This window comes from Chiloscyllium punctatum, chromosome 13, assembly GCF_047496795.1.
Source record: "Chiloscyllium punctatum isolate Juve2018m chromosome 13, sChiPun1.3, whole genome shotgun sequence".
Taxonomy (NCBI): domain Eukaryota; kingdom Metazoa; phylum Chordata; class Chondrichthyes; order Orectolobiformes; family Hemiscylliidae; genus Chiloscyllium; species Chiloscyllium punctatum.
The window spans coordinates 84517019-85612505 of NC_092751.1; the positions used below are offsets into that span (position 1 = coordinate 84517019).

The 1095487-nt window shown below is 41.8% G+C and overlaps 9 protein-coding genes and 1 pseudogene across 37 annotated transcripts; 7 read left to right on the forward strand and 3 right to left on the reverse strand.

Moving 5' to 3' along the window:
* Positions 1-718: 718 nt before the first annotated feature.
* On the reverse strand, positions 719-63092 carry washc2c (WASH complex subunit 2C). Of its 10 annotated transcripts, none has more exons than XM_072583041.1 (32): positions 62996-63092; positions 58649-58780; positions 56586-56750; positions 55462-55527; positions 54165-54338; positions 51142-51235; positions 47129-47181; positions 46420-46485; positions 45072-45167; positions 44452-44539; positions 44230-44304; positions 40234-40346; positions 38947-39019; positions 33721-33780; positions 32681-32821; positions 31842-31954; positions 29804-29902; positions 28640-28741; positions 27146-27271; positions 24911-25077; positions 20326-20422; positions 19103-19279; positions 14911-15087; positions 14714-14833; positions 14412-14531; positions 13783-13887; positions 13347-13460; positions 11735-11800; positions 9972-10181; positions 7429-7974; positions 5879-6053; positions 719-1698 (listed from the first exon to the last, which is right to left on the reverse strand). In XM_072583041.1, exons 2-32 carry the CDS (start codon positions 58778-58780, stop codon positions 1547-1549), a joined length of 4062 nt encoding a protein of 1353 aa, XP_072439142.1. In that variant the 5' UTR covers positions 62996-63092; the 3' UTR covers positions 719-1546. The 10 variants fall into 10 exon arrangements, with proteins under 10 accessions (XP_072439142.1, XP_072439139.1, XP_072439138.1 ...); XM_072583038.1 differs by lacking the exon at positions 62996-63092 and adding an exon at positions 62763-62867 and having other exon boundaries at positions 19106-19279; XM_072583037.1 differs by lacking the exon at positions 62996-63092 and adding an exon at positions 62763-62867.
* Positions 63093-63126: 34 nt separating this feature from the next.
* On the forward strand, positions 63127-182962 carry opn4a (opsin 4a (melanopsin)). Of its 6 annotated transcripts, none has more exons than XM_072583052.1 (12): positions 63127-63246; positions 69773-69919; positions 124154-124302; positions 126505-126638; positions 137856-138059; positions 146444-146615; positions 158109-158270; positions 158418-158525; positions 159935-160112; positions 173624-173776; positions 175497-175568; positions 181682-182962. In XM_072583052.1, exons 3-12 carry the CDS (start codon positions 124265-124267, stop codon positions 181871-181873), a joined length of 1413 nt encoding a protein of 470 aa, XP_072439153.1. In that variant the 5' UTR covers positions 63127-63246; positions 69773-69919; positions 124154-124264; the 3' UTR covers positions 181874-182962. The 6 variants fall into 6 exon arrangements, with proteins under 6 accessions (XP_072439153.1, XP_072439155.1, XP_072439154.1 ...); XM_072583053.1 differs by lacking the exon at positions 63127-63246 and adding an exon at positions 67371-67599; XM_072583054.1 differs by lacking the exon at positions 69773-69919 and having other exon boundaries at positions 63199-63246.
* Positions 182963-246709: 63747 nt separating this feature from the next.
* On the forward strand, positions 246710-456478 carry LOC140484474 (LIM domain-binding protein 3-like). The gene is made up of 22 exons (XM_072582883.1): positions 246710-246793; positions 248103-248231; positions 312796-312947; positions 325680-325755; positions 335403-335857; positions 337177-337312; positions 341584-341603; positions 348294-348494; positions 356088-356269; positions 358809-358845; positions 359575-359670; positions 373368-373403; positions 381610-381786; positions 389522-389632; positions 396583-396711; positions 400912-400977; positions 403468-403604; positions 415317-415677; positions 423070-423250; positions 433027-433147; positions 440383-440498; positions 441236-456478. Exons 2-22 carry the CDS (start codon positions 248136-248138, stop codon positions 441323-441325), a joined length of 2976 nt encoding a protein of 991 aa, XP_072438984.1. The 5' UTR covers positions 246710-246793; positions 248103-248135; the 3' UTR covers positions 441326-456478.
* LOC140484778 (5S ribosomal RNA) lies at positions 255337-255455 on the forward strand (annotated as a pseudogene).
* Positions 456479-474685: 18207 nt separating the features above from the next.
* On the forward strand, positions 474686-736306 carry bmpr1aa (bone morphogenetic protein receptor, type IAa). 6 transcript variants are annotated; one of them, XM_072583060.1, is made up of 16 exons: positions 474686-474851; positions 494872-494948; positions 500816-500951; positions 553693-553775; positions 603668-603786; positions 671060-671245; positions 697349-697487; positions 699636-699738; positions 705962-706061; positions 708542-708641; positions 717927-718065; positions 722429-722621; positions 727111-727408; positions 729354-729529; positions 731585-731715; positions 733249-736306. In XM_072583060.1, the coding sequence occupies exons 6-16, from the start codon at positions 671140-671142 to the stop codon at positions 733372-733374; spliced, it is 1611 nt and encodes a 536-aa protein (XP_072439161.1). In that variant the 5' UTR covers positions 474686-474851; positions 494872-494948; positions 500816-500951; positions 553693-553775; positions 603668-603786; positions 671060-671139; the 3' UTR covers positions 733375-736306. The 6 variants fall into 6 exon arrangements, with proteins under 6 accessions (XP_072439161.1, XP_072439160.1, XP_072439163.1 ...); XM_072583059.1 differs by lacking the exon at positions 500816-500951; XM_072583062.1 differs by lacking the exon at positions 494872-494948.
* On the reverse strand, positions 736152-785343 carry mmrn2a (multimerin 2a). Of its 2 annotated transcripts, none has more exons than XM_072583057.1 (7): positions 784888-785343; positions 769968-770090; positions 768606-768712; positions 759357-759434; positions 751279-751440; positions 747698-749725; positions 736152-743072 (listed from the first exon to the last, which is right to left on the reverse strand). In XM_072583057.1, exons 1-7 carry the CDS (start codon positions 785247-785249, stop codon positions 742681-742683), a joined length of 3252 nt encoding a protein of 1083 aa, XP_072439158.1. In that variant the 5' UTR covers positions 785250-785343; the 3' UTR covers positions 736152-742680. The 2 variants fall into 2 exon arrangements, with proteins under 2 accessions (XP_072439158.1, XP_072439157.1); XM_072583056.1 differs by having other exon boundaries at positions 751279-751443.
* Positions 785344-835644: 50301 nt separating this feature from the next.
* Positions 835645-848963, forward strand: sncga (synuclein, gamma a). The gene is made up of 5 exons (XM_072583065.1): positions 835645-836001; positions 840015-840056; positions 840154-840281; positions 845500-845595; positions 848495-848963. Exons 1-5 carry the CDS (start codon positions 835881-835883, stop codon positions 848504-848506), a joined length of 399 nt encoding a protein of 132 aa, XP_072439166.1. The 5' UTR covers positions 835645-835880; the 3' UTR covers positions 848507-848963.
* Positions 848964-887856: 38893 nt separating this feature from the next.
* Positions 887857-968327, reverse strand: LOC140484587 (glutamate dehydrogenase, mitochondrial). Its single transcript, XM_072583066.1, has 13 exons — positions 967734-968327; positions 944517-944597; positions 939057-939112; positions 935171-935234; positions 931314-931408; positions 919229-919408; positions 918249-918386; positions 917376-917513; positions 911588-911668; positions 904785-904908; positions 901000-901091; positions 894603-894665; positions 887857-890905 (listed from the first exon to the last, which is right to left on the reverse strand). The coding sequence occupies exons 1-13, from the start codon at positions 968143-968145 to the stop codon at positions 890786-890788; spliced, it is 1644 nt and encodes a 547-aa protein (XP_072439167.1). The 5' UTR covers positions 968146-968327; the 3' UTR covers positions 887857-890785.
* A 339-nt stretch (positions 968328-968666) lies between these two features.
* shld2 (shieldin complex subunit 2) lies at positions 968667-1067240 on the forward strand. 9 transcript variants are annotated; one of them, XM_072583068.1, is made up of 11 exons: positions 968709-968826; positions 980924-981070; positions 1018505-1018726; positions 1027909-1029560; positions 1047602-1047709; positions 1050177-1050371; positions 1051930-1052064; positions 1053050-1053256; positions 1057294-1057528; positions 1061675-1061811; positions 1066261-1067240. In XM_072583068.1, the coding sequence occupies exons 4-11, from the start codon at positions 1027967-1027969 to the stop codon at positions 1066461-1066463; spliced, it is 2814 nt and encodes a 937-aa protein (XP_072439169.1). In that variant the 5' UTR covers positions 968709-968826; positions 980924-981070; positions 1018505-1018726; positions 1027909-1027966; the 3' UTR covers positions 1066464-1067240. The 9 variants fall into 9 exon arrangements, with proteins under 9 accessions (XP_072439170.1, XP_072439168.1, XP_072439175.1 ...); XM_072583070.1 differs by lacking the exon at positions 980924-981070 and adding an exon at positions 1011485-1011570 and having other exon boundaries at positions 968718-968826; XM_072583067.1 differs by lacking the exon at positions 980924-981070 and having other exon boundaries at positions 968692-968826.
* A 14070-nt stretch (positions 1067241-1081310) lies between these two features.
* Positions 1081311-1089850, forward strand: LOC140484590 (uncharacterized). The gene is made up of 2 exons (XM_072583076.1): positions 1081311-1081931; positions 1086038-1089850. The coding sequence occupies exons 1-2, from the start codon at positions 1081769-1081771 to the stop codon at positions 1087885-1087887; spliced, it is 2013 nt and encodes a 670-aa protein (XP_072439177.1). The 5' UTR covers positions 1081311-1081768; the 3' UTR covers positions 1087888-1089850.
* The last annotated feature ends 5637 nt before the right edge of the window (positions 1089851-1095487 follow it).

Sequence of the window (1095487 nt, forward strand, 5' to 3'; positions counted from 1 at the left end):
AACATGGAAAAAAAAACAAGAAATCTTGGACTTAAATCAGCCTTTAGCCCCATTACTTTCCCTCTAGCAATTATCTCCCCTTTATTATCTGGTATTTGTAAACACTATTAATGTTCTTTACTGTGAAGAGTGATGCCAGGTATTCAACTCCTCTGCCACTTCCTGGTTTCCTATTATTCCTCCAGCTATACTGAGGAAGCTGTGTTCACTTTCGGCTCTCTCTTTAAATATAAAGTCCTCACTGTGTTTTTACACTACCTGCTAGCTTGCCCTTTTTTGTCTCTATTATGTTAATTTTTAAATTTTCCCAATCTTCTGGTTCACCACATTCTAGGTATGTTTTCTTTCAATTTGATACCATCCTTAACTTCCTTGGTTAACGATAGTTGGTTTCTCCAAGTCCTAGAATCCTTCTTTCCCAATGGGATCTCTCTGCTGTCTAAACATTTGCCAATGTTCCCCAGCTGCCTGTTCTGTTAAATCTCTTTCCCAGTCCACTTCAGCTAATCCACTCTATCCTTGTTTAAGTTTAGCACAATTATTTCCAAACAAACTTTCTCACTCTCAAACTAAATGTTAAGAGCTACAATGATAGATACGTGCATAGGGAGCCAGTTGTTTCTCTGCTCATATACAAAAAACTAAATCCTCAAAAAATATATTCCATAGATCTAACAAACAATTCCAATATGAACAATAAACACACTTATTACAAAGCTTTTTCACTGTGCAATTTTATTTTTCAGCAATTTAAACTCAAAACATGACAGATAATCAAAGACATCAGCCTGAAGTGAACAGATACAACAGTAATTTACTGGTCTCAACACAAGGTAAAACCTCGAATGTATATTGTCCAGTGGTTTTTGTAAGCTTGCAATGAATGTATTTACGAAGCATATCTTTCATTTCAGAAGTATTTACATTATCTTACACAGATCTAACTGACATTTCCATTCTAGAAAAATGAAACATAGATCACAAGATTACTGCTAAATCTGAATCTCTCAAAAATGTACAGGTGAATTAAAAAAAAAAATCAGTGAACAAGGACCATTAAGGGTGAGAAGTCCAATGCATAGCTCTATGAGGTAAAGTGTTTAAAGCTCAAATTAAAAGTCTTTTCATGGTAAATAGATTAGAGAAAAAGTTCATTTACAAAAAATAGAGAATTATTAGAACTTGGTTAAAGGATACTGTGATTTAATGACTAAGGAGCGAATGATAGAGTGAAGAAAGACAGAAAAAATGCTAATCACAGGTCCAGTGCACAAAGCAAATTAGTGTGAAGTGTTCATAACTACTGTAAGCATATCAAATCTTCTAAGGTAGCTGTCATTGTTCACCAAGGCAAGTGCCAAAGTCCACGTCAGCAGTGAATACTGCTTGTGATTTTTTGAAACAAACTTCTCTCTGATGTAGACACGTCATCATTCAGGCAAATTATTTTCCTATTCAGTGCAATTCAATACTTTCAATGTCAAACAGTAAATATAAAATTCTCTCTCATTCCCATAATTTTATGAATGATGCTCTTCACCAAATCTCATGGTCCAAAGGCATTCAGAGGATCATCAAAAATGTCCACAGTTTTGCTGTCTGCTGTGCTGACAGGAACTGCAGCCTGCTTTGAACTGGACTTGGGTTTGGATTGTTTCTTGCTATTGGAGGAGGGTGTGGCAGAAGCGAAAATATCATCTAAAACAAAAAAAAGCAATTTAAGCAAAAGGCCCCAAAATAAAAACAGTTTACTATTCAATACTGAGAAGCAAAGTTGATTGCAGGAGAAATGAAAGTGCACTCATTGTGCAACTCCTACTGGCCGACTGTGTTAAACAGCCCAGGTTGGTACTACCCTCAAAGCCTCATTGAGGGAATGCAGCAATCCCACAGACAGCTGGGAATCACTGGCTCATGTCTTTCCAAAGTGGAGCAGCAGCATCTGGGAAGGCATCGAGCACCTCGAGACTTACCGTCAGGAAAAGGTGGAAGCCAGGGAAAAACAGCGAAAGCTGTGGGCTGTGCTTTTCCAGCACCACTCTATTCTAGATCCTGCCACGCCAATGCCCCACCCACCTTCTGCCCCAAGTGCAACAGAGCCTGTGGTAGCCCCACCAGTCTGTACAGCCACCCACAGACTGTCAGAGTGGAAGAGTCATCCTGGTCTGCAAAGGACTGCCAATGAATGAATGAATGATGTTAAACAGTGATCTGCAACACATGCCCCATACCTGACCTTCAAAGACAGCGACATAAACAAGAATAAAATCCTGAACAAAAGAGTACCCCTTAGCAAAGCTACTTAAAATTAGATGAAACATTTGATTTATTCATACAACCATGAACTGAGGGGTAGAGAACACTCATTCTTCCCACTAACTAGCTAGGGTTCAAAGGAACAAAAGTAATTTAAATAGTCCCTCAAAATATAAAAGGGCATCATTATGGAGACTAGGTAAGATCAGCAGTTTCCTTTCCCCAGAGGACATGAGTGAACCAGATAGATTTTTTCTTGATAAGTGACAATGGTTTCATGGTCATTATTAAAGCTTTAATTCTGGATTCTTTATTGACTTGGGTCCCCATAATATTAACCGAGTTTCTGGATTAACAGTCTAGCAATTGTACCATTCGGTCATTGCCTCCCCATTGTGGATTCAAACCCACTCAGTGAATTCAAAAGGCTCGGAGAGAAAGTGGGGATTAAAGCGGACAGCGAATGAGCAGAACATGATTGAATGGGGCTTTGGAACCAATGGTCTTTCACTACTCCTAAACTACGTAGTTGTCACATGAAAATACAAGGTAGCGCCTCAGCCAACTCGAGGTGGTAGTCAGTAGGACACCATTTGTCCTTGGCGTTTCTGTTCACTACAGGAAGTAGAGTGTGATGGGGCAGAGGGCCTGTGGGTCTAGCTTAATGCGCATCATGGAACTTTTATCATCCTTAACTTCTTTTTTTAAAAAAACAACTTTTTACCTGAGGAAAGATGTAAGCTCAGAGGACAAATTAAATGCTGTTACATGCAGGAGTTGGCAACATTGTGGTAGTGTCACTGACTCGTAATCCTTAAGGGATCTTCCCCCAGGGAAATGGGTTTAAATCCACCCACAGCAGCTGTTAGAATTTGAATTCAATTGATAAATCTGGAATTGAAAGTTAGTCTGAAGAGTCAAAAAACTAAAAAGGAGGAAACCTGCTGACAATACCCAGTCCAGCTGGCCTATACGTGACGATGTGGGTACATCTGAACATCTCTCTGAAATGAAGCACAAGCCACTCAATTCATATAATTAGAGATTGGCAGTAAATGTTGGGCTTCCCATTAAAGAATAAAGTGTAACGCTACCCAGCTGCAAGGTGTTGCACTCAGGAGATGTGTACAGGAGCTTGTGTTATCATAGAATCTATACAGGGTGGAAACAGGCCCTTCCACCCAACAAGTCCACACTGACCCGAAGAGTGACCCATTCCCCTATTACTTCACATTTACCCAACCTAATGCACCTAACCTACACATCCCTAAACACTATGGGCAATTTAGCATGACCAATCTACCTAACCTGCACATTTTGTGGGAGGAAACCGGAGCACCCGGAGGAAACCCACGCAGACAAGGGGAGAATGTGCAAACTCCATACAGACAGTCGCTCGAGGTGAGAATTGAACCCAGGGAAGCTTGAGATTCATGAAGGCAGATTCATAAAAAAAAATGATTTATTTTTAAAAGTCACATTTACTACCCACCACTAGTAAAGGTAAAAGACTTCAGTTATCAATGAAGAACAAAGGGAGCGGTCATTTTACTTGAAGGGAAAATGTCCTATATCTTTTAAATTATGAGAAGTCCTGATAAAATAAATAGAATAAACCTATTTCCATGAGTCAGTATTTATTAATAGGGCTGTTGGAATATGGTATCCTCTTTCAGTAACTGATGGGAGTAGGGCCTATAAACGTTTTGAAAAGAAGTGGATGAATATTCAAGATCGAACATTTTTAGTGTATGAGGAAACAACCAACTGGAAAAGCTCAAACAGCCAGAATAAGCACGATGGGCTGAATTGCCTCTTTCTGAGCTGCAAAACCTTAACACTTCTAGAGTGATGAACCACTGTTTTTCAGATAGGAGGGAAGTTGGCAGTGGTTTTTAAAAGTTATTTGTGGGATATGGATGTTGCCAGCTGGCCAACATTTTTTGCCCATTCCTAGTTGCCCTTGTGAAGGTGGTGGTGAGCTTCCTTCTTGAACTGCTGCAGTCTGTGTTGTAGGTTGTCCCACAATGCCTTCAGAGAGGGAACTCCCGGTGTCCTCTCGGATTCAATATAAGGGCTATTGCTCAAAGACTTGGTCTTGGATATTGGAGCAAAAGTTTCCAAGATGATAGATATTAAACTCAAAAACTCAGCAAACAAAGATGATAACAGATTTCAGAAGAAAATAGGTTGTTTTAAATTTCATCTGCCATATTTTACCAAAGTGAGTGAAGTGATACATTTTGTTATGAAGCCGGAGGAGGGGAATGTAAGAAAAGTTGGACACTTTCGGGGGGGGGCAGTAAAACGCAGCAGTAGATAGACTTACACAGGTACTTGAAACCTGTTATAGGACAACTTGAGAAGACTAATGGAATTTACATTACAAGTAGAGGAATAGATCACAAAAGCAAGAGTCAAGATTAGGGACAATTGACGTGGAGCTGGAGAAGTACAGAAGGTCCTGAAGAAGGGTCCCGACCCGCAGCATGAACTTTCCTGTTCCTCGGATGCTGTCTGACCTCCTGTGCTCCTCCAGCTCTACATCAATTGACTCTGGCTTCCAGCATCTGCAGTCCTTACTGTCTCCTAATCAAGACTAAGACAGTGTTTAGTTCTGAGCACTATAAGAAGCACCCTAAGATCTTGGAGATGGTACAGGGGAGAGAGTTACTAGATTTGAACCAGTGATGAAGAAATTTGGTTACATAGAGAGTTTGGAGCTCTCAGAACAGAGATGGTTAAGGGGAGATTTAAGTCGCACCTAAAACCAAGAACAGTTTTGAGAACACATAAGGACAATCTGTTCCCAATGGTAGAAAGGTTAGTAATCAAGGAAAGTACATTCAGGTCAATTGATAAAAGAACCAGAGACAACATCAAGGAAGCATCTTTTACACAGTAAGTCATGATAATCCAGTATACATGAAGTGAGATGGAAGTAGATTCAGTATTAATATTAGAAAGAGAGAATTGGACTTGAAAGCACAACAGGAGAAAGGAAATAGAAACCAGAGAGTCAATTGGACTTATTGGCTTGTCACACCTGAGATGGGCCAATCGTTCTGGGCCACAATCATTCCATCACCTTTAATATAACAGAACATCCTAAAAGAATCAGAATCCCCACAGCATGGAAACAGGCCATTTGACCCAAGAAGTCCACACCGACTCTCCGAAGAGTATCCCACCCAGACCTATCCCCCCACACTATTACTCTACATTTCTCCTGACGAATGCACCTAACCTACACACACCCCTACACAGTGGGAAATTTAGCTTGGGTAATTCTCTAACTTGCACTTTGGACTGCGGGAGGAGCTGGAGCGCCCGGAGAAAACTCACACAGACACAGTCGCCCAAGGCTGGAATCGAACCGGACTCCCTGGCACTGTGAGGCAGCAGTGCTAACCACTGAGCCACTGTGTCGCCTACATCCTAAGGCAGTTTTCCCGTGTCATTCTTGAACAAATATACACAGAAACACACAAGGAGGTATTAGAACAAGTGACCAAAACTTTGGTCAGAGAATTCGGGATTTAAAGAGTTTAAAAGAAAGAAGAGGAAAGATTGAGTGTTGTAAGGCAAGAATTACACCATTCCCAATCTTGGATTTACGTACCCATATCATCATCAAATATAGACTTTGTTTCTACTTTCTTTCGGCTCTTCTTCTCCTTCGGAGTGACTTTTAAATCAGCGAATATGTCTACGTGATCACTGAAGAGGTCGATGCTCGCACTTCCCTCATTACTTTTCTTGGTCAATGTAACAGATTCCGTGGAAAACAAATCATCCTGGTAAAGTATCAGTTCAGGAGGTAATTATTTGAAAGACTTATTTAAAAAAGTAGGTAGCATTACCTGGACTCAGCTCCCTTACTCAGTGCAAAATATTGAAAGCATTCAGACCAATTTAGACCCAAGAGGCAGCTCTCTATAGAACACACACATATTCACCGACTAGTTGTCTGGTGAAACCCAGAATTATAATATTCAAACATATAAGGAGTCACTCCCAAAATTACTATGAAACCCACTACAAAGGCATGACCAGGGCACATAGCATGGTTACAGGTACATGATGGAGAAAGTGAGGACTGCAGATGCTGGAGACTAGAGTTGAAAAACATGCTGGAAAAACACAGGCCAGGCAACATCTGAGGAGCACGAGAATCGACGTTTTGTGCATAAGCCCTTCTTCAGGAATGAGGCTGGTGTGCCAAGCGGGCTGAGATAAAAGGTAGGGGGAGGGGCGCTGGGAATATGATAGGTGGAAGGAGGTGAGGGTGAGGTTGATAGGCCGGAGAGGTCAGGAAGAAGATTGCAGGTCAAGAGGGCGGTGCTAAATCCAGGGGTTGGGATGGAGATAAGGTGGAGGGAGGGAGGGGAAATGAGGAAGCTGGAGAAATCTACATTCATCCCGTGTGGCTGGAGGGTTCCTAGGCAGAAGGGTTCCTAGGCAGAAGATGAGGCGCTCCTCCTCCAGGTGACATGTGGTCAGGGTCTGGCGATGGAGGTGGCGAAGGACTTGCATGTCCTTGGCAGAGTGGGAGGGGGAGTTAAAGTGTTCAGCCACGGGGCAGTTGGGTTGGTTGGTTGGTGCGGGTGTCCCAGGGGTGTTCCCTGAAACGTTCTGCAAGTAGGCGGTCTGTCTCCCCAATGTAGAGGGGACCACGTCGGCTGCAACGGATACAGTAAATGATGTGTGTGGAGGTGCAGGTGAATTTGCAATGGATATGGAAGGATCCATTGGGGCCTTGGAGGGAGGTGTGAGCGCAAGTTTTGCATTTCTTGCAGTTGCAAGGGAAGGTGCCAGGAGTGGAGGTTGGGTTGGTGGGGGGGTGTGGACCTGATGAGGGAGTATGATCATTAGGTTTAGCCATGGTCATTTGGAGGTTAAGGAAAAGTGTGGAAAAGACCAAGGGCAGAGTTCAGCTCCTATGGAAGAAATGGCAATGTGCCACCCAGAATCTAAATAAAAGAAATTGACACTTGGCTGAAACAAAGCAGGAACCAGCTCTTCAGGACTTGTGAACAACTTGATTTATCACTTTTCAAAAAAGAAGAAAATGGGTAATAAATCTTAGTATAGAGACAGCACCATCTGGCATTTCTAACTTCATACAAGGCTTCGCTAGTCATCTATTTTCCAAATAAGGAAAAAGATTACCTCAAAGATATCTGGTGTTTTTGAATTCTCCTGTGCTGAGTGTTTAGTTTTCCCTAATTTTGGCGTACCAAAAAGGTCATCATCTTCCTCCTGAAGAAATGCCACTGGTTTGGGTTTCTTTACAGTCCGTTTACTGGATTGGAAAAGGTCATCCTCGCTTGGTGTGAAGATTGATTGGACTGGGTCCTCCTTGGGTAACAAGCCCTCCAGTGTCTTGACTGCAGGAGTTGACTCCTGTGTCACATTTGGTTTGAACAGATCACCTGAATCAAACAGATCTCTCGAAGAGCGTACTGGCAGTTTTGTGGAGGTGGCAGTGGGAGGACTAGCATCACTACTGGGTTGCTGTGAAGTTGGTGTCTTGGCCAAATGTGGCTTTTGGACGATGACTGTTGGTGAAATGTCTGCAATACCACTTGCTTCCAAAAGAACGCCATCAACTTCAGTTCTCTGGTCCAAATCTTCTTTCTCATTGGATTGCTGAGCTGCCAGTCTCCGTGCCACCCTGGTTGGAGGTCGACGTTTCTGCCCTACTCTTGCACGGCTCTAGGAGGTAAATAACAAATGACTTGGTAAATGTTGCTAAAAGAGGCGTTGCAAGATACCTGTCACAGCCCTTAGTTCAGAAGGCTCCATCTCCCATCATTCTCCCAGCCCACACAACTCCACTTCTCACAAAACTTTGCATGCTACTAATTCTACCAAACCCTTTAAATCATCTGCAACACTTCAAACAGATCACCCACCAACATCTAAGTTGATACTCTATGCACAATTGAGTGCTTCCTGTCACTAATCGCCACTCAATGAAATATTAATTTATATAAATTATTTGGATGCGAACATATAGTTAGCAAGTTTGCAGGTGATATCAAAATTGGAGACATAGTGGACAGCGAATGTTATCTCAGAGTACAATGGGACCTTGATCAGATGGGCTAATGGGCTGAGGGTGGCAGATGGAGTTTAATCTAGATAAATGAGGTTCTGCATTTTGGAAAGGCAAATCAGAACAGGACTAACACACTTAATTGGTGAGGTCCTGGGGAGTGTTGCTGAACAAGAGACCTTGGAATGCAGGTTCATAGTTCCTTGAAAGTGGAGTTGCAGATAGACAGGATAGTGAAGGCGGTGTTTGGTATGCTTTCCTTTATTGGTCAGTGCAGAGAGTACAGGAGTTAGGAGGTCATGTTGCAGCTGTACAGGACATTGGTTAGACCCCTTTCTGAATTCTGGTCTCCCTTGTATCGAAAGGATAAGGGTTCAGAAAAGATTTACAAGGATGTTACCAAGGTTGAAGGATTTGAACAAGGTTGGAGTCCAGAACTAGAGCGCATTGGTTTAGAGTGAGAGGGGAAAGATTTAAAAGGGACCCAACTGGCAACATCTTCCCAGAGTGGGTGGTGGGTGTATGGAATGAGCTGCCAGACGAAGTGGTGGAGGCTGGTAACAATGACAATATTTAAAAGGCATCTGGATGCATATATGAATAGGAAGAGTTTAGAGGGATTTGGGTCCAGTGCTGGCAAATGGGACTAGATTAATTTAGGATATCTGGTCAGCATGGACAAATCTGTTTCCATGTACATCTCTATGACTCTAAACAGAGACCGTGTCATCCCTCTTATAGATCCCATGATTACTATGCTGAAGAACAGGGGATAAAAACTGGTATCCTGGCTAATATTCACCTCCAAAGTAAAATTACAAAAGCATTAGCGATTCTTCATCAGATTGGTATTCCTGGGAACTTGCTATGTGAAACTTGACTGCCACCTTTGCTACATTACAACGGTGTCTGAATTTTGAAGTGATTAATTGGCTGTAAAGCAATTCTACATTTAAAACGAATATATGGTTAGTCTACACAACCTGTCCTCATAATTCAATCCTTTTAGCTCAGGTATCATTCTGGTAAATCTGTGTTGTACTTTTATTCATTTCACTGGGCACCATTAGTTGAGTCAGCACTTACTGCCCGTCCCTAATTGCCACTTGAACGAGTGCATGCTTAAGCATTTTAGCAGGACAGTTAAGAGTCAACAGCATTGCTGCAGGTCTGGAGTTATGTGGAGGCCAGACCAATTAAGCACAATAGACTTCCTTGTCTCTATGACAATATGTCCTTCCTAAGGTCTGGTGTCTAGAATTGAACAGTATTCTAAAGACAGCAAACCAAACGAGATCATGTTTTAGGTTTAATAACCAAACTCATCTAATTGTTAAAGAACAAATGCTGGCAGCTGTATGGCTTTTGTTTTGTTAACCCCTTTGGTTTAAATGTAATTAAAATTTAGAGAGAAACTAGATTATAATAAAGCATTGTTCAGTTTTATCTTAGCGCTTCAGGTATTCAAATGTATTTCAGAAAGCTGCCAAACACGACTGAACAAATCTTTGTTCTTTATTGTGTTCAGGTCTTGGCTCCTGCTTCAGTATATAACAAAGTTACAATTTAAGTTCGCTATTAAACCCATGGGGAGAAAATTTAAAAATTACAATGCAAAATCACAAAGTTTAACTAAATGCTCAACTTTTGCTACCTTATTAACACTGGGCAAAACGTCCACTTGTACTGGTTGGTCTAAACTCGCAGTGATGCCCTCGCCTGCAACTGATCCTGATGCTGAAGGTGTGGCTGCTCTCAAAGAGGAATCAGGTGAAGAAGGTGGGGTTGTTGATCCAGACGGAACAGCAGCTATCTTAGGTGCAGCTCCAGGTAGGAGGCTGGCTGGGTTAATTGCCAGGCTTGCCTAGAAGAGAGATAAATAGAGGACATGGGACATTAACGGACATGAAGTTACAGAACAGTCAAAATAGAAAGGCAAGTAAGTGGAAATAAGAGAAGCTTGTGCATATAGCTACCGTTGTATAGGTGAAAGTTGAAGTGTTGTTAGTTTTTAAGCAATGAAGATTTGACAGTTGTTTAATATTCAACAACTGTTCTTCGAAGAACTGCTTTCAAAGACGGCCCTCCCAACACTGAAGCATGCAGTTATATCGAACCAGGAAGGATTTTACAAAATTCAGTGTTTGCTGCTCCTTTTTATAAGCTGATGGAACATTAATGTAAAAATAGTAGGCTGCAGAAGAGAAGCAAAGTAATACTCAAACTGTCAAGCCACAATCTGCTGACTAGGTACAATATATCTCTGCTATTTACAGACTCTGCATTTCACTAATAATCCATCTTCAACCTGTTTCCTCGTCATAATCAATGCTAAACAATGGCTGCTCGAGGGTCAAAAAAACCACAAAGTTAACAGAGTACCAGATTCTATGCCATACTCTCCAGTTGGTCAGGGCATCAAGTTTAAGCCACATAGATAAGAGGACCCTTCATCTAATTCCTAATTATAATGAGATAGATGGGTTTTATTTCTGTGGCAATTCAAGTGCTGCAATTAGTTTTAATACCCCTGCAATAAGAAAGATGGGAAAGTAAATCAATAGGTGCCCTCAAACACCAAAAATTGCCTGTGTGAGAATGAGATCAGTCTTGGCTGGAACACCCAACACCCTCACACCATCCCGAGCAAGATATCAGAGCAAACATAAAATGGCACCCCAATACTTTGGAAAGGCCACAAGTTTTTAAAAATCCCACAATTTCTAATGTCCAGTTATAGGGAGTCAGCCATGGCACAGAGTACCTCAGAGCTTAAATACTCCTGATTTGAGTCCCACTCCAGGGCTCAAGTGCAAAAAATCTAGTGACACCTAGTTCAGGACTGAGGAATCACTGCACCCTGCCACAGTATGGTTACTGACCAATGAGGTTTTAAACTGAGGGAAGGTGTGAAAGATCACGTAGCAACATTTTGAAGACAGTGGAGTTCTCACTAGTGTAGTGGCCAATATTTATTGCTCAGAAGCAGATTATCTGGCCAGTTTTACAGGCTTTGGGCTGTTGTTGGCCCTATATTACACCAGTGACTGCAGTTCAAAAGCAACCTGTGGCTGTAAAGCACTGTTTAAAAAAAAATCTAGTGATCATGGTGAAATAAATGCAATTTGTTTTCCAGAAGTTGGTGGACCAGTATGATTAATTCTCAAAAGAAATTTCAAACTTTATATTTTCAGTCCCTTCCTTGACACAACTTTCCTTGACTTGACAGTTGTGAGCTGCTGATACAAACAGTGACAGCAGATGGAACGCAGCTGAAAAGAGTATCCTGTTTGATGCTGCTCAGCATCACAGGACACCATGCAGAGGGCGGATTTCCAAAGTTGCATAACAGCAGGTGGTGTGAAAGTGAAAAACAAGAATTTTATTAATTCAGAAATAAAATTACAAAACAGTTACTTGGAGTTTTCCAATCCGAGAGGAAGGCCCTTTTGTTTTAATGGGACCAGTGTTGGCGGTGAGTCGCTGTGGATGGATGGGGCAGAAGCAGGAAAGGTCAGTCAGTTTCAGCAGTGAACATTAAATACTGGTCATAAGTGTAAGGTGATTAAAATGTTCAATACCACTGTAATGCACTAAATAATTATATTAATACCTTTGTGATCACAGCCTTGCCCCGACAATGCCAAGGTCATTTACCATGAACTAGAACAGTACAGCACAGTACAGGCCCTTCAACCCCGATGTTGTGCCAGCCTTTTATCCTACTCTAAAGATCAGACTAATCTATATTCCCTTCATTGTACTAACTTCCAGGTGCCTACCTGAGAGTCGCTTAAATGTCCGCAATGTAATTGACTTGACCTCCGTTTCACGCACCCACCACCTCTGACATTACCACAAAACCTTCCACCAACCACCTTAAAATTATGCGCCCTTGTGATAAGACATTTCTGCCATGGGAAAAAGAGTCTCCAGCTATTCACTCTACCTATGCCTCCCAAATCCTGTACACCGCTGTCAAGTCACTTCTCACCCTTCTTTGCTCCAATGAAAAAAGCCCAAGCCTTCTCCACTTTTCTTCATAAGACATGCTCGTCAGTCCAAGCAGCATCCTGGTAAATCTCCTCTGTGCCCTCTCTAAAGCTTCCACATCCTTACTATAATGAGGCAACCAGTTCTTGGAGGTGGTAATTAAGATTTGAAAGGGGAAAAATTGTGGGAAATAGGCAATGAGCAGGGGAAAGCTGACCTGTTCAATATTATAATCTAGGCAATGTCTTCAGCTGTCATCCTGCAAATGCAAGCAGTAAAATGACCATTTTAAAGAGCAAGCAAAGTCCATTAATAATGGCAAGGTAATGGACTGAGTTATTTAAAGTTTATTTTGTAGAATGAGAGCATCTGTCGCACACCCTAACACCCCTCAAGAAGATGGTGGTGAGTCATCAACCCAAACTGCTAGACATTGGTGCACCTGCAGCACTGTTAGGAAAGGACTTCCAGATTTTTGATCCAGTGACAGTGAAGTTACAGCAATATAGTTTGGAGTCAAAATGGTACGCGCTTTAAGGGGAACTTCGAGGTGGTGGCATCTGATGCCACTGTGTTTCAGGATAGTAGAGGTATTAGGCTGTGTGCAGATTTCAACACAAATGTTGCCTCTGAGACAAGGAGGCATTTCTTCCTTCAGAGGGTGGTTAACCTGTGGAATTCTCTACTGTGGAGGCTGGGTAGCTGAATATATTCAAGAAAGGAACTGAAGTTTTTAAATATTAAAGGAATCAAAAGATGCGACGAGAAATCAGGAATTATGGTCTGAGATAAAGGATCTACCATGATCATACTGTGGCAGGCTCAAAGAGCTGAATTCTCTACTCCTGCTTAAACTTCCTATTTCTCTCTTATGCTTCTCATACAATTTGCACAGTTGGCTGCGTGTTGCATGGAAGTGTAAATCCAAAGCACCAGGAATGGCAGCTAATGCAAAACATTTATGTTGCTTCACACGAAAACAGAAGTGACACACTGTCTGGGCTCAAAACTTAAAAGAAACATAATTCTTCCTTACTTCCTTATCCCCTGGTCTCTGTTTTTCCAGAACTTCACCACATGCTTCCTTAGGATGCTCATGGGTTTTGGTGGAGGCACCCCACGACATTCCTGTTCCCCTAAACTTTGGCTTCTTTCAAACAAAGGGAAAAAAGGAGTCATTACAGGTGCCCTTTGCCATCACTTTCCACATGGCTGGCTGAGGCTAACAGATCGATCACTGGGTTATCGGTCTCTCAAAATTTGCATGATTGCCTCAGAAGACGAGGACATTCTCCCCATGAAATAGCACAGTTCAATCACCTTCCACAGCCTATGTTATCCTGCAACTCCTCTTGGTACATGGTACAGTTACAGGTTGGTTTCTTAGTGCAGGTGGCTGCCTAGTCATGTGAGTAAGTGGTAGCCTTATAGAAAAACCCTCCTTTTGTACGTTTGCAAAAGTCAAGAATTACCGTTTGCGGCACAGACGGCTTCTTCGGAACAGTCCTGAAGAGATCCTCATCTACACTGTCTCCAAAAATACTCTCTTTGGTTGAAGGCACTTTTGCAGACCGTGGCTTGGCATAGAAATTAAAAAGTAAGTAAGTGTTAGCATTAAAGCTAGTGATTTGCAGAAATTTAAACATGCAGTCTTTAACTCTTTGCTGTTTAAGTGGACTCACATGACAGGATGCACAGTTTTAAACTTTCCACCTAACACTGAAAAAAACCCAATGGTACTCAGTCATCCATAACTCAGACTGGCTTTCTTCCCAACAGCCTGATTGGAGTGGAATCTGGACAGGACTGTGCTGTGCACTAACATGTCACACACACTGCCATCAGTGAAAAGTTAACCCCTGGGCTATTGAACTTATTTTATTCTAATTGCACAAGTTAGATAACAATTATCCATTTTGCAGTGACAGAGCAAAACATCAGTTTTCAAAAGCTGATTAAAGCGAGTAGCTGGATCGGAATACAACTGAAAAGAATTTTGTTGCACCTAAAAGAATTTTGCTCCAATTACAGGTTTTTACTCACTTCGCTAACTACTGTCAGTGATAAGTTGGAGATTTCCAGCAGCTATGTTTTTTATTACCTTTGAAGTGCTGAACAGGTCATCAGTTCCATCGAAAAGGTCACTGCTTGGAAGTTCTGGGGGCCTTGCCTGTTCTGTGGGCGGAGGGCTAACAGGGGGCTTTTTACCCAGCGTTTTAACCTGCAATAGAATCTCAGGGTCAGGAGGTATCAACAGAGATTTTATTTGCATCATTTTAAGACAGAGTTTCAGGTTTTCAAAGCTGACTGTTTAAATAGCTGGACAAGTGAACTGGTGGCTAGAGGCTGTCATAATGGACATAGAAATACACAAACAACGAGCAGAGTAAGCCTAGAACTAACCTCTGATTTTAAAGCATCAGCAAAGAGGTCGACATCAGGGTCATTGTCTTTCTGTTGCTGCTGACTGAATAGCAGCTCCTCATCCTGGAACACCCTGGTGCTAACACCACCCTCAGGAAGCTGAAGGAGAAGAAATTGATTCAAGTGGCTGCTTGTTAAGTGCCAAGTGTCAAGAAGACTTCCACTCTGCTGTTTACCTTTTCATTTTTCATGAGCTTACACTGGTTGTGCACATCCTCCAGATTCTCATCTTCGTCTTCATCAAACAGGCTCACAACAGAGTTCAAATTGCTGTGTAATTCTCCCTGCAAACCAGCAACACTCGGTTTGGCTAGATCATCACATTCCTGGGCAACGACAGCCTCAGAGACCAGCTGAAAACATGAGGACAAAGACAATGTGATTATTACACATCACCTTTTGCTAATGGCAAGGTCCTTAAAATCCAAGATGCTAATTTACAAAAAAATTCCATTCCATACACGCATCGCCCTCATTCCAAACAATTGAATAAATTGCAAAATTTCCGATTTATAACAGCCACTAAACTTTAAGTTGATAGGTGAGCCTTTGGAGCTTGGTTGGTCATTCAGTTACATCACAGCTGATCTGTGTCTTAACTTCAAGCAACCGCTTTTGTTCTAAAAACCCTTACTACTCTTGTCTCAAAATCTATCAACTTCAATTTGCAAAAATATTATTTCTCCTCCTCCACAATAGCTCTTTTTTTCAAAAAGAATGATCCAGATTTCTTTTTCTCCCTTTGTGGGAAGCTATGATTCCAGACATCACTCACTGAGATTGTTGTAATTTTAAGCTTCTACCTCCTTGTCCTGATCTCATCCACCAGAGAAAATTAGCTGTTTTCCACCTACACTGTTGACTTCTTAATTGGATCACTTAACTCTGCCAGCAGCTACATCTTCTAAACTTGAAGACCTGGAAATTAGGCTATTTGAAAACACTCAACATTCAAACTTGGACAGACTTTAGAAATAAATATAAAACTGCATAGAACGTTAAATCATTCACAGGATGTGGGAGTGACTGGCTGGGCTAGGCATTTATTTCCATTCCCAGTTACCTTAAAGGAGATGGTTCAAGGCTTTCTTGAACTACTGCAGTCTGTGTCATGCAGGTAGACCAAGAATGTTATTATGCGTTTCATGATTTTGACTCAGACACTGAGGAAATGGTGAAGTCAGGATATTGAGTGGCTTGGAGGGGCACTTGCTGGTGTTGTTCCCATTTATCTGCTGCCCTTGTCCTTCCAGATGACAGTGCTCATGGTTTTGGAAGGTACTGTCAAAAGAAAGTTTACATATTTCTGCACTGCATCTTGCAGATGACAAACTGTTGCTACTGAGCATTGGTGGTAGGGAGTGAATACTTGAGGATGTGTGGCTAATCAAACAGGCTGCTTTGTCCTGGGTAGTATCAAGCTAGAATGCTGTTGGAGCGATAATCATCCTGGCAAGTGGAGAGTATTCCATCACACTGACATTTGCTTTGTAGTTGGCAAGCACACATTTGGAAGTCAGGTGGGAAGTTACACACTGCAGGATTCCAAAGCTTTTGATTTGCTCTTGTAGTCATACTATTCATGTGGCTAATTCAATAATATGCTGAATGGAGTAATAATTTAAAAAAATTTACATACTGCACAGTTCTGCCCTGCCTGCATCATTCTATCCTGTGCTCCATGAACCCACCTAACTAGCTTGACCCAAACTACACAGGGCCTGATGCTCTTTTGACCGGAATGTGGAGATAACACAAATCCAGCATGGCCTTGTCCCAAAGGGTGCTGGATTTAAGCTTTGCATCGGTATTGAAAAGTCTATTATATATATATATTAAAAAAAGAGTCTACATAATTTGCCTTTCTAATCTAACCCATTTAATCCTTGAGTGACAGTGAGCAAAACTGTATCCCTTTCCTCCCAGTATCTGACTGCTCCCAACCTTGACTCCCCAATTTCAAATATTCACAGTACAGACTGCTGAGAACTCAGTCACAACTCAATGCAAGTAATGAGGGTCAAGGGACCTGAGCAGTTTCAGGTTTGCGGATTCTAATAGAATCATGTGCTTTTCCATCCAAATGATTCCAAATGACTATGCTCTCAGTTCGATTAGGCTACTTGTATTCACACCTGCATTTGTAGCAAATGTTGCCCAGTTGAACAATTAGTAAAAATGAAACTGGCTCAACGTTGCAAGAGTGGGGAAAACAAATAATGACATCTTGAAAAATGTTCATATTACAGTGGCGGCTGTGCTGGACATCTTAAAACACAAAAAGGTCCATAAATCCTGGGACCTGATGAGGTGAACCCTGTGGGCAGCTAGATAGGATATTGCTGGTCCCATACGGAGATATTTGTCTCATCAATAGCCACAGGGAAGGTGCTATCTGGAGGTTGGCTAACATGGTGCCACTATTTAAAAAAGGTGGTAAGGAAAAGCTAGGGAACTATAGACTAATGAGCCTGACATTGGAGGTGGGCAAGTTGTTGGAGGTAAATCCTGTCCTCAGGTTTCCATGTATTTGGAAAGGCAAGGACTAATTAGGGGTAGTCAACGTGGCTTTGTGCGTGGGAAATCTTATCTCACTAACTTGATTAAGATTTTGAAGAAATAACAGAGGATTGATAAGGGCAGAGTTGTAGACTTGATTTATGGACTTCAGTAAGGTGTTCAACAAGGTTCCTCATGGTAGACTGGTTAGCAAGGTTAGATCACATGGGAGAGAAGAAGATTTGGATACAGAACTGGCTTGAAGGTAGAAGACACAGGGTGGTGGAGAGTTGCTTTTCAGACTTGAGGCCTGTGACCAGCAGTGTGCCACAAAACTGTTGGGTCCACTGCTTTTAGTCATTTACATAAATTATTTGGACGTGAACATAGGAGGTATAGTTAGCAAGTTTGCAAATGACACTAAAATTGGAGGTGTCATGGACAATGAAGACGGTTACCTCAGAGTACAATGGATGGGCCAATGGGCCGCGGAGAGGCAGCTGGAGTTTAATTTAGATAAATGTGGTGTGCTGCATTTGGGAAAGGTAAATCCGGGCATGACTTATACACTTAATGGTAAGGTCCTGGCAAGTGTTGCTGAACAGAGACCTGGGAGTGCAGGTTCATATTTCCTTGAAAGTGGAGTTGCAGGTAGATAAGGTAGTGAACGCAGTATTTGGTATGCTTGCCTTTACTGGTCAGCGTGTGGAGTATAACAGTTCAGAGGTCATGTTGTGGCTGTACAGGGCATTGGTGAGGGCACTATTGGAATACTGTGTTCAATTCTGATCTCCTTGCTCTAGGAAAGATGTTGTGAAACTTGTAAGGATTCAAAAAGGATTGACAAGAATGTTGCCAATGTTGCAGAGTTTGAGCTATAGGGAGAGGCTGATAGACTGGGCCTAATTTCCCTGGAGCGTCAGAAGCTGAGGGGTGACTTAGAGGTCTATAAAATCATAAGGGGCATGGACAGGGTAAATAGACAAAACTTTTTCCCCCAGGGTGGGGGAGTCCAAAACTAGAGGGCATAGGTTTAAGGTGAGACAGGAAACATTTATAAGGGACCCAAGGGGCAACTTTTCATGCAGAGGGTGGTGCATGTATGGAATGAGCTGCCAGAGGAAGTGGTGGATGCTCATACAATTGCAACATTTAAAAGGTATCTTGATGGGTATAAGAAGAAGGGTTTACAGGAATACGGGCCAAATGGAACTAGATCTATTAAGAATATCTGGTTGGCATGGACGAGTTGAACTGAAGGGTCCATTTCTATGCTGTCCACCTCTATGATTATGTTTTACAGGGAAGGAAATACATCACTCTTCTAGCATCTGAAACTTCATTCATATCGTGTTGCTCACGAGTACCAAGTGTCCTACAGTATTTTATAACCAGTGAAGCACTCTGGAAGACTAGTCACTGTTCTAACACAGAAAACAGGTGACCAACATAGACGTATGATTCCACCAACAGCAATTTGATAATGATTGGATTATCCTTTATTTTTGTGATGTTGACTGGCCAGGGCTCATGGGATACTTCCTCTGGTCTTCCTCAAGAGGGTGCTACGGATCTTACATATCCATCCAAGAGGATAGACAGGGCTTTGGTTTAACATCTGATCCAAAAGCCAGTTCCTTAGACAATGCAGCACTGAGTACAGCACTGGAACATCAACTTTATTTTGATGTTGAAGTCCCAGAGTGGGACTTAAAATCATTACTTCTAAACAAAAGCATTACCACTGAACTGGTGAATGCTAGCAGTTTATAGGTAATTAACTGTTGTACAATAAATACCTGCCATACCAGTGATGCTCACATCAATAAAGCTATCTACAGAAAAAAAATTCTTTTGTCTTTGACATACCACCTTTGTGTCACTTTGCTCAAGAATATCAGATCCAGCAAATAGGTGTGTTGTTCCCACTGACACTGGTTTACCACCAGCTCCCTGTTCCACTTGTCTCTTCCCATCAAACTCTGTGACAGAGTGATTGCTCTCAATTTCGCCAAAGAGGGATGAGCTCTGCGGAGGGGAAGGCTTCTGTAAAAACAGAAATTAACAACCATTGAATGATGGGACAAGCTTGATGGGTCTGGTATATTTCTGCTCCTAATTTGTATACTTGTGAAATAGCCTCAAGCTCCACGAGAAAATCACTGTCCAGAACCAAGCACACTACACACAGTAATCACGACCTCATCCACAATATCAGAAATTATATCAAATCCCAATAATGCCCACTGACTGACAAGGATTCCCGAACTGTTTAAAACTGTCACTGGTTTACTTACAATCGATCATGCCACTATTGGAGTACTGCATGCAACTCTGACCCCCACCCACCTCTAATCTCCTCCAGCTTTACCATCCTCAGATCCCTGCACTCTTTCAGTTCTCACCTCTTGTGCATTTGGTTTCTGTCCCTGCATCATTGGCTGTCTCTAGAATACCTCCCGAAACCTCTGCTCTTTTGTGTCACATCTTAAAACCCACCTTTATAGCCAAAGCGCCTTACGTGGCAGGTCATCTTTGAAAACATTCCAGGTGAAGCTCCTTGAAACATTTATATTCTGTTGAAGATGCTGCATTTCCAAAGGCTCATTCCTTCTGTATAAACCTGGGCACTGAATACTGTAGACTACTCAATACAAAGAGAGGAAAACTTTTATTTCTGTGGAATCATGTGCAACCACATGATGTCCCAAAATTTTCTCCCAGCCAATTAATTACTGTTTGAAGTGTATTCACTATTGTAGCGCAAGGAAATTGTGGCAAGAAGGCAGCACAGATCCCATTCCTGCTCTTCTCGAACATTCACATGCGTACACTTGACAATGCTTTTCTAGCATTAAGTTGTTTTGTCTTGCCACTCATCTGGAAGTCACCTACAGGAGGTTTTAAAGAACCCTTGGTGGGGATGAGCTAGGTTCATGGTCCACTCTGACTCTCATGGTCTATACATTTGAGCTTCACAAAAAAACAACAGTGAGCAGATTTTTTTTTTGTTTTAAAAATGGTTAGTGAACAGGAATGCAAAGATGGTATTTTGCTACCAATGACATCATTAAGAACTTCAATCTCAATACCTGAGAAGGAGATGGTTTGTTAGCTGCTGGTTTAGATGCAAACAGATCATCTTCATCATCTTCAAACAAAAGGGACACTTTATGGGATTTCTTCTGACTAGACAGAAAAGACAAGAGAGAGATTACAACATACTGAAAACATACAGAAACTTGCAATTGACAATGGGCTGAGAAATGTTGGCTTAACAGAAATGTCACTGCACTACTAATTGAGGCACCTAGGTAAAATACTTAAATTCTACCATGGAAGATGGTATACTTTAAATTCAATTAATTAATCTGGGCACAAAGGTTACTTTTAGTAATGTAATGGCGACCATGAAATCAATATTGTAAAAAAACCATGATTACAGATATCTATTTAGGGAAAAATAGATGCCATCCTTAGCTAGTATAGCCTAAATGCGAATTTAAACCTATAACTGTGTGAATGACTCTTAATTGATCAAAGATTAAAGAAAATAACTATTTAATGCATTCAAAACCTCAGGTTACACTTTCTCACCACAACCTCAGGAACACAGATTAAGAGAAGGGGATTAAAATAGAGGACAATGGAGGACTGTGGAAGTGATAATAATGCACCTTTCAACATTAAAATGGGCATGCATTTTCAACATTTTATACCCATGTCTCATTAGAAAACCCAGTTTGTGAAATGGAGCTACAGACAAATGAGCTCAATGAGTAGGCTGCAAAATACATGCTTTTACATGCTTAATACTTGCAAACAACAAAGGGTTAATTTGACCTATTCACATCAATTTCCTGAAGTCTACAGCTATAATTTACAATGTGGCTTGTTTAATGTTACACTTGAAGATAACTTCCAAGATGCAGAATGAACAAGCACTCTGTCTGAATGCAACCTGGCAGATCACTGATGTTCTGTTGAAAAACCTAAAATTTATCTTAGGCTTAACTGAGTTGACAATCATCTGTAAAGAGTCATTCTGGGAGCAATATGTGAAACTTCAGCTACAAGAATAGATTGGAGAAGATGGAACTGTACCAGTTGGGTTTCCTGAATTATTACACAAGGGTATATGGGAAATAGGCAGGAGTCTTGCACCAAGTCACAATGCTCAGACAGTGCTGGTGCAGACACAATGTGCTGAATGGCTTCATTCTGTATGATAACACATGTAAGATTATTTATTCAGTTGGTGGACAATTAGGGATAGACAACAAATGCTGGCCCTACAGGTGACACCTACATCACACCAAAAAACCCCAGAGCAAATACCACAATAAATCAGATACACATCTCCTATACAGACGTAAATCACCACTCTTTTATCCTTTCAAAATGCTTCTTAAAAGTGACCTCTCTGACCAAGTTTTGGATATCTGTCCTCACATTATGGGGTTTAGTTCAATTTTGTTACTTAATAGGGGAAAGCAATGGATTATTAATCCAGAAACTCAGCTAATGTTTACCACTGCCCTTCGAAATGGTTGTATCAATTGCTATGAACTCTTAACAAGAAAGGAGATCAGATGAACCACCTGGCATCAACGTAGGCACCGGAAAAGACAGGTAGAAACAGCCCTGCCGACCCTGCGAAGTCCTGCTTCCTCATCTGGGGGGTGCTAGTGCCACAGTTGGGAGAGCTGTCTCAGACTAGTCAAGCAATTGCCTGACAGACATACTTAACAGAATTACCATCTCTAAATATGTCCTCTCCCAGCTGCAGAACGCACAGCGGTAGTGGGCAACTCCATCCCAATTGTACAAGGAGTCCTCAACATAGGATCTGGACCCAATAAAGACTCATGGCTCCAGGTTAAACATGGGCCAGGAAACTGTCCTCCCTGCATGAATGAATCAATAGTCCTCAATGTTGACCAACTAGGAGGAAACACTGATGGTGGCAAAGGTGCAAAATGTACTCTGGGTAGAGGATTTCCATGCCCCTCACCAAGAGCGCTCAGCAGCAGCACTACGGATTGAGCTGGACAGGTCCTAAAAGACTATAGCTGCGAGACTGGGTCTGTGGCAGGCGGTGAGGGAATCAAGAGAAAAGTAGGCTTGATCTCGTCCTTACTAATCTGCCAGTTTCAGATGCATTTGTCCATGACAGTATCTGAAACAGTGACCACTGCAGTCCTGGAGGAGACAAAGTCCGGCCTTCATATTGAGAATAACCTCTTGTGTTGCGTGGCACTAACAACGTGCTAAATGGGATAGATTTCAAACTGATCTAGGAACTCAAGACTGGGCATCTATAAAAAGGTGCTGTGGACCATCAGCAGAATTGTACATCAGCACAATCTGCAACATATGCACAGCATATCCCCAGCTCAACCATTACCATGATGCCAGGGAATCAATCTTGATTCAGTGGAGAGTACCGGAGGACTTACCAGAAGTAGCACCGGGCATTTTTAAAAAAACAGCAGTGTCAACTTGAAGCAGGACTACAAGTATGCCAAGCAGCACAACTAGCAAGTGATAGACAGAGCTAAGCAACTCCACAACCAACAGATCAGATTTAAACACTGCAGTTCTGTCACATGCAGTTGTGAACGGTGGAAGGCAATTAAACCTCATCATCGAAAGAGATCGCTCCACAAAAATGCCCGTCCTCAATGATGGAAGAACCCAACACATCAATGCAAAAGATAAAGCTGAAGCATATGCAGTAATCTTCAGCCAGATCCATCTCGCTTCCTCCAGTTGTCCACAACCTCAGATACCAGCGTTCAGCCAATTTAATTCACTCCACATGTTAAGAAATGGTTGAAGGCACTGGATACTACAAAGACTATGGGCCTAGACAACATCCCATCAACAGTACTGAAGACTTATAGTCCAGAACTCACTGCTCCATCAGCCAAGCTAGTCCAGTGCAGTTACAACACTGGCATCTACCCAATGTGGAAAATTCCCCAAGTATGTCCTTTATACAGGCAGACAGCTCCAGTCCGGCCAATTACAATCCCATCAGTCTACTTTCAACCATTAGGAAAATGACGGAAGGTATCATCGACAGTGCTATCAAGCAGCACCTGCTCAGCAAGCCTAATTTGATTTCCACCACAGCCACTCAGCTATTGACCTCATTAACAGCCTTGGTTCAAAAACAGACAGAGCTGAATTCCAGGGGTGTGGTGAGACTGACAGCCCTCGATATCAAGCCCACATCTGATGGTGTGTGGCATCAAGGAGCCCTAGCAAAACTGCAATCAATGGGTATTGGGATACATAGGAAGATGGTTGTGGTTGTTGGAGGTCAGTCATCTCAGCTCTGCAGGAGTTGTCAGGGTAGTGCACTGGGTCCAACAGTCTTCAGTTGCTTCATTTATGATCTTCTCTCCATCACAATATCAGAAGTGGGGATGATTGCACAATGTTCAGCACCATTCTCAACTCCTCAAATATTCAAATGCAAGAGGATCTGGACAATATCCAGGCTTGGATCAGTGGCAAGTAACATTTAAACCACAAAAGCACCAGGCAATGACCATCTCCAACGTGAGACAATATAACCACTATCCCTTGACATTCAATGGTTATCATCCCTGAATCCCCTATTAAACTCCTAGCAATTACCATTGACCAGAAACTCAACTGGTCTCACCTCAAATAGTAGCTACAAGAGCAGGTCAGATGGAAGGAATACTGTGGTGAGTAACTGACTTCCTGACTCCCAAAGCTTGTCCACAAGACATAAGTCAGGAGTGTGGTGGAATATTCCCCACTTACCTGGATGGGTCCAGCTCCAACAACATTCATGAAACTTGACACCATCCAGAACAAGGTCCACATTCACAAGCATTCACTCCCTGCACCACCGATGTTCAGTAGCAACAGTGTGAACCATCTTCAAGGTGGTCTGCAGAAATTCACCAAAGCACCCAGACATCACCTTCCAAACCACGACTACTTCCATTTAGAAGGACAAGGGCAGCAGATAAATGGGAAAACTGCCACCAGCAAGATTCCTTCCAAGACACTCAACATCCTGACTTGGAAATATATTGTCATTCATTCACTGTGACTCGGAATCCCCTCCCCAAAGGGATCATGGTTCAGCCTACAGCAGATGGAGTGAAGCAGTTCAGGATGGCCACTCACCATCACCAAAGGTATCTAGGGATAGGCAACAAATACTGGCTAGCCAGCAACACCCATGTCCCATGAATGAATTAAAAAACATTAATACTTCTATCTTTAGGTTGTTTATATAGTGCCTTTATTGTAATTAACTTAGTGTTTGTAAACCACACCCTCCAAGCACCTTTCACATAATGAAGATTGGAACTCTTTCTGTAATCCTCCATAAAGTCTGTTCCCAAGTATTTTCGATCCAGTGAGCCAGATCCTAGCCTGTTCTAGCAGTGGCATGTCCTCTTGTAGCCTTAGATCTTTAAATTGAAAAGAAGGATAAACACAATGGCATCTCAAGTAGATCAGATGACTATAGATGACTTCTTGGTCTGTACAGGGTTCCTTATGGTTTTAGTACTTTAAGAATTCTCTTTCTGCACTTGAGAAAACACTATCTCTACAAGCTGCAACTTCTCTCATTCCTGGAGCTCCCCGCATGCTTTTAGAATACTGCTTTCCTTTAGCTCTTACCTTTCCTTCTGAGTCACACCAAATAAGTCATCCTCTTCAGGATAGTCAAACAGACTGGTCTTCTTTGGTGCTCTTGAGGTTGCAGCAGCCTTGGGCACCTCTTGTTTCTTCTCACCCACAGACTGTGAGGCAGAAATGGTCTGTTGTCCCAAACTTTGCCATTCGTCCTGCAAAAAGGAAATGCACAATGAAGCAGCAGTTTTGCACAGGATGACGTGAGATTTGTGAAGTGAGATAGATATTGAAGGGTCATAAAAAGGTTTGAGCTATTTAGAATAGGCCAGGATTTCAGGTTACTTTTGTTTGATGGACTACTGCTTGAAACAAATGGAAATGGGGCCAAAGTAATTAGCATTATTACGGTCTTTAACAGAGGAAGTTCAACTGAAGAGTTTCAAATTCTTATAGGAACATACCAAGGATGGAGGACTTCAGTTGTTTGGAGAGAGAAGAGATCTTGGGATTGTTCTCCAAAGAGCAGAGAGTCAATGGGAGATTTGAGAGTGTTATTTGAAATCAGAGGAGTTTGGATAAAGTTATTAGGGAGAAATTATTTCATTGCAATCAGTACACAGAGGACACAGATTTCAAATAACTGGCAAACATCTAGGAGAAGGTTGTAAAGTGGAAAAATGGCTTTCAATGTCGCAAATTATTATACTCTGGAAATACGGCCCAAAACAGTCGACGATGATGATATAATGATATTTGAAAAGGAAATTGGATTATTGCTGAAAATTGGAAAACATACAAGGTGAGGGAAAAGGTTAAGCAGTTCAACAGTGCACAGAAGCGGCACAGGCATGATAGTATCAGACAGCACAGAAGGCCTCTTGGCCTATTATAACAGTTTGAGCTGGAGACTGCAGCAGGTAGTGAGCACTATTTATAGGTAAGAGGAATATGACCAGGTGAACAGGTTCAGGGAAATACTTCAGAATGTGTGTGAAATAGATTCATCGAGTCTCACAGCATGGAGACAGACCCTTCGGTCCAATTCATCTACACTGACCAGACATCCCAATCGAAGTCCCATTTGCCAGCATCTGGCTCAAAGCCTTCCTAAAGCATATACCCATTCAGATGCCTTTTAAAATGTTGTAATTGTGGATTTATGGGAAAACAGTGGCATAGTGATAACATCACTGGACTAGTGACTCAGAGTACCTGGTGGAATTTGAGTTCAACTAAATCTGGAATTGAAAGCTAGTTTCAGTCACAGAGACCATGATATTATCACTGCTTGTTGTAAAACTCTTCTGGCTCATGAAAGCCATTTAGAGAATAAATGCTGCATGCTTATCAAGACTGGCCTACAAGTGACTCCTGGCCCATAGTATTGAGGCCGACTCTGAACATTCTCTGACATGGTGTGGCAACTACCCAGTCCAAAAAGCAATTAGATATGGGCAACCAATGCGAGACTACATCGAAGGCAAGAATAACTTTAGAAATCTGACATGTTGGAGAGATTAGAGAATGCTTATCACACCAGAGCTGGAAGAGCAACCCAGAATGCAGCTAGAGAAATTGCGGAGAGAAACTGCGAAGGAATTAAAGGATCAAGGTCGTAAAGAAGCTGCAAACAAAAAAGGCATAAACATCACTAAATATAAAAAAAAATCAAGCAAACTGCCAGAGCTTTTTGTTTTTTGATCATCAGGACAGAATTGCAAGGATAAAACATTTCAAAGGGAATAATTATTTATGCTGCATGAGAAGAGTATGCTGATTAGATGGTAAACGGATTCAAATTGGCTGGAGGGATTGACATGGAAGATACACCAAGAAAAAGTTAACCTCTAGACTTTTGTTTAAATCCAAACCAAGTAAGTCGACAATGATTGGTCAAGGAATGCCATGAGCTAATGCATCAGGGAATGGCTGTCCCTAAAGCTTTTCCTCAGCTAGAAAAAGTGGTATGATGATAGGGACATTGGTTTTAGAAGTAGCTCTGGGTGAATGGGTTAAGACGGATAAAAAATTTGGGGAACAGCAAAAAAAGACACTGGAGAGAGGAGGATTCAGGAGAGAGGAGGATTCAGGATGCAAAAGTACAATGAAAGCTTCAGCAGCAGTTGGTAGAGGATGGGTAAAATTCAATGTGGAAGTAGGCAGTCTCAGTAACGGATGTGATGAGGAGGAATTTTGATGCTTCGCCCTGATGAGTGAGTAAAGCTTTCAGAAATAAACGGAATCTTGAAAAGTGCACATAGCATTTCTAAACCTCCTTACCTTGTCATCACCATCAAACAGAGCAGCAGATTTTGATCCAGTAGCTGCAGTTTTAGGCTCATGCGGTTGCTGCGATTTCTTTATGGCAGAAACATCCTTTGATGGAGCAGAACTGAAGAGATCACCCTATAAAATTCAGTACAAATGGGAACTAGCACCAGATTCAGAGTGGGAGGAGCCACAATCCTTCAACAATCCCAGACATAAGCCAATTGTTTACACACACAAGTTAAGTGTTGACTGAATATATTGAAGGGAATTAATTGTGACAGAAATCCTAGCCTCTGATCTGCACTTGCAGCCATAGTATTAGTATGGCTGGTCCAGTTCAGTTTCTGGTCAATGCTAATCCCAGATTGACAATGTTAGGGCATTCAGGAACAGTAATATCGTTGAAGGTCAAGGACAGACAATTCAATTCTGTCTTGCTGGAGATGGCCATTGCCTGGCATTTACATGGCTAAGTACTCACTGCTTATCAGCCCAGGCCTGAATGTTGCCCAGGTATTGAAAAATATGAAATCTTGAGGGTCTTGACAGTGTAGATATGGAGGGGATGTTTCACCTTATGGGCAAATCTAGAACTTATTGGTGACTGTCTAAAAGCCAGGGTAAAAAGAGATTAGATGTTTCTTTTATTTCCCAGAGGGTCACAAGGCATTGGAATTCTCTTCCTTAAAAGGAGATGGAAACTAAGTTCTGGATTAAATAACTTTAAGGCAGATGTAGATAAGTTCTTATTATGCAGGGAGATGAAAGGTCAGAAGTAGGCAGGAATGCAGATTGGAGGTTGCAATCAGATTAATTATGATCCTATTGAATGGCAAAGTTAGAATGAGATGCTACTCTTCCTCCTGATTAGTTTGTTTGAATTCTCGAAAGTATTAAGTGAGTTAAACTCAAGAGAGTAGAAGAAAAGAACAATTCTGGTCACGACTGACAGCCAGGATCGTTCCATTCAGTAGAGTGTCCAATGAGTTTAAAAATCGACAGCATACAAATCATAGGAAAATCTGACTGAGGTAGCTGAGTTAAGTGTGATAAATAACTTCTTTCTCCCTTGGTCAATCTTGGTTGCAAAAAAATCCTACATAATTATCTTCCCAACAGTTCAGAAAATATGCCATAATGAGAGGAAGGTCAGAAAGAGAAAAAGATAGGCAGAAAGTGAGAGCTGTGAAAAAACAACAGGTCAGGAAAATGCCAGTGAGTTAGTGACAAAGCAAATCAAAAATATAGACAACCACCACCTTGCTCCCTTCTTATGTGATTAAAGTAGAGTCAGATTTGTAGATGACGGGTCTTGCTCTTAGGATTCAAAACGACAGTTAACTCAAGGTCATTCCTGTAACTCTCTTCCCAGCAGCTCCAGAGATTACTTGATTAAATAAGTGCTACTTAGGTTTATAGCATTGCTCAAGAGGAGAGGAAGGATTATTGGTAAATTAGTTATTTTAAGAATATTTTTAATATTAGATTTAAAAATTACTTTACCTCATCATCGAAGAACGAGACTGGAATCTGGCTGGACGTGTTCTGGACTAAGGATTGCTTTGATTGGTGCCTTTTTGCGGCGTTGTTTGAAGAGAATAAGTCCTGTTATTGTCAAGAAGGAGTTTGAGGCAAGTGAGGATCCTATTAAGAAGTGGTGCCTGCACAATAACAATTCTTGGGGGACTTTTCAATTGTAATTTCATCCAAAGAATGAATGGAAAACATTATGACACAAAGAATAGATACTTTATTGCACCAAAATTTGATCCCTATACGATTTCAGGTTAGTTGGTCTCAGTTGCAGTTAATATAATAATCATAGGGAAAATTCAGGCAGAGGTTTCATGTCTGACTGCAACCCAGTAACCACTGGAGAGTCTTCAGGGGAAATAGAGTCAGAGTTGCACAGCATGGTAACAGACCCCTCAGTCCAAATTGTCCATGCCAGATATCCTAAATTAATCTACTCACATTTGATAGCATTTGGCCCATTTCCCTCTAAATCCTTCCTATTCATATACTCATCCAGATCAGGGCAGTGTCTGCCATTCTTGAAATACTGTTGGAGAGGTGGGGGGGGATTAGGATGAAAAAAAAAACAGGTTGCTGACACTTACCACCAAGAGCTCAATAATTTGGTCAGATGGATAACCAGATTTTCAGGAACCATACACTGACAAATGGGGTAATTGGTGGTGTTGGGCAGGTCAGGAGTGAAAACCGTTACCAAATCCCAAATTTCATTCATCCCAAGATAACAACACTCATTAAGAAACAAAAAGAGAATTGAATGGATTATTCTTGATACACTGTAATCTTCAATATCTAGCTTATGGTAGTTATAGGTCACACAATAGGGTGACTTAGAACACTTTTCATTTCGCTTGTAAAAATACATCCGACAAACTCTAAATTTTAATTTTAATTTATACAACACAGTCTTTGCTGTTGCAGTATTTAGAATTTCATCTCATGGCATAAACGATCTGATTTATACGAAACTTTGTTTCAGGGAAAGTGGGAATAAAAAAACTTTCAGCAAACAGAAACACATAGGTGTAAGCAGAGTTTTCCTGGAATGATTAGAAACTGCTTGGGTCTACAGATCTGTACAGTTGGCACCATGTAAAGGATACTGTAATCTTTGGAAGTCAGTTCCCTTACCTGAGAGTCATCATCATCAGAGAAGAGACCAGAACTGGTTTGGGACTTTTCAACAAGTGGGGGAGAGGATTCTACTAATTCAGAGTGCAGCTGCGCATTCTTGGAAACAAAAAGATATTCAGTTGTAGAATTTAGTTTGTTTTCATACTTTTTTTTGCATAATGTTGTAAACTCATTTGATATGAAATTGCAACAGTAAAACCAAGTAGCAAAACTAAATTGTTAATCTTGTTTAAAGGAGCACCAATAAGTAACTGTTTAGGCCAATAAGCATGTATTTCTGTCCTTTGCTGAAATGTTGGAAAAACATTTTTATGCATCAAATCAGGAAAGTGAACAGAAGCAAAGACAAGTCCACAAAGTTGCAAAATCTTGGCCCAGATCTTCCTATCAGATTGGAAACCCTATTTCTGTCAGAAAAGGGAAACAGAATATATACACTTAACTTCCTTTGATTTTTGAGCAATTTTCAAATTAAGGAACTTTTCTAACTGACTCAGTGCAGGAACCTTCAGGGAGAGCTGCGCCAAATGACACTTCCTTTTAAGGCAGTAGCCAGTATATTTCAACAAGAGTTGCAATATCTCAAAGTTTCTTTGAAAACCTGCAGAGCAATAGTACAGCTGGCATGAGGAGGTGGTCGATCAGGAAAGTAGACAGGTCAGGGTGGAGAAAAGTTGGGGGTTGGGGGGGGGGGGGGGGGGGGGTTTGTCACTTGTATCATTACTCATAAGTTATATCAGCATTTTTCTTTCCAGCATTTTCTCCACAAGTTTACAAGTAAGTTGAAACTGTTGAAGTCTCCAACTCGAACTCAGTCAGAAACATTATCAGATGGTCCCCCTCTGAAATTATTCAATCTTCTCTGGCAATTCCCATTACCTGTAGTGCATCAGAGGTACCGCCCATTTCCAACTATCCAAAAACTGCAAGACTTGCCTCAATATAACTCCACAAATTGGGTTAGCTTGCTCAGCCAGCTGGTGGTTATGGGGAAGAAATGATGCAACTGAATCGAATTACATCAGCCAGGGCAAGCCATGGCCTTGCATGGCAAGACATTAGCACCAGAGAAGGATAAGAGGGCAAGAAAGTCAGAAATCATTGTGACAGTAGGTAAGTAGTGAAACAATATGCAGTAAAGTCACTTTTGAGATTTTAAGACAAGGATCAGAGTTTTCTGTTACATTACAGCCATTGAGAAGTATCAATTTTACGCAAAATAAATTTGAGCTGAACAAATGTGTTGATAACTGGAGCATTCAGTGTCTCTATCTCTTTCATCAAGATCCAATAATATGAGGGGTAGGGACATAGTGGCAACATAGTGGCAACATCACTGATTGGTTTTCCAGAAGCCCAAACTAACGTTCTAGGAACAAAAGTTTGAATCCCTCTGTGGGAGATGTTGAAATTTAAATTTAATTCATAAATAAGAATAAAAAGCCAGTCCAACTGTGACCATAAAACAAGTGCCAATTGTTGTCAACATCCTTTAATGAAGAAGGGAAACTAACATCATTACCTGGTCTGGCCTGTATGGGACTCCATACCCACTGTCATGTGGCTGACCCTTAACTGCCCCCGAAACAGCATCGAGAGCCAATTAGTTCAAGTTCATTTAGAGATGGCCAAAATACCAGACTTGCCAGTGATGACAACATTTGATGTAATATTAAAGAAATTATTCCAAAACATTTTACAGTAACCCAAACTCCATTGCCATTCTCTACAGATCTCTACAGTCTACTCCACTTCCCATTACCTTTCTCCATCCTCTACTGAAAAGATGCATTCATGGATTATTCCACATCAATCAATCATTTTCAGCAAGTTTTTAAAAAAAAAATCATTCATTATACATAGTTCATGATATAGGATACTTTGTTGGTTAGTAGAGACATGGTGGGCCAAAGGGCCTGTTTCTATTTTGAATGACTAAGATAAAAATGGAACGGTTACATTATTGAAGTACTTACTTTATAAACCAGTATTTACAGTTCACAAATGATCCTATCATTCTAAAACAGTAACTCACCTGCTGTGTCCCTGATTTCCCTTTGATAGGTTTTGGCGTTACACTTGTTTCAAAGAGCCCACTGTCCTCACTTTCATCAAAGAGACTTGTGGCCAGCTTGCTTTCAGTTTTATCTAAATAGAAATTACAAAGGTGGAAACGTTGATGCAAAACGATTGAATAGTGAAATAAACAGCAGTTATCACAGAATAAAATAGCAAGATCGAGTATGAAAGCAAGCACAAATTGATTAAAGCAAAAAGTCTTCTTTCCATAAGACACTGATTTCAAATTCCACCATTCGTCATAGCAGGGACTGCATGAATCCCTTGTACTTTCCTCTTTCTTGTTGAGGATCCCTTGCATTTCAAATTACAAGACATGGTTATTGGTGGAGATCACTTAATGTTCATATGCAATGTTCAAAATGTCCAAACACAGGGTTTCTTCACAACAGTATCAAAAGCTAATGAGTGTCATCTTCGCATGCTGAGTGACCATAACTCATTCTCGCTTTGATTCCCTTCCTAAATCTGTGACCTCTGCCACTTAGCTTTATTTAGAAGAATAATTTGTTTAGATGGTGTTTTTCAAGAAATGTAACGTCGTGAAGTGCAACACGACGAGATACTAGGTGACTTATAGCTCAGTGAACAGATAGATTTCAAGGAACATCTTAAAAGATGGAGAGAATTAGACACACTGTTTTCCCAAATCACCCAAGGTTGCATGAAGCACAATACATTGATACTGCTGCAGATCTGTGATAGCAGAGTGTGAAATAGGGACTGTTTCACTCTAAATTCAGCTTCAATGAAATGGCTACAAATGTTGGAGTCTGGATAACGAACTGGATTTACCTGCTCCCGAGGTTTTCACATTTGATCCAAATAAATCATCTTCCTCATCATCGAACAGCCCTCCAGTGTTTACTGGCTCTCGTTTTGCTTTCTTGCTGTGTGCTGTCTCAGAAATCACGTTGGGAGCAAATAAATCTCCACCTAAAAGGGGAATCAAAATAGTCTCAAAAGTGCCTCTGAACAGACAGAAATTAAAAATTGAGTGGCAGAAATACTCAGCAGTTTTGAGTCAGTCACAGAGAGGATTAGGAAGAGGATTTCCCCCCCCCCCCCTCAAAATATGAAGTCTTCTGGAACCAGGAGACCCCTTACAAAATAAAGACGTGACAACATCTTTTCCTTGCAGAAGGTGGCAAGTCCATAGAATTCTCTACTCAAACAGCAGAAGGGATGGATACATTGAAAACTCAAGGTAGAGTTAGACACATTTTTGACAGAGAGGGGAGTCAAGTGTTCGTCAGGGAAGTAGAAAAGTGGAGCTAAAGGTCATAATCAGATCAGCTGTGATCTTAATGATTAAGACTGAGCAGGCCAGAGGGCTTACTGCTGCACACATCTACATACTGCTTTTTCATCATCTTCAGTTTCTTTCAGACTTCAGACCTCTGTCATTTCTTATTTGCCTCAACAGGAAGACTGTTTGATCAGGTGCAGGAACATTTTATAATCCCAGTTACTAAGATGCAAAAGTCACAGGGACCTTGGTTGTGCAATGGCCCTCTGATCTCCAGAGCCATCTCTCCTAGTGTATTAAGCTGTACCAGAGGTGCAAATGAATAAAATTTGCCCTCTAATCCAAGGGTAATCATGGGGATAAGAAACCTAGCCAGAAACTAGTCAAAACAAGTATTCAGTTAATTCTTTTTTCTCTTGTTCCTTTCACTTCAAAGCCCCTCGTTTAAAAAGATCCCATATTATTATAGTCAAGGTAATTTGCACAAACCTCAGAGCAATAAAGGCTAACACAGACACAGAAGGTTAGACACAATACAAGACTGTTACTTTGTTTTTTTTAAAAACACTGATTACAGTAAACCTACCCGGATAAATAGAAACTGCTCCAACTGGTACTTTTTTCCCAGATTTTCTTGCAACAGGTTCTGATTATGAAATTAAAAGGAGGAAATTTAAAATGGGAAAAGCCATCAAGACTCCAGACACCAAATACCTTTGCTGTTTTCTGACAGGTGATTGGATACAACGAGATAACAATCCAAGAAATATTAATGAAACTGGACTCTCTTGGACTAAGAGTCATAGACATACAACATGGAAACAGACACTTCAGTCCAATTTATCCATAACAACCAAGTTTCCCAAACTTAAACTAAATACCAGTCACCTGTGTCTGGCCCGTAACCATCTAAACCTTTCCTACTCATCTACCAATCCAATGTCTTTTGGATGTTATAATTGTACCTGCATCCACTTCCTCTGGTAGTTCATTCCACATACCAACCACCCTGTGGGTGAAAAGTGTGCACCTCAGGTCGTTTTTAAGTCTTTCTCCTCTCACCTTAAAAATATGTCCCCTAAGTTTGAACTTGAGTTCAAAGAACTTTGCTATTCACCTTATCCAGCCTCTCCTTATAACTCAAATCCTCCAGTCTTGGCAATATCTTGGTAAATCTCTTTTGAACCCCCTCCAGCTTAATATCTACTTAAACCCCGAGGTCTCTTTGTTTGACAACACTCTGCACTACCATTAACTGTACAAGTCCTTCCCTTGTTTGTTTTACCAAAATGCAACACGTTGCCCAAATTAAACTCCATCTGCCAATCCTCAGGCCATTGGTCCAGCTGATCAAGATCTCTGATCTTAGATAACCTTCTACACTGTCTAGTATACCACCAATTTGTGTCATCCACAACATCACTAACCATGCCTCCAACATTCTCATCCAAATTGATTATATAAATGACAACAAAAATGGACTCAGCACCAACCCCATGGAACACAGCTGATCACAGGCCTCTAAACTGAAAAACGTCACCCCACCACCATCCTCTGTCTCCTACCGTCAAGCTAATTTTGTATCCAATTGGCAAGCTATCCCCGAATTCAATGTGACCTAACTTTACTAATTAGTCTACCATGCGGAATCTCGCCAAAGGCTTTCTTAAAGTCCATGTAGACAATGTCTCCCACTCCACCCTCAACCTTTTTGATTATGCCCTCAAAAAACACTCAAATTTGTGAAAGACTGTCTCTAGGACAATGACATGTTCTTGGAGAATAGGGCTCTGCAGTGGTAGCACAAAGCATATTGAAAGCATCAGTGTCAACCCATTTTCAATGCAGCTTTTCTATCATCTTTAAATCCACAAAGAAATGCACAACTTGAAATTGGTGTCAACATGGTGGAGTTTACTCAAGCATACAACGTAAGTAGAGGGAATGAATAAGTTTAAAATACAAGTAGAGCCACACCAGTGTTATTGCCTGGTTATGGCAGACAACTATCTATGGCAAGAAATTAGCACTATTTATATTGTCATCACCGATGTTAACACAAATGCACCACTTAAGTCTAAAAGCACCAGCTATTTTGGGCATACTACTATTCAAATTGCAGGTCATACTTCATTAAAATGAATTTACCTTCAGTACCAAACACCTCTAGCCCCAACCCCATCTAATTAGTGCCAGGTTGTGTTAGTGAGCAAATGATTATCAGAGCCATTCTGAGGGGCTCTCTAATGAGGCAACGGCAGTGTCCCTGGACAGGGAGGCCTAACCTGCTCCAGTGGTGCATATTGCAGAGCAGGTTGATTATCAAATAAGATCACAGCCATCCTGAATGAGGCGATGTTGTTTGAGAAACACTTAACATTTAGTTCATATGGTGGGTGAAACAGGCCAGGGCCAACAGGTGCCCTATAAATGGTGTGCACTGTACTCCTAGAAACAGGACATGATACAAGCATTAGCGCAGAGCTCTAGAGACCAGGTCAGTAAGCAACCCTTTCATGAAATTCACACTTTTAGACCTTAAGACATGGAGAAGGCGGCCATTTGGCCCATCACGTCTGCTCTGTCACTCAATGAGATCATTGCTGATCCTCAACTCCACTTTCCTGTCCCTTGATTCCTTTACTAAAAATTGGTCCATGTTAGCCTTGAATATACTTAATGATTCGGCCTTGAAAGCTCTCTATGATACAAGAATTCCACAGATTCACCACCCTCAGAAGAAATTCTGCATCTCTATCCTAATTGAACTACCCCTTACTTTGAGATTATGCTTTTTGGTCCTAGACTAGGGGAAACAAGCACTCCACATCTACCCTCCAAGCCTCCTAAGGACCTGAAAAGAGGAGGGGAGGTGGTCTGAAATGCATGTGTTTCAATGCGAGAAGTATAATAAGCAAGTTAGATAAACTCAGAGCTTTGGTTAATACTTGCAACTATGACATGACTGTGATTAGAGACTTGGCAGAACAAGGGACGGGACTGACAGCTGAATTTAAATGATGCAGGTGTGAGAGAAAGAGGTAGAGAGGTTGGGGGGAGTTGCATTACTGGTAAATGAGTGTCTCACAGCTGTACTGAAGGAAGACACATTAAAGGACTTGTGCAGTGAGAGAATAGGAGTAGAATTCAGGAATAGGAAAAGTGAAATCACAATGCTGGGGTACACTACAGGCCTCTCCTCTATCTCCCGCTAGATATTGGGAGAACATGTGGACAGATTTTGGGAAGATGTAAAAACAACAGCATTGTTCTGGTGGGTGATTTTAACTTCCTTTATAACGACTGGGACTCATTACATGTTAAGGGCTTGGATGGGGCAGAATTTGTAAGGATGATTCAGGAGGGATTTTTGACAATATGTAAACAATCCAACCAGGGAAGGTGTTAATATGGTTTTGGGGAAGGAGCCCAACCAGGTTTCAATGGGGGAGCATTTTGGAAGTAGTGCCCGTATTATCATGAGTTTTAAGATATTCACAGATAGGGATAACAGCAGTCCTTGGGTGAAGGTGTTAAACTGGGCAGGGAGGGGGGGGAAGAAAAGAGATGAACTACAACAATATTAGGCAGGAACTAGAGAATTTTGATTGGCAGCAGCTGTTTGAGGGCAAATCTACATCAGATACATGGGAGTATTTCAAAGTAGCGCAGTTGTAATGAGTTCAGGAGCGACACATTCCTGTCAATTCCAAAGACCGGTATGGCAAGTTACATGAACCTTGGATGACCAGGGATGTCAGAAAGAAAAAGGAAGCATACACAAGGTCCACGAGAATGGGAACTGATGAAGCCCTTCAAGTATAAGGCAAGTAGAAAAGAAATGGTTCGCACTGCTACCTCACAGCACCAGGGACCCAGGTACAATTCCAGCCTCAGTGCAGTTTGCACATTCTCCACGTGTCTATGTGGGTTTCCTTCAGGTGCTCCGGTTTACTCCCGCAGTTCAAAGATGTGCAGATCAGGTGAATTGGCCATTCTAAATTGCCCATAGTGTTAGGTGCATTAGTCAGAGGGAAATGGGTCTGGGAGGGGCAGTGTGGACTTGTTGGGCCGAAGTGCCTGTTTCCACACTGTAGGGAATCTAATCTAAACTAATATAATCTAATTCAATTTAAACAAGGAATTAGAAGGACTAACAAAGGTCAGGTAAAGTAGTTCGCAAAAAGGATTAAAAGGAGAATCCCAAGGCTTTTCATAAGTATACAAAAACCAAGAGGGTAGCCAGGGACAGGGTTGGCCCACTCAAGGACAAAGGAGGGAATCTACATATGGGGCCAGACTAGGTCCTAAACAGATACTGTGTTGATATTCACCAAAGAGAAGGAATTGGCAGAGGATGATCTCAGGGAAGGGAGTATCGAATCTCTAAACCAAGTTGTCATTAAAAAGGAAGAGGTGTTATGCATCTTAAAAAAGTATGAAGGTAGTTAAGCCCCCAGATCCCGATAAGATCCATCCCAAAATACTGAGGTAGGCAAGAAACTGCTGGAGCATTGACGGCCATGCTTGCATTCTCATTGGCCACAGGTGAGGTCACAGAGGACTACAGAATAGCCAATGCTGTCTCATCATTTAAGAAGGATAGCAGGATAATCCTGGAAATTACAGGCCTGTGAGTCTCATGTCAGTAGTAGAGAAACTATTGGAAAAGATTCTCAGGGTCAAGATCTATATTCATTTAGAAGCAAATTGATTTATTAGACAGATTATAGATTAGATTCCCTACAAGTACGGAAACAGGCCCTTTCAGCCCAACAAATGCACACTAACCCTCCAAGGAGTAGCCCACCCAGACCCATTCCCTTACCCTATATTTACCACTGACTAATGCACCTAACAGTATGGGCAACTTAGCATTGTCAATTGACCTGAATTGCACATCTTTGGACCGTGGGAGGAAACCAGTGCACCCGGTGGAAACACACGCAGACACTGGGAGAAGGCGCAAACTCCACACAGACAGACAGTCACCCGAGGCGGGAATGCATGTTTGCCTTCTTTGGAAGGTGCATAATTATAAGGATAGACAAGTTATGCTGTAACTTTATAGAATTTTAGTTAGACCACACTTCAAATATTGCATACAGTTGCGGTCACCACACTACCAGAAGAATGTGGATGCTTTGGAGGGGGTACAGAAGAGGTTTACCAGGATGTTGCCTGGTAAGGGGGATCTTTTGGCTATGAAGGAAGGTTGGATAGACTGGGTTTGTTTTCACTGGAATGCAGGAGGTTAAGGGACGACCTGATAGAAGTCTAAAAGGCAGCAAATGGAATGAATGAAGAGTGTGAGAAGCTTCTTCCCATGGTGGAGGGGTCAATTACTAGAGGAGACCGGTTCAAAGTGGGAGAGGGGAAGTTTAAAAGAGATGTACAAGGTGTGTTTTTCACGTAAAAGGAGGTATGTGCGCAGAAAACATTACCAGAGGTGTGGTGGTGGAAGCAGGCACAATAGCAGCATTCAAGCAGCAACTGAACAAATATGTGAATAGGAAGGGAATAGAGGGATATGGAATCCATAAGCGAAGACAGCTTTAGTATGGAGGGACAAAATATGGCGGCGCAGGCTTGGAGGGCCGAAGGGCCTGCTCCTGTGCTATTTTGTTCTATGTGCTTTAAGACTGACTTAGACCTGCACCACCACACAATGTGATGCTGGACACATTGTCTTAACCAAGCTCCAGGAAAATTACATATGTATCATTTCTGAATATTAATTTCTTTTTGGAAAATCATCGCACTAACTTGTTGCAAGTGATAGATATTGTTTTTCACTACTCAATGCTCTCACCATCAAAAACAGCTGGTTTGACTTCCTTCCCTTTGTTGAGTTCCTCTTTTGGTGCCTCAGCAAAAAGGTCACCCTAGAAAAGCAAGAAACATTCCTGTAATCAAAATGTAGTATTGTCATTGACGTGTTATATCTGGGATCTAGGCTTCAATTAAGCCTTTAACCTCTACCGCACTTGATGCGAGCTTAGTTGAAGTGAGGCAGAACAGTTGATCATGGCATCATAGAATAGTTACAGCACAGCATGTGGTCATTCTGCCCATCTTCTATTTTGTTTCTTTCCAAGAGTTCAGTCTCATTACAGGAACGATGTGGAAGCTTTAGAGAGGGTGCAGAGGCGATTTACCAGGATGCAGCCTGGACTGAAGGGTATGTCCTATGATGAAAGATTGAGGAAGCTCAGGCTTTTCTCATTGGAGCAAAGGATGATGAGAGGTGACTTGATAAAGGTGTACAAGATATAGAGAGGCATAGGTACAGTGGATAGCCAAAGGCTTTTCCCCATGGAGGAAATCTCTATCACGAGGGGGGCATAACTTTAAGGTGATTGGAGGGAGATTTAGGGGAGTTGTCAGATGTAGGTTCTTTACAGAGTGTGCTGGGTGCATGGAATGCACTGCCAGCAGTGGTAATACAGTCAGTTACACTGCTGACATTTAAGCAAGTCTTGGATAGGCACATGGAAGTTTGTACAATGTAGGTTCATCTGATCTTAAAGGATAAAAGGCTGGCGCAACATCAAGGGCCGAAAGGCCTGCACTGTGCTGTACTGTTCTATGTTCTAAGTCTCACCAGCCCCGTTCCTTTTCTCTGCAACCCTACAATTTTCTCTCTTCTCCTAATTACCCATTTCTTTATTGAAACTATAAATTTAACTGCCTTCACTATGCCAGGTTCCAGATTTAGTTTCTCAGTTAGAACATTTTCCTCCTGCAGTTCTTCTTAGAAAACTAATTTGCTGGAATTGGGTCCCAGCATGTCAGGAGAACAACAGGACACTGAGAACATAGAAGCTCAGCAGCTGAAGAAACAAGTCTCTACCATTTCTAGCAGGAATAAGCTTACACTAAAACATCCCCACATCTGTAGCAAGCATACACACAGCCACAAAGATTCTGCATTGTTCTCAAAGTGGGAGGGCATGCTGAACAAGTTAAATTAGAAAGTCCTTTTCAGATTTAAGAGGCATACAAGCATTTGTCGGTCAATTTGTATCACAAACATCATTTTCCATTATTTCAGAATTCAGAATTTTAAATTTCTGCACAGCAATACCATTGTACCTACCTCATCATCAAAGAGACCTTTACCCCCACTGAAGAGGCCACTTTTGCTGCGAAATGGAGAAAAATCATCTTCTTCATCAGCAATCTCAGACGTGAATAAGTTCTCTTCATCTTCTGAAACATGAAATAAAAAACGTTGTATGATAATTCATAAACAACCCAGCTCTATCCAAACTGTGGTTAACACCCAATACAATGACAGATTCCACCATGGATCATGTATGGAGAGGGTATTTTCTGTTGTTCAGAGGCTACAAACCTGCAACATGGGAACAACTTTATCAATTAAGAGCAGTGCACAAGAAGCATCATGAGATTGAAATTTCAGAGGTGCAAAATCTTTGCATTCACTTCCAGCTAATGTAACAATGCTACATATGCATGTTAATGGTAATACAAATGGCTGGAAAAATCCTAATATGGCAGGAACAAGCCAACTCCACTATATTCTACTGAGACTTCTTACAATGTAGGCCACCCTGCATAGGAATCATTGTTTCCCATGCCTCTATTATTTATATTTTACCAGTACTTGGATCTCAAAAAATTCCAACCAGATTCTCTAACTTCCCTTCATAGTCTGACTTCAGTTTCCTGGATCCATGCTGAGAACAGAGATCCTTTTTCTCAAAAAGTAGACCACTATGACTAAATGACAAGTAACTTACCTCCTGACTCCCCAAAGCCTGTCCACCAACTAAAACATGAAAGTCAAGAATGTGATGGAACACTCCTATTTGCCTGGATGAGTGCAGCTCCAACAACACAAGCAGCTCAGCATTATCTGGGACAAAGCAACACACCCATCCAGCACCTTCAACATTTACTCCCTCTCCCAACAACACAGTGGGAGCACAGACAATCAACTAGAAGATGCACAGCTTTGACAGCACTTTACAAATCCAATGACCTCCACCACCTGGAAGGATTTAGATAGAGCTATACCTCTATATACAAGTTACCTTCAGAAATTTCACAAAATCCTAGCATGGAATTATATCTCCATTTATTCTTGGTCAGATTCAAAACTAAATCACAATGAGAGAAGTTTCATCCAAATAGACTACAGCCATGGACTATAGGGCATTAACTCAGCACTATCTTCAAAAGACAATTAGGAATGAGCAAAAGATGCTGGTCTAGATAGCTTTGTTCACATCCCATGATCATCTTCTCATTAAAAATTTTATCCTGTACTTTCCTGGTCAGGATAGTGAATTGAAGTGACCTCATTGCAAGTCCTGAGTCGAATCTGTTTTGTAGCCTGGAGCAACAGACTTCACTCTTTCAAAAGTGCAGGCTCTCACTTGCCAATTGTAATTTGTATGCTGCAAAAACATTCAGCAGTATTTTTGTTAATTCGGTTAATAAATACAGTAGCGCCTCGCCATACGAACGACCCCGGTCACGTACAAATCGGTTTCCGAACAGGAATGTATGTAAAATTTTGCTTCAACGTACGTACGAAATTCAATGTACAAACGAAGGTATGAATGCAAAAAGCCCGTGTGCGACCACGTGGTTTCATTGTTCTGCTTTGCTATACACTTGTTGAACGCAAAAGCTTTGGGCCCCGCGTGATCTCATTCAGTTAGTCTTTGGCACGTGCGCTGTGAACAGCCGTCCAAGCGTTCTAACACTATTCGAACAATGGGAAAAATTGATTCAGTTCGCGAACTTTTCGGTTTCCAAACCGGGTCCCGGAATGGATTAAGTTTGTAAGTCAAGGGGCTACTGTAAATTTTATGTTTTTACATTTCAAAAATGTAAAAGCATTTCCAATATTTCATGTCCCCACAAGAAGTGTACAGGAAGATATTTTGACTGTTACATGCTCTGCCCCAATTACATTTTATATTTAAACAAACGCATCCACATTAATTAAAAATTGTAAGCTTCACGACTAGTCTTGGTTCTCTTTTGCTAAAATCACTGCTAGTTTCCACTTGTACAATGACGGCAGCCACCTCTAAACAAAAATAGAAATCGTTGGAAAAGCTCAGCAGATCTGGAAATACCTGTGGAGAGAAATCAGAGTTTGGGCTGAGTTCTGAGGAGTGTCACTCTATCCAGAATGTTAACTGATTTCCCTCCACAGATGGTGCAAGACCTGCTCAGCCTTCCCAGCAATTCCTATTTTTATCTGATTTACAGCATCCACAGTTCTTCAGGTGTTTATTCTCCATCTCTCATCCAACACACACTCAACTGTTTCACTGCTTGCACACATGCAGTACTAGATGAACAAAAATGTCTTCCAAATGAAACAAACATTCAGGATAACAAAGTTACTGTCTTTGGTCCCATCAGTAACTGCAATCCCTGAGCAGCAATCCCATTCTGCTTTGTGGCAAATGTCTGAAGCTGTATCAGACAATTTGCAACCTTTATGTTGTACGTGACCCTGACGTGCTCCCGACAACATGTTAAGATCAGGAATAAGCCATCAGCACCTCACACTTGCTCTGCCGTTCACCTAGATCAGGGATGGTCATCTTTCTCAAAGTAAATTTGTCCACACTTTCCCTGGTGGTTTCAATAACTTGAAATCTATCAATATCCTTATATGGCTCTGACATTTTTATTAATAACACTCAGATGAAAAGTTGAGACGATTTGCATTACAAGTGCTATTTTTACTTATTATCAAAAGACAATGAATGCAGAAACTTCCTCTTTCCTGTATTCCTCCAAGTAGTATTTATAGTTCCGATGACAGGCTAATAGTGTAACCCTAATGCACACATTGTTTATTTTTGTTTAATCATTTTATGTGGGTCTCGCTGGCTAAGTCAATGTTTATTACCTGTGCCTGGATAATGGGGGTGAGCCTCTTTTTAGAACTACTAAGTGTTGTGGTGTTGATATACATCTTCAAAACTTGGTAGCAACTAGGTTTGATACAACGGAGTGATACATACAGTCATTTCATAGGGTGGTAAGCAGCTAACCACAGTGCTGTAGATTTGGAGTCACATGTAGGCCCGGGTCAGGTAGGAACAGCTGATTTCTTGCCCTAACTAGTATTAGTGATCCAGACGTTTTTGAAAAAAAAAAGACAACTACTTCAGTTTCCATTATTAGCTTTTAATTCCAGTCTGAATAACTCAATTTAAATTCCACCAGTTGGGGTGGAACCTACTCCCCATAGGATTAGCCTGGGCTTAGTGATTACCATTACAGTGAATTTACCATACCACAACCTTTTCCCTAGTCTAAAAAGGAACTATTAGATAGTAAGGAGGTGAAACAACACCAACTCAACATCACCCCCTTGCTCTTGAACCATCCAGACAGTGGCATTTCTAGCGTCACCACCATTGTAGTGACTGGACTCAGCCAACTCAGCACAGGTCAGTAATCTAAGGGGGAATAATTCCTGAAAGCATTCACTTGATATGGGAGCCCCCAGATATAAACAGTCAGCATGAATACAGTTGATGCTTACATATGAATTAGAACTCAGCAGTCATGCATCCCATAAACCTACACTGCTCATTCAATAAGATAACGGCTGGTCTGACTGCAGCCTAAGCTCCGTTTTCCTCCCTATCCAAGTTACCCTTTCACTCCTTTGTAGTCAAAATCTCGGTCTCTCAGAGGGTGTTGCCAGATCAATCATGCTCACCATATTGAGGCTCAGTGGGGATGGCGGCTTGGGGGGGGGGGGGGGGGGGGGGGGAAGGGGGGGGCGCGGTGTGGTGGTGGTAGTGGAGTTTGTACATCCTCCCTATGTCTACATGGGTTTCCTTCAGGCACTTCAGCTTCCTCCACAGTCCAAAGATGTGCAGGTCAGGTGAATTGGCCAAGCGAAATACCCATGTAGTTAGGTGCATTAGTCAGAGGGAAATGGGACTGGATGGGTTGCTCTTCAAAGATTCAGTGTGGACTTGTTGGGCCGAAGGGCCTGTTTCCACACTGTAGGTAATGTAATTTAATATCAACATTTAGCCCAAGTCTTCCAGTTAGAATAATCTATCCAGAGTTTATTTTTTACCTTGATGTTTAGCATTTTGAATTTCTGTTTTGGTCTTTACTCGATTCTTCCGTGCTGAAACACCAGAGGTCAAAGCTGTAGAAAAATGATTACAAAGAAATTCAGACAAGATTCAAACAGTGTGAGGTTCATGATAAACCGACCATAAGTAAAGAAATCTATTGCCTCACAGGGCCTATAGCTTCTTCACTTTCCCCCTCACCCAAAATGGGTAATAATTACATGCACTCTGTTCATGTTGTTTCTCTGTGCTTTCTCCTTGAATTCGTGCAGCTAACTCTTCTGCAAAGGAAGTCTGTCCCAACTTTTTCTGTAAAGCAAAGGAAAATGATGTTGTGGTCAATGAAAGGAGTCCTTTAAAATTACTCCCAACTGTACAATATCATCAGATTGTTGCTTGGCAGTATAGAACATGGGTGCTCCTGAACAAAATGCTGTCATAGCTTTTTCACCTTGCACCGATCAGGGCGGATGCAAGAATGCCTAATTTTGAAGGGAACAACAAATTATGGTGCACAACCAATTTAACATTATTAGTTAGACATGCAAATTGACAACTCAAGTTTGCTAGAAGCTACCTATGAATACATGTTGAGGTTCTGTCCTCTGTAGGACAAAGGAACATGACCAGACATTGCACTTTTTTGAACAAAAAAAATGGGAGACACAGCTTCCTGATGCATTCAGCATGGCAATCAACATCTTTTCCTCAGTGTAAACTGTTGTTCCCTTGGAAATTTTGCATTCTTGCACCTTTTCTGATGAGTGCAATACGAACAGTTCCAACAATGCACCACTCTTCAGCAATATTCAATTTCATCAGGCCGTAAAAAGCTCCTCACCGAGAGGGTCAAGTCTTCTTCTTCCTCCTCTTTTCCAGACTCTTGAAATAAATCAGAATCATCATCTTCATCCTCTTCACTGATCTGCTGCTGTTTCTAAGACAACAACAACTTTCATTTGTATAGCACTGTTAATCATCATGGATTAACAACCCAAAATACACTATAAAAACATTGTTGGACAGAATTTGACACTAAGCCATATAAGATGATATTAGGATGTGAGAGAAAGAATAAAGCAGTAGGTTTAAGAGAGCCGCTTGAAGGAGGGGAGAAGGATAGAGAATATTAAGATGAAAATCCTAAGACCTTAGGACTAGGCACCTGAGGACATGACTAAAGTAAGTATTGAAATTCAGAGTTGTACAAAAGGTAACAATAATTGGAGAAGTGCAGATATAGTGGAGGTATATGGGGTAGGAGGTTGGATAGAAAGGTAGCACAAAATCAAGGCAGGCTTTGAAGACAAGGATGAGAATTAAGTTGAGGCTTTTACAGAGTAAAGTTATTCCAAAACTTCAAGGGTTGACTAGCTATTTCAGAAGCATGCAAATATTTTAAAACAGCATTCTGTGACTGCATGATTCATCTGTATAAACTGCTTACTTGCTCACTCGCTATTGGCAAAAGTGAAGTTTTTAGATATTATTCTGTAATGATCTTACGGTTTCCTGTTTCCTTACCCATCTCCAGACAGCAAAGCAAATACACACAGGCCACTCTCCAGGAACAGTAAAGCTTATTAGTTATGTCATTAGCTTATTAGCACTGGTGACAATACACCTGCCTCCAGACTCTCTTTTGTATTTTCACACAACTAGGCAGAGAGTCATGTAGTGTGCATTGTCACTCATTCAGTATCACGTCACCCAACCGGATGGTGATTTTTGTAAAAAAAAACACTTCAAAATGCAAATGCTCACTGTCTTCCAGCAGCTGCTGACGCATCGAAAAGGAGTGAGCTCACAACTGGTGAGTGATTTCAAACTGGATTCAGCATAATGGAATCAAGAACACAATCTGACCCTATTTCCCCATTCCAGCTCAGGAACAGAGGCCAAAGGATGTTGTCGCAGGGATGGGATTACAGAGACTGAGCATTCAACCTGAACTTCTACAGTTTGGTTTTCACATTAACAGTGAGCTGTTGAGGGAACGTAAACTATAAAAACTCTTACGATCATAATGTAGTTGAAACACACAAATGAAGCTAAACTGCAACTTTAAAGAAATTGCCTGATCTTGAAACAGGTTATACAGGTTAGTGGCTAGACACAACAACAGAAGTCACAAAATTAATAAGTTCCATAATTCACACACGACATGAGCATTCAAAATGAATACTTACTTGGACTGACTTGGACAGTTTCTGCTCTTCATCTTCACTTTCTTCTGCAGAATCAACCCCAGACTCCTGAATCAGTTGCACAGAACAAGCCAAAACAGTCCGGTGATTCAATTTTTTTTAGTGTGTTGCACACTCTCTCTCTCACTCCAATCAGCAAATACACTAGGTTTTGTGTTAAGACATTTTGTAGGAAATAACTTGATCTAACATGGAGTTAGAATTATACAGAAAACCATTCACCCCTGTCTCATCTGTGGCGATAGTAAGGACAAATTCTACAGCTGCCTGTATTTTGCAAATTACTGTACATGTAGCAAGTTGATTACAAAAGTATGAAGTAAAAATACAGCATACAGATGAAACACAGCTGAACAGCACCAATTTTGCTCAATGTCAACCGTCCTGACCACAGAGAATGAGATAGGGAAGGTTGCATGAAGATGCCAAAATGTCTCATCTCAACAGAGTCAGAACTTTAGGACTAACAGCTTAAGTAAACAAAGCTAAGCTGGGATGGTTCTACAACTTAACTCGGAAGTTAGATGAAAGCTTCAAGCAAACATCATTTTGAGCAACCACTTTTGGCAGCCCAAAATATGGAACAGGAAAACAATGATAGAATGATGCTAACTGGTCAACTCCAAGATAGCCCCCCACAGCACATTAGTGGTTGGGAAACTGATCTCAATAAACCACTGTTTCTGCTCACCTCTTTTTCCTCCTCACTTTCAATAACACTGCCATGTTCACTGTCCACAGACTCTGTACAAAGATAGAATAAATGATTAAATCACACAGCAAGGATGTCAGAAACATGGAAGGCTTGAAGTCATAGGATTGTACAAAGTCGGGAAGAATATTTTAATATTTTTAAGAGGAATTGAGCATAAGGCGGCTAGTAACCTAGTGAAAAATGGGCTCCTAGCAAAATCTATTGCTCATTTGGCCAACTTTCACCCCACCTTCCATTTGCCAAAAGTAGAACCTGTTTTTCTCAGGCCATTTGATGTAATGTAAGCAATTGGGGCATGTGGGGAAGGTGTATGATAGGGAAGGCTTGATAATTGAGCCTAAATCTGTCACAGAAATTTTGGACAGCGAAGCCCCACTGAGCCAACACGGCAGTTGTAGTAGCTGCAATCCTAGTCCAAATTTCAACCTGTGCCATCCCTAGTCTTGGCAGGTCTGACATGATAGTGGAGTCAGCACTGCCAATCAGCCACTGCTTGATGGGACCAACTGTTACATGAAGAGCATCACAGTTGAGGTCAGACACAAAATTGGAAATAGTAGAAGAACTACCTGCATCAAGAATGACTTCTTGATTTAAATCTTGCTCCATCAAGACAATGTGGGTTTGACGCTGGAGAAAGGAATCCATGCCCTATGTAGCAATATTCAGGTCAGGATTAGTAAAGGTGAAATTGGTTGCCACTCTACCCCACTGTGTGCAGGTTTGACAAACCATATCATTGACTCCCAGCTGTATTTCTCATGTTCCTGTATTACAGAGGGTAAAGCCTAGTGGCAGAAAATGTGCGATCTGAGATCCATCAAATCTTCAAGTTGACTTTACATTAACTACCTGTTACTTCATATTCAACTACAGGGTATTATCAAGAATATTAGTGCATGTGGCTTAATGCCAAAGCACCAATTACCCTTCTGGGAACAGTTGTGGGGTTTAAAGGATTGATAACAGGTTCAAACAAACAGATCTTCTCAGATAGATTTTAGTACAGAACACATCTACATAAAAAAGGAGACTCACACAGAGACTGTGTACTCTCCAGAATCCTGCTAGTGCAATCACCTCTATCTTTCAGTAACCTGTGATACTATGAACCAGACCTCAGGGAGCAGTGACTGTCATTCTGATAATTCATTGATTAAAAATGATTAACTCTTGAATGCGTCAAAGTGATACATTGGGAATCATTTGACACTCACCTTAATTGTTTCTGCATCTGTTGTTTCACAACACTTCAATATTGCCCATTAGCTTAATGCTCACAAAACAATTCAGCTCCTTGTCCGTGCAATGCAGTTAGAGTCATAGAGATGTACAGCATGGAAACAGACCCTTCGGTCCAACTCGTCTATGCAGACCAGATATCCCAACCCAATCTAGTCCCACCTGCCAACACGTGGCCCATATCCCTCCAAACCCTTCCTATTCATATACCCACCCAAATGCCTCTTAAATGTTGCAATTGTACCAGCCTCCACCACTTCCTCTGGCAACTCATTCCATACACGTACCACCCTCTGCGTGAAAAAGTTGCCCCGTAGGTCTCTTTTATATCTTTCCCCTCTCACCCTAAAACTATGCCCTCTACTTCTGGACTCTCTGATCCCAGGAAAAAGACTTTGCCTATTTATCCTATCCATGCCCCTCAATTTTGTAAACCTCTATAAGGTCACCCCTCAGCCTCCAACGCTCCAGGGAAAACAGCCCCAGCCTGTTCAGCCTCTCCCTGTAGCTCAAATCCTCCAACTCTCACAACATCTTTGTAAATCTTTTCTGAACCCTTTAAAGGGTCACAACATCTTTCCGATAAGAAGGAGACCAGAACTGCACGCAATATTCCAACAGTGGCCTAACCAATGTCCTTTACAGTTGCAACATGACCTCCCAACTCCTGTATTCATCACTCTGACCAATAAAGGAAAGCATACCAAACACCTTCTTCATTATCCTACCTACCTGCGACTCCACTTTCAAGGAGCTATGAACCTGCACTCCAAGGTCTCTTTGTTCAGCAACACTCCAGAGGACCTTCACATTTAGTGCACAAGTCCTGATAAGATTTGCTTTCCCAAAATGCAGCACCTCGCATTTATCTGAATTAAACTCCATCTGCCACTTCTCAGCCCATTGGCCCATCTAGTCAAGATCCTATTGTAATCTGAAGTAACCCTCTTCGCTGTCCACTACACCTTCAATTTTGGTGTCATCTGCAAACTTTCTAACTGTACCTCTTATGCTCGCATCCAAATCATTTATGTAAATTACAAAAAGTAGAGGATCCAGCACCGATCCTTGTAGCACTCCACTGGTCACAGGCCTCCAGTCTGAAAAACAACCCTCCATCACCACCCTCTGTCTTCTACCTTTGAGCCAGTTCTGTATCCAAATTTTGGGCTACCTGATTTTAAATAGGATTGCAATGTCAAGTTTCGGGGGTGGGGGACACTGCTCCACAGACACTGGAGTATTAAAAGTTTGATCACTTTGGAAATACAGTCAATACAAAAACATATTTTCTCTGAAATAATAGCATCACAATTTTTGATTTAAAGAACATTCATTTTCTTGTAAAATGAAAGATAGGCTGAAAACACCAAACTATAATCTCTGCTTCAAAGCCACAAATCACCTCCTCAAATGGTCATCCTGCATTTGAACCATCCAATTTAGTCCACAAGCATTAACACTGAACTTCAAAGCATTTAGTTTGACTGCATTTTAGATTAAGAAAGCATTTCTGCATGGAGGTTTAATTATTTATCTAATTTGGAAAGATGATTTAATAATCATAATGCAGGTCTAGACCATTTTAAAAGTTGCTAAATTCATTGAACTCAGGTGCTGATTCATCTTTGTTACAGACAGGAGGAAAGCAATAATTTTGATAGCAATTCTTTGTTGAATTCTATTTTTTCCTGTAGTAAAATATTTCTTTCATGATACAAGGGGTCCCTGGATTTTATTTTATATAAAGGCAGGAGGGACTCAAAAGAAAAAAAAATTGAGAAAACTCGGTATATGAGATAATCCTTTGCTTCCACCACCTATTCCCTGCTGAACTTGGCCTACATCTGTTAATTAAACCAAATTTCTCATGTGCTTTCCCACCAGGTTCCATGTCTCACTGCAAGCCAGAAAAAAACTCAGCACATTTGCTGCTCCAGTACCAATTTCAGCAACTGGTGCCACCAGCCTTGGAAGGCTTGCCAGTTATACATGGAGAAAGTGAGGACTGCAGATGCTGGAGATCAGAGCTGAAAATGTGTTGCTGGAAAAGCGCAGCAGGTCAGGCAGCATCCAAGGAGCAGGAGAATCGACATTTCGGGCATGAGCCCTTCTTCAGGAATGGCTCATTCCTGAAGAAGGGCTCATGCCCAAAACGTCGATTCTCCTGCTCCTTGGATGCTGCCTGACCTGCTGTGCTTTTCCAGCAAAACATTTTCTTGCCAGTTATACATACCAGGAAGTCAATTTGAAAAGGCCCTCCATCCCCATGAGAACTCATACTGCTCTGGGCAAATGCCAGCAATTGCATATCCTCTTGACACTTCCCTCAAGCTTAAAGCTTGCTCCGAGCTCCAGAGACCAAACTTTCAATTGCTGTGTCCCAGCCTCGAGAGTTCTGTTCCAAAATGCAATCAGTAACCCCACCCTCCCCCACTGTTTCTTAGATGACCTCTCTCCAACCCTACCTTTTGCCTCCCCCTTTCTTCCTCCTCAGCACGCATCACCCCTCTCGTAAACCTGTCCAATGCTCTTATATCAATAAATATAGAATGGCTAGTTGTTTATTATTTCCAAAACAACAAATTATGTAATTGTCTCATTCCTGTGAAATGAGGTGCAACTCTCTAAATCCTTGAAGGGAGATTCAAAGATTACAACACTTTGAACAGAACACTATCAGAGACTATCCGATGGGTATGTTTCAGTGAGTCACATGGCCACCCTTTCACCTGCAATGTAAATACCTTCACTGGAGAGATCACCTAAGCCAACATCCTCTTCCTCCATAAACTGCTGAGAGCCAATGATGTAGGGCAACGGCCTGTCAATGTATAGGTCCTGGAATGGACAATAACAGAGTACATATATTCATTACTTAATACATTTCAATAGATTATCACCAATTTAATTCATCCTTTCAGTACAATTAGGCTCAACTGTCATGGTGAAAATCAACCTAATTCAATGGCAGAAGGAACTTTAGATATGGAAGTCCAGGCTGGAAGTCCAACGCAGTACTGAGGGAGTGCTGCATCATCAGAAAGAGAGAGAGTCAGAAGGAATGTGGAACCAACCTGTCACCATAAGCAGATGTAAAAGATCCCATAGGCAATACAACACAATCAATCAATATCAGTTAAGCAAATCACCAAGTTAACATGGTGTCACTTGGGAGAGCTTGGTATGTGCAACTTAATTACTATATTCCTAAATTATTATACCACACTGCAAAACTTATTTATTGGTTTTGAAGAATGCTAGAGAAAGCAAGTTATTTCCTTCTTTTTGTTGAAAGGAGATAAAGTGATGGCAGAAACCCAGGCCTACCTGTTTGTATGGGAATAGTAAATGATGGAACAAGGACATTTTCACAGCAAGGGAAGAGGTTAGGTCTGAAATAGGCCAGCAAGCAAAAGGGTTCAAGTCATTGTAGGTCAGAGGTAAAACAACATGAATCAGAATACAGGAGGGAGATAGAGTGCTTGGTGTCAGGGTGCAATGATAACAATCTCACTCTCGATGCCAGCAAAGCAAAAGAATCAATCACCAACTTCAGTAAGCAAGGAGGAGGACACACTCTTTCTACATCAACGGACCAGAGGCGGAGAGGGTCAAGAGCATCAAATTCCTATGAATAACAATCGGCCCTGCTTTTCCCTATAGCCGCGGAAGCATTTCTGTTTAAATTATATATCCATTTCCCTTTAATCAAGTAAGTGCTACTGCTTTAAAAAGTTTTAATGCAGACACTGACGTATTGCTCATTAGAATGCCACAGTCATCCCTCACAAAATAAGGCACACAAAAAGGCATTGAGTAACTAACACCAATAATCAGTAAACTAAGCAAAAATCAGGGATTACACTTGAATAACTTTTATACTTTTGAGGTGCTGCATGGATGCAAAACAACTTCCAAGCTCTGAGCCTCACCATTCTAATATTTTATTATGTTAGTTTACCACCAGTATCTGGCTGAACTTCATCTTTTTAGGTGCCTCTTTTTATTGAGGTCCAGAGAGGGATCAGCACCCTGGAAGTGTTCCTCTCCAAGTGAAAGGGCAATTTTATAAATTTGTTCTGAGAGCACGCAACAATGAAAAAGTTGTATTTGTTGACCGTTCTTCATTACCCTTGGAAGGGGAGGCTGGTAATACTCAAACAAAGCTGTTTGAACACCAAGTTGTTGCCCAAGTGATTATTTTACTAAATTATGCTGTGTCCAAATCCTTTGGATCATCTGTACAGCAGCTTCAGCAGTGAAGACGGAGAATGGTGGTCGGGGCAATGACTGACTGATCCTTGCCGTCAAAAAAAAAATCAATCTACCTCGATCCTAAAACATTAATTGACCCTGCCTCCATAGTTCTGGAGAAGGTGGGTTCCACACTATCTTCAGAAAAAGAAATTCTCATCTGTCTTGAATAAGAGACCACTTATCTTGAAACTGTGTTCCCTAGTTCTAGTCTCTTCCACAAGGAGAGTTTTCATCAAGTCCCTGCAGAATTGTGCCAAGTTGGAGGCTTGGGACTGGGATAAGGTGGGGGGAGAGGAAATGAGGAAACTGGTGAAATCTAAATTAATCCTGTGGGGTTGCAGGGTCCCAAGAGTTCCACAATTGACCCTAGTGTTCTTTTGAGAGGGGTGCGCATTGGAAAAGCTAAATCACTCAATGGTTCTATTTGAAAAGGGACTCCTGTTGAAAACCAGATGCAGAACATTATGTAGAAGCAGCATCAGGTGTCTCCTCACTACTGCTAATGTGAACTGTGTGGTAGGGTTTGGTTACAATCACACCAGTAATGCTCTGCTAATGACAATAGAACCCATAACTCCAGTGCAACTTCCAAAGGCGACTAAATTCTAAAGTACTTAGTTGCCTGAAGTGTTTTGAGACGTCATGAGTTCATTAAAGATGCTATTAGTGCAAGTCTTCCTTTATAAAATTTTTTTTTGTTATATACTTTTGGGCATCACTGGCTAAACCAGTGTTTATTGCCCGAGAAGCTGGTGGTGAGTAACCTTCTTGAACCACTCATTGGTGCTCTTTCCCTTTATACCAGACCATTTTCATACCAGCCATCTAGTAACCACTGTTTGCAACTTTTATGAATGTTTATACTTAGTTTACTCCCACTAGAAACTGCTGAAACACAGTTTGATACATTCATAGGGTTTTGGGGGGGGGGGGGGGGGGGGAATTCTTGGGTTTTACCTGGTGATAGCAAGGGAATAGAAATACAATTCCATATCTGAATTAAAAACAAAATGGCAGAGTAACCCAGCGGGTCTGTTAACATCAGTTTTCCTTTCACAGGTGCAATCAGGCCTGCAGAGTTTCTCCAGCTCTTGCTGTTTTTACTTTAGATCAGCATCATCCACAGTATTTTGCATTATTTTAGTTCCACTTTAGGATGGCTTTGGGGGGGGGGGGGGGGGGAGGAAACTCCAGGTATTCCCTTGCCGTTGTCCTTGCACTTTTGAGTGGTAGAAGTCACAGGTTTGGGACGCACTGTCGGAGGAGGTTTGGCAAGTTATTGCAGTACATCATGCGAATGGTGCACATTACTGCCATTATTCATCAACATCAGGAAAGGAGAGAAAGCAGCAGAGATTCAAAGGAAAACCATGGGTGTGTTAAGCTAGTTTATGGCCATAATTAACAATTTCCACTTGGATAGACGGACAGGATGACTGGAGGCTGAACTAAGTGAAGACAAAATCATTCTCCTTCCACCTCAATCACCCTACCAGCTGTCTCCATTCACCTTGGGTTCCAACAGATGTTCAACTCGCTCATTTGTTTCTTCATCTTCAGAGTCAGAGTCTCCAGCTTTTATGTCCAGCTGCTCGAAGGCAGAGTCCAGCACACTCAGGCCATGGTGCACAGCTTCTTGAATCTTGGGGATCAGCTCAGCTTCCTTCTGCTCTCTTGTTTTCTCCTGCACAAAACAAACATAATAACCAAAATTTTAGGAGTGCAGTGAGCACGTGCTGCTTCACCAAAAATCACCATTCTAAAGCATGGAACTACCCAACTATACAGCAGTTTAATATCTCGCGTTACCATATGACAAACAAACTCAACTGGGCTCGCCACAAACAGTGGCTACAAGAGTATGTGCGAGGCTTGAATTACTGCGACGAGTAATTCACCACCTCACTCCAAAGAGCTTGTCCACAAGGCATAGGTCAGGAGTGTGATAGAATATTCCCCGCTTGCCTGGATGGGTACAGGATAAAGCAGACCACTTGATTGGCACCACATGCATAAGCATCCATTCTGCCCACATTCAGTAGCAGCAAGTGTGTACTATCTACAAGGTGCACTCCAGAAATTCACCAAAAATCTTTAGACAGCACCTTACAAACCCACATCCATTTCTACCTCGAAAGGCAAGTGCAGCAGATACATGGGAACACCACCACATGCAAGTTCCCCTTCAAGGCACTTACCATCCTGCCTTGGAAATATATTGTCATTTTTTTCGCTGGGTCAAAATCCTGGAATTCTGTTCTAAATGGCATTCTGGGGCAACCCACAGCAGATGGACTATAGCAGATCGAGAAGGCAGTTCACCACCACCTTCTCAAGGCAACTAGACACGGGCAATAAATGCTAGCCAGCCAAAGCCACCCACATCCCAGGAATGAATAAAAAATTGCAAACAATAACACCTAAACTTTGCCCGCATTTCAGTATAAACAATTCTCAAATTTACCTTTTTGCATGTCAAATGCAGGTTTGGTATATTTCAGAGTTAAAAAGAACCATACCTGCAACTATTCCAGTAAGAAGGTCACAACACTCAGCCAACCAGAATAGGAACCCTGAATGATTGATCTCAACTACCCCTAGGCTAGGTGCAACAGTGGATAACTGCAGTAGTTTATGACTGTGTTGGCTCAGGTCAGACAATCTAATACACAGCGAACACTATGAGCTAATAGCCCAAAACTAAAAATTGAAAACAGTTAGAACAATTTATTCAAAAAGTCTTAAATTATTCAGTACTCGCGCAAAGTATGAAGATCCCAGCCTGGTTAAATCATCCAGTTACGTACCGGCTCAACTGGTTTCCCTCCACTCTCTGGTTTAGCTGCTTCTTCCACTTCTTCATCATATACTCTCTGAAACAGCAAACAACCACAGCATTTGCTTCTATATTTCAGTGCAAGCAATGAAAAAGGAACAAAATGGAGAGCACCTAAAAAAATCAAATGATGCTCATTAACCATCAGCTAATGCTGCCAAGGGGATATGCTAACTGCTGATTCAATTCCTGAGAGGCTGTACAGCACAAACAAGCATGGACAGTGTTATCCAGATTCGGTTAAAAGCTTCCTGTTTGTCTGCAGACAGACTTGAAGTCTCTGCACCACAATTAATGTAGGCAGTTTCTAATGGGAGTAGCCTAAACATAAAGCTTTGCATAATGTGCAAACAGTGGATGCTAGATAGCTGGTATGAAAATGGCTGGCATTTCCCTGACAACACCAGTGGTCCAATGAGAATTTGAAAGTGAAGAAAATTGCAGAGGCATAGTAGAGGGGGCTTTGCTCAGCCTCTTACTGAGCTGCAAGCACTTAAGTGATCAACAATGACCAAGGCTGCTCCAGGGAGTTATCAAACCATCAATGAGTTAAGTACAAAATAGTTAGCAATTTCTCCCAGGATGTGCTTTATCAATTAATCAAACAATTTAGGCTGACATGGAGTCTCTAACAAGCTGAGGTGACAAACATTTATTCCTGACCGTGACCATAACCAATTAAGAACTTCTGAAATAAAAACAGAAAATGCTAAAAATACTCAGGTCAGCCAGCATCTGTGGAGCAAGACAGAATTAACATTTCAGGTTATTACTGTTCAATCAGATCTCCTGGATCATCTTATAATGTTGCCATTTATTTCTGAGCCCAATCATTTACATTGCACAAATAAACTGGTGCTGTGTCACTCCAGTAGAGTGCCCGAGCATTGCTGTTTATGCTAACAATGGCAAGCTTTGTTTTTAAGCTATTCTCCCAGCTCTTCCATCAAAACACTATTATAGAACAGCGAACTGTCATGTGCCTATTGCAAATGACTGCCTGATTTTGAAATTTATTAGTGCCTGCAGTAATGAGTGGTGGTTATTTTAGTGCTCGTAAAGTAAAGGAAACCTGAAAGTGCCCCCTATACTCACATTTTCAATGAACTGAATGTTTGAGAGCATCAGGAAATCATTGAAAACATTGTGCAGGCGGGAATCTGTGGCCTTCGTGCGCTGGATCAAGCTGTCGAGCTGTTTCTCAATCTCATGCGTGCGGGATAACATCTGCTGAGAGAAATCTTGCAGAAACAGAAGCAACTGTTGGCAGAAAACAGTCACCATTTACCTGGATGAATTAATGCCGAGTCACCAAGACAGTGTAAAGTATTAAAATGGCTCATACCAGAAAATAACTTCATGAAGTTAATCTGTTCAACTAACTGGTTACTGTTTACAGCCAAACTGTGGGCTTGGAACGCAGCAGTCTGCTTCCCCTCCCCAAAACTAGAGTTGTAGCTCCCTTTGTTTAACCACAATTCAATGGCGTCCAGTGAGGGACAAAACAGCAACAGTAGTTTGGGCCAAATGATCAAATGGCACCCACTAATAGCCTGCCCAACACAGTAATTATGTAGTGTGGTTCTTTGCCTCCCTACATCATGAGTCAATGCTTGCTGCATTCCGTTGCACTGCAGCCAATAGTTGGACGGCATCTCATCCCAAAAACTTTTTGTCATGCAAAAACTAAGACAATCGATCGGACACCAATTTTGGAAAGCATCACGCTAATTCAAATCTAAGGGCCTCATTGGTTCTCCAGGAGCTGTCATAGCTGCTAATCAATTCTAACCAACAGTTACCCTTCTTGTGGATTAATAAAAGGCTTCATTCTTGAATTTTCAGTAAAAATGCTGAACAAAGACTAGCCAAGCCAGCTAACTATGCACTAGGAATCAGCTTAGGGTTAGTGTCAAATGTATGGAACAAATGACCCTTTAGATCACTGAATTCAGAGGTACAATTCTCAGATGTGCAAAACGGAGACAGACTTTACCAAGAAAATTAGGATACCAGGAACTATTTCATGGGTTGGTTTGTAAATGGTACACTGAATGTTAGATTATATTCCGATAGTGGGACATCTGGGGATTCCCTTGTGCTCCTTCCCATGAACAGAAACAGACAAATTGTGGTTGGAGATACTTCTATTTTATCTGTTCATAGAATGCTGGCAAAGATGCTGGCCCACCCAGCAGTGCCACCATTCTTTGCCAATTCCTAACTGCCTTTGTGGTGGCAAGGTACCTTCTCAAACTACTGCAGTCCATGTGGTGCAGGGACACCCAGAATGCTGTCAGAGATGGAACTCCAGCATTTTTGACCTAGTGACCATGAAAGAACTGAGACATTTTTCAAAGTCAGGATGTTGAGTGACTTGAAGAGAAACTTGTGGATGGTGGAGTTCCTATCATCCCGCTGTCCTTGTCTTTCTAAGTGAGCTTGCAATACATATCTCAGCACACTTTTAATTTGCAAAGATTAGGCTTCAATTCTTTCCACGTGAACAAAAGTTCATTCTAACATCAGCCTAGACTATAGCAAGCCACATCAAAATAAACAAACCAGAATGCCAGTTTACCAAACTGGGACAACTGCTGCTTAATTTTACTGATTGATAACACTGTTGAGAAAGAGGTGCATTTTCAGACAGTGTGTCAAGCTGGCAAGGATCAGCACAAGACAACCGCAATCATGAATTCTCAACTTCTCAGAAGAGGCTGGATCACGGTTAGCTTGCACTACTTGTCGAACTAGGAAGCACATCCGCCTGTCCTGACAAAACAGTAAGGCATCGCACCACATGGCTCCATAAAGTACTAAGGCACAAGAACGATATTACCTTGAAACTGTAAGGCTGTACAACAAGTGGCAATGTACAGTGCAGGGGAAGACAGGCTGCAGGGGGAAGCATCTACACACAAGCTGCAGTCCTTCAAAAATGCAGACGTGTGTAGCAATTTTAAAGAGATAAGGACAGATATTAAGCCAAGATGTTCACTCAAACATTCCCTTCGAAGAAGCAAAAAAAAAATCACTGAAGGAAAATGAAAGAAAACAAACAGTCGATGATTGTTGCAACATTATAGGACTAATGCAGCCAAAAAAAAGACACAGGAGCTATGCTCACTTTACAACTAACTTAAGATTATACTTACTCCAGCATCTGCACCAAGGGACCAGCTCCCACTGGCTTTATGGATTTCTTCGAGTGTCCATGGCCGCTCCCAGACAAGCTCAGTCTCCCAACCGTCCTGTCTAAGAGCCCCGTTAACGGAGGGCCCGTTCATCTATCATAGGAGAACAAGTTGTTAACAGAATGTGCGCACACAGAAACAGTTAGAAGGCAATAACATAAAACAGCATGTGACAGGGTAAAACTAAACCATTACTGTCTCCTAAATTAAAAATCACGCTGCTCTTATATCTTTTATGAAGTAGATCAGTACCACTATTTACTTTAACCACACTGAAAAATCTACTCCTAGTTAAACCATCAGTGACACCATACAAGAGGACATATTTGCAACAGAATTTTGTAACAGTTGTTCAGAGCTTTTAAAAATGTTGTCAGACGTAAATCATTAACCATCTTCTGACTGGCTGCAATTGTAACTTTTCAGTCTCTGATATTAACGTTGTTTTCCAATGAGCTTGCAAATAAAGCGATCCCTCCTTGAGGTTAAAGCAGACAGTAGCCTTAAATGAAGGAAAGGATAAAGGTAGAGCCACATGAACGCAGGAAAGACAGAATAGACACTTAACCAGAAATGAGGAGTTTAATCTAAGGTGCCATTTCTATTTTATATTCACAAGTTCTCATGAACATTGAGAGATGGTTTAGCCAACTGTATCTAGAGTATTTGTGAATTAAAATCAGTTGGCAATAACCTATTACTTGAGACAGTAAAAAAGCATTGTAGATCTACCAGCAGCAATTCACCACCACCTTAAGGGCAACTGGGGACAGGCAATAATCACTAGATCAGTCAATGATGCCCACATCCTCTGATTGAATAAATCAAATCATGAGATGCTTTTACTGCATCTAACCAGTAGATTAGATTTAAGCCCTGTAGCCCTGCCACATCCAGTTGTGGACGGTAACAACTCACTGGAGGAGGAGGAGGACGTTCCACAAGTATCTGGTTAGCACTGCTGCCTCAACTCCAGGGACCCAGGTTCAATTCCCACCTCAGGCAACTGTCTGTGTGGAGATTGTACATTCTCCTCGTGTCTGCGTGGGTTTCCTCGGGGTGCTCCGGTTTCCTCCCACAGTACAAAGATGTGCAGGTCAGGTGAATTGGCTATGCTAAATTGCCTGAAGTGTTAGGTGCATTAGTCAGGGGTAAATGTAGGGGAATGGGTCTGGGTGGGTTGCTCTTCGGAGGGTCGGTGTGAACTTGTTGGGTCGAAAGGCCTGTTTCCACACTGTAGGAAATCTAATCTAATCTAATCTAATCTCAGTCCTCCATGATGGTGGAGCCTAGTACATCAGTACAAAAGATTAGACTGAATCATTTGCAACATGTGTAGAAAATTACCTAGCTAAGTCCTGCAGGGAGACAGCAGGACAAATCCAACCCTGCCATTCCCACCCCACCAGTCTACTCTTGATCATCAGTAAAGTGATGGAAAGCATCATCAACCGCACCATCGAGCAGCATTTACTTGGTAATAACCCACTTAGGACTGCTCAGTTTGGGCCATTCAGGTTCTGACATCACAGCCTTAGTTCAAACATGGACAAAAGGACTGAATTTCAGAGCTGCAGTGAGACTGACTGTCTGTGACATCAAGGCTGCATTCGATCAAGTCTGACATCAAAGTGTCACTGGGAATGATGGAGAAAATTCTCTCCTGAATCCTTCCTATTGGAAAGATGTTGTGAAACTTGAAAGGGTTCAGAAAAGATTTACAAGGATGTTGCCAGGGTTGGAGGATTTGAGCGATAGGGAGAGGCTGAACATACTGGGGTTGTTTTCACTGGAGCGTCAGAGGCTGAGGGATGACTTTATAGAGGTTTACAAAATTATGAGGAGCATGGCTAGGATAAATAGACAAAAACTTTTCCCTGGGTTGGGGGAGTCCAGAACTAGAGGGCACAGGTTTAGGATGAGAGGGGGGGGAAAAAAAGGACCTAATGGGCAACTTTTTCACACAGAGGGTGGTACGTGTATGGAATGAACTGCCAGAGGAAGTGGTGGAGGCTGGTATAGCTGCAACTTTTAAAAGGCATTTGGATGGGTATAGGAATAGGAAGTGTTTGGAGGGATATGGGGTGCTGGCAAGTGGGACTAGATTGGGTTGGGATAACTGGCCGGCGTGGACGAGTTGGACCAAAGGGTCTGTTTCCATGCTGTACATCTCTATGACTCTAAGACTACATCGGGAGCACCTAACGCAGTAAACTAGGTTGGAAGAGAGGCAGGTGAACCTTTGTCACACCTGGAAGAACTGTCCAGCAAGGAAATATTGAAACAGGAGACTCAAAAGTCACAATTTTAGGGAGAAGAGAGAGCTAGAGAAATGGAGAGGTTTATGGATGGGATTGAGTGGTCCTCTGACCTAGGCAGCTGGAGGCAAATCACTGGTGTTGATAAAAGAATCAGATGTAATAAAAGGCCAGAACTGGAGAAGCACAGAATTTTAAAATAGGTATACAGAAACTTACAGAGGAAGGTCAAAGTAATGGGTGTGGAGTACATTGTAAAAAAGAGTGCGAGTTTTAAAATCTAGACATTGCTGTAACAGGAGCCAGTGTCAGACAGTGGGATGCTGACTGAACAGGACATGGACAGAGTTTTGAAAAAGCTCAAGTTTACAGAGAAAGTGGGATGAGGGCCAATGAAAGTTGAGTCAGTCAAGCTGATGGCAGCAACACTGAATAAACATATCAGCCAACATATCAGCCAACATATGCCCAATAATTCTGAAACCTGAGACAACAAATACTTTTTACATTGAAGATCTCAATCAATTTCAAAGATGGCTTGAACAACCTTCTCTCTCATCTCTTAATTTCAGTGTTTTTAACCTTTCCCTGTACCCACATGGACTAACACCAAAGGCACGGTCAATGTTCGCCTACCGCTCAATAGCCAGCCAATCATTCCAGGGGGGATTAGTGGTGCTGGAAGAGCACAGCAGTTCAGGCAGCATCCAAATAGCTTCGAAATCGACGTTTCAGGAAAAAGCCCTACAGGGGTCCTACCAGTCAGTGTGCCCATAGCAACCTAAAATGTGTTGGAGTGGTGGATGTTTTTACCACTGAACAGAAGTTAAGGGATAGAACTTTACTGATCAGTAATAGGTGCTCAAAACCTCCAACTCTGAAATGTCAAACTGTGAAATTAATAGCAGTGGGAAATGAAAGAGTTACTGAAGTGCCAACATCAAATACTCCTGAATCAAATCTAACAACAGCTAAATTCTGAATAAGTCACTCTACATCATCATAGAAGAATATCATCACACCAGCATATACCCCTTTCTCCCATTCACCAACCACATTTGTTGCTGGAAGGAAATGGAGAATGCTTTGGGGCCAATTATTCCATACCCACTTTTGTAATCAAAGCTCAGAGCCCATGTGTGAATTCATACTGGGCCTGAATGCCAGAGTCTCTCTTGTACCACTGCACAGGAACACTCACTGATTTACCTTGAAAATTTAATTGCTGTTTATCCCCATTTCAGGTTAATTGCTAAAACTTGAATCTAATAGAACTGGGAAATCACTTGTGGATCAGAAGTTACCAAAATTCCAGTTAAAGACAAAAAACATTTATTCCTACCAAGACTACTTTCAGGTCTGCCTCACAACACCACAACGTAATTACCACAACAATGTCTACCTGTATACTGGCTGCATCCAAAATAAACAACATTATCCAACTGTTGTTACAAACCAGATCAATCCTTATTGAGCAGACACCCAGGAAAACAATATTTTCCAATCAAATTTGGACATCCACCCAATCTTAACTTGGTGAATAAGGTGAGCGGACTGGCAACTTAAAGGTAACCCCAAGTTGGAGACACAAATATCCAAAACCCGACAGATATGACAAACAAATTGGGGGAGGGGGGAGATCATGTGGTGAAACAAAAAGGAGTCGGGGTCAAACAGAGGCCATCGATCCTCAAATCTGAATGGGATGCAAACAGATCCCCTATCGTTCACTAATCTCCCAAAGGGGGGGAAAAGAGGCAATCAGAGAGACCCAACTGAAAAATGACAACAATGGGTGTAAACAGGAGCTTCCTTACCATTCTCCTTAAATCACTGAAATTGATTGGGGATGGAGAAAAAAAAAGAGCCCCCGCTTCCTCAACCGCCCAGGCCGGTCGCTTCCCCATCCCAGAACCTCCAGGCCCCTCACCTCGCTCACTTCCTTACTTCCCAGAGGCACAGGCCCCCCCAGCTCGCTCACCAGTCCTCTACTCCCTCACCCCTAAAGGCCCTCCTATCTTTACCCCCTCAACCCCCGAGGCCCTCCTACCTTCACTCCCTCACCTCGCCCCCCCCGGCGAGGCTGAGCTCCCGGTTCCCGTCGGTCTCCCGGCCACTGCGCAGCCGCATCTGAAGCGTCACATGACCCCTGGCGCACGTGATCCCCGGAGGTGGGCGGGAATTGGGGTCCGGCCCGGCACGGCCCCGCCCCTCGCATGATGACGGCCAATCCGGGAGCGCGAGGTGCATTGGCGGGGTCAACGACAACTGGCGGCGCGAGGCGATGGCGCAGCGGGGAAGGTGAGTGAGTTTGAAATGTGGTCTCGAGCGCGCGAGGGCAGCTTCACTGCTGTTGACCATGGGGCTGCTACTGGTTGTAATAAACCTTGTTGGACAATTTAAAACGTCCACAAAAGGGAATTGAATGGGCTGTCTGACTTATTAAGCAAACAAACTGCACATTACAATCTTATTCTCCACAACCACACGATGAAGGAGCAGCGCTCCGAAAGCTAGTGCTTCCAAATAAACCTGGTGGACTATAATCTGGTGTTGTGTGATTTTTAACTTAGTCTACCCCCCAGTACAACACCGGCGTCTCTAAATCAAAACTGCAGATGCTGGAATCCAAAGTAGACCAGCAGGAGGCTGGAAGAACATGGCAAGCCAGGCAAATCCCAGATGTGCACCTATTTTGAACATTCCACTCACAAGCATCCCAGATGTCCATCTATTTTTGAACAATGTCCCTCCGTCATCCAGACAGTCCTCCACCGCACCACCTTCATTCCCCATTCCACTGCTCTTAACCTCCACTCCCCAAACACAATAAAAATAAGGTCCCCTTTGTCCTCACCTACCACTCCACCAGCCTCTGCATCCAACGCATCATCCTCAAACACTTCTGCCAAGTCCAACTAGACACCACCACCAAGAACATCTTCCCCCCCCGCCTTCCGCAAGGACCATTCCCTCCAACAGTCATTGGTTCACACTACCCCTGCAACCAGAAAACATGCAACACCTGCTGATACAGCACACCCCTTCACCTCCAGCCAGGGCCCCAACAGTTCTTCCGGGTGAGACAGAGGTTCACCTGCCTCTCTTCCAACCTAGTTTACTGCGTTAGGTGCTCCCGATGTGGTCTTAGAGTCATAGAGATGCACAGCATGGAAACAGACCCTTTGGTCCAACTCGTCCATGACGGCCAGATATCCCAACCCAATCTAGTCCCACTTGCCAGCACCTGGCCCATATCCTTCCAAACCCTTCCTATTCATATACCCATCCGAATGCCTTTTAAAAGTTGCAGCTATACCAGCCTCCACCACTTCCTCTGGCAGTTCATTCCATACACGTACCACCCTCTGTGTGAAAAAGTTGCCCATTAGGTCCCTTTTTCCCCCCCTCTCATCCTAAACCTGTGCCCTCTAGTTCTGGACTCTCCCAACCCAGGGAAAAGTTTTTGTCTATTTATCCTCACCATGCTCCTCATAATTTTGTAAACCTCTATAAAGTCATCCCTCAGCCTCTGACGCTCCAGTGAAAACAACCTCAGTATGTTCAGCCTCTCCCTATCGTTCAAATCCTCCAACCCTGGCAACATCCTTGTAAATCTTTTCTGAACCCTTTCAAGTTTCACAACATCTTTCCGATAGGAAGGATTCAGCAGAGAATTTTCTCCATCATTCCCAGTGACACTTTGATGTCATACTTGATCGAATGCAGCCTTGATGTCACAGACAGTCAGTCTCACTGCAGCTCTGAAATTCAGTCCTTTTGTCCATGTTTGAACTAAGGCTGTGATGTCAGAACCTGAATGGCCCAAACTGAGCAGTCCTAAGTGGGTTATTACCAAGTAAATGCTGCTCGATGGTGCGGTTGATGATGCTTTCCATCACTTTACTGATGATCAAGAGTAGACTGGTGGGGCGGGAATGGCAGGGTTGGATTTGTCCTGCTGTCTCCCTGCAGGACTGAGCTAGGTAATTTTCTACACATGTTGCAAATGATTCAGTCTAATCTTTTGTACTGATGTACTAGGCTCCACCATCATGGAGGACTGAGATTAGATTAGATTTCCTACAGTGTGGAAACAGGCCTTTTGACCCAACAAGTTCACACCGACCCTCCGAAGAGCAACCCACCCAGACCCATTCCCCTACATTTACCCCTGACTAATGCACCTAACACTTCAGGCAATTTAGCATAGCCAATTCACCTAACCTGCACATCTTTGTACTGTGGGAGGAAACCGGAGCACCCCGAGGAAACCCACGCAGACACAAGGATAATGTACAATCTCCACACAGAGATTGAGGCCTGAGGCGGGAATTGAACCTGGGTCCCTGGAGTTGTGAGGTAGCAGTGCTAACCAGATACTCATGGAACGTCCTCCTCCTCCTCCTCCAGTGAGTTGTTATCCTCCACAACTGGATGTGGCAGGGCTACAGGCCTTAAATCTAATCTATTGGTTGTGGAATTACTTAACATTGCCCCTTGCTGCTCCTGCTGTTTGACATAAACATGGTACAGTGCAGTTATTTATCTATCTAATCTTAGCCAGAGCATCACTTGCCATGGCTTCTCCTGCACCGTTATCTCTGGTGTTTCTGAAGGTTTTTTCTTAGCCTTTTTCCTATTTCTAACATGTTGCCCCTTTTGAAATAATCTGAACATGCAACTTTAATTTTTGCATGTACATTGACATCAACCTCTCCTTCATCACCCACTTTCTTGGCTGTCCATTGTTGCAAAATTATCAGACTGCTTATCTGATATCTAGCACTGGATGAGCAAGAGATTTCCTCCAATTGAATATTGTAAAGACTGAAACTGTTGCCTTTGACTCCTGCTCCAAATCCATTCCCTGATACAGACCCCATTCAAGTTGGTGTCATAATAGATCTCAAGATGAGTTTGTGACTGCACATTCACGCCATTACTAAGATCACCTTTTTGCAACATCGTCCAACTCCACGCCTGCCAACTCATCTACTGCTGAAATATTTTCCCAAGGCTTTAATGCTACTAGGCTTGTCTATTCTAATACATTCCTATAATGAAAACAGAAAGTGCTGTTCAGGCTTAGATGCATCTATGGAGAGAGAAAAAGAGTTAATATTTTGATTCCGGCATGACTTCTTAAGAACTGAAGGATTAGCTGAAAAGTGAAATGGTAGAAAAGAGGGGAAGAGAAGTAAGTGGAACAGATGGTCAAGCAAAAGGCAAAGCAAGTGCTGGTGATGGTGGAGAAGAGACCTGCTGACTTTCTCCATCTCTTGCTGTTTTGATTTCAGATCTCCAGCATCCTCAGTAGTTTGTTATTATTCTAATACATTCCTAGCTGGACTACAACATTCTAGCCTTGATACCTAAAACATGAGAATATAAGAAGTAGGAGCTGGAGTACCATTTTTCCCTTTGTAACTGCTCTGCCATGCAATAAGGTCATGCTTGATCTTTTACCTTAGTCTACCTCCCTGCACATGTCATATTCCTCAATTCCCTTAATAATCAAAAATTGCAGTATCTCTTGAATATACTCAACAGCTGACTTGCCACAGCTCTCTAGGGTGGAGAACTCCAAAGATTTACAACGCTTAAGATGGAGTAAAGAAATTTCTCCCTAATTCAGTCATGGCCAACCCCTTATTCTGGAACTGTGATTCCATGTTTTTTTTATTCCCCTACCAATAGAATTGTGTTCTTATCATCTTTGTTTTCAAGTTAATTAAGATTTTACGTATTTCAGTGGATTACCTCGCATTCTTCCAGACTCTGGGGAATACAGGAAAGATTTGCGAATCAGAACAAGAACTTCAAAGCAGAGGCACCACCCAATTGAGAGTCAACTGCTACCACAAAGCACGAGGAATAGGCAACCCGATGTGAGAAAAGAGAACCCCCCCCCCCCCCCCGACACGAAACACGGACAGACAAAATGCAAGTAAAGCAAGCAACCAAGAAGGCCATCGCCCTGACAAGCATGCAGGAACAGGAGGAGAACACCCACCCCAAGCCCCACACCACCACCCAACACCACCATGACCGATGGAACACCACAACACACCCCCCCTCCCCCCCCCAACCCACACCATCCCACGATCTGGCTATCGTTAGTAATAGTACATCACTAATTGCCCTGGAACTAAAGGGCCATCAAGACCAGAGAGCAATTAAGAGTCAGCCGCCCTTTGCTATGGGTTTGGAGTCCAAGTGAGCAGGCCAGATTTCTTTACTAAAGGGCATTGATGAAACCAAGTGGGTGTAATGCAGTGATAGTGTCCCTATCTCTGAGCTAGGAGGCTTGTGTTCAAGATGCACCTGCTCCAGTAGGTGTGTAATGACATCTCTGAACAGGATTTTAAAAGAAAAAAGACATTTCATACCAAAATACAAAAATTGCTGGAGAAACTCAGCAAGTCTGTGGAGAGAAAACATTATCAATGTTTCAGGTCCAAGTCACATTATTTCAGATACGCAGCATCTGCAGTTCTTTGATTTTTGTTTACACTTTTTACATCTGTTGTTACTTTGTCACCCACAGACTAGCTTTCATAACTTCAAAAACTTAGAAAGCTCACAGCACTGAAAAAACTGTAAAGAGGCCGATGTCCCATCACCAAGTCACCCTGTGTTTACACATGCATAGTAAGTGGTATCTGACTAGTAAGCTCAAAGCCAGTCCCTAGACTGAGGAGACCTCTGAATCTCCTGTTTATATCTGTCAGCCAGGGCTTCCTGATTGACCTAGGTTAAAAGGGCAATCAAGGATCTCATAGACAGTGGCCCTGGTACCAATCATTACATCCATCACCCCCCAAGTCTGGGGATGTAAGCCTATTCTTTCTCTTGTCAATAAGGATAGTAGTGGGAAGTTGTGTGAGGAGATAGGGCAAGTGCTAAATGAATATTTTTCATAAGTATTCACACTGGAAAAAGATAATGTTGTTGAGAAGAATACTGAGAAAGAAGCTCCTAGACAAGACGAGATTGAGGTTCTCAAGGAGGAGGTGTTAACAATTCAGGAAAGTGTGAAAATACATAAGTCCTCTAGGCCGGATGGGATTTATCCTAGGATTCTCTCGGAAGCCAGAAAGGAGATCACAGAGCCTTTGGCTTTGATCTTTATGCCGTCGTTTTCTACAGGAATATGACTGGAGATAGCAAATGTTGTCCTCTTGTTCAAAATGGGGAGTAGAGACAACCTTGGTAATTACAGACCAGTGAGCCTTACTTCGGTTGTGGGTAAAGTGTTATAAGAGATAGGATTTATAATCATCTAAAGAGGAATAAGTTGATTAGGGATAATCAACACGGTTTTGCAAAGGGTAGGTCGTGCCACACAAACCTTATTGTGTTCTTTGAGATGGTGACCAAACAAGTGGATGAGGGTAAAGCAGTTGATGTGGTGTAGATGGACTCCAGTAAGGAGTTTGATAAGGTTCTCCACTGTAGGCTATTGCACAAAATACCGAGGCATGGGATTGAGGGTGATTTAACAGTTTAGAAATTGGTTGGCTGAAAGAAGGCAGAGGGTGGTGGTGATGGAAAATGTTCATTGTGGAGTTCAGTTACTGGTTTTGTACCACAAGGATTTGTTTTGGGGCCACTACTGTTTGTAATTTTTATAAATGACTTAGATGAGGGCGTAGAAGGATGGGTTAGTAAATTTGCGGGTGACACTAAGATTGGTGGAGTTGTAGATAGTCCCGAAGGATGTTGCAGGTTACAGAGGGACATAGATAAGCTGCAGAGCTGGGCTGAGAGGTGGCAAATGGAGTTTATTAGATTAGATTAGATTACTTACAGTGTGGAAAATGTGGAAAAGTGTGAGGTGATTCACTTTGGAAGGAGCAACAGGAATACAGAGTATTGGGTTAATGGTAAGATTCTTGCTAGTGTGGTTGAGCAGAGAGATCTCGGTGTCCATGTGCATTGTTCCTGAAAGTTGCTGCCCAGATTAATAACGCTGTTAAGAAGGCATACAGTTTGTTAGTTTTTATCGGTAGAGGGATTGAGTTTTAGAGCCATGTGATCATGTTGTACAAATCTCTGATGTGGCCTCACTTGGAGTATTGCGTACAGTTCTGGTCACTGCATTATAGGAAGGATACAGAAGCTTTGGAAAGGATGCACAGAGAAGATTTACTAGGATGTTGCCTGGTATGGAGGGAACGTCTTATGAGGAAAGGCTGAGGGATTGAGGCTGTATTTGTTAGAGAGAAAGTTGAGAGGTGACTTAATTGAGAAATATAAGATAATCAGACGGTTAGATCGGATGGACACTGAGAACCTTTTTCCTCGGATGATGATGGCTAGCACGAGGGGACATAGAATTAAATTGAGGGGTGATAGATATAGGACAGATGTCAGAGGTAGTTTCTTTATGCAGAGAGTAGTAGGGGTGTGGAACGCCCTACCAGCAAAAGTAGTAAACTCGCCAACTTTTAAGGGCATTTAAATGGTCATTTGATAAACATATGGATGAAAATAGAATAGTGTAGGATTGATAGGCTTCAGATTGGTCCCACAGGTTGGAGAAAGTAAGGACTGCAGATGCTGGAGATCAGAGCTTAAAAATGTGTTGCTGGAAAAGCGCAGCAGGTCAGGCAGCACCAAAGGAACAGGAGAATTGACGTTTCAGGCATAAGCCCTTCCACAGGTTGGCACAACAGCGTGGGGCCAAAGGGCCTATACTGCGCTGTAACGTTCTATGTTCTATTGTAGTTTCTCCTTGAACATTTTCATCCCAGGTCTGGTTAATTTGACTTGGACACAAACATGAGCAGCGTGTAGACTGTATCCTGTCTCTTGTGCCTAGAACATCTCGGGAGAGTTTCCTTCATTTCTTCCGGCGGTAACAGGATCGGGACTGTGTCTATCTTGGACTCTGAGGTTTCCTCGACATTCGACGGAGGGAAAGAACTCACGGTTCCTGACTGCCTTTCTGGCTGTTCTGACAGGCCAGGTATGTTTTACTCCTGCCATGTTTGCATAGTAGCAGCTTTCAGGTGATCCACATGTTTGTTCAGCACCACCTCATTTACCCAAACTTTGTATGTCAAAAGATCTCACCACGTACCCATGCTGGGCCATTTCCGTAGTTCAGGCACTAAACTTTGTCCTCTGAAGTAAACTGTTTCTCTCACCTAGAGGAGGCATTCCTGCTGCTATTTCAAGCACAGAAAAAGGCCATTCAGTTCATCAGTGTCTCCTTCAGATGAATAAACTAGCTGCTCTGAAGAAGGTGTTATGGAATATTGGGAGTATCCCCATCTTTAGGCAAGAAGGAGAAAGTTCAACCCCCATCTGCCCTGGAGGTGTTTCATAATCAGTGTCCCTTCCAATTTTCTTTCTGGCTGCCTGGGCCTCCACGTTCCATATGTGGCAATATCTGGAACCAAAGGTCAATGCTGTGATCTGAGGGAGTACTCTATGCTTGCCTGGTTGAGTATAGTTCCAACAACACTCAAGAAACTCAATATTGTTCACAACTTTCTTCACAACTTGTCTACCTGCGACTCCACTTTCAAGGAGCTAAGAGCCTGTACCCCAACATCTCTTTTTTTCCTTTCCCTCTGATTTATCCCTGGTAAATATTCAGGTAAATCAGCCCAAATCCTCCCCAAATCTCTGACCGTAATCCCGCATGGTCCCAAATTACAACTCCTGGCTTTGCTCCTGACAATATCTATTCAACACATTTTAAACAGATAGAAAAGGTTACATTTATATGGTGCCTTTCACAACCTCAGTACATCCCAGGGTGTTTCACAGCCAATGAAATACTTTTGAAGTGCACTCAAAGCTGCTATGCAGTAAGTGCAGGGGCCAATGTAAGCACAGCAAGCTCAAGTAAATGTAGAAGCTTTCTGACTGGAAAGAAGGTTGGGAAGTGACAGGATTGTTGTATTTTAGATTCTGAAGGAACTAAACAAAGCAGGTGGAGGCACTGGCTCAACCTCTCTTTGAATCACAAGGCTGTAAGTTCAAGTCCCAGGTCAGGATCTTGGGCTGAAAATCCAAGCTGACACTCCAAATGTATTGCTGTGTGAATGCTGCACAGTTGGAAGATGATGTCTTCCACTGGAGTATGAAAGATCAAAGTCGAAATCCCTGAGATAGATATGAAGTACAGCATAATATGATTTTGAAGAAAATGTGGGGAATTCATGGCCAACACATGACTCTCAACCAACTCTCTGAAAAGATGCTCAGTTTGTGAACTCAATGTCATTTCCAGAATCTTGCTGTTGTATAAACTCATTGCCGTGATTTCTACATTAGTTCAGTGACAAAATTATTTGCCGATTGGCTGCACAGTGCTTTGGGATGTCTTGCAGTTACAAAAGGTGCTAAATAAATGCACATTTTTATTTCTAGATAGTTGTGATTATGATAAGCAATTTCACCTTGTCCTGAATAAAGTATCTCTTTGCCCTTGAAGGAGCATAAATTCAAAACTAACCCAGGGGAACAATTTATTCAGTGAGTGAGTGCTCAATCTGTGGAGGATTCTGGAATCTGTTAAACGAAAACGTCTATCTAATTTTAATTTCAGTGTATTTCAGAAAATACCATTTTGGGATTGGGGAGTAATTTGGCATGTTGTGAGTATCGCATCTTTGTGTCTATAAACCTTTGTCTCCTGACAGTTTCCATATTGAGGATTTCCTAATGTTTCACCTGGGTTTATTCTGGACAATTGATTGCAATCATCAACTCAATTATGGTTGAATCATGTGACTCTCCAGACGGCAGTGGATTTTTTGCGTACCTATGAATCTCCTAGTTACTGATGATTGCAGTCTTTTGGCACACTCCCAGGTTGATATACAAACAATTATGAATGTCTATCAAACAGCTTGCCTGCAGGTTGGCATGACTATCAGCCTTAAACAGATATTGGCACTCTTCCAACCCTTCCCAAAGTGGGAAGATGTTCCACCTAGCACCACTATCAATAGTCACACACCACAGCCGGTGCACATATTCATGCAATGAGTACCTCTGGGACAAAAGAGGCTTTGATTTACAAATCACACTCAAGTTACAGAGGGGCAACTGATGCATTTGTGAAAGTTAGGGCAATGTTGTGCAATGCAGATATTACAAACATTCGAACATATGAGTCAAGAGCAAGAAGAGCCATTTAGCCACTTGGTTCAATAAAATCATAATAATAACCTCAAATTTGCATTTCCACCTCCCTTGATGACCTTTCACCCTCTTGATTAACAAGAACCCATTTACCTCTGCCTTGAAAATACTCAAGGACTCTATTTCTATTGCCTTTTCAGGGAGTGCGTTCCAAAGACTTAGAATAATCTGAGAGAAAAGAGTTTTGCCATTGTTTTAAATGGGCAATTTCTGATTTTTAAACAGTGGTCTCTACTTTTAGATTCTCCCATAGAGGAAATATCCTCTCTACATCAACCCTGTCATGAACAGCTCAGAATTTTACATTTACAATCAAGTCACCTTACCCCCCTCCACTGCTTGAGCAAAGCAGCAGTGCAAATACCACACATAATGAGTTTCAGTGATATGCTTTTGGAAAATACAGCAATTCCTTCCTTAGTCCTTTGCTGTAAATCAATCCTTTTCACAGTCTAGTCAGCAAGCCAAATAAAGAAAAATAAAAAGGTTCAGACTTTGCACAAAGAATACTGCAATAATCTCTCTCCAGGGATACTTGGGTAAGGACAATGCTGAGGGAGTTCAAATTCACTGTTTTTGCCAAGCCTGGAGCAGACCCATGAGACAGTGCTCTGATCTGTCCCCTCACTTGCCATACCAGGTCCGCAGCAATAAGGGATATGGGACTGAAGTTGAATGAAAAGTTGATGGGCAGTCCCTGAAAGAGAGTCATAGAGTTATATAGCACAGAGTCAGACCCTTCAGTCCAATTCACCCAGTCTGACCAGATATTCTACATAAATCTAGTCCCATTTGCAAGCATTTTACCCATATCCCTGTAAACCCTTCCTATTCATGTACCAATCCAGATACCATTTAAACATTGTAATTGTACCAGCCCCCAACACTTCCTCTGGCAACTCATTCCATGCATGTACCACCCTTTGTGTGGAAAAAAGTTACCCCTTAGGTCCTTTTTAAATTTTTCCCCTCTCACATTAAGCCTATGCCCTCTCCCATCCTAGGAAAAAGACCTTGGCTATTCACCCTATCCATGCCCCTCATGATTTTATCAACCTCTAAAAGGTAAGCCCTTAGCCTCCGACACTCCAGAGAAAAGAAACCCTAACCTATTCAGCCTCTCCCTGTAGCACAAAAGCATCTCTCCTGAAGAAGGGCGACCAGAATTGAACGCAGTATTCTTAAAGTGGCTTCATCAATGTCCTATCCAGCTGCAACATGATATCCCAACTCCGATACTCAATATTCTGACCAGTGAATGCAGACGTACCACTCAAGTGAATCCTTTAATCATTTTAAGCACGTGGACCACCCCTCATCTTTCAATATCGATTGAATATAAGCCATGTTTGAGCAACCTGATTTAACACTTCAGCTCCTAGTATGATTTGCCATCTATGGAGTTGTACTGCTATGGCACATTGCCCTCTTGTGGCAGAACATATGTATAGTCCAAAAGGCCGAATGCAGAATCTGTTTGCAGCTGGGATCGTCTATCCAAGGGAGTCAGCCCTGTGACGGTCTGCATCACATAGGATTGTACTGGGTCTCATACCTCACAAAAAACCATTTTTGCCTGTGGCAAAGTAATTTCTCTCAACTGTAGCTCTGTACCATTTTTAGGAGAGAGAGAAAAAGAAAGAAACAGGATGATCCTGAATGACTCTTGCTGTAAAATTATTAGATTCCCTACAGTGTGGAAACAGGCCCTTCGGCTCAACCAGCCCATGCTGACCCTCCGAAGAGTAACCCACCCAGACCCATCTCCCTCTGACTAATGCACCTAACACTATGGGCAATTTGGCATGACCAATTCACCTGACCTGCACATCTTTGGACTGTGGGAGGAAACCGGAGCACCCAGAGGAAATCCATGCAGACACGGGGAGAATGTGCAAACTCCACACAGACAGTTGCCCGAGGCTGGAATCAAACCCGGGAACCTGGTGCTGTGAGGCAGCAGTGCTAACCACTGAGCCACCGTGCCGCCCAATTATTATCATAAAAAATTAAAAGGCAAAAGTTCCTGACTGAGGAACTGAGCATCTGACAAAGCCGTGAACAAAGAGGGAACTTGAAAGAAGCAAAGGGGAAAGTAAGGTGAAGAGAATGTGTCTCAATGGATTTCTTAGTGGTTGCTGGCACAACAAAGTGCTGTTAGTTGGATGACAATAACTCCGTTCATGCATGAACAGCTTTCAAATTACAGTTTTATTACGAAGACTAATGACAGCCTTGGATTTGATATTATTCTACAGAGTTACATAAAATCACAAGGTGACATGTAAAAATACAATACCAGACCAGGAATAATTCTTCTCCAAGCCAGTACTTCCCAAGCATCTTCCCACATTTTAATGTATGACAATTGTGGAATGTGAAAAGGAGGGAATAGGTAGGGAGAAGTGTTGAGGGGAAGGGAGAGGGAGGAGAGTTTTGAAGCAGGTAAAGGGTAGAATTGTTGAGCCAGGGAAGAACAGAAAAAAGAATTTTAAAGTTTCAAATCATTGAGAATAGTGAAATGTCATTGACCTGAAATGTTAACTTTCCCCACAGATGCTGCCTAATCTTCTGGGATTTTCCTGCAATTTTTTATTTTTATTTGGCCTTTCCAAGAGTTGACCTGAAATATACACTCTGGCCTTCCTCTCTCTCTCTATGTGCGTTACAAATAAACCTTTGTTATAGTGTAATAAGTGTCTAATTTATTTCTTACTGCAGTTTATGTTGTCTTAGAATAAACACTTGCTCCCCATTGCAATAATACAAACCTAAGTGTAAGGATGTTGAAATAGTTTCACTAACTAAATCACGGAGTACTCAAACATTCTGGCATTTCAGCGACACTCTGGGTCAATTAAAATCTTAATAGCCTTACTTTGTATCATCTGAAAGATTACAATCAATTACTGTTCTAACTACAGGTATGCACCAAACATTTTAATATTGTTCCAACCACTTCCTTTGGTCTCACCTTTTTTATGGATGATTATCTCTGAATTCCCTTGTATACCACATATTTGGGAAGGATCAGTCTGACGTAGCCAAAACACAAGAAATAGGAGGAAGAGTAGACCACTCTGTGTGTCAAGACTGCCCTGCAATTCAATACAAACATGGTTGATCTTGAACTTCCATTCCATTTCCTGCCCACTCCCCAGATTTCTCGATTCCTTGAGAGATCAAAAATATGTTTGTTTTGGTCTTGAATACATTCGCATGAATGGCTGAATTTCCTGGGATTGCATTCATTAGAGTTTAGAAGGTTGAGGGAAGATCTAATCAAAACTTACAAGATAATGCATGGCTTAGAAAGGGTGGCACTGGGAAATTGTTTCCATTAGGTGGGGAGACTAGGCACAGCCTTAGAATTAGAGAGGGTCAATTTAAAACGGAACTGAGGAGACATTTCTTTAGCCAAAGTGGTGGGCCTGTGGAGACGTTAAATGTCTTCAAGGCAGAGATTGATAAATTCTTGATCTCGCAAGGAATTAAGGGCTACAGGGACAGTGAGAGTAAGCGGAGTTAAGATGTCCATCAGCTATGATTAAATGGCGGAGTGGACTCGATGGACCGAATGGCCTTACTTCCACTCCTCTGTCTTATAGTCTTATTCCAGGGCTGAAATATCCACAGTCCCCATGAGTAGAGAATTCCAAAGATTCTCAACCTGCTAACTGAAGTTATTTCTCCTCATCTCGGTCCTAAAGCACATGCTTTAGGAGGTGGTAGGGTCTCAGAATGAGTTAACAGACAAGAAACAGAGAACAAGATGAAATAAGTCTTGTACTGAGTGAAGGCAGTGACTAGATGGATTCCTCAGGGATCCATGCTTGGGCCCTAGCTATTCACAATATATAGCATTTGGATGAGGGGTTAGATGTAATATTTCCACCTGTATTGATACATAGTACTAGGCTGGATTACAAGTTGTGAGAGGGTGGAATGAGGCCTTCAAGATGATTTAGACAGGCAGAGCGAGTAAGCAAGTAAATGGAGTGCATCGTGGAAAAGTGTAGAGTTGTCAACACCTATTGTAAAAGTAGCATGGCAAAGTATCACTGAAAATGTGATAAATTAGGAAACGTTAGTGTACAAAGGGACCTGGTGGTATCCTCATGTACAGTTACTGGAAGTAAGCAAGCAAATGCAGCAAACAGCTAGGAAGGCACGTTGGGAGGCAATGTTGGCTTTCACTACTAGGGGGCTTGACCACAGGAATGAGGACATCTTATTGCAACTGCAGAAGTCACACAACATCTGGTTATAGTCCAACAGGTTGATTTGAAATTAAAAGCTTTCAGAGTGCTGTTTCAATTGATGAAGAAGCAGCATACTGAAAGGTTGAGATTTCAAATAAATCTGGTGACCTCTAACCTGTAACTTTTGAATTTGTCCACCTCAGTCCAACAGTACACCTCCATGTTATTACAACGGTACTGTGCCTTTTGATACTTCACTTGGAATACTCTATTAAGTTTTCATTTCCTCACCTATGAACAGAGATGCAAGATGTGTGATTATTTTGGACTTTGAACTTGTGGAAATGAGTTTTCTTTGTGTCTAGAGGGGTTTAATGACTTAACTCATAAATATTTCTGAAGTTATTTAGGATTGAGAGGAGGAGAAATGTCTTCAGTCAGAGGATGGTGAACCTGTGGAGCTGCTAAAAAGGGCAAGAAGGTCATCATTGCAGATGGTCAAGAAAGAAATAGATTGACTTCAAGACACAAAAGGGAGGGAGAGACTTTCAGATAGAGGATCAGCTGTGATCATACTGAGTGGCAGAGCAGCCTCAATGGGCTGAGAGGTCGATTTCTATTTCTATTTTCTATGTTTCTAAATAGTCAGCTCCTATCCTGAGACTGTATCTGTAGTTCATTTTCGCCGATCAGCAGAAATAGTCTAACCTGTTGATTCCATTCAATTTTGGATCCAATTTGCCAAATTGCTGAGAATCTCATAGGCTCTTAGCTTCTATACTAATCTCCCATGTGACACCTTGTCAGAAGCTTTACTGGAGTCCATGTAAATTATATCACCTACACTACTCTTATCTGTGCATGTAGTTATCCCTGCAAAATATTTGATCAATTTATCCCTCACGTCTTCCGGCACCTCCCCTCTGCCCAGAGAGGATTTCAAAGTTAATGACACAGCCTTTGCAATCTCCTCCCTTGCCTCACACAACAGTCTGGGATATATCTCACCTGTGCTGGGGGATTTATCCACTTTCAAGCTGCTTTAACCTCATTCTCAATTCTGATGTGTTCCAGTATTTCACAGTCCTCCTTCCTGGTTTCTAATCCTACCTCGTTCTTCTGTATTGAGAATAGAGATGCAAAATACCATTTGCACCTCACATACATTTTCAGGCTCCACTTTGACCCCTAGTGGGTCTTACTCTTTTCTTAGTTATTCTCTTGAGCCCAATGTATTTTATAAAATAATTTTCTTTCATTTTAATCCCCAGGGTTTTTACGTACTGACACTTCACTCTCCTAATTTCTTCCTTAAGTAACCCCCTAAATTTTTCTAGATCTCCTTTTATTTTGACTTCTTAGCATTTGCCAGATGGCTTCCCTTTCTCTCCTTATCCATCCAACCTGTATATCCTTGGTGTCCATGGTTTGCTTTGCACTGCCACTACTTTCTTTGCCTATCTTTGATCTGATGCCATAAGGATTCACAGGCTCTGGAGTCACTGATGAGAATTCCCAGGGTAACTACCATCCAACTATAAATCACTGTGCTGCACAAGTGCCAAGATGTTAGTGAGGAGGACTTTATGGGGTTAACAGGACTGTGCTCAACCTTTTTAGTTCAGAGTGAATCACATTGCTGTGGGTTTGGATTCACATGTAGATGACACCAGGTAAGTTTGGAAGATTTCCTTCTTTAAAGGACATAAGAGCTGGATGGGATTTTACAATAACTGTTTCACGATTAAGTTTTAGAAATTTCTACTGTCTGCCATGGTCATAGAGTCATACAGCAGGGCAACACAGCCTTCAGTCTAACCAGTCCATGCCGAACATAATCCCAAACTAAACTACTCTCACCTTCCTGCTTCTGGCCCATATCCCTCCAAACCTTTCCTATTTGTGTGCTTAGCTAAGTGTATGTTAAACATTATAACTGCCCACATCCACCACTTGATATTCAAACCTGACTTCTCAGGGCATTATCTGAGTTTCTAGATCAATCATCCAGTAACAATATTAGTGACCATGTTTCAGTAAATGACTACTGTATTTACGAATTTTTAAAAAAAATTGATCTAGCAAGCTAGACTTAATTTTGGGCTCTGATGTACAGAGTAGTAGAGTCATAAAGGTATACAACACAGAAACAAACACTTCAATCCGACCAGTCCATGCTGAACATAATCCCAAACTAAACTAGTCCCACCTGCCTAGTCCTGGAACATATCCCTCCAAACCTTTCATTTTCTTATACTTATCCAAATGTTTTTTAAATGTTGTAAATGTACCCACATCCACCACTTCCTCAGGAAGTTCATTCCATACATGAATCACTCTGTGTAAAAAGTCTGCCCTCATGCATTTTTAAAATCTCTCTCCTCTCACCTTAAAAATGTCCCCCAGTTTTGAAAACCCCATCCTAGGAAAAAGACAACGGCCATTAACTCTATCTGTACCTCTCATTATTTTATAAACTTCTGTCAGGTCGCCTCACAACTGCCCACATTCCAATGAAAAAAGTCCAAGCCTATCCAGTCTTTCTTTATAATCAAACCTTCTATTCCCGGCAACATCTTGGTAAATCTCTTCTGAACCCTCTGCAGCTTAATAAAATCCTTCCTATAACTGGGCGACCAGAACTGGACACAGTATTCCAGAAGAGTACTCACCAATGTCCTGTGTGATAATGCTGCTCCTTTAGCAAGGTCATGTTGTCCTTGGGTATTTTTTCAGGAGGTCGTAAACGCAGCGATTCCGAAAAGTCTGGCTTGGATGGGTTTTAGGGCCAGTTTGATTATAGCTAACAGACACTACCTCAGGAAAAGGGTTTTCAAGTTTTAAAAGCAACACTTGTACAATGAAAGGGGAGTGGCCAGATCTCCCAGCTCAGCTTTTCTCTGGTTTGATTTGGTTTTTGGCAGGCTAGCTAGTCACTGAAATCAGTCAGGCTGTTTTGGAGGCTACTGAACCAAGAAACATTGACAAGGAAGAGGCTGTTTCATGCTGCCAACTCTCTTTCCCCTACAAGACCTTGTTATTGATCTTACCTTTTGTGCCAAAGAGTGTTTATGGGGTTGTTGCAAGTATTTGGAACAGCATCATTAAGTTGGGATAATCTGTTGGGTTTTTGGATAGATTAAGTTATTTGGTATTCTGTTCTCTTTTGCTTGTATTTCATTTGGGTAATCTTGTAAATAAATTCTGTTTTGTTTAAAATGAAGTGATTTGACCAGCTGCATCTCTCCTGGAATAAATACTTTACACCTGTTTAAAACAATGAGCAAGATTAAGGTCTGGCTACATTCTTGAAATGTTTTGACGGGGTCTGGCCTTGTCCATAACACCTGTACAACATCAACATGACTTCCCAACTCCTATACTCAAAGGACTGAACAATGAGGGCAAGGCCATTTGTTGGGATCATAACACCTCCTCTGGATGAAATAAAGAGGGGCTATTTACACTTCCAATAAATACCATTATTTGCCAGAGGTCTCCAAAGATTATGGAAATCCAGTAAGTGGCTATAATGCAAATTTAATTTCAAACTAATCGATTTTTCTTCGCCAAAAAGTGCCATTGCTTCAAGCACAAAATAGATGCTATTTTGATACATGAACAGTATTTTACAACGATCCCAGAAAATCATAAATTATCTTTCCACATAGCACATCTTTGTAACAATAGGTTTAGGACATAGGTATCATTCATCCCTGGTGTCCAGCACAATGGAACAATGCTGTTCCACCTGTTGTATTAGAGCATTGTTTCCAGACCAGTAGCTTCTTGACATGTGATGTTATGGTTCATAAGTACCTGCCCTGCCATTAGTCACTGTCTCAGTGTAATTGAGTCAGTGTTGTCAAAGGAACAGGAGAATCGACGTTTCGGGCATAAGCCCTTCTGCTGCGCTTTTCCAGCAACACATTTTTAAGCTCTGATCTCCAGCATCTGCAGTCCTCACTTTCTGCAGTTAGTCAGTCAGTCATGTACGTATCGTGTGCAGTAACATCAGTAATCAGAACCTAGGCAATGTGTGTAAGTCTGTGATATTGTAGCCATGTATAAATAGTTAGCTTTGTAAGTTAACTTCAGTGTAACTGGCTCAACAGAACTGAAGTTTTCTGGTGCATGTTACATGGGTTAAAAACAGAAAACCACAAGCAAGTGGGCAGTAAAGCTAGTTGTGGCTGCTAGTTGTTAAAGGCTGAAAAGCTGACAGCAGCTTGGCAATTGTGAAAAGTCTTTTCCCAACTGTCATCCATCAGCCTGACTGTGTTCAGCACTGATATTACAAAGACATGCAAGGCTAAAGAGCTGTGCCCTAACTAAAGGGATACAACCTGTGTACTGAGGCATAGTGAATATTTTACGTCTCTCTCTCTCTCTCTCTCTCTCTTTGATTAAAAAGCAGCAATTTACTGGAGTCTCAAGACAACTCTGATTTAAAGTAAAGGCAGTTAAAAAGTGCTGAAGGACAGCTCTGATCTAAGAATGTGCTCCTTGTAAAAATGCACATAAATATTTTCTACCTGTTATCTGGACACCAGTCAATTCCACTATTTTCATATTCTGAAAGGATGTGCAAATAAAAAAAAGCCCATGTGGGCACCATTAGTTTCCAGGCACCAAATATGTCTACAGGTAAAAACATAGTACTACAATTTTCAAAGGTACAGCAAAAAAAAACAAACCGCTACTTTTAAAGCCAACTACAAGAAATATAAGAGAGAAAAAGTACTATCCTGTTTTATTCTGATGTTTTAAAGAGCACAATAAAAATAGAAAGCAAACACACAGCAATGGATTGACATTTTGTCAGAAGATCGGTTCTTAAAGAAAGACTCAATCTTATTTTTTGGATCACCTGACAAAGAATGACAGGCAGTGAAACCCTCTCTCACTTTGGCACTGATTGATTAAGAAGAATACATTTGGTCGATATTTCTCATGATGACTGTAAGGATCCTGACAACATTTTTCGGATTTCAGAAGATCAACTTAAAGTTTGAGTCAATATCAGGGTACACAGGCTTGCGTTTATGTCATACCACCAACAACCAGGTGAAATAATCGAGCAATTCATGGTGCGTGTCCGTGCAAAAGTATAGAAGGTGGTTTCACCAAAGTTAGCTTTGTTGAAAGGCTGTTGCAAGTGGTCATTGCCTCCACATACATTAAGTCCTTTGGAAGACACTTCTGGTCAAACACAAAGGAATACTATTGATGTACTCGAAGTAGGGCAAAAGTTTGAAGTAATTTACTGGGTCAGCAGCATCTGGAAGTGGTTGACTCTTGAACAACTATTGCGGCCGTCAACAGGCTCAGTGGAACATTCAAATCTTGCATGAGATGTGATTCACTCACTCATCAAGACAGTGTCCAACATTTTACAACAGATTAAACTTATGTCCGATAGTATGCTATTGAGCTGCAAAGTGTAGGAAGCCTAATTGCTCAAAGAAACCCAAAAGTGCAGTTCAAAAGAAAACTGAAGCTTTTACTTCCATCCAGGTGGTATGAGTTATAGAGGTGTACAGCACGGAAACAGACCCTTCAGTCCAACCCGTCCATGCCAACCAGATATCCCAACCCAATCGAGTCCCACCTGCCAGCACCCGGCCCATATCCCTCCAAACCCTTCCTATTCATATACCCATCTAAATGTCTTTTAAATGTTGCAATTGTATCAGTCTCCACCGCTTCCTCTGGCAGCTCATTCCATACACGTACCACCCTCTGCGTGAAAAGGTTGCCCCTTAGGTCTCTTTTATATCTTTCCCCTCTCACCCTAAACCTCTGCCCATTGGTTCTGAACACCCCCACCCCCAGGGAAGAGACTTTGTTTATTTATCCTATCCATGCCCCTCATGATTTTATAAACCTCTATAAGGTCACCCCTTACCCTCCGATGCTCCAGACAAAACAGCCCTAGCCTATTCATCCTCTCCCTATAGCCCAAATCCTCCAAACCTGGCAACATCCTTGTAAATCTTTTCTGAACCCTTTCAAGTTTCACAACATCCTTCCGATATGAAGGAGACCAGAATTGCGTGCAATATTCAAAAAGTGGCCTAACCAATGTCCTGTACAGCCGTAACATGACCTCCCAACACTTGTACTCAATACTCTGACCAATAAAGGAAAACATACCAAATGCCTTCTTCACTATCCTATTTACCTGCAACTCCACTTTCAAGGAGCTATGAACCTGCACTCCAAGGTCTCTTTGTTCAGCAACACTCCCTAGGACCTTTACCATTAAGTGCATAAATCCTGCTAAGATTTGCTTTCCCAAAATGCAGCACCTCACATTTATCTAAATTAAACTCCATCTACCACTTCTCAGCCCATTGGCCCATCTGATCAAGATCACGTTGTAATCTGAGGTAACCTTCTTCACTGTCCACTACACCTCCAATTTTGGTGTCATCTGCAAACTTACTAACCGTACCTCTTACGCTCACGTCCAAATCATTTATATAAATGGCGAAAAGTAATGGACACAGCACCATTACTTGTGACACTCCACTGGTCACAGGCCTTCAGTCTGAAAAACAACCCTCCACCACCACCCTCTGTCTTCTACCTTTGAGCCAGTTCTGTATCCAAATGGCTAGTTCTCCCTGTATTCCGTGAGATCTAACTTTGCTAACCAGTCTCCCTCCCATGGGGAACCTTGTCGAATGCCTTACTGAAGTCCATATAGATCTCATCTATCACTCTGCCCTCATCAATCCTCTTTGTTACTTCTTCAAAAAAACTCAATCAAGTTTGTGAGACATGATTTCTCATACACAAAGCCATGTTGACTATCCTTACTCAGTCCTTGCCTTTCCAAATACATGTACATCCTGTCCCTCAGGATTCCCTCCAACAGCTTGTCCATCACCAACGTCAGGCGGCACGGTGGCACAGTGGTTAGCACTGCTGTCTCACAGCGCCAGAGACCCGGGTTCAACTCCCGACTAGTGGGCGGCACGGTGGCACAGTGGTTAGCACTGCTGTCTCACAGCGCCAGAGACCTGGGTTCAATTCCCGACTCAGGCGACTGACTGTGTGGAGTTTGCACATTCTCCCTGTGTCTGCGTGGGTTTCCTCCGGGTGCTCCGGTTTCCTCCCACAGTCCAAAGATGTGCAGGTCAGGTGAATTGGCCATGCTAAATTGCCCGTAGTGTTAGGTAAAAAGGGGTACATGTAGGGGTATGGGTGGGTTGCGCTTTGGCGGGTCGGTGTGGACTTGTTGGGCTGAAGGGCCTGTTTCCACAATGTAAGTAATCTCTCCATGGCTCACTGGTCTATAGTTCCCTGGCTTGTACTTACCACTTTTCTTAAACAGTCGCACCATTTTAGCCAACCTCCAGTCTTCCTGCACCTCACCTGTGACTATTGATGATACAAATATCTCAGCAAGAGGCCCAGCAATCACTTCCCTAGTTTCCCACAGAATTCTAGGGTACACCTGATCAGGTCCTGGGGATTTATCCACTTTTGTATGTTTCAGGCATCCAGCACTTCCTCCTCTGTTACATGGACATTTTTCAAGATGTCACCTTCTATATTCCTACATTCTATAACTTCCATGTCCTTTTCCACAGTAAACACTGATGTTACAGATGATATGTTACAGAGGAATACGGAACATGCTGTTTCTGCCAAATTCTGACACTGGTACAAGTGCAAATATCATCCCTTTACATATTTTACACAAGGTTCGCTCAGGAAACTAGCGGTGAGTCCACATAAAATATGTTAACTGTTTAGCAAAGGTTCAGCGTCATATGGATTGGCACTATCCATGTTAATTGTCAATATGGATCCTCAAGATAGACACCTGAAACTTTTCCATAACTGAAAGAGATGGATCATCTATTGATGAGGTGATTGGTTCAAAGGAGGCGGCGGCCCCAGGTGAACCCACCTGGGTTCAAATCCTGCCATGGCAGATGGAATTTGAATTCAATAGAAATCTGGAACCATGAGTCTAATGATGACTATGGAATTTTTAAAAATTCATTCACAGAATGAGGGTATCACAAGCCAGGCTTGCATTTTTTATCATCCCTAATTACCCAGAGGGTAGGTAAGAGTCAACCACATTGCTGTGGGTCTGGAGTCACATGTAGGCCAGACCAGGTAAGGACAGCAGATTTCCTTCCCTAAAGGAAGTTAGTGACTCAGATGGGTTTTTCCCAACAATTCACGATGGATTCATGGTCATTATTAGACTCTTAATTCCAGATTTTTATTGAATTTAACTTTCACCATCTGCCGTAGAAGAATTTGAACCTGGGTCCTCAGATCATTACCTGAATTTCTGGATTAACAGTCCAGAGATAATACAACTAGGCCATTACCTCCCATTGTTAATTATTGGGAAAAACTCTTCTGGTTCACTAAAATTAATGTCATTTTCGGGAAGGAACCTGCCATCCTTACTGGCCTATATATATGACCCCAAATCCACAGCTATATGATTAATTTCTAACTGCCCGTTGGCCAATTAGGGATGAGCAATAAATGGACTGCGACGCCCTCATCCAATGAATGAATAACAAAATGTTAATAAAACTCAGTTGGCCGAACCAGGATAGAGTCATAGAGATGATCCCTCCAAACCCTTCCTATTCGTATACCCATCCAAATGCCACTTAAATGTTGCAATTGTACCAGCCTCCACCACACCCTCTGGCAGCTCATTCCATACACGTACCACCCTCTGCATGAAAAAGTTGCCCCTTAAGTCTCTTTTATATCTTTCCCCTCTCGCCCTAAGATGGCTTAAGGTTTGGAGTGGATGTCCCCTATGGGCGAGGGGGGGAGATCTCTCGTGATTTGTGATTTAAGAGTAGTGGTTAGTTTTTTAGTTTTAGTAGTGTTTGTAGGGATATATTTTAGAATTTATAAAGTCTGTGTCTTTTCCACTCACCGCACATTGAATGGGCTCCTTCCTCTCGGGGGACTACGGCTGCAGTGTGTGGTCATGGCTAGCCACCTGGTCAGGTGGATCACCTGGAATATAAAAGGGAGACATTCCCCCATTAAAAGAAAAAAGATGCTGTCAAACCTTAAAAGAAGGAAAAGGTTGACATCGCGTTGCTGCAGGAGACAATGTAACTGTTAGGGAACATTTGAAGTTACAGCAGGGAGGGATACGATAGGGTATTCTACTCCTCCTTCGACTCTAAAAGCAGTGGCCATACTGGTATGAAGGAGCCTCCCATTTCAGGTAATAGATTATGGGTATGGACTGTTCATCATTCTCAAGGCTCTGGTACACGCAGAAGAGTATGGCATCCTGAACATTTATTGTCCCCCAGCGCAAATTTTATTGTCCCCCTCTCAAATTTTCAGTTGGTACAGTTTCTAAACTAATGGCTCTTGAGGTGTGGTGTATGATTATAGGAAGAGACTTTAATCCTCTCGTGGACCCTGGGGTAGACAGGATGCTAACGGATCTATCGGGTGCACCCCTACAAGCGCGACAGCTAGTGGACTTGTGTAAGGAGTTGAGGTTCGTGGATGTATAGAGGTGTCTCCACCCTAATGGGAAGGACTTTACCTTCTACTCCAACCCGCACAAATGCCACATGAGAATTGATACATTCTCTACTCCGTTGGTTTGTTTGGACTCGGTATTGGCCTGCAGGATTGGGAACATAGCTATTTCGGGCATGTACTTGGATGTCAAGATTAAGGGGAGTGGGATAGACACATGGCACTGGCGTATGGATCCGTTTCTGTTGAAGAATGGCAAATTTGTAGAGTACATTACAAGAGAGTTCAGGGCCTTCTGTGACATCAATTGAAGTACAGCCAGTAATCCATGGGTACTTTGGGAGACCACCAAGGTGTACTTAAGGGTTCTAATTATCTCATATTCAACAACTGGAAAGAGACAGAGAGGGGAGCAGCAGCGGATGCTTGAGGCCCAGTTGAAAGCAGCTGAGTCAGCGTATAGTAACAGGCCATTTGTGGTGCAGTTACAGTGGGTCACGGCTCTCCAGGCTGCTCTGGACTCAGCGCTCATGCAGGCTGCGGAGACAGGGGTCTCCTTTGCAAAGCAAAGGTTGTTCGAATATGGGGATGAGCCAGGTATCTGGCTAGGAAGAAAAGTGCTCCGCAGAACATTGTATCTATTAGGGAGAGAGATGGTGCCATCACCCGCGAGTTGAAAAAGATTAATGCTGGATTTCAGGAATTCTATGCAGTTATACCGGTCTGAGGGCTGCAAGGAAGAAGTAGCGAGATTGGAATCCTTTTTGAAAACCTGGACCTTCCCGGTATAAATGCAGAGTAGACTTCTCTTTTAAATGCACCCCTGACGACACAAGAAATACAAGAGATGGTACGGCAGCTCCAAAGTGGCAAAGCACCTGGCCCATCCAGGTTTTACAAGGTGTTTATAAACATGTTGGCTGAGCCACTTCTGGGGATGTATAGTCACTCGTATACTGCCTTCTGCCCTCCCTTATGGAAGCCAATATCTCCCTTATTTTAAAGAAAGGGAAAGACCTCAAGGATTGTGACTTGTACAGACCTATCTCGTGATTGAATGTAGACTTCAAAATGTTCTCAAAGGTCCTGGCCCTGATGTTGGAAAAGGTACTGCCTGTTATTATAAAAGAAGACCAGAGGGGTTTTAGGAAGGGCAATAGCCCTTCCAACAATATCAGGAGGGTACTGAATATAGTACAAGTATGTCAGCAGAGATTGATTCCGAGCTTGGTGGTCTCCCTGGATGCAGAAAAGGCATTTGATTGGGTGGGGTGGTCATATCTCTTTGGTGTTCTAGATTGTGTTGGTCTTGGGAGGGCCTCCACTCAGTGGGTGGCAGTGCTATATAATGACCCGAAGGCAGCGGTCTTCACGAATGGTGTAAAAGCGGATAATTTTAGTCTTGGGAGAGGCAGCCAACAGGAATGTCCTCTCTTGCCGCTGCTATTTGCTTTGGTAATTGAGCTGCTGGCAGAGGCCATCCAGAAGGACCCTAAAATGGCGGCACCAAAAGTAGGAATAGGGGAGCACAAAATTACTCTTTATGCAGATGATGTCCTTCTGTTTCTGGCTAACCCGGAAAAATCCGTATCCCGGCTCACACAAAAAATTAAATTATTCGGCAGTTTTTCGGGATCCAGGATAAATTTTACGAAGTCAGAAGTCATGCCGGTGGGAGGATTGGTGGAAGTGCCTGAGTTGGAGGATGGAACGCAGTTTCCTTCTCGGTGTTCGCAAAAAGGTTTTCTCTACCTGGGAATTTTTATTACCCCCATCTTCCATCAGCTGTATAGAGCTAACTTTGTGCAGTTGTTGGATAGGATAAAGCAGGACTTGCAGCGGTGGGAGGGGCTACCAATATTGTGGCTGGGCCGCATAGCCCTGATTAAAATGAATGTTCTTCCTCAGTTATTATACCCTATGAGGATGCTTCCGTTGTTGCTGTCCTGACAGGTGCTGTGGAGGTTTACCAGCAGGCTTGGGTCCTTTATTTGGTGCCATAGGTACCCCCTAATTAAATTTACTAAACTGCAACTCCCACGGGGTATTGGGAGGTGGGGGGGGGGGGGTTGATCTTCGGGATCTGAAGAGATATCAAATAGGCGCCCTGTTGTCATACGTGGGTGACTGGGTGCGTAATGACTCGAGGTCAATATGGCTTGATGTTGAGGCCTCGCGGGCAATGTGTCCCCTTGTTAATTTATTGTTTTTGGACAAGATGAGATCTGTGGCTGAGCATTGTGAGAGCCCAATTATCTTAAATACAGTGAAAGCATGGAGAATAATGCAGCAGGGCGAGGGAAACTTGCTTAAGATCTCACCGTTCACCCCATGAGTCATAGAGTCATGGAGATGTACAGCACAGAAACTGACCCTTCGGTCCAACTCATCCATGCCAACCAGATATCCCAACCCAATCTAGTCCCACTTGCCAGCACCCGGCCCATATCTCTCCAAACCCTTCCTATTCATATACCCATCCAGATGCCTTTTAAATGTTGCAATTGTACTAGCCTCCATCACTTCCTCTGGCAGCTCATTCCAAGATCAGTTGTGAATTTCACTGTTTTTCCCAGATGCACTCCAGTGTCCAGCGATACATGAATTCAACAGCAAAGGCAGTAACTGCTTCTATAACACAAATCACTAACTTATAAAAATAGAAGGCAGATTGCAACATTACAAAAATGCCTGGGTGACAGAGGCTGAATTGTTTTTGGGCATTGTTAATTTTAATTATTTGTAATACCATAAATATTCCTTCAGCTATCTGTGCCAACTAAGAAATCAAGCACTTTAACAAATAGGCCAAGTTCTCCTTTTTTTAAAACAAAATCAAGAAGTCAAATTTAAAACATCAAAATTTAAGAGCGAAAAGTTAAGATTTTTTAAAAAAATTAATGCTTCTAGGTACTTTTTCCCAACATCCCTTGTTATTCTAGTCTCCTTCCCTTTCCTCTATATTTTCTGCCTCCACTTTCAGTTGTCCCTCCACTCCTCAAACCTTGTTTATCTGTGTGCAGTCCAAACCAAAAAAAACATGCAAGTAGTGCCCTTGATTTCCCATGAACATGTAAATAGCGATAACTCCACCATTCAAAATAAACTTTATCTCAGATTTCATTGGAATAAATTGCAGAACCTCAGTAGAGCAGTGTGCTTAAAATGTACGGGATATGATTTTGTATTTAAATGTTTGCTCCAGTCAGATTAAACAGTGCCTCAAAAATCTTAATCAGCAGGGAATACTTCTATTTAATTCACTTACTTGTCACTAGCTACCTGATAGAAGGACTTGCAGACACAGCCTACACACAACAAGGATCATATAACCAAGTAGGAAAAGATTTGCTGTCGAACTTGCCATGGTAAGCTCTCAATGGTGATCAGTGTGAACCCCAGGATTTAGGCCGGGGACAATAGACTCCAGCTTCAAAACATGAGAGGATAGGAGAATCTCCTGTTTAGGAGATTTATTTGAGGGAGAGGTCGTGATGTCTTTTAACCAGTTAAGTCAGAAATACGGGATTCCTAGTAGGCACCTCTTCCGGTATTTTCAGGTGAGGGATTATATACAGAAGAAGACAACGCTCTTGGCTCAGCCCTACAAGTCAGACATAGAGAGAAGAGTGCTCTCTGTCAATATATCATTTGCAGAGAGGGAGTGCCTTGGGAGATATGGAGAGACTTCATGCAATCTGGAATCAGGAATTAGGAGAACAAATCTCATCAGAAACATGGGAGGAGAATGTGAAGAAAAATTCAATATGCAATAAAGTACAAGCTATGCAATTGAAGATCCTTCACAGGTCCCATATGCCACCAGTGAAGTTAGCAAAGTTTAAGAAAGGATCTTCTCCAGGATGTAAAATTAGCACAGATAACCCTTATACAATGCTTTTGGTCCTGCCACAAGATTCGTGGATACTGGGATGCCAGAGTGAATGAGCTGGGAGGATCCTGGGAATTGAAGTTAAGGCGGATCCAGTGTCCCTTCATTTGGGAATACTGAATCTGCCGTCTCTGGGTGAACCCAGGAAGGGGTTATGTAACATTCTTACGCAGTCTGCCATGAAGAACATTCTAATGAACTGGATATCAGAAAAACCCCCAGGTCTTACGGGATGACGTAGACTTGTGATGGAGCACGTCCCCCAAGATTATCTTACAAATATGGTACACCATTGAACAGACCAATTTTATAAGATGTGGCAGTCCTTTCTAATTTACATAAACACGGATCTATTGGCGATACTGATTCGGGCTTTTATTAGCCGTGAGGGCCAGGTTTGACTGTCCGGGGACCACTGGGAGGATAGACTTAGTAAATATGGGTATAACAATTGTTGGTCCTGTGGACAGGAGCTTCAGTGGAGTTGCGGCGAGTGGAGTAATGTTATGTAATTAATTTAATTCTAATTTAATTTCATTTCATTTCATTTTATTTAATTTGTCTTAATTTAACATAAGCTAAGTTAAGTATGAGACAATGGTACCCTGTAGAGTAGTAGGTAAGTTATTGTTAATACTAATGTTAAACAATAATGTTGTATTATCTCTATTCTTATGTATCTTTGTATTTTTATAATTTTTTTTGTAAAAGAGTAAGAAATTTTTTTTCAATTAAAACAAACTCAGTTGGGTAGGCAGTTGGTTTGCAATGCAGAGTGATACTAACAGCGTGGGTTCAATTCCCACACTAGCTGAGGTTATCATGAAAGATTCTCCTTCTCAGCAACTCCTTTGCCTGAGGTGTGGTGACCCTCAAGTTAAACCTCCACCAGTGATCTCTCTCTCAGAGAGCAGCCCAATGACAACTTTACCTTTACTGGGATACTTGGAGCAACACATTTTTACAGGCCAAAATACCCAAGCAAGTGTTAGTCCAGCAATCATAAAACTAATTTATGATTCATAAGTGAGTGTTTCTCTAATTATAATTTTATTATTATATTGACCAATAATAGTATTAGATTTTATGACATACAAACAATACAAGCTAGTTTCCCAACCAGAAGTGGCTATGTGACTGTTTATTTTCACCTGCTTCTATCTGCCTTTCTGACTAATCAAGGAGCTATGCCTCATCCTAATAAGATTTGGAGTTACCTTCTGCCCTCAAAATAAAAGCACAGTTCCTACATTTGAGATGCGTACCCAGTGTTACTTTTCAGCCATTGTCGCTGTTCTACAAGATTTATTTGCAATAAAGTAGGTGAACAGTTTATCTCTTAATGTAATACGTGCTATCTTGGAAGGGAGACAAAATTAAATATTCTCTTTCTCTCATTTTTTATAATAACCGAACCCTAAGTGAAAGCATGCAGGATCAATTTGATGAACTAAATCATCTGAATGCCTTTAACAATAAGAAAGAAAATCAGATGAAGATAACTGAGGAACAGCAGGGGATAGGAGATTGATCAATAAAAGCTTATTGTTGAACTCTGAGAAGAAGCAGGAAAGGAAAGCAGAGACAGTAATGCATAAGAGCTTCATAAATCATCAAAAGTTCATACATTCAGCAAAAGCAAAAGAAATTTAACCATCAAAATAAGGTTAAAACTTATGAACTTTAGGAGCTTCAAAGGGAAAGGGCAGACTGCAAATTACTAATTGTACAAATCTCAGGGGCAGAGCTCAAACTGATATGGACGTGAAATCTTTATGGCTGTTTTTAATATTTAACGTTGACCATGCATCCTGGTAGCAGCCAAGTCTAACAAAGCACTTGCTGCTGTGGGTGATCAGCTTCACCGTCATACTCAAAATGTGCTGGAGGAGATGTGTGGGGGAGGGTGGTCAAATTAGAGAGGATGAGACTGGTGGTTTAACCTGAGGATCACCATACCTCAGGCAAGGGTGGAAAGATGTGACGTTCTTAATGATGTGATCTTCTTAATGATGTCAGCCAATGCAGGAATTGAATCGCATTGTTGTTGTCATTCTGCATTGTGAACCAGCCACGAAGAGCGTGGTGCTGGAAAAGCACAGCTGGTCAGGCAGCATCCGAGGATTCCTGATGAAGGGCTTATGCCCGAAATGCAACTTCCCTGCTCCTTGGATGCTGCCTGACCAGCTGTACTTTTCCAGCACCATGCTCTTTGACTCTTATCACTAGCATCTGCAGTCCTCACTTTCTCTTCCATTGTGAACCAGCTATCCAAGCAAACTGACCCCTTTGTCCATATCCCCTTTCACTCTCTCTACCTCTTGACACTTTCATTTCCTACCCATCTTAGTTTCACTGGCAAATTTAGCCACTGTGCCTTCAGTCCCTTCATCCAAGTCATTGTAAATAGTAAATATTTGAGGAACCAGCACTGATGCTTGTGAGGAGATTAATATAGCTTGCAAATCTGAAAAGATTCATTTATCCCAACTCATAGCTTCCATTATCGTTTATCTACACTTAAATGTTACTGCCTAAAGCATAAATCTTTGATGTGGAACCTTATCATTGGAAATCTAAGTACACCATAGCTACTGGTTCCCTTTAACCATCCTGCTTATTACTTTCTTCAAAACTCAAATGGATTGGTGAAATAGGATTTCCTTTTCACGAATCCAAGGCTCTGTATTCAAATTTGGGTAGTGTTTGTAACAAATTAGATGAATTATCAGTGCATATAAAAATAAATATTTATGACCTGATACCTCTTATAGAGACATCGTTGCAGGGTTGCAAGGCTGTTACCAGAATATTGTAGGGTATTTAACATCTCCATTAGAAAACTAAGAAAAGCTGGTGTGGTAGGTCTGTTAGTTAAGCAAATCATTAGTACAGTATTAACAGATCATGTTAGCGAGATATAGAAACAGTTTTGTCCACCTAAGAAATAAGAAAGGTAAGAGGTCACTTTTATACGTAGTTTATGGGCACTTTAACAGTAGCTATACATATATACATTCAGAAATAGTTGTGTGTAAGATGCAATTATGTGGTTTTTACCCTTAATGTAGATTGAGTGAATCAGAATGGCAAATGTAGCTTGGAAAATAAGTTCATAGAGAATATCTGGGAAGATGTCTTAAAGCAAGACCAAGGAGCAGGCTATTCTCGACTCGGTAATGAGCAATGAGACAGGATGAACCAATAAACTCAGGGTAAAGGTGACAGTGATCATAAAGTAGAATTTCTTGTTCAGTTTCAAGGAGAGAAGTGTAAGTATAAAATTAAAAACTAAATTAAGATTATAAAGATTCCATTTTAAACTTTAATCAAGGTAATTATAAATGTGTGAAGGCAGAGCTAACTAAAGTAATGTGGAAAACTAGGTTAAAAGTAGTGATGTAGCGGTAGTCTTTTCAGGACACAGAGACATAGAGATGGACAACACAGAAACAGACCCTTTGGTCCAATTTGTCCATTCTGACCAGATATCCTAAACTGATCTAGTCCCACTTGCCAGCATTTTGCCCATATCCCTCTAAATCTTTACTATTCATATACCCATCCAGATGCCTTTTAGTTGTTGTAATTGTACCAGCCTCCACCACTTCCTCTGGCAGCTCATTCCGTATGCACATCACCCTCTGTGTGAAAAAGTTGCCCCTTAAATCTTTAAATCTTTCCCCTTTCACTGTAAATTTATGTCCTTTAGCTTTGGACTCCCCTACCATGGGGAAAAGAACTTGGCTATTCACCCTATCCATGCCCCTCATGATTTTATAAATCTCTATAAGCCTCCCCATCAGCCATATCCCCATCAGCCTCCAACACTGCAGGGAAAATAGCTCCTGCCTAGTTAGCCTCTGCCTATAGTTCAAATACTCCAACCCCAACAACATCCTTGCAAATCTTTTCTGAACCCTTTCAAATTTCACATCTTTCCTATAGCAGGGAGAAACTCTCAGCAAAGATTTATTCCAATGAGAAATAAAAACCGTTCGTTAAGTAGGTAACACCGTGACTAAATAAGGCAGTTGAGAAACACTGTACAAATCTGTAAAGCTTAGTGGCAGGTCAGAAGATTGGTTGGATTTTAGGAATCCAAAGAATGACTAAAAAAAAGAGAAAATAGTCCATTTCAGAGTATTGGAGAACTAGATAGTAATACACAGATGGAGGGTAATAGATTCTGCAGCATTTAAATCGGAGAAGAATAACTTAAAATAGCGTTTGTCTTCCAGAAAGTGAGACTGAGGAATTGACCATTGAATATCAGGAAATGGCAGAGGCAGTGAACAAGCATTTTGTGTCTGTCTACATCACAAAATACTTAGAAAACTTTCCAAAGATTGAAATCAAATTAAAAAGGAGAGGGAGGAACTTAATATAACCAAAGGTCATTAGGGAAGAAGTGCTAGGAGAACCATTTAATGTAAAGATTGACGGGCCCCAGGAACAGATTGCTTGCCTATAGAACCTAGAACAATGACAGCAGGGATAATAGACGCATTGGTTATAATCTTCCAAAGTCTCTTTGATTGTGGAAGGGTTACAGTGAATTTGAAAATCAGAATTGAGAAAGGAGGGCAACAGAAAGCAGAAAACAATAAACAACTGAGTCCATCATAGGAAAATTGGTAGAATTCATTATTAAGGAAGTTATAGCAGGATACTTAGAAAATCATAATGTGATTAGACAGAGGCACCATTTTATCAAAATTATACCCACTCAATTCTCTTATTATAGCAGTGAAGTGTTATGACCGGTTCCAGGTGAATCTTCCTAATTTGTTATATTTCCAGATGGGATACCTCAAGCTTCCAGGTGAGGAGGAGTGAACTGGCTCCCCTTATTGATGCACCCACTCTCTGGTTGGTCACAACAAGGTTAATTTTAAATGGATCCCTTTCCAGATCCAAATTAACTTCCATTTCAAAAGATCATAAGACTATAGAAAATAGGAACGGGCTGTTCAGCTTCTCAAGCCTGTTCTGCCATTCAATAGAATCATGACAGGCTGATCTGACAGTCCTCACAGTCTGCCCTTTTCCCCATAACCTTTGGTTCCCTGACTGATCAAGAATCTATCCATCTCAGACTTAAATATACACAAGGACTCCTGAAACCACAGTTGTCAGTGGCAAGGAGTTCCAAAGACTCACAATCCTGAGAGAAGAAATTCCTCCTCAATTAGTCTCAAATTGACACTTTTTAATTCTGAGACAATGCCCTCTGGTCCTAGACGCTCCTGTGAGAGGTAAACATCCTCTCAGTATTTACCCTATCAAGCCCTTTCTGATTACCTGCTGCAGCTGTGTGCTCGCTTTTGGTGTTTCGTACACAAGTATCCCAAGTCCCTTTTTACAAATTTTCTTCATTTAAGTAATACTCTGTTCGTCTGTTCTCCCTTCCAAAATGAAAAACTTCACATTTGCCAACTTTTTGCCCACTTACTTAACCTATCAATATCTCTCTGTAAACTTTTGAATCCCACTCACAACTAGCCTTCTACCTAGTCTTGTGTTGTCTGCAAACTTGGCTACAGTATATTCACTTGCCAGCCACACTCTCTGTTTCCCCCTCATTAGCCAATTCTCAATTCATGCGATTATACCAACTCCAACACTGTTGGCTCTTATTTTATGACTTAATCTTTTGTTGAAAGCCTTCTGGGAGTCCAAATACAACACATCTATTGGTGCCTCTTTTTATACACAGTTTCCCTTTCATGAAGCCAGTTTATCCAGGCTTTCTTGAATTCACAAAAAGAGTGAGTTTATTAATTACTAAACGCGAGAAGAAACAGTAACATAACTCATCTACACAGATTAGAAGCAAGAGGTGAGTCCAAATAGATTATTTCTTTTTTTAAGAATGGATCAGTCTTTGAATTGTTTGTGAAGTGTAGATGGTTGAATGTTGTAGCTATTGTAGTAAATGTTATTGGTAGCATTGATGGTTGTTGAAAGCTTATCTGGTGTTTATTGATTTGTAAGTTGATTGAAGCTATTTTGTCCTAATTCTTTTTAGTAGTAGCTGACAGGCAGTACTCAGAGAAAAATAAATGTCCTCTCTTTTTGCCTGCAGTGTAGGGGTGTTTAAATGCCTGTTCTCAGATCTTTGCCCTTCACAACCCAAGGATGTCTACCTAATACAAGTAGACTGGCTTCAAAGTTCAGTTTTAACTCCATCCTTATATATTCTTGAAAATGGGAAAACACAATTATGTCTTTCAACCAGACTTTTCTTTACCATCATGTTACAGTATGAGATACTTTCAGGTGATTCAAAATTCATTTTCTTTTCAGGTCATAGAGCCATATAACATGGAACTAAACCCTTCAGTCCAACCAGTCCATGCCAAACATAGTGCTAAATTAAACTAGTCCCACCTGGCTACTCCTAGCCCATATCCCTGTAAATCTTTCCTCTTCATGTATTTATCCAAGTGTCTTTTAAACATTGTAACTGTGCCCACATCCACCACTTCCTCAGGAAGTTCATTCCACACACAAACCACCATCTGTGTAAATCATTTACACCACGTCTTTTTTAAAATCTTTTTTCTTTTTCTTTTCACCCTAAAAATATGCCCTTTAGTCTTGAAATCCCCCATCATTGTCACATTCCAGTCTCTCTCTTTTCAGGCAACCATTGAATTTACATATGCAGTCAATTGGCTGTATGACCTTTTTTTAATCAAAAAACACATATTGTATTTAAAGTTGAAGACGTTCCAAAGTGATCCAATGTCATAATAGAACCATGAACCTTCTAACTCCAAACAAAGGGTCTAATACTGAACCACATCAGAATGGCTGGACCGATGAACAGATGGACAGATAGCTCCCAAAGAATTGTGAATAGCTGAGCAGTAATTTCTACCCTGATTATTCTTCATTTACTGTCCATTTACAGAAAGTTACCAATTGAAATTGTTTAAGTGCCACAGCACTGAAAACCTGCAATACAATCATTTACATTGTTATTATCAGTATTCCAGCTTGTTAAAATCACAATCACACTGCAGGATAAACGTTGCGTTTAACTCCACTGATTGAGCAGGTGCAAAATTACTGCACACTTAATGACTCAACCTCATTAAAACTGCAGAATTCACATTAAATATTTAAATTAAAGACATAAACAAAACTTTCCAGAGTCTGAACCAGAATTGTATTTTTTTCATTACAAGCCCATTTTCAACTGTTTTAAAGGATTCTCCACATGTGGCGAAGTTTTTAAAGGGAAACACACTGGTTATTGCTAGGAACATGGGACTTATGAGCAGGAGTATGCCATCCATCCAAATAAAATCAAAGTATTGTGGATGCTGGAAATCTGAAATAAAAATAAAAAGTGCTGGATAATCTCAGCATGTTTGGAGAGAGAGAGAAACAGAGTTAACGTTCTGAGACTGTCTAATTCTGAATAAACATTCATTGGACTCAAAGTGTTAGTTCTGTTTCTCTCTTCATTGATGCTGCCAAACCTGCTGAGTTTCTACAACATTCTCTGTTTTTGCATCATTCATTCCTCTGAGCCTGCCTCACCATTCAAAATAACCTGGCTGGTCTGTTTGGGGATCTCAATGCCATACTACAGTCTACCTCCTGTAACTCCTGACTTCCTTGTCTGTCAAAGATCCATCTCATGCAGCCTTGATAAAATTTAAATACCCAACTCCAGTACATTCTCAGCAAGGGAATTCTACACTCTGGTGACATTCTGAGAGAAACAAAATATTCCTTCTGTCTGCCTTAAATAAATCTTAACTTTAATGAAAAAAAAGACATCCTTACCTTCAATGATTTCCCTGGTTTTAGTCTCCCTACAAGAGGAAACATCCTCCTGGTATTCACTCTCAAATCCCCTCAGGATCTTATATGTTTCAATAAGGTCACCTCTCATTCTTCTAAACTCCAACAGATAAATGTTTAACTTGTGCATCTTTTCTTCATAAGATAAGCCATTCTTCCCAGCAACAAGTCAAGTTAATCTTCTATCAACGGCTTTTTTTTCAAAAAAGAAAACTAAAACTATACATTGTCAAGATATGGTGTACACATCTGTAGTCCAGCTGTTGTCTCATCAGCCTGTGTAGCTGCGATAGAATTTCTCTATTTTTATATTCCATTCCCCTTACAATAAACACCAACATTACATTCACCTTCCTAATGACTTGCTGCACCAGCATACTAATTTTATGCCATTCATGTATGAAATAACTGCACACAGGCTGGTATCCCATCACCAAGTCACCTTTTATTTACACGTGCACAACACATGGGCTCTGACTAGCCAGCTTAGAGCCAGTCTCTCAAAACAGGAAACTGTCTGAATCTCTTTTTTATATCTGTCAGCCTGGGATCCCTGACAGCCCCAAACAAGGATCTCATAGTCAATGGGATTCACCTGGTCCTTTTTTTCAATCATTACAATGTACCAGAGCCCAGATCCCTCTTTCCCACTGAGTTCTGTAATCTCTCTCCATTTAAATAGTATACTGCTTTTCTACTCTTTGTGCCAAAATTGAAAGGTTCACATTTACTCATACTAAATCTCACACACTCACATAACCTGTCCATATCCATATGCAGACCCTCTCCTTGACAACTCCTTTCATACACATATTTGTGATATTGGTAAATTTAACTGCAATACAGTTGGTCCCCTTATCTAGACAATTGATTTGGATTGTAAATAATTGATAATCCAGCACTGATCCCTGTGGCATTCCACTAGTTGTAACAACCAACTTAAAAATAACCTATTTATCTCTATTTTTTGCCTTCTATTAGCCAAGCAATCCTCTCTCCATGCCAATATGTCAATCACTATATTAAATGCTCTTATCTTGTGCAATCATTTTTGATGTGGCATCTAATGAACCGCTTACATAAATCTTAAGCACATCACATTTACTGGCTCCCCCATTCACTGTGCATGTTATTTCATGAAAATAAATTGAAATAGATTGGTTCAAAACCAACTTTCTTTTCACAAATCCATGTTGGCACTATCTGATTTTCTCAATATCCTGCTATTGCCCACTTAAGAATGGAATCCAGTACCTTTCTCCATGATAGGTACTGGTGTAATATGACTGTATTGTTCATATGAGAGATATGTATTAGGTATTTCAAATATTGCTAAAATGTTGTCAATGTGCATGTTCAGAATATTTTTATTTGCTCACGAAGTTAACACCCAAAAATAGAGTTTATTATTGCCTGGCTGCTATGGCTGACTTTCATCTCTGAGTCAGAAGTCTTGAGTTGAAGCTCCCCTCCAGAAATTTTGCCACATAATCTGGTGTGACATCTCAGTACTGAGGGAGTTGCTGTTTTTCAGACGACCATTTATAGAACCTTAAGGAACTGAAAGATGCAGCAACGTAGGAGCAGGAATAGGTCATTCAGCTTCTGCAGTCTGTTCTGCCATTCAACTCAATTAAAACTGATCCACTTCAACTTCACGTTGCTGCTTTTCTTCAGTATCCTTAGGTGGCCTGACATAATGAACGTCTATCAACCTGAGTCTTGAAAACCCCAGTTCTCTCAATATCCACAACTTTTTTGGGAAGAAATTCAAGATGTGTGAAGATGCGTTTCCTAAGTTTGCTGTCGAGCAGTCCAGCTTTAATTTAAGATGATGGCCCCTTGTTCTTGATTTCCACCACAACCAAAATAGTTTCATGTGTTTACCCTCTTTTTCTAAAATAAAGTTTTACATTTCCTAATCCGATCACTCCTCAATCTCCTATATACGAGCTTAACCCATGCAATTTAGCCTTGCAATTTAACTCAAGAACTCTCAGTCTAATTCTGGTTTATCTGTGCTGGACCTACTTGAAGGCAAGTATATCCTTCCTGACATTCAAAATTAAATGCAGTACTCCATACAACTAGATGAGGAAAGTGAATGTACTATGGCCAAGTTTACAGATGACACAAAAACAGGTGGCAAGTCAAGTAGTGAGGATGATACAAAGAGTCCTCAACACATGGAAACAAGTAGAGAAGGTCCCCAATAAACATAATTCTCTTCTATTCCAGTTTACAAACATCTGATTTATGAATGCTTGTACTTATGAATGCAATCCCATTCAGAAGTGTAATTTTAAAGAACCAACATAAAAACATTTCCTGTACTTACAACTGACTGTTTTACATTGTCCTGCACTGTGTTTTGACTTGTGTATAAACCAACTTGCAAGTAGACTCCAGAACAAAACCCACCCTCAACCCAGGGACTGCCTGTACACTGAGTATTTGATAAATCAATGATTGGTGCAAGTGTGTTTAAAAAGGCCCTGAAACAAGGGCAATTGATGAGAATGGTTCCAGAGATGAGGGATTGGAGAAGTTGAGAATCTTTTCCTTTGAAAGAAATTACTGAGAGGAGATCTGTTTGAAGTCTTCAAACTCATGAGAGACAAGGGCAATATAAATAGGGAGAAATGGTTTCCACTTGTGAAAGTATCAACAATGACGGGGCACAGGTTAAAAGTAATTAATAAGAAAAGGAGTAGTGATACAAGGAAAATACAGTGCGTGATTAAGGTTTGCAGTGCTCCTGAGAGTGTAGTGAAGCAGATTCAAGTGAGTTTTTCAAAAAGGAATCCAAGAAGTACAGGGTTTCTAGGAGAATGTGGGAGAATGGTAGTTGCTCTTTGAGATAGCCAGTGCAGACACAATGGGCCGAATGGCCTCCTACTGGGCTGTAACAATTCTGTGAACCTATGATTCTGTAAACGATCAAAATATATGCATGGAAAAATGCATAAGAAATTAATGCATTATTCACATAACAAAACTAACTATTCTGTAATTAAATCAAATTAATGGCAAGCTTGGTCTAATCTGCTTTTATAGCTTTTAATGCTGAGTTAAAACAAGATTGTCAGCCCATTAAACATGTTTGCTGATGTGTAGAAATGAAAGAATCATTGGTTCACAACTGATAATTCCCAGAAGGAGACCATTTGGCCCATCAGACTTGTCCTTGTTCATTGGTAGGACTAGCCAATCAGTTCCACTGAGGCATGATGCAATCAACATTGAGTTTAGAAAGGATTTTGACAAGGTCCAAAAAAAAACTAACAGTGCACGGAGTCCAAGTGACACCGGCAAAAAGATCGTAAATTGACACAGTAGCTGGAAGTTTAATGGTTAATGCATGTTTTTAGACTGGAAGGCCATTTCCGTTGGGATTCCACAGGACTCGTTCTTTATAATATATAGTAATTGTTTAGATTTACATACAGGAGACATGATAAGAATTTTGTAGACAATGTGAAGAATTGCCTTGCAGCTGCAAGTGAGAAAAATTACTGTAGATGGCAAGAGGATATCAACACACTGAGAAGATGGGGAAACAAGTGTTCAATGGAATTCATCTGAGAGGAGTGTGAGGTCATGTACTTGCAAAGGCCAACAAGACAAAGAAATATACAATAAATAGTAGGATACAAAGAAATTGAGAAAGTAGGGAATCTTGGAGTTTGCATGTACAGATTTCTGAAGGCAGCACGACAAGCAGTTAAGGTGATCAAGAAAGCATATGAGATGCTTTCTTTTATTGGCTGAGTGGTTGAAGAGAAAATGGAAACAGAAGTGTGGCACAGTGGCTCAGTGGTTAGCACTGTTGCCTCACAGTGCCAGGGATCTAGGTTTGACTCCACCCTCAGGTGACTCTGTGTGGAGTTTGCACATTCTCCCTGCAACTGCGTGGGTTTCCTCTTGTGCTCCAGTTTTCTCCCACAGTCCAAAAATGTGTAGGTTAGGTGGTTTGGACATGCTAAATTGCCCATAGTGTCCATGGATGTGCAGGCTAGGTGGATTAGCCATAGGAAATGCAGAGTTACAGGTCTGGAGAGGGAGGTCCGGGTGGGATGCTCTTTGGAGGGTTAGAGTGGACTCACTGGGCCAAGTGGCCTGCTTCCACTCTGTAAGGATTCTATGATTCTAAGTGCATGGTGTTTAAAAAGGATTTGGATGTACTTGAGACAGAATCACGCACAGGACTAGAAAGCAAGAGCTCAAAAAGCTACCAGTACACTTTGCTGTAGAATATTCTCCTGAATCACACAGTTGTTACAATACAGAAATAGGCTATTTGGCCTGGCTCTTTGAATGAACGTTTCATTTGTGCCATTATCCTGTCTTATCCCCACAACCTGCACATTCTTCTTTTTCAGGTATCTAATTCCCCTTTGAAAGCCTCAGTTGAACCTGCCTCCAGCCTCTGTCAGGGAGTGCATAACAGACCACTCACTGTCCGAAAAAAACTTTTTCCTCAAGTCATTTATGCTTCTTTTCACCTTAGAGAAGAAATCTTGCTGTAAATCTTGCTATGTTTCTTCCACATACAGATCTTGCTGTTCCCAAATTCCTTTACAATTACATAAATCAATTTTTATTGCCTCATTTCATGCTTTTTCACCAAAGCGTCTCCCTTCGCACATACCTGTGTTCAATTTCATGGGTGCCGTGCATGCCCATTCCACCTGCCCATCAGTGTCCCCCTAAAGTCTCCTCCCCAGCATCTTTCATTCAGTATCATCTGCAAAACTGTGCCATGGGCCGGGAAGGTTGTCCCCAGCTGCACAGGTTCCCCCTGACAATATCAGGAAGGGTGAAGAGACCACTTTGTGAAATTCAGCAGAACAGTGGTCGTGTAATTATTTTGATAAAATAGAGCTGGGAAAGGGAGAGTGAAACACATCCAAGTCAATGTTATTATGATGAATAGGAGCAATGATTCAAATATAAATCTGTAGAAGGTTATTTTCTACCTGCCATTCTGAACAGTAACTATCCTCCACTACTTTTTGACTCTTAACCATCTATATTTCCTGTCTTGCATTGACGTCGGGAGACCTGCACATTACCATCCACGTGCATCCAAATATTGTTTTTCTTGTAGCTCTCTAAAGAGCTACACCACCCCCCCCCCTCTCAGATTTGAGTCAATGTGACTCTTCTTTCCCTCCCACAATTTTGTTCAAAATAGCCAGGGACCAGTTTGCCAACGCCGCAACACCCTTTTACTTGCAGTCGCCAGCTTTCTCGAGCACTGTCCAAGCTGGTGAGACAGGGTAAGTGGTGAAGGATGAATGGCCTCGGCGTCCGGAGACTGGAACAATGTCAGGAAGCTGGAAACTGCACCAGGACTGTCTCGAATGAATCTGCAGGAGCCCTGGAAATGGTCGACCTGCCCCAAGCCGGAGTGACGGTAGGGAGCTGTCCCTGCGCCCTTTTTGTCCATCTCTCTCTCTCCCTCTGTCCCTTGTGTACCGTACACAATATGTATCTCTGCAGCATTTCACACACTGTGCTGTCTGCCTGGAATCTCTGCGCTGTCACTGATTCAGACTAGATTTAACTTTCCATTCTCTTTCAGCCTGGTGGCTAACCTTGTGGACACTTTGTTCACGTCGGAATGTGATACTTTTCTCTGTAGCTCAGCCCCTGCCCAAAGCGACAGCAAATTGCAAGCTCCAGACAAATTGAAAACAGAAGTTTTCTTTCCTTTAAAAAACTGTCAATTCCGGGTATTTCACATATCGCAGATGCCGAGGGATTTGGTCTGAACTTCCAGCTTGTCATCTTCACGCAGCTCCCACAACTTTCTCACCTGGTACACTCTGAATCCGCTTGGTTGAGACAATTTATTTACTTAGTTCGCCTCGTTTCTATCTTTCATTTCAGACGATTTTCTGATCCAGGAATCATTTTGCCTCTCTGTTTGTTCACAAGTCTTTCTCTCTGTCAATTTTCACTCACTATAATCTCTCCCCTCGTCGCTTTTCTCTCCACATTCGTTGTAAACCAATGATGATTCCCCCACAGTGACTGACCCTTCTTTATTTATCCCTTCGGACAGCAGCTCAGACAAACTGAAACCTGCAAAGTCGGCATTCTCACAATGCCTCAAGTATCAATGAATAGGTTCCAGGCAGAACACACTTTTCGTTCAAGTTAAAAACCATGAATTCAGGATCAGAAAGTAAACATTTCAAGTTGGAAGTTTAATAAATCGAAATCGATCGCAGAAAGGACTTTTTTTCTGGATTGAAGGAAGAAGGAAATGCTGGGAATAATTGCCCCGAATAGCAAACTTAGTGAGATAGAGATAGAGTGAGATTTACCATTGGAACAGCTGGGGATTATGTACAGCTCACACACAGCATTAGCTGCAAAAAGAGAACTGTAGAGATAGACTTCGGTCTCGATCTGAGGGCAGAAACTATCAGCTACATTGGGAGACTTTACAACTTCAGTGGGAGAGTTTACAGTCTTAGTGGGAGAGTTTACAGTATGAGGCTGGTTTCAGTGGGAGAGTTACAGTATTAGAGAGGCTGGTTTTGGTGGGAGAGTTACAGTATTGGAGAGGCTGGTTTCAGTGGGAGAGTTTACAGTATGAGGTTGAATGGGAGAGTTTACAGTATTAGAGAGGCTGGTTTCAGTGAGAGAGTTTACAGTATTGGAGAGGCTGGTTTCAGTGGGAGAGTTTACAGTATTAGAGAGGCTGGTTTCAGTGGGAGAGTTACAGTATTGGAGAGGCTGTTTTCAGTGGGAGAGTTATAGTATTGGAGAGGCAGGTTTCAGTGGGGGAGTTTACAGTATTAGAGAGGCTGTTTTCAGTGGGAGAGTTTACAGTATTGGAGAGGCTGTTTTCAGTGGGAGAGTTTACAGTATTGGAGAGGCTGGTTTCAGTGGGAGATGTACAGTATTAGGTTGGTTTCAGTGGGAGAGGTTACTGTATTAGGCTCGTTTCAGTGGGAGAGTTACAATATTAGACAGGCTGGTTTCAGTTGGAGAGTTTACAGTATTGGATCAGCTAGTTTCAGTGGGAGAGTTCCAGGCTTAGGGAGGCTGGTTTCAGTGGGAGAGTTACAGTGTTGGATAGGCTGGTTTCAGTGGGACAGTTTACAGTATTATGTTGGTTTCAGTGTTAAGCGTTTACAGTATTAGAGAGGCTGGTTTCAGTAGGAGAGCTGCAGTATTAGAGAGGCAGGTTTCAGTGGGTGAGTTACAGTATTGAAGAGGCTGGTTTCAGTGGGAGAGTTACAGTATTGGGGAAGAGGGTTTCATTGGGTGAGTTACAGTATTGAAGGTGCTGGTTTCAGTGGGAGAGTTACAGTGTTAGGGAGGCTGGTTTCAGTGAGAGAGTTCTTATAGAGGCTGGTTTAGTGCAAGACTTACAGCATTTGAGAGGTTGGTATCAATGGGAGAGTTTACAGTATGGGGTTGAGTGGGAGAGTTTGCAGTATCAGAGAGGCTGGTTTCAGTGGGAGAGTTACAGTATTAGAGAGGCTGGTTTCAGTGAGAGTGTTACAGTATTGGAGAGGCTGGTTTCAGTGGGAGAGTTACAGTATTAGGGAGGCTGGTTTCAGTGGGAGAGTTCAGTATTAGAGAGGCTGGTTTCAGTGAGAGAGTTCTTACAGAGGCTGGTTTAGTGCAAGACTTACAGCATTTGAGAGGTTGGTATCAATGGGAGAGTTTACAGTATGGGGTTGAGTGGGAGAGTTTACAGTATTGGAGAGGCTGGTTTCAGTGGGAGACTTACAGTATTAGAGTGGCAGGTTTCAGTGGGGGAGTTTACAGTATTAGAGAGCCTGGTTTCTGCGGGAGATGTACAGTATTAGGTTGGTTTCAGTGGGAGAGTTACAGTAATAGAGAGGTTAGTTTGAGTGGCAGAGTTACAGTATTAGAGAGGCTGGTTTCAGTGGGAGAGTTACAGTATTCGGGAGGCTGGTTTCAGTGGGAGAGTTTACAGCATTAGAGAGGCTGGTTTCAGTGGGAGAGTTACAGTATTGGAGAGGCTGGTTTCAGTGGGAGAGTTACAGTATTGGAGAGGCTGGTTTCAGTGGGAGATGTACAGTATTAGGTTGGTTTCAGTGGGGGATTTTACAGTATTAGAGAGTCTGGTGTCTTTGGGAGATGTACAGGCTTAAATTGGTTTCATTGGGAGAGTTACAGTAATAGAGAGGTTGGTTTCAGTGGGAGAGTTACTGTATTAGAGAGGCAGGTTTCATTGGGTGAGTTACAGTATTGAAGAGGCTGGTTTCAGTGGGAGAGTTACAGTATTGGAGCGGCTGTTTTCAGTGGGAGAGTTACATTATTACAGACGCTGGTTTCAGTGGGAGAGTTACAGCATTGGAGGGGCTGGTTTCAGTGGGAGATGTACAGAATTAGGTTGGTTTCAGTGGGAGCGTTACAGTATTAGAGAAGCTGGTTTCTGTGGGAGTTTACAGTATTAGAGAGGCTGGTTTCAGTAGGGGAGTTGACAGTATTGGAGAGGCTGGTTTGAGTGTGAGAGTTACAGTATTACAGAGACTGCATTCAGTGGGAGAGTTATAGTATTAGTCTGGTTTCAGTGGGATGGTTTACAATATTGGGGAGGCTGGTTTCGGTGGGAGAGTTACAGTCTTAGGCTGGTTTCATTTGCAGAGCTTACAGTGTTAGACTGTTTTCAGTGGGAGAGTTTACAGTATTAGGCTGGTTTCAGTTGGCGCGTGTACACTGTTAGACTGGTTTCAGTAGGAGAGTTACAGTATTAGAGAGGCTGTTTTCAGTGGGAGAGTTACAGTATTAGAGAGGCTGGTTTCAGTGGGAGAGCTTACACAGTTGGAGAGGTTGCAGTGTTGGCTGGTTTCGGTGGGAGAGTTACAGTATTAGGGAGGCTGGTTTCAGTGGGATGGTTACAGTATTGGTGAGGCTGGTTTCAGTGGGAGAGTTACAGTATTTGTGAGGCTGGTTTCAGTGGGAGAGTTGCAGTATTAGGCTGGTTTCAGTTGGTGAGTTCACAGTGTTAGACTGGTTTCAGTGGGAGAGTTACAGTATTAAGGAGACTGGTTTCAGTGGGAGAGTTTTCAGTATTAGTCTGCTTTTAGTGAGAGAGTTCCAAATTTAGAGAGGCTGGTTTCAGTGGGAGAGCTTACACAGTCGGAGAGGTTGCTGTGTTGGCTGGTTCCAGTTGGAGAATTACAGTATTAGGGAGGCTGGTTTCAGTGGGAGAGTTACAGTATTGGAGAGGCTGGTTTCAGTGAGAGAGTTTTTAGGCTTAGAGAGGTCGATTTACGTGGGAGAGTTACAGAATTAGAGAGGCTGGTTTCAGTGGAAGAGTTTACAGTATGAGTTTGAGTGGGAGAGTTTACAGTATCAGAGAGGCTGGTTTCAGTGGGAGAGTTACAGTGTTGGAGAGGCTGGTTTCAGTGGGAGAGTTTACAGTATTGGAGAGGCTGGTTTCAGTGGGAGAGATACAGTAATAGAGAGGTTGGTTTCAGTGGGAGAGTTTCAGTATTAGAGATGCAGGTTTCATTGGGTGAGTTACAGTATTGAAGAGGCTGGTTTCAGTGGGAGAGTTACAGTGTTGGAGAGGCTGGTTTCAGTGGGAGAGCTTACACAGTCAGAGAGGTTGCAGTGTTGGCTGGTTTCAGTTGGAAAATTAGAGACTGGTTTGAGTGGGAGAGTTACACTATTAGAGAGGCTGGTTTCAGTGGTAGAGTTACAGTATTAGAGATGCTGGTTTGAGTGGGAGTGTTACAGTATTAGAGAGGCTGGTTTTAGTGAGAGAGTTTATAGTCTTAGAAAGACTGGTTTAAGTGGAAGAGTTATAGCATTAGAGAGGTTGGTTTCAATGGGAGAGTTTACAGTTTGGGGCTGAGTGGGAGAGTTTATAATATTGGAGAGGCTGGTTTCAGTGGGAGAGTTTACAGTATGAGATTGAGTGGGAGAGATTGCAGTATAAGAGAGGCTGGTTTCACTAGGAGTGTATACAGTATTGGAGAGGCTGGTTTCAGTGGGAGAGTTTATAGTCTTAGAGAGGCTGTTTTCAGTGGGAGAGTTACAGCATTAAAGAGGTTGGTTTCAATGGTAGAGTTTACAGTATAGGGTTGAGTGGGAGAGTTTACAGTATTAGAGAGGCAGGTTTCAGTGGGAGAGTTTACAGTATGAGTTTGAGTGGGAGAGTTTACAGTATTAGAGAGGCTACTTTCAGTGGGAGAGTTACAGTATTACAGAAGCTGGTTTCAGCGGGAGAGTTACAGTATTAGAGAAGTTGTTTTCAGTGGGAGAGTTACAGTATTAGGCTGGTTTCAGTTGGAGAGTTTATCGTGTTGGATTGGCTGGTTTCAGTGGGAGACTTTACAGTATTGCAGAAACTGGTTTCAGTTGGAGAGTTACAGTATTAGAGAGGCTGGTTTCAGTGGGAGATTTACAGTATTAGTCTGGATCCAGTTGCAGTGTTTACAGTGTTAGACTGGTTTCAGTGGGAGAGTTTACAGTATTATGTTGGTTTCAGTGTTGAGCATTTACAGTATTAGAGAGGCTGGTTTCAGTGGGAGAGTTGCAGTATTAGGTTGGTTTCAGTTGGCGAGTTTACAGTGTTAGACTGGTTTCAGTGGGAGGGTTACAGTATTAGAGAGGCTGATTTCAGTGGGAAAGTTACAGTATTAGAGAGTCTGGTTTCAGTGAGAGTGTTTTCAGTATTAGTCTGCTTTCAGTGGGAGAGTTACAGTATTGGAGAGGTTGGTTTCAATGGGAGAGTTACAGTATTAGAGAGGCTGGTTTCAGTGCGAGAGCTACAGTATTGAAGAGGCTGGTTTTAGTGGGAGAGTTACAGTATTGGAGAGGTTGGTTTCAGTGGGAGAGTTACAGTGTTGGAGAGGTTGGTTTCAGTGGGAGAGTTACATTGTTAGAGACGCTGGTTTCAGTTGGGGAGTTACAGTATTAGCGAGGTTGGTTTCAATGAGAGAGTTTACAGTATGGGTTTGAGTGGGAAAGTTTACAGTATTAGAGAGGCTGGTTTCAGTGGGAGATTTTACAGTATTGGAGAGGCTGGTTTCAGTGGGAGAGTTACAGCTTTAGAGAGGTTGGTTTCAATGAGAGAGTTTACAGTATGGGTTTGAGTGGGAGAGTTTACAGTATTAGAGAGGCTGGTTTCAGTGGGAGATTTTACAGTATTGGAGAGGCTGGTTTCAGTGGGAGAGTTACAGTAATAGAGAGATTGGTTTCAGTGGGAGAGATACAGTATTAGAGAGGCTGGTTTCAGTGAGAGAGTTACAGTATTAGGTGGGCTGGTTTCAGTGGGAGATTAGATTCGATTCCCTACACTGTCCTCACCGACCCTCTGAAGAGCAACCCACCCAGCCTCATTCCCCATATTTACCCATGGCTGATGCAGCTCACAGTATGGGCAATTTAGCATGGGCAATTCACCTAACCTGCACATCTTTGGACTGTGGGAGAAAACCGGAGCACCCGGAGGAAACCCACGCAGACACAGGGAGAACGTGCAAACTCCACACATACAGTCGCCCAAGGCTGGAATTGAACCCGGGTCTCTGGTGTTGTGAGGCACCAGAGCTGATCACTGAGCCACTGTGCCGCCCCACTGAGCCACCGCGCAGTATTAGAGAGGCTGGATTCAGTGGGAGAGTTACAGCATTGGAGAGGCTGGTTTCAGTGGGAGAGTTACAGTGTTGGATAGGCTGGTTTCAGTGGGAGAGTTACAGTATTAGAGAGGCTGGTTTCAGTGGGAGAGCTTACACAGTCAGAGAGGTTGCAGTGTTGGCTGGTTTCAGTTGGAGAATTAGAGACTTTGGTTTGAGTGGGAGAGTTACACTATTAGAGAGGCTGGTTTCATTGGGAGAGTTACAGTATTAGAGATGCTGGTTTGAGTGGGAGTGTTAAAGTATTAGAGAGGCTGGTTTTAGTGAGAGAGTTTATAGTCTTAGAAAGACTGGTTTAAGTGGAAGAGTTATAGCATTAGAGAGGTTGGTTTCAATGGGAGTGTTTACAGTATGGGGCTGAGTGGGAGAGTTTACAGTATTGGAGAGGCTGGTTTCAGTGGGAGAGTTTACAGTATGAGATTGAGTGGGAGAGATTGCAGTATAAGAGAGGCTGGTTTCACTAGGAGTGTATACAGTATTGGAGAGGCTGGTTTCAGTGGGAGAGTTTATCGTCTTAGAGAGGCTGGTTTCAGTGGGAGAGTTACAGCATTAGAGAGGTTGGTTTCAATGGTAGAGTTTACAGTATAGGGTTGAGTGGGAGAGTTTACAGTATTAGAGAGGCAGGTTTCAGTGGGAGAGTTACAGTATTACAGAAGCTGGTTACAGTGGGAGAGTTACAGTATTAGAGAGGTTGTTTTCAGTGGGAGAGTTACAGTATTAGGCTGGTTTCAGTTGGAGAGTTTATCGTGTTGGATTGGCTGGTTTCAGTGGGAGACTTTACAGTATTGCAGAAGCTGGTTTCAGTTGGAGAGTTACAGTATTAGAGAGGCTGGTTTCAGTGGGAGAGTTTACAGTATTATGTTGGTTTCAGTGTTTAGCATTTACAGTATTAGAGAGGCTGGTTTCAGTGGGAGAGTTGCAGTATTAGGTTGGTTTCGGTTGGCGGGTTTACAGTGTTAGACTGGTTTCAGTGGTAGGGTTACAGTATTAGAGAGGCTGGTTTCAGTGGGAAAGTTACAGTATTAGAGAGTCTGGTTTCAGTGAGAGAGTTTTCAGTATTAGAGAGACTGGTTTCAGTGGGAGAGTTACAGTATTAGGGAGGCTGTTTTCAGTGAGAGAGTTTTCAGTATTAGTCTGCTTTCAGTGGGAAAGTTACAGTATTGGAGACGCTGGTTTCAGGTGGGGAGTTACAGTATTAGCGAGGCTGGTTTCACTGACAGAGGTTATAGTCTTAGTGAGGCTGGTTTAAGTGGGAGAGTTTACAGTATTAGGTTGAGTGGGAGAGTTTACAGTATCTGAGGCTGGTTTCAGTGGGAGAGTTTACAGTATTAGGTTGAGTGGGAGAGTTTACAGTATTAGAGAGGCTGGTTTCAGTGGGAGAGTGACAGTATTGGAGATACTGATTTCAGTGGGAGAGTTTACAATATTGGAGAGGCTGGTTTCAGTGGGAGAGTTACAGTATTGGAGAGGCTGGTTTCAGTGGGAGAGTGACAGTATTAGAGAGGCTGGTTTCTGCGGGAGATGTACAGTATTAGGTTGGATTCAGTGGGAGAGTTACAGAAATAGAGAGGTTGGTTTCAGTGGGAGAGTTACAGTATTAGAGAGGCTGGTTTCAGTGGGAGAGTTTTCAGTACTAGTCTGCTTTCAGTGAGAGAGTTACGGTATTAGAGAGGCTGGTTTCAGTGGGAGAGCTTACACAGTTGGAGAGGTTGCAGTGTTGGCTGGTTTCAGTGGGAGATGTACAGTATTGGAGAGGCTGGTTTCAGTGGGTGAGTTACAGTATTGGAGAGGCTGGTTTCAGTGAGAGAGTTTATAGTCTTAGGGAGGCTGGTTTAAGTGGGAGAGTTACAGTATGGGGTTGAGTGAGAGAGTTTACAATATTAGAGATGCTGGTTTCAGTGGGAGAGTTTACAGTATTAGAGAGGCTGGTTTCAGTGGGAGAGCTTACAGTATTAGGGAGGCTGGTTTCAGTGGGAGAGTTACAGTATTAGGGAGGCTGGTTTCAGTGGGAGAGTTTACAATATTAGAGATGCTGGTTTCAGTGGGAGAGTTTACAGTATTAGAGAGGCTGGTTTCAGTGGGAGAGTTACAGTATTAGGGAGGCTGGTTTCAGTGGGAGAGTTACAGTATTAGGGAGGCTGGTTCCAGTTGGAGAGTTTACAGTATTAGAGAGGCTGGTTTCAGTGGGAGAGTTACAGTATTGGAGAGGCTGGTTTCAGTGGGAGAGTTACAGTATTGGAGAGGCTGGTTTCAGTGGGAGAGTTACAGTATTGGAGAGGCTGGTTTCAGTGGGAGAGTTACAGTATTGGAGAGGCTGGTTTCAGTGGGAGAGTTACAGTATTGGAGAGGCTGGTTTCAGTGGGAGAGTTACAGTATTGGAGAGGCTGGTTTCAGTGGGAGAGTTACAGTATTGGAGAGGCTGGTTTCAGTGGGAGAGTTACAGTATTGGAGAGGCTGGTTTCAGTGGGAGAGTTACAGTATTGGAGAGGCTGGTTTCAGTGGGAGAGTTACAGTATTGGAGAGGCTGGTTTCAGTGGGAGAGTTACAGTATTGGAGAGGCTGGTTTCAGTGGGAGAGTTACAGTATTGGAGAGGCTGGTTTCAGTGGGAGAGCTTACAGTATTGGAGAGGCTGGTTTCAGTGGGAGAGTTACAGTATTGGAGAGGCTGGTTTCAGTGGGAGAGTTACAGTATTGGAGAGGCTGGTTTCAGTGAGAGAGTGTACAATATTAGCGAAGCAGGTTTCAGTGGGAGAGTTACAGTATTGGAGAGGCTGGTTTCAGTGGGAGAGTTACAGTATTGGAGAGGCTGGTTTCAGTGGGAGAGTTACAGTATTGGAGAGGCTGGTTTCAGTGGGCGCGTTTGCAGTATTAGAGAGGCTGGTTTCGTTAGGAGAGTTTACAGTATTTGGCTGATTTCAGTGGGAGAGTTACAGTATTAGGTTGGTTTCAGTGGGAGAGTTACAATAATAGAGGTCGGTATCAATTTGAAAGTTACAGTAGTAGAGAAGCTGGTTTCAGTGGGTGAGTTGCAGTATTAGAGAGGCTGGTTTCAGTGGGAGAATTACATTATTAGGCTGGCTTCAGTGGGAGAGTTACAGTTTTTGAGAGGCTGGTTTAAGTGGGAGAGTTACAGTATTAGAGAGGTTGGTTTCAGTGGGAGCGTGGCAATATTGGAGTGTCTGGTTTCAGTGGGTGAGTTATAGTATGGGGTTGAGTGAGAGAGTTTACAATATTAGAGAGGCTGGTTTCAGTTGGAGAGTTTACAGTATTAGATTGCTTTCAGTGGGAGAATTTACAGAATTGGAGAGGCTGGTTTCAGTGGGAGAGTTACAGTTTTAGAGAGATTGGTTTCAGTGGGGGAGTTTACAGTGTGGGGTTGAGTGTGAGAGTTTACAGTATTAGAGAGGCTGGTTTCAGTAGGAGAGTTCACAGAATTGGAGAGGCTGGTTTCAGTGGGAGAGTTACAGTATTAGGCTGGTTTCAGTGGGAGAGTTTACAATACTGGAGAGGTTGGTACATTGGGAGAGTTTACAGTATTAGAGAGGCTGGTTTCAGTGGGAGAGTTACAGTATTAGGGAGGCTGGTTTCAGTGTGAGTGTTACAATATTAGGCTGGTTTCAGTGGGAGAGTTACAGTATTAGAGAGGCTGGTTTAAGTGGGAGAGTTACAGTATTAGAGAGGCTGGTTTCAGTGGGAGAGTTTACAATACTGGAGAGGTTGGTTCATTGGGAGAGTTTACAATACTGGAGAGGCTGTTTTCAGTGGGAGAGTTACAGTATTAGGGAGGCTGGTTTCAGTGTGAGTGTTACAATATTAGGCTGGTTTAAGTGGGAGTGTTACAGTATTAGGGAGGCTGGTTTCAGTGGGAGAGTTTACAGTATTAGAGAGGTTGGTTTCAATGGGAGAGTTTACAGTATTAGAGAGGCTGGTTTCAGTGGGAGAGTTACAGTATTAGAGAGGTTGGTTTCAGTGGGAGAGTTACAGTATTAGAGAGGTTGGTTTCAGTGGGAGAGTTTACAGTATTAGAGAGGCTGGTTTCACTGGGAGGTTTACAGTATTAACGAAAAAAAAGCAAAGCAAAACGGGGGAAACTCAGGAGGTCTTGGCAGCAGCTGTGGAGAATTTGAGTTAACGTTTCGAGTCCAAAGACCCTTCCTTAGAACTCAGCTCAAAACCGCAAATTCTGCTTCTCTCACCAGACAAACTGCCAAATCTGATGAGTTTCTCCAGCTCTTTGTGTTTTTATTTCAGAATTCTTGCTTCTGCCAGTCTTTCTGTTTATTACAGTGTGAAAGAGACTCATTTGAACAAGACAGTTACAGATTAGTGAGTTTGGATTCACTGGTAACAGTATTAGAAAGACCAGTCTCAATGAATGTTACAGGGACGGGTTTCACTGGGAGAGTTGCATTCTTCATCAACGGGGTTTAGCAGGATTGTTCCTGTATTACAGAGATTGGTTTTAAAGGGAGAATTGCAGTAATGTGGTGTAACAGGAAATTTACATTATTAGAGTGTTTTCAGTGGTAGAGTCAGTACCTGAGAGATGGATTTCAATGTGAGAGTTACAGTAGTAGCAATAGACTTCGGTGAATGAGTTCTGAATGATAATTGGAGAGTTACAGAGAGTTGCACTGTGGGAAAGAAGGATGATAGTCGGAGAGCTGCAACATTAAAGAGAATGTTTCATTGGTGCAATTAATACAGTCGGGTAAGATATAATGCTATAGCTCCCCCGCGACCTAGTGTTATAAATATCAGTGCCATTTTAACGAATGGAGTTGGAATCACGTTATAGCCAATATTGGTAAGGAAAGCTCGCGTTCTGTAAACAACGGTCTAAATGCTTCAAACATGTTGAAGTCAACCAGTGTTTTAGAAACACGCATTATAGCAGAACTATCTGTAAAGAATTGGAGAAGCAGATATTTATAAGAATAGTTACAGTCTTAGAGAGACAAGTTTCAATAGGACAGTTGCAGAAACAGCTTTTAATGGCAGATTTTCAGTATTAGAAAGACAAGTTTAGGAAGTATTAGAATGACAGTTGGAAAAGTAACAGCATTGCGGTCATGGGTTTTAAAAGGAGAGCAGCCACAGTATTAGCCCTGAAGAAAGGTCAGACCTGACTCGAAACGTTAACTCAGTTTCTCTCTCCACAGATGTTGCCAGACCTGCTGAGTTTCTCAGCATTCTCTGTGTTCATTACAGTATTAGATTAGATTAGATTCCCTACAGTGTGGAAACAGGCCCTTCAGCCCAACAAGTCCACACCGATACTCTGAAGAGCAACCCACCCAGACCCATTCCCCTACATTCACCCCTGACTAATGCACCTAACATAACAGGCAATTTAGCATGGCCAATTCACCTGACTGTAGGAGGAAACCAGAGCACCCGGAGGGTGCCCACACAGACACAGGGGGGAATGTGCAAACTCCACACAGACAGTTGCCCGAGGCAGGAATTGAACCCAGGTCCCCGATGCTGAGGCAGCAGTGCTAACCACTGAGCCACTGTGCCGCCCTCAGGCATTTCAATGGATGAGCGATAGTTTTAGAGAGACAGATTATAGTGAGACAGTTAAAGTATTAAAGAGAGTCAAGTTTAAATGGGAGTGTTACAGTATTAGTGAGTGAAGTTTCAGTGGAACAGTTACAGGATTTCAGAAATAACTTCAGTGGGAGAATTCAGTAACAGAGCAATGGTTTTCAATGTGAGGGTTACACTATTAAAATTATTATATTACAATGGCAGACGCACCTTTTAGAGAGATAAGTTTTTATTGGGAGAATTACACATCAGAGAGACAGGTTTCAATGTGAGGCTTACAATATTAAAAAAGACAGTTTTCAGTGGGAGATTTGCAGTTTTAGAGTGATGGATTTCAATGAAGGGTCAGTCTTAGTATGACGATGCTTGTTATGGTGATTGCTTCCTATACATCTTTAACGTAATGACTGTTGGGGCTGCTGACCCACCCTGCCAAGGCCGCTGCTCATGTCTACATGATCATCTTGGGTGAGTGTAACATTTCAGCCGAGCTCTTTTGTCGAGTGAGTAAAGGGCAACATGGCTCCTGCGGGGTTGGGGAATGCAGAAGATCCCGAAGTAGTAACGACTGGGCCTCAATCCAGATGATATTTTAGAGGCCCCACAACTGCTATAATTTCCCCCCGCCAGGAGCACAAATAGCAGAAAAAGCACGTGCTCCAACATGTTTGTTTCAGAGGCCTGGTGCTTCACTTTACAAACGTACATGTGTTTCTGATGGGACTTGAGCAGACGAGCTTCTTCAAAGAAGTGTCTACTCTTCTTAGCTCTATTGGGGAGGGTGAATTCACCCTCCTCAGGATCTTGTAATTACACCCTGGAGAGGGAGGAGCTTCAATAGTCTGAACAAACATTCTTTGCATTTTCATATTCCCATTTATGACCTTTATTTGAGTTCAGGCTTGAATTGTATTTGTTTATTTCTATTTCTACATCTATTTAACATCTGCTTTCCATTGTGAATTTGTCAGCTCTTTGTATTCATTTTTTAAATTTAACAGCTAATTCCAATCTTGTGTGTAAGTCCCTTCTCAGTTATTTAGACTTTAAATTCCCAGACCAAGAACCTTAATCTTAATTCAACATGACAGATTTTTCACCACAAAGGCTTATTAGCCCATGCAAACTCATAGAAAGGTGTGATTTCTGTGCACTTTGTTCAGTTGCTTGCATTCTCGCCTCTGATTCAGTCCCAGTTGTGAAAAGAGTACTGACTCAAGGTGTTGAGTCACAGCGACTGGATTGGAAGTTCATTATGGGTTGCATTTTTCTTCAAAAATAAATATCTATGTAACGTCCTTTATGACTTCAAATTGTTCCAAAAACTATTGTTTCCAAGGCAAAGTATCAAAAATCTTTCTTTTCAAGGACAATCCATCTTGACAAATGGTGTGAAGGAAATAGTCACAGATTCATCACTTGAATTCTTCAAGACCTAGCCTGAGATCATTTTATTATCAAGAGTTCCATCTCTGCAAGTCAGACTTGTATTTTTTTTACCCATATGAATTTGGCATAATATAGACATTAGTCATTGATGCCAACACAAGCCAAACAGAGGCAGAAGAGGTTAGAATTGGGACAGTGCAAACACCATGAAAGGTTTGAATTCAGGTATAGACAGCTGGGATTGAGTGAATCCCTAGAGGAGTGTAAGGGCTGTGGGAGTATACTTAAGTAACTAGGGAGAGGATAGGGCCTCTTAAAGATCAATGAGGCCATCTATGTGTTGAAGGTCAGGAGATGGGTGAGATACAAAACAACTATTTTGCATCAGTATTTACTGTGGAGAAGAACATGGAAGCTAGGGGAAATAAATATCGATGTCTTGAAAAGTGTCCATAACATAGAAGAGGAGGTGTTGGAGGTCTTAAAACGCATTAAGGTAGATAAATCCCCAGCACCTGTCTCAGAACTTTGTGAGAAGCTAGGAAGTGATTGCTGGGCCCCTTGCTGAGATATTTGTATCATCAACAGCCATCCATGGTAAGGTGCCAGAAGACTGGCCATTATTGAACAAGGGTGGTAAGGAAAAGCCAAGGAACTACAGATCAGTGAGCCTGACATCAGTGGTGGGTAAGTTGTTGGAGGAGATTTGGAGAGACAAGATTTACATACATTTGAAAAGGCAAGGACTGATTAGAGATACACAGCATGGCTTTGTGTGAGGGAAATTGTGTCTGCTAACTTGAAGTTTTTTGAAGAGGTGACAAAGAAGATTGATGAAGGCAGAGTGGTAGACATTGTCTATATGGACATCAGCAAAGTGTTTAAGAAGGTTTGGCGTGGTAGTAAGAAAAGATCACATGGGATCTGGGGAATAGAGCCAATTGGATACAAAATTGGCTTCAAGGTGAGAGACAGGGAGTGGTGGTAGAGGGTTGCTCCTTGTAGAGGGTAGTGGATTGGGAAGTGGTACCCTGCTGCTGCATCTGTTGGAGATTGGAGAGTGAAATGGGAACACCTGCTGTGCCTAGGAGGAGCTACTGCTGAGTGAGGCCTAGAGCCTGGGGCCTTGGTTGCTACAACCTGCCTGTCTGGAGGGGCTCATGCCTGGGACTCTCGGTTGCTGCTGCTTTTGGACTGGAGGTGACCGCTATTGTTTCCCACACCCTGCACCCCTCCCTCCACCAGGAGCATCACTACCATCTCTCACACAAATTACAGAAAAAGGAAACAAAAACAGTCTTGTTAGGCCCCACCAGCCCTCAGGGAGCTGTGTTCTGACCTGGGACCCATGGATTCCAAACAACAGTCCCCAATGCCCAAAGACAGCTGACACTGGCAGCACATGGTGATTGTGTAGACCACAGTCAGGAAAGAAAGAATAAGTAGAGGGCCAGGCTCCAACCACAATCACCTACAGGTCCCAAGCTGCTAAATTCCAGAGCTGAATCCCCTGACTGAAGAAAAAGCCCAGACTCCAGGAATCAATCCACTCAAACACCAGCTGGGAAGAAGATGTGCACAGACTCCAAACTCCAGTCTTCCAGGCACTGACCAAGGACAGAAATAGGCCACCAGGCTTCCAAAAGCAGCAGCAACAACAGAGAGTCCCAGGCATGAGCCCCTCCAGACAGGCAGGTTGTAGCAACCAAGGCCGCAGGCTCTAGGCCTCACTCAGCAGCAGCTCTTCCGAGGCACAGCAGGTCTTCTTCCAGGAATTGCCTTTCTTCTAGCTGGACTTGATCACAGTCTGGGACTTGGGTGGCTCACGCTGAAGCTCACCCTCTATGAGAGTGGCAGCTTTCGTCAGGGAGCTGCTGCTCAAAAACAGATTACTCCTTGGGTATGGTTTGCTCTGAGCCAGGGAGGAGAAAGCTCGGGATGCAGGGCTGACAAGAGTCAGGGACACACTGAATGGCAGAGACGTGGGCTGGATAATGCCAGCACAATCAGTTGTGAGGGTGTCGATCCACGTCCGATTCGTGACCTGAGCCATCCAAAACCTGATGGCCGAGGCACTCGGTTCCAACACTTTGCGTGCACTCAAGGTGCTCAGGCATGCGGTCAGCTTCCAGACAAACTTACTCCTGTCCATCTGAAGCTTGACACTGCCCCCACGCTATAGACTCTCCCCTGTGACTTGGTACTGTTTTGAACGGCATGGAAATGTATTTGTACGGGGTTGGTGCACCACACTCTGCACTGTCATGTCTTGGTGAAATGGGCAGACAAGAGGCAAACGTGGTTTAATGGTTTAGTGCAGACAGCTTTGAAGTAATGAACTTCGGGAGAAATAACATGGGGAGGCAAGTCCAAAGTAAACAATGCTACTTTGAGTGAGGTGTTTATTAATAAATTCTTTACAGATTGCAGAGAAGGTTGAGAAGGCAGTTAAGAAAGAATGCTCGACTTTGTAACTAGAGCGACTGGACACAAAAACTAAAAAGTGTAGTTATCTTTTGTGAATCACTATTTAGGCCTCTGCTGGAATATTGTTCACAATTCTGGCACCACACTTTAGGACTGATGCCAAAGCCTTAGAGCGATCTCAGGTGAGGTATTAACTGGATGATAGGACTGCAGTGGTTATGAGGAGAACCCATTGCAGGATTCAAAACCATAAGGGCCTGTTAGATTAATTAAGGAGAAATTGTTTGCTCTGCCAGGAGTATTGGTAACTAGAGATCATAGATTTTTTAAAAAATAACAAAATAACTGGAGTCAATGTGAGAATGTTTCCACACACAGGATTGTCATCATCTGGAATGCATAATCTGATAGGGTTATGGTTAACCCCAGTGCTGTTGTAATCAAATTCCACAAGAGCTTTTAAAGGGCAGTGTATTTGAATAGGATTGATTCAGAACAAACTGGGTGTGGGACTAACTTAAATGGTATTTTCAAAGAGTAAATACAGACATGACATGGCCATCCAAAATTCTATGATTTAGTTATTAAAGAACTTCAGAAACAGCAGCAGGGGTAGAACATGCAACTTCTCAAACCCATTCCATCAGGACTTTATCTGTAGATCCTGTCTAAACTCGCAGCAATTATAGCCCGTTGTGGATCATAAATTTCTTTTATTCTAGCTTTAATGCACTGCCTAGGACTTAAGTGCTGACATTCTCAGGTTTTTGTTATTATCCCTCTTTATATTTTCTATTTAACCTGTTTAGTGATGTTATTACACCCCTGTGGAGCAGGTGCAACTTGAACCTGGACCTCCTGGCTCAGAGGTCTGGATACCACCCACTGTGCCACATGAACCCTTACATCACTCTTTAGTTATTTTAATCAAACTGTTATGACACACTCCAGGTCAGATGGGATTCAAACCTGGGTCTTTTCTCCTTAAAACCTGAACCAACTACCCTTAATGTCACTGGGCCAAGACTCCGTGTCATATTTTATTTGGCAACTGTTGTCTGACGTGCTGTGAGATTCTTTGCTCTATTAAAGGCACTGTACGAATGCAGCATTCTGTTGCTGTGGTGAAAGCATGCATGAGGGTTTCAGCAGTAGGTGAACTGAGGAGGGTGACTGACAATATTGAGGTCGATAGTCCTGATGATAAGACAGCTTGGATCGCAGTAAAACAAGTTCAGGTCAGCATTAAGCAGGGGTCAGGGAGGGAGATCAAGATCGCCGTGCGGGATGCAGTTTGTGGCAGAAACAAAGTCCCCAGGCTCTACCTGCTGAGTGTTTCATTGGAGGAGATTAAGACCCATCCAAAACCGATGTCGTACAGTCTGTGTGACAAGCCTGCAGCAGTGGGAAGGTTCGCGTAAAATAGCAGCAAGGTAGGGCTGGGTTTGGAATCCAATGCTTTATGAAAATGTCACTAAGAGGTTGTATGTAGTTGAGGAATAACACGGCCTTGTTACTTGGCAGAGCAGAAAAAGAAGCCATTGCAGGAAACTCACTGGCTAGAATTGGATCAGTCGGGGTTGAATCAGGTGAAAGCAGTCCCATATAGAAGGAAGGGCAAGAGAGGAGTTGGAGAAAGAAGGTGGAGCTAGGGTAACTGTAAAAAGGCTGTAGAGGTATCATGAAAAATGAAGACTGTTATGAAGACAGTCACATCAAGTTTCTTTCACGAATTCAACAAGGCCAATTGTGGTATTAAAAAAGGAGAAGACCTTTTGGTTCTGTTGTGGTTTTGTTGTGGTTCTGTTCGCCAAGTTGGGAATTTGTGTTGCAGACGTTTCGTCCCCTGTCCCACTACAAATGCCGGAGGAAAGATCACAGAAGCGCTTCACAGGAGGCTCCCAAGCACTGAGGATGTCACCTAGACAGGGGACGAAACGTCTGCAACACAAATTCCCAGCTCAGCGAACAGAACCACAACAATGAGCACCCGCGCTACAAATCTTCTCACAAACTTTGAGAAGACATTTTATTGGAGTGATTCAGTCAGAACCCAATAATTCTTCCTGCTGTAAGGATAGAAGGTACTGTAGCCAAATCTACAGATGACACTAAAATAGGTGGGAAAATAAGTTGAAATGAAGAAATAGGAAATTCACAAGTGGATTTGGATAGGTATAGGACTTAACTTGGCAGATGGAGTAGGTGTGAGGTTATCCATTTTCGTGAGAAGAATAGAAAGACAACTTGTTAATTAAACTGAGAGAAACTTCAGAATGCTTCAGTGCAGAGGGATCTGGGTGTCCTCACGCATGAATCACAGAAAACGATGTGCAGGTACAGCAGGTAATGATGAGGACATATAGAATTTTGGCGTTTAGTGCAGAAGGAATAGAATATAAAAATAGGGAAGTATTGCTGCAACTGTACAAGGCATGAGTGAGATCACACCTACGGTATCAGGTCCAATTCTTGTAGTTGCTTTGGAGGCAATACATAGAAGATTCACTTGATTTGAAAGTTGAGGGGCTTGTCTTCTGGAGAGAGATTGAGCAGTTTAACTTTATGCTCTCTGGAGTTTACAAGAGTGAGAGAAGACCTAACTGAGATATATAAGATGGTGAAGGGGATGACAAAGTAGACCAGAGAGGAAGTTTCCTCACATGGGGCAATCTAGAATGACGTTTTTAAAAAGGGGCAGCAGATTTAAACAGATGAAGAGAAATTACTTCCCTAAAAAGGGTCATGAATCTGTTGAATTCACAAACCCAAGATTATGGGGAGTGGGCAAGAAAATGGAGTTGAGGCAAAAATAAAATCAGCCATGATCATATCAAATGGTGGAGCAGGTACGAAGGAGTGAATTGCCTGCTCTTATTCCTGGTTCTCATGTGCTCATGTTCTTATGTTCTAAAAGTGGCAGGAACAGTTACATGTGCTTTCAACCCATACCCTGGCCACTGAATGTCAGAGACATCCTAACCTGATACAGAACACCAATTAACGTGCCACTTTGAAGACAGTGGTGTAATGGTAATCTCAATGCAGTCAAAACTCAGAGGCCCAGGCCAATGCTCTGGGACAAGGGTTTCAAATCCCACCACAGCAGCTGGTAGAATTAAAGTGCAGTAAATTCTGAAATTAAAAGCTAGCCTCAGTAAAAATGAATAATAATTTTTCGTGGAAACCTATCTGGTTTACTCTCGTCCTTTAAGGGAGGAAATCTGCCATCTTTACCTGGTCTGACTTACGTGTGATTCCAGACCCACAACGATGTGATTGACTCTTAACTACTCTCTGAAATGGTCAGTCAAGGCATTCAGTTTAAGGGCAATTAGGGAAGTCAACAAGTGTTGTCTTTGCCAACGACACTCACATCCCACCAAACAATAAAGTAGGAAGAAAGCATTGTTAGGCCCTATTCACTTCTGTCAAAACTGTCCATCACCCTTGAATCTTTCAAGGATGCAACAATAATACTCATTTCTTCACAATGCCCTCACTCCAGAACCCATAGATTTCTTTATTACAATGAGTGAGACCATCTATTCAGCTATTTTTTTTCATTTAATTTCCCTTCCCCTAGCTCACTGACCCAAAGCTACCTCCCCATTTTATTCCTGCATTCAGAGCTTTTGCCAATTTTTTTCTACTATCTCATCATGCCCTCTCAGAGCTCATCTTTTTCATGAGACCCACAACCTACTACCTTGACTCTCAGCCTGTATAGCGCTGATCGGCCAACCATCCCTTGCTGACTCCCACACTGGTAGATTTTATTAAAAGTTTCCACCCCTCTGATAGTGTCTTCCTCCTTTACAAATTTGCCATTGTCATCCAAATCCACCAAACTCACCAGTTTCTCTCTTACCCCTGCAAACTGCCATCCCACCTCCAACCTTGTTTTTCACTCCAAAATCCTTGACTATGTTGTGACTCAGTTTGTCACCATTCTTCCAGGAAGGTTGTATTTACTTGTGCTGCAACACAAGGGGGGCACATACTTAGTGTTAGAGTGTTTAACTGCTGTATTGAAACAAACAAGTTGGCTTGACACAGACAAGCAATACTGTAGAGTTCTGAACCAATTTCAACTTCCTATACGCACTTTAACTATCAACTGTTCCCTCTAAAATGTATTTCTGACAATTCAATGAATATTGAAGCATATAATTGCTTGATTGTGTTCAGATGATATTAATACAAGCTGAAACTAGATATCTTAGTAAATATTCATCTGTGTTTATTGTCACACAATAGATGATAACGCTGCAGAACAGCATGTTCTGAGCTGGCAAGACTCCAACACTTGACTATAGAATATTAACAGATAACCATTGAGATCACAGTGCTATTACTACTTGTCTCAGAGACCTATCTACTTTGTTATCAAATGTTGACTACTACAGTAGTCAGTTCATTTCAGTAAATGTGATGCTGAACATCCAATTAACTAAGAGACTGTGGGTGGTAATTTTTTCGATAAAAATCCATATTCATACACTCAAAGACGTTCACAGAATGAGGCCATTCAGCCCATTGTTACTCACTAGTCAACAAAGATCTAACTACACTAATCCTATTTTTTCAGCTTTTGGTTGAGATCCTGGAGGCTATGGCAAATAAGTGAACATCTAAATGTTGCTTAAGTGTTACAAGAGTTTCTGATTCAATCACTCTTTCAGGCAGTGAGTTTCAGACTTCCATTGCATTCTGGTTCAAAAGGTTTCTCACCGCCTCTTAAACTTCTCCCTCTTGCCTTAAATCTATGCCCTTGGTCATTGATCCCTCTACTGATGAAAAAGTCTCTTCTCATCCACCTATCTATGCCCTTCATAGTCTTATAGACTCCATCAAGTCTCTACGTTGGTTCAAAGATATTTGGACTATATGTCTTTATTAGCTGAGGCATAGAATATAAGATCAAGGAGGCTATTGCTGGACAAACTTCCTCTCTTGCTATGTTTATTTCTTCTACTATTCCACCCTGAGATCTATACCTGTGTTGGCCTTTTCCAATGTGAAGACTATCACAAAGCATTCACTCAGAACTGTGCCCATGTCTTCTGGGCTCCCACACACATTACCTCAAAGGTCACTAATGGCTTTTATTCTTTCCAGGTATTTCCCTTGCTCTTATTTTAGAAACCCCCATGGGTTTTCCTTTATTCTATCCAGCAATACTATCCCTTGTATTCTTTTTTAAGCTCCCCGGCTGCACTTTCTATACTCCTCTATTGGCCTCTACCACATTGAGACCTCAATATCTGCTGTAAGGTATACTAGCATTAAAATAAGGTTTACAATATCTGTCTGCAAGGTAACATTGAAGTAGTAAAGTATGTTTAGAAAGAACTATAAAAGAGAAAAATATAAACCCAGTGGCTGGGTTCCTTTGTGATGAATTTACTTGCACAAAGAGAATTTTTAAAAAATTTGATTTAAAATAGAAAATGGCAAGTTATAGACTGAAGATGTAGAATCACCTTTGTACATTTAGATGATGTCTGTAAGGAATTCTCTGTTTGCCCGGACCTTCCTCCATCAGAGTCTTGAGCTCTCTATATTTTGGGGGTGGTGTCTGCATGATTCATTCTTTCTTTCTCCAATTACAGGAGGAGTCGGTGACTGATGCCAATTACCATCGCACCTTTCCTACAGTGAATGTACCAGATCATGCCCACTACACAATCGGGGCAGTAATTCTAGCAGTGGGCATCACTGGCATGGTGGGCAATTTCCTGGTCATCTATGCATTTTGCAGGTACAAGCGCGCACCTCCTGCAGGCCTCATGTTCCGTTATGCACTCGCAATCTCCCCAGTACAATACAGTAATACCGTACAACACAGGAACAGGCCATTCAGCCCACCAGAGTCCTTGGTCCACAAGTGGGATTTTCCCTTTCCTGGATGATCTAAAAAAAATGATGGGTGGCATTTATATAGGAGTGATGAGGGTGTTGCCCACCAGTGGCAGAACCAGTGAGGCTCCTGTGGCACCTCATTTAAGGAAGGCCCCCAAAAATGAAGTGCCATTCAGGTTTTTGGCTGGACAATGATGGATCTTCCCAGGAACAAAGACTATGCAGGCGGAAGTCTTATCTACAAGAATTGCCGGCCAGTCAGAGGTTGCATCATGACTGGATTCCAGGAAACATAAAAAATAGAAACAGGAGGAGACCATCATTTTCAGTATGATCCTGGCTGATCGTCCGACTCAGTACCTTGTTGCTGCTTCCTCCCCATACCCTTTGATCCTTTCATCTGTAAGAACAACATCTAACACTTTCTTGCAAATATTCAATGTTTTGGCCACAATCGCTTTTTATGGCACAGAATTCCATAGGCTCCCCGCTCGCTGGGTGAAGAAATTTCTCTTAGTCTCAGTCCTAAATGGTCTACCCCATAGTCTTAAGCTATCTCCAATCAAAATGAAGCAGGTGAAGATGGATGGAAAGAGGTCAGAGGGTGGGTAATGTGAGGGACCGGGGTCAATGTATGGGCAGGGGCCTAGTTTTCAATGGGCCTCCTCAGCCCCAATGACAGGTCTATCAATCACTCACCGAGTGCATTTAAACAGAGGACTCAGGATCCTATAAGCAATGCCACACTGGTCCTACTTGTCTGACTCCATTCCCAAACAGCCTTCTTGTCCAATGCCAAGGTTAGTACCCAACGCCAACAGGATGATGCCCTCAATTGCCATGGGAATGTGTTGACCATGCATGGACTTTCCCACAATGTGGATTTAATTGGTGTGGAGGCCCTTGGATAGTGAACAGGGAGAAGATGAAAGTGCAGGTTTTGCACCTTCTATGTTTACGTGGGAAGGTGCGTTGGGACAGGAGTTTGTGTTAGTGGTTGATGAATGGACTAGGGTGTCCTGGAGGGAACGATCCCTGTGAAATGCAGACGGTGAGTAATGGGAAGATGTCTTTGGTGGTGGCATTCTGTTGGAGTTGTCAGAAACAGTGCCCTGCTCGCATGTCCACGTGTCCTCGCCATGCTGTAGTGTTCCAGTGAATCGCAGCGCAAACTGGAGGAACAGCATCTCAACTTCAGACTGGGCACTTTACAATCTTCTGGACTTGATATTGAGTTCAACACTTTCAAATTATGAACCAACTGCCATTCCTTCCGTTTCTATTAACTTTATTTGTTACATTCTCTGTCACCATGTCCTCTCTCCCCTTCCCCCACCCCAGTGGGAGTGTCTGTCCTTTCTAGTCTGGCAGTTAGACACACCTTTGTTCTGCTATTCTCGCATTCCGATCACTTCATCGGAACTATCAGCATCTTTTCTCCCTCAGCATTCAACTTCACCCCCTCCCCCCCACCTCCAACTCTCCAGTATTTCATAAATGCTGCCCCCTCCACACTTGAAGAGTCATCTAAACTCGAAAGGTTAGCTTGCTTTCTTTCCATGGGTGCTGCCTGACCCACTGTGATCACCGGCATTTTTTGGTTTCAGTACAGATTTCAGTATCTGCAGTAATTTGCTCCTAAATGAAGCACAAGGCTTTATTTCTGAAGCGACAGAATGGAAAAGTAGGAATGTTTTGCTAATGTGTAAGAAAACAAGGGGAAGGAAATAGAGAGTTATGTTAGAGTTGGATAAAGGTGGAAAGAGGCTCCAGTAGAGAATGAACAGGGACTGGTTGAATTGAAAAGTCTGTTTCTATGTTGTATATCCCTCATGTACTCCGATATGTAATCTTATGATATATCAAACATCTGAATAAATGCTCAAAAAGCAATGTTAAACTTTGGACAGTGACTGATAATTAGAGAAAGGAATGGAGTTGTAAATGTGTGGAATAAGATCCTCCCAGTCCTTGTAAAATGCTGTTTCTTTTCCTCGCCTCTGCGTTTAGCTAAATCAATAATAAAAAAGAAACAAGGCTGCTTTGAAAAGTGATATCGTTCCATTTAAAATTACAACTTTCCCTCTCTCTCTCCCCACAGAAGCAAGAGTCTGCGGAGTCCATCTAATACGTTCATTATCAATCTGGCCATCAGCGATTTCCTTATGTCAATCACACAGGCTCCAATCTTCTTCACTACAAGTCTGCACAAACGTTGGATTTTTGGCGAGAAAGGTGAATTTCCTCTCTCTTTCAGTCTTGTGATTCATGGTGTCATAGAGTCATAGGGGAAATAGACCCTTCAGTCCAACCAATCCATGCCTCCTTGGGGACCTACTTACTTTCCAATCTCTGCTGCATAGACACTCAGGGGTTTACTGTACAATAAAGACTGAGAGCTATGGACTCAAGCTCATTCTGAGGATGTGTTTGCTATTGACGCACCTTGATGTCTGTCCAGCTGTTTGAGTGGGTTAACCAGTGCAGTGTCCAGAATCTTGTTCAAGCACATTCACATTTATATTTTGCCTTGTCATATTTAGAACATAACACAGTACAGCACAGTACAGGCCCTTTGGCCCACGATATTGCACTGAGCATTTACCTTAATCTAAGATCAAACTAACCTACACATCCCTCAATTTATTGCTGTCCATGTGCTTGTCCAGCAGTCGCTTAAATGTCCCTAATGTCTCTGACTCTACTACCACCTCTGGCAGTGCATTCCATGCACCCACCCTCTCTGTGTAAAGCTCCTACCTCTGACATCTCCCCTATACCTTCCTCCAACCACCTTAAAATTATGACCCCCTCATCGCAGCCAGTTCTGCCCAGGGAAACAGTCTCTGGCTACTCACTCTATCTATGCCTCTCATTACCTTGTACACCTCTATCAAGTCACCTCCCTTCCTTCTGCTCTCCAGTGTGAAAAGCTCGAGCTCACTGAATTGCTCTTCATAATACAAGCCCTCCAATCGAGGCAGCATCCTGTTAAATCTCCTCTGCACTCTCTCTAAAGCATCTACAGCCTTGCTATAATGAGGTGCCCAGAACTGGACACACCTAGTGTGGTCTAACTAGGGTTTTAAAGAGCTGCAGAAAAACCTTCTGGCTCTTAAACTCAACCCCCCTGTTAATGAAAGCCAAAACACCATATGTCTTCTTAACAACCCTATCAATTTAGGTTGCAAATTCGAGGGATCTATGCACGTAGACTCCAAGAACCACTGTTCTTCTACACTGAGGAATCTTGTCTACAATCCTGTATTCAGTATTCAAAATGAATCACTTTGCATTTATCCAGGTTGAACTCCATCTGCTACTCTCAGCCAAGCTCGCATTCTGTCAATGTCCTGTTTTACCCACAACAGCCCTTGACACTATCTACAACACCACCAACCTTTGTGTTATTTGCAAATATACTAACCCATCCATCTCCTTCTTCATCCAAGTCATTTATGAAAACTACAAAGAGCAGAGGCCCAAGAACAATCCCTGCAGGACATCACTGGTCACCGGCTCCAGGCAGAATACTTTCCATCCACTACCACTTGCTGTCTTCTTTTGGCCAGCCAATTCTTTATCCAGACAGTCAGATTTTCCTGTATCCCATACCTCCTAACTCTCTGAATGAACATACAGTGCAGAAGCTTATCAAATGCCTTGATGGAATCCATATACACCACATCTGCTGCTCAACCTTCGTCAACTTGTCTCATCACATTCTCAAAGAACCTGCCCCTCACAAAGCCATGCTGACTATCTTTAATCAAACTATGTTTTTCCCAATAGTCATAAATCCTATCTCTCAGAATCCTTTCCAGAACCTTGCTTACACACTTATGGAAACATAATAATTCTGCTAATTTGTACCATGCTCCTCTTAAACAAAGGAGAAATTGAGGACTGCAGATGGTGGAGATCAGAGCTGAAAATGTGTTGCTGGAAAAGCGCAGCAGGTCAGACAGCATCCAAGGAACAGGAGAATCGACGTTTCGGGCATGAGTTCTTCTTCAGGAATGAGGAAGGTGTGTCAAGCAGGCTAAGATAAAAGGTAGGGAGGAGGGACTTGGGGCAAGGGGCACGTTGAAAATGTGATAGGTGGAAGGAGGTAAAGGTGAGGGTGATAGGCCGGAGTGGTGGAGGTGGAGAGGTCAGGAAGAAGATTGCTGATGAGGAAGGTGGTGCTGAGTTCAAGGGTTGGGACTGAGACACAGTGGAGGGAGGGGAAATGAGGAAACTGGAGAAATCTGAGTTCATCCCTTGTCGTTGGAGGGTTCCCACGACGGCTGGAGGAAGAGCGCCTTATCTTCGGCCTAGGAACCCTCCAACCACAAGGGATGAACTCAGATTTCTCCAGTTTCCTCATTTCCCCTTCCCCCACCTTGTCTCAGTCCCAACCCTCGAACTCAGCACCACCTTCCTAACCTGCAATCTTCTTCCTGACCTCTCCGCCCCCACCCCCACTTCGGCCTATCACCCTCACCTTTACCTCCTTCCACCAACGCCCCTCCCCCAAGTCCCTCCTCCCTACCTTTTATCTTAGCCTGCTTGGCACACCTTCCTCATTCCTGAAGAAGGGCTCATGCCCAAAACGTCGATTCTCCTGCTCCTTGGATGCTGCCTGACCTGCTGCACTTTTCCAGCAACACATTTTCAGCTCCTCTTAAACAAAGCTTTCCAATGGAGGGTTGGATGGATAAGTTTGACCCTATTATGACTTTGACTACTCACAGAGTGTGGCCCCTTGCATTAAGTTGCAGGAATGAAGAATTTGGTACAGGCATGAAGTGTCTAGTTTCTGACATGGACTTGTCCTTGGTATCTGTGCAGCACAATTGAGATCAGAACATGCTGTATTTGTACTTGTGTGACCTCATGGCTCACCACACTGTGCAGGGTTTCTTTTGCGTTGATGATATCATAGAATCTCTACAGTGTGGAAATAGGTCCTTCAACCCAACAGGTCCACACTGACTCTCTGAAGAGTAATCCATCCAGACCCATTCCCCAACATTGACTAATGCATCTAACCCATATATCCCTGAACACTATAGGCAATTTAGCATGACCAATTCACCTAACCTGCACATCTTTGGATTGTAGGAGGAAACTGGAGCACCCAGAAGAAACCCATACAGACAAGGGGAGAATTTGTGACCTCCTCACAGACAGCCACCCGAAGCTGGAATTGAACCCGGGTCCCTGGTGCTGTGAGGCAGCAGTGCTAACCACTGAGCCAGTGTGCTGCCCCAGGGATTCCATTCTGCCCTCACAGCTTCTTAAATTGCTTTCAAAACACCCCAAAGCAAATCACCTTCTTGACAGCTGCATAACTTGTTTCAGTTATTGACAGAGGCTGTTGAGGAGACATTAGTAGCAGATGTGGTTGATAGCTCTTTGTGGTGTTCCTTTTGATAGATTTATATATGTTTTTTATACATATATAAAAATCTATTCAATTCTCCCTACCACGTCCACCGTGACTTGTTCTTTAACCTCTAGCTCTCTGTGGGGCATCTTACTGGATCACGAATGCTGTCATGATCTCATCCTCTTGACCATTCACATGCTAGCATTGATGGTAGCTCCTGATAGGCCAATCAGTCAAGCCTATCCCAGCATCAGCTCCTCAGCACAGCTGAGAAACTAGAGTGAACAGGAATCTTAGGCCGATCTTTGCTGCCCTACCCAGAAGAGTTAGGGCTAATGACACTCCCTTGACTGTTTATCCAGCAAATTCTTACTTAGAGTCATAGAGTCATAGAGATGTACAGCATGGAAACAGATCCTTCGGTCCAACCCGTCCATGCCCACCAGATATCCCAACCCAATCTAGTCCCACTTGCCAGCACCCGGCCCATATCCCTCCAAACCCTTCCTATTTATATACCCGTCCAAATGCCTCTTAACTGTTGCAATTGTACCAGCCTCCACCACATCCTCTGGTAGCTCATTCCATACACGTACCACCCTCTGCATGAAAAGGTTGCCCCTTAGGTCTCCTTTATATCTTTCCCCTCTCACCCTAACACTATGCCCTCTAGTTCTGGACTCCCTGATTCCAGGGAAAAGACTTTGTCACTTTATCCTATCCATGCCCCTCATAATTTTGTTAACCTCTATGAGGTCACCCCTCAACCTCCGATGCTCCAGGGAAAATAGCCCCAGCCTGTTCAGCATCTCCCTATAGCTCAAATCTTCCAACCCTGGCAACATCCTTGTAAATCTTTTCTGAACCCTTTCAAGTTTGACAACATCTTTCTGATAGGAAGGAGACCAGAATTGCATGCAATATTGCAACAATGGCCTAACCAATGTCCTGTACAGCTGCAATATGACCTCCCAACTCCTGTACTCAATACTCTAACCAATAAAGGAAAGCATACCAAACGCCTTCTTCACTATCCTATCTACCTGCGACTCCACTTTCAAGGAGCTATGAACCTGCCCTTCAAGGTCTCTTTGTTCAGCAACATTCCCTAGGACTTTACCATTACTGCTAAGATTTGCTTTCCCAAAATGCAGCACCTCGCATTTATCTGAATTAAACTCCATCTGCCACTTCTCAGCCCATTGGCCCATCTGGTCTAGATCCTGTTGTAATCTGAGGAAACCCTCTTCACTGTCCACTCCACCTCCAATTTTGGTGTCATCTGTAAATTTACTAACTATACCTCTTATGCTCACGTCCAAATCATTTATGTAAATGATAAAAAGTAGAGGACCCAGCACCGATCCTTGTGGCACACCATTGGTCACAGGCCTCCAGTCTGAAAAACAACCCTCCACCACCACCCTCTGTCCTCTCCCTTTGAGCCTGTTCTGTATCCAAATAGCTAGTTCTCCCTGTATTCCATGAGATCTAACCTTGCTAATCAGTCTCCCATGGGGAACCTTGTCGAACGCCTTATTGAAGTCCATATAGATCACACCTACTGCTCTGCCCTCATCAATCTTCTTTGTTACTTCTTCAAAAAACTCAATCAAGTTTGTGAGACATGATGTCCCACGCACAAAGTCATCTTGACTATCCCTAATCAGTCCTTGCCTTTCCAAATACATGTACATCCTGTCCCTCAGGATTCCCTCCAACAACTTGCCCACCACTAAAGTCAGGCTCACCGGTCTATAGTTCCCTGGCTTGTCTTTACCGCCCTTCTTAGACATTGGAACCACGTTAGCCAACCTCCAGTCTTCTGGCACCTCACCTGTGACTATTGATGATACAAATATCTCAGCAAGAGGCCCAGCAATCACTTCTCTACCTTCCCATAGAGTTCTCAGGTACACCTTCTCAAACATTTCAAAGGCAAAGTTACAAATCACACAACACCAGGTTACAGACCAATAGGTTTAATTGGAAGCACCGGCTTTCGGAGCACTGCTCCTTCATCATTAGTTGACATAAGCGTGGAAGATGTATTGGGTATGCTAGAGGTTATTAAGGTGGACAAATCCCCAAGACTGGATGGGATCTATCCCAGGTGAGAGAGGAAATAGCTGGGGCCCTGACATATATCTTTACAGCGTCCTTAAATACAGGTGAGATGCCGGAGGACTGGAAGGTTGCTTATGTTGTCCCCCTGTACAAGAAGGGTAGTAGGGATATTCTGGGTAACTACAGACCAGTGAGCCTGGCGTCAGTGGTGGGAAAGTTGTTGGAGAAGGTACTAATGGATAGAATCTATATATATTTAGAAAAAAATGGGCTTATCAGTAGTAAGCAACATGGTTTTGTGCAGGGGAGATCGTGCCTTACCAACTTAATAGAGTTCTTTGAGGAAGTGACCAAGTTGATCGATGAAGGAAGGGCTGTTGATGTCATATACATGGACTTTAGTAAGGCGATTGATAAGGTTCCCCATGGTAAACTAATAGAGAAAGTGAAGTCACATGGTGCGCAGGGTGTTCTAGCTGGGTGGATAAAGAGCTGGTTGAGCAACAGGAGACAGAGAGTAGTAGTTGAAGGGAGTTTCTCGAAATGGAGAAAGGTGACCATTGATGTCCCATAGGGGTCAGTATTGGGGCCACTGTTGTTTGTGGTATACATAAATGATCAAAAAGGGCACTGTTGGTATGATCAGCAAGTTTGCAGATGACACGAAGATTAGTGGAGTAGCAGAAAGCATAAGGGACTATCAAAGAATACAAGAGAATATATATAGACTAGAGAGTTGGGTGGAAAAGTGGTAGATGGAGTTCAATCCAGACAAATGTGAGGCGATGCATTTAGGCAAATCTAATTCTTGAGCGAATTATACAATGAACGGAAGAGCCTTTGGAAAAGTTCATGGGCAGAGAGATCTGAGAGTGCAGGCCCATTGTACTCTGAAGGTTGCTGCACAGGTGGATAGTGTGGTCAAGAAGGCATATAGTATGCTTGCCTTCATTGGATGGGGTATTGAGTGTAAGAGCCGGCAAGTCATGTTAAAATTGTACAAGACATTGGTTTGGCCACATTTAGAATACTGTGTACAGTTCTGGGCGCCACATTACCAAAAGGATGGAGAGGGTGCAGAGAAGGTTTACGAGGACGTTGCCTGGTATGGAAGGTGCTAGCTATGAAGAGAGGTTTGGTAAGTTTTCATTAGAAAAAAGGAGATTGAGAGGGGACCTGATTGAGGTTTACAAAATCATGAAGGGTATAGACACGGTGGATAGAGACAAACTTTTCCCCAGGGAGAAAGATTCAGTAATGAGAGGTCATGCTTTCAAGGTGAGAGGTGAAAAGTGTAAGGGGCATACACATGGCAAGTACTTCACACAGAGGGTGGTGGGCGTCTGGAACGCATTGCCAGCAGAGGTGGTAGATGCAGGCACGATAGACCCATTTAAGATGCGTCTGGACAGATGCGTGAGTAGATGGGGAGCAGAGGGATACAGATGCTTAGGAATTGGCGACAGGTTTAGATAGTAGGTTTGGATTGGCTGAGGCTTGGCGGGCCGAAGGGCCTGTTCCTGGCTGTACACTTTCTTTGTTCTTTAGGTACTCCATAAACACCTGATGAAGGAGCAGTGCTCCGAAAGCTAGTGTTTCCAAATAAACTTGCTGGACTATAACCTGGTGTTGTGTCATTTTTAACTTTGTACACCCCAGTCCAACACCGGCATCTCCAAATCATTTCAAAGGCAGTTTCTCTTTGTCGTCAGAAGTCAGACTACACCAGTTTATTGCCCAACAGGTTTATTTGAAATCACAAGCTTTCACAGCGTTGCCCCTTCATCAGGTGAAGTGAACAGTGTGATCCCACAATGAGAGAATGACGTAATTGAGGGAGAATTGTTAATCAGGAGACTGGAAGAATTCCCCTGTCTCTATCGTAAGATCGTGGCTAGTTTGTCGATATGACAGCCTGTCAGTGAACATTAATAACCCTTATTAAGTACGTACAGGAAATGGTAAAACAGCACATCTGTTCACATCCTCTACACTCAGCTCCCAGGTCCATGTGCTTTGACATTATTGAGACCACTCCTCATGCACATACTCTATAGCTATTATTGGAGTAAAGGTCAAGTTAACTCCCTTACTCCACAAACGCTTTGATATTTTTTAGAAACTGCCTCAATCATCACCAGCACCGAGATATCTCGGTTTAATATCTCAGTGGAACAATCGTCCAACGATTTGATGCCATTGCAGTGAGGCCACGATGGGAGATTCCAGGGAATCGGTGCAGCCGACTGCAAACATTCCCCAGCCCCTGAGCTGATGCTCAGACAGAGATAGAGAACCGACCTGATTGATTATTTTGTTGAAACTTTCTGTGGAATGAAAACATTGTGAGTCTCAGGGAGTCGATCCTGTTGATCTCTTTTACTGTTCAACTCAGTACAGCAGGATCTGTATTTCCATGGGTACTTATAGATCTTCTGATTTTTCCCCTCTTTGACTATTCAGCCTCTCTCAGCTGATATCTATCGTTTTCACTGTAGTTCAGGGTTAGTACACCCTTGAGGTAGGAGCTATGGGTTCAAGATTCAAACTGGTCAGTGTACCAGAGCGGTACTAATGGAGTGCTGCACTGCCAAAGGTCTCAACCTGGATGAGATGTTAAACTGAAGCCCCGCTTGCCCCTTCAGGTAAACACTAAAGTTTCTACGGCCCCTTCTGTCACTGCTGGGATGGGTGAGGACTTCCCTATAAATAAGAAGTAACACCAACTACTGAGTCCCAGACCTGCATTATTCACATTGAAGGCTGTATCTTGCATGTGTCTCAGACCGCATAGCCTTTGAAGGCCCATTATTAAGAGATAATGAAGTGTTTCCATAAAATTCAAAGTGAAAAATCACACAGAATAACAAAGAATTTGGAGCACGTATGATTAGAGTAGATCTTTGCTGGTGTTTATGTTTGCTGGTACCTCCATCTGAAGATTCACAGCCATTTAAGTAAGGCAGTTCTTCCTCATCTCAGTGCTAAACAGCTGAGCTCTTACTGAGAGTGTGACCTCTAATCTTTAACACCCCAGCCCAAGAATATTTCCTCCCAGCTACTGCTCCAGCAAAACTCCACTGAATTTTCCATGTTTAGGTGAGATTATTGTACATTCTTCTTAAACTGCAGAGCAAATAAAATTAATGTAATCTTCCCAATATCACCTTATCCAACAGTCCCTCTATCCTAATGTCTTTATTGCACCCCCACCATCAAGCATATCTTTCTCTAGGTAAGGAGACCAAACTGTATGCAATACTTCAGGTATTTCACATTGGTCTCTCTTCAGTCCTATGCAATTACATTAAGAATGCTCTTATTTTATAGTCCCTTTGTAATAAAGGCCTTTAATTTACTGCAGTCCTTGTACAGGATACTAAGGTTCCTCTGACGTTACCTAGACTCTCTCCATTAAAAGAAATCTCTTTTTCAGAGAATCCCTACAGTGTGGAAACAGGCCCTTTGGCCCAACAAGTCCACACCAATCCTCCGAAGAGTAGCCCACTCAAAACCATTCCCCATGACTCTACATTTACCCCTGACTAATGCACCTAACCTACACATCGTTGAATTCTATGGGCAATTTAGCATTCTGTTTCAGATAGTAGCATGAGATCTTTTATTTCCACCCAAACAGACACCAGTGCCTATGTTTAACATCACAGTTGTGAAAAAGCACTGCCAACCATGCGGCACTCCCTCAGTGGGTCCAGGATGCCAGCACTGATGCCTGGGTAATGTATAACAGAGGACAGACTTTGACTAGAGTCATAGAATCATGTTGCATATCATTCTGATTTCAGATCCAATGACAGTTTGGTGCTCCCAATTATACAGTCAGACATTCTCCTTTTGGTTTTATTTATCTTTTCATGGGATGTGTGCAATGCCAACATTTGTTGCACATCCTGAATTGTCCTTGAATTGGCTGGGAATTTTGTAGCCATTCCAGAGGGCAGTTAAGAGTCAATGACTTTGCTGCAGGTCTAGAGTCACATTTAGGCCAGACTGGGTAAGGATGGCAGATTTCCTAAAGGGAAGGAAATGAGATATGTTCTATGATTCCTTATGTCTGAAACATCAACTCTCCTGTTCCTTGGATGCTGCCTGTCCTGCTGTGCTTTTCGACTGTGATCTCCAGCGTAGTCAGTCCTCACTTTCTCCAGGTTCTACGGTTGGTTTGCTTTCTCTAGGGAAGAAACCTCAGTGTGACTCAGATATAAGGGATCAGGAGTTTAAGAAGCAACAAGCCCAGGGAAAATCTTGCACTATAATATAACGCTCTTTGGGCTGGATTTTATATTGGACATCCAATTAGCAGCCGTCTCTTGGCAAGCCAGCCAATTAGAGGTGCAACCAGGAGGGCTCTGTTTTCAATCAGGAATTGAGACTGAGATGTCATGAGGTGAAGGGGTTTGGCCTCAAACAGGAATTTGGTCATGGATTGCAAATTTAAATGGCTCCTGCCCTGAGAAACTCTCTTCATTTTTTTATTGAAGGGTCACAAAAGTCAAACGATGAACTCAAAACTCATACACCTTCACCGGCACCATCTGCTGCTACCTGCAGTCATTCTGCCTTTGTACCACCTCATAATATGCACCTAAAATACTTCCACTTTCCTGCATCAATGCAGCCTTCCAAGGTAATGCCACTAGTTCTTACATTTGTGTGGGAGTGGTGCTGGACCAATCGATTTACAGCTAAACTCCAGCCGACAGAATGATACAACATACAAATCAGAAGCAGGAATAGGCCACTCAGCCCCTCTACTCTGCATTGCCATTCAAGAAGATCACGACTGACCTGAGTATTTCCTAATCCTGCTGATCCCTCTGCTTATTTAGAATGTATATTCCTCTGCCTTAACAATATTCAAAAACTCTGCATCCACCAAATTTTAAAGAAAAACATTCCAAATACTCATGACTGTGTCAGAAAACAAATCTGCATCCTGTATTAAAAGGTGAGCCCTAGTTCTAGGTTCACTCCAAAGAGGAAAATCCTTTCCACACCTACCCTGTCAAGACCCTTCAAGATTCAAGGTGTTTCAGACAATTCTCCTCTTACGACTCTAAGCTTCTGCAGACACAGGTCCCTAGCCTGTCCAGCCTTTGCTCTAGGATAACACACCAAGTTTTGTGTATTCTCTGAACTGCCTCCAAAGTATTTCTATCCTTCCTTAAGTGAAGAGGCCAAGACTGTGCGCAGTACTTTAGATATGGTCTCACCAGTGCCCTGAGGAACTGATGCATAATCTCCTGACTGCTGTGTTGTTTCCCCCCCCCCCCCCCCACCGCCATGATAAATTATAACATTCTATTAGAACTTGTACTTGCATTTTAGCTTTTCGAGATTTATGCACAAGGATACCCAGATTCCTCTGCATCACAGAGTTCAACAATCTCTTACAAAATAACATTTTAACAACATAGAAACAGGTTATTTGGCTTAACTGGTTGATGCTGCTGTTGATGGTTCCACATGCGTCTCCTTTTTCTTTCATAGATTTATTTGGCATCTCTTTAAATGCATCTATGCTACAACTACTCTGTAGGGCAGGGGTTCCACATTCTAATCACTCTCTGAATAAAGATTTTTTTTCTTTTCTTATATCCATATCTTATAACTTTGGACTCTTGGAAATATCTTACAGTTGTGAAATCCCACTGGACAAAAGGAGGCCATTTGGCCCACAGGTCTGTAGAGTTCTTTGAAGAGTGAATTTCTCTACATCTACTTATCAAATTGCTTCATAAATATAAAACCTCAATCACAGAATATCCACAGTATTCTGTTTTCATTATTGTTACAGTGGTAACCTACACTTACTGCCAATTCAAAGATCTTTGTACAAGAAATTCATTCAAAGTTCAATTGGAGTCACATTTATAATATTCCAAACAATCATTAAATCAACCCAATGTTAATCAGGCTGGAAGCTAGACATTAACCCTTTAACCAATGGCAATTCTTGCTGATGCTGTCCTTTTCCCCTTTCCCTTCAGGCTGTGAGCTATATGCTTTCTGTGGGGCTCTATTTGGAATCACCTCGATGATCACACTGGTTGTAATTGCAGCTGACAGATATTTAGTGATCACCCGGCCCCTGGCCTCCATTGGAATGTTGTCGAAGAAGAGAGCTATCTACATCCTGCTGGGTGTCTGGCTGTATTCACTGGGCTGGAGCCTCCCTCCTTTCTTTGGATGGAGTAAGTATCGTTGAGTAATGAAGTTATGGCAGGAATTGCTGACAATAGAATTTTTTAGAGCCTAAGTATTGAAATTCCTCACTCTTGGTTATTTGACATGTCTACCTTCTTCACTGGGCAGATAACTTGGTGGTCATTTTTGCTTAACCATTAGAGGGACCATGATTCTGCAGTGTTTGATTAAGCTTGTCTGATCACTAATCCATGTGCTGTTCTTGATTGCTTCAGCCTGTGGTTTCAGCTAGTCAGTCAAGTGACTTCTGACTGAGAAAAAATTTTAGAAAGGCACAACATGCGACTCCTCGCTATGAAGGCAAATCCATTGAAAATGGTGTATAGTTCTAAGAAGTTTCAATGATGTAAATAAACTGTTTGAATTTCAAACTATCCTTATACTACTCTAAGATAAACTCTGAGGTATGTTAGAGATACAGCAACTCCAAACATAGCAACTTCCATTCTGGAGACCCACTCACAAGAAAGCTAGGCTGTCTCTCTAACAAGATACCCTATCCACAATATAATTAGTACAATCCATGATCAGTGAAAACTAACATTCTAACAATCTAACAATCGAGCAGGATCAAATAGACTCATTTTCCTTTTCCCTGGACTGGCTTATCACTCTGGGGGAGTCAGGAAGAGCTGGGACTATTTCTGGGGCATGAACAAACTTGGAACAAGATGCTGCTGAGTTGACCTGGAGACAAGTTCCCTGATCATTTCAGTGGACAGGCTCTGAAGCTTGTAGGTCAATCTGAGGTCTTCTAGCTGTTGGGGAGTAACACCAAACCTGACCCTGACACTAACCCTGCTGACCCTGACCCAGACTCTCATGCTAACCCTAATTTTAATGCTAACCCTAACACTAGCCCTAGCCCTAACCCTAATCCAAACTCATCACTTTAACCAACTGGATTCCATCACAAGATTTCATTTTTTAAATCAAAATTAAACTTTATTGTATTTAAAGACTTTTAAAAAGCAAGCACTATTAACTCAACAATATGACTTACAACTGCCTATATTATTCTGTTATAAGATTAGATTAGATTAGATTACTTACAGTATGGAAACAGGCCCTTCGGCCCAACAAGTCCACACCGCCCCACCGAAGCGTAACCCACCCATACCCCTACATTTACCCCTTACCTAACACTACAGGCAATTTAGCATGGCCAATTCACCTGGCCTGCACATCTTTGGACTGTGGGAGGAAACCAGAGCACCTGGAGGAAACCCACGCAGACACGGGGAGGATGTGCAAACTCCACACAGTCAGTTGCCTGAGGCGGGAATTGAACCCGGGTCTCTGGTGCTGTGAGGCAGCAGTGCTAACCACTGTGCCAACGTGCCGCCCACTAATAATTAATGATTACTTAGAACATAGAACATTACAGCGCATTGCAGGCTCTTCAGCCCTTGATGTGGCATCGACCTGTGAAACCAATCTGAAGCCTATCCAACCTAAACTATTCCATTTTCACCCATATGTTTATCCAAAGACCATTTAAGTGTCCTTAAAGTTGGCGAGTCTACTACTATGGTCGGTAGGGCATTCCACGCCTCTGAGTAAAGAAACTACCTCTGACATCTGCCCTGTATTTATCACCCTTCGACTTAAAGCTATGTCCCCTTGTGCTGGTCATCACCATCCAAGGAAAAAGGCTCTCACTATCCACCCTATAGGCATTCACGGTCAAATGGTAGTAAATGAAAGTCTTACCTCTGAGAACTGAGGAGAATTAAGATTGTTTCTTGAGGTACACTTCTGCATGATCCTGACAGATGTAAGTCACTCTAAGTTACAGGAACAGTGCCAGAAGACTGGAGGACAGCAAATGTTGTCCCCTTGTTCAAGAACGGGAGTAGAGGCAACTCTGGTAATTACAGACCAGTCAGCCTTACTTTGGTTGTAGGTAAAGTGTTAGAAAGGGTTATAAGATTTCTAATCATCTAACAAGGAATAATGGGATAATCATCATGGTTTTGTCAAGGGTAGGTTATGCCTCACAAACATTATTGAATTCTTTGAGATGATGACCAAACAGGTGGATATGGGTAAAGTGGTTGATGTGGTGGATATGGATTTCAGTAAGGCATTTGATAAGGATCCCCATGGTAGACTATTGCACAAAATACGAAGGCATGGGATTGAGGGTGATTTCGCAGTTTGGATCAGAATTTGGCTGACTGAAAGAAGACAGAGGCAGGTGGTTGAAGGGAGATGCTCATCTTGGAGTTTAGTTACCAGTGGTGTACTGCAAAGTACAGAGCTAATGGTAAGATTCTTGGTAGTGTAAATGAGCATAGAGATCTCGGTGTCCATATACATCGATCCCTGAAAGTTGCCATCCAGGCTGATAGGGTTGTTCAGAATGCGTATGATGTGTTAGTTTTTATTGGTCGAGGGATTGAGTTTTATGCTGCAGCTGTACAAAACTCTGGTGCGGCCACATTTGGAGTATTGCGAGCAGTTTTGGTCATCACATTATTGGAAGGATGTTGAAGCTTTGGAAATAGTTCAGAGGAGATTTACTCGGATGTTGCCTGGTATGGAGGGAAGGTCTTATGATGAAAGACTGAGGGACTTGAGGCTGTTTTCATTAGAGAGAAGAAGGTTGAGAGGTGACTTAATTGAGACATATAAGATAATTAGAGGGTTAAATAGGGTGGATAGTGAGAGCCTTTTTCCTTGGATGGTGATGACCAGCACAAGGGGACATAGCTTTAAGTTGAAGGGTGATAGATACAGGGCAGATGTCGGAGGTAGTTTCTTTACTCAGAGGCGTGGAATGCCCTACCGACCATAGTAGTAAACTCGCCAACTTTAAGGACACTTAAATGGCCTTTAGTCTGGACACCCATCTCAATACCTCCTCGCTTACCTTCTGGTGCTTGTTTTTGGCACAAAACTCCAAGAGGATCGCCAAGGATTTTTCCACTAGCTGTAAGCGAGACAACCTTCTAGCTTCCTTCCCCTCAAGAAACTGAAACTTAGATTAAACCCTGCCCACAGTTCACGCAGGCGATGGTGATGCTAGCTTTTTCTTTGCTTATGGTGTAGGCCTAATAAACTTTCATTTACTTTGCCTACTGTTTTCAGTGAGCGGCACCACATGTAAATGCAAGCTGCACTTCATCCTCTCAGCAAATACCCACATAAATCCTTCAAATCTCCACCCTTCTCCATGAGGATGTGGCATGTTCTGAGATCTTTAGGTTAAGTACTTAAAACTAATTTTAGAAATATTTAAATATTTTTAAAAATTTAAAATTCCTTCAATGACATTTAAAAAAAGAAAGAAGCAGATTTTGCAATCCTTTAAATTCGTTTTGTTTTAATTCCCGCAAAACAAGATCCCTCTTTGGACTCCACTTCTGTAAGAATTACAAGTGTCTTTTCTCCTGTTCTTTAGCTAAGTAAGCTAACCTGCTGTTTTATTGCCTTTCCTTTAGGACAACATTGTTTAAATGTTTTAAGCATCCTAGAGTTACATCCAATCCAGGTTACTCATCTGTTTCCCAACCAGAAGCTCCATTTCTCTGCAGTCAAAACTTAAATTATCAAAATTACACTGAAGTATAATAAAGTCCCACTGTTTGTGTGTCTGCCTTTCACAAATCCATGCAGGGCATACACTTTTTCACCTTCTGCAAATCTAATCTTTATTTTTCCACCCTTTTTTAAAAAAAGCACATCCTGGATTATAAGTGCATTCCGTACTGTGCACAGTCTGCCATGTTTGTCATTTGCGAAAATTTCCAATTGTGACATACTTTGCCTGCATATTCCTTGCAAACAATAGGGCACTACTATATTCAAGAACTTATGAATCATGAAGCATGGACATTTGCAACACAGTAGCAGATAAATGAGCAGTTAATTTGTTCTGATGATGTTAATTGAAGGCTATCTATTTTGGCCTTGACCATTCTCTTCCCTGAAGAGTCATTTGTAATTGAACAGGCAGATGGGACCTCAGTTTCACAGTTCACCTATCGACAGAGCCTTTACTTATATAGCATTCCTGCAGAATCGCACTGAGATATCAGTCTAGATTGTACATTCTGGTCTCTGGAATCAGGGTTGGAACAAACATCCTTTGGACTTAGAGGCAGGTTGTGGCTGTGGAGAGAATGAGGGTAGAGTTTTTGCCCCAATATTTACCCCAGGATAGGTGCCAATGGCACCACTGCCCGCAAGCAGTGACCCGCCAGCTGTGGAAAAACCAATTAAGGCTAGTTGTTAGAAGCTAACTAGAATTTTCCAACTGTCTCCAAACCACCAGAGGTATCTGGAACTGGACCACATCTTGGACACTGCCACCCCGCAGCAGTCTGGGGCAGCCAGCAGTTGTGAGCACCTTGAAGCCATCTCCACCTCCCTGGCCATAGCTATCGCTGCAGGGCACCCTTTGGAGAGACACCTCCTCCACAATGGTGGCTTGGTTCTGGAGGTCGTCTTTTAATTTCGATCTTCTGACAGCTAGCAGAGGGCACCTCAAAATGGAGGCACTCCATCGATCTATTACCCAGACTGCCAGCTACAGTGCCTTCAAGGCTGAAGGCCCTCCTATTGGACGGTGAGATGAGCCTAACCACAGGACATCAACCAATTCAAGAAAAATTGCTCCCCTCACAGTTTGTGGTCACAAAACGTCTTTGACCCCAAACATCAGGTTCCTAGTTCAAAACCTGAAATCTTTATTTCAAGTATAAAGATAGAAAGTTCTGGAGAAACACAATCAGTCTGGCAGCATCTTTGGAGAGAGAAACTGTTAACATTTTGAGTTTGATATAACAATTCTTCAGACATAACAGACTCAAAATGCTGTGAATTGCTGGGAAACCAAGTATAGATTTGGCCCATTGAAACACTGTAGTACAGAGTTTGAGGCTTGGACGGGCAACAATTATGAATACAGGAATTATGGAGAAAAATGTCATGTCTACTTAGATAAATGTGTTATGTCCCTATTTTGACGTACTTCAATAGATATGAGCAATCTTTTCTAATGCAGCAAGTGATCAGGGTTCGGAATGTTCCACGTGGAAACAGGTTCAGTTGTGGCTTTAATAAAGGAATTGGATCATTATCTGAAGAGAAAAGATCCTGCCACAGGAAAAGTCAAAGGGAAGTTTGTGGGGGTGGGGAGGAGGGTGTGAACTGGCACGAGCTGGGTACTGACAGAGAGCTAGCACTTACTAAACGGATAGAATGATTCTAGTGAACCATGCCCAAGTTCCCAAAATAATTTTAATCAAATTAATGAAGGGGTCTAGAGCAACCCCACCCCATCCCACCCGGACAACAGCCAGGCTTAGGATGATAAGTGGCAAGTAACATTTGTGTCACACAGGTGACAGGCAATGACAAGGAAGAAACTGACCATTGTTCCTTGACATTCAACAGCATTACCATCACTGAACCCCGTGCTATCAACATTTTGGGGGCTACTATTGACCAAAAACGGGTATTAGGGAAATGGCTGGTCCTGCCACTGGTGTCAACTTCCTATGAGTTAATCAAAAGAAATCCTCACCCCTACCATGCCATCCATTGCACATACACAAACACAAACACAAACACAAACACGCACACGCAAGCACACACACACAAGCACACACACACAAACACACACACAAACACACACACACACAAACACAAAAACACACAAACAAACACACACCACTTGCCACCTTCACTTCCCATTGATGGACAATCAATGCAATCCTGCAAGGTATTCATCAGGACAAAATTAAATTGAACCCTCTCACTCCGGCCTCCATAGCTGCTCATTTTTCAAAGACTGTGAGAGTTGCCAGGTTACAAAATCACAGGGTCAAGACTGGTCTCGCCCTTGATCTTCAACTCAGTGCAGTAGTCCAGTGGCTACTGCAATGTATGCGCATCTGAAAACGGTTCCTGTGAAAATGGGCGAAAAATAACATTGTGGTTATTCAGTTGAAGTGGGGGCCATCGCTATTTCAACTGGCATCTGGTTTTGACAATGCTGCCTGTGGCGAAATAATTACACATTGTATCTCTGCAAAACTCAAATAGACAACTGCTCGCTGCTCAATCATCAAGTTCAGTGTTTAAGGTCAGGACAAGTATAAAAGGCACAAAGTGTTCTTTAAACAGAGGTGCCCTGTCACTGATTGAAGAACTGCAGGCAATCACCCCCCTGTAGGCTGACCACATGCAATCATGCTTATGAGTAAGTTCCCAGGGTTGAAAACACACAGAATGATTATAATCTGACCTGCCTGTGCTGCAATCACATGGCTGTGACCTTGAAGTGCACTTTGATGCTGTTAGTTGAGATCACGTCTCAAAATGTAGGTTGATCACTCACATTGTTGGGCATTCTGTGGTTCAGTTAACAGTACCACCTCTCTCAGTACCTGAAGGTTTTGGGTTCATGTCCCACTTCAGGACTTGTAGATGTGCACAAAAGTTGTGTTTATATCGTCACTCATCATGTGAGCCTTTCCTATGCTCCACAATATTCTCCAAGCGTGAAAGCATGTGAAGATGAAAAGCAAACTCATGTTGTGGATCTATTGAAGAAGAGTCGTACTGAACTTGAAACGTTCACTCTGTTTCTCTCTCCACAGATGCTACCAGACCTGCTGAGTTTCTCTTACATGTGTTTGTTGAGGATCTACTCGTTCCATTCAACTGACTCAGTTACTAATACTTTTCAGTCCAAAATCCATATTTGCTACATGGCAGGAGGAGCAGAGAAAATGAATTGGTCTCAAAGTTCAAACAAATCAATACCAAGTCATCAAACTTCAGACATATACCACTGTCATAAAGGAGGAAAATACAGAGAGGAACCAGAGTGAGAAACTCAGAAACTAATTGGCACAGCTTTATTAAAGCAATAAATTACAGGAATAGTTAAAGCAGTAATCTTTCTCCTTCAGATTTAAATCCAACTGCAATAAGAAGATCAATTCTCCAATTGTCAAGCAATTTTTCAATAGAATGAAGTCTGTCAGGAGCTGAGGACTTGTCAGCTTTTAGTTCTGATAGCTTTCTCAGTGTCCTTTCCCTGGAGATTGTATTGTTTTAAGTTCTTACCTACTTTTATTCTCTTGATTGACAATTATTTATGGGATGTTATTTGTATCTTCTACAATGAAGACAGATGCACTCTGTTCACATTGTCCACTATTTCCAATTTTCCATTCTTACTTCGACAGGCTCACTTTCTTAGGGGAGCGGCGTTCACTTCACTTACTCTTCTCCTTCTTGACTGTGATGTCATTGATTTGAACTGATGTGCCTTCTGAACAAGGCAGATCCCAGAATGGACTCTGGCTTGATAGATTATATGTTTCTTTTTGTTTAATATGGCAACCATTCACTGAAACAGGAGCACACAATGCTGAATTTTAATAATAAAATAGAAGTTTATTATGCAAAATGAAACAAAGTAAATCAAACCATCTAAATGTATTCACTGAATAGTTTGACATACACTTCACCATTTTGCATAGACTCAATGGGCCAAAGGGCCTCTTCTGTGCTGTCTGACTCTATGATCACTCCAGGTTTCCTAAGTGAAAATTAATTCTTGATTATCCGAAAGCAAAAACATGCAAATGACCATCAAAGTTCACAGTCCTGGCCGTAAACCACATAATATGAAACAATCTTCCATTAACACACCAGAGGTTCCCTGCTCTCTTCCACAAACTGGATTGGGTCATCGTTCAAGAATGACTGATTGATCTACCTATTTTTTCTAACCGTTCAAAGACGTAACCCACACCCATAAGCGGCTAGTTTGAAATTCTAACTGTAAAAATGACAAATGTACAATCACAATGTAGAAGCCAAGACTATCTGTTTTTAGAGTTCTAACCAGTATTCTCTTTACTCTAATTTCTCCTGTTTAAATTTACTCTTGTTTTTTTTAAAATAAGATCTCTTAATCCTCATACCACTAGTCTTCATGGAATTGTGGATGAGTGCCACTCTCCTCGAGTCTTTCTTTCCCACTGAAATTAGTACTGACTGTTACAAAATATTTCCTTAAATGTATGGCCAATGCATCTCTACTAAGCTACCCTTAACCTAAATTCTCAGTTCGTGCTGGCCAACTCTGTCTTCATGCCCTCATAATTGCACATATTTAAGTTTACAACACTAGTCTTGACCAACCTTTTTCACCCTCAGATTGACCCAGACTGATTCTACATCTTGATCATTAGGATAAAGGTCATCTCTCACTCAGTTCTACAGAAATCATTGTTCTATTAGGGATGGACAATAAATGCTGACCAGTATACCAGAAATGAATAATAGAAAGTTATCTGCAAGTTGATTTACAGCATCTACATGTTGTTCCTGTTGTTGTATCTAGGTGCCTATGTGCCTGAAGGATTGATGACCTCCTGTACCTGGGACTACACAACATTCACCCCATCTGTCCGGGCTTATACCATGCTTCTCTTCTGCTTTGTCTTCTTCATTCCTTTGGGCATCATCATCTACTGCTACGTCTTCATTTTCCGGGCTATTCTGGCTACTAACAGGTCAGGCCTGCATGCTTTATAATGAGTGACTGCTAAATGTCTTTTGAATCCATGGTGGGGAGATTTTTAAGTAATACTAGGTGCCACTCTTCATCATTTGTCAGTTTTACTGTATCATTCTGGGAAGCTGGGCTCTGTGCTCTCAATCAATTGCAACTGCCCTGTCCACGTTGGCCACACTCTTTACAAATTTTGAGTTAAATTCGCAGTTGGACTTAAGAATTTCCAGACAAATTTATGACTGTATCTAAGAGTATGAGAAATGTGTAAGAAATCGGAGCCGGATTTGATTCCTTGATCCCTCCAGCTAATTCTTCCATTCAATGAGATTGTGTCTGATCTGTTTGTGGCCTTAATTGCACTTTCTCATCTGCTCCCCTAACCCACAACTCCCTTATCGATCAGATTTTGAACACAGATTCAAGCATATTCAATGACTCAGTTTCCATTGCTCTGTGGGATATAGAATCCTAATGATTCATACTTTGTAGTTTACATCATTTAGACATAGGATCTTGCCAGGAATTGGGTACAGAGAGGATATTCCCTCTTGTGGGGAAGAATAGAGTGAAGGGGAGTAGTTTCAAAATAACAGCTCTCCATCTTAAATTAGGGATGAGAATATTTTTTTTCTCTCTGAGGGTAATTAGACTATGAAATTCTTTTTCCTTGAGAGCTGTGAAGGCTGAATCATTGAATTTAGTCAAGGTTGAGTTAGGCAGCTTTTGATAATGAGAGAGGCAAGGGTTACTGTGGACAGCCAGGAAATTGGAGCTGAGATCACAGTCAAATTGGCCAGAATCTCAATGAATAGTGAAGCAGGCCCAAAGGGCTGAATGGCCTTCTGGCTTCCATGTCCCACGTTTCCATATTCAGATGCCCCTCAGGGAGAAGAAATCACTTCTTATCAACAACAAAATGGGAGACCCCTTATTTTGAAACTATGCCCCTAGTTCTAGATTCGCTAGAGGAATCATCTTCCCAGCATCTACCTTGTCAAACATAACCCCCACAGAACATTAGAACATTACTCATTCTTATAAACTCCTATGGGTATCGACTCACCCTGCTCAATGTTTCTTCATCAGGTAATCTCTTCATCCCAGGAAACATACTAATCAACATTCTCTTGACTACTTTCATAATAAGTATATCCCTACTTAAAAAGAGACACTAAAACTTTAAACTGTATTCTCGGTGTGGTCTCAACAATGCATTGAACAATTGTACTGACTTTTATACTCTGTTTTCCTTACAATAAAGGTCAACATTCCATTTATCTTCCTACTATGAGATTCATGTTCTAAGACACCCACATCCTTCTGTCCCTAACTTAAGTAAACCAAAACTTTGACATTCCAGAAACGTTCACTAACTCTCGGTAACTGAACCTGCAGCATCATGTTTCACCTTTAAATTATTGAAACTTAATTTACTTGTTTGAATTTCAACCTCAAGCTCATTCGATCTTTTCCCCCTACTTTATCGCAGTTAACAGCATAGTTAGTCTCTCAAGTCCAGGGTGTTGGAGAACACCCTGGATTTCAAATATCTGATTGTTCAGATTTCAAAAAACAAGGTTCTGTGAACTACAAACTGAACCAGTCACATAACATTGTTCATACTTGAAATATGTTGTCATCTCCCTCAAGTCTGTGACCAATAAAACTTGTAACAATGTACTCAGATTGATTTAATGATTTAATGTTGAAGACACAGTACACAATAAGTAGATTTTGAAGAGCAGCCACCAAGCCAAAGCATAAGCAAGGAATATAATTTTGCCACAATAGAATTCTAGCATTAAATTTAAGAAGGGGCAAGAAAGGCTCTGGGAATACAGGAACCCTAGCCTGAAGTCTCCATTTTCAACACAATCAGAGATCCTGGTACACACTGCATTCAAAATTGCTGAGATTTTTTTGAGATCTTTTTCATTTTGAGTTTCTAGTTTGCTGAAGATAATATTGGCCCAAACAACCTTAAAGTAATTTAAAAGAATGTTTATGGATGTTGTTTGTAAAAAAAACCTTGACACATTGAAGAGTGGCATCTCAGTTTTATGGAAGCAACTCAAATTGGGTTAGAGTCATAGAGATGCAAAGCATGGAAACAGACCCTTCGGTCCAATCCGTCCATGCCGACCAGTTATCCCAACCCAATCTAGTCCCACCTGCCAGTACTCAGCCCATATCCCTCCAAGCCCTTCCTATTCATATACCCATCCAAGTGTCTTTTAAATGTTGCAATTGTATCAGCCTCCACCACTTCCTCTGGCAGCTCATTCCATGTGTGAAAAGGTTGCCCCTTAGGTCTCTTTTGTATCTTTCCCCTCTCACCCTAAACCTATGCCCTCTAGTTCTGGACTCCCCCACCCCTCTATTTATCTTATCCATGCCTCTCATAATTTTTTAAACCTCTATAAGATCACCCCTCAGCCTCCGATGCTCCAGGGAAAACAGCCCCAGCCAGTTCAGCCTTTCCCTGTAGCGCAAATCCTCCAACCCTGCAACATCCTTGTAAATATTTTCTGAACCCTTTCAAGTTTGACAACATCTTTCCGATAGGAAGGAGACCAGAATTGAACGCAATATTCCAACAGTGGCCTAACCAATGTCCTGTACAGCCGCAATATGACCTCCCAACTCCTGTACTCAATACTCTGACCAATAAAAGAAAGCACATCAAATGCCTTCTTCACTATCCTATCTACCTGCGACTCCACTTTCAAGGAGCTGTGAACCTGCACGCCAAGGTCTCTTTGGTCAGTAACATTCCCTAGGACCTTGCCATGAACTGTATAAGTCTTGCTAAGATTTGCTTTTCCAAAATGCAGCACCTCGCATTTATCTGAATTAAACTCCAGCTGCCACTTCTCAGCCCATTGGTCTATCTGGTCAAGATCCTGTTGTAATCTGAGGTAATCTTCTTCGCTGTCCACTACACCTCCAATTTTGGTGTCATCTGCAAACTTACTAACTGTACCTCTTATGCTCACATCCAAATCATTTATGAGGAGAAAGTGAGGACTGCAGATGCTGGAGATCAGAGCTGAAAAATGTGTTGCTGGAAAAGCACAGCAGGTCAGGAAGCATCCAAGGAGCAGGATGCTCCTTGGATGCTTCCTGACCTGCTGCGCTTTTCCAGCAACACATTTTTCAGCTCTGATCTCCAACATCTGCAGTCCTCACTTTCTCCTAGCTGATTTTAACCTATTGCGAATCCTCTTGCAAGGGTGCCTTCCTTGAAGAAGCTCTCTTCCAAGAAGGGCTTATGCTCGAAATGCGATTCTCCTGCTCTCCAAATCATTTATGTAAATGATAAATAGTCAAGGACCCAGCGCCGATCCTTGTGGCACTCCACTGGTCACAGGCCTTCAGTCTGAAAAACAACCCTCCACCACCACCCTCTGTCTTCTACCTTTGAGCCAGTTCTGTATCCAAATGGCTAGTTCTCCCTGAATTCCGTGAGATCTAACCTTGTAAACCAGTCTCCCATGGGGAACCTTGTCGAACACCTTACTGCGGTCCATATAGATCACGTCTACTGCTCTGCCCTCATCAATCCTCTTTATTACTTCCTCAAAAAACTCAATCAAGTTTGTGAGACATGATTTCCCATGCACAAAGCCATGTTGACTATCCCTAATCAGTCCTTGCCTTTCTAAATACATGTACATCCTGTCCCTCAGGATTCCCTCCAAAAACATGCCTACCTCCAACATCAGGCTCACTGGTCGAAAGTTCCCTGGCTTGTCCTTACCACCCTTCTTAAAGAGTGGCACCATGTTAGCCAACCTCCAGTCTTCCAGCACCTCACCTGCCACTATCGGTGATACAAATATCTTAGCAAGGGGCCCGGCAATCACTTCTCTAGCTTCCCACAGAGTTCTAGGGTACACCTGATCAGGTCCTGGGGATTTAGCCACCAAAAAAAAGCATTTTAAATTGGTGCCGAGTTGCTTTATATAACTCAATTTTAGGTAACTGTGAAAATGACTTCGGCAAAATTGCCTTGAATCATTTACTGGTTACTCTGGTAAGACAGCAGTCCGTTTCTTACTAAATTGAATAAAGTGTATATATTCAAAAATGTTTAAAATATAGCTATTAATATTTTTGCATGCAAAAGAACCGTAATTGTTTGCAGCCTCCTCAAGCAAGATCACACATTTGACATTGACTCACTGTGGTTATTAATGCAATAAACGGGGAACATGGCTAGTGTTGTGAATAGAACCCGCTTCCAACAAATTTCATGCTGTATATAAAAGCTCTTTCCTGCTGGTTTCGTTAAGTTTTGCTAAAGGTATACACTGAAAGAGAAGCTTCACAAAGTGGAAACCGAGTAGGGAGAAGGTGATGTAACGGTCATGTTGTTGGACTAGTAATCCAGGACAATGTTCAGGGGGCATGGGTACATTAGTACAGCTGGAGAAATTTTAATTCAAATGAATAAATCTGGAAAATGATGCCAGTCTAAGTGATTGTTGTACATGAACCCACCTGATTCACCAACATCTTTCAGGAAAATAAATTTGCTGCCCCTTACCAGGTCTGGTCTATACATGACAGCCATGTGGATGATTCTTAACTGCCATCTGAAATGATCCAGTAAGACACACAGTTCAACAACAATTAAGGTTGGACAACAAATGCTGAACTCGCCAATGATGCCCAGACATCCCATGTAAGAATAGATTACTAAGTATAAAACCGCAGTGTTATACCAGGGCAAGGCTCCCACCTTGGGAGAAGTTTAAAAATCACTATCTCCTATAGTCGAGATATGTGAAAGAGTTATAAGGACTGTTCCAGAGAATCAGGGTCCTTAACCCCAACCCTATCTTCATGTAAAACATCAGGGGGTAACATCCGAATGCCTGCAAGACTTAGCATGAGGAGCCACATTAATTGCATTGAGGCAAGACTTCAACACAGTTCTTGGGAACAAGTCCCACCACAATGTTTTGTGGACCAAACAGCACCTGTTGGGAATGGTGGTCAGTACTAGGATGAGAAGCTGTTTCCAGAAGGGAGGAACCAGTTTTGACAGATCAGTAAAACTAAAATATTGCGGATTCTGGAAATCAAAAACAAACAGAGAATCCTGTAGAAACTCAGCAGGTCTGGTAGAGAGAGAAACAGAGTTAATGTATTGAGTCAAAAAGTGTGGTGCTAGAAAAACATAGCAAGTCAGGCAGCATCCGAGGAGCAGGATGCTGCCTGACCAGTTATGCTTTTCCAATGCCACACTTTTTGACTGCAATCTCCAGCATCTGCTGTCCTCACTTTCTCCTTAATGTTTTGAGTCCAGTATGGCTGATCTTCAGACTGATAGTGTCAATGTTCAGGAATCTCAGTAATGGGGCTGTGAGGGCAGGTAGGGGGTACAATTCCCCTTTTCTACCACTTATGTGGGGTTAGTTAAATCTGCCAATCCTGTCCAAATGACATTAACCAAGATGGGTAAAACTTGGCACTGGTGAAACAAGGGCCTGAAGTACCTACTAAATAACCTCTTAAGAGCCTCAAAAGGCACAAGTGGAGATGAGCTTTCCCTTGGCACCCCCCACATCCTTTACTGTAAAATGCTGCTGTATGATTTAATGACTTTTTGCCAGGGATAGGCAGGTAGATGGTAGGTGGTAGCAAAGACACCTTCTGGATATTACATACTGCCCCACCATGAAATCCACCAGCATTGAGGCATCAAATCCAGCCCATTAGCTGGTATAACTCTGGTGGGAAGTACTGTGTCCAGCAATAGAAATCCCACACCACTTTTCAAACCTTTATTTTGCCCTCTTTTCAGATTCATCATGTTTCCTGTTGATCTCATTGTTTTTAATAGTTAACTAGCAAGAGGCTTACAGAAAACCATGTACCAGACACTGTAACTTCACTTTTAATTAGGCTAGATGACACCAAAGTTTAGATACTTTTTCCTTATAATTATGATTGGATTTAAAATGCTTATTTTATTCCATGTGAAAATGAATCAAACCCTTTAAATCTTTCATGCTTGGACCATTTTTCACAACTCTTTGTTTTCAATGTCTACCTTATTAATTTAATTTGCATACCCTTAATCCTCATTGACTTCATTTCCAGCTCATTAACCACTCAGTCTCCAAAGTCCATGTCATGATTGTAATGAAGTCAGCCAGGTGGAGCTCATAGAAAATGAGTTCCCTGATTGGGGCTGTCAATCTGGTCCAATCAAGGAGCTCTGGCTGACAGAGGAGAACAAGAGTGTGAGGGATTCTGTTCATTCTAGTTATTATCAACATTATTGTCCCCTTGAGACTGATTACAAAACTTAGTGATATTGGACTAAGCCCCATTTTCTGCAACTGGATCCTCAGTTTCCTGAACCACAGGCCACAATCAGTGAAGACTGGGGACAATATTTCATCCTCACTAACACTCAACACTTGAGCCCCCAGGGGTGTGTACTCAGCCCCCTACTGCACTCACTGTATACACATGACTGCGCTGCCAAATACTAGATGAATACCATTTAAAAGTTCACTAATGACACCACCATAGTCAGTCTAATCTCAGATAGCAACGAAACAGACAATAGATGGGAGGTGGAAAACCTGGAAAAATGGGTGCACTGAGAATAACCTAACTCTCAATGCTGGCAAAACCAAGGAACTCATTATTGACTTTTGGTGGGATGTTACTCATGCCCCCCCTTACACATTAACAGCACAGTGGTGGAACGAGTGGAGAGTGTCAAGCTCCTGGGAGTGGTCATCCACGACAAGCTTTCTTGGACTCTTCATATGGACGCACTGGTTGCAAACGCCCAACAACGTCCCTTCTTCCTCAGGCAGCTGAGGAAATTTAGCATGACGGCGAATACCCTTGCCAAATTTTGTAGGTGCATTCTGTCTGGATATATCACTACCTGGTATGGCAACTGTACCATTCAAGATTGGAGATGGTTACAGAGAGTGGTGAACTTGGCCTGGACAATCACAAAGGCCAACCTCCCATCTATAGAATCAATCTACCAGGCCCACTGTCAAGGAAAGGCCGCCAGCATTCTCAAAGATCCATCCCACCCTGGCAATGTTTTTCTACAATGTCTATCATCAGGGAGAAGGTACAGAAGCCTGAACACATGCACCAGCCAGTTTCGTAACAGTTTCTACTCTACTGTCGCTAGAATACTGAATGGACTCACAAACTCTTAACATTTGCCTGTACCTGTGTTTTTGTTTTTGCTGCTGTTTACCTATTATTTACTATCTAGGCTACTTAACTCTGTGATCTGCCTGTATTGCTCGCAAGACAAAGCTTTTCACTGTGCCCTAGTACACCTGACAATAAGTTCAATTCAATCAGTGTCAAGGATACTCCGTGTGTAAGTAAAGGGTGACTTGATGACGGGATACTGGCCTCTGTGGAGTTATTTCATTGGCATTGAGAGAAAAGCACACTCCTAAAGACATTCGCTTGTAGTAGTCTTTTTTGAGATTGGGAGTAAGCATTTCTGGCATTATGCCATTATTTGGGAAGCTTGTTTTGTTTGATTCTGTTTTGAAGATTGGGCCCAGTATGTGGAAAGAATGCGTTATTTTTTCTGGGCAAATGACATTGGAGCAGATGAAAAGCAACAAGTCATTCTCCTGACAGCTTGTGGACCTGCAGCCTTTTCAGTTACTAGGAACCTAACTTTCCCTGAGGCACCTTTCAAGAGTTGACAGATTTAGTTAAGGAATATTACAACCCCAAGGCTCCTCTAATTCTGAGGTACTATTTGTTTTGCTCGATGATTTAGGGAAATCCATGTCAGGATTTTTGACTTGGTTCAGGTGATTGGCAGATCTATGTGATTTTGGTTTAACCCTTGATGAGCTGCTGAAAGACTGTTTGGTATGTGGTATTAATAGTGCAAAAGTGCGTACTAGCTGAAGCCCAATTGGGCTTCAAACAGGCACTACAACTGGCTTTGTCAAAAGAAAATGCAGCAAATGGGGCATATGTATTTCAGGGTAATCTGATGGAAGTAAACAACATCGCCAGTCTGACTGAGCTTGGGGAACACCACTTGAGTGAAGGCAATTGTGTGGCCTCATTCATGACAGATCCTGACCAGAGTGACTCTGGGTCAGCCCACAACAAAACAAGGCCAAGCCTCAGCCAAATGGTTAAAATTTTCTTCAAGGTGTGGCTGGTAAGCCATTGCAGTTATTGCCAGTTTGTGGACTTGTGACGGCAAAGAGTCCCACTTGACCTAAATTGAATAAGAGAACATATGGGCTGTTTTCCAGGAGAGTGCACACCCTGGAAAGTCCACCTCCATCTGTTTTGGAACAATTAAATTTCTTAGCAACATGCAAATCAGAACCAAAGAAAATAAACATCTGGTCACCCAGTTATAAAGGAGGTCAATACCGCCATTTCAATGATCGCAGGATTCCAACCCTTAGGATTACCCAAGATCCCCGCTTCTAGACTGAGAACCTATACCAGGGAACCTTTACAGATTAGGGGTGCAACTTCTGTTCTGGTCTCTTATGAGAAGCAACTGGTTCAGTTCAGTTGCCACTAATTGTAATAAAAGGCTCAGGCCTCAGGCTTGTGGGGTGGAATTGATTGAGAAAGATTCACCTTGATTTTTCAATTAGAAAGTGACTGCCAGAGCGAAGAACAGTTTGTGGAATGGGCAGCACTAGTCTTACCAATTGTGAAGCGCAACGGGTCGCTTTACCTTTGTGGGGATTTTAAGCAGGCAGGTTTTTGCAGCTGGATAAATACCCAATCCCTCACATAGAGGATTTATACACAAAACTGGCTGGGAGTAGTGGGGGGTGGGGGGGGGGGGGGGGGAGCTCTTTCCTTCATGAAGCCGGACTTGAGCAAGTTGTGGTTAGATGAGGATTCCCAGAAATATGTATAATTAATACCTATAAGGGTTTGTACCAATATATGAGAATGTCTTTGAGGTATCATCACCCTATGCAATTCTTCAGCAGATGATTTCTAAAGGTCTACCCAAGGTTGCAATTTATCTAGATGACATGCCAATAAGAGGGAAGACCAATGCCGGACACAAGACATTGTTAAATGAGAGAGACAGTTTACTTCAGGGGATGAAGTTTGGTGTCAGAAACACAGGAATAGCCCTCCATGGCAAGAGACATGGTGGACATGAGGTCTGGTCCAGTAATATATAAAATTCGGGTAGATGAGATGGTCCTTAACAAGCATGTGGACCATATGATAACTACAAACTCTCAAAAGATGAGGAGCAAAACATGCCCAGCTCATTGACAGCCTTTCCGACTGTTCTGGAACCTGTGGGTTCTCCCTCTCCATCAAATATTGAAGATACCTCAGAATCTGAGGTGGACACAGTGGATGTTGCCTTTGCCTCAATGCCTTTGCTGTCTGAAGAACACAATAAATTTCTTCCAAGCTACTGCAGGCACAAGAGGCAAACTACTGAGTATTATAAGCCGCTTGTATCAGAGGCAGAGTTGGGGTAACCTGACCCAGTGCAAAAACACCGCAAGAATAGCTACAAAAAAAGAGAACCAGCCTATGTCCTAGGACTCAGAGGGGGAGGGATGTAGTGATTGTAATGAGGTCAGCCAGGTGGACCTCCTCACACATGAGTTCCCTGATGAAGGCTGTTAATCTGGGACAATCAGGGAGCCCTGGCTGACAGATGAGAACAGGAATGTCAGACATCGTGTTCAGATTAGATTAGATTAGATTAGATTACTTACGGTGTGGAAACAGGCCCTTCGGCCCAACAAGTCCACACCGCCCCGCTGAAGCGCAACCCACCCATACCCCTACATTTAACCCTTACCTAACACTACGGGCAATTTAGCATGGCCAATTCACCTGACCTGCACATCTTTGGACTGTGGGAGGAAACCAGAGCACCCGGAGGAAACCCACGCAGACATGGGGAGAACGTGCAAACTCCACACAGTCAGTTGCCTGAGGCGGGAATTGAACCCAGGTCTCTGGCGCTGTGAGGCAGCAGTGCTAACCACTGTTGGATCAGTATCAAGGACTGTATACATGTAAATAAAGGGTGACTTGGCGATGGGACACCAGCCTCTCTGGAGTTATTTCAGCTAATTTTGTTTATTTTTCATTTCTTTCAAGGGAACTGGATTCTTTTCAGCATGAATAATCTGGATCATTCATTCATGCTGACATTTACTGCACATTATCATGTTCTACTTCCACCTCATTGGAGAGTACAGATGTCAGAGGGAACATGTTACCACCATAAACATAGTGCAGCAATTTCGGGATCTCTCATTTCATTAGTCCTTATATATGGCTCTGCAACTGAAACACGCAATGGTAGATTGATTCAAAGCTCAGTTCACAGCAGGCTTAATTTTGGATGGTTAACTCTACAGAAACTTAAAACATTTGCCTTGTGATGTCTATAATGATGATTAATCTGCACTTTAGGAATGATCAGGCTCACATCCTTTCTTTGACACGTGAATAAGTACATGCCAAAATAAGAGGAAGCTTTGGAGGTCCTCATATCTGTTCTATTCTTCAATGAGATCTAAGCTGAAGAGCAACAATTCTACAGAGCTGCCTTCTCCCCATATTCTACAATACTTTTGCATTACAGAAGTCTAATCACCTCAGCTTTAAAATAAAATTTCTACCACCGCTTGAAGAGAATTGCAAGCTTCTAGCACCTATTGTGGGTTGAGATGTTTCCTTATTTTACTTCTGAGAGGTCTGATTCTAAATTTGAGGCTATATTCTTAGTTCTAGACCTCCTGACCACTGGAAATAGGCTCTATCAACTCTTTCTGTTCCATTGAGCATCTTATGAATTTTAATCAAATCAATCCTTAACTTCCATATTCTAGGAAATGCAACCCATGTTTATGTAATGAATCCTCTTAATTTAACCCTTTTGAAACTTACATTACAGTCCCACCAAGCCCCATATTGCCTTCCTGTGCTGTGATACACTGAGCTCTTCCTAACAATTCCAGTTGTGATGTAACCAGGGCTTTATATAGTTGAAGCATGACTTCTACCCTTTTATATTCCATTCCTATCAATATAAAGATGAGCATTTTCTGTACTTGTTCATGACTCTTACACTTAATGCAGGTTACTCTGAGCATTCGTCTCATTTTTCCCAATCTTCCCTATATTTTCCTCTTAATATCTTGGAAACTGATAAAAATCATATCTCAACTTTTCCAAACTTTTGGGGAACACAAACAACCCTTATTTTTTAATCTGTCCCAGAATTTATTCCTTAAGAGTCTAGCTATTAGTCTGGCTATGCTGAACTCTCTCCATGGCTAATACATCCTTCCTCAGATGTGGTGGCTGGAACTGCTCACAGTGACTCCAGGGTAGTCTAACCAGGGTTTTGTTCATTATGACAGCATGTCTTCTACCTTACACTATGCCGTTAATGTTCCCATTTTGGATCGTTGACTTAAACCAAGCAAACCCTTATTTTGAACAGGGATGTTGAGAAAATTGGAGGAAACACCAACAAGGAATCCCGAAGACGATTTCAGAGGATAAAGAATGAATGGAAAATGGCCAAAATTGCTTTGATAGTCATCCTCCTTTACGTCATCTCCTGGTCCCCATATTCCACGGTAGCCCTCACTGCTTTTGCTGGGTATGTACACGTACTGTTGAGTTGTATTCCTGCCAATGTCTGGAACTCCTGGGGTGAATTTATCCTCCAATCTTCGTATCTATCTTAAGTGATCGCATGTTCCACGTTGATATTTAACTGGCACCTGATTGCTTTCTCTATTTGTAGGTATGCCGATGTCCTTACACCCTATATGAACTCTGTTCCAGCTGTAATTGCTAAAGCCTCAGCTATTCACAATCCAATCATCTATGCTATCACTCATCCCAAGTACAGGTACGTTTTTTCAAAATACACTTCTTGTATTCCAATAGGGATGATGGTACAGAGAGCAATAGGATCCCATAATGGCCTTGTTAGTAGATTCGTAAATCTCCACTAGTGATTGATTGGAAAGAGTTTTAATCTGACAACTGAAGTTTAAAGATTCAAATTTAGATTTACAAAATGCAATAATCTAGAAATAGAAAGGAAGGTTCTTTAAAAACCAACTAGTTTACTCATGTCCTTTTGAAATGGAAGCATGTCACCCTTACCTTCTCTATATGTAACTCCAATCACCACTCCAGTGTACAGCGAAACCTCGATTATCCGAATTTTGGATTATCTGAACAAGATCGCAAGGTCCCATTGCTTGGCTAAACTTATCCGAACATTCGATTATCCGAACATTTGATTATCCGAACAAAATACTCCCCATCTGTGTCGTTCAGATAATTGAGGTTCTTCTGTAAATGACTCTTAATTTGATTTGAACATATAAGATCCTGAAGAGTCTTGACAGGATGGATGTGGGAAGAATGTTTCCTCTTGTGGGTGAATCGAGAACAAGGGGTCACTGTATAAAAGTAAAGGGTTACCCATTTGAGACAGATAAGGAGAAATTCTTTCCCATAAAGAGTTGTGAATTAGATTAGATTAGATTACTTACAGTGTGGAAACAGGCCCTTCAGCCCAACAAGTCCAAACCGCCCCGCCGAAGCGCAACCCACCCATACCCCTACATCTACCCCTTACCTAACACTACGGGCAATTTAGCACAGCCAATTCACCTGACCTGCACATCTTTGGACTGTGGGAGGAAACCGGAGCACCCGGAGGAAACCCACGCAGACACGGGGAGAATGTGCAAACTCCACACAGTCAGTCGCCTGAGGCAGGAATCGAACCCAGGTCTCTGGCGCTGTGAGGCAGCAGTGCTAACCACTGTGCCACCGTGCCGCCCGAACTGTCTTCCTGTAAAGGCAGTGGAATATGTTTTAGGGCGGGGATGGGATAGATTCTCAATAAGAAAGAGACTGAAGGTTATCGTGAGTGGATGTGAATATGGAGTGATCAGATCATGACCCTAACGAACAGAATAGGCTCAAGAGGCCAAGTGGCCAACTTCTGTTCCTAATTCATATTTTCATTTGTAACTCCTCCAAAATGTCCTGGGAAGCCATATAGTTGCAGGAAAGCCTTATACACTAACCATGCAGGAGGTTAAAAAGGCGGGGTGAGTAGGGATAGGCAACAAACGCTGGTCCGTCCAGAGATGCCCATAGAATTGCATTTTAAAAATATAGCAAATGTGTTCCAATAAGATTCCAACCAATATAAAGGCTCAGAGGTTTGGTAACTTAGTTCACCATTTTCAATTTCAGTTCAATTAACTTGTTACCCTTATTGTTCTTCACCTTCAGAGCTGCCATCGTGAAATACATTCCTTTCCTTGGATGTTTATTGCGATTGTCTCGTAAGGATTACAGGTTAGCGAGCAGCTACTTTTCCACCAGGCAATCCACCATGACCAGCCAAACCTCTAACTCAAGTGGAAATCTTCGGCCCAAGAGTCGCATGTCTGCTTCTGATAGTGAGTCGGTAAGGAAATACAGTTTAGTCAACACTAGTTCTTGAGAGCCATACGAACAAGAGTAGGCCATTCAGCCTTCAGGCCTCCTCTGACATTCAAGTAGATCATGGTTAATCTGTGCTTTAACTCCATTTATTTGACTTAGGTCAGTATCACTTTAAAACCAACCCTTCAAAAATAAATTAATTGAACTTTTTTGAACCAATTGATAATGGGTGTTGTGCGTCTGTTTAATTTGCATTATTAGAGTCATAAACCTAGGTGTCAGCTTTGGTTCAGGTTCATGAGTTAAAGGATTGAGCCAATAATCTAGGCTGATATTTTCCTGATAGAGTTATGTACTGTTGGAGGTACTGCCTTTCAGATAATACATTAAACTGAGATGTCGTTTGGTGTCTTTGGTAAACGCAAACGATTCCATGACACCATTTCAAGACATGGGCAGGAGACAGTTCCCCAATGTATCAACAATATTTATCCATTAATCAACATCCTTTAGACAGGTTACCTGGTAAATTGTCTCATTATTCACAACAGGGCCTTGAGTGTTTTTTGTAACATAAATACAACTGTGACTGCATTTAAATAGAAAATCTACTTAATTGTGTGTGAGGAAATTTGTAATGGCTGAGGCTGTAAAAATGCACTTTGTTGGGGGGGTGGGGGATCCAAGATGGCGGCGACCCAGGAAGTCTGAGTCTCTAGTGCTCCTCCCAAGACTTGAGCAAAGTGGGTCACCCACCCCCACCACACTCACCAAATCATTTATAATAGTTGTTTGATTTAATTAGTTGTTTAATATTAAATTTAAACAATCTAATATTTAGTAAAAATAACCAAAGGGAAGGGAGCCCGCAGCTCTCAGCAAGCAGGACCCCCTCCCCCACCCTCTCTAGCTGCAGCAGAGGCGTCCACAGCCACCCCGGGGGACTTACCTACAGTGACAAGCCTTGTAGAGATGATCTCCAAACTGGATGCGAAGATCGACGCTTTTATTGAAGAATCCCGAAATCGATGGGACTCACTCTCGGCCGCGCTGCAGAAGCACGACCAAGACATCCAGGAAATCGAGCGCCGAGTCAGAGGGGCGGAGTTAAAGGCCGCGACCTCCAAAACTACAGCTCAATCGGCCGTGGACCAGGTCCGGACTCTCGAACAGCAAGTCCGGACCTTAGAGAATCATATTGATGACCTCGATAATCGAGGTCATCAAAAAAATATTCGTTTGCTGGGCCTTCCCGAATGGGAAGAGAAGGCCAGCTTACAGCGTTTCTCGAGCAGTGGCTGCCACAGCTTTTAAATCTGGAGGCTGGATCAGGCCAGGTAAGGGTAGAATGGGCCTACCGGGTCGCAATACGCGGGCCCGGCTCGAACCAGCGTCCCCGCCCGGTCCTGTTCCGGCTGCAGAGCTATAGGGAGAGGCAGATACTCCTAGAAGCTTCTAGAAATCTTGGGAAAGACCCCCAAGCTATGATCTATAAAGGATCCAAGATCATGTTATTCCAGGACTTTTCTCCAGTTCTGGTCCGAAAGAGGAAGGCATTCAATGAGGCGAAGAAGCGTTTAAGGGACTTAAATATTCAGTACTCCTTACGCTACCCAGCGACGCTATGCTTTAACCATGAAGGATCCGTGTATAACTTCGAAAAGGCTAAGAAATTCTTGGACTCTCTTAGATAAACTGTAAGAGATAATGGATGTTGGTTTGCCTTCCCCCCTGCTTTGGTTTATATCCCCCCCTTTTTTTTTCTTTTTTCTTACCTTACTGTTTAATATTATCATGGGGGGTGGGGAGAGGGATTTGATTTTCTCACCCCCTTGGGGTTGTTTTCTTTTATTATTTTATGTATATATGTGGGTTTGTATGTTTGTGTGTATGTGTATATACATATATATAAGCTGGGGGGTTTGGTTGGTGTTGGTGGGGGGAGGTGGTTACCTTATTCTATTTTACCTCTGACTTTAGGAGCGGGGTTGTTTCCCCTTTATTATTTTGTATTATTATATTTAATTATTATTTGTTGAGGTTGTAATTTTATAGTTATATGTTTATATATGGTATTAACATTACCAAATATATCCAGGTGTTGGTATGGGTGGGGGTAGGGTGCTCACTGTTAACTCGAGCTTTGTATTATATCTGAATTCTCCTCATTCTATTGAAGAGCGCCTGGGTCAAGGGTGGGGCATTGGTTGGGAGAGGATATGATGGACTTTTGGAGAGGAAGTGACACCCCCTGGGAACAAGGGGGAAAATCTCCACTTAGATACGTTTTATATTTTTTTTATTTAGAAATAGTTTTTTATTATACTGTTGTGAGTGTATTAGAGAGCCTTTATTTTTGTAAATTTTATATACGCTATGCTCGGGATGTTCTGGATAGGGTTTCCCCTCCCAAGGGGTTTCGGATTTGCCCAGATGATTATGGTTGATCAGTCGGTTAAGTGGTGCACCTGGAATGTCAAGGGCAGTAGTTCGCCAGTCAAAAGGAAAAAAATGTTATCAAATCTTAAGAAAGAAAGAGTTGATATAGCTCTCCTACAGGAGACACACCTGTCGGATAAAGAACACTTGAAATTACGATAGGGTGGATTTGATCAGGCCTTTTTTTCTTCTTTTAGCTCAAAAAGCAGGGGAGTTGTTATTCTTGTTTGGAAGAATTTCCCTTTCAAAATCCTAAATCAGATAAAAGACGAATCTGGGTGATATATTTTGATTAAAGCCCTCATAAATGGAGAGGAATATGGGATTTTAAATTTGTACTGCCCCCCGGCACACCCCTTTAAATTTATAACGGAAGCCTTTTCAAAATTGATGGCTTTTGGTGCCCGTCATACAATTATAGGGGGAGACTTTAATTGTATTATGGATCTGGAAATAGATAGGATTCCCAAGAGTACTGCAGGAGTATCTCCCAGATCTAGACAATTGGTGGATTTGAACAAAGAATTGGGATGAGTAGATGTATGGAGATGTCTTCATCCACAGGGCAGAGATTTTTCTTTCTACTCCAATCCACATAAATGTCATACCAGAATTGATATGTTTTTTGCCCCCTCGATTTTTTAAAATTCCATATCATCCTGTAAAATAGGTAGTATAGCAATTTCTGACCACGCTGCTGTATATATGGAAACTAAGGCGAGGAACAATGGGACATCCCCTCGGCATTGGCATATGGACCCCTTCCTAATGAAAGATAGTAAATTTGTAAAGTACTTCTCTCAAGAATTTAAAACTTTTTTAGAACTTAATTCAGGTACGGCTAGCAACCCATCAATGATGTGGGAGACCATCAAAGCTTACACGCGAGGTTTGATCATCTCCTACTCAGCGACCCAGAAAAAATTGAAGGGAGAACAACAGCGTCTGCTTGAAGCTCGCTTAAAAGCAGCTGAAACAGCATACACTGATAGACCTTCTATTATTAAATTGCAAAGGATTACGGCTCTTAGGACAACTCTAAACACTACGCTTACTCAAATGGCTAAGAGGGAAATATTATTTGCAAACCAAAGGTTATATGAATATGGCGACAAACCGGGTAGATACTTAGCATTTCTTGAAAAGAAAAAAAAGGCCCCTCAGACTATTACGTCTATCAAGGAAAGTATGGGTATTTTGACTCATGATCATAAAAAGATTAATGCGATCTTTAGAGAATTTTATTCTGAGTTATATAAATCGCAGGATTGTGAAGATAGGACTAGGAGGATGCATTTGACCTTTCCGGGCCAAACTCTGGAACAGGTATTGGTCCGAAATGCTCCTCCAACAGTCTAAGAAGTACTTGATGCAATTAGGCAACTTCAGAGCAGTAAGGCACCGGGCCCAGATAGTTTTCAAGCTAAATTCTATCAAGAATTTACAGAAATATTGGCTGGTCCACTTATGGACATGCATAACTATGCATATAGTCAGGGCTGTCTCCCGCCTTCGCTGAAAGAGGCAAATATCTCTCTTATCCTTAAAAAAGGAAAGGATCCAGAAGATTGTACGTCATACAGACCAATATCCTTGCTAAATGTAGATTTTAAAATCCTTTCTAAAACGTTAGCACTGAGACTAGAAAGGGTACTGCCACATATTATAAAGGAGGATCAGATGGGGTTTATTAAGGGCCGTAGATCATCCAATAATATTAGAAGGGTTTTGAATATGATTCAAGCCTGTCATCAGGGAAAGATACCAGGAGTAGTAGTTTCATTAGACGCGGAAAATGCATTTGAAAGGGTTGAATGGTCATATTTGTTTTACATATTGGAAAGGTTTGGCGTTGGACAGGTGTTTACCAAATGGGTCTCAACATTGTATAGTGATCCCAAAGCAGTTGTGGTTACCAATGGATTAGGTTCGGATAGCTTCAGTGTGGATAGGGGCTGCCGTCAGGGATGTCCTCTCTCGCCATTGTTATTTACGCTAATAATTGAGCCACTAACAGAAGCTATACGGGCTGATCCTAATATAACGGCCCCGAGGATTGGTACAGGTAAACATAAAATTACCCTTTATGCAGATGATGTTCTTCTGTTCCTCAGTAATCCTCTGAAGTCCATACCTCGCCTAATCCAAGTTATTAATACATTTAGCGCATTCTCAGGCTATAAAATTAATTTTTCAAAATCAGAGGCTGTGCCAATGGGTGGCCTTGCTATGACACCCCATTTAGTGGACGGATCCCTTTTTCCCTTTCGTTGGTCCCTGGAGGGCTTCTTATATTTAGGCATTTTTATTACCCCAGTATTTGGTCAGTTGTATAAGGCTAATTTTGTGCATTTACTGGAAAGGATAAGGCAGGACCTCCAGCGATGGGGAGACCTTCCAATTTCCTGGTTGGGTAGAATAGCATTAATTAAAATGAATGTCCTGCCCCGTCTCCTATATCCTATGAGAATGCTTCCGGTGATGCTGCCGAGGATGGCTCTACGTAAATTATATGGCTGGCTGGGTTCCTTTATCTGGAATCATAGACGGTCCCTCATTAAGCTGAAGAAGCTACAGCTTCCACAGACAAAGGGAGGATTGGACTTCCCAGATTTTAGGAAATATCAGTTAAGTTCCCTATTAAGTTACATAGCTGATTGGGTCTTGTCTGATCCACAATCAATCTGGTTGGACATCGAGGCCTCTCAAGTAAAATACCCACTTATTAACCTTTTATTTTCAGACAAGAGGAAAATCATTACAGGTCATTGTAAAAACTCTATAATACTAAACACAATTAAGGCTTGGAATATAATGCGGCAAAATGAGGTTAATTCACATAAAACATCCCCCTATGCACCGATAGTGGGAGCATAGGGATTCCAACCAGGGTTTACAGATGCCACTTTTAAACTCTGGAGATCCAGGGGTATGTCATGTCTAGGGGACCTATTTAAGGATGGGGTCCTGATGTCTTTTGATCAGCTGCATCAGAAATTCGGATTACCTAATGGAGACCTCTTTCGATACTTCCAAATTCGAGATTATATACAGAAGAAGACTACGTTATTAGATAGTCTCTATAAATCAGATGAGAATGTAGTGTCCTACGACCAGTGGGGGTATCTTCTGTCAGTACTATTTATCATTTACTATATGATGAAGTATTGGGAGATATGGACAATCTGCTTAAACATGGGATCAGGATTTGGGACTAGAAATCTCTATTGAAACGTGGAATGATATTTGGGAAAACTATCTGTAGAAGATAGAAGAATTACTATCTGTAATAGAACTCAGTCTATCCAGCTGAAGATACTTCATAGGGCCCATATAGCACCGGTTCGATTGGCAAAATTTAAGGCAGGAGCATCTCCAATGTGTCCCAAATGCAAAATAGAGGTGGGCGCTCTTGTACATTGCCTATGGACCTGTCATAAGATCTGTAGATATTGGACTAAAGTAGCAAGTACCCTGACAGAAATTCTAGGAACGGAAATTAAAGTGGACCCTGCATCTCTCCTTTTGGGCTTTTCAAACCTTCCCTCCCTGGACATGTACGGGAAGAGACTATTTTCTATTCTCTCTTTCTGTGCAAGGAAAAATATTTTGGTTAACTGGGTGGCTGAGGGCCCCTCTGGACTTTCAAATTGGCACAGATTAATTATGGAATATATTCCCCTTGACTTCCTTACAAATATGGTGCACCGAAAGACCAAATTATTTTATAAAATATGGCAGCCCTTCTTGAATTACATAAATACAGATATTTCGGCTATCCTAACAAGGGCTTTTATTTAATTGAGATTACAAACCTGGCTGGTCCGGGGCCCCTTAGGAGAGGAATCCCGCACGAATACGGGTTTTATTACATCTAATGTTAACACATTCCGAGCATGTAAGAGATTTAAATATACACTCTGGTTAGTTGTAGGTTAGATTAGTAGACAGTTGAGTTTTGTTTCTTTTTCTTTTTCTGTATTTTTTTCTTTTGTTAAATTTTGGCTATTGTATATTTGATTTAATTGTATATCAATGTTTGTATATGAGAGTTTATTTTTGTAAACTTGTAAAAATGTGAAATTTCTAATAAAAATATCTATAAAAAAATGCACTTTGTAATCTAAGAAATAAAACTCATCACTTTGTGGTGCTAAACTTGAACACAGCAGAAAAGAGATGTTGCTGAAACTTTGCACCTTGCTGACATCAGGACAAATACAAAGATGCTAAATTTCAAATTATCATAACAATTTATACTGCAGTAGAGAAGGGAGCTGAGGGCTATTAAGTGGAATCTGCTTAAACAAAAATTTGTTATGGAGAAGGCAACAGAAAGCAATAGATTCCCCAAGTTCTGATTCAAAAAAGATGGAAGGGCCTGAGTATTGAAGGTCTTGAATGTTCCTTTCATTTGCAGAGAATGGGTTCCTATAGTATGTGGCAAAATAACTAAAAGAAATAGGAATCAATGAAGATGTAAATTGAGCTGTCAGTTGTCTCCTGGTTTACGCATGAAATAAAAATTAACCAAAGCATTGTTTTAAAAACAGTGGGATAAATTGAGTTTTTTGTTTGGAATATACTTAGTCCCTCAATAGGGGAAATCAAATGTGGAAAAGAAAGCTCAAATCCTGAATAGAAAAACCTTCAATTTTTATAGACTGACAGATTTGGGCTGGTGCTAAAGCAAGCTGCATCAAATATAATATTGATGTTTAATGAGATTGTACAGGAATTTTAACCAGCCATGACCTTTTTATTAGATTTAAAGAGACAGTTGCACTTCCAAATAACATGACTGCTTCAACACACAGCATCCACAGTAACCTGGAATTCTCAACACCAACAGGGAAAGGTCAATGAGTTACATAACGCACATCAAAGCAGTACATAACAAAGAGTAAAACTTGAAAATAGCCTCCCTTCAAGAGAGGGTAAAGTGTAGTCAAGTAAAGCCTCTCACCAAACAGTGTGAGCAGATGCAGGTTGGAAATACACGACATACTGATAATAGCAGAGAGACATTTTAAAATCCAGGTTAAACACACACTTCGTGAATTTACATGAAAAATGCTGTTTTCATGAACCGATTTCAAATGATTTAAACAAGTCTGTGACATGGGCCATGACCAATATCTTTACCGACACCTACCCTTTACAAACACATTTGCCCACACTGATTGCTTATGTATCATCATGATCAGCTCATTATAAGCAATTTTAAACCACAACATCACTTTAAAAAGCATCGATTTGCGTTTATTCCTTGCTCAGCCAAAAGATCTCTTCCAACGAATGTAGCCAACCCAGTTATCTTTTAAAAATCATTCACAATGTATTAGTTTATGCAAGGATATTTTTATTCTTAACACTCCCAGTGCATAGCTACATATTATAGAGATTGGATTTACACTCCTGTGGTCCTCTGTTCAATAACATTAATGGATGAAAGTAATGGAAGCATGAAACTGAATTTCTAATATACATTCTCAATGTGTGAAGCACATCACCAGGTAAAGTTAAACATTTGCCCAGAAAATCTCATTCAAAATTCATGGTTTGCAATCATGGAGCATTATCCCCCCCCCCCCCCCCCCCACCCCCCACCCCACTCCCCTCAACCACAATGTTTGCAAAGAGTTTGACACAGTCAACATTACTATAAGTACCTTGCGAGGAGGTTGATATCTATGGAATTAATTTTTTTTAATCATACATAGGATGTAGGTGATGGTGGCTGGACCAACATTATTTGTACATGTCTGGTTGATCTTGAGAAGGTGGTAGTGACTTTTTTGAATCTTTGGAGTGTATTTACAAACCCCTCCCCCCACTCTCCCTTTTATGCCCACAGTATAGGCGCTATCTAAGGAGCCTTGGCTCTGCAGCTTGTAGATGGTACACTCTGGTATTACTGTTCATCAGAGTTAGAGGGAGTGATTGTTTGTGGATGTGGTGCCATCAAGCAGGCTGTTTTGTCTGGACAGTGTCAAGCTTTTTCAGTGTTGTGGGAACTACACTCATCCAGGCAAGTGGGGAGTGCCTGATTTGTACCTAGTAGGCTTTGCAGTGTCAGGAAGTGAGTTACTCCCTCCAAGATTCCTAGTCTCTGACCTGCTTTTGTCGCCATAGTCTTTATAGGGCTGATCTAGTACCATTTCTGGTGAGTTATATGTTGATAATGGTGATGCTTTGAACATCAATGGATGATGGTTTGATTCTGTGTTGGAGATGGTTATTACCTGGCACTGTGTGGCATGAATGTTACTTGCCACTTGTCAGCCTGATTATTGTCCAGATCTTACTGCATTTGGCAATGGACTGTTTCAGTATCTGAGGGGTCATAAATGATGCTGAATATTGTGCCATTAACAGTGAGTTTCCTCACTTCTGACCTTATGATAGTGAGAGGATCACTGATTCAGCAACTGAAGATTGTTGGGCCTAGGACACTGCCCTGAGGAACTCCTACTGTGATGTCCTGGAGCTGAGATGACTGACCTCCATCTTCCTATTTGCCAAGAATGACTCCAACCACCAGAGAGTTTTCCCTGATTCCTATTGATTCTAGTTTCGCTGGGAATCCTTGAAGCCACTATTGATTGAATGCAGCTTTGATCTCAAGGACAATCACTCTCCAGGACTGGCCTCTCTTCACTCTCCTACCAAGGATAACCAATTTGGAGCTCTTCCCCTTCCGTATCGACATTCTAGAACTTGATAGAGTTCATCAGCAGATAGCTAGCTTCTCCAGTGTGGTCTGGGTCTTCACCTCATCCCCATTCATTCTACTACTCTTACATAGTTAGACTCCTTGTTTGATATCCTGACCTGGATAAGACCTGATGTCTTCCAGCTCAAGATTAGGAAGAGCAAAACCAATGTCTTAGCCCCAACCTCCAATGCATAGCCTTCCAGTATCTTTCATAGACATCCAACATTGTGTCAGTTTGAACATATTCAACATGACTTTGGAATTGTATTTGTCCCAGAGGGGAATTTCAGAGCCCAGAGTCTTTTCAGCACAATGATAATCCCCTTGCACCATTGCCCTGTGTCATGTTCTCTGTTGCTGAAGCCCTTATATATTCCTTCAACTCCTCCAGCTTCTGTAACTTACAAATGTGCATTGTGCCCCATCCCACTATAGAACATAGAACATAGAACAATACAGTCCAGAAGAGGCCCTTCGGCCCACGATGTTGTGCCGAACATTTGTCGTAACTTAAGCACTCATCCATGTACCTATCCAATTGCCACTTAAAGGTCGCCAATGATTCTGACTCTGCCACTCCCACAGGCAGCACATTCCATGCCCCCACCACTCTCTGGGTAAAGAACCTACCCCTGACATCTCCCCTATACCTTCCACCCTTCACCTTAAATTTATGTCCCCTTGTAACACTCTGTTGTACTCTATCTATTCCTCTGATCATCTTATAAATCTCTATCAAGTCACCCCTCATCCTTCGCCGTTCCAATGAGAAAAGGCCTAGCACTCTCAACCTATCCTCATACGACTATTCTCCATTCCAGGCAACATCCTGGTAAATCTTCTCTGCACCCTCTGCAAAGCTTCCACATCTTTCCTAAAATGAAGCGACCAGAACTGCACACAGTACTCCAAATGTGGCCTTACCAAGGTCCTGTACAGCTGCAACATCACCTCATGACTCTTGAATTCAATCCCTCTGCTAATGAACGCTAATACACCATAGGCCTTCTTACAAGCTCTATCCACCTGAGTGGCAACTTTCAAAGATCTATGAACATAAACCCCAAGATCCCTCTGCTCCTCCACCTTACTGTCTAATCCTCATTAGCTTTCATTCTCCAACATGTTCGTTGTTAGATCCTACCTTTGCTTCTACTCAAATGATCTCAGTCATTTCCTCTGGGTTTGTAACTTTCTCCAACCTCCCAAACAGTAAGCTGGTGCAGTCTCCTTTTCTTCAATCTTGAATTTAGGACTGTCACTCCTGTTGATCTTACCCACTGCACATTCCCTCCTTAAATGTTTTCATCTCTATCTCTTCCTTAGGAACCTCCTTCAGCCAAGAACCAACCTTTAGCTGAGCACTTCCCAGAAGGAAAAAGTATTAAAATTGGTATTGATCTTGGTCGGACCTCTTTTGTACTTTTTTATGGAGCTTCAGTTTGATCGGAACATTCATGTCCAAGCATTACTGTTCTTTAATGGTTTTTCCCTCTGGGTTTGTCACTTCTCTTTTGCTGTCTCAGCATCTGTTGTCCTTGCATCAATTCTGTAAAGCACCTTGGGATTCTTTTTACATTAAAGTCGTACACAAATGGAAAATGTTGATGTGTGAGTGAGTTGTCCTTCTTTTGCCCTCTGAGAAACTATTTAATTTCAACTGGCTGTTTTTCCTTGATGATACAAGTACAATTGAGTGCGATGATGCCAGTCTATCTTGCTCCTGATTGCTTCTCTTAAGGAGATTCCTTCAGAAAGATTGAAGGCTAAAAATTGGTCTGTGCCCATTTTTGCAATTTGCAACCAGCTGCTTCCAGTGAGGCAGACAGTGCCTGATCAAGGCATGCAGCTGCATTGCTGGCTGCCCCCAAACTCAAAGTCATGGGGAGGAGTGGGACTGGCAGTGGGAGCTTGTGTTGTGGAAAGACTGTTCTAGCCTACCCTCCAGCTCTTAATACCGTCTGTCCCTCTTGAAAGAAGCTTGCACTGAATAAATAGAGGCTATTCCTGGCTGCTGGTACTGCAATTGTCAACAATTAGGAACAAAGAAAATGGACCTCCAGGGCAGAGAGAAAAACTTCCTTAGCTCATGGATGTTGAACTAGAGTTCTTGATCATGGAGGAAGAGAGACGGAGAGCGGTCATGTTTCTGTGCCGTTGTAGAGACAAGTAAGGACACTATTAAAAGATGCTCTCCAAAAGGTATAGAACTAGTTGGCCAGGGAAGTTAAACCATGGTGTCTGCTTCAAAGATCTGGTTGCAGTGCTGGAAACAGTTTAGTGGCCTCACGTGGGTGGTCAAGGTCACTGAGTATGTCTTCAGAGGACATTGATTATCCATTTCACCACCAACTCCTCGTGGTGCACCAGAAACATCTCACTCACCCAACAACAAGCATTTCCAATTATTCTGTTACTCCACCTCACCCTTGTATATCTTCCAAACATGCCAACTTCACAGCCACCATTCCCAGTCTCCAGCTATCTCAAGCAATTCCTCGATAGCAGGCCCATTACTCAGACACAGCATCATAGAATCACCATTATGCTTTTCCTTCTCTTGCAGGACAAGCGGGCATGAAATGGAAGCGATCAGACAGAAGCAATAGGGGACATAACTATCTGAGGTCCATACTTCATACTTGTCAACAGCATGCAATAAACTTTAGATCCAGTTTTCACTTCATGTGCTAGCCTTTTATTAACTTGCTAAGCAATCACACATTGACATAACACCAGTTGCTTTGTGAGATCTCACGATCAAGAGCTCACTGCTATCTGATGACTCTGGTAATGAATTGTCTGCACATCATCCCATGACCAGCCAGCTCATATCTCCTAACTGCAGTCATGATATCCTTGAGGGTGATGGCTTCCTACCATCTATGACCCCAGGTTTTGGCAACACCTTAAATTGGGTCATTCAGGTGGGTTATCAATCTCAGCCTGGCTCGGCCATATTCCTTGTGTGGTCCTGTCATGCCTTCAGCAAGAAGTGGCTCGAGGTGCATGCCAGCAGTAGATGTGATTGCTGTGTTGAGGTACAAAGCCATTCATGACCACCAGGCAGTCTTGTGTCTGGGTCAGCAGTCCTAAACAGGGTCTCTGGGGGTCAACCAGGGCCTCAATGACCTCCATGGAAATGGCTGATGGTGGCTTCAGTCAGAATTCTCCTTTTCAGATCTGAGCTTGCATGTAGTCTTCCTGAATATAGTTTAAAGCAAGGATACATACATGACCACCTCCTTGTTGAATCACCTCAAGCGTTGCTCCTTTGTGAGGGATGATGTGTGCACATTCTAAAGAGCTGTGTGTGTAGTCTAAGAAACTGTGAACAGTCTAAAAATTTGTGTGTACCATCTATAAACTTGTGAACAGTCTAAAAACCCATGTGTACTCTCTATAAACCTGAGAACAACCTAAAAACCCGTGTGTTCTGTCTGAAAACCTGTGGTGGCCAGGGCTTTCTGTGGACACTCAGAGGTATTGACAAAACACTGAGCTTACCTCTTGAACAATTGTGTGACCAAATTGTCTGTCTTTGCTGTTTGCCAAGAGACGTCCAAAACCAAGCTGCTGTACCTTCATGACCTTCGCCACATCAGTAGCTAAAGCTAGCTCTTTAAATGGTGTGGGAATCCTCATGCAGCCTGGAGCACATTTGGTCCTGGTTGATTAGGGCAAAACAGAGCACTCCATGCTTGAAAAATGTGTGTCTAATTTATCTCCCAACTGATTGATGTTACAATCTGCCATCTCCTAAAACCATTCAAGTACATACACTCTCCCCAACACCAGATATAACCAGCAGTACAAACTGAATAATTTTATGCCTTTGGGGATTTCATTGCAATTGCACCAATCGCGCCTTGAAGCCTAATTTACTGTTCTTTATTTTTTCATGGGATGCGGACATCACTGGTAAGGCCTACATTTGATGTCCTTACCTAATTACTTTGAACTGAGTGGTTTCATTGGCCATTTCAAGGGGGCAATTAAGAGTCACCTACATTGCTGTGGGTCTGGAGTCATGTGTAGGCCAGACCAGGTAAGGATGGCCGATTTCCCTCCCTAAAGGTCATTAGTTTTCCTAAAAAAACAAAAATCAGTGACAGCTTCCTGGTCATCACTGCTGGGACTAGCTTCATATTCCAGATTTATTGATTGAATATAAACTCCACCACATACCACAGGGGATCTGCACCCCTATCCACAGGATGTGGGTTGCTGGGTTATCGGTCGAGTAATATTACCTCTACAAAATCAATATTTGTCGCTTTAAGTGATGCGAAGAGAAAACTGGTTCAAAGATTATCAGTGTCTCTGTATTCAGGGTATTAAACAATCCTTAACTTTTATCTACCTTCCCATTCTAGGGCTGGACTGACAATGAGGTTGACATTTCCATTGTAAACTCGAGACCTGTCAGCAGAACCGTTTCCTGTGAATTCAGCAAAGATACAACTGAACAAAGTGACACCAAGGAGAAATCGAAATTGAAAAACAATGACTCGGGTATCTTTGAGAAGGTAATTGCTCACTTCAAATAGCGGCAACTAAGCAAAATGACGTAAGCTATGAGATCTTTGGGAAAGGTTCCGACATGGACTTACTGAGTGAAATTGGTGTCTGTCAGAAGCATCAGCCAGACAGAGTGAATCAACAGTAGATCTTTGACCATACCCTCTTCTTTCCACCAAAGATTATAAAATGAGGATATATTTCAACTATTTTTTTTATGGACTTCAGTCCTCTTCTCCCTGACACTTATATTGGTTTGAATTTTTAAAAATTCTGTTCTTTTATTATTCATTCATGGAATGTGAGTGTTGCCGGCTGGGCCAGTATTTATTGTCCATCCCTTAAGATAGTGGTGGTGGTGAGCTGCCTTCTTGAATCACTGCAGTCCATATGATGCAGGGACATACACAGTCAGGCTGGGAAGGGACTTCCAGGATCTTGAGCCAGCAATGCAGAAGGAACAACAAAATGTTTCCAAGTCAGAGGGGAGTTCACAGTGGGTGGTTTTCCCATGTATCTGCTGCCCTCTCTCTTCTAGATGATAGGGGTCAGGGATTTGGAAGGTGCTGTTGAATGTTCAGTGTTGACAATATTTTCATATCAATGAAAAACAGATGTGGGTGTGATGAGTAGTTGAATCAGCTATTGATTAGTTGCAAGCCTGTCTTGTGCTATTGCCAAAGACCAATTCCACCCCTGTTGCGTGGCGCATAACTGGGCAATTTAGACTTTCCCGAGTGGTGTGACACAGACAATATCCAATCAGCCAACCATTCCACATCACTCCCAATTTTCAGGAGCAGTGCACAATAGGCAGCTGATCCTATGGATTACTTCACACTATTGGTCAAGGCCTAAATGATGTCCTAAGCATGAAACCTGAAATGAAGCATCTTGTAGAGATTTAGAATCTCAATAAACAGTGCAAGAAGCTGGAATACTAGGTGTAGGAATTACCTCTGTGGAAAAGTACATTTTATCTTTGGACCTGTGCCAAAAGCTTAGCGAGCCCTGAAATTTCACAGGGATTCTGCCAGTTTTCTGCCTTATTTCTGGCAGTGAGTATCATGGGAAACAGGAGAACGTAACGTTTATACCAGAGCCAGGTGGCTTTGATGTGGGGTCTCACATTCCATCCTAAATCAGTCAGTCTGTCAGTCAGGCAAACTGGACTGTTCACATAGATGTCATGGAAGTTTCACTAACTGAGTTCACTTCTCTGGATCATGCTGTATGTCTTCAAGAAGAAATGGAGACACATCCTGTGAATCGACTGGGAGAGTTTCTTATTGTCAAGTAAATAACTGGGAACTAGAAGGAAAGGTGAAAGGGGAAGATTTTGCATCTTAAACAGAACCCCAGCGCATTTACCATCAGGCTTTTTCTGCTTTTTTGGAACATATGAAATAAAGGTCTCAGAATAAATTGCCAGATGACTAGTTTCAACTGCTGAGTGCCATGACAGCTCAAGATAGAACAGAGGAAAGCAAAAGCCAAGATGAGACTGGGATATACAGTGCAGAAGCAATGATTGCTAACAACATAAGTTTAGCAGAAAAAAATAAGGTGTTGGACTGAAAGAAAGATATAGCATGGAATGCTATTTATAGCATTCCATGGAATGGAAGATTTATAGTAGTCTCTTAGAGAAGAAAGGATCTGGAATTTCTTATGATTCATGAAGCCAATATTTGCTCATTTCCACAATCTGAATTGCTTTCATTTCAGACATCGTTTAACATGACAAACATCTCGATGATTGAAGGGAGTCCTAGGAGTGATGGGGGACTCACTGCCAAGGTAGATACCAGCATATTCCATTAGCCAAGTGAGCAAAACATGAGTGTTCCAACTACAAAGGAGTTCCATTGCTTGGTTAGACTTAAGTATATATGTTAGTCAGGCTTCACTATATATGTTGGTTAGATGTCAGCATATATGTTGGTTAGATGTCAATATATATGTTGCTTTAACTTTGTGGTCGTTTATTTCAAAATTGGACTGAAAGTCTTACTTTCACTCTACAAAATGCAATCTACACAATAGATACACACCCTGTGACATCTCGGTGTGCCAAATGAGGGGAAATTACTGTTCTGCACAAGCTGGTTTCTTTAAATATCCCTCTAATTTTCACTGATTGAGACAAAGATCATTGTGTATGTATCACTGCTGTGTTCAAACCATTGATATACTTGCTATAACCAATATCGTGAATTTTGTATGATATTAAAGTGTTTGCATCACATAAACTCAGTCACTAACACACATGGACACATGCACATGTAGATACGTACAAAGACACAGACTTGCACACAAATCCACACAAGACACATGAACACATGGATCACGGAATCACCAAAATGTTAGGGCGAAGGTGAGGTCATTCAGGCCAACATGCTTGCACCAGCTTGCTAAATGAGCAACATGACCCAGTGCCAATCTGCTTTCTCCCCAGGCCAGTTCATATTATCTTTATCCAAATAATTATCCAGTATCCTCTTGAATGATGCATACAAATACACAGACACACATACACAGAGACATAGACCACATACCCAGATGCACAAAACACACAAACATATAGACACTTCTCGACATTGATACACACTATCACCCAGGCATGCAAATACACAAAAACCCAATTAAAAAGACATAGATGCAAACAGATACACATACAGACAAAAAATGGAAACAAATGCAGATAGCGACACACACTGATACACATACACATTGACATATACATAGACATACACAGTAGTAGACACATACACACACTCCTGCATACAGGGACACGCACATATAAACGTACCATTACAGGTACATGATGTAACATTTCAAGTCTGACATCTCGTATGTCCACTATAGTTAAATAGCTTTTGTATACTACTGCACACTTTGCTACATTTACAAGTACAGGTTAAAATTATAACAGCAAGCTACATTTTATGTCAGAGATTCTCTGGCATATAATCTTTGAGAGATTTTGCACAGGTTCCAGCCTCTGAGAGTCTGAGATAAAGAACAACAGAGAAGGGTAGAAGAGAGGGCAAGGGATTAAATTACAGAAATGTTGGTGGTGCAATCTACACAATGAATACACACCCTGTGACATCTCAGTGTGCCAACTGAGGGGGCATTACTGTTCTGCACACGCTGGTTTCTTTAAATATCCCTCTAACACTGATGGTGAAAATAAAATATTTACAACTGCATTGTTTATTCTTCTGTTGAATGCTTTGGAACTTTTAAATCACAACATGCTCAAATGGGAGACGGTACTAAAATGGTACTTTGAGTCATTAACAGCTGGTGTCATGGGATTTGTGCAAATGTTACTAGTTGATTATTCATAAGAAAACCACAGGTGGTAATTCTTCATTAATACCAACAGAGACATATAACACACATAATGGCAAGTTATTAATCCAGAAACTTGTGTTTTGGATATTCACTGATAAATATTATCTGGGTGACATTCCTCTGATCAATATCTTACATTGAACTGAGTCCAATTATTTATATCGATTCGCCACTGCAGAGCATGTTCAGGGGCTTGTGCATCTATGATGTAGGAGTGATAATACAGACCACTTTGAAGTGCACCAAGCCGTCCAATGAAACTTACTGTGTCTTGGAAAATCCCAGGCAATGACATAAAACGGAGCTATACTACTTGCTGCTGTTCTTTAAGATTTTGGTGCTTGTCTCTGTCCTAGTGTTGTGATCAAACTGGTACAGTGAAGATTACAGGCAGACTTTTTAACTACATTCAATTTGATATTGACATCTAGAGATTTGCAATGTGACTTTCAGAATTTGGAACAGAAACAAAGAACTGGGAATTTGGGAATCAGCAGCAGTTTTGGATGTCACTATTTTAAAATGATGGCATTTTTTAACATTTCAGTTTTGGAATATGAGCATCAGTGGTATATTATTGCCCTCAAGAAGGCAATAATGGAGTCCCCTCTTCAATTTCTGCAGCCAGATTGGTGAATCAGTTAGACACAAATTCCAAAACTATTGACTCAACAATATTGAAGGAACAGTGAAACCTCTCCAAGTAGTTGTAGGTGGGGTGACTTGGAGGGATGCCTCAGGGGTGTTCCTGCTGTCCCTGTCCTTGTAGGTGTAGATATTGAGAAGTTGTTGTCTCTGCTTGAGAAAATTAGATCACAGGCTCAACCTCAGGATGAGGTGCTCAGTCATTTAGAACCAAAATGAGGATAAAATAGTCATCATTTCAGAGTTTGTGAATCTTTGGAATGCTCTATCCCAAAGCTGTGAATGTTCTATCCTTTTGTGAATGCCCTATTACTGAGCATATTTAAGATATACAGATTTTTGGTCTCTTGGTGAACCAAGAAATAGTGGAAGTGGTGAGAAAGTGATTACAAAAAGATTAGCCATGTATTGAATATTGAAAGCAGGCATCTGGGGCCAAATGGCATACTCTTGCACCTCCTAGGCAATGATCCAAGTGGGTATTATTGCCAAACTATTCATCCAGAAATGCAGGAAATTTTCTGGGGACCAGCAGACAGTGGAATTTGAATTCCGTAATAATCTTGGAAACAAGAGTCTGATGATGATCAGGTAGCCTTGCCAATTGTCAGGAAAAACCCATCTGGTTCATTAGTGACCTTTTGGAATGAAAATCTGCCATTCTCACCTACTCTGCCCTTCACCTAACTCCAGACTACAGCAATGTAGTTGACTCTTAAACCTCCTTCTAGGCAATTAGGGATGGCAATAAATGCTGGCCTAGCCAATGACACTCACATCCCATCAATTAGTAAAATAATTAAGTTATCTTAGGTTCTCACGATGGAGGTTTTGCTGAAAATCCTTGGAGAGTTGCTGCAGTGTGGCACAGTGGCTCAGTGGTTAGCACTGCTGCCTCACAGCACCAGGTCTCCAGGTTTGATTACAGCCTTGGGCGACTGTCTGTGAGGAGTTTGTACATTCTCCCCGTGTCTGCATGGGTTTCCTTTAGGAGTGCCAGTTTCCTCCTGCAATCCAAAGATGTGCAGGTTAGATGAATTGGCCATGCTAAATTGCATGTAGTTTTCAGGGATGTGTGGGTTAGGTGCATTAGTCATAATATCCTAGAATCACTACAGTGTGGAAACAGACCATTTGGCCCAACAAGCCCACAGCGACCCTCCAAAGAGTAACCCGCCCAGACCCAATCCCCTAATGCTCCACATTTACCTCTAACTAATGCACCTAACCTACACATCCCTGGGGTACAAATCTCTAGTCAGGGGTAAAAGTAGAGTAATAGGGTAGAGAAATGGGTCTGGGTGGGTTACTCTTCGGAGGGTGGGTATGGACATGTTGGGTCAAATGGCCTGCTTCCACACTGTAGGGATTCTGTGATGATTCAACTTTTAATCCACATTCAAGCACTCCGACAATATTACAGAAGCTTTGCTCTCCACAGTATGATGTGCCCTGTAGCAAAGTTGTTCATGTACAGCTACCTGACAATGTGGAAATTCACCACAGGTATGTCCTGTACACAAAAAACTGGACAAATCCAACCGGGCCAATTACTGCCCCATCAGTCTACTCTTGATCATTAGTAGAGTGATGGAAGGAATCATCAATAATGTGATCCAGCAGCACCTGGTCAGTAATAATCTGCTCAGTGACACCCAGTTTGGTTTCTGGCAGGGCTACCCAGCTCCTGTCCTCATTATAGTCTTGGTTCAAGCATGGAGCTGAAAACCAGAGGTGAGGCAAAACTGATAGCCTTGACATCAAAGTTGTTTTTGACCATGTGTAGTATAAGAACCTCATAGCAACTCTAGAATCAATAGGAATCGGGGGAACCTGTCTGCTGGCGAGTGTAGCATCTGGCATATAGGAAAATGGTTGTAGTTGTTGAAGGCCAGTCATCTCAGCTCCAGGATATCGCTGCTGGAGCTCCTCAGGGTAGTGTCATCTTCAGCTATTTCATCAATGACCTTCCCTCCATTAGGTCAAATGTGGAGTTGTTTGCCAACGTTTGCACAATGTTCAGCACCATTCACGGCTCCTCAAATACCGAAGCAGTCCATATCTAAATGCAAAAGGACTTGGACAATATCCAGGTTTGATCTAATAAGTGGCAATTAATGTTTGGTCACATAAGTGCCAGGCAATACCTTTTTCCAACAAGAAAGAATCTAACCATTGTCCCTTGGAATTCAAAGCTTTCTCCATCACTGAATCCCTCACTATCAACATTCTGGGTGTAACAATTGACTAAAAATTGAATGGATTAGTTATAAATACTGTATACTTGCCTCTGACTTGCTCTTATAGCAAGGAAGCCTGTAGTGAGTAACTCACCTCCTGCCTCCCCAAAAATGTCTGTCCACAGGATGCATGTCAGGAGTGGGATGGAATACTCCCCACTTGCCTGAATGATTGCAGCTACAATAATGCTCAAGAAGCTTGACACCACAGAGGACAAAGCAGCCCACTTGATTTGCACCACACTCACAAACATTCACTCCCTCCAACACTGACTGTCAGTAGTCGTAACGTTCACTTTTCACTGTATATGTAATAGGATTCTGTTACGACATGGGGTAAACCCCTCTGCGAATTTAAAACCAGCAACATGGAAAAGATTTATCCCGTTGCAGTAATCTGTGAGAATTCAATAGGCCAAGAATTAGTTAAAGTAAAAATTAACAACTTTATTTCTTAAAGTATAACAGAGAATAATTAACTAACAACTATTTACAACCCCTTCCTCTAACCTATCTTTTACCTTCCCTTCTATAATACTAGTCCGTTAAACTCCCAATTAAGATTTACAAAACAAAACTTCTTATCTCAAAATCAATACAGCTTTTGGTTCGTCTCTGAATTCCTTTCTTCTTTTTTTCTTCTTGGGGATTCTGCTTCACAGGTTACTGATCGATAAAAGTACCTTTAAGAGAGCTATTTTTCAGGCAGTCTTTACATGCTGGTAGCTCAGCAGTTCTCCTCTCAACTATTCAATTTTCCCCAGTCTTATACCCCCAAAGCATCGGATTGTGTCATTGGCTTTTAAGATTGTCAATATACTTAATTCAAACTTGATTGGAATTTGGTGCTTTCAGGGTATAATTTAATTGATTGACCAAATTTGAATTTGTTTTTGTCTCATAGCAACTCAGCCAGTGTTATCTGTTCTGAACCAAATGTTACTTTGTAAATTCTCCAGCACTGAGTGTGCTTGCCAAGTCCTTCACTCTCTTAAAGGTACAGTACACTTCTACACCTTCATAACAATACACATGACAATAAATAAATCAAATAAGTACTGTCTACAAGATGCACAATTTACTCAGGTTCCTTCGGCAGCACCTTCCAAACCCATGACCACTGCCATCTAGAAGGACAAGGGGAGCAACACCACCTGCAATTTTCCCTCCAAGCCGCTTACCATCCTGCCTTGGAAATACTGTACATTGTCATTACTTCAGTGTCACTGAGCCAAAGCCCTAGAACTTTCTTCCGAACAGTATTGTAGGTGTACCAACTTCAAAAGGTCTGCAGCGGTTCAAGAAGGCAGCTCACCACATTTTTTGTCAAGAGCAATTAGAGATTAAATTAGGCAATAAATGCTGCCCTAGCCAGTGATGCCCATGTCCCAAGAGTGAATAAAAATAAATCCATGGCGTGGCAGTTGTGGAATTAGTATGTATTTGGGCTCTCCTAGAGTAACTTGGAAAGGGTTTCTATCAAATAACATTGTCTCTTTAACACCTATTACACTTTCGAATTGTTCATATGAAGGAATAGGCATCGAATGAAGAATGTATCGCACCTCTTCAAGGCAGAGAATTTTTACTGTTTGAATCGGATCATTCTTGACCAGCAACGAAACGCTGACCAAATTCTCTTGCTTGATTCATTGTCTTGTCCAGGTGGTCGGAAATCTGGATGGTGTTGGACTGAAGAAGGTGGATATTGCATTGGTGCAAGCTGCCCAGATCCCCAGCATCGTCATCACCCACACCAGCAGCCCTGGCAGCAGCCAATCTTCAGAAGCCAGCTTCAATCCCATGTATGAAATGGGTATTCATGGGAACCAGCAATCCATGCTTCCAAGCCAATGACAGCCAAGTTAGAGTCACATAGCCCAACAGCACTGAAACAGTTCGGTCCAACCAGTCCATGCCAAACATAATCCCAAACTAAACTAGTTTTACCTGCCTACGCCTGGTCCATATCCCTCCAAACCTCTCCTATTCATGTATCTATCCAAATGTCTTTTTGTTGCAGTTGCCAATGGAATTGTTAACCCATTCAAGTTACCAGTACAAAAAGCCACCAGAATCTTTACAAAAGACATAAAATCAGGACAGTTTCTGTAGGATAGTGTACTCGATGTTCAGTGTATAGCTTTGAGCCTATTAGTTACATAACTCAAAGCTAAACAGTTCATCTCCTAAAATATGAACAAAAAGTGAGGTGCCTACATAGGCTACTCTGTCCTGAACCAATAAGTTTATGATTTACTTGAGAACCCAAGTGAAGTGGTAGGTGAAAGGCAGGACTAAGATCGGGGAGAAAAATTGGATAAATCGAAAGGTTATACCATAAGTCAAGGCCAAGTTTGGGTTTCATAGATTGTAGGAGGAAGGTCAAACTTCGGGAACTATGAACTTCCAGTTTCTTTGGAGAGGAGTAAAATAGGAGATGGTGTGGTTAGTGTTGACTTGAATATAGTGAGGTTGCAGGATGGAGAGAAAGCACATAAAATGGTGCATTCAGAAAGTCAGGCAATGCTGGCAGCACCCTGCTCCCAATCCACTCAAGCCTAATGACGAATCCTTAGATCTCCTGAGCCAATTATAAATGGATCATGTGGAATCATTCATCCAGCAAGTAAACAATAAGTTACTGTACTAATGCAATAACAGTGAGGATCCTAATCTCCGAATGCTTGGCAACGCATTCGAACAAGCAATTCATCAGCTCGCAGACATTTTAAAATATTGTGGAAAAATAAGATTGGTCCATTTAGAAAGTAAAAACATCCATAACCTGATTTGCATATTTTAAAATCATAAATAACTCAATTTAAACAGCAGCGTATTTCTCGTTATTCCAATGTTTAATTTATTGGGTCCTGTGTCAGTTGAAATGCTCATTAGGATGACTGTAATACGATGCTACAACACATTAAAGTGGTATTCGTGGAACATTTCCCTTGCTCTGTGTGTTTTTGACATCAGTTTGTAGAATCCTTACAGTGTGGAAGCAGGCTGTTCAGCCCATCAAGTCTCCACACTGATCATCCTACCAGACCCACATCCCGTGTTAGCCCCACATTTCCCATGGCTAACCTACTCATCCCCAGACACAATTGGGCAACTTAACATGGCCAATTCACCTATCCTGCACATCTTTGTTCTGTAGGAAGAAACCAGAGCACCTGAAAAAAGCCCATGCAGACACAGGGAGATTATGCAAATTCCACACAGTCACCCGAGGGTGGAATTGAACCCAGATGCCTAGTACTGTGAGGCAGCAGCGCTGACCACTGAGCCACCATGACATCCATTCTGGGGGCTAAACAAAGATGATATGAGCCATGAGGCATATAGGCAGGGCTCTGGCCACCATAAATTGTCCCTTTTCTTTTAGCTTTCGGCGCTGCAGCATGTGTTCATGAATGATAGAGTTTGGACATTCATGCTCACTCAAACCTATGTGTGGAAACAGAAGCTTTAAAGCTTATTTTATTTTTAAGACTGGTCCTGAGCAATCTGTACTTGCTAAGTTTCTGCTTTCAATCACAGGAAAGAGCAAATTCCTTTCATTTGTTCTTCTCCTCATTTAAAAGTTCAGCTCCAATTGAGCACCAGCAAGTGTTAGTGAGCCCAGATAGCTGGTGAGATGTTACAGGTTTTTTAGATAATGGGATGTGTCTGTTGACACTGTTCATGTTGGGACATGCTCTTTGGTGGGTTGGTGCAGACTTAATGGCCTCTTTCAGCGCTGTCTGGATTCTGTGACAAGTGGGACTATTAGACAATGCTTGCTGCAACAGATGGGAACTGTGGTAAAAACAATGACTGCAGATGCTGGAAACCAAATTCTGGATTAGTGGTGCTGGAAGAGCACAGCAGTTCAGGCAGCATCCGGGGAGCTTCGAAATCGACGTTTCGGGCAAAAGCCCTTCATCAGGAATAAAGGCAGTGAGCCTGAAGCGTGGAGAGATAAGCTAGAGGAGGGTGGGGGTGGGGAGAGAGTAGTATAGAGTACAATGGGTGAGTGGGGGAGGAGATGAAGGTGATAGGTCAGGGAGGGGAGGGGAGGGTGGAGTGGATAGGTGGAAAAGGAGATAGGCAGGTAGGACAAGTCCGGACAAGTCAAGGGGACAGTGCTGAGCTGGAAGTTTGAAACTAGGATGAGGTGGGGGAAGGGGAAATGAGGAAGCTGTGGAACTGTGATTGAGCCGACAACATCCGGAAAACAGGTACACATGTTGTCAAGTTAGAATTTCAACACTCCATTAGTCTTACCTTCAAGCCTTTCACTTAGCACCTCATTGAGTCACTGTATTGGATTATTTCTTTATTCCCTTGTGGGATGTGGGCTTTGCTGGCAAGGCCAGCATTTATTGCCCATCCTGAATTGCTGTTATGAAGGGGATGGTGAGCTACCTTCCTGAGCCACTGCAGTCCATGTGCTGTAGGTAGACCCACAATACCCTTAGGGAAGGAATTCCAAGGTATTGACCAAGTGACACTGAAGGAACAGCAATATATTTCCAAGTCAGGAAGTGAGTGGCTTGGAGGGCAATTTGCAGATGGTGGTTTTCCCATGCCCTTCTAGATGGAAGTGCTCTTGTGAGTTTAGAAGGTGCTGTCTAAGGTGCTGGTGAATTTCTGCAGTGTGTATTATAGCTAGTACACGCTGCCACTAAGCATCTGTAGTGGAGGCAGTAGATGTTTCTGGATGTGGTGCCAATCAAGTGGGCTGCATTGTCCTGGATGATGCCAACTTCTTGACTGCTGTTGGAGCAGCACTGATCCAGACAAGTGGGGAATATTCCATCATATTCCTGACTTGTGCCTTTCAGGTGGTGGGGAGTCAGGAGGTGAGTTAGTCTCCACAGTATTCATAGCTTATGACCTGATTTTGTAGCTACAGTATTTATATAGCAACTCTAGTTCAGTTTCTGGTCAATGGTAACCCTTAGGATGTTGATAGTGGGGGATTCAGTGTTGAAACACCATTGAATGTCAAGGGGTAGATTGTCTCTTGGAGATGGTCATTGTCTGGCATTTGTGTGGCACAAATGTCAGTTGATGACGAAGTGTGTTAAGTCCAGGCAGAAATTAAATAGAAACTAGAGTAATTAGTTGTATTTTGTGGCATTTTGAAAGCCAGCAGATGGTCATTATAAAAAGGAGGCTTTCACCTATCAGCTTATAAATCAAGTAAGTTTGGATTCTGTGGTTTACTCTGTGCCAGGTGTCATTGTTTCTTTCTGTCTAGCACTGATTCCATCTGCCCTCATTACATGCTGTCAAGGTTAGTGGGTATCCCTTCATGCTATATCCTTTGTGTCTATTCTAAACAAGATCTATTGAATTCCTAGTTCAATATACATTCCCGATGAAGGGCTTATGCCCGAAACGTTGACTCTCCTGCTCCTTGGATGCTACCTTTCCTCAGCTGTGCTTTTCCAGCACCACACTCTTCAACTCTGATCTCCAGCATCTGCAGTCCTCACTTTCTCCTCATCCAATATCTGTCCATTTATTTTAACATGCATCTATTCTTTGCCAAGATTGTATCCAATTCAACCACAATTCCTATCTGTGTGTAGCAAGCATTGTCTAATAGTCCCACTTGGCATAGAATCCAGACTGTGGAAAGAGGCTGTTTGGGCCATCAAGTTTACTCTGTGCCTCCAAAAAGCAACCCATCCAGACCTTATCTGCATAATCTCACATTTACTATGGTTAATCCACCTCGCCTGCACATATTTGGTCACTACAATCAATTTAGCATGGCTAATCCAGCTAACCTGCTTATCCTTGAACTGTGGGAAGAAAGCAGAGCACCCAAAGAAAAAACGCGCAGACACAAGGGAGAATGTGCAAACTCCACTCCAACGGTCACATGAAGGTGGAATTGAACCCAGCTCTCTGGTGCCGTGAGGCAGCAGTACCGCTATGCCAGCCATAAATCCTGATCAAGTACTGCAGTTCAACTTCTAACTGTTAAGATTGCCATTTAAGGACTGATTGGAAGATTTTTGCATATTATTGCAAGCTTTGGTCTGCCAGTATTTGGGCTGACACTAAATTGGATAATTGTGCAATAAATTGCCAGTAGCACATTCCTAGAATTTATTATTGCTGTCACATTGAAGTCTGAGACGTTGGATGAATTCACAAATGGGATTTTAGATACATCAAAGTGGATGTCAGACAGTCTGAATGCTCCTTCATTGATACCTGGACCTTATCCACAAATGACATGATCTCCAGTTGACTAATTTTGTAGAGGCAACCACTACTATTTTGTACTATGTAGGATTGATCTTTTTGAAGATTTAAGTTGTATCTTGGCAGCAATAAGGGAAATATCTTTGACTGTATGTAAGTTGTCAATAACCAGGAATCCAAGTTTATAGAAAATGGCTTATGTTGTATGCAATGCTGAGAGTAACATTGACAAACACCTCATGGACTCGACTAATATTATATCATGTAGAAACTCTGCAAATAGGAGCCAGGGAAGGCCATTCTCTGGTGCCTATTCCACCATTCAATATGATCATGGCTGATCATCTAAACCTCATCCCACTTTCTCCCCACACTCTTTGGATCCCTTTAGCCCGAAGAGTCATAGAGACATAGAGGTGTACAGCATGGAAACCGACCCTTCAGTCCAACTCGGCTGCGGATGGGGATAAGGATAGTGGGAAAGGGGGCAGGGGGAACAGCTTCAGTTGCATGGGAAATTATGGAAAAATTAAAGGTGGGGGGGGGAGGGGGAGGTGCTCAGCAGAGGCTATTAAACTTTCCCAAACAAGTGAAAGAACTGGGAGTATGGAAAGGTCAGGCGCAGCAGACGAGAGGAGAACAATGGGAAGGAGGCAGTCAATACAGAATTGGAGTTGGGATGTCATGTTGAAGTTATACATTGATGAGGCCTCTTCTGGAGTATTGTGTCCAGTAATGATTGTCCTGTTATAGGAGGGTGTTATTACACTAGAGAAGGGATTTACCAAGATGTTGCTGAGAAAGGAGGCTTTGAGTTGTAAGGAGAGTCTGGATCGTTTCGGACTTTTTTTTACTGGATCGTAGGAGGCTGAGGGTTGGCCTTGTAGAGGTTTATAAAATTATGAGGGGTATAGTTAAGCTGAATGACAGGTGTCTTTTCCCTAGGGTAAGGATTTCAAGACTCGGGGGTATATTTTTAAGGTAAGAGGAGAAAGATTTTAAAAAGATGTGAGGGGCATTTTTTTTACGTAGCAAGTAGTTCATGTGTGGAATGAGCTTGAATTGAATTGAATGAATTAGCTTTATTGTCACGCATTCAAATGAATACAGTAAAAGGTTTTGTAACTTGCCATTTACACCACTTCCACAGGAAGTGGGGAATGAAGGTACAGCTACAACATTTAAAAGACATTTGGAGTAGTACATGAATAAGAATGTTTGGACAGATATGTGACAAGCGCAGGCAGGTGGGGCTATTTTAGTTTGGGATTATGGTCGACATGGACTGGTTAGACTCAAGGATCTGTTTCCGTGCTGTATGACTGAGGGTACTGTACTTAAATGCACAAAATATATGAAACAAGGTAAATTAGCTTGTAGTACAGATTGAAAATGGCAGGTACAATATTGTGGGTATCCCAGAGATGTGGCTGCAAGAAATTCAGAGCTCGGAACTAAATATCTGAGGAGACACATCTTATCGCAAGGGCAGGCAGATAGGCAGAGAAATGTGGTTATCTTGTTCGTAAGAAATGAAATTAAATCATTGGCAGAAAGTGATTACAATCAGAAGGTGTAAAATCTTGTGGTAGAATTAAAGAGCTGCAAAGGAAATAAGATCCTGATAGGAGTTTTGTACTGGCCTCCCAGCAATAGTCAGGAGGTGGGGAAGAAAATAAATCAGGAGATAGAAAAGACATGTAAGAAAGGTCACTATTGCAATAATCATCGGGGACTTCAATATGCAGGTGGACTGTGCAAATCAGATTGGTGTGGGATCTCATGAAAAGGAATGCTTGGAATGTGCACACCAGCAGCACACCAGAACTTGAAGAGAGTCAGCGAGTGAACATCACTAAGGAGAAGATGCTGGGGGAAGCTTAAAGGTCTGAAGGTGGATAAATCACCTGGACTGGATGGACTGTACTCCAGTGTTCTGAAGGAGATAGCTGAGGAGATTGTAGAGGTATTGGTGGTGATCTTTCAGGAATCACTGGAGCCAGAGACCATCCCAGCCTACTGGAAAATGACTAAATATAACACATTTGTTTAAGAAGGGAGGAGGAGAATACAGGAAACTGTAGTCCTGTTAGCCTGACCTTCAATATTGGTATCCAATAGTAAGGTGAAGATTGATGAGCAATTGGAAGTGCAAGGTAAAATAGGCCTGAGTCAGCACAGCTTCGTCCAGGGGAGGTTTTGCCTGACAACTCTGTTAAAATTCTTTGAGGAGGTAACAATTGACTGAGACAAAGGAGAGCCAGTGGATTTGCAATTCCAGAAGGCCTTTGACAAAGTGCTAAATAAGGTAAGGCCCATGCTGTTAGGGGCAAGGTACTGGTGTGGATAGAGGATTGGCTGACTGGCAGAAGACAAAAAGAAGGGATAAAGGAGTCTTTTTCAAAATGGGAGCCAGTGACTAGTGGAATTCCGCATTAGTCCATGTTGGGACCACAACTATTCGCGTTATACATTAATTATCTGGATGAAGGAACAAAGGGCATTCTTGCTAAGTTTGCAGAGAGACCAGGACTTGACGGCACAGGCTCAGAGTGAAGGGATGACTTCATCCAGAGGGTGGTTAATCTGTGGGACCCATTGCTGTGGAAGCCAAGCCATTGAGTACATTGAGACAGAGAGAGAGATAGGTTCTTGATTAGTAAGGGGATTCAAGGGCTATAGGGAGAAGGCAAGAGAACTGGGTTGAGAAACATTTCGGCCATGATTGAATGGCAAAGCAGACTTAATGGGTTGAATGGTCTAATTCTGCTCCTATGTTTTATGGTCTAATATGTACTATCCAATTGTATTTGAGCAGCATAATGAGTGTGAATCCAGAAAGTGAAGTTGTTGAGTTTATGGGACAACGTTGCTGCAATATCCCACTGATGGTTCTCCTTTTCATGTAGATGATGTCAGCAAGAGCAGCAAGTTTTAAGCATCCATTGTTGCCCTGATAAGGTGGTTTGGAAGTGGAAGTGATTTGGATGGCTTGTTGCACTTTTCACAATGTTGGCACTTCCCCCAGTGGTGTTGGGGTTGTATTTTCAGGACGCCAGTAAGGGAATGTTAATAGATGCCCAAGTTAGGCTGATGCATTGCTGAGAGGGGAATTTGGGGGTGATGCACTTCCATCGTATTGCTGCTTTTGCACTTCTCAATGGCAGAGGTTGCAAGAGAGGAAGTGCTGTTGAAGTAAGTTTAATGAACTATTAGATTGAGTCTTGTAGATTACATATACCATGGCCAGGTTGCATTGGTGATAGTTAATGTGACTTTTGACTTCGGGGAGCACAGATCGAGCAAATTATTGTGTCCAGATACTGAGTTTCATGAGTATCTTTGAGGCTCCACCCCATTCAGGTAAGAAATGAGTATTCACCCAAGGCCTTGATTTCAGCTTTGTAGAATAGAAAATGGAGGGGCTATCGTGAATATAAAGTCAAGCTGCACTGTAGAATACCCAGTTTATGCCCTGTTCCTGTGGCCATGGTTTTTAATATGACTGGTCCAGCAAAGCCTCTTGTCAATGATGAGGCACACAATTTGGGTAATGGGGAATTAAGTTGACAGTTAGGGGCTTTCATTCAACTAGCGTGGAACTGAACACTGTCCAGGGTGAAATACCTCACGCAGTAAATTAAATGTCCCCTCCCTTCACAACTAATAGACCTTGCTTGAGTTTGTACTTTCCACACGATGCACTGCAGCAACACACCAAAGCTTCTTCAGTGATACCAACTTCGATTGATACGATATCTTTAAATGAAATGAAATATCCCAAGGCACTTCACACAAGTCTTGTCATCAAAGGGTAGAATGTGGAAGGTCACCCAAGTTTGCATATGAATGTGTAGAGAGAACAAAGGCATGAATGATGGTCATCAGAACTGAGCTGAAGAAAGGGTGCAGTCAGAAAGTGTTCAGGAAGTGGATATAGTCTGGGTGATGGTGTGGACATAAGATCAGAAGTTCAGGGTCAAATATGGCACAAAGGTTGCCAACTGTCTGATTTAGATTTCTGTTCCCAGTAAAGGGAATGCACAGGAGCTACAGAATTGAGCACATGACAAAAACACTAAGCAGCACAACAACTTTGACATATTTCTCCATTTCTTCATTGTATTGGGTTAAAGTTCTGAAACACTCTATCTAACACTTAAATTGCATGGGCAGTTGCAGTTCAGCAGGATCCAGTCACAGACTTCTCAAGGGCAACTGATGGCAAACAATAAATACTGGCCTTACCAGCAATGTTCACATCCAAAAATGCTCACTCCTGTTCTTTTCCTATCTCCATCTCTTAGACTTTCTCTCTAATTCACACTCTCATTATTCCCCTGCCCACCTTATCAGCTCTAACCCCTTCCACCATTATCTGTGCCTCACTCTCTGTAATCTTCATTTCTCTCTTTGTCTTGTTCTTTTTCTCTCCCCCTCTTGTCCACTTCTTCTTTATCCTTTTGTCACCTCCCCTCCTTTTCTCCACCTGTCCTAGGTGGTGAAGAAGGCATTTTGCACACTTCTCTTCATTGGTCAGAACATTGACTATAAGAGTTAGGATGTCAAGTTGCAGCTGTACAGAACGTTGGTTAGGCCACTTTTGGAATACTGAATCCAATTCTGATCTTCCTGCTACAGGAAAGATATTGTTAAACTTAAAAGGGTCCAGAAAAGATTTGCAAGGACGTTGCCAGGAATGGAGGGTTTGAACTTTAAGGAGAGGCTGAATAGGTTGGGGCTATTTTCCCTGGGGTGTTCGAGGTTGAGGGTGAACTTATAAAGGTTTATAAAATGATGACAGGCATGGACAGGGTGAATATCCAAGGTCTTTTTGCCAGGGTGGAGGAGTCCAAAACTAGAGAGCATAGCTTTAAGGTGAGAGGGGAAAGATTTAAAATGAGCCTGAGGGGTAACCTTTTCACATTGAGGGTAGTGTGTGTATGGAATGAGCTGTCAGAGGATGTGGTGGAGCCTGGGACAATTACAACATTTAAAAGACATCTGGATGGATAGAAAGGGTCTAGAGGGATTCGGGCCAAATGCTGACAAACAGGACTACATCAGTTTAGGATATCTGGCCAGCATGGATGCATTGGACCGAAGAGTCTCTTTCTGTGCAGTATAATTCTATACTCTATCGCCCTCCCTCCTTACCTGGCACCACTCGTGGGCACATCAGGGTTCAGGAAAGTGGATGGAATTTATTGATTTATTTAAGAACATTCTTTACAAAAAAACTGATCTGTTTTTCTCACTTGTGGTGGAGGCTGGTACAATTACAACGTTACCTGGATGGATACATGAATAGGATGGGTTTAGAGGGATAAGGGCTAAATGCTGCCAAATGGGACTAGATTAATTTAGGATATCTGGTCTGCATGGATAAGCTGGACCGAATGGTCTGTTTTCATCCTGTACATCTCTATGACATCCAACTGAAGAAACGATATCACAGCTCTGGACTTAGCATTCTATTATCAATCAGATACAACAATCTTGTAGTCTCTTTATTTTGTAAAAATAAAGAGTAGCTTACATAGAGCACCTTTCACAATCTCAGGATCTTCTAACACACTTTGCAATCATTTAAGTTCTTTTTGAGATGTATTCGCTGCAGTAATGTAGGAACATCAATGTTTTACTTTTGCTTTTTAAATGAGCCTTTGTTGGGAGGATGAAAGTGCATTCATCACCCAGCCTTGAGATAGACTATTCATTATGGATACAGTGAAAACCAGCTAAGTAGTAGTAGTTAAAATACCTCCAAGTCAGATCAGTTTGTTTGGTAAATGTAATTGCAGATGGAGAACAGACAGTAAAGTTCCCTTATTGCTGTAGTCTTTTGTGAATGATGTTGATATAGTGGTTATGTCTGTAGACTAGGAACCAGGCCAATACTGGTGATATATGTTCAAATCTCCATCATGGAAGCTAGTGTTGCTAAAATTCAGTCAATTAATCTGGAATGTATCGGAAGCTGTATATCTCACTTAATGCCCTCTAGAGCATCACCTTGGTCTGTCTGACCTATATGTGAGGAGAAAGTGAGGACTGCAGATGCTGGAGATCAGAGCTGAAAATGTGTTGCTGGAAAAGCGCAGCAGGTCAGGCAGCGTCCAAGGAACAGGAGAATCGACGTTTCGGGCATCAGCCCTTCCTGAAGAAGGGCTGATGCCCGAAATGTCGATTCTCCTGTTCCTTGGACACTGCCTGACCTGCTGTGCTTTTCCAGCAACACATTTTCAGCTCTGACCTATATGTGACTCAAGATTTATTTTAATGTGGTTGATTCTTAACTGTGCAAGCTTGTTTAGCAATCATAGGCAACTGAGGCTAACTAATAATTGCTAGCCTTACCAATTATACCTTCATCCCATTAAAGGATAACTCAGCTATCTGAAGGAGCTCTGGGAAATTGGAGAGTGTAACTCAGCAGGAGACTGCTGCAAAAAATAATTCTTTAGAATTAAAATTGAGAAGGAACAAGAGAAAATGATACAGGGAACAATCGGTCATGTAGCACAGAAATGGGGAGAAAGGGATCAGTATTGGGACACATGCTTTGGAATTCAAAGGCCTGATCAAACAGATTGAGCTCAGAACGGTAATGTGTTTACATTTCCCATACAAAAAATGGCGAGATTTTGTTGTAAGTGCTGCTAAGTGTATGATTAACTCTTGTCAATAATGGTTGTTACTCTATGCCTAATAAATCTGTGAACGTCCAATACTCACTGCTGGGGTGCCTAATTATTTTGAAAAGTAACCTATAAGTGAGAATGCTCATCATCTCACAGAAGGTTGTATCAGAATATCATCTTGTAAAGCTGTTACCTGGTACATCCGGAAACCATGTTGATTTTCTGATATGGATGGTGTCAGGTGAGGTGTCCTGCATATTAATATATTCTGATAATAGTCATTTGCTCTTTGTTTAACATTTGGTTCAGTCCACATCAGTACAATGGGTGTAAAATCAGGGATAAAGGTTGTTTAGTATTGAGAAACAGCAACAACTGGCTTTTATGTAATGCTTTTAATGGTGGAAAAAGCCAAGAGTATTTAATGGACAGCATTAATACTGACTCAAAGAAGGATGCATTAAACCAAGTGACTAAAAGGCTAGTCAAAGAGGTGGATTTTGTGAGGAACCCTTAAAGGAAGAGGGATACTAAGGTTTAGGAAGGAAATGTCAGCGTTTTAGACAATTAGGGATGCAGCTGCAGTAAATGAAAATAGCGCGAAAGCAGGCTGTGCACAGAGAGGCATTTGAATTGTGTGTATGAGTGCTGTTGGCATTTATAGAACTCAAGGACCAGAGAGAAAGCTCTTTATTTCTGTGAATGTTAGATAATGGAGTGCAACAGAACCATTGAGGGGAGCATCTGTAAGGTTTCAGAAGAAAGGCCATGGGATACTTGTGTTAGCCATGGCAGAATGGTAACACACTACTTGCCTGAGTCAGAAGGCTTGCATGTTCAAGTCTTACCCCAAACATAAGAATATGATGCTAACACTTCAGCATGGTGCTGAGCATCTTCCATCTGAGATATTAAATTCAGGGGCCACCTGTCCTCTTAGATAGATGTAAACTATCAAGTACTGCTCAAAGAAAAGAAAGAAAACCTCACACTGTATCCTGGATAACAGTTAACTCTTACCCAATAATGTTAAAAAATAAATTACCCCATCATTATTACAGTGCTGCTTATGGTACATTACTGTGTGTATGTCAGTTGCAGACTCCCACATAACAGTGAGGATTGTACTTGAATATACAGGTGTCTCCCTGTATCCGCAGGTAATGCATTCCAAGACCTACCGTGGATGCCCAAAACTGCGGATAGTAGCAAACCCTATCATTTAAATGGGAAACTTACCTCCTCAAAAGTCCCCTGGAATTATTTCTGGAATGTTTCATGTAATATATTTGGGCCACAGTAAACCGCAGATATCTGAAACTGCGGAAACCGAATCCACAGATACGGGGGTTCTGCTGTACTTTATCGATGGGATGTCCTGAGCTTGGGAAAGTCTGTATATAAATGAAAGTCTTTCATGCACTGAGGAGGTTGTGGGAGAAGGGGAATTCTAACCAGCCCACTCTTTTCACGCTCATTTATCGACTTTACACCTAGAGCTATGTTCAGTCAATTTTTCCAGCTAATTCCACTGATAGCTCGATAATAGGCACTAATGTAACTGCATAAACTCATTCGCGTTAATTTTAGGACTAATTGAAAATAAGCCACTGTTTGCACTTAGTGACTGAGGTTGCTTGATGGTAATTGCAGATTCATGAATGTAATTGTAGCAAATCCACTTAAAAACACATTTGAGCAACAAATCAATAAAACTTGAAACATTAATAGTTTGGTTAATAAAAGTTGACATATTAAAACAAGATTTCACTCTAAACTGATAGTATAAAGGCCTCTTTCCAGATTGTGATGCCACAGAGAAATAAAAGTATTGAGAAATAACATGTGCGTTCTGTCAATTCCCACTCAATAGATGGAAAGTCATAGTCCATGAACATGCAATTCTCTCATATATATCTGTCTGTGGGGCATGTTGCCTAGTGATGGTGCGGACTCAGATAATAATCTCTCCAAATAAATCTCTATAATTTATCTAATTTAAATGGACACCCTGCTTTAAATATATGAATCATACATTAATTGTATCTGCAATTGGAAACATCACCTGTTAGTTCTGTAAGCAGCAAGGAATTAACCAAGAGGTAGGAAGCATTGTACATTGATGGAGTTGCAGGATGGGGCTGATGGGGAGAAACAAAAATGAACAGCATTGGGATCCCTGTCTGATTTCAAATTTTCATCAGCTAGTCAGATTTGGAGGCCCAATACCAGTTGGTCAGACATGTAGCTGACACTAAACCACCAGGGAATGAGTCTGGTATGTTACATCAATGCTTAGCCAACTGAGATGTGATTGCACATAATGGATGGCATAATAGCATCACACATTGTGTCAAAATATGTAACTGTAAAGTTTAAAGAAATCAAGAGAGTTACATATCTTTCTCTGAGCATTTTCAATCACACCACATCAGCAAAACAACTGGGCAACAAGTAAATTGAACAGCTTCAATAAGGCAAACTGAGCTGTACAGTGGTCTATAGAGAGTACTGTGTCTATTTCTAAACACTGAGATACAAAGTATATACTAAATAAAAAATGGATTTTACAGTGAGGAATGTGAAATATATTATAATGTATTGCAGTGAGGAGTGTGGAGTATGTCAATGTCTTGCCAGCTGTGGGTTTGGAGCATATCAGGGAGGATTGGGGGTAAAAAGGGTCGTATGCATCAAGAGTGAAACAATGATGTGTGTGGGAGCTATTAAACAGTCACAGTATTATGTGTGGGGTATATCAGAGAATGTTACAGTGAAGGATAACTGGCATGTTCAAGTGTTACATCGAGAGGGTATGGTAAACCAAAATGCAAGAATGAGGAGAATAGGTCTATCAAAGTAATACAGTGAGGTGAGTGTGGTGTCTTCCAGCATGACAGTGAGGATAATGGGTTATCTGAATGTTACAGTGAGGGGAATGGGATAAGTCCAAGTGAGGTGTGAGGTATAGGGAATTACAGTGAAGTGTATGGGGCTTATCCATCAGCCACAGTGAAGGGTATATGTAATATTACTGAGTTACAGTGTAGGGTGTTCTTTATATCAGTGTACTATAGTAACATGTATGAGATGCATGGGATATATCAGTGTTCCTGTGTAGAATGTGAGTATATCAGGGTGTTGCTGTAGGAGGTGTCAGGTATATCAAAGTGTTGCACTGTGATGCATTTTAGTGAAAGTTAGAATAAAATAATACAGGTAAATCTATAAAAAAAGATATTTTTGGAAAGTATTTGAATTAATTCGGCTTTTAATTCTGATGCCGGTTATTGTGAATCACTAGTTAATTTAATTATTCATGTGAATAGTTTTAGAAAGCGTAGATTCAATTTACTCTTTGAAAGTTTACAGATAATTGAACTTGTACATTCTTGCAAATGAGCTTTAGATTTAGTTCATTATCCAATCCCCAATATGTTTTTGAACTGTAGTAACTTGCCTTGTTTCAGTGGGTAGCATTCTCATCTCTGAGTCAGAAGGTTCTGAATTCCTGTCTTGCTTTAGTGACTTGAGCACCAAATCAAGGCTGACATTTCAGCACTGTACTGAGGGGTGCTGCACTGTCAAAGGTAGAATGGCAATGAGTCTTGGTGTCCTCATCACTCTTCATATCTCAACCAACAACAAAATCAGATTGTCTGGCCTTTCATTTTATTGCTGCTTGGGGAACCTCATTGCTGCCAGGTTTGCTTGGATGGTTTGGGGAGGCAGTGGTGACTGAGTTACACTAGAATCCAGACATCTCAAACCGCATTGCAGCAGCTGGTCATATTTATATTTGAAAATTTTTTAAAATGGATCTGAAATATAAATCTACCCTGAGTACTGGTGAATATAATTACCAACTGAAGTTTGCAAAAATTCACTGGGGTTACTAATGCAAGTTAGGGAAGGATATCTACTGTCCTTACTCAGGTCTAGCCTACATCTGACTTCAGATTCAGAGCAGCGTAGTTACTCTTAATAAAATAACACATTTTCTCAAATCTTTTTATCTTGCATTCATCATGACAATTTACCAATAGCATGAGCAGCATGGTGACTCAGTGGTTAGCACTGCTGCTTCAAAGTGCTAGGGACCTGGATTTGATTCCAGTCTCGTGTGACTGTCTGTGTGGAGTTTGCACATTCTCGTAGGAATCCTATGAGTGTGGAAACAGGCCCTTTGGCCCATCAAGTCCACACTGACAAGCATACCACCCAGACCCAATCCCCTACCCTATTGCCCTACATTTCCCCTGACTAATATACCTAACCTGCATATCTTTGGACTGTGGGACACACAGACAGAAGAAACTTTTCTTTTTAGCATCTCTCCTCTCAAGTCTCCTGAAAATCATTATGCTTTGATAAGATTACTGTCCATTCTCCTAAACTCCAATGAGGTTCAACCCAACCTGCATAACCTTCCTATGTAAACAAATCCTTCTTCTGAGGTATCTGTTTTCTTATTGAGGCTTCTCTGAGCATCCATGGTAAAAGTATTCCTCTTTGAGTAAGAAGGCCGAAACTCTACTCAGTTGTCCAGATTTGGAACAAGACCTCTCCACATTTATAATCCAACCCCATACAATAAAGACAAGTATTTCATTAGTTTTCCTACTTGCTTTTTGCATCTGCAGTTAACATTTTTTACTGTACTTCAGCCAGCTAGACCTCATAGAAAATTACTTATCTGATTGCTGCTGTTAATTTGATCCAATCAGGGAGCTCTGACTGACACATTAAAAAGAAAGTGTCAGAGATGCTGATACTGTGATAACTGACTCTGAAGAGGCAGTTCTGAAGTCAAGAATTGTTCATGTGTAGATAAACGGTGATTGGTGACGACAGACCAGCCTCTATGGAGTTATTTCACATCTGCAAGGACACCCAGATCCCCTTGTACTGATGCATTCTGTTGCCTCTCTCCATTTAAGTAACATTCTGCTTTACTATTCTTTCTCAAACAGTGGAAGACCTTACATTTTCTGGCAATATGCTCAATCTGCCAAACTTTTACCCAATTGATTAACCAACCCCTATCCTTCAGCAAGCCCTTTGGGCCAGTTTTTTTTAACCACTGGTGGAAATTCTTCAACGTGACAGATATAACTCAATTTGAAGGCCTCACTAGACCCAGATTTTCACTCCAAGGCAATAGAGATGGATAGATCCAGGTCACCACCTCAACGATGTGGCAAGTAAGTGCCTAGGTAAACTGAGTAGAATTCCATATCCCTTCTGTGAAGCTTTGTCCCACTTATTTTACAGGCTGTTAGGCCCTTATTCCCTTACACTTCCTTGCCTTTCCACACAGCCTGTGATCCTCAATGCTAACTCATGCCCCCTAAACATACTTTTTCAGATAACCATGACATTTTCATCCAGTCTAGCAAGAATGGAAAGACCTCACACGCCATGTGGAAATAAAAAAGGGCTTCTGACAATCTAGTACAGCTCTTATCCATACACATTTAATAGTAAAAAATAACTCCCATTAATGAAAGGAATTCAATTCTCCTCAAGTGGTCATCGAGTCACAGAGTCATAGAGATGCACAGCACAGAAACACACCCTCCAACTTGTCCATGCTGACCAGATATGCTAACCTAATCTAGTCCCATTTGCCAGCACTTGGCCCATATCTCTCTAAGCACTTCTTATTCATCTACCCATCCAAATGCTTTTTAAATGCTATAATTGTACCAGCCTCCACCACTTCCTCTGGCAGTTCATTCCATACACGCAACCACCCTCTGTGTGAAAGAGTTGCCCCTTAGATCCTTTTTAAATCTTTCCCCTCTCTCTAAGCTTATGCCCTCTAGTTCTGGACTCCCCCACTCCAGGGAAAGGGCCTTGTCTATTTACCCTGTACATGCCCCTCTTGATTTTATAAAACACATATCTGTCCAGAACCCACATTAAAGATAGTTTTAGTAGTCTATTCAAGCTGTCTATCAAGCTGTGAAATCAGAACTCCCAGAATATTAACAGCTTTTGAAACACAGCCAAGCATTCATAATGCTACAATGAAACTAGAGGTAAACTTTGTTCTAATCCACATCAGGTGGTCAGTTAATCAAAGTTGTCCATGAGCGAATATTTTAAGTACACCTTGACAATTGCAGCCAGTTTTATTTCTTATATACAGAGCAGTATATTTAATAAAACTTTATATCATAGCATATAAACATACTTTATTCACTCTTCAAGTTTGTTCACATCTACTCCATCAAATCATGACTCTCAAAGTACAAGGGAAGGCACTTGCACCAACCAAGTGGGTCTGTTTGAACGCAGTGCTACTTTCACATGAATTCAGGTTTCCTTCCTATGTGAATCATGCCTCAGCCTCTTCCCCTGATAGTAAATATTGGACTCATTGGAAACGGGGGTGGACATTCACCGAGCCATGTTAAGTCTATCCAACTATATTTTTATTTCCAAATATACCATTGCTACCTTGAGGATTACTAGGATCCTAGTATTTTTCTGATTACAGATACTAAGCTGGCTAGCCTTAAATTTCCTGCCTACTGTCTCTCTCCTTTCTTGAATAAAGTCATCTGAGACATTTTCCGCACCCAGGAATTTTGAAGATGACAACCAATGCATTCATTACCTCTGCAACCAGTTCTTCTACCAGCCTAGGATGCAAACCAGCGGATCCATGGAACTTGTCAACCTTTAGTTTATCTAATTTTTGAATGATTGTCCTGATTATGTGAAACCTAGTAGATTTCATGGAATATTTAATTATTATGAAAAGCGACTGGAAGTGATGGAGTTGGCGGAAAAAAAATGATCTTGGGATAAAAATTATGGAGAGCAGCTGCCTCTAAAGAGATGTTAGAAACGTGAAAACAAGACATTACTGATTCTTCCGATACACATGCTGCCAGGAATGTGGGACTGCTGATTGGTCAACAGTTAAGGGTCAACAGTTTGCATTGAAGTGACTATGGAATTCAAGAAATGCAATTAGAAAATGCTGCAAATTTACAGGGGGTTAGTTAAAAGGAGAAGGTCGAAGAGAAGGTACGGCTCAGTGGCAGGGCAGTGTCATTTACACCAGAGGTTCAGTTCCGATCTTGCTCAGGACCAATACAATGAAGGCGAACCGCTGAGGAATCTTGTGGTGCAACAGTAACCTTGTGAGAGAGACTTTCCTGGAAGGTTGGATTTGGAGCAACTTAGATCGGGGAGCTCAGCTGTTACAATCAGCGTGTATCTGTTGCTACCATGTGCGGCTTTAAGAAATACCTGGTGGTCTCACTTGAGCTTCTATGAAGAACACAAAAGCCTAGACTAAATTTTATGGGCATACGGTTTGTATAATGCAGAGCCTTAAATCGACCAAACCTTCTCAGTAGCAGTGACTTTCGAACATGTAAGGAGATTTAAGCTGACCAAAAATAGGCATCAAAAACAGGGTTAAGAATTACTTTTTGAGGAGAAGAGGTGGAGAGGCAGGGAATTCCTGGGCTCAGGGCAAAACAACCAACATTCAAAATGTCTGATTTGTTAAAACATTTGCATTTCCAGAGTTTTATTCCCATCTCCACATCGCTAATTAAAGCTGTTTTTCAAATGAACTGGTAATTGGCTTGCCCCACTTTTCAAGAACTTATGTATTATTACATCAGGCATGTCCAATGGGCAGGGGAGTGGGCATTGGAAACCACTGAAGGTTTCACTGGAACTTATTTACCTGCGCAGTTTGAAGCTGTCAGTGAGCTGTGAAATTTATGCTGCTTTTGTCATTTGTTAAATTCAGAAGTTCAAAAGAATCAAATGCATGGAGGCTGATCACACAGACTGATAAGTGATCCATAAATGAACAGTACTCAAACTCAGGAAACAGCAAAGCAGGCTTTGTTGGCAGAATGTGTGAAGAGCCTCACTGAGCAGATCATCTGTGCATTGAGTGGAAGATCTAGGTACCACAGCTGGTGTTTATTGTGCATATGTTTGCTAGTGTGCATACACATATGTGGATAGCATGTGTGTCTTATATATGTGTGTATGTGTGCGTGTATGTGCAGGTATGTGTGCATGTCTGTCTGTGTCTGTGTGTATCTGTGTGGCTGGGTGTGGCTGTGTGTATCTGTGTGTTTGCGTGTGTTTAGCCGCTTTTGAAGCTGTTTGTTGAGAGATCATCCTCAATTAATTGTTTGTTTCCATCTCCACAAACAGCCTGAGTCTTAGCTCGATTTCTCACGTGAGAGTTTTACAAGAACTAGTGCAGACTTGCCAAATGGTTGCAGATTTTTCAGTTTATGAATGTGCAACTAATTTAATTCAGTCTCTCAATAAAAATTTATGAGGCCCCCGAGCCATATATGAGTGCATTTCTTTGCATTCTTTTCATCATCTTTACTTGTATTTTGCTTTATCTTATACTGTATATCAGTAAACATTCCAGGGTGGGGTTATTTAGCTGCTCATGTTTATAAATTCCACTCTCCTGATGCCTGGATAAGTACAACATCAATGACCCTCAGTTGGCACTACCCAACACAAAACAGACAATAGCTTTTCCTTCCATTACCAGCTGCCTTGGTGGAAATATGCACCATTTATAGGATGTGCCAAAGCAACTTGCCAAGGTTCCCTCAACAGCACCTTCTGGGGTGGCTCAGTGGTTAGCACTGCTGCCTCACACAGCACTAGGGACCCAGGTTTGATTCTAGCCTTGGGTGACTGCCTGTGTGGAGTTTACATGTTCTCCCCTTGCGTGGGTTTTCTCCCAAGGCCCAAAGATATGCAGGTTAGGTGAATTGGCCATGCTAAATTGCCCATAGTGTTCAGGGATGTGTAGGTTAGGTGCATTAGTCAAGGGAGAATGTAGAGTAATTGGGTGGGTTACTCTTCAGAGGGTAGGTGTGGACTTGTTGGGCCTAATGGTTTGTTCCACACTGTATGGATTCTATGATTCAACAACAGTTTCTCCCATTAGAAGGAAAAGCAAGACAGTGGTAAACCTATCTTTTTCAAATTTCACAGTCATGCATGCACCGCCAACTCCTGTTGCTGTATCCTAATCCTGGAACTCCCACTCAAAGAGAACTGTAAAAGTACCTTCACCATCTGAATTGTTATAATTCAGGAATGAGCCCCAATATCACCTTCTCAAGGATTACAGATGGGCAGTAAATGTTGATCTGGGCAGTGACTCCTATATCCCAAGAGTGAATGTTATCTTTGTGTAGAAAAGAGCACCATCTCTTAATATCTTCTGTTTAAAAATGACTCTTAATCAACTTGCTTGGACTTGTTGTGACACACCTCCAGGGACTTGAACCAGGAACCTCTGACCCAGAGGTAGGGACACTACCACTGTGCCACAACGCCCTCTATCTTTATACTTTTATGTGTACTCAGCTCAAAAACTCAATATTCTTCATATGTCATTCGAGCTAGAATCTGTCTCCAATCTGAATTAAACAGATGTAGCTCAAAACCAGAACTAATTTATCACTGCTTAAAGTTCATGTAAAATTTAACACTTCGCCTATTTCACTGTGTAAACTAGCCCCATCAATTCCATTCTCCTGTCAATGGTGGAACTGCTGAACTTCATCTGGGGGTGTAATTAAAGCCTGACATGTTTACACAGAAAATTTCCATTGTAAATGTAGATATATCACTTTTAATGCAAACATTAGTATAAAGTACTATTAATAGTTATATCAAATACATTTTGCCTTTTGTTTAACTTCAATATCTTAATAGGTTGTACAGTACAGGGTTTTATGATGGTGTTTGAGGGTGACATATGGGATAGAGCCTCTTGTTTACTTGAGGCAGTGACATTCTGTGACATTGTTGCTCCAGTGACTCAAGTAAGGATTAGAAACATTGATCTGTATTCGTCAGCTTCAATCAATGCCAGTGGAGTCTAACTGGGTTAAAAGCTTTCAACGTGAATGTGTCACTGACCTACATCGACAGATGGAAAACTGATAGAGCTGAACTCCTGTTTTCATAGTAGCTGCTAAATGTGGTTCCCAACAAAGTCTGAAACCTTCAAGGACTGTAGACTTCTTTTAACATCAAACAAAGGACTGTTTTTTTAAAATTGACTGAATGTCTTGAATGAGAGAAACTGAAAACTCTGCAGCTATATATTCTCAAGGTTAGCCAGACAGAGCTGTCCTAATAGTTATTATAATTAGTGTCCCATTAGCTAGTTAGACCTCATTTCATGAGTATTTACATCCTCACAGACCTGAACAAACTTGCTGTTCCACATTGGGTCCTTACACTTGGACAAAAACATGATTCAGAAGGTGAAGGTCCAGTCTTTTCTGATAAAAAAAACCTCATTCTTGCTTACCATTGGGGCATGGGAAATATGAATATTGAAATAGAGGATCAGACATTGATGTTATTGAATAGGAGAAATTAAAAGGCCTGCTCCAGGTCCAAGTTTCTACAATGTTTGCTGCTGGTAACATTCCTGATTAATTGCTTGACTGATCTGACAGTTTTAAATGGAAGACTACAAAATAACTTATTAAAAATCAACATAGATTAAATACAACTTAATTCAAAATCAAAAGCAAAGCAGAAATAAAATACAAGTTGCAAAGATGTAGTGGTGGTAGGCCTCAGATTGTAGTTTGTTGCCTCTAGATTTGTTACAGGCTCAGGCCAATTATTCCATCATGGGCCAGGGCACATTGTCCAGCGAGTTTTGTGGGCTTCCTCAACGTCCTCAAAATTGCACCCACAACTAACTACCACCTCGTTGCATTTCACATAAACACAGAGTTTACTAGACGCGGTTTTGAATTCATCGCCTTCCAATAAGCTGCTGGATATGTTCAAAGTTGGGAATCTGTCCAAGAAGCCTGTTTTATCTGAAGGAATGCACTGATTTCAGTCACAGCATCATTGATTTAAGTTGATGCTAAAACCTAATGAATCCAGCAATCAAACTAATTAGCCGGCAGGTTTTGAAATTTGCAATGTGGCCATTAAAATAGTCAGTCAATTAATTACAATTAGCCTGATGAGAGGATACATAAATACCAACAATCCAAATATATATTTCCAGTTATTTATCTCAATTCGTAAGTTTGCATTCCTGTTCATTTGTGTTGTGAGACTACATTCACAATGAAACAAGTAATTAATAACTTTCTGATCTATTGATGTGATGTTCTCCTCCTCAAATTTCAATCACTGTAACTGCAGCACTTCTTTTAAACATTATTCATACACATGAAGGTTACAATTAAACCCATTTTCCATCTTTTTACAGTGCATCAAATTGTTGCATTGGGGTTTCTTCTAGTCATGTTCATCCATTGTGAACCAATGCCTGGTATAACATGCCCAGTCAATGTGGTTCTTATGATTAGATTAGATTCCCTACAGTTTGGAAACAGGCCCTTCAGCCCAACAAGTTCTCACCGACCATCTGAAGAGTAACCCACCCAGACCTATTCTCCTACCCTATATTTAACCCTAACTAATGCACCTAACACTATGGGCAACTTAGCATAGCTAATTCATCTAACCCGCATATCTTTGAATTGTGGGAGGAAACCCACGCAGAGAATATGCAAACTCAACATAGACAGTCGCCCAAGGTGGGACTTGAACCCGGGTCCCTGGCACTGTGAGGCAGCAGTGCTAACCACTGAGCCACCGTGTCGCCCATACGTATTCACACGTATGAAGAATTTAACAGAAATAAAATTACACTTATTTAACACATTTCACAACTTCAGAGCATGTGTTACAGTCAGCAATGTTCATTTGAAGTTATTTCTGCTGTAATGCAGGAAATATAGCAGGCTCTAAATACAATGTTGCCTCACAAGAAACAATGAAACAAAATCGCCAGATAAGGTATTTTATGTGATGGTTGGAGGATAAGTAACAGCCAGAATTGGGAGAGATTCTTCAAATAGTGTCATATGAGCGGTCACCTGAGTCCAACTATCTTCATCAATGACCTTTCCTGATTGCAAGGTCTGATCTTTGCTGATGGTTGTACAATGTTCAGTTCCATTCACACCTTAGATTATAAACCAGTTTGTTCCCACACACAGAAAGACCCGGACAACATTCAGGCCTGGGCTGGTAATGGGCAAGTGAAATTCCTATTTTGTTATTCTGTCAATGGGATCAGAGTGTGGCTGGCTGGTCCAGTATGTAATGCCCATCCATAAGAGCCCTGGAAAAAGTTGTGGTGAGCTACCTTTGTAAACCACTGCAGGCCATGTGCATAGACCCACACTGTTGCTAGGGAGAAACTTCCTGGATTTTGACCCAGTGACAGCGAAGAAATAAAGGTACAGTTCCAAGTCAGGATGGTGAACGACTTGAAGGGAACTTACACACAAGTGTCAGGCAATGACCATCTTCGACATGAGAAAATATAACTAGTTTTAATTGTTATGCAATGGTATTACTACCAATCATATATCATCATTCACCAGAAACTGAACTGGGCTGGTCACATAAATATTGTTCTCCAAAAGCAGGTTAGAGGTCAGGAATTCTTCAGTGGGTAATTTACCTCCTGATTCCCCAGTGCATGTCATTGATATACAAAGCACAAATCAGGAGTGCGATGGAATATCCTCCACTTGCCTGGAAGAGTGCAGCTCCGACAACACTGAAGAAGCTTGATACCATCACGGATAAAACAGCCCGATTGATTGGTTTCCATGGTTTCAATGTTCTGTCTCCTAGCAAAGGAGAGATTCCATTTCATGGGACATTGGCATCAGTTTTGGAACCGGAGGGATCTGTACCAATGGGACGGTCTCCACCTGAACCGATCTGGAACCAGTGTTCTGGAGAAAAGGATAAATAGGATGGTCACTAGGACTTTAAACTTGTGAGTTGGCGGGTGGGGGGGTGGGGGGGGGGGGGGGGGGCGGGAAGAGAAAGGGAAAGCAACAGGGAGTATGGTGTTAAGTAGAAAGATAAGCAGCAAATTAGCATGTGTGCAGGGTTTATGTTCAAGGCAGACCGATAATGAAGCAAAAAGGAAGGATAATTTAGGACATATTACTAGAAAGGATGGAATTCATGAGGATAAGGAAATTAGCATTAAGGCGCTTTATCGAAATGCTCGTAGTATTTGTAACAAAGTAGATGAATTAACAGCACAAATCATCATGAATGATTATGATGTGGTAGGCATCACAGAGACATGGTTGCAGGGGGTTCAGGACGGGCAGTTAAACATCCAAGGATTTACAACTTATTGAAAAGACAGGGAGGTGGGCAGAGGGGGGCGGGGGGGGGGGGGGGGGGTTGCCTTGTTGTTTAAGAATGAAATTAACTCTATGGCACTGAATGACGTAGGGTCATATGATGCAGACTCTGTGGCTGGAGTTGAGGAACCACCATGGAACAAAATCCATAAATGGGAGTTATGGACAGACCTCCTAGCAGTGGTCAGGACCAGGGGCGCAAGATGTACCAGGAAATAGATAGGGCATGTCAGAAAGGCAAGGTCACGGTGATCATGGGGGACTTCAATATGCAGACAGACTGGGTGAATAATGTTGCCAGTGGATCCAAAGAAAGGGAATTCATGGAATGCTGACAGGATGGTTTTTTGCAACAGCTTGTGATGGAGCCCACAAGAGAGCAGGTTATTCTGGACTTATTGCTATGTAATGAGTCAGACTTTATAAAAGATCTTAAAGTAAGGGAACACTTAGGAGGCAGTGATTGTAATATGGTAGAGTTCAATCTGCAGTTTGAAAGAGAGAAGGCAAAATCGGATGTAATGGTCTTACAGTTAAATAAAGGTAACTACAGGGGCATGAGAGAAGAACTGACGAAAATCGACTGGAAGCAGAGCCTGGTGGGGAAGACAGTCGAGCAACAATGGCAGGAGTTTCTGGGTGTAATTGAGGACACAGTACAGAGGTTCATCCCAAAGAAAAGAAAGATAATGCGGGGTAGGGGGGTGAATTAGACAGCCATGGCTGACAAAGGAAGTCAGGAAATGTATCAAAGAAAAAGAAAGAGCCTATAAAGTGGCCAAGAGCTCTGGGAAATCAAAAAATTGGGAAGACTACAAAACAATCAGAAGATAACAAAGTGAGAAATAAGGAAGGAGAGGATCAAATATGAAGGTAAGCTAGGCAGTAATATTAGAAATAATAGTAAAAGTTTCTTTCGATATATAAGAAACAAATGAGAGGCAAAAGTAGAAGTTGGGCCGCTCCAAATTGATGCAGGAAGGCTACTGATGGAAGATGAGGAAATAGCTGAAGAACTTAATAAGTACTTTGTGTCAGTCTTCACAGTGGAAGACAGGAGTAATATCCCAACAAGGAGAATCGGGGGCAGTGTTAAGTACAGTAGCCATTACAAAAAAGAAAGTGCTAGAAAAGCTAAAAGGTCTAAAAATTGATGAATCTCCTGGTCCTGAGGGGCTACATCCTCGAGTTCTGAGGGAGGGGACTGAGGAAATAACGGAGGCATTGGTTGTGATCTTTCAAAAATCACTGGAGTCAGGGAAAGTCCCAGATGAGTGGAATATCGCTGTTGTAACCCTTTTGTTCAAGAAAGACTCAAGACAAAAGATGGAAAATTATAGGCCGATTAGCTTAACCTCAGTTGTAGGTAACATTCTAGAATCCATTGTTAAGGATGAGATTTCTAAATTCTTGGAAATGCAGGGTGGGATTAGAACAAGTCAGCATGGATTTAGCAAGGGGAGGTTGTGCCTGACAAACCTGTTAGAATTCTTTGAAGAGATAACAAGTAGGTTAGACCAGGGAAATCAAGTGAATGTTATCTGTCTAGACTTCCAAAAGGCCTTTGTTAAAGTGCCTTATGGGAGGCTGCTGAGTAAGGTGTTGAAGGTGAGCTACTGGCATGGTTTGAGGATTGGCTGACTGATAGAGAGTTGGGATAAAAGGTTCTTTCTCTGAAAGGCAGCTAGTGACAAGAGGTGTTCCGCAGGTTCAGTGTTGGGGCCGCAGCTGTTCACTTTATATATTAATGATCTGGATGAAAGGACTGGTGAAGTTTGCCAATGATACGAAATTAGACAGACAGTGAGGGAGTACTGAGGAGGTAGGGAGGCTGCAGAAAGATTTAGACAGTTTAGGAGAGTGGTCCAGGAAATGGCTGATGAAATTCAACGTGAGTAAATGAAAGGCCTTGCACTTTGGAAAAAAGAATACAAGCATGAATTATTTCTTAAATGGTTAGAAAATTCATAAAGCCAAAGTACAAAAGGATCTGTGAGTGCTAGTCCAGGATTCTCTAAAGGTTGACTTGCAGGTTGAGTCTGCAGTTAAGAAAGCAAATGTAATGTTGTCATTTATCTCAAGAGGGTTGAAATATAAAAGCAATGATGTGCTGCTGAGACTTTATAAAGTTCTAGTTAGGCCCCATTTAGAATACTGTGTCCAAGTTTGGGCCCCACACCTCAGAAAAGACATACTGGCACTGCAGCATGTCCAGTGGAGATTCACATGGATGGTCCCTGGAATGGTAGGCCTAACATATGATGAATGGCTGAGGATCCTCGGATTGTATTCTTTAGAGTTTAGAAGGCTGAGGGGAGATCTAATAGAAACTTACAAGATAATGCATGGCTTAGAAAGGGTGGGCACGAGGAATTTGTTTCCATTAGGCGGGGAGACTAGGACCCATGGGCACAGCCTTAGAATTAGAGGGGGTCAATTTAGAATGGAAATGAGGAGACATTTCTTCAGCCAGAGAGTGGTGGGCCTGTGGAATTCATTGCCACAGAGCGCAGTGGAGGCCAGTTGGATGTCTTCAAGGCAGAGGTTGATAAATTCTTGATCTCACAAGGAATTAAGGGCTATGGGGAGAGTGCGGATAAGTGGAGTTGAAACATTCACTTAGCTATGAGTGAATGGCGGAGTGGACTCAATGGGCCGAACTACCTTACTTCCACTCCTCTATCTTATGGTCTTATAGCCTTATGAACACAGACTGGTTGAATTTACATGATGCACAGCAATAACTCTCCAAGGCTCCTTCCACAGTTCTTTCCAAACTTATGACATCAACCCATCCAGGAGGACAAAGGCTGGAAACATCACCAACTACAAGTTCCCCTCCAATCCTGACCTAGCACTACACCATTGTTCCTTCACTGTTGCTGGGTCGAAATCCTGGAACCCTTTCTCTAACAGCATTTGGGTATCAACATGCAATTGGAACTTCAGTTCAGGCAGGAATTCAACACTATCTTGTCAAGAGAAAGTGGAAATGGAAATAAGTGCTGGCCTTGCCCATGGTGCCCACCTCCCATAAATGAATGATAAAAGCAAATTAAAAGGAAAGATGGGACCTTGGTTTAGCATTTCCTCTGAAAGCCAGCACCTGTCATGATGAGACTACACTCTCTCAGCACTGCATTACATTCTGCAATCTCTGAAGTGGGACTTAACCTGTCAATCTCATAGACTCTGATTTTCCTGAGATACATCAACTTTGGCATCGGCACGGTGGCACCGTGGTTAGCGCTGCTGCCTCACATTGCCAGAGACCTGGGTTCAATTCCCACCTCAGGCAACTGTCTGTGTCGAGTTTGCACATTCTCCCCATGTCTGTGTGGGTTTTCTCCCACAGTCCAAAAATGTGCAGGTTAGGTGAATTGGCCATGCTAAATTGCCCATAGTGTGGGGTGAATGTAGGGGAATGGGTCTGGGTGGTTTGCTCTTCAGAGGGTCTGTGTGGGCTTATTGGGCTGAAGGGCCTGTTTCCACACTGTAGGGAATCTAATCTAATTTTCTGAGTTGGTTAATCCTAATTTCTTCTGAACAAACACACTGAGAAAATCAAAGTGCTTGAGTTATGTCTCCTGACCTTCTGTGGGACCTGTCAACCAGTTCCTGATGCTGTCTCCGAGGATGTGGATTGGCCAGAATGTGAGTGCTAGTGGAAGACCACCTCATCTTCCTCCTTGCGACCCTCTAACCACACGGGATCAATGTGGATTTCACCAGTTTCCCCAGTTCCCCTCCCCCCACCTTATCCCAGATCCAACCTTCCAACTCAGCACCACCTTCTTGAACTGTCCTACCTGTCCATCTTCCTTCCCACCTATCCGCTCCACCCTCTTCTCCGACCTATCACCATCACCCCCACCTTCATCTATCCATTGCATTCCCAGCTACCTTCCCCCAGCCTCAGCCCCCTCCCATTTACCTCTCAGTGCCCTTGGGCCACCCCCCATTCTTGATGAAGAGCTAATGCTCAAAATGTTGACTGTCCTGCTCCTCGGATGCTGCCTGACCGGCTGTGCTTTTCCAGCACCACACTCTTTGACTCTGATCTCCATCACTTTCTCCTATCTGGACAGAGTGCCCAATAGCTATTGGCATCACTTAGAACAGCACTGGGAAATAAGCTACAACTTTCTGGATTGGATGGAGAATAACCCTAGCAGCTACTAAGCTAAAGCTTGGATGGTAGCACTCTTAACTCTAGATCTGAAAGCTGCGTGACTCAAAACTCCCATAAGAAATATAAGCTCCAAGAAATGAGTTTAGGCTTGTCAGTATCACATTGAGGGAGTCCTGTATTGCTATCTTCCTGTTAAACAGAGAGCCTTCCTGTTCACATACTCTCTATTTTCAAGTAAAGCATGAGGAAACTTTCAGCTTGACTGACAGTGGTCACTCACGCGTTGGGACTGAAAAGTCAGATTATCTAGTCATTATTTACACTTCTCTTTGAGAATTTAATGATTGTTGTATTTCCTATGTTACGAGTGTGACAACATTTCATTCGCTGTAAAGTGCTTTAGATGTCATGAGGTTGTGAAAGCTGCTATATAAATGCAAATGTATTATTCTTTATGAGCACGGGGGAGGGTGTAAATTGCTGTGACTTTGCAGTGTGTTCTGGAAATTTAAATTTTGGTTCAATTTAACTCCTTAAATTCAACTGTTTATGTTCAGTTAGGAACAAAATTGTCTTCAGAAACATCTGCTTTTAATATAATTTGATATTTGCATACAAAACATATTTTTATAAGGAAAAGTTCTGAAGCTGGGCATGAGATCAAAGCTACATTATAAAATCCACACTGATTAATAGGAATTGGCTCTTGTTACTCAATTCTAAAAAAGGACTATTTAAACTATTTGTCAGTTGATTGGCTGGCTGGGGCATACTTGGCAAATTATATTTCCTTATTGTCTGTGTAAGATTTTATATTAATATTAAAACTGCACTAAGGCTTCAATTTATTTTGAACATTTCCTAACTCATCGCTTATACAAACATGCAAATGAGGAACAGGAATCAGCCCAAGCCTGCTCCAACCTACAATAAGATCATGCCTGATCGAATTGCTCCACATTCCCATCTACCCTCAATAACAGTTCAACCTCTTTCTTATCACAAATCTATCCAACACTGCCTTAATAATATTCAAAGATTCTGTTCCTACTTGTTGAGGAAGGATGTTCTGAAAATCAACAAAGTTAGACGATAAGACATTGGAGCATAAATAGGCCATTCGGCCCATTGAGTCTGCTCTGTCATTCAATGATTATGGCTGATCTGATGATCTTCAACTCCACTTTATTGCCTGTTCCTCATAACCATATTCCCTTACTGATTAAAAACCTGCCTATCTCAGCTGTGAGTATACTTAACGAATCAATCTCCACAGCTCTGTCTGGTAAAGAACTGCACAGATTCACCACCCTCTGAGAGACCAAATTCCTCCTCATCTCTATCTTAAGTGTGACCCCTTGCATTCAGATTATGCCCTCTGGTCCGAGATTTACCCATAAGGGGAAACAACCTCTCCACATCAATAAGGTATTCTCTCATTTTTCTAAACTCCAATGAGTACAAGCCCAACTGATACAACCTCTCCGCATAATAAAACCTCTCCATGCCTGGAATTAACCGAATGAATCTTCCTTGTACTGCGTCCAATGCCGGCATATTTTTCTTGATTAAGGGGCCCAGAACTGTTTGCAGTATTCCAGGTGTAATCTGACTAGCGTTGTATGTAGTTGGCTTACTTATTTAGTTATAATGGCTCACTTCTGCTCCTATGTCTGTTCTGAGTATTGAAACAAGCTCTTAAATATCTATCTGGCACAGCGTCTCTATTGATTTATCCCCTAAGACCAGTAGATCAGTTTACCTCAGCTCGTTGATTGTTTCCCTTATGTAAGTTTAAAATACTAGTCATCTTAGACTCAACCTCCTCACCATCAAACTGAATGAAAAATTTGATCATAGTTTGGTCACTGCTACTTCAGGGTGCCTCTACTCTGAGATCCTGAATAAATCTTGTCACATTACACAAAATAAAGCCAAACATACTACTCTAAGAATCTATCTCGAAAGCATTCTATGAACTCTTCATTCAGGCTATTACTTCCTATCTTTTTCTTCAGGTTTATTTGTAGGTTAAAATCACACATGATTATTGCATCCTTTTAATATAGCTCCCAAAATTTCTTCTAGTATATTTTGTTTCCACATCATGGTTACTGTTAGAGAGTTGTAGACAATTCCCACCAATGCTTTCTTTCCCCACTGTTCCTCATCTCCACAAAAACAAATTCTACATCCAGTTATTCTGAATCAGGATCACAATTGCACAAATGTTATCCTTAATTAACAATAGTAGCCCTTCACTTTTACCTCTTCTTCTTGAATGTAATATACCCCTCAATATTCAGGATCTATGCTTTGCCAACTGGCAGCCCCATCTCTATAATGGCTATCAAATCATTTTTATTCACTTCAATGTGTGCTATCTATTTTTTTACATTGTCATAAATGCTACATGTATTCAGATACAAGGCCTTTACGTTTGTCTTTTGATTGCTTTGTAACATCTAACCTTTATGTTGCTGTTTTTTCTCTGTCCATCTCTTCTCTTCACTGACCCTTATTTTCCATATTTCTATTTTCCTCACATACCTTGTTTCTATCTTTCATATGCCACGTCTTCCCACATTTAAATCCTTGCTCCCATTATTTAGTATAAAATATTTTCTACTTGGCAGTTTGCAAGGACATTGGCCCTGATATATCTTGTTGCAGACCATGGAGACTCACACATAGCACTTCTATTTCTCACCCCTTACTATATTCTTCAGTCATCTGCATACTGTTGGTAGACTTCATTGGCACATTTGCATAATTAATATGCCTTAAATTATCACATTTTACCATACATACGGTTATTCATAAAAAATCATAATGTTTATGTATCATTGAACTCATATCTATGTATTATTTGGAGGTTGTTAAGAAAGTTTTTAAGTTGGCTTTTCTTTAAGTGTCAAATGTGGCTTTAAGAATGAATACATAGAGTTATAACCAAGTCACATTTGGGCTCCAGTGAGTCTAGAACTAGTAATGAATAAATAATTAAACAAATAGAATCCTGAGAGCAACCTCTGCTCTCTCTGTCCAAAGAGCTGTAGCTCCAGAATTAGCCTGCCAGGTCACCTGTGGACATATTAGACTCTAAATGTTAACTTTGTTCCTCTCTCCACTGATGCTGTCAGACTTGCTGAGTTTCTCCAGGATTAGGAAGCCTGGGTGAATTCAGCCTTGTTTTGAGATATTGACAATACAGTGTACATTCCACTGTTGTCACCACCACTCTATATGGAAGTGAGACTTGGGTCACCTACCAAAGGCAACTTTGGGTGCGGGTGAATTTCCCAACGGCATGTTTTTTTTCTTTATTAAGTCATGGGATGAGGGTGTCACTGGCTAGGTCAACATTTATTGCCCACCTCGAAACGCCCAGGGGATAGTTAAGGGTCAATCACATTGCTGTGGGACTGGAGTCACAGGTAAGGATGGCACTTTCCTTTCCTAAAGGACATTAGTGACTCAGATGGGTTTTCTCAACAATCGATAATAGTTACCATTAGACTCTTAATTCCAGATTTTGTTTTTGATTGAATTAAAAATCCACCATCTGCCATGGTGGGTTTCAAATCTGGGTTCCCAGAATGTCATCTAGGTCTCTGGATTATCAGTCCAGTGGTAATACCACTAAGTCACCACCTCCTTTAAACATGTACAACATTTACTTTCTGTAACCCTGATCACATCACTGTGCTAAGACCGTATAAAACTGTACTAATTGGAGGGTTGATCATGCCCTGACTTTCTAGTGTTGAGGCTGAGGTTGAAAGAAGAAACTAGATTCCAGATCTCTAAAATAAATTTGTTTTCTGAGGCAGAGAGGTTGTCCATCAATGATTGCAACTCACTTATTTTTCAATGCGTTTGTTCACTGAATGAGAGCAATGTTGATTAGGTCAGCATTTAGTGCCCACACCGAATAAGTTGAGAAGAAGGTATTCTTGAATTGTTGAAGTCCATGTGATATAGGTACACCCACAATTCTGTTGGGCAGGCAATTCCAGATTTTGAAATAGCAACAGTAAAGAATGGTGGCATTGTTCTAACTATGGCATTTGGCTTGGTGAGAAATCTACAGTTGTTAGTCTTCCATATTCGAGGTGGTAGAAGTTAATAATTTGGAAGATACTGTTTGGTAGGAACTTTAGTGAGCTGCTGGTATAGATGGTACACACTGCTACCATTGTACTTTGAAATTGGAGGGAGTGAATGTTTGTGGATGTGGTGCTTCTTTGTCCTAGATGATGTTGAGCTTCTTGAGTGTTGACAGGCTGCACCTGTCCAGACAAGTGAGGAGTATTTCATCATACCCCTAATTTATGGCATGTAAATATGGACAAGTTTTGGAAAGTTATGAGGCCAATTATTTACTGTATAATTCCCAGCTTTTAAAAAAAAGTGAAAAGTTAGTTTAAAAATAAAGTTTAAAAAGTTAATCAATCTTTCTTTGGCTTGTCTGGTGGAGTAAATGATGAAACACCACTGCTATCAAGTTGGGTGACTTCAGTAGTATTGACTTTGGCAGTTGAGCAGTTAGTTTGAGTCCTGCAGATTAGCTGAAAGGAGTTGGCTGGTTTGCTGTTTGACTGTCACTTTTGACTGGTGACAGGGCTCCAGTCCACTCAGGGTCTTATTATTGCAAAAGAAACACCTATTTTCTTCAAAACTCCAAAGGATACAGGCCCAGTCTGCCCAATATAAAACATGCAACACAGGAACAGGGCTTTCAGCTCACCGTGTCTGTGCCAACCATGATGCCATTCTAAACTAATGCCTTCTGCCTTTCCTCTTAAGATAAGACCTCTAACCCTATCCCAGGCTGAGTCAACTTTCTCTGTGCTATTTTTAAGACACTTGTATCCTTTCTTAAATTAGAAAACTATAACCAGTACTCCAGATGGGACCTCACCATGCTGGTACAACTGCAGCAAAGCATCCCTATTTTATTATTCCATTCCCCCTTACAATAAATACCAATATTCCATTTGCCTTCCTGGATATTTGCTGTGCCTGTCTACTGACATTTTGTGACTCGTATACCAAGACACCCAGATCCTTCTGCATATCTGCCTTTAAATAATATGCTGCTTTTCTATTCGTATTGCTAAAATGGACACATTCACATTTTCCTAGATTATTTTCCATCTGCTAAATCCTACCTTTGCTAAATCAAATTTAGCAATCATTTGGACATTTGGTCCCTTCGTCCAAGTCATTGATTTAAGTTGGAAGTAGTTAAGGGCCACGCGCTGATCCCATGACACTCCTCTTCTCATACCTTGCGAAACTGAAAAAGAGTACTCTCTGTTTCCTGTTAACCATTTGAGTAGGTTACCCCTACACCCTAAGCTGTTATTTTCCATAATAACCTTGAGGCTAAAAATGTGAGGAAAGAAAGGTAAGGAAACTTTTGTCTAGTTTAGAGACAATGTCATATGAAAACAGACAAGACCACCTATCCTTTCCAGTTCCCTTTGGCTTCTTAGATTTCTGAATGGCAAAATGAAGACACCTCTACAATGAAAGTTCTACAATCTAACAGTTCGATTGGACTTTTGATCCATCTTTCTGCATCGTTAGCATCAGCAGTTAACCTTCCAATGTGTCTTTCTGCAGCAAATAGAAATGAAGAGTGATCTTTGTGCTACATTGTATTACAATCATCATCATTCTCTATTCCATGGTAAACTGGCTTTGGGCAAAAACAAGACAAGACACATTCCAACGGGAAAGAACTTTTGCCCTGGCAGAATGAATTGTTGGAAAAGTGTTATCCCTCGCCATGATCCGTGAGGTTGCAGTCCTAAACAAATGTAACATTGTCAAATCTGCTGTCTTTCAGATAAAATTTCAGTTTATTTAAGGAGTTTTTGCAACTTCAGGCTGTCTAAATACACTTTGCAGTTATCAAGGTTTGTTTTAAACTCTTTCATAGGATCTGTGCGTCACTGGCCAGGCCAGTGTTTATTTGTGGATGGAAAATCAATCAGTTGAGTTGCTTAGTCCTGTTGATTGTCTTGACAGTTGTCAGAACTGGATTCATCCTGGCAAGTGGGGAGTATCCACCACACTCCTGAGCTTTGTAAACACTGGACAGTCTTCCAGGAGCCAGGGACTGAACTAATCACTGCCAGATTCTCAATCTCTGACCTGCTCTTGTAACAACAGGATTATATGACGAGTCCAGTCAGTTTCTGATCAATAGAAATCCACAAGATAGGGTAGGGTATTCAGCAAATTGAAAGTCAAGGTGGCACAGTGGTTAGCACTGCTGCCTCACAGCGCCTGAGACCCGGGTTCAATTCCCGCCTCAGGCGACTGACTGTGTGGAGTTTGCACGTTCTCCCCGTGTCTGCGTGGGTTTCCTCCGGGTGCTCCGGTTTCCTCCCACAGTCCAAAGATGTGCAGGCCAGGTGAATTGGCCATGCTAAATTGCCCATAGTGTTAGGTAAGGGGTAAATGTAGATGTAGGGGTATGGGTGGGTTACGCTTCAGTGGGGCGGTGTGGACTTGTTGGGCCGAAGGGCCTGTTTCCACACTGTAAGTAATCTAATCAATGTTTAGATTCTGTCTTTTTGGAGATGGCCATTGCCTGGCAATCTCTGGCATGAGTGTTACTTGCTAATTATCAGCCTAAGCCTGGATATTAACCAGATCTTACTACATTTGGATAAGGACCATTTCAGTATCTGAGTCGTGAATGGTGCTAAACATTGTGCAATTATTGATTGATATCTCCACTTGATTCTGATGGCTCTGCCATAACTTTGCAAGAAATCTGGTTGTCTGTTTCTCTGGGATTTCTGCAGGTTGTACACCAGCCACCCAAGAAAAACCCATGGAAATTTCCCAGACAGTGTTGGTTGAATTCATGCCTGTGTTCTGATCTGCTCTTGTTAAGAGGTGGTGACCCCTATTGGCTGGGAGTAAGAAAATGCTTTCAATCAACATGGTCCCCCAGTTCTCGAAAGGGTAACATTACAATGAAGTCTCAGTCACTCCAATACACTCATTTGTTGTCCCATTGGAAGCTGTGAGATTGGTATCAATTGTTGGAGTTAGTTAGCAGACAACTGCACAATGAAATGAAGGAGGGAATAGCCTCACAGTTAGTCTGTGGCCGTCCATCATTCTCAACCTCAGTGACCAATCCAGACTTTTCTCAGTAAGGAAAATCAGGAGCCATCACCCTCGTTCTGGCAATGACCTAAAATGGCAAACTCGCAAAGCTGCACCTCGGCAGACGGAAAAAATACAGAGACACTGGAGATTGCACCAATTTAAAAAAATTACAGGAGGATTCCCAGATCTGTGAGGTTGTAACCTAGGAAAGACTGATAGGCAGTAACCCTTATAAAGAGAAAACTGATCGAAGTCTTTCAAATTCTGGAGGCATTAGGTAGGGTACATATAGAAATGGTGTTTCCATTTGCAGGAATTATAAATAAAATAAATGAGGACTTCAGGAGAAACCTCTTGCCAAACAGGATGATTAGAACAGGAATCTCCTTACCCCAAGGAGTGGCTGAGGAGAAAATAGATAAACACATGAAGGCAAAAGGATATATTGATGGGCAGGACAAAGCTCTTGTGAAGTGTAAACACTGGTGTGGCATGTTTGTGCCAAATAACTGGTTTCTGTCATATACATTCCATGTAATCTTATGTCTTAAAGAGCTGATTTGGTGTGTATAGATCTTAAACAAACTCCAGTTTAACACTTCCTTTTTAACTTTGATTTTAAAAGTTCACACTTGGAGGTTGGTGTCCCTGACAAGACCAGAGCCTGTTATCAATGCTTGAGAGGTTGATAATAGACTGGCTTCCCATGCTGCTGCAGTCCGTACAGAGATGCGCCGTTTACAGGGAGTTCCACGATTGATGTCAGGCTGAGGCACAGAAGATTCAGTAACTAACTGTATTGATGTGTGCTGCCATCTTGTGTGGGTTATGAGAGACTACACCTTAGCTCACTGCCCTAAACAGTGAAAGTCAGTCTCACACATCATCTCCTCCATGCCCTCAGGGCATTTCAATGTCTGAGTTCCTTTCAAAATGCAGTCATCATTGTTACAAGCAAATATCTCATGGATTAGAGTTGTCACCAAATTTATATCATTACATCTAATGGATTAACTTTGAACACTGTGACAAAATGTAATGTGATTTAGGGTCACGATGTTTAACTCCAAATACACTTTTTGGTCTCTGATAATTAAATTTACACAGCCTCAGGTAAATACTCACTTTCTGAACTACAGTAACATGGTGAGGATGGTGAAGTAGTGGTTCATCTATGATAGTAACAGGCAGAATACAGATTCCATTGATAAATTTAGTGTATAATATTGGTATCAATAAATGTCACCTTCACAATGATCATCAATTGTTATGAAAAACCACCTGGTTCACTAATGTCCTTTAGAGAAGGAAATCTGCCATGTGACCCATGTCTGACCGCAGGTGACTCCAAACCCACAGCAATGTGACTGACATTGAAATGGCCTGAGTCCTTGGTGATTCAAGGGTAATTAGGAATGAGCAACAAATCATAGCCTCACCAGTGACACCCCATCTCCCAAAAAGACTAGATTAAAGAATGATAGGGAATCAGTCAACCTACTTCACATCTCTACTATTTAACCTTGGTGTCAACCAGAGGTTTGAAGTATCAATCTTGCTTCCATGTCAGAAGATCATGGGCATGGGTCCCTATGAAGGCTTGAGCCATTATCTAAGCAGATAACTAAGTGCAGTACCAAAAGTGTGCTACACGGACAGAGATGCTACCTATAAAGTGAGGTACTAAACTAAGCCTCACATACCCTCTTGAGTTGATGTCAATGACCTGATGATGCTTTTGAAAGAAGAGCAGGGGGAGTTATCCCCCAAATTGAAGCCAATATTTATTTCATAAAATAACATCACTAAAATACGAATTATCTGCTAATTTTCTTTTTGTTATTGTGGGATCTTGAAGTGCACAAAATGGCTGCCATGCTTCTTTGATTGCATCACAGACTATATTTCAGAGTGATCTCATTGGCTATATAACGCTCTGAGATTGTAACAACTTCCACAATACAAATCCCTATTTCTTTCAAATAAATACACCAGATGCTGGAAATCTGAAATAAAACAAGAGTGCTGAAAAAAACTCTCTCCACAGATGTTCCCACACTTGCTGAGTTTCTCCAACACTTGCCGTTTTTATTTCTTACATTTTTAAAATTACATTTCAGGTATTATTGAATCATGGGATGATTCTGCAGCAAAGGAGGTCATTCTGCTCTTTGTGCCCATACTAACTCATTGAAAAAGTTACCCAAATTGTCTCAGATCATTTCTCTCCCTCAACATGCTGCAATATTTTCCTATTCAAGTATTGTTACAATTGTCTTTTGAAAGTTATTATTGAACCTGCCACTACCTACCATCTTCTCCTCTGGTACTTTCAAGGTCAGAACAAATCACTCTAGAAACTTGTTTCCAATTGCTAATTTCTATAGTCTTTCCTCTGGTTGTCAACCCTCCTAACTGCTGAAGCAGCTTCTCATTTACTCCATCAGTACTCTTTATGATTTTGAGCATCTCCATTAAATTTTGTTCTAACCTTCTTGACTCTCAAGAGAACAACCTCAGCTTCTCCAGTCTCCCCACGTAACTGAAGTCTCAATTCCCTGGAATCATCCCTGTAACTCTCTTCCAGACCCTTTCTGAGACATCTTTTGTAAGATCTGAGGTCCAGAGTTCACACAAAACTCTAGCTTCGGATGAAGCAACATTTTTGCACAACTTCCTTGTCTTAGTGCATTGTGAACAGAGTATTCCATGATGGTCATTGGGTGTATCATTCTCTTGCTGAGGATGGCCCGCTGTATCTTCCTGCAATCAGGCAGTTTGGAGCAACTGGAGCGTCTCTGAACTCAAGGTCTTGTGCAGCAAAAACTAGCAGACAATCAGAAACTGCCGACCATTTACCGCATGGAAGTGCCACTTGGAAGGCTGTGACTGCTGCCAGGAGGACAAACGACATCACGACGTCAGAGACCTTGTGTTTGGGGAGAGTGGGGAATGTTCCGGGTGCTGGAACTGTGGAAACGGGGGGGCAGGCAGTCAGATGGAAAGGCAAGACGGAGAGTCTTTTAGGGACCAGACCACATTGAATTGAATTGAATTTATTATCACGTGTACTGAGGCACAGTGAAAAGCTTTGTCTTGTGAGCAATACAGGCAGATCACAGAGTTAAGTAGCACAGATAGTAAATAATAGGTAAACAGCGGCAAAAACAAAAACACAGGTACAGGCGAATGCTAAGAGTTTGAGAGTCCATTCAGTATTCTAACAGCAGTAGGGTAGAAACCATTTCAAAACCTGCTAGTGCATGTGTTCAGGCTTCTGTACCTTCTCCCCGATGGTAGAGGTTGTAGAAAAACATTGCCAGGGTGGGATGGATTTTTAAGAATGCTGATGGCCTTTCCTTGACAGCGGGCCTGGTAGATGGATTCTATAGATGGGAGGTTGGCCTTTGTGATTGTCCGGGCTGAGTTCACCACTCTCTGTAACTATCTCCAAACTTGAATGGTACAGTTGCCATACCAGGTAGTGACACATCCAGACAGTATGCTTTCAATGGCACACCTATAAAAGTTGGCAAGGGTATTCACCGTCATGCCAAATGTCCTCAGCTGCCTGAGGAAGTGTGTCCACATGAAAAGTTCAAGAAAGCTTGTTGTTGATGACCACTCCCAGGAACTTGACACTCTCCATTCGTTCCACCTCTGTGCTGTTCATGTGTAGGGGGGCATGATTTCCTTTCCCTTGATCCTACACAAATTAGGTGCCCCACCCCCAGGGAGTGAGTTGGCTCTTACTTGTCCCATTGGAGCTGAGATTGTTGCAGAACATTGACTAGCCACTAATGTGCCTTAGTTAGAAGTGGAGCTGGACCAACAGATGTGGCCCTTTCCTTTTCATTAGTTCAGCATCGCTAGTTGGTCCAGCATTTATTATCCATCCCTAAGTCCCCTGGGGAAGGTGTTGGTGAGCTGCCCTTTTGAACTGCTGCAGTCCTTAGGGTGCAGGGCCACCCACAGTGCTGTTAGTGGGGGGAGTTCCAGGAGTTTGACTGGGCAACATTGAAGGAACGGTGAAATATTTCCGAATCTGGATGTTGATTGGTTTGTAGGAGAACTTGCAGGTGGTGTTCCCATCTGCTGCCTTTATCCTTCTATTTGGCAGAGGTCATAGATTTGGATAGATTAGGAGAGTAGGCAAAGAGGTGGCAGATGAGTACAACATGGGAAAGTATGAGGTCATGGACTTTGATAGGAAAAACAGAGCAATACTATTTTCTAAGTGGGGAGAAAATTTTACAAGTCTGAAGCACAAAGAGACTTAAGAGTTTTAGTTCAGGATTCTCTCAAGGTAAACTTGCAGGTTGAGTCAATAGTTAGGAAGGCAAATGCAATGATGGCATTTATTTTGAGAGGACTTGAATATAAAAGCAGGGATGTACTTCTGAGGTTCTATAAGGCTCTGGTCAGACCACATTTGGAGAATTGTGCACGGTTTTGAGCACCATATCTCAGGAAGGATGTACTGGTCCTGGAGCATGTTCAGAGGAGATTCACAAAAATCTCCATGGCGGCATGGTGGCACAGTGGTTAGCACTGCTGCCTCACAGCGCTGGAGGCCCGGGTTCAATTCCTGCCTCAGGCGACTGACTGTGTGGAGTTTGCATGTTCTCCCCGTGTCCTCCCACAGTCCAAAGATGTGCAGGTCAGGGGAATTGGCCATGCTAAATTGCCCGTAGTGTTAGGTTAGGGGTATGGGTGGGTTGCGCTTCGGCGGGTCGGTGTGGACTTGTTGGGCCGAAGGGCCCGTTTCCACACTGTAATGTAATCTAACCTAATCTAATCTAATGGTCCCAGTAATGAAAAGCATAACATATGAGGAACATTTGTGGACTCTGGGTTTGTACTCAGTGAAGTTTAGAAGGATGAAGGGGGGAATCTAATTGAAACATACAGAGTACTGAATGGCCTGGACAGAGTAGATGTTGGGAAGATGTTTCCATTGGTAGGAGAGACAAGGGCAAATCAAGGGCATAGCCTTAGATTAAAAGGAAGACCATTTGGCCCATTGAGCCTACTCTGCCGTTTATTAGGATCATGGTCGATCTATCCATGTCTCAGCTCCTCCTACCTGTATTATCCCCATAACCCTAAATTCCCCAACCATCCAAAAACCCATCCAACTGTGTCTTGAATATATTTAATGAAGCTGCTTCTACTGCTTCCATAGATTCACTACTCTCTTGGAAAAGCCATTTCTCCTCAGCTCTGTCCTAAATCTACTCCTCCTAATCTTCAGGCCCTATCCCCTAGACTTAGTCTCAGCCACCAGCAGAAACAACTTGCCTGCCTCTATTGTCTCTATTTATTTTTATAAGATCCTTCTCATTCTTCTAAATTCTAGCGAGTACAGTCCCAGGCAGCTCAACTTCTCCTCGCAGGGTAACTCCCTCATCTCCGGAATCAACCTGGCGAACCTCCTCTGCACCACCTCCAAAGCCAGTATATCCTTTCTCAGGTAAAGAGACCAGAACCGCGCACAATACTCTCAGTGTGGTCTCACCAACACCTTGTACAATTGCAGCAGAGCCTCCCTGCTTTTAAATACAATCCTTTTAGCAATAGAGTCATAGAGATGTACAGCATGGAAACAGACCCTTCGGCCCAACCTGGATATGGTAAATAGACAAAATCTTTTCCCTGGGTGGGGAGTCTAGAACTAGACGGCATAGGTTTAGGGTGAGAGGGGAAAGATATAAAAGAGACCTACGGAGCAACTTTTTCACACAGAGGGTGGGACGTGTATGGAATGAGCTGCCAGAGGGTGTGGTGGAGGCTGGTACAATTGGAACATTTAAGAGGCATTTGGATGGGTATATGAATAGGAAGGGTTTGGAGGGATATGGGCCGTGTGCTGGCAGGTGGGACTAGATTAGATTGGGATATCTGAAAGCCGATATTCAGTTTGCCTTCCTGATTCCCTGTTGCACCTGCAAATCAACTTTTCGCAATTCGTGTCGGAGCACTCCCAAATCCCTCTGCACAACAGCACGATACAATCTTTCACCATTTAAATAATACTCTGACCTACTATTTTTAATTCCAAAGTGGATAACCTCACATTTACCAACATTGTATTACATTTGCCAGACCCTTGCCCACTCCCTTAACCTATCTAAATCTCTCTGCAGACCCTCCACATCCTCTGCACAGTTTGCCTTTCCACTCAGTTTAGTGTCAGCAGCAAACTTGGATATGTTACACTCAGCCTCCTCTTCCAAATCATTTATATATATCATGACCAGTTGCGAGCCTGACACTGATCCCTGTGGTACCCCACTCACCACTGATCTCCCAGAGAAACACCTATTTATCCCAACTCTCTACTTTCCACTGATTAACCAGTCCTGCATCCATGCTAGTACACTCGCTGCAACACCATGCACTCTTATCTTATGGATGAGTCAATTGTGCGGCACCTTATTGAATGCCTTCTGGAAATCCAAGTATACAACATCCACCTGTTTCCCTCCATTCACCACTTTTGTTACATCCTCAAACAACTCCAGTAAGTTTGTTAAACATGACCTTCCCATCCTGAAACCATGTTGCATCTGCTTGATGAAACCCTTTGCATCCAGATGTCTCACCATTTCTTCTTTAATGATAGCCTCTAGCTTTTTCCTGAATACAGATGTTAAGCTAACTGATCTGCAGTTATCTGCCTTTTTCCTAAACCCTTTTTTAAACAGCGGCATGACATTCGCTGTCTTCCAGTCAGCCAGTATCTGCCCAAAGTCCCGTGAATTTATCTACTATAACCTTTAGAACAGAGATAAGGACAAACGTCTTCAGCCAGAGAGGGGTGAATCTGTGGAGTTCATTGCCACTGAAGGCTGTAGAGGCCAGGTTATTGAGTATATCTAAGACTGAGATGGATAGGTTCTTGAGTATCAAGGAGATCAAGGGTTAGGGGGAGAAAGCAGGAGAATAGGATTGAGAAACTTTCCAGACATGATTGAATGGTGGAACAGACTTGAAGGGCTGAATGGCCTAATTTCTGCTCCTGTGTCTTATGGTCTGACTTGAAAGGTGTTGTCCAGAAAGTAATTTACACAGGGGCAGGAAAATGGTGGAGTTCTGGTACACTATCATGCAACTGAATTAATTTGGCTGCCTGTCATCCCCATGGAGCATGCATTATATTTTTTAAGAGACACTTGACAAGGAATTCAAAGATATTGCCCATTTGTCATGAAGCTTGATGACATTACTGGGTCGAATAGTTGAAATCTCTGAACGGTTTTCTTTCATGTCACTGTTGATCACTGATGGGGTGCCACGGCAGAGCCAGTTATTCCTCATTCCTACTGTGAGAAATCAGACTTTGGAAATATGCTGAAGATTTCATAACACAGTCCTGCATTCTTGACCTGCACCTGAAATGTCGACTTCTCTACCTCCTGATGTTGTCCGGCTTCTGTGTTCTCACAGCCCCCCTGTTTGTCCATCCTGCATTCTTGAGGCAATTAACTTATGGCAGCGCAATGATGAACAAATAAACAAAAGACGGGTTCATCCCCAGGGCATTTTCACAAAGACATTTAATTTACAACAAAAGTTATGTGAGAGATCAATTGTCATTGTGGAATAATGTTCCTCTGTCATTGATGGCAAAGTTATTAAATAGCTCTTCAACTGAAGTATGTGTAGGTTAATGGGAATTTACTGTATATTAGCCAACAGTGTAGATTGATTATTTCACAAAAGAAAATGACATCTAAATCGATTAGTCTTTTCAGTTCTAATTGAAAACAAATATCAGCAACTTGCTTGACCTTTAAAACAATTTTGTTAAAGTTACTTGTTATCTGTCACATTCTGCAGTCAGTAATGGTGTTCCTAAAGCTATCGTTCAACTCATAGAATCTACAGCGCACTTATGGAAAGTTCAGAAATTGATTTTTCTTCTGAGCATTCCTTCTTATAAGGTGGGTAACCAGATTTCTTGTCCCTGCCTAATTGTTCTCAGGCAATGAACAGCCCTCTGGCCTCTGAAAGTGCTTGTGGCAATGGTGTTTCTCAAGGAGGTGATAGATTAGATTCCCTACAATATGGAAACAAGCCCTTTGGCCCAACAAGTCCACACCGACCATCTGAAGAGTAACCCACCCAGATCCATTCCCCTAACCTAAATATACCCATGACTAACACTAAGGGCAATTTAGCATGGCCAAATCACCTGACCTGTACATCTTTGGACTGTGGGAGGAAACCAGAGTACCCAGAGGAAGCCCACGCAGACACGGGGAGAATGTGCAAACTCCACACACAGTCGCCCAAGGCAGGAATTGAACCTGGGTCCCTGCTGCTGTGAGGCTGCACTGCTAACCACTGCGCCATGCATCTGTAAGATTTCCATTTTAAGACAAAGATTTTTATTCCCTCTCGGGGGAGTCAATAGTCTGTGGAAGTCTCTCCTAAATGGCAGTGGAGGTTTTGTCTTTAAATAGAGCCAAGGCTCAGTTGGATGGAGATTTCGCAGAGGACAATGTGATTGGTTATGGAAATAGTCAGGAATTTGTAGCTGAGGTCACTACCACATCAGCCATAGAATGGTGGAACAGGCTCAAAGGGCCAAATGGCCTTCTCCTTTTTCTATCATCCTATGTTCCTAGTGACATGTTGCTACTCAATCCTGGTGCCAATATAATAGGAAGGGCACTTGCTATGGAGTTCTACAAAGACCTTGGGCTCTCCATTCTCTACAGTCTCATTGCCCTTGCATCTATTCTTCATTGAGCATACATCCCCAGCCTGCAATCCACCTCTTGTGAAATGATGACTGCACAACAACAACTTGTATTTAAATAAGACCTTTACAGAATTAAACATCTCAGGGTGCCTCACAGAGATATATCAATCAAAGTTAACATGGAGACACAAAAAGTAGCAAAACAAGTGAACAAACGTTTAGAGTCATAGAGCCATAGAGATGTACAGCATGGAACAGACCCTTCGGTCCAACCCGTCCATTTTAAGGGGTGATTTAAAGGAGGAATTAGAAGGTGAGGGGCTGAGTGGTTTAGGATCAGAATTCCAGAACTTAGGGCCTTGGTATCTGAAGGTACATCATCATGGCATTTCTTGCATTTGCCTATACTACAAATAAAAAACAGTACGTGTTTGTGAAACGGACAAAAGGTTATTTTACATAAAGCATAAACTCTGTTTTTCTCTCCACAGATGCTGTCAGATCTGCTGAGTTTTCTCCAGTCCTTTCTGTTTTTGTTGCAGATTTCCAGCATCCACGATTCTTCTTTTTTAACCTTGTGTTCCAATGCTGCATGACAGACAGCCACCCATTTCTCACAGTGCCAAAGCCTTATCTCTGGCTGACCTCCGGCACTCACCATTTTCCAACACCAATAAATGATCTGCAAGTGATTTGCACTTGTGGAATTCACTCACTACCTACCCTATCCCTCCTTGTGTCTGGCAGTCACCTGCTCCCTCTTTAGCCACAGGTTTTTAAAAAATTCATTGACAGGATGTGGGTGTCACTGGTTACACCAACATTTATTGCCCATCTCTATTTACTCAGAGGGCAGTTAAGAGTTAACCACATTGCTGTGGTCTGGAGCCACATGTAGCCAGACCGGGTAAAGATGACAGGTTCCTTCCTTAAAGAACATTAATGGATGTTTTCTTTCTCTCACTGAGGTGGATGAATGGTGATCTTAGATTTTTCATTCCAAATTTATGCCAAATTTAAATTCCACCCAGGTCCCCAGAACATTAATTGCCTGATTCTGTGCTTGAAATATGGACTGAATTTTCTCAGTAACTGGCAAATCATCAGTTTCAGTGAAGCTCAAAGACAGTTTCAGTTTGTCCAGTCTGTAAGGCGTAGGGTGACCACACACTGAAAGGTGCTGTCTATGAATCTTCTGCTTCATAGATACGTTGCAGTGCCCCCTGACTATTAGAGATAGTCAGCATGGCTTTGTGAGGGGCAGGTCATACCTCACAAGCCTTACTGAATTCTTTGAGGGTGTGACAGAACACTGATGAAGATAGACCAGTAGATGTGTTGTATATGGATTTTAGCAAGGCGTTTAATAAGATTCCCCCTGGTAAGCTCATTCAGAAAGTAAGGAGTCATCGATTACGAGAACATTTGGCCGTCTGGATACGGAAATGGCTGGCTCATAGAGGACAGAGGGTGGTAGTTGATGGAAAGTATTCAGCCTGGAGCTTGGTGACCTGTGATGTTCCACAGAGATCTGTTCTGGGACCTCTGCTCTTCGTAATTTTTATAAATGACTTGGATGAGGAAGTGGAAGGGTGAGTTAGTAAGTTTTCCAATGTCATGAAGGTTGGTGGAGTTGTGGATTGTGTGGAGCATAGTTGTTGGTTGCAATGGGGTATTGACAAGATGCAGAGCTGGTCTGAGAAGTGGCAGATGGAGTTCAATCTGGAAAAGTGTGAAGTGATTCATTTTGGAATTTGAATGCAGATTACAGGGTTAAAGGCAAGATTCTTGGCAGAGTAGAGGAACAGAGGGATCTTGGGGTCCAAGGCCATAGATTCCTCAAAGTTGCCACCCAAGTTGATAGGTTTGTTAAGAAGGCGTATGGTGTTATGGCTTTCATTAGCAAGGAGATTGAGTTTAAGAGCTACAAGGTTATGCTGTAGCTCTATAGAGCCCTGGTTTGACCACACTTGGAATATTGTCTTCAGATCTAGTGGCCTCATTATAGGAAAGATGCGGAAATTTTAGAGACGGTGCAGAAGAGATTTACCAGAATGTTGCCTGGACTAGAGGACATGTCTTATGAAGCAAGGTTGAGGGAGCTGGGGCTTTTCTCATGGGAGCAAAGAAGGATGCGAGGTGACCTGATAAAGGTGTACAAGATATAGTGGGGCATGGATAGAAAGGGTAGCCAGAGATGTTTTCCCAAGGCAGAAAAGGCTATCACGAAGGGGCATACGTTAAGGTGATTGGAAGAATGTTTAGGGTAGATGTCAGAGGCAGGTTCTTTTACAGAGGGTGGTGGATGCATGGAATGCACTGTCAGCAGTGGTAGTAGAGTCAGATACATGAGGGACATATAAGCGACTTTTGGATAGGTACATGGATGATAGTAAAAGTAAGGCTATGCAGGTCAGTTTGATCTTCGCGTAGGATAAAACATCAGCACAACATCGAGGGCTGAAGGGCCTGTACTGAGCTGTACTTGTTCTATGTTCTTTGTTCAAGCTCCAAATCTGAGAGCTTGAGTTCCTCCAGGCACAGGCCCACCCCCCCCCCCTACACATGGTTATCCAGACCACCAGGGTTCATCTCAGATTTACCAGTGGCAGGAAACCCGGAAAGTTCTAGCAGCAGGCAAACACTTCCACCACCAATGAATGCAAGATAGGATGGGACTGACTCCATGACATATAGTTAATGAAGGGAACAGCAGAGAGGTATGCAAGAAAACTTGGTGGAGCTTGCAAACCGAAACCCTCTTTGAGCTTCACTGAAATTGATGCTTTGCCAGTTACTGAGAAAATTCAGTCCATATTTCAGACACAGAATCAGACAGTTAAGCTTGGTGTGTCTGTAGCAGTATCTTTGCTCCACCCAGTCTTTCTCATCAAGTACATCAACATACCCCTTTCATTCCTTTTTGTCCAGCTTCCCCTTAACTGGATCAATGTTAACCTCCTCAAACAACTCTATGTAGTAGCAAATTCCACGTTCTGATCACTGTCTGCAGATTCCACTGAACTCCAGATTGGATGGATCAGTAATTATTAATTCCCCCCTGGTATTGGTCTCAGGCTTTCCACTTCCACCCAGGTAAACACTTTATTAATCTTAACAACCTCCATCTAATTATTGCTCAGTTTTCTCTTTTCTAAAAAAAAATCCACTGTTGAACCTTTCTTTGTAGATATAATCTCTCAGTTTTCCAGTGTGCCCATATCTTTTTTTCTGAGGTGGAAACTAATGGAATTCTGGCCCTAATTTCAAGGGGATTGGAGTTTCAGAGCAGGGAAATCTTACTGCAACTGTACAAGATGCTGGTGAGATCACATCTGTTGTACTATGAGCAATTTTGGTCCCCTTATTTAAGGAAAAGATATCATTTTATTGGAGGAAGTTCAGAAAAGATTCACCAGCATGATCCCTGATATGAAGAGGACAAAAATAGAAATTGCTGGAAAAACTCAGCAGGTCTGGCAGCATCCATGATAGATGCTGCCAGACCTGCTGAGTTTTTCCAACAATTTCTGTTTTGGTTTTGGTTTCCAGCATCTGCAGTTCTTTCAGCTTGTTGTTTAGTGTTTAATTCACTGCCACATTTCTTCCAGGTATGCCCACCTTGAAGAAGTTCTGCTCCTCTCTCCAGCAGGATTTCCACTTCAATCTTTTCCCTTGTTCACCGTCATTAATTGTGCTGTCACTCCTAGTGTTTCATAAAGTATTTGCCAAGCTGTTCTGAAGGTCAGAACTCTGCTTTCTCTTCACAGATGCTACCAGATCTGCGTTTTCCAGCAATTTCCGTTTTTGTTTCTGATTTCCAGCACCCATAGTTCTTTGTTTTTTTTTGCCTGGTATGGAGGGATTATCTTATGACCAAAAGCTAAACAGGATGGGATTCTAGTCACTGGCATTTAGAAGAATGACTGGTGATCACATTGAAACATAGAGAGTGCTTAAGGGGCTTAACAGTGTAAATGCTGAATGTTTCCTCATGGGTATAGTCCTCAGAATTAAGAACGGGCAAATTAAGAGTGAGGTGAAGGAGAATTTCTTCTCTTGGAAGATTGTGTGGCTTTGGAACTCCTTGCCACAGAGAGCTGCGTGGCAGAGTCCTTGTATATTTGTAAGGCTGAGACAGAGAAATTCTTGAACAGTTGGGGAATCAAGGGTTAAGGGGGAAATGCAGGAAAGTGGACGTAAGAAATGTTGGACCAGCCATGGTCCTAATGAATGGTAGAGCAGGCTCGAGGGGCCAAACAGACTTCTCCTGTTCCTATTTCCTATGGTCTTACAGAGACTAGAACTGTTCACACTATGATCTAGCTAAGCTTTGAGCTGTACAAGTTTGGCTTAACTTATCTACTTTTCAGTTCTACGCCACTTGAATTTTTGTTTGGAGGAAATTAGATGTTCAGGCAGTTTAATGCTTCATAAAGTGCAATGGTATCAAAAACCATGATTGTGGCACAGTGGGGACAAAATTAACTTCAGATAGCTTTAATAAGGATTCCAGTATGTATGGATGGGAAAGTACTAATCAGGCTACATTCTTAACCTTTGCAATGCTGAGTGATCTTAATCAACATGGGAAACTCTCAGATGGGAAACACCATCAAGTTAGCCATGTCCACTTTACTCATTGTTATGTTAAGAAAATGAATTCTGACTTGTACATTTATAACTTATTCCATGAGATAAAATGATTCAAAGATATTTATCTGTTTGCATGCAGGATAAGAATAATCACCAACAATAATCACATACAAATGATATTTATTAACAATCATTATATATACGCCTTTAATGATTTAAATACAATACTCTTAGAATCACACAATGCAAGTGGGGAATTGCAGGTAACGGATTGTGTGGTGACAATGTCAAAGAACAAGTAACTTTGGGGACATGGACTCAAACCCCACCATAACAGCGAGTGGGATTTGAATTCAACTAATAAATCTGGGGTTGAAAGTTAGTCTCAGTAATGATAACCATTAATTGACTATTGTCAATTCTTATGAAGACATGAAACATCCTAATTCAACATAAGAAAGAGTGTTCCCAAGAGATACATATGAGGAGGTGATGGTGTAGTGGTATTGTTGCTGGATTAGTAAACTAGAGACCGGGGTAATCTGATGAAGGGCTTTTGCCTGAAACGTCGATTTCGAAGCTACTTGGATGCTACCTGAATTGATGTGCTCTTCCAGCACCACTAATCCAGAACCGGGGTAATCTTCCAGGTTTGAATCCCACTATAGCAAAATGGTGGAAGTTGAATTCAAAACAACATAAATCTGGAATTGAAAAATTAATGATGAACATGAGATCATTGTCCCAAATTGTAAAAATTCATCTGGTTCACTAATGCCCTTTAGGGAAGGAAATCTGCCATTCTTCCATGTGGATCCAGAGCTAGAGTGACATGGTTGACTTTTAACTGTCCTTTGAAATGGTTGAGCAAATCTGTCTGGTTTCATTCATAGATTGATAGAAATGCACAGTATGGAAACAGACCCTTCGGTCCAACTCATCCATGCCAACCAGATATCCTAAATAAATCTTGTCCAATTTGCCAGCATTTGGCTCATATCCCTCTAAACCCTTCCTATTCATATACCTACCTAGATGCCCTATAAATGTTGTAATTGTACCAGCCTCCACCACTTCCTCTGGCAGCTCATTCCATGCACGTACCACCCTCTGCGTGAAAAAGTTGGCCCTTAGGTCCCTTTTATACCTGTCCCTTCTCATCTTAATCTATGCCATCTAGTTTTTAACTCCCCTACCCTGGGGAAACGACCTTGACCATTGACCCTGTCTATGCCCCTCAAGATCTTATAAAGCTCTATAAGGTCCCCCCTCAGCCTCTGACAAGCCAGGGAAAATTCAGCCTCTCCCTAAAGCTCAAACCCTCTAATCCTGGCAACAGCCTTGAAATTCTTTTCGGAATCCTTTCAAGTTTAACAACGTCTTTCCTAAAGCAAGGAGACCAGAATTGAACGCAGTATTCTAAAAATAGCCTAACCAATGTACTGTACAGCTGCAACATGACCTCCCAACTCCTTATTCAGTGCACTGACCAATATAGGCAAGCATACCAAACACCTTCTTCACTATCCTGTCTACTTGCGACTCCACTTCCAAGGAATTATGAACCTACACTCTAAGGTCTCTTTGTTCGGCAACACTCCCCAGGATTTTGCCTGACCAAAATGTAGCACCTCACATTTACCTACATTAAACTCCATCTGCCACTCCTCACCCCTTTAGCCCATCTGATCCAGGTCCCATTGTACTCTGAGATAACCTTTTCGCTATCCACTACACCAAACATTTTGATGTTATTTGCAAATTTACTAACTGTACCTCCTACATTCACATCAAAATTATTCATATAAATGACAAAAAACCACTGTACCCAACACCAATCCCTGTGGTACAATGCTGGTCACAGGCCTCTAGTCTGTAAAGCAACTCTTCACTTCCACCCTCTCTCCTACTGTCCAACCAATTTTGTATCCAAATGCTATTTATCCCTGTATGCCATGTGGGCTAATCATGTTAACCAGTCTACCCTGTGGAACATTGTCAACATCTTACTGAAGTCCATATAAACAACACCCACCACTCTGCCCACATGAATCCTCTTTGTCACTTTTTCAGAACACTCAAGTTAATGAGACATGATTTCCCATGTACAAAACCATGTTGACTATCTCTAATCAGTCCTTGCCTTTCCAAATGCATGTAAATCCTGTTCCTCAGAATCCTGTCCAACAACTTGCTCACCACTGATGTCATGCTCACTGGTCTATAGTTCCCTGGCTTTTTGTTACCACCTTTCTTAAAGAGTGGCACCACATTAGCCAACCTCAAGTCTTCCGGCACCTCACCTGTGGTTATCGATGATACAAATAACTCAGTAAGGGGCCCAGCAAGAACTTCCCTAGCTTCCCACAAAGTTGTAGGGTAAACCTGTTCCAGTCTTGGGGATTTATCCATCTTTGTGTGTTTTAAGACATCCAGCACCTCCTCTTCTGTGATATGGACACTTTTCAAGATATCACTATTTATTTTCCAAGTTCTCTAGCTCCCATGTCCTTCTCCACAGTAAACACTGATGCAAAATATTCAGTTAGTATTTCACCCATCTCTGTGGTTACACACATAGGCGGTCTTGCTGATCTCTGGGGGCCCTGTTCTCTCTTTCGTTACTCTTTTGTAGTTAATGTATTTGAAGAAACCCAAAGCTACCTCATGTCCCCTTTTTGCCCTCCTGACTTCTTTTTAAGTATACTCTTATTGCCCTTACACACCTCTAGGGATTCACTCAATACCTGCTGTCTGAACATTCTTTTTCTTGACCAGAACCTCAATTTCTCTAGTCATCCAGCATTCCCTTCATCTATCTACCTTCACCCTTCTCTCATTTTTGAAGGCTTCCCACTTTCCAGCTGTCCCTTTACATGCAAATATTTGCCCCCAATCAACTTTTGAAAATTCTTGCTGAAACCCATCAAAATTGGCCATCCTCCAATTTAGAACTCTGACTTTTATATCAGGTCTATCCTTTTCCATAACTATTTTAAAACAAATAGAATTGTGATTATTTGCCTCAAAGTGCTCTCCCACAGACACCTCAATCACATGCCCTACCTTATTTCCGAAGAGTAGGTCAAGTTTTGCACCATCTCTAGTAGATATATTCACATACAGAAACATAAACTGTTCTTGTACGCACTTAACAAATCCCTCTCCATCTGATCCCTGAACACTATGGCTGTTCCAGTCTATGTCTGGAAAGTTAAAATCCTCTACCATTAACACCTTATTATTCTGATAGATAACTGAGATCTCCTTACAAATTTTATTCTGAATTTCCCACTGACTTTTGGGGGGTCTATAGTACAATCCCAATAAGGTGATCATCCCTTTCTTATTTCTCAGTTCCAACGAAATAGCTTCACTAGACATATTCCCTCGAATATCTTCCCGAAGGACAGCTGTAATGGTATATCTAATCAAAAACGCCAGTTCCCCTCTTCTCTTGGTCCCCCTTTCTATCCTTTATATGCCCTTCTATCTATGCCCTGGAACATTAAGCTGCTAGTCTTGTTCATCCCTGAGACACGTCTCTGTAATAGCTTATGATACCCCAATTCCATGTTCCCAATCATCCCCTGAGTTCATCTGCCTTACCTTTCAGGCCTCTTGCATTGAAATAAATGCAGTCAAGATTAGAGTGGTGCTGGAAAAGCACAGCAGGTCAGGCAGCATCCAAGAAGCAGGAAAATTGACGTTTCCGGCAGGAGCCCTTCATCATGAATGAGGCTGGAAGCCTCGGGGATGGAGAGATAAATGCAGTTTAATTTATCAGTCCTATCCCGTCCTCTGCTGTGCTCCGACCTTCCTTGACTATTTGACTTGCTCCTTTTCTCAACTGTACCAGTCTCAGACTGATCCTATTTCTCACTATCGCTCTGGATCCATCCTCCCTGCCCCCCCTGCCACTCCCCCAATCATCCTCTAGCAAATCTTCTCACCAGTATATTAGTTCCCTTCCAAATCAGGTGCAACCCGTCCTTCACATACAAATCACTTCTACCCCAAAAGAGATTCCAATGATCCAAAAATGTGTATCCTTCCCTCCTGCACCAGTCTCTCAGGCACGCATTCACCTGTTCTCTCCTCCTATTCCTACTCTCACTAGCACATGACACCAGCAGTAATCCCTGTTATTACTATCCTCGAGAACCTCCTTTTTAATTTCCTTTATTTTCTCCACAGAACATTGTCCTTTTCTCTTCCTTTGTCATTAGTTCCAACGTGTACAACAACCTCCTGCTGGTCCCCTCCACTTTGAGAATATTCTGCACCCTCTCTGAGAGACATCCTTTGACCCTGGCACCCGGAAGGTACACGACTTGGATATCTCATTGTCAGCCACAGAAATGTCTGTCTGTGCCTGTGTTTAGAGAGTCCCCTGGCACAATTGATCTCTTGGAATCTTGCATACCCTTTGTTACAGTAGAGCCACTTTCAGAAACTTGCCTGTCAGTGAGAGTATATCACCCCTACATTTTCCAAAATGGTATACTTGTTTGAGATGGGGATAGCCACAGGAGACTCCTGCGTAACCTGCCTTCCTCTCCTACCTTTCCTAGAGGTAACCCGACTGTATCTGTAGTTTTTCTATCTTCCTGAAACTACCATCCATCACACCCCCAGATCCTGTAAATTCCTCATTGTCTCTAACTGCTGCTCTAACCTATCCATGTGATCCAATAGGATTTGCAACCAAACATACCTTTTGCAGACATAATCATGAGTAACATTGAAATTTTCACTAATCTCCTCATCACTCTACTAAAGGCTATCTTTACACCTTAACAATCTACAGATCCAGAAAAGACCACAGTCTTACTGCTCTAAACACCCACTCAAGAGTAACTTGGTACATATGTTTTATATTTAAAAAAACAGTTTGATCTAGACACAGATTAATAAAACATTTTTTTTTAATTACCTGGCTCACTATTATAGTTTTACACACAAACAGAGTCTGGTTAGCCTCAGGCGACTGACTGTGTGGAGTTTGCACATTCTCCCCGTGTCTACGTGGGTTTCCTCCGGGTGCTCCGGTTTCCTCCCACAGTCCAAAGATGTGCAGGGCAGGTGAATTGGCCATGCTAAATTGTCCATAGTGTTAGGTAAGGGGTAGATGTAGGGGTATGGGTGGGTTGCGCTTCGGCGGGGCGGTGTGGACTTGTTGGGCCGAAGGGCCTGTTTCCACACTGTAAGTAATCTAATCTAATCTAATCTTAATAAACCACTTGGCTGTTCCCTTGCTGTGAGGAGCACCTGATACTGAGTTTCTCCAAGATCTGCTGTCAATTTCGCTGTTTGTTTATTTTTCTTGACCCAACTCCAATATCCAGAGGTACTTGAATCTACAGAGTCAGTCAGCTATGAAAGTTCACTGCCTCCTTTGAGACTTTTTATCAGTTTGATACTAGTGCAGAATGAAAGCTTGAAAACAAGGGGAAGGCACCAGAAAGGACAATGGTAGAAGCAACCCTCTCCACCCTGCAAAGTCCTCCTTTTTAACATCTGAGGGTTAATGCCAAAATTGGGAGAGCTGTCTCACAGACTCATTAAACAGCAGCCTGACATTGTCACTCTGACAAAATTGCACCTTGTTCAGGTGTTCCAGATAACACCATTATCATCCTTGAGTATGTCCTGTCCACTGATATGATAGACCCATTATTGATGGTACCATAGTGCTATATAGTCAAAAGGGAGTTGCCCCAGAAGTCCTCAACATTGACTCCAGACCCCAAGCAGTCTCAAAATATTAGGTTAAACAAGGACAAGGAAACCTCCTGCTGGTTACTACGTACTGCTTCACCCTCACCCTTCCACATTTCTTAGATGAATCAGTACTCCTCCATGTGGAACAACACTGAGGGCGGAAAGGCACAGAATGTACTCTGGGTGTGGGACTTTAATGGCCATCACCAAGTATAGTTTGGAAGGACCACTGCTTGTCAACTTTCAAAGGACATAGCTATTAGATTGAGTCTCCAGTAGATGGTGAAGGAACCTACAAGTGGGAAAAAATATAATTGACCTCACCGTCACTAATCTTCCTGCTGCTGAATGCATCTGCACAATACACTATTGGGAGGAGTGACCATTGTACAGTCCTTGTGGAGATAAAATCCTATCTTCACATTAAGGATACCCTCCATCTTCCATAAAAATGACCTGATGCCTGTCATTCAACACACCACTGTGTTCCCTGGCCAACAATTCTGTCTCGGGACTGTTGCACTGTTCCAGAGACCCTCAGCGTGAGCTCGAAGAACAACATTTTATTTTGTTGGGGTGGCACGGTGGCTCAGTGGTTAGCACTGCTGCCTCACAGCACCAGGGTCCCAGGTTCGATTCTACCCTTGGGCAAGCGTGTGTGTGGAGTTTGCACATTCTCCCTGTGTCTGCATGGGTTTCCTCCCGCAGTACAAAGATGTGCAGGTTAGGTAAATTGGCCATGCTAAATTGTCAGAGGGAAGTGGGTCTGGGTGGGTTACTCTTCGGAAGGTCGGTGAGGACAGGTTGGGCCGAAGGGCCTGTTTCTGCACTGTAGGGAATCAAATAGAATAGAACATCTCATTTTCCACTTGGGGACCTTGCAGCCTCAGGGACTCAACATTGAGTTCAATAACTTTAGAGCTGATTCCATCCTTCCATGTGTTTTACCCACCCCACCCCCTGGTCCATTAAACCATGGGTTAGTTACAACACAGTCATCCATTGCCATATACTCCTAGGTCCATTATCATATTATACAGCTCACCCATTTTGTCCTGCACTTAGCTCTTATCATCTATTATTCAGCTTTTCTTCTGGTCTGGCCTGCTATCCATTATCTTGTTATTTGCCTTTCACATTTCTCTTTTCTAGGCTCTGTCTTACCTCTCTCTTTCCTTCTGTCCACCACTTCGGTTTCAGCATAAATACCAGTTTTTTTTTGTGGCTGCTAACAGTTCTGTTAAAGAATCACTGGACTCTGCTTTCTTCCCACAGATGCTGACAGGCCTACTGAGATTCTCCAGCAATTTTTGTTTTTGTTTCTATCCTCCATTGTGTTGTGTTGTGTGGCATTACTACTGTACTAAATGGGACAGACATCAAACACATCTAGAACTCAAGCCTGGGCATCCAGTAGACACCATGGGCCATCCATGACATCAGAATTGTAACCAAAAGAGAAAATGCTGAAAAATCTCAGCAGGTCTGGCAGCATCTGTAAGGAGAGAAAAGAGCTGACATTTCAAGTCTAACTGACCCTTTGTTAAAGTTAAAGAAAGGGGAGAAATAGGGAGGTGTTTATATTAGGCTGAGAGAAGGTGAGTCATGGCTCCAGAAGCAAAGGTAGCAACAAAGAGTGACAGTGCATAGAGAGATTATAGGGAGATTAGGAGCTGTGAATGACTAAAACTGAAGCCAGTGCTATGTGACAAAATATGTGGGGGATGGTGGGGGGGAGTTGGGTTAGAAGGGTAGCAAAGGGGGAAGAGGAGAGGAAAAAGGTGATGAGGGAGTGGGGGGGGGGGGGCGAGAGAAAGAGAGATAATCAAGAAATAAGAAGTACAGAACAGTGAAAAAAAATTTTTTAAAAATAAATAAAATAAATGAAATAAAATTATCGGAAGCTGTTGAATTCAGTTTTGAGACCGGCAGGCTGTAACGTGCCTAGTTGGAAGATAGAATATAGAACATTACAGTGCAGTACAGGCCCCTTTGGCCCTCGATGTTGCGCCGACCTGCCATATGAATCTGAAGCCCATCTAACCTACACTATTCCATGTACGTCCATATGCTTGTCCAATGACGACAAGATGAGATGCTGTTCCTCCAGTTTGCGTTGAGCTTCACTGGAACATTGCAGCAGGCCAAGGACAGACATGTGGGTATGGGAGCAGGGTTGTGTGTTGAAGTGGCAAGCCTCGGGGAGGTATAGCAATGGGTACCTACTTGGGTCCTAGCTGTGCCTGCCTTTTCATGGGGTATGTGGAACATTTCTTCTTCCAGCCTACCCGGGTCCCCTCCCACAACTGCTTTATCGGTACATCGATGACTATTTCGGTGTGGCTTCATGCTCTCGTCCTGACCTGGAAAAATTCATAAACTTCGCTTCCAGGTTCTATCCCTCCATCACCTTCACCTGGTCCATCTCCGACACTTGCCTTCCTTTCCTTGACCTTTCTGTCTCCATTTCCGGCAATAGTCTATCCACTAATATCCATTACAAGCCCACTGACTCCCACAGCTATCTGGACTACAACTCTTCTCACCCAACGTCTTGTAAGGACTCTATCCCTTTCTCTCAGCTCCTTCGCCTCTGCCGCATTTGTTCCGATAAGGCTACTTTCCAAAGTGGTGCTCTTAATATGTGCTCCTTCTTCTCCAACTGTATAATCCTCCGCCATTTTCTCCAACTCCAACACGACGTCACCACTAAACACATCTTCCCTTCCCTCCCCCTGTCTGCATTCCGCAGAGATCGTACCCTCTGGGACAATCTAGTCCACTCCTCCATCACACCTGACACCTCTCCCATCACACATGGCACCTTTCCATGCAATCGCAGAAGGTGCAACACTTGCCCCTTTACCTCTTCCATTCTCACCATCCAAGTCCCCAAACACTCATTTCAGATTAAGCAGAGTTTCACTTCTACCTCTTTCAATTTGGTCTATTGCATTTGTTGCTCCCAATGTGGTCTCCTCTATATTGGAGAGACAAAACGCCGACTGGGTGATCGCTTTCCTGAGCACCTTCGGTCTGTACGCAATCAGGCCCCGGACCTCCCCGAGGCTTGCCACTTCAACACACAACCCTGCTCCCATGCCCACATGTCTGTCCTTTGCCTGCTGCAATGTTCCAGTGAAGCTCAATGCAAACTGGAGGAACAGCATCTCATCTTCCGACGAGGCACATTACAGCCTGCCGGTCTCAACATTGAATTCAACAACTTCAGATAATTTTATTTCATTAATTTAATTTATTTTTTTATATTTTTTTTTCACTGTCCTGTACCTCTTATTTCTTGATTGTCTCTCTTTTTCTCACTCTCTACTCTCTCATCACCTTTTTCCTCTCCTCTTCCCCTTTTGCTACCCTTCTCCCCTGTTTTCCATTTTGCCACTGCTTCACCCCTCCCCCCCATCCCCCACATATTTTGTCACATAGCACTGGCTTCAGCCTTGGTCATTCACAGCTCCTAATCTCCCTATAATCTCTCTATGCACTGTCAGTATCACCTCCTTATTGCTACCTTTGCTTCTGGAGCCATGACTCACCTTCTCCAGCATCTGCAGTCCTCACTTTCTCCTCGAAATGACCTGCTGCGCTTTTCCAGCAACACATTTTCAGCTCTGATCGCCAGCATTCAGCAGTCCTCACTTTCTCCTCGAAACCCCACCTTGTCTCAGTCCCAACCCTTGAACTCAGCATCACCTTCCTAACCTGCAATCTTCTTCCTGACCTCTCCGCCCCCACCCCCACTCTGGCCTATTACCCTCACCTTAACCTCTTTCCACCTATCGCATTTCCAATGCCTCCTCCCCCAAGTCCCTCCTCCCTACCTTTTATCTTAGCCTGCTGGACACACTTTCCTCATTCCTGAAGAAGGGCTCATGCCCGAAATGTCGATTCTCCTGCTCCTTGGATGCTGCCTGAGCTGCTGCGCTTTTCCAGCAACACATTTTTCAGCTCTGATCTCCAGCATCTGCAGTCCTCACTTTCTCCTCACCTTCTCTCAGTCTATTATAAATACCTCCCTATTTCTCCCCTTTTTGTAACTTTGACAAAGGGTCAGTTAGCCTTGAAATGTCAGCTCTTTTCTCTCCTTACAGATGCTGCTAGACCTGCTGAGATTTTCCAGCATTTTCTCTTTTGTTTTCAGATTCCAGCATCCACAGTAATTTGCTTTTTTACATCAGAATCGTAGTCCAGTACAATCTGAAAACTCATGATCCAGCGTATGCCCCACCATGACCCTTGTTCAATGGAGAGTGCAGGAGGACATGCCAGGAGCAGCACCAGGCATACCCAAAAATGAGGTGTCAACCTGGTGAAGATACAAAATATTACCACTCGCATGTGGTAGACTGAACTAAGTAATTCCACAACCAACAAATCAAATCTAAGCTCTGCAATCCAGCCACATTCATTTATAAATGGCGATGGACAAGTCACTGGAGAAGCAAGTTTGAAAAATAGCCCAACACATCAGTGCAAAAAGATAAGACTGAACCATTTAAAACAATCTCTAGCCAAAAGTGCCATGTAGATGATCCATCTTAGCCTCTCCTCGAGGTTCCCAGCATCACAGATTCCAGTATTCAGACAATTCAATTACTTCTACGTAATGGATGGAGGCATGGGATATTGCAAAGGCTATGGGTCCTGAATAATCTGACAATACTAGTCCAGACTATTGCTTGAAGACTTTTACTTCACAAATTGTCATGCCCTCGGTTATGCTGTTCCAGCACAGCTACAACACTGGCATCTACCCAACTATGTGGAAAATTGCTCAGGTATATTCTGTACGTAAAAGCAGGACAAATCTAACCTGATCAATTACTGCCCCATCAAACTACTCTTGATCATCAGAAAAGTGATGGAGGGTGTCATCAACAGGATTATTAAGCAGCACCTGCTCATCAATAACTTATTCATTGATACCCAGTTTGGGTTCTGCGAGGGCCACTGGAAAACATTTAAAATTTGAATGTGGTTGGCTGATTTAACCAGAAACACCCTCATCCCATGAGCTAATATTTAAAAACTCAGCCCCCGACCTCATTAATGCCTTGATCCAAACTTGGACAAAAGAAGTGAACTCCAGAGATGAGGTGTGGGTGACAATCTTTGACATCATTTTTGAAAGAGTGTGGCATCAATGAGCCCTAGCAAAGATGGCATCAATAGAAACCAGGGACAAACTCTCCACTGGATGGAATTATTCCCAGCACAAAGGAGGAAGGTTGTGGTTGTTGGAAGTCAGTCATTTGAGCTCTAGAACATTTCTGCAGGTGTTCCTCAGGAGAGTGTTCTATACCCAACCATTTTCAGTCACGATATCATGATGACTTTTCTCCCATCATAAAGTCAGAAATGGGGATGTTTGCTCATGATGGCATAATGTTCAGCTCCATTTGTGACTCCTCAGATACTGAAGCAGTCCACGTTCAAATGCAGTAAGACCTAAACAATATCCAGGCTTAGGTTGACAAATAACATGTAATAAGTACACAAGTTAGCTCAGTGAACTTGAAGGTTTGTTTTCAGACAATGAGCTACATTGCACTGCAAAACCCAAGAACTACAAAAAGCAGAAGAAAAATATCTATACAATGTTTTCAAGAAGAACGGGTACTCAATAATCACAATTCACCGATTCCTCAGAATCAAACCCAAACAAGCAGACACAATGCAACCAAAAACTGTTGCCACATTACCTTACATCAAAGATATATCAGAAATGACTGCCAGACCATTCAGACCCTTGGCATCATGGTAGCTCACAAACCTACCAACACATTTAAACAGTGACTAATGAACCTAAAGGTTCGATTAAATACCACCAGCAAAACTAATGTCATTTACAAGATACCATGCAAGAACTATAAAAAACACTACATCAGACAAACTGGCTGGAAACTTGCCACCAGGATACATCAATACCAACTGTCCACCAAAAGACACAATCCACTATCACTAGTTTCTATACATACAGACAAAGAAGAACACCACTTTGATTGGGATAACACACACATCCGAGGACAGGTGAAACAAAGACATGCACGAGAATTCTTAGAGGTATGGTATTCTAACCAGAACTTCATCAATAAACAAGTCAATTTAGACCCTATCTACCTTTCCCTGAAAAAAAGAACGGGAAATGACATTACCCACCTTAAGAAACCAAGACCTATAAATAGAGAGCAGGTCATACCACCAGCGCTTCACTGGAGACTCTCACTGTTGATGTTACCTAGTATAGTGATGAAATATCTGAAAACAAATCTTCAAGCTCAGTTAGCTAACTTACATACTTGTCATCAACCTGAGCTACAAACCTTCTCAAAAATCAGTAACAAGTAATAATCTGAAAGCGCCGGTAATAACCATCTCCAAAAAGAAAGAATATACGATAGTATAAAGAAAAATCTGTGTCAGAGCAGTGTGGTACAGTCAAGAAGGAAATAAGGAGAGTACATGTTTCAGTAATGATCAAGAATATCACCAACAAATCCAGGATATCTGAGATATCAAGGGATATAGAGGACCAGGTAAAGAGCAGGGAGACTTATAACAGGCACAAAGAGCTCAGAACAGCAAAGGCCCAAGAGGAGTATACAATGTACAAAAGGGAGTTTAAAAAGAAAATTAACAGAGCAAAAAAAGACATGAAAGGATAATGGCACGGAAAATAAATGAAATCCTAAGTTATTTCAAAAAATACAAAAAGATTACTAGGAAACAAGTAGGGTTCATTAAGGATCTTAGTGGCATTTCGTGGGTATTCACTAATGAGAGGGATGATGTAGATGTAGAAATCAGGGAGAAGGACTGTGACATAATTAAAGAAATTTGCAGGTGGTCTGAGTGGTCTGGCATCTTTAATGGAGATAACTATCCATGGCCAGATGAAATGCATTCCTGGTTGTTGAGTATGGCAAGGGGACACTGGCAATAATTTTTGATTCCTATCTGGCCATGGGAGAGGTGCCAAAGAACTGGAGGATAGCCAATGTGGTACCATATTTCAAAAAGAGAGCAAGAGATAAATCAGGAAATTACAGGCTAGTCAGTCTCACATAAACGGTGGGGAAACTATTGGAAGCAATTCTGAAGGGCAGAATTAATCTGTGTTTGGAGATGCAGGGATTAATCAAGGACAGTCAGCATGGTTTTCTTAAGGGAAGATCATGTCTGACCAACTTGATTGAACTTTTCAAAGAAGTGACCAGGGATGTAGATGATAGCGATGCATTTGATATAATCTATTTGAATTTCAGCAAGGCTTTTGATAAAGTCTCGCATGGGAGACTATAGTGAATGTAAGAGCTCGTGGGGTCAAGGAAAACTGGGCTAATTGGATCCTGAATTGATTGAATGGCAGGAAGCAGAGGGTGATGGTCAAGGGGTATTTTTGTCACTGGAAGTCTGTGTCCAGTGGAGGCCCATGGGGGTCAGTTTTAGAGCACTTGCTGTTTGCGATACATATAAACAATGTAGACTTGAATTCAAGGGTTGTGAACAGTGAGGAGGATAGCCTTAGATTACAGGAAGGTATAGATGGGCTGATCAATGGCAAATGGAATTCAGTCCAGATGGTGATGTGATGCACCTGGACAGGACAAACAAGGCAAGGGAATACACAATGAACAGTTGGACCCTGGGAAGCACCGAAGATCAGAGGGACCTTGGTGTGCACGTATACCAGTCCGTTAATGTAGTGGGAGAGGCAGATAGTGGTGAAGAAGGCGTATGAGATATTTGCTTTTATTAGCTGAGGCATTGGGTTTAAGAGCAGGGAGGTTATGCTGGAATTGTACAAAATGTTTGTTAGGTCACAGCTAGAGTATTGTGTGCAGTTCTGGAATCCACATTAAAGAAAAGCTGTGATTACACAGGAAAGGGTGCAGAGGAGATTTATCAGGATGTAGCCTGGGCTGGATAATCTCAGTTATGAAGAGAGATTGGATAGACTGGAGCAGAGGAGACAAAGGGGGTATATGATTGAGATGTTTAAATTACAATGGGCATAGATAGGGGAAACAGGAAGGAATTTCTTTTCCCTGATGGAGGGATCAATGACTTGGGGCACAGATTTAAAGTAAGGGGCAGTACACTTAGAGAGGATGTGAGGAAAGACTTTTCACCCAGAGGGTGATGGGAATATAGAACTCACCACCTGTAAGGGTGGAAGGGCAGAAACACTCATAACCTTTAAGTAGTATTTAGATGTGCATTTGCAGTGCCAAGTCATACAAGGCTATGGGCTAAGTGTTGAAAAATGTGATTAGAATAATTAGGTGCTTATTTTGGACTGGCATAGACTCACTTTTTCTGTGCTGTAGACCTCTATAATTCCATGACTAACCATGGTCCCTTGACATTCATTGGCATTACAATTGTTGAGACCCCACTGTCAACATCTGGGAGTTACCATTGATCACAAACTGAACTGGGCTAGCCATATAAATACAGTGGCTCAAAAAGCAGGTAAGACTTTAGGAATCCTGCAGTGAGTAACTCATCTCTTGACTCCCAAAGCCTCTCCACTCTTTACAAGGTACAAGTCAGGAATGCTCTCTACTTGCCTTGATCGGTGCAACTCCAACAAAACTGAAGAAATGTAGCACTATCCGGGACAAAGCTTGATTGATTGGTGTTACATCCACAAACATTCACTCCTTCCACCACTGACAGAACATAGCAGCAGTGTATACTGCCTACAAGACGAAGTGCTGAAATCCACCAAGCTCCTTAGAGAACTCCTTACACCCTTACAGCTGGTGATTTCCATATTTCCACCACCCTCTGGGTGAAAAATCTTTCCGCACATCCCCTCGAAATCTCCTGCCCTTTACTTTAAATCTGTGCTCCAAGTCATTGATCCCTCTATGAGGGAAAATGTTCCTTCCAGTCTCCCCTATCTATGTCCATCGTAATTTTAAATAAGAAGTTAGGTAACAAATGCATTTCGATGTGGACAAGTGTGAGGTAACACAGTTTGGTACAGAGAACAGTGTAACATAAAGTGTACTTTTCAAAAGTGTGTAAAGGAGCAGACAGATTTGAGTGCATATATGTATAAGTCATTAAATGTGGCGAGACAGGTAGAGAGAGCTGTTAGTAAAGCATGCAGTGCTAGCTTCATTAATGGGGGACGGAGTACAAGAGCAGGGAGATTCTGCAGAATATATATAGGACACTGGTTCTATCTCAGCTGGAATATTGTGTACAGTTCTTGGGTGCCACACCAGAGGAAGGATGTGTATGCATTGGAGAAAGTTGTGAAGAGATTTACAATGGTTGCAGGGCTGACTCATGGTTACCAGGATAGATTGGGACTGTTCCTTCTGGCAGGAGAAAGCTGAGGGGACACTTAATAGTTTTCAAAATCACAAGGGATTTGGACAGAGAAACTGTTCCTGCTAGTAAATGGATCAAGAACTACTGGTTGTGGTTTTCAATCGTTTTGCAAAAGAAATGGAGAGAAAGAAACCTTTTCACCATAAGTAGTTAGGGTGTGGGATGCTCTGCCTGGAAATGTGGAGGCAGGTTCCATTGAGGCATTCAAGAGGATTATTGGATGGTTATTGAAATAGAATCAACATACAGGGTCAAGGCGGGAGTTTGGCACAAAGTCAAAATGAGCCGGTGCTAACATTATGGCCGAATGACCTGCGATTCTATAATGTGTTTAAGAAATCTCCATGCTGAAGTTCAAGCCTTTCAACATATCAGGGGACTCCTATCACGTGTAGTCCAAGTTGAAAGCAGACCTTGACTGTAACAAACCAATCTGAGGGTGAGTCTTGTTTCATAGCAAACGACCAGTCCCAAACAATCTCCTCCCAGCATGGAAAACAGACTGTCGTTCCAGGAATGTTGATAAATAGGACAGGACTTTCTGCTTCCCTGTTTTAAATTTCAATCCAACTTATTACCAGATAAAAATATCATTCACAACGCCAACCCCTAAATATTTCATAACTAACACACCTTTCAACATGTGATCCTTAAAATACATCATTATTTAAGAATCGAGAGAAGGGATTTAGTAAAAGATTTGGCACAATATTTGCAACGATCCACGTGTAGAAATAAAGGTTGAAAATGATTGCAGAACGGAAAATAAAGGTGCCAACGCTCCCTGTGTGTTTCATTGTTCCCGGGGATATGTGCCAGAGGAATTCTGGACATTGTCCCAATCCCAAACTCTTTGTTAAATGTCTCCCTCCCTATTCCCCACCCTCAGCAGCTCGTTGACCGGCTGTCCAGACCCATCAGTTCACGTCATGCCCGGGGCTGGCAGCTGATAAATGTGCTTCCTGATACTGCGCTGCTTCGATTCAGAGGACCGTGGGCAGCAGCAGCGACCAGGTATACCCAAAGATCGCTTTCTCCTTTCATCTCACCCAATGCAGTTTGTTTTGTTTGCAGCCTCGGCTACGCGTGGTTAAGAAAGGAGGGCGCCGTATCTTGCTGCATTTAATAGGTGTTTGACTCGTAGCAGGTCAAAAAGTTGGTTGAAGAGAAGAGGGAGAAAGACAGGTCAGAAAGTGGTCAAAATCGACAGGCTTTATTGCATACACGGCCCTCCCCTCCCGTGGTTTGGACTGAGCGTGTCTCCAGCTATTTAGTATTTGAAAAGCTACCGACTTCTCATTACTTGTTAACGCTAGCAAGTGATAACGCTCCCAAACTAACCCCCTTCCTGCAGACTGGGGGGGGGGGGAGGTGAAATGATCCCCTCTTGACTTGTAAAGGTTTGCCCTTTTTAAAAGTTATTGCTTGTGATATTGAATCCCCCGAAGGGATTAAACTGGTGGCTCTCGAGAATGACTCGAAATGTGGAGAAAATTTGAAGATTAAAAAAATAATTAGAGGGATGTTTCCGAACAGTGTGTTGCAAGGCATGAAATGGAGGGAAATTCCCCTGCAGCCGCTGAAAATTGATTGCAACACTTGGCTGTTGAATTCTGAAATGGTGCTAGAACAGCGTGGTTGGGGGTTGGTGGTGGTGGTTGTGGTGGGGGCGTGGGGGAGTTGGTGGTGGTGGGAGGCGGGGGCGTGCTGCATCTCATATATTGAATCCATTCTACAATTCATAGTACTCTGTCGAGATTTTCAAGTTCTTAACACCTGTTGCATCGTTTTACTTACTAAGTATGTTACTAAACATCTACCGTAAGCAGAAATGTATTTATTGATATTCAAAAAATGTTACACCAGATATCATTTTTAACAGTAGAATTATGTTAAATCAATGCTACAGTCTAGTATTGAAAGTATTGGGTGCCTGTTAAAATACTTATCATAAACGAAATTCTGGTTGCTAAGATTAAGTGAACCATCTTTTGAATGGTCTGTGGTTATCCACTTTTTAGTTTGTAAGAGTTTTGAATCGATTTGAGAAGTTGAAGGAATCTGGAAAAATCGATGTGACTGAGTCCTATATTGGTGCTGTGAGTCACACAATCCTGGCATTTTGGGTGTTCTGTTACAGTCCATATATGGCTCAGATTGAGCTGTGACCTGTCCCTGTATGACCACTTGTTACTATTCTTGGAGGCACTCCAGTCCCTCTTCTCAATGGGCAAAAGTTTTTGATGCTTTGTTTCAATTGTTACTCTTTATTCACAGACTTTTCTTGTCTCTTCTCTTCCCCCATTGCTGACTCTTTCTCAAGTAGCGGCTCGAGCAGCTGCTGGGAGAGTGAAGGATGTCAACCTATAATGTGTCTCTCAATGGCCCCGCACCTTGGGGCTTCAGGCTGCAGGGAGGAAAGGATTTCAACATGCCCCTGACTATATCCAGAGTAAGTTCATGTGTGTTCCTGCTGTTCAAAAAGTACCTTAATTTTTCAGCAACAGTCAAACGTTTGTGCATTGTGAACATTCTAATTCCCTGTGATCCTCTCCATTTCTACTTATCTCCAATGGTTCCAGGTATTTTGAGCCACGCTATTACACAGCAAAGGCTCAGCCAATCCTTTGTACTTTTAGATGTCTAGCATCCATAGTATTTTGCCTTTGTGTTTGGTTGCTGGAATCAATCTATTATTGATATGTGCACTGTATTACTTAGCTGGAGCTGCTTCCAAAGCAGACAAGTGTGGTGGTAGTGGGTGGAGAAGACAGGAATAAATTTCCCCAACTTGAGGCAGTGGTGTGGTTTTCCAACTGAATCACTTTGAAGCTTCCCTCTCACCCAGTAATATTCCAATGGATCTCCAGAACCAGCCAGAATAACTGAGCAGAAATGTTCTCATTACTCATTGACAGTCTTACATTCTTACATTGACATTCTACAATTTTCTAAGTTAAATTCGAAGCCTAAATACTTCCATCATGAATCAGTCAAGAGCGGCACTTTCATAAACTGCTGTTGTATTCTTTGATTCAGATGCCACGGCTTGATCCCAGGATTTACTCTGCTAAATCTGTGAGTGAAGCCCAGATTCTGACTCACATGGCCCCAGCTCAAATTGGGTCTACAAGTAGGTTGCCAGGCCATAGAATCCAAGCTGTTGATCCACACTGACTCTCTCTTGGCTGTGAGTAGCTCATGGGCTGAAGTTTAAGTAGACATAAGGTTGGTATAGAGACCCTAATGCCTCCAGTGATTATTCTGAAGGAACATCTCCTTCACCTATTGACGAAATGCTCATTAAGAACGTAAAATTTCAAAACCCTGAGATTTTATTTATTCTGATGACTTCCACCTGGTCATTCAACTGTGAACCAAACTCTGTCTCTGTTCTGTTACTTTTTAGGGTTCAACTCATGCCCCAATCCATTCTAGCCATGATCTTTTGTATCATTACCCCATTCCCTCTTCTTGACTTTTTCAAACATGAACTATTACAGTGCACAGAATTTTGAACCTTTGTCATTTTGTGTACTCCAAACCTCACATCAAAAAACCCACCTTTCTACCATGACATTATCAACCATTTTGGCTATTTAAGGTGAGAATATTGTTTCTTGTCATAAAGCTTTTTTGTAAAAAAAAAAGCATTTATTTTGTATTGTTGAAATACAGATATGTTTTTAAAGCTTTCAGTTCTGCAGGTCAGATTCCCTGTTGTGCTATGAATCATGTTAATAAGTGATTTAAGATTATCCGTCAGGCTGACAGTGTGGTTTACTTCAATGAATTAGAAGTCACAACCAAAAAGGTAAATGCCCACCCATTGTGCCATTTCAATTAAACAAATGTTTATGGTTTCCTGATGCATTCCATATGCCAAATCAGAGTTGACTTGCTCAATTTGAATTTGAACATAAGCTTGACAATAATTGTTTCCTGGTGCATTATTTCTGGCAATGCCTCTACCAATTGGAGTCTACTTACTCACCAATCAGCATCCTCTTCTCATTCAGTTGTTGTTTAGTTGTAGGTGGAAAGGCAAGTTGCAAGATGGATACAGACAGTTTACAGAGAGATTGGTTAAGTTAGTGGCAAAATGTGAAGTTATTGGAATGGAGAACAAAAGAACATATTATTTAAATGGAGATAAACTGCCGAAAGCTACAAAGGGATACTTGTACATGAAACACAGAAAGTCAACACATAGGCGAGTAGGTAATCAGACTAATGGAATGTTGTCTCTTATTTCAAGGCAGCTGAAGTTTAAGAGTAGGGAAGTCTTGCTGTAACTGTACTAGGTACTGGTGAGACCACATCTAGAGCACTATGATCAGCTAAACAGCTGAGACTCTACACACTGGTGTTTAGAAGAATGAGAAGTGATCTCATTGAAACATACAGGATTCTTAAGGGACTTGACAAGGTGAATGCTGAAAGGATGTTTCTCCTTATGGGAGAGCTTCGGACCAGAGGGTGTAGTCTCAGAATAAAGCAATGCCAATTTAAAACTGAGTTGAGGAGGAATTTCTTCTCTCAGAAGGTTGTGAGTTTTGGGCAGCAGTTTGGGCAGAGTCCTTATGTATATTTAAAGTTGAGATAGGTTCTTGATAGGAAATCAAGAGTTATGGGGATAGGGCAGGTAATGCCCAAGGAATGTCAGATTAGCCATGATCCTATTGAATGATGGAGCAGCCTTGAGGGGCTGAGTGGCCTTGTTCTGTTCCTGTTTCTTCTGGTCATATCGTTCCCTTTGACATTAGTATTTTTGCGATTCCATTCTGCAAGATGTAAACCTTCAATTAAGATTTTTTTCAGAAATACCGAAATTTATTTTGTTATCAAATGCTGTTATTTTGTGTTATAGACTAGACCAAATATATCAGGAGATATGCTATTTAAAGGCAAGTGTAAGGTGCTGTGTTCCAGATGTAATTCGATTGGTCACACTACTCAGCTTTGAACAAAACACACCTTATTCTTACTTCCAGTTAAAACACAAACAAAGGAAAGAAGAATTGGTGTAACTTTAACTCTATTGGAAAAGTGAACAGAATAATTGATCATTTAATGACTAAACAGCAGTTGTTTCAGTATAGTAACAACCCATAAACATAACCTTGGCAATTCAGAAAAATAGATAGTCTCACATGTGGCATGGTGGTTCAGTGGTTCACACTACTGCCTCACAGCACTAGGGACCCAGGTTTAATTCTAGCCTTGGGCAACTGTCTGTGTAGCGTTTGCACATTATCCTTGAGTCTGCATGGGGTTGCTCTGGATGTTCCCGTTTCCTTCCACAATCCAAAGGTTAGGTGGATCGGACATGCTAAATTGCCCCTAGTGTCTAGGGATGTGTCGAGTAGATGGGTTAGCCATTGGAAATGTAGGGTAACAGGGATAGGGTAGGGGGCTGAGTTTGAATGGATGGTTGGTGGGACTTGTTGAGCCAAATGGCCTGTTTCCACAATAAAGTGATTCTATGATCAATGTTTCACAGGAGGAAAGAATATCAAGAGAGAATTCTGGCAGAGAGAGAGAGAGCTCAAACATTTTGCTGTAGCAAGAACAGATGTGTGGAGCTTCAAAACACCAACAACTACTGAAAGTTAAACTAAAAACTAAACTGGCTCCACCCATGCATGCTGCTTCTATTGTTCCAACTTTTAAAATAAAATCCAAAGGTCTTACAACCTGTTTACTGGCTTGGAGGAGACAGCTCGGTGCCATAGCTCAAAACCTCAACAAAGCAGGACAAAATACACCTCTAAAAGCTATACTATTGTCACAGTTGTCTATGTTATTTGATAATGTCCAGAATATTTTTAAGATGCCATGTGATCTTGTAGATTAGAGAGCTGTTTAATGACTAAGTTTGTTAGATGTTGACGATGTCTTGAAAAAAACAAGATAAATTTCTAACTGACTGTAGGAACAATGTATTTAATGAATCTATCAATCATGTTTAACTAATACCAATTCTTGCCAGCTCTTTGAAAACTATTCAAAAGTGCAAATGCCAAATCAGAACCTTGGAACTCCCACCAACATTGTAGGCCTATCTACATCGAATGGACTGCAATGGTTCAAGAAGGCAGCTCACCGCTACCTTCTCAGGGCAACTAGGCATGGCAATGAATCCTCAGTGATGGCCACTCCTGTGAATGAATTAAAACAGGAAGGTGAAATACTTGATTTTATTGTACCCCCAAAGGCTAATTAACTGTTTTCTAATCAAAGTGGGCATGGAGTAATTGATAATAACAGAGATAATAAAGCAGACTTCTGAAACAGCCACCAAAGAAACTGTTGAGCTCATTCACTTGTCAGCTAATCTTACTTCACTTGCACCTGATGGCAATGCATAGAGGTATTTACTTGGCCATTTCTGTTGTAAGTGAGATAACCTCTCCCTGACTACATGGTTACACTGTTTGGAAGATTGTGGCCTGAAATTTCACTACTGAGGTGAGTGCACCAAGCTGAGAAATCCATAAGACCATAAGACATAGGAGCAGAAATATGTATTTCAACCCATTGAGTCTGCTTCACCATTCAATGAGATCATGGCTGATCTGAGAATCCATTTTCCTACCTTTTCTCTGTACTCTTAATTAAAAATCTGTCTATCTCAGCTTTGAATGTTCTTACCGATCTAGCCTTGCAAAAGAATTCCACAGATTCATTACCCTTTGAGGGAAGAAATTCCTCCTCATCTTTGTCATAAATAGGCAACCCTTTACTCTGAAGTCATGGTCTGAGAATTTCTCAATAGGAGAAACAACCTCTGCACATCCAGCCTGTCAAGCCTCCTGAGAATTCTATTTGTTTCAATAATGTTGTCTTTCATTCTTTGAAACTTCAGTGAGTACAGGCCTAAGTTATTCAGGTTTTTCTCATAAGTATATCCCTCCATAGCTAGGTGTACCTTCTCTGACCTGCCTTCAATGTTTCCTTATAGAAGGGCAACAAAACTATTCATATAATACAAGGCCTGACTACTGCATTGTATATTTTTAAAAAGACTTGTCTATTTTTATAATCCATTCCCTTTAAAATATCTTCCAGCTCAGTGCACCCAGCACAAGAAAAACTACTGGTGGATCTGGGGATTTGGGGTCTCAGGCAGATGGAGGATAAACGCAAGAATGACGACTCTGGGTGTTAGAAGCAGCCATAGAGGCTGTTGGGCGGTCTGTTTAAAAGGCCCAGTTGTTCCCTTAAATATTAGGTGATGTAGTCCTCACTCCTTAACACTACCATCTCCATTCCCCACCGTTGTCTACTCCACATCACCACACATGTCAACTCCCCAATTATCGCCCAATACATCTCATGACTTTTATTGTCAACTTTTGCCATCCCCTGTCTTTGATAACCTCAATGCCAACTTGAAGGGAATTCTTTCCCCTACTTGCCAACCTTTGTTCTTACACTCTCCAGAGTCTCTCCATACCAACTCACCCATTATCCATCGTGGGCAGGCCTCAGGCATCATCCCAAGATGAAATAAATTAAAGTTCTAAATATCTATAGCAGATATTTAGCAGACTTCGCCATTTTTTAAAACCATGATTTCATCAAGGCTCAGTCAATACATTTAAATCCCCTCAGGGACTTGATCCCCAATAAAAGCAAATACTTGTTTTCATAATCCCAAATCAAAGACAGCTACTCCTGTAATAACCTCTTTGAGCTGCTAATAAAGTTATGAACATACAGCTTTCCATGTGATAATAAGTTGTAGAAAGCAGCCAAGGATTCATAGATTTTTTTTAACTCACACAGAAACAGACTGATTTTAAAAAAAATTTAAGGGGATATTCGAGTCAATAACTTGACATTTAAAATTCTCCAGGCTTTATCTGGACTTCAATAGTCTTTGTAACCTCTCTACAAGTTTGTAATTGCCAAAGTGCAGGAGAAATTAGATCTGTTTGAACTCAGTAATGAGTTGTTTTAAAATTCATTTACAGAATGTGGGCATTGCTGGCAAGGCCTTTATTTATTGCTCCCGTTTGAGAAGGTGGTACAGACCTGCTTTGTTGATCCAATGCTGTCCATGACAAACCGTCAATGCTGTGGGCGGCACAGTGGCACAGTGGTTAGCACTGCTGCCATGCAGCGCCAGAGACCCAGGTTCAATTCCCGCCTCAGGCGACTCTCTGTGTGGAGTTTGCACGTTCTCCCCGTGTCTGCGTGGGTTTCCTCTGGGTGCTCCGGTTTCCTCCCACAGTCCAAGATGTGTAGGTCAGGTGAATTGGCCATGCTAAATTGCCCATAGTGTTAGGTAAGGGGTAGATGTAGGGGTATGGGTGGGTTGCGCTTCGGCGGGGCGGTGTGGACTTGTTGGGCCGAAGGGCCTGTTTCCACACTGTAAGTAATCTAATCTAAAAGAGGGCACCAATCCTTTGACCCAATGACAATAAAACAAGAACTCACAAGCGCTTGTATCTGCCTGCCTTTTTGGATGGTAGAAGTCAAAGGTTTGTAAGCTGCTGTGGAAGAAGTTTATATGATCGCGGCTGAGTTGACGGCTAGTTTATCTCTTCCTACTCAGTCACCCTCCCAACCCATTCCCCCCTCCCTCCCCAACATATCTCCCCATCTCCCCGTCCCTCGCCTTCACCACCCCACTATCTCTGACAAAAATGATTTCAGGTGGATATTCTACAGTATCTGCACAACTCTGTGAAAATTCCAGTCATAGAGTCATAGAGATGTACAGCATGGAAACAGACCATTCGGTCCAACTCATCCATGTCGACCAGATATCTCAACCCAATCTAGTCCCACCTGCCAGCACCTGGCCCATATCCCTCAAACCCTTCTTATTCATATACCCATCCAGATGCCTTTTAAATATTGCAATTGTACCAGCCTCCATCACTTCCTCTGGCAGCTCATTCCATACACATACCACCCTCTGTGTGAAAACGTTGCCCCTTAGGTCTCTTTTATATCTTTTCCCTCTCACCTTAAAACTATGCTCTCTAGTTCTCAGGGAAAAGACATTGTCTATTTATCCTATCCATGCCCCTCATGATTTTATAAACCTCTATAATGTCACCCCTCAGCCTCCGACACTCCAGGGAAAACAGCCCCAGCCTGTTCAGCCTCTCCCTGTAGCTTAGATCCTCCAACCCTGGCAACATCCTTGGAAATCTTTTCTGAACCCTTTCAAGTTTCACAACATCTTTCCGATAGGAAGGAGACCTGAATTGCACGCAATATTCCAAAAGTGGCCTAACCAATGTCCTGCGCAGCCACAACATGGCCTCCCAACTCCTGTACTCAATACTCTGACCAATAAAAGAAAACATACCAAATGCCTTCTTCACTATCCTATCTACCTGCAATTCCACTTTCAAGAAACTATGAACCTGCACTCCAAGGTCTCTTTGTTCAGCAACACACCCTAAGTGTATAAGTCCTGCTAAGATTTGCTTTCCCAAGATACAGCACCTCACATTTATCTAAATTAAACTCCATCTACCACTTCTCAGCCCATTGGCCCATCTGATCAAGATCCTGTTGTAATCTGAGGTAACCTTGCCTACGGCCGTACTAGTCTGAAAACACCCGATCTCATCTGATCTCGGAAGCTAAGCAGACTCAGGCCTGGTTAGTACTTGCATAGGAGACTGTCTAGTAATATGAGGTGTCTGAGGTAACCTTCTTCGCTGTCCACTACACCTTTAATTTTGGTGTCATCTGCAAACTTACTAACTATACCTCTTATGCTCACATCCCTATCATTTATATAAATGATAAAATGTAGTGGACCCAGTACCGATCCTTGTGGCACTCCACTGGTCACAGGCCTCCAAACTGAAAAACAACCCTCCACCACCACCCTCTGTCTTCTACCTTTGAGCCAGTTCTCTATCCAAATGGCTAGTTCTCCCTGTATTCCATGAGATCTAACCTTGCTAACCAGTCTCCCTTGTCGAACGCCTTACTGAAGTCCATGTAGATCACATCTACTGCTCTGCCCTCCTCTTTGTTACTTCTTCAAAAAGCTCAATCAAGTTTGTGAGAGGTGATTTCCCACGCACAAAGCCATATTAACTATCTCTAATCAGTCCTTGCCTTTCCAAATACATGTACATCCTGTCCCTCAGGATTCCCTCCAACAACTTGCCCATCACCGAGGTCAGACTCACTGGTCTATAGTTCCCTGGCTTGTCCTTACCACCCTTCTTAAACAGTGGCACCATGTTAGCCAACCTCCAGTCTTCCGGCACCTCACCTGTGACTATCGATGATACAAATATCTCAGTAAGAGGCCCAGCAATCACTTCCCTAGCTTCCCACAGAGTTCAAGAGTACACCTGATTAGGTCCTGGGATTTATTGACTTATATGCATTTCAAGACATCCAGCACTTCCTCCTCTGTAATATGGACATTTTTCAAAATGTCACCATTTATTTCCCTACATTCTGTATCTTCCATGTCTTTTTCCACTGTAAATACTGATGCAAAATATTCATTTAGTATCTCCCCCATCTTCTGCGGCTCCACACAAAGGCCGCCTTGCTGATCTTTGAGGGACTCTATTCTCTCCCTAATGTATTTGTAAAAACCTTTTGGATTCTCCTTAATTGTATTTGCCAAAGTTATCTCATGTCCCCTTTTTGCCCTCCTGATTTTTCTCTAAATGTATACTCCTACTGCCTTTATACTCTTTTAAGGATTCACTCAATCTATTCTGTCTATACCTGACATATGCTTCCTTCTGTTTCTTAACCAAACTCTCAATTTCTTTAGTCATCCAGCATTCCCTATACATACCAGTCTTTCCTTTCACTTTCTCTGGACTCTTGTTGTCTCATTTCTGAAGGCTTCCCATTTTCCATCCAGCCGTTTACCTGTGAACATTTGCCCCCAATCAGCTTTCGAAAGTTCTTGCTTAATACTGTCAAAATTGTCCTTTCTCCAATTTAGAATTTCAACTTTTAGATCTGGTTTATCCTTTTCCATCACTATTTAAATCTAATAGAATTATGGTCGCTGGCCCCAAAGTGCTCCCCCACTGACACCTCAGTCACCTGCCCTGCCTTATTTCCCAAGAGTAGATCAAGTTTTGCACCTTCTCTAGTAGGAACATCCACATACTGACTCAGAAAATTTTCTTGTACATACTTAACAAATTCCTCTCCATCTAAACCCTTAACACCATGGCAGTCCCAGTCTATGTTTGGAAAGTTAAAATCCCCTACCAGAATCACCCTATTATTCTTGCAGATAACTGAGATCTCCTTACAAATTTGTTTCTCAATTACCCTCTGACTATTAGTGGGTCTATAATACAATCCCAACCCTGTGTTTGTGGATTGATCCACAAAGAGCCATGTGGACTTGATAGGCTGAATGTCCCCTTTTAGCACCCTGGTGATGCAAGGAGCTAAATTTTCAGATCAGGAAGGGGATTGAGATATCAGGATCATTTCTAGACCTCAACCTAGCACCACATCAGCATCAGTTAGCAACACAATTTTCTTTGAGAAAGGTCCGAATTGGCCCGGAGGGGAACCTGGTACTACAGTGGGGCCAGCTGGTGTGGGAAGGAGGCAGGAACTAGATCTGCTGGGCAAATTTTAAAAGACCTACTGCAGCTATTCCAATGCTTGCCCATTGTCTGAATGGAATAGAGCGAAGAGGAGTTCAGAGGGTGAGCAGCCTCACAGCCCACAACAGTGCTCAAAGATGCCTCTTAACTATTACTCGAGCTGCTCTGCTCAAATGATGGTAACTCACTGCCCCTGCATCAGACTCTCGGTTTAACAACTCTGTTTCATTCAAGATCAATCAGCAGTAGATACATCCCAGATAAATGAGACAATGCATAACAGTCAGAAGAACAAGGTGGTTAGTTATTACCTGAAATATGTGAATTGGGTTGGGTAGAGGAACAAATGAATCCTGAAGCGTAGACTTGCTAAAATGTTGCAGCACAGGTAGGCAAGGCCATGAAAAAAGCAAACTAAGAACTAAACTGAATTCTCGAGGGATAAGGTTGGGCCTATGACATTGTCCTGGAGAACTGCAGAACATCACTGAATTTCCTACTGGCATTGAGGGTTACCAGTGACCAGAGACTGAACTGGACCAACTCTCTTAAAAACTATTGCTGCAAGTGCAGACCAAAGGCTTGAAATCCTGCAGCAAATAATTTACCTCCCGACTCCCCAAAAAAAGCTACAAGGCACAAGTCACTTTGTACCTTGTACAAGATGGACTGCTGAAATTCATTAAGGCTCTTTGGACAACACTTTCTAAACCTGCTACTACTATCATCTAGAAGGACAAGGCCAGCAAATACATGGGAACACTGCCATCTGCAAGTTCCCCTCCAAGTCACTCACCATCCTGACTTGGAAATATATCACCACTCCTTCAATGTTGTTGGATCAAAATCCTGGAACTCTGTTCCTAAAAGTATTGTGGGTTGACTTACAGCAAATAGACTGCAGTGTTCAAGAAGGCAACTCACCATCACCTTCTCAAAGTAATAAAATCAAGAGTATAGAAGTGAAAAGTATGGCAGTTACGCTAAATCTGTATTGAACCTTTGATACAACAACATGTGGAGTGTGGCGTGCAGTTCTGGTCACTGTTATAAAGCTGGTTTTGAGGCACTGGAGAGAGTGCAGATAAGGTTTACAAGGATGATATCAGAAATATGTTGCATTTGTGGGTTGGAAAGGATTGTCAAAATGGGTCCCTTTTGAAAATAGAAAGAGAAGGGGTGTTTTCTCAATCTTGAAAGATTTTGACAGTGGATACAGAGAGAATATTTCCTTTTATGGGGAAGAGCACAACTAGAGGTCATCAATATAAGACAGTCACCAAGAAATCCAATAGGAATTCAGAAGAAATTTTGTTACCCAGAGAGTGGTGAGAATGTTGAACTCCCTACCACAGGGCTGGTTGACGTGAGTTGTATTGATACATTAAATGGGAGGATTGATATGCAAGTGGGGGAGAAGGGACTCCACAGGTAAGATGGTTCATTTAAATGAGGGAAAATGGAAAGAGACTTGACTGAAGCGTAAGTACTAAAATGGACTGGTTGTGCTGAATGGCCTGTTGCTGTGCCTTATAGTCTTCTGTATTCCAACTCTCTGTTTGCCTCCCATCTTTCATTAATAACAAATTGTCCAAAACTTCAGGTAAGTGCTTGCTCCTGCGCTAAGTTCTGCTTGTCCATCACTTAAGTTCTTACTGACCGCTGGTTCCCTGTCAGCAATGAGGGACTGGCTATTTCCCTTTCCCTATGTCTTTGATCAACTCCAATCTCATATCCACCTTTCCCACCCAAAATATACCTAATTGCCGTGTTATGAGGGTCCTCCCCTCTACCATTAGCAAAACAGTTTTAATCTGCCTGCATCCCAAAATCTGGAGGCAGAATCTTTGAATGATAGGAAACCTTTTGTCGTCATCAGTCTGGAAGATAAGTCAAACCACATGGACTTGGCGAGAGTGAGAAAGCTGCTGTCGCACTGAGTAAAAACTGCAGACTACAAACTCCCTCACTCCATAGCTGCTAGATGCCATTTCCAGATTCTTTCATTGATAGCAGTGAGTTAAGGCATGAGCCCAGAGCCTGGTGCTCTGTGTGATTGTGTGCTGGTAAACGGAGATGCCCTGCCAGCTGTTGGATCCACATCACTGTCAAGAACAAAGGGAAATTTGTGGATGCCTGATGTCATGATATGTTCCACTGACTGCACAAATGGGATTCCTCACCCCTCATCGGGAATCACAGAGCTTCATGCTTTGTGTTACGAATGGCCATTCTCTTCCTGAAAACCTGTCTAATAATACATTCTGATGTGTTTCTTATTCAGCAGTGAGTCATCGCTCATTGATTTATGGCTTAAGTGATCAGACCAGGAAGGTTGCAAGGTCACCCTGTCTGTACTTCAGTGGCACCGCAGTAGTGGCAACTGGTAACATTTTAAATCGCCTTCGTCTGTCATGCAACTTTCAATGTAATGGAACACCCAGAAGCACTTACCACAAAAGGGTTGAAACTGACGACTTGACTGAATGTTGGGAGTGTGGGGGTGGCCAGTCACATAGCCTTGGTGCTAGTAAAAGTCAGGGGAGTGGGAAGCAGCTGGCAAAAACTTTTGAGGGAAGAGTTGTAGGAGAATACCACCTCAGGAGGAAACTAATCCAGAGTCAGGCTTTTGAAATACCTGTCCTGGAGACTGGAAGCAAGTGGAGATCAGAAACTTTGGGGGAATGCATTATTACAGCAGGACATTCAGAATTAGGAGTGAATGGGAATACGCCCAAATTGGATTGTTCAGTTGAACCAGCTGGATTATTTATCCAATCTGCTGTTGAGTTTTATTTGTGATTAGGTGTTGGGTCTGTTTTCCTTGGAACAATGGAGATGATGGTGAGATTTGTTGGGGAAGTCAAGACGATGGAAGCTTTAGATAAGGAAGACATGTTACAAACATGAAAAGTGTTGGAAATGTTCAGAAGGTCAAACTTGGGATAGAGAAAAACAGAGTTAATCTTTCAGGTCATGACTTTTCATCAGAATCCTTTTATCAGAAAAGCTTTTCCCATGAGCTCGGGAGTAGATTTACAGTTTTGGAGTGAGATATACAATAGGCAAATATGAGGCAAAACTTCACACTCAGAGGGATTGGCATTGGCCTGAAAGTAGGTGGAGGTGGGTACTGGTGGCCTGAAACTGTCTGCCCATGAGAGCACTAAAGATGATGAATGCATTCAAAGATCGGACGGGAATTTGTGGGATTTTGCTTCAATAGACGGAGTGATCCAGATGGTATGATGATGGTAGCACCAACATGCCTGGGGAAAATTCCTCACTGGATTTAGAGCGTGCACATGTCAGACAAGTGATTTAATACCTGAGTCAACCACCGATATGTTCGGGTGTTGTAATTGGTTGGAGTGGGATAGCATTAGGTTGAGTCTGTACATTTTCATTGGTGTGTATGAAGGGTCATAGTGGAGCATTCTGACACATCTTGACCTCAAATGATTTTGGAGCATGTCCCATCAGAGAAAGTAGCATCGAGAGATGAAGAGACACATCTGCTTTTCATGTGAGGTTTAAAAACAAATGTCTGTTTCACTGAACATAAACAGTGATTGGAGCACAACAGGGCAACAATGTAAAATTAATGTTCACCTTAATGGGGTTGGTAATCAAATGGTTATTGGCCCAGCACAGGAGATGTGAAAATTAGATTCTCAGTTGAGGCAATTAATGTCATGTAAATTCATTCCTTTCCTAAGCAGCAGCTGGATGGTATGTGATTGAGAAGAGATTGAAGGTTATTAAGATATGAAAACAGAAAGGTCATCACATGCTCCATTGAGTTTGCAGCTGGGCACATTAAACTGTGTTGACTGGAATGTCATTGGTCTGCTCAACTTCAAGTTGTGATAGTGGATGAAGCTCCCAGAGAGATTACTTGGATAACTTTAGATACGGAGCTGGTGATGAGAGGTCTGTGTTGTAATTTCAGCTTCCTGTATATGGAAGTATATAGAAGTCAGTTGCCTTTTTGAGCAAATTGGTTTGAGTATGTCAGTGTTAGTGGAACATCATGCTAAGAATGGGCTTCATGAACTGAATGACCTTTGCTTATTATCTGTCCTCAACTGAAGTACTAGAATTCTAACTTGCTTTGCAGGTCAAACAGTGTTTAGTGCTCAGGACAGAGCTAATTATGGAAGGAAGAGCAGGGGAACTCCTGAACTGATTAAATCTCAGCTGATTTTTGTCATACCTTTCAGTTTGGTTTGTTTTCATTAGGATATTTTTGTTGCAAGATTACAATCTGGAAGTCGCTTATTGCCAGGGAAGTGCTTTGGGACAGTTTGAGAATACACAGATTCATTGATTGATTTGAAAATAAAGAAACTGGTTTCTTCCAGAGTGAGATTTATGTTGCCTTCAGGAAATAGAGTTGGGTCTTTGATTTGTTGCGTTATGTCTCATGGTCAGTGTATAAATATACCTTTTAAGAGTCATGCTTATGAGATCATCTTTGTAGTTGAGAGTGTGGTGCTGGAAAAGCACAGCAGGTCAGGCAGCATCTGAGGAGCAGGAGAATCGACATTTTGGGCATAAGCCCTTCGTCAGGAATTCCAGTACCATACTCTTGACTCTGATCTCCAGCATCTGCAGTCCTCAGTTTATCCTAGATCATCACTGTATCAAAGCATGTGACTTAAAGGTATAAAGATCTCCGATGCCATCTTAACAGTGGTCACTGGGAGCAGACATTTATATCTGTTGGTTGAATGTATATAATAGTGAGTTGCAATAAATGTTTGTTGAATCTTTCAAATCCATGTTGAGTTTATTCTGTTATGAGGGATAACATACTGCAACGGGTAAAATTCTCCACTGGAGATAAAACTCACATTGTTTCTCAGTTTGTTTTCTGTTTCCTGCTTGAGGTATTATTGATTTTGCTTGGGCCTTTACATTGGAGAAATAGTTGCATTATCCAGTACCTGGTCAAAAGGAGGAATTTACATAGTGCTTTCTAAACCTGATGTTTTTGGTGAATGTGATCACTTGATCCCAGCTTGAAGGAAACACCTCATGTCGGAGACATGCAGGAGTTGGAGTTGCAACTCCTGCTTCACTTGTTGACTTTACTGAGACCTTGGGGATCTAATGGCCTATGGTATTGTTCTATCAGGTCTGTTCTATTTTATTGTAGCCACAAATGTGTAAGAATAGCTTATCATTTCTCAAAGGAAAACTGGCTTATTATAAATTTCTTTTATAGCTTTCTTGCAGTGCTTTTAATTATTTGCTGGTTAGTGTAAGAGAGGGTAGAGCAAATAAGATTTTTGGAAGAGACCAAAGGTAATGGATTTGATCTAGAAAATGTTTAGTTTTAGATAATTTCTGCTAATCCAGTACTGCATGGTGGATAAGCTATGTAACAAACCCAAGATAATGGAGGTATGAAGAGAGGTAATGGTGAAGTGGGCAAGGATATTGTTATCATATTTAACTTTACAGTTTTGGATGATATTGTCAAGGGGCAGAATGTTGATGAGAAATGGGAGACAACCGTGGATATTTCCTTGGGAGATTTTAGAGTTGATATTACAGAAATGGGAACAAGAAGCTATTGCTGGTGATTCTCTCCCAATGACAGGATAGGGAAAAATGGCGTTGTATCACCTCCAGTAAAGGCAGATCAAACCTGATAATAGGCTCTCTGGGCAGGCAGTGGCTTAGCTGTAATATTATTTGGCTAGTACTCTAGGCTAAATTCTGGGGACCTGGGTTCAAATTGTACCATAATGATGGTGAAATTGGAATTCAGTAAAATTCTGGAATGGAGAGTTGGCTTAATGGCAACGATGTAACCACTGTTGCTTTTTGTAAAAGCCCATCAGGTTTGATGATGTCTGGCAACATGTAACAGCGGACCCACAGTAATGTATTTAACTGTTAACCGTCCTCTAGGTAATTAGGGTGAGATAATTAATACTGGGCCTTGCCAGTGACACCCACACCCTGTTAGCAAAATAAAAAGACTGATAATTCTGATATTTAATTGAAGCAATTCAAAATCTTCACTAAGTATTTTTGACTGATAGCATATTAATCAGGACTAAGCTATTGACAACTGAGATGTAATAAAATTTTATTTATAGATAAATATTTTCCTTAAATCCAGCTAATTTCCATTTGCATTCTCCTTCTCTCTTGTATTTCCCCTTATTTTCTTATTCTTCTTTGTCTTTTGCTGTTTCTTCACTCACTGTGTACTTTGCTGTGCTCTTTTTATCATGGGACTCTGATCTGTCTGTTTCTTACATTTGTTTGTTTCTCTCACTCTCATTTTCTGATTTCTCTCTCCTGTCTCGCATGCATTCTTTGTCTCTCTCAAACTGTCGCAGATTGTCTCATTCCCTCTCCCCTCTTACATTTGGTTTTTCTCTCTGATATTCTCATTTTCTCTCATTTTCCCTCGCATTCTTTCTCTTTCATTCTCTCTCATTCTGTTTCACTATCTCACCCAGATTCTTTCTCTCACATTCTGACCCTGTGGCAGTTGAACAACAGCTGCCTTTCATGTGAGCAACATTAGATCACTAAGTGTGAAACTGAATGCATTGCATTCTGCCAAGTGGATACTGAATTTTTCATGACATTAATACAATTAAAAGGGATAAAACAGTCCAACCTAATTTTAAAATGGTAGTGTGAGTCTCGTTCATCTGCTGGTTCTTATTGTGGTTTTTTTCTTCAAACACGTTATTAAAACAGCTCAAAATTGTACCAAACTTGGAATCACAGAAATGAACAAATTGGAAGCATTTAGTTTTAAGCTGATAATTGGACCAGTGGGATTCTTTGCCTAATGGATTTCAATGCAGCTGCTTCTGTGTTGCCAGTGGTTATTACAGTACAAACGCGTATGTTTACTATTTGTAATTGATGCTGGTTGAAAGAATCATTAAGTAAGAAGGACATTGCTTACTTTTGTGTGGTCAATATTTCACCAAGCAACACCACTTTCTTCTTTTCTAGTAATATAAAAGAAAAAGTACTGCAGATTCTGGAGATCAGAATTAAAACAGAAAGACCTGTTAGGAGAAAGAAACAGTTAATGTTTTGAGCCCGATATGACTCGTTCTGAATGCAGGAAGAGTCATACCAGACTCAATATTAACTCTCTCTGCACTGATGCTGCTAGACCTGCTGAGTTTCTCCAGCACTTTCTGCTTTTATTTCCTGTTCTCTACCCCAACTTTCTTTCCAATTCTGCAGAGCTTTTGACTTGAACTGATGTTAATGTGGCAGGTGGTGGGATAGGGTTATACCACTGGGTCTGGAATCTCAGACTAATGTTCAGGGGTTATGGGTTCAAATCCCACCCTGGCAGGTGGTAACACTTAAATTCACTAATGTCCCTTTTTAGGGAAGGAAATTGTCATCCTTACCTGGTCTAGACTCACATCTAGTAGTGTGATTGATTGACTAGTCGAAAACCTCTGGGCAGTTAAAGGTGGGAAAGAAATGCTGGTCTCGCCTCCATATCAGAAATAAATGGCAAAGAGACAATGGTAATGTGATACAACTAGCCTTTATAGAGAACAGTTATTTATCCAGCCTTTGGTTTCTCATCTGAGTTTGGAGAAATGCACTTGTAATTTCCATAATAGCCATGAAAGCCAGTGCAGGGAACTGGTCCCAGAAGCACACAGCTGAAATACGGTGGGTTTTGAGAGCTGTAGCAGAGTGAGCTATTGTAAAAAAGACTAGCGGACAGTCTTTAAAATCTTTGCTCTGCAACCTTTGCTCTTCTGGATGAGCTAGCTAGTTTTCTATTCCATACTTCTGTGGAGTTGAAGGGCTGAATAATTTAGAATTGGAATTGCATGTCTCAATGGCAACATCATGAGGGAGTCACATAGCTCAGTTTTTGCCAGTAAGTGAGTCTTTTTAATAGATTATGTAGTTGCAATAAAATGCATGCAGTTTTGCTTTACAAAAACAAGGCTATGCATGGAGAAATGCTTTTTGTACATTCAAGCAATGTTGACTTGCTGTATCTGATGAGTGGCTTTCTATATTGAGGAATGAAAGCACAAGTCATTAAAACCAACAAATGGAACACATGTTCCTGCTGGTTCTGGCCCTTTGGAAGCACCTGTTTGTAAATCTAATCCTGGTGTTTCACCTAAATGACCAAGAAGGAACCTGAAACCCAGTATTTGTGAAGTAATGCAGTTGGATGATCAAGTGAATCTTGTTGCATGGTTTTGCACAGTGGCATAAAATTATGTTCTAGGAACTGTCAAGTTGCTCATAGTTGATGTCTTCACTTTTTCATGGGATGTGGGTGATGCTGGGGGTTGCCAGTTCCTAATTACCCTTAGACTGAGAAGCTTGTCAGATCATTTCAGAATGAAACTAAAAGATCATGTTCTCTCACTGGCCTTATTCTAAGGTAAAATACTTACAGAAAAGACTGATTTTCCATCTGGTCTGGTGGTGACTAACTGGAGAATGACTGCTGAAGAGAATCAGATAATTTTATGAAAGGCCAAGACGGTTGTTTTGTCCCCATACTTTCCTGGCACAGCTACAGTTTGTCTGCTATTGATGTTGTGCAGTCAGTGTTGCACCTCCATTAAGATCTTAAAGCACACAAAAATATTTCTTCTAATTTTTGCCTACAAAGCCTGTTTTTGAAGGGATATTTGTAAGTTCCCCTTGCAATTATTCTGGTCCCATTTTCGTATTGTGCTGTTTGTCTGTGAATTGTTATGTTTGGCTGTTTGTATTTGGAATCAGTCTTTTGGACAGCTCTCCTTCATTTGTTTATATATAGATGGTGGACAGCCTGAAAAATAGTCCACTATTGCTGACTCAGTTAGAGAAAAGCCAAAGAAATTATGGATTTTCAAGGCTTTCCATGAGCAGGAAACAAAGTATAATTGTGGGGGTTTGGTTTGAATGTGTCCAAATTGTGGAATATTGCAGCTGAATGTGTAAATTGAAATAGATTAACAGGTATCTGTGCAATTCAGCTACTTAGCATACCAACAGGCCTGGGCACACCTGTCTACCCAGCTCCTTAAGCCTTTAAGGTCTCTGGGTTAATGGGGAACAAGCTGCAAAGCTTCACCATTTGCTGCAAGAACATCCATGACGTATGTTTGCAAAGGTGCTGTGCTAGCAGCAGTCAAACTGGAAGTGAGCACAGCCCGTCTAGTGTTTAGCCAAGATTATGACCGGATCAATGTTTCTGCTTCAGGCCATTTCCAGGTTGACAATTCTCTCTCAGGCAATGTGATGACATCAGAAGTGTCAAGCACGTGATTGATGTCTTGGTTAACGTAGCCAGCCTTTCCCACTGCAAGCAGAGGTCCATGCACTGCCTGGGTACAATGCACTGCTGCCCATGGGAGAGCAGAGGAATCATTAGCTGCCACTGGGTCACCTGGCCAGCCAGTTTCTGCTCCATCAACATTCACATTTGTCCATATGTCACTGTGTGCCTTGCACAATTCTGCCTTCTCTAATTCACTAACTACATCCAGTGTTAATGTTGGCTGTCGCTTGATTCCAGGATGATGTACTCAGCATCACGCGTTTCTAAAGTAGGTCTTCTTGCGACTGAACAAGCCAAATCCTGACACAGATCTTATCCTAAGGGCAGTGGGATCTGGAGAATGGGATTTGCTTTCTTTTCTTCCCTGCTGTTGCTCTGCCTCATTAGGACTCAAACTGTGAACCAACTTAATGGATAAATTGTTGCCATTTTGAATGGAAGCAAGCTCATCCAGTCATTAATGCCAAATCTGTTGTGCCTTCAAGGAGGTTTGTGTCTTGGTTGTGTTTGTTTTGTCTTGCACCCAGAACCCTGGCCATTTGAGTGTTGTGAAAATGGGACTTTGCTGCTATCCGTAAATAATGATGAAGGATGAGGGGTTCTGTGTGGGCAGATCCGTCTGAGATACTGGTAACTAATACTTCAGGATCAATAATGACACTATCCAAGGGGTACATTGCAAACAGAGCTCACCCTGCAACATCCTGTACGTCTGCATTGCAGAGAATGTTGAAGGGTAAGACTAAAGAATAGGAATTGTTTAGGAGAAACGTTCCCTTCCTCTCTCATAGGTAGAAATAGTGTATGTCAAAGAAACTCATTCAAAATGTTAAACATGCCCAGCCATTAATCAATTCTAAGTCCCAAAGTAAGTGCATGTCAGATTGTATCGATAATTGGATTTTTGAAACCCTTTCTGAATATGTGGACATCCAATACCAAGAGTGCCCAAAGAACCTGTCCTCCATCTAAGGCAGACGTTGAGTGTGATGGAACTTGCCTGGATGTGTGCAGCCCAACAGTACTCACGAAACTCAACAATATCAAAGAAAAGCAGCGTCATTTGATTGGCATCATATCTGCACCTGCAACATTCATTCCCTCTACCACAGTGACGGCAGTGTGTTTCATCTACAAGATTCACTGTAGCAACCCACCAAGGCTTCCTCAACAGCACCTTCCAAACCCAAGTTCTGTACCATCTAAAGAGTTAGGGTAGCAGATACATAGGAACGCTACGACCTACATGTTATCCCTGACACCATCCTGACTTGAAATGATATCCCCGTTGCTTCTGTGTAACTGGTTCCACGTCCTGGAACTCCCTTCTTGACAGCATTATGAGCGTCCTTATGCGTCAAGGACTGCAGTGGCTAATAAATAGCAAGTAAAATTTGTGCCACACAAATTCCAGGCAATACAGTGTTAAACAAAAGAGAATTAAACCATTACTGCTTGGCATTCAATGGTATTACCATGACTGAATCCCCCACTATCAACATCCTGGGGGTTTCCATTCACCAGAAACTGAACTGGACCATCCATATATAAATAGTGGCTAAAAGAGCAGGTCAGAGACTGGGAATCCTGCAGTGAGTAACTCGCTTCCTGACTCCCCAAAGCGTGTCCACCATCTAAAAGACGCAAGTCAGGAATGTGATGGAATGCTCCCCACTTACCTGGATGGGTGCAGCTCCAAAATCAGTCAAGAAGCTTGGCAACATCCAGGACAAAGTGGCCTGCTTGATTGGAAACAGATCCACAAACATTCATTTCCTCCAGCGCTGCTCAGAAGCAACAGTGTGTACCATCTGTAAGGTGCACTGCATAATTCACCAAGCTCTGTAGAAAGCACCTTCCAAACCCATGACTACATCAGGAGCAACAGAAACATGGGAACAACCCCACCTGCAAGTTCCCCTCCAGGCCACTCACCATCCTGACTTGGAAAGATATCGCTGTTCTTTCAGTGCCACTGGGTAAAAATCCTGGAACTCTGTCCTTCTCTATTTGCATTGTGGGTCAACCTACAGCACATGGACTGCAGAGTTTCTCGAGGGCAGCTCACCACCATCTTCTAAGGGGCAAATAGGGAAAGACAATAAATTTTGGCCCAGCATCCACATCCTCTGAGTAATGCAGATTGAAACGGCTTTGCTGAGGTTGATGGTGCTGAAGATGCTTTGAATGGAGCTGGGAGAAAGTGAGGACTGCAGATGCTGGAGAGTCAGAGTTGAAAAGTGTGGCGCTGGAAAAGCACAGCAGGTCAGGCAGCAGCCGAGGAGCAGGAGTGCCGACATTTCGGGCATAAGCCATTCATCAGGAATGGAGCTGACTCAGTGTGTAGTAAACGTGAAGTAATCTGACTGGCCGTGCATGTAGTCTGTAACTTTGCCCACCTACTTGGATCATGGTATTGGTGGCATGTTGAGTATATCATCGTATCCTACAATTGTACTAAGAATCTGTGCACAACATTGAGATTGCCTGACAGTTCATATAATTTAAATAGATAGTGAAATGATGTATTTTAAATAGTGTACAGAAGAAATATCTTGACATCAATACCTGGAAGAAAAGTTGCTAGTGTAATACATAGCAAAGTTCCTGGCTTCATTGTAAATATTGTAGATAATGTTTCACTGATCATTGTTGTTACACAGACACCAAGGCAACTGGCAGGTACAGTTTTAAGAGAGGTAATCAGCTTGAATAAACAGCAAGATTGTGGTCTCCAACTCACTTGCTTGATAAAATGATGAGGGAAAGCCTGAGAGATCTGCCATCAAAATCAAGTAGCTGTCCAGTACCATGGCACCCATTGGTTACAGTTTCTGTGGCAAGGTCTGTAGGGAGATTTGCTTTGCTGGAGCAGGGACTGGAGACTTGGGATGTTGCCAAGGATTGGCTTCAAGGCCTGGCAAGGGGGCTTGTGTTGATGGACTAGGTAGATTAGAGTCTGCGGGTGGTGCTGAATGTTGAGGGGTTGGGAAGGGAATGATAATCCCACACACCCCACCCATCATCAATGCTCTTGGGGAAAACTGTTGGCCGATGGTTGGGGTGGGCCTTTCTTGTCATTGTTTAAATCACAGTGGAGGATCTTACATAGGCATTGGTTCACCAATCAAGGGTTTCAGTTGGATCATAGGTAAGCTGCCAAGGTGACTCCAGACCTACTGCAATGTAGTTGATTCCTAACTGCTCTCTGAGATGGCCTAGCAAACCACTCCATTCGAGGGCAATTAGAGATGGTTAGTAAATGTTGGCATTGCCAGCCTTGTCTGGATCCCATGAAAGAATTTTTAAAAATACCACGGGGTCTAATGTTTATCTGAGAGGTCAGAAAGCCCATTAATTTGCTATCTTATCCGAAAGATAACCTGCTGGCCTTGTTACTCTCCTTTAGCTCTGTGTTAAAAATTGCATCTGGGTCAAGTTGACCAGTAGGCTTGAACACCTGATCTAGTGTCTCAGAGTTCATAACCATTGAGTCATATCTGACAGTGGAACAATAGGTGAGATGTTGAATGAGTTGGTCTGTTTCTGGTGATGGTGGTTGAGACAGAAGTGTTGGCCAGGACATTGGTAGACCTATCTGTTATTCAAATGGTTCCATAGGTTCTCTTCCATATAATTTAATCAATGCTAAAGTCAGGGCTTAATCTTTTATCTGAGAGATGACCTTTTCAACATTGTAGACTCCGTCAGTGCAGGTCAGAAGAGTTAACCTTGATTATACATTTTGGGCTTTGAAACAGGTTTCAACTCTGTATCTTTGTCAAGACTTTGCATAACTTCATTAGACTTCAATTTGTTCCACTGGCTACATATCCCAGTGGTTTGTTAGTTTTAAATTGCCTTGTGCCCATTGTATGAGCATTGCAAGTTATAAGTCCATTATTACGACTAATTTCATTAAAGTCACTTTGTATTATTCATTTACTTTATCTTACATTCATGAGTAACTGTTATTGCACCTTATAGTGTTTCTGTCTCTGGGTTAGAAGGTTCAAGTTCAAGTCACCTACTTCAAGATGTATCATGTCATGTCTGAATAAATTGGTTTAAAAAGATCTATATTACATTTGTGTTAAGTCCAGTTACAATTCTATACATTTATTCATACTATATTTTATTTCCCATTTATATAAACAGCCCAACTGTTAATTTCCTTTCTATATATACATATATTTTGAAAACTCTTATTGTGATATTGAAGTGGAGCTGTATCACATTTCATTTCCACAGCCCCTTTGATACCAGAAGTAAATAATTGTAAATTACTTTTGTACCTTCACTGTGCTGTTTCAGAAATTCAAGCCTATTTATTTGCCATTTCCTTTTGCACTGTTTTTAACTTTTCCATTTAATTTGTTCATTTTCATGGTGGCCATGTTTCAAAGATATTCTGCATATTCAGCATAGTTTGACTTAGAACGTGGAGAGTAATCAGAGTTAAAGTTTCGAGTTGAGTGACCCTTCCTCAGACCGGTTCTGAGGAAGAGACATTCGATCTGAAACATTAACTCTGATTTCTCTCCATAATGCTGCCAGACCTGCTGAGCTTTTCCAGCAAACTTTGTTTTTGTCTCTGATTTACAGCATCCATGGTTATTTTGGTTTTGATTTAAAATGTCTTCTCTTTTTCTTACAATGGGATGTATTTTAAATTTCTTTCCCAGTTATTTAGATTAGATTACATTACAGTGTGGAAACAGGCCCTTAAGCCCAACAAGTTCACACCAATCTGCCAAAGCACAACCCACCCATACCCCTACATTTACCCCTGTACCTAATACTACGGGCAATTTAGCATGGCCAATTCACTTGACCTTTGGACTGTGGGAGGAAACCAGAGCACCCGGAGGAAACCCACGCAGACATGGGGAGAACGTGCAAACTCCACACAGTCAGTCGCCTAAGGCGGGAATTGAACCCGGGTTTCTGGCGCTGTGAGGCAACAGTGCTAACCACTGTGCCACCGTACCGCCCACAATTTTCTTGCTGATTTATTCTATGATTTGTAAAATTATGAGCCTGACGATGGCTTGTTCTAGATTATTTCATGTTAGTGGTCTTAAGCTTCCAAACATTGCATAGCTCAACTTTAAGTATTGTCTTCGTGACCTCATTCCAGCAATGAAGTAAGTTATCACAATGAAGTTCACAATGAGTTGAGTCACTCCTGTATTGTATTGATTCATTCTATTCAGCTTCTTCATAGACATTTGGTTGCTTTGCCATTGCATTGTTTGATTGAAGTTGCTCATCAGTAAAACCTTCAACTGTTCTTTAAAAAAATTGCACAGGATTTTGGTTTTGCTGAAAAGGAGGCACAATGTTAATCCTTGTTAGAAGGTATCATCCATTAGGTGAATATTTAGCCTAACCATCGATACTTGTTGAGATTTGCCCCAGACATGGCAGACAGGGTGAAATCGGCACTCTGCTGTATTTACAGGGACCTGGAGATCCTGTCAGATGGGGTTCTACCGACATTGAACTACCTCCTCCCCCAGGACTGGCAGAGAAGGGCAAAACATCCGGGCATGTCAGCCTGGTCCAAGGTTGCCACCCATGTCAGTGAAGTCACAACCAAGAATTTGTAACTCTGTGCCCAGCCTTGGGATCGAACCACTTGCCTCAGTAGGCTGCTGGCACATATCTACTTGCCAGTGGTAGCACTTCCAGTCAAGTCAAAGTTGTGGTTTCAACTCTCACCAAAGGACTTCAGTATGTGACCTCAGCTGGCTCTTCAGTGCTGCAATGAAAGAGTGCAGCACTGTCAGAGGTGCAAATAATTCTGTAGATTCTGGAACAGTTCCAGAAGATTGTTCGTTAGCAAACGTAGCTTCTGTATTCAAAAAAGGTAGGAGAAAGAAGCAGTCATCTACAGATCTGTTATCCTGACATTGAGAAAGTGCTGAATCTATTAAGAAATAAAATTTATCTGTACATTTAGAAAGTCCATAGTATGAGCAGACCAACTTCACATGGTTTTGCAAAAGGGAAATCATGTTTGACAATGTTATTTAGGTTTTTTTGAGGATGTAACTAGTTAGGTAGATAAAAGGGAACCAGTTGATATGGTATACTTAGATTTTCATTTCATATAGTGCTGCACAAAAGTTTTATTTGCAAAATATGAGCTTGTAGAGTGAGAATAATAAATTGGCATGGACCGAAGGTTGGTTAATGGATAGGAGTTGAAGAGTAGGGCAAAATGGGGCATTTTTCAAGTTGGCAAACTGTGACTAGTGGAGAGTTACAAGCTTCAGTGCTGAGGCCTCAGCTACTAACAATCTATTCAAAGCTATATCAATGACCTAGACAAAGAGACCTAGACGAATATTTCTCAGTTTGTTGAAAATACAAAAGTAAGCTGTTTGGAGGATACAGAATCTGCAAAGGGAAGTAGACAGGTTTAGATTAGATTACTTACAGTGTGGAAACAGGCCCTTCGGCCCAACAAGTCCACACCGCCCTGCCGAAGCGCAACCCACCCATACCCCTACATCTACCCCTTACCTAACACTATGGGCAATTTAGCCTGGCCAATTCACCTGACCTGCACATCTTTGGACTGTGGGAGGAAACCGGAGCACCCGGAGGAAACCCACGCAGACACGGAGAGAATGTGCAAACTCCACACAGTCAGTTGCCTGAGGTGGGAATTGAACCCAGGTCTCTGGCGCTGTGAGGCAGCAGTGCTAACCACTGTGCCACCGTGCCGCCCAACAAGTCAACACCGACCCTCCGAAGAGCAACCCACCCAAACCCATTCCCCTACATTTACCCCTTCACCTAACACTACGGGCAATTTAGCATGGCCAATTCACCTGACCTGCACGTTTGGACTGTGGGAGGAAACTGGAGCACCCGGAGGAAACCCTGTTAGTGAGCAAACCTGGTTAATTTCAACAAGGTGGAAATTGGAGTATATTGTAGTTGTAAGCATAGAAAAGCAGATGTTTTTAACACGGTATAAAAGTTGTAAATATTGCTAATTAGAGAAACTTGGGTATATTATTGCAAGGTACACAAAATTAGCATGTGGGTACATCAAGAAATTAGGAAGTCAAAAGGCATGTTGCTCTTTATTTCAGGGGACTGGAGTACAAGAATAAGGAAGTCTTGCTGCAATTGTACAGAGCTTTGATGAGGCCACACGTGGAATATTTTGCATTGTTTTGGTTTCCATATTTAAGGAAGGATATACTTTCATAGGATGCAGGCCAATAAAAACTCAACATATTAGTTCACCGGGCTGTTCCTGTGAGGGAGAGGCTGTGTAACTTGGTTCTGTTTTCTCTGGAGTTTAAAAGAGGAGAGGGCATCTTATCGAAACACATGTGATGGTGAAGAGGGCTGAAAGGTTGTTTCCTCCATGATCTCTTCCTGCTCCTCTTTCTTTTGTTTTTAAGACTTTTTGATGTTTATCTGAAGTTCTGCCTGTCTGCTCAGTTGAACATGAGAGATGTACTAACCAACAATACTCCCTCAAACAACCCAAACAATGCAGTCCACATTCATAGAGGCATACAGCATGAAAACAGACCTTTCGGTCCAACTAGTCTACGCCAACTGTTTTCCTAAACTAAACCAGTCTCACTTTGGCCCATATCCCTCAAGCCTTTCCTTTTCATGTATTTATCCAAATGTCTTTTAAATGTTGTAACTGTATCTGCACCACCACTTCCTCTGGGCAGTTCATTTCATCCATGAACACACTGTAAATAAGAAAGTTGCCTCTTCTCTCACCTTAAAAATATGACTCTCTAAAAACCTCTAATGTCATCCTTCAACCTCTTATACTCCAGGGAAAACAGTCCCAGCCGATTTGTATAACTCAAACCACTTCCATTTCAAGCAACATCCTGGTAAATCTTTTCTAAACCCTCTCCAATTTAATAATATCCTTCCTATAGCACTGTTGTTTGTAGGTGTTTGCTTCAAGTAAAATTGGCCGCAATATCAATTGTCAAAACAACACGGTGCTGTCACTTCAGAAGTGACCCATTTGGCTGTAAAATGTTTTGGGCTTTAATGATGTTTCCCATGTATTGGAGCGGGGTGGGGGTGGAGCACACTCAGTCAATCAGTCCCAGCTGTGCCCTGTTCTTTCCCATTTTCTCATTTACATTTAGGAACACATTTGACTTGGGAGTGCATTACGTCAAGCTCTTTTGAGGCCTAGAGGGGCTATCTCTTCAGAAGTTCCAGTTGGTATGAAACTGAAGACTGATACAGAGTAGATTTGGCATTGTATCCTGAAACGAGGAGGCTGAGGCTGAGTTTTGGGGACGGAGAGGAAAGGTGGGATGGTGGTGGAAACAGGAAATGTATTGTGGAGCATTATGTGATGGTTCAACATAGTCCCACACACCAAACAAGCTGAATGACAGCACCCAGCATGGTCAGGGATGTCCTGACTGACTAGATTTACAAATGTTCCTTAGCTTTTGAATAAAAGCCAGTGCGCTCCATGCACGAGTTTGGGACTTCAGGTTTATTTCTGCTGTCAGCTGTTAGAGGTGACAGACAGGAGCTTTTAATAGCTAAGAGCTGAAGGTCAGGGAACAGTGACAGATAGCTGAGGCTATAGATACTGCTGTGTCTGTAAGTGTTGTCAGCTTTAAAGGAGACCTCTGGCACAACCAAACATTTATAGCAATACCCTACTGTATTTTTAAATCATGTCTCATTTCCATTGAACTATTTGCATTTCATGGAAGTTGCATTACATTGTATCTGAAAGTTGTTTGAAAAGAATGTTTACAATTTAAACTCATCTCCTCACCTGCCATCTCCCACCGCCATTATTCTTATAGCTCTTGCAATTATTTCATGGGGAAATGTGTACCAGTGACCTATAGAGATCAACAAGGTTGACACTTGATCTTTAGTGTGTGTTAGCTGATCCTGCAGTGGCCCAGGGGTCTGGTCACTGTCTTTGATTACAGTATACCTGGTCTAGGAATGGGATAGACTCTGCTCCTGCTTCATGCTGAATGACCCGCATGGGTCGTGCTTGCATCATAGGTTGAAAAGATCATGCTAAAACAGCATGGAGAAACTCCCAAGGCCAGAATGCTCAAAATGAAGAATGCATTTCTGATCAAAGTACTCTGTGTTCCTGCAGTGTGCTTGTCTGTTTCTGCACCTCCAAACCATCAGAAGCACAGCCTTCAGTCAACAAACTCCAACTCTAGATTTCTCACTAAACGTAAGATCATAAGAAAGAGGAACAATTATAGGCCAAGTGCCATGCAATGACCAGCTCCAATAAGAGAGAATCTAACTCATCACCCCATGACATTCAATAGCATTACCATCAGTGAATTCCCCCACTATTAACATCCAAGGTGGGGGTGGTTACTATTGATCAGCAACTGAATTAATCCAAATGCAGCTGCAAAAGCAGGCCAGAGACTATGAAAATGGCAGCAAGTAACTCGCCTCCTGACTCCCAAAGTCTGTCCATTATCTCCAAGGTACAAATTAGGAATGTGATTGAATACAGGTCGGAGCAAGTTACTGCAGATGCTGGAATCTGTACTGAAAACAACAAATGCTAGAAATCACAACAGGTCAGGCAGCATCCATGGAGAGATAGCAAGCTAATGTTTGAATCTAGATGACTCTTCCTCAGAGCTGCATGTGATGGAACACTCCTGACATACCTGGACGAGTGCAGCTGTAATAACACTCAACAAGTTTGACACCATCTAGTACAAATCAGCTCAGTTAACTGGTATCACATCAACACACATTCATTTCCTGTACTGCCAATGCTCAATGGCAGCAGTTGTATCATCTACAAAGATGTGCTGCAGAAATTCACCAACAATCCTTAGGCAGCCCCTTCCAAACCTATGATCACTAGCATCTATCAGACCTCAAAGTGGAGGTGCTGGTATTGGACTGGGGTGGACAAAGTTAGAAGTCACATGATACCAGGTTATAGTCCCAACTGGTTTATTTAAAATAACAAGCTTTCAGAGCACTGCTGCTTTGTCAAGTAACTTCGCCTGCTGAAGGACCAGCACTCCAAAAGTAACCTGGCGTTGTGTGCCTTCTGACGTTATCCATGAGACCATGGTAAGACAAAGGAACAGGAATAGGCCATTCGGCTTCTTGAACCTGCTCTGTCATTCAGTAGGATCATAGTTGATCCAACATTCCTCACTTTACACTTCCCTGCCCTTTTGACACTTTGCATCTTGACCAAATTTGGATTCATTACATTTGAGACCCTCAGACTGATTCTTGTGGCACTCCACCAGTTATACATTTTCAACTTTAAAAAGACCCATTTTCCTGACTATCTGTCTTCTGTGTTAACCAACCCTGGATCCATTTTAATACATTATCTCCAATACACTGAGCTCCTATCTTGTTTGCAAAACCTTTTATGTGGCACCTTATCATGTGCCTCTTGAAACCAAAATCCCCTCTGTGTTTACTGATTCCTCCTTATACACTCTGCTTTGTTTGCTCAAAGAAAGCTACCAAATTGGTCAAAAATGATTTCGCTTTAACAAAACCATGTTGACTCAGTTTGACTACATTCCGCTTTTCTAAATGTCTCTTATTTCTTCCTTATTAATAGATTTAAAAGGCATTTGGATGGCTATATGAATAGGAAGGGATTAGAGGCTTATGGGCCAAGTGCTGGCAAATGGGACTAGATTAGGTTTGGATATATGGTTGGCATGGACAAATTGGACCAAAGGGTCTGTTTCTGTGCTGTACATCTCTATGACTCTAATATTTTCCAAATGAAAGACATTAGGCTATGCTTTTCTGCTTTCTGTCTCCCCCCGTTTCTTGAACAGCGGCATCAAATTAGCAGTTTTTCATCCACTGGAGTCCTTGTGAAATCCAGTGACTGCTGGAATATTTTGATCAATGCCTCCACTATCTCTGCAGCCACTTCCTGGATGAGGGTGCCTTTAGAACCTAAAGACTCATCTGGCTCTTTGTTTGTCACATATTTTGTGCCACGTGATAGACACTATTACAATATAATTTCTCCTATTAGCACTTTGTTTATCAGGATGTTTATAATGTCCTCCACTGAGAAGACCAGCCAAAATGTTGGCTTAAATTACTTGACATTTCTCTGTTCCCACTATCATTTCCCCAGTCATACCCTAAAAAGGTCCCAACTTACAGCTACTCTCTTTTTTGTTGTTTGTTTTTAAATTTCTTGCCAATTCTCTTTTGTAATCAATTTTCTCCTCTGTTGGCTTTTCAGTCATCCACTCATAGTTCCTAAAATATTCCTAATCTTCTGGCCTATCACTAGTTTTTGCCCAATTGTATGTCTCTGTTTTAGATTTGATTCTCTCCTCAACTACCTTTGTTAACCACAGTTGGTTCATCCTTCTCATTGAGTCCTTCCTTTTGAGCTGAATAAATTTTGGTGAGCATTATGAAATACCTACTTGAATGTCTTTCACTACTCACCCACTGACTTTCTCCTTAGTCTATTTTCCCAACTCATTTTAGACGACTCTTCTCGTCCTCTGTAATTACGTTAATTAAATTTATTTATTTTAAGGATATGGTTTGAGACCTGAGTTACTCTCCCTCAAAATGAACTTGAAATTCAGTTATGTTGTGCTCGCTATCCCCTAGATGCTCCCTTAACTACCAGATCTCAAATTAACCCTGCTTTATCACACATTAGTAAAGCTAAAATAGCTCATTCCCAGGTAGGTTCTGCAATGTACAGCTGTAAGAAAGATTCCCTGATGCACTCAAAATTTTTTTTTTGTAAATTTGTCTTCAAATAAATACTTTCAGGGTGCTCTATAGTTGTAGGCTCTTGTTGAATATGCATATGTTATTAGGATACAATACAGACACTGGTGATATTCTGTGTGACTGATGTGTTTTCTTTAAAAAAAACAAATGTGTAAATGAAGTTGAGGAACAACGAGACCTTGGACCACAGGTTAATAGCAAATAAAACACTGTTGATCATTAGTTTAGACAAAACCTGAACAGCCTGGGGCTCTATTCTCAAGGAAATTGCAAGCTGAGAAGTAACTTGATCGAGGCCTTTCAAGATGATGGCTGGGTTTGCTGTAGAGAGGATGCTTCCAATTGCAGGCTTGTCTTGACTAGGGACCATAGATATAAAATAGTTAGCAATAAATTCAACAGGGAATTCAGAAGAAACCTTTTTTTAACAGAAAGAATGGTTAAAATGTGGAATATGTTGCTACAGGTTTTAGAGACAAATACCACAATTTAATGGAAACTAGATAAGTACATGGGTGAGAAAGGATGAGAAGAATATCTTGTTGGGCTTGAACAAAGTAGGATAGGAGGGAAATCATGTAGAGCACATACAGTGCCAAAGATCTGCTGGCTCAATGGCTTGTTCCTATGTGGTAAATGAGGGTTTGTGATGTTAGAGTACATGATGTATACCAGAAAAACCTTGGTCCCTGTCAAGGCTAGTATCTGGAAGTCTATGAACAACAAACCCCAAACTATGTACATTAATATACTATCTCAGATTGCATATACAGCCTGCATTATAGGTGTTTTTAATCAACCTGTTCAGAGGTGTTATGATACGCTTTGGGAGTAAGTGGGATTTCAACCCAGGCCTCCATGAGGTAGGGGTATTACAACTGAGCCACAAAAGGCCTTTTTAAAATATTAGTTACAAATGAAACTGTTTCATGAAGTTGCTCCTTTAAATCAACCTGTTTGGAGATGCAGTGACAGTTTTTCAGAAGCAGGTGGGACTTGAACTTGGATCTTCTGGCTCAGAAATAGAAACACCACCACTGTGCCACAAGATCCCTGGGTTATGTGCTTAAGTTTATTATTGTATCATATACATAGTTGACCAGCTGACTGACTGGCTGCTTGCTACCAAGCTAATTGACTGTACAGACGGCAAGATGGAGACCTCTTTTATACTAGAATGTCACTTGTCACAGTGTCATTTTGCTTTAAATTTTTTGTCATCTTTCTGAGATCTGTGCAATATAACAACTGTAAATATTTTGAGATGCAAGGCCATGAGGTGAAAGAAAACAAAATTGTCACTGACATTGCATTGCGCCTTCTGTTTAAGTTCCCAAATTCTACCGTACATTATTCAGTGGTAATGAATCAAGACCAACAAATCTGTCAGGGGAAGGCCTGTGTCACAGGTCACCCATTGGTCCTCTATCCCTTAGCTTTCTGTAATAGTCTTTCAGACTTACTTGTGTATTAACTGGTTAAGAGATAGCTCCTCCCTGTCGTGGAGGTCAGTGTATAGTATGGAGAAAGCCATGGGCTTTACGGATTTAACTGGATGCTGTTGTTCTCATTTCTTCCCACCTCCAACTTTTGATGAAAAATTTGGGGATGATCCCTCTCACCCCTGACAACTTGCTCTAGAGTCATTGATTAATTGGAGAGTCTTAATGACTTCAGAGCAAGACTTGCACCCCTGCTCTTGGTAAGGTACCTCATCTCTGAAAGCTGTTAGATAATGCAGTGTTAGACAGGCGGGACAGGGAGAACTGCAGGGAGACTTCCAAAAGAAGAATCAATGAAAGTTACCGGGCTAGTCACTTGCAGTGGGCCTGCTGGTTAATTCCCAATGGTAGCATCGTGAAATCTTGAATGTACACTAATTGGCCACGAGTAGGTGGCCTCCAATTGCCTACTTTGACATTCACAGAATTGTAGCAGGGCAGGGAGAGTAGACAAAGGCATGGCACCCACAATATTATATGACCCACCCCTGCCTGAGAAACCCACTGCCAGAAGACTATAAATTCCAGTCCAGGGTGAAGGAGAGGGGTGAGAATTAAATCTTAAAATAATTTCAAATTTTCTGTCAATTTTGACTGCACACACCTTTGCACCATTAGTAGAGAGACAAAGAACATCTTGCATCATACACTTCCTTTTTTTGGAGGGTGCTTTGAAGTACCTTGCATGTACTTTTGAGATTTAGAAGTAACGAAAGCTGAACATGGCAGCACAAACAGCAAAGGGAAAGCCTACAAAAACATTGCCCAATAAAATAATGACATATAATGGAGATTATTTGCATGTAGAAGACGACATCAGGGCTTAATTTTGCAGTAAAAAATAATTGTTGAGGTTAGTAGTGCTCATCTGTACACCAAATTGGACCGGACTTCCGAAGAGCATCCATTTGGAGTTAAGTGCAGAAATTGGAAAGTTGCTTCTCAAGATGCATTGTTTTGATTTTGCTTTTAAAAATAGAGTGAGAACTCATCAACTTTCTATGTCTAATCTATCCTTTTTTGTCTCTTATTTTGCTTTCTGTGTCTGATTTGACATTGAATTCAATATTCCACCTTGTACTTCCTGGTTCACACTCTCTGCACTTCTCATTAACTCTTCAGTCTTATCCATCAAAAGATACACAAATCTCAAGTTTGGGGAGCTGTGCTCTCTAGAAGGTTTTGCTGACAGAAAATTGTGGACGACAATATGCCGAAGGACCATAAGCAAAATGGAGTCCGACAAGCAGCTACCAGATTGACTTATCAATGCAAGTTAACCTGATTTATTTTAATGTTCTTATGTTCGAGCACAGATTGTTTGAGAGAAATATTTCAAATTCTTGCCCTCAATAATTTGCAAGAAGTATCTCCTGACCATATATGATGTTTAGTGGCAGATAACATTGCAACTACATTAGTCTGTGCACACTTTAAGTAAAACATGAAGCTTCCTTCTCTGTGTTCCAGTAGCAATCTCAAAAATGCTACTTTGATTATTTAAACCCTTTGCAGGCAAAGATCCAATGTACTGTGACATCCAAAGGCTATTCAAGTAAGATAGAAGACAATAGTGGAGACAATTGCATCCACTTGGCCTGGATTTCAGTGATTAAAAGGGGACAGGATTTTGAACCAGTGGACTGCGTTGTCTTTTTCTCAAGGGTTCACCACACTTGGTGCAGAGTTTCATAACTCTTCATCTTACTGGAATGGGAATTGGATTCTTTGAAAACCCAGTGGTTGGTGCAATTTGCCAAGTTTTTTTTAGTCCCGACCAAAGGTCAATGTATCACTGACACCAAAGTATCAATTTGCCTCACAGGAGAACCTCTTGATAGGTCAAAAGCAGAATGTGCAATCTGATAGGTTGTAGAACTGCTTGGGCTCTCAATCTGATTCAAATTCATTCTCCATGTGGCATTCCCACAAGGAAAAGGAGACTAGAATGGAGGCGATTTGGACACTTCATTGGGAGTTTGTCCTTCTGTCATCCTTTTATTGGGAAGATTAAGGCAGCAAGCCGTGAGCTAGAGACTTCTAAAGAAATGAAGCCTTTTTACCTCTAGATTCTAGTCAGATTCTCACACAGCAAATCACCCAACAATGATTGATGTGACTGACCAACCTCTTCAAGCTCCTGAGGAGACCTTTTAGATATTTTCTAATCAACCTGATCAGAGATGCTATTGCACACCTTTGCAGCAGATGGTACTATGAACCTGGGTCTCCTGATGCAGGGTAGGGGACAATAGCACTGCATCACAAAGGAGAAAGTGAGGACAGCAGATGCTGGAGATCAGAATTGAAAAGTGTGGCACTAGAAAAGCGCAGCAGGTCAGGCAGCATCCGAGGAGCAGGAGAATCAATGCTTTGGGTATAAGCCCTTCAGCAGGAATGTTTGGAGAGGGGGGAGGAGAAGAAGGAGTTGAGAGATAAATATGAGGATGGGGCTGGGGGGAAGGTAGTTGGGACCACACGGAGTTTCAACCACACAGGAATCAACATTGATTTCACCAGTTTCCTCATCTCCCCTTTGCCCCATCTCATCCCAGATCCAACCTTCCAACTCGGCACCACCCTCTTGAACGGTCCCACCTGTCCATCTTCCTTCCCACCTATCTGCTCCACCCTCTGCTCTGACCTATCACCATCACCTCCCCACCTGCACCTTCCCCCCCCCAACCCCATCTCTCTTCTATTTATCTCTCAGCCCTCTTCCCCAACCCCACCCCACCCCACATTCCTGATGAAGGGCTTCTCCGCGAAACATCAACTCTCCTGCTCCTCAGCTGCTGCCTGGCCTGCTGTGCTTTTCCAGAGCCATACTTTTCAACTCTGCACTACAAAGCCCCCATGTGATATGTTAACATGCTCCAATTGTGCTGCTTCTTCGTATCAACTGAAAGCAGTTTGCCGAGCTTGGAGGTGAGTTTACACCTTCCTGATAAAGCCTGGTGTCCTGCTAAATATCACCTCCTCCCCCGATGCCATTCAGATCATGAAGTCCAACTTTCTTCTCTGTCGCTGTGGTGTATACTTGAAGTGAAAGTATTGGTCACAACAAATAATCCTTCCTTAACATTTACCTAAAATTAAGTATCAAAGGTTTTATGAGCCTGTAACATTGAAGATGTCATTTACAAGGGGATTTCTTTTCAAGAGCAGGAATGTTATTCCTTATAGAAAGCCGATTGTAACTGCTTGTCTGTGGAGCAAACATGTTGAGGCTGGGTTGTTAAATATACTCAAGTCTGAAATAGATATATTTTTAATCAGTAAGGGAATCTTTGGGAAAAATGCAGGAAAATGGAGTTGAGAATTATTAGCACAGTGTTGATCTCAATGAATGGTGTAGTAGATGTGATGGGTAGAATAATTCTGCTTCTGTGTCTTTATGATTAGGCCAACTCCAGTAGGAGAACCTCCTGATTGGCAGCTCTGCCTCAGTGATTTGGTCTGTTTCAGTGCCCTCCTTCATATATTTTTATCAGTGCATTACAACTCCACGAGAAAGAGTCATCAGCTCAGGAATTATGCCAAGGAGAAAGTTGATTGCTGAGTACTATAAAACTGATAGCTGTTGGACATTTCTGTTTCCCATTCGATCTTCTCAACCCTTCCTATTCCTCTTCAGGGTATCTTGACTTAAGTTTGGGTGAGGTTTAAGCAACATGCAGTCCTGTGTTGCAAGTAGGTTTTATTCCTGAGTTCGATTTGAATGCAAGTTAGAACACAATGCAGGACAATATAAAGCAGCTCATCATAAGTACGGGAAATGTTCATATGCCAGGTCTTTAAAAGTACACTCCAAAAATGGGATTGCGTTCATAAGTATGAGCGTTTGTAAATTGGCTGTTCGTAAATCGGGCACTCTTTGAAATTGATTGGAGAGGCATAATAACTGAATCTGAACCACCAGGGGAAAGGCGCTGAACCACTCCCCATTTCTGAGTTTCCGACTGGTGGAGCAGAGCCTATAGAGAAGTAAAGTAAGTCTAAAAGCGACATCTCATTTCCACCTATATCTGTGTATATATAGCTACTGACGTTTCCACCTGATTTATACTATAATAATAGTGTTATTAGCCTCACCATTATTATTATTTCAGCCCACTCCCTCCACGGATCGCCACTTTGACATGGTGGAGATGCTTGTATGCTCCACTGATCCCTTGAGCATCACCATTAGTACAGCTTTCCTCTTGGCAACAAGGCTGAGGATTCTGTAAGGGATCACAATCTCAGGAAAAGGGGCAGGCCACTTAGGACTGAAATGGGGAGAAATTTCATCACTCAGAGAGTGGTAAACCTGAGGAATTCTCTACTACAAAAGGCAATGGAGATCACCTCTCTGAATACATTTCAGGAATAAACAGATGTCTAGACACTAAAGATATCAAGGGCATGAAAGAGTGCGAGTATGACACTGAAACAGAAAATCAACCATGATTATGCTGAATTGACAGGACTCTGCCTCCTATTTTCTATGTTTATAGAGGTAGACCAACACCCACAAGATTCCCCCTCCAAGTTACATATCATCCTGATTTGGAACTTAATACCACTGAACCTCCACTGTCAATGGCCACCTCCTTTCATCACTGTGGTGCACTCTCATTATGTCAACTGTAACAATTCATAAACCAGTTCACCAACACCTTCTCCAGAATAGGCAACAAATGCTGGTCTTGCCAACGGTACCCATATCTCAAACATCTGTTGACTGTATGTCAATGAGAACTGGACTCTACATATGTGTCTGAGTATGCCAGAGCAAATATTTCCCTCTCAGGTTTAAAGTAATCTGCATTTGTAAAGCATCTTTCCTAGCTCCTGGATGTCTTAAAGTGCTCAACGGCCATTGAAGTCCTTTTTGAAGCATAGTTGCCACTTTATGTATGAAATGCGAGAGTGAATGTGCTGTTTGTGGGAGTTTGCTATACATAATGTGACAAAAGACAGATAATCAGTTTTCAGACTTTATCGAACATTAACCATGAATAGAGCAACAGTGGAACTACTCTGTTCCTCTTCAAAGTAGAGCCATGGGCTCTTTTCACAGCCACATGTGAGGATAGACAGGGCTTCAGTTTAATATAAAACAAGAAAAACTGCAGATGTTGAAGATCTGAAACAAAAACAGAAATTGTTAGAAAAACTCAGTATGTTTGCCAACATCTGTGGATAGAAAATATGGTTAAAGTTTCAAGTGCAGTCACCCTTCCTCAGAACTGCAAAACCACCAGTTCTGAGGAAGGGGCACTGGACACAAAATGTTAACTATGGTTTAATAGATGGCCCCTCAGGCAATAGAGCGCTCCTGTGCAGTATTGCACAGGACAGTTCTGGCAATGCAACACTCCCTCAGTACTGTACAGGGCAGCTGTGGTAGTGTTGCACTCCCTCAGTACTGCACAGGGCAGCTGTGGCAATGCAGCACTCCCTCAGTACTGTACAGGACAGCTCTAGCAATACAGCACTCCTTCAGTACTGCGTGGGACAGCTCTAGTAGTGCAGCACTCCCTAGGCATTGTGTGGGAAAGCTCTATCAATGCAGCACTCCCTTGATACTGCATGGGACAGCTCTGGCAATGCTGCACTCCCTCGATACTGTACGGGACAGCTCTGGCAATGCAGCTTTCCCTCAGTAATGCATGGGACAGCTCTGGCAATGCAGCACTCCCTCAGTACAGTACAGGACAGCTCTGGCAATACAACACTCCCTCAGTACTGCATGAGACAGCTCTGGCAATGCAGCATTCCCTCAGTACTGCACAGGACAGATCTGGTAGTGAGCACTTCCTCAGTACTGTACAGGGACAGCTCTGGCAATGCAGCATTTCCTCAGTACTGCATGGGACTGCTCTGGCAATATAGCACGACCTCAATACTGTACAGGACAACTCTGGCAATGCAGCAGTCCCTCAGTATTGCATGGGACAGCTCTAGCAATGCAGTAGTCCCTCAGTACTGTACAGGTCAGCTCTAGTAGTGTTGCACTCCCTCAGTACTGCACAGGGACAGCTCTGGCAATGCAGCAGTCCCTCAGTACTGCACAGGGACAGCTCTGGCAATGCAGCAGTCCCTCAGTACTGTACAGGGACAGCTCTGGTAGTGTTGCACTCCCTCAGTACTGTACAAGACTGCTCTGGTAGTGTTGCACTCCCTCAGTACTGTACAGGCCAGCTCTGGCAATGCAGCAGTCCCTCAGTACTGCACAGGGACAACTCTGGCAATGTAGCACTCCCTCAGTACTGCACAGGGACAGCTCTGGCAATGTAGCAGTCCCTCAGTACTGCACAGGGACAGCTCTGGCAATGCAGCACTCCCTCAGTACTGCACAGGGACAGCTCTGGCAATGCAGCAGTCCCTCAGTACTGCACAGGGACAGCTCTGGCAATGCAGCAGTCCCTCAGTACCGCACAGGGACAGCTCTGGCAATGCAGCACTCCCTCAGTACTGCACAGGACAGCTCTGATAGTGTTGCACTCCCTCAGTACTGTACAGGACTGCTCTGGTAGTGTTGCACTCCCTCAGTACTGTACAGGACAGCTCTGGCAATGCAGCAGTCCCTCAGTACAGCACAGGGACAGCTCTGGCAATGCAGCAGTCCCTCAGTACAGCACAGGGACAGCTCTGGCAATGCAGCAGTCCCTCAGTACAGCACAGGGACAGCTCTGGCAATGCAGCAGTCCCTCAGTACTGTACAGGGACAGTTCTGGCAATGCAGCATACTCTCTGCACTGCACGGGATTGCTTTGGCAATGTAGTACTCCTTTAATTATGCATGAGACTGCTCAGACAACCCAGCACTCCTTCAGTGTTGCATAGACGGTCAGACTAAACGTTTTGCTTGAGTCTGTACAGTGAAACTTTAATTTTTATTTGTTCATGCTATATGGCCATCACTGGTATCATTGGCTGATTCTTAATTGCTGAGAGGGCAGATCAGAGTCAGTCACATTGCTGTAGGTCTGGTGTTACATGTAGAGCACCAGGTAAGAACAGCAGATTTCCTTCCCTAAAAGGCACTAGTGAAACGAATGGTGTTTTTTTGCAACAAGAAACAGTAGTTAATTGGTTGTCATTAGGCTAGTATTCTCCTTTAAATTCCAGATTTGATTGAATTACAATTTCTCCGTCTACCATTGAAGAATTCTAATCGGATATCCTTAGGACATTAGCCTGCGAATCTGGATTAACAGTTCACTAAGACATGATTCCCCAAACGTCACAACCTTCTGACTTGGGACACCAATAAACTTAATGCTGTATTTGATTCGATCAAACATAAAATGTAAACATTTTAATTCTGGTGAAGATGCAGATATAGGTTTTATCAATCATGGGAGCTGCTACCATCAATGATTTAAATTATTAACTCTGATTTCGATCTTTCAGTTGAAGACTAGTCCAGCATATTTTAGAAATATTTCATACTGTAGAGATTCTGCTTCACAAGCAAATGTTACATGTTGCCAACGTTCGGGAGAAAAGTGATTTGAAGATGAAATGTACTTAGTCAGAAGCGAGAGGTTTCCATTGTCAGTATCTGGTAATTGTGCATGACAAACCAAGGTCCGTGCTATGTGCTTGTCAGCTTTGCCCTGACTCATTGATTTGAGTGTGATGGACAGGGGATATTTTGGTTGCAACAGACAGGGTCAACAATTACATTCTGTACGGAACAGCATCTTACGGAGGAGAATGGATACCAAAGGGTGAGTTATAGGCTGGATTTCCTTCTGAAGGTGTTTGTGAATTTATCAACGATAAATACTGGGCAGGGGAGGTGGTGAGTTATAGGTTGCATTACAGTTGGGTTCTCTCACAGTCTCTCCAATGTGAGGAGGGATTCCTGTGTTCCTCTGTTTTGACCCTGATCGACACAGATGAAATGTTTGTAGTTGGTTATTGGTCTTACAGTACATTAAAGAAATGTTCCACCATTACAGGTAGAAAACTCATTAAAATCTGATCTTCCCAGAACTTATTTAATGGTAATTAAACATTGTGGATTTTTTAGATGGAACTGTATTTCCTTAACAGTTAGATGACCTGATACTCATGTGGTTGGTGAACAGCACACCATTTGACTCACTATTCATAATCTGTGAAATTCCACCAGAATCATATAAAAGTTTTAATGGGAACAACAAGTCCTGTAAATTTCCACATTTCTTGCTGACATAAGTCAGTCATAAAACACAGTGAGCTGTTCCTGTGGGTTCTGGAACAGCAAGGGAACATTCTGATCTTCCAAATCCCCAAAGGAAATAGCAACATTAAATTCTGAACAGGTTGGTTAGAAAAATAGGTTAAACCTGGGAGTCAGGCAATGTTACCTGCAGGCATTTTTTATCCTGTGGTCATTTTGGATTTCTTGCCAAATGGACAAATCATTTCTGCTCTCGCACCAATCCATTGTATGATGCAATGCAGCCTGTAGGAAATCTGAAATTTTAACATCAGAGATACACTCCTAAAATGATACATCCTAGGAAATCTGATTAAAATTTTTGAACATCTTCTGCGTCTTCCCTAAGATGTAGCTTACTATCTAACCGAGAGGCTAAAAGTGTCTCAATTGCTGTGTCACAACCTGGATGTTGTAACTGCATATGTGTTTGAGTAAAGCTCTTCAACCCATTGGTTAGGCCAATGTTGGAATATTGCATGCAGGGATTTCCCAACAGGCTGACCTTTAGGTGTGAATCAGAAATTGTTACAATTCCCATAGAGACCTAACATTTGTCAAAAATAAATTTGTATTTCCAGTGATTGAAAGGATCATAGCATAAGATTATGGACAGCACAGAATAAAGCAACATTGACTGAACACAATGTATTGTTAACAACGTATGCTTTGAATTATAGAAAATCATCCATATAACTTTTAACATTATTCGATATTCTCTTGCCATGGCTAAACATTATGGTTTCACTTAAATGGTCACTTTATTCTCCACTAGCTGGTTAGAAGCTATTTTCTGCCTCTAGTTGTCTGATTCCTTTTCCTTTCCCAGCTGAGTAATCTCTATTTTCAGAACTGACTTCCACTGTGAGTTAAAAATCACACAACACCAGTTATAGTCCAACAGATTTATTTAGAAGCACTAGCTTTTATAGCTAGTGAAGGAACAGTGCTCCAAAAGCTACTGCTTCCAAATAAACCTGTTGGACTATACCCTGGCATTGTGTGATTTTTAACTAGGCAAAAGTGAGAACATCAGATGCTGGAGATTAGAGTCGAGAGTGTGGTGCTAGAAAAGCACAGCAGGTCAGGCAGCATCCAAGGAGCAGGAGAATCGATATTTTGGGCAAAAGCCCTTCATCAGGGCTTTTGATGAAGGACTTATGCCCAAAACATCAATTCCCCTGCTTTTTGGATGCTGCCTGACCTGCTGTGCTTTTCCAGCACCACACTCTCGACTCTAATCTCCAGCATCTGAAGTTCTCACTTGTGCCTAGTTGATTTTTAACTTTGTCCACCCCAGTTCAACACTGGCACCTCCACACCATTCCACTCCACTATGAGTGTTATAGTGGACGATTCTTCCCTCTCACAGAGGTTAGGTAAAGTACACAGTCTCCTTTAAATCCTTATGACTCGGTCTCATCAATCTGAGCACAAGCTTGCACCCAGGTACAGTGGGTGAACAACAGAGTTGGCTATCTCTTTGCTTCAGGTGCAAGACTGGCTGTCTACATCTCCTGTCCTATACCTCTCAGATGGCTGTAGACTCTCCTGGTTTATGAGATTCAGTAATATCTTACAATCCACATTCATACCCAGTGCCTTGTAATGCACTCTTTCCTTTCTAAAACTCATCTCCATGGCAACAAGAATCTCATGGGCCTCATATCCAAGTAGAAATGCAAATTAACTATCCTAAGATTCTCACTACACTTAGACTTACATACAAAGTTTAAAATATAATTATTTATAAAACCTGACTCATAACCTCTTATGAGATTTGGAAATTATCAGTCTACACATAAATAGAACAACTGGTTTTCCCATTGTCCACAAGAAGAAGAACATTGAGCACCTTTGTAACAAGTATCTTGATTTAGTCTCCTCTTGTCCCCATAGCAACCAAGATATTTAGGCTTGTTGTCAGGTAGAATTCAGAGTACTCATATGACTGTCTACATTCTTGCAATTTACCTTCAGTTACAGGGAGTTCTAAAACATTTGTCTTACAAACTTTCAAAATAAAATAAATAGACCTTGTACAGCCTTTGCAAACAGTACCCCTGGGTGTTAAGAAGATACACTGTTTGAAACAAATCACTACAGGGTGCTGATCTCTTCTGGAGCAGATTCAAAGTGGCACAATATGAAGTTTACAAGATGGTTTAATCTGTAATCTTGCTGCTGGCTTTGCGTGGTGCATGAGTACCTTGTACGTTGACATAGTGCAGAAGTGGAGGCCAATCAGCTCATTGTGTTGTTGCCAGCTCTTTGATGGAACTGTCCAATTAGTCCCACTTTTGTCTGTCCCCGTGGCCTTGCAAATATTTGCTTTATGAGTTATTCAAGAGGCTCCAAGTTCACAGGAAGTTTCAGCAAAGAAATAACTGCAAGATGCCAGAATTCAAAAACACCATTTTATGCTGCTGTATACTGGATAACTATCAGCAGCGTATTGACACACCATTTGAGTGGATGGCTAGGTTTGGGTACGGGAGGCTTCAAGAAACCACTCCAGACCCTGCAGATCTGGCCCATGCCACAGCTCCCTACCCACAAATGGACACTGCAGTAAGTTCTGAGTTATCAGCAACTTCCGAGTGCACATAAGTCTTTGAGGCCTCCATGATTTTCCTCCAATATCCACGTTGTAGCACTCTGTTCATGTGGAAGAGACATCTTGAAGTCTATGAAATAGGTGAAGTTCTAGGCACTGTTACTCCAGCTGAAGGATAGCTGCTGGTCTTGCATAGAGTTAGGGCTTCCTGCTTGCTAGTGGAATGCTTTTGCAAAATTACTATGCAATTAAGACTTTGAATTTAACAGCATAAGGAATGGCAGCAGGCACAGGCTATTCCGTTCTTCAAATCTGCTCTGCCATTCTATGAGATCACCTACTATAAGTCCATCTTCTCATGATATCCTATAATCTTTATATATCCGTAATATCCAAAATGCTGTTAATTTGCTACCCATGACTCTCTTGGTTGGGCATGTCAAAAACTTCTGTGCACTTTGACTGTCTCTTCTATATTCTAAATGGCTAACCACTTATTCTGAAACAGTAAGGTAGTGTTCTAGATTCCTCACCTGGGGAAACAGTTTCTGTGCTTTTTTTTCTTTTTTTTTCTTTGTTCTTACCTTCCATCCTCGGGTGGCAATGGGAATGTCCGGTGTGAAGCCAGTGTGGATTCCCGGCTTTGAGAGCCTGAAGGTGAAGCCAGTGCGGACTCCCAGCCTCAACGTGGATTCCCAGCCTCAAGATGAAGCCACCATGGATTCTCGGCCTTGAGGTGAAGCCAGTGTGGACACCCGGCCTCATCGTAGATTCCTGGCCTCAAGGTGAAACCAGCGGGGATTCCTGGTCTCGAGGTGAAGCCACTGGGGATTCCCAGCCTCAGTGTGGGTTCCGGCCTTGAGGTGAAGCCTCAACGTGTATTTCCAACATCAGCGTGGGCTCCAGGCCTTCATTGTGTCAAGTGAAGCCACTGCAGAATTCTGGCATTGAAGTGAATCCAGAGTAGGCTCCTGTCCTCGACAGCCTTGGGATCTGATGTGGTCTGGTGGCGAGGCCCAGTGCAGACAGGAGTCGAGCACAGACTCATCTGTTCTATCTTCTGTGCTTGGAATTCTGAATTTCTTATTTCTTTATTCTAATTTATTCCTAATATTTTATACCTGGATACCTTTTGTATCTAAGATGGCGTAAAGGTCTGCAATGCTGGACTTTTATTTATTTATTTTTCTAATTTATTCCTAAGAATGTGTACCTAGATACCTTTGAGCCTAAGATGGTGCCGTAAACAGTGATTTTGTAAACTTTTCACTGTACTCACATGTGACAGTAAAGCTGATTCTAATTCCTTCCATGAGATGTAGGTTGACCAACAGTTCAGTCAGTCCTGTTATGCCCTTTAAGAATTGTACTGGTTTACTGAATGTTTTCCAGGACGTGTTGTAGGTAAAGGTCTGTCCTTGCTTGCTTTCCTTCTCCCTGACATTCAAGTTTATTTAACAAATCTTTCCTCTTATTTTCCTTCTGGAGTATACAATGGTTGAAAACCGATTCAAACGTTGTCTTCCCCTACTCTTGGATGTCCACATTCCCAGTGCTTTACTAATATTAGTTGTTACTGTCTTCATTTCCTGAAGAAGGGCTGATGCCCAAAACGTCGATTCTCCTGTTCCTTGGATGCTGCCTGACCTGCTGTGCTTTTCCAGCAACACATTTTCAGCTCTGATCTCCAGCATCTGCAGTCCTCACTTTCTCCTTGTTACTGTTTTCACCGATGTTTTTCAATGAAGCAATAGTCCAGTGAAGTAAGAGGTAGAATTGATGCATACATAGGGTGAATTGTATAATTTGCAATGGTTCTAGGATGAGGATAATCTAATTCTGCATTTTCCCAACTTTTGAAGCACTTCCAAGGATTGATGCACTTGGTACAGGTTTTCCAGTGATGAGGCCAGCTCCAATGCACATTTTACCTACAACTTTTTGCACTGTGTGAGCAATGAGCAGAAGCTTGGGTTGGTGTTGTCAGTGGGCTATCTCCCACAATTCAATCATATTTGATTGAGGTGGGAAGTTTTGATACTTTGCCTTAGAATATGTTAAAATCGAATAGGAATGCAAGAAGGGAAGACAGAACATGTAAGAGGCACATTGATCTTTACCAACAAATATTGAATTTCTCAATCTATGCCTATTGTGTGTTGGCTTAATCACTAAAATATGTTGAATTCATATTTCTCACTGTTAAAAAAATTCTCCCCTTGACATTTCTGGACCCACCTATTATTTCTCAATAAGTCCAGGATAATTCAACTGTTCCTTGATTAACATCACAGTTATTTTGAAGGAAATTGTTCGGAAATCTTTGAAACTGATCCTTGATGGCATAATTTTTCGCTTCTCCTGACTACAGTTTGGTACCTTAAGCCTTCCTGTTTTAAACTAGATGGCTCTGCTCTTAATATCGACCTGAATTGCTAACTCTGTAAATACTTAGGCCATAAGACCATAAGAGCAGAACTTGGCCATTTAGCCCATCAAATCTTCTCTGCCATTCAGTTCTCCCACTTTCTCCCCGTAACCCTTGATCTCCTTGACAATCAAGAACCTATCGATCTCAGTCTTAAATACCCTCAATGACCTGGCCTCCACAGTTTTCTGTGGCAGTGAATTCCAAAGATAATACATTGTCTTTGAAGGATGTTTTGGTTCAGAAAGGGCTTTAAGGCCAAGGCTTAACTCTTTTAATAGCCCAGCAGGGTGGAAGAATACCCAAGATGACATTTGAACATTTCTTTCTGATTCCTCACCTCATTTGAGTTCAAAACTAAATTGGATGGTGCTTTGAAGGGAATAAATTTGTAGGGACAGAGCTGGGGGTGGGGGTGAGGGAAGTGGCAGTGGGCTATCTGTTTTTGTTGACTTATGCATTTGGAATCTGCAGCTGTCTCTTCACCCTAAATGTGTCTGCTTCATAAAATAAGGAAGGTGCTGGAGCTGGGAGTTTGGAACAAGACGTGCTAAATTCTCTTAATGGCCAAATGGCGTTTCCTTTCGAGAACAGCTGAAATAGAAGACAGCGCCGTTCCCCCCCCCTCCCCCACCGACAATCATCTTACCACTGAGAGATGTTCCACAATAAAGTCAAACATTGACCAACTTATAAAGTATCACTCTTCATACAGATACTCCTGGTGTCTGGCAATGTGCAACAGAGTCTTTGGGCATGACTTTCCACTTTCTGCGCCTAACTGTGAGAGCGCAAATTAGATGAAAACTGACATGCCATCCCCCAGTGCTGAGATAACGTACCCAATGGTGACACAATAAACTCATTAAAAGGGGCATAAGCAAGTTGCTTGGCCCATCACAGGCCTTGACACTGGCATCCCAGATCCCAAAGCTGTGGCCAATTAGAGGCTGGCAATTCCTGGATCCTAAGGATCTTCAGTTGAAACCAACAGCAGCGATCAGCAGGGTTGTGGAGAGAAGCAAATTGAAAGAGTCCTGACTTCACCATTGTCCCTTATTTACCAGGGCAGCAATAGGGTGGTGTGATCTCCATTACAGAACACACCCCTGAAAGTGCTGTAAGCAATCCTGTAGAGAAATCAGAAGATTTGAATAAACATTGTGATTTTCTTCACTTTTATCAACATTTTCCAATTATTAATCATAAATATATTGGCAATAGTAAATGGAATATTTGACTTTTAAGTTAGATCCAATTGTATGTTGAAGAATCTGTGTTTGCTTTTGATAGGCTTGGGGAACAGTCCAACATGATAATGCATCTGTCACACAGCCAATGATAGGAGTACAGGGGTGCGGTTGTTGGGATAGATGACAAAACCTTCAGGATTACATCCAAGCTGAGTTATCATCTCCCAGATGAAGTGTATGTTTTGGGGATTGCTGGATTTGTCCTTCTACTTATTCACTGGCATCTACGTGTGACACATTAGTCAACATACCCAAGTGAGAGAATAGTGGTCTTTGTGCAGCATTATGTTTGTACTACAGGCATAGATTAGTGAGTGTCAGCAACAGCTCATTTGGTTCTCTGATTAAGAAGCCTCTGGGTCCAAGTCCTGTGCAAGGGACTGAGCACTGAAATTCAATGGAGTACTGGGTGAGTGCTGCATTGTTGAAAGTGCCTCCTTTTGGATGAAATGTTGCAGAGGAGGTGTCATAGTTGTAATGTTTCTAGACAAGTAATTTAGAATTCTCATCTAACAACAAGGGTCTAAATCCCATCATGGCAGATGGTTAACATTTAAATCCAAAAAAAACTAGAAGATCAAAATGTCCAAATGGCAACCACATACCCACCATCACTTGTCATTAAAAATCCCTCTAGTTTACTCATGTTCTTCACAGAAGGAAACCTGGCATCCTTATCTGGTCTGTTGTACGTACCAGACCACAATAATGTTGTTGACTCTTAACTACCCTCTGGACAATTAGGGATGGGCAAAAAATGCTGAGTAGACAGCAACAACCTCATCCCATGAATTAATAATTTTAAAAAACACAAGCTTTTCTTTCTTTAATGATTCTGGGAAAACTGATAATATTGAGAAAATTGTAAATGTGTGACTTTCAACTCTTGTCAAATTCTAAACTGAAAAGTTACAACTATGCACAATGAGAGTGAATTAATTTAAGTGGTTTTCAAGACTTGAGCTTCATATGCCTCTTCCTAATTAACATCGTCAGAGCATTCTCATTGATGGTGGGATGGCCCCCACAATGTAAATCTTATTCTCCTTTAGAACAATAAAGGAGGCAAACATCCCAAGACATGAAGGAGGTCATTATAGCCATGAAATCGGTCTTGGCTGAAAAACCAAGAGTCTAATCCCACCTTCCAATTCCTTGTCCACAGGGTTTTTTCACTTCAGATATAAATCCTAGCCTTTTTAAACGCACCTCAACTATCTGCCTTTTCCACCATTTCAGATCCCATTGGGGAAAATGTTTTTCATCTGCCCTCAAATCCTACTATCAATCACTGTAAGTCTATGTGACCTGCTTATTTTGCACTTGAATCCGAATAGATTTTATATTAATGATCAACATTCCATATGTCTCTTTCTTAAAAAACTTCCTAAAATCCATATAGACAACATCAGACCTCCTGGTTAGTTGCTCAGAAAATTCAGTCAATTTTGAAATGACTTTAGAAATGACCAAGCTATACTGTCCACCAAATGATTTTCAGCAGTCTGCTGGTCACCAAGGTTCAGATGACTGAGCAGTAATTCCAGGTTAATGCCCCATGTTTCAAATGATTTTTAAGCATCAGTAGTCCTCCAATCCTCTGGCACCTTGTCTGTAACCAAGGATGAATGGGAAATGATGTTCAGAACCCCCATTATTGTTTTTCTGGCTACTCTTATTGTCCTGGTGTCTTATCTACTTTCAATGATGCTAAAACACACTATGTTTATAGCATCCAGTATTCACACTGCTACTTAGGTATAGAGTCTGTATTTCCCCTTCTTTCGCAAAGATGGATGCAAGGTTTCACAAGAAATCATGTCTTCCACCTCCACATACATTACAAGGTCTCTAAACACTGTTTTCTCAGTTTTCTTTTTGCTGTGAATGTGATCGTGTAGTGCTGGAAAATGGAGATTGGCTAATGTGGTATCATTATTTAAGAAAAACTGTAAGGAAAACCCTGGGAATTATAGACTGGTGAGGTTTATGTCAGTAGTGGGTAAGTTGTTGGAGGGATTTTGAGGGGCAGGATTTACATGCATCTGGTAAGGCAAAGACTGATTAGAGATGGTTAACATGGCTTTGCGCGTGCGAAGTCCTGTCTCACTAACTTGATTGAGTTTTTTTGATGACGTGACCAAGAAGATTGATGAAGGCAGAGTGGTGGACGTCAGCAAAACGTTTGACAAGATTTTACATGGTAGACTGGTTAGCAAGGTTAGATCACATGGGATCCAGGGAAAGCCAGCCAATTGGATACAAGATTGGCTTGAATGTAGGAGGCTGTGGGTGGTAGTGGAGGGTTGCTTTTTGGACTGGAAGCCTGTGACCCGCGGTGTTCCAGAAGATTTTAAAAAGGACCTTAAGGGGTAATGTTTTCACGCAGAGGGTGGAATGAACTGCCAGAGGAAGTGGTGGAGGTGAGTACAAGTACAACATTTAAAAGGCATCTGGATGGGTTCATGAATTGGAAGCGTTTAAAAGGATATGGGTCAAATGTTGGCAAATGGGACAAAATCAGATTGGGTTGTCTGGTTGGCAGGGATGAGTTGGACCGAAGGATCTCTTTCATGCGATATAAAATGCTATAAAACATCATTAGGTCTCCTTTTGTTTTACTTGCTCACATTTTCTCATTCCCTCTTTTTATCCTTATTTCCCCTTTGCACTTTTTCTACCACTGTTGACTTTGAATAATCAAATGTTCTTGATATCTTATATATTATTGAGCTTCCCTTTCTTTTATTGCCTTATCCTGCTTCGCAGGAATCAGGATTTGTAGTCTCACCCTTTATTTATCTCCTCAAAGGCCTGCCACTTGGCACAGATTCTCCTTCCAGTAGTTTTAATATCCACTTTGCTGTGTCATATCTCTACTCAGTATAATTTGGCTTTCCCTGATTTTAAAAAAAAATGACTCTTGGTTCATCTTTATCCTTTTCCATTTCGAAGTGAACTCTGATACCACTTCTACCTCCACCCAGATTTTTATCTGAAATGCATGAAAACTCCTTGTTGGATTTGATATGGACAGTCTTTTAAAAACATCTTTTATGCTGATTTTATTTCAGTTAACATTGAGGTAATTAATATCCATTTCAGTAATTGTTCTGTTATTTCTGTACTGTTCATATTTGTTCTTCTGTTTCTTTGCCTGTTTGTTTGGGTCTATTGTGCACACCTAGAATGGTGAATGCCTTTTTTTTAGTCTTCGATTGAAACCATATGGGCTCATTTGATCATCTTTCTTGCACGTTATCCCTCCCCACAATTGTGATTGTTTCTATAACTCATGTTATGACTCTCCACACTGCCTTTTAACACTCTGAAAATCCTATAACCAGGAACGTTGAACTGCTTTCCCCTCAACCATTTTGCAGTAATTACTATGAGATATTATTTCCAAGTGTCTGTCTGTGCCTTTTCCTTATCTCTCTTATTCGTCAGGGTCCTCACATTGAAGTCTTTATCACTGTTGTTTATTTCCTAGACTTTGTTCCCTTTGCATTCCATATTCACATACTCATTTCTTACCTTCCATTTCTAGTTTAGTTTCTCCTGCTTCTGAATTTACTCTCAGGATCTCCTCCATCTGATAAACTGGTGTAAGCCTTCCATTACCCTCCCAATCACCACCACCACCACCAACAACAGAATCAGCCACTGCCCCATCATAGGATTGGTCCTAGCTGTGCCCACTTTGCCTAGGTCCCCCCTCCTGCAGAACCAATCCCAATATGCAGGAATGTAAAGCCCTCCCCCTTTCACCATTTCTCTTGGCACACATTCATCTGCATTATCTTTCTCTACTCACGAGCATGTGGTGCCAGGAGTAATCCAGGTGAGATTATTATAATGCAAAACTTGACACTGAGCCACATAAAGAGATATTATTACAGATGTATTTTAAAGAAGGAGAGAGGGACCCAGAGAGATTTAGGGAGGAAATTCAAGATAATAGCAGATTTGTATCTGGAGCTATGTGATTATGGATTATAAAATGACATCCCAATGCTGTCATGAGAGCTCAGTCAGGTTAGTTGGTGCTCAACATGAAAAAAAAGTGGTAACAAGCTCCTTAACAGCCTAAATCAGTGTCCATGTTGAAGACCCAGCTTTTAGCACGTTCAAATGACCCATTTAATTCAACTTGATGCATCCTTGCATTTTAACTACATTTGCTATTGGTTTGCATGCACTTTATTTGGGCAAGCCATTGGACAAGTATATGTGTGATGGTAAGTTTCACTCAAATGACAAACACATGATCTTTCCTGACACTTCAGTATTAAAGGGCAGCTCATTCCCCAGAATCTGCACTTTGTCAGTGGAACTATCTTTCAGATAGTATGTTAAACCAATTCTTATGGATGCAAAAGATTCTATAGTGATATTTAAAAATGGGCGGGACTATACCTCAAGTGTCCTGTGCACATCTTTCTCTCCATCACAAATAAGTTGCTGGATGGGTCAGCGTCAGACTGACCAGTGCGTAGTTACCTGCTTACATAGTCATAGAGATGTACAGCATGGAAACAGGCCCTTCACTCCAACTCTTCCATGCTGACTAGATATCCTAATCTAATCTAGTCCCATTTGCCAGCACTTAGCCCATATCCCTCTAAACTCTTCCTATTCATATACCCATCCAGATGCCTTTTAAATGCTGTAATTGTATCAGCCTCCACCACTTCCTCTGGCAGCTCATTCCATACACACACCACCCTCTACGTGAAAACGTTGCCCGTTATGTGCCTTTTAAATTTTTCCCCATTCACCCTTAACCTATGCCCTCTAGTTCAGCACTCCCCCACCCCTGGGTAAAGACCTTGTTTATTTATCCTTTCCATGCCCCTCATGATTTTATTTACCTCTATAAGGTCACCCCTCAGTCTCTGATATTCCAGGGAAAAACAGCTCCAGCCTGTTCAGCCTCTCCCTACAGCTGAAACCCTCCAACCCTGACAACATCCTTGTAAATCTTTTCCGAACCCTTTCAAGTTTCACAGCATCCTTCCAATCAGAAGGAGACCAGAATTGCATGTTATATTCCAAAAGTGGCCTAAGCAATGTCCTGTACAGCCACAACATTTCCTCCCAACTGCTATACTAAATGGTCTGACTAATAAAGGAAAGCCTTCTTCATTATCCTATTTACCTGCAACTCCACTTTCAAGGAATTATGAAACTCTACTCCAAGGTCTCTGTTCAGCAGCACTCCCCAGGACCTTACCAAAGTGTAAATCCTGCTTGATTCCTGATGAAGGGTTTTTGCCCGAAATGTTGATTTTTCCTGCTCCTCGGATGCTGCCTGACCTGCTGTGCTTGTCCAGCACTACTCTAATCTTGACTCTGATCTCCAGCATCTGCAGTACCCACTTCTGTCTGTACAAGTCCTGCTCTGATTTGCTTTTCCAAAATGCAGCACCTCACATTTATCTAAATTAAAGTCCATCTGCCACTCCTCAACCCCTTGGTCCATCTGATTAAGATCCTGTTGTACTCTAAGGTAACCTTCTTCGCTGTCCACTACACCTCCAATTTTGGTGTCATCTGCAAACTTACTAACTATACCTCCAATGTTCACATCCAAATTGTTTATATAAATGATGAAAAGCAGGGGACCCAGCACCAACCCTGTGGCACACCACTGGTCACAGGCCTCCAGTTTGAAAAGCAACCCTCCACCACCACCCTCTGTTTCTACTTTTGAGCCAGCTCCTTATCCAAATGGCTAGTTCCCCCTGTATTCCATGACATCTAACCTTGCTAACCCATGTCTCCCATGAGGAACCTTGTCGAACACCTCACTGAAGTCCATATAGATCATGTCCACTGCTGTGCCCTCATCATTCCTCTTTGTTACTTCTTCAAAAAACTCAATCTAGTTCATGAGACATGATTTCCCACCCACACAGCCTGAGTTAATGGGAGCTTTTGGGCAGTCTGTCTGTTTAAAATAGCCCCTCTCACTGAGGTAACATTACTATTCTGCATACCATCTCCATCCCATGCAACACCAATATTAAACCCCTAGCTCTCCCACTTAACAAGTAGTACATGTATTAAAAAATATAATTGATTGGCCATGGAACTCTTTTGACATCTACATGTGTAAAAGACATCAAACAAAAGAAAGTTCTTACTTTTGCAAAGCGCAAAGCAAATTGTAAGATCATTGTGTTATAATGCTGTCATGGCTTCTATCTACCACCTTTGGTCCTGAGTGGTGCCCAATCTTCTCAGGTTACCCCAGAAGGGAATGGTGCTCAAAATGTGAATAGCAAGTGAAGCTAATCTGTCTCACACTGCCATTCTTTAGTTGATCCACAACTTGTTTTACTCCACTAACAGAATGTAGCTGTCATGCCAAAATGACATCTTACCTACTGCACAAATGAATAATTGTAGTACCATTTATGCAGGCAAAAAAGACCCAACTATGGGCAGACCATATCAAACAGCACATGCCATTGACCACTCACATACCAGTTATACACCACCAAGAACAATCATGCTTGCAAGCCTCAGAAAGGTATATCCACCATTTGATGTGATCTGCTATTGGAAATCATTTATTAAATAATTCATAGTTCCTTGAAAGTGGAGGCGCAGGTAGACAGAATAGTGAAGAAGGTGAATTGGTATGCTTTCCTTTATTGGACAGAATATTGAGTATAGGAGTTGGGACATCATGTTGCGACTGTACAGGACATCGGTTCAGCCACTCTTGGAATATTATGAGCAATTCTGGTCTCCTTTCTATTGGAAGAATGTTGTGAAACTTGCAAGGGTTCAAAAAAGATTTACAAGGATGTTGCCAGGGTTGGAGGGTTTCAGCTATAGGGAGAGGCTGAATAGGCTGGGCTGTTTTCTCTGGAGCGTCTGAGGCTGAGGGTGACCTTATAGAAGTTTAGAAAATCATGAGGGGCACAGATAGGTTAAATAGACAAAGTCTTTTTTCCTGGGGTCGGGGAGTCCAGAACAAGAGGGCAAATGTTGAGGATGAGAGGGGAAAAATTTAAAAGGGACCTAAGAGGCAACTTTTTCACGCCAAGTGTGGCGCAGGTATGGAATGAGTTGCCAGAGGAAGTGGTGTAGGCTGGTACAATTGCAACATTTAAAAGATATTTGGCTGGGTACATGAATAGGAAGAGTTTAGGGGGATATGGGCCAAATGCTCGCAAATGGGACTAGATTGGGTTAGGGTATCTGGTCGGCATGGACGAGCTGGACTGAAGTGTCTGTTTGTGTGCTGTACATTTCTATGACTCTATGCTAAGAGTCACACAGGATATCAATTTACAATTATCAGTCAGGCTCACAATGGGCATATGTGAATAGCTACATATATAAACAAACAGAGCCCTGTTTTATGAAACTAAAACGAATTTGTATATACATTGCACCTTTTTCGTAACAAAAAAGGGTGATGGATACAGCTAATCTTTAATGCTTTCCAAACCCTGACCAAGCAGAATCTACCTGCCTGCTCTGAGAATTAAGGTTGACAATTAATGGTTCTTGTTGCATCTCCAGACCAATGATGGGCCAACCAATCAGCACCCTCTTTTCACATTGTAAAACATGGTGTGTTTTTTCTCATCTCTGTTTCTTGCATCCTAGTTCTGATGAATGCAAGATAAAAAGCTTTGATTCCTTTTAATAATGCTTAACTCATGTCAACTGTTTAATGAATTCCCTTGTGTTTGACTTTATGACATTACTATGAATTTCTATAATCCCACACAATGCCTGCTTACGTTCTAATTAAACTCCCACTCAGCCAGCTTCATCATTTTGATTTCTAATGGAAATATTAGAGTCAGTATAATAGATCACAACTCATTTAAACCGACACAGAGTCATAGAGATGTACAGCATGGAAACAGACCCTTTGGTCCAACCCGTCCATGCCGACCAGATATCCCAACCCAGTCTAGTCCCACCTGCCAGTACCTGGCCCATATCCCTCCAAACCCTTCCTATTCATATACCCATCCAAATGCCTCTTAAATGTTGTAATTGTACCAGCCTCTATCACATCCTCTGGCAGCTCATTCCTTACACGTACCACCCTCTGCGTGAAAAAATTGTCCCTTAGGTCTCTTTTATATCTTTCCCCTCTCACCCTAAACTTACGCCCTCTAGTTCTGGAATCCCCGACCCCAGGGAAAAGACTTTGTCTATTTATCCTATCCATGCACCTCATAATTTTGTAAACCTCTATAAGGTCACCCCTCAGCCTCCGATGCTCCAGGGAAAACAGCCCCAGCCTGTTCAGCCTCTCCCTGTAGCTCAGATCCTCCAACCCTGGCAACGTCCTTGTAAATCTTTTCAGAACCCTTTCAAGTTTCACAATATCTTTCCCATAGGAAGGAGACCAGAATTGCACGCAATATTCCAACAGTGGCCTGAGCAATGTCCTGTACAGCCGCAACATGACCTCCAAACTCCTGTACTCAATACTCTGACCAATAAAGGAAAGCATACCAAATGCCTTTTTCACTATCTTATCTACCTGTGACTCCACTTTCAAGGAGCTATGAACGTGCACTCCAAGGTCTCTTTGTTCAGCAACACTCCCTAGGACCTTACCATTAAATGTATAAGTCCTGCTAAGATTTGCTTTCCCAAAATGTAGCACCTTGCATTTATCTGAATTAAACACCATCTGCTACTTCTCAGCCCATTGGCCCATCTGGTCCAGATCCTGTTGTAATCTGAAGTAACCCTCTTCGCTGTCCACAACACCTCCAATTTTTGTGTCATCTGTAAACTTACTAACTGTACCTCTTATGCTCGCATCCAAATCATTTATGTAAATGACAAAAAGAAGAGGGCCCAGCACCGATCCTTTTGGCATTCCACTGGTCACAGGCCTACAGTCTGAAAAATAACCCTCCACCACCACCCTCTGTCTTCTCCCTTTGAGCCAGTTCTGTATCCAAATGGCTAGTTCTCCCTGTATTCCATGAAATCTAACCTTGCTAATCAGTATCCCATGGGGAACCTTGTCTAATGCCTTATTGAAGTCCATATAGATCTACTACTCCGCCCTCATCAATCTTCTTTGTTACTTCTTTGAAAAACTCAATCAAGTTTGTGAGACATGATTTCCCATGCACAAAGCCATGTTGACTATCCCGAATCAGTCCTTGCCTTTCCAAATACATGTACATCCTGTCCCTCAGGATTCCCTCCAACAACTTGCCCACCACCGAGGTCAGGCTCACCGGTCTATAGTTCTCTGGCTTGTCTTCACCGCCCTTCTTAAACAGTGGCACCATGTTTGCCAACCTCCAGTCTTCCGGCACCTCACCTGTGACTATCGATGATACAAATATCTCAGCAAGAGGCCCAGCAATCACTTCTCTACCTTCCCACAGAGTTCTCGGGTACACCTGATCAGGTCCTGGGGATTTATCCACCTTTAACCATTTCAAGACATCCAGCACTTCCTCCCCTGTAATCTGAACATTTTGCAAGATGTCACCATCTATTTCCCTACAGTCTATATCTTCCATATCCCTTTCCACAGTAAATACTGATGCAAAATATCTCCCCCATTTTCTGTGGCTCCACACAAAGGCTGCCTTGCTGATCTTTGAGGGGCCCTATTCTCTCCCTCGTTACCCTTTTGTCCTTAATATATTTGTAAAAACCCTTTGGATTCTCCTTAATTGTATTTGCCAAATCCATCTCATGTCCCCGTTTTGCCCTCCTGATTTCCCTCTTAAGTATACTCCTACTTCCTTTATACTCTTCTAATGATTCACTCGATCTATCCTGTCTAGACCTGACATATGCTTCCTTCTTTTTCTTTACCAAACCCTCAATTTCTTTAGTCATCCAACATTCCCTATATTTACCAGCCTTCCCTTTCACCCTGACAGGAATATACTTTCTTTGGATTCTTATTATCTCATTTCTGAAGGCTTCCCATTTTGCAGCCGTCCCTTTACCTGCGAACATCTGCCTCCAGTCAGCTTTTGAAAGTTCTTGCCTAATACCGTCAAAATTGGCCTTTCTCGAATTTAGAACTTCAACTTTTAGATCTGGTCTATCCTTTTCCATCACTGTTTTAATTCAAAGGGTTTAAATCAAATTGATCTTTAAAATGTTGCAGTGGATTTTTCACTATAATCACGTAGTTGATAATCTGCTGAAGAGGACTACCTTCTAAGTGGAAAACCTAACTAACGTTTATACCATTCATTTCAATGAATATAGTCGGGGATGAATGATCTGCTCAGTAAAGTGAATGACCAACAATGACAATCAAAATGACATTCTCAGAGGTTCTGAAGATTGTTCAGACCATGGACCTCTGATTAAATCACATGTTTAAAAAAACAAAAGTGAGTACTGACCCTCGGCACTTTCAGCAAATGAGACAAAGGCAGGATGGCACTTATGGAAATGATTTAACAGCCAGTCTCTATAATCTACAGGAAACAATGGTCATAATTGAAACCACAGTAACCTCTCCTGATAACAGCTGGATTATTTCTCCAGTGAAATAAAATGGGTGAAGGATAGTTGTACAATATAAATCAATAGGCTTAAAATCAATCCATCAGTCCTCACTGCTCATAGCAGTGACTGGGTGATTTCCCTTCAATCGTCATCTTTATTCTGGCCACTTGTAGTGGTGTCACTGTATACACCCACAATGACACAGTTTACCCTGCAGGGGCATGCTGTTTACTTCCAAGAGATTTGAAAAGAATCTGAAGGAACAGGTGGCTTCTTCGATAGCTATCCCAACTGTTGCTACTCATTACCCATTTGTGAACTATTTAAATATAAATAACTTTGGTTTTCCTTTTTAGTTTGTGGCTAGCTCAAAGCGGGCAATTAGACATAAGCTATGACATCTGCAAGATTTAGAAAAATACCCTCTGCTTTCAGACTGCACCGGCTGAAATTTATTTCAAGTGGCTGTTGGGCTGAATTGCTGAAGGCGAAATACGACATGAAAAGCCCACAGTGGCACAGTGGTTAGCACTGCTGCCTCACCGCCCCAGAGACCCTGGTTCAATTCCTGCCTCGGGTGACTCTCTGTGTCCATGTTATGTCTAGGGTTCAGTCTCTCCAGATTTGCAAGCATCAGACCATTGTCAACTGGCCCATACAGGCTACAATTTTTAACTTGCTGCAGACATCTGTCTTACTGCTTTATTCCTTCCTTTGTGTTTTCTGTTGGGGACAGGGGATGAGTAGACATTCTTCTGTGTTCCTACACAATGGCTACTTCTATACAGATTTACAATTTGCATCTGATTTTCCACTTTAAACTAAAATGTCTGGGCACAACAGATGTACTGCCAAAATCCCTGCACACTGAACTGTACTGCCAAAATCCCTGCACACTGAACTGTACTGCCAAAATCTTTGCACACTGAACTGTACTGCCAAAATCCCTGCACGCTGAACTGTACTGCCAAAATCCCTGCACACTGAACTGTACTGCCAAAATCCCTGCACACTGAACTGTACTGCCAAAATCCCTGCACACTGAACTGTACTGCCAAAATCCCTGCACACTGAACTGTACTGCCAAAATCTTTGCACACTGAACTGTACTGCCAAAATCCCTGCACACTGAACTGTACTGCCAAAATCCCTGCACACTGAACTGTACTGCCAAAATCCCTGCACGCTGAACTGTACTGCCAAAATCCCTGCACACTGAACTGTACTGTCAAAATCCCTGCACACTGAACTGTACTGCCAAAATCCCTGCACACTGAACTGTACTGCCAAAATCCCTGCACACTGAACTGTTACCGAATACAATATAAATACCTAGAATAAGAGGTGACTTCTCATTACACAAAACGGTGACGATGTTGAAATAGTGTGTCGGAATTTCTTTTTAGTGTGAAGAAAAGTTTCCATATTTCTGATGGGAAATTCCAATCAAGGCTCCTTCAGAAATGTGCACTTCAAATCTGAAATGTCCCTCATCGTGCAGGATAATCATACTCCCCTTCCATAGTAGCAGTTCATGTATACCGTGATTTAACAAACAAAGCAAGCGTAATGCGAGAAAAAACTTTCTCACACAGCGAGTAATTAGGGTATGGAATGCACTGCCTAGAAATTGGTGTAGGTAGGTTGATATGAAGCATTCATGAGGACATTGAATGTTTGTTTTGGATAGTTATAGTGTTCAGGGATATGGCTAAAAGGCAGGAGATTGGGACAAAGGAATAGAGAAGGCAAGATGGTCTAAATGGCCCCCTTTGTATCATAATAGTTTTGTGATTCTATGAAATATCCTGCAATCTATCCAAAAAACTGAAGTTCCTCATCCCTAGAATGAAGCTAATCAAATGTTTATTTTGCTGTCTGATGTTTTCACAAGTGTGACACCCAGAACTGCATTCAATACTCCATTTAATGGCTACCAGTGTTTTGTACAACTTTGATGTGGAGGTGCCGGTGTTGGACTGGGGTTTACAAAGGTAAAAATCACACAACATCAGGTTTATTTAGAAGTACAAGCTTTTGGCACGCTGCTCCTTGTGATGAAGGAGCTGTGGTTCGAAAGTTTGTAGTTCCAAACAAATCTGTTGGACTATAACCTGGTGTTGTGTAATTTTTAACTTCATACAGTTTTAATATAACCTCCTTGCTTTAATATTCTATAGCCCTATTAATGAAGCAGGTGGTATTCTAGGCTTTATTAACCACATTCTCAACCTGCCTTCCACCATCATGGATTATTACACATATATGCTCAGGTCACTGCTGGATGTCGCCCCATGTTCTGTTAACCAGGTCGAATTTTCACATTTCTCTGCAAAGAAAAATTACCCTGCTACTGGTCTTTCCATTCCACCACCCCTTTATGTCCTTTTGAAGTTTTGTGCAATGTTCCTTACAGCTTACAACACCTCCAAATTTTGCATCATCCTCAATAATTGGAAGTATTTGTATCATCATTCGTGTCTCATAAATGTTTCCTCTAACTCTTTTCTGCCTTACACAATCTGGGGAAGATGGGAACCTATGGAGTTAATAGTAACACCTAACAGGGAGAGGGTTAAGAAATTAAACATTGCAGCATGTCCCTAAGCCATCGCTTGCGCATCTATTGTCATGGTTAAGGCAGCAGGTTGCATAGCCTGTTTGCATGCATCTTCAAATTACAACTCATTATAATCTTTAAATTGGGTTTCTTTAATTCAGTTGAGAGCTGAGTTTAAATTTACTGCTCCCAGGGCTCAGGAAACCTAGCTGCTAAATGATGGTGGGAGCTACGGTAGTTGCTGGAAATTGGAAATGAAAAACAAAGTGTTGGAGATGCTCAACAGGTCTGTGCAGAGTTTACGGAAGAGTTAGCATTTTGAGTCAAATGTGACTATTTTTAGGAGTTTGTTTCAGCACTTCCTTTTAAAGTGTAGAAGGGTTTTTTGAGAGCTCGGGGTCAGGAAGAGCTGAATGTTTCTCCACAGCCTTTTGTTTTATTTCCCATTCAAGTCTGATCCTGAGCCTCCTCACCTGTAATTTGCTAAACCCCCTGCACCCATTGGCATTCTCTGTCTCTCTTCTGCTCTGAATCTTTGGCCAAATCTACGGTCTTCTTCCAACATAGTGATCTTTCCCAATTGCCAGAAAACATCCTAGATTAATCTGGTTAGCTCCTGGTGGGAACTTGAATAAATATTTTTATTTTCCAAAATTATACCTACATAAAATTTGCAAATTAAGTTCAAAACAGTTCACATTTGATATTATATAAAGTGTATTACACATTTGTGTTACACTTCAACTTCCTTCCCAACAGTACATAAGATACCTTACAAACTTACAATTACAGGTTATATTTGCAATTCATGTCAACAATTCATGTCAAGTACTCTTTGATGCATATTATAGAGTCATAGAGATGTGCTCAACAAGCCCTTTGGTCCAACTCATCCATGCCAAACAAATATCCTAACCTAATCTACTTCCATTTGCCAGCACTTGGCTCTTCTCCATCTGAACCTCACCTATTCGTATAGCCATCCAGATTACCTTTTAAATGTTGTATTGGACCAGCCTCCACCACTTCCTCTGGCAGCTCATTTCACACACGCACCACCCTCTGTATGAAAACGTCCACCCTTAGGTCTTGGACCCTGAAATGGTAGCAACACTTGCTAATCAACAACTCTTTGCACTGGAAGACCAATAGGCTTCCCAGAGATCATAGGTGTCCTTCTTCGAATTGTCGGCCCTCTAGTAGCAGTTGAGGCTTGTTGAAATAACTCCACAGTTATTTCATCACCATGTCACCCTTTACTTACACATGGAGAGTCCTTGACACTGATCCAGCTTCCTCAGAGCCAGCTCTCAGGGTGAACAGAACCTCTGAGACTCCCTTTGTTTTTTTTTTCTTTCCTTTTTTCCTTTTTTTTCTTTTTTTTTCTTTTCCTTACCCCCACACTGCCGCCTAACTGAGGTAGTGCTTATTTTTTCCCCAGCACCCATGGTGTGTGTGTGTGTGTGTGTGTGTGTGTGTGTGTGTGTAGGTGTGAGACACAGTGCGAGACACAAAGTGCATGAATCTTTATTCAATTTCCACCAGCAGGAAGATAGGAAAACACCCGAGTGGCCAGTGACAAGCACTGCCCTTCACATCAAAGGGCAATGCTTTGTGATCAAAACAGTGAAGGGGAGGGTAGGGACTAAATCAAAATAGAGTTGGACGGGGAAATAATGCACTCCACTCCCTGCGGCGCCCACCTCTCCCTGAACAATTCCAGGGTGTTGGTGGACACCGCGTGCTCCTTCTCCAAGGACACCCGGGCTCTGAGACTCCTTTGTACCTGTCAGCCAGGGCTTCCTGATTGGACCAGATTAAAAGCTCCAATCATGGAACTCATTTTCTGTGAGGTCCACCTGGCTGACCTCATTACAAACACTACACTTATGTTGGTGTATGTCCCTCAGTACACAGTTTTATATTACAAATCTGCTCAGAATGTACCTTGACAAAAACTACAATGGTGTCTTGAGTATCCCCAGTGTTTTCCCATTCCCTCTTTTCAAACATTGGGTCTGACGTTATTATAATATACACACTTTATTGCATCAGTGACTACACTGGTCATTGTTACAATCTCAAAAATCGACATTCAAATTCAAACACTGAAGACCATAATCTATTCATGTGAACATGCTAAAAAGAGATAGTATGTTGATGCTTTTCATCTAGCACTCATCAGGACTACAATGCAAGAAAGCCACTTTAGAATGGAGATAGCAATTTACACAGCAGGAGGAGGTGGTTCTGATTATTTGGATTATGGTTGGCTAAACAAATGGAACCCCAGTTCCAAACGATGTGCATGAATGTAAAATATACAACATTAATAATAATAGTACATGCCCATATTATTGAATCCAATTGAGTGACGTGCCAAGAGCCAAGAAATCTACAATTTCTTTCCAGGAATCTATGATTTTCTAGTCTTGTGTTTGTATTGCCCATTCTCTCATTATGACCTTACTGACTGAGCATTAGATTCTCTTTTGCTTTATTGATGCTACTTCAAAGAATTTTGAACATACATAGAAACATATGAATCAAAGAGTAGGCCATTTCAGCCCCTCTAGCCCCCTCAGTCATTCAATAAGGTCATGGCTAATCTGATTGTAACCCTGCATCTACATCCCTGTCTAACACTTGATAACCTTCCAACCCCGTATGTAACATGAATGCCTTTTAAATGCCATTTGGATGGGTATATGAATAGGAAGGGTTTGGAGGGATATGGGCTGGGTGCTGGCAGGTGGGACTAGATTGGGTTGGGATATCTGGTTGAACGGGTCTGTTTCTGTGCTGTACATCTCTATGAAGCTACCTCCATCTGCTTACTTTTGATTACTCTGCTTCTACTACGTTTTCAAGAAGAGTGTTTCAAAGATTCACAACTGTCTAAAAGAAATAATTTTATCTAATCTATGTTTTAAATGGGTGACTCCTGATTTTTAAACAGTGGTCCCTGGCCCCTCTAGCATAGGCTAAGATGTTTCATGGTTCCTCCACGTTGGGTGGCTGTGAATCTTCAGAAGTAGAAGGATCCAGCAGCTGGGGCTGCTGTTTGATGGATGTACGCCAGGTGCAAAGAGCTCTGGATTCTCACTGCCTCATATTGCTTGTATTACACATTAGCTGAGTCAGCAACACAGATATATTTATCTCTTAATAAGACTCGAGGGTCAGTTTTCTTCATAAAACGATCAGTGGCAGTGATGGATGTGAATGCTAGAAATGGTTTGGATCTCCATGGCTATCATTAGATATCTGGTGGTCATGGTTTTTATGGCCAATGGAGACACAGCCTCATTCAGAGAAAGAGGGTATGCCATCTTTGGTATTTTCACAAGGCTTCCTCAGATTCCTTTGCTTCTGTTCCTCCACCACACTCTGGAAAGGTTGAAGAATTCCTGCAGGAGTAGAGTACAAGAGTTGCCAGAAGATCCTCTTGGCAAGTGATTGAACTGTTGGCTTATTTTTCAATTGTGTTAGTATCACAGCCAAGGCTGATTTATTTTGTTCTCCCCTGGCATGCGCTGCCCAGCAAGAAGTGCTTATATACAGTCAAGTATGGGACTGCTTCCGAACTGCCGACTTAATGAGTTGTTTATGTTGAGGTTCTTAATGAGCTGATTGCAAGGGTGCATTGATATATTAAAGGGTAGGGGGAGCTAGAGAAATGTGTGAGAGAGAAGACAATAAAGGGTTACAATGATAAATTTAGATTTTTTTCATGGAATATGGATATCACTGTCAAGGTCAGCATTTGTTGCCTGTCTCTAATTGTCCCTGATCTGAGCAGCTTTCGAGATCATTTTAGAGGGCAGTTAAGAATCAACTACTACATTGTTGTAGTCTAGAAATCCATGGAAGCCAGACCAAGTAAGGATGGCAGATTTCCTTCCCAACAGGACATTAGTAAATCAGATGGGTTTTTAAAAAAAACAGCAATAAATGATAGCATGCTCACCATCACTGACAATAAGTTTACATTCCAGATTTATTTGAATCCAAATTGCAATGGCTGCCATGTTGAGATTGTGAACCAATGTCCCTCGAGTAGTAGTCTGGTTGCCAGATTATCATGGTTCTGTTCGCCGAGCTGGGAATTTGTCTTGCAAACGTTTCGTCCCCTGTCTAGGTGACATCCTCAGTGCTTGGGAGCCTCCTGTGAAGCGCTTCTGTGCTGTTTCCTCCGGCATTTATATGTTATGGCACTCATCCACAGACTCTATCAACAAACACATCGACCTGGACCCAATATACTGGCCACTACAGCGGACAGCTGGAACTGACGACCGGAAGCGGCAGAGACAGGCCACTATAAATGCCGGAGGAAACAGCACAGAAGTGCTTCACAGGAGGCTCCCAAGCACTGAGGATGTCACCTAGACAGGGGACGAAACGTTTGCAAGACAAATTCCCAGCTCGGCGAACAGAACCACAACAACGAGCACCCGAGCTACAAATCTTCTCCCAAACTTTGAATGCCAGATTATCAGTCCAATTACATCACCATTAAATCAGCATTTCCCCATCAGGAATATTAACTGTTTGAGCAGGTTGGCCTGCCACTTAGAGGTAGTATTAGATGACAAACAGCTCTCACGCCACAAAGCAAGGAACTTATTCCTTCTGGAGAGGGACACAAAAGAGAAATTATTCATAAAAAAAAGGGGATGAGAAAAAACTTAATTGTAGCTTAGCTTTTTTTAAAAAAATGTAAATTTATTATTGCAGGTAATTTGTGTACTGGAAGAACAATCTGTTATAGTTCTGTCTACAAATAATGGATTGACTAGGTAAGGGCTCTGTGACAGAGTAGCAATAACATACTTCTTGGCCAGGTAGTCTGGGTTCAGATCACCTGCTATTGTGCTGCATCATAATGGGTTGATCCTAAATATTTTTATCCTAACCTTGTTGCGTGCTGTTGTTACCCTTTTTCCCATCTTTGGCCTCCTTCATTAACATAACCCAATTCAGGAAATTCATAAATCAAGACCTAAAAGATAAAGCTAGTTTCAGTGATGATGAACATATCAACTGTCATTATCATTACCAACTATCAACTTATCATTTTGTTCACTACTATCCTTTAGAGAAACAAATCTGCCATCCTTACCTGGTTTGGCCTACATGTTACTTCAGAGCCACAGCAATATGGTTGACTCGTGAAAGAATATCTTAACAAGCTAAAGCTACTATCTCCTGGGTTCTCCATGGAAGAATAACCAATACTTCAAACTTTCACTCACTATCATTTTTTTGTGTGTACTCTATTTAAATTGCTTTCAAATTGATTTTCTGTATTTTTAATCTGTTGTCATTTTGATTGTTTTAATTTTTGATGTTCACGCCCATTTCTTGTCATTTCAGGTAAGCCCGGGGAGTAAGGCAGCCCAAGCAAACGTCAACCAGGGGGATACCATCGTGGCGATAGATGGGGTCAGCACAGAGGGCATGACTCACCTGGACTGCCAGAATAAGATCAAATCAGCCACCTACTCCCTGAACCTGAGCCTCCAGAAGTAAGTGCAGATTTGATAGTGTGACATGAATTGATGTGAGGGGTGGAGAATGAGGTTACAATGCAAGTTAGTAATGTTATTTACATGAGGTGACACATAGTGAAGCTGAATCCTCCTGTCCAGATTTAAGACTCCATCTACATTATTTTGGTTTGAGTGAATTGGGGAAGGGAATGGGGGAGTGAGTGGATAGGTGGGTATGGGGGAGGCAGAAGTTGTCTGCACTGCCTGTAATTACAGAATCAGTACTATTTACTGGTTATATTTTCCATCCTGATAATGTACCATTGGGTTAACCTACTGTAAAAATTATGATTTTTAAAAAAAATACCTCAAGTACAATATAATTTTTTTCCAAGTCTCAGTCATATTTACTGGGCTGCTTTTAAGTATTATTTTGCAGGGTGCGTGGTTGAGGAAAGTCATTTGAAGCTTTTATTCAGTGTTTTTTAATCCGTTATCTTCAAGATAAGTGAATGATAATTGTCCCATTAACCAAATAATAAGCCAACACAGTCTTGAACCCTTAAAAGTGCTTAAAATGTGTACATTTTTTTAGTTGCAAATGAATCTTGATGAAAAGAAATACATGTTACTGAAGGTTTCATCTTACACTCATCAGGATAAAAACAAGAATACCAAATTTTAAATCATAACAACAATTTATGCAGTCAGATGACACCAGGTTATAGTCCAACAGGTTTATTTGAAATCAGAAGCTTTCTGAGCATTGCTCCTTCGTCAAGCCAAATGAAGGAAAGGCACAGAACTTACAGGCAGAGAGATCAAAAGTTAGTACAAATGGTGTGAGGCTGAATAATAAGTCTCTGAAGATAATCAAAAGTGTCAGACAGTGTGAGTAAAGTGTCAACATAGAGTCATAGAATCATAGAGATTTACAAAATGGAAACAGACCGTTCAGTCCAACTCGTCCATGCCGACCAGATATCTCAACCCAATCTAGTCCCACCTGCCAGCACCCGGCCCATATCTCTTCAAACCTTTCCTATTCATATACCCATCCAGATGTCTTTTAAATGTTGCAATCGTACTAGACTCCACCACTTCTTCTAGCAGCTCATTTCAAACAGTTGAATAGCAAATGAAGGGATGACCTATGAGCTGATTAATTGAGGCAAAGAGGTAATTACAAAAAAGTTAAAAATAAGATGGTGCTGTAGACAAACCAAATGTCTGAATAACATGATAGGTATTAGAGTTGCATGTCGAGGTCTAACCAAAGTAACAAGTAATCCAAAACTGTACAAGCTAACTAAGGTAGAGATATTAAAACAAATTAATAAGGTGATGATGTCAAAACAGAATAGTAAGGAAGATTTTACAGATACACAATAGTATGGCGAGGTTACATGTAGCGCGACATGAACCCAAGATCACGGTTAAGGCCATCTTCATGGGTATGAAATTTGGTTAACAGTTTCTGCTTGGCAATTTTGTGTTGTTGTGTGTCTCAAAGGCCACCTTGAAGGACACTTACCCAAAGATTGGAGGCTGAATGTCCTACACCATCTGACACTTTTGATCACCTGCAGAAATGTATTCTTCAGCCTATCAACACTCCATTCACACCATTTGTATTATCTTTTGATCTCTCAGCCTATAAATTCTGCGACTGTGTGCTTACCTTCATTTCATTTGATGAAGGACCAGTGCTCCAAAAGCTTGTGATTTCAAATAAACCTGTTGGACTATAACCTGGTGTCATGTGACTTCTGACCTTGTCCACCCCATTTCAACAGTAGCACCTCCACATCATAACAGCTTATGCAGTAAAAGATGCTGAGTAGTTGTCAAGTCAGTTCTGATTGGCTGAGCAAAAGCCATGAGGAATTGTAAATTCCCTAAGCTCCCAAAATTCAAAAGGCATTGAAGGCTTGAACATATTTGCTTTTACACATAACAGGTCCCTACGTATGATTCGGTGCCATTTTTAGCAAAGATGAATGAGCCATTTTAGGAGCTTGATTAGTTTAAATTGGCAGTCTGGATTGTTCAGCAACTGTTGTCCAATTAGGGAATTACACCTGGCAGTAGACTTGCAGTTTTGGGTTTTGCAAACCTGGACTAGTGTGCTTTATATATTGTCTTTAATGATTTCAAATGCCCCAACTCACCTCAGAGTCAGTCAAATCCATTTCAGGTGTAGTCACAGTTGTAATATAAGAACAGCAGCAGCCAAATTGTGCACAATAAACTCCCTCAAGACATGATAATGATCAGATAATCTGTTTCAGTGTCTCTTGTTAAAACATGAAATTGGCCAAGGCATTACTTCTCTTCTAAAATACAGTCGAAATGTTAATATCTGCATAAATTTAATTTGTAATTTGATATAGTGCACCTCCAGCAGCCTGGATTAGATAAATCAGGTCTATAGACTGATACTTGAACCCCTACAGTGTTTGGACTTCAACGCAAGTTCAGTGCCCAGTGACCCACAGATAGAACTGTGCACCACCTGGATAGTGGCATGGGAGTTGTTAAGTCCAACTGAAATGGCATGGCTTGCCAGTGCGGTCTGTAACCTTAAACGAGTATCTATTTAGCAATGGTATTTGTGATGCAGTGGTATTGTCTCTACCTCAGGTTCAAGTCCCATGTGAGGTTTTTTGGAGCCAGTTGATTTTTATATTTAAAAAAAAACTGCATTTAAAAATCTGCACAATAAAAGAATTGGAAACCATCCAAAATAGCCTTTTCAGAAAATGGGATATTTAACAGTTTTCTTGTGGCGATTGCTTGGAAGAATTAGGTAGTGCAGCTGTAATTTTTGGAGATGAAATGTTGAAGTAAGTGAATCATGAATGTCCTCACACTGACTGAGCTCCTTCACCAGAAATAAGAGCTATCATCCAGAATTGAGATTTATCTTGTGCTACTTCTTTTATGTGAACGGAAAATGTGTTGCTGGAAAAGCGCAGCAGGTCAGGCAGCATCCAAGGAGCAGGAGAATCGACGTTTTGGGCATGAGCCCTTCTTCAGGAATTGACTTATTTTATGTGAAGTCAGTTTATCTTCAAATGCTGGAAGATGCAATGTTAATGGCTTTTAACAGTGAGCTTTCTGAGATATAAAGTCTCCTTGTTTTGACAGTCCAGGCTCTCTGGAAAATTGCTTCATGTTTTTGCCTGCATTCAACGACTATGAAAGTATCTTAACTGATCCTGCAGAATACTTTCTCACAAACTATTTCCTATCTTGAGATTTAGGGCTGAATCTTACTTTGTTGCCAAAGTTTGTACTGCGTCAAGTTGTTTTGAGAGTTTTTCGCAGTCTGGCTAATGGGTTCTCACCTTATCTTATCTCTGAGTGAGTTACTTATTGTGTCACTGGGCTGTGTTTCATGTCCATTTTCACCTCACCTTATCATGTGCTGTTCCCAGAATAGCTTGCAACTCGATAGATATCCACCCAAAGACCAGCATCCCACATGTCCTTGCTATCTTTAAATGCCACTGTGTACCTGGATGAGCATGGACATTTGAAAGCTGCCCTGCTCATTGATGGACAGAGTCAGAACATGGCGGAGAAGGGGAAGATGATGCAGCATTTTTCCACAGGAACCTAAGGTCCTAGTGGATGAGGTGGTCCTTCTCTGAAGACCAGTAGAGGAAGCTGCATCTCCAGACCTTGGAAGTTTGGTCTGAGGCCTCCAACATGATCAATGCCATTTCCAGGGTAATGCAGTGCACAGCACAGCAATGCAGTGAGAAGATCAACGTCCAGGATAAGTAACACAACCTCCTTCCTGCTACTTTACACTGACTCTATCCCTGCTGCTGTACCCTCCTCCCAGCAAGGCTCATGCTCTACCACCCTCATTACTGTATGCAGCACCATTCCTGACAGCCATTTTCTTCCCCCTTGTGCTCTTTTGATCCAGCATGATAAAGGGTGATAGTGAGTGTTCCTCTACCGGTGGCTTCAAGTCTTAGCATGAATCCACGGATGAGCCTCCAAATATCCACATTCCTTCCTTAATAGCCTATACTGTTAACTCCACTTCCCCAAGTTACCACCCAACTCTTCTACATGTGCCAGCGCCAGCCTATCTGACCCACCACAGTAGGTGACCATGCCAGGTGAGGTTACTGGCCCCCACTTGAGGCCAGGGTACTCCTGACTGTTGATGACCCCCTTACAAATCCTGCTTCCCCTCTTCACAATTGAACAGAATCCGTGCCCAGAGCTCACAGCCTCCTGTTTCCAAGCACTAATATGCCAAGACTCAATTCCATAGCAACAGCTGCAATTATTACATGACCTCCAGCTCCTCCAAGTTTTGTGTGGACCAACTTCTAGACTGACCATATCCCCACCTCGCCAAACATGCCCAGACCCCACTGCTGCATATATATCTCTCTGACTACTTAAGAGCCCTCTACACCAGAGCTGCAGAGGAATAGACCCTGTGACCATATGCCTGACTGTGGCTAATCCTCTGGGCTGGTATGGGAGGTGTCTTTGACTCTCTTACTAATGGTGTTGCCATGGTCTTGTGTGAGGGCTGTGTTGCATGGACTGTGAGGCATGGCTGCCTGCTTGCTGTACATACATTGTGACTGCTGTGTAAGCTGCTAGCAAAGTCTACTTTGTTTGGCACGTTTGGTAAGCTTAAAGGCTGAACATTAATGAGGCACGTTGTGGCATTGACAAGGCATTTAACAAGATTAATCCTTTTCAATTAGCATCTTACCACTGCTGAGCGAGAATCTTACCATGCCACTTGTGAAAAACATAAAAGATGGAGCGACATGATCTTAATATCGTGGTAGGCCTCACTGCACTTGTCTGATTCTGCCATATGTCTCGTCATAGTTCACTTCACTCAGACTGCTGTAAGATTCCGACTATAGTGACGAATGACAATTCAATGCAATTTTTTCATTATTAAGGATTTTAAAAATACCAACAGATATTTCCTATTTTGTACCTATTACATCTTGTACCAGATTCCCATTATACAGAGCTGAATTTATTAACTTCTGAATGAAAGGAAAATGTATCCTTTAATTTTTCTCACCCACTCCATTAATATTTATAATCAATTTAAAACATTACCTTAACCATTTCCAATCACTGAGTGATCTCCTGTTCATTTATTGCAATTGTCCATTCCACTGAAATTTTTTTTTAAGTTCACACACTTTGACCTTCACTTTACATTTCATATTTTTAATTGTTTTTCTCTCTGTCACTGTTTATATGAATTATTAGTGCAGAAAACGCTAAGGTCAGTATAATTCACCTTCTACTCTCCTGACAGATGTGCATTGCAATAATACGGGGTTGTGATTTAACAAGATGGCAGAATGCTTTTGAATTTACTGTGTCTTCAAGAACAGTACATGTCCTTTGGTGCCAGTGTTATTTTCAGTTTAGTTCATTCTTGGTATGTCAATTTGTTGTCCCTCAGAGCTGCTTTCTTGAGCTACTGATATAAATGCTCCTAAAGTGTTTTTAGGGATGAAATTCCAGGATTTTGACTCACTGACAATGAAGTATTTCCATGTAAGGATGGTCAGTGACTTACAGGGAATCGTGCAGGTGATGGTGTTCCCATACATTGACTGCCTTTGTCATTTAGATGGTGGGGTTGCAGGTTTGGTCGGTGTTCCTGAAGGAACCTTGGTAGGTTGCTGGCCAAGTTAAAATAGCTTATCATATGTTTCATCAATTAGTCCCTAAAACATGCATACCATTCCCTTAAAGGAGAACTTGGAGTGCAGTGGTGGTGTTCTGACCTCTGGACTAGAAGGTCTGGTTTCAAGTCTGCATGCCACAGAGGTGTGTTATAACGTGTTTGAAGAAATAGATTAAAAATAATTTCTCAACCTTCCCTTTTCCTGTGAAAATATGCAAATTTATAATATCACTTTTCATTATCTAGCCCTTTTTTCATTTGCTTATTGTGATTACTCTCTTTGCTATCAGTTTAGAAACTGCAGTATCTTTCTGTACTGTGATGAATGGAACTACATGTGGTACAATCAAACTTAGAAAACTGTACAAAGTTCCACCAAGTAGTTTAACTGGTTAGGATGTTCAGATTAGTCATTTTCTGGTCACTTTTTCATTTAAGTAATTGACTCTTGCTGAGTTTTGATCTATTGTATGAAGCATTAGCAACTGTAAGCACATTTACTACAAGTGCAGGAACATAGGGACAAGAGGAGGCTATTGCACCTATTCTACCATTCAATGAGATCTTGCATGATCTGTGATCTAACTCCATATTCCCACCTTTGCCCCATATCCTTTAATACTTTTGATGATCAAAAATCTATCAATATTGGGTTTAAAATTTATAACTGATCTAGCATCAGTTGCTATTTACAGAAAAGAGTTCCTAACCTCCTCTTTATTTATGTGTGAAATGGTTTCCTTAATTCATTCCTGTAAGGTCTGGTTCTTGCTTTTACACCTAATTTTGGACTCTCCAACTGACAGAAATAATTTCTCTCTAATTACGCTATCTATTGCCCTGTATATTTTGGAGACGTTAATCAAATCACCTTTTATGCTTCTCAATTCCAGGGAATAAACCCTACTTTGTTTAATCTCTTCTTGCTATTTAACCTTTGGGGCTAGGTATCATTCACAAAAATCGACACGAGAATCCCTACAAGGTCAATATATCCTTTCTATTGTATGGTGGTCAGAACGACTGATGTTTTGTTCTGACATTGGATGAAGTTAGAAGGAAAGAACTTTTATTTGCATTTTTATAGCTCCATTCACATCACACAGGAAGGCAGATTACTACCTCAATTGAATCAATTTAGGTAAAGGGGCAGTACAGAGAGATCTGGGTGTTCTTGTACACCAGTCAATGAAGGCAAGCGTGCAGGTACAGCAGGTAGTGAAGAAGGCTAATAGCATGCTGGCCTTCATAACAAGAGGGATTGAGTATAGAAGCAAAAAGGTGCTTCTGCAGCTGTACAGGGCCCTGGTGAGACCACACCTGGATTACTGTGTGCAGTTCTGGTCTCCAAATTTGAGGAAAGACATTCTGGCTATTGAGGGAGTGCAGCATAGGTTCACGAGGTCAATTCCTGGAATGGCGGGATTACCTTACACTGAAAGACAGAAGCGACTGGGCTTGTATACCCTTGAGTTTAGAAGACTGAGATGTGATCTGATTGAGACATATAAGATTATTAAAGGATTGGACACTCTGGCAGCAGGAAACATGCTTCCGCTGATGGGTGAGTGCCGAACCAGAGGACACAGCTTAAAAATACGGGGTAGACCATTTAGGACAGAGATGAGGAGAAACTTCTTCACCCAGAGAGTGGTAGCTGTGTGGAATGCTCTGCCCCAGAGGGCAGTGGAGGCCCAGTCTCTGGATTCGTTTAGGAAAGAGTTGGATAGAGCTCTCAAAGATAGTGGAATCAAGGGTTATGGAGATAAGGCAGGAAGAGGATACTGATTAGGAATGATCAGCCATAATCATATTGAATGGCAGTGCAGGATAGAAGGGCCTACTCCTGCATCTATTGTCTATCAGGATGTCCTAAAATGTTTCAGTCAGTGAAGACTGTTTGAGGTGTAGCCAGTAGTGTGAATTATGGCAGCCAATTTGTGCAGAGCAAATTATGACCAAAATATCTGCCTTTTGATGTTGTTTGGCCAGAATACCAAGAGAACATTCCCTCTCTTTAACATTTATTTGATAGTTGGAGGTTTTTGGGTAGCTTCCTACCTGAAAGACAAAACATCCAATAGTGTGGAATTCTCTCAGTACTGTGCTGTATTGACTGCCTAGAGTTTGTCCTGAAGTCTCTTGGGAGCAACTTGAAAGTACAACCTTCTAACTTCAAGTTGAGAGTGCTTCCCATAGGTTGAAATGATTGTTTTATTGAAAATGGTAGTGAATTTGGTTTTTTAGTCAACCAAAATTTGACTGAGAAGGAAGCTTTATTCAGGTTTGAGACTAATATTTTTAAACTGCTCCTCAGATCATACTCACTGTAATTCAGCCAGTCACCACAATTTCCAGAACTGTCTGGCTTAAATTGATAATTATAAACCAGTCATACTGTTTTGGTATGGGACAGTTTCCAAGTTGCACTCCCAACATTGATATGGGTAATTAATGAAGTGAAAGAAGCATTTATAATTGCTTACACTGTATTAGCAGGAATCAAGGAAGTAGAGGCAAGCTCCAAAGAAATCATAGAAAATAAGATTTTTCATTCATCATGAATTCTACTTGCACTCCTTGTCATATATTGTGGAACCAATCATTGTCACTGGAAACTAAACAGCACTAGACATACAAATACAATGGCTACAGGAGTGGGTCAGAGGCTAGGAATCCTGCAACGTAACTCACCTCCTGACTCACCAAAACATGGCCACATGGCTCATGTTAGGAGGGTGATGGAATACTCCCCATTTGCTTGGATGAGTGCAGCTCCAACAACATTGAAAAAACTCAACACCATCCAGGACAAAACAGCCCACCTGACTGGCACCATATTCATAAACACCTATCACTACTCAATAGCAGCAGTGTATTCAATCTACAAGGTGCACTGTAGAAATTCATCAAGGATTCTTAGACAGCACCTTCTAAATTCACAGCTATTTCTATCTAGAAGGACAAGGACAGCAGATGCATGAGAACACTACATCACCTGAGAGTTCCACTCCAAAGCAACTCACCATTTTGATTTGGAAATATATTACTGTTCCTTCAGTGTTATTGAGTCAAGATGCTGAAATTCCCTCCTGAACTGCATTGTGAGTCTACTTACACATAGAGGCTACAGCAGTCCAAGAGCAACTAGGGGTGGGCAATAAATCCAGCAATGTCCACATCCTACAAGTGAATAAAAAAAATTCTTCTTTCTGTGCTGAGCCTGAGAACTTTTTCAATTAGCAGTGATACAGGATAAACTACTACTGATTTTTAACAAGAAGAGGCACTTTTCTTAACGGCAAGATGTAGTTTATTGCATGATAGCATTAATAACTGGTAAGAAATATGTTCTTTTTACCTTAAACTCTTCTGACAGACTTTAGAAAGGGAACATTTTGGAATCTTGTTTGAAGACGATGTTCAGACAAATTTAAGGAGTTCACTGGATTGTAATGTGTTGCTCCCCATTTTCTTGGATGAATGCAACTCCAGCAACACTCAAGAGGCTTGACACCATCCAGAATGAAGCAACCTACTTGTCTGGCACCAAAACAACAAACATTCACTCCCTCCACCACCAACATTCAGGAGCAGCAGATTATATCATCTACAAGATGCACTGCAGAAATTCACCAAGCTGCTGAGAAAGCACCTTCCAACCCCATGATCACTTCCATCTAGAAGGATAAGAGCAGCAGAAGCATAGGGACTTCACCCCTTCCAAATCATTCACCTCCACCCTGACTTGAAAATATATCATCGTACCTTCAGTGTCACTAGATCAAAGTCATGGAACTTGCTTCCTAATGGCATTGTGGATGTATCTAACCATAAAACCATAAGGTGTAGGAGCAGAATTAGGCCATTCAACCCATTCAGTTTTCTGCACCATTCGATCAGTGCTGACTCAGCCCTAGTTTACCTTGGACTGTCAACTGTCTGCAATTTCATCCTTAATAATGGCTTCTAAAATCTTACCAATGACCAAGGTCAGGCTAACTGGCCTATAGTTTCCTGTTTTCACCCTCCCATCTTAAACAGGATGTTACATTAGCAATTTTCCCGTCCTCCGGGACTCTCTCTGAATCCAGTGATTCACCCGCAGTACTTTTACATATTCTCACAATTTTGGAATGTAGTCCATTTGGTGTGGGTGATTTATCCATCTTCAGACCTTTCAGCTTCCCCAGTGCATTCTCCTTTTCTGATGACCGCTATAGTCACCTCTGCCCCCTGAATCTCTGGTATGCTGCAGGTGTCTTCCATTGTGAAGAATGCAACTATTCAGTTCCTCTGCCATTTCTTTGTTCTCCATTACTACTTCTCCAGCAGCATTTCACAATGGTCCATTGTCCACTCTTGCCTCTCTCTTACCTTTAAAGATATCTGAAAAACTCTTGCAATCTTTTTTCATATTACGAAGTAGTTTGCACTTAATTTAATCTTCTCCTTTTTATTGCTTTTTTAATTATCTTCTGCTGATTTTTGAAGGATTCCCAAGTCTCTGGCTTCCCAGTAGTCTTCACTAATTGTACACTTTTTCTTTTGCTTTTGTGCTGTCCCTGACTTCCCTTGTCAGCCATGATTGCCTCCTCCTCCCATTAGTATGCTTCTTCTTTCTTGGAATGAATTTCTGCTGTGTTTCCCTAATCACCTTCAGAAATCCCTACTATTGCTGCTCCACTATCCTTGGTAGGCTCCCCTTCTAATCAACTCTGGCCAGCTCCTGTCATGTCCTTGTAGTTACTTTTACTCAGTTGGAAAATGGTTACATCTGCTTCCAGCTTCTCCCCTCAAACTGCAGGGATTTCTTCATCTTAAACTCACTAATCAAGCCTGTCTCATTGCACATCATCAAACCCAGAATTGCCCATTTCCTAGTGGGCTCTACCACAAGATGCTCCAAAGAAAATCTTGTAGATATTTCATGAATTCCTTTAATTGAGATCTGCTACAAACCTGATTTTCCCAATCAACCTTCATATTGAAATCCCCCTTCATCTGCTGTGCTTGAAGTTAGATTCCTGACTGTTTCCATACTCCCTGTCCTATTACTTGCTCTGGAAAATTTAATACCCTCTGCTGAGCTCTCCCCCCCTTTAACTTTTTCCATAATTTTCCATGCAACTGAACACCTCACAGCATGAATCAGGTAGGGCCCGTTTCATTGGAACAGGTCTGCTCTTCTCCAGTACTGGCCAATATCCCATGAAATCAAACCTGTTTCTCCCACACCAATCTTTGAGTCACATGTTTACCACTTTAATTTTGTTGGCCTTGTGCTAATTAGCTCACATAGTAATCTGGAGATAATTACCTTTTTGGCTCTGCTTTTCAGGTTACTCCCTAGCTGCTCATATTCCCTCAGGAGAATGACTTTCCTCTTTCTGTCTGTATCATTGGTACTTACATGGACCATGCTAACTGGAACTTTCTCCTCTCATTCCAAGTTTCCTTGCAGCTCAAGTGAGATATCCTGAATTGGGGCACCAGGCAGGCAAATAGCCTTTGGGAGTCTTGATCCTGGCCACAGAGAACAGTGTCTATTCCCCTGATTACCATTATCCCCGATTCCAACTACATTTCTATTCTCTCCACCCTTTTGAATGGTTCTCTGTACCACAGTACTATGATCAGTTTGCTCATCCTCTGTAAAGACCCCATTTCATCCACAGAAGGAGCAAGAATCTCAAACCAATTAGACAAGTTCAAATACTGAGGGTCCTTCGGCATTACCTTCTGGATCCCTCTACCTGCCTTGTTCGTAGTCTCACCCTCCTGCCCCTAATCACTGACTTAATTTGAGATATCTCAAAAGTAATCTCCGGTGTCTCCTGTAACACAGTACCCAGGTTACTCTCCCCTCCCTGATGATTCACCGTATTCTAAACTCAGACACCAGTTTATCAACTCTGAAGCAGAGTTCTTCAAGCAAACAATACTTGATACAGATGTGGTCATTATGAAGAACAATGGCATCCACCAGCTCCCATATCATGCAGTTACAACACATTGCCTTGATTTTAATTTGATTTTTAAAAAATCATACTGGTCTTTTAGTTTGTAGCCTGTAAATATTTCTCCTATTTACCTTCAATCTGAAAGTAACCTATAATAGATAGTCAAATCAGTAGCTGTCACAAACCAATGAACGTACCATTTTTCTATGATATCACTCTTTTGAGCTGGGTTCCTGATCCTGAGCTTTATTCTGTTTAAAAAGCATTACCAACTATTTGTCAAAAAAAGCAAGCAAAAAGCACCTCTTCCCTTCTGCACCAAATTCTTCTGCTGCCCCCAAATTTCCCAAATTATGTACTCGCTCGGGCTGTGTCTCTGGATGTGATCCGTCTTTCCTGACCATGTAAAGCTTAGTAATCCAAATATGAAATAAGTAAGGGCTCGTCTGAAAGTTGAAGCACACATAATGGGAGCCCTGAAGCAAGAATCATATCTCCAGACCAATGAGCCAAGTACACTAAATGGACTGCAATGGTTCAGAAAGGCAGCTCACAACCACCACCTCAAGGGCAGTTGGGGATGGGCAATAAATGCTGGCCTAGCCAGAAACCCATACCAAATGAATGAGTTTGTTTAAAATGAGATGAGACAGGTGAAGTCAACATTTACTTTCTTTTTTACTTTTGCGTTCCCTCATCTTTCTTTCTCATTGTTCCTTCCCTTATAAAGACACGTTTGCAGTTGAACTGTAATTCCCTCTGGAATTTGAGTAGGTTATACTAAGCCATTGGCTGCCAAAATAATTAGAAGTAATTTATCCTATTTATTCTGAGTGCACTGCAGGTTTGCTGGATTTTATTCTGTACATTGCCAGTTATAATAAATTAAGATCAGAAACATTAAAACTATCTATGATTTTCTCAAATGTTTTCAGAAACCTATGATTTGAGTTGGGTTGGGGTGGGGCGGTGGTGGTGTAGGTTGTAGAGATTTGATTGGCTGTAAGCAAAAAGGAAGGCAACCCAAACGTACCTAGCTACAGCAGCAAGAGTAGTTCATTGTTTTAAAAATGTTCTGAGAAAAAAATGGCTTTGTTGTTTCAGATCAAGACGCCCAGGCCCAGTTCCCACTGCAACTCTTCGTATGGACTCTCCCATGCCAGTTATCCCTCATCAAAAGGTAAGGACAGAGGAAGGGCAGAGCCACATTTAATGTTGGCTCTGCAGGTTCATACGCAACCACTCTCCATCCTGTCTTGTATAATTGTGTGTCTATGACTTTTGATGTCTCTAGAGGGTGTAAACTCTTCTGTCAATCATTTACCTGTTTTGAAAATGCCATTGTGAAGACTAATGTCCAGATATGTTGCAATGCCTTGTGGAGATAAGCACCTACATAAAATGTGACAGTCACTGGTAACATCATTTCACCCAGAATTCATACCTGAAAGGTGATGGTCACCTTGGTCCTGTTGGTAAGGTGAAGATTCTGGGGAGGAAGGTATTAGATAAGATAATAGTTCTTAAGGGATTAATTTTGGAGATTGCATTAAGCTGCACAATCATGATGACTTTCATGGGGATAAGGGAGAACAGCTGAGGACCTGATGGAATGAAGACATTATCCTAGTCTCCGAATAGTCTCCCTAACAATGTCCATCCTATTAACTTCATTTGTGACCAGTTGCTATCATGTAGTAAACTACATTCTGATTATGACAAGCACCTCTACTCATTAAATCACACGACCCAGTTTAGAAGCTGCAGTGATTGCCAACCCAGACAAGCACAAAGAAGATGGAAAAGAGAGCAAGTTCTAGGATAAAAAGATCTGCTCTCTCCACTTAAAGCTTGCTTTACACAGACAATTAACCACAGACATTTTAAGGGGATACTGCTGCTGACTGCCTTTTTATTTGTATGGAACAAGATATGTGTTGATGTGCTTTATGCTGTCATCACTGTTCATAAACAAAGGTCTTTTGCCAGACTTTGTCAGGAACGTGGTAACTTTAAATGAGGTTCTGAATCAATATTACTAAAGTTGCTAATCAATTTAAGTAACTAGTCATTAAGACATTTGCACCTGCAATAATCGCAGTGTAAATGCGGAATGAATATCCTGAAATCTACCAACTAAGTAGTTAACATTCAGCAGAAATAATCAATGCTATAATCAAGAAGGCAAACTAACGCTTCTGCGTTCGCAGAAGGTGAAGGAAATTTCACATATCTATGATGACTCTTATCAATTTTAATAGACGCACCATAGAAATTATCCTGTCCAGATGCATAACAGTTTGGTATGGCAACTGCTCTGCCCAAGCCGCAACAATTACAGTGAGTTGTGAATGCAGTCCAGTCCATCGCGAAAACCAGCCTTCCTTCCATTGTCTCTGTCTACACTTCCCACTGCCTTGGAAAAGCAAACAGCATCATCAAAGACCCTCCTCCCACTCCAGTTATACTCTCTTCTACCCTCTTCTGTTGGGTAGAAGATACAGAAGTTTGAAAACACATACCCAAAGCTTTAAGAACAGCTTCTTCCCCTCTGTTATCAGACTTATGAATGGACCTCTCATATATTAGGGTTGATCTTTCTCTGCACCTTCTCTACAGACTATATTCTGCATTGTGTTCTATTACCCTGACGTATTTATGTAAGATATGATTTGTCAGGTTAGCATGCACAACAATACTTTTGCATAACAACACAATATCTTGGTGCATGTGACAATAATAAATCAAATTAAATAATTCAAGTATCACCATCTCTGAGCCATAGATATCAAATGTCGTCTGTTCTGAGTAAACTGATTGTACTGCTCCAGCAGCAACTTCCAAGCGCATGTGGAGGACACAGACAGCAAACACATTGAAACACCTCCATCTGAAACTCCTTTTGGAGCCATATCCATTCCAGAACCATATCACCAATCCTTCACTGTCATTGGATCAAAATCTCAGAACTCCCTCCCTAACAGCACCTTGGATATCCTTAAGGACTGCAGTGGTTCAGGAAGGTGGCTCACCACCACTTTTAATAAGAAAAGCTACAGCAAAGAATGCTGCCCTTGCTAGCAACCTTCATGCCCCAACAGTGAATTACAAGAAGAAAAGCTTGTGGGCCAGTGACCAGAAGTTATCTGCAGATCCCACAGTGAGGGAGGGAGATACTGGCCAAGCCCGTGAGCCTGATGGCTATCAAGACTCCTGAGTGTCTACATTTGGACACCAGTTGACTGTGGCATGCAATTACTAAGCCTTTCATAGATGTACAATTTTCCAGCTTGTACTGTACCATCGACGTTTATGTGAATAATGAGCACTCAGGTGAGAGAATCTATTACCTGTGGAACTGTATCCAGTCGCAGCAGAGAAGAATTGGAGTGATTGAAGGAAAAAAGATATTCAATTGTTAACATTAAAATGATGACCTGCTTTGTGCAATAATGTTTTCTTTGAAGACAGAAGAAGTTGGTTCCTGTTGATTCAATATTGCAAATGTTGGGAAGCAGGGAAGGATGAATATTTTCAACATCATCCTCCCACCAAAGTGATGGCTCGTGTGGATTTTTACGCTATATAGCCTTTCTCCAGCACCATTTCTGCCCTGCAAACTGTGTGATTCATCTCAAAATTGATCACGTTTGATGAACTGAACCCTTCTGAATACTAAACATGAATAGTTCAAAATTTTGCATAGTTGAGGAAGCTCCTTTCAAAAGGTGGGTCTATTGAAGAAAGGAGGGCCCAGGATGAGAACAGCAATAAATGTCCTGACATTCTGGTGTTTCACCTCCTCTGTCCATGAAAACTGAACTGTCTTGCTAATCTCAGCAAGTTAGATGAACACTGATATTATCAAAGCTCTCTGGCAGAAACCTCTGCATCCTTAAATACTTCCTTTCTACTGAACATCCAAAAAGCAGGTTGCTGTCCAGTTAGATCAACAATTAGATCTAGTATCATATGGAAATGAACATAGAGAGATCAGGAGTAAATGTTCTAAACTGGGCTAAGGCAAACCTTACAGGGCTGAGAGCTGATCTGGAAAAGGTGGACCAGTTACAGTTACTTGAAAGAAAATCAATAGCAAATCAGTGGCATTCAAAAGTGAGATTCTACAGGCACAGTAGAAGAAAGAGGACTACTGACGGGTACCCCAGTTTTCTAGAAGCATACGTGATAAGATAAAGCAGGACTTATGACAATCTCAAAAAAGTAATGCTTTAGGAAGCTTAGAGGAGTACAGAAAGTACAGGAGCCAATTGAAAAGGAAACTAGGAAAGCAAAGCAAGAAAACAAACAAATAATGGCAGTAAAATTAAGGAAAAAAGCCATAGATTTTTAGTACGTTAAGAACAAGAGGCTAACTAGTAAAAAGGTTGGGCCTAATAGAGATATACATTTGTAACTTGTGTGTAGGTAGAGAAGCTATGGCTTAGTTTTAAATGAGTATTTTGTCCATGTCTTCACAGAGGAGTGGGGTAGAATCATAGAATCCCTACAGTGTAGAGACAGGCCATTTGGCCCGACGATCCACACTAAACAGCATCCCACCCAGATCCCCCCCCCCCCCCCCCCCCCAATCCTTGTATTGCCCATGGCTAACCCTCCTAGCCTGCACACTGTGGGCAATTTATCATGGCCAATCTGCCTAACTTGCACATCTTTGGACTGTGGGAGGAAACCAGAGCACCTGGCAGAAACCCATGCAGATACGGGGAGAATGTGCAAACTCCACACAGCCCAAGGCTGAAATTGAACTCAAGTCCCTGGCGCTGTGAGGCAGCAGTGCTAAACACTGAGCCACTGTGCAAGATAATGCAGATATTCCTGTCATAAAAAGAGAAACATGAACTATTAGATAAAAGAAGCATAATAAGAAAGGCAATAGAGGGACTGACCTCCATGAAATTGGATAAGTCACCAGGGTTAAGTGCATTGCATCCTCAGTTGTTAAAGGAAGTCAGGGAGAAAACAGAGCTTTGATCATTTTCCAATCCTCACTAGATATATGCGAGTGGAGGACGAGTGGGGCAAGGGGTGTCTGCAAACATTATTCCATTGTTCAAAAAGGGTGGGAGGGATTGGCCAAATGATTATGGCTAAATAATCAGACAACATACCATTTGGGAAACATATTAATTAGGAAGTGGTGACCTATGTAGCTTGGGGTGGTTAGATACAGTTTGGGCAGGGTGGTTAGGGATGAGGTGGGGATGGTGGGGATAGCAATCATTGCTCTGTATCTCACAAGCTTGCTCTGATTTGGGTTTCTTAATCGTGAAACTTGGGCGTGCCTCAGTTGAAATAATTCCCCAGGATGAATAGAGTTACCCTTGAGAATCACTTACAGATTTTCTTTTCTATCCTGCTTAATTTTGCAATGTTTCCAGACACAAGATATTTTTTAGAGAGCTTCTTTGTTGTGGCATTCTTGTATCCTGTCCAGTAAGAGTGTTACCTTCTCTGCCTCTTCAATCCACTTACCTTATAATAAGGCTATTGATCAGCTCCCTCATGGTATCTCTTCCTGGGGAGAGATCCTTCAAAGCCCATCCTAACTGTGAGTGAAAATTAGAACAAACAGTTCAGTGTCCATCTGATTTAATAGCACTCGTTTTGGCCAGTCCTCCTGTTTGACATGGTGTTGTGCCGGTCCTTACTACTGAGGAGAATTGCTGTGCCACAGTGTGTTCAAGGCTCTGTACCTACCATTGTAGACATGCTCTTCTTGCTAATCAGAAATATCAGCTCTTCAAGAAATTAACAGGGGTGGTCCACAAGACTTCACTTAAATAGGGAGGGTGAAAGAGAAGAAATGTAAATTGTTGCATCTTTTGTGCTTTTGACTTCTGGAAGCTACAGTGTTGTTGCTGCCTGTATCCATATTTGCAGGAATGCTTTCAGTTGCGTGTCTTAATCAAAATTATTTTCTGAATTCACCCTGATCTTGCTGTTAATGAACTTTGACGTGTGAACAAATCTTTCTGTCTAAATCTGTTAAACTCTTTAAAATTGAAATACATTGATTGCTTAATCTTATTTCTAAATGATGTTTATCCGCATTTTTAGGTTCTCCTTCTCTCGTTTACCACCCAGACCCCTGAAACCTCTGTGCTGCTCACAAACACTCAGCTTGAAGATATTGCTAACAGCAATGCCTCCTTTTTTTTGGGTGCCCTGAGAGATGGACTGTGCCCTGAGCTAATTAATTCTGGGCTTTAATCTCCTTTCCTCCTTACATTCACTGTGTGTTCAAATGCCAAGATTTTCCTTTGGCTGTCTTGCCCTTTTGCTCATGCTTGCTTTCTCTTGTCTGTGCTTGTTTTCTCTCTCCTGCTCCTGCACTCTTGCTCATACATTCTCTCATGCATGTAGTCTCGAACTGGTACTGTCCTTCGCGTGTGCTGTCTCTCACTGGTGTTTTCACTCACTTGTGTTTTGTCACTCTTTTGTGCGTTCTCTTTAATTCACTTAAGAAAGTGATTTTGGAAGCAACTTTTCAAACAAAAAGGCAATACAGCAAACTGGGATCAGATTCACACTTCAGAAGATTTAGTGCAATCCTGCACCTATGAAACAAGTTTTGAGTGAGGTCACAGCACCACCTTGGGGCAACTAGTAGAAACCTCTTGTGAATTGGACTTGAGATTACCATGGTAGTTGACAAACGTAATAGGAGTGCAACAGATGGTTTGCTTTGTACTGTTGTCCCTCCTTACTCTGACTCACTCACAGACGCAGAATGTAGGGAATTGAGTACATTCATCAAAAGCATTTCTCTTGGTCTTGACTGTATCTCTTTTTAAGCTGGCCTTCAGAGAGATGGCATTCTTTTTCTGGAATTTTGGGAACATTTTTAATGCTCCTCTAGTTCACTGGTTGATAATTTGGGTAGACAATGATCTACATTTTACACTTAGAGTTACCATTTCTTATTCATTAAAGGCCAGAGCCTTTTTGATGAGAACATGTGGTAACTTTCCTTTACCAAGAGAAAGGAGTCATAGTGCATAGTTACACCTCAGACAGATGACTGTCCTTTCTGCTGAGTCTTGAGTTTTGCAAAATCATTCACCCCACCCCACATTTTTTATTTTTTAACACTGTGCTGGTGTAAAAAGTCTCAACACAGTCTGTTGACATTGGCACAAGAATGTAAAGAAAAGCATTTTCACCAACTAAGAGAACTGGTATTACCCTTTACAACTTCAACAGGAGGGAGGTTCTAGGAAACATTTAATGAAACACAAGCATATCAACAGACCTCCCTTGAAAAAAAAATTACCTGTACATTTTAATGTTATTTCTGCTTGACCAGTTCTGAATAGGGGGCACAGAAAATCCGATTGGAAATCCAATTTGACTCTTGCACCAGTGCCAAACTATTGCAATAATCCTTTAATCCTTTTCATATCGATCAAGACTTCTGCCATTTTTTATTAATCCACAAACACAAACATAGATTCACAGAGGCACGGACTCACATGCAAAATTGAAAGTTTTTATTATAGTGCTGCAGAGATACAATAACAGGGACTGATTTGGAGACAATATAAAGGGAGGTGGAGTAATATTAGTGACTGGGAGAGTGATAAATCCATGTGTGATTCATGTGCATCCTATTCTAGATCCCCTACGTAGGTAGGTTTCATGGCTCCTCCCATCAATGCTGCTGACAATGTGAGCAACATAATCCATCTCACTAATTTTTCATCAGGATTTGGAACTGCAGCTTCTCCTGATGCTCCCAGTCAAAGTGTATATCTATAGTGATTCAACTTTTCCAATACAAATCTCAAAGCATCATGGGCATTATCACATATCATTAAATGTATCATGTCCTTGAAAATAAGTGGTCATTCTGTAATCCAAGTCAAGGTGGTGGGGAGTGGCTGAGTAGAGCTTCTGCAGTAGATACTTCCACAAAGCCATCTATTTCCTACAAGTGCCTGGTTGACAGTGTGGCCACATTTGAGTTGACATTTAGTCCCCTAAGAGTCTTGCTTTAAGGCTCCACACTGACAAAGCAGGCAGGCATCACTGCACATTCCAAGTTTAAACAATGTAATATGACTCCTTCCTTTGTTTTAGAATGCTCATGGAGTGAACACTGGGAATACTCCACCTGCTACCTAACTGGGTGGGCCTGAAGCCAGCCAAGGCTCCTTCAGTGAACCTGTAGTGTATGAAGATCAGGATGGGTTATCATGTTTTTCATACTTAAATCACCAACCAAACCTAGCCTCTCAGGTGATGAAACAGGTCTCTTGAATAAACAAGCAGCTCATGATCACTGCCTGTGGAATTTTGCTCCAGCCACACAGTCGTGCAGGTCCTTGGACTCCTCCATCGTCAGACCATAGCAACACGACGGCTGGAGAAAGAGCACCTCATCTTCCGGCTAGGAACCCTCCAACCACAAGGGATGAACTCAGGTTTCTCCAGTTTCCTCATTTCCCCTCCCCCCATCGTGTCTCAGTCCCAACCCTTGAACTCAGCACCTTCCTAACCTGCAATCTTCTTCCTGACCTCTCCGCCCCCACCCCCACTCCGGCCTATCACCCTCACCTTAACCTCCTTCCACCTATCGCATTTCCAACGCCTCTCCCCCAAGTCCCTCCTCCCTACCTTTTACCTTAGCCTGCTGGACACACTTTCCTCATTCCTGAAGAAGGGCTCATGCCCGAAACGTCATTTCTCCTGCTCCTTGCATGCTGCCTGACCTGCTGTGCTTTTCCAGCAACACATTTTCAGTCATACAGGACAGACCATTTGGTCCAACTCAATCCACGCTGACCTAAACTTAACTAGTCCCATTTGCCTGTGTTTGGACCTTATCCCTGTAAATCTTTCCTATTCATGTACACGTGTTGATGCTTTTTAAACGCTGTAACTGTACCCACTGCTACCACTTTCTCTGGCAGCTATTCCATACACACACCATCCTCTGTGTGAAAAAGTTGCCGCTAAGTTCCCTTTAAAAGCTTTCTCCTCTCACCTTAAACGTATGCCCTCTACTTTTGGGAAAAAAAACGTGAAGGAAAAGACCTTGGCTATTCACCTTATCTATGCTCCTCATGATTTTATAAATCTTGGTCCCCCCTCAGCCCCCCTTTTAGAGGGGAAGAAATAAACTGGAAGATGGGGAGAAGTTGTGGTCCAAGTAAATTTCTGCAAAGTCCCCTTGATGAGTCTTTTCCATGTAAATATTGAGGTGACTGCACAGACATTCAGAAGGTAAAACCGGTTTGGCTACAGCTTCTACATGTAACTCTGTGTTTTCCTGCAATTCCAGAAATTACAGAATATAATGGAAGAGTTAGGAGTGGGTGGAGAGATGGGAGTGGGATTTAATACATAGTATTAGGTGAGCGTACAATGGTAGAAGTAAGAATGTGAAGTGTATGCTGTACGGATGAGTGCTTCAGGAAGCAGGAAAGAGATCTGGGATTTCTGGTGGGCAAGTTTTGAGATTGTTCTGCTTCCTATTAAGAAATAGAAAAGAAACCAAATAAGATGTTGGGATGCACATGTGAGGGTGCTATGTTTGAGCCTAAGAAGTTGATGTCGAAGCTGTTTCTGGACTTGAAGGAACTTTATAGAATATGGTATACAAATCCATATACTAGGGAAAGCTATAAGTTTACTTGAAGGGAGATCAAAGAAAGGCTACAAATTGTGATTTTGAACTCAGCCATCTGAGTTCTGTGGAAAAGCTTTTCTTCCTGAGATTTAACTCTGAAGATGATGTAGGGTTTGCTGAGTGTCTTGCGATTTACATGGATGTGGAAGAGTTTGATCCAGCCACGTTGTATAGGTTACAGTTTAAGCTGGACAGTTTAAACCATGATGGTGTCAAGGTAAAATTGAGGAATTTGGGCAATGTTTTTCATTGGCGTGAGATGGAATTTTGAAAACAAGCAAAGAGCAAATACATCATTGTTATTTCTGTGAATAAGTGAGGTAGCTGACATTGTCTGAAAGAGTCAGCAAGATGGACATATGGTCCCATCTCCAAACCTTCACCAGTTCTCTAATATTTGAAAGGACCTTTTTGGCCTTTGTTGGATTTAGACCTTTACCAAATTCAAAATGAGACTGGTGACATAACGAATCAAAAAAAGAAATAATGGAAAATACTCAAGCTCAGGTTGCATCTTTGGAGAGAGAAATTGAATTTCAGGACCATGAACCTTTGTCAGAACTTACTGCAGATGCTGAAAATTTGAAATGATTTTACTTTTTTATTTGTGCTCATGGAGTCAGGAAGCAGGGCTATGCTGGGTTTACCCTATACAAATGAGTAAGTCCATGAAAGGGTTGGGGAGAGGTGAGGAGACAATTAGCTCAGTTTGCTACAATCAGTGTTTGGTTCAGATTAAGGCCAACAGTTGGGGCTTGATCCCCATTTCAGCTGAGGTAGACTTGAAGGTTATCCTATCCCATAGCATAATGACAACATAATCCGTGAGCAAATAATCTAGGATGCTTATTGGAAAAGAAGTGGTTTGATGCAAACATTATTAACCAATAAGCTCTATGTTACAAAGAGCACTTGCTAGCTTCAACATCAGAATTTCAAAGCTCAGTTACTATTTTGGGACATTTTCTAATAAATTTTCTCAGCCTGAACTGCTTGCCCTAGCTGAGGTAGCTCATCACTTGCAGCCAAGTGATTAGTTTCATCAATGAATGCTGGATAACTTGGGCTCACAAATACATTTTTTTACTTTGATCATTGGCTTGTTGTGTGTTTGCATGTCATCTATGATTTTATTTTGCCTTTGTTCTGTGCTCGGCTATATGTTGCTGCAGGAACCAGCTTCGGAGATCGACATCAGTGGAAAACTGACATCAAGCCCTGAGTACCAGCTCAGTCAGACTGCATGGGCCTCTGGTAGCATGCTTTCAGCTAATGGGATGTCCACTGATTACCTCAGCACAAGGGATAGCAGCTTGTTACGTAGCTCAGAGGTGGCAGCATCTTTCAGGCAAACGTCTTCCATGACCACTTCAATGTTCTCTCCAGCTACTTCTTTGACCTCCAGCCTTTCACCTCAAAGAGGGGTCAGCCTTTCTCGGGCATCAGCAAGAGTTTGTGATGTAACTGGCATTAAATGTACAACATCTAGTTCCAGCCATCGGAACAATAGACAGTACAATAACCCCATGGGCCTGTATTCTAGAGAGACAATTGATGAAATGGTCAGGGCAACAGCCCAGAAGGATGACAGGCGAGACAGAGTCTCTGCAGGTGGATTCCTCCAAGGGTAAGCATCAAAACTGCAACTGAGTACTTGGTGGGTAGTTTGTCACATGCCTGCTAAGTTTATGGCTTTAAGCGAAATTAATTTTTAAAGCACTCCATATGTTGCCTTTCATAAAGCAACCTGGTGAGCAGTTCCTAACTCTCAGCCCTTGTTGAGTAGTTTGCCTCCAGTTATATTTGTTTGAATGGTATTTAGTGATTGCCAATCAATAGCAGCACCTCCTTAAAGATGGAACAATTGCCCTTGCTACCCATATCACACAGTTCCTCTATGCTGACACCTCTGCCTTACGTTTCCAAGAACACTGGAAAATTCTAAAGCAGACAGCCACAGTGGCAAAATAACAGGAATTCCTGAAGAATCAGAGGCCATTCAACCCCTCGAGCCTGTTCTGCCATTCAATTACATCATGGCTGATCTGTACCTTAACTGTATCAAACCACCTTGGTTACATAAAATGTTAATGCCAGAGACAGAGATTGGATTAATGCCAGGGGTTGAGTGCAAGTTTCCACATAGGTGATGCGCCATTGGATTCTGGAGTTTTGAGGTCCATGGTTAATAGACTGGGTGACAGAATCAGTGCCACCTTCTCTGAAAAGGCATATCCAAGAGGAGGGAGCACATAGCAGTTTGAGCCTCTGACCACCGACCCTCATATGTTTACACAGGTGTAAGAGCTCAAATGGATAGCAGATTAAGGTTAGTGACTTTTTGGAATTATCCAGATTTTGCAATATAGTTGCTCCAAATAGATTTAGGTTGAACTTATCCTTGGTCCTCATGGTAGTTTTAAGACTTGCCTCCATCATTTTTTTATGAATGGATGTCTACCCTGGCTTCTTGTGAAATCTGGGGATAATAAGATGACAGATGTTGACTGTTACCTTCAGTCAGACTATAAGTGTGGAGTCAGGCTGCAAATTTTAGGCTCCTTCACCTGATGCAAATGAAATCTGAAATTTACATTGATGCAAAATCAAGTCAAACAGGTTTGCACAGATACAACACTCCTTTGTGAATGTATCTTGATCTCGAGTTAGTAGTGTTGTGATTACACTACTGAACCAATAGTCAACAGCTTGGACTCCAATACAGAAATTGGGAGCTCAAATCCCACCATGGCAGTTTTGGAATTTGCATACAGTTGTGAAAAAAAGCTGCATGCAATAAACTAGCATTAGTAAAAGTGACCATGAAGCTATTAGATTATCACTAAAACCCAAATGAAAGCCTCTGCCCTTCCCCAGTTTGCTCTGTTTTTGATTCTAGGCCACCATCAGTATGGCTGATTCTTAATTACTCACTTTGTTGCCAAGCAAGCCACCCTCTATTCAAGAGGACCGATTGTACGTTTCTGAGAGGAACTCCATAAGGTCAATATACTGCCATGATGCTAGCAATTATTGCGCATACCTGATTGCCCAGAGGTCAGTGAAGACCACATTGCCGTGGGTATGGAGTCACATGTGGGCCAGACTAGGTAAGGATGACAGATCTCCTTCCCTAAATGACATTAGTGAATTGAATGGATTTTTTATGACATTTGACGTGGTTAAATTTGACATGGTTGTCCTTAGGCTGGAAAGTTCTAAAGCAGTGGCAAAGTGACAGGAACTCCTGAAGAATCAGAGGCCATTCAACCCCACAAGCCTGTTATTCCAGGTTTTTATTGAATTCAAATTTCACCATCTGCTGTGGTGGGATTTCAATCAATGTCCTCACATCATTACAATGATGGTCTGGATTACTAGTCCTGTGGCATTATCACTACAAGATGGTGATTGGGATAGACAGGTTCAGATGGTGTGGAAGCAGCCTTAGAACGACTTGGGGAAGACAGAAGGAAAGATGAGGATCCTGGTTGTGCCTGGTGATAGTGTTGAGAGACTTCAGGCAGCAACACATGGTCTTGATGATAGAAGAGGAATCTCAGAAAGCTGGATGATTGCTGGAGTTTTTTTTATTCATTCATGGGATTTGGGCATTGCTGGCTAGATCAGAATGTATTGTCCATCCCTTATTGCCCAGAGCGGTTGAGAGTCAACCACATTGCTGTGGGTTTGGAGTCACATACAGGTCAGACCGGATAAAGATGGCAGTTTCATTCCTTGAAGGGCATTAGTGCACCATATGGATTTTCCATTAAATAATAATGGATTCATGATCACCATTAGGCTCTTAACTCCAGATTTTTATTGAATTCAAATTCTACCATCTGCCATGCAAGGATTTGAATCCCGGCCTCCAGAACATCATCTGGGTCTGTGCATAGTGATAATACCATCAGGCTATCACCTCCTCTTAAAGTGCACAATATAGTGAGACACAGGACTGGCTAGATTCTAATTCCACTTTTTTTTTATATTCACTCATGGGACATGGGCATTGCTGGCTGGCCAGAATATATTGCCCAACGGTAATCACCCTTGAGAAGGTGGTCCTCAGCTGCCTTCTTAAATCACTGCAGTCCATGTGCAGTGTGTCGACACACAATGACATTAGGGAAGAAATTCCAGGATTTTGCATAAGTGACAGTGGGAGAACTGTGATATATTTCTGAGTTAGGACGGTGAGTACCTTGGAGAGGAACTAGCAATGGTGTTGTGCATTTGCTGCCCTTATCCTTCGAGATGGTTGTGGCCATGGGTTTGGAAGGTGCCTTGGTCAATTTCTGTAGTTGAGTTTCAATGGTGGAGGATGTGGATATTTTGGGATGTGGTGTCACTAACAGTTGCTTTTTCTTGAATGTTGTGAGAGCTGCGTTCGTCCAAGTATTCTATCGCACTGGTGCCTTGTAATTGGTAAGCAGGCTTTGGGGAATCAGGAGGTGAGTTACTAGCTGAAGTATTCAATGTCATTGACTGCCTAGAATTATTTTATTTTGTACATTAGTGTTTTGTCATGTTTGTCATCCTCTACTCAGTAGATTGCACTTGAGGTCATCATTTCTTCTTAGTTGTGATATCTTTTACGGTGAACGTGTTCATGGGAGGTTATTTGTGTGAATGTTTAAAGGGTTTATTACTCTGCATGTTATATGTTATATGAGCAAATTCATAACTTCACAGAAATAGAGTACTTCTATTTAAGAAAAACAGTAAACAGTCTGCATATAGCAAATTCCAACTTAATAGCACTGCCCTGTTGTTACAATCAAAAGGAAGATTTTTGGTCTTGCCATGATCATAGACCAATTGCAGTCTCTCCTGCACTCTCTTTTGTTTCTTGCACTCTGTTGGTTGGGAAAAATGTTTGTGTTCACAATGGATGGGGGTGGCGATTGGAAACCTGCATCCAATGCAACACTTGCAGTAACTGCAACCTGTTCAAACCTACACTGTTCATACAAGGTCAATGGGGCTGCATGTCTGAAATTATCATGGAGTATTACACTTAAGACAAGTTTTCCAGGACTTGCGAAACGAAAGAGCTAAAGAGCCAGAAATGTTCAGACATCTGGCAAGTGCCTTTTCAGCACGACTTGTGGATTAGGACAGTTTGCTCTGACATTCCAGCTAACCTGAATTTGCAGCTGTCCAACACGCCTGGCTGATCTGCCCACTCATGAACTCCCCACTGTCACTCCTCTCCAATTCCACCAGCTCAGGTTCTCCTGCTCAGCCTATCAGTTTGGCTGGGTCAGAACTGAGGCAAAACAATGCAGTTGAGATCCTGCATCAAAAGCAGGGCACCTGTATTTCTGAATTACCCACTCACTACCATCTTCCCGATTACCTCCCCACCTAATGATGAGGACTAATGTGTAGGCACCTCAGGAAAAGATCAAGAAAGATATGTTTCTCCATTAGAAGGGAATAATTTTGAAAATGATCATTTGAGAATTGAGGAATCTTACAGTGCTGCAATGTGATAGTGGCTCATTAAGATGGAAGTCTTACTTTTCATTCTAGGATCTGTTGCCACTTTATTGAGCATGGTCACTCTATCTCTCTGCAAAGGTTGTGCCTACTAAGCATCTCCACATTTTATTTCCAAATACGGCAGCGCTCCAAATAGCTGTGAGTGTAACTAGAACTGAGTGAGGCTGTGAAACAGTTTTGTTCAGACTGACGTCAATACATATAAAACATTTCAGTCTTCCCTGTCCAGCAGAGAAACGTTCAAAAATATCAAGGGTGTGGTGAAAAGGACAGATGTACTGAGGATTCTGAGGTACAAATAAAGCAAGAGCACAGGTAGCTGTGGAAGAAACAACTGAATCCAGATCACACACAATTTTATCAATAATTGTCAGCAATTCCTCAAGAGTAACTGGTGTTTTTCTTTACAATATTGGCCTGGAAACTGGCACACATAGTGATGAAAATTTAATGTCTGTGATTTCTGACTGTTTCCAATCTGTTAACTATCTCGGTATGTGTGACAAATCAAGAAATCAAGATTTCATTAATACAATGAAATCTGTGCTTTCACAGTTAAGGATCTATTTTTACCAGGTTTCCATTGTAACAGCTGTTTTTGAGATGTCAAATGAGAAAGGGCCTGAAAATCCCAGTGAGCCTGGAGAAGATGGTGAGCTGCCATGATGGGGCAGTACCTAACCAATGTCACCAGGACTTCTGGGTGGTCACATTGAAGTAGTCCAGCAATGTATTTCTCAGCTGAGCTGCCTCTAGTTGTTGTAACAAACACAGAAAGAGCTAAAGAAACTCAGCAGGTCTGGCAGCATCTGTGAAGAGAAATAGAGTTAACTATTCAAATCCTTCAGTTGTTATACCCTGGCACAGATTGATCCTACTTCAGCAAATTTTGTACTGCTAATCTTTCTCCCTTGCTGGCTAGTACCATTGAATGCTTACTCTGGAGGTGTATAATTACTGCCTCAAACTGAATCTCTATTTGCTGTTTACACAATGGATACCAGAAGTGATGGGAGTTGGGGAATCTGACTCCCTATTCTCCTCCCCTTCTGTAGAGGTTGGCTTTTACCATTCAACCTGGCAATGCATTTGCTAAGTGCCATGTTGAATTGGTGACATGGACAGAGACTCCCTGCCTGACGATCTGAACTTCTCTAGAGTTGGTGGGTCCATTACCTGTTTCATGAGTGGATGTAGAGCTTATTCCCCAAGTGGATGCAAATAAATTCATAATATCATATCTGAGTGTCCTCCAGAACTGCTCAAGTGGTAATAAAGGAACTAAATTAAGTCTGAATCATGACTACTGCAGTGCCACTGAATCAATGCCATTCCATCCTTGGTTCCCAAAAGGCAGATCCTGAATGTTTCATTAGAAACAAGGCTGTCTGTTTGCAATTAATGGTCAGAACAAGTACCTGGTGTGTTGGGTATGGTACATACCTCAGTCCCCCCAGTATTCTGGAGAGGTCCAGTGCTGTTTGGTGTCTGTATTGCTTGTGTGTCCATTGACATTTGATAATTGGCAATTTCGCACAATCTAGAGAGACTTTGAGCTTTTCCAGGTCTGATTACAGATATATTGGAGCAGCCATAAGTAAAAAGGAACTCCACATAATCCTGTGAAATACCCATCCTGTAGCATTTGGTCTCAACAGAATATATTATTCCACTGATCTCTGGATGTCTGAGTGGAGATTGAAATGCTTTCCTCTGTAGCGATTGGAGATGGACCAAATGGGGAAATGTGTTCCTCAGCAAAAAACTGGGTTGTTCTGAAGTGTGATGCAATGCAGTGTGATTTGGAAACTAAACCATTTTTAAAATTCTTTCCTCCCACAGATCGTCAACACTACATCCAAGTTAGTGGTCAGCCATATTGTGGTAGTGTGCGTGGCATGATGTGATCTGTTAAAAAAACAGCATGAAGGGTACTGTGTTGCTTTGCCCTGCTGTGCTTGCTCTTTCTCAGGGGTTGCTGTGCAGCATGTATGCAATTTGATGCTATTTCTCAGAGTGAATCTCAAACTGCTTTGCAGTTTTGTTGCTCTGATGTAGCATTTCCTTTTCTCCCGACTACATAGAAGCAATCAACCTTGTCCCACCGCTGCCTGCCCCATCTGAAATATGAAAATGTGGAGCTGTTTTCTCTTGTCAGATTTCCTGAGCTCTGAGTATCAGCATAAATATTTCCAAAATCTACTGTTCCAAATTCTGGAATCATTCTGTTGAAATCCTTTTAACACCCCAAGATACGAGATAACAGTCAAACAGAGCTTGACCCACACAACCAAAAAAGGGGATATCAGCCTGGGTGCTGAAAAGCTTGCTTCAACTAATATAAGTTTTGAGGAGGTTTCACAAGAAACCTCAAGGTGGAGTGATTTAGGTTTGGGTTTCCAGGGCCATAGTTGGAGACAAAGGACACAAGTTAGAGAAATGCATAGTGCCCAGAGGGCCGTAAGTTTGGAGAAAGCAACAAATATTGGAAGGATTCTGAACATTTATATGGGGGAATATTAAAATGCAGACCTTCGTGAATTGGGAGCCACTGTAGGCTGCTGAGCACAGGAATAAATGATACATGGTACGTGGAGAGCAGAGTTTTAGAATTTATATAGTTTTGTTGCAAGAGCAGAAAGAGTAGAATGGAAGAAAAAAAAAAGAAAAATATTAATGAGCAGGAAGGAACAAGATTGAGGAAAAAATATGAAGGCAAAATGTGATCCATGGGTTCATTGAGTCATATGTAAAATGTACAGGGAGTGACAGAGATGTAGGCAGACACATAAGCTGAGAGAGACAACATCAGAAATACACGAGAAGAATCAGAATTTGAAACAAAAATTTGTTGACCCTCTTGTGTATTTCCAATGTTTTTCTATATAAATGTATTTAGTTTTAGATCCAAGGAAACTCCAAAGATTTTTGTCATTCTTTCCACCCTCTTCCTGGTGACCTCTTTACACAGGCAAATTAGAAATAAAATCAGGCAAAATGATCAGTAAGACAAAGGATAAATCTGTTGGAAACAAACTCCATGCTTTTTTCTTGTGAGGTTCTAATTCCCATTTGGATTCTGTAATACATCTTTCCTAACTTGTCTGGAACTGGAAATTGAACCTTTAAATTCTAGTTGATGGGACCATGTCAGGTCATGAACTATTGCCACTTCCTCATTTTTTAAGGTATGTGTCGGAGTGAGCTCCCAGATTTCTTGGAGACAATTGTTTCCTTTATGCTTTGAAAGGTCATTTGATTCCTAGTGCAAGGTTCCACCAGGCACCCAACCCTCACTACGAGAAGCCATTCGAAAGAGGGACTTGTCACCCTAGATTCAAGATGGTCTCTAGCAACAACTGAAGAACATTCATATGTACATGAATACATTTTCCTTAGCCTTGGGATCAACTCAGCTTTGTAAGGGTTAATCCTGTCAAGCAGGAAGTAACCTGCTCTGGATAGACACGTGTTCCCTCCACTCTGCCCCTTCACTAAAGCCCTGGTTATGGCTAAAAACCAAAAGAACTGTGGATGCTGGAAATCAGAAACAAAAACAGAAATTTCTAGAAGTCAGCAGGTCTGGCAGCATTTCAGGTCCAGTGACCCTTCTTCAGAACTGTGCATTTCAGCTCTGAAGAAGGGTCACTAGACCCAAAACGTTAGTTCTATTTTCTCCCCACAGAATCTGCCAAATTTGTTTACGTTTTTCAGCAATTTTGTGTCCCTAGCTGAGTCTGTCTGCCTTCAGACAGTCCTTGCAGAATAAGGATTGATCACAATTGCTCGTCAGCACCATACTGACATTCTGCTAGACCACTGAGGCTTATCTTGGAACTATGTGTGAAATGAATGAGAATCTGATTGTCATTACAATATCTTCCCTTAGTTGCTGATCCAGTCTGTTTCACAACTGAAAATGGCCTCTTGTAAGAGGCACTGGGAGAAAAACCCAGACCCTGAATGAGTTCATAGACTTTATTGAGCAATAACAATGTTGCCTGTTGATGGGTCATTATTTGGGTTTTATAACCAGGTGCCGATGGAGCTTTTCCAATTGTGATAAAGGGTGAGAGAATAAACTTCCAGTAGCATTCTCTGACCCTTGCTCATATTTCTCAGGACTGCTTCTGCACTGGAATCTAAAGTAATGACCATTTTTGTACCTTCAGCTCCATTAATCCAATCTGCGGGGAATCCCAGAGGCATAGGCAAAAATTCTGTTACATTCAAAATTATAAGCTTATGAGGAATCTGAGTTTAGGTTAAGTTTTGTCTGAAAAGAAAGCTACAGTACTTCATTTTGCATAGCTGGTTGGGAATGAGAACATTACTGGTTCAAGAGGAGCTGTTCCCAGGTCAGAGGCACAGTGGTGTAGGGGAATCTCCAATCCAAGCTGTTTCTGACAGAGGAGTGAATGAGGCTATCACAAATGGAGGAGTTCCCTACTTTAACAAAATAATTCACTGAGGCTGTATGATCTAATTTTCAAATTTAACATGTGATCCTTTCCTAGCTGTTATGGTTTACTATTACATCAATGATTAATCTTAGGATGCCACTAAAAGAAACCCTGAAAGGCCAGCAGCAAACTCATAGGACTGTTGGAAATGAAAGTTGTAAGATGAAATCACAAGGAATACATTCACTCAGTGTTGGCAACCTTAATATAGCCTTTACTTTTTAAAGCTTCTAATTTCTGGATGGAGAGCAAGGCCATCACTTGTCCAATTCTCCAATGGACTCAGCATTAGAATGAACAAACACAAAAGATCATAAGGCCTACACATATTCCTATTTCTTTTGATCCCCTTAAAACTGGTGTGCACTTCAAAAGAATCGTGGCTGATCTGACCTTGGCCTCAAATCCACTTTTCCATAACTCCAGACAACTCTATCACAGTTTTAACTATTTTTATAACCCAGCCTCCATTGCCTTTTTGAGTTGAGAATTCCAGGGAATCATAACCTTCTATGGAAAGAAATTCCTCCAGATCACCATCTTTTGGAGTTTCTTTATTCTGAAACTGTGACCCCTGGTTCTAAATTTCTTCATGAAGGGTAGACTTCAAAACCTAATCTGTCAAACCTCCTCAGAAACTTAGAGGTTTCAAACTGCACCTCTCATTTTTCTAAATTCAAACTTCAATTGACCCTAATTGTTAAGCCTTTCCTCATAAACCCTTTAATCCCAGGAATCAACCTTGTGAACCTCCTCTGATCTGCTTCCAATGCAGTTATATCCTGCTTAAATAAGGAGACCAAAACTACACGTAGCGCTCCAGATAAGGTGTTACCAATGCCCTCTACAAGTGTATAACCATGATATGGACGAGCCGGTGTTGGACTGGGGTGGACAAAGTTAAAAATCACACAACACCAGGTTATAGTCCAACAGGTTTATTTGGAAGCACTAGCTTTCAGAGCGCTGCTCCTTCATCAGGTAGGTGTGGAGCAGGACCATAAGTCCCTTGTGGTCCTGCTCCACAGCTATTTGATGAAGGATCAGCGCTCCAAAAGCAAGTGCTTCCAAATAATCCTATTGAACTATAACCTGGTGTTGTGTGATTTTTAACTCTACAAGTGTAGCAAGTGATCCCCTTCACTTTTATACTCCTAGACCAGCAGCATGGTGACAACAACCTCTCCAGACTCCAGAAATTCAAGGCCAGTTTAATTAATGCTGTTTTGAATTGGGGTTAAATAGACATGATCTGAGTAGATTCAGTCTATCCCTACATGCTACATTTTAACTCCAAACAATTGCCAAGATAATGAGAAGGCAAATAACAATTGGTGGGTATGCATGTGACATGTGCATGCATTTTCATGAAACTGGAACTGTCCATTCAAAAACTGGCTTTCAATGCAGTTAGGTGTAGTCAAGGCAATTCTGTGATTTGATGCTTGAAAAAAGTTTAGGGTAGGGGAAGCTCAAAAATAAATGTTGAAGTGAAAAACTTCCTTGGTGCCACCCTTTGACCATTGGTAGCCTTGAGCTACATTTTTCAGTGCATACCGGTTGTGTGGTGCATGCTAGGTAGAAGGATGGTTTGAGCAATGCATGTTGGGCAGAAGGATAGGGTTGTGTGCTGCATGCTGGATATTTGGAGCAGTTTTGTTCTTGCATGTGAGTCTGGACTGATCATTGAAGTGCTAGTTTGAAATCTTCATGCCTCTTTTATTTAAATTTCTTTTGTGGGAGGTAAAGCAGAATTGTTCTCCCTAAGTGACAACGGACTGAAGAGGAAAATATTGCATTGCTTACTCCTTGATCTTTACAGCTGAAGGTGTTCTCCAATATTCCTGAAATTGAGTTGCTGATGGCTTTTGTTTGAAAGTACTGCAGAGTTACAATGCAAGAAACATTTGTTTAAATAATTTGGACATCTGTTTTATTTTGAACTGGGAAGGTATGGATGGAATGGAGTGCAAAAATAAGGCCTGTTTGAACAACCTCTACTGAGCTAGTGACCTGCATGGCCTGTACTTGCTCTTGGAAATATGCAGACATTGGGTATGGATAAGCAGAAGTTTCACATCCACTTGGTTGCCTCACTCCTTATCCATTGCTGCTCCGAAGTGAAGCTTCATTTCCCATTGATTGGGCTCTTTGGAGTTAATTGCCTTTTACTGGAGGATCTCTGCAAATGGGAACATGTTGCCTGTCCTCTGAATTCTCCCTGGTTTCCTCCAGTAGTCACCTGCTGAGTCTATCTAGCTGTTGGTAGAGGTCAGGATATACTGTGATCAATTTGCTAACATAACACCATTAAATTGTTTTTAAATGACTGTAAGTCTTTGATTTTAAGTATAACCTTTTTGAGATTAAAGACCATTGACCTTTCTTCTAATCCTGTGTATTTATTTTTGTTCCTTTTTCCTGTTTGAACTGTTTGAGGGCTGAATCTTGACAGTACCTCCAGGAATTGACAGAGCTGGCTTTTATTACTGCTTTCTCCTTTCAGTGACTCACCACTTTAAGATGAGTTACATAAGAGAAAGGCGAAGGAGTCAGACATTCAGCCCCTCGCCTTTCTATAAAATCATGGCTGATCTACTGACGGCTTCAAACCTTCCTTTGTGCCAGCTCAGCATAGCCCTCCAGTCTTTGATATTCCAGAAATCTATCTACTTTTAGTGATTTAGCTCAACAACTCTTGTGTAGAAAGTTCTAGACATTCACTACCCTTTTCTTCATACCTCAATTTTACATGAGTGTCCTCTTATTCTGTAAATATATCCCTAGTTTAAGACACCCCACTAGCAGAAGCATCTTCTCAAGATCTGCCCTGCAAAACTCAACTGGATCTTGTCTGTTCACCCCTCACTTTTCTAAACTCTAATGAACAAAGGCCTAACCTGCTTAACTGTTCTTGATAAGTCACCCCCTTCATCTCAGGATTCAGCCTAGTGAGTCTCTTTTTCATTGTCTCCAATGCCAGACTATCTTTTTTTGAAATATAGTGACCACAATACACAGATGCAGCCTCGGAGAAAGTGAGGACTGCAGATACTGGAGGGTCAGAGCTGAAAAGGGTGGCACTGGAAAAGCACAGGAGGTCAGGCAACATCGAAGGAGCAGGAGAGTCGATGATTTGGGCATAAGCCCTTCATCCTGACAAACAGCTTATGCCTGAAACGTTGACTGTCCTGCTCCTCGGATGCTGCCTGACCTGCTGTGCTTTTCCAGTGCCACCCTTTTCAACTACGGCTGTAGCCTCACCAATACCCTTTACAACTGTAATAAGATTTACCTATTTTTGAACTCCAATCCCCTAGCAATGAAGGCCACAATTCCATTTGCCTTTTTAATTGCTCGCTGCAGCTTCATGCACAAGAGCACTCAAATCCATGTGTTGCACTTTTTTGGAGTCTCTATCCATTCAAATGGATAGGAGGAATCAAAAGCAGGCTATTAGTGAATTGTTCAACCTCACACTTTAATCTCTATCTGCCAAGTATTTGCCCACTTACTCAACCTATGTATATCCCCATGCAGATTCTGTGTGTCTTCATTACAGTTTACCCTCCCACCTATTCTTGTTTTGTCAGCAAATTTGGATTCATTACATTCTGCCCCTTCCTCCAAGACAATGGGGATTGTCTGAAAGATCCCCATTATCCTAACTATATTCTGTATGTTAACCAATACTCTCTCCACGTTCACACATTACCACCAATACTGTGAGTTTTTATCTTATGTAATAATGTTTTATTTGGAGCTCATTAAATGCCATTTATAAGCCCAACCATCAATAAGGTATTAAAAATGGGAGCCCAAATTTACATACTGTAGTCGGTATATTTAAGCCTCAGAGTGAGAGAATTGAAATAGAGGGGTTTACATAGAAGATTGGCAAGTTGTCTTTCCATACAAGCATGTGTAATTTCATCTTAGGATCTGAATTTGGAACGGAAATGGTGGGGTACAACTAACTTCTGCTTACCCATTGCCACCTCTCTCCCTCACAAGTGATATATTTCCCTGGATTGCTTTCTTCCTTTCACCATTTGCTCTCCTGTCCTTTCTCACTCCCACAACTGATAGTGAGTATGTGGAGCACTTCAACCCCAACGTCCTGAAGGATTCCGTGTTGTCCACACACAAGCCAATCGAAGTGAAAGGCCCTGGTGGGAAGGCCACCATCATCCATGCCCAGTATAACACACCCATCAGCATGTACTCCCAAGATGCCATCATGGATGCCATTGCTGGTCAGGCTCATGCCAGAGGCAGTGATCTTTCAAGGTAGGCCATGAGAATCTGAGATCTGTTGCCTGCATGTAAAGACCTAAGGAACCAGAGTGTATCTTTGAAGTTTACAGACAAAAAGAATAAAGCTGTTTGAAACATATAGTTAAAAGATGGTAATTAATTGCAGGATAGAAATGAAAAATGAACTTCTGCTCTGATAGATTGAACAATTTCCTTGGGAACCTGTCCTCTCAAATTCTGCAGAGAGTCAGTTGCCATGACAGTTTTTAAAAAAAGAGACTGGAAACCAGTGTTAAAATGAACCTGGACATTTCGAGAGATGGTTGGCCTCAGAAATATAAATTTCAGCAACAAACCATTGATTTGCAGCTGTCATCTTGATGTATATTTTTCCTATCCTCTGTGCTTCCTTTCTCCTTCAGTGTTGCTCAATGGCAAAGAATGGTTCGGCTCAATGGCCTGTTTCTATGCCAGTATTCAACATAAACTGCCTATCTCAGCCCGTTGCCCACAGGGCAAGATCAAAGGAATGGTTCCTGATTGACGTGTTTGAGTGACAAGATTTGACAGCAGATCTCCCTTGCAGGCATTCAAATGAAGCCAAAGGGCCAACTACTCATCATAAAATTATTGGCTGGATTTGTGTAGTTTTAGTTTGTAGCTCAGGGGATAGACAGACATTAGTGAGTTTAATTTTCAGAATTTCTCAGGAACTTTGCTATTCAGAGTCTCTCTGTGCTACAGCTTCATCCAACCAATTCAACTTACTCCATGGCACATGAGCTGTCTGTAGATGCTGCCCATATGTTTGTATGTGTATGCCTGACTGTATATGTGCAGCATGTATCTGGCATTGAACACTTGGAAGGATTCCTTCGGGGTCAGTAAGAGGTTGAAATCATAAATGTGTTTGCTTTCTTTGCAGCTTTGACCTTGGCCGAGGGGTCTTGCTCATCAACCGAATTTGGTTTATTACTTACATTTTAGATGGAGTTTTAAAAGCTCATGCCATGAATGAAATTTTACTGAAAATTGTGTTGTTTAGTATTGGGCACAGGCTTCAGTTTGTAAGGCTCCATTTGGGCGGCATAGAGTCAGTGATACCCGGTAAATGTATAAAATAAATGGTTAGTGTGTTGTCCAAAGCACGTATAAATCTAACTGCCAATGACTGAATGCTCACCTATCTTGAAAGAACTGCAGTGCCTTGCCAGCCATTTTGAATTTCAGACTATCACCAATCATTCTTGTACTTTGTCAAACTAGATGAAAAATTGAATGCAATCGCTACTGTTGATTTTAAGTTGATTGAGAGAGTGAATTCACTACTAGAGTGTGGATCCAATTTGAAGGTAGAAAACAGAATTAACATTTTGCTGCTGGTCCTCAGTGAAATGAGTTTACTCAAGGTTGTCTCAATTCCTGGGAGGCAAGCATTCAGAGCAACCCATTTATGGGACATTAAATTGATAATATTACTTAGAGTCGACTGAATTGGCCCCTGTTCAAGTTGGAAGAATGACAATAGTGGCAGAAAATGATTGAAATTGAGACATCTTACAGAGAGATCTGTACCCTCCATTGAACAATGTATGTTGATTTGGGAGTGCTCAACGTTGGGGACAAAACCTGATTTGAACAAGTACAAAGGAAAAAGCATTGACCTCAGATTCATCATATAAAAGGTTTTTTATATTAAGACTCATGTTTTGTAAACAGTGAGAAAAAAATACCTTTATAGTGTAATATCTTTTGGACTTTTCCACACTGGTTTTAGCTGAAACTGGGCTTGTCAGAAAGTACTTTCACTGTGTTGCAATTTATGTGGTATAAGCTCTCCTTGTAATTGTGTGCTCTCCGCTATGGATAGCTCACTGAGGTCTCTTAAATTGTTGACAGTATTGAAAATCCTCTTTTGATCAGGGATTAGTATTGCAATTCTTTCATTTTTTGATTGGTAGACCAGTATTTTATTCTAATTGAATGTTGCTTCTCTTTCTCCAACCCCAACCAACCACCTCCAACCCCACCTACTCCACTTTCTCACCCCCTCCACCATTCCCATTTCTAACACACAATTGTCATTGTTACTTTTCGTTACTTGTCAATCAAACCAACCTACCTCCTAATAATCACGGACATCAATGATCAATGCCCTGGTGGTGTTTGATCATATGACCCTCAGTGGTCCTGAACCTCCATTTGCGTAAGTAGGTCCATCTTTCCTAACCATACTGTTGTTTCTTAACACGATCTGTATTAAACTCACACGGGCCAGAGACACCATTTCAATCATAGTCCTGGGAGGTGGGAGTTTCTGTTTCTTGGTTCATTATTTTGCATTGAAATTGTGTCATGACATCTTCATTTTTGGTTTCTACTTTTAGGGAAACAATTCTGAATATTTTCTAAAACCACTTCACTGTTCCCACACCCATCAATAACAAATAATCTAAAAGGTGACCATTTGTGAGCTTTTCGATTGTTAAAGTCTTGACAGCATCAATACTTTTGGAATGGGAATTTGTGCTGCCAGTTGTTTGATACTAGTCACATTAGTTGCAATTGAATGAGCATAAGAAAGCCAAGTTTCATGCAGTGTAGTGCTTCTCATGGTCTCATGTTACAGTAGTCCACCTGCTTCTAACTTGGATACTTGTAATGTAAAGAGAGGGCTCACAAAGTGTTTTAATAAACAACAGATTAAGCCACTTGATGGTTCTCTCAGGTGAAGGTAGACTTGATGGAGAAATTATGCGCTAGTCCAAATTCACAGGATTTGGCTGAAATCGGACAGGACTGCAGTGTTTTTCTGACACCTTTATTAATGTCAGTTTGATGTTTGTGTGAGGATGTGGTGATGGCAGTTGGAGGTGTTTGCAGATAATATATCTGTGCCCATTTGACAATCTGCAATGTAAAGCTGATCTCTGGTTAGTTATCTGATGGTATGAAGGCAGTGTCTGCAACTAACTTCAATTATATATTTATGAGAGCCTCTTAAAAGGATGGGCTATTATCAGTTATTTGTTTCACCTAAAGAACCATTGTTCATCTGGATACTGCTTCAGAATTGACCTTTACGATTATGGGCATTGTTTATTCTTTGCAGTCACATCTGATTCAAAAGATATATATCTTGACCAGCAGGGTTTAATGTAGATAAACACAAAATAACCCATCCAAACTTAAACTATGGGCTCAATGAAATGTTAAGCAGCGTATTAAGTAGAAAAGTGAATTTATGGTAACTGTTGCAAATATAATCAACCCAGCTTGCTGCTAACATTAATCCGGCAAACAGTATTAGATTTCATTTATAGAATAGTAGAATAAAGAAACCAGTAATTATGAGAAGATTGATTTAGATCAACCAAACAAGTACAAGATTATTGATTGATGTCAGAGTGCTTACTTATAAAGGAAGGGTGTTATGTTCTAAGAGAGTGCAGTGCAAGGCAAAAAAAGTTGACCTTTGTTCTTGAAAATTTAAACTAAAAGACAAGGTTAGGGAAACTGGACTTTATCTTAACAGAAGTGAGATATGAAAGGATATCACCAAAGCTGATTATGGTCACCATTGATACCACAGATGAGGATTTCAAATTAAATATTAGAAGAAGACATAGATGGTCTGACCAATCTGTTTAAGACACAATAATAGACTAAAGGAATAAATGAGAGACAGAAGTCCCGGCATTTGGTGTTTTCAACAATTTGGTGGCCCTTTGGGACCAAATGTTGTTTACTTGTTCCTATGATATCCTGCATTCCTCTTGCATACCTTCAGCACACACAAATGAGTTCAAATGGTATCCAAGAAAATTAAGATGTTTAAATGATTCTTCCTGCAATGTTTTTGTACTTATTTTAATTTGGTAAACCTAAAATGTTGATGTCTGCCCTTACAGTTCCCAAAATGTTGCATGGAATGTTGAACTGAGTGTGTAATATATACAGTACTCATATATACTATAACCTCATATGTTAAAACCACCAAGTCAATCTGTAGGTTGTCCCTGATCAAGAGACTTTTTCACTATCTAAGCCAGAAATTCATTTGATTTTGATATTTCCTAACCTGGGCTAACTACCATTGTCAGTGTTTGGTGTCATGGTTTCAAACAATCCTGTGACAAAATTAACTTTTGTATACATTATAACTGCTTTAACGTTTTGGAGTGGACTATAATCAGGAATGCACTCAAGAATGGCTTGAGTAGAAGGTTGGAGACTGTTGGAATGTTTTCTGCAACCACGCATAAAGATTATTCAGTCACATGGGTTTGTTTCTGATGAGGGACAAACTTCATAGTACATTAACCTTCAAAGAAGTGTAAGTTATCAATTGGCGGAGAGCTGTGTTTTAGTCTGAGGTATGCAATAAAAGCTTGTGTTGTTCAAAAGTGCACTATTGTTTAAAACACAACAAAATATCATGGGGAATCTATCATGTCATCCACTGAGATGGTGGAATGATGTGGTTAGGTTATGTTGGGGATATAAAAGATGGTTGGAGATCAAAACATTTAGTTTCAGCTGTCCTAGTCAACCATAATTCAAATTGGTCTGTTGCATACTTATTTTGAGAAGCGTGTAATCTTCTAACATTGTTTAGTAATTTTACTGACGCTTGCTGAAAGAAAGTTAAGTATTTCTGTGAAATGTATACAATGATTAAAGTAACACCAATTGCAACATTGTCTATATGATCCATTCCTCTATACTGATTGTACTGACTCTTATTATGATGTCCCCAGTGACAGGAATAGTGACAGGGCTTCTCTGTGATGTTGTCAAACAATGGGCTGGATGGTGTTATGATTAAATCTTCATACAAGGATTAGCATTGGTGTTTTTTTGGGGTCACTGAACTTCTGACAAAGTCACAGACAAAAGTTTAAGCATGTGAATTGATGTGTAAGCATTAAGAGGTAACAGCCGGGTATTTACTAAATACAACTGTGGCAGGAAAATGAGACTTTAGGCAAAAATGATTAAAGAAGGAGGTGATAATGAAGAGTAACTTAGAATACAAAACCTGCTGGTTAAATAGTCAGAGAGTACATCTTTGATAGTGTTGGTCAGCAAAGCACAGTGCTATCTATCTGTGGGTCACCTTCTGAATTTGGACTATGTGTGAGTAATAAAGCAAATCCAAGATGTTTGAGAGATGCATATGAAGAATTAAAATTTGTAGCCTGTTTTTGTTTGGGTCACATATTATATGTGCTGTATACAAAGCTCAACTGAGAAATAATCTGAGGTGCAGACATTCCTTTAACACCAACATTGACAGCAATTATTTTTTTCTTTCCATTTACTGACTGTCGGATGCTAAGGAATGTGCAGTTCAATGTGGAAATTAAGGTTTCATTGACTGACAGTTTTCCCAGCACTTGATGGGTATTGATGATGTGGAGTACGATTTTGTTTGCTATTATACATATAACATAGAATGGAAGTTCATCAGATGTTTTCGTTCTGATTCTCAGCTCTAACTGCAATATACTGACTGGATTTAATTTTCAGTATTTCATACTTAACTTCAACATCCCAGCTTTTGGGAAAGTTATTAATGTCCCTTGGCCTAAAGATCCAAGGTTGGCAACTACTTGCAGTATTTCATAATACTCTTTATTGCCTGTCAGTCTAATCATCTTTGCAGTTTTTTTAAATTTCAACACGTGCTGCGCTTGCAAAGAATTGCTCCTGTACTATAAACTCTCTATTTAATTTAGATGGCTCCAGTATGCCTGGGACATTCATCGCACAGAATAATTGCCTTTCCTGTTATAAACTATCTGGACTCGATTCAGTTTAGTCCAAATTATAATTGAAATAATTCCATTATGGGATGGAGCAACTCTAAAAGTAGCTGAGGATCATGATAGACCCATTCCATTTCTAATGTTCTTGCACACTGAGGAAATGAAGGATAGTGTTGGAAAGCAGGTTGAAATGAAGTCATGATTTTATTGAATGGTGGTACAGGCTTGAGACCTCATATAGACTATTCCTGCCCCTACATCTTATGGAAACCCCACCCCTTTCAGAAAATGAGAAGCATTACAAATCTGCTTGCAATGGTAAGGCAATGTTATCTGTGAGTAGCCAAATGCAACCTAGATGAATATGGATATTTAGCTAAGATTTGTCTTTTGAGCCAACTATAACCAGCTGATGAGTCCAATCTGGAACAGAATAAAGGTGACCCACATTGATGTAGAGGTGAGTACTGAACTAAAAGAATTCAAGATTGTTTTCATGAAAAGTTAGTTCACTCTTAAGAACTTTTTATCATCCACCACCCTACACTTTTTTCTTTCTTCCCTCTTGCTTTCCAATTCTCTGTCATCTTGGACAGCTAATTAAGAAAGCCAACTCACTGCTTCACAATCACCTGCTCTGGATTAAACCCTCCTGAAAGCATTGTTTGGAGACAAATCATTTTTTTCCCCTCCCATCCTGCTCAATTCCAGTGGTTCAACTCACCCTGCCAACTGACCACCAGGTCTGTTGCCTATTTAACATTTGCCTGTCACTGAGACTTAATTCTGTACACCAGGCTTATCAAGTGAGGATGTTTGCCAATGTCATTCAAGGTAATTGAACAAAATCAACACTGTTGTAAAAGTTAAAACTTGTGCAAATACATACTATAGCCAATGACACGAGAACATTGAATGTCTCCTTTTTGGAAGTTAGGGAAATGTTTTTCACTGATGAATTAGAATTTCTCTCATCGACTCAGATACATATTTAAGAATAATTAGCATTAAACATTTTGGCCCATGTTTTGTCCTGGAGACTTCTTATTTCCTTCTTTAAAGTCACCCAAAAAAATGTCAGCCATCTCAGAATTGATCAGTGGTTTCTAGTCTGTATTCATGGGCACACTATCAGTGTTATTTTGTCTTGGGCAAGGGAAGGGAATATACATAAGCTTCATCTTAAATCAGAGCTGAGTTTTACTTTAGGCCCTATTTGATTTGTTTAATTCCATTGTTGACCCAATTCTATAATTCCATCATCCCAGATCCAATTCTGGACATGATTTAAACTTAAAAATTAATTCAAGCTTGCTGATGGAAAGCCTTGGTGAATTTCAATAATCTAGTACTCAGTTCTTCTACTTAATTTTTGTATGCCCCTGTTCAAACATTAAATGTATTTGCAAAGCTGACCAATGGTAGCATGTGTTTGAACTGTAACATACACCATCACTGAAAAAGTGGGTGCAACTTCACTTTTTCCCTAAACATCACAGCAGACATGACAAACAAAGGTTTTCTGTTCAAAAATGTTCAACTATAGCATGACATTGTGCTCTTCTCAGGGCCTGTTTTGAAATTTCACCAGCACAGGCTTAAGCTGTACTTAGAAAATGGACAACGAGGGAACATTTCATGATTCTAAAAATGTTTTTTAAAAACCTTTTGCTATTGACCAGAGGGTATTTACGGACCCAAAGAAGAGCTAAAAAATGTCTTTCTCCACCTGAATATACACCACCGCAGTTGAATGCTGCGGCAGATGTTGGGATTGCCGGTGCTGGAGAGTCACAGTGATGTGTTAGGGGTTAGGATGTGTAATTGTAAAATGAAACTCTCTCTGTTATTGCAGTAACCTACATGTTAAAGATGCTCTAGTCGACAGTGCCTCTCCAGTCTACCAGGCTGTTGTTCGTAACTCTAACAAGCCCCAACAAACTCACCAGCAGGAGCTGGATGAATGGACTCGCCGGGCTGCCAATTTGCAGTCCAAATCTTTTCGTATCCTTGCTCAGATGACTGGAACACAATACTGTAAGTATAGAGGAGCTTTCATTCTGTAAAGTGATGAGAAGTGAGTGGTGCACACGACCACATTACTATTGAAACTTGAGGTTACATCCAGTCCAAACTGGTGAGACAAAAGCCTTCTTTCTTTCCGCTGGTCCGAACTGAAGTGAGCTGACGAAGAATGAACCTGGTTCTCACTAGGTACAGGTCCACAAAATGAAATGGCCTGTCATTCACACCAAATGATCAGTCTCACTTTCGGGAATAGTGCAGTAGAAGGTGCTTCTATGAGGTTACATAGAGCAGAGGAAAGGGAGCTTTACTCTGTAACTGACTTTCACTGCATCAGATCCTAATGTGCTTGATAGGACAGAGGAGAGGAAACTTTACTCTGTGCCTGATCCACACATGCTTGACTTACCAGTACTGAGAAGGCTTTCATTTTGACCAAATTCATGCTATACCCAATACAGGATGCTTGATGGTGCAGTGTGGAGGTAGCTTTACTCTGCACTTTCCTTGCAATTTCTCAATGGAAGCAATTACTTTACCATGTCTATGGAGTAAGATGTCATTCTCTTCTCCTAAGATCTATGAAAATGTTTACTTCTTGAATAAGTAACAGAATTATTTTGAACTAGTAAAATTTTCTGCAACATTTTCTAGGGCGTATGCCAATTGTCTCATGGAAAGGGAGAATGGGACCACATTGGAAGGCATCAAGCAGAAAATAGCCTTCCTTTGACAACACCTTCTAAACTTGTGACTTCTGCCAGATATAAGATCAAGGGCAACAGATACCTGGGAACACCACCACAGTCAAGTTCCCTCCAAGCCACACACCATCCTGACTTGAAACAATATCACATTCTTTCAGTGTTGTTGGGTCAGAATCCTGGTACTCCATCCCAAATGGCACAATGGGTGTAACTACATCACGCAGATTTCTGCAATTCAAGAAGTGGCTTCTACACATTGCAATTAGAGATGGGCAGACCATGCTAGCAATACCCAAATCATGTGAAAGAATAAAAGAAATTAAGTATCTTAATTAGGACAGTTTTGACCAGTATAATGATGTTTTTGTTTTGTTTTTATATCACGTGTTATCTCCTGAGCAAAATGCAGGTGTATGAGGACACATGTTCACTGTATTTAGCCAGGATTCTGGTGTTCCTCTATGCTATTGTGGTACAGTTATAACGTAACATTACTGAAAATGCAGGAGCAAATATTTAACCCTCAAGCAATTCTGAGCCTGATTATCTTCATGCCCTCCCCACCACCTCCCAAATTACCTCCCAAACAAAACTGACCCACTGGCTGGTAGAAACTAATTTCTGCTTTTTCCATGCTCTTCTGTGAACATCTAAGCAAAACATGCATGAATGTCATTGCCAGTTAGAGACCCAGCACAGTTCCAGCAGGCACCCCAATTAACAGCTAAATTCCAGCAGATGTACCAACCTTGCTGGGATGGACTGTGATGCAGATTGTCATTGAGCAGAATGCCCAGGTGAGTGGGAATTATGAGGGGTTTTAACAAATTAACAATCAAGGAATGAAACCAATGGAAGAAAATAACAGGTCTGCTCGTACTACACATTTTTATGCCAAACCTCTAGAGTTTTAATTTTTCTTCACCCAAAAATAACTTAATAAAAAAAATCCTGAAATCGGTCAGAATTTAAAAATAAAGTGTTAGTTAATTTAAAATATGATTATTTAATAAATATTCTTCCCTTTCTCAATGTATCTCTCTCCTCTTGTCATGCCCACATCTCCAACTCAGTAGAATCACTGTGTAATATTGAGTATACAGTGCTGTTTAAACAATCCATCTCCCACTTTGAAGATTAAAAAGTTTAATGCATGTGATGTAAACTGCACAAAATAAATCTATTTTACCAAAAACAGGAATGGAGGACATGTGTAGGAGTGCAAGAGTGAATCCACCATGTGCACATCTGATTGAACGGGCTATAGGACATGGATTTTTCAGTATGAAGTCCTCCTCTTCATTGGTCTCCTTCCTTTTTTAGGCAGAACTGTGATATCCTCAGAGAAATCCTGTTTTTAATCAAGCTGGATGGTGCAATGTGGTAAACTGTCAGATCCTATCTTCAACACAGCCCAGGAAGAGAGTCCATCCCTTTCTGATGGAACTGTGTGGGGGCCATTTCCCTTTATTTTCTTGAATTCAAATCTAGCTCACAGACTTGCAGGATTTACTTGAAATTTTTCATTCTTTAACTGTTGAATGGTGTTGCTGTCAAGCTGTAATAACATTGACCAAATTGAGCATTAGCTGGTCGTAGGGCAGATTTTCTAGTCACTTCCACTTACTGCCAAAATGTGGCATGTGCTGAGATTCAACAGTGATTAGACCCATCTCTGAGATTAAGTTTCATATAAAACTGAACCCTCAGATATTTAGAACAGGGGAGGCTTCCATCTTCTTGTGAAACATCCTCTGCAAACAGATCTTTAGGATTAGCATTTAAATGTGTTGTGAGTATATTTCACTCGGGATGGTAATTCATTTAGATCTTTTGTTTTCTAGTGCAAGATCCAGATGAGGATGCGATGAAAAGATCAAGGTAGGCTTCTGGCAAGAGCAGCAGTCATTGGCCCACTTAGCACATACTTCAGGCATATTACCATTAAAACACATTTATACACTTAGCAATACATTCAATATTAGTTAATTATAGAAAGTTGGGGTTATTAAGATAACAAACAGTTAATTTAAAACTTTAGATGAACATGTTGAAATTGATGAAGAATCCTACATCTGGTTCCACTTATGACATTCAGGGTTCTGTAGGTATGTGCCAACAGTTAAAGGATATCATTGTCTAAGTTCACACTGTTTAAAGGGATAGGTATGGTTTGGTGACCACAGTGAGGCATTACTATTGTATCATGGTGTTTCCAAATAAGCTATGTTTCCAACCCCAATACCCAAACCTGTGCTGCCACTATTACCATCCTGCTCCCCACTTCCCCAAATCCATAAATGTGTCCTGCCAAATCTATACTAATGAATGGGGGTCGCTTACATTGTTCCTAATTCTACATAAAAATGATCAACTTCTTTCCATGTAAAGGGTTACCATATAAATGCTATTAACAGTTGAGAAACCAATGTGCAAAATACCTTTGTCTTTGTTGCAACAATGGATCATCTGGGGACATGTTTTAAATCTTGTCATTTGTATAATGCATTTTGCTTGCTATACAGTTGTAAGGTCAGAAGAGTGGAGGCTGTATTCCCTAATGCCTTACTCTTCTCCTCCTCTCTTTTTCTCTCTTTCTCTATGCCACAGGGAAAAGTTTGAACATGAAGTAAAAGGTCCACGCTTTGCCAAATTGCGCAAATGGCATCATGGTCTGTCTGCACAGATCCTTAATATTAAAGGTTAAACTGCCCACGTGTAATAAGACACTTGAAGATAGAGTTACTAAATAAAGCAAAAGAGCATATTACTGTAATAGTGGCTATAAAAAAAGTAGTATGAGAACATCAAATCTTCAAAACAAGTTAAACAAAGTGCTTGTTGAGTGTCCTTAGCCTTACATCCCTCCTCTGTTGTATTGTAGTGCTCTAAGCAGCACAGTACTTCTCCATGTATGAAGGTTTCTCTGCCAATAAAATGCTAAAAGTCCTGTTTCTGTACAAAGAGTCAACTTTTGTATCTTTGACTTCCTTTCAGAGAGATTTTAGGGAATTAATACTTTGTGAGCTGCCTTGTGTTTGAGAAAGATTGCAGTTTTAGAGGACCGTTGTTGTCTCAATGATAGAAGTTAAAATGATAGGTGCTGTCAAGCTTGAGGGAATGCTTGCACAACACAGTTGAGCCTGACAGTAGGTCAGACAGTGAGTCTTCAGGGAAGTAAAGGATTGAAAGAAAATGGGAATGATTTTCTGGAAAATACACCACATTACATCCCCTGGCAAAGAGGATTTGTTCATTTTGCCAATCACAAGTAGCTGCTTAATGATTGTTGCACAGTCTATTGAAATGTGCAGTGCAACATCTTTGATAAACTCTGAAACTTATTTATTGTTGGTGACCATCCACCAAAGCCCTGACCCACAATTATTTGCCCATCCAAGTATGATAGATATAAGCAGAAGGCTGGTATCTGCTCTTTTGATGAGTTAGTTAACTAATAATTTCAGGTACAACTGTTGGCCTCTTGGTGTTCTGTACTCCTCACCCAACCTCATTCCCATTACGTAGTCCAAATTCTTGTGAAAGGTGAACAGGGTTCCTGTAATATTGTTTAAATAGTTGATCTGTTATTGCTTAGCTTCTCTCACAAAGCAGCCCAGCATAGCAGGAATGTTAGCTTTTTGTCTGGGTTTCTGATAGGATTCATATTAGCCAACAAGTATTTTTAAGATTGGGTCATGGTACTGAAGGTAAGAAAAGGAAATCATGCTGAGTAATTCATACTGAATCCAGGTTCAGTCTGGGCTGTGTACACTATGGAATGCCCCAGACTAAGCTCAGTAAAGGCAGAAGGCAAAAAATGCATCCAGCAATTGAGTCCAAGTCACCACTACATGAAAGGTTTTTGTTTGGGACAGTGAAGACGAGGGGCTACTAACAGTGAATTGAGATGAATGTACATTAGGAATGATTACCCAATTTTATAAGAACCCGTTAGACATGGTATTCTTTGGTAATTGTATTGTGTGAGCATTCCTTCATAAATGAGGAAATTACCAAGTATCTTCTCACTTGTTTAACGTTTGAAGGTAATATGTAAAATGTAGTAGATCGAGCTGAAGGTAAATTAAAATAAAACTGGGTAGAAGGATTTGAATAATGATTGCGATTGAAATGTATAACATATTTCACTGTGATTTTGCAAAAAAAACTGGATTGAGCTCATGCAATACATTTCTCCTCTTCACTTCTCTATTGAAGGTGCTGATTCATGCTGTAGTTCATTTCTGTTTGTCTATATGGTAGTCATTCAAATGTCAGCTCATTGGGACTGCATGTCAACAGTCTTTAGCAGCAAGACCTACAGTTTCCTCCTGACATCTTCCAACCTTTATCAATAGATGGTAATCAGGAGAGGGAAACCTAATTGCAGGTTTTTGCTTCTCATAATTCTATTCCAATTTTTAAATTGACTCATCAGTACTGAGGCAAATTGCAACCCCTTTGTTGAAATTAGCTAGATCAGCCCTCTGTAGTTTTCATTGCAATAAGGGGAAAACTTAAAAGAATTTCATAGAATTCTAGGTTCCATGAGATAAATAATTAATCTGTTGAGCTGCAAAATATGTGACATATGTTATACCTTCATTATTTCTATGAAAGGGCACTACATTGTTGTGGTGATTTGGGACCTAGTGCGTGGCACTGGAGTCTGAGCTGCATCTGCAGTTTCCCACTGACCCTGACAATTCTGTACAACTGTGGCCTGTTAAAATCATATTTTGTGAATGATTTGAGCTGAGTAGATGAGTAGGTTAGAGAGGAGTAAATGAAAACACTTGGGTTCGATGTAGTGAAATTGATGAAAGGCGTAGTGTGACCATTTGGTTCCTGTATTCTGTGCTTGGCTGCTTTGGTTTGCTATTTCTCTGTATATACCAGCACTTTTTCTCTGAAATAAAAATATAATTAAAAAAAAAATACCATTAGATCCTTTCCAATTTCTTTGTATCCTGATTAAATGAAGAACTTAATACTCACTAAGAATCATAATCCAATATTTGAAGTCAGACTATTCATCAGTTTAATTTCTGTAGCAGTTGCATTAAAGAGGTAGCACCTGAGCTGGGACCTACGAAAGGCATTGTATCCCAAGTGTTGAGAGTTTGAAACCACCACACATCTATTAATAAATGACAAGAGAGTAGAAATTCCCATTTGCAATTTTCCTGTGCGTACAGGTTTATACCACTTTATACTGCTTTACTTTTAAATGTGGTTTAAACCAAATTACTGCTTCAGGTCGATGTTGTACAAGAAGCTTATTAATGCATCAAATCTTAAGACATTAATGCTGCTAATCAAAATTTCTACCCTTTCTGTCATTACTGGGTATAAAGATAGATAATGTCTTAATTTCCAAAAATGAGAAATTTTCTCAGTGTTTTTGTTCTCCCTCTATCTGAGACTGTCAAACACCTTACAATCTCTCCTCACTGTTGCAGTTCTTAAAGCACATCAGTTCCACGCCCCTAATACAGGTTTGAAGCAAGCTAACAAATCGTAATGTTTCAGCAAAGTGTTAACTTAGTTGATTGTTCAGTTATAGTTGCCTGGTATTATTCCATGAGCTCTGATAATAGATTAGTTTTGATGATCACTCCTGTGTGTCTGAACAGTAGGGAATATCCTAGTATACTCTGCTAAATTTCAATTTGTTGGGCTTTATGTAGCAATCATTGTGACTAGTAAAACTTGGATTAAGTTTTGTTTTTATCCAACTGATGAATCAAATCCATATGGTGGCTTTAAATCTAATATCCATGGATATTGCAAGATAAACTGATTGATAGAAGGCCTAATGTAAATAGGCTGATTAAACGGTACTATCACTTTAAAATGCATTAGAAATGTATTATTGAGATGTATTGTGCACAAGGCTTGTAATAATTGCCCTCTTTGGCATAATAGTGGACTGGTCAAACATTTGTTTAAATGCTGAAAAATGTGGTGCTGGAAAAACACAGCAGGCCAGGCAGCATCCAAGGAGCAGGAGAATCGACGTTTCGGGCATAAGCCCTTCTTCAGGAATGAGGCTGGTGTGCCAAGTAGGCTGAGATAAAATGTAGGGGGGAGATAAAATTTGGGGGAGGTGCGTTGGGAATACGATGGGTGGAAGGAGGTGATGGTGATAGGCCGGGGAGGGGATGGGGGCGGAGAGGTCGGGAAGAAGATTGCAGGTCAAGAGTGTGGTGCTGAATCTGGGGGTTGGGACTGAGATAAGATGGGGGGAGGGGAAATGAGGAAGCTGGAGAAATCTACATTCATCCCCGTGTGGTTGGAGTGTCTGTAGATATTTTTCTTATTTGGGTGTCATAGAGTCATATAGTTTGGAAAAAAAAGCTGTTTAAAAAATGGATTCTGAGAAGGCAATCATGGAGTTGTTCAGAAATCTAATCATGGAGACATTAAAGCAAAAGTGGGGGGGGGGTTGGGAGAAAATGCCAAGTGCCAGGTACAAGGTAGATGAAGGCTTTACCAATAGTAATCAAAGGAGAGGAGCTTGCATAAATCAAAGCTGGAAAAACCAGCTGTCTGAGATGGAGAACCACAGAGGCTAGCAGGGGCATGACAGAACCTAAAAGTGAGAAATCATGATGTTGTTAGTGTGGGAATGGGTGGGGTTGGGTGAGCACCGGTGGTTTCACATTTTCATAGCCCACTTGGAAATTTGCATTGATACTCAAGCCCCATTACTCCCAGTGTTATCATCATTAAAGGTTGAATCAAAGGACTCCAAGTCCCTAATTTACCTGTTCAAGAGAAAGAAAGCACTGAATTTAATAAGAACCACTAATTGATGAAGAGTCATCTAGACATGAAGCATTAGCTTGCTCTCTCTCCATGGATGCTGTCTGACCCACTGTGATCTCCAGCATTTGTTGTTTTTGATTGTTACAAACAAATCAATTATAATTGAAGACAAATGAAAATATGAATTATCGACAACTAGTTGAAATAATTCCCTTCCTAAAACACTACATAAACACATACAGACATATACAGTCAAACAAACAAACATGAGTTTTGAAGAAGAATCATATCAGGGTTGAAACTTTAACTTTGTTTCTTTCTCCATTGATGCTGCAGCCTGGTGAGTTTCTTCGGCATTCTCTACGTTTGCTTCAGATTTCCAGTATCCACAGGATTTTGCTTTTTAGCAAACATGGGTGTTGTGGATGGAGGGAAAAACACTGGAGGAAAGCAGTATAATAGCACCAGTGCACAGGATTTGATGAGGTGTCCTTTTTGCATTCTGAAGACTTTCTGTTCTCCTTTCTCCTTATTTCTAGATTTTTTTCAATAATTTCAGTTTCTGGTTCAAGGCAACAGCTGATGGCAACAGATGGGAGAGTATAACTAACTGTCTTCCAGTCATTAATTACTTCATTGCAAGGATTGGAAGAGAGAGACACTTTTTCTACAATTTGGAGGAAAACTACAAAGTCTTCCTGTATTATTCACACCTAAATTGTTCACCTGCCCAGGAGCCAACCAGAGTTGTTGTCATGCTGAGTGACCTCTGGCATCTACCACTATTCCCAATTGTATAAACCAATCAACAGTCTGGAGCTGGGCAAAGCTCACTCTGAACACCCACCACAATAGATCCTTAGATCTCTCTCCCATTACTTGAATATAGCAACAATGGAGACATAACTCACAATGAATTCCAGTAACTGTTTTTAAAATGCAGCAACTCCTCCAGCAGGTTTAAAGCAGTCCTTTTCCCAATTTGGTCCAAAATCTAAAATAAAGAAAATACAAAGAAGCAGAAGAGGTGAGAAACTATTTTAAAACCTGGAAGAACTGTGGATGCTGGAAATCTGAAACAAAAACAGAAATTGCTGGAAAATCTCAGCAAGTCTGACAGCATCTGTGGAGAGAAATCTGACTTAATGTTTTTGGTCCAGTGATCCTTCTTCAGATTGATGGGTCTTCATTCTGAAGAAGTGTCACTGAACCCGAAACATTAACTTTGATTTCTCTCCACAGATGCTGCTAGACTTGCTGAGACTTTCCAGAAATTTTTGTTTGTGTGAGAAAAATAAACTTTTGCGTAGTGAATAGTTAGGGCATGGAAGAGGTTCAATTTAGGCATTCAAGAAGGAATTAGATGATTATTTGAATAGAAATAATATGTAGGAATGCTCAGGAAAATCAAGAGATTGGCACTAGGTAAAGACATTCATTTGTAAGGCTAATAAAGATACGAATGGCCTCCCTCTGCACTGTTACACCTCTGTGATCAGCCTAAAATTACATAGAGTTTTATTCATACCTAATCTGTTAGAAAGTTATCACAGTTATTCAATACATAGATCCCCACCTAAAGAATAAATGTTGATTACAACCAGCAATACATGTTGTCCCATTACCAAGTTTAAACTTGTAGTTCTTCATGCATTGTTGTTATAAACTACATTGCTTTGGGTATCACTTTAGTGTGCTACACTTCTGTTTGTTGAAAGCAGCATGGTCGGGGTGGGACATCAGGAAATCAAGAGGAGATATAGAGCACAAAGGTTAAGTGAAGTGACCACTTAAAATGACCTGAGAAATTATCTTTAATATTATGTAATAATGGCATTGCCACAATATTTTCTGAACATTTTTAAGGTGGAAAGATGTCCTTAGTGAATGAATTTTTGAACAGTTTGACTGGAATTGGAATGATCCATTAAATGAGTTAAAATACCATAGAGTCAATAACCGAATGTGTGAGTCTTAGCTTTTCTTTCAGATGTTTGGGCAGTCCACCACTCAGAGTATCTCTTTAAACTGTGTTCCAAGCTTGTGAATAATATGATCTTCAGTCTAACTAAAATGTTGAACATGGACTGAACATTAACAAAAATTAGATGCAGTGTAAATTCTGGTCTATTCATGAATGGCTAAGAATACAAGTTTTCAATGTTTTATTGACATCAATTGGATTATGTACAGCCATTAAAAGGACTGACAGAAGCCAGACTCTATGAAAAGAGGTAACAGAATCTGGACATAAATGCAATGAACTGGACTCATTAATGCTGCTTTTCTTAGTTTAAAATTCTGTTGGAGGCATGAGATGTGGTACTACTAAGCCAACCTAAAAAAGGACAGGACGACTGAACACTGTAGTGGCACGGTGGCTCAGTGGTTAGCACTGCTGCCTCATAGCACAGTCTGGGCGACTGTGTGTAGAGTTTGTACATTCTCCCCGTGTCTGTGTGGGTTTGCTCCAGTTTCCTCCCACAGTCCAAAGATGTGCCAGTCAGATGAACTGGTCATGCTAAATTGCCCATAGTATTAGGTACATTAGTCAGAGGGAAATGGGTCTGGGTGGGTTACTCGTCGGTGTGGTCTTGTTGGGCTGAAGGGCCTGTTTCCACACTGTAGGGAATCTGATATAAATAACTCAAATCAAAGTACTTTATTGAAAGAAAGTAAACTGAACTATGAATTTTGGAAAATTGATTTATTCTAAATTATTGTTCTAGAATTATAACTTCAATCCAGTTTAAGAAGGAGCTCTTTCTTGATGAAGAAGCTATTTATATTTGTGTACTGGTGGAGGATCCAGTCAGAGGTCTGTGGAGTAGCTCCCTGTTGAAAGACTGTGCCATCATGATAATGAAGGAGTTCTGATACATTGAAGTGAAAGTTTTGTGTTTTGTAGTATTAACACAGTTACATCAGAATGCAGATTTGACATTAAACATTAAACTGAACATTCAAAATGAATATTAGTAAAGAAAGCATTCCAGTAAATGTGAGACTTCAAGTAAGGTATTAAACATTTGCATGCCAGTATTTGCTTGTCCTATTTACCAGTATTTAACAGTTAATTTCAAGTTAGGGTTTGTTACACAGTGCTAACACTTGACAGGACACTATATCAACAAAGCACTAAAATAAATGTCATCAAATCACTTGGGAACCAATGAGACTGGAGGGGTATTCTGTGGAGAAGTTTCTGACTGAGTTCTATTCTGAAGGATGCTCTCGACCAGGCAGCTAAGAAACAGGACAAAGCAGGAATAAATTTTGACTAATTACATAAGTGGAGGCAGGCTTCTTAAAATTCTGGTTGGAGTTTGTTTCATGGACACAGTAAGCGATACAGGTGTGACACGTGGGCAAATAGACTTCCTCAGTATTGTGTTCTTGAAGATTCTGTTCCATGGCGACAGCTGAAACAAAAAGAGGCCTTTCAGGTAAACTGCTTGTCTGGTTGTGACATAGGGAAATATCCAACCTGCAATGGGCTGTTCCTTTTCCAAACCAAAAACTAACCCAATTTTTGCTGGATGCCTCCATGATTGAGGCATTCCTTTCATGGCTGAGACATGCCCTCCTTGATTGTGACATTCTACCCATGCTGGGATATTGCCTCCATGGCTGGGATATTGCCTCCATGGCTGGGATATTTCCTCCATGGCTGGTTAGTGTGCTTACTCACTGCATGTTTGCATGATGAGAGTTGGTGATATTTTGTGTGTTTGTGTGCAGGTTTGACACTTGATGCTTGACCTATCCCAAAAGGTTTGCTTTTTTTTTGCCTCCATGTCATCATCAGTTGCTTCATTGCCTAAAGTCAGTGCCATCTAATTTATCCATTCAACTCTCACCTCCTCCTTCCTTCTCCCCGAATCAAAACCTAAACAGGTCTCCACATTTTTGATATCAGCCACACAGTGGTTGCACTGACCCATTTAACCATGGATTGTCATTTTTATTTTTAAAACATTTGTTGGACAATGTCTTCATCATCTGTGAAGAAATAATATTCAATCAATACAAATTTGCTCAAAGTTTCCTAACACCCAAATTTAACACCTTCATCTTCTATTGCTAAGTAAACCAATTTTCAGCGGCTATGCTTAAAGATCATTATGACTTTTCAAAAATATACTTTTTAAAAAAAAAATTTTTTTTGTGTGTGAAAGCATTATTTTAAACTAATCGTGTAATATAAGCTGGCCAATCCCATTGCCTGGGAACCTTGAATACATGATGATCACAGGACATGGGTTATGTGCACAGCAGACTACTTGTCACAGACCCAGCATGAAAAACACTAAACTGGAGTGATTTTGTTTTTATGCAGTTTCCATATAAAAAAAAATGCATGTTCTTCACTCTGATGAGTGCATGCTATCCCAAATGGTGTTGATCCAGAATGGGGAGCAGTAAACAGGGGTTTCTTTCTGACAGTAGTATCTTCATCCCATTTGTCTGTATATCTGTGCTTCTTTGTTGTCTTGTCTATCGTCCTGTCTTTTTGCACTTTACTGGGAAGTTGTTGTGACTTTATAAAATCATATCCTGTACTTAAGCTTCTGAAAGATGGCTGATTTGCAGAGGTAGCAAGCTGATGACACCATTCCTTATCCACCTTTTTGAAACTTCCTGATGTAATTGCAGGCTTTTCCTTAGTTTGCTTTTTTTCAAAAGGGCAATACACTGAACTGATTTGAAGAAGGCCTAGATTTTATTTTTTTTCAGAGTTTTGTATTGAAACATGATAGCACAGGATTGAAGAACATTCCCCATCCACCCAACCTGTGCCATTATGTTTCTTGAAATGATGATGGCTGAAAGATGTGGAAATTGGTCGTGTTTGTCCAATTTAACTGAGAAAAGGACAAATGTTATTAAACAACAGGGTAAGCAAGATTTAAATTGGCTGAGGATATGGTTCCTTATTGCTTTAGCCTTCCTTTCGTGGTGGGGAAGGGGGAATAAATATTAGATGGGGCTGGAGCTCAGCATCAACAAACAAAATGGTACTTGGAGCTAAAAGAAACTCTAGCCAAATTGCCTTGGTTTTGGTTATGTATGTAATGAATACTGACAAGATATAATTTTGACTTAGGCAAATGCTGATAGGAGTTTAGCACTTTGTAGAGAAAATCATGGAGTGGCACTATGGGGACCGGGTTGCGAGACTCCTTAATGACTGTGTACATGCAAAATTCTCCCTACAAACATATTTCAAGCTGCTGCTGTGTATGCTTTCTGTACACCATGCCTGACAGTTTTTACTTGTACATGCTCATGTACGCTTTTGTTAATGTCTTGCAGCTCTGGCCTTTTTACCTGTCTGATGCTTGTACATATCATGTGCTTTGATGGTCTGTTTTCTGCACGCTGGAGTCATTCTGCATCTAACATTTGCCGTGATAGCCTTGCCTCTTCCTGTGAGTCTAATCTATTCTCTTATCTTTAGTAACATTCCCTTCCCCACCTGGAAGACAGTTATTTCCCTATGTTAAGACTGCAAGCAGATTGAAATATAGTTTAAGCTATGGGCCTCGGCTGGAGCCCCTCTGTGCGTGGGACCTACCCCTAACTGCAGTGGCTGAGAAAGACAGATATGGCTTTACCTGCCTTTAAAATAGTTGTGAACTAAAATCAGCATGATATAAGCTGTAATCTTACATTTCTCACCTTTCCTTCCAGCAGCTATTGTCTTTCTCTGTAGTTTTGTCACTTTTATTTAGTGAATAATGCTGGCTTTCGCAGTATCTCTTCTGTGGCTTATATGTTCTGAGGTTCATTTCTTCACTTCTCATTTTATTAAACTGAAAGTTTATCTTCAACAGAATTTCTGATTCTTGATACTTTTGGCCTAGTTTTGAAATGTTCAATCACTGTAGTGAGGAAAAGAAATCCTCCTGTCATTTTCATGATAGACAGTGAAGTAACGTTGGTAATCTTGCCTGTTTTGTGATACGTTCATCTTGAATACGGTTGCGTGAAGGTCTAATAGGGTGGAATGAGTGAGGGAACCAACACAAGGTGCTATCTGGATCACTATCCACTCTCTTCAAATACATAGTCAGATGCCAACAAAATAGAAGTTGTATGACCCAGATCGTCCCACCTGCCAACTAAGTACATCCACATTTGATGGACAAAAATACATGCGATAAATTTAAACAAAATTAAAAATTGGGGGGAAAAGACCTCTAATTTGACAGTTGTCAGCTTGCATTTTAATCTCTGGAATGGAGAGGTGCAAAATTAACAAGCTGCAGTATGAACTAAGTGTGAAGAATTTTGTAGCACCAGGAAATTGTGATTCCTCTAGGTCTTAAGTTTTGTATTCAATGTAGTATTTTGTAGGCCAGTAGGGAGATACTGCATCTCCATGTGCCAATCACAAAACGTAACTAAACTCCATCATTTCAAGAATTTTAACTTTTAGAACACAATGATGAGAAGCAAAATTTTAGTGTCCATGTTCAAAATCTCCAGTACTTGGATTGAGTCAATATATCACACTTCAATGAGCCCAGTAATCTGGGGTTAGACATATGAATAGGATGCTTTTCTTTCTGGTACAACTCCAACCCTGTCCAAACAGTATTCTGTAGAAATAGCAGATTATTCCTTTGCCATGTAGCTTCAATTGGCTCAAGTACTGGTAAATGTGGGATGTGAGATGTGAAATTCAGTGCCCTCTGAGAAGCTCTTCAGTACCTCTTCATTAGTGCATTTCTCATTCACAACCTTTTTGATGGCAAGTGGTAGTTATCTTAGTCAAGTCTGATAACACCCTCCCCAATATTCAACAATTGCTCTTTCCAGTGAAGTTTATTGAATAGTAAGAAAGATATGAATCCTGCATCTTAATTTTTTTGTCCCTGTCTCCCTTGAGATAGGTCCAATTGTAAATGCTGAACAGCTGACTACAAATGCATCCAACATTTGAGGGGAGGCATGGCGGTGGACTGAATCTGAAACATTTTATTGTGTGTGGCCCTGTACCTGGCAGTATCTTTACTATTGGTGATTATTGGAACACTGCATAATAGCTTTTAGTCGAAGTTGTGTTTTGTGAATGGCAGCCATGGGACTCTTTGGTTCTTTAATATATCTCCTTTATATGTTTGTTCTAATTGGATATTTCAAAGCCAAACTAACCAATCATCTAACACATAGTTTGTTTCCATGAAAGCTCTGCCCATGTAACAAATAACTAAAATAAGTCAATTGCTTGCAAATTTATTAAACAATAAAATCAATTTACAGTTTAGGTATTTGAAATATCCAAATAGTTTGTTCTGGTGTCTCATCCAGTTTCTTCTATTTTGATGGTAGTTGAGCCTACATGAGCAGGATTTCTGTTTGTCTAGGAATTTTTAAAATCTTAGGTGTGTTCTGAGCAGATTACATAGTTTGTTTATTCTGTATAGTTACTGGTGTTGTCTGCTCGTGTGGAGTTGTCTTGTCTTGTATCTGACCATGTCTATGTTCATTTAAGACTGTTGCTAGGAAATAGCTTTTCATTAACAATTCTGATGGTGAAACTTTTGGCATTGAAACCTAAATACTTTTTTTCTCACTGACACAACATCAGTTCTCTAACATTTATTTATATCTGAAATGCTATACATCTCTATGACTCTATGACTCTAAATGATATGTTTCAAAATAATAGGGTATGAATTGGTCTTAGGCCACAGTACTAAATGGGCAAGAGTGAATCAGAAGCCCATTCCTATAAAGTTTGATTAAACAGAAAAGGAAATAAAGTGGGCTGTCCAGTTATTGTTTCTTCTCATGAGTCACAGCCCAATACTAATCCATCGTCCACTTGTATGAAGATATACAACAACTTGACATGCCTTCTTGAAAAGTTTTGTCACCATCTGAGATTCTAGCAACAGTCTTTTGATTTTCATCATGATTATACTTTACAGCAAATGATGAACCTGTTACCACTTTAAAAGTCACTTCACTCAACTTTCCCAACATTAACACTAAACTAGTTCACTGTCACTTTTCTACACATATCTAGATAATTCACCTTAGGAATGGAGGGAGGGATTGGTAGGTAGTGAGCCAAAGACTTAATGCTGCTTGAAGCCTGAAGAATCGTTGACACCACAATGACTGTCTTGGCTGTTGATTTTTTTTTTCAATGAATGTCATCACCACAAAAATAAAATTAGCCTATAATATCCCTTTTGGTGAGTGTGTTTTTTGTGCGTCAACTAATCGTGTGATTGGTGGGTTGCATGAAATTGTAATTCATTCAGCACCGTGCACAAGTTCACTGATTTTATTTTGTTTCAGTAGTTTTCTTTTCATTGTTCTCTACGGATTCAAGCACATCTCATTATCAACGGTCAGCGAAGTTGTTGAAGCACAAAGGCATTGTACTTATACAAGTATTGTACTTCGACTTATCTTAAGTGCTGGTCTTGGTACTGAATAAATGACTTTAAAACTGGCAAACTGCCATTTTTGGGTGAGCTCTCCAATACAAATTGTTCCATTTTTACAATGTATAATGTGGAAGTGCATCTTTGAAGATTTGTAATCCTTGCAAATTTTCAAGGTATTCCCCCACCCACACTTTGTCTAGTCTCCTGGCCCTTAGAGTTTGCATTACGGAGCATGCCTCACAGTGAATTTCATAAGGGAGGAGGTACTTTGAATCAATGGATGCTTTTGTATTACAGTCAGGATTTCAACAAATTACAATTCACAAGACTTCAACTGTAGTTTGCTACAATTAACACTGTTATTTGAAAAGGTATCGATCTGCATAAAATAACTGTTGATCTATAACATGAGATCAACAGAGTTTAGTTAGAAGAAAAAGTCTGCACAACAGATTGAACAGTTCCTGTAACCATTGCATGGGATAGAGAAACACCAGCTTCTCTATCAGTTATACTTGCTCTGTTTCTTTTTCACTGATCCCAACACAAAGGCCCTTAACATAGAGGAAGAAGGTTGATCACAGTAGCAATGCATGAGCCATTACTGTTACATTTTTTAGGTGGTTACTACATCTGTAATGTGCACAAACTTTAAGCAAATAACAGTTGCATTATGGTAGAAGATGCTCAACCTCAACCACTAAATACTGCTGTTGAGAAGTTCTCACATTGAAAATAATACTCCCTTAATATTATTGTGTTGCAATCATTGTGTGACCATCACAACATGAGGCTTACTCTCCCACCCTCCCAACCTTCGTGGATAACTGATTGGGAGTCTGCTGTAACTTGCCTCCCTCCTGTTTATAACCTCCTGTCCTATCAATTTCACTTAGAACAATCATGATTTATTCTTTTTCCTCCATCATATTCTTCCATCCCACAAAATACATGGTCTTATCTAATTATAGTTCAAATATCTGGTTCAATCATAGGGAGCAGACAAGTGATTTGTCAAATGCTGGAACAAATCAGGAATGTTATCTGATGAAATATTCATATGTGTGTTCCTATTTTGCGGGAACCTTTTTAATACTTATTTCAAGGTGTTACATTTTCCTGCTGTGATTGTTTACTTGAGCCTCACTTGCACATGTTTTTAACAATAATTCTGGTTTCACTGCTGCCTGTCTCTTCACCAACCCTTCCTCACTTTGGTAGCTTCATGGAGGACAGGTTCGTCACTGCTGAGACCAGGTAATGTGTGCACCTTCTCTCAATCTCTATTTCTCTCTTTCGCTGTCTCTATTTCCCTCTTTATCTATGTATGTGCCTCTGCATGTGTGTCCCTAAGTGCATCTTTCTTTCAGTCTGAGTGTTTGTCTTTCACTCTCACTCTCTTTCTCTCTCTCTCTCTTTCTGTGCTGCTGTTTTGTCTCTCTCTGCCTCTCTCTACTCACTGCCTGTTTTATTTAAGACTGGTCTCTTTAGTAATTTAAGCTGAACATTGTTAATACTTTTGGTCACTGAGGTTCAAATGCACAATGACACGTGAAACTTTTTTTCACACTGTTGGTTTGAAAAACAGAATGTGATTTATATATTACAATGTATTCATTCTGCTATATGTTTAGTGGAAAAGAGAAGCCCAATTCTGTCAGCTGTTTTCCAAGGCATTAACGATCCATTGTTGTTGTTAAGTCTTGTGATATGTCACCCAAGTCGCTGTATTAAAAATATGAAACTATACAGTGGTCTATTTTATCAAAGAGCACATTACATCAAGCTCAGTATGGTTTTCAGCTAGCACATGCACATTACACTATCTTGTGAACTAGTTATTCTAAATTGAGATTTTTAGCCTTGAGATAAATTCATCATATAATGGATCTTATCTTTATGAGGAAAAGTTTTGGTTTATTTGTTCTTGGGATGTGAGTATTGCTGGCAAGTTATATTGTGGTGTTGCTGATTTCCTTTCCAAGCATCTTTTGTATTTTTTGATATTCCTAAATTGTAAACCAGTGTGATTAAAGGTACTTAACATACATTAACTTCATATTTTTGAACTTGGATATTTAATTAAAAATAGAACCAGATGGAATTTGGTGAATTCTATGAAGTTTTTTTTAAATTCAAACAGATTATAAAATAATTTGGACAGTGATCTAAGTACATCATTTTCAAGAAAACACATGACTGCTGTCAAGAGCCTGGTTGACCCTTAGGTGTTAATACATAAAACATTAATACTGTTATGATTACAACAGGCAGAATAAGCACTTTAATGCAATGACTTTAGATTTGACTTCAGAAATGAAGGCTTAAAGCTTTTGTTCAGAAGAATCTAAAGTTCATTTCAGAAAGTAAAATAGTTTCTCCTCGCAAATGATCCAAGTATTTTTCAGTTCATTTCAACGAATCAGGTGCTACAACAGAAGTTGTTTCTAGTCTGTAAAGCTTCCAAACCAGAAGAGTGTATATCAAAATCTTCAAGTTGTGAGAAGTGATAAAGTTTAGTCCATCAGAATTTTGAAACATTCACGTCAATAAATTCAGAAAGGAATCACAAAATTGTCTTTACGTAAAGAAAATTGTTGACAGTGTCAGTTAAGTAAGTATTCAAAAAGCTGAGAAAGGAATGATATTTCTCTGAGATTACATCTCTTTGACAGTGTTGGAAAATGGGTTGAAACCTTGTTTTAACATTTGTTTTAAGATCTTTCTAACTGTCATATGAAGCTTCATTTGTTTATTTTTTTCTTTTATGTGAAAATTTATGTTCAGTTGTTAACATCTGTGGCCTCATATGAATATTTTGTGACTAACTGCCATGTTAATCAATCTCAAAAATGAAATATATGATCTATCAAGCTAGGTTTCATTCTGGGATCTGAAATGTCCAGCATTGCAATCAACTGTGATCATCATACCAGTAATGTCTCAGAACTTCACTAACTTGTTCTTGAGATGCGTTGAACACAGTCTCAGTGTCTCCCTGTAATTTCCTATTCTTCCTATGGAAAGTGACCTGTGATTGCTCACCACCACTTAACTGCACAGAAGTTGGGATGATAAAGTGTGCTAGTGAATTACCTATAAAAGTTCAGAACATAAACCTTCTAGACTTTGAGGACATTAAAACAGAGGAATTCTCTCCAGTGTGGGAAGATTTCTCTGCTTAACAATGTGCAACAATGTGTAAACATATTCTTTATAAAGGCGTTTGATCTCAGTGCGTAGAGGAAAATTTCCTGTCATTTGAGCTTTCAGAAGATTTTGATGAAATTCCAAATTAAAGGCTCTTTAATCAGCAGAAAGTAATGAAATGCTGGCAAAGTACATGAACTGAGTAATAAAATGGTTAAGGATAGGAAATAAGGCTGGGTCCAAAATTAAACCGAATATGTTTAATACAAAATAATATCTCTGTTAAAACACTGGGTAAAGGAACAGATGGAATAGCATCAAATAATCAAAGTAATCAAGGCTACTTGTTAGATTACAAGAATGTTGAGTGGAGTCCTGGAGGTTGCAAGGTAAATATTCGAGAGCACATAAACATAACTGTGGGGCATCAATCCAACAAGAAAATTCAGTGAGCAGACTTCACTTGGAGGTCAGTTGTCATAGCCTGGGATTCACAAATTAAAGGTGAGAGTGCAGTGAATGGCAGTATGAATTATTTTAATGTATAAGAACAGATATCAACAAAAGACCAAAATAATTTTAAGGCTAAAGTGAGGACTGCAGATGCTGGAGGTTAGAGACAAGAACGTGGTGCTGGAAAAGCACAGCAGGTCAGGCAGCATCTGAGGAGCAGGAGAATTGACGTTTTGGTCAAAAGTCCTTCATCAGGAACGAACCCAAAATAATTTTAAGCTTTACTGTCTAAAGAGATGGCTAAGAGAGAGAATCTTATTAAATTTCATAAAATGTTCAATAGTTTCAACAAGATAGTGATGGGATTAGAGTTCTGAACTAATGAAAGAAGCGATAATCCGTGATAGATACTTAGAATAATCTTCCAGTTCTAGGTACCTTCAAATGCCATTGATGCTAAATTGAGAGAAATGTATATTAAAAGGGAAGGTTTCAGGCTAGTGATCTTTTGCTACCTTTGATGTTTATATTATTGTAATTTTTTTCTTCTCTCCAATTCTTTAGATATTAATTTAAGATTGTCAAAGGGTCCTGTGCTAAATGCAGCTGATTAACATGACTTAATGTGGTTTTCATTGTGCCATTGCATATATTGGATGGGCCATTGCTAGAGATTGAATGCTATTATTTTTGATTATGTTGGTCAGATTATCTTCACTACATAAATGTGGTGAGTGCTACTGTACCTCCTCTCATACTCCATAGAATGCAGTATGTATGATGAATCTGAGAAGTGATATGCTTTTATTGGATGAAATCTACTACTGCAAGGGATGAGAAGCCCATCAGCTGGTAGACACAGGACATGCATTGTATTCTGTCAATTATTTGTTGTGGCTAATGGTACAACTGAGATATTCCCACCCACCACCAAGGCACCGATTCAGTTGGTCTTACCTAGAAATCTTACCAGTCATTTGATCTACGTAATGGAGTTTGAACCACAAGTAAACTCCAAAATATTTTTCCGTGTTACCCATTCTTAAACATTGCAGTCTGGGGGATAGCCTTCAGTATCTGAAATCAGGGACCAGTACTCTCAAATTACTTAGTAAGTGTACGATAGAGGTGCTGAAAGTGAATTTCAACTGCTGTGCAGTTTAGTGGATTTCCTGGCGAAGATAAGGTGGGTACAGTTTTATGCATTGCATGACAGGGCAAATAATGGATATTCTTGGTCACTTTGTTATCTGTTCCTGTTCCATGCCCTTGTCAATTATATTCTAAGATGATCTGTATATTTTGATTTCTTTGCACTTGTTCAGGTGAGAATAATGCTATAAATCTGGTGCTTGAGTTTGACGCACACTGGTATTTTCAACCTGCTGCTTTGATGTAAATATGATTTTACAGACTGTCTGGCTATTATACAAACTGCTGATATTTATTTCCATTTCAAAGTTGAAAATACACATCATTCAATTCATGATGAACTAAAGAATTGCCAGATAAATTGTGTTTGCGTTTGAGAGAGAAAATGAAGAATTTCTTTAAGTAAATGGTACCCTGGCCAATTACGGATATTCTAGGATCAATCCAAAGCTTGCCCATTTTATTTAATTGAAATTACTGTTTAAGTAGTGTGCTGGGATTCAGAACAAAATTCCATGAAATGCAGCAATTCCTTTTCAATCTGGATAAATAAATGGCATAAAAGAATATCATTCAAATTAACAGCCTGCAATGCCAAATAACTGGTGGGATAATTTGTCCACAATGATAATGTGTCCACAATGATAATGCAATCCTGCCTTCACACAGTGAACCTGTAGTGGTTAGGAGAAGTAAACATTTTATTCCTGCCAGTATCAAAGACAATAGTCCAAGCAGAGTGAAATTTACTCAAAGAAAAACTTATCACCTCTTGAACCGTATTTAAGGAGTAGTGTGCACAAATGTTTAGTTTTTTTCTAGGTTCAAGTCAGTGCCAATTATTTTAATAATGACAGCAATTTAGCTGAAGCTTTACCTGTGTAAAATTCATTCTGATATCAGTAGTCTTCCTCCATCAGATTCTGTACCATTTTTCCCAGGATGACCAAAGATCTCTCTAGAATTCTTTTTTTCACATATAAACTATGGTCCTTACTAAATATAACATTGCCAGAGCAGTTCTTGTCCTAGAATACTGAATCCATTATCACTCTATAGAAGGGGAACTATCTTAACAGGCTGATTGTAGAATATCTAATTGAATTCGGATGTTTAAGTAAAAATACAGCCAGATGGAATTTGGTGAGTTCTATGAAGGTTTTCATTTTAAAAAGTTTAGAAAATAATTTGGACAGTGACATAAATACATCAGTTTTAAAAAGATATAGGACTACAGTCAAGTTTCTGGTCGGCCCTATAGTGTTAATATATAAGATGCTAATGCTGTTGTGATTATGACAGGCAGAACAGTGCAATGATTTTAGATTTTACTTCAGAAAAGAAGGTTCAAAGCTTTTATTCAGAAGAATCTAGAGTTCAGTTTAGAAAGTAGAATAGTTTCTCTGAGCAAGTGATCCAAGTACATTCCAGTTCAGTTCACGGAACCAGGCATGTCAACAGAAATTGCTTCTAGCCTATGAAGCTTCTAAGCCAGGAGAATTTGTATAGAAATATTCAAGTTGTGAGAACTGCTTAAGTTTAGTCAATCAGAAGTTTGAAACATTCATATCAGGAAACTCAAAGGTATCAAAAATGATCTTTATAGTAAAGAAACTTGTTGATAGTGTCAGTTAAATAAGGATTCAAAAAGATGAGAAAGGAATGATATTTCTCTGGGATTACATCTCTTTAATAGATGGTGTCAAAGCCTTTGTTTGATCTTTGTTTTCAGATGTTTCTAACTGTCATATAAAGCTTTGTGTAAAAACTTATATTTAGTTGTTAACATCTGCAGCCTCATATTAATATATTTTAGTGACTAAATGCCATGTCAATTGATCTCAAAAATGAAATATATCATCTATCAAGCTAGGTTTAATTCAGGGATCAGATTTGTCTAGTATTACTCTCAGCTGGGATCATAATACCAGTAACGTCTATTATAAATTATCTGTAAATTGCATCCAATTCACTTGTTCCTATTGGAGAAGGAGCAAATCTTGGCCTTCTCTTGTGTAATAAGACAGGGCAACTGACTGCAGTGACGGTAGGGGAACACTTTGGGTCTAGTGAACATAGTTCTATTAGTTTTAAAATAATTGTGGAAAAAGATAAGCCTTCCATAAAAGTTAAAATTTTAATTGGGGTAAGGCAAATGTTAATGTTATGATTCAAGAACCTTCAAATGTTGATTGGAGTAAACTGTTTGCAGCTAAAGGATTGTCTGATAAGTGGGAGGCTTTCAAAAGTCTGACAACAAGAGTCATTATGTTCCTGTTACAGTGAAAGGTAAGGATGGGGAACAATGGCTAAATAATGACATTAAAAGGTTTTAGCCAAGAATAAAAAAGAATCAGATATCAAATTTGGACAACTGGGTTCAAATGAATTTCTTGAATAGTATAAAGAGTGTGGAGCATTCTTAAGAGGGAGATCAGGGAGGCAATGAAGGGATATGACATAGCCTTGGCATATAAAGTGAAGAATAATCCAGAGATTCTACAAGTACATTAAGAGCAAGAGAGTAACTCGAGAGAATAGGGCACCTTGAAGAATACAGAGGTCGTCTTTGTGTTGAACCTCAGGAGATGGGAGAGATATTAATATTTTGTGTTGGTTTTTACTGTGGAGAAAGAAATAGAGGCAAGAGTACTCACTGAAATAAATATTAATGTTTTGAAAACAGTCCACATTACAGAAGAGGAAGGTCTTAGAAAATATAAAGGTGGACAAATCTCTGGTACCTGCTCTCATGTATCCGAGGACATTTTAGGAAGTCAGAGAGGAAATTACTGGGCCCCTTGCAGAAATACTTGCATCATCTGTAATTACGGATGAGGTGCCAGATGACTGGAGAGTGGCTAATGTTGTGTCTTTGTTTAAGAAGGGACGTAAAGAGAACCCTGTGAACTATAGACATATAAGTCTGACTTCGCTGATCGGTAAGCTGTTAGTGGTGCATCTGAAAGAAATGCACTTGAAGAAGGAAAGAATGATTATAGAAATTCAGCATGGTTTTGTGTGAAGGAATTCGTGTTTCACAAATGATTGAGGTTTTTGAGGAAGTAACCAAGAAGATTGATGAGGGCAGAGCAATAGACATTGTTTACTTGGACTTTAGTAAAGCCTTTGACAAGATTTCGCATGGTCGACTAATTAGTAAAGTTAGATGATGTGGGATTCAGGGTGAGCTTGCAAATTGGATATGAAATTGGCTTAATGGCAGAAGACAGTGGTGGTGGAGGGTTGGTTTTTGGACTGCTTGGCCTGTTACCAGCAGTGTTCTGAATGGATCAAAGCTGGGTTTACTTCTGTTTATCATTTCTATATTCTGATCTAAATCATTTATATAAGACATGGTTAATAAGTTTGCGGGTGACACCAAAATTGGTGGTATAGTGGACACTGAAGAAGGTTACCTAAGGTTATCAAAGAGATCTTGATCAATTGGGTCAATGGATTGAGGAGTGGCAGATGGAGTTTAATTTGGATAAATTTAATGTGAGATATTGCATTTTGGAAACAGACAAGGGTAGATCTTATATAATTAAAAGTATGGTCTTGGGTAGCATTGTAGAACGGAGAGACATGGAGGTTCAGGTATATAATCCTTTGAAGTTTCCATCACATGTAAGTAGGGTGCTTGAGAAGGCATTAGCACATTTGCCTTCATTGCTCAGACCTTTGAGTAAAGGAGTTGGGATGTCATGTTGAGATTGTACAGGATGTTGGTGAAGCTTCTTCTGCAGGACTATGTCCAGTTCTAGTTGCCCTGCTATAGGTAGGATATTATTAAGCTGGAGAGGGTTCAGAAGAAATTTACGGGATGTTGCCGGGAATGGAGGGTTTGAGTTATAAGAAAAGGCTGGATAGGCTAGGTCTTTTTTCACTGGAGTGAAGGAGGTTGAGGAGTGACCTTATAGAGGTCTATAAAATCATGAAGGGTACAGGTAAGGTGACTGGCAGGTGTATTTTCCCTAGGGTGGGGGATTTCAAGACTATGGGCATATTTTTAGGGTGAGAGGAGAAAGATTTAAAAAAGAAATGAGGGGCAATTTCTTTACTCAGAGTGATGTGTGTGTGGAATGAACGTCCAGAGGAAGTGGTCGATCTAGGTACAATTACAACATTTAAAAGACATCTGGATAAGTACATGAATATGAAATGTTCAGAGGGATACGGGCCAAGCGCAAGCTGTGGGACAAGTTTAGTTTTGGATTATATTCAGCATGGACTGGTTGGCCTAAAGTGTCTGTTTCTATGACTCTTCATATGGGATTGGCTTTGCTCTGTGTTGGTTTGATAACATAATATTTTAATCTTCGCTATCAATGAGAGTGGGGAGCAGCTGCCTGCCAAATTGTTGGACGAGGTATCTCCACATGTATTTTTACAGAAATGAAACTGTCCTCAGAAAAAGATAAACTAGCAGTGACTTATCATTTTATTGGAGACAGAATATCCATGTTACTTTTCATATCCAAAGTAATAATCTAGTGTAGCAACTATTTAGTTCTAATTCTACTTGCAAATTTGGTTCTCTCTCAGGCCCAGGACCAACTGTTCGATATTGCTGTGATTTCCAAGATGTTGGCAGTCCAAAATTCAGCTGATGAGAAATTCCATCGTTGATTCGATTTTTAAAATCTGTTCTGCTCTGAGAGACTTGTTTTTCATGATTTGTTTTCCCTTCTGTAATTTGAATTAGCACACCTATTGAGCACGCTCAGCCAGCTTCGTCAGCATCCAGCCCTGCCTATGCTGCTATGCCTGTTGCTTCAGCCAATCCACCTGCTGTCGCTAACCTGATGGCATCGCCGATCTCGCCACCTGCTGCTGCCAGTCAAGATCGTACTGCTGTGCCAGCCTCCCCTGCTCTGCAAAGGTATCAATTTTCTGCAAGAAAGATAGTTGTTCTATCCATTTAGTAATGACCTGGTTTGATAGGACTCACTTTGCCTCTTTGAGGGCAGACTCAACTGCTGCTGCATCCTTGTCTGTTCCGTTTATGTGCAGGTATAACTGTGTCCTTAGCAGGCATTCTCTGTAATGTGGGAAATTACAATTGTAGATACCAGGTAGCATTGAGTCTCTCAGTACCAGGAGTCCTGCCAGAGGGCAAGAATCTGGCATGATCCTGAGGAAATCTTAAGGGTCCTGTTCATGAACAATAAAACTTACACTACATTACTGAAGAGGTGGAATCATTTCAAGGGGTAGAGGAAAGAGCAGCTTTTTATGTCTTTTAGTTGGTCCAGAACCACAGGTAAAGGAATGTTCTCGAAAGAGAGGGTGATATGTCTACTCTTCCTTCAAAGATGCATTGGCAGGTGGGGAATTGGTGTAGATTGTAAACCATTACTCCAGTGACTGCAACCATCCCTCATTTCCTGATCTCTCGGGAAATTAGATGGCTCTCCTACATAATCTAATTTACATATAATGCACAGGATTGGAGTAGCCAACTGCCATCCCTGTGAGGTAACGGGTAGAAATGTGTAGGACTAATGGAGAGATGATGTTAGATATCATCTCACTTTAACTATTATACCTCAAACAAGTTAGGAAAATCCAATATGTCCAAAATACCCTGACTACGACTATCCATAATATTGCCCTGATTTCAGCTAATAATCCGAAGCCTTGAATTATCTGGTTTTTGGGGTTTCACATCACAGAATACTTTTGCATTCAACTGACAGAGCTTCCACGGCTGTCTCAGCAGACAGGTTTTCAAAAGGCCCATTGGTGAGTTTGGAATTCAATATCTACCTTTAATTTACTGCCCAAAGAAAGGTTAATACTGAAAACCTGTCTCACAATTTGTTAGATGGAGTTATTAGGTAAAGGAATGTCAGTAATTTTTCTCAAATGTCAGAGTGAGTTATGTTGCAAGGTGTGGCACCTGTAGAGATTTTTAAGGAAGTGCTGGCAACCTAACAAACACAGACATAAACACTGGCACATTTATACAGATATGTAGTCAAAAGGTGTGGCGCTGCAAAAGCACAGCAGGTTAGGCAGCATCCGAGGAGCAGGACAGTCAATGTTTCGGTCATAAGCCCTTCATCAGGAATGTGGAGGGGGCTGAGAGATAAATAGGAGAGTGGGGAGTTGGGGGTGGGGGAAAGATAGCTGAGAAGACGATAGGTCAATGGAGGTGTGGGATGATAGTGATAGGTCGGTAAAGAGGGTGAAGTGGATAGGTGGGAAGGAAGATGGACAGGTAAGACAGTTCAAGAGGCTGGTGCCGAGTTGGAGGGTTGGATCTGGGATGAGGTTGGATGACGGAAGATTAGGAAACTCATGAAGTCAGTGTTGATGCTGTGTGGGTTGATGGATCTCAGGGCAGAAGATGAGGCGTTTTCCTCCAGTTGTCGGGTGGCTTGAATTTGACAGTGGAGGTGGTCCAGGACTTGCATGTTCTTGGAGGAGTGGGAGGGGGAGTTGAAGTTGGCCACAGGGCGGTGGGGTTTTTTGGTGCGTGTGTCCCAGGGATGTTCCCTGAAACGCATCGCGAGTAGCTGTCCTGCCTTTCTGATGTAGAGAAGACCACATTGACAGCAATGGATACTATAGATGAGGTGTTTGGATATGAAGGAAAATCTCTTTTGGATGTGAAAAGATCCTTTGGGGACTAGGACAGAGATGACAAGGGAGGTGTGGGCGCAGAAATCCACCCTCCACATGGGGTACCGTCCTTATTGCTGCAAGAGGTGTAAAACCTGCGCCCCCACCTCTGTCCAAGTCTCCAAAGTTTTTTTTCACATCAGGCAGAGATTTTCCTGCGCATCCAAACATCTCATCTACTGTGTCCGTTGCTCTCGATGTGGTCTCCTCTACATCGGGGAGACAGGATGCCAACTCGTGGAATGTTTCAGGGAATATCTCTGGGACACATGCACCAAACAACCCCACTGCCCTGTGGCTGAACACTTCAACACCCCATCCCACTCCACCAAGGACATGCAAGTCCTGGGCTGCCTCCACCACCAAATCCAAGCTACCTGATCACGAGAGAAAGAACGCCTCATCTTCTGCCTTGGGACCCTTCAAGCACATGGCATCAACCTTGACTTCACTAGCTTCCTAATCCCCTCTCCCCTCACCTCATCCCAGATATAAACTCCAACTTGGCACCGCCCTCTTGAACTGTCCTATCTTCCTTCCCATTGATCAACTCTACCCTCCCCTCCAACCTATCACTATCACCCCCACCTGCACTTATCTATTGTCTTCTCAGCTACCTTACGCCACCCCCACCTCCATGCGCCTATATATCTTTCAGCCCTCTATCTATTCCACCCCCCCCCCCCCCCCCCCCCCCCCACACACACACACACACACACACACACACACACTCCTGATGAAGGGCTTATGCACAAATCGTCATCTCTCCTGCTCCTCTGATGCTGTCTGACCTGCTGTCCTTTTCCAGCGCCACACGTTTTGACTCTGATCTCCAGCATCTGCAGTCCTCACTTTCTTCCTCATATGCAAATATATAAACACACATTCACACATACACAAACATTTCCTAGATTTTGAAATGACTGTTGGCTTTCCTCATTGGGAAACTGGATTTGGGATTGAGTTAACCTGTCAATTATCTTTTAATTGACTATTTGGGATTGACCCTAAAGTAACCTTACAGAACTGATTGGTGAGAAGTAGAATTATCACTGGACTCTGAGACACTTCCACACACTAACCATGTAAGCAAATAGCCCAACAGATGGATGGGGCCACTGGGACAGCAGTAATGAAGAAGGATCACTGGACCCCAAAACAGTAACTCTGATTTCTCTCTACAGATGCTGCCAGACCTGCTGAGCTCTTCCAGCAATTTCTGTTTTTATTTGAGATGGATAGGGCTACTGGAGCTAGAGAAGCTATGGGAAGTACATGTACATCCCATGCTCCATGCTAGTAAGGTGCCATTTTTTAGTTGATGCTCATGTAAGGTCTCATGGTCTTGGCTGTTGTCATCCTGTATTTGAATTCCCTAAGGTTGTGAGGTGCACCATAGGTGGGACAAATAGGCACTCTGTAAGGTAAAGAATGAATACTCTCAAGGATTTTTAAAATGGATATGTTTCCATTTTAAACAGAGGTGTCTCTGCATTTGTGGAACTTAACCCAGCTAACAAAAACCTGCCGCGTTTGTCATTGAGAAGTTCTACACGTATTTGTCTTTAATTTATTCACTATTAATACGGCATTACATTCCATCGTGGAACTATAGAGGTTTACAGTTATAGCCCCTCAGGTCTGGGTCAGCTTTTGCTCAAATAATCCAAAACTAATCTCCTGCCTTACTTTTGGTGCATCTGCTTTGTATGTTTGACTGTTCATTCCATCACTTCTTCAACTATTCCCAATGGCAAAGCATTCCACACTCTAATAACTTGCTACAATGTGTTTCTCTTAACATCCTCACTCTTTTAGTGACTCTTTTAAGTTGATAAGTGACTCCCTAACAATGGAAATAACCTTTCATCGTTCATTCAGCAAAACCTTTCATAAATTTAAATGATCTATTAAATCTTGTTAACCTTCTCAACTCCAGTGGAAGAGTACTCCTGCCTTGTAATTTTAGATCTTCATCCTGGAATCATTTTGTTTAATCTATACAACTGAACTTTGGTCTTAACGTTCAATCTATAATGGGTATACTTTAATCCACAGTACTTCTAATGGTTGCCTAATATTTGCCCAGTGCAAATTTTGAATTATCTCCTTACACTTTCTTTATCAAAACTAACACACATAATGTTGGAGAAACTCAGGTCTAGCAGTATCTGTGAAAAGAGAAACAGTGAACATTTCAAGGCTGGTATGACTCTTCAAACTTTCTTTATATTACCCAAAATGCTATTTGGCAATTTTATAGATTTATCATCCATATACTTCCATTTGCAGCCATGGGTTTCCAGTGCACCACACCCTACAACATGCATTTTTCCTACTTGTTAAGAATTTTGCTGTGCTGTGGCTATCCACTCAAGTTCATTTTGGAGCCTGCTTTTTTTTTTGCCAAACTTGATTCCTTATATTTTCCAGCACAGTAGCAGCACTGAAAATCTATCGTGATATCCAAATCATGTGTATCTCTTTAATTATCCAAGAATGATCCAAGTTGTCATCAGACAAGGGTTACTTAGTTTGGTTTATAAACTACTTTATCCAAACAGTCATCAAAGAAAGTGGAATGTGGAGTAGGATAAAAATTGCTTTATACAATCAATTCAACTTATGCTTGCATGCTTAATGAATAACAAGTGAACACTAGTCCATTTAGTTGAATTTTTACTTAAAGAGAAATTGATTTACTTTGCTGTCTGTCTTCCCCACTGTGCAAAGTATGTTGCTACCTGTTGCTTTTCTATCCTGTAGTTGAATGATAACAGAATTTAAAGAACAGGAACAGACCCTTCATCCTGGCCTATGGTGGTATTTATACTTCTTACCAAACTCTAAAGAGCATTGTAGGAACACAAACTGTTTTCCATTATAGGCTAAGTCTTTTAAGAGAATGTAATTTTTCCTCTGACTATAATCAAACAAAACGTTTGTCGGATTGCTCCATGATTAATTGAGTGATATGTTCCTACCTTGATTGTAAATATTTTCTAATCAACCTGTTCAGTTATTACAAAATTCAGGAGTAAATGGGACTTGAATCTGAGTCTTCTGGCCCAGAGGTAGAGAAACTACCACTGCACTACAGGGCCCCCCTGCTCTGCTTGTACTGTTAGGTTGAAAATAATTAAAGGTACAATATAGTTATAGATGATTTGACCCGATCAATTTATATCACTGTCTACCCTCCACATGAGAAAATAATTCTAATCGTGTTTACCTGAATTGTTGCCCCATCCTTTTCATCACACCTTAGTTAACTCATCTATCTCATCTAATCTTGAATGTTGACAGTTTCCAGTTAAACCACAGACCCTGGAATTGAATTCCACAGCCTCAAAACTGTGTGGGTGAAAATACTTTTGCCTTCTGTTCAAAATCTGTTATATTTGTCACTTAATAACAGCACATTGTTTGAGAACCTTTAACTACTGAAAAACACTGTTCCTTTTTTGTCCATTTAGTCCTTCCAAAATTTTAATTAATTTATTATATTCTGTAATGTGTATTTTCCTTATTATAAAAGTAGATTTTTATTTATTCTATAAGATTTGTTCTTTCTTAAACCCAGAGACATCTTAGTCAATCTCATTGTACTAATGCTGAAGCCTTATGTGAACTGAAGTCTTATTCAGGTTTTACATTTTGGAATTTATAATCTACACCTTATGATAAAAGTAGAATTTCATTTGCTTTTTGACAGGTCTGTCAATTTTTGTGAACCTGTAATTCCAATTCCTCTGCTTATCTTCAACATCAAACCTACTTCCATTCAGACTAAAATAACTTTTTTAAAAATCAAAATATATAACTCTACACACTTGTTTTCCTTATACTGCTTTTAAAAGTGTACTGGATTATCGAGATTTGAGAAGCTTTGTAGCTCAGGTTGAGTTCTGGATGTAGGTTTGCTCGCTGTGCTGGGAAGTTCGGTTTCAGACATTTCGTCACCATACTAGGTAATATCATCAGTGAGCCTTTGGTGAAGTACTGGTGGTATGGCTTCTTATTTATGTGTTTAGGTTTCCTTGGGTTGGTGATGTAATTTCTTGTGGTGATGTCATTTCTGTTCTTTTTCTCGGGGGGTGGGAAATGGGATCCAAGTCAATGTGTTTGTTGATAGAATTCCGGTTAGAGTGCCCTGCTTCTAAGGATTCTCGCATGTGTCTCTGTTTGACTTGTCCTAGGATAGATGTGTTGTTCCAGTCAAAGTGGTGTCCTTCCTCACCTGTATGTAAAGGTACTAGTGAGAGTGGGTCATGTCTTTTTATGGCTAGTTGATATTCATGTATCCTGGTGGCTAGTTTTCTGCCTGTTTGTCCAATGTAGTATTTATAAATAAATAAACACATAAACAAAAAATGGGCCATACCACCAATGTTTCACCTGGAGGCTCACTGATGATGTTACCGAATATGATGACGAAACGTCTGAAACTGAACCTACTAGCTCAGTGAACAAATCTACACCTAGTACTGGATTATGTTGAGTCAGATTTGTGTTATCAGAAGTTTGCCAATTTATGTGAGCACAGAGAATTAAGAGTGTTCTCGAGGTGCTGCCTAGTTGGGGAAAATTAATTTCCAATATGCCAACCAGCTGACAGACTTCACTGGATCTGTAATAATCTCTAAATATTTATGACCTTTGTCACTGTGGTGCTGTGATTGACACAGATAAAGGGAGAGAAGTTGTCATTACTTATACAGGTTAATATGACCATTTTTGCATCAACCAGAGGACCAGAAGCAGATGTCAGTATGTAACTGGAGCTCTGCGTAGAGGATTGGTGGAATTTTGACATTTTCACACCGGTAAGATTAGCTATTTCAGTGGATTAGTGGGTTACACTGAACCTTAAAGACCGAAAGATCCCAGCTTTGGCTCCTTATCTGTTAGCTGTTCTCAATAGGGACAACAGCTGGGATGCTGAAGCATGTGGAAATATTCCATTCTTGCTGCTGGTTGCCATTCACTGGATCCTATTAGAAGTGCTTAGATGTGACACTGTCCAGCTCTACCATCTTGACTAATGCATGAAAGATTGTCACATGGATCGAGTGTTGGAAGGTCTACGGAATGGAATTGCTCAGTGCCTTGATGATAGTGGAGGGAAGAGTAGAAAATGTGAAAACAATGCAGTAGAAGGTGCTTTTGATGCAAGTACAATATTGGCATGGTTTGGCAGTCGTTTGAAAATGCATTGCTATGAGCCAACACTGCACTACAGGAGACTATGAGTAACTGTGAGAGTTCATTGTTGGTAAAGTATTCAAAAAAAACTTTTCAGTGTTTGTGTAAATTCTCAATTTATTTCTAGTAATCGTTTTATCATTTAATCATTTTACAATCTTCAGCCATATCTTGTCTACTAGATTGCCCTGTGAAATTATTACAGGGATGGGTGATATCCTCCATTGTTTTCCTGTATTGCTGAGGCAAGAATGAATAAAAACGTGAGCATTAATTATTGGTTTTGGTGTACAAGCAGTTATATAACTCTGTCGTATACTGGTGTGCTAAAATCCAGAGTAAGCATGTCTTTTCATTTATTGCTATTAGATTATGGATGCATAGAACCTGACATTCACAAAATTCCACCTCCATGAGGTGGTAATGTCATAAATTATTTTTAACTTATGTGCTTCTTAATTTAATATAGTTATTGTTTGTTAAAAAGTATTAAGTAACTGGGAACTATGATAAAACTGCCTGAGGAGGGGCGGCAGTAGCCTTGAAAGGGTGCATTTCATAAAAGGTTGTGCACTTGCAATATCAACAGGCATTATCTGACTGATATTGAAATGAATTTTGCAAGATGTTTCAGCTAATCTGCCCACCCAGGTCCTGCCCATAATCTAATGCTGTTTTACAGTATTGCTCTAGTTTAATTGGTGTCTGCTAATGCAAGCTGTTGTGTTGAGCGTTGTGCATCTTTGTAGTGTTGATGCCTTTTCTCTGCTCTGTATTCTCTTCAGAATGGCTGCACCTTCCATTGCTTCACCCATGCAGCCTGGAATGCTTGCTGGGTCCAGGACTACATCCCTGGCTGCTGCCACTATAACTGCTGCTATCTCTGCGCAGACTAGGTATATCCATCTCCCTTCATCTACTTTCCATCTCTCTCTCTCTATTAACAAATGAAAACAATATTCTAGAAAAGATGTCACGAACAATAAACACGGAAGCCCAGAATATACTAGGCAGTAAATGACTTCAGCACTCTGTGGGCCACATTAATTAATCCCCCAAAGCCTTCCCTATTTCCTTCAAGTTGAAGCAAGTTTCTCTTCTTTGGTTATTGCAAAACATGGAAAAATCCCAGCTGGCAACTGCCAATCTAAATTTACAAGATTGCAAATAAAGATGGAAATTGAAGAAAATCATCCAAATGAGTTTTGTTGCAGTTATCTATAGGAAATGTATTCAAAAAGGTGAGCTCTAAGCTATGGGGAAGAACTTGTTTGCAGTGACTGTTAGCTTTTGCCAAGTTCTCATTGATGCTCCCATGTTTTTTGCTGTGTGGAAATATATTAACTATTAATTGTTCTCTAGCCTTCTTTTCAAAAGGAAATTAATACATTGGAGAGAAACGAAGGTAGGAAGTGACTTGAGACAGGTAATGATGTCTCGGTCAGGCAAGAGCAAATTGGGATAGGCAGGATTCTGCTCGTTCAGTGCTTCAGCTGGATAAGATGCTGAGCTGGCATGATATGAGTACCCATGGTTTCAATGGTGAGGGTTGCTTGTACAGTTGATAGAGAGTTAGTTCACTGACTGCGGGTGGATGTGTTGTCTGATGGAATTAATCTTGATTTGAATATTTTTATGATACATAACTTCAGGAATGAGAAGTGCCACAATGGGACTGGGCTCAGTGTTGCAGTACAATTGATTATTGCAAACACAGTGGAACTTGTTTGATTGCTGAAACACTCCAGATTATAGAATATTAAAATCAGAAAAAACTGCAGATGCTGTAAATCAGAAACAAAAACAGAAGTTGCTGGAAAAGCTCAGCAGGTCTGTGAAGATAAAACAAAGTTAATGTTTCAGCTCTGGTGACCCTCAGAACTGATGGCAGCTCTGAAAATGTTGGTTTATTTGCAGAAGATAGGGTCGGGTAGGGGGCAAAGTGTAAATGATAGGTAGAGCCCAGAGAAAGAGAAGAACAGTTGGACAGACAAAGGAATCAATGATGATCTGGCTGGGAGGGTGAATAGCTGTTAATGGTGACCATTAGTGGCTAAAATTCGGTGGTGTGTAATGGTGGGCCATGTGATAACAATGCCTGGTGTGTGTGTGGGGGAGTTTAGGTCTTAGAATTATTGAACTCAATATTGAGTCCAGAGGGCTGCATGGTCCCCAAGCAGAAAATGAGGTGTTCTTCCAGCTTGTGCTGACCTCTGCTGGAATACTGCAGCAAACCTGAGACAGACATGTTGGCCAGGGAACAGGGTGGTGTGTTAAAGTGGCAGGCAACTGGAAGCTCAGGGTCTATTTTTTGGTGGAATGTAGATGTTCTGTGAAGCGGACACCTAGTCTGCACTTCATTTCCCCAGTGTAGAAGAGACCACATTCTGAGCAGCAAATGCAGTAGTCTAGGTTGTGAGAATTGCAGGTAAAATGCTGCTTCACCTGGAAGGTAGATTTGGGTCCTTGGTTACTCAGGAGGGAGGAGGAAAATGGGCAGGTGTTACACCTTAAGTGATTGCAGGTGAAGGTGCCGTAGGGCTGTGAGGGGTGTTGGAGTGAAGGACCAGGGTTTCCCGGAGGGAATGATCCCTGCAGAAGGTGGACAAGGGAGAGGAGGGGAATATAAGTCTGGTAGTGGTATCTCACTGAAGGTTGTGCAATAGTGACTGATAATCTTCTGGATGTGGATGCTGGTGGGATGGTAGGTAAGGACAAGGGGAACCCTATTGCTATTGTGGGACGGAAAAGAGGGGTTAAGGGCAGACATGGGAGATGGGTCAGATCCATTTGAGGGCCCTGTCGACAATAGTACTGGTGAATTCTTGGTTGAGGAACAAGGTGGACATTTTGGAGTCTCCCTTGTCAAAGTTTGCCTCATCAGAACATAAACAACAGAGATGGAGGAACTGGGAGAATGGAATGGATTCTTTACAGGAAACAGGCTGCAAGGATATATAGTCCAGGTAGTTGTGGGAGTTGGTGGGTTTATAGTGGATATTAGTGGCCGGTTTATCCCCAGAAATGGAAACAGAGATGTTGAGGAAGGGAAGGGAGGAGTCAAAGAAAGACGAGGTGAAAGTGAGGGCAGGGTGGAAGTTAGAAACAAAATTGATAAACTTTTCCAATTCCAGATGAGAGAGGGAAGCAGCACAGATGATATCGATATATCAGAGAAAGATTTGTGGGTGGGGCCAGAATAGGACTGGAACAATGAATGTTCGACACACCCCCACAAAGAGACAGCCATAACTGGGGCCCCCACGAGTACCTATGTCCATCCTCTGACCTGAAGAAAATGAGAGGAATTAAATGAGAAATTGTTGAGGGTGAGGACAAGTTTGGCCAAGTGGTGGAGGGTGGTGGGCGGGGACGGTTTAGGTCTTTGCTCCAGGAAGAAGCGGAGAGCCCTGAGACCATCCCCAGATAACAGTTTCCAATTTTAGCAAAGATTTGACACATTTGAAAGTGATCACTGGTGTGAGTGTTAATCATTAAACATAAATAATAAATAAATCTTGGGAAGTGGAATAATTCACACTAAGCAGTTATAATGCCATTGAATGTCAAGAGAAGATAGTACAATCACTACTTTTCTCTTCATCAACCTGATCTAAATCTAAATCTTGATGTATGCAGGCACAGATTGCTTCATCATCAGAAAAATCGTGAAAACTGTGCAAACATTAGTACCACACACACACTTCTGACCTTAATGTGAGAGAAGATCATTGATGCATGGGTTGAATACAGTCTGATAACTTTTGCAGTGATGTCTTGGGGCTAATTTAATTTTCTCCATCAAACACAAACACCCTCATTTTTGCAAGGCACTTTAGTTCTGAGACAACTAGAATAGAATACAATGCATTGAATGGCAACCTCTTATGCAATTAACCTCTATGATTTTGTAGTCCCCCACGTCTTGGTAAGTCTCACAGAGAAAAGATGAATGGTAGAAAGGATATAACCCTATAAATATAAGGGCTGCTTGTTTGTCCAATTAATTGGATAATGTGGGTACAATGCTTCAGTCTGCCTTTTGTTTTATTTTTGTTTTTATTCATTCAGGGGATGTGGGCTTGGCTGGCCCAGCTTTTATTGCCCATTGTTAATTGCCTTTCAGAAGCCTTCTTAAACCACTGCAGTCCATTTGGTGTAAGTACATCCACAATGATGTTAGAAAGAGAATTCCAGGATTTTGATCCATTGACCATGAAGGAATGACAATATATTTCTAATTCAGGATGGTGAGTGGCTTGGAGGGAAACTTGCAGGTAATGGTGTTCCTATTTATCTGCTACACTTCTCCTTTTAGATGGTAGTGGATTTAGATGCCTTGGTGAATTTCTGCAGTGGATCTTGTAAATGGCATGGACTGTTGCAATTGTGTGTCAATGGTAGAGGTAGTAAGTGTTTGTGGTTGTGGTGCCAATCAAACAGGCTGCTTTGTCCTGGCTGGTGTCAAGTTTCTTGTGTTGTTGGAACTGCACCCATCCAGGCAAAAGGAGAGCATTCTATTACACTCTTGAGTTGTGTCTTGTAGATGGTTGGCAGGCTTTGAAGAGTGAAAAGATGAGTACTCACTGCAGGACTCAGCCTCTGATCTGTTCTTGTACCCACAGTATTTATTTGGCTAGTCCAGTTCAGTTTTTGGTCAATAGTAACTCCTAGGTTGTTGATAGTGGTGGTTCAACAACGGTAATGCCATTGAATGTCAAGACAGTACAGTTAGATGCTTTCTTGATGGAAATTGTCATTGTCTGTCACCTGTGCATTACTAGTTATTATTAGTCCAAGCCTGGAATTTGGCCAGGTCGTGCTGCATTTGGCCAAGGACTGCTTCAGTATCTGAGCAGTCACAGATGGTGCTAAACATAGGGCAATCATCAGTGAATATTTCCACTTCTGACCTTATGATGGAGAGAATGTCATTGGTGAAGAAGCTGAAGATAGTGGGCCCAGGACACTATCCTGAGGAGGTCCTGCAGAGACCACCTGGAGCTGATATGATTACAACTACAATCATTTTCCTTTATACCAAGTTTGATTCCAACCAGCAATGAGTTTTTTCCTTGATTCCCATTGACTCCAGCTTTGCTAGAGTTCTCAGAATTATATCTGATCTAAGCATGTCTGAATGTTCCTTTTTAAGGATTACAATGCCATAACAATCACAAAAAAGTGTAAAAATAACAATCAAAAGTGACTCCGCAAATCCAAAATAATTTGGGTTTTTCGGATCTGTTCAAACTGACTAAATTTAGTTTGTTTTGGATTCAGAAGTCGAATTATGATTTGATTTCAAGTTTTTTGTGACTTTGAAGTAGTTTTATTTTTAAAAATCAGAACAAATCTTGGGTCATATCATGGGAGAAGGTGTGGAAAATCCCATGGTGAGACGTCAGCGTGATCAAAATCAGACATTAATTTTCTCAGTAAATTCTGACAACTTTAAATCTAAACCATTTCTTACATATTTTTAACAATACCTTAGAGGAAGAGGAGCCTGCATTCAAAATAATTCCAAATCTCTGGATTACATTTTTTTTCAAAGAGAATTAAAGGCATGTCAAAATGTCTTAATTGTAGAACTTTTAGTGAAGCATTAAGTCTCTTAGTAAAAGACACCACTAGAACAGAAAACTGGATACATGGAACAAATGACGTAAACTAAGAAATGAAAACAGAAAATTCTGGAAATACCTCTGCAGATCTGACACCATCCAAGAGGTAAAAGGAATAAACATTTGGAATGATGTACCTGCTGACTATTTCAAGCATTTTATGTTTTATTTCAGCTTTCCAGCATTTGTAATTATTTTGCATTTGTATTGAGGTAAAGTGGCATCAGAATGGGACTTACAACCTTGAGACTGTAAAAATAACTGAAAACTAAGGAAGATTAAAGAGTTCCAAGGTTGATGTTTGAGGGATCAAAGTGTTAAGAGACTGAAGTATATAATGTACATCCCCTAGGCGAGCTAATGTGTTGCTAAATTTGATTCCACGAGTCTTCATTTTGTTCAGTGTGAGGAAACATGCATTTGTATGCAAGTTTGTTCCCACAGTAAATTATCACTCTTGGCTGTGCCTTACTAGAAAGAAGCCTTCCCCAACCTGAAGCTGAGGCTCAAGAAAGAGAAAGCCTCTAGTCTCCAAACATGACACTCCCCATGTGTCAAGCATGAATGCCCTAGACTGTTGGAGGGTCGATAATTTCCTGCATCTCTGACTTGAAGGGATGAAAACATTATTCTGCCATGTTGAAGGCACCGAGTTTGCCTCCTTTTCTTGAACAATGGGGATGCAATGCTAATTCAATGTCACCATGAAGGCATTGTAACTGACACCCCAGTTTATGAGAAAATGTGTCCATATCCTTTCACTCTGATCCTTGTTACTAATTCTGCCTTAGTTACTCAGCCAAAATAAGCAGCAGCATTCTTCTCATTCTGCTGTTATTCCAACTTCACTGTCCAACTCCATGGCTTGGATTTTTTTTTCATAAATCCTTCTACCTTCATCAGCTAGTCTGGCAGCTACCACCACACAGACATTGATTTGGAGTTATCTGTACTTTCCTGAAATTTCCAAAGAATATTAATCTAAAGGAAGGAAGCTACAGAGGATTCTCAACACTTGTGCAAAAGCTCAGCATCTTCTCAAAGATGAAACACTGTAAATTGAACAAAGATGAAACATTGTAAATTACCCTATTCCACTGCCTACTTACAATTTCTCCATGTGAACAGTACCCTTTTAAATGTAACCCTCCTTTTAAGCAAACATCTGATCATTCTGTTAGATGTACTGCAGGCTTAAAAATGTGCTTTGTATTCTCAAAGTTCACAGGACAAATGATGAAATGGAAAAAGGTCTCAGCTTTGGAATTTTACAGGTATTATATGTGCATGAGCCTTTCCAGCAATGGGATATGACAGATATTTTCTAATCAACCTGTTTAGAGATGCTATCATACACCATGGAGTAGTTGAGACTTGAATGCAGGGTTCATGGCTCAGAGGACACTTCCGGCACCACAAGAGTTCTTGTAGATCAGGTTAAGCAAATTGCTCCTGTTATTTGTATGTCAGATGGTCATCAGAAGGAAGTTGTTATTTTAGAGGGAGCTTTGTGCTCTGCATGTGTATTGTCTTACAATTATTGCAATTGTTACAGCCAAAGCATTTGGAACAATGTCTGGTTAAAGCATCTTAAGTGGTTAAATTTACTCTTACAGGGTTTTGCTTGTTCATCAGATAGTAGCCCTTCCCTATCTTCCTGCAGCATGTACCATTCCTTAATGAAGCAAGTGCCGTGGTTGCATTCCATTCTGAATGATATTCTTGAAATGGGTGTGAAGAGATGTAGTGAGGTCAGAGTCAGTTGAGATATGCTTGTTATTTGTTTGTGAGCTGGGGCATCATTAATAGCTCAGTGAGTGGGAACTTGTTCTAGTATTGCACAATACAGTCCAGGATGGTCTTTGCTGAAGGGTCAAGCCAGGGCAGCAGTTGGGTTTTAACAATTACACTCACCAGCCCTTGAGCCGGAAGGAGAAAAATCAATAAAGCTCTTGATAACCTCCTGCTGAACAATATATTTCTGTGTATGTGAGATGGAGAGCACCTTTAGACTCAATTGTGTTGGCCCTTAATTGTTTTTTAAAAATGACAATAATCACCATCCGGGCTCACAGGTATAGAATGGTTACTTCAGCTTAGTATTGGAAGGTAATCTGTGCCAGAAAATGTCAGGAAAGGAGTAAACCAAGCTGGTGCAATTATTTTTTTGTCATCTTCATAATACATATGTGTTTTTTTTTCAATTCTTTGTGGGGTAGATTCGGTGTCAACCCACTCAAACCAAGGACTGCCTTGGAGGCGATTCGTATAACTCCACTCATCAACGCGCCTTCCTTACCCAAACGAACCAGGCCTAGCTCTGTTCCTCTGGGAAAAGCAAACCTGAGGTACCACGGATCTGTGGAAACTAATTCTATAAAGGGCCATGTATGCAGAACATTGTACAAATAAACATAGATGTTTAAGTGTATAACGAATCCTAGAAATAAATCGATAAATAGTTGAAGAATTCATTACGAATTGCTTTATAATGAAACAACATAATCAACAGCAGTGTATACTAACCATTTTTATGAATGGTTGCAGATATACTGAACTTTGGCATGCAGAAACTATCCATTGACTTCAATTTTCAATATCTCCTTTAGAAAGTAGAAAAAAGTGGCATACAATCCAGGCTGTGTTCCAATGCAGTACTGAGGGACTGCTACATTGTCAAGGATCCGTTTTTCGAACAAGATGTTAAATTGAGGCTTTTCTACCCTCTCAAGTCGATGTAAATAGCACTATTTCTATGCCACCATGGAAGTTTAGTTCTCTCCAGTATTTTTCCAATACTTAACTCTTAAAATTCTTTGTCTTCTAAAGCAAACTGTGATAACTTGTCCTTTTATAAAACCATAGTCCAATTTCTGCTCCTATTCAGCCCATTGAGTCTGCTCCGCCATTTGATCATGGCTGATAGGTTTTTCAACTCCATTTACCTTCTTTTTCCCCATAACCTTTGATCCCCTTGGCAACAAGAACTTCTCTATCTTTGTTTTAAATATACTCAATGACCTGGCCTTCGCAGCCTTCTGTGTCAATGAATTCCACAGATTCTCCACTTTCTGGCTAAAGCTATCTTTCCTTTTTTGTAGAGTGTCTCCTGGACATAAACTGTATGCCCGCCAAGGTTATAGCTGAATATTGGGAGAATATTGTTGAAATTCTACCCCAAGATTTCACTCAAAGATTTTCAATTTACACTGTTGTTTCCCTTCCTTGTGGGTATTTCATGCTTTGGAGCGTGGCTGTACTGCCTTTTGGTGGCATGGCCTTTCTCCTTTTGAGGCCACAGACCCAATTTAGGAAAATCTGAGTAAATTACAGGCTTACTTCCCCTTTATAAAAAGCTCTGTACTTTACAAAAATATGTATATACCCCCAAATATCTCAAATCTCAATTAAAACATTGAAAATTTAGAAACATTAAAAAAAAGAAAAATATTTATAAATAAATACACTCTTTTCCCTCATTTCCTTACAGAATTAGGATATACCCTCATACAATATTAAACCTTCCCAGATTTAGCTAGAGTCCTGTTCTCTATGGGTTGGACCAATGCAGATTTGGCATCCTAAAGCTTAGAATTCAAAGAATTCAGAGGCATGTGACACTGAGCATCCATTCCTCTGGTTTGACAAAGTCAAAGAAGTAAGGAGGACAGGCAGAACCTAGTCTTATGAAAACAATAATAAAAATCAAAGACAGATCACAGGGAAAGTAGCAAGGATACAGCAAGAGAATACTGTAGTAATAGTAATAAATTATAGTATTGTCTTCAGGTAAAACAAAGTCAAACAGCACAGGATAAATTTTAAAAATCAGGCTTTGAGATAAAACCCAAGCAGCATTTTTAAAAAGTATACATTCAATTATTGTGTAATTTCATGTATTATAAATTTTTTGTTATATTGTTAATTGAAGCTGCCACAGATTCTCCACTTTCTGGCTAACACTATCTATTTGTGGAGGAGCTTATGGACATAAACTCAATGTCCACCAAGGTTATAGTTGGATATTGGGAGAACATTGTTGAAATTCTACCCCAAGATTCCACTCAAAGACTTTTAATTTACGTTGTTGTTTCCCATTGCTACTACTGACAGGAAGGTGCAATTGCATGGTGATGCCTTCACCGACAGGAAGCTATCATTTAACATGACAATTTTTCACAGATCATTTCCATTACAAATTTGTTATATGAATTTTGTAATACCATAAGTTTCAAAGTGAACATGGATGTGAAAATGTCATTATATTATGCATGTGTATATCTGCAACACCATTAACTTGACAGCATGATGACATAAGCATATATATTTAAAATGATATGTTCAAAATGTGTTTTTCTTCTGTGTTTGAAAAAGTATTTTGAAGTGGTAGACTTGTCATATTTATTCTCAGCATGATGGCAACAATTCCACATTTCTTCCTTGCACAGTGTGCTTAATGTGCACCAATAACACCCGAAGTCAAGAACAATCTAATTTTTACCAATCTTTGTGGTTATGTAAAAGCATTTCATTCCTCCTGAATTTCACTAATCATCTTGGAATTTGTGCTTTCCATGTTTGTGTTTAAATTCCAATATGTGTAAGAAGCACCTACAAAAGCACCTTCCTCCACCTCACTTTATAAATGGTATTTTGTTGTCAGCTTTTCCTTGGTTCCTTTATCCCATAACATTGTGGTGCTCTTTAAAACATTAATGTAAGATCTTGGTTTGAATGTCAATCAAAACCCAACTTGATGTCACTATTCTGTTCTGGGTGTTGAGTTCTTCCACCTCTGGGATGTAGATTTAAATAAAACTCACACATGGAATAGTTGAGGATACCTTTCTCTAACAGGAGAAATGTGCTCTCACTACTTCCACTAGGGACCATTAGCTGTGATTAGAAACAAAAGTCCTCATTTTTCGTGAAAGCTGTTACAGAGCTTGCTTAACTAACTTGACACTGTCTTTGTTAATATCCCAAAGGCAAGCTGACCGACATAGTGTAATGTTACCAAAATCTTTACCAGTTCATTCAATGCAAGCTTCATTAAATGAGGTCAAGAATAACATTTTCTGTTAATTTTTCAAATCTTGAATGGTTGGCATAGAAATATCTGACTATTACAAAGGCGCAGGGCAAACTGAATGTCCTGAAATTGCATGGATACATGTTACAAATAACAGTACTATATCAAACAACATCTTCTGTGGTGATACAGAGAATATTATACTCTTATTTTCAAGATCTCAAACACTTATTCTAGGGTATTCAAGAATGGCTAAATATTGATTCATATCACAGGAACAAATTCGAAAGTTTACAGGGTTGAGATCAGTAATGGGAAAAATATTGGAAATTGCTGTAAGTGAAATGAGTTCTTATCCCCAAAGAAATGAAATCTAACAATTGGCTGGGACTCATTTTGAGTCGGTACTTAAATGAGTTATAGCACAAACATAAGGGGCAGATTTTCCCTTGGTACCTCAGAATAAAACTAGCAGTGGGATCAGTTCTCCAGCACCTGAACGTGGTGCCTGAAACCAGGACAACCATCTGAAATTGATGGAAGTATATTTGTTATTGCAGGTTCTGCAACACAGTGTCAGCATGCTTAAGTATCATGTAAAAAAAATCTACCCTTGTATAAGTAACTTTCCGAAAGCACTCAGCAATGCCTTGCTATTTAACTTACTTAATCAAGTTGAAATTTTAATTCAGTAGTATCTCAAAATGGAAATTATTCAGATTGTATGAAAGAGGTGACTGATGACGTCCATCAGATAATTCGGTTTATGCTTCTGTTTGAAAAATATTGATTTCCTTTCTGTTTGCAGACCATGATACAAAATAGACTTATGGGTAGGGGACTGGTAATGCTTATTTCACAATGGACAACTAATGTGCTATGGTACAAAAATAAGCGTACTCACAGAACAAAGGTTATGACATTCTCAAAGCCAAAATAATGAGGTGGCTGTGATAGCAAACTACACATTGTAAGTGACTCCATGCTGCTTGTGTTTTGTACAAAATTGTGTAGGTGTACACCTCATATTATACTAAACAATATGTATTGGCAATATTTAAAATGTGTGCACAAGGTACAGAATGTCAGAACATGGTATATTAATAACTAAAAAGGAAAATGGCTGCACCACGCACAGGTTTGAGAACTGGAGAATTCTATATTGTCGACATAGTCAAGTATTGTTTAAGAGCAGGAGTTAATTTTGGGATTAAAGTAGATTTTGACCAGCTCTACCCACCAACTCTTCCCAGTACAAACTTTTGTTCTTCATCACATAGTATGTGCATAGTCTGTCTATTCTGAAGCTGCTTTCATAGTCACTAAAGGAAACCCATAATTGAAGATAGCATTTTATGTTTTTTTCATATAATTTACAGCTATACCTCTATCTTTAAAGTATTTTCAGCAAGGAAAACAAATAGATTTTTTGGCAGATAGCATTTCTTTTTCAATTTCTGTAGTGATTGTGAGATTTTCATTTTGTTTAATACTTCTTGTCTCCTTTTGACTACAGTTGGCAGCAGAAGTCCTCTTCCTCTATCAGCCACCAATCTCAATCAGCACAAACCATAAGGACTAGGTACTTTCTTATAAACATGTTAAAATCACTTCAACTTAACAGAGCACTAATGCTACACATGGTGTGACTGTACAATATTAACCAGTCAACAGAGATGCCAAGTATTCACACTAAACAGAAGTACTCACTATTCCTACTGCCCCTTTGTTCCAGATTTAATTTGTCACTTTTTTTTAAAAACTGAAGCAACTTCAGACTGAGCAGTAAGCTCGCTGTTTCCAAAACCTGAGATGAATTGTGATTGCCAAATTCAAATGAGCCAAAGGTACAATGAAATTCTGTAAAGTGTTTGGTGCCTTTTATGCCTGACCTCTAAACATCAGGGAACCAAACCATGAAACTTTGTTGCAGTCCAGCAGACACTCTGCTAGTGTGCAAACTAGATTTTGTGCAGAATGGACCAGAATAGACAATTGCCACTGGTAACAAAATACATTGAATTGTATGAATTAATTTGCCTTTCTTAATTAAACAGTGTAAGTGCCAATTTGCTGTGAACAATGCATCTGTACATCCACTGAGCCATAAATAAAACTGGATAAAATGTGAGGAAATTAAAAAGGAAGGAACAGTCATTATGAAATGTCAATGGAGTACATCAGCATCCATTTTATTTCCTTTTGCCTTCACTCCATTGTCTTTTTAAATTTTTGAATGTTGTCATCTCTGTTTCTCAGCATTAGCTTCACCTTGCTTGAGGAAAAATTCCTAATCAACATCTAATCTTTATTTTAAATTTGAATCACTTCCAAAATTTTCCCTTTGAAATCAAACATTCTACGTGTTACATACTTTTTGCTGAGCATGCTTTTGCCCTGTTATTACCAAATGCAAAGAGAAGTGGTCCAGAATTTAGTAATGTTAGGGTAGACAGCAACTCAAAACAAGTGGTGATGGATACAGCACTTGGTGTTCATTTCCATTACAGTTTTATTGCAAAATTAACTGTCAGGCACTACATATAACAGGTGACACATCTGACACCGCCTGTTATGCTCAAACAGCAAAGACAAATTTCTACTCCATAGTTTTGCAACTGTGTTGCACTCCAGAATACATCTTTGGATCTGTAAGAAAGTCGTACAATGAAATACAATTCAATAACCATCCGACAGTTACGTTCAGCAGTGGAACTGTCATCTTAACTCCATGTTCTCAGCAGAGAGAAGAGTAAGTTTACTGTCAACTATAGTAGTGGTTATTTAGTACTTTCTTCCTGAATCCAAAGTATGGTCAATATTCACATTCAAGCAGCAGTGAATCCCATCCTCAGATGTTTTTCAAATTCACCAACTGTAAATCAAGAATCAACCAATATTTATATGTACCTTTGTTCAACCCCAATCTAAAATAGACTTGATGACCCCAGAATATAGAATAGGAAAACCATTTGTTCTATCCTATCTCACCCACCAGATAAAATCTGCAAATCTAAATGATAGCTTCTAGCTATTTGTTATGTAATTCCAGTATTTTTAATCTCCATTACTTAAAAAAACATTCCAAGTATTTACTAAGGTTTGAAGAAAAGCACCTGACATGCCCACACATACCAGTGTTACATTTTGATGGTTTGTATTTGTACCCCTCAACTTAGATCATGACTTAATGCCACATCTTTCTCTACATTACTACAGTGTTTATTATTTGACAAGATCCCTTCTCAGTCAGCTTGTTTTATTTTCAAAAAGTCGCATTTCTCCAATCTTTCTTCAGCTTGGTCTTTTGCTTCAGGGACCAGTCTTGTGTCATTTTGTACCACTTCCAGGTTCAAAAATATCAGTGATAAGAAATGGCTAAAGTATTCAAGTGAATATGTCAGTGAGGCAGTTTCTTGAGCCAAAGCAACACTATTTGGAAAACTGGGATGATATTCTTAAAGGACTGTTCCTGTCTTGTGCTCCCAATTTTGCTGATTTTGATCAGATCTGCCAAAAGTACTATACATGTTACACCCGACTTTCTACTTTGAACTTCACTGAATTATGTAATTCAGCTGATAATGGCTTGTTTGTTGCTATTTGAACATGTTGTTAATTTGCCTCACCAGCTCCATTGAAGGAAAAAAACATAAAAAACATAAAACATATCCTTTAATAAATGGAAGTATGTATTTGTTTTTAAACAAACCCAAGGATATGGGTTGTACTGCTAAGAAGCTGCCAGAGCAAACTACATGGGGACTGGTTTGCTGGTCAAGTACCACTGCCTCATGATAATTAGCCATTTAAAACTTGAGTTTTTGTGATAGTTTGTAGAAAAAAATCTCTTCATACCCATGATGAAAAGGCAGTTGAGTTGAGAATTAGCTGCTTACCTTGTATTCTGGGCAAACTGATAAGAAATATGTCTGCAGCCCACTGCCAATCATGGATTTAATAACCTACTGATGGCATCCTGTTAGGGTCAATTTCAAAAAGTGATAATTTAATCATATTTCTCTTTTATTTTCCATTCATTTTCTATCCTTTCTTTCAAAACATTCTTCAGTCAGGGTTTCTCAAGCAACACCAATGTGGTCAGACCTCCAGCATCTCAAGTCTGTACAGATGCCTCAAACCTAGCTTCTAAACCAAAGGTGGTCAGCACAGCGAGTATCAAACCTGCAACCTTTCACTCAACTGGAGGTAATTTACTAATGCAGCATTTGTTTTTGACTTTGTTTGACAGGGAAGATGGCTGTCTGAACATCTTGGAAAGTTTGACATTTTAAGAAATATTTACTGAAATAAACACCCCATTAATGATAAATGAGACATTTATTTGAAATAACTTCTGTATCATCGTCATCAACTTTCTTATTTTTGTTGCACTGTTTCATTCACAGATATAAAGATGTCCCTGTATATTTATAAGCAACCTATTATAGAATTGACCATTTGAGCAAAGTGCATGAGGAAGCAATTAAGCCGTTAAATTCAAACACAAGCATTTTATGAGAGTGTCCTGAATATATTCTTGAGTAGTAGTGCTTATTCAATTTCACAGTTATTTAAATGTACTTGGTCATTTTGAAAATAATTTGCACAGCCAATTAAAAAAAACTGGAGTTCTGTAAATGGGCAAGTCTGCACAATGAAGAACTACCATACAGCAGCAAATTCAATAATTCTGACTTAGTGTTTTCTATCAGGATGCTATACAATGTAATGCATAACATGTTATATATTTAATCTACTGTGCCATGGCATTCAGAATTTTTTTTGTAAATCCCTTCCTGCATCTATAGTTCTACAAAGCTGTGCATTCTGGTACCAAATTACATCCTCTTTTCAACTTGTAACTTTAAAATACTACATTGTGATCTGGTTTGGCAATTCAAAAGAATGCTGAAGTTGAATAATGGTAATACTGGCGTGAAGTAGGAAGCTGCTTTTCAGTTACCTGCAACTCATGTCAAACATGGAAAGTTCCACAACTGGAGCTCTAATCGTCACCTCGGTACTGTGTTCACAGGAGGAATTTGCAGCTCCATAACAGTTACCAGCGTTACTTCTATTCACAAGAGTGAAGAAATTGAGATATAGATTGTAATGAACAGGATAGTTTGAAAGGGCAAAAACTGAAAAATGTTGGTGTGTGGTCTAATGACGCCAGTGACAATTTACCTTTTATGCAACCTGAAATAACTTCACAGAGGCCAGTATCCCTTCAACAAGTCACCCTTTATTTACTTGTGCACAGTACACTGGCTGTGGCCAGCCATCTCTGAACCTCCTGGGTATATTTTCTTTTTTTTATATAAACCCTCACACTACTGCCAAACAGCAGTAGTGCTTACTTTTCCCAGCACCCATGTCATGTGTGTGAGGTGTAGGACATAATGAAAAAACAAGTGCAGAAAAGTTTATTCATATTTCACTACTAGGAACAGCAATTCACAGGGGCAAGGGGCAGCAAGGCCATCTCCTGGTTATATATTTTTTCTTTTTCTTTTTTCTTACCCCACATTACCGCTGAACTGTAATAGTGCTTATAATTTCCCAGCACCCATGATGTGTGCACGCAGGTATGAGACACAGTGAAAGACAGCAGGTGTACAAATCTTTATTCAATTTCCACCACCAGGAAGAAAGGAAACACCTAAGTGGCCATTTCCTGGTTATACTTTTTACAGCTTAAAAATGAAGAACAAACAATAAAGAAACCAAAACAGAAAAGAAACAAATATCTTCCCTCATCAAAAAAAAGGGGGAAAAAAAGACAAAGAAACTCTTCTCTTCCTCAGTATCAGCAGGAACACACTGACTGTAGCACCAGCCAGCACAGAGTCAGTGCTCTAAACTGAGGATACTCTAAATCTCGTGGTTATATGTATTTTTTTTCCTCTAACCCCACACTACCGCCTAACTGCGGTAGTGCTTATATTTTCCCTAGCACCCATGATGTGTGTGCAGGTTTGAGACACAGTGAAAGACAACAGGTGTACAAATCTTTATTCAATTTCCACCACCAAGAAGAAAGGAAACACCCAAGTGACCATCTCCTGTACCAGTTCACTTCGTAAGCGAATAAACTGCAGTATCACAACCAAATCCTGCTTTCTTGTACATGGGTGAGGCTACAGCAGCAGCGGTAGAGGCAGGCCTCAGGCAGCAGCAGCAGTTGAGACAGGCCCCAGCAACAATGTTCAGCTGTGGGCAAAGCCCAGGCTACAGCAGAAGCAGCAGTAAATCAAAAGAGAAACTCAAAAACAACCAAAAAGGAAACCAGAAATCAAAATGTCTCTCACTCAGAGAACTCTCATTCTCTTCTTCTCCTTCCTCCTCAAAATACACTGGCTGTGGGCCAGCTAGCTCAGAGTCAGTCCCCTTCACTGACACAAAAAGGGGAGTCCTTCACACACTGAGCCAGCTCTCAAAGTCAGCAGATCTCCTGACAATAATTTCTTTTCTCTTTTGTTAAAGTCTGACACTCCTGTCCTTTTTTTCTCTTCTATTTCTTTACCCGAACATTACCACCTAAATACAGTATTGTTTATATTTTCCCTTGCACCCATGATGTGTGCGCGTGGGTTTAAGACACAGTGAAACAAAACAGGTGTACAAACCTTTAGTCAATTTCCACCACCAGGGAAGAAAGGAAATACCCAAGTGGCCACCTCCTTTTTTTTATAATTTTGTGAAAGACAACAGGTGTACAAATCTTTATTCAGTTTTCACCACCAGGAAGAAAACACCCAAGTGACCAATGACAAGCAGTACCCTTCACATCAAAGGGCAATGCTGTGTGAATCTCCTGGTTATATATTTTTTTATCTTCGGCACTCCTGTTTATTCTTTTTTTCCTTTTTTTATTAAAACCCCCACACTACCACTTAACTGCGGTAGTGCCCATTTTCCCCCAGCACCCATGTTGTGTGTGTGCAGGTGTGAGACACAGTGAAAGACACAAGGTGCACGAATATTTATTCAATTTCCACCACAAGGAAGAAAAGAAAACACTTGAGTGGCCAGTGACAAGCAGTGCCCTTCACCTCAAAGGGCAATGCTGTGTGAATCTCTTGGCTATACTTTTTTTTCTTGCTGCCATTTGACCATGGCTGATGTGTTTACCCCATTCTCTGAACTTCTCCGAAAAATCCTTGATTCCTTACTAATCGAGAATCTATCTATGTCTTAAACACGTTCAATGACTTGGTCGCCACATCCTTCTGTGGCAATAAGTTCCACAGATAAACTACCCTTTGGCTGAAGAAATTCCACATTGTCTCTGAAATAACTCCACAGAGGCCAGTATCCCTTCACCAAGTCATCCTTTATTTACACATGGAGAGTCGTTGACACTGATCCAACTCCCTCAGAGCCAGCTTTCAGAGTAAGCAGGATGTCTGACACTACTGTTTATCTTTATTCTTTTTTTTTCCTTTTTCAGATCCCCTGACACTCCTGTTTTTTTTTAACCCCCACACTACCACCTAACTGCAGTAATGCTTATTTTTTCTCCAGTACCCATGGTGTGTATGTGTGTGTACGCAGGTGTGAGACACAGTGAGACACACAAGGTGCACAAATCTTTTTCCTATCTTCCTAGTGGTGGAAATTGAATAACACCCACGGGGCCAGTGACAAGCAGTGCCCTTCACAAAAGGGCAATGCTGTGTGAATCTCCTGTCTATATTTTTTTTTCTTTTTTTTTTACTTTTTTCTTCTTTTACCCCCCACACTACCGCCTAACTGCGGTAGTGCTCATTTTTTAAAAATTTTTTTTTCTTCTTTTTTTCTTTTTTTTTCTTTATTTTTTTTCTTTTTTTTATTTAACCCCCACACTACCGCCTAACTGCAGTAGTGCTTATTTTTTCCCTCAGCACCCATGGTGTGTGTGCGCGCAGGTGTAAAACACAGTGGAGGACACAAAGTGCACGAATCTTTATTCAATTTCCACCACCAGGAAGATAGGAAAAACACCCGAGTGGCTAGTGACAAGCAGTGCCCTTCACAAAAGGGCAATGCTGTGTGAATCTCCTGTCTATACTGGTCAACAAGGGCTTTCCTAATTGGCCCAGGTTAACAACCCCAATCAAGGATCCTGGTCAACAAGATCCAGCTAGTTCCAATCACTACATCCTTGCCCAGCTAATTCCAGGGATGTAAGCCTGGTCTTTTTCTTGTAGCTTTTCTTGTGATATTTTCACCCCAGGTCTGGTTCCTCTGACTCAGACTCAGGCACGGGCAGCATGTACTAGATCGTAGCCAGTCTCTTGCATCAGGAGCACGAGTTTTTGGGAGAGTTTCCTCCTCTTCCAGTTATAATGGTATTGAGGTTTCATCCATCTCAGGCTCAGATTTCCTTGAGCTACACTGAGGGGGGAGAACCTAACAGTTTCTCACAGGCATTCTGGCTGTTGTGAGGGGCAAATATGTTTCACCCTTCCCACCTGCAGGCCTATGATACTCCATAGGGCAGTCTTCATATTGATATAATATTGATATAAACTTTAATGGACATTAATTGTAGCGCACTTTGAGACACATCCAGTCACAATTGCAGGTAGGCATAACTCGTGCAGCTTCTTAAAGGAGAGCACCATCCAGCTTTGTGTACAAGTCTTCTATGTGAGGGATCAGATATTTATCCAGCTATGAACAGTGGTTTAACGTTTACTTAAAGTCTCCACAAAGGTGAACTGTGTCATCAGGCTTCACAATTGTTATGATTGGTGCTGTCCATTCTGCAAATGGCACTGGTTTGATTATTCCTTTGCTCTCCACCTCACCTGCAAAGCAAACGGCCCTGGGTACATCCTACAAAAATTCAGAATTACTTCCTGGTCAACATGTAAAGTGGTTTTGACCCTTTGATAGTCCCACACCCTTCCTGAAAAGTGCCTGGGTAATTCACTAGGACTTCACTGAGGCAGCCATTTCTAATCAAAAAAATGTTGAGCCAAAAGTCTAGGTGAATCTTTCTCGACCAATAGCACCAGAATAGGCTTGGACCCAAACCTTGTACTACCATTAGTGGTAACTGTATCAACTGCTTCTCCTAGGAGACAGAAACTGATGTTATGCCCTTAATTTGCAATAGTTCCCCAGCGTATGGTCTTAATCTGGCAGAGGTCTCACTCAAACTTAACAGTGGGTGTCCCAAGTGAATCTCATTAAAGACATATTCTGCAACCACAAATAGAGCTGCACTGGTATCAACCCCCATGAGAACTGGGCGAGCCTTTACCTAAACATTAGTTTTAATCAGTGCTAATGAGTGTCACTAAGCAATTTAATTGTTACAGCCCACATGTAGGGGGACTTTATAGGGTGTGTACTCTCCTGGGTACCAATCTCCAAGTTATCTTACTCAAGACTCCTTTGCTGTCTTGAATCCACATACCAGCAACAATTACAATGGCTTGCTGACCCAGATCCCAGAGCACTTTTCAGCCACTTAGCTGAGGCTTGGCTTTGTTGTAGGGTTCTTCTGTGGGCTGGCCAAGGGTCCCTCTGCTCAGGATATGCCCTGCATGAGGCTCTGCAATTGCCTACACAAGTGGTATTCCCCAAGCTCAGTTAGGCAGGTGAGGGAGTCCACTTCCATTTGGATGCCCTGTAGCTTCCATGCTGCACTTCCCACAGTATCTAATGACAGAGCCAATAATGCTTATTTGAAGACAAGTTGGGCTTCAGCTCGTAGGCACTTGTGCATGGTTATGTCATTAATGCCACATACCAAATATGGTATCAGCATCTAATTCAGGGTTAAGCCAAAAATCACATGTCTCTGCCAGTCATGTCAACCTCAAATCGTAATATGGATTCCCACCTGATTCTTTAACAGCCAAATAAAACAGATTGCATCTCTAAATTAGAGGTGGGTTAGGATCATAATATTTCATAACCAACTCCTGAAAAGGTTTGAGTGACGTCTCTGGGAAAATTAAGCCCCATATAACCTAAAATGCTGCAGGTCAACAAACAAACCAACCAAACAAACATCAGAAGGATTGCTTGGTGCTTTTCATTTGTCTGGAAAAAAATATTGCTTTCTTTCCACATACTGGGCCTAGTCTTTGATTTTGCTGTCAAACAAGCTTCCCAAATAAAATCACGATGCCAGAAATACTTACCCCAACTCCAAAATGACTGTTGCAAGCAAACATTCTTCAGGCCTGTCCTGTTTTCTCCTGAAACAACTGCATAGATGCCAGTATCTTGTCACCAAGTCAACCTTTATTTACTTGGTTAAAAATCACACAACACCAGGTTATAGTCCAACAGGTTTAATTGGAAGCACACTAGCTTTCGGAGCGATGCTCTTTCATCAGGTGTTAGTGGAGGGCTCGATCGTAACACAGAATTTATAGCAAAAATTTGCAGTGTGATGTAACTGAAATTATACATTGAAGAATTGATTGTCTGTTAAGCCTTTCATCTGTTAGAATACAGTGATAGTTTCACTTCTTTCATGTGTAAATCACAAAACCCTTTTTTTAAAGTTGCATTCTCGGGTTAGCTGTTAACAATGGTGATAGCTAGACAATATGTTGAAGGTGTTAGCCCCCTGTGTTCTCTGTCTATGACCTGATGTTTAGATTGATTCTAATCTAAAAAGTGAGATAACAGAGTTTTACATAAATTCATGCAGTTTTTGAGCTCAAAGTTCTATATGAATGTATGCAGTTTTTGAGCAAAGTGCAATGTAACTCTGCAAGTACAAAAAAAATTCACCACACAAAATGTGGGTCTTTGTCTGTCTCTGGGGTGGGGGTTGTGAGTGTGAGAAAGTGCGTGTGTGTGTGTGCGTGTGCATGTGCGTGCAGAGTGTCTTAAGTCTGTGAGGGGGTGCATGTGTGGGAGTGTGTCTATAAGTGTGTGCACATGTGCGTACGTGTACACGTGTGTGCATACAGTATAATGGTGATCACCTGTAATGTGACATGAACCCAAGGTCCTGGTTGAGGCCCTCCCTATGGGTACCGAACTTAGCTATCAGCCTCTGCTCGGCCACTTTCCTCTGCTGCCTGTCTCGAAGCCCACCTTGGAGGATGGTCACCCGAAGGTCCGAGGCTGAATGTCCTGGACCACTGAAGTGTTCCCCAACTGGGAGGGAACCCTCCTGTCTGTTGATTGTTGTGCGGTGCCCATTCATCCGTTGTCGTAGCCTTTGCTGTGGCACAGTGCTGTGGCTAGCCAGCTTGGAGTCAGTCACTCGAACTGAAGAGATTCTAAATCTCCTGGTTATATTTCTTTTAACAACTAAAAAACAAAAAGTAGGTGGGTGGGAGACAACGAAACACTTTCCGAGCCAGATCTCCTGCTTGTATAGCTCAGCCAGAGCTTTCAAGATTGGCTGAGGTTAACAACCCTAACCCAGGATCTCCTACTCAACATTATCCAGGTGGTTCCAATCACAACACAACCAATACAGAAATGCAGCAAAAACAGGTCTGGCAGGATCTGTGGAGGGAGAAACATTTTGGGTCTGGTATGGCTTCTTCAGAACATTCATTACATTTTTACTTCCCTTCAACATAGAAAACAAGGCATGGCCAAAGGTTTGGTTAAAAGGTGTGTGTTTAAGTATGGTCATGGAAGAGGGGTGAAAACCACAAAGGAGGGTTTCAGACCATAAGATATAAGTGCAGAATTAGTCCATTCAGCTCACGCAATCATGGCTGATGCATTTCTTAACCTTATTCTTCCCATGAACTTTGATCAAAAACCTATGTCTTAAATACACTCAATGACTTGGTCTCCCCAACCTTCTGCAGGAATCGGTTCCACGAGTTAACCACACTCTGAGCAAATATATTTATAGTGATTGGAACAAGGTGGATCTTGTTGACTATGACATTCTTGATTGGGGTTGTTAATCTGGTCCTGGCTGACAGATATAAACAGGAGAGGGGTTTGGGGTCTGACTTTGCCACCCCTTTCCCCTGTAAATTGTTGTTTCTTGCATATGGATGTTTATGTTAACTTTTTTAAAATTAGACAGTACAAGTTACAAACAAAGGGGATTTAGAATCTCCTCAGTTCAGGGGACTGACTGATTGGCTGGCCACAACCAGTATACAGTGCACTTGTAAATAAAGGGTGACTTGGTGACGGGATTCTGGCCTTTGTGCCGTTATTTCAGAATTCCTCCTCATTTCAGTTCTAAAGTCTCATCTCTGAAGCGTTACCCTTGTGTCCTAGTCTTTCCTAAAAGCAGAAAGATCTTCTCCATGTTCATTCTATCCAAACTCTAAGTTTAAATCAAGTCCATCCTCATACTTTAGTACTTGATGGAGTTTAGGCCCAGAGTCCTCAACTGCTTGTGTGGTAAGCCTTTCATCCCCAGTGTAGTTCTTGAAAATCTCCTCTGGACTCCTTCAAGGCCAGTGCAGCCTTCCTTAGGCATGGAGTCAAAACTGCTCACAGCATTCCAAATGTGGTCTGACCACAATCTTACAATTGTAATTCTTGCCCTCTTGAAATGAATGCTACCATTGCATTTGCCTCCCTAACTGCAACTGAACCTGTATGTTAACTTTAAAAGAATCTTGAACTAGGACTCCCAAGTCCCTTTGTGATTCAGATTTCTGAAGCCTTTTCCACATTTAGAAAATGGACTATTCTTCCTATGCTCACACTTTCCCACATTGTATTCCATCTGCCACTTCTTTGCCCATCTACTAACCTGTCCAGGCCCATCTGCACCTCCCTGCCTCCTCAGCATTACCTGCTCCACTTATTCCAGAACATGAGCCCTGACAACTGAAGCCATAACCACCAACGATGGGGTATAAAACAAGTGGGTAATGCATAACAGGCTGAATTCAGAGAAAAGCGTGTCGTTTTAAGCCAAGCAAGGGAAAGAATGGCAGCCAGAAACAGAGAATGGACTGGGATGTTGAGGGACAGGAACAATGATGCGTCTCATTCTTTCCTGAACTCTGATATTATCGGTGGCAGTTTCTCTATCTTGCAGTTTTCCTTTCAATCCTTTCCCTTCCCTGACAGAATAGCTTCCTCTGTAACCAAAAAGATGGCATGCTGGAAACATACAGACGTTTAGTCAGCATCTGTGGAGGGAACAAACTAGTTAGCATTTCATGTTTCCTCTTTGTCCTTTGGGTAATGGTGTCACAATCAGCTGGCATGATCAGCATTTTTACTGTCCATCCTTAATTGCCTTTGAGACTGTAGAGGTGGGTGCGCCATCTTTTTGGAGAAAGTGAGGACTGCAGATGCTGGAGATCAGAGCTTAAAAATGTGTTGCTGGAAAAGCGCAGCAGGTCAGGCAGCATCAAAAGGAGAAGGAGAATCGCTATTTCGGGCATAAGCCCTTCTTCAGGCCCGAAACGTCGATTCTCCTTCTCCTTTGATGCTGTCTGACCTGCTGCGCTTTTCCAACAAAACATTTTTAAGCTCGGAGCCATCTTTTCGAACTGTGCTGTAAATATGGTGTACATTCATCTCAATACATTGGGGAAGAGGTTCCAGAATTTTAAACACAGCAATAAATGAAGGGATGCTGATAAGTCAGAAAGGTGTGTGACTTGGAGGGGAATTTGAAGATGTTTCCATGCCATTGAGTATAAGAGTTGGGACATCATGTTGAGGTTGTACAGGACGTTGGTGAGGCCACTTTTGGAGCACTGTGTATAGTTTGGGTCATCCTGCTATAGGAAGATTATTAAATTAGAGATGGTTCAGAAAAGATTCACCAGGATATTACCAGGACTAGACTGTTTGAGTTGTATGGATGGGTTAGCTCAGCAGGTCTGGCAGCATCCGTGGAAAGAAATCAGTTAACATTTCGGGACGAGTGACCCTTCATCAATAAGAGAAAGTGGAGTGAAGCAGTAGAGTCATACAACACAGAAACAGACCTATTGATCCGACTCGTCTATGCCAGAATAAACTATTCCCACTGTAGACTGGGACATTTTTCACTAGGAGGTTGAGGGGTGACCTTCTAGAGGTTTATAAAACTGAGGGTCATAGATAAGGTGAACAGCAAAAGGTCCTTTCCCTAAGTTGGGTGAGTTCAAAATTAGGGGGTCATATTTTCAAGATGCGAGGAGAAAGACTTAAACGGGACCAGAGAGGCAACTTTTTCATGCAGAAGGTGGTTCGTGTGTGGAATGAACTGCTATAGGAAGTGATAAATGCAGGTATAGTTACAACATTTAAAAAGACACTTGGATAGGTACACAAATAGAAAAGGTTTGGAGGGATACGGGCCAAATGGAGGCAAGTGGGAATAGTTTATTCTGGGAATCTTGGTTGGCATAGAAGAGTCTGATCAATAGGTCTGTTTCTGTATTGTATGACTCTTCTGCTTTACTCCACTTTCTCTTATTGATGAAGGGTCACTCGTCCCGAAATGTTAACTGATTTCTTTCCATGGATGCTGCCAGACCTGCTGAGCTGAGCTTTACCAGCAATTTCTATTTTTGTATCCCCTGCTTTACTGTTTTTCTTACATGTCTCAAAGGCATTTGTTAGGTATGACTCCAGGCCAGTGAAGAGCTTTCCAGATTGTCATTGACCATGTCCTGATGAAGGGTCTGAACCTGAAATCTAATTTGTTCCCTCCAAGAAAGCTTATTAACTTGATAGAAAGATGGAAGCACCTATTTGATTTCCAGCATCAGTATTCTTTTGCTTTTTTTAAAAAACTACATAGCATTTTATTGCTTAGGCCAAAAACTGGGGTGGGAATGGGGGTGCTGCCAAGTAATCCTATTTGAACCTTCAGGGTCAAAAATTTCAGATTTGTTACCAACTGTTAATAGGTAGACTACTGTGTGTCACCTCGGGTTAAGTTTATAGGGCAAAAAATTCAAAGAATTGGAAATTTGAGCTAATTTCATGGAATATTTAGTCTCCTGGCCTGCTTTTCCATTGGTTATGACCCATCTGCTGCAGAATCCTTTGTTCATGTCTTTAGTTTCCTCCAGATGTGATTACTATAAGGCATTTTTAAAATTACTCATTCATGGAATGTAGGTAACATGAGCTAGGCTAGCATTTATTGCTGGATTCTAATTGAATTCTAATCTATTCTAACCAAATGCCACCGGTGGGCGGCAGTGGCACAGTGGTTAGCACTGCTGCCTCACAGTGCCAGAGACCCAGGTTCAATTCCCACCTCAGGTGACTGTGTGAAGTTTGCACATTCTCCCCGCATCTGCGGGGGTTTCCTTTGGGTGCTCCGGTTTCCTCCTACAATCCAAAATGTGCAGGTTAGGTGAATTGGCCATGCTAAATTGCCCATAGTGTTAGGTGAAGAGGTAAATGTAGGGGAGTGGGTTGCGCTTCGGCGGGTCGGTGTGGACTTGTTGGGCCGAAGGGCCTGTTTCCACACTAAGTAGTGTGATCTAGGAACCCTCACATATTACCGAGAGTTTGGAATCACACGTAGACCAGACGGTGTGATTTGAAAAGTGTGGTGCTGGAAAAGCACAGCAGGTCAGGCAGCATCCAAAGAACAGGAAAGCTGACATTTCGGACTTAAGCCCTTCATCAGGAATCAGATTCCATTTCCTAAAGGACGTTATTGAATTATTATTTGACTTTTATGACAACTGGTGGATTGCATGTGGAATGAACTTCCTGAGGATGTGTTGGATTGAAACAATTATGATGTTTAAAGGACATTTGGATAAGTACATGAATAGGAAAGGTTTGGAGGGATATGGGCCAGGAGCAGGCAGACGGAACTAGTTTAGTTGGGATTATATTCAGCAGGGACTTGTTGGACCCAAGGATCTGGTTCCATGGTGTATGACTGTGTATATGCCTCTGTCTATTAAGAGCCTGGTAAAACAACACATAATTCAGCTCCATATCTGTTTTTGGATTTGATATTTGGAACTTTGTTGCTTACTTATTTCAATTCATTCTCTTCAGAGCACATGCACAGCAGCACTGCCACATTCAATGTTGCTAAGCCTGCTCCAGCTCCTCCGAATGAACCAACTGCTGTGACATCAGATGGACGACCACCATGGGTAACAGATGATAGCTTTGCCCAGAAATTTCAGCCTGGAAAAAGCACCACTACCCTCACCAAACATATTCAGCCTTTGCCACATTCTGCACCACCAAAACCATTTGCGTCATCTCTGCCCCAGACACCTGCTTATGTTCCGACACATGCTCCAGTGCCAGGGCAGACCAGTGGAGGCACTCGCAACCTTGTGCAAAGGGCTGAGAGATTCCCAGCAAGCAGCCGAACTCCTTTATGTGGACAGTGTAACAGTATTATCAGGTGAGGGCATATTTTCTGATTTTTCCACTTTAGGAATGGCATATTTAACCTGTATCCTTCAGGTGCAACATTTCATTTAATCTATCACTTCAGATTTACAGTCAAATGGTTGTTAGAGTACAAGATGGTAGAAAAACTGGAATGTTTTCCTTCAGTTAGGAGTTAGAAATGATTGAATTGGTGATGGTATAGATTTTTGAAAGGTCAGAAGGAACATTAAGCTCCCTGTGACAAAAAAAAGCATCCAAAGAAGAACAATTTCTTCCCTTTTTGAGTGGCCTGTAGTTGTGCCTCAAATATCACTACCCAATGTAGTAATGAATAGAATGGGCCTAGTCTATCCTCTTCCCATAGGTATTTCAAAATTGCATTAAGGAACTGTTGAATTCACAGGATTTTGAATGGCCCATTTGTGGCAGGTCCCAATTCCACCCTTTTCATTGGCCCCATCAAACCAGTGATGACCACATATAAGTAACACTGAGGTATTAAGTGCTCTGTCATTATTTTCATTGTGTGGTGATAGAATAACACAATGAAAGGAAAGAAAACAGATCTCGTCAGCTTCATTTCTCAAAAGTATTACACACCTCAAACTCTTGGAATGAAAGTACTCTGCCTAACTTTTGTGGTCCACTCCAAAACAGATAGACAGGAAACATATGCTGCCTGCAGTGAGATTCTGGAGTTAGTTTATCCTAGTAGCACAAATCGTATATATAATTGAACAGCAATGGCTTGTTAGGTTATGATTTGGAGATGCCGGTGTTGGACTGGGGTGTACAAAGTTAAAAATCACAACACCAGGTTATAGTCCAACAGGTTTAATTGGAAGCACACTAGCTTTCGGAGTGACTGAGCGTTGCTCCGAAAGCTAGTGTGCTTCCAATTAAACCTGTTGGACTATAACCTGGTGTTGTGTGATTTTTAACTTTGTTAGATTAGTATATCATACCACAGGGATATGTGGTAGGGTACTGACAGTATAATTGTGCATAATACTATTGGCTTGGCCCACTGCAATTCTATGCAGTGGATGGGGTTCAAGAGTGTTTTAGTGCAGACAGTAATATGCAAGGCTTGGCTTTTCATCAAAAATGGTAAACAATTTACAGTTGTTAGGAGAAAGTGAGGACTGCAGATGCTGGAGACCAGAGTTGATAAGTGTGGTGCTGGAAAAACACAGCAGGCCAGGCAGCATCCGAGGAGCAGGAGAATCGACGTTTCAGGCATAAGCCCTGAAGAAGGGCTTATGCCTGAAACGTCGATTCTCCTGCTCCTCGGATGCTGCCTGGCTTGCTGTGTTCTTCCAGCACCATACTTCTCAAAACAATTTACAGTTGTTGAACAAGCATCATTGAAATTCCTTGTAATAAGCAGCAATGCAGTTACTATGAATGGGAGGAATGCCTTTTTTTAAAAAAATGTGGAATTGTTGACTTATTGTTCATGCAACTGCTGACAGACAAAAATGTCTAAAAAAGTATCACTCAATCTGTAACTACCTGTTTCTCCACTGCTGGCTTGTACTTAGTGTTTCTGTTGATCATTTATGTGTTTTTCTGTCTCCGGGTTTCAGATACAAAATATTAATGAGGATGTTGCAGGAGAGGCCATGAAGGACCAAAGACAAGCAGGGCAGAGATCCTACTGATCTAAATATCAAGGCCTGAGCGATGTATTGTAGCTCTACAATCTGCCTAGCATGCAGCCAAATGGACACTAAAATACAAACAAAGAACTGTAGATGCTAGAAATGTGAAACAAAGTCAGAAAGCGCTAGAGAAACTGAGCATCGGTAGAGAGGAAAATAGAGTTAACGTTTTGTTTCCAGTGATCCTTCCTTCTGGCATAGAGTCATACAGCATGGAAACAGATCCTTCGGTCCAACTAGTCCATGCCAGACATAATCCTAAACTGAACTAGTCCCATCTACCTGCATTTAGCCCATATTCCTCCAAATATTTCTTATCTAAATGTCTTTAAACATTGTAACTGTACCCACATCCACCACTTGCTCTGCAAGTTCATTCCACACACAACTCTTTAAAAAAAATTGTTCCTCGTGTCTTTCCTTTCACCTTAAATGTATGTCCTAGTCTTAAAATCCCTCACCCGAAAGAAAAGAGTTTTCATTCACCTTATCTATACTCATGATTTTATAAACCTCTACAAGATCACCCCTCAACCTCCTACACTCCATTGAAGAAAGTTCCAGCCTCCCCTTATAACACAAGCCCTCCATTCATGGTAAATCTCTTCTGAGCCCTCTCCACCTTAATAATATCCTTCCTATAATAGGGCATCCAGAACTGGGACAGTACTCCAGAAGAGGCCTCACCAACGTCCATAACATCTCAGCTCCTGTACTCGAAAAAGGTCTGAGCAACAAAGGCAAACATGCTAAAACGCTTTCTTAACTAACATTGCCAGTCTTCAGCCTATTGACCCAATTGATCAAGATTTCTTTGTACTCTTAGATAACCTTCTTTACTGTCGACTATACAGCCAACCTTCGTATCATCCGTAAAATTAACCATACCTTATATATTAAGACCATAAGACATAGGAGTGGAAGTAAGGCCATTCGGCCCATCGAGTCCACTCCGCCATTCAATCATGGCTGATGCGCATTTCAGCTCCACTTGCCAGCGTTCTCCCCGTAGCCCTTAATTCCTCTAGACAACAAGAACCTATCAGTCTCGGCCTTGAAGACATTTAGCGTCCCGGCTTCCACTGCACTCCGTGGCAATGAATTCCACAGGCCCACCACTCTCTGGCTGAAGAAATGTCTCCGCATTTCCGTTCTGAAATGACCCCCTCTAATTCTAAGGCTGTGTCCACGGGTCCTAGTCTCCTCGCCTAACAGAAACAATTTTCTAGCATCCACCTTTTCAAAGCCATGTATTATTTTGTACGTCTCTATTAGATCTCCCCTTAATCTTCTAAACTCCAACGAATACAATCCCAGTATCCTCAGCCGTTCCTCATATGCTAGACCTGTCATTCCAGGGATCATCCGTGTGAATCTCCGCTGGACACGTTCCAGTGCCAGTATGTCCTTCCTGAGGTGTGGGGACCAAAACTGGACACAGTACTCCAAATGGGGCCTAACCAGAGCTTTATAAAGTCTTAGTAGTACATCTCTGCTTTTATATTCCAACCCTCTTGAGATAAGAGACATTCTCATCTAAATCAGGTATATAAAATGACAAACAAAAGAGGACCCAGTATCGATCCCTGTGGAACACCACTGGTCACAGGCCTCCAGTCCAAAATTCAAGTCTCTACCATCACTTTCTGTCTCATGCCATTAAGCCAATTTTGTATCCAATTAGCAAGCTCACACTGAATCCAAAGTGATCTAACTTTACTAATTAGTCTCCAATTTCAAGACTTTGGGCTGTACTGAAGTCCAAGTAAACATTGTCTACTGCTGTGCCCTCATCGATCTTCTTTGTTATTTCTTCAAAGAAACTCAATCAAGTTTGAGTCACAGTTTCCCTCACACAAAACCCTGCTGACTTTCCTTAAACTGTTCGTCGCCTCTCCAAATACATATAAATTCTAACCTTTCAAATTCCAATAACTTACCTACCACCAAAGTCAGACTCACTGATTTATAGTTCTCAGGCTTCTTCTTACATCTCTTGTCAAACAAAGGCACAACATTAGCCACTCTCCAGTCACCTAGCACTTCACCGTAGTTATAAGTATTACAAACATTTCTGAGGGCCCCACAACTTCCTCCCTAACTGCCACAAAGTTCTGGGATAAACTAGATCAGGTCCTGGAGATTTATCCACCTTTATATCTTCTAAGACCTCCAGCACTTTCTCTTCTGTAATGTGATCTGTTTTCAAAACATCAATATTTATTTCCCCGAGTTCTCTAGCCCCATTTCTTTCCTCACAGTAATAACTGACATGAAATATTAATTTAATATCTCTCCTATCTCCAGAGGTTCAACACGAAGCCAACTTCTGATCTTTAAGGGGCCCTACTCTCTCTCTGGTTGCTGTCTTGCTCTCGATGTATTTGGAGAGTCTCTTTGGATTATCCTTAATCTCATATTTTCTCTTTGCCTTCCTGATCTTTCTCTTAAGAACGCTCCTACACTCTTTATACTGTTCAAGAGATTCATTTGAAGCAAGTGTCCAAATCTAATATATAACTTTTTTTATTCTTGACCAGTACTTCAATATCTCTATTCATCTAATCCTACCAACCTTATCTTTCATTCTACCAGGAACAGAATGACTCTGAAGTCTTATCACACATTTGAAAGCCTCCCACTTATCAGATGTCCTTTTACCTGAGAGCAGTCTACTCTAATCAATATTTGAAAGTTCTTGTCTCATACCATTAAAATTTGCCTTATTCCAATTAAAAACAAACTTTAATTTTTATGGAAGACTTATCCTTTTCCATAATTATAATTGCTTTAAAATTGTTATGATCACTGTACCCAAAGTGTCACTCCAGTCACTTGCCCTGTCTTATTACCCAAGAGAAGATCAAGTTTTGCTCCTTCTTTGGTTGAAACATTTGCGTATAGATTAAAAATAATTCTTGACCCCTGCACATATTTTGGGAATTATATCAATTGCAACAGTGTCAGTGTCAATCTGTGTACATAATCTCAAATGCTTCACTGTTTTTCCACAAATTAATAATGTTCTCGGCATGGTCAGACAATGACTGCCCCTTCAGAACCCTTGATATTTGCTCAAAACAAATCTTGCTTTCCTACAAAATTCCTTATTCCCATGTATATGCTGATTCTTCGTTTATCAATTCTCCCATGTGGCTTCTTGGGCATCTCAATAACAGCAAGAGCCATTATCCCGCACCTGAAGATAGAAAGCCATTTCTTGCATACAGATTAGATCCAAGCCAAACTTAGAACCTCCTCGTTCACTGAATTGGAACAATGATCTCTAGCTTACCTTTCTTTTGCCCCTGCTCTTAATTGCTAGTTTCTTCTAAACCAGTCCTATTGCTCCCTGCCCAGTCTTAATCTTTTAGTATGTACACAACCTGGCTGTTTCCCTTAGCTTTTAACAAATGTAGAAGTCACAAATTTAGTTAATTTGTAAAGGAGCACATGCAAGGTCTTGATGGAGATGAGTAAACCTAGAGAAAGAGTCAGAATATGAGTCAGAGTCAAAAGAGAAAAAGACAGAGATAACAGAAGACATTGAGACAGTTTGCCCAATAGAATGGGCAGGGGCTTAAAGTATTAAAGGTAGGGTTACAAAGGGACTGGATACATTCACTCTGTTTTTGTCTCTGTAGATGCTGCCAAGAGAGCTGAGCTTTTCTAGTACTTTGTTTTTGAGCCAAATAGACAGTTTGGCTGACAAGCATAAAAAGACACGAGACCAAGCAGTCTCGAGAAAGAAATCTATCATTGGAAGAGGACGAGAGGAAACATCAAGTCTTGGTTGGGGAGATGGAAGTTGAGGGCTCTGAGAAGGCAGGAAATCAGAACAACTGGGGAAAGGCAAAAACTTAAAAACAAAGTGCTGGAGAAATTTATTTCAGATTTCCACATCCACAGTACGTTGCTTTGAGGCCATAGACTTGCTTGAAAGGCTGAGAAAAGAGTACGCTGCTCTTCGAGAGCCAATAGTACTACTGAAAGATCCATTTACCTTTGGGAACTTGTAATGTTCACAACAGTTCAGCTACATCAAATCCCAGGTCACCTCATCTTTAAAATATTGGGGCAAGATTTTCCCAGTTCCAGAACAACAGGAAGATATTGAAGAGCTGCATTGGAACAGCTGCCTGATGCAGTCTCACCGGTGAAATTTTTTCACTAGCAGGACTGGATGAATAATGGCTGCGATTAATTAGAGGCAGGCAACCTATTTTAAAATAACACATTCGTTCAGGTCTAACCCTTCGACTGGTCACTGCCCATACATGGCTTAGTGTGAATGGCGTCTGTGAGGCAGCCTAAAAACTAGTAGAGCTTGAGGCTGCAACCCCCTAAAGAGGGTGCAGTGGGATGAAAGCCACACCAAATGGGACATCAGAGGAGACTGACAGTTTGGCTGATCTCATCTCTAGTTTTCTATTTGCCTCTCCTGAACAGCAGTCACAGAATTGTTGCTCAAGGGGTGTTGCTCAGATTTCAGAGCTGCCAGCTCAGTCATTTGGCTTCATTTTTGTTTCATTGTATGCTAAAAAGCCCATACGTGACCCTAGAGATGATCAATCCAGAGGCAGCCTGATGGAAAATAGCTAAATTGGTCCTGGTGCCAACAGGTGAGACCTTAGGACTTTGTTCCAATATCAGTACCCTGAAAGCTATGATAAACTCTTGTGTATGGATCACTACTAGTGATGCCATTCTTCCATGAGGATGATTACAGCCCCATTTGCTTTTTGTATGATTTTTGTATTGTTGAGTATCTTAAGAATGGGATTACATTACCTTGGCACTTGAAACCCCTATCTAGCCTCTTGGGCAGATCCTCTCAACGTCTGGCTGGATTTTGCTGTTCCTTTATTAAATTAACCGAATTTGTGACTTCTACATTTTTTAGAACAAGTTAAGAGAAGCAATGAAGACGTGATTAAGGATGGATAGGAAGAGACTTAAGTTTCGAGAAACTAGCAATTAGAGCAGAGGCTAAAGGGAATAAATTTGAGGTCATCATTTTGATGTCTTCGTTTTGATTAAGTGAATGGTGAAGTGCTGAGTTTGGCTTGGATTTAGTCTGTATAAGAGAAATAGCTTTATATCTTTAACTCCGGTCCTTAAGTTCTTCTGCTATTGGAATGCCCAAGAAGCCTCATGGAAACTTGACAAACTAAGAATTAGCATTTACATGGAAATGGGAAATAAGGAATTATATAGGAAAAAGATTTGTTTTTGAGCGAGCTGGAAGCGTTCTGAGGAGACTGATCAACCTGAGAATGTTATTATTCTGGCGAATAAGGGTAAAGCATTTGAAATTATGCAGATAGATCTAACATGGTTCCCATTAACATAGTCCAAGATGTGTGACTATGGGATAAATGACAAAATATTAGTGCGATGTGTTATCATTCAGACCTATGAGGAAATTATGTCTGCCCTACTCTGAGTGACTTGAATGATCTAGATATCCACAGGTATGAACAGTTTGGATCTGAAAAAAATACTTCTGTGAAGTGTTGGATTCGAGAACAAAAGATTAAAATTAATTTTGTCAAAAGAAAACAAGAAAATTGGGCAACTTATGTAATAAGGAAATGGAATTTGGAGTAGATGTTTAAAAAGGAATTGGATGAGGTCCTGTAGGGAACAATGTTACAAGACTATCAGTTCCAGAATCTGATTGGGAAAGGATAGTTTGCACTGCTGTTTTATTATTGTATCTTTTTCCTTATCTCCAGAGGTCCTTTCCTTGTGGCCTTGGGCCGCTCCTGGCACCCTGAGGAGTTTAACTGTACTTACTGCAAGACCTCCCTGGTCGATACTGGATTTGTAGAGGAGCAGAACAATATTTACTGTGAACGGTGCTATGAGCAGTTCTTTGCTCCAAATTGTGCTAAGTGTAATACAAAGATAATGGGGGTAAGTGAAGCCTTCAACATGAATTATATTAAGTATAGACAAGTCTAAGAGGAATCAAGAGAGGAAGTCACGATTAGCTGGACAATAAGTAAACTAAAACCACATCCATTGAAAATAAATCTGAAATACAACTTGGTGCTGTTAATTCCACTTGTGTTTCTTGTAAGCATGTGCAATTTAAGATGTAACAGTAACTGCATATATGAAGTTGTTCCAGAATAGTGTCAGGAACAAGTCTCCTGGTATCAATGTTCTGTTCTTTTCAAATGTCCAGGTGTAGGGCCTGATTTTAGCTTGGAGAAAATGGCTGGGTATTAAATGATGATCAGTAAAAATCCCAACTTGTTTCCCCCCCAAAAAATGGCAATGTAGCGTCCCATCATGACAGATAACAACTAGTTCAAAGCACTGTTCAGTACAATATTAGTCTAGATTAGAGAGTGATGCTGAAAAAGCACAGCAGTTCAGGCAGCATCCAAGGAGCAAAAGCCCAAAACGTTGATTTTATTGCTCCTCGGATGCTGCCTGAACTGCTGTGCTTTTCCAGCACCATTCTAATCTAGACTCTGGTTTCCAGCATCTGCAGTCATTGTTTTCACCTCAGTACAATATTACACAACACAGAAATAAGATCCTTTCACGTTGCTAATACCGTAGCTTCAAATGAATATTGCAAGCTACACCATCTTAATTCATTGAAAGCAGAAAACAATTAATGGTGAAATGAAGTCAATGAATAGAACATTGGTTGGACTGCAAAATGAACAGCCAGTACACTGGAGTATTTTGTAGAGTTCTGATCACCATTAAATAAAGGAGGGATACAGGCAATGCAGAGATTACAAAAAAAATTACTAGAATGATACCACATTTGAGATTATACCTGGAATAGCTGCAGATGCTGGTATCCCGTCACCAAGTCACCCTTTATTTACATGTGAACAGTACATAGACTCTGACCAGCCTGCTCAGACCCAGTCCCTAAGTTCTCTGAATCTCCTGTTAATATGTCAGCCAAGCCTCCCTAATTGGGGATGTTAACTTGGGCCATACTCAACGAGATCCACTCAGCCCTTGTTCCAATCACAACATCCCTCTGCCCCACTGAGTCCAGAGATGTAGCCCTGTTCTTTTTCTTGTAGCTACTCCTGGGATGTTTACACCCCAGGTCTGGTTCCTCTGACTCTAACACAGACATGGGTGGTGTATAACGGACTATAGCACATCGTTTCTGCCCAGAGTGTATTGAGACAGATTCCTCTTCTTCTTCAGGCTGTATCCTTTTCAGACCTGAGGTTTCTGCAATGCTAGATGAAGGGGGAGAACCCACTGTTTCTGACAGCCTTTCTGCTGTTCTGAGAGGCCAGATATGTTTTGCTCCTCCCCTGTTTGAGAGGTAGCAGCGTTCATGTGATCCATATATGTTTGTCCACCTCACCCACCTGAACTTTATATGCTTCAGCACCACACCTCACATCAACCTCACCTTGTATCCGTGGCTTTGACACCAAACTTCGTACCCTGGAGTAAACTGTCTTCTGCTTAGAGGTGGCTGGATTTAACGTTCTTGCTGCCATTTCACTGCCCCCCCCCCCCCCCCAATTGACCAAGTGGCTCAATTTGCTACTTGGTCTCCTGGACGATGTTCCAACTTGCAATTGTATGCACTGAAAATGAGGGCTCACCACTGAATTCAACCAGAAACTATGGGTGCAATGGCCTGGTGGTCTTTAAGTAGCCCTGTCAGGGGGTTATAGAAGTTAATAGAAGTAAATTTGTAATAGTGAAGGTATTTTCTCACACCAAAGATGACTGCCAAACCTTTCTTCTCTATCTGGGCACATTTGGATTTGGCAAAGGCATGGAAGCGTCGTAATCCACTGTTCCCCTCTATTGGGCCACTGGTCAGCCAATACCACCTTGATACGAACAGGGAAGCATCGCGTGTCAGCACCACTTCGCGTTTGGAATTGTAAAGGGCCAACATCTTATATGGCGAAAGCTGCATTTTCACTTCCTGAAAGGTTATTTCTTGGCTAAGTGGTCATTTCCAAGGCTGCCCCTTCTTGAATAGCAGGTGGAAGGGTGCCAAGATGGAGGCTATTTGGTTTGATTAGATTTACTGTAGTCATAAGTACAGTGGAAAGCTTTGTCTGCAAGCAGAACAGGCAGATCATAGTAAGCAAGGACATACAGATCATAGGGTGGTTAGACAGAGTGAGGCATACAGGTTGTACTGCACAGGAGGTGCGTGAAGCAAGATCAATATTAACAAGATCAACATTATTTGAAGTTAGAGAGTCCAGTCATCAGTCTGATAACAGCAAAGAAGAAGCTGTTCTTGAACCTGTTGGTGCATGTGTTCAAGCTTCTGCATCTGCTGCCTGCTAGAAGAGGTTATACGAAAGTAATATCAGGGTGGGAAAAGTCTATAATGATGGTGTTGGCAGCCTTTCCGCAGCAGTGATAAGTGAAAACGGAGTCTTTGGATGGAAGGATGGAAGGTTGGTGGAAGGATGGAAGGGTCTTCTTGAAGCAGGTAGGGACTTTGGCTTATTGGAGGGAGAGGTTGAAGATGTCAGTGAATGCCTTCACCAACTGGTTCACACAGGATTACATTAGGTTAGATTCCCCACAGTTTCGAAATAAGCCCTTTGACCCTCCGAAGAGTAAACCGCCGAGACCCATTCCCCTACATTTACCCCTGACTAACACTATGGGCAATTTAGCATGGCCAATCACCTGACCTGAACATCTTTGGATTATGGAAGGAAACCTACGCAGACACAAAGTGTGTGCAAGCTCCACACAGACAGACGCCAGAGGCAAGAATCAAATCTAGGTCTCTGGTGCTGTGAGGTAACAGTGCTAACCACTGAGCCACTCCTAAATGCACAGCCAAGGACTCCATCTGAGTTCATCACTTTCATTGGGTCAACTCTCAGGAAGACTGATCTGACTTCTGGAGTGATGGTGGAAGGAACAGGTGCATCTGGAGCTGTTGGTTTGGACCTCTAACTTGATCTTGTATTGCCTATTGGCAGCTCTGATGGCTTTGCTGAGGTCATATTTAGACTTTCTGTATAGGTCCGAGTTGTCCGACTTGAATGCTGCATGCCTGGTCTTCATTAAGCAGTGGCTTTCCTAGTTGTCCATGGCTTTCAGTTGGGAACACCTGGCTTGATTTCATGGCACGCAGTTCACCATGCATTTGCTAATTAAGACCATGATGGTGGTGGCATACTCATCTAGGTTTTCTGCCGAGTACTTGAATATGGTCCAGTTCACAAACAGTCCTGGAGACACTCTGCTGCTGCATTTGGACCAGCATTGTGAGGACTCCTCCCATTTCAGCTTCTGCTGGTTGGAGGAACACAGAGTTATGATCTGATTTTCCAAAGTGTAGACAAGGGATGGAGCAGTAGTCACCTTTGATAGTTGTGTAGCAGTGGTCTAGGATGTTCCTTCCTCTAGTGGGGCAGGAGACATATTGGTGGTATTTTGGCAACATCTTTTTGAGTTTGGCCTGATTGAAGTCACTGGCCACCATGAATAGGGGGGCATTTCATCTTCAGAGAATGTTTGTGGTGGTGTAAATTTCATGTGGGGAATTCTTCATATCTGCCTGGGCTAGGGCAGGAAGTAGGACATTTCATTAAGTCATGCTCTGTATGAATTTTCCATAATAATTCACCAAGCCAAGGAAAGACAGATGTGGGAGTCACCCTCACTTTTTTTTCTAAAAAAAGTGTAGCCCAGTCTTGTCAACTCTAGCCTAAACAGGTCACTTGGTGTCACAAACAAAAACAGAAACTGATAGAAAAGCTCCACAGGTCTGGCAGCATCTGTTGAGAAATCACAGTTAATGTTTCAGGTCCAATGACCATTCCTCAGCCTGGAACACATTTTTCCCTTCTAAAGGTGTACGCCTGCTTGGGAGAAACATTAAAGCACTATGCCCAAGTTCTCCAAGTGTTCTTTATTGGTCTTCCCGGATATATGTGCGTCATCCAGATAAATGGCAACCTGGAGTAGACCTTGTAAAATATCCATTGGAAAAAGGCACAGGCTGATGAGACTCCAAATGGCAATCTTCTGGGTATTAATTGTGGCATACTTTTGGGATCTCTCATTTAATTGCACTTGGCTCATGTTCAGCTTCTTGAAGGACAGCCACCCCACTAGTTTTGCTTACAAGTCCTCTATGTGAGAGATTGGGCATTTATCCAGCTGCAAGAAGCTATTTGCCATTTGCTTAGAATTCCCACAAAGGCAAACAGCCATCAGACTTCACAATTGATGACTGTCCAGTCCTTGTGCTGCCCACTCTGCAAACTGTACTGGTTTAAAGATTGTTTTGCTTTCCAGCCTCAATTTCTGCCTCGACATTTGCCCTTAAGGTAAACGGCACTGGGTGATCTTACAGAATTGCTTCCTGGCTAACATGCAAGGTAGCCTTTGATAGTCCCTACTCCTTCCTGAAAAGGATCTGGATATTTAATTAGGACTTCACCCAGGTAGCCACTTTCTAATCAAACAATGTTGATTGAATCAAGGTGAACCTTTGTCAACCGATTTACCCAATCAATCTCAGGCCTGAGCCTTTGACTTCAGTGGTAGCACCAACTGCTTTTCATTGGAGACCAGAACCAAAGTTGTATCCTTATTCATTAATGATTCCTGGTGTACATTCTCAGCCTAGCCAAGGTTTTGCTCAAAATAAAAGGTTGGAATCCAGAGAGAACCCTGTTAAAAACTGGTTCTGCAACCACTGATACAGCTGTGTCAGTATTGACCATCATGAGAACCAGGTGATCAGTTACTCATTTTTAATTGATTCTTATTTGGATGTTGCTAAGCAATTTAACTGTTCAAAATGGTATTTAGGTGGACTTTCCACAGTATGCACTCTCCTAGATACTGGCCTATGAGTTCTCTTAGTCAAGTCAGGCCTTGTAGGACTCCTTTGCTATCTTGAATTCAAAAACCATTAACTACAATGGCTTACTAGCCTGGATCCTGAAGTAATTTCACTAGGCTGCAGATTAGTTGGAGATTTTGATGGGGGCTGATCTAGAGTTTCTCTCTACTCTAGATATGACATGCATGAGGCTATGTGATTGCTTACACATGTGGCATTCCCAAGCTCAGGTTAGGGTGTGCACTTCCATTGGGATACCATGTAACTCACATGCTCCAATTGGCATATTTTCTCATGACAAAGCCAGTTGTAGTGCCCATTTGAAGTCTAGTTGGGCTTCAGATAATAGGTGCTATTGCATGATTATGTAATTAATCCCACATACCAGTGATCTCTCAGCATCTCAGTCAGATTTAATCCAAAAATCACATGCTTTTGCCAATTGTCTTAACCTCAAAAAGACCAATACAGATACTCCTGGTTCTTGAACTGCCAAATAAAACCATCAGAATTGGAGGCGGCTTGGGGTCATAATATTCCTTAAATGAAAACTGTCAAATTCTTGAAAGGTTTTAGTATCTGGTGCCTCAGGAAAAGTTAAGCTTCTAATAACAGAAAATGCTGCAGGTCCACAAGTAAATCAGAAGGATTACTTACTGCTTTTCATCTCTTATTTGCCTGGAAATGATAAAGCACTTTCCACATACCAGGCTCAGTCTTTAATGACAGGACTGAAAGAGTCAAGCTTCCCAAATAAAGGAACAATAACAGAAGTGTTTACCTCAACTCAAAGATGACTGTTACATTTGAATTTTCTTCAGGAGCATACTTTTTTTTCCCCTCTTGCCACTATTAGAATAACTACACAGAGGCTGATATCCCATCACCAAATCACCCTTTATTTACAAAGGCACAGACTCTGACCAGCTAGCTCAGAGCCAGTCCCTCTAGTGAGGGGAGTTTCTGAGTCTCCTGTTTATGTCTCTAACCAAGGGCTCCTGATTGGCCCAGGTTAACAACACCAATTTTGTACTCAGTGAGATCCATTTGGCCCTTGTTCCAATCCCTACAATACCTCTCAGTTGAGAACAAATAGGTAGGGTCAACTCTTCTATTGAATGCTGAAAAGTGACCTACAGCAGTCTTTAAAACTATGAAAGGTTTTTATAGTATAGCCAGAGAAAAGTCTGTGAAGAAACAAAAAGAGGCTGTCAGTATATAAGATAGTCACAAAAAATTAAATAACAAATTCAGAAGCATCTTATTCAGCATGTTGAGAATGTGGAACTTAGTAGCATGGTCAGTATTCGAAGTGAGTTATAAAACTACATTTATGGGGAGGTTAAAGAAGCATATTAGAGAGAATTGAATATAGAGCTATGCCCATAAATAAGAGAAGATGGGAGGCAGCTCAGGTAGAGCAAAAATGCCATCCTGGACTGGTTGGGGTAATGGATGTTTCAATGTTGTAAAGACAAAGACAAAGAACAGTACAGCACAGGAGCAGGCCTGTTGGCTCACCATGATTGCATCAGTAAATGGTGCCTTTATAAACTAAAATGTTTGTGTCTTCATGCAGTCTGTATCCCTCTTTTTCTTGCCTATTCATATATCTGTCTTAAACATTGCTATTGTATCCACCTCCACCACCTCCTCTGGTGCAGTATACCAGGCACTTATCACCCTCTGTGTAAAAAGACTTGCCTCTCTCATCTCCTTTAAATTGTCCCCCTTTTACCTCAAACCTATATCCCCTAGTAATTAACATTTCTGCCCAAGAAAAAGAAATTCCAACTGTCCATTCCTCTCATATTTTTGTAAACTTCTATCAGGTTGCCCTGATCCTTTGACTTTCAAATGAAAACAAATCAAGTTTGTACGAACTCTCCTTATGGCTAATACTCACCAACATCCTGGTAAACCATTTCTGTACATTCTCCATAGCCTCCACATCCTCTGGCAGTGCAGCAACCAGAACTGTACACAATATTTCAAATATGACCTAAGTAAAGTTCTGTACAGCTGCAACACGACCTATCAATTGTTATACTGGATGCCCCTGCTGATGAAGGCAGGCATCCATGTGCCTTCTTGACCACCTTATCTACTTGTGTTGCCAATTTCAAGAAACTGTGCACATGTATGCCTAGATCCCTCTGTCTGTTCTTACCACTAAGGATTCTGCCATTTACTGTATATTTCCCTCCTGCACTAGATCTTCCAAATTGCATCACCTCACATTTACCCAGGTTAAACTCCATCTGCCACTTCTCCACCCAATTCACTAGCCAATCTACATCCTGTTGTATCCTCTGACAATCCTCCTTGCTATCTGCAACTTCCTCCAATCTTTATGTTATGCACAAAAACTTACTTATCAGGTCACCTACAATCTCAGCCAAATCATTTATATATATTACAAACAACAGGGGGCCCCAGCACTGATCTCTGCAAAGATCAGTGGTCACAGATCTCCAGTCGAAAAACACCCTCCAGTACTATCTGTCTTCTATGACTAAGCCAGTTCTGTATCCATGTTAACAGCTCACCATGGATGCCATGTACTAGCCTGTCATGAGGGAAGTTGCCAAAGGTCTTGATAAAGTTCACGTAGATAACATCTATTGCCCAGCCCTCATCAATAAGTTTTGTTACTTCCTCAAAAACTGAATGAAGTTTGCGAGACATAACCTTCCCTGCACAAAGCCATGTTGCCTACTGTTAGTAAGTGCATATTTTTCCAAATGTGATGAAACCCTATCTTTAAGAATCTTCCCCAATAACTTCCCTACCACGGAGTAAGGCTCACTGGCCTGCAATTTCTCAGATTATCCCTATTGCTCTTCTTAAACAAAGGGACAAGGTGACTATTCTCTAATCCTCTGAGACCTCTTCTGTCACTAAAGAGGATACAAAGATTTTGTACAAGGCCCCAGCAATTTCCTGATCTGCATCCCTCAGCATTCGTGATCAGATCTCATCAGGTCCTACATTTTAAAACACCTAAACTTTGTCTTGAGATACCCCAGAACATCAACATCCCTATCTCGCCACCATCTACCCGTGACCACCACCACCCCCCCACCTAACCCCCCCCCACCCCCCCACCCCCACCAACCCTGCAGACTCACTATCCACCTTCTCCTTTGAGAATTCCGATGCAAAGTATTCATTAAGGACTTTGTCCACTTTCTCTGACTCCATGCATAAATTCCCTCCTTTGTCCTTGAGTGGACCTATCCTTTCCCTCGCTACCCTCTTGCTCCATACATATGCATAGAACATCTTGGGATTTTCCTTAACCTTGTTTGCCAAAGACATTTCATGCCTCTTTTATCCTTCCTAATTCCTTTCATACCTGCTATCTCTGTATTCTTTGGGGGCTCTGTCAGTCTTCAATTTTCTAAACCTTACATGTGCCTCCTTTTTGTTTTTGATTACTCTTGTTATCCAAGGTTCCTGAATCTTGTCATCCTTATCCTTCATGTTCACAGGAACATGCTGGTCCTGAACTCTTATCAACTGGCCTTTAAAAGATTCCTACATGCCAGATGTGGATTTACTCTCAAACAGCTGTCCCCAGTCTATATTCTCCAGGAGAATATTGTCATAGTTAGCCTTCCTTCCATTTAGTACTTTCATCCGAGGACTATTCCTATTCTTATTCACAAGTAATTTAAAATTTGTAGGATTATAGTCAATGTCCCTGAAATGCTCCCCCAACTGAAACTTTGATTACCTGGCCGGGATCATTGCAAAATACCAGGTCTAGTTTGGCCCCTTCACTTGTTGGACTATTTAAATACATTTCAAAAAAACCATCCTGGACACACCTAATGAATTCCTCTCCAACCAAGCCCTTGCACTAAGCAAGTCCCAGTCACTATTGGGAAGTTAAAATCACGCACAACAACAAACCTGTTGTTTTTACATTTTTCCACGATCTGTCCACAAATCTGTTTCTCTGTCACTTGCTGGATGTTGGGAGGCCTGTAGTACAATCTCATCAAAGTGATTGCGCATCGTATTTCTGAAATCTATCCATATGGCCTCATTGAGTGAGCTCTCCAAGATGTCCTCCATCAGTATAGCTGTGATATTCTCTCTAATCAGTAACGCAGCTCCCCCACTTCTTTTACATCCCTCTCTATCACACCCCAGAACATCTAAATTCTGGAACATTAAGCTGCTAGTCTTGTCCCTCCCTCAAACAAGATGTTGTAATAGCTACAACATCATAGTTATATGTCTTAACCCAAGCTCTAAGTTCATTGGCCTTGCCTGTCATATGCCTCACATTAAAACGAATACCCTTCAGACTACCAGTCCCGCCATGTTCAGTAACCTCTACTAAAACTACTCTGTGTAACTGACGCCATATTGCCATTGTCCACTCGTGTCAAAATCAATTTCACTCTGGTTATTGAGAACTCAATTCAAACTCCATTACTTAATTACTCAGGACCACTCAGACAGAAAAAGTCATTCGTGTTTTGACACCTTCAGATTCAATCAGATAGCCTATTGGTTAGCCTCCTATTCTTTACTCTATATGGGGAGTTCTATAATACATTTTTGAGCAATGATAGCTTCACCTCTCCAGTTAATGCAAAGTCTCTTGCAAAAGACGTGTCCTTTCTATCTATTGACCTCAAGCAGATGCTGTATTTCTATACTGGATTCTCCTACCAAGTGTATTCTTATAATTCTGTCAGATATTAGGATTACTTAATAAGGAAACATTTATTTAATTATCTGTCTATTTAGTTAATTTCATTGAGTGATACACAGCAAAGTTTGCCATGGGTGTGGAGGCTAATGTTCTACAGTTTAATGATTCTGTTGTCCATTGCAGGAAGTAATGCATGCCCTACGACAAACTTGGCACACCACCTGCTTTGTCTGTGCTGCCTGTGGAAAATCTTTTGGGAACAGCCTTTTCCATATGGAAGATGGAGAGCCCTACTGTGAGAAAGGTACATGTCCTTCAAGGTTGAATGATGAACAGCCTTAATGTTGAAACATCGACTTTAAGCTCCAATTTTACACAATTTAATCCTTCCCCAACTATTGCCACTGACTCTTTTTGGCATTAAGTAACAAGTAATGCCTGTAACATCATTGTCATCTGGAAGTGAAAAGCAATTCCACTAGCTCAGGAGAAAGTCTATTGTCCTGGTTCTGTCTTTGAATGATGAAGTTCTGTTTCCTATACAGCTATTCTTTAATAGAATAATAATCTTAAATTTAAAAAGAATAATACCCTGGTATGTTTATTTAACAATTATTTAATATGAAAGTGCAAACAGCTTTTACTATCAAGAGTGGCTAACTAATATATAAAATGGAGGTCACCGAACATACACTTTGGTTGCCTAGGGATAGTGAGCAATTGTGAATGCTATTTGTTACAGACCAGGCCAGACCCCTTCAAAACATTTTAAGAAGGTAGCTCAGACCTAACTTTTTTATTTTTAAAAACAGATGTAAAGTCAATATTGCAGGAGTGATGTAGCTGGTCAAACTACTCGGCTTAGAGCAAAACAGAATTTATTTACACGCTAAGGTTGAAACACGAACAAAAGAAAACATAATTTAGAATAATTTATTTGATAACCCAACCAACACAATGTCACAACTTAACAAAGCTGTTACAATCTCTGCAACATCGCATAAACACACCCCTTGGCAAAAGGTAAATTCAAACATAGGTTCTTATAGGCAGGAGAGTTTTCAGAGAGAAAGTTTAGGCAAAAAACGTTTGTTGAAACATGAAATCTGTTTACACTGTAGCTGTTTCTCTAGTTCCACAGCAGTTTTTCTTTTCTGCCAGCTAAAAGTCAACCAAACTGGAAAATAACCTGAACTGGGAAAACTGGCCACTCCACTTTCATTATACAACTGTTTTAAAGAAAAACGTAAAGGCCTCCTCTGATTGTTGAATCAAACAATTTCTGTCAGCCACTTCGGCACTGCTGCCTTTACAACTCTTCTTGAAAAACACCAAGGACATTATAACTTTGTTAAAGGGGCAGCATCGTCACATGGATCGCTGTCCATGACTCATTGAGCGAACAGCAAGTGAACATCAAGTGACTTACTAATTTACTCTGAAGAATGTCTCCTGCACGTCATTTAGAGCAAAGACACAACTGTGTCAGCAAAGAGTATGTTTATAATTTTGCTACAAACGAAATGATGAAGAAATATTCACTTTATAGAGTTTTTTAATTAAAATGGTTTCCTCCTTTCTGGCACTAGAACACAAAATGCAACAGAAACAGAGGAGAAGAAAGAATGTGAATGCTGGTATAGGCTGGATAATCTGTAATTCTTTTCTAAGAATAGGAAATCTTAAAAAAAAGCAAAGATTATTGTAGCCAACAAATGTACTCTTTCCAGGCTACCTCAGTCGTAAATCTCCTTGTCCCTCTACACAAAATGTCTTAGTCTGCATGTCCTGTCTTTAAATACGGCTTCTGAATTAACTTTCTTTCTAGTTTTTCCATGCAACCTTAAACAATTTTGGTCTTGTAAAATCTTGCATTGACATGTTAGTGTTCAGTCATTAGCTTTTACCGATTCCATATTGCAATTCAATATTGCTAGCTACATGATGATCTCATGCTAGTGGTTTGCAAAATATGAAATCCAACAGTCTTACAATTGGTATCCTGCTCCGCCTGCAACCAGACAGATTTCCGGGTGGCAGGACTAATGTATGAAGAGAGACTAGATCGGTTGGACTATATCCATTGGAGTTCAGAAGAATGAGAGGGGATATCATAGAAACCTATAAAATCCTAATAGGACTAGACAAACTAAGCATAAGAAGAATGTTCCCAATGTGCAGGAAGTCCAGAACCAAGGGCTATCGTCTAAGAATAAGGGGTAAGCCACTTAGGACCAAGATGAGAAGGAATTTCTTCAGAGAGAGAGTGGTGAGCCTGTTGGCATTCTCAACAACAGAAAGTAGTTGAGGCTAAAACACTGAATGTTTCCAAGAAGGTGTTAGATATAGTTCTTAAGGCTAAAGGGATCAAAGGGTATGGAGAGAAAGCGGAAACAGTACTGAGTTGGATGGTCAACCATCATTGTATTGGATGCTAGAGCAGAGTCCTGGTCCTGCTTTCTATTTTTCTGTTTATTGCCCATCCCTATTCGTCCAGAGGGCAGTTAAGTGTCAACTATGTTGCTGTTGGTCTGGAGACACATGTAGGCCAGATCAGACAAGGATGGCAGGTGCCATTAATAAACCAGGTGGGTTCTATGGCTCTAATTGATAGTGGTTATGTGGTCACCATCAGGCTAACGTTATACTCCAGATTTTTAACAAATTCAAATTTCACCAAATACCAAAATGGAATTTGAACCCAGAACATTAGCTTGATTTTCTGGATTACTTGTCCAGTGACATTATCAATACCACTGCCACCTCTCTACCAAAGAAAGAAGCAGGAACTGATCTGTCTTTCACCAGCTAGTACAACATAAGCAAAGTGTATGTGTCCTTTCTATAGACCATACCACCCGCCGCCCTGCCACCACTGCCTAGGAGGAGGTCATATGTACCCTAACATGTCCCCAGTTGGTATTAACCATTTTTAATCACACCTAGAGCATGCACACATCCACATTAGGGCACTTGTAGTGCAGTATTCGTGTCCCTACTTCTGAGCCAGAAGACTCAGGTTCACGTTCAACCTGCTCCAGAGGCATATCATTGCATCCCTAAGCAGATTGAATAAACAAAGGTGCATACATTCACATTCAGGGTTGACATGGTATTTGCAATATTAACATTGGTTTACCTCCATCTCTTGCAAAATCCCATGCAATAATCTGACTGATTCCTCCTGCATAATCCTTGTAAATCTCCACTGGCTCCTCCCCAGTATATGTTGTTCCCTATTTGAAAGACCGCCTCTCATCATGTGCTCTGCTGACTACTGTTTCCGCTTTCTCTCCCTTTGATCCCTTTAGCCTTAAGAACTATATCTAATCCCTCCTTGGAAACATTCAGTGTTTTAGCCTCAACTACTTTCTGTTGTTGAGAATGCCAACAGGCTCACCACTCTCTGTCTGAAGAAATTCCTCCTCATCTCGGTCCTAAGTGGCTTACCCCTTATTCTTGGACGATAGCGCTTGGTTCTGGACTTCCTGTACATTGGGAACATTCTTCTTATGCTTAGTTTGTCTAGTCCTATTCGGATTTTATAGGTTTCTATGATATCCTCTCTCATTCTTCTGAACTCCAATGGATATAGTCCAACCGATCTAGTCTCTCTTCATACATTAGTCCTGCCACCTGGAAATCTGTCTGGTTGCAGGCGGAGCAGGATACCAATGTTGTGCTCTCTAAATGCTCCACTTGGCCATACGGTAGGCAACAGATCCATTAGACACTACGTTTGTTTTCTAAAACTTGGTCACACTACACTATTTTAAAAGCATTTGGGGGCAATAAATCGATCGTGTGTTTCTGCTTCCTTCCTGTATTTGTGTTTTTTATTAAGTGGCGAGTATTTTTTTTCCTAGGTAAAGGATATAAAGATTTTTATTCTTTCACTGGATGTGGGCACTGTCAGCAAAGCTAGTATTTGTTGCCCATTTCTAATTGCCCATGAACTGAATTGCCTGCTAGGCCATTTGTCTCAGGCCATTTCAGAGGGCAGATGGAAGTTAAGCCCATTACTATGGGTCTGGGGTCACATGTAGGCCAGACCACACGAAGAGAGCAAATTTCCCAACCTTAAAAGACATTAATGAACCAGTGAGGCTTCTACAACCATTGGCACTGATTATCATCAGACTAGCTGTTTCAATTCCACAATTATTAATTGAATTCAAATGTCACCATCTGCCTTGGTAGGATCCGAACATGTTTTGCCTCAGCATTAACTTTGGTCTCTCAATTGCTAGTCCAATGACAATACTACCTCATCACCTGCCCCAATTTTCAAGATATTCTGTTGAAATTAATATTAGGATTTTTTTCACTCCATCTGTCACCTGACAGTTAAGCAGCTAGTCAATAAGTCTACCAGGCAGAAAAACTTATGCACAAGCTCACAGCCATGGTGCAGAAAGAAAATCAAAGTCAGCCAAGAACAAGAGAGGATAGGAATAACTCTGTAAATTGTTTTTAATTGTGTGTGATTGTGACATCGGTTACACCCCTGCTCCAAAAAAAGGAAAAATAACTCATATCCTACCTGGTCCACAAATTGTGCTATAAATGCATTAATTTTATGAATCCAGCAATGACCTGTTGAAGTGGAAGCATGGAGCCTCCTTAAAAAGATTTTGGTGACTCAGCTGCTTCTTGAAAGTGGATTGATCACTCCTCCTATCTGACTGCCTACATTAAAATCAGTGTGGACAGATTAGAGCTATAGAGTTATAGATTAGGTTTAAGATTTAAAAAAACTTTATTTGAAGGCTAAAATTCCCTCACTTAGGAAGCACTGTACAAATATAATTTATTAACCTGTCAGGCAGGGAGGAAAGGGTCGTGTGAGGGAACCGTAGTTTAATAAGGAATTGGAATCCCTTGTTAAAGGGAAGAGGGCAGCCTATGTAAAGATGAGGTGTGAAGGTTCAATTGGGGCGATTGAGAGTTATAAGGTAGCCAGGAAGGATCTGAAGAGAGAGCTAAGAGCAGCAAGGAGGGGACATGAAAAGTCCTTAGTTGGTAGGATTAGGGAAAACCCAAAGGCTTTCTATAGGTATGTCAGGAATAAAAGAATGACTCGGGTAGGAATAGGTCCAGTTAAGGATAGTAGTGGGAAGTTGCGTGTGGAGGCTGAAGAGATTGGGAGGCACTGAATGAATACTTTTCGTCAGTATTCACTCAGGAACAGGACATTGTTGCCGATGTGAATACTGAGTCACAATTAATTAGAATGGACGGCTTTGAGGTATGTAGGGAAGACGTGTTAGAAATTCTGGAAAGGGTGAAAATAGATAAATCCCCTGGGCCTGATGGCATTTATCATAGGATTCTCTGGGAAGCAAGGGAGGAGATTGCAGAGCCATTGGCCTTGATTTTTATGTCCTCGTTTTCTACAGGAATAGTGCCAGAAGACTGGAGGATAGCAAATGTGGTTCCCTTGTTCAAGAAGGGGAGTAGGGATAACCCTAGTAACTATAGGCCGGTGAGCCTCACTTCTGTTGTGGGCAAAGTCTTAGAGAGAATTGTAAGGGATAGGACTTATGAACATCTGGATAGGAATAATGTGATCAAGGATAGTCAGCATGGTTTTGTGAAGGGCAGATCGTGCCTCACAAACCTTATTGAATTCTTTGAGAAGGTGACTAAGGAGGTGGACGAGGGTAATGGGGTAGATGTGGTGTATATGGATTTTAGTAAGGCGTTTGATAAGGTTCCCATGGTAGGCTACTGCAAAAAATACGGAGGTATGGCATTGAGGGTGAGTTGGAGGTTTGGATTAGGAATTGGCTGGCTGGAAGAAGACAGAGGGTAGTAGTTGATGGTAAAGGTTCATCTTGGAGTGCAGTTACTAGCGGTGTTCTGCAAGGATCTGTTTTGGGACCATTGCTGTTTGTCATTTTTATAAATGACCTAGAGGAGGGGCTAGAAGGTTGGGTGAGCAAGTTTGCGGATGATACGAAAGTCGGTGGAGTTGTTGACAGTGAGGAAGGATGTGTCAGGTTACAGCGGGATATAGATAAGCTGCAGAGCTGGGCAGAAAGGTGGCAAATGGAATTCAATGTGGGTAAGTGTGAGGTGATTCACTTTGGTATGAGTAACAAAAAGATGGGGTACTGGGATAATGGTCGGATACTTGGTAGTGTGGATGAGCAGAGGGATCTTGGTGTCCATGTACACAGGTCTCTGAAAGTTGCCACCCAGGTAAATAGTGCAGTGAAGAAGGCATATGGCGTACTGGCTTTTATTGGTAGAGGAATTGAGTTCCGGAGTCCTGAGGTCATGTTGCAGTTGTATAAGACTCTGGTGCGGCTGCATCTGGAGTATTGTGTGCAGTTTTGGTCGCCATACTATAGGAAGGATGTGGAGGCACTGGAACGGGTGCAGAGGAGGTTTACCAGAATGTTGCCTGGTATGGTAGGAAGATCGTATGAGGAAAGATTGAGGCACTTGGGGCTGTTTTCATTGGAGAAAAGAAGGTTTAGGGGTGACTTGATAGAGGTGCACAAGATGATTAGGGGTTTAGATAGGGTTGACCATGAGAACCTTTTTCCACTTATGGAGTCAGCTGTTACGAGGGGGCAGAGTTTTAAATTAAGGGGTGGTAGGTATAGGACAGATGTTAGGGGTAGATTCTTTACTCAGCGAGTCGTGAGTTCATGGAATGCCCTGCCAGTAGCAGTGGTGGACTCTCCCTCTTTATGGGCATTTAAACAGGCATTGGATAGGCATATGGAGGATAGTGGGCTAGTGTAGGTTAGGTGGGCTTGGATCGGCGCAACATTGAGGGCCAAAGGGCCTGTACTGCGCTGTATTTTTCTATGTTCTATGTTCTAAGAGTCTACATCCTCCTTATGCTCCTCCTTTTCAGACATAAGTCTATATTTCCAAAAATATAAGCATCTATATTACTAACATACAATATATGCCAGATTTCAATAAAGCTTTCCTAATGTTACTTGTATTTCATATAAAAACATTTAAGGCCATACTTAACCAATTCTTTATCTAATCTTTGACTTGCCATAGAACTTAACCACATGATGGAATAGTTGCCTGCTAAGGTTTGGTAAACCAAAGAATCCATTTATTGGAAAGTAATATTGAATTTAAACAAGATATTTTATTAGATAGTGTGGCTTGCATACCACATTAGACAAACTGTCATTAGCACATGATACTTGTGGTTCGTCAACTGATATGTCCTAGTCCAGGCTGCCCTTTGAGTCGTGTGGGTAAAGAGATGATTGGCATTGGCCACAACAAAGAAATTGAGTCACCACAAAAGCCTCTCTTGATCATCCTTCTTATTCGAATTACAAGAAACCTTAGGCAAATGTATGAGACCTGGCTAGTTGCTCGCTCAGCTGGAAACTGCCATAAGAACATCTCTCTATTGTCAGATTATCGAAATGAGGCACACTTTTATTTTCTTCTTTGACCTATTAATTTTATAATCAGTCTCATGTTTGATTTTCTGTCTTTTCTATTTCTTCTCACTGATAAATTCTCAAGTGAAAGATTCTTTTTTATTTCCAGATTACATTGCTCTCTTCAGCACTAAGTGCCATGGCTGTGACTTCCCTGTGGAGGCTGGTGATAAATTCATTGAAGCATTGGGTTATACCTGGCATGACACCTGCTTTGTCTGTGCTGTACGTATGAAGCCATAGGTTCCTTGAAGAGATTGCTAGTTTTTTTTGAGATGGTGGTGGAATGTTTTGGAAAATTTAGTCATAATATTGCTAATGTTCCCATTATGCTACAAAGTGAAACACATAATCCATTTGTCCTTGAAATCACACTTATAGATTGCTCAGTTTAAATTTAAGGAGGAGAATGGAATCCACCTTAACCTTTGGTGACTTTATCTTTCAAGCATGTGCATAAACAACAAATTTCCTATACTTGTTACATACCCCTCTCAGGAAGGTAATTTTGGATGTTAGTTTGTGACAGTCAGTGCACTGCTTTACATCAGTTGGCAAGATGGGATCATACAGATGGTTTACATAGGCAAGGTGCCACAATGCACCGGGGTCATGTATGGGATTTGTTGAGAGCTATATTCCATGATATTGAAGGGTGATTGAATGAAAGGCCAACCTTAATGGCTTTCCTGACATTCATTAAAGAATATGGTTTACGGCTGGAATCAACATTCCTAACCTTCATCTAGTAGAAGGATGAAGCCAACCCTGGGAAGAACTGAAGGAAAGAAAGCTAAGTTGGCGCTGGCTTGGTATTTACCATGATTCTGTTTTTTTCTTCACCTCTGTATTGTGAGAAAGATCATCAGAAAAAACAATTTGTAAGGTGAGCTGTGTTGGTTACAGTTTGACTCCAAATGTCTGACCTTTAACATAGTTATAATTTTTTCACTTTTCTTCAGGTGTGCCATGTAAATCTAGAAGGTCAGCCATTTTATTCCAAAAAGGACAAGCCACTCTGCAAGAAGCACGCTCATGCCATTAATGTTTGAGACGCTCAGGGACCATCAAAAGAAAGCCTGGAGGAAAACCTATTTAAAAGGAGAACATGGAGAGCAGCTGTCTCTTTCAACAAACAGATCCAACAGCTGCCTCTTAAGTCTTTTCATTCTTGTTTTATTTTGTTTTAATTAAGTTTCAAATAATTTAACTAAGATTGTGAGTGTTTGTAAAAGTTCAGTTGCTGGATGGGCTGCAGGATATTGTGGGAATGCATTTTTTCCACAGCCAATTACAGTAGCTTCTCACAATGCTTTATCAGGCACACTCAATACTAACAAAACACATTGCACATAACTGGAAAGTTTACAGAGTTAAGCTTGATGAATGCTATTCTGCTGATCCTGATTTGATAGCTAATATTTCTGTAAACCAGGTTTCCAATTGAACTAGATAAAATCTCCACCTGCATTAAGCGGCTTTCCTTTAAGTTTGTGTCTGTAATTACTGTTTTATATGGCTTAGTCCTGTCTTTTGTGTCTGGTTAGTAGCTTTAAATTGTAGTGTAATCATACTGAAACTCTGCATTTTTGCCATGTACCATGTTTGTACATGGATTTGTTAAACTAAGCAACTTCTAACAATGTCGTAGTTCAATTTGCTTATTTAAAATTTTTAAGATGTTGCTTAAGGAGCAAAACTCTTGAGTAGGTTTGAAATTGGCAGTTCTGCCACAGCTGTCCTCATTTTTATTGTTTTTGGACGTGAAGGGGCTGACCAGGCACTATTCTGTCAGCACTACATGATTCCGTATTTATGCTTTAGAAATTGTCTTGAACCTTAAAATAAGCTTGGTTAGGAAATAACTATGTGACAAATCAAAAGGCATGCTTCCTAAAGTTTATAATCCGGTTGCTTGCACTGATTTCATTTGATGCAATTTCCCCAAACTTGACAGAGCTTTGTCAAAGAACAAGAAATTTTAAGTCCAAATTATGTTCTCAAAAGACAAGTTTTATGACCTTTTGTGCAACTTTAGAAAAACATAGTGGTAGATGTCAGCCCGACCTACAGAACTGGCTATGTCCCCTTGGTGATTTATTCATCATTGGGAGCTTCTGCTAATTGCAAGGTTTACAAGCCATCAAGGTGGCCATAAAATAAAGCGAGTTAGTTATTTTAGGTGCAAGAACATGAGTGAGAAAAAGGCTTAACGTGTCACATCAAAACTAGCAAATGGTGTTTTTTTTTACATGCTGTCTAATTGTCCTGTTTTATGGCAGATATACAAGTGAGCAGGAATTCAAAGGAAACATTTCTCAAAATGGATTGAATTTGTGGTTAGATCACCAATTGCATCTGAAGCCTTTATGTTTTAATAGTTTTCAATTTATCTTATCAGAAGTTAAACTTATTCAAATCATAGCCACTTTAATCAGGGCAGAGTGAAAAGAATTGCACCTTATTTGTTTCTGTTTCTGTTTCTGTTTCTGGGTCCTATGACATTTCACATTTTACCCTGTTTGATTTGGTGGTTTTAAAATTTTGAGCTATCTTGGGTTTCATTGACTGCATCAGCTATTGTCAAATCAAAGTGAAAATCCCAATTATAGATGATTTGTTTACAGTCTGAGTGTCAAGTAATCATTTTTTGAGAATGAAGGTAATTTAGATATTTTTATTATTTGTTATTTTTTTCATTTTTTGACAATGACATCCAGCAGCAGTTATTCCTCTTTTATATGCTAAACTATCTATTATAATACTACACTTACTTCGATATAAACTGGATAATCTCCTCTAGTGTTGCTTATAGCCAAAAATTTATCTTTGATTCTAATCTTCACATTATTATTCAGTAGGGGATTATTTGGTTGGTGGTGCTGGGGTGAGGTGGAACAGGACCTCATGACACTATGGTGTGCGTCTTTTCCTAAGACCTTCACCCAAATGTCAGCCTAGTTGTCAGGTTTGGTTTCCACTCTGGCAAATACACGATAGTAGCAGATCACTACTGCTAGTAGAGAGCTTGAATGGAAGAAGCGTTCCATTTCCTGATCAATTAGGAAGCGGCATTCGAATTTGTGTGGCGTGTGGTATGTGGTGTGTGGTGGGGGGTGGGGGAGTGGAGGAAGGTGTCCAATCCAGGGGAACAAAATATGCATGGATCAGCAATACAAGTAGTGCTGTATTGGCACTTATCCTGTCTCCAAAGTAGTCCTAAGCTCCTTTGGGCTACCATGTTTCCAGTCAAGACTATACCTGCAAAGCAGGTTATATATAAGCAGCCAGCTCTTCCTTCCCTTGGAAGAGCTATTCTTTCACCTCTACTGGGTTTCCTTTTCACATCTCTCGCCTATCAATACACTTGTATTCCTCCATCCAGTCCACCCTAAAGAAATCTCCTTCTAACCAGCATTAGAGTTTGTCTTTCCCATCTCTGTCAAGGGTTCTTTCTCTTTCTTTCATCTAGCCCACTTCATTTGTTTGCAGACATTAGGATGAATAAAGTTGTCAAGATCAAAACCATTAAACAGACAATGTACAGTTACCTTGATCAAGCTGCTCTGCGAAATATCTCTTTTGTCTGTCAAGCAAGATTTTTTGTTTAAAAAAGCAGCAAAGTAAAATTCCTTCGCCATAATTCAGAGTTGTAATAGATTGGCAAAGAGAGGTTTTAGAGAAAGCCATGGCCCAGATAAAAGGGGACAGCAGTGTTATTGTTATTAGGACCTTGGTGCTCATTTAACTCTGAAATAATAATTTGACTCCAAAGTCACACAGAATAAAAGAATATTCACTAATTTGGACTAATTACTCTTCATGGCACTATTGTGTCAGGTATGATTTCAATTATTTATCTGTTGCCATTGAATTAGTGTTTTATTTCTCTCTAACGTTTCTTATCTATCTCACTGAATCTGCTACGATTGCCAGTTTGTGACCTATTTCATCACTATTCATTTTTATCTTCAAATGGGAGGTGATAAGTTAATTCTGAAGAAACTGAAAGAGTTGGATTTCTTTGAGTGTATTGGAATTTAATATTTCCTTCTGCTCATCTAATGATTGTTGTTCCACTATGGGTGCCATTTATCTTAAGTAATGAAGTACAGCAATCAGCAGCCTATTTTACACTCCACTAAACATACATTTCAATAAAGTAATAGAAAATGGAAACTTCAATGAAACCTAGTATCAAGCAAAGTGTAGACTGCTGATTCACTGTCACCTGTTTTACAGATTTCAATTCCCATGTGTCTTCATTGGTTAGAACCCCCTCTCATTCACCTGCACCAGTTATTACTCACTACATCATTATAAATGGCACAACACCAGTTTATAGTCCAACAGGTTTATTTGTAAGTACAAGCTTTCAGAGCACCGCTCCCACTCACTACATTGTCACATTTTCCCCATCACTCAAAATCAGCTGTAGGGAATTGTGCCCTTCACTACAGCATATCGCTCCTTGCACCATCCATTGTAGCTGAGCACTGATTCTTCTTATGACTAGTATAGCCATCTTGCAGCTGTCTTGCCTCTTTAATTCTCTTTCCTTTCTCCCCATTTCTTCCTGAAAGTGTAACATGACAAGAAATTGATTTATTATATCCTTCCTTTCCAAAGCCAACTTCCCCAGCATGAAGTTGTTCCATGAAGACCTGCTCCAGTTTCTGTTCTTGCTTCTCTTGTTTGATCTGTCATGTCTTCTCATTAGAATTTCTATGCTTCTGCTTATCACCACTACTTCTCTCCATATTTCACTTTTGTATTTTTTTTCTCCTTGTGCTAGCTTGTGTTTTCTTCTTTTCTTATCCCAAAATTTAAAATCTATCTTAGTACTAAATGGGGAAACAGCCTTTTAATTCTTTGAGGACATGTCACTATATGTACAAATCACTAGAACTTGAGGTGCTTTTCAGAAGGGATTGGAAAGTCAGGTGAGTGATCCAAAACAGAATACCAATGTTTACAAAGAAAGGAGCAATCAAGAGGCAAATTATGAAGGAAGTGTGCTGTAGGCCAACTTTGGTCAGTGAGAATATAGGCCAGGATAACTGGGTACTGTGGTAGGAGATTCCTCAGGATTAGAGGCTGAGACAGGTGCCAGAGCAAGCAGGCAGTTGGGATATGATGCCAAATTCCTGAGATGGAAACAATAAGAACCAGAATTTAAGACAGGATGCCTAAATTAGTAAGCAGCAATTGAGGAGAAGCAAGAATGGGAAGAAATGTGGACTAGTTGGCAGTAAGAGTGGAATGGTGAGGATACAGAGATTGGAAATTTTGGGAACTGCCAGCCAGGATGTAGCTTTCAAGATTTTGATTCAGAAAACATATCAATCAGAGCTGTTTGACATGAGGAAATTAAGAAACCTAATTTCAGGACTAATAACATAATGACGCTGCAAATTAAATATGCACACGACAATTAATATGTTTGTTGTACATAACTCAGCAGAGGAGGATGGCATTTAGAAGACAATTAGACATCATTATGGTTTAAGTGATAGTTCTCCTGAAAAACTGCTAACTCAGTTGGCTAACCGCCTATATCAGAGTTTCTGAGGAAAAGGGAAATTTGAACTAACTTTTTTGCTGTATACTATAAATTCAGGTGCTGATATTTATCTACTTTCTTTTGCTATTATTTTTAACCATGTACAAATGCTTTTTAGGAAGCATTCTTGCAAGGCAAGGTCTCTGTAGCCTCATGTGACCCTCAAGCCCAGGCTTACAAACAGTGAAAACTTATTCATAAATTGCACTAGCATTATATTTAGGGTTTTCTGCTATAGGTCAACAATCCATTTTTCACAGTGGCTGACTCGCACCACATTGCAAGGCCCTTCTTAAGCCATAGTATCTGCACAGATTTTGTGATATGTTATTTCTAATTGTTTCCTAATAGCATTAAAAATTATCTATTTGTATTTCTAAAACTACTTTTATCATAAGGCGATTAAAACTTGCAATGGTTTCATTCATTTCTGCAAATAGAAGAATGGCATTTTAAGTTCAATCTCATTAATCCTTACTCTGAGATACTTACAGACTGTTTGTTTGTGATGCACGTGTTTGTGTGTGTGTGTCCCCACTGCAGAGCTTCTGGACCAATCACAGGTCTCAATGGCAGCTGCCAGCTTGCTGAATTCTAAAGATCCACAGTTGATGCCTATTCTTCAGGTGACCCATGAAGGTGTCTTTTTCTTCTGCTTTTTATTGGTTGGTGTCATTGGGAGAAAGGATTCGGATAATTGGAGTGGCTTTCAGCAGCAATGCCCTGCCCCCACCTGGTCCCAGATTGAGACAAATGAAAACCCTTCCCAACCACAAGTCGATTTCTTAGGTGGGAAACTGCCACTTTTCTCCTCTGCCAGAAGTGTAGGCAAGCAGACCAATGGTAAGTTAAGTGCCAATCAATTTACCGTTTAAGGGCCTTAATCTCTGTCGAGTCAAAGATAGGGTTCATGAATGGGCTCTTTTGGTGCCGGGGTAGAGGCCCTCACCTTGGACTGAACAACCTGGGTTCAAGGGATGGCACAGTGGCTCAGTGCCTCACAGCGCCAGCGATATGGGTTCGATTCCCGCCTTGGTCGAGTGTCAGTGTGGAGCTTGCACATTATCCCCGTGTCTGCTTGGGTTTCCAATCACAATCCTAAGATGTGTAGGTCAGGTGAATAGGCCATGCTAAATTGCTCATAGTATTAGGTGAATTAGTCAGGCGAAAATATAAGGTAGGGGAATGGGAATGGATCGGTTACTGTTCGGAGGGTTGATGTGGACTTGTAGGGCCAAATGGCCTGTTTCCATACTGTAGGGAATCTAATTGAAAAAAAAGTCCCATCTGCTCCAGAGGTATGCAGTAACATCTCTGAACAGGTTGGGAGAAAAATAGGTTAATTTAAAAGAAAAACAAAATAGGGCTCTTCAAGTCCAGGCAGTGGATTGTGAGGGGGGTCATCTCTGCTGACCACCTGCCCCTCATCAGTAGTTATGTTTAAGCCTGAGTGTCATTGGAGAGGGAATGCATGCTGTCTACCAATTCTCTTGACGTCTTTAGAGAAAGGTGGGCATTGTGAGGGTGGAGTGCATTATTTCCCTCTCTAACTCCATTTTGATTTCGTCCCCCACTCTTTGCCTATACCCCCCTCACTTTTTTTAATGTCAACATTGTCGATGCAGGATTTGTTTGTTAATACACACCTGGCCACATGGGTGTTTACCTGTTGTGGAAATATAGATAGAATAAAGTCTATTTACACAGGGGAGAAAAAAGCATTCTTTTGGTGCAGTGGTGGTGTTCCTACTCTTGAGTCAGGAGGCCTGAGTTCAAGACCCACCTCCTCCAGAGGTGTGCAATAATGTCCCTGAAGAGATTGCTTAGAAATTATCAAGTAAGTCCCCAACGGACTTTCTCATACAGCAGTTAATTGCTGATGTTTCTAGAATAGGACAAGGCACCCCATTATTTGCCCTTCTAGCCACTTCCAGGGAGAAGAAAATTCCATCTTCATGTAGCCATCAGCATTCATGTGCTACACAGAAATGATTAGGTTTAGATTCCCTACAGTGTGGAAACAGGCCCTTCAGCCCAATAAGTCCACACTGACCCTCTGAAGATCAACCCATCCATTTACCCCTGACTAACGCACCTAACATTATGGGCAATTTATCATGGCCAATTCACCTGACCTGTACATCTTTTGATTGTGGGATGAAACTGAAGCACCCGGAGGAAACCCACACAGACACAGGGAGAATATGCAAACTCCACACAGACAGTCGCCTGAGGCAGAAATCGAACCCGGGTCCCTGGTGCTTGAGGCAACAGTGCTAACCACTGGGCTACTGTGCCGCCCCTATTTCAAATTAACCAATTCAAAATTGATATTAAACTTGGTTGTAAGAATATTTCCCTCAAAGCCTTACCTGTTTATCACTTTTAGCACATTCAGTATTGTAAACCCCAAGCTTTCAACTCTTCCATTCTGACCATTTATGTAATCCTCCACCTCTTGATCACTTCAGAGGGGACAACGTTTTACTAACCTAGGGCCACGCTTTGAAATTTGCACTCTAAACCTCTACTTTCTCATCTCGATCTCTCCTTTAAGAGCATCGTTATAGCCTGCCTCTTTTAACAAACTTTTCATCAGCCTTCTGTCTCCTTCATTGACTTTATATTCATTTTTAATTCTGCATTTGTGGAAGATTTTGAGATATTTTATTTTGCTAATGAGGAGTTATAAATGCTAGTTTTTGTTGTATGAATGTGTGCCTCATTTAGGAAGAAAAAAAATCACTTTGATACTGTTATAGACTAGCCCAGAGCCCTCAAAACATTTTTAAGCAGGTCGCCCAGACTGTAACTTTGCTATTTGTTTTAGCTCAGTATATAGTGAATATTCCCAGAGTAAACGAACTTAAACAAACAAACTTTATTTACAAAATTATGGAATGAAACACAATGAACAAAAAAAACCAAGTACCAGATAACTTATCCTATCCAAACTCAGCTTAATGATGCTGTCCCGAAAATACCTCCAACAGTCTCAATACACACATCCCTTAGCACAAAGAGTGAAAGTGAAACCAATCAGTGCTTACAGACCTGTAGAGAGAGAGACTTGCCCCAGCAGCATTTCTTCACACACACATTGTTCTGAACTGAATGTAAAAAAACGAATCTAAACAAAGGCTAGCTACACAGCTAACTGGCCACTCCCCTTTGACGATAACAGTTTCTTTTAAGACATGAAAATCTTAAGCTGGATATATTATCTGATAGGGTAAACAAAAGGGCCCCAATAAAACTTGTAAACCCAGCCTAGTTGGAACCTTGAGTCGTTAGAACTTCACTGCAAAAAACTCAAGGGCATAGTAACCTTGTAAAAAGAACCAGTATTGTGACAATACCCACAAAATGTTGAAAAGTTCTTCACAACAATATTTTTATTTGTAGTGCAGTCACTTGGAGAACATACTGCACTTTAATTTATGACACAAGATCTTCCTTAAAATGTAGTGAGGTGAAAGTAAAAAAAAAGTGATCTGTACCACTTACTGATGTGATGATATGTTCCAAAAAAGAGTTACATTTCTGAAATTGAAGATGCTCTAGCACCAAAACAACAATATAAGGCAGACTCAAAAATAAAACATTTTTAACTCAAAGATTTATTTTGTATTCCAATATTGCGATGATTGCAGCTTGAACTAGCTCATTGGGTAACCTTTCATTCATTTAGGAGCAAGGCAAATCCTTCTGAGATTGCCTCAAAGTCTGAAACACAAAGGATGGAAGCACTGATGTCTTTCATTCAGGTTTCCTGTTTCTTGTCTGTGAATGGCATGCAAAACAAATTTCACTCATTTCATGAATGGAGGGCAAATGGAATCAATCAGTGTTGCTTTAATGTTGAGTGAAACTTGTGCGGAAAGAGTTGAGGTAATTTCACTTCCCTGATGTTAGAATTGCTGTTGCATAGACTTTGTGAGTTCTGCTAGAAAAGAGTGTTATTGCCAAGTTTTGTATTTAACATTGCTGTAGTAAACTAAACATATTTAGAATAACACAAAGCTGAAACAACTATCTAAACAAATTAGTATTATTGAATACATAGTGGGCACCTGTGTTATTTCGCACATTGTAATCAAAGTTATGTTCTATTAATTTTTCCCACCCTTTCCCATTCAGATGTTTTTCTAAGCACTGAAGATTGAATCAGGTGACTAAAGAGAGTGTTTGTAGTAATTCCAGCAAATCAGTGGAGAGAATGCATAAGCTAAAAAAATTATTTCACTTTGTTGTAACAATCCTGTATACACCAAACATGAAGAGTGGGCCAAAAGCTTGTTTCTGCTCTTAATTTCAAAAGTATCATAGGTTCATCTCTCAAATTTTGCATATCTTTTTTGACTTGAACATTACCTGGACAGAGCAGAGAGGAGAAAATTGAACAGAGGGAAACCAGGCAGATTCCGTTCACAGTGTGTGATCCTCCTTACCCAATTTTTCTGTGTCCTGCTTGTGATGATGCTGATCCTTTAACAAGGTTAGGTTGTCCTTGGATTTTTTTTTAAGGAGGTCGTAAAGATACAGTCTCTGAAATGTCTGGGGTTGAGCTACTTGAGAATGCTTTCAAGTTTAAAAAAAATATACTTGTACAATGAAAGGAGAGTGGCCAGTTCCCCAACTTAGCTTTTCTCTGATTTGGTTTGCTTTGGTTTTAGCAGTCTGGCTGCTCACTGAAAGCCGTTGGTCAGTTTGAGGATGCTGGTCCAAGAAACAGCTACATGGAAGAAGATGTTCCATGCTGAATCCCTCTGCTATTTCTCTCTCTCCTGTAAGACCCTGTATTTAATTTTTCCTTTAGTGCCAAGGGCTGATTATGAGGGTTGTTGAAAGTTTGGAACAGCGTCATTAATTTGGGATAGTCTGTTGGGTTTTCAGACAGGTTAAGTTATTCTATATTCTGTTCTGTTATGTTTGTGTTTCATTTGGTAATCTTGCAAATAAATTTTGTCTTGTTTAAAACTATGTGGTTGGGCCAGCTGCATCCCTCCTGGAATATCCACTTCACACCTGCTTAAAACAACTAGCAACGTTAGGGTCTGGACTACTTTCTTGAAATATTTTGAGGGGTTCAAGCCTGGTCCATAACATGCCCAGGCTTAATACTCTGTAGGTAAAACTGTTTCAAACTGTAACTTACAAATTGAGGAATGTTTATAATCCATATAGTGTAATATGCTATTCATTTATAGATCAGAACCTTTAAACCTGCATGCAGCATTAAAGGTGAAGTATTAATTAGGTGTATAAAACTTGTTAGAGGCTGACCAGTGACTTTAAAGTTTTAAGTTAACTAAGTACATTTAAAATATACTAACTGTACTGTAGGCAAAAGTGATAGCCCATTTTCAAACAGCAAGGTCCCACAGATGGCAATGAGATAATATGTGACCATGTTTTAGTGATGTGCACCAAAAATTAAATTTCAGCCATGACAAATGCACTGCTGTTCCTAAAATAGTGCCATGGGATATTTTACATTTACCTTAACAGTAGGCAGAGCCTTGGCTTTTACAACTTACATATTTGAAAATTGTCACCTCTAATGAAGCAGCACTCCTTCAATACTGTACTGGACTCTTAGTTTAGATTCTGTCCTCAATGAGTGCTGGAGTAGCTTTGAAATTCAATTATTTTAGGTTTCAGATATACATTACATACTATTAAGAGAAAGTAAAATTATTTATGTTTTTAATGTAATTAAAATACCATCTGCCTCAGTTGGCTTGTTAACCAGTGAGTCCTGACTGATTATGAGATGAAATAGATTTTCCTAAAAGATTGGCATTTGATTGTTGATGATGGACATAAATCACTATCTGCAACGTGCAAACTGATGATAATCAGTGTGAAAATGGCATGATTTGCATTGACCCCTTCAGGCACGTCTGTGTTAAATTTTAGTTTTTAAAAACAAATTAGTGAACAGTAGCACGCGTTTGAAATGAGAAAAAGAATGTATGATGGAAACATTGGTGCGAATTGACATTTACAGACAAGTCTTATTTTTGAATGCATTACTTTTGCCTGTTTTTCCTTTGATCTTTTACCTGACTGAAATTACATCCCAAAGAAAGTTATAACCATCTGTGCACAAAACAATTGGGGAACAGTGTCTGCTTTTGATGAGATGGTTTGCCAATTATGGCACTTTACTAAATGCCCAAAACCCTCTCCTAAGAAGACAACAGTGCAGCATAATTGAAAGGAGATGTCAGAAGGATCAATACAACATGCCACACAACCTGGGAACAGACATGTAATAAGATAGTACACCTTGAGGAAACTGTCAAGGGAAGTCGACCTAACATTGTAGCCTAATTATCCATGAGAAAAAGTGATGCCTGATGCTCTGTTCTGCAATCCATCTGAGCTTCAAAGCAAATCTATCCTAATAAGTAGCAAATTACAACTGATAGCTTTAATACACACTCAGCTTCACACTTAACATTGCTTTAATATAACCTACCTGTATGCTGCAGAATACAATTACTTCCTCCTTTATTTTGGGAACGCAGAGCAGTGGGAAAGGTTTCATATCAAACCATGAATGATGAATGTGCAGGCTTCACATGCTTAAATCATCTGCTAGTCTAGATGAAGGTCAGAAGAATAAAGTTCTGGTAGGAAATGAATGACTGCAATTGGCAAAAGTTCATTCAGTGGATGGCACATATCCCCAGCTGGTTCCATCCTGACCTGGAAACAATTCTAGATGTATTACCAAAGGTTATTCCCAGTTAGGAGTGTCAGATCCTTCAGAAACAGTAGTTGATATATTTGTGGACAATTCAGCTCTCCCATATGTTGATTTCCCTAGCAAACCTTCTTACATCTGATACCATCTTGCTAATCTCCTCTGCAATGTTCGTTAGATATCTTTTTGTGACTTTAGTTTCCTATATTTCTCTCTGTTCCTGCTTTATTAACGTCTTGGCAGTGTTTCATTTACAGTTGACTTTTCTGTGAATTAAAAGATAAATTCAATTCTTTTAGATATACATCACAGACTATGAAGTGAAAGTAAAATTATTTATGTTTTTAATGTAATTAAAACATGAACAAAAGTCTATAACAAAAGTAAATATTGCAAATAAGTAGAAATCTTTTTGAAAACCTTAGCCCTTCCACTTCTCATGGAACTTGAGACAGTCTAGCCCACAGTGGCATAGGCCCGACCATAGGTAGGGCGAGAAGTCAGGTACCGAATCTGGAACAAGGATCCAAACCTATGCTGTTGGCACAAATTAATCCAGCTAGTTTAGATAACTGGCCTCGACAAGGGGTCCAAGTCACTTTGGTGAGGTCTGAGATTACCAAGACTACTTGAATTGTGATACATTGTGCCATGAAATTGGTATTTCTAACCATGGATTGACTTAGGAAAAAGGAGGAAGACATTAAAGAAATATCCCAAAATTCCAGCACTACTTTCAACCTACAGAGCCACAGTCACTGTTCTTCCTTTGAATCGATTTGAAAAATGATCAAAAGATCATTAAGAAAATTTTCTAGAGTTTGTAGAATATTTTCTAGAGTTGATAAATTCATTAACCAGAGAACATAAATTTCAAATAATCATTAAAAGCATGCTGTTCGTTAGGAGATTTGTTGAAGACACAGAAGATGAAATTTAACCACTGAAAGCTGGTGAGTTGAGGTCTGATGTTAAATGTTAAACTCAACTGTACTCACCCACTAACAGGTTTAATGGACACAGGATGAAGGGGGCGTTGCCAATCTCCTGCTTTGAGGAAAGTTGGTAATTTAAGTTGCCAGTCTCTAATTTAATATGCTTTGTAGTTTAACTCTGTACAGCCAAGTTTCAGACTTCAGGAAATCCAACAGTTAAAAGGAACGAGCTTCAGGGAGAAAGCCTTTTGCAATAACTGCTTGTGGTCAGGTGAGCAGGACCTCTTCCTCCCACCTGTCTCCCTTATGAAGACTCTCTAGGTAAGATTCTATCTGAGATGGAAGAACAGGATTGGTCTCAGTCCTCGTTTGTGCCCTACTTCCCCAACATCTAATATTTCAATAGCACCTGAAGGTTCCCAACTTGTATGAGAGTTACACTCTTCCAACTGAAAAATAAGCTTGTCAATCTATCTGATTTCTAGGTGAAGTATCAATCAAGGAAAAATTCTGCATACTTAAATGGAGAAAAGTGTCTGAGCCTCCATCCTCACCCACAACCCCAGCCTATACAAGTTGCCCCTGCCAGTATTCAAGACAGAATGTTCCACAAACAGCAGCACAAAACAGAATCTAGAATAGATTTTAACAAGTAGATAATTATTAAAAAGTATATAATATATTTTTTAAAGGGACTGGGAATAGTGGAATGAAACTGAGTAGATAACTTGGAGAGAACAATGGATTTTGGGCCAAGTGGCTACTTCCAATGCTGTAAACTTCTGTTCAAAAGAGCCAGATATATTTCATTGTCTCATTCTTCTAGCCCAGCACCATAAATCATTGGTTTTGCAAAGCTTAAATATTCTACAAATCAGCATAAAAATAAACTATCATACTGCACAAATCTTTTCATAAGCAAAAAGAGGAGGATATTTTTGTGTCTCCTGAACATTTGAAATAATATCTGATCTATTTTTATTAGGGGAGTACAAGGACTCTTAGATATATGAGAAGCAATTTTGTTCTTTTTTTTCCATAATGCCAGAACTATTGCAGTAGAAGAACAAAGAAACTTGAATAATTTCCATGTATTTTTCATTTACATATTTCTGATTATAACATCTCTAGACACTCCTGAGAAAAGCTTCGTGAAAGATTAAAAAGAACCCATTTCACTTCAAGATTTGTCAAGATGAGGTGCCAAGCTTATTATAAGGGGTATATATCACAACTAATGTAATAAAGTTGAACAGAAGATTCTGATCTAAGAAGTCCTTTTTCTTATTCACCAAATTAATTTGTTTTGCTTTATGGAAATTTCTGTGAAGTGTAACCTTTCTCTTTGAATTATGATAGAATTTCAAAAACTTAATCTAAAGATCCAGTCCGTATGAAATCCAATTTAATCGCAGACTGCAGAGTGGGTATTTTAAAATGGTTCTTGAGCCTACAAATTACTTTTAGCTGTGTAAGTGGATGTGCTTTTATGTAATCAATTATACAAGACCAATAGTGCAAAAAAATAATGCTTGGAGCAAGGTGTGAACTTTTTTCTCTCACTGGACACAATGGTGGCATTTTTTTAGGCAACTCTACAGGAAATAATGTTGCTAGTTTGTTGGGGGTTATGCAGAGTGATATTGTGTTCACCTCATAGCAAACTGATCAAAAAGACAGCAGGCTTAATCACATTCAGGGAAATCTATTCAGAATGATATCAATTATCAATCAAAATCAGAAGTGAAGAGCATTCTGATTGCAGAGTTGTAGAACAACAGACAAAAGTGAACCATGGGAGGATGGTTTTGATTCTCATCAATTGTGTCTCTGATTTTTGAAGTAACATTCATATTTTACCTGCTGCATAAATGCCGCTGTGAAGTGTAAACATAGAAGTAATCATGCGAGAATGTCTGCTGGATTGAACCAATTATTTAACATTTTTCTTTACATATAATGCAACATTTTTAAGATTTAGATTGTGATATATATTAACAATGTTAAGATTAGTGGAATCATCTATTAAGCCTTGCCTATTCAAATATATTGCCTTGTTGTTATCATAAATATAGATTAATACATTTGAGATGCATTTACTTTCATGTCATTGGACAAGTGGTTCCGTGGGTCTATTCTTGAACTTTTCAATGGGGAAATTGTGAAATCTGGTACACTCTGAATTGACACTTTTAAAATAATAATGGATAATTTGATGCTCCAAAGAGCCGTCCCTTGATTGTTACTTGGATAAAATTTTGAAATATATCTTTAATTATTTTAATCCCCCAACCCCATATAGAACATTGCTTCAAACATTGTTCTCTTTTTAAAGACACCTGAATTGTTTCAACCTTTATTTGTACCAGAAACTAAATTAATGAGTGGGATGTGACCTGCCTGAACATTAGTTAAGTTTACTAATTTTTTGGTTTGCCGAGAATGTGTGCCAACATCTGGCTATAGGAATGTTTTTTAGTGTAGATGGTTATGGAAAAGGAGAGTAGTCAAATGATATAATACCTTCATATGACTGCAGTAATAGATATTTTTTGCTACTGAGCATTAATGACATTAATTAAGATGATACTGCCTTCCACTGTGGTGACAAATTTGATTATTATTTTAGGAATGCTGAATGGTTACAGTATCAATCGATTCCTAGAATTATATGTGTTTTTGAATATATTTCTGGTTTTTAAAAAATGACTTTGAAAACATTATTCTTATTACTTTTCCATTTGCATGTACTGTACTGTTGCAAAACCATCTTTCAATTTGGTGGCTGGTCTGATATTATAAAAACAATTCAGATATAATTCTATTTAGCCTCTGCACCTAAGAGTTCCAGGCGTTCTGTTCTGTAGAGCATCTAGGTGGCAAAAAATGACTGGAGGCCAAAGGATTTGTACTTGGTTTCAATTTTGCATGACCTTAAATGCATGAAAAGTATGTTCTGATACTGTATCAATAAAAAAATTATTTGCTTGAAGATGGCAATCTGTGTATTATGTTGTCAGGGTAACTGGATGAATTACAATGAGTTATGTTGCTTAGCTTTTCAAAGAAATCAATGCACACAAGTGCATACATGCCAACCAACAAAATTCAGAAAAGCTGACTAACCGCTTCAGAAATCCCTTAAAATGCTGACAACTCCAAAAATCAATGTAAAACTGAAAAACAACCCAGTATAAAGGCCTACAATCAAAGCTATTGTTTCAAGGTGATAAAGTTAAATTCGTTATTATTGCGATGCTCTGCAATTAATGTTTTGGAATAGCATTATATAATTCAAATTTCAGTGAAAACTGAAACCCAACAGCCTCCACAGTAACACAAAGGAGCAGTTATTATAGGAATGCAGTCAGACATGAGCTTGTGACCTTAGGTATATTTATACCTAATATTTTATCAATTATATTCTAAAGAAAAGTGAAATATATAAAATAGCATCTTTTATAATATTTGTTTGAGAAGATTGTGACAGAGGAAGTGAACTGTTGTATAAAAATATTATCCCAAGTCTTGCTCTCCATCCCAGGAAACATTAAAGAATGTTTGTTGCATTTTGTAGTATTCTGAAGTGTACTATGACTCTGTGTGTGTATGAGAGAGAGAGAGACACTCAAGGATAGCTCAGTGGTAATAAGGAGTGTCACTGAAACTCTTTTGTTACATCACCTTCTGTCTGGAGTCTGTGCTATTACCTCATTTCCTTTGAGCCCATGCACTTTTTATTTATTGCTTTTATTCATAGGCTTCACTGGCAAGGCCAGCTACTTATTGTCCATCCTTACATGACTTTGAGAAGACAGTGGTTGCTGCCTACAGAGGTACTGCTGTTGATAATATGGAGGTATTCCCTCTCAGATCTTCCACGATTTTCATCCAATGATGAAGCAACAGTAATATAATTTGAAGATATAAAATCTGGAAGAGAACTTGGAGTTGGTGTTCATATGCATCTGCATTCTCTGTCCATCTGGTGGTAGAGGTGACAAGTTTAGAATGTGCTGATGAAGGAATTTTGAGGCAATGTTTCAGCAGTTCACCTTGTGGCGGTATATATTGTGCTAGAGGGCATGATGTTTAAGGCAGTAAATGTCTATGCCATCAAGTGGGCCATTTGTCCTGATTGCTACAAAATATTTTGAATTATTATTGAAGGTATACCCAACTCGGCAGTGCAGAGTTTTCCGACATATTCCTGACTTGTGCCTTACATGTGGTGAAAAGCTTTGAGGACATTAGTTATTTACTGTAGAATGCCCAGTGTCCATTTGTTCCTGTAGCTTGAGCCAGTTGTGTTTCTAATCAGTATTTGTCCCAGAATATTGATTGACAGAGAGCGATGTGATTTGTAAGGCCACTGAATATTGATGAGAAATATACTTCCACTTGCTGTAAGTGATCTTTGCCTAGTTTTTGCCACTTAGCTACCCAAGATTTGATATTGTCTATGTCTTGCTATTTGTGGGCACAAATTACTTGAGGAATTGCAAATGGAGTTGATCATTATAGAATAATTAGTGAGTAACTATTCAATAGAAGATCTTGATGAAGCAGTTGATGGAACTTCGTATACTACCCTGAGGAATCTTGGGTGTCATAACTGGTATTCAAATGTACCAAATATCACTCCAACTAATGGGGAGGTTTCACTCCAATTCTCAATTAATTTTACTACAGGCTCCATGATCTCCATATTTCGTCAATTGCTACCTTGATATCAAAAACAGTTACTCCTATCTCAGCTCTGGAATTCAGCTCTATAAGTACAGTCCATACTTTTGGCAAAGAGTATAATGAGATCTGGTTCTAAGTGATTCTAATGGAACACAAACTGACCATTGGCCAGCAGACCACTGTTAAGTACTGAGGCCTCCTTTGCGATGGGCATTGAAATCCCCCACAAAGAAAGCTTCTTTGTTCACATTTGACCATGAGATGGACTATAACTTCATACCCCTGAACTACAAATCCAATAACATAAGCATTTTTGGAGATGATTCCACATTTTTATACATTCCTAGTGTCAGTTTCTTCTTCTGGCATTTCAGATATCTGTTCTTCTGTTCTTGAAAATCATGATATGTACTGTCATGTTTCTATATTCTGTGGCTTCATTGAGTAAGCAATCTAACTGGGAAACCTACTGATTATCATTTACCATCCCTTGCTCAGCTGATCAATTAGTACTCCTCTGTGTTGAACACAAAGTACAAGAGCATAGAATCCACACCAGTGGAAGCCATCAAAGTCCATAACTTGGTAATGCCTTGAAAGAAAGCTCCTTTTTCTAATGAAAACTTAATTTCCATTCCATTGGTTATAATTTCCACTTTGTGTTTTCATGGTTTAAAATCCTACTTCTTTCAACTTTACAAGTACTTAAACCGCTCAAAAGAAATCTTCTGTGTTCTTTGTGGAAGTCAAATATATTCTGGATTAGAGTGGTGCTGAAAAAGCACAGCAGTTCAGGCAGCATCCGAGGAGCAGTAAAATCGACGTTTCGGGCAAAAGCCCTTCAACAGGAATATCTTTTACCGAAGTCAATTATATCAACATGGGAGTTAAAAGTAACTCTGAAAACGTTTCCAATCTTGTGTTTTATGTAACCTTGTTGGCTTCACTCTTTTCAAGCAGCTTAAAAAGCCATTTAATTAAGTAGCAGCTGCAAAGTTAAACAGCACTCTGGAGGAACCATAGCAAAGACAGAGCTCAATTTACTGATACAGCTCTAAACCATTGTGAATCAGTTTGCATAAATCCATTGCCAAACTGTTTTAAAATTCATGTTAATTTTATCTTTGTCACCACCTTTGCAATGTTTCCGACCTTCAGTATCAATTAAAATAGGCGGTAAGATAGACTGCTTCCTACCATCAAGCCAATTGTGTATCTAATTTGCCAGCTCCCCGTGGATTCCATGTAATCTAACCTTACAGAGCAGCCTACCATGTGGAACCTTATCAAAGGCCTTATTGAAATCCATATAGACTATGTCTACTGCACTGCCCTCATCAACTTTCCTGGTCACTTCATCAAAGAACTATAACAATAGCCACAGAGTATAGCCACTCAGCTCCAAAACTCTCATATGTCCTTTTTCATAATCAGATTAACCATTCCAGCATTTTCTAATACAGTAGCGCCTCGACATACGAACGACCCTGTTCACAAACAAATCGGTTTACGAACAGGATTGTCCATAAAATTTTGCTTCAACATACAATTCAAGGTACAAATGAAGAAACGAACGCAAAAAGCCCATGTGCAACCACGTGGTTTCATTGTTCTGCTTTGCTACACGCACTTTGAACACAAAAGCTCTCAGGCCCTGTGTGATCTCATTCAGTTCGTCTTTAGCACGTGCGCTGTGAACATCGTTCGTTGCTACGTCCAAGCATTCTTATGCTATCCGAACAATGGGAAAAATTGATTCAGTTCATGAACTTTTCAGTTTGCGAACCGGGTCCCGGAACAGATTAAGTTTGTAAGTCGAGGCGCTACTGTACTTTTTCTTCTGGTCTTACTCCATTTTCCACAAACTTCAATTGCTCAAAAGTTCTGCTGCATTTACCTTGCCCCTTATTAAGTCCACTTACCTTCATGTTTTTTTTGTTGACCTAGTTCAGTCCCCTCTTCCATGATACCATAAAATTAAAATATTTAGGAATGAAATTAGTGTACACCATCAGCAGGAAATGGCAAATCATCAGGTGAATTTTTAACCATGACCAAACTTCTTAATGAATTGCTTTTGGTGCATCTTGTTCACAAAATGCAGAACAAAGCCAATCTGGCTAATGATTAGAGTCACAGCATGGAGACAGGCCCTTTAGTCCAAACTAATCCAAGCTGACCAAAATGTCCATTTCCCTGCACTTGGCCCATAGACTTCTAAACCTTTACTATCCATGCATTTGTGCAAATGCCTTTTAAACATTGTTAATGTACACACCTCAACCACTTCTGCTTAGCAGCCCATTCCATATAGGTACCACCCTCTGAATAAACAAGTTGCCCCTCAGGTTCCCTTTTATTCTTTCCCCATAACCTTAAATTGATTTGATTCCCCAACCCTGTGAAAAAGACTGAGTGCATTCACCCTATCCATGCCTCTCATGATCTTATAATATTTCTATAAGATCCCCCCGCTCAGTCTCCTATGCTGTAAAGAAAAATGTTCTAGCTCATCCAATCTCTTCCTATAACTCAGACCCTTGAGTCTTGTCAACATCCTTGAAAATTCCTTATGCATTCTTTCCAGTTGAATAACATCCTTCCTATAGCAAGGAGACCAAAACTGAACACAATACTCCAAATGCAGCCTCACCAATGTCATGTACAATTGCAACATTACTTCCCAACTTCTATCATAAATACCCTCACTGATGAAGGCCAATGTACCAAAGCCTTCTTCACTGCCCTGTCTACTGTGACTCTGTTTTCAGAGAACTGTATACCTGAACTCCAATGCCACTCTCTCCTTAAGGCCCGACCATTCACCTTGAATCTCCTACCTTGATTTGACTTTCCAAAATGTAAGACCTCAAGTTATCTATATTAAACTTTATTTGCCATTTCTCAGGCCACTTCCCCAGCTGATCAAGGTCCTGCTGCAATTTCTGACCAGCTTCCTCACTGTCCATGACATCGCCTGTTTGAGTATCATTTGCAAACTTACTAATCATGCCTTGTATATTCTCATCCAAATAATTGATATAGCTAACATAGATTGATGGGCCAAGCATCAGCCCCCAAGATATACCACTAGTCACAGGCTTCCATACTGACAAGCATCCTTCGACTATTACCCTCTGCTTCCTACCATCAAGCCAATTGTGTATCCAATTTGCCGCTCCCCCTGGATTCCATGTGATCTAACCTTACAGGGCAGCCTACCATGCGGAACCTTATCAAAGGCCTTATTGAAATCCATATAGACTACCTCTACTGCCCTGCCTTCATCAACCTTCCTGGCCACTTCATCAAAGAACTCTAACAATCTTCTCCACATCTAAGCCATCCAGGACTTTCAGTATTCTGTAAGTTTCAATCAGATTCTACCTCATCCCTCTAAACTCTATTGACGACAGACCCAGAATCTTCAAATGCTCTTTATATGACAAGCTCTCTATCCCCAGGATCATTCTGGTAAACTCCTCTGGACCCTCTCCTATGCCAGTACGTCTTTCCTTGGATATAGAGCCCAAAATTGCTCACAATATTCCAAAATCAGTCAAACTAGATCTCATACATCCTCAGCAGTACATCTCTGCTCTTGTTTTCTAGCTCTCTTGAAATGACTGCCAGCATTGCATTCACCTTTGTCACTGCCAACTGAACCTGCATGCTAACCTTAAGAGAATCCTGAATGAGGAATCCCAAGTCTCTTTACACTTCAGATTTCCAAAGTCATTCCCCATTCAGAAAATAATCTACATCTCTATTCTTCCTACTAAAATGTGTACCCTATTTTGCCATGTAGTGTTCCATCTGCCATTTCTTTCACCAGTCATCTAGCATGTCCAAGTTCTTCCGCAGCCTTTATACTACATGTCCCTTTATACTTCCTTTATACTACATGTCCCTCCACCTATCTATCATTGTGTCATCTGCAAAGTTAGCAACAATGTCCTTAGCTCCTTTGTTCAGATCATTAATGTATAATGCAAATAGTTGTGGTTTCACCACTGACCCCTGCAGTACTCCACTAGTCACTAACTGAAAAAGACCCCTTCTGCCAGTCAATTATTCCTTTATTCATGCCAGTACCTTGCCCTGAACACAATGGGCTCTTGACTTATTTAGCAGCCTCCTATACAGCATCCAAGGCCTTTTGGAAATCCAAACAAATCATGTCCATTGGCTCTCCTTTGTTTAACTTGCTTGTTCCCTCCTCAAAGAACTCTAATGAATTTGTCAAGAATGACCGCCGACCGCCCCCCCCCCCCAATCAAAGCTATGCTGCTGCTGCTATCCGATTTTACTGTTCATTTTCAAGTACTTCACAATCGCATCCTTAATAATGGGCTCTAAAATCTTACCAAGGATTAAGGTCAGGCTAACCAGCTTATAGTTGCTTGTCTTCTACTTCTCTCCCTTCTTAAACAGGAGTATTACATTAGCCACCTTCTAGTCCTCTGGGATGCTCCCTGACTCCACTCACCACTATTGCCTGGTCTGGGTGAATTACTCACATTCAGACTTTTCAGCTTTCCCAGCACCTTTGCCTTAGTAATGACTACTACACTGCCTCCTGACTCTCATGAAGTTCTAGTATGTTGCTGGTGTCTTCCACTGTGAAAATTCATGCAAAGTACCTATTCAGATCTCCACTGTTTCTTTGTTCCCCATTACTACTTCTCCAGCCTCATTTTCCAGCAGTCCAAAAGCCACTCTTGCTTCTTTCTTACCTTTTAGATAAAAAAACTCTTGCAATATTCTTTTATATTACTAGCTAGCTTACTCTCATAGTTTATCTTCTCCTTATTGCTTTCTGTTATCAGCTGCTTGGTTTTAAAGGCTTTCCAATCCTCTTGCTTCCCACTAATCACCAGATTGTATGCTTTTTCTTTTGCATTTATGTTTGTCCCTGACTTTCCTGGTCAGCCATGGCTGACTCTTCCTGCCCTTAACATGCTTCTTCTTTCTTAGGATGAATTTCTGCTGTGCCTTCTGAATTACCCCCAGAAAATCCTGCCATTGCTGTTCCACCATTTTCCCTGCTAGGCTCTTCTTCCAAACAACCTGGCCAGCTTCTCTCTCATGTCTTTCTAGTTACTTTTACTCAATTGCAATACCATTATATCTGATTCCAGCTTCTCTCTCTCAAACTGCAGCATGCATTCTGTCATATTATGGTCACTATCTCCTCAGGGTTCTTTCATGTTAAGCTCCCTAATCAGAACTGCCTCATTGTTCATCACCAAATCTGGAACTGCCTGTTCCCTGGCAGGCTCTACCACAGGCTGCTCCAAAAAAACCATCTCGTAGACATCACATGAATTTTTTTTCTTAAGATCTGCTACAAACCTGATTTCCTAGTCCACCTGCATATTGAAATCCCCCATGATTATTATAATATAGTGCCTTTCGTATATGCCTTTTCTATCTCTTGATTTATTTTCTTCCCTTCATCTTGATTACAGATACGAGGCATGTACTGCCTTCTAGATGGTGGTATCCTCGAGGTCAAAAATTGCTGTCTATGCAGTCATGATGTATCTAGCACTCAGTGTACAATGTTGGTGGTTGAGCAAGTTGATGCTAGTGGATGCAGTGACAATCAGAAGGACTGCTTTTATCCTGGATGGTGTCAATTTTCTTTAGTGTGCACTCATCCAAGGAAGTATGGATTATTTCATCACGCTCCTGGTTAGTGCCTTATAAATGGCAGACAGGATTTGGTGAGTCAGGAAGTGAGTTGCTCATTGCAGGATTCCTAGACTCTGACCTGTTCTTACAGCCACAGTAGTTAGATGGCTATTCAGTGTACTGGTCAATGATTACCCTTAGGATTTTGATGTTGGAGGTTTCAGCAATAGTAATCACATTTTTATTCTCTTGTTAAAGAGGGTCAATTACCTGGCATTTTGTGGCATGAATTATTATTTATCAGCCTAAACCTGAATATTGTCCAGGTCTTGCTGCATTTGGACAACTCTTCCCTTTCTGAAGTGTTGCAAAAAGTGCTAAACTTGCGCAATCATTAGCGAACATCTTAACTTCTCACTTTATACAGGAGGTCACATCATTGACCAAGCAGCTGAATATGCAAAGAATTTTATTTTTCTGACCTGATCCTTATATCCAGCACATCAGTGCAAAAGATAAGGCAGAAGTAGTTGCGTCCATCATCAAACAGAAGCGCAAGTGAATGGTCCATCTCATCCTCCTCTTAAGATGCCCAGCATCATGCATGCCACTCTTCAAAAAATTTGATTCACTTCACATGATATCAGCAAATGGCTGAAGACACTGAATATTACAAATGCAATTTGTCCTGACAACTTTCTGGCAATAATACTTAACACTTGTGTCTTCTAGCCAAGTTATTCCAATACAGTTAAAGCACTGGCATCTGACAATGTGGGAGATTGCCCAGTATATCTGGTCACTCTTGAGATTACCAAAATAATGGAAATAATAGTGCTATCAAACCACAATTGCAAAGGAATAACCTGGTCATTTACATTCAGTTTGGTCTCTGCCAGGATCACTCAGTTCCTGACATCAGTTCAGCCTTGATCTAAAACTGCTCAAAAGAGCTCAACAGCAGAGGTGAGGTGACAGTGACTGCCCATGACATCAACATGTCATTTGATTGAGTATGGCATCAAGGAGCTCTTGTGAAGCTGGACTCAACTGAAACCAGGGGACAACTTTATGCTGGTTGGAGTCACACATAGAACTGAAGATGACTGTGGCTGTCAGATGTCAGTCATTTTGGCCCTGGAATATCTCAACAGTAGTTCCTCAGGCTAGTGTCTTGAGCTGCTTCAACAATGACCTGACTGCTATTATAAGGTCAGAAGTTCACTAAGAATTGCACATATTTATCACCATTCACAATACACCAGATACTGAAGCAGCCATATCAAAATGCAGCAAAACCTGGGCAATGGCAGGCTTTGGCAGGTAATATTTACACTACTCAAGTTCCAGGCGATGACTATATGCAACATATAAATACTGTGACTACAACAGCAGGTCAGAGGGGAAGTATTAAATGGCAAGTAACTCACCTCCCCAATGTCTGTTCATCACTTATAAGATACAAGTCAGGATTGTGATGGAATATTCAATACTTGAAATTCTTGACACCTACTTGGACAAGGCAACTCACTCGAATTATATCCTATCCAACACCTTCAATATTCACTCACTGATACACAATGGTAATGGCCACTTACCCCTTCCACAATATGCACTCCAATAACTTTCCAAAGCTTATTCGATAACACTTTCCAAACCTATGGCATCTAACATCTAGAAGGACAAAGCATGTGAACTCCACCCTCTGCAAGCTCCTTCCAAGCCACTGACCATTGTGACTTGGAACTATACTGCTATATCTTGTCCCTAGTCTTCTTCCTAACAGCACTGTGGATGTCCTTGCAGCTCAAAGAACGTAGTGGCTTGTGAAGGACGCACTCCCAGGGCACTTGTGGATAGTCAACAAATGCTAACCTAGCCAGCAATGCCCATGTCTCCTGAATTAAATTTTTAAAATTGCCAGGCTAGATATTTGCCAGACAATTGGCCTCAGATTTTAAGAATGGAATGGACTCATGATTTTTCATGCCTGTCTTCTATTGGTCACTTCTAATCCTTGAGAATGATATAAGAAATCTGCTGCGTAAAGCATTAATGCTTCAGGATCTGGATCTCATGGGTTTATTAATGCTCCAACATGTTGTACAACCAGACTCACCATATCAATTTTTTAGAAGCTTTGTCCAACCTGCCCTCTCCCAGCACCTTTTGGATATCATTACTAATATTAATCTTCATGATTCACATCGTAATCATACAGTACAGTGGAATTCATTCAGCCCATCATTTTTGTCAGCTTAACAAAAGGAATTAGTCCCTTTCCCGCTTCCCTGGTAAGAAAAAAAATGTATTTTTGACACAGTTCCCTTTGGAAAGTTATTAAATCTGCTTTCATTATTTTTTCATGCAGTATATTCCAATTCATAGTAAGTAGCTGTACACTAGGAAAAAGCATGATAGCACCAACATTAATGTTTTTGGAAGATTGGAAGTTTTTTGGAATTTAGACAATTTAGAAAATGAAACACTTTGGCACATTACTAGAAGAACAGTTGTCCATTCACACTTTGAGGTGGATCATACACTTAGTTTAGGAATAATTAATAGTCCATGCAAAGGCAATGTCAACCTGTGCTCTGGAGATTATGGCAGCTTAGTGATGTGACCAACAACTAAATGTGTAAAAGCCTATTATATGGCTGTTGAATGATGGGGATTCTAGTTACCAGCATCTGGGATGCCTCCTTCGCAAAAAGGATCCCAGGATAGGACACTTGCTTGAACCCTTTGCCCCAAACCACCCAATCTTTCACGCTATCCTCTTCCTGCCAATATTCCCCTCTTTCCCTGTTCTCCCCCCCCCTTCCCCCTTTCCCTCTTACCCCCTCCCTCTCCCTATTCCCCCACCCCCTTTTTCCTCCCTCCTTTTCCTCCTCATCACCTACCCTTTCCCGTTTCCTCTTCCATCAGCTCCTGCCCCATTTTCCAACTCCACCATTTTGCCCCCACCCCATTTTCCCCCTTTCCCCTCCAACCTTACCCCTTTCCCCCCCTCACCCCCAACCCTATTCCCCCTCACCACTGTCCCCTTTCCCCCTCACCCCCACCCCACCTCGCCATTCCCCCTCCCCCTAACCAGTGGTTAGCACTGCTGCCTCACAGCGCCTGAGACCCGGGTTCAATTCCCGGCTCAGGCGACTGACTGTGTGGAGTTTGCACGTTCTCCCCGTGTCTGCGTGGGTTTCCTCCGGGTGCTCCGGTTTCCTCCCACAGTCACAAAGATGTGCAGGTCAGGTGAATTGGCCATGCTAAATTGCCCATAGTGTTAGGTAAGGGGTAAATGTAGGGGTATGGGTGTGTTACGCTTCGGCGGGGCGGTGTGGACTTGTTGGGCCGAAGGGCCTGTTTCCACACTGTAAGTAATCTAATCTAAACTTCCCACCACCCCTTACCCCCATTTCCCCCTTTACCTATGCACCCCCGAACCCTTTCAACCACGCCACTTATCCCTTACATATCCCCTCACGTTCCCCATTCACCCCTCCCTTTCCCCCTCTTCTACTCGCTTTTCCCCCTCCGCCTTTCTCCTTTCCCTCCCCTTTCCCCCGTTCTCTTCACTCCCTTTTCCCCCCCCTCCACTTTTCACACTCCCCTCCTCCCCCCCTCCCTCTCCCCCTCCCCTCCTCCTCCCCCCCCTCCCCTTTCCTCCCCCCCTCTCCTTTCCTCCCTCTCCCCACCCTCCCCCCCCCTTTTCCTCCCCCTCCCCCCCTTTCCTCCCCCTCTCCCTCCCCCACCCCTCCCCCTTTCCTCCCCTCCCCCCCTCCCCCCCCTCCCTATCCTCCCCCTCCCCACTCCCTCCCCTATCCTCCCCCTCCCCACCCCCTCCCCTATCCTCCCCCTCCCCACCCCCTCCCCTTTCCTCCCCCTCCCCACCCCCTCCCCTTTCCTCCCCCTCCCCCTTTCCTCCCCCTCCCCACCGCCCCTCCCCTAATCCTCCCCCTCCCCTTTCCTCCCCCTCCCCCTTTCCTCCCCCTCCCCCCCTTCTCCTCCCCCTCCCCCTTTCCCTCCCCCCCCTCCACCTTTCCTCCCCCCCCCTCCCCCCTTTCCTCCCCCTCTCCCCCTTTTCCTCCCCCTCCCCCCCCTCCCCCCTTTCCTCCCCCTCTCCCCCCTTTCCTCCCCCTGCCCCCCCTCCCCCCTTTCCTCCCCTCCCTCCTCCCCTCCCTTCCCCCCTTCCTCTCCCCTCCCCCTTTCCTCCCCCTCCCCCCCTCCCCCTTTCCTCCCCTATCCTCCCCCTCCCCCTTTCCTCCCCCTCCCCTTTCCTCCGCCCCCCCTCCCCCTTTCCTCCCTTTCCTCCCCCCGTTTCCTCCCCCTCCCCCTTTCTCCCCCTCCCCCCCCTCCCCCTTTCCTCCCCCTCCCCCCCCTCCCCCTTTCCTCCCCTATCCTCCCCCTCCCCCTTTCCTCCCCCCCCTCCCCCTCCCCCTTTCCTCCCCCCCTCCCCCTTTCCTCCCCCCCTCCCCCTTTCTCCCCCTCCCCTTCCTCCCCCTCCCCCTTTCCTCCCCCTCCCCTCTCCTCCCCCTCCCCTCTCCTCCCCCTCCCCCCTTCCTCCCCCTCCCCCTCCCCTCACCCCCCTCCCTCCCCCCTCCTCCTGCCCCCTCCCCCCCCCTCCTGCCCCCCTTCCCCCCCCCTCCCCTCCCTCCCCTTTTCCCCCCCCTCCCTCCCCTCCCCCCCTCCCCTTTCCCCCCTCCCCTCCCTCCCCTTTCCCCCCCTCCCTCCCCTTTCCCCCCCTCCCCTCCCTCCCTCCCCTTTCCCCCCTCCCCTCCCTCCCCTTTCCCCCCTCTGTCGTTTTCCCTTCCCCTTTCCCCCCCTCGCCCTCCCCTCCCCTCCCCCCCCCTCCCCCCCCCTCACCCCCCTCCACTCCCCTCCCTCCCCTTTTACCCCCCTCCACTCCCCTCCCTCCCCTTTACCCCCCTCCACTCCCCTCCCTCCCCTTTACCCCCCTCCCCTCCCTCCCCTTTCCCCCCCTTCCCCTCCCTCCCCCTTCCCTCCCTCCCCTTTCCCCCCCTTCCCCTCCCTCCCCCTTCCCCCCCTCCCCTCCCTCCCCCTTCCCCCCCTCCCCGTCCCTCCCCCTTCCTCCCTCCCCTTTCCCCCCTCCCCTCCCCCCCCTCCCCTTTCCCCCCCTCCCCCTCCTCCCTCCCCTTTCCCCCCTCCCCCCCCTCCCTCCCCTTTCCCCCCCTCCCCCCCTCCCCTTTCCCCCCCTCCCCTTTCCCCCCTTCCCCCCCTCCCTCCCCTTTCCCCCCCTTCCCCCCCTCCCCTCCCTTTCCCCCCTCCCTCCCCTTTCCCCCCCTTCCCCCCCTCCCTCCCCTTTCCCCCCCTCCCTCCCCTTTCCCCCCCTCCCTCCCCTTTCCTCCCCTTCCCCCCCTCCCTCCCCTTTCCCCCCCTCCCTCCCCTTTCCCCCCCTTCCCCCCCTCCCTCCCCTTTCCCCCCCTTCCCCCCCTCCCTCCCCTTTCCCCCCCTCCCTCCCCTTTCCCCCCTCCCTCCCCTTTCCCCCCCTTCCCCCCCTCCCTCCCCTTTCCCCCCCTTCCCCCCCTCCCTCCCCTTTCCCCCCCTTCCCCCCCTCCCTCCCCTTTCCCCCCCTTCCCCCCCTCCCTCCCCTTTCCCCCCCTCCCTCCCCTCTCCCCCCTCCCCCCCCCTCCCCCTCTCCTTTCCCTCCCCTTCCCTCCCCCTCCCCCTTCCCTCCCCCTCTCCCTTTCCCTCCCCCTCTCCCTTCCCTCCCCCTCCCCCTCTCCCCCCTCCCCCCCTCCCCCTCCCCTCCCCCCCCCTCCCCTCCCCCTCTCCCCTCCCCCTCTCCCCTCCCCCTCCCGCTCCCCCTCTCCCCTCCCCCTCCCCTCCCCTCTCCCTTCCCTCCCCCTTCCCTCCTCCCCTCCTCCTCCTCGCCCCCCCCCTCCCTCCCCCCCCCTCCCTCCCTCCCCCCCCTCCCTCCCCTCCCTCCCTCCCCTCCCTCCCTCCCCCCCCTCCCTCCCCTCCCTTTCCCCCCCTCCCCTCCCTTTCCCCCCCCTCCCTCCCATCCCTTTCCTCCCCCTCCCTCCCCTCCCTTTCCCCTCCCTCCCCTTTCCCCCCCTCCCTCCCCTCCCTTTCCCCCCCCTTCTCCCCTCCCTTTCCCCCCCCTCCCTCCCATCCCTTTCCTCCCCCTCCCTCCCCTCCCTTTCCCCTCCCTCCCCTTTCCCGCCCCTCCCTCCCATCCCTTTCCCCCCCCTTCTCCCCTCCCTTTCCCCCCCCTTCTCCCCTCCCTTTCCCCCCCCTCCCTCCCCTTTCCCCCCTCTCCCTCCCCTTTCCCCTCCCTCCCCTTTCCCCCCCCTCCCCTTTTCCCCCCCTCCTCCCCTTTCCCCTCCCTCCCCTTTTCCCCCCCTCCCTCCCCCTTTTCCCCCCCTCCCTCCCCTTTCCCCCCCTTCCCCCCCTCCCTCCCCTTTCCCCCCCTCCCTCCCCTTCCCCCCCTCCCTCCCCTTCCCCCCCCTCCCTCCCCTTTCCCCCCCTTCCCCCCCTCCCTCCCCTTTCCCCCCTCCCCTCCCTCCCGTTTCCCCCCCCTCCCTCCCCTTTCCCCCCTCCCCCCCTCCCTCCCCCCTCCCCCCCCCCTCCTTCCCTCCCCTTCCCTCCCCCTCCCCCTTCCCTCCCCTCCCCCTTCCCTCCCCCTCTCCCTTCCCTCCCCCTCTCCCTTCCCTCCCCCTCCCCCTCTCCCCCCTCCCCCTCCCCTCCCCCCCCTCCCCTCCCCCTCTCCCCTCCCCCTCTCCCCTCCCCCTCTCCCTTCCCTCCCCCCCTCCCTCCCCCTCTCCCCTCCCCCTCCCCTCCCCCTCTCCCCTCCCCTCCCCCTCTCCCTTCCCTCCCCCTTCCCTCCCCCTCCTCCTCCTCCCCCCCCTCCCTCCCCCCCCCTCCCTCCCTCCCCCCCCTCCCTCCCCCCCCCTCCCTCCCTCCCCCCCTCCTCCCCTCCCTCCCTCCCCCCCCCCCCTCCCCTCCCTCCCTCCCCCCCCTCCCTCCCCTCCCTTTCCCCCCCTCCCCTCCCTTTCCCCCCCCTCCCTCCCCTCCCTTTCCTCCCCCTCCCTCCCCTCCCTTTCCCCTCCCTCCCCTTTCCCCCCCCTCCCTCCCCTCCCTTTCCCCCCCCTTCTCCCCTCCCTTTCCCCCCCCTCCCTCCCATCCCTTTCCTCCCCCTCCCTCCCCTCCCTTTCCCCTCCCTCCCCTTTCCCCCCCCTCCCTCCCCTCCCTTTCCCCCCCCTTCTCCCCTCCCTTTCCCCCCTCTCCCTCCCCTTTCCCTCCCTCCCTCCCCTTTCCCCTCCCTCCCCTTTTCCCCCCCCTCCCCTTTTCCCCCCCTCCCTCCCCTTTCCCCTCCCTCCCCTTTTCCCCCCCTCCCTCCCCTTTTCCCCCCCTCCCTCCCTCCCTTTCCCCCCCTCCCTCCCTCCCCTTTCCCCCCTCCCTCCCTCCCCTTTCCCCCCTCCCTCCCTCCCCTTTCCCCCCTCCCTGCCTCCCCTTTTCCCCCCCTCCCTCCCTCCCCTTTCCCCCCCTCCCTGCCTCCCCTTTTCCCCCCCTCCCTCCCTCCCCTTTCCCCTCCCTCCCCTTTTCCCCCCCTCCCCTTTTCCCCCCCCTCCCTCCCCTTTCCCCTCCCTCCCCTTTTCCCCCCCTCCCTCCCCTTTTCCCCCCTCCCTCCCTCCCCTTTCCCCCCCTCCCTCCCTCCCCTTTCCCCCCCTCTCCCTTTCCCCCCCTCCCTGCCTCCCCTTTCCCCCCCTCCCTCCCTCCCCTTTTCCCCCCCTCCCTCCCCTCCCCTTTTCCCCCCCTCCCTCCCTCCCCTTTTCCCCCCCTCCCTCCCTCCCCTTTTCCCCCCCTCCCTCCCTCCCCTTTTCCCCCCCTCCCTCCCTCCCCCCCTCCCCTTTTCCCCCCCTCCCTCCCTCCCCTTTTCCCCCCCTCCCTCCCTCCCCTTTCCCCCCCCCTCCCTCCCCTCCCCTTTCCCCCCCTCCCTGCCTCCCCTTTCCCCCCCTCCCTCCCTCCCCTTTCCCCCCCTCCCTGCCTCCCCTTTCCCCCCCCCCTCCCTCCCCTTTCCCCCCCCCCTCCCTCCCCCCCCTTTTTCCCCTCCCCCCCCTTCTTCTCCCCTCCCCCCCCCTTCTCCCCTCCCCCCCCTCCCCTTTTTCTCCCCCCCTCCCCTTTTCTCCCCCCCCCTCCCCCCTCCCCTTTTCTCCTCCCCCCTCCACCCCCTTTTTCTCCCCCCCCTCCCCCCCTCCCCCCCCTCCCCCCTCCCCCCTCCCCCCCCCCCTTTTTCTCCCCCCTCCCCCCCCCTTTTTCTCCCCCCTCCCCCCCCCTTTTTCTCCCCCCCTCCCCCCTCCCCCCCCCTTTTTCTCCCCCCTCCCCCCCCCTTTTTCTCCCCCCCTCCCCCCTCCCCCCTCCCCCCCCTTTTTCTCCCCCCCCTCCCCCCCCCTTTCTCTCCCCCCCCTCCCCCCTCCCCCCCCTTTTTCTCCCTCCCCCCCTTTCTCTCCCCCCCCTCCCCCTTTCTCTCCCCCCTCCCCCTTTCTCTCCCCCCCTCCCCCTTTCTCTCCCCCCCTCCCCCTTTCTCTCCCCCCCTTTCTCTCCCCCCCCCCTCCCCCCTCCCCCCCTCCCCCCCCCCCCTTTCTCTCCCCCCCCTCCCCCCCCCTTTCTCTCCCCCCCCTCCCCCCCCCCCTTTCTCTCCCCCCCTCCCCCCTCCCCCCCCTTTTTCTCCCCCCCCCCCTTTCTCTCCCCCCCCTCCCCCTTTCTCTCCCCCCCTCCCCCTTTCTCTCCCCCCCTTTCTCTCCCCCCCCCCCTCCCCCCTCCCCCCCCCCCTCCCTTTCTCTCCCCCCCCCCCTCCTTCTCTCTCCCCCCCCCCCCCTTCTCTCTCCCCCCCCCCCCCCTTCTCTCTCCCCCCCCCCCCCTTCTCTCTCCCCCCCCCCCCCCCTCTCTCTCCCCCCCCCCCCCCTCTCTCCCCCCCCCTTCTCTCTCCCCCCCCCCCTTTCTCTCTCTCCCCCCCCCCCTTTCTCTCTCTCCCCCCCCCCCCCCTTTCTCTCTCTCCCCCCCCCCTTTCTCTCTCCCCCCCCCCCTTTCTCTCTCTCCCCCCCCCCCCCTTTCTCTCTCTCCCCCCCCCCTTTCTCTCTCCCCCCCCCCCCCCTCTCTCTCTCCCCCCCCCCCTTCTCTCTCCCCCCCCCCCCCTTCTCTCTCCCCCCCCCCCCCCCCCTTCTCTCTCTCCCCCCCCCCCCTTCTCTCTCCCCCCCCCCCCCCTTCTCTCTCCCCCCCCCCCCTTCTCTCTCTCCCCCCCCCCCCTTCTCTCTCCCCCCCCCCCTTCTCTCTCCCCCCCCTTCTCTCTCCCCCCCCCCCTTCTCTCCCCCCCCCCCCCCCTTTCTCTCTTCCCCCCCCCCCCCCTTTCTCTCTCCCCCCCCCCCCCCTTTCTCTCTCCCCCCCCCCCCTTTCTCTCTCCCCCCCCCCCCCCTTTCTCTCTCCCCCCCCTTTCTCTCTCTCTCCCCCCCCCCTTTCTCTCTCCCCCCCCCCCCCCTTTCTCTCTCCCCCCCCCCCCCTTTCTCTCTCCCCCCCCCCCCCCTTTCTCTCTCCCCCCCCCCCCCCTTTCTCTCTCCCCCCCCCCCCCTTTCTCTCTCCCCCCCCTTTCTCTCTCTCTCCCCCCCCCTTTCTCTCTCCCCCCCCCCTTTCTCTCTCTCCCCCCCCCCCCTTTCTCTCTCTCCCCCCCCCCCCCCTTTCTCTCTCTCTCCCCCCCCCCCTTTCTCTCTCTCCCCCCCCCCCCCCCTTTCTCTCTCCCCCCCCCCCCTTTCTCTCTCCCCCCCCTTTCTCTCTCTCTCCCCCCCCCTTTCTCTCTCCCCCCCCCCTTTCTCTCTCTCCCCCCCCCCCCCTTTCTCTCTCTCCCCCCCCCCCCCCTTTCTCTCTCTCCCCCCCCCCCCTTTCTCTCTCTCCCCCCCCCCTTTCTCTCTCTCCCCCCCCCCCTTTCTCTCTCTCCCCCCCCCCCCCCCCTTTCTCTCTCTCCCCCCCCCCCCCCCCCCTTTCTCTCTCTCCCCCCCCCCCCCCCCTTTCTCTCTCTCCCCCCCCCCCTTTCTCTCTCTCCCCCCCCCCCCCCTTTCTCTCTCTCCCCCCCCCCCTTTCTCTCTCTCCCCCCCCCCCCCCCTTTCTCTCTCTCCCCCCCCCCCCCCCCCTTTCTCTCTCTCCCCCCCCCCCCCCCCCCTTTCTCTCTCTCCCCCCCCCCCTTTCTCTCTCTCCCCCCCCCCTTTCTCTCTCTCCCCCCCCCCCCCCCTTTCTCTCTCTCCCCCCCCCCCTTTCTCTCTCTCCCCCCCCCCCCCCCCCCCTTTCTCTCTCCCCCCCCCCCCCCCCCTTTCTCTCTCTCCCCCCCCCCCCCCCCTTTCTCTCTCTCCCCCCCCCCCCCCTTTCTCTCTCTCCCCCCCCCCCCCCTTTCTCTCTCTCCCCCCCCCCCCCCCTTTCTCTCTCTCCCCCCCCCCCCCCTTTCTCTCTCTCCCCCCCCCCCCCCCCCCCTTTCTCTCTCTCTCCCCCCCCCCCCCCCCTTTCTCTCTCTCCCCCCCCCCCCCCCCCTCCTTTCTCTCTCCCCCCCCCCCTCCTTTCTCTCTCCCCCCCCCCCCCCCCTTTCTCTCTCCCCCCCCCCCCCCCTTTCTCTCTCCCCCCTTTCTCTCCCCCCCCCCCTCCTTCCCTCCCTCCCTCCCTCCCTCCCTCCTTCCCTCCCTCCTCCTTCCCTCCCTCCTTTCTTTCCCAACGCGCTCCCTCAATGGCAGATTCTCTTACCCGCCAATTACCAGTCTTTCGACGCACACTCCCGGCATATTTGGTTTAGTGAGTACGTGCGGGCGCTCGGTGACAGTCGTGAGGGACGTGCGCGAGGTGGGGCGGTTGGAATCGCGCGCGCGCGCAGCGAGAGTGAACGGGCGCGTGCCTGTGAAGGGAGCGACTGAGCGACCCGACGGCGATTAGTAGCGCGGGTGGATTGCTATTTGGGGATTGGTATAAATATTATCCGAAAGGAGCATTTTTCGTGGTGGAAATAGGATTTAGACCGCTTTGGAGGCGAGCCGCTTCTGTAGGTGAGTGCGTGATTTATTTTTGGGGTACGTGTTGAAAGAGTTTTTTTCCCTCGGAGTGAGGGAGTAAGTGAGAGTTGTTGAAGTGAAGTGTTGCCTGGTCGGGGAGGAGAGGAATGGAGCTGGTGGCGGAGCAGTCGGAGGGAGTGAGCCGCCCTGTTTTCGGCCTGATGGGAATGTGGGAAGACAGCACGGATTTGGGATAGTTTCCAACACCGGGAATCTTCTGTTACACAAAGTCTGAGAGGTATTCGGGGTGGGGACCCTTTATATATATGTTTTTTTTTGAAATTCGGAGTTTCGGGAGGTAGCGTGCAAAATGTAGCCAAGTCGTTGCTTCCAAAGAGTTTCCCAGGTTTCGGTACGACTTTGTTTTTTTTCGTTTTTGGAATTAATTTGTTTGACCTGTTGCTGGAGATTTTTTTTTTTGGAAGCGATTCCTGTCTGTGTGGTTCGCGACAAATGCGTATTTTTAAGGTTAAATCTGTAGTTTTCAATGCGCACAATATGGTGTGTTGTGTGCGAATCTTTGTCTAATCTTGTTTCTCGGTTAAAGTTAGGAACTGAAGCGGCTGATTTTGAGTTCAGATTGGCAGTACTGTGTGAGGGAGATTACGACGTGTGGTTGTAAATGTGTTGCCCAGAGTTTATCAATAAACAATTTTTTTTGCCTGCTTGTTGTATATTCTGAATGTTTGAGTTGTGATTGAATTTGCAAATCGAATGTCACCCATTGCAAAATGTTTATGTAATGTTGACATGGGGCAACTGCTACTTGTGCCTGTGTTGTGACAGAATCAGGTTTTAAGGTATGGTATGAAAGTCTACTCAAGCCATTGTATTAGCTGAACTGTTTCGTACAGCTAGGTGAGGGCTCTTTTTTCTTGGAGTGTTAAGCTTGACCAGGTTGTCTGTTGACAAAACGAAAATTGGCAGGTTTTGTTGTGGCTCCTAGAAAGATTTCCATGAGGAATCAGTTTGTGTGAATATGACTAAAACGTCCAACTTGAACATTGGCAGAGTGGTAAGTTAATGTACAATATGTGGTATGAAATTTTGGTACTGGACAGATAGTGTAATTCACCAGTACAGTTTTCTGTTTCTGTAGTGTTTTAGAATAGTAGGTCAAACAGGAATTCATCCACGGTAGAGACAATAAAGGTATGTCTGACAAGAAAATAATATGTAGAAAAGTATTTGCTTTGTGCAGCTCTGTTACAACCCAGTGGTGATCAGAAATTGTTCCAAGGGTTTTTAAGAAGATTATGAATCTGGCCTTTCAGTTAGAGAGTGGCAGATTATTTGGGGGAAAAATGTGGCTGAAGAACAGAAGTCAATTTGTTGATTTTAAATCCATGGTTGTGGTCATAATTATTTCAATTTGTATTTTGTTTTTCGAAGGTAAATCAAAATAAGTACTGATAAAAGTAGAGATTGCATCATGGTGGTGTGTTACTTAGGTCCTTCACACAAGCATAATATTCTATGTATAGTTTGTGTGACTTCAGAATTATTTTTTGAACGAACAATGACCACTACAACTCAAGCCTCAATCACTTGTGTAGGATACTTTGTGGCATTGTTTTGGGACAAAGTCTGCTATATTGATAGTTTATTCTGTTTACGACTTATGCCATTCTTTGTCAACATTCTTTGCAAATATCTCAAGCTCGTAACTCAATTGCTATTGATCTACTGAGGAAGAAATGTACCAAGTTTACTCTTGGTAGGTAGCCTTTTGGAACATACACAACTGCGTATTCTTAAAGAACAGCTTTTCAAAACAAAATCCATCCTAACAGGCAAGTATCTGGCCTAACTTTGTTCACTTGGATTACTCCTATTTGTGCAGCATACAAATAAACTGATTTTTACACAGGTGTATTCAAAGTACTTCCAAGACTTCCAGAAGTACAGAGTACTTCAGAAATGTTAATAATACTTCCTCAAATAACTCATTGGACAACTGTGTTGTCGTAGTGCAATCATTGATTTGATTTCTGGAAAGTCAAACTGTTGTATTTGTCTTTTTTAAAATAAAAGATACAGAAATGCTGCACGTATAGAACAGTGCATGTCAGCATCTGAAACCAACAAAGGGTACATGCCCAAAATATTATGGTTCTCTTTTGACATACAGATGTAGTGAACCTATATATTTCCAATATTGTATTTTCTGCTTTACTTGATTTCTGGTCTGGTGTCTCACACGTTGAATCATCACCGGAATGCGATATGAGTTGACTTCCAGTACCTGCTGATCTGCACCCTGTCAGAGAACAAGGGAGGAAAGACAATACATTGACTGGAGTGGGACCCTAGACAGATAGCAGCCATTGTGATTGAAATTCATCTTTTAGTTTGTGTGGATTAACCTATGCTTACTGGTATGTAAGAAAAAGTAAACTGAGGGTTAGAAAATACACTAAATCTGATTTTGTGAAAATGTTATGCTAATTAAAACTGCAAGTTGACGTTATTAGTATTTGGAATAGTTTTGTAAATATCATGCATTGCTATTTCGTTTATTTTAAATAAACCATGTTAATAAACTCAGTAAATTACATTGCTGCTCTTTCACACATTGTTTGGGCCATCTTTGGATCAGATGTTTGTAAACAAAAGACTTGTACATTTAGAATCCTCTTTATGAGAATATCTGTTATTTAGTAACCTGGTATCACGTATCATTGCTCCAAGTTTCAAATGGCTTAAAGTGAATCACAAATAAAGACTCCTTTTAAAAGCATAATATGAGTTATCATTAAATGTTTATTGTTTCTTGATTATTTCAGTTTACTCAAAGGATGCTGATTATTATCATAGGGACTGGCATAGACAGAAAGAATGAGTGTGAGGGAGGTGAGCTAATTCTTCAGTCATCAAAATTCACAAAAACTGGAGTCCTTTTGATGTAAATTGTGGTTTGAATTCATTTTTGAAGTACTTGCCCCAGGCCATTTGATCTTTCCATCAGTATCCATGTTTTACATAAAAGGATGTAAAATGTATTTTAGCCTTTTTTTTTTCAGGCTACATGAGCATTACTGGCAAGTTCTAGAGTTTGTTGCTCATCCCTAATTGACCTTAAACTGAATAGTTTGCTGGGCTAATTCACAGCAAATCAGGCAGCATCAGAGGAGCAGGAGAATTGATGTTTTGGGCATAAGCCCTTCGTCAGTAATGAGCCCCATGGGCCAGGGAGTGAGAGATTCATGGGAGGATGAGGCTGGGGGGGTGGGGGAAAGTAGCTGGGAATGTGATAGGTGGGGGTGGAGTGGATAGTTAGGAAGGAGGATCAACAGGTCAAGAGGGAAGCGCTGAGTTGGAGGCTTGGGACTAGGATAAGCTGGGGCGTTCTTCGTCCAGGCATCGGGTAGTCAGGTTTGGTCGATGCAGGAAACCCAGCACCTGCGTGTCCTTGATGGACTAAGAGGGGAAGTTAAAGTTTCTAGACATGAGGTGGTGGGATTGGTTTGGTTTGGTGTGGGTGTCCCAGAGATATTTTCTGAAACAGTCAGCAAGTTGGCATTTTGTCATGAGTGGGACTTGTATTTTTTTTTGGGAATAGCATACCATTAGAATTTTGTTTTATTCCAGAATAGTTAGAAGGGATTTAATCGTTTTTTACATAATTTGCTCACTCTTACAGTTAGATAAATAAATTGTTACTTGTTGATTTTGAAATGTGTCAGGGATTTGTTTTATTTACCGATTTTAAAGGTTGCTGAAAAGCAGGTTATACCTCTTTTCTCTTTTTTTTTAACAGATTGTAGGGTGAGGTGCTCAACCTCCGCTTCATAACAGATTGGGGGCTTGGGACCATAATTTGAACAGATTGGATAGATTTGAACAGGTTTAGAGTACAAAAGGCACCAAAAGATTTAAACAGGCTTGGGGACTAGTCTCCTAGATCTTTAAATAATAAAATTTGAACAGTTTTTCCACTTCTCACTTTAATTTCGGTCGCTTGTTGGTAAAATCCAAAGTGGGGAAATGGCTTTTAACATTGCCAAAGAGGATTTGGAGGTCGAGGGGTGGTTCTCAAATTTGCCAAGAAAGTTTAAAAAGACAGAAAAGGGTGACACTTACAGAAGGCTAAAATTGGGTTTAACTAGAGATAATAGGAAAGCTGAAATTGTAATGGAGTTAGCCAAGCAACTAGCCAAGGTATTATCAGATAAACAAGTCAACTGCAGTAGAGATAGAAAGAAAAAAATCAAATTGCACATGAGGCAGTTGAAGTTAGAAAGTGAATTTAAAGGTAGATAAAGAGAAATAAAGCAGTTTGAATTATGGTTAAAAGTTGAGGAAAAATAAATGGAGAGGGAAGACCCAGTAGAAGAAAGGGGGGAAAAAAGACAGAAGAAAGGGAAAAAGATAAAGAAAGGGAATGTTTGAATTGGAAAATATGAAGCTGGAACTTGAAGCAAAAAGCCTTCAAATGACAGAAGTGAAAGTACAGGCTAGAAGTGACAATGATGAGTTAACAGGCTGGCAAGAATATATCCTAATATGTCCTAACCTTACCAAAATTCTATTTAAAAAAAAAAATTAGAGGCTTTTTTTCATTTCCATTGAGAAATTGGCTACACAGATAAACCGGCCAGAGACTCTGTGGGTAATGTTAATTCAGACCAAATTGGTAAGCAGGGCTAGCGAGATGTTTGCAATGCTGTAAGGACATATCAGGAGAATATGAAGAAGTCAAAAAGGCTATTTCGAATGCCTGTGAATTTCTACTAGTGGCATGTAGACGACGGTTCAGAAATTTAAGAAAGGAGCCAGATTAGACTTGTATCAAGTTTAAAATAATTAAACAGAGAAACGTCAATAGATGGATGAGAACATTAAAGTTAGAAAAGACGTATGAGGCTCTTAAAGATATTATTTTGATTTCAAAGCTCACTTCCAGAAGTGATAACTCATGTTGAGGAACAGAAAGTTTAATAGTGAGAAAAGCTGTAGAGATGGAGGATAAATAAACAGTAATGCATAAGTTGAAATCTAGCTTCTGACAGCCATCTCATTCTGTGAGGCATAGAAATTGGGACGAGAGAGATCCTTCAATGACAAACAAAGTAGATTACATTAGGAACAGTTTACCACATGTGAAAAAAGAAACCCAAGAGGATGGAAAAAGAGGTGAAAGACCTCAGGTGTTTTCACTGCAATAAGGTGAAATGCATAAAGTCACAGTGCTGGTGGTTTAAGAAAGGCACTGGGGAAAAGGATGTGGTAAAAGAGGCTAAACCAATGGAATTAGTTAAGGCAGTGAAGGAAATCCTGAGAGAAGTTGAGGACCTGAAGGAGAGTGCACGGCCTAGTCTAGTCCTACCTGCCAGCACCTGGCCCATATCCATCCAAACCCTTCCTATTCATATATCCATCCTGAAGCCTTTTAAATCGTACTGGCCTTCACCACTTCCTGTGGCAGCCCATTCCATATACGTACCACCCTCTGCATGAAAAAGTTGCCCCTTGGGGGTCTCTTTTATATTTTTCTGCCCCACCCTAAACCTATTCCCTTTAGTTTAGTCATGGACTGGATAGTAAGATAATGCCCGATCTTTTCAAAGACTTCACCTGAGTGGGTAAGATTTTATTCATGTAGAACAGAGGAGAGTAGGTAAAGAAGTTAAAATATTGCAAGATACCGGAACTAGTCTCTAATAGTAAGAGATGAAAGTATTTGCATTCCTTCTGAAATATTGTCAGAGTGGTAATCCGTGGAAGAAATGGAGAGAGAAGTGGTGTTCCCCTGTGTAAGATTAGGCTAGAAAGTCCAATCAAGATTGGGGAAGTGACAGTGGGAGTGATAGAAAAATTGGCTATTCCAGGAATCAGTTTATTCTTGGAAATGATATAGCTGGATCACAGGTGGGAGTGATGCCCATTGTAGTGGCAAAGCCAAAAGAAAAGCAGGGAACGGAGGAGTTAAAAGAAAAACACTCTTGGAATTTTTCTTGACTCTGTGGTGACAGGATCCCACAGCCATAAGTTAAAATGAGAAAGGAGAACAAGAGAGAAAGATGAAGGAGTTGAGGTCCAGTTAGCTGACACTGTTTGATGATATGGTAAAAGAAAACCCAAAGCAAATAGAATATGAGGCAGATGTGTTTAGTTTAGAAAGGTTAATGGAGTTACAACAAAAAGATGAGATTATAAAGGGTTTATATCACAAAGCCTACTTGGAAAGGAATCAGAGTGTATTCCAGAGCGCTGTTACTTTTAAGGCACAAAAAGAGATCTTGGCAGGTTAGTGCAGATGAGAAATGGGCGGAAGTTCACCAAATCGTGTTGCCCGTAGAATATACAGAGGAAGTATTGTGGGTAGTACATGAATTACTTGTAGGAGGTCATCTAGGAGTGAGGGAGACTCAGGCTAAGATACAGAAACGTTTTACATTGGCCTGGATTACATAAATTTGCCATACCTGCCATATTTGAGAGCAGAAGAGTGCAGACGATGAGGAAGGCAGAGAGGAGACAGGTGCAAGAGATGCCGGGAGAAGTACCTGTCAGGAACAAGTTGAAGCTTTTGGAAACAGTAGAGTCTGATGACACTGCCAGTTCGCAAGGCGGCCATGTTTGTCAATCAAAAGTTGCCGCAGAAGCAGAGCGGAAGAGTTGGACATCGCACAGAGCCGTGGTAATAGGGGACTCCATCATGAGAGGAACTGACCGGGGTTTTTGTGGCAGCAGACGGGATTTAAGGATGGTGTGTTGCCTTCCTGGTGCTAGAGTGAAAGACATCACGGACAGAGTGCAGGACATCCTCAAGGACGAGGGTGAAGAGCCCGAGGTGGTGGTACACGTCGGCACAAATGATGTCGGGAAGAAGAGGAGGAGCATACTACAGCGAGACTTCGGAGAACTAGGAAGAAGGCTAAAAAGCAGGACGTCCAAGGTGGTTATCTCCAGTTTGCTTCCAGTTCCTCGGGGACAGGGCCTGGGAAATGAATATTCAAGGCTACACGTGCTATCGTAAGGACAGACTGACGAGCAGAGGGGTTGGGGTGGCCTTGTTGGTAAGGGAGGATATTCAGTCTCTTGCGGGGGGGACTTAGAGTCAGGGGATGTAGAGTCGGTGTGGATAGAGCTTCGAAACACTAAGGGTAAAAAGACCCTCATGGGAGTCATCTACAGGCCCCCAAACAGTAGTCTGGATGTCGGATGTAAGTTGAATCAGGAGCTGAAATTGGCTTGTCGCAAAGATGTTACTACAGTTGTTATGGGGGATTTTAACATGCAGGTAGACTGGGAGAATCAAGATGGTATCGGGCCTCAAGAAAGAGACTTTGTGGAGTGCCTCAGAGATGGATTTTTAGAGCAGCTGGTGCTGGAGCCAACCAGGGATAAGGCGATTCTGGATCTGGTATTGTGTAACGAACCAGAATTGGTCAGTGACCTCGAAGTGAAGGAGCCATTGGGAAGTAGTGACCATAATACAATAAGCTTCAATCTGCAATTTGAGAGGGAGTGGGTACAATCTGAAGTGACAATATTTCAGTTGAATAAAGGGAAATATGGAGCTATGAGGGAGCAACTGGCCAAAGTTCAATGGTTTAATACCTTAACAGGGAAGACCGTGGAGGAACAATGGCGGATATTTCTGTGTATAATGCAGAAGTTGCAGGATCAGTTCATTCCTAAAAGGAAGAAAGATCCCAGGAGGAGACATGGGCGGCTGTGGCTGACGAGGGAAGTAAAGAAACATATAAAGTTAAAAGAGAAAAAGTATAACCTCGCGAAGATAAGTGGGAAAACTGAGGACTGGGAAGCTTTTAAAGAACAACAGAGGATTAGTAAGAAGGAAATACGCAGAGAAAAAATGAGGTACGAAGGTAAACTGGCCAAGAATATGTAAAGGAGGATAGTAAAAGCTTTTTTAGGTATGTCCAAGGCAAAAAAATGGTTAGGACAAAAATTGGGCCCTTGAAGACAGAAACAGGGGAATATATTACTGGGAACAAAGAAATGGCAGAGAAATTAAATGGGTACTTCAGATCTGTGTTCACTGGGGAAGACACAAGCAATCTCCCTGAGGTAACAGTGGCTGAAGGACCTGAACTTAAGGGAATTTATATTTGCCAGGATTTGGTGTTGGAGAGACTTTTAGGTCTGAAGGTTGATAAGTCTCCGGGACCTGATGCCCTGCATCCCAGGGTACTGAAGGAGGTGGCTCGGGAAATCGTGGATGCGCTGGTGATTATTTTCCAGAGTTCAATAGAATCGGGGTCGGTTCCTGAGGATTGGAGGGCGGCTAATGTTGTGCCACTTTTTAAGAAGGGTGGGCGGGAGAAAGCAGGAAATTATAGACCAGTTAGTCTGACCTCAGTGGTGGGAAAGATGCTGGAGTCTATTATAAAGGATGAAATTACGGCACATCTGGATAATAGTAACAGGATAGGACAGAGTCAGCATGGATTTATGAAGGGGAAATCATGCTTGACTAATCTTCTTGAATTTTTTGAGGATGTAACTCGGAAGATGGACGAGGGAGATCCAGTGGATGTAGTGTACCTGGACTTTCAGAAAGCTTTTGATAAAGTCCCACACAAGAGGTTAGTGAGTAAAATTAGGGCGCACGGTATTGGGGGCAAAGTACTAGATTGGATAGAGAATTGGTTGGCTAATAGGAAACAAAGGGTAGTGATTAACGGCTCCATTTCGGAATGGCAGGCAGTGACCAGTAGGGTACCGCAGGGATCCGTGCTGGGACCGCAGCTTTTTACAATATATGTAAATGATATAGAAGATGGTATCAGCAATAACATTAGCAAATTTGCTGATGATACAAAGCTGGGTGGTAGGGTGAAATGTGATGAGGATGTTAGGAGATTACAGGGTGACCTGGACAAGTTAGGTGAGTGGGCAGATGCAGTTTAATGTGGATAAATGTCTGGTTATCCACTTTGGTGGCAAGAACAGGAAGGCAGATTACTACCTCAATGGTATCAAATTAGGTAAAGGGGCTGTTCAGAGAGATCTGGGTGTTCTTGTCCACCAGTCAATGAAGGCAAGCATGCAGGTACAGCAGGTCGTGAAGAAGGCTAATAGCATGCTGGCCTTCATAACAAGAGGAACTGAGTATAGAAGCAAAGAGGTGCTTCTGCAGCTGTACAGGGCCCTGGTGAGACCACACCTGGAGTACTGTGTACAGTTCTGGTCTCCAAATTTGAGGAAAGACATTCTGGCTATTGAGGGAGTGCAGCGTAGGTTCACGAGGTCAATTCCTGGAATGGCAGGATTGCCTTACACGGAAAGACTGAAGCGACTGGGCTTGTATACCCTTGAGTTTAGAAGATTGAGTGGGGATCTGATTTGAAACGTGTAGGATTATGAAAGGATTGGACACTCTGGCAGGAGGAAACATATTTCCGCTGATGGGGGAGTGCCGAACCAGAGGACACAGCTTAAAAATACGGGGTAGACCATTTAGGACAGAGATGAGGAGAAACTTCTTCACCCAGAGAGTGGTGGCTGTGTGGAATGCTCTGCCCCAGAGGGCAGTGGAGGCCCAGTCTCTGGATTCATTTAAGAAAGAATTGGATAGAGCTCTTTAAGATAGTGGAGTCAAGGGTTATGGAGATAAGGCTGGAACAGGATACTGATTGGGAATGATCAGCCATAATCATATTGAATGGCAGTGCAGGCTCGAAGGGCTGAATGGCCTACTCCTGCATCTATTGTCTGTTGTCTATATGGTAGATGGTAGGAAATCTGCAGGCAGTGATAAAACCAGTGCTTTTGCCTGTAGAGTCAGAGTCCCACAGCACGGAGACAGGCCCTTTAGCCCAAATTGGTCCATGTTAACCAAAATGACCGTTCGCCCTAACCTCATTTCCCATATCCATATCCATCAACCCCTATCCGATCAATGAATTTGTCCAAATGCCTTTTAAATGTTGTTAATGAACCCACCTCAACCTCTTCTGCAGCTCATTCCACTTGCTGCATACCACCTTCTGCATTTAAGAAAAGTTGCCCCTCCGGTTCCCTTTTGCTCTTTTCCCTTTTATTCTTTCCCCTCGTATCTTAAACTGATGCCCTCTAGTCCTCGATTTCCCCAACCCTGGGAAAAAGACTGAGTGCATTCACCCTATCCATGCCTCTCATGATCTTCTACACCTCCTAAGGCCCCCCTCAGTCTCCTGTGCTCTAAATAAAAATGTCCGAGCTTGTTCAACCTCTTCGGCATGGTGGCTCAGTGATTAGCATTGCTGCCTCATGGCGTGAGGGACCCTAGTTCGGTTCTAGCCTCGGATGACCGTCTGTGTGGAGTTTGCACATTCTCCCTGTATCTGCATGGATTTCCTTCCAGAATCCAAAGATGTGCAGGTTAAGTGAATTGGCCATGCTAAATTGCCCATAATGTTCAGGGATGTGTAGGTTAGGTGCATTAGTCGAGATAAATGTAGGATAATAAGGTAGGGGAATGGGTCTGGATGGTTACTCTTTGGAGGGTCAGTGTGGACTACTTGGGCCGAAGGGCCTGTTTACACGCTGTAGGAATTCTATTCAATGATTCTCCCTATAACTCAGACCCTTGAGTCCAGGCAACATCCTTCCAACAGCAAGGTGACTGAAAATGAACAGAATACTCCAAGTGTGGCCTCATCTACATCCTGTATGATTGCAACATAACTTCCCAACTTCTGTACTCTGTGCTCTGACTGATGAAGGCCACTCTGCCAAAGGCCTCCTTCACTGCTTTGTCTACCTGTGACTCCACTTTCAGAGAACCGTGAACCTGAACTCCAAGTCCCTTTAGTTCCACTAGACTCCTTAAGGCCCTACCATTCACCATGAAACTCCTACCTTGACTTAACTATCCAAAATGCAAGACCTTACTTTTCTATATTAAACTCCATTTTCCATTTCTCAGCCCACATCCTCAGCTAATCAAGGTCTTGCTGCAATTTCTGATAATCTTCCTCACTCTCCACGATACCGCCTATTTTAGTGTCATCAGCAAACTTATTAATTATGCCTTGTACATTCTCATCCAAATCATTGATATAGATAACCAACAGTGATGGGCCCAGCACTGACCCCGAGACACTGCACTAGTCACAGGCCTCCAGTCCAACAAACATCCTTCCACTATTATTGCCCTTTGCTTCTGACTATCAAGCCAATTTTATTCATTTGGAGCATCTCTGAGAGCAAACAAAATAAATAGGACGCCTTTATCTTGATCATTTGGGTTATCCTGGCAATACGCTCTCAACGTGGTCTTTATGTCTGACAACACCTTTCCGATACTCCCTGGGATTCAGGAATATTAAATATTTGATGCCAAAACTGTCCATGATCTCCTTAAATAACTTGGCAGTAAAACTGGATCTTTGGTCTGACCAAATCTCCCTTGGTAATCCATAATGGATAAAGAAAGCAAGCAACTCTTCCACAACCTTTTTTTGCCTTGACATTTCATAATGGAATTGATTCTGGAAACCTGGTCGGCATATCCATTACGGTTAGCAAGTACTGGTCCCCACATTTGGTTTTAGGGAGGGACCTAGACAATCAATTATAATGCGTGTAAAAGCTTCTTCAAATGCAGGAGTTTATTGAAGAAGGCAATCAGGAGTGAAAAAAGGGGGCATGAGATAAACTTGGCTGAGAAGATTAGGGTGAATACAAAGAAATATTTTTAAGTATATTAAAGGGAAAAGAATAACTAGGGAGAGAATAGGGCTCCTTAAGGACTGAAGTTGACGCATGTTGTAGAACCGCAGGAGATGAACATGGTTTTCAATGAATACTTCTCCTGTGCTTACCATGGGAAAGACATGAAGACTTGGAAACTTGGCAAAGTTAGTGGTGATATCTTGGACAGTCCACATCACAGTAGAGGAGGTGCTGGATGTATTACAATGAATGAAGGTGGATAAATCTCCTGGTCCTGACCAGATATATCTGAGAGCGCTGCAAGAGGCTACAGAGGAATTTGTGAGGGCTTTGGCTGATATTTTTGCATGGTTGTTAGCCATGGGTGAGGTCCTGGAAGACTGGAGGTTAGAAAATGTTGTGCCATTATTCAAGAAGGGCTGCAAAGAAGAGTTTGGAAACTATTGACCAGTAAGCTTAACACCTGTGGTTGGTAAGTTACTTGAAGATTCTGAGGGTTAAGATAATCATGCATTTGGAAAGTCAGGGTTTGATTAGGAGTAGTCAGCATGGTTTTGTGAATTGGAGATCATGCCTCACAAATTTGTTAGGGTTATTCGATGAAGTGACCAGGTAGGTTGATAAGGGTGGGGCAGTAGACGTAGACTATATGGATTTCAGTAAGGCCTTTGATAAGTTTCCGTGTGGTAGGTTGCTCTGGAAGGTTAGATCGCATGGAATCCAGGAGTGCTAGCAAATTTTGTATGAGGTGAGAGAAAGATTAAACAGTAAGTGAATCAGCTAAACAATATTTGGAGGTGGCACAGCACCTTATGAAGCAGATAAGAAATTCATGCATTTGCCCGTGGAGACAAAGTGTTGGTGCTGTTACCAGTGGTAGGAGATCCCTTCAAAACAAGGTTTAGTGGTCCCTATCCAATTGAGAAAAAGTTAAGTTGGGTGAAGTATCTGGTAAAGATGCCATAGGGAAAAAAAAATTTGGTGTGTCATGTGAACACACTGAAACCTTACTATGTCAGGGAAAGGGAACCAGAGAAACATATTTTTTACTGCCATTCGGAGTGAAGAATCAAATCCAGATGATTTTAATTGTGATGTGCCTCAAAATAAATTGCTAATGAGGAAGTCTTTCAGAAGTGTGATAGGGTAGTGAGCTATCTGACCCAGGTCCAGAGAACTGGCATGAAACACTTGTTACAGTGCTATGAGGACCTGTGGAGGTGACGAATGCTGGAGTACATGGGGTTGATGTAGGGAATGCAGTTCCAATAAAACAACACCCCTATCAGCTTAATCCCCTCAAAACAGTGCAGGTTCAGAAGGACGTGGAAGCGATGCTGTAAGAAGACCATAGAGACAAGTCAAAAGAAGTGGAGTTTGTTGATCGTATTGGTTCCCAAACCAGATGGTACTGAACGATTCTGCATTGATTATCGGAAGGTCAATGCTGTAACTAAATCTGACTTACCCAATTCCAAGGCTGGAGGATTGATGTGGAAAAAGTAGGACAAGCCACTTACATCACAAAGTTGGACTTACTTCGTGGCTATTGGCAAGTATCTTTATTGGAGAAAGCAAAAGAAGTTTCTGCTTTTGAAGGCCCAAATGGGCTATATCAATTTAAGGTAATGCCCTTTGGAATGAAAAATATGCCAGCCACTTTTCAGAGGATTATGAACAGAGTTTTAGAATTAGAAACTCTACAGTGGAGTTGTTGCAGGATTGATTATTTGTGCTGTCTGTCTACATAGATGATTTAGTGCTCTTTAGCCATTCATGAAAAGATCATATGGAGCATTTGTCAGAGTTTTTTGAGAGACTATGGAAGGCAACATTGGTCATAAACTTGGCAAAAAACAGAATTTGCAAAGGCAAAAGTGACCTTCTTAGGGCATAACATCAGATACAGATGGCACCATTGACCGATTTGATACTTATTTGATATCCAGTACGTTTTTGTTTCATGTGAATTACTTCCCAGTATCATAGCGCCAGGGTCCCAGGTTCAATTCTAGCCTTGATTGACTTTCTCTGTGTGGAGTTTGCAGATTCCTCCTGTGTCTGTGTGGGTTTCTGCCAGGTGCCTAATTTCCGCCCACAGTCCAAAGATGTGTAGGTTAAGTGGATTGGCCATGGTAAAATTGCTCTGTACCATCCAGGGATGCTCGGCTATGGTAGTTAGGGTAAATGTAGGGTCACGAGGATAGGGTGGGAGGATGGGTCTGGCTGGGATGCTCTTTGGAAGGTCAATGCAATCACGAGGCTGAATGTTGTCTTTCTGTGCTATAGGGATTCAATGATTCCCTAAATTTTAAGCTATCATCCACACCAAAATAGTCTAATTTTTCTTTTTTTCCTTTATGGTATTCATGAGCAAGCTCTTTATTCTCAAATTCTTATCTTTATTTCATCCTTCTCCCCAGAACAGAAGTGTTTCTGTCCTTCCTTTTCCTTGACTTTGATCTTTCTCTTTCATACCTTTTTTTGCATTAACCACAACACTGTGGGGGATCAAAGATGGCGGCAGTCTGAGTGGTCTGCTGTGCTGGACTCTGTGCCATACCCCCTGGCAAGGTCGACCTTTTATCCCCCCTTTGTTAACCACTCCTAGGAAAAAAATTGCTGATATAAATTTACTGAACATCTGGAGCTGCTAAAATTATGGTGTGACAACTTTAAGACCCGAATGAAGACAAAAGCAAGAGGCCGAAAGGAGTGCAGCTGGCAGGACACCCCCCTGCTGCATTGGGGGTGTTGCAGCCATTGCTCAAACTCCTGGGGTGGTCCCTTTGGATTTAATGGGGCAGCAGCAGTTACTCTGAGTTGGTCAAACATGGAGAAAAGGTTGAAGAAGCAGTGGAACCACTATCTGCCATGCTGAAAAAGCATGAGCAGGAAATTCAATTGTTGGACCGAAGAGTAGAGGCAGTGGAAGAGAGGACCGCACATTGGAGACTGTGATGGCGGTCTCTGGAGGAAGGATCTGAACATAGAACATCGAACAATACAGCACAGAACAGGCCCTTCGGCCCACGATGTTGTGTCGAACATTTGTCCTAGCTTAAGCACCCATCCATGTACCTATCCAATTGCCGCTTAAAGGTCGCCAATGATTCTGACTCTGCCACTCCCACAGACAGCGCATTCCATACCCCCACCACTCTCTAGGTAAAGACATTCCCCCCCCACTCCTCCCCGCATACCTTCCACCCTTCACCTTAAATTTATGTCCTCTTGTAACACTCTGTACCTGGGGAAAAAGTTTCTGACTGTATACTCTATCTATTCCTCTGATCATCTTATCAACCTCTATCAAGTCACCCCTCATCCTTTCGCAGTTCCAATGAGAAAAGGCCTAGCACTCTCAACCTATCCTTGTACGACCTATTCTCCATTCCAGGCAACATCCTGGTAAATCTTCTCTGCACTCTCTCCAAAGCTTCCACATCTTTCCTAAAATGAGGCGACCAGAACTGCACACAGTACTCCAAATAAACACTGGAAGACCAGTTCGGCTCCTTCAAAAGCAAGTGAACTATCTGGAAAGCAAAACAGAAGAAAAAACTTACAGCTTGTGGGTCTTCGGGGACGCGAGGAAGGCTAAGACCTCATTGACTTCATGGAGAGGTAGCTCCCGAAGTTCCTGGGGCCTGAGTTGGAGTCGGCCTGTTGAGTGTGTCACAGGCCCACCAGATTGCAATGCAAAGGTCCAGGTGGGACTCACGCAGTCCCAGTGCGACTCCTGCATCATAAAGAAAAACAGTGATTGAAACAGCAAGAAGATTGGGAAGAGATTCATAGGCTTTAATGCACTAAAGCTCAAGAATAATTTTTTTTCAGGATTTCTCAGGAGCCATAATTAAGAAGAGAAGGGCATTTGATGAAGTTAAGAGAAAATTAAGGGATCTGAACATTCAATAATCTTTGAGATATCTGGCTCTGTTGCGTTTTGCTTATGGAGGTGTTGTATATAATTTGATTCTGCAGCAAAGGCGAAGAACTTTGAGTTCTTGGGTCAGGGTGGAGGGAGCATTATTAGGGACAATGGTATGGGTTTTTGTATTTTTATTTTTTATTGCTCCTTTTCTGCTTGATCCCTTTTTTTGTTATTGGCTTTATATGTATTGCCTCAATGTTAAATCAGAATTATTTCGTAATTTGGTTGGTTGGGTATTTTCTGGTTTTTTTATTGCTGTCCTTTTGTTTTTGGATTGGGGGTGGCTGTACCTGTGGTTAAGATGAGTAAAAGTGGGTGGAGATGGGCATCCATTGTTAACTCTCAGAATGTAAATAACAGGTTTTATTTATCTGTGAATTGTCTGGTGCTAGGGCACGGCCTCAACTAGAGGGAGTTGGGATGGTAACGAGGATTGGGAGGAGTGCCCCCTATTGGCATGATGGGAGATCGCTTGTGAATTGTGGGTTATTTGGGTGTTTGCTTAAGTTAAATGTAGTGGTTAGTTTTTTAGTTGTAGTAGTTTTTAGAGGAGTAGTTTATTTTAGACTTCATAGAATTAATGTCTTTGTCGCTCACTGCACCTCAGTTAAATGTCCTCCTCTTGGGATACGACGGCTGCCCTGGACGATCATGGCTAGTGATTTGTTCAGGTAGTGCACCTGGAATGTAAAAGGGAGCCATTCCCCATTAAAGGAAGGAAGGTGCTGTGAAGCATTAGGAAGGAAAGGGTAGACATCGCCCTGCTGCAAGGGATGCATTTAACTGATAAGGAACATCTGAAACTGCAGCAGGGGGATTATGACAGGGTTTTATTAAGAAGGAACCTCCCTTTCCAGATAACTGAGCAAATTAAAGCCAAACATGGATGGTTCATCATTCTTAAAGCTCTAATACATGGGAAAGAGAATGGCATCCTGAATGTATTGCCCCCAGGCGCACCCTCTTAAATTTCTAGTTGATACAGTCACTAAATTCACGAGTCTTGGGGTGTGCAGCACAATCATAGGAGGGCATTTTAATCGCCTAATAGCTCTCGAGGTTGACCTGGTGTCAAGGTGCCCAGCAGGTACGCCTGTGCAATCTAAGCAGTTGGTGGACATGTGTGAGAAATTGGAATTAGTGGATGTATGGAGGCACTTTCGTCCTAATGGAAGAGACTTTACTTTCTATTCCAACCCACACAAGTGCCATACGCGAATTGACATGGCATAAAAAACATCTCATTGTTCTGACAGAACATTGGCATGCAAAATTGGGAATATAGCTGTCTCGGACCATGCATGTTAAAATCAAGGGTGTTGGAATGGATGCACAACACTGGTGCATGGACCCATCCCTATTAAGGGATAGCAAATTCATTGAGTACATCATAAGCTAGGGTTCAGAGCCTTCTGGGATATCAACTCTGGTACAACCAGGGTCACAGCCCTCCGGGCGGCTCTCGACTCATTGCACACATGGCTGACAAAAAAAGTTTTAATTTGGAGATCTGCCAGATATCTATCTGGCTGGAAAGAAAAATACTATTATGTCTGTTAAAGAGAAGGCTGGCATGGTTACCTGTGAGTTGAAGAAGATCAATGTTAGATTTAGGGAATACTTTGCAGACAGAGGGAGGCAAACACTGTGCAGCGAGAATGCAGCCCTTTTTTGAGAACCTGGACCTCCCCAGTATAAACATGGAACAGGTTTCCCTGTTGACTGCACCTATGACGATTCAGAAAGTGCAGGAAGCAATAAAGCATCTCCATGATGGCAAAGCACCAAGGCCAGATGGAATCTCAAGTGAATTCTTTAAGGAATTCATAAATGTGTTGGTTGAGCCACCTCTGGGGATGTATAGCTATTCATATGAACAGGATTGTCTGCCATCCCCTCTTAGGGAGGCTAATATCACCCTCATTTTAAAGAAGGGGAAAGATCCTGGAGAGTGTGCTTCATACAGACCAATTTCACTGTTGAATGTAGATTTTAAAATTCTATCCAAGATGCTGGCCCTGAGGTTGGAAAAGGTGTTGCCCTAGATTATGAAAGTTGATCAGACTGGTTTTGTCAAGGGTCGTAGCTCCTCCATCAATATCAGGAGGGTACTGAATATAGTGCAGGTATGCCAGCAAAGATTGATCCTGGGTTTGGTAGTCTCCCCAGACCCAGAAAAGGCATTTGACTGGATAGAATAGACCCCAAACCTGTTTGGGGTCCTCGAGTGCTTTAGTCTGGGGGGAGCCTTTTCCAGATGGGTGGTGGTATTGTATAATGATCCTAAAGCAGCAGTCATCACAAACTGCACTAAGGTAACTTTAATATTGGGAGGGATAGTCGACAGGGGTGTCCTCTGTCAATGCTGTTATTTACCTTGGCCATTGAGCAGTTAGCTGAGGCTATCAGGAGGGATCCTGAAGTACTGGTGTCAAGGGTGGGAATGAGGGAGCATAAGGTCACTCTATATGCTGATGATGATAGATTAGATTACTTGCAGTGTGAAAACCGGCCCTTTGGCCCAACAAGTCCACACCGACCCTCCGAATAGCAACCCACCCAGACCACTTCCCCCTACATTTACCCCGTCACCTAACACTATGGGCAATTTAGCATGGCTAATTCACCTAGCCTGCACATTTTTGGACTGTGGGAGGAAACGCACGCAAACTCCACACAGACAGTTGCCTGAGGTGGGAATTGAACCCGGGTTTCTGGCCTGTGAGGCAGCACTGCTAACCACCGTCCTTTACTTCTTGACCAATCCAGAGGAATTCATTCCTCAATTGATTCAAGCAATTTCTTTGGCAGTTTTTTTGGGCTACAGGATCAACTTTACAAAATCTGAAGTCATGCCAGTGGGCGATCTAGTGGAGGTGCCTGATGAAATGCAGTTCCCGTTTAGATTGTCATTAAAACATTTTTTTTGTATTTGGAAATTTTTATTACCCCTGTCTTCCACCAGCTCTATAAAGCTAAATATATGTACAAGCACTGGAGAGGAAAAAAACGAATTTGCAGTGGTGGGAGGGATTACCGTTATCATGGTTAGGCCGAATAGCCCTGATTAAAATGAATGTTCTTCCTTGCCTGTTGTCCCCCATGAGAATAGTCCTGTTGTTGCTACCCAGACAAGTATTATGGAGGCTCAAGGCGAGGGTCTTTTATTTCGTGTCACAGGCGCCCCCTAATTAAATTTACCAAATTGTAGCTTTTGCAGGGGTGAGGGAAGGGTGGGTCTTCCAGACTTTTAAGAGATATCAAATAAGCACCCTGTTAGCTTGTGTTGGTGACTGTGTGGGGGGGGGGGGTGGTTGGAGTCGATTTTGGCTTGACGTTGAAGCCTTGCAGTCGAGATGTCCCCTAGTTAATCTATTATTTATGGATAAGATGAAATCCATGACCGAACACTGTAAGAGTCCAATTGTTTTAAATACATTGAAAGCCTGGAGGATAATGAGGCAAGACGAGGCCAATTGGCTTAAGACATCGCCATTTACTCCGTTAATGGGAGCCCAAGGATTTAAACCTGGAGCAATGGACTCAGGCTTTTTGTCATGGGAGAATAAGGGAATCTCTTGTCTGGGAGATTTATTTAAGGGGGGAGGTCTTGATGTCATTTAGCCAGCTAAGTCAGAAATATGGATTGTCTAATAGGGACATTTTCCGGTACTTGCAGATAAGGGATTACAGGGGAACCTCGATTATCTGAACAAGATGGGCGGACACAATTTTCTTCAGATAATCGATTATTCGGTTAATCAGTTAAATGCCTTTCCTTTGGGGCTCAGAGTTTTTAAAGTCTGCTCCCCATTTAGGAAACTGCAGAAGCGCACAGCGCATGAGACTCCGCCCAAAGCCCGTGCCCCCCTCCCCCCAACTGTCCAACACTGCCCCTGCCCACCTTCCCATCTCCATCCAGCACTGCCCCCCGCCCCTTTCCGGGGCAGCTGGACTGGACACCAACAATAAGACTGCTCCTCTTGCCTTTGTGGGGTAAGTCTCCAAACAGCGTGCGCACAAACAGCCCCACACAACTTTTTATTGCAACGTTTTGACAGGTTCCACCTCTGCCCTGTACAAGACAATGTTGGTCAGGTTATCTGGGGAAGGGGGTTGGGGGGGATGCTGTGGTTTAGGGGACACCCCTCTGTAGAACTCCAGGGAAAGTGTGGGGGGTGGGGGGGAAAGAGATAGAGAGGGTGGGAGGTCAGTCATTTGGAGACTGTGTGCCTGTTTAACCACTGTAAACAAAAGACGCGATCACTGTTGGAAACACGTTTTTGACCTAATGTTTCTTTCGGGAAGTCGAGATTTCTTTAGGATAATCCAATATTCGGATAATCGAGGTTCCTCTGTATGTACAGACGGAAGACCACACTCCTGGCTCTCTTTTACAAATCAAACATGGAGAAAAGTGTGATTAGTACTTTGTATCATTTACAGAAGGGATGTGCCTTATGGGACGTGGAGGGACTCTCTAGGATGTGGAATCGAGAGCTAGGAGAGAATTCTCATTGGAGGTATGGAAAGATATATGGAAAAATGTAAGGAAAATTTCAATCTGTAACAAAGTGCAGACCATGCAATTGAAGAATTTACACAGGGCTCATATGGTGCCAGAGAGGAGTGTCACCAGGGTGTCCCAAATGTAAAATTAGTATAGGCACTCTTGCACTCTGTTATTGGTCATGTTGTAAGATCCACAGATACTGGTGTGCTATAGTGAGGGAGTTGAAGGACATCCTGGAGATGGAAATTCAAGTGGATCCGGTACTACTTCTGGGGTTGCCAAATGTGCCCTCTCTGGGGGAACACTGAAGAGATTGTGTGTAGCATTCTTACCACTGTGCGAGGAAAAACATTTTAATGAATTGGATGTTGGAAAACCCACAAGGTCTTACGGGATCGAGTAGGCTGGTAATGGAGCATCTTCACCAAGACTACCTCACAAATATGGTGCACCACAAAATGGAGCAATTTTACAAGGTGTGGAGGCCCTTTCTGAAATATATTGACGCAGACCTATCAATAATATGAATTAGGGCAGTGGGAATCAGTCTGGGCACCCATGGGCCCTGGGAGGGTGAGACTGGGGTAAAGAATACTGGTGCTCTCAGGGATGAGGGCCTCAGTGGAGGTATGATGAGTGAAATAGAATAAAGTAGTGTGATGTAATTTAGTTGAAGTTAATTTTAATTCAATTTAATTTAAGTTTTACTTAATTTGTTTGTAGTTTAGTTTAGTTTAAGTTAAGTAGATTCATTTTGTTCTGGTAAAATACTAGGTAGTTCATTATTAATAGTATTGTAATATGACATTGCTGTACTGCCTCTATCTTTCTGTACTTTGGTATTCTTTTTTGTATGTAGATGTTTTGTAAAAGATTTGAAAATGTTTCTAATAAAAATATTTATTTAAAATAAAACTTATTTAACTTAAAACCTGGGACCACAACTTTTCATTTTATACATTTAATGATCTAGATGAACAAAAAAGAAGAAAGAAAAGTAACAGCCCAGGAACAGGCCCGTCAGCCCTCCAAGCCTGAGCCAAGCCAAATCTACTGTCTAAACCTGCCGCCCAATTCCTAAGTAGCTGTATCCCTCTGCTCCCCACCTACTCATGCATCTGGCCTGACGCATCTTAAATGAATCTACCATGCCTGCCTCTACTACCTCTGCTGGCAACACGTTCCAGACACCCACCACCCTCTGTGTAAAATACTTGTTGAGTATATCACCCTTAAACTTTTCACCCCTCACCTTGATAGCGTGACTTCTCGTTATTGAATCCTTCATCCTGCGTTAAAGCTTACCTCTATCTACCCTGTCTATACCCTTCATGATTTTGTAGACCTCAATCAGGTGTCCCCCCCTCAATCTCCTTTTTCCTAATGAAATGAAAACAAATCTAACCTATTCAACCTGTCTTCATAACTAGCACCTTCCATACCAGGCAACATCCTCGTAAACCTTCTCTGCACCCTCTCCACAGCGTCCACATCCTTTTGGTAATGTGGCGACCAGAACTGTACACAGTATTCTAAATGTGGCCGAACCAATGTCTTGTACAATTTTAACATGACCTGCCAGCTCTCATACTCAGTATCCTGTCCGATGAAGGCAAGTGTACCATATGCCTTCTCGACCACTCTATCACCTGTGCAACAACCTTCAGGGTACAATGGACCTGCACTCCCAGATCTCTCTGCTCATCAACTTTTCCCAAGGGTCTTCCGTTTACTGTATAATTCGTTTTAGAATTAGACTTGCCAAAATGTTTCACCTCCTATTTGCCTGGATAGAACTTCATTTTCCACTTCTCTGCCAAATCTCCAGTCTGTCTATATTCTCTTGTATTCTTTGACAGTTCCTTATGCTTTCTGCGACTCCACCAATCTTCTTGTCATCTGCAAACTTGCTGATCATACCAACATTGCCCTCTTCCAGATCATTTATGTATATCACAAACAACAGTGGCCCCAGCAGTGATCCCTGTAGAACACCACTGGTCACCTTTCTCCATTTTGAGAAACTCCCTTCAATTAATACTCTGTCTGCTGTTGCTCAACTAGTTCTTTATCCACCTAGCTAAAACACCCTGCACACCATGTGATTTCACTTTCTCCATTCGTTTACCATGGGCAACCTTATCAAATGCCTTACTAAAGTCCATACATATGACATCAACAGCCCTTCCTTCTTCTAGCAACTTGGTCACTTCCTCGAAGAACTCTAAGTTGGTAAGGCACGATCTCCCCGCACAAAACCATGTTGCCTATCACTGATAAGCCCATTCTTTTCCAAATATAAATAGAATTTATCCCTCAGTACCTTCTCCAGCAACTTTCCCACCACTGACACCAGGCTCACTGGTCTGTAGTTACCTGGACTATCCCTACTACCCTTCTTGTACAGGGGGACAACATAAGCAACCCTCCAGTCCTCTGGCACCTCACCTATGTTTAAGAATGCTACAAAGATATCCCTGTCAGGACCCCAGCTATTTCCTCTTTCACCTCCGTCAACAACCTGTTACCATCCAGATGCTTGTTAAATGTTGCAATTGTACCAGCTTCCATCACTTCCTCTCTCGCAGCTCATTCCATACACGTACCACCCTCTGTGTAAACAAAGTTGACCCGTAGGTGTCTTTGATATTTTTTACCCTTTCACCCTAAACCTGTGCCCTCTGTTCTGGATTTTTTTTTTCTCCCCCCACCACTCCAGGGGAAAGACTTTGTCTATTTATCCTATCCACGTCCCTCATGATTTTATAACCTCTATAAGGTCACCCCTCAGCCTCCGACTCCAGAGAAAACAGCCCCAGCTTATTGAACCTATGACTCAAATCCCTCTGAGAATGTGTATAGGGTATAAGCAGGTAGGGAAAGAGTTAAGTTCTGAGTTTTGTGAAATAACTGGTTCAGCTGAGCATAACTTAGATCAGATAAGAACTTGCAGTTAACAATGGGATGCTGGAGGCAAAGGTTAACCAGGTGGAACAGCTTTCATTATGTAGAACCATTTAACATTGGAAGAATTCAGTATGTAAAGTCAGATAGGAAGGTGAAAAGTATTAATTATGTGAAGCCAGTTAACAAGGTTAAGAGCATTAATTGTGTAACACCAGATGCATTAATCTTTGCTATTGACACTCACTGACTGTAATGGTCACCCAAACCCTGTGTGTGTTGCCTTAGCTGGATGCTCCTCCCTGTAAGTGACTATATAATTCCTTAAGAAAATGCTGTTCCACAGAAGACTGAGAATTCATGTCTCTGTGCACATGGGCAATCATTCTCATTCCCTCCGGGGTCCAGATTAAAGATGAAGGAGGTAAAACTGTACTGTGTCCCTGAGCATTTTGTTTCAACTGAGGTGGCAAAGGGGCAACACTCCAACCCTGGCAACATCCTTGTAAATCTTTGCTGAACCCTTTCAAGTTTCACAACATCCTTCCGATAGGAAGGAGACCAGAATTGCACGCAATATTCCAACAGTGGCCTAATCAATGTTCCGTTCAGCTGCAACATGACTTCCCAACTCCTATACTCAATAGTCTGCCCAATAAAGGAAAGCATACGAAATGCCGCGTTCACTATCCTATCTACCTGCAACTCTACTTTCAAGGAGCTATGAACCTGTACTCCAAGGTCTCTTTGTTCAGCAACACTCCCTAAGACCTTACCATTTAAGTGTATAAGTCCTGCTAAGATTTGCCTTTCCAAATTGTAGTACCTCATGTTTATGTAAATTAAACTGCATCTAGCATCCTCAGCCCATTGACCCATCTGGTCAAGTTCCTGTTGTAATCTGAAGTAACCCTCTTCACTGTCCACTACATCTCCAATTTTGGTGTCATCTGCAAACTTACTAACTGTACCTCTTATGCTCACATCTAAATCATTTATATAAATGACAAAAAGTAGTGGACTCAGCACTGATCCTTGTGGCATTCCAGTGGTCACAGGTCCAGGATTCACTTCCCTAACTTCCCACAGAGTTCAGGGGTCCACCTCATCCACCTGGGCATTTATTTACTTTTGTGTTTCAAGACATCTAGCATTCCTCCTCTGTAATATGGACATTCTTCAAGATGTCACCATCTATTTCCCTACATTCTATACCTTCCATGTCCTTCTCCACAGTAAACACTAATGCACCCTACCATAACTACCCTATTATTCTTACGGATAACAGAGGTCTCCTTACAAATTTGTTTCTCAATTTCCTGCTGACTGTTAGCAGGTGTATAATACAATTCCAATAAGGTGATCATCCCTTTCTTATTTTTCAGTTCTACACAAATAACTTCCCTGGATGTATTTCCGGGAATAACCTCCCTTGGTATAGCTGAAATGCTATCCCTTATCAAAAATGCCACTCCCTCTCCTTGCTTGCCTCCCTTTCTGTCCTTTCTGTATAGATAGAAGGGCAAGTAGCATTGAAGAGGCTGGGAGGCTGAAGTAGGGAAAGTGTGAGGTCATGCTTCCCTACCAAAGGGAAGAATCGTGTGATGAAAGTGTAGAAGTGTAATGTATCTTTGAGAGTGAAGGACTTGGCAAGCACATAGAGTGCTAGGGATTTTATAGTGTAACCTGAGCTTCAGAACATATAACACTGGCTGAATTACTATGAGACAAAAACAATTTTGAATTCAGCCAATCTGTTTAAACTAAACGCCGAAAATACCAAATTCCAATCAAGTTTGAATTGATAATATTGACAATCTTAAAAACCAATGACACAATCCGATGCTTTGGGGGTATAAGACTGGGGGAAATTTGATCAGTTGAGAAGAAAACTGCCAAGCTACCAGCATGGATGTAGGAGTGTTCGCTGAGCTAGAAGGTACATTTCCAGCTGTTTCGTCACCCTACTAGGTAACATCTTCAGTGGGCCTCCGTGCGAAGCACTGTTGATAATTCCTACTGTCTGTTGATATGTTTGGGTTTCTTTGGGTTGGTGTTGGACATTTCCTTTGGTGATGTAATTTCCTGTGGTGATGCCATATCCTGTTTTTTCTCTCAGGGGGTGGTAGATGGGGTCTAACTCAATGTGTTTGTTGATAAGAGTTCTGGTTGGAATGCCAGGTTTCTAGGAATTCTTGTGCGTGTCTCTGTTTGGCTTGTCGTAGAATGGATGTGTTGTCCCAGTCGAAATGGTGACCCTCTCTCGCTAGTATCCTTCCATACAGATGAGGAACGTCACCACTTTGACTGGGTCAACACCTCCATTGTAGGACAAGCCAAACAGAGAGACACACGAGAATTCCTAGAAGCATGGCATTCCAACCGGAGCACTATCAACAAACACATCGAGTTAGACCTCATCTACACCCCGTGAGAAAAAGAAAGGAAATGACATCACCAACCCAAAGAAACCCAAACTTGTGAATAGAAAGCAGGAATTATCAATAGTGCTTAGTCTGGAGGCCCACTAAGGATGTTACCTAGTATGGTGACGAAACATCTGGAAATGAACCTTGCAGCTCAGTGAGCAAACCTATATCCACAACCTCAACCTGAGCTACAAATCTCAAATCTCGCTAAGCTACCAGCATGAAAAGATTGCCTGAAAAATAGCTCTCTTAAAGGTACCTTTATCGATCCGTAACCTGAAGAAGAGAAGACAGGAATACCGAGAACAACTGAAAGCTGCCTGGTTTTGGGAGGGGTTTTATTTTATAAGTCTTAATGGGGAGTTTTATCGGACTAGTAGTATAGAAGGGAAGGTAAAAGATAGGTGAGAGAAAGGAGTTGTAAATAGCTGTTATATTTTAAGAAATAAAGCTGTTAATTTTTACTTTAATTCTTGGTCTGTTGATTTTTCACATATTACTGCATGGGATAAATGTTTTCTTTGTTATTGGTTTTAAATTGCAGAGGGGTTTACCCCATGTCGTAACAAGAGGCATAGCCTATTTACTAAATCAGAGATTGAGGAAGATCAGAAATATGGGAGATCAGAAATCTGAAGTGCAAAGGGACTTGGGAGTCCTAGTTCAGGATTCTCTTTAAGGTAAACTTGTAGATTGACCTGGTAATTGGGAAGGCAAATGCACTGTTCGTATTTGTTTCAAGAGGACTGGGATGCAGAAGCAGGGATGTACTTCTGGGGCTTTATCAAGCACTGGTCAGATTACATTTAAAGTATTGTGAGCAATTTTGGGCCTGATACCTCAAAGAATGTACTGGCCCTGGAGAAGGTTCATGTGAATGATCCCAGGAATTAAAGTCTTAACATATGAGAAACATTTGCAGGCTCTGTGTCTATACTCGATGGAATAGAGAAGGATGAGGGTGGATCTAATTGAAACTTACAAGATGATGAACGGCCTGGATCGAGTGGATGCTGGAAAGATGTTTCCATTAGCAGGAGAGACTAGGACCTGAGGGCATAGCTTTATGGTAACGGGAAATCCCTTTAGAACAAAGATGAGGAGAAACTTATTCAGCTAGAGAGTGGTGAATATACAGAATTCATTGCCACAGAAGACTGTGAAAGCCAGGTCATTGAGTATATTTAATACAGAGGTATATAGGTTCTGGACTATCAAGGGGATCAAAGATTATGGGGAAAAAGCGGGAGAATTGGGTTAAGAAACTTATCAGCCATGATTGATTGGCAAAGAAGACTTGATGGACTGGATGGCCTAATTTCTGCTTCTATGTCGTATTGACTTTAATGCAACAAAACGTCCCAAGGCACTTTGCAGGAGTTAACTATGACAGTGAAGTAAGGAAACCTTGGGTCAGATAACCAAATCAGGATTAGAGTGGTACTGGAAAAGCACAGCAGGTCAGGCAGCATCCGAGGAGCTGGCAAATAGACGTTTCGGGCAGGAGCCCTTCAGAGATTCCTGATGAAGAGCTCCCGCCCAAAACATCATTGATTTTACTGCTGCTTGGATGCTGCCTGACCTGCTGTGCTTTGCCAGCACCACTCTAATCTTGACTCTCATCTCCAGCATCTACAGTAATCACTTTTGCCCTCAGATAACCAAATGTTTGGTCAAAAAGGGAGGTTTAAAGGAGTGTCTTGAGGGGGGAAAGTGAGGCAGAGGGGTCTAGGAACAGTACTCCACAGCTCAGGGACCTGGTGAACGAATAAATGACCATTAATTGGATCAGTAACATTGGGGATGCACAAGAGCCCAGTGTACATAAAAGCTGATATCTTGGAGGATTGAGTAGGTGGAGGAGCTTCAAGTTGGGAAGGAAAAGGCCTTGGTGGGATTTGAAAACAAGGATAAATGTTTTGAAAATCAAAACCTTGCTAATTGACTTTGATCCCTAGTTAAGCAATAGTGATGGGGAATGGAAAGTGCTTGTTAAGTCATGGGCAACAGAGTTTTGGATGATCTCAAGTTTACAACGGGTAGAATGTGGTCATCTAGCTAGCAGGGTGTTGCTGTGGTCTAGTCTTAAAAAATAAAAAAAATCAAGAGTCTGTAGTAGATGAGCTGAGGGATGGGAGATATTAGAGTTGAAAATAAGCTGTCTTGTAGATGGCACAAATATGAAGATAGAAGCTGATCTTAGATCAAACATGACACTGTAATTGCAAACAGTCTTGCTTTGTTTTAGAGTTGCCGAGGAGTGAGATAGGATAATAGGGAAAAAAGTTCAAAGAGTGAAGGACAATGGCTTCAGTCTTCCCAGCATTTAATTAGAAATTTCAGTTCATTCAATACTCGGTCAGATAAGCAGTCTGATAATTTTAACAATAGTGAAGCATGACCGAAAAATTACGCCATGTTCTTTGCGACCTGCAACACATTATCAATGAAGGTGAGTACCTCACCAATACTTTCCCCACACCTCCACTGCTTGCCTTTAAACAACCACCAAACCTCAAACAGATCATTGTTCATTGCAAACTGCCCGGCTTTCAGGACAACTCCATGCAACCCTGTCAAGGTAGGCGCTGCAAGACGTGTCAGAGTGTTGACATGAATACAGCCATTATGCGTGGGGAAATCTCCCACTATGAACGTTGTCTATCTCATACTCTGCAGGCAAGTATGCCCTGATGCATGGTATATTGGTGAAACTAAGCAGAGGCAACGGCAACAGATGAATGGGCATCGAACAACAATCAACAGACAAGAGTGTTCCCTCCCAGTGGAGAACACTTCAGTGGTCCAGGGCATTCGACCTCGGACCTTCGGGTGATTATCCTCCAAGGCCAACTTTGGGACAGGCAGCAGCGAAAAGTGGCCGAGCAGAGGCTGATAACTAAGTTTGGTACCCATAGGGAGGGCCTCAACCAGGACCTTGGGTTCATGTCCCGCTACAGGTGACCACCATTGCACTATACGCATGGGTGCGCACAGGCACGCACGTGTATGCACGCACGCACGCGCGTACACACACACATGTACACACACACAAACATGTACACTCCTACAGAGACATACACTCTAACAGTTTCTCTCTCTCTCTCTCTCTCATGTATATACGTTTGTGGGGTGAATTTGCAGAGTTACGTTCTACTTTGCTCAAAAATTGCATGAATCCATGTAAGACTCTGTTAATTCCCTTTTTACATTACAATCAGTCTAAACATTATGGCACAGACAACAGAACATGGGAGTTAACACCTTCAACATCTTATCTAGGCTGACACCAATGTTACAGTTAACCTGAGAATGTAACTTTTTAAAAATGTTTTGTCATTTATATATGAAAGAAGTGAACTATCATGGTCATTCTAACAGACAAGAGACTAAACAAACAATCAAGGTATTTTTGATGTATAATTTCAGTAATATCACACTCTAAACGTTTGCTATAAATTGTGTCTTACAATTGTGTACTCCAAAATCACCTGATGAAAAAGCAGCGCTCCAAAAGCTAGTGCTTCCAATTAAGCCTGTTGGACTATGACCTGGTGCTGTGTGATTTTTAACTTTATACACCACAGTCAACACCGGCATCTCTAAGTCATTGAGAAATGGTGATGTTGTTAGCATATGTGTAAAAGCTATGCTGTTCCTTTAGATCAGGTTACAGGAAGCACAAATGAGAAATAATGGGGGCAAGGAGAGATTTTTAGTGGGAGGAGGCATTGGATGTATTGTTGTGTAATCTGGAAGAGTAGGCAAGTGATTCTTTTGACTATGTTCAGATAGGTAAGAATGGAACCAGCTAAGAACAGACCCACCCAGCTGGGTGTCAGTGGAGAAATGTTTTATGAGGATCATGTGGTAAATTCTTTCAGTGGTTGAAGACAGGTTAAGAAACATTTTGCCTTTTTCACAGTCACAGGAGTCATTTGTGATCTTGAGCTGCCTTGAGGGAATCCAGTATGGAGATGAGAAAAATGGGAATGAATGTGGAAATCAACACTTCTCAGAACTTTGGAGATGGGATTGTTGTTAATGGTTAGATTAAGGTTTTTTGTAAGGAGAAAGAGTTAAAAGAACTATAGATGATAGATACATGGTCAAATTATTGAGTCCAGCTTCAACTCCAGATTATATGATTTGTAATTTAAATTAAAGGAGCTGTTTACAAAATTGGCTAACATGGAGATGTCATTGGCCTAGCGATCCAGAGTCCTAAGCTAATGCTCTTGGGAAATGGCTCAAATCACAGCAACGCAGCTGTGGAATTTAAATTCATTTAATATAATCTGGAATTGAATCTAGGCTCGGTAGTGTAACTATGTGACTATCATCTATAGTCATTTTAAAAAAAACGTATCTGGTTCAGTAATGTCCTTTTTTTTCAGGAAGGAAATCTGCCATCATTAACCATTCTGGTCTAAATGCGACTCCAGATCCACAGCATTTTAAGGGCAGCATGGTGGCTCAGTGGTTAGCACTGCTGCCTCACAGCACCAGAAACTGGGGTTTGATTCCAGCATTTGGCGACTGTCTGTGTGAAGTTTGCACGTCGTCCCTGTGTTTGTATGGGTTTCCTCCGGGTGCTCTGGTTTCCTCCCACAATTCAGAGATGTGCAGGTCAGGTGAATTGGCCATGCTAAATTGTTGAGGGATGTGCAGTTTGCACTAGTCTGGGTAAACGTAGAGTAGAAGCGGGAATGGGTCTGGGTAGGTTGTTCTTCTGAGGATTGGTGTGAACTTGTTGGGCTGAAGGGCCTGTTTCCACACTGTAGGAATTCTATAGTTCCATGAAATCCCAGCTGCACCAGAAATGTCTCAATATGTCTGAACAGTTTGCTTAGAAGCATAACCCTGTGCACCTGTTTGAATACTGTTATATGGATCTTTTATATCTCAATGAGTTAGCAAATTAAATTTCAGTATCTTAGTAAAGAAATGACAACAAAGTAACATTTTCTCAGCATGGTACTGCAGTGTAAATGATCAGTCCTAAATGAGGCTTCAATATTAATTACCATGATAATCTGAGGATAGTAGATGCTCTTCCTTCTCGACTGAAATCACTTGCGTCAGTTTCTCATTCCATAAAATTGTCAAGCTAAGTCAGATTAAGGTTATTTTTGTCGTGTGCAAGCTAGTATATATGACACAGAATTTCCCAGAGAGACACAGAAGAAACGAAACAGGCATTTGGCTCAGCCAAAGTCAGAGTCAGCATTTATTCTCCATGCAAGCAACTAGTTCTAATTACATGTATTAGTCCTGTTATTCAATTCCCTTTATCCTGTCTTCTTTCATCAATTTATCCAATCATTTGTGCTTTCACAATTAATCCTGGAAGTGAATTTTACAAGCTTGAGAGGACTCTTTGGCTCCAGTTGTAATATCCCTACTTATGAACCAGGAGGCCCAGGTTCAAGACCCACCTGTTCCAGAGGTATATAATAACATCTCTGAACAAGTTGATTAGAAAGTAGATTAAAATAAAACTCTTCTCAATCATGGTATTTATCAACCCTCAGACCCTTAACTAACAAAACTAATCTGCTTGTATTTACCTTGTCCCATCCTTCCACTAATTTATGAATTTAAAAATCATATTGTCTTGTAATTGTGCCATTTTAATTTAAAAGAAAATCTAGTCTGTTTTTCTTTTAGATTTTAATTGGACACTTATTTTGTTGAGGTCATCAGGCCCATTACCATATTTTGTCACATTTAAGAGGTGATAGCTGCTTTTTTTGTTTCCAAAATCTACCGTTTAGGTGACATTGTGTCATAGAGATGTACAGCATGGAAACAGACCCCTCAGTCCAACTCGTCCATGCAGACCAGATATCCCAACCCAATCTAGTCCTACCTGCCAGCACCCGGCCCAAGTCCCTCTAAACCCTTCCTATTCATATACCCATCCAGATGCCTTTTAAATGTTGCAATCGTACTCGCCTCCACCAGCTCGTTCCATGCACACACCTCCCTCTGTGTGAAAAAGTTGCCCTTTGGGTCTCTTTTATATCTTTCCCCTCTCACCATAAACCAAAACCCTCTAGTTCTGGACTCCCCCACCCCAGGGAAGAGACTTTGTCTATTTATCCTATCCATGCCCCTCATGCCCTTATAAACCTCTATAAGATCACCGCTCTGCCTCCGACACTCCAGGGAAAACAGCCCCAGCCTATTCAACCTCTCCCTGTAGCTCAAATTCTCCAAACCTGGCAACATCCTTGTAAATCTTTTCTGAACCCTTTGAAGTTTCACAACATCTTTCTGATAGGAAGGAGACCAGAAATGTATGCAATATTTCAAAAGTGGCCAAACCAATGTCCTGTACAGCCACAACATAACCTTCCAACTCCTGTACTCAGTACTCTGACCAATAAAGGAAAGCATACCAAATGCTGCTTCACTATTCTATCTACCTGCGACTCCACTTTCAAGGAGCTATGAACCTGCACTCCAAGGTCTCTTTGTTCAGCAACACTCCCAGGACCTTACCATTAAGTATATAAGTCCTGCTAAGATTCGCTTTCCCAAAATGCAACACCTCGCATTTATCTGAATTAAACTCCATCTGCCACTTCTCAGCCCATTGACCCATCTGGTCAAGATCCTGTTGTAATCTGAGGTAACCTACTTTGCTGTCCACTACATCTCCAATTTTGGTGTCATCTGCAAACTTACTAACTACACCTGTTATACTCCTATCCAAATCATTTATATAAATGACGAAAAGTTGTGGACCCAGCCCTGATCCTTGTGGCACTCCACTGATCACAGGACTTCAGTCTGAAAAACAACTCTCCCACGACCACCTTCAAGACAGTTCTGTATTCAAATGGCTAGTTCTTCCTGTATTCCGTGAGATCTAACCTTGCTAACCAGTCTCCCATGGGGAACCTTGTTGATTGCCTTACTGAAGTCCATATAGATCACATTCACCACTCTGCCCTCATCAATCCTTTTTGTTATTTCTTTAAAAAACTCAATCAAGCTTTTGAGACATGATTTCCCACCCACAAAGCCATGTTGACTATCCCTAATTAGTCCTTGCCTTTCCAAATACATGTACATCCTGTCCCTCAGGATTCCCTCCAACAGCTTGCCGCCCACAACCAACATCAGGCTCACTGGTCTATAGTTCCCTGGTGTGTTCTTACCGCCTTTCTTAAGCAGTGGTACCACATTAGCCAATCTCCAGTCTTCCGATGCCTCACCTATGACTATCGATGATACAAATATCTCAGCAAGGGGCCCAGCAATCACTTCCCTCGCTTTCCAGAGTTCTAGGGTATACCTGATCAGGTCCTGGGGATTTATCCACTTTTATGCGTTTCAAGACATCCAGCATTCCTCCTCTGTATTATGGACATTTTGTTAAACTAAAATGCTATCCTGACCATAAAGAATCTCAGTCCTATTTTGAAGGTAAGCAGGTGAGTTCTCCATTGTCCCTTGACCAATATTTATCCTCCACTATTCCATCACTAAGGAAAGAAAAGACTTGCATTTATTGCTTTTCACAATCACCAGATATCTTAAAGCACTTTTGAAAAGTACTTCATCAACTGTAGCGATCAGTTTAATGATAATCAGTTTAAATTATCCGATCATTATCCCAGTTTTGTTTGCGGGACCTTAAACTGTGTGAAAATTGATTCGTATTTTTTACATTACATAGTGACTACACTTGAAAAAGTATTTCATTTGCTGAAAAGTGCATTTTGGTACCCTGAGGCCAGGAGAGGTACTATTCTAATTCAAGGACTTTTCATTTTATCTTTGTTAGTGTCAATTTGTTAATGCTGTTGAGGAACCATCACCAAATCTGTATACAAAAGGGCATCTTTTTTGTTGACAGCTTAAGCTTGAGGTTCAAAAATTAAAATTATATATCTCTATATGCATCTTTTGAGAACTGAAAACAATATTGTGACTCTGCTTACCCATTAAGGTGCACTTGATGAGATTAAGTTCTGGATTAGTTCCTTTTTCTCTGCTTTATTTAGTTTGGAACAAGTGCTGCTATAACCAAGAGGGAGAAATAAATTCCCAGTATATTTTCCATTTACTTATTTTGGAAAGTTTATATTCTAAACATAAAATGAAATATTAGATGCAGTATTTGACTGTGGAACAGTGTCCCTTTCCTCACTACCCTAAAAATTCCACAAAATTAGAGGCATCTGGGGGGTGTGTGTGTGTGTGTGAGTGTGTATTAAACTAATAAATTATTAAATTGTGTTTATAAAAGATTTATTTTTGAAGCTGGATATGAGTTGTTCAGAAATCTCTGAAGCTATTTCTTTTAAATGTAGATTCAACTCATTGAATCCCTACATTAGAATATAACATTACAGTTACTTCAGTAAATCTGCTACTTTTTTAAAGATTAAGTTAGTATTCTCATTTTAGAAATTTAGGTTTTCAAATTTTGGAAAAATATTTTGTAGAGAAATAGTTGAATCCAAACTAGTTGAGGGGAAATCACCACTTCAGTAATGCAATGAGTTAGTACAGGAAGTTATCATGGTGTGTAATCTGCCTAACATTTGTGATTCATAGAATTACTAGGTTTATAATTCATCGACTGCATCTCTAAAATATTTTAGGATCCGCACTTATGTTTGTTTTATATTAATTGCTGTTCAATATTTTTTGATTTGTTGCATAAATGACAAAGTTTATGCAAAAATATCTCCAGTTTTATTTTCCAATATGATTTTGTTCAACATTGTGACAATAAAGTTACTGCTGTGTACATGCTCCTTCGCTATGTTTGTTGTTCTCTCATGAGGTGCATTTTGCTGTAGATATGTATGAGTTGAGAACCAAATGTTTTTGGCAATTTTCTGGGAACAGGGCGTACCTGCATTTCATTTCTTCCTTTAGTTCCTTAATTCTTTCTGCATATTGTTATTTCTCTACTCCCCTACTCTCTACCCATGCATTGTTGGCAGAATGAGAACTTTGCATCTTTTCAGTTTTTTGATTTGTGAGTACTGCTGAATTAACAACTAAAGTAATCAGTTTAAGGGGTGAGGCAGCAGCAGTAGGAGAGAAAGTCCATTCCCCTTCAGAGTTCATAAGATTTGGCAGACGTTCAAACAAAGGCACTTCAGCTCCATAACACTGTTCAGCAGCTTCCTATTGTCACTGTCATGGGTTTTTTTTTACAATTGCTGTCATTATCCCAAACTCAGTCATTTCACTTACTGTGACCATTTTCCTTTTGTGAGTAAGGCCACTATTTCTGTACTAAACAGAGCCCTTGATCACTCTTGAGTTGCTCGATTTCAGCTTATGCATGCTGCTATGTAGTCGACTGTTTCAACTAAATTTTTAATTTGATTTTTTTTCACGCTCTGGATATTTTCAAAATGTCCAGTTTGTGCATGTATAAAGGAAGAACCTATTTATTTATTACTTGTACGGAATACTCAAATTTAAACTGTAAAGTTATCCTGAAAAGGGAGATGAATGTTTGACGAAAACAAAAAGAAACCTCTCATTCGCCTTTCAAACAAAAATTAGAGAACATGAAAGGTCCATGCAACATTGGTAGGTATATGGTTTATGGGTCCCTGCTTGTGAATAATGTCAAGTATGGTGCAGGGATACACCATTATTACTGTTTATTATTGCACTTGCTGTTTTGCAGAATTGTTAGAGGAAAACATATCTTGATTTTGCTTTTCTAAAAAAAAAATGAAATAAATTCCATTTTAGCATGATGTGATTTGCAGTTTTGGATTTCGCCCATATTTTACCAGCATGCTGGTAAATTACCTTGGCACATATAAAAATTATACTTTCAGGAGTGTCACTTTTGTCAACTAGCATGAAAATGAAAATATATTCTTCTGATTAGTAACTATTTTTGCCAAATTTGCCGCTTATGTTCTTTTTAAACCATGCATGTGCAATCATTATTGAATGGTTCTTCAGTGTGGTACAGGTAGGGAGGTGGAGAAGCAAGCTAGAATGAATCACTGCCTTCCTCACTTTTATGACTTTAATATAACGTGGTGCTAGACAAGTTGCCAGCTTTATATGTTTTGTGTTTGAAAGCCATAAGAATAACGATCATGTTGGTAAAGTTGCAGTAGCAAGTGGCAATCAAACTGATTATTGCCCTCGACAGAAGCTATAGATCAGAGGGTGTTTTATAGTTTTTGGGGGATTTCTCATTAAATCAGATGGGTTTTTTACAATTACTGTCTTTAGTCATGCAATAAAATTTGCACATTGAGACTTTCTATGACTATGCATATGGCTACCTTTATCTCAGTGTTAAGGATAAATATTCTCACATTGTCCTTAGCAACCATTGTTTGATCATTAATTTTATATTTACCTTTATAATGGGCACGATTGTAAAGCATATTGTAAGTGAAGTGAAGACATTTATGAGAGAAGAGTCTTATGAGCATCTTTATGTTGGATTTTTGACTAGGACTAAGCTTTTTTTGTTTTGGATCAGCTCCATTGAAATTAAAAGAAGTGTGGATACTGAAAATAAGGAAACAAAAAAACAGGAATTGCTGGAAAGGCTCAACAGGTCTATCAGCACCTGTGGAGAGAAACTGATACAATCATCTTCAGCTGATGAGCTCATGAGAGAGTGAGGCAGATTTAATTTGTTCTTTCTCCACTTGCTCTTCTTCCCCACACAGGAGTTAGCTGTGCATTTCTCACTTCCTTCAGAGGGTTCTCTTGAAATTAAGATTCTACATGTGTGCAATAAATCTTTACATCTTAAAATTGGATAACTGATGAAGGTTAGCACACTGTGCAACTAACTGTTCACCAAAGAATGGAGCAAAACAAGATCTTTAGTTGGGTAGAACACTGTAAAATATTACATGCAATCCATCATTTCCCTATAAATGCATGGTATAAGATGATCTGAAGTCATAATGATTATAGTTCCTTTACAATAAAGAAGCAACTATTGAAGTTTAATTTTAATCCAAATAAACGAACTGGAACTTGAAAGGTTTGGGTCCAGCAACAGCTATGTATGAGGACCTTGAAAACATGTGTCATCATCACATTGTTTTAACAGCAGCAATATGTAATATCTTTTACCAGAGGAAAATGTACTAAGGCATTTCAAAGGAGCACATTTGGCAAAATCGACAAACCAGTTTCATACATCCATGAAAATATCTTATGATGCAGCCATAGATGAGATATACCCTTTGTATACAAACTGCTCCCAAGTAAACACTTGCCAAAAACAACATCTTCAAGTTTATGTTCATTTTTTGCACTGATGTCCTTAATGAATCTGCAGGAAATATTAAAACAGCTTGTTTTCTATTTAAAGTTGTGCAGACTTGCAAAAGGTGACAGTATGCTCAGAACTTTATGCAACCTCAGATCTATGTAAAGCCACATCAATAATTGCCTCCCAAGTTGTTCTGAGATTGCATGTCATTTTAAGAAAAATGTGATGAGAGATTGTTCCCCTTCTGGGAAGCTCTAGGACCAGAGGGCATAATCTCTAATACGTCACTTGTTTAATGAAGTGAAGAATTTCTTCTCTGAGGGTACTGAATCTGTGGAATTCTTTACTGCAGAGATTTGTCCAGGTTTGAACATTAAAAATATTCAAGGCTGAGATAGATATATGTTTAGTCAGTAAGCAAATCAAGGATTATGGAAAAACGCTGGGAAGTGGAGTTAAAGATTATCAGATCAGTGTAATCTCAGTGAATGGCAGAGCAGATTCAGTGGGCAGAATGGCCTACTTCTCCCCTTATGTCTTACAGTCAATCGACTCACCATTTTGCAATAATGGTATGGGCAGATATGCTGCAGAATTTTGGTATATATGTTTCTGGAGTGCAAATGTGGGCAAGAAGTAGGATATCTGAAATAGTTCAGAGATGTTTAGATATTGTAAACCTGTTGATTGATTTTTGCATCATCTATGTTGCAGTCCATGCTGAGTACCATTTGGTCATTGCTGATGTAGAAAATAAGTATTGGAACTGACATTTTTACTTGAAAATAAAGATGTACTTATTGTCTTCAGGCCCCTTTTACATTACAATATTATATGGCATGGGTCCTGAAAGTTTGCATCCCTATATCACGTTCACATCTTGGCTTTTTTTAGCATAATATGCATTTACTATAATTTCTTAGGCCTGATTTGGCTCTTCACACCAGACATAATTGAGTTCTTACCATTTTAAAGCAAACGTTTTGCATAAATTTAATTGATAAACTGGCTCGTTTTCCATTTCTTGTTAGTACTCAGGAGTTGATTATCTTTACTGTTTGTTGGTTCATGTGTAATTACATTTCCAAGTGATTACAGAATAGGCATTTGTCTAGGTTGTTTTAATTTCTTACAATTATTTAAGGATAGGATAAATAGACAAGGTCTTTTCTCTAGGTTGGGGGTGTCCAGAACTAGAAGGCATAGATTTAGGTGAGAGGGGGAACATTTAAAAGGGATTTAAGAGGCAACTTTTTCATACAGAAGGTGGTGCATGTATGGAATGAGCTGTCAGAGGAAGTGGTGGAGGTTCATACAATTACGCATTTAAAAAGCATCCAGGTGGGTATATGAATTGGAAGGGTTTAGAGGGATGTGGGTCAAGTGCTGGCAAATGGTATGAGATTAGGTTGGGATGTCTGGTCAAGTTGGACCGAAGGGCATGGTTCTGTGCTGTACATCTTAGTTGACTCCAAGTTGCAAATTTTGTTCTGACCCGACTTGTATACTTGTCTCTCAAGTCTCTAACTATTAACTGGCCTTTGGTTGCCTAAATGTTAAATTTAAGTAATTTTACCACTGTTACCTACATCAGTTGTATTCTTTGTTTGCTTCTGTATCCTTAACATCAACAATTAACATGAAACTAAAAAACTTTCACTGATCCTTATGAGGTCCCCAACATCACAAATGTTCATCTTCAACCAATTGGATTCACTCCATGTGATATCAAAATAAAACTGATGGTCCAGGATACTGTAAAAGCTACAGAAACTTGCATCCTTCCAGCAACAGGACTAGAAACTTCTCCAAAACTAGCTGTGTTTCTAGCCAGATTGTTTCTGTGTAGTTATAACACTGGAATCTATCTGATCGTGTGGAATTGTCCAGGCATTGCCTGTCTGCAAAAGCACAAGGTATCCAGTCTGGTCATATAGTACCAAAGCGATCGAAGGGTTGTCGACAACAGTATCAAGTGTACTTATAAAGGAACAACCTGCTCACTGACAGTTTGGTTTCCACCAGGGCCACATGACTGCTGAATATATTTTAGAATTGGTCCCAATATGATTAAAAGAGCTGAGTTCCAGATGTGATGCGAGAGTGACTACTCTTAACATCAAGGTAGCATTTGACTGAGTATGATGCTAAAGAGCCCGAGCAAAACTGGAGCCAATAGAAATTGGTGGGGTGGGATCTTCACTGGTTGGAGTTACACCTAGCATAAACAGCAATGGTTGTGGTTGTTGGAGGCCCAACCATCTTCAGCTGCTTCATAAACAACTTACCATCTATTATAAGATCAGAAGTGGAATTTTAGCCATGATGATGATTTCGCAATGTTCAGTATCATTTTAAATAATACCTCATCAACTGAAACAGTTCATATGGATATGCAGCAGGAGTAAGACAGCATCTAACTTGGACTGATAATTGGAAGTCAAGAGTCAGTGGCAGTATCCGGTAAGACAACCTGATCATTGCTTCTTGACATTCAATAGCATTACAATATCTGAATATCCAACTTTCAACATCTTGGGTTCACTGTTGATCGGAAACTGAATTAGACTTGGCATATAAACACTATAGCTACAACAGCAGATCAGAGGGTAGGAATTCTATGGCAAGTGCCTAATGTCTCCCCAGGGCTTGTCCACTATCCATAAGGCACAAGTCAGGTGTATAATGGAATGCTGTCTCTTTGCCTGGATGAATCACCTTCAGCAATAATCAAGAAGCTTAACGACATCTAAAACAGAGCAGCCCAGTTAATTGGCACACCATTCACCAAACTGAACCTTCACAACTGCCTAATAGTAGTCTATGCAATCTGCAAAATGCACTGCAAGAATTCACCAAGGCTCCTTTTGACAGCACTGTTGAAACCTTTTGATTTCTACCACCTCCAAATGGCTTTATGAATGTATGGGTACGCAACCTGCAAATTCCTCTCCTGGTCTCGCATTCTGACTCAAACATATTGGTTTTCCTTTACTTGCTGAACTCTATTCCCAACAGCATTGCAGATGTACAATGTTTGCACATTCACCCAGTGAGTGTGTGGGTTTTCTCCGGGTACTCCGGTTTCCTCCCACAGTCCAAAGATGTGCAGGTCAGGTGAATTGGTCATGCTAAATTGCCCGTAGTATTAGGTGCATTAGTCAGAGGGAAATGGGTCTGGGTGGGTTACTCTTTGGAGGGTCGGTGTGGACTAGTTGGGCCGAAGGGCCTGTTTCCACGCTGTAGGTAGTCTAATCTCTAATCTCAAAACCTCAAGGTCTTCAGCAGTTCAAGAAGGCCCGACAACAATCCTTCTGCAGATTTTTTGGGATGACCAATAATGCCCATATCCAATGAATCCTTATATAATCACAATTTACTTTTCTGCCTGTCCTTATGGCATTTGCCCATGGTATTCACTGTCTTGTTATTGTTCCCCACCCCACTCCCTCAGTTGAAAAGCTTGCTAATGTGGAATAAGTGCTACTACAGTCCATGAAGTCATATACTATTGTATCCTTCAAGATGAAAGGAAGGAAGGAAAATAAAAGCATTATTAATTCCAGTATTTTTCGCAAATATATAATCATCTATTAGAAGCACGTCATTGGTACACTGTTTGACTGTATAATAGTATTAATTCTGCATTATAGCAGTGACTACACTTCAGGAATATTTCATTGGCTGTAACACACTTTGAGACGTTGTAAGGGCACAAAAGATACCAGGTAAATGTAAGTTTTCCTTTCAAATGAGAAAGCGTATATCTTGGCATTTAATATAGATCATCTCTGGGATGATGCTGACGTGAAATAAACATCTGTACGTCTAAATTTTCCTACTCCTGATGAATCAAAAGTGATTTCTTCAACACTGATGGCAAATAAACTAATTAAGTTAACACAACTGTGAAAAAGTAAGCAGTTTTTGAAGATTCAATTACACTAAAATTAGTAATGACTAGGGTCCGAGAAATTGACTTAACATGAATAAGAAACTGATTTGATTGGCTGAATTCATTTCGATATTTTAGCACAGCATGCCAAATTCATGAAATTTCCAGTTAATTTCGTTATCGGTGCAAAGTACAATAGAATTATTTATTACGTTTCCTGATAAAATGAGTTGTTTTTTCAGAGTTTGACTGCATTGTGCTTACTGTTTTTAATGCTGGTTTCTTGTTGAAACTGCAGTATAGCATGCAGTGATAAAATCCAAAGCTATTGTTTTCACATTCAGAATTACTTTACAAACTCTGTTTCGGGAAAGATGGTGGGGGTAGGGAAATTTGTTGAGAGGAGGTGGTTGAAGAGAGTCTGAAAGCTCAGGTTACACTCTGCATTCCATAGTCTACTTCACTGTGTCTGGAGACTTGCTGGCTGCGCTTTAAACGTGCGGTTAATTTGACACTGCCCTGATCTAACCCCAGTCTGAAGGGTGGGCAGGCTGAGGAAGTAATTGAAGTACTTTATGCATTAAAAATGACCGCTCAAGATTTTTAGAATTTCTCATTACATGTTAGTATCGGTTTTATGTCATTGTTAAACATTTTGAATAGGTATATTAAAGTTTGGCTTTTTTTTAATGTAAGAGAATCTATTCTGGATATTGTTTGGTTTATTTTGAAAAGCTGTGCTATTAACTGTTGCTTGTGATGTCCTTGCTCTGTCATCGTACAGATACAGCCTGTTGAAATCGTAAGGTACTTATAAAAGTAATATTAAATTATTTCAGTTCAGAACTTTACATAAAACTTACATTTTTGCATTAAATTCTACTTCCTTTGCCTTTTGAGTTGTATGAAATCTGACAGTTGTTTAAATCAAAATGTTTACTTATCAAATGTGAGACTGTGGTAGACTTTGTTACGTATATATAAATAAAAGTGCAGGTGCTATCTTGTGCCTGAGTCAGATAGAAATTGACTTAGCATGAATAAGAAACTGATTTGATTAGCTGAATTTATTTACGTTCACCATTGAAACATAGCGAGCCCTTTCCACAGAATCTAATCTTTTTTAGAAATGTTTTGAGTTAAGATCCTAAATAAACATCAATTCAGTTTATTTATCATTCCTCTGCTCACTAATTTCCCAACACCCAATCCAGATTTGTATTGAGCTTTAAAACTTTACCAGTCGACAGATGTGAGTGTAAGCATTTGTGTTTGAGTCGTAGAGATTTACAGCACAGAAATAGATCCTTCGTTCCAACTCGTCCATGCTGACCACATATGCTAACCTAATCTAGTCCCATTTATCAGCAGTTGGCCCGTATCCCTCTAAACCCTTCCTATTCATATACCCATCCAGGTGTCTTTTAAATGTTGCAATTGTACTAGCCTCCTCTACTTCCTCTGGCAGATCAATCCATACACATACTGCCTTCTGTGTGCAAACATTGCTCATTAGGTCCCTTTTAAACTTTTCCCACCTCACCCTAAACCTTTGCCATCTAATTCTGGACTCACCCATCCCAGGGAAAAGACCTTGTCTATTTGTCCTATCCATGCCCTTCATCATTTTATAAACCTTTATAACCCCTCAGCTTCTGACATTCCAGGGAAAACAGCCTGAGCCGATTCAGCCTCTCCCTGTAGCTCAAATCCTCCAACCCTGGCAATATCGTTGTATCTTAGAATACTGTTATTGCTTTTAAATTTTAATGTGGTTTTTATGCCATTGGTAAGTAAAGATTAGTTTAAAACTCATTTCCCAAGCCACCGGCTCCAATCCTCCCTAGAGACTGAAGCTCAACTGGCCTGTTCACAATTTTGATCTTGGTGTAAATATACAGTATTAATTTCTGACCACTATCATGGAAACTGTTTCCATTGCCATAACATTGTGCACCTCTGACCCTGCCTCAGCTCTTCTACAGTAGGTACCTCACCGGTACCCTTATGACTTCTAGCTTTGACTATTCAAAAGCACTCTTGAATACTAGCATCCCACGTTCTACCCTCCATAAACTCAACAGCTCCGGCAGCATCTGTGGAGAGAGAAGCAGAGTAAATGTTTCAAGTCCAGTAATTATTGGAATTGCTCAGAGTTTGAAGAAGTTGTATCAGACTCAAAGCATGAACTCTATTTTACAGATGCTGCTGAGTATCTTGAACTCTTTTTCCATTATTATTTCATTCATGCTGGTTTCTGTTTAATCTGAGTCATTCTACACCACATTAACGTTTCACAAAGGGTGTACATCAAAAAATGTCGACTCTTGTGTACGCCGCAGACATTGTCTGGTCTGCTGAGCATTTCTAGCATCCATATACTATCTTCCCTCAATTCCAAGCTCAATCTGCCTCTTTACTCCTACAGTAAAATTGTTGCTAAATAATAATACTGCTGTTGTATGCCTTGGGATATTTTGCTACACTAAATTTGCTTTATACAGATTAGTTTCGTTTAGAGAGTGAACAGAGCTTCCCTTCTGAAGGATTGTACCACTGACGGTGAAGTAGTCATAGGACACAGAAACAGACCCTTTGGTCCAACTCATCCCCGCCGACCAGACATCCCAATTTGACCTAGTTTCATTTGCCAGCATTTGGCCCAAATCCCTCTAAAGCCTTCCTATTCCTATACCCATCCAGGTGCCTTTTAAATGTTGTAATCATACCCGTCTCCACCACTTCTTCTGGCAGCTTGTTCCAAACAGGCACCACCTTCTGCATAAAAAGGTTACCCCTCAGGTCATTTTTAAAATCTTTCTCTTCTCATCTTAAACCTATGCCCTCTAGTTTTGGACTCACCCCACCCTAGGAAAAAGACTTTCATTGTTCACTCTATGCATGCCACTCCTGCTTTTATAAACTGCTATAAGGTTAGCCCTCAGCCTCTGCTGCAGGGAAAAAAGTCCCAGCCTATTCAGCTTCTCCCTATAACTCAAGCCCTCCAGTTCCAGCAATATCTTTGTAAATCTTCTCTGTACCCTCTAAGTTTAACAAAATATTTTCTATAGAAGGGCAACCAGAATTGAACGCAGTATTATAAAGGTTGCCTCACCAATGTACTGTACAGCTACAACATAACCTCCCAACTCCTATAGTCAGTGCATTGACTAGTAAAGGTAAGTGTACCCAACGCATCCTTCACCACCCTGTTTACCTGAAACTCCACTTTCAAGGCACTATGGTCCATCTGATCGAGGTCCCATTGTAATCTGTGATAATTTTCTTTACAGTCTACTCCCTATGTCACCTATTTTGGTGTCATCTGCAAACTTACTAACCAAACCTCCTATATTCGCATCCAAATCATTTATATAAATGACAAAAACAAATGCATGGAGTGCCTAGGTTCACTGCTCAAATCACTGTAGTGAGGCCTGAGCACACTATTGAATGGGTTCTTCCTTTGTTTCTCAGGTTTTCAAAAAAGTGCAGTATCTCTTTTACTAGAGGGTTTTATTGAGCTAAAGTTTATGAAATGGGATTAAATTTGTAAGACCTGCTAGGTTCTAATTCTAAAAAGGAGTTTGCATAAACTTTCCAAGTTATCATTTTTCTAAGTCCATGCATCAACTATTCCACTGCTAGAGTAAAGGAGACAGATGTGGAAATGAAGTGAGCTGGATACAGGAAACAAGCAGCAGACCAGACATTGTGGGGGGTGGGTAGGGGGTGGAATTTGCTATTGCTCTTTGGGAGGGTTTATAGTAATTCAGTAAGGGGGTGGGAGCCTGAATTGTAGTTCCAGTGTCCAGGAGGTTGAGAGTAGTGACGTCACAAATAAGGTTTCAAGGTCTAAGGAGTACCGGCAAGCAGGAATGTGATTTGAAGTGTGTATACTTTTAATGCCAGGAGCATCCAGAATAAATGTTGTGGCCATTTCAGAGACATGGATAGAGCAGAGCCAGGAATGGTTATTGCAGGTCCCAGGGTTTAGATATTGCAGTAAGAACAGGGAAGGTGGTAAAAGGTGGGAAGATGTGACATTGTTAGTCAGGGACAATATTATGGTGGCAGAAAGGATGTTTGATGAGGACTTGTCTACTGAGGTAGTATGGGCTGAGTATAGAAACAGGAAAGGAGAGGTCACCCTGTTGGGAGATTTCTATTGGCCTCCAAAAAGTTCTAGGTATGTATAGGAAAGGATGCGATTTTTGAGAAGGTTTGTAGCTCAGGTTGAGGTTCAAGTTGTAAGTTTGCTCGCTGAGCTGGAAGGTTTGTTTGCAGACATTTCGTCACCATACTGGGTAATATCATCAATGAGCCTCTGGTGAAGCGCTGCTATATCCCACTTTCTGTTTATATGTCTTGTTCTCTTAAAGTGTTTGATATCATTTCCAGTTCTTTTTCTCAAAGGATAGTAGATGGGGTCTAAATCGATGTATTTATTGATGGAGATCCGATTAGAATGCCAGGCTTCCCATGCGTGTCTGTTTGGCCTGTCCTAGGGTGGATGTGGTGTCTTCCTTTGTCTGTATGTAAGTGATAATGGGTCATGTCTTTTGGCACACATCGAGTGGGTGTCGACTTGGGTTGACTGTTTATACGCCAAACAACCTTGTTAATGAGAAAAAAACTTCACAAAAAAACCTTCGGATTTTGGGATTTCGGATAAAAATGACATTTGTATTGCTGGTTGTTTTATTGGGTCCTTCAGGTTCATCAGCCACTGTTTGTGTGTTAGTAGGTTTGTGGGCTACCATAATGCCAGGGGGTCTGAGTAGTCTGGAAGTCCTTTCAGAGATGTCTTTGTATGGTAATGTGGCGAGAGTTTCTGGGCATGTTGTCTGCTTGTTTGGGTTTGTTGTTGAGAAGTCAGCAGACTGTTTATTGGGTACCCATTCTTATTGAATATGCTGAATAGATATTTTTCTTCTGTTTGTAGTTCCTAAGTGCTGCAGTGAGTGTATTGTAGCCTGTTGAAATAATGTCCTAATGCAGCTCAGTTTGTGGGTTTTAGATGATTGCTACTATATTAAATATCTGACCTGTGCGTGTTGCTTTCCTGTAGACGCTGGTCTGAAGTTCTCCATTAACTATTGTTCTACTGTTCTATCTAGGAATGGGAGTCTGTTGTCATTCCCTTCCTCTTTTTTTGTGAATTTTATGCCGGTAAGGGTATTGTTAATGATGATGTATGTTTCCTCTAATTTGTTCCTTTTTGTGATGACAAAGGTGTCATCCATGTAGTGGACCCAAAGTCAACCGTCTGTCTCTGATGATCTGCTAGATTTCTTCTGAGTCCATTGTCCTCCAGGGTTGATTCTAATGCTGCTAAGAAGTCCTTTTTGTCAGTGTCTCTGTAGTTGTAGTTCACTTTTCTTGCTAGGACAGCTTTTTCTGTGTCATCTGCAGTGGTTGGTCTGAAAATGTTTTTAATCCAAGCAGACTGTCAGTTGCACCAACACTCAGCAGGAAAAGGGAAAGGGACATCCTCAACACACAGGAAAGGAAAGCCCTGGAAAGACTAAGGCAAAAACATTGTAATCCTACCTGCAGACAAAGGGCACATGTCTGTCATCTTTAACAGAATGGAGTACATTGAAAAAGCTCGCAGATACCGACACTTATCAACAGGTGGTGGTAGACTGATGGCACTAGTAGAGGAATCAAGGACACAAACACCAGATAGCAGCAACTTCATCAGCAAGGACAACATCCTCAAGCTAGCAGACCTGTGCATCACCATTCACTTTACATTCTATAACAAAACCTACAAACAAATCAATGCAATCCCCATGGGATTACCAATATCCGAGTTCTTAGCAGAAGCAATAATGCAGAGACTCTAACAAACAGCCCTCCCAACTGTCCAATCAACTACAAACAGACCCCACTACCAGGGATATATTTTCCTCTCCATTCCTATCTGTGTTCCGGAGAAACCATTTGCTCTGAGACTCCCTTGTTAGGTCCACGCCCTCCCCATCAACCCACACTCCACTCCTGGCACCTTCCCCTGCCAGCACAAGAAGTGCAAAATATGCACCCATATCTCTGTCCAAGGCCTCAAAGAATCCTTCAACATCTGACAACGATTGACCTTACTTTTACACACGTCATCTACTGTGTCCATTGCTCCCGATGTGGTCTCCTCTACGTTGGGGCAACGAAGCCAACTTGCGGAACATTTCAGAGGGCATCTCTGGGACACACACTAAACAGCCCCACCGCCTGGTGCCAAGCACTTTAACTACCCCTCCCACTCCACCAAGGGCATGCAAGTCCTGCACGTCTCCACGGCCAGATCCTAACCACCCGATGCCTGGAGGAAGAATGCCTCATCTTCTGCCTTGGGACCTTCCAATTAATATGGATTTTACCAGTTTCCTTATTTTCACACACACACACACACACACATCCCCATCTCAGATCCAACTGTCCAACTCTGCACCACCCTCCTTGAACTGTCCTACCTGTCCATCTTCCTTCCCACCTATCCACTCCACATTCTTCTCTGACCTATCACCTTCATCCCCACCTACTGTCCTGAGTCCCATCCCTTCCTATTTATCTCTTAGCCCCCTTGAGCCACAAGCCTTATTCCTGATAAAGGGCCGATGCTCAAAACATCAATTCTCCTGCTCAGATGCTGCCTGACCCGCTGTACTTTTCCAGCAACACAGTCTTTGACTTTTGTGTGAGCATGTCCAGTTTTTCCCACAGGGTTAGTTTTTCCATTTTCTGTGTTTGCTGTTGTTTAAGGAATGCAAAAATGATTATATATAGGAGCGAAAGTAACAGGGTAATTGTTATGGGGAGCTTTAATTTTCCAAATGTTGTCTGGAAACGCCGCACTTGACGTATAGTTCTGGTCGCCGCATTATAGGAAGGATGTGGAAACGTTGGAAAGGGTGCAGTGGAGATTTACTAAGGTGTTACCTGGTATGAGGAAAGGTCTTATGAGGAAAGGCTGAGGGACTTGAGGCTGTTTTTGAGAGAAAGAGGTTAAGAGATGACTTAATCGAAGCATACAAGATGATCATAGGGTGGACAGTGAGAGCCTTTTTTTCCTCAGATGGTGATGGCTAGCACGAGGAGGCATAGCTTTAAATTGAGGGGTGATATATATATAGTATATAGGACAGATGTCAGAGGTAGTTTCTTTGCTCAAAGTAGGGGGTGTGGAATGCACTGCCTGCAACAATAGTAGACTCGCCAACTTTAAAGGCATTTATAAATGATCTTTGGAAAAACATATGGATGATAATGGAATAGTGTAGTTTAGTTGCACTTCAGATTGGTTTCACAGGTTAGCGCAACATCAAAGGCCGAAGTGCAGGTACCGGCCCTGTAATGTTCTATGTTCTCTCTTTCTATAGAAGATTGGAATCATCAAGACTAAGAATGCTGTTTGGCTGATCAGGAGAAATTGTGTGTTTGGAATGAGATTGTCATCCAACTGAAGTATTTGGTGTTTCAAACATTGAACAGGGAGAATGTAGTTTTTTGTGTACTGCTCCTTTCATCTGAAGGAGAGAAAATCTGTTCCTCTTCTACCAACGGCCATTTTATCTTCAACTGTACAGGCCCTATACTTTGGCCCTTTCCTTGTCATAACTCCTATGGTTCTCTCCTTCCACGTCTTTGTAACCCCATCTTAAAATCTACTACTTTGAAAGAGCATACAGCCATTCTATTTGACTTCATATCCATTTCAAAAAAGGATAGGTTTTTATAACACATCGTAGAATGTTTAAAGTAGTAGAATTGTCAGTGTTCCTGAACAGAGTATCAAACATGTCAAGTCATAGAGGCATTGATGTCTACAGCACGGAAACAGACTCTTCAGTCCAACTTGTCCATGTCAGCCAGATATCCTCAATTAATCTAGTCCCATTTGCCAGCATTTGGCCCATATCCCTCGAAGCCGTTCCTGTTAGAGTCATAGAGATGTACAGCATGTAAACAGATCCCTCGGTCCAACCTGTCCACGCCGACCAGCCATCCCAACCCAATCTAGTCCCACCTGCCAGAACCCGGCCCATATCCCTCCAAACCCTTCCTATTCATATACCCATCTAAATGCCTCTTAATGTTGCAATTGTACCAGCCTCCTCTGGCAGCTCATTCCATATACGTACCACCCTCTGTGTGGAAAAAGTTGCCCCTTAGGTTTCTTTAATATCTTTTCCCTCTCACCCTAAACCTATACCCTCTAGTTCTGGACTCCCCAATCCCAGGGAAAAAACTTTGTCTATTTATCCTATCCATGCCCCAGTATTAATTTAAGAAGAATCTCAGTAGAAAGCTATTTTTATACTGAGAAGTTTTATTCATTTTCTAGAGCATTGTGTGCCCTTTAGAGAACTGCAAATCCTTTGGAATTAGTAATGCTGCCTGGAAGATTAGAGTAATTTGTAGCACATGGAAGACAATCTTTTATATTAAAAAAATTACATTTCACATTTGGGATAAAAACTTGTTACTTTACAGCTTGAAATTCAAATGAATTTAGCACATAGGTCTGCAGATATCTCTGAAATAGGTTGATTAAAAATGTTATTATGCATCTCAGGAGCAGGTGGGACTTGAACCCAGGCCAATACTGAAGTGCTGTTATTTAATGAATTTTGTCTCCTATTACCACTTCTGCCCTAAAAATCAGTGATTCATACCAGTTTATGGTGCTGGAGGGAATGGTGGATATCTGATGCCACAGCAAATGATGCTTGTTCATATTCATGTCCAACCTTATTTTAGAAAATGAACAGTATTTAGTGGCAAGTAACTCACTTCCTGGCTCTTCAGACTTTGTCCAAACACTACAAGGCCTAAATCAGGAGTGTCAGGAATACTGTAAGCTTTTTAAATAAATGTAATTCGAGTAGTACTTGAGAAGATCATCAAACGCCAGGACAAAGCAATCCACTATATTGACACCCCATCCAGCACTTTAAAAATTCATTGCCTTCACTGCCTGTGAAGAATGGTAGTATTGTGAACTATTTACAAGGTAGTAAAAACAAAGACTTGTGGACATTAGAAATATGAAACAAAAACAGTAAGTGCTGCAGAAACTCAGCAGGTCTGGTAGCTTCTGTAGAGACAAACATTGAACGTTTCTGATGAAGGGTCACTTGATCCAAACTGTTCTCACTCTTTTTTTCTCTACAGATGCTGCCAGACCTGCTGAGTTTCTCCAGCACTTTGTTTTCATTTACAAGCTTGCATCTTGCCAATGCTCCTTCAGCAACACCTTTCAAATCTACAGTCTCACCATAGGGTCCCCATAATGCAGCAAGAAGCCATTCGGACCATCGAGTCCACACTGTTCCTCTGAATAGCATCACACCTACACCCAAACCCCCACAACCCTACATTTGCCTTGGCTAATCCACCTAACCTACATATCCCTGGACACTACAGAAAATTAACATTGTTGAACTATGAGTGGAAATTGGAGCACCCAGAGGAAATCCACACAGACATGGAGAGAACATGCAAACTCCACAAGTATAATCCTGCAAGGCTGGAATTGAACCTACATCCCTTGTGAAGCAACAGAGCTAACCACTGAGTAACTGTACTGCACCACCTACAAGGACAAAGGCCGGAAGTCATTTGGGAGCACCATAACCTGCAAGTTCCACTCCAGTTTACGTACCACGATGATTTGGAGCTAAATTGCAATTCTTCCACTGTCACTGGGTCAAAATTTTGAAACTGTCATGGGAGCATCACTGGAAAAGCCAATGTTTATTGTCCATCCACAATTCTCCCGTGAAACTGTCACTAACAGGACTACAGATGCACCAAACTTCAGGATGTTCTGCTGTGATGTGTGTTTCGTTAACATGAATTCAGTATAACATGATTGGAGACACTGTTTCTAAAGGGCGAAGTTTTAAAGTGTGTATTGGTTATAACGTGATTCCAGCCTCATTAATGTATATGGTGCTGCTATTACACAATTTTCTTAAAGCATGGGTTTGCACAAGAATAGAGGTACCATATAATTGCCGAATTGACTATACACGATCTATATTGGTTCAAGACAGCACATTACAGCCACTTCAGGAGAATTGTGATGGACAATAAATATTGGCTTTGCCAGTGATGCTCCCATGCCAAAAATTAAAATTAACAAAACATTTAGCTCTCACGTGACAGCCACCACCTGGCAAGGAAAGTTGCACATAATCGGATTATGACTATTCCCGGAACAGTTTGTGTACCGGCTCTTTAAATTGCAGTAGGTGTCCGGTCACTTAGGTAAACAGCAAGCATTGGCACATATTGCACTGGAAAGAAATGGCTAGCACAGGAAAATGGAATTAAAGTAGATGATCAGCACACGTTCGAGGAACCAAATGGCGCATTCTTGCGCCAACGCTTTTATGTTGTACCAGAGTTGACCACAATATAAACTATTGTCTTATAAGACAAGGTTGGCACATTTTAAAAGACCTCTTGGCTTTCTACTGCCTGATTTTGAAACCTGGGTTAAATGGTTGTAGCCGACATAACACTTTAGTATTTAACTTCTCATCATCAGTCTGACTGAGCAGAGGTGAAGTCTAGACTTAAGGAAGCATGAACATACTTCCAAACAACTCATTAATCCAACCTTTCAAACACCATCCGCCCAGTGTAAGGCAGTGTTTGCACTTCATCGATTGAACTTATCAGCCATCTCAGAACCTATCAAACTAGCGTGTAGCATGTAATGACTGAAACAGAGGAGCTGTTTAAGAAGGAAGGGAAGAATAAACCACTGGCTGGCATCAACATAGCAGAGTCTCAATGGATGATCTAATTCCTTGTTATTGCTATTGGTTTAATGGACACACTTTGAAGTCTGACAACCAAGGTGCAAATTTATAAAATTCACTGTTCCAGAAATCAAGATTAAACAAGTTCGCCCAGTCTCAGCGCCTAACAAACCTTTCCTTTAAGTCCCTTTTTCCAAATGTATACATTTGGCTATGTTCTGTATCCAGGTAGCGTGTCTGTCTTTTTTTTTAATCCTTTTCAATTTTATCATGCACTTCAGTTCTGTTCTCAGAAACTTCCGCAGCTTCAGATGACACTGTTTCAGGAAATAACCATCATGTTAGCTAAAATAAATATGACCTATCAGGTCAGATTTCAATCTGGGATCTAACTTGTCCAGTAGTACCATCAGCTGGGATCATAACAAACCAATAAGATAATTTATTTTTCACAGAATTTAGCCTTCAGTGAAATTCAAATCTAATCTCTCCCAGTGACATAACTACAAATTTTGGAAAACATAGCACTTTTAAAGACAGTTTTGTATGTTTAAGTCAGTATTAACATGTTGGACTCTTACCTTTAAAGATCCTCTCTTTTCACTCTGAGTTCTTACATATTTTCATTTCTTTCTTAATGACCAGGAAGGCAATGGCTCAATGCTTGATTCTTTCCCAGGTATCCATACCCAGATTTAGCCACTTGGATTCTGACAATCCTCCACATGTGGCATCTATGTGACTTGTTTGTCAAACTCCTAGCTCTGCTGAGCAAAGATGGATTCAAATTGCTTTCAGTAGGACATTTCACTCCTGTGCTGAAGATACTGTGCTAGTCCCATATCTATTGAAGTCATTAGTATCTAAGTAGTTCTTGATCTCTGTTTTAAACTTAATGTCAGAGCTTCCACAGCCCTTTGAAACAGAGAATTCCAAAAGATTTACCATCCTTTGAATGAAGCAATTTCTCCTCATCTCCATCCTAAATGGCTTGCCCCTCAACCTGAGATTGCCCTCTGGCACCACCCCCTCCCCAGAGAAAACATCCTCTTCACTTGTACCTTGTCTAATCGTTAAGAATTTTGTAAATTTCACTGAGATCATGTTCGTCCAGATTCTAAAGAATGTAAGTCCAGCCTTCTCAATATCTCTTGATATCCATTTGTCTCAGAAATTATTCTGATGAATCTCTGCTAGACTCTCCATGCAAAACAATTTCTCCTTTGAACAAGGGATCGAAACTGCAGTAATGTTCTAGATGTGGTCTCACCAAGGTTCTGGAGAATTGAAGCAAGACATCTTTATCTCTACACTTCAGTCATCTTGCTATAAAAGCCAGCCTAACATTTATCTTCCTAACTGCTTGTAGCATATGCATGTTTTCAATGATTTATAAACAAGAATACCTAAGTCCCTTTGGAAATAAATATTCCTCATTCGCTCAGCATTTAAGAAAAACTCTGCACACTCATTCCTCCGATCAAATTGGATATCTTTGCACATGTCCTTATTATATTCCATCTGTCATGTTTTTGTCCATTCACTCAACAATTCAAATTCCCAAAAAGGCTCTTTGCATCTTCCTTGCATTCTCACCTAGGCTTTGTGTCACATGCAACCTTTTAGAATATTACAATTGGCTGCACATCTAAGTCATACTGATTGTGAGCAACTGCTGACCTTGCGGTGTTCTGCTGGTCTCAGCTTGCTAATTGAGAATGACATATTTATTCTAATACTTTTGTTTCTGTTAACCAGTCCTCATTCCATACTATATTTCCCCATCCATGCACCCAAACCTATGTTCTCCAGTTTTGTTTATTATACATTTGAATGGGACCTTATTGAAACCCTATTTGATTAAGGGGATCTGGGCTTCACTAGTTGAGCCTCTTCCCAGCATATTACTGTCCAGGTTTCACCATTCTAAAGGAGTGCCCTTCGTCCACAGTCTGTGATTCAGTGTGGACAAAGCAGCTACAGATTTTGTGATGTGTGTGTTGATTTCAATATTAAGTAACAGTTTTTGTACTGAGCCTCCACAATTACAAATCTATTGATGACAGTATGATGCTGAAAGTCAATGTTGAGAGATGATAGTATCGCAGCATCCTGAGCCATGATGTTTGAGTCTTCCTGATGCTGCTGGTCAAACTAAACTGCAAACATGAGAGTTTGTCCATTACTGCTGCAGGTGTCCCTCTGTGTAGAATTCTTGTTGTATAGTATCTTCAGCATAGAGCAATTCACTGATTAGAGACATCTCTGTCTTCGATCTCAGGCAAATATTGACTGAATAGCTTTCCATCACTTCTGGTTTGTAAGTGGGTAAACCATGTAGATGAAGACTCATAACAGAAAAAGAAGATTATGCCAAAGAGCATCAGTGCTAGAACACAGCTGGTTTCACCTCACTACAGTTCTCGAAGACTTGGATGTTGCTCTGTCATAGCCGACTTTCTCCAGGGTACAAACTTCGGTAATAGTTTGGTGACCTGGGATTCCAAATAAGACCATAAGACATTGGGCCAACTGGCTTCTGTTCCAATGAGTCTGCTCTGCTGTTAAATGAGATTAGTCATGGAGATATACAGTATGAAAACAGACTCTTTGGTCTAACTCATTGATGCCGATCGGATATCCTAAATAAATTTAGTCCCATTTGCCAGCACTTGGCCCATAATCCTCTAAACCCTTCCTATTCATATACCCATCCGGATGCCTTTTAAATGTTGTAATTGTACAAGCTTTAACTAGTTCCTCTGGCAAGGTTAAAACGATGACTGCAGATGCTGAAAACCAAATACTGGATTAGTGGTGCTGGAAGAGCACAGCAGTTCAGGCAGCATCCAACGAGCAGCGAAATCGACGTTTCGGGCAAAAGCCCTTCATCAGGAATCCTGATGAAGGGCTTTTGCCCGAAACGTCGATTTCGCTGCTCGTTGGATGCTGCCTGAACTGCTGTGCTCTTCCAGCACCACTAGTTCCTCTGGCAGCTCATTCCACCTCTGCATGAAAAAGTTGCCGCTTAAGCTCTTTTAAATCTTTCCCCTCTCACATTAATGCTATGACTTCCCTACCCCAGGGAAAAGACCTTGTCTATTTACCCTATCCATGCACCTCATGATTTCCTAAACCTCTATAAGGTCATCCCTCAGCCTCTGACGCTGCAGGGAAAATAGCTTCTCCCTATACCTCCAACTCTGGCAACATCCTTGTAAATCTTTTCTGAACCCTTTCAAGTTTCACAACATCCTTCCTATAGCAGGGGGACCAAAATTGTGCACAGTATTCCTCAGGTGGCCTAACTAATGTCCTGTATAGCCGCAACATGACTTCCCAACTCCTATACTCAATTCGCTGACCAATAAAGACAAGCATACCAAATGCCTTCCCTATCCTGTCTACCTGTGACTCCACTTTCAATTCTTCAACTCCAACTCCATTTTTCTGTCTTTTCCAATAATTCTCTATCCCTGATTGATGAAAAGTCTGTCTATCTCAGACTTTAGTATGCTTAACAACCCAGCTTGAAACCTGCTGCAGTCAAGAATTCCACAGATTCACGATCTTCTGAGAGAGGAAATTCCTCCTTGTCTCTGTCTTGAATGTGTGACCCTAATGACAGGTCTTTGTGACATTGAGACCAGTCCTGGGGGAGGTGGAGCTATTACAAATTGGAAATGGCACAGTTAGGGAACCATAGATGATAGATGAAATTGAGAGACTAGTTAAGAGGAAAAAGAAAGCATACATAAGGTCGAGGTGACTGAAAACAGATGAAGCTTTGGAAGAATAACTGGGAAGTAGGACTAATCTGAAATCAGGAATTAAGACCGCTAAAAGAGGACATGAAATATCTTTAACAAACAGGGCTAAGGAAAAGCCCAAAGTCTTTTATTTGTATATAAGGAGCAAGAGGGTAACTGGAGAAAGGGTTGGCCCACTCAACGGCGGAGGAGAGTAGTGGGTGAGATTCTTTAATGAATATTTTGGATCCGTGTTCACCGAGGAGAGTGATATGACAGATGTTGAGATTAGGGATAGATGTTTGATTACTCCAGCATAAGGAGGGAGGAAGTGTTTAGTATTCTAAAATGCATTAAGGTGGACAAATCCCCAGGTCCAGATGGGACCTATCCCAGTTTACTGAGGGAAGCGAAAGACCAAATAGCTGGGGCCTTAACAAATGTCTTGCAGGTCCTTGAACACAGGTAAGGTCCTGGAGGACAAGAGAATTGCTAATGTTGTCCCCTTGTTTAAGAAGGGTAACAGGAATAATCTAGTTAATTCTAGACTGGTGAGCCCGGTGTCAGTGGTAGGGAAGCTGCTGGAGAAGGTACTAAGGAATAGGATCTATCAGTGATTAGCAACATGGTTTTGTGCAGGAAATGTCATGTCTCTCAAACTTGATTGAGGTTTTTGGAGAAGTAACAAAGAGGATTGATGAGGGCAGAGCAATAGATGTGATCTATACGGACTTCAGTAAGGCATTCAACAAGGTTCCCCATGGGAGACTGCTTAGCAAGGTTAGATCTCACGGAATACAGAGAGAATAGCCATTTGGATACAGAACTGGCTCAAAGGTAGAAGACAGAGGGTGGTGGTGGAGGGTTGTTTTTCAGACTGGAGGCCTGTGACCAGTGGAGTGCTACAAGGATTGGCGCTAGGTCCTCTACTTTTTGTCATTTACATTAATGATTTGGATGCGAGCATAAGAGGTACGGTTAGTAAGTTTGCAGATGACACCAAAATTGGAGGTGTAGTGGACAGCGAAGAGGGTTACCTCAGATTACAACAGGATCTTGACCAGATGGGCCAATGGGCTGAGAAGTGGCAGATGGAGTTTAATTCAAATAAATGCGAGGTGCTGCATTTTGGGAAAGCAAATTTTAGCAGGACTTGTATACTTAATGGTAAGGTCCTAGGGAGTGTTGCTGAACAAAGAGACCTTGGAGTGCACATTCATAGCTCCTTGAAAAGTGGAGTCGCAGGTAAATAATATAGTGAAGAAGGCGTTTGGTATGCTTTCCTTTATTGGTCAGAGTATTGAGTACAGGGGTTGGGAGGTCATGTTGCAGCTGTACAGGACATTGGTTAGGCCACTGTTGGAATATTGCATGCAGTTCTGGTCTCCTTCCTATCGGAAAAGTGTTGTGAAACTTGAAAGGGTTCAGAAAAGAATTACAAGGATGTTGCCAGGGTTAGAGGATTTGAGCTATAGGGCGAGGTTGAACAGGCTGGGGCTGTTTTCCCTGGAGCGTCGGAGACTGAGGGGTGACCTTATAGAGGTTTACAAAATTGAGGGGCATGGATAGGATAAATAGGCAAAGTCTTTTCCCTGGGATCGGGGAGTACAGCAGTAGAGGGCATAGGTTTAGGGTGAGAGGGGAAAGATATAAAAGAGACCTATGGGGGAACTTTTTCATACACAGGAATGAGCTGCCAGAGGAAGTGGTTGAGGCTGGTACAATTGCAACATTTAAGAGGGAACTTGGATGGGTATATGAATTGGAAGGGTTTGGATGGATATGGGCCGGGTGCTGGCAAGTGGGACTAGATTAGATTACCTACAGTGTGGAAACAGGCCCTTCGGCCCAACAAGTCCACACCGCCCCGCCGAAGCGTAACCCACCCATACCCCTACATCTACATCTACCCTTTACCTAACACTACGGGCAATTTAGCATGGCCAATTCACCTGACCTGCACATCTTTGTACTGTGGGAGGAAATCGGAGCACCCGGAGGAAACCCATGCAGACACGGGGAGAACGTGCAAACTCCGCACAGTCAGTCGCCTGAGGCGGGAATTGAACTCGGGTCTCCAGCGCTGTGAGGCAGCAGTGCTAACCACTGTGCCACCGTGCCGCCCACGGGTTGGGTTGGGATATCTGGTCGGCATGGACGGGTTGGACTAAAGGGTCTGTTTCCATGCTGTACATCTCTATGACTCTAATAGGAAGGGTTTCGATATGTGTGGAATGTTCTTTATGCTGAGGGTGGTGGATGCCTGGGACGTGTTGCTTCGAGATGGTAGAGGCGGGCACGATAGCATCTTTTAAAATGTATCAGGACAGATACATGAATGGGCAGGAAGCAGAGGGATACAGAACCTTAGAAAATAGGCAACAGGTTTAAATAGAGGATCTGGATCGGCAAAAGCGCGGAGGGCCGAAGGGCCTGTTCCTCTGCTATAACTTTCTTTGTTCTTTGTGCTTCTTTAAGATTATTCTCTCTGGTCCAAGGCTCTCCCACAAAGGGAAAGTAACTTTTCTACATCTATTCGGTCATGCTTCCTAAGAATCTTTTATGATTCAACAAGGTCACTTCTCGCTCTTCTAAAATTCCTGTGAGTACAGGCTCAATCTACTCAACCTGACCTCAAAAGACAGTCTTGTAACCATTATCAGTCTTGTGAACCTTCTTCAGATTGCCTCCAATGTCATTATATCATTCTTTAGGGGGCCCAAAACTGTTCACAGTATTTCAGCTGTGGTCTGACTAGTACCTTGTGTAGTTTTACTAAAACATTCCTACTTTTGTAAACCATTTCCCTTGAAATAAAGGTAAGTATTCCATTTTGCCGCCTTAAATGCTGAACGTGGATCATGTTTTTTTTTGATCCATCGCTGAGAACTGTTCTGAGGCTTTCTGCGGTCTTGCTACTTTTAAAATAATATGTAGCTTCTCTACTCTTCCTGTCAAAGTGCATAATCTCACAATTCCCCTCAGTATATTCCACATGCCAAACTTTTGCCCACTCGCCCGAGAAAAAAGACCTCAGCTATTTACCCTATCCATGCATCTCATGATCTCTGGGTCTTAAAAATAAGTTTTACATAGTAATACAATGTATCATAAAGTTTATTGTTTGTTCAAAACTCTGGAGAAGAAAGGGAGTTTTATTGAACTGTTCAGGGTTGCTGTCACATGCCTCTGGAGTAGGTGAGACTTGAATCTAGGCCTCTTAGTCCAGAGATAGGGACAATATTACTGCGCCACAATGCTGGGATTTTGTAGCTTTTGTCTTTTTAGTAAATTCCCTGGATCCATTGTCTTTTTTAAAGCTGAATGATTATCCAGAATGCTAAAATGGCGCCTGCACATGCACAAAAACAACTCATGATGTCAGCTGGCTGCATCGAGACAGGCTGCAGAAGGCATGTAAATGTGCATTGATGTTACCATGTTCTGGCCACAGTGTGCAATGTATTGGCACATACGCTACTGATAAAAGGACAGTGGAGGCTGGTGCTGACTGTACACCGCTTCCCCCTCCTCAACAGAAGCAGAGACAAAAACCAGAACCAGATGTACAGGGAGCATGCATTTGGGAGTGACAAAGCTGAATTTAACAAGAAAGTTGCACGGAAACTTGGGAAACTGAGGAAGGAACTTGCTGGTTTGTTGCTTTTGGGAAGATTGATAGTCAAACATGTACAATATAATGTCTAAGCTCAACAAACTGATAAAAATCAACCGGAGTGACTACCCAGCAGTTTTCAAAGTTGGAGGGAAAACATTTAAGTTAAATAGCCCATTAATCTAAAATTATTGTTTTGTCTCAGTTTTTCACATGTAGATTTTGGGTTCAAATTAGAGGGAAAAAAAGTCAATCTCACTATAACATTCCAAATGCACTTCTTTCTACTGAAGAACTGTCAGTTCTCTGTCAAATGAGTGATTGGTATGTAATCTAAGTCCATGTATTCTGTGCAAATTGTCAGTTTTGAATCAAAGTTAAAAAGATGCCTTTAAAGTTGTCTTTAGTTTTGTAATTAAACTTGCCATGGCCACATCCAGATTTATAAAACCTTGCTCTATACCTCCCTCCAAGAAAAGAATTGTTGCGGTCAGTTACACTGGTTGACTCAGGATTTAGTATCAACAAGGAATGATCCTTGGTAGGAAACTACTACAATCGATGTACTATGTGTATAATATATACGATTCCATCAATCTCTGGAGATGCATGCCCGAATGCATGCTTGGAATATATTATTTAGGAGTGTAGTGAATTTATAGGTAAAGTCATTGTGGGCTACTTGATGTCTCTGGAGTACTATACAAGTCTGTGGGAATGGGCTGAGAAGGGAATTTGACTTTTGGGTAGCTGTAAAAAGAGCATAGTGTATTTAATTTATTTGAGTTAAATTTTATTGTGCCTCAAAGATTGGGCTATAATTAAACAATAGAAATCATGTGCTTTTCCACAACCCTCAAACTATCATTTCAATTTGTCTACACAAGCAAGAACATTTAATGTGCGAAATTTCATAAATTCTGCATTTTAAAACTATAAAGATGCATTTGATTAAACTGACTGGACTATTAAGTTTGAAAATTGCAGATATGCTGGCAACTAACACATTACAGACACAATAAAACTGCAGATGCTGGAATCCAAGTTAGACATGCAGGAGGCTGGAAGAACACAGCAAGCCAGGCAGTATCAGGAGTTGGCGAATTCGATGTTTCGGGTGTCCTGAAGAAGGGTTACACTCAACATCGAATTCTCCACCTCCTAATCCTGCCTGGCTTGCTGTGTTCTTCCAGTCTCCTGCTTTGCCAATAACACTCTGCCTAATGTTGAAATAATATTTCAAGTTAGGAAATCAACAAATAATGCAGTCTAGGGTCAATGACCCTTTATTAGAACCTATTCTGTCTGACCTGAATGTTTCTAACATTTCCTGATCTTATCTTAGATTCCAGCAAATGCAGTATTTTGCTGTTGTACTGCTTATAGTTAACTGTTTAAACACCTAGATGAGTTTTTTTCAAATTTGTTTTGTGGATTATGGGTGGCTAACATTTATTATCCATCCTAACCATCCACACACACACACACACACACACACACACACAAAAGATGGTGAAAAGTCGTGATCTTGAGGTACTGCATTTAGTCTTCTGAAGGTTGTGACAGTTGGAGAATTTCATGATTTGACCCAGCGACAATGAATCAATGATGGATTTTGATTGGATTTACTGTTGTCACATACATCTAAAAACAGTGAAAAGGTTTGCGTCCAGTACAGGCAGATCATAACATACAAGGATGAAATCATAGGTTTTGAGATAAAGCAAGGCAGATAAGGTAACAGCTGCCAGGAGGTGCACAAAAGCAAGATCAACATTAGATTTGAAATTAGAGAGGTCCGTTCAGCAATCTAATAACAGCAGGAAAGAAGCTGTTCTTGAACTTGTTGGTACGTGTGTTTAAGCTTCTGTATCTTCCTGACACAAGTGGTTGGAAGAGAGTATAACTGGGTTGGGAGAGGTCTTTAATTATGGCTGCCTTTTCGTGGCAATAAGAAGTGTAAGTGGAGTACATGGATGGGAGGTAGGATTGTGTGATGGTCTGGGCTGTGTTCACAACTTTCCATGGTTTCTTCCAGGTCCTGGGCAGAGCAGATGCCGTACCAAGCCGTGATGCACCCAAATAGAATGCTTTCTGTGGTGCATCTTTAGAAGTTGATGAGGGTCCTTATGAACATGCCAAATTTCCTCAGCCTCCTGAGGAAATAGAGGTGGTGTTGTGCCTTCTTGACTGTCGCATCTATATGGGAAGACCAAGGCAGGGTGTTAGTCATCGTCACTCCTAGGAACTTGATGGTCTTGACCCTCTCCACCTCAGCTCCATTGAAGTAGATAGGGGTGTGTGTCCTCCTCCTTCCTTTCTGAGGTTGACCATCAGTTCTGTTTAGTTTTGCTGACATTGAAGGAGAGATTGTTTGTTTGTTTGTTTGTTTGTTTGTTTAACTTTGCACCATGACACCAAGTAGTCCATTTCCTTCGATATTCTGACTCATCATGGTTTGATATCCGACTTACAACAGTGGTGTTGTCAGCTTGTGAAAAGCATTCGAAAGAAGTTTGAGAGTGTATAGGGAGTACAGTAGGGGATTGAGTATGTAGCCTTGCAGCGTGCCAGTGGTGAGGATTATTTTGGAAAAGATACTGTTGTCTATCTTCACTGATTGCAATCTACGGGTCAGGAAGCTGAGAGTCCGGTTACAGAGGGCGGAGCCAAGACCTGGGTCTCGGAATTTGGAGATGAGTTTGGTTGGGATTATATTGTTGAAGGTTAACCTGTAGTCGATAAGTAGAAGCCTAACGTAGGTATCTTTATTATCCAGATGTTCCAGGGATGAGTGTAGGCCTAGAGAAATGGCATCTCCTGTGGACTTGTTGCACCAGTAAGCATATAGCAAGGGTGGCAGGCTATAGTTAATGTGAGCCATGACTAACCTCTTGGAGCACTTCCATAACTATGGAGGTCAGAGCCACCAACCGGTAGTCATTAAGGCATGTTGCATATGTTTGCATAGATACTGGGATGATGGTGGCCTTCTTGAAGCAGGTGGGGACTTCACATCATAGCAAGGAGAGGTTAAAGATGTTAGCAAATACTGCCACTAGCTGGTCTGCACTGCATCGGAGTGCACTACTGGGGACTCTATCTGGGCCATTTGCTTTCCTCCGGTTCACACTCAATAAGGCCGATCTGACGTTTGCAGCAATGACTGAAGAAACAAGTGCATCTGGGACTGTCGGTGATACTGCACCGCTGGCATTCTGCTCAAATCCAGTGTAAAAAGCATTGAGCTTATTACGGTTTTTGTCCAATATTTTGTTCTGCTTCATTTGTGTCCCATTCTGTCATGGAGGCCTTGACACAGGTGGCGGCTGTCTGTGGTTAGTTTGGGTCTCTAACGTGGTCCTGTATTGCCTCTTGGCATCTCTAATGGCCTTGCAGAGCTTGTGTGTGAATATTGTGGAAAGGTCTGCATGATCCGACTTGAAGGCTATGGATTTCCAAATCAAAGTTATTTGTGACTTGGAGGAGAACTTGCAATAGTGTTATTTCCAAGTGTGTGGTGCTTTTGACTTCCTAGCATGTGAGGAATTGTCAGTTTGGGAGCTCCTATCAAAGAAGACTCAACAATTTGTGTTGCATTTTGTAAGTGGTACATAGTGATGGATATGGTGCTTAATTGGTTAAATGTTTTTGATCTGCTTGAATTGGAGTACTAATCTTGCAGTCAAGTGGAGAATATTCCACCACACTCCTGACTTGTGCCTTGTCGATGGTGGAAAGGCTTTGGGAATTTGCAACGTAATTCACTCACTGTAGCATTCGTAACCTCTGATTTGTTCCTGTAATCACTGTCTTATATGACAGATCAAGTAAAATGTTTGGACAATGATGATGAGCTGAATGTTCATGTTGGGGGATTCAGTAAAGCATTTTTCTCACCATTTTTCAATCATTCACATGGTGTTTGGACATCACTGGCTGGGTCAGAATTTTTGCTTATCCCTAATTGCTTCCTTGAACTGTTTCAGTTCAACTGAGCAGCTTGCAAGGACATTTAAGAGCAACCATTATTGTTGTGGATCTGGATCCCATACACTAATCAGGTAAGGGTGTCAAATTTTCTGTTGCTATAGGTCATTAGTGGACTACGAGTTTTTATGACAATCGATAATGGTTTTATGTCCACCATTAGACAAGATATTTTGAATTGTGACCTGAGGTGGAGGAATCCAGAACTAGAGGGCATAGGTTTAAGGTGAGAGGGGAAAGATTTAAAAGGGACCTAAGGGGCACCTTTTTCATGCAGAGGGTTGTGCATGTATGGAATGAGCTGCCAGAGGAAGTGGTGGTTGCTGGTACAATTACAACATTTAAAAGTTATCTGGATGGGTATATGAATAAGAAAGAGGAATATGGGCCAAGTTCTGGCAAATGGGATTAAATTTATTTATCATATCTGGTCGGCATGTACGAGTTGGACCGAAGGTTCAGTTTCCATGCTGCACATCTTTATGACTATGTAGAGAATCAAATCTGCAAGAAAATTAGAGAGGTGCAAACAGCATGAAATAGTTATAATGGGGGATTTTAATTTTGAGTATAGACTGGGTAATAATTGGTGAGGAGCAGACATTTCTAGATATTTCTGTTCAAATGCATACAGCAGTATATATCCAGTCTAACCAGAAGGAAGGCACAGCTGGTCTGGCTCTTGGGAATGAGGTAAACCTGGTTAAGCAAGTGTCTGTAGGGGCAGGAATTAGGAGAAAGTGATCATTGTACCCCAAGGTGGAAACGGACAAAGGATAATCCTAAATAAGAACAGCTAACTGGGGGAGAATTGCCTTGATGGGTCAAGAGCAGAACTGGACCTAATACACTGGAATTGAAGGTTGGTAAGGTAAACTATTCCTGATAAAGGGCTTATGCCTGAAAGGTCGACTCTCCTGCTCCTCAGATGCTACTTGACTTGCTGTGCTTTTCCAGTGCCGCACTTTTCGATTATAGTTGAACAATGGGCTGACTTCAAAGAAGAAATGGTTTGGAGACATTGAGATATGTTCTCTTTAAAGGGGAAACTAGGGCAAGCAAACCCAGAGCTCCCTGGAAAACAGAGGAGATAAGGACTAATTAAAGATGAAAATCTGTGCTTAAGACAGGTACAAGGTAGAAAATATAACAACTCTGACAGCTAATGTAAAGGAGAATTCCAAACAATGTTTCCTATAATTATTTTTGCTGCTTCTGCATGGATCTCTGAGGTCCATGCACAGTGCAGCTTCTAGAAGTAGAAGCCATTTATTGGCACCTGAATGGACATGTGCAGAGCTTCCCAGTAGCTGTGTAGCTAAGGAAGTATGTTCTTCCAAATCTTCTGTGAGCTCGTAAACCGTGAAAGGTTGGTCAAAAGAGTGGGGCTGATTTGAGGAACAGAAATGGATCTATGCGTTGAAATCAGGGGCGTGGCTGAGGTGTTAAGTGAATACTTTGTATTTTACTAAGAAAAGAGATATCGCCAGACTTCGGTTAAAGGAGGAATCCCAGTCAGGGGAAAGATTTAAAATTGATGGTGTGATATTGGATTAGCTATTGGTACTTGAAGTCGACAAGGCACTACAAATGGAAGGTTGCATCCAAGGATATTGAAAGAAATGAGTGGGAATTCCAGGGGCACTGACCATAATCCTTCACTCTTCCCTAGACTCGGAGATGCCTGAGGTCTGGAGAATTGAAAATTCAACATCTTTATTTCAAAAAGGGTGTGTAAAATTTAAGCTGAGCAATTATAGATCAATCAGCTAACTTCAATGGTGCAGTAACTTGCAGAAAGTTATTTTAAATAGAGTTAATAGTAATTTGGGAAAAATGTTGGTTAATTGTGAAGAACCAGTGCTGATTTTCAAGGGAAAATCACATTTAACTAACTTGTTGGAGTTTTTGAACCAGTAGCTGCAATTCTGAGGGTAAGAAGGTGATGGTTCCTCTGGAAAGTGAGCTAGACAAGCAGGAGGCAGCATCACGAGGTAGAGAAGTCAGTGTTTCAGTTGTAACACTTCTCATCTCCGTTCTACAGGGGAGGGAAGAAGATGAAAAGCTAGTGGTTGTAGGGAATCCATAGTTAGGCAATTAGGCAAGCAGTTTTTAAGCATTAAACCTGACTACAGGCTAATGCTTTACATCCTTATTGTCAGGTCTCAGAACAGCTACAAGACATTTTTCTGGGGGCAGGAGATCAGCCAGAAGTCGTGGTTCACATTGGTACCAATAACAAAGGTAGAAAGAGGGATAAGGTCTTTAAATCAGATTTTAGAGAGTTAGAAAGGAAATTAAAAAGCAGGATCTGGAGTAGTAACTAAAGATTACTCCCAATGCTACGTACATGTTAGTATAAGAACAGGAGCTTTGATCAATCTACCGTGTCTACAGAACTGGTGTCGCAGGGCGAGTGTATTGGATTTCTGGGGCACTTAACCAGTTCTGGGGTAAGTGTGATCTGTCTAAATTGGATGGATTTCATCTTAATAGGATTGGGACTGATCACATCGCAGGGAGAATTGCCACTGTTGATAGAATAGATTTAAACTAGCTGTAAGGGCGGATGAGAAACTGAGGTGTAACCCAAATGAAAAGGAAGTAATGCTGGTATATAGGAAGTGGAAAAGCTCTAGGGAATCTTGAAGATAGGAGAAACAAATCCAAACATCAAATATACTTCGAATGTACAATGATGTCAAAAAGATAGTTGAGAGCACACAGCATTTGCAGCAAGATAGATAATATAAATGAGTAAAAAGAGGTAAATGGGTATGATCCGTTACTAATACAGAAACATGGTGACCGGGACTGGGTAGTAAATGTTCAAGGATATTTCATGTTTAGGAAGGAGAGATAAGAAAGAAATGGTAATGGATTGCTCTGACAATTAGGATTGGTTGGGATCAGTACATTAACAAGAAAGGTTCTTAAATTGGAAGAACGATGTATGGAATCTAGTTTGGGGGATCTAGGGAACAGCAAGGGGCAGCAAATATTGCTTGAAGTTAGTTATACGCCACGAGATAGTAGTGGTAGGATGGATTATGGTACTAATCAGGAGATGAGAGTTGTATGTAGCATGAGCAACACAGAGACTTAAAATCTGCATGTAGACTTAATAAACCAATTGAGTACTAAAGATGTGGAGGACAAGTTTCTGGAATGTGTGGGATAATGTTTAATAATGTCCGAGATCGGATGCCTCTTTGGGCATCCGCATTGGCACCATTTCAAGGCAGTGATAGAATCTGAAGTACAGTTTTACAACGGCCTCTTTTATACACAGTTTTTACATTTAAAATTTTAACACCGTGTTGTCACATAGTTTTATCTATTGTACACAAGTTTGCGTGACATTTGTCCTGGGGAAGCAGGAGATGGTTTAAGCACTTGCTACATGCTGGCTGTTACTCCTGATGGGATTAGAATGTCTGTCTGGTCTGAGTTTACAGAATTAGGAGGTGTTAGTCTTTTGTCTTTAAAGTTAGTTACGTTAGTAGAAATACTAGACCTATATGATCTAAGTAAGTGAGAAATTGTATATGTATATGTACTAAATAAAAGTATAGAGAATATTAACCTAATGTCCTGCAGCTGGATTGTGAGATTTCATCTACTGTTGCCGGTTTTTGACAGGTCCTGCACATTCATTCATGCAATTTCACTGAAGCGCTGTTTTGATAGTAAGTTTCTTAAACAGGGTAGCAGCCCTATTTAATATGCATTGAAAAGTATAAATCCATATAAGAGTACAGAGTGGAAGTCCTAAATAACAGTTAGAAATAGTACAGTTATAGAAATGGGTAGTGTACAACAAAATTTCAAAGAGGTAAAAAGTAACAGACTGTAGGGACATACTAGTGGAGGAAACTGTTTGATGTCCTGCTGCCTATTCAGGTCTTGAGGGATAGTTACTATGGGCTAATTAATATTATAATCTCTCTATAGGTTCAAGTGAGTTATGGAGACAAGGGAATGAATGGCATTGTGTTGAGTAGGTTACAGTATTAACACTCATTTAGGGTAGCCTCTGATATTAAAACTGTTTGCAACATGAGGCCAATAAGAATTGATAGGTGTAAAGAAGCAGTAGTGGGTTGGCAGCCTAGCAAAAGGTGTTTCATTTAGTTTGTCTTGTAAGAGTAAAATATACTATAAAAACACTGGTTTTATGAATGAATGGAAATGTAATATAGTAAACGTAGGGTGTGTGAGAGAGTTAGTGAAGAGAATCATAATACAATATCTCACAAATGTGTTATGGAGATGGCTTTCTAGAGCAGCATGTTAAGAATATCATTAGGGAGCAGACTTCTTCAGATCTAGCAACATGTAATGAGAAAGGGCAAATTAATAATCTTATTATCGAAGAATCTTTTAAGGATCAGTGACTAATTGTAATAGAATTTTATATTATTTGAAAGTGAGGCAATTTAATCTCAAGCAAGGTCATTAAATTTGAATGAAGGAAATTATGAAAGCATGAAGCTGAACTGCATTGGGAAAATGTGTTAGAAGGCATGACTGTCCATTGATAATGGATAGTCTTCAAAGAACTGTTACATGGCTTACAGCAACTGTACATTTCTTCAAAATGTAAACAAGATCAGTCACAAGCTGACAAAGATAAGATTAGAAGAAGAGTCTCATAAAGTTGCCAGATTTAGGAGTAAGTCTGAGAATTGTCAGGTTTGGAGAAAGTGCAGCTTAATAGCACCGTTGACAACATCTTCAATAGTTTACTAATGATTGAGTACACTGCTATTTATTCACAGTAATCGTAACTGTTAGCACTGACCAGCAATTGCTGAACAAGCTTGAATGTGCTAATTCTACACAAACTACCAACTTAAAATTGTCAGTCATGCTTGTAGTGTGGTTCAATAATGCTTGCTAAAAACAATATGTATTCTTACAAAGGGATTAGTTTTTCTTTTGCAAAAAAATTGGAATGTATCAAAGCTTCTGCCATTATTTAATTGCTTGTGGAGCCTATAGTTCTCTGTTTTGTCCTGCAATATAAAGTGTTTAGATGATTTAAAAGTTGGTGTTATGCTTGCTTTTATGAATGCATAATGGTAAGATTAAGCACCATACATCTTTTCAGCATACAACAATCAAATGTGCTTAATTAGCTATAAGGTCCTTTGAAAAGTGGTTAGTAAATTTTTTTTTAAGTCTTCTTTCTTCTCCTTCTCTTTATTTCCTTGTGTTCTTTTTCCCTTCAGGTTAACTTTTTTTATTTTCCTGTGAATTTGTATGGTTGCAAGTTTGGGATAAAGGAGGAAAAGTATTTGTGTTCTGTAGGCCTTAAGTAATCTTGATAGCTTGTTCTGTTCCATTTCACACTATGATTAAAAGTCGCATAGCTCTTTTCATCACTTGCTATTTTATACTTGTCTGTGACTATGCTGGGGTGTACTTTGATACTTATATAGCAGGAACTACAGAACATACACAAAATCTGAAAACTTCTGAAATGCTGACTGTACCAATGAAATGAATGTGACTGCATCAAAACTCGTCATGTTCAAGCTGTAGCCAAGGGGATGAGGTTAGAAAGCAGATCATTAGCAAATGAGAGTAGCAGTTGGCTGACCTTTTAATTCAAATGGGTAGAAAGACTACTGTTATGTTATTTTTAGTTTAATTGCACATTTGCCAGAAATTTGTATCAACAACAACTCAATTCAAAATGTGTCCTGTAAAATGCCTCACCATGTTCATTCAAAGGCATAAAAATTTCCTGCGTATTTTTAAAAGTTGTCAATTCCATTTTAAGTATCCTTCAGTGTTCCATTTGTAGTTTTAATAGGTCTAAAAGCCATTAAATATGATTTGCAGTTTTGACAAAAAAGTTCCAGAACTGGAAAGATAAAGGACAACTCCATGAGCATATTGAAGCAAACTAACATTTGGTCCTAGTTTAAGGCTAATATATTTTCTAATTACTCTGAAACATGTTCAGATAAGAATTGTTAAGTCACTAAAATCACTAAATATTTTCTGTAAAAATAACGATTTCTGTACATACCCGTGCTATACCCTTGATGCTTGAAATTAACATTTTCACATTCTGTACATGGATGCGTTTTACCATGTATTTCTAATAAATTATCAAATTACCTTCACATTGATCAAAATTAGCTACACTATTTTAAAAGCTTTCAGTGTCTGTGAAAGGTATGTGCATCTTTCATTCAGATGACCAGAGGAAGCTTTCATTATTTAAAATTTAAGAAATCGTTCACAGCAAGGGTAGCCATCTTAACTATATCAGGTGAATCACCTAAATTTCAGCTAATGCTTCTGTGGTCCTTCCAAGAGTCATAGAATCCTACAGTACCAAGACAGGCCCTTTGGCCCAAACTGGTCCATGCCGACCAAAATGTCCATCCACTCTAACCCTTGCACTTGGCCCTCTCTACCTGTGACTCAGAGAACTGTGCAGCTGAATCCCAAGATCCCTCTGTTCCACTACATTCCTTAATACCCTACCACTCACTGTAAGTCTCCTACCTTGATTTGAGTTTCCAAAATGCAAGACTTCACAATTACCTATATTAAACTCCATCTGCCATTTCTCGGCCCATTTCCCCAGCAGATCAATGTCCTGCTGTGCTTTCTGATAAACTTCCTCACTGTCCACAACACCACAATCTCATCCACATCATTGATATAGATAACAAACAGTAATAGGCCCAGCACTGACCCGGAGATACACCACTAGTCACAGGCTTCCAGTCTGACAAGCATCTTTCCACTATGACTGTCTACTTCCTAGCATCAAGTCAATCATGTATCCAGTTTGTCAGCTCCCTCTGGATTCCATGCAATCTAACCTTCCACAGTAGCCTACTACGTGTAACCTTATCAGAGGCCTCACTGAAATTCATATAGACTACGTCTACTGCCCTGCTGTCATCAACCTTCCTGTTCACTTAATCAAGGAACTCTAACAAACTTGTGACGCATGATTTCCCACACAAATAGCCATGCTGACTACTGCCAATCAAACCCTGTATTTCAAAATGCATGTATACTTAAAGTCTTCTCAAGTAACTTAACTACCACAGATGTTAGGCTTACTAGTCTACAGTTTTTCTTTACAGCCCATTTTGAATAATGGCACAAAATTTGCTACCCTCTGGTCTTCTGGGACCTCACCTATGGTTAACAATGATGCAAAATCATCAGCCAGGGTCCCCGCAAATTCTTCTCTAGCCTCTTGCAAAGTTCTTGGATATATCTGGTCAGGACCAGAAGATGTATCCACCTTCATACATTCCAATATGTCCAGCACCACCTCTACTGATCAACAGTTGCAAAATAAATTTGACTAAAAGTTTGGTTAAGATTCAGGAAGTTAGATATAAACCAAAGGATATGGTGAGGATACTATATAAGATTATCATAGAATCACTACATTGTGGAAACAGGCTATTTGGCCCATTGAGTCTACACCAACTGTCCTCCACACACCCACATCCCTACCATATCCCTGTAACCCTACACTTCCCAAAGCAAATCCACCGAGCCTGAACATCCCAAAATACAACGGGCAATTTAGTATGGCAAATCCACCTAATCTGCACATCTTTGGACTGTTAGAGGAAACAGTCATCTCACTCCGAGCTGTCTTGCTGTGACCGTGAGTTGGGATATCTGGCCGGCATGGTTGAGTTGGACCGAAGGGTCTGTTTCCGTGTTGTACATCTCTATGATAACTGAATTCCACAGTTGAATGACATCGCAGGTTCTAAAAAGAGACAGTGCAAGATAGCAGATGATGACACATTCCTCCCAGATCGTCTCAACGCCTTCTATGCTAGCTTTGAGCAGAATTTCGGCGGAAAGGTAACAGCTACTCTGACAAGTCCTTATAAGAGTATAAAGGCAGTAGGAGTACACATAAGAGGGAAATCAGGAGGACAAAAAGGGCACATGAGATAGCTTTGGCAAATAGAATTAAGGAGAATCCAAAAGGTTTTTACGGATACACTAAGAACAAAATGGAAACTAGGGAGAGAATAGGGCCCTTCAAAGATCAGCAAGGTGGCCTTTGTGTGGAGCTGCAGAAAATGGGGAGATACCAAACGAATATTTTGCATCAGTATTTACTGTGGAAAAGGATATGGAAGATATAGACTATAGGAAAATAGATGGTGATACCTTGAAAAATGTCCATATTACAGAGGAGGAAGTGCTGGATGTTGAAATGCATAAACGTGGATAAATCCTCAGAACTTGATCAGGTGTACCCTAGAACTCTGCGGGAAGCTAGAGAAATGATTGCTGGGCCTCTTACTGAGGTATTTGAATCATCGATAGTCACAGGTGAGGTGCCGGTTGGCTAACGTGCCACGGTTTAAGAAAGGTGGTAAGGACAAGCCAGGGAACTATAGCCTGGTGAGCCTGATGTCGGTGGTGGGCAAGTTGTTGGAGGGAATCCTGAGGGACAGGATGTACATATATTTGGAAAGGCAAGGATTGATTAGGGATAGTCAACATGGCTTTGTGCGTGGGAAATCATGTCTCTCAAACTTAATTGCGTTTTTGAAGAAGTAACAAAAGAGGATTGATGAGGGCAGAGCGGTAGATATGATCTATATGGACTTCAGTAAGGCGTTTGACAAGGTTCCCCATGGGAGACTGGTTAGCAAGGTTAGATCTCACGGAATACAGGAAGAAGTAGCCATTTGGATACAGAACTGGCTCAAAGTTAGAAGACAGAGGGTGGTGGTGGAGGGTTCTTTTTCAGACTGGAGGCCTGTGACCAGTGGAGTGCCACAAGGATTGGTGCTGGGTTCTCTAATTTCTGTCATTTATATAAATGATTTGGATGCGAGCATAAGAGGTACAGTTAGTAAGTTTGCAGATGACACCAAAATTGCAGGTGTAGGGGGTAGACAGAGAAGAAGGTTACCTCAGATTACAACAGGATCTTGACCAGATGGGCCAATGGGCAGGTAAGTGGCAGATGGAGTTTAATTCAGATAAATGCTGCATTTTTGGAAAGCACATCTTAGCAGGACTTACACACTTAATGGTAAGGTCCTAGGGAGTGTTGTTGAACAAAGAGACCTTGGAGTGCAGGTTCATAGCTCCTTGAAAGTGGAGTCGCAGGTAGATAGGATAGTGAAGAAGGCGTTTGGTATGCTTTCCTTTATTGGTCAGAGTATTGAGTACAGGAGTTGGGAGGTCATGTTGCGGCTGTACTGGACATTGGTTAGGCCACTGTTGGAATATTACGTGCAATTCTGGTCTCTTTCCTATCAGAAAGATGTGAAACCTGAAAGGGTTCAGAAAAGATTTACAAGGGTGTTGCCAAGGTTTGAGGATTTGAGGTATAAGGAAAGGCTGAACAGGTGGGGGCTGTTTTCTTTGGAGCATCGGAGGCTAAGGGGTGACCTTATAAAGGTTCACAAAATTGAGGGGCATGGATAGGGTAAATAGGCAAAGTCTCTTCCCTGGGGTCAGGGAGTCCAGAAATAGAGGACATTAGGTTTAGGGTGAGAGGGGAAAGATATAAAGGAGACCTAAGGGGCAACTTTTTCACATACAGGTTGGTACGTATATGGAATGAGCTGCCAGAGGAAATGGTGGAGGCTAGTACAATTGCAACATTTAAGAGGCATTTGGATGGGTATATGAATAGGAAGGGTTTGGAGGGATATGGGCCGGGTGCTGGCATGTGGGACCAGATTGGGTTTGGATATCTGGTTGGGTTGGACCGAAGGGTCTGTTTCCATGCTGTACATCTCTATGACTTTATGACTGAGTTACTGACATACTAAATAGTGGAAATAGAATATCTTTCTTTACCCTGTCAAAGTTGTTAATTATCATAAGGGAAACTCCCACACAGGGCATGCTTTACAAAACAATTGGAAATGGGTCCTTCAATTAAAATGAAAAGTTGGTTTCAAGTTACTGGCTGTAATGTTTTTTTAACTCATTAAATACTTCTGCCATAACAAGGGAATTTGGTGTTGGTGAATAAGCTGTTGTGAGAATGGTAAGTGGAATTCACTCTGAAGAAGCTGCCCAAGACCAAATATGCCATGATGTGGGGACTGACCATTGGCTTAATCTTAAGAATCCTGCAACGATATGCACCTTTAACTTGTCAGAATCGTTACATCGTCACGAGAAGTGCCTTGTGTGTACGTGCACTTACGAAGGCCAAATCAAACCCTGAACTGAGCAAAGATTTCAGAATTTCAGAACAACTAATTGATTTGGCTGTTTTAATAATTCAAAATGTCTAATAATGTGGCCAAACACCAGGATCATTCAGAGGCTCCTGAAAGACTTTGGCAAAATCACCAGTTTTTATTAATTCAGCCGGCAGTGTTCAAAGCGTGAGAGCATTACATCACAACAGCATTTTGGGTGAAATGCTTACGAATTTTGATTTATGCCTTTCAGATGAACTGTGGGGTGAAACAGTTAGAAAATTCTTCCATGTGTTCTTTTGGAATTTTTGTGCACATCCATGAAAATGGTAGGATGGATATGGGTAGAGTGAAATTGTAGATCAGTAATGTGTGGACTAGGCAGCCCAACAACCAGTGAAAAAAACCACCATTGTCTGAGTTGTATTGAGATCCCAATTCACCATTCAGATAGAGTTGAGAGACAATGTTGAAGAAGTAGCGTCCAGATCGTAGTCATGTCAGAGTGTCAAAAATCCTTCATCCAGCGATTGAATGAGTTCCTGAATATGCAAGCAATCTGGTTCAACTTGAGAAATTGGCCAAGGAGAACACCAGAAGTGCCGACAAAGATATTTTGCAAAGTTTGAGAGAAGTGTGAAAATGTATTTGTATCTCTGGTCTGGTTTCAGCAAAAAAAGACAAAATGGGAATGCAGTTGTCACAATCACATTATTCAGTCACAAACAGGATCCTTGCCATTTGAAGACTTCCCGATGTGAACTGAAGAGCAGAGGACAATTTCCCAGCAGTTCAAGCAGCAGTATTCGAGCGTATAGAGATACACAGCACGGAAACAGACCCTTCAGTCCAACTCCTAAAGTAATCTAGTCCAGCACTTAGCCCATATCCCTCTAAACCCTTCCGATTCATATACCCATCCTGATGCCTTTTAAATGTTGTAATTGTACCAGCCTCCTCCACTTCCTCTGGTAGCTCATTCAAACATGTGCCATCATCTGCATGAATAGTTGCCCCTTAGGCTCATTTTAAATCTTTCTCCTAGCCCTCTAGTTCTGGACTCACCCAACCCAGGGAAAAGATTTTGTCTATTTACCCTATCCATGTCCCTCATGGTTTAAAAAACCTCTATGACGTCACCCCTCAGTCTCCAAAGCTCAAGGGAAAGCAGCCTCAGTCTATTCAACTTCTCCCGATAGCTCAAACCTTCCAACCCTGGCAACATCCTTATAAACCTTTTCAAATTTCACAATATCTTACCTATTGAAAGGAGACCAGAATTGCACATAATATTCCAAACACTTCCTCAGCAATGTCTTGTACAGTTGCAGTATGACTTCCCAACTCCTATGCTCAATAAAGGAAGGTATACTAAACGCCTTCACTATCCTATCTATCTGCGACTATATTTTCAAGGAGCTATGAACCCGCACTCCAAGGTCTCTTTGTTTAACAACACTCCCAGAAACTTACCATTAAGTATGTAAGACCTGCCCTGATCTACTTTCCAAAATGCAGCGCTTCGCACTTATCTAAATTAAACTCCATTTGCCACTCATTGGCCCATCTGATCAAGATTCTGTTTTACTCTGAGGTAACTTTGTTCGCTGTCCACTACACCTCCAATTTTGATTTCATCCGCAAACTTACTAACTATACCTCCTATGTTCACATCCAAAATCATTTATAGAAATGACGAAAAACAGTGGACCCAGCACCCATCCTTGTGGCACACCACCAGTCACAGGCCTCCAGTCTGAAAAGCAACCACCATCATAATTCTGTCTTATACTTTTGAGCCAATTCTATATCCATATAGCTAGTTCTCCCTTTATTCCATGTGATCTAACCTTGCTAATCAGTCTACCAAGAGGAACCTTGTTAAACACCTTCCTGAAGTCCATATAGATCGCGTCCAGCGCTCTACCATCATCAATCCTCTTGATTACTTTGTTACTTCATCAGAAAACTCTAGTTAGTGAGATGTGATTTCCCATGTGCAAAGCTTTGTTGACTATCTCTAATGAGTCCTTGCCAATCCAAATAGATGTAAATCCTGTCCCTCAGGTTTCCCTCCAACAACTTACCCACCGTCAATGTCAGGCACACTGGTCTATAGTTGCCTGGCTGTTCCTTACCTCCTCTTTTTAAGTACTGGCAGCACGTCTGCGAAGTTCCAGTCTTCCAGCACCTCACCTGTGACTGTCAATGATTCAAATATCTTAACAAGGGGCCCAGCAATCACTCCTCTAGCTTCCTAGGCTATCAAATCCTGGGGATTTTTATCCACCTTTTTATGCCTGTCTTCAGACATCCAGCACCACCAATTCTGTAATATGATTGGATGAGTGAGCAGGTGGTTGGTCAAGTTAGTCTTCAATTAGTCGAGTTAGCAAGAGAAGAAAAAGAGCAGTTGGTATTTCTGCTTTTAAGGTGACAACGAAGGCTGTCTTGAAGTGCAGTTGGAGAAGACCATAATTGCCCAGAATGTAGCTGTGGTTTATTCAAGAAAATTTAACATTGCAAGCACTTGAATGACCTGGATAATCAGTTTCATAAATGCTCATCAGTGCCTCTCCCTTTCTTTCCTGTATGAAGCTGTTAAAGATTATTTCAGTCATTCAATACTTTAAGCAGCAAATCTAGCTAAAATATTGAACCATATGTTAATCTAAGATGAGCCCTTTACTTTGACCACTAAACTGGGCATAAATACTACTTACATACAAAGAAGTGACATGCTAAAACAATTGACTTTTGTAGTTGCAGACACTTTTTTTTGGAAAAATATATGACTGGTCTCCTAACTAGCAATTTGTTTACTTTGATATGTTTATTCTTGTATGGGATATAGTGCTGCTGGCAAGAAATTGCAAAACCTGCACCCACATCTCCCCCTCACCTCCATCCAAGGTCCCAAAGGAGCCTTTCACATCCATCGAAGTTTCACCTGCACATCCACCAATTGTATCGTTGCTCCCGATGCAGTCTCCTTTACATTGGGAGACTGGACGCCTTCTCGCAGAGCGCTCTAGGGAACATCTCTGGGACTCCTGCACCAATCAACCCCGTGGCCAAACATTTCAACTCCCCCTTCCACTCTGCTGAGGACATGCAGGTCCTCGGCTGCCTCCACTGCCACTCCCTTACCACCTGACGCCTCAGCTTCTGTCTCAAAACATTTCAACCCCAGGTTATCAATGTAGACTTCATCAGTTTCCTCATTTCCCCCTCCCCCCACCTTACCACAGTTCCACCCTGTCAACTCAGCACCATCCTGATGACCTGTCCTACCTGCCAATCGTCCTTCCCACCTAGCCACTCCACCTTCCTCTCTGACCTATCACCTTCATCCCCACCTCCATCTACCTATTGCACTCTTAGCTACTTTCTCCCCACCTCCTCCCATTTATCTCCCCACCCCGGAGACTCCCTGCCTCATTCCTGATGAAGGGCTTTTGTCCGAAATGTCGATTTTCCTGCTGCTCGAATGCTGCTTGACCTGCTGTCCTTTTTCAGCACCACTCTGATCTCCAGCATCTGCAGGCCTCACTTTGACCTTTTTATCGAGTCTACCTGTCTCTCCAAGATATTTCAGAGGGCATTCAAAGGTCAGCCATATTGTTGAGACTCTGAAGTCACATAGAGGCCAGAACGGATAAGAATACAGATAAAATTCCCAAAGGACATATGTGAATTAGATGAATTTTTACGATTGACTCTGGTTACGTGGTTCCCATTAGACTAGCTTTTAAATTCATATTTTATTGAATTCAGATTTCACCATCTGCTAGTTAAGCCTTAGTATTGAAAGAGAACTGAAAGAATAGTTGATTCTCTGTTAGCAGTGTCCAAGATTAAGGTCTGCATTTCCCTGAGACCTGATGGATATCTGGTGCCACAGATAGAAAGTTACTTGATGGATGAAAGAGAAGAAGGAAAACGTTGGGGCAAAACCTTGAATGTATACTTAAATATCCTCTGACTCCAGTATTGAAAGATTGCTCCTACAGCAAATTTTGAGAAGATTTGTAGCTCAGGTTGAGGTTCTGGATGTAAGTTTGCTCACTGAGCTGGAAAGTTCCTTGAGCACAGTAAACCCACTGAACACAGAACACTGACTTCTCAAAAAAAACCCAAACAAGCAGACAAAACACGTCCAGAAACCCTAGCCAATCTCCCCTACATTAAAGACATCTCAAAAATGACTGCCAGACTACTCGGACCTCTTGGCATCATGGTAGCCCACAAACCCACCAACACCCTGAAACAGCAGCTAATGAACTTGTAAGACCCAATGCAGACAATAGGCAAAACTAATGTCATTTACAAAATACCTTGCAAGAACGGTAACAAACACTAAATTGGACAAACAGGCAGAATACTAGCCACAAAAAGACATGACCCACTTTCGTTAGTATCTTTACAGACAGATGAGGAAGGACACCACTTTGACTGGGACAGCACATCCATTCCAGGACAAGCCAAACTGAAATACATGTGAGAATTCCGAGAAACAAGGCACTCTGGAACTCTATCAACAAACACATTGACTTGGATCCCATGTCCCACCCCTTGAGAAAAATAACAGGATGTGACATCATCATTGGAAATGACATCACCAACCCAAGCACATAAATAAAAAGCAGACCATACCACCAGTGTTTCACCAGAAGCTCACTGATAATGTTACCTAATATGGTGACGAAATGTCTGAAAATGAACTTTCTAGCTCAGTGTGCAAACTTACATCCAAAACTGCTCTTACAAATTTTTAAACAGTAATCAAATACCATAAGACAGGAGCATAAATTAGCCCATCGAGTCTGCTCAGCCATTCAATCATGGCTGATAGGTTTCTCAACCCCACTCTGCTGCTTGCAGTGATGCAATCATGTTTGGAGTTCTGTAATTATTTTCTATCATAAGGATGTGTGTGTGTATGTGTAGTATATTAAGTTAGTATGCTTTTCAGTGTCAATGGCCTACATCAAAGCAAAGGAGAAAATGTGCATGAGTGTTGTTCACTATACAAGTGAACAGCTTTCTCAAATAAGTATAGTCAGAAATATACTCCAACAGTATCTATTTTTGTTTCTAGAGGATGTCAAAGGATATTCTAAGAAATAGAAGCAACATTGAGATGCTGTCTTGGTCTCACTCCCGCATTCAGTAAGATCATGGCTATCTGATTGTGGCTTCAGTTTCACTTTTTTGCCTGTTTCTCCCCTTTTCTCCCCCGTTCTCTTCTCCATTATAGATCAAAAATCTATCAATGACCCAGTCTTGAATGTTGTCTGAGTTGTAGAGTTTAAAAAACTGAGAGAAGAAATTCCTCTTCACTTTTAAGTTTCAAAATAAAGTGGTCTCCCATTTAACAATGTTCCAGAGCTGTAGATTCCCAACAAGAGGAAACATCCTTTCATCATCTACCCTGTCAAATCCCCTCAAATATCATAAGACAGGAGTATAAATTAGCCCATCGAGTCTGCTCAGCCATTCAATCATGGCTGATAGGTTTCTCAGCCCCATTCTGCTGCTTTCTTCCCATAACCCTCATTCTCCTTGACAGTCAAGAACCTATATATCTCCGTTGTAAGTGTACTCAATTACTTGGACTCCTGTGGCAGTGAATTCCATAGATTCACCAATCTCTGGCTGAAGAAGTTTCTCCTTATCTCCATTCTAAAAGGTCTTCCCTTTACACTAAGGCTGTGCCCTAGGGCCCTCGTCTCTCTTATCAATGGAAACACCGCTCCCCCCCCATCCTTCTAAACTCAATCGAGTGTAGACCCAGAGTGCTCAAAAGTTCCACATATGTTAAGCTTTTCATTCTTGCGACCATTCTCGTGAACCTGCTCCAAGGCCAGTATATCCTTCCTGACATGAGATACTTTGACTTATTAAGATTAAAATGCAGTGACTATATTCATAACCTACTCAACTTCTCATCATATTCTTTTATTCTAGGAATCGATCTTCTCTGAACTGCGTAGAGAGCATCGTACAGCATGGAAACAGACCCTTCAATCCAACCCATCCATGAAGACCAGGTATCCTAAATTGTACTAGTCCCATTTGCTTGCGTTTGGTTCATATCCCTCTAAACTTTTCCTATTCGTGCACCTGTCCTAAATATTGTAATAACACCAACTCTACCACTTCTGGCAACTCGTTTCATACACACACCACTCTCTGTGGAAAAAGTTACCCCTCGGGTTCTTTTCAAATCTTTTCCCCTCACCTTAAACCTATGTCCTTTTTGGGCAAAACCTCCCACTTCTTAAAGAGGAGACTAAAACTGAACACAGTTTTGATTTGAGTGGCAGCAATATCCTGTATGATTTTAGCAATACTTCCTAAATATCATAGTTCACTATCTTTGAAATAAAAGGCAAGTTTCTATTTAACTTACGAACTTATCACTGTATGTGTATTTTAACATTTGGCGAGGACATTTTGCGTCCCTGTTTTTTAAAAAAAAATGTTTTTCTATTGTTCATGCTAACGTGAATGACCTGTGAAAGAGCTTAAGTAGGCAATTTGGCCCATTTAGTCTGTTCTGCCACACAGTGATAACATGGATGATCCTCAATTCTATTTTCCTGCCTTTTCTGCATAACCCTTGATTCCCTTACTGATTAAAAAAATCTGTTGATCTCAACCTTGGATGTATTTAACAACCAAACCTCTACAGCACCTGATGGCAAAGAACTCCACAGATTTATTAACTTATAAGAGAAGAAATTCCTCCTCATTTTTGTCTTAATTAGATGCCCTTTATTCTGAGATTATGCCCCTCTGGTTCTAGATTCTCTCACAAGGTAAAGCACCCTCTGAGTATCTATCCTGTCAAGCCCCTTAGGAATGTTATATGTTTCAATAGGTTGCCTTTGATTCTTGGAGGAAGTGAGGACTGCAGATGTTGGGGAATCAGACTCAAGAGTGTAATACTCGAAAAGCGCAGCAGGTCAGGCAGCATCTGAGGCGCAGGAGAATTGGCGTTTTGGGAGGAAGCCCTTCATCAGGAATGTCAGAATCCCTGATGAAGGGCTTATGCCCAAAACGTCGATTCTCCAGCTCCTCGGATGCTGCCTGACCTACTATACTTTTCCAGCATCACACTTTCTGACTCTGCCTTTGATTATTCTATTGTTGATTGTTAGGGGGAAAAAAAACCATCTGGTTCACTAATGTCATTTAAGGATGGAAACGGCTGTCCTCACCTGGTCTGGCCTAGAAGTGACTCCTAACCCACAGCATGTGGTTGACTTTTAGCTGCCTTCTGGGTAATAAATGTTGGCCTGACCAGTGACACCCACATCCTGTGAATGAAGTTTTAATAAGTACAGGTCGTTTTGCTATAATGTGGCAGTTATGCTCCTCTGCAACATCACACTACAGGAAATCAGTTTTACTGCAAACTAATCAACTTGAAGAAATTATAATCCAGGAGTGTGCCGGTTAAAATATGTTTTAATTCAAAAGGCAGCGGGAAGTTACCAGTAACTGGTTTTTCATTTTGAGCCTGGCTGTTTTATTTGCAGTTGAAATGAGTAGTTTTTTGCCTGAGCTGCTCTAGTTGCTGTGAGTCATGATCTCTCGGTTTTGTTGATTGTGATGAGGCCTGCAATTCTGGAATGCTGTCTTCATGTTGCAATTATATCTCGCCTGAAGTTAGAGTCGGCATTGGAAATCCAAGTGCTATAGTATCAAAAGAGAGCATGAGAAGTTACTTTTTCCATATGTCAAGCAGGAAAGCTGAGTTCAAAAGACTCAACACTGTATGTGAGCATAACAGTAGCTATGTTATTGTGGAGACTGTCAATCCCAATGCTTCATAGAATAGTAGTAATGAAATGGCACTATATATATTGGGTATTTTTGCAAATAATGAAGGGCTTTTGCCCGAAACATCGATTTCGAAGCTCATTGGTTGCTGCCTGAACTGCTGTGCTCTTCCAGTACCACTAATCCAGAATCTGGTTTCCAGCATCTGCAGTCATTGTTTTTACCTTATTTTTGCAAATAACCTTGTGTAATTTTACTTTCTCTCTCTATTAACTCATGAGATATGGAAGTCACTCACAAGGAACATTTTAGTGCCCCATCACTGATTGCCTTTGGGAATGTAGTGCTGAACTGCCAACTTGAACCAATGCATTCCATTGTTGCAGGTGCACAAACAGTGCTGTTTGGAAGAGAATTCCAGGTTTTTGACCCAGCAAAAAGTGAAGAAACAGTGATATGGTATTTAGTTATTTAGATTGGGGGAGGTGGAAGTGGGCAACTGGAGGATGATATTAGTTATCATGCGCCAGCTGTCCTTGCCCTTGTATTGGTAGCAGTTGCACATTCAGAAAGTACTGGGAAAAGCGTTTTTGCAAGTTGCAGCAGTGCATCTTTAGCAGATGGATTCATGTTGCTGCTACTTGTGTACCATGTTGGAGGGAATGAACATTAATGGTGGATGCGGTATTGATTCAGTTGACTGCCTTTAATTTGGTGTCGAGCACCAGATGTTGCTAGGTGAGCTGAATACATCTAGTAAACAATATTCCATCATACTGTTTACTTGCACCTTGTAAATAGTGAACAAGCTTTGAGGAATCAGGAGGTAAGTGACTCAGCACAGAATTCTGAGACTAGTCTAATTGCCATAGTGAATGGTAATGCTTTTGAACATCAAGGGCAGATGTTTAGATTCTCTCATGTTGCAAGTGGTCAGTGCCTGGCATTTATGCGACATAAATATTATTTGTCACTTACCAGCACAAGACTGAATTTTCCTCAGGTCTTGCTGGACTGCTTCACTGTCAAGGTTAAAAATCTCACAGCACCAAGTTTATTTAGAAGCACTAGCTTTCAAAGCACTGCTTCACCAGGTGGTTGTGGAGCAGAATCATAAGACAGAGAATTTATAGCAACAGGATTGCAGTGTCATGAATGGTATAGTAATTAAGTGCCAGCTGTCCTTGCCCTTGTACTTGCCAGCAGTTGCAGGTTCAAAACGTACCGTCAAAAGTTACTTTCCATGACACTGCAAGCCTGTTGCTATAAATTCTGTGTCTGCTCCACAATCACCTGATGAAGAAATAGCACTTTAAAAGCTAGTGCTTCCAATAAACCTGTTGGACTATAACCTGGTGTTGTGTGATTTTTAAACTTTGTCCACCCAAGTCCAACCCTGGCACCTCCAAATCTTCACTATCTAAGTTGGGAGGTCATGTTGCGGCTGTACAGGACATTGGTTAGGCCACTGTTGGAATATTGCATGCAATTCTGGTCTCCTTCCTATCGGAAAGATGTTGTGAAACTTGAAAGGGTTCAGAAAAGATTTACAAGGATGTTGCCAGGGTTGGAGGATCTGAGCTACAGAGAGAGGCTGAACAGGCTGGGCTGTTTTCCCTTGAGCCTTGGAGGCTGAGGGGTGACAAAAATTGAGGTTTACAAAATTGAGGGGCATGGATAGGGTAAATAGGCAAAGTCTTTTCCCTGGGGTCGGGGAGTCCAGAACTAGAGGGCATAGGTTTAGGGTGAGAGGGGAAAGATATAAAAGAGACCTAAGGGGCAACTTTTTCCTGCAGAGGGTGGTATGTGTATGGAATGAGCTGCCAGAGGAAATGGTGGAGGCTAGTACAATTGCAACATTTAAGAGGCATTTGGATGGGTATATGAATAGGAAGGGTTTGGAGGGATATGGGCCGGGTGCTGGCAGGTGGGACTAGATTGGGTTTGGATATCTGGTTGGCATGGACGGGTTGGACCGAAGGGTCTGTTTCAAGCTGTACATCTCTATGACTCTACATTGTGAATGCTATTGATTGTGCAAATATCAGGAAATGTTGCCATTTCTGACCTTTTTAATATTTGAGTTGATTAATTAAGCATTTGAAGATGGTTGGGCTTAAAAAAATTTGGGACTGAGAAGATCACTGCCCAACAACCACTTTCAATCTCTCATCTGCAAATCTCTACTTCCTGTGTTGTTTTTTTTAAATTAACGTTTTTCCACAATTTGCTGTGTCATACAAAAGTAAGCTGTTCCACTACTGGTGACAGTGACATCTCAGTTTACTGTTTCCCAACTTTTAACAAGTACATTTCTCAGCAGTACTGACTTATGAACAAATGTAATTCCATGCCTCTGAAATTGCTGTATTTGTTTTCTACCTTTCTGATATCCAACTGTCATAAGATTTGTATATTCACTTTTCATTTTTGAAAATGCCCTTGGCCAATCTATCCACTTGCCAGTCAATCAGCACTCTCTTCTCATACAGTAAGTGTTGATTTTCCCTTTGAATTGATATTCTTACAAATTTTCCTCAAGTGCAAGATTAAAAGCTTGACATTGTATCATTTTTCAGCATACTCCGATTTTGTACTACCAAATGACTATTTGATCCCTAACTGTTGAATCAAATCTAATTACATAACAGGACAAGTCCATTTGGTCCATTGTGCCTTTTCTGGGTGACAGTGGCCTAATGGGCTGTGGTGGGGTTGTGATCGAGGGGAAGATAGGGCGTAGAGTCCGAGCGCTAGCATTGGGCCTCTGCGACATAGAAGTCCATCTCCAGGCTATCACAGTCCCAACTCCACCTAGACCCCACCACCAAAAACATCTTCCCCCAGTAGAACATGATTTTAACGCGCCACCACACACTGCAGTCCAGGGGAACTGTGAAGAGCAGAGGAAAACCATCTATATAGTGTATTCAAAAAGAATGGGTACCCAATGAACACAGTCCGCTGACTTCTCAGCAACAAGTCCAAGCAAGCAGACAAAACACGTCCAGAAACCCTAGCCAGTCTCCCTTACATCAAAGACATCTTGGAAATGACTGCCAGATTACTCAGACCTCTTGGTGTCATGGTAGCCCACAAACCCACCAACACCCTGAAACAGCAGCTAATGAACTTGAAAGACCCTATGCAGACAATAAGCAAAACTAATGTCATTTACAAAATATCTTGCAAGAATTGTAACAAACCAACTGCATAGGATAAACAGGCAGAAAACTAGCCACCAGGATACATGAACATCAACTAGCCACAAAAAGACATGATCCACTCTCACTATTATCTTTACATATAGATGAAGAAGGACAACACATCCATCCTAGGACAAACAGTGACACGTGTGAGAATTCCTGGAAGCAAGGTACTCCAACCGAAACTCTATCAACAAACACATTGACTTGGATCCCATGTCCCACCCCCTGAAAAAAAGAACAGGGAATGACATCATCATTGGAAATGACATCACTGACTCAAGGAAACGTAAACACAAATAAAAAGCAGGCCATACCACCAGTGCTTCACCTGAGGCTCACTGATGATGTTACCTAGTATGGTGATGAAATGTCTGAAAATGAACCTTCTAGCTCAGCGAGCAAACTTACATCCAGAACCTCAACCTGAGCTTACAAGTCTTCTCAAAATCTGTTAACATCTTCTCCTCCCCACCCTTCTCTGCTGTCAAGAACCATTCCCTTTGCCACTTCTTGATCCATGTCACCCTCCCCACCAACCCCCACGAGCCCTCGGTACCTTCTCCTACAACTTTATAAGATGCACAACCTGCCAGCACACCCCCTCCATCCAGGGTCCCAGGTGAGAAAGAGGTTCAACTGCCTCTCCTCCAACTTTTAGTTTACTGTATCCGGTGCTCCTAATGTGGTCTTCTCTACGTTGATGAACAAGAATAAACTAAGGCACATTTCACAGAGTATCTCAGCCAGGCCCATTAGGATAAGCCTGACCTCCCAGTCACTGTAATTTTAGTTCCCCTTCCCACTCCCCCTCCAACATGTCCATCCTCAGTCTCCTCCATTTGACTGCAAATTGGAGCAACAGCACCTCATCTTCAGCCTGGGCAGCCTCCCCTCCAGGACTCAACGTTGAGATCTCCAATTTCAAATCATCTTCCCACCTATCCCCTGACTCCCTCTCCAGCCCCACATCTGCCTTACATCCCTCTAGCCGACCTCCTCTTCCGGATACCACCCAGATTCATTTCTTCTGTCAACCTACCAGGTTGTACCTACCACCTGTATTCACCTATCACTATCTCACCACTCCGTCCCTCTCCCCACCCATACTTCTCTTTCCTCTCTTTCTCCTCCATTTCCCACCCCCTCCCCACAACCCCCAATGCTGCCTGGCTTGCTGTGATCTTCCAGCCCCCTGCTTGTCTACAGAGGATAAAAGGACTGATGTCTCATCATTTAGAGAGAACTGGTGGGGGTTTAACCTGAGGGTTACCACCTCAAGTGAAGGAAAATGTTGAGATAGAGTAACTCAGGCAATTTAGAAACTGAACCCGTGCTGTTGGTGCCACTCTGTTTCAAACAAGCCATCCGCCAAGCGAGCTAGTTGAACATGACTAGTTAAATGAATACTGTGGCTACAAAAGCAGGTCGAAGTCTAGAAAACCTGCCACAAGTAACGCACGTTCGAATTCCCAAAGCCTGTAAGTCATTTACAAGGTTCAAGTCAGGATTTGTGATGACATGCTTCCTAGTTATTTGGTTGTGTGTAGCTACAACAATACTCAAGAAGTTTGACATCATCTATGAGAAAGCCAACTTGTTTGATTTGCACCATAGCTACACATATTCACTCTCCCGACAACCAACGCACAGTAGCAGCAGTTTAATCTACAAGATACATAGTAGAAATTCACCAAGACTCCTTAGACAGCATCTTCCAAAGTTGGTACAAGGGTAACAGATATGTGGAAACATTGCCACATACAAGTTACCCTCCAAGCCACACACCGTTCTGGTTGAGTAATGAATTGCTGTTCCTTCAATGTCACTAGATCAGAATCCTGGTACTCTCTCCCTAATAACAACATGGTGGTGCATACAGCAAAAGTGCCACAGTGGTTCAAGAATGCAGGTCACCACCATCCTTTTGAGAGCGTGTAGGGATGGGTTATAATTGCAGACCCAGCCAGCAAAGTCCATATGCCATGAATGAATAAACATAAAAAGAGCCATATTGACTTCTCGACTTGAATTGTTGCCACCTTCTCTAAGAATGCCTTCATGTCAATTTTCAGCCCATCCAGTGAATTCACTACAACCACTTCACTATCATCCACCTTAGTAATGGCCGATGAAAAGCACTTATTTGTCATCTCAGCCATGTCTTCTGCCTTTGTGTGCATCCTTTCTGTGGATTCTTAATGGACCACACAGATGCATTTATTCCCCTTTACTATTTATGTGCCTGAGAAGACTTTAAGATTCCTTTTATGTTACCTGTCAGTATTTATTCATTCTCTCTCTGCCTCACATATTTCATTTTTCAATCTACCTCTCAGCTTTCTATCTTCAGCCTAATTCTCGGTTGTCATCAAATTGATAAGTAAAACTACAATGTTCTTGATGTTGGGTTAGCATGTTGCTCCTCTGGAACATGAATGAACCAGGGTGGCACAGTCACTCAGTGGTTTGCACTGGAGTCTCACAGCACCGGGGACACAGGTTTGCTTCCACCCTTAGGTGACTGTGGAGTTTGCACATTCTCTCCCTGTCTGCTGAGGTTCCTTCTGGGTGCTCCGGTTTCTCCCTACAGTCCAAAGATGGGCAGGTTAGGTGGATTAGCTATGGTATGTGGGTTATAGGGATAGGGTGGTGCGTCTGGGTGTGATGCTCTTCAGAGCTTTGGTGTGGAATTGATGGGCCAAATGGCCTGCTTTCCACACTGGGGATTCCAAGATTCTCTATGATTCTACGATGGCTCAGTTAGGATTTTAGAACAGTTAAGCAAATTTCTCTAATATTTGTCCTAGCTTCTAAATTGCCCATTTTAATGAAATTAGATGTGATGGGATTTGAACTTCATTTTATTCCTACTAAAAACATCAGGTTACTTTGCTCTGTTATTTCACATTAAAGGTTGAATTCAGAAAATGACAGAAGTCTGAGATTTGCATTACAATTAAATCGCAAACTGGTCTTTGTAGGTTACAAAAAAAAGTTGGTTTCATTTGATATTTGATCATTACTCCTGACTGAACTAATGATGATGAAACAAACTGGAATAGAAATCCCATATCCCTCCAAACCCTTCCTATTCATTTACCCATCCAAATGCCTCTTAAATGTTGCAATTGTACCAGCCTCCACCACTTCCTCTGGCAGCTCATTCCATACACGCACCACCCTCTGCGTGAAAAAGTTGCCCCTTAGGACTCTTTTATATCTTTCCCCTCTCACCCTAAAACTATGCCCTCTAGTTCTGGACTCCCCGACCCCAGGGAAAAGACTTTGTCTATTTATCCTATCCATGTCCCTCATAATTTTGTAAACCTCTATAAGGTCACCCCTCAGCCTCTGAGGCTCAAGGGAAAACAGCCCCAGCCTGTTCAGCCTCTCCCTATAGCTCAAATCCTCCAATCCTGGCAACATCCTTGTAAATCGTTTCTTGTCTAGACTGCTGAAGTTTTGATCTCAACCATGTGGAGTGTTTCAAAAATACCTTTTTAAAAAATTACCAGAAAATTATTACTTTACCTCTTCTATGTATTTCATAGTATTTATTTTCGGATAATGTCCCATTTCCTTTCCTCCCCCAACCCCATCCCCAAGCAACATTACCTTGGAGTCCAAACCAGGGATTGAAAAGAATGTAGGATTTTTATTACTTCATATGTTAATGGAAGAAAATAGTGAACAATTTAATCATTAAAAAGTGCTTAGCACATTGTTAGTGATCATCTTCATTTTACAAGTTTTGTTTAAAATTGCCAATAACTGTTGTAAAATTAGCTGCTCAAGTTTGGTGTTTGTCCCTCGACTTTGAAATAATTGTTTTAAGAGTTGCTGCAAAACAGAAATTTATTGTTGTTGAGGAGAGCTGTCTCCCATTCTGATTTTATGACCTTATAATGTTCTATTTCATTTACCTTATTTACACTGATATAAAATGTGTGCTTGTGACTAATATGGCAGACCTTTAATAATATGTGATTCCTGATGCATAACTCAGTTCTCCCCACATCTAACCCATTGCTACAGATTATCTTCAAGGAAAAGTGCATGTTAGACGTTTGATTTGATTCATTTATTGTGACATATATTTTGTTACAAAATATTGTGACAAGTGTTGTATAGTGTCGCCACTCTCCTGTGCCAGATTAAAACACAGAAAAATAAACTAAAACATTGAATATAAAGGCAGAAGAGTAAAGAAAAAGTATTCAACTTTACAGTTCTTCTTGTTAAATATTCCACCATGGACCACGGGCCTAGTGACCAGCCATAAGTTCCCTTTACCGTGCCGCTGCTGCTGCTGCTGCACAGTCTCCGCTTTTCAGCACTATCTTGCTTCCACCGATACCCTTGCCACTGAGTCTTGCTGGACCTTGCCAATGTAGATACCCCCGAAGCTGCTGGGTACTATACTGTTGAAGCTGCTGGGTGTTACACATACTTACCTCCGCCACCCCCTCCATGAATGTATACTGGACACATGCATTGCCTGGATCCCAAATCTGCCTCTGCTGCAGCAGGCATGAGTCAGCCCTATGACTGCCTTGTCAATGCAGAAGCTGTATAGAACCCAAACATTTCCCACCGCTGCCACAAGTCCACACTGGGCACGCTCACTGACCACAAGTCCACACTGGACCTATTCACCAACCACCACAAGTCCACACAGAGTCTACTTGCTGCTGCCTATGCTGATGTTTCAGCCGAGCTCTTCAACAGGGGTCAGTAAAATAAATTAGAAACAAAACTGAGAAAAGAGGGAAAAATAGAAAATAAATGAACAGAGAGGATGAGCCCTTGACTTAGAAGCCCTGCTCCACCGTTAACCTTCATTGTGGTAGAAATTTATAATAGAAAGTATCAGTGATACTTTATGGCTACTGTTACTTTATGGCTTCTAAGCATAAGGATTTATGGGTATCACAAATCATGCTTCAAAATAATGATTATAGAATCATAGAATCCTTACAAGGTGGAAACAGGCCATTTGGCCCAACAAGTCCACATCGATCCTCCAAAGAATATCCCACCCAGACCCATTCCCCTCCCCTATTATTCTACACTTGCCCCGACTAAGGCACCTAATCTACACCTCCCTGAACATATGGGCATTTTAGCATGGCCAATTCACCTAACCTGCACATCTTTGGACTGTGGGAGGAAACTGGGCCACCCAGAGGAAAGCCATGCAGACACAGGAAGAGTATGCAAATTCCATGCAAACAGTCCCCTGAGGCTGGAATCGAACCCGGGTCCCTGGAGCTGTGAGGCAGCAGTGCTAACCACTAAGCCCTTTGAAAAATTTCTGAAAAGTCACTTCTGAAACGTAGATTTTCTGCCTGAAACGGCAGAGGTTCAACTGTGAAATTTGATGTATCTAATAATTGACTTTAATATGTGTAGGTTTATCTTTAGCATTTCATTGAGAGAAACATAAAATCATGAAGTCTGTTGATGTAGACCCCGTCTTTTGGGAGCTCCAAAGAGGCCAAGCAACGATATTGGAGACCTATTAAATCACACATGGCTCTCTGCAATGTCTGCATAAGTTGTCTATTGTCTGAGTCACCAAGCAATCTACCTTAAAGTGCTACTAATGATTGAAGCAGATTGTGCTGGCACAAGATTTTCCTAAACTGTTAGCACGTATTAAACCTTTTGGGATACATCAAAAGTAAACAATGTTGTTTTAAAATGAGAGGACTTGATTAGTTAATTTGATTTTGAACAACAGACATTCAAAGTTTAATGTAAGTTGTACAAGTATGGCAATGCAACTGCTCCTACTGTCTTTAAGTTTTAAATCTAATATTCATATCGTTTTTAAAATGTGTTTAGTGTTCTTGCCTTTAATTTTTTTGAGAAGCTTCTGTTTAATAGCCCTTTCCCTCTGCCATTATTTATTTTTTCCCATGTCAAATACAGAATTCTTGAATATTTTAGTAATTTTAAGGAGGACATGTTATCTTCTCATTTGCGATTGGTTATATTTTGACTGAGCAAGATCGTGACACAAGCAATTGCATCAACATTGGGTGAACCCTGGCTTTAATTCTGCAGCAGTCACTACAGTAACTGAGTATAAAAGAAATCCAAATGGGGAGGGTAATCAAATCTGCATCATGTTATGATGGAGATATGTGAAGTATGGACATGTAACTTTAAATGTAAAAAATTATGTTGACTTATGTAAAAATGTGCTTTACCACCACCTTTCCATCGAACCACTAGGCTAAAAGATCATTTAATAGATATTGGTTGTTTCCACCTACATAGAAATGTACAAGGACAGAAATTTGTCTTGCTTGTAAAATTTTTCAGTTTTTAAATCTGGATAATTTACTGCTAAGCTGCAGCCATACCGAAAGAGTCCCTCCAGAAATGTTAAAAATTAATGTTAATTTTCATTTTGGTCCATCACAAATCCTCTTTTAACCTGGTTTGATGAAAAATAGAATGCCTTCAAGATGCAGCAATGTAATCAACATGATATTCCAAAGTTGTATAAAGCTGTCGGTGTTTTGCTGCTTTGCTCGTTTAAGTTTCCCCAGCTAAAAGATTATATGCCTTCTCTGGGAAAAACTTAATATCTTCAGCCGATTAGATCGGACCAAACGAAGTTTTACTTTCAGATTACTAAACTTCAATTCCTGGTCATCTCATCATTGGGAAATGGACCTCCAGGATGGATATTGCACTGTTCTTAACAACAATTCTGCAAAAAGTAGAAAGGCATGCTTGCATTTAAGTTCCCATGTTAACGCCTTTATGCATGCAATCTAGGTATCAGGTATGCTGTCTGATATCTGTGCTATTGGATATCTGTAGAGCAGAAGTTGAAGACAAAATCAAATTAAGTGTCATCAACGTGCAAATTGCTGAAGTAAAAATTTGAACTTTTCTCCTGAGCCAAACACCCTGCTGGCCTGTAGACATTAGGTCTGCGCTTTACCTGCATCAAAACCAACTGCCTGTATATTTAGGGTATCATGGCTATCCTGGCATCTGATAGGACTGATTAATTTATTCATATTTTCTTTTTCTCTAGTTCGACAAGAGTACTTTATCATACAAACATATGTAAAATTTATTTCAGGTTCATCAAATGCACCCAAAATTGCACGGATTCATGTGTTATTTAGCACAAAGTAGAAAGGATATGACAAGTGCCAGACATGGAGATATTGGCTCGGATGACCAAAAATTTTGTGAAAATGGTAGTTTTAGAAGGAGTATCTTAAAAGGGGAAAGTGGGTTGGAGGAGCTTTTTTTTATTCACTTGTGGGACGTGGGCTTTGCTGTTTGACCAGCAACCTAAGTAACTATGACTTAAGTAATTAAAGGTACAGCCATCAATAGTAGTGCAGTTGTAATTGGGAATTTTAATTGGGAACAAGAGGCCTGAAAGAGAAACACAATATCTCAGAGTTGTGAAATTGGAGACGATCAGAGGAATTTGCAAGTCAAAATGTAATTTGACTGGGAGCCAGTGTTGGTCAGCAAGCAGAGGAGTGGGATGGGAACGAGGCTTGTTGTGAAGTTGGACACGCAGAACAGAGCTCTGGACGACCTCAGATTTATGGAAGGTATAATCTGGTAGGCTTCCAGAAGTGTGTTGGAATATTCAGATTTAGAAATAACAAAAGTAAGAACTAGAGTTTTAGCATTGTGAGATGGTAACAAAGATGGAGATCATAGGCGATCTTCAAGATGGTGCAAAATGTCCCCAGAGACTACTCAGAATTAAATTGATGCCAGGTTCAGAGATGTCTCTAATTGAGTCTACAGGATTCTTAAGGAGGAGAGAGAGCAGCCAGAAGTCATGGTACATATCGATGCCTATGACATAGCTAGGAAAAGGGACGAGGATGTGAAAAGAGAATATAGGGAGTTAGGTTGGAAACTAAAAGGTAGGACAAGCAGTAATCTCAGGATTGTTAATGGTGCCACAGGCTAGCGAGGCTAGGAACAGAGACTGAGTGCAGATGAACATATAGCTGCAGGGCTGGTATAGCAGGGAGGGCTTCAAATATGTGGATCATTGCAAAACCTTCCAGGGAATATGGGACCTGTACAAGAAGGATGGGTTGCACCTGAACTGGAGGGGCACCAATGTTGTGGGCGGGACATTTGCTTGAGCTCTTCGTGAGGGCTTAAACTAGTTTTGGCAGGGAGTTGGAACCGGAGCTATGGATCTGACGATGGAGTAGCTCGTGAACAGCCAGAAACCGTGTGCAGAGAGTCTGTGAGGATGGATAGACAGATGATGAGGCAAAGTTGCAATCAGTGTGATGGATTGAAGTGAGTCTATTTTAATGGAAGAAGTATCAGGAATAAGGATGGTGAACTTAGAGCATGGATCAGTACTTGGATCTATGATGTTGTGGCCATTTTGGAAACTTGGATATCACAGGGTCAGGAACTTAGATAATTGGGGTTTAGATATTTAAAAAAGAATGGGGGTGGAAGGTAAGAGGAGGGGGAGTGGCATTGCTAATCCGCCATGGTATCACAGCTGCAGAAAGAGAGGTCGTCAAGGAGGGTTTGTTCAAAGAGTCAATATGGGTGAAAGTCAGAAACAGGAAAGGAGCAGTCACTTTATTTGGAGTTGTTGACACTCCCCGCTCCCCCCCACCACCCAAAAGTAGCAACAGAGATACAAAGCAGCAGATTGGTAGGCAGATTTTGAAAAGGTGCAGAAATAAAAGGGTTGTTATCATGAATGTCTTTAACGTCCCTAATATTGTTTGGAACCTCTTTAGTTCAAATAGCTTGGGTGGACAATCGTTTTTGTCAGGTGTGTCCAAGAAGATTTTCTGACTCAATATGTAGATAGGCCAACTAGAGTGGAGGCCATATTGGACTTGGTACTTGACAATGAGCCAGGCCAGGTGTCAGATCTCTCTGTGGAGAGTGTTTTGGTGATGGTGATCACAATTCCCTGATCTTTACTGTGGTCATGCAGAGGGATAGCAGCAGATGGTATGGGCAAGTATTTAATTGGGGGGAGGGGGAATTACAATGCTATTAGGCAGGAACCAGGATGCCTAAATTGAGATCAGATGTTCCCCGGGAAAGTGGAGGTTGTTAAGTAGCACTTACTGATAGCGCTGGATAGGTTTGTCCCACTGAGGTTAAGGACGGGATGATAGGGTGAAGGAACCTTTGGTGACAAGGCATGTGAAGCATCTAGTCAAGAGGAAGAAGGAAGCTTACTTACAGTTGAGGAGGCAAGGATCAGACAGGGCTGTACATTGTTACAACATAACCAGGAAGGACTGAAGAATGGACTTAGGAGAGCTAGAAGGGGGCATGACAAAGCTTTAACAAATAGGATTAAGGAAAACACTAAAGTATTCCACACTTAGATGAGGAGCAAAAGGATGGCCAGAGTGAAGGTAGGGTCGATCAGAGATAGTGAAGGGAACTTGTGCCTAGAGTCGAAGGAGGTAGGGAAGGTGCTTTAGTGAATATGCTGATTCAGTATTCACTACTGAGAGGGACCTTGACATTTGTGAGGACAATGTGAAACAGGCTGATATGCTGGAACAAGTTGATGTTAAGAAGGAGGATGTGCTGGGATTTTGAAAAAAAACAAGAGGACAGATAAGTCCCCTGGGTCAGATAGGATATACCCAAGGTTACTACAGGAAGCAAGGAAAGAGATTGCTTTGCCTTTGGTGATGATCTTTGCATCCTCACTGTCCACTGGAGTAGTGCCAGATGATTGGAGGATGGCAAATGTTATTCCTTTGTTCAAGAAAGAGAATAGGGATAATCTGGGAATTATAGACTAGTCAGTCTTACGTCTGTGGTGGGCAAATTATTGGAGAGGATTCTGAGACACAGGATTTACGATTACTTGGAAAAGCATAGTTTGATTTGAGATAGTCAGCATGGCTTTGTGAGGGGCAGGTCATGCCTCACAAACCTTATTGAATTCTTTGAGGTTGTGATAAAATACATTGAAGATAGAGCATTGGATATGGTGTACATGGATTTTAGCAAGGCGTTTGATAAGGTTCCATGTGGTAGCTCATTCAGAAAGTAAGGAGGCATGGGATACAAAGAAATTTGGCTGGTTGGATACAGAATTGCCTGGCTCATAGAAACCAGAGGGTGGTGGTAGCTGGAAAGTATTCAGTCTGGAGCTCCGTGACTATTGGTGTTCTGCAAGGATCTGTTCTGGGACCTCTGCTCTTTGTGATTTTTATAAATGACTTGAATGATGAAGTGGAAGGATGGGTTAATAAGTTTGACAATGACATGAAGGTTGATGGAGTGTTGGATAGTGTGGAGGGCTGTTGTAGGTTACTACAGGACATTGATAGGATGCAGACCTGGGCTGATAGTAGCAGGTGGATTTCAATCTGGAAAGGTGTGAAATGGTTCATTTTGGAAGTTCAAATTTGAATGCAGATTACAGGGTTAAAGGCAGGATTGTTGGCAGTATGGAGGAACAGAGGGATCTTGGGGTCCATGTCCATAGATCCCTCAAAGTTGCCACCCAAGTTGATAAGATTGTTAAGAAGGCTTATGGTGTGTTGGCTTTCATTAGCAGGGGGATTGAGTTTCAGAGCCACGAGGTGATGCTGCAGTTCTATAGAGCCCTGGTTAGACCATACTTGGAATATTGTGTTCAGTCTGGTCACCTCATTATAGGAAAGATGTGGAAGCTTCAGAGAGTGTGTTGAGGAGATTTATCAGGATGCTGCCTGAACTGGAGGGAATGTCTTCTGAAGAAAGGTTGAGGGAGCTAAGGCTTTTCTCATTGGAGCAAAGAAGGTTGAGAGGCAACTTGATAGCAATGTACAGGATGATGAGAGGCATAGATAGAGTGGATAGCCAGAGACTTTTTCCCAGGGAAGAAATGACTATCATGAGGGGGCTAAATTTTAAGGTGAATGGAAAAAGGATTAGGGGAGATGTCAGAAGTAGGTTCTTTACACAGAGTGTGATGGGTGCGTGGAATGCACTGCCAGCAGTGGTAGCAGAGTCCGATGCATTAGGGACATTTAAGCGACTCTTAGGCACATGGATGACAGTAAAATGATTTGGCAGTGTTGGACTGGGGTGGACAGAGTTAAAAATCACAAAACAAGTTTTTGTAGGTTAATCTGATCTTAAATTGGATGAAAAGTCAGCACAACATCGAGGAGTGAAGGGCCTATACTATGCTGTACTGTTTTATGTTCTAAAGTTGTGAGCAAACGGTCTTTGCTTCAGACTATTACCTGGGAGAGAGATGTAGCTAGGGAATGGAGTTTGAAGCAAGGACTGATAACAATGTAATCTATTTTAATGTGGTGTTTCCCAAATATTAAATAAAAATTGTCCTTTGGCCCTAATCCTCAACCGTTGACCAGAGAAGCATAATGTGATATAGGTCCATTTTCAGAGGTGGTGCATATATGGAATGAGAGGAAGTAGAGAATGGCACAGTTGCAACATTTAAAAGGCATCTGAATGGATATATAATTAGGAAAGATTTAGAGGGATGTGGGCCAAATGCTGGCAAATGGGACTAGATTAATTTAGGATATCTGGCCAGCATGGACAAGTTGGACCAAAGGGCCTGTTTCAGTGCTGTACATTTCTGTGGCTCTATGACTATAAGTCATTTTGTTGCTGCCGTCTTATTAGATAGTGTGGCAGTCCCGCATGGCAGGATAAGTGGTGCATTCAACAGTAATGCAGATCACCTGACATATCAATAAATTGATTTGGCAGTATTTCTGAATTCCAGTGCAGAGGATAAGAATGTGTTGAGCAACGCCAATGCTCTGCAGGTCTTCTCACCGTGACATATTGTCATCCTACTAGAGACTAATTTTCAAGATCAAAGGATATTGTTGCAGCTTATCATTTATTTAGTTAATAAAATAGTGACCAATGCTGTCCATTATCTGATAGCCCACCCAACTTCTAATGGATTAACTTTTCAGGTGTACTCCAGAAAAGTTTTCGGGGTCAGGAAATTCCAGAGATGGAATTGCTTGTCTCGTAGGATAATCATCTAGTCTTCTGTTTACCTTGAGGACAGAGCCTTTTTGTGTTTGTGAAATTGGATTGGGTGGGTATGTAGCAATTCCTTTGCTGTTTCTTTTGCATATGCTTCTGTTGACTCCAAATTCATAATGCTTCCTAGCAGTAAGTGTTGGGAAGAGAAAACGTCAAGTGTTTCCATCTCTAACAAGTTATGAAGTCAATGGTAAACAGCATTCGATGCATTACAACAAAGGGATCCTTTTGTGTTTCAGTATAGTGACAAGCATTTAACTTAAGAAAACCTCCAAAAATTCAAAGTGAAAGATTGGGAGATTTTTTGAATTGTACAAGTTATGAGGACATAGTATTCAACCAGAAATGGTGATGGAAGTCGAATACTCAGTGCTTTGAGAATTTAACTGTTAAAACGCCATGGCGAAAGGACACATGAAGGCAGCTGAAGTAAACGCACTGAATCAAATGGAAATAAATGCTCATGTCCTATAAACCATTTAAAATTATAATAGCTGTATTTCCTTACCATACTTCATTAGCTGTAAAGCCATTTGGTTTGAGTCGAGGCCCTGAAACGTGCTGTGTTCTTTGTTCTTTATTTCTCTGCTTTTCTATTTTCTCACCTTTTTAAGCTTAATATCTTCCCAAGAATTCTATTTCTGCTACACGTTTGTAATACCTCTTCAGCTCCTACCAATAAAAACTAATGTGTTGTTCTGAATTTTCTGTCATTAGGCCAGCTGCTCTATGTATGTAGTGAAACAATTGATATTATTGGTTGATGCTTCTGAGAAATATCACTCAGTTAAGGAAGTGATAAACAGTAAATATTGAGGTGCAACAGTGAATAACTAAAACTAAATCATCACAAACTGACCTCTGGTAAGAGTTGATCAAATCTTCAAAGCCTCGGAGAAAGAACTATTCACAGGTTAGATATATATCAACATTAATGACAAGCACAAACAAGGTTAGTGATCTGGTGCTGTTGTCAGTTCCTGTTTTGCTTGCTATGAGGTTATGCAGTAGTGAAATATGAATCTATATTTGATAACTCTTGAACTCCAACTTTGTGCTAGTTTTTTCATTGAGATAAAATAGCCAGTATCATGATGGTAACCTGATGAGTGAATTTTGTTTTGTCTGCCTTGCTGAAGATGTTGAGGAGATCTTACGCAATTCAGCAAGCAAAAACTTGCAATCAGTAGTCAAACAGAAGCAACATTGCTATTAATCTCCGTATCAGTTTGCTGAATTTATTCTGTCTTCAATTTGTTTTTACATAGAATCAATTTGCACATTGGTGTAACATATTTGAAGAGGCACATGTATTATTTTATTTATATTTTCAGCACAGTTGTATGAGATAGGGTAATAAATAAGAGAAGCTAGCAACCTAAAATGTTAACTGTGTTTTCTCTTTGTATGGGTGTTAAGCTATTATATGTCCAGAACAACTGAAAAAAAATTTGGTTGCAGAGTTATCTATTTTGTTTTGTGCCTTAGGGTCATAGAGATGTACAGCATGGAAACAGACCTTTCAGTTCAACCCGTCCATGCCGACCAGATATCCTAAATTAATCTAGCTCCATTTGCTAGCATTTGGCCCATATCTCTCTAAACCCTTCCTATTCATATTTCCATCTAGATGCGTGTTAAATGTAGTTGTAATTGTACCAGCCTCCACCACTTCCTCTGTCAGCTCATTCCATGCACACACCAGCCTCTGTGTGAAAACGTTGCTCCTTAAGTCCCTTTTAAACGGAAGTGAACGTAGGTTTGCTCGCTAAACTGGGAGGTTCGTTTTCAGACGTTTCATCACATACCAGGTAACATCTTCAGTGAGCCTCCGGATAAAGCACCGGTGGTATAGCCCACTTTCTATTTATGTGTTTGGTTTGCCTTGGATTGGGGATGTCATTTCCTGCTCTTTTTTTCAGGGGGTAGTAATTGGGATCCAAGTCAATGTGTTTGTTGATAGAGTTCCGGTTGGCGTGCCATGCTTATCTGAATTCTCATGTGTGTCTCGGTTTGGCTTGTCCTAGAATGGATGTGTTGTCCCAGTCAAAGTGGTGTCCTTCCTCATCTGTATGTAAAGATACTAGTGAGAGTGGGTAATGTATCCTGGTGGCTAGTTTTCTGCCTGTTTTTCCAACGTAGCATTTGTTACAGTTCTTGCAAGGTATTTTGTAAATTGCATCAGAAAATGACATCACCAACCCAAGGAAACCCAAACATGTAAATAGAAAGCAGGCCAGACACCGGTGCTTCATTCAGAGGCTCACTGAAGATGTTACCTAGTATGGTGACAAAATGTCTGAAAATTAACCTTTCAGCTCATTGATCAAACCTACATCCAGAACCTCAACCTGAGCTACAAATCTTCTCAAAACTTGCTCCCTTTTAGATCTTTTCCCTCTCAGCTTAAACCTATGCCTTTTAGTTTTGGACTTCCCCACCCTGGAGGAAAGATCTTGCATATTTACCCTATCCATGCCCTCCACCTCTAATGCTCCATAGAAATGCCATCTTTTGTATCTTAACAATCTACAGATCCAGAAAATAGCAGAACCTGCTCTTAAAAGACACTGTTCCCGGCTAACTTAGTAACTATGTTTTATATTTTTAAAGTTTAATCAAGAGACAGATCTGAATAAAACATATACAGAACAACCCCGATTTTTCTGAACAAGACAGGCAGGATGTATTTTGTTCGGATAACTGATAATGCATTTACAGAACTTTGAGATTTTGTTTGGATAATGTGAAATTCGGATAATTGACGTTAGGATAACCAAGGTTCTATAATCAAAAAAGGAACACACTCTACTCATTATTGTAGACTTCCAAAACAAAAGTCAGGTAAACACTTTAAAAAGCCACTTATCTACTCCCCTGCTGTGAGCTTCCCCACACATGTTTCTGCAAGGTCAGCTGTGAATTTAGCTGTTTATTTTTCTTAGACAAATTCAAACAATATCCAGACATACTTGAAATCAAATTGCAGAATAGTCAGCTGTGCAGATTCACTGCTGAGTCAGACAGCAGTGCAGGTTTATTTCTCAGTTTCATTCACATGGTCACTGCTTTTGTCTGCCTTCCCTTTTTTAAGGTGCAGTTGTTTTGATTTTTTTCCCCCAAGATTCCAAAACAGTGCAACAGCTTAAAACAGTAATTACTGCTCCTAAAATTTGAGGAAATCAGCTCCAATTCTGAAAATACTCGAAAAAGAACCACTTCTTACAGCCACAATTTTTTTTCTGTCCTCCATGTTAGATTACCCAGTAAATAAGATGCACCTCAGATAGAATCTCTACATTGTGGAAGTAGGCCATTTGTCCCACCAAATCCATTCTGTAGGGCATCCTATCCAGACATGCCCTATCCCCACATTTCCCTTAGCTAATCCGCCTTGCCTGCACATCCTTGAATGCTATGGGTAATTTAGCATGAGCAATCCACCCAACCTGCGCATTTTTGGACTGTGGGAGGAAACCAGAGCACCAGAAGAAACCGGAAAACTGCGAATATGGAAAATATGCAAACTCCACACAGTCGCCTGAAGTTGGAATGGTTTTACCATTTGGGTTGTATGAGTGAAATGATTTCAAAGATTTTAGCTAACACTTTTTAAGCCAACCTTAAAGTTTACTTTTTTAATTGATTCATGGCATGAACACATTGCTGGTTAGGCCAGTATTTATTGCCCATCGGGCAGTTGAGAGTCAGCCAGATTGTTGTGGCTATGGAGTCACCTGTAGACCAAACCAGGTAAGGATGGCAGATTTCCTTCTCTGAAGGACATTAGTGACCCAGATGGTTTTTTTTTTGATAATTGACAATGGATTCATGGTCATCATTAGCCTCTTAATTCTAGATTTTTAAAATTGAATTCAGATTCCACCATCTGCAATAGTGAAATTTGAATCCAGGTCCCCAGAACATAACTTGGGTCTCTGGATTACTAGACCAATGGTAATGTAACTAGATCACTGCCCCCCTCAGTGCTCTCCCATCTTCTAGCCCCCTCCCCATTCTTTCTCTCTCTAGGAAGTTTTGGAAATGTATTATAACGTGTTTACGTATTTCAGTGGTGTCAATAGGATTTTCATTGCTGTGCAAAACTCTTAATACTATAGAAATCTATAATCGTACCACATAGGAGGAGTGAGTGCTTTTTTTTTGGCTTATCATGTTGATGATTCTTTCAAGCAATCCAAAATTAATCTCGCTGGGCTGGAGAGCCTTTTCCTATGCTGTCAGTCTCTATAACTGTGAAAAAGTATGCTAATAACCAATATTAGTCAGGTTTGGTGTGACACACTTCACATACTGAAAGCTGCATTTATCAACACACAGGGCGTTGTTCTTTGCAGTCAGAAACAACATGTAAATGCACTATATGTAAATGAGATCTGAGGAAGGGTCACTAGACCTGAAACCTTAACTTTGATTTCTCTTCATAGATGCTGCTAGACCTATTGAATTTTTCCAGCAACTCTTATTTTTATTGAAAATGTGCTATATTTGTTTGAATTCCACAAAATAGATTACTGCAATTTTCTGATTGATTTCTGCAGGCAGTGCCTTCATCAAACAGGATCAATCTACCTGGTTTAAAATTTGAACAGCTTGGCAGCCACCTGACAGTCATCATCTAATTGGTGGCAACCAATTATGATGGCAACACCTCTACCAAGCAGAGTTCACTTGCAAATCAATCAAGTTATTCTCCTCTGTACTGTATGGAAATTTACATTAGCATTTCTTGTGAATTGTCCTGATGAGTGTAAGAAAAAAGCTTTCAATAATTTTTTTCTTCAGCAATACTCAAAAGTCTAGTGTTTACTGACAGTAGTATAGATTTCAGATTGTCAAGTTGGGATTTCGCCTCGTGAGAGTATTTTGAGCTGTGCAGACCAGAGTAGTTATAGATCAACTACAATGTAGAGCACTAAATCTGATATCTATATGTCTTTTTGACCTCAGGCTGGGCCTACATAAACTGCTTTCTTTCTGCGAATTCACGTCACTGTGCTGTCTGATGAATCTAAAGAATACATGTGAACATTTTAAAGTTCCACCAAAATTGTCACCACCACTGAAGTTGTTGTATTAGACAGACTAGAGAGGCTAAAGGTGATCATGGCCCCTGGTCCTGATGACTTGCATTATAGATTCCTAAAAGAGGTAGCTACAGAGATGGTGTATTGGTTGCAAATTTCCAACAATGGTTAGATTCTAACGAAGTAACAGAGTGTTGGAAAACTGTCAATGTGATACCCCCCCCCCCCCCCCCCCTTCAAAAGGGGAATGAAACAAAAAGCAGGTAACCATAAGCTGATTAGCCTAAAATCTATTGTTGGAAAAGTATTGGATTAATTATTAAGGAGATAATAGTAGAACATTTGGAAAATCATAATTTAATCAAGCAGAGTCAGCTTGGTGAAAAGGAAATAGTGTCTAGTTTATTACAGTTTTTCAGGAAGTCTTAATGAAAGTCTTGCATTTGCACTTCCAGAGGCCATTCGCCTCTGGAAGTGCAAAAGGTTGAGTCATAAGATAAGAGCCCATGGTATTGGTACTGTATATTAGAGTGGATAAAGAGTTGACTCTGGCAGGAAACAGTGATTGGGGATTAGGGGTTCTTTTTCAGGTTGGTTACTCATGACCACGGATTCCAAAGGATCAATGCTGGAACCAAAACGATTTACAATACAGTTATTCTATAACGTGATGGTTGTGTTCTTGTGTGACCCCATGCTGTTTTAAAAAAAAATCACGCAATAAAAACAGCATTTTAAGTGTTGATGCAATCACGATACTGCCAACACCCATTTTAAAAATCTACGCTTTAGAAGCAGCATCCCTTTGACCCTAACTCAACCTTAACCCTAATTCTAAACCTAAGCATAATCCTAACACTAACCTGGATCCTAACCCTAACATAACCCAAACCCTAACCCTAACCAATACAGGGATCCACACTGTCGCACAAGCACAGACTGAGGCTCACACTGATCACACTTCAAGGCGCAGGCTGGTACAGGAGTATGAGTGGTACAAGAATGGATACTGGTAATAGGGGCTGACACTGGTACATGGAGTATACATTAGTACATGATGCGCATCATTATTATCAGCGGTCCCTCGCAGATAGCGATGACTCTCTCCCACTGTCACGGTGCATCTATAGGTGGCTATACGGACAATGCAGCTACCAAAGGCTCTGTTACACTGGGACAGGAGGTGATCATGGGAAGGGGTGGGTGGGCCATTGGTGTGACAGTATGTTCCTTTCATTGTTTTCTCCCGGCTTCCACTTTTTCCTGTCGGCAAGTCTTGGAGCTCCACACCTTCCTGGGTGCTCCTCCCCCACTTTGGATGGTCTTGGGCCAATAATCCCCAGGTATCTGTGGGAATGCCATACCTCACCAGTGAGACCTTGAGGGTATCCCTGAAGCACTTCCTGTCCACCTGGGGCTTGCCTGCCATTTCAGAGCTGGGAGTAGAGCACCCGCTTGGGGAGCACAGGATTTGTTCAGGTATGGAGGCCAGGCTGGTAATTGAGTCACATGTTGGGCACAGGGGATGTATACTGAAAGTGTAATACAGATGGCTCCTGCCCATAATGTAATTCCAGTAATCATGGCACAGTACCACACCTGGTGCCAGTTAGCAGAATATTCCTGATCCATCCTGGATTGTCTTGGCATCTCCCCGACACAAAGTTTAATTTTTGGTCCCAAAAGCTGAACAGAAATGTCACAAGAACATGGAAAACATGTTTTGTGTAGTTTCTCCAGGGTATGTTGACTTTGAATGACAACATTGAGGAGACAGGAACAAGGCTGAAGGGAAGGAAAAGTCTTTTCCAAATTCACGACTCGTGTTAGAGGAGATTTTGGATTGAGGGAAAGGAGTCAAAGTGATCTTTGGATGAGAGGTGTGTCTGGGATTGTGGAGCATTTATTGCCGAAATACAGCTGGGCAGCTTTACAAAGCTAGCGAAGGTTAGTAAGCTGTTTTGGCTCAAAATTGGCTTAAAATGCTGATGGCTGTGTTAGGTACAATGTTGTTGGTGTCCTGTGTGTGTATACAAATGGCTCAGTGCCTTCAATACTCCACCAATGTCTTGGTAAGGGAGCGAGGTGGCCAACAGGTTATATAATGGGCAAATAAGTGAGAACACAGATTCCCATTGCTGCATCTCATTTATTGAAAGCAGTACCCATTGTGTGGCTCAAGGCAGTACCGCATCTTCTAAAGAAAAGACTCGACTCCCTTATCTAAGATATTCTGACATTAGCAGAAGCCCAGAGAAGGTTCACTTGGCTGATCTCCAGCATGGAAGGGCTGTCCTACAGATGGCATCAAAATTGGAAGTGTAGTGGACAGCAAAGAAGATTACCTCAGAACAGGATTTACATGTATTTGGAAAGGCAAGGACTGATTAGAAATAGTCAGCATGGCTTTGTGTGTGGGAAATCATGTCTCACAAACTTGGTTGAGTTTTTTGAAGAAGTAACACAGTGGATTGATGAGGGCAGAGCGGTAGATGTGATCTATATGGACTTCAGTAAGGCATGCAACAAGTTTCCCCATGGGAGACTGGTTAGCCAGGTTAGATCTCTCAGAATACAGGGAGAACTAGCCATATGGATACAGAACTGACTCTAAGTTAGAAAACAGAGGGTGGTGGTGAAGGGTTGTTTTTCAGACCAGAGTGCCACAAGGATTGTGGCTGGGTCATCTACTTTTTGTCATTTACATAAATGATTTGGATGTGAGCATAACAGGTATAGTTGGTAAGTTTGCAGATGACACCAAAATTGGAGGTGTAGTGGATGGCGAAGAGGGTTACCTCAGATTACAACAGGATCTTGATCAGATGGGCCAATGGGCTAAGGATTGGCAGATGGAGTATAATTTAGATAAATGTGCGGTACTGTATTTTGGAAAGGCAGATCAGGGCAGGACTTATACACTTAATGGTAATGTGCTAGGGAGTGTTGCTGAACAGAGACCTTGGAATGCAAGTTCATAACTCCTTGAAAGTGGAGTCACAGGCAGATAGGATAGTGAAAAAGGCATTTGGTATGCTTTGCTTTATTGGTCAGAGCATTGAGTATAGGAGTTAGGAGGCCATGTAGAGGCTATACAGGACATTGGTTAGGCCACATTTGGGATACTGTGTGCAACTTCCGTCTCCCTGTTGTAGGAAGGATGTTGTGAAACTTGAAAGAGTTCAGAAAATATTTACAATGATGTTGCCAAGGTTGGAGGGTTTGAGCTGTAGGGAGAGGTCGAATAGGCTAGGGCTGTTTTCCCTGGAGTGTCAGAGGCTAAGGGGTGACCTTACAGAGGTTTATAAAATTATGAGGGGTAAGAATAGACAAGTCCTTTCCTCAGGGTGGGGGAGTCCAAAACTAGAGGGCAAAGGATTAGGATGAGAGGGGAAAGATTTAAAAGGGACCAAAGGGGCAACTATTTCAAGCAGAGAGTGGTGCCTATATGGAATGAGCTGCCAGAGGAAGTGTTGAAGGTTGGTACAATTACAACTTTTAAGTGGTGGATGGGTAGATGAATAGGAAGGGTTTAGAGGGATATGGGCCAAATGCTGGCAAATAGGACAAGATTAATTTAGGACAACTGGTCAGCATGGGCGAGTTGGATCGAAGGGTCTGTTTCCGTGCTGTCCATCTCTGTGACTCTGATTCGTCAATTGTGTTTCAGCCAATTCACATTGATGAACGCATGTTATAGCAGAATAACCTGTATATATTAATGACTTGGAGGAAGGAAGTGAATGTATTGTAGCCAGATTTGCAGACAACACCAAAGTAGGTAGAAAAGCAAGTTGTAGGAGGGATACATAGACCTTGCAGGGAGACATTGATAAGTGAGCAAAATGTTGGCAAATGGAGTGCAGTATAATATGGGAAAATGTGAAGTTGTTCATTTTGGAATGGAGAACAAAAGATTAACATTATTTAAATGGAGAGAAACGGCACAAAGCTGCAGCACAGCATAATGGGACTTTGGGTACTTCTGCATGAAACACAGGTGCAGCATGTAATCATGAAGGCTAATGAATATTGGCCCTTATTTTAAGGGGGTTGGAGTATAAGAGTTGGGAAGCCTTATTGCAACAGTACAAGGTGCTGGTGAGACCATATCTGGAGTACCTGAAAGAATTTTGGTCTCCTTGTTTAAGTAACGGCATAATTTCGTTGGATTCAATTCATAGAGGGTTCAGTAGGATGATCACTGGTCTTTTGAATGAAGGCTAAACAGCTGAGACTCTACTCTCCGGAGTTTCAAAGAATGAGAGGTGATCTTCTTGAAACATATAGAATTGTTAAGGGTCTTAACAGGGTAAATGCTGAGAGAATATTTTCCCTCATGGGTGAGTCTAGGACCAGAGGACATAGTCTCCAAATAAAGGGGCACCGATTTAAAACTCAGATGAGGAGGATTTCCTTCTCAGAGGAAAGAGAGTCAATGGAACTCCTTGTCATAGAGAGGTGATGGGCAAGTCCTTGTGTATATTTAGAGTTGAGATAGATAGACCTTGATCAAGGGTTACAGGGAAAGGTCAGGAAAGTGGACTTAAGGAATGTGAGATCAGCCATGATCCCATTGAATGATGGAGCAATTTCATGGGGATGAATAGTCTACTCCTGTTGCTATTTCTTATACTATTATGGTAAAAGGCAGCAGAAAGAGAGGCATATTGTTAAACTTCTTCCAATCAGTTGGTCAAGAAAGAAATCAGAAGTCAATCTTTACTCATTTTTAGATTTATTCACATTACAAAGGTATGGCCACTCATGTCTGTAGTTTCTCATTACAATATCTTTGTTCTATTTCGAACTGGGGACCATTTACAAGGCAAACTAAATGACCATTCTAATATTGCAACGCATCAAGTGTCCCTTTATAAATTCATAGAATCCTACAGCACAGACACAGACCCTTCGGTCCAACCAATCCATGCCGAACATAATCCCAAACTAAATTTGTACCACCTGCCTACTCCTGGTCCATAAACCTCCAAACCTTTCCTGTTCATGTACTTATCCAAATGCCTTAAGTCTGTATTGACTAAATCAACTGGACAAATAAATCTAATGACACCCACATTGAGTGTCTCCTTAACTCTAAAGTCAATGATAGAAAGTTTCCAGAATTTTGTTGTGATCCAATGTAGCCGTTTGTAAAACCAAGAGGAGGCAATCAGATTTCAAACAGGCTGTGATAGGACAGCCATAGCTGCTGAACTTTTAATCCTACACCTTAATTATTGCAGGAGTACTGTATTACATAATGTATAATACTCGGGTAAAATAGATATCAATTTAAGAGCCAAGTGAGAGAACCTTCTCGAGTAAAGCCTGCAAACTGAAACAATCCTCTGATGCAGAAACCGTAAATTGATACCTAGCACTAACAATTTTTTGATCAAGTCAATAACCTAAAATAAGGTAGTGACCTGGCTTGGTTTATGTGCTTCATATATGTTCCATTAGAACTGAGGGAGACAACTTCATTAGATTTGTATCTTATGAAGTATCATATCAACTTTAGATTAGATTAGATTCCCTAGAAACAAGCCCTTCGGCCCAACAGGTCCACACTGACCCTCCGAAGAGAAACCCACACCCCCCTATATTTACCCCTGACTAATACACTTAACACTATAGGCAATTTAACATGGTCAGTTCACCTAACCTGCACATCTTTGAGAGTAAACCGGAGCACCCGGAGGAAATCCACACAGACACGGAGGGAATGTGCAAACTCCGCACAGTTGCCAGAGGTGGCAATTGAACCCGGGTCCCTGGCGCTGTGAGGCAGCAGTGCTAACCACTGAGCCACCGTGCCGCCCATAATTGTGTGATATTTTCCAGTTTTTTTTCTTTCTAATATTTTTCATTCTTTTATTACCTTCATTTTCGAAAGTGTTTCTGTGATGCTTTTTCTTTCTCCTCTTTCTTCCTCCTCTCCAGGTGATTGTCAGAATTAATTTAATCCTTGCTGGTTCCATTAGAGTTGCTACTTTTTAGCAAATGGTTTTTACTTTCACAAGGGGTGGAAGATTAAATTATAACTTTTTTAAACAGAATATTTGCAGTACAATATGCAATGTGTCCTACCTGTAGACGCTTAATTTGTAAAACTAACGTGCATGGAAACCCGAACACTTTAAAGGTTCCTTCAGTGGGGAAGTAGCCAAAATTGAGGCAGAAGATCTAATTCCCAATTTTGACGCTGCTTACTGGAAAGTTTATGGTTTCTCTTATTCAAAGCATGCAGTTAATTTTGTTGATATTATGTAATATTTAGAGAGTAAATTACAGAGCTTGATTTCAGCAGAAGGTTGAAATTATCCAGTTTTGCACCTATTTCCGTTTATTCTAGCAGAACTTCAGTGCGGCTGCCTTTGCATAACTGTAAATAGACTTTGACTTACAAACTCTTATGTTCACTGTTACTATATGCTGTATCTATTTGCACAATTGTTAAACCTCCTGATTAACTTTATTGTTTGTGAACTGATCTTGTAGCCAATCCACATTGATTTATTTGCTTCCCTTTGAGAAAAGTTGTGCTGTATTTCATGTAACATAGCTCAGTCATTTACATTTTTCATTTCCTCAGTTTTCTATAAATAGATAGCTGTGGCATAATTTCAAGGATGGAAATAACTAGTTCTTATTGAGGGCAAAGAATGATGCATGGCAACAAGTACAGAACTGTTAGCTATTCCTAGGAAGCATAGTTTGTCATTACAAATCCAGTGCAATGTTTATTATACTGGACTAGCAAACCAAAGGTTAAGAATTCCAATATATTGAATTCAGTAATTTGTTCTGTGTCATTTTAAGTTGTGATTTGTGTCACTGTCAAGGCCAGTATTTATTGCCCACCTCTAATAGCTGTGTCGTGAGTCAGTGGTGGTGAGTGAACTTGCATGCAATTGAGCCATCTGATTAATTGATATAATAAAGGAGTGAACCTGTAACTATGGACTTTCAATCCCAAACAATGGAGCTGATATTTAAAATCATTCCTTCTGAAATCATCGATTTTCTATTATCACCACTGCCAATTCTTTTAATATCTGAGGTGTAACTCATCTGGACAAAATGACCTAACCATATTGAGTATTGCAAATCTTACTGTTATGCTTATTCTCAATCTTTCCATCTTTGTCCCTCATAGGACACACTGTACCTCATATATATATATATATATATATTGTTTTGTGCCAGATTTTGTGTTCCCTTTTGTTTTGGCAGCCTTTCAATCTCATCCTCTCTTTGCCAGTCTTATTTTCTTCTTGGTTTTCTCTTTCAACATATTATATTTGATCTGGTTCTTCCTTGAAGAATTCACTTGATATGTTTCATACACATTTTCATTTTGGGGGAGGGGGGGAAGCAAGTTGGAGTTGGTGTTGAGTACATTATGTCTCTGTCATCATCCAAGGACTCGTGGTTTTGGTTCCTTCACCTTTTGTTGGAATGCACCTACCCAGAACTTGAAATATTTCCACAATGTTACTGACTTCTTTTGTGAATTTTCTTGTCAGGCTTTAGTTCCACTTTCCTCTGCCTGGATCACGTTTCATCCCGTTGATATCAGTTGCCTTTCAGTTTAGAAGTTCTGCCATAGATTTGCCCTTTGCTTTTCTATGTTACTGGCATAAACGTTATGATATAATAATTAGGGTGTGTCCGTCCTTGTTCCCATTGGAGGGGTGGGGTTTGAGGCTGGAGATGCGGAAACTGGATGAGATTCACTGGAGGGCATCATCGACCACATGGGAGGGGCAGTTGCCAGCTTTGAAGAAGTTGGCCTTCTGTGGTGGAATTAGTACTGTTAGGAGCAGATGCGGCGGAGGAATAGGGAATAAGGGATAGTGTTTTTACATGAGGTAGGGTGGGAGGAGGAACCCACTGACTCCCACAGCTACCTGGTCTGCATCTCCTCCCACACTATCCCAAGTGATATTTGATAATCAACATTTTCTCAATATCATTACTATATTGTTCTGACACATCATCTGTAATTTATTTGCAGATATACTTCTCTCCCCGCCTCCCTCTCTCTCTCTCCCCCTCTCTCTCCCGCCTCTCTCCCCCTCTCTCCCCCGCCTCTCTCCCCCTCTCTCTCCCCCTCTCTCTCCCCCTCTCTCTCCCGCCTCTCCCCGCCTCTCTCCCGCCTCTCTCCCGCCTCTCCCCGCCTCTCCCCGCCTCTCCCCGCCTCTCCCCCGCCTCTCCCCGCCTCTCTCCCCCTCTCTCCCCCTCTCTCCCCCTCTCTCCCCCTCTCTCCCCCTCTCTCCCCCTCTCTCCCCCGCCTCCCTCTCTCTCTCTCTCTCTCTCTCTCTCTCTCTCTCTCTCTCTCTCTCTAGCGCCCCCTCCCCCCCGCTTCATACCAAGTGATAGGTTAGGGGAGTGATTGGTGGACCCCTTGCTGAAATATTTGTATCATCGATAGTCACAGGTGAGGTGTGGAAGACTGGAGGTTGGCTAATGTAGTGCCACTGTTTATGAAAGGTGGTAAGGACAAACCAGGGAACTATAGACCAGTGAGCCTGATGACGGTGGTGGGCAAGTTGAGGGACAGGATGTAAATGTATTCGAAAAGGCACGGACTGATTGGGGGTAGCCAACGTGGCTTTGTGTGTGGGAAATCATATCTCTCAAACTTGATTGAGTTTTTTTGAAGAAGTAACAAAGGATTAATGAGGGCAGAACTGTATATGTGATCTGTATGGACTTCGATAAGGTTTTCGACAAGGGTCGACTGGTTAGCAAGGTTAGATCTCGTGGAATACAGGGAGAACTAGCCGTATGGATACAGAACTGGCTCAAAGGTAGAAGACAGAGGTTGGCGGTGGAAGGTTGTTTTTCAGACCAGAGACCAGTGACCAGTGGAGTGCCACGAGGATCGGTGCTGGGTCCACTACTTTTCATCATCATTTATACAAATGACTTGGATGTGAGCATAAGAGGTACAGTTAGTAATTTGGCAGATTACACCAAAGTTAGCAGTGTAGTGGACAGCGAAAAAGATTACCTCAGGTTACAACAGGATCTTGATCAGATGGGCCAGTGGGCTGAGAAATGACAGATGAAGTTTAATTTAGATAAATGCAAGGTGCTGCATTTTGGGCAAGCAAATCTTAGGACTTACACACTTAATGTTAAGGTCGTAGGGAGTGTTGCTGAAGTGCAGGCTCATAGCTCCTTGAAAGTAGAATTGAAGGTAGATAAGATAGTGAAGAAGGCATTTGGTATGCTTTCCTTTATTGATCAGAGCATTGAGTAGAGGAGTTGGGAGGTCGTGTTGCAGCTGTACAGGACATTGGTTAGGTAACTTCTGAAATATTGCATGCAATTCTGGTCTACTTCCTATTGGGTGTTGTGAAACTTGAACGAGTTCTGAACAGACTTACAAGGATGTTACAGGATTGGAGGATTTGAGCTATAGGGAGAGGCTGAATAGGCTGGAGCTGTTTTCCCTGGAGCTTCAAAGGCTGAGGTGTGACTTCATGGAAGTTTATAAAGTCATGAGGGGCATAGATAGTATAAACAGCCAAGGTCTTTTCCCTGGGGTGGGGGAGTCCAGAACTGGAGGGCATAGATTTAGGGTGAGATGGGAAAGATAAAGGGACCTAAGGGGCAATGTTTTCATGCAGAGTATGGTGCATGTATAAAATGAACTGCCAGAGAATGTGGTGGAGTCTAGTACAATTGCAATATTTAAAAGGCATCTGGATGGGTATATGAATAGGGAGGGTTTAGAGGGATACAGGCCAAGTGCTGGCAATGGGACTAGATTAGGTTGGGATATCTGGTGAGTAAGGATGAGTTCGACCGAAGGGTCTGTTTCCATACTGTACATCTTTATGACTCTATGACCTGAGATTCCGCTGCTTAGACTCCTTAAGAGGCCTTCATGTTGCCAGTCAACATACTATGTAAATCAATGAATGCACGTGACTTTCAGAAGCTATTGTATTTCAGATAGGATTATGTCAAAAATCTTGTTCTTGATGACGTAGCTACAACTGACCATAGATTGGCAATGAGAAAGATTGCAGGTTAACTGTTATTGGAATTGTAAAATGTCATAATTGCACACATGGGAGCCCCATAGTTCTGTTCATGTATGTGCCCTCTGTTCTATATCAGAAATTCCCCTCCAGGATTGGAATCCAGGCTGTCACTCCAATTTATTAAGAGGATATACTATAATTGAAGGTAGCAACTTTCAAATGAGACATTAATCCCAGGCCCCTTTTGCCCCTAAGAAGTCCCCTGGGCATTATTTCAAATAAGAGTGGTATGTTATTCTTGGTATCCTGGTCAATGTTAATTGCTGAATCAACATAACTAAAGAAGTTACTCCAGAAATCCCCATTGAATTTATTAGTGTATGGTTATAGTTCTTAGTTCTTGTCTTTCCCGAGTAGCAGTATCTATTGTTTCCTATCAAACATATCATCATCTTGAGAGTTCCATCAGGTCACCTTTCTGGAATTAACGTCATGACCTGCTCAAAACTTCTTGACAGTGATACAGAATGGAGTGATTTGTAATCATTTGCATCTTTTCCAGTGCTTCTATATCCTTTTTTATAATATGGAAACCAAAAATGTTCACAATATACAAGACATGTTTAAACATTTGGAATCATCTCAAACTTACTCTACATAAAATGACCTATGAGCGCTCATGAAGTAGCAAATTTGAACCTGTTTAAAAGTTATTGATCTAACCTGTAAATGATTTATGGGTTACTTTGAAGTTTCTTTTTCTCTGACCTGATGAGTCTGTCTACCGTGGAAAGGAAATGATTGGCTGCAAATGTTGCCATTTGATATTTTCTTCCGTTTCAGGTTGCCCCAGTTTCCCAAGATTTGGTATTTGTTTAATTTTACCCTTGTGAATGTAGTGAGAGTTTGCTCTTTGGAACTGAAGTGAAGGCAGTGAGAAGTGGGTTCACAGTAGGTTTCCTATTCTTTTAGATTCGTGTTTTTAATTCTGTGGTATCTTTCTGCAATTGATCACTGCAGCTCTCTGCACACATCATTCAAGGAAAGAAAGTTCACAACCAGATCCTGCTGTTGTGCTCAAATAACTGGTTTTCAGATTTATTTTATAGTAGATGGCTGTATCTGTTGGACAGTTATGTAAATAGTTATTTCAAATCTCATTGAATAAGGTTTTTTTTTGCATTTCCTTCATCAGTTATCACTCAATCATTAATTTCTTTATTGTATTATTACGAGTAAATTAGGCCTTTCTATATTCTCTTGAGTTGAGAAGAATGAGAGATTATCTGTTTGAAACATAAAAGATTCTGAAAGGGGTGGATGCTGAGCAATTGTTTCCGCTGACCGAGGAAACTAAAGCACAGGGCACAACTTCAAAGTAAAGCATTGACCATTTCGAACTGAAAGGAGGAGGAATTTGTTTTCATTATTCAAAGGGTTATAAATCTTTGGAATTGTCCAACCCAGAGGTTTGCAGTTGCTTCATCATTGAATGTATTTAAGGCTGAAATGGATAAACATTTGAGTTCTCAGGGCTTTAGTGAGGGAACAGGTGGTTAAGTGGGTTGAATTCCAAGCTTAAGATTGTATTGAATAATAGGACAATCTTTTTATGGACCACATAATCTATTCCTATTTCTTGTGTTACTTAAAGGTAACTGTTATGGCTTAATCTGGAAAACTAGTGCTAATACTTCTCCCTTTTGCAATGTTTTTCAAAATTTGTAACTGATAAGAAAATTGTTTCAAATTATGGCTTTTTTTTTGAAAAGGCACACAGCCTGTGAATTAGTTGGTTATGAATTGACAGCTACCAGGAGCATGACTAATACATATTTCCCAAAGGAAAAATAATCCAGGCTGCACTTATCCACTACCTGACTTATTATTTCTATTTATTGATTCCATTCACTTCAGTTTCATTTTGCACTTGTACTTCAGGATTCAATAGGAGACCAGCTCTCAGATCTCAGCAGTGTTGCTTTCTAGCCAACTGTAAGGAAATTGAAGAAGAAGAGAAAAATGTTTTTATTTTAAAAGATTTAAAGTTTAAGTTATTTTTCTTATCTCCAGTTTTGGAAGTGCCATACCTACTCTTTATGTAAAGTCTTGTACAACTGTGTGAAATATCTTGGAGCAATAATCATTCTATACTATTGTATATTTCCTTCAAGCTGGTGTGTGACTTAACAGGTTCTCCATTCAAGCAGACAGTACAATAATTCTACAATTCCCTTGGACCTACGCACGTAATTTGGAGATGGTTAAGTGTATTCCAGGAGTGATTTACAAAATGCAAATCATTGGGGTTTTTAAAAAAAATAATATTGTACAGAATCTTTGATAAATCTTCAACTTCATTTTTGAGCAGGTGATCCAAATTAACAAACTGTGAAACATATAAAAATTCTGTGAATTTTCTTTATATTAGCAGCAATGAATTTTGAGCATGGGTAGCGTAAGAAATGTCGGGGTGAGAAAGAGATATTTGAGATATGAAATTATCTTATAGCACACTGTTATTTTTCAAATCCTTTGCTATTCTCCTGATAAGATGACGGCGGAGGAGGATGCTCCAACCGGAGTTTGTCAATTCCACCCATTCTTTTTTTCTCTTTCTCTTTTCCTCCCTTCTGGCTTTCTTCTCTTCTTTCTTGTTGGACTCTCAGCTTCGGACACCGGCCCCGGCCTCGACCTCTGAAGTGAGGTTGCTGATTGGTGCCCCCAAGCAGGGGTACTAGCAGCAGAAGCGGGGACACCAACAACATGCAGCCCAGTGTGATGCATGGTGACAGCAGCCCAGTGCTGGTCTGCTGCAGAGTGTCCTTGGAGAGAGACTGTGATGTTTGTCTTTTTAACTTCTTGTTTTCCTGACCTAAAGTATTACTATGCATAGTTGCCATGTAACTTTTTTTCTTCCTTTCTCTGTTCTGCAACTAAGGATTGTACCAAGGTACTCTGTAACTAAGATGATGCCATGTGTTGGTGACATTATTACACTGTAATTAATCTTGTAACTGAAGAAGCTGTACCTTTATACCTAAGATGGCACCGTGACAACTTTTCACTGTACTTATGGGCGGCACGGTGGCACAGTGGTTAGTGCCAGAGACCCAGGTTCAATTCACGCCTCAGGCAACTGTCGGTGTGGAGTTTGCACATTCTCCCTGTGTCTGCATGGGTTTCCTCCAGGTGCTCCAGTTTCCTCCCACAGTCCAAAAATGTGCAGGTTAGGTGAATTGGCCATGCTAAATTACCTGTAGTGTTAGGTGAAGAGGTAAATGTAGGGGAATGGGTCTGGGTGAGTTGCTCTTCGGAGGGTCGGTGTGGACTTGTTGGGCTGAAGGGCCTGTTTCCATGCTGTAAGTAATCTAATCTTAATTTGGTACATGTGGCAGTAGAGCTAATTACATTTCCCCTAATACTTTTATCAGTTTCTGGGGCTTGGAAGTTCTATGCCTGGCATGCTTTGTACCTCCAAGTAGCAGGGAAACATGATCCCTTACTATGGAAGAAATCTACCATGGAGACCATTAATTCCATGCCAGGTTATTTAAATTTCAGAGGAACATTTGTACGTATTTATCCCATTGTGCCATAAGTGTCATTGGCGGACTCTATATACTTAACTTTCTTTGATGACAAACATTTCTCTCCATTACTTCTGATGATCAACATTTGACATCTGGTTTGGTTCGTATCTCGACATCTGATCTGCTCATTGAGTTTACAAGTGTATGCCTCAAATTCTTCTCACAGAGTACTCTTTAAATATTGTACAGTGGTCTTGCTGGCAATCAGGACTTCTGATTTTGACTTTCCCCATTCTATATTTAGCACTCACTACATTGACACCACCAAGTGACAAGCAAGACCTAACAATCTAGTCGTTGAACTTCAGGCTACATTCTCCCAAGATAATCAATGGCATTCTCGATTTTGGCGCATTTTGAGCCACCATTTGTTGCTATGACAACTTTGCTAATAGCAGCAAAAATATTATGACTTTTCAGTTCTCCCAACAATTGGGGTAGCCAATTGGGCAGTGTGAAACTGCAATCACCATGTCAGTGGCTCCTTTTCTATTAATAAAAAGCAAACATTATCACTTCAAGAGGACAGGAGTTCATCTCACATAACCAAATATGATTTTCAAACCTCTCGTGGACTGGGATTAAAGACTTGTTGGTAGAAATGGCTAGTATCATATATAGTTTAGATGTAGAGTCAGAGAAGTCTTCAGCACGGGGCAAAAAAAAAGGCTCCTCAGCTCATCGACTCTGCACCAGACAAAAACAAGCAATATACTGTTCATAATTCCATTTTCCAGCACTTAGACCATTGCCTTGGATGCTTGGCATATCTAAAACATCAAAGAGACTGGCAAGATTCCGTCTTCAATCACTCAATAAAATGGAAGGCCCTTGTCTATGATATGGTTGAGATTTTGAGCAACTGTCAGGCTATAACTGCTGTTTTATACCAACTCTGATATAAGGTCATTGGCCGAAAATGTTAATTTTGTTTCTTGTTCCACTATCCTGCCTGACCTACTGTCTATTTCCAGTATTTGCTGTTTTAATTTGGACTCTTAAGCAACTGTTGTATTTTGCTGTTTGTTGTTTGATGTATTAGATTAGATTAGATTACTTACATTGTCGAAACAGGCCCTTTGGCCCAACAAGTCCACACCGCCCCGCCGAAGCGCAACCCACCCATACCCCTACACCTAACACTACGGGCAATTTAGCATGGCTAACCTGACCTGCACATTTTTGGACTGTGGGAGGAAACCGGAACACCCGGAGGAAACCCACGCAGACACGGAGAGAATGTGCAAACTCCACACAGTCAGTCGCCTGAGGCGGGAATTGAACCTGGGTCTCTGGCGCTATGAGGCAGCAGTGCTAACCACTGTGCCACCGTGCCACCCACGGTGTTACAGTGGGGGGAGCTTGCTCCAAGAATTCAGATGAATGATGGGGGCAGAGCAGTAGATGATGAGGGCAGAGCAGTAGTTGTAATCTATATGGAATTCAATAAGGTGTTTGACCAGGTTCGGCTGGTTAGCAAGATTAGATCTCATTGAATACAGGAAGAAGTAGCCATTTGGATACAGAACTGGCTCAAAGGTAGAAGACAGAGGGTGGTGGTGGAGGGTTGTTTTTCAGACTGGAGGCCTGTGACCAGTGGAGTGCCACAAGGATCGGTGCTGGGCCTTCTACTTTTTGTCATTTACATAAATGATTTGGATGCGAGCAGAAAAGGTACAGTTAGTAAGTTTGCAGCTGACACCAAAATTGGAGGTATAGTGGACAGCGAAGAGGGTTACCTCAGATTACAACAGGATCTGGACCAGATGGGCCAATGGGCTGAGAAGTGGCAGATGGAGTTTAATTCAGATAAATGCAAGGTGCTGCATTTTGGGAAAGCAAATTTTAGCAGAACTTATACACTTAATGGTAACGTCCTAGGGAGTTTTGCTGAACAAAGAGACCTTGGAGTGCAGGTTCATAGCTCCTTGAAAGTGGAGTCGCAGGTAGATAGGATAGTGAAGAAGGTGTTTGGTCAGAATATTGAGTACAGGAGTTGGAAGGGTTCCACATGGTAGGCTGTTGGAAAAAAAGACTTAGACACAGGCAGAGGTGGATGGATTAGTAAATTTGCAGAAGACACTAAAGTCGGTGGAGTCGTGGACAATATGGAAGAATGTTACAGGTTGCAGGTGGACTTAGATAAACTTGCAGAGTTGGGCTGAGAGGTGGCAAATGGATTTCAATGCAGCTAAATATGAGGTGATACACTTTGGGAAGAATAACAGGAAGGCAGAATACTGGGTCAATGGAAAGATTCTTGGTAGTGTGGACGTGCAGGGAGATCTTGGAGTCCCTGAAAGTTGCTACCCAGGTGGATAGTGCTGTTAAGAATGCATACGATGTGTTAGGTTTCACTCATAGAGGGATTGAGTTCTGGAGCCACAGTATCCTGTTGCAACGATACAAAGCGCTGGTGCGGCCACACTTGGAATATTGTGTACAATTCTGGTCCCCATATTTTGGGAAGGATGTGGAAGCAGAGGAGATTTACCAGGATGTTGCCTGGTCTGGAGGAAAGGTCTTATGAGGAAAGGTTGAGAGACTTGGGTCTGTTGGCATTGGAAAGGAGGAGACTAAGAGGGGACATACAAGATGATCAGAGCATTAGATAGGGTAGACAGTGAAAGTCTTTTTCCTAGGATGATGACGACAGCTTGTATGAGGGGGCATAATTACAAATTGAGGGGTGATAGATTTAAGACAGATGTCAGAGGCAGGTTCTTTACGCAGAGAGTGGTAAGAGCGTGGAATGCCTTACCTGCTAATGTCGTCAACTCAGCCACATTAGGGAGATTTAAACAGTCTTCGGTAAGCACATGGATAATTTTAGGATGGTGTAGGGAGACGAGCTGAGAATACTTCACAGGTCGGCGCAACATCGTGGGCCGAAGGACATGTTCTGCGTTGTATTGTTCTATGTTCTAAAGTAATCAGATTATGGTGTTGAGAGAGAAATTATGAAAAAAAGATGCTGCCACCATTGGAGCAGCTCTTTGTTCCCAGAAAGGCCAACAGCAAGAATGACCCATATTGGTCAATCTATAGTCAATCAGCTCTTTCTGAAATTTTCAGTAAAAAAGATTTTTTTTTTAGAAAATCAGTCAGTGTTTCAAAACAAGTATAGAAGGCAGCTCTTTGTGTGGTTCTCTTCATAATGGCATTGAGTGAACAATAAACATTCTAGGCAGCAATAAAGCTTGAAATAAAAGCAGAAGTTCTTGGAAAAGCTCAGCAGGTCTGGCAGCATTTCTCTGAAGAGAAATGAATTATCCTAACAGGTCCTGCCAGACCTGCCAAGCTTTTCCAGCAGTTTCTCTTTTTGTTTCTGATTTACAGCATCCGCGGTTCTTTTGGGTTTTATCTGGTAATAAAGCTTGAAGGCAGTTTAATAATGTAGAGTAACTGCAAAGCTATTCTCAAAAAAGGCATATGACTCCTTTTAATCTATGAATAGGTAATTGAACATAAGAATAAGGAGCTGGAATAGGTTATATAGTTCCTCAATCTGGATTAGTGGTGCTGGAAGAGCACAGCAGTTCAGGCAGCATCCAAGTAGCTTTGAAATCGACGTTTCAGGCAAAAGCCCTTCATCAGGAATAAAGGCAGTGAGCCTGAAGCGTGGAGAGATAAGCGAGAGGAGGGTGGGGGTGGGGAGAAAGTAGCATAGAGTACAATGGGTGAGTGGGGGAGGGGATGAAGGTGATAGGTCAAGGAGGAGAGGGTGGAGTGGATAGGTGGAAAAGAAGATAGGCAGGTAGGACAAGTCCGGACAAGTTTTGGGGACAGTTACTGAGCTGGAAGTTTAGAACTAGGGTGAGGTGGGGGAAGGGGAAATGAGGAAACTGTTGAAGTCCACATTGATGCCCTGGGGTTGAAGTGTTCCGAGGTGGAAGATGAGGCGTTCTTCCTCCAGGCATCTGGTGGTGAGGGAGCGGCGGTGAAGGAGGCCCAGGACCTCCATGTCCTCGGCAGAGTGGGAGGGGGAGTTGAAATGTTGGGCCACGGGGCGGTGTGGTTGATTGGTGCGGGTGTCCCGGAGATGTTCCCTAAAGCGCTCCGCTAGGAGGCGCCCAGTCTCCCCAATGTAGAGGACACCGCATCGGGAGCAACGGATACAATAAATGATATTAGTGGATGTGCAAGTAAAACTTTGGATGTGGAAGGTTCCTTTAGGGCCTTGGATAGAGGTGAGGGAGGAAGTGTGGGCGCAGGTTTTACAGTTCCTGTGGTGGCAGGGGAAAGTGCCAAGATTGGAGGGTGGGTTGTTTGGGGGCGTGGACCTGACCAGGTAGTCGCGGAGGGAACGGTCTTTGCGGAAGGCAGAAAGGGGTGGGGAGGGAAATATATCCCTGGTAGTGGGGTCTGTTTGGAGGTGGCAGAAATGTCGGTGGATGATTTGGTTTATGCGATGGTTGGTAGGGTGGAAGGTGAGCACCAGGGGTGTTCTGTCCTTGTTACGGTTGGAGGGGTGGAGTCTGAGGGCAGAGGTGCTGGATGTGGACGAGATGCGTTGGAGGACATCTTTAACCACGTGGGAAGGGAAATTGCAGTCTCTAAAGAAGGAGGCCATCTGGTGTGTTCTATGGTGGAACTGGTCCTCCTGGGTGCAGATACGGCGGAGGCAGAGGAATTGGGAATACGGGATGGCATTTTTGCAAGAGGTAGGGTGGGAAGAGGTGTAATCCAGGTAGCTGTGGGAATCGGTGGGTTTGTAAAAAATGTCAGTGCATAGTTCCTCAAGCCAGTCCCACTGAGCCTGGCCTCTTAAAAATAACTGATATCACTTGAAAGCAAAGAGAGCATGAAGTTGGTATACTTTCTGGTAACTTTTAGAGTGGTCTTGCTCCAAAAGGAGAGTAAAATAAAGAGGTACCTGCTTTTTAACTGGGTTCTGCCTTCCCTATACTTCGTTGAGTTATGGAAAAAGTATATGAAAATCTACATATGCAACAAATCCTGTTTAAATGGCACTTACCTAGGAGCTGAATGTAAATTGATTTCATATCAGCACTTTTTTAAAATAAACTGCTGAGCACTTTGACTGGTCCATGCAATTTTCTGAAATACTGATGTCAGTAGCGGGAACCTCAAAATAAAGGTTTTTGTGGTACCTTAGCTGAGTCATTTAATTCTTACACTAGCAGAAATAACAAAGCTATAATAAGCACACCTTGGCGAATGCATGAGAGAAACCAAGAAATAACCTGCAGAGAATGAAACACTCCATTCATTTTTGTTTTCAGTTGAATATGTTTGAAAAATTGCAGGCAGCAAGCTGTCAGTCAACCAGACATAAAATTGAGTGACTAAAGAATTGGCTAGATTTCATCCTCAATATACTCAGGCCAAATCAGGTAAAAGCAGTGCACAGGGATTTACTGGAAATTAAAGTCACAAGCAAAGAATATGGCAACACTTGATATACTGCAACCTCTTGCATTCAACTTGGAAATTGTTCAAAATGCATTTCTCCAGTTCAGGATCCTATTACTTGCCAAATTTGCTTTAGAGTCATAGAGATGTACAGCATGGAAACAGACCCTTTGTCCAACCTGTCCATGCCGACCTGATATCCCAACCCAATCTAGTCCCACCTGCCAGCTGGCCCATATCCCTCCAAACCCTTCCTATTCATATACCCATCCAAATGCCTCTTAAATATTGCAATTTACCAGCCTCCACCACTTCCTCTGGCAGCTCATTCCATACACATACCACCCTCTGCGTGAAAAAGTTGCCCCTTAGGTCTCTTTTATATCTTTGCCTCTCACCCTAAACCTATGAACTCTAGTTCTGGACTTCCTGACTCCGGGGAAAAGACTTTGCCTATTTACCCTATCCATGTTCCTCATAATTTTGTAAACCTCTATAAGGTCACCCCTGAGCGTCCGATGCTCCAGGAAAAACAGCCCCAGCCTGTTCAGCGTCTCCCTATAGCTCAATTCCTCCAACTCTGGCAACATCCTTGTAAATCTTTTCTGAACCCTTTCAAGTTTCACATCATCTTTCCGATAGGAAGGAGACCAGAATTATTCCAATAATGCAATATTCCAAAAGTGGCCCGACCAATGTCCTGTACAGCCGCAACCTGACCTCCCAACTCCTATATTCAATACTCTGACCGATAAAGGAAAGCATACCAAATGCCGCCTCCGCTATCCTATCTACCTGTGACTCCACTTTCAAGGAGCTATGAACCTGCACTCCAAGGTCTCTTTGTACAGCAACACTCCCTAGGACCTTACCATCAAGTGTATAAGTCCTGCTAAGATTTGCTTTCCCAAAATGCAGCACCTCGCATATATTTGAATTAAACTCCATCTGCCACTTCTCAGCCCATTGGCCCATCTGGTCCAGAACCTGGTCCAGAATCTGAGGTAACCTCCTTCGCTGTCCACCCTACACCTCCAATTTTGTTGTCATCTGCAAACTTACTCACTGTACCTCTTATGCTCGCATCCAAATCATTTATGTAAATGACAAAAAGAAGAGGACCCAGCATCGATCCTTGTGGCACTCCACTGGTCACAGGCCTCCAGTCTGAAAAAAAACTCTCCACCAACACCCTCTGTCTTCTACCTTTGAGCCAGTTCTTTATCCAAATGGCTAGTTCTCCCTGTATTCCATGAGATCTAACCTTGCTAATCAGTCTCCCATGAGGAACCTTGTCGAACACCTTACTGAAGTCCATATAGATCACATCTACTGCTCTTCCCTCATCAATCCTCTTTGTTACTTCTTCAAAAAACTCAATCAAGTTTGTGAGACATGAATTCCCACACACAAAGCCATGTTGACTATCCCTAATCAGTCCTTGCCTTTCCAAATACATATAAATCCTGTCTCTCCGGATTCCCTCCAACAACTTGCCCACCACCGACGTCAGGCTCACTGGTCTGTAGTTCCCTGGCTTTTCCTAACCTCCTTTCATAAATAGTAGTACCACACTTGGGATCCTCCAGTCTTCCGGCACCTCACCTGTGTAAGTATTTCTGCAAGGGGCCCAGCGCTCACTTCCCTAGCTTCCCACAGTGTTTTAGGGTACACTTGATCAGGTCCTGGGATATATCCACCTTTATGCATTTTAAGACATCTGGCACTACCACCTCTGTTATATGGATATTTTTCAAGATGTCACCATCTATTTCTCCACCTTCTATATCTTCCATGTCCTTCTCCATTGTTAACATTTGATACAAAATGTTCATTTAGTAAATCCCCCATCTCCTGCAGTTCCGCACATTGTTTCCCCCCCCCCCCCCCCCCCAAAAAATCAGCAAGACAGCCTATTTTCTCTCCTGAGTCTCCCCTGAAGACTAGAGGATGGCAAATGTTGATCCCTTGTTCAAGAAGGGGAGTAGAGACAACCCTGGAAATTATAGACCTGTGAGCCTTACTTTGGTTGTGGGTAAAGTGTTGGAAATTGTTAAGAGAGAGTATTTATAATTGTCTAGAGAGGAATAGGTTGATTAGAGATCGTCAACACGTGAAGTAGGTCGAGCTTCACAAACCTTATTGAGTTATTTGAGAAGGCAACCAAACAGGTGGATATGGGTAAAGCGGTTTTTGTGGTGTAAATGGATTTCAATAAGGCGTTTGGTAAGGTTCCCCGGTAGGTTATTGCACAAAATACAGAGACATGGGATTGAGGGTGATTTAGTGGTTTGGATGAGAAATTGGCTAGCTGAAAGAAGTCAGAGGGTGGTGGCTGATGGGAAATAGTCATCCTGGAGTTCAGTTACTATACTGAAAATGTGTTGCTGGAAAAGCGCAGCAGGTCAGGCAGCATCCAAGAAACAGGAGAATCAACGTTTCGGGCATAAGCCATTCTTCAGGAATGAGGAAAGTGTGTCCAGCAGGCTAAGATAAAAGGTAGGGAGGAGGGATTTGGGGGAGGGGTGTTGGAAATGTGATAGGTGGAAGGAGGTTAAGGTGAGGGTGATAGGCTGGAGTGGGGTGGGGGCAGACTGGTCAGGAAGAAGATTGCAGGTTAGGAAGGCGGTGCTTAGTTCGAGTAATTTGACTGAGACAAGGTGGGGGGAGGGCAAATGAGGAAACTGGAGAAATCTGAGTTCATCCCTTGTGGTTGGAGGGTTCCTAGGCAGAAGATGAGTCACTCTTCCTCCAGCCGTCGTGTTGCTATGGACTGGCGATGGAGGAGTGCAAGGACCTGCATGTCCTTGGTGTAGTGGGAGGGGGAGTTGAAGTGTTGAGCTACGGGATGGTTGGGTTGGTTACTATAGACTACTGCAAGGATCTGTTTTGGGTCCACTGTTGTTTATCATTTATATAAATGACCCGGATGAGGGCATAGAAGAATGGGTTCATAAATTTTCGGAAGACACTAAGGTCGGTAGAGTTGTGGATAGTGACGAAGAATGTTGTAGGTTACAGAGAGACATAGATAAGCTGCAGAGCTGGGCTAAGAGTTGGCAAATGGAGTTTAATGCAGAGAAGTGAGAGGTAATTCACTTTGGAAAGAGTAACCAGAATGCAGAGTTCTGAGCTAATGGTAAGAGTCTTTGTAGTGTAGATGAACAGAGAGGTCTGGCTGTCCAGGTACATAGATCCTTGAAAGTTGCCACCCAGGTTGATAGGTTGTAAAGAAGTCATATGGTTTGTTAGTTTTTATTAGTAGAGAGATTGAGTTTTGGAACTGAGATCGTGCTGTAGCTGAATAAAACTGATGCAGCCTCACTTGGAGTATTGTGAATGGTTCTGGTCGCCACATTATTGGAAGGATGTGGAAGCTTTGGAAAGGGTTCAGAGTAGATTTACTAGGATGTTGTCTGGTATAGAGAGAAGGTCTTATGAGGAAAGGCTGAGGGACTTCAGGCTGTTTTCATGGAGAAAAGAAGGTTGAGAGGTGACTTAATTGAGATGTAAAAGATAATCAGGGTTGGATAGGGTGGACAGTGAGAGCCTTTTTCCTCGGGTGGTGATGGCTCGCAAGAGGGGACATAGGAGTGAGAGATATAGGTCAGTTGTCAGAGGTAGTTTCTTTACTATCTGCAACTGTAATAACTTGCCAACTTTAAGGACATTTAAATGGTCATAGTATAGCCATATGGTTGAGAATGGAATAGTATAGGTTAGATGAACTTCAGATTAGTTCCACAGATTGGCACAACATCGAGGGCTGAGGGCCCTGTACTGTGCTGTAATGTTCTATGTTCTAGTTACCCCTTTGTCCTTAATATATTTATAAAATCCCTTTAGATTCCCCTTGACCCTATTTGGCAAAGCTATTGCATGTCCTGTTTTTGCCTTCCTGATTTCCCTGCTAAGTTTATTCCTACTGCCTTTATTCCTACTGCCTTTATATTCTCATAAACATTCACTCAATCTCTACTGTCTGACTGTACCTGACATATGCCTCCTTTTTCTTGACCAAAACCTCAATTTCTTTAGTCGTCCAGCATTCCCTGCATCTACCAGCCTTGCCTTTCACCTTAACAGGAACATGCTGTCTCTGGACTCTCGTCTCATTTTTGAAGCTCCCCATTTTCCAGCTGTTCCTTTACCTGCAAACATATATCCCCAATCAACTTTTGAAAGTTTAGATTTTGATTAGATTCGATTAGGTTCCCTACAGTATGGAAACAGGCCCTTCAGCCCAGCAAATCCGCACTGACCCTCCAAACAGTAACCCACCCAGACCCATACCCCTACCCTACATTTAACCCTGACTAATGCACCTAACACTATGGGCAATTTAGCATTGCCACTTCACCTGACCTGCACATCTTTGGATTGTGGGAGGAAACCGGAGCATCCAGAGGAAACCCACAGAGACACTGGGAGAATGTACAAGCTCCACACAGACAGTCACCCGAGGCGGAAATCGAACCCAGGTCCCTGGCGCTGAGGCAGTAGTGCTACCCACAGTTCTTGCCTAATACCATCAAAATTCGCCTTCCTCCAATTTAGAACTTCAACATTTCAATCCTGTCTGTCCTTTTTCTATCATTACTTTAAAACTAATAGAATTATGGTCTCTGGCCCCAAAGTGCTCCCCCACTTGCTCTGCCTTATTTCCCAAAAGTAGGTCAAGTTTTGCATCTTCTCTAGTAGGTACATCCAAATACTGAATCAAAAAATTTTCTTGAACACACTTAACAAATCCTTCTCCATCCATGCCTTTAACACTGTGGCAGTACCAGTCTATGTTTGGAAAGTTAAAATCCCCATACGATAACCACCTATTATTCTCATAGATAACTGAAAACTCCTTATAAATTTGTTTCTCGATTTCCCGCGGAATACGGGGGTGTCTATAGCACAATCCAAATAAAGTAATCACCCCTTTCTTATTACTCAGTTCCACCCAAATAACTTCTCTAAGTACAGCCGTAATGTTATCAAAAGCGCCACTCACCCGCGCCCCCCACCCCCACCCCCACCCCCCCTGGCTTCTTGCATTGAAATAAATGCAGTTTAATTTACTTCATTCTCTGCTTTGTTCCTGCCTGCCCTGACTGTTTGACTTGCTCCTTTTCCTAACTGTACCAGTCTCAGACTGATCTCTTTCCTCACTATCTCCCTGAGTACCACCCCCCCTCCCCCACCACCAGCTTATTATTTGAATCCTCCCAAGCAACTCTAGCAAATCTTCCTGCCAGTATATTAATCTCCTTCCAATTCAGTATCAATTCGTCCTTCTGATACAGGTAATTTCTACCCCAAAAGAGATTCCAATGATCCAAAATTGTGAGTCCTTCTCCCTTGCACCAGCTCCTCAGCCACATATTCATCTGCTCTATTCTCCTATTTCTACCCTCTCTAGCTTGTAGCACAAGAGTAATCCAGATATTATTACTCTCGAGGACCTTCTTTCTAAATTTCTGCCTAACTTCCTATTTTCAGCATCTTACCCTTTTCCCTTCCTATGTCGTTAGTTCCAATGTGTACGATGGCCTCAATGGCCCCTTTGAGAATATTCTGCACTTTGTCCAAGATATCCTTAATCCTGGCACCAGGAAAGCAACAGACCATTCTGATTTCTTGCTGTCGGCCGCAGAAATGTGTATATGTTTCTGACTAGACAGTCCCCTACCATACCCCTCGTTACATTCGAGCCAGTCTCTCTACCAGAAATTTAGCTTGGCTGTTCTTGCAATATTCCCCTGAGAGTTCATCACATCCTACATTTTCCAAAACAGCATCGAAGTGGATAGCCACAGGAGACTCCTGCACGACCTGCCTCCCTATCCTACCTTTCCTGGCAGTAACCTATGTACCTGACTGTATCTGTATTTTTTCTCCCTTCCTATAACTGCCATCCATCACACCTCCTAGCTGCTGTAAATTCTGATTGCCTCTAACTGCCGCTTCAGCTGATCCATGCAATTCGATAGGATTCACAATCAAATATACTTCAGACACAATCATCAGTAACATGGAAATTTTTTCTAATCTCTGACATCCGACAGAAAGAGCACACCACTCTTCTAAAGGCCACCCTTGCTCCTTAACAATCTACAAATAATAGCACAGTCTTACTGCTCTGAAAAACGCTGCTGCAAACTAACTTAGTACCTGCGTTTTGTATTTTTAAATTTTAATCAAGAAACAGATCTCAATAAAACATATAACCAAAGAAAGCCCACTCTAGTCACTTAAAAATGACAGCAAGGTTAAACTTTAAAAACCATGCACTTATTTGCTTCTGTGCTGTGAGCTCTCCCACGCACATTCCTCCAAGGTCAGCTGTGAATTTTGCTGTTTGTTCATTTTTCATCATCAGAGACACACTCTGATGTCCAGAACTACTTGAACTCAAAAAGCAAAGGCAAAGGCAAAGGCAGAAGCTGTGCAGATTCACTGCGTGTAGCTTTCTTTCTCTCTCACTGACCATGTGGTTGCTGCCTTTATTCTCTTCCTTTTTAAAATACCGTTGTTTTGATCTTTGTTTCCCCAAAGTTCCAAAACAAAGCAACAGTTTGTAAAACAGTAAATACTGCCCTGGAATTCGAGGAAATTGCCTCCGCCTCCCAAAATACCTCAAAAAAGGGGATCTTACAGCCACAGTTTTTTTTCTTATCCTCTATCTTCCATTGCCCAGAATCCCTGCAGAATAGAACTGAGAAGGAATTGTCCATCTGTCAACTCCTTTTTCAGCCATTGCCAGCAGCCTTCAAATTTCAAAATTCCCATTAACCTCACCAGTTTTAGCAATAGTCTCCCAGAAGCATTGTATTTATGCCTATCAAGAGTTTGAAGAGAAATTATTGGGCAAAATGATTGCAGTATGATGAAGTCAGAGAGGAAATCAAAGTCTTAAAGGACTAATACAGAATTGGACGAAGGCGTATGAAGAGAGTACCTAACGTGCAAGAGGACTAGTTTTTTTTTAACCAGGATAGATAGTAATAATTTCCCATTTACTAGCAACTATGTCCCCTGTGCCATTTTGACATTGAGTGAGAGGTTCTGAAGGAACACCAAAGCCATTTTCTCACTAAAATAAGTAGACCACACACAGGACGTAAACTTGAAAGCACAGAAGAGAGATTTGATGAAGTGTGAATTTAAGCAGCAACAACACTCTGGAATCAATAAAAGGTTGGAAATCACAGCAGGTCAGACAGCATCCATGGAGGGAGAGCAAGTTAACGTTTTGAATCTAGGTGATGTTCAGAGCTGAAGTGAAGTATGGAGAGAATAACATCTGAAATAATTTGATCCAACAACAGATTCTGAACAACTTCGACAGATGTTCATGTGCTACTCAAAAATTGTTGCAGTGTCACACCATACAGTCTCATTTACCTGAACTCACTAAAAGAATGCCTGTATGAAAATGTGATGTGTTCACAGCTTTTCCTGATCATCCTCAAAGTTGTTCAAGACACTGCCTTCTCAGAATGACTGAGCAAAACTATATATATCAGTACATCAAAATTTCCCAAGATGTTTTTTTTCTGAAAATATTTAATCGGAGGTTATTTTTCAAAATATGGATTAGCAACTTGGAGAAAATTATCCTATTCATAGAATCCCCACAATGTGGAAGGATGCCATTCAGCCCATCGAGTCTGTACCACTTCTGAAGAGCATCCTACCAAGGCCCGTACCCATCCCTGTCACCCTGTATTTCCCGTGGCAAATCCACCTAGCCTGCACATCTCTGGTCACTATGGACAATTAAGCATGGCCAATTCACCTAACCTGCACATCTCTGGACTCTGGGAGGAAACCAGAACACTTCCTTGAAACCCACACAGACACGGAAAATGTCACCCAAAGCTGTAATCAAGCCTAAGTCCTGATGCTGTGAGTCAGCAGCACCACCTTGCCATTCCTATTTGTCTATGCTAGCACCTTCAATGATTTTGGTTTACAAATATGATTAAACTACCTTGATTAAGTGAGGCTTGGGATTTGCTATGACATGACCAGCAAGATATAATAGTTTTTTTAAAAATCTTGCTTTACCATCTGTTCCATAAGAACTTGATTCTGTTTTTGTAATTATAGAATGTGATATTCCTTCATGCAAAAGGAGAGATCCAGCAGCATGAGTCAAAAATTCAAAAAGGTTAAATGGATATGATTGATGAAGGAAACTCCATAAAGCCTAAATTGTTCAATAAAAATGGAAAATACTATAAATTTGTAGCCTATCTACTGTTGGTATCTTATGTAGAGACCCATTTCTAAGTTCAAACAAAGAAGTGCAGTTGTTGAAAATCTGAAACAAAAACAAAGTGCTGGAGAAACTGACAAAGGGTCCATGGACTAAAGACATTAACTCTGTTTCTTCTTCTACTCATGCTTCCAAACTTGTTGAGTTTCTTCAGCACTTACTGTTTTTGATTCTGACCTAGTTCTAATAGTTTGTAATGTCAGTCAGCACTATTTCACTCTGAACTTGAAGGATAGAGTTCAGACTTGTGTGCATACATGATGACTCCAGGAAATAAATGGTAATAGCAAACTAAGAACATTTTATCTCATCTTGCAACAATTTGACATGAATCAATTTTTACAGCCCCTGCAAAATCTTGAAATTCTCCACCCTGTAAGCTGTGAATGTTACCCAAGTATCTGGGGTGGGCTGGGACAGATAAACCCTTGATCTCTGTTAAGATATATGGGAGTGGACAAGAAAGTGAAATTAATGCAAATGATCAATCATTATTGTATTAAATGGTGGACCAGGCTTGAGAAGTCATATATTCTACTCCTACCTTATATTCTTAAGTTTAGCAAATTGTTTCATCAAATTGCCTATAAATTAACAAAATACTTGTTGCTTTTTGCAGATTTTCTGAACAACTTCAAATCACTTGGTTCCTAGGACTTCGGATTTAAAAGATTATTTATGCTGTGCTTAAAAGTCCATTGTGAAATGTGCAAGTTCCTCAATTTTTTCTCACATCAGGTAAGGCTGACTGATTTTATTAAATTTTGAAGGTAGTAGAAGCAGGTGTAGTCCAATTTGCCCATTGAGTCTGATATGCCATAAAATAAGATGGGTGATCAGACTGCGGCCTTTACTCCACTTTTCTGCCCATCCTTTCTTTACACTAACTCCCTTGTTGAGCAATTTATGTAACTTGGCTTTGAATACATTCAATGACTACTACTCTCTGTGGAAGAGAATTCCAAAGACCAAGAACTGAGATGAGAAATTCTTCCTCATCTCCATCTTAACTGGGATACATTGTTTTAAACTGTACCATATAATTTTAGACTCCTTGACAAGCGGAAACCTTTTCTTAGAATCTTTTATGTTTAAATAGGATCAGCTGTTATTCTTTGAAACTCCAATGAGCATGTGCCCAAGCACTTCAACCTTTCCTCCTACACAGAGGAGCATCAATTATCCGAACGACATGGGTAGGGAGTATTTTGCTCGGATAATCGAACGCTGGATAACACAGTTTAGCCAAGCGTCGGAACCTTGCGATCTTGCCACCTAATCCAAAATTCGGATAATTGAATACCAGATAATAGAGATTCCACTGTACAAACCCCTCATTCCAGGAATCAACCTATTGACATTTTCCTGAACTGTTTCCAAAGTCAGTATATCCACCTTAAGTAAAGATACCAACTCCATGTATCATAATAGCAAGACTTCTCCACTTTTGTACTCCATCCTCTTTGCAATAAAGACTAGCATTCCATTTGTCCTCCTCATTTCTTGTAGCATCTGCATTCTACTTTTCGATAATTTGTGTCCAAAACATCCCTGTTCTTCTATACTGCAGCATTCTGAATCTCTTATTTAAATAGTAATCTACACAACATAGGCAAAGCTAGGGTGGAGGCTGCTGAGTACGGTGAGGGTCCATGGTGTTTGAGGTGAGCTACTGCCATGGATTGAGGATTTGCTGTCTGACGGAAGGCAGAGAGTTGGGATAAAAGGTTCTTTTTCGGAATGACAGTGGTGTCCCACAGCGTTCCGTGTTCACTTTTTATATTAATGATCTGGATGAAGGGACTAGGGGCATTCTGGCAAAGTTTGCTGATGATACGAAGTTAGGTGGACAGGCACATAGTACTGAGGAGGTGGGGAAGCTGCAGAAAGATTTAGACAGTTTAGGAGAGTGATCCAAAAAACGGCTGATGAAATTCAATGCGAGCAAATGCAAGGTCTTGCACGCTGGAAAAAAGAATACAGTAGAAGTCGATTCAGATACAAAAATTATTGAAATGTTGATTTTAATCCTAAGATTGAAGTAGAATTTTAGGCACTAAACCTAATAGAAAGGCAATCCAGTGCGTATATTTCAGTGAACTTTAATTTATAGATTCTGCAGAATCGACTTCTACTTCCTCACTTAACACAGAAATTTTAAGTTCCCGTTACCCAAATGTTTAGAGAAATAAATCCATATCACAGCATACTCATCTATTGTCTCGTTAACCTTTCCCACATAAAGGACTGGGCTGAATGTTCCAGTAGGTATGGCAAGTACCATTGTCGGTTTGTATTATGCAATTAGTATGATTAATTGTCTGTGAGTGCGAAATACTATTGCTAAGTATTATTGCAAAAATGACCCATTGCTTTCTGATGCACTGAATTCATTTTGAGCCAAGGTATTACTTAAGTTTGTTGAAATACATTCAGAAACAAAACAATTTCACTGCTTGCGGCACTTGAGGCTGAAGAGTATCTTGACTCTTCAATGATCTCTCAACCTCCACCAGAACTTCGACATGGTCCTTTTTAGAAATAAAAAAAAAGCATGTTCACATCCCACTGTCCAGTCTGCTCATATTATAATTGGAGATATTAATCAAAAGTAGAAATTAGCACAATTGCAATGGTTGAGCTTCTGTAATAAGAAAGAAAGGGAAATTAAGGGGGGCAGTGTTGAATTGAAGATATTGGAAAATTCAAAGTTTACAGCAAGTCAATGATTTTTTTGGCATCTATTAATCTAATTATAATCCCACTTAGAGTTTGTTGAGTTTGGTTCTTTTGAAAATTATAAGCACAATTAAAATCATAAATACTGTGTGCAATTTTAAATTGCAATATAATTGTTCACTGATATCATTAATATTGGGAAGGCCACATTTGTTGCTGTTGCTACGTTCTATAATTTACTATTGCAGTTTTTGTGGTAATGGTGTTTCTACAGTGATACTGTAGTAAGTACTGTATGGAGTTCCAGGCTTCTTACCCATCCATTGTGGAGGAATGGATTTATGTATCCAACATAGAGGGAAACTAAGATGGGAATGGTGGTCCCATATCCTGCTATTTAGAGTCCTCAGAATACAGGAGAAGTATATGCTGCAATGTTGGTGAATTGCTGGACTACAGCCTATAAAGAGGACATACAATAGCCATTGTACAATAAGTATGTAGGTGAGTATTGATTCAAATGACACAGGCTTGACATAACATTTCATTATAAATTTAAATATTCATATTTAAGTGGAACTTAATTGCAGATCTAAATTTTGAATGTGCTGCTTGTCTATTCCTATTGTGCTTTGTTGCAGTCCAATCATTTAATCTGTTCCTCCGTTTGCTCTCAAGATTGGCTAACGTAAGGAGAACTTAAAATTTCTCCAGTTGCAATATGTGCTGCTGGACCACAGTAGACAACAAGAAGTATTTCTCCTGATATTAACTTGAACATACTGCAGGCTATCAACATGATCATTTAGACAATCACTTGCAGTGGTTGGTGTTGAAGTAGTGTTAGGGCTATTAAGTTCTGGTTCTTAAGCAGTGGCAATTGTGAATTGAGCAAGAAGAGCTTAGAGCAGTTGATGAGCTTTCCCGCTGATCCTGATTGACAGGAGCAAAGCAGATAATTGAAGGACAAACTTGCTGGTAATGTAGAAATCATGGAAAATTAAAAATCATGAGCAGTAACTTGAATTTAAATATTTCCATAAGAAATTATTATGACAGTTGACCAAAAGCTTGATTACAGAGATAGGATTTGAGGATTGTCTTAAACATATCTTAAAGTCTGTAACAGCCAATCTGCTTTCAACTATCAGTTTTAAAAAAAGCTGCACTTATACTTGATTCAAACCTATGTTGCATTTTGACTCTCATACTTGTGCTGATCAATTATAGTAATAAATTCAGTTGGTTGTGCAGTTATGACTCATGAATGCTAGATTGCAGGAGGTGGAGACTCTTGAAGAGCTATTCCAAAGTGTTTTGAGGGGTGGGGTGTGGTACACGAACAACAAAATTTCCATTGAGGAAGAAAGTCAATATGTTGCTTTCTATAGTTTCAGACCACCACTGACTCTGACCATGTCACAATAATGTTGTAGTCTGAACAGTCTCCAATCTAAGATTGATGTCAATTGCTGTCTGTTGAAATCTGATGAACATTTTGCATTTGCCAATATTGACACTTGCCATTCAAGCTCTCTCATGAGAGTTCTTCTACCAACTCTTGTAATTCCCCTCAGCCCTTGACTCCTTCATTGGTGACTAAAGTTTACTTCATCACTTCCCACACTTTTGAATTTCCTCATCAAATCTCTTCACAGTCAACTCCATATTTTAAGACTAACATTTTGACTACCTTTCTACTATCTCCTAACATTTTGCTTTGCTGTCTTGTTTTGTCTTCTATTGGGCACCTCTGAATGTTTTTCTGTATTTAAAATGCTCTATTAAATGCAATTTGCTGTCCTTTTTTTCAAAAAGATGGAGTAAAATAATCTGGGTTGGCAGAGGTGCTGAACAAGTCTATTATTGCTGAGAGCATGGAAGAACTGATTAACTGCACCTAGTAGAAGAGTTTGGGTATTATTCAAATCTGCTGCTCAGTGAATTTATAAAGACTTGTATGTACTCAAATATTTTCAACTACTTTATGTTGACACATATATAGTAATTACAGAAGTTCTTTCTCAAAAAAATGAATCGACCCAAGGGAAGCAATATTTTTACGCTGAAAATTCAACTTGAACTTCATTAAAGGGGTTAAATGTAATTTTGCTTGTTAAATAATAGTAATTTACATTACTGTGGATTTTGATAACAACTCAGTCCAGTGCTCTTGAAATGTGACTAACATATATATTACGTGTAATAAGAGTCCTTTTCATGGTTTTGTTCAACTGTAAAATTGAAAGTACTTTTAAGGGTTGTAGCCTGCACTGATCAAACATCTCTTGAGACTGCCTTGGTATTTTTCAGATGCTGAAAAATTAGAGTAGGAAGTAGTACAAGCCTTTAGGAGATGAATGATGGTGATGTCAGAAAGGATTCCACGGACCATTTGAAGTGCAGTAGAGAATGGACTGGTGACTGAAAGTCTGGGCAGCTAAGTCTTGATTTAGAGGATATTCTGACTTTAGATTTGAGAAAATTAGAAAAGCGTGGAGGTGGTAGTATGCTTGTCTAAACTACATCAGTTATAAAAGGAATGATTGGTCTGTTTACTTCTGTGACCAAAGCGGAGATTAACATTGTTACAGTCTAAGTTTGTAGGAAGAAAACAATACATCTCTGCAATGCAAATTATAGCTGGACAGATATCAAATTTGGAAATTAGAAGTCCATTAATTTTATCACTTTTTCAATAAAGACAAGTAGTTGATTCTATGCTTTTCTCGGAAAGAGTTATTTAGAACACGTTGATGAGATTTTGAGCTGCTTCAAAATTGAAGGCAGCAAATGATTGCATTGAAAATGGATCCTGTCTCATAGATTATGCTTGTAAATAAGATTGGTCTTTTTAATATTAATCATAGCTGTACAGTACGGGGACAGACCCTTTGGTCCAACCAGTCCATGCAAGCCACAATCCTAAACCCAGTCCCACCTGCCTGCACTTGACCCATATCCTTCCAAATATTCCTTATTCATGGACTTACCCAAATATCTTTTAAAAGTTGTCACTGTAATCACATCCTCTGGAAGTTCATCCCACACAAGAACCACTCTGTTTTTAAAAAAAAGTTGCCCCTTGTGTCTTCTTAAAATCTTTCCGCTCTTTCCTGAAAAATATACCCCCTAGTCTCAAAATCCCCCACCCTAAGGAAAAGACACCTGCCAATCACCTTATCTCTACCCCTCACAATTTTATAAATCCTTTATAAGGTCACCTCAACCTCCTATGCTTCAGTGAAAAACAATCACAGGCCACCCTCATAACTCAAATCCTCCATTCCTAGGAAAATCCTGATAAAACTCTTGCAACTCCTAGTATGCAGATTTGTGACAAATAGTTTGTTTTACTGACTTCCTTTGGGAATAAAGCATATATTGTGAAAACAATTGTTTGAAAATAAGGTAGTTTGCTATAGTCTTGTTTGAGCTGTCATTCTAACTAAATTTTTTTGAGTTGTTACTGTTTGCCCACATCCATGCATCCTGGTGTGTATAGGTAACTAATAGGTCCAGAAACAGCTGAGTTGGAACCGCTAGGAAATGGGTTTTGTGATGAGCCCCCTATCTTGTATAGCTGGAGTAAAATACAGTTACTTGTTTTCTTGGTGTTCAATGTTTTAAATTGCAACACTATCGGAATCTTGATTCGACCCCCTTGGCGTGTATAAAATAGAATGTAACAGTTTGAAATTTGACACATTTCCATGGAATGTGGGAGAACTTGAAGGTCTGTTTCTGTGCTGTATGACTCGCGCTTCAGGCATGTGAAATATTTACTGAGAGAAATCTCTCTGAATGAAGGTGTGGTAGAAAATGTGTAACTTGCATATATTTAATTGTTGATCAAATAATTTGAAATATGAAACTTGAATTAATTGAATAGACTTCAATATTTCCAGAATATTTTATCTTTTCAGTGTAGATATTGAAAATGCAGATTACTATATCCCAGCATTTGACAAGTCTAGCCAGTATAAAACAAAAGCTCTGGGCTGATACATTCCTGACACTTCAAATAATTTGATTAGTTTCTGAGTTACGTAAGTGGTAGGATTTTCTTTGATAAAGTTAGTATTCAACAATATCTTGTGCACAGCATCTTCAGTTTTTAATGTTAAATATTGGCTCAACTATCAGAGGGCATTCAGCTGCTTATACAGCTTAAAACAGCAAGGAAAACCAAAAATTTCAGCTTGAGATGTGCGTGTCGGTAGGAATATTGATTGAGTAGTACAAAAGCACACAAGGTACAAATGAGAAGCCTTCAGAAATGAGATAACAAGTGTCCAGAGACAGTATATTCCTGTTGGGGTGATAGGAAAGGCTGGTAGGTATAGGGAATGCTGGATGACTAAAGAAACTGAGGGTTTGGTTAAGAAAAAGAAGGAAGCATATGTCAGGTATAGACCGGATAGATTGAGTTAATCCTTAGAGTATAGAGGCAGTACGAGTATATTTAAGAGGGAAATCAGGAGGGCATAAAGGGGACATGAGTTAGCTTTGGCAAGTAGGGTTAAGGAGAATCCAAAGGGTTTTTGCAAATACATTAAGAGTAAAAGGGTAAGTAGGGAGAGAATAGGGCCCTTCATTTGGATAAGAACTGACTCAAAGGTAGAAGACAGAGGGTGGTGGCAGAAGTTTTTCAGACTGGAGGCCTGTGACCAGTGGAGTGCCACAGGATCGGTGCTGGGTCCACTACTTTTCATCATTTATATAAATGATTTGGATGTGAGCATGAGGTATCATTCTTAGGTTTGCAGGTGACGCCAAAATTGGAGGTGTAGTGAACAGCAAAGAAGGTTACCTCAGATTACAACGGGTTCTTGAATTGATGGGCCTGTGAGCTTGGAAGTGGCAGATGGAGTTTAATTTAGATAAATGCTAGGTGCTGCATTTTGAGAAAGCAAATTGCAGGGCTTACACACTTAATGGTAAGGTCCTAGGGAGTGGTGCTGAACAAAAATACCTTGGAGTGCAGGTTCAGCTCCTTGAAAGTGGTATCGCAGGTAGATAGGATAGTGAAGAAGACATTTGGTATGCTTTATTGGTCAGAGTATTGAGTACAGGTGTTGGGAGGTCATGTTGCGGCTGTACAGGACATTGGTTAGGCCACTGTTGGAATATTGTGTGCAATTCTGGTCTCCTTCCTATTGGAAGGATGTTGTGAAACTTGAAAGGGTTCAGAACAGATTTACAAAGATGTTGCCAGGACTGGAGGATTTGAGCTATAGGGAGAGGTTGAATAGGCTAAGGCTGTTTTCCCTGAGGTGTCTGAGGCTGAGGGGTGGCTTTATAGAGGTTTATAAAATCATGAGGGGCATGGATAGGATAAATAGGCAAAGTCTTTTCTCTGGCGTCGGGGAGTCCAGAGCTAGAGGGCATAGTTTTAGAGTGAGAGGGGAAAGATATAAAAGAGACCCAAGGGGCAATGTATTCACACAGAGGGTGGTACAGGTATGGAATGAGCTGCCAGAGGAAGTGGTGGAGGCTGGTACAATTGCAACATTTAAAAGGCATTTGGATGGGTATATGAATAGGAAGGGTTTGGAAGGATATGGGCCCGGTGCTGGCAGGTTGAGATGTCTAGGTTGAGATGGGTTGAGATATCTGGTTGGCATGGATGAGTTGGACCAAGGGGTCTGTTTCCGTGCTGTACATTTCTATGACTCTAAATGTTTTGTGGCGAAAGTGGGTACTGCGAATGCTGGAGGTTAGATCTAAGATTAGACTAGTGCTGGAAAAGCACAGCATGTCAGGCAGATTCTGAGGAGCAGGAAAATTGACGTTTTGGGCAAAAGCCCTTTTGTGCCCAAGTAATCGACAAGGATAAATCCTAATGCTCGTTGCTCCATGAAGAGGCATCTTATTGAATTGTTATCCAATAGAATTTAGAGCTGCTAAACTAATAATAATCATGTCACTGTGTTTGCCATATAATGCAAAATATCTGCAATATTTTGAGAAGAAATCTATAGCCCTTTGAAAAAATGATCTTATTTTTAAACAGTTAGCAAACAAGACCAATACACTTACTGCCAGAGCTAGAAGAGCTTGAAAAGCATTTTGTAAACCAACTACCAAACTGAAACAAAGAACTGCAAATACTGAACATCTGTAATGAAAACATAAAATGCTGAAGAAACTCAATAGGTCTGGCAGCACCTGTACAGAGAAAAACAGCGTTAACGTTTCTGAATAATTGGACTCAGTGCATTGATTCTGTTTTTCTGTCTGCAGTTGCCACTGGACCTGCTGAGTTTCTCCACTTTGTTTTTGTTGTCCCAAAATATCTTGCTGTGTACACTTGTAAAGGATGTCGACAATATGTTAATTGGTGTCTTCTGTTTATGACATTATGCTCCAGTATATTTAAAAGAAAAACAGATGACATCAGGCGAGAACTGTCTTAATTTTGTTAGAATTAATATATTAGGCTTCTTGGAGAGACAAAGAATTGATGGGTCTTTACATATTTGGTTCCGGAACTTTTTAGTCTTTTTTTTGCTTGTACTCTGTCACCAGCCATTTCTGAGCACTATCTGGACATTAATCGACCTTCAGCTCATTGCCAACACTTTGTAATCTTTCCTTTTATGCCAGTGGGTCCCCATTCCTTTTAATTATCTGTTTCAAAAGATTTATGAAAATGAAAACTGAACATTTTCAAATGTGGTTGCACTACCCCAGCTTGTCAGAATTGCTCTTTTCAGTATTCATGCAACACTGTTCATCACTCACGCACTACAATAATTTGATGAAATCCATCATGAACATTCAGTTCAACAAAACCAAATTCTTCACTCAATATCTCCTGTATCACCAAATTCCCAAAGAAAATTTCCAGAATGATCAGACTACTGTCCTTCAAGAGGCCAAACTTGCTTACAAAGCAAAGTCACCTGATAAACCTAAGTTCGTTGTTATTTAGAGAAATTCGTAGAGAATCTGTACAAAGTAAATAATAGCAGTGGATTATTTTTGTTCCATTAAACCGTTCCCTGTTCTAGGTCTCTAGAAATCTGACAACTGAACTACATTCGAATAAACATACCTGTGAGCTAACCAATATGTGTTTCTCAATTAATTGCAATTTGTTTAAGAACTAGGAGCAGGAGTAGGCCTTCTGGACCATTGAATCTGCTCCAGCATTCAATAAGATCATGGCTGATATTTTTATAGACTCAGGTCCACTTAACTGCCTGCTCACCATAACCTTAAATTCATTTACTGTTCAAAAATCTATCTATCTCTGCCTTAAAAGCATTCAATGAGGTAGCCTCAACTGCTTCACAGGATAGGGAATTCCACAGGTACCTAACCCTTTGGATGAAGAAATTCCTCCTCAACTCGATCTTAAATTTGCTTCCCCTTATTTTGAGGCTATGCCCCCTAGTTCTAATTTCACCTGCCAGTGAAAATAAACTTTGTGCTTCTATCTTGTCTATTCCTTCCATAAGATCTTCCCTCATTCATCCAAATTCCCATGAGTATAATCCCAGACTACTCAATCTGTCCTCTAAAGCCAACCCTCTCAACTCTGGAATCAATCTAGTGAACCTCCTCTGCACCCCCTTCAGTCGCAGTCCATACTTTAACCCTTCTTTATGCAATTGAGGATGACAACAAATATTAAAATATATCCCAGTTTTTAAATTTCACTTAACAATCTTCTCCCATCAATACCAATCATATCTTAATTAATCTATATTGCAGTTTGCCTACATCGGTATTGTTTCTCTAAGGGGATTCCAGATCTGCACACATTTATCTATCCCAATCTGAGGCAATGCTTTATATTGATTCCTAACCTTGCATACCTCGCATGCAGAGGAAATTGAGTGTATTTTTAATGGCGTTTTTCCTCTGATTACGTTTTTATTTTATACTTGGGATCGCTCTCTTCCTGCACTCCCCTTTTTTTCATTCTGTTGCCTCCTCCCTGAATGGAAGTTGATTTGCTTCCGTCATGCATTTGCCTTGTCCCTAACAATTATGTGTTCCCATTTGTTTTCTTTGTCCTTAAATTTAGGAACAGCTGGGAAATGCTGCCATTGTATCTGTGTTGAAGCACAAATTCCAGAACATTTGCAGGATCTAATTAATTTGAGAGCCAGCCAATCACTCTTGCCTTCTTGTACTTCTTGTACTTCTATTAATGCGACCATGTTAACTTCATTAGGCCACATCCTTCATCTTTGCAACATCTTTTCTATTTTATATACTTCTTAAAGTCCAGTAATACGATATCCCACTCCATTGTTTATGGAACAAAAAGTATAGGAACAGAGCAAACAATTCTACCCTCGAGTCTGTTGACCAGTACTGCAACTGTTGATCAGTATGCAACTCTCTAATTCTTGATGCTCTTGTCAAAGAGAAACCTATCAGTCTCAGTATTGACAACTTTATATGGGTTGGAGTTCCAGATTTCCCTTGGGAAAAGCGATTTCAAGCTTTGCACTTAGTAAGAAACCTGGAAAATAACGCACAGATCTCCAAGCAACATTCCTTCACGAGAATTTCTCATCTGTCACTTGTAAAAAAAAGTATACCACAGACAGGTCTCTAATTTCCCTGAACTATTTCTGTGGGAAATGTTGGCAGCTATTCTGTATGAAAAATAGTGAAACAGTGCAAGTTTATATTTTTAAATGCTGTAGATGCTGCTGTTTCTGTCACAGTGGCTTGTGGTAGACAAATTAATTGCAATGAAATATCACTGTTCAACGTGCTTTACAAAGTATTTTTAATTATAGTAACATTTCAGTAGTTATGAGTTATGAATCTCAGCAAAATGAGAAAGGGAACAATGGTAATGTAGCTTAAATCAACCTGGGGTTCTTTAATAATGTTTAGTCTGGACTTTTGGACTATTAAGATTTACTTATATCATGGGGAGCTAGAGGGAAAGTAGGACAGACTTCTTGCCCTTGAAATCTAAAGATTAGAAACTTCTGTTCAGCTTAAAATGTTTTGAGCGAATTGGGTGCATGAAGACAGAGTGCTTTGAGAATTTGTATTCTTTAGGATAGATTTTCAGCTTGCTGTCTGCATGTTAAACTGATGTTAAGGATTTCCTCCACCCAACTTCCATTATGGAAACTGCCTGATTTGCATTTCCTATAGCTTGTTTTATACCTTGCAAAAAAAACCTTCCAGTTGCCTACTTTTAAAAAGTTTTGCATCAATGTAGGTAAATCTCTGGGACCTGATCAAGAAGCTTGGGGAGAAATTGTGCGGCCCCAGCAGAAATATTGATATCATTGATAGATGTGGGTGAGGTGCCAGAAGAGTGGGGGTGGGGGGGGGGGGTTCATCTTGTGCCATTATTTAACAAAGATCTCAAGGAAAAGCCCGGGAACTACAGACTGATGAGCCTGACATCGGTCGTCAAGTTGTTGGAGGGGATTCTGAGAGATGGGACCTATATGCATTTGGAAAAGCAAGGACTAATTGGGGATAGTCAGCATGGCTTTGTGCGTGGGAAAGCGTATCTCACAAACTTGATTTGCATTTCTTTTTTGAAGAGGTGACCAAGAAGATAGATGAAGGCAGACTGGAGCAGAGTGGTACAGTTTGTTTTTATGGACTTTAGCAAGGCCTTCAAAAAGATTCAGCATTGTAGACTGGTTAGTAAGATTAGATCACATGGAATCTAGGGAGAGCTAGCTAATTGAATACAAAATTGGCTTGATGGTAGGAGATGCGGTCGTGGTAAAGGGTTGTTATTGAGAATGGAGGCCCGTGACCAGTGGTGTGCCACAAGGATCAGTGCTGGGTCGGCTGTTGTTCATCATTTGTATAAACAGTGAAGATAAGAATATTGAAGCATGGTGAGGAGGTTTGCAGATGACACCAAAATTGGTGGTTTGTGGATAGTGAAGAAGTATCTAAGAGTAAATGGGATTTTCATCAACTGGGTCAATGGGCTGAGGAATAGCCAATGAAGTTTAATTTAGATAAATGCAAGGTGTTGCTTTTTGGTAAGACAAAACAGGACCGAACTTTAACAGTTAATGGTAGGGCCCTCAGTAGTGCAGTCGAACAGAAAGACCTAGGGGTTTAGTTACATAGTTCCTTAAAAATGGTGTCAGAGGTAAACAGGGTGGTGAAGGTGGTGTTTGGCACACTTGCCTTGATCAGTCAGAGCATTGAGAACAGGATTTGGCTGTACAAGATATTGGTACGACCACATTTAGAGAACTGCATACAGTCCTAGTCATTTTGCCATGGGAAGAATGTTATTAAGTAGGAAGAGATTTACAAGGATATTACTGAAACTGGAGAGTTTGAATTATAATGAGGTGCTGGATAGATTGCGACATTTTTTCCTGGAGCACAGGAGGCTAAGGGCTGACCTTATAAAGGTTTATATAATCACAAGGAGTATAGAGAAGGTGACTAACCAAGGTCTTTTCCCCAGGGTGGCTGAGTCCAAAACTAGAAGGCGTAGGTATAAGGTGAGAGGAAAAAGCTTTAAAAGGGATCTGAGGGGCAACTTTTTCATGCAAAGAGTGGTGTGTATATGGCCAGAGGAAGTGGCAGAGATGAGTACTATCAGAAGACATTTGGGCAGGCATGTGGATAAGAAGACTTTAGAGGGATATGGCCCCGATGCAGTCAAATGGGACGAGTTTAGTTTCAAAAACCTGGTCAACATGGATGAGTTGAACTGAAGGGTCTGTTTCCGTGCTGTATGACTCTAAGACTCTATCACATGTTCTTTGCCAACTAATTTGCTTTAGCCCTATTCTTACTTCACAGGTGTGATTTGTATTTCCTATTTCCAAATTAGAAATGTGATGCTGTTTTAGACCGTGATTGAATTTTATTATGAATTAAATCATATTTTGTTCTGTGGTTTGAAAACCACCAAACTGACTATCAGTTGTGCAATTTTGTATTACATTTTATCATCTTTTGAAAAGAATGCCAGTGACCTTGTGGAAAAGAATCAATATACCAGTGTCCATTTGCATTGTTATAAAGCATTTTACAAAGGCACTTATGCCAACCCATTGGATAAAATTCTTCAGGTACAATAAACCTCAAATTTCTTTGTTCACCACAAAATTTCTACACTTTCACCTCTATCTATGATAACCCAGCCTGCAATAACCCATTACTGTCTCTCACACCAGCTGTTTCTTTATTGCTACTAATCTCATACTCATTTGCACTCTCTCAAGTCAAAGAGATATAAAAAAGATATGACAGTCAACTTGTTTAGCTATCTACTTCCAGCTTGAAGAATCTGCACTGCCCTGGTTCTTAACTCAAATCTTTCTCTAGTTTTTCTACAACTCATCCTATCCATGAGGTTCATCTTTTGCTCCCTTGAACCTATCCCAACTTCCCTTGTGATTTCTGTATTTTGTAACAATTCCTTTCACCAGATGTTTTCTCTTTCTGCTTAGAAATGTCATTATCACACTTCCTTTACAAAGTAATCTTTGCCACCCCCCACCCTATTTTTCCAATTAATGCCCCATCTCCAACTTCTCTTGTCCATTAAAAGTCCTTGTATATTTTGTCCCCTTCCAAATTTCTTTTTCCTGGAAGTCCAGGTTTAAAGCTGTCCAGTCAGGTCTTCTCACAGTCACAAATGAATCTTAACAAATGTTAATTATTCCCTCCTCACTTCAACCTGTCTGCAGTCTTTGACAGTTAACCATACCATCTGCCTTCAGTGCCTGTCCAGTGTCATCAGCTGAGTGGGACTGTTTTCACCTTTTTCTATTCTTATATGTCCAGTTGTAAGCTGAGAACTATATTTAAATCATTCTTGAGCTCTGGTCACCACTAGTCTGCTATTTATTGGTGGTAAAGGTGGAAATAAGTTGTTATCTCAAACGACTGCAATCCAGGTGCACCCACAATGCTGTTAGGAGGGATTTGATCCAGCAGCACTGAAGTAGCAGCAATATATTAGAGTCATAGAGGTGTACAGCACAGAAATAGACCCTTCGTCCATTTCGTTCATGCCTATGGCCCATATCCCTCTAAACCCTTCCGATTCACATACCTACCCAGATGCCTTTTAAATGTTAAGAAGTGCCGATGTTCACACTTCCTCAGGCAGCTCATTCCGTAAATGCACCTCCCTCTGCATGAAAAAGTTATTCCTTAGGTCCCTTTTAAAACTTTACCGTCTAACCCTAAATGTATGCCCTTTAGGTCTGGACTCCCTCACTCCAGGGAAAGACCATGCCTATTTACCCTATCTATGCCCCTCATGATTTTATAAACCTCTTTCAGGTCACCCCTCATCCTCCAACGTTCCAGGGCAAACAACTCAGTCAAAATAGCATATGGCTTAAAAGGAATCTTACAGTTGGTGTTATTCCTATGAAATTGCTGCTGTGTCCTTCTAGGTGGTAGAGGCAAAGGGTTTGTAAATTGCTGTCTAAGGAGCCTTTTGCTGTGCATCATGGGGATGATACACACTGCTGCCACTATGCATAGTTAATGGAGGAAGTAAATGTCTGAAGTGGTAGGTAGGGTATTAATCAAGTGAGTTGCTTTGTCCTGAAAGGTGTCAAGCTCCTTTAGTATTGCTGGAGTTGCATTCTTCAGGTAAGTGAAGAGTGTTCCATCACAGTATTGATTTGTACTTAGTAGGTGGACAAGCTTTGGAGAGCTGGGGGGTAAGTTACTTCCCACAGAATTCCTGGTCTCTTGCCTGTTCATATATGCCATCGTATTCATATCGTTGATCCAGGTCCGTTTCCAGTCAATGGCAAACTCCAGAATGTTGATAGTGGGGGGTTCGACAATGGTAATATTGGATTTCAAGGAGTCGTGGTTAGATTCTTCCTTATTGGAGATCATCATTGCTGGCATTTTTATGGCATAAACTTTACTTGACAGTTGTCAGCCAAGTCTGAATGGTATATAGGTCTTGCTGCATTCAAGTATAGACGTGCTTCAGTATCTGAGGAGTTACAAATACTGCTGAACATTGTGTAATCATCAGTGAATATCTGCACTTAACTGATGGAGACAATGTCATCATTGAAACAGTTTGACTTAGCACAGTACCTTGCAAAACCTCTACTGTGGTGCCGTGTTATTAACACAACTGACCTTCATCTTCCGTTGCTTCAATTATTAATACAATCAGTGGAGAAATTTCCCCTGCTTCTCATTAACTAACTCCATTTTTGTTGGGTTCCTTGATGCCACACATGGTCCAGAGCTATTTTAGTGTCAAGCCCAGTCTCAATCATTTCTCCACTTGAGTTCAACTCTTTGGTCCAGGTTTGAACCAGGGCAGTAATGAGGTCAGGAGTTGAGTCCTGGTGGAATCCAAGCTGACATTGAGTTGGTTATCGCTAAGCATATGCTCTTGATAACACTTTAAATGACCCCTTCCATTATTTTGCTGATGATTGGGAGTAGACTGATAAAGTAGGACAAATCTAATTTTATTAATTTTGTGGAGAGGATGTATCTGAGCAGGTTTTCCACATTGAGGGATAAATTCAGTGTTGTAATTGTACTAGAATGGCTTGACTAGAGGTTCAACCATCTCTGGAAACGCAAGTCTTCAGTACTATTGTTGGACCATTGTCAGTTCCCTTAACCTTTTCAGTATGCCTTCAGGTGTTTCTTGATGTCATGTAGAGTGAATCAAACAGATTGAAAATTGGCATCTCTGATGCTGGGGACTTTGGGAAGTAATTGGAATTGATCATGCACTGAGCATTTCTGGCTGAAAATTGTCACAAATGCTTCAGCTTTGACTTTGGCATTGATGTTCAGTCTCCTCCTCATTGTCGACATTGAGGATATTTATGATGCTGCCACCTTCAGTCTACAGTTGGTTAATCACCCACCACCATTATGACCGGATGTGACACGACTGCATATCTCCAGTCTGATCTGTTTGTTGTGGAATTACTTAGCTCTATCTGTTATATGCTATTTATGCTGCATGGCATGTAATCAGTCCTGTGTTTAGCTTCACCAATTTGACAGCTCATTGTTAGGTATGTTCCTGGCAATGCTACTCCTATAATGCCCCCTTGCACTTGTCATTGAACCAGTTTTGATCTCCTGGATCGATGGTAGGGGTGAAATATGTTTCTGCCTCTGCTAATTTCCCACAGCAACTCATTGATGGCTAGTAGGGAAAAAGAGAGGACTCCAGTTGCTGAAGAGTCAAAAAGGTGTGATACTGGAAAGGCACAGTCGGTCAGGCAGCATCCGTGGAGCAGGAGAATTGACATTTGAGCATAAGCTCTTGAACAGCAATGTGGCTAGTTTTGAGTTGCTTGATAATTTTTTAACGTTCTGTTCAGCATAAGGTTTTACCACACAACGCAATGGTATTGTCAATGTGAAGTCAGGACTTCATCTCCATCTGCCACAGGTAAGTAGGTGATGACAAGGTGAAGTATGTTTTGTTCCTCTTGGTTTGGTCATTACCTGCTACAGAATCAGTTGAGCAACTTTTTTTCTTTTTAGACTTTGCCAGCTCGACCTGTAATACTTTCTCTGCTGAGCCACTCTTGGTGATGAACATTGAAGTTCCCTTGCTACCCACTGCACTTCTTTCAAGTAGGGTCAACATGGAGAACTAATTTATTAGCTATGGGGCAGTGGTAGGTGGCAAGCAGTGGGTTTCCAAGAGATCATCCTTTCATATTTGACCTGATGCTGTGATACTTCATGTGGTCCAGAGTCAATGTTGAGCACGACAAGGGCAGTTCTATCCCGAATATAAAGCACCGTGCCATCACGGGTGATTATAACAATGTCTCAGATTTGTCTGTAAGATATGATTCTGTCAGACTCTTTGTTTTTGGCTCAGCGCTCTCAGTTTGGACATTAGTCCCTAGGCTCTCAGTTAGGAAGAAGGACTCTGAGGATCGACTGTGCTATGTATGCCATTTCCAGTGTCTAGATCAATGCCAAGAGGTCTGATCATTTTTATTAACTGAGTTGCATTTGAGAATAAACCATATAATTATGAATCTGAATTTATATACAGACCAAACCAGATGAGGATGATGGAATTTTCTTCCCAGGTTTTTATAATTCCAGATTTTAAAAATAATTGAATTCAAATTCCCACCATCTGCCATCATGGGATTCAAACCCATGCCTCAGAATTAGACCAGTGACAATATGACTTCACAACCACAGCTTCTCCTCCTGCTCTTGGATTGTTTCCACTATATGCCCAAGGGAACTATCCTTCAGTCTTTCAGTGACATCATCTAAAAGCATTGCATTGATGGCACTTCAGGCTACATCATCATCATTTGTCTTGATTCCATTGTTGCTAAATTAACAGATTGGATGGCTAATAAACAATATGAAGTGAGCAGAAATTTATTTCAAGTAAATATTGGGAATTTTAAAGCCAGTTTCCATTCCAGACTTGATGGCTAGTCTTCCACTTGTCTGTCAGCTCTCTGACATTAAATCAGTTTGTTCTGAACATTGATGTCTTGTTTGAAATTTCTGATCACACATTCATGTCATCACCAACACTGTCTATTTCATTTGTGTAACATCACAATACTTCACTCCTGTTTCAACTTGTTCTCTGAAGCCCTCATTTATGCCTTTGTTACATCAAAATTTCACTATTCCAACATACAGTAGCCTGGTCTCCCACATTCAACCTCTGTGAATTTGATACAATCCAAAACTTTGTTGACCATGTCTCTCTCACTGTGATGCTGGCTAAACTATATTGAAACCAGGTCAAGCAAAGCCTGGACTTTAAGATTCGTGTCATTGTTTTCAAAATTTCAATAGTTCTGTCACCTCCCTATTTCTGTAATCTTCCCCAGCCCCAGAGTTATTTGAAATATTTGCAATTCTCTAATTCTGCTATCTTCAGCATTCTCAAAGTTCATGGCTGAATCTTCAGTTGCCTAAACTCTAGCTCTAGAATTCCTTCTTTACATTTTCTTTTCCCCCCATTACCACACTTTCTTTAAGACTCCATAAAGTCTGCCTTTTTTGACCAAGGTTTTTGTCATCAGGCCTAATATCCAATTAATGTCATATTTTGTTTTACAATGCTATTGGTAAGTGCCTTGGAACACTTTATTACTTTAGAGATATTGTATAGATATAATTTTAATGTAGTGCAATATATTGAATAATTCTGATCTATTTGGAATTATGGGAATGTAAAGTATGAAGAGTTTGATTTGTGTGCCTGATATATATGAATGTTTTAATTCCTTTAAGGCTCTGTACTATGTTCTCTTTGGAATTTAAACCATCGCTTCGTGCATTGAGAATTCGTGAGCAATTCGCATGAATCTCTTCCTTGTTTAATTTAAGCATGAATCTAAATCTAACCAAAAAATTGGAATGGACTGTAACTCCAGTGCATGATTTTCCTACCACCCCCACTCTTAAAACACACAGAGCAACAGTGACCGAGAAACTGCCTTCTGTCAAAATTGTGAAAATGTAATATTTTTAATAGTTTTCATTGTTAGTGGTATTTGAATCTTATTGCTTTAAATATTATTGAAGAAAACAATTGGTTTTTATTTTCAATTCTGTTTGTAGTCCCCTTTGATCTGTCATTTCAATGCTAGTACTATATTAACTCTGAACAAAGTGCAGTCTGCTAAATCATTTGTTCGATGTAATTTGTAATGTGTACTTTTCGCTAAATTCAATTTGGCTTAAGGTGAATTTGTATTTTATAACCTATTCTGTTTTTGCTTGGTGACCCCTTTGATCTGTAATTTCTAGTGCCATATTAACTTTGCGCACGGTGGGTCCTGCTACATCAGTAGTTTTTCAACTTGTAACCCTTTATTGGTATTGAGTTATTTCATTTGGAATAGCTTAATCTAGATGCATAAAGTTCTGTGTCTGAATTTTCTATCAGATTTTTCTTAGCTGAATTTTATATTTCCCTATCTTGATTACTTAATTCACATTTCTTGATTTGAGCATATTCGCAGACTCCTTTATATGCAACCTTACATTTATTTTGTATGCATGTAGTTTCTTTATAATGAATGGTATCCTACTTTTGCCAGAATGCAAGGATGATTGTTTGTGCCTGAATTTTTATTTAGTGGAGTGAATAATGCTGAATGGAGGCCAGTGTGGTGTTTTCACATGCAGGACTAAAAGTAAGCAGCCCCATTATGAAGCTGCAAAATCCATTGCCTTGGTTCTTTGCTGATGATCTATAGGATTGTCTGGAAGGTGAAATAGTAAAGGTTGGGAAAGCTTAATATGGAAGGGAAATTTTGCACAGGGTGCATGGTTGTTGTCCTCTGTAACCAATTAAATTGGCCACATAATCTAAACTATGCTTGAAAAACAGTGGTGTCAATATTTTAATTATGTCATTGTAACACAATCAGCAGCTGCACGTTACTTATTCCAACACCTTTGTTTTAGTCCCTTCACATAGGCAGTTGGGAGGTTGCAGTGGAGTTGTCATTTTGTCTTTGATAGTTCATGGTTGTCATAGAATGGAGTATTCATAGATAGTAATGTGTTCTGCTCATCAACATTATGATACTTGTGATTGTCCATCCCAGTTCAATAGTTCAAATTTAGCTGCTGCAGTTGATTTTGATCATCTAACCCTGTTATTCCTGCTGAATTATGTTCAGGTTTAGCAGTTTAGTCTGAAGTCAAGAGAAGTGAGAAGATAAATTATCTTTGTGTACGCTTTTATACATTACTTCTTTTTACATGATTTATTTTTAAAAGTATAAATTTTATGTTTTCAACTTCCAATAGGATATTTTGATAATTAAACTAATTTTATCTACTGTCATTGATATCAGAAAATAAATTATTTTTAAACAAATGATGTTACATCAGTATTATTTTCATTAGGAACAATATTGAAGGTTTTTCCAGCAGAGTTACCAGAAATTTATTTTTTTTAAAGCATAAATATCAATTTATTTATTTGACTTCTCTGGCACAGCCTAACCAGCAATGTCTATACTATTCTATTTTATTCTATACTGTAATCTTTTAGAATTTTGTGTACATTTCATGTTGTTTTTTGCAGGACAAATTAAATTAAATACAGGGCAGTGTGAAACCATCCACCTTAGGATTGAGAAAGGCATATCAAAGTACTTTTGTAATTGACAGTGACTGGAGGACTAAAGGGATTTTTTTAGATGTCCATCTACATAAATCATAAAAAGAGGACTGGCGTGTAAAACTAATGTTTAGTTGCAATGTGCCTTAACCTCATCACCTCAGGAGATCTCCCACCCACAGCTTCCAACCTCATAGTCCGGGAACCCCACACTGCCCGGTTCTACCTCCTTCCCAAGATCCACAAGCCTGACCACCCTGGTCGACCCATTGTCTCAGCATGCTCCTGCCCCACTGAACTCATCTTTACCTACCTCGATACTGTCCTATCCCCCCGAGTCCAGGAACTCCCCACATACGTTCGAGACACCACCCACGCCCTCCACCTCCTCCAAGACTTCCGTTTCCCTGGCCCCCAACGCCTCATCTTCACCATGGATATCCAATCCCTCTACACCTCCATCCGCCATGACCAGGGCCTCCAAGCCCTCCGTTTTTTCCTCTCCAGACGTCCCCAACAGTACTCTTCCACCGACACTCTCATTCGTTTGGCCGAACTGGTCCTCACCCTTAACAGTTTCTCCTTTGAATCGTCCCACTTCCTCCAGACCAAAGGGGTAGCCATGGGCACACGTATGGGCCCCAGCTATGCCTGTCTCTTTGTTGGCTACGTAGAGCAGTTGATCTTCCGTAATTGCACCGGCACTACTCCCCACCTCTTCCTCCGCTACATTGATGACTGCATTGGTGCCACCTCATGCTCCCACGAGGAGATTGAGCAATTCATCAACTTCATCAACACATTCCACCCTGACCTTAAATTTACCTGGACCATCTCTGACACCTCCCTCCCCTTCCTTGACCTCTCCATCTCCATTAATGACGACCGACTTGACACTGACATTTTTATAAACCCACCAACTCCCACAGTTACCTGGATTACACCTCTTCCCACCCTACCTGTTGCAAAAATGCCATCCTGTATTCCCAATTCCTCTGCCTCTGCCGGATCTGCTCCCAGGAGGACCAGTTCCACCACAGAACACACCAGATGGCCTCCTTCTTTAGAGACCGCAATTTCCCTTCCTACGTGGTTAAAGATGCCCTCCAACGCATCTCGTCTACATCCAGCACCTCTGCCCTCAGACCCCACCTCTCCGACAGCTCACCTTCCATCCTACCAACTTTCGCATAAACCAAATCATCCGCCGACATTTCCGCCACCTCCAAACAGACCCCACTACCAGGGATATATTTCCCTCCCCACCCCTTTCTGCCTTCCGCAAAGACCTTTCCCTCCGCGACTACCTGGTCAGGTCCACGCCCCCAAACAACCCACCCTCCAATCCTGGCACTTTCCCCTGCCACCGCAAGAACTGTAAAACCTGCGCCCACACCTCCTCCCTCACCTCTATCCAAGGCCCTAAAGGAGCCTTCCACATCCATCAAAGTTTTACTTATACATCCACTAATATCATTTATTGTATCCGTTGCTCCCGATGCGGTCTCCTCTACATTGGGGAGATTGGGCGCCTCCTAGCAGAGCGCTTTAGGGAACATCTCCGGGACACCCGCACCAATCAACCACGCTGCCCCATGGCCCAACATTTCAACTCCCCCTCCCACTCTGCCGAGGACATGGAGGTCCTGGGCCTCCTTCACCGCCGCTCCCTCACTACCAGACGCCTGGAGGAAGAACGCCTCATCTTCTGCCTCGGAACACTTCAACCCCAGGGCATCAATGTGGACTTCAACAATTTCCTCATTTCCCCTCCCCTCCTCACCCTAGTTCTAAACTTCCAGCTCAGTAACTGTCCCCATAACTTGTCCGGACTTGTCCTACCTGCCTATCTTCTTTTCCACCTATCCACTCCACCCTCTCCTCCTTGACCTATCACCTTCATCCCCTCCACCACTCACCCATTGTACTCTATGCTACTTTCTCCCCACCCCCACCCTCCTCTCGCTTATCTCTCCACGCTTCAGGCCACTGCCTTTATTCCTGATGAAGGGCTTTTGCCCGAAACATCGATTTCGAAGCTACTTGGATGCTGCCTGAACTGCTGTGCTCTTCCAGCACCACTAATCCAGAATCTGGTTTCCAGCATCTGCAATCATTGTTTTTACCTCCTTCATAGGGCACAGTGTGGTTCGCTGTTTTGGTCACTAAACCTCAGGCTATGGAAGAGAAGTATACAAATTTAACTAAAGTTTGTCAACTCTCAAAGTTAAACTATGAACGATAAGTTCTGTAATCTCTCTTCCATTGTGATTAAATGTTGAGGTATAACCTGACATTTAAAATTATGAAGCAAGTTGACGTTGTACATAAGAACATAGGTTTTAGAGACACAAATATGTAATTTGGACATTCACATCTGTTGCACTGTTCACTCGTTTGATTTAATTGTGGTCTTGACTTTGCTTTCCTGTTTTCCCCCCATTATCATTGATTCTTGTGTCTCAAAAAAGTATATAGCTCTTGAATAAACTTCAAGGTTCTTACTTTCTGGTTTAAGAATAAAAAGAATTCTTCACTCTAATAACTCTCAGGAAAATTTGTTATCTCAACCTAAAAAGAAAGACCTCTTATTTTTAAATTATTTCCCCAAGTTTTAATCTCCTCCAGAAGAGAAAATGTGATCTATGTATTTACCTATTCAACCCTCTCAAGATCTTACATGATTCACCAAGATCACTTCTCGTTTTTCCAAACTCCAATGGATATAGGCCTAACCTTTCAACCTTTCTTTACAACATAAATCTTTGATCCCAGGAATGAGTTGAGTGAATCTACTTTTAACAATTATATTCTTTTTAAAAAATAAAGAGCGAGTACCCATTTCATTTGGTGACTGGATAATAAAGTTACCCAACACCATTCAGTAGTGGAACTAGAAGGCATCTTTTCAATATAATGGGTAGAGGAAATCAGAAACTTGCTGTCCAAGTGGACTCTATACTGGCCCAATTGAACTTTTCAAAACTTGGATGAGTAGAATGCTGTAAGGTATATTGAGGTATATGGAACAAAAGTATGAAAATGACCTTTAAGTTAAGATCAATGATGATCCATTTTAATGTCAAAACAAACTGCAGTGCTGAATGGCCTAATTTCATTCCTGTATTTTTTAATTACAGATTTTTACAGCAATTTTGGGATATAAAGCTTTACACAATAAACCTCCATACTTCAGGAAGAGCAATGTGTTAGATGAGTTGTGATTTGTTAAATGTAGAATGTCAAATACTAGGGAGTGTAGGTTTAAAGTAAGAGAGGAAGTGTTTAAGGGAGGTGTGCAAGGAAAGCTTTTTACACAGTTTGGGGTAGGTGCCTGCGACACACTACCAGGGAAAGTGGTAGAAGCTGATACAATAACAATGTTTTAAGAAGCATTTAGACCCACATATGAAAGGCGTTGGATAGAGAGATACGAATCATGTCCGGTAGATAGGATTAGTTTAGAATGGCATCCTGGTTGGCAAAGGCATGAAGGGTTGAAGGTCTTTATCCTGGGCTGTATTGTTCTATGTTCCATATGTTGAGAGTGTGGCGCTGGAAAAGCACAGCAGGCATTCCTGATGAAGGCTTATCAATTTTCCTGCTTCTCTGATGCTGCCTGGCCTGCTATGCTTTTCCAGCGCCAACTGATCTCGACTCCTGATCTTCAGCATCTGCGGTCCTCACTTTCTCCTATGTTCTATATGTTTGGTGTAGAGCCAGTAGAATGATTGATTACATATTGCTTTTAAGTATCAAATGGTACAGATTGCTGTTAAAAGTTAGTGGTGCATGAGATTCTGCTCGGGCAGTAGCACCTTGCAGAGTTTATTTAGCCTATGAACCACGGCAGAGTTTTATATGCGCATATATCTCTTGCTGGTTTGTATTTTGTGTTAAGAAAGCTGGAATAGGCACCATTGTCTCAATGATGGTTCATTCTAAAATAAAAAGTATGATAGTATCACAGCCTAATCAATATGAAAATTTATACAAATATTAATTTGGTCCACAAGGTTCTATAATGTGTACATCAATTGCCTTAAAATGCAAAAGTCTTGGGCATTTCTGTCCAAAATTACTTATATTTGGGTAATGTCAAATCCAGAACTGACTTTTCAAAACCTGAACTAATGTACGATCTTTGTGTTTGAATAGTTGAAATGAAAATTGATTCAGTTGAAGGTCTTTTCCTACGCATCTACATTCCTAGAATTAGAGCACGACTAATGTCTGAAAATAATGCAAATAGGCAGGAAATGACATCATTTCAGTGGGGTTGGGGGAAGGGATAGCAGCCAGAGAATCAATGCAGCCAGCCTGATTTAAACAAAAGCAGGCCTCTTTATCCAGGAAATAATCACGTGGCTATGAAAGTCATCTGGAAAACATTTTCAGTGCAGCCTGATGTGGACAGCTGTGTTGTGTGTATTCTTGGTTTGCACGTGCCTCAAAGTCAGTAAATATCAACTCTTTAGGAATGGAATTGTTTTATTTCCTTGGTAGTCATATAGTTAGTTCAATGAGAACAGCAGCAAGTTGTGGCCAATTTTTGGCCGAAAGCGTATCATTAGTCCATCAGCAATATCACAAGAAGTTGTTGGTGAAATATGAGAATAATGTCCCAGTACACATTTCATGTTCTTCATGGCACACATTCTGATTGAGTGACTCCTAAAAGGAAAATTAACAAATATCAGAAATTGAACCACATTCAAAGCCATTATTTTGCAGTTTATTTTCTCTGAAACTTATCTGGAGTTTAAGATAAGGTAGAGAGTGTGATGTTGGAAAAGCACAGCATATCAGGCAGTATCCAAGGATCAGGAGAATCGACCTTTCGAGCAAAAGCCCGAAGGTGTCTACCAAATGAAAATCATGACAGCCCTCATGATGAAACTATAATTTTTATTTGGTGTCTTCAAGCCTTTAGCCTATTACACACTGGCATGACGCACTGTACTAGGTTGTCTGGTTCCGTTCCGCCAAATATGCCTGGCTGTGGAAGTCATGTGATAGAGATTTGAAGATTGAAATAGTGAAGGCCCTGCTGCGTCCACAAAGCTGTTTGGGCACTTCTTATTTTCCAACTGCAGAATGATGTGCATTGTGGTTAGACTAGGTCAATTATATACTCACTAACTGCCTTTTTATCTTTACTGTGCCCCACACGTGCATTCGCTTACATTCTCAGTCACACATACACACTTGCAAAATATTTGCATAAGCCAGATAACTTAGTGAATTTCAATCCGTTTCATAACATGGGCACCATATTATTCCTGAAGACAGACTGCGTTCAGTTCACAGGCTAGGAAATCTCTGAAATATAATGGTAAAAGCATTAACAAGGGTTTTGTCCTACTATATGTGCATTCCACAACAGACTTATGCATGCTGCCTGGCGTCTAGCTGGACAAGAAGTCACTACTTGTTGATTTAAACCAATTAATTACTGCAGTCCTAAGTTTGAAACCCTAACAGTTGCCAATGCACTGGGTTCACTTGAATAAAAATATTCCAGTATGTGAATATTTACTGGCATGTCTTAACAAATGCTCATCATCAAGCTTAGATAAAATGCAAAAAGTATCAGCTTGGATTTTCTGACGGCAGACAGTCATCATTCCAGCAGAGATGAGAGTTACCCAAGGAAACCCTGCAGAATCCCCATCATAGTAGATTCCAAAGGAATTGCCCAGGAAACTGATGATTCCGCTGGGCAGTTCCCTTCGGCCTGGAATTCTCTTAAGTCTTCATTTAAATCTGAGAATACAGAGGGTTACGATGACTATAAGCAAATACTGAAGAAAGGTTAACTATATCAAAACATAGTCTAACTCCTGAGTAACTATTCAAGTGACCCCATCCTATGCTCCTAATCTACAGGGAATGCCAGACTCTCAACTTTTATACTTGCCATTTGACAGCAGTTTGCAAAGTGGCTGCTTGCGATTCTGGAATTGATTTTTTGAATTTCTGAATATGAAAACTGACTGCTGTGAAAAAGGAATGCGGTTTGTACCCCCATACCCCACTCAACCAACACAGTATAGCACTAAGAAAGAACTATCAGTATAGAACGACAACTCCATATTTCTGATCAGAGCAGAGCTAACTCCTTTCAGAAAAATAAAAGGGCTGATTTGCAATCTGAGTGTGATTGGAAATAATTACAAGAGAGATATTTCAACTAGATATACTTTCTTTCCCGTAATTTCTGTAGATTTAAATCCTTGTATGCTAACTTTAATTTAACAGCACTGACTTGATGTAATTTACCTGTCATTGTTTCCAGGTCAACAATTAAATATCCTGAAGAGTTAAACCTGTCTTGGCCCTGATATAGTTTATAAGGGTTTTGCTGTCATTACATGTGGAGTTGCCAATTCTATTTGTACCTACAGTTACTGGGAGTCTGCAGTGTGAGCATGTGCAGTGTCTCAAATTTCATATGTACTGGTCATTCTGCTATAATGCGCATTTCGTTAATGCAAATTCACTGTAACACGATTGTCGAATTAGGGACACTGTTTCTAAAGCACAAACTTTTAAAACATGTATTGGCTATTACGTGATTCCAGCCCCATTCATTTAAGTGGTGCTTCTATTACACGATTTTCTTATCATGGAATCATATCATTAGAATCCCTACAATGTGGAGACGGGCCATTTGGCCCAACAAATGCGCACTGACCCTCTGAATAGTAACCCTCCCAGACCCATTCCCCCATCCTATTACTCTACATATACCCCTGACTAATGCACATAACTTGCACATTCCTGAACACCATGGGCAATTTAACATGGCCGATTCACCTAACCTGCACATCTTCGGATTGTGGGAGCACGCAGAGGAAATCCATGCAGACACTGGGAGAGTGTCTGCCCCCTGATACCCTTTGATTCCAGTTTTGCCAGGGCTTCTTGACACCATACTCAGTGAAATGTGGCCTTGATGTCAAGGGCTGTCACTCTCACTTCACCTCTGGAATTCAGCTCTTTTGTCCATGTTTGAACCAAGGCTGTAATGAGATCAGGAGCTGAGTGACCCTGGCAAAACCCAAACTGGGCGTCGCTGAGCAGGTGCTGCTTCATAGCACTATTGGTGACCCCTTTTATCACTTTACTGATGATGAAGAGTAGACTGATTGGGCGGTAATTGGCTGGGTTGAATTAGTCCCGCTTTTTGTGTACAGGACGTACCTGGGCAATTAGAAGAAAGTGAGGACTGCAGAAGCTGGGGATCAGAGCTTAAAAATGTGTTGCTGGAAAAGCGCAGCAGGTCAGGCAGCATCAAAGGAGAAGGAGAATCAATGTTTCAGGCATAAGCCCTTCTTCAGGAATGAGGACGGTGTGCCAAGCAGGCTAAGATAAAAGGTAGGGAGGAGGGACTTGGGGGAGGAGCGTTGGGAATGCGATAGGTGGAAGGAGGTTAAGGTGAGGGTGATGGGCCAGAGAGGGGGTGGGGGCGGAGAGGTCGGGAAGAAGATTGCAGGTCAAGAAGGCGGTGCTGAGTTTGAGGGTTGGGACTGAGAAAAGGTTGGGGGAGGGGACATGAAGCTGGAGAAATCTGTATTCATCCCTTGTAGTTGGAGGGTTCCTAGGCGGAAGATGAGTCACTCTTCCTCCAGGCGTCGTGTTGCCATGGTCTGGCGATGGAGGAGGCCAAGGACCTGCATGTCCTTGGCGGAGTGGGAGTGAATTAAAGTGTTCAGCCACGGGGCGGTTGGGTTGGTTGGTGCGGGTGTCCCAGAGGTGTTCTCTGAAATGTTTCGCAAGCAGGCGGCCTGTCACCAACCAACCCAACCACCTGTGGCTCAACACTTCAACTTCCCCTCCCACTCTACTTGTGGGATCGCTTAGCTCTATCACTTGCTGTTTGGCACGCAAGTAGTCCTGTTCAGTAGCTTCACCAAGTTGACTCCTTATTTTTAGGCATGCCCGCCTGCGCTCTCTTTTGAACTAGGGTCGATCCCTTGGTGTAATGGTTGAGTGGGGGATATGCCAGGCCATGAGGTTGCAGATTATGCTGGAGTACAGTTCTGCTGCTTTTGATGGCTCACAGCACCTCATGGATGCCCAGTTTTGAGCTGCTAGATCGATTCGAAGTCTGTCCCATTTAGCACGGTGATAGTGTCACACAACACAATAGAGGTTATTCGCAATGTGAAGGCGGGACTTTGTCTCCACAACGACAGTGTGGTGGTCACTTTTACCGATACTGTCATGGACAGATGCTTCTGCAGCTGGCAGATTATTAAGGATGAAATCAAGTTTGTTTTTTCCTCTTGTAGGTTCCTTCACCAGCTGCTGCAGACCCAGTCTTGCAGTTATATCCTTTAGGACCTGGCAGCTCGATCAGTAATGCTGCCACTGAGCTACTTTTGATGGTGGACATTGAAATCCTCCACCCAGAGTACATTTCATGCCCTTGCCAACCTCAGTGCTTCCTCCAAGTTGTTCAACATGGAGTACTGAGTCATCAGCTGTAGGAGGATGGTACGTGGTAACCAGTACGAGATTTCCTTGCTCATGCTTTTCATGGGGTGCAGAGTCGATGTCAATAACAGGTATACGATATACAGACTATGGGTCAATTTCAGATGGACTTGGGGAAACTTGCATTTCCTGAACAACATTCTCAAATGTTTGTAATTAACAAGAAAGGTTGAAATATAGATGAAGTGTGAAGTTAACATTATTTTTGGCCTTGCAATTAAATTTCTCACTATTGTAAATTCCATCTCAATAACGTGTCTACAATGATAGATGTGTATGCCTACATTGAACCAAATATAGGCATTTAGAAGCAGGAGCAGGACATTCAATAAGTTCATGGCTGATCTGGCCTAACTCCATATGCCCAAATTCTTGATACCCTTGATTAATAAAAATTTGTTTATCTCAGATTTAAATTTAACAAATGAATTAACATTGACTGCCATTTGAGGAAGAAAGTTCTAAACCTTCACTGTTCTTTTCACGCTTTCTAACATCTGTCCTGCATGGCCTGGTCTTAATTGTAAGACTATGCCCCCGGTTCAAGAATCTTCAACCAATGGAAATAGTTTATCTCGTAGTGTTTGTAACAAGGTCAGCCAGGCGAACATCATAGAATATGAGTTCCCTGAATGGGGTTGTTAATTTGGGAGCCCTGATTGACAGCTATAAACAGGAGTGTCAGAGGTTCTGTTTACTCTTGACAGCTGACTCTACGGAAGCTGGATCACTTTCAAGGACTTTCCACATGTAAATAAAGGGTGGCTTGGTGACAGGATACCAGCCTCTCTGAAGTTTATTTCAGTCTTTATCTACCTTGTCTTTCCCTGAAACCTCCAAATTAGATCATCCCTTAATTTTATAAATGTAGAGAATAAAGGCCTAATTTTTAAAATCTCTCCACATAACAACTCCTGAAATCTAGATATCAACCTTGTAAACCTGTGTCGAACTCCCTCCAGGGCAAAAACATTCTTCCCAAGATGTAGTGCCAAAATCTCTTCCCAGTACTCTAAGCGGGATCTAATCTGCACTCACTACTCTGCAAACCAAACCATTTGATGTTTGTATTCATCTACCAAAAGGTGCTTCACGTGAGACCAGTTCAATAAAATGATACACAGCTACTCTGATGCATGTGGCTTTTTCAAGGGATGTGTTTGACCTTTAGTAGAAATGTATTTAAAATTTTCCAATAGAATGTAACTCCATCTATTATTACTATAATTAGCAATCTATCTCGTGACCAGAAATGAAATCTAATATCCCATTTATCTGGATGATCTCAGTTAAAAAGGAAAGGAATGAGATTTTTTAGCAGAATTTTTTTTAAAAAACTTAACTCACTTAACCAATTTCATGCTTGCCGTACCATTATATTCAATTAAGTACTGAGTTTGGATTCTGAGGTACTTTTCCCGTTTGTTAATGGCACTGTCAGTCCATGATAACTTAATTCATTTATTGTTTACTTTGACAACTGTGACCTACTTATGGCCATGTACCGAGGCAAGGGAAATTGCAGCAAGTAGCTCATCTCCTGATTCCTCCCCCCCCCCCCCCCCCCACCTCCCCCCCAAAGCTTGTCTATCATCAACTTACAAGGCACAAGTCAGAAGAGTGAAGGAACACTCCCCATTTGCCTGAATAGATGCAACTCCAACAACACTCAAGAAGCTTAACACCAGCTAGGACAAAGCAGTCTACTTGTTAGACACCACATCTAAAGGCTTCCACACCCTATACCACCGAAGCTCAGTAGCAGCAGTATGTACTGCCTACAAATGCACTATAGAATTTCACCAAAGATCCTTAGCCAAACCAACGACCACTTCGTCTAGAAGGACAAGGGCAGAAGACACATGGAAATACCACCACCTACAAGCTCCCTCCAAATCACTCACCATCCTGACATGGAAATATATCGCCTTCTTTCAATGTTGCTGGATCAGAATCCTGGACTTCTCTCCCTAAGGGCAGTGTGAGTCTACTTCTTGCGCATGGACTGCAGTGGTCACTTAAATTAACCTGTGGTTTCCAGATTAGTAGATGTGGCTCAGTTATTGCTAAAAACAATGATTGATTGGTTTTGCAGCCAATATATGATTAGATTAGATTATAGGTTCTTCTTCCTCTTTTTGCAGTTCTGGTGTACTGCAGTGTGTTATGGCCCTTTTGAACAGTGTCTTGATGCACCTTCTTTTGTGTGTGTTGGGTTGGTTGCTTTCGGTTGCTATAGGAAGAAGAACACCTATACAATGTAGTCGCCAAAAACGGATACCTGCGCAATTTCATCAACAGATGCCTAAGGGAAAGACAACGGAATGAGGACATGCCGCAACCCAAAGAACTAGCCACAGTTCCATTCATCAAGAGCATTTCCGAACTGACAGCCAGACTACTGCGACCACTAGGACTCGTAACAGCACACAAACCAACAGCCACTCTCAGACAACAACTCACCAGAACAAAGGACCCGATACTCAGCATGAGCAAAACCAATATAGTGTACAAAATCCCATGCAAGGACTGCATAAAACACTACATAGGACAAACAGGAAGACAGCTAACGATCCGCATCCATGAACACCAACTAGCCACGAAACAACACGACCAGCTATCGTTAGTAGCCACACACGCAGATGACAAGCAACATGAGTTTGACTGGGACAACACTACCATTATAGGACAAGCCAAACAGAGAATGGCCAGGGAATTCCTAGAAGCATGGCACTCATCCACAGATTCAATCAAGAAGCACATCGACCTGGACCCAATATACCGACCACTGCAACGGACAGCTGGAACTGACAACCGGAAGCGGCAGAGACAAACCACTATAAATGCCAGAGAACACATCACAGAAGCGCTTCACAGGAGGCTCCCAAGCACTGAGGATGTCACCTAGACAGGGGACGAAACGTCTGCAACACAAATTCACAGCTCGGCGAGCAGAACCACAACAACGAGCACCGGAGCTACAAATCTTCTCACGAACTTTGTTCTTGCAAACCGCATTACATGGGAACTGGAGAGGATTTTTAAGTAAACGTTGAGGTTAAGGGATCAAACACGAAAATATGTGGATATATCAAAGCGTAGAAACAAGATAAGAGTGAGAAATGAGAGCAGAAGATGACTGAGATATCATGGGAATACACCATCAAGACCAGATGTTTATAAAAATAACAAAAAGACAAAACTAAAAAGCTCTTTGTGCATAGCATTCATAAAGTAAATGAACTGATTGCACACATTGAAATATATAAATACAGTCTGATTGCTTTACAGAGACCTGGCTACATGATGACAAAGATTGGATTGCTCAGTGGTTAGCACTGCTGCCTCGCCAGCACCAAGATCTCGGGTTCAATTCCAGCCTCTGGCGACTGTCTGTGTGGAGTTTGCACATTCTCCCCGTGTCTGCGTGGGTTTCCTCCAGTGCTCCGGTTTCCTCCCACAGTCTCAAAAATGTGCAGGCTAGATGAATTGGCCATGTTAAATTGCCCATAGTGTTAATGCATTAGTTAGGGGGAGGTGGGCCTGGGTGGGTTGCTCTTGGGAGGGTCGGTATGGACTTGTTGGGCCGAAGGGTCTGTTTCCACACTGAAGGGAATCTAATCTAATATTGAGGGATAAGGAAGAGTAGCAACACTATTAATCAGGGTGGCATATATGCAATAATTAGAGCTGACCTTAATTCTATATCCTGATCTCTTAAACTGTTTTGGGTGGAGATGAATTATAGGGGAAAGAAGTCACTAGTGAGCCTTATCTCTAAGCATCCTAACAGTAACCATAACAGGGAAACAGAATATAAGCTATAATATTGAATGTTTGTGAAAGAAACATGGGTAACTTTAATTTAAATAAAAACTTCAAAAATCAGATTAGCAACAGTACCCTCATAGATACTCACTCAAAAGTATTCTTAAAGCGGCAGGTTTTGGAACAGACAAGAGAGCAAGTGATATTAGACTTGGTATTGCATAATGTGACAAAATTAATGAATGAACTCAAGAATTAAGGCACCCATAGCCACCAGTGACTGCAAGAAAGTTGAATTTTATATCCATTTTGATGGGGAGAAGATCCAGTCTAAAATTACATGTAAAACCTAAGTAAGCTTAACTATTCTTAACCAGATGCTGCCAGACCTGCTGAGCTTTTCTAACAATTTCTTTTTTGTAAAGATAACTATATTGGTATGAGAACTGAGCTTAGATTAGATTGCTTACATTGTGGAAACTGGCCCTTCGACCCAACAAGTCCACACCGACCCTCCAAAGAGCAACCCATCCAGACACATTCCCCTACATTTACCCCTTCACCTAACACTGGGGGCAATTTAGCATGGCCAGTTCACCTAACCTGCACATTTTTGGACTGTGGGAGGAAACTGGAGCACCCGGAGGAAACCCATGCAGACACCGGGAGAATGTGCAAACTCCACACAGACAGTTGCCTGAGGCGGGAATTGAACCCGGGTCTCTGGCGCTGTGAGTCAGCAGTGCTAACCACTGTGCCACCCTAGTTGGTGAACACGCGTGCTGCGCTAAGAGATAAATCTATAGGGCCACAATGGCACAGATCTAATTGGATATCACAGAGAAAAATTCTGAAGGTAGGATCACAATTCATAGTTAACTGCGGTCATTATGGAAAACATCAAACTTAAGAAAAATGCATATGACTACACAAAGCTGAATTGCAGATAAAGTGTTTGGTCAGAATATGACACAACATATCTTAAACAACTTAGTATTTTTTAGGGAAAATCATGTTTAACAAATTTATAATAGTTCATTGAGGAGGTAACAAGCAAGATAGATAAAGGAGAACCAGTAGGCATAATATGTTTGGATTTTTAATAGACATTAAATAAAGTGCCATGGCATGGATAGACAGAGAATTGGGATAAGGAGGTTATTTTTCTGGATGACAATCTGTAACTAGTCATCCACTGAGTACCACAGGGATCATTGCTGGGGCCACTATTATTTGCAATATGTATTAATAACGCAAATGAGGAAAGTGAATTAGAATTAGGTTTATTGTCATGTATACCAAGTACAGGGATACATGAATACAGTAAAATGTGAACAAAGTTGCCATTTCTGGCACTATCTTAGGTACAAAATCTTCGGTATGAATTAGAAAAATAAAGAAATAAAGGGAAGAGCTCAGCATTACAGTCCTAAAGTTCTAAAGCAGACAGTCCACGCTGGACTTCACCCTGAGGCCTGGAGTCTGCACCAGGCTTCCTCGAGACCAGGAGTCCATGCTGAGATTCCTTGAGGAGGCCAGGTGTCCGCACTGGGCTTCCTCAAGGCTGGGAGTCTGCACTGGGCTTCCTCAGGCCACAAGGTTGATCCCAGATATGGAAGGATTTTGTTATAAGGAGAGGTTTGGCCTGTATTCTGAGTTTGGAATGAGAGGTGATCTCATGAAAGATAGAAAATTCGTAAGGGGCTTGACAAAGTCAGTATTGAGAGGCTGTTTCCCCTTATGGCGGAATCTAGGACCAGAGGGCATAAAAGGGGTCACCCAGTTAAGACAGAGGTGAGGAGGAATTTCTTCTCAGAAGGTACAGAATTCTTGGCAGCAGAAGCTGTAAAGCCCATAGGCTAGTCATCCAGATGCCCGAGATAATACGTGGAAGAAAATGGGTCCACAGCCCACCAGGACAGCTATTAGGATTTAATTTAATTAATTAATCTGGAATATAAAGTTAGTCCAAGTAATGGGGACCATGAAATTAATATAGATCATAGTAAAAACATATCTGGTCCATTAATGTCCTGTAGAGAAGGAAATCTGTCAATCTTAGTTGGTTTGGTTTACCTAAATGTAACACCAAACCGACAGCAATGTGGCTGACTGTTAGCTCCCCTCCGATATGGCAAGGCAGTAGAGATGGACAACAAAAGCAAAGCCCAAATCCCACAAAATCCTTTTTTCAAAGAAGACACTCAGTTCAATTTTAAAATTGTCGATTGTCATCCATGTTTCAAATTTCTCCATGGCCTCTTATCACTAGACACACCTGCAGTTCTATAACCTTAAAGACATATATGCTGTTCCAGTTCTGGTCTCTTGAACACCCCTGTTTTATTAGTTTCCCCATTAGCAACAATCCCTTCAGCTGCCAAATCCTTGAGCTCTGCAATTTCTTCCCTAATTCTTTCTACCTCTCTTTCTTCTTTATGACTAGTATCCCCTCTGTCCAGGTTGCTTATGAATAACCCACATTTAAAGTACAAAGCATATGTAGTTGCGTAACAAAATTTAAAAGGCCCATGTTCTTGATCTATCGTTTACTACAAACAAGTACATGGTTTGCATTACATCTTAAACCCTTTAACCGAGCTTTTTGATAACTGCCCTAATAACTCCTTATACCAGCCAAATTCTGTTTGATAAAAACCAGTCGACTCTGTAGTGAGACCAGCCTATGATCCAGTAAGATTATGGCAACTTTACCGTTTCTGCCTTGGAGCTGCTTTGCTGTATTAAAGGCAGTGTATAAGTTTGCTGTTGCTTTTGAAGAGGGTCCTAGTTCAATGGGAATAGTCCTGTTCAGTGGCTGGCAGTAGCAACATTTGTGCTGGGGTCTCCAGAGCCATTTTTTCCAGGTAAATTTTGTATTAACAACTGACATTATACTGAAACTTTTAATTTAGAAAAAAAATTTCAAGTAGTTCTGTCTGATTTCTCCTCTCTTTGCACCCCCTCCTAAAAATAAAACGTAAAACTCTTGTTCATGAGCACCTCAATCTATGAGGGAAGTGTGACCGATCATTCATCTCAGTGCCACTACCGATTTCATGGTTAGGTAGGGACCTTTCCTCTTTCGTGCTAACTCACGTTGAGCTGTTGTTACTGGTACGGTTGAGGTTAGAACCCTGCTGTTTGGCAGGATCTTTGGTGTGAATGCTGGACGAGACTGTGAAACACTTCCAAGTAGATTTTTTTGAGAAAGGGCACCTAATTAGTTCAAAATACTTTATGGAAATTTATTATAGCAAAACAACAAACAAACCATATACTGTTCTTTTCGCCATATACTGAACTTCAGCTAGTTAAGTAATCAAAACTTTAAAGCTAGTCTGTGTTCTGCCTCATTGCTTGTGTAAAAATCTGTTGACGGGAAACTGAAGTCAACAAAATCTAGTCTGTTGTGAGATTGTATTTTAACCATAAAATGAGCACAGTATAGCATTGGCCACATGCAGCTTTCAATGCACAGAACAACGGTAAAGGAATGGAGGTATTTAAGTAGTGAAGATCTCAGCAAAGATTGCTTGCTGGGAGATGGCAATATTCTTATGCTAATCAAGAGCTGAATGTGTGGCAGAGCAGCCGAGCAAACAATAGCGCTGGAGCCAGAAAGTCTGTGCTGCAGTCTAGCAGTGCTTAAAAGGCATGTCAGCCTGGGCGCCTAGGGCTGCTTAAGAGGAGGGGCCTGCGGAAAGGGAGAACTTGCTCTCTACTCCTTCAGCCTTCAGTGTAATGGAAGGTGGCAAAGGGCCAAGAGTTTGAAATGCTTGCTGCACACGATGAAAGGGGGGTAGAGACGAAGTTTAGGCATGCTTTCATTAGAAGACCATTTGTTTAAAAAGTCTCCGATTACAGCTTTAAAAACATTGGTTTGACTGCCAAACATCCTTATTGGTATGTGCTTTTTACTTAACCAAAAAAGTGATATTTTGAAAGTCAGTCCCTACCATGCCTTATGCTCGACTCTTTTGCTGTGTTAGTTTCTCATAGAAATTGAAGTCAACTGCGAAATTAAATGGACAAAGTGAATGAACTAGTTTAACAATTTTACAAATAGATTTTAATTGGACTGATATCAGTTTGGCTTTTCAGAATATTTATCCATTTTCATAATAACCTGCTGAAATTGATTCATTTGAGGCATTTAAACCATACTTTTTTTTATAAGTATTAAAAATCAAAATGAATCACTGGGGATCATCAACTTGGATTTCCATAGGAAGATAGGATTATTTGTGTTCCTCATGCAAATCATCAGAGCTAATTTTGCCAAAATCTGTTTCCCCAGTGAACCACAATTAACATCAAACGCCACTGATTTGCAATTTTCTGTTTGATAGCATACCTCAGGCAGGGTTTGAGAAAATATTGAAAAAATGGCAATCTAATTTTAAAAATTAAAATAAAATTTGCAAGAAATAGGAATTTAACCACTAGCTTGCTGAAAATACAGTGGAATTCTGGTAAAGTCATAATTATTGTGCTAGTCTGCCAAGAGATTTTCATTGCAAGGAGGCAGGCTGAATCGTGCATGAAGACAAAGTAAATGTAATTTTGAAAATTAGGATAACATCATACTTAGCTTGTTTATATTTATCCCAGAGGATCTGCACAAAGTAACGAGTGGGAGAAACATACAACATATGAGTGCATTCTAATAAAACTCCAGGATCATCATCATGAAGCCTTAGACAAGATATGTGTTGCACGGAGGAATGAGAGAAACTAGCAACATTACAATAGACTAATTTAAAAAGCAGGGATCAGTTGGGAGGGAAAGGAGAGGCAAGCTAAGATGGCTCATAATGCTGGAGTGTAAGTGCCCAGAAAATGGTATATAAGGTTGGTGAACTGCAGGTTCAAGTAGCCACATGAAGTTATAATAGCAACACTGGCATCATGTCTTAAATAAGGGGAGAAACTGACTCTTAATAATTATGGCAATAATAGATGCAGAAAAGGTCAGAAGTGGGGGGGAAAAGGATTGAGCAGCAGTATTGATCAAATATATTGTTACAGCAGTAAAAGAGATAATGTACTTGAGGGTTCACAGTTGAATCTCCGTGGTTAGAGTTAAGACATAAGGGAACTGTTTCATTTAGATGTACACGTCAGACCACCAAGTAGCGAGAAGGGCATAGCAAAAATATTTGCAAGTAAATTGTATAAAGGTATATTAACTTGACAAGACTGACAGTGAGGGACTTCAAGTATCCTACTATGGACCGAAAAATAGATGTGGAGGTAGTTTTGAGAGGCCGAAATTCCTTGCATATAGTGAAGCGTATTATATCGTGCAGTGTATTTCTAGAGCAATGAGGAAAGAAGCGTCGGTAGATCAAGTTTTGGGAAATTAAGTGGACATGTTTCTGTTTGAGAAATAGTGACTATGATGTTATTTGGTTTAAGAAGATATGGAAAAGTGCAAGTAGAATAAAATGAGAAAATATTCAGTTGTGGTAAATTGTGTGGAAACCTGGCCTATGTGGATTGGGATCAAAGATTTCCTGATAATCCATGAATGAACTATAGGAGGTTTTCGAAGAATAGCTGGTTTAGATATAAACAACACTGTGTGAAAAGGGGATCCAAAGTTCTAACACTGTGGATGACTAAAGATATAGACATTGAAACAGAGGATGCTAATGATGAATATTGGGTTCGTCATTCAGTATTCAAAATGAATGCAAACTACCCAGCAAAATGGAGAAAGGAAATAAGGAGCAAAGACAGTGTTTAAGGAGAGATTAATGAGTAACATAATTAAGAACTGAAAAGCCTTTTGTGAGTACATAAATAGTAATACATATAAATAGTGACTAATCCTAGTTTAAAGAATTCTAAATCAAAATAGCAGGAGAGGGTGTGATTCCGATATAAGTAAGGAAGTGGTAGTTGAGAAATTGGATAGGATAAAAAGAGGAGGACATAGAGTTATACAGTCCAACTCATCCATGCTGACTGGGTATCCTAAACTGATCTAGTCCCATTTACTGGTATTTGGTCCATAGCCTCTTAAACCCTTCCTATTTATGTCCTATCTAAATGCTGTAATTGTACCCATCTATACCACTTCCTCTGGCAACTCATTCCATACAAACACCACTCTCTGCATCAAAACGTTGCCCCTATGGTCCCTTTTTAAATCTTTCCCCTCTCACCCTAAACCTATGCCCTCTGGTTTTGGACTCCCCTATCCTGGGCAAAAGGCCTTGGCTATTCACCCTATCTATGCCCCTCATGATTTTATAAACATCTATAAGGTCACCTCTCAGCCTTTGACACTCCAAAGAAAATAGCCCCAGCCGATACAGCCTCTCCTTTTCACTCTCACCCTCCAATCCTAGCAACACGTTTCAAAGTCGTTTTTGAATCCTTTCAAGTTTAAGAACAACTTTCCTATAGCAGGGGGCCCAGAACTGAACACAGTATTCTAAAAGTGCCATAACCAATGTCCTCTACAGCCACAACATGACATCTCAACTCCTATACTCATTATACTGACCAGTGAAGGCAAGTGTCTGTCTACCTGTGATAGACAGATAAGACACCCTGCTGTCTACCTGTGATACCACTTTCAAGGAACTGTAAACTGTATCCCTTGGTCCGTTTGTTCGGCAACACTCACCAAGGCACTACTATAAATTGTATAAGTCCTGCCTTGATTTGCCTTACCAAAATGCAACACCTCCCATTTACATTAAACTCCATCTGTCACTTGTCAGCCCATTGGCCAATCTGATCAAGGGCCTGTTGAACTCTAAAATAACACTTTTTTCCGTCCACTGCACCACTAGATTTGGTGTTTACTAACCATTCCTCCTATATTCACATCCAAATCATTTGTATAAATGACAAAAAGCAGTTGACTTACCACCAATCCTTATGGGCACAGGCCTCCAGTCCAACAAAACAACCCTTCACCACTGACCTCTGTCTCTTATCTTTGAGCCAAATCTGTATTCAATTGGCTCGTTCCCCCTGGATTCCATGTGATCTAATCTTGCTACCATATGGACCCTTGTCAAACACCTTACTGAAGTCCATGTAGACAATGTCTGTTGCTCTGCCTTCATCAGTCGTCTTTGTCACTTCTTCAAAAACTCAAGATATGTGATTTTCCATGCATAAAGCCAAATTGACTCTCCCTAATCAGTCCTTACCTTTCCAAATGCATGCAAATTCTGGCCCTTAGAATCCCCTTCAATAACTTGCCCACCACTGACATCAGGCTCACTGGTTTATAGTTCCCTGACTTTTCCTTCCCATCTTTCTTAAATAATGACACCACATTGCCTCAGCGGTTAGCACTGCTGCCTCACAGTGCCAGGGACCCAGGTTCAATTCTCTGCCTGTGTGGAGTTTACACATTCTCCCCGTGTCTGCGTGGGTTGTCTCCGGGTGCTCTGGTTTCCTCCAGTCCAAAGATGTGCAGGTTAGGTGAATTGGCCATGCTAAATTGCCTATAGCGTTAGGTGCATTAGTCAGGGGTGAATTTAGGGGAATGGGTCTGGATGGACTGCTCTTCAGAGGGTCGATGTGGACTTGTTGGGCCGAAGGGCCTGTTTCCACACTGTAGGTAATCTAATCTAATCTAAATTAGCCAACCTCCACGCTTCCACCACCTCACCTGCGGTTATCGATTATACCAATATCTCTCCTGTAGCCTCCCACAAAGTTCTGCGATACACCTGATCAAGTCCAGGGGGTTTATCCACCTTAATGTATTTTAAGACATCCAGTACCTCCTCTTCTGTAATATGGACTCTTTTCAACGTAAATTTATTTCCCCAAGTTCTCTAGCTTCCATATCCTTCTCCACAGTAAATACTATTCATTTAGTATCTTATCCATTTCCTGGGTTCCAAGCATAGATGAGCTTGTTGATCCTGAGGCCCTGTTCTCTCCTCAGTTACTCTTCTTTTTCCCCTTAATGTATTTATGGAATCTCTTTTTGCCCTCCTGATTTCCTGCTTAAGTATACTCCTACTGCCCTTATACTCTTCTAGGGATTCACTTGATCGTGCTATACATCTTTTTCTTGACCAGGGCCTCAATTTCTGTGGTCGTCCATCATTCCTTACACCAACCAACCTTTCCTTTCATGCTAACAGAAACATACTGTCTCTGGATTCTTGTTATCTCATTTTTAAAAGTCTTCCTCTTTCCAACCAGTCCTTTACTTATGAATAGCCTCTCCTAATCAATTTTTGAAAGTTCTTGCATAGTACCATCAAAATTGGCCTTACTCCAGTTTAGAACCATTTCTCAATTTTCCACTGACTATCTGAGGCCTACAGCACAATCCCAATAAGGTGACCACCCCCCTCCTATTTCTCAGTTACACCCCTATAACTCCACTGGACATTCTCCCAGGATTATCTTCCCTAAGTACAGCCATAATGTTACCCTTAACCATAAATGCCATTCCTGCTCCTCTCTTGCCCACCTTTCTGTCCTTCCTATAGCATCTATACCATGGAACCTTAAGCTACCAGTCCTGCCTCTCCCTGAGCCACATTTCAATAATGGCTATGATGGCAGATTACTACCTGAATTGCTGTATATTGGGAGAGGAGAGTGTGCAGTGAGACCTGGATGTCCTTGTGCACCGTCGCTGAAGGTAAGCATGCAGGTGCAGCAGGCAGCAAAGAAGGCAAATAGTATGTTGGCCGTCATTGCAAGAGGTTTCAAGTACAGGAGCAGGGATGTATTATTGCAGTTGTACAGGGCCTTGGTGAGGCCATACCTAGAATACTGTGCTCCGTTTTGGGCTCCTTTTCTGAGGAAGGACGCTCTTGCCTTGAGGGAGTGCAGTGAAGGTTTGCCAGGCTGATTCTGGGGCTAGCAGGACTGACGTATGAGGAAAGATTGACTAGGTTAGGATTGTTTTTGCTGGAGTTCAGAAGAGTGAGCTGAGGGGGTAGGGATTTCATAGTGACTGGAAAAATTTAAAAGGGACCTAAGGGGCAATTTTTTTCATGGAGAGGTTGGGGGTGTATGTATGCTGCCAGAGGAAGTGGTGGAGGCTGGTGCAATCACAGCATTTAAAATGCATCTGGATGGGTATATGAATAGCAAGGGTTTAGAGGGATATGATCCAAATACAGGCAAATGAGACTGGATTAGTTTAGGGTAACTGGTCAAAATGGACCGAAGGGTTTGTTTCCATGCTGTACATATCTGTGACTCTATGACTTAAAATTCCAACAGGACTAGATAGGGTAGATGCAGGGATGGTGGGTATTTCCAGAACCAGGGTTCACAGTCTGAGGATTCGAGGTGGACCATTTAGGACGGAGATGAGACATTCTTCACCCAAAGAGTGGTGAGTCTATGGAATTCATTACCACAGGAAGTAGTTAATGCCAAAACATTGAATGTATTCAAGAGGTGGCTAGATCTAGCACTTGGGGCAAATGGGATCAAAGATTATGGGGAGAAAGTAGGATTAGGCTTTGTAGTTGGACAATCAGCCATGATTGTGATGAATGGCAGAGCACCTATCTGGGACGTCTGTCACCCCTCGTGCAGTCCCCGGACCCCCTGTCCAACCCCAACCCCAAAACTAGTTGGAAGCCTCCCAAGTAACACTAGCAAATCTCCCAGCCAAGATAGTGGTCCCCTTTCAATTTAGGTGCAACTTGCCCTTCTTGTATGAATTGCTTAGAATGTTGGTGACATTCAAAAAAAAACTCACCTCATCAAGGTGGGATGCATCTTAGGTTGATGAGAGACATAAATGTGGAAATCAAAGTGATCCTAGCCACAATCTTCCAATTCACTACATTGTGGGAGTAGTGTTGAAGACTGGAAAATTTCAAATCTTTACCTTTTGCCATGCTTCTTTCTTCTCTTCCCTCCCACTCCCTTTTTTTTAAACTCAGAAGTGAGGGGTAGGCCTAACAATTTTAAGCCAATCAACCTAAAATTCTGTTGGGGAAACTGACAAATTTAATCCAGGCCGCAAATAATTAAACTTGGAAAATTGTGTGTTAATAAAAATGACATCCAGTGTTAGATAATCAAAGTTTGGGAGAAGGTTTGTAGCTCGGGTGCTCGTTGTTGTGGTACTGTTCGCCGAACTGGGAATTTGTCTTGCAAACGTTTCGTCCCCTGTCTAGGTGACATCCTCAGTGCTTGGGAGCCTCCTGTGAAGCGCTTCTGTGCTGTTTCCTCCGGCATTTATAGTGGCCTGTCTCTGCCGCTTCCGGTAGTCAGTTCCAGCTGTCCACTGTAGTGGCCGGTATATTGGGTCCAGGTCGATGTGTTTATTGATAGTCTGTGGATGAGTGCCATGCCTCTAGGAATTCCCTGGCTGTTCTCTGTTTGGCTTGCCCTATAATGGTAGTGTTGTCCCAGTCGAATTCATGTTGCTTGTCGTCTGTGTGTGTGGCTACTAAGGATAGCTGGTCGTGTTGTTTCGTGGCTAGTTGGTGTTCATGGATGCGGATCGTTAGCTGTCTTCCTGTTTGTCCTATGTAGTGTTTTGTGCAGTCCTTGACACAGATGACAAGCAACATGAATTCGACTGGGACAACACTACCATTATAGGGCAAGCCAAACGGAGAACAGCCAGGGAATTCCTAGAGGCATGGCACTCATCCACAGACTCTATCAACAAGCACATTGACCTGGACCCAATATACCGGCTACTACAGTGGACAGCTGGAAATGACAACCGGAAGCGGCAGAGACAGGCCACTATAAATGCCGGAGGAAACAGCACAGAAGCGCTTCACAGGAGGCTCCCAAGCACTGAGGATGTCACCTGGACAGGGGACGAAACGTTTGCAAGACAAATTCCCAACTCGGCGAACAGAACCACAACAGAGTTAGATAACCTGAAATTTCCTCCAATTAAATAAAGGGTCTATAGAAACCTTCATGACAACAGTCTTTGGCACAATTTCTGTTCACGCGCCACTTACTCTCCCTTTCCATGACAGCTGAAAGATCTTTCACAATTTCGCGGTTCAGTTTGATGCTGAGGTGCACTTCCATCTCTCATCCTCTCCATCACCAAGGCCACCTAGTTTAATCTTCATAAGGCTGCCCATCTCTGCTTTCTCTTTTTCATCCACTAAAGCCCCCATCTAAGCCTTTATTTCAACGCTCTCCTGATCAATCTTGCACTCCATAAACTTGAATTGACCAAAACTCTGTCTGAATCCAAACTAGCCCCAACTTCTCTTTGCATTGTACTCCTTTGTTTGTAGACCTATATTCTTCCTAGCTCAGCAGTATCTTGATTTCTAAAGTTAACATTCTTGTTTAAATCTAGCATTAATCTTCTGTTCTCAATCTCTATAAGTAAATTCATCCCTACAGTTCTCAAATATCTTTACTCATTCAATTCCAGGCTGTTTTGCATCCTTGATCTTAATAAATATGCCATTATTGCCTATTTATTCAGCTACCTTAGTCATAATCACTGTAATTTAATCCTTAAATCTCACACTCAATCATCCTGTAAATTGTATTATTTCCCCAGTTTAGAACTTGTACTCCTGTTCTTTCCTTTTCTTTTTCCCAACATAATACTAAATCTAACTGTTTTATGGTCACCTGTCTCCAAAAGAGTCACCCTCTGCTGCTTTATTCATTTGTTCAGCTTCATCTAGAATTATGACCCTTCTGATTGGTCTTGTTTTGTGTTGGTATTTTTCAGAAAAAAACTCTCTTGAATAAAGTTCAAGGATTTTCTGTCATCTGTGCCATTTACGTTACTCATATCACAGTTAAGAATATGGTACTTAATGTACCCAACAATTGCTTCCCTGTGGTCTTTACACTCAGAAAGGTGCCTACATATTTGCTGTTCCCTCTCACTCCATGTTTTTCCCCCTTTTGATAATCGCTTTAGTCATACTTTACTATTTTTTGTATTCTGTCTTATTATCAGACCTGCCAAGATCTTTGTGCAATGATGAGGTTTTTTTTCTTTTTGATACTCTACTCTTTTTAAATTTTATTCAGCACTCAGTGGAGTATCCCTTGTTATTTTTTCTGTTGAAATGTATCTATCCTGTGTATTTTGAAATGTTCTAATTTGTCAGCTCACTTTAGCATTCATAATTTCACGTTTGATAAATTATGACTAAACAATGGCCAATTATTTTAAAAGTCTTGGACCTGCTCTTTTCCAAAACTTAATGCAAATTTAATAATATTATGATTGCTACAACCTGGGGCACCTTCACTGAGATTAATTAATCCTATCTCAGTGCACAATACCAATGTTCTTCAAAGAAACTATCCTGAACATATTCTATGAACTCCCCAACAATTATTGTTGAATCTTTTTGACAAGCTGCCACTACTACAACCTTAAATCACGTGGGATGGAGTAGAGGTTTAGAGATGTACAGCATGGAAACACACACTTTGGTCCAACCCGCTCGTGCCGACCAGATATCCCAACCCAATCTAGTCCCACCTGCCAACACCCAGCCCATATCCCTCCAAACTGTTCCTATTCATATACCCATCCAAATGCCTGTTAAATGTTGCAATTGTACCAGCTTCCACCACATCCTCTGGCAGCTCATTCCATACATGTACAACCCTCTGCGTGAAAATGTTGCCCCTTAGGTCTCTTTTATATCTTTGCCTCTCACCCTAAACCTATGCCCTCTAGTTCTGGACTCCCCAACCCTAAGCAAAAGACTTTGTTTATTTATCCTATCCATGCCCCTCATAATTTTGTAAATCTCTATAAGGTCACCCCTCAGCCTCCGACAGTCCAGGGCAAACAGCCCCAGCCTGTTCAGCCCCTCCCTGTAGCATAGCTCATTCAACCCTGGTAACATCTTTGTAAATCTTTTCTGAACCCTTTCAAGTTTCACAACATCTTTCCGATAGGAAGGAGACCAGAATTGCACGCAATATTCCAACAGTGGCCTAACCAATGTCCTGTACAGCCGCAACATGACCTCCCAACTCCTGCACTCAATACTCTGACCAATAAAGCATACCAAACACCTTCACTATCCTATCAACCTGCGAATCCACTTTCAATAAGCTATGAACCTGCATTCCAAGGTCTTTGTTCAGCGACACTCCCTAGGACCTTATCATTAAGGTATATGTCCTGCTAAGATTTGCTTTCCCAAAATGCAGCACTTCGCATTTATCTGAATTAAATTCCATCTGCTACTACTCAGACCATTGGCCCATCTGATCCAGATCCTGTTGTGATCTGAGGTAACCCTCTTTGCTGTCCACTACACCTCCAATTTTGGTGTCATCTGCAAACTTACTAACCGTACCTCTTATACTCGCATCCAAATCATTTATGTAAATGACAAAAATGTAGAGGACCCAGCACCGATCTTTATGGCACTCCACTGGTCACAGGCCTCCAGTCTGAAAAACAACCCTCCACCACCACCCGCTGTCTTCTACCTTTGAGCCAGTTCTGTATCCAAATGGCTAGATCTCCCTGTATTCCATGAGATCTAACCTTGCTAATCACTCTCCCGTAGGGAACCTTGTCGAATGCCTTTCTGAAGTCTATATAGATCACATCTACTGCTCTGTCCTCATCAATCTTCTTTGTTATGACTTCAAAAAACTCAATCAAGTTTGTGAGACATGGTTTCCCACGCACAAAGCCATGTTGACTATCCCAAATCAGTCCTTGCCTTTCCAAATACATGTACATCCTGTCCCTTAGGATTCCCTCCAACAACTTGCCCACCACTGAGGTCAGGCCCACTAGTCTATAGTTCCCTGGCTTGTCTTTACCGTCCTTCTTAGACAGTGGCACCACGTTTGCCAACCTCCTGTCTTCTGGCACCTCACCTGTGACTATCGATGATACAAATATCTCAGCAAGAGGCCCAGCAATCACTTCTCCAGCTTCCCACAGAGTTCTCGGGTACACCTGATCAGGTCCTGGGGATTTAGCCACCTTTAACTGTTTCAAGACATCCAGCACTTCCTCCTCTGTAATCTGGACATTTTGCAAGATGTCACCAGTATACTATTAGACTGTGCATAACTCCCAGAAGTATTATTCATCTTCAGCAAAACCACTGCTATATCCCTGTTTTACTCTAATGAGTAACAATAGAGCCTTCTCTCCAATGTTTCCTAGCTTTCCACTCTCTCTACATGTCTTTCATGATTCAAGTCCCAGTTTGACATATTATAGACTTCACTTTATAAATGACTATCAAATCGTAGTTAATTAGTTCTGTTTATTCCATCAGTTTATCTGTTTTGTTTCAAAAACCAGTATTTAGGGGGAAATACTTGCCTAGTTATGCAAACTGTTAGAACACATGTTAACTTGGGGAAATTAGTGGTGATATCTTGGGGACAGTCCATGTCACAGTAGAGGAGGTGTTAGACATATTAGAATGTGTAAAGGTGGATAAATCTCCTGCTCCTGACCAGATGTATCCAAGATCCCTGCAAAAGGCTAGTGAAGAAATTGCAGAGACCCTGGCTATGTTTGCATCATCATTAGCCATGGGTGAGGTCCTGGAAGACTGGAGGGTAGCAAATGTTGTACTGTTATTCAAGAAGGGCTGCAAAAAGAAACCTGGGAACTATAGACCGTAAGCTTAACATCTGTGATAGGTAAGTAACTTGAGGGATAAGATGTACATGTATTTGGAAAGACAGGGTTTGATTAGGAGTAGTCAGCATGGCTTTGTGTATGGGAGATCATGCCTCACAAGTCTGTCAGATTTCTTTGAAGTGACCAGGAATGTGGATGAGGGCAGGGCAGTAGACACGGTCTATATGGATTTCAGTAAGACCTTTGATAAGGTACATGGTAGGCTGCTCTGGAAAGTTAGATCACATGGAATCCAGGAGGAGCTGACAAATTGGATACACAATTGGCTTGATGGTAGGAAGCAGAGGGTAATAATGGAAGGACCTCTATGATGTTGGAGGCCTGTGACTCATAGTGTGCCTCGGGTCGGTGCTGGGCCCATTGCGGATTGTTATCTATATCAATGATTTGGATGAGAATGTATGAGGCATGATTAGTGAGTTTGCAGATGACACTAAAAGGCAGTATTGTGGACAGTGAGGAAGATTGTCAGAAATTGTTGTAGGATCTTGATCAGTTAGGGAACTGGGCCGAGAAATGACAAATGGTGTTTAATATAGATAAGTGTGAGGTCTTGCATTTTGAAAAGTCACATCAAATAGAAGTTTCATGGTGAATGATAGGGCCTTAAGGAATGTAGTGGAACAGAGGGACCCTGAGGTTCAGGTGCACAGTTCTCTGAAAGTGGAATCGCAGGTAGACAGGGCAATGAAGGCAGCTTTTGGCACACTGACCTCCATCAGTCAGGGCACTGAGTACAGAAGTTGGGAAGTTGTGTTGCAGTTGTACAGGACACTACTGAGACTGCACTTGTATTGTGAGTATTGTGTTCAGTTTTGAACACCTTGCTATAAGAAGGATGTAATTAAACTGGAAAGAGTGCAGAACAAATTTACAACAATGTTGCCAGGACTCAAGGGTCTGAGTTAGCGGGAGAGGTTGGACAAGTTAGGAGTTTTTTCTTTAGAACGTAGGAGATTGAGGGGCATCTTGTCAAAGTGTTTAAGATCATGAGAGGCATGGGTGGGGTGAATGCACTTTTTCCCAGGTTAGGGAATCAAAGACTAGAGGGCATTAGTTTAAGGTTGGAGGGGAAAGAATAAAAGGGAACATGAGGGGCAACATTTTTACACAGAGAGTGGTACGCATATAGAATGAGCTGTCAGTGGAAATGGTTAATGCAGGTACATGAACACGACGCAGTGGTTAGCACAGCTGCCTTGCAGCGCCAGGGACCCGGGTTCGATTTCTGCCTTGGGTGATTGTCTCCGTGGGTTTCCCCTGGGTGCTCCCACAATCCAAAGATGTGCAGGTCAGGTGAATTGACTGTGCTAAATTGCCCGTAGTATTAGATGCATTAGTCAGGGGTGAATATAAGGTCGGGGAGTGGGTTTGGGTGGGTTACTCTTCGGAGGGTCGGTGTGGACTTGTTGGGCCGAAGGGCCTGTTTCCTCACTAAAGAGATTCTACGATTCATTTTACATGTAAGCTTTACTTTAAACTGTGTCTCTGATCAAACCTTTGGTCACCTAGCCTTTGAAAGGCACTGTAGTACTTTATTAATAAAAGGTGCTACATTAATACAACTTGATATTACAGAATATAAAAATAAGTTTTTAAAAAAAACTTATTTTAAACCAAGCAAAAGTAGTGAACCTTGTTCTGGATTTGGGCATCTTGCTAAATATTTAACATTGATATGGAAGGCACATTTTCTTAACCAAAAGCAATTTGCTGATTTTTATGTCATCATGGCTGTAAATATAGGAAACTTCTTTGATTTTCTCTACAGCTTTGAGTCAAGAGCTTCAATTCCCAAACAAGCCTTAGTTTGACACAACTTAGTTTCAGTACCTTGAAGCAAAATCACTTTTGAGCCTCCTATAAACATGAATTTCTCATACTTCAATTATTAATTTCTTCCTGTCAAGTTACTTGCACCTATTGGCTGTTGTCCCAGCTTTCTTTCCTAAATCTTTGTGGCAACTTTTGATTTTTCTTCCTTTAACTGCCTTTTTACTGTACTAAATCAATACCACTTTTCTACCCAAATCATTGTTACCACTAACTGACCTCCTATCATGATGACATCCAAGGATTTTGTCTGCTAGAGTTGATGTTTGAAGTAGGGATTATAACTTTTAAGAATAAATTCATTCTAAAGTGTAAGGAGAAAGGAATAAAGGAGTAGGGTTCGTGCAAGCTGTTAACACTACTGATTCTTTGGAGGTCAAATATGACTTAGGTTAAACCTGCCCTCCACCTTCCAGTGAAATTTACCATCCTGGCGTGGTATGCCTTGCATGTGAATCCAGATCCACAAGGTTTGATCTCTCCAGAGATGTTTAGGGAGGACATCCCTGAAGCATTTCCATTGTCCTGGAGCTCTCCTACTGTAACAGAGTTCAGATTAGAGCGGTTGTTTCAGTAGTCTGCCATCAAGATGCAAGTATCCTATCCTTTGGGGCTCAGTTTGATTTACATCTCGATGCTGGCCATGTTGGCTTGCGAGAGGACACATCTATTGGGCCATCTTTCTTGTTCCTGAATTTGATACTCTATCTTGCTTTCCACAATCCTTGACCTATTCAGAAGCACTATTCTGACTATCTGAAAGACATTATCAGTTCTTACATCCTACATTTTTCTCATCTCTGAATATAATTATATGATCAACCTATTATTTCCTGGCATGCTCCATACAGTCTGCAGTATTAAGAGGGCGGCACGGTGGCACAGTGGTTAGCTCTGCTGCCTCACAGCACCAGAGACCCGGGTTCAATTCCCGACTCAGGCGATTGTGTGGAGTTTGCACATTCTCCCCGTGTCTGCGTGGGTTTGCTCCGGTTTCCTCCCGCACTCCAAAGATGTGCGGGTCAGGTGAATTGGCCATGCTAAATTGCCCGTAGTGTTAGGTAAAGGGGTAAATGTAGGGTAATGGGTGGGTTGCGCTTCGGCGGGTCGGTGTGGACTTGTTGGGCCGAAGGGCCTGTTTCCACACTGTAAGTAATCAAATCTAAAATTCTCAAATACTCCTGGTATGAATGAAAATCTTAAAAATAACATGCAACCTGAAATATATTTTCCTCGTCCTCCAACCCTCTTCCACCCTCTGTCAACAATGGAAGCACTGGCATTGCATCTATGTATGCAGAAGCAGTGAGCCTCTTGAGCAACTAAGTTCTCATTTGTTACTACTTGCGGACAAACACATGTCTTGAACCTGTTAAAGAGAATGTCTAGTTTGTTAATACTATGCAAGATGCTGCTACAGCTGTTGCTAGGATAGTTAAGGAAGGGAAAGGGACCCAAATGTTACAATGAGCAATGAGCAGATGGAAGAGAAAAGCAGCCTCTGTCATGACCATGACATTCAATTACATGCAATTGCTGAGGAAGTGGCTGCTAATTAAGCCTGATAGCTTGATGGAATGTTTCTCTACATTAAATATAACAAACTGCCAATTTTGTGGATGTGTTGTCTCAGGAAATAAGCAAAATCCTGATACTTCACAAAATGATTGAAGTTTGTGTTGTGCAACTTCTGCACTACTATCATACATATTCTGTGTTTTCATAGTTACTTTCATTGTTTAAATATGCAGGTTCATGGAAAATTCTTCGATTTTCTCACATTTCTTTTCAAGCAAAGAAAAACTTAGTTCAAAAAGTAGATTATATATGTAAGATTTTTTTTTTGTTTTCTGCCTTACTTGAGCAAGTGGCAAAGCAAAGCATCTATAGTGCTTTTCATGACCACTGAATGTTAGCAGGTTTTGAGAAGGTTTGTAGCTCAGGTTGAGGTTCCAGCTCAGCAAGCAGATCTGCATCCACCACTGAATGTCCTAAAACACATCAAAGGCAATTATGTACTTAGTGAATTAATGTCGCCAGTCATCCCAGAGCACCATAGGACTGTTCTCCCATTGGAAATAGATGATTGGCGTTGGTTTAACTTGAGGATCATTGTGCCACAGGCAAGAATAGAAGTTGAAAAGGTGCATCCTTCATGGTAACCTCAGCCAGCATAGGAATTGAACTCCTGTTTGCATCATTCTGCATTGCAAACTGGTCATTTAGCCAACTGAGCTAATTGAAATCCTATCTTCTGAAATAGTCGCTGCTTCAATGTAGGAAATGTAAGAACCCTTTAGTTTCATCAAACTCCTACAAAATGCTATAATTGCCAGGTAATCTGATTTTTGTGTTGTTGATTGATGGATGAAGAGTGGGGCAGGGGTTTTCAAAACTGTTGCGATTCTTATTGACCTGTAACTTCTTAAAAAGAATTTTAGCTTCTTACTAACTGAAAAAATGGGAAGTTTTGATTTTCAAAAGTTTATGCAACAAAAGAGTAAAAGCTCCATTGCATATGCAGCATCTTTCTCGCAAACAATAATTTTAAACCACAGGACTAGAATATCCTTTTAGCATGACTTGAAAAAAAGCATTTCACATTTACATGTTGCACTGTCCTTTAAAAGATATTCAGTTCTCCTAAAATCATTCCACTGTGATTGCTACCTGCTGACAGTTTACTTCCATGTTCTTAGCCTGATAACTTCTAATCTCTAGCATTGTTCTAGTGATGAAAACATTACTGGAGATTTCCGACGTCTAGCCTTATTTTAAAATCTTCTAGGAGAAAGTGAGGACTGCAGATGCTGGAGATCAGAGCTGAAAATGTGTTGCTGGAAAAGCGCAGCAGGTCAGGCAGCATCCAAGGAGCAGGAGAATCGACATTTCGGGCATGAGCCCTTCTTCAGGAATGAGGAAAGTGTGCCAAGCAGGCTAAGATAAAAGGTAGGGAGGAGGGACTTGGGGGAGGGGCGTTGGAAATGCGATAGGTGGAAGGAGGTTAAGGTGAGGGTGATAGGCCGGAGTGGGGGTGGGGGCAGAGAGGTCAGGACGAAGATTGCAGGTTAGGAAGGTGGTGCTGAGTTTGAGGGTTGGGACTGAGACAAGGTGGGGGGAGTGGAAATGAGGAAACTGGAGAAATCTGAGTTCATCCCTTGTGGTTGGAGGGTTCCTAGGCGGAAGATGAGGCGCTCTTCCTCCAGCCGTCGTGTTGCTATGGTCTGGCGATGGAGGAGTCCAAAGACCTGCATGTCCTTGGCAGAGCGGGAGGGGGGGTTGAAGTGTTGAGCCACGGGGTGGTTGGGTTGGTTGGTCTGGGTGTCCCAGAGGTGTTCTCTGAAACTTTCCGCAAGTAGGTAGCCTGTCTCCCCAATATAGAGGAGGCCACATTGGGTGCAGCGGATGCAGTAAATGGTGTGTGGAGGTGCAGGTGAATTTGTGGCGGATATGGAAGGATCCCTTGGGGCCTTGGAGGTAAGGTGGGGGAGGTGTGGGCGCAAGTTTTGCATTTGTGGTTGCAGGGGAAGGTGCCGGAGTGGAGGTTGGGTTGGTGAGGGGGTGTGGACCTGACGAGGGAGTCACAGAGGGAGTGGTCTTTTCAGAATGCTGATAGGGGATGGGAGGGAAATATATCCCTGGTGGTGGGGTCTGTTTGGAGGTGGCGGAAATGACGACGGATGATACGATGTATAAGGAGGTTAGTGGGTGAGGACCAGTGGGATTCCCCGCCGCCTCCAATCGCCACCAGGACCAGACAGAACCCCACTGGTCCTCGCCTACCATCCCACCAACCTCCATATACATCGTATCATCCGTCGTCATTTCTGCCACTCCCAAATGGACCCCACCACCAGGGATATATTTCCCTCCCCTCCCCTATCAGCATTCAGAAAAGACCACTCCCTCCGTGACTCCCTTGTCAGGTCCACTCCGCCCACCAACACAACCTCCACTCCCGGCACCTTCCCCTGCAACCGCAAGAAATGCAAAATTTGCGCACACACCTTCCCCCGCCCCCCTTACTTCCCTCCAAGGTACCAAGGGATCCTTCCATATCCGTCACAAGTTCACCTGCACCTCCACACAAATCATTTATTGCATCCTCTGCACCCGATGTGGCTTCCTCTATATTGGAGAGACAGGCCGCCTATTTGCGGAACGTTTCAGAGAACACCTCTGGGACACCCGGACCAACCAACCCAACCATCCCGTGGCTCAACACTTCAACTCCCCCTCCCACTCTGCCAAGGACATGCAGGTCCTTGGACTCCTCCATCGCCAGACCATAGCAACACGACAGCTGGAGGAAGAGTGCCTCATCTTCCGCCTAGGAACCCTCCAACCACCAGGGATGAACTCAGATTTCTCCAGTTTCCTCATTTCCACTCCCCCCACCTTGTCTCAGCCCCAACCCTCAAACTCAGCACCATCTTCCTAACTTGCAATCTTCTTCCTGACCTCTCGCCCCCACCCCCACTCCGGCCCATCAGCCTCACCTTAACCTCCTTCCACCTATCACATTTCCAACACCCCTCCCCCAAGTCCCTCCTCCCTACCTTTTATCTTGGCCTGCTTGGCACACTTTCCTCATTCCTGAAGAAGGGCTCATGCCCAAAACGTCAATCCTCCTGCTCCTTGGATGCTGCCTGACCTGCTGCGCTTTTCCAGCAACACATTTTCAGCTTATTTTAAAATCTGACATATTTGGACTTTTAAATCTGAGCATAAATTTCCCATTTGCAATCCAGCACAGTGAACTATAATGTGCTTTGGCCTCAATTTGTTCTCTTTCTTCCTCGGCACTGGCAGATTAACTTCCCTACGATGTTTTAGAAAATCCTGTAATTTGATATCACAATGGGCTGCTTCTTTATCTTTCCCACCTCAAAACTCACCAACTTGTCACTGTGAATCACAAGGACCTTCTGTTCAGGTAGAGATCTTGATTAGCTATGCTTGAGAGTCCAACTGTCTTGCATCTTGGAACTAAATGGGTAGCTTAAAGCACAGCTTCAGGTGTTAACTTTACTTGCAACTTTCATTTAGCAGTTGCACGTTTACTACAGAGAATTTAAACATATAGTACAAGGTAAGAGACAGGAAGGCTTTCATCAAATGGGGCAAGTAAGACTTTGAAGGGAGTCAAAGACATCGACAAAGATTTTAAAGCCTCACAGCTTCAATGTTTTGCTGTAACTTTGTAGATTTATACTCTCTCCACCGTTAACACAAAATTTATTGCCATTTTATCTAAGTACTTCCTTCACTTTAAAACAATCTAGAACTCATGAAACTACCCAGACTCTGTCAGGCAGACTTCAGAGCAAATCCCATGACCCTGTTCATTATACCCGAAGTTAGTGATACAGTTCCAAAATGTCATAATCTAATAAACTTCATAATTGTAAAAAAAAATGCCATGGATCTTTTACATCCACTTATGTAGGCATATAGGTGCCCAATTTAATATTCATCTGAAAGACACATCTTTGGTACAGTGCTCCCTCAGTACTTCACAGAAGAGTCAGCCTTGATTTCAAGCCGTGGAGTGGAAGTTGAAACCAGAACCTTATGACTGAGAAGTGTGTATGCTTCTAACTGAGTGACAATTGACCAGAAGAAGAGAGAGGAGGTAAAAATGGACTAAGTTTATGATTCATCAGTATTACGGATTGATTACTACTAGCAATCAGAATGCAGTTAAGAATATATTCACCAAACATTGCATAATTTCCTCAACATTTTGAACTTAATATAATTTGTAGCTTAGGAAATAGTTTCTGTTGAAATATACAAAGAAACAAAAATTCCTTTCCCCTCCCCAGGTGATGTGAATGAGGGTGTGTTTCTATTCTCAGCAAATGAAACAAATCAGTATGAGCTTGTTTTCACATCTTCAATTGTACCTATTCTGCTGGAGGAGGAAATGATTCATTGGATTAAAGAGACACTAGTAACCGCAGACACTTGCCTCATTGCCATTCATGTTGAGAAAAAAATTATTATTGACTGGCTTTTTCTAAAAGCATATTATCCAAGTGGGGTCTTGATTGACATGGACAGGAGTTAGAAAACAATGGACAGCAATTGGCAATAGGATTTTCTTAAATGTTTTGTATCCTTTATTTCCAACAGCACAGAGGCTATTAATACTGTAAAGCAAGCTCGAAGGACCTGATGATCACATGTCTGCTTTATCTGAAATTAGCTAACTTGACCAAATTTACTAAAGATCTCCTTTATTCTGGTGTAATGTGACATAGTGTAAGACTCTGCTTTTAATTTATCCACTGAGCCATTTAATAAAATGAATATAGGCTGGGATGACACATTAACTGGGTGCATTTCCAATCAACTTTACTCTAAGAAAATAGTGAACCAAGAATTGGCAGAATGGGATATCAAGCATTTCTCAAAAAAATTGATATATTGACCAGTTCACAAATTATTCACCATGAATATTCACTGATTACCAGAATATTGAACATATAAAATTGTACTCTATTTCATTGCAGAATTATAAATCGAGTAAAAGTATAAGAACGCAACTGTGATATGAAAGAACTAATTAATAATTTAGTTGAAAACCTTTTGATCAAACTAGTTTGAGGGAGAAGCCTGGCTAACTACTGAATAACCTTGACATTGGTCTAATATTGAAACATAAAAACCATTATTTTCTGAAGAGAAAAATCACTGAATCAAAAATGTTAACTCTAGTTTTGTCCATAGATGCTACCAGAATTGCTGAGTTTTCCCAAAAATTTCTGTTTTTATAGCCATCATTTTACCTGTGTCACCAAAGTTGTCATTATTTTTCAACAGGGCATTTGGTTTGATCTGGATTTTTCATAAACTGAAATGAATGAATAGTGATTACATAATCCCTTGTTAACATATTATAAGATCAGTCCTGAGGAACATCATTGTCACACCTTTATCAGATTATTGGAAACCTGCTTGTTATTCAAGATGGCTATATACAGACTTACACACTAAAATATTTAACTGTGATGTGATTTCCCATGGAAAGAACAGTTCCAAATGCTTCATCACAACATACTGTTCTGCGGTTTGATCTATTAGTTGGGTTTTCTGGCAGTCTCTCAACTTTTATTACCTACCCACAATAGAGTCAGAATAAACAGAAAGGAAGCAATATATCATCGCCTCCTATGGATAGAAATTATAATATGGAGGATTAAATTTCTCCTCAGATTATTTTCCTTCTGTTTGAACTACGGAACTTTTTCTTAAAATGGTCAAGATTACAAATGTAGACTAAAAAATTGAATGGTTTTGGAGTCCTGTGTAAAGTTGGTTTTCAACAAAGTTATCAGAGGTTTTTATGATTAACTGTAATATGCTTGACTATCAAAAGAATTTTAATAAATATTTAAATGAACATTTTGGTTTGAACAATTAGCAGAATAACTTCATTGGAAGACACTGAAGGTGCACTAAAGTTTAAGCATTTTATGTTGCACCTTTGGGACCCGAATACAAATGTAAGTAACTTCTTTTAGCTTTTCATTTTATTTGAGGTTCCCATAGTGTTGGGTGATTACCATTATGGATTTTTTTCATGTCAATTACCCATTTTTCTTCCAATCCTACTTCTTCTAAGTCTCCACTGTATCCTTCCATAGAGTCTGAGGCCTCTCTCATCTGCCAATTCCATTTCCATTGCTCACCTTGCCATATTTCTTCTCTCTCTTTCTCTTTCCCACTCCCTACAACAGATGAACGCACTTTTTCAATTTCTTTTAGACTACCTTTTTCGATGCTTTCACAGGTCTGACTTGACTCCCTGACGTATTGCCTTCTGATCTTGTCTTTTAACATCACTCTGAAGATCCATTCCCAGCATTCAAACACTTTTTTTTTAAAAAACGTGATGCAACCCAGACCTAGCCAAAAACGTAAGTTGCCTCTCATATAAGCATATTAAATAAGACAGGTCTTTGTTGGGCTCTTGTGGCACAGTGGTATTGTCTCTGCATTTAAGTGAGGAGTCCTGGATTCAAGGCTCAGTGGTCCAAGCATGTAATGACATCTGTGAATAGGTTGAGTAGAAAGCATCTAGGGAGGTCCGTGTTTTGGAGACATGTCCTTTTTGCTTTGGGTTTTAACAATTCCTTTCATAGTTTTTCCTTCAAGTGTTAACTTTACATGAAACATTCATTTGCCAGTTGCATTTTTACGACAGAGATTTTAGGAATATAGGATAGGGTTAAGAGAAAGTGTTTTCAGCAAATGGGACAGGTGAATCAAAGATGGAGACAAGTTTTAAAATGTGAGACAGAGCCATGTTTGGTCATTGAAAAGAGGCAAATACTTGGGCGGGACTGACTACACTTGAAGGAAGGATAGCTTATTGTTTACAAAAGGCTGGATGATAGCTTGACAAAAAATAATTGGAAAACTTGAGTCTGCAGGTGACAAGATTGCAAAAAAATGAAAATTCTTTGCATCTAAATACTTTTTAAGTATTGAGGGTTTCAGCCTCTACCACCCTTACAGGCAGTCAGTTCCAGATTCTCACCATGCTCTAAGTAGAAAAAGAAGTCCTCACTTCCTTTCTAAACCTCTTGTCCCTTATCTTAAATCTATGCTCCCTGATCATTAATACCTTCGAGAGGATACATTCCTTTCTGTCTACCCTGTCTGTATGCCTCAACACTTTGTATATCTCAGTAATGTCCTCCTCAAGTGCCCTTTGTGCCAAGGAAAAACCCCAGTCTATCCGATCTCTCTTCATAACATCCTGGTAAATGTTCTCCATCAATCCCATCCCTCCTATAATGTGGATTCAAGAACTGTGCACAATAACCTAGCAGTGTCCCCGAACCAATGTTTCATACAACAAAACCAGAGAGTACTGTAGAAACCCAGCAGGTGTCCCCAGTGCTTCCCAGGGCCCTGTTCTTCATTATGTATTCCTTTGCCTTGTCTGTCCTGCCCAAGTGCATCACCTCATAATTTTCCAGATTGAATTCCTTATGCCATTGATCAGCCCATCAATATCCTCCTATATCTAAGGCTATCCTTCCACCAAAGCAATTTTCATATTGTCCAGCTGGAAGTGGTAGAGGTTGGTATAATTACAACATGTAAAAGGCATCTGGATGGGTAAATGAATAGCAAGGATCTAGAGGGATATGGGCCAATACAGGCAAATGAGACTAGATCAATTTAGGGTATCTGGACGACTCAGAAGTGTTGGACTGAAGGGTCTGTTTCTGACTCTCTTTAACTTAGTGATGAACACTGTTACATACAAATCTAAATCATTTGGGTGTTTTCAAACTTAAGAGGGTGCAGAAAAGGTTTATAATGATGTTACCGGAACTGGGGTGTTTAAGTTATTGGGAAGTGCTGGGGCTTTTTTCCCTGGAGCACCAGAGACTGGAAGGTGACCTTTGTAAAGGTTTATAAAATGGTGAGGGATAGAGATAGGATGAATAGTCAAGGTCTTTTTCCTAGGGTGATTGATTCCAAACCTAGATTGCATAGGTTTAAGGTGGGAGGGAAAAGATTTAAAAAGGACCTGATGGGTAACTTTTTCACACAGAGGGTGGTGCATATATGGAATAAGCTGCACGAGGGAGTGGTAGAAGTGGGTACAATTACAGCATTTAAAAGGCATCTGGATGAGTACTTGACTAGGAAGGTTTTAGAGGGATATAAGTTGAGAGTGTGTTGCTGGAAAACCACAGCAGGTCAGGCAACATCCGAGGAGCAGGAAAATGTAGGTGGGGAGTTCCTGGACTAAGGGGGACAGGACGGTATCAAAGTATGTAGAGATGAGTTCATTGGGGCAGGAGCAGGCTGAGACAACGGGTTGACCAGGGCAGTCAGATTTGTGAACCTTGGGTAGGAGGTAGAATTGGGCAGTGTGGTGTTCTCTGACTGAGGTTGGAGGCTGTAGGTGGGAGATCCCCAGAGGTGATTAGGTTGTGGATGGTCTGGGAGATAATAGTTTGGTGATGGGAGGTGAGGTCATGGTCGAGGGGACAGTAGAAGGAGGTGTCTTCGAGTTGGCGCAGGCTTAGATAAATAGACAAAGACTTTTCCCCAAGGTAGAAATGGCTGTCACGGAGGGTCATAATATTAAGGTGATTGGTTGAAGGTTGAGGGGAGATGTCAGAAAGATGCTCTTTACACAGAGAGTCGTGGGTGCGTGAAATGCACTTCCAGTGGCGGTGGTAGAGTCAGATACGTTAGGGACATTTAAGCGACTGCTGGACAAGCACACGGACGGCAGTAAATTGAGGGGTGTGTAGGTTAGGTTGATCTTAGATTAAGATAAATGCTCAGCGCAATATTGTGGGCCAAAGGGCCTGTACTGTGTTGTACTGTTCTATGTTCTATTCTGCTCTACTGTATGCTCTGCCTCCTGTATTGTTCCAGTGAAGCTCAATACAAGCTTGAAGAAGGGCAAATTATCTTTGAATGAAGTACCTTCAAAACTCAACATTAAAATTGAAGTCACATCACAACTACCCCTCCCACGTCATTGCTTTTGGGTATAAGGTGCTGTCACAAGTACCGTCCATACAGATCGTCTTTTTATATACTTGCCTCACCACTACCACCACCCATCTTTTGAAATGCACCACCATTATAGATTATTTTATAGATTAGATTACCTACAGTTTGGAAACAGGCCTTTCAGCCCAACAAGTCCACACAAAGCCTCCAAAGAGTAACCCATCCAGACCCATTTCCCCTCACCTATATTTACCCCTGACTAATGTACCTAATGCTATGGGCAATTTAGCATGGCCAATTCACCTGGCCCGCACATCTTTGGATTGTGGGAGAAAACCGGAGCACCCAGAGGAAACCCACGTAGACAGGGGGAGAATGTGCAAACTCCCCACAGACAGTTGCCCGAGGCAGGAATCAAACCTAGGTCCCTGGTGCTGTGAGGCAGCAGTGCTAACCACTGAGTCACCTTGCCTTACTTCTGTCATTTCATCTTGTCTCTTTTCCCCTATCACAATCATGATAAAAAGTACCAACCAGTAATGTCAACGTGTTGTCGCTCCACATGTGCTGCCTGACCTGAATCTTCATAGCATTTTCTGTTTATACTATGTGGAAGTGATTCTGGTGGCCATACTGTATTCTAAACATCACTGGGTTTGTGGCTTCTCCATACTGACAATGAAAAAGGCCCAACATCTGAAATTTGAAGTTGTCTATTTGAGTAACATTAGCTGTAAATTGGTTATAAAAGTTTTTATTTCAGCTACACCATGTGGTTTGAGGGGTGTAACAGTGAACCTCTCAGTGAACTACAGTTGTACTTCAAAGCCCAATTTAAATTTCATGTAGTGCATTTCTGTGCCAATCTGTACATTTCTATGATTGTATTGTCTCACAATAATTCGAGTATGACTTCCTGCTTGATGCATGACCCAAAAAATCAGGCAATGGATAGACCTGGATTACAACAATTTGGAGTGTCCTGCCTCATGATAGGGGGGTGATTCGGCCAGCATGACAATGTGTTCAGTGTCTTAGAAATGGCCCAACACCCTTTAGACTCAACAGACTGACATGGGAATCTGTCACTACCCACATTTGAGACATTGATTTTGTTCTGTCCTCTTTGGGGTTTTGTTGGTTGTTCTTCGTAGTAAGGGAGTTGTTTTGTTTCTTCACCATTATAAAAGTCATGGATGTGTGTAAACTAGGTTCATGGGTTATTTCTCTTTGTGAAAATAAAATATGACACGAGTCTCCTCACTACGCCATTAATTAATCATGCTCATGAATGCTGCTCAGAAAACAATTAAAACAAAATACATAACTCGATTTGTCTTTTCTTATGGGTCGTTATTAATGGTGGAAATGGCCACTGGTAATTGCTGCGTATCCTTCAACAAATATTTTAGACATGTTTAGCCATTCAAAAATAGTAGTGCCAGGCTGACAGGGGTAGTAGGTCATGCCCACAAAAACAAGAGGCCAAAGAAAGGCAATTACAGTTTTCTATTCATCTGACCATAAATCTGCTTTGTGCTGCACTAACTATTTAATTACAGAGGTTGTTTCAGTAGCTTTGTAGCAGCTAATTATATTTTCTTCACATTATTACAAAGACATAGTATACATTGAGGCCACACATCAAACCCCATGGTTATCATGATTGCACAACATGATTGAAACAGGATTATCCTTTGTGCATGGAACTGTTTAGAATTTATCAAAATGATAAGGGCTCATATTTACCTCTATGGGAAGATGGAAGCTACTGTACTGATTCCTACATGTGGTAGGAATTTAGTGAAAAATTTGAAGTGGGTATTAAGCATGCCTCCTTCTCTTCCCGTTGTGAACCAAAGCTTCAGTTTAAATAGAGATACAAGATTGTGCACTGAAGGGTGTAGCCTTGTGTCGAGACTTGAATCTATTTAATTACTGTTTGGTTCTTAGCATTCCATTATCTGTCGGCCTTTGATTTACAGACAGTCTCAACATAGACAGGCAGACATCTTAGTGAATGTCAAGCAGTAAACTGATTTGGTTGTTTACTCCCTTTTCAATATCTTAAAAATGATCCTTGCAATTTTTTATCCAAAATGTACAGTCAATTTGCCAAGAAGTCGCTTTTTAAATCATGATTCTGTTCACCTGTGGTTTTAAAGTAATATCTATATACCCTTGGGAACAACTTCAAAAATAATACTTTTCCCAAGGAGGAAGACCTATATATAAAGTATCGCACTGGGACCCAACTACCGATAATTTAGATCGCATTCTACCGGGGTTGGGCGGGCGGTGATGAGTGAAAAATAGCAGTCATATGTCTAAATTAATAGTTTACCAATCAAATTTCCCAAACTAAACTGGTCTGATTTACCTGCATTTGGCCCATATCCCTCTAAACCCTTCCTTCATGTACATGTCATGTACCTGCATCTACCACTTCCTCTGGCCATTCATTCTGCAAAGAAACCATTTGCTGTGTGAAAAAGTTGCCCCGCAGGTCCATTTTAAATCGTTCCCCTGTCACCTTAAAAAATGCCCTCTAATTTTGAACTCCGAGGTAGCATGCCATAAGACATAGGAGCAGAAGAAGGTAATTCAGCCTATGAGTCTGCTCTGCCATTCAATGAGATCCTGGCTGATTTGATAAGCCTCAACTCCACTTTCCTGCCTTTTCCTCCTTAATTTTCAAATAGATTAAAAATGTTTCTATTTCTGCCTTGCAATTGATACAGTTGAGTGGATTTACAGCCATTTCAGACCTGTTTAGCATGCCAGATTTCCTTCCTTAAAGTGGACCAAAAGTGTTTTTATGACAAACACAACACTTTTTTTAATTTCAGGTTGTCATTGAATTCAAATTTCACCATGTGTCATGGTGCGTTTCATACCTAGGTACACAGAATATTTCTCTGAATCACTACTAATTTAGCACCAGAATCACATGCCTTTTTGCACCTTTTGGAAAGTTTACACACCTCAAGCACCTGGCACTCTTTCCACAATCTGGAAAGCTACCCCCTCAACCTGTAGTTCCTCACTTATCTGCTAGCCATAAAACCATAAGACAATAAGATTTAAGGAGCTAGATTGGGCCATTTGTCCCATCAAGTCTGCTCTGCCATTTGATGGTGGCTGATTTGGTTCTCAACCCCATTCTTCTGCCTTCCCCCTGTTAACCCTTGCTTCGCATACTAATCAAGAATCTCTTCAATATGCTCAATGAGTCTGCAACCATAGCCATCTATGTCAATGCATACCACAGACACTCTACCCTCTGACTGAAGAAGTTCCTCCTCATCTTAGTTCTAAACAGTTATCCTTTCAGTCGGAGGCTTTGTGTTTGGGTCCTAATCTCTCCTAATAGTAGACTCATCATTTCCATGCCCACTCTGTCAGGCCTGTAAGTATTCTGTAAGCTTCAAAGTGATCCCCTCCTCATCCAACACATACAGTCCGAGGGTCCTAAACCACTCATCATATGACAAGCCCTTCATTTCTGGAATCTTTCTTGGAAACCTCCTCTGGATTCCCTTCGAGGCCAGTGCATCCTTGCTTACGTATAGGGCCAAATCTGCTTTCAAAATTCCAAATGTAGTCTGACTAGATCTGATACAGCCTCAGCAGTACATTCCTGTTCTTGTATTTTAGCCCTCTCAAAATGAATACTAACATTGCAGTTGCCTTCCTCACTGCCAGCTGAACCTGCGTGTTAACCTCAAGAGAATTCTGAACTCTGACTCCTAAGTCCCTTCGTGCTTCAGATTTCCAAAACGTTTCCCATTTGAAAAATAATCTATGCTGGGCCAATGGGCTGAGGAGTGACAGATGGAGCTTAATTCAGATCAATGCGAAGTACTGCATTTTGGGAAAGCAAATCTTAGCAGGACGTATACACTTAATGGTAAGGTCCTAGGGAGTGTTGCTGAACAAAGAGACCTTGGAGTGCAGGTTCATAGCTCCTTGAAAGTGGAGTCGCAGGTAGATAGGATAATGAAGAAGGCGTTTGGTATGCTTTCCTTTATTGGTCAGAGTATTAAGTACAGGAGTTGGGAGGTCATGTTGCAGCTGTACAGGACATTAGTTAGGCCACTGTTGGAATATTTCGTGCAATTCTGGTCTTGTTCCTATCGAAAAGATGTTGTGAAACTTGAAAGGGTTCAGAAAAGATTTAAAAGGATGTTGCCAGGGTTGGAGGATTTGAAGTATAAGGAGAGGCTGAACAGGCTGAGGCTGTTTTCCCTGGGGCTGAGGGGTGAGCTTATAGAGGTTTACAAAATTATGAGGGGCATGGATAGGGTAAATAGGCAAAGTCTTTTCCCTGGGGTCATGGAGTTCAGAACTAGAGGGCATAGGTTTAGGGTGAGAGGGGAAAGATATAAAAGAGACCTAAGGGGCAACTTTTTCACATACACGTGTATGGAGTGAACTGCCAGAGGAAGTGGTGGAGGCTGGTACAATAGCAACGTTTAAGAGGCATTTGGATAGGTATATGAATAAGAAGGGTTTGGAGGGATATGGGCCGGTAGCTGGCAGGTGGGGACTATATTGGGATATCTGGTTGGTATGGGTGGGTTGGACCAAAGGGTCTGTTTCCATGCTGTACATCTCTATGACTCTATGCTTCTATTCTTCTTATCAAAGTGCATAACCTCACAATTTGCTGCATTGTATTCTGTCTGTCACTTCTGTGCCCACTCTCTTAGCCTATACAAGTCCTCCTGCAGCCTTTTTGCATCTTCAACACCGCTCGTCTCTTCACTTAACTTTGTGTTATCTGCAGACTTAGCAACAATGCCATAATTTGCTTTGTCAAGATCATTAATATGCAAGGTGGATAGTTACGGTCCCAACACGGATCCATGCAGAACTCAACCAGTTACTGGCTTCCATCTTTATAACCACTCTCTGCTTTCTGCCAATCCTCTACCCATGCTAGTACCTTGCTCATAATACCATTATCTTATTTAGCAGCCCCTTATCTTATTTAGCAGCCTCCTGTTCAACATTTGTCAGAGGGCCTTCTGAAAATCCAAATAGATCATGTCCACTGACTCTCGTTTGTCTAACTTGCTGGATACCCTCCCTCAAAGAATTCTAACCGATTTGTCAGGCATGGCCTCCGCTTGATGAAACTGTATTGACTCTGTACTCTGCAGTCTCATCCTTAATAACAGACCCTAAAATCTAACGAGGTCAGGTTAAGTGGCTTATAATTTGCCACCCTCTGCCTTCCCTCCCGTTAGAATTTATTTTGAATGATCTTAACTGCACTAATTCATAACTTATAAGTTGGGAACTTAGATTGATATAGTTCATCTATAACCTCAGGACATTCTGGAGTGGTTTGCAACTTTAGTTTTGAAGTATTGTTATTACTGTAGTAAATGTTGGAGCCAATTTACACGCACCAATGCTACACAAACAACAGTGCAGCCTTGACCAGGGCATCTGCATTTAGTAAGATTGGTGGATTGGCTACTCCCCTTCTGTGCAAATGGTTTAGTGAGACTGTATTTCATAACCAGCTGAGAAGGCAGAAGGAGCCTCAGTTAAATGTTGCAAATGATGCAATGCTGCCTCAAAACTACACTGATATGCCTACATTTTGTGCATTTAAAAGCAGTCAATTGAAGTAGTCTCCAGGTTCAGACAGAAAAGATTAATATTGATGGCTGGACCTGTTGGGGACTACCAGGTGCCATGTAGAACTCCACCACCATCTCACACATCGTTGGCCTGGATGTCTCTATAACTAAGCTCATTGCAGCCTACTACTCCTTTCGAGCTGGATCTTCTCTTGACTATCCCTCCTACATTGAAAGTTTACTCAGTGATTTTAATTCAACATTGACCTGTTGTCTGGCCCTCAGTTGGCTATTGCAGTAAAAATCACAAGCATCATTTTCTTTGGGATGGGTTCAACACCCAGAAACAATTTCATCCTCTGTTACCCATCCCCAGAACGAAATTAGGCGCAAAGTCTTTGCAAGACTATTTGTATCAAAAACATGTAACCCTTAGAGGAAAAAAAAGCTTAAATATTGTATACCAACACCCCTTTTAAAAACTGTGCTCAAAACAAACTAACGGTGATAGGAACGGAAAACTAGCGCGACCTAGGATTTATTCACCGTCACTGGAGAATAATGACATATTGTTTGTTAGAGGAATCCAGGCAATTTATGTCGGTTCAACTGTAAAAAGTGATTAAATTGTGATACTCATCATTTAAATGTGAGGTGAAAATGTTGTGAGGGTAATGTGCTGTAGATTGAAGCCTTTAAGGTAGTTGTATGAAAGTTGATGATAATTTTCCAGAGTTTAATATTATTACTGATGCTGCTGTTCATAAATTATATGGTTGATAATCTGCCAAGCCCTGCTTCCTGAAAATGCGATTTTATGTTTTATAAGCTAATAAATGATCTTCAGAGATGACACTAAATGCCAAATTTATTCAGTTATAAAGTAGTATTTGGAGGTTTTCTTGATCGTTGTCCCTTTATCTAAGGCTGGAGTTATGGTGAATTCAGTACAATTTCAAGCAAACATGATACAACTTCAGAATGAGTTCAGGATATGCTGGTAATGGGCATTGATGGTTGGTTTAATTGAGATGTTAAATTATGAAGGAAGGGATGGATGCTATACTTCATGATGGAATTCATGGTTGAAGTGGCGATTGCATCAAAGTCTAGGAATAATTTAGCTGGTTGGAGAAAAAAGTTATAAAGGGAAATGGGAGCAATGTAGGACACTCCCAATTCATGGAGGACCAACGTCAACATAAATTAAGCAGGCTAGATGGCCTGGTCGGATCTTGTAATTTCTTTTCAAGTGCTGTGATGGCATTTTATACAAATCTAAATGCCCTTCCTTACTGGTAAAGTATTTAATTTGTTCGATAGATGTGTGATAGTATTAATGATCTTGTTTAATAACTTTGCAAAAGAATTACTTTTGTGGAGTAGCTGGATGTAGACCAGTGATTCAGTTTAATTGGCTAACAACTTTGTGGCATACCTCACTTTATAGAGTTGATTATTGTAATTGTTATCTTAAGTCACAATCTGGCAATCAAGTTGGGAGACTTCAGATTCTTACTCCATTAAAGCTATCTAGAGGTGAAATCATTCAGTTTTTAGCAAAAGATAATTTGGTGTTTATAATTATTCCTAGTTATAATGCCAAAACTTAATGATATCAATCTCTAACAGGAATATGCACTTAATAAAGCAAGTCATATATAGTCTTCCCACTCTCTGGAAGTCAGAGAAAAATTATTAGGAACCTTCATAACCTTTTCTTTTTTTTTCTTTCCTTTCTCCAAATTAAATATATTTCCTAAAAGCCAATGGTTCCTGTAAAGAAGGAACCAGAGGCATCAGATTTCAAGTGATTGACTGAAGGAGCAATGACAGCATGAAGAAATGCTTCTTTACACACCAAGTTGTTAAGATCTGGAATGTACTGCCTGAGAGACTATGTGGTGGAGGCGGATTCCGTTGTGATATCAAAAAGGAATTAGATCATTATCTAAAAAGAGAGCATTTGTATGGTTACAGATAGCAAGTTGTGGAGCGTTGCTAGGTGTGTTGATCTTGCAGAGAGCCTGCACGACATGAATAACCAAATGGACTTCTGTGTGGTCAACATTCTGTAGTTATATATTTATGTATAAGCAAACTGACAGAATCTGTGGAGATAAAAAATAAGTTAATGTTTCAGATCTGTGACCTTTCATCAGACTTGAAGTATTAATGCTTGTTTTCTGAGTCCTGAGTATTTCGGGCATTTTCCATTTAAATTAAAACTAATATTCTTCCTTGCTAATGCCTCAATAAAATGGTAGAGTGGATGGAGACGTGTTTAGAATGAAATGCCATATGGTTGCATTGAACTCAAAATGGATTAGTTTTTGGTGAATCCTTTCAACATTTGTCTGAACGCTTTATGAAATGAAAATTTCTAGCTTTCCTGTTGAAAGATTAAAATTTGTCAATGTTATTTGGGTGTAAGTGCTTTTGACTCCATATTGACCTGCTTTCTTTCAGGGTAGTCAACTATTGGACCAAGTAATAGAAGCCATCATCTTCCTGTAGTCCCGTTTTCCTGAACCGAATCCCTAAGATACATGTACCTACTTGGAGTGGCTTGGGGAGCTAGAACAACAACAGGAATGAGTGTGCATAGGACTGGTGTTCTTGGGACCTTTCTACTACTGATTTTGCAAATTCAAGGTAAGCTCAAATCTTGTTCCCTTTAGTCCTTGATTTTCAATACTCTGCTATTGACAGCTGTACACAGTTCCAAATTCTGTAATTCTCTCCCTGAACCTTGCACTCTCCTTTTCTCTCTCTTTAAACACTTTTTGAAGAGGCTTGTGTCCAAAGATGTGCAGGTTATGTGGACTGGCCATGGGACCTGGAGGGTTGCAGAGATAAGGTACGGGTGGTCCTGGTGGGATGCTTTTCAGAGGGTCAGTGTGGACTCAATGGGCCAAAAGGCCACCTTGTACACATGCTTGTTTTTTTTCTGGCCAGTATTTATTTCCTGTCTATAGCAGCCCTTGAGAAGGTAGTAGTGAGCTGCTTGAACTGCTGCAGTCCACATGCTGTAAGTTGACCCAAAAATCCCTGATTACCTGATATATTCCCTATGTTATCACAATGTCAAATTTTGTGTGAAGGGCCTAGGGACAATTAAAGATGCTATAAATTTTTCAGTGTTGTTTTACAAGTGTTGCACTAATTAGGAATTAAATGTTTTGAAAGGAAAAATAATCTATTTTTAAAAGATATCATGTTCACTCATGTGTCCACTATATTTTTGAGCTTTTGATTTGGAGATGTGGTGGGAGTGTACAGGAGAGAAACAAGAAGAATATGTAATTTGTACTCAGATTGCATATTGACTCCACTGTGTGTCATAAATTTCATTACACCAGACGCCAGTCTAAAGTGTACCTGCCTTTGAGGTTTGGTCTAATGATCCAAAGCACAGAAATGTTTCTGCTTTGCTGGTTTTCTGCCACGTGGCTCCAAAGATATGGACTTTCTGCAGTCCATGCCTGTGTTAATCATTCAGTCTCTTCAAGGTAGAAATAGAGAGATTTTTGGATACCTGTGGAATCAAGAAATTTAGCATTAGGATAGAAAAATTGGGTTGAGTGGAAAATTATCATGATTTTATTGAATCTACAGTATTGTAAATTGTAAATGGTGCTGTTATGATTAAGCAAATGAAGCACTAATTGCGTATTTTTGTATATTTCCCCTTAATTGTAGTTTTGAATTTGTGTTTCCACGTGGATCACAGTGTCTTGTAAACTGGTGATCTTTTAATCCAGACATTTTTATTTTGCATTATACCAGCCTCATGAGCAAATCACTGCCTTCTCAGCTAGGTTGATGTTTAGTCCTAGAGAAATCCAGTTAGAGCATAGAGTCATACAGCATGGAAACAGACCTTTTGGTCCAACCTGTCCACGCTGACCAGACATCCCAATCTGTCAGAGTCACATTTGTCAGCACTTGGCCTATATCTCTCTAAACCCTTCCTAATCATGTACCTACCCAGGTGCCTTTTTAAATGCTGTAATTGTACCACCCCTACCACTGCTTCTAGCAGCTCATTCCACATACGCACCACATTCTTTGTGAAAAAAATTCCTATCATGTCCTTTTTAAATCTTTCCCCCCTCACCTTAAGCCCATGCCTTCTAGTTTTGGACTCCCTCTCCCTAGGAAAAGACTTTGGCTGTTCATCCCATCCATGTCCCACATTGTTTTATAAACCTCTACAAAAGTCATCTCCCAGTCTCCAATGCTTTAGAGAGAAAAACCCAGCCTCTCCCTATAGGTTATAGAACCTCCCAGTTCTGACAATATCCCCATAAATCTTTTCTGCACCCTCTCAAGTTTAAAAGCATCCAAATGATTTAGATTTGTATGTAGTAGGGTTCATCACTAAGTTATAGATGAACAAAACCTTACTAAATTTAGGCTCATTGGATGACTGAATTCATTTAACAAATGGGCAACTGAGCCTTACAATCAGAGTTTGATACCTTACAACTTTAAGAATCAGATGGGGCAGTGATAGTAATACCACAGTGAATGTCATCAGCCTTTGATTTGATAGTGGAAAATAAGAACATAAGAAACAGGAGCAGGAGAAGACCCTTTGAGTCTGCTCTATCATTCAATGAGATATTGGCTGATACAGAAAATAAATGGAAATTGGGACATATCCCAGCAGAATTCCTACCCTCTAAAGCTTTTTATTGAGTAATGCTATGAAAGGCTATGGATTCAAAGCAAGTAAATATATTTAAGGTACCTGTCAGTAATGATCTAATTGAGTGACGAAACAAATTCAGTTGGTAAAGGTCAAGAGTGTGGTGCTGGAAAAGCACAGCAGGTCAGGCAGCATCCGAGGAGCAGGAAAATCGACATTTCAAGCAAAAGCCTTTCATCAGGAATGAGGCTGGGAGCCTTTGGAGTGGAGAGATTAATGGGAGAGTAAGGTAGCTGAAAAGTGCAATAGGTGGATGGAGGTGGGGTAAAGGTGATAGATCGGAGGGGAGGGTGGTGCAGATAGGTGGGAAGGAAGATGGACAGATGGGACAGGCCATGAGGACGGTGCTGAGCTGGAAGGTTGGAATTGGGGTAAGGTGTTGGGAGGGAAAATGAGGAAACTGGTGAAATCCACATTGATGCCATGGGGTTGAATGGTCCCGAGGCGGAAGATGAGGCGTTCTTCTTCCTCCAGGTGGCAGGTGGTAAGGGAATGCCGATGGAGAAGGACCAGAATCTGCATGTCTTCGGCAGAGTGGGAGGGGAAGTTGAGGTGTTCGGCCATGGGGCAGTGGGGGTTCATTGGTGCAGGTGTCCAGAGATGTTCTCTGAGGTGCTGTCCGAGTAGGTGTCCTGTCTCCCCAATGTAGAAGCGACCACATCCGGAGCAACATATACAGTAAATGACATGTGGAAGGGCTGAAGAAACTTTGATGGATGTGGAAGATTCCATTGGGGCCTTGGACAGAGATGTGGGGGGAGATGTAGGCACAGGTTTTGCAATTTCTGCTGTGGCAGGGAAAGGTGCTGGGAGGGGAGGGTGGGTTGTTGCGGGGCATGAACCTGGCTAGGTAGTCACTGAGGGAATGGTCTTTCAAAAAAGGAGTGGGGAGGGAAATATATCTCCGGGGGTGGGTGCCGGAAATGCTATATATGCGGAGATTGGTGGGGTGGAAGGTGAGGACCGGGGTTTCTGTCCTTGTGGTTGGTGGGGTGGGATTCGAGGGTGGAGGTGCGGGAAGTGGATGAGATGCTTTGGAGGAAGTCATCAACCACGTGGGATGGGAAATTACAGTCTTTAAAAAAAGGAGGCCATCTGGTCTGTTCTGTGATGGAACTAGTCCTCCTGGGAGCAGATGCGACCCAGGCGGAGGAATTGGGAATAAGGGATCGCATTTTTGCAGGAGGCAGGATGGGTGGAGGTGTAATCCAGGTAGCTGTGGGAGTCTGTGGGTTTATAGAAAATGTCAGTGTTGAGTCGGTCACCACTGATAGAGGGGGAAAGGTCCAGGAAGGGAAGAGAGGTGTCAGAGATGGTCCAGGTGAATTTGAAGTTGGGATGGAATGTGTTGAAGTTGATGAACTGTTCAACCTCCATGTGGGAGCATGAGGTGGCGCCGATGCAGTCATCAATGTAGTAGAGGAAAAGATGGGGTGTAGCGCCAGTGTGACTGCGGAAGATAGACTGTTCCACGTAACCGATAAAGAGACAGGCATAGCTGGGGCCCATGCGGGTGACCATGGCTACCCCTTTCGTCTGGAGGAAGTGGGAGGATTCAAAGTTGTGAGTGAGGACCAGTTCAGCTAAACGAATAAGATTGTCCATGGAATGGTACTGGTGGGGATGTCGGCAGAGGAAGAAACGGATGGCTTGGAGGCCCTGGTCATGGCTGATGGAGGTGTATCGGGACTGGATGACTGCAAGGAGGGGGTGGGGGGGGCAGGATGCAGTGGTAGTTTGGCGCATTGATCTCTACATCACTGAAGCCAGGTACCACCCTTGAACACAATCTTACCTCCCATCACCAAACCATCATCTCCCAGCCCATACCTCAGGGGATCTGCCACCCACAGCTTCCAACCTCATAATTTGGGAGCCCCGCACCACCCGATTCTACCTCCTACCCAAGATCCTCAAGTCTGACTACCCGGCCATCCTATCGTCTCAGCCTGCTCCTGCCCCACCGAATTCATCTCCATCTACCTCGATACTGTCTTATCCCTCCCGGACCAGGAACTCCCCACATACATTCACGACTCCACCCATGCCCCCCTCCTCCTCCAAGACTTCCATTTCCCTGGTCCCCAGACCCTCATTTTCATCATGGACATCCAGTCCCGATACACCTCCATCGCTATGACCAGGGCCTCCAAGCCCTCTGTTTCTTTCTCTCCCAATGTCCCCACCAGTACCCTTCAACTGACATTTATTCATTTGACTGAACTGGTCCTCAACCTCAACAATTTCTCCTTCGAAATGTCCCACTTTCTCCAAACGAAAGGGGTAGCCATGGGCCCCAGCTATACCTGTCTCTTTGTCGGCTATGTGGGACAGTCTATCTTCCACAGTTACACCAGCACCACTTCCCACCTTTTCCTTCGCTACATCGATGACTACATTGGTACCACCTCGCCAGGTGAACAGTTCATCAGCTTCACTAACACATTCCACCCAACCTTAAATTCACCTGGACCATCTCTGACACCTCTCTCTCCTTCCTGGATCTTTCCAATTCATCACTGGTGACTGACTCAACACTGATGTTTTCTACAAAACCACCAACTCCCACAGCTGCCTGGATTACACCTCCTCCCACCCTGCCTCCTGCAAATATGCTATTCCTTATTTCCAATTCCTCCGCCTCCAATGCATCTGCTCCCAGGAGGACCAGTTCCACCACAGAACAGCCCAGATGGCGTCCTCCTTTAAAGACTGCAATTTCCCCTCCCATGTGGTTGATGATGCCCTCCAGAGCATCTCATCCACTTTCTGCACCTCCACCCTCCAATCCCACCCTTCCAACTGCAACGAGAACAGAATTCCTCGGTCCTCATCTTCCATCTCACCAACGTCGGTATACATCACATCATCGTCCGCCGTTTCCCCCACCTACAAACAGACCCCTCCACCGGAGGTATATTTCCCTCTGCACCCCATCTGCTTTCCGTAAAGACCGTTCCCTCCGTGACTACATCATCAGGTCCATGCCCCATAACAACCCACTCTCCCCTCCCAGCATCTTCCCCTGCCACAGCAGGAATTGCAAAACCTGCACCCACACCTCTTCTCCCCCTCCATTCCCCAACCTCCATCCAAGGCCCCACAGGAGCCTTCCATCAACATTTCACCTGCACTGCCACACATCATTCACTGTATCCATAGATCCCGATGCGGTCGCCTCTACATTGGGGAGACAGGACACCTACTCGTAGAGCACTTCAGACAACATCTCCAGGGCACCCACACCAACCAATTTCATGGTCCTGGGGTCAAACATCTCAACTCCCCATGCCACTCTCCTGAGGACATGCAAGTCCTGGGCGGCCTCTGTCGCCACTCCCTTACCACCTGACATCTGGAGGAAGAAGAATGCCTCATCTTCTGCCTCGGGACCCTCCAACCCCATGGCATCAATGTAGATTTCACCAGTTTCCTCATTTTCCCTCCCCCCTACATTTACCCCAGTTCGAACCTTCCAGCTCAGCACCATCCTCATGGCCTGTCCCATCTGTCCATCTTCCTTCCCACCTATCTGCACCACCCTCCCCTCTGATCTATCACTTTAACCCCCACCTCCATCCACCTCTTGGACACTCAGCTCCCTTCCTCCCAGCCCCACCCCCCTCTCATTTATGTCTCCACCCCAGAGGTTCCCAGCCTCATTCGGGATGAAGGGCTTTTGCCTGAAGCATTGATTTTCCTGCTCTTCAGATACTGCCTGACCTGCTGTGCTTTTCACTCTTGACTCTAATCTCCAGCATCTGCAGTACTCACTTTCGCTCAGTTGGTAAGTGGCCTATTCCTATTCAGAAAATGCTACATTTATTCGCAACACCTTCATTAAGTGGAGTTTGCCACAAGAACTTCAGACTACAACAATTTCTCAAAGTATATTTTAAAATAGTTGGTTTAGTTCCGGTAACACATCGCAACAATTATAATTATTGTATAAGTTTCAATGCAAATCAGCATTCATGTTAAATAGCCTCTGAGTTACAATTTTAACACCTCACCGACCCTTTGGAGAGACCTGGATATTTAACAGTTACCAGAAGTGTGCTGATTTTGAAGAAATTTACTGTCTTTGCTCTACTTGCAAGATATTACCAATTGCTTTAAAATATTATGTTATGCTGGCATGATATCATAGGTGCAATTGCAAATGCACAGATGGATCATGAGGGACATGTTTGCTTTGGAAATGACAGTCCCTTCAGGAAATTGGCAATAAAAGTAGAAAAGGCTAACTATGTAGCAAGTCTTGCTTTAACTACTAAGCTTATATTTTCAATCTTGAATATATATTTAACTAACGTGATTTCTGTCAAAGGTACCAGCATTTTTGAGGTAATGTGCACAGATTAAACAAATTTTTGACAGAGCAGTTCAAAAATCTAGCATTATTCAATTAAACTGATAGTGTATCAAACTTATCCCCAAGTTCTTTTGCCAAAGAATCCCTGAATTGTATTGATGTCATCTGAGCTCTCAGGACATCTTAGTATCTATAAATGACAAACTTGTCCAGGTGATCAGTGAAAAATTTTAAAAGCCAGTTTTAAGTGCATGTTAATCTATTAATTTTGGAGAAACCTATCCTATTATTCGCATCTCCATCAACAGTCATTGCTTTGGATTATTTCATATTTAAGTAAAGTCTGGAAAATGTAGACTTTCAGTTTCTGGTTAAAACAAAATGAGGAACAGCAATACAATTGGTGATCCAAAGAATTGTGTTGAATGCTGGCAGCAGTACACTGAACCTTTGGATTTCTGACTCCAGGAAGCTCATACAGGAAGTCATTGTCTGATTGCTGGGGCTTTTATTTCTCTCCACACGCTGCTACTTCCTGAATGTACTATACTGAATAGCTCTTGGAGACAATACAAGCCGTTTTATTACATCAATTTCAGAAACCAGAACAGTACATTAATCATTTTCAGGAAACTAACATTTAAGTGTAGTAAGAGCAAGCTCAATGATGTTACGTGGACTTAATTAAAAATTAGCAGTGTTTAGCACACCCTAGAGAAAATGGTCAATTTTGGTTCCTGCAATTGACAGTGCAATCTACTGTTATTTCCAGTACACTCCATTACACATTCCTCACACTTCTGCTCTCACCCATTCCTTTCCCTTCCAGAACCACGATAAGATTCCCTCATCCCCACCTCTTACCATATTCAAAAGGTAATTTTCTACCAGCTTGAATGTGATACCACCATCAAAAACATTAGGAACATCTTTAGAAATAAAATCAGAAAATGCTGGGAGAAGTCAGCAGGTTTACGTAGCATCTATGTATAAAGAGAAACAGTCAACATTTAAAGTTCTGCATTTTTCATTAGGACTAAGAGAAATTAAAGGTGCAATGCTTGTTGAGCACAGGACAGGTGGGGCAAAGACTGAAGAAAGGTCAGTGATGAAATGGAAGTCAGGAGAAATTAAGTGACAGAATTGTTAGTCCTTCCGAGTCAAAGGAAATGATGAGGCAACAAAATAAAAACAAAACAAAGTGTGCTTGGAGAGGGTGAGCAGCTGGCGGAAAGAAAAATAAACAAGCAAAATTTGATCCCCTTTACTAATCAAGTATTTATCTATCTCCATCTTAAGTACACCCAATGACTTGGCCTGACCTCATCTTTTGGCAGCAAGTTCCACAGATTCACCACCCTCTGGGTGAAGAAATGCCTCCTCATCTCAGTTCTAAAGAGTTGTCCACAATAGCTATAGGAGTCAGTGGGCTTATAATAGATATAAGTTGGTTGTCTAGCATCCGAAATGGACAATAAATTCAAAGAATAGAAGGAAAAAGTGAATGAAGCTGAGAAAGAGGAAAAAATTAGAAGCAAAATGTGTGCAGCTTTCCAGTTCTGGGTGAGAACATGGCACCAAAATAGTCAAAAGTGTTCCACAAAAATAGCTGTGTGAGGCTCTTTGTAGTACTGGAATAAGAAATATTTAGTGTCCCGTGGAAAGATAGGTATAACTAAAGCTAACGCAGGTATTCGTAGCAATACCCTTCATTCGAAGAAACTGAATAAAGTGAAAGAATAAGTTGTTCAGTGATACAGACAAGACAAATACAAATCCCCTCAAAGTATATTAAGGAGGTAGCCTGGACTCTAATTTGTATCTTATTCAGAGACAAGTGGAAGGTGCTGTGTTCCAGATATGATTTGATTGGTCAAACTACAGTTTAAGCAAAATCCATTTTATTCTTACACCACAGTTCAAATACAAACAAGAGAAGAAGAATTGACATAACTTTAACTCTACTGAAATACTTAGCTAAATAATATATTATTTTATTACTATTTATCAACTGTTCCAACACAGCAGTATCCTATAAATGCACCATTGGCAAAAGCAAATTCAGCAAAACAAATTTCTCTCGCTTGCTATCTCCTCCAGTCCAGAAGAAAGGGAAAAAAAAAATAATGAATCTAGCAATCGAAAGAGAACTCAAGCTTTTGCAGCAGAGAAATGGGGAGAGAGCTGTATCTAGCAGCTTCAATTCCAAAAACCCCAACTTCAATAACTGAAAGTAAAACTAAAACCCTCAGTCAGTATGAACCAAAGCTATTTCTTTGCTTTCCATGGAGCAGACACCTCGCTACCAAGTTGACACCAACCCCCTCCAAGGGAAACAGGACAGAATAAACCCCTCTTAAAGGCACATATCATCACATTTAGAATGACAACATGCTCAGCCAGGAGGGCCAGTGGAGAATGGAATATAATTGGGCCTCAGTTTGATGAAGTAGAGAGCTCTGAATTATAGTGAGTGTTGACCTGTAGAGATTAGATGTCTGCAATAAAGAGGAGGTCGATGTGGTCAAGGAATTGGAAATTCATAAAATGTTGGAGGTCATCAAAAGAGTCTCAAATGTCGGTAGCAACTAGACAAGGAGATACAAAAACAGTCAAGGTAGAAAGAAATCAGTTCATTTAGGCAGGTACAGGCTGAAAGTGTGTCCCTACTAGGAAGTAATATGAATAGATCTTGGGAAGGAGAAGCACACGAGCTGTATGGTGTAAGAAGCTGTGAGTGGGATGTCAGGAAGGGCATTGGAACTGATGACATGGTGAATATTCTACCTTATTTGAAATTGAGATGATCCCTGTTCACCAAGCTTCCCAGTTCTTGCTGACCTGCATTCACCCCCCATCCAGCCATGTCTTGTTTCTTAAATTGTTCCACCTTGTTTTCAAGTACCTCGGTTGTTTTACTCATCCCAATCTCTGCAATGTCCTCCAGCCTTACAGCTCTAAGATATCTACGCTTATCTAATATTGGCCTTTTGAGCATCCACAATATAATCACTAAGCTATGAACTACATTGGGGCCAGTATTTGGACTTTTGCTCCATCTCGCTAATTAACTTTACTACTTTCAGTACAGCACTCTGATGAAGCTTTTGGTAATCTGATCTTGTACCTCCTTCAATCACTCATTGTCATATTTATTTTAGAATGCTCCTGTATCATACTTTGAAGTATTTGCATTACATATTGGGCATAAAATTGAGAGTTACAGTTATATGAACTACTAATATAAATGTGATTGGTGTCATGTAATAAGGTTGAGATTTAAGTTATGTAGCAGCAAAATGCAGGATTGTGAGCAACTGTCAATGGTTCAGGCTGTTCTTGATGGTGATCCAAAGGGTACAATAGGGAGATGAAGTACAGGACAATTTGTTGACTGAAATTCTAAGGAGTCTTGCCTTAGTCTAATGCTTAATTTGTAAATGTACTGAATGCAAGTTATTTCCAACACTGACCACCGCAGAATTCCACTGGTCACCAGCAGCCATCTTGAAAGAGACTTCTTTGTACTTACTCTTTACCTTCTGTCAGTCAGTCAATCCTTTTTATCTATGTCAGTACCTTGTCCTGATCATAATGAGCTCTTATGTAGCCTCCTGTGCGGCACCTTGTCAAAGGCCTTGTGGACATCCAAATAGATCACATCCACTGGCTCTCCTTTGTCTAACTTGCAGGTAATTCAAACAGATCTGTCCTTGAAGAAGTCGTGTTGACTCAGCCCTATTTCACCACACAATTCCAAGTATTCCGCAAACCTATCTTAATAATGGTGTCTAAAATCTGACTTTCAATTGAGGTCAGGTTATCAAGCCTACATTTTCCTGCCTTCTGTCTTGCTTCCTTCTTAAACAAAGGTGGTTACATTAGCCATTTTCCAGTCCTCTGTGACCCTCCCTGACTTTGGTTCTTCCTGAAAGATAGCCACCAGTGCCTACACAATCTCCTACAGAACTCTGGGGTGTAGTCCATCTGTCCATCTGGTCCAGGTGGTTTATCCACATTCAGAATTTAGATCAGAGTGGTGCTGGAAAAGCACAGCAGGTCAAGCAGCATCAGAGGAGCAGGAAAATCAACGTTTCGGGTAAAAGCCCTTCATCAGGAATAGAGGCAGGGAGCCTCCAGGGTGGAGAGATAAACGGGGAGGGGGTGGGGCTGGGGAGAAGGTAACAAAGCATACAATTGGTGAATGGGGGTGGGGATGGAGGTGATAGGTCAGAGAGGAGGGCGGGGGAAGGTAGCAAAGCATACAATAGGTGCAAATCTGTTTCAGTACAAGGTTGAAGAGCTTCAGGGCAGAGGAGATGACCTGGGGGTTACGGTGAGAGAGAGACACACTGAGATTCTTGTGGAGAGAGGAGGAGAACTTCTTCAAGGTACAAAGTTTTAAAAAAAACCAAAACACCAGGCTATGGTCTAACAGGTTTTAATTAGAAGCACACTAGCTTTCGGAGCAACGCTCCTTCATCAGGTGATCCAAAAGCTAGTGTGCTTCCAATTAAACCTGTTGGACTATAACCTGGTGTTGTGTGATTTTTAACTTTGTACACCCCAGTCCAACACCGGCATCTCCAAATCATTCTTCAAGGTAGGCATCCTTGCGACAGAATTTGCAGTATGGTTAAAATCAACTAGGCACAAGTGAGGACTGAAGAGCACCACTCTGATCTAAAATCCTTAGGATGAATTTCTGCTGTGAAATTTTCCCCAGAAATTCCTGCTGTTACTGTGTCTTTATCTTCCCTGCTAGGCTCCCCTTCTAATCAATCCTGGTCAGCTCCTCCCTCATGTCCTTGTACATACTTTTACTCAATTGTAATGCTATTACACCTGATTCCAGCTTCTCCCCTCAAACTGCAGGGTGCATTCTGTCATATTATGGTCACTTCTGCCAATGGGTTCCCTAGTTTAAGCTCCCCAGTCAAGTCTGCCTCACTTACGCATCACCAAATTCAAAATTGCCTGTTCCTTAGTGGGTTCTACCACCAACTGCTCCAAAACAAATCTTATAGACATTCCACTAATTCCTTTTCTTGGGGTCCGCTATCAACCTGATTTTCTTTGTTCACCTCATATTGAAGACCCCATGATTATTGTAATAGTCTTTCTTGCCTGCCTTTTCTATTTCCTGATTTATTTTCTGCCCCACATCCTGACTACTGCTAGCAGCTCTGTAAGTAATTGTCATCGGTTCTTTTTGCCTTTTGGTTCCACAACTTTACCCACACAGATTCTATGCCTTCTACCTCTATAACACTTCTTGCTATCAATGTAATTTCATTTCTTACTAGCATGGTAACCCGTCCCATCTGTACTTTAGATCCCAGTCTTGATCCCCTTCCAGACATGTCTCTGTGCAACCTGCAACATCATACGTACCAATTTCAACCTGTACTATAAGCTAATTTACTTTGTTTCGTTGATTGTATACATTTAAGTACAGCACTCTTAGTCCTGATTTGTCTGTCCACCTTCTTAACTGCTGTGCCTGAAACTAGATTCTTGAGTCTTTCCCATGCTCCCTCTTATTATGTGTCTTGGATACATTAATTACCTCTGAGCAACTCCCAACCCCCCACAATCCTTCCCAGAATTCTCCATGCAATTGCTAACCACCCCCCGCTTCCCCCAACCCCCAACAACAATTTAGTTTAAAGCCCTATCCACAACCTCAGTTATGTGATTTGCCAGGACTCCGCGGGTGGAGCCTGTCTCATCAGAACGGTTTCTTACTTTCCCAGTACTGATGCCTCAGGAATTTGAACCTGTTTCTCCAGTCTTTGAGTCACGTGTTTGTCTTTAATCTTGTTGGCCCTCTGTCAATTAGCTCATAGCTCAGGTTGTAATCCAGAGATTATTACCTTTTTGGTTCTGCTTTCTAATTTAACCCTTAATAATTATATTCCCTCGGAACATTGTTTCTATTTCTAGCCATATTGTTAGTACCTGCGTGGATCATAATCATACCCCTCTCACTTCAAGTTCCTCTGAAGCCCAAATGAAATATCCTGAACCCTAGTACGAAGCAGGCACCACAGCCTTTGGGATTCTCGATCCTGGTCAAAGAGACCAATCTGTATTTCCCTGTCTACAACATTTCTCTTTTCTCGCCCAGTCTTGACTGGCTCCCTGTACAGTCCCTGCTGTCTTCCACAGAGGGAACAAGAATCTCAAACCTGTTCGACAAGTTCAAGGGCTGAGGCTGGACCCCTCAACCTGCTTCTGTCATAGTCACATCCTTCTGTCCCTAATCATCGCTTAAATTCAAGGGAGTTAATCTAAGGGATGTGATTATTCTGAAACAGAGATCTCTCCCCCATCACACATGACTTTAGTTCTTCAACTCTGAGCTGGAATTCCTCAAGCAAACCAGCACTTGTGGTCATTGTGAACCACCTGCTCCCACGCCATGCAGGTACAACACATTGACCCCAACCCTACAACTGTTTCATTTACTTAGTTTTTAAAAATCAAATTAAGAACTTCCTACTGGTCTGTAGGTTTGTAATCTGTAAATATTTTCCCTATTTAACTTCAGTCTGAAAGTAACTAATAATAGATGGTCAAATTAGTAGCTGTAACCAACCACTTAAGGTTTTCCTCTGATGTCAATCTTTCCTTTGTGCTGGGACCCCAATTCTGGGCTTCAATTTATCTGTAAAAAGATCTTAGAGACTGTGATCCAGAAAAGCACCAAACAAGCACCGCTTTCTTACTGTGCTGAATTCCCATGCAGTCTCCAAATTCCGTGCATTATGTACTCACTTGGACCATGTCTCACTCTGGATGGAATCTCTCCTTCCTGACCATGACAGCATACTAGTCCTAGAGGTGTTGAAGAAGCTCCATATTAGTACTATGATCATCAGCCTTTGGTGATTTAGCCATGGAGACAAGAATGTACTTTGTCCTACCTCCCAGGTGTTTTTAATGGTTTGCATTTGTCTGAGATTTGACTCAAGCAGCTGCTGTTAATCGGAGCAAATCGATTTGCGAGGAAAACTACAGTAGTGTCAGTAAAACAATCTGTGAAACCATGTGTAAAATAATGAAGGCATAAGATTTTTGAAGTAGCAGTTTTAAATGATTGTGAGGTTTGAACATGGGTGGTGTTGGTATTTGGGGTTGTTGTGCTATTGGCTGAGGCATAATCCAACTCTGAGAATAGAGCTGAGATGGTGATGCTTTAGAAGAAAAGAGGTTGTGTTGGGACAAGAGAGCAAAGACTCAGCAGAACTAAGAAACAAGTGTTTAGAAACATTGTTGTTACTTCAAGAAAGCTCTTTCTTTCTCTCCATATATCATTTTGTATCATTTTAGAATGCCCTCCATCCCCAATAATGGAAAGGCGTTCCTATAATTATCATATAAATTCACTTACATTGCTTCAGTGTGATTTTAATCTGAAGCAGAGTTACAAAGCCAGATACACTCATAGAGATGTACAGCACAGATACAGACCCGTCAGTCCAACTTGTCCATGCTGACCAGAGTCATCCATTTGCCAGCATTTGGCCTATAACCAAACCTCCTAATTGCCTTTTAATGTTGTAATTGTACCTGCCTCCACCATTTCCTCTGGCAACTCATTCCATAAGACAGAAGCAGAAATTAGGCCATTCAGTCCATTGAGTCCGCTCCTGCATTCAATCATAGCTGATAAGTTTTTCAACCCTATTCTCCCGTAATCCTTGATGCTGAAGAGCCTATCTATCTCAGTCTTAAATATACTCATTGATCTGGCCTCCACAGCCTTCTGTGGCAACGAATTCCATTGATTCACCCCTTTCTAGCTGAAGGAGTCTCTCCTTATCTCAATTCTAAAAGGTCTTCCCTTTACTCTATGCCCTCGAGTCCTAGTCTCTCCTACCAATGGAAATATCTTCCCAACATCTACTGTGTCCAGGCCATTCAGTATTCTGTAAGTTTCAATTAGATCTTTCCTCAATCTTCTAAACTCCATAGAATATAAAGCCAGAGTCCTTGAGTGTTGCTCATATGTTATTCCTGGGACCATTCTTGTGAACCTCCTCTAAACTTGCTCCAGGGCCAGTACATCCTTCTTGAGATATGTGGTCTGACCAGAGCCTTATAGAGCCTCAGAAGTGCATTCCTGCTTTTATATTCAAGTCCTCTCAAAATAAATTTCATCATTGCATTTGCCTTCCTAACTACTAACTCAACCTGCAAGTTTACCATAAAAGGATCCTGGACTAGAACTCCCAAGTGTCTTCGTGCTTCAGACTTCTGAATTTTTTTCTCCATTTAGAAACTAATCCATGCCTTTATTCTTCCTAACAGAGTGCATGACCTCACACTTGCCCACATTGTACTCCATCTGCCACTTCTTTGTCCATTCTCCTAACCCGTCCAAATCCTTCTGTAGTCTCCCTGCTGCTGTCCCTTTAACTATCTTTTGTATCGTCTGCAAGCTTAGCCAGAATGCCCTTAGTTCCTTCATCTAGATTGTTAATGTATAAAGTGAAACGTGGTCCCAACACTGAGTCTTGAGGAACACCACTGAGAATGCCATCCTGAGAATGACCCTTTTATCCCCACTCTCTGCTTTCTACCAGACAGCCCAGCTTCTATCTATTCAGCTTGCCTTTAATACGATGGACCCTTATCTTACTCAGTGGCATCTTGTGTGGCACCTTGTCAAAGGCCTTTTTGAAGTCCAGGTAAATACATCCATCAGCTATCCTTGATTTAACCTGCTAGTTACTTCCTCCATACATGCACCACCTCTGTGTGAAAGAGTTGCTCCTTGGGTCCCTTTTTAAATCTTGTCCCTCTCATCCTAAACCTATGCCCTCTAGTTCTGGATTCCTCCACCCCAGGAAAAAGGCCTTGTTTATTTATCCTATCCATGCCCCTCATGATTTCATAAACCTCTGTAAGGTCACCCCTCAGCCTCCAATGCTTGAGGGAAAACAGACCCAGCCTCTCTCTATAGATCAACCCCTCCAACCCTGGCAACATCCTTGTGAACCTTTTCTGAATCTTTTCTGAACCCTTACAAGTTTCACAATATCCTTCCTTTACAGTCCAGAAGCAATGCTGAGTTCTGTGCCTCTCAAAATGGGAGTTTTATTCTGGTGAGATAATTGCAATGGTGTGTACAATTCATTTGTACTTGTGCACTTCCTAGGATAAGATGGAGCACAACACCAGCAACAGTGGTATTTCTCTGATACATTAGTAAAACTGGTTGACTGTTTCTACTGGACTTCTTCTGAGGCTGTCCCCAAAAGCATCTATAGTTTATGGGCAGTTCAAAATAAGTGTTGGTAAGCAGCCAAAAAGATAAGATAATTCTCTGATTAAGTTTCTGATCGTGTGCTTGACTAACCATTTGTGAACTAGCATGACAAGCTGCAATAGTAATAAAAGATTACTTGTACATTGTTAACACTGTGCTTCTGCTTGTTGAACAGGGATCTTAGTGCTTGCCAAATGATTGGGTTCAATGACTTTACTGAGCTGATATCATTAGTCCAGCTGTATCTGCTTGTCAGAGGTTTAATTAAAAATGAGTTATCAACGGTTCAACCAAGTTACTCTGAGGGAAATGCAATTTATTATTGCAGTTTATATGTCATGCTAAAATTAATAGCTGTTTGTAGAAATTGTGTAGGCATAAATTTTAATATCTAGCCCTGTATGAGCATTTGTTTGACTTAGTTAGCTTGTTACTGAGTCACCATAATTTCACAGCCCACACCTCCAATAAAGTTTTCTTTTTGAAAAATAAGATGCTGTTTCCCATTTCAAATCAGTTTGAAACTTTGTTTTATTAGTGTTGACTTCTCAATTTTACAGCACTTATTGTATGTACTGGTTTGAAAATATAATTCCTCATTCTTGAGGGACAAGCATGAACGTTTTGTGCAAGTGGTAAGTTGATGCTGTGAACTTGGGCATCACCTTGTGCCGAACAGTATTTCTGTGTAAGCTTTTTATAACAATGTGAGACTTCCTTCCTTTCTTTGTTTTACACAATTCTATCTGGAGATGAAGCATATTTATGACAGGGAAGGTACTATGTCTGACATTGAGTTTAAGACCATAAGACATAGAAGCAGAAAATAGCCCATTCAGCCCATCGAGTCTGCTCTGCAGTTCAGTCATGGTTGATAAGTTTCACAACCTCATTCTCCACTTTCTCCCTGTAACCCTTGATCACCCTGACAATCACGAACCTATCTATCTCCGTCTTAAGCATACTCAATGATCTGGCCTCCACAGCTTTCTGTGGCAGTGAATTCCAGATTCACCACTTTCTGGCTAAAGACGTTTCTCCTCATCTGTTTTAAAAGGTCTTCCCTTTACTCTAAGACTCTGCCCTCTGGTCCTTGTCTCTCCTACCGTGGAAACATCTTCCCAACGTCTATTATGTCCAGGCTATTCAGTATTCTCTAAGATCCAAATAGATCCTCCCCCTCATCTTTCTAAACTCCATCGAGTATAAACCCAGAGTCCTCAAACATTCCTTCTACATTAAGCTTTTCGTTCTTGGGACCATTCTCGTGAACCTCCTCTGGACACGATCCAGGACCAGTGCATCCTTCCTGAGATATGGGGCCCAACACTGCACACAATACTTCAAATGTGGTATGAGTCAGGAGCCATCTCCAAGGAGGATGGCTAGAAAAACTGAGTGGCCTGAAGGTGGATGTAGTCCATCTCCTGGACCAGATGGACTACACCCCAGAATTCTAAAGGAGATATAGTGGTGATCTTTCTGGAATCGCTAGAGTCAGGGAGGTTATGTAGAGGACTGGAAAATCGCTACCATGGCACCTGTATTTTAAAAAATGAGTAACCTGTCAAAATCCTCCTGTAGCCTCCCTGCCTCCTCAATACTACCTGTCCATCTATCTTTGTATTGTCTGCAAACTTAGTCAGAATGCCCTCAATTCCATCATCTAGATCATTAATGTATAAAGTAAAAAGTTGTGGTCCCAAAACTGAGCCTTGCGGAACACCACTTGCACTGGCTGCCATCTGAGAAAGACCCTTTTATCCCACCATCTGCTTTCTGCCAGATAGCCAGTCTTGTGTCTGTGCCAGCACTTTGTAATATCATGGGCCCTCATCTGGCTCAGCAGCCTCCTGTGTGGCACCATGTCAAAGGCCTTCTTGAGGTCAGGTAAATAACATCTATTGGCTCTCCTTGCTCGAACCTGCTTGTTACTTCCTCAAAGAATTCTAGCAGATTTGTCAGGCATGACCTCCCCATGCTGACTTTGCCCTATTTTACCATACACTTTGAAGTATTCAGAATTTTTTTCTTTTACGATGGATACCAAAATCTTAACCATGACTGCGGTTAGGCTAATCAATCTGTAATTTTCTGTCTTTTGCTTTACTCCCTTTTTAAACAGGAGTGCCATGGTAATGATTTTCCAGTTCCCTGGGACCCACTCTGACTCTAGCAATTCCTGAAAGATCACCACTAAAGCCTCCACTATATCTCCTTTACAACTCTTTAGTAATTTGTCTCGTCCAGGTAATTTATCCACCTTCAGGCCATTCAGGTTTTCTCTCCTTGGTGATGGCCGATTCTTCTGAATTTTGGGGTATTACTCATTTCTTCCACCATGAGGACTGACGCAAAGTAATTATTCAGTTCCACAACTATTTCCTTGTTCCCCACTAGGATTTCTCCAGAGTCATTTTCCAGCAATCCAATGTCCACTTTTGCCCTTTATATGTCTAAAGAAACTCTTACAGTCTTCCTGTATATTACTGCATAGCTTACCCCCACGCTTTAAACTTCTTCCTCCTTATTTCTTTTTTTTTGTTGCCCTCTGTTGGTCTTTATAAGCTTCCCAATCCTCTGGTTTCCCATTGCCCTTCGCAACATTATATGTTTTCTCTTTTGCTTTAATGTTATCCCTGACTTTCCTTGTCAGCCATGGTTGCCTCATCTTTCCTGTACCATGCTTCTTTTCCCTTGGGATGAATTTTTGCTGTATCTCCTGAATCACTCCCAGAAACTCCAGCCAATGCATTTAAGTGAACTAATATTGTGCCATTCAACTTTGGAACAGAAGTAGGCCATTGAGTCCACTCTGCCATTCAATGAATCATAACTGATCTCAAAATCCTCAATTCCACTTACTGACATATCCCCATAATCCTTAATTTCCTTATACTTAGAATTCTGTGTATCTCTGCCATGAACATACATAACTGTCCAGCCTCTACAGTAAGGAATTCCATAGATTCACTGCCCTCATCATCTCTGTCTTAAATGGGCAATGCCATCTGGTCCTAGGCACACACTCAACATGAATCAACCTCTCTGCATCTGTCCTGTCCCCTAAGAACCTTGTGTGTTTAAATGATGCCTTGTCTTATTCTCCTAAACTCCAATGAGCCAATCTACTACCCACCACCTCATAAGAAAATTTCTTCATACACACAACCAATGTCGTGATCCTTCTCTGGACTGTTTCCAATGTGCCAGTTATCATAGATGTGGGGACCAACTGTGTATTCCAAATGTGCATTCAAGTGCATTCTAGAGTTTTAGCAAGACCGCCCTATGTTTATATTCTATTCTCTTGGAAATAAAGGCCAATATTCTATATGTCTTCTCTATTACCTGCTGAACTTGAAATCTTGCTTTTTGTAATTCATTCACTTTTCATGTTGACGCTTTGTATCTTAAGTTCAATTCCATTTTTCAGTAATGAAAACAAGAATTTCACGGGACAAGTGCCAAGTTACATCATCAAAATTTAGATTAAAAGCTTCTTGACAATTTATGGCTGTTTAAATTACTGGAAAAAATTAAATGTTTTTTTTTGTCATTGATTTAGTACATTTCTGCTTAAATATCAGCTTGGAAGAAATTTGATTTTGTAGTTCTGAAAAGCATTATCTGTCACCCAGGCATTTGTCTGACTATTCGGTCAATTCAGGAGTATACCTAGCATTCTGAGCATCTTTCCGGTATGTCAGTTGAGTACAGAAGATTCATCATCTTCCTGTGTGATGATAAATAATTCATTCTTTATTTACTTTATAAAAACTTAAGTTTGAACATGGTATGAGTCTGCTTTTGCAAGCCAAAATTTGGATAAATATGCACAAATTCCCTGAGGTAAAGGCAAATTGTAACCGTATATTCAGAACACTGTTGCTTTGTAAACAAACAAGATGTAAACCAGATGATCTAATCAAGACAATGGTGCCTGATTTTCTTTTGTATATGAAAGCATTGCTCAATGCAAAGCCGTCTCTTGCATTAAAAAAATTTTGTTCAGGGCAGTTTGCATTGTGAAAAGTTAATTCATTTTGCTAACGTGTGAGGGTCCTAACCCATTACTGTCATAACTTTGTAATTTTTGGGTCACAGTTTAATCATTTTAGTAATCATTATGATCACTTGACCAATTCTTCGCACTTCAATGAGTCACTTCACCAATTTACTGCCACATGGAGAATGCAGTGTAAATATAAAATGTAAAGTCTTACAGTCACAAAGTCATACTGCTTGGAAACAGACCCTTTGGTCCAACTCATCCGTACCGACCAGACATCCCAATGTGACATAGTCCCATTTGCCAGCATTTGGCCCATACCTTCTAAGCCCTTCCTATTCATATACCCATCCATGTGCCTTTTAAATGTTGTTGTATTGTACTCTCCTTCACCACTTCCTCTGGCAGCTTGTTCCACCACCTTCAGCATGACAAAGTTACTCCTCAGGTCCTTATTAAATCTTTTCCCTCTCACCTTAAACTGTCCTCTAGCTTTGGACACTCCCTACCCGAGGAAAAAGACCTTGGCTATTCACCCTATCCATACACCTTGTGATTTTATAAATCTCTATCTCAGGTCATCCCTCAGTCTCCAACATTGGGGGTACGGTGGCACAGTGGTTAGCACTGCTGCCTCACAGCGCCAGAGACCCAGGTTCAATTCCCGCCTCCCGTCTGTGTGGAGTTTGCACATTCTCCCTGTGTCTGCGTGCGTTTCCTCCGGGTGCTCCAGTTTCCTCCCACAGTCCAAAAATGTACAGGTTAGGTGAATTGGCCATGCTAAATTGCCCGTAGTGTTAGGCGAAGGGGTAAATGTAGGGGAATGGGTCTGGGTGGGTTGCTCTTCGGCGGGTCGGTGTGGACTTGTTGGGCCGAAGGGCGTGTTTCCACACTGTAAGTAATCTAATCATTTCAGAGCCCCAGGCAATTCAGTGACTTCCTATAGCTCAAACCCTCCGTCCTGGTAACATCCTTGTAAATCTTTTCTGCACCCTGTCAAGTTTAACTATAGAAGGCAACCAGAATTGTATGCGGTATTGAAATGGTGTATTGTAAAGGTGACCTCACCAATGTCCTATATACCCACAACATAACATCCCAACTCCTATACTCAGTGTTCTGACCAATGAAGGTAAGCATGCCAAACACGTTCCACCCTGTCTACCTGCAACTCCACTTTTAAGGAACTATGCCAGAGCCTCTTCGTTCAGCCACCCTCCCCATGGCTCTACCGTTAAGTGTGTATGTCCTACCTTGGTTTGCCTTAAATGCAACCCCTCACGTTTATTTAAATTAAACTCGATCTGCCACTCCTCGGCCAATTGGCCCATCTGATCAAGCTCTCATTGCACTCTGGTGTGATCAATATCACTGTCCACTGCACCACCGATTTTGGTGTCATCTGCAAACCTACTAACCATGCCTCCTATATTCAAATCATTTATATAAATGACAAATAGCAGTGGACCTAGATCCTTGTGACACACAACTGGTCTTCCACTTTGATAGTGATCGGAAACTAGTAGGACTTAACACAAACTCTCAGCTTAGTTTGTCATTAGATTTAAGTCTGGCCTCTGACATCAGTACATTTTACAGTTATCAGTAAAAGGTTGCTTCTCTTCATAGTTCTGGTAAGTAATATATCTTTGATCTATACTGGTGACATCTTTCAAAATAAACCCATTATATCTTGAGAATCCTTCACTCTTAGCCACAAGCTTGTGCAAGTTTACAAATAAATAGACCTAATCTTGAAGTAGTTCAAGTTTTAACATTAACGGTTCGGTGGAATTTTTCAACATAGTTAGAAGTTAAAAGTAAAATCCCAGTATGCTAGTTGAATGCAAAACAGTAAAAAAAAAATGCTTACTAAAAGGAATTTAGTAGCATGAGAAATGGTCATGGTGTAGTCCAGGAAGCAGATCGAAACTTCAATCAAGCCTTGAAGCTTAAAATAAATGAATCATTTTTGATAGGTGAACCGGATGGAATATATGGCGAAGCTACTTATGTCTGTCCCTAGTTGGTCCAGATTCATTATAGTATTAATAAAAGTTTTATTCAACCTTTCTGCAATGTCTTTCATTTACTGCATGTCCAGGCAGTCTAGTCTGCACTGACAGGAGATTCAAGCAAAATTCTTTAACAGGCATGACGGCACATTAATTTTGGTAACAACATATTGAAACATCCCAAGGCATTTAACAGAAGCCATATAAAGCAAGTATGACACCAAGCCACAGATGATGATGATGATGGTATATCAAATGAACAATGTTTGGTCAGTGAGCTAGGTTTTAAGATTGGCGGAGAGGAAAGGTTTAGGAAGGGAATTATGTGAGATGGTGGTTTCGGGATGATTTCACCGCAGGGGCCTAGGCTAATTCTTTGTGGGCATGTATTCAGATCTCACCACTGGGATTTTTATTCATTTTCATTTGGGATTTTAATTAATTTAATACATCTAGAATGCAATTCCTAATCTGTTGTGTCCATGACCAATATCATAAATTGGTTGTACAAATTCATCAGGTTTATTCACATCCTTTAGGGAAGGAAATCTGCTATGCCTGAAATTTTTATTTAGTTTCTTTCCATAGCTGCTCCCTGACTCAGTGAATTCATTCAGCATTTTGTTTTTTCTTATCTCATATTTAAAGCATCTACTGTATTTTGATTTTGAATTGCTGTTTTAAAGTTTTATCCTGTTGACATCTCCGAAGTAGAGATGGATCGAGCCACTTAACCCCAGTACTATAATAGATTTCAAATGCCATCTCAGAGGTAATTAAGGATGGGTTTTAAATGTTGGCTTTGCCTACAATACCCATGTCTTATGAAATAACTAAATGTGTAAAAAGCCTAGAATTTTCTTAATCTCTGATTATGACTGAGATCTCTCCAGGAAGTAATCATTTTAAAATGATTCTGTTATAACAATCAAAGGAAGTATTTAGTTCACGATTGGCCTTATCCTGCCTCCCAAAACTACACATGTGCAATTTATAAACTTCACGCAGTAGTTTCAAATCTTCAGGAAATGGTGTTTTTACCTTTTCTGTTGAAAAATTGTATTTTATTGCTACGTGTAAACTTTTACATAGTGTTGATGCAAGTATTATCCCATATCTCAGAAGCAATGTGTTGGTTCCAGCTGCTGACACCAATCTGTTGCAATCAGAACATAGGAAGACCCAATGCACATTTCTAAATCCTTCTGACATACCGACAATTTTATGTAGCTTTTATAACAGACAAATTTGAATGAAATTCAGTAAATATTCCTCAAATCATGTTGAGCCCATGAGATTTAAGCCTGCCTTTTAAACTCAGAAGAAAAGTATGCCAAGTCAATTTTCATAGCTTCATATTGTAGAGTTTTAAATAAATCATAAGACCAGACTTCAGATGGAAGTAGTGCTTATGTACCTAGACTGTTTTTACAAAAGGAGAAAGTGAGGACTGCAGATGCTGGAGATCAGAGCTGAAAATGTATTTTTACAAAAGGGCAGTTAGAGTTTTAGCTAGCTGAGAAGTTTTGATTCTGTTGAAGTATTTGATGAATGGCTATCCAGAAATAAAATCATCATCCAGTATCGAGCTTAAAAGCAGGACCCAGTAATTGAGTTCCATTATTTGTCATTTACATAAATGATTTGGATGCGAGCATAAGAGGTACAGTTAGTAAGTTTGCAAATGACACCAAAATTGGAGGTGTAGTGGATATCGAAGAGGGTTACCTCAGATTACAACAGAATCTTGACCAGATGGGCCAACGGGCAGAGAAGTGGCAGATGGAGTTTAATTCAGATAAATGCAAGGTACTGCATTTGGGAAAACAAATCTTAACAGGACTTATACACTTAATGGTAAGGTCCTAGGGAGTGTTGCTGAACAAAGAGACCTTGGAGTGCAGGTTCATAGCTCCTTGAAAGTGGAGTCGCAGGTAGATAGGATAGTGAAGAAGGCGTTTGGTATGCTTTCCTTTATTGGTTAGAGTATTGAATACAGGAGTTGGGAGGTCATGTTGCGGTTGTACAGGACATTGGGTAGGTCACTGCTGGAATATTGCGTGCAATTCTGGTCTCGTTCCTATCAGAAAGATGTTGTGAAACTTGAAAGGGTTCAGAAAAGATTTACAAGGATGTTACCAGGATTGGAGGATCTGAACTACAGGGAGAGGCTGAACAAGCGGGGGCTGTTTTCCCTGGACTTTCGGAGGCTGAGGGGTAACCTTTTAGAGGTTTACAAAATTATGAGGGGCATGGATAGGGTAAATAGGCAAAGCCTTTTTCCCTGGGGTCAGGGAGTCCAAAACTAGAGGGCATAGCTTTAGGGTGAGAGGGGAAAGATATAAAAGAGGCCTATGGGGCAAATTTTTCATGCACGGTGGTGCAGGTATGGAATGAGCTGAAGATGTGTTGCTGGAAAAGTGCATCAGGTCAGGCAGCATCCAAGGAGCGGGAGAATCGATGTTTCGGGCATGAGCCCGAAGAAGGGCTCATGCCCGAAACGTCGATTCTCCCGCTTCTTGGATGCTGCCTGACCTGCTACGCTTTTCCAGCAACACATTTTCAGCTCTGACCTCCAGCATCTGCAGTCCTCACTTTCTCCTATGGAATGAGCTGCCAAAGGAAGTGGTGGAGGCTGGTACAATTGCAACATTTAAGAGACATTTGAATGGGTATATGAATAGGAAGGGTTTGGAGGGATATGGGCCAGATGCTGGCAGGTGAGATTAGATGGGCTGGGATATCTGGTTGGCATGGACGGATTGGACCGAAGGGTCTGTTTCCATGCTGTACATCTCTATGACTCTAACTACCAAGTGAGATGGCTTGGCTGTCCAGAAATATTGTACAGGTCGTTCTTAGATAACGCGCATTCCACCAGTGTGATTTGCTCATAATGTCACTCATAATGCACCAAACGTCAGGGTCTGTCTTTATGCCAGTCTGCGCATGTGCCGATGTCAGCTACCACCAGAGCAGCTTTCTGTGAGAGGTACTGTACAGAGAGCAGCTTTCTGAAAGCGATACATTGAGCAGTTTCCTGTGAAAGGTGCACTACCATCAATTTTTTGGAAAAGAGTAGAGGGGTATGGTGACAAGAATGTTAGCAAGAAGCGTGCTGGTGTTAAAACCGAGGGTGGTGAATGCAAAAGAAAGGCTATAACACTGGAAGATAGATACTGTAATATATTTTGAGCGTATGGAGAGAATATATGATGTAGCTCGCTTAACAGAAATGTCTATCTTATGCACCATGATGACCATCTGTCCCTGCATTAACAATATTTTTTACATGTATTGTCTTAAGTTTACTTTTCTTTCATTGATAAATATGATTTATACCTTAATCCAGGCTGTGCTCTACTTTGTGTTAGACGTTTGGGTGATTTTTGAGGGATCATGAGTGACTTTTTTTTGCTGGTCTGCCTCTAGCATCACTTTTCCCATAGGCCCCATTATTTATATTAAGCTATTTTCTATTAAGTGAGGTATCACTGGAGCATAACTATGGCATTCTGGGAGAACTACCTGTATTTAAAGAAGGTCTGTAGAAGTAAAGATATTAATTTCATTGTAGATATTCCTGCTTGTCTTTATTAGTATATAATATTACGAAAGTTGCTTTGAGTACTTTCAAACTCTAGTTATTGATGTCTTAAATATTCTTAAACACAAGAATAATGAGCTAATATTCAGAATTAGGAGAAAGGTTAATGCTTTCCATTCTTACCACTCAGTTCTCCTACATATTTGTTCTCTGTATGACAGAGGCAACATTTGTTGCCTATTCCTAATTACTGTGAGTACTTTAAGAGTTAGCTACAGTATGCAGAACTGCATCCTATAAACCAGATTAGAAGAGGAGTTTCCAATTTGGGTTTTTACAAAAACATATTTACCAACTTTCATGATAATTTTCTTCTGTTGACAATGCAGTTTCCCAACTTGCCAAGAATTTGCCCCATGTCTTCAATCTTGTTGTCAGTGGCTTATTTTGTTTATTAATTTAATATAGGATAGTACAACATCAATCTTTGTAGTTTACTGTTATTGATCATGTTTTTTTGTGAGCTGCCCTCAACTTACAACCTACTAGTAGTGACAAACGTGTAACTAGCAATACTTGAAACTAGGATATAAGTGGTGCAGTTACATGAAATGCAAGTGGCATTGAGCCTTTTTTCATTGATAAGAAAAAAGTATCCATTTATTTAGCACCACATATGGAGGGAAATATTCCTATATATCATGATGACATAGGAACAATGAAGACTTTCTTAAGCTACTTTCTTAACAGAAGGATAAACATGGCATGGCATGAGTGTAGGTGTAAATATGTGTATAATCTGTGCCTGCTGTGTATAATCCATGTTTAATCTTCACAGTATTCCCTTATGACCATTTTCATGCTTTCTTTTTAAAAAGGTCAGAATCCAGATAGCATGCTTATGGGAACAGGCATGAAGACCAATGGTGCTACAGTTGCACCCGAAGATGCAGAGCCAAGACTTAATTGTTACTGCTCTGGTCACTGTGCAACTGAAGAAGCAAACAATACATGCAAGTGAGTATTGCACTGTTCATCAAATGTGACAGAAAGGTGTACTGATATAAAGATGTAGTATGAATTAGTCATAAAGATATATTTGTGAAGTGTATTAATATTCTATACAAATTTTGCACCTTTTAGAGTTTTATTCTTTTGCTTTATATTGCTGTCTTGTCTTGACATGACAATGAAATTAAAGCATTACAGTCCATCAGTTCTACCTGCAGTGCTTCCACATTCAAAAGTGTTAGAATGTCTTCCCTCTTGCTGAAAGGATAATAAAACGTTGTGGTGTATCAGTCTAGCAAAGACAGTGGAGCAATTATGCTTTTATCTCAAAGGTACACTCGTGACAATTGCATACTTTAACGATTTGTGTAACTCTGGTTTGTGGTTCCTTGGCACATCTTTACTGAACTGAAAATGTCCTCTTACCTCAGAAGATAACATCAATAAGTGTTTTTTATTGTTTCTGCTGTCACTTGCCAGTCTTAGATTAGATTAGATTCCCTACATTATGGAAGGGTAACCCACCCAAACCCATTCCCCTACCCTATATGTACTCATGCCAAAGCACCTAATACAATGGGCAATTTAGCATGGCCCGTTCACCTGATCTGCACATCTTTAGATTGTGGGAGGAAACTGGAGCACCCAAAGAAAACCCATGCAGACACAGGGAGAATGTGTAAGCTCCCCACACACACACTCACCCGAGGTGGGAATTGAACCTGGGTCCCTGGCGCTGTGAGGCAGCAGTGCTAACGGCTGAGTCACTGTGCCACCCCATGGCCTTTTTATGAGGCAGGTATTTCATTATTATGTGGTAATGTTGTCTTGTGGCAGTGAATTTAATTTTACTAATGCAAGATGGCATCTGATATTTTTAACTTTAAGTCAATCTAGTTTATATCCTTCACTCTTGCTCGTGCTTCTGTTTTGGAAGTTAGGATTGCCGATAGTTTCAGTCAGTGTTCCAAGAATAGCAAACTCGCCATTGTATGTATTCAAGCAGAGGCTTGGATATACATGTAAAATTCATTCCATAACTCCCACTTTCTATTTAAACTTCATGGTGTAAATACTCTGTTTTCATTCTGGCCATCTTTCATTTGACTATTGGGAACAGAACTTTCGCTGCTAGGCCTGTAAAATCTGTAGTCATCTCAATAAGTTGTCTTTCTTGCTATGTCTGTCATCACTTTTGAAATCTTCCTCAAAATATTTCTGTTTCATCATATCTTGAGCTACTCTTCCTATTTTATTGCTTGATATCCATTCTGTGATTGGACAGTTACTATATTTAAGGTACTATTTAAATGAAAGGTTTTTTTGAGTTTGACGGTTATAACACTGGTGCATCTTTGCTTGCTAAAATTCACCATATGTTAATGATTAAAATCATAACTACTCCTGTGTATTATGCTATGGGTGGTATGGGGTATGTCTGATTTTTCGTTTACCTGTAGCTGTTTGAGTATGTCGCAAGGAGTCAAACTGTAAATTTTACCCACTATCACTGTGAAATAATGTCATGTTAACAAACAATTGACTGAGGCTGTTTATGTGATTAACTAACATCACAATTGCCTAATCTTAACAACAAAGGAGAATGGTGAGTATGATTGACAATTTGAATAATTAAATGTGGCTTACCCACTGAGTATCTTTAAAAGTGAATATCTTTATGGTTGAAATAAATGTCTTACTTTTTAGTTCAAAAATACTTGAGGAAAATTCACAAGTTCGGATTGGAACAGTTAGGTAGTTGTTTTTGACCAGGATGCATGTGATAAGCCAAAAGGCATTTTCTGTGCTATTGAACTCTATTACTTGGCTTGAATGTAATTTTTGTATTACATGGAAAAGCCTATAACTGACAAGTATAGTATCATTTCTTCATTAGATTGCGTTCTTTGCATGCTATGGAGTTTTATGCCATAGGTAACAAACTATGCTGATCAAAAATGAGCTCAGTAGTATTTTACTAGGGTTCCTTGCACATGTTTTCTTCCTTGTCACAGACCTTGTAACAGTAAACATTCTCCTTTCTTGTACTACCAGCTAGGACTTTAAACTGCTTTCTAGCTCTCTTGCTGTCATTATCTCAAACTGCTTGATTAATATCATGCATAAAGTATTAATTTTTTTTTAATAATTTAGAACAAATGGAAATTGTTTTGCCATTATTGAAGAAGATGAAAATGGAGAAATTACACTTGGCTCTGGCTGCATGAGGTTAGAAGGAGCAGATTTCCAATGCAAGGTAAAATTAACATTGTAAAGTCAGGATTTTCAGCTCTCTTGATGCATTATACTATGGATTAACCTTGTATTTTAACATTGAATATCATGAATTGCCATACTGTTTTTGTTCATGTGATTTGGCCATTGCTGAGAAGTTTTTTGTATCCCCAGTTGACCTTGAAAAAGTGTTAGTGAGCTGCCTTCTTGAATCATTCCAGAAAATGTTGAAAGGAAGGGGGTTCCAGGATTGCGACACAGCAATTGTTAAGGAAAAATTATAGATTTCTACCTCAGGGTCATTGTGTAACTTGGAATGGAAACTTGTGTTCCCATATACCTGCTGCCCTTGTTCTGTTGGTGGAAGAGCTTGTTGGTCTAGTAATTACTGTTGAAAGGCCTTGAGACAACACAAGCCAGGCAGCATCAGGAGGTGGAGAAGTCAATGTTCCAGGTGTAACCCTTCTTCAGGACCGGGGGGTGTGGGTGGTGTAAGGGGAGCTGCAGATATGAGTGGGGGTAGGGTTTTTTGTGGGGAGACGGACTGAGTGGTGAGGTAACGATAGATGAACATAGGTAGAGGATACGACCTGGTTGGTAGCTGGAAGGACGGATCAGCCAGAGGAAGGGAGGAGGAGGGGCTGAAAAAGGAGTCAGGGGATGGGAAGAGGGACTATTTGAAATTGAAGAAATCAACGTTGAGCCCTCGGGGCTATAGGCTCCCCAGGCTGAAGATGAAGTGTGGTTCCTCCAATTTATGTTCTGATTCACTGTGACAATGGAGGAGGCCAAGGATGATCATGTCAGAAAGGGAATGGGATGGGGAATTTAAATGGGCGGTAACTGGGAGGTCAGGTTGGCCCCTGCGGGCCCGGCTGAGGTACTCGGCGAAACGTGCCCTGAGTTTACATTGGTCTCACCAATGTAGGGAAGTCCTGGAGCACCAGATACAGTGAACTAGGTTGGAGGAGAGGCAGGTGAACCTCTGTCTCACCAGGAACAACTGTTGGGGGCCATGGACGGAGGTGAGTTGGGGGTGATATGCTGGCAGATTTTGCATCCTTTACGGTTGCAGGTGGAAGTACCAGGGGGTTCGGGGTGGTTGGTGGGGAGAGTAACACAAACCAAGGATCAAAAAGGGAACAATCTTTACGGAAGGCAGAGAGGGGTGGTGAGAGAAAGATGTTTTTGGTGGTGGGATCTAGTTGGAGTTGGCAGAAATGTTTAAGGATGGTTTGATGGGGAGATTGGTGGGATGGTAGGTGAGGACAGGGGGGGGGGGGGGCTGTCTTTAATACATTTGGAAGCAGGGGGTTTAGAGAAGTGGAACAAGGAATGGAGGAGGTGAGTTGAAGGCTGTGTGGATGACGGAGAGAAAGCATGTCTTTCAAAATAGTTAAACATCTGAGATGCTTGGGAATGGAATGTCTCCTCATCCGAGCAGATGTGATGGTGATAGAGGAATTGGGTAAACAGTATGGAGTTCTTGCAGGATACTGCATAGGAGGAGGTATAATCCAGGTAGTTATGGGAATCTGTGGGTTTATAGCAAATGTTTGTCTGTTTACTGTCACCAGAAATGGAAACAAAGAGGTCAAGAAAGGGGCGGGAGCTGTCCAAGATAGACCAAGGGAATTTAAGAGCTGGGTGAAGTTGTGGGCAAAGTCAATGCTCTAGTTCAGCCTGGCGGAAGAGTTGGGACACAGTGCCTATGCAGTTACTGAACAGGGACTGTTCGACATAGCCGACAAAGAGACAGGCATTGTTTACAGCCCATCCGAGTGTCCATGGCCAACCCCTGGATTTGGAGGAAATGAGAAGAGTTGAAGGAAAAGTTAAGGATGAGGACTAGTTCGGTGAGGTGGAGGAGGGTATTGGTAGAGTGGGACTGGATGGGTCAGTTGGAGAGGAAGAAGCTGAAGACCATCCTTATGGACATGAGAAAAAGACTGTATGTCCATAGTGAAGATAAAGTGCTGGTTATTGGTTAGTGTCACAGATATAGGTGGGAAGTGTCTGAACCAAGAGGGAGAGGATCAAGTTGAGATAGGAAAAAACAAGTGAGGTAGGAGCATGCAGAGACGATGGGTCAGTCGAGGTAGTTGGAGTTGTGGCTCTCTGGGACCAGGTAGAACTGGGCACTGTGGGGCTGGGGGACTATGAGGTTGGAGGCAGTGGAGCGGAGATATCAGACGCAAAAAGATCCCAGACAGTGCGTGTGATTTTGGCCTGATGGGCCATGTTGGGGTCGTGGTGAAGGGGGAGATAGGACATAGTGTCGGAGAATGGTATTCAACCTGTGCAACGTAGAGGTCTGTCCTCCAGACTGACACCACCCCACCTTTGTCAGCGGGTTTGATGGTGAACTGGGGATTGGTGGAGAGAGAGTGGGACGCTGCACATTCAAAAGGGTTGAGATTGGAGTGGGAGAGGGGGGGGGGTTGAGAAATTGAGGCAGCGGATGTCACGTCGGCAGTTAGATTGTGGGAGGAAACCGGAGCACCCAGAGGAAACCTACGCAGTCATGGGAGAATGTGCAGTCGTCCAAGGCTGGAATCGAATCTGGGTCCCTGATGCTGTGAGGCACTGAATGCAGTGCCGCCCCAAGGCATTTGATAAGGTTCCCCATGGTAGGTTCATTCTGAAATTAAGAAGGCATAGGATACAGGGAAATCTGGCTGTCTGGATACAGAATTGGCTGGCCCATAGAAGACAGAGGGTAGTGGTAGATGGAAAGTATTCAGTCTGGAGCTCGGTGACTAGTGGTGCTCCACAGGGTTCTGTTCTGGGACCGCTGTTCTTTGTGATTTTTATAAATGACTTGGATGAGGAAGTGGAAGGGTGAGTTAGTAAGTTTGTTGATGACACGAAGAATGGTGGAGTTGTGGACAGCCTGGAGGGCTATTGTAGATTACAACAGGACATTGATAGGATTCAGAACTGGGCTGATAAGTGGCAGATGGAGTTCAACCAGGAAAAGTGTGAAGTGATTCACTTTGGACAGTCACATTTGAGTGCAGATTACACGGTTAAAGGCAGGATTCTTGGCAGTGTGGAGGAACAGCAGAATCTTGGGATCCATGTCCATAGATTCCTCAAAGTTGCTACCCAAGTTGATAAGGTTGTTAAGAAGGCGTATGGTGTGTTGGTTTTCATTAGTACGGGGACTGAGTTGAAGAGCCACAAGATTATGCTGCAGATTGTAAGTTTGCTCGCTGAGGTGAAAGATTTGTTCTCAGACATTTTGTCTCCATGCTAGGTAACATCAGTGAGCCTCCACTGAAGCGCTGGTGTTCTGTCCCGCTTTCTATTTGTGTGTCTTGATCTGTTGTAGTAGGTGATATCACTTCCGGTTCTTTTTCTGAGAGGTTGGCAAATGGGGTCCAAATCGATGTGCTTGTTGATGAAGTTCCGGTTCGAATGCCAGGACTCTAGAAATTCTTGTGTCTTTGTTTAGCCTGTCCCAGGGTGGATATATTGTCCCAGTCAAACTGGTGTCCCTCATCATTTGTGTGTAAGGATACTCGTGATAGTTGGTCGTGACCTTTGGTGGCTAGTTGGTGCCCGTATATCCTGATCGCAAGTTTCCTGCCTGTCTATCCGATTAAATGTTTATTGCAGGGTGTTTTGTATGTGACGTTTGTTCTGCTGGTTGTTGGTTAGATTCATCAAGAGCTGTTTCAGTGCGTTGGTAAGTTTGTGGGCTACCATGATGTCAAGGGGCCGGAGTAGTCTGATCACCATCTCTGAGATGTCTTTAATGTATGGTTGTGTGATTAGAGTCTCTGGACGCATTGTGTCTTCTTGTTTAGGTTTGTTGTGTAAGAAGCGGCAGACTGTGTTTATCAGGTACCCATTGTTCTTGAATATATTGTGTGGGTGTTTTTCTTCACCATCTCGTGGTTCCTGGGTGCTGCAATGTGTTGTGGCTTGTTTAAATAATCCTGATGCAGCTCAGTTTGTGGGTGTTGGTATGATTGCTCCTGTAGTTGAGTAACTGGTCTGTGCGTGTCGCTTTCCTGTGGATGCTGTTCTGCAGCTCTCCATTGGTTTTTCATTCTACTAAGAATCTAAGGAGGGGAATCTGTGTTATTTTCCTACACTTTTGTGAACTTTATACCAGTAAGAATGTTGTTTGTGTTCGTGAGTTTTTTTCTAATTTGTTCCAGTCCATGATGACAAAGGTGTCATCCACATAGTGGATCCAGAGTTTGGGCTGGATCATGGGAAGGGCTGCTCGTTCCAATCTCTGCATTACTGCTTCTGCCAAGAATCCTGATATTGGTGATCTGTTGATTTGTTTGTAGGTTTTGTCATTGAAGGTGAAGTGGGTTATGAGGCAGAGGTCTACTAGTTTGAGGATGCTGTCTTTGCTGATGGAGTGGATGCTATCTGGTATTTGTGACCTTGGTATGTCTAGTAGTGTAGCCAGTGTTTCTTTGACCAGGGTGATGTCTGTTGATGTGAATAGGGCCGTCATGTCGAAGAAAGCCATGACCTCATCATCCTCCACCTTGGTGTATGGGTGGAGTGGATGGAGTGGCATGAGTCTTCTACCAGGTATTTCAGTCTGCATTTAAGTTCCTTCGCTCGTCTGTATGTCGGTGTGCCGGTAAATGAGACTGTTGTCTGGGGGGGGGGGCCTCCTGGTTTGTATACCTTCTGGTAATCCGTGGAAACAGGTTGTGTTGGATCCTTCAGGTTTCATTCTTTGAAGGTTTGTTTTGTTAATTTCACCTGTCTTGTGGAGTTTCTTCAGTGATGCTGTAATTACCCTGGCAAAGAAACACTGACCTCACTACTAGATGTACCAAGGACACGGAACTCCATCAACAAGCAAATCAATTTTGACCCTATTTACCACCCTATCAGGAAAAGAATTGGAAGTGATATCACCCAGTACAACAGAGAAAGACACAATTAGAAAGCCGGACAGAACATCAGCGCTTTAACGGAGGCTCACTGATCATGTTACCTAGCATGGTGATGAAATGCCTGAGAACAAATCTTGCAGCTCAGCAAGCAAACTCACAACCTGAACCACAACCTGAGCTACAATCTTCACAAGAAAGGTTATGCTGCAGCTCTATAGAGTCCTGGTTAGACCACATTTGGAATATTATGTTCAGTTCTGGTTTCCACATTATAGGAAAGATGTGGAAGCTTTAGAGATGATACATTGGAGATTTACCAGGATCCTCCCTGGACTGGAGAGCATGTCTTATGAAGAAACGTTAAGGGAGCTAGGGCTTTCTCATTGGAGTGAAGAAGGATGAGTGGTGGCTTGATAGATGTCCAAGACATTGAGAGGTATAGATCAAGTGGATAGCCAGACACCTTTTCCCATGGCAATGGGAAAGACAATGCTGCATTGTCTTAATTAGATGAAAGACATTCATCTCAATTAAACTCCCATCTGTGACTCCTCAGCCCATTGGCCCATCTGATCAAGGTCCTGTTGTACTCTGAGGCAACCAACTTCGCTGTCCTCCAATTTTGGTGTCATCTGCAAACTTAATAACCATACCAACATGTTTTTAACTTTGAAATTAATCTGAAGAAGGAAGAGAGAGATTTTTGCTGAAAACCCTGCATTCTTGAAAGATGTGTACAGTTCTGGTCTCCCTACTATAGGAAGGATGTTATGAAACTTGAAACGGTTCAGAAAAGATTTATGAGCATGTTGCCAGGGTTGAAGGGTTTGAGTTATAAGGAGAGGCTGAATAACATGAAGCTATTTTCCCTGGAGCATCGGAGGTTGAGGAGTGTCCTTATAGAAGTGTATAAAATTATGAGGGGCATAGATAGGGTGAATAGCCAATGTCTTTTCCCTGGGGTGGGACATAGGTTTAAGGTAAGAGGGGAAATATTTAAAAGGGACCTAAAGGGGCAATGTTTTCATGCAGAAGGAGGCAGTTTGGAATGAGCTGCCAGAGGAAGTGGTGGAGGCTATTACAGTTGCAACATTGAAAAGGGATCTGGATGGGTGGGTGAATAGGTCGGGTTTAGAGGGATGGGGCCAAATGTTGGTAAATGGGACTAGATTTAAGTAGGGTCAGCATGGACAAGTTGGATGAAAGGGCCTGTTTCCATACTGTACATCTCTATGTAACAGGATTTAATGTAACTGGTGAAATCTTGATTTTATGCAAAAAATATGTGAACCAGCCAGCTATTTATTAAGATAGAGCCTAGATTTGGAATCCTGAAAATCACTGATCTCGGTCTTTGTTTTCCCCTCATAGGATTCAACGAAAGTGAGAAAACGGAGAACTATCGAATGCTGTAACACCGACTTCTGCAATAAAGATTTGCACCCAACACTTACTCCAATTTCTGATTCTGGTAAGCAATAGATAGAGCTTGGAGTTTTTGGTTGTCTGAACTTTCATGTCTCTAAACAAAATATGGAAGTGTGATATTTCAATGGGAAAAATGTACATTTTTGCAACCAAGTTAGAACATGTCATTGATAATTATCTTTTGAAACTTTTTTCCTGATATCTTGTGTTAGTTGTTGATTGATAACTTGACAGTTTCAATTTCTCCACCTTTTCCCTAGAGAAGTTGACACCCTGCATGCACTGATTCTTTGATCAGGGTGACTGTGCCTTATATAAACTTTGTCATACACTGAACCCAGCTGAAATATTATGCACATGAATTGCAATGGTGTTGGGTTAATTTCTACTACTGTGAATCAGTTTATCTTTTCAGTGTTTGAACATTGTGACCATCTATGACATGGGCTAAGTGCAGAATTTTTCTGAAACATAATGAGAGAATTTGTAGTCATGTGATGAGTAAAGTTGAGGATAATGTGGTCTGCAGTAAGTTTATTATTTCTCTATCTGTTTACTTTGATTAATACTTTGGAATTATATTGCAAATAAATCTTTATACAAAATCATCTAATGCTAGCCATTTGCCAATTGTATTGTAGATGGAGAATTGCAACCACAAGTAACCTTCAGTTGTGGTATTATTAGAAATGGAGATAATTGTACCAAGCCAATGAATGTAATTAGTCTCATTGTGTAAAACCTATCTTTTATTATCTAATAATTCAATTTCCTATCATTGTTCATCGTTAAACTGCAGAATCTAATAGGCAATTGTAGGGAAGTAGAATTGGTTCCAGTGTAGAGATTTCTCTATAGTTGAGCTGGCAGGTGCCAAAACTGACTCCACAGCATTAGTGTAGGATGATGTCATTAAGGCTATAGAGGTTTACATAGTCATTTTCCATTAAATCTCTATATCAGAACTTCTAATGCATTAAGTTGAAATGCAAGACTTTGGAAATATTACAAATTTTACTGAAGCAACTGAATATAGGAATTGAGATGTTATGTTGAAGTTCTGCAGGACAGGACGTTGGTGAGGCCTCTTCTGGAGTCTATGTCCAGTTTTGATCTCCCTGTTATTGGAATGGTATTATTAAGCTGGAGAATGTTCAGAGGAAATTTACAAGGGTGTTGCTGGGAATGGAGAGTTTGAGTTATAAAGAAAGGCTGTATAGATTAAGATTTCTTTCACTGGAGAGTAGGAGATTGAGAGATGGTTTTATAGACATTTATAAAATAATGAGGGGTATAGATACGGTGAATGGTAAGTGTCTTTTCCCTAGAGTGGGGATTTCAAGACTAGAGGACATATTTTTAAGTTGTGAGGAGAAAGATTTTAAAAAGACATGGGGGCAACTTTTGTTTTTACACAGTTTTATGTGGAATGAAATTCTAGAGGAAGTGGTAGATGCAGGTGCAGTTACAACATTTAAAAGACATTTAGATACATACATGAATAAGAAATATTTGGAAGGATATGGGCAAAAGGACTAGTTTAGTTTGGAATTATGGCCGGCATGAATTGGTTGGACTTGCAATGTCTGTTTCTGTGCTCTGACTCTGAAAGACATTTAGCATGCTCAGTCCTTTGAGTATAGGAGTTGGAAAATCATGTTGAGGTTGTACAGGACATTAGTGAGGCCTCTTCTGGAGTAGTATGTCCAGTTCTGGTCGCCCAGATACAGGAAGGCTATTGTCAAGCTGGAGAGGATTCAGAAGAGATTTACTTGGATGTTGCCAGGTATGGAATGTTTAAGTTATAAATAAAAGCTGGACAGGCTGAGACTTTTTTCACTGGAGCATAGGAGGTTGCAAGGTGACCTTATAGATAAATTTATAAAATCGTGAGGGTATAGATAGGGTTCATGGTAGTTGTCTTTTCCCGAGAGGGGGGGCGGGGGGGGGGGGGGGGGGTTCAAGACTGGGAGCACGTTTTTAAGGTGAGAGGAGAGAGATTTACGAAAGACATGGAGGGGCAAATTTTTTTACTCCGAGGGAGTTTAGCATGTGGAGCACCACTTGTGGGCACAATTACAATGTTTAAAAGACATTTGTATAAGTACATGAGTAGGAAAGGTTTGGACAGATTTAAACCAGGACCAGGAAGGTGGGGCTTGTTGAGTATGGGATTATGTTTAGCATGGACTGGTTCGACCAAAGAGTGTACTGTGACTCTGTGACTGAATGCCCCGATTCTAATATGTGTAATGTTCTATTATACCTGCAAAAATTATGCATGTTTCATTCAAAGAAAATGTTATCATTACACTACATACTGCCTTCATAAATAAAATATTTACTTTCTTAACATATTCCTTAATAGAATGTATTCTTACCTATACTTCTATCCACAGACAAAAGTATCTTGCAACTAGTATCAAACTAACTCTCAAACCTTTAGTGATGTCCATAATCAAAGCCCAATGGCATATGTTTTTGTTTTGCTACTTTCTCACATAACCTTTTCTTTGCAAACAGGTGGACTGTTTGAGGGCGATATCCACCGATTAGGCCTATTGATCTCACTGATTGTCTGCATCTTTGTCCTGATTATAATCACAACTGCTTTCTATTTCAGGTAAGAGCTCACTAAAGCGTATGTTCGAGTTATTCTAGCTATCAGCAATTTCTTAATTGTTTGTATTTTGCACACTACACTAATATAACATCTGGATTTGGAGTTGATGTTTCTCGAGTTTTAGCCTTTTATGTGGAAAAAATGTTCATTGGACTAGGCTGATGATGGTTTTGAGGAACAAAACTCTTGATAAAGTGACTAATATTGTTACAAAGTCAGAAGATTGTATGTTCATTTTAAGATTGAAAGGGTTTTCTGAATTTTAAAGTAAATTTAAAGTGCAGCCTCAGCTGCCAGAACAGAAGAGCTAAGAGACGGGATGTTCCAAAATAAATGCATGCAACAATTGGCTATTAAATGGATACCTGAGTTTTGATTGTTGTTTTGACAACAATTCACATTTAACCAATTAAGTTAAATTATGCCCAGGATACAAAAGCCCAATTGAGGTTGAATTTATTGTGTTGACAATATTGGACCAATGAGAAGGAACAATGTTGGAGTTATAAAATCAGGGCATTTTGAAAATTGCTCAGAGCAACTGCCACTGAACAGCAAAGCAACTGCTGTGGAGCTAGAGAGCTAACTGCCCATCTAACATCCTGCTGTCAAAAGTATTATATTTCTTTCATCAACAACTAAAACAGAAATTGCTGGAAAAACTGAGCAGTTCTGGGGAGAAATCTAGTTAACATTTTGGGTGCAGTGATCCTTCCTCAGAACTGATGGTAACTGAAAAAGGTTGAGATTTATAAAGAAGATGGGGTGAAGGGAGGGTCAATGATAAGTGGAGATAGCATCCAAGTAGAGAGGGAAAAAAACTGTTGGACAAAGGAGTGGTTAAAGGTCGGTCTGGGGAATGAGGAGCTTAGAAATGAGTGCTAGTAGGAGCTGACAATGGGTTGTATGTGGTATTACCCATGTGATGACGAGGCTTGGTGTGTTGGGGTTAGAGGAAAGACATGGCCTCAAGTCCTAAAATCATCGAATTCGACTTTAAAATCAGAATGCTGTAGACTTCCCAAAACAAAAAATGATGTCCTGTTCTTCCAGCTTGGACTGAGCTTTGCTGGAGCACTGCAGCAAGCCTGAGACAGAGAAACAAGGTCGGACTGATAAATTAAACTGTATTTATTTCAATGCAAGAGGCCTAATAGGGAAGGCAGATGAACTCAAGGGATGGCTAGGAACATGGGGCTGGGATATCATAGCAATTACAGGAATGTGACTCAGGGACGGACAGGACTGGCAGTTTAATGTTCCAGGATCCAAAGGCTATAGGAAGGATAGAAAGAGAGGCAAGGGAGAAGGGCCAGTGGCGTTTTTGACAAGGGATAGCATTATGGCTGTACTTGGGGAGGATATTCCCGGAAATACATCCAGGGAAGTTATTTGGGTGAAATTGAGAAATAAGAAAGGGATGATCACTTTATTGGGATTGTATTATAGAGCCTCTAATAGCCAGCAGGAAATTGAGAAACAAATTTGTAAGGAGAATTCAGGTATCTGTAAGAATATTAGGGTGGTTATCGTATGGGATTTTAACTTTTCAATGGGACTGCCATAGTGTTAAGGGTTTAGATGGAGAGGAATTTGTTAAGAGTGTACAAGAAACTTTTCTAAGTCAATATGTGGATGTACCTACTAGAGAAGGTACACAACTTGACCTATTCTTGGGAAATAAGGTGTCAGTGGGGGAGCACTTTGGGGCCAGTGACCATAATTCTATTAGTTTCAAAATAGTGATGGAAAAGGATAGACCAGATCTAACAGTTGAAGTTCTAAATTGGACAAAGGCTAATTTTGACGGTATTAGGCAAGAACTTTCAAAGGCTGATTGGGTGCAGATATTCACAGATAAAGGGACTGGAAAATGGGAAGCCTTCAGAAATGAGATAACAAGAGTTCTGAGACAGTATATTCCTTTTGGGGTGAAAGGAAAGGCTGGTAGGTGTAGAGAATGCTGGATGACTAGAGAAATTGAGGGTTTGGTTAAGAAAAAGAAGGAAGCATATATCCGGTATAGACAGGACAAATTGAGTGAATCCTAAGACTATAAAGACAGTAGGAGTATGCTTAAAGGGGAAATCGGGAGGGTAAAAAGGAAACATGAAATAGCTTTGGTAAATAGGGTTAAGGAGAATCCACAGGGTTTTTACAAATACTTTAAGGACAAAAGGGTAACTCGGGAGAGGGTGCCTCAAAGATTAGCAAGGCAGCCTTTGTGTGGAGCTGCAGGAGATGAGGGAGATACTTAATGAATATTTTGCATCAATATTTACTGTGGAGAAGGACATGGAAGATATAGAATGTGGAGAAATAGATGGTGACATTTTGAAAAATGTCCATTTAACAGAGGAGGATGTGCTGGGTGTTTTGAAACGCATAAAAGTGGATAAATCCCTAGGACCTGATCAGTTGTACCCTAGAACTCTGTGGGAAGCTAGGGAAGTGATTGCTGGGTCCCTTGCTGAAATATTTGTATCATCTATAGTCACAGGTGAGGTGCCAGAAGACTGGATGTTGGCTAACATGGTACCGTTATTTAAGAAAGGTGGCAAGGACAAGCAAGGGAACGATAGACCAGTGAGTCTGAGGTTGGTAGTGGGCAAGATGGTGGAGGGAATCCTGAGGGACTGGATTTACGCGTATTTGGAAAGGCAAGGACTGATTAGGGCTAGTCAACATGGCTTTGCGTGTGGGAAATGATTCAACAACTGATTGAGGTTTTTGAAGAAGTAACAAAGAGGATTGATGAGGACAGAGCGGTAGTTGTGATCCATATGGATTTCAGTAAGGCGTTTGACGAGGTTCCCCTTGGGAGACTGGTTAGCAAGGTTAGATCTCATATACAGGGAGAACAAAGTCTGCAGTAGTGAGTATAGTGGGTTCTTTCTTGATTATATGGAGATATGTCTCTTGATTAAACTTAAAATACAAGTCATAACTAATTATTTAACCTGGGGCAGTGTTTGTAGAGGAATAAGATGGTGTTATTTTCTGGGTCTGTAGAGTGTGAAGAAGCAAAAATGGTCTTTAGTAGAGTGATATGCGCTTCTTGTCAGATGTGGGAGTTTAGGTTTAGGGATTACAGCAGATTACATCTGCCATAAATGCTGTTGGTTGCGAATCTTATCAGATCGAATGGATCGGTTGGAGAGACAGTTAGATGCAATGAAGAATTTGTAACAGCAACAGTATGTGATAGATGGCAGTTATAGGAAGGGGAAAAAGTCTCAGGTACAGTCACATAGATGGGTTAACTCCAGGAAAGGTAAGAGAGGTAGGCAGCTAGTGCAGGAGTCTTTTGTGACTATACCCATTTCAAACAGGTATGCTGTTTTGGAAAATGTAGGGGGTGATGGAGTCTCCGGGGAACATAGCATGAACATCAAGTTTCTGGTATTGAGACTGGCTCTAATGCAACGAGGGGTACGTCGGGTTCCAAGAAATCAATTGTGTTAGGGGATTCTCCAGTCCGAGGTATAGACAGACGTTTCTGTGGCCAGCAGTGAAAAATAGAATGGTGTGTTGCTTCCCTGGTGCCAGGATCAACATTGCCTCAGAGAGGGTGCAGAATGTTCTCATGGGGGAGAGGGGCCAGCAAGAGGTCATTGTCTACATTGGAACCAGCAACATAGGTAGGGAAAAGGTTGAGAGTCTGAAGGGAGATTACAAAGAGTTAGGCAGGAATTTAAAAAGGAGTTCCTCAAGAGTAGTAATATCTGGATTACTCCTGGTGCTACGAGCTAGTGAGGGCAGGAATAGGAGGATAGAGTAGATGAATAGCATGGCTGAGGAGCTGGTATATGGGAGAAGGATTCACATTTTTGGATCATTGAAATCTCTTTTGGGGTAGAAGTGATCTGGACAAGAAGGGCAGATTGCACCTAAATTGGGGTCAATCTGAAACTGATACAGTTGAGAACAGAAGCAAGTCAAACAGTCAGGGCAGGCAGGGACAAGGTAGGATTAATAAGTTAAACTGCATTTATTTCAATGCAAGGGGCCTAACAGGGAAGGCAGATGAACTCAGGGCATGGTTAGGAACATGGGACTGGGATATCATAGCAATTACAGAAACGTGCCTCAGGGATGGGCAGGACTGGCAGCTTAATGTTCCAAGATACAAATGTGACAGGAAGGATAGAAAGGGAGGCAAGAGAGGAGAGGGAGTGGCGTTTTTGATAAGGGATAGCATTACAGCTGTGCTGAGGGAGGATATTCCTGGAAATACATCCAGGGAAGTTATTTGGGTGGAAATGAGAGATAAGAAAGGGATGATCACCTTATTGGGATTGTATTATAGACCACCCAATAGTCAGAAGAAAATTTAGAAATAAACTTGTAAGGAGATCTCAGCTATCTGTAAGAGTAATAAGGTGATTATGGTAAGAGATTTTAACTTTCCAAACCAATTCATACATTTCAGGTAATAACTAACCTCCTCGTTCTTCTGACTGTTTTGCATTGTCTCATTTATCTGTGATGTATCTTGAATGAAACAGAATTGCTAAACCAAGAGTCTGATGCAGGGGCAGTGAGTTACCATCATTTGAGCAGAGCAGCTCGAGTAATAGTTAAGAGGCATCTTTGAGCACTGTTGTAGGCTGTGAGGCTGCTTACCCTCTGAACTCCTCTTCACTCTATTCCATTCAGACAATGGGCAAGCATTGGAATAGCTGCAGTAGGTCTTTTAAAAATTGCCCAGCAGATCTAGTTCCTGCCTCCTTCCCACACGAGCTGGCCCCACTGTAGCACCAGGTTCCCCTCTGGGCCAACTGGGACCTTTCTCAAAGAAAATTGTGTTGCTAATTGATGCTGATGTGCTGGGTTGAGGTCTAGAAATGATATCTCAATCCCCTTCCTGGACTGAAAAGGCGAATATTCAGCCTATCAAGTCTGCATGGCTATTTGTAGATCGATCCACAAACACAGGATTGGGATTGTATTATAGACCCACTAATAGTCAGAGGGTAATTGAGAAACAAATTTGTAAGGAGATCTCAGTGATCTGTAAGAATAATAGGGTGATTATGTTAGGAGTTTTTTGACTTTCTAAACATAGACTGGGACTGCCATGGTGTTAAGGGTTTAGATGGAGAGGAATTTGTTAAGAATGTACAAGAAAATTTTCTGAGTCAGTATGTGGATGTACGTACTAGAGAAGGTGCAAAACTTGACTTACTCTTGGGAAATAAGGCAGGGAAGGTGACTGAGGTGATAGTGGAGGAGCACTTTGGGGCCAGCAACCATAATTCTATTAGATTTAAAATAGTGATGGAAAAGGATAGGCCAGATCTAAAAGTTGACGTTCTAAATTGGACAAAGGACAATTTTGACGGTATTAGGCAAGAACTTTCGAAAGCTGATTGGGGGCAGATGCTCACAGGTAAAGGAACGGCTGGAAAATGGGAAGCTTCAGAAATGAGATAACGAGAATCCAGAGAAAATATATTCCTGTTAGGGTGAAAGAAAAGGCTGGTACGGTATAGGGAATGCTGGATGACTAAAGAAATTGAAGGTTTGGTTAAGAAAAAGAAGCAAACAAATGTAAGGTAGAGACAGGATAGATCAAGTGAATCCTTAGAAGAGTATAAAGGCAGTGGGAGTATACTTAAGAGGGAAATCAGGAGGGCAAAAAGGAGACATGAGATAGCTTTGGCAAATAGAATTAAGGAAAATCCAAAGGGATTTTACAAATATGTTAAGGACAAAAGGGTAACTAGGGAGAAAATAGGACCCCTCAAAGATCAGCAAGGCGGCCTCTGTGTGGAGCTGCAGAAAATGGGGGAGATACCAAATGAGTATTTTGCATTAGTATTTACTGTGGAAAAGGATATGGAAGATATAGACTGTCGGGAAATAGATGGTGACGCCTTGCAAAATGTCCAAATTACAGAGGAGGAAGTGCTGGATGTCTTGAAACGCATGAAGGTGGATAACTCCCCAGGACCTGATCAAGTGTACCCTAGAACTCTGTGGGAAGCTGGGGAAGTGATTCCTCAGACTCTTGCTGAGATATTTGTATCATTGATAGTCACAGGTGAGGTGCCGGAAGACTGGAGGCTGGCTAACGTGGTGCCACTGTTTAAGAAGGGTGGTAAAGACAAGCCAGGGAACTATATACCAGTGAGCCTGATGTCAGTGATGGGCAGGTTGTTGGAGGGAATCCTGAGGGCCAGGATTTACATGTATTTGGAAAGGCAAGAACTGATTAGGGATAGCCAGCATGACTTTGTGCATGGGAAATCATGTCTCACAAACTTGATTGAGTTTTTTGAAGAAGTAACAAAGAGGATTGATGAGGGCAGAGTGGTAGATGTGATCTATATGGACTTCAGTAAGTCGTTCGACAAGGTTCCCCATGGGAGACTGGTTAGCAAGGTTAGATCTCACGGAATGTAGGGCAAACTAGCCATTTGGATGCAGAACTGGCTCAAAGGTAGAAGACAGAGGGTGGTGGTGGAGGGTTGTTTTTCAGACTGGAGGCCTGTGACCAGTGGAGTGCTGGGTCCACTACCTTTTGTCATTTACGTAAATGATTTGGATGTGCGCCTAAGAGGTACAGTTAGTAAGTTTGCAGATGACACCAAAATTGGAAGCGTAGTGGACACTTAAGAGGGTTACTTCAGATTACAACAGGATCTTGACCAGATGGGTCAATGGGTAGAGAAGTGGCAAATGGAGTTTAATTCAGATAAATGCAAGGTACTGCATTTTGGGAAAGCAAATCTTAGCAGGACTTACACACTTAATGGTAAGGTCCTAGGGAGTGTTGCTGAACAAAGAGACCTTGGAATGCAGGTTCATAGCTCCTTGAAAGTGGAGTCAGAGGTAGATAGGATAGTGAAGAAGGCATTTGGTATGCTTTCCTTTATTGGTCAGAGTATTGAGTACAGGAGTTGGGAGGTCATGTTGCGGTTGTACAGGACATTGGTTAGGCCACTGTTGGAATATTGCGTGCAATTCTGGTCTGCTTCCTATCGGAAAGATGTAAAACTTGAAAGGGTTCAGAAAAGATTTACAAGGATGTTGCCAGGGTTGGAGGGTTTGAGCTATAGGGAGAGGCTGAATAGGCTGGGGCTGTTTTCTTTGGAGCATCGGAGGCTGAGGGGTGACCTTAACAGAGGTTTACAAAATTATGAGGGGAATGAGTAGGGTAAGTAGACAAAGTCATTTTCCTGCGATCAGGGAGTCCAGAAGTAGAGGGCATTGGTTTAGGGTGAGAGACCAAAGATATAAAAGAGACCTAAGGGGCAACGTTTTCACGCAGAGGGTGGTACATGCATCGAATGAGCTGCCAGAGGAAGTGGTAGAGGCTGGTACAATTGCAACATTTAAAAGGCATTTGAATGGGTATATGAATAGAAAGGGTTTGGAGGGATATGGGCAGGGTACTGGCAGGTGGGACTAGGTTGGTTTAAGATAACTGGTTGACGTGGATGAGTTGGACCAAAGGGCCTGTTTCCATGCTGTGCATCTCTCTGACTCTACAACTAGCTATTTGGTTACAGAACTGGCTCAAAGGTAGAAGACAGAGGGTGATGTTGGAGGATTATTTTTAAGATTGGAAGCCTGTGACCAGTGGAGTGCCACAAGGATCGGTGCTGGGTACACTACTTCTCATCATTTTATATAAATGATTTGGATATGAACATAGGAGGTATGGTTATTAAGTTTGCAGATGACACCAAAATTGGAGGTGTAGTAGACAGCAAAGAAGGTTACCTCAGATTACAACAGGTTCTTGATCAGATGGGCGAATGGGCTGAGAAGTGGCAGATGGAGTTTAATTTAGATAAATGCCAGGTGCTACGTTTTGGGAAAGCAAATCTTAGCAGGACTTATACACTTAACGGTAAGATCCTCTGGAATGTTGCTGAACAAAGAAACCTTAGAGTGCAGGTTCATAGCTCCTAGGAAGTAGAATCACAGGTAGATAGGATATTGAAGAAGGTGTTTGGTATGCTTTCCTTTCTTGGTCAAAGCATTGTTGGGAGGTCATGTTGTGGCTGTACAGGACGTTGGTTAGGCCACTTTTGGAATATTGCTTGCAATGTGGTCTCCTTCCTATCGGAAGGATGTTGTGAAACTTGAAAGGGTTCAGAAAAGATTTACGTGGATGTTGCCAGGGTTGGAGGATTTGAACTATAGGGAGAGGCTCAATAGGCTGGGCCTGTTTTCCCTGGAGTGTCGAAGGCTGACTGGTGACCTCATAAAGGTTTATAAAATCATGAGGGGCGTGGATAGGATAAATAGACAAAGTCGTTTCCCTGGGTTGGGGGAGTCGAGAACTAGAGGGCATAGGTTTAGGGTGAGAGGTGAATGATATCAAAGGGAACAAAGGGGCAACTTTTTCACACAGAGGGTGGTGCGTGTATGGAATAAGCTGCCAGTGGAAGTGGTGGAGGCTGGAAATTTTGCATTATTTAAAAGACGTCTGGGTGGGTGTATGAATAGTAAGGCTTTAGAGGGATTTGGGCTAGGATATCTGGTCGGCATGGACGAGTTGGACCAAAGGGTCTGTTTCCGTGCTGTACATTTCTATGACTCTATGACTTTATGTTGGCCAGGGAACAGGGTGGCATGAAGTTTCAAGCAAATGGAAGCTCAGGGTTTGTTTTTGTGGACAGATGTGGGTATTCTACAAAGCAATCACCCAGTCTGCACTTCATTTCCCCTGTGTAGAAATGACCACCTTGTGAACAGCACCTACAGTAGACTAGACTAAGTGAAGTTCAGGTAAAGTGCTGCTTCACCTGGAATGTGTATTTGGGGCCTTGGATGGTGAGGAAGGAGGAAGTAACAGACAGGTGTTACATCACCCTTGTTTGCAGGGGAGTGGACCAGAGTATCCCGGAAGGAACGGTCCCTGCAGAAGGCTGACAAGGGAGAGGAATATTGGTCTAGTGATATTCCGCTGAAGGTGGTGGAAGTGGTGACTAATGATCCAATGGCTTTAGATGCTGGTGGGATGGTAGATAAGGACAAGGAGGACCCTCTCTTTTGTGGGAGGGAAAGAATATCAATTTTTTCCTAGCTGTCATCAGTTCTAACAAGAGTCACTGGACTCTGATATTAACTCTGATATCTCCCCACAGATGCTGCCAGACCTGCTGAGTTTTCCAACAATTGCTGTTTTTGTTTTTGATTTCCAACATCCATAGTTCTTTCAGTTTTTTTGTTTGCTGTTTCCTTTGTTGTTGAAAATGATGTTTATTTGTAAGCAGTTATTACACTGAATTGATAGCAAAAGATGATGAGTACCAACTTTTTATTTAGGTACAAAGGGCAGGCAGACAGACGTCGCTACAACCGGGACCTTGAGCAGGATGTAGCTTTCATTCCACCAGGGGAGTCTCTGAAAGACTTGATTGACCAGTCCCAGAGCTCAGGTAGTGGATCTGGGCTCCCTCTTTTGGTAAGAACACCAATTACAGAATTACACATTCTTGCACAATCACAAACTGGGTTGCTTCTTTCAATAAGAAGCTTACTCAAAATAGAGACACCCAGGAAAAGCTGAGCTGACCATTCAGCTTTTCTATCTATTATATTCTACAACTTCCAGAAGCAAGGTTTTCATTCTGGATCTCTATCAATTTTATAGTTCCATAGAAACATTAAATGGTTACAGTGCCTGAAGCAATTCCCTCTAAGGAAAACTTACTAAGTCCACTTCTCCCACCTATTCTGTATAGTCCTGCAATGTTTTTCTCTTTACACAATCACCCAATTCTTATCTGCCCCCAATTTTTCAATCTACCCACACAACTAAAGTTCCTCATTCTGTAATTAGAATTTACATTAGAGTTGCCTCACTCTTTTTAGCCTCCTTGTTCTCTAGTTGGAAAAGTTCTTGCTTTCAGTTTTTAGCTAATTATCCCTCCCTGCTGTGTTCCTCACCTCAGCTGAAATCGGAAATTGACCTACTACCCAGGGCACAGCAGATAGTCATTCCCCTTATCTGAAGGTCTTTTTTCCCCGAAGAGAGAATCCAACTGTCAAATCGTAGAATTCATGCCCGTGGAAATAGGCTATTTGGCCCAATGAATCCATAACGACCCTCTGAAAAGCATCCCATCAGACTCAACCCCCTCTCCTCCCAGCATTTCACATAGCTAATCCACCTAGTCTGCACATCCCTTGTTTTCACAAGTATCTGAAAGAACAGAAAACAAATTTCCAAAATTTGAGAGAATTGATACTTCCATTCAATTGTCAAGCTGTAAGTAGGTATCAATAATTTCTGTAGTTAATTTGTTAACATTGAGACCTTCAACTGCAGAAAGCAAACCAAGTTTCTCACTGACCATGAAAATCTCAACAGATTGCTATAGGCTCTCTAATGGTTGCATGTTAGTCATTTTTATGAAATAATTATGGATGAGGGAGACTATCTTTATTTCATCAAACCAGAAATTAGTTCTTAAATGATTAAAAAGGTTTTGTCTCCCTACTATATCTAAAAGTACATTCCATTCGTTCATCACATTGTATGGGAAGAAAAGGTTCCAATATCGAATCTAAAGCAACCTTTTTCTAATTTGAACTGATGGTCCTTATCTTGCTTTGTTTTTGCAACTAAATTTAATTTTCCTAATCTACTTTGATTTTTTTTCCCAAACTGGGAAAAGTCCAAGTTGCTTCAGATTTTCTTCCCATAACTCATTCAGTTTTGGATCAGTTTTGTAACCACTTCAGCAGTGTTTGAATGTTTCCCTGAATAAGAAAGCATTCACATTTAAATACCATGTTTCACAAGCCAATGTGACAATTATCTGGATAGTCTTTGAGTTTGCATCTGTTAATATGAAATGGCATTAAGTAAAATTAATAGACCAATTTCTAAAGGACCAAGTGAAAAACCAACAAAGGAAAATGTGGGCTTAGAATTCATTGAGAAGTTGGGTGGTATTCATATTAGTATTCATTGCCTAACAGGACAATATGTGAAAATTTTGATTAAAAACAAATTAATCTTCAAAATCATTTTAACTTCACCAAACAATCTTTTTGTCACTGGAATGTCATTAAAGCAGCAATCTGAAGATGAGAAAGCTTGTGCTTCCAACCCTTAATCTTAAATATATCAGACCATGGTAGCCCACTATTAGAGTAAATCTGTGCACTGTTAGAGCACTATGATGCACTATTAAACCAAATTGGCATGCTGCTAAGGTATTGGCTCTGCTCTTAAACCATATTGGAATTCTCTTAAAAGATCGGCTCCACTGAAACATTTTCTACAGTGCTTTGGTGCCAGTAATTATGCGATATTGTGAAAGGCAACTGTTACTGTTATGTATGATGAGTATAACTTCCACCAAATATTATTCAAACTAATATATACTTGACTGCTGTGTAAAGTGTTTGGACATTTTTGTGTCACTCTTGAGGCAGGTTAGCATGTGCTGCAGCTTTGGTGTTATCTGGTGATTATTAATTAGACTAAAATTTGAAAAAACAATGGTGTGAGAAATAAAGCATATTCTAAGTAGCAGAAATTCAAGACCAAAGTTTGATATGGTGAATTCGTGAAGTTTTCAAGATGCATTATCAGAGCTTAACCGGGATTTTTTCACTTTAAAGTTGAATAAGAATTAAATGATCTGTTCATATAGAACATAGAACATTACAGCGCAGTGCATGCCACGATGTTGTGCCAACCTCTGGAACCAATCTGAAGCCTATCTATCCTATACTATTCAATTTTCATTCATATGTTTATCCAATGACCATTTAAATGCCCTTAATGTTGGCGAGTCTACTACTGTTGCAGGCAGTGCGTTCCACACCCGTATGGATGTGTAAAGAAATTACCTCTGACATCTATCCTATATCCATCACCCTTCAATTTAATGTTATGTCCCCTCGTGCTAGCCTTCACCATTCAAGGAAAAGGGCTCTCACTGTCCACCCCAGCTAACCCTCTGATTATCTTATATGTCTCAATTAAGTCACCTCTCAACCTTCTCCCTAATGAAAACAGCCTTAAGTCCCTAAGCCTTCCCTCATAAGACCTTACCTCCATAGCAGGTAACATCCTCGTAAATCTCCTCTGAACCCTTCCCAAAGCTTCCACATCCTTCCTATAATGTGGTGACCAGAACTTTATGCAATACTCCAAGTGCAATCACACCAGAGTTTTGTATAGCTGCAGCATGACCTTGTGGCTCCGGAAATCAATCCCTCTACCAATAAAAGCTAACACACCATAATGCCTTCTTAATAACCTTATCAACCTGGGTGGCAACTTACAGGGATCTGTGTACATGGACACCGAGATCTCTCTGCTCATGTACACTATCAAGAATTGTACCATTAGCCAGGTACTTTTTTTTTCCTCCTGTTGCACCTTCCAAAGTAAATCACCTCTCAGTTCTCCACATTAAATTCCATTTGACACCTCTCAGTCCAGCTCTGCAGCTTATCTATATCTCTGTGACCTGCAACATCCTTCAGCAGTATCCACAACTCTACCAACCTAAGTGTCATCTGCAAATTTACTAACCCACCCTTCTACGCCCTCATCTAGGTAATTAATAAAAATGACAAAAGCAGTCGTAGTCAGTAAGTCTACTTCTTCACTACCATTTTCCTTGTCTGTCCTCTTTTTTTATTTTTGCCTAATATATTGAATTTCCAGACCAGCTTTCAGTCATGTCTCAGTGCTGACTGCCGTCTATAATCTCCTTGTTAAAATTATGCCTACATTTCATTAATTTGTTCCTTAAATTTCATATTTCTATAAAGAATACTTAGGTGATGCATTCCAACCTGTTCTTTTGCTCTGATTTCTTTCTTCATTTTCTCTCTTGATTTTACATATTTCAGGTTTCCCTTTATAGCACCTAAAGCAAAATGTTTATTCCTTTGCTTTCATTTTCAAACTATTGCTTATTCTCCTTTTCCGCCTGACACCTCCAGCTTTTGTACCTCCTTCCCTTCTCCATACCTGTTAATAGTGTGAAATCTTTACACAATTTTGTTCATTCATTCTTTCTTTCTTCAAGGACTGTGGTTCCAGCCCAGTTCACATGAAGTCTCTGTCAATGGTGCAGTTCCTTAAAGTGCAACCCATAAAATGGAACCCCTTTCCCTCGCCACTCCAGCCATATTTTGATCCCTCTAGTCTGTTTATCCCTGTACTAATTTGCACATGGCTTGAATATTAATTAATATGTTATTAATCTTGAAATCCTCTACTTTAATTTCGCTTTAAGTTTGTGGTACTCTCCAAACTAGATCACTTCTCATGTTTAATTGCTCCCATTGTGATTCACAACAACAGAATCTTCCCATTTTCTCTGTAGTATCCTTTCAATACACCTTAAGATATCTCTCACCCTTTACCCTTGCACCACAAAGGCAAAATGCGATGTGAGATTCTCGATTATGCTGACAAAGGTATCTAATTTGATTCTGTCCCTCTAATTACTGAATCCCTATGTGTACCACACTATGCTTTCCCCATTTTTTCTCTGTTGTACCTAAATGAGCCTGCCTAGTAACCTTGTTATTTATATTTTGATTTTTTAAAATGTATATGTAAATACATGTATTTCGTATGATATGCAATTGATTCTTCAGATTTGACACATCTATTTATGTAAATCTGTAAGCCCAGTGCTACTTCTGCTTGCCAGGATTTGGTGTAGTCCTTCTATTGTTGAAAGGATGGAAATCATTATTCAAAACGGTAATTTTTGTTCTTTTTCTTATGCTAGTGTATTCTCAATAGAAACAACTTCCATGTTCTTTTCACATTCCATCCCCCATAGGTGCAACGTACCATTGCAAAACAGATTCAGATGGTTCGACTAGTAGGTAAAGGACGCTATGGTGAGGTATGGATGGGAAGGTGGCGTGGTGAGAAAGTGGCAGTTAAGGTGTTTCCTTCAGCAGAAGAGGCCAGCTGGTTCCGTGAAACGGAGATCTACCAAACAGTGCTTATGAGACATGAAAGTATACTAGGTGAGCTATGCCAATCATCTAATCGGTCTACTTCAGATACAGGTTAACATTTTTGCAAAGATAGAAAGGAAATTTGATTTGTGCCCAGTATTTCTCACCAGTTGTTATGCTTTCTCAAGAATTGGCTTAGAAATTTGTTGCTCAGGTAGAAGTTGCCACACTGCAATGAATGTGAATTACTTGATTTGTTTTCTGAATCCACCCTTCCTTCCACTTTGTTTCCTGTTATGCTCTCACATCATTTGTATACTTGTTTTTGTTCCTTTCCCTTTCCTGATACAGGTGAGAAAGGTCAGACTTTTTAGTGATCACAGCAAGATGGCCTGCAATGCTCAAGGATTAAACAGCTTTAATCGAGAGCTTGCTGTATCCCTTTACCAGAACAGCCAGGGATCCATAATTTGGATAATTATTATAAAAGGCATTTAGGGCAGTAATGAGAGCTTCCATCAGTTGTGATCATTCTCCCTTCCACAGAACAAATTGTGATGCTGATCTCTCTTTGTACCTCCGGTGATTAGGTTTCCAAACTCTCTCTCTCTTCAAACAGGAGTCAATCGCAATGGGCATTGCCGCCCAAGCCTGGGAAGAAGCAACCCTGACATGCACGATTCCCTGGTTTTCATACTTTGTAAATATACTGTTCTCTGAGCCATCCTAGTCTCCTCATTCAAAACTCCTGCTATTGTTATTAGTCATGAGGTTAAAGCATCTGAACCAATGTAAATTGTCTGGAAATACTGATTGCTGAGAGTAGAAACTGGGGAGAAGAAAGGAAGGCAAAGAACAGAGATAGTAGGAGCCTGATCTTGGAGAGAGGGGCAGATAGCAGCACAGGCTATGCAGGGCAAAGAGAAAAGATGTCACAGATAATGGCGCTGCTGCAAGCTAGTAAGACGAGTGAGTGAGTGTCGGTGGGCAAGTTGATATAGTAGCCTTATGAGTTGCGAGGGAGGGAAGGTGGCACGGGTACCGAAGGTGGGGTGAGTGGAGGTGAATGTGTGGCAGTAGCATGGGCTGGAGATTGATGAGATTGATGCCCCAAAGTGGTTTGATATTGTATGCAGGAAATTAATGTTCTGTGATCTGTCAGCTTCAGCACATCATTTCATTTGTGGAAGAAGGTTGGGTTATCTCATACTGCTCACCACCTGTAATGTCACTTCCGCTCCTGTTAACACAGCCATAAACACTACTTCCACCCACTTTGGGCGTATCACTTCCATTGGTGACGTCAGTGCTCAAAGGTAGAAGACAGTGGGTGGTGGTGAAGGGTTGTTTTTCAGACTGGAGGCCTGTAACCAGTGGAGTGCAAAAGGATTGGTGCTGGGTCCTCTACTTTTTGTCATTTACATAAATGATTTGGATGCGAGCGTAAGAGGTACAGTTAGTAAATTTGCAGATGACACCAAAATTGGAGGTGCAGTGGACAGCGAAAAGGGTTACCTCAGATTGAAACAAAATCTGGACCAGATGGGCCAATGGGCTGAGAAGTGCAGATGAAGTTTAATTCAGATAAATGCGAGGTACTGCATTTTGGGAAAGCAAATCCGAGCAGGACTTGTACACTTAATGGTAAGGTCCTAGGGAGTGTTGCTGAACAAAGAGACCTTGGAGTGCACATTCATAGCTCCTTGAAAGTGGAGTCGCAGGTAGATAGGATAATGAAGAAGGCGTTTGGTATGCTTTCCTTTATTGGTCAGAGTATTAAGTACAGGAGTTGGGAGGTCATGTTGCAGCTATATAGGACATTGGTTAGGCCACTGTTGGAATATTGCATGCAATTCTGGTCTCCTTCCTATCGGAAACATGTTGTGAAACTTGAAAGGGTTCAGAAAAGACTTACAAGGATGTTGCCAGGGTTGGAGGGTTTGAGCTGTAGGGAGAGGCTGAACAGGCTGGGGCTGTTTTGCCTGGAGTGTTGGAGGCTGAGGGGTGACCTCATAGAGGTTTACAAAATTATGAGGTGCATGGATAGGATAAATAGACAAAGTCTTTTCCCTGGGATCTGGGAATCCAGAACTAGAGGGCATAGGTTTAGGGTGAGAGGGGAAAGATATAAAAGAGACCTAAGTGGCAACTTTTTCATGCAGAGGGTGGTATATGTATGGAATGAGCTGCCAGAGGATGTGGTGGAGGCTAGTATAAATGCAACATTTAAGAGGCATTTGGATGGGTATATGAATAGGAAGGGATTGGAGGGATATGGACCAGGTGCTGGCAGGTGGGACTAGATTGGGTTGGAATATCTGGTCGGCATGGACAGGTTGGACCGAAGGGTCTGTTTCCATTCTGTATGTTCCTATGACTCTATGCCCACTTAAGCAACTGTCTCTGCCCCACCTCAACTCCAACCCCACTCCAGGTCCTAGCTCCCATCCCTGCCATGTCTTCACCATTCCCCCAGACCTCCCCCTCACTGAGGACACACATTTAATCCTCAGTAAAAGCCTCGCCTTTATCCCTCTACACTCTCAGGTTAATGAGTTTGACACACGCTGTGACCTCTAACGTTTCATCTGCCACCTGTGCCTCCGTGCCTACGTTTTTTAACCAAGACACCCACCCACCCATCGAGGACCTCTTCTGCCTCCAACACACCCCATCCACTTGGACACCCCCTGCTGGCCTGTTACCTGCCCTTGAACTCTTCATTTCAAACTGCCACTGTGACATTGACTGCCTCACATGCTCCAAACTCTCGCCATCCACTCTTTCCGCTCCAACCCCAACCTCACCATCAAACCCGCAGACAAGGGGAGTGCAATAGTAGTGTGGCACACTGACCTCTACACTGCTGCACCTGTCATTTTCCCAGCTACCTCCCCCCCACCTCCCAACCTCACCCCCATTTATCTCTTAGCACGAACCCATAAGCCTTATTCCTGATGAACAGCTTATGCTCGAAACATCAATACTCCTCTCCTCTGATTCTACCTGACCTGCTGTGCTTTTCCAGCACCACACTCTCGACTCCTTATCTCATACTGCTGCTAAGCACACTGAAGGAATCAAGGCAACATTAATGTGTTTGAAATGTCTGTAATAGAGTCATAGAGATATACAGCATGGAAACAGACCCTTCGGTCCAACCCATCCATGCCGACCAGATATCCCAACCCAAAATAGTCCCACCTGTCAGCACCTGGCCCATATCCCTCCATACCCTTCCTATTCATATACCCATCCAAATGCCTCTTAAATGTTGCAATTGTACCAGCCTCCAACCTGAGAAACAACCCTCCATCACCACTCTCTGTCTTCTACCTTTGAGCCAGTTCTGTATCCAAATGGCTCGTTCTCCCTGTAATCCATGAGATCTAACCTTGCTAATCAGTCTCCCATGGGGAACCTTGTCGAACGCCTTTCTGAATGAAGTCCATATAGGTCACATCTACCACTCTGCCCTCATCAATCCTCTTTGTTACTTCTTCAAAAAAACTCAATCAAGTTTGTGAGACATGATTTCCCACGCACAAAGCCATGTTGACTATCCCAAATCAGTCCTTGCCTTTTCGAATACATGTACATCCTGTTCCTCAGGATTCCCTCCAACAGCTTGCCCACCACCGAGGTCAGGCTCACCCGTCTATAGTTCCTGGCTTGTCTTTACCACCCTTCTTAAACAGTGGCACCACGTTTGCGAACCTCCAGTCTTCCAGCACCTCACCTGTGACTATCGATGATACAAATATCTCAGCAAGAGGCCCAGCAGTCACTTCTCTAGCTTCCCACAGAGTTCTCGGGTACACCTGATCAGGTCCTGGGATTTATCCACTTTTAACCATTTCAAGACATCCAGCACTTCCTCCTCTGTAATCTGGACATTTTGCAAGATGTCACCATCTATTTCCCTACAATCTATATCTTCCATATCCTTTTCCACAGTAAATACTGATGCAAAATATTCATTTAGTAATAGATTGTGGTCATGAGTACTTTATATGGAGTTTGATCATAGGAAAGTATTTATTCATAATGTTTATTATCATACATGTAACATTGTTAAAGTGAGATGTGTTGAATGTTCCTATTAATGAACCGTTTCAAAATATTTCTTAAACATTATAAGTAACTTTGTTCCATCCAGGTGATTTGCTGTGCCTATTTCCCCTTATTTCTAATGAGACATCCTTTTCCTTTTTTATATCAATATATAGTAGGTTGTGTTTACTCTTCGAGGGGAAAGTGAGGACTGCAGATGCTGGAGATCAGAGCTGAAAATGTGTTGCTGGAAAAGCGCAGCAGGTCAGGCAGCATCCAAGGAGCAGGAGAATCGATGTTTCAGGCATGACGTTTCCTGAAGAAGGGCTCATGCCTGAAACGTCGATTCTCCTGCTCCTTGGATGCTGCCTGACCTGCTGTGCTTTTCCAGCAACACATTTTCAGCTGTGTTTACTCTTCACCTTGAATAAGGTGATATTAGTTAATTCTATCGTATGGAATATCAAGTGCTAAATTCAACTTCATTCCATGTTATCTTTTTCAGGATTTATTGCTGCAGACATTGAAGGCAAAGGCTCGTCGACATGGTTGTATCTGATTACAGATTATCATGAGAATGGCTCACTGTATGACTACCTGAAGTGTACTGTACTTGATACCAAAGCCCTGCTGAAGTTGGCCTACTCTGCTGCTAGTGGTCTCTGTCACCTCCACACTGAAATTTACGGCACGCAAGGCAAACCTGCTATTGCACATCGTGATTTAAAGAGCAAAAACATTCTGGTGAAAAAGAATGGAACTTGTAGCATTGCTGACTTGGGCCTAACTGTGAAGTTTAACAGGTACTGTATAACCTACTGAATCTAATTGTGAATTGTGTTTGTAACTTCATCCATCTCTTTTACTGCGAATAAATTTGCATCCTACATTAGATCTTTCAACTACAAATATATATCATCAAGCCCTTGATGGCGTTTGAATGTAACGAGCCCCTCCCTGCTTTACGTGGTTCTACCAAATAAACCTTGCTTACATTAACAGGTGAAAATAACTGCTCATTTTCAATCAGTGTTTTATCTCACATACTAGAAATTTTTGCCAAGCCTGGTTGTTTTTGGGAAAATCATACACCAAAGTGTGCCCACAGAAGTATTTGCATTGAATTCTATAGTTTATACCTTCTGTATTTTTAACTCATGCTTGCTGCAATGTACTGATTCTGTAAATGAAGCTTCCGAGCAATTACTTGAATCTGACTGGTCCATCTTTTATTTTAGCATTAAAATTTCTGTAAAAGTTCTTGTTTCCCCCATCCCACAATGCTGAAAGAATATTTACATAGAAGAGTTAAAAGTCTTCGTGACTGGCTGCATCAAACTTTAGCTTTCCATTTATGTGTTCTTCACTATCCATATTAAATGTCTAATAATAGGGCCAACAATATTTATTGGATGGTCAGCTATCAAGTCACCAGACCTTATATTGGGGTTGAACTGGGATTAACTCAGAGTTTCTTCATTTCCATTCATGTGTACGTAGTTGCTATAATAATCATTTTATAAGCAACATCAGAAGATACCCTATAGACTGTTACCTTGTTCAAGTTATCTGAAGATCATGCCCAGAAAGACCTTTCTTGGACTAATATGTAGTTCTTGTGATAATGTGCCAACCGTTACGAAAACTGGATGGTAAGCTAGAATTAAGATAGAGAGCAACAAGAACTGCTGGACTGGGTCCAAGGGCTGAATGGCTGACTCCAGTTCCTATAACTCTTTGCCCAATTTTATTTGAGTCAGGAAATGTTTCTTTCGTCTAATGATGCTGTATTACTCAGACAAAATGTGTGAATCCTTTGAGGCCACAGTCTTTGTTTGATGTTTCCAGGAACCTGGGAAGTCAGGGTAGTTGCTTTCATCCTACATTCCAACCATGATAATTCAGCAACTATATAATGAATAGCAAACTGCTATCTAGTTGGTTAAAGTCCCTAAAGTTACATTCTAGATTAATCCTTTATTCCAAGTTCCATTTTTCAGTTTCAATTTCAATTCATGGAAATTGTATAACAGCAAGCAATTTTGCAGAACAAGACTTTGGCAGAACAACAGGGGTCACAGGTCCTTAGCTAGGGTCATCTCCTTGTAAATTTTATTTCTTTTTATTTCATTCATGAATGTGGGCATCACTGGTTGGGCCACCATTTATTGCCCATCTCTATTTGCCTCATGGGTAGTTAAGAGTCAACCATATTGCTTTTTTTTTCTGGAGTCACATGTAGGCCAGACTGGATAAGGATAGCATTTCCTCCCCTAAATAACATCGGTTAACCTGATAGGTTTTTCTGACAATCTAGCATTGCATTCATAATTCCAGATTTTTATTGAATTTAAATTCCACTATTTGCCATGCAGGATTTGAACCCAGGTACCCTAAATCATTACCTGGGTCTCTGGATTAATAGTCTGGTGACAATACCACCTGGCCATTGCTTCCTCTTATTACTTTTCTAGAGCACTGTGCAGATGAGATGGTTGCACAAATGAAAGGGAAGCTACATTTACTTCCTTTGTAGGATTTCTATGTACGCATAGACATCGCACGTCTACATTGTCTAACACAGTCCAGTCTCATGAGGCATGACTACTGACTTAAATGAATCAATTTCTTGTCGAGAAATAGGGATTTGTTTCTTTATCCAAACTTCAAAATTATTTAGGAATTCAAAATATTCCCATTACTTTGAATGTTAGTTCCTAATTCCTGCTCTTCATCTTATCTTGACAGTGACACAAATGAGGTTGATATTCCACTGAACACCCGAGTGGGCACCAAGAGATACATGGCTCCTGAGGTGCTGGATGAGAGTCTCAACAAAAACCAATTCCAGGCGTATTTGATGGCAGATATATACAGCTTTGGCCTTGTCATATGGGAGATGTCACGTCGCTGTCTCACAGGAGGTATATTACAGCATTCAAAATAACATGAGATAATCAGATAGCACTTCTCAGTTGGACTGATTTCACTCAAATTTTTCAAATGTAACTAGAACTCCCGTGATGTTTCTCACAAATAAAATGCTGGTTTATGTTTGTACAATGCATTATTTTGCTGCAGAAGCAGATCTGTACCCTCAGATCTTAAAGTCTAGTTGTCAAATAAACATTATCTTTGTTTAACCAGAGTTTGTTTGTTTGGTAAGAGACAGTACAGATTGAAAAATGTTTCAGACTCCAGATTAGAATTAGTTGGTATTAAATGACTGGTTTGTACACTGTCATTTAAGATTCTATTTATCTGCATAGTATGTGTTATCTAATACATAATTTTTTAAATGTACACAAATGTAATGCTTCAGTTTATATAATTATACATCGCTATAGTCAGATGAAGACAGATGGCTGAGTTAAGGTGCTCCAAATGGTTGTCTCATCTGTACCTATTTTGTGCCTTGTGAATAATATTGTTTGCCATATATTTTGGGTGAAACTTAACATGGTATGGCAGATATAAAGTTTCCCTGAAAATATTCATGTTGGTCCAAGTACTTTGGCCAACCTCCAACTAGCCTGTATTTCATATAAAAACGCTAAAATAACGTGACAAGTTCATGAACAGCTTGATCATAAAGTAATTTCTTTAATCATATTGTACAATTTATATTTTGCGTGCATCTTCACATGCGTTTACTGTGACAGGCTTTCTTGTGTTTTTTTTAGTTGTTGCCTCATGCTTTTCCTCCAATTTTTCCACTTTTGAATCCTTGTTTTTTTTTCAGATGCTATCTGTTGTAGTGGTTCAATATGAAGGATACTCTCTGTTCCATGATGCCTCTGTCAATTAGCCATTTTTCAAATTAGTCTCCACAGTGGAAGACATCACATCCTGTCAAAATCCTGTCTGCAGCCCATCATCTACATAGTTAAAAATCACACAACACCAGATTACAGTCCAACAGATCTATTTGAAAGTACAAGCTTTCAGAGTGCTGCTCCTTCATCAAGTAGCTAGTGGAGCAGGATAGAAGCACATCGAATTTATAGCAAAAGATCAAACCATCATACAACTGATGCGATGTATTGAACAAACCACGATTGCTGTTAAGGCATTAATACTTAGAATGGTGTTGCAGGTTTCGTTTCATGAATATGTAAATCACAGAACATCTTCCAGGTCACATTGTTGAGATAATTTAAGGTTTTATAAAAAAAAGTGACATCTCAGCTCCGACAATGCATTAAAGGTGTGGGGTTAGAGTTTGTCTGTCTTCCAAACTTGAGCCAGACTAGTTCTATTTTCAAATGTTACATGGAGTGACTGCCTACTGATTGAATGCTTTTTGAACAAAATAGAATGTATATGCAAATACAAATCTGCAACTGCAAATTCACCACAGAGTTTTGTATGTGTGTGTCAGAGAGTGTGAGTGTGTGCACTAGAGAAGGGAGAGTATGTGCATGCTTGATTGTGTATGTGAGTGTGACGGAGTGTGTGTCTGAGAGAGTGAGTGTCTGTGTGAGTGTGATCTTGTGTAAAAGTGTGTGTGCGTGTGTATGTGTGAAATTATATAGTATAGTGGGGTCACCTGTAGTGTGATATGAAATCAAGATCCTGGTTGAGGCTATCGTCACAGGTCGTATTATCCTGCCCCACTACCTAACTGACGAAGGAGCAGTGCTCCAGAAGCTTGTTCTTCCAAACAAACCTGTTGGACTATAATCTGGTGTTGTGTGATTTAAACCTTGTCCACCCCAATCCAACACTGGCACCTCCACATCATAACCATCATCTACATGACAGTTTTCAACTATATAACAATCAAAAACGAGACTTTATACTCTGCTAACTTTGAGGCAAATTGTGCCACCATCCTGTTATCCTAGTTCCAGATGAACTAATTCAGTACAGAACAGCAATCAAACCTGGAATGTCATGGTGTCTAGCATATTTTACCCATTGTTATCAGGGAATTTTCTAATTCTGATCTTAACTTTTATTTTTCTTTTGTGCTGCAGGTATTGTAGAGGACTACCAGTTGCCATATTATGACATGGTACCAAATGACCCTTCCTATGAGGATATGAGGGAAGTGACATGTGTTAAATGTCTCCGTCCAACTGTCTCAAATAGGTGGAACAGTGATGAGGTAAGTGTTGGTCTTTCTTTGTGTAGCCAATAAGGACAGTGTAAGCCTTTTGACTGATGGCGCAAATTGCACAGTTAACAGCCAAAATATATGACTCGTTCTTTGAATTGAATTAAAGTTATAGTAAAACAAAATTATCATACACTTATCATATATACTCAAAAAATAGTCAACTTTTTTAAACTACTTTTTAAGGTTAAATTTATGACGTCAAATTTTACATGGATACTATTTTTGAGGGGCAGAAATTCATGCCCATCAAAATTCAAACTATCATTAGCAGAAGCCCAATTGATCTCTAAATGAATAAAGCAAAAAAAAAAGGCAATTCTGAAAACCTGGAGCAGAATACAACAGCCAGCAGACTGGAGGACTGGGAGCGGAGCAGAACAACCAGTAGACTGGAAAGCCGGAGCAGAATGCAGTGGCTGGCACACTGACTCATAAATGGTGATCTGTTATCTATGAAGAACTAGGGTCGACTTTTACACAAAATGTATGGAAAATTCCAGATTATTTGGCCAAAAATAGGGGGTTGACTTTTACATGAGATCGACTATTACTTGAGTATATACAGTAGATCTCACAGTAAATAGAGATCTGAATTTATGAATAAGTATTAAAGCAGGTAATAGATGACTGTCAACAAGGCTGCCCATAGGCTGGCATAGATCTATCTCGTTAGTTGCTGATGACTACTTTATCTTCTAGGCCTTGTGGACATTTTATTTGCCAATATCTGGATGAACTAATATCTGAATAGGATCTTTGAGTATACCATAAAGTCTGCTTCAAAGTCATGCTTAAACTTCTGTAGCCCTGAGAAAACAGCAGATTTTTGAACCCGTCTATGCCTGCTTTGCCTTCCAGACTTCTTGGCTCCAGACATATTAGACTATGCATTCTTGTCCTATACGTTGTTACCTGTGCACGTGGTTTCTCTGACTGATTGTATACTGTGCCCTTTAATATCTTCACTCAAATCACCACTTAACCCTCTAAATTCCAGAAAATAAAACCTTAGTTTGTGTGACCTCTCCTCCTAATAAGGTATTATTCTGGAGAATTACCCATTCTTGTATATTAGTAACCTGGCCAGCAAGACAACCGACGCAGGTCATTACTTAGGCTGACAACCTAGCTTAGACAGTCCACTTGGCTCTTGGGATAAATTACTAACACATTGCTTAGTTAGTGCACTGAGCTGAGCTGGAATGAAAAGGCTTAAGAGCAAGTTCCCATTGAATAGCTGCTGGATTGATTTATCTCAAATTGCTTTCTTGCACCACCTACTGGTGAATTAGACTAACTGGCAGAAGCTAGGGAGCATGTAGCAGCACTGAATCTAACAAAATAAAGCACATAATTTAATAAGAAGCTTTGGGAGGGAAAAGAACCTGGTAAACCTAGTTACTATGGAAACATTTTATGAATGTTAGAACTACAAGTAAAGTACTTCACAGTTTATTTCAATTAGATTCTGCTCTGTTGTCTTTCCCTGTTAATGCCGAACTGCTTGTTTTCACTCTACAGTGTTTAAGAGCGGTACTGAAGTTAATGTCAGAATGTTGGGCTCATAACCCTGCCTCCAGGTTGACAGCACTAAGAGTGAAGAAAACACTTGCCAAAATGGTGGAATCTCAAGACATCAAGATCTGAACGAGCCATTAAACACCAGACATTATTGCCTCTGAAGAGGAGCAGGAACTTCTGGTGTGCAGATAGAGGACTGGACATTCACTCGTCCTCATCTCTTGTACACACCACACTAGATAGGCTGCTAATAATGACCTTTAGAATTCAGGACTATGGCATAGTGTGGTAAGAAAGGACTTTTGATAATGAACCTATATGCCATACTTCATAATGATAATGCCATCTTTAACAAAAAAGGACATGTAAATTAATCTTGTTAGAATGTCTCAAACGTCCTTGGGTTTCCTATGTGTCGCTGTCCTTGTCATTCTCTGAATGCGGTCCATAGTGAATGATGGTAGCTGGCACCGTGGAAACTCTCAATGGTATATCACAACCAGGACATGGTGCTTTCTGTGAAAGCCTCAATTCTGATTGATTGAATTGGAAAAAACTATAACTAGGAAGTTAATAGTTGCTTTTCACCTACAATCTGTAAATAAGGTCAGATGCAAACATTTGCCTTTGCTTGTCTTGATAAGCTATGTGGGCACCAGTTATTTCCTTTTCTCTCCCTCAAACATTTTTGTTAAATTAGTTAGATTTTTAGGCATCGACAGGAACTTTGTGAACCCTAGCTGTGCAGAGTGAACTTCTGCTGATGCCAGGTATGATATACAATGATGTAATTTTGTCTTTTCAATCCCAAGCACTTTGTATTCACAGCCAGCTCCACTACTCTGATTGTACATTAGCAGTCAAGAGATGCATCTTCTCTTGAAATGCAATGCTGTTGCCAATGTTTATAAAACAATCTGTTTTCCAGCAATGAGACTGACATTCTCTAACTCGTATGTTCTCCAGGTTGTCCTCAGCAGTAGTCAAGTCCCACTGATTATAGTACTATTATTTTAAAGTTTTTTTAATATGCTATCTGAAGCCCTAGTGTATTCATGGAGTTCCATGTGAAGTCACAGGCAGATAGAATATTTCCTGGTCTGTGTGGCTAAGCTGTCCATTGAAGGTCAGTTATTGCTGAGACTTCACTCTATCAGTGTGCTGAGTGTCTGAAATGCAGCTTTGTTAACTTCTCCAGAAAGTTGGTTGTAAAAGTGATTACTGACTTCGCATTGTATGAATTCCTCCTACACAAATACAAGATACTATTAATCTTGAATCCTGCAAGTACACCTGAATTACTTAAATTACTGAATTACTTACTTTTAGGCAAGGTAATATGTGTTCTGCAACAATTCTTTTTTAGATTTGAGTACCGGTATTGAATTACTTTAAATTCTGCTCAATCAAGTTGTTACTGACTGCAATAAAGTGGGATTGGACATAATTGTTCTCATGGGAATGAAATGTCACTGCCAAGGATTCCAAGTGATCTCCTCAATCGCCATAATCCACAAAGCTGTTCTGCTGGTTTTTAACTCTGCTGACATGTGACTGTCAACTTCATGCTAAGTATCAACCTCACTGTGTCCCAAGAAAGAACAAGAAGCTGTGATGGTCATGCAAAATGCTGGTTTATTTTAAAAGTGTAATGCCAACTCTTGTTTATTTTAGTCTATTTGAGAAATTCCAACCATTGTCATGAATTGATTGATTATTAATAGTGGCTGAAAACTTGTGCCAGGTTCCCAGTTGCCACGGTGTTGTAAGATGTTATGTAACATAATGTTTATATCTTGTGTAGTATAGTTGAAATCTTGCAAACTTTTCTTGTAAATATGATAGCCAAAGTAGGTCTTGACAAAGATAGTGTTGGTCCATTTATATAAACAGGATTGTCTTTGTTGCATACCATATACAGTTGTATATAGTGACGGGCATCTGCACGCCTTGGTTGTCCTGTTTGGTTTGAACATGAAAGATGCAGTCCCTGTAATCAAACTTGAACGTTTATCAAGTGAGATGTGAGTTTGTAACTCCTGCTTAATCAATGTTTGCATTATGTTAGCATGTGTAGGCTGTGAATTCCAACATACTGAATTTTGGTCACAAGTATCAAAGCGCCATAGAAAAAAAAAATGAACCACACAAGCCTTCAAAGCATTGTACCTGAATGGCTTGAAATCTGTAGCCTTATCGTTTGTGTTCCTTTTCAAGAATGTTGTTGGAATGGAACAGCTTTTATAATTTTGAACTTATTGCAGGGAATTCTTACCAAGAGTGCTAAATCTTCTTTTTAATCACCACAGAATAATGAATGACTAGCATAAAAAAGCCAGTAATGCTGCCAATCTCTGCATTCATCTGTCACCCTCTGGTCATTCATTATTTTAGTACAATTGACACAAGCAACTTTTTATACTCATCCCCTTTTTTAAAACATTGCATCCCCCATATATGGTGTATTCAACATGTGGAGGAGCAGGAGTCCATACAGATATCAATATTATTATGATAAAGGTGCAAGGGACTCTGCAAATCTGGAGAGGAGAAGAAATTAAGTGGCCTGTTCACATTTATTATGGATGCTCTGATCTATTTTTTAAAAGAAAAGTCAGGGAGTTTATTTGAAAGCAGTTTTTTAAAATGATCATGTCTATATTTTCTCTCATCAGCCTTTTTTTAAAAAAGGAAAGGAGGGAGAATTCCATCTGCCGCTTGCCAAACCAGTTTCTCCCTATTGATGTGTCACTGTAGCATAGACAAAAAAGTATGAATCAAAGTATTATAGTTTAGTTAGCCTATTTGTACATAGTCAATGGACAGACAACAGAGGGTTAAAGCAGTAATGTTACTCTAAAGCTTATGTCATCGCAAGTAAAACAAAATGATTACCATTAAACCAAGTGTAATGATTTATAAACCTATTTTGTACAGCATCTGGTAAAAGATGCCTTATTAAGTTTACCACAAATTACTTTGCAAGAGGAACATCATGTACACAGATTATGTCCTGTATTACATTTAAGTAAATAACATTATTTTAGTACACAATTGACCTGTTGGCTATGTTTGTTTTTGTTCTTTTGCTTGGTCTTTAAATTAGCCATATACACAGTAAAATGTGACTGCTCGAATGGAGACCAAAAGGATTTCCTGCAGTGACAAGAACATGGCAAATAATTTGCTGAATTCAATAACCATATCAAAAATATGCAGATATAAAAATCTGAGCAACATTCAACATAAGGACAATTTTGTCTTAACATGGACTTATTTGCCACCTCTCATTTTTCAGGCTACTCGATGCCCATGAGTGGTCTGTTTTTGGAATTCTTACCTTGAAAAACAGGTTGATGTATCATTAAATATTTGCAGGAAATCCTTCCCCACTCACTATCACCTTCTCCAAAGTAATTAGGGATAAGCAATAAATGCTGGTCTAGCCACCAACACCAAATCTTATGAAAGATGAAAATTATTCATCTCACTGAGCCAATTATACTTTCTTCAGAGTCAAGAGGGATGCCTCTTCATATGATGAAGACATTGAGTCAATTGAACCTGCTTTCATAAACTGTATACAGATTATTCATATATATTGTTTCCTCGTGATGAAATATCCTGAAAATTTACTTTCTCACCTTCCAAGGTCTATCAAGTAAATCTTACAAAATCAGGCAAAGAGTAGGCTGATTTTAGAAAAATAACCTGCTGAAATCAAAAAGAACCTATCCTTTCCCCTTGACAGTCAATGCATTACTGTCACTGAATGGCCACTATCAACATCCTGAGGAATCCATTGACCAGAAACTGAACTTGATCAGCCATCTATATCGATACGGCGATTACAAGAGCAGGTCAGGGGCTAGGAATTTTGCAAAAACTAGCACACTTCCCAACTCTCCAAAACTGATCAAAAGTACAAGTCAGCCATGTAATGAATACTCTCCACTTACCTGTATGAATACAGTTTCAACAACTCTCAAGAAAATCAATACCACCAAGCAATGCAAAGCAACTGTCTTAATCGGAACCCATATGCCAACTTAAGTATTCAGTTCTTTCACCTCCAACGCACAGTGGTAGCAGTGCATACCATGTACAAGATGTACTGCAACAAGTAACCAGGAAAACTGCAACCTCTGCCACCAAGGAGGACAAGGGCAGAAGGTGTAAGGGAGCACCACTGCCTGTAAGTTCCTTTCAAAGCCACCCACAATCATTTGGACTTGGAACTGTATTTTCTGTTTCTTCACTGTTACTAAGTTAAAATCTTGATGTTCCCTCCCAACAATACTGTACGTGCCCCTACTCCATCATGTATTGCAATAGTTCAAGAAAACAGCTCACTATCACCTTAAAGGCCACTTGGCAATTGCAATACAATTGCATCTCTTATTCTTTGCTCTTCTACTTGGCTCTGAACCCAACCATTTCTGCATTCTCCATTCTTTTTTGTTTCTCTCCCTTTGACCTAATTACTTCCTCATCAAGGAAGTTTTTAATATATTTTAACATTGGTCCAGTCTTCCAGTCATGGTGGTGAAGAACTGCAACACAGTTCTTCACCACAATAGCTACCTGAACTGCAGCTTAAATCCAAGGAAAGCTGATGAGTTAAACTTGGCTTGCCATGTTACATTTGATGCCTTTTGAATGTCTTAAACCTTGGAGGAAACTGTCAAAACATTGATCATCTGATTGATCTGAAATGTAAAGACAGCAACCTTTATGGACTGAAGCTCTATATGCAAGTAACTGCTTTTCTCCCCAGACTATCAGTTAGAATCATTATTTTGTCTTGGAATCAGAGAATTTAATAGCACTGGATGAGGCCATTTGGCCTGTTATTTCTGTGGCAGCTGACTACAACAGTAGTTTAACCTTTTCCCTCCTGCTTTGAAATTTTTTTTTATCTTTCACTAATGATCCAATTGTTATAGGATCAGAGGTTTGCAGCATGGAAACAGACTCTTCGGTCCAACTCATCCATGCTGACCAGATATCCTAAATAAATGTAATGCCATTTGCCAGTATTTGACCCATTCCCTCTAAACTCTTCCATCCAGATGCCCTTTAAATATTGTAATTGTACCAACCTCTACCTATCTTTTGAAAGTCACAATTGAGTCTGTCTCCTCCACACTAGAGGTAATAGATTCAAGGTCCTAACCACTTGCTGTACAAACACACTTTTTTTCTCATGTTGTCATCACGCTTTTTGCCAATTTCCCTGATTTGGAGTCTTCTGGTTCTAAATTCCTCCACCACTGGTGACAGTTTCTCCTTACCTACTATGCCCAGATTCCCTCTGCCTGCCCACAATCATTTTGAACACTTATCAAATTTATTTTCAATCTTTATCTCCCAGGAGAATAGTCCCAGATTCTCCGATTTTGTCTTCGTTACTGAAGGTCATTATCCCTGGAAACATTTCATTGGTCTCTTATACCCTTGCATCTTAATGTGTGATGCCCAGAATTGGATGTGATACTCCAATTGAGGTTGAGCTAATGTTTAGAGAGATTTGTCAGAACTTACTTTCTTCTGTACTCACTGTTCTTCTTTGTAATGCCCAGGATTCCATATGCTTTTAAAACCATGCTCTCAATCTGATCTGTCACCTTTAATGACTTGTATACATATACCCCAGGCACCCCTTCTCTTGTGCGTCCTTTTGAATTGTATTCTTTATCTTGCGTTGTTTGTGTATTATTTGAACAAAAATGTATCTCTCCTCTGCATTCAATTTCACCAACTTATATCTTTTTAAAGTTCTGCGCTATCCTCAGTATATAATACTTGTGAGTTTTGTGGCTGCAGATTTTGAACTTGTGCCCTGTATTCCAAAGCCTTAGCCATTAATCTATATCAAGAAGAGCAAGGGATCCCAACAGCAATTCATATGGAACCTCACTCCAGTCTCTTATTCAGCCAATTTTGTATCAGTATTGCTACCGTTCCTTTTAGTCCATAAGCTCTAACTTTGTACCCAATCAATTGTGCTGCACACTTTCAAATGTCTTTCAGAAGTCTATGCCCAACACATCAACCCCATTTTCCACCCTTAACCTCTGTAACCTCATCACAGAATTAGTTAATTTGTTAGTTGGACCTAATCTTCCCTTAACAAATTGAATGACATAAGTGATTATTAATTTTATTCTGAAATATCATTTCTAAATGTTACCCGCCACCAAGGTTAAAATGCAAAAAAGCCTTCTACTTTTCTGGGCTTATCTTTACATCTTTTTTTTGAACAAAGGTGTAAGGTTTATCGTTACATAATATTCTGGCATCATCCTTATACCTAATGAAGATTGGAAGTTATGGTCAGTGCATCTGCACTATGCACCTCTTCTGGTCCAGGTGCTATATCAATTTTAAGTGCAGCTAGCTTATCAAAATCCACTTCTTTATCAATATTGAAACCAGTAAACATCTTGACTACCTCCTCTATCATCATGACTTGTGCATATTCTTGGTAAAAACTGGTGTGAAATACTGAATTATTATTTCAACCATGACCTCTGCCTCCGTGTGAAATCCCCATTCAAATCCGTAATCCTTTTATCAACTTTTTATTTGCCAGTAGAAGATTTGTGGATTCTCTTTTATGTTGATGCATATTCTCCAGCCTTCTGTTTAGATATCTTAAAGTTATATGATCGGTGTAGAAGCTGCTGCTCTCTACACGTAATATATTTCCTATTTGTCGCCATCCTTTCTCATGCAATTAAGGACCGCTGTATCTGAGATTGGTACGGTTTGCCAATTCTGATTGAAGTAACATTCCAATTTTGTCATCAAAAAGATATAGAGGAACTGTAATAATCTAGTGATAAATGTACTAAATGACAGCAAAAGACCATTCAATGCACCTGCTGATTTGGTTACTTCCACTCACATAATTTCTTGCAATAGGAAGGAAAAAGTCCTGAGATGAGTTTACATAAAATTCTACCTGCTGAAATAGGGAACTGAGAAAAGGTCAGCACGTGGATTGACCATTCTTACTGGAGAAAATACTAAAATTTTTCACTTCAATATTTTTTTTTTAGAAATAGAGCTAGGCTTATGTTATTATTAGTATCTTGCAAAACAAGAATGAAAAATCAGATGGGTTCCTTCAATATATCTGGAACTGGATTGCAATTGACAATGTGCACAAGTATAAAACAATGGCTTGTGATGATCTGTACTTTATTTCTGGCTTCACAGATGCTGCCAGATATGAATCTTTCTGGCCTTTGACTAATAGGACGTCTCATTGAGGTGTCTCCACTGTTAGACCAAGGATTCTGGAAATTAATGTTTAGCTTGGTCCTTATATATATATATATCCCCTTTTATACAATGAGGAATTAAGACAAAAAGAGCATTTTAGTGCAGTTATGGTCTTTGTGATAATATTATGCTTAATATAAATATTAAGACCCAGACCAACCATTTGGATACCCACAGTTTGTGGCAAGGCTTACATGACATAATGAACTATAAAGCAGTGTTGAATAGAATCATGGGCAATAGCACCTGACGAGTTCAATGCATTCTTTGAACAGGAGGTCAGTAAAACTATGTCACTTATCCCAGTAGTCCCAGATGCACCTCTACTCATGGTCACCACTGCAGACGTTGGATCAGCCTCCTTGAGAGTGAATCCATGGAAAGCGACTGGCCCAGATGGAGTCCCTGGCTGTGTACTTAGACCCTGTGCAGACCAGCCTGTGGGTGTATTCACAAACATCTTTAACCTCTCCTTACTATGATCTAAAGTCCCCCACCTGCTTCAAGATGCCTACAATCATCCTGGTGCCAAAGAAAATTTTTATGGCGTGCCTTAGTGAATTTCACCCAGTGGTCCTGACCTCTATAATTATGAAGTGTTTCAAGAGGTTAGTCATGGCTCACATCAACTCCAGCCTACCAAATTGCCTTGATCTTTGCCAGTTCACCTACCAGTGCAGCAGGTCTACAGCAGATGACATCTCCGTGGCCCCTATGTCCATCCCTGATACATCTGGATAACAAGGGTACCTATGTCAGGTTCCTATATATTGACTACAGCACCACCTTCAACACCATAATTCCAAACAAACCCATCTCTAAACTCTGAGACCTAGGTCTCAGGTCCCCCCTATGTAACTAGATCCTCAACTTACTGACCCAAAGACCTCAATCAGTAAGAATATATGACAATACCTCTTTCATAATCCTCAACACTGGTGCCCCGCAAGACTGCATACTCAGCCCCCTAATAAACTTATACAGTCATGACTGTGTGGTCAAATTCCGCCCCAACTCCATTTACAAGTTTGCTGAAGACACCACCATTATAGGTCAACTCTCAATCAATAGTGAAACAGAATACAGAAAAGATATTGAGTGCTTTGCAGCATCGCGTAAAGACAACAATCTCTGTCAAATCAGCAAAACTAAGGAGATGATCATTGACTTCAGGAAGTGGAGTGGAGGGCACACCCCTATCTGCATCAATGGTGCTGAGGTGGAGATTGTTCAAGTGCATCAAGTTCTGGAAATGATGATCACCAACAATCTGTCCTGGTCCACACGCGTTGATGTGACAGTCATGAAAGTGCAACAATGTCTCTACTTCCTCAGGAGGCCAAGGAAATTTGGTATGTCCAAGGACTCTTAACCAATTTTCATGGATGCACAATAGAAAGCATCCAATCTAGATGTATCACAGCATGATATAGCAACTGCAATTCCCAAGACCACAAGAAACTACAGGAAGTCGTGAATGCAGCCAGTCCATTACGCAAACCAGCCATTGACTCCATCTACACTTCCCACTGTCTCAGGAAAGTAACCAACATAATCAAAGAACCCCCCACACCAGTTATACTCTCTTCCCCTGTCTTCTGTCAGTCAGAATATATAAAGGTTTGAGTACATGTACGCTTAGATCCAAGAACAGCTTCTTCCTCCCATATTATCAAACGTTTGAACAGACCTCTCAAATGTTAATTCTGAGCTCTCTCTCTGCATCTTCTCTGTGGTTGTAGCACTGTATTCTGCACTCTGTTCAGCTATCCCCTGTATGGAAAGCAAAACAACACTTTTCACTGTATCATGGTACATGTGACAAAAATAGATCAATCTATCTGTTACATAATATGGATTTCAACATTTCTTGTAATTGTTCTAATTGGACACATCTGTTTGTAATTTTGGAATCATATGTAATTGCATCTACAGGAACTTGAATAAACACAACCTTGAGCTATTCACAAAATAGTAAGAAGGAGTTGGCCATTCAGCCCTTTGAACCTTGAGTGAGCATGGTATAGCAATGTAAAGAATGTTGGTCAGCGAGAATCTAATTCCAGAATGAAACCTCCAGATGTGAATTTGATAGAAGAGTCTGTTCATAGTCTGTCTATTTTTGAGATGGGTAATTAAACTTTAAAATGTCTTAAATAACAGAAATCCACCAAATGTTGTCTCTGGTGGAGTCTGTTGACTTGCAATCCCTTGTGTCACCTCAATCCACACCAGTTGTCCTTTGTTGAGCTGGAGAATAGAGTAGCCCCAAGCCAAGTTGTTGTGCTGATGTTTTTCTCTGCTACTATGAAGTGTTATTGTGTGGGTACCATCAACAGAAAGATAACCAAGACCATGCCCGTGACTGAATTCCACAGTTGCCACAAACACATAAACACCTTTGAGTGGAGCTCTGAAGTAACCCTTTTCCATTGAATAACCATCTCCATAGTTCAGGAATATCTGGTCAAACTTTAAAGGCAGGTCAGTTCCTGAATTGTTGGTAAGTCCCACGTAAAATGCAACATCAGATTCTGTTTAAAAAAAAAGCAAAAAGTAGATCAAAATTAAGCCACTTGATGACCTTTTCTGTTATTGGTTGAAGGTAGAACATTGGTGAGGATTACAGGAGCACACTCAGTTCTTTTAAATAGTGCAGTCCAGTAGCGCACACTGCAAATGTCATGAGCACCTTTACAAGGAAAAGTAGGAATGGGTAATTAACACTTAGGATGCGGTTATTGCTAGCAAACCTTTTTTTAAAGGTGGGTGGCACGGTGGCTTAATGGTTAGCACTGCTGCCTCACAGCGCCAAGGACCTGGGTTCAATTCCAGCCTCAGCTGACTGTCTATGTAGAGTTTGCACATTCTCTCCATGTCTGTGTGGGTATCCTCCAGGTACTCCGGTTTCCTTCCACAATCCAATGATGTGCAGGTCAGGTGAATTGGCTATGCTAAATTGCCCATAGTGTTAGGTAAACATGGGGAATGGGTCTGGGTGGATTTGTTGGGCCGAAGGGCCTGTTTCCATACTGTAGGGAATCTAATCTTAAAAAAAAAAATCTCTCAAGCCTCTGGAAGATTTACAAAACTAGATTAGGATATGACTAAGGCAAACACATCCCAGTCAACGTCTCTGTCTTTGAGGACAGGTACTCAAGGTAGAACAGCTGTTTTCTGGACAAGTTGACTGACTTGGTCATACCTACTCAATCACATCTATGAGCTGCAATCCTTTGCGCCTCCCTCATCAGCTGGCTAGTCCCACAAGAGGAAGGAAAATGAGCAAGTTGAATATTCTTATTAGGTTAATATTGTCTGTAAATGATAAATCTTGTAGCATCAGGACAAAGCCAAAAGCAACTATACAGTTCAACAAGTAATAGGAAAGGCAAAAGTGGCCTCTACTTCACAGAGAATGGAGTTTAAAAATAGGGAAGTCTTGCTAAAACTATACAACGCACTGGTCAGACCACAGATGATTGAACAGTTATAGATTTAGATTACTTACAGTATGAAATCAGGCCCTTCGGCCCAACAAGTCCACACCGACCCTCCGAAGCACGACCCACCCTGACCCATTCCCCTACATTTACCCCTTCACCTAACACTACGGGCAATTTAGCAAGGCCAATTCACCTAACCTGCACATTTTTGGACTGTGGGAGGAAACTGAAGCACCCGGAGGAAACCCACACAGACACGGGGAGAATGTGCAAGCTCCACACAGTCAGTTGCTTGAGGCGGGAATTGAACTCTGGTCTCTGACGTTGTGAGGCAGCAGTGCTAACCATTGTGCCACTATGCTGCCCCTTTGTTTCCCTTATCTAAGGAAAGATAAACTAGCATCGGAGGTAGTCCTGAGAAAGTTACCAAGTTGAACCCAGACATGGAGAGATTTTCTTATGAGGAGAGGGTGAGTAGTTGGATCGTGAGATGACCTTATTGAAATGTAGAAGATTCTTAAGTAGGCTTGACAGGATAGATGCTAAAAGGTTGTTTCTCCCTGTGTGAGAGACTAAAACTAGACAGGCTAATATGAGAGTAAGGGCATAACATCAGAGTAAGCAATTGCCCATTTAAGACTGTGTAATAAGGTGAAATCTGTGGACTTTTTTTCACCATAAAGGAATCTAATGGATGGGCCATTAAGCATATTTAAGACTGAGATTAGACAGTTTTGATCGGTAAAGGAATTGAGGGTTATGGGGAAGAGGATATGAAGATTATCAGATCAGACATGATCTTATTAAATGGCAAAGCAGATTCAATGGGCCGAATGGCCTACTTCTGCTCCTATATTTGATAGTCAAAGGAACCATGTACTGATCAAACCTATTCCTTCTAGGATCCCACAACTGATTAATTAGAATTAGTCCCAGTTGAATATCATTTAGCAGAAGCTTTAAGGAAAGACAGAATTCACTTTGGATGGAGAGATTTCATAGAATCCCTACAGTGTGGAAACAGGCTATTTGGCCCAACAAGATCCTCCAAAGTGTAACCCACCTAGATCCATTCTCCTACCTTATATTACTCCACATTTCCCCAACTAATTCACCTAACATCCCTGTGCGCTATGGGCAAATTAGCATAGACAATTCACCTACCTGCACATCTTTGGACTGTTGGAGGAAGCCCACACAGACATGGGGAGAATGTGCAAACTCCATGTAGACAGTTGTCCGTGGCTGGAATCAAACTTGGGTCCCTGGTGCTGTGAAACAGCATTGCTCAAAAAGTATCATGCCTGTGTTTTTCACACTTATGGATCAGGCATGGGACTCAAACCCAGCACCTTTTGTGCTAAAGGCCAAAGCGCTACATCCTGAGCTACAGACAGGAGCTCAGCTACCACTGTTTGGCTTTGTGGTACCATCATTGACCAAGTTCTGAAGATGTTGCTGTGTAGTAAAATGTCCCCAAGCACTTCAGAAACATGCCTTGATATAAACACATACCAAAATTAAAAGAAAAACGTAGGAGTAGGACCAAATACTTGTTTAAAGCAATAGGTTTTAAGTTGCATGTTAAGAGGACTTGGTGGCAGAGGGAGTTCTCCAGCATTCGTCTAAGATGGCAGACACTACACCAGACATGAGCCATGGGAGAAGAATGCATAAAAGGTCAGAAAGAAAGAGCAGAGAATTTCGATGAGAGCCAATTGTAGCATCAGAGGAGATTAACCCAATAAGGAAGGCCAAGAAAATAGGAGGGGAGAAGGCCATTCAGCCTTCCAGCTTGCTCATCATGGCTAAAAGTCCAACTCAGTATCCTGATCCCACTTTTACCCTATTCCCTTTCATCCTTCTCGCCCTAAGTAGTATATCTAACTCCTTCACAAAAACATTCAGTCTTTGGCCTTAACTGCGTATTGTGGCAGAGAATTCCAGGCTCCCCACCCTCTGGGTGAAGACATTTCTCTTCATCTAGACTATAATCCCTGGTTCTGGACTCCCTGGCCATTAGGAACATTCTTGTTTCGTCCTGTTAGAATTTTATAGGTTTCCATGAGATTCCTCTCATTCTTCTCAAATACAATAAATTTAGTGCCAAATGAACCAATCTCTCTTCATATACCAGTCCTGCCATCCCAGGAATCAGGCTGATAAACCTTTGTAGCATTACCTCCACAGCCAAAACATCCATCCTCAGACAAGCCGACCAAAACTGCACACAATATTCCAGGTGTGGTCTCGCCAAGGCTTTGCACAATTGTAGGAAAACATCCCTGCTCCTTTATTCAAATCCTCTAGCTATGAAGGCCAACATACCATTTGCTTTTCTCACTGTCTGTTGCAACTGCATACTTAATTTGACTGACTGGTGTACAAAAACACCAGGTCTCGTTACATTTCCCCTTTTCCCAATCTATCACCCATTGCAATTATAACCTGCTTTACTAGCAAAATCCATGTTTTAATTCATCTGCCATGCATTTGACCACTCACTCAATTTGTCTAAATCACACTGAAGCATCTCTGCATTCTGCTCACAACTTATCCACCCACCTACCTTCGTGGAGGTATTACATTTAAATGCCTCATTTATACTGGCATCACTCCCCCAAGCCCTGTCCAATTCCCATTCATGTGCACAGTATGAACTTTGCAAGGCACTCAATGATTTAGAGGGTCTGACTATGTGCATTTCCAAGTGAGCACACATGTGCGGTCACCTCGTAGTTCCAGTCTTAGCAGATACTGCTTTAATTTAAACGCTAATCTCTTATGTAGGACCTTTCTCAAAAGCTTTCTGAAAGTCCAAGTAAATGCCATCCACTGGCATCCATCATCAACTCTACTGTATACATCCCTGAAAATTTCTAGTCGATTTGTCAAACATGATTTCTTTTTCAAAAGTTCATGCTGACTCTGTATGATCCGTCTACGTTTTCCAAATGTTTCGCCATTAAATCACTTACAACGGACTCTGGCGTTTTCTCTTTTAGTGATGTCAAGCTAACAGTCCATAATTCCCTCTTTTCTCTCTACCTTTCTTTTAAATAGTGAGGTTACGTTGCCACACTCCAATCCATATAAACTGTTCAGAGTCTGTAGAATCGTGGACAGTGAGCACCAACACATCCACTATTTCTCGCACCACTTTCTTGAGTATTCTAGGATGTCGATTATCAAGCAAGGTCTATAATCCCAACAACTTCCCTAACACCACTTTTCTACTATACTGACTTCCTTCAGTTTTTCCTCCTACTGAATCCTGTGTTCTCTGACTTCTTTGCGTCCTCCTTTGTGAAGACAGAACCAAAATATTCACTTATTTGGTCTGCCATCTCTCGTTTTATCTCCCATTATAGCTTGCTCTGTCTCTGCTTGTAAGGGGCCTATATTCGTCTTCACTAAGCTTTTCTTGTACCTATAGGAACTTGTACAATCAGTTTGTATGTTTCCTTTATTTCCTATCTTTATCAATCCCTTTGTCCTCCTTTGCTAAAATCTAAACTGCTCCCAGTCCTGAGGTCTGATGTTATTTTAGCCGATCATTATACATCAAGCTAGTGAAGGAGTCCAAAAAGGAGGGTGAGATGATAGGCAGCAGAGGCTGGTTTAAGCTGAAGGTTATGGAGGATTTAAAATGAATGAAGAGGTATAATGTTCAAAAGTCACATTCCTGTACAATTGATAAACAATGCAGTCACCTTGTATATCAGGGATGTTAATTTGATTCACTACAGTTGAGGAATTTCCATAAAACCCCAGCAGTTTGTTGCCCTCATGGCTTTGTCTGTGCTGTTTCCTCATTCGTTTGGAGCCGAAGCCACCTCGTCCAATACGAAATGTCCCATTCGTAAAAAGATTACTCCTGTTCCCAATGAGCTTCTGAAACATAGAGATGTGACCATCAAGGTGCTGTTTCAGAGACGACACGTCTGACTGCACAGTGTTCACGGACTCAACGATCAATTGCTTTATCTGTTCGAAGCTCCGATTGTAATAAAGGGCCTCACTATTACAATGGGCTTCCAGTTTAGTTACTTGCAAATTCAATGTCTCAAAGTCTTTTTTAATTGTTGATATTTCATTGGAATCGTATTTTGAATCATCCATCTGTTCCTTTTCCACTGCCTCGTACTTTGGTTCCATGTATTCAAGGGAACGGTGGTCTCTATCAGCTATTTCTGAAGAGTTTTCCCTCGAAACATTTTTGCTATGATCAGACCTAATTAATTCCTTAATTTTATCATTTGACTGTTCAAGTATATGCAACCTGTTGTTGATGCTTTCCAAAATCATTTTATGGAGAACAAGGTCTTCCTGTGTCAGATTAAAGTTTTGATTTAAATTGCTAATAGAGAGCTTTTGGAGCCCTGGTGCGTCTTCAGATGTGATCTCCAGTATGTCCTGCCCCGTTACACTCTGCAGAATGACTGTGTGCCTCAAAGTATCTTCCAAAAGGGAATTGAAGGAACTATTGAGGTACTTAATCCAAGAATCCAAGGTAGCATCAATTTTTTTTAAATGGCTAATTTCTCCCATAATCATTGTGAAGTTTTTCTTGAGTGTTGCGATGTTTTCGGTCAAAGTTCCAACTTCTTTTTGGTGCAAGTATAAGACGTTCTGTACGTCCTGATGTTTTTGTTGCAAAGACCTGAACAGATCTTGAACAGAATAATTTAAATTAATTCTTAGGTCAAGCTCCTGCTGTTTAAGATCACTCAGGTCGAAATATATTTTGTCCATGAAGTTACTGGCATTCCTTAAACTATTAACAACTACAACATAATCCTGAATTAAATTTTGACAGTCACAAATCTGGTCACCTTCTAGCATGCTGTATAACTTTCGTTTCAGTTCTTTCACATCATTGTCAAGGTTGTAAATATGTTCCTCCCGATTTGAACTTTGATTATTAAAGGAAACATTCAGTCTCAAAATGTTCTCTCTCAAAACAATATTTGTGTCATTCAATTTTTGATTAACTTCTCTTTTCAGACCAGCTACCAGTAGTGCACAACTTGATTCATTCTTCTCCAACTGTTGCTCAATATCAGTAGGCACTTTTGACATAGGATGATACAGTCCAAAGATTCTGCTTAAGTGTGTAAGATTCCTTGAATGTATCTCAATGGTTTCCCTAAGGTGATCAAAGTCCTGTTTTGACAATCCTCGGACTTGGTGGATATGTTTTGAGTTGCATGATGGACATGATTTTGAGTCTTTGAGCTCAGTGATCTTTGAAAGCCGATGATTTAATGTGTGAATTTGTTGCCATAGTCTGCCTTGTTCTTCCTTCAGCTCAGCTGTTGCATTATCCAGAAAGTGTGATTTCATCTGAATGATCTTCTGACTGCGCTTGATTTTTAGATCTGTCTCGGTTTTAATCATGGTTAGGTTGTGATCGAGATTAACCTTCTGGGTATGCAATTCATAATCAAATTTCCGTTGTTGATCACTTAACATGTTTTTAATCTTCTGTAGTTGATCAGTGTTCTCGTCAAGTTTTGACTGTAACTTAGTGCTGATTTCCTCTAGTTCCCTTTGAGGAGTTCGCTGTGACAAAAGCCCATTAATATTCTTTGTGTTGACTTCTATATCTTTTGATAAGTTGAGAACTATATCAGAGAGGTCCTGCAAGCTTTTGTCAAAGGTTGTCCACAAGGAATGAAGATGTTGTCTCAAGTAACTTTCAACATGAGTTTTTAATACATCCTGAAGCGCAAGAAATTCTGTAAAACCAAAATATGTTTAATGTAAGGCGAGTGTAAGATATTTTAGCTGACTATCCACATCACAATTCTACGAGACCTTCAAAACAGCCTCATTCTGTATCTATGTGTAAGAAGAAAAGGGTGGAAAGAAAGAACGCAGAGTAGAAGGAGCAGTGATGAATAACTGAGAAAAACAAACTCATGAGCTAATGAATTAAGCTTCTAAAATTAAAAGCAGCTTTTACGATTGATAGCAAAGTGGTTTGGTCGAAGAAGAAGGCTCCAAGATGATAGAGCTAGACAGTTCAGTAACAAATGGGACAGAATGGTATATACTGCCAAGGAACATCAGCTCAGTATAAGGGAGTTGGGGCTGGGTTTGAGTAACTTGAAGGCATTGTCTTGCCATCATTGATCTGCAGGACAGAAAGCGAGCAGAGTATAGCAAGGACAGTGATGACAAGAGCACAGAATTCATGACAGGCCAGAACTCCAGAAACAAGGTTCTTAGAAATAGTGGAGTTTGGGGAAGAAAAGGATAGAGAGTTGCTGTCGCTAACATCTGAGGGGAAAGAAAAGACTCCAAAACAAGAAATTTATGGATCCAGTTTTGACTGTGTGAGCAGAAAGATTAAAATGATGTGGACCGAGAAAAATTCAGTTTCTGTCTAGACTCTGAACCTGACATTCAATGAACACGCCCTAGGCAGCAATAATGTTATTTGCTACTTTAAACCTATTTCTATTTATTTTGCATTTCATCTCATGGCAAAGCATCAAAGTGCCCTCTGACCCCATTATGACAACATTGCTGGCGTGATTCACTTTGTTCAGATTTGAAGTTATAGGACTTACTGTCAGAAAAATCACTCTCAGCCTTTATCTGGTCCCTTTGGATGCTACAAGCCGTCAGAACAGTTCCAGCATGAGAAGCAGTTGATTTAAGCAATGAGTCTCGTTTTGGTGTTAAGGGAAACAGCCACCAGGAGGTGCAGGTGAGCAATCATGGGTGATGTCTGCTGTGCTGGTTTTAAATGTGTTTTTAAAACAGCATTATTCATAGGTTGTCTTTCAGTGACACTGTTCTGGAAGGTAAAATCTATTGATGGCAGCTTACGGTCATATACTCTGGAGAACACAACCTGATCATCTTTGAATGCTTGCAGTGAACTTGCTGCTGAAAGAAACTACTTGACCTGGTGCATCCATCCCAGCTCCTTGAAAACTGCTCCATTTAATCCCAAATTCCAACTTTATCCCCATTACTCTGCAAATGAGTCCTTTAAAGTACAAATCTATTTGAAGTTCTTTATAGAATTTAATTCCAACAACCTTTCATGATCCAAAATCTACCAATCCTTTGCAAATCGAGGTATGTACATAACTATTTAGAGATACCAACGTACCTGGGACCTTGATAATCTACACAGTTGAAATAGACTCTAAGTGTGGTCTCATTTTGAAGACTTCAATCAAATTTGTTCTATGTTTTGAAGCAAAGGTTTCAGCTCTTAAGTATTTCAGGTACCACAATAGGCATTCAGGTTTCAGAGACTAAGGCTGGGCTGTACCTGTTCTGTTTTCCTTGTTTTCAATCGAGGGATTAATTTGCGAAAGGTTGTTCAGGAGTTCCTGGAAGGGCTGAGTCGAGGCAGTGGTGGCAGAAACATCGTCCTGTGGAAGATGCAGCTTCAAGTCTGATCCCTGCAGATCATCATTTGATGTAATGTGTTCTGCTACAGCAAAATGAAAAGAGCATAAGTCCAGGCAGCATCAGACGCATCACACTAAAACTACTCACTGCTGAGCTCCACAAAGAGCTGCGCAGGTTCAAACCCTGCAAATGTTGGAAATACTCAGCAAGTCAGGCAAGCACAGTGATTAGAGAAACAAATAATATTTCTGACTGTGACGGTTCATCAGCTTTTTCATGATCTTTCTCCCAACACTTCAACGCTGAGTATTTTCAGCATTTTCTGATGATACTTCAGAAAGATTTGGGAAGTAATTAATACATTGGAATTCACTGGTGCAAGAAACTCTGTGACCTGTTACATTCATCCTCTGCTATCCTGGTGGTCTCAAATAGAGTAAAACTGTAATTATTAACGCATTGCAGGAACAATCTCCATCAATAAGTCTACCACAAAGTTATCAAGGCAGTGATAGTGTCTCTATCTCTGAGCCAGAAGGTATACCTGCTCCAGCAACTTTGAACTTTGATTAAAAATATCTACACCAGAGCTAGAGGAAACAATGCACCATCCCCACCCTCTGCTTGAGAGCTTTAGGAACCATGAGTTGACAGTTACCTATTCTAAATGTGTAAGTTAGCTCGCTGAGCTGGAAGGTTTGTTTTCAGACGGTTCATCATCATGACTAGGTAACATCGTCAGTGAGAGTCTCCAGTGAAGTGTTGGTGATATGTCCCACCTCTCTATTTATAGGTCTTGGTTCCTTAAGGTGGGTGATGTCATTTCTGGTTCTTTTTTTCAAGGGAAGGTAAATGGGATCTAAATCAATGTGTTTATTGATGGAGTTAAGCACACATAGATCATGCTGTGGCTCAAATTACTCAATGCCAAATCCTAAAAGGTTATTTTAATTGGTGCAATTTTCATTTTAATTGCTCCCCTTTCAGGGGAGGCTGTTTGACAATTGACTCATTGAAATGCTGTTTCCACAGAATAGGTTACTAATGCACCCCCTCAATGGAATGGAACAAGGAGGCCCAGAGCTTGATTCCGGCTTAGGCTTAGTTGATTGATCTTATCCCGAACTCACCGTTACAACATTATTTATGAGGGAATATCTTCTGGGCTCTATCCCAGGTCTAGGAACGAGGACAAATTGTCCCCTTTCCCTTGTTGTAATGAGACGAGAATCACCACAGCAACTGTTCCTGCGCTAAGTGAAACTAGATTCTATGCTGAATTAGGTGCAGCTCTCAGGATCAATGAGAAACAAGGGTATAATAGCAATAGAAGATAAAATCTCAATGATTGGATTTCCCAGCTGCCTGCATCATCATCTACCTGCCAAACTATTAAACAGTAAGCAAGACCACACGGGTGATTTCCTTAGCTGTTTAGATACCATCCCACTGCTCATTATCTGACTGAGTTCACCAACAGGTGTAACATTACCCTACCCACGTAATGTAGCATAAACCCTTATTGAGAATGCAACGAGTTGTTCCAATAAATATTTAGAAATTGATGAAAGGACATTCAGGAACCAGAAGGAAAATTATACGGCAGAAGTCGCTGAAGTTTTTTTATATAAGGAAAAGGACCATTATCAGAGATTGTTTAAGCGATAACCCAAGACAATGAGTTAAAGTGATATAATGATCTGAAGTTAAGAAAAAGGCCTATGATAAAGCGCCATATGAGAGGCTTCTGTCAGTAATGAATAAACAAAATAGTTACGTGGGGAGGTAGATTATAATCACTTGAAGGTAATGATTCTAATTCAGGGTATTCCTGAGCCTTACATCCCCTAGCCCCTCAATCCATCCCTATTTATCACCAAAATTCCTGTACTAATTGGAACGTGTAAATACTTCATTATTTATGTAAATAATTCTTGACTACCCTGTAAACAGCCTAAATGATCACTGATAATTTTACAAGTAATTAACAAAATTGTCCCAGGAAAATTTAAAAGGTTTTTTTTGCAAGTCCCTTTGAATTTTCTCCCAGGTCACAGGCAGGAATGTTCTTGATCAATCTTTAATTTCTGAAAACACCAAGGCAATGGCAAAGGATTGACATTTCCTGAATGAATAAGGTGTTAACAATTTATATAAGTTTGATAGAGCTGATTTCCATCCTGTCGCTGGGAACAGAGTAATGGAGCACCGTTGTTGCTGTTGTTCAATGTACAGAAGGTGCTGCCCTGCCCAGGCCAGGCCCTAACACACAGTTCTGTATTTCACCAGTTTCAAAATAACCAGCAAGTAGAAGCATTGAAAGCCGCAAGATTTCCGGTCAATTACAGAGAATTCCATGGGGTCAATCTCGGGACTTCCTGATTGAGGAGAGAGTATGCTTCCTGCAAAGAGCTGATTTGTTGTTTTTATTCTGTGACTGACCAGACTGGATATGTAGCCACAGCTGTCTCCAGGCGATACTGCCAACACAATAAAGGTTACCCTAGGGATGTTTGTGGGACCAGCAATGAGGGATAGTTTCTGCTGGCTGCTCGTCTCTCTCTCTCTCTCTCTCTCTTTCTCTCTCTCCACGCCCCCCCCCCCCCCGCCACCCCTCTCAAAGGGAGACTTCTTCAGGTCAGCATTCAAGCCAGAACTCTTCTGAACATTCAGACCATTTAGGAGAGCAAATCAGCAAGTACTTTGATCACGAGGGGGACTGGATTTCTAGATATTAAAGATATCAAGGGTATGGAGCTAGAGTAAGGAAATGCCTTTGAGCTGTATCAGCCATGATCTTATTGAATGGTGGAGCCATCTGGATGGGCTGAATGGCCTACTTTTCATATTTTCTGTTTCTATTATGGCGATACTATAGCTTTAAGAGAAGACAGTTAATGAAGACAGCCTGCTCAATACCAATAAAGTAAAAAGCTTGAGAGGCCTTGGACGTTTAAAGAATGTTGGCACAATAGAAGCAGCCTGAATAAGTGGGGTCAAGATCCCACAGAACCAAGATTTTTAGATATAGCTTTCTGCACTTGTTGGGGTCTTGAAGCTGGATGTGGAAGCTCTTATTCCTCTCTCTATTACAGTTAAAAACTGGTGTTCTCTTCCTGCTGCTGGATTGCATGTGAGACAATCTATTTCATTGAATTTGCCTTTGTCAAGGGTGTGTTTATGGGATATTAATATATTGCAACAATAAACTGGCTGTAGTTTCTATACATATTATTTTGTTAAACATTTCAGTAGAATTACAGTTAAGCCTATTCTTTTATGTATGTAAGTTAGCTCGCTGAGCTGGAAGATTTGTTTTCAGAAATTTCATCACCATGACTAGGTAACATGATCAGTGAGAGTCTCCAGTGAAGCGCTGGTGATATGTCCCGCCTCTCTATTTACAGGACTTGATTTCTTAAGGTAGGTGATGTCATTTCCTTTTTTTTCAAGGGAAGATAGATGGGATTTAAATCGGTGTGTTTATTGAGTTCTGGTTAGAATGTCATTCCTCTAAAAATTCTTGTGCATGTCTTTGCTTCACCTGACCTAGGATGTGTGTGTTGCATTCTAACCAGAGGCAAGACATACCACCAGCGCTTCACCGGAGACTCTCACTGATGATATAGAGTGGCACGGTGGCTCAGTGGTTAGCACTGCTGCCTCCCCGGTTCAATTCCAGCCTTGGGTGACTGTCTTGGGTGACTGTTAGGTGCGTTAGTCAGAGGAAAATGGGACTGAGTAGGTTACTCTTCGGAGGATCGGTGTGGACTTGTTGGGCCGAAGGGCCTGTTTCCACACTGTATGGAACCTAATCTAAAATGCTACCTAGCCATGGTGACGAAACATCTGAAAATAAACCTACCAGCTCAGTGAGCTGACTTACATACTTATCATCAACCTGAGCTACAAATTTTCTCAACAATCCCTATTCTTTTATTTTTATTTTGTCTGTATTTTAACTGTGGTGTAAAAATAAAGTATCTTTTGCTTAAAGTTGAGTGGATTGACCAATCAAATTTCATCTGGAATGCAACACCTTACAGCTACCTTTAAAATAGGAAACGTTTAGAAGCTAGGCTATCTTCTTAATATATTTTGAGGGGATTTGGTCTGGTGCTTAACGCTTTCTGACATTCTCTCTCAAAAAAAGCTGTGGATGCTGGGGCCAATTGAAATTTTCAAGACTGAGCAAAAGATTTTATTTAGTTGATAAGTTTGCATGAACTGGTGGACAGCAGGAAAATGGTTTGGGTTTCAGAGCAGTCGTGAGCAGGCCTGAAGATCAGAAGGTATATCCTGTTCTGAACATTCTTAAACTCCTTCCTCTCTGTTTAATTCACCAATCTTGAGGCAAGGGTTCTTCTCCCATTCCCATTCCCATGGGAATGTGGGTGCATACGGAGGTCAGCAACTCAAACTCCCAATGTTCCAAATCTTTAAAACAGGAAAATTGAGAATCTCCAGCTATCTTTCCACCTGAGTCTCTGAGCTTCACTCCAGCCAAGTAGGTCCACAGGTCCGTGAGAGGAGAGCCAGGCCCAATCTGGGTTTCAGAATCTGATTCCAAGTCCTCGCAACTTTAACTCAAAGCTTTAAACCAAGTCGAACAAAGTATACAGTAATATTCCAGCTTCCATTGGCTTTGATTTCTTTGAATGTAATCTGGTTAATTGTTAACGTGTAATGGGAAGTGGGAGCAGTACTTGTCCATTAAGCCTGGACCACATTAAACTAGATCATTACTGATTTCAAAGTCATGTTCCCTCACTATCCCTGTAAGAAATCTAATGAACCCTAACTTGTCTACACTCAATGACTGAGCTTCCACAACCATCTGGTGTAGTGAATTCCAAAGATTCACCACCCTCTAGATGAAGAGATTTCTCTGTATCTCAGTTCCAAATGGCTTCCCCCTTTCTCTGACTGCATCTCCTGGTTCCAGACGCCTTCCCACCAGACTGGGGGAACCATCCTTCCCTTGAGGAGCCCTATAAGGATGTTCAAAGTTTCACCACTGAGCCTAACCACTTCTAAAATCTAGAGAATCCAGGCCCTGTCTCGCTGATTTCTGTGCTGAGAGCAGAAACTAGGGCCGGGTCACAAAGCAACAGGACGAACCTCTGTCTCTCCACTGAGTTGGTGACAGGGATCCAGCAATGCTGTTTGAAAGCAGGGGAAACCAGTGTTAAATTCCGAATGATCAAAGTTTTTGCAGCCACTCTCAGCATTCGTAGACCCAGTTCATAGCCATAGAGTCATTGAGCTGTATAGCACGGAAACAGACCCTTCGGTCCAACCCGTCCATGCTGACCAGATATCCTAAATTAATCTAGTCCCATTTGCCAGCACATAGCCTGTATCCCTCTAAACCCTTCCTTTTCATAAACCCATCCAGTGTAAAGTAGGGAAAAGCTCTACTACCCACATATCTACAAACACTAGCACTGTTGGGATTCTTTCCATGGTTATTTAATCCTTTGGATTTTGTTCTCATGGAGATCAGGGAAGATAGTAATGAGGGATGGAATGACTTTCTACATTTTTCACTCTGTATCTACATTAATCTGAGCCATAGCACAGTCCAGGAGCAAAATCCCAATTCCTCTCTTCCAATCAGCATTCTCAAGTCAGATATAGTAGTACCACCTACTCTCCCTTTGAAATAGGTTTATGATCTGATACTTTACTATGGAGCTTCTCAGGGGATCACAGATTGGAATATTTATTAAAACCAGAAAACCTCTCAGTCCATGAATCAAACACAATGGTCCGTACCATCTCTGCTGTGCGATGGATATTTCAGAATGTCTCTTAAATCCAACCTCGGCGTAGTAGATGCTGTAGTTGAATCTTAAATTTGCATCAGTTATGTATCTCTCAAGCTTCAGGCACAAATCATTCCGAGATATTAGTCCTTGCTCACAGTCAAATAGTATGTGATCTTAAATGTAAAATATTTAATATTGTAACGTTGCACGAGTCAGGTACAGTCTTCATGGTATTTGCATGAGCATTCTCATGTTAGCCCAGTCATCAACTATAAATATGGCATCAAACCAAATAACTCATGCTCTGAATCACTGCAACTGAACCTCCAGCAGCAGCTGGTGATGGTGAGGGAAAGCAGCCAGAGCAGTCAATCAGACCCTCTCTGGAAGAAACAAGGTCTTTAGGGGAGGGAGGTCTCAGGGGAAGAAGGAGCAGAAGGATTCCTCAACTCAATGTAAGTCACAGACTTAACTCTCTATAAATACACTAAATACCTCCTTGTTTAACTTTGATTTCCCTTCATCCATAGAATCCCTACAATGTGGAAACAGGCCATTTGGCCCATCACGCCCACAATGATCCTCTGAAGAGCATCCCACTCAGACCCATCCCCCTGGCCTTACCCTTTGGCCTTGCATTTTCCATAGTTAATGCGAGTAACATAGACATCCCTGGACACTGGGGGTAATTTTGCATGCCCAATCCATCTAGCTTGCAGGTCTTTGGACTGTGGGTGGAAACCGAAGCATCTGATGGAAACCTACGCAGATACGGGGAGAACGCTCATGTTTGTAATGATCTGACGCTGGTGGAATAATGAACTCTGCTTCGTGATCTTCGGGTCATCCGTGTGTTCGATTTCATGTTATATTACTACTGAGGATTGCTAAATGTCAAGTGTAAAGAGTTGTAAAGTATGAATGTGCCAGATTCCAATTTAGAGCTATGACTTATTTCACCATCTGGAGGACACACTTTGATCCCAATTTGAAAGGGCTGGGTCCTGTTGCACTGCTCTGCCATTTAAAATGACCCCTCTGAAAGGTCTATCAAAACCACTTTTGTTTGGCAATCTACCTTGTTTTTTTGAAAAATTAGTTCATGGAATATGGGTGTTATTGACTAGGCCCCAGGCCTGTCTCGACTTGTCCTTGAGAAAGTCATGATGCACTACTCTCTTAAATCTCGGCAGTCCTTGGGGAGGACTGGTTTGCTCACAATGCTGTTCGTGAGGGACTTCTAGGAATTTGATCCAGTAACAACGATAGAACAGCAACACAGTGGGGAACATGGTGTTCCCAAGCATTTGCTGCCTTTAACATTTTATTGAAGGTAGGAGAAAGTGAGGACTGCAGATGCTGGGGATCAGCGTCAAAGAGTGTGGTGCTGGAAAAGCACAGCAGGTCAGGCAGCATCCGAGGAGCAGGAGATTCAATGGTTCAGGCTTATGCTTGAAACCTCAATTCTCCTGTTGTTCGGATGCTGCCTGATCGGCTGTGCTTTTCCAGCACCACACTCTTCAACTTTTAGTTGAAGTTGCAGGTTTGGAAGATGCTGTCAAAGGAGGTGTGTGAAGTTGCTGCAAGTACATCTTGTAGATGGTACACACTGCTGCTACTGATGTCGGTGATGGAGCACGTAGATGTTTGTGGGTGTGGTATCAATCAAGCAAGCTGCTTTGTCCTGGATGATGTCAAACTTTTTGAGGGTTGTTTGAGCTGCATCCATCCAAGCAAATGCAGACTATTCCATCATATTCCTGACTTGTGCATTGTAAATGGGAGATAGGCCTACTGTATCTATAAGACTAGTCCAATTCAGTTTATGGTCAATGGCAACCCCCAGGAATTTGAAGAGCTCTTTCTCAGATAACAAGTGACAATATGGCTGTTCCTTTCTGAGGCCAATCCTGGTCACTTGGATCAAAGATGGAGCTGAATATTGCTCATTCACCCATAAATTAACAAAACAAACCCAGTTACAACGGGGGAGGAAATATTATAATCAATTTGTTCAGAGATTGTATTACACACCTCTGGAATAGGTAGGACTTGAATCTGGCTCTCCTAGCTGAGAGGTAGGCATTCTACCATTGTGCTACAAGTCTATTCCCACCCCAGTCCCCAAAGAAACTCAGCAAGTCTGGCAACATCAGTGGAGAGAGAAACAAAGTTAGTCTTTCTAATGTAAATCCATTTTTGTTTTGCCTGAACTGGGACTTACTTGGATTTATGAATGCTTTGATTGTTTGCTGTCCTTCCAACGTCTCCAGAGAGCCTGTTGCAACCAGCTCCTTCAGCACTAGAGGAATAGACAAAACTGTTTGAATAATTTTCAGTTTACAACATGGTACATGTGATGCCATTCAGATTATGTTTTCTGTTGTGCGTGCATGTTTTCAAGTGTGTCATATAATTCCAATAGAACCATAGAAAGTCTACAGTGCTGAAAGAGGCCATTCAGCCCATTGAGTCTGCACCAACCCTCTGAAGAGAAACAAAACTGACCCACCCTGTACCATGGCCAAACCAGCTAACCTGCGCACCTTTGGACTGTGGGAGGAAACTGGAGCACCCGGAGGAAATCCACCCAAGACTAGAATTGAAGGCGGGGCCCTGGCACTGTGAACCACCGTGCATTGTCATTATCTGATGGTCCCAGGGTGTGACAAGAGCTACAACTGGGAGGACATTTGGAGATCTGTAGAACCAGAGAAGTCACAGAAAACAGCCTCCCAACCTAATCCCATTTTGCAGCTTTTGGCCCATAGCCCTGCAGGTTACAGGAGTATGGCCAGTCTGCTGGCTTATTGGTGGCAATTTACAGAGAAGGCCCAAGTGAATCAGAGAGTCTGCATAGAGGAGAACAAACTCTCTCAGCCTTCGGACTGGGCGGGTTGTGTGTGCATCGTCCTGCTCCCCTCCTGCCAGGAACTGAGCCAGAGGGCTTTCTTCATTCAGGTCTCCACTGGTTAGTCTATATGAATTTCAGGTCTCAGTTAATCACTAGCACCCCCCTGTTTTCCCATTTTGTGCTGCAGATGGCTCAGGTTCGCCTAAGGCTGTGCCAGTTCCTACTATCTTTGCCAGGAATAAAAACCCATTTGGGTCTCTAATGTCCTGAGAGAAGGAAATCTGCCATCCTTAGCAGATGAGGTCATGTGACCCCAGACCCACAGCAATTGGTTGACGCTTAACTGCCCTCTGGGCAATTAGGGATGGGCAATAAATGCTAACCCAGCCAGCAATGCCCTCATCCCGTGAGCAAGAGAGAAAAATTGCAAAACGGCTAATAGTTTTGCATTAAGAAGGAAGATTTGACTTTATATAGCACCACACAAGACCACTAGGCACCCTAAAGGAGCCTTCCACATCCATCAAAGTTTTACTTGCACATCCATTAATATAATTTATTGTATCCGTTGCTCTTGATGCGGTCGCCTCTACATTGGGGAGACTGGACGCCTCCTAGCAGAGCACTTTAGGGAACATCTCCGGGACACCCGCACCAATCAACCACACCACCCTGTGGCCCAATATTTCAACTCCCCCTCCCACTGTGCTGAGCACATGGAGGTCATGGGCCTCCTTCACCGCTGCTCCCTCACCACCAGACGCCTGGAGGAAGAACGCCTCATCTTCCGCCTCAGAACACTTCAACCCCAGGGCATCAATGTGGACTTCAACAGCTTCCTCATTTCCCCTTCCCCCACCTCACCCTAGTTCCAAACTTCCAGCTCAGCACTGTCCCCATGACTTGTCCTACCTGCCTATCTCCTTTTCCATCTATCCACTCCACCCTCCTCCCTGACCTATCACCTTCATCCCCTCCCCCATTCACCCATTGAACTCTATGCTACTTTCTCCCCACCCCCACCCTCCTCTAGCTTATCTCTCCAAGCTTCAGGCTCACTGCCTTTATTCCTGATGAAGGGCTTTTGCCCGAAACATCGATTTTACTGCTCCTCGGATGCTGCCTGAACTGCTGTGCTCTTCCAGCACCACTAATCCAGAATCTGGTTTCCAGCCTCTGCAGTCATTGTTTTTACCGTAAAGTGTTTCACAGCCATTGGATTTTATGAAGACTTTTCACTGTTATAGTGCACAAAGTATTGCAGCCAAGTTATACACAGCAAGATCCCAGGGACAGCACCGTGGTTACTGCCATCTGAACAATCCGGTCTGTGGAGCACCATGTTGGATGGGGCTATTTGTGGCCCGGGTTTGCTGCCCCATCATCCTTTACGAGTTTGGGAGGGAGGTGAGACATACAAGGCCCCCTTCATCTGACAGGGTCAAGGATACCAATTCCTGATTTTAATGAAAAGTGGCTCTTGTTTTAAACAACCAGGTCTCCCACCAAGTCCCTCTGACATCGTCATAGCAGGCATGCTTCGATTTTAACCCTTTCAGCCCCTTACAGAGCTGAAATTCTGGGTTTGGGGACTGATTAAGGGGTAAATATTCATCAAAACGTCAAGGCAAACTCCCACACACTTCTTTGGAATGGAAGGGATTTCTGTGTTTATGTGAGGGTGCAGAGAGGGTTCTCAGTTTAATATGTCATCAGGAAGCCACAGCCTCTGACAGTACAACCCACTGTCAGTGCTGCAATGCAGTGTCAGCCTGGAACTTGTGTTAAAGGGCAGGCTACAGTTACAGGAGCCAAGAAACGGCATGATTTCTGTGTCCTGACCCTGCCTGTGGGGCTGAGGGTGCAAAAGCAGTCACTGTTTGGGCTATTCAGAGGACGATGCCCCTGGCAAGGAAATTAATTTTTTGAATAAAAGGGACGTTACAGCAAAGCAGCTCCTCCACCGAGTATCTGTAGACTCCTGTCATATCCCTGTAGGGAGGAGGTGCTGTCACTCTCCGTGGAGCCCTGCTCCCAGCTCTGAAACTGGCCACTGTCGGTGCAGAGAGCCACTGGGAAGTTTCATCGTATTATACAACATGGAAACAGACCTTTCGGTCCAACCAGTCCATGCTGAACATAATCCCAAATTAAACTGGTCCCATCTGCCAGCTCCTGGCCCATATCCCTCCAAACCTTTCCTATTCATGAACTTAAATGTATCTTTTAAACGTTGTAACTGTACCTGATCCCGTTACTTTCTCAGGAAGTTCATTCCACACATGAACCATCCTCTCTATAAAAAAAATTACCCCTCATGTCTTTTTAAATCTCTCCTCTCATCTTAAAAATACATCCCCTCATCTTGAAATGCCTCATCCTAGTCAAAAGGCCCCTACAATTAACTCTATCTATACCCCTCATGATTTTATAGAGCTCTAATCTCCCATTCTAGGGAAAAGACACCTTCCATTAACCCTATTTATACCTTCATGATTTTATAAAGCTGTATAAGGACACCTCTTAACCTCCTATGCTCTAGTGAAAAAAATGTCCTAGCCTCTCCAACCTTTCTTTATAACTTTAACTTTATAACTTATTATGGGCAGCACGGTGGCTCAGTGGTTAGAATTGCTGCCTCACAGCGCCAGGGACCCAGGTTCGATTTCAGCCTCGGATGACTGTCTGTGTGGAGTTTGCACATTCTCCCCGTGTCTGCATGGGTTTCCTCCGGGTGCTTCAGTTTCCTCCCAAAGTCCAAAGGTGTGCAGGCTAGGTGAATTGGCCGTGCTAAATTGCCCGTAGTGTTAGGTGCATAAGTCAGAGGGAAATGGGTCAGTGTGGATGTGTTGGGCTGAAGGGCCTATTTCCACACTGTAGGAAATCTAATCTAATCTAAACCTGCCATACCCAGCAACATCTGGTCAATCTCTTCTGAATCCTCTCCAGCTTAGTAATATCCTTCGTATAGCAGGGCAACCAGAACTGCACACAGTAATCCAGAGGAGGCCTCTCCAATTTCCTGTACAACCTCAACATGACTTCCCAACTCCTCTAGTCAAAGGTCTGAGCAATGAAGGCAAGTGTGCTGTCTACCTGTGATGCAAACTTCAAAGAATTATGTACCTGAACCCCAAGGTCCTTTCGTTCTACAACACTACCCAAGGCCCTATCATTAATTGTACAAATCCTGCTCCTCTTCTCATCTTAAATATCCAATGGGCTTCAAAGCACTTCTGTGCTAATGCAGTTAGTCTTCGAGTTGTACATTTTGGTGTGCGTTTGATACTTTGTGTTGTACACATCTCTAATAATCCTTACATCCCGCACAGTATTTCTCACTATGTTTCTAACTGATCCAATGCCTATTCTTGGAACAAGGCTGTATCCAGGGGAAATCTTGTACTTCCTGGACTGGCAGAGGTGTGTCTTGATGTCCAGTTTACATTGGTACATTTTGCCACTCACAATCACTTGGTGACTGGCACTCTGATAACCCACCGTTACAGTGATTGGGTTGTATTTCTGGGCTTGCAACAGTCATTTTTAAATGTTTGTTCTCAAGAAGTGGGTAGAGACAAGGACACATTTACTGTCTACCTTATGTTTCCTTGAAAAAGACACTTCTAGTTCACCTCAGAAGGGCTATTTTTCTTGGAATTAATCATTCTTTATACAACTGAATGGCATACTAGCCCATTTCAAAGGGCAATTATAGTGGACACATGGAGTCATACAGCACAGAAAACCCCAGTGTTAATCATTTGACCAAATGTCTCTCAAATGGTCATAAATCTGGCAAAGCACAGCATCCCAGAGGGTGACTGATGCTGAGACACTGAGTAAGTTTAAGGAGGGGAGAGACAAGTTTTTCATTTGTTGAAGAGTTATGGGGGACAGGCAAGGAAGTGGAGTTGAGTCTAAGCTGAGATCAGCCATGATCATATTAAATGCCACAGCAGACTTCAGGGGCTGAATGGCTTACCTCCTGCTCCTTGTTCTTATGAATCTAATTGGCTGCCCAGAGTGTGGAAGAGGTTGGGAGTCCTGCAATCCTGATTCAGCCTACGTGCTGGCCAGGGTGTGTGGAGGGACGCCATGTTTCTCTTGGTGGGAATGGAGTGGTGGCAGGAGAACATTCAGAAGGAATGGGAAGCGGCGGCGAAGTCTGCATCTTCTTCCGCCTCGCCAAGGTAGTCCTCACACTCAATGACATTTCCTTTAACTCCTCCCATTTCCTCCAAATCCAGGGGGTGGCCATGGGCACTCATCCAATGCATCATCCTTAAATACTTCAGCCAACTCCAACTAGACCCCACCACCAAGAACATCTTCCCCTCCCCACCCCTCACTGCCTTCCATAAGGACCGTTCTCTTTGACAGTCCGTGGTTCACACAACTCTCCCCACCATCCGCGCCCCCAAAACCCCCAGGTACCTCCCCCGCAACCGGAAAAGATACAAAACCTGCTGATACACCAACCCCCCCCCTCACCTCCATCCAGGGCCCCAAACAGTCCTTCCAGGTGAGACAGAGGTTCACCTGCCTCTCCTCCAACCTAGTTTACTGCGTTAGGTGCTCCCAACGTGGTCTTCTCTACTTAGGGAACAGTTCACTGAGCATCGCAGCTGGGCCCGCAGGGGCCAACCAGACATCCCAGTCACCACCCATTTCAATTCCCCCAGTAACTCCCTTTCCGACATGACCATCCTTGGCCTCCTCCATTGCCACAACAAACCACACTACAAACTGAAGGAATAACACCTCCTCTTCCGTCTGGGCAGCCTACAGCCTAAAAAACTCAACATTGAGATCTCCAATTTCTAACAACCTCCCTTCCCATCTCCTGACTCCCTTCCCAGCCCTTCCCCCCCATCCACTTGTCAATTCCCCCAGCCACCAAACTGATTCATTCCTCTCATTGACCAACCAGGTCGTACCCTCTACATGTCTTTACCTATCCCCACTTCACCACCCTGCCCCCACCATCCCCTTTATCTGCATCTCCCCTCCCCCACCCACCCCCTATGCTGAAGAAGGGTTACACCCGAAACATCAACTTCTCCACCTCCTGAAGCTGCCTGGCTTGCTGTGTGCTTCCAGCCTCCTGCCTGTCTACTTTAGATTCCAGCATCTGCAGTTTTTTTTGTCTCTCTCCCTCTGAAGACCTGTTAACAGTCTCATAAGAAGTTTAATGACTATATTGTAAATGAATGCACCTTCAAATGATGAGTGCTACCCACTTGCGCCATCAATTTCTCACATTACTGAATGCAGCACACCCAGGCAATCCACCAGCAGCCCATCCCTTGAATGTGGGACTCATGTGTAATACCCAGACCATCCTCTACACCCTCTGTCACTTTCACGTCTCACACCCTAAAGTTGTGCACCTCTTTCTGCAGATGTCTCCTTTCCCATTTGGAAATATTTCCAACTCTTGTCAACTCTCAACAAATATCTGACACCAACTGCTTTGGGAAGCGAGAAATTGCAAACCAACTTCTCAAAACCTCAATAGTTTTGGCATGTGATTTTGGGCATAGACTCAACATTTCTCAATTTTTGCTATACCTACTACCCAAGGCAAGCTCCTGCCTCCCTTCCACTTCAAGAGAAATTAACGTGTAGCTACCTGTTGAAGGAACAACACTCTGAAAGCTAGTGCTTCCAAATAAACCTGTTAGACTATAACCTGATGTTGTGTGATTTTTAACTGTGTAATTAGTCAGTACAAATTGCTTCACAGAAATGACGATAAGACTTAATCCCAGGTAACATTAAGTGGCACTAGTTGGCTACAATTCACAAAGTCAATCCCTGCTCTTAGGTTAGACAAGGGCGCAGACCTAATTGCCTCTCATCTTGAACAGTAAGTATTCATTGATATACAATGCTGCCTTTCTTGGGTGATTTTGGGGGTGGGGGCAAGGTTTCACCAATCACACAGTAATTACAATCTCCTGCTTTATTTGCGTGACATGGACTTGTACTGTGTTCGCTAAAATAAAGTCCCTGTATCGAGACTGGTGCTGCATCCATTGGAATGCGTCACAGTTCCATGTGGAAGCATGTCATGGCCTACCTGTATGGTAACCCATCAAGGGCTGAATGCTTTACACAGATGTTACTGGGAGACCAGGACTACCTTCTGGAACAATGGTCCGTTCCCCCCTGACTTGAGACTGAGCAAAATCCATTCTTCAACCAGGGATGTCACAGAGTAGGCGACAGACCTCCTGAAGGTGGGGCGAGTGGTATTTGCAGTAGACTCCAGACGGAGAGCACTCGATAATCCTTGCATCTGCACAACTGGAGCAAGCAATGAGGGAGGTGATAGAGGCTGAAGAGCTGGGAGAGTGAACACAGACCTTAGAGGAGGAGCAGGAAGAACATCATCTTGTGCATGATCGCGTGTTGGTTACTCCAAGCCAAACCAGGCTGAATAGCTGATCTCTTGTTGATTTGTTTGAAAGACAGATCCCCATCTGTTCCCAAAGGAATGCAGCTTTTGTTTGTTTTTTTCCCCTTTGCTTTTGCTGTTGGTGAATAAAAGTGAATATTTTCACCTGTTAAAGTCCTTCCAGTATGTGACATTTCCATGTTGAACTTTGAGAAGATGGTAGGTTACACTGAGTACTGGGGAAACAGCAGAATTCAAGTAGACAGGGTAGTAAGATGGGATGACATTAAGAGTGGCTAACCTGTGTAGTTTAATACCGTTCTGAGTGAGCTCTTGCATTTCAAATGAAGAGTCTGCTACACTCTCAGAAACACTTATTTTGCCTCCCCTTCCACTGAGTGCACTATGAAGAGTAACTCCTGACTGGCAGCACTCAACTGGGTACACAGCCCAGCTTTAAAAATGGCACTGGCATTAGGAATATCAAGAAGTTCTGGCATTGGCGAGAGGGAAAATACCATGAGATGGGCACCATAAAGGCCTGGGACTCAACTAATGAGGGGAGCTGCAGAGAATAATGAGAGTAAACCATCTAGTTCTCACAGAGAGAAACCATTCACAAATATTCCCTGAACAGACACTTGAGCCCTTTGTCCCATAGGCAATGGGGTAATGCATTCCACACACCCTTTTTGCCATTTCTTCAGTTACATACACTGCTACCTCATACCTGAGCACGATTGGCGCAAAAGCTGCAAATTTGCACATGACTCAAATTTCCTCAAAATATGCTTTAAGATTTTCAAGAAATGTCAAAATACTCTTCATCCTGAACACCTGAAATGAAATGTAGAAGAAAATTCCATCCCAACCTCATCACCATCGTTCTCTTGTGCATTGCACAAGATTAACGTGTACAGTAGATTCACACCATTAGCCAGCGTTGAACTAACTTCACTGTAGGGTAAAAAAAATGACTGCAGATGCTGGAAACCAGATTCTGGATTAGTGGTGCTGGAAGAGCACAGCAGTTCAGGCAGCATCCAAGTAGCTTCGAAATCGACGTTTCGGGCAAAAGCCCTTCATCAGGAATAAAGGCAGTGAGCCTGAAGCGTGGAGAGATAAGCTAGAGGAGGGTGGGGGTGGGGAGAAAGTAGCATAGAGTACAATGGGTGAGTGGGGGAGGGGATGAAGGTGATAGGTCAGGGAGGAGAGGGTGGAGTGGATAGGTGGAAAAGGAGATAGGCAGGTAGGACAAGTACGGACAAGTCATGGGGACAGTTACTGAGCTGGAAGTTTAGAACTAGGGTGAGGTGGGGGAAGGGGAAATGAGGAAACTGTGTAGTCTCTCTGTTCAGAAAGTTCAATTAAAAGTCCAGTTTTCGTCAATTCACACCCATCCATTTCTTACTGTATACCCTCCACTCATTGAGTCTGATCTTCGCTGATCTGTGGTTTAAAGAAAAATATTAACAGAAGACTTGTTTTCTGGATTAGAACGGACATTCTATATTTGCGCAGTTTAATAAGTTGCACATTTTCACTACTTGAGGAACTCACTGTTTACGGGTGTTTCGAAGAACGTAAAGGTAGAACTATATAATAAATTTCTCAACTCCTCCAACGTAGTACACTGAGCGAAGTATCGATCCAGCATTACTGAACCACATCTCAGACCTCATCCAGAATTGGGCCATCCAATCCATTCTTCTCCAAAGAGTATATAGCAAGTCCCTGGAGCCCCTCCAAACAAAACCCACCAACACTGACCCTCTTGTAACACTAATGATGTGTCCCTCTGACTGCTAGATTAGCACGGGCCATCAGTGCATCCAAGTACAGGTCACATCTCTGTGACTGGGACCAACAACACTACCAATCCTGAGTGTCTCAGGTTGTAGATATTTTCTACATCAACCGGTTCAGAGATTTTATGATGCATCCCTTGAATCCCCAGCCTTCTGGCTCAAAGATACGGACGCTAACATTATACCACAAGAGCTTTCAATTCTCCGGATGGATCTTGTACTTAGTGTCCTTTAGGTATCTGTCTTAAACAATGCGTCTGTTGCACCTCACCCTTTGCACAATCACTGAATTTTGCATCCATCACACCTCCCATGTAGCACCATTCACTGCAAAGAGGTATTTTTGTCCCCTGGTGTGGAAACCATTTGTTGAAGTACAGACTTAGGAATGGTAATGCTGAGGTTTACCTGTGTGTTCGCAGTTGGGTCCTGTATACTCAGGACAGCATTTCCACTCCAAGGATGTCACAATCATTTGCTTCACCTTGTACATGGGTCTTAGAGCCGATTGGTACCTAAACAACAATTTGCACCTTTAACATCTTAAAACCTAGATTTACAAACGCATCATCAAAACACAGTAGAAGCTGAGATATTGAAGCCGATGACCAAAGCTTTCGTCAAAAAGGCAGCATTTTATTTACAGATTGTGTTAAATAGGCAGGAGTTAGAGAGGTGGAAAAGTTTAGGCAAGGAATTCCAGGGCTTGGAACCTGAACATCTGAATGCAGGACAGCTAATGAAGGAGCAATTAAAATCTAAGGTTCTGCAGTGGCTCATCAGGAGCCTGGAGACCCTGAAGGTCTATCAGGTTGGAGGAGGTTTCAGAGCCAGGGAAGATTGCAGGATTTGAAAACGCGGAGGTGAGTATTAAAATTGATGGACAAGGAGCCAAACCGGGTCAGTGAGCAGGGGGGTGATGAGTGAGTGGGACTTGGTTCAATAACAGAGTTTTGGGGAACCTCATGTGGGAGGCTAAATCCATGAAATCAGAGACTGGGCGGGGGAGAGAAAAGCACAGACTGATCTGAACAGTGAGGAAAATGTTTTGCATTTAAGATGCCCCTGTGCTCTTCTGAAATAGATGGATTACCATTTTGTTCTTGTAATGATTGCGAATTCCACATCTTACCAACTTAATGCTTTTTCTAACTTCAGAATCAAATCTGTCACCCTCCACAGCCCTCAAGACTTAAACATTGTCACTGAAACTCTTTTTTCCTGGATACATGAGGTGACGTTGTTACTGAGAGGGTCATGGGGCTACTCACACACTCTTCAATAGCTCATTGCCACACACACCACCCCGCCCCCATCCCAGTGAACAACCTCAAGGCTAGCTCCATGGCTATTGAACACCTTCACTCTGAGAGAGCAGAGTTGGTCATGTCGCCAGCCAATGCCAGTGGTGCTGTTCATCGACTGCAAGGTATCAGAATATCTGCTGGAGATTGGAAGGTCTGCAAGGTTCATATCAGCAATGGTGCTCTAAGGTCAAACCTTGGCTGCAGGTTCAGGTTAAATCGCAGGATTAAATCAAATACAAATTTCCAGGTCTCTTACTAAACACACCCCTTACTAGAAAGCGCAATCTCCAATTCTATAGCTCACAAGCATCCTTCAGGGTCCGCATCCTCTAGTCCACTGGACACCTCCATCGATACACTCAACATTGCCTTGTCTCCCACTCCTTTAGAGAAATCACTCACTGTACAAGATGCAAGCCCTTCACTCTCCAGTGTCCAGTGTGAAATCTGGGTTGGTACTTACACCACCCTTGGGCAATTCAGCATCCCGTTCATACAGGGCTCCACTATTCTTTGGACAAATCGCTCGACTCCACATGAAACCACCGTCGAGGACAATTTGGATTTCACAAAGGCACACCAGTTCCTAAAACAAGGGGAGAAAAAGAAATGTGTAGACTGTTCCAAGGGTTATATTTATAGAAATTAATGGTCCTTTGCATTACCTAACATGTAAAAATAATTCTGAAATTCTAAGATCAATAATGGTTCAGAGATGTGTGGGTTAGGTGCATTAGTCACGGGTAAATGTAGAGTTAGGGGGATGAGCCAGGGTGGGTTACTGTTTGGAAGGATTGGTGTGGACTTGGGCCAAATGGCTTGGTTTCCACACTGTAGAGATTCTATGAGTAATCAAACCGAAGTTCTTAAAGCCTTCTTTAACAGTCATCAAAGACACATTGAGATTCCAAAAACTGAGATTGCAAAGTTGAGGTTGGTAATACAATCAGTGATTGATTTCTGTAATAAATGAAAGAATGATTTGTACAGAGTTCCCCAAAAGGGATAAGTGCGTGCCTTTTGTAACAATTGATGATGACCCCTATATGAAAATAGGGGCAGTGTTCCACAGCTGGAAACAAGGCCATTTTCATTGGGAGTAGGCTTTGCACCTTGTAAATAGTGGAACTGGGTTATCAAGAGTGAACCCAAGGGTCAGAGGTTAGTGAACTGCAGTCAACATAGAGTGAAAGAAGGTGTTCCTGTTTAGCCAATGTCCTTGATTGTATTTTTGACCAGTGAATTGTGGAAAACCATCATGTACTCAGACTCCTGACTCATCGATGTTCTGCACAAAAGATTTTAGTTAAACACTCAATGTTATAGAAATTGAGGATAAATCTTGGGAAAGGATAATAAATTGAGTGATTGAGTAGATGCTGGTTAAATGGGGTATGTCACAATATTTTACTTAGAGTGGTGCTGGAAATGCACAGCAGGTCAGGCAGCATCCGAGGAGCGGGAAAATCGATGTTTCAGGCAGGAGCCCTTCATCAGGAGTTCTTGAGCTGAGGTCATTCTGCCTGACAACTGCCTTTGGTTGAGGTGGTGAGTGTTAAAGGGCTGTAGGTGCTAAAAGCATGCAATTACCGGAAAAAATATATGTATAGCTTACAAACGAAAACCATCTTTCGCTCCCTCTCTCTTTAAGAGACAGAAAACCCAAGAAAAATTAAAAGAAAGGTCTTTTATTCTATTTATTCCATGTTCGCCTGATCAACCATCAAACTCGAGAATGACTGTCACTCTACAGTATGACATTATTGCAAAAATAAAACGGATTGTGGAGGAAAAAATAACTTTCCTCCTGCCATCTGAACCTTCAGGATTTTGCTTACCCTGTATCTACACTGTCTCACCCCAGTATATGTGTAAAATCATTTGTATTTTGTTTGTCTTAATCATGAGTGTGTGTGCGCGCATGCATTTGCATGTGGGGATTTGAAGGGTATAGTATAAGTTACACGAAATAGAAACTAGCTCAGAAATTCAGAGGGATCTGGGGGTCTTTGTGCATGAAGCACAGAAGGTCAGTATTCAAGTACGGCTGGTAATGAGGAGAGCTAACAGAATGTTACCAGTTGAGGGGAATTGAATAAAAACTAGGGAGGTTATACTTCAGTTATTTAGGGCTTTGGTTACACATGTTTGGAAGGCTGTGTACAGCATTGGTCATCTTATTTAAGATGTTAAATGCATTGGAGGCAATTCAGAGAAGATTTACTACAATACCTAAAATGGCAAGTTGTCTTATGAAGAAATAGTAAATAGACTGGGCTTCTATCTGTTGGAGTTTAGAGGCATGAGAGGTGACTTGATTGAAACAAATAGAATCCTGAGGGGTCTTGACAGAGTTGATGGAGGGAATGTTTTCTCTTTCTAGAACTAGGAGCTACAGTTTAAAAATCAAGGGCCTCTTGTGTAAAACTGAGAATAACAATTTTTCTTCCCCTCAGAACATTAAGAGTCTTTGGAACTGTTGAAGAAAACTCTCAAGACTCGGACCTTGCAAACTGATTAGTTTATTACACGATGTATCATGGGGAATTCACCGTCCTAACTGTGGCTCGGTGTTATTCCGAAGTACATCAGGATACTACAGGATTATATAGAGAAAACAGATAGGAGCTGACCGTTAATTACACAGTTTGGCATGCTTACAAGTTGTTACTAAATTAGAGGTTAGTCATTAAGTTCAAAACTAAAGCACTATTATGCATTTTACAAGTGGACAGATCAAGTGGTATCACCACCTGCTCTAGTTACACAGATTGCTCATACTAAGCAGAGATATCCCTAATTGGCTGAATGACCATCAAGAGGCAATAACTAGAGAAGGAAGGGGGACTAATTGGAAAGTCTATGACTGCTTGACTGGTTCTACAGCCTGCGCTGATCATTCAGCAAGGGGAAGAGACACTATCTTGAGAAGGGAGATAAGGACAACCTTTCACATTACCTCATAGTAAGGAATGCACAGCCAGCAAAGTTCTGGCTGGGGACACAAAATGGAACTCTCAGCCGAATCAGGAAAATGGCTCCCAGGCAAATAATGTTAACTTTTCCCCAACAGGAACTCTCATCCAGAAAAAGATGCTGTAAACAAGAGTCCTTGAATATTTTGAAGGCAAAGGTAGATAGACTGTTGTTAAGTTGGTCATTGAAGGGTGTCAGGGTAGGCAGGAACACAGATTTGAGGTTACAATCAACTTTGACCTGATTGAATAGCACAGTAGGCTTGAGGGACTGAACAGGGTGAAAGTGGGTACTGCAGATGCTGGAGATCAGAGTCAAGATTAGAGTGGTGCTGGAAAAGCACAGCAGGTCAGGCAGCATCTGAGGAGCAGGAAAATCTGCAGGAAAATCCATGGTGTTCGAGGTGAGCTACTGGCATGGATTGAGGATTGGCTGGCTGACAGAAGGCAGAGAGTTGGGATTAGACGTTCTTTTTCGGAATGGCAGCCAGTGACAAGCGGTGTCCCGCAGGGTTCGGTGTTGGGGCCGCAGCTGTTCACGTTATATATTAACGATCTGGATGAAGGGACTGGGGGCATTCTAGCGAAGTTTGCCGATGATACGAAGATAGGTGGACCGGCAGGTAGTACTGAGAAAGTGGGGAGGCTGCAAAAGGATCTAGACAGTTTGGGAGAGTGGTCCAGGAAATGGCTGATGAAGTTCAATGTGAGCAAATGCAAGGTCTTGCACTTTGGAAAAAAGAATACAAGCATGGACTACTTTCTAAACGGTGAGAAAATTCATAAAGCCAAAGTACAAAGGAGTGCTAGTCGAGGATTCTCTAAAGGTAAACATGTAGGTTGAATCCGTGATTAAGCAAATGCAATGTTGTCATTTATCTCAAGAGGGTTGGAATATAAAAGCAGCGATGTGCTACTGAGACTTTATAAAGCTCTGGTTAGGCCCCATTTGGAGTACTGTGTCCAGTTTTGGTCCCCACACCTCAGGACGGACATACTGGCACTGGAGCGTGTCCAGTGGAGATTCATACGGATGATCCCTGGAATGGTAGGCCTAACATACGAGGAATGGCTGAGAATCCTGGGATTGTATTCATTGAAGTTTAGAAGATTAAGGGGAGATCTAATAGAAACTTACAAGATAATACATGGCTTGGAAAGGGTGGACGCTAGGAAATTGTTTCCGTTAGGCGAGGAGACTAGGACCCGTGGACACAGCCTTAGAATTAGAGGGGGTCAATTCAGAACAGAAATGCAGAGACATTTCTTCAGCCAGAGAGTGGTGGGCCTGTGGAATTCATTGCCGCGGAGTGCAGTGGAGGCCGGGACGCTAAATGTCTTCAAGGCAGAGATTGATAAATTCTTGATGTCACAAGGAATTAAGGGGTATGGGGAGAATGCAGGTAAGTGGAGTTGAAATGCCCATCAGCCATGATTAAATGGTGGAGTGGACTCGATGGGCTGAATGGCCTTACTTCTACTCCTATGTCTTATGGTCTAAATCGATGTTTTGGGCAAAAGCCCTTCATCAGGAATGAGCTTTTCCAGCACCACTCTCTTGAGGGACTGAACAGCCTACTCTAACTGATGATTCACATGTTTGTATGAAATGCTTTCTTTTCACTGCTAATGTGGATTATGATCAATTGTTTTTTTTTCCTGTTACTGAAGGGATCTGGTTTGAATTGCTTTTGTCCTGAATCACAGTCAGTTGCACAAATTGGCCATTTCATCGGGATTGTATACATTTAGTGATGACTTTTTGTGGATTATTGGTACTGTCTTCCCAATTAAGTTGTGACATTAACAAACTTGATGGGTTTTTGCCACAACTGAGAAGAGTTTATTTTTAAATTCCAGATTTTTATTAGATTCAAATTTCACCATTGGCCATGGTGAGGTTCAACCTATGGCTCCAGAATATAACCTCAGGTTCGGGTTTACTAGTCTAGTGGGATCACCACTACACCTCGGCCTCCCCGAGGAGTGATTGCTGATTGGATTGTCCCATGTATTGGGATTGTTTTGGATTTAAGTAACTGGGTGATGTTCCAGAATTCTCTGGAGCTCAGCACTTGCCCTATCACTGTCCATGATGGCAGTACTCTGCAATGGTCTGGCAAAGGTCACACACACACCTCTCTCTCCCACTCTCTCTCTCTCTCTCTGTCTCACATCCACACACCCACCCACACATACACTCACACAGACATATACCCACCCACACCTACACATGCACTCTGTCTCCCACACACACCCACCCACACCTACACATGCATGCTCTCTCTCCCCCACACACACACTCGCCCACATCTACACACACACACTCTCTCTCACACACACATACACATTTACACACACTCACTTATACACACACGCACAAACCTACCTATACACATAACCACCTACACCCACGCAGCTACACTCTCTCTCTCTCTCACACACACAAACTCACTTATATCTTGTTGATACTCAGTTGAACACATCAATGCACTGTGCACCCTCCTGGGAGAGATGCTCTCCCTGGGTTTCCTGTCCTTGCAAACACCATCTCCCTGCTACCTGTCAGCTGAAAAAAACCCCAAGCTGTTTGAAGTCATCCGTGCTACACCTCACCGTGATGTCCCATTCATTCCAGCCATTGATGTCTGCTACCTCAGTGATCCACATGGAGCGACCCCCCCCCTCCCCGCCTCCGAGGGAGATCCAGGAATGAGAAACACGGGTTCAGCACGAGCCAGGGTCTCTATACAAGCACCAGCTATCATGGCTCCTCAGTACAAAGCCCGAAAACACTTGTGGAAAGACACAGCCAATGTTGTACATTGCCAAGGAGTGTCCTCACCACAGTCTCATCACCGTCACCTCTGCAAAGGAGGAGGCTATTGCACTGCTTCTTCCCATTTGCTGAATAAATAAATGGTCTGGATCCACAACCTCAAACAAACTGGTTATGTTTTGAGTTGATATGAAACTAGAAGGAGGTGGACGATCCTATGAAGGAAAAGCAAATGAAGAAGAGTATACATGTGGTCAGAAAACTAGATATAAGGCACCATGTGTGGAATACTGATTTTAGGGGGTGAAATTGGGCTTTGGATGAATAAAAAGAATGTATTTGAAATACTCCTCAGAGTCATGGAGACTAACTGTGTCCAAGAACAGAATGCAGCAACCACTCAAAGCCAACACAATGGCAAACAGTCAACTCAGCACTGCCAGCATTCCCTGACGATCCTACAATCTCTAGGGCAACGCTGGAGGAAAAAGCTAACTGTTTAAAAAGTCTGTTTCTTGTTGAATCCTGTTAATTAATTGTTGAAATGCTGAAGGTGGGCTCCATCAGCTGAAGAAGGGCTGATGCCCGAAACGTCGCTTCTCCTGTTCCTTGGATGCTGCCTGACCTGCTGCGCTTTTCCAGCAACACATTTTCAGCTCTGATCTCCAGCATCTGCAGTCCTCACTTTCTCCATCAGCTGTAACCCTGGGTCTAATCTATTTGAAGATATGTATTTTCTGGTGTATGTCTTTATTTCATAAGGTACATAGTGTATAGGGATAAAGAGTCTGTTCCAGCACCAGGTGAAAGGTATGATGCATAGCTCAGTGTTTGTGGATTCTCCTGGTTATGGACCAGACCAAACCCCACAAGGAGACAGCTAGACCCGAACTTTTTATTTTTTTGAAAGGCACATCTGTGTTCCAGATGGGATTTGATCGGTCCCTTAATAGGCTTTAAGTAAAACCTATTTTATTCTTATGTCACAGTTAAAATACAAACAAATATAAAATTGGCATATCACTAACTGTACTGAAGTACTTAATAAAATAATATATTATTAAACCAGTCCTCATCAACTGTTCCAATATAGCAGTATCCCATAGATACACCCTTGGCAAAGGCAAATTCAGCAAAACAGACCTTCCTCACATGCTATCTCTGCTCCAGACCAGGGGAAAAAGGAACATCAAAAGAAACAATCCAGCGGCAGAAAGAGAGCAGCTGAGAGAGCGCTGTATCTAGCAGCTTCAACTCCAAAACCCCGAGTTCAACAACTGAAAGCAAAACTAAAACCCTGGATCTGCGGGAAGCTGACTTTTCCCACTCCTACTTCTTTTGTCTCATTTTTAAAATAAAAACCTTAAGGAGCTCAAAGCTATTTACTGACTGCTGAAGCAGATATACTGGCACCACTGTGGCAATGCCACTCTGCCAGAGAAACAATACAGAACAAATCTCTCTTAAAGGCACAGTACTGCCATGCCCTCAACCTGGAGACAGCAGAAACAGAGCGATCTGACCCTGTTATTGCTAACTGCAGGGTCATCTCTCACTGATAGCAACTAAACTGTTTCACTGTGCAGTTTTGTACAGGGAGCTCTCTTTACTTGGGGACAAACTACAGTGCCTCCCCACAGATGTTAAAAATCACACAACACCAGGTTATAGTCCAACAGGTTTCAGAGCTAGTGCTTCCAAATAAAGCTGTTGGACTATAACCTGGTGTTGTGTGATTTTTAATGTTGTCCGCCCCAGTCCAACACTGGCTCCTCCACATCATCCCCACCAGAAGCACACTGTTAAAAGCAACCTTCTCCAGAAGTGGATTCTGATCCAATTCAGTCATATCCACAGGACCCAAGGAACGAATGACACTGATGGCATCTTAGTGAAGGGAGCTGTTTTGAGACCCCGGTTTGGTACAATAATGCAGCAATTAAACCAGGAGCTCCTCTCTCCGAAACTAACCTGTGTTTACAAACGAAGGGTGAGGAAATGCTTATAACAGGGCAGAATGGCCTTTTGTCCTGTAGCTAACCAACATGACCTCAAAACCCAGATTATCTAGCAACAGAATAATCCAAAAAGACAATAAGAAATACTCTCTGCCAAACGTCAATAACAACTTAGAATTTGTCATTAAATAATAATGAGCGGGTGGCAAGGTAGGGAACGAAACAGAATTGTATTCACAACAATAAAACTCCCTACTTTTCCAGCAATATTCTGGTGTAATGGGGAGGGTAGTCGGAATTCTTTTGTACACTTTTCATTAAACCTACTGCAGGAGTTCCTTCTTAGAGTAATGAGTTGTTACAGTGCAGGAGGAACCCATTCAGCCCGTTGGTCTGTGCTGACCCCTTGCAGAATGAAGTCTTGCTAAATTTCTATGAGCTGCTGACCCAAGAGTGAAGCTTCTTCTGAATGTTTCACCGTGATCGGTTGTGGCATTTAGATCCATCGTATAAGGTAGTGGTTCTGAAGGGGTTAATGTTCATGTGACTTTGCCTCCATTTGCTGGTGCACATATACAGTCTGAGGGTTCAATTCCAGTTTTTAGAGGGAACAGATTTATCTTTAACAGGTCCTAGAAATGACTGACCAAATGTAGTTGTACTTACTGCTATATTCAATAAACCTGTTTGTTACTGTGAACATATCTCTCCTTCACAGTGGTGTATCCTCTTATCACTAAACACTAGACAGACCCAAGGCAAAGGAAGATCAAAGGCATTGAACTGCCTTAAACAGCCCTTAGCCCTGGTACAGGTGGGGCATATACCTTAAGCTGCCAGCAGTGGTTATCTGGGACAAATAACACATCACCACAACCAAACCGACTGGTTTTGCACAACATTTGGCTTTTAACCCAATCTCGTGCAGGTTTGTAGAGGAGAGATATGATGAGGATAGACACAGTTAAAGTAGAGCAGGCCCACTCCGAGTGACCGTTCTCTGTATGTCCATTGGACCCGCCCTGTTAACAGTCTGATTACAGCAGCAATTCGCAGCTCCAACATTGATCTGATTTAATTTATTTCTGTCACACATACTGAGGTGCAGTGAAAAGTGCAGTCTTACATGCTTTACAGGAAGATCGCGCTATACAAGTGCATCGGGGTGACAGAACGGAGTGCAGATACAATGAAGCTTGTGTCAGCAGCAGCAACACTCCCACCCCCTACTTGTTGTGTCTTTCGTTTGCTGCCAGTGTCTGGACTCTGTGTGGAGGCCTATGCCAGTCTGTGAAACTTTCAGTTCCCATGACAATGTCTTCCTGATCCTGTTTCACCCCATCCCCCATGGATTTATGTTGAATTCTTTGGACTTCTTCCTATTCCCGTTTCCAGGGTTTTCAGTTTGATGTTGTCTGCATCGTCTTCACCCAGCAACAGCATCAGTTCCTGCAAATGGACAGTGAACAACCAATCGAGCCAAAGCCTGAGTACCTCCTCTGGTCATATTTCTGAAGGTTTCCACCCACCCTCCAGTTCTGAAACCTTCACAATTGATAAAGAAAAGTTTGCTCTTTTTTTTAAAAATAGTGTCCCTGTGAGAATCCCCACATATAAGTCCAGAATGTGAAATGCTAATTCCTGGAAACACCAAGATAAACCTGGAAGACACTTACTCTCTCAGCCATGACTCAGCTTGTAGGATGCTCACTTCGAAATTCGCAAGGTTTCCTGGTTCAAATTCCACTCCGGAGCACAGGGAAAAAAATCCAGTATAATACAGAGGGACTGTGGCCTGTGACCAGTGGAGTGCCACACAAATCAGTGCTGGGTCCTCTACTTATTGTCATTTATATAAATGATTTGGATGTGAGCATAAGGGGTACAGTTAGTAAGTTTGCAGATGACACCAACATTGGAGGTGTAGTGGACAGCGAAGAAGGTTACCTCAGATTACAACAGGATCTGGAACAGATGGGCCAATGGGCTGAGAAGTGGCAGATGTAGTGTAATTTAGATAAATGTGAGGTGCTACATTTTGGGAAAGCAAATCTTAGTAGGACTTATACACTTAATGGTAAGGTCCTAGGGAGTGTTGCTGAACAAAGAGACCTTGGAATGCAGGTTCATAGCTCCTTGAAAGTGGAGTCGCAGGTAGATAGCATAGTGAAGAAGGCGTTTGTTATACTTTCTTTTATCTGTCAGAGTACTGAGTACAGGAGTTGGGAGGTCATGTTGCAGCTGTACAGGACATTGGTTAGGCCACTGTTGAAATATTGCATACAATTCTGTCTCCTTCCTATTGGAAAGACATTGTGAAACTTGAAAGGGTTCAGAAAAGAATTACAAGGATGTTGCCAAGGTTGGAGGATTTGAGCTATAGGGCGAGGTTGAACAGGTGAGGCTGTTTTCCCTGGAGCATCGGAGACTGAGGGGTGACCTTATAGAGGTTTATAAAATCATGTGGGGTATGGATAGGATAAATAGGAAAGACATTTCCCTGGGGTGGGGGAGGCCAGGACTAGAGGGCATAGAGTTAAGGGTGAGAGGGGAAAGATATAAAAGAGACCTAAGGGGCAACATTTTCATGCAGAGGGTACGTGTATGGCATGAGCTGCCAGAGGAAGTGGTGGAGGCTAGTACAATCGCAACATTTAAAAGGCGTCTAGTTGGGTATATGAATAGGAAGGGTTTGGAGGAATATGGGCCAGATGTTGGCAGGTGGGACTAGATTGGGTTGGGATATCTGGTTGGCATGAACGAGTTGGACCAAAGGATCTGCTTTTGTATTGTACATCTCTATGACTCTATGACTGCTGCACTGTCAGATGTGCCAGTTCATGGATGAACTATTAAGCCAAGACTTCATCTTGCATTGTAAAAGACTGCATTGCTATCCTGGCCAATATTGCTCCATTGGTGAGATCGCATTTGCATACAATTCTGCTCGTCCTACTTTGGGAACGATGTTATCAAACTGGAAAGGGTGCAAACAATATTTACAAAGATGTTTGACATTTAGGGATAGGCTGGGACTACTTTTTACTGAAGCATAGGAGGCTGAAGGGTGACCTTATAGAGGTTTATAGAATCATGAGGGACATGAATAAGGTGAATGAGCTTCCAGAGGAAGTGGTAGGTGCAGGTATAGTTTCAAAATTTAAAAGACATTTGGATAGTACATGAGTAGGAAAGGTTGAGAGGGATATGGGCCAAATGCAGGAAAATGGGACTAGTTCAGTTTAGGAAACCTGGTCAGCATTGGATGAGTTGGACTAAAGGACCTTTCTCCATGCTGTATGACTAAAAGATTGCTGTTTGTTGCAGTTAACTGTGTGAAAATTGGCTGCTGTGTTTCCCACATTATAATCGCAATTACACTTCAAAAAGTGAAGGGTGCTGGAAAAACCCAGCAAGTCCGGCAGCATCTGTGCTGGGAGAAACAGAGTTAACGTTTTGAGTCTGATATGACTCCGCTTCAGAACCCTTCTGTAAGTAGAATCACGCTGGATTCGAAACAGTAACTCTCTTCACAGATGCTGCCAGGCCTGCTGAGTTTCTCCAGCATTCTCTGTGTTTGCTTCAGATTTCAAAATGTATTTAATTGGCTTTGCAACATCCAATGGTTGAGTCAAGGTTTTTATTCATTCATGGGATGAGGATACCCCTGGTCAGGCCAGCCCTCTGGGTACAGAGGGCAGGTAAGAGCCAACCACATTGCTGTGGGTCTGGAGTTACATGTCAGGGCTAGGTAAGGATGGCACTTTCCTTCCCTAAAGGAAATTAGTGACCCAGATGGCATTTTTCCAGAACCAGTTCATGGTCATCATTAGACTCTTAATTCCAGATTTTTGTTGAATTCAGTTTCCACCATCTGCCATGGCAGGATTCAAACCCAAGTTCCCAAAAAATGATCTGGGTCTCTGGATTAATAGTTCAGCAATAATACCACTGGGCTATCACTTCCCCCTGTTATCAAAATGCATGTCTTTCTACTTTTAGTGGACACACTCCCCCTTCAATGACCCCCTGTTCAATTAACAGAAATCTTGATTGAAAAACTAGTTAACAGGCTGTGCCTGAGCAAAGGTGCCTTGAACACACACACACACACACATGCACACACACTGTCTCTCTCTTTCTGTCTCACACATACACACACTCTCTTTTTCTCTCTCACACACACACGCTCTCTTTCTCTCTCTCACACATACACGCACGCACACACACACACACGCACACACGCACAAAGTGCTGATGAGTCTAGCAATCATCTTCTATTTCTCGATTAAAGTGTAAATATAACTTACAATACTTATTTCAAAACTGCAACATCTCCTTCCACCATTTCCCTGCTTTAAAGCAGTATCCTTTTCCCATTTTGGTTCACAATCCAAAAGCAAGTATAAACAAAAAATGTCTTTTTATGATGCGCCAGACCTTTTCCCTGCAAAGAGAAGTGCTCTCTCACACTCTCTCAGCCACAAGCACCACTGTCTATGATCCAGACTGGTGCCAGGACTGTGCTTTGTCCTCTATCCCCAGATGTGATGCTTGTGTTTTGTCTTGTTTCTGTGTGCCTAATTGCAGGTATTTATAAGTTTTAGGAAGAAGTTTAAAAGTTTATGTCATAAAATTATAAGTTAGCAATTCATAATTTTATCACGATTGGTTAGGAGTGATTTAGTTACAATAGATGATTATTTTCTTATGAACTGATAACCCTAGTGTGCATATTCTTTTAACTGGGATTGGACAGCGAAGTACAAATTGGTGGTTTGATCAAATTCTTATATTTGTGCTGACTCAGGAATAGTGGAGCTTGGTTTTCTGTGAATGACAGGTTATTGTTCTTTTACAGAGGTTATAGTTTGTTGTACAGGGGAGCCCTGTGTGGGGAGGAACAAAGTCAAGATTAGAGTGGTGCTGGAAAAACACAGCAGGTCAGTGTCTGAGGAGCAGGAAAATCGACTTTTCGGTCAAAAGCCTTTCATCAGTTGAAGGGCTTTTGCCCGAAACGTCGATTTTCCTGTTCCTCGGACGCTGCCTGACCTGCTGTGTTTTTCCAGCACTACTCTAATCTTGACTCTAATCGCCAGCATCTGCAGTGCCCACTTCTGCCTGGGGAGGGACAAACTTGATCTAATGCAAAAGGCTGCTTTCAGCTTGAGGTTTTCACAAAATCTCAACAGAACAGGGTGATGGCACAAGAATAAATGCTGATGGCATTGGGGCCAGTTATAGCACTCCGTCATCTGCAGCCTGGGTAATGCCAAGCACAGTCAGAGTGGCCATGGCTATATGCTGGTCCTGCCTCCTCTTACGTGGTACAGGGATAACCTGCCAGCTATCAGCACTGCTGACTTCATTGCTCTCATGTTGTTGGGAGCTGATATTCTGGAACATTCTTGGAACTGATTCAGCGGTGTCGAACCCCAGGTTAGGAGTCACTGGGGACCACTGCCTATACCCAGTTCTACAGAAAACTGCCAAATTGCATTGCAGTGAATTAACACATTCCAAGATACACACCAACATCTCTAAATAGATTTTGGAAATGAGTGATTGCTCCCTCTCTCCCTGTCGCTTTTACAGGAATCACTGACCCTAATGAAACAGACTCTTTATGTGACAGTCAGATTGCTGAGTCGCTGTAGCAAGTACCATGTAGACCCAGGAGGAGTAGTGGGCCATTCAGCCCATTGAATCTTCTCCACTCTTCATTGAAATCATACTCCACCTTCCCATTCTCTCCGCCAAACCCTTGATTACCTTACTAATTAAAAACCTGACTACCTCAGCCTTGAGTATACTTAATGGCCCATCCTCAACAGCCCTCTGCAATAAAGAATTTCACAGATTCACTACTTCCTCATCTCTGTCTTACATGTGAAGGAACCAGTGTTGGACTGGGGTGGACAAAGTTAAAAGTCACACAACACCAGGTTATAGTCCAATAGGTTTATTTGGATGCACTAGCTTTCGGAGCACTGCTCCTTCACACAGCTACCTGAAGAAGGAGCAGTGCTCCGAAAGCTAGTACTTCCAAATAAACCTATTGGACTGTAACCTGGTTTTGTGTGACTTTTAACCCTCTGTTAAATGGGCAACCCCTTACTCTGAGATGATGTGCCCGGTCCTCGATTCTCCCATGGTGGTAACAACCTCTCCACATCTACCGTGTCAATTCCCTAAAGAATCTTTTATGTTTCAATATGTTGTTTCTCATTCTTCTAAATTCTAGTGGGCAGCACGGTGGCACAGTGGTTAGCACTGCTGCCTCACAGTGCCAGAGACCCGTGTTCAATTCCCGCCTCAGGCGACTGACTGTGTGGAGTTTGCACATTCTCCCCGTGTCTGCGTGGGTTTCCTCCGGGTGCTCCGGCTTCCTCCCACACTCCAAAGATGTGCAGGTTAGGTGAATTGGCCATGCTAAATTGCCCGTAGTGTTAGGTAAGGGGTAGATATAGATGTAGGGGTATGGGTGGGTTACGCTTCGGCGGGGCAGTGTGGACTTGTTGGGCCGAAGGGCCTGTTTCCACACTGTAAGTAATCTAATCTAATCTAATCTAAATTCCAGTGAGTATGGGCCTGGCCTACTCAATCCTTAGGCTAAATATATGCATATATTGATACATTTATGCAAGTGTATACATGCACATAGATACACACATAGTAACATACATACACACAGTCATATATATACACATGGGTACATTCACACAGCATATAAATGCACATGTACATGTATATACATAACAATTTTACACACATGTAAAAATACTTGTATGCACACACAAATTGACATGTATATGTATATATGAACAGACACAAAGACATGTACATATGCATATGTACACAAATATATATGTACATACACAAACATACATGCACACATACAGACATATACACACAAGCACATGTATACACAAACACACATGTAGACATGCAAACACGTATATACAAACAGATATGTATACAGACATATACAGGTTCTATTCTAATGCACATTTCATTAACACAAATTCACTGTAACACAATTGACAAATTGAGGGGCACTGTTTCTACCACATGAACATTTAAAACACGTGTTGGCTGTAATATGATCACATCACCAACACTTTAAGCGCTGTTTCTAAAGAGCAATTTTTCTATAAGGCAGGGTTGCACAAGAACATAGTCATCACGTTATAGAAGAACTACCTGTATACACCCACAAAAACATATACCCAATCACATATGCACACAGGTGTGACCCACACTCTAGCAGGACACTCTGTGTAACAGTCATTGTCAGTGGCAGTGGCTGATTTCGGCCCCAAGGAAGGCTAACACAGCACAGGTACAATATCAAACCCTGCGACATTCCTAATCCCTGCAGTCCACTCTCACACCAAGTAAATGGTCGGTGAGAGGAATGGTTGATGTTTTCACTATTTGCAATCAAGTTACCTGCATCCTGCCCTATCTCTGCCTCCATAACCTCCATAAGTGGCTCTGGGGGGGTTGTTCACGGACACAGAACTAAACTCACTGACAAGGAGCAGCAGCCAGCTAATTGAGGTGAAGGCTCTTTTACGGAACACAGCTTTTTCCGGCCAGAGTTCCTAACATAGCATATAGAGAATGCCACTAAGACTGGATAATATTGGTTCCTGTTTTATCACTTGCCTTCCTGGTGAGGGTTTTGAGGGTGCTCGCGTGTTGGTCGCCGTGCTCTGGGTGCGCCTCTTGGATGAGTCAGAGCTGGTGGTTCGGACGTAGGAGAAAGGCTTATTGGTTCCCTGAACCACTTCATAACCCCAGGCATCCAGCTCAGTGTAAGCACGGCCCTCAATACGGTCAAAACCTTGGGGGTGCTGAGTCCCTCGATACCCGTTCGATTCTGCCACCTCTCTGAAGAAATCCTTGCCACCATTCCCCGGGTAATTCGCCGGACCCTTCATCAACCAGGCCTGCCTCAGACACATGAAAACAATGAGGGATCTGAAGGCCATTTTCTTCCCTCGGTTTAAAGAGCTGATCCGTTCCATTCCTGCTCAAGGTGAGGGGGGGAGGTAGGAAAGGCAGAAAGGTTCCCGCAAACTGCCTCTAGTTGTTTGGTTGCTCTGTGAAAATCTCAGACAAAGAGCCAGGAAGAGAAGGAAACCTTCCCAACACTCCCAGCCTACATGGGAAATGTCAAAAGGCAAGGGACAATGCGGGCCCCCCTGTTCCTGTCAAGGTTTGAACTGGCACCAATTCTGTACAATGCATCATAAGGAAACAGCTCACTCGCCCAAATCCTAATTTTACCAAGGGACAGGAGCGAGGTTGAATGTTCTTATCAGCAGACTCAGAACAGGAAGAGGAAGCCTCCAATTGTGAGAAACAATAAATAAAAAGGTATATTTCTAAAATGTGTTGGGCGGGCAGATAACATGTGTTAAACTAACTTTAAATATCTCCTTGATTCCAATAAACACTCAGATTAGCATTTCTTTTGTTTCATTTATGGCCCTGCCATTCCCCCCCACCCCACCCCCACCAATGAAAATAAAACTGATCTCAGAATCTGGTTATCACCGGCAACAAGGCCACATTTAATTGTCCATTTTTATAGGCCCCGACCGGAGACAATGGGTCTGCTAAGTTTTGTACAGTGGTTATTACTCACTGACGGGCTGGGCCCCATCCCAACTGTGGGAATTGAGCCCCATTGGCTGTGAGACTGAAGTCACACGAGGTCCAGGCAGGGTCACCTGGCTGCCCAAAAGTAAAAGGGCACCAGTCAGTCAGCTGTACCACCTGGCAGGCCATTACTTTATCACATTGACACAAAAACTGCCAGCTTCCTTATGGAAATGTCCCAAGTTTACATTTGTGCAGGGATTATTCCTCAATTTATCCCACTTTCTGTATCCATATTTCCAAAGGCCTGCAGGTATGATGGGCCAAATGGTCTCCTTCCGCACCATAATAATTCAGTGATACTGTGAAAGGGCATTCACCTCCAATCAGCCTTTTGCATCTCATTTGCCAACACATACAACCCACACTATTGAGGATCTTAGACTGAGGAGCTTTAAAACTCTCTGACTGCCAGAGATAGTCAAGAAATATTTGACACTGAGTTGTCTAACCACCTGCTGAATGTTTCGCTAGGTTACTGAAGGCTGCAGCTACCCCGATTATCCCTCTTACCATGAGCTATTGCAGGTAGTGTTTGAATGATTTGATCAATAATCGCCTTTGTTATCGCCTTTCTGTTTGACCAGAGAATAACTAGAAACTTTTTTCTTTATTTGTTTATGGATGTGGACATCACAAAGTCAGCCAGCATTTATTGCCCAGCTCTAAATGCCCCTTGGAAAATGATGAAGCTCTAGGACACAGCTGGCCTGGTGGCTCAGTGGTTGGCACTGCCACCTCACTGCACTAGGGACCTGGGTTCAATTCTAGCCTTGGGTGACTGCCTTAGTGGAGTTTGCATGTTCTCACCATCCCTGTATGGGGTTTCCTGCCATAATCCAAAGGGGTGCAGGGTAGGTGGATTGGCCATGCTAAATTGCCCCAGAGTGTGCAAGCTAGGTGGATTGGCCATTGTAAATGCAGGGTTGCAGCATTTAGGATGGGAGGGTCAGTGTAGATCTAATGGCTTCTATCTGAACTATAGGGATTCTATAACCAGAATAGATTTGATTTATTGTTGTCACATGTACCTAAGTACAGTGAAAAGTTTTGTTTTGCATGCAGTGCATACAGATCATAGGGTGATTGATCAGAGCAAGGTACACAAAGTTACAGATGCACAGGAGGTGTACAAAAGCAAGATTAACATTAGATTTGAAATTTAAGAGGTTAGTTCAGCACTCTAATAACAGCAGGGAAGAAGCTGTATTTGAACCCGTTGGTGTGTGTGTTTAAGCTTCTGTATCTTCTGTCTGATGGGGTGGGAGAGGTCTTTGATGATGTTGACTGCATTTCTGCGCAAACAAGAAGTGTATATGGAGTCCATGGATGGGGGGGGGGTTGGCTTCTGTGATGGTCTAGGCTATATTCACAACTTTCTGTAGTTTCTTACGGTCCAGAGCCGAGCAGTTGCTGTATAAAGCTGTGATGCAGATGGAATGCTTTCTGTCGTGCATCAGTAAATGTTGGTGAGGGTCCTGATGAACGTGCTGAATTTCCTTAGCCTCCTGAGGGAGCAGAGGTATTATTGTGCCTTCTTGACTGTTGTATCTACATGTGAGGTGCAGGACAGATTGTTGGTTATCCTCATTCCTAGGAACTTGACCTTCTCGACCCTCTCCACCTCGGCCCCATTGATGTAGCTCGAGGCGTGTCCTCCTCCTTTCTTCCTGAAGTCAATGAGCAGGTCTTCAGTTTTGCTGACACTGAGGGAGAGATTGTTATCTTTGTACCATCACACCAAGCACTTCATCTCCTTCCAGTATTCTGTCTTCTCATTGTTTGAGATCCAGCTCACCACAGTGGTGTCGTTGGCGAACTTGTAGCTGATGCTCATACAATATCTGGCCACACAGCCATGAGTGTACAGGGAGTACAGTAAGGGGCTGAGGATGCCTCCTTATGGGCGCCGGTGGTGAGGATTTTATGGAGGATGTGCTGTTGTCTATCTTCACTGATTTTTTTTTAAGATTAGATTACTTACAGTGTGGAAACAGGCCCTTCGGCCCAACAAGTCCACACCGATCCGCCGAAGAGCAATCCCCCCCAGACCCATTCCTCTACACCTAACACTGCGGGCAATTTATTATGGCCAATTCATCTAACCTGCACATTTTTGGACTGTGGGTGGAAACCGGAGCACCCAGAGAAAACCTACGCAGACACAGGGAGAACATGCAAACTCCACACAGACAGTTGCCTGAGCCGGGAATTGAACCCGGGTCTCTGGTGTTGTGAGGCAGCAGTGCCACCGTGCTGTTTATGGGCGCCCATAATGATTAAAGGCGGACCTGGAGTCCATAAGTAGAAGCCTGATGCAGGTGTCCTTATTATCCAGATGTTCAGGGATGAGTGCAGGGCTAGACAAATGGCCTCTGCCATGGACCTCTTGTGCCAGTAGGCAAATTGCAAAGGATTGAGGCAGGCTGGGGTTGATGTGTGTCATAACTAACCCTTTGAAGCACTTCATAATGGAGGTCAGAGCCACCGGGCGGTAGTCATTGAGGACTTCATAAGTCACATCACAATAAATGTTTACATGAAACATACGGTGAAAAGTTGTCCCACCACGGCACCTACATCAATGACAGAGGTCAGACGTAATTATTTTGAAAAGTAACATTAAGACATCACTGTTCAGTTAACGGCTCCTGGGCTCAGGAAAACCAATTAAGGAATGATGAAATACCCTGAAGATGCAGTGGGACAGGGAATGCTGCTCCGGGCCGGAAGATGTTTCCTGTTCCCATCGACACTCTTCCAGATGCTGCCACCAATCTGCCATTCCTCCCCTACTCAGATGCTTCTGGTGCCCGGATCTAACTGCAGACCTAGAGCCTCAGCCCAGCCTGGAGCCAGGTTGGTGGATGAGGGATTGTGTTAGGAAAGGTGATCCAGGATTTGGACCCAGCAACATTGAAGGAATGCCACCATATTACCAAGTCCGGATGGTTTAGAAGGGAATTTGCAGCAAGTGGTGACCCCGTGCATCTGATGCCTTTGGCCTAGGGAAGAGAGGTCATGGGTTTGGTAGGTACTTTTGGTGGGGTCTTGGTGAGTTGCTGCAGTCCCCCTTGGAGATGGTATATGGTACTGAAGATAGTGGAAGGAAAGGAACATGAACCAGTCATCATGGTCTACCTGGGAGCTACTAATGACATAAGTGGGAAAAAAAAACCTGCAGTGCTGTAAAAGGAGTTCAGGTGATTACAAAACAAATATTCTCTGGACTAGCCTTTAACAAATGGGAAGGGATTTTCCATTAATGAGGCATTGGCACCAGTTCTGAGAAAGACAAAGGTTGTTATTCAGAGGCAGGGAGTCGGTGGACAATAAATGAGGAAGTACCAACATTTTCACCCAGGAAGGAAACAGCTGGGAGGAATTAAAGCATTTTGAAAGAGCGAGTCAAAGAGGGAGAAATGGAAGAAGCAATTTTACCATTAAAAAGAACAGAGGGAGAGTGTTTCAGCCTCACGGAACTGTCAGCATTACACCATGCTAAAAGGGAGAGAGAAAGGAAGAAAGATTGAATATCCTACATCGAAAAGCAAGGGCTCGAACCAGTTTCCAAAACAAGTAGAGAGGATAAATTTAATTCTGGAAAACTAGGTGTTTTTTTTTTGCAGCTTTGAGCTTGATATTTTGGGGTAAGATTTTAGGGAGGGTCCAGAATAGGTTCGCTCGGATAGTCCCAGGCCTGTGGAAATACACGGACTTAGTAAACTGGGGCAGTTCTCATTCAGATATTACAATGTAATTTGATTGAAGGGTTTTAAATCATGAGAGAGCAGACTGCATCTAATGATTTGAGGAAACAAAGATGAAGAAGATTAGATGTAAGAGATTTAGGGCAGAGGCAGGGAGAAATTATGTTACATGGAGGGTTGCCAGACTACCTAATGTTAGACACAAGGATTTAAGGAAAAGCATGTTAACACGGAAGTATAGGCTAGAAACATAGAAAACATAGAAAATAGGTGCAGGAGTAGGCCATTCAGCCCCTCAAGCCCCCACCACCATTTGATAAAATCATAGCTGATCATGCAATCTCAGTATCCCATTCCCGCCTCCTCTCCAGTGAGATAAACAGTGGGTGGAAAAGGGGTGAAAGGAATGTGAGTACAGGACAGATGCATGGGTCTTGGAGGACTGTATATAAGGAGAACAAACACGAACATCAACCGAAATAAAAACATATACTGATGGAAATGCTCATAGGCCAGGTACTTCACCAAGTGGTGAAGAGAAACTCACCAGCTCTCACAATGTTTCCCTTCCAATGTCTTCAATTTTGTCAAGACCCACAATAACATAGAGAGACCTGGAATATTTGTTCAGACTTCCATCGGGTGATGGATGATAGTTCTATTGGCACCCAGTTCTCTCCAACGTTCATGGAGTCATACAGCACAGAAACAAGCCCTTTGGTATAACCAGTCCATGCTAACCATAATCCCAAACTAATCTACTCCCATCTGCCTGCCCCTGGCCTATATCCCTCCGAACCTTTCCAATTGTGTATTTATCTTTTAAATGTTGTAATTATGCCCACGTTCACCACTTCCTCAGGAAGTTCATTCCACATACGAACCACCCTCTGTGATCAACATTTTAATTTTGAAGCACCAAATGGGGTCCGAATCCATGGAAACAGGAACATATTTGTAATGAAGGCTGTTGACTCTTACATGTCTGCAGTTGGTGAGAGGTGGGGTGCTAAATTGGCATAGTATTGCATACTAGCACCACCACAGTTTATGGTTTAGCAAAGCTCTTGAGCTGACCCTCACAGACTCGGTTTATGACCCTGCAATAAACCAAGTAACAGTAAAGGTGATGTTCGCCTTGTGATGTTCTGACTGCTCCTCTTTTCTTTCTTGTCAATGTCCTCTTTGGCCAAGACATCTATCAATCCCTGTCTTCACCATACTGAGCCAGTACAGCCTGTAGGAGATTTCAAAATAGTGTGTTGCAATTTTAAAGAATTTTTTCACATATACATTTTCCATTCCAGTGACAAATGTGACACCCAACATTCAATGTGTTCCTAGTGAGTTCCTACCCTCAGTTATTGTCATTAGCTGCGGTGTGGGGAGGGACAAGGGGGGGAAACAAATCAAAGAATGCTGGAAATCAGCGGTTCAGGTCCAGTGACCATTCTTCACAGGGATAGAGGGGCTTCGGCTGATGATACCAGTCAGCAGGTACTCCTAGATTCCTGACTATCAACAATATGTATCTGTAGGAGAAAGTGAGGACTGCAGATGCTGGAGATCAGTCAAAACGCGTGGTGCTGGAAAAGCGCAGCTGGTCAGGCAGCATCTGAGAAGCAGGAGATTCGACATTTTGAGCATAAGCTCTTCATTAGGGGTATGTATCTAGATACCAGGAAATTGATTGAAAAATTGACATTTGTAGAGAGTTCCAAACTAGAGGACACAGTTTCCAAACTAATGTATTGGCCATTTCGGATGGAGGAGGTGGAATGTCTTCACTCAGAGGAGAGTGAATTTTTGGAATTCTAGCCCAGAAGGCCTTGAAGGTTCAATCATTGAATATGTTTAAGACAGAGATAAATGGATATCTCAGTATTAAAGGCACTTTTTTGTATTCATTCACAGGATGAGGGCATCACCAGCTGGATCTGCATTTCTTGCCCAGAGAGCCGTTTACAAATCAACTCAATTGCATGTGGGTCTAGAGTCACATTTAAACCCAGACTTGGTAAGGACAGAATTTCCTTCCCTAAAGGACACTAGTGAATCAGCTGAGTGTTTCCAACAATTGACAATGATTTCATAGTCATCATTAGATTCTTAATTTTTATTGAATCCAAATTCCACTATCTGCCATAGCAAGATTTGAACCTGGAATCCCAGGAAATTACCTGGGTCTCTGGGTCAAGAAGCTAGTGATAATGCCACTAGGCCATTGCCTCTCCTTGAAAGGGGATGGAGATAATGCCAGAAAATAGTGTTGAGATTGAAGATCACCCATGATCTAGTCAATTGGCTGAGCAGTCTCATTGGGCTGAATGGATCACTTCCCTACTTTTCAGTCTCTATATTGAATGTTTTGCATTGAATCAAAGGGACTCTCTTCTAAGATCAAACCCAAAAGGTCAGCATGGAGAAGAAAGTATCAATAAGATGTAAACAAAATGGAGGCAACTGAGTCAAATGGTATATAGAGCCAAAAGAGGAATGAGGTATACAAACAAACCCCTTCCAAAGTTCATTTAAGGAACATTCAGTACCACAATAAGAGGCAGAAAATTCCATAATGACAGAGTTTGGTTCAGGGCTTCACTATGAACATCCAACCTTGTTCTTATTGCAACGTGTTTGCAACAGCCATTGAGGGCCCAGGGTGGGTCAGCCGACATGAAAGGCCAGCAGGTGATGTGCAAGAGGGTGACATGTGGCCAGAGAGCAGTGGTTGTGAACATGTGATGGTCAATGTCAGAGACCTACCCAGGCCTGATGGAGGTTTAAGGTCATTGTGGAGGAAAGGTCTAGGGGAGATGTGAAACGTGGAAGTTCTAAGCCTTTGACATAATTTGCCTCCAATGCCATAATCATGTCCTTCCATAGGCTGCACCCATCTAGGGAGGTGAGGTGGCAATGATACTAGAGTAATAATCCAAAGATCCAGGTGTTACTCCAAGGGAACAGTTCAAATCCCACCCTGGCAGCAGTTGAAATTTAGTTAATAATGTCTGGGATTGAAAACTAGGCCCAATGATAGTGACCATGAAAATATCATCAATTGAACCATCTGGTTCATTAATTCCCTCTAGGGAAGGAAATCTGCTGTCCACAACCAGTCTGGCCTATATGTGGGAGGTCTGCAGATGCTGGAGATCAGAGTTGAGCATATGTTGCTGGAAAAGCACAGCAGGTCAAGCAGCATCTGAGGAGCAGGAAAATTGGCGTTTCGGGCCGGAGCCCTTCATCAAGAATGGTCCTCAGATGCTGCCTGACCTGCTGTGATTTTCCAGCAACACACTCTCAACTCTTGCTTACATGTGGCCTGCAGTCACATGGTTAATGTACTCTCTGGAATAGCCAAGGAAGTTTCAGGGGAATTAGGAAGAAGCAACAAAAGCTGGTTTTGCATTCCGTAAAAGAATAAGGAGAATCTGTTCCACTTGTGGCTTGAAAGGTTTTATTTTGTGGCTGGTAGATGGTGCACCTGACTGACATTTTGTTATGGAATATAGTGGACATTAATCAGGCAGTCATTTCCTATCTGTCCTGAGAGTTAGAGTCTGATATTTATTGATTGCAGCTCATCTTTTAATACCATGCACACGCTGTGCTCAGTCACGGTCTCCTGTGAATTATTCTGAAGATTTAATGGGGTGAGGGGTGATATTCTCTTCCGTGTAAACATTTAGTTAATGCAGTTATGCCCAGGAATATGAATATTTATCACTTATTGATTTCCACCAACATGCAAAGTGCTGGCTGTGCAGTTTTGTGCCAGAATCAGATGGTTGAAGAAGAGAGTGCAGGCCAGGAATCACTAGGGATGTGAATGGCAGTGAACCACAGAATACTGACGCCAGACAAAGCATTTTTTACATTCAGTCACAGAATATGCAGGTCACTGGCTGGGCCAGCACTTAATGTCATCCCTAAGTGTCTTTGAGAAGGTAGGGGTGAGCTGCTTTCTTGAGTTGCTGTAGGCTATGTGCTGTAGGGACACCCACAATGCCCTTGGGGAGGAATTTGCAGGATTATGACCCAGCAGCATTGAAGGAACAGTAATATATTTCCAAGTCAGGATGATTAGTGCCTTGGATGGGAGCTTGCTGGGGTGTGGTTCCCATGTATCTGTTTCCCTTATCCTTCTAGATGCTGGAAGATGTTGATGAAGATCTTCAATGAATTTCTGCAGTGCATCTTGTAGATGCTATACACTGAGTGTTGGTTGTGGAGAGAATGGATGTTGAAGGTGGTGAATTATAGAATTCCCACAGCGTGGAAGCAGGTCATATGGCCCATCAAGTATACACCAATCCTCTGAAGAGCATCTCAACCAGACCCATCACCCTCCCCTAACCCTGCATCTCCCATGGCTAATCATCCAGCCTCCTCGGCTCTGGACACTATTGGCAATTTAGCATGGCCAACCCAGCGAACCTGCACATCTTGGACCCTGGGAGGAATACCCATGCAGATGAGGGGAGAATGTGCAAACTCCACACAGATAGTCATCTGAGGCTGGTATCGAACCCAGGTCCCTGGCACTGTAAGGCAACAGTGCTAACCACTGAGCCACTGTGCTATCCAATCAGGTGGTGAATGGGTCACCAATGAAGTGGTTTGCTTTGTCCTGGATGATGTCAAGCTTCTTGTGTTGTTGGAGGTGCACCCATCCAGTTAAATGGGGAGTGTTCCATTGGATTCCTGACTTGTGCCTGTAGGTAGTGGACAGGCTTTGGGGGAGTCAGGAGATTAATTACTTTATGCAGGATTTCTAGCCTCTGACCTGCTCTTTTTTTAGATTAGATTAGATTAGATTACTTGTAGCCACTGTGTTTATGTGGCGAGTCCAGTTTAGTTTCTGGTCAATGTTAACCGGAAGGATGTTGATAGTCAGGGATCCAGCAATGGTTGAATGTCAAGAGGCAATGTTTGAATATTCTCTTGTTGGAAGTAGTCATTACCTGGCACTTGTGTGGTCAGTTTTCAGCCCAAGCTTGGATGCTGTTTGGGAATGGACTGCTTCAGTATCTGAAGATTTGCAAATGGTTCGGTTAAATTCCACTTATTAAATGTGGTAAAAGGGGGTTTGGTCTGACTGTGTTCTATGAATGAGACCCACCATACATCATCACGGGAAATGATGTAACATCTCATGCAGCCGAGGAGCAGAAGAATTGACGTTTCGGGCCCTAGTGGCAGGATGAAGCCACATTGAGATGTTTGTTAAATAATGTCATTGTTTCTTTATCTCAGCAGACTCTAAATGCCCCTTAGCAACATAAAGAGATAGTGAATATTGTCCTAGCCACTCTGCACAGAAATTTATCCTGCATTCTTTCAATGAATTCATCAGTAATTATTACCGATCCCTAAACCTGTAATTTTGTACACATAGAAACACCTTCTCTATGCTTCCCTAATTAAACACCATTCAGAGTTATAAATTCTGGGTCACTCCTTAGTCTTCTGTTTTCTAGAGAAAAGAGTTGTGGCTTGTCAATTTATTTCCTGAGAGTTCCTCTCAGTTCTGGTATCATATCTGTGTATTATGTACTTTCCCTCGCACCTCTATCTCCCTTTCATAAGATAGGGACCAAAACCATTTGCAGTATTCAAGTGTGGTCTAATGAAAATTCTATGCAAATTCAAAATAACTCCCCCGTTTTTCAATCAAATATGAACCCATCTGTTTTGTTTGTAATAATAGTGTAATACAGTCAGGACTATGTATGACAATGGAACTTGAACTCTGGCTTTGAGCAGACAGTACCACCAACTGATCCAAACTGCACAGTGGTACCTGAGACATCTAATAGACGTACTGTATGAGATTCTAAGCTTTTAACATTCCAATAGTGTTACAGTAATTTATGATATTACTTGCACATATCACACCTTGTGATGGCACTACAGTAGTTACTGATGTTATAATGACCATGTCTGTTGTGTATCATTCTTGCGCTGTTTGTGCTGAATGATGATAGCTATGTTTAAAATGCCAGGAACAGATACAAAATACAATCAGAGAGGTAGGGGATGGCCTCGTGGTATTATAACTAGACTATTAATCCAGAAACCCAGGTAATGTTCTGGGAACCTGGGTTCAAACTTTGCCATGGCAGATGGTGGAATTTGAATTCAATACTAATTTGAAAAGAAGAGTTTAATGATGACCGGAGTGATTGGAACAAGGCCGGCCATAGAATGCGAGTGCCCTGATTGGTGCTGTTAATCTGGTCCAATCAAGGAGCACTGGCTGACAGATATAAACAGGAGTGTCTCTCACACCTGCACACACACATACCGTGGGTGCTGGGGAAAAAAATAAACACTACCACAGTTAGGCGGTAGTGTGGGGGTTAATAGTAATAAAAAAAAAACAGGAGTGTCAGAGGTTCTGTTCACTCTGAGGGATGATTCGGAAGAAGTTGAACCAGTGTCAAGTCCTATGCACGTGTAAGTAAAGGGTTTCTCCGTGATGGGATAGCAGCCTCTGTGGTGTTATTTTAGTAACCATGAAACAACTTCTGATCATCAGGAAAAACCCATCTGATTCACTAATGTCCTTTAGATAAGAAAACTGCTCTCCTTACATAATCTGTCCAGTGACCCCAGACACACAGCACTGTAGTTAACTCTTGACTACCCTCTGGTTAATTAGAAATGGGCAATGAATGTTGGTCAAGCCAGTCATGCCCACTTCCCGTGAATCAATTTTTAAAAATTAGAATGTTGGCCTTTTCTATTTAGAGGAATAGAAAACAATAGTGTAGAACTCACTCTTTAACTATACAAAGTCTCAGTTAGACCATGTCTGGAGTATATGTAGTTCACGTAAAGAAGGATACAATGGTCTTGAAGGGTAGCAGCATAGATTTATATGATATTTCTCTCCAAGGATTGAATTACGAGGAGAGAGTACACAAACTAAGATTATAATTACTCACTTTTAGATACTTAAGGGGTAAAGGTTTACAAGGTATGAAGGTGAATATTGCAATTTTGACAAGGTGCAGTGAATGCTCCCAGCCTGGGTTTGAGAGGGAGAGAGAGAGAGAGAGAGAGAGCATTGATGGTGGATAAAGCTAGCAATTACATCTCCTGTATCGAATGAAGTGTTATATACTGCTGAGGCTTTAGATTTGCGATTCACACTTAGCTCACTGTGAAATTGCTGAGGCTGCCACTGAAGCAGAAGGGTTTTGTCACGATCACTGGCATCCATGCACAAAAACTGGTAACAAAACACATGAAGGAATGGTTTTTGCATTAACCCAGATATGTAGGTACAGTAGGTACCACACCAGTGAGGTTGTGAGTTACAATCTGTCTCAGGCAAGTTATAGAACTGGATTCAATTAATTTACCAACTTGTGGACTGTGACCATAAAAGCTGCCAGATGGTTACGAATTTCCAATTTGTTCACAAATGTCCTTCAAGATTCCATCTTGCCTTGATGTCCTGATGAAAGAGCAAGAGGATTATTAAGGATTTACATCACATTTTTCACAACCTCTTTTCACAATGCAAGATGCTTTACAGTCAACAAGAGTGCAGTCACTCTTTTAACAAAGGGAAATCCAACAGTGAATTTGCATACAGCAAGATTTCACAGATAATTTGTTTCAGTGGCATTGGTTGAGGGACAAACATGGCTAAAGGCCTATCAATCATACCGGGTGAAGCAGCATTTCATTTGTACCTTCTCCAATCTGGTCTATTGCATTCGCGGCACCCAATGTGGCCCACTCTACATTGGACAAACAAAACGCAGACGAGGTGACTGCTTGCAGAACACCTCCAGTCTGTGCGCGGGCAGGACCCCAACCTTTCTGTAGCCAGTAATTTTAGCACCCCATCCTGCTCGTATGCCCACTTGCCTGTCCTCGGCATGCTGCAGTGTTCCAATGATTCACGGCGCAAACTGGAGCAAAGCTCACCTTCAGGCTAGGCACTTTACAACCTTCTGGGTTTAATATTGATTCAGATTGTGAATCCACTCCCATTCCTTCCCTTTCTTTTAGCTTCACTTGTTACATTCTTTGTCACCATGTCCTCTCTGCCCTCACCCCCATTCCAGTGGGACTGTCTTCTTTCCAGTCTGGAAGTTAGATACACCGTTGTTCTGCTTAATCTGCACCATCAGCAGCCTGTCTCCCCCAGCACTCAGCCCCTCCATACTTCACATCATCTCAGATGAAGAGTCATTTTGACTCAAAACATTAGCTTGCTCTCTCTCCATGGACGGCGCCTGACCTGCTGTGATCACCAGCACTTTTTGTTTTCATTGCTAAAGACATCTCCGGGCAGTTCAACATAGCCTCAGGAATGTATTAAAAACATTCAGGGTGAATTGGACAATGGGATTCCCCAGTGTCAGAGTGGAGGAAACAAGCAAAAATAGTAGAAAATAGGCAAAATTCTTGTCGCAATTCACGTCTCCTTCTGTTCCCCTGACTGCCCCCATCTACAAAACCCAGATTTCCCGGGGTCACATTTTCACACGTTTCTTTTTCTATTATAAAACCCAACGTCATTTCTGGGAAGGAGACCCCTCAAAGGATATTTGGATAGGAAAGGTTTACAGGGATATGAGCCAAATACAAGCAATTGGAACACCTTCAGTTTAGGAAGTCTGGTCAGCATGGATGAGTTGGGCTGAAGGGCCTGTTTCTGTGCTGTTATGACTATGTGTCCACTATAATTGCCCTTTGAAATGGGCTAGTATGCCATTCAGTTGTATTAAGAATGATTAATTTCAAGAAAAATAGCCCTTCTGAGGTGAACTAGAAGTGTCTTTTTCAAGGAAGCATAAGGTAGACAGTAAGTGTGTCCTTGTCTCTACCCACTTCCTGAGAACAAACATTTAAAAATGACTGTTGCAAGCCCAGAAATACAACCCAATCACTGTAACGGTGGGTTATCAGAGTGCCAATCTCTGGAGTGTGATTGGTCCAAACTGTTGGCACGATCACCAAATGATTGTTAGTGGCAAAATGCACCAATGCAAACTGGACATCACCAAGACACACCTCTGCCAGTCTAGGAAAGTACAAGATTTCCCCTGGTTACAGCCTTACATACTGTGTAAGGATTATTAGGGATCAAGCACACACCAGAATGGACAACTCGAAGACTAACTGCATTAGCACAGAATTGCTTTGAAGCCGAGTGGATACTTAAGATGAGAAGAGGAGCAAGATTTGTACAATTAATAGTAGGGCCTTGGGTAATGTTGTAGAACAAAAGGACCTAGGGGTTCAGGTACATAATTCTTTGAAGTTTGCATCACAGGTAGACAGCACACTTGCCTTCATTGCTCAGACCTTTGAGTTTAGGAGATGAGATATTATGTTGAGGTTGTACAAGACATTGGTGAGACATCTTCTGGAATATTGTGTCTAATTCTGATCACCCTGTTATAGGCAAGATATTATTAAGCTAGAGAGAGTTCAGAAGAGATTTATCGGGACTTTGCAGGGAATGGAGGGTTTGCATTATAAGGAGAGTCTAGATAGGCTGGGACTTTTTACACTGGAGCGTAGTCGGTTGAGAGGTGTCCTGATAGAGGTTTATAAAATCATGAGTGGATAGATATGGTTAATGATAGGTATCGTTTGCCTACGACGGGGAATTTCAAGACTATGGGGTACATTTTTATGACGAGAGCAGAAAAGACATGGGGGCAATTTTTTTACACAGAGAGAGGTTCATGGATGGAATGAACTTCCTGAGGAAATGGTGGATGCGGGTACAGGTACAACATGTGAAAGGCACTTAGATAAGTTCACGAATTGGAAAGGTTTGGAGCGATATGGGCCAGGAGCCAGCAGGTAGGACTAGTTTAATTTGGGATTATGTTCGGCATGGATTGGTTGGACAGAAGGGTTTGTTTTCGTGCTGTATGACCCTATAACTCCAGAAGCTAAAGGTGTCAAATACCAGGAAGGGAACTGTTGTGAACAGAACAGAGAACCTGCCTACATCCATACCACAAGCTGAGAGTGAGTGGGAGGCTTTGCCTTCTGCAGTATAGAAGTTCACTCCTGGTACATGGGTCCCTTGCCAAGGAGCAGAATAACAATGGCACCCTGTCGGAAACATTGCTTAGAGGATACAGGGCAGACAGGACTAATTCCACACTCTGCTGGAAGAAAAAGCAAAACCACGCGGTCGCACTAAATGAAAATGCATTGAAATCCGATGCCATGTCGAACCAGAATGACAGAGCAATTCCATCACATGACAGGTTTCCTCCCAAGCAGTCACTGCAATTGGAATGAAAAAGCTGTACCCCCTCATTGCCAATACCGACATCATGCACCATGTTTGGTTTAAAATGTAAACAATGTTTGGCAGTTAACTGTCAATCACCATTTCACAGCATTTTGCATGGTAACGTCACTAACAATCAAAGTCCACTTATCAACTAATCAGTACTGAGGTGGCTCAATGTTTAGGAATGCTACCTCACAGCACCAGGGACCTGGGTTCAATTCTACTCTCGGGTGACTGTCTATGTGAAGTTTGCACATTCTCCCGTGTCTGTGTGCTTTTCCTCCCAGGGTCCAAAAATGTGGGAGTTAGGTGGATTGGCCATGCTAAATTGCCCATAGGGTCCAAGGATGTGCAGGCTAGAGGGAATAAGCTGGGTTAAAGGGAATGTTGGGGGAGGGTGGGTCTCAGTGGGATGCTTTTTGTTGGGTCAGTGTGGACTCAACAGCCTGTTTCCACACTGTAGGAATTCTATGACTCTCTTCTCATGCAGCACAAATGTTGGTTTTCCACTCAGATTAGTATTCTTGAGAATTATCCTGATTAATGCCAGATCAGAGGCTTTGACAAAATGCTTATCTATTCAACAATATTCAAGCTCTGTCTTACCAATCGTTTACTTGAAAACGTGGAGAGTTGGATGTTTTTCTACATGACCAAGGAGCAATGGAAAGGTGGGCTGCTGCTTATGGCAAGTAGGAGACAGCCACACAACTACTGGAATTATCACAGAATTTCACTGCTTCCAACAGCCGGGAAGACGTGAGGTAGGCAAGAAGGAGGTTCGAAGAACGCAGCAAGCCAGGCAGCATCAAGAGATGGAGAAGTCAACGTTTTGGGTATAACCCTTCTTCAGGACTGGGGGTGGGAGTTAAGGGGAGCTGCAGATAAAGGGGGATGTGTGAGGGAGTGGGAGACTGTTTTGGGTGGGGAGAGGGGTGGAGGTAGTGATAGATGAGCACAGGTAGAGGGTACAGCCTGGTTGGTTGATGGGAGGAATGAATCTGTTTGATGGCTGGAAGGAAGGGTCAGTCAGGAATGGAAGGGAGGGGGAGGGGCTGGAAAGGGAAAATTTAAGACATATGTATGCAGTTGTCATGAAGGATATGTACACAGTTGTCATGAACTATGGATATATACACGACTGTCATGAAGGATATATACACAGTTGCCATGAGCTAAGGATATGTACACTGTTGTCATGAACTAAGGATATGTTCACAATTGTCATGAAAGATATGTACATTGTTGTCAGGAAGGTTATGTACACAATTGTCATGAACTAAGGATATGTACACAATTGTAATGGAGGATATGATCTTCTACAAGGACATAACACATTGACTGGGCCCACAATGCCAGAGAATGGACTCCCCTCTTTACAAACTTTATTTACTGGCTTTGTTCTAAGTGTTGCACTGTTGCTAGTGAAACTTCAAGTCCAGAATCCTGGAGAAATAAGTTAGTGAAAGAGATAGTTACGTGTTTTTTTTAATTTTCTCACAATCAAAATGAATGAAGGAAGAACCATCTTGTGCATTTATTCATTTTATATCATTATTCATTAATTGCTGTTTTTATTGTTACTGCTTTGGCTGTAATCCCCTATTGCTTTTCTTTAACAGAGAATAATGAGATGCTCTCATGCTTGAATAATCCATGTTTGAACAATTAGTGCTGGACTTGATAAAATGTGTGGCCTCAGGCACAGCAATATCAGCAGACAATTCATTTCTCCACTTCTACACTCCATGTGTAATTGAGTAAATTACAATCACAAATTCTCTCTCACAAATTCAATTATCAGCTTCCCTCACACTCTTTGGTGTCTCCACCATAGGTCCGTCTTTGTTCATTGACAATGTTGACCCCACAGTGACATTAATCCCAAATGGAGTTCTCTCACCTCCTCCATTAACCTTCATTTCCTTCTCCAAACCAAACACTTCAGCATTTCTTACCTCCACAAAGCTTTGCAAACAGATGAATTCAAAACAAGTGTAGACTATTTGGCCCTTAAACCTGCTTGGTATTCTATAAGATCATGGCAGGTGACATTGTGGTCTCCGCTCTACATTCCATGTCGTTCTGATACCCTTTGTCATGGAGCTATCTATGACCCTATCTCCTGTAAGGAAGAGAGTTCCAAAGATGGCGGCCCTCTGAGAGTGAAAAAAAAACTACTCATTTCTTATTTAAATGGGAGAGCCTTCATTTTAAACTGTGTAAATCCATATTTGGTAAAATTCCAACACAGCTCTCACAGTCTGAGCAGGACTCAAGAAAAAAGACATCATCAACTCGTGATCCTGTCTTACCCAAAGCCTCCAACTCAATGTTGCCCAAATTGTTTTGTACTGTGACTCCATTACAAGCTCCACCACCATCTTCTCAAGGGCAATAAGGGATGGACAATAAATGTTGACCCAGCCAGTAATGCCCGCATCTCACATCTGTGTTACCCATGTGCTTCACCAAGACAAAAAAAAATGCATTAGAGTTAACTTTTCAATTGCTCTGAAGAAAGGACCTAAAATGTTAACTCTCTTTCTCTCTCCACAGAAACTGCCAGACCTGTGATAGGGGCATAGGGTCATACAGCACGGAAACAGACCCTTTGGTCTAATTTGTCCACGCCGACCAGGTTCCCTAAACTGAACTAATCCCATTTGCCTGCATTTCAGCCATATCCCTCTGAAGTTTTCTTATCCATGCGCCTGTCCAAATGCCTTTTAAGTTCTGTGATTATACTTGTCTCTGTCACTTCCTCTGATAGCTTGTTCCATACGCGCACCATCCTCTACATGAAGAAGTAACTCCTCAGATCCCTTTTAACTCTCCTCCCCCCCAACCTTATACCTACGCCCTCTAGTTTTGGACTCCCCTACCTTGGGGAAAAGACCTTATCCATGCCCCTCATGGTATTATAAACCTCTATAAGATCACCCCTTAGTTTCCTGTGCTTCAGGGGAAAAATAATTGCAATCTCTCCAGCCTCTCATTATACTTCAAGCCCTCCAGATTGGGTAACATCCTTGCAAATATTTTTTGCACCCTTTCCCATTTAATAACATCCTTCCTATAGCAAGATGACTAGGGCTGTATGCAAAAGTCAGGAGTGCAGATGCTGGAAACCAGAGTTTAGATCAGAGTGGTCCCGGAAAAGCACAACAGGTCAGGTCGCATCCGAGGAGCAGGAAAATCGATGTCTCGGGCAAAAGCCCTTCATCAGGAATGGAGGATGAAGGGCTTTTGCCCAAAACGTCAATTTTTCTGCTGCTCGGATGCTGCCTGATCTGCTGTGCTTTTCCAGCACCACTCTGATCTAAACTAGGGCTGAATGCAGTACACCAAATGTGGCTGTACCAATATCTTGTACAGCTGTAACATAACATCCTAATTCCTGTACTCAATGCTCTGACTGATCAAGGCAAGTGCGCCAAACACCTTCATCACCCTGTTTACCTCTGACACCACTTTCAAGGAACTATGTACCTGCAGCTCTAGTTCTCTCTGTTCGACAGGACTACCCAGGGCCCCACCAGTTAGTGTTCAGGAATGTGTAGGTTAGCTGCATCAGCCACAGGAAGTGCAGGGATGGGTCTGAGTGGGATGTTCTTCCAAGGGTTAGTGTGGACCTGTTGGGCTGAGTGGCCTGTTTCCACACTGTAGGGATTCTATGATTGCAACTTAATTCAGGGAGAAGACAACAGAATGGATAGAAATGTGGAGTGCAGGAAAAAAAGACATCCCAAGTATAATACAAAAAAAATGGAGGATAAAATTCATTAGGAAGTACAGTTACACTCAATTTCCTATGCCAAATGAATACAAGGTTAGGAATCTATAGAAGGCATTGCCTTGGTTTGAGATCGAGAAATGAATGCAGATCTGGCTGAGTATTTCCAGCATTCTGCCTTTTTTCTTTCCTAATTCAAGCATTGCAGTATTTTGCATTTTCTCTGAGATAGTTTCACATCCACCTAGATAAAGATCAGCATTGGCAAATCAGTGCCACCTTAGTCATCCCCCTGGGTGGCACTAATGCAATAGTCATGAGCCTCTGGTTTCTCAGAGATGGAGTAAATCTCTATTGAAACTTGAGCATTCCTGAGTAAAGCAAATAGGAAATCAGTCCCCTATTGGTGTTAGTCCATGAATATTGGAACTGGAGGGGACTGTGGCTCACAGCGCCAGGGACTCCGGTTCGATTCCACCCTTGGGCGACTGTCAGTGTAGAGTTTGCACATTCTCCCCGTGTCTCTGTGGGTTTCCTTCGGGTGCTCCAGCTCCCTCCCACAGTCCAAAGATGTGCAGGTTTGGTGAATTGGCCATGCTAAATTGCCCATAGTATCCAGAATAAGTGGATTAGCAATGGGAGATGTAGGGTGGTGGGGGTCTGTGAGGTGTGCCCTTCAAAGGGTCAGTGTGGACTTGCTGGGCCAAATGGTCTGCTTCCACACTGTAGGAATTCTATGACTCTAATTAGCCTTTTAAACCTGTTCCACTTACCAATGAGATCACAGATAATTTGCAACCTTATTCCGTGTGCTGATGACTGCCTAATATTCTTAATTCCTGTTTAACAAAAACGTCTCAATTTCAAAGTATCAAGCTTTAAACTGAACAACTGATCCTGCTTCGATTTCCATTCATGGAAGAGAGTTACAGACATTGTAACACCTGATTTTTTTTTAGAAAAATTTCCTAATTTGTGATAATCCCAGTTATGGAAAACTTGGACAAACTGGACATTGTTTAGAAAACTGCTTGATAGACCAGAACTGTTTAAAAAACAGAATGTGTGGAAGAACCAAAAGCAACTGGACTTCAGGATTAAATTTAAATGCGAAAACATCTTTACCATACAACCTGAAAAAACCAAACTTGAGCAGTAATCATTAAAGGGATGGTCTGAACAAATAACATAATTGACTCAGAACCATATAAGCTTCTACCTTAAACTCAATCCAACAGATTTAATACAGCTTAATCATTTTTTTACAGTGGTTTTTTTTCCTATTAGCCTTTACCCATGTTCAGGCACTGGGGGGCAATTCCTTTTTATATTGGCTGCCCAGGCCACTGCTCAAGTCTATGATGTATTCAAACCAATATAACCTTCTATTTAAAGCTTTGGCATTGCTAACAGTCATATCCCATATACTGGATTAGTGGTGCTGGAAGAGCACAGCAGTTCAGGCAGCATCCAACGAGCAGCGAAATCGACGTTTCGGGCAAAAGCCCTTCATCAGGAATAAAGGCAGTGAGCCTGAAGCGTGGAGAGATAAGCTAGAGGAGGGTGGGGGTGGGGAGAGAGTAGCATAGAGTACAATGGGTGAGTGGGGGAGAAGATGAAGGTGATAGGTCAAGGAGGAGAGGGTGGAGTGGATAGATGGCAGAGCAGAGGAAATGACCTGGGAGTTGCAGTGGGAGAGGGACTCCCTGAGATTCTTGTAGAGAGAGGAGGAAAACTTCTTCAAGGCAGGCATCCTTGCAAGAGGATTCGCAGTAGTCTTCAAGGCAGGCAGTCATATCCCATAATCCACCTGACACAGGTAGCCATTCCTTTGACATCCTGTAGCTGGGCCCTCCCTTAGATGGCCCCAATTCTCTAGAATCCATTCTTTCTCCCTCTAAACATATGGGATTGAATTGGATGCTCAATGGAAGATAACTTAGTGGCTTGAAACAGAGAAACTGGTTTGGGTATCCAGCTCTTTGAGTCAGTTCCATCGCTCAGTGTCATCCTGGCTGATCATTCAACTCAGCATCTGCCGACCTCACTTTCTCCATCCAACTCAGTATCCTGTTCCCACTTTCACCCCATGCTCTTTGATTCTTTTAGCCCTTTATCTTGAAACCATTCAGTGTTTTGGTCTCAATCGTTTTCTGTGGCAGCAAATTCCAATGGGTCACCACTCTCTGGGTGAAGAAATGTTCCCTAACTCAGTCCTATATCCTTAAAGAAACATTAAGGACAAATACATGAATAGGAAGGGAATAGAGGGATATGGATCCTGCAAGTGAAGACAGTTTTAGTGTGGAAGGGCAAAATGTATTGGTACAGGCTTGGAGGGCTGAAGGGCCTGTTCCTATGCTGTATTGTTTGTTGTTCTTAAACTAAGTACTGTACTCCCCTGTCATTTGGGAACATCCTTCCTGCATTTGCTCCGTCTAGGTTTGTTAGAATTTATAGATTTCTGTGAGACTCCACTCCAGCACCCACCCCCCCACATTCCATTCTTCTAAGTACCAGTGAATATAATCCTAACATTACTATTCACATAATAATCTGCCTTCCTGCTTTAGCTACCAAAGTGAATGTTTGGTCTCCATATTCTACTTCATCTGTCATGCATTTGCCCATTCAACTTGTCCTAAACTCACTGAAATAACCCAACGGGCAAGGTTTCAGATTTATAAATTCACTTTAACAAACAAACCAAAATCAAGTTAATCTCAACTTGAAAAAAGAGACAAATTGTGTTAAAAATATACAGAATTAAACATTAACATAGTAAATACAACAAAGATCATCCTGGATAGTCATTCAGCTCTTATTCACTAATTTCAGTCACAAACTCCTTCTGCACTGCCCCAGTTTAATTCCATCTCTTTTCTTTTCAGGATTTAGCTACAGATTCTCACCCGATAGCATTTCCCGACCAACCTGACAGCCCTGGGCATGTTCTGCACCAACTTAGTGCAGTTTTGTAAATTTTTTTCTGCTTTGTTCAGGACAGGCTTGATAGAGTGGATACATTGGGATCACTTTTGTTCAAGACCCCACTAAGAGCCCACTGCATTGTATGGTTCATTCTGGTTATTCAGTTCCTTTCAAATGAATTGAGACACAATTCCCAGATCCAGCTTTCATGTTCACTGTTTTTTCCCCATTTGTACCTGGTCACACAAGCTACACCATGGACTCTTGAGAGTCCATTTTCATTACAGAATTGCTGCTGCTCTGGTCATTCAATCCATCAAATACAGCGTCGCTGGAACCAACTCCAACATCTGCCCAGCAATGCCATTGGACAGGGGCTGGCACATGATGCTGGCACTGTTTCATCTGTTTGAGTTCCAGCTGATTGCAACTCCTGCCTGGTGCACTTCCTCCTACCAGCTTCTGCCATTTCAGCTCACATCGGTGCTGGAAACCATCACACCAAGATTTTTTGGAGCTGACTTATGCCTTCCCTCCCTGATCCACTAGATATGAAGGCCAGCATTTCACTGTCTTTTTGATGTTATGAGCCTTTAATAATTGATGTACAGGATCTCCACTGCTTCGAGTGTTTCATCATTTAGAAATTACCTCTTTCTATCCTGCTGAGGTTTAATGTGCGGGACCTCACATTTGATCCCACACTGAGATCCATTTGCGACAGTTCTCCCCAGTGACAGCATCTGCTTGATCTTTGTGACTGTGTGCCTCGTGTTTCACTGCTCACATTGTCACAGTTCTTTGGATTATTGGAAAGTTTAGTTATGTGGTTTCAGATTTCATCTTTTAAGTTGTTAGTGAATGCAGTGAATAGTTGTGGCCCGAACACAAACCATTGCAGGGCATTCTTGCCTTATTCTGCCAATCTGCCAATCTGTCGTATCCATGATTGTGTGACCTCTCTCAATCTCGAGAGTGTGGTGTTGGAAAAGCACAGAAGGTCAGGCAGCATCCGAGGAGCAGGAGAATCGATGTTTCAGGCATAAGCCCTTCATCAGGGTTTCCTGGCCTGACTTGCTGTGCTTTTCCAGCACCATACTCTCGACTCTGATCCCCAGCATCTGCAGTCCTTACTTTCTCCCTACTGACCTCTCTCAATCTGCCCATGATGCCAGGGCATCACAACTGGAGAAGTCAAAGAGATAGCCCCACTGAACTACCTTAACCAGTTCAACTATTGCATCCATTGTCAGAGCTATTAGGCAGTATGCTGGGTTTGCGGGTTTTACTGCTGGTTAGAGTATTTGTCGAATTTCTCTCTGTCAACCAACTTCCGAACCGGGTCAATGATTTAACTTCAATTCACTTTAACTTTTAACCAACACTTTTATCAATTTCAGTGAGGATGTTACAATCAATGCTGGACTCTGTACAGTGTTAGATAGAATCCCCACAGTGTGGGAATAGGCCATTAGGCCTAACAAATTCACACTGACCCTTCGAAATGTATCCCATCCAGACCCATTCCCCTCCCCTATTACTCTACATTACCCCTGACTAATGTGCCTAGCCTACACATCCCTGAACACTACGGGCAATTTAGCATGGCCAATTCACCTAACCTGCATATCTTTGGACTGTGGGAGGAAAAGAGGGCACTCAGAGGAAACTCACGCAGACACAGGGAGAATGTGCAAATTCCACACAGACGGTTGCTTGAGGCTGAAATCAAATCCAGGTCCCTGGTGCTGTGAGGCACTGTGCCGCCCAATTCTCCTGAGGGTTTCAGCAAATAACAGAGTAGGTCTTCAGGACACTCCTGTGAGTAACTCAGGAGAAAAATCATCAGCTCAATTAAAGTTTGGGGGTCTTATTGATAAACATTTTTGAAAGCTTTGATGTTAAGTAGGTTTTAGAGATGGGATAAGGGCTAGAAGATGTTTTGAGAGTCAGTCATGGTGTGGTATCAGTTTAAGAGGATATGTAAATGGTATATACGTCATGGAGGAACAAAGATGTACAACAACATGTGACCAGCAGCCTGGGAGTTTGGCTGTTGTGAATCATGGTGGTGGCTGAATTTTTGGACTAGACCTCTCGACAGGTAATTTTGCATCAAGGACCCAGAAACACAACATGTCATTCATCAGGTCGTTAAGCATCTGATCACTTTCCGATTTGTAGTTGAAGCTGGTTTGGTAATGATGGATGGAGTGGGAGGATCCTGTGGTGGCAGTGTGGGTGCATGTGGTCATACAATGGAACTGGGTTCAATGTGACTTTCTCTGCAAGTGGATAATTTGTAAATAGTCACAAAACTGTGGCTGTTGAATGCTCAGTTACTTTAACTGCTAACAGAAAATCCCAGTGGATAAAACACACATACATGGCTGTAGGCATTACGTAGAGTCAGATATTTGCCAACCAACCTGCTCAAAGGCATTATAACAGGCCTCCTGATCCAAAAGGAGGGACACTACCACTTCACCAGAAGAATCCACTGTGTCGAGCCATGCAACCGAACATTAACAACATCAACATTAACAAAAGTTAATGTTGCAGCAATTGCATCAGCTACGTCACCTTTGTCTATATATACTCATTCATCCATTTTTAAAGAGTCCATTATGACTTATTTTCTATTTAGAAACTTTGCAACATTCTCGTATCTCATTCCTCCAGGACGATGTACAGTGAATTTTGTAAAGGGAGGCATTGGGTTCAATAAAGGAAGATCAAAGAACTACAGACCAGAGACTGGTCTGTGTAACCAATAACCCAATGAGGGTACATTGAGAAAAAAGTTTTTATGAGACTTACTCTTCCTGTTTGGATCACTTTGTTGTATTGACTATGTTCTACAACGTGTTGTTTTACAAATTTCCAAAAAGTGACTGGGTGACTGAGAAAATTAGCAATTGTGTTTCATTGGGTTTCTTTGTGATTCTGTGTGTCTGTTAACTGTGAGAACAAAGTAAAATTGGGCCCTCATGTCTTAACTGAACACATTCAAATCCAGAGCACAATTCCTGCTCTTGCGCATCAACCTAGACCATAATGCCGAACTAAATTTCTCCGAAATATTTTTGAATCATACAATGACACAACACAGAAAGAGGCTATTCAACCCATCAATGCCTGTGCTAGCTTTTTCAAAGAACTGAACAGTAAGTTCCATTCCCCATCTCTTCATTAATACATGTAGTTCTTCAGATCAGTTGAGAATGGGGGCACTGTTTTAAAAATAGTGGTCGCCCTTTCAGGATTGAGTTGAGGAGATCTGTCTTTTTATTAGGGCATTGCCTGACTTAGAACGTTTGCCTCAAAAAACACTGAAGGTGAGGTCATTGAGTTCTTCTTAAAGTCAGAAGTCACACAACACCAGATTACAGTCCAACAGGTTTATTTGAAACTAAAAGCTTTTGGAGCCCTGCTTCTCTGGCTGGTGACAATGGACCGGAGCTCTGAAAGCTTGCAATTTCAAACAAACCTGTTGGACTATCATCTGGTGTCGAGTGACTTCTGACTTTGTCCACCCCAGTCCAACACTGGCACCTCCACATCAAGGTCTCTTTAAAACAAAGGTGATTAGATTCTTGTTAGGCTGCGGAATTGAGGGCATTCGGGGGCGGGTGGGAGTGTGGCATTCAAAGCACAAACAGCCAAAATCTTATCGATTAGCGGAACAGGCTCGAGGGGGCAAGCTGTCCACTTCTGTTCTTATTTCGTGAAAATAAGCACACCTCTTTCGTAAATCAGTATGAGATTTTTAAGACTTAATGTATTCACAGAATGTGTTTGTACCACTGGCAAGGCCTGTGTTTGGTACCTGTCCCTTAAACTGAGTAGCTTTCTCAGCTATTTCAGTCAATCACATTGCTGCGAGTCTGGACTCTTCAAGTTCTTAACAGGAAAAGAGACGGTAGATAAGGCTGAATTAGTTCCACTGGTCAGGGATTCCAGAGCGAAGGGGCATCATCTGAGAATTAGGGCCAGACCGTTCAGGAGAGGTGTTAGGAAGTAATTCTACACACAAAGGGTGATGGAGGTTTTGAATACTTTGCCACAAATGGCAGCAGATGCTGGGTAAGTTGTTAAATCTGAGATAGATACATTTCTGTTAAGCAAAGGTATTAAGCTATATGGGCCAAAGGCAGGTATGTGGAGTTAAGTGACAGATTAGCCATAATTTCGTGGAATAGTAAGACAAGCTTGGGGGGCTGAATTCTCTCCTGTATTCCAATGAGTCATGTGTAAGGCAGACCGGGTAAAAACAGCAGATTTCCTTCCCTGGCAGGCATCAAAGAACCCAAGGGGTTTATATGACAATTAATGATCGTTTCAAGGTCACCATTCCTTAGACTAGCTCTCTACTCCAGATATATCAATTGAATTGTAGGTTCCACCAGTTGCTGTGATAGAGTTTGAACCAATGGTCCGAATCATTAGCATGAGTTTCTGGATTGCTAGCCCTCGTGACGATGCCACTGTTTCAGCCCCCTATCCCTTACCAGTCAAATGCCCAAGGTTTGGAGGGTCAGGTGATGTTCTTGATACAGTAGAAGGAATTCAGGCTGCCTGAAAAAACAGATTAAAATTGCTGACGGTATTATATAAGCACATCATGCTGTGCCTCCCCTTGCTCAACAGATTGTTTTTAAAAAGCTATACCTTGACATAACCTAATCTCCAATGCGTCTCTTTTCCAAATCTGTTTGACTTTAGCTCATCAACCCAATGTCACATGATCTTGCTCACTCTTGCTGCCTTGAGGCAAGATGAAATTCCAGTAAGATGCTTCTTAAATAAAACTCATGGTTCCTTAGACTCTGTAAGTTGTACTTAGCAGCACAATGAGACCATGAATGTTATGAGTTTCGAGTTTACAAGTGGAAAGACCCATATTGAAAATCTTAGGAAGATCACTGAATCCCTACATTGTGGAAACAGGCCATTCAGCCCAACAAGTCCACACCAACTCTCCAAAGAGCATAATACACACTTTCACCCACCGCCACCCTATAATACTGAATTTCACATGGCCAATCCACCTAACCTGTACATCTTTGGAATATGGGATGAAACAGGACCACCCAGAGGAAACCCAAACAGGCACAGGATGATTGTACAAACTCCACACAGGCAGTCACCTGAGGGTGGAACCGAGCTTGGGTTCCTGGCGCTGTGAGGCAGAAGTGCCAACCACTGAGCCACCATGCCAACCCAGATGCAACTTCTCGTCCATCTCTGAAAGGACCATTGCCATCCTCGAAAAATCAAGGAATTGCTGAATTCAATCCCCAAAACAGATTCAAATTTCTCGAAGCATCTGATCTCATCGTGGCAGAGCTGACCTATTCAGCCAGTGTCATACAGCGGCTCTGCTAAAAACGTTTGAAAGAAGCAATACATCTTTAAAAAGATCTTCGAAATTAAGAGTCAAATAGAGACAAACAAGCCACTAAAGGCCATCTTGTACCCAGCAAGCTGTACAAACGCACCACCTGGGTAGAGGGAAGGACGTGGGAATGATTTCTCTTAAAAGCTCGGAAGGATAACATTGGCAGGATTTCAGAGGGAGCAGCTGCTGGATGGGCAAGCAGGCAAAGTGTTGACATTTCCTTTCACTTCACAGCTCAGATTGTGAATTTACAGAAGGTAGGAAGCTGAATTTTCTGCAAAGATATAGTCACAGACAGGTTTCTGATTTGGAGCAGTTAGTGGAAAATGAAAGTGGGAGGGAATGGATTAACATCAACAGAGGAGCAGTCATCAATGCGAGGTGCTTGAACTGAACTTTGTTCAGCTCCATCGGTTATGGAATCCATGATAAAACACATCAATACTTTTGTAACTGGCTGGAAGAAAATGGACTTAAAACATCAGAAAGCAGAGAAGTCAACACTGGATTTTAACCCATTTTGGGAAGATTGGACTCCCTGTTGAGTGGACAGTGCAGCCACAGTGCAGTGCAGTAACAGATTTAGTGTGGGGAGAATGGCCAGCAGTTTGTGCACAGTAAAAAAAATGAGAGAAAGGAGCAGTTAATCTGTTTCTGGCAGTTTTAGGTGGAGGGCACATATTGACTAGCCCATTAGAAGATCTAAACATTCTTCTTCCAGCCATGTGAACGAATATTTTGCATCAACCTAAGAAATCAGACAAAAAAAGTAGGTTGTTTGATAATACAGCACTTCTTCAGTACTGCACTGATGTATCAGCCTGGATTCAAGTCCTCTACAAGTCTCAGACTCAGGTGGTGGGTGGGTGGGGAAGCTCTTACTAGGCACCACACCAAGGGCATTTCCAAACAGCCAACAAGGGCAATGTCTTTGCTGAGGAGAAAGTGAGGACTGCAGATCCTGGAGATCAGAATCAAAAGAGTGTTGCTGGAAAAGCACAGTCGGTCAAGCAGCATCCGAGGAGCAGGGGAGTCGATGTTTCGAGCATAAGCTCCATCGGGAATGACTCACCATCTGAGTCTGAGCGTTGTGGAGGACTTGAGCATATAATGCAGGCTGATACATCTGTCCATTCCTGATGAAGAGCTTATGCTCGCAGTGTTGACTCTCCGCCTTCTTGGATGCTGCCTGACCAACTGTGCTTTTCCAGCATCACAGTTTTTGAAAATGTCTTTGCTGAGTCAGTCTCTTAGACATCAACAGTTGGATCTGGAGAAACATGGAGGTAGATTGGCTCAGAGAAGGTGTAGAATAAGATGTAGGGGAATAAGATAACAAACAGAAATTGAAATTCCGCTGCAATGAGAGAGTGCACCAAGTTCCCACGGTTACTCTAGTACCACCTGATTAAACCAAGTTATCACGAGAATCAGGCAACTTTGCCCTGGATCTCAGACTTTTTAGATATCCACATTTGAACACAGCACTCCATGGTACACACTGTGCCTGTTTAAGGTAGAGGAAGTGAAAAGTTACAATTTAGATTTGTACGATAAGATGGATATTTTGAGAATATTAACAAGCATCGGGACTAAAGTCATTTTGGTCCACCCACTACTACAAAGTCACAGATATGGAGTAATCATTAGTATCTCATCTTCAAAAAAAGATCAGGATAAAATAAGCCACACAAGTCAGTGTGAGGGACAGTTTGCCTGATTGAGATAAAGACTGATTGAGAGCTGAATGACTGAATGGAATTTGGTTTAAAATGGAAATCCAGTGTGGAGAGGGAAAGAGTACTTTCGATTAGACTTACTGCAAGAAGCAAAGTGTGCTGAGTGGGGAATTCAGGGTGAAATTGTCATCTTTGTTTCCTTTTTTACAGGAAGTTCATTGGTTTGGAACTAAACTGTTGTTAGGGAGCGTCTTCAAATTGCTCGATGTCCACGTGTGTAAGAAACGCTACCAGCTGCAGCAACCTGGACTCTGGGTTTTGGAGCCAAGCAGTGGCTAGAGTCATTGCGGTGCATCCACGATTGGGATGATGTTAACAGAGGGGCACCTCATCACAGCTTGAGTGCCTGGAGGCCAACAGGGAATTGGTGAAAAAGAAAAAGAGGCAGACAGCGCAGGAGCCCGTGGGATCCTACTCACAAAGCAGTTACCCATTCTGGAAGCTGATAAGGTTACTGGTTCCTCAAGGGAGTGTGATCAAGAATCACATTTGGGCACCTCAAGTGACTCAGCTGTACGGAGGGTGGGGAAGAAAGGAAGAACAATAATAAAAGGTGATTTCTTAGTTAGAGGGGTGCAGGCAGGTATTTCTGTATCTGTAGGCGTGACTCCAAGATGGTAAATTGCCTCCGTCCAACGGGTCATAGAGCATTCTTCTGGGACACGGTGAACAGCAAGAGGTTGTGGTCCGGATCAGTACCGGTGACTTACTTAGGAATGGGGATGTGGTCCTGCAATCTGAATTTAGGGAGCTAAGTAGAAAGCCACCAAGCAGGACCTCAAACGTAGAAATCTTTGAATAACTTCCAATACCATATACAAGTGAGTACAGAAATATTCGGATATGGTAGACAAATGTGTGGCTGGAAAGATGATGTGGAAGGGTGAGCTTTAGATTCCTGGGACACAGGGACTGGTACTGGGGGAGTTGGCATCTGTACCAGCTGGAGAGGCTGCACCTGAACAAACTGAGCCCCTTGGCGGTTGTTTTGCTAATGCTGTTGGAAGGGCAACGGTGTGGGAGAGAATACTAGAGAAGGATATCAGTGTTCACAGATATTTGGAGAGACAGATAGCATTCGCATAGAGAGTGGTAAGTTAATTGGTGGAGTCTGGGTGAGAGAGAAAGTAAGTCTAAGTCATGGGAATATGTTGTTGTGGTGATTACAGAAATTTGACTCCAGGAAAATCAGGACAAGATATTAAATATTCCTGGGTGTTCAGAAAGGAAAAGGGGAAGGTTGGAGATAATGGTTCAGGAAAGCTTTGCAGCATTGGAAGTAAAGGATGTTTCAGAAGGTTCAAGGACAAAATCAATTCAGCAAGAGCCAAAGACCAAAAACTACATTGCTCGGTGTAGTGTGTAAACCACCACCCAGTGGGAAGGACGTAGAAGAACAAATCTGCAGAGAATTTACAGAGAGATGTCAATATTAGAGAGCAGCTATAATGGGAAACTCTAATTACCCTAATAAACGCTGGGATACTGGTAATCTAAGGGGCAGTGAAGGACAAGTGTTCCTAGATTATAGCCAAAACAACTTCCTAGCGGTGTGTCTAGTCTAACAAGAAAGGATGCTCTGTTGGACCTAGTTCTTGGAAACAAAGTGGGTCAAGTGGATTGTGGAGGAACATTTTAGGAGACAGTGATCATTATACCAAGGTCTAGGAACATGGTGGAAAAAGGCATTGGTCAAACCAGTGTACGAAAAATCAATAGGCAGAGAGCTGACCTCAGTGGGACAAGAATGGAGCTGAAGAGTGTGGTACTGGAAAAGTACAGCCGGTCAGGCAGCATCCAAAGAGCAGGGGAATCGACGTTTTGGGCATAAGCCCTTCATCAGGAATAAATCAGGAAAGAAAGAGGCTGGGCAGATTGACTGGAGCAAAAGATTGGTGGGGGAGGGGGGAGGAGGTATCTACAACTGAACAATGGGCTGCCCTCAGGAAGAAGATAGCTTGAAGACAATCAGAATATATTCCCTCAAAACAGAAAGGGACGGCAAATAAATTCTGGTTTTCTGGATGACAAATAAGAAATAATGTACTTATCACCAGGGATCATGCAGAAAATACAATTAAGAACCAAATGGGATACAGAAGATTCAGACGGAAGGTGAAAAATCATATTAGAGAAGCAAAGAGCAATTATGAGAAAAGCCTAGCAGCCAACGTGAAGGGAATTCCAAAATCTTCCATCGACAGATCAAACGCAAGAGGGAGTTGGATCCTGAAGACTGAAGAATTGCCAACCTTCCAACCTTGTTCAGGAAAGGTCATACAGCCCAGCAATTACAGACCAACAAGTCTAAATTCAGTGCGGGGAAATTTCTAGAAACAACTATTTACCATAGAATTAGTAGTCCCATGGAAATTTATTGCATGTCTCCAATAAATATAAGGGCTTTAAGCCTTCACATCGAGCTGTATAACTCCTCGTGGTGATTGTACGCAGAGCTTGATTCTTGGCTCATTGCAGGCAGGCCAAGACAAATTTTATACAAAATAGAAACAGGAAGTACTGGAAAAACTCAGCCAGTCTGGTGGCATCGGTGTAGAGAGGAACAGAGTTAACACTTTTAATCTAATGGCTGTACTTTGGAACTGGGAAATGATGTTTTTATGCTGTTTAGAGAGGAGGTGAAAGAGCAAGTGGAACAGATGGTGAGACTGCTCAGAGTAAAAGACAAAGAGAGCATTGATGGTAGTAGAGGAGCAAAAGAGATGCTCTATTTAATAATCTGATCTCTCTCAGATGCTGCCACACCTGCTGAATTTCTCCAGAACTTTCACTTTTTAAAAATTTCTGGTCATCAGCATCCGCGCAATTTTGTTTTATTTGACAGTACCATTTTATATTTTTATGGGTCACTTACAATTGCCTTGCTTGCTGGGCATTCGGAGATAAGACTGTAGTGGCACATGGATTAAAACAAAGGGGTGATGCTACTCCTTGCTGAACATTACAACATTACCATTATAATATCATACCTGTTGTACTTTTTATATCATTGCCCTGCAGCGCTCTGATATAATGCCTGGAAAAACTGGGCTTAAGATCATTATTTAACTAAAACTGGGGGTCTTTATCTGTGTAGAATGAAGGAGTGAATTACAACAATACTATCTGCTAATCTAGGACATTGATTTGATTTGAGGGACTGTTCCATAAACGTTGACGACCTCCAACAACTTAATTCCTCAAATATCTGGATATGTGAGCAGTGTTGAATATTTCTGATGCGTATTTGGAAATGACAGGTATTATATTCTGCTCAGATGTGAGTTCTTCATTTTACTGTAGTTGAAACTTGTGGCAAAATCTGAAAACATCCGGTGTGTAGTGGACCAAACATTATTTAGGATCAAAACCAAAAGAACTGCAGATAATATAAGTCAAAAACAAAAACAGAAGATGCTGGAAAAGCTCAATAGGTCTGGCAGAACTGTTCTGAGGAAGGTCACCGGAACCAAAATGTTAACTCTGATTTCTCCTCACAGACCTGAAAATGTGTTGCTGGAAAAGCGCAGTAGATCAGGCAGCATCCAAGGAGCAGGAGAATCGACATTTCGGGCATGAGCCCTTCTTCAGGAATCCTGAAGAAGGGCTCATGCCCAAAACATCGATTCTCCTGCTGCTTGGATGCTGCCTGACCTGCTGCGCTTTTCCAGCAACACATTTTCAGCTCTGATCCCTAGCATCTGCAGTCCTCACTTTCTCCTCACAGATGCTGCCAGACCTGCTGAGCACTTCCAGCAATTTCTGTTTCTGTTATTATTTAGGATCAAGACCAGTTGTTGACATAGAAAACCAAGACACCTTTCTTTGAGGATAGAGTTTATTAACTACTCAGTCTTATTTTCTTTTTGTTAACCCCCACCATTAAATTAACCAAATTAAAACAACTAAACAACTAACAATTAACAAGCACTGACCATTAGGGCTGGTGCCACAATAATAAACGTCACCTGACGAAGGAGCAGTGCTCCGAAACCTTGTGATTTCAAATAAACCTGTTGGACTATAACTTGGTGTTGTGTAATTTCCAACAATAATAAAAGGGAACGGAGGGGAGGAAAGGTTAGAAGGGTACGGGGGAGGGGGAGATAAAGTATGCCAGCCCCTATGGTGTCCACCTCTTTCTCTAAATGTGACAAAGATGTTGGAGGGCAACGCATGTTCCCTCCACAAAGGCTCCCAGGCACAAACGTAGCCACAGAAGAGGAGAAGGCAGTGGTGAACTAGTACCTCCCTCGACAGCCTGCTGCCTGGACCTGGCCCAGGAGGAGGGCCTCTAACTGGCCTGTCCCACTCCATATTGGTCACCCAAACATCAGGAACATGGAGTTGGAGTGCAACCAAAAGAACATACATAGGACTTTTAAATAACTAAAAATGAGTTGTAATTGTTTACAATCAACATTCAAACAGTCGACGGACTCCATAGCAATGCAAAGATAGAAAGAAGAATCCCTACAGTGTGGAAGTAGGCCATTCAGCCCATCAGGTCCATACCAAACCTCTGAAGAACATCCCACCCAGACCCTAGTCCTACCTTATCCCTGTAACTCTGCATCTCGCATGGCTAATCCACCTAGCCTGCACATCCCTAGACACTACAGGGCAATCTAGCATGGCCAATGCAGCCAGGTTCTTGATGCTGTGAGGCAGCAGTGTTAACTGCTGAGCCACCATGCCTCCCTACTATTCAAAATTACTTTTTTTTTGACTTAACCTATTTTTCTCATGCACCTGCTCAAAGATATTATCTGGAGTATATGTGGGCCTTTTGGTCCAGGGGTAGGGATGCTACCGCTGTAACACAAGAGGGCCCCACCACTCAGTCTTATAGCTCCTGTCACATACCAGTCCCACCTGTTCTCCCTTTACATCTACCCATTCAATCCATTAATCATTTATCCCCAATCACTAACTACTTGCTATACAAAGATCACAAGGATATCTTGTGGAGCTGTGGTACTGTCTCTACCTCTGAGTCAGGAGGTCCAGCTTCAAATCCCACTTGCCCCAGCAGTGCGTAATAATATCACTGAACAGGTTGATAAGAATATATCTATAATGATCATAGATCATAGTAGGTGAGGATTATGGATCACATAATGGGATCAGCCACCTTAAAGTCACACGACAGGAATCCTCTCTTCCCTATTTAGCGACACTAAGATTCCCCAAATAACCACATACACATATTGTGGATGCAAGAGCAGGTCAGAGTTTAGGAACTCTGTAGCACGTGTAACTCACCTCCCAACTCCTTAAAGCCTGTCTGTTGTCTACAAGACAAAAATCAGTTGTGTTTTGGAATATTCCCCACAGCTTCAAAAACACTCAAGAAGCTTGACACCATTCAGGATAAAGCAGTCCATCCATCATCTTCAATGTTCACTTCCTTCCCTACTCCTGCTCAGTAACAGCTGAGTGTACCCTCTACTGGATACATTGCAGCAGCTCACCAAGCCTCCTTCAGCAGCACCCTTCCAACTACACAACCTCAACCATCCAGAAGGACAGCAGATACATGGGAACACCACCCCCTGCAAGTTCCTCTCCAAGCCACTCACCACCCTGACTAGAAATATGTTGCTATTCCTTCAGTTTTCCTTGGTCAAAATCCTCCCTAAGGGCATTGTGGGTCTACCTACAGCATAAGGACTGCATTGGTTCAACAAGTTAAAAACTACACAACACCAGGTTATAGTCCAACAGATTTATTTGGAAGCACTAGCTTTTGGAGAACCGCTCCTTCATCAGAAGATTGTGGAGTATAAGATTATAACATATAGAAATTATAGCAAAAGATTGCAGTGTCGTACAGCGATATATTGAACCAACCTCCGGAAGGCTGCTCCCCTGGGCTTGACATATACACTCAACCCATCAGGAAATGAATGAATGCCAGATTTATCAGCCGTACCTACAAGGTAGAGCAAAACATCACTTGATCACAACATAAAGCCATCCATGCTTTCAAAACAAATCACAGCATTGTTATCAAACCAGCAGATAAAGGAGGAGCCATCATCATTCAGAATAGAACAGATTACTGCAAGGAAGTGTCCCGACAACTGAACAACAGGAACACTACAGGCAACCACCAGCTGATCCGACCAAGGATCACACCCATGAACTAAACACATTGATCAGGACTTTTGATCCAGTGCTTCAGAGTTCCCTACTCACCCTCATCCCACTTATTCTCACGTAGGGGTCTTCTACTGCCTTCCAAAGATACACAAAACCAACACACTACGGCATCCCATCCTGTCAGGCAATGGGACCCTGTGTGAGAACCTCTCTGGCTATGTCGAAGGCACCCATTGTACAGGGGACACCCCAGTTTCTGTCGCGACACTACAAATTTCTTACAGAAACTCAGCACCCACTGACCAGTCGAACCGGGAATATTCCTCATCACAATGGATGTTTCAGCACTCGACACCAGCATCCCCCACGATGACAGCATCACTGCAATGGCCTCAGTTCTCAAAACCAACAACTGCCAATCTCCAAACACCGTCCTACAACTCATTTGCTTCACCCTTAACAGCAATGTTTTCGCCTTTGATAACCAGTTCTTCATTCAGACACACGGAACAACCATGGGAACCAAATTTGCACCCCAATATGCCAACATTTTCATACACAAGCTCGAACAAGACTTCTTTGCTGCACAGGACCTCCAACCAACACTATGCACTAGATTTATTGACAATGTTTTCTTCCTCTGGACCCATGGCGAGGAGTCACTGAAACAACTATACAGTAATATCAACAAGTGTCATCCCAGCATCAGACTTACCATGGACTACTATTTAGTATCTGTCTCATTCTTGGACACACGCATCTCCATCAAGGACAGGCACCTCAGTACCTCACTCTATCGCAAACCCACGGATAACCTCATGATGCTACACTTCTCTAGGTTCCACCCTAATCATATTAAAACAGTCATGCCCTACAGACAGGCCCTACACATACATAGGATCTGTTCAGAGGAGGAGGAACATGATGGATACCTGAAGGTATGCAAGGCCCTCATAAGAACAGGGTACGATGCTCAACACATCAATTGCCACAGCAAGAAACCGTAATGACATCCTCAGGAGACAGACACGAGCTACAACCATTAGGGTCCTCTTCGTTGTCCAGTACTTCCCAGGAGCCGAAAAATGATGCCATGTTCATCGCAGCTGGCAGCACATTATCGATGAGGATGAGCACCTCGCCAAGACCTTCTCTACGCCTCTTGCTTTTAAACAACGCCAAACCTTAAACAGACCACTGTTTCACAGCAAACTGCCCAGCATTCAGGACAACATCTACCACAACACCATACAAGCCTGTCATGGCAACCACTGCAAGACGTGTCAGAGTGTCGACACAGATACCACCACTACACGTGGAGACATCACCCACTATGTACGCGGCAGGTACTCATGTGACTCTGGCAACCTTGTCTATCTCATATGCTGCATGATTTGGAGATGCCGGTGTTGGACTGGGATGTACCAAAGTTAAAAATCATACAACACCAGGTTATAGTCCAACAGGTTTATTGGGAAGCACTTCCAATTAAACCTGTTGGAGTATAACCTGATTTGGAGATGCCGGTGTTGGACTGGGGTGTACGCTGTGTGATTTTCAACTTCATATGCTGCAGCCAAGGATGCTCTGAGGTATGGTACATTGGTGAGACCAAGCAGACGCTATGACAAGAGATGAATGGACACCGCACAACAAACACCAGACAGGGTCCCTTCCAGTCATTCAGTGGTCAGGGATATTCAGCCTCAGATCTTCGGGTGACCGGCCTCCAAGGCAACAACACAAAGTGGCCAAGCAGTTTCTAATAGGCAAGTTGGGTACCCTTAAGGATGACCTCAACCATGATCTTGGGTTCATGTCACACGGCAGGTGACCCCACTGCACTATACTCTCTACACACACACACACTCTCTCTCTCTCTCTCCTCCCCTTACATACTCACACACTCAGGCAGATCCTCTCAGAAGCTTATATTCCATCACACCCACGCACACACTTTGCCAAGCTTTCACACACGCAAACACACACTCTCGCGCATGCACTCACACTCCCACGCACACACTCACATGCACACACTCACTCTCTCTCGCTTTCTCTCATGCACATCCACATATACGTCTATGGGTGAATTTGTATTTGCAGAATTATATTTGCAGCTGCATTTTATTTGGCTCAAAAAATGCACAATCTGCAGGCAGTCAATACGTGTAATAGTTTGTAAATTCCACTTTGGAAGTCTGACTCAAAATTGGGTTACAGACACCTTTAATGCGTTGTCGGAGCTGAGGTGTCACCTTTTGTTGTAAAAGTCACCTTGTTGAGAAGGTGACTTAAAAGACATTCTGGGATTTGCATATTAATTGAACTGAAACCTGCAACCCATTCTGAAAGATGAAAGACTTAACAAAGAACAAAAATAAAGAAAATTTATAGCCCAGGAACAGGCCATTCGGCCCTCCAAGCCTGTGCCGATCCAAACCCACTGTCTAAACCTATCGCCCAATTCCTAAGGATGCGTAGTCCTCTGCTCCCCACCTACTCACGTATCTGCCCAGATACACCTTAAATGTATCTACCATGCCTGCCTCTACTACCGCTGCTGGCAACGCATTCCAGGCACCTACCACCCTCTGTGTAAAGTACGGGTTAGTTCAATATATCACTGTATGACACAGTAATCTTTTGCTATAAATTCTGTGTCTTATGATCTTATACTTCAGAACTACCTGATGAAGGAGCAGCACTTCAAAAGCTAGTGCTTCCAAATGAATCTGTTGCACTATAACCTGATGTTGTGTGATTTTTAACTTTGTCCACTCCGGTCCAACATTGGCTTCTCCACATCACCTTCTCAACGACAGCTAGGGATGGACAGCCACATCTTGTGAAAAAAAGCTCCTAACAAAAGCAAAGTTGTTTTTGTATAGCACCGCTCAATACCTTGTGATGCCCACTTCACAACTGACGAAGTGAAGTCTAGACACTGTAGATGAATGAGATCCATTAAGCCCACACAGACTGGAGACCTTCCGTATTCTACACAGAGAGAGTGTGAGGAACAGCGAGTGCATTTCACCAAGTCGGAAGGATGGTGTGAAACTTGAAAGGATTCCAAAAGATTTACAAGGAGGTTTGTAGAAGTTTATAAAATCACAATGGGCGTAGATAGGGTAAATAGACAAGGTATTTTCCCTGGGGTGCGGGAGTTCAGAACTAGAAGTCATAGGTTTAGGGTGAGAGGGGAAATGTTTAAAAGGAACCTAAGGGGCAGCTTTTTTCACGCAGGGGGTGGTGCGTGTTTGGAATGAGCTGACAGAGGAAGTGGTGGAGGCTGGTACAATTGCAACATTTAAAAGGGATCTGGATGGGTACATGAATAGGTAGGGTGTAGAGGGATGCGGGCCAAGTGCAGGCAAATGGGACTAGATTAGTTTAGGATATCTGGTCAGCATGAATGAGTTGGACCGAAGGGTCTGTTTCCATACTGTATATTTCTATGACTCGAAGTGTCTGGTACCATATGTATAAATGACTCGTGTTTATGATTCATATACATTTATTGACCCACATTTCTGAATCACACGCACAAGTAAACTCAGATTTATGATTCACATACATATATGTGACCCACATTTATGATTCACATAAGAACATGTCATTCACATTTATGAATCACACACGCATGTATAACTCATATTTATGATTCGCAATCATATATGTGACCCACATTTGTGATTCACATATGTAAACGTGATTCACACATGCATATGTAAGTCACATTTAAGATTCCCATACGTATATGTGATTCATAATGTGTGACCTTTCTTCAAGCCCAGGTAATGAATCTCTCTCATTTGAAAGTAACGTCATTTATGTATTACCATATTCTGTTTCATATCTGCAAGCTGTCTCTCAAGATGACCTTGCAAATGCACAATCTAATTTTGGTTGGAAGTAGAGATGATTTTTACTGGATGCTAGCTGCTCTTGCCAGCACATGGGGCTATGTATTGTAATGACGTCAAAACACTATCTCCTCTTTATTAGTGCAAGATTCATGAATGTTCCATTCAGGTACAAAAAGCACTGATTTCAGATCGTGCATGAGTGCTGAAGTCAGGTCTGACTGTAGAGTGGAAGATTAATAAGTAATAAGCACATATTTTTAATTATTAATGTGGATTTGGCAGCTGTGATAATTTTAAAGCATCCTGCATTTCTTTTGCATTAGCACTGTCAAATTGCTTCTGTCTTAAAAGCTTTGGATGAAATTGAGGGGCTAATGCAGTTTGACATCTGACACTGACTGCGGAGTGAGCAGATGGCAATGAATAAATACACACTGTAACAGGTTTTACACAAAACAACAACAAACACAATCATACTGGGACTCCCACACAATGCATGATAATGGCCATGTGTCCATACTGTATCAGTGATGCAGGATAATAGACGTGGTAAGTGTGTCAAACACAAGACCATATATTGGGTGTGTACATGCAAACTCACACATACAGATTACAGACAAGAACACGGCAAGACCATCCTGCTCTCAAAACCATTTCACAATTGATTGAGATTTTCTCTAATCTGTAAACTGATGCCATTCCCATTTTTGGCTTTTTATGCCCTCACTGGTATTGATTTCAGATTTGAAATTATTAATTAAGCCAAGTGATGCTTTCTAAGTTTCACATCTCTACAACTGCGTGTGTGAAGAAATGCTTTCTAATGTATTTGCTGAATGACCTGGCTTTGATTTTAAGGATATGCCCCCAGTCTGAGATCCCCTTACCAGCGGAAATATTTACTGAGCTAATTTCTTTGAAAATCCTTTAGACTCAATTGGATTGTCATTAAACTTCCCATGTTCCAGGGAGCCCGAGGCTTCTCATGTAATTGGCAATTCTTGGGTTCAGGCCCTTTAATTCAGGCACTTGGGTTTTGGAAGAGGGGGTCCTTTCCCCAGGGTTACAGGCCCCACACAGAAACCCTGGCCCATGAGAGCTCCTGGCCAAATGGAGGCTGACTGTGGAGAAGCAGTGGCTGTGTGGCTGACTGTGTACTCACCTTAGGTTCTGGATCACTGAGGGGCATAGGTCACAGGTGAGTGATAACAGGGTGAGGATCATTCAGGAGGGTAGGTCAGCAGTATGGGTGAAGAGTTGGCTCCAAATGGACCTTGCCATCTCTAACAGCCTCCCTCATCCCCACCCCCAATAACTTTCCCAATGGCTCCTGTGATGAACCACTCAGAACTCCTCCACCCACCACTCCCTGCCTCATCCTCCCACCTATGACAAGTGCCACGTTTGCCCATTTAGGGCTTAGTTGGCTGAAGGGCAGGAGTGTCATCCACACACCTTGCCAACCACAGCTCAACTGGGGGAAAAGCAAGATCAAATGCCCTGGCTCCAACTGTGCTTTGGGGGCAGGATCAAATCCCAGTCATTCAGATGAATCTGAACTGCCATTCCTCCAGGATCAATCTATCAGGAATCAGAAATGTCACAGAACCTCAGATATCTTCAAACCTAGGGGGGCGTTGGATGGATGTAGGACAAAGTGTTCCCTTATATTCTGGGCCTCTTCATTGTATTTCAAACATTCCAGTCTTAACATGGACATGGCACACGGGCTCCAACACGTAACACACACAAAATCCCCCACATGGTACGTTACTTCCTGAACATTTTTCAAAAGGCTCTGTTGATCTGGAGTCATTTTCTCGGTTGCGGACACCAGGACAGAGTCACTGCCCTCGGCAGCAGTTGGGAAGTTGTTGGCAAATATCCCATGCTTTTTCTTCCCTTGCTGGGTGAATGGATGATGTGCATTCTCATTAATCAAGAGTGCTTTGGAAAACAGAAATTGACCTCATAAATATAATCCTCTACAATTCTACAAACACAACAAGACATCTCTCCTGGTTTTAAACTCTGCTTAATGACTTTGCTTTAGACTATTCCCCGATTCTCCAAGCTCTGTGTTTATTTGGTACCTGAAAATATACCAAGAAAAATACAGGGGGACAGTGGGGACCTTGATTTCATGATAACCCATGTACAAGACGATTAAACTTTGAGCCTTTAGGGCTGGTCCCTTGACCAGCAGGAATGCAAAGCCTGTGGCCAGACGAATACATCCTATTTTAATGTTTTCACACTGTTTCCAGATCGGGATCATGCCCCATCTTAAAATTTCTTTTCTCAAATGAAAATAAGTTCATCCAAATCTTTTACCATTTCTAGCTTTACAAATAGCTTCCTGATTGTCAATGCTCACCATTACTCATTAAATCCATCTTTCATTCCAATCTGATTCATTCAGCTGGATATCACTAAACACAATTGATGCTCCTCAAACCTGACATTGGGCATTTTAGTGCTAATTAAAATTTTCTTCTAAATAGTATTAATTTTGTGGCATACAGAAGATATTAAGCTCTGGTTAGATTCATTGGAAGAGGTGAGGCGAGAGTGACAACCCTTGACATCAAGGCTACATTTGACCATGTTTGACATCAAGCAGCCTGACCCAAACTTGTGTCAACAGGAAGGAGGGAAAAGCTTTTCACCTGTTGGAGTGATACCTTTCACAAAGGAAGATGGTTGTGGTTTTTGGAGTTCAGTCATCCCAGCTCCAGGATATCTCTGCAGGAGTTACTCAGGGTAGTGTCCCAAGCTTAACCATCTGAAAGTGCTTCATCCATGACCTTCCCTCCATCCCTAGGTCAGAACTGGGGATGTTTACAGATGATTTGCACAATGTTTGGAGTGATTGTAATGAAGTAATTGTAAGGGAGGCAATGGCCCTGTGGTATTAGAACAAAGAACAAAGAAAATGTGTTGTCGCTCATCTATTAATCCAGAAACCCAGAATAATGTTCTGGGGACCTGGGTTCGAATCTCACCATGAAACCATTTTCAATTGTTGGAAAAACCCATCTGGTTCACTAAGGTCCTTTCGGGAAGGAAATCTGCCAACCTTACCTGGTCTGGCCTACATGTGACTCCAGAGCCACAGCAATGTGGTTGACTCTTACCTGCCCTCTGAAATGGCCCAGCAAACCACTCAGTTGTATCAATCACTAGAAAGTCACAACAAAAAATTGAAACCAGACAGACCACCTGGCTTCAACCTTGGAACTGGAAAAGACAATGGCAAAAATACAAACAGCCCTGGAGACCATGCGAAGACCTCCTCACCAACATCTGGGGGCTTGTGCCAAAGTTTGGAGAGCTGTCTCACAGACTAGTCAAGCAACAACCTGACCTAGACATTCTTATGGAAACATACATTCCAGATACCACCCCAGACACCACATTATCATCCCTGGAAAGGTCCTGTTCCACTGATAAGACAGACCCAGCAGAGGTGGCAGCACAGTGGGATACAGTCAGGAGGGAGTTGCCCGGGGAGTCCTTGACATTGACTCCAGACCCCATGAAGTCTCATGGCTTCAGGTTAACATGGGCAAGGAAACCTCTTACTGGTTACCACATACCGCCCTCCTTCGCTGATGAATCAGTGCTCTTCCGTGTTGAACAACACTTGGAGGAAGCACTGAGGGTGGCAAAGGTTCAAGATGTAGTCTGGGTGAGGGATTTTAATGTCCACCACCAAGAGTGACTCAGCAGCAGCTTTACTGATTGAGCTGGTTGGTTCCTAAAGGATATAACTGCTAGCTTGGGTCTGTGGCAGGTGGTGAAGGAAGCAACAAGAGGAAAATACATACTTGACCTCACCTTTAGTAATGAGCTGGCTGCAGAAGCATCTGTCCATAACAGTTTGAATAAAAGTGACCACTGCACTGTCCTTGTGGAGACAAAGTCCCACCTTCACATTGAGAATAACCTCGATCGTGTTGTGTGGCACTATCAATGTGCTAAATGGGACAGACTTTGAACCCATCTAGCAGCTCAAGACTGAGCTTCCATGAGGCGTTCTCCGCCATCAACAGCAGCAGAACTATACTCCAGCACAATCTGTGACCTCATGGCCTGGCATATCCCCCACTCAACCATACAATCAAGCCAGGGGATCAACCCTGGTCCAATGGAGAGCACACGAGGGCATGCCAGGCATACCTAAGAATGAGGTGTCAACCTGGTGAAGCTATCAAACAGGACTACTTGCTTACCAAATGAAATAAACAGCAAGGGATAGACAGAGCTAAGCGACCCCAAAACCAGTGGATCAAATATAAGGTCTGCATTCCTTCCACATCCAGTCGTAACTGGTGGTGGAAAATTAAACAACTCAGTGGAAGAGGAGGCTCCACAAATATCCCCATCCTCAATGATGGAGGAGCCCAGCACAACAGTGCAAAAGATAAGGCCGATGCATTCGCAACAATCTTCAGTCAGAAGTGGCGAGTGGATGATCCATCTTGGGCTCCTCCAGTGGTCCCCAGCATCACAGATACCAGTCTCCAGCCAATTCGATTCACTCCATGTGATATCAAGAAACGGTTGGAGGCACTGGACACTGCAAAGGTAATGGGCCCTGATAACATTCCGGCAATAGTACTGAAGAAGTGTGCTCCAGAACTTGCTGCTCCCCTCGCCAAGCTCTTCCATAACAGTTACAACACTGACATCTACCCGACAATGTGGAAAATTGCCCAGGTACATCCTACACATAAAAAGCAGGACAAATCCAAACCAGCCATTACCACCCAATCAGTCTATTCTACATCATCAGTAAAGCGATGGAAGGGGTCATCAACAGCACTATCAAGCAGCATCTGCTCAGCAACAACCTGCTCAGTGATGCCCAGTTTGGGTTTCGCCAGGGTCACTCAGCTCCTGACTTCATTACAGCCTTGATTCAAACATGGATAAAAGAGCTGAATTCCAGAGGTGAGGTGAGAGTGACAGCCCTTGACATCAAGGCCACATTTAACCGAGTATGCATCAAGGAACCCTGGCAAAACTGGAATCAATGGGCATCGGTACAAATACTCTGCTGGTTAGAATCATCTCTGGCACAAAGGAAGATGGTTTTAGTTATGGAGGGTCAGACATCTCAGCTCCAGGACATCTCTGCAGGAGTCCCTCAGGGGAGTGTCCTAGGCCCAACAATCTTCAGCTGCTTCATCAATGACCTTCCCTCTATCATAAGGTCAGAAGTGGGGATGATCGCCGATGATTGCACAGTATTCAGCAACATTCGCGACTCCTCAGATACTGAAGCAGTCAGTGCTCAAATGCAACAAGATCTGGACAATATCCAAGTTTGGGCTGACAAGTGCAAATAACACTCACGCCACATAAATGCCAGACATTGCCATCACCAATAAGAGACACTCTGACCACCACTCCTTGATATTCAACAGTATTACCATCACTGAATCCCCCACTATCAACATCCCTGGGGTTACCATTGGCCAGAAACTCAGCTGGACTCATCACATAAACACAGTAGCTACAAGGGCAGGTCAGAGACTAGGGATACTGAGGTGAGTAACTCAGTTCCTGACCTCCCAAAGTCAATCCACCATTGACAAGGCACAAGTCAGGAGTGGGATGGAATACTCCCCACTTACCTGGATGGACGCAGCTCCAACAACACTCAGGAAGCTTGATACCATTCAGGACAAAGCAATTTGCTTGTTTGGCATCACATTGAGACACATTTAATCCCTCTACCACTGGCGCTCAGTAGCAGCAGTGTCTACTATCTACAAGAAGCACTGCAGGAATTCACCAGAGATCCTTAGACAGCACCTTCCAAATCCATGACCATTTCAATCTAGAAGGTTAAGGGCAGCAGGTACTTGGGAACATCACCATTTGGAAGTTTCCCTCCAAGCCACCCTGACTTGGAAATATACCACCATTCCTTCACAGTCATTAGGTAAAAATACTTGAATTCCCTCCCTACTGGCATTGTATGGGTCAACCCACAGCAAGTAGACTGCAGTGATTCAAGAAGGCAGCTCACCAACCACCATCTCAAGGGCAAATAGGGATGGGCTATCAATGCTGGCCAGACAGCAATGCCCAAGTCCCACAAATGAATAAAACAAAAGACAGCCATCTGTACATCATAGAATATGAGTTCCCTGATTGGGACTGTTAATCTGGTCCAATCAGGGAGCCCTGGTTGACAGAGATTCTGACAATCTAGGTAGTGACTCAGACAAGGCTGTGCCAGAGTCAAGGATTCTCCATGTGTCAATAAAGGGTGACTTGATGATGGGGGGGGGGCTGGCCTCGGTGGGGTTATTTCAATGTTCAGCCCCATTCGTCACTCCTCAGATACTGAAGCAGTTCAAATGCAACAAGTGCAGAATGCTAGCTATCCAGGCTTAGGCTGACAAGGGCCAGTCACACATGTGCCAGGCAATGGGCATCTCCGATGAGCAAGAAAATAACCATTGCACACTTTGACATTCAATGGCATTGCCATTATTGAACCCGCCCCCTTCATCACCTCCCCCCCCCTCCCCCCCAACCTCCCCCCCCCCCCCCACCCCACCCCACCCCACCCCACCCCAACACTCATCTATCAACATCCTGGCTTTACAATTGACTAGAAACTGAACTGAGCTAACTATGTAAAGATTGTGGCTCCAAGAACAGGCGACATTGCACAGAGAGACACAAAGCCCACAGTGATACTGCCAAAGACCATAAGCTATAGGAGTAGAATTAGGCCATTCAGCCCATTGTGTCTGCTTCTCCATTTGATCATGGCTGATATGTTTCTCAATCCCATTCACCTTTTCTCCCTATAACCATTGATCCCCTTACTAATCAAGTACCTACTGTCTCTGTCTTAAATACTCTCAATGATTTGCCACAACTTTCTGTGACAATGAGTTCCACAGATACACCTCCCTCTGGCTGAAACATTCTTCCCTATTCTCAGTTTTGAAGGGTTATCCCTTTACTCTAAGACTGTGGTCTCAAATGTTAGTCTCTCCTACCAATGGAAGCATCTTCTCCACGTCCGCTATACCCAGACCTCTCAGTATTCTGTAAGTTTCAATCAGATCCCCCTCCATCCTTCTAAACCCCACCAAGCACAGACCCAGAGTCCTCAATCCTGACTCACATGACAAATCCGTCATCCCAGGATCCTTTTTGTAAACCTCCTCTGGACCCCTTCCTATGTCAGCACACCTTTCCTTAGATACAGACCCCAAAACAGCTCACAATATTCCAACTGCAGCCCTGATGACAGCCTTATACAGCCTTAGCAGTACATCCCTGCTTTCATGTTCGAGCCCTCTTGACATGATAGATAACACTGCATTTGCCTTCCTCGTGACCAATTGAACCTAAATATTAACCTTCAGATAAACCTGAACTAGGACTCAATGGTTATAGGGAGAAAAGGTGAATGGGATTGAGAAACTCCCTTTGTGCTTCAGATTTCTGAAACCTTTCCCCATTTAGGAAATAGACTATGCCTTAATTCTTCCTACCAAAGTGCATACAATCACACTTCCCCAAACTGTTTTCCATTTCTTTGCCCACCCTCCTAGCCTGTCTAATCCTTCCACAGCCTTTCCACTTCCTCAACATTACCTGCCCCTCCACCTAACTTTGTGTCATTTGCAAACTTAGCAACTATGCCTGCAGTTCCTTCATCCAGATCGTTACTGTATAATGGGAATAGTTGTGGTTCCAACATGGACCCCTGCGGAACTCCATTAGTCACTGGACGCCACCCTGATAAAGACTTCTGCCAGTCAGCCAATCCTCTAGCTGTCTTCACCTATCTCCACCTCACCAATTTGCCCCTGCCTTCCCCTTTATCTGCAGCTCCCCCCCACCCCGCCCGCCCCCACACCCAGACCCATAAAGAAGGGTTATACCCAAAACGTTGACTTCTGAACCTCCTGATGCTGCCTGGCTTGCTGTGCTCTTCCAGCCTCCTGCCTGTCTACATTCGATTCCAGCATCTGCAGTTTTTTATTCTCGAAAGCAGGTTTTTTTTCATCTCTGATCCACTATTCATGCCAGTACCCTTGCTCAAACACCATGGGCTCTTATTTAGCAGGCTCCTGTACATCAGAAAAATCCACATCCCTAAGTGACAGGGACCCGAGAGACACAAGTCCCAAGGAGACAGTGCACAGGGAGATCCAAATCCCAAAGTGGAGAAATTCGAAATCATAAGCCGGCATAATACAGGAAAAATCAAATCCTACATTAATGATGAGCTTACCAAATCAGTAAATCCATGCTGGATTGTATGTGAAAATATAAATTTCTCTTCATCTTATTCATGCCTTAGCATTTTGTGAGTAACTGTTTGATTTGCTCTGTCTAAAGATAAAATACATAATCCACCTTTAAAGGTATTAATATTAAAATTGTGTTCTAAACATTGCTTGGCACAATCTATACTAGTTTGCAAACAAATACAATATAATACACATTTTAAGTCCATGCTTTAAAATGATTATCATTTTATTTGCAGTTGCAGCAAATCAAACTGGAATTCCCAAAAGTTCTGAAAGGTCTGCATCACGATTGTGTTCATGATAAATGTGATACACAGTCTATGTCAAAGTGCCACATTGTGCCCAGATATAGGCAGAGGTTTAAAGCATGAGAAAAGGAGCTGAAATAGGCCATTCGGTCCCTCATAGCAGATCTGCCCCAGCATTCATGTTGTCTTTTCCACCAGCTCGTCATAGCCTGCCACTCCCTGATTTTTCAAAAATTTCCCTACCTCTGCTGTAAATACTTTTAGTGATCTAGCCTCCATCGATCTCTGGGATAGAGAATTCCAGACATTATTACTCCCGCAATTTTAAATGAATGTCCCCTCATTCTGTAACTCAGTCCTCCAATCCAACTCCCCACTCAAGGGAACATCTTGCATGCTTCAATAAGCTCACCCCTCATTGTTCTAAACTCTAATGAATAAAGGCTTAACCTGTTTATCCTTGACAAGTTGACCCTTCACCATAGCAATCAGCCTCCTGAATCCCTTTTTAACTGCTCCAGTGCCATTAAAGCTTTTCCTAAAAACAGGGACCAAAACTGTACACAGTACTCCAGGTGAGGCCTCAGGTGTCATATTGTAAAAAACATTGAAACCTGGAGCAGGAATAGACCATTCAGTCCTTTGAGCTCCATGGCCAAAACACTATCTCGATTCCATTTTCCTGCTTTCTCCTCACGCCCCGTGATGCCTTTAAAATCTAAAATCTTATCTAAATTTTCTTGAATATATTCAGAGTTTTGATCTCCATAGCTTTCTATGATAGAGAATTTCCCAGGTTCATTACCCTCAGAGTGAAGACATCTTTTCTTATCTCAGTCCTAAATCTCAGACCTACCCCATATCCTGAGACTATATTTCCTGATTCTCGACTCTACAACCAGGGCAAACATCCTATTGCTATCTGGCTGCCTAAACCTGTTAGAGTTTTATACATTTCAAACAGATCACCTCTCTAAACTCTCGTGAAGACAGGTCAAACCAATTTCTCCTCATGGGACAGTGCTGTCACTCATGGAATCAGTCTAGCGAACATCTACTGCATTCCGTCTCTGGCAAATATATCCTTTCTTAGGCAGGGAGTCTAAATTGTATGCACTATCCCAGGTTGATCTCACCAAGATCCTGTATAATTGCATTAAGACATTGTTACTTCTGAAACAGAAACAGAAATTGCTGGACAAACTTAGGAGGTTCTGGCATTTGTGGAGAGAAAGCAGAGTTAATGTTTTGAGTCAGGGTCACTGGGTTTGAAACTTTAACTTTGCTTTCTCCCCACAGGTGCTGCCAGACCTGCTGAGTTTCTCCAAAAATCTCTGTTTTTGTCTTAGATCTTCAGCGCCCATAATTCTTTGTTTTATCCCTGCTTCTTGTAATGAAGTCCATACACCAAATGGGTTTCTAATTGTGTGTTGCTCTGACCTGCCTGCTTTCACTGCCTGGTCTTCAGGAACACTCAAAATCCAATTCACAATTCCCAATATATCACAATTTAATATTCCTCTCCTTTTCTGTTTATTATATGGAAGTGTATCACTTCACATTTAGCCACATTGTACTGCATTTGCCATGTGTTTGCCAAGTCCCTCAACTAAATCTCCTTGAAGCCTCCTTGCATCCTCCTCACAATCAGCAATCCCATCCAGTTTTGTGTCATCAGCAAACTTGGAAAATTGCATTTGGTTCCCTTTTCCAGGTAATTTATCTGTATCATGAATTACTGGGGTCCAACCATCAATCCTTGTAGTACTCGAATGGTCACTGCTTGCCACTTGGAATAAGATCCATTTATTCCCACTCCCTGTTTCCTATCTGTCAAACATCTTTTGACCACACTAATATTTTACCCGCAATCCCATGTGCTTTAACTTTTCCACTAACCACTTATGACAGTGTCAAAAACTTCTAAATATCCAAATACACTACATCCACTGGTTCTCCTTTATTAATTCTACTCATTACATCCTCAAAGATCTCCATTAGATTAGTTAAGCATTATGTGCCTTCCATAAACTCTTATTGGCTTTGTCTAATCCCAATAATGTTGTCCAAGGTCCTGTTATAATAAAAACATAGATTCTAACTATGACTCGAATATTTTCCCCACTACTGATTTATACTAACTGGTCTGTTATTCTCTGTTTTATTTTTTCTCCCTCTCTTTTTCCATAATGAAGTTACATTTGCCATCTTCCAAACTGCAGGAGCTGCTCCAGTCTCTATAGAATTTTGGAAGTTGATCACCCATGCATCCAATATTTACAGTGCTGCTTCCTTTAGTGCTCTGGGCTATAGATAATCAAGCACTGCTGATTTGTCAGCCTTAAGCAAGAGTTCCCAGTTTTTTAAACTCCAACTCCCAAGGAAAAAAAGGCCAATTTTCAATTTGCTTTTCCATTAGCAACGTTAACTCAGAGAGGAAATGGAAGAGAAAACTGAAGTCACTGTTACAATGATCAAGGTCTTGGAGGGGATTGGTGCAGGAGATGGTTGTTAATGGTACCTGAAATTCATTGGTGGTGGGTGCAGGGATATTAAAGATTACCTTCTCCCCCCACAAGGAAGCTACAGGGATGTTCAGGAGGGTCAGTATTACCCCACACTCTCCCTCACCAGCGACCAGAGGAGGTGATGGAGATTGGTACAATTACAACATTTAAAAAGCATCTGGACAGATAGGTGAATTGGAAGGATTTAGAGGGATATGAGCCAAATGCTGGCAAATGGGACAAGATTAGTCTGGTCAGATGGATGAGTTTGACTGAAGTGTCTGTTTCCATGCTGTACGTCTCTTTGACTCAAAGTCCCTTCATCCGGAGCAAACTGGCTAAGACACAGGCCTGGCCCCGCCACTGCTGCTGAGAATAAGGCAGAGGTAAAATCAGCTCCCAGCCACTCACCAGTGAGCTGGTGAATCTAAAAGCGCACTTGCTCCATAAACTTGAATGAATGTGCCCACTGTAGCATTGTACTATTAGTTGTACTGGCAAAGACCAACCATCCCTGTAGCTGAGTCATGGCCTCCATGTTTGTTTCAGCACAGGTTATGCTGCAGTTAACTTGTAAAGTGCAAGCTTATATCCTAGCAATTGAACAACATCAGGGAATAACACCTTCCAAACTCAGTGTTTTATTACACACAGGCAGATTTTATTTTGTTGAAAAGAAAACCGATGAAGTCCTTGTTTGTGGATTGACTGGGGGCTCCGATAGTGGTACTCTGCAGTACTGGAGAATGATGGCAGTATTTGATGCCTTTGCAGCTTTCAGCTGCAGAGCTCCAGCAGCCAATGCTCTTGGTTCCCTGGATCCTGTACAGGAAAGACATCCAGTCCATCGGTCCCCCCTCCCGGATCAATGTCATTAATATTGCAGCAAAGGATATTCATAGGCACTGCGTGCACCGTTGGCAAGGCACCTCATAAATAGGGCTGGCAAAGGCTGACAGCTTCATCATTCAGTGCAGGGATACAGAGAGAGAGAGAGAGAGAGAGAGATCTGGTCAGAGACAGGCAGAACGAAGGGGAGAGGACTGCAGTCAGAGCGAGCTACTCGAGTTGGTGCTGAAGAGCTGCTGTAGCTTTAGTGTGAACTGAGGGGCACTCCTCAGCAGGAACGGCTCTCGCACTTCTAACGAACAGCTCTCACTGTAGCCAGCATGGACGTTCTGAAGAAGGGGTTCTCGTTTGCTAAGGAGGGTGTGGTGGCAGCAGCAGAGAAAACCAAACAGGGCGTTCAGGATGCTGCAGAGAGGACGAAAGAAGGAGTGATGTATGTGGGTAAGAAGGCACACCGAGCTGCAGCACCCAGGCAGCCAGCTCCGGGGATGCTCTCGCTTGTTCCTGCGGGAGGTTTTGGGGTTTTTTTTTTGAAGCGGGAGGGGGAGGGATTTTGTTTTTGCAGCTCTGTGGGGGAACAAGTTGAATCGGTGAAGTAGGGTTTAAAAAAGAACCAGGGAACAGCTAATTAAAAGAATGGGCAGACTGGAACTGAGTGCTTTTCAACATTTCCCCAAAGGTGATGTTCGACAAGACAGGAAAAGCACTCTTCCCCACCCTACCCTCACCCCCAAAACAGTTTTTTTGCAGAGTGTGAATGATGTATTTTCCCTCCTGATGAAGGGCTTTTTGCCTGAAATGTCGATTTTCCTGCTCCTCGGATGCTGCCTGACCTAAATGCACCACTCTGATCTAAACTCTGGTTTCCAGCATCTGCAGTCCTCATTTTTGCCCATTTTCCTTCCTGTCAGGTTTTAGTGCAGGAGTGGGGTGGGGTGGGGGGGGTGCTGTATCTTCCCACTGAGGGAACACTGTCTCCAGCCGCCCTTGGGAGCTTTTCCCTCACTTTAAATGCGTTTGGCAGAATCTCCCGTTGTGTTTTCTGAGGTGGCCCGGGTCCTGTAGTTTGGAATGATGCTGAATTGAGCTTCATTAGGGAGGAGTTGGGGTGCACCAGTGAATGCTGTAGCCACCAAGATAGGAGAGAGAAGCAAACTCATCCTAATCAATTGCCTTCGGCCCCAAGGGCTGAAACTATTCAAGTTTCTCTCCCATTTTAAAATGCTCCGGATTGAGTCAGGAACATGTCGGAATTCTCTGTCGGCTTTGTCCCAGGCAGGGATGCTGCGGAAAGGTGGGAGTTTGAGGGAGGATGGGACCTATAAGAGAGAATGGGACTCCTGCTCTACAAAATTGAGCAGCCTTACATCCAACACACAGATACCTGCCTCGCCTTTGTTAAAAGTGCAGAAAATCTTCATCTTTAGAAGCCCTGGTGTATTCTAGTGATTTTAAAGTGAGACCCCAGAAGCATTCTGAGAATGACTGAATTCAGGCGGGTGACATTTTTTTTGAGAGGCGTTTGATGACCCATCATTGCAATGTTGCTCCCTATGTCCACTCTGCAGTGCTGGAGCACACCATGCGGGAGGGGCAAGGACAGGTCACTACCACCCCACCCCCCGGGAGGGTTTATTCCCTCAGAAGCAGCCCGTCTAGGAGGTAGACACACTCTCTCCTAGAGGGGAAAAACATGCACAATATTGTAACTTTGTTAGGTTTGCCTTGAACATTAGATTTTTATTACAGTGGGTGCTCCCAATGCTACTTATGTTTAAAGTGATTCTTTGGAATAGCAGGAAAAAGATTGAAGGGAAGGAGGCTGTGAGCACCCTGTGCATGACGGAGGGAATGATTTTTGGTGGGATGTTGGAACTAGCCAGTTATGGAGCTGGGAGGGGCGGCTGGTGCTCAGACCTGGCTATATCATGCTATTTCCATTCAAAAACTCTGTAACAAGGAGAGTTTCCATAGACTGGCAATCGTCATTAAACCCTAGGAAGAAACCAGCATCAAGACTAAAGTGGCAAAACATCAGACGAAAGAATAAAAATTGCTTCATTACATTGGACATCAGATTCCCCAGAGGCCAGAATTAGTGCAGAAGAGAATTCTTTTTGAGTTTTCTTTTCCCTGGAGATTACAAAGAGAGACCAAAGGGTGGGACAACAAAGACGATTTGAACATAAGGATTGCGGCTTTAGAATAAGGTGATGCGGGACAGAGAGTCAATGTAGACCAGCAAGCACAAGATGGCTAGAATTAAATGCACCATGGTCTTGAGTGAGAGACTAAGACACTCCTGATTCAGCCTGTAGATTAATAGAGATCGGGTTAATAAGAAGTTAATTCACATCTCGATGTGGTTTTGAAGCTCTCATATCCTATTCATGGTCTATGCTATAATGTCCCCAAGCAGCACTGATGGGAGTGATTACTGCATAATCATATCTTCTCTCACATGACCAAACTGAGCCTTAAGTCCCATGTTTTAACCCTTCGCCTCCTGACAGCTCCAAAGAAGCTCCTCTAGGCAAGCTCGTTCCGCGAATTTACATCTCACCCAGTGTGCTCTGTCTAATATTAACAAAACTACTGAAATATCAATGCAGTTTTAATATTCAACTTTTTAAAATGCTTTTTAGAAACTAAATGATTTTTTTTTCATTCAGGCCTAGTTCTCAGTTTTTGATTTTACATTATCCCTCGCCCTCCCCAGTTAATGTAATCTCATCTCTTGTATCTATTCTATTACAATCTTAAGGCCTGTTTATTAGTCTCCTTTCTGTCCTACTAGCTTATAACAAATACCGAGGAAAGGGGAGTGTCCATATAAAAGCAAAATGCTGTGGATGCTGGAATAAAAACAAATTAAGAATACCAGAAATCAGAGCGTATTTGTAGAGAGAAAGATTATGTTACATTTCAGGTTAATGAGTGCACAGTATGTTTGCCCTGAAGCAGGAATAGGATGGTGACTTTGATACCCCCTCAGAGGAGTTAAGGTGTGCTCCCATCGAGGCTGGGTATCTCCATGTGCCAGTCAAGCTCTTGAACACAATTCATAGAAGGAATGGTCCATCAGTATTTCAAAGTTCTTCCGTGCTTCGGCACTCAAAGAGATCTGTGTAGCAGAAATAGCATCATCACAAGAAAACGAAAATCCATCTCATTAGGAAAGGGTTATCCAGTTTGTAGCAACAAGGGGAGTTCGCATTGAACACACCCAGTATCAATGTAGCCATCCAATGTGTGATATGACTTCACCTAACTCCCCATCTAGTGGTGGAATAATGTCATGACAGCGCTTCAGAATAAAAGCACCAGAAGATACAAACCGATGGAATATTTGGCTTTGATTCTGGACGTGTACTGTCAGCCAGAGGACCAGTTTGGGACCTGAGTTACAGACCTTTGCCCCTCGTTGTTGTTCAAGACCCGTTTGAACGTACATGCTTTGATATCAAGTCAATGCAGTATTGAGTTTGTCTTGGAAGCTCTTCACAGTTGAACAGTAGCTAATCTTTTCCTGATTTGGAGGTGCCGGTGTTGGACTGGGGTGTACAAAGTTAAAAATCACACAACACCAGGTTATAGTCCAACAGGTTTATGTGCATATGAAGAAGCAGCGCTCCGAAAGCTAGTGCTTCCAGTTAAACCTGTTGGACTATAACCTGGTGTTGTGTGATTTTTAATCTTTTCCTGTATCATTCAAGGGGCAACTCTTTATCCAGAATGTTACGCTGGCCTCTGGGAGCAAGTTGGCAAGAAATGGCAGAAAAACCTAGGTGGGGTCACTCCTGCTGCTTGTTCCCCTCCACCAGGGTATTAGTAGAGTCGGTGTTAGGTGACCTGTCCACTTTCAGATCAATATTGATGCTCTCAATGGATAATTAATAATCACATAAAGCTTTTTTCTCTTTTCCACCTCTGGTAATTTCCACCTGGTAGTCTGAATACAAACGTGGGTGGTGGGGTCCCCTCTATTCGAGCACCTTGTGCTGTATGATAACACCCCCCTATACAAACGTCACCCCAAGCACTGCATCACGATCATGCTTCCCAGGATGCCTGGCCCGCTCTGACAAACCCCCAACTCCACCTAAGTTCTCGTCACCAATTCCAGTTTCGCTGCAGTACCAGCAGTGGCCACCACTCCTGGTGGCGCTGCTCAGACAGAAAATCAAATGGCCTGCTGCTCAGGCAGTATCCCTTGGAGGTTGACTATAATTGGAGTGGAGTGGCTACCTTTGTTTGTATCATCGCAGAATCACTAGATAATTACTGCCCCGTTAGAAGGGAATACCTTAACCAGACCATGGGAAACAAATCAGAATAATATAGGACCATTTCAAAACATGTAGTAACTCCACGGGGCACGGGAGGTGGTGTACAGCCCTCAACATTTTCTTCAGCTGCACCATTATAACTTTCCTTTTTGTCTTCCCAAACAGGCACCAAAACGAAGGAAGGAGTTGTACAAAGCGTGAACACAGGTAACAGATAGCGAGTGGGGGTCACTGGAACAGTCATTTTCCCCACCCTTGACCCTCAGGCTGTGTTGTTAAGAATTCTCTCTCATTTCATTGGCAGTGGCTGAGAAAACCAAGGAGCAGGCGAATGTGGTTGGAGGGGCAGTGGTGGCCGGAGTCAACACAGTAGCGAATAAAACGGTGGAAGGAGTGGAGAATGTGGCAGCAGCCAGTGGGGTTGCTCAGTTGGTGAGAATAAGCATTGTTCATACAGGGTATAAAAACCTGACCACTTGGTTGTGTTCTGTGCAGCCTGGTCTTTTGGATTACAGGTTCAGTGACATTAGTACCATGCCACTGTCTTCCCCTAAAGAAGTCCATGAGACTGTAGCAAGAGAACATAAAGAGAAATGACAGGAAACCAGGACAGTGTGGGTACCCATTTAAGAGAGCTGCAAACCAGTGAACAGTTCCTTTGTTGATGCTGTCTGCTACCTTTGGCTAATCTTTCCACAGATTCAATAAATCCACAAATTTTACCTCAGTCCTGGTGAGATGACTACCCAAGTGATTGTGGCTCGGGGATAGATATAATGGGAACACTGATTTTCCAAGTAATTACCATCAGTGAATTCACAAAATCAATTTTGTGAAAGTAACCACTCGAGCAATCAAATATCACTGCAGTCTACTGAAGGAGTGAAAAAACAGACGTCAAAATATTTTTGATATAAAACATAAGGACCAATTTTCTCCTATGTCTTTCCTGATTAAGTTGTACAGGTACAGTACCAATTATTGCGGCTAGATCAAATTTAAACAATAATATAAATTGCAGAGCTAGAATCCTGTAGAGATTGAAAGGGGAATATTCGACACTGGCCGGCTAACTGATGACACTCGACATTGCCTCTTTGCAGAATGGCACAAGTGTCACAGGGCTATCGGGCACTGAAAAGATCAACAGTGTGCCCTCTGCTGTGACTCAGGACCCTGAGGTTGGTACCCCTACCCACCAACACCCATTGGCCAGTGAGAGGCCAGCAGTTCGTCTACACTCAGCGCCACCTCTGGATGTGCCTGGTACTACACCCGAAGCCTGGGCTGAGGAGGGATACAGACATGGGAATGACAGGATAGTGAAAGGCGGGAAAGGAGAGGCAAGGGGAGCGGAATATCTCATTCCCAATGCCAGGCCCCTCAATCAGACTCTGAATGAGGCCAGGACAGAGTTGGTTTTGGATTGGAGGAATGTATCACTTTCTCTCACTGTAGCTAAATATAAAAGCCAATTTCTAACTGTCACTGTAAAGGTCCAGAGGAGGAATTGGAAAGTGCCACTTTACAAAAGAAAATGAATTGGCCTTTTTTCCTGGCTGCCTACGAACTTGTGTTGGATGTGTTCGATTGGCAGCAGATCATGTAGTGGGTGCTGTATGAAACACTGGTGGAGGCAGCGATGCTCAAGGCCAGTCTTAAGGTGGTTGCTTAATCTAGGACAGTGGCTCCCTTTGGTCAGACACACACACATGTGAACAACTGGACAATGCGCCAACACTGAGAAAGAAACACTGGCCAAGAAGGTTGTGATTTCCCATCATCCTGAGCCAACTTGACACCATTCCATTCTGGGCCCAAGTCCCATAATGTTGGTAGTGTTTATCACTGCGTGTAGAAGATTACTGGCAAAATGGCAAATGTTACTTTATAGGTGAAAATCACACGACACTGGGTTATAGTCCAACAGGTTTATTTGAAACAGCAGGCTTTGGGGCAGGGGGTCTCAAAGCTTGTGGTTTCAGATAAACCCCGTTGGACTATAACTCAGTGTCATGTGATTTTTGACTGTCCACCCCAGTCCAACACTGACACCTCCACTTTATCGTTTCGAAGATGTCAAAGTAAGACATCTGTAAGATACCATGTGGCATGGTGTCTAGCACTGCTACCTCATAGCACCAGGGTCCCAGGTTCAATTCCAGCCTTGAGCATCTGTCGGTGTGGAGCTTGCACATTCTCCTAGTGTCTGTGTGGGCCCCCTCTGGGGGCTCTGGTTTCCTCCCACAGTCCAAAGATGTGCAGGTCAGGTGAATCGACCATGCTAAGTTGCCCATAGTGCTAGATGGATTAGTCAGAGGGAAATGGGTCTGGGTGGGTTACTCTTCAGAGGGTTGGTGTGGACCAGTTGGGCTGAAGGTCTTGTTTCCACACTGTAGGGAATCTAAACTCAAACAGACTTAATCCTGCTGTTCTGAGGAATCCCAAAAAGTTAACTCTAATTTATCTCCTCAGATGTTGCCAGACCTGCCGAGTTTTTCCAGCAATTTCTGTTTCTGTTTATTCTGCTTTTTGTTTGGTATAGTAGATGGGGGCAGAGAGATGGAGGTGCTGGTGCGGTGTTTAATTTAGCCAACGGATGTCATTCGGTTGAGGGTCAGTCTTGCTACTTTCAAGCCCTCATCCAGGGCTGCTGCTGCTGTTGTCTCCTCGGGCTGTCCTTGACAAGGCTCTGCATTATTCAGCACCCTCCCAATCTGCGGGTGTGACACTTTCCCAGAAGTTTACTGCAATGCAGATGCGGAAGTCATGTGGGAGGGGTGCATCGGTCTGCTTTCCCCTCCCTGCACATCCTCCCGCGAGCCTAGCCCGTGCTTTTACTGAAATCACGGGAAAGGACGGCTGGCGAGTGAAATGTGCTGCTTTTGATGTCTGCAATCTGATCGCGTTAATCCAAGGCACAGGAATTACTGACGCACACAGTTCTTAAAATAGCCCACATCCAACTTGGTCACATGAGGCTGAGCTGTAAGAGCTCTGAGTAGCTGCTCTGGGTTTGGTCCTGAAACTTCGGGAGTCCCTCATTCCTAAAATGTCTCACCCAGTCCTACAATCAAAGCGAGATCTGCGCTGTCGTAGTAAAATGCCATTGGCAGTTATGAGGATTAGGGCCGGGCGAGCTCAGTCCACTCACCATATCCTCAGGTATTAGATTTTGGGGTGTACCATTCAGGGTACGGAGACTAGCTCGCACCCTGACTTTTGGATTCAGCAGCTTGTGAATTGAAGTCCCCACTTCAGTGACTTGAGCACAGAATTCAGGTCGAATGTCTCTCACATCCTGCAAGAGGAGTGACACTTTGAAAGTGAGACACCTAAAGGTACACTGTTTGAAGAATAAGAGATTTCATCTCTGTGTTCTCAACACCATTCATTGTTTAACTGATAGAGATTTTCTGATTGTTGGACTTTACATAGAACAAGACAGAACAGTGTAGAACACAGTACAGGCCCTTCAGCCCTCGATGTTGTGCTGACCTTTTATCCTATTCTAAGAACAAACTAACCTACATAGGCTACATTTTACTATCATCCCTGTGCCTATCGAAAAGTTGCTTAAATGTCCCTAATGTATCTGACTACTACCACTGCTGGCAGTACATTCCATGCACCCACCACACTCTGTGTAAAGAACCTTCCTCTGACATCTCCCCTAAAACTTCGGCCAATCACCTCAAAATTATGCGCCATCATGATAGCTATTTCTGCCCTGGGGAAAATGTCTCTGGCTGTCCACTCTTATCAATGTCTCTCCTCATCCTATACACCTCTATCAAGTCACCTCTCATCCTTCAAAAGCAGTTCTTTAACTGTAAGGCACTGTGGGATATTTTGGGGGACATGACAGGTGCTATATAAATGTCTTTCTTCTTTTTGAACATCGGAGTGTGAGATTCTCTACCTGCAACAGGGTCTAGGGTTTAGCTGGTTCCAGTATCCAATCAGTGGGAGTGGAAGCAGAGCAATGGGATGCTACATTAACCACAACAACAACGTGCATTTAGATGCCACCTGCAAAATCACCAAACAGCTCTGTGGAAAACCTCCTTTGTGTTTCATGTTGGAGTTGATTTTCTCTTCATTTTGCAACTTGGCCCAGAACTTCCAGGTGCACACCCTCTTGCTTCTGTTAACGTTCAGCTCCAATCAGTTTTACCTTGAAAATGGCTGCAAGTGTGAGGTGATAACAGCAGAGTGAGGTGATAACAACAGTGAATGTTGAAACTGTTTTATGTGTTTGATTTGACACAGAGACAATGCAGAGGTTAGGCAACTCAAACCAGCATCCCAAATTGGCATGGTTCAGTCAAAAGGCAGAGCTCCCTCACTTATGTGTTAACAACACTGGGTAGCCCCAATCAGGGAAAGCATGTCCTCACTGTGTCAAAGTTCTCTCTGGTCCCTATCAGCAAGATTGTAAATTGTGGCTCAATGCTCAAAATGGGTTAAGAATGCACAAACTAATTTCTATGTGTAGGAAGAATTGCGAACTTGCATTTATGTACATCGTTTCAGAGAGATGCAAAAATTCATTATTTCAAAATTCATTTGTCATTGCTTGCAGCAAATGTGGCAGCCACATTTCAAATAGAGCAGATGACGAGTTAATTTAATGCTGGGAGAATGTTAATAGGATACCAGGAGAAAGAACTTGCTTTGAAACTAATTCAAACTCATTGTTGGGTGTAACAACAATGAGCAAATCCTCTGTTCCTCACATTTCCTCTCCAGAAGTGCACTGATATGGAATCATCCCATTCACATGAGTCTTTCTCTATTGTAAATTTAATAGGATCTCTACAGTGTGGAAGCATTCCATTCAGCCCACTGAGTCCACACCAATCCTTTGGAGTACATCCCACCCAAACCAAACCCTATGACCCTGCATTATCCCATGGTTAAACCACCTATCCCACACATTATTGGACACTATGGGGCAATTTAGCACAGCCAATCCACCTAATCTGCATATTTTGGACTAGATTAGATTAGATTACTTACAGCATGGAAACAGGCCCTTCGGCCCAACAAGTCCACACCGACCCTCCGAAGAGCAACCCACCCAGACCCATATCCCTTCATTTACCCCTTCACCTAACAACAGGGGCAATTTAGCATGGCCAATTCACCTAACCTGCACATTTTTGGACTGTGGGAGGAAACCGGAGCACCTGGAGGAAACCCACGCAGACACGGGGAGAATGTGCAAACTCCACACAGACAGTTGCCTGAAGTGGGAATTGGACCCAGGTCTCTGGTGCTGTGAGGCAGCAGTGCTAACCACTGTGCCACCGTGCCGCCCACAAATAAGCGCGGGAGGAAACCCACGCAGGCATAGAGAGAATATGCAAACTCTGCACAGAGTAGAATTGATCCCACACCCCTGGTGCTATAAGGCAGCAGTGCTAACCACTGAGCCACTGTGGCACCTCGAATGGTCTGGTTTAAGGCAACTCATGTGTTCCATCTACAGATATCATCATGACATTAAAAGTCTTGATGTTTCTCATGTTTCTGTCGCAATATAAGATCTTGGGTTTAAGGCGATTGCTGGGTGGGTATATGCAAAGCTACTTTCTTTCTTTGCAATAAGAGGCTGACGTTAACTTGTACGGTTCTGTCTTGCCAGGATGAATTTGGTCGGGAAGTTCCTGCTCAACCGGTGGCTGAGGGAGAACAGACCTTAGAGGAGCAACTGGTGGAAGCTACAGAGGCCACTGAAGAGGTAGAGTGAGATCTCCAGGAAGACTTTGGATCGTCCTTTCCTTCCCGTTCTTCCTACAGACCCTAAACATTCCATTTTCATTTCAGTGCTTCCATGGACCAACTCTTTACACCATGCAGCCTAACCCTAATGTACTGACTTGTGAACTCTCCCCTTTCTTAGTTCAAGAATAGATTTGCACAGTATGGTGCAACTCCAGGTAAAAATGGTAAATATTGCATGACGGGGTATCCAGGCTGGAGAGGGAGTTACAAGGGTGATACTTAACAGAAGCTTTTGACAATAGAATATTCCACGAAATAAGACTGGAACTTACTCAACATCGCCAACCCCAAAAGCCATTAGATTCCACCAACTTCTCTGAGAAGACTGCAATATTTGTGCACTATTAAGGATGTTATCAAATTTAAGAAAAAGATGTGCAATATTGTGAAGATTAATAGCAGCATAGGTGTAACTAATTTGAACATTGCTCCTTTAGGGAGTAATAATGGGAAACAAGGAAGTGGAACACATTTTGAGAAGTATTTTGATCAGTCTTCACAGTCAAAGCCACAAAAAGCATTCTCTGGTAAAAGGAAAGCAGGGAGCAAAAAGGAATGAGGAACTTAAAACAGTCACAATTATAGAGGAAAAGCACAAGAAAAGCTAATGGGACTGAAGATCTGACAGCCTGTATCCTAGAGTCCCATAGGAAGTAGTTGCAGAGGCAACAGATGGATTGGTTATGATCTTCCAGAACTCCCTAGATTCGGGAAAAGTACCACTGGATTGGACAAATGCAAATGTAACACCATTGTTCAATTAGGATGGAGAGCTAAAGGAGGAATCCCCAGGCTAGTTATTCTAATATCTCTCTTAAGAAATTGCTAGAATCCATTATTTAGGCTGTGCTAGCAAATCCTTCTTGCCACAGAGAGCAGATGTCTTGTGTATATTTAGTTTGAGCTAGATTCTTGATCAGGGAATGGAGGATTAGGATGAAAGGGCAAGAAAGTGAATGTGAGGAATATTGGATCAGCCATGACGGCCTACTCCTGCTCCTATTTCTTATGAATATTTAGAAATCAAATATTAATTGGGGCGGCACGGTGGCACAGTGGTTAGCACTGCTGCCTCACAGCGCCAGAGACCCGGGTTCAATTCCCGCCTCAGGCGACTCTCTGTGTGGAGTTTGCACATTATCCCCGTGTCTGCGTGGGTTTCCTCCGGGTGCTCCGGTTTCCTCCCACAGTCCAAAAGATGTGCAGGTCAGGTGAATTAGCCAGGCTAAATTGCCCATAGTGTTAGGTAAAGGGGTAGATGTAGGGGTATGGGTGGTTGTGCTTCGGCGGGTCGGTGTGGACTTGTTGGGCCGAAGGGCCTGTTTCCACACTGTAAGTAGTCTAATCAGGCAGAGTTGATCTAGTTTTGCGAAAGGGAAATTGTTTTTGACAAATCTGTTAGAATTTTTTTGACGATGCAACAAGCCGGGTGGATAAAGGGGGAATAGTATGTGTCACATTGTTAGGTTTCCAAAAGGAATTCAGTTAGGGGCCACATAATAAAATTACTGTACAAGCTAAGAGCTCACAGGTCTAGATAGAGCTTTGGCAAACTAACAGGAAGTAGTGTCAGGTGAATGAGTCATTTTGAGTTGACAAACTATACAAGCACCACAGGGACCAGTGTTCGATACACAACTATTTACCATTGTTATTAATGACTTGGATGAATAGACTAAATGTGTCAGTAGCTAAATTTGCTGATAATGTAAGGATAGAACAGAAACCAAGATGAGGAAGATACTCAGAGTCTGTGAATGGTTATAGATGGGATAAGTGAGTAGGCAAAAGTTAGCAGATAAGTTGTGAACTTTGGAAGGAAGAACAGATAAAGCTCTGGTAAGTGAGATTAGTGTGGATAGATGTGTACAGAGAGGCTGAAGGACCATTTCTGTGCTGTACCATTCTGAGTTGAGCATCAATTAGTTCTGTTTATCTCTTGGATCAAATTCGCTTTCTATCTGAATCAAGGGAGCACCAGGATGATATTCGAGATTAAATAAAATTAAGATAGAATGAGATAAAGAATAGCAAATAGAATGTGTGAGCTTTAGTTTCTGATTGTGACCTTTCAGGAATTCTTTGTCCTGATATGAACGTGGACCAATACTCAACTGCATCTCTGGAAAATCGTTTTATCCTTCAGATTTTTAATCCGATATATTTAATTTTATTGTTCTGTCTTTTCATGAAGAATCTTTTTACTTTCCACCATCTGTTAATTTTATCTTTGAACTTCTCCTGAACTCTTTCATGATTTAGTTGTAAATCTCATTGCCACGGGATTACCTTTCCATTGTTTACCTCAAATCTAACTATCCCTTTTCTTCCAAGGTTCCTCCACCTTTGTGTATTCCTCTTTCAGTTTTTATACCTGTGCCTAATGGATTTAACATCACAGCAGAGTTCTGGCACTAAGTTGACACTTCTGTTCTGACATGATGCCTGCTGGATTATAAATGCAGGCATCATGAGAGTGCACGACGACCACATGAATTGCTTGTGGCATCCCATTGTTAGTGGTAGTGTTGATAAAGGGGTACCCTTGATTCTTTGCTGTTGTGGATAGTGCTGAACTTATGGCTAAACACTGAGAAAACACTGAGGAAAGTTTTAAACCTCACCAGCAGTTGTTGACACAAAGCCTCGATATCATGGACTGATGTGAAGGACAAACTCAATCAGCAAAACTATTAATTCTATGCACTGAGCTGCCGAGAATTGAAGGTCTTTGAAAAATCACCAACAGAGTTATAAGTGTTTCTGCGATTGTGCACCGGAATATCTCACTGAGTTTGGGGGTCTATCCACAAGCTGGTCTATTCTAATATGTTGTTTTCTCCCCCTTCCTACAGACTGGAAAATGAAGAGTCATCAGTTTCTCAGAAGATTCTGGGTGCACTTCCCCTCTCCCCTAAACCTTCACACCAGTGTTGCTGTAAAGAATCGAGGATCACAGGTGTCCAGCCCCTAATAGCTAACTGTAAAGAAGGGGAACTGTCCAAAGCCTATTTGTTTCCTGTCACCTCCTAACTCTCATTCTGTGTGTCCTACCGTGGTCGCCAATTTAACAAGGGTCCCTTAAGTAACCAACTTTGAGCTGCTATTCATTTTGCCGTATTCACCCTGTAGTCAGTCACCATTCACCTTTGTAAAAGCACTCTGTGTCTCCATTGTCTGCTTTTGGTCACCTAATTATATGGATGGTTGCAACTCGTGGTAGAGCAGTGCATGCTGCCTGAATAGCTTTATGTGTTGGCATTTAACACATGCAGATTTTATAACAAATATGAGAATTAAAATAAAACTTTAATGGAGATACTGCATCATCTCTTGATAGTTATTGATCTGTATAATTTCTTTGAATAATGTAGATTTGAGGCTGACAATTTATGGATCACTCAAGTTTGCTAAAGTTGATTTTAATTTGTCAATGTTTGAACTCTTCAGTTCACTTGTGATGAATCCTTTGGTTGTCCCCCTCCTGTCTGGGCAGCCTGGTCAAGTATAGAATAGAAACACATCTCCAGGCAGCACTCTCATGGCAGGCACATTTCCCCCCCTCACTACCCCCAGCTCGAAATCTCGAAATGTTGCCTTTTGTGGGAAAGATCTGGGATTCAGGGATCCCCAGGATGGTTAAGGTGAGGGTCCTTGAAAGCTGCCAATAAAATGGAACTTTTCCCATTTTACGTGCTAATAAGAGCAGGGGCAACCAGTAATACACTCACTCAAGACCCAGGATCAACAAAGGGCCTGGGCTAAGGTGAGTGAGAGCAGAGCTGGGTGGGCATGGAGGTGAGGTTTGAAAGATGGTTATTGCAGGAGAAGGGAGGAATGGTGGTCGACAGCAGGGACAAGGAGTTGACTCTAGGTGTTTCCCCCACCATGCACACATTCCCAAAGACCAGCCTGTCCCTTCCCGATTCCAAGTCTTTGGATCCACCAGTGAGTACCTAACAACCAGAGAGGTCAAGGGAGCTGCCTAGTAGAACTGTCAGGATTTGTTTCTCAATGTTTATGTCAGGGCTCCCCACGTGGAATAGTTACACCTGGCTTTGACAAAACATTCATTCAGTTTGCAGTTGGTGGGATATAACACCTAAAGACCCACTCAGTGATCTTGACCATTAATGAGAGGCCAGTCTACAGCCAGGCGCACAGTGCCCAGGTCATTGGGATTCGATTTCTGATGCTGACCACCAAAGCTTTCTGCTCTTAATGCTTTCTGAATAGAAAGGACAATGTTAAACAAGAGAAGGTGCAGCAAAGATTTACAAGGATGTTGCCAGGACTGAAGGGTTGGAATTATAAGGAGAGGCCGAATAGGTTGGGACCTTTTTCCCTGGAGCATCGGAGGCTGAAGAGTGACGCTATAGAGGTTTATTAAATCATGAGGGTGAATAACAAGGTCTTTTCCCTGGGGTGGGCGAATCTAAAATTAGAAAGCATGGCTTTAAGTTGAGAGGGGAAAGATTTAAATGGGGCAACTTTTTCACACAGAGGGTGATGTATGTATGGAATGAGCTGCCAGAGTAAGTGATGGAGGCTGGTATAATTACAACAATGAAAAGGTGTCAGGATTAATAGGAAGGGTTTAGAGGGATACGGGTGAAACAGTAGCAAATGGGGCTCAGGAAGACTGGGATGTCTGGTAGGCGTGGATAAGTTGGACCAAAGCTGTTTCTATACTGTATGGGTGGGGGGAGTGGGCAGCTCTCTGGTGTTTTGATAACTCCCTGAATCTTGAGACATTATATCCCACCAACAGCAATTTGCCCAAGTCTGACTTCTTCCTTTTGAACATGGACTGCTTCAGTACCTGAGGTGTTGTGAATGGTGCTGAGCATTGCGCAATCATATTGGCAAAATCCCTACTTATGACCTTGGGATGGAGGGAAGGGCATTGATAAAGCAACTGGAGTTGGTCAGGCCTCGGACACTACCCCAAGGAACACCTTCAGAGATGTCCTGGAGCTGAGGTGAGTGGCCTCCAGCAACACACCTACCTTTCCATGTGCCAGGTATGACTCCAAACAGCAGAACATTTCTCCAATTACCATTGACTTTAGTTTCGCTAAGGCTCCACATTCTGTCAAATGTAGCCTTGATGTCAAGGGCTGCCAATTGCACCACCTGCCTGGAATTCAGCTCTTTTGTCCATGTTTGAACCAAGGCTGTAATGAGGTCAGGAGCTGAGTGGCCCTAGCAGGACCCAAACTGGGTGTCACCGAGCAGATTATTGCTGAGCAGGTGCTGCTTGATACCTGCCATCACTTTATTGATAATCGAGAGTAGACTGATGGGGCGGTAATCAACTGGGTTGGATTTGTCCTGTTTTTTGTGCACAAGGCATGCCTCAACAACTTCCCACATTGTTGGGATCGATGCCTGTGTTGTAACTGTACTGGAACAGCTTGTCTAGGGGAGCGGCACGTTCTGGAAGTCAAGTTTTCAGTACTATTGCCAGAATATCCATTATCATAGAGTCATAGAGATGTACAGCACGGAAACTGACTCTTCGGTCCAACTCGTCCATGCCGACCAGATATCCCAACCTAATCTAGTCCCACTTACCAGCACCCGGCCCTCCAAACCCTTCCTATTAATATACCCATCCAATTCCTTTTAAATGTTGCAATTGTACTAGCCTCCACCACTTCCTCTGGCAGCTCACTCCATACACATTCCACCCTATGCGTGAAAAAGTTGCCTCTTAGGTCTCTTGAATATCTTTCCCCTCTCACCCTAAACCTATGCCTCCCGTACCCCCCCAACCCCCAGGGAAAAGACTTTGTCTATTTATCCTATCCATGCCCCTCATAATTTTGTAAACCTCTATAAGGTCACCCCTCAGCCTACGACAGCCTCAGCCTATTCAACCTCTCCCAATAGCTCAAATCCTCCAACTTTGGCAACATAAATCTTGATGTAAATCTTGTAAACCTTGATATCACGTGGAATGAATTGGTGGCGGACTGGTATCTGTGATGCGGGAGAAGGCTGAGATGGATCATCAACTTGGCATTTCTAAAAATTCAAAAAAATTATGACCTTTGTGTATTGCTATGGGTAGAACAACCAAGACTTCACATTGGTATTGTAAAATCTTAAAGCACAGTCATCATTATTGAATGTTTCCATGGTCTGGTTGTGAATTGACTGGCACTACCTACTCCAGCAATAGTTTTGATTCATTCATGGGATGTGGGCATTAATAGCTGGCTAGCACTTATTGCCTGTTCTCAGATGCCATTGAGAAGGTGGTCTTGACACTGCAGGACATGTGTTGTAGGTAGACACACAGCATGTTAGGGACCCAGCGACAGTGTAGGAACAGTAATATTTCCAAGTCAGGATGGTGAGTGGCTTTGAGGGGAAATGTTTCTGCTGCCCTTGTCTTGTCTCGATGCTGGTGGTTGGCAGTTTGGAAGGTGCTGTCTAAGGAGCCTTGGTGAATTTCTGCAGTGCATCTTGAAGTTAGTATGCACTACTGCTACTGAGCATCGATGATAGAGAGAGTGAATGTTTGTGGTTGTGTTGCCAATCAAGGGAGTTACTTTGTCCTGGATGGCATCAAGTTTTGTGAGTGTTGTTGAAGCTGTACTCATCCAAGCAAGTGGGAAATATTCTATTGCACTGCTGACTTGTGCCTTGTGGACAGCTTTGAGGAGTCAGGAGGTGAGTTACTTGCTACAGGATTCCTGGGGTAGCAGCATGGAGCGGATGGGCTGTGCTGGGATTGCAGCACAGATTTGATGGGCTGTGCTGGGATAACAGCAGGGAGTTGATGGGCTGTGATGGGGTAGCAGAAGGGAGCTGCTAGGCAGTGCTGGGATAGTGGCAGAGAGCTGCTGGTCTGTGCTGGGATAGTGGCAGGGAGCTGCTGGTCTGTGCTGGGATAGTGGCAGAGAGCTGATGGGCTGTGCTGGGATAGCGGCAGAGAGCTGCTGGTCTGTGCTGGGATAGTGGCAGGGAGCTGATGGGCTGTGCTGGGATAGTGGCAGGGAGCTGATGGGCTGTGCTGGGATAGTGGCAGGGAGCTGCTGGTCTGTGCTGGGATAGTGGCAGGGAGCTGATGGGCTGTGCTGGGATAGCGGCAGGGAGCTGATGGGCTGTGCTGGGATAGTGGCAGGGAGCTGCTGGTCTGTGCTGGGATAGTGCACTTTTCTGCTGCACTTTTCTAGCAACACATTTTTAAGCTCTGATCTCCAGCATCTGCAGTCCTCACTTTCTCCCTGTGCTGGGATACTGGCAGGGAGCCATTGGGCTGAAGGTCGGGTCAGAGTTACTCACGTAACTCTGGATGTACTTGTGCGGTACCAGCCCTTTTCCTTGGCTGGTCTCCCCTCTCCACCTGTCGTCAGAGACCCTCTTGAAGATACGCAGGCTCTCTCCTTTCCTGAGGGACAGCTTGAATGCAGAGCAAGCAACGCAATCAAACTTCACCATCACTCGCACCTCACTCATCATTGAGAATGTAGATACTTGTGGAGGTTCCTCCTCTAGTGAGTTGTATAATCGTCGACCACACTCCATGACTGGATACTGCAGGACTGCAGATCTTAGATCTGATCCATTGGTTTTGGAATTGCTTGGTATACAAATAATCCTCTTTTATAGCTTCACCAGGTTGGCAGCTCATTTTTGGGTACGTCCCTGGTCCTGCTCCTGGCAAATGGGCAATATTTCATCACACTCCTGATTAGTGACTTGTAGATGGTGGACAGGCATCTGGGAGATAGGAGGTGAGTTACTTGCTGAGGCATTTCTAGCCTCAATCTGCTTTTGTGAATACACTATTCATATGGCTGGTCCAATCATGTTCTGGTCAATGGTAGCTGCTGGGATAAGAACAGTGAATATTAATGCCCATAATTCTCCTGGTCTGAGCTGATCATATGGTCTTAGACCTCAGCTAGGTGGTTGCTTTTCACTTAATTAGAATTAGGTTTTTTGACACATGTACTCAGATACAGGAACACATGAGTACAGTAAAAAAAATGCACAAAATGGCCATTTCAGGTATCAGCTTAGGTACAAAGATACTTAGGTACAAATACTTAGGTATTAATTAGAAAAATAAATAAAGGTAAAAGTTCAGCATTACAGTCCTTATAAAGGACAAAGAAAATTTGCAGCCCTCCAAGCCTGATCCGATCCAAATCTACTGTCTAAACCTGTCACCCAATTCCTAATCATCTATATCCCTCTGCTCCCCACCTACTCATGCATTTGTCCAGATGCAGCTCAAATGAATCTACCGTGCCTGCCTCTACTACTGCTGCTGGCAACGCGTTCCAGGCACCTACCACCCTCTGTGTAAAGTACTTGCCACATTTATCCCCCTTAAGCTTTTCACCTCTCACCTTGAAAGCATGACCTCTCATTATTGAATCCTTCATCCTGGGAAAAAGCTTGTGTCTATCAAACCCTCTCTCCCGGAACTCCCCAAACCTCACCCCCCACCCCCACCACACTCTCCCAAACCTCAATCCCCTTCCCCAAACTTTACCCCACCTCCAAAACCTCACTCCCCCTCCCCAAACCTCCCCCTCAGGAACCCATCCTCACCCTCAGAGACCCTCCCTCAGCCTGTCAATTCTATCCCTTACCCCTGGGACCCACTCTGCGTCCTCCTCGAGACCCCTCTACCTGCAACACCTCACATTAACACCCCCCCCACTTCCCACAGAGACGCCCCAACCCCTTCCCCACACCTCTGCAGGCTGCTCCATCCCTCAGCAATGGACCTAGCCCATTCTCTCACAGTCTGAGCCAGGGGATTATGGTACCACGTTTCCAGATGACCCCGATTCCACCCCTGTGCCCCTCCCCCTCCAGCTTCCCACCCCATAAACAGGATCTGTCTACACACACATTAGCAAGACCTCAAGTCCTAGGTAGAAATATTCCTTTAGGTCTCTTTTATATCATTCCCCTCTCACCCTAAACCTATGCCCCTCTAGTTCTGGACTCCCCGACCCCAGGGAAAAGACTTTGTCTATTTAGAGTCATAGAGTCATAGAGATGTACAGCATGGAAACAGACCCTTTGGTCCAACCCGTCCATGCCAACCAGATATCCCAACGCAATCTAGTCCCACCTGCCAGCACCCGGCCCATATCCCTCCAAACCCTTCCTATTCATATACCCATCCAAATGCCTCTTCAATGTTGCAATTGTACCAGCCTCCACCACATCCTCTGGCAGCTCATTCCATACACGTACCACCCTCTGCATGAAAAAGGTGCCCCTTTAGGTCTCTTTTATATCTTTCCCTTCTCACCCTAAACCTATGCCATCTCGTTCTGGACTCCCCGACCCCAGGGAAAAGACTTTGTCTATTTATCCTATCCATGCCCCTCATAATTTTGTAAGTTCACCCCTCAGCCTCCGACACTCCAGGGAAAATAGCCCCAGCCTGTTCAGCCTCTCCCTGTAGCTCAGATCCTCCAACCCTGGCAACATACTTGTAAATCTTTTCTGAACCCTTTCAAGTTTCACAACATCTTTCCGATAGGAAGGAGACCAGAATTGCATGCAATATTCCAACAGTGGCCTAACCAATGTCCTGTACAGCTGCAACATGACCTCCCAACTCCTGTACTCAATACTCTGACCAATAAAGGAAAGCATACCAAATGCCTTCTTCACTATCCTATCTACCTGCGACTCCACTTTCAAGGAGCTATGAACGTGCACTCCAAGGTCTCTTTGTTCAGCAACACTCCCTAGGACCTTACCATTAAGTGTATAAGTCCTGCTAAGATTTGCTTTCCCAAAATGCAGCACCTCACATTTATCTGAATTAAACTCCATCTGCCACTTCTCAGCCCATTGGCCCATCTGGTCAAGATCCTGCCCTATCCATTCTCCTCATAATTTTGTAAACCTCTATAAGGTCACCCCTCAGCCTCCAACGCTCCAAGGAAAACAGCCCCAGCCTGTTCAGCCTCTCCTTATAGTTCAAATCCTCCAATCCTGGCAACATCCTTGTAAATCTTTTCTGAACCCTTTCAAGTTTCACAACATCTTTCCGATAGGAAAGAGTAGGTCAAGTTTTGCACCTTCTCTAGTAGGTACATTCACATACTGAATCAGAAAATTGTCTTGTATGCACTTAACAAATTCCTCTCTATCTAAACCTTTAATATTATGGCAGTCCCAGTCTATGTTTGGAAAGTTAAAATCCCCATCCATAACCACCCTACTATTTTTACAGATAGCTGAGATCTCTTTACAAGTTTGTTTCTCAATTTCCCCCTGACTATTAGGGGGTCTATAATACAATCCCAATAAGGTGATCATCCCTTTCTTATTTCTCAGTTCCACCCAAATAACTTCCCTGGATGTATTTCCAGGAATATCCTTCCTCAGCAGAGCTGTAATGCTACCCCTTATCAAAAATGCCACTCCCCCTCCTCTCTTGCCTCCCTTTCTATTCTCCCTGTAGCACTTGTATCCTGGAACATTAAGCTGCCAGTCCTGCCCATCCCTGACCCATGTTTCTGTAATTGCTATGATAGCCTCTCCGTGGTTTTCCTCTCACAGTCCAAAGATGCACAGGTTAGGTGGATTGGCCGTGCTAAATTGCCTATAATGTCCAGAGATTTGTAGGCTAGGTGGATTAACCATGAAAAATGCAGGCTTTCATGGATTGGGTGTGATGCTCTTCAGAGGGTTGGCGTACACTTGTTGGGCTGAATGGCCTGCTTTCACACTGTAGGGAATCTATGAATCATTTGGATGGAACAAATCAAATTATGCAGGGAAGTGGCAATTTAGTGAATTCCATTTTAATTGCCCCTTCCCACTCACCTGGCAACATGTCCATCCTTGGCCTCGTCCAATGTCAGAATGAGGCCAAACATAAACTGGAGGAACAACACCTGATATTTCGCCTGGGGGAGCTTACAGCCCAATGACCTCAATATTGACTTCACCAGCTTCAAAATCCCTCCTTCCCCAGCCTTATCCCATGTCCAGCCCTCACCTTCCTCCTTGCCTCCCTGAACTGACTGGACCTGTCCATCTTCCTACTCACCTATCTTCTCCATCCTTTCCACTGACCAATCATGATAACCCCCTACCTGCATCCAGGGAGAAAGTGAGGAATGCAGATGCAGGATTCCTGTTGAAGAACTTATGCTCGAAACATCGACTCTCCTGCCCCTCGGATGCTGCCTGATCGGCTATACTTTTCCAGCACCACACCTTTTGACCCTACCTGCATCCATCTATCACCATCCCACCTACTCTCTGCCAGCCCCACCCCCTCCCTCTATATATTTCTGGGCTCCCTCGCCCTCCCCAGTCCCGACCAAGGGTTTTGGCCCAAAACGTTGACTTCTCCTCGGATGCTGTCTGACCTGTTGTGCTTTTCCAGCTTCATATCTATGTACTCTAGTGTAAGACAAAATTCTGTTTTCAGATACTTAGAACAATGACAAACCTTTATACTTAAAACTGATCAGTAATATTCTCAATTTTACATATGCTTATTCCATAACATGCCCTAATGCACTTGCGAAAGAAATACTCAATATCTCCAATCTTATATTTTTGACTTCTAGCCTAACCAATATACCTAATAAATCAGGGTGAATCTAGTGATCCCTGCACTGAAACACACTGTGGACAGAGCACACCATTACAGAATGAATCTGCCAAAGAGTGAATCTGAAGCACCACATCAGATTGCCTAAGCAAAATGGCTTTCTTTAAAAGCACACACAGTTTTCACTTGAATGAATAACAATAATTGGCATTTCGCTTCCTCTCCATTTTGCCAATATCTGTCCATGCAGATGTAATAGTTCCACTCACTCTTCACACTGAAGTGAGGCTGGCTAACTGATCATGCATAAGGGATCAATCCTGTTGTACAACTCAGTCATAAATCAAATGAAATTCAAGATAAACTTTTCTTTCTGAATAGTTTAATTACCTTTGTCTTCTGCTATATTCAATGCCTTGTTAAACTGATCTCTCCTTCAGACCCAAAGATCGAGACTTTGGCGGGGAAGCTGTGGAGCAACTGTGGAGGTGACGATTGTATGAGCAGATTTAGTTGTTAAAGCTGTGTGCTGAACTTTTACAGTGTGGGGAAGCTCTGTGTCGCAGGAGACTCCAAACCTTATTGGAGATAATTCTGCTCATTATTTTGAAGCAGAATATGACATAACTGAAGTGTTTGTACAAATGATGGGAGGAGGCTCACAGAAAATGACAGAATTACGTGAATCGATCCCAAAGGCTAGGGAGGAGTGAAAAACAGGATGTCAAATTTAGTTTGCAAGGGAAAAGAAATTTGTAAAAGTTCACAAGAAAGATAGGAACAGGGCACTTTTATACAGTCTGACTACAGGAGCCTGCCTCGCACTTCACATTGTGAAGCAAGAATCACCCACTTCAATTCAGAAAAAGGACAGAAGCTACATTAATGCCAGTCTGGAGGGAGCAGTGTTAGTGTGGGCCAGAATGTTCAAGTCCCAACTCGGAACGTGACAGCCACAGGGATGCATCACAAGCAACTCATAGCATTTTGAAGTGAACACATGTTTGGCTCCAAACTGGACTCACTCCCAGTACTGACCACTCTATTTCAGTTCCCACCACACGGTCTCCTATTTAAATACTTGCTGAGCATCCAAAGGCCGTTTGAAGAATGTTATAGCATGACATTCCTTGCTTTATTACTCTTTTACTGGGTTGCCACGTGCCTCCAGTTGCTTTAAATTTGGGATGTGGTCGGGAAAAATGGTGCAGTTGGGTGCATATCTCTGGTATGAGTTGGAACACTGTTGAGTCAATGCAACTTCGATGTGCTGATATGGCACCAGGATGTGATATGAAACATTAAGCAACAGAAAATGTATCAGTCGCTTGGCAAATAAAAAACACAGAACCACACAGGGTGGGCTTGGGGCTTGAGTTCCTTAAAGGACAAAGCACCCAATTGCAGGTGGCATTTGTAAGGCCTCTAACAGCTACAAAGTGTTTGGAATCACTGAACAGTGTCTTTGGGAGGCAATGTGGCGGGTTCCTGGGATTTTCTAGGTTTGTGCAGTTTGTTCCCACAGAAGCCAGAGGGGTTAGTGACCGTTCCAGACAGAGGCACTGCAGGTTATAAGGTGTCTGTGCTTCCGAGTCTGAGCATGGCTGGGAGATGGAGCTTGAGGTTGTGGAGACAGAAATCTGCAGAATGGTCTTGGTCATCTTGGAGCTGAACACCTCTCTTCTGATTGGGGAGAAGCTGCCAGCCAAAGAATCCAACACATTCATACCACTGGTTGTGTTTTGTAGAAATAAACGTAGAATGGGATGTCTCTCCCTCACTTACCAAAAATGGAAGAATTTCTGCCACATTCACTTTATCCTGTAAAGTTCACAGCAGAAATGCCTCTGTCCTTTCCTCACCATTTCTTAAAGCTCATTGACCTGGCTATTATTCTTCCTTACCAATGTCTCTGGCTCAACATCCATTTAATTAATAAAGTGCCTTTTTTTTCTTAGAATCCCTACAGTGTGTTACTATGTTGGAACAGTTATTGTTTAGGAATTAAATAATTGATTAATCTGTTAAGGTTTGTGATAGAGTTAAGTTATTCCAATTTCTTTTTTTTGTATTTTAACTATAGTGTTTAATAAAGTGTGTGTTGCTTAAAAAGAGGACAAAATACACCTCTTGAAGCCATTGTATTGTCACAGTGTTAAACAAAAAAAAAATCAAAACTTATTTATAATGAACAAACCATTAACAAGTGGCAAAATGAATTATAAGTTGGTAACACATTTGGATCTGCTATAATGCGTATTTCTTTATCGTGAATTGGCTTTAACGCGATTGAAGAATTTAGACCATTATTTGTAGAATGCAAACTTTTCTTATCTGTATTGGTAGAATGGAATTCCAGCCCCATTAATTTAAATGGTGGGGCTATTATGCAAATTTCTAATAATGTGGGATCACATGGGAACGGAACTATTGCATTATATTAGAATTGACTGTATGCAGACTTAAGCTATACTCCTTTTTTAATCTAACATGCTTACACATTCGTTGGAAATAGAACAGAAAAGCAGACAGAACAACTCTACAGGAATGTCATGGGTGGGAAAAGGGGGCCAAAACAAAATATTCAGCAGATCGCAAATCCAAATAGCAGCCTTTCTGATGGTTCTTTTGGATTTTGGCAATGATATCACACTGATATTGATTGCAACAATTCTCAATTTGGTGGCCAACCTCTTGGACTTAGCTTGAGTTTGCTCTTTATTTCAGAAAATGCTGGAAATATTCAGCAGTTTGGCAGCTTCTACAGTGAAAGGAACAGTTAACCTTTTAATTTCTTAAGTAGAGTCGTATTAAGTTAAAAACATGAATTCTGTTTCTCTCTCTGCAGATGCCGCCAGACCTGCTGAATGTGTGCTGTATTTTCTGTTTTTAAATAACAGGGAGGTTGATGGTGCAAGACAAAAAGCAGTGGTATTGGATAGAAGGAAACATGCGGAACAGAAAGGTGTTGTCAATGCTTGCCGCAGAATGGGGAGGCAGGATGAAAAATGTGGTAAGACAGAGGTTGTTCCTGTGTCTCAGGAATGTGATTAAACCCTAAGGCTGGGCAACACCCTTTTGAAATATGGGTTCCTACATTAGAGAGAAAGCTTTCAGAAATTCATATTCAAATGAAGCTTTTACATGTGTAACAATGCCAATGTCTCAATAAAATAACACAATTCTCTTCCCTTAAGCAAGATATTAAATGATTATCACCACTTGGTGTATTATGAATGCAGAAATCTTTAAAAGCTCCCTGGTTCATTCCTTGCAATGGACTGAAATAGCTTATCTCAGCTAGACAGCACTTCCAAGTTGGGTTAAGGGGAAAATTCACCTAGGGTTCCTAGTCCTCAGCATTGTCACATTGCACTTGCTGGCAAGAAGGATGTGTATCTGTGGGGCAGGCACAGGTTAGAACATGGTTAAGATATTTCACTGGTGGTGGTGATGAATGGCAAGGCCTCAGATGCACTCAAAGAAACTCAACTGTAGCATGAACCTGCATTGTTAGGGCGATAGAAAATACTTTTTAGAGTAGATTACCTATAGTGTGGAAACAGGCCCTTTGGCCCAACAGGTCCACACCAACCCTCCAAAGAAAAACCCACTTCCCTTTGACTAATGCACCTAACAACATGGGCAATATAGCATGGCCAATTCATCTAACCTGCACATCTTTGGGTTGTGGGAGGAAACCCACGCAGACATGGGGCGAACGTACAAACTCCGCACAGGGCAGTCACCCAAGGCTGGGATTGAACATGGGTCCCTGGTGCTGTGAGGCAGCAGTGCTAGCCACTGTGCCACCCCATAATACAGCAACTCATCAAGCCTCCTTTGGCCACACCATCCAATGCAAGACATCTGCCATCTCAAGGGAGGAGGACAACAGCTGGATTTAAACACCAAGTCACAAACCATCCCATCCCGGATATATATCTCCATTCCTTCATCATATCCTTCAACCTGCAGCACAAGGTTATCAGCCAAGTGCTGGATAATGGGATTGGAATAGTTAGGAGCTTATTTTTAACTGGTGCAGACTTGATGCGCTACAGGGCCTTTTTCTGTGCTGTAGACCTCCATGGCAACTGCTAACAGAAGCTGCAAAATGAAATGCACCACCACCTCCACCAGGGGGATTTAGGGATGAACAACAAATGCCAGGCATAGCAGTGGTTGCTCAAGAATGTGAGAAGAAGAAAGATAAGAGAAAATAATTGCTTCTTGTGTCATCCTTTGAAACTCTAATTAAATGGTGTTCGTCTCTACAGATCACTGCCAGGTTTGAAGCAGCAGATACAACATGTAAAGACCAGCATTTGGCCCGAAAGCTTATCGATCGGCTGCAATGCGGTAATTGTGGGAACTGGGCATTACCCAAAGTACAGATAGTCGAAGCAGCGTTGCTGTTGTAACCACATCGATTCCATTAAAGTGCCTTGGAAACAGGGTGTGTTTGACATGGGTGTACTGGGGCAGGTGGAGCCAGTGTTACTCTGCAGAATGAGCACAAACAAATGCTGGGAGTCCATGCAAACCTGTTGCTAAAAATAAACCCATGCTACAATTTTAGAAACATTCATGTGATTTGGACATGTGATATGACTGCAATGAGCTGAAACATAACACAGGGGGTTTTATGGAATGGATACAGCAGTAAAGAAACAGGGTACAAACCACGGCAGAATAGGTTGGGAGTGGACTGGGAACTTGGCTGTTTGGATTCTGAGAATGGTTTTTGAATGGTGATGGGTGACAATGTGGAAGGGTTTAGCAACGGAATCCCATGGAATGGGATTGCAACAGCTAATGATGTCAATGGAGATACAAAGGAAAAGGTACCAAAGAGTCAGCACTGGGGAGGAAAAAGGAAGGGTGTAAGGCAGGAAGAGGTTGCAAATATAGGGTGGGCTAGTGCCATAGAAGGGCTGGAGATGAGGATGAAGGTTTTAAATTCAATAATGTGGGGGAATAGAAATTGGTGCTGGGCAGCAACATTATATCAGCTACCTGCTACATATCTTGTTACAGAACCACCCATATACGATTCATCCAGCATCTCAAATGTAACTCCTTTCAGTGTGACAAGATGGACTGCACCAACTCACTCAAACCTCTTTTGAAAGCACCTTCCAAATCCATGACCTCTACCAGCCAGAGGACAAGGGCAGTAGATACAAGGGAATACCACCACATACAACATCCCCCTCAAAGCCACTCACTGGCCTGACTTGGAAATGATCCTTCTGTATTGCTGGGTCAAGATGTTAATCTGGATTCAAGCTTCTAGAATGGTCCTCACTGAGGTGTTTGCTACAAATTGAACCACAATTGACACTGGCTCACGAACTCACTGGTGTATACAGAGCATTGTGCATTAACAGAAAGATCTCAAAGACAACCCTGTGTGGATAACTGTTTCAATTTGCCTCGGAAGTGTGAATCCCCGGTTAAAAACCAGAGGACAGGAACTGTAGTAGTTGGTCACTGTTTTCCCTTTGTACTGCGCAGAGTCACTGTCCTGTGTGATCGACTTAACTCCACCAGCTGCATTCTTATGAAACTGTAACTGTGTTTTGCCACTTTGTAGAGGGGTGAGTCTAAAGTAAGGTAACAGCCTGTAATTATATTAAAATGTTACCATTCTATCTCAAACGGAAACCTTCAAGCATGTTTTCTGTTGAATAATATGACATCATTGAAGTTGTGCATGTGCCTCTGTAACTCACTTTACCGTGAGTTTCAAAATACCACCTCTATTTTCTTGGGACTGACCAGTGTAGGTCCGCTCTGTTCAAGTCCGCACCATCTTGTCTAAATAATAGGGGTGTGGTATTATAAATGTGTGGAGCGAAGGCAGCTTTAATTGGGCATAATCCACACAAGTGCTTCAATCAACACATTCTGTGGTGGACCCCCAATTCTGTACATTAGCTGAGATCAACATGGTTGTAAAGTCATTATAGTCCCGGAGGACCGTAGGGCTGCTCTGTCATGAGAGAGAGAGAGATGATTGGTGGTAGTTTAAACTGAGGGTTACCAAGCCTCAGGTGAGGGGAGAGGTTGAGAAGAAAAGAAATAACTTAAATAAAAGGGGAGTCCTTCTCGGGAACCTCGGCCCATGTGGGAATTGAACCCCTGTTGTCGTTGTCGCAAACCTGATTGGCTCAATGACTGCGAGCGTAGATTTAAGGAAAGGGACAGGAGGTTTAGCGGGATGTGAGGAAAATGTTCATTCACTCAGAGGGTGGTAGGAATCGGGAACTCACTGTCTGTAAAGGTGGCCGAGGCAGAAACACGTTTAACATCGAAGATATATTTAGATGTAGACTTGCACTGCCAAGGCTATGGGCCAAGAGCTGGTAAATGGGATTAAAATTCCCACGTCAGGCAACTGTGTGGAGTTTGCACATTCTCCCCGTGTCTGCGTGGGTTTCCTCCGGGTGCTCCGGTTTCCTCCCACAGTCCAAAGATGTGCAGGTTAGGTGAATTGGCCATGCTAAATTGCCCGTAGTGTTAGGTGAAGGGGTAAATGTAGGGGTCTGGGTGGGTTGGTCTTTGGAGGGTCGGCGTGGACTTGTTGAGCCGAAGGGCCTGTTTCCACACTGTAACTAATCTAATCTAAAATGAATAGATGGGTTGTTTTGACCAGTGCAGACTCAATGGACCAAAGGGTTTTTTATCTGTGCTGTAGACCTCTATGGCTGTAATGTGTAGCAGGATTATAGACTCATAGAGATTACAGCACGGAAATAGACCCTTTGGTCCAACTCGTCCATGATGATTATCATCAGTAGATTTTTTTTTTCCGGCCTTCCACCCTCATTGTGAAGGATCATGCCATTAATCTCTTCCCAGATTTGTTTCCATGGCTACCACATCAGTCAGGAAACCTGTCCCTCCTCTCCCTCATTGCAACAAGAAAGATATTCATTGTCCCATTCTGGGATTTCACTGTCTCAGTTGTTATGTTGTTCCGAGGAGAGTGTTACAAATTCTGGGCCCAGCTGTACAATAATGAGGTGAAGCCCTTTGTGTTTACAGAGACTATTTCCATTCAGGTCCCAGAGGATCTTAGCTTCCCAGGGATTGATCTCTGAAAACTCACTAACTGTAGTAAGCAGCTATTCCTGTTTAAAGGCACAAAGTTTCAGATGGACAGCAATGGAGATTGTGTGCCAATCTGCCCCAAAATCCCCAGGAAAACCCCAGAAAATCCAATCATGAGTGACCAATCAGGTAAGAATATAGTGGAACTGAGAACTTTTGAAAGAAGCTGCTCCCTCAATCCAAAGTTGCTTCTCTCCCACCATTGGTGCTGATAGGCTCTCTATGAGTAGGCCTATTAGTCAGCCTATCAGCAGCAAGCACAGGAGAGAAACAGTCAACAATTGGAGTAGTAGCGAGAAGGTGAGTAGCAAGGCCAGGGCTAAGAAGCATGAGTCTGGGGACAAGAGAGTCTCTGGGAGAGAATGTCTCTGGGGGAGACAGTGTAGCTGGGGGAGGCTGCAGGGGAGAGAATGTCCCTGGGGGAGAGGGTGTAGTTAGAGGAGGCAGTAGGGGAGAGAGTGTGGCTTGAGAGAGGATACAAGTGGCTACAAACAGGAAGATGGAAGGAGGCTTAGCAACTGGTGTGAATAGTTTAAACCTGTCAATTATAAATATTTAGCTAACTGGTATGGAGGGAAGGTCTAACAAAGAAAGGCTGAGGAACTTGAGGCTGTTTTTGTTAGAGAGAAGAAGGTAGAGAGGTGAATTAATTGAGACATTAGAAAATCAGTGGGTTAGATAGGGTGGACAGTTTGAGCCTTTGTCCTCGGATGGTGATGGCTAGCACGAGGAGACATAGCTTTAAATTGAGGGGTGAGAGATATAGGACAGTTGTCAGAGGTACTTTCTTTACTCAGAGAGCAGTAGGGGCATGGAATGTCACAGTAGTATACTCGTCAACTTTAAGGGTATTTCAATGGTCATTGGATAAACATAAGGATGAGAATGGAATAGTGTAGGCTAGATGGGCTTTAGATTGGTTCCACAGGTCGGCACAACATCGAGGGCAGAAGGGCCTTACTGTGCTGTAATGTTCTATGTTCTAATTGATATCCAGGAAATTTGAAATCAATGGGATAATGAATTCCTTGCAAATTATCTCTTCATTTTTTTGAAGCACATTGAAAATCCTTCTGTTATGAACGTACGCTTGCTGTTTGTGCCAATTCCCCAATGATTAGGGAAGTCAGGATTTCCATGTGTGTTGTGGCTTTTAAAGTTTAACAGAAGATTGATTATCGTGAAGGATATCAATGAATTCTTCTAATACTGCTTCAGTGTGAACCTAAATACCCCGTCTGTCAACACAAATTCCATGATGTGACTCCATCTCACCTGGGGAGTTAGTGAAAATTAACAAGTAGCCCTTGGGAATTCTCAAGAATCCTTGGAAAACAAAAATCATTTTGACCCCTGTTGACACATTTGTGCCTAAACATTGGCTGATACCACGGCCACAACCTGTGTGAAACTGGCTGTTGTTTCATAGTCACCCTGGCTTTGCTTCCTGTTTGTTCCTTCTCCTCCATTCTGTGGAGTCCTGAGAGATGTGAGTGCTGAAGGAAGTTTGCAAGTTCACAGACTGTAGTCAATGACTGAGCAGTGCATTTTGAAGGCTTCTCATTTGGTGAAGTTATCATTGTGTTCACAATAAATGGTGCTCATTCCTGGCTGTGTGTTTCTCAGTGACTGCCAACACCAATAATTGTGGAATCCTGCTCCTTTAAAAATTACTAGGTGTAGCCAATGAAGAAACCTTTGGGCTTCTCCTTGGAGAGGCGTGGCTGTCTGTGACGTGTCTTATTTTCTTTGTGAAATGTTCCTTTCAGGCACCCCACAGGGGCCAGGTGTTGAAATAAAAAGGCTGTGTAAATGCTGTAAAAACTATTTTACTATTAACTGTACTATTATTATGGTTTTGTGATGCTTAGTTTTCTTAGAACCATAGAATCCTTTTGGAAGCAGGCCATTCTGCCCATCAAGTCCTTCACCAACTCTCCAAAGAGCATCCCACCCAGACCCACCCCACTGCCCTATCCTTATGACCCCATATTTCCCATGGCTAATCCACCTAGCCTGTACATCCTTGGATACTATTGACAATTTAGCATGGCCAATCCACCTAAATTGCACGTGTTTAGACTGTGGGAGAAAACCGGAGTACCCGGAGTACCCACACAAATATGGGGAGAATGTGCAAACTCCACACAGAGTTTGGAATCGAAGGGTGGAATCGAACACTGGAACAGTGAGGCAGCAGTGCTAACCAATGAGCCAGCATGCCATTGTGCTATGAAGGAAGAGGTGACACATTGATACTCACAAAACATATAACATTCCTGGATCACTCACAGAACATGTCACCTAGAAGTAAAACAGAAATTTCTGGAAAAGCTCAACAGATCTGGCAGCATCCGTGGAGAGAAATGGAAGTTAACAGTTCAGGTCGAGTGATTCTTCCTCATGGTCTAAAACTGCTCTTTGACGTTGTAGGAATGGATTCTACATCACAAGTGAATTTGCACCACCGAAGAATGTTAACATTTTTGGGAGTTCTATGAATTTGAGGAGAACATGATTTCTGTTACTCAAGATTGAAGGCTGGATGATTTGTTAACACAGACCTATTTGATCTGATTACCATCACAGACCTGGAACTGTAGAGTTAGCTGAGGCTGGGACCTGAATATTAAAAGATATTTGATATTTTCAAGCTAGGAAACAAGGCAAAGATGCTGTTAATTCAGGTTGCCATTTAGTACAATAATGAGAAATAATATTAGTCCAAAACAGGAAGGCATGGAATCATTTTGGGTAGAGACAAGAAAGTAAGAAGTCACTTATGAGAGTAGTTTAGGAGTCCCCGAACAGCAGATACACTGGAGGGCAGAGAATACATAGGGCATGTAAGAAAGGTACAGCAACCATCATAGTTGACTTCTTTTTGCATGTAGATTCAAGTTGGCAAAGTTAGACTAGAATTAGACAGATTTAATCAATGTGCTTGGGAAGGCAAGGATTGATTAGGGAGAGTCAACTTGGCTTTGTGCATGGGAAATCATGTCTCATGAACTAGATTGAGTTTTTTGAAGGAGTAAGGAAGAGGATTTATGAGGCAGAGTGATGGATGTGATCTATATGGACTTGAGTAATGCGTTCCCCATGGGAGACTGGTTAGCAAGGTTAGATCTCACAGAATACAGGGTGAACTAGCCATGTGGATGCAGAACTGGTTTGATGGTAGAAGACAGAGGGTGGTGTTGGAGGGTTGTTTTTCAGACTGTAAGCCTGTGATCAGTGGAGTATCACAAGGATCAGTACTGGGTCCATTGCTTTTCATCACTTATATAAATGATTTGGATGTGAACATAGGAGGTATAGTTAGTGAGTTTGCAAATGACACCAAAATTGGAGGTATAGTGGACAGCGAAGAAAATTACCTTAGAGTACAATGGGATCTTGATCAGATGGGCCAATGGGCCAAGGAGTGGCAAATGGAATTTAATTTAGATAAATGTGAGGTGCTGCATTTTAGAAAGACAAATCTTAGCAGGACTTATACACTAAATGGTAAATTCCTGGGGAGTGTTGCTGAGCAAAGATACCTTAGAGTGCAGATTCATACTTCCTTGAAAGTGGAGTCACAGTAGATAGGATCGTGAAGAATGCATTTGGCATGCTTTCATTTATTGGTCAGAGCATTGAGTATAGGAGCTAGGAGGTCATCTTGCGGCTGTACAGGAGATTGGTTAGGCCACTTTTGGAATATTGCATGCAATTCTGGTCTCCTTCCTATCAGGAAGATGTTGTGAAACTTGAAAGGGTTCAGAAAAGATTTACAAGGATGTTGCCGGGTTGGAGGGTTTGAGCTGTCAGGAGAGGCTGAACAGGCTGGGGCTGTTTCCCTGGAGCGTCGGAGGCTGAAGAGGTTTATAAAATCATCAAGGGCATGGTTAGGGTGGATAGATGGGGTCTTTTCCCTGGGGTGGGGGAGTCCAGAATCAGAGGGCATAGGTTTAGGGTGAATGGGGAAAAATTTAAAAGGGACCTAAGAGGCAATGTTTTCACACAGAGGGTGGTGCGCTATTGGAATGAGCTGCGAGAGGAAGTGGTGGAGGCTGGTAAAATTACAACATTTACAAGGCATCTAGATGAGTATATGAATAGGAAGGGTTTGGAGGGATATGGGCCGAGTGCTGGTAAGTGGGACTAGATTAGCATGAGCAAGTTGGACTGAAGAGTCTGTTTCCATGCTGTTCATCTCTATGACTCTATGACTGTCACTCAAGGTGACAGTGATTATAATGTGGTGTAATAGTAATGTCATAGAGTCATAGAAATATAGCACGGAATCAAACCTTTTAGTTTAGCACGTCCATGACAACTAGATATCCTAAATGAATCTAGTCCCATTTGCCAGCACTTGGCCCACATCTCTCTTAACCCTTCTAATTCATATACCCAGATGCCTTTTAAATATTGCAATTGTACCAGCCTCCACCACTTCCTCTGGCAGCTCATTCCATACACACACCACCCTCTGCGTGAAGAAGTTGCCCCTTAGGTCCCTTTTAAATTGTTCTCCTCTCAACTTAAACTTAGCCCTCTAGTTTTGGACTCCCCCACCCCAGGGAAAAAAACCTTGTCTTTTTCCCCTATCTATGCCCCACATGATTTTATAAACCTCTACAAGGTCACCCCTCAGCCTCCAGGGCAAACAGTCCCAGCTATTCAGCCTCTCCATCTTGCTCAAACCTTCCAACGCTGGCAACATCCTTGTAAATCTTTTCTGAACCCTTCCAAGTTTCACAACATTGTTCCTATAGCAGGGAGACAAAAATTGCATGCAATATTCTAATAGTGGCCTAACCAATGTTACGTATCTCCCAACTCGTTTACTCAACTGCACTGGACAATAAAGGCAAGCAAGGTAAAAACAATGACTGCAGATGCTGAAAATCAAATACTGGATTAGTGGTGCTGGAAGAGCACAGCAGTTCAGGCAGCATCCAGGCAGCTGCTCGTTGGATGCTGTCTGAACTGCTGTGCTCTTCCAGCACCACTAATCCAATAAAGGCAAGCATACCAAATGCTTTCTTCACTATCCTATTTACCTGTGACTCTACTTTCAAGGAACTATGAACCTGCATGCCAAGATCTCTATGTTAAGCAACACTTGTACATAGTGTTCAGGGATGTGTAAGTTAGGTGCATTCATCAGGGAAAATATAGTGCAATAGGGGTGGGGGAATGGGTCAGTGTGGGCTCGTTGGGCCAAATGGCCTGTTTCCACACTGTAAGGATTATATAATTCTATGAACACTCCCCAGGACCTTAACATTAAATATATAAGTTCTGCCCTGATTTGTCTTTCCAAAAGCCTCTATTACTTTGTGGCCGGCATGGTGGCACAGTGGTTAGCACTGCTCCCTCACAGCGCCAGAGACCCGGGTTCAATTCAGACTATCTGTGTGGAGTTTGCACATTCTCCCCATGTCTGCGTGGGTTTTCTCCGGGTGCTCCGGTTTCCTCCCACAATCCAAAAATGTGCAGGTTAGGTGAATTGACCATGCTAAATTGTCCGTAGTGTTAGGTGAAGGGGTAAATGTATGGGTCTGGGTGGTATGCGGGTGGGTGTGGACTTGTTGGGCCGAATGCAGCACACCTAACATTTATCTAAATTAAACTCCATCTGCCACTCCTCTGCCCATTGGCCCATCTAATCAAGGTCCTGATGTACTCTTTGTTTGCAGTGGAGAGGTGTAAAGCTCAAGCAGACCTTTAAATCTGAATAAAAGTAACAATAAGGGCATGAAGGTAGAGCTAGCTGAAGTAAATTGGAAAACTAGGTGAAAAGGTCAGTTACTGGTGATGCACTGACAGACTTCAGAGATATTTAATACCTCTCAACAAAGTCTTATTCCAATGAGAAGGATGTTCATCTGTACCTAAATAAGGAAATTAAGGATTGTATTAACTTGAAACAAATATTGTACAAAACCACAAAGATTAGTGGATTTCGATTTTTGAGAAGATTTGTAGCTCAGGTGTGTAAGTTAGCTCACTGAGCTTGAAGGTTTATTTTCAGACGTTTTGTCACCATACTAGGTTACATCATCAGTGAGTCTCCTGTAAAGTGCTGGCGATATGTCCTGCCTCTCTACAGGTCTTGGTTTGTTAAAGGTGGGTGATGTCATTTCCGGTTCTTTTTTCAGGTGAAGGTAGATAGGGTCTAAATCGATGTCTGGATTAGTGGCGTTAGAAGAGCACTTCAGGCAGCATCCAAGGAGCAGTAAAATCAACGTTTCGGGCAAAAGCCCTTCATCAGGAATAAATCGATGTGTTTATTGATGGAGTTCTGGTTAGAATGCCATGCCTCTAAGAATTCTCGTGTGTGTCTTTGTTTGGCCTGTCCTCAGATGTGTATGTGTCCCAGTCAAAGTGGTGTCCTTCTTTGTCTGTATGTAAAGAAACTAGTAATAGTGGGTTGTGTCTTTTGGTGGCCAGTTGGTATTGATATATCCTGGTGGCAAGTTGCCTGCTAGTTTTTCTGATGTAGTTTTTTTTTACATTTCTTGCATGGTATCTTGTAAATGACATTAGTTTTGCTGGTGGTATACAATGGAACCTTTAGGTTCATTAGTCGCTGTTTAAGTGTGTTGGTAGGTTGTGCACTGCCATGATGCCAAAGGGTCTGAGTAGTCTAGAAGTCATTTCTGATATGTCTTTGATGTAAGGTTATGTGGCTAGAGTTTTTGGTTGCATTGTGTCTGCTTGTTTGGGTTTGATTCTGAGGAATCGGTGGATTGTGATTATTGAGTACCCGTTCTTCTTGAAACTGTTGAATAGATATGTTTCTTCTGCTTTTTGTAGTTTTTGGGTTTTGCAGTGCAGCTCATTGAAATAATATCTTGATGCAGCTCTGTTTGTGAGTTTTGGGATGATTGCTTCTGAAGTTAAGTATTTGGTCCATGTGTGTGATTTTTCTGTAGACACTGGTTTGAAGCTCTCCGTTAACTGTACGCTCAACTGTCACATCTTGTAATGGGAGTCTGTTGACATTCTCCTCCTCTTTTCTGAACTTTATGCCTGTCAGGATATTGTTGATGGTGTTGTATATTTCCTCTAATTTGTTCTGTCTTATGATGACAAAGGTGTCATCTACAGAACAGACCCAAAGTTTGGGGTGGATAGATGGGAGGGCAGCTTGTTCAAGTCTCTGCATTACTGCTTCTGCTATGAGCCCCGATATTAGTGATCCCATGGGTGTCCCGTTGACTTAATTGTAGGTCTTGATATTGAATGTGAAGTGGGTGGTGAGGCATAGGTCCACTAGCTTGAGGATGTTGTCTTTGCTGATGAAGTTGAAGCTGTCTGGTGTTTGTGGTTTGGTTTTCCTAGGAGTGAGACCAGTGTTTCTTTGGCCAGTCAATGTTAATTGAGGTGAAAAGGACTATAATGTCAAAGGAGACCATTATTTCATCCTCTTCTATCTTGGTGTCTTTAATGGTGTTCAGGAATTCTTGGGTGGAGTAAATGGAGTGGCATGAATCTCCAATCAGGTGTTTTAGTTTTTGGTGGAGTTCTTTGGCTAGTCTGTATATTGGTGTACCAGGTAGGGAGACTATGGGTCTGAAGGGGCTCCAGGTTTGGGTCTTTTTGGTAATCCATAGAAGCATGGTGTGTTGGATCCTAGGACAGGCGAAACAAAGACATGCACAAGAATTTATACAGGCGTGGCATTCTAACCAGAATTTCATCTATAAACACATCAATTTAGACCCTATCTACCTTCCCCTGAAAAAAGAACTGGAAATGATATCGCTCACCTTAAGAAACCAAAACCTATAAACATAGAGGCGGGACATTCCACCAGCACTTCACCAGAGACTCTCACTGAAGATGTAACCTAGTATGGTGACAAAACATCTGAAAACAAACCTCAAGCTCAGCGAGCTAACTTACATAATTAGTGGATTTCTTTTAATTCTGCTTCAGTGAGTCCAAATACAGGTTGTTCTGCTATAATGTGCGTTTCGTCAATGTGAATTTCCTGTAACGTGACTGACGAATTGGGGACACTGTTTCTAAAGCCCAAACTGTTAAAACGCGTGTTGGCTGTAACATGATTACATCGCCATCACTTTATGCACTGTTTCTAAAGTGCGATTTTTCTATAATGCGGGGTTGCACAAGCACGTAACCATAGTGTTACAGAAGAACTGTTTGTACCCAATACATCAACACAAATTTCATGACGTGACTCCATCTCAACTGAAGAGCATATAAGCTTCCAATTGGCTGTTCAACGAATACTTGTGGTTAAGAATTAAAAACAAAAAAATGTCATGGTGGTCAGAAAGTCCTGTGGATGTGTGAGGTATCACTTCTGGGTATAAAGAATAAAGTAGACCCTGTCTGGATCTTGTGTCTAATAACATCTCTGAATGTGTTGATTGGAAAATATCTATAAAACAGACCAACAGGGGGCTGTTGTGGTGCAGGAGTAGTGTCCTTGACTCTGAGCCAGGAGCCTTGGGTTCAAGTCCCTCTGATTCAGAGCAGTATCAAACCTCCATGAGCAGGTTGATTAGAAAATATCTGATAAGGCAGTGTCTGACCCTCCAACTTCATTTTGATTTAGGTACTTCCCTCTTTCTCCACCTTCTCCTGACAATTTTTGGTTTGCATTGCCAGTAATGGGCTTTGCATGTAAATTTCTAATTGGCTACACAGGTGATTTACTGGTGGTAGTGGTTAATAACTAAAAACAAATAAAAGTCACAGTGATATGGTAGTGGGAAAGCCATTAGATTGTGTGTGATATCACTTCTGGATGACAGAGATAAAAAAAAAGCACACCCAATATTGGGTACTTGTGATGCAGTGATTGTGTCCCTACTCCTGAGCCAGCAACCTCTGCTTTCTCACTTTGCTATAGAAGTGTATGCATTTTTATCAACATCTCAGAGCAAAACTATTTGGCCTTCTGCCTTTGACACGAAGATTTAAGGTCCACGGGCCCAACTGAAATGCAAATAATGCTGTCTTCCTTTGTAGCTTCTCTGTTGATATTCAGGCCTAATTGGTAGAATAGATACATGGATGGCAGTATGAGGATGAGGCCATGGTCTGCACTGGATGGATCGATGCAACTATCTTATTTAGCCTTCAATTTTAAAACTAGAAGAGCACAGAAGCAGAAATTAAACCATTTGGCCTATAAAATCTGCTCCACCATTTGATCATGGCTGATTAGGTTTTTTTAACCCTATTTTCCCGCTACTGGGTTCAAGTCCCACCTGCTCCACAGATGTGTCATAACATCCTCGAACAATTTGATTAGGAAATATTTTTAGGTGTGTGTGTGTGTGTGTGTGTGTGTTGGGGGGAGGGGGGGGGAGGGGGAGGCGGGGGGGCGCGGGGAGGTGAGAGATGTACCATGAACAACAGAACAGGCTGTTGTTTCAGGCCGCACACCATCCACCCAGACATGCCTTGGTACACTTATTTACCACTGGGCAGTGGAGGATTCCCTTCGCAGGAATTCTCCAACTTTCCATCAGGGACCTGGGGTGGAGAGTGTTCCACACAGCAGTTCACAGACTCCAAGCACAACTGTTTATTTTGTGGACCACGTTTATATTGGCTGTGGATGATTGAATTTTCTTTTTATTTGAAAAACTTTTTGTCATGTTTTTGGTTGTACTCAACCCTACACCCCTGATCTTTGGGCAGAGGGTTGTGCAAATCAAGTTGAGCTACTTTTGGAATACAGAGGAACCTCAATTATCCAAAGAACATGGGTGGGGACTATTTCCTTCAGTTAATCAAATTCTGGATAATTGAATGTTGGATAACATAGTTTAGCCAAGCACTGGGACCTTGCAATTTTGCCAGATAATCTGAATTTCAGACAATCGAATGCTGAATAATCAAGGTTCCTCTGTATTGTGTTGCAGTTCTGGTCTCTCTCCTATAGGATGGACGTTGTGAAACGTGAAAGGGTTCAGAAAAGATTTACAAGGATATTGCCAGGGTTGGAGGGTTTCAGCTCTAGGGAGAGGCTGAATAAGCTGGGGCTGTTTTTCCTGGAGCGTCGTAGACCTTGTAGAGTTTTATAAAATCATGAGGGGCATGGATAGGATAAATAGACATGGTTTTTTTTTCCCTGGGATGGGGAGTCCAGAACTAGAGGTCATAGGTTTAGGGTGAGAGGGGAAAGATTTAAAAGGGACCTAAGGGGCAACTGTTTCACACAGAGGGTACATGTATGGAATGAGCTGCCAGAGGAAGTGGTGTCATGTTGGCCCAGATAATGCATTGAACATGTAAGTTGCCCTGTGTGAGGCTGTCTATGCCACAATGTTCAGACGGATTCTAATCTAAAAAAAAGGGATTTACAGAATCTTATATAGATTCATGCAGTTTTTGAGCAAAATAAAATGTAATTCTGCAAGTACAAATGCACCTCACAAACTTTGTGTGGGTGTGTGTGTGTGTGTGTGTGTGCAGGGGATATGAGTGTTTGTGAGAGTGTATGTGTATTTGTGTGTCAGTGTGAGTGTGAAGGGGTATAAGTCTATGACAGGGTGCGTGTGTGGGTGTAGGCTTATATGTGTGAGCATATGACAGACAGCTGGTGTATGAGACAGTCTGCGTGAGTGTATGTTCATTGCAATGGGAACAGAACACGAAGGAAGTTTTACTGACCCTATGCAGTGCCTTGATAACTCCACATTGTATATAGTTTGTTCCACTTATTCAAAACGGATACAATCGTGTTAGGAGCAGTTCAGAGATGGCTTACTCGACATCCTGAGATGAGCAGGGGGATTATCCTCGAAGGACAGTTTGAACAGTCTGGACCTGCACCCATTAGAGTTTAGAAGAATGACAAGTGATCTTATTGAAACACTAGATCCTGAGAGCACTTGATGAGGCGGATACCTTTCTTCGCACGGATCTACAGCTCACAGTTTAAGAATAAAATATCTCTTCAGAAGACTGGCGAAGAGAATTGCACAGACTAACATACTCAGAATGTCACAGAAGCTGTATTACTTATTGAACTTATTCAAAGCTTTGAACTTATTCAAAGCAGAGTTAGATTTTTAAATCAATGAGGGAGTCAAAGGCTTATGGGGAGGCAGATAGGAATGGGGGATTCCAGAACTAGAGGGCATAGGTTTAGGGTGAGAGGGGAAAGATATAATAGAGACCCAAGGGGCAACTGTTTCATGCAGAGGGTGGAACATGTATGGAATGAGCTACCAGAGGAAGTGGTGGAGGCTGGCACAATTGCAACATTTAAAAGGCATTTGGATGGGTATATGAATAGGAAGGGTTTGGAGGGATATGGGCTGGATGCTAGATTGGGATATCTGGTCGACATGGACGGGTTGGACTGAAGGGTCTGTTTCCATGCTGTACATCTCTATGACTTTATGGTGTTGAGACCATGACCAGCTCAGCATGATCTTATTGAATGGTGGAGGTAGCTCAAAGGGCCAAATGGGAGTAATCCTGCTCCCACGTCCTAACTAGAAATGCCAAATTATTTGATTTGATTTATTATTGTCACTTGTACCTAGGTGCAAAAGTTTTATTTTGCATGCAGTACAGGCAGATCATACCATACGAAGTGCAGTAGGGTAATTGAACAGAGCGAAGAATACAATGTTACGGCTGCAGAGAAAGTGTACAAAGATCAACATTAAGTTTGAAAGGTCCGTTCAGAAGTCTAATAACAGCAGGGAAGAAACTGTTTTTGAATCTGTTGGCCCACGTGTTTAAGCTTTTGGATCTTTTGCCCAAAGGAAGAGGTTGGAAGAGATTATATTTGGGGTGAGAGGGGTCTTTGACTGATCATAAAATCCCTATAGTGCAGAAAGTGGCCATTCGGTCCATCCAGTCTGCACCAACCCTCCAAAGAGCATCCCACCCAATCCTCTCAGTACCACATTCCCAAACTGGAACATCTGGCGGAAACCCATGCAGACACGAGCAGAATGTGAAAACTCCACACAGTTGTCCAAGAGGTGGCATTAAGGTCAGCATACTACCCCAATCGCAAAGGTTTTTGAAGGCTGAGGCAAGATGCTTTTTGTTGAGCTTATGATCCGTTCACTTGGAACAGCGTAATAGAGAGAAGACAGAGTTGGAAGAGGCAACCAGAAGCTGGGAATCACGCTCAAGTTGATTTGAGCTATTCTGCAATGCAACCACCCAGTCTGCTTTTAGTCTTCTCAATGTAGAGTGTATCAAGAGGAGAAAATATTACAGTAGACTGTTTTACCTAGAAAATACTCAGGACTTTGTCCAAAGATGAGTAGTGAGGTAAGAGAGAACATATTGTATTGTTTTGCTTGCTATGTGAAAGGGAGTCCATACAGTGGATTATTGAAAGGTAAAACTGAGTTGTGGTAGGAATGTTTCCCTGCTGAATGTGGAAAGGAAGGGTGAAGACATTTAGCAGTGGCTTCACATAGGGTTTTGTGATAACAATGTGGTTGAGGAGGTGGCAGTAGAGACTGAAGGAATTCTACTGTAATCCAAGATGGAGGACGGGAAAAATTTCTGACTGTAAGCGCTGCTTCTTTTTTTGAGGTATTTTAGGTGTTGGAGGTGATTTCCTTGAATTCCAGGAGCAACAATTACTGTTTTATATGCTGTTGCATTGTTTTGGAAATTTGGAAAAAAAAAGTCAAAACAACAGCAGTTTAAAAGGGAGAAGAGCAGACAAAGGAAGCATATGGTGAGGAGAGAGAGAGAGAGAGAAGCTGCACAGATACCACCTTTGCTGTTTGAATTTGTATATTGCTGGATATCGGAGCGCATCTGGGAAAATTAACAAACAGTGAAATTCACAACTAATCTTGGAGGAACTGTTGGGCGAAGTTCACAGCACAGAATCAATAAGTTAATTGTGTTTTAAGTCTGTCCAAGAGAAAGGCTGCAGTAGTGGGTATAATGGATTCTTTCTTGATTATATGTCTTTGGAGATAAGTCTCTTAATTAAACTTAAAATATAAGCCATAGCTATTAATTTAACCTGGGGCAGTGTTTGTAGAGGAATAGGACAGAGTTATTTTCTGACTGTAGATTGTGAAGGAGCAAAAATGGCCTTTGCAGTGATATGTACTTCTTGTCAGATGTGGGAGTTTAAAGAGAGTTTAAGGGTTTCTGCAGATTATATCTGCCATAAATGCTGTTGGATGCGAATCTTATCAGATTGAGTGGATCGGTTGGAGAGACAGGTAGAAGTGATGAGGAATTTGTAACAGCAACAGTATGTGATGGATGGCAGTTATGGGAAGGGGGAATGTTTCCGATACAGTCACATAGATGGGTTAACTCCAGGAAGGGTGAGAGAGGTAGGCAGCTAGTGCTGGATTCTTTTGTTGATATACCCATTTCAAACAGGTATGCTGTTTTGGAAAATGTAGGGGGTGATGGATTCTCAGGGGAATGTAGCACGAACAGCCAAGTTTCTGGTATGGAGATTGGCTCTATTGCAACGAGAGGTACGTCAGCTTCCAAGAGATCAATTGTGTTAGGGGATTCTGTAGTCAGAGGTACAGACAGACTTTTCTGTGGCCAGCAGAGAAAAAGCAGAATGGTGTGTTGTTTCCCTGGTGCCAGGATCAAGGATGATCAGAGAGGGTGCAGAATGTTCTCACGGGGAGAGGGGCCAGCAGACGTCATTGCCTAACAGGGAAGGCAGATGAACTCAGGGCATGGTTAGGAACATGGGACTGGGATATCATAGCAATTACGGAAACATGGCTCAGGGATGGGCAGGACTGGCAACTTAATGTTCCAGGATACAAATGCTACAGGAAGGATAGAAATGGAGGCAAGAGAGGAGGGGGAGTGGCACTTTTGATAAGGGATAGCATTACAGCGGTGCTGAGGGAAGATATTCCTGGAAATACATCCAGGGAAGTTATTTGGGTGGAACTGAAAAATAAGAAAGGGATAATCACCTTATTGGGATTGTATTTTAGACCCCCCAGTAGTCAGAGGGAAATTGAGAAACAAACTTGTAAGGAGATCTCAGCTATCTGTAAGAATAATAGGGTAGTTATGGCAGGGGATTTTAACTTTCCAAACATCAACTGGGACTGCCATAGTGTTAAAGGTTTAGATGGAGAGGAATGTCTTAAGTGCGTACAAGACAATTTTCTGATTCAGTATGTGGATGTACCTACTAGAGAAGGTGCAAAACGTGACCTACTCTTGGGAAATAAGGCAGGGCAGGTGACTGAGGGGTCAGTGGGGGAGCACTTTGGGGCCAACGATCATAATTCTATTTGTTTTAAAATAGTGATGGAAAAGGATAAACCAGATCTAAAAGTTGAAGTTCTAAATTGGAGAAAGGCCAATTTTGATGGTATTAGGCAAGAACTTTCGAAAGCTGATTGGAGGCAGATAAAGGGACGGCTGGAAAATGGGAAGCCTTCAGATATGAGATAATGAGAATCCAGAGAAACTGTATTCCTGTCAGGGTGAAAGGGAAGGCTGGTAGGTATAGGGAATGCTGGATGGCTAAAGAAATTGAGGGTTTGGTTAAGAAAAAGAAGGAAGCATATGTCAGGTATAGACAGGATAGATCGAGTGAATCCTCAGACTAGAAAGACAGTAGGAGTATACTTAAGAGGGAAATCAGGAGGGCAAAACGGGGACATGAGATAGCTTTGGCAAATAGAATTAAGGAGAATCCAAAGGGTTTTTACAAATATATTAAGGACAAAAGGATAACTAGGGAGAGAATAGGGCCCCTCAAAGATCAGTAAGGCGGCCTTTGTGCGGAGCCACAGAGAATGGGGGTGAGATACTAAATGAATCAGTATTTACTGTGGAAAAGGATATGGAAGATATAGACTGTAGGGAAATAGATGGTGACATCTTGCAAAATGTCCAGATTACAGAGGAGGAAGTGCTGGACGTCTTGAAATGGTTAAAGGTGGATAAATCCCCAGGACCTGATCAGGTGTACCCGAGAACTCTGTGGGAAGCTACAGAAGTGATTGCAGGGCCTCTTGCTGAGATATTTGTATCATTGATAGTCACAGGTGAGTTGCTGGAAAACTGGAGGTTGGCAAACGTGGTGCCACTGTTTAAGAAGGGCCGTAAAGACAAGCCAGGGAACTATAGACCGGTGAGCCTGACCTCGGTGGTGGTCAAGTTGTTGGAGGGAATCCTGACGGACAGGATGTACAAATATTTGGAAAGGCAAGGACTGATTCGGGATAGTCGAATGGCTTTGTGCGTGGGAAATCATATCTCACAAATTTGACTGAGTCTTTTGAAGAAATAACAAAGAAGATTGATGAGGGCAGAGTAGTAGATGCGATCCATATGGACTTCAGTAAGGCGTTCGACAAAGTTCCCCATGGGAGACTTGATTAGCAAGGTTAGATCTCATGGAACACAGGGGACACACTAGCCATTTGGATACAGAACTGGCTCAAAGGTAGAAGACAGAGGGTGGTGGTGGAGGGTTGCTTTTCAGACTGGAGGCCTGTGACCAGTGGAGTGCCACAAGGATCGGTGCTGGGCCCTCCAGTTCTTGTCATTTACATAAATGATTTGGATGCGAGCAGAAAAGGTACAGTTAGTAAGTTTGCAGATGACACAAAAATTGGAGGTGTAGTGGACAGCGAAAAGGGTTACCTCAGATTACAACAGGATCTGGACCAGATGGGCCAATGGGCTGAGAAGTGGCAGATGGTGTTTAATTCAGATAAATGCGAGGTGCTGCATTTTGGGAAAGCAAATCTTAGCAGAACTTATACACTTGATGGTAAGGTCCTAGGGAGTGTTGCTGAACAAAGAGACCTTGGAGTGCACGTTCATAGCTCCTTGAAAGTGGAGTCACAGGTAGATAGGATAGTGAAGAAGGCATTTAGTATGCTTTCCTTTATTGGTCAGAATATTGAATACAAGGGTTGGGAGGTCATGTTACGGCTGTACAGGTTAGGCCACTGTTGGAATATTGCGTGCAATTCTGGTCTCCTTCCTATCGGAAAGATGTTGTGAAACTTGAAAGGGTTCAGAAAAGATTTACAAGGATGTTGTCCGGGTTGGAGGGTTTGAACTATAGGGAGAGGCTGAACAGGCTGGGGCTGTTTTCCCTGGAGTGTCGGAGGCTGAGGGGTGACCTTATAGAGGTTTACAAAATTATGAGGAGCATGGATAGGATAAATAGGCAAAGTTTATTCCTTGGGTTCGGGGAGTCCAGAACTAGAGGGCATAGGTTTAGGGTGAGAGGGGAAAGATATAAAAGAGACCTAAGGGGCAACTTTTTCACGCAGAGGGTGGTATGTGTATGGAATGAGCTGCCAGAGGATGTGGTGGAGGCTGGTACAATTGCAACATTTAAGAGGCATTTGGATGGTTATATGAATAGGAAGGGTTTGGAGGGATATGGGCCGGGTGCTGGCAGGTGGGACTAGATTGGGTTGGGAAACCTGGTCGGCATGGATGGGTTGGACCGAAGTGTCTGTTTCCATGCTGTACATCTCTATGACTCTATACTGTAATTCTGGGTCAAGGGCAAGGAACTGAAAACAGAGTTTGGGAAAATCAAGGGAAATCTTGGATTAGGTGGGTACTTGTTATAAATACCTTAAAGAATTACCATCTCTGTCAAATAAGTTTGAGAAGGTGAACAGAGCTTTACAATGATCTCAGCTCATGGGAAAGCAGTGGATTTTACCTCATTCGAAATGGCAGTGCAGAGACAGCTGAATTGCAATACACACATCACTTCATTTATCTTTCAATGAACGATGCTGCCTGTACCGAGCCCCTCAAGCCTACAGTAGTGACTTCTACCTGAATTCTGTCTTGGGGATGTTATTAGAATCAATCATTAAGGAGGTTATACCTGGGCACTTGGAAAAACTCCAAGGTAATTGGAAGGAGTCAGCATAGTTTGGTAAAACGGAAATCAAGATTAACCAACATATTGGAATTCATTGAATGAAGGGCATGTGATGTGGATAACAGGAAACCTATTGATTACTGTACTTCCAGAAGGCATCTTCCACATGAAAGAATATTGCACAAATTAACAGGTCACGGTGTAGTGAATAATATGCAGCATGGGCTGGTTAGTCAGCAGAAAACAGTAGACTGTACATATATCAAGTATTTTTCAGATTGGCAGGATGCAATGAATGTGCAGGAGTATGTGCTGGGCCCTCAACCTTTTCAACAATTTATATGAATGAATTAGCAGATAGATCAAAAACAGAATAGGGTTGACCTTCAAAGCCCTCAGGGAGGGAATTCCAGGATTTGACTCAACAAAGGGTCAGTGATCTTGGAGGAGTGAGTGGCTTGGAGAACTTGCAGGTCGTGGTGTTCCCGTATACCTAATGCCCTTGTCCTTCGAGATGGAAGTGGTCACGGGTGTAGACGGTGTTATTAAGGATCTTTGGTGAATTTCTGCAGTGCATCTTGTAGATGGTACACACTGCTGAAGTATGACAGTGGAGGGAGTGGATGTTTGTGGATGTGCTGCCAACCAAGCAGTCTGCTTTTGTCCTGGATCGTGTCAAGTTTCTCGAGTGCTGTTGGAGCTGCACCCATCCAGGCAAGTGGGAAGTATTCCATCATGCTCCTAAACTTGTGCCTTGTAGATGGATAGACTTGAATCAGGAAGTGAGTTACTAACTTACTTAGGGGGGGGGTGGCATGGTGGCACAGTGGTGAGCACTGCTTCCTCACAGCACCAGAGACCTGGGTTCAATTCCCGACTCAGGCAACTGTGTGGAGTTTGCACATTCTCCTCATGTCTGCGAGGGTTTCCTCCGGGTGCTCCGGTTTCCTCCCACAGTCCAAAGATGTGCAGGTTAGGTAGTGTTAGGTAAAGGGGGAAATGTAGAGGAATGGGTGGGTTGCACTTCGGCGGGTCAGTGTGGACTTGTTGGGCTGAAGGGCCTGCTTCCACACTGTAAGTAATCTAATCTAACCACTTTATTCCTAGTCTCTGATTACTCTTGTAGCTGTTATGTTTATGTGGTGAATCCAGTTGAGTTCTGGTCAATGATAACCTGCACGATATTAACTGTAGGGATTCAGTGAAAGCAACACCATTGAATATCAAGGGGCAATGGTTTGATTTGGCAGGAAGGATTTTTTTAAAGTATCATTTAAAAACAGAACTTCAGAATTCAGAGGTGCAGAGTCATCTACCTATTTTCATGTATGAGGGACAAAGTGTGCAGGTAAAACAAATGATTAAGGGTAATTAAACACTATGTTCTTAACTTTTGTTTTCAAGGAGAATGTTCAAGTCTTCTCAACTAAACCAGGAAATAAAAGCCAAATATTGTGGATGCTAGAAATCTGAAATAAGACATACTGAATAAAATGTTCTGAAATGGATACAGGAAATGCTGGGGAAACCTAACAGGTTTGGCAACATCTGTGGAGAGCGAGCGAGCGAGCATTAACATGAAGTCCAAAGAATCCAGAACCATCTTTGAAATCAAAACACTAACTCTGTTTCTCTCTTCAAACTAGACCTGCTGAGTTTCTCCAGCATTTCCTGCTTTAATTTCAATTGTAGAATCATAGAATTTACATGTCTCGAAAGAGCTACCTATTCTCCAGCCCCATTTCTGTAGGCCTCTAGGTTAATCACTTTCAAATATATATCCAGTTCTCTTTTGGAACCTGCCTGCTCCAGGTGGTGCATTCCAAATCCTAAGTAAAGATGTTTCTCATCTCATTCAAAGCTCCCTTGTTGACAATCTTGAAATGGTGACCTCCTAGTTATTGACAGATCAACTAATGGAAACAGAATATCCCGGTTTACCCTGTCAAAATTGCTTAATTTCAAACACCTCAATAATCTCTTAACCCTCTCTGCTTCAAGGAGATTAAGACCAATTTCTCTGTTCTTTCCTTGGATCTAAAGTCTCTCGTTCCTGGTATCATTCTAGTATATCTCTTTTGAACTCTTTTCAGGACTTTAAACATCACGCCTTGAATAAGGTGCCCAGAACAAATATGGTAAGATCAAATGGTTTGTAGAGGTGTAATATCACTTCTTTGCTTTTATACTCTATGCCTTGGTTTATAAACCCAAGGATCCTATAAGCCTTAATAGATTCAACTTGCTTAGCAACCTCCAAAGAATCATACATGTGAACCCAGAGGTCCCTGTGCTCCTGAGCCTGTATTGTCTCTGTTTCCATCAGGAGAAAGTGAGGACTGCAGATGCTGGAGATCAGAACTGAAAAATCTGTTGCTGGAAAAGTGCAGCAGGTCAGGCAGCATCAAAAGAGCAGGAGAATTGATGTTTCAGGCATAAGCCCTTCTTCAGGAATGAGGAGGGTGTGCCAAGCAGGCTAAGATAAAAGGTGAGGGTGATAGACCAGAGAGGGGTTGGGCGGGGAGGTGGAGGGAAAGAGGTTGGGAAGAAGAGTGCAGGTCAAGAAGGTGGTGCTGAGGCCAAGGGTTGGGACTAAGAAAAGGTGGGCGGTGGTGGGGGGGGGGGGAAATGAGGAAGCTGGAGAAATCTGCATTTATCCTTGTGGTTGGAGGGTTCCTAAGCCTGTCTCCCCAATGTAGAGGAGGCCACATCGGGTGCAGTAAATGATGTGTGTGGAGATGCAGGTGAATTTGTGATGGATAAGGAAGGATCCCTTGGGACCTTGGAGGGAAGTGAAGGGGGAGGTGTGGGCGCAAGTTTTGCATTTCTTGCGGTTGCAGGGGAAGGTGCCGGGAGTGGAGGTTGGGTTGGTGAGGGGGTGTGGACCTGTCGAGGAAGCTGCGAAAGGAGTGGTCTTTCCAGAACGTTGATAGGAGGGGAGGGAAATATATCCTTGGTGGTGGGGACTGTTTGGAGGTGGCAGAAATGACGAAGGATGATACGATGTATCTGGAGGTTGGTGGGGTGATAGGTGAGGACCAGTGGGGTTCTGTCCTGGTGGTGATTGGAGGGGCAGGGTTCAAGGGCGGAGGAGCGGGAAGTGGAGGAGATGTGGTGGATAGCATCGTCAACCATGTCTGAGGGGAACTTGCAGTCTTTGAAGAAGGAGGCTATCTGGGTTGCTCGGTATTGGAATTGGTCTGCCTGGGAGCAGATGCGGCAGAGGCGAAGGATTTGGGAATATGGGATAGCATTTTTACAGGGGGCAGGGTGGGAGAAGGTGTAATCTAGGTAGCTGTGGGAGTCAGTCGTCCGAGATAGAAATGGAGAGGTCTAGGAAGGGGAAGGAGGAGTCTGAGATGGTCCAGGTAAATTTGAGGTTGGGTTGGAAGGTGTTAGTAAAGTGGATGAACTGTTCAACCTCCTCGTGGGAGCATGAGATAGCGCCGATAGAGTCATCGATGTAGTGGAGGAAAAGGTGGGGTATGGTGCCAGCGTCGCTGCGGAAGATGAACTGTTCCACATATCCTATGAAGAGGCAGGCATAGCTGGGGCCCATGCGGGTGCCCATGGCTACTCCTTTGGTTTGGAGGAAGTGGGAGGATTGGAAAGAGAAGTTGTTCAGAGTGAGGACCAGTTCAGTCAGTCGAAGGAGGGTGTCAGTGGAAGGGTACTGGTTGGTTCGGCGGGAAAAGAAGAAGCGGAGGGCTTTGAGGCCTTCATGATGGGGGATGGAGGTGTATAGGGACTGGATGTCCATAGTGAAGATAAGGCGTTGGGGGCTGGGGAAGCGAAAATCATGGAGGGTGTGGGTGGTGTCCAGTACGTAGGTGGGGAGTTCTTGGATTAAAAGGGGACAGGACCGTGTCAAGGTATGCAGAGATGAGTTCGGTGGGGCAGGAGCAGGCTGAGACAATGGGTCGGCCAGGGCAGTCAGGTTTGTGGATTTTAGACAGGAGGTAGAAACGGGTGGTGCGGGGTTGTGGGACTATGAGGTTGGAGGCAGCGGATGGGATGTCCCACTTCCTCCAAACCAAAAGGAGTAGCAACGGGCACCCGCATGGGCCCCAGCTATGCCTGCCTCTTCGTTGGATATGTGGAAAAGTCCATCTTCCGCAGCTACACTGGCACCACCCCCCACCTTTTCCTCCGCTACATCGATGACTGTATCGGCGCTATCTCGTGCTCCCACAAGGAGGTTGAACAGTTCATTCTTCCATCCCGACCTCAAATTTACCTGGACCATCTCAGACTCCTCCCTCCCCTTCCTGGACCTCTCCATTTCTATCTCGGTTGACCGACTCAACATGAACGTTTACTATAAGCCGACTTACTCCCATATTCCCAATTCCTTCGCCTCCGCCACATCGGCTCCCAGGAGGAGCAATTCCAATACCGAGCAACCCAAATGGCCTCCTTCTTCAAAGACCGCAATTTCCCCTCAGACGTGGTTGACTATGCTATCCACCGCATCTCCTCCACTTTCCGCTCCTCCGCCCTTGAACTCCGCCCCTCCAATCGCCACCAGGACAGAACCCCACTGGTCCTCACCTACCACCCCACCAACATCGTATCATCCTTCGTCATTTCCGCCACCTCCAAACAGTCCCCACCACCAAGGATATAATTCCCTCCTCTCTCCTATTCTGGAAAGACCACTCCCTCCCCTCTTCTGGAAAGACCACTCCCTCCGCGACTCCCTCGTCAGGTCCACACCCCCACCCCCCCCAACCTCCACTCCCAGCACCTTCCCCTGCAACTGCAAGAAATGCAAAACTTGCGCCCACACCTCCCCCCAAGGCCCCAAGGGATCCTTCCATATCTGTCACAAATTCACCTGCGCCTCCACACACCATTTACTGCATCCGCTGCACCCGATGTGGCCTCCTATACATTGGGGAGACAGGCCGCCTACTTGCGGAACGTTTCAGAGAACACCTCTGGGACACCCGCACCAACCAACCCAACTGCCCTGTGGATGAACACTTTAGCATGGCCAATTCACCTAACCTGCACATTTTTAGACTGCGGGAGGAAACCGGAGCACCCGGAGGAAACCCACGCTGACACAGGGGGAATGTGCAACTCCACAGTGTTGTCTGAGGCGGGAATTGAACCCGGGTCTCTGGCGCTGTGAGGCAGCAGTGCCACCCACTGTTTAGAGTGAAGGGTGATTTTATTGAAAGAAGATCCTGAATGGTCTTGAAGATAATTAGTCTTGTGGGAGAGTCTAGAATAAAGGGACCACTTAAAATTAGGGATCACCCTTTTAGGACAAATATACAGGGATTTGTTTTTGAGGGTTGAGAGATTTTAGATCTCTGCCCCAGATGAGGACAGAAACATTTAATAACCTTGCCCTGAAAGTGGAAGTAGACAGATCCTAGTTAGGCAAGGGAATCAAGTTTCAAATTGAGGAAATATGGAACCCAAGCAGATCAGCAATGATTTTATTGAATAGCAGAGCAAACTTGAAGGAACGAATTGCCTATTTCTGTTCCTAAGTTATCAGCTTGTAATTGTGAAACTCCATTTTACCTTGCTATCCCTAGAGTCCCTAACTCTTTCCCATCAATCATTGAGCAGGATTATTTTCCTGACTAAAAGCTGGACTGCACCCTCCTCTTTCACTTCTCTATTTTAATTCCACCATTCTTTCCACTCTCCTCTTCTTCCATTTCCCCAATCCTTTCCTTCACATCTCTCTTTGGCTTATGTTTTTGCTCCTGACCAGCCTGTAGCACTGACTCAAATAACTTTGGATTGAGAATAGCATGAAAATATATTTCCAGCACACTGTTCAGGCATTATTTTCCTTTAGCTTAAGTATTTTCTATTCATGAGATTTCCTGCAAATGATGTTGGAAAACCAGAAAAAAATTTCAAAAGCTTTATTGAGATAAAATTTATATAGAGCTGTTAAAAAAATGAAAAACAGTGCTCTGGTTACACATATACTGACACATTAGTTTTGTGTTTTAGAGGGGGTGGGGGGGGGGGGGGGGAAGGAGGCGGGGGGGAGGGGGGGGGGGGAAGAGAGGGAGAGGGATCAAAGAAAAAGAAAGGGGCAAAGAAACTATGTTAATATTCAATTTTTAAAGTGAAAAACACCATTTTGAAGCTATCCTTGACACCACTTTAACAAGTTCATTGCTGAGCCCTTACAACATTTAATATAGGAATCTGATACAAACATACTGTCAAATTGACAATTTATACCAAGATCTTTCTTTCTGCCCCTCGCTATCTATGTTAATGTGCAACTCCAATTTGCTCATCTCTTGCATGCCAGTAATGAGAAAGGAGTGAAGCATCCAGTCACATCAGCAGCACAATGAGCACACCAACACCCCAGCGTGGCTGGATTAGAGCAGGTGTAGCAGTACGCAAGTGGGTTTCAGGGAGTGAGACAATATTGTTTGAAATGACAAATCAGGTGGGCAAAATAATAAAACAAACATGATTCACACTGGCTGACTGCAGTAAGTGATGAGCATGATGTCCAGGCAAATGAGGAAATTACACTGTCCCATCATGGTATCCATATCATGGAAATAACTTGTAGCACGGTAAGCAATTGCCAAATTCAACCTTTAAAATGTGTAAGTTCACAAACTGCTGTAAGTGACACTAATACTTTCTGAGAGTAATGTACAACCTGATTTTTGCTGAAGTAGTTCAGAGATCAAACAAGTCGAGAAATCCACTGTTGCTCAGATTTGTTTTATTGCCTCTAAAATAATTAACATTTAGCTCATTTCCAATCCAAAGACCTCCTGTATACTCACACACTCCCTTTGATTATTGCACTTTTATTAGTCTCACATGGACCTCTAATCTTGTTTTGGGGGAATTTTCTAGTTTTCAGCTACTTTAGGATTCCTATCCCAAGTATTCAATCAAGTGATTTCAAAATCACCTCAGCATTGTTAATAAATTCTTCCAGACAGTAACCTTTAACATGTTAAATATTTCATCCTTTAAATCCAGTTTACATGCTTCAGAGATCTTGCTTCTTTAGCTGCATTTTAAAAAAATGTCATTTGGCATCTACAATATTAATTTCTATTTTCCTCTTAGCTTCTTCACCTGCTCTTTAACTTAAAAAAAGGAGAGATTGGCTTGGTGGTCTGTTTCATTTTGCCTTCTAAAGGAGTCGAGTTCCACTGATTTTTCTATTGTTTTATTAATCCATCTCCGGTTTGTCATATAGTTAGTTCTTGGGTAGTGCTCACAGAATAGGATATCTTTGAAAGGTATTCCATTTGTTAAAGTTATAAAGATCAAGCCCCTCTGGCAATTATATGCATGTTCTTCCCATTATGTGACTTCATCCCTTTTAACAAGTTACATACCAGAGTTTCTGGTCAAGCCTGGCTTGAATTTGAAGATAGACAGGAATGCTCAGTAATCAATGACATATAAAGCAGTTGAGTCTCAAATGGTGAAATTGGGCAGCATCAATTTCAGCACAATGTCACCAAAGCAAAAGAGAGGATTAATGTAAGAGAACTTAGTGATTATGCACCGACACTTCTGAAATGTTAAGAATTTAATAATTTTGTCAATTTACCTTCATGCAATTACAAAGAATGTAGAAAAGAACAAAATTTAAAAAAAAAGGTTCATCTGGCACTTGATTGCACCCAGAAAGGGGAATGCCAAAAACAGACAAATTTGACATGCTTAATCCTACAGAATTATGAAACATTCTTTCGTCTCCTTTTGTCATACACAATTCCATTCTGAACATTCACCAAGGTCTCAGGAGCTAGACAGGCGGAGGAAACCTGCTACAAAACATCCACAGAAGACGACATCATTAGCAGTCTACGGTTTTTAAATTGTCCATTTTAACAAACGGATCAGGGCAGTTCAAAACCTGGTTAATAGGGGATTGTATTTTGAAAAAAAACCCAACTTTTACATCTTTACAAAGTGTTTGAGACAGGACTGAAGGGAACTTTGATGAAAGACAGCTGCAGGTTTCCAATAAGGCAGACAAAATTCAATGTGCTCACGGTCCTAATTGCTACACAAAGTTGGGGAGTCATGTTTGACCTCCAAAACAGAGAAAACATTCAAATAAGTTTTTAAAAAAAAACTAAAAAAAAATCTTCTGACTTTACAGTTGCAAATGAATATTCTATCTAGAGAAAATGCTTTTATAAAAAAACAGATTTATAGTAAAGTTGCTTCTGTACTTGTATTGGTTGCTGATTATGGGTGTTCTGTCCTATTCATAATGGAGGCTGGATTCCATAGCACTAATTCAAAAAATATGTAGCTGCACAAGTTATTTGAAAGTCATGATTGCCAGTGTTCATTTGTTTTCTGAATTTCACTCTATCCTAATACCAGAGAAATGTCTATTTTGAGACCACACTAAGTGCTTCCACTAATGGGCTCATTAGTCAGGGCTCCTAAATGCACTGCTCCATTGTTCCTCTGAAACCAGAAGAGCAAGGTCACTGTGCTATAATATAAATGCAATTTGAATAACATTGACTTCTTTGCTACATAAGTAAATAGACAAAAGGAAAATAAAAACTGGCTGAGAACATCCTTTACTCAAAAAAAATTGTGCTTCTCTGCAAACCTCCTCATCCTTAATTCCACGTACTCTTTTGCCAACTTCACTGAACGGAAGTTAGATCCATTTTATGTAAATAGAATCCTAACCATGGCCACATGTTACTGTACAAGTGCGCTGTCTAATGTGCATGTACCCTCTCCACTTCAAGCTCCTGGAGTTACTGATTCCTACCACTATCCCATCATGGCCAGTGTCACAATAGAGCCTGATGTTTAATCCAAAATGCACAAGTAAACTTTGTAGCAAGATCAATAAACCACAATTATTACACTTTTGGGATTGAGAAGAATAAAAATGTAAGGATGCAAGCCTTCCTGCTAATTTTGTTTTTTTCCCATCTATTACAGCAAATCATGCGCACAGGGATTAAATATAACCACAATTAGGAAGGAGAAATAGTGTAATGTTAGCTCTCTGAAACCCAGGAGCACCTTTGGCTCATTTAAGATAGCTTGTTAAAATAAGTCATCAAATATGAAATTATAGCAAACCAATTTTAAAAAAAAATCTGGCAAAAGCTTAACTACCCCAAACGAATATGGTTCTTTTCTGCTTGATACACAACAGAAGCCAAAAATAATAGAATTTTGATAGAAGTGCTACAGATAACCTTGTGACACCTGGGACAAACAGACTCCGAAAACAAATGACAATCAAATGACCAGACAGCAAACAGGCTTTAGAATCTCCCGTGAGCATATTTGTCAATTTAATGAAATTGCCAAGGGGGTTTGCTAGCTGGAGACCACAAATTGGATGCTACGCATTGAAAAGCTCCTCCCTTAAGTAAAATGTTAACGTGGCTCCCACTTGCCAGCAGTGCGAGATCATAAAGATTTCTATAAGCCTTAATATTGGCTTGTGGGTTATGTTAATTATTTAACCTATTCACTAATTCTGGCAGCTTCTATTGGAGAACAAGTGTTCGTTACTTTTTAAACCATTGGAAAAGAAAATTTTACTGTGTAAACGTTTGACATGTTAGGCTGAGGAAAGGTCGAGGCAGGTGGGGGCTTCATAAAGGACGGACAGTGCAAACTCTATGTGAAGGTCAGACCAGCCTCGTTATACACCTTGAAGACTTTCTCGATAGCGTTGACATAGGCAGCTGTTCTCAAATCCAGGCCCAGGTTATATTTCATCCCTGTGCGCATGATTTGCTGTAATAGATGGAAAAAACAAAATTAGCAGGAAGGCTTGCATTCTTACATTTTTATTCTTCTCAATCCCAAAAGTGTAATAAATCTACAGCAATGACAGCCTCTGGCACATCACTCTCCTAGCCACTCTTAATACTCACCATTTTAAATTAAGCACTTTTAAAAAAAAAATAAACCTGGTCAGGAGATATCTCACACTCCTGGAGCAGGGAGGGAACTTGACTACCTCCTGGCTTAGAGGTAGGGACACAACTACTGCACCACAATCACCCTCCATTTTCAATTTAGAAGATAATTTGCAAGTCACAATAGCGACCTAAGTCGTACCAGGTGTGTCCAGGTACTGTCTACTAAAGACCTTGGCTCACTGTGCAGTCACATGTCCTAGAAAGTGCATTAGCAAGGATATTGTTAGAAAAAAAACTGGAGGGAGAAGAGAAGATCATAATCTCTGTTTCTTCCAAGAGCAAAGTCTCCACTTTATTGTAATTTTGCATTTTGCTCTCCATTCATGGCAGAAAACTGTTGCAAGAGATTTTTGTAAATGGAAAAATGCTACAACACAGAGCTGCCTTTGTTTAACAGGTTGCTATTCAATTGCATTACAATGCTGGACAGAGGATTCTTTCCAAAAAGCAACACTTAAAATTTGAACATTTCAAAATTAACAGGCATGGGTGATTTGGAAGAATAATTCTAAGTGTCTAAACAAATCAGAACAAGTCCCCATCATGAAGCACTCCTTAATTTGTCCTTGGCAAGCTTGGTGGGCAGGAGGGTAGGCCAATTTTACAGTTTGCTGGCTGTTTTCAATGGCTTGTCAAGTAACTCAACAGTTTTGCAAATTTAGTGCAAGGAAGCCATCAGAGCATATTACTTACGTTTGTGTAATTCCCACTAATAGTGGGCAAACTCAACATGTGATTCTAGATAAACAGTCTCTGTTGTTTCACGTAGGGAGGCATCCATTCCCCACTCCCAGCATTGGGAATGCTAGTCATTTTAAAGGGTTTATAAGATACATGCGCCCAAACCAAAGAAGTAGGTCACATATAATGAAACATGCAATTTTAAAGAATTAACAGAGGAGTACTTTTGTCATGTCCTTATTCTCAAAATGGAAAGGGATTTACAGAATGTAATTAAAACAGTTACTTCTGAAGCGATTACAAGCCATCTGTTTGGAGCAGAGTGCTCTTAACATCTATTGAGAGGGATTAAATAAACAATTGTTAACAGTAAACCAAATAGACTAAGTAAATATCTGGAGATTCCAAGGCTATAGTCAGTCTACAGGCCTTTAAGATGACACACTTAGCTCAGGAGATCATATGGATGCAGTGCACAGACTGCATTACAGAGTCTGTTAGGAGGCAGAATGAGACATGCTAACAGTGAGCCACAGCTTGGATGCTTTCAATTTCTCAGCATTTTTTCTTTCAAAGTGCATATAATCCATGTCAACCAAATTTCTTAAACAATTCAGAGTTTATGCAAATAGAATATCTGTCATCCTCCAGCATTTGACTCAATGAAAACTGTCACTGGAAAAGCGCAGCTAGTAAGGCAGCATCTGAGGAGCAGGAAAATAGTGTTTCAGGCATAAGCCCTTCATCAGGAGCACAGGCCAGAAATTGCCAAAATAAATCCCATTCCTGCATTTGAAATCCCCTAGAATGTAGCTTCCAACGAGAAACACATTAGGGAATAACCCTTAAACCTAAAATGTACTGTGGAAGAAATGTACATGGACTATGTTTGTTTTAAAAGTGAATGGATTCCAGTTGGCTAGAAAGAGAAATTTGGAGAGACATCTGTTCAATCTCAAAACTAGTTTAAAGCTCTACATAGAAAAATTGCAATTAAATAGCATCTTCTTTGATCGGAGGATGTTGTAAAGTACTTCACAACTAATTTGTGCACAGGTAAAAACAGTTGTACTGATTACAGATAGACTTAATTTCCAAGACTCACGGGGAGATATTACAAATGTCAGTTTTTAAAATTATTTTTTAACAAGTGTTTCAATTCCATAAAGTGAGCAGGTTAGGGGTACACCAATTAGCATTTCTACCTGGATTCAAGGCCCATATGATTCACACTGCTGCCTAGATAAATTTTGGGAAGAGAAAACGTCCATTCACATTCTCAGTAGTGTCAGATTACAAGGTTTCCAAGACATCACTGACAATTCGGTCTGCAGCCATGTGAAAGGCAGACAGCAGGAGATGGAGGCAACTAATCCTACATCTGAAGCAAACAAAATGATAATGCTGTTGTTCACAGAACTTGGTTGGGAGCCCACATTCAGGTTGAAGAAACATAGTTCCTAAGGATTTAAAAGTAGGTTGGAAGATTTGTTTAGCTTGAACTAAAAGGAAGGAATCTCTAGTGTAATCCTCAATGTCAGTCAGTCCTGGGAATTATAAATTACCCAGATGGGGAAGGGAAAAAAAGGAACATGGATCTTGGGAGCCAAGAATAACTTGGAATAGGTTATTGGAGATTGAACTGTTCTATTTAAAAAGCTGTGTAATATCTGTAGCATAAGGACTTTTGTCATGTGAAAATTGAAATGGGGAAGGGGGTCTTTTCTGGAGTTCAGATTATAAACAGCATAATAGGATGAATCAATATTGTCTTTAATTCATTTGTTACAAGTTTTAGAATCAACTTGTTATCCTTCCAATCATTGGAAATTCAAGTAGCTTTTTAAAGTTATGACCTCTATATTGATTAGAAAAGTGTAATTTATATGACTACTTTAGATCTTGGAATTAAACCTATATCATGGGACTAGGTTAGGTGGGATATCTGGTCGGCATGGACGAGTTGGACCAAAGGGCCTGTTTCCATGCTGTACATCTCTATGACTCTACATAATACTCGGGGGAATGCAACAAAACACGAGACAATGTTACTTTTCAGAAATAATAAATGGGCAAAGTGTTTTAGAGGTAAGTATTGCATTTAATAAGAAATATCAGGAAGTGATGTTACATGGAGCAGAATCTAAACAGGGAGGAAGATCAAAGATTTGAGTACAAATACACAAAATGGTGACAGAGGTCAATGAGGCCATACGAAAAGCAAGCCAAGCGCAGGAGTTTTTTCTAGATGGATAAAAATGATATTGTATTAAACTTGTATTTGAATTTTTGTTAGACCACATTTAGAGTAGTTACCATGTTATAAACCAGATATAGCAACTTTGAAAGAATTAAGGATAATGGAAATGTGGGGGTTATACCTATCAGAAGATACTAAAAAGATACTGAAAACAGAAAGCTAGCTCAATGAATATCTTGAAAATGATGAAAGATTTTGATATTGTGTAGTCTGTGTGTTGCCATTTATGGGGAAGATCACTAGAGGCTATGAATAGGTAACAGTCACCAAAAAAAAAACAAAAAAAGGAATTCAGAATAAACTTCAAATATTTAAATGTGGAATTTACCACCACAGGGGAGTTTGCCATGTAGAGTGATGCCAACAGCATGGGCTCAATTCATGTATTGGCTGTGGTTACCATGCAGGACTCTTTTCCAGTCTCTCCTGTTCCCTAAGGCGTGGTGATCCTCAGGTTAAACACTACTAGTTGCCTCTGTAATGAGACAGTAACCTTATGATCTGATAAGACTATGGCATCTCCACCTTTTTTCTAGCTTCCTTTGCTTAATGTATTTCATGTACATACCTTTGCTGAGCGTTCCATGGTATATGCAAGACCAGAGTGGACAATATCTTTCTCAGAAGCACCCTGTGGAGAGACAAAAGACAAAAAAAGAAAAGAAAGAGGGACGTGTTAACCAACCAACGACAATAACAGCAATTGAGAGAATTGAGAGGGGGCGGGGGGAGGAGGAGGGGGGGGGGGGGGGGGGGTGGGGAGAGGGAGGGAGGAGAGAGGAAGGAGGAGAGAGGAAGGAGAAGAAAAAGAAAGAAAATAATATATATTTCAGTATCTTACCAGAACAAGCAATCTGGCAGAATAATTAGGATTTGCTGTTCTGGAGAAAACAATTTTCATTTAAAATGGCCAAACCCACCTTTTCACACATAGCCTAGATACTGAGGCTGAGGCTGAGGCTTTCTTCAGCACCTCTCTAAAGGAGGCATCTGAAGGCAGACAGGAATACCTCCTGGGGAATAGTCAGCCTCAGATCATTTACTTTCAGCCTCCTCTCTAGAACTCAAAAGTTTTCCATCACCTTAAATAATGTGATTCAAGTTTTGCTCCGGTCTTCTATTAGATTTGACTCAATTTAATTTGGAGCAATTTGGTTTCAAGTTGCTTTCATTCTTATTTTTAAATTCTTAAATAAAATTAAGGTTCCAGAGAACATTTTCTTTTTACATCTGAGGGACAAAAATATATTGTGGACAAACAAACTTTAATGGTGTTAGCCTGACATTGATTCCAAGATCAGGATTTGTTACTTCTGGATATTAGCTTAATTCCATCTTAATTTGGACTTATATTGGCTTTCCCACAACAAACTCTAAAAGGCATTGAAGCCTTGGGGACCCTGCAGACCTACGCACCTCTCAGGAACATCGCAAATGGTTGTTAAATAGAATGACAGCCTAGTCACAGCCTATACGATAGCAGTAAAGCTCAGCTGTCAAAGATTTAGTGTTACAGTCCAGTTGCATTCCATGTTTTCATTCAGCTAAGGTTGTGGTTGTGAACAGACCTACAGGAATGTCAATCAAATTTGTAGATTGAATTTCTGTAACAACAACAAGTTATATGTTCATTTAGTAAGGGAATAATTGACCAGCAGTCGTTACAAAATAAACCTTTTTTTTCAGTGAGCTGTTTGACTTAGAAATGTTCTCAACAAAAACAGGTGGTGAAGTTTACAGATTCCAACAGAATTCAAGACATCTACAGTCTACCTCTAGTACATACCTACCAGACTGTCACTTTGAGGCTGGCTCATTGCATAGTCAGTCACTGAGCTGAGCACATTGTCGACAGAGTTCACTTCACTGAAGACCATGAGTTTTCCCATAGGAACAGCTCACTCAGTCCCTCAATCCCGTTCCAGCGAGAGATAATGGATGCTCTGTATCTCAACTCCAATCAGGATTCAACTCCATACCTCTCAACACATTTGGCCCCCAAAAATCTATTGATTTATTAACTAAACTAGCTACTGCTTTGAGTTCCATACTTTAATAATACTTTTAACAAAATACGATCAAATTCTTTTCTGAATGGCCCAATTATAAGATCATATCTCCACCTTCTGGAGCTCACACGAGAGAATAGTTTCTTGACCTACACCTTCAATTGTTTTCAAAATTGAAATAACCCCAAATCAAATCATTGTGACCAACTCTATTCAATAGAATATCTGAACATATGTGGAGTATGTAAGATCTTGTAATTCACCCCTTGATATTGTGATAACATTCTGTTGAACATGAATGCACTCCTTCCATGACCATCTTGTTTGTGAAATGTAATTGCCTAGAATCATACAATACTCCCAAAGTGATTAAACCAGAGCTTGTTATGAAGGCAGCTTTACAAAAAAAGAAAATAAATGCTGGCTGACCAGTTGCCTTTCCCACCTTTAGTCTGAACTTACTGATTAGAATAGAACGGAGAGCAACTTTGCTTTCTCACGACAGTAACACTGGAGGTGGCTTTGAGAGAGATTCCAAAAGAACAAAGAATCTAAGTAAGCATCATCAATAAGAAATCAATTTTTTGCGTGTCACACTCCAAGTTTGAAGTTTGCAAACTGTGGATCTCAACCTACATCTGACCCCTCCCCATACTGCTCACCAACTCTGGTGAATTTGTCTTTGAAGGTCTACTCGATTTATTTTGTACAAATCTAAACATAATTCAGTGTTACTGGCTTAAAAAGGAAAATCATTTTGAAACAGCATTTAAGTGATGCTTTCCCTCAGATTTACTGCAACAAGTTAAAAGCAAAATGTGCAAACATCATAAAATCTGCATCTGAATTACCAGCATTTCTGGAATCTCTACTTTTAAGCAACACACAAACGGTCACTTCAAACTAATTATAAATGCTAATATAAAGACTAGGTGCCTCTGTTGCATGTAATGCAAGGGATTTTAAGAATGCAGCCTCTGACTAACATGGCAAACATGATACTTTCTAGGCAAGGGTTAAAGCAAACTTTGAGGTAAAATAAAATAGAAGAAGTGTTCAATCTATACCTTAGCATTCGAGATAGAGCCAGGCAAATGCAAGCCTCCACATCAAGATACAGTAGACCAGGAGTAACTGGTTTCCCAGTCGCTCCCCTATAACAAGCTGAAGGGTGTAATTTGGTCTTGACCTGAACACCTCCCTGCAAGCACTATTTAGCAACTCACTGAAATAATTTTTCTTCCAAAATATCACCAAATATAGAGCATGATTTGTGCACTCAGAGGGAACATAAACCTTTGGTGACAGAACTAAAGTATGTTAACAACACTCACAATAAGAAGCAATACACTTTGCCAGTGTCAGTTTCAGCCAGAACTGAACAGACCTATAGAAAGGATTTCTCTCCATAGATGCTGACAGGCTAGAGTCTCTCCAATATTGATTTTATTCGAAAAGTGGAGCAGTCTGTCACATACAATCATTAGAGAGAGAGGTACACTGGCACTTCTATCATTACAGAATCCATTTAAAGTCTACTTAACACATTAGAGTGATACTAATTTCTCAAATTAGGCTAAAGGGCAGAAGTGGAAGTTAGCAAATGAGGAGCAGTTATTTCATTTCCAGAATCAACAATAAAACACCTGCCAATTTTCCAGCTCTTTTCTTCAATTGAGAACGCACCATTGTTGAGCGCGGATGTACAGAATGATTAGAATGGTCTCAAAGGAAAGTCAACAGAGTAGGGATGCAGTAAACATCCTGAGAATAGGGCATATATCATTCAAGACAGACAGGTGGGCTAAACAGGAATGGTCTCTCAGCAAGGGCAGCTATATCACTTATATGCTGGTTGCTGGTATCAGATATTAAGCACAATTGCAGATCCACAAAGTGTTTACATTGTATTAATTCAGAACTCCACTGGATCTGAAATGTAAACAAGAAAGCAGAGACCAATTCAACTGCACAGAGTTAGCACTCCAGACTGATGGCTAAACACAGCAGAGCGTTTGCCAATATGACAACCCTGTAATTCAAAGCAACCAAGTGCTCTGACATTTTTAATGATGTTTATCCAGATATGCACTGACTGCTAAGTTGAAACTTGTAATAAAACAGGTTTTGAATAGTTTTGTGCGACAATGGAGATCTGCCAGTCTATCTGGTCTCTAGGCAACCAGTTCTTCCTTTCATCAAGGAAATGCTTTTATTCAAGGTTCTGAGCCAAGCGCCTCATCCAGAATGAACAGTATTACAATTGTGGACCGATATTCAGAACTGTTAAGACACTTCTTGGAGGAGAAAATACTGCAGATGCAATAAGCTGCATAAGTAGTTACCACATCCAGTTTATATGGATAGTGCTAGTTGTATAAATGGTGGATTCAGCTGTCCAACTTTAGACGAAACATTCTTGAAGGGACTGAGATTTTAAAATAGTGTCACCAGCACTTGCCAGCATTCATTTCAGTATTTTCAGATGGGAATAAATGCATTCCTAAGATTCAAGTGAATTGTCTCCACCCTTTGTTTATTCAATCCATGATATTCAGCCATAAAAGTAAAAACAAAATGAGGAATAAATACTAAAACAAATTGCTGGTACAGCTATGTACACATCACTCAAAACAAAGTGAAGTTCTTGGGATCCAGATGCAAAATGGATGTCTGAGGCATGGCTACATGTGTGGTTGGATCACCAGATTCCTAATCAATTGACTACCACACTCAGTTAAAAACTATTTCCCTCTTAGACCATGTTTGGACAACTCAACAATGATCTGCGCCACACTATTGTACATCATTGAGGAGGAATAGAGGACCTTAACTTAGCAAGCAGGAAGAGATTTTCCTTCAACTTACGCACTTTGCTAATGCAGAACTAAATGTTTTCAGTCAGTCAGTCAGTGATTGTTCAAACTGTTAGTAGCTAGGAAAAAACTATGCTGAAGCTGAGAGATAATGCATTGCCAGGATAGAAGAAAAGCTGAAGGAGAGATAAGAGCTAGATTAGATTCCCTACAGTTTGGAAACTGGTCCTTCGACCCAAGTCCACACCGACCCTCCAAAGAGTAACCCACCCAGACTCATTCCCCTACATTATATTTACCCCTGACTAATGCACCCAACACTATTGACAATTTAGCACGGCAAATTCATTTGACCTGCACACAGAGTCATGGTCATAGAGATGTACAGCATGGAAACAGACCCTTTGGTCTAACCCTTCCATGCCGACCTAATCTAGTCCCACCTGCTAGTACCCGGCCCATATCCCTCCAAACCCTTCCTATTCATATACCCATCCAAATGCCTCTTCAATGTTGCAATTGTACCAGCCTCCACCACATCCTCTGGCAGCTCATTCCATACACATACCACTCTCTGCGTGGAAAAAGTTGCCCCTTAGGTCTCTTTTATATCTTTCCCCTCTCACCCTAAACCTATGCCCTCTACTTCTGGACTCCCTGACCCCAGGGAAAAGACTTTGTCTATTTATCCTATCCATGCCCCTCAATTTTGTAAACCTCTATAAGGTCACCCCTCAGCCTCCGACGCTCCAGGAAAACAGCCACAGCCTGTTCAGCCTCTCCCTGTAGCTTAGATCCTCCAACCCTGGCAACATCCTTGTAAATCTTTTCTGAACCCTTTCAAGTTTCATAACATCTTTCCGAGAGGAAGGAGACCAGAATTGCACGCAATATTCCAATGGCCTAACCAATGTCCTGTATAACCGCAACATGACCTCCCAACTCCTGTACTCAATACTCTGACCAATAAAGGAAAGCATACCAAATGCCTTGTTCACTATCCTATCTACCTGCGACTCCACTTTCAAGGGAGCTATGAACGTGCACTCCAAGGTCTCTTTGTTCAGCAACACTCCCTAGGACCTTACCATTAAGTGTATCAGACCTGCTAAGATTTGCTTTCCCAAAATGCAGCACCTCGCATTTATCTGAATTAAACACCATCTGCCACTTCTCAGCCCATTGGCCCATCTGGTCAAGATCCTGTAGTAATCGGAGGTAACCCTCTTCGCTGTCCACTACGCCTCCAATTTTGGTGTCATCTGCAAACTTACTAACTGTACCTCTTATGCTCGCATCCAAATCATTTATGTAAATGACAAAAAGAAGAGGACCCAGCACCGATCCTTGTGGCACTCCACTGGTCACAGGCCTCCAGTCTGAAAAACAACCCTCCACCACCACCCTCTGTCTTCTACCTTTGAGCCAGTTCTGTATCCAAATGGCTAGTTCTCCCTGTGTTCCATGAGATCTAACCTTGCTAATCAGTCTCCCATGGGGAACCTTGTCGAACGCCTTACTGAAGTCCATATAGATCACATCTACTGCTCTGCCCTCAATCTTCTTTGTTACTTCAAAAAACTCAAACATCATCTTTGGATTGTGGGAGGAAACCCACACAGACACAGGAAGAATATGCAAACTCCACACAGAGGCAGGAATCGAACCCAGGTCCCTGGCACTGGAAGGCAGCAATGCTAACCACTGAGCCACCGTGCCACCCTAAGAGTGAGAAAATCAGTTAGCTATGCTGAATGTAACCCATGTAACGTAACAATGGGCCCAAGAGTACGTGGGAATGTGTGACTGTGCTAAAAGCAACCATGACATAACAGGGCCAAATGTAGGTTGGTAAGCAACATGTAAGGATGCAACCAGGGTCTAGCTAATGAATTCTGTTGAGTCCTAGAGGTGCAGGCTCCCCAAGTGTTAGGTCTGCTTTCTTCACAGACCTGCTGAGTTTCTCCAGCAACTGATTTTGTTTCAGATCTCCAGCATCTGCTGTTTTATTTTGTTATGCAATAACAATTTCAGAATAAGGTTACATTCAGAGCAGCTGTATTTAATTTGAATTACTAGGGGTTCGGGGACAACAATAGCGACGTTGGGGGAATTAAAAGGAGTGCTGCAAGAAACTCACCGCTATTCTGGCTTGGAATTCTGCTGTTGGTACAACTGGTATAGTACCGCCATGCTTGCCAAACTTCCTTTCCAAACTTTCCTGAACAGACACTGAGGAGGAAATGGAACAAGATTATTGATTGGACAAAATCAAAGTTCAGTTAAGTAATTGATGGAAAATTTGCCCCAGGATAGTAATTTCTCCCAGATCCAAAGCCTTTGTAAAGCTTTCAAAGTTTTGGAGGTAGACACAGAAATTTTAAGCAATTGGATTTGCAGAAAGAGGCCCAGCCAGTGGTGTCAGGATGCATTGTGCTTTGCCAGATTCTAATTAATTTGTTTGTTGGCTCAACAGAACAAGGCATCTTCTGATTAAGGATTTCAAATGTGAATCTTCCAGGTTTTTCAGTCATCTTAAGGGGCGGATTAGATTTAGCATGCATGTGCCTCTTCAACTATACACTGTACATTTATGTAGCACCTTTAATATAGTAAAGGATGCCAAGACACTTCATATGAGCACAAACAGAAAAGACACAACCAAATACTTATTCAAACAAATAGGATTTAAACAGAGTTGACAGTTTCGGGAGGTGATACCAGAACTTCAAGCCTCGATATCTATAGTCCCAATTACTGAGAGTCAGCCGAAGGAAGTAGGGAAAATGTACAAGACGCTAAATTACAGACTTAAAGGAGGATTATCCAACTGATTATGGGGGTGAAGCCATATATGGCTTGTTCAGTGATTACACTACAAGACCATAAGAGAGTAGCAGAAGTAGGCTATTCAGCCCACTGAGTCTGCTATTTAATGAGATCATAGCTAATCTGATCATCCTTAACACAACTTTCCTTACTTTTCCCTAAACATAGATTCCCTTATGATTAAAAATCTCAGCCTTTAATATATTTAACCAGCCTCAACAACTGTGGTTTTAAAGAAAACTCCACAGATGCACTACCTTCTCAGAAGCAATTCCTCCTTATGTCTTAAAATGTGAGACCCCTTTTGAGATAACACCCTCTGGTCCTAGACTCTCCCACAAAGAGAAACCACCTTTCTGCATTTATCCTGTCATGTCCAAAAACTTGTATGTTTCAAGAAGGCTGCTCCCCCATTCTAAATGGAATTGGTACAGGTCCAATCTACTCAACCTCTCCTCAGTAATTCTCCAGACATTTGGAAGAAGGGTCATTGGACCCAAAATGTTTAACTCTACTTTCTCTCTCTCTCCACAGATGCTGCCTGAACTGCTGATTTTGTCCAGCTGTTTCTGTTTATATTTCAGCTATTCGTCAGTATAGTAACTTCTCTGAATTGCCTCTAAAGTATTAACATCTCTCCTTAAAATATGGCCAATATGCTGTGTACAGTACTCCAGGTGTGGTTTCTCTAGTGCCCTGTATAATTTAAGCATAGCCTCACTACTGTTGTATTCAATTTTCCTTGTAATAAGTGAAACATCCTGTTAGCTTTCTTAATTACTTACTATACCTGCTTACTGTGAATCATGCATGAAGACCCCAGACTTGCGAAATTTCTCAATTTATATAAAAAGTGTTTTTTTATTCTTCCTGCAAAAAGTTGGATTTCACATTTTCCCGAATTACATTCCATTGGTCACATTTTTGCCCACTCACTTAATCTATCGATAACTTGGTTGCAACCTTGTGTCCTGTTTACAGCTTACCGTCCTACCTATCTTTGTGTCATAAGCATATTTGGTAATCAGACTTTGCCCCTCTTCAATAAGTCATTTATACAAGTTATAAAGAGTTGAGGTCTAAGCACTGATCCTTGCAGCACACAACTTTCTTTTGCAAGCCTGAAAAAGGACCATTTTACACCTATCAACCCTCTACCTCCTGTAGCCAGCTTACCTTCCACGAAAACCAGTATATTACCCCCAATACCATGAGCTTTTATTTCCTTCAATAACCTTTGATTTGTCACTTTGTTGCATTCCTTCTGGATATCTAAGTATAGTACGTCCACAAGTTTCCCTTTATCCATAATATGTACCATCTCCTCAAAGAACTCCAACAGGTTGGTCAAACGTGATTTTCCTTTTACAAAACCATGTTGATTCTCCATGATTACACTGAACATTCCCAAGTGCCCTGCTTTAATCTTTCTAATAATAGCTAACATCTTCCCTATAACAAGTGTTCAGTTGTGTTTCCTGCTTTCTGTCCCCCTCCTTTTAAGGAAAGGAATTACATTCACCATCTTTCAAAGTAATGGAGCTGTCCTAGAATCAAAGGTGGTTTGGACAATTCAAGTCATTGCATCAAATATCTCACTGGCTCCTTCTTTCAAGACCCTCACACACTTTCTTCTTCCCCTCTGCCCTGCTTGCATTTGTATAAACCTTACTATTACTGATTGTTTCCTATTTTGAACAATCATAATTTGAAAAGTGTCTCTCTTCACAGATGCTGTCTAACTTGCTGAATGTTTCCAACATTGTAATTATTCTGGACTTTTTTTCAATATCTGCTTATCTCAATTGCCCCCAAGCTAAGGCACACCTGAAAATTCCAATAATTACTTATGCAGCAGACATTACCTTGTGATTCCTCCCCAGCCTAGCGTACTTTACAACCGTTACATACTTTACAACCCGGTCATCACAAGCTTTTGAAAGGAAGCTCCTAGCTCAGTTAACAATACACGTATGCTCACTGCAGCTGCTCAAATTAAGGTAATGTTTTGTTGTTCAGTTAGTACGGTGTGTGGGGTCCTGTGGTGTCAAACTCAGAAGAATAATGAGCAAAGGAAGGAGCAATCTAAGTGTTGCTGAACTATTGCCTTTCGAATTGTGTTGCTGACTAGTTGACTGGAACCTTTGATAAATTTCAGCCGTCATCTGCATCAGATTAAAATGAAGGACACAGGAATTAGTACATAAAATTAATATCCCTCAACTATTAATGAACACCAAATTACCCACTCCAATTACAACGTATTCAAAAACAGCTCCTATGGTGAAAGATTCCACCCAAGGAAACCTGTGACAGCTGTGGGGAGGAGGGTGACAGTGGGAGATAAAGAGACTATTTAGATAGAAGATTTTTTAAGTAAAAGAAAACCTACCTTAACAATGGTATTTTTAAGGACATAAATCAGGTTAAAAAAAAGCGAGGATTGAAAGGAGTGCAGGTCAGGAATTCTTGAATGGTTTATGCCCAAAACATAGACTCTCCTACTCCGCAAATCCTGCCTGACTTGCCATGCTTTTTCAGCACCACACTAACAAATCTGACTCTCCAGCATCCGCAGCCCTCACTTTCTTGGAGGATCTAAAGGAGCCAAGCAATTGCTAGCACTGAATTGGAACTCTATGACAGCCATGGAAGTTCATAATCCCAAAATTATGCCCAAAAGTATATTGGGGTAAAGTTCCACATGGGTTTGTACTTTCCAGCATCTTAACCAAATGACTATTTGGAGGCAAGGATGGTAAATATTGTTCGGAGGGTCCAAAACAGGTCTTATCCTAACTAAATGTCCATGCCACATTCCAGCAAGAATCAGTGACTAGCAATTAAGAGCAGAACTGCTGGCCGATTCGCTCCCCACTTCCCACACCAACCCTTTCTTGGCCTACAGACAGATACCAAAATGTAATGGTTCATATAGTGAGAGTGATGGCTCCAGAACCTCCTCTGCATCATTTGATTCATTGTGCTGTTAATTATAAATCCAATATGAAAAACTAAGGTCACTTGGCAAAGTTCTCCATGGAGTGTTAGCCTTCACTATTGTATTCCTACGTCTATTCCTACATCATTACTTACTTAGTAGATGGTAGTTGGAGTCACGCTCATATTTGAAAGTCAAACGGCCATAGCTAACATGGTTCAGATTTTTCAGCCACTCAAAATAGGAAACTGTGACACCACCAGCATTCAGATATAGATCCTGCAAACACGGGTAAAAAAAAAGTTAGCCTTCTGATTGCCATGATCCAGTTAGTGAAATTCAGCAACACATTGATGGAGTGGGATTACTCGGAGATCCCATTCTGAGCTGCGCCAATGTAGGGACAGGAGACTAGTTGCTGTGTGCCCCAAAGTTAATAATCATGAAGCTGCACTTTCAGATGTCCCTAATGGACTTAACAGAAACAATTGTCAACCTGACCAGAAGTGTCCACTGCTAAGTCTCTTAAGTGCAATTGGTACAACACAGGGTTTGAGAGAGGACTAGAAGCCACAATGGGTAACTAGGTTTAGATAATTTACAATGGTCATTACAGTGAAGTAATCTAACTTAGGAACACAAACAGAAATTGCTGGAGACACTTAGCAGGTCTGGCAACATCTGTGGAGAGAAAGCAGAGTTAATGGTAAGTTCGGTGATCCTTCTAGATTCAGAGTTTTGAAGGCTCACTGGATTTAACAAGTTAATTGTGTTTTTTTCCTCTACACATGCTGTCAGACATGCAGGTTTCAGACCTCTCCCATCCAAAGTTCTTTGTTTTATTCTAATATAGGGTCTTACTACCTTTTTCAACACTGTTGTTCTTGTTAGATACACATTGTATATGATAAGATTCTCTGGTGTTTCAATGTTGCACTCATCATGATGCACATTTAAGACAACAAATATAAAGCTATACATATTGTGGAATTACTTCCTCTTGGTTGGGGAACCAGCAACAAGCAGTTACAAATACAACAATTCCATGAAGTGTTGGAGGAAGATGGCCATATAAGCAGAGGGCTACAATTCCCTGGAGTGTGTGTTCTGCCATTCAATTAGATAATCATTGATTAATTTTAGGTATCATAAACCCTTGATACTATTAAATATTAGTCAAATCAATTGAACTGATGTTAAAGCTTTTTTTCCTGTTTTGGGTCTGGCAGGGACTCTTCCACGTTTGCACGACCTTGTGCATACTTTTCAGTATGATCCTAAATGGTCTGATTACAATGGAGCATAGCCTTAAAGATGTAATATTCCTTTCCATCTATTTCTTTAATCACCTTTGACACAAGCAGATCACCCCTTCTACACGTAAGGGAACAGTCTGCAATTTGCCTTCCTAGTTTAATCTTTTTCATCTTGTTATCCATCTGGTGAATGACAGGTTAGAAGAAACATCCTTGACGTGGGGGCTGTTTGAGCTCAGATTATTTTGCCACTGGATGCAGACAGGTAACAGTGGATTTTAAAATGGAAACACAAATAAAACAGCTGAAGGGAATAGAACCAGAGAACACATAACATGTGTTTCCTCTGGCAAGGACTGTGACATGGGAAGAATGGCCTGAAGGTTTACACCTTCATTGTTTTATACGTCATTATTCTGCAACAAGCTTAATCCTTCCCATTTATGCATAATGTGCAGTATTTTTAAAATTTCATAAATAGCATTAAATGGAATTGTTCATTTGACTGGCTTGTCAAGTGTCCAAATGTGTTTCTTACTTCATGTATAGGCTTGTGTTTAAACAAATTTTAAAAACAGGAGTGACTTATTCAGAAATTAGTACTAATTAATTCCTTTTGGTAAAATTGCTTCAGTAATGCCTTTGAAGATATTCTCCAGTTTACTAGTTGTACTATTGGCATATTTCTTGCAAGAGTAGTCTATGGACTAAGCACATAGGGGAGATAAAGTGAAAATTACAGCAAACTCTAGATTCGGTTTGGACTACTTTTTTTTATTGAACGATCCTTACCAGCTCCTAAAAAGAGACTGTATTTGGTAAATATGGTTGTCTGTTAGTTTAAGGGTCATGTGATGTTATGATGACACCAGGCATTTTGGCAGGAAACAGCTTAATCTTGCTGCCTACAGAATAAACATCTCCTTAATGATGTTTTGCTATTTAACACTTCAGTCTGGTACTTCATGGAACATCACACTAACTCATGTGGGCAAGGACTTGTGGAACTCTACACTGGTATTAGCCACAATTTACTTAAAATTTAAAACCTAAAAAGAGGGTTAATGTCACACAAATGAAGTCTGCAATCCCTTGCATTTAGAATCAAGGCTGATGAAATTTGAAAAAAAAAGAGAGAAACTACTTTTCTTGTGGGGAAAGTTCAGAACAAGGAGGCATAGTCTTTAAAATTCAAACTAGGTCATTACAAAAATACACAGAATGGAGATCTTTCTCCCTCAGAAAGTTGCCAAGGGTCAGAAACCAATTGAAATATTCAAAACAGACTTTTTTTTTAAAAAGGCAAAGGTGTTAAGAGTTATATGATAAAAGAGACAAAAGGAGTTCTGATGCAGGAGTAGAGTGGTGCTGGAAAAGCACAGTGGTTCAGGCAGCATCAGAGAAGCAATAAAATCGACGTTTCAGGCAAAAGCCTTTCATCAGGGATACAGGCAGAGTGCCTGAAGGGTGGAGAGATAAATGAGGAGGGTGGGGTGGGGAGAAAGTAGCATAGAGTACGATAGGTGAGTGGGGGTGGAAATGAAGGTGATAGGTCTGGGAGGAGGGTGGGGGAAGGTAGCAAAGAGTACAATGGGTGGGATGAAGGTGATAGGTCAGATAGAAGGGTGGAGTGGATAGGTGGTAAAGAAGATAGGCCGGCAGGACAGGTCATGGGGATGGTGCTGAGCTAGAAGTTTGGAACTGGGGTGAGGTGGGGGAAGGGGAAAATGAGGAGACTGGTGAAGTCCACATTGATGCCCTGGGGTTGAAGTGTTCCAAGGTAGAAGATGAGGCGTTCTTCCTCCAGGAGTCAAGGTGAGGGAGCAGCGGTGAAGGAGGCCCAGGACATCCATGTCCTCGGCTGAGTGGGAGTGGGAGTTGAAATGTTGGGCCACAGGGCGGTGTGGTTGATTAGTGCGGGAGTCCCAGAGATGTTCCCTAAAGTGCTCTGCTAGGAGGTGTCCAGTCTCCCCAATATAGAGGAGACTGCACCGGGACCAACGGATACAATAAATGATATTGGTGGATGTGCAAGTAAAACTTTGATGGATGTGGAAGGCTCCTTTAAGGCCTGGGATGGAGGTGTGGGCGCAGGTTTTGCAATTCCTGCAGTGGCAGGGGAAGGTGCCAGTATGGGAGGGTGGGTTGTTGGGGGTTCTGTCCTTGTTACGGTTGGAAGTGTGGCGTCTGAGGGTGGAGGTGCTGGATGTGGAGGAGATGCGATGGAGGGCATCTTTAACCATGGGGGAAGGGAAATTGCAGTCTCTAAAGAAGGAGGCCATCTGGTGTGTTCTGTGGTCGAACTGGTCCTCCTGGGAGCAGATACGGCGGAGGCGGAGGAATTGGGAATATGCATTTTTGCAGGAGGTAGGGTGGGAAGAGGTGTAATCAAGGTAGCTGTGGGAGTTGGTGGATTTGTAAAAAAATGTCAGTGTCAAGTCAGTCGTCATTAATGGAGATGGACGGGTCCAGGAAGGGGAGGGGGGTGTCAGAGATGGTCCAGGTTAATTTAAGGTCAGGGTGGAATGTGTTGGTGAAGTTGATGAATTGCTCAACCTCCTCGCGGGAGCACGAGGTGGCACCAATGTAGCAGAGGAAGAGGTGTGGAGCAATTACGGAAGATGGACTGTTCTACGTAGCCAACAAAGAGAAAGGCATTGCTGGGGCCCATACGGTTGCCCATGGCTACCTCTTTGGTCTGGAGGAAGTGGGAGGATTCAAAGGAGAAATTGTTAAGGGTGAGGACCAGTTCAGCCAAACAAATGAGTGTGTCGGCGGAAGGGTACAGTTGGGGATGTCGGGAGAGAAAGAAACGGAGGGCTTGGAGGCCTTGGTCATGACGGATGGAGGTGTAGAGAGACTGGATATCCATAGTGAAGATGAGGCATTGGGGGCTGGGGAAACAGATGTCTTGGAGGAGGTGGAGGGCATGGGTGTTGTCTCGAACATATGTGGGGAGTTCCTGGACTTGGGGGGGGGGGGGGGGGGGGGGCGGAAAGGACAGTGTCGAGGTAGGTAGAGAGGAGTTCAGGTGGGGCAGGAGCTTGCTGAGACAATGGGTCGGCCAGGGTGGTCAGGCTTGTGGATCTTGGGAAGGAGGTAGAACCAGGCAGTGCGGGGTTCCAGGGGTATGAGGTTGGAAGCTGTGGGTGGGAGATCTCCTGAAGTGATGAGGTTCTATATGGTCTGGGAGATGATGGTTTAGTGATGGGGGGGGTGGGGTAATGGTCGAGGGGGCAGTAGGAGGAGGTGTCCTTGAGTTGGCGTCTGGCTTCAGTGGTGTAGAGGTCAGTGCGGCAGACTAGCACTGCACCCCCTTTCTCTGCTGGCTTGATGGGGAGGTCAGGATTGGAGCAGGAGGACCAGTTCCACCACAGAACATACCAGATGGCTTCCTTCTTTAGAGACCGCAATTTCCCTTCTCACGTGGTTAAAGATGCCCTCTAACTCACCCCGTCCACATAGAGTCATAGAGGTGTACAGCATGGAAACAGACCCTTCGGTCCAACCCTTCCATGCCGACCAGATATCCCAACCCAATCTAGTCCCACCTGCCAGCGCCCAGCCCATATCCCTCCAAACCCTTCCTATTCATATACCCATCCAAATGCCTCTTCAATGTTGCAATTGTACCAGCCTCCACCACATCCTCTGGCAGCTCATTCCATACACATACCACTCTCTGCGTGAAAAGGTTGCCTCTTAGGTCTCTTTTATATCTTTCCCCTCTCACCCTAAACCTATGCCCTCCACTTCTGGACTCCCTGACCCCAGGGAAAAGACTTTGTCTATTTATCCTATCCATGCCCCTCAATTTTGTAAACCTCTATAAGGTCACCCCTCAGCCTCCGACGCTCCAGGGAAAACAGCCCCAGCTTGTTCAGCCTCTCCCTGTAGCTCAGATCCTCCAACCCTGGCAACATTCTTGTAAATCTTTTCTGAACCCTTTCAAGTTTCACAACATCTTTCCGACAGGAAGGAGACCAGAATTGCACGCAATATTCCAACAGTGGCCTAACCTGTACAACCTCAACATAACCTCCCAACTCCTGTACTCAATACTCTGACCAATAAAGGAAAGCATACCAAACACCTTCTTCACTATCCTATCTACCTGCGACTCCACTTTCAAGGGAGCTATGAACGTGCACTCCAAGGTCTCTTTGTTCAGCAACACTCCCTAGGACCTTACCATTAAGTGTACAAGTCCTGCTAAGATTTGCTTTCCCAAAATGCAGCACCTCGCATTTATCTGAATTAAACTCCATCTGTCACTTCTCAGCATCCCACACCTCCGCCCTCAGGCCTCACCCCTCCAACCGTAACAAGGACAGAACCTCCCTGGTACTCGCCTTCCACCCTACCAACCTTCGCATAAACCAAATCATCTGCCGACATTTCCACCACCTCCAAACGGACCCCACCACCAAGGTTATATTTCCCTCCCCACCCCTTTCCGCCTTCCGCAAAGACCGTTCCCTCCGTCACTACCTGGTCAGGTCCATGCCCCCAACAACCAACCCTCCCATCCTGACACCTTCCCCCATCACTGCAGGTATTGCAAAACCTGCGCCCACACCTCGTCCCTCACCTCCATCCAAGGCCCTAAAGGAGCCTTCCACATCCAAAGCTTTACCTGCACATCCAACCATATCATTTATTGTATCTGTTGCTCCCTCTGCGGTCTCCTCTACATTGGGGAGACTGGACGCCTCCTAGCAGAGCTTTAGGAAACCCGCACTAATCAACCACACCACCCTGTGGCCCAACATTTCAACCTCCCCTCCCACTCAGCTAAGGACATGAAGGTCCTGGGTCTCCTTCACTGCCGCTCCTTCACCACCCGACGCCTAGAGGAAGAACGCCTCATCTTCTGCCTCGGAACACTTCAACCCCAGGGCATCAACGTGGACTTCAACAGTTTCCTCATTTCCCCTTCATCCCATCCCATCCCCATCCACCCATTGTACTCTTTGCTACCTTCCCCACCCTCCTCCCTGACCTTCATCCCCATCCCCCACTCACCTATTGTACTCTATGCTACTTCCCCCCCACCCTCGTCTCATTTATCTCTCCACCCTTCAGGCACTCTGCCTGTATTGCTGATGAAGGGCTTTTGCCCGAAACGTCAATTTTACTGCTCCTTGGATGCTGCCTGAACTGCTGTGCTTTTCCAGCACTACTCTACTCCAGAATCTGGTTTTCAGCATCTGCAGTCATTGATCTGCATCAGAACTCGGTAAAAAACAATCATGATCCAATTGAATGGTAGAGCAGGCTCAAGGGATTGAACAATGCATACCTGTAAAACCACACCAAGTATTTAAGGAGGTTTGTATTATGACTATGGTGAATCACGTAGCTGATTTTCTTGAATAAAGTGATCATAGAGTCATAGAGATGTACAGCATGGAAACAGACCTTTCGGACCAACCTGCTCGTGCCGACCAGATATCCCAACCTCAAAAATGCAGGAGACCATTCAGGAAAGATCTCCAGTCAGGACTTAAACACAACGTGGGTGAAAGTGATCTTAATCAGTAAACAGTTCTTGATTCTTATATCTCACTGCATCTGGAATATCAGTTTCCACACTAAGTAATCTAATCTAATCACTATGATGAGGCCATTATAAAAAGCAACAGCCATTCAGATAGAAGGGCAATATATATTTGAACATGAAATAGGAAACAATAACTCACTGGAATAACCATGATGTTCCTTTCCATGAATATTGTGTCAGCTTCTGGAGTTGTTGGCCCATTAGCACCTTCGGCAATAATCTGTGAAATGCAAGAGAGGTTGGCATTAATGTCATGGTTATAGTATACACAGGAGTGCTTTCTTCAAATCCCAACATGGCTTGGTTCTTGCCACCTCTAAATTCCTCATTAATTACAACCCAGGGAGATTTCTGTGCTCTTCCAATTCTAGCCCCTTGTGCATCTCCCATTCTCTATGCCTCAGTATGAGTGGTCATATATCTAAAGGATGTGATAATGTGTTAAGACAGACTCTTTTCTCACCTGTAATTTCTACTGCCGAGAATGCTGGGAAAAATACTGATCTGCACACTTAGAATGATGACCCCTCTTCCACAGCTAATTCTCTATTCACCACTGTTCACGTTCAAATTGAAATGAAGGCTGCATCAAGTATATTAAGCAATTGAGATTTATTTTGATGAGTGGTGTGGAGCAGAAAGGCAAAAAAGTAAAACATGACGAAAGGGGAAATGGATGGAGCATTACTATAATAGCTCAACTGACAGACAGCTTCTCTAATAGTTCAACATTCACTCAGCACTTCACTGGGACTAAGTGTAACTGAGACTTGATGTCAAAGCCTAATTTTGAATGAAATCTGTTCAGAGGCTGATGGCCAGAAACCTATTCATTTACAGCCTCAAATACATGGGCAGTGGGAAAATACTGACACTTTAAATTTAACCTTTTTGGTTTGAGAAGTTCAAAAAAAATCACAGCCAGTTTGCACACATTTCAGATAACGCAATGACTGACCAGAATGACCTCCATTTTGTTTCATAGTCAACGGAGGAATGCTGGCTAGTGTAAGAGGACAGTTTACAATTTTTTGAACAGTATTGAGAGATCCTAGATTGAGGTCTCAGTTTGATGTTTCATTCAACTGAAGATCAATAGAACATTTTCTACTTGATACTTCAGTATAATAATGAGACACTTCCACCCAAATGTCTGGCTTGGAAGTGAATGGTAAAACATTTGAGGACAAACTACTTCTCCCAAAGGGTTGTGAATCTGGCATTTGCTACCCAAAGTGCAGTGGATGCTGGGACAGTGGGTAAACTTGAGGAGTTAGACAGATTTTTAATTGGTAATGAGTTGAAGGGTTTGGGGAGAAGGCAGGAAAATGGGGGTGAGGAGCATATCAGCCACAATCAAACAGCAGAGCAGAATCAAATGGGCCAAATGGCCTAATTCTGCTCCAATATCTTATGAACTAAGCAATCAAATGGCTGCTTTGATGTCCTGACTGTAGTTGTCTTCTCCTATGAATCAAACAGTCAAAAGCAGGATTGAAGAAAAGCAGAAGGTTCACCTGTTTAGACTAGCTCGTCTTTGTCCTGAAACTAGCTGGATTATCTGGATATTTACTGTTAATACAAACCTGCAAGTTTACATTTAGGCATGATTATAGTCCAACGCCAGTTTTGGAGCCCACGTTTTTTTGGAACCCTTGTTTTTCATAACTGACATATTTATCAGGTTGGCTGAGAATCAGAGGGCACAAAATAATCAATTGGCAAATTAAGCAGAAGTCTTTCTGTTTCACAGAGTTGTGATCTGGGGGCACTGCAGAGAGGGTGGCACTGTAGTAATGAAAATAATTCAGAGCCCCAGACTAAAATGGTCTGGGACACAGGTTTAAATTCCAACTATTGAAATTTAAATCCAATTTAATAAATAATTCTGGAATTGAAAAATCCTTTAAGGAAGAAAATTTTCCATCCTTAACTGATCTGGTCTGGTCTACATATGACTCCAGACCAACAGCAATGTGGGTGACTCTTGATTCATCTGAAAATCACCTAGCAAGCCACTTTACAAGTGACATAACAGCAATGTATGCTCAGAAATAGTGACAAGTTGCCTTTTTCACACTACTTTAGACATTTCCAGATCTGGATCACAAGACTAGGTGGAGTCTTAGCTTCCCAATGGCCCTAAGCACATCTAGGAAAGTTCTGGTAGTATACCCAGGATAGGGAATAGAGAATTATTTTTCAGATTACTTGAAGTATTGCATCTATTCTGTACAGAGCAGGATTTCATGCTTAGGAAATGATAAGTATGTGATTACAATATTCAGGCTTACTTTGGGGTTTATTTGCAAAACTAATCTATTGATCACCTGCACAGTTATATCTGTGGACACCCCCATTATGAAATGCAGAATGTTTGGTAGCAATTGGTTTTGTAAACGTATTGCAGTGTAAATGTACCCTCTGGTCAGCAGTGCACCAGCAAGTGTTTCAATTTTGTGCCTCCTTGGAGCACTATATATAGGAGCTCCCATTCTACAACTTGATGTCCCATATGACTGCAACTGTTACTATTTAACAACGAGCAATGCGGTAGGGTGTTAGCATGTGTAACTCATTTATTTATTGTAGGTGTTAAGACTATGCTACCATGCACAATATATACTTTACAAGCTCTGCAATATCATATTCAAAATCTTGGCTGTTTACATTTTCCCATTTCAAAGTTTCTTGTTCACTTTTACAATGGAAATCACACACTTATGGTACCCAGCCCCACCCAACACCCAGCATTGTCACCTCCACTCTAAACATGAACAGAGGAAATAATATTTGAAAAGCTTTCGGTTGAAAGACTACATAACACTACTATAGGAAAAGAAATTTGACCGGAACTCCATGGGACTAACGTCCTCATAGGGAGATTGTGGAAGTTAGCTTAAACTAGTTCATCAGGGGATGGGAACTTGAGGCAGAGCCCAACTTGGAAGGCAGTTAGCTAGTAACAGGAAATAGAAAAGCTCCAAGGGAGATGAGAAGATAGAGAAATAAAGCCAAAACATCTTAAAGGCCTCAAAATGTGGAATTACGTCAAAAAGACACAATTAAGAACATTCTACCCGAATTGTGTCAGCAGACACAAAATGCAAAAATAGTGGTAAGTCGTAGTGATGTAATTGCCATTACAGAAACATGGCTGCATGGTGACTAGGACAGGAATATTCAAGGATATTCAACAGAAAAAGAAAGGTGGTGGAGTTACACTGATAACGAGCTGAGATAAGCGCATTAGTCAGGGAAGAGAATTTCAGATGAGAAGAACAATGTGCAGAATCTGTTAGGGTGGTTCTCAGAAACAGTAAGGGGAAGCAGACACTGGCTGCAGTTATTTATAAGCCACCAAATAGTAGTGGTAGTGTAGGGTATGGTATTAAATCAGGAGATGAGTGTATCTTATGGCATGTGCCATACACTAATCATGAGTGACTCCAATAACTGAGTAAGCCACAGGAGCACTAAAGGACAGGTTTCTGGAATGCCTTGGGAATGGTTCTCTAGTGCAATATGTTCAGTCTATTAGGAACAGGCTACCTTAGATCTAGCATAATACAATGAAAAAGGGCTAATTAATAACAGTGTTGTAGAAGAACCGCTAAGAATAAAGCGGGTTCAACTGAGATACTGGAGGGCATTGGATGGTTATTTATATAGAAATACAATGCAAGAGAACAGGAAAAAGCAGGAGATTGGTACTAGGTGACAATAATTATTTGGTGCAGGCAGGTATGCATATAAATGATTTGGACGTGAACAGAAGATATGGTTAGTAAGTTTTTGGATAACAAAATTGGACGCGTAGTGGACAGCAAAGGTTACCTCAGAGTACAACAGGATCTTAATCAGATGGGCCAATGAGCTAAGTAACAAATGGAGTTTGCTGCATTTTGGAAAGGCAAATCAGAACAGGACTTCTATATTTCATGGTAAGGTCCTGGGGAGTGCTGCTGAACAAAGGGACCTTGGAGTGCAGGTTCATAGTTCTTTGAAAGTGGAATGGCAGTTAGATAGGATAGTGAAGGAGGCATTTGATATTCCTACCTTTATTGGTCACTGCATTGAGTACAGGAGTTGGGAGGTCATGTTGCGGCTGTACAGGACATTGGTTAGGCCACTTTTGGAATACCGTGTGCATTTCAGGTGTCCCTGCTATAGGAAGGATATTGTGAAACTTGACAGGTTTCAGAAAAGATTTACAAGGATGTTGCCAGTGTTGCAGGGCTTGAGGTATAGGGAGAGGGTTGAATAGGTTGGGGCTATTTTCCCTGGTGGGTTGAAGGCTGAGGAGTGACCTTATAGAGCTTTATAAAATTATGAGTGGCAGATAGGGGAAATAGACAAGGTCTCTCCTCTGGGTTGGGGTGTCCAAAACTGGAGGGCAAAGATTTAAGGTGAGGTGGGAAAAATTTAAAAGGTACCTTAAGGGGCAATTTTTGCATGCATAGAATGAGCTGCCAGACGAAGTGGCGGAGGCTGGTATAATTACAACATTTAAAAGGCATCTGGATGGATATATGAATAAGTGTTAGAGGGATAGAGGCCAAATGCTGGCAAATGAGGGGATAGAGGCCAAATGCTGGCAAATGAGACTATGTTTAAGATATCTGTTCAACATGGAAGAGTGGGACTGAAGGGTTTGCTTCTGTAATGTGACAGTCTGTGACTGAGTCTAAATAGCCTCTCCTTTGCACTGCAACAATTCAATAGGACATGATTGAACTACACAGTCGGTTTGTCTATAATGCAATGGTTGCATTCTTGTGCATCTGTTAAGAAAATCGCACTTTAGAATCAGCACTTAAAGTGTTGACAATGTAACCGCCTTACAGCCAACACATTTTAAAAGTTTGCGCTTTCGAAACAGCATCCCCAATTCAATCACATTACAGCAAATTCATGTTGACAAACACGTTATGGCAGAATGATCTGTACCTCACTTTCAAGCAATGTAAAATTCTATCTGAAGGGTGTTAAATCTGAATGAGAGAAATGAAAGCATGAGGCACCTGTTGGCAGAGTTGGACTGGGAAATATATCAAAAGGTATGACTGTACGTATTTCTTTAATGACTGCCCATTACAACTACAAGTCTTACTTCAACTCTGAGGGTCTTCTTCAGTGAAGCTAAATATAAAGTATTCGTTCAAAATCTCTATTTCCTTTTTTCCCCCCCATCCTAAATTATTCCAATCTATTACCTATTAACTTTGCAGAATATTTAAAATTATAATTGTTGTGTCGCCATTGTTTTACCAGACCATAGGGGCCACTCTCAGAGAGAAGCAACTGGTAGTGATTTAACCTGAGGGCCACCAGACCTCAGGCGAGGGAAGAGGTTGAGAAAGAGACTCCTTCATGGTAACCTCAAATCGGTGATTTGTACTCATGGTTATTCCTGTTTATCTCTCTTCAGGAGGCAATAGCAAACTGATTTAATGTCATCTTTGAACTTCCAAACCTTTTAATCTGTCCAAACAATTTAATCTCAAACACAGTTGCTGGGGATTCATGGATTTGAAATATTGTTATCTTAAACTGTGCCAGTCATGAAAATCTCTCAGTGTAATCTTGTTTGAATTGTATTGCTTAGTTCCTTCCTTAATGCTTAGAATACACAAACAGTTCTGATATTTGTATAAAGTTGATTTTGAATGCAGCAGACTTTTAAATCTCATTAGAGAGAGCACATTATTAAAACTAAGCACAAAACTGTTTGTAGGAGGAGCTCAAAATTTCTATTACTGAAAGAGGTGACTATAGTTCCATTTTCTCAGTGCATTGCAGGAACCCAATTACAAATGGTACATTCTAAGTCGTGGATGAGAGAGACAGGGTCCTTTAATTGGAGTGGCTAAAGGGCTGTTTTGTCTTCACCCATATGAAGATAGGGACATAGAATTGCTGCTTACCTTTGCTTTGACTTTTCTTGCATTGCTCTTGGTCAGCTGTTTCTCACCAGCTGCAGGGATTAGAATGTCACACTCTGCCTCCAGGATGTTGCCATCGTATGGCTTTGCTTTAGGGAATCCAACAATTGTTCCATGTGCCTGTATTCAGAAATCAACAATATCATAAGAACTCAAAATTATTAAAACACTGCAGCTTGCATGGGAGTTTGCTAGGCAATTTTGGATGCAGGTTAAAAATCATAAAGTTTCTAAAAAACACTCAAAAGGGAACTGAAGATATTTTCAACTGTAAACACAAAATCTTCAGCAGCTCATAGCCATCTCAGCCCCAGATTAGAGGATCAGTTATGTTGTAGAATAAGAGGCTGAAAAAACCTACGGTTCTGAATCAGTTTGTTTGCTATTTGTTGTAGCAGTGTCATGTCTGTTAGATTACACAACAACAGATCTCCAGAAGCTCTCATTTATCTCATGGGCTATATTCAAAATGGCAACTGTTTTAAGCAAAATGAAGCCATTTTATTCTCCGTTCACTGCAGATTCAAAAACATCTTGCGTATCAAACCACGCCCAATCTGGAGTGGTCTTGAGTATAAGAGAACCAGTAACTTTTTTTAAAAATACAAAACAAGAAAAATCTGATAGGTGATAATACAAAGACCGACCGAGGGAAGCTTGAGAAAAGCCAGAGAAACAGCAAAACTATGCCAACTGTCCCCAAGCTATGGTGACAAAAAAAAATTTATAAATAGGCACCTGACAACTGTCAGTGACAGTAAGAGTGGAAATAAAAACCTTTGGAAATTACTAGACATGGCCAGGATGGAGCAAAAGTTCAATACAGTACACTAGTGAGGTTTAATATTCACATACCAGTTTGTAATCCTCTAGCTCCTTGGGATCAATGCCATCATCATTCCAAATTGAACCATCCAATTCACCAACACCAACACACTTGGCTCCATAACGGTGCAGGTACCTCATGGAGTGCATGCCTACATTACCAAATCCCTGGGGGATACAAAAAAAAACAAAGGCCGTTCATTTATTGCCAGCAACGACCACTTTCTACAAACGTTATTGCACTCATTTTCAGGCAATATTTAATCCTCAAAATTCTTCTCCTTTGCAGTTTCCTACCACTGTTGCTGGGGAACACCCTAAGGACACCAATAGTTCCTCGGGTATCTCATTTTAATAAATATGCATTTTATCCACGTCTCAGCAGCAATTTCCAATGACTATCAAGTATCCAATGATATTTCAGGCAAAATGCATACTACAGAAATCTGTGATAACATTTTTGCTAAAGTGAACTTTTTACCCAAGTGAAATGTTTTAAATAAGTCACATGACCTGGAAGCCTTACTGTATTAATGTCTTACTGCCCAACTTGAATAAGCTAGAATTCACTACCACTAAATCATCTTTAGGTTCAAAAGATAACCTTCCCAAATAATTCGGCATTTCAAGTCTTGACTACATTATTCAAATGATCATTAAATATGAGAATTATGTAATCATATTGTAATATAGTGAGCCAATTCAGAATGCAAAAGGTTGTGTTCTACTTCTGGATCACATCATTTATCAACTGTGTTGTGAAAGTTCAATCTGGATTAAAAAAAAAGCATGCAGATTTGAGAACAATTGGTGATAGCACCTGGGTAGAACAATGAATTTGAACTCCCTCAAAATATATAAAATGAATTATTAGGTCAGCTTCTCTTTTATATCCTCTTATAAAAATGACATTAAGCAGCAAATCCAGCATGCAGGACATTAACGACATTGAACAGAGCAGGACAGAAGAAAATATAAAGCAAGTTCATTGCTTAGTATCCACCACAAACCTGAATAACAAAAGTTTTATCTCCGAAGCCTGGAGTCATTCCCAAAACACTCATATAGGACGCTTCATTGATGAAGTTCTCTATCCCATGGAAGACACCACGTCCTGTAGCAGAAATACGGCCGTGGATGCCACCTTGGCTGATGGGTTTACCAGTCACACAGGCATGAGCATTAATATCCTACAACAGTAATAATGAATTTTTAATATCAATGTATACATGTTATTTATGATCAAATAACAATTTGGTGAAGTTATTCAGGCAGACAGTCCTCCTACTGCTGCTCACTTTGAAGATTAACACAAAAGTCAGACAGCAATCTGTCAGGAAAATTAGAGGGGCCTAAACATCCTGATACGCCTAAAGCAAAACAGAGTTCTATTGAAACAAAATTAGTTGACATATACATGACAGGATTGTGCCAGGTTTTATCCCTGTTGCATATGGTTAGCTGATACAAGGTTAATTGACGCAATTGGCCTCAGAGGTCTTGGTCTTCAAGAAGTGATGGAAACAAAACGTGAGCGTGGGATGACTGATTAACCAGAGGGTCATCGTACCTCAAGTGAGGGGAGAGGTTGTGAAGCAGAGTACTTCATGGTAACCTCAGCTGGTACAGGAATTGCAAACTAGCTGTCTCGTTATCTGAATGAACTGAACCCACAATTCAAATAAAAACAAAATTGTTCATATTATGTGCACTTCTTTCAGTTAATTATATAAAAAACAACCAACCAACCAACGTAATGAACGTCTAAAAGATATTAATTCTTTAAAAATGTTATTTATGCTCAATCTACATTGAGCTGTCCCAGTTCACCACCTCTGGTTACACTGTCACAAATCAGTTGTTCCTGCAATTTTCTCCTTGGCCTTTTATATACTATCTGCAAATGCAGTAAAAGCATAAAGTGGGAACCGAACTCACTCAGCAGACAAAAGGCAAGTGGACTGGAGCAAGGAATTTAGATTTAAGTCAGCAAGGTACAGGAGGGAATAAAGTCTCAATCGTATCTAATCCAGGAAGACTACTCGAGCTGTCAAGGGCTACACTCTTGCCTATAGGCCATCCGTTATAATGCATTTCATTAACGTGAATTCACTGTAACACAATTGAGAAACTGGGGACACTGTTTCTAGAATGCTACATTTCAAAACGTATTGGCTGAAATGCAATTACATTGACACTAAGCGTTGTTTCTAGAGAGTGATTTTTCTATAATGCTTAAGAATGCAACCATCATTTTATAGAAGAATTACCAGTATCCTAAGTCTCACCATCCTAGCCCAATTGCCAGGACACATCTTCCAGTTGCTAGGGTATTGACAACAACAGTGGCTATAGAGCGTGGCTACGTTGGGATTCGGTCTACTCTCTATTTCTTACATTTTCGTGCTGGTTGCAAAACCAAAAGTGCTGTTTGCAACAAGTTAGAAAGGCCTCTACAATAAAGCTGATAGTCCATCCCTCCCAGAGAACCAACACCTTCATTCAATTTGGCCACTGCTGACAACTGATAGGATTGCAAATTGTCAGAGGAAAATTACTGGACATTTCTCTTGTGCAGTACCCTGTGGTACAACAGTGTCTGAGAGTGCCCTTCACCAATAAAGTTTGCAGATGTTATTTTATTTGCTTAAACGATTAGAATTAATTGTAATGCACACTTGTCTGCCATCTCTTGGCAATCTGATGCTATTACAGCTAACAACTTTAAGGTTTCCCAAAAACTTTTCCTAATGATCCAGTTTTGAGGCTCAAAAATTGAAACCCTGCAGGCAAGAATAGAGATGATGGGCCACAGGGACCAGGGTAGTGAAGTGGAGGGAATCTACAGACTTACACTCCAGAACTTGCCATGCCCCTGATCAAGCTATTCCAGAATAGCTACAACACTGAATTGATCATTCACCAATAGATGCCAGTGAAAACTTTTCACTGCAAGGAGCCTAACAGGGAAGGCAGATGAACTCAGGGCATGGTTAGGAACATGGGACTGGGATATCATAGCAATTACAGAAACATGGCTCAAGGATGGGCAGGACTGGCAGCTTAATGTTTCAGGATACAAATGCTACAGGAAGGATAGAAAGGGAGGCAAGAGAGGAGAGGGAGTGGCATTTTTGATAAGGGATAGCATTACAGCTGTGCTGAGGGAAGATATTCCCAGAAATACATCCAGGGAAGTCATTTGGGTGGAAGTGAGAAATAAGAAAGGGATGATCACCTTATTGGGATTGTATTATAGACCCCAATAGTCAGAGGGAAATTGAGAAACAAACTTGTAAGGAGATCTCAGCTATCTGTAAGAATAATAGGGTGGTTATGGTCAGGGATTTTAACTTTCCAAACATTGACTGGGACTGCCATAGTGTTAAAGGTTTAGATGGAGAGGAATGTCTTAAGTGCGTACAAGACAATTTTCTGATTCAGTATGTGGATGTACCTACTAGAGAAGATGCAAAACGTGACCTACTCTTGGGAAATAAGGCAGGGCAGGTGACTGAGGGGTCAGTGGGGGAGCACTTTGGGGCCAGCGACCATAATTCTATTTGTTTTAAAATAGTGATAGAAAAGGATAAACCAGATCTAAAAGTTGAAGTTCTAAATTGGAGAAAGACCAATTTTGACGGTATTAAGCAAGAGCTTTCGAAAGCTGATTGGGGGCAGATGTTCGCAGGTAAAGGTACGGCTGGAAAATGGGAAGCCTTCAGAAATGAGACAAGAATTCAGAGAAAGTGTATTCCTGTCAGGATGAAAAGGGAAGGCTGGTAGGTATACGGAATGCTGGATGGCTAAAGAAATTGAGGGTTTGGTTAAGAAAAAGAAGGAAGCATATGTCAGGTATAGACAGGATAGATCGAGTGAAACCTTAGAAGAGTATAAAAGGAAGTAGGAGTATACTAAGGAGGGCAAAATGAGGACATGAGATAGCTTTGGCAAACAGAATTAAGGAGAATCCAAAGGGCTTTTACAAATATATTAAGGACAAAAGGGTAACTAGGGAGAGAATAGGGCCCCTCAAATGATCAGCAAGGTGGCCTTTGTGCGGAGCCACAGAAAATGGGGGAGATACTAAATGAATATTTTGCATCAGTATTTACTGTGGAAAAGGATATGGAAGACAGACTGTAGGGAAATAGATGGTGACATCTTGCAAAATATCCAGATTACAGAGGAGGAAGTGCTGGATGTCTTGAAACAGTTAAAGGTGGATAAGTCCCCAGGACCTGATCAGGTGTACCTGAGAACTCTGTGGGAAGCTAGAGAAGTGATTGCAGGGCCTCTTGCTGAGATATTTGTATCATTGATAGTCACAGGTGAGGTGCTGGAAGACTGGTGGTTGGCAAACATGGTGCCACTGTTTAAGAAGGGCGGTAAAGACAAGCCAGGGAACTATAGACCGGTGAGCCGGACCTCAGTAAATACACTCTCCAAAAGCTCAGCAGCAGTGTGCATCATCTACAAGATGCACTGCAGAAACTCAAGGCTCCTTCGACAGCACCTTCCAAACCCACAGCCACTACCACCTAAAAAGAACAAGGACAGCAAAAACATGGGAACACCATCACACCTGCATGTTCCCTTCCAAGACACAATACCTAGACTTGGAAATACATTTATTTTCCTTCAGTGTCACCAGGTCAAAATCCTGGAACATTTTCTTTAATGGCATTGTGGGTTTACCTATACCACATGGACTGCAACTGTTTAAGAAGGCAGCTTATCACCAGCTTGTCAAGAGCAAGTATGGACTGGGAAATACATGCTGGCCTAGCCAGTGATGCCCACATCCCACGAGTGAAGAAGCAAAACAAAAAGGGGTGGGGCCTTTGAGAGAGAGAGAGAGAGAGAGAGAGAGAGAGAACGAGCACAGCTACTCTAAACTCCATATCTCCATGGCATCCATTTCTGCCTTAGAGCTCATGAATATATTTGGAGTACCAACTCCCCAAACAGGGAAATTTTGACTTAAATGTCCATAATAGTATAAGCAACTGCACATATCAGAAATATAGCTCACCATCTGGAATTACCATAGCAGTTAATTTAAAAAGGTACAAATTATAACAACTGTTGTTTTGGGCAGTTCAATAAGTACTTGGTTTACAGTTGCCTATTGTTAATCTCATGCAAAAGTCAGGTTTTCAGGCAGTTTTGATTAGTTGCTTAATTGTACTTTGTAAAAATGTGACAATGGATTTTGTCACATTGATCAACAAATTCTGCAGCAAGTTGTTCATGAGGAAGGGACACACCTTGTTTGCAAATTGTCAAAGGTTTGACATGACAAGTGGTTCCTGATTTACAAATATCTGACTTATGAACAAGATACTATATTGATATTTAATTTTAAAGACATGCGAATGTTTGCTTGTAATTACAAACAGCTGTTTTGTATTACACTATTGTATTCAACTTGCGTACAAAGAGTTATGAATGTACTCAGGAATGGAACCCATTTGTAACTTAGACTGCTTGTACTTTTCTTTCACAGGATATTGCCATTGCTGGCAAGTCCAGAATTTATTACTCAATGTTAATTTTCCTTGCAAAAGGTGGTGGTGAGTCAAGTTCTTGAATTGCTGCAGTCCATGCAATGTCAGTACACCCATAGTGTTGTTACGATGGGACTTGCAGAATTTTGTGCCAATGACGTTGAATGAAGTGGTGGTGGTGGTGTTCCCACGTATCTGTTGCCCTTGTCCTTCCAGGTGGTAAAGGCTCTGGGTTTAGAAGGTGCTGAATCCTGCAGTGTACCCTATATACCAAAGTGAGTGAACATTTAAAGGCAGTGAATGGAGGTTGATCAAGTGGATTCTTTCTTCTGGATGGTTGAGCTTCTTGAGTATTATTGAAATTGCACTGATCCAGGCAGCAGAAAGTGTTCCATAACACTCCTGGCCTATGCCTTTGGGATGATGAGTGTGCATTGGGAAGACAAGTTGACTTACTCACCATGGAATTTTCAGCTTCTGGCCTGCTCTTATAACCACAGTTTTAATGGCTAGTATGGTTCAGTCTTGGTCAATTGTAACCTCCAAGACTCAAATCGCAGGAAAAGCTGCGCAGGTCTGGCAGCATCTGTGGTAAGAAGTCGAAGTTAACATTTTGGGTCCAGTGACCCTTCCTCAGAACTGAAGAGGAGTCACTGGTTCCGAAACGTTAACTGATTTCTCTCTACAGATGCTGCCAGACCTGCTGGCTTTTCCAGGAATTTCTGTTTTGTTTCCGATTTACAGCATCTGCAGTTCTTTCAGTTTTTATTTAGTAACCTCCAAAATATTGACAGGAAGGATCCAGCAATGGTAATGTCAAAATTGATTGATGCCAATCAGGTACTGTACTAACTTTGATAGCACAGCTCAATATTATAATTCAGTGTTTCACAGAAGTGCTGCATTTGCAGATTCATTCCCAAATAAACTCATTTCAGAATGTTAGGTTTGGCCCTCAACAGTACATTTCAGATGTCATTCAACATATGTCCTAGAAAAAGGTTAAATTTAAAGTGATTAAGTCTCATTCCCACAGGTTGTTAAAGATTCTAAACTTAGTTTTGTTTTTATAGTTTCTGTTTTGACTCAAGTGCACCATAGTTCATGTGGTTCCCCTCATTCTTAAACTCTTCACAATGCTGGGAATGGGGACTGCAGGGACGATGAGCCGACTGACCACAGCACCGTAATGCAGGGAGCCATTCAAATGGGAGGTGTGGGGGGAGTGAGAGGAGAGAAACAAAATGTTGTGGTAATTGGGGATAGTATAGTTAGAAGCATAGACACTGTTCTGTAACCAGGATAGAAAGAGTACCAAAGGTTGCGTTGCCTGCCTGGTGATCGGGTTTGGCATCTCTCATCTGGGCTGCAGAGGAGCTTGAGTGGGAGGGTAAAGATCCAGTAGTCGTGATCCACATAGGTACCAACAACAGATAAAAGTAGGGCTGAGGTTCTGCTAAGGGAGCATGAACAGCACGGAGCTAAATTCAAAATTAGAACCAAAAAAAGGTAATAATCTCTGGAGTAATACCTGACTAACAGAGGGCAACAACAAAAAAAAATGAGGGAGAATATTAAATATGCAGGTAAGCTAGCCAAAAATATAATGGAAAACTCTAAGAGTTTCTTTAAATATATAAACGGCAAAAGGAGGACATTAGAGCACTGGAAAGTGACACAGGAGTGATGGTAGTGAGGAACAAGCAAATGGCTGAAGAACTGAATAATTACTTTGCGTCAGTGTTCACAGTGCAAGACATGAGTAACATCTCAGAAGAGCGAGGGGCAAGAGCTGAAGATGGTGGCCATCACCAAGACGAAGGTGCTAGAAAAACTGAATGGCCTGAAGGTGAATAAAACATCTGGACCATGAGACCCAGAGTTCTCAGAGATAGTTGAAGAGATAGTGGAGGCATTAATGGTGATCTTTCAGAAATCAGTAGTTTGGCAGGGTCCCAGAGGACTGGAAAATCACTAATATGACATCCTGTTTAAAAAGGCAAAAGACAAAATTACAGACCGATCAGTCTAACCTCAGTCGACAGGAAGATCCTGGAATCTATTGTGAAGAATGAGATTTCCGAATACTTGGAAGTTTATGGTTAAAAAAGGGCAAAGTCAGCATGATTTCTTCTCGGGTAGGTCATGCCTGCTGAAATTCTTTGAGGAAGTAATGAGCAGGTTAGACCAAGGATGGCCAATAGATGTTGTCTCTGAGGAGGCCTTTGACAAGATGCTGCACAGGAGTGTACCGAGTAAAATAAGGGTTAGAGGCAAGATGCTAGCAAGGATAGAAGCCTGGCTGTCTGGCAGAAAGTACAGAGTGGGGATAAAAAGGTCTTTCTTGGGACGGCAGCCAGTGACAAGTGGTATTCCTCAAGGCTCAGTGTTGGGACCACAACGTTTCACTTTATACATTAACTATCTTGATGAAGGAACGAAGGGTGTTCTGGCTAAGTTTGCAGATGATACAAAGATAGGTAGTAATGAGGAGGAGGGAAGGTTGCAGAAAGATTTAGGAGAGTGAACAAAGAAGTGGCAGACGAAGCAGTGTTGAAAAGTGTGAAGTTATGCAGTTTGGTAGAAGAGGAGGGGCATGGACTATTTTCTTAAATGGGGAGAAAATTCAGAAGTCTGAAGTGCAAAGGGACTTGAGTTCTAGTCCAGGATTCTCTCAAGGTAAACTTGCAGGTTGAGTCAATAGTTAGGAAGGCAAAATGCAATGATGGCATTTATTTTGAGAGGACTTGATATAAAAGCAGAGATGTACTTCTGAGGTTCTAAAAGGCTCTGGTCAGACCACATTTGGGAGTACTCTGTGCAGTGTTGGGCCCCAAATCTCAAGAAGGATGCGCTAGCCCTGGAGCGGATTCAGAGGAGGTTCACGAGAATAGTCCCAAGAATAAAAAGTTTAACATATGAGGAATGTTTGAAGACTCTATGTCTATATTTGGAGTTAAGAAAGATGAAGGAGAGATCTAATTGAAAAATTTACAGAACACTGAAGATTAGGACCTGAGGGTACATCCTTTGAGTAAAGGAAAGGCCTTTCAGAATGGAGATAAGGAGAACCTTCTTCAGCAAGATGAATCTATGGAATTCATTTCCACAGAAGTTTGTGGAGTCCAGATCAGAGTATATGCAAGACTGAGATAGGTAGGTTCTTGATTGTCAAAGGGATCAAGGGCTATGGGGAGAAAAATGGGAGAATGGGATTGAGAAAATCATCAGCCATGGCTGAGGTGCAGAGCAGACTGGATGGGCTGAAAGGCCTAATTTCTGCTCCTACATCTTACGGTCTTATAGATCACAATGTAGATCAGTTGGAGGCATAGGCAGAAAATAGGAGATGGAGTTTAATCTGGATTATTTTGAGGTGATGCATTTTGGAAGGTCAAGTACAGATGGAAGTTATACAGTAAGTGACAGATCCCTGAGGAATACTGATATGCAGAGAGATCTGGGTGTTCAGGTCCATCGATCACTGAAGGTGGCAGCACAGGTAGAGAAGGTAGGAAAAAAGGCCAACGGCTTGCTTGCCTTCTTTGGAAGAGGCACTGGAGTATAAGGATAGACAAGTTATGCTGCAGCTTTATACAATTTTAGTTAGGCCACACATTGAATATTACGTACAGTTCTGGGGGAGAAGTTTAGAAGAGATGCGAGGCACGTTTTTCACACAAAGGGTGGCGAGCGCCTGGAATGTGTTGCCAGAGATGATGGTGGAAGGAGATATAATAACAGCATTCAAGCACCACCTGGATGAATACATGAATAGGAAGGGAAGAGAGGGATTCAGATCCTGTAAGGGTGATGACGGTTTTAGTTTGGAAGGACAAAATATATCAATGCAGTCTTGGTGGGCCAAAAGGCCCGTTCCTGTGCTGTATTGTTCTTTAGTCATGGGAAACACAGGCTAGAGATATAAAAACAACATAAGTAGGTGAATTAGTACCCAGTGTGTGGAATGAATTGCCAGAGCAAAGGGTGGATGCAGGTACAGTTAATGTTTAAAAGAATTTTGAATAAGTTCATGATAGGAAATGTTTGAAGACCAAGGACATGCAGGTGGGGCTACTTTTACATTTGTTAACATAGTCAATGCAGACTTGTTTAGAAATGATGAAAACAATGAACAGAAGGAATCGGAAGCCCTTAATAAAACGAACTATGTCATCTGGATAGTGGAGGTTAAGGTTATGAAGCTGGGATTGCTAATGGTCTTTCAGAGTTCGACAGTAGCCAGTACTACTAAAAGCTTAAATGTGGTGCAGGCCAATTGGGATTGGTAAAATATTATTAGTTTTAGAAGCATTAGACTGATATAGGAAAGATTGGTTGGACCTAAAGAGGATAGTAACATAAGTGAACCAACTAGATGGGACTATAACACTTTCAATCTGATAGGGTGAGACAAGTATAGAGCTATAATTCAAATGAGGTCTAAACTGTGTCCATGCATCTCTTGGACTTGTTCCCTCAAAATCCTTGGCTTGCAAAAAAATCTAGCAATCTCATTCAAAATTTTCAACTGAACTAGCAACTTCTGCTTTCTGCAGAGTTCGATACAGTGCAGAGGTTTTTCCCAACTTATCTCTACCCTAAAATTATGTCCTTATTAGACTTTCCCAGTATCATAAATAGATTTTTCACCAACCCTATTAATACCCTTAACAGATCCTAAAAACTTTGATTTAGGAATTGAAATTTGAAACATTAAGTTAAAAGAGCAAAATCTAGCTTGGGCTAATAACAAAGGAAGGACAGAGATACTTTTTGCCTTGTATGACAGCGCCTTTGCCATTTATTACTCTTTCCACCCAATTAGATCTTCCGTTTTGTTTCCCATCCACTTCGCTTCCGTGCGTGCCTAAGTACAGTTGAGTCAGAGTAATATAGCATGAAAACAGGCCCTTTAGCCCAAAATGGTCCTTGGTGTCCACTCAACGAGTTCCAATTGTCTGCATTTGGTCCATATCCCTCTAAACCCTTCACATCCATGTACCTATCCAAATTTTTTTTTATGCTGCTATTGTACCAACCTCCACTACTTTCTCCAGCAGCCTATTCCATACGCCCACTACTCTCTGCATGAAGTCGCTCCTTCTTAAAGTCTTTCCCCCCTCACCTATGTCCTCTAGGTTGCAATTCCCCAGGCCTAAAAAAAAGACTATATGCCTTCATCCTATCTATGTTCTTCATAATTTTATGCCCTCTATAAGGTCACCCCTCATTCTCCAACATTCAAGGAGCAAAGTCCGATCCTGCAACCTCTCTATAACTCAGGCTTACTAGTTCTGGCAACATCCTCGTAAATATTCTACTAACCTTTTCTAATTTTGATGAATCTGACCTGTTAACTCTTTATCCCCCTCAGATACTGCTTGACTTGTTCGGCAAGACCAGTGTTTTCCTTTTTGTTTCAAAATTCTAGTACCTACACTTTCATGATACAATGAAATAAAGGCACCAAGTACAGTTAATAAAAGAATGGGCAACCTCCACCTACAAAGTGTAAAACCTAATGGAAGTGATAACAAATCCAAATTCTGATCCAAGGTTCCTTTTGTGCACAAGTCATGAACATTAAAAGTGAAAACCTGCATCAAGTTGGCATGGTGGCTCAGCAGTTAGCACTGCTGCCTTACAGCAACAGGACCCAGGTTCAATTCCAGCCTTGGGTGACTGTGCAAACTCCACACAGACATTCTCCCAGTCTGTGTGGGTTTCCTCCCACAGACCAAAGACATGCAGGTTCGGTGACTTGGCCATGCTCAATTGTTCAAGGATGTGTAGGTTAGGTGCATTAGTCAGGAGTAAATGTAAAGTAATAGGGTAGGGGAATGGGTCGGAGTGGGATACTCTTGAGGGTTATTGTGGACTTATTGGACCAAATGGCCTGTTTCCACACTGTAGAGAGTCTATGATTCTAAGACCTGCTTTGTGCATGATGACACAAAGACATACTGCATGATGGAAAAAGAATTTCAGGGAATAAATGATTATCAATAATCACAAATCAGTGGTAGTAACAATGCAGAAATGTGATTCAAGGAAGGTAGACAACATTTATATAAAAGAAAAAGTGGGTAGTATTGCTGAAAAAATAGCTGGGGGGACGAAAAGCAACATTATTTATTTTAATACTAAGGCAAGAATCTACCCAAGAACAAAAAATCTACACAAAAGTTCTACAGGATAAAGGGTGCAAATTGGTACTGTATAAAGAGTTAATAAGGAATCCACTAAATAGCAAAATGAACCCAATATTAAAACATTCTCAACATATTAGTAACAATCACTTCCTTAAGCAAAAGGATAAATGTAGTTAGGCAATTAAGAGAGGTGATTTTTTTTAAATCCACACTGAAGGCAGTCATTTGGCTCATTGTATAAACTCAAATAACCCAAGTCCCATTCACTTTCAATTCCAAATATGAAAGTTTCACTTTAAAATAGTCGTTAATTCTGCTTCCACTCCTGGTTCTGGTTGGGGATACCACATTTAAACAACCATCTGCATTAGAAAAACTCACTTCTCAATTCATTTTGGTACTAATCCAAAATGAATATTTATTAACTAGTGGACAGGAATCTCAACAGAAACCTAAGTTTGAATTTGATTACCTCTCACCTATGTTTTAATGACAAACTCCAATCTGCAATCCCCAAATCCCCTCTCAAATGACACAGTATTAAATGTTTCCTAAAACAGGTAATAGAAAATTGAATACAATATTTGGCTGTGAGCTAACAAAAGATGGAGTTAAAAAATATCTGAACTCAGGGTTACAGGCTTCATTTTTTTGCTAGTCTTCTACAGGAGTGGACAGATCTGGCAGTGTACAGGGTAGGAGTAACCCAGTCCTGGGATGTAAAGGGAGGAGTATGTGGAAGTGACTGGTACTTTCAGCACAGAGCCTTCAATTCTCCTCATACTTTCTAGATTCCATGACAGTGGAATCGCCCAATGGAATAATTCTTTCCCCTCAGGAATACCCCCAGAAGCCATATCAAGTTGTGACATGCAGCCCCCATCCATGCTGCAGAAACAACTATTGGAAAACCTGCACCAATGTGCAGTATTAACATTTAAAAAGAGGTCCAAAGCTGTCTTTCAATAGTAGGCTCATTTGCCAAATACCAATAACATCAAACTGCAGAGAGAGGTCTGTTGGTTGCAATGAAGCTTTGAAGTGTAATGTCCCATTTAATCTGTGCCATCAGCACAGGCTTAAGTTTCATTTGAACAGTTTTATGTGGAAATTAACTATTTGTGAATTGAAACAGTAATGAGATATTTCTATCCAACAGTCAACATTCGACTGAGACTTCAGTTCTTTCCTCCACCTTGTTTCCTATATGCTCTATTGCTCACCTTATGCCCTGTAACTTCCTGGTTGGATTTGAATCTCACTTCAGAATCTGGAAGTCAGAATTAATCTGTTGTAAAATCTATATCCACTTTCATTAAATAACCTTCTGTCTTGCACAAATAAAGATTTTGAGATTTAATCTAACAAAATTGATTCAGAAGGGAAGTATGCATAAAAACTCCTCCATTCAGTTTCCTTCAAGCACTCACCTGGTGTCCCATTGTAGTGGCAAAAGTATCGGCAATCCAGGACATCTCTCTCTCACCCGTACTCATGTCAGGGGCCGGCACATCAATACCAGGTCCTGGGGGGAACAAACAAAAGCATTAATCTTCCAGTACTTTTGCCACTTAACATCAGTAAATTGGGAAGCCTTGAAAACAGAAACCAGCACTGGACATGGCCCTTCAGCACTCAATGTTATGCCGACCTTTTATCCTACTCTAAGATCAAACTAACCTACGTACCCTTTGTTTTACTACTGTCCATGTCACTAATGTATCTGACTCTACTACCACTGGACAGTGCATTCCACGCACCCACCACTCTAAAGAACCTCCTTCTAACATCTCCCCTAAACCTCCATCTAATCACCTTAAAATTCTACCCCCCCCATGATAGCCATTTCTGCCATGGAAAAAAGTCTCTGCCTATTCACTCTATCTGTGCCTCCCATCATCCTGTACACCTCTATCAAGTCACCTCTCATTCTTCTTCACTCCAATGAGAAAAGCCTTAGCTCCTTCAACCTTTCTTAAGACAGGCCCTTACATCCAGGCAGCATCCTGGTAAATCTCGTCTGCATCCTCTAAAGCTTCCACATCTTTCCTATAAATGAAGCAACTAGAACTGAACACAATATTCTAAGTGTGGTCTAACCAGGGCTATAATCTCTCAGCTCGAGCACAATCCCCCACTAATGAAAGCCAACACACCATACACCTTAACAATCCTATCAACTTGGCTGGCAGATTTGAGGAATTTATTCTACATTCAAATTTGACTTTTCAAAAAATGAATCAATTCACAATTATCCAGGTTGAACTCTATTTAGTTTTAGGTTTAGTATGGGAGGGCAAAATGCGTTGGCGCAGGCTCGGAGGGCTGAAGGGCCTGTTCCTGTGTTGTACTATTCTTTGTTAATACTTTCTTGGTAATAGATTTATTCACAGAATGCAGCATTACAGAGGTCTGTTTTCTACATCTTGACCTAATATCCCTAACCCAGCTTAAGAGCTCAAAGTAAACAAGGACTTTCATCCACATACCTTAATAATACAAGTCACATACCACTAACAACCCACAACTCTTACTTCAAGCACCACCTAAACTCTCCTTTGATTAATATTCTGCTAGTTATTCCTTTGTAACTTGCCTATGGATTTCATTCAATTATTAAAAAAAGAAGTAGATATAACAGGTTCTACTAGTCTAGGTTGTTTATCTTCCATCTTTTTTGATTCATTCAAGGGGTGTGGACATCGCAGGCAAGGATACAATTGACTGCACAGACATCAGTTATGAGTCAACCACACTGCTGGTCTGGGGTCACATACAGGCCAGGCTTGGACAGCAGATTTTCTTCCCTAAGAGACTTGGTTAACAAGATGGATTTTTACACCAATTGATAATGTTATTTGGTGGCCATTAGATTAGCTTTTAACTCCAAATTTTTTAATGAATTCAAAAGTCTATGCCCACATCTCCTTCATTCCTTTTCCATGAACCACCTTTTACATTAAAGTTTTTGGGATTTGCTCATTCCATCCTTAAGTTGTTGGCAGGTCGTTCAGTTTGGTATAACTGAGTGCATTGTAAGCAGGCAGTTAAAAAGTTAATCATGTTAGTATACACACACACACACACACACACACACACACACACACACACACACACACACACACACACACACACACACACACACACACACACACACACACACACACACACACACACACACACACACACACACACACACACACACACACACACACACACACACACACACACACACACACACACACTAAAAGAACAGCATGTTTCTTCCCCTAAAGTATAAAAGACAAAACATATGATGATAATCTGACTGTTGCACGTCAGTTCTGCTGAACATTTCCAGAATTTTAACAATGCAACTTAAATTCTCAAGGTGAGATTACAATTTGGCTTCTTTGGATCATTAGAATTCTCCAAGTTCATACTGCATTAAGATAAACACTCAGCCACTGTACATATCCACTTATTCTATAATGTTGACAGGATAGACTTTTTAGCTTACCTAACTAGTAATGGGTACGTATGTTGTAGAGCATTAGGAAATCCAGCAGTCTGGATTCCTCCATCAGCTGTGGCATTTTAACTCCAAAGTGCATCAGTATATCAATAATTGGATTCACAACCTAGAGGCCAGGCTAATTTTGAGCTGGGTGTCCAGTTGGACAAGGAGCCAGTCAGTGAAGGCTACAGCATGAAGCAGACTGGTCAGTCGACATCTAGACTTGGAAAGGTGGTGACTTAACACTCTGTTTAGGGAATATATATCAGGGGCTGATGTTAAGATAGAAGGCCTGGGGTTATTGACTTGGGTCTAGAAGTTGCTGTAAAGGAGTCGACCACCTGATTCCACCAAGCCTTTGCCTTGATGCAGCTGCAAGGCTTCGCGACACTGGGGAAACCAACCAACAGCTAAAGAGGATAGCACACGACACCATATTCCAGTTACAGTTAAAACCAGAAGTGAGAAGTTGGTGTCAATTTGGGCCTGGAACTAGTTCTGACTTCACTTCAAACCCAGCTATATGAGGTAAAATTCAGCCCATTCATTCTCTCCAATCACTTGTCCCAGTAATGCGTCCCATAGTCTCTCAACTTCCTGTACAAATCAGAGGTCCTCCAGCTCGCTCCCCCTGTCTATTTTAATTGTTCTCAAAAAAATGGATAGCCAATGTTTTGTCATACTTTTACCAAATCAGAAGCTAGTTGTTTTTAATGAAAGTGAGGAAACTTTCTGGGATGGCAGGATGGATATACGAAGAGAGACTGGATTGAAGAGGGGTTCACTGGACTTTAGAAGAATGAGGGTGGGATTTCAGAGAAACGTATAAAATTCTAACAAGCTTATACAAGGTAAACGCAGGAAGATTGTTTCCAAAGACCAGGGAATCCAGGACCAAGGGTCACTGTGTACTGGATAGGCCATTTAGGACAGATTAGGAGAAATCTCTTCAACCAGAGAGTAGAGTGCTTTTAGAATTCTCTACCAGAGAGCAATTGAGACCATTGATATTTTCAAGACGAATTAGATATAAAGATTTTAGGGGTAGAGGGATCAAAAAATATGGGGAGAAAGCAGGAACATCATACTTAGTTGCGTGATCAGCATTATCACACTGAATGGCGAAGCAGGTTTGAAAGGCCAAATGGCCTACTCCTGTTCCCATTTTCTATGTTCACTCAATCAACATATCTTGCACATTTGTGTTTGAACTTCAGACTTTGAGTATCTAACAGTTTGCATTTCCCCCATGTTAATTATTTTTGTGTTTTGCTTACCAAGTATGGTACTCAGCTTGTTGTATGGGCCATTAGTCAAACCTTATTCAGTGGTCAAAAAACAATTGTAAGGCATGACGTGCACAAAATATCACTACTTGTGGGTTTAGTGCTGTTGTATGCAAGCAATAAAATAATAGGGCCATTTCCTATGAACAAAGAATGTTAAGAATAGAACACAAAAAAGGGTTATAATCTTTCTTTCTTAATTGACTCTCAGAATGTGGATATCAATCGGCTGGTCAACATTTTATTGCCTATCCCTAGTTGCCCTTTCAAGTTGCAGCCTTGAATGGCTGCAGTCCACATGTTGTAGGTTGACCCACAATGCCTTAAGGGAGGGAATTTCAACTTCCAACCATCCAGTTTTTAAATACATATTGTTAGGTTTCTGGGGTTACACGAAGTCCACATTGTGACTGAAATTGATTATTGTATTTTTTTTACAAGTGACCACAGAGGCCAGAGATTATAGCTTTACTTCATGTAGGTAAGTTATTTTATACAAACTTACCAATAAATCCTTTCTTTGCAAGCTCAATGGTGAATCTTCTTGTAATTTTTTCTAATTCAGAATCCTGCAAAAGTACAGAAAGTGACTCATTCTTGTTTAGAAGTAGGATCTTTTCTGGGGTTCATGCTTGAAACAGAATAACCCATTTCTTGACATATAATGCTAAACAAAAGTATTTTACTTAATCTTTTAAAAGTCACAATTTACTTCAATGAAAGTATGCAAATGATTGTAAAAATGATATACATATCCAAAAAACAAATCTAAGTACATTACTTCAAAGTAATTAAATCAAACAGAACTAGAAAGTATCAGTACAATGCAGTGTGCTGAAAATATTGCTTAAAAATAACTAAATGAATGTGAGGGAAACAAAGTATGTCGTTTGTAAAATACACAGGAAAAAATTAGAAAGAGATAAGTGTGAAATATTATTTTTCACCAGAAGATAGAATTTTCAATCAAGGTAGTGCTCTAGGATATCTCAGTGCTTTAGGATGAAAAGAAACTTCCTATAATGCAACCAGTTGATAAAGGAGATGTGGCAGCTAATTTACAGACAACATGTTCTCACAAATCGCAATGAGATACTGACAAAAGAAATCTTTACTTGAGGCCAGGACAGGTGTCAAAAGCTTTATAGCCACTTTAGAAGGCAGACAAGACTCTGATGTAATGTCTTTTCTATTTTTCTGCATTGAATTATCTGACTAGCTTTTGTGTTCAAGCTTCTGCAATGGGACTTAAATCCACAATCTTCTTATTCTGAGGCAAAGGAGTGTGACCTTGACTCACCTAGTGTGTCCGGAACATCTAGTCAGTGTCAAAGCTGGACTATTTCAACTTCAGGTTATACGGCAAACATTCAGAAGTATCGCTGGTCACTGGCTGGTGCAACTTAAGTGTTGTCCTCATAACATCCATAAATCAACTATGGATAGTGCGACCCAGGCACATAACATTATGACCACACTGATTCAAACTGAATGTTGCATATTTCACAATTGCACACAGAGGTCAGATGAATGCTTTATTTTATCTTTTATCTTCCCAGTGGAAAAGACCAATAGTTCATGCCAAACAGCTAGGCTCAGAGACTTCCCATCAGAATGGACATTCAACAATGACCAAAAAAAACTAGTCTTCCAAGAATTAACTTTGATGCTCAGCACAATAAAGTTTTAGTCATTTGATTTCTTTCCCTAAAACACCTGAAATGCAACAAGTGCTGCAAATTGAAGAGGCAAGGTTGCACAGCTAAACACAGAAATAGAAGAGCTACTGAAGTTCTTTACTTCTATATGTCATTGCAGAAGAAAATTTATCCCTATTTTACAATTAATAAAATTTTACATATCACAAAGATATCATAAATGTGTTCCATTGAATGCGAGAGAGAGAGCCCGAGAGAATTTAAGAACTTTTTATGTTAAAAATAAACACTGCTACTGTCCTTCCACAGTGAACAGAAAACCTCCATCAACTGTAGGAGAAGACTTTCAAGTGTGCAGTAGAAAAGCATCAAAATCTTCCTTTGATAGTGCCAGAGTGAGCATTGACTTTACTGCTTATCTATTCAGAGTATGATCAAGCCCAGTAATTCTGGATAACTGGCATATAGGTATTAGCGCAGACATTAAGAAACAAACCCATAAATTTTATAAAGCAGGGCACGTGGTGGCTCAATGGTTAGCACTGCTGCCTCACAGCGCCAGGACCCATATTCAATTCCAGTCTCAGGCGACTGTCTGTGTGGAGTTTGCACATTCTCCCTGTGTTTGCGTGGGTTTCCCGAGTGCTCCGGTTTCCCCTCAGTCCAAAACGTGCAGATTAGGTGGACTGGCGATGCTAAATTGTCTGTAGTGTCGAGGCTAAGTGGATTAGACATGGAAAATACAGGGATAGGGTAGGGAGATGTGTTGCTTTCAAAAGATCAGTGAATGTGGTCTGTTTCCACATCGTAGGGATTCTATGAATGCAAACACTAAATCCTTCAACTCTTATTTATGCTACGATCACACCATATCCAAGAACTTAAATCTTGCAAGCTCAATCTTGCACTCAGGATAAGAACAAAGCACTAAAATGTAGTTGGATAGGTCATAGCAAAGCACAAGAATTAAAATTGCACAGGCAACAGATGAATGGGAGTTGCTGATGGACATCTTGAAGAGGCATTTTTACATAGTAGAAAAGAACAAAGGGTTTATTGCATTAATGTAGTTTTTGTGGTGGGATAACAACTGCATGATTCTGAACAAAGTTTCATTACAATAACTACTAAAGGAGTTGTCAGAGATGACATGGATCACTAAGATCAGGTTCCACTCTGAAAGCAGCCAGTGATTGTGGATGCCTCAATGACTCGCAAATCATATCATTCCTAATTAGTCGTTTGATCCATGTGAGTGTTAATCTACTCCAAGCATAACAGGAATACCCATATCCCTTTTTAGATACTTGAATGTGCATTTCAAATGTGTATTTCTTTTCAGACTTAGTCTTAGATGTTAGACTTCCTGCAATTTTTAAAATTACTTCTTTCAACAGCATAGGCTTCAAGTATTTAAGGAAGGGCAGCTAGTATCTGTACAGTTACCCAATTTTCACTTGTACAATTTACAAAATGGCAGCGTATCTACTAGTAATTGATACATTGCCATCAGCTTAAAAAGTGTGAAGTTTTAGTTTCTAACTTTATCTTGAAGGAATTAAACTATTTTTTTTCCAAAGAAGAGACACTAAATGGCCATTTTATCCAATAGCTATTTCTCACACTTTCAGTCTTTGTACTCAGACTTGACGTGCCTCTATTCTAGAGCAGAGATACTCTACAAGCCTGAACACTTCGGTAGTGAACAAGGCATTGAAATATTTCAGAGGCTGTAGTTAAGCAAATTTATTCTAATCGAGCTGAATATATATTTTCAGTTCAACATTGTAAACACTGGTGCTGTAAAAATTCCATACTTTTATATCTGGCGGCATGCTGAGCTCTAGCCACATTGAGAGTGGGCTGAATCTTTGTCAAGTATACTGAATACACCGGAACCAAATAACAAAAAGGACCAATGCTCCAATTGATAGCACTAGAGTATCTCTCACTATGCAGAGATGAAAGAAACTTAACAGCCCACGCACAATTAGGAACCCTAGCAAGCTCCAATCTTATTACTGGACATCTTTGTTCCTTTAAGAGACTGAGGGAATAGGTTTTTGCAGTTTTATGAATGTTTTGCTGTCTCATTATTAATATAATTATCCAGCTTTCCAATGCATCTACTTGTTTGTATTTGCAGCTGCACTTGATTATTGTAATTGATTAATGTCAAAACACAATGAAAGTGTTATGTTGTGATAGCTCTTTGCCCCCACCTTATCTCCACATTAATATTTGCCTAACCATCCACAAAGAGATTTGCAATAATTGTTGATCAGGTTCTCCACATCTCCAATGTATAATAAAAAGAGACATCATGCCAACACGACATGTAAATTTTATTCAATTTGCTCTTGGCTTAATGTCCAAATTATTCAAATGTCCCAAGTTCATCAGTAGAAACAAAAAGCACATTAGTATTAATTCTTAAGCAGCTAGAGTGATCACAAAATTAAAGTTACTTCACCACCCTGCAGACAGGGATAGATAGGAAATAGATTTTGTCACTAAATGTTAATTCATCTCGATTGTTAAAAAAGGACCAGCAAGCAAGCCAAATATGGCAACTAGGAGAAAGAGAAGGCTAATCCTCACTTTTAGGAATGTTAAATAGTCAGTACTGAAAGCTTAGAAAGTAATTACGCTCTCCTTACGTGAACCATATTTAGATGGCTACCAAGGAACAAATTAAATCTAAAAGCAAAAATGTTGCAGGCTAATACTTACTGTGTAATTCTTTGGGTTAATTTTCACTCCAGCTTTGGCACCTCCAAATGGCACATCTACAACACAAGGACGAAATGAGATATTGGAGAAATCAGGTTACTTTTAACAACAACAACAACAACAACAACATTTCTGGCTCCAATGCATGACTGTAGGGACAGGGGTTTAGTCTTATTCCCTCCTTTCTTCCTCTTCACAATCCTCCCACCAGCTCCAGAAACCTTCTTAAAAATGGATGTTGAAGCCTGCATTCCATTCATAACAAAGACATTCATTACTAATGTAATTTGGTGACCAAAGTCATAGGATCCTACAGCATAGTAACAGACCCTTCAGTCCAACCTGTATGCACAGACCAGACATCCCAATCTGACCTAGTTCCATTTGCCAGCATTTGGCTCATGCCCCTCTAAATCCTTCCTATTCATATACCCATCCAGGTGTGTTTTAAAATGTTCTAATTTTACCAGCCTCCACCACTTCCTCTGGCAACTCATTCCATATACACCCCACTGTCCGCTTGAAAAGGTTGCCCCTTAGATTTTAAAAAGGGACTTTTCTCCTCTCCCCTCAAACCTATGCCCTCCAGTCTTGGAGACTCCCACCCGAGGAAAAGACCTCTAAGACCACCCCTCAGCCTCCAAATTACCAGAGAAAATAGCTCCAGCCTTTTAAGTTTCTCCCTATAACTCAAACTCTCCAGTCCCAACAACATCCTTCCTACAGGAGGGCAACTAATAGTGACCTCACCAATGTCTTGTCCAGATGCAACATACCTCCCAACTCCGATACTCAACGTTCTGACCAATGAAGGCAAGTGTGCCACATGCGCTCTTCTCCACCCTGTCTAGCACCTAAATTCCTTGGTCCCTGTCCAGCAACACTTCCCAGGACTTTACCATGAAGCCCTGTCTTGGTTTTTCTCAGCAAAATGCAACACCTCATATTTATCTAAACTAAACACAATCTGCCATTCTTTAGCCAGGTGACCCATCTTAGTCAAAGAGTCAGAGATGTACAGCACGGAAACAGCGTTCAGTCCAAACTGTCCATGCTGACCTGATATCCCAATGCAATCTAGCCCAACCTGCCAGCACCCGGCCCACATCTCTACAAACCCTTCCTATACACGTCCAGATGCCTTTTAAATGTTGCAATTGTACCAGCCTCCACCACTTCCTCTGGCAGCTCATTCCAGACATCCACCCACCCTCTGTGAAAACATTGCCCCTTAGGTCTCTTTTATATCTTTCCCCTCAGGTCTCTTTTATATCTTTCCCCTCTCATCCTAAACCTATGAACTCCCCGACCCCAGGAAAAAGACCTTGTCTATTTATCCTATCCATGCCCCTCAATTTTGTAAACCTCTATAAAGGTCACCCCTCAGCCTCCAACACTCCAGGGAAAACAGCCCCAGCATATTCAACCTCTCCCTATAGCTCAAATCCTCCAACCCTCCAACCCGGACAACATCCTTGTAAATCTTTTCTGAACCCTTTCAAGTTTCACAACATCTTTCCGTTAGGAAGGAGACCAGAATTGCACACAGTATTCCAACAGTGGCCTAACCAATGTCCCGCAACCTTCAAACTCCTGTATTCAATTCTTTGACCAATAAAGGAAAGCATACCAAATTCCTTCTTCACTATCCTATCTACCACTTTCAAGGAGCTATGAACCTGCACTCCAAGGTCTCTTTGTTCAGCAACATTCCCTAGGACCTTGCCATGAACTGTATAAGTCCTGCTAAGATTTGCTTTCCCAAAGTGCAGCACCTCGCATTTATGTAAATTAAACTCCATCTACCACTTCTCAGCCCATTGGCCCATCTGATCAAAATCCCGTTGTAATCGGAGGTAACCTTCTTCGCTGTCCACTACACCTCCAATTCTGGTGTCATCTACAAACTTACTAACTATACCTCTTATGCTCACATCCAAATCATTTATACAAACAACAAGTACCGATCCTTGTGGCACTCCACTGGTCACAGGCCTCCAGTCTGAAAAACAACCCTCCACCACCACCTTTGAGCCAGTTCTGTATCCAAATGCCTAGTTCTCCCTGTATTCCACGAGATCTAACCTTGCTAAATGAATCTCCCATGGGAAACCTTGTCAAACACTTTACTGAAGTCCATATAGATCATGCCCATCGCTCTGTCCTCAATCCTCTTTGTTATTTCTTCAAAAAAAAAACTCAAATCAAGTTTGAGAGACATTATTTTCTATGTACAAAGCCATGTTCACTATCCCGAATCAATCCTTGCCTTTCCAAATACATGTACATTCTGTCCTTCAGGATTCCCACCAACAACTTGCCCACCACTGACATCAGGCTCACTAGTCTATAGTTCCCTGGCTTGTCCTTACCACCCTTAAATAGTGGCATCACATTAGCCAACCTCCAGTCTTCTGGCACCTCACCTGTGACCATCGATGATACAAATATCTCAGCAAGGGGCCCAGAAAATACATCCCTAGCTTCCCACAGTTCTAGGGTACACCTAATCAAGAGATCGAACAGGGAAGGCAGATGAACTCAGGGCATGGTTAGGAATGTGGGACTGAGATATCATAGCAATTACAGGAACTTGGCTCAGAGATGGGCAGGACTGGTAGCTTAATGTTCCAGGATACAAATGCCTCAGGAAGGACAGAAAGGGAGGCAAGAGGGGAGGGGAGTGGCATTTTTGATAAGGGATAGCATTACAGCTGAACTGTATTCCCAGAAATACATCCAGGTAAGTTATTTGGATTAAACGGAGAAGAAAGAAAGAGATGATCACCATATTGTGATTATATTACAGACGACCCCCCCCCCGCCTCCTAACAGTCAGAGGGGAATGGAGAAACAAATTTGTAAGGAGATCTCAGTTACCTGTAGAAATAATAGGGTGGTTATGGAAGAGGATTTAACTTTCCAAACAGACTGAGACTGCCATAGTGTTAAGGGTTTAGATGGAGAGGAATTTGTTAAGCGTGTACAAGAAAATTTTCTGATTCAGTATGTGGATGTACCTCCTAGGGAAGGTGCAAAACTTGACCTACTCTTGGGAAATAAGGCAGGGCGGGTGACTGAGGTGTCAGTGGGGGAGCACTTTGGAACCAGTGACCAAAAATCTATTAGTTTTAAAATAGTGATAGAAAAGGATACTAGATCTAAAAGTTGAAGTTCTAAATTGGAGAAAGGCCAATTTTGATGGTATTAGGCAAGAACTTTCAAAAGCTGATTGGGCGCAGATGTTTGCAGGTAAAGCGACGGCTAGAAAATGGGAAGCTTTCAGATAAGAGATAATGAGTGTCCCGAGACAGTATACAGAGAAACCTCGATTATCGGAATACCAATGATCCGAAATCAGATTACCCAAAGGAGATCAAGGTCCCAATGGAAACATTACATCAAAGAAGTGTTGCCAACAGTGATAGCGTCTTTTGTTTACAGTGATTAACCAGGCACCGTCTCCAAATGATGGACTGCCTGCCCGCCCTCTCTCTCTGCACACACTTTCTCTGGAGTTCTACACAGGGGTGTACCCCAAACCCCCCTTCCCTACATAATCTCTCCAACATTTGCCCTGTACAGGGCAAAAGGTGGAACCTGTCAAAAGGTTGCAGTAAAAATTGTGTGCGTGCACTCTATTTGGAGACTTACCCACAAAGGCAACTGCAGCAGTCTTGGTGTCCATGCCAGCTGCCCTGGAGAGGGGGCAGGTGTGTATGGGGTTTGGGGGTGGGGGCGCGGTGGCGGGCGGTGTTGGACGGGGTTTTTTTTAAGGCGGGGGGTAGAAAAGAGGGTGTTGAACGGGGTTGGGGGTAGAGGTCTCGCACAGTGTGCTGCTGCAGTCTCCTGAACGAGGAGCTGACTTTAAAAACTCCGAGCCCCAGAGGGGCATTTAATTGATAAACCGAATAATCGATTATCCGAACAAAATAGTGCCCGCACATCACGTTCGGATAATTGAGGTTCCCCTGTATTCCTGTTAGGGTGAAAGAAAGGCTGGTAGATGTAGGGAATACTGGATGACAAGAGAAATTGAGGGTTTGGTTAGAAAAAGAAGGAAGCACATGACAGGTATAGACAGGATAGATCGAGTGAATCCTTAGAAGTGTATAAAGGCAGTTGGAGTATACTTAAGAGGGAAATTAGGAGGGCAAAAAAAAGGGGACATGAGATAGCTTTGGCAAATAGAGTTCTGATCAAAGTCCTGTTGTACTCTGAAATAATAATTCTGCACTGTCCACTACACCACCTATTTTGGTATCACCTACAAACGTATTAACCATTCCTCCTATATTCACATCCAAATTGTTCATATTGACCAAAAAGCAGTGAATCCAGCTCAGATTCTTCTGACACACTGCTGGTCACAGGCCTCCAGTTTGAAAAACAACTCTCCATCACCACTCTGTTTCCTACCTTTAAGCCAATTTTGTATCCAATTAACTAGCCCCCGGATTCCACGTGATCTAACCTTGCTAACCAGTCGACCATGCAGAATCTTGATGAACACGTTGCTGAAGTCCATGTAGATGTCTACTTATTTTGCCTCCAATCATCTTTGTCACCTCTTCAAAAAAATACTCAAGTTAATGAGTCATGATTTCTAACCCCAATCAATCCTTTTCTTTCCAAATATATGTGAATCCTGTTCCTCAGAATCCCCTCCAACAATTTATTGACATTGGGCTCACTGGTTTAGTTCCCTGGCTTTTCCTTACCTGCTTTCTTAAATAATGGCACCATAGCCAACCTCCAGTCTTCCATCACCTCAACCCTGGCTGTCGATGATACAAATCTCTTCCCCTAGCCTCCTACAAAGTTCTGGAAACACATCAGGTCCTAGGGTTGTATCTACTTTTATATGTGTTAAGGCCACCAGCACCTCCTCTTCTGTAATATTAAGACATTATTTATTTTCCCCAAGTCCCCCAGCTTTCACAAATCTTCTCTAGAGTAAATATTGATGCGAAATATGCACTTATCTCTCACCAGTCTCCTGTGGTTGCATAAGACTGACTTGAGGTAGCCATAATCTTTTTGAATGACAATAGCCCATTGTAATATTTTTAAAATTTTCCTTGTACGATCTATTATATTAATCTACCAAGGGAATAAGGTAAAGGAGAAAAATAATATCTTAGTAAAATAAACAGGGAAGAATCTTGGAACTCAGGCAATGGATAAAAAATGGTCTATGCAATACATAATTAATGGATGGATCATATCAAGCCCACATTTTAAACTGTCTTAATCTGCATTCACTAAATATTATTTTGAACATAATTTCAAGTTTCTGCATCATTCCTTTTCCAGAAAACAAGATGAGAGATAGTATTCAGGACAGTGTTCTTCAAAGATACTGTGAATGCACTATTGCAATTCTCCAGAACACAAATGAAACTTCAATATACTCAAGTTGCAAAACAGAAAGATCAGTAAATTGATCTCAGTACTTACCAACCACTGCACATTTGTAAGTCATCAGAGAGGCCAGGGCTTTCACTTCATCCACACAAACATCCATGCTGTAACGGATTCCTGTAATCAGACAGATATTTATATTATAGGAGTATGATTAAAAATTGCACACAAAACTAGAATGAAACACCAAACTTTATATTGAATACTTTTGAAAAACCAGTCAAGATGTCACCTTTTTGAAATTGAAGATTGCCTTCAACAAAATCTTCATTACTTGCTCAAAAAGACAACCAATTATTTGAAATAATCTCGCTTTCTAACACCCTTAGTTTCTACCTACCTTACCTCAGTGGGGAAGGATGTTGAACAATTCTTAACATTTGGGTTGAACTGACTTAATAAGCCAACACAACAACTGAAGGGGTCAATTATTTAACTGCCTAAAATTTTCTTCTACCCCTACAAAAATAAATAATTCCCTCATTAAAAACAAACTAGAGCACTTCAGGCCAAATGAAGTGAATAACTTGAGTCTTATTGCTTAAGAGATCAACTCTTCTCATTCCCAATTTCCATAGAGTCAAATCAGTGTTGGAGATTTATGAGACTTGTTTTCTGTAGTCCAACCATGGAGGCAATCTAATTATCTTGGATGGGAACGACTGCTGGTACATGGATGTGTGCATGAATGCAAGGCTTCAGAAGGATCGAGTAAAAAAAAAAAAGAGATATTCATACCTGCCAAAATTAATAGTTTACTATCTCTTGTTAAGCACGTCATGAAACAGAGATAACTGCTTCTATTGATATTTTGTCAGTACTTCCTTTCCTTAACGATAGATAAAGTACTCAAGATCTTTGTGCTCTTTAATATGCACAATATATTGTAATTTTCATGCCAATATTAAGCACATTTTCCAATAGTCCTCACTACACCTGTCATTTACATTATATATAGCTCTATTTAACAGCCATTCTATTCTCAGATAGTCTGCTCACTTCCTCTTACAGTTGGACTTGGACGGTTTCTCACTAAGCCTTAAAAGTATTTAAGCCTATCACAATCATGCTCATTATGTAAACTAACAAACAGTTTACAAAGTTACATTATCTGATAGACAGTTTAAAGCACAATCATGAGCCATATTTAGTATCCAACATTGACTGCAACGATGGGTTGTAGTGATCATGGAGGGAAATGGATAGAAACGAGAACAATAAGCAACTGCATTTCAGAAACTCATCAAGCACATTACCCCAAACACAACCAATGTTTTACAGACTGCAGTCCCAGGATTGGTTTTGTTTGAAGTATATGTAATACTTCAGAATAGGTACTAGATTACATATACAAATGCCAAAAATTGTGTTAAATATTTGATATTCAATGCAGAAACAAACTTAAGAGCTTCAGGGATTGTTGAGGAATTTTTGCTGAAATACTGCAATCATAATTAAAGTTGAAATTCTACATCTGAATACACAAAATTAGCAGTAAAAGTAACACTGTGCTCAAATCTCCAACAAACTAATTCAGGCATACTTTGGTTAAATCTGGAGTTCTTGTTGAAGTTAGCTCTTGTACCACAAATACATTTTATTTTGCTGAATTAGCATATGGCACTAACTCAGATCAAAGGCATTCGTGCAAAGGGTATTCCCAAGTTGTGGAGTAATGCAGCCAGGAGCTGCCAGATGGCCTGTTCCCACACTGTAGGGATTCTTATAAAAAAAAAGCAGCACTGGAGAAACCACACCTAGAATACTACAGTATATGTAAAGAGAGAGATATATTCGTACTGGAGGCAGTTCAGTTCACTCACGATTCTAGGATAAGAGGTTGATTAAAAACCTCTAGAGGGCTGCATCAGTCACCAGTCTTCAAAAATTGAAGGCGTTCCACTTGGAGGAGTTTTAGTTCGATTCCAGTTATTCTGAGTACGTCACTGCTAACTGTCTACAGAAGCACAATTGCAAGAAAGAGTACAGAGCAGCACTTGTTTCCAATTATGCTGCAAGTGTTCTTGCCTAAAAACAGCTTTAAAATAAAATTGGAATACTGTATAAGCAGGATAATCCAAAGCAAAGCATGTAGGTTAAGAAAATATACAAAGGACGTTTCTTTTTCTTGTGAAACACAGAGGCCACTTGCTCCATCCTGTCTGCAGTCGTTAAGAAATAAACCATCCAACCTAACCTCACTTTCTAGCAATTGGTCCATATCACTGCAGGTTGCAGCACTTGAGGTGCATAACTAGACAATTTGTAAGTGAGCTCAAGGTTTGTCTCTATTACCCTTTCAAGTAGTGTTCCAAACCCTATCACTGTCTGGATGCCTCATTTTCCCCTATTCTACACTTCTAACACCCCTTCAGAAAAATACTCTCCATGTGAATTGCAGCGTTCCTTTATTTCCCCAAGTATTAACTTTGTTCAATCCCAAAGATTGGATTAAACACCCTTCACACGTTTTTAATTATGCCATGAGCCCAACTCCACTTGCTTTAGAAACCCTGAAAAAACACATTTCATGAGATAAATTAAACAGTAAGTGGACACAATAGATTCAAACAGCAAATATACAACTTAAACTTTCACTATTGTTTGTTTTCTCAAGACAGATACCAAAAGTTATGTCTACTGCAATGTTCCTGAATATTAGTTTATTTACTGCATTGCATGGCTGATTTTTTGATCTAGATTACTCCATGAGCATAAGTCAAGCTTTGAGACACTTGTAAAGCACAACAGGGTCACCAACAATTTAAATAGGCACATGTGAAACCTTAATTCTTGGAAATACGTACATGTCAAGCAATATGGGTCAAAAGCAAATACGTGAAATTGAGATTAAATCAATGATCTAAACAAATGATAGAACAGACAATAGGAGCTTACACTTGGCTACCAATCACAAACATCAAGAGTACAGGGCAGCATTAGTGGGTGGCACAGTAGCACAGGGGTTAGCATTGCTGCCTCACAGCGTCAGAGACCTGGGTTCAATTCCCGACTCTGTGGAGTTTGCACATTCTCCCAGTGTCTGCGTGGGTTTCCTCTGGGTGCTCCGGTTTCCTCCCACAGTCCAAAAATGTGCAGGTCAGGTGAATTGGCCTTGCTAAATTGCCCGTAGTGTTAGGTAAGAGAGGTAAATATAGGGGAATGGGTGGGTTGCGCTTCGGCGGGTCGGTGTGGACTTGTTGGGCCGAAGGGCCCGTTTCCACACTGTAAGTAATCTAAATCTAATTGAGGATGGCTCAGTGGTTAGTACTGCTGCGTCACACAGTGCCAGGGACCCAGGTTCGATTCCAGCCTTGGGCGACCATCTGTATGGAGTCTGCACATTCTCCCCATGTCACTATGGGTTCACTCCAGGTGCTCTGGTTTCCTCCCACAACCCAAAGATGTGCAAGTTAGGTGAACTGGCCATGCTAAATTGCCCAATAGTGTTCAAGGATGTGTAGGTTAGAGGGTCCATGTTGATTTGTTGGGCCAGATGGCTTGTATCCACACTGTAGAGATTCTAAAAAAAAAAGCACTGGAGAAACCACACCTAGAATACTTCAGTACATGTAATTTTTGTCTTGGTTTAAAGAAAAAAAAATATACATTCATACTGGAGGTAACTCAGTTCATTCGATGACTCCTGGGATAAGAAGTTGATTAAAAACTTCCACCTACAATATGCCTGAAGCAGTGGCTAAAGGCATGGTGTCCAAAATGGGTTCCATGAAAGCAGTAACCAATAAGCATGCCAAAAGCGAGAAGTAGTTCAATGAAAATCCAGATGAGTTCCAGCATCTACATCTACAAGGTCCACCCGGACACCCACACCACCACCTCTGGTCATCAACGATACCTTCGAATGAACTATCTTTGAGGCCTTCCACTACAGCAGGCAGCAGACCACCTCCTCCCAGGAGATCCAGTACACAATCCGTCTGTTGGTGCCTTGGAAGCTCGCCAAAAATGCCATCTCAGAGGGCACCAAGGTGATTACCAAGTACACCAGCTGAAAATGCAGCATCTCGCCAGACAATATTAAGACAGAATAAAATGACAAGAGTGTCTTTTAATTAGGAGGTTGGGTGCAGACTCATTGGAGTTAGAAGAAGAATGAACGAAGGTGATCTGATTCAAATAAAGATTCTCAGGGGTTTGACAGGACAGTTACTGAGAGGATGTTTCCTCTCCTGAGTGCATAGTTTCAGAATAATAAATGTTCAAAGACAGAGAAGGAATTTCCCCCTCAGTGGTGAACTTTCTACCCCACTAATGAAACTGGTTCAGTGAATATATTCAAGGTGGAGATGGTCAGATTCCTGACCTGCAGGGACGTTGAGGGTTATGGGAAGTAGGCAAGAAAGTGCTGTTAACTCAGCCATGACCATACTGAATGGCACAGCAGGCTCAAAAAACACAGGATCCACTCCCATTGTATTTCTTTTGCTCTTATATCTGATATTCAGAGCTACTGCATTTCAAAACAATTCCAATCATATTGTTGCATGCAACCTCTAATGACAGACCATCTATAAATCACCCATATGCCAGTTTAAAAGGGAGATTGAAGCACGAAAACAGGTTAACTGAAGTCTGTTCCACTTTGCAAGACCAACTGGATGTTGAAACTGTTATCTTCACCCAATGCAATTAATCTAATGAAGCATTGCCTTTCTGTTGTGTCCTAAACAATTTGGGTATACTGTGCATGTTTGCATCTCATTTCGTTTACCCTTCATGATACCCCAGTACCTCAAATTCAATTCTTTTACAACATCATTCCACATTTAAAAAAAAAAATCCTTGAAAACTTAAACCTTTAACTAGCTTTCAGGGACATTCCCAATTCTTCCCCTACAACCTACACAGCCTCTTAATTCCCCTAACCTCCACCCCCCCAAAAAAAAATCAAGCAACAGCTAAGCCTGTGCCTACAAAAACTTTCCAATGACTGGCTAGAATTCAATTGTACAAATTTTTTTCTTCAACAGCTACAATTTTAAATAAATACGTATGCCTTCATTGCACTGTAAGGTGAGTATAGTAAAGTGTGACTAATCAAAAACCTCAATGTGGCTCCACCTCTTCTGTCGGCTAGTCAGATTTTCTGATTTGGAAGAGCCAATTGATGGGCAGCTGGATTCAGATCATGTCTGCGTACATTAAATAATAGAACATTTCCAAAAGCAAAATACTGAAAGTAGCAGAAATCAAAAAACAAATGTTGAAAATACAACTCCTGAAGAAGGGCTCATGCTCGAAACGTCGATTCTCCTATTCCTTAGATGCTGCCTGACCTGCTGCGCTTTTCCAGCAACACATTTTCAGCTCTGATCTCCAGCATCTGCTGTCCTCACTTTCTCTCAGTATAATCTTCAGCAATTTATGTGACTATTGACTATCATCTGTAATGGCATAGCAAGCCAATTACATTCAAAAATGGGAACTCACCAACATTATAACAGGCAATTAGGAATGAACAATAAAAACGGCCTAACAATAAACAACCACACTTTGAATGCATAAGGGATAATGCAGCCCACCTGACTGGCGGTCCACAATATTCTACATTCACACTGTCCAAGACTGCTGCACAGTACACATTGCTGCCACTATCAACAAAATGTAGTTCAGCAACTCTAAGTCTCCTTTGATATTACTTTTCCAACTCATTACTGCTACCAGCCAGGTACATGGGGACACTAGCACCTTCAAATTGTTCTCCAATCTCAAATATCCTGCTTGACAACTTATTGCCATTCATGGATCACAATCCTGGAACTCCATTTGGATGTAGCTCCACCCCACAGACTGCAGTGTACTCCTCAAAAATAAAAGCTGGACTTGTGGGAACAAGCATATCCATGAACTAAAGTTTAAGAAATGGCAAAAAGGGATGAGAAAAAGAACACTGGCAAACTCTGTGGGGTGAAAAGCTGGAAATAAAATAAATGAAAGAAACGACTGTGCGAGTTAAATCAGGATGCCAGATAAAGGAGCAAATAAAGAAACAAAAAAAAGTGCGCGAGGAAGTGCAAAGTGCAATAGCAGCATCATGATCAATAGCTGGGCAAAGTGGGAGCACTGGTTATAATCAAGAGATGTTTGTAGTGTTCTGCACTCAACACTGAGCAGTATACACAATCAACAGATGAGGTGCTATTGCTTGTACTTCATTAGATCAGTAGGAGGCAAATTTAAAATGGTGAGACACCAGAAGCTCAAAGTCCTATTTGTGGATTGAATAAAATGTGTTTAGTGATCATGAAATCAATGTTTAGCGGCTGTGCAAAAAAACTGTATTGCGAGCAAGCACAGTATACTAACTTGGAAGTGCAAATGAACTGTTTTGTCACCTGGAAGGAGTATTTAGGTCCTGGATGGGCAGGAAGGAGAAGATTAAAAAATGGACACATTTAAGGTTGAAGGTAGCATTGGAAGGGATGATTGAAGAGTGGCTCAGGGTTTTGTGGGGAAATGGTCCAGGTGGCATTCTAATAACAATAAAAAAGGTTAATTCAGTTTTACAACAGAAGCAGAGAGAGATGTTTTATTAAAGTTGCATCCCTGACATTCCGTCTGCGCTACTTTCATTAACGCCATTCAAACAAAGTTGTATGAGATTATTAAAGCTCTCACTGTCATAGCCAAGAACACAATTTTTGATAAAAGTAGGTGCGCAAGTTTCCAATAAAAGTGAATGGAATTTTTCCCAACTTGAAAGCTCTATTGGTGAACGTCTACAAAACAGCTCTGGCAAACTTCACTTTCATGTGTTAAAAATAGACGCTTGCGGACTTAAAAAACCAAAAATGAAACTGTACATTTTTTTAATAAACAGAAGTCTCCAAGTCTTTGGAGATTCTTGGCCGACTTCCAGCACAATCAGATGAACAATTCATGGGGAAAAAAACACTATACACGCCCAGGGTACAAAAGTTTGACTCTTCACTGTCTGCTCAGTCCTTTGCCAGAAGCAGCTTTTCTGGATTGCATTCAATTACTCAATATTCACGTAAACAAGCTTCAATTTTTCCTCCCCCAATTCACATTCTTCTGACATTACTCAGTTCTTCACATCTGGTAGCAAATACTGTTTTTCTTTCTCCTCCAGTACCCATAGTAACACAATCTATCCCCTCCCTTTCAACACTCCTGCTCTACAAAGTTAAAATGTATTTGTTCTGGCAACCAAAAAAACAGACAGGTCATTTAAGTTGGGCACCCAATCCACTTGCCCTGACTGGTAAGGGAGTTTGCACTCCTCCATAACCTGAAAACATAACAGTGGTAACATCTTAATCTCAAAATTTAAAAAAGCATGCTCACTCCTTTTAATTCTGTATTTTGCAATCCATGAAAGAGATGTCCTTTATAAAAGAGCATTGTGATGCCGCCAATAAAACACAACGTACTCAAATCTTTGTTGTTTTAGATACTTTTGCAAGTAGAATATGACTCAAGTAGCATGACTTACAGGATGGCAAATAGAACAAAGACAGGATGTGCTGTGCAATGTAATGTAGTTGGCCATGTTACTAAAATAATCTCCAGATCTGGTCAAATAATCCAACTCACATTTCAACAGGCTGATGAAAAACTCATGGCATGGATAGGTGTGTGGGACTGGGATATTATAGCCATTACAGAAACATGGCTAAGGGAGGGACAGGACTGACATCTTAATGTGCCGGGTACACATGCTTTAGGCAGGACAGAGGTAGTGGGAGGGGAGGGAGAGTTGCATTTTTGATTAAGATGAGTATCGCAGCAGTAAATAACTGAGGGATCATCCACTGAGGTTTTGTGGATGAAGCTAAGAAATAGCTGGATAGTAGTAACAGGATAGGTCAGAGTCAGCATGGAGTTATGAAGGGGAAATCATGCTCGACTAATCTTCTGGTATTTTTTGAGGATGTAACTCCGAAGATGGACGAGGGAGATCCAGTAGATGTAGTGTACCTGGACTTTCAGAAAGCTTTTGATAAAGTCCCACATAGGAGGTTAGTGAGCAAAATTAGGGCGCATGGTATTGGGGGCAATGTACTAACTTGGATTGAAAGTTGGTTGGCTGACAGGAAACAAAGAGTAGTGATAAACGGCTCCATTTCAGAATGGCAGGCAGTGACCAGTGGGGTACTGCAGGTATCAGTGCTGGGACCACAGCTTTTTACAATATATGTTAATGATATAGAAGATGGTATTAGTAGTAATATTAGCAAATTTGCTGATGATACTAAGCTGGGTGGCAGGGTGAAATGTGAGGAGGATGTTAGGAGATTACAGGGTGACCTGGACAGGTTAGGTGAGTGGTTAGATGCATGGCAGATGCAGTTTAATGTATTGTTTAAATGTACGGTTATCCACTTTGGTGGCAAGAACAGGAAGGCAGATTACTACCTAAATGGAATCAATTTAGGTAAAGGGGCAGTACAAAGAGATCTGGGTGTTCTTGTACACCAGTCAATGAAGGCAAGTGTGCAGGTACAGCAGGTAGTGAAGAAGGCTAATAGCATGCTGGCCTTCATTACAAGAGGGATTGAGTATAGAAGCAAAGAGGTTCTTCTGCAGCTATACAGGGCCCTGGTGAGACCGCATCTGGAGTAGTGTGCGCAGTTCTGGTCTCCAAATTTGAGGGGAGACAGTCTGGCTATTGAGGGAGTGCAGCGTGGGTTCACAAGGTCAATTCCTGGAATGGCGGGACTACCTTACGTTGAAAGACTGGAGCGCCTGGGCTTGTATACCCTTGAGTTTAGAAGACAGAGGGGATCTGATTGAGACATATAAGTTTATTAAAGGATTAGACACTCTGGAGCAGGAAACATGTTTCTGCTGATGGGTGAGTGCAGAACCAGAGGACACAGCTTAAAAATATGGGGTAGGACAGAGATGAGGAGAACCATCTTCACCCAGAGAGTGGTGGCTGTGTGGAATGCTCTGCCCCAGGGCCCAGTCTCTGGATTCATTTAAGAAAGAGTTGGATAGAGCTCTCAAGGATAGTGGAATCAAGGGTTATGGAGATAAGGCTGAAACAGGATACTGATTGGGAATGATCAGCCATGATCATATTGAATGGCAGTGCAGGCTCGAAGGGCTGAATGGCCTACTCCTGCACCTATTGTCTAATGTCTATAAGAAGGGGATAGTGAGGTTTTTGGGGTTGTACTATAGACCAAATAGTCAACAGCAATAAGAGGAAAAAACATGTAGGGAGACTGGGGAAACCTGCAGGGGCAATAGGGTTGTCAGAGTAGAGGATTTTAATTTCCCTAACGTAGGCTGGGACTACCAGAGCATTGAAGGCTGAGTTGGGAAGAAATTTGTTAAGTGCGTCCAGGAAAGTTTCCTAAAGCAGTATATAGAAGGTCCTACTCAAAAGGGGAAAAACTCAACCTACTCTTGAGAAATAGGGCCAAACAGAGGAGACAGTAGGGAGCACTTTGTGACTCGTGACTATAATTCTATTAATTTTAAAATAGTCATGGAGAGGGACAAAATTGATTGACAGGTTCAAGTTCTAAATTGGGGCAAGGCAAATTTTGATGGAATTAGACAGGAGCTTGCAGAGTTGCTTGGAGTAGTTTGTTTGCAGGCAAAGGGACCTCTGGCAAGTGGGAGGCCTTTAAAAGTGAGATAGCTAGAGGTCAACATCTATATATTCCTGAGAGGGTGAAGGGCAAGGATGACAGGAATAGGAACTCTGGATGACAAGAGATATTGAGGCTTTGACCTGAAAAAAAAAGGAAGTATGTCTCAGGTACAGGCAGCTGGAATCAAGAGAATCCCTAGAAGTATGCAGGAATACAGGAGTTAACTAAAGACGGAAATCAGGAGGGCCAAAAGGAGACACAAGATAGCATGTGGCTGAGAAGATTAGGGTGAATCCAAAGAGGTTTTAAGAAAAAGAATAACTGGAGAGAAAATACAAACCCTCAAGGATCAGAGTGGACATGCATGTGTGGAACTGCAGGAGACTGGCGAGGTCCTCAATGAATATTGCTCCTATGTTTACCACAGAGAACGATCAGACGACATGGGAAAGTTAGTGTGATATCATGCGGACACCACCATATCACAGTGGTGGTGGTGTTGGATGTATTAGAAACTATGAAGGTGGAAAACTCTCATAGTCCTGACCAGATATTTCTAAGAACACTACAAGAGGCTAAAGAAATTGCAGGGTGCTGGCTCATATTTTTGCACCATTGTTAGCCACAGGTGAGATCTTGGAAGACTGGAGGGTAGCGAATGTTGTGCTATTATTCAAGAAGAGCTGCAAAGTACCTGGGAACTACAGACCAGTAAACTTAACATCTGTGGTGGGTAAGTTACTTGTGAAGATTCTGAGGAATAAGATGTACATGCATTTGGAAAGGCAGGGTTTGATTAAGAGTAATCAGTATGGCTTTGAGTGGGAGATCATGCCTTGCATATTTGTTAGAGTTCTTTGAACAGAAGGTTCCACATTGTAAGCTGATCTGGAAGGTTGGATTGCATGGAATCCAGGGGGAGCTGGCAAATTGGATGCAAAATTGGCTTGATGGTAGGAAGCAGAGTGGAAGGATGCTTCTTGGACTAGAGGCCTTTGACTAATAGAATGCCTCAGGGGTCAATGCTGGGTTCATTGCTGTTTGTTATCTATAGCAATGATTTGGTTTAAAATGTACAAGGCATGATTACTAAGTTTGCAGATGACACTAGAATATACTGTATGGTGGACAGTGAGGAAGGTTACCAGAAATTGCAGCAGGACCATGATCAGCTGGGGAAGTGGGCGGAGACATGGCAAATGGAGTTTAATATGGATAAATGTGAGATTTTGCATTTTGGAAAGTCAAATCAAGGTTGGAGTTTCATGGACAAAGTCAGACCCCCTCAAGACATCCAAGAAAGTGGCCCAGATCATAACTTTGCTAGTTGTTTTAAGCAGATGTAATGCAGATATTCCAGGAGTGATGCAGCTGGCCAACTCACAGTTTTAAACAAACAGAAACTTACAAGATTGAGTGAAACAAACAAAAGGAGAACCAAATATAGAACAACTTATCCAAAAACCCAGATCATCCCAATGTAATGCTGTTCCAAATACTTGCAACAATCCCCACATAAATGGTCACATCAAACATGGAGTCAGCGAGAGACGATATCAGCCTGCTTTTTTGGGGTCTAGCAGCTTTTTCACACTACCACTAAATACCAAACCAGAGTAAAGCTGAGCTGGGAGAACTGGTCACTCCCCTTTCATTGTCCAAGTGGTTTTTTTTTTCAAAACTTGAAAGACACTGCCTCAGGCAGAAGGCTTATTAGCTAAAATCAAGTTGGCCCGGAAACCCTTCAACCCCAACTTTTCAGTCTGTTCCCTTTATGAGCTTATTGGGAAAAAAGGCAAGGACACCATAACCTTGTTAAAGGAGCAGCATTGTCACAAAAGTGAATGATAGGGCATTAAGGACTTTAGTGGAAGAGGGACCTTGGAGTTCAGGTGCACAGTTCTCAGAGTGGAATCACAGGTACACAGTGCATTGAAGGAGGCTTTTAGCACACTGACTTTCAGTCAGGACATTGAGTGTAAAAGCTGGAATTTACGTTGCAGTTGTACAGGACGTTAGTAAGGCTGCACTTGGAATATTATGTTCAGTTTTGGTCACCTTGTTATAGGAAGCATGTTATTATACTGGAAAGAGTGCAGAAGAAAATTACAAGGATGTTGCCTGGACTCAATTGTCAGAGTTATAGAAAGAGGTTGGACAAGCTAGGCTTTTTTCTTTACAGCGTGGGGGGGGGTGGGGGTGACTGCCTTTTTGAGGTATACAAGATCATGAGAGGCATGGATAGGTTGGATGCGCTCAGACTTTTTTCCCAGGGTTAGGGAGTCAAATACTACAAGGCATCAGTTTAAGGTTAGAGCAGGCAAAATAAAAGGGAACCTGAAGGGCAATTTTTTTTTTAAAACGCAGAGTGTTGTGCGCTTATGGAATGAGCTGCCAAAGTGATTGAGGTGGGTACATTATCAACATTTAAAAAGGCATTTGGACAAACACATGGATAGGAAAGGATTAGAAGGTAATGGGCCAAGTGCAGGGAAACGGGGTTAACGTGGACTGACATTTTGGTCAGCATGGTCCAGTTTCGGCCAAAGGGCCTGTCTCCATACTGTAGGACTCTGAATTTGAATTCCCTAGCTGCCATTGAGTCAGTTAGTTATAAAAATAATATCATAACAAATGGGAACAGAGTAGGCTGTTTGGCCCTTTGAGCCTGCTATGAATCACCTTATTTTCTTGCAATTGCTCCATGGCCCTCCATTCCTCCACCGATCAAGAACCTCTCTCAGCCTTAAATATACCCAAGGATAGTGTCAGAAATCCGATGGAATGCTTGCCAGTGGCATGAAGTAATGCAGCAACCTTCTAGCAGCTTCATAGAATCCAGGAGGATTTTTGACTGACATCTATTCATGACCTTAGAAATGTACACAGCATTCCTGGCTCACCATATATGAGTAACATGCTCTACAGCAATATGCCAAAGCTTCTTTGACAGCATCTCCTAATCCTGTAATTGCAACAAGGATGAGGACACCAGGTACAGGGCAAAACCATCTGCAAGTTTTCTTCATATGATTCATATATTAATATGAAGTCTGGATTATGTATTGGTATTCCTTCACTATCACAATCAAATCCTGGAAATCCCTGCCTAATGCTGCAGCTGAAGCAATACTTTCACCACATAGAAGGCAATTAGGAATTGTCGATAAATAGTGGGTCATTGCTAGTGGCAGCAAAATTAAGCAATGAATGTTGTGAGACAACAGACTTTTAGAAAATTACTGAGGTAAGCAATGTTGCATGTGAACATGCTCCTAAAACAGGAAATATATTTCAATAGTAAGCATTTAAAGAATTCTGGGATGGTCCAAGGACATGGAAAATATTACTGAAATATGGGTTCCTCATTTAATACAAGGACAGATTAAACTGCAAGAATCACAATAACAGCCATATATTCCATGTAAGGATGCCATGAAACTATTCCAACAGAAATAAAAAGACAATTAAGAATGTAATGCTGTACAAATGAAAGCTGCTTCTAAGCTCATGTGACTGCCTTTAACCTTAGCTCATCAAAAAATGAAGGACAGGCAATTCTGTCACATGAATGACAGGTCAAAGTTTAAAAATGGTTAATCATTAACCAAAATGTCATATTCTAGCAAACAGTATGGAGCAATAACCCATCTGAACAGATTAGTAAAGACAATCTTGATCTTGCTGGGACAAATTAACTTCGAAGTAGTATTATAATTTCACAAACACCACTTAAATTTCCTACTTATGGCAATAAATGTTAATTGTTTCTGATAAGACAATCTTCAGTAAAAGAATGAAAAAGATGGAGAAGGGAAAGTATTTATGAATGCACTGGTTCCATTCACATAACTGCAATATTTCTGTAATGAATTTGCATTTCTGAACCAATCCATGTTTCATTAAATTAAACTTTTGTATGAAGACAACTCCACAAACAATAATGGTCTAATCCATTGACTAGTTGGACAGTACTAAATGAAGGACAGGATTAAATGAAGAACCAGAATGACACTTGGGCAAGAAAGGGCATCTTCACACTGGAGTAAGACATGAAAGCAGGTGTATTGGTGTGAGTTTGCTGATAAAAAAAAATTGGAAATCTTAATCTTAAAATTACCTTGATACTGATTTTTTTTTTAGAAAGGGTGGATAGGGGTGTGTAATACCTAAAATATAAAGATGGCTTTCTTTAATAAAGGGCTATAGAAAATGTGAACAGCATCTTCAAGGTCCTTTGGAGGTCTCTTTAAGCTGATGAAAATTAAATGAAGTAACTGTTTAAGTAATATCTGTGTATCTAACATTGTTGTAATTCTTATCTTATATCACACTAGTAATTTGGGCTATTGCCATGCTGGAGTTATATTAGGAAGCTTGAAGATCGACTGTAAAGTGGAAAAGGTTTCTTCTCTCTATCTAGTCAGGAGATATTAGATGGAATCCTGGAGAAAGCAACAGAAATATGCTTAAACTTGAAATTGAAAAGAACATTCCCATGCATGAAGTAAATATATGCACTAAAGTGAGCCATTCAACCCTTCAAGTTAAAAATCAAACCAAAGTTGCTCATGCATTGATCAATTCCAACAACTGTGGATGCACTGAACTTGTGTAATATACTGAAACCTCAAATTAAACTTTCTAGATTCACTAAGAGCATTGCATATACTATAAGTTTATGTTTTTCTGTTAGCTGACTAAATAAAACACTGAAACGGTGCATGTAATATTCCAGCTGGATTAATAAAACACAAGCATGGAAAGGCTGCGAACAACACTATGTCCAAGTGTGTCCAGACTTTGGTTTATGCTTCTGGCCTTTCCTACATCTTACCTCTGACCAAACTCTCAGTTACTTCTAAACTCTGGATCGATGTTAACTTTTTCAACTTATTGCTCAGCTGTGAAGTATATTGAAGCAATAACTATTCAAATTGCAGAAGGGTCAACTTTCTGCAAATTCATGGACGATGCCACCTACTGACAAAAGACATAACGTAAACCACACCCTAAAAATAGTAAACTACTGTTTTTATTTCAGTTTTCCAGCGTCTACAAAGTACTGGAGAAAACCAACAGCTAATATTTTGAGTCCAGTCTGATACTTGTTCAGAACCAGCAGGAAAGCTTGTTCAGAAAGTTTGCTGATTCAATAAGTAGTAAACTTTTGCATTGTTGAGGTTGGCATGACTTCTCAGGAACAGCAAGCAATGCAACAATTTCTAGTTAAGTGCTTGGACGGCAGCTCTGCTTTTGTTCCTTTTGAAAGAAAATGTCCAAAGGAACATTGTTTGCTGTACCCAATTCGAAGAGAGAGTCGGCATACTGCAGGGACTTACTTTATACAGCTGTCACCCTTACTCGCTGAATTGGTCTCCAAACATTTAAAAGAAACTTTAAGTTGAAATGCCATATTACTGCACAATGTACTAAATAAAAAATAAAAGTGGACCACGATTACATGCAGTAATCCATGATCAGCTGACACCACTTATCCTTAATGAAAACCTTATGAAATACTCTAAGATCTGAGAGATTACAACAAGAAACAAGGAAACAGATAATGCTACAAATCAACCATTAGGCAGGCAAGTGATTTGAACTTGTGATGATGTGGTTGGAAAATACTAGCACTGTTACTGACATATGATAAGAAATTTCATTCCTACTTTTAGTGCTGCAGAACAATGTCTTCCTTTGAATACTCAGGAAATACCAAACTGATAGAATTTTTAATGTGTATTCTTCAATAACTTAATAGGATGTGGTGGACAGAAGACTATTCCAAATTAATTCAAATTCAATGTCATTTTAGCAAACAGTTCTGTCATAGCAAAAAATGTTTCAAAACTAACACTTTAAAAAGTCAACTGAGCTGCAGCAATTTCCAATGAAGAAAGTTAGCTGCCTCCTAATGTGCACCTATCCAAGGGCACCAAAAATACGTGCATTAAAAATCCAGAATTGTTCTTATTAAATATGATGAAATTACTTCTATCAGCAGACAAAGATTTAAAGTGGAAGAACCAGAGATGAAGTGAGAATTATTTTTAATGTAATGAGTTAGGGCATAGAACACACTGCCTTGGTTTGATAGAAGATTCAGTTGCAGTTCTTGAAAAAGGGCTGATTAAATACTCAAAGGGAACAAACATGGCTATTAGGGCACAGCAGCGGAGTTACTTTTAGTTTAAGACTTTAGAAGCAAAGCATCAGGAAATTTCTTCTCTTGTAGAATCAAAAAAATTGCAACACAAGACTACCAATGGGTGCAGTGCTTCTATACAGACTTTTTGAAAGAGTTATCTAATTAGTACCAATGGCATGGGTCAAATAGTCTCTTCCTGTGTTTATCACTGATTTTAAAGCAAGGAAAAAATCTTGTGACCCTGCATATGCTGGAATCATAGAATGAAGATCAATATTATAATCTCATCTGAAGTAAAATGTCAGATGCACGAGTTCAATAAATTGTTTCAGATGCTTGACATTTCATGCAGCAATTATTCTGCAATCTTGAGAATCCAGCACTTGCAAAAATCCAATCTAATATGAAATTGTACTTAGGCAAATTTTACCTGTAAAATTTATACATTTGTTATTCTCTATTTTTGATTGTGAACTGAATTGGGAAAAGACTGTTTTACAGTAATGTTTGTAAGTGATTCAGCTGTAGAGGTCTGTGTAAAAAGCAAGATTCAGCCAGCAAGAACTTACTGATTGGTTTGGGAATTTGCGACTAGTTGCAGATGACCAAAAGGTCATCCGTTTGACAGCAACTCTGACTCCTGGGTATTCAGACTGCTAAACAGGGTATGCACTGTATTCCTCTCTTGTAAAATATCTAAAGTCTGAAGAAAGCCTTATTTTCCCCTACTTGTTGCTGTAAGCTGTTGATTTAAATGAATAAGCAAGAGAATTTGTAATTCATGTTCTAGTCACTCTATGCCTCCTGTGAAGTACTGAGAGAACCTGATGGAAACAACAGAGAACGGAAGGACTTAGGAAACAAAAGGAGCAAACCCATCAAGTCTGGATCACTGGTGTTATTGAACTTCTACCTTGGTAGTTTTCTTCCCTCCACTTATATTTACCACTTTTTTTGGAGGGAGTTTTATAAGGGCATCAGATTTCTGATGTTAAATATTGACAGTTAAGTTGTTTACATATATAGTCTAAATTTATTTGTAATAAAGTTATACAGAATGGAAATAGGCCCTTTGGCCCAATTCATCCATGCTGACCAGGTTTCCTAAACTGAACTACTCTCATTTGCCTGCATTTGGGCCATAATCCTCGAAACCTTTCCTGCCCATGTACCTATCCAAATGTCTCTTAAAAATATTGTAATTTTACCAGCTACCATTTCCTCAGGCAGCTCTGATCATAAATGCACCACCCTGTGTGGTGAAGTTGCCCTTGGATCCCTTTTAAATCTTTCCCCGCTCATCTTAAACCTATGCCCTCGAATTTTAGACTCCCTACCCTGTGGAAAAGACCCTGGCCATTCATCTTCTCTAGGCCCCAGTGATTTTATAAATCTCCAAAGTCACCCCTCAGCCTTCTATGTTCCAGGGAAAACAAGTCCCAGCCTACCCAAGTGCCTTGTAAATGTGGACAAGCTGTGGCGAGTAAGGAGGTCAGTTACTCATCAGTGTTCCTAGCTTCTGACCTGCTCTCGTAGCTACTGTGTTTATGTGATGAGTCCAGTTGAGTTTCTGGTCAATGGTAACGCCAAGGATGTTGACATTGTTGAATGAGGAATGCAGTGATGTTAACACTGTTGAATGTCAAAGGACAATGTCTCTTATGTTTCCTGTGCAAGGACATGAGTTTAAGAGTCTGAACGGACACAAGGTCAGAAAAGACTAAGAATATCTGTCATCTTTGGCTAAACTAGTATGATAGCGAGAATTGATTTGGTCATTGTTGTTAATTACTGAACACAGGTCCATTTTTTCTGTTAATCTCAATCCAGAGTTAAATTGAGGATTTGTGTACTCTGATAAAATTTTTTAACTTTTCTGATGATTCAAGGAATAGCTGAGAAACAGAAAACTTGTGCTGTTTTCTAACAAACCTCCTGTAGAGACTTGAACAGAGTAATTTTTAGCAAAAATGTTTAAGTTTAATACACTGCCTCAAAATTAGGAATACTAAGATCAACTGAAAGCCAAACCCTATCACAATAACATGCACTAAACTGGAACATGTGGAAAACAAACTGCATTTATGTGGTAGCCTCATTGTTAACCATCTGGAGGTGCTCCATTCAGGCATTAGTCAACAACATTTAATAGAATGGCATAGAGATATTATGAGAAAGTGAGGACGGCAGATGCTGGAGATCAGACCTGAGAAATGTGTTGCTGGAAAAGCGCAGCAGGTCAGGCAGCATCCAAGGAGAAGGGGAATCGATGTTTCTGGCATCAGCCCTTCTTCAGGAAAGGAGCAGGAGAATCACCTCAAATCGGTCCACCCCTCTTACTCACTCCCACCTTTCACCCTTGCAACGTGCAGCCCTCCACTCCCTCCGCTCCAACCCCAACCTCACTATCAAACCGACAGACAAGGGAGGCGCAGTGGTAGTTTGGCGCACCGATCTTTACATTGCTGAGGTTAAACACCAGCTCGCGGACACCTCCTCCTGCTGTCCCCTTGACCATGACCCCACCTCCCATCCCCAAACCATCATCTCCCAGACCATCCATAACCTCATCACCTCAGGGGATCTCCCATCCACCGCCTCCAACCTCATAATCCCACATCCCGCACCGGCCATTTCTACCTCCTGCCCAAAATCCACAAATCTGACTGCCCCGGCCGACCCATTGTCTCAGCCAGCTCCTGCCCCACCAAACTCATCTCTACATACCTCGACATGGTCCTGTCCCCCTTAGTCCAAGAACTCTCTACCTACGTTCGGGACACCATCCACGATTTTTGCTTCCCCAGCCCCCAAACACCTTATCTTCACGATGGACATCCAGTCCCTATACACCTCCATCCCCCATCACGAAGGCCTCAAAAGACCTCCGCTTCTTCCATTCCCGCCAACTGAACCTGTACCCTTCCACTGACTCCCTCCTTCGACTGACTGAACTGGTCCTCACTCTGAACAACTTCTCTTTCCAATCCTCCCACTTCCTCCAAACCAAAAGAGTAGCCATGGGCACCCGCATGAGCCCCAGCTATGCCTGCCTCTTCGTCAGATACGTGGAACAGTCCATCTTCCACAGCGACACTGGCACCACCCCCCACCTTTTCCTCCGCTACATCGATGACTGTATTGGCGCTTCTCGTGCTCCCACAAGGAGGTTGAACAGTTCATCCACTTTGCTAACACCTTCCACCCCGACCTCAAATTTACCTGGACCGTCTCAGACTCCTCCCTCCCCTTCCTAGACCTCTCCATTTCTCTCTCGGGCGACCGACTCAACACGGACATTTACTATAAACCGACTGACTCCCACAGCTACCTAGATTACACCTCCTCCCACCCTGCCCCCTGTAAAAACGCTATCCCATATTCTCAATTCCTTCGCCTCCGCCGCATCTGCTCCCAGGAGGACCAATTCTAATACTGGACAACCCAGATGGCCTCCTTCTTCAAAGACTGCAATTTCCCCTCAGACGTGGTTGATGACGCTCTCCACGGCATCTCCTCCACTTCCTGCTCCTCTGCCCTTGAACCCCGCCCCTCCAATCGCCACCAGGACAGAACCCCACTCGTCCTCACCTACCACCCCACCAACCTCCGTATCATCCGTCGTCATTTCCGCCACCTCCAAACAGACACCACCACCATATATTTCCCTACCCTATCAGCGTTCCGGAAAGACCACTCCCTCCGCGACTCCCTCGTCAGGTCCACACCCCCCCACCAACCCAACATCCACTCCCGGCACCTTCCCCTGCAACTGCAAGAAATGCAAAACTTGCTTCCACACCTCCCCCCCTCACTTCCCTCCAAGGCCCCAAGGGATCCTTCCATATCCGCCACAAATTCACCTGCACCTCCACACAAATCATTTACTGCATCCGCTGCACCCGATGTGGCCTCCTATACATTGGGGAGACAGGCCGCCTACTTGCAGAACGTTTCAGAGAACACCTCTGGGACACCCGCATCAACCAACCCAACCGCCCCGTGGCTGAACACGAACTCTCCCTCCCACTCTGCCAAGGACATGCAGGTCCTTGGCCTCCTCCATCGCCAGACCATGGCAAGATGACGCCTGGAGGAAGAGCGCCTCATCTTCCGCCTAGGAACCCTCCAACCACAAGGGATGAATGCAGATTTTTACAGCTTTCTCATTTCCCCTCCCCCCACCTTATCTCAGTCCCAACCCTCTGACTCAGCACCGCCTTCTTGACCTGCAATCTTCTTCCTGACCTCTCCGCCCCCACGCCCTCTTCAGCCTATCAGCCTCACCTTAACCTCCTTGCACCTATTGCATTCCCAACGCCCCTTCCCCAAGTCCCACCTCCCTACTGTTTATCTTAGCCTGCTCGGCACACCTTCCTCATTCCTGAAGAGGGGCTTATGCCCGAAACGTTGATTCTCCTTCTCCTTTGATGCTTCCTGACCTCCTGCACTTTTCCAGCAACACATTTTTCAGCATAGAGATATTAAGACTGAATGAACTTAGTAATAGAGGCCGCCTTAAGGACATTTTAAATGGATGAGAGGTTAAGAGGGGAAAAGGTTTCAAAGACTTTGCAGCTTTGACAATTGAAAATAGCCAATGATGCAGCAATAGAAATCACAACATGTAAAAGCCAGGAATGGAGAAACACACAGTCTGAGGATTGTAAAGCTGGAGAATGCTATAAAGGATCAAGGTGTTAAAGAGATATAAAACAAGGGTTAGTATTCAAGCATTCTTTACATGTAGCATTCCATTTCAGAGTGCATTACACTACAGACAAAAGGTACACTAACGACACCATGAAAAGCAGAGGGAGGAACTAAACTGAAAACAAAATGAGTGGGGAACTAAAAGGACAGTCATAGAAGATTTTGAAGAACATTCTTCTTTTAAATAAAGGAAACAGGAGAAAAACAGCTACAGGGTCATAGAAAGAGCAGCTGACAGTGGAGCGAGAGAGGCAGGCATGAAGTAGAAATCAATGCAAATTTCCACACTATCATGCCTGCAAAAAGGGAGAAGATGGTTAATGGAATTAGGGTAATCAGGTGGAAGTGACTTCTCAATATGTTGAAAGAGGATTGATAAAAAACCGGAGTATTCAAACTATGAAAGTGAATAAAGCATTGACTTTGATTTCAGTGGTAGAGGGAAGGATAGGGAAATAGGTCAGTGATGTTGTGGAGATGGAAGAAAGTTTTTTGGTAACAGAATAAAAAAGTTAAAGCCTATGAGGATGGGAGAACCCTGCACTTCTAATCCAATGTGTGTCAGCCAGCAAGACTGCTGGAGTCAAAGGAAAGATACTGCCAGAAAAAGGTTGTCAACATTCATGTGGCGGATGTTTGGCCTCATCTAGGTCTATATCCAATTATATTTCCATTTGCTGACCTGGATCAAGGGAGGTAGAAGGCAGAGTTTGGTATCTTAAGCACTCCGGTAGAAAGACCAATCCAATTATTTTGGACAAAAACAAAGTTGCTGGAGAAGCTCTGCAGGTTGGTCAGCATCCGTGGAGAGAAAGCAGAGTGAACAATTCGTGTCCAGTGACCCTTGGGAGTTTTGTAAAGTAAGGTCAATGGCTGAAGTCAAACTGGAAGAAAGTGTTTCTTGTGTAGCAAACAAGATCAATTATTTTGAGAGGCTGTGGGGAGAAAGATGGGAAGGTGGAGATGAGGAAGGTGGGAAAACTATTTTGTTTCTACTGAAAAAAAATGCAGTTAGTGATTTTGGCAATAAACTGGTAGGCAAAAAGAGAATAAATTATACAAATTAACATTATCCGAAAGCAGGTATTCAGGCCTAATAAAAGGCACTCAAGCAGGGCCTACAAAAGCTGTTGTTCAGCCAAGCAGCAACACTATGGGATTGCAATGGTACTAGAACGAAGATAGAAACAGGGTATTCATGAAAAAAAAACTTTCTACATGACAAAACCCAAGGTGTAAAATTCAGTTAGAAAACAGCAGGGACAGGTTTGATGAAAACATTTCAAGGATCTCTACAAGCGGATTTAAATTGACATGTAAAAAGGCAGAATAAAAGGAAACAATTGAAGCTGAACTGGTTTGTGCTAAACATCAAGGGTGTGGCTATGACTGCACTTTGGGAAGCTGATGTTCACCACCCAGTCTTACTGCTCACAGAACAAAATCCTGCCACGGAAGGGATAGGAGAGGTCAAGGGAAAATTAAAATCACTAAGGATCATTATTTGCTTAGTGAAAGGTGGAGTTAGAAGATAAAAATTTTGGGGGTGGGGGTGGGGGTGGGGGTGGGGGTGGGGGTGAGAAGAAACAAAGAAATCTCAAAATAAAACTACTCTCCTTCAAAATATGTCCCAACTATCTGTATGTGGCCTTACAAGTCAGCAGTTTAATGACTTTGAAAATTGAAATCAATTCCAAATGACTTGAGCAGCATACTTTTATAGAAGGAACAATACCCAAATTATTTTAATAGCTGAAAAACAGTCAATTCCAAATAATGCTGAATGCATCAGAACAGAGTGATGGAAACAACTTTAAAGCTCCAAAAGTTAATTGGTCAAAAACATGCCAAAAACAAAGTGCAATAGGAAATCTAGAAGCCTAAACAAACAGTCAAACTTTCTAATTTTAAGCCTACCCTTGCAATACATCCAGTTTTCCCTACATACACCATACTAAAAATACAACTATGCTCTTCTGCAAATACAATGCCCAGACTCTATACCCTTGCATTCATTAGCAAGGACAATTCCTCCAGTGAATAAAAATGTGAATAAATAAATTAAACTACAGATTCCAATTGCAGCAGCATTTGCAGTGGATTTGATAGAGGAGTAGGAGCATAAGTAGCTGACTCCACAGAGTGACAGGGTAGTAAGGGCAAGGGCATCTGCAGCTGTCCTTAGAGGGAGAGGGTAGTAAGGCAGGGATATCTATAGCTGTCCCCACAGAGACAGAGCTTGAAGGGGCAGGGATCCTGCAGCAGTGCCCAGAATGGCAGTGCAGCAAGGACACAAGAGGCCACAGCTGTGATCAGAGGGGCAGTTTGGCCAGGTAAAGGGTGCATGCAACAGTTCCACAGAGGGACAGTTGTAGCAGCAACCACAACTGTCTCCACAGGGAGAGTATGGCAAGTGTCTGCTGTTGTCCCATGACAGATGGCATGGCAGGGATGGCCACAACTGTCCCAAGGGCAGCAGAGCATAAGTGGCTACACTTGGACAAAAGAGAGAATTGGGGGGAGTGGGAAGGAGAATGAGGGGGGAGGTAGGGGACAGAGAAATATGCAGGGTGAGGAGAGGGATTTTTGCAGAAACACCCAGGGAGACAGGGCGACGAGGACTAGAGAAACAGGATGACAGTGGGGCTTACAGAAGTCCCCAGACAGACTAGCAAATATAGAAATGTTTGCTGAGGGGGGACAGGGTAACAGGAGTAAGGGTGCCTGCAGTTACCCTCAGAGGAACAGGGTGGCAGGGTAGCCAAGGGCCAGACGAATGTCATTCCTTTGACTTACCTCCTTTGCAGGGCGTCCGGTGCTGACTGTGCTGAGCTCGGTAGCCCTCGATAACCTCCCACTCGCCATTGTCCCTCTTGATGGGGAAGGAGATGGACAAGACGTGGTTGCAGGGCTTGATGATCCTCAGGATGCCTCGCACCCGGTTGTGCTTCTGCTCGTCCGACTCGCGGGTCCGCAAGTCCTCCACCAGCTTATCCTCCACGATCTTCGCCCCGCGGTCGAAAAACCCCTCCACCATGGTGAAGAAGTTCGGGTCGTCCTGCTGCTGGGCGGCCGAGGGCTCGGTGGAGTATCGCCGGCGGTGGAGCAGCGCAGCCGGGCCGCAGATGCGCTGCAAACCGCCCTCGCCGGCGGACGGCGAGGAAGCGGCCGCCCCGCGAGCCAGGAGTTCCCCTAGATACCGGTACATGGCGACCGACAGAGAAAGGAAGAAAGCGTGGGGAGGGTTTGGACGGAAACCGTGCTGAAGCGAGACGCCAGGAACGCCGAAGCACGGAGGATTTTTCCCTCCCCACGGTCCGGCAAACAGCTGCCGCTGTTTCACTTAATGCCCGAGACCAGACTTAATGACAGCCACAAAACCCGCCGTTACGCATGCGCCGCCCTGTCAAGCAACGCCACGACCACGCTTGCGCCCGGGGGGAGGGGGGCGGGGCGATATCCCACAGCGCTCGCCGGCCCGTTGGAAGGAAGGGGTGGGCCGAGGATGTGGAAGGAGCATGCGCACAAAGCACGCTCCGCCCCTCCCTCTCCCTCTGCCTGACCCCGGAGACTGACGGGGGCACCTGTGTGACGTAACGCGCACGCGCAGACCATGCAGCCGGTTCCTCCCTCCCCGCCCCAAAAGGGTCAAACCAGCCAATAGGGATCGGCGGGGCTTGTGAAGTTTCGAGAATCCTCGTTAGTTTCCGTCGGATGTGCGAGTCTCCCTTTTGGAACGCAACTTTAGGGGGGAAAAAAAAACTTGTCGGCAATTCGTTTGTAGGTTGCGCAACACGCGTTGAGGGAGGAGAAGGTTTTGGGAAGAAGGCTTGGTTTGCAGGATGCTTTATCGTCAATTTCTGCCACCCTGACGCTGTCACTGCCAGAGGTAGGGAGGCTGCAACTTTGTTCGACTGTCCGTATGAGGCCGATGTCATTTACCTCACCAGATAAACATTTAATCGTTTTGTCCGTGTTACTTCCAAGATCACCAGCTTGCCCATGGTTTCAAGCAATCACGAACAATCTGGATCGTCTAACTATCCGATCCCAGCCATTCAAATCCATGTTGAGTTCACATCCCAAATTTTAGGCAGTTAATATCTTGTGCCCAACCCATGTGGATGAGAAAGCTATCTCATGATCCATTATTTTTTTTAAAATGCGCAATAACTCAAACATTTTCAGCAGTTAAAGAGCTAAAATATGTATGGTGGGAATTTATCTCGTATGGATGTAGGTTTCTCGCTGAACTGGAATGTTCAATTTCAGATGTTTTGCCACCATACTAGGTAACATCATCAGTGAGCCTCCTAAAGCACTGGTGGTATGGCCAGCTTTTTATTTGTGGAGACAGTGAGGTCTACGGGTGCTGGAGATCAGAGTTGAGAGTATGTTGCTGGAAAAGCACAGCAGGTCAGGCAGCATCCAAGGAGTAGGAAAATCAATGTTTCGGGCCAGAGCCCTTCATCAGGAATGTGGCTGGGAGTCTCTGGGTGGGGAGATAAATGTGAGGGGTGAGGTGGGGCTGGGGCGAAGTTAGCCGAGCGTGCAGTAATGGATGGAGGTGAAGGTAAGGGTGATGGGTCGGAGAGGAGGGTGGTGCAGATAGGTGGGACGGAAGATGGACAGATAGGATAGGTCATGAGGACAGTGATGAGCTGGAAGGTTGGAACTGGATAAGGTGGGGCGAGGGGAAATGAGTAAACTGGTGAAGTCCACATAGATGCCCTGGGGTTGAAGTGTCCCGAGGCAGAAGATGAGGCATTCTTCCTCTAGGCATTGGGTGGTGAGGAAGTGGCGATGGAGGACGCCCGGGATCTGCTTGTCCTCGGCAGACTATAAGACATAGGAGTGGAAGTAAGGCCATTCAGCCCATCGAGTCCACTCCGCCATTTAATCATGGCTGATGGGCATTTCAACTCCACTTACCCGCATTCTCCCCGTAGCCCTTATTTCCTTGTGACATCAAGAGTGGGAGGGGGAGTTGAAATGTTCAGCCATGGGTTGGGTTAATTGGTGTGGGTGTCCCGGAGATGTTCTCTAAAGCGCTCTGAGAAGGTGTCCAATCTTCCCAATGTAGAGGAGACCGCATCTGGTGACAAAATGTCTGAAAACAAACCTTCCAAGCTCAGCCAGGAAACCTACATCCAGAACCTCAACCTGAGTTACAAATCTTCCCAAAACTCGTTAATGTATCTCATATTTCTAATGGGATAGTAAGATCATTCTCTGTATTGGTAATAATAATAATAGAATAGAATCTCTACAGTGTGGAAACAGGCTCTTCGGCCCAACAAGTCCAGACTACCCTCTGAAGAGCCATTCCTCTACCTTAATATCATATATTTACTGCTTTCTAATACAGCTAACCTACACGTCCTTGAACACTGAGCAATTTAACATGGCCAATTCACCTAACCTGCACATCTTTGGATTGTGGGAGGAAACTGGAGCACAGGGAGAATATGCAAACTCCACACAGAAAGTCACCCAAGGCTGGAATTGAACCAGGGTCCTTGGCACTCTGAGGCAGCAGTGCTAAACACTGAACCACTCTGCTGTCCCAGTGATTCTCTTCCCAATTTCTTTCTGTTCTGAGGTCAACTGTTTGCACAGTTGCTGTTATATTTGACCTTTGTGTGTTGCTGTCAGGCTGTAAGCAGACCTATGGTATGCCAACACAAAGTATCACTACACACTGAGGTTCTACCTGTCCCCAATAGTACGAAGGATGGGCCTGTCTTTGTTGCCACAGAACACTGCAAGACGATCACACCTCTCCTTCTGGAATGTGCCTGTGCAAAGAAGGTGTGTAAACAGACGCAATGCTTTTTGTCAAGGTTTGTCCTGAGCAACCCTGTGACACAGGACTGTGCTGTACAGTCCGTTCCCCAGGACACACACAAGACAACCATTAACTGTGCTTAGCAGTAAATAAGCTCGGTGAAAGACTCTTTGATCCGCCCAAAACTTGTTAGGTCTTCCACTACAAAGGTTTGATCACGACCGAGTGTTGACCTAGTACATTACAAGGTTCAGGACTATGTGTTGAGGGATGCACTAAAACCTGGGGCAGCTGGTGCCAAGGCGCAGGGGGGAAAGACCAACATCTGAGTTCTTTCTGCCAAAGTACAATGGGGCTGTATTCAGTTGTCAAACCCTCTTGTTGTTTAAAGTTTATCGAAGTAGTGTTCCTGCAGGGAACGTCAGATCCATGGTTTGTTTTTCCTGGTATGCAAAGACTGTACAGAACTGCTCAAGTACCTGTGTATGTACATAAAGACTTTTTTGAATAAAGCATATTTTGCAATTAAAAAATAATTGATTGTGAGCTAAGCTTCCAATAACATGTTAGTACTATCACAAAGACTGTCCATTTCTACCTCACAACGTGAATCCTTTCTGACCTCAGCTCATCTAACAACAAATTGTACTCATAAATTGTCTTTCATGTAATGAACAGTCCCAAAGAGCTTCACGAAGACATCATGGAGCAAAGTTGTTCATAATGACATAATGGAGAAAAATCAAAAACATAAGGTGCTAAGAAGTATTTGAACAGATGATCAAATGCATGGTCAAATTGAGAGAGTTCTTGAAGAACAGGCAAGGCCAAGCAGTTTAGAAAGGGAATTTCTGAAATGGGATTCAAAAGTTTTGGAGTAATGATGAAACCAGGAATGTTCAAAAGGCTAAACGTAAATGAATGTAGACACCCTAGAAAGGTAATGGCACTGATGGTGATTCCATTGATAGAGGATATAGCTGTTGATTGACTTTAAAAAAGGGTTGAACATTTTTAAATCTAGCTGACACTTGACAGGGCCTCAATGTCATTCAGCGATCACAGCTTTGATGGATGAGCCAGATATCACACTAGGGCTTATGATTAACTTAAATTTGAGAACACATTATTTTCAATGTGTGATGTCACTGCCTCAGTAGTATGCTGCAAATGAAACCCCATAATTCCCAGAGTTGTCACAAATGTGGAAAATCTGATTAAACAATTGAGTTGAGCAAGGTTGCCTAACTAATGAATCCCAGCCCAAAGAATATGCAAAGCCTACATTTTCATTAACAAGAAAATCCTTTGTTGTAATCAAGTTTTTTTAACCAATGGCAAGAAAGAAACATGAACTGCTAACATATAACTCAAACATTATCCCTTTTTAAAATTAACATGCACTAACAAAGAAACAAGACACAAGTATTTTAAAATAAGAAACAGAAATTGCTGGGAGAAACTCAGAAGGCCTGGTAGCACCTGTGGAGAGAAAGCAGAGATAACTTTTCAATGTTCGATGCAAGTATGATGGGTGGATCGGGAGAAAAATCAGAAGCGCAGTCTGGTATCAATCCGGATGACATACATTGACAAGTTGTTTTCTTTCAGCTTTCTTTTGATTTATTTTTTAATTTCAAAAATATACTTTATTCATAAAATAATTTGATGGTCTGTACAGTTGGACATGCCAGATATATGTAAACATTCCATTTCTTTGCATACCAAAACAGAGTAATCATTCCTATTTACAGGTCTGTACGATTATATTTTTAGCTGAGGCGTCAGCAGAGCCCAAATGACTGCATGGGCCCCCTGTTCTTCTTTAGGCAGGCAGACGTTATACGATGGTCTTTCCCCACCGCGCCTTGGTGGCAGCTGCCCCAAACTTCAGCGCGTCCCTCAACACATAGTCCTGGACCTTGGAATGTGCCAGTCTGCAACACTCAGTCGGGGTCAACTCCTTCAGCTTGAAGATCAACAGGTTTCGGACTGCCCAGAGAGCGTCCTTCACCGAGTTGATGATCCTCCAGGCACAGTTGATGTTCGTCTCGGTGTGCGTCCCAGGGAACAGGCCGTAGAGCACGGAGTCCCGCGTCACGGCGCTGCTCGGGACGAACCTCGACAAACCCCACTGCATTCCTCTCCAGACTTCTTCTACGTAGGCACATTCCAGAAGGAGGTGTGTGACAGTCTTGTTTCCCCCACCCCGCAGCCGCTTCGAGGGCAGCATGCAGTGCGGCTGAGAGTCCGGGCGTGAATAAAGGATCTCACAGGCAGAGCCCTTCTCACCAGCCAAGCTATGTTTTGGTGCTTGTTAGAAAGTTCTGGCGATGAGGCATTTTGCCAAATGGCTTTGACAGTCTGCTCAGGGAACCGCTCGATAGGATCCGCCCTCTCCTTTTCCCGAAGGGTCTCGAGGACACTATGTGCTGACCACTTCCTGATGGACTTGTGGTCAAAGGTGTTTTTCTTCATAAACTTCTCCACGAAGGACAGGTGATACGGAACGGTCCAACTGCTCGGAGCGTTCCGCGGCAGCAACACCAGGCCCATCCTTCGCAACAACGGGGACAGGTAGAACCTCAGTACGTAGTGACACTTTGTGTTTTCGTACCGGGGATCCACGCATTTCTTTTGATTCCTTCTAATTCTTAACCAATGACGAGATGCTATGGTAATACTAATTCCCAGTCTTTTTTTCACTAGTTGAGTCTTTTAGCCTTTTAATGCATGATTATTTTAATTTTTTTCTTTTTATTCAGGAATTTTCTGAGACAGAACAGTTTACAGGGAAATGATGAGTGAGAATATCTGCCAGGAATTTAACTGTTACTTCTCCACGCACGAGGGAGAAAAAGAGATTTAGGTGCTTTCTCTTTGCAGGCTAGAAGCTTCTGCTTAATGATGACATGCACAGGCTGTGCTCACCTGCCCAGGAACCAATCAAACGGCTGTCACTATGCTGATCCCTCCTGTGTCCACAACAGCTCGTCTCAGTTGAAAAAAACAATCAAAAGATTGTCTCTGGCCCCTCCCAAGTCTGTTTTGATTTAATCCGCTTCCCCTCTCCCTACCTTTTCCTCACCTTTGATGGCTTGCATTGTCTTTAACAGGCTTTGTCCTTAAATTATTCAATTTGAAAATGGGTGATTTACTAGTCATGGTTAATGCATAAAAAGAGTGCCACTGGTGATTCGGTGATGGATTTTAAAAAGTTTCAGTTCCGTGTAGAGAGCATTTTTGCATATTTAAAATAAGACTATCTCTGGACAAAATTGACTTGAACGCATCCAAGCAGAGCCCAGACCATCTAGAATTCTCACTCAATGCTTGATAATGGTAACATTGTCGATTCCAGACATGCATTTGTAAAACTGCAGATATCTTCCTCTCTTTGATTTTAAGCATAATTTTTTCCTGTTTTATAGACCACTGTCCAAAAGGAAGTGACCTCTACAATGCATTATTTTTCTTATTTAAAGGTAGTCCAGCAATTTGGCTGCCAAATTCCTGTTCCTTATCTATCTGATACCTCCTGTTGGAAAATATGATCATGATCTGAGAACAGAATGATGTTCATCTGTAACGTCCTCTCTAACCGAATAGAACTCCAACTCAGACCCTTCAGAATTATGGAGTCATGGAGGTCAGCAGCACAGAAAAAGGCCCTTTGACCCATCAAGTCTGTACTTGTCAAAAACAAGCACTTAACTATTCTAACTCCATTTTCCAGCATTTGGCCTGTAGCCTTGCATGCCTGATCATCGTGAGTGCATTTTAAAATACTTTTTAGGTATTATGAGGGTTTCTATTTCTGCCACCCTTTCAAGCAGTGAGTTCTAGGTTCCCATCACTCTCTGTGGGTGAAAAAGAAGTCCTCTCATTTCCTCTAAAACTCCTGCCCCATGCTTTGAATCTATGCCCCCTAATCATTGATCTGTCAGGGAGAAGTGATAGTGAGAATGGAGCCAGATCAGCATGGTTCTGAAGTTAAAGAGAGCAAAGCAGGCAAAAGCAACTCTTAAGAATTAAACTGCGTTTATTCCAATGCAAAAGGTCTGATAGGTAAGGCAGATGAATTCAGGACATGTCTGGGAACATGGGACTGGGACATCATAGCTATTACAGAAACATGGCTGACGGAGGGACAGGGCTACCACCTCAATGTTCTAGGGTTTGGTTGCTATAGGAAGGATAGAAAGGGAGGTAAAAAATGAGAGTGGCATTTTTGATTAGGGAAATCATTACTGCTGTATTTAGGGTATTCCTGTGGGATCGTCCAGTGAAGCTGTGTGGATGGAACTCAGAAATAAGAAGAGGATGATCACCTTGATGGGACTGTACTATAGGACTTCTAATAATCAGTGAGAAATTGAGAAGTGAATATGTAGAGAGATCTCAGATTAGTGTAACAATAATAGGATGGTACTAGTAGGGGATTTTAACTTTTCAACATAGACCAGGACTGTCATAATGTTAAGGACTTGGATTTTAGTAAACCCTTTGACAAGGTTCCACATGGTAAACTGGGTAAATAAAGTTAGATCACAGGGATTCAAAGAGAACTTGCCAACTGGATACAAAATTGGCTTGATGCTAGGAGACAGAGGATGATGGGAGAAGTTTGTTTTTTGAACTGGAGGCCTGTGACCAGCGATGTTCCACAGGGATTGATGCTGGGTCCACTATTGTCTGTCATTTATATAAATGATTTAGGTGACAAATTAGGAGGCATGATTTGTAAGTTTGCAGATGACACCAAAATCTGTGGTTTGCTGGACCGCTAATAAGGTTACTTAGGATTACAAAGGGATTTTGAACAATTAGCCCAGTAGGCTGAGGAGTGGCAAATGGAGTTTAGTTTGGATAAATGTAAGTATTGCATTTTGGTAATACAAACAAGGGCAGGACATATACAGTTAATGGTGGTGACCCTGGGTAGTGTTGTCAAACAGAGACCTAAGGGTTCAGATACATAATTCTTTGAAAGTTGCATCACAGGTAGAGAGGGTGGTTCAGAAGGTGTTTATCATGCTTGCCTTCATTGCACAGACCATTGAGAATAGGAATTGGGATGTCACGTTGATGTTGTGCTTGTTGAGGAAGTTGGTGAGGCCACTTTGGAGTACTGTGTACAGTCCTGTGTATACCATACAATAGGAAGGATAGTATTAAATTGGAGGGTTCAGAAAAGATTTGCAAGGATGTTGATGGGACTGGAGGGTTTGGGTTGTAAGGAGAGGCAGGATAGACTGGGACTTTTTTCACTGGAGTGTAGGAGGTTGAGGTTATAGAAGTTTGTAAAATCATGAGGGGCAGAAATAAGGTGAATAGCATCAGACTTTTTCCTAGGGTAAGGGGGTTCAAAGCTAAAAGGTTTATTTTTAAGGTTAGAGGGGAAAGTTCAAAAGGGACCTTAGGGGCAACATTTTCACACAGAGAGTGGTTCGTATGCGGAATGAACTGCCAGAGGAAGTGGTAGATGGAGGTACAATTACAACATTTAAAGACATTTGCACAGATACATGAATAGAAAGGTTTAGAGGAATATGAGCCAAATGCAGGTAAGTGGACTAGTTTAGTTTGGGAAACTTGAGCTTGCCAGAGGAGGTGGTGGAGGCAGATACGATTACAGCATTTAAAAGGCATCTGGATAGATATGTTTAGTGGGATATGGACCAAATGCTGGCAAATGGAACTAGATTTATTTAGGATATCTTGTCAGCATGGACAAATTGGACAGAAGGGTCTATTTCCCTGGAGGGTTGGAGAGTGAGGGGTGACCTTATAAAATCATGAGGGGCATGGATAGGGTAATTAGACAAGGTCTTTTTCCTAGGTTGATGGAGTTCAGAACTAGAGGGCATGGGGCAACCTTTTCATGAAGAGCGTAGTACGTGTATGGAATGAGCTGCCAGAGGAGGTGGTGGAGTTTGGAACAATTATAACAATTCAAAGGCATCAGGATGGGTGTATGAATGGGAAGTGCTGGCAAATGGGACTAGATTAATTAAGAATAACTGGTTGGCATGGACGAGCTGGACCAAAGAGTCTGCTTTTGTGCTGTACACCTCTATGACTCTATGGTATATACCATGGATGAGTTGGACTGAAGGTAATGTTTCTGTGCCGTATGACTCCATGACTCTTCAGTCTTTCCTTGTACTGGAATTCTGCCTTTTACATTTTTTTTTGGTTTTTCTGCCTTTTTATTCATGCCAAAAGAACCTGGTTCTGTACTTGGAGATCTGTAACAAACTGCTGTTGGACTAATTCAATGACTGATGTTAGATCATTTCTCATTAATTCAAAAACCTCTTACGCTGCTGTGACTCAATAATGTATCATTCTCACTGATCCAACAGCAGTACTGTCTTGTCCTGCTAAAACTGTACACAACTTGATTTTTCCAAGTTCTAAACCTCTCCTGGCATTTCAGCTATGTTGCAATCCGACTTCCATTCCAACTTATAGTCCAAAAAAGAAGTGCATGTTGCCCCTTATAATGCTTCCTTTTGCAATTTCATCTTTCTTGTAATTCTTCTCAGCCCATTGGCCCATCTGATCAAGATCCCATTGTAATCTGAGGTAACCTTCGTTGTCCACTATACCTCCAATTTTGGCAAACTTACTATCTATACCTCTAATGCTCACATCCAAATCATTTACAAAAAGTAGAGGACCCAGCATCGATCCTTGTGGAACTCCACTGGTCACAGCCCTCCAGTCTGAAAATAACCCTCCACCACCACCCTCTGTCTTCTACCTTTGAGCCAGTTCTGTAACCAAATGGCTAGTTTTCCCTGTATTCCGTGAGATGTAACCTTGCTAACCAGTCTCCCACGGGAAACCTTGTCGAATGCCTTACTGAAGTCTGTACAGGTTACATCTACTGCTTTGCCCTCATCAGTCCTCTTTGTTACTTTAAAAAAACTTCCATATCCTTTTCGACAGTAACTACTGTTGCAAAGTGCTCGTTTAGTATTTCCCTCATCTCCTGCGGCTCCACACAAAGGCTGCCTTGCTGATCTTTGAGGGTTCCTATTCTCTCCCGAGTTACCCTTTTGTCCTTAATGTATTTGTAAAAACCCTTTGGATTCTCCTTAACTCTATTTGCCAAAGTTATCTCATGTCCACTTTTTGCCTTCCTGATTTCTCTCTTAAGTATATTCCTACTGCCTTTATACTCTTCTAAGGATTCACTCGATCTATACCTGACATATGCTTCCTTCTTTTTCTTAACCAAACTCTCAATTTCTTTAGTTATCCAGCATTCCCTCTTCCTACCAGCCTTTCCTTTCAACCAACGGGAATATACTTTCTCTGGATTCTTGTTATCTCATTTCTGAAGGCTTCCCATTTTCCAGCCGTACCTTTACCTGCGAACATCTGCCCCCAATCAACTTTTGAAAGTTCTTGCCTAATACTGTCTAAATTGGCCTTTCTCCAATTTAGAACATCAACTTTTAGATCTGGTCTATCCTTTCCCATCACTATTTTAAATCTAATAGAATTATGGTTGCTGGCCCCAAAGTACTCCCCCACTGACACCTCAGTCACCTGCCCTGCCTTAATTGCCAAGAGTAGGTCAAGTTTTTGCACCTTCTCTAGGAGGTACATCCACATACTGAATCAGAAAATTTTCTTGTACACACTTAACAAATTCCTCTCTGTCTAAACCCTTAAAACTATGGCAGTCCCAGTTTATGTTTGGAAAGTTAAAATCCCCTAACATAGCCACCCTAACATTTTCACAAATAACTGAGATCTCCTTACAAATTTGTTTCTCAATTTCCCTCTGACTATTAGAGGGTCGATAATACAATCCCAATAAGGTGATCATCCCTTTCTTATTTCACAGTTCCACCCAAATAACTTCCGTTAATGTTGCCTCCCTTTCTATCCTTTCTGTAGCATTTGTATCCTGAAACATTAAGCTGCCAATCCTGTCCATCCCCGAGCCATGTTTCTATAATTACTATGATATCCCAGTCCCATGTTCCTAACCATGCCCTGAGTTCATCTGCCTTCCCTGTTAGGGCCCTTGCATTGAAAAAAATACAGTTATCAGTTCAGCCTCGTGCTCTGCTTTCTCCTTGTCTGTTTGACTCGCTTCTGTTCTCAACTGTACCAGTCTCAGATTGATCTCTTTTCTCACTATCTCCCTGGATCCCCCCCACCTCCCCCATTTTACTAGGTTAAATCCTCCTGAGCAGCTCTAGCAAATCTCCCTGCCAGTATATTAGTTCCCTTCTAATTTAGGTGCAATCCGTCCTTCTTGTACAGATCACTTCTACCCCAAAAGAGATTCCAATGATCCAAAAATGTGAATCCTTCGCCCATACACCAGCCCCTCAGCCATGCATTCATCTGCTCTATCCTCCTATTTCTGCCCTCACTAGCTCATGGCACTGGGAGTAATCCAGGTATTACTACTCTTGAGGACCCCCTTTTTAAATTCCTGCCTAACTCTCTGTAATTTCCCTTTAGAATCTCAACCTTTTCTCTTCCTATGTCGTTGGTTCCAATGTGTACAATGTCCTTCTGCTGGCCCCTCTCCCCATTGAGAACATTCTGCACCCTCTCTGAGACATCATTGATCCTGGCATCAGGGAAGCAACACACCATTCTATTTTTCACTACTGGCCACAGAAACGTCTGTCTATACCTCTGACTAGACAGTCACCTAACACAATTGATCTCTTGGAACCTGACGTATCCCTCATTGCATTAGAGCCAGTCTCAATACCAGAAACTCGGCTGTTCGTGCTACATTCCCCTGAGAATCCATCACCCCCTTCATTTTCCAAAACAGCATACTTGTTTGAAATGGGGATAGTCACAGAAGACTCCTGCACTAACTGCATACCTCTCTTACCTTTCCTGGAGTTAACCCATCTATGTGACTGTATCTGCGACATTTCCCCCTTCCTATAACTGCCATCCATCACATCCCCTTGCTCTTGTAAATTCCTCATTGCCTCTAACTGTCTCTCCAACCAATCCATTCAATCTAATAAGATTCACGATCAATGGCATTTATTGCAGATATAATTTTCAGTAACCTGTAAACTCTCCCTAAACTCTCACATCTGACAAGAAGAGCATATCACTCTACTAAAGGCCATTTTTGCTCCTTCACAATCTACACACCCAGAAAATAGCACTCTCTTATTTCTCTACAAAATACTGCTCCAGGTTAAAGTAATATTGATGCCTTATATTTTAAGTTTAATCAAGAGACATATCTCATAAAACATATAATCAAGAAAGAACCTACTCTACTCACTACTGCAGACTTACTGTAAGACCACACTTAAATATTCACTTCTGTTTCTGTGCTGTGACCTCTTCCAACCAGGTTCCTCCAAGGTTAGTTGTGAATTTCACTGTTTGTTAATTTTCCCAGATGTACTTGGATGTCCAGCGATACATGAATTCAAACAGCAAAGGCAGTAACTGTGCAGGTTTGCTGCTTTGTCAGTTTCTTTCTCTCTCTCTCTCCTGCACTGACCTTACCATGTGCTTCCTTTGTCTGTTCCTCTCCCTTTTAAAACTGAGGTTGTTTCAACTTTTTTTTTCTCCAAAGCTCCAAAACATTGCAACAGCGTATAAAACAGTAATTGCTGCTCCTGGAATTCAAGGAAATCACCTCTAATACCATATGGGCCAAATACAATCAAATAGGACGAGTTCAGTTTAGGATGCCTGTTCATCATGGATGAGTTGGGGTGAAGGGTTTGTTTCTGTCTATACACCACTATGACTCTATGTCACTATGACCAAGACATTGGTAAAGAAGTAGAGAATAGAATATGAGTATAAAATAAAGCTCCTATAGATATGTAAAAAGGAAAAGATTAGCAAAGACAAATGTAGATCCATTACAGGCAGAGACAGGATAATTCATAATAGGAAATAGAGAAATGGCAGAGAAGCTGAGTAAGTGATTTTTGTCTCTCTTCACAGAGGCAGTCAAACAAAGTGTTCATGAGAAAATTAAGATCCCAGGGACTAGTGAAAATATGAAACTGAAAGAAATTAATATTAGTAAAAAGATTAGAGAAATAAATGAAATTGAAAATTGACAATTCTCCAGAACCTGATGATCTTCACCCTAGAATGTTGAAAGAAGTAGCTACAGGGATGGGGGATGTGTTCGTGATCATCTTTCAAAATCTTATTAATATTGCAGTAATGCCTCCAGATTGGAAGATTGCAAGTGTGACCCCACAATTTTTCGGAAGGAGGGTGCGAGAAAACGGGAAACTAGGAAGAAAATACTAGAATCTAGATATTATTTAATTGACCTGTACCAGAGATGATACTAGAACCTCCAGAGGTAAGGGACCTACAAGATGATACTAGAATTATTATAGAATCTACTATAAAGGATGTGATTGCTAGATTTTTAGAAATTAAATGTCTGATTGGGATAGAGTCAACTTGAACTTGTGAAGTGAGAATCATGTTTGACAAACCAGACTGCATTTTTGAGGATATTACTAGCAGAGCCATTGAAGGGAGTGTCAGTGAATGTATATATTTGGATTTTCTAAAGATTTTTCTTAAAGTGCCATAGGGGAGATTAGTAAACAAATGAAAGTGCACAGACTTGGTGGTAATACACTGGCATGGGTTGAGAATTTGTTTATAGGCAGAAATCTGAGAGTAAGTAAGTCTAGTGACACTACGCCTGAGCGTTGTGAGCAATCTGGTTTCTTTGCCTATGGACAAATACATTTATATCCAAATCCTGTAAAGGGAATGCAGCAGAGGTTAACCAGCCTGATTCTTAGAAAGGTGAGACTGGCTTATGAGGAGACTGGGCCTATATTCTCGAGAGTTTAGAAGAATGAGGGGCAATCTCATGGAAATGAACACATTTTTTTAACGGGGTAGACAGGGTAGATGTCAATCTAGTTAACTCCCTCCACACATTTACTTCCTCCTTTAAATAAGGAGACTAAAATTGTACAATTATTTGAAATGTGTTCTCATCTGTATAACTGAAGCAGGGCAATCCTTACTTTTATGCTAAATTTCCTCTTGTAATAAAGGACAATATTTCCATTAACCTTTTAACTATTTATTGTGACTCGTGCTTGAACATCTGTATCCTTCTAAACTTCAGAATTCTGTAATTGTTCACAGTTTAAGTGATACTTTACTTTTTAAAATTCTTCCTGCCAAAGTGAACAACTTTACATTTTTCCCCACATTATATTCCATCTGCCTCATTTTTGCTTGTTCACCCAATCTATCTATATTCTGTCTACAACTACCATATGTCCTCTTTACAGCATGCGTTCCTGTCCATCTTGGTGTCATCTGCATATCGAGGTACTATGCCTTTTGCTCATCATCTAAGGTATTGATGTAAATTGTAAAACATTGAAACCTCAGTAGTAACCCTGTGAGACCCCACAGGGGTACAATCACACAAAGACCTGTTTCTGCATACTTGTTTTCTGCACCCAGCCAATCCTCTATCTATGCTGGTATGCTGCCCCCTGTGCCATGAGCACCTGCATTGCACAAAACCTTTTATGTGGTACCTTGCCAAATGCCTTTTGGAAATCCAAGTACAGTATGTTACCAGGCTTCTTTTTATCCACTGCAAATGTCACTCCTTCAAGTAACTCAAATTGTTTAAACATGATTTCCTTTCCACAGAACCATGCTCACTCTGCTTGTGATTATCTTAAGTATTGCTAAATGCACAGCTATAATTACTTCCCTCATTCTCATGCTTCCTTCATTACAGACATTAAGCTAACTGGTCTGTTGTTTTATGTTACCTGCCTCCCTTCTCTTTTGAATAGAAGGATTATAATTGCTGCTTTCCAGTCTGGTGGAAAGTTTCCAGAGTCTAGAGAATTTCGGAAAGTTAATACTAATGCATCTTGTAAACCACCTCCGGAATTTTCTGCTCAAACAAATTATCTTGAAAACTTCTCATCTAAACTACTATTGCCAATTTTTTCCATGTTATGTGTCGATTAAAGTGTCCCAATTGCTGAGTCTTAATCACAAGCAATCGATATTTATTCTTGCATACTTTGTCTCCCATTGTGGTTACCATAAGGGGGCCTATAGAAACTCCCACTAGGCTGGAGCTTCAGTGTTGGAGGAGTCTGGAGCCAGGGCTCCAGTGACCAATATTTGGTGGCATTGTTTGGAGGAGTGGTAAATGGGGAACAAGGTAAATGAGACCAGGACTCCAGTTCAGATGTGGCAGTTGTGGTAATGGCAGAGGAGGGCCCATAATCGAAACCCTAGACCCCAGTACAGAGACCCTGCCCAATGTCAAGCAGCATCTGGGGGAGCAGTGGAGGAGGAACAAAAAGAAAAGAGAAAGATGAACTTTATTGCAGTAAAATCTTTCATTATATTCATGTTTCAGTGTGGCAACACGCGTTTAACACACGAGAAACAATTTTCACTGTAATTTTCTATAAATGTGACAATAAATCTAAATCCTTCACCCACTATTCCTCATCTTCAACCAAGCTAATGTACATTTTGAGTCCCTTGAACTAAGGTCATCTCCAGCCATTGCAGCTAAGCCATTTTGAAGGTTGACAAAAATAGAGCTCCTGATGAAGGGCTTTTGCCCGAAACGTCGATTTCAAAGCTCCTTGGGTGCTGCCTGAACTGCTGTGCTCTTCCAGCACCACTAATCCAGAATCTGGTTTCCAGCATCTGCAGTCATTGTTTTTACCTCAAAAATAGAGCTCCCCTTACCAAAATCACTGACTACTCCACTGCATTTTGTACCACTGCAACTAACCTATTGTTTATAATTCTGAAATCAAAATAAATCTACAATCTAGAAATTACAGAACCGGTTTAGGCCAGTTTGTTAATCAGCTAAACCCCACCAATCTTCTGCACTTTGCCCCTGCTCCAGCTTTCTGTGTGACCTTGCCAAGACAGATTCTGTAGAGCGAACTACAGCACTTATGTGTAAAGGATAGTATGTAGTTTGTAACTTCAGTGGCTGATCTGTGATTACTTAATCATCTGAAAAGAAGTCTTTCAATAACAAAAATAAGAAACACTGTTGGGGAAGAATCTGTTATACAGCTGGGAAGGTAAAACCAAATAAAATGCGAAAAAATATATATTACAGTATTACATATTGGAGGAAATAATGAATAACACATGCACGAGGAGGGAAATATAACTAAGATGCAAAGATTAATGACCAAGAGTAAATAGATGAATTTATGGATACATAATCAAAAAAGTTATAACGTGTTATTATAGAGCAGTTATCAGACTTCATTCAGTACTTGTCCACATTTTATGTTGATTTGCTGTAGTTGATCATTAACCTACTCACTCAAATTAATAGGTTTTGATTGAAGTTAGAAATAAAATTACAGGACATTGCATTTTTGAATAATGCAATATTTTGTCCAGAAAGACCAGGTTTGTTTGCTTTTTCATTCTTCCATTTGCTATTGGAATGACTACAAAAATCAGCATATGTTGCCCATCGTAATTACCCAGGAGAGGAATTAAAAGCCAACTAGGTAGCTTTGAGTCTGGAGTCACATGTGTGTCAGCAGGAAAGGACAGCAGATTTCCTCGAAATATCAGTGAACCAGGTGGGTTTTTAATGACAATTGATAATAGTTTCATAATAATCATCACTGAAATTAGCTTTCATTTCCAGTTTTGTTGATTCTAAATTCCACCAGTTGTCATTGTAGGATTTAACTGGTGCCTCTGCATCAATAGTCCAGTGACATTCCCAGTATGCCACTGTCTCCTCTTCCAGTTATTTTGGAAATTACAGCAAAAAAGTAGGATGCCTGCAGGAAACATCCTGAAATTATAATGTGTCCACCTTGTTGTTCTTAGGGTGTTATAGAAATAAGGAGTAACTTATGACCAAAGGCATGAAAAGACCTTACATCTACACCCAGGAGAGCTTTGTTTGTCAGTTTTTTTTTATTGATATCTCCATATCAATTGGTTTGCAGTGGAAGGGAGGAAATCAAATTCACAACTCTTTCCTGACAGCGAAGGCAAGCAGAAAGGAAAAAGGGCAGGTATGGAGAGTCAGTAAAATTTGAATAAAGGATTAATGGTTTTGGTCCTGGAGTGAGAACCTTAAAATGTGGGAGATCGGGTTTTGCTTTGTAGTGTGGAAATAAATGCTAAAAAGAAATAAGTTAGCCATGAAAGGGACCAGACATGGTCTATTAATTTTCTTTCTTATTTTTTGAGGAAAGTAGTCACACAGTTGGACTTTGCTTTGACTAACTTTGTCAGTTTATTTCTCTGTGAAGTAAGGCAGCTTTTAATTTATAACTGGCCTAACTACAAAGTGTTCCGATCTACCTTTGGAAACATTGAAGAAATACCTTGGAAGCACAGAGAAACATGATATCCTTTTCAGATCACAAAGCAATCATTTTTAATCCCAGGATATACAATTTCACAGAATCACAATGAACAGCAATAGGCTTTTGAATATTTTCTTTTGCTGTTCAGTTAGATAGTGGCTAATCTGTGCCTTGACTTTGTTATTCTCCCTATTTTGCTCCATATTGCTTGACATTTTAGCCTAATAAAAATCTAACTATGTCAGTCTTGAAAGCAATAATTGCCCTAGAATCACAGCCTTTTGTAAGAGAGCCCCAGATTTAGCTCTCAGAAAGGTTGAACAGACTTGGATTATTTTTGCAAGGGCAGCAGAAGCTGAGGGGTGACCTGATAGAAATATATGAAATTGAGAGGCGTGGATAGGGTGGATAGTCTTTTTCAAAGACTAGGGGGCATATGTATGAAGTGGGGGGGTTTGAAGGAGCTGTGTGAGGCAAGTTTTTTTTTACATGGGGTTGGTAGGTGCCTGGAACATTCTTCCGGGAGAGGTGATAGAAGCAGATACAATAGCAACATTTAAGACTAATTTGTACAATCACATGAACTGGCAGGGAATAGAGGGTATGGACCTTGTGCAGGAAGATAGGATGAGATTAGAATGGCATCATGGTTGGCACAGATGGGTAGGCCGAATGGCCTATTCTTGTGCTGTAATGTTCCATGTTATAATGTTCTGTTACCCAAAATGAGAAAACAGTGCTTTCAGAGTTTGCTCCTGAATGGTCTTTTAAGGTTGTGTCCCTTTGTTCCAGATTCTGTCACAAAGGAAGTAGCTTTCTTGTGCGATGTCCTCTGGTATAACAACACAAAAAGCTTATCAGCTATCCTTGAATTTCTTTGCATCCATCCGAGCAGGGAGGTGAGGTCCTAGTCGAGCATCCCTTCTAAAACATGGACTTTCAGCTTAACAGCATTCACTTAGTCCCTTGACGCCATGTTGGATTGTTGCATTGAAGCCCTGGTTTTGGGGTTGAATAATTGAACCTAGCACCTTGTAGTTTAGAAGCAAGATGCAAGGGAGCCACAGCTGCTCCACTGAGGAAATAATTTCTCTGTCTATCCTAACAAACCCATTTAACGTTTTAAATATCATGAGCAGATCATCCAGTAATTATCTATATTCCAGTGTATATATGTCACTAATGCATTATTTCCTCATGAATAAGTTCCAAGCTGTAATAATCATACTGATGAAGCCAATGGCTACATCCATAAATTGAAGATAAGTTAATATATCCTGAAAATGAAGTCATTTCTTTGGAAGGGGTATGGCCAGAATTCTTATTAAGTCCAAAGTGGATACCCTCTCACTTGTTAATGTATAACTATGTTTAGCTTAGTTTAGCCCACATGAAATCTATCTTCTTTTATAACATCCTACTCCCAACTATCCTATTAATGTCTCTCTTAATAACATTCACAATGATACTTAATTGAAAAAAGATACATACTCTTGAAACTTCTCATCTTGCTCTGTCTACTACCAAGCAAATATTAGTTATAGAGTCATAGAGTCCTACAGCAGGGGGACCGGCCGTTTGGCCTAAACTGGTCCATGCCGACCAAAATGTCCATCCACGCTAACCCCATTTCCCTGCACTTATATTCTTATAGAGTCATAGAGATGTACAGCATGGAAACAGACCCTTCAGTCCATCCCGTCCATGTCAACCAGATATCCCAACCCAATCTAGTCCCATCTGCCATCACACGGCCATATCCCTCCAAACCCTTCCTATTCATATACCCATCCAAATGTCTTTTAAATGTTGCAACTGTACCAGCCTCCACCACTTCCTCTGGCAGCTCATTCCACACATGTACCACCCTCTGGGTGAAAAAGTTGCCCCTTAGGTCTCTTTTATATCTTTCCCCTCTCACCCTAAACCTATGCCCTCTAGTTCTGGACTTCTGACCCCAGGGAAAAGACTTTAACTATTTATCCTATTCAAGCCCCTCATAATTTTGTAAAGCTCTATAAAGTCACCCCCTCAGCCTGCGACGCTCCAGGGAAAACAGCCCCAGCGTGTTCAACTGCTCCCCATAACTCAAATCCTCCAACCCTGACAACATCCTTGTAAATCTTTTCTGAATCTTTTCAAGTTTCACAACATCTTTCTGATAGGAAGGAGACCAGAATTGCATGCAATATTCCAATAGTGGCCTGACCAATGTCCTGTACAGCTGCAACATGACCTACCAACCTCTGTACTCAATGCTCTGATCAATAAAACAAAGCATACTAAATGTATTAGTCCTGCTAAGATTTGCTTTCCCAAAATGCAGTGCCTCGCATTTATCTGAATTAAACTCCATCTACCACTTCTCAACCCATCTGATCAAGATCCTGTTGTAATCTGCGATAACCTTATTCGCTGTCCACTACACCTCCAATTTTGGTGTCATTTATTAACTTACTAACTTATGCTCTCATCTAAATCATTGATTTGGATTTATCCATGTATTTGACCAAATGCCTTTTAAATGTTGGTTATGGGCCCACCTCAACCACTTCCGCTGGCAGCTCATTCCATATGTATACCACCCTCTGTGTAAAAAACATTGCCCCCAAGTTCTCTTTTTTTCTTTCCCCTCTCACCTTAAGCTGATGATCTCTAGTCCTCAGTTCCCCAGCACTGGGAAAAAGAGAGTGCATTCATCCTATTCATGCTTTTCATAATCTTACCCTTGTATAATATCCTCCCTTTAGTCTTTTATGCTTTAAAGAAAAAGTCTGTATAACTTAGACCTTTGAATCTTGGCAACATACTTGTAAATTTCATTCCTGTTTTGTAACATCTTTCCAAAGCATGGTGACCAAATCTGAACACAGTATTCCAACTGCAGCCCCACCAACATCCTGTATAACTGCAACATAACTTCCCAACTTCAATGAAGGCCACTGTGCCAAAAGCCTTCTTCACTGCCCTGTCTACCTGTGACTCCACTTTCAGAGAACCTTGCACCTGAACTCCAAGGTCCTTCTGTTCTACTACACTCCTTAAAGCCCTACCATTCACCAATGAAACTACCTTAATTTAACTTTCCAAAATTGCAAGACCTTGCACTTATCCATACTAAACTCCATTTGCCATTTCTTGGCCCACTTCCCCAACTGATCAAGGTCCTGCTGCAATTTCTGATAACCTTCTTCAATGTCCAGATGCCGCCTATTTTCGTGTCATCTGCAAACTTACTAATCACGTCTTGTACATTCTTGTCCAAATCTATAACATTCGTATAGATCACAAACAGCAATGAGCCCAGCACCAACCCCTGAGGCACTCCATGAGTCATAGGTCTCCAGTCGGATAAGATTCTTCCAATGTTACCCTCTGCTTCTTACCATCAAGCCATTAGTGTAGTTACATATTTGGATATGCAACTCTCGATTCCTTCATACAAATAAACCATAAATGTAGTGAAATGTTTAAGCCTGAAAGCAATCCTAGGAAACATCTCCTGAAACCTGCTGCCAACCTGACTTTTTAACTCTATACTTTAACTCGCAGCTAATTTCCAAACCAAATCAATAGGTTATTTCCAATTTTGTGTGCTCCTATCTTTGCAAATAACCTATTGCTCTGGCCATTTTATAGTGCTTCCTGTATGGCTATTTAGATAACACAATAGGCACTCATGACCTTCAAACGTTCAGGTGGGTTAGTCTGACATGATTTACCCTTAAAGCCATGCTGACTTTCTAATCAGTTCATACAGGCTGCACTTGCAATCCAGAAACCTTTGGGTTTCCTGCCTGTTCAACTCTGCGGTGCATTCACTTTTTTCTGAAGAATACTTCCTATTTTCTGGAATTGTATTGGCAGGTGAAGAGATCACTAAATCTCTTTTACTTCTCATTTAACATTGCACAATGTTTTTAAAACATGTTTAACATTCCTGTGCTGACTGTGATAGGTGACTTCCTGTGGTCCAGCAATTCTATGATCTGACAAAGGTCCTGTCCTAAGGCTGCCAGAGTACTGAGTTACTACATATATTGGTTCAAGTGCTCCATTACGCTCTTAGGATTGGCAAATCTAATAGCTTCCCAAAACTAATGTATAATTGGATACTGGGAAGCAGTATGTATTGCCATGAAGCTGAAAGTGTGCTGCAGACAGATTCAGTTCAGGCATTTAAGATGGCATTAGGTGATTATTTGATTAGAAATAATATGTAAGGAGATGGGGAAAAGGCAGGAGAATAGCACTAAGTCATCAGGATATTTTGGACAGCCGGTGTGGGCAAGGCAAGTCCAAAGCCCTCCTTCTGTACCATAATGTTTTGACAATTCTGTGAACGTTAATAAGTTGAATTAAAATATTTATCTGATGTATTTCATGATACTTTCATTAAAAAGAGCTTTTGGCTTACTGAGAGCATTCCCACCTCTAAATGACAAAGTGAAAGGTTTGACTTCTACTTCAAACAGATGTAACAAAAGTAACAAAAGGACAAAATTAAAGACTCTGTTTTTGCACAGATTGTGATAGCCATTATGAAGATGACAAGGTGTGTGTCTCTGTGTCTGTGTGTGTGTGTCTCTGTGTTCTGGAGTACTAATTCAGTTACATTATCTGTATGCCACTGCCTCCCCTAATGTAGAGATCTCATGTCGGGATAGAATGATTACTGTCTTTATGGTGGTATAGTAGGTAAGACAAAAAATCCATGTGGAGACAGTTTTGATTACTAGTCTGGGCACCCACATTAATTGAATGTCTTTCTCCACTAATAGTTCAGCCTGTAACAGGGTGCTTTCTGCATCCCCATCACTCACAGACAATGCTATATGAAGCCTCTGGGGCACAGTGCAGGCACCCACCATTTTCATGTTAATTGTGAACTCAGTATGACAGACCCCTGATAGGCTAGTCCCAGCCCTTAAACCAGAATTCAGCCCCTTTTGAATTTTCTTTTAGTTAGGGAGTAACCTCTACATTTGGACTCATTTTAATTAATTCTTATCAGTGCCCACATATATTTGAAATCCAATAAAGGGAAACCATTAAAATAGTTGTTGAGTGTTCATTGCCAGCTACAAGATCCCTGTCGCCAGAGCAAAACAGATAAGTAGGTTTACTATTATTCGCATCTATATTGTAAGCATATGTATGTACCAGTTGAACATTTCTCTCTAAACATGCACTATTTAAAAAAAAATGAATTTTTGATTTGGCTGAGAGAAACTTTTGAGTTAGATTCTGTAAAAGCTTTCTGTAAAGTTCTGTAAAGTCTGATAACATGTTTACAGAAGTAGACCTGATCTGTTGTCTGTATTCATGTTGCTTTTCCGTCTGTCTAGTTTAAACCCTGTCACTGATTGCATTAGGAAAGACATCACTGATAATCTTAGTGCAACATTAAACTTTAGTTCTTCCCTTTGTTTGTGCATTCCTGAACTGGTCATATTTATTCAATGATTGAAGGCACTCAAGTTAAACATTGGGTAATGAGGCTGAAGGCTGGTCTAAATGCTGACTTTGCTCCTCACTGGTGATAAGTGTAGCCTACCACTGCAGCTGTGTCATTGTCAAAGAATGAAAGTTGACCTGTACTCAGAAGTCCTAAAGTCAGGTTGGCAGAAAATGAGGCTGTCCCTCTTCTTGAAACTATGTCATTTTAAAATGTCATTGAATCTGAAAAATGATATTACTTTTATGGTTTGTTTATCCAAAGGTTCTTGCTTGAAATTACAATTTTTATTTCCATTTACATGACTAATGACATTACATAGGAATGTCAAGATTTACATGTCCTTCAGTAACTAATGAAGTAGTTCATGTGATGTGTTGAACATGTTTATCAGGTTTGGGGGTGAAATTTCTTAGTGCACAACCTGTGTTGTATGGGACAAAAAAAAATGATGGAAAGCTTTCAAAGAAAAATTCAGGAAATGGTGGAAATACTCAGCACACTCAGCAAATGTTAAATTTTCAGGCACAAGCTTTCATGTCTGAAATGTACAGGTGAGCAGTATGGAGTTTACGCATGCTTTGTGGGCTGGAGGAAAATATGTAGCAGAGTTCCCCAGGAATCATGGCTGAGAACATGCTTTACCTCATAAATATTAATGACCAAATTCTTAATGTAAAGAGCTTCATTTGCAAACTTTGAGGATGGTATGAAGCTTTGAAGCATTGTGAGGACAGATTAGAACTTCAAAAAGTCATAGGCAAGTTGGTGGAATAGCAGATAGGTGGCAGAAAATGCAGAGAAGTGTGACGTGATTCATTTTAGTAGGAAAAATATGAAGAGACAATATAAGGTAAAGGGCACAACTCTGAAGGCAATGAAGGTGACAAGACTGTTTGAGAAAGTGGTTAATAAAGCTTTTGGTGCACAGGAGGGTACAGAGTACAAGGGAAATGATAGGTTTTCATAGATACTGGTTCAGTTTTAACCAGAGTGTTGCAAAAAGGCAGTTGAGAGACCTCAGGAAAAAAATAATATGAATGATTTCAGAGATGAGGAAATTCAATTATGAAGTTGAGATAGGAAAGTTTAGAACTGTTCTCCTTGGTGAAAAGAAGACTGAGAGGAGATTTGATGAAGATATTCAAAATCAGGAGGGGTCGGGACAGACTTGGCAGGGAGAAACTGTTCCCACTCATGAAGGGATCTAGAATGAAGAGCCACTGTTTAATTCGGTAGTAATAGCAAAATTGGAGTCAATGGGAATCAAGGAAAGACTCCCTACTCATTGAAACCATGCTGAGCACAGAGTTGTTGTTGTTGTAGGCCAGTCATCTCCAGCACAGGGCATTGCTGTCAGAGTTGAGAGTGTGGTGCTGGAAAAGCACAGCAGGTCAGACAACATTTGAGGAGCAGGAGGGCGGATGTTCGGGCAAAAGCCCTTCATCAGGAATGAGGCTGTGAGCCAAGGGAGTGGAGAGATAAATGAGAGGGAGGTTTGGGGGGTAGGAAACTGCGAGTGCAAAAGGTAGATGGAGGTGGGGGTAATGGTGATAGGTCAGGGGGAGGTAGAGTGGGTAGGTGGGAAGGAAGATGGAAAGGTCATGAGGGCGGTGCTGAGTTAGAAGGATGGATCTGGGATAAGGTGGGACAGGAAAAATGAAGAAACTAGTGAAATCCACATTGATGCCATGGGATTGGAGGGTCGCAAGGCGGAAGATGAGGCGTTCTTCCTCCAGGCATCGGATGGTTAGGGAGTAGCGTTAGAGGAGGCCCAGGACCTGCATGTCCTTGGCGGAGTGGAAGGGGGAGTTGAAGTGTTCAGAGAGCCGTTTCTGGAGGTTTTGAATTTGTAGAATTGTCCTTGTCCTGTTCAGATCCAATTGTGTTGGTCTGAATGTAGTCAAGAAGGGTGACGATTAGCCATAGGGTACTACTCTGAGGAGTTCCTACAAACGTACAAAAATAAATTGAAGAAGCAAAAGCGACAGGAGAAAGCCTTTTACGTGCAGTGAGTGGGAAAGTCCTGGAATGCATTGCTTGAGAGTGTGGTGAAAGCATATCCATTTGAAACATTCAAAAGATTGCTGAAAAAGGAAGAATATTCATGATTATGGGGAGAAGGCAGGAAGTTGGGACCTGTGAATTGCTCATTTGTAAAGCCAGCGCAGGCACAAGGGGCTGAATGGTCTCCTGTGCTGTAATAATTATGTGATTAAAAGAAGAAAATGGAGAAAGAAAAAAGAAGTCTTGTTCACATTTGATGAACTCTGCAGATCATTGTTGAAGTAGGACATGGTTCAAGGTTTACAAACTGTTTAGGATAGCAATGTGCGATACTATAAAAGTAATAGACAGTTACGACAGCTGTTATATTTGCACTGTGGGTGTTGTCCGTCCCTGTCCTATCACTGCCAAGGTTAGGCTGATTCTAAGTGGTGTGTCATGAACAGCCTGTAGGAAGGATGGGTGTGTTTCTTTGAAACTGCAACCTGATGAATGTGCGTAACTGGTTTGTAAACAGCTGCAGGGGAATGATAGCTACAGATTTAAAGGTTACTGTCAGTTAACCACCATTTATTTCAAACCCTAATGCTCACTGAGTATTCTATAGAGGCTGAATAGGCTGGGGCTATTTTCCCTGGAGTGTCAGAGGCTGAGGGGTGACCTTATAGAGGTTTATAAAATCATGAGACACTAAATAGACAAGTTCTTTTATCCTGGAGAGGGGGAGTCCAGAACTAGACGGCATGTATTTAGGGTGAGATGGGAAAAATTTATAAGCGATCTAAGGGGCAACTTTCTCACGCAGAGGGTGGTGCATGTATGGAAGGAGCTGCTAGGGGAAGTATTGGAGGCTGGTACAATTCCAACATTTAAATGGGTACATGAATAGGAAGGGTTTAGAGGGATATGGGCCAAGTACTGGCAGATGGAACGAGATTACTTTAGGATATCTGGTGGACATGGACTAGTTGGACCAAAGGGTCTGTTTCTGTGCTATACATCTCTATGACTCTGCACTCTTGAGCTACACAAAATGCTGACTTGTAATCATAAATGCAACTGAAGAGTAAACATGAACTAGACAACTTGACTTGAGACAATGAGGCTGTAATGAGGTCAAAAGCCAAGTGGCCCTTGCTGTTGATATCACCTTCTATAATTTTATTGATGATTGATAGTAGACTGATGGGGTAATAATCGGTTGGATTGGATTTGTCCTGTTTTGTGTACAGCATATATCAGAGCAAATTTCCACATTGTTAGATAGATGTCAGTGTTGTAACTGTACTGAAAGAACTTGGCTTGGGGAGTGGCAAGTTCTAGAACACACGTCTTCAGTACTATTGCCAGAATATTGCCAGGGCCCATCGCATTGTGCAGTATCCAGTGACTCCAGCTATTTCTTGGTATCACATGGAGTGCATTGAATTGCCTGAAGGTTGGTATTTGTAATGCTGGTGACCACTGGAGGAGGTTGAGATGGATCATTAACTCAACACTTCTGGCTAAAGATTGCTTTGAATGCTTCAGCTTCATCTTTTGCACTGATGAAACTGAGAATGATGATATTTGTGGAGCCTCGTTCTCGAGTAAGTTGTTTAGTTGTCCATCACAATTCATGACAAGTCATGGCCAGACTGTAGAGCCTCAAGCTGATCTGTTGGTTGTGGGACTGTAGAGCCTCAAGCTGATCTGTTGGTTGTGGGATCACTTTGCTCTGTCTGTCATTTGCTACTTCGTGTTTGGCAAACAAGTAATCCTGTTTGGTAGCTTTGCCAGGTTGTCACCTCATATTTAGGCATTCCTGGTGCTACTCCTAGGATGCCCTCCTACACTTTCCAGTTTCCAGGGTTTATCCCCTGGCTTGATGGTGGTGGTTGAGTAGGGGATATGCCAGGCCATGAGGTTGTAGATTGTGCTGGTGTACAATTCTGCTGCAGTTGATGGCCCACCTCATGGATGCCCAGGCTTGATCTAGGACCTGTTCAAAGTTTATCCCATTTAGCAAAGTGATTTAGCCACACAATACGATGGAGGATATTCTCAATGTGAAAAGGGTACTTTACCTCCACAAGGACCATGTAGTGGTCACTTGTACTGACACTGTCATGGGCAGATGCATCCTGTCTCACAGTTTTGTTCTTTAGGACTCAACCAGCTAGATTAGCAATACTGCTGCTGAGCCACTGTTGGTGGTGAACATTGAAGTCCCCCACCCAGGTATATTTTGCACCCTTGCCATTCTCGATGCTTCCTCCAAGTGATGTTCAAAATAGAGAAGTATTAATTCAGTTGGGATTCTGTCTGTACCGGAAGCTTTGTTGTTTCTGAACTATCAGATGACTTTTTCAACCTCACAGCAGGTGTTACATGGAACATAGAATAGTTCTTGGTTGAGGAGGTCCTTGAAACGCGAACTGACTGCCTTGTGGTCTGCACTACTCGAGTAAGTCTTTCTTCTCAGGGTTTTTGAGGCCAGCAATGCTGAGTCTCCTGTGGCAGAATAGAGTCTGCCTCTATTGGTTTGGGGCCAGGTTGATGGAGATGGGAGAGCAAATTAGTCAGTGGTCAGTCGAGCAGTTGTTGGCTCTGGTCGTGGTACAGGTGATGCGGATGACTTTTGTCATCCCTTGCTCAACTGATAATGTAGTTTATTCCGTGCCAGTTTTTGGAGCTGCAGTGTTGCTTTGGTCTTGTGCATGTCTCTCTGGGAGAAGAGGATTCTTATTAAGACGAGGTCATGTTCAAGGCACTTTGCCAGGACAACTTCATTGGTGTTTGGTTTCTCTACATTTGCATCTCTCCCAACTCTAGCATTGAAGTTCACCAATTTGTCTCCTTTGGCAATGTGGAACAGCGATTGGTCAAGACTGGTATAGAACATCTCTTTCGTCTCATCCATTGTGTCTGGAGTAAGGATGTAGGCACTGACAACTGTGATGTACAGCTTTCTGGACCAGGGTGAACTGTTGTTCATAAGGATCCTAATGTCCCAGGTCCCAAAATTCATTTGGTTCTCTGGGGCTGTTCTTTTGGCTAAGATCAAGGGTGTCAAGTTGCAAGTCATCAGAGCTATTGAGATTATCGCTGGATCGTGGTTGGATGTTGGAGGATGGTTGGTTGAGCTAACCTGGATCTTTATGCTGGTTCTGGCCTAACGCCAAATCAGGGAAAAACCAATTTGGAGCTATGGCCTCAGTGACCACCCACGGCCCAGACCAGGTAGTCCAAAACACAGTCAGGGTAACTGTGAAGAAGGTGAAAGAAAGCACACTGGTCAAGCTGACCTTTTTCTTGAAGAAGATCTTACTGAATTGCTTGAGTTCCAACACTCATACTTCTGGCTCCACCCACTCTGCAAGGAAGACTCGGACTACATTTCCCAGGCTCACCCCTGGATCCTATTGCTGACCCACAGCTCGCCAGCACACCAGCTCTCCCTCCTCACCCATCTACCCCCACAATGCACCCCACCCTCCCCCTCTTCACAGGCCCCCAGAAATCCTTCCCAGATCTCCAACCCACCCCCTTCCCAAACTCCTTTCTCTACTACACCCATCCCCCACTACATGCCATCACCTGCCCCCTCCCCATTAGCCACCTCATGACATCCCCAAAATCCCATCTCCAAGCCTTGCCACATATTCACTATCCTTCCCGACCTTGAACTCTGAGGCTGAACAGTCTGTCCCCAGGAAAGAGCTCACATTCATACCTCTCAGCCCCCACCTCAACGAATTCCGGATCCACCATAACGTGGAGCTCTTCTTCCCCCCACCTCATCCTTCTTTGACAAAAGCTCCAAACCTCCCTCTGACAACCCTTTCTCTCACCTTCAACCTTCATCCTCCACTTAGTCACCACCTGACGACCTTGTACCCACTTAGACCTCTTCATTGCAGACTGCCGATGTAACATCAGCTGCCGCAATTTAACCACCCCACCTCACCCACTCCAACCTCACCCCCTCTGAACTTTCAGCACTCAGCTCACTCTGCAACAACCCCCAGTTCACCATCGAACCTGCGGTGGTAGTCTCGAGAAAAGGACTTCTATGTCGCAGAGAAGATCTTACTGAATTGCTTGAGTTCCAACACTCATACTTCTGGCTCCACCCACTCTGCAAGGAAGACTCGGACTACATTTCCCAGGCTCACCCCTGGGTCCTATTGCTGACCCACAGCTCGCCAGCACACCAGCTCTCCCTCCTCACCCATCTACCCCCACAATGCACCCCACCTTCCCCATGCCCGTGACCCCACTGCGATCCATCAGGCCAAAATCACCTGCACTGTCTGTGCCCTCATTGCCTGCAGTGATCTCTCTCCACTGCCTTTAAAATCATAGTCCCACAGCCCTGAACTGCCCAGTTCTACTTGCTCCCCAAGATCCACAAGCCAAACCATCCTGGCCGGCCTATCATCTTGGCATGCTCTTGCCCAACCAAACTCCACTCGTCTTAACTCGACACCATCTTCTCCCCCCTTAGTTCAGGCACTTCTCAGCTACAACCATGCCCTCCATTTTTTCCGTAACTTCCAGTTCCCTGGCCCCCAGCGTTTATCCTCACTTTGGACATGCAGTCCTTATACACATCCATACCCCATAAGGATGGCCTCCAGGCTCTCTGCTTCCTATTCTCCAACAGACCCATCCAGCTCCTTCCACCAAAAACCTCCTCCACCTCGCCAAACAGGTCCTCACACTCAAATAACTTTTCATTTAATTCCTTGCATTTCCTCCAAGTCCAGGGGATGGCCATGGGTACCCAGATGGGCCCCAGCCATGCCTGCCTTTTTGTTGGCTATATCAACAGTCCCTTTTCAGTACCTACACAGGCACTGTACCCCAACTCTTCCGCCGTTACATCGAAGACTGCGTCAGTGCAGCATCCTGCACCCAAACTGAACTGGAGCAGTTCATGAACTTTGGCCACAACTTCCACCCCACCCTCAAATTCACTTGATCCATCTCGGACACCTTTCTTGACCTCACCATTTCCATCTCCGGTGACAGTCTCCAGGCAAACGTTTACTACAAACCTACAGACTCCCATAACTACCTGGACTACACTTCCTCCCACCCAGTATCCTGCAAGAACTCCATCCCATGCTCCCAATTCCTCCACCTCCTCCACATTCCACTCATGAGCATCCCAGATATCCACCTATTTTGAACAACGTGCTTTTCCTCCCTCTGTCATCCAGACAGCCCTCTGCCACACCATTTCCATTCCCCATTCCCACTGCTCTAAAACCTCCCCCCACCAAATGCAATAAAGACAGAGATTCCCTTGTCCTCAGTTACCATCCAACCAGTCTCCACATCCAGTGCATCATCCTCAAACTCTTTGGCCAACTCCAACTAGACCCCACCACCAAGAACATCTTCCCCTTTCCACCCCATCCCTGCCTTCTGCAGGGACCATTCCCTTCGACAGTCCATGGTTTGCACCACCCCCGCCACCCGAACCCCCAGGTACCTTCCCTTGCAACCAGAAAAGATGCAAGACCTGCTGGTACACCATCCCCCTCGCCTCCATTCAGGGCCCCAAACAGTCCTTCCAAGTGAGACAGAGGTTCACATGCCTCTCCTCCAACCTAGTTTACTGCATCAGGCACTCCCAGTGCGGTCTTCTCTACATCAGGAAGACCAAACGTAAACTTAGGGAACAGTTCGACCTTCCAGTCGCCACCCATTTCAGTTCCTCCAACCACTTCCTTTCTCACATTTCTCCCTCCTCCATTACCACAATGAACCACACTGCAAATTGGAAGAACAACACCTCATCATCCACCTGGGCAGCCTGGAGGACTCAATGTTGAGTTCTCCAATTTCAAATAACCTCCCTTCCCAGCCCCTCCCCATCTCTTCCACTGCTCCCTGCCACCAACTGCATTCATTCTTCCCATTGACCAACTTGGTTGTACCCTCTGCCTTTCTTTATCTATCCCCACTTTGCCACCCTGCCCCCACCCCCTTTATCTGCAGCTCCCATACATCTGCCCCCAGTCCTAAAGAAGGGTTACACCTGAAACATTGACTTCTCGATCTCCATAAGATGCCTGGCTTGCTGTGTTCTTCCAGTCTCCTGCCTGTCTATTGTGGGTTCCTGCCTGCAGGATTTCCTGAGTGGTGGATATTTCGATGTGACCTTCAGGAATGTGAGTGTCTCCTGAAGGTATTTGAGGAGAAAGGAGGTGAGGCTCTCTCTCCATCCTGTTTGCGGCACCATTGTGTGTTCTCCCTGCATAGACGAGCTGGGTTGTTACAATTCATGTGTACAATCCCTATGTCCCAGTAGCAGATGCCCTTGCAATTGACACCAGTAAGCAGCAAGTCGAGGTGACCCGGAAGGTGGATGCCAGTGGGAACATCCCTCCAGCCACCCTCCAGCTTTGCAATTGGAGGGAACAGAGCCTACCTGACATATGCAGCCTGGAGTGTGCCAAGCCTGCAGGAGGGCAGGGCAGCCTGGCAGCAGACTGTCAAGCGACCACCTTTAGGAACTGCAAACAGGGTTAACTGACCAAGAACTACAAGGAGTCCAAAAGCTGCAACCTATGCAGGGAAGCAGGCCACATGTACAAGGCCTGCCCAAGACAGAGGGGCAGCCACGGACCCCGCAAGGTCCAGCAAGGGATTTGAGACAAGAGGCACCCAGAAAGAAGGACAGGCTGGAGTGGGACAGTCAGTAGCTAGCGCGGAGGCGCAGCAACCAACCCAACCTCCACCTGAACAGACAGAGTCAATGGAGGAAGAGGGAACCAAGGAGGCAGGGGAGTGGATGCAGGAGAAATACAACAAGAAAAGGAAAAAACATCAGGCCCCAAAAATCTCACAGCAAAACAGAAAGAGACAGCTGAAAGAGATGACACCAGCAGCTCATCTGATGACTAAGAGGGGCAGAAGGATTGGTGGGCTTGTCTTTTGAAGAGAAGTTGAGTGAGCTCAGGCTTTTCACACTGGAGACAAGAAAGAAGAGAAGTGACTTGATAGAGTTGTACAAGGTAATGAGAGGCACAGATAGATTAGATAGCCAGAGACTGTTCCCCAGGGCAGAACTGGCTGTCATGAGGGGGCATAATTTTAAGATGATTGGAGGAAGGTATAGGGGAGATGTCAGAGGTAGGTCCTTTACGTAGAGTGGTGGGTGCGTGGAATGCACTGCCAGCAGTGGTAGTAGAGTCAGAGACATTTAAGTGACTGCTGGACAAACACATGGATGGCAGTAAATTGAGGGGTAGGTTAGGTTGATCTTAGATTAAGATAAATGCTTGACACAACATCATGAACCGAAGGGCCTGTACTGCGCTGTACTGTTCTATGTTCTAAGGATGGCCATCATCAGAAGAGGAGGCAGAGCGCCACTGGGGTAAAGGAGAGGAGCACTTCCCAAGAGGACTGGTAAAGCCCAGCCCCCACCTGGCGAGAACCAGATGGTACCCACTACACCTCAGCTCCAGGCAACTGGGAGCCATTACAGTGCTTCTGTCAGACTCAGAACTAGACTCTGCTGACCCCGTTCTCATCCCAACAACACCAGGCTTAGGATACTGCCCCAGGGAAGAACTGGACAGCTATGTCAGCCCGGCGAGGTCCAACCGTTCGCCCACACCATGGGGATGCAGACAGTCCCCCAGTGACAGGACCATTGGTGAATGGACATTAATAACCCTATAAACTTTAAAATGGGTGTTAAAATTGCCAGCATTAACGGGCGTAGCGTTAAATATGCCACAGTCCAGAACTACATGCTGAGGGGTGTGCTAAACTTTTTGGCAGCTGCCACCACAGCGCAGTGGGGAAAGACCACTGTGTAAGATCCTTCTGTGTAAGAATAACGGGGGGGTCCATTCAGAAATTGGGCCTAGCCAATGCCTCAGCTAAATATTGACTGTAAATATAGAGAATGGTGAATGTCACGGCATAATTTATTCTCTAAGAGGGTATAGATCTGAATGGCTTCATTAACTATATATGTACCTAAAGATTTCCTTTAATGAATAAAGTATATTTTTGAAATTAAAAAAAGTTTGCGGTGGAAGATGCATGTTCATGGATTATTTTAATGGGGAATGTGCATTACACATCAACCACCACATACTCTGAGCAGAGTGAGGTCTTGGTCAGTGGCAGGGAAAATCTGAGATGGCTACAGACTTGGCAGTGCTATAGGAAGGGGGAGGGCTAGCTGACATTTATCTTCCACTGATAATTACCAATCAGTAACACAATCTTGAACACTTAACCATTTACCCCACAATGTGTTAGTCTCGTACCTAACTCAACAACTCTACATATAGTAAATTATTTGTTGCAATGAATTTAATTCAAGATTTATTTATGTCCAATCTACCTTTGAACAAAAAAAATCTCAAAATCAACAGAAAGTTTTGATTTGCTTCATTATTTCAAAATCTCTCATCAGTCCATCTGGTCTTCTTTCTTGTGAGAAATTTAACTTTCTTAGTATAATTCTGTAACTATGAATTCAACCTTTACCAATCCTCCCTTCAGGATGTTCTCTAATCAACCTGCTCTGAAATGTTATCACACATTTCTATTGCAAGTTGGACTTGAACCTGAACCTCCTGGCTGAAATAGGAATGTTATCACTCTATCCTTAACTGTGTACTCTAGCCTCTATTATTCATTCTCAAAACGAATGCCAACTGATTAGTTGTTAATTTTAAAACTGAGGTTGATTTAGATTTTTGTTAACTCAAGGTATTAAGAGATATGTGGGTATGAAGTTAGCACAGATCAAGTCTGATCTGGATGAATGTTGGAGGAGGCTTGAGGAGCAAAATAGCCAACTCTAATTCTATTATTACTTGTATCAATGAAATCGTGAGCTTTTTGCCAAAACTGTAACCACTGTTATGGGATTGTAAATATGCCCTAGTGGTGCAACCCGGGGGTGGGGGGAAGGAGAGAGAGAGAGAGAGAGAGAGAGAGGAGACGTACATAAAGTAACCGGGGCAAATAAAGTAAGTATGACAAATGCAGTAAAAGTGGTTGGCCCAAATTAGGTACCATGAAACGATTACATACAGGGATTTTTTTAATATACTAATTTCAGTTTTTAACAAACTATTGAAAATTATTTTTAGTTCTGAATAAGCTAAAGTAATCATTGTTCTTTTCCTTTTAATCACCGCGACAAAATGGATTTTCTCAGTCTTCTTGCCGATCTTTGCTTTTCTTCTGTCAGTACTGACTGTTCATAAGGACCCTCACCAACGTCTACAGGTGCACCATTGAAAGCAATCTATTTGAGTGCATAATACCTTGGTACAGCAACTGCTCTGCCCAGGACCGTGAGAAGCTACAGGAAACTGTGTGCACAGACCAAACCATCACAGAAGCCAACCTACATCCATTAATTTCATTTACAGTTCTTGTTGCAGAAAGGCTGCCAACAGCATCAAAGACCCCTCCCACCCTAGTAATACTCTCTTCCCACCTCTTATCAGGAGAACATGCAGAAGCTTGAACACACCTACCAACAGATTCAGGAACAGCATCTCCCCTGCTGTTACTAGACTGCTGAATGGACCTCTCTAATTTCAAATCTAATGTTGATCTTGCTTTGTGCACCTCCTGTGCAGCTGTAACCTTGTATACCTTGCTCTGTCTAAGCACCCTCTGATCTCAATGGCCTATGATCTCTATGACTTTTCACTGTACTTACATACGTCTAACAACAATAAATCAAATCAAAAGACTGTTTGCAAGAGGATGTGATTCTAGACATTTGTCATCACTTGGGTTTCTCTCACAAAAGAAATTATTTATTTGTGAGCCTTGAAATTTAGGTTTTTCAGACTATTTAGCCTCAGAGCATCAAATGCTGTGCAAGTTATGACTTAACTGACGTCTTCAATCCCAAAACTCCAGCAGAGGTTGGTGAATAATGATTAGGAGTGGAAGTCCTAAAATATCTTCCCTGCTCTTAGCTCAAAGTCCAGAATGTATTTTAAGGGTTCTTCCTGAACCTTAGCGAAGATTGTCCCACTTATGTGACAGACCAAACATTTGTGCTTGAGATTTTGTTGTACACCACAGCTGCTTACTAAATAACTGACTACAAGTGGGAAAGCTGTGAGAAGTATCATTTTAACAATAGGAATCAGTGTTGATGTTTCCGACTATTTTTGAGTAAATTGCAAGCTTTGTGTGCAGATGTTGGAAGATAATCATTTGCAATTGTATTTCTAAGTCAAATGGAAAAAGAACCTCAAAGGCAGAAGAACCCTCTCATGTAGAAAAAAACAATTGTCACAGTTTATTTCCCATAACTTCACTTTAAGTTTCATGTCCTAATGATTTGAGGCCAGTTTGATAATATGCCAATACACTTGCAATTTTTTGTAACAGTTTATAGCCAAGGTCTAACAGGGCTGAGGTTTGCAGGTTTTAAGGGTTTTATGATTGAAAGCATAAAGTCAGAAACTTCAGCAAATTCATTACACTGGTTACTCATTAAAAGTACAGACACTGTATTTTTATTGGCATTTGATGCCAAATTTTGTTTCCTATTCTACCTTTGGCAGCTGAGGTGAATTATGATGCCTAACATTTGCCAAGTTAAAAATCACACAACACCAGGTTATAGTCCAACAGGTTTAATTGGAAGCACACTAGCTTTTGGAGCGATGCTCCTTCATCAGATGATAGTGGAGGACACAATTCCGACTATTTTTGAGTAAATTGCAAGCTTTGTGTGCAGATGTTGGAAGATAATCATTTCCAACTGCATTTCTAAGTCAAATGGAAAAAGAACCTCAAAGGGTAGAAGAATCCTCTCATGTAGATAAAACTACATGTCACAGTTTATTTCCCATAATTTCACTTTAATAAGTTTCATGTCCTAATGATTTGAGGCCAGTTTGATAGGCCAGAAGGAGCGGCACTCCGAAAGGTAGTGTGCTTCCAATTAAACCTGTTGGACTATAACCTGGCGTTGTGTGATTTTTAACTTTATACACCCCAGTCCAACACTGGCATCTCCAAATCATAACATTTGCTAGGTTGAGTTTAATAGTGGCTAGAAATCAAATCTGGAATCCTCTGATATGAATAGCTCAGTTTGCTCTACCTAAATTGAGTCTTCCTTACACAGAAAGCTGTCTCCAGCCACTTAGAATTAATTTCTGAGCTGTGCATTCAGCACCATAAATTACAAAACATCCATCAAACATGCTGTGCAAAATGCATTGATTTCTTATCACTAAAACATTTATTGAATATGAATAATACTGATTTTATTTCAAACATTACAAATTGGAATGAGTTGCAAATAAACTTGTGTTTCAGGTGTGCTGAACAAATATGAATCAGATTTATCACTGATTTAACAGTAAGGTAACCAATTAACTATTCAGATGCAAATGATGGAGGTGGCTCAGTGGTTAGCACTGCTGCCTCACAGTGCCAGGGACCTGGGTTCAATTCCAGCATCGGGATGACTGTCTGTGTGCAGTGTGTACATTCTCCCCTCACTGCACTGGGAGCTCTGCTTTCCTCCCATAGTTCAAAGATGTGCAGATTAGATGAATTAGCCAGTCAAAAAATTGCCCAAAGTTTTTAGAGGTGTGTAGGTTAGCTGCATTAGTCAGGGGAAATGGAGAGTAATAGGGTAGGGGAATGGGTCTGAGTGGGATACTCTTTGGAGGATTGGTGTTTTTAAAATTCATTTCTGGGACTTGGGCACTGGCTGAGAAAGTGGTGATGTGCTGCCTTCTTGAATCACTGCAGTCCATTTGCTGTGGGTTGACCAACAATGCCAGTAGGGAGTGAATTCCAGGATTGTGGCCCAACGACTGTGGAGGAACGGCAGTATATTTCCAAGTCAGGGTGGTGGGTGGCTCGGAGGGGAACTTGCAGGTGGTGGTGTTTCCAAGTACCTGCTGCCCTTGTCCTTCTAGGTGGAAGTGGTCATAGATTTGGAAGATGCTGTCGAAGGATCCTTGGTGAATTTCTGCAGTGCACACTGCTGCTACTGGGCATCGGTGGTGGAGGGATTGAATGTTTGTAGATGTGCCAATCAAGTGGGTCATTTTGTCCTGGATGGTGTCAAGTTTCTTGAGTGTTATTGGAGCTGCATCCATCCGGGCAAGTGGGGAGTATTCCATCGCAGACAAGGGCGGCACGGTGGCACAGTGGTTAGCACTGCTGCCTCACAGCGCCAGAGACCCGGGTTCAATTCCCGCCTCAGGCGACTGACTGTGTGGAGTTTGCACATTCTCCCCGTGTCTGCGTGGGTTTCCTCCGGGTGCTCCGGTTTCCTCCCACACTCCAAAGATGTGCAGGTCAGGTGAATTGGCCATGCTAAATTGCCCGTAGTGTTAGGTAAAGGGTAGATGTAGATGTAGGGGTATGGGTGGGTTGCGCTTCGGCGGGGCGGTGTGGACTTGTTGGGCCGAAGGGCCTGTTTCCACATTGTAAGTAATCCAATCTAATCTAATCTAAAATGTGTTGCTGGAAAAGCGCAGCAGGACAGGCAGCATCCAAGGAGCAGGAGAATCGACGTTTCGGGCATGAGCCCTTCTTCAGGAATAAGGAAAGTGTTCCAAGCAGGCTAAGCTAAAAGGTAGGGAGGAAGGAATTGGGGGAGGGGTGTTGGAAATGCGATAGGTGGAAGGAGGTTAAGGTGAGGGTGATAGGCTGGAGTGGGGTGGGGGCGGAGAGGTCAGGAAGAAGATTGCAGGTTAGGAAGGTGGTGCTGAGTTCGAGGGTTGGGACTGAGACAAGGTGGGGGGAGGGGAAATGAGGAAACTGGAGAAATCGGAGTTCATCCCTTGTGGTTGGAGGGTTCCTCGGCAGAAGATGAGGCGCTCTTCCTCCAGCTGTCGTGTTGCTACGGTCTGGCGATGGAGGAGTCCAAGGACCTGCATGTCCTTGGCGGAGTGGGAGGGGCAGGTGAAGTGTTGGGTTGGTTGGTCCTGGTGTCCCAGAGGTGTTTTCTGAAACGTTCCGCAAGTATGCGGCCTGTCTCCCCAATGTAGAGGAGGCCACGTCGGGTGCAGCGGATGCAGTAAATGATGTGTGTGGAGGTGCAGGTGAATTTGTGGCGGATATGGAAGGATCCCTTGGGGCCTTGGAGGGAAGTAAGGGGGGAGGTGTGGGTGCAAGTTTTGCATTTCTTGCGGTTGCAGGGGAAGGGGCCGGGAGTGGAGGTTGTGTTGGTGGGGGGGTGTGGACCTGACGAGGGAGTCACGGAGGGAGTGGTCTTTTTGGAACGCTGATAGGGGAGGGGAGGGAAATATATCCCTGGTGGTGGGGTCCTTTTGGAGGTGGCGGAAATGACGACGGATGATACTATGTATATGGAGGTTGGTGGGTTGGTAGGCGAGTACCAGTGGGGTTCTGTCCTGGCGGCGATTGGAGGAGTGGGGTTCAAGGGTGGAGGAGCGGGAAATGGAGGAGATGCAGTGGAGAGCATCTTTGACACATCTGGGGGGAAATTGCGGTCTTTGAAGAAGGAGGCCATCTGGGTTGTACGGTATTGGAACTGGTCCTCCTGGGAGCAGATGCGGTGGAGACGAAGGAATTGGGAATATGGGATGGCGTTTTTACAGGGGGCAGGGTGGGAGGAGGTGTAATCTAGGTAGCTGTGGGAGTCGGTCGGTTTATAGTAAATGTCCATGTTGATTCAGTCGCCCGAGATAGAAATGGAGAGGTCTAGGAAGGGGAGGGAGGAGTATGAGACGGTCCAGGTAAATTTGAGGTCGGGGAGGAAGGTGTTAGCAAAGTGGATGAACTGTTCAACCTCCTCATGGGAGCACGAGGCAGCACCAATACAGTCAACGATGTAGCGGAGGAAAATTTGGAGGGTGGTGCCAGTGGAGCTGCGGAAGATGGACTGTTCCACATATCCTACGAAGAGGCAGGCATAGCTGGGGTCCATGTGGGTGCCCATGGCTGCTCCTTTGGTTTGGAGGAGGTGGGAGGATTGGAAAGAGAAGTTGTTCAGAGTGAGGACCAGTTCAGTCAGTCGAAGGAGGGTGTCCGTGGTGGTCCACTGACACCCTCCTTCGACTGACTAACCCTTCCACTGACACCCTTTTTCTTCGCTACATCGATGACTGTATCGGCGCTGCCTCGTGCTCCCATGAGGAGGTTGAACAGTTCATCCACTTTACTAACACCTTCCACCCCGACCTCAAATTTACCTGGACCATCTCAGACTCCTCCCTCTCCTTCCTAGACCTCTCCATTTCTATCTCGGGCGACTGAATCAACACTGACATTTACTATAAACCGACCGACTCCCACAGCTACCTAGACTACACCTCCTCCCACCCTGCCTCCTGTAAAAATGCCATCCCATATTCCCAATTCCTCAACCCTTGAGCCCCGACCCTCCAATTGCCGCCAGGACAGAACCCCACTGCTCCTCACCTACCACCCCACCAACTTCCATATACATCGTATCATCCGTCGTCATTTCCACCACCTCCAAACGGACCCCACCACCAGGGATATATTTCCCTCCCCTCCCCTCCCCTATCAGCGTTCCAAAAAGAGCACTCCCTCCGTGACTCCCTCATCAGGTCCACACCCCCCACCAACACAACCTCCACTCCCGGCCCCTTCCCCTGCAACCGCAAGAAATGCAAAACTTGCACCCACACCTCCCCCCTTACTTCCCTCCAAGGCCCCAAGGGATCCTTCCATATCCGCCACAAATTCACCTGCACCTCCACACACATCATTTACTGCATCCGCTGCACCTGACGTGGCCTCCTCTATATTGGGGAGACAGGCCACCTACTTGCAGAACGTTTCAGAGAACACCTCTGGGACACCCGGACCAACCACCCTGTGGCTCAACACTTCACCTGCCCCTCCCACTCCACCAAGGACATGCAGGTCCTTGGACTCCTCCATCGCCAGACCATAGTAACACGACAGCTGGAGGAAGAGTGCCTCATCTTCCGCCTTGGAACCCTCCAACCACAAGGGATGAACTCAGATTTCTCCAGTTTCCTCATTTCCCCTCCCCCCACCTTGTCTCAGTCCCAACACTCGAACTCAGCACCACCTTCCTAACCTGCGATCTTCTTCCTGACCTCTCTGCGCCACTCACACTCAGGCCTATCACCCTCATCTTATCACCCTCACCTTAACCTCCTTCCACCTATCGCATTTCCAACGCCCCTCCCCCAAGTTCCTCCTCCCTACCTTTTATCTTAGCCTGCTTGGCACACTTTTCTCATTCCTGAAGAAGGGCTCATGCCCAAAATGTCGATTCTCCTTCTCTTTGGATGCTGCCTGACCTGCTGCGCTTTTCCAGCAACACATTTTCAGCTGTGATCTCTAGCATCTGCAGTCCTCACTTTCTTCTAGTCTTCCATCACAGTCCTGACGTGTGCCTTAAAGATGGTGGATTGACTGGGGTATCAGGAGGTGAGTTACTCGCCACATTTTCCCAGTCTCTGACCTGCTCTTGTAGCTACTGTGTTAATGTGGTGAGTCCAGATGAGTTTCTGGTCAATGGTAACCCCAGGGATGTTGACATTGGGGGATTCAGTGATGGTAATACCGTTGAATATCAAGGGGTGGTTTCTCTTATTGGTGATGGCAAAGTCTAGCATTTATGTGGCTTAAGTGTTACTTGCACTTGTCAGCCCAAACCTGGATATTGTCCAGATCTTGTTGCATTTGAGCACGGACTGCTTTAGTATCTGATGAGTCGCGAATGTTGCTGAATACTGTGCAATCATCGGTGAACGTCCCCACTTCTGACCTTATGACAGAGGGAAGGTCATTGATGAAGCAGCTGAAGATTGTTGGGCCTAGGACACTCCCCTGAGGGACTCCTGCAGAGATGTCCTGGAGCTGAGATGTCTGACCCTCCACAACTAAAACCATCTTTCTTTGTGCCAGATATGATTCTAACCAGTAGAGTATTTGTACCGATACCCATTGATTCCAGTTTTGCCAGGGTTCCTTGATGCATACACGGTCAAATGTGGCCTTGATGTCAAGGGCTGTCACTCTCACTTCACCTCTGGAATTCAGCTCTTTTATCCATGTTTGAATCAAGGCTGTAATGAGGTCAGGAGCTGAGTGATCCTGGCGAAACCCAAACTGGGCATCACTGAGCAGGTTGTTGCTGAGCAGATGCTGCTTGATAGCGCTGTTGATGACCCCTTCCATCGCTTTACTGATGATGTAGAATAGACTGATTGGGTGGTAATGGCCGGTTTGGATTTGTCCTGCTTTTTATGTGTAGGATGTACCTGGGCACCTTTCCACATTGTCGGGTAGATGTCAGTGTTGTAACTGTACTGGAAGAGCTTGGCGAGGGGAGCAGCAAGTTCTGGAGCACACTTCTTCAGTACTATTGCCGGAATGTTATCAGGGCCCATTACCTTTGCAGTATCCAGTGCCTCCAACCGTTTCTTGATATCACATGGAGTGAATCGAATTGGCTGGAGACTGGTATCTGTGATGCTGGGGACCACTGGAGGAGCCCAAGATGGATCATCCACTCGCCACTTCTGACTGAAGATTGTTGCGAATGCATCAGCCTTATCTTTTGCACTGTTGTGCTGGGCTCCTCCATCATTGAGGATGGGGATATTTGTGGAGTCTCCTCTTCCAGTTAGATGTTTAATTTTCCACCACCATTCATGACTGGATGTGGAAAGACGGAGGAGCTTAGATTTGATCCATTGGTTTTGGGATCGCTTAGCTGTCTGTCACTTGCTGTTTATTTTGTTTGGCACACAAGCAATCCTCTTTGGTAAATCCATCAGGTTGACACCTCATTTTTAGGAATGCCTGGTGCTGCTCTTGGCATGCCCTCCATGGACCAGGGTTGACCCCCTGGCTTGATGGTAATGGTTGAGCGAGGGATATGCCAGGCTATGAGGTCACAGATTGTGCTGGAGTACAGTTCTGCTGCTGTTGATGGCGGAGAACGCCTTCATGGATGCCCAGTCTTGACCTGCTAGATCGTTTTGAAGTCTGTCCCATTTAGCATGGTGATAGTGACATACAACATGATAGAGGTTTGTCTCAATGTGAAGGTCTTACATTGTCTCCACAAGGACAGTGCGGTGGTCACTTTTACCCAAACTGTCATGGAGATATACTTCTGCAGCCGGCAGATTAGAATGAGGTCAAGTATGTTATTTCCTCTTGTTGGTTCTTTCACCACCTGCCGCAGACCCAGTCTTGTAGTTATATCCTTTAGGAACCAAGTAGCTCGATCAGTAATGCTGCTGCCGAGCCACTGTTGGTGGTGGACATTGAAATCCCTCACCCAGAGTACACTTTGCACCCTTGCTGGACTTGTTGGGCCGAATGGTCTGTTTCCGCACTATAGGGATTTTATATTTTGAAAAAATTGTGTGTGCATATGATTTTTGTGTTCTGTCTATTAGTGAAGCTCAGTTTAGAAGGCTTCCTTATTGGCTTAGCTGGCTAAAACATACAGACCAAGGAAATTTGTAATGAGTAAACTGAAATTCATCCTGCAATCAGTATGAATTGATTAGATTAGATTAGATTCCCTACAGTGTGGAAACAGGCCCTTTGGCCCAACAAGTCCATACCGACCCTCCGAAGAGCAACCACCCAGACCCATTCCCTCTATAACTTGTTTCTACACTTCATCTGGGTTTGGGAGTAGGGAACAACTGTCACACAATGTAGTTCCCATTCCTAATTGTTATTGAGCGTGACCAGCAGAAAATGTTTGGCACAGAAAGAAAAATTGGTGGAGTAGATCTGTGCCTGCATCTGTGCTGAGAAATAAGAGTTAACATTTTGGGTCAAGTGACCCTTCCACAGGTGTGTGTGTGTGTGTGTGTGTGTGTGTGTATATAATATATATAAAAGGTCCAAAGAGAAAGAACAACAGATGAAAGAGTGGGTAACAATTTGGTTAGGTGGGTGAATATCTATTACTGGGGACTGTTTAGTGGCTAACAATGGGAAGCTTTCTTCTTTTGTGGACATTGGATAAGGCCAGCTAGGCTCTCCGAGATTATTCTGTGTTTAACAACCATAGTATTGGTTCATCAATGAAAAATAATAGTTTAGGTTAGGACAGTCTGAGTTGCTGGAACCAAGGCCTAGAGGTATTGGCCAAATTTTTGTGATGGGACTAAGGATAAAACTATTAGCATTCATATTTTTATTGAACCAAGTGGACAGTAATATCTGTCAACACAAATGCCTTTAAAGTTGAAAATCCTGAAGTTGTCTGACTTATACTGCTTTTCTACAAGATTCGCTGCATCAGTACCTCACTGAGAGAATCAGCATGTAAAAGTATGAAATAGGTCTATTTATTCACTAAGCATAGCAAACAAAGTTCAGACTAATGGTATGATAAGTTTATCTATTCTTGCATGGAATGTAGACATTGCTGGCAAGATTAGCATTTGTTGCCCATCCTAATTGCTCTTGAACAGAACAACTTGGTAGCCAAATCAAAGGTATTTAAGACTCGACCACATTCATGTAGTTCTGGAGTCAAATGTAGGCCAGACCTGATAAGGACTGTAGGTTACCTTCCTGAAAGGACAAGAGAGCCAGATTGGTTTCAACAACAATTGACAATGATTATATGGTTGCCATTAGATTAACCTTTTCATTCTAAATTGTATTGATTTCAAATTTCACCATCTGCCGTGGTGGGTTTTGAACTCATATCCAGAATATTAGCTTGGTGTTCTGAGTTACTAGCCTAGTGACACTACCATTAAACCGCCATCTCCCTCCAATATAATAATAATTATTTATTTTTCCACAATCTCTCTGTTCCAGATATTTAATTTTACAATTGCTGTGTCTTATACCTTCATAATTCAGTTACTGGAGGTTTTTTAAGCATCAAAGTCAAGTGTAACATTTTTACTTTCTCTGTAACCTGTAATTCCATTGCATTTTTCCAATTTTCATGCAGTTGCTCCATTGTTTCCATCCGATGATCCTTTTCTACTTGTCTATCAGTCATTTGTCTGGATGTTGAAATTTCATGGCAGCTAAATGGTAATGACAATTCATATGATACATTTATCTACAAAACACAAACATAGTCTAGACTGAAGTAGTATTTTCCACTTTGAATTAAAATGGAGTGGAGGAAAAAGAACCATTCTGCAAGAATAACAATAAAATTCTCTCTAGTGAACTTCAACATGAAATTACTAACTTTATAGTTCAATTCAATCCTTTAAGTAGAATACTTTTTTAAAAATTTCTTATGTGATTATTTTATAGTCATCAGGGTTAAATATTACAGTCATGGCTAAGGCCACTTTGAGAAATTAAACCGACTGATGAAATTGATTTAACTCTTCTATTTCAAAAGGATAGAATCCATCTAAATAAATTTAATTTATATAGTTTAGATCCTAATTTAAGCATTCAAAAAAGCATTAGTTTTTTTTGTACAGACACGAGTGTAACGTTTTTAAATATTTAGAATTTTGTGGTAGACTTGGCAATGAACCATTATGCTCTTTTTGTTCTTTAAAAGCAGCATTAGATATTTGCGTATTGTTGATTTTACTACTTTCAATCAAATAATAAATCCTCTTCCTTGAGGTTTGAAAGAGTAATTCCCTGCAGTGTTGTAAACTAAAGTGCTTGATTTTGCTGCAGCTCTGGCCAGATGTTGTGTTGGCGTGACTATCATTAAAGCTGCTGGTAGACCTGGAAATCTAACTGCCTGACTTCCAGTCTCAGTACTGGATATAGTATCAGGGCAAATTACTTTCTTCATGTTTTTCATCACAAATGTGGAAAAAGAATCAACTGGGATTTATTTATACTAAGAGGATTTAAATAGAAGTGATCTGTACAGTGCTATCAGAAGGAAACTTCATTTAACAGAGGGATTGACTTCAAAAGTCTTTGAGGCTCAGAGGTAAAAGTTAACATGATATTGACTCATCTAGAGCAGAGATTCCTTTCAGTGTGAGTTAACAGATGTCAGTCCAGACTGCATAAGGAGCAGTTGGCATCAATGTCTCCAAGAGAAAGCAGAATAATCAGCTGGCCTTGCTCCTTGGGATGTAGTGAAATTGTGAAGGAAAAGTGCATGCATGGATGTCAGGCAAGGATAGGTGGTGATGCCTTTTCATGACAAAATAGCTTGTAAACACACTCTTGTCCTGACTTTTGCATGATATTTCCCAACTTGGATGGCCTATCAGAAGCTTTCTGATGGTTGTGGAGCCACATGTCTCACAAATTACCTTCAGAAGCTTTGAAGATAACTTGAACTAAAACATCCGTTTAGTTATGACAAATACGGAGTCATGACAATGTACAATAGTTGATTTTTTCCACATGTAGGTCTGGTATTTGTGGTGGAGTCATTGAGACACAAGTCTCACAGACAAAGCTATTCCCTGAATAACAGCAGACAGCATAATGTTGCTTATGGATTTATAGTCGCAGACCTGCACAGTAACCACATCAATTGCTGCCTCACCCGCCTCAGGCAAGTGTCTGTGTGGAGTTTGCACATTTTCCCCATGTCTGCATGGGTTTCCTCCGATTGCTCCAGTTTCCTCCCACAGTCCAAAAATGTGCAGGTTAGGTGAATTGGCCATGCTAAATTGCCCGTAGTGTGAGGTGAAGGGGTACATATAGGGGAATGAGTCTGGGTGAGTTGCTCTTTGGAAGGTCGGTGTGTACTTGTTGGGCTGAAGAGTCTGTTTCCACACTGTAAGTCATCTAATCTAGTCAATAAAGTAATAACCAGTAGGGTCTGATCACAAAGTTAACCTTATCTTGAATGATTTGGCAACTTATCTCGTGGCTAATGATACAATTACTTACTTTGCAGAAGGGGATCTTTTTTTGAATATCTGGTATGTTATGAGTTGATTGATTCCAGCTTGGATAGAAATTAGCCTACTAATTGGTATAGTGCCTGAGAGAGAAAACAGATGGATGAGATTTCTGTTCCTTGATCATGCCCTATAATTTTTTTCCAACTGAAAATGTGCATTTCTGGTTGTCGAGTAAGGATGAAATAGGGCTCAGTAGTGATGCAGCTCTTCTCTCCTCTGTGGTTAAATAAAATACCAACCTTGTTCTTAGTGTGTGGCTCAGTTCCACATTAGACAAGTATTTAGACCCTGCTAGGAGGAATATGCTGATAATAAAGCTCTACTACTCTACAAGTCCTTACACTGGTATGAATGTTTAAGTTCAATCACCAAAATGGTCAGTTGTTTCTCTTTGGTACTGTTGTCAAGAATAAACAGATTTTTACTCAGGCTTCTTGAATAAACTCAGAATAACCTATTTATTATAATAAAGCTTATTCTTAAAACAAGTGGTTAATATCCAAAAAAACTGGTTAATATCCAAACTATATAATCCAGATAAGAGGATAGTGACTGCCCTTGATATTGAGGCTTCATTTGAGCAAGTGTAGCCTTGATGAGCCCCACCAAAACTGGACTCACTGAGAATCTGGGATGAGCTGTCTAGTGTTTAAAGTCGTACCTGGCACAAAAGAAGATGGTTGTAGTTGTTAGAGGTCAGGGTTAAAATAAGAACTGCAGATGCTGTAAACCAAAGTCTAGATTAGAGTGGTGCTGGAAAAGCACAGCAGGTCAGGCAGCATCCGAGGAGCAGGAAAATCGACGTTTTAGGCAAAAGCCCTTCATCAGGAATAGAGGGCAGGTTGTTGGAGGTCAGTCATATCAGACCCAGAACGTCTCTGCAGGTGTTCCTTAGCATGGTGTACTATGCCCAACTATCTTCAGCTGCTCCATCAATGATCTTTCCTCCCTCATAAGATCATTCGCTGATGATTGCAAAATATTCAGCACTAATCACAACTCCTCAGGTACTGAAGCCCTGTATGTCCAAATGCAGCAAAATTTGAACAATATTCAGATAAGGGTTGAAAAGTGGCAAGTAACATTCACCCCACAGAAAGTCTGGGCAGTGATCACCTCCAACAAGAGAAAATCTAGCCATCATTCAATGGTGTCATCATCACTGAAACATCCCTACTATCAAAAGATTCTAGGGGTTACCATTGAGCAGAAACTGAACTGGATTAGCCATATAAATACAGTGGCTACCAAGAACAAATCAGACTAGGAATCCTACAGTGAGTAACTCACCTCCCAAGCCTGTCCGTCATCCAAAAGGCACAAGTCAGGAAGTGATGGAATACTTTTCACTTGCCTGGATGAGTGCAGCTCCAACAACAGTCAAGAAGCTTGGCATCATCCAGGATAAAGCAGCGTGCTTGATAGGTACCACATATACTCCTTCCCCCACCAGCACTAACTAGCAATCAGTATGGTTTCATGAAGGGGAAATCACACCTGACAAATTTATTAGAATTCTTTGAGGAGATAACAAGCAGAGTAGATAAAGGAGGATGAGTGGATGTGATATATTTGGATTTTCAAAAGGTGTTTGAAAAGGAACCATATGTAAGACTACTTAAGAAGATAAAAGACCTTGAGGATCATAAATAAGCGAGGAAGGGGAGTTGCTCTTTTAATAAGGGAAGACATAACAGTGCTGAGAGAGGATATTTTTAAGGGGTCAATCAAATGAGGCCATATGGTTATAACTTAGAAACAAGAAGGGGATGGTCAGATGGTATTATAGACTCCCAAATAACCAGCAAATACTACAGGAGAAGATGTGTGGAGAGATTGTTGAAATAATAGAGTAGTATTGGTTGGAGATTTTAACTTCCCCTCTGTTGACTGGGCCACCCAGAGTGTAAAAGCCCTGGATGGGGTGGAATTTGTCAAATGCATCCAAGAAAATTTCCTTAATTAATATGTAGAGGGTCCTACTCAGGAGGGTGCAACACTGGACCCCCTCTTAGAAAACAAGGTAGGACAAGTGACTGAAGTGTCAGTCAGATAGGACTTTGAGTCTACTAATCAACATAGTTTTAACATAGTTATGAATAAAGATAGGACAGATCCACAGGTTAAGGTGCTAAACTGGAGCAGGACCAATTTTGGAGTCATTAGACAGGATCTAGCAGAGATCGATTGAGTGCATCTGTTTGAAGGAAAAGGAATGACTGGCAAATGGGAGGTTTTTAAAAGGGTGATATCAAGAGGCCAGTATATCCCTGTTGAGTGAAAGGAAAGTTGTTGGTTGGTTAACCAAGCTGGTTGATTTTCTTGCAAATGTTTCATCTCCCTCCTGAGTGACACCTTCAGTGCTGTGTAGCCTCCGGATGAAGTGCTGTTGTGGCGGGTGGTTATACTTTGGGTTTTGTACTGTAGTGCTCTGAAGATGGAGTCTATTTCAACATGTTTGTTTAGAGAACCAGTGATTGAATACCAGGCCTCCAGAAATTCCCAAGCTTGCCTTTGTTTAGTCTCTCCACCCTTCAGGCTTTCTGCCTGTATTCCTGATGAAGGGCTTTTGCCCGAAAAGTCAATTTTACTGCTCCTCGGATGCTGCCTGAAGTGCTGTGCTTTTCCAGCACCATTCTAATGTAGACTCTGGTGTCCAGCATCTGCAGTCATTGTTTTTACCTTTGTTTAGTCTGTCCCAGTATTGGAATGTTGTCCCAGTTGAAATTGTATTTTCATTGTCAGTGTGTACTGATATGAGGGAAGATTGGTCTTGCCGTTTTGCAAGCTGATGCTTGTGTATTCTGATAGCGAGTTTCCTGCCCAATTGTCTGATGTAATATTTCTCGCAATTACTGCATGTTGTTTTATGTATCACATTCATCCTGCCTTTTGTGGATTTGGGATATTTTGTCTTTGGTGAAGTGTGGCTATGGGTTTGTGTGCTGTCACTATTCTCAGAGGATGTAGAAATTTTGTTTGTTCTGAGATATTTCTAATGTAGGGTAGGGTAGTCAGTGGTTGGGGGTGTGGGGTGGGCACAGTGTCTTCTTGGTGTTGTTTGCATGCCAAGCATCAGCAAATGAAGCTGATACGATATTCATTATTGGCAAAGATTTTGTATAGGTGTACCTCTTTTTGCAGAGTTCTGGGGTGTTGCAGTGTGTTATGGCTCTTTTAAACAGGCTCTTGACACAGCTCTGTTTGTGAACGCTGGGGTAGTTACTATTGTGAGATGGATCTAGCAGATAAGGTTAAAGATAATCCCAAGAGGTTCTCCAGCTACATGAAGAGTAAAAGGATGGCTAAAGAGAGAATAGTTCCCCTTAAAGATCAGCATTGTCTATGTGTGGAGCTGCAGGAGATGGAGGAGATTTTGAGGAGAGAACCATGGATGCTCAGGAAATAAGGGAAACAAGTGGGGATGTTTTGGACCGCATACATATTACCGGAGGTGTTTGCAGCGTTAAAGCACACTAAGGTGGATAAATCCCATGGACCTGATTAGGTCCATCTTCGGATATTAGGGGAGGCAAGGGAAGAAATTGCAAAGGCCCTTGCAGAGATCTTTGCTTTATCTTTAGCCACTCGTGAAGTTCTGTAAGACAGCAGGATGGGCAATGTTATTCCATTGTTTAAGACAGCTAGCAAAGACAAGCCAGGGAATTACAGGCCAGTGAGCCTGACATCAGTGGTAGGCAAGTTTTGGATAGGATACCAAGGGACAGGATCAACCAACATTTGGATAGTCAAGGTCTGATTAGGGATAATCACCATAGACTTGTGCGTGGGAAGTCACATCTAACAAATCTTTTAGAGCTTTTCGAAGAGGTAACCAAGAGGATGCATGAGGTTAGAGCAATGGATGTTGTCTATATGGACTTTAGTAAGGCCTTTGGCAAGGTCCCGCATGAAAGGTTGTCATGAAGATTAGGTCATATGGGATCCAGGTGTCATCCCATTTCCCCTCCTCAGTCAAAGCAGAACACCCAGAAACACAGTGTAGTTTTACCTCCTTCAGTTTTATTCTGAGCCCTGGAGGGAGAGAGAATGATGTGCACAGAGACATGAGTTCTCAGGCTTCTCTGGAATACCAGTTTCTCAATAAATTATATAGTCATTTTACAGGGAGGAACATCCAAATAAGGCAACATACATATTGATTGGGTGACCGTTACCATCAGCGAGTGTCAATAATAAAGATTAAGCTATCTGCTGTTACACAATAAATGTTTTCAACCTTAACTGGCTTCACATAATGAATACTTTTCACCTCGTTAAACTGACCTTACATACAGAATGCTTCCAATATTGTTAAATGGCTTTACATAATGAATGCTTTTCCACCTTGTTAACCCATTACCCTTGCCTCCAGCACACCATTGTTAACTGCAAGTTCTTATCTGATCTGAGTCATGCTCAGCTGAACCTCTTTCTTTTTTTTACAAAACTCAGAACTTAACTCTTTCCCTACTGCTTATACCCTATACACATTCTCATTTCCTCCTTTAATAATTTCATGATAACCACTGAGAAGGCACTACCAGCTTTCTTAAGACTCTGACAGCCAGTATTTAAGCAAGTTATTGACAAACAGCATACAATGATTATAACAACAAAAATTACTAGTCCATTACAGTAAATAGAAATTAAAGAATCCTTCCATGTGGGAAAAAAATCACCAGTAATGTTCTTAATTCCACAGTCCTTAGTGACCACTCTATCCCCTCTAGGTCTAGTGGAAATGAGTCGAGTTCTCCAGTCTCCTTTAATAAAATCCAACCTGAAAGCAAAATCCAGTCTATCCTTCTGCATCACTGCATGGAGAAATCTGAGTTTTTTGGGTAAGGGCAGTTAAATAATTAACCAAGCTGATGATATTTCCATCTTTGCAGAGATGTTTCAGATGGAGGATATCAGCACATATTGTGTGTGCAGTGCAGCAGTTGCAGTAGCAGGCTAGGTGAATGCAGTATTCTTTGCTGCATTTGCTCCTGCTCTGCTGTTAAGTATAACAAAGTCGACTGGCTGTTGCGATGTTAGTTTGATCAGTGAGCCTTCATATCCCTTAAATGATCGAAAGACAAGGTAAAGCTCACGTGGTTTTTTTTTGTCCGTAGGAAATCCTCTGACAAAAAGCATACCAATCTCCTCTTCACTGTTGTTAGTTTCTTCACTTTTCCTGCTCATGACTGGGGAGCTGATTGAATCCATTGGACCAGGTTGTGGACGGCAGGCGGTGCTCCGAAGACCTGCTTTACCTGTGAATGGAGAAACTCTGGAGAAGATGTTAGCTGCTGAAGATATCTTTGCATTTCCTCTCTCATTCATTCCTTGCTAAGGTGGTTATCAGTACGAAGACAGTCACATATTTAACTGCACGAAATTGTGTCAGTCTATTTCAACATTCTTTTGAATTCTTGAAGTCTGTTAATCTGTTCACTATCAAGTTTTGTACAATCCATAAATTTCTAAATTGTACTGCCTAAACAGTTCAGTCAATTATAAACAACAGTCAGTGGTCCTAAAATCAAACTCTCGGGGGACCCTGTTCAGATTATTCAAAACGTTTTTTCCTTTAACAAATCGGCTAATGTGAAAGCTGTCAGGAAAAGTATTTCAAAAGTCTGGAACAGCAAGAAAACAACAAAATGTTTCCTGTGCTTTAGCACTTGAAGAGGCAGTTTCAGTTCAGATTTAAATCTCAAATATTCATGGGAAACAAATGCTGAATATTTTAAAATATGTTGTCCAAATTAAACTTCCCAAATAAAACAGTTGGAATTACAGTGGCAACTTTGGTAGCGATCAACATTCTTTGAATTTGCAATATGAAGGGGGCCAATGAAGTCTTAACAGTAATTAACAGAATTTAAACAGCTCACCCTCAAGTTCTGATATTCTCAAGAAAATCTTAACAAAACATCAACCTAAAAATGTACTCTTCTTTTTGTGAACACTCTGCATTAAAAATGCAGCAGCAAAGATATTTTAATACAATACTCTCATCTGGCTAAAGCATGACCACTGACCCAACTGCTTTTTTTAAAAACAGGCACTGTAGAATTTGAAACAAAGCAGGGGCTCAAGTTTGTTTTAACGTTACAAGTTTGATACTTTTAAGAAGGACATAATGTTGCACAATTTCAATGTAAAAACAAAATCTGCCCCATTGCATAGCCCACAACACATTGAATTGAGATTCTGATTCAAAAGGATTTTCTGAACCAGTATTTTAACAAACCAAAATTTTTAAACATCAAACATTCCAACCATGGCACAATTTACATTTTAAAATTTCCTTTATTAACCCAAGTATTAGTACAACCTTAATTTCAGCATTTCTCATTTTTTTTTGCATCCTCTCACTGAAATTATACTTATTAAAAGAGAAAGCCCTCTCAGCGGACCACATGGCGCCACAGTTCAAGCCACTCTCTTCCCCCAAAACAAAGACTCGCAGAGTCTCAAATTTTGCCATTTGGGGACTTTAACCCCTTTCTTACTTTACTCCTCATGAGGGCTCGAACCCCAAACACAGAAAACCTGAATCCCATATAAACACAGAAAACCCAAACCCTAATTAAGCACAGAAAAAACTTGAACCTCGCTCAAGTACAGAGAGCTCAAACCTCACTTAAACACAGAGAGCTGGAACCTCAGCACAGCACAGAGGAGTCAAACCTCAATTTTCCCTCCAAGGGACTCAAACCCCAGTGCCATGCAGAGGACTCAAACCTCAATTACACACCCGGGGACACTAACTCCAGTACCACGCAGAGGACTGGAACCTTGCGAAAAACGCGTCGCTCGACTGATGTAATTACTGTTTGTGGAGTCCATAGAATAGAAAGTGATTGAGCGAGGGGACCGTCTTGGCACACAGGAATATTGAGAGGGACCAGAGTTTAAGATCATACTTTATGGGCCCCTCTGTCTCGAGATGCCAATGTTCCGGGCGACCGCTGACACTGTCCCATCATAACTATTTGCTTGGATCCTGCAGACTACGCCAATATTCTTATCCTGCGCCCTTTCCCCCCCCCCCCTCTAGTTGAAGCAAAACACTCAGAGACACAGTATAGTTTTACCTCCTCCATCTTTATTCCGGGCCCTGGAGGGAGAGAGAACGATCGCCCGTGTGCACAGAGACATGAGTTCTCAGTCTTCACTGGAGTAGCAGTTTCTTGATGAATTATATAGTCATTTTACAGGGAGGAGCATCTAGATAAGACAGCATACATATTAATTGGGTGACTGTTACAATCAGCAAGCATCAACAGTAATCAGCTTGTTAACCCATTACTCGTGCCCCAGCAAGTTATTAACTGCATATTCTTATCTGATCTGAGTCATGCTCAGCTGAACATCTTGTTTCACAAAACTCAGAACTTAACTCTTTCCCTACCTGCTTATACCCTGTGCACATTCTCACAGGGACAGCTAGCTAATTGGATTCAAAATTGGCTTAATAGGCACCAGAGGGTCATAGTTGAAGGTTGATTCTCAGACTGCAGGCAGATGATGAGTGGTGTGCCATTGGATTGATGCTGGGACTTTTTTTAAAATTTGTTTCTTATATAAATGATCTAGGTGTGAATATACAAGGCATAATTAGGAAGTTTACAGATGATACAAAATCAGGAGGTGAGGAAGGTTATCAAAAATTACAGAGGGATCTTGATCAGATGGGGAAGTGGGCTGAGGATTGGCAAATGCAGTTCAATACAGATAAGTGTGAGGTGTTGCATTTTGGAAAGTCAAACCAAGGTAAGACTTATACAGTAAATGGTAAGATCCTGAGGAGTGTTGTGGAACTGGGGGACTTAGGAGTACAAATACATAGTTCTTTGAAAGTGACGTCACAGGTAGATAGGGTGGTGAAGAAGTCAAGGCGTTGAGTTTAGGAGTCAGGACATTATGTTATGGTTGTATAAGTTGTCGGTGAGGTCACATTTGGAGTATTGTGTACAGTTTGGTCACTTTGTTCTAGGAAGGACATAATTGAACTGGAGAGAGTGCAGGGAAGATTTATGAGGATGTTGCCAGGATGCGTAGGCCTGAGTTATAGGGAGAGGTTGGCTACAATAGGAGTTTATTCCTTGGAACTTAGGAGAATGAGGGGTGACCTTATTGAGGAATAATATGTCATGAGGGGCATAGATAGGATGAAAGCATATAGTCTTTTTCCCAGAGATGAGAAATTGAAAACCAGAGAGCATAGGTTTAACGTGAGAGGGGAAAGATTTCAAAAGGATGTTAAAGGCATTTTCTTCACACAGACAGTGGTGCATATATGGAATGGGTTGCCAGAGAAATTGGTTGAGGCAGGTACATTTCTCAACATCCACAAACAAAGCAGTGTCAGGACACTATTCAAAAGAGCAGTGACACACTGCAACACACCAGAACTGTGCAAGGATGCGGAAGAACACTTATACAAAGTCTTTGCTAACAACAAATACCCCACCAGCTTTGTCTGATAATGCCTGTCCAACAGACAGCGCCAAGAAGGCACGTTATCTACCAACACACTTGGCTATCTTACCATGTGTGAAGAGCATATCATAATTAAGTACCAGGTTGTTAGGACCATTGGGTACTATGGTAGCACACCAACCAACAGCCACACTACATCAACTACTTACCTGGACAATGGACCCCATACCTACAACATGTAGGACCAACATGGTATACAAAATCTTTTGCAACTGCCACAAGCACTACATCGGACAAACAGGAAGAAAACTAGCCATCCGACTTCAAGAACACCGTTTGGCAATTAAACAACATGATCCACTCTCCCTTATCTCTGTACATACAGACCAAGGTGACCATCGATTTGACTATGACAATGTAACCATTCTAGGACATGCCAACCAGATACACACAAAAGAGTTCTTGGAAGCGAACACGTAGACCTCATGTACATACCGCTGCAGAGAAGACCCGGAAGTGACACTCACCCCAACAGACTGGACCACATAAAAACAAAGCAGGACAGAACAACAGTGCTTCACGGAAGTCGCACTGATGATGTTACCCAGCATGGTAACGAGACATCTGCACGATAACACAGCAGCTCAGCAAGTTAACCGACTACTGCACATACAATAGCAACATTTTAAAAACATTTGGATAGATATGTGAATGGGAAGAGTTCAGAGGGATATGGACCAAATGCAGGCAATTGGAACTAGCTGAGTGGGCGCCGTGGCAGCATGGGCCATTTTGGGCCGAAGGGCCTTTTTCCATTATGCATTACTCTATGACTCGTTATATTAGCATGAATAGATGACTGGCTAACTTAGTAAAAGATAGGAGATTAGGATAAAGGGGAAAGGAACCTGTAACTAGTGGAATAGTGCCATAGGGATCGGTGTTGGGGTCACAATTATATGCAACATATATTCATGACTTGGATGAGGAAAGTGATTGTACTGTCATCAAGTTTGCGAATGACACAAAAATAGGTGGGAAGGTAGATGGTAAGGATAACCCAAACAGTATTTCAAGGGGGAGAGAAAAGTTCAGTGAGTGGACAAAAACTTGGCACGTGAAATGGAATGAGAGAAACTATAAGACAATACACTTTGGCACGAAGAGGAGCTGAATATTATTTAAAAGAAGAGAGACTGCAAAAGCTGCAACCTAAAACAGTTATGCATGAATCACATAAAGCTAGCATCCAAGCTGTCTCGATAATAGGGAAGGCAAATGAAATATTTACCTTTTATTTCAAAGGGAATGCAGTATAAAAAGAAGCAAGTTTTTCTAAAACTAAACGAGGCATTAGTCAAACCATACTTACTGGTGTTGGAGGCAGTCCAGAGAAAGTTCACTATGTTGATCATCGATATGATGGGATTTTCTTACAAGGAGGTTTTGAGTGGTTTGGCTCTATATTCATTAGAGTTTATAAAAATGAAAGCAAAACATATAAGATTCTTAGGGGCTCAATTTTGGTAAGTGCAGAGAGGTTGATTTGCCGTGTGGGAGAGGCTAAGACTAGAGGTCATAATCCTAGAGTAAGGGATTGCCTATCTAAGACAGATGAGAAGAAATTTCTTCTCTCAAAGGGTAGTGAATTTTTTACCACAAGTAACTGTTGAGACTGAATCGTTAAGAATATGGTAAGTCTGAGGTCGATATATTTTTAATCATCCAAAGGAATCAAAGATTATGTAAAAAAGGAAGTAGAGTTGAGGATTAGTAGTTCAGCCATGATCTCATCGATGGGCTGAATAGCCTACTTCTGCTCCGACATTTAATGGCTAATATATCGCAAATGTCCAACCATCTTTATAAATACTAAGAAATTACATTTCATTAAAACAAGATCAAGCCTCTCTGACTTTCTGTGCCTACTTAAGATGCTACTTAAAACCAACATTTTTGACCAAGATTTTGATCCCTTTCCAAATATCTTCTATTTGGCTGAGTGTCAAATTTTGTTTGTAAAGTACTTAGGACATCTTACTACATTAAGTACACTGTATAAATTGTTGTTGAATGCCAAATTCATCAGCAGTGATCATCATGTGTTCACTTTAATATAAGATTGTTTGAAGAAGGACAACAGCAATGATTGGTTCTAGGAGACCAAGATTACCCTCTTCAACCCACTCCATGTCCTTCAAACATCCACAAGGCAGAGAAGAGATGAAAATCAATTATGTAGTCACACAGATCAAATATCCACATCTGGGAACGGATTAGTAAATTGTACGATTTAGGTTCAATGTTGCTAATACACTGAATGTTCAGAAAATTGAATCCTTTTCAGCCTGATTAAGTCATTTATTATGCAATGGACAGAAAAAAAGCTGAAGGGTGTGAGATGTAATTGCCTAGGCATTCAGGTAATTATTAATTGATGAATTGGCAAATCCTTCTCATGATGCTGCCAGTGGTCCATGGGGAAGAGATTTTCCAAGGAAATAGTTCATGAATCACTTGCTTTATACATCTATGCATACCAGAAGGACTGATGTGAGTGAGGTCACCTTGAAAGGATCTAGAGGTACAGTGAAAGATGTTGTCACCTTCACAGTCATGGCCAGGCTTCAGATGTTTAATTGCAGATACATTTACATGATTGCAGAATGGATATATTACACGTTTCCTAACTGCTCGTAGGTACCCCTATCAATATTCCTGGTTACCTCCTCAAATAAAAATCAAATTTGTCAAATATGACCTTTTGTCATCAAATACATGTTGACTTTCCTGATTAATCCATGTCTCAGATGAGTTGGACTGAAAGGTCTGTTTCCATGTTGTATAATTCAGTAATCTTCTCCAAGTGCAGATATATTCTGTCCCTGAGGTTCTTGCTAGCCACTGCTGGGGTTAAACTGACTAGCCTTACATTTCCTGGTCTATCCCTTCCTACCCTTTTTTAAAAAATGGGACAACATTAGCAGTCCTCTGGAACGTCACCTGTGGCAAGAGAGGATTTGAAAATTACTGCCAGAAACTTGATGTCTCCTCCAGTAACAGGAGATACCTTGCCTCCCTTAACAGCTTGAGATACATCTCATCTGAACTTGTGAATTTCTTCACTTTGAAGACTACTAAACCCACTAGCACCTTCTCCCTCTATGTTAATTTTTTCGAATATTTCTTCCTAAACTTGAACAGAAGCTTGCATGTGATTGCATTTCAATTAAACAGATTATTGCAGGTTGTTCAGGAGTGAAGTCAGAAATCATTTGTTCAAGGAAAGGATAGTGGGGCGGAACTAACTTTAAAAAAGACTGGGATTCTGGGACTGTTAGAATTTTCAAGAATAACATTGACAAATTTTCTTACACTATGAGTACTATCAAGAAAAATGGAGGAAAAGCAGGTAAATAGAGCTGAACACATTGAATAGAATGGCAGAACAAGCTGGAAGAACCATATGATTTCCTCCTGTTCCTCGTTTGAAAACTTTTGGTATCTGTGCTCCTGCAAACATCTCATCAGAAAAGCCACCTGAAATTGAACGTTTTATTCCTTACTTTTTGTCTATTTTGTCAACTAATAAAAGCAAATCCGTTCCTTTAGGTAGTAGTAATTGCATTCACACACAAACATTAGACATGAACCATTAATTCTACTCTGCAGATTTTTAAGAAGCATGAATCAGCAGAAAGAAACACTAAAGTAAGGTGAGGAAAATCAAGCTGTCTCCAGGGATAGCCAGGCTGCATTGAATCAGTACAATAGACAAGTAAGGAGCTCCCAACACATGACCAATACACTTGGGCCTTTATGCTTAAGGTTTGTTCTTGTTCTCTAGATCATAGAACCAGTTATAGTCTAGAGCTTGTTTTATTTCACATTGAATATAGTTTTGATACTGTATATTTTTAATAATTGTCATGTTTTGAAATTAATTATCACTTTCCCTTGCCAAATATTTCTTCTTCCCATCCTGAGCTAAAGTCATCGACTTCTCACTTGGAATTCATAGGTGGCAATCAGGAAAATAATTACATTGTTTTAAGGATTATTCTGAGAAGATAAATTGGTAAGTAATTTTAAAGCCAGCCTATGACTTAAAGTACTAGGAGATAGTAAGGACTGCAGATGCTGGAAGTAAGAGTTGATTGATGTGAAGCTGGAAGAGGAAGGAGTCCCTCCTCCACAAGTCTTATCCCGTGTCTATTCCTACCCCTCCTCCTCGCCTCCCTAACTTGTCAGTCTTCCTAGTCATCTATCCACCCTAGGTATTACTATTCTCACATCATGTCCACAAACACAAATATTTCTGCGGGTCTTGGACATAACTGAACTATTTATTAGATAGCCTTACTTTATCCGTGAAAAGCTGATGAAAGATATCTATTTAAACAAAACCTTATACATGAATTCTGCGATAGATTCAGAGCAGGTTCATCAATTTTTTTGTGGGGAAGTCCAAATTCAATTCCTTCTCGGTGCTGTTTTTCTACAATATGTTGCTATAATTGTTGCATCACACGAAAGCCAATAACATGAGCAATGCTATGTCCATCACCCCCATAAGCACAATACACCAACTTGTTCCATGAAAAACCTCTAATTTATATTAATGAAAAAGAATGAAATTATTGATTACTCTTGAGTTTATGTAGGCATCTTGGGGAAGGCTGATTGGAAGAAATACAGTCTCAAGCTTATTCTTGGTTTTCTTGAAAAATAGACTTGCAGTGGGCGTACAGGAGGATAGACCAACATGGTCATTTAAAGGCACATCATTTTGATGCCTTTCATCTGAAAACCTCAAGTATAAAAGCACAATCAATGTTATCTCCACAGTTTCTAAACAAGGTTATTCCATGGCATGTAGGTAAACCTGGAGTCTTATCTTGGGAATTACAAAGTAAACGATACAGGAGGTTCTCTTTATACTAATGTAAACAGGGTTATCACAAGCTTATGGAAAGTTTCTTGTCAATTGTTTTTCTCTATGCTGCATAGGAACTTGATGCCCTCTGGTGTGATAGCAGTCTGTTGATATTGATTCAATATTCCATCCTAAAATTTTTCACAATGGAATGGGAGGAACCTGGGAGCATTGGGGAGGGTACAGAGAGGATTGGGGGCTTAGGACTTGTAATCTTGTAGGAAAGAAAGTTGTGATGAAACTCGATGAAGGTCTTTGGAATTGTAAGATTTCTGGATGAAGTGGACAGGGAGAAACTATCCCCACTCGTGAGAACATTGCGAATGGGGGGCCACCGGTAAGAGAAGCAAAACAAAAGAAGCTTGCAGAATAATTGTTTGGGGTTAGGTATGCACTGACTGGGAGTAAGGAAGAGGCGGGTTCAATCAAAGCATTTATTGCCTTGTGAAACGGAAGGATGTACAGGGCATTGAAGAGAAGATGGGAGGCTGGTGCTCAGTAAACTGTTCATTCAGAGAGCCAGTGCCATCTTGATGGACTGAATGGTCTCCTGCACAGTTGCCATTCTATAATTTTACAACATATTGCACTCAATACACACGAGTTCCCTGAAGAAGTCATCTATTTCATCCTACTCCCCTTGCTGTTCCATAACCTATTAAATCTGAATGTAATTGTGTTGTGTTTGCTGGGCTGATAACCTGCATTTGCATGTCTACAATGTGCTTGCCTGAAGTTTTAGTGTCATTCTGCATTTATTCTGATGCTCAGTTGCATAAAACAGCTTCAATTTCCAGTGCATAAAAAAATACATTATTTCAGCCAGGAAAAAAATCAGTTGTGAACTTTGGACTCCTGTTCAAAGATTTTGATCTGTATGATATGTGTGATATTCAAGGAAAGCTGCGAGTTGCCAGTTTCTTTCCTCATCTACATGCTTAGGAACAATAATACTAACTCCTCCTCACCTCTCTATGAGATAGGTAATATAGTCTCAGGCTAAACACTGTGTCACTAAGGATGTCCAAGTAGCCAAACTGAAACAACTTCCTTCTGGACCCAATAGGAAGCATCATGCTAGGATGGTTAAACTTATGTAGTTTTTGGCTGTGTGACTGCTCTCTCAATGACTTGTTGTTTCCATGCCAGGTTAAACCGGTGAAAGCAATGAGATTCCGCAGGTGAGGACACCACCTATCATTCTAACATGAACAGTGAAAAGAAAGTTCACATTTTCCTTGGAGCTCCAGCCAATTTGACTCAGCAGGGAACATCAGCAAAAGAAGCAGTAGCTGATGGCAGCTCCACGAAGTGGCTTCAGTGCCAGTTCTTGTATGATAACGGATCCCTCAAAGCTATTCCTCGGAAGTGCAGCAGCAAGGAATCGCAGAAACACTTTGATTGCCAAAAAGCAACATTACAGCTGGAAAATCAATCTGGACAGACTTCTACTTCAAAAAGTGAAGAAGGAATTATAGTTTTCAGTCAAGAATGCACTTTTAAGAATCTTGATGCTTCCTTGTTAGAACAGAGAACCAGCAAATATGTTCCATGTTATAAAGATTTCAATGCCAGAAAAATATCAAAACAGCACAGGAAAGAATTGAGCAATAGTAAATTGTTGAATTCAGAAGAGGGTCTGAAAATTACTGAAGAACGTGATTGTGGTTTTATCAGTCCTGACTGCTCAGGCAAAAATGTCAAGACATCTTTGAAACCTGACAATAGGAGCAGACAGAGTGGGAAAAATGGGGCTGACAGTCAGGACCCACCTGGTAGAATAACAGAGCAGAATGCACCTTTGGAAGAAGATTGTCCAAAGTTTCTCTGTGACTCTTTGATGGAATATCTTCAGTACACCTTTCCAGCTGAAGGGCAGGATTCTTGTTTCAGATGCATATCTGTAAAAGAAAATTTATCAACTGATGCCGAGTTCCTCAGTGTGTTAACTGCCAGTCAAACTGCTATTCTTTCACAGGCGTTTTCAGAGAGTCAGTTTAACGCACAGGATTTGTATGAAAATGTAAAAGGTAAACTGAAAACAAAAACTAGTGTCAATGAACTGTCCTGTCGGTCACTTACATCTACTCATAATTTTATTAGACAATTTGGACAAAGTGCCAGTGAGACAATGTATAAGCCAGTTAACAGTTCTGAAAATACCCCAGAACTTTTCAACTTATTTAGTGACCAGCAACTGTCCATCAATGAGTCTGTAAATGGAAGGACATTAAAAGGCTCAGTACAGTCTTTAATTCCCTCCACTAATTGGTCAAATGATGATGTTGAGATTAATATTGAACCATACAGTGGAGGTCTTCTGTGTACTCAGGTTTCAGACAATGCTGACTGGTCTTTAAAAAGATCAATGGAGGTTGCTAAGGAGCCTGAGGAGGTAAAGACGGTGACACAAACATCAAGATCTCCAGTTTGTTTAGATAGCGATCCACCATCAACTAAGAAAATAAAGACAATGGGTTCTGAGAAAATATCTGACCTTGGGCAGTATCTGAAGGTATGGAGAGATCAATGGCTAACACCTCATATTGGCTTTATTGAAACAGAACGGCTTAAGAACTGCACTGAAAGAAATAGGAAGTACAATGTTTTGGTCACTGTACAGTTCCGGTGTCTCCTGAAGGAAATACAGATCAAATCAGGAACATTCGCTGGCTGTAGAGTCCCCATAACAACTATTTTGGTTACAGACCAATCAGGAGTCGTCAAAAAAATTACACTGTGGCGAGCTGCTGCTTTCTGGACACTTAGTGTCTTCCCTGGAGATGTCTTACTCATAACAGGTAAAAGAACTTATATTCCTTTCAGAAATTTAGGGGAGACATCTTTACAGCCAAGGAATTGCAATTTTTTTTCATGTGAGGGAAGTTACATTCCCAGAAATTGATACTGGGTCAGAATCTCAATATCATTATGTTCTCGAACACAAACAGAAATTGCTGAAAAATCTCAGCAGGCCTGGCAGCATCTGTGGAGAGAAATTAGACTTCACGTTCCAGGTCCAATGACCCTTCTTCAGAACAGTTCTTCAGTTTTGATTTCTCTTCACAGATGCTGCCAGACCTGCTGAGCTTTTCCAGCATTTTCTGTTTTTGCTTCAGATTTCCAGCAGCTACAGTTCTTTCAGTTTTTTTCTTTATTCTGCCCTCTGCTGGGCTTCTATGAGATGGAATTGAAGGCAAGTGGGGAACTGTCTTGAAATGATTTTGAATCAAAATTGAGATTGGAAAATTTATTCAAGTCATTTAAGATTGTAATGAGCAGGGTGACTGATGTATTAAGAGTTCCTAAAGGCATTCAATAAGATGCAACACTGCATTAGATGAGAACTGATGGTGTTAAAGATAACATATTGGCATGGTTAGAATTGTCTAATTAACAGAACACAGAATAAATGGATTGTTTTCCTGTTGGTAAACTAACAAGGTGCCACGTGGATCAGCGTTGAAGCCTCACATATTTACTATTGTTAAATTTTGCAGAGGGGCCTCTTGTGAAGCTGGAGGAGTGTCCCTACCCCTGGCCCAGGAAGCCCCAGTTCAATTCCCACTTGCTCCAGAGGTATGTAATTACATCTGAGCAGGTTGGTTCAAAAAACTGGTTAAATATTTTTAAAAACTTAAATTTGGCAGAATATCAGAGAAAGTTCCTATTTTCCTCACTGCTAGCCTGTTCCCTGCATCTTCCCTACCTCCTTGTAAATATTAAAATTCAGATCTTTCATGCATGGATTGCTTGGTAAATAAAATCATGCCCCTACGCTTCACAATGTTCAAATCAGAACATCCCCTGAAGTTTCAAATCCCACTCAAGGACTTCAGCACAAACTCTTGTTAGACATTACAGTGTCAGAGAGTCATAGAGATGTACAACATGGAAATAGACCCTTCAGTCCAACTCATCCATTCCAACCAGACATTCTAACCTAATCTTCATCAATCCACTTAGTCACTTCCTCAAAAAACTCAATCAGTTAGTGAGATACAATTTCCCACACACAAACCTATGTTGATTATCCCTAATCTGTCCTTACTTTCCAAATGCATGTAAATCCTGTCCCTTAGAATTCCCTCAAACACCTTGCCCACCACTGATGTTAGCCTCACTGGTCTGTAGTTCCTTGGCTTTTCCTTACTACTTTTCTTAAACAATGGCACCAGGTTAAGCAACCTCCAGTCTTCTGGCATCTCACCTGTGGCTATCAATCTTACAAGTAATGATGGCATGTTATACAATCAGAGATGCAACCTTTTCCAATAAAGTATAATTCTGTCTATGCACCACCCACCCACTCCCACTGGAAAATCCCATCTGGTTCATAGATGTCCTTTGGGGAAAGGAATCTGCCATCCTCACCAGGTCTGGCAACATGTAACAATGTGGTTGAATCTCGACTGCCCTCTACCAAGCCACTCAGTTATATCAATCACAACAAAATCTCAATAAGAAATGAAACCACCTCGCATCAACCTAAGTAACTGAAAAGACAACATCAAAAACAGCCTTGTCAGTGCCATGAGGTCTTTCTGACTAACATCTGGGGCTAGTCCCACATTTGGGAGAGCTGTTTTACAGAATAATCCAGCAGCACTGTGTCAGAGACATACTCACAGAATCATATCTCACAGACAATGTACCAAACACCATCGTCATTATCTATGGATACGCTGTGTCCCCATAGGTGTGACAGCACAGTGGTATACACCGGTAGGGAGTTGCCGTCAAGTCTTCAACATTGACTGCTGGTTATCATGTACAACCCTCCCTCCACTGAGGAATCCGTAGTCATCCACATTAAACAACACTTGGAGGAAGCATTGAGGGTGGCAAGGGCACAAAATGCCCACTGTCCAGAGTGACTTGGTAGCAACACCGCTTCACAACTACCCTCTGTCCTCTGTGACCAAACAAATTTTGTATACTGCTTACCAACTCGCTGTGAATCCCTTGTGACATAATCTTATGGACCAGATTGCCATGAGCACCTTGTCAAATACTTTAGTAAAATCCATAAGCAACATCCACTGCCCTACCCTTATCAATTATTTTTGTCACTTCCTCAAAAAAACTCAAATTTGAGAGACAAGACCTCATCCACTCAAAATCACGCTGACTATCCATAGTAAGTCTATTCTTTCAGAAATGTGAGTAAATCCTGTTGCTAAGAATCTTCTCCAGTAATTTCTCTACCACTGATGAAAAATTCACTGGTTTATAATTTCCTGGATTATCCCTATTGCTCTTCTTAAACAAAGGAACAACATTGACTATTCTTTAATCTTCTAAGACCTCTCCTATGGTGAAGAGGACACAAAAAGGTCTCTGTCAAGGCCCAGCAAACTACTCCCTTGCTTTCCTCAGTATCCTGGGATAGATCCCATCAGGTCCCAGGGACTTACCTACCTTAACTCTTCTCAAAACACTCAACACCACCTCCTTCTTCTTAATATTGACATACCTAAAATTTCAATATATCCCTCCCTAAAGTTGATCGTATTCTTCTCCTTGGTGAATACTGCACCTCATTAAGCACCTCAACCCACTTTCTCTGTGAAATAACTGCGCCAAGTCATCTTTTATTTATATGTGCATAGTACATGGGCTCTGACCAGCCAACTCAAAGTCAGTCCCTAGACTGAGGAGATCTTCTGAATCTCCTGTTTATATCTGTCAGCCAGGGCTCCTTGATTGGGGTTGTTAACCTGGGCCAATCATTAGATTAGATTAGATTACTTACAGTGTGGAAACAGGCCCTTCGGCCCAACAAGTCCACACCGCCCCGCCGAAGCGTAACCCACCCATACCCCTACATCTATCCCTTACCTAACACTATGGGCAATTTAGCATGGTCAATTCACCTGACCTGCACATCTTTGGACTGTGGGAGGAAACCGGAGCACCCAGAGGAAACCCACGCAGACACGGGGAGGACGTGCAAACTCCACACAGTCAGTCGCCTGAGGCGGGAATTGAACCCAGGTCTCCGGCGCTGTGAGGCAGCAGTGCTAACCACTGTGCCACCGTGCAGCCCACTATGATCTCATAATCAATGAGATCTACCTGGCTCTGGTTCCAAGCACCACTCTCTGGCTTCATGCAAAATTTCCTCCTGTGTCCTTGAGTGGACCTACCCTTTCCCTAGCTACCCTCTTACTCCTATTGAATGCCTTAGGATTCTCCTTAATCGTACTTGCCAATGACATTTCACGGCCCCTTTTAGCCTTCCTAATTCCTAGTTTAAGTTCTTTTCCGCTTTCTTTATATTTCTAAAGAGATTGATTTCATTTTCCTAAACCTTACTATGCTTTTTATTCCTTTTTGACTAAACTTTCAATATCTCTTGACATCCAGGGTTCCCAAATCTTGCCAACCCTATCTTTCATCCTCGTAGGAACATGCTGGTTCTGAACTCTGATCAACTTGCCTTTAAAAAAAACTCCCACATGATAGATGTGGATTTATCCTCAAACACCCATCCCTAATCTAATTTCTCCACTTCTTGCCTTCAAATTTCTTGTGCTCTCTTTCCAGTTTAATAACATCCTTCTTATAGCAAGGTGACCAAACGTGAACACAATACTCCAAGTGCAGCCTCACCAATGTCCTGTACAACTGCAACATAACTTCCCAACTTCTATCCTCAATGCCCTGACTGATGAAGGCCATTGTGCCAAAAGCCTTCTCCCCTGCCCTGTCTACCTGTGACTCTACTTTCAGAGAACCGTGCACCTGAACTCCAAGGTCTCTCTGTTCCATTACGCTCCTCAAGGCCCTGCTATTTACCATGAAATTCCTACCTTGACTTGACTTTCCAAAATGCAAGACCTCACGCTTATCTATATTAAACTCCATTTGCCATTTCTCAGCCCACTTCCCCAGCTATCAAGGTCCTATTGCAATTTCTGATAACCATCCTCACTGTCCATGATGCCCCCTATTTTAGTGTAATCTGCAACTTTACTGATCATGCCTTGTATATTCTCATCCAAATCATTGATATAGATAACAAACAGCAATAGGCCCAGCACCGACCCCTGAGGCACTCCATTAGTCACAGGCTCCTGTCCAACAAGCATCCTTCCACTATTACCCTCTGCTTCCTACCATCAAGCTAATTGTGTATCCAGTTTGTCAGCTCCCCCCGGATTCCATGCAATCTAACCTTCCAGAGCAGCCTACCACATGGAACTTTATCAAAGGCCTTACTGAAATCCATATAGACTACGTTACCACCCTGCCCTTATTAACTTTCCTGGTCACTCCGTGAAAGAACTGTAACAAATGTGTGAGGCATGATCTCCCACGCACAAAGCCATGCTGACTATTCCTAATCAAACCAGATCTTTCCAAATGCATATATATATTATCTCTCGGAATCTTCTCAAGTAACTTACCCATCACAGATGTTAGGCACACTAGTCTATAGTTTCCAGGTTTTTCTTTGCAACCCTTCCTGAATAAGGGCACAACATTCGCTATTCTCTAGTCTTGCGGTTCCTCACTCTTAGCTAACGATGACACAAAAATATCAGCTAAGGCCCCTTTCATTTCTTCTCTATCCTTTTGCAGTGTTCTTGGATATATCTGGTTAGGACCAGGAGATTTTCCACCTTCATGCATTTTAATATGTCCAACACCACCTAAGAAGAGCCAGGAGGGGACATGAGAAGACCTTGGCGGATAGGATCAAGGAAAACCCTAAGGCTTTCTAAAGCTATATCAGGAATAAAAGAATGACTAGAATAAGCTTACAGCCAATCAAGCATAGTAGTGGGAAGTTGTGTGTGGAATGAGAGGGATAGGTGAAGCGCTAAATGAATACTTTTCATCAGTATTCACACTGGAAAAAGACAATGTTGTTGAGGAGAATACTGACATATAGGCTACTAGACTAGACGGGATTGAGATTCACAAGGAGGAGGTGTTAGCAATTCTGGAAAGTGTAAAAATAGCTAAGTCCCCTGGGCCAGATGGGATTTATACTAGGACTATCTGGGAAGCCAGGAAGAAGATTGCCGAGCCTTATGCTTTGATCTTTATGTTGTCATTGTCTACAGAGTTAAAAGTCACACAACACCAGGTTATAGTCCAATAGGTTTACTTGGAAGCACTAGTTTTCGGAGCACTACTCCTTCATCTGGTGATTGTGGAGAATAAGATTGTAAGACAGAATTTATTTGCTATACGTTCTGTGTCTTACAATCACCTGATGAAGGAGTTACAATCACCTGATGAAGGAGCAGCGTTCTGAAAGCTAGTGCTTCCAAATAAACCTGTTGGACTATAACCTGACGTTGTGTTTTTTAACTTTGTACACCCCAGTCCAACACCGGCGTCTCCAAATCATTGTCTACACGAATAGTATTAGAAAACTGGACAATAGTAAATGTTGTTCCCTTGTTCAAGAAGGGGAATAGAGCCAACCCTGGAAATTATCGACCTGTGAGTCTTACTTCGGTTGTGGGTATACTGTTGGAAAGGGTTATAAGAGATAAGATTTATAATCATCTCGAGAGGAATAAGTGATTAGGGATAGTCAACACGATTTTATGAAGGATAGGTTGTGCCTCACAAAACTTACTGAGTCCTTTGAGAAGGTGACCAAACAGATGGTTAAGGTAAAGCAGTTGATGTGATGTATATGGATTTCAGTAAGGCATTTGATAAGGTTCCCTAAGGTAGGCTATTGCACAAAATATGGAGACATGGTGATTTAATAGTTTGGATCAGAAATTGGCTAGCTGAAAGAAGACAGAGGGTGGTGATTGATGAGAAATATTGATCCAGGAGTTCAGTTACTAATGGGGTACCGTAAGGATCTGTTTTTGGTCCACTGTTGTTTGTTATTTATATAAATGTCCTGGATGAGGGCATAGAAGAACAAGTTAGTAAATTTGTGGATGACACTAAAGTTGTTAAGAGTTGTGGATAGTGACAAAGGATGTTGTCTGTGACAGAGAGACAGATAAGCTGCAGAGCTGGACTGAGAGGTGGCAAATGGAGTTTAATGTGGAAAAGTTTGAGGTGATCACTTTGGAAGGATTAGCAGGAATACAGAATACTGGGCTATTGGTAAGATTCTTGGTAGTGTAGATGAGCAGAGAGATCTTGCTGTCCATGAGCATAGATCCCTGAAAGATGACACCCAGGTTGAGAGGGTTGTTAAGAAGGTATATGGTGTGTTAGCTTTTAATTGTAGAGAGATTGAGGTTCGGAACCATGAGGTCATGTTGCAGCTGTACAAAATTCTGGTGCATCCACATTTGGAGTATTGTGTACAGTTCTGGTCACTGCATTATAGGAAGGATGTGGAAGTTTTGGAAAGGGTTCAGAGGAGATTTACTAGAATGTTGCCTGGTATGGAGGGAAGGTCTTGTGAGGAATGTCTGAGGAACTTAAGACTGCTTTCGTTACAGAGAAGAAAGTTGAGAGGTGACTTAATTGAGACATGAGATAGTCAGAGGGTTAGCTAGGTTGGACAGTGAGAGCCTTTTTCCTCAGATGGCAATGGCTAGCACGAGGGGACATAGCTTTAAATTGAGGGGTGATAGATATAGGACAGATGTCAGAGGTGGTTTCTTTACTCAGAGAGTAGTAGGGGTGTGGAACGCACTGTCTGCAACAGTAGTAGACTCACCAACTTTAAGGGCATTTAAATGGTCATTGGATAGGCATATGAACGAGAATTGAATGGTGTAGGTTAAATGGGTTTCAGATTGGTTCTACACATCAGCGCAACACCGAGGACCGAAGGGCCTGTACTGCACTGTAATGTTCTATGTTCTACCACCTCTACTGTGATGTGGACTGTCTCCAAGATATCACCACTAACTTCCACAAGTTCCCAAGTCTTCATGTCTTCCTCCATGGTAAACACACAGGAGAAGTATTCATTGAGGACCTCGCCCATCTCCTACGGTTCTACACATACATGTTCACTTTGGTCTTTGAGGGGCCCTATTCTCTCTATAGTTATTCTTTTTCCTTTAATATATTTAAAGAACCTGTTTGGATTCACCCAAATCTTCTTAGCCAAGGCTATCTCGTGCCCCCTTTTCACCCTTCTGATTTCCTTCTCCAGTAAAATCCTGTAACCCCTATTTACCTCTTGGGATTCTGTTGATCCCAGCTGCCTGTACCTGAGTCAAAGCTCTTTATTTTTTTCTGGTCAAAGTCTCAATATCTCTTGTCATCCAGGGTTCCCTACTCCTGTCAGCCGTGTCTTTCACCCTCCTTGTTTACTCAGTGTTCCAACATCCATCGCAGATTCACAACTCTTTGAGAGAAGTAATTCTTCCTCATCTCTATTTTTAATCTGCCACCTCTTTATCCTAAAAATATATCCTCTCATTCTCAATTGCCCCACATGGCAAACTCTCCTTTCTATATCTTCTTTTTCAATCCCCTTTAATATCCTATACATTTCAATTAGATCTTCTCTCATTCTTCTAAATTCTTGAGAGCATGGGCCTAAATTGCTCAGTCTCTCTTCATTACATGAAACCCTTATGTCTAAATTTATTGTAGTGAACCTTCTCTGAACTGTCTGCAATGCAGCTACATCCCTCCTTGAAGTAAAAAAGAAACTGTACATAATATTGCAGGTATGGTCTCATTAAAACCTTGTACAGTTGCAGCAACTCTTCCCTGTTTTACATTCTATTCCTTTGGCAATAATTGCCAAAGTTCCATTTGGCTTCCTTATTCTCTGCTGTACTTGCATACTCTGATTCCTGCACAAGGATACCCAGATCTCTCAAGAACCGAAGCACTCTGAAGTCTCTCTCCATTAAGATAATGTGTTGCCTTTCTATTTTAATCACACTTAAATTTCATGGGCCAAATGTTGGCTTATTCACCTAACCTATCGATATCCACTTGTAATTTTTAAAAAATTTCTTCATTGCTACTTACTTTCTCACCTTTTTGTTGTTATCTGCAAATGTGGCAATATTACTTTCTATCCCTGGATCCAAGTCTTTAATGTAGTTTGTAAATTGTTGCAGCCCAAGGACCAAACCCTTGGTACCTCACTAGTTACAAGGCGAAAGTGAGGACTGCAGATGTTGGAGATCAGAGTCAAGATTAGAGTGGTGCTGGAAAAGCACAGCAGGTCAGGCAGCATCGAAGGAGCAGAAAAATCGATGTTTTGGGCAAAAGCCCTTCATCAGGAATGAGGGCTTTTCTGATGAAGGGCTTTTGCCCAAAACGTCGATTTTCCTGCTCCTCTGATGCTGCCTGACCTGCTATGCTTTTCCAGCACCACTCTAATCTTGGACCCCACTAGTTGCACCTTGCCAACCAGAAAAAGACTTGTTTATCTCTAGTCTCGGCCTCATGTTGGTTAGCTAATCCTCTATACAAGCTAATACATCACCCCTAACCCCATGTGAGATTACCTTGTATATTAATCTTTTGTGCAACACCTTAGCAAATGCATCCGGAAGTACAGATATACTACATCGGCTAGTTATATCTTTGAATAACTTTAGCTGATTAATTGAACACAATTTACTCTTCATAAAACCATGCTGACTCTGATAGATTATGTTTTAACTTTTCAAATGTTAATATTATTATCTTAATAATAAATTCTAACAATTTCTCAATAACAAATGTTGAATTAGTTCTCTGCAGTTTCCTACTGACTGCCTCCTTCCCTTTTTGAATAAGGGCATTATATTAGCATTTTTCCAATCCAATGGAACCTTTCCAACGTCCAGGGAATTTTTGGATTTTATAACCACTATCCCTGCTACCAATTCTTTTAAGAACCAGTATGTCGGCCATCAGGCTCTAGGGAATTGTCTGCCTTCAGTCCCAATAGTTGACTCAGTACTTTTTCCCGATTGACGATGACATTATTATAACATCTTTGCTTTCTATAACAGGCATAGCCTTTTACTAGTGGGATGGTACAAAAGTCCTTCAATGAAAAATTGAGGTAGTGAATTGATTTAGTTTTTCTGCCATTTCTGTCTTCTCCGCTACTATCTTGCCAGCCTCATCCTCCAAGGGACCAACCTCAGCTACTCTCTTCCCTTTTATATGCTTAAAGAACCTAAAGAAGATGCCTGTGATAAACTCCAACAGCACTGAGTTGCTCACTAGAAGAGTAGCCAGAGAAATATTAGCAATATCTTGCATATGATAACAAGGAAAGAAGTTCTCTTGGCTGCCACAATGCAAGCACAATTAGATGTCTATACTTCCCTCAAGGTGAATAGGTCTCCTGATTTTATGGTTCAGCTCTGTAATTGAACTTCATAAACATGAGTGACCAATATCCATATACTGATGTGTCACATACATTTGTTTTACACGAGAAGCGTTTTGTTTTTCTCACTGCATTGACATACCCCGTCTACATCAAGGATGTTTCGCTTTACCTGTACCACACAGATGGATTGCTGACACGCCACCAGAGAAGTGTTGGGGTTGTAGTTTATGGCATGCAGCAACCCATTGTAAGGACAGTTTATTTTGTTCTCCAAATAGTTTGCTGATTCAAGCTGATTTTTTAAATTATCCTATGTTTTATTTTTGACCTAAAAGGGAAGACTTTTTTTAAAAATTCATTCATGGGATGAGGGTGTTGCTGGCTAGGCAGTATTTATTGTCCATTCCTAATTGCCCAGAGGGCAGTTAAGAGTCAACCGCATTGCTGTGGGTCTGGAGTCACATGTAGGCCAGACCAGATAAAGATGATAGCTTCCTTCCCTTAAGTGATCCAGGTAGGTTTTCCCAATAATCGACAGTGGATTTATGGTCACTCTTGCTTCCAGGTTTTTAGTGAATTCAAATTCCACAGTCTGCCATGGCAGGATTTGAACCCAGGTCCCCAGAACATTATCTGGGTCTCTGGATTAACAGTCTGGTGATAATGCCGCAAAGCCATTGCCTCCCACAGTTCTTTTTCTCAACAAAATATTAAACTGAAAAATCAGGAGATTTTATAAAGGCAGACTGTGCAAAAAGACAAACTGTTGTTTATCATTTTTCTCATTTAACATTGTTTTCTTACAATAAATTTTAATTTGTTTATGAATTTTAGTTCTGTTTCCCCAACCTGTTTATTTTCCTCCGAACAAAACTGGTTCAGGATGTTCGTTTTTCATGACTGGGTTCCCAAATCATTTTGTCTCCAATCCCCAGATAACTGCCTATGGGTTCGGCCCAAATTAGCATTCAGCACAAATATCACAAAATGATCATGGTATCACCATAGATTTATAATGTCATAGAATCCCTACAGCGTGAAAACAGGCCATTCGGCCCTACAAGTCCACATGACCCTCCGAAGAGTAATCCACCTAGACCCATTCCCCTACCCTGTCAATCTACACTTACCCCTGACTAATGCATCTAACCTACACATCCCTGGACACTCTGGGCAATTTAGCATGGCCAATTCACCTAGCCTGCACATCTTTGGGAGGAAATCGGAGCAGACATGAGGAGAATGTGCAAACACGGCACAGACAGTCGCTGATACTGGAATCAAATCCAGGTGCCTGGTGCTGTGAGGCAGCAGTGCTAACCGCTGAGCCACCGTGCTGTCCTAATGATGCTGTCAATATGATGACTCTTAATTTGTGCTTTATTGAGCAATGATCCAACCATTCCCTAACCATCCACCCTTGTTTCTAAACAATCATTGTGCATGCATACAGGTTTAGAATGGTTATGGGAAAAGGCAATCGATCAAGTAGAGAAATAAAAAGGAGGGCAAATTTCAATCTAGGTAGATTGATTCAAAATTTGTAGGCAATGATGATCGTCATAGAGATGATGTTTAAATTACTGAGTAGAGGCTTTCCCGTCTGGAGAAAAGAAGGGCGTCCTAAGATAGAATTCCCTGGATGACTAAAGACTTATAGGTTAAATTGAGACAAAAAAAGAAAAGAGGCTTATGGCAACTGTAATGCTATTAGTACAGTAGAGAACCAAGCTGAATAAGAAGTGATCGAAAAAGGGGAATAGATGGGACAAAGCCAAAGTATGAAATTGGATGAGCAGTTAACATAAATGGGAACCCAAAAGATTTGTGTATCTTTCATATTTCATATATAAATATTTCTATGCAAATAGTAGTCAAAGAAATGTGGGACCAATTGGGGATTAAAAAGAAGAGGTACATAATCGTTCTTTTGTATCTGACTTCACTATCAAAGACCATGCTGCCAGATAGGTGGAAAAGTGAAGGCACTTAAAGACATTGGATAGAGTCATAGAGTCATGCAGATGTGCGAACAGAAAGAGACCCAATAAACCAATTATCCATGCTGACCAGGTATCCTAAATTATTCCAGATCCATTTGCCAGCAGTTGGGCCCATATCCCTCTAAACCCTTCCGATTCATATACCCATCCAGATGCCTTTTAAATGTTGTAATTGTACCAGACTCTACCACTTCCTCTGGCAGCTCATACCATACACACACCACCCTCTGTGTGAAAAAGTTGCCCCTTCAGTCCCTTTAAAGTTTTTCCCTTCTCACCCTAAACCTATGTCCTCTAATTCTGGACTCACCCACCCCCAGGGAAAAGGCCTTGTCTATTTACCCTATACGTGCCCTTCATGATTTTGTAAACCATTGTAAGATCATCCCTCAGCCTCCAACGCTCCAGGGAAGATAGTCCCAGCATATTCAGCCTCTCCCTATAGCTCAAACCCTCCAATCCTGGTCATGATTTGGAGATGCCGGTGTTGGACTGGGGTGTATAAAGTTAAAAATCACACAACACCAGGTTATAGTCCAACAGGTTTAATTGGAAGCACACTAGCTTTCGGAGCGACACTTCTTCATCAGGTGATAGTGGAGGGCTCGATCGTAACACAGAATTTATAGCAAAAATTTGCAGTGTGATGTAACTGAAATTATACATTGAAAAGTTATACATTGAAACAGACAAACAATTTCTCAATGTATAATTTCAGTTACATCACACTGCAAATTTTTGCTATAAATTCTGTGTTACGATCGAGCCCTCCACAATCACCTGATGAAGGAGCGTCGCTCCAAAAGCTAGTGTGCTTCCAATTAAACCTGTTGGACTATAACTGTGTTGTGTGATTTTTAACTTCCAATCCTGGTAACATCCTTGTAAATCTTTTCTGAACCATACCAAGTTTCACAGCATCTTTCCAATAGGAGGGAGGCTAGAATTGCACACAATATTCCAAAAGTGGCCTAACCAACGTCCTGTAGAGTCACAACATGACCTCCCAACTCTTATACTTCCTAAAATTTGCAAGTCAATAAGTTTCATCCCTTGCCTTCAACCACCAGAGGGTGGTGTTGTGATGTATAAATGAACAAGAATCAGCTGTCCTGGAAGTTGGAAAGTATATAAATCAGTTCTGCTTTATTTATTTTCAGATTAACCATTTTATTCTCCTCAATTGCAGCCTCAACAGTTGTTTTTACTTGATTGTACAGGATCTTATATGGTTATTGTGGAGTAGGGGGTTACTTAGAAACAAAAATAAAAATTGTTGGGAAAACTCAGCAGTCTGACTGCATATGTAGAGAAAAAAGCCGAGTTAACATTTCAGGTCCAGTGATCCTTCTTCAGAACAGTTAATAAAACTTTACTCTCAGAATAACGACTGAGCATGTACATAAGGAGCTATGTCATAGTAATGTCAGGTCATATAGATCATGTAGCCTTTACCTGTAAGGTTTCAGAAGATGGAGAAAGCACAGTAGCTCAGGCAGCATCTGAGGAGCAAGAGAGTCAATGTTGCCTCTTTCGGTTCCTTCATAATGAAGGTTTAAGCCTGATATGTCAACTCTTTTGCTCCTCAGATGCCTCCTGACCTGCTGTGCTTTCTCCAGCACTACACTTAATCGACTCTGACTTCTTCAGCATCTGCAGTCTTCACAATCTCCTAGATTTCAGAAGGTGTTCTGTCTTTATTTCCCTTGTACATGTTAGGTTTAATAAAATCTGTCAGTGTATGACTCATTTTACTATGTAGTGGGAAACCGTGACAAGACCCACAGAATGAGAGGTAAGCACCTAGGAGTGCCTGAAATGTAGAGACACCACAATGCTGTGGATGAAGGATGAGGCCTGCCCAGTTATCCAAACCCAGAAATGGAGGAACCACCAGGGAGAAGTTTAGTGGTGCCAGGAAGCAGTGAGTGACCGACTTGAAGGCCCACTTAGGTATCATACTGCAGAGAGGGAAATATTAAACACAGCAACAGAAAGTCCAAACCAAGGAATATGACAAGCAACGAGCCAATAAATCAGAACAGTGCATAATAAATTTCAATACTTCAGAAATATTTGCAGATAGAGATAACTGCGCAAGAGATCAACCCAATGCTCAAAAGATATAGGAGCAGAATTAGGCCATTCGGCCTATTGAGTCTGCTCTGCTATTCATTATGCCTGATATACTCCTCACCCCCATTTTCCTGCCTTCTCCCCATAACCCTTCAACCCATTACCAATTAAAATCTGTCTTACTCTTCCTTAAATTTACTCACTGTCCCAGCATCCACCACATTTTGGGGTAGCAAATTCCACAGATTCACACTTCTTTGGGAGAGGTAGTTTCTCCTAAACTCTGTTTTAAATTTGCAACCCCTTATCCCAAGACTAGGACCTCTTGCCCCAGGATGCCCCACAAGAGGAAGCATCCACTCCATGTCTATTTTATCCATACCTTTGACCATCTTGAATATCTCAATTTGATTTCCCCTCATTCTGCTGAAAACAGCAAGAAAGAAAAATAAGCATTTTGACCACCATTGCTCACAAAGTAAATCCACCAAAGCCTTACCTTTGCTAGATGCTCGAGAATACTTCAATGGTGCTAACCAGACTGCGTATTAGATAAACTGGCACCAGCATTAACATACCGGTTCAGGCCTCAATAAAATTCCAACAAAGGCCAGGTCTTAGAATCTTGAAGTCACACAGCATGGAAACAGACTCTTCAGTCAAATTTATCCATGCCGAACAGGTTTCCGAAACTAAACTAGTCCCATTTGCCTGCATTTGGGCCATTTCCCTCTAAACTCTTCTTATCCTCATGCCTGCTCAAATGTCTTCTGATTGTGCTCATCTCTACCACTTTCTCTGGCCATGATTTGGAGTTGTCCGTGTTGGACTGGCATGGACAAAATTAAAATTCACACAACACCAGGTTATAGTCCAACAGGTTTATTTGGAAGTACAGGCTTTCAAGGCGCTTCAATAGCTAGTGCTTCCAACTAAACCTGTTGGACTATAACCTGGTGTATGATTTTTAACTTACTCTGGCCATATACACACCACCCTCTGCATGAAAAAGTAGCCCCTCAGGTCGCTTTTAAATCTTTTTCCTCTCACCTAATACCTACACACTCTAGATTTGGACTCAGCCACCCTGGGGAAAAGACCTTGGCTAGTCACCTTCTCTATACCCTCGTGACTTTATCAACCTTTATAAAATCAACCCTTAGCCTCCTGTGCTCCAGGAAAAAAAGTTGCAATCTATCCAGCACCTCATTATAATTCAAACTCTCCAGTTTCGGTAACATCCTTGTAAATCTCTTTTGCACTCTGTCCCATCTATTAACGTCATTCCCAAAACAAATTGACCAGGCCTGTATGCAGTACTCTAAATGTGGCCATACAGTATCCTATACAGCGGTACCATGACATGCCAAATCATGTACTCAGTGCTCTGACTGATGAAGGCAAGTTTGCCAAACACCATCTTCACCGCCCTGTCGACCTGTGACACCACTTTCAAGGAACTATGTACCTAAACCCCTAGATCTTTCCGTTCGATGGCACTACCCAGGGCCGTACCATTAACTGTAAAAGTTCTGGTTGTAAATTTGCTTGCTAAGCTGGAAGATTTATTTTCAGACATTTCATCACCATGCTAAGTAACATCGCCAGTGAGTCTCAGAGGTTGGTAAATGGGGCACAAATTGATGTGTTTATTGATGGTGTTCCGGTTTGAATGCTAGGCCTCTAGGAATTCCTGTGCGAGTCTCTGTTTATGTCCTAGGATGCATGTGTTATCCCAGTTGAAGTGGTGTCCTTCTTTGTCTGTATGTAAGGATATTAGTGATAGTGAGTCATGTCTTTTGATGGCTAGTTGGTGTTCATGTAGCTAGTTTTCTGCCTGTTTGTCCAATGTAGTGTTTGTTGCAGTCCTTGCATGGTATTTTGTAAAATTTGGTTGTTTGTATAGGGTCCTTCAGGTTCATCAGCCGCTGTTTAAGTGTTGGTAGGTTTGTGGGTTACCATGATGCCAGGGGGTCTGAGTAGACTGGCAGTCATTTCAGAGATGTATGGTAATGTGGCTAGAGTTTCTGGGCGAGTTGTGTCTGCTTGTTTGGGTTTATTGTTTAGGAATCGGCAAACTGTGTTTATTGGGTACTCGTTCTTCTTGAATGTGCTGCATAGGTATTTTTCTTCTGCTGCTCGTAGTTCCTGGGTGCTGCAGTGTGTTGTGACCCATTTAAATAATGTCCTGATGCAGCTCCATTTGTGGGTGTTGGGATGATTGCTTCTGTAGTTAAGTTTCTGGTCTGTGTGTGTTGCTTTCCTGTAGACGCTGGTCTGAAGTTCTCCATCGTTCCACTGTGACATCTAGAAAGGGGAGTCTATTGTTATTCTCCTCCTCTTTTGTGAATTTTATGCTGGTAAGGGTATTGTTAATGACGTTGTAGGTTTTCTCTTATTTGTTCTGTTTTATGATGACGAAAGGTGTCATCCACGTAGCGGACTCAAAGTTTGGGTGGATTGTGGGAAGAGCTGTTTGTTCAAGTCTCTGCATTACTGCTTCTGCTAAGAAACCTGATATTGGTGATCCCATGGGTATTCCGTTGATTTGTTTGTAGGTCTTGTCATTGAAGGTGAAGTGGATGGTGAGGCATAGGTCTACTAGTTTGAGGATGTTGTCGTTGCTGATAAAGTTGGTGCTGTCTGGTGTTTGCGTCCTTGCTTCCTCTACTAGTGTGGCCAGTGTTTCTTTGTCAGGCTGATGTTAATTGATGTGAATAGGGCTGTTACCTCAAAGGAAACCATTATTTTGTCCTCTTCTATCTTGGTGTCTTTGATGATATTCAGGAATTCTTGGGTGGAGTGAATGGGGTGGCATGAGTCTTCTACTAGGTATTTCAGTTTTCAGTGGAATTCCTTAGTCAGTGTTCCAGGTAATGTGACTATGGGTTTGAGGGGGGGGCCTCTGGTTTGTGTACTTTAGGTAGTCCATAGAAGCTGGGTGAGTCGGATCCATCCAGTTTCATTTTCGGGTGATCTGTCTTGTTAGTTTATCCTGACTTATGATGTTTCTTCAAAGAGGCTGTGACACAGTTTTCTAGCTGTGGAGTCAGGTCTGTTACCACCTGTTAGTAAAGTCGATGTATTGTACATGTTTGGTACTGGTACAAACACTTTTCTCAACAGACAAGGCATAATGAATCTAAGTGTATAACAATATTATTAAAACTTTCAGCTCCTATTTCAGTGTAATACTCTGTTACGTACCAGGAAAAGTTTAATTGACACAAGCAGGAGCTGGGGTGACTACTAATTAATTTATAAATCTTTTATACCACCCTGGAGTTTAGGGTCTAAACAGCTAAATACAAAGGTAAAAGAAAATGGGTACATTAAGATGCCCAAATTGAAGGAATGCAGAGACTTTGAAGGATAGTACAACTGGAGGAGCTACTGAAATAGGGATGCATTTGAAAACAAGGATGCGAATTTTAAATTCATAACATTGTTTGGTTTGGCTAAGTGGTCTTTTCTTGATTCAACATTTCTCAGAGTTTGAAGTCCTGTATGAGCTTTGACTCAGAGGAGTACAGGGCCTTGACCATGTTCATGATGCTTTCAGACCAGTGCCAGTCTGTGATCTCAACGTAATTTCTCTGGATCTATTGGCTAATAAGAGCAGCTAAAATTTATTCTGAGTTAGTTGATTTAGATTATCTACAATAAGTTAGGAAATTGTTTCCATTGCTAATTGAGAATTACTCGATTACTGACTCACAAAAACCATAATGAAAGAATTTTTGAGAATTTAACCTTTTTGAGTAGCACAGTTACACCACAAAAAGATTCAACTCCAATAGCCCAGATCAAGGTTGTATGAAGTGCAAACTTAAATTCCATGCTCAAATCAAAAACTACGTCTTGAGACTAAAATGCTACCCGCTGGGCCAGGTTGTGAAATGGAGGTAATTTGTGTTAGAATTTAGAATATGAATTTTCTTCCCTAAACCGTCTCTTCTGAAAATAGTAATTTACACAAATCACCTTGGACTTTTGAGGAATAAATTTAATGGTTTCTAATTTAGCACTGAAGATACAGAACAATATATACAAAATATGTTGGAAATCTGAAACGAATATGGAGAATGCGGAAGAACTCAGCAGGCCTGCCAGCATCAGTGGAGTGAAATAGAGTTAATGTTTCAAGTCCAGTACAACTCTTCTTCAGTTGTTACAGACCAATATGTGTTGGAAGAGGAGATTGAGAAAAATAAACAAATAACACTGAGGTCCAGTATGTTGTACTAATGCAAGAGCACGTATGCAATACAAAAGCATTAATATAAAAGCGCACCAGCAAAATCATCTCAACTCTGCTGAACCCAGTGATTTCTTCCAGTTGTCTACATATCTACGAATTTTAAAAAAGGTAGAACAGCATCTCACCTTTACTGGAGACATCTGTTGGACCATTAAAATATTAAGTTTAAAACAAACATCAATCCCTCAAATATTCTGGAAAGTAAGGTGGGCTCAAGGTTCCTTTGTTCTGATTGGTGATTTATTTGTGTTTCTGCCCATTCAGATGTTGTTGTACATTGCGACCAATGTCAGGGAGAGGAGTTGTTGCAGTCCACCCCAAGGAGCAAAATGATCAAGATGGGACCTTGCTTACAGATTCAAATAGCTCAATGTAAGTGATGTGTTCTTAGTAATGAGAAAAAAAGGGATATTAATAGCTGTCTTTCTGATATAACGCAAATTCGCTGTAACCTGATTGATGAATTGGGGACACTGTTTCTAAAGCGCAAACTTTTAAAATGTGTTGACTGTAATGTGCTTACATGGCCAACACTTCAAGCGCTGTTTCTGAAGCGTGATTTTTCTACAATGCTGGGTTGCACAAGAACACCACCATTGCATTGTAGAAGAACTACCTGTACTTCAGGGTTGACAAATGCAGTAGAATGTGCAGGATGTTGCCAAAATATTGCAGCATTTGTTTCCAGAGACCGTGGTACTGAGATAGAAAAGCTTGAATGACTTATAATTGCCATCTGAACCCAGAGTATCTTCTGCCACCACACTGGTGAAGGATGTTGGCACAGTTAGCACCATTGATAGTTACCTGGAACTGGAAGCCAGCTCCAACTCCCATCTTTATGTGGATGCATGGTGCCACTGACAACCAAGGAAACCTCACTACTCAATACATTTGAAGTTCTGCTCATTGCCACTCTGCCACTTCACTCAGCATCCTCAGCTCCCTGCTTGCCCATTCATTCTTCTCCTTCGTTCAGCATCCTTCACTCTACACTTGCCCATTGACTCCTCTGCTCTCCTTCACTCAGCATCTTCAGCTCCCTGCTTACCCATTCAATCCTCTACTCTCCTGCTTCAGTCAACATCCTCAGCTTCCTGCTCTCCTTCTCCCCACTGTATTTGACTTCCCCACTCACAGCTTCATTCCCCCACTCACCACTTCATTCAATGTCTCAATTGTCCGTTCAGTACCTCTCTGCAACCTCACCTAAGTCCCTGGCTGGCCCACTCCCATCCCTCACTGAGTCTCCGTACCGCCTTACTCTCTCACTGCTTAACCATGAACTACAGGGCAGTAGTGATTGGAGGATTGGGTACATGGGCATCACATGTTAGAACTGGGGCAGTAAGCAAATTGCAATCCCAGGATTTGAATTCATTTAAAATATTTGAAAAGAACACTCATTTTATTACTCCTATTGCAGGCACCTTGCTATGGCACCCCTGGCAGTTACATCACACTCAATGTGACTATGTGGGTATTGGCTGTGCACCCTGCAGTTGCAACAGCAGCAGTGCAGCCTAATAGAAAGGGCAATTGCACCACGTTGGATGAAGTCTCCCAGAGTCAGTTTTATTTTCAGCGTGACTCAGGCTGTTATAATAGTGCCTTGAAAAAGTCTACCATTTAAGGTTGTGTTTCCATCTCACAGGAGATCAAAGATTTTAAGGAACAGGTGGGACAGTGGAGTTAAAGTCCAAAGGTCACCTGTTATCATACTGAATAGTGAGGTAGAAAAGCTTATGGTCTACCCCTGTTTCTATTTCTTGTGTAATCTAATATTAATAGTGAAAACTTACAGTTTTACCTATAACCTGGATGTCAATCCAATAACTTCCGCTTTACTCTGAATTTCTGGTGGATTAATCCTTCTTACGGGTAATGTATTGGCAAGGGTAAGAAAATGTGAAAATTAAGGATCAATAAATATGATTGTTATTCAGAGCTAGAAGTCAGGGTAAGTAGTACAAGCTGCTAGCCAAGTTAAGATTCAGGGTGAGTTTAAATGTTGACACTGAGGTTAGAATAAGACCAGATGTTGAGATTGGAAATCAAAGAGAGTCCAGATGTCAAGATTAGAGTTTAGAATACACCTTGGTATGAAGACTGGGGTTTAGGATAAAACTGGGTGTTGAGACTGGGGTTCATTACTTATCTGGATGTTAACACTGAGGTTTAGTGCACTCCTGGATATTGAGACAGAAACTTAGGATGCGTCCAGGTATTGAAGGTTGGTTTTCAGCAACTTTCTGGCTGTTGAGACTTGGGTTCAGGAAATCTCAAAATTATAATTAGTATTCAGGTGCACAGATTTAATTATTTATTGAGTTTCTGAGTCAAATTAAAATTTGTTCAAGTTACCCTTATATCTTGTTTTTGTAGGCATTAGGTTGAGTGATATCCAAATTACAAGCACTGGATTGAGTTACACAATCAAGAAGTTGTTTGAAAGCTCCCAATGTCTGTTAGGAAAATTGGGCTTATAATGTCGAACAGCAGCCCTGTTCTACAGCAACAGCCATAGACTCACTAACTTTAAGGGCATTTAAATGGTCATTGGATAAACATATGGATAAAAATGTAGGATAGATAGGCTTCAGATTGGTTCCACAGCTCGGTGCAACATCAAGGGCTGAAGGGCCTGTACTGTGCTGTAATCTTCTGTGTTCTGTCACGTTGAGCCCTAATCCTTGTAATATGATCAAAATGTCTCCCATCAATTCTAATACCAATAGTTCAAAATTGGTGTCAGTTTAATTGTGAAACTTTATCGCGTTAATTTTGTCTGTTGGATATTTATCTGTGAGCTAACTTTTCCTAATGTTTTATTTTTAAGGGTCCCAGACTGTGAACACAATGATATTGAAGGAGCTTATAGCATATATTTCAGCTCAGCACTCCTATCTTTTGATTGTGGAGCCCACAAACTCTCAGCGCCTAGAGTCCATGCAATATGTGAACATTAATGAATTGCAACCAGGCATGGTAGTACACGTGCGACTCAAAGTTGTCCTCATTACTGTGATGTCAGGTCTGTGCCCTCTGATTTTTCCTACTTCTTTTCCTGGTGTTAGTTTCCTTTCTGTTCTGAAAGATCAACAAGTCCACAATCCACAGGCACTTGTGCCTCCTACCCTAGAATCTAACTTAAAGTAATTATGAACACTAGGTAGTTTGGCAAGGATAGCTTAGGATTATACAATTGTCTTCTCCAAACAACCCTAAGGAGCACAAATTCTAGTATTTCATCCTTCTCAAGCTAATTCTCATCTGAGTGGCAGCAAATTCAGCACAGACTGGAAATCAGTCGTTGCTGATTTGTCCAACCTTTTGGACGTTAGACCTCTATCTAAGGTTTTGATAATCTAATACCTCTTTATGTGCCTTGCTGTCAAGATTTTTTTAACATGTCACTGCTGAGTTACTTGGAACATCTTGCGATATTAAAAGTATAAAATAAAGACAAATTATTGTTGTTGATTTCCTTACCAAATGAAAGGCCTATTGTTCCGTGATATGCCTACCCTATCAATGGTTGGCAATCATGTGCTATTCAGAGCAAAGGTTTTTTTTTAAATGCTTATCATGGCGAAGAACATCTGCTGGAGAATAGAACACTGGTGAAGAATGACAATTTGCATTTGTATAGCTGTTTTACTTCATGTATTTTCCTGAGAAGCTGCACAAGAGCGTTGTTGGAGAAAATATAACACTTAAGGAAATATGAGCACAGGTGGCCAAGCATTTAGCCAAAGATATGGACATTAAGGAATGGCTTAAAAAAACAAGAGATTTGCAGAGATTTAACAGAATTCCAACAGGCTAAAGTCATTGTTTCTAATGGAATGGTTTAAGGGAATAAGAAATGCACGAGAGACCATTCCCTGATTCTATAGTCTTCTCTTAATCAACATCATTTTATGATTCTATGATCATTAAAACAGACTGCCTGGTCATTGTCATATTGCTGCTAGTGGGTTGCTGTTTTGGTTCCCTCCAATACAACTGTGATTACACGTCTAAAGTAGTTCATTGGCTGTAAAACAGTTGTGGTCGCAAAAAGCACTACAAAAACATAAGTGTTTTTCCTTCAAGTTTGAAGGAAAAAGGCTGATATTCCTACTAGTTCTCAGAAAAATTTTTGATGACAAACATTTTAATTCAATGGTTCAAAATTTATTCTGATACTTATTCTACTCAAGCAAGGCTTCCTTACATTAGCGACATTTTAAGTTAAGCCTTGTAAATTTTTCAGTGTTAGGTATGTAATTTACATAAAAGAATAAAAGGTTAGAGTGTGGAAAGCTCATGGAGAGCTGGAGCCAGGAATGTTAAGAGACATGTAAGTAATCTGAATCATCCAGAGTTACCATCTCTGAATGCTACCCAGTGACCCAGACACAAATCGCATGTTTTTGTTGGGTGAGGACCAGCTCAGAATAAAGTCCAATATCATTTGATCTCTGAACACTGGTCGTTAACAAACAGATTCAAACACTTCCATTATTTGGTGTTTCTGATCAATAAAGTAGTTGTGCGTTACTGCAGCTAGTGGTGCACTGTATAATGTAACATTACCTTACATACAGAGAGCACCTACACATACCGTGGAAAGAAACAACAGAAGATAGTGCTGAGTGTGGAGCAAGTCAAAGGTCACCCAAGCACCTTGACACTTTGGGGAAGTAAGATTGCCTGGCACTCTCGGATTCAAAAGAAATTGGGTAAGAAAAGCACAGCATCTAAATTAGGGAATGGCAAAGGAATTATGATGGACCATGTATGGAAGCAGTGAGAGGAGATTTAGATGGACAGTGTGCAAGAAATTACCAAGTTTAAATGATTTAAAGTGTGTGTAAGGAGTGACTGAAGAAGAATGATGGATTGTGTTTAAGAAAATTGGAGGAGTGTGTATGTTTGGAGTGACAGAGGGAAATTAATTAAGGCTTTCTTAGGTGTAATTAAGGATAGATCTGTAAATGCACTTGAAATAATGAAGGACAGTTTAGGTAAGGAGTGATGAATAGTTAATAAAGATTGTTATGTAATGATCATTGATTAGTAGGGAGCCTATTTTCTATCCCAGTTTTCTTCCAATAATTCTGAAGCTGCTGTTTCTTGTTTGCTAAATCAAGATACTGAAAGTTATCAGACCATTTAACTAAGAGACGAGTGGTGAATGTAGAGACTTGCTGAATCTTGTCCTCATAAAGTGTAACTGCAAAAACCAATGGCATTTGACCAACAGCAGTATTCATGGCTGAGTTTTGCAATCAATAAGCTGCACTAACTAACCCTGACACAGATCAGTTAATTCAATGAAAACTGGACATTGCCCCTGTCATTTCCAGTTCTGGTTGGACAGTGCTACATTTCTACTATCTCTAACCAATTAATCTGATAGCTCTGCTTCTATTTACCATTGTTTAGGGTGTAGGTATGCTCGCTGAGCTGTAGGTTTGATATCCAGACGTTTCATTACCTGGCTAGGTAACATCATCAGTGGTGACCTTCTAATGATGTTGCCGTTGATGATGTTACCTAGCCAGGTAATGAAACGTCTGGATATCAAACCTACAGCTCAGTGAGCAAACCTACACCCTAAACCTCACCCTGAGCTACAAACCTTCACAAACCTTGCAAAAATTTACCATTGTATTTATTGTTAATATCTATGGCCTATTATTGCTGCATCTCCTGGTATTTTAGGTCATGTTTGGGACTTCCGAGATCTGCTTGTCTTTCAAAATTCTATCACTGGAGACCTAGAACTGCACTCCACACCTTGGTCATCCTGTGAGTGCCTGTTTGATGATGATGAAAGAGCCATTGCATTCAGGAACAAGTACCAATCCAGTGACACAGCATCTGTTAAAGTAATGGACCTTTCCACTCTGCTACATACCAGGTATTCAGGTGTGTATATAGCCATTTAATGGGCGACAGCATCATAATCAAGGGTCACTGAATGACAAGTTTTGGTTAAGAGTGAGGTTAGACATATTAATATGAGAATTATCACTCCAATTTCTTTCTCCTTACCTCGTTTTATGCATCTTATCTGACATAGCTCATTTCTGTGTGTAAATGCATAACAGTAAAACTTCTCAATCCTTATCCTGGGTTTCTGAGAAAAGAAAATTGAATTTCTGTAGCACCTTTGACAATGCCACAATGTCCCAAAGTGTTTTACAGTGAATAAATACTGTTGTATTGTCGGAAACATTGCATAGTTTGCACATAGCATAATTCAACTTGAACTCAATAAACATGACTGGTGTTAAGAGCTACTCTAATAGCCATACAACACAGAAATGGACCTGGCAGTTCAACTCGTCCACGCTTACCAAGTTTCCCCCAAACTAAACAGTCCCACTTGCCTGCATTTCACCCATATACCTCAAAACCTTTCCTATTCATGTACCACCTTCTGTGTGAAAATATTGCCTCTCAGGTCCTTTTTAAATCTCTGTCCTCTCACCTTAAAAGTATGTCCCCTAGTTTTGAATTCTTTCTTCCTAGGCAGCAGACATTTGCTATTCACCTGATATATGCCCCTCATGATTTTATAAGACTCTTTAAGGTCACCCCTAAACTTCCAACACCCCAGTAAAAAAAAGGTTCCAGCCTCTGCTCATAACTCCAAGCCTCCAGTCCCGGCAACATCCTGGTAAATCTTTTCTGAACCCCCTCCTATTTAATAATATCCTTCCCAATGTTGACCATTTAACTATTTTGATTGTTGTAAAAACCCATATGGTTTACTAATGTCCTTAAGGAAAGGGAATATGCTATCCTTACCATGTTTGGTATGCATATAACCCCAGACCCACTGAAATGTAAGTTGACTTCTAGCCACCCTCTGAAATGGCCTAGCAAGCCACTCAATTCCAGGGCAATTGAGAATGGGCAGTAAATGCTCACCCAGTTAGCAATGCCCCCATCCCATGAACAAATTAAGAAGAAAAAGTTGATGGTAAGCAGAACTCTACAGACAAATTAGCCTAACATTGTAATAGGGGAAATGTTAGCATCCATTATTAAGGAGATAGTTAGTACCTCTTAGGAAATCATAATACAATCAGGCAGAGTCAGCAGGGTTTCGTAAAAAGGAAACCATGTTTGACAAATTTATTAAGGTCCTCCTGAGAATACAATAAGCTGGCTGGCTAAAGAGGAGACAGTAGATGTCGCACATTTGGAATTCTAAAAGCTGCTACGTGGAAAGTTACGGTACAAGATAAGAGTACGTGATCTGCATGCGATATGGTGCTCCGGATACTGGATTGGCTTATTGACAGGAAGCAGAGAGTTCGGCTAAATGCTCCTTGGTTTCGTACTGGCTGCATGTGTTCATAATATGAATCTGATGCCCTCCCTTTGTCAGTTTTTTTCCACCTTCCTTGAACATATGAATTAGGAACAGGAGTTGCCATTCAGCCTGCTCTTCCACTCAGTAAGGTCACATTACCGTTGACTCCTGACAACCTTTTGATTCCATTGCCCAACAAAACTTGCCGTAAAATTTTTAAATAACCACCCCCCTCCCCCCCCCCACCCCACATCTACCACCTTCTGAAATGAAATTCCAAATTGCTTAATTTTTGGGAGAAGGGTTTTCCTCATTTTTATCCTTAAAAGGCAAATTCTAACTTTAAAACAGCGTCCCCAAGCCTACACTCACACACAAGAAGTATCATTGTTGTTGGTAACTGCACCAATCCAGGCAATTAGGAAATATTCTATCACACTCCTGACCTATGATTTGTAGATGGTAGATAGGCTTTGGGGAGTCAGGTAATGAGTTATTTGCTGAAGTATTCCCAGCCTCTGATGTGTTTATTGTAGCCATTGTAATTACTTGGTTAGTCCAGTTCAGTTTCTGGATTTGGGTGGAGAGAGCAAAGACATGGTAGGTAAAATTTGCAGATGATACCAAAATAGATACAAGGCATGTTGTGAAGAAGACATAAGATGGTTGCAAATGGATATAGATAGGTTGATTGAGTGGTCATCCTTTTAGGACAGAATTTTTTTTCTTGTTTTGGAACTGTATTTCGGGAAAGAGTGGAGGCTGGATCATTCAATATTTTTAAGATAGAGATAGAGAAATTTTTGTGAGGCAAGAGTCTTAAAGGTTATTGGAAGTTGATAGAAATGTGGAATTTAGAACACAAATAGATCAGTCATGATCTTATGTTATGGTCGTGCAGGTTCAAGGCTCCAAATGGTCTGCTACTAGCTTTTATGTTCATATGTAATTTTGACACATTTTGTAATATTATCAGTGATATAGAATATTCCAAATATTCACAAACATTTACATGAAAAAATGTCTTATCTCTATTCCAAATTATTTTCCCCTTATCCTGAGACAGTGATCCCTTATTCTAGATTCTCTGGCCAGATGAAACAATATCTTAGCATCTACTCTGTCAACTCCCATCATAATTTGGAATATTTGAGTAAGATTACCTCTCATTCTTCAGAACACCAGAAAATATAGACCCAATTTACTCAACTCCTTAGCACAGGGCAACCCATTCTTTCCAGAGACTAATCTAATAAACCTTTGTTGTATTGGTTCTACTGCAAGTATATCCTTCCTGAAATACAAATACCTAAACTGCTATCAATATTCCAGATGTAATCTCAAAAAAGCCCCTAACAATTTTGCAGACTTCTTTCATCTTGTGCATCATACCCTTTGTAGTAGAAGCCAACATTCCATTTGCTTTCCAATTCTTTGCTCTACCTGTATGTTAACGCTTTGTGTTTCTACAGTGATAACATCAAAGTTTCTCTGACAATTAACACACACAAGTTGTACACTTTATAAAAAGTTATTGATTTTTTTTATTCATATGGCTAAAGTGGCCCTTCTCACATTATGCTCCATCAACAAATGGACTTTATTGCTCATTTGTTTAACCTGTCTATCCTTTTGCAATTTCTTTGTGGCCTCTTTGCAGCTTGTATTTCCACCTAGATTTGTACAGTTAATAAGAATTACTCTCCAGTCATAAATTTGGATTGTAACTAGTTAAGACCTAGCATTGATCCTTCCAGCATTACATAAATCACATGAAAATTCCCCATTTTTCCTTACTTTTTGTTTCCTATCTTGGAATTAATTCTGTCTCCATGATGATCTTATCACTCCCCAATCCATGAACCTTTCAATATCAATCTTTTGTATGGTACCTAACTGAATAATTTTGAAAATCCTTGCATATTACAATAACTGGTTCTCCTTTATCTACCCTACTAGAGTCATAGAGATGTACAGACAGAAACAGACCCTTCGGTCCAACTTGTCCATGCCGACCAGATAACCCAACCCAATCTAGTCCCACCTGCCAACACCTGGCCCATATTCCCTCCAAACCCTTCCTATTCATGTATCCATCCAAATGTATTTTTAATGTTGCAATTGTACCAGCTTCCACCACTTCCTCTGGCAGCTCATTCCATATACGTACCACCTTCTGCATGAAAAAGTTGCCCCTTAGGTCTATTTTGTATCTTTCCCCTCTCACCCTAAACCTATGCCCTCTAGTTCTGAACACTCTCACCCCAGGGAAAAGACTTTGTCTATTTATCCTATCCATGCCCCTCCTGATTTTGTAAACCGCTACAAGGTCACCCCTCAACCTCCGATGCTCCAAGGAAAACAGCCCTAGTCTATTCAACCTCCTTATAGCTCAAATCCTCCAACCCTGGCAACATCCTTATAAATCTTTTCTGAACCCTTTCACGTTTCACAATATTCTTCTGATAGGAAGGACTTATCAAACAGGATTTCTCTTTTGTAAAACCACATTGATTTGTTCTAACCATGCTGTGCTTTTCTAATTATATTGTTAAGTATTTTTTAATTAACGATTCCAACATTTTCCTAGTGGTTGATTAGGATTCCAAGCTAGTTAACTTCACTACTTCTCTCTTTACAGGAACCGTTCAATTAAAGACCCACATAGCAGCAATGCAGTGGCATATCCATTCCACCCATATCCCCTTGTTCAAAATTGATGCCTTCACTCCAGTGGAGTCAGCCTTTGGCTCACTGATCCATTTTACATACTCCGGCTGTGGAAGCTGTGGCTCTGAATTGGGATTTGATGAAAATGGTATCTACCAGCAGTGCATTCCATGCCTACCAAAGAGCACTGTAAAAGTCTTTTACAGGTAAGGATTCTGACAAAAGTTCATTCCAAAGGTTTCCATCACGTTAGGACATAGTACCCATGGTAAAAGATAGTGTGTTGCAAGTCGCTACATTGGTGATGCAATAAGTTCAAAACCTACAAGAAGAAGCATAGAGTCATAGAGATATTCAGCATGGAAACAGGCCGTTTGGTCCAACTTGTCTATGCCGACCAGATATCTTAAATAAATCCATTTGCCAGCATTTGATCTATATCCCTCTAAACACTTCCTATTCATATACCCATCCAGATGCTTTTTAAAAATTGTAATTGTACCAGCCTCCACTATCTCCTATGGTAGATCATTCCATGTGTGAAAAGGTTGCCCCTTCAGTCCCTTTAAAGTCTTTCCCTTCTCACCCTAAACCTATGCCCTCTAGTTTTAGACTCCCCCCATCCCAGGGAAAAGACCTTGTCTATTTACCTAATCCGTGTCCCACATGATTTTACAGACCTCTATAAGACCATCCCTCAGCCTCCGATGGTCCGGGAAAATAGCCCCAGCCTATTCAGCCTATTGTAGCTCAAATACTCCAACCCTGGCAACATCCTTTTCTGAATCCTTTCAAGTTTCACAACATTTTTCCTTTAGCAGGGAGAACAGAATTGCACACAGTATTCCAACAGTGGCCTAACCAATTTTCCTGTACAACCACAACATGACCTCCCAACTCCTATAATCAGTGCTCTGACCAATAAAGGCAAGCATACCAAATGCCTTCTTCACTATGCTATCTACCTGCAACTCCACTTTGAAGAAACTATGAACCTGCACTTCAAGGTCTCTTTGTTCAGCAACACTCCCCAGGACCTTACTATTAAGTGTATAAGTCCTGCTCTGATTTGCCTTTCCAAAATGCAGCACCTCACAATTATCTAAATTAAACTCCATCTGCCACTCCTCAGCCCATTGGTCCATCTGTTCAAGATCCCGTTGTACTCTGAGGTCCACTACACCTCCAATTTTGTTGTCATCTGCAAATTTACTAACCATATCTCCTATGTTTACATCCAAATCATTTGTAAAATTATAAAAAGCAGTGGACCCAGCACTGATCCTTGTGGCATACCACTGGTCACAGATCTCCAGTCTGAAAAGCAACCTTCCACCACCCCCTGTCTCCCACCTACGAGCCAGTTCTGTATCCAAACAGCTATTTCTCCCTCTATTCCGAGTGACCTAACTTTGCTAAGCAGTACAGATAATTGTGAACAATATGTATTAGGCAATCTAAAGCTAGAGACCATGAGGATAAACTAATAATACACCCAGGAGGGATTTCTTTCCTCAGTATTGGGAATACGTAGTCCTTAAAAATTCCAATATGAAGAAATCTGTAAGAAATCGGACAATTTCTGGGATTTCTTGAAATATTCTAAAAAAACGTAGTGTGTTACAGTTTACGAAACATTAGCTGACATTATAGAGAGAAGGTAAGGAAGCTTTTAACGGAGATAAGAAGTGGTTATTTTGCTGGGCAAACTGGTTTAGGGGAGGCTTTGTTCTGAAGATTACCTGTGGGAATTGAGGTTACTGGTTTTCCAGTGATAAGGAATCTGATTATAGTCAAAGAGGATTTCTAACTGACTTTTATGTGGACTCAAATCTGACTTGAAAATCTCATCAGTTCTTCTGCTATTAGCTTTCCAATGCCATTGGCAAGAAATGGATGTTCTGTGAGAAATTTTAAGAGTGGACTCATGGTCCACCGTGTTTTTCCTTTTCATTTTTCATAAAACCTATATCATTTCAGCAGAGCTGAATCATCTTTCCGTTTGTGTGAATGTTGTGTTTGGGATTCATAGAATCAGACAGTACAAAAGATCTATTGAATCTGTACAGCCAAAGCTACAAAGTCAGAAGCCACACGACACCAAGTTATAGTCCAATAGGTTTATTCGAAATCACAAGCTTTCAGACCATTGTTCATTTGTCAAGTGAAGGCACAGTTCACCTGATGAAGGAGCAGCGCTCTGAATGCTTGTGATTTCAAATAAGCCTGTTGGACGATAACCTTGTGTCATGTGACTTCTGACTTTGTCCACGCCAGTTCAACACTGGCACCTCCACATCATTGCCAAAGCTACACTAAAGGGTTTAAGGGGTTTTAGCTTCATTCTGCATAGAAGCTCCGTTCTAACCAGTTTTGTCATTTACTATAAGCTTGCTTCCATAAACGAGTTTCTTTTGAGTTAACTATAGTGGCCTTGTGGACATTTCTTTTATTCTGAATATAATACAAAAAAGAGAAACAAGAAACATTTCGATGACTGAATAAATATTTACGCTTTTGATACAATATGGTTATCAGAGCACTTGGGCTTGTTTACCAGAGCACTCCTTTCATTACAGTTGTGGGAATGTGAAATTTCCTACCGTGTAGAGTAGGATGAATAAGAGAGATAGCTGAAGGAAAAGCAAGATAAATATTTGAAGAAAAACATCTCTTGAAGAAAAACAACACACAAGGAGTCTTGTGTGGACTTGCATAAACACTGGCAAAGATCTCTGAGGCTAAATGGCCTGCGTATTTATTGTAATTTTTTTATTATTCTATTTAACATGGCAACCAAAGCTCTTCATATTTCATCATTCTGTTTGCAAATGTGGTGAGATAACTGGACCAAAACTGAGTTTTTTGAAATTGTCCTGCCATAAATCCAGCAGATTTGTGGTGAATTTTCTGGAAATCCAGCCTATTACATCAGAATTCTACAGGGCCTTATGAGAACCAAAACGTCCACTGTCCTTCAATAGATCAGTGGTATTTGAAGAGATGGGCATTTATAATCTAGGCATGGCCAGATTGACTTACAATTGCTGACCAGGATGCCTAGTGAAAGCCTGCCTGCTAGTCTGAAGGAACTGTTTGGGAATCTAGACCATTGAAACTTTGGCATATTCCACTGTAGTCATTCCCAGCCTCTTGATTCACATCCTCAAGAGGCCCTGTTTTGTTATGATCCAGTAGGGTGATAACTTTTAAAAAAAAATGAATTCCCAATGACTGATTTAAAGGAATCACACAAGAAGATTTCAGTTTTAAGATATTCAAACAAAAAGTAATATCAACTAATCTTTACTCACTAGGCAATAAGAATATGAACTACAGAAAAGATTATCCTCATTAATGTCTGTAAATGACCAGTAGCCTGGTGTGTATATATGAAGGGCTCCTGCCCGAAACGTCGATTTTCCTGCTGCTCAGATGCTGCCTGACCTGTTGTGCTTTTCCAGCAAAAGTCATGGAGGAGGTGGAGGGCATGGGTGATGTCCCGGACACAAATGGGGAGTTCGTTTGATGGTGAGGTTGAGGTTGGAGTGAGGAGAGTGGAGGGCTGCATGTTGTGAGAGTGAGAGATTGGATGAGAGGGGTAGACAAGTTGAAGCGGTCAATGTCATAACGGCAGTTGGAGATACAGTGGTCAAGGAAAGGTAAGTGCCAGCATAGGGTGTCCAAAAAAGATGGAGTATGTTGGAGGTGGGCGAAAGGGTCTTCAGAGGGTGGGGGAAAGTCGCGATTGAAAAAGTAACCACGGAGGCAGAAGCAGGAGAAAAGTTGAATGTTGCAACATATGCAGAATTTGTTGACCCAGGCATGTAGTGGGATGAAGGTGAGACCTTTACTGAAGACTGATTGTTCATCCTGATTGAGGGGGAGGTCTGGGAGAAATGGTGAATACCCATCAGGGCTTGGGCCTGGGGCTGTTCCCTTTCTCTCTGTATCTCTGTGCAACATCTCTAAAACAGATTTCACCACCTGTTATTCTCTTTCTCTGTTTCTCTCTGTATCTCTGTGCAAAGAAACTGCTTCTGCTTTTGTTTTCAGATATTAAAATCTAATATATGTATTTTGGTAGCATTGACCAGGGTACCCAATTCCAGTGCCAACAAAACCGTATAATCATCTTGTTGGGAAAAACACATAGCAGATCACATGCCTCTTCATTACACTACTTTCCCTCCAGTTACACAGTCATCTTGTAAAACCACAAATTCATAACTATCAGTACAGTGCCAGAAGAGATATCAGAAAATCCATGCACATTGCCAGTCAGTAAGAAGGAATGTATGAGATTGCTTGAACTGTCAACTTGACATTATGTTTTCTTTATGTTCTTCCAGGCCCACAGTACTTGTGCTAACAGACCAAGATTCCCAGATTGATGTTCTTATCTCATCCAAACTCATGGAGAAGATATTTCTCAATATTCCTCCTGCTTCGCTGAGCAAACCCTTTGGCAATCCAGCTTGTATCTTAGGTAAAGTGTATTATAAGGATGGCCAGATAGCAGGAGGGAAATGAAGAAGATAGACAACTTTATTTCGGGAGGGAATCTGTGACCTTAAAACCTTGGTAGCTGAAGGCATGCCCAATCAGAAGCATTTAAAATCAGAAATGTTCAAGATGCCAGAATTGGAGAGGGTCAGATGTCTAGGAATGTTGAATAGCTAGCATATGTTGTACAGTTAGGGAGAAGTGAAGCTATGAAGGAATCTGGCAGGAAAAAGATAGCGAATTTTAAAATTGAGACATTACTTAGCAGGGAACCATGATAGGTTTAAGGGGAGGTGACGAACTAGTAGTATTATTGCTTGACAATTAAGCCAGGGAGGTCATGTTTTGGAATATGGTGTGCAATTTTGGTCTCCCTCCTATAGGAAGGATGTTGTGAAATTTGAAAGGGTTCAGAAAAGATTTACAGGGTTGGAGTGTTGGAGCTGTAGGGAGAGGCTGTATAGCCTGGGGCTGTTTTCTCTGGAGGGTTGGAGACTGAGGGGTGGCCTTATAGAGGTTTATAAAATCATGAGGGGCATGGATAGGATAAATAGACAAGATCTTTTCCCTGGGGTGGGGGAGTCTAGAACTAGAGGGCTGTTGGAGGCTGGTACAAATACAAATAAAAAGCATCCGGAATAGTGTATGAATCAGAAGGGTTTAAGAGGGTATGGGCCGGGTGCTGGCCAGTGGGACTACATTAGGTTAGGATATCCAGTCGGCATGGATGAGTTGGACCGAAGGGTCTGTTTCCATACTGTACATCTCTATGACTATGTTCTGGGACCCAAGTTGTAATAATGCCACAACGGATGGCGGAATTTGAATTCAATAAAAAAAATTTGGAGTTAAGAATCTATTAATACCCATGAAACTACTGTCGATTGTCAGAAAAACCTATCAGGCTCTCTAGTGCACTTCAGAAAAGGAAGTTTGCCATTGTCACCTAGTGTGGTCTACGTGTGAATCCAGACAATGTGGTTGATTCTCAACTACCCTCTGAAATGGCCTAGAAAGCAGCTCAGTTGTACCAATCGTAACAAAGTCTCCTACAAAGAGGTGAAACCGGATAGATAACCTGGCATCGACGCAGCCACTGGAAAAAACAACCCTGACCACTCTGCAAAGTCCTTACTAACATCTGGGGCTAGTGCCAGAATTGGGAGCGCTGTCTTCTAGGCTGGTCAAGTAACAGCCTGACATATTCAAACTCATGGAATCATAGCTTGCAGACAATGTCCCATACACCATCATCAGTGGTACGTAATCGGGAGGGAGTTGCCTTGTGGGAGTCCTCAACATTGACTCTGGACCTCATGGAGTCTCATGCCTTCAGGTTAAACCTGTGCAAGGAAACCTCCTGCTGATTCCATGTTACAAACCTCCCTTGGCTTATGAAACAATACTTCTCCCTGTTAAACAACACTTGGAGAAGCACGGATGCAAAATGTACTCTGGGTGGAGGATTCCAATGTCCATAATCAAAAGTGGTTCGACAGCGCAGCACTACTGATCTAACTCAGGTTCTCAAGGACATAGTGCTAGAATGGGTTTGCAGCATGCAGTGAGGGAGCCAACCAGAGGGAAAACATACTTGATCTAATCCTTACCAATCTGCATCTGTCCATGATAGCATTAGTTAGAGTGACCAACACACAGTCCTTGGAGAGAATTATGTATGCAGTTGGGGTGATGCCCCTTTAAGAGACTCTCAAGTGGAGCTCAGTCTAGACCCTGCTGTGAAGGTGTGAGAATCTAAAAATAAAGTGTTCCTGTTCACAGTTTTACCTGGCCTACCTGGTTTGGAATTCCTGCTTAAAGAGAAAGCAACCAATAACAAAGTCCCATTTTCACATTGGGAATAGCCTCCAGCCTGTAGTGTGGCACTTCACCGTACTAAATGGGAAAGACTTCAAATAGATCTAGCAATTCAAGTCTGGGCATCCACAATTGTGCTCCAGTATAATCTGCAACCTCATGTCCCGGCATATTCCCCACTCAACCACTAAATCAAGCCAGGGATTAACCCTGGTTCAATGGAGAGTTCAGGAGTGCATACCAGGAGCAGCACCAGGCCTACATGAAAATAAGATGTCAATCTGGTGAAACTATTATATAGGACTACTTCTGTGCCAAACAGCATAAACAAAAAGTAATAGACAGAGCTAAGCAATCCCAAAACCAACAGGTCAGCAATCTTGCCACATTCAGTCATGAATTGTAGAGAACAATTTTATCAACTCCCTGGAGGAGGAGGCTCAACTCAATGATGGAAGAGCATAGCACATCGGTGCAAAGGGTAAGGCTGAAGCATTCACAGCAGTCAGAAGTGCTAACTGGATGACCCATCTTGGCCTCCTCCACTGGTCCCCAGTCTTATGGATGCCAGTCTTCAGCCAATTCACTTCACTTCACAATTGGAGGCACTGGATACTGCAAAGACTATGGGCCCTTACAATATTCTGGCAATAGTACTGAAGACTTGTGCTCTAGAACTTGCTGCTCCCCTAGCCAAACTGTTCCAGTACAGTTACAACACTGGTATCCACTTGAGAACATAGAACATTACCCAGGTATTTTTGTACACAAAAAAAAGGACAATTCCAACATATCAGTTAAGTGATGGAAGGTGTCATCAACAATACTGTCAAGGAGCACCTGCTCAGCAAAAACCTGCTCCGTCACTGTTTAGACAGTTCGGGTCACTCAACTCCTGACGTCATTACAGCCTTGGCTCAAATATGGACAAAAGAGCTAATTCCAAAGATGAGGTGACAGTGACAGCCCTTGATATCAAGGCCACTTTTTACTGATTGTGGCATCAAAGAGCCCTAGCAAAACTGGAATCAATGGGAATCAAGGGGCAAACTCCCCATTGGTTGGAATCATATAAGGTGCACAGGACAATGGCTATGATTGATGGAGGACAGTCATCTCAGCTCCAGGACATCTCTGCAGGAGTTCCTCAGGGTAGTGTTCTAGGTGCTTAAAAGAGGAAACTGAAGCAGAGAGTTTTTGAGAGAGAATTGTAGAACTTGAGGTCCAGACAACTGAAGGCAAGGCCATTAATACTGGGATGGTTAAAATTGGGGATGCTTAATAATTAGCAGTCATGGAGTCATTCAGGATGGAAACAGACCCTTTAGTCCAACTCATCTACGCCAACCATGTTCCCAAACTAAACTAGTCACATTTGCCTGCGTTTGGCCCATATCCCTCCAAACTTGCCATATTCATGTACTGTACCTATCTAAATATCTTTTAAATGTGGTAATTGTACCTACATCCACCACTTCCTCTGGCAGTTCATTCTGTACACGAACATTTGTTTTGTGAAAAAGGTTGCCCCTCATATAAAAATATGCCCCCTAGTTTTGAACTCCCCCACTCTGGGGAAAATATTTTTTCTTTGCTTTTCATCCTACTTTCCAGTGAAAAAATTCCCAGCATATCCAGCCTTTGTATATAACTCAAACTCTCCATTCCCGGCAACATCCTAGTAAATCTTATCTGTAAGTGGATAGCTCAGAGAGTTTGGGGACTAGGAGGTTGTAGAGACAGGGATAGAGGAGAGCATGAGGGGTTTGAAAAGGGTAAGAATTTTAAATCCGAGTTGTACAAGTTGGATCCAGCAGAGCTATTTGAATACAGGGATGATTGATGAATGGGGTATTGTGAGAGGAAGCATACAGTCTGCAGACTTTTGAATGACATTAAGTTTGCAGAGTGGAATGTAGGGTCCAACATGAAATGTCTCACCTCATCAAATCTAAAGGTAATAGAGGATGAGGGTTTCCTCAACAAATGAACTGCAATAGAGCAGATTCTATTAATGTTGTGGTGTTGGAAGTAGGCGATATCATTGATAACACAGATATAAAATTGAAAGCTGATTTTGTGTCTAAGTATGAGACCAGTGTTACTTGGAAATAGGAAATCAACAGTGTCCAGTGACATTCTAATTCAAACAAAATTCATTCCTCTAAATTTTCTAATATCATCGATCCGATTTTTAAAGCTCAAAGACATCAATTGCATCCATCACCCAGTGGTCTAAAACCTAAACAGGTTCAAGTCAAGACAGGATAAGCAAGGTCCATCACTGAGACCTCTGGATAATGAACTTCTTACGAACGTGTGAAGCAATGCTGCATCTCTTCTCCAGATTTAGTAACAGACTAATCATTTTAAACATAGCAAATGAGGAGACAGTTGCTTGGCATCATGGATTTGCATTCGCTAAATAAATAAAATGTGACCAGTATTTATCAGTGGTGTTATAAGTAAGATTATTTGTTGTTCCAGAATTGGGTCAGCAGAGCTGTTGCATTTAAGTTCTTGTTCTGTTCCACAATAGAAATCCATATAAAAATTAGCAGTGTCTAGATGACTCTGAGATTAATCACAAAAATGATGTATTTGTGTGTTGCAGGTCCATCTGATAACGTGACATATGGGATGGTGGTAGCAGATTTGTGCTGTTCATTGTTTGCAGACCCTACTGACTGTTACACACTGACTTTGCAAAGCCAGTTTCATCTGGACAAAAACAGCATCACCATGAATCAGGAATTCTATTTGTTGGATTTCTGCCCTGACCATTACCCTCTAAGCTTGTTAGAAACTGAAAGGTGAATTTATTAATCCCAAGACTCCCAGGTGTGGTTGGGCTGCTATGTAACAGGTGATGTTGATATAGGGGAATGCTATTTATTACTTTTCATTTTCAGGGCATGGACATCATTGGCAAAGGCAGCATTTATTTCTCACCCATAGTTTCTCTTGCACAGGTGTTGGTGGCCTTCAAATTCTACAATTCGAGATGAAGGTACTCCTACAGTGCAAATTGGGATCTTTGTAACTTGAAGGGAAACTTGGAAGTGATGGTTTTTCCATGCATATCCTGTCATTTTCCATGTAGGTTGTGGAGCTCACAGGTTCTGGAATTGGCAGCTTACCCTCTGCATCCTATAGATTGTGCATGCACTATGTGATGACAAGTGGATCCTGATAACAAAGAGAGTAAACGCTACAACTCCACAGGTTTGAGAAAGGTTCTAAGCTTGACGCTGAATCTACCCTTAATGCTTGAGATCTCAGAACATAAAAGGGCATCTCATCTCTCCCAGATTTCTATAATTGCAGAGATGTCACCATGTGGGAGTGCCGATGACACTGTGGACAGCTAACCTGCTGCATTTTCTCAGGGTAAGAGCAGACACGCTCCCAACATTATCGCTTTGTCAGCCAGCCCAAAATTTTCCGTCCATGCCAAGATGTTGCAGTCTAAAGCTGGGTCATCATGCCCAGAGCTCTCAATGGCAGGCAAGGGCACCTTGTAATTGGCACAAAGCGAATGCGTAAAGGTGCTTGTACGGTTGGATATATTCTTTGATAAAGATTTTATATAAAGGCTTTTGCTGTTGGTTTTTATTATTGGATTGTGGCTAAGGAAACCTATGATTGGACTTCTAATGGATGTGCAGCATTTGAAAATCCATAACAATCAGGAGAAGTTGTCTCAGTGCCTCTATGCTTCCCATTGCCATTGTGACAGAGGATGATGGTCCTCCTCTGCGTTACTGTGTCCATCAGAACCTCCAGTTCCAAGTTGACAAAGCAAGATGACATTTTCCCCTTCTCTGCCATTTGCAGAAAAAAAAGTCAGTCACCATGCAGGGCAGCTCCAAACTGACAGTGCTTCTTCAGGTGCACTTGATGGCTCATGCATCAGGGATAATGGTCAGTTCTGGGATATTCTAGCATTTCCAGAAAAAGTTCTTCTGGTGCGTCAAGTGGTACAATTAGGCTAGCATTACACTAGAGGGGTGTCATAGGGGTGGGGTAGCTAGTTAATAAGATGAGTTCAGAATAATATGGCAAGGAATCTCATTAATCGTCGCAGTGAGAAACCCTTCAATGAAACTTAACTGACCCAGCCAAAGTAGGAGAAGATTCAGCCCGTGGAAACGACAGCTCTCTAGCATGGCAATTCAATATAGGAAAAGTGGTATAACAATTTTCAGAAAGAAACTTATCAGGCATTACTATGTTTTCAATGAGTTTGTTCGCTTAGATGCTGCTATTAAATATATATTATCCCATTGCACTTTCTTCTATCAAAGTCGAATTCATAAAAAATTGATGTGGAGGAGCCAGTGTTGGACTAGGGTGGACAAAGTTAAAAATCGCACAACACCAGGTTATAGACCATCAGCTTTAGTTAGGAGAAAGTGAGGACTGCAGATGCTGAAGACCAGAGTTGAAAAATGTGGTGCTGGAAAAACACAGCAGGCCAGGCAACATCCGAAGAGCAGGAGAATCGACATTTCAGGCATAAGCTGGGCATATGATTCCTGAAGAAGGGCTTATGCCCGAAACGTCAATTCTACTGCTCCTCGGATGCTGCCTGGCCTGCTGTGTCTTTCCAGCACCACATTTTTCAACAGATTTAGTTGGCAGCACTAGCTTTTGGAGCGCTGCTCTTCATGTAGCTGTGGGACAGATCATAAGACACAGAATTCATAGCAACTCAAATGATACATTGAACAAACCTTCCAAAGATACACAAAGCCAACACACCAGGACATCCCATCATATCAGGCAATGGGACCCTGTGTGAGAACCTCTCTGGCTATGTCGAGGACATTTTGAAACCCATTGTACAGGGGACCCCAGCCTCTGTCACAAAACTACAGATTTCTTTCAAAAACTCAGCACCCAAGGACTAGTCAAACCGGGAACATTAGATTTTAGATTAGATTAGATTACTTACAGTGTGGAAACAGGCCCTTCGGCCCAACAAGTCCACACCACCCCGCCAAAGCGCAACCCACCCATACCCCTACATCTACATCTACCCCTACGGGCAATTTAGCATGGCCAATTCACCTGACCTGCACATCTTTGGACTGTGGGAGGAAACCGGAGCACCCGGAGGAAACCCACGCAGACACGGGGAGAATGTGCAAACTCCACACAGTCAGTCGCCCGAGGCGGGAATTGAACCCGGGTCTCTGGCGCTGTGAGGCAGCAGTGCTAACCACTGTGCCACCGTGCCACCCACTACATTCCTCATCATAATGGGTGTTTCTGCACTCGGCACCAGCATCACCCACAATGACAGCATCACTACAACAGCCTCAATACCAACAACTGCCAATCTCCAAGCACCATCCTATAACTCACCCGCTTCATTCTCGACCACAACATTTTCACCTTTGACAACCAGTTCTTCATCCAGACACACACAACAGCCATGGGGACCAAAGTTGCGCCCCAATATGCCAACATTTTCATGCACAAGTTCATACAAGACTTCTTTACTGCACAGGACCTCCAACATTACACACCAGATATACTGACAAACTTTTCTTCCTCTGGACCCATGGTGAAGAGTCACTGAAACAGTGATATCAACAAGTTCCATTCCACCATCAGACTTACCATGGACTACTGTTGAGTATCTGTCTCATTCGTGGACACACGCATCTCCATCAAGAACGGGCACCTCAGTACCTCAGTCTACCACAAACCCATGGATAACCTCATGATGCTACACTTCTCTAGCTTCCACCCTAAAAATATTAAAATAGCCATACCCTATAGACAAGCCCTACACATAACAGCTGTGGAGGAATGCAACAGACAGAAGGTGCTCAAGGATGCCCTCATAAGAACAAGGTACAATGCTCAACTCATCGATCACCACATGAGTTCCGATGTGCCTCGGCAAGAAACTATAAAGACCTCAGGAGACAGACACAGGATGCAACCGATAGGGTACCCTTTACTGTGCAGTACTTCCCAGGAGCAGAGAATGTTCTTCACAGCCTGCAACATATTTTCGATGAGGGTGAGCACCTTGCCAAAACCTTCCCTACGCTTCCACTTTTCACTTTTAAACAACCGCCAAACCTTAAGCAGACCATTGTTCGCAGCAAACTGCCCAGCCTTCAGGACAACATTGACCACAACACCATACAACCCTGTCATGGCAACCACAAAGACATATCAGAGCGTCGACATGGATACCATCATTACATGTGAGGACACCACGTACCATGTACGCAGCAGGTACTCGTGACTCAGCCAACGTTGTCTATTTCATAGCCTGCAGGCAACAATGCCACAAGGCATGGTACATTGGCGAGACCAAGCAGATGCTACAACAACGGATGAATGGACACTGCGCAACAATCACCAGACAGGGGTGTTCCTCCCAGTTGGAGAATACTCCAGCAGTCAGAGTCATTCAACCTTGGATCTTCAGGTGACCATCCTCCAAGGTGGACTTCGGGACAGGCAACAGCACAGAGTGGCCAAGCAGAGGTACCCATGAGGATGGCCTACACTGGGACTTTGGGTTCATGTCATACTACAGGTGACCCCACTGCACCATACACTCTCTCTCTCTCACACACACTCATGCAGACCCTCTGTCATACATGTGTTGTCTCATACATGCACACAAACATCCCCCATACTTACACCCATGCACACAGCCTCTCACAGGCTTATACTCCATCACACTCACACATGCTCTTTACCAAGCATGCACACACGCAAACACATGCTCTCTCATGCACACTCACACTTATGTGCTCTCTTTCTCTGTCATTCATATTTGCAGGGTAATTTGTATTCGCAGAATTATATTTGCAGATATATTCTATTTACTCAAAAAGTGCACAATCTGCAGGCAGTTAATGCATGTAATATTTTATAAATTCTTATTTTGGAAATGGGACCAGTCTGACTCAAGATTTGGAGACAGACAGCTTTAATGCATTGTCTGGGCTGAGATGTCACATATTTTTATAAAACCTTAAGTTATGTCGAGAATGTGATTTAAAAGAAGTTCTGAGATTTAATATTAATGAACTGAAACATGCAACCATTGTAAAAGGTGAAAGACTTAACAGTAACTTAGGTTTATTCAATATGTCATTTCAGTTGCACGACACTATAACCTTTTGACATAAATTCTGTGTCTTAATATCCTGTCCCACAGCTACCTGATAAAGAAGCAGTGCCCTGAAAGCTAGTGCTTCCAAATAAACTTGTTGGACGATAGCCTGGTGTTGTGTGATTTTGAACTTCCTAAGAAATTGACCTCATATCTACCACATGTCATGATGATTTGGAGATGCTGGTGTTGGACTGGGGTGTACAAAGTTAAAAATCACACAACACCAGGTTACAGTCCCAACAGGTTTAATTGGAAGCACATGAGAAAGCTAGTGTGCTTTGTGCTTCTAATTAAACCTGTTGGACTATAATCTGTTGTGTGATTTTAAACATGTCATGATGACAGTGTTCCCAGCCAGACATAATTGCATAATTCTCCAGCCAATCAAACCTGGAGGTGCCAGTTGTTATTGGGATTGATTTTACTTCCATAATTTGTACATACTTACATGACACTAAACACATGCTATGGGACAAATAACCTAATACTGCAATTAAGTAAATAGTTAGTCAGGAAAAGTTAAGCTAATAAATAGCTGGTCTGACTCGTGATTTGCTATGAAAGTGATCCCTAAGTAACCTCACCCCACAACTACATCTCCCTAACGCACAACAGCCCCTCCATTGCCCCGGAACCCAAACCCCTCTTCCCCCTTTGCTGAACAAGATCTCTTTCCCCACTCAAACCCAAAGCACCTCCTTTAGGGGCATCAAACCCGAAACCCCTTCTCCCATTCTGGAGCTGAGGAGCTCCTTACCTGTTCCAAACGTAACCCTCACTTCCCAGCTGCCAAACCTGATAGCACCCACCCCAACTCCAATTCCTCCAGGTCCTGATATTAAATAACTCTGTCTCCCTTGCTGGACCTAATAGCTCCCATTCATTTGATTCACCCTCATTACTCTATCACTTACCTGGCTGTGTTACCACCTTGTGCCCTGGCACCCTTCCCACCTGGCTCCTCCCCAAAATCCTACCATCTACCCACTTTGCACACTACAAATTTGGCATCTTCGGCCCCAATCACCCAGAAAGCTATTTGCTTGTCATCCTACCCCGCTACCACTGGTTCCCTACACTTGCAGCACCCTAACTTCACTCTCATACACATAGCTTTTCAGAACAGCTGTCAAAGTGGCTGTTTGTGATTCTGGACCTTCACATTCAGAATCCAGCAGCTGAGGTGTGGTTTGTCTCTTCTAACAATCTCGACTACAAAAGACTTGTCAGAATGAAAATACAGCTCTGCATTTCTGAGAAAGCCCTGATCAGATTAGACTGTCAATAATGTAGAGTTCTTTTGTGGCATAAAAATGGAGCAGAATCAATCCTTGGAGAGTCTGACCCAATTTCATATGTAACTAACAATTACAGTTTCAGTCTGTTCTGTTTGCCATCCTTCATAGATACCCTTTATAAATAGATTCTGTAGACAGCTTAATGTAGTGTATAATTTAAATAGACTGATGCTGAGTAAATAGACCTTGCTTGCTGAAAAGTACACTATTCACTGTGAGTTCTACAATAAGTCACAGCCATCTCCATCTGTTTGGCTAACACAATAGTGTCAGTGGACTTTCTGAATAAGGTTTAGAAGACAAAGTTACCAGTTACAGTTCCTTTGCTGTCTCCCATGAGAAGACCACAGTCTCTTCTCACTACTTTGCCTCCTCAGTCAAGGCTGAAACAACACATCCATGTGACTGAGGAGTATACATTCTGGTAGATAACCTCTGCTTAGTCATAGTTTCCACATCTCACACCTGACATGGAAATCCATTTCTGTAGGACACGTATTTCAAGAATGCCACGATATTCAATGTGGAAGGAATATTCTTAATTTTTCCATCTGTAATTCATTCATTCTTTCATTAATTATTCAGTTATTGATTACTTTTAAATTGTCAGCCAAGTATTTTTCTCTACTCTTACTTCTGCTGCTATTTCACTGGGTTATAGTGCCATAGTTAGCATTTAGCGTCACTATCTGACCCAGGGGTTGGGAATCTGTGGCCTTCTAGACCATTGTGTGTGGCCTTTTGAATTAATCCAAATTTTGCAGAACAAACTTTTATTTTTTATTAATATGTTTTTTTCTTTATTGTTTTTCTTTTAATCTTAAAATTGATGTATTTAAAATACCAGAGAGTAAAAGAAAATTCAATGAAATAATCCTCACAGACTGACCGCCACAATTAAAAAATTGTTAAGTCATAAGGGCTATTTCGACACCTGCAGGGACAGGTGTTAGCACAAATTTTATCTTTGCGAGAACAGATAATTAAATTTTATGAAGAAGAATCAGCAATGCAAATTAGTGAAAGAAGATGTCTATAGAAACGCTGTATTTCTGTGTGATATCATGTCAAAGCAAAATGACTTTAATATTTCTTTGCAAGGTAAAACTAGGTCTATATACGATATGTGGCAAAAAATCCAAGCAGTTCGGAAAAAGCTATCTTTTTTCAAAACTCTTCTTCTTCAAAAGGAAATTTCGGATGAACGTTTTCCCCAGTTAGCAAAGGTCATTGATGAACAAGAGGACTTTTGCGAATCATTTGAAGAATACGCAGCTGTTATAGTCTTATTAATTGGAGAATACAATGAAAGGTTCTGTGACTTTGAGAATCATGACATCACACTCAAATTAGCATTTCAACCTCACCTAGTTGATGTCTCCAAGGCTCCTAAAGTACTACAGATGGAATTGATTGAGCTCTTAGAAGATGACATTTTAAAGTCCTTATTTGACGCTAAGAAAGATCCGATTGAAATATGGAAAAATGCAACAGAATACAAAAATACAATAGAACACGAAAATGTTCCCCACCTCTGACCCAAGTAATTAGATTCATGTGAGTTTTGACAGTGGCTATTGGAAAAATATTGGCCACAAGAGGGCACAATGCTGTTCATCTCACTCTCAACATTATTGTTCGACAGATATGAACACGGTGGCACAGTGGTTAGCACTGTTGCCTCTCAGCGCTAGAGACCCAGGTTCAATTCGCGACTCTGTGAGTGGAGTTTGCACATTCTCCCTGTGTCTGCATGGGTTTGCTCCAGTTTCCTCCCACAATCCAAAAATGTGCAGGTTAGATGGATTGGCCATGCTAAATTGCCCATAGTGTTAGGTGAAGGGGTAAATGTAGGGGAATGGGTCTGGGTGGTTTGCGCTTCAGCAGGTCGGTGTGGACTTGTTGGGCCGAAGGGCCTGTTTCCATGCTGTAAGTAATCTAATCTAAACTTTATTTTAAACAGAGAAAAGACCTGCTTAAAAATGTTTTCCCTTTGGTTTCATTGTGTGTTTTACATTATAAACTTGCACTTCCTGTCACTGGAAGGATTAGATGAGGCAGGATGCTGGTTATCATTGAGTTGGTGTCAGTGCAAAGTCTTTCTCTGTGTTATGAGAAAACCTCTATTTGATTCCTCTTAAATATTGTAGGGAGACAGAAAATTGGATAATTTCTGAAGTTTTTTTTTAAAGAGGCTTCAATACAGACTCCATCTACTACCAGCTTATTGTGATGTCAGTGTAGATCATGTCTGTCAAGTCACCTAGGCTTCATCAGCAGCACTTCACAAATCCAGGACTCACTGCATCAAGGGCAGCAGATGCATTGGGATACCATCAACTTCAAGCTCCCCTCAGAATCACTCACCATCTCGCCTTGAATCTAAATATCACCATTCCATGATCAACACTGGACTTAAATGTTTGGAACTACCCATTTACTTTGATCAACACTCATACTGTCCCAGTTCAAAAATAATTGGCCAGCACAATACCTTTCTCAAGAATTGGGCAATAACTGCTGAATTTCCAGAGCCTTTCATAACTTCAACATCACTGTCGCACTCAGAGCTAATGAATTACTTATAAATGACGGTCAAAGTTGTAATGCAGGAACCTTAGCACAGTCAGCTTATGAGCCGTGTGATCATTTTTTTGTCATGGAATCTGTTATATCCACTTGAGAGGTCAGAGATGTTTTAATACCTTATCTTTAAAGCGCAGTTTTCACTCGCGAGTGTAAGCCGTGACTACATATTCAGTATCTAGCATGGACCTTGAACCAATAATTTGATAAAAATCCAGCCTCTGCTTTTCTGCTGCTGAACCTTTCATTCATGCTTTTCCTACCTTCGGACTCAGCACTGAAATAGTTATCGCATATTCCACCCACCATGTGCGCTGATTCAGAACTCTGCTGCCCATATTCTAACTTGCTCCAGTCCCATTTACCCTGTGCTCACTGGCTTGAATAGGCTCCAAGTCCAGAATTTTGACTTAAAAATACTCTTTTAATCCATTCTTCTGGTAGTCCTTTGATATGAGCTGACACTGCTACAATGCTCACAGCAAGAATATGTGTATGGAGGAGGCTTCTTGTTGTGACTATCATACCATTCTGGCTGAGAAGGGATCGCTCCCAGTCCTACCTCCTGTCATATGCATATGAGAAGGATTTACAGGTTTACAACCTGTTTGGCCATGTTATGAACACATCCTATGTGTCCATCACGTCCTGAACTTGAGGCCAAAGCTTCTGAGTCAGTCAAGGACACAAGCTGATGCACCACAAGACCTCCCATACATAAACTATAATCCCAACCTGACTTCACCCCCGCCCTCTGTAATTCTTTCCAGCCCTACAACAATCTGCCCTCTTTCAATTCTGGACACTTACACATTTCAGATTTTATTACTTTAGCTTTGGCACCCTGGCCTTGAGTTGCCTAGCCCATTAAACTCCGGGATTCTTTCACTAAACTACTATGTGTCTTTCTGGTCTTTTAAGAAGCTACTTAATATTTACCTCTTTGATGAACTATCCTCATATCTTATTATGTTAAAGGAAAGAATGTAAATGAAAATTGTTGTTGAGAGCTACTAACTGATTAAAGGATAACATCTAAATAGCAAAATATTATCTTTTTTTACTTTTAATATACCTTTTATATATCACACACACTTGGGAACCTTCCCATCGTCAAAATCACTGTGACTTTTAAAAAACATTCTTTGACAGAGATGTTATTACACACCTCTTGAGCAGGTGGACTTGAACTCAGGCCTTCTGGTCCAGGGTAGGGACACTACCTCTGTACCACAAGAGAGTCCTAAGAATTGCTACTTTTTAAATATAGGGCCTGATCTGTTTATTTCTCTTTCTTTTCCTTAAATCACTCACGGTAACATTTATTTGTACAGTGAAACTGAAAAAGAAGACACATTTGTAGTCAGAGTTTATTATTTTTATTTCTTTTTTTCTCCACCAAGAAAACACCCATGTGGCCAATTGAATATTTATAAGCAAAGCCTGTTACAGGAAAAGATGTGGGGTAGGGGGAGGGGTAGGAAGACAGGGAGGGGACTAAATGAAAATGGAATGAAGAGGGAAACTCTTGTTTATATCTGTCAGCAAGGGCTCCCTAATTGGACCAGGTTAACAGCCCCAGTCAGGGAAGTCATACTCTATGAGTTCCACCTGGCTAACCTTATTACAATTACTACAACCATCCCCTCTAAGGGGATGTAGGCTTAATCTTTGTCTTGTAACTCTCTGGAGCGTGTTCACACCAGTCCGGTTCCTTCCTCAGATATGGGAAAGGGGGGTGTACCGGACTGTAGCATGCCTCTTGCCCCTGGACCGTCTTGGAAGAAATTGATCCTCTTCTTCAAGTGGTAAAGACATTGAGGCTAAGACATCCACTGTGTCCATCTCAGACTCTGAGGTTTCTTTGACCCTAGACAGTGGGTGCGAACTCATATGTTCCAACAGCCTTTCCGGCTGTTCTGTGGGGCAGAGTACATTTTGCTCTCGCCCCGTTTGTGAGTTTGCAGCTTTTATGTGGTCCACACGCTTGTTGAGGACCTCCTCACCTACCTGAACTAACCTGACCTCATGTCAACCATGCCTCTTACCCATGCAGGGGCATTTCCTGGTTTTGGCATCAAACTTCAACTGTCTTTCCTGCTTGGAGGAGTCCTGAAGAAGGGTTACACCCAAAACGTTGTCTTCTCCACCTCCTGATGCTGCCTGGCTTGCTGTGTTCTTCCAGCCTCCTGCCTGTCTACTTTGGGTTCCAGCATCTGCAGTTTTTTTGTCTCTAATTGGAGGGGCCATATGTCTAACATTGGAATTTCTGGTGCCATTTCAACCCCAGCCCCCACCCAGGTCCAGGAAGATCAGATATAACCTGGTGCAGAGTCTTCTTCCCATTAGCAACTCTGCTGGGGCTTTCCCTGAAGTTCCATGAGGGGTGGCCTAATAAGTAGGAGCCAGGACAGTTTGGTATCAAGTGAAGCTGTAGACTCTTTCTTTAAGCCTGCCTTCAAAGTTTGAACTGCTCTTTCCACCAGATCATTGGATGATTGCAGGTATGAAGCTGCCCTTTCATGCCAAGTGCCATTTGACTTTAGGAAATACTCATATTCCTTGCTGGTAAATGATGGCCCATTGTCTGTGACCAACACTCTGAAGTATATTGCAGAAGATCACAATTTTTCTATTGTCGCCTCCATGTTTGACGAATGAACTCTATGTACATCCAACCATTTGAGTGGGTGTCCACAATGACTAAGAACATTGAGCTCACGAAAGGGTTGGCATAGTTGACGTGTAGCCGAATCCAGGTTTACCATTCTTTTAAACTCCCCACAAAAGTGAACCGACCCTTTGGATTTCACAATCAGTAGGACCAGTGCTGCCCATTCCACAAACTGAACTGGTTTGATGATTCCTTTTCTTTCCAGCCTCCTGATTTCAGCCTTTACTTTTGCCCCTAAGGCAAATGGCATTGGGCGAGCCTTGCAGAATTGTGGAATGGCCTTGGCTACTTTGATAGTTCCTAGACCTTCCTGAAAAACGTTTGGGTATTTAATTAGGACTTCGGATCGAAAATTGTTAAGGCGATCAAGGTGAATCTTTCTCAACCAATTTCATCCCATCAGGCTTGGGCCCACGACTTTTACCACAATCAATGGTAATTGAACCAGCTGCTTCTCAAACGAGATTGGAACCAAAGTTGTACCTTTAATCTGTAAAGGTTCCCCAGTATAGCTTCTCTATCTAGTTGAGGTCTTATGAAAACTTAAGGGTTGGAGTCCTGAGCAACTTTTGTTAAAGAATGGTTCTGCAATCATTGATACAGCTACATCAGTGTCAACCTTCGTTACAACCTCCATTAAACTATTTAACCAAACAGTTATCTTGATTGGTTCAGATTTGGATGTTGCTGAGCAGTTTAATTGTTCCAAACCAGGTGTTGATGGGCTTTCCAGGGTTTGCACTCTGCGGGATACCATCCTATTAGTTCTCTTACTGAATTCAGGCCGAGTGGGACTCTTTTGCTGTCTCAAGTCTGCACACCGGCAGCAGTTACAATGGCTTGTCAGCCCGAATCTGAAGAGAATTTTAGCAATTTGGCTGATGCTTGGCTTTGTTTTGGAGCTTCGTTGTGGGCTGACCTAGAGTCCCTTTGGATTAGTGGTGCTGGAAGAGCACAGCAGTTCAGGCAGCATCCAAGGAGCAGTAAACTCTCTGCCTTTATTCCTGATGAAGGGCTTTTGCCCGAAACATCGACTTTACTGCTCCTCGGATGCTGCCTGAACTGCTGTGCTCTTCCAGCACCACTAATCCAGAATCTGGTTTCCAGCATCTGCAGTCATTGTTTTTACCTAGAATCCCTCTGTTCAGTATTCAGGATATGTCCTGAGTGAGGCTGTGCATTGCTTTCACTCAAGTGTTCCCCCAAGCTCAGTTGTCGTGGGAAGGGTGTCCACGTCCATTGGCATATGTTGCAATTCATATACAGAGGAACCTTGATTATCCAAACAAGGTGGGTGGGCACTATTTCGTTCAGATAGTTGATTATTTGGTTAATTGATTTCCTCTGGGGCTCGCAGATTTCTGGTAAGTCTGCTCCCCGTTCAGGAGACTAGGCAGCAGCAAATCGCGCGTGAGCCCCTGCCCCACACCCACCCACCCCCCCCCCCCCAACACCGTGTGCCCCCATGCCTGCCCCCAACACCGTCCGATCCCCCGGCCACCCCCAACCCTGTCTGCTCCCACCCCAGTCCACCCCCATCCACTGTCCAACACCCGTCCACGCCCCCTCCCCCCGGGGCAGCTGGACTGGACACCAACAGTAAGACTGCTGCTGCCTTTGTGGGGTAAGTCTCCAAATACCGTACACACACACACACATTTGACACGTTCCACCTTTGCCCTGTACAGGACAATGTTGGAGACAGCATCAGCATCAGGGGAAGGGGGAGTTTAGGATTCACCCCTTTGTAGAACTCCAGGGAAAGTGTGAGGAGAGAGAGAAGGGCGTGCAGGTCAGTCATTTGGAGACGGTGCCTGGATTGTCTAGGACTGTTCTCGGCAGCATTTCAGTGAGCCGAGTTCATTTTTAATCATTGTACCTGTAAACAAAAGATGTGATCAGGATTGAAACAGCTCGTTGACGTAATATTTCTATCGGGACCTTGAGATCTCCTTCGGATAATCCAATATTCAGATAATTGATATTCAGATAATCGAGGTTCCTCGGTATTCGACTTGCCACATTTTCTAATTACAAAGCCAGATGGTGCGCCTGTTTGAAGTCTAGTTGGGCTTCAGCTAGTAGGCACTTTTGCATGGTTATATTCATTAATCACACATACTAAACAGTCTCTGTGTCTCATTCAGGGTTAAACCAAAGTCACATACCTCTGCCAGTTGTCTTAACCTTGTTAAAAATGCCGACACAGATTCTCCTGGTCCTCAGATTGCTGAGTAAAGCCGATAGCATATCAGAATTAGAGAATGCTTGGGGTGATACTATTCCTTAGTGAAATCCATCAGCTCTTGAAAGGTTTTAATACCTGGTGCCTGAGGAAATGGTAGGCTTCTAATAACCAAAAAAGCTGTGGGTTCACAAACTGTCAGGAGGATTACTGTTTGCTTGTCATTTGCCTGGAAAAAATAATGCATTCTTTCCACATATTGGGGCCAGTCTTCAATGGCAGGATCAAACAAGTCAAGCTTCCCAAATAATGGCATGATGCCAGAAATGCTTACACTAACACAAACACAAACACAACTGTTGTGAGCAAGTTTCTTCAAGAGCATATTTTTTCTCTTGTGCCACTGAGCTAACTCCACAGAGGCCGTCATCCTGTCACCAGGTTATTCATTATTTAGACCATAAGACCATAAGACATAGGAGTGGAAGTAAGGCCATTCGGCCCATCGAGTCCACTCCGCTATTCAATCATGGCTGATGGGTATTTCAACTCCACTTACCCGCATTCTCCCCATGGCCCTTAATTCCTTGTGACATCAAGAATTTATCAATCTCTGCCTTGAAGACATTTAGCGTCCCGGGCTCCACTGCACTCTGCGGCAATGAATTCCACAGGCCCACTACATTTACCCCCTCTAATTCTAAGGCTGTGTCCACGGGTCCTAGTCTCCTCGCCTAATGGAAACAATTTCCTAGCATCCACCCTTTCCAAGCCATGTATTATCTTGTAAGTTTCTATTAGATCTCCCCTTAATCTTCTAAGCTCCAATGAATACAATCCCAGGATCCTCAGCCGTTCCTCGTATGTTAGACCTACCATTCCAGGGATCATCCGTGTGAATCTCTGCTGGACATGCTCCAGTGCCAGTATGTCCTTCCTGAGGTGTGGGGACCAAAACTGGAAACAGTACTCCAAATGGGGCCTAACCAGAGCTTTATAAAGTCTCAGTAGCACAACATGGGCTCAACCTGCACGGACTCATTTACACATGCATAATACTTGACATTGGCCCCTCTTCCTCAGAGCCATGTCCCAGAGTAAACAGGATGTCTGACACTCTTGTTTATATCTAACAGCCTGGAGTCCTTGATTGGACTATGTTAACAACCCCAAGCAGGGAACTCATATTCTATGAGGTCCACCTGGCTGACCTCCTTGCAATCCCTTCAGACTGAACCACCTGGCTTCAATTCTAAACAAGAGTCTTTTGATTTGAAACAATAGCACAGTTTCTCTCTCCACAGATTTGCTGAGTTTCTTTGGAACCTTCTGTTTTGATTTCAGATCTCCAGCAACTGCGGTATTTTGCTTTCCCTGGAAAGAGAGGACTGAATGGTGACCTAATAAGAGATTTCGAAAATTCTGACAGAGTTTGATGGGGGAGAGGTAGAGAAGTACTCTACATGTGGAATAAACCATAAAATGACATAGACAATAATAAATCTAATAATGAGTTCATAAGAGCCCCTATAGAATGCTTAGAAAGTAAAAACTTGCTGCTACAAGGTGCATTTTAGGCTGATTGCATTTAAATAAAAGGTAGATAAGTAAGTAAGGAGGAATTGAAGATAGGTTTATAGCGTAGAAAGAAAATCCTGAACAGTCTGTTTCTGGGTTGTAACTCCGTAACCATCTCAAATTGATACACCTCACTTTCCACTTTGGATGGTGACCTTTTACTGCCTAGACTGTTCATCCTCGTAATCTCACATAAACGCGCACAAACTAGTTTTGAATGGCCAGTAAAGTAGGGATTTTTTTTTTTAAATGACCACAACAAAATAATACCGCAGCAGTCACACGCCGAGAATTCCCAATTATCTCTTCCCAAAGTCGCAGCAACATCTCCAGCAGCCATTTCACAGCAAGCGTTTTCTTTTCCCCCAGGTGGGAAATAACAGTTCTGAAGGCAGAGGGAGGCCGATCCAAAGGGGCAGACACACGCGAGACAGTGGGAGGTGGACTGCGAAGAATGGCAAGGGGAGAAATTGGGGACCGACTGGCTCCAATCACTTCTGAGTGAAAATGAAATGAAATCAAGAGCCAGTGCACCCGATTGCGGGAAGCTCCTGCCAGACGGCGAAGGCACTACCTTAATCGGATGAGAAGGAGATTTATTTATTCTCTCTCTGTCTCCCTCTCTCTCTCTCTCTTCATTTCGCCTGCATGCAACGTGTGGAGGGATTCGAGAAGCTGCTGTCCTTTCAGAAACTTCTCATTTCTAGAATACTGTGTAGGCGGGGAGGGATCACACAAACAATAATCATTCCAAGGCTTCTGAAGACTTGTAGGTATTCCGGATCGCCCTCCCCACCCGGCTCCAGAAACGGTGAGTTGATGACTGGCAAAAAGCTCCTCAAGAGATTTCTTCAACAACGCACGAGGTGGCTGCCGGTCTGCTGTTTCTTTGACTATTTTTTTAAAAATTCTCATTATTGTTATTATTTATTCCGAGAGGCAGTCAGTGGCGTTAGGAACCGCCGAAAGGCAAAATATTTTTTTTAAATACTCCACAGGAACGGTTACCTCCCCCAGTTTTTCGCCCTGTGACAATATAAATAATCACAATAATTAATGTTTGTTTTGACCTGAGCGGCAGCTTGTTGAGAGGCGAGGTGTGTGTGTGTGTTGTGAGCGGGAATGTTATCAGCAGGTATGCGGCCTGTTGCTCTCTCAAATCGATCATCTCGATGGTATGTTCAGCTTTTCTTGTATTGTTTAAAGACAAAAACCCCTCGGACTAGGTCCTCGGTTTTGTTTGGTCGGCAACGCCTCTTTCAATGGCTGTGCACAGACGGAATCAAGAGCTCATCTTGCTTTTTCACAAGGACCGGGCGGATTAGATCAGAGGCTGCTTTTGTAGAAAGCGATATCCCCGGCCGTCAGGAAATGTAATCTCTCTGAATGAATCTGTTGCTGCCTATCCCTGATCCCTTCCCCCTTCCCTGAGCCTGGGCGTGTGACTCAGGAGCCTCCGCTTCCAGCTCCGAATATCCCTGTTCAGCTTCAATACTGGCCTCGTATTATTGCCTCTTCCTCATTGTGACCCCCTCACTCTATCATGTCACTGCTTGTCGTTGTGATTTGTTCCTTGTCTCAGCCCTATTGACTGTATTCTATTTTCTGCCCCAATTTCTTTTTGTATTTCACAGACACTGACTCACTCCTCATTTAGTTCTCTTTCCTCGTCCACCGTGCTCTGAGTCCAGAACAGACATTACTTGTTTTCAGGCACATTCCATTTTTTTTACAAAAAAAACCTTACTAAGAATGCCACCAGAGAGACACACACACCCCATACGGACTAACACTGATGCGTACCACTACACTAACGCATGCCATTCCAACAAACCACATTGTACTGATACATAACTGATGATCACACAAGTACACCATACTGGCATACACCATACTAATACATATATTATGCAGGTATGCACCAACATGGAGTGGCAGGGTGACACAGTGCTGCCTCACAATACCAGGGACCTGGGCTCGATTCCAGCCTGGGGTGATTGTCTCTGTGGAGTTTGCACATTCTCCCCATGTTTGTGAGGGTTTCCTGCAGGTGCTCCAGTTTCCTCCCACAATCCAAAGATGTGCAGGCTAGGTGGATTGGCCATGCTAAATTGGCCATAGTGTCGTTACAGCTCAGGAACATGCCCTTCGGCCTCCAGATCTGCACCGATCCAGATCCTCTATCTAAACCTGTCGCCTATTTCCTAAGGATCTGTATCCCTCTGCTGGCTGCCCATTCATGTATCTGTCCAGATACATTTGAAATGATGCTATCTTGCTACCACTTTCACTGGCAATGCGTTCCAGCCACCCATCACCCTCTGTGTAAAGAACTTCCCACACATATCTCCCTTAAATTTTTCCCCTCTCACCTTGGACTCATGACCCTTCATAACTGAGTCCCCCACTCTGGGAAAAAGCTTCTTGTTATCCACCCTGTCTATACCTCTCATGATTTTGTAGACCTCAATCAGGTCCCCCACCCCTCCAACCTCCATCTTTCATTAGTTAATCCTAATTTACTCATCCTCTCTTTATTGCTAGCGCTCTCCATACCAGGTAACATTCTGGTGAACCTTCTCTGCACCCTTTCCAAAACATCCACATCCTTTTGGTAATGTGGCGACAAGAACTATACGCAGTATTCCAAATGTGGCTGAACCAAAGTCCTATACAACTGTAACATGACCTGCCAGCTCTTGTACTTAAAAGGAGAAAATGAGGATTGCAGATGCTGGAGATCAGAGTTGAGAGTGTGGTGCTGGAAAAACACAACAGGTCAGGCAGCATCCGAGGAGTGGGAGAGTCAACATTTCAGGGCAAAAGCCCTTCATCAGGATGAGGCTGTGAGCCGAGGGAGTGGTGAGATAAATGGGAGGGGGGTGGGGTGGGGTGGGGTGTGGGGGAAAGGTAGCTGAGAGTGCGATAGGTAGATGGAGGTTGGGGAAATGGTGATAGGTCTGAGGGGAGGGTGAAGCGGATAGGGTAGAAGGAAGATGGTCAGGGAGGACAGGTCATGAGGGTGGTGCTGAGTTGGAAGGTTGGAACTGGGGTAAGGTGAGGGAGGTGGAATGAGAAAACTGGTGAAATCCACATTGATGCCATGGGATTGGAGGGTCCCGAGGCAGAATATGAGGCGTTCTTCCTCCAGATGTCACATGGTTAGGAAGTAGCGATGGAGGAGGCCCAGGACCTGCGTGTCCTTGATGGAGTGGGAGGGGGAGTTGAAGTGTTTGTCCATGGGGCAATGGGGTTGGTTGGTGCAGGTGTCCCAGAGATGTTCTCTGAAGCACTTTGTGAGTAGACGTCGTGTCTCCCCAATGTAGAGGAGACTGTACATGTAGAGGATATAGAAAAAGAAATGTGGAAGTGCAGGATAAACTTTGGTGGATGTGGAAAGCTCCTTTGGGACCATGGACAGAGGTGAGGGGGGGAGGTGTGGGCACAGGTGTTGCCATTGCTGCAGTGGCAGGGGAAGGTGTCGGGAGGGGAAAGTGGGATGATAGGGGGCACGGACCTGACGAGGGAGTTGCGGAGGGAATGGTCTTTGTGGAAAGCAGATAGGGGTGGGGAGGGAAATATACCTCTGGTGGTGGGGTCCATTTGTAGGTGGCGGAAATGACAGAGGATGATGCAATGTACACGGAGGTTGGTGGGGTGGAAGGTGGGGATCGGTGGGGGGGTTCTGCCCTTGACTCAATGAAGGAAAGCATGCTGTATGCCTTCTTGACCGCTCTCTCAACCTGCATTGCCACCTTCAGGATACAGTGGACCTGAACACCTACTCATGGGTAAATGTAGGGGAATGGGTCTGGGTGGGTTACTCATCGGAGGGTCGGTGTGGACTTGGTGGGCCAAATGGCCTGTTTCTACACTGTAGGTAATCTGATCTAAACATTTGCCGCGAAGAATAAAAATAGTTAGGTTCTGGGCTACCTTTTTTCATGTATTGAGGGCGTCTGACCTGGTCCATAATAACATGTTAAAGCAGTTAAGGGCAATTTTCGGACAAAGGCCTTTCATATTTATGAGACGGGGGTCCAGGTAGTTCAATATAAATCAAAACATTTGAGCTATTTAAGAAGCAGGAGGAGACTGTGTGGCAGAGATTGTAGGGTTCTCTGTTTGATAGCACTGTCTTTCCTCATCTTAAATATTCCCTAACTGTAAATCCTACAATTATCACCCTAAATTCATGACTTTGACAACAAAATGAAACACTGAAATTCAAGCATTTGAACATCATGACCTCAGGTTAAGTCTTGGGTCTGTGTTGGATTTGTTTGAGCTGAAATGGGAGTAGGGTACAGTGCAATTGGCTACTTTAGCCCTCGGTTTTTGAAGGGAAGAAAGAAAGGACAAGAGTGATTGTAACTGCTTATGCAGAGTTCAACCAAAAATGTTGTGAAGACACCGAAGCATGAAGCTGGAGCCAGAATTAGAGACCAAATTGAAGTGTATAAAATAATGAGGAGTCAAGAGAGGGTAGAGGGGAAAGCCATATTCACCTTTTGGGAGGGCTATCACCATGGGGTCTCAATTTGGTGTATGAAGTAGAAGGTTTAAAAAGAATTTGAAGGTAAACATTTTCACCCAGAAGATGGTAGGATTCTGGAACTCGCTGCCTAAAAGGGTGACAGAGGCAGAAGCCCTTTGAACATTTAAAACGTATCTGGATATGCAACTGAAGTGGCATAATCTACAGCAGCTGGACAGTGGGATTATTCTGTTGGGCAGTGCAAAATGATAGTCCACATGTATGCTGTAACTTTTGATTCTGTAAAGGTGTACTCCAGTGTGACTTTTGCTTCTGGACAGGTGGGAGGCTGGGGTGGGGGGAGGTGGTGATGAATGATATATATATATATACCCTTGACTTATTGTTCCTTTTTTTAATATTGGTTCTCATTCCCACAGAGTCTCATTTTAGAATGGCTACCTACAGTCGAAGGCTATCTGAATATTCCTTCCAGGAAACCCAAGACACAACGTGTCATAACTCTCTGGAACCAGATTGTTTCCCACTTTCAAAAAGTTCGTCTGCCACCCTATTCCCCAGAAGGGACAGCATAGAAGAAAGGCCAACAATTAAACAGGAGCTAAGGAAGACCCTCAGTGGCTTTGTCTCTCCATTGAGCTCAGGTGAAACCGATATGTGGTGCCCTTATCACCCGAATTGTTTCACACCACAAAATAATTTCACTGTGATCCCCTTATGTCGCTGCTTCCAAATGGGAACCATCCCTGATGCTGATCGTGCTGCCGACCTCCCAGTACTCCAGGAAAACTTGAAAATTCACAGCAACAGCCACAGAAGCACGAACTTCTCCACGAGAAGGGAAGCAGACGCAATGTTAGGTGCAGACTCAAACCTGGGAAAATTGCAAGCCAAGGTGATGCACAGAAGTTGCTCAGACATCATTTGTGATTACAGGGAGAGCTGTTATCTGGCTGATACTGTGCATAGTAAGACTGCTGGTGCATACCAGGCTCCTGTGTCAGGCAGAGACTATGGTATACCTTCTCCAGGTGAAATGACATCGAAAGAATGTAACCAGAAAATTGTGATCAATATATCAGAGAGTGAGGTCGACGTTGGGCATCAAGAAAATGACAGGGAAAATACAACTGTTGCAGAGTTCCAAGCCAATAGTATAGTGAATGACCTATGCAGTCCCATGCATCAGGGCCGTTTCATGTTTTCACAGAACTCTCCCAATTGCCCAAGTGTCAAGGTTGACCAGGAGTCTGGTAAACATTATCAAGGCAATAATGTGACAGAAAATGAGACAATTTCCTCGGGTCAGAGTAACATTACATATCGGGAAGGAGTTGCCACACATCAAAATAGTTTAATGGGTAATCAAACATGTACAGGACACCAAAGCCACTTGATGTCTGGTTTGACGATTCAAGACACTACTCCTGCTTATTGTCATTCACTGCCAATCCCTGCTATTCATCTCTTTCCTAGACTAGTCAGTTCCGTCAGTGAATCTGGAAGAGGAACTGTTGTCGATGCATGTTGTCATCCACTGCCAGTTTCGGGGATTCTGGCATTCCCAAGGTTGGTGTCTTCAGTGAGTGAATCAGGGTTGGATGCAAGACATCTTCTGAAATGCCACGGAACACTGGAAAATGAAGTGGTCCATGCTGCAACTGACAGGAATTCTCACAACACTTTCGATAGGAATAAAGTGGAACTTGAAAAGTTTACTCCCCCTTTATTGCCAAGCAGTCCAAATAATGATGCGCATGTGAGAACACAAGACATGTGGACTATGACAACTGACCTGACCCTTCGATACCATCATCAACTGGAACATAAAGATGCAGGAGTACAGACCTCCTTGGCAGTTGACTGCAGGTCAGTAGGCACTAGCCCCCTGTCTCCAACTGACAGTTGCCTAGTTCATATGTTCCCAGAGGTTAACCTTGAAGAGAATCAGCTAATCCAGGAATCTCCAGTCCGGGAAGTGAAATGGGATGACAAAGGGATGACGTGGGAAGTCTATGGAGCCTCTGTTGATCCTGAGGTCCTTGGGCTGGCAATCCAGAAACATCTGGAAATTCAGATAGAACAACATGAAAGGGACAAGATGTCAACAGCTGAAAAGACGGTGAAGCAGTTGGATGTTCATGATGATGGAACACGTGTGATGGAACACCGAGTGAAAGAGAAAAGACACTTGCCAGGTTTTAGGAATATGATGTCTACTTTAAGGCATCCAACATGCTGTGTGCGTTCCAGTGCTGCAATAGACTGAATAGCTTTACCCACTGGAAAAGTGTACATCACATAATTGTTGGATGTTCCAGCGGTATTCCCAAGACATAAAAACAGTTCTGGCTTTTCCCTTAATTTAGTGTTGACCCATAAATGTCAAAACTCATTATTTAGTAAATGTTTATTTATAATACACTAACTATTCTTTAAAAATATTTAACAGGGTAGCTAAATAAGAAGCTGTGGAGAGGGTAGGGACATCAGAAAATGTAAGACAATTTTTCCAGTAGATTATAAGCTACCAATACATGTGTGGGTGCAAACACAGGGTGCTCAGGTAGGGGAGGATAAAGACAATGGTAAAATGATTGTAACAGTATCGGTGATGGGGACAAAATGACATGTTTTGCATTATGCTTTTAACCGTCTTGTTTTTGCTGCATTGAAGAATATTAACTTTTGACAAATTTGTGATCCTTGTCAAATATGTGGTGAGGTGAACCAGTTAATTAATTGAAAGTGTAACAGTGAACCAAAGGTAATGATGAAAACTGAGGCAAGACAGCTAGATGATTGATATTAGTTTCCAGGTTGAGATGGTCATCTTGTAAATGGTACCCCTATAGACTCAGAATTATAATGAAACAGCACCAAAGAGGGAGATTCAGACCAATGTGCCTGTACTGGCTCTTTGGTAGAGCTATCTAATTTGTTTCACTAGATTGCAATTTCCCCATGGCCTTGTAATTCTTTCCTCTTTAAGTATAATTTTTTTTCATGTCACTACCGGATCTGCATCCCAATACTTTCAGGCAATGTATTTAAGATCACAGCAATTTACTATCTAACAAATGGTTCAGTCATATCCTCTCTGGTTCTTTTGTCAATCATCTTATACCCTGTACCCCTAGTTACTGACCCTTCTGCCATTGGAAACTGTTTCTCCGTTTGTACCCCATCATAACCATTCATGAAATTGAACACCTCGATCCAATTTCCTTTTCAGCTTAGATAAAATCAAGAATTGCAGATACTGGAGATCTGAAGCAAAAAATAGAAGGTTGTGGAGAAAATTAACAGGTCTGGCAACATCTGTGAACGAATAAACAGGGGTTAATGTTTCAAGTCTAGTGACCCTTTATCAGAACTGGCAAGGGGTCCCTGGATTCGTAATGTCAACTCTATTTCTCTCTCCATATTCATCTATCTATGTCCTCAAGTCTATAACTATCCTCCTCATTTTTACTCCATTCCCAAGTTTCATGTCATCTGCAAATGTTGAATTCATGCTTCGTTTAACCAAGTCCAGGCCACTAATATATATCATCAAAAAGACTACTGGATTCTAATATTAACCACTGAGCCTTCTCCTCCAGCATCAAATACAATCATACACCACCACTGTGCTTACATTTCCTTAGCCAATTTTATTTCCATATTGTCACTGTCTTATTAATCCCTTGCATTTTAATTTTGCTAAAGGTCTATTAAAGATTACTTGTCAAATATCGTCTGAAAGTTCACATTCACAGCATCAAATAATGGAAAACTATGACAAAAAAATCAAAACAAAATTCTTAAATTACTGAAAGAATGATAAAATAAATTGAAGCAAAAAAACTTGCAGGGTCAACTGAATGATAAGATTGATCTTTAAGATTGTAGAGAATGATGTCGGTTGCAAAATGATCATAGAATGGGTTGATAGACAGATACAAAATACAAAAATGGTGGTAGAGATTGGCAAAATGACCCTTATATGGGTGAGTGATTTGTATGCAATGTGAAAGTGAAGAACACTAATGATGTAATAGAACAAAATAGAACTCAGTTATATAAGGGACAGGCAGATAAAAAGAAAACAGGGTAATTAAGAGACAGTTAGCAAAAAAATGAAATACTGAAAGAAAAGAAATGAAAGAACTGCAGATGCTGGAAATAAGGAACAAAAACAGAAATCACTGGATAAACTCAGCAGATTTGGCTGCATCTGTGGAGAAAAATCAGAGATAACATTTCGGGTCCAGTGACCCTTCAGAACTAAGGAGGGTCACTGGACCTGAAATATTATCTCTGATTTCTCTCCATAGATGCTGCCAAATCTGCTAAGTTTTTCCAGAAATTTCTGCTTGAAGACTTAAAGAAAGTCTAACTGATGTCTTCAGAGTTTACAGTTTGTAACACATAAACTACTAAGTCAGAAAATCCTGTAAGAGAGAAAATTATGGAGCAAAATGGGAAGATAAATTCAGAACACATTGAGCGTAAAGGGGATTTGCAAGAGGCAGTGCATTAACCTATACATGCGTTTGACCACAAACAGCGTAGCATAAATATTTATGAGTTAAAGAACAAATTGGGCTACTAAGGGGCATTGGTGACCACAATCATGACCAGGGATCTGTGAAAGTGGACAAGTAACAGATCTAAGGTCAAACAGAAAAACTGAAAAAATACAGCAAACTTTGGAAGAGGATAGAAAAAATAAGAATGTTTGTTATTTTAGAAATAATGGGGTTTCTAAAAAAAAAGTCCATTGAACTGCTACTTTTATGTGATATTACAATGGAGGAGGAGAGGCTCTTCATTTCTCAGAGACTGGTTATTTAGCTTGCGACTCTTTAGCCCAGGACCAATCAGAGAAGCTGATGGTGTAGTCGATATATCCCTTTAGACTAGCAGTACCAGTGTAATTCACAAGGAATTAAACAAGCTAAACTAGGAAAGGTGATAGGGATAGTATGACAACATATGATTACGATTTACGTAGATGGCAAGTATTCATGCTGCTGGCACTGTCTTGCAGGATATGATAGCTTGCATACCTTGGCTGCAGATCATATTAATGCCATGTGGACAAACTATGCAAGAACTGCAAGAGTATCGATGGGTTTTTGCAAACATACACAGGCTTATATGCCAGGAACCCAAACTAGGGGACCCGGAAGTCTTCAAAAGGATTTTTTTTAGTCACATCCACTAATCAACTTGGCTTAAGTACTGACAAGATGATTCTACGGATTAATATCTTGAGAGCTACAATTCAATATGGGTGAATCCTAAATAGCCACATGCCTAAGTTTTACAAATAAAAAGTATTGATTGCACAAGGGCCAGTTGGTTGAGAAAAACATGGAAAACAATAAGACAACAATTAATGTTACTATAGTAATATTTTAAAAAGCCATTACTCCACGAATTATACAACCTTTTCATGCAAAGGGTGGTGTCTGTATGGAATGAGCTACCAGAGAAAATGGTGGAGGCTGATATCATTACAACTTTTAAAAGGGATCTGGTGTATATGAATAGGAAAAGTTTAGAGGGATATGGGCCCAGCGCTGGCAAACGGCACGAGATTAGTTTAGGATATCCGGTCGGCATGAATGAGTTGGACCAAGCTGTACATCTCTATGACTCTATGTTGCCAAAGTAATGTGATGTTTAGTAGCAATGAGGGAAATTGGACCTTGACTGTCCAAGAAGCATGTGAACAAAAGTAAGATGAATTAATAAGCTTTCTGACTACCAACGGTCGACCAGACTGATGATGGCAGTTGAGTCGAGAGTGTGGTGCTGGAAAAGCGCAGCAAGTCAGGCAGCATCTGAAGAGCAGGAAAATCGAGGTTTTGGGCAAAAGCCCTTCATCAGGAATATGATGAAGGGAGTTACCCACTTGCATAGACTAGAAGTGGGGAGACTTTTGGCGGGTAGAGAGCATTTGGTTGAGTTCCTCAGACAGGGGAACCAATCTGTCTAACCCCTATTTGCTGGACAATCAGTGAGATAGTGAGATGGAATTGCTCTGACTGACTATCATTAACCACGGAACTATTTGAATGAGGTAGAATAGTGAAATATCAACATTACATTTAATTTTTTTTATTCATTCAAGGAATGTGAATGTCACTGATAGGGTCCATATTTGTTGCCAAGGGTCACATGTAGACCAGACCAGGTGCAGAGAACAGATTTCCTTCCCTTCAAGGGATAGTGGACCATTTGTGAACCAGATGCTGTTTAGGACAATGGTCACACAGCTGTCATTATACCCGGTTTTAACTGCAGATTTCTGTTGAATATGGAATTCACCATCTGCTAAAGTGGGATTTGAACCTGTATCCACAGAATATTACTTTGATTCTCTGGATTCATTGTCCAGTGACATTACTGCTACTGTAGCCCAAATGAAGTTGAATGAGGTTATGTTTTTGTTTGTGGAAATGCTTGCATTTGTGGAGGTGGTGGTGTAGCGGTCATGTCACTGGACTAGTAATCCAGAACTCCCAGATTAGTGTCTTGAGGACAGAGTTCAAATCCCAACAATGGTGGACTTTGCATTTAATAAAATCTGATATGAAAAGCTAGCCTAATGGTGACCATGCAGTCATTTTTGTTTAAAAAACCCATCTGTTTTGCTAATGTCCTCGGGGAAAGAAAAGGACTCTTATCTGGTCTGGCCTACATGTGACTCCAGACCCACAGCAATGTGGTTGACTCTTAACTTGGGTGGGCCTCAGTAGTGATGCCCACATCCTGTGAATGATTTCTTAAAAATGGGAATCTATGTTGACCAATGAACCACCCTCCTCTGCCTCACTAGCAATGAACCTATATTGATTATATGAAAATGCAGCTACCGTTACACTGAGATTATCTAGATACAGAAGTAGTATCCGCGAGCAGAGTATGTGTGACCCTTGCCCTTAGTTCAAGCCAGAGCTGTTTTGGATCCTCCTGATAACTAATCAATCATAACATAACAGACTGCAGATCCATGAGGACTTGATGAGGAAGCATTACAGGCTGTAATTCAACTCAGGTACATTACTCTTGTTTTACTGTCCAGTTTTACAAGCACCTTTGTTCGAAGTGAAACCTCTCAGAAGCACCTTGTAAAGGTAGGCACTGCTTATCACATTGTTGGCAAACTTCTACATGTTGGGTCTACTGGTGGGTTTCTAAGTTAGAATCAAACATGTGTCATGCCAAAGCACATGCAATTGAGTAAATGGAGAAGGAGGTCAAAGTCATGGTCTACTGTCAGCCAGTGTGGGAAATCTGTAAAAATATTGGGTTTGGTGAAAAATTGACATTTTACTTTGCCAGTCTTGGAAGTCAAGCTTTTTTTTTTGCTAAAAGTTACTAACATCATCAAGCACAAATGGAGATCAGACAACTAATTCTTAGAGGCAGTCAAGTTATCTTAAACTAATCATAGAAGCAGAATTATGTTGAGACAGCTAGGTATTATAGATTGGTTGCAGCACTAGTGTTAACTCTGTGGAGAGGAATCAACATGGGATTTTATGAAATTGTTATATCAGAAATATCTTTGGATCTATATAATCATCGGGAGAATGGAATGATTAACAACCCAATATATGAGGATCTGGTCAGCAGGCTGTAATAAACAAACTCTCCTCAACTCAGTACTGAGAAACTTGCAAAGACCCAAATAGTTAAAGGTTTGCCTAACTGTCAGAGAACAATCAAATAGTCAGAAAACCTGAGATGGCCTGGGTACCACCTTAATCATACATTCTGACTAGGGACCACTGGATACAATGCTTTTACATCGCCGTATCCTTATTAGTGTTAATATTGTGTGTCGGCAAATATTTGGTGTGATTTTCAATAAATGAACTACTGATTACCAGCTTTGGTATTGAATTTGAATCCATTACACTGTATAATGTATGCATTAGCATTTCATACTAAAGCCTGGGGGTCACACATCCTTTACCTGGGGCTTCCAACAGACTCCACCACACCAAGTGACTGCAAGACCCAACTGGATCTGCCAGCTGTGGATGTCACCGAGAATTCAGCCCTGCTAAAGTGATGATTTCATGAATGAATTCAGTTTTGGTTTTGAGAGGGTAAACCAAGATGTTGAGTTTAGGCAAGGCTGACTTTAAAAGGACAAGTCAGAAATTGTTCACAGTAGGAGGAAAAATGATAGATGAACAGTGAAAGGAGCTCAAAAATGTATTTAAGACAAAACAACATCCTGTGCATAATCCTGAAGAGCAAAATTACTATTAGGCAACATCTTCAGTGGAGGGAAAAAACTGAAGGAACAAACAAATTAAAGTCATAGAGATGTGCAGCACAGAAACAGACCCTTCAGTCGAACCTGTTCATACTGGCCAGATATCCTAAATTAATCTAGTCCGATTTGTCAGCACTTGGCCCATATCCCTTTAAACCATTCCTATTCTATATCCATCCAGATGCCTTCTAAATGTTGTAATTGTATGAGGAACACTACTTCCTCTGGCAGTTCATTCCACACACACACCACCCTCTGTGTGAAAATGTTGTCCCTTAGGTTCCTTTTAAATCGTCCCCCTTTCACCTTAAACCTCTGCCCTCTAGGTTTGGACTACCATATCCACGCCCCTCATGATTTTATAAACCTCAATAAGGGGTCACCCCTCAATCTCTGACGCTCCAGGGAAAACAGCCCCAACCTATTCAGCCTCTCCCTGTAGCTCAAACCCTCCAACCCTGGCAACATCCTTGTAAATCTTTTCTGAACCCTTTCAAGTTTCACGACATCCGATAGCAAAGAGACCAGAATTGAACACAGTATTCCAAAACTGGCCTAACCAAATTAAAAGAATAGCAGAGGTCTGATGGAACTGGGAAAGATATAAACAATAGCAGAGGGACAAAAGAAAAAGTGAGATCGTGAGAAAAAATTCTGAAGAATATCAAGCATAAGACAAAAAATTAAATCAACTTGTATTTATGTAGCTCCTTTAACAGAATAAAGTATCCCAGGATCTTCACAGAAACAGTATCAAATCACAGATAATGAATCACAGATATTCAAATGTATATTCAAGTATCAAATATGAAGAGAAAGAGGACACATTTGAAATTTGAACTGAAAATGAAGAAATGGCAGACTGTTAAAATTACTATCTTGAAGAGATTTATGAGAAAATAAAAATAAGCAAAGAGGAAGAACTTAATCTATAGGACTTGATGTTTGTAAAACGAGGCTTTGGGTGAGGAAAATGTAGTTGATTCAGTCATTGTCTTCCAAAATTATTTTGATTTTGGAATTCTGCAGATGGATTGTAAAATTGCAAATGTAAATTGTACAAATGTAAACACCTTGCCATAGAGAGCTATGGGGACAGAGTCCTTGTGTGTATTTAAGGCTGAGATAGATTCTTGAGCAGTCAGGAATCAAGGATTATGGGAAAGTCGCAGGAAAGTGGGTGTGAGGAATATTCAATGAGCCATGATCATATTGAATGATGAAGCAGGCGTCAGGGGCTGAATGGCCCACTCCTGTCCCTATTTCTTATGGTCTTAAGGCCTACTCCATTATTTAAGCAGCATGGGCATGAGAAATCACAGAGATACTAATCTAAAGCTTGTTGTAGGGAGGTTAATAGAATCTTACTGAGAAAGATTGACTGACAAATAGGAGTACTCCTCAGGATACAGTAGAAGACACTTTTCTCAAGAAAATTCTTGTTTTTCATGTTCTTCAAATGATTCATGCAGAGATATTCATAAGAGTGGTGTAATTCTACCCAAGGCATCATTTTTAAAAGGAGCTGATAAACCCAAAACCAAAAATAGCATGATCGTAGCTCAAATCAGTTTGCTGGCAGAAG

What these genes read in the sequence shown, in the direction of transcription:
- washc2c (XM_072583037.1), bottom strand. Translation starts at nt 62,852, where the DNA reads ATGGGGAAGCGACCGGCCTGGGCGGTTGAGGAAGCGGGGGCTCTTTTT. An exon ending in ACAACATGAACAGAGTGCAT is followed by an intron (nt 44,305 to 44,451) that starts GTAATTATTACC and finishes ATTTTTCTACAG; the next exon opens with CTTTGACCTCTGGTGTTTCA. An exon ending in TTTTGCCCAGTGTTAATAAG is followed by an intron (nt 7,975 to 9,971) that starts GTAGCAAAAGTT and finishes TTTACCTCCTAG; the next exon opens with AGCCGTGCAAGAGTAGGGCA.
- opn4a (XM_072583048.1), top strand. Translation starts at nt 102,824, where the DNA reads ATGAATGGCCTCGGCGTCCGGAGACTGGAACAATGTCAGGAAGCTGGA. An exon ending in GTCATCTATGCATTTTGCAG is followed by an intron (nt 124,303 to 126,504) that starts GTACAAGCGCGC and finishes CTCTCCCCACAG; the next exon opens with AAGCAAGAGTCTGCGGAGTC. An exon ending in GCTATTCTGGCTACTAACAG is followed by an intron (nt 146,616 to 158,108) that starts GTCAGGCCTGCA and finishes TATTTTGAACAG; the next exon opens with GGATGTTGAGAAAATTGGAG.
- LOC140484474 (XM_072582883.1), top strand. Translation starts at nt 248,136, where the DNA reads ATGTCAACCTATAATGTGTCTCTCAATGGCCCCGCACCTTGGGGCTTC. An exon ending in TGCCCCTGACTATATCCAGA is followed by an intron (nt 248,232 to 312,795) that starts GTAAGTTCATGT and finishes TTGTCATTTCAG; the next exon opens with GTAAGCCCGGGGAGTAAGGC. An exon ending in AGAGGCAGTGATCTTTCAAG is followed by an intron (nt 348,495 to 356,087) that starts GTAGGCCATGAG and finishes CTGTTATTGCAG; the next exon opens with TAACCTACATGTTAAAGATG.
- bmpr1aa (XM_072583060.1), top strand. Translation starts at nt 671,140, where the DNA reads ATGTACCTACTTGGAGTGGCTTGGGGAGCTAGAACAACAACAGGAATG. An exon ending in GAGCAGATTTCCAATGCAAG is followed by an intron (nt 699,739 to 705,961) that starts GTAAAATTAACA and finishes TTCCCCTCATAG; the next exon opens with GATTCAACGAAAGTGAGAAA. An exon ending in GAGACATGAAAGTATACTAG is followed by an intron (nt 722,622 to 727,110) that starts GTGAGCTATGCC and finishes TATCTTTTTCAG; the next exon opens with GATTTATTGCTGCAGACATT.
- mmrn2a (XM_072583056.1), bottom strand. Translation starts at nt 785,249, where the DNA reads ATGGAACGGATCAGCTCTTTAAACCGAGGGAAGAAAATGGCCTTCAGA. An exon ending in TCAAAACCCTCACCAGGAAG is followed by an intron (nt 770,091 to 784,887) that starts GCAAGTGATAAA and finishes CCCTTGTTTTAG; the next exon opens with GAACTGGTGTGCCTTTGTGA. An exon ending in TAACATCCCTGATATACAAG is followed by an intron (nt 743,073 to 747,697) that starts GTGACTGCATTG and finishes TTTTTTAAACAG; the next exon opens with AATCTGATGTTGCATTTTAC.
- sncga (XM_072583065.1), top strand. Translation starts at nt 835,881, where the DNA reads ATGGACGTTCTGAAGAAGGGGTTCTCGTTTGCTAAGGAGGGTGTGGTG. An exon ending in AGAAGGAGTGATGTATGTGG is followed by an intron (nt 836,002 to 840,014) that starts GTAAGAAGGCAC and finishes CTTCCCAAACAG; the next exon opens with GCACCAAAACGAAGGAAGGA. An exon ending in TGTACAAAGCGTGAACACAG is followed by an intron (nt 840,057 to 840,153) that starts GTAACAGATAGC and finishes TTTCATTGGCAG; the next exon opens with TGGCTGAGAAAACCAAGGAG.
- LOC140484587 (XM_072583066.1), bottom strand. Translation starts at nt 968,145, where the DNA reads ATGTACCGGTATCTAGGGGAACTCCTGGCTCGCGGGGCGGCCGCTTCC. An exon ending in CCGGACGCCCTGCAAAGGAG is followed by an intron (nt 944,598 to 967,733) that starts GTAAGTCAAAGG and finishes GTCTGATTACAG; the next exon opens with GAATCCGTTACAGCATGGAT. An exon ending in TTACAAATGTGCAGTGGTTG is followed by an intron (nt 939,113 to 944,516) that starts GTAAGTACTGAG and finishes CTTGTGTTGTAG; the next exon opens with ATGTGCCATTTGGAGGTGCC.
- shld2 (XM_072583069.1), top strand. Translation starts at nt 1,027,967, where the DNA reads ATGAACAGTGAAAAGAAAGTTCACATTTTCCTTGGAGCTCCAGCCAAT. An exon ending in ACAGATTCAAATAGCTCAAT is followed by an intron (nt 1,047,710 to 1,050,176) that starts GTAAGTGATGTG and finishes TTTATTTTTAAG; the next exon opens with GGTCCCAGACTGTGAACACA. An exon ending in CCTCATTACTGTGATGTCAG is followed by an intron (nt 1,050,372 to 1,051,929) that starts GTCTGTGCCCTC and finishes CCTTACATACAG; the next exon opens with AGAGCACCTACACATACCGT.
- LOC140484590 (XM_072583076.1), top strand. Translation starts at nt 1,081,769, where the DNA reads ATGCAACGTGTGGAGGGATTCGAGAAGCTGCTGTCCTTTCAGAAACTT. An exon ending in CCCACCCGGCTCCAGAAACG is followed by an intron (nt 1,081,932 to 1,086,037) that starts GTGAGTTGATGA and finishes TCATTCCCACAG; the next exon opens with AGTCTCATTTTAGAATGGCT.